This window comes from Hoplias malabaricus, chromosome 18, assembly GCF_029633855.1.
Source record: "Hoplias malabaricus isolate fHopMal1 chromosome 18, fHopMal1.hap1, whole genome shotgun sequence".
Lineage (NCBI taxonomy): Eukaryota > Metazoa > Chordata > Actinopteri > Characiformes > Erythrinidae > Hoplias > Hoplias malabaricus.
Genome location: NC_089817.1, coordinates 20,057,353 through 21,210,785, shown reverse-complemented (window position 1 = coordinate 21,210,785; position 1,153,433 = coordinate 20,057,353). Strand labels below are relative to the sequence as shown.

At 36.2% G+C, this 1,153,433-nt stretch overlaps 2 protein-coding genes and 1 pseudogene across 2 annotated transcripts; all 3 read right to left on the bottom strand.

Moving 5' to 3' along the window:
- Nucleotides 1-977,833: 977,833 nt before the first annotated feature.
- On the bottom strand, nt 977,834-982,234 carry LOC136675324 (28S ribosomal RNA; annotated as a pseudogene).
- Nucleotides 982,235-1,048,260: 66,026 nt separating this feature from the next.
- On the bottom strand, nt 1,048,261-1,049,247 carry LOC136675065 (olfactory receptor 1E5-like). Its single transcript, XM_066651466.1, has one exon. The coding sequence runs from the start codon at nt 1,049,245-1,049,247 to the stop codon at nt 1,048,261-1,048,263; it is 987 nt and encodes a 328-aa protein (XP_066507563.1).
- Nucleotides 1,049,248-1,096,354: 47,107 nt separating this feature from the next.
- Nucleotides 1,096,355-1,097,344, bottom strand: LOC136674919 (olfactory receptor 1E16-like). The gene has a single exon (XM_066651237.1). It carries the CDS (start codon nt 1,097,342-1,097,344, stop codon nt 1,096,355-1,096,357), a length of 990 nt encoding a protein of 329 aa, XP_066507334.1.
- Nucleotides 1,097,345-1,153,433: the final 56,089 nt, after the last annotated feature.

Sequence of the window (1,153,433 nt, the reverse complement as noted above, 5' to 3'; positions counted from 1 at the left end):
ACTCAAATAAAAATGATTGGCTTTCCAGTGTTTTTTCTTTATTTGTTTTTTTTATTTGTTTGTTTATTTTTTATTCATTTATTGTTTATTTCTTTATTGTTTTAAAGTTTTGCTCTCCTCTTGTGTTTTAATGACTGTAGCAACAATCTTCACAATCGGAGCCTTAAGCTAAAAAGCTTACAGCACCTAGTGTTCCCTGGCAGTCTCCATTCCAAGAACTAACTAAGCCCACAAGATCGGGATGTCTAAGAGTGCTATGGCCATAAGCAATGTCTGTTGGCTGTAGAAGACTATTTGTAATGACTGTTTTAAGAGTAACTCTTGTTACAGAGCTGCTTGTAAACTAAAAAGCCTCACAACTCAAATAAAAATGATTGGCTTTCCAGTGTTTTTTGTTTATTTGTTTTTTATTTGTTTGTTTATTTTTTATTCATTTATTGTTTATTTGTTCATTTTTTTTAAGTTTTGCTCTCCTCTTGTGTTTTAATGACTGTAGCAACAATCTTCACAATCGGAGCCTTAAGCTAAACAGCTTACAGCACCTAGTGTTCCCTGGCAGTCTCCATTCCAAGTACTAACTAAGCCCACAAGATCGGGATGTCTAAGAGTGCTATGGCCATAAGCAATGTCTGTTTGCTGTAGAAGACTATTTGTAATGACTGTTCTAAGAGTAACTCTTGTTACAGAGCTGCTTGTAAACTAAAAAGCCTCACAACTCAAATAAAAATGATTGGCTTTCCAGTGTTTTTTGTTTATTTGTTTTTTATTTGTTTGTTTATTTTTTATTCATTTATTGTTTATTTGTTTATTTTTTTTTAAATTTTTGCTCTCCTCTTGTGATTTAATGACTGTAGCAACAATCTTCACAATCGGAGCCTTAAGCTAAAAAGCTTACAGCACCTAGTGTTCCCTGGCAGTCTCCATTCCAAGTACTAACTAAGCCCACAAGATCGGGATGTCTAAGAGTGCTACGGCCATAAGCAATGTCTGTTGGCTGTAGAAGACTATTTGTAATGACTGTTCTAAGAGTAACTCTTGTTACAGAGCTGCTTGTAAACTAAAAAGCCTCACAACTCAAATTAAAATGATTGGCATTCCAGTGGTTTTTGTTTATTTGTTTTTTAATTTTTTTGTTTATTTTTTATTCATTTATTGTTTATTTGTTATTTTTTTGTAAGTTTTGCTCTCCTCTTGTCTCTAAATGACTGTAGCTACAATCTTCACAATCGGAGCCTTAAGCTAAAAAGCTTACAGCACCTAGTGTTTCCTGGCAGTCTCCATTCCAAGAACTAACTAAGCCCACAAGATCAGGATTTCTAAGAGTGCTATGGCCATAAGCAATGTCTGTTGGCTGTAGAAGACTATTTGTAATGACTGTTCTAAGAGTAACTCTTGTTACAGAGCTGCTTGTAAACTAAAAAGCCTCACAACTCAAATAAAAATGATTGGCTTTCCAGTGTTTTTTCTTTATTTGTTTTTTTATTTGTTTGTTTATTTTTTATTCATTTATTGTTTATTTCTTTATTTTTTTAAAGTTTTGCTCTCCTCTTGTGTTTTAATGACTGTAGCAACAATCTTCACAATCGGAGCCTTAAGCTAAAAAGCTTACAGCACCTAGTGTTCCCTGGCAGTCTCCATTCCAAGAACTAACTAAGCCCACAAGATCGGGATGTCTAAGAGTGCTATGGCCATAAGCAATGTCTGTTGGCTGTAGAAGACTATTTGTAATGACTGTTTTAAGAGTAACTCTTGTTACAGAGCTGCTTGTAAACTAAAAAGCCTCACAACTCAAATAAAAATGATTGGCTTTCCAGTGTTTTTTGTTTATTTGTTTTTTATTTGTTTGTTTATTTTTTATTCATTTATTGTTTATTTGTTCATTTTTTTTAAGTTTTGCTCTCCTCTTGTGTTTTAATGACTGTAGCAACAATCTTCACAATCGGAGCCTTAAGCTAAACAGCTTACAGCACCTAGTGTTCCCTGGCAGTCTCCATTCCAAGTACTAACTAAGCCCACAAGATCGGGATGTCTAAGAGTGCTATGGCCATAAGCAATGTCTGTTTGCTGTAGAAGACTATTTGTAATGACTGTTCTAAGAGTAACTCTTGTTACAGAGCTGCTTGTAAACTAAAAAGCCTCACAACTCAAATAAAAATTATTGGCTTTCCAGTGTTTTTTGTTTATTTGTTTTTTATTTGTTTGTTTATTTTTTATTCATTTATTGTTTATTTGTTTATTTTTTTTTAATTTTTGCTCTCCTCTTGTGATTTAATGACTGTAGCAACAATCTTCACAATCGGAGCCTTAAGCTAAAAAGCTTACAGCACCTAGTGTTCCCTGGCAGTCTCCATTCCAAGTACTAACTAAGCCCACAAGATCGGGATGTCTAAGAGTGCTACGGCCATAAGCAATGTCTGTTGGCTGTAGAAGACTATTTGTAATGACTGTTCTAAGAGTAACTCTTGTTACAGAGCTGCTTGTAAACTAAAAAGCCTCACAACTCAAATTAAAATGATTGGCATTCCAGTGGTTTTTGTTTATTTGTTTTTTAATTTTTTTCTTTATTTTTTATTCATTTATTGTTAATTTGTTACTTTTTTGTAAGTTTTGCTCTCCTCTTGTCTCTAAATGACTGTAGCTACAATCTTCACAATCGGAGCCTTAAGCTAAAAAGCTTACAGCACCTAGTGTTCCCTGGCAGTCTCCATTCCAAGAACTAACTAAGCCCACAAGATCGGGATGTCTAAGAGTGCTATGGCCATAAGCAATGTCTGTTGGCTGTAGAAGACTATTTGTAATGACTGTTTTAAGAATAACTCTTGTTACAGAGCTGCTTGTAAACTAAAAAGCCTCACAACTCAAATAAAAATGATTGGCTTTCCAGTGTTTTTTGTTTATTTGTTTTTTATTTGTTTGTTTATTTTTTATTCATTTATTGTTTATTTGTTCATTTTTTTTAAGTTTTGCTCTCCTCTTGTGTTTTAATGACTGTAGCAACAATCTTCACAATCGGAGCCTTAAGCTAAACAGCTTACAGCACCTAGTGTTCCCTGGCAGTCTCCATTCCAAGTACTAACTAAGCCCACAAGATCGGGATGTCTAAGAGTGCTATGGCCATAAGCAATGTCTGTTTGCTGTAGAAGACTATTTGTAATGACTGTTCTAAGAGTAACTCTTGTTACAGAGCTGCTTGTAAACTAAAAAGCCTCACAACTCAAATAAAAATGATTGGCTTTCCAGTGTTTTTTGTTTATTTGTTTTTTATTTGTTTGTTTATTTTTTATTCATTTATTGTTTATTTGTTTATTTTTTTTTAATTTTTGCTCTCCTCTTGTGATTTAATGACTGTAGCAACAATCTTCACAATCGGAGCCTTAAGCTAAAAAGCTTACAGCACCTAGTGTTCCCTGGCAGTCTCCATTCCAAGTACTAACTAAGCCCACAAGATCGGGATGTCTAAGAGTGCTACGGCCATAAGCAATGTCTGTTGGCTGTAGAAGACTATTTGTAATGACTGTTCTAAGAGTAACTCTTGTTACAGAGCTGCTTGTAAACTAAAAAGCCTCACAACTCAAATTAAAATGATTGGCATTCCAGTGGTTTTTGTTTATTTGTTTTTTAATTTTTTTCTTTATTTTTTATTCATTTATTGTTAATTTGTTACTTTTTTGTAAGTTTTGCTCTCCTCTTGTCTCTAAATGACTGTAGCTACAATCTTCACAATCGGAGCCTTAAGCTAAAAAGCTTACAGCACCTAGTGTTTCCTGGCAGTCTCCATTCCAAGAACTAACTAAGCCCACAAGATCAGGATTTCTAAGAGTGCTATGGCCATAAGCAATGTCTGTTGGCTGTAGAAGACTATTTGTAATGACTGTTCTAAGAGTAACTCTTGTTACAGAGCTGCTTGTAAACTAAAAAGCCTCACAACTCAAATAAAAATGATTGGCTTTCCAGTGTTTTTTCTTTATTTGTTTTTTTATTTGTTTGTTTATTTTTTATTCATTTATTGTTTATTTCTTTAATTTTTTAAAGTTTTGCTCTCCTCTTGTGTTTTAATGACTGTAGCAACAATCTTCACAATCGGAGCCTTAAGCTAAAAAGCTTACAGCACCTAGTGTTCCCTGGCAGTCTCCATTCCAAGAACTAACTAAGCCCACAAGATCGGGATGTCTAAGAGTGCTATGGCCATAAGCAATGTCTGTTGGCTGTAGAAGACTATTTGTAATGACTGTTTTAAGAATAACTCTTGTTACAGAGCTGCTTGTAAACTAAAAAGCCTCACAACTCAAATAAAAATGATTGGCTTTCCAGTGTTTTTTGTTTATTTGTTTTTTATTTGTTTGTTTATTTTTTATTCATTTATTGTTTATTTGTTCATTTTTTTTAAGTTTTGCTCTCCTCTTGTGTTTTAATGACTGTAGCAACAATCTTCACAATCGGAGCCTTAAGCTAAACAGCTTACAGCACCTAGTGTTCCCTGGCAGTCTCCATTCCAAGTACTAACTAAGCCCACAAGATCGGGATGTCTAAGAGTGCTATGGCCATAAGCAATGTCTGTTTGCTGTAGAAGACTATTTGTAATGACTGTTCTAAGAGTAACTCTTGTTACAGAGCTGCTTGTAAACTAAAAAGCCTCACAACTCAAATAAAAATGATTGGCTTTCCAGTGTTTTTTGTTTATTTGTTTTTTATTTGTTTGTTTATTTTTTATTCATTTATTGTTTATTTGTTTATTTTTTTTTAATTTTTGCTCTCCTCTTGTGATTTAATGACTGTAGCAACAATCTTCACAATCGGAGCCTTAAGCTAAAAAGCTTACAGCACCTAGTGTTCCCTGGCAGTCTCCATTCCAAGTACTAACTAAGCCCACAAGATCGGGATGTCTAAGAGTGCTACGGCCATAAGCAATGTCTGTTGGCTGTAGAAGACTATTTGTAATGACTGTTCTAAGAGTAACTCTTGTTACAGAGCTGCTTGTAAACTAAAAAGCCTCACAACTCAAATTAAAATGATTGGCATTCCAGTGGTTTTTGTTTATTTGTTTTTTAATTTTTTTGTTTATTTTTTATTCATTTATTGTTTATTTGTTACTTTTTTGTAAGTTTTGCTCTCCTCTTGTCTCTAAATGACTGTAGCTACAATCTTCACAATCGGAGCCTTAAGCTAAAAAGCTTACAGCACCTAGTGTTTCCTGGCAGTCTCCATTCCAAGAACTAACTAAGCCCACAAGATCAGGATTTCTAAGAGTGCTATGGCCATAAGCAATGTCTGTTGGCTGTAGAAGACTATTTGTAATGACTGTTCTAAGAGTAACTCTTGTTACAGAGCTGCTTGTAAACTAAAAAGCCTCACAACTCAAATAAAAATGATTGGCTTTCCAGTGTTTTTTCTTTATTTGTTTGTTTATTTTTTATTCATTTATTGTTTATTTCTTTATTTTTTTAAAGTTTTGCTCTCCTCTTGTGTTTCAATGACTGTAGCAACAATCTTCACAATCGGAGCCTTAAGCTAAAAAGCTTACAGCACCTAGTGTTCCCTGGCAGTCTCCATTCCAAGTACTAACTAAGCCCACAAGATCGGGATGTCTAAGAGTGCTACGGCCATAAGCAATGTCTGTTGGCTGTAGAAGACTATTTGTAATGACTGTTCTAAGAGTAACTCTTGTTACAGAGCTGCTTGTAAACTAAAAAGCCTCACAACTCAAATTAAAATGATTGGCATTCCAGTGGTTTTTGTTTATTTGTTTTTTAATGTTTTTGTTTATTTTTTATTCATTTATTGTTTATTTGTTATTTTTTTGTAAGTTTTGCTCTCCTCTTGTCTCTAAATGACTGTAGCTACAATCTTCACAATCGGAGCCTTAAGCTAAAAAGCTTACAGCACCTAGTGTTCCTTGGCAGTCTCCATTCCAAGTACTAACTAAGCCCACAAGATCGGGATGTCTAAGAGTGCTATGGCCATAAGCAATGTCTGTTTGCTGTAGAAGACTATTTGTAATGACTGTTCTAAGAGTAACTCTTGTTACAGAGCTGCTTGTAAACTAAAAAGCCTCACAACTCAAATAAAAATGATTGGCTTTCCAGTGTTTTTTGTTTATTTGTTTTTTATTTGTTTGTTTATTTTTTATTCATTTATTGTTTATTTGTTCATTTTTTTTAAGTTTTGCTCTCCTCTTGTGTTTTAATGACTGTAGCAACAATCTTCACAATCGGAGCCTTAAGCTAAACAGCTTACAGCACCTAGTGTTCCCTGGCAGTCTCCATTCCAAGTACTAACTAAGCCCACAAGATCGGGATGTCTAAGAGTGCTATGGCCATAAGCAATGTCTGTTTGCTGTAGAAGACTATTTGTAATGACTGTTCTAAGAGTAACTCTTGTTACAGAGCTGCTTGTAAACTAAAAAGCCTCACAACTCAAATAAAAATGATTGGCTTTCCAGTGTTTTTTGTTTATTTGTTTTTTATTTGTTTGTTTATTTTTTATTCATTTATTGTTTATTTGTTTATTTTTTTTTAATTTTTGCTCTCCTCTTGTGATTTAATGACTGTAGCAACAATCTTCACAATCGGAGCCTTAAGCTAAAAAGCTTACAGCACCTAGTGTTCCCTGGCAGTCTCCATTCCAAGTACTAACTAAGCCCACAAGATCGGGATGTCTAAGAGTGCTACGGCCATAAGCAATGTCTGTTGGCTGTAGAAGACTATTTGTAATGACTGTTCTAAGAGTAACTCTTGTTACAGAGCTGCTTGTAAACTAAAAAGCCTCACAACTCAAATTAAAATGATTGGCATTCCAGTGGTTTTTGTTTATTTGTTTTTTAATTTTTTTGTTTATTTTTTATTCATTTATTGTTTATTTGTTACTTTTTTGTAAGTTTTGCTCTCCTCTTGTCTCTAAATGACTGTAGCTACAATCTTCACAATCGGAGCCTTAAGCTAAAAAGCTTACAGCACCTAGTGTTTCCTGGCAGTCTCCATTCCAAGAACTAACTAAGCCCACAAGATCAGGATTTCTAAGAGTGCTATGGCCATAAGCAATGTCTGTTGGCTGTAGAAGACTATTTGTAATGACTGTTCTAAGAGTAACTCTTGTTACAGAGCTGCTTGTAAACTAAAAAGCCTCACAACTCAAATAAAAATGATTGGCTTTCCAGTGTTTTTTCTTTATTTGTTTGTTTATTTTTTATTCATTTATTGTTTATTTCTTTATTTTTTTAAAGTTTTGCTCTCCTCTTGTGTTTCAATGACTGTAGCAACAATCTTCACAATCGGAGCCTTAAGCTAAAAAGCTTACAGCACCTAGTGTTCCCTGGCAGTCTCCATTCCAAGTACTAACTAAGCCCACAAGATCGGGATGTCTAAGAGTGCTACGGCCATAAGCAATGTCTGTTGGCTGTAGAAGACTATTTGTAATGACTGTTCTAAGAGTAACTCTTGTTACAGAGCTGCTTGTAAACTAAAAAGCCTCACAACTCAAATTAAAATGATTGGCATTCCAGTGGTTTTTGTTTATTTGTTTTTTAATGTTTTTGTTTATTTTTTATTCATTTATTGTTTATTTGTTATTTTTTTGTAAGTTTTGCTCTCCTCTTGTCTCTAAATGACTGTAGCTACAATCTTCACAATCGGAGCCTTAAGCTAAAAAGCTTACAGCACCTAGTGTTCCTTGGCAGTCTCCATTCCAAGTACTAACTAAGCCCACAAGATCGGGATGTCTAAGAGTGCTATGGCCATAAGCAATGTCTGTTTGCTGTAGAAGACTATTTGTAATGACTGTTCTAAGAGTAACTCTTGTTACAGAGCTGCTTGTAAACTAAAAAGCCTCACAACTCAAATAAAAATGATTGGCTTTCCAGTGTTTTTTGTTCATTTGTTTTTTATTTGTTTGTTTATTTTTTATTCATTTATTGTTTATTTGTTTATTTCTTTTAAGTTTTGCTCTCCTCTTGTGTTTTAATGACTGTAGCAACAATCTTCACAATCGGAGCCTTAAGCTAAAAAGCTTACAGCACCTAGTGTTCCCTGGCAGTCTCCATTCCAAGAACTAACTAAGCCCACAAGATCGGGATGTCTAAGAGTGCTATGGCCATAAGCAATGTCTGTTTGCTGTAGAAGACTATTTGTAATGACTGTTCTAAGAGTATCTCTTGTTACAGAGCTGCTTGTAAACTAAAAAGCCTCACAACTCAAATAAAAATGATTGGCTTTCCAGTGTTTTTTGTTTATTTGTTTTTTATTTGTTTGTTTATTTTTTATTCATTTATTGTTTATTTGTTTATTTTTTTTAAGTTTTGCTCTCCTCTTGTGTTTTAATGACTGTAGCAACAATCTTCACAATCGGAGCCTTAAGCTAAAAAGCTTACAGCACCTAGTGTTCCCTGGCAGTCTCCATTCCAAGTACTAACTAAGCCCACAAGATCGGGATGTCTAAGAGTGCTACGGCCATAAGCAATGTCTGTTGGCTGTAGAAGACTATTTGTAATGACTGTTCTAAGAGTAACTCTTGTTACAGAGCTGCTTGTAAACTGAAAAGCCTCACAACTCAAATTAAAATGATTGGCATTCCAGTGGTTTTTGTATATTTGTTTTTTAATTTTTTTGTTTATTTTTTATTCATTTATTGTTTATTTGTTATTTTCTTGTAAGTTTTGCTCTCCTCTTGTCTCTAAATGACTGTAGCTACAATCTTCACAATCGGAGCCTTAAGCTAAAAAGCTTACAGCACCTAGTGTTCCCTGGCAGTCTCCATTCCAAGAACTAACTAAGCCCACAAGATCAGGATTTCTAAGAGTGCTATGGCCATAAGCAATGTCTGTTGGCTGTAGAAGACTATTTGTAATGACTGTTCTAAGAGTACCTCTTGTTACAGAGCTGCTTGTAAACTAAAAAGCCTCACAACTCAAATAAAAATGATTGGCTTTCCAGTGTTTTTTGTTTATTTGTTTTTTTTTATTTCTTTGTTTATTTTTTATTCATTTATTGTTTATTTGTTTATATTTTTTAAAGTTTTGCTCTCCTCTTGTGTTTTAATGACTGTAGCAACAATCTTCACAATCGGAGCCTTAAGCTAAAAAGCTTACAGCACCTAGTGTTCCCTGGCAGTCTCCATTCCAAGAACTAACTAAGCCCACAAGATCAGGATTTCTAAGAGTGCTATGGCCATAAGCCATGTCTGTTGGCTGTAGAAGACTATTTGTAATGACTGTTCTAAGAGTAAATCTTTTTACAGAGCTGCTTGTAAACTAAAAAGCCTCACAACTCAAATAAAAATGATTGGCTTTCCAGTGTTTTTTGTTTATTTGTTTTTTTTATTTCTTTGTTTATTTTTTATTCATTTATTGTTTATTTGTTTATTTTTTTAAAGTTTTGCTCTCCTCTTGTGTTTTAATGACTGTAGCAACAATCTTCACAATCGGAGCCTTAAGCTAAAAAGCTTACAGCACCTAGTGTTCCCTGGCAGTCTCCATTCCAAGTACTAACTAAGCCCACAAGATCGGGATGTCTTAGAGTGCTATGGCCATAAGCAATGACTGTTGGCTGTAGAAGACTATATGTAATGACTGTTCTAAGAGTAACTCTTGTTACAGAGCTGCTTGTAAATTAAAAAGCCTCACAACTCAAATAAAAATGATTGGCTTTCCAGTGTTTTTTGTTTATTTGTTTTTTTATTTGTTTGTTTATTTTTTATTCATTTATTGTTTATTTGTTTATTTTTTTAAAGTTTTGCTCTCCTCTTGTGTTTTAATGACTGTAGCAACAATCTTCACAATCGGAGCCTTAAGCTAAAAAGCTTACAGCACCTAGTGTTCCCTGGCAGTCTCCATTCCAAGTACTAACTAATCCCACAAGATCGGGATGTCTAAGAGTGCTACGGCCATAAGCAATGTCTGTTGGCTGTAGAAGACTATTTGTAATGACTGTTCTAAGAGTAACTCTTGTTACAGAGCTGCTTGTAAACTGAAAAGCCTCACAACTCAAATTAAAATGATTGGCATTCCAGTGGTTTTTGTTTATTTGTTTTTTAATTTTTTTGTTTATTTTTTATTCATTTATTGTTTATTTGTTATTTTTTTGTAAGTTTTGCTCTCCTCTTGTCTCTAAATGACTATAGCTACAATCTTCACAATCGGAGCCTTAAGCTAAAAAGCTTACAGCACCTAGTGTTCCCTGGCAGTCTCCATTCCAAGAACTAACTAAGCCCACAAGATCAGGATTTCTAAGAGTGCTATGGCCATAAGCAATGTCTGTTGGCTGTAGAAGACTATTTGTAATGACTGTTCTAAGAGTACCTCTTGTTACAGAGCTGCTTGTAAACTAAAAAGCCTCACAACTCAAATAAAAATGATTGGCTTTCCAGTGTTTTTTCTTTATTTGTTTTTTTTTATTTCTTTGTTTATTTTTTATTCATTTATTTTTTATTTGTTTATTTTTTTTAAAGTTTTGCTCTCCTCTTGTGTTTTAATGACTGTAGCAACAATCTTCACAATCGGAGCCTTAAGCTAAAAAGCTTACAGCACCTAGTGTTCCCTGGCAGTCTCCATTCCAAGTACTAACTAAGCCCACAAGATCGGGATGTCTAAGAGTGCTACGGCCATAAGCAATGTCTGTTGGCTGTAGAAGACTATTTGTAATGACTGTTCTAAGAGTAACTCTTGTTACAGAGCTGCTTGTAAACTGAAAAGCCTCACAACTCAAATTAAAATGATTGGCATTCCAGTGGTTTTTGTTTATTTGTTTTTTAATTTTTTTGTTTATTTTTTATTCATTTATTGTTTATTTGTTATTTTTTTGTAAGTTTTGCTCTCCTCTTGTCTCTAAATGACTATAGCTACAATCTTCACAATCGGAGCCTTAAGCTAAAAAGCTTACAGCACCTAGTGTTCCCTGGCAGTCTCCATTCCAAGAACTAACTAAGCCCACAAGATCAGGATTTCTAAGAGTGCTATGGCCATAAGCAATGTCTGTTGGCTGTAGAAGACTATTTGTAATGACTGTTCTAAGAGTACCTCTTGTTACAGAGCTGCTTGTAAACTAAAAAGCCTCACAACTCAAATAAAAATGATTGGCTTTCCAGTGTTTTTTGTTTATTTGTTTTTTTTTATTTCTTTGTTTATTTTTTATTCATTTATTTTTTATTTGTTTATTTTTTTTAAAGTTTTGCTCTCCTCTTGTGTTTTAATGACTGTAGCAACAATCTTCACAATCGGAGCCTTAAGCTAAAAAGCTTACAGCACCTAGTGTTCCCTGGCAGTCTCCATTCCAAGAACTAACTAAGCCCACAAAATCAGGATTTCTAAGAGTGCTATGGCCATAAGCCATGTCTGTTGGCTGTAGAAGACTATTTGTAATGACTGTTCTAAGAGTAACTCTTTTTACAGAGCTGCTTGTAAACTAAAAAGCCTCACAACTCAAATAAAAATGATTGGCTTTCCAGTATTCTTTGTTTATTTGTTTTTTTTATTTCTTTGTTTATTTTTTTATTCATTTATTGTTTATTTGTTTATTTTTTTAAAGTTTTGCTCTCCTCTTGTGTTTTAATGACTGTAGCAACAATCTTCACAATCGGAGCCTTAAGCTAAAAAGCTTACAGCACCTAGTGTTCCCTGGCAGTCTCCATTCCAAGTACTAACTAAGCCCACAAGATCGGGATGTCTTAGAGTGCTATGGCCATAAGCAATGACTGTTGGCTGTAGAAGACTATATGTAATGACTGTTCTAAGAGTAACTCTTGTTACAGAGCTGCTTGTAAATTAAAAAGCCTCACAACTCAAATAAACATGATTGGCTTTCCAGTGTTTTTTGTTTATTTGTTTTTTTATTTGTTTGTTTATTTTTTATTCATTTATTGTTTATTTGTTTATTTTTTTAAAGTTTTGCTCTCCTCTTGTGTTTTAATGACTGTAGCAACAATCTTCACAATCGGAGCCTTAAGCTAAAAAGCTTACAGCACCTAGTGTTCCCTGGCAGTCTCCATTCCAAGTACTAACTAAGCCCACAAGATCGGGATGTCTAAGAGTGCTACGGCCAAAAGCAATGTCTGTTGGCTGTAGAAGACTATTTGTAATGACTGTTCTAAGAGTAACTCTTGTTACAGAGCTGCTTGTAAACTAAAAAGCCTCACAACTCAAATTAAAATGATTGGCATTCCAGTGTTTTTTGTTTATTTGTTTTTTTATTTGTTTGTTTATTTTTTATTCATTTATTGTTTATTTGTTTATTTTTTTAAGTTTTGATCTCCTCTTGTGTTTAAATGACTATAGCTACAATCTTCACAATCGGAGCCTTAAGCTAAAAAGCTTACAGCGCTTAGTGTTCCCTGGCAGTCTCCATTCCAAGTACTAACTAAGCGCACAAGATCGGGATTCCTAAGAGTGCTATGGCCAAAAGCAATGGCTGTTGGCTGTAGAAGACTATTTGTAATGACTGTTCTAAGAGTAACTCTTGTTACAGAGCTGCTTGTAAACTAAAAAGCCTCACAACTCAAAATAAATGACTGGCTTACCAGTTTTCTTTGTTTGTTTGTTTTTTTATTTGTTTGTTTATTTTTTATTCATTTATTGTTTATTTGTTTATTTTTTTAAAGTTTTGCTCTCCTCTTGTGTTTTAATGACTGTAGCAACAATCTTCACAATCGGAGCCTTAAGCTAAAAAGCTTACAGCACCTAGTGTTCCCTGGCAGTCTCCATTCCAAGTACTAACTAAGCCCACAAGATCGGGATGTCTAAGAGTGCTACGGCCATAAGCAATGTCTGTTGGCTGTAGAAGACTATTTGTAATGACTGTTCTAAGAGTAACTCTTGTTACAGAGCTGCTTGTAAACTAAAAAGCCTCACAACTCAAATTAAAATGATTGGCATTCCAGTGGTTTTTGTTTATTTGTTTTTTAATTTTTTTGTTTATTTTTTATTCATTTATTGTTTATTTGTTATTTTTTTGTAAGTTTTGCTCTCCTCTTGTCTCTAAATGACTGTAGCTACAATCTTCACAATCGGAGCCTTAAGCTAAAAAGCTTACAGCACCTAGTGTTCCCTGGCAGTCTCCATTCCAAGAACTAACTAAGCCCACAAGATCGGGATGTCTAAGAGTGCTATGGCCATAAGCAATGTCTGTTTGCTGTAGAAGACTATTTGTAATGACTGTTCTAAGAGTATCTCTTGTTACAGAGCTGCTTGTAAACTAAAAAGCCTCACAACTCAAATAAAAATGATTGGCTTTCCAGTGTTTTTTGTTTATTTGTTTTTTATTTGTTTGTTTATTTTTTATTCATTTATTGTTTATTTGTTTATTTTTTTTAAGTTTTGCTCTCCTCTTGTGTTTTAATGACTGTAGCAACAATCTTCACAATCGGAGCCTTAAGCTAAAAAGCTTACAGCACCTAGTGTTCCCTGGCAGTCTCCATTCCAAGTACTAACTAAGCCCACAAGATCGGGATGTCTAAGAGTGCTACAGCCATAAGCAATGTCTGTTGGCTGTAGAAGACTATTTGTAATGACTGTTCTAAGAGTACCTCTTGTTACAGAGCTGCTTGTAAACTAAAAAGCCTCACAACTCAAATAAAAATGATTGGCTTTCCAGTGTTTTTTCTTTATTTGTTTTTTTTTATTTCTTTGTTTATTTTTTATTCATTTATTTTTTATTTGTTATTTTTTTGTAAGTTTTGCTCTCCTCTTGTCTCTAAATGACTGTAGCTACAATCTTCACAATCGGAGCCTTAAGCTAAAAAGCTTACAGCACCTAGTGTTCCCTGGCAGTCTCCATTCCAAGAACTAACTAAGCCCACAAGATCAGGATTTCTAAGAGTGCTATGGCCATAAGCAATGTCTGTTGGCTGTAGAAGACTATTTGTAATGACTGTTCTAAGAGTACCTCTTGTTACAGAGCTGCTTGTAAACTAAAAAGCCTCACAACTCAAATAAAAATGATTGGCTTTCCAGTGTTTTTTGTTTATTTGTTTTTTTTTATTTCTTTGTTTATTTTTTATTCATTTATTGTTTATTTGTTTATTTTTTTTAAAGTTTTGCTCTCCTCTTGTGTTTTAATGACTGTAGCAACAATCTTCACAATCGGAGCCTTAAGCTAAAAAGCTTACAGCACCTAGTGTTCCCTGGCAGTCTCCATTCCAAGTACTAACTAAGCCCACAAGATCGGGATGTCTAAGAGTGCTACGGCCATAAGCAATGTCTGTTGGCTGTAGAAGACTATTTGTAATGACTGTTCTAAGAGTAACTCTTGTTACAGAGCTGCTTGTAAACTGAAAAGCCTCACAACTCAAATTAAAATGATTGGCATTCCAGTGTTTTTTGTTTATTTGTTTTTTTATTTGTTTGTTTATTTTTTATTCATTTATTGTTTATTTGTTTATTTTTTTAAAGTTTTGCTCTCCTCTTGTGTTTTAATGACTGTAGCAACAATCTTCACAATCGGAGCCTTAAGCTAAAAAGCTTACAGCACCTAGTGTTCCCTGGCAGTCTCCATTCCAAGTACTAACTAAGCCCACAAGATCGGGATGTCTAAGAGTGCTATGGCCATAAGCAATGTCTGTTTGCTGTAGAAGACTATTTGTAATGACTGTTCTAAGAGTAACTCTTGTTACAGAGCTGCTTGTAAACTAAAAAGCCTCACAACTCAAATAAAAATGATTGGCTTTCCAGTGTTTTTTCTTTATTTGTTTTTTATTTGTTTGTTTATTTTTTATTCATTTATAGTTTATTTGTTTATTTTTTTTAAGTTTTGATCTCCTCTTGTGTTTTAATGACTGTAGCAACAATCTTCACAATCGGAGCCTTAAGCTAAAAAGCTTACAGCACCTAGTGTTCCCTGGCAGTCTCCATTCCAAGTACTAACTAAGCCCACAAGATCGGGATGTCTAAGAGTGCTACGGCCATAAGCAATGTCTGTTGGCTGTAGAAGACTATTTGTAATGACTGTTCTAAGAGTAACTCTTGTTACAGAGCTGCTTGTAAACTGAAAAGCCTCACAACTCAAATTAAAATGATTGGCATTCCAGTGTTTTTTGTTTGTTTATTTGTTTTTTAATTTTTTTGTTTATTTTTTATTCATTTATTGTTTATTTGTTATTTTTTTGTAAGTTTTGCTCTCCTCTTGTCTCTAAATGACTATAGCTACAATCTTCACAATCGGAGCCTTAAGCTAAAAAGCTTACAGCACCTAGTGTTCCCTGGCAGTCTCCATTCCAAGAACTAACTAAGCCCACAAGATCAGGATTTCTAAGAGTGCTATGGCCATAAGCAATGTCTGTTGGCTGTAGAAGACTATTTGTAATGACTGTTCTAAGAGTACCTCTTGTTACAGAGCTGCTTGTAAACTAAAAAGCCTCACAACTCAAATAAAAATGATTGGCTTTCCAGTGTTTTTTGTTTATTTGTTTTTTTTTTATTTCTTTGTTTATTTTTTATTCATTTATTTTTTATTTGTTTATTTTTTTTAAAGTTTTGCTCTCCTCTTGTGTTTTAATGACTGTAGCAACAATCTTCACAATCGGAGCCTTAAGCTAAAAAGCTTACAGCACCTAGTGTTCCCTGGCAGTCTCCATTCCAAGAACTAACTAAGCCCACAAAATCAGGATTTCTAAGAGTGCTATGGCCATAAGCCATGTCTGTTGGCTGTAGAAGACTATTTGTAATGACTGTTCTAAGAGTAACTCTTTTTACAGAGCTGCTTGTAAACTAAAAAGCCTCACAACTCAAATAAAAATGATTGGCTTTCCAGTGTTTTTTGTTTATTTGTTTTTTTTATTTCTTTGTTTATTTTTTTATTCATTTATTGTTTATTTGTTTATTTTTTTAAAGTTTTGCTCTCCTCTTGTGTTTTAATGACTGTAGCAACAATCTTCACAATCGGAGCCTTAAGCTAAAAAGCTTACAGCACCTAGTGTTCCCTGGCAGTCTCCATTCCAAGTAGTAACTAAGCCCACAAGATCGGGATGTCTTAGAGTGCTATGGCCATAAGCAATGACTGTTGGCTGTAGAAGACTATATGTAATGACTGTTCTAAGAGTAACTCTTGTTACAGAACAGCTTGTAAATTAAAAAGCCTCACAACTCAAATAAACATGATTGGCTTTCCAGTGTTTTTTGTTTATTTGTTTTTTTATTTGTTTGTTTATTTTTTATTCATTTATTGTTTATTTGTTTATTTTTTTAAGTTTTGCTCTCCTCTTGTGTTTTAATGACTGTAGCAACAATCTTCACAATCGGAGCCTTAAGCTAAAAAGCTTACAGCACCTAGTGTTCCCTGGCAGTCTCCATTCCAAGTACTAACTAAGCCCACAAGATCGGGATGTCTAAGAGTGCTACGGCCAAAAGCAATGTCTGTTGGCTGTAGAAGACTATTTGTAATGACTGTTCTAAGAGTAACTCTTGTTACAGAGCTGCTTGTAAACTAAAAAGCCTCACAACTCAAAATAAATGACTGGCTTTCCAGTGTTTTTTGTTTGTTTGTTTTTTTATTTGTTTGTTTATTTTTTATTCATTTATTGTTTATTTGTTTATTTTTTTAAGTTTTGATCTCCTCTTGTGTTTAAATGACTGTAGCTACAATCTTCACAATCGGAGCCTTAAGCTAAAAAGCTTACAGCGCTTAGTGTTCCCTGGCAGTCTCCATTCCAAGTACTAACTAAGCGCACAAGATCGGGATTCCTAAGAGTGCTATGGCCAAAAGCAATGGCTGTTGGCTGTAGAAGACTATTTGTAATGACTGTTCTAAGAGTAACTCTTGTTACAGAGCTGCTTGTAAACTAAAAAGCCTCACAACTCAAAATAAATGACTGGCTTTCCAGTTTTCTTTGTTTGTTTGTTTTTTTATTTGTTTGTTTATTTTTTATTCATTTATTGTTTATTTGTTTATTTTTTTAAAGTTTTGATCTCCTCTTGTGTTTAAATGACTGTAGCTACAATCTTCACAATCGGAGCCTTAAGCTAAAAAGCTTACAGCACCTAGTGTTCCCTGGCAGTCTCCATTCCAAGTACTAACTAAGCGCACAAGATCGGGATTCCTAAGAGTGCTATGGCCAAAAGCAATGGCTGTTGGCTGTAGAAGACTATTTGTAATGACTGTTCTAAGAGTAACTCTTGTTACAGAGCTGCTTGTAAACTAAAAAGCCTCACAACTCAAAATAAATGACTGGCTTTCCAGTGTTTTTTGTTTGTTTGTTTTTTTATTTGTTTGTTTATTTTTTATTCATTTATTGTTTATTTGTTGATTTTTTTAAGTTTTGATCTCCTCTTGTGTTTAAATGACTGTAGCTACAATCTTCACAATCGGAGCCTTAAGCTAAAAAGCTTACAGCGCTTAGTGTTCCCTGGCAGTCTCCATTCCAAGTACTAACTAAGCGCACAAGATCGGGATTCCTAAGAGTGCTATGGCCAAAAGCAATGGCTGTTGGCTGTAGAAGACTATTTGTAATGACTGTTCTAAGAGTAACTCTTGTTACAGAGCTGCTTGTAAACTAAAAAGCCTCACAACTCAAAATAAATGACTGGCTTTCCAGTTTTCTTTGTTTGTTTGTTTTTTTATTTGTTTGTTTATTTTTTATTCATTTATTGTTTATTTGTTTATTTTTTTAAAGTTTTGATCTCCTCTTGTGTTTAAATGACTGTAGCTACAATCTTCACAATCGGAGCCTTAAGCTAAAAAGCTTACAGCACCTAGTGTTCCCTGGCAGTCTCCATTCCAAGTACTAACTAAGCGCACAAGATCGGGATTCCTAAGAGTGCTATGGCCAAAAGCAATGGCTGTTGGCTGTAGAAGACTATTTGTAATGACTGTTCTAAGAGTAACTCTTGTTACAGAGCTGCTTGTAAACTAAAAAGCCTCACAACTCAAAATAAATGACTGGCTTTCCAGTGTTTTTTGTTTGTTTGTTTTTTTATTTGTTTGTTTATTTTTTATTCATTTATTGTTTATTTTTTTTTAAGTTTTGATCTCCTCTTGTGTTTAAATGACTGTAGCTACAATCTTCACAATCGGAGCCTTAAGCTAAAAAGCTTACAGCGCTTAGTGTTCCCTGGCAGTCTCCATTCCAAGTACTAACTAAGCGCACAAGATCGGGATTCCTAAGAGTGCTATGGCCAAAAGCAATGGCTGTTGGCTGTAGAAGACTATTTGTAATGACTGTTCTAAGAGTAACTCTTGTTACAGAGCTGCTTGTAAACTAAAAAGCCTCACAACTCAAAATAAATGACTGGCTTTCCAGTGTTTTTTGTTTGTTTGTTTTTTTATTTGTTTGTTTATTTTTTATTAATTTTTTTGTTTATTTGTTTATTTCTTTTAAGTTTTGATCTCCTATTGTGTTTAAATGACTGTAGCTACAATCTTCACAATCGGAGCCTTAACCTTAAAAGCTTACAGCGCCTAGTGTTCCCTGGCAGTCTCCATTCCAAGTACTAACTAAGCGCACAAGATCGGGATTCCTAAGAGTGCTATGGCCAAAAGCAATGGCTGTTGGCTGTAGAAGACTATTTGTAATGACTGTTCTAAGAGTAACTCTTGTTACAGAGCTGCTTGTAAACTAAAAAGCCTCACAACTCAAAATAAATGACTGGCTTTCCAGTGTTTTTTGTTTGTTTGTTTTTTTATTTGTTTGTTTATTTTTTATTCATTTATTGTTTATTTGTTTATTTTTTTAAAGTTTTGATCTCCTCTTGTGTTTAAATGACTGTAGCTACAATCTTCACAATCGGAGCCTTAAGCTAAAAAGCTTACAGCGCTTAGTGTTCCCTGGCAGTCTCCATTCCAAGTACTAACTAAGCGCACAAGATCGGGATTCCTAAGAGTGCTATGGCCAAAAGCAATGGCTGTTGGCTGTAGAAGACTATTTGTAATGACTGTTCTAAGAGTAACTCTTGTTACAGAGCTGCTTGTAAACTAAAAAGCCTCACAACTCAAAATAAATGACTGGCTTTCCAGTGTTTTTGTTTGTTTGTTTGTTTTTTTATTTGTTTGTTTATTTTTTATTAATTTATTGTTTATTTGTTTATTTCTTTTAAGTTTTGATCTCCTCTTGTGTTTAAATGACTGTAGCTACAATCTTCACAATCGGAGCCTTAAGCTAAAAAGCTTACAGCGCTTAGTGTTCCCTGGCAGTCTCCATTCCAAGTACTAACTAAGCGCACAAGATCGGGATTCCTAAGAGTGCTATGGCCAAAAGCAATGGCTGTTGGCTGTAGAAGACTATTTGTAATGACTGTTCTAAGAGTTTGCCCTGTGAAGGACTGGCGTCCCCTCCAGGGTGTATTCCCGCCTTGCGCCCAATGATTCCAGGTAGGCTCTGGACCCCCCGCGACCCTAAATTGGATAAGCGGTACAGATAATGGATGGATGGATGGTTGTTCTAAGAGTAACTCTTGTTACAGAGCTGCTTGTAAACTAAAAAGCCTCACAACTCAAAATAAATGACTGGCTTTCCAGTGTTTTTTGTTTGTTTGTTTTTTTATTTGTTTGTTTATTTTTTATTCATTTATTGTTTATTTGTTTATTTTTTTAAAGTTTTGATCTCCTCTTGTGTTTAAATGACTGTAGCTACAATCTTCACAATCGGAGCCTTAAGCTAAAAAGCTTACAGCGCTTAGTGTTCCCTGGCAGTCTCCATTCCAAGTACTAACTAAGCGCACAAGATCGGGATTCCTAAGAGTGCTATGGCCAAAAGCAATGGCTGTTGGCTGTAGAAGACTATTTGTAATGACTGTTCTAAGAGTAACTCTTGTTACAGAGCTGCTTGTAAACTAAAAAGCCTCACAACTCAAAATAAATGACTGGCTTTCCAGTGTTTTTTGTTTGTTTGTTTTTTTATTTGTTTGTTTATTTTTTATTAATTTATTGTTTATTTGTTTATTTCTTTTAAGTTTTGATCTCCTCTTGTGTTTAAATGACTGTAGCTACAATCTTCACAATCGGAGCCTTAAGCTAAAAAGCTTACAGCGCTTAGTGTTCCCTGGCAGTCTCCATTCCAAGTACTAACTAAGCGCACAAGATCGGGATTCCTAAGAGTGCTATGGCCAAAAGCAATGGCTGTTGGCTGTAGAAGACTATTTGTAATGACTGTTCTAAGAGTAACTCTTGTTACAGAGCTGCTTGTAAACTAAAAAGCCTCACAACTCAGAATAAATGACTGGCTTTCCAGTTTTCTTTGTTTGTTTGTTTTTTTATTTGTTTGTTTATTTTTTATTCATTTATTGTTTATTTGTTTATTTTTTTTAAAGTTTTGATCTCCTCTTGTGTTTAAATGACTGTAGCTACAATCTTCACAATCGGAGCCTTAAGCTTAAAAGCTTACAGCGCTTAGTGTTCCCTGGCAGTCTCCATTCCAAGTACTAACTAAGCGCACAAGATCGGGATTCCTAAGAGTGCTATGGCCAAAAGCAATGGCTGTTGGCTGTAGAAGACTATTTGTAATGACTGTTCTAAGAGTAACTCTTGTTACAGAGCTGCTTGTAAACTAAAAAGCCTCACAACTCAAAATAAATGACTGGCTTTCCAGTGTTTTCTGTTTGTTTGTTTTTTTATTTGTTTGTTTATTTTTTATTCATTTATTGTTTATTTGTTTATTTTTTTTTAAGTTTTGATCTCCTCTTGTGTTTAAATGACTGTAGCTACAATCTTCACAATCGGAGCCTTAAGCTAAAAAGCTTACAGCGCTTAGTGTTCCCTGGCAGTCTCCATTCCAAGTACTAACTAAGCGCACAAGATCGGGATTCCTAAGAGTGCTATGGCCAAAAGCAATGGCTGTTGGCTGTAGAAGACTATTTGTAATGACTGTTCTAAGAGTAACTCTTGTTACAGAGCTGCTTGTAAACTAAAAAGCCTCACAACTCAAAATAAATGACTGGCTTTCCAGTGTTTTTTGTTTGTTTGTTTGTTTATTTTTTATTAATTTTTTTGTTTATTTGTTTATTTCTTTTAAGTTTTGATCTCCTATTGTGTTTAAATGACTGTAGCTACAATCTTCACAATCGGAGCCTTAACCTTAAAAGCTTACAGCGCCTAGTGTTCCCTGGCAGTCTCCATTCCAAGTACTAACTAAGCGCACAAGATCGGGATTCCTAAGAGTGCTATGGCCAAAAGCAATGGCTGTTGGCTGTAGAAGACTATTTGTAATGACTGTTCTAAGAGTAACTCTTGTTACAGAGCTGCTTGTAAACTAAAAAGCCTCACAACTCAAAATAAATGACTGGCTTTCCAGTGTTTTTTGTTTGTTTGTTTTTTTATTTGTTTGTTTATTTTTTATTAATTTATTGTTTATTTGTTTATTTCTTTTAAGTTTTGATCTCCTCTTGTGTTTAAATGACTGTAGCTACAATCTTCACAATCGGAGCCTTAAGCTAAAAAGCTTACAGCGCTTAGTGTTCCCTGGCAGTCTCCATTCCAAGTACTAACTAAGCGCACAAGATCGGGATTCCTAAGAGTGCTATGGCCAAAAGCAATGGCTGTTGGCTGTAGAAGACTATTTGTAATGACTGTTCTAAGAGTAACTCTTGTTACAGAGCTGCTTGTAAACTAAAAAGCCTCACAACTCAAAATAAATGACTGGCTTTCCAGTTTTCTTTGTTTGTTTGTTTTTTTATTTGTTTGTTTATTTTTTATTCATTTATTGTTTATTTGTTTATTTTTTTAAAGTTTTGATCTCCTCTTGTGTTTAAATGACTGTAGCTACAATCTTCACAATCGGAGCCTTAAGCTAAAAAGCTTACAGCACCTAGTGTTCCCTGGCAGTCTCCATTCCAAGTACTAACTAAGCGCACAAGATCGGGATTCCTAAGAGTGCTATGGCCAAAAGCAATGGCTGTTGGCTGTAGAAGACTATTTGTAATGACTGTTCTAAGAGTAACTCTTGTTACAGAGCTGCTTGTAAACTAAAAAGCCTCACAACTCAAAATAAATGACTGGCTTTCCAGTGTTTTTTGTTTGTTTGTTTTTTTATTTGTTTGTTTATTTTTTATTCATTTATTGTTTATTTTTTTTTAAGTTTTGATCTCCTCTTGTGTTTAAATGACTGTAGCTACAATCTTCACAATCGGAGCCTTAAGCTAAAAAGCTTACAGCGCTTAGTGTTCCCTGGCAGTCTCCATTCCAAGTACTAACTAAGCGCACAAGATCGGGATTCCTAAGAGTGCTATGGCCAAAAGCAATGGCTGTTGGCTGTAGAAGACTATTTGTAATGACTGTTCTAAGAGTAACTCTTGTTACAGAGCTGCTTGTAAACTAAAAAGCCTCACAACTCAAAATAAATGACTGGCTTTCCAGTATTTTTTGTTTGTTTGTTTTTTTATTTGTTTGTTTATTTTTTATTAATTTTTTTGTTTATTTGTTTATTTCTTTTAAGTTTTGATCTCCTATTGTGTTTAAATGACTGTAGCTACAATCTTCACAATCGGAGCCTTAACCTTAAAAGCTTACAGCGCCTAGTGTTCCCTGGCAGTCTCCATTCCAAGTACTAACTAAGCGCACAAGATCGGGATTCCTAAGAGTGCTATGGCCAAAAGCAATGGCTGTTGGCTGTAGAAGACTATTTGTAATGACTGTTCTAAGAGTAACTCTTGTTACAGAGCTGCTTGTAAACTAAAAAGCCTCACAACTCAAAATAAATGACTGGCTTTCCAGTGTTTTTTGTTTGTTTGTTTTTTTATTTGTTTGTTTATTTTTTATTCATTTATTGTTTATTTGTTTATTTTTTTAAAGTTTTGATCTCCTCTTGTGTTTAAATGACTGTAGCTACAATCTTCACAATCGGAGCCTTAAGCTAAAAAGCTTACAGCGCTTAGTGTTCCCTGGCAGTCTCCATTCCAAGTACTAACTAAGCGCACAAGATCGGGATTCCTAAGAGTGCTATGGCCAAAAGCAATGGCTGTTGGCTGTAGAAGACTATTTGTAATGACTGTTCTAAGAGTAACTCTTGTTACAGAGCTGCTTGTAAACTAAAAAGCCTCACAACTCAAAATAAATGACTGGCTTTCCAGTGTTTTTTGTTTGTTTGTTTTTTTATTTGTTTGTTTATTTTTTATTAATTTATTGTTTATTTGTTTATTTCTTTTAAGTTTTGATCTCCTCTTGTGTTTAAATGACTGTAGCTACAATCTTCACAATCGGAGCCTTAAGCTAAAAAGCTTACAGCGCTTAGTGTTCCCTGGCAGTCTCCATTCCAAGTACTAACTAAGCGCACAAGATCGGGATTCCTAAGAGTGCTATGGCCAAAAGCAATGGCTGTTGGCTGTAGAAGACTATTTGTAATGACTGTTCTAAGAGTAACTCTTGTTACAGAGCTGCTTGTAAACTAAAAAGCCTCACAACTCAAAATAAATGACTGGCTTTCCAGTGTTTTTTGTTTGTTTGTTTTTTTATTTGTTTGTTTATTTTTTATTCATTTATTGTTTATTTGTTTATTTTTTTAAAGTTTTGATCTCCTCTTGTGTTTAAATGACTGTAGCTACAATCTTCACAATCGGAGCCTTAAGCTAAAAAGCTTACAGCGCTTAGTGTTCCCTGGCAGTCTCCATTCCAAGTACTAACTAAGCGCACAAGATCGGGATTCCTAAGAGTGCTATGGCCAAAAGCAATGGCTGTTGGCTGTAGAAGACTATTTGTAATGACTGTTCTAAGAGTAACTCTTGTTACAGAGCTGCTTGTAAACTAAAAAGCCTCACAACTCAAAATAAATGACTGGCTTTCCAGTGTTTTTTGTTTGTTTGTTTTTTTATTTGTTTGTTTATTTTTTATTCATTTATTGTTTATTTGTTTATTTTTTTAAAGTTTTGATCTCCTCTTGTGTTTAAATGACTGTAGCTACAATCTTCACAATCGGAGCCTTAAGCTAAAAAGCTTACAGCGCTTAGTGTTCCCTGGCAGTCTCCATTCCAAGTACTAACTAAGCGCACAAGATCGGGATTCCTAAGAGTGCTATGGCCAAAAGCAATGGCTGTTGGCTGTAGAAGACTATTTGTAATGACTGTTCTAAGAGTAACTCTTGTTACAGAGCTGCTTGTAAACTAAAAAGCCTCACAACTCAAAATAAATGACTGGCTTTCCAGTGTTTTTTGTTTGTTTGTTTTTTTATTTGTTTGTTTATTTTTTATTAATTTATTGTTTATTTGTTTATTTCTTTTAAGTTTTGATCTCCTCTTGTGTTTAAATGACTGTAGCTACAATCTTCACAATCGGAGCCTTAAGCTAAAAAGCTTACAGCGCTTAGTGTTCCCTGGCAGTCTCCATTCCAAGTACTAACTAAGCGCACAAGATCGGGATTCCTAAGAGTGCTATGGCCAAAAGCAATGGCTGTTGGCTGTAGAAGACTATTTGTAATGACTGTTCTAAGAGTAACTCTTGTTACAGAGCTGCTTGTAAACTAAAAAGCCTCACAACTCAGAATAAATGACTGGCTTTCCAGTTTTCTTTGTTTGTTTGTTTTTTTATTTGTTTGTTTATTTTTTATTCATTTATTGTTTATTTGTTTATTTTTTTTAAAGTTTTGATCTCCTCTTGTGTTTAAATGACTGTAGCTACAATCTTCACAATCGGAGCCTTAAGCTTAAAAGCTTACAGCGCTTAGTGTTCCCTGGCAGTCTCCATTCCAAGTACTAACTAAGCGCACAAGATCGGGATTCCTAAGAGTGCTATGGCCAAAAGCAATGGCTGTTGGCTGTAGAAGACTATTTGTAATGACTGTTCTAAGAGTAACTCTTGTTACAGAGCTGCTTGTAAACTAAAAAGCCTCACAACTCAAAATAAATGACTGGCTTTCCAGTGTTTTCTGTTTGTTTGTTTTTTTATTTGTTTGTTTATTTTTTATTCATTTATTGTTTATTTGTTTATTTTTTTTTAAGTTTTGATCTCCTCTTGTGTTTAAATGACTGTAGCTACAATCTTCACAATCGGAGCCTTAAGCTAAAAAGCTTACAGCGCTTAGTGTTCCCTGGCAGTCTCCATTCCAAGTACTAACTAAGCGCACAAGATCGGGATTCCTAAGAGTGCTATGGCCAAAAGCAATGGCTGTTGGCTGTAGAAGACTATTTGTAATGACTGTTCTAAGAGTAACTCTTGTTACAGAGCTGCTTGTAAACTAAAAAGCCTCACAACTCAAAATAAATGACTGGCTTTCCAGTGTTTTTTGTTTGTTTGTTTGTTTATTTTTTATTAATTTTTTTGTTTATTTGTTTATTTCTTTTAAGTTTTGATCTCCTATTGTGTTTAAATGACTGTAGCTACAATCTTCACAATCGGAGCCTTAACCTTAAAAGCTTACAGCGCCTAGTGTTCCCTGGCAGTCTCCATTCCAAGTACTAACTAAGCGCACAAGATCGGGATTCCTAAGAGTGCTATGGCCAAAAGCAATGGCTGTTGGCTGTAGAAGACTATTTGTAATGACTGTTCTAAGAGTAACTCTTGTTACAGAGCTGCTTGTAAACTAAAAAGCCTCACAACTCAAAATAAATGACTGGCTTTCCAGTGTTTTTTGTTTGTTTGTTTTTTTATTTGTTTGTTTATTTTTTATTAATTTATTGTTTATTTGTTTATTTCTTTTAAGTTTTGATCTCCTCTTGTGTTTAAATGACTGTAGCTACAATCTTCACAATCGGAGCCTTAAGCTAAAAAGCTTACAGCGCTTAGTGTTCCCTGGCAGTCTCCATTCCAAGTACTAACTAAGCGCACAAGATCGGGATTCCTAAGAGTGCTATGGCCAAAAGCAATGGCTGTTGGCTGTAGAAGACTATTTGTAATGACTGTTCTAAGAGTAACTCTTGTTACAGAGCTGCTTGTAAACTAAAAAGCCTCACAACTCAGAATAAATGACTGGCTTTCCACTTTTCTTTGTTTGTTTGTTTTTTTATTTGTTTGTTTATTTTTTATTCATTTATTGTTTATTTGTTTATTTTTTTAAAAGTTTTGATCTCCTCTTGTGTTTAAATGACTGTAGCTACAATCTTCACAATCGGAGCCTTAAGCTTAAAAGCTTACAGCGCTTAGTGTTCCCTGGCAGTCTCCATTCCAAGTACTAACTAAGCGCACAAGATCGGGATTCCTAAGAGTGCTATGGCCAAAAGCAATGGCTGTTGGCTGTAGAAGACTATTTGTAATGACTGTTCTAAGAGTAACTCTTGTTACAGAGCTGCTTGTAAACTAAAAAGCCTCACAACTCAAAATAAATGACTGGCTTTCCAGTGTTTTCTGTTTGTTTGTTTTTTTATTTGTTTGTTTATTTTTTATTCATTTATTGTTTATTTGTTTATTTTTTTTTTAATTTTTGATCTCCTCTTGTGTTTAAATGACTGTAGCTACAATCTTCACAATCGGAGCCTTAAGCTTAAAAGCTTACAGCGCTTAGTGTTCCCTGGCAGTCTCCATTCCAAGTACTAACTAAGCGCACAAGATCGGGATTCCTAAGAGTGCTATGGCCAAAAGCAATGGCTGTTGGCTGTAGAAGACTATTTGTAATGACTGTTCTAAGAGTAACTCTTGTTACAGAGCTGCTTGTAAACTAAAAAGCCTCACAACTCAAAATAAATGACTGGCTTTCCAGTGTTTTTTGTTTGTTTGTTTTTTTATTTGTTTGTTTATTTTTTATTCATTTATTGTTTATTTGTTTATTTCTTTTAAGTTTTGATCTCCTCTTGTGTTTAAATGACTGTAGCTACAATCTTCACAATCGGAGCCTTAAGCTTAAAGGCTTACAGCGCTTAGTGTTCCCTGGCAGTCTCCATTCCAAGTACTAACTAAGCGCACAAGATCGGGATTCCTAAGAGTGCTATGGCCAAAAGCAATGGCTGTTGGCTGTAGAAGACTATTTGTAATGACTGTTCTAAGAGTAACTCTTGTTACAGAGCTGCTTGTAAACTAAAAAGCCTCACAACTCAAAATAAATGACTGGCTTTCCAGTGTTTTCTGTTTGTTTGTTTTTTTATTTGTTTGTTTATTTTTTATTCATTTATTGTTTATTTGTTTATTTTTTCTTAATTTTTGATCTCCTCTTGTGTTTAAATGACTGTAGCTACAATCTTCACAATCGGAGCCTTAAGCTTAAAAGCTTACAGCGCTTAGTGTTCCCTGGCAGTCTCCATTCCAAGTACTAACTAAGCGCACAAGATCGGGATTCCTAAGAGTGCTATGGCCAAAAGCAATGGCTGTTGGCTGTAGAAGACTATTTGTAATGACTGTTCTAAGAGTAACTCTTGTTACAGAGCTGCTTGTAAACTAAAAAGCCTCACAACTCAAAATAAATGACTGGCTTTCCAGTGTTTTTTGTTTGTTTGTTTTTTTATTTGTTTGTTTATTTTTTATTCATTTATTGTTTATTTGTTTATTTCTTTTAAGTTTTGATCTCCTCTTGTGTTTAAATGACTGTAGCTACAATCTTCACAATCGGAGCCTTAAGCTTAAAGGCTTACAGCGCTTAGTGTTCCCTGGCAGTCTCCATTCCAAGTACTAACTAAGCGCACAAGATCGGGATTCCTAAGAGTGCTATGGCCAAAAGCAATGGCTGTTGGCTGTAGAAGACTATTTGTAATGACTGTTCTAAGAGTAACTCTTGTTACAGAGCTGCTTGTAAACTAAAAAGCCTCACAGCTCAAAATAAATGACTGGCTTTCCAGTGTTTTTGTTTGTTTGTTTTTTTATTTGTTTGTTTATTTTTTATTCATTTATTGTTTATTTGTTAATTTTTTAAAGTTTTGATCTCCTCTTGTGTATAAATGACTGTACCTACAATCTTCACAATCGGAGCCTTAAGCTAAAAAGCTTAGAGCGCTTAGTGTTCCCTGGCAGTCTCCATTCCAAGTACTAACTAAGCGCACAAGATCGGGATTCCTAAGAGTGCTATGGCCAAAAGCAATGGCTGTTGGCTGTAGAAGACTATTTGTAATGACTGTTCTAAGAGTAACTCTTGTTACAGAGCTGCTTGTAAACTAAAAAGCCTCACAACTCAAAATAAATGACTGGCTTTCCAGTGTTTTTTGTTTGTTTGTTTTTTTATTTGTTTGTTTATTTTTTATTCATTTATTGTTTATTTGTTGATTTTTTAAAGTTTTGATCTCCTCTTGTGTTTAAATGACTGTAGCTACAATCTTCACAATCGGAGCCTTAAGCTTAAAAGCTTACAGCGCCTAGTGTTCCCTGACAGTCTCCATTCCAAGTACTAACTAAGCGCACAAGATCGGGATTCCTAAGAGTGCTATGGCCAAAAGCAATGGCTGTTGGCTGTAGAAGACTATTTGTAATGACTGTTCTAAGAGTAACTCTTGTTACAGAGCTGCTTGTAAACTAAAAAGCCTCACAGCTCAAAATAAATGACTGGCTTTCCAGTGTTTTTGTTTGTTTGTTTTTTTATTTGTTTGTTTATTTTTTATTCATTTATTGTTTATTTGTTTATTTTTTAAAGTTTTGATCTCCTCTTGTGTATAAATGACTGTACCTACAATCTTCACAATCGGAGCCTTAAGCTAAAAAGCTTAGAGCGCTTAGTGTTCCCTGGCAGTCTCCATTCCAAGTACTAACTAAGCGCACAAGATCGGGATTCCTAAGAGTGCTATGGCCAAAAGCAATGGCTGTTGGCTGTAGAAGACTATTTGTAATGACTGTTCTAAGAGTAACTCTTGTTACAGAGCTGCTTGTAAACTAAAAAGCCTCACAACTCAAAATAAATGACTGGCTTTCCAGTGTTTTTTGTTTGTTTGTTTTTTTATTTGTTTGTTTATTTTTTATTCATTTATTGTTTATTTGTTGATTTTTTAAAGTTTTGATCTCCTCTTGTGTTTAAATGACTGATGCTACAATCTTCACAATTGGAGCCTTAAGCTAAAAAGCTTACAGCGCTTAGTGTTCCCTGGCAGTCTCCATTCCAAGTACTAACTAAGCGCACAAGATCGGGATTCCTAAGAGTGCTATGGCCAAAAGCAATGGCTGTTGGCTGTAGAAGACTATTTGTAATGACTGTTCTAAGAGTAACTCTTGTTACAGAGCTGCTTGTAAACTAAAAAGCCTCACAGCTCAAAATAAATGACTGGCTTTCCAGTGTTTTTGTTTGTTTGTTTTTTTATTTGTTTGTTTATTTTTTATTCATTTATTGTTTATTTGTTTATTTTTTAAAGTTTTGATCTCCTCTTGTGTATAAATGACTGTACCTACAATCTTCACAATCGGAGCCTTAAGCTAAAAAGCTTAGAGCGCTTAGTGTTCCCTGGCAGTCTCCATTCCAAGTACTAACTAAGCGCACAAGATCGGGATTCCTAAGAGTGCTATGGCCAAAAGCAATGGCTGTTGGCTGTAGAAGACTATTTGTAATGACTGTTCTAAGAGTAACTCTTGTTACAGAGCTGCTTGTAAACTAAAAAGCCTCACAACTCAAAATAAATGACTGGCTTTCCAGTGTTTTTTGTTTGTTTGTTTTTTTATTTGTTTGTTTATTTTTTATTCATTTATTGTTTATTTGTTTATTTTTTTAAAGTTTTGATCTCCTCTTGTGTTTAAATGACTGTAGCTACAATCTTCACAATCGGAGCCTTAAGCTTAAAAGCTTACAGCGCTTAGTGTTCCCTGGCAGTCTCCATTCCAAGTACTAACTAAGCGCACAAGATCGGGATTCCTAAGAGTGCTATGGCCAAAAGCAATGGCTGTTGGCTGTAGAAGTCTATTTGTAATGACTGTTCTAAGAGTAACTCTTGTTACAGAGCTGCTTGTAAACTAAAAAGCCTCACAACTCAAAATAAATGACTGGCTTTCCAGTGTTTTTTGTTTGTTTGTTTTTTTATTTGTTTGTTTATTTTTTATTCATTTATTGTTTATTTGTTTATTTCTTTTAAGTTTTGATCTCCTCTTGTGTTTAAATGACTGTAGCTACAATCTTCACAATCGGAGCCTTAAGCTTAAAGGCTTACAGCGCTTAGTGTTCCCTGGCAGTCTCCATTCCAAGTACTAACTAAGCGCACAAGATCGGGATTCCTAAGAGTGCTATGGCCAAAAGCAATGGCTGTTGGCTGTAGAAGACTATTTGTAATGACTGTTCTAAGAGTAACTCTTGTTACAGAGCTGCTTGTAAACTAAAAAGCCTCACAGCTCAAAATAAATGACTGGCTTTCCAGTGTTTTTGTTTGTTTGTTTTTTTATTTGTTTGTTTATTTTTTATTCATTTATTGTTTATTTGTTTATTTTTTAAAGTTTTGATCTCCTCTTGTGTATAAATGACTGTACCTACAATCTTCACAATCGGAGCCTTAAGCTAAAAAGCTTAGAGCGCTTAGTGTTCCCTGGCAGTCTCCATTCCAAGTACTAACTAAGCGCACAAGATCGGGATTCCTAAGAGTGCTATGGCCAAGAGCAATGGCTGTTGGCTGTTAGAAGGCTATTTGTAATGACTGTTCTAAGAGTAACTCTTGTTACAGAGCTGCTTGTAAACTAAAAAGCCTCACAACTCAAAATAAATGACTGGCTTTCCAATGTTTTTTGTTTGTTTGTTTTTTTATTTGTTTGTTTATTTTTTATTCATTTATTGTTTATTTGTTGATTTTTTAAAGTTTTGATCTCCTCTTGTGTTTAAATGACTGTAGCTACAATCTTCACAATCGGAGCTTTAAGTTTAAAAGCTTACAGCGCCTAGTGTTCCCTGGCAGTCTCCATTCCAAGTACTAACTAAGCGCACAAGATCGGGATTCCTAAGAGTGCTATGGCCAAAAGCAATGGCTGTTGGCTGTAGAAGACTATTTGTAATGACTGTTCTAAGAGTAACTCTTGTTACAGAGCTGCTTGTAAACTAAAAAGCCTCACAGCTCAAAATAAATGACTGGCTTTCCAGTGTTTTTGTTTGTTTGTTTTTTTATTTGTTTGTTTATTTTTTATTCATTTATTGTTTATTTGTTTATTTTTTAAAGTTTTGATCTCCTCTTGTGTATAAATGACTGTACCTACAATCTTCACAATCGGAGCCTTAAGCTAAAAAGCTTAGAGCGCTTAGTGTTCCCTGGCAGTCTCCATTCCAAGTACTAACTAAGCGCACAAGATCGGGATTCCTAAGAGTGCTATGGCCAAAAGCAATGGCTGTTGGCTGTAGAAGACTATTTGTAATGACTGTTCAAAGAGTAACTCTTGTTACAGAGCTGCTTGTAAACTAAAAAGCCTCACAGCTCAAAATAAATGACTGGCTTTCCAGTGTTTTTGTTTGTTTGTTTTTTTATTTGTTTGTTTATTTTTTATTCATTTATTGTTTATTTGTTAATTTTTTAAAGTTTTGATCTCCTCTTGTGTATAAATGACTGTACCTACAATCTTCACAATCGGAGCCTTAAGCTAAAAAGCTTAGAGCGCTTAGTGTTCCCTGGCAGTCTCCATTCCAAGTACTAACTAAGCGCACAAGATCGGGATTCCTAAGAGTGCTATGGCCAAAAGCAATGGCTGTTGGCTGTAGAAGACTATTTGTAATGACTGTTCTAAGAGTAACTCTTGTTACAGAGCTGCTTGTAAACTAAAAAGCCTCACAACTCAAAATAAATGACTGGCTTTCCAGTGTTTTTTGTTTGTTTGTTTTTTTATTTGTTTGTTTATTTTTTATTCATTTATTGTTTATTTGTTTATTTTTTTTAAGTTTTGATCTCCTCTTGTGTTTAAATGACTGTAGCTACAATCTTCACAATCGGAGCCTTAAGCTAAAAAGCTTACAGCGCTTAGTGTTCCCTGGCAGTCTCCATTCCAAGTACTAACTAAGCGCACAAGATCGGGATTCCTAAGAGTGCTATGGCCAAAAGCAATGGCTGTTGGCTGTAGAAGACTATTTGTAATGACTGTTCTAAGAGTAACTCTTGTTACAGAGCTGCTTGTAAACTAAAAAGCCTCACAACTCAAAATAAATGACTGGCTTTCCAGTGTTTTTTGTTTGTTTGTTTTTTTATTTGTTTGTTTATTTTTTATTCATTTATTGTTTATTTGTTTATTTCTTTTAAGTTTTGATCTCCTCTTGTGTTTAAATGACTGTAGCTACAATCTTCACAATCGGAGCCTTAAGCTAAAAAGCTTACAGCGCTTAGTGTTCCCTGGCAGTCTCCATTCCAAGTACTAACTAAGCGCACAAGATCGGGATTCCTAAGAGTGCTATGGCCAAAAGCAATGGCTGTTGGCTGTAGAAGACTATTTGTAATGACTGTTCTAAGAGTAACTCTTGTTACAGAGCTGCTTGTAAACTAAAAAGCCTCACAACTCAAAATAAATGACTGGCTTTCCAGTTTTCTTTGTTTGTTTGTTTTTTTATTTGTTTGTTTATTTTTTATTCATTTATTGTTTATTTGTTTATTTTTTTAAAGTTTTGATCTCCTCTTGTGTTTAAATGACTGTAGCTACAATCTTCACAATCGGAGCCTTAAGCTAAAAAGCTTACAGCACCTAGTGTTCCCTGGCAGTCTCCATTCCAAGTACTAACTAAGCGCACAAGATCGGGATTCCTAAGAGTGCTATGGCCAAAAGCAATGGCTGTTGGCTGTAGAAGACTATTTGTAATGACTGTTCTAAGAGTAACTCTTGTTACAGAGCTGCTTGTAAACTAAAAAGCCTCACAACTCAGAATAAATGACTGGCTTTCCAGTTTTCTTTGTTTGTTTGTTTTTTTATTTGTTTGTTTATTTTTTATTCATTTATTGTTTATTTGTTTATTTTTTAAAGTTTTGATCTCCTCTTGTGTATAAATGACTGTACCTACAATCTTCACAATCGGAGCCTTAAGCTAAAAAGCTTAGAGCGCTTAGTGTTCCCTGGCAGTCTCCATTCCAAGTACTAACTAAGCGCACAAGATCGGGATTCCTAAGAGTGCTATGGCCAAAAGCAATGGCTGTTGGCTGTAGAAGACTATTTGTAATGACTGTTCTAAGAGTAACTCTTGTTACAGAGCTGCTTGTAAACTAAAAAGCCTCACAGCTCAAAATAAATGACTGGCTTTCCAGTGTTTTTGTTTGTTTGTTTTTTTATTTGTTTGTTTATTTTTTATTCATTTATTGTTTATTTGTTAATTTTTTAAAGTTTTGATCTCCTCTTGTGTATAAATGACTGTACCTACAATCTTCACAATCGGAGCCTTAAGCTAAAAAGCTTAGAGCGCTTAGTGTTCCCTGGCAGTCTCCATTCCAAGTACTAACTAAGCGCACAAGATCGGGATTCCTAAGAGTGCTATGGCCAAAAGCAATGGCTGTTGGCTGTAGAAGACTATTTGTAATGACTGTTCTAAGAGTAACTCTTGTTACAGAGCTGCTTGTAAACTAAAAAGCCTCACAACTCAAAATAAATGACTGGCTTTCCAGTGTTTTTTGTTTGTTTGTTTTTTTATTTGTTTGTTTATTTTTTATTCATTTATTGTTTATTTGTTTATTTTTTTAAAGTTTTGATCTCCTCTTGTGTTTAAATGACTGTAGCTACAATCTTCACAATCGGAGCCTTAAGCTAAAAAGCTTACAGCGCTTAGTGTTCCCTGGCAGTCTCCATTCCAAGTACTAACTAAGCGCACAAGATCGGGATTCCTAAGAGTGCTATGGCCAAAAGCAATGGCTGTTGGCTGTAGAAGACTATTTGTAATGACTGTTCTAAGAGTAACTCTTGTTACAGAGCTGCTTGTAAACTAAAAAGCCTCACAACTCAAAATAAATGACTGGCTTTCCAGTGTTTTTTGTTTGTTTGTTTTTTTATTTGTTTGTTTATTTTTTATTCATTTATTGTTTATTTGTTTATTTCTTTTAAGTTTTGATCTCCTCTTGTGTTTAAATGACTGTAGCTACAATCTTCACAATCGGAGCCTTAAGCTAAAAAGCTTACAGCGCTTAGTGTTCCCTGGCAGTCTCCATTCCAAGTACTAACTAAGCGCACAAGATCGGGATTCCTAAGAGTGCTATGGCCAAAAGCAATGGCTGTTGGCTGTAGAAGACTATTTGTAATGACTGTTCTAAGAGTAACTCTTGTTACAGAGCTGCTTGTAAACTAAAAAGCCTCACAACTCAAAATAAATGACTGGCTTTCCAGTTTTCTTTGTTTGTTTGTTTTTTTATTTGTTTGTTTATTTTTTTATTCATTTATTGTTTATTTGTTTATTTTTTTAAAGTTTTGATCTCCTCTTGTGTTTAAATGACTGTAGCTACAATCTTCACAATCCGAGCCTTAAGCTAAAAAGCTTACAGCACCTAGTGTTCCCTGGCAGTCTCCATTCCAAGTACTAACTAAGCGCACAAGATCGGGATTCCTAAGAGTGCTATGGCCAAAAGCAATGGCTGTTGGCTGTAGAAGACTATTTGTAATGACTGTTCTAAGAGTAACTCTTGTTACAGAGCTGCTTGTAAACTAAAAAGCCTCACAACTCAGAATAAATGACTGGCTTTCCAGTGTTTTTGTTTGTTTGTTTTTTTATTTGTTTGTTTATTTTTTATTCATTTATTGTTTATTTGTTTATTTTTTAAAGTTTTGATCTCCTCTTGTGTATAAATGACTGTACCTACAATCTTCACAATCGGAGCCTTAAGCTAAAAAGCTTAGAGCGCTTAGTGTTCCCTGGCAGTCTCCATTCCAAGTACTAACTAAGCGCACAAGATCGGGATTCCTAAGAGTGCTATGGCCAAAAGCAATGGCTGTTGGCTGTAGAAGACTATTTGTAATGACTGTTCTAAGAGTAACTCTTGTTACAGAGCTGCTTGTAAACTAAAAAGCCTCACAACTCAAAATAAATGACTGGCTTTCCAGTGTTTTTTGTTTGTTTGTTTTTTTATTTGTTTGTTTATTTTTTATTCATTTATTGTTTATTTGTTTATTTCTTTTAAGTTTTGATCTCCTCTTGTGTTTAAATGACTGTAGCTACAATCTTCACAATCGGAGCCTTAAGCTAAAAAGCTTACAGCGCTTAGTGTTCCCTGGCAGTCTCCATTCCAAGTACTAACTAAGCGCACAAGATCGGGATTCCTAAGAGTGCTATGGCCAAAAGCAATGGCTGTTGGCTGTAGAAGACTATTTGTAATGACTGTTCTAAGAGTAACTCTTGTTACAGAGCTGCTTGTAAACTAAAAAGCCTCACAGCTCAAAATAAATGACTGGCTTTCCAGTGTTTTTGTTTGTTTGTTTTTTTATTTGTTTGTTTATTTTTTATTCATTTATTGTTTATTTGTTGATTTTTTAAAGTTTTGATCTCCTCTTGTGTTTAAATGACTGTAGCTACAATCTTCACAATCGGAGCTTTAAGTTTAAAAGCTTACAGCGCCTAGTGTTCCCTGGCAGTCTCCATTCCAAGTACTAACTAAGCGCACAAGATCGGGATTCCTAAGAGTGCTATGGCCAAAAGCAATGGCTGTTGGCTGTAGAAGACTATTTGTAATGACTGTTCTAAGAGTAACTCTTGTTACAGAGCTGCTTGTAAACTAAAAAGCCTCACAGCTCAAAATAAATGACTGGCTTTCCAGTGTTTTTGTTTGTTTGTTTTTTTATTTGTTTGTTTATTTTTTATTCATTTATTGTTTATTTGTTTATTTTTTAAAGTTTTGATCTCCTCTTGTGTATAAATGACTGTACCTACAATCTTCACAATCAGAGCCTTAAGCTAAAAAGCTTAGAGCGCTTAGTGTTCCCTGGCAGTCTCCATTCCAAGTACTAACTAAGCGCACAAGATCGGGATTCCTAAGAGTGCTATGGCCAAAAGCAATGGCTGTTGGCTGTAGAAGACTATTTGTAATGACTGTTCTAAGAGTAACTCTTGTTACAGAGCTGCTTGTAAACTAAAAAGCCTCACAGCTCAAAATAAATGACTGGCTTTCCAGTGTTTTTGTTTGTTTGTTTTTTTATTTGTTTGTTTATTTTTTATTCATTTATTGTTTATTTGTTAATTTTTTAAAGTTTTGATCTCCTCTTGTGTATAAATGACTGTACCTACAATCTTCACAATCGGAGCCTTAAGCTAAAAAGCTTAGAGCGCTTAGTGTTCCCTGGCAGTCTCCATTCCAAGTACTAACTAAGCGCACAAGATCGGGATTCCTAAGAGTGCTATGGCCAAAAGCAATGGCTGTTGGCTGTAGAAGACTATTTGTAATGACTGTTCTAAGAGTAACTCTTGTTACAGAGCTGCTTGTAAACTAAAAAGCCTCACAACTCAAAATAAATGACTGACTTTCCAGTGTTTTTTGTTTGTTTGTTTTTTTATTTGTTTGTTTATTTTTTATTCATTTATTGTTTATTTGTTTATTTTTTTAAAGTTTTGATCTCCTCTTGTGTTTAAATGACTGTAGCTACAATCTTCACAATCGGAGCCTTAAGCTAAAAAGCTTAGAGCGCTTAGTGTTCCCTGGCAGTCTCCATTCCAAGTACTAACTAAGCGCACAAGATCGGGATTCCTAAGAGTGCTATGGCCAAAAGCAATGGCTGTTGGCTGTAGAAGACTATTTGTAATGACTGTTCTAAGAGTAACTCTTGTTACAGAGCTGCTTGTAAACTAAAAAGCCTCACAACTCAAAATAAATGACTGGCTTTCCAGTGTTTTTTGTTTGTTTGTTTTTTTATTTGTTTGTTTATTTTTTATTCATTTATTGTTTATTTGTTTATTTCTTTTAAGTTTTGATCTCCTCTTGTGTTTAAATGACTGTAGCTACAATCTTCACAATCGGAGCCTTAAGCTAAAAAGCTTACAGCGCTTAGTGTTCCCTGGCAGTCTCCATTCCAAGTACTAACTAAGCGCACAAGATCGGGATTCCTAAGAGTGCTATGGCCAAAAGCAATGGCTGTTGGCTGTAGAAGACTATTTGTAATGACTGTTCTAAGAGTAACTCTTGTTACAGAGCTGCTTGTAAACTAAAAAGCCTCACAACTCAAAATAAATGACTGGCTTTCCAGTGTTTTTTGTTTGTTTGTTTTTTTATTTGTTTGTTTATTTTTTATTCATTTATTGTTTATTTGTTTATTTCTTTTAAGTTTTGATCTCCTCTTGTGTTTAAATGACTGTAGCTACAATCTTCACAATCGGAGCCTTAAGCTAAAAAGCTTACAGCGCTTAGTGTTCCCTGGCAGTCTCCATTCCAAGTACTAACTAAGCGCACAAGATCGGGATTCCTAAGAGTGCTATGGCCAAAAGCAATGGCTGTTGGCTGTAGAAGACTATTTGTAATGACTGTTCTAAGAGTAACTCTTGTTACAGAGCTGCTTGTAAACTAAAAAGCCTCACAGCTCAAAATAAATGACTGGCTTTCCAGTGTTTTTGTTTGTTTGTTTTTTTATTTGTTTGTTTATTTTTTATTCATTTATTGTTTATTTGTTGATTTTTTAAAGTTTTGATCTCCTCTTGTGTTTAAATGACTGTAGCTACAATCTTCACAATCGGAGCTTTAAGTTTAAAAGCTTACAGCGCCTAGTGTTCCCTGGCAGTCTCCATTCCAAGTACTAACTAAGTGCACAAGATCGGGATTCCTAAGAGTGCTATGGCCAAAAGCAATGGCTGTTGGCTGTAGAAGACTATTTGTAATGACTGTTCTAAGAGTAACTCTTGTTACAGAGCTGCTTGTAAACTAAAAAGCCTCACAGCTCAAAATAAATGACTGGCTTTCCAGTGTTTTTGTTTGTTTGTTTTTTTATTTGTTTGTTTATTTTTTATTCATTTATTGTTTATTTGTTAATTTTTTAAAGTTTTGATCTCCTCTTGTGTATAAATGACTGTACCTACAATCTTCACAATCGGAGCCTTAAGCTAAAAAGCTTAGAGCGCTTAGTGTTCCCTGGCAGTCTCCATTCCAAGTACTAACTAAGCGCACAAGATCGGGATTCCTAAGAGTGCTATGGCCAAAAGCAATGGCTGTTGGCTGTAGAAGACTATTTGTAATGACTGTTCTAAGAGTAACTCTTGTTACAGAGCTGCTTGTAAACTAAAAAGCCTCACAACTCAAAATAAATGACTGGCTTTCCAGTGTTTTTTGTTTGTTTGTTTTTTTATTTGTTTGTTTATTTTTTATTCATTTATTGTTTATTTGTTTATTTTTTTAAAGTTTTGATCTCCTCTTGTGTTTAAATGACTGTAGCTACAATCTTCACAATCGGAGCCTTAAGCTAAAAAGCTTACAGCGCTTAGTGTTCCCTGGCAGTCTCCATTCCAAGTACTAACTAAGCGCACAAGATCGGGATTCCTAAGAGTGCTATGGCCAAAAGCAATGGCTGTTGGCTGTAGAAGACTATTTGTAATGACTGTTCTAAGAGTAACTCTTGTTACAGAGCTGCTTGTAAACTAAAAAGCCTCACAACTCAAAATAAATGACTGGCTTTCCAGTGTTTTTTGTTTGTTTGTTTTTTTATTTGTTTGTTTATTTTTTATTCATTTATTGTTTATTTGTTTATTTCTTTTAAGTTTTGATCTCCTCTTGTGTTTAAATGACTGTAGCTACAATCTTCACAATCGGAGCCTTAAGCTAAAAAGCTTACAGCGCTTAGTGTTCCCTGGCAGTCTCCATTCCAAGTACTAACTAAGCGCACAAGATCGGGATTCCTAAGAGTGCTATGGCCAAAAGCAATGGCTGTTGGCTGTAGAAGACTATTTGTAATGACTGTTCTAAGAGTAACTCTTGTTACAGAGCTGCTTGTAAACTAAAAAGCCTCACAACTCAAAATAAATGACTGGCTTTCCAGTGTTTTTTGTTTGTTTGTTTTTTTATTTGTTTGTTTATTTTTTATTCATTTATTGTTTATTTGTTTATTTCTTTTAAGTTTTGATCTCCTCTTGTGTTTAAATGACTGTAGCTACAATCTTCACAATCGGAGCCTTAAGCTAAAAAGCTTACAGCGCTTAGTGTTCCCTGGCAGTCTCCATTCCAAGTACTAACTAAGCGCACAAGATCGGGATTCCTAAGAGTGCTATGGCCAAAAGCAATGGCTGTTGGCTGTAGAAGACTATTTGTAATGACTGTTCTAAGAGTAACTCTTGTTACAGAGCTGCTTGTAAACTAAAAAGCCTCACAGCTCAAAATAAATGACTGGCTTTCCAGTGTTTTTGTTTGTTTGTTTTTTTATTTGTTTGTTTATTTTTTATTCATTTATTGTTTATTTGTTGATTTTTTAAAGTTTTGATCTCCTCTTGTGTTTAAATGACTGTAGCTACAATCTTCACAATCGGAGCTTTAAGTTTAAAAGCTTACAGCGCCTAGTGTTCCCTGGCAGTCTCCATTCCAAGTACTAACTAAGTGCACAAGATCGGGATTCCTAAGAGTGCTATGGCCAAAAGCAATGGCTGTTGGCTGTAGAAGACTATTTGTAATGACTGTTCTAAGAGTAACTCTTGTTACAGAGCTGCTTGTAAACTAAAAAGCCTCACAGCTCAAAATAAATGACTGGCTTTCCAGTGTTTTTGTTTGTTTGTTTTTTTATTTGTTTGTTTATTTTTTATTCATTTATTGTTTATTTGTTTATTTTTTAAAGTTTTGATCTCCTCTTGTGTATAAATGACTGTACCTACAATCTTCACAATCGGAGCCTTAAGCTAAAAAGCTTAGAGCGCTTAGTGTTCCCTGGCAGTCTCCATTCCAAGTACTAACTAAGCGCACAAGATCGGGATTCCTAAGAGTGCTATGGCCAAAAGCAATGGCTGTTGGCTGTAGAAGACTATTTGTAATGACTGTTCTAAGAGTAACTCTTGTTACAGAGCTGCTTGTAAACTAAAAAGCCTCACAGCTCAAAATAAATGACTGGCTTTCCAGTGTTTTTGTTTGTTTGTTTTTTTATTTGTTTGTTTATTTTTTATTCATTTATTGTTTATTTGTTAATTTTTTAAAGTTTTGATCTCCTCTTGTGTATAAATGACTGTACCTACAATCTTCACAATCGGAGCCTTAAGCTAAAAAGCTTAGAGCGCTTAGTGTTCCCTGGCAGTCTCCATTCCAAGTACTAACTAAGCGCACAAGATCGGGATTCCTAAGAGTGCTATGGCCAAAAGCAATGGCTGTTGGCTGTAGAAGACTATTTGTAATGACTGTTCTAAGAGTAACTCTTGTTACAGAGCTGCTTGTAAACTAAAAAGCCTCACAACTCAAAATAAATGACTGGCTTTCCAGTGTTTTTTGTTTGTTTGTTTTTTTATTTGTTTGTTTATTTTTTATTCATTTATTGTTTATTTGTTTATTTCTTTTAAGTTTTGATCTCCTCTTGTGTTTAAATGACTGTAGCTACAATCTTCACAATCGGAGCCTTAAGCTAAAAAGCTTACAGCGCTTAGTGTTCCCTGGCAGTCTCCATTCCAAGTACTAACTAAGCGCACAAGATCGGGATTCCTAAGAGTGCTATGGCCAAAAGCAATGGCTGTTGGCTGTAGAAGACTATTTGTAATGACTGTTCTAAGAGTAACTCTTGTTACAGAGCTGCTTGTAAACTAAAAAGCCTCACAACTCAAAATAAATGACTGGCTTTCCAGTGTTTTTTGTTTGTTTGTTTTTTTATTTGTTTGTTTATTTTTTATTCATTTATTGTTTATTTGTTTATTTCTTTTAAGTTTTGATCTCCTCTTGTGTTTAAATGACTGTAGCTACAATCTTCACAATCGGAGCCTTAAGCTAAAAAGCTTACAGCGCTTAGTGTTCCCTGGCAGTCTCCATTCCAAGTACTAACTAAGCGCACAAGATCGGGATTCCTAAGAGTGCTATGGCCAAAAGCAATGGCTGTTGGCTGTAGAAGACTATTTGTAATGACTGTTCTAAGAGTAACTCTTGTTACAGAGCTGCTTGTAAACTAAAAAGCCTCACAGCTCAAAATAAATGACTGGCTTTCCAGTGTTTTTGTTTGTTTGTTTTTTTATTTGTTTGTTTATTTTTTATTCATTTATTGTTTATTTGTTGATTTTTTAAAGTTTTGATCTCCTCTTGTGTTTAAATGACTGTAGCTACAATCTTCACAATCGGAGCTTTAAGTTTAAAAGCTTACAGCGCCTAGTGTTCCCTGGCAGTCTCCATTCCAAGTACTAACTAAGTGCACAAGATCGGGATTCCTAAGAGTGCTATGGCCAAAAGCAATGGCTGTTGGCTGTAGAAGACTATTTGTAATGACTGTTCTAAGAGTAACTCTTGTTACAGAGCTGCTTGTAAACTAAAAAGCCTCACAGCTCAAAATAAATGACTGGCTTTCCAGTGTTTTTGTTTGTTTGTTTTTTTATTTGTTTGTTTATTTTTTATTCATTTATTGTTTATTTGTTTATTTTTTAAAGTTTTGATCTCCTCTTGTGTATAAATGACTGTACCTACAATCTTCACAATCGGAGCCTTAAGCTAAAAAGCTTAGAGCGCTTAGTGTTCCCTGGCAGTCTCCATTCCAAGTACTAACTAAGCGCACAAGATCGGGATTCCTAAGAGTGCTATGGCCAAAAGCAATGGCTGTTGGCTGTAGAAGACTATTTGTAATGACTGTTCTAAGAGTAACTCTTGTTACAGAGCTGCTTGTAAACTAAAAAGCCTCACAGCTCAAAATAAATGACTGGCTTTCCAGTGTTTTTGTTTGTTTGTTTTTTTATTTGTTTGTTTATTTTTTATTCATTTATTGTTTATTTGTTAATTTTTTAAAGTTTTGATCTCCTCTTGTGTATAAATGACTGTACCTACAATCTTCACAATCGGAGCCTTAAGCTAAAAAGCTTAGAGCGCTTAGTGTTCCCTGGCAGTCTCCATTCCAAGTACTAACTAAGCGCACAAGATCGGGATTCCTAAGAGTGCTATGGCCAAAAGCAATGGCTGTTGGCTGTAGAAGACTATTTGTAATGACTGTTCTAAGAGTAACTCTTGTTACAGAGCTGCTTGTAAACTAAAAAGCCTCACAACTCAAAATAAATGACTGGCTTTCCAGTGTTTTTTGTTTGTTTGTTTTTTTATTTGTTTCTTTATTTTTTATTCATTTATTGTTTATTTGTTTATTTTTTTAAAGTTTTGATCTCCTCTTGTGTTTAAATGACTGTAGCTACAATCTTCACAATCGGAGCCTTAAGCTAAAAAGCTTACAGCGCTTAGTGTTCCCTGGCAGTCTCCATTCCAAGTACTAACTAAGCGCACAAGATCGGGATTCCTAAGAGTGCTATGGCCAAAAGCAATGGCTGTTGGCTGTAGAAGACTATTTGTAATGACTGTTCTAAGAGTAACTCTTGTTACAGAGCTGCTTGTAAACTAAAAAGCCTCACAACTCAAAATAAATGACTGGCTTTCCAGTGTTTTTTGTTTGTTTGTTTTTTTATTTGTTTGTTTATTTTTTATTCATTTATTGTTTATTTGTTTATTTCTTTTAAGTTTTGATCTCCTCTTGTGTTTAAATGACTGTAGCTACAATCTTCACAATCGGAGCCTTAAGCTAAAAAGCTTACAGCGCTTAGTGTTCCCTGGCAGTCTCCATTCCAAGTACTAACTAAGCGCACAAGATCGGGATTCCTAAGAGTGCTATGGCCAAAAGCAATGGCTGTTGGCTGTAGAAGACTATTTGTAATGACTGTTCTAAGAGTAACTCTTGTTACAGAGCTGCTTGTAAACTAAAAAGCCTCACAACTCAAAATAAATGACTGGCTTTCCAGTTTTCTTTGTTTGTTTGTTTTTTTATTTGTTTGTTTATTTTTTATTCATTTATTGTTTATTTGTTTATTTTTTTAAAGTTTTGATCTCCTCTTGTGTTTAAATGACTGTAGCTACAATCTTCACAATCGGAGCCTTAAGCTAAAAAGCTTACAGCGCTTAGTGTTCCCTGGCAGTCTCCATTCCAAGTACTAACTAAGCGCACAAGATCGGGATTCCTAAGAGTGCTATGGCCAAAAGCAATGGCTGTTGGCTGTAGAAGACTATTTGTAATGACTGTTCTAAGAGTAACTCTTGTTACAGAGCTGCTTGTAAACTAAAAAGCCTCACAACTCAAAATAAATGACTGGCTTTCCAGTGTTTTTTGTTTGTTTGTTTTTTTATTTGTTTGTTTATTTTTTATTCATTTATTGTTTATTTGTTAATTTTTTAAAGTTTTGATCTCCTCTTGTGTATAAATGACTGTACCTACAATCTTCACAATCGGAGCCTTAAGCTAAAAAGCTTAGAGCGCTTAGTGTTCCCTGGCAGTCTCCATTCCAAGTACTAACTAAGCGCACAAGATCGGGATTCCTAAGAGTGCTATGGCCAAAAGCAATGGCTGTTGGCTGTAGAAGACTATTTGTAATGACTGTTCTAAGAGTAACTCTTGTTACAGAGCTGCTTGTAAACTAAAAAGCCTCAGAACTCAAAATAAATGACTGGCTTTCCAGTGTTTTTTGTTTGTTTGTTTTTTTATTTGTTTGTTTATTTTTTATTCATTTATTGTTTATTTGTTTATTTCTTTTAAGTTTTGATCTCCTCTTGTGTTTAAATGACTGTAGCTACAATCTTCACAATCGGAGCCTTAAGCTAAAAAGCTTACAGCGCTTAGTGTTCCCTGGCAGTCTCCATTCCAAGTACTAACTAAGCGCACAAGATCGGGATTCCTAAGAGTGCTATGGCCAAAAGCAATGGCTGTTGGCTGTAGAAGACTATTTGTAATGACTGTTCTAAGAGTAACTCTTGTTACAGAGCTGCTTGTAAACTAAAAAGCCTCACAACTCAAAATAAATGACTGGCTTTCCAGTGTTTTTTGTTTGTTTGTTTTTTTATTTGTTTGTTTATTTTTTATTCATTTATTGTTTATTTGTTTATTTCTTTTAAGTTTTGATCTCCTCTTGTGTTTAAATGACTGTAGCTACAATCTTCACAATCGGAGCCTTAAGCTAAAAAGCTTACAGCGCTTAGTGTTCCCTGGCAGTCTCCATTCCAAGTACTAACTAAGCGCACAAGATCGGGATTCCTAAGAGTGCTATGGCCAAAAGCAATGGCTGTTGGCTGTAGAAGACTATTTGTAATGACTGTTCTAAGAGTAACTCTTGTTACAGAGCTGCTTGTAAACTAAAAAGCCTCACAGCTCAAAATAAATGACTGGCTTTCCAGTGTTTTTGTTTGTTTGTTTTTTTATTTGTTTGTTTATTTTTTATTCATTTATTGTTTATTTGTTGATTTTTTAAAGTTTTGATCTCCTCTTGTGTTTAAATGACTGTAGCTACAATCTTCACAATCGGAGCTTTAAGTTTAAAAGCTTACAGCGCCTAGTGTTCCCTGGCAGTCTCCATTCCAAGTACTAACTAAGTGCACAAGATCGGGATTCCTAAGAGTGCTATGGCCAAAAGCAATGGCTGTTGGCTGTAGAAGACTATTTGTAATGACTGTTCTAAGAGTAACTCTTGTTACAGAGCTGCTTGTAAACTAAAAAGCCTCACAGCTCAAAATAAATGACTGGCTTTCCAGTGTTTTTGTTTGTTTGTTTTTTTATTTGTTTGTTTATTTTTTATTCATTTATTGTTTATTTGTTTATTTTTTAAAGTTTTGATCTCCTCTTGTGTATAAATGACTGTACCTACAATCTTCACAATCGGAGCCTTAAGCTAAAAAGCTTAGAGCGCTTAGTGTTCCCTGGCAGTCTCCATTCCAAGTACTAACTAAGCGCACAAGATCGGGATTCCTAAGAGTGCTATGGCCAAAAGCAATGGCTGTTGGCTGTAGAAGACTATTTGTAATGACTGTTCTAAGAGTAACTCTTGTTACAGAGCTGCTTGTAAACTAAAAAGCCTCACAGCTCAAAATAAATGACTGGCTTTCCAGTGTTTTTGTTTGTTTGTTTTTTTATTTGTTTGTTTATTTTTTATTCATTTATTGTTTATTTGTTAATTTTTTAAAGTTTTGATCTCCTCTTGTGTATAAATGACTGTACCTACAATCTTCACAATCGGAGCCTTAAGCTAAAAAGCTTAGAGCGCTTAGTGTTCCCTGGCAGTCTCCATTCCAAGTACTAACTAAGCGCACAAGATCGGGATTCCTAAGAGTGCTATGGCCAAAAGCAATGGCTGTTGGCTGTAGAAGACTATTTGTAATGACTGTTCTAAGAGTAACTCTTGTTACAGAGCTGCTTGTAAACTAAAAAGCCTCACAACTCAAAATAAATGACTGGCTTTCCAGTGTTTTTTGTTTGTTTGTTTTTTTATTTGTTTCTTTATTTTTTATTCATTTATTGTTTATTTGTTTATTTTTTTAAAGTTTTGATCTCCTCTTGTGTTTAAATGACTGTAGCTACAATCTTCACAATCGGAGCCTTAAGCTAAAAAGCTTACAGCGCTTAGTGTTCCCTGGCAGTCTCCATTCCAAGTACTAACTAAGCGCACAAGATCGGGATTCCTAAGAGTGCTATGGCCAAAAGCAATGGCTGTTGGCTGTAGAAGACTATTTGTAATGACTGTTCTAAGAGTAACTCTTGTTACAGAGCTGCTTGTAAACTAAAAAGCCTCACAACTCAAAATAAATGACTGGCTTTCCAGTGTTTTTTGTTTGTTTGTTTTTTTATTTGTTTGTTTATTTTTTATTCATTTATTGTTTATTTGTTTATTTCTTTTAAGTTTTGATCTCCTCTTGTGTTTAAATGACTGTAGCTACAATCTTCACAATCGGAGCCTTAAGCTAAAAAGCTTACAGCGCTTAGTGTTCCCTGGCAGTCTCCATTCCAAGTACTAACTAAGCGCACAAGATCGGGATTCCTAAGAGTGCTATGGCCAAAAGCAATGGCTGTTGGCTGTAGAAGACTATTTGTAATGACTGTTCTAAGAGTAACTCTTGTTACAGAGCTGCTTGTAAACTAAAAAGCCTCACAACTCAAAATAAATGACTGGCTTTCCAGTTTTCTTTGTTTGTTTGTTTTTTTATTTGTTTGTTTATTTTTTATTCATTTATTGTTTATTTGTTTATTTTTTTAAAGTTTTGATCTCCTCTTGTGTTTAAATGACTGTAGCTACAATCTTCACAATCGGAGCCTTAAGCTAAAAAGCTTACAGCGCTTAGTGTTCCCTGGCAGTCTCCATTCCAAGTACTAACTAAGCGCACAAGATCGGGATTCCTAAGAGTGCTATGGCCAAAAGCAATGGCTGTTGGCTGTAGAAGACTATTTGTAATGACTGTTCTAAGAGTAACTCTTGTTACAGAGCTGCTTGTAAACTAAAAAGCCTCACAACTCAAAATAAATGACTGGCTTTCCAGTGTTTTTTGTTTGTTTGTTTTTTTATTTGTTTGTTTATTTTTTATTCATTTATTGTTTATTTGTTTATTTTTTTAAAGTTTTGATCTCCTCTTGTGTTTAAATGACTGTAGCTACAATCTTCACAATCGGAGCCTTAAGCTAAAAAGCTTACAGCGCTTAGTGTTCCCTGGCAGTCTCCATTCCAAGTACTAACTAAGCGCACAAGATCGGGATTCCTAAGAGTGCTATGGCCAAAAGCAATGGCTGTTGGCTGTAGAAGACTATTTGTAATGACTGTTCTAAGAGTAACTCTTGTTACAGAGCTGCTTGTAAACTAAAAAGCCTCACAACTCAAAATAAATGACTGGCTTTCCAGTGTTTTTTGTTTGTTTGTTTTTTTATTTGTTTGTTTATTTTTTATTCATTTATTGTTTATTTTTTTTTAAGTTTTGATCTCCTCTTGTGTTTAAATGACTGTAGCTACAATCTTCACAATCGGAGCCTTAAGCTAAAAAGCTTACAGCGCTTAGTGTTCCCTGGCAGTCTCCATTCCAAGTACTAACTAAGCGCACAAGATCGGGATTCCTAAGAGTGCTATGGCCAAAAGCAATGGCTGTTGGCTGTAGAAGACTATTTGTAATGACTGTTCTAAGAGTAACTCTTGTTACAGAGCTGCTTGTAAACTAAAAAGCCTCACAACTCAAAATAAATGACTGGCTTTCCAGTGTTTTTTGTTTGTTTGTTTTTTTATTTGTTTGTTTATTTTTTATTCATTTATTGTTTATTTGTTTATTTCTTTTAAGTTTTGATCTCCTCTTGTGTTTAAATGACTGTAGCTACAATCTTCACAATCGGAGCCTTAAGCTAAAAAGCTTACAGCGCTTAGTGTTCCCTGGCAGTCTCCATTCCAAGTACTAACTAAGCGCACAAGATCGGGATTCCTAAGAGTGCTTTGGCCAAAAGCAATGGCTGTTGGCTGTAGAAGACTATTTGTAATGACTGTTCTAAGAGTAACTCTTGTTACAGAGCTGCTTGTAAACTAAAAAGCCTCACAACTCAGAATAAATGACTGGCTTTCCAGTTTTCTTTGTTTGTTTGTTTTTTTATTTGTTTGTTTATTTTTTATTCATTTATTGTTTATTTGTTTATTTCTTTTAAGTTTTGATCTCCTCTTGTGTTTAAATGACTGTAGCTACAATCTTCACAATCGGAGCCTTAAGCTAAAAAGCTTACAGCGCTTAGTGTTCCCTGGCAGTCTCCATTCCAAGTACTAACTAAGCGCACAAGATCGGGATTCCTAAGAGTGCTATGGCCAAAAGCAATGGCTGTTGGCTGTAGAAGACTATTTGTAATGACTGTTCTAAGAGTAACTCTTGTTACAGAGCTGCTTGTAAACTAAAAAGCCTCACAACTCAAAATAAATGACTGGCTTTCCAGTTTTCTTTGTTTGTTTGTTTTTTTATTTGTTTGTTTATTTTTTATTCATTTATTGTTTATTTGTTTATTTTTTTAAAGTTTTGATCTCCTCTTGTGTTTAAATGACTGTAGCTACAATCTTCACAATCGGAGCCTTAAGCTAAAAAGCTTACAGCGCTTAGTGTTCCCTGGCAGTCTCCATTCCAAGTACTAACTAAGCGCACAAGATCGGGATTCCTAAGAGTGCTATGGCCAAAAGCAATGGCTGTTGGCTGTAGAAGACTATTTGTAATGACTGTTCTAAGAGTAACTCTTGTTACAGAGCTGCTTGTAAACTAAAAAGCCTCACAACTCAAAATAAATGACTGGCTTTCCAGTGTTTTTTGTTTGTTTGTTTTTTTATTTGTTTGTTTATTTTTTATTCATTTATTGTTTATTTGTTTATTTTTTTAAAGTTTTGATCTCCTCTTGTGTTTAAATGACTGTAGCTACAATCTTCACAATCGGAGCCTTAAGCTAAAAAGCTTACAGCGCTTAGTGTTCCCTGGCAGTCTCCATTCCAAGTACTAACTAAGCGCACAAGATCGGGATTCCTAAGAGTGCTATGGCCAAAAGCAATGGCTGTTGGCTGTAGAAGACTATTTGTAATGACTGTTCTAAGAGTAACTCTTGTTACAGAGCTGCTTGTAAACTAAAAAGCCTCACAACTCAAAATAAATGACTGGCTTTCCAGTGTTTTTTGTTTGTTTGTTTTTTTATTTGTTTGTTTATTTTTTATTCATTTATTGTTTATTTTTTTTTAAGTTTTGATCTCCTCTTGTGTTTAAATGACTGTAGCTACAATCTTCACAATCGGAGCCTTAAGCTAAAAAGCTTACAGCGCTTAGTGTTCCCTGGCAGTCTCCATTCCAAGTACTAACTAAGCGCACAAGATCGGGATTCCTAAGAGTGCTATGGCCAAAAGCAATGGCTGTTGGCTGTAGAAGACTATTTGTAATGACTGTTCTAAGAGTAACTCTTGTTACAGAGCTGCTTGTAAACTAAAAAGCCTCACAACTCAAAATAAATGACTGGCTTTCCAGTGTTTTTTGTTTGTTTGTTTTTTTATTTGTTTGTTTATTTTTTATTCATTTATTGTTTATTTGTTTATTTCTTTTAAGTTTTGATCTCCTCTTGTGTTTAAATGACTGTAGCTACAATCTTCACAATCGGAGCCTTAAGCTAAAAAGCTTACAGCGCTTAGTGTTCCCTGGCAGTCTCCATTCCAAGTACTAACTAAGCGCACAAGATCGGGATTCCTAAGAGTGCTTTGGCCAAAAGCAATGGCTGTTGGCTGTAGAAGACTATTTGTAATGACTGTTCTAAGAGTAACTCTTGTTACAGAGCTGCTTGTAAACTAAAAAGCCTCACAACTCAGAATAAATGACTGGCTTTCCAGTTTTCTTTGTTTGTTTGTTTTTTTATTTGTTTGTTTATTTTTTATTCATTTATTGTTTATTTGTTTATTTTTTTTAAAGTTTTGATCTCCTCTTGTGTTTAAATGACTGTAGCTACAATCTTCACAATCGGAGCCTTAAGCTTAAAAGCTTACAGCGCTTAGTGTTCCCTGGCAGTCTCCATTCCAAGTACTAACTAAGCGCACAAGATCGGGATTCCTAAGAGTGCTATGGCCAAAAGCAATGGCTGTTGGCTGTAGAAGACTATTTGTAATGACTGTTCTAAGAGTAACTCTTGTTACAGAGCTGCTTGTAAACTAAAAAGCCTCACAACTCAAAATAAATGACTGGCTTTCCAGTGTTTTTTGTTTGTTTGTTTTTTTATTTGTTTGTTTATTTTTTATTCATTTATTGTTTATTTTTTTTTAAGTTTTGATCTCCTCTTGTGTTTAAATGACTGTAGCTACAATCTTCACAATCGGAGCCTTAAGCTAAAAAGCTTACAGCGCTTAGTGTTCCCTGGCAGTCTCCATTCCAAGTACTAACTAAGCGCACAAGATCGGGATTCCTAAGAGTGCTATGGCCAAAAGCAATGGCTGTTGGCTGTAGAAGACTATTTGTAATGACTGTTCTAAGAGTAACTCTTGTTACAGAGCTGCTTGTAAACTAAAAAGCCTCACAACTCAAAATAAATGACTGGCTTTCCAGTGTTTTTTGTTTGTTTGTTTTTTTATTTGTTTGTTTATTTTTTATTCATTTATTGTTTATTTGTTTATTTCTTTTAAGTTTTGATCTCCTCTTGTGTTTAAATGACTGTAGCTACAATCTTCACAATCGGAGCCTTAAGCTAAAAAGCTTACAGCGCTTAGTGTTCCCTGGCAGTCTCCATTCCAAGTACTAACTAAGCGCACAAGATCGGGATTCCTAAGAGTGCTTTGGCCAAAAGCAATGGCTGTTGGCTGTAGAAGACTATTTGTAATGACTGTTCTAAGAGTAACTCTTGTTACAGAGCTGCTTGTAAACTAAAAAGCCTCACAACTCAGAATAAATGACTGGCTTTCCAGTTTTCTTTGTTTGTTTGTTTTTTTATTTGTTTGTTTATTTTTTATTCATTTATTGTTTATTTGTTTATTTCTTTTAAGTTTTGATCTCCTCTTGTGTTTAAATGACTGTAGCTACAATCTTCACAATCGGAGCCTTAAGCTAAAAAGCTTACAGCGCTTAGTGTTCCCTGGCAGTCTCCATTCCAAGTACTAACTAAGCGCACAAGATCGGGATTCCTAAGAGTGCTATGGCCAAAAGCAATGGCTGTTGGCTGTAGAAGACTATTTGTAATGACTGTTCTAAGAGTAACTCTTGTTACAGAGCTGCTTGTAAACTAAAAAGCCTCACAACTCAAAATAAATGACTGGCTTTCCAGTTTTCTTTGTTTGTTTGTTTTTTTATTTGTTTGTTTATTTTTTATTCATTTATTGTTTATTTGTTTATTTTTTTAAAGTTTTGATCTCCTCTTGTGTTTAAATGACTGTAGCTACAATCTTCACAATCGGAGCCTTAAGCTAAAAAGCTTACAGCGCTTAGTGTTCCCTGGCAGTCTCCATTCCAAGTACTAACTAAGCGCACAAGATCGGGATTCCTAAGAGTGCTATGGCCAAAAGCAATGGCTGTTGGCTGTAGAAGACTATTTGTAATGACTGTTCTAAGAGTAACTCTTGTTACAGAGCTGCTTGTAAACTAAAAAGCCTCACAACTCAAAATAAATGACTGGCTTTCCAGTGTTTTTTGTTTGTTTGTTTTTTTATTTGTTTGTTTATTTTTTATTCATTTATTGTTTATTTGTTTATTTTTTTAAAGTTTTGATCTCCTCTTGTGTTTAAATGACTGTAGCTACAATCTTCACAATCGGAGCCTTAAGCTAAAAAGCTTACAGCGCTTAGTGTTCCCTGGCAGTCTCCATTCCAAGTACTAACTAAGCGCACAAGATCGGGATTCCTAAGAGTGCTATGGCCAAAAGCAATGGCTGTTGGCTGTAGAAGACTATTTGTAATGACTGTTCTAAGAGTAACTCTTGTTACAGAGCTGCTTGTAAACTAAAAAGCCTCACAACTCAAAATAAATGACTGGCTTTCCAGTGTTTTTTGTTTGTTTGTTTTTTTATTTGTTTGTTTATTTTTTATTCATTTATTGTTTATTTTTTTTTAAGTTTTGATCTCCTCTTGTGTTTAAATGACTGTAGCTACAATCTTCACAATCGGAGCCTTAAGCTAAAAAGCTTACAGCGCTTAGTGTTCCCTGGCAGTCTCCATTCCAAGTACTAACTAAGCGCACAAGATCGGGATTCCTAAGAGTGCTATGGCCAAAAGCAATGGCTGTTGGCTGTAGAAGACTATTTGTAATGACTGTTCTAAGAGTAACTCTTGTTACAGAGCTGCTTGTAAACTAAAAAGCCTCACAACTCAAAATAAATGACTGGCTTTCCAGTGTTTTTTGTTTGTTTGTTTTTTTATTTGTTTGTTTATTTTTTATTCATTTATTGTTTATTTGTTTATTTCTTTTAAGTTTTGATCTCCTCTTGTGTTTAAATGACTGTAGCTACAATCTTCACAATCGGAGCCTTAAGCTAAAAAGCTTACAGCGCTTAGTGTTCCCTGGCAGTCTCCATTCCAAGTACTAACTAAGCGCACAAGATCGGGATTCCTAAGAGTGCTTTGGCCAAAAGCAATGGCTGTTGGCTGTAGAAGACTATTTGTAATGACTGTTCTAAGAGTAACTCTTGTTACAGAGCTGCTTGTAAACTAAAAAGCCTCACAACTCAGAATAAATGACTGGCTTTCCAGTTTTCTTTGTTTGTTTGTTTTTTTATTTGTTTGTTTATTTTTTATTCATTTATTGTTTATTTGTTTATTTTTTTTAAAGTTTTGATCTCCTCTTGTGTTTAAATGACTGTAGCTACAATCTTCACAATCGGAGCCTTAAGCTTAAAAGCTTACAGCGCTTAGTGTTCCCTGGCAGTCTCCATTCCAAGTACTAACTAAGCGCACAAGATCGGGATTCCTAAGAGTGCTATGGCCAAAAGCAATGGCTGTTGGCTGTAGAAGACTATTTGTAATGACTGTTCTAAGAGTAACTCTTGTTACAGAGCTGCTTGTAAACTAAAAAGCCTCACAACTCAAAATAAATGACTGGCTTTCCAGTGTTTTCTGTTTGTTTGTTTTTTTATTTGTTTGTTTATTTTTTATTCATTTATTGTTTATTTGTTTATTTTTTTTAAATTTTTGATCTCCTCTTGTGTTTAAATGACTGTAGCTACAATCTTCACAATCGGAGCCTTAAGCTTAAAAGCTTACAGCGCTTAGTGTTCCCTGGCAGTCTCCATTCCAAGTACTAACTAAGCGCACAAGATCGGGATTCCTAAGAGTGCTATGGCCAAAAGCAATGGCTGTTGGCTGTAGAAGACTATTTGTAATGACTGTTCTAAGAGTAACTCTTGTTACAGAGCTGCTTGTAAACTAAAAAGCCTCACAGCTCAAAATAAATGACTGGCTTTCCAGTGTTTTTGTTTGTTTGTTTTTTTATTTGTTTGTTTATTTTTTATTCATTTATTGTTTATTTGTTTATTTTTTAAAGTTTTGATCTCCTCTTGTGTATAAATGACTATACCTACAATCTTCACAATCGGAGCCTTAAGCTAAAAAGCTTAGAGCGCTTAGTGTTCCCTGGCAGTCTCCATTCCAAGTACTAACTAAGCGCACAAGATCGGGATTCCTAAGAGTGCTATGGCCAAGAGCAATGGCTGTTGGCTGTTAGAAGACTATTTGTAATGACTGTTCTAAGAGTAACTCTTGTTACAGAGCTGCTTGTAAACTAAAAAGCCTCACAACTCAAAATAAATGACTGGCTTTCCAATGTTTTTTGTTTGTTTGTTTTTTTATTTGTTTGTTTATTTTTTATTCATTTATTGTTTATTTGTTGATTTTTTAAAGTTTTGATCTCCTCTTGTGTTTAAATGACTGTAGCTACAATCTTCACAATCGGAGCTTTAAGTTTAAAAGCTTACAGCGCCTAGTGTTCCCTGGCAGTCTCCATTCCAAGTACTAACTAAGCGCACAAGATCGGGATTCCTAAGAGTGCTATGGCCAAAAGCAATGGCTGTTGGCTGTAGAAGACTATTTGTAATGACTGTTCTAAGAGTAACTCTTGTTACAGAGCTGCTTGTAAACTAAAAAGCCTCACAGCTCAAAATAAATGACTGGCTTTCCAGTGTTTTTGTTTGTTTGTTTTTCTATTTGTTTGTTTATTTTTTATTCATTTATTGTTTATTTGTTTATTTTTTAAAGTTTTGATCTCCTCTTGTGTATAAATGACTGTACCTACAATCTTCACAATCGGAGCCTTAAGCTAAAAAGCTTAGAGCGCTTAGTGTTCCCTGGCAGTCTCCATTCCAAGTACTAACTAAGCGCACAAGATCGGGATTCCTAAGAGTGCTATGGCCAAAAGCAATGGCTGTTGGCTGTAGAAGACTATTTGTAATGACTGTTCTAAGAGTAACTCTTGTTACAGAGCTGCTTGTAAACTAAAAAGCCTCACAGCTCAAAATAAATGACTGGCTTTCCAGTGTTTTTGTTTGTTTGTTTTTTTATTTGTTTGTTTATTTTTTATTCATTTATTGTTTATTTGTTTATTTTTTAAAGTTTTGATCTCCTCTTGTGTATAAATGACTGTACCTACAATCTTCACAATCAGAGCCTTAAGCTAAAAAGCTTAGAGCGCTTAGTGTTCCCTGGCAGTCTCCATTCCAAGTACTAACTAAGCGCACAAGATCGGGATTCCTAAGAGTGCTATGGCCAAAAGCAATGGCTGTTGGCTGTAGAAGACTATTTGTAATGACTGTTCTAAGAGTAACTCTTGTTACAGAGCTGCTTGTAAACTAAAAAGCCTCACAACTCAAAATAAATGACTGGCTTTCCAGTGTTTTTTGTTTGTTTGTTTTTTTATTTGTTTGTTTATTTTTTATTCATTTATTGTTTATTTGTTGATTTTTTAAAGTTTTGATCTCCTCTTGTGTTTAAATGACTGTAGCTACAATCTTCACAATTGGAGCCTTAAGCTAAAAAGCTTACAGCGCTTAGTGTTCCCTGGCAGTCTCCATTCCAAGTACTAACTAAGCGCACAAGATCGGGATTCCTAAGAGTGCTATGGCCAAAAGCAATGGCTGTTGGCTGTAGAAGACTATTTGTAATGACTGTTCTAAGAGTAACTCTTGTTACAGAGCTGCTTGTAAACTAAAAAGCCTCACAGCTCAAAATAAATGACTGGCTTTCCAGTGTTTTTGTTTGTTTGTTTTTTTATTTGTTTGTTTATTTTTTATTCATTTATTGTCTATTTGTTTATTTTTTAAAGTTTTGATCTCCTCTTGTGTATAAATGACTGTACCTACAATCTTCACAATCGGAGCCTTAAGCTAAAAAGCTTAGAGCGCTTAGTGTTCCCTGGCAGTCTCCATTCCAAGTACTAACTAAGCGCACAAGATCGGGATTCCTAAGAGTGCTATGGCCAAAAGCAATGGCTGTTGGCTGTAGAAGACTATTTGTAATGACTGTTCTAAGAGTAACTCTTGTTACAGAGCTGCTTGTAAACTAAAAAGCCTCACAACTCAAAATAAATGACTGGCTTTCCAGTGTTTTTTGTTTGTTTGTTTTTTTATTTGTTTGTTTATTTTTTATTCATTTATTGTTTATTTGTTGATTTTTTAAAGTTTTGATCTCCTCTTGTGTTTAAATGACTGTAGCTACAATCTTCACAATCGGAGCCTTAAGCTTAAAAGCTTACAGCGCCTAGTGTTCCCTGACAGTCTCCATTCCAAGTACTAACTAAGCGCACAAGATCGGGAATCCTAAGAGTGCTATGGCCAAAAGCAATGGCTGTTGGCTGTAGAAGACTATTTGTAATGACTGTTCTAAGAGTAACTCTTGTTACAGAGCTGCTTGTAAACTAAAAAGCCTCACAGCTCAAAATAAATGACTGGCTTTCCAGTGTTTTTGTTTGTTTGTTTGTTTTTTGTTTGTTTGTTTTTTATTCATTTATTGTTTATTTGTTTATTTTTTAAAGTTTTGATCTCCTCTTGTGTATAAATGACTGTACCTACAATCTTCACAATCGGAGCCTTAAGCTAAAAAGCTTAGAGCGCTTAGTGTTCCCTGGCAGTCTCCATTCCAAGTACTAACTAAGCGCACAAGATCGGGATTCCTAAGAGTGCTATGGCCAAAAGCAATGGCTGTTGGCTGTAGAAGACTATTTGTAATGACTGTTCTAAGAGTAACTCTTGTTACAGAGCTGCTTGTAAACTAAAAAGCCTCACAACTCAAAATAAATGACTGGCTTTCCAGTGTTTTTTGTTTGTTTGTTTTTTTATTTGTTTGTTTATTTTTTATTCATTCATTGTTTATTTGTTGATTTTTTAAAGTTTTGATCTCCTCTTTTGTTTAAATGACTGTAGCTACAATCTTCACAATTGGAGCCTTAAGCTAAAAAGCTTACAGCGCTTAGTGTTCCCTGGCAGTCTCCATTCCAAGTACTAACTAAGCGCACAAGATCGGGATTCCTAAGAGTGCTATGGCCAAAAGCAATGGCTGTTGGCTGTAGAAGACTATTTGTAATGACTGTTCTAAGAGTAACTCTTGTTACAGAGCTGCTTGTAAACTAAAAAGCCTCACAGCTCAAAATAAATGACTGGCTTTCCAGTGTTTTTGTTTGTTTGTTTTTTTATTTGTTTGTTTATTTTTTATTCATTTATTGTTTATTTGTTGATTTTTTAAAGTTTTGATCTCCTCTTGTGTTTAAATGACTGTAGCTACAATCTTCACAATTGGAGCCTTAAGCTAAAAAGCTTACAGCGCTTAGTGTTCCCTGGCAGTCTCCATTCCAAGTACTAACTAAGCGCACAAGATCGGGATTCCTAAGAGTGCTATGGCCAAAAGCAATGGCTGTTGGCTGTAGAAGACTATTTGTAATGACTGTTCTAAGAGTAACTCTTGTTACAGAGCTGCTTGTAAACTAAAAAGCCTCACAGCTCAAAATAAATGACTGGCTTTCCAGTGTTTTTGTTTGTTTGTTTTTTTATTTGTTTGTTTATTTTTTATTCATTTATTGTTTATTTGTTTATTTTTTAAAGTTTTGATCTCCTCTTGTGTATAAATGACTGTACCTACAATCTTCACAATCGGAGCCTTAAGCTAAAAAGCTTAGAGCGCTTAGTGTTCCCTGGCAGTCTCCATTCCAAGTACTAACTAAGCGCACAAGATCGGGATTCCTAAGAGTGCTATGGCCAAAAGCAATGGCTGTTGGCTGTAGAAGACTATTTGTAATGACTGTTCTAAGAGTAACTCTTGTTACAGAGCTGCTTGTAAACTAAAAAGCCTCACAACTCAAAATAAATGACTGGCTTTCCAGTGTTTTTTGTTTGTTTGTTTTTTTATTTGTTTGTTTATTTTTTATTCATTTATTGTTTATTTGTTTATTTTTTAAAGTTTTGATCTCCTCTTGTGTATAAATGACTATACCTACAATCTTCACAATCGGAGCCTTAAGCTAAAAAGCTTACAGTGCTTAGTGATCCCTGGCAGTCTCCATTCCAAGTACTAACTAAGCGCACAAGATCGGGATTCCTAAGAGTGCTATGGCCAAGAGCAATGGCTGTTGGCTGTTAGAAGACTATTTGTAATGACTGTTCTAAGAGTAACTCTTGTTACAGAGCTGCTTGTAAACTAAAAAGCCTCACAACTCAAAATAAATGACTGGCTTTCCAATGTTTTTTGTTTGTTTGTTTTTTTATTTGTTTGTTTATTTTTTATTCATTTATTGTTTATTTGTTGATTTTTTAAAGTTTTGATCTCCTCTTGTGTTTAAATGACTGTAGCTACAATCTTCACAATCGGAGCTTTAAGTTTAAAAGCTTACAGCGCCTAGTGTTCCCTGGCAGTCTCCATTCCAAGTACTAACTAAGCGCACAAGATCGGGATTCCTAAGAGTGCTATGGCCAAAAGCAATGGCTGTTGGCTGTAGAAGACTATTTGTAATGACTGTTCTAAGAGTAACTCTTGTTACAGAGCTGCTTGTAAACTAAAAAGCCTCACAGCTCAAAATAAATGACTGGCTTTCCAGTGTTTTTGTTTGTTTGTTTTTCTATTTGTTTGTTTATTTTTTATTCATTTATTGTTTATTTGTTTATTTTTTAAAGTTTTGATCTCCTCTTGTGTATAAATGACTGTACCTACAATCTTCACAATCGGAGCCTTAAGCTAAAAAGCTTAGAGCGCTTAGTGTTCCCTGGCAGTCTCCATTCCAAGTACTAACTAAGCGCACAAGATCGGGATTCCTAAGAGTGCTATGGCCAAAAGCAATGGCTGTTGGCTGTAGAAGACTATTTGTAATGACTGTTCTAAGAGTAACTCTTGTTACAGAGCTGCTTGTAAACTAAAAAGCCTCACAGCTCAAAATAAATGACTGGCTTTCCAGTGTTTTTGTTTGTTTGTTTTTTTATTTGTTTGTTTATTTTTTATTCATTTATTGTTTATTTGTTTATTTTTTAAAGTTTTGATCTCCTCTTGTGTATAAATGACTGTACCTACAATCTTCACAATCAGAGCCTTAAGCTAAAAAGCTTAGAGCGCTTAGTGTTCCCTGGCAGTCTCCATTCCAAGTACTAACTAAGCGCACAAGATCGGGATTCCTAAGAGTGCTATGGCCAAAAGCAATGGCTGTTGGCTGTAGAAGACTATTTGTAATGACTGTTCTAAGAGTAACTCTTGTTACAGAGCTGCTTGTAAACTAAAAAGCCTCACAACTCAAAATAAATGACTGGCTTTCCAGTGTTTTTTGTTTGTTTGTTTTTTTATTTGTTTGTTTATTTTTTATTCATTTATTGTTTATTTGTTGATTTTTTAAAGTTTTGATCTCCTCTTGTGTTTAAATGACTGTAGCTACAATCTTCACAATTGGAGCCTTAAGCTAAAAAGCTTACAGCGCTTAGTGTTCCCTGGCAGTCTCCATTCCAAGTACTAACTAAGCGCACAAGATCGGGATTCCTAAGAGTGCTATGGCCAAAAGCAATGGCTGTTGGCTGTAGAAGACTATTTGTAATGACTGTTCTAAGAGTAACTCTTGTTACAGAGCTGCTTGTAAACTAAAAAGCCTCACAGCTCAAAATAAATGACTGGCTTTCCAGTGTTTTTGTTTGTTTGTTTTTTTATTTGTTTGTTTATTTTTTATTCATTTATTGTCTATTTGTTTATTTTTTAAAGTTTTGATCTCCTCTTGTGTATAAATGACTGTACCTACAATCTTCACAATCGGAGCCTTAAGCTAAAAAGCTTAGAGCGCTTAGTGTTCCCTGGCAGTCTCCATTCCAAGTACTAACTAAGCGCACAAGATCGGGATTCCTAAGAGTGCTATGGCCAAAAGCAATGGCTGTTGGCTGTAGAAGACTATTTGTAATGACTGTTCTAAGAGTAACTCTTGTTACAGAGCTGCTTGTAAACTAAAAAGCCTCACAGCTCAAAATAAATGACTGGCTTTCCAGTGTTTTTGTTTGTTTGTTTTTTTATTTGTTTGTTTATTTTTTATTCATTTATTGTTTATTTGTTGATTTTTTAAAGTTTTGATCTCCTCTTGTGTTTAAATGACTGTAGCTACAATCTTCACAATTGGAGCCTTAAGCTAAAAAGCTTACAGCGCTTAGTGTTCCCTGGCAGTCTCCATTCCAAGTACTAACTAAGCGCACAAGATCGGGATTCCTAAGAGTGCTATGGCCAAAAGCAATGGCTGTTGGCTGTAGAAGACTATTTGTAATGACTGTTCTAAGAGTAACTCTTGTTACAGAGCTGCTTGTAAACTAAAAAGCCTCACAGCTCAAAATAAATGACTGGCTTTCCAGTGTTTTTGTTTGTTTGTTTTTTTATTTGTTTGTTTATTTTTTATTCATTTATTGTTTATTTGTTTATTTTTTAAAGTTTTGATCTCCTCTTGTGTATAAATGACTGTACCTACAATCTTCACAATCGGAGCCTTAAGCTAAAAAGCTTAGAGCGCTTAGTGTTCCCTGGCAGTCTCCATTCCAAGTACTAACTAAGCGCACAAGATCGGGATTCCTAAGAGTGCTATGGCCAAAAGCAATGGCTGTTGGCTGTAGAAGACTATTTGTAATGACTGTTCTAAGAGTAACTCTTGTTACAGAGCTGCTTGTAAACTAAAAAGCCTCACAACTCAAAATAAATGACTGGCTTTCCAGTGTTTTTTGTTTGTTTGTTTTTTTATTTGTTTGTTTATTTTTTATTCATTTATTGTTTATTTGTTTATTTTTTAAAAGTTTTGATCTCCTCTTGTGTTTAAATGACTGTAGCTACAATCTTCACAATCGGAGCCTTAAGCTAAAAAGCTTAGAGCGCTTAGTGTTCCCTGGCAGTCTCCATTCCAAGTACTAACTAAGCGCACAAGATCGGGATTCCTAAGAGTGCTATGGCCAAAAGCAATGGCTGTTGGCTGTAGAAGACTATTTGTAATGACTGTTCTAAGAGTAACTCTTGTTACAGAGCTGCTTGTAAACTAAAAAGCCTCACAACTCAAAATAAATGACTGGCTTTCCAGTGTTTTTTGTTTGTTTGTTTTTTTATTTGTTTGTTTATTTTTTATTCATTTATTGTTTATTTGTTGATTTTTTAAAGTTTTGATCTCCTCTTGTGTTTAAATGACTGTAGCTACAATCTTCACAATTGGAGCCTTAAGCTAAAAAGCTTACAGCGCTTAGTGTTCCCTGGCAGTCTCCATTCCAAGTACTAACTAAGCGCACAAGATCGGGATTCCTAAGAGTGCTATGGCCAAAAGCAATGGCTGTTGGCTGTAGAAGACTATTTGTAATGACTGTTCTAAGAGTAACTCTTGTTACAGAGCTGCTTGTAAACTAAAAAGCCTCACAGCTCAAAATAAATGACTGGCTTTCCAGTGTTTTTGTTTGTTTGTTTTTTTATTTGTTTGTTTATTTTTTATTCATTTATTGTCTATTTGTTTATTTTTTAAAGTTTTGATCTCCTCTTGTGTATAAATGACTGTACCTACAATCTTCACAATCGGAGCCTTAAGCTAAAAAGCTTAGAGCGCTTAGTGTTCCCTGGCAGTCTCCATTCCAAGTACTAACTAAGCGCACAAGATCGGGATTCCTAAGAGTGCTATGGCCAAAAGCAATGGCTGTTGGCTGTAGAAGACTATTTGTAATGACTGTTCTAAGAGTAACTCTTGTTACAGAGCTGCTTGTAAACTAAAAAGCCTCACAGCTCAAAATAAATGACTGGCTTTCCAGTGTTTTTGTTTGTTTGTTTTTTTATTTGTTTGTTTATTTTTTATTCATTTATTGTTTATTTGTTGATTTTTTAAAGTTTTGATCTCCTCTTGTGTTTAAATGACTGTAGCTACAATCTTCACAATTGGAGCCTTAAGCTAAAAAGCTTACAGCGCTTAGTGTTCCCTGGCAGTCTCCATTCCAAGTACTAACTAAGCGCACAAGATCGGGATTCCTAAGAGTGCTATGGCCAAAAGCAATGGCTGTTGGCTGTAGAAGACTATTTGTAATGACTGTTCTAAGAGTAACTCTTGTTACAGAGCTGCTTGTAAACTAAAAAGCCTCACAGCTCAAAATAAATGACTGGCTTTCCAGTGTTTTTGTTTGTTTGTTTTTTTATTTGTTTGTTTATTTTTTATTCATTTATTGTTTATTTGTTTATTTTTTAAAGTTTTGATCTCCTCTTGTGTATAAATGACTGTACCTACAATCTTCACAATCGGAGCCTTAAGCTAAAAAGCTTAGAGCGCTTAGTGTTCCCTGGCAGTCTCCATTCCAAGTACTAACTAAGCGCACAAGATCGGGATTCCTAAGAGTGCTATGGCCAAAAGCAATGGCTGTTGGCTGTAGAAGACTATTTGTAATGACTGTTCTAAGAGTAACTCTTGTTACAGAGCTGCTTGTAAACTAAAAAGCCTCACAACTCAAAATAAATGACTGGCTTTCCAGTGTTTTTTGTTTGTTTGTTTTTTTATTTGTTTGTTTATTTTTTATTCATTTATTGTTTATTTGTTTATTTTTTAAAAGTTTTGATCTCCTCTTGTGTTTAAATGACTGTAGCTACAATCTTCACAATCGGAGCCTTAAGCTTAAAAGCTTACAGTGCTTAGTGATCCCTGGCAGTCTCCATTCCAAGTACTAACTAAGCGCACAAGATCGGGATTCCTAAGAGTGCTATGGCCAAAAGCAATGGCTGTTGGCTGTAGAAGTCTATTTGTAATGACTGTTCTAAGAGTAACTCTTGTTACAGAGCTGCTTGTAAACTAAAAAGCCTCACAACTCAAAATAAATGACTGGCTTTCCAGTGATTTTTGTTTGTTTGTTTTTTTATTTGTTTGTTTATTTTTTATTCATTTATTGTTTATTTGTTTATTTCTTTTAAGTTTTGATCTCCTCTTGTGTTTAAATGACTGTAGCTACAATCTTCACAATCGGAGCCTTAAGCTTAAAGGCTTACAGCGCTTAGTGTTCCCTGGCAGTCTCCATTCCAAGTACTAACTAAGCGCACAAGATCGGGATTCCTAAGAGTGCTATGGCCAAAAGCAATGGCTGTTGGCTGTAGAAGACTATTTGTAATGACTGTTCTAAGAGTAACTCTTGTTACAGAGCTGCTTGTAAACTAAAAAGCCTCACAGCTCAAAATAAATGACTGGCTTTCCAGTGTTTTTGTTTGTTTGTTTTTTTATTTGTTTGTTTATTTTTTATTCATTTATTGCTTATTTGTTTATTTTTTAAAGTTTTGATCTCCTCTTGTGTATAAATGACTGTACCTACAATCTTCACAATCGGAGCCTTAAGCTAAAAAGCTTAGAGCGCTTAGTGTTCCCTGGCAGTCTCCATTCCAAGTACTAACTAAGCGCACAAGATCGGGATTCCTAAGAGTGCTATGGCCAAAAGCAATGGCTGTTGGCTGTAGAAGACTATTTGTAATGACTGTTCTAAGAGTAACTCTTGTTACAGAGCTGCTTGTAAACTAAAAAGCCTCACAACTCAAAATAAATGACTGGCTTTCCAGTGTTTTTTGTTTGTTTGTTTTTTTATTTGTTTGTTTATTTTTTATTCATTTATTGTTTATTTGTTTATTTTTTAAAAGTTTTGATCTCCTCTTGTGTTTAAATGACTGTAGCTACAATCTTCACAATCGGAGCCTTAAGCTAAAAAGCTTAGAGCGCTTAGTGTTCCCTGGCAGTCTCCATTCCAAGTACTAACTAAGCGCACAAGATCGGGATTCCTAAGAGTGCTATGGCCAAAAGCAATGGCTGTTGGCTGTAGAAGACTATTTGTAATGACTGTTCTAAGAGTAACTCTTGTTACAGAGCTGCTTGTAAACTAAAAAGCCTCACAACTCAAAATAAATGACTGGCTTTCCAGTGTTTTTTGTTTGTTTGTTTTTTTATTTGTTTGTTTATTTTTTATTCATTTATTGTTTATTTGTTGATTTTTTAAAGTTTTGATCTCCTCTTGTGTTTAAATGACTGTAGCTACAATCTTCACAATTGGAGCCTTAAGCTAAAAAGCTTACAGCGCTTAGTGTTCCCTGGCAGTCTCCATTCCAAGTACTAACTAAGCGCACAAGATCGGGATTCCTAAGAGTGCTATGGCCAAAAGCAATGGCTGTTGGCTGTAGAAGACTATTTGTAATGACTGTTCTAAGAGTAACTCTTGTTACAGAGCTGCTTGTAAACTAAAAAGCCTCACAGCTCAAAATAAATGACTGGCTTTCCAGTGTTTTTGTTTGTTTGTTTTTTTATTTGTTTGTTTATTTTTTATTCATTTATTGTCTATTTGTTTATTTTTTAAAGTTTTGATCTCCTCTTGTGTATAAATGACTGTACCTACAATCTTCACAATCGGAGCCTTAAGCTAAAAAGCTTAGAGCGCTTAGTGTTCCCTGGCAGTCTCCATTCCAAGTACTAACTAAGCGCACAAGATCGGGATTCCTAAGAGTGCTATGGCCAAAAGCAATGGCTGTTGGCTGTAGAAGACTATTTGTAATGACTGTTCTAAGAGTAACTCTTGTTACAGAGCTGCTTGTAAACTAAAAAGCCTCACAGCTCAAAATAAATGACTGGCTTTCCAGTGTTTTTGTTTGTTTGTTTTTTTATTTGTTTGTTTATTTTTTATTCATTTATTGTTTATTTGTTGATTTTTTAAAGTTTTGATCTCCTCTTGTGTTTAAATGACTGTAGCTACAATCTTCACAATTGGAGCCTTAAGCTAAAAAGCTTACAGCGCTTAGTGTTCCCTGGCAGTCTCCATTCCAAGTACTAACTAAGCGCACAAGATCGGGATTCCTAAGAGTGCTATGGCCAAAAGCAATGGCTGTTGGCTGTAGAAGACTATTTGTAATGACTGTTCTAAGAGTAACTCTTGTTACAGAGCTGCTTGTAAACTAAAAAGCCTCACAGCTCAAAATAAATGACTGGCTTTCCAGTGTTTTTGTTTGTTTGTTTTTTTATTTGTTTGTTTATTTTTTATTCATTTATTGTTTATTTGTTTATTTTTTAAAGTTTTGATCTCCTCTTGTGTATAAATGACTGTACCTACAATCTTCACAATCGGAGCCTTAAGCTAAAAAGCTTAGAGCGCTTAGTGTTCCCTGGCAGTCTCCATTCCAAGTACTAACTAAGCGCACAAGATCGGGATTCCTAAGAGTGCTATGGCCAAAAGCAATGGCTGTTGGCTGTAGAAGACTATTTGTAATGACTGTTCTAAGAGTAACTCTTGTTACAGAGCTGCTTGTAAACTAAAAAGCCTCACAACTCAAAATAAATGACTGGCTTTCCAGTGTTTTTTGTTTGTTTGTTTTTTTATTTGTTTGTTTATTTTTTATTCATTTATTGTTTATTTGTTTATTTTTTAAAAGTTTTGATCTCCTCTTGTGTTTAAATGACTGTAGCTACAATCTTCACAATCGGAGCCTTAAGCTTAAAAGCTTACAGTGCTTAGTGATCCCTGGCAGTCTCCATTCCAAGTACTAACTAAGCGCACAAGATCGGGATTCCTAAGAGTGCTATGGCCAAAAGCAATGGCTGTTGGCTGTAGAAGTCTATTTGTAATGACTGTTCTAAGAGTAACTCTTGTTACAGAGCTGCTTGTAAACTAAAAAGCCTCACAACTCAAAATAAATGACTGGCTTTCCAGTGATTTTTGTTTGTTTGTTTTTTTATTTGTTTGTTTATTTTTTATTCATTTATTGTTTATTTGTTTATTTCTTTTAAGTTTTGATCTCCTCTTGTGTTTAAATGACTGTAGCTACAATCTTCACAATCGGAGCCTTAAGCTTAAAGGCTTACAGCGCTTAGTGTTCCCTGGCAGTCTCCATTCCAAGTACTAACTAAGCGCACAAGATCGGGATTCCTAAGAGTGCTATGGCCAAAAGCAATGGCTGTTGGCTGTAGAAGACTATTTGTAATGACTGTTCTAAGAGTAACTCTTGTTACAGAGCTGCTTGTAAACTAAAAAGCCTCACAGCTCAAAATAAATGACTGGCTTTCCAGTGTTTTTGTTTGTTTGTTTTTTTATTTGTTTGTTTATTTTTTATTCATTTATTGCTTATTTGTTTATTTTTTAAAGTTTTGATCTCCTCTTGTGTATAAATGACTGTACCTACAATCTTCACAATCGGAGCCTTAAGCTAAAAAGCTTAGAGCGCTTAGTGTTCCCTGGCAGTCTCCATTCCAAGTACTAACTAAGCGCACAAGATCGGGATTCCTAAGAGTGCTATGGCCAAGAGCAATGGCTGTTGGCTGTTAGAAGACTATTTGTAATGACTGTTCTAAGAGTAACTCTTGTTACAGAGCTGCTTGTAAACTAAAAAGCCTCACAACTCAAAATAAATGACTGGCTTTCCAGTGTTTTTTGTTTGTTTGTTTTTTTATTTGTTTGTTTATTTTTTATTCATTTATTGTTTATTTGTTGATTTTGTAAAGTTTTGATCTCCTCTTGTGTTTAAATGACTGTAGCTACAATCTTCACAATCGGAGCTTTAAGCTTAAAAGCTTACAGCGCCTAGTGTTCCCTGGCAGTCTCCATTCCAAGTACTAACTAAGCGCACAAGATCGGGATTCCTAAGAGTGCTATGGCCAAAAGCAATGGCTGTTGGCTGTAGAAGACTATTTGTAATGACTGTTCTAAGAGTAACTCTTGTTACAGAGCTGCTTGTAAACTAAAAAGCCTCACAGCTCAAAATAAATGACTGGCTTTCCAGTGTTTTTGTTTGTTTGTTTTTTTATTTGTTTGTTTATTTTTTATTCATTTATTGTTTATTTGTTTATTTTTTAAAGTTTTGATCTCCTCTTGTGTATAAATGACTGTACCTACAATCTTCACAATCGGAGCCTTAAGCTAAAAAGCTTAGAGCGCTTAGTGTTCCCTGGCAGTCTCCATTCCAAGTACTAACTAAGCGCACAAGATCGGGATTCCTAAGAGTGCTATGGCCAAAAGCAATGGCTGTTGGCTGTAGAAGACTATTTGTAATGACTGTTCGAAGAGTAACTCTTGTTACAGAGCTGCTTGTAAACTAAAAAGCCTCACAGCTCAAAATAAATGACTGGCTTTCCAGTGTTTTTGTTTGTTTGTTTTTTTATTTGTTTGTTTATTTTTTATTCATTTATTGTTTATTTGTTTATTTTTTAAAGTTTTGATCTCCTCTTGTGTATAAATGACTGTACCTACAATCTTCACAATCGGAGCCTTAAGCTAAAAAGCTTAGAGCGCTTAGTGTTCCCTGGCAGTCTCCATTCCAAGTACTAACTAAGCGCACAAGATCGGGATTCCTAAGAGTGCTATGGCCAAAAGCAATGGCTGTTGGCTGTAGAAGACTATTTGTAATGACTGTTCTAAGAGTAACTCTTGTTACAGAGCTGCTTGTAAACTAAAAAGCCTCACAACTCAAAATAAATGACTGGCTTTCCAGTGTTTTTTGTTTGTTTGTTTTTTTATTTGTTTGTTTATTTTTTATTCATTTATTGTTTATTTGTTGATTTTTTAAAGTTTTGATCTCCTCTTGTGTTTAAATGACTGTAGCTACAATCTTCACAATCGGAGCCTTAAGCTAAAAAGCTTACAGCGCTTAGTGTTCCCTGGCAGTCTCCATTCCAAGTACTAACTAAGCGCACAAGATCGGGATTCCTAAGAGTGCTATGGCCAAAAGCAATGGCTGTTGGCTGTAGAAGACTATTTGTAATGACTGTTCGAAGAGTAACTCTTGTTACAGAGCTGCTTGTAAACTAAAAAGCCTCACAACTCAAAATAAATGACTGGCTTTCCAGTGTTTTTTGTTTGTTTGTTTTTTTATTTGTTTGTTTATTTTTTATTCATTTATTGTTTATTTGTTGATTTTTTAAAGTTTTGATCTCCTCTTGTGTTTAAATGACTGTAGCTACAATCTTCACAATCGGAGCCTTAAGCTAAAAAGCTTACAGCGCTTAGTGTTCCCTGGCAGTCTCCATTCCAAGTACTAACTAAGCGCACAAGATCGGGATTCCTAAGAGTGCTATGGCCAAAAGCAATGGCTGTTGGCTGTAGAAGTCTATTTGTAATGACTGTTCTAAGAGTAACTCTTGTTACAGAGCTGCTTGTAAACTAAAAAGCCTCACAACTCAAAATAAATGACTGGCTTTCCAGTGTTTTTTGTTTGTTTGTTTTTTTATTTGTTTGTTTATTTTTTATTCATTTATTGTTTATTTGTTTATTTCTTTTAAGTTTTGATCTCCTCTTGTGTTTAAATGACTGTAGCTACAATCTTCACAATCGGAGCCTTAAGCTTAAAGGCTTACAGCGCTTAGTGTTCCCTGGCAGTCTCCATTCCAAGTACTAACTAAGCGCACAAGATCGGGATTCCTAAGAGTGCTATGGCCAAAAGCAATGGCTGTTGGCTGTAGAAGACTATTTGTAATGACTGTTCTAAGAGTAACTCTTGTTACAGAGCTGCTTGTAAACTAAAAAGCCTCACAGCTCAAAATAAATGACTGGCTTTCCAGTGTTTTTGTTTGTTTGTTTTTTTATTTGTTTGTTTATTTTTTATTCATTTATTGTTCATTTGTTTATTTTTTAAAGTTTTGATCTCCTCTTGTGTATAAATGACTGTACCTACAATCTTCACAATCGGAGCCTTAAGCTAAAAAGCTTAGAGCGCTTAGTGTTCCCTGGCAGTCTCCATTCCAAGTACTAACTAAGCGCACAAGATCGGGATTCCTAAGAGTGCTATGGCCAAGAGCAATGGCTGTTGGCTGTTAGAAGACTATTTGTAATGACTGTTCTAAGAGTAACTCTTGTTACAGAGCTGCTTGTAAACTAAAAAGCCTCACAACTCAAAATAAATGACTGGCTTTCCAGTGTTTTTTGTTTGTTTGTTTTTTTATTTGTTTGTTTATTTTTTATTCATTTATTGTTTATTTGTTGATTTTTTAAAGTTTTGATCTCCTCTTGTGTTTAAATGATTGTACCTACAATCTTCACAATCGGAGCCTTAAGCTAAAAAGCTTAGAGCGCTTAGTGTTCCCTGGCAGTCTCCATTCCAAGTACTAACTAAGCGCACAAGATCGGGATTCCTAAGAGTGCTATGGCCAAAAGCAATGGCTGTTGGCTGTAGAAGACTATTTGTAATGACTGTTCTAAGAGTAACTCTTGTTACAGAGCTGCTTGTAAACTAAAAAGCCTCACAGCTCAAAATAAATGACTGGCTTTCCAGTGTTTTTGTTTGTTTGTTTTTTTATTTGTTTGTTTATTTTTTATTCATTTATTGTTTATTTGTTTATTTTTTAAAGTTTTGATCTCCTCTTGTGTATAAATGACTGTACCTACAATCTTCACAATCGGAGCCTTAAGCTAAAAAGCTTAGAGCGCTTAGTGTTCCCTGGCAGTCTCCATTCCAAGTACTAACTAAGCGCACAAGATCGGGATTCCTAAGAGTGCTATGGCCAAAAGCAATGGCTGTTGGCTGTAGAAGACTATTTGTAATGACTGTTCTAAGAGTAACTCTTGTTACAGAGTTGCTTGTAAATTAAAAAGCCTCACAACTCAAAATAAATGACTGGCTTTCCAGTGTTTTTTGTTTGTTTGTTTTTTTATTTGTTTGTTTATTTTTTATTCATTTATTGTTTATTTGTTGATTTTTTAAAGTTTTGATCTCCTCTTGTGTTTAAATGACTGTAGCTACAATCTTCACAATCGGAGCCTTAAGCTAAAAAGCTTACAGCGCTTAGTGTTCCCTGGCAGTCTCCATTCCAAGTACTAACTAAGCGCACAAGATCGGGATTCCTAAGAGTGCTATGGCCAAAAGCAATGGCTGTTGGCTGTAGAAGACTATTTGTAATGACTGTTCTAAGAGTAACTCTTGTTACAGAGCTGCTTGTAAACTAAAAAGCCTCACAGCTCAAAATAAATGACTGGCTTTCCAGTGTTTTTGTTTGTTTGTTTTTTTATTTGTTTGTTTATTTTTTATTCATTTATTGTTTATTTGTTTATTTTTTAAAGTTTTGATCTCCTCTTGTGTTTAAATGACTGTACCTACAATCTTCACAATCGGAGCCTTAAGCTAAAAAGCTTAGAGCGCTTAGTGTTCCCTGGCAGTCTCCATTCCAAGTACTAACTAAGCGCACAAGATCGGGATTCCTAAGAGTGCTATGGCCAAAAGCAATGGCTGTTGGCTGTAGAAGACTATTTGTAATGACTGTTCTAAGAGTAACTCTTGTTACAGAGCTGCTTGTAAACTAAAAAGCCTCACAACTCTAAATAAATGACTGGCTTTCCAGTGTTTTTTGTTTGTTTGTTTTTTTATTTGTTTGTTTATTTTTTATTCATTTATTGTTTATTTGTTGATTTTTTAAAGTTTTGATCTCCTCTTGTGTTTAAATGACTGTAGCTACAATCTTCACAATCGGAGCCTTAAGCTAAAAAGCTTACAGCGCTTAGTGTTCCCTGGCAGTCTCCATTCCAAGTACTAACTAAGCGCACAAGATCGGGATTCCTAAGAGTGCTATGGCCAAAAGCAATGGCTGTTGGCTGTAGAAGACTATTTGTAATGACTGTTCTAAGAGTAACTCTTGTTACAGAGCTGCTTGTAAACTAAAAAGCCTCACAGCTCAAAATAAATGACTGGCTTTCCAGTGTTTTTGTTTGTTTGTTTTTTTATTTGTTTGTTTATTTTTTATTCATTTATTGTTTATTTGTTTATTTTTTAAAGTTTTGATCTCCTCTTGTGTTTAAATGACTGTACCTACAATCTTCACAATCGGAGCCTTAAGCTAAAAAGCTTAGAGCGCTTAGTGTTCCCTGGCAGTCTCCATTCCAAGTACTAACTAAGCGCACAAGATCGGGATTCCTAAGAGTGCTATGGCCAAAAGCAATGGCTGTTGGCTGTAGAAGACTATTTGTAATGACTGTTCTAAGAGTAACTCTTGTTACAGAGCTGCTTGTAAACTAAAAAGCCTCACAACTCAAAATAAATGACTGGCTTTCCAGTGTTTTTTGTTTGTTTGTTTTTTTATTTGTTTGTTTATTTTTTATTCATTTATTGTTTATTTGTTGATTTTTTTAAGTTTTGATCTCCTCTTGTGTTTAAATGACTGTAGCTACAATCTTCACAATCGGAGCCTTAAGCTAAAAAGCTTACAGCGCTTAGTGTTCCCTGGCAGTCTCCATTCCAAGTACTAACTAAGCGCACAAGATCGGGATTCCTAAGAGTGCTATGGCCAAAAGCAATGGCTGTTGGCTGTAGAAGACTATTTGTAATGACTGTTCTAAGAGTAACTCTTGTTACAGAGCTGCTTGTAAACTAAAAAGCCTCACAACTCAAAATAAATGACTGGCTTTCCAGTGTTTTTTGTTTGTTTGTTTTTTTATTTGTTTGTTTATTTTTATTCATTTATTGTTTATTTGTTGATTTTTTAAAGTTTTGATCTCCTCTTGTGTTTAAATGACTGTAGCTACAATCTTCACAATCGGAACCTTAAGCTTAAAAGCTTACAGCGCCTAGTGTTCCCTGGCAGTCTCCATTCCAAGTACTAACTAAGCGCACAAGATCGGGATTCCTAAGAGTGCTATGGCCAAAAGCAATGGCTGTTGGCTGTAGAAGACTATTTGTAATGACTGTTCTAAGAGTAACTCTTGTTACAGAGCTGCTTGAAAACTAAAAAGCCTCACAACTCAAAATAAATGACTGGCTTTCCAGTGTTTTTTGTTTGTTTGTTTTTTTATTTGTTTGTTTATTTTTTATTCATTTATTGTTTATTTGTTGATTTTTTTAAAGTTTTGATCTCCTCTTGTGTTTAAATGACTGTAGCTACAATCTTCACAATCGGAGCCTTAAGCTTAAAAGCTTACAGCGCCTAGTGTTCCCTGGCAGTCTCCATTCCAAGTACTAACTAAGCGCACAAGATCGGGATTCCTAAGAGTGCTATGGCCAAAAGCAATGGCTGTTGGCTGTAGAAGACTATTTGTAATGACTGTTCTAAGAGTAACTCTTGTTACAGAGCTGCTTGTAAACTAAAAAGCCTCACAACTCAAAATAAATGACTGGCTTTCCAGTGTTTTTTGTTTGTTTGTTTTTTTATTTGTTTGTTTATTTTTTATTCATTTATTGTTTATTTGTTTATTTCTTTTAAGTTTTGATCTCCTCTTGTGTTTAAATGACTGTAGCTACAATCTTCACAATCGGAGCCTTAAGCTAAAAAGCTTACAGCGCTTAGTGTTCCCTGGCAGTCTCCATTCCAAGTACTAACTAAGCGCACAAGATCGGGATTCCTAAGAGTGCTATGGCCAAAAGCAATGGCTGTTGGCTGTAGAAGACTATTTGTAATGACTGTTCTAAGAGTAACTCTTGTTACAGAGCTGCTTGTAAACTAAAAAGCCTCACAACTCAAAATAAATGACTGGCTTTCCAGTGTTTTTTGTTTGTTTGTTTTTTTTATTTGTTTGTTTATTTTTTATTCATTTATTGTTTATTTGTTTATTTCTTTTAAGTTTTGATCTCCTCTTGTGTTTAAATGACTGTAGCTACAATCTTCACAATCGGAGCCTTAAGCTAAAAAGCTTACAGCGCTTAGTGTTCCCTGGCAGTCTCCATTCCAAGTACTAACTAAGCGCACAAGATCGGGATTCCTAAGAGTGCTATGGCCAAAAGCAATGGCTGTTGGCTGTAGAAGACTATTTGTAATGACTGTTCTAAGAGTAACTCTTGTTACAGAGCTGCTTGTAAACTAAAAAGCCTCACAACTCAAAATAAATGACTGGCTTTCCAGTGTTTTTTGTTTGTTTGTTTTTTTATTTGTTTGTTTATTTTTTATTCATTTATTGTTTATTTGTTTATTTTTTTAAAGTTTTGATCTCCTCTTGTGTTTAAATGACTGTAGCTACAATCTTCACAATCGGAGCCTTAAGCTTAAAAGCTTACAGCGCTTAGTGTTCCCTGGCAGTCTCCATTCCAAGTACTAACTAAGCGCACAAGATCGGGATTCCTAAGAGTGCTATGGCCAAAAGCAATGGCTGTTGGCTGTAGAAGACTATTTGTAATGACTGTTCTAAGAGTAACTCTTGTTACAGAGCTGCTTGTAAACTAAAAAGCCTCACAACTCAAAATAAATGACTGGCTTTCCAGTGTTTTTTGTTTGTTTGTTTTTTTATTTGTTTGTTTATTTTTTATTCATTTATTGTTTATTTGTTTATTTTTTTAAAGTTTTGATCTCCTCTTGTGTTTAAATGACTGTAGCTACAATCTTCACAATCGGAGCCTTAAGCTTAAAAGCTTACAGCGCTTAGTGTTCCCTGGCAGTCTCCATTCCAAGTACTAACTAAGCGCACAAGATCGGGATTCCTAAGAGTGCTATGGCCAAAAGCAATGGCTGTTGGCTGTAGAAGACTATTTGTAATGACTGTTCTAAGAGTAACTCTTGTTACAGAGCTGCTTGTAAACTAAAAAGCCTCACAACTCAAAATAAATGACTGGCTTTCCAGTGTTTTCTGTTTGTTTGTTTTTTTATTTGTTTGTTTATTTTTTATTCATTTATTGTTTATTTGTTTATTTCTTTTAAGTTTTGATCTCCTCTTGTGTTTAAATGACTGTAGCTACAATCTTCACAATCGGAGCCTTAAGCTAAAAAGCTTACAGCGCTTAGTGTTCCCTGGCAGTCTCCATTCCAAGTACTAACTAAGCGCACAAGATCGGGATTCCTAAGAGTGCTATGGCCAAAAGCAATGGCTGTTGGCTGTAGAAGACTATTTGTAATGACTGTTCTAAGAGTAACTCTTGTTACAGAGCTGCTTGTAAACTAAAAAGCCTCACAACTCAAAATAAATGACTGGCTTTCCAGTGTTTTTTGTTTGTTTGTTTTTTTATTTGTTTGTTTATTTTTATTCATTTATTGTTTATTTGTTGATTTTTTAAAGTTTTGATCTCCTCTTGTGTTTAAATGACTGTAGCTACAATCTTCACAATCGGAACCTTAAGCTTAAAAGCTTACAGCGCCTAGTGTTCCCTGGCAGTCTCCATTCCAAGTACTAACTAAGCGCACAAGATCGGGATTCCTAAGAGTGCTATGGCCAAAAGCAATGGCTGTTGGCTGTAGAAGACTATTTGTAATGACTGTTCTAAGAGTAACTCTTGTTACAGAGCTGCTTGAAAACTAAAAAGCCTCACAACTCAAAATAAATGACTGGCTTTCCAGTGTTTTTTGTTTGTTTGTTTTTTTATTTGTTTGTTTATTTTTTATTCATTTATTGTTTATTTGTTGATTTTTTTAAAGTTTTGATCTCCTCTTGTGTTTAAATGACTGTAGCTACAATCTTCACAATCGGAGCCTTAAGCTTAAAAGCTTACAGCGCCTAGTGTTCCCTGGCAGTCTCCATTCCAAGTACTAACTAAGCGCACAAGATCGGGATTCCTAAGAGTGCTATGGCCAAAAGCAATGGCTGTTGGCTGTAGAAGACTATTTGTAATGACTGTTCTAAGAGTAACTCTTGTTACAGAGCTGCTTGTAAACTAAAAAGCCTCACAACTCAAAATAAATGACTGGCTTTCCAGTGTTTTTTGTTTGTTTGTTTTTTTATTTGTTTGTTTATTTTTTATTCATTTATTGTTTATTTGTTTATTTCTTTTAAGTTTTGATCTCCTCTTGTGTTTAAATGACTGTAGCTACAATCTTCACAATCGGAGCCTTAAGCTAAAAAGCTTACAGCGCTTAGTGTTCCCTGGCAGTCTCCATTCCAAGTACTAACTAAGCGCACAAGATCGGGATTCCTAAGAGTGCTATGGCCAAAAGCAATGGCTGTTGGCTGTAGAAGACTATTTGTAATGACTGTTCTAAGAGTAACTCTTGTTACAGAGCTGCTTGTAAACTAAAAAGCCTCACAACTCAAAATAAATGACTGGCTTTCCAGTGTTTTTTGTTTGTTTGTTTTTTTTATTTGTTTGTTTATTTTTTATTCATTTATTGTTTATTTGTTTATTTCTTTTAAGTTTTGATCTCCTCTTGTGTTTAAATGACTGTAGCTACAATCTTCACAATCGGAGCCTTAAGCTAAAAAGCTTACAGCGCTTAGTGTTCCCTGGCAGTCTCCATTCCAAGTACTAACTAAGCGCACAAGATCGGGATTCCTAAGAGTGCTATGGCCAAAAGCAATGGCTGTTGGCTGTAGAAGACTATTTGTAATGACTGTTCTAAGAGTAACTCTTGTTACAGAGCTGCTTGTAAACTAAAAAGCCTCACAACTCAAAATAAATGACTGGCTTTCCAGTGTTTTTTGTTTGTTTGTTTTTTTATTTGTTTGTTTATTTTTTATTCATTTATTGTTTATTTGTTTATTTTTTTAAAGTTTTGATCTCCTCTTGTGTTTAAATGACTGTAGCTACAATCTTCACAATCGGAGCCTTAAGCTTAAAAGCTTACAGCGCTTAGTGTTCCCTGGCAGTCTCCATTCCAAGTACTAACTAAGCGCACAAGATCGGGATTCCTAAGAGTGCTATGGCCAAAAGCAATGGCTGTTGGCTGTAGAAGACTATTTGTAATGACTGTTCTAAGAGTAACTCTTGTTACAGAGCTGCTTGTAAACTAAAAAGCCTCACAACTCAAAATAAATGACTGGCTTTCCAGTGTTTTTTGTTTGTTTGTTTTTTTATTTGTTTGTTTATTTTTTATTCATTTATTGTTTATTTGTTTATTTTTTTAAAGTTTTGATCTCCTCTTGTGTTTAAATGACTGTAGCTACAATCTTCACAATCGGAGCCTTAAGCTTAAAAGCTTACAGCGCTTAGTGTTCCCTGGCAGTCTCCATTCCAAGTACTAACTAAGCGCACAAGATCGGGATTCCTAAGAGTGCTATGGCCAAAAGCAATGGCTGTTGGCTGTAGAAGACTATTTGTAATGACTGTTCTAAGAGTAACTCTTGTTACAGAGCTGCTTGTAAACTAAAAAGCCTCACAACTCAAAATAAATGACTGGCTTTCCAGTGTTTTCTGTTTGTTTGTTTTTTTATTTGTTTGTTTATTTTTTATTCATTTATTGTTTATTTGTTTATTTCTTTTAAGTTTTGATCTCCTCTTGTGTTTAAATGACTGTAGCTACAATCTTCACAATCGGAGCCTTAAGCTAAAAAGCTTACAGCGCTTAGTGTTCCCTGGCAGTCTCCATTCCAAGTACTAACTAAGCGCACAAGATCGGGATTCCTAAGAGTGCTATGGCCAAAAGCAATGGCTGTTGGCTGTAGAAGACTATTTGTAATGACTGTTCTAAGAGTAACTCTTGTTACAGAGCTGCTTGTAAACTAAAAAGCCTCACAGCTCAAAATAAATGACTGGCTTTCCAGTGTTTTTGTTTGTTTGTTTTTTTTATTTGTTTGTTTATTTTTTATTCATTTATTGTTTATTTGTTTATTTTTTAAAGTTTTGATCTCCTCTTGTGTATAAATGACTGTACCTACAATCTTCACAATCGGAGCCTTAAGCTAAAAAGCTTAGAGCGCTTAGTGTTCCCTGGCAGTCTCCATTCCAAGTACTAACTAAGCGCACAAGATCGGGATTCCTAAGAGTGCTATGGCCAAAAGCAATGGCTGTTGGCTGTAGAAGACTATTTGTAATGACTGTTCTAAGAGTAACTCTTGTTACAGAGCTGCTTGTAAACTAAAAAGCCTCACAACTCAAAATAAATGACTGGCTTTCCAGTGTTTTTTGTTTGCTTGTTTTTTTATTTGTTTGTTTATTTTTTATTCATTTATTGTTTATTTGTTTATTTTTTTAAAGTTTTGATCTCCTCTTGTGTTTAAATGACTGTAGCTACAATCTTCACAATCGGAGCCTTAAGCTTATAAGCTTACAGCGCTTAGTGTTCCCTGGCAGTCTCCATTCCAAGTACTAACTAAGCGCACAAGATCGGGATTCCTAAGAGTGCTATGGCCAAAAGCAATGGCTGTTGGCTGTAGAAGACTATTTGTAATGACTGTTCTAAGAGTAACTCTTGTTACAGAGCTGCTTGTAAACTAAAAAGCCTCACAACTCAAAATAAATGACTGGCTTTCCAGTGTTTTTTGTTTGTTTGTTTTTTTATTTGTTTGTTTATTTTTTATTAATTTTTTTGTTTATTTGTTTATTTCTTTTAAGTTTTGATCTCCTCTTGTGTTTAAATGACTGTAGCTACAATCTTCACAATCGGAGCCTTAAGCTAAAAAGCTTACAGCGCCTAGTGTTCCCTGGCAGTCTCCATTCCAAGTACTAACTAAGCGCACAAGATCGGGATTCCTAAGAGTGCTATGGCCAAAAGCAATGGCTGTTGGCTGTAGAAGACTATTTGTAATGACTGTTCTAAGAGTAACTCTTGTTACAGAGCTGCTTGTAAACTAAAAAGCTTCACAACTCAAAATAAATGACTGGCTTTCCAGTGTTTTCTGTTTGTTTGTTTTTTTATTTGTTTGTTTATTTTTTATTCATTTATTGTTTATTTGTTTATTTATTTATTTTTTTTTTTTTGATCTCCTCTTGTGTTTAAATGACTGTAGCTACAATCTTGACAATCGGAGCCTTAAGCTTAAAAGCTTACAGCGCCTAGTGTTCCCTGGCAGTCTCCATTCCAAGTACTAACTAAGCGCACAAGATCGGGATTCCTAAGAGTGCTATGGCCAAAAGCAATGGCTGTTGGCTGTAGAAGACTATTTGTAATGACTGTTCTAAGAGTAACTCTTGTTACAGAGCTGCTTGTAAACTAAAAAGCCTCACAACTCAAAATAAATGACTGGCTTTCCAGTTTTTTCTGTTTGTTTGTTTTTTTATTTGTTTGTTTATTTTTTATTCATTTATTGTTTATTTGTTTATTTTTTTTAAATTTTTGATCTCCTCTTGTGTTTAAATGACTGTAGCTACAATCTTCACAATCGGAGCCTTAAGCTAAAAAGTTTACAGCGCTTAGTGTTCCCTGGCAGTCTCCATTCCAAGTACTAACTAAGCGCACAAGATCGGGATTCCTAAGAGTGCTATGGCCAAAAGCAATGGCTGTTGGCTGTAGAAGACTATTTGTAATGACTGTTCTAAGAGTAACTCTTGTTACAGAGCTGCTTGTAAACTAAAAAGCCTCACAACTCAAAATAAATGACTGGCTTTCCAGTGTTTTTTGTTTGTTTGTTTTTTTATTTGTTTGTTTATTTTTTATTCATTTATTGTTTATTTGTTTATTTTTTAAAGTTTTGATCTCCTCTTGTGTATAAATGACTGTACCTACAATCTTCACAATCGGAGCCTTAAGCTAAAAAGCTTAGAGCGCTTAGTGTTCCCTGGCAGTCTCCATTCCAAGTACTAACTAAGCGCACAAGATCGGGATTCCTAAGAGTGCTATGGCCAAAAGCAATGGCTGTTGGCTGTAGAAGACTATTTGTAATGACTGTTCTAAGAGTAACTCTTGTTACAGAGCTGCTTGTAAACTAAAAAGCCTCACAACTCAAAATAAATGACTGGCTTTCCAGTGTTTTTTGTTTGCTTGTTTTTTTATTTGTTTGTTTATTTTTTATTCATTTATTGTTTATTTGTTTATTTTTTTAAAGTTTTGATCTCCTCTTGTGTTTAAATGACTGTAGCTACAATCTTCACAATCGGAGCCTTAAGCTTATAAGCTTACAGCGCTTAGTGTTCCCTGGCAGTCTCCATTCCAAGTACTAACTAAGCGCACAAGATCGGGATTCCTAAGAGTGCTATGGCCAAAAGCAATGGCTGTTGGCTGTAGAAGACTATTTGTAATGACTGTTCTAAGAGTAACTCTTGTTACAGAGCTGCTTGTAAACTAAAAAGCCTCACAACTCAAAATAAATGACTGGCTTTCCAGTGTTTTTTGTTTGTTTGTTTTTTTATTTGTTTGTTTATTTTTTATTAATTTTTTTGTTTATTTGTTTATTTCTTTTAAGTTTTGATCTCCTCTTGTGTTTAAATGACTGTAGCTACAATCTTCACAATCGGAGCCTTAAGCTAAAAAGCTTACAGCGCCTAGTGTTCCCTGGCAGTCTCCATTCCAAGTACTAACTAAGCGCACAAGATCGGGATTCCTAAGAGTGCTATGGCCAAAAGCAATGGCTGTTGGCTGTAGAAGACTATTTGTAATGACTGTTCTAAGAGTAACTCTTGTTACAGAGCTGCTTGTAAACTAAAAAGCCTCACAACTCAAAATAAATGACTGGCTTTCCAGTGTTTTCTGTTTGTTTGTTTTTTTATTTGTTTGTTTATTTTTTATTCATTTATTGTTTATTTGTTTATTTATTTATTTATTTTTTTTGATCTCCTCTTGTGTTTAAATGACTGTAGCTACAATCTTGACAATCGGAGCCTTAAGCTTAAAAGCTTACAGCGCCTAGTGTTCCCTGGCAGTCTCCATTCCAAGTACTAACTAAGCGCACAAGATCGGGATTCCTAAGAGTGCTATGGCCAAAAGCAATGGCTGTTGGCTGTAGAAGACTATTTGTAATGACTGTTCTAAGAGTAACTCTTGTTACAGAGCTGCTTGTAAACTAAAAAGCCTCACAACTCAAAATAAATGACTGGCTTTCCAGTTTTTTCTGTTTGTTTGTTTTTTTATTTGTTTGTTTATTTTTTATTCATTTATTGTTTATTTGTTTATTTTTTTTTAATTTTTGATCTCCTCTTGTGTTTAAATGACTGTAGCTACAATCTTCACAATCGGAGCCTTAAGCTAAAAAGTTTACAGCGCTTAGTGTTCCCTGGCAGTCTCCATTCCAAGTACTAACTAAGCGCACAAGATCGGGATTCCTAAGAGTGCTATGGCCAAAAGCAATGGCTGTTGGCTGTAGAAGACTATTTGTAATGACTGTTCTAAGAGTAACTCTTGTTACAGAGCTGCTTGTAAACTAAAAAGCCTCACAACTCAAAATAAATGACTGGCTTTCCAGTGTTTTTTGTTTGTTTGTTTTTTTATTTGTTTGTTTATTTTTTATTCATTTATTGTTTATTTGTTTATTTTTTAAAGTTTTGATCTCCTCTTGTGTATAAATGACTGTACCTACAATCTTCACAATCGGAGCCTTAAGCTAAAAAGCTTAGAGCGCTTAGTGTTCCCTGGCAGTCTCCATTCCAAGTACTAACTAAGCGCACAAGATCGGGATTCCTAAGAGTGCTATGGCCAAAAGCAATGGCTGTTGGCTGTAGAAGACTATTTGTAATGACTGTTCTAAGAGTAACTCTTGTTACAGAGCTGCTTGTAAACTAAAAAGCCTCACAACTCAAAATAAATGACTGGCTTTCCAGTGTTTTTTGTTTGCTTGTTTTTTTATTTGTTTGTTTATTTTTTATTCATTTATTGTTTATTTGTTTATTTTTTTAAAGTTTTGATCTCCTCTTGTGTTTAAATGACTGTAGCTACAATCTTCACAATCGGAGCCTTAAGCTTATAAGCTTACAGCGCTTAGTGTTCCCTGGCAGTCTCCATTCCAAGTACTAACTAAGCGCACAAGATCGGGATTCCTAAGAGTGCTATGGCCAAAAGCAATGGCTGTTGGCTGTAGAAGACTATTTGTAATGACTGTTCTAAGAGTAACTCTTGTTACAGAGCTGCTTGTAAACTAAAAAGCCTCACAACTCAAAATAAATGACTGGCTTTCCAGTGTTTTTTGTTTGTTTGTTTTTTTATTTGTTTGTTTATTTTTTATTAATTTTTTTGTTTATTTGTTTATTTCTTTTAAGTTTTGATCTCCTCTTGTGTTTAAATGACTGTAGCTACAATCTTCACAATCGGAGCCTTAAGCTAAAAAGCTTACAGCGCCTAGTGTTCCCTGGCAGTCTCCATTCCAAGTACTAACTAAGCGCACAAGATCGGGATTCCTAAGAGTGCTATGGCCAAAAGCAATGGCTGTTGGCTGTAGAAGACTATTTGTAATGACTGTTCTAAGAGTAACTCTTGTTACAGAGCTGCTTGTAAACTAAAAAGCCTCACAACTCAAAATAAATGACTGGCTTTCCAGTGTTTTCTGTTTGTTTGTTTTTTTATTTGTTTGTTTATTTTTTATTCATTTATTGTTTATTTGTTTATTTATTTATTTATTTTTTTTGATCTCCTCTTGTGTTTAAATGACTGTAGCTACAATCTTGACAATCGGAGCCTTAAGCTTAAAAGCTTACAGCGCCTAGTGTTCCCTGGCAGTCTCCATTCCAAGTACTAACTAAGCGCACAAGATCGGGATTCCTAAGAGTGCTATGGCCAAAAGCAATGGCTGTTGGCTGTAGAAGACTATTTGTAATGACTGTTCTAAGAGTAACTCTTGTTACAGAGCTGCTTGTAAACTAAAAAGCCTCACAACTCAAAATAAATGACTGGCTTTCCAGTTTTTTCTGTTTGTTTGTTTTTTTATTTGTTTGTTTATTTTTTATTCATTTATTGTTTATTTGTTTATTTTTTTTTAATTTTTGATCTCCTCTTGTGTTTAAATGACTGTAGCTACAATCTTCACAATCGGAGCCTTAAGCTAAAAAGTTTACAGCGCTTAGTGTTCCCTGGCAGTCTCCATTCCAAGTACTAACTAAGCGCACAAGATCGGGATTCCTAAGAGTGCTATGGCCAAAAGCAATGGCTGTTGGCTGTAGAAGACTATTTGTAATGACTGTTCTAAGAGTAACTCTTGTTACAGAGCTGCTTGTAAACTAAAAAGCCTCACAACTCAAAATAAATGACTGGCTTTCCAGTGTTTTTTGTTTGTTTGTTTTTTTATTTGTTTGTTTATTTTTTATTCATTTATTGTTTATTTGTTGATTTTTTTAAGTTTTGATCTCCTCTTGTGTTTAAATGACTGTAGCTACAATCTTCACAATCGGAGCCTTAAGCTAAAAAGCTTACAGCGCTTAGTGTTCCCTGGCAGTCTCCATTCCAAGTACTAACTAAGCGCACAAGATCGGGATTCCTAAGAGTGCTATGGCCAAAAGCAATGGCTGTTGGCTGTAGAAGACTATTTGTAATGACTGTTCTAAGAGTAACTCTTGTTACAGAGCTGCTTGTAAACTAAAAAGCCTCACAACTCAAAATAAATGACTGGCTTTCCAGTGTTTTTTGTTTGTTTGTTTTTTTATTTGTTTGTTTATTTTTATTCATTTATTGTTTATTTGTTGATTTTTTAAAGTTTTGATCTCCTCTTGTGTTTAAATGACTGTAGCTACAATCTTCACAATCGGAACCTTAAGCTTAAAAGCTTACAGCGCCTAGTGTTCCCTGGCAGTCTCCATTCCAAGTACTAACTAAGCGCACAAGATCGGGATTCCTAAGAGTGCTATGGCCAAAAGCAATGGCTGTTGGCTGTAGAAGACTATTTGTAATGACTGTTCTAAGAGTAACTCTTGTTACAGAGCTGCTTGAAAACTAAAAAGCCTCACAACTCAAAATAAATGACTGGCTTTCCAGTGTTTTTTGTTTGTTTGTTTTTTTATTTGTTTGTTTATTTTTTATTCATTTATTGTTTATTTGTTGATTTTTTTAAAGTTTTGATCTCCTCTTGTGTTTAAATGACTGTAGCTACAATCTTCACAATCGGAGCCTTAAGCTTAAAAGCTTACAGCGCCTAGTGTTCCCTGGCAGTCTCCATTCCAAGTACTAACTAAGCGCACAAGATCGGGATTCCTAAGAGTGCTATGGCCAAAAGCAATGGCTGTTGGCTGTAGAAGACTATTTGTAATGACTGTTCTAAGAGTAACTCTTGTTACAGAGCTGCTTGTAAACTAAAAAGCCTCACAACTCAAAATAAATGACTGGCTTTCCAGTGTTTTTTGTTTGTTTGTTTTTTTATTTGTTTGTTTATTTTTTATTCATTTATTGTTTATTTGTTTATTTCTTTTAAGTTTTGATCTCCTCTTGTGTTTAAATGACTGTAGCTACAATCTTCACAATCGGAGCCTTAAGCTAAAAAGCTTACAGCGCTTAGTGTTCCCTGGCAGTCTCCATTCCAAGTACTAACTAAGCGCACAAGATCGGGATTCCTAAGAGTGCTATGGCCAAAAGCAATGGCTGTTGGCTGTAGAAGACTATTTGTAATGACTGTTCTAAGAGTAACTCTTGTTACAGAGCTGCTTGTAAACTAAAAAGCCTCACAACTCAAAATAAATGACTGGCTTTCCAGTGTTTTTTGTTTGTTTGTTTTTTTTATTTGTTTGTTTATTTTTTATTCATTTATTGTTTATTTGTTTATTTCTTTTAAGTTTTGATCTCCTCTTGTGTTTAAATGACTGTAGCTACAATCTTCACAATCGGAGCCTTAAGCTAAAAAGCTTACAGCGCTTAGTGTTCCCTGGCAGTCTCCATTCCAAGTACTAACTAAGCGCACAAGATCGGGATTCCTAAGAGTGCTATGGCCAAAAGCAATGGCTGTTGGCTGTAGAAGACTATTTGTAATGACTGTTCTAAGAGTAACTCTTGTTACAGAGCTGCTTGTAAACTAAAAAGCCTCACAACTCAAAATAAATGACTGGCTTTCCAGTGTTTTTTGTTTGTTTGTTTTTTTATTTGTTTGTTTATTTTTTATTCATTTATTGTTTATTTGTTTATTTTTTTAAAGTTTTGATCTCCTCTTGTGTTTAAATGACTGTAGCTACAATCTTCACAATCGGAGCCTTAAGCTTAAAAGCTTACAGCGCTTAGTGTTCCCTGGCAGTCTCCATTCCAAGTACTAACTAAGCGCACAAGATCGGGATTCCTAAGAGTGCTATGGCCAAAAGCAATGGCTGTTGGCTGTAGAAGACTATTTGTAATGACTGTTCTAAGAGTAACTCTTGTTACAGAGCTGCTTGTAAACTAAAAAGCCTCACAACTCAAAATAAATGACTGGCTTTCCAGTGTTTTTTGTTTGTTTGTTTTTTTATTTGTTTGTTTATTTTTTATTCATTTATTGTTTATTTGTTTATTTTTTTAAAGTTTTGATCTCCTCTTGTGTTTAAATGACTGTAGCTACAATCTTCACAATCGGAGCCTTAAGCTAAAAAGCTTACAGCGCTTAGTGTTCCCTGGCAGTCTCCATTCCAAGTACTAACTAAGCGCACAAGATCGGGATTCCTAAGAGTGCTATGGCCAAAAGCAATGGCTGTTGGCTGTAGAAGACTATTTGTAATGACTGTTCTAAGAGTAACTCTTGTTACAGAGCTGCTTGTAAACTAAAAAGCCTCACAGCTCAAAATAAATGACTGGCTTTCCAGTGTTTTTGTTTGTTTGTTTTTTTTATTTGTTTGTTTATTTTTTATTCATTTATTGTTTATTTGTTTATTTTTTAAAGTTTTGATCTCCTCTTGTGTATAAATGACTGTACCTACAATCTTCACAATCGGAGCCTTAAGCTAAAAAGCTTAGAGCGCTTAGTGTTCCCTGGCAGTCTCCATTCCAAGTACTAACTAAGCGCACAAGATCGGGATTCCTAAGAGTGCTATGGCCAAAAGCAATGGCTGTTGGCTGTAGAAGACTATTTGTAATGACTGTTCTAAGAGTAACTCTTGTTACAGAGCTGCTTGTAAACTAAAAAGCCTCACAACTCAAAATAAATGACTGGCTTTCCAGTGTTTTTTGTTTGCTTGTTTTTTTATTTGTTTGTTTATTTTTTATTCATTTATTGTTTATTTGTTTATTTTTTTAAAGTTTTGATCTCCTCTTGTGTTTAAATGACTGTAGCTACAATCTTCACAATCGGAGCCTTAAGCTTATAAGCTTACAGCGCTTAGTGTTCCCTGGCAGTCTCCATTCCAAGTACTAACTAAGCGCACAAGATCGGGATTCCTAAGAGTGCTATGGCCAAAAGCAATGGCTGTTGGCTGTAGAAGACTATTTGTAATGACTGTTCTAAGAGTAACTCTTGTTACAGAGCTGCTTGTAAACTAAAAAGCCTCACAACTCAAAATAAATGACTGGCTTTCCAGTGTTTTTTGTTTGTTTGTTTTTTTATTTGTTTGTTTATTTTTTATTAATTTTTTTGTTTATTTGTTTATTTCTTTTAAGTTTTGATCTCCTCTTGTGTTTAAATGACTGTAGCTACAATCTTCACAATCGGAGCCTTAAGCTAAAAAGCTTACAGCGCCTAGTGTTCCCTGGCAGTCTCCATTCCAAGTACTAACTAAGCGCACAAGATCGGGATTCCTAAGAGTGCTATGGCCAAAAGCAATGGCTGTTGGCTGTAGAAGACTATTTGTAATGACTGTTCTAAGAGTAACTCTTGTTACAGAGCTGCTTGTAAACTAAAAAGCTTCACAACTCAAAATAAATGACTGGCTTTCCAGTGTTTTCTGTTTGTTTGTTTTTTTATTTGTTTGTTTATTTTTTATTCATTTATTGTTTATTTGTTTATTTATTTATTTTTTTTTTTTGATCTCCTCTTGTGTTTAAATGACTGTAGCTACAATCTTGACAATCGGAGCCTTAAGCTTAAAAGCTTACAGCGCCTAGTGTTCCCTGGCAGTCTCCATTCCAAGTACTAACTAAGCGCACAAGATCGGGATTCCTAAGAGTGCTATGGCCAAAAGCAATGGCTGTTGGCTGTAGAAGACTATTTGTAATGACTGTTCTAAGAGTAACTCTTGTTACAGAGCTGCTTGTAAACTAAAAAGCCTCACAACTCAAAATAAATGACTGGCTTTCCAGTTTTTTCTGTTTGTTTGTTTTTTTATTTGTTTGTTTATTTTTTATTCATTTATTGTTTATTTGTTTATTTTTTTTAAATTTTTGATCTCCTCTTGTGTTTAAATGACTGTAGCTACAATCTTCACAATCGGAGCCTTAAGCTAAAAAGTTTACAGCGCTTAGTGTTCCCTGGCAGTCTCCATTCCAAGTACTAACTAAGCGCACAAGATCGGGATTCCTAAGAGTGCTATGGCCAAAAGCAATGGCTGTTGGCTGTAGAAGACTATTTGTAATGACTGTTCTAAGAGTAACTCTTGTTACAGAGCTGCTTGTAAACTAAAAAGCCTCACAACTCAAAATAAATGACTGGCTTTCCAGTGTTTTTTGTTTGTTTGTTTTTTTATTTGTTTGTTTATTTTTTATTCATTTATTGTTTATTTGTTTATTTTTTAAAGTTTTGATCTCCTCTTGTGTATAAATGACTGTACCTACAATCTTCACAATCGGAGCCTTAAGCTAAAAAGCTTAGAGCGCTTAGTGTTCCCTGGCAGTCTCCATTCCAAGTACTAACTAAGCGCACAAGATCGGGATTCCTAAGAGTGCTATGGCCAAAAGCAATGGCTGTTGGCTGTAGAAGACTATTTGTAATGACTGTTCTAAGAGTAACTCTTGTTACAGAGCTGCTTGTAAACTAAAAAGCCTCACAACTCAAAATAAATGACTGGCTTTCCAGTGTTTTTTGTTTGCTTGTTTTTTTATTTGTTTGTTTATTTTTTATTCATTTATTGTTTATTTGTTTATTTTTTTAAAGTTTTGATCTCCTCTTGTGTTTAAATGACTGTAGCTACAATCTTCACAATCGGAGCCTTAAGCTTATAAGCTTACAGCGCTTAGTGTTCCCTGGCAGTCTCCATTCCAAGTACTAACTAAGCGCACAAGATCGGGATTCCTAAGAGTGCTATGGCCAAAAGCAATGGCTGTTGGCTGTAGAAGACTATTTGTAATGACTGTTCTAAGAGTAACTCTTGTTACAGAGCTGCTTGTAAACTAAAAAGCCTCACAACTCAAAATAAATGACTGGCTTTCCAGTGTTTTTTGTTTGTTTGTTTTTTTATTTGTTTGTTTATTTTTTATTAATTTTTTTGTTTATTTGTTTATTTCTTTTAAGTTTTGATCTCCTCTTGTGTTTAAATGACTGTAGCTACAATCTTCACAATCGGAGCCTTAAGCTAAAAAGCTTACAGCGCCTAGTGTTCCCTGGCAGTCTCCATTCCAAGTACTAACTAAGCGCACAAGATCGGGATTCCTAAGAGTGCTATGGCCAAAAGCAATGGCTGTTGGCTGTAGAAGACTATTTGTAATGACTGTTCTAAGAGTAACTCTTGTTACAGAGCTGCTTGTAAACTAAAAAGCCTCACAACTCAAAATAAATGACTGGCTTTCCAGTGTTTTCTGTTTGTTTGTTTTTTTATTTGTTTGTTTATTTTTTATTCATTTATTGTTTATTTGTTTATTTATTTATTTATTTTTTTTGATCTCCTCTTGTGTTTAAATGACTGTAGCTACAATCTTGACAATCGGAGCCTTAAGCTTAAAAGCTTACAGCGCCTAGTGTTCCCTGGCAGTCTCCATTCCAAGTACTAACTAAGCGCACAAGATCGGGATTCCTAAGAGTGCTATGGCCAAAAGCAATGGCTGTTGGCTGTAGAAGACTATTTGTAATGACTGTTCTAAGAGTAACTCTTGTTACAGAGCTGCTTGTAAACTAAAAAGCCTCACAACTCAAAATAAATGACTGGCTTTCCAGTTTTTTCTGTTTGTTTGTTTTTTTATTTGTTTGTTTATTTTTTATTCATTTATTGTTTATTTGTTTATTTTTTTTAAATTTTTGATCTCCTCTTGTGTTTAAATGACTGTAGCTACAATCTTCACAATCGGAGCCTTAAGCTAAAAAGTTTACAGCGCTTAGTGTTCCCTGGCAGTCTCCATTCCAAGTACTAACTAAGCGCACAAGATCGGGATTCCTAAGAGTGCTATGGCCAAAAGCAATGGCTGTTGGCTGTAGAAGACTATTTGTAATGACTGTTCTAAGAGTAACTCTTGTTACAGAGCTGCTTGTAAACTAAAAAGCCTCACAACTCAAAATAAATGACTGGCTTTCCAGTGTTTTTTGTTTGTTTGTTTTTTTATTTGTTTGTTTATTTTTTATTCATTTATTGTTTATTTGTTGATTTTTTAAAGTTTTGATCTCCTCTTGTGTTTAAATGACTGTAGCTACAATCTTCACAATCGGAGCCTTAAGCTTAAAAGCTTACAGCGCCTAGTGTTCCCTGGCAGTCTCCATTCCAAGTACTAACTAAGCGCACAAGATCGGGATTCCTAAGAGTGCTATGGCCAAAAGCAATGGCTGTTGGCTGTAGAAGACTATTTGTAATGACTGTTCTAAGAGTAACTCTTGTTACAGAGCTGCTTGTAAACTAAAAAGCCTCACAACTCAAAATAAATGACTGGCTTTCCAGTGTTTTTTGTTGGTTTGTTTTTTTATTTGTTTGTTTATTTTTTATTCATTTATTGTTTATTTGTTTATTTCTTTTAAGTTTTGATCTCCTCTTGTGTTTAAATGACTGTAGCTACAATCTTCACAATCGGAGCCTTAAGCTAAAAAGCTTACAGCGCTTAGTGTTCCCTGGCAGTCTCCATTCCAAGTACTAACTAAGCGCACAAGATCGGGATTCCTAAGAGTGCTATGGCCAAAAGCAATGGCTGTTGGCTGTAGAAGACTATTTGTAATGACTGTTCTAAGAGTAACTCTTGTTACAGAGCTGCTTGTAAACTAAAAAGCCTCACAACTCAAAATAAATGACTGGCTTTCCAGTGTTTTTTGTTGGTTTGTTTTTTTATTTGTTTGTTTATTTTTTATTCATTTATTGTTTATTTGTTTATTTTTTTAAAGTTTTGATCTCCTCTTGTGTTTAAATGACTGTAGCTACAATCTTCACAATCGGAGCCTTAAGCTTAAAAGCTTACAGCGCTTAGTGTTCCCTGGCAGTCTCCATTCCAAGTACTAACTAAGCGCACAAGATCGGGATTCCTAAGAGTGCTATGGCCAAAAGCAATGGCTGTTGGCTGTAGAAGACTATTTGTAATGACTGTTCTAAGAGTAACTCTTGTTACAGAGCTGCTTGTAAACTAAAAAGCCTCACAACTCAAAATAAATGACTGGCTTTCCAGTGTTTTTTGTTTGTTTGTTTTTTTATTTGTTTGTTTATTTTTTATTCATTTATTGTTTATTTGTTTATTTTTTTTAAAGTTTTGATCTCCTCTTGTGTTTAAATGACTGTAGCTACAATCTTCACAATCGGAGCCTTAAGCTTAAAAGCTTACAGCGCTTAGTGTTCCCTGGCAGTCTCCATTCCAAGTACTAACTAAGCGCACAAGATCGGGATTCCTAAGAGTGCTATGGCCAAAAGCAATGGCTGTTGGCTGTAGAAGACTATTTGTAATGACTGTTCTAAGAGTAACTCTTGTTACAGAGCTGCTTGTAAACTAAAAAGCCTCACAACTCAAAATAAATGACTGGCTTTCCAGTGTTTTTTGTTTGTTTGTTTTTTTATTTGTTTGTTTATTTTTTATTCATTTATTGTTTATTTGTTGATTTTTTAAAGTTTTGATCTCCTCTTGTGTTTAAATGACTGTAGCTACAATCTTCACAATCGGAGCCTTAAGCTTAAAAGCTTACAGCGCCTAGTGTTCCCTGGCAGTCTCCATTCCAAGTACTAACTAAGCGCACAAGATCGGGATTCCTAAGAGTGCTATGGCCAAAAGCAATGGCTGTTGGCTGTAGAAGACTATTTGTAATGACTGTTCTAAGAGTAACTCTTGTTACAGAGCTGCTTGTAAACTAAAAAGCCTCACAACTCAAAATAAATGACTGGCTTTCCAGTGTTTTTTGTTTGTTTGTTTTTTTATTTGTTTGTTTATTTTTTATTCATTTATTGTTTATTTGTTTATTTCTTTTAAGTTTTGATCTCCTCTTGTGTTTAAATGACTGTAGCTACAATCTTCACAATCGGAGCCTTAAGCTAAAAAGCTTACAGCGCTTAGTGTTCCCTGGCAGTCTCCATTCCAAGTACTAACTAAGCGCACAAGATCGGGATTCCTAAGAGTGCTATGGCCAAAAGCAATGGCTGTTGGCTGTAGAAGACTATTTGTAATGACTGTTCTAAGAGTAACTCTTGTTACAGAGCTGCTTGTAAACTAAAAAGCCTCACAACTCAAAATAAATGACTGGCTTTCCAGTGTTTTTTGTTTGTTTGTTTTTTTATTTGTTTGTTTATTTTTTATTCATTTATTGTTTATTTGTTTATTTTTTTAAAGTTTTGATCTCCTCTTGTGTTTAAATGACTGTAGCTACAATCTTCACAATCGGAGCCTTAAGCTTAAAAGCCTACAGCGCTTAGTGTTCCCTGGCAGTCTCCATTCCAAGTACTAACTAAGCGCACAAGATCGGGATTCCTAAGAGTGCTATGGCCAAAAGCAATGGCTGTTGGCTGTAGAAGACTATTTGTAATGACTGTTCTAAGAGTAACTCTTGTTACAGAGCTGCTTGTAAACTAAAAAGCCTCACAACTCAAAATAAATGACTGGCTTTCCAGTGTTTTTTGTTTGTTTGTTTTTTTATTTGTTTGTTTATTTTTTATTCATTTATTGTTTATTTGTTTATTTCTTTTAAGTTTTGATCTCCTCTTGTGTTTAAATGACTGTAGCTACAATCTTCACAATCGGAGCCTTAAGCTAAAAAGCTTACAGCGCTTAGTGTTCCCTGGCAGTCTCCATTCCAAGTACTAACTAAGCGCACAAGATCGGGATTCCTAAGAGTGCTATGGCCAAAAGCAATGGCTGTTGGCTGTAGAAGACTATTTGTAATGACTGTTCTAAGAGTAACTCTTGTTACAGAGCTGCTTGTAAACTAAAAAGCCTCACAACTCAAAATAAATGACTGGCTTTCCAGTGTTTTTTGTTTGTTTGTTTTTTTATTTGTTTGTTTATTTTTTATTCATTTATTGTTTATTTGTTTATTTTTTTAAAGTTTTGATCTCCTCTTGTGTTTAAATGACTGTAGCTACAATCTTCACAATCGGAGCCTTAAGCTTAAAAGCCTACAGCGCCTAGTGTTCCCTGGCAGTCTCCATTCCAAGTACTAACTAAGCGCACAAGATCGGGATTCCTAAGAGTGCTATGGCCAAAAGCAATGGCTGTTGGCTGTAGAAGACTATTTGTAATGACTGTTCTAAGAGTAACTCTTGTTACAGAGCTGCTTGTAAACTAAAAAGCCTCACAACTCAAAATAAATGACTGGCTTTCCAGTGTTTTCTGTTTGTTTGTTTTTTTATTTGTTTGTTTATTTTTTATTCATTTATTGTTTATTTGTTTATTTTTTATTCATTTATTGTTTATTTGTTTATTTTTATTTTTTTATTTTTGATCTCCTCTTGTGTTTAAATGACTGTAGCTACAATCTTGACAATCGGAGCCTTAAGCTTAAAAGCTTACAGCGCCTAGTGTTCCCTGGCAGTCTCCATTCCAAGTACTAACTAAGCGCACAAGATCGGGATTCCTAAGAGTGCTATGGCCAAAAGCAATGGCTGTTGGCTGTAGAAGACTATTTGTAATGACTGTTCTAAGAGTAACTCTTGTTACAGAGCTGCTTGTAAACTAAAAAGCCTCACAACTCAAAATAAATGACTGGCTTTCCAGTGTTTTCTGTTTGTTTGTTTTTTTATTTGTTTGTTTATTTTTTATTCATTTATTGTTTATTTGTTTATTTTTTTTAAATTTTTGATCTCCTCTTGTGTTTAAATGACTGTAGCTACAATCTTCACAATCGGAGCCTTAAGCTTAAAAGCTTACAGCGCTTAGTGTTCCCTGGCAGTCTCCATTCCAAGTACTAACTAAGCGCACAAGATCGGGATTCCTAAGAGTGCTATGGCCAAAAGCAATGGCTGTTGGCTGTAGAAGACTATTTGTAATGACTGTTCTAAGAGTAACTCTTGTTACAGAGCTGCTTGTAAACTAAAAGGCCTCACAACTCAAAATAAATGACTGGCTTTCCAGTGTTTTTTGTTTGTTTGTTTTTTTATTTGTTTGTTTATTTTTTATTCATTTATTGTTTATTTGTTGATTTTTTAAAGTTTTGATCTCCTCTTGTGTTTAAATGACTGTAGCTACAATCTTCACAATCGGAGCCTTAAGCTTAAAAGCTTACAGCGCCTAGTGTTCCCTGGCAGTCTCCATTCCAAGTACTAACTAAGCGCACAAGATCGGGATTCCTAAGAGTGCTATGGCCAAAAGCAATGGCTGTTGGCTGTAGAAGACTATTTGTAATGACTGTTCTAAGAGTAACTCTTGTTACAGAGCTGCTTGTAAACTAAAAAGCCTCACAACTCAAAATAAATGACTGGCTTTCCAGTGTTTTTTGTTTGTTTGTTTTTTTATTTGTTTGTTTATTTTTTATTCATTTATTGTTTATTTGTTTATTTCTTTTAAGTTTTGATCTCCTCTTGTGTTTAAATGACTGTAGCTACAATCTTCACAATCGGAGCCTTAAGCTAAAAAGCTTACAGCGCTTAGTGTTCCCTGGCAGTCTCCATTCCAAGTACTAACTAAGCGCACAAGATCGGGATTCCTAAGAGTGCTATGGCCAAAAGCAATGGCTGTTGGCTGTAGAAGACTATTTGTAATGACTGTTCTAAGAGTAACTCTTGTTACAGAGCTGCTTGTAAACTAAAAAGCCTCACAACTCAAAATAAATGACTGGCTTTCCAGTGTTTTTTGTTTGTTTGTTTTTTTATTTGTTTGTTTATTTTTTATTCATTTATTGTTTATTTGTTTATTTTTTTAAAGTTTTGATCTCCTCTTGTGTTTAAATGACTGTAGCTACAATCTTCACAATCGGAGCCTTAAGCTTAAAAGCCTACAGCGCTTAGTGTTCCCTGGCAGTCTCCATTCCAAGTACTAACTAAGCGCACAAGATCGGGATTCCTAAGAGTGCTATGGCCAAAAGCAATGGCTGTTGGCTGTAGAAGACTATTTGTAATGACTGTTCTAAGAGTAACTCTTGTTACAGAGCTGCTTGTAAACTAAAAAGCCTCACAACTCAAAATAAATGACTGGCTTTCCAGTGTTTTTTGTTTGTTTGTTTTTTTATTTGTTTGTTTATTTTTTATTCATTTATTGTTTATTTGTTTATTTCTTTTAAGTTTTGATCTCCTCTTGTGTTTAAATGACTGTAGCTACAATCTTCACAATCGGAGCCTTAAGCTAAAAAGCTTACAGCGCTTAGTGTTCCCTGGCAGTCTCCATTCCAAGTACTAACTAAGCGCACAAGATCGGGATTCCTAAGAGTGCTATGGCCAAAAGCAATGGCTGTTGGCTGTAGAAGACTATTTGTAATGACTGTTCTAAGAGTAACTCTTGTTACAGAGCTGCTTGTAAACTAAAAAGCCTCACAACTCAAAATAAATGACTGGCTTTCCAGTGTTTTTTGTTTGTTTGTTTTTTTATTTGTTTGTTTATTTTTTATTCATTTATTGTTTATTTGTTTATTTTTTTAAAGTTTTGATCTCCTCTTGTGTTTAAATGACTGTAGCTACAATCTTCACAATCGGAGCCTTAAGCTTAAAAGCCTACAGCGCTTAGTGTTCCCTGGCAGTCTCCATTCCAAGTACTAACTAAGCGCACAAGATCGGGATTCCTAAGAGTGCTATGGCCAAAAGCAATGGCTGTTGGCTGTAGAAGACTATTTGTAATGACTGTTCTAAGAGTAACTCTTGTTACAGAGCTGCTTGTAAACTAAAAAGCCTCACAACTCAAAATAAATGACTGGCTTTCCAGTGTTTTTTGTTTGTTTGTTTTTTTATTTGTTTGTTTATTTTTTATTCATTTATTTTTTTTAAAGTTTTGATCTCCTCTTGTGTTTAAATGACTGTAGCTACAATCTTCACAATCGGAGCCTTAAGCTTAAAAGCTTACAGCGCTTAGAGTTCCCTGGCAGTCTCCATTCCAAGTACTAACTAAGCGCACAAGATCGGGATTCCTAAGAGTGCTATGGCCAAAAGCAATGGCTGTTGGCTGTAGAAGACTATTTGTAATGACTGTTCTAAGAGTAACTCTTGTTACAGAGCTGCTTGTAAACTAAAAAGCCTCACAACTCAAAATAAATGACTGGCTTTCCAGTGTTTTCTGTTTGTTTGTTTTTTTATTTGTTTGTTTATTTTTTATTCATTTATTGTTTATTTGTTTATTTATTTATTTTTTTTTTTGATCTCCTCTTGTGTTTAAATGACTGTAGCTACAATCTTGACAATCGGAGCCTTAAGCTTAAAAGCTTACAGCGCCTAGTGTTCCCTGGCAGTCTCCATTCCAAGTACTAACTAAGCGCACAAGATCGGGATTCCTAAGAGTGCTATGGCCAAAAGCAATGGCTGTTGGCTGTAGAAGACTATTTGTAATGACTGTTCTAAGAGTAACTCTTGTTACAGAGCTGCTTGTAAACTAAAAAGCCTCACAACTCAAAATAAATGACTGGCTTTCCAGTGTTTTCTGTTTGTTTGTTTTTTTATTTGTTTGTTTATTTTTTATTCATTTATTGTTTATTTGTTTATTTTTTTTAAATTTTTGATCTCCTCTTGTGTTTAAATGACTGTAGCTACAATCTTCACAATCGGAGCCTTAAGCTAAAAAGCTTACAGCGCTTAGTGTTCCCTGGCAGTCTCCATTCCAAGTACTAACTAAGCGCACAAGATCGGGATTCCTAAGAGTGCTATGGCCAAAAGCAATGGCTGTTGGCTGTAGAAGACTATTTGTAATGACTGTTCTAAGAGTAACTCTTGTTACAGAGCTGCTTGTAAACTAAAAAGCCTCACAACTCAAAATAAATGACTGGCTTTCCAGTGTTTTTTGTTTGTTTGTTTTTTTATTTGTTTGTTTATTTTTTATTCATTTATTGTTTATTTGTTGATTTTTTAAAGTTTTGATCTCCTCTTGTGTTTAAATGACTGTAGCTACAATCTTCACAATCGGAGCTTTAAGCTTAAAAGCTTACAGCGCCTAGTGTTCCCTGGCAGTCTCCATTCCAAGTACTAACTAAGCGCACAAGATCGGGATTCCTAAGAGTGCTATGGCCAAAAGCAATGGCTGTTGGCTGTAGAAGACTATTTGTAATGACTGTTCTAAGAGTAACTCTTGTTACAGAGCTGCTTGTAAACTAAAAAGCCTCACAACTCAAAATAAATGACTGGCTTTCCAGTGTTTTTTGTTTGTTTGTTTTTTATTTGTTTGTTTATTTTTTATTCACTTATTGTTTATTTGTTTATTTTTTTAAAGTTTTGATCTCCTCTTGTGTTTAAATGACTGTAGCTACAATCTTCACAATCGGAGCCTTAAGCTTAAAAGCTTACAGCGCTTAGTGTTCCCTGGCAGTCTCCATTCCAAGTACTAACTAAGCGCACAAGATCGGGATTCCTAAGAGTGCTATGGCCAAAAGCAATGGCTGTTGGCTGTAGAAGACTATTTGTAATGACTGTTCTAAGAGTAACTCTTGTTACAGAGCTGCTTGTAAACTAAAAAGCCTCACAACTCAAAATAAATGACTGGCTTTCCAGTGTTTTTTGTTTGTTTGTTTTTTTATTTGTTTGTTTATTTTTTATTCATTTATTGTTTATTTGTTTATTTTTTTAAAGCTTTGATCTCCTCTTGTGTTTAAATGACTGTAGCTACAATCTTCACAATCGGAGCCTTAAGCTTAAAAGCTTACAGCGCTTAGTGTTCCCTGGCAGTCTCCATTCCAAGTACTAACTAAGCGCACAAGATCGGGATTCCTAAGAGTGCTATGGCCAAAAGCAATGGCTGTTGGCTGTAGAAGACTATTTGTAATGACTGTTCTAAGAGTAACTCTTGTTACAGAGCTGCTTGTAAACTAAAAAGCCTCACAACTCAAAATAAATGACTGGCTTTCCAGTGTTTTTTGTTTGTTTGTTTTTTTATTTGTTTGTTTATTTTTTATTCATTTATTGTTTATTTGTTTATTTTTTTAAAGTTTTGATCTCCTCTTGTGTTTAAATGACTGTAGCTACAATCTTCACAATCGGAGCCTTAAGCTTAAAAGCTTACAGCGCTTAGTGTTCCCTGGCAGTCTCCATTCCAAGTACTAACTAAGCGCACAAGATCGGGATTCCTAAGAGTGCTATGGCCAAAAGCAATGGCTGTTGGCTGTAGAAGACTATTTGTAATGACTGTTCTAAGAGTAACTCTTGTTACAGAGCTGCTTGTAAACTAAAAAGCCTCACAACTCAAAATAAATGACTGGCTTTCCAGTGTTTTCTGTTTGTTTGTTTTTTTATTTGTTTGTTTATTTTTTATTCATTTATTGTTTATTTGTTTATTTATTTATTTTTTTTTGATCTCCTCTTGTGTTTAAATGACTGTAGCTACAATCTTGACAATCGGAGCCTTAAGCTTAAAAGCTTACAGCGCCTAGTGTTCCCTGGCAGTCTCCATTCCAAGTACTAACTAAGCGCACAAGATCGGGATTCCTAAGAGTGCTATGGCCAAAAGCAATGGCTGTTGGCTGTAGAAGACTATTTGTAATGACTGTTCTAAGAGTAACTCTTGTTACAGAGCTGCTTGTAAACTAAAAAGCCTCACAACTCAAAATAAATGACTGGCTTTCCAGTGTTTTTTGTTTGTTTGTTTTTTTATTTGTTTGTTTATTTTTTATTCATTTATTGTTTATTTGTTTATTTCTTTTAAGTTTTGATCTCCTCTTGTGTTTAAATGACTGTAGCTACAATCTTCACAATCGGAGCCTTAAGCTAAAAAGCTTACAGCGCTTAGTGTTCCCTGGCAGTCTCCATTCCAAGTACTAACTAAGCGCACAAGATCGGGATTCCTAAGAGTGCTATGGCCAAAAGCAATGGCTGTTGGCTGTAGAAGACTATTTGTAATGACTGTTCTAAGAGTAACTCTTGTTACAGAGCTGCTTGTAAACTAAAAAGCCTCACAACTCAAAATAAATGACTGGCTTTCCAGTGTTTTTTGTTTGTTTGTTTTTTTATTTGTTTGTTTATTTTTTATTCATTTATTGTTTATTTGTTTATTTTTTTAAAGTTTTGATCTCCTCTTGTGTTTAAATGACTGTAGCTACAATCTTCACAATCGGAGCCTTAAGCTTAAAAGCTTACAGCGCTTAGTGTTCCCTGGCAGTCTCCATTCCAAGTACTAACTAAGCGCACAAGATCGGGATTCCTAAGAGTGCTATGGCCAAAAGCAATGGCTGTTGGCTGTAGAAGACTATTTGTAATGACTGTTCTAAGAGTAACTCTTGTTACAGAGCTGCTTGTAAACTAAAAAGCCTCACAACTCAAAATAAATGACTGGCTTTCCAGTGTTTTTTGTTTGTTTGTTTTTTTATTTGTTTGTTTATTTTTTATTCATTTATTGTTTATTTGTTTATTTCTTTTAAGTTTTGATCTCCTCTTGTGTTTAAATGACTGTAGCTACAATCTTCACAATCGGAGCCTTAAGCTAAAAAGCTTACAGCGCTTAGTGTTCCCTGGCAGTCTCCATTCCAAGTACTAACTAAGCGCACAAGATCGGGATTCCTAAGAGTGCTATGGCCAAAAGCAATGGCTGTTGGCTGTAGAAGACTATTTGTAATGACTGTTCTAAGAGTAACTCTTGTTACAGAGCTGCTTGTAAACTAAAAAGCCTCACAACTCAAAATAAATGACTGGCTTTCCAGTGTTTTTTGTTGGTTTGTTTTTTTATTTGTTTGTTTATTTTTTATTCATTTATTGTTTATTTGTTTATTTTTTTAAAGTTTTGATCTCCTCTTGTGTTTAAATGACTGTAGCTACAATCTTCACAATCGGAGCCTTAAGCTTAAAAGCTTACAGCGCTTAGTGTTCCCTGGCAGTCTCCATTCCAAGTACTAACTAAGCGCACAAGATCGGGATTCCTAAGAGTGCTATGGCCAAAAGCAATGGCTGTTGGCTGTAGAAGACTATTTGTAATGACTGTTCTAAGAGTAACTCTTGTTACAGAGCTGCTTGTAAACTAAAAAGCCTCACAACTCAAAATAAATGACTGGCTTTCCAGTGTTTTTTTTTTTTTTTTTTTTATTTGTTTGTTTATTTTTTATTCATTTATTGTTTATTTGTTTATTTTTTTAAAGTTTTGATCTCCTCTTGTGTTTAAATGACTGTAGCTACAATCTTCACAATCGGAGCCTTAAGCTTAAAAGCTTACAGCGCTTAGTGTTCCCTGGCAGTCTCCATTCCAAGTACTAACTAAGCGCACAAGATCGGGATTCCTAAGAGTGCTATGGCCAAAAGCAATGGCTGTTGGCTGTAGAAGACTATTTGTAATGACTGTTCTAAGAGTAACTCTTGTTACAGAGCTGCTTGTAAACTAAAAAGCCTCACAACTCAAAATAAATGACTGGCTTTCCAGTGTTTTCTGTTTGTTTGTTTTTTTATTTGTTTGTTTATTTTTTATTCATTTATTGTTTATTTGTTTATTTATTTATTTATTTTTTGATCTCCTCTTGTGTTTAAATGACTGTAGCTACAATCTTCACAATCGGAGCCTTAAGCTAAAAAGCTTACAGCGCTTAGTGTTCCCTGGCAGTCTCCATTCCAAGTACTAACTAAGCGCACAAGATCGGGATTCCTAAGAGTGCTATGGCCAAAAGCAATGGCTGTTGGCTGTAGAAGACTATTTGTAATGACTGTTCTAAGAGTAACTCTTGTTACAGAGCTGCTTGTAAACTAAAAAGCCTCACAGCTCAAAATAAATGACTGGCTTTCCAGTGTTTTTGTTTGTTTGTTTTTTTATTTGTTTGTTTATTTTTTATTCATTTATTGTTTATTTGTTAATTTTTTAAAGTTTTGATCTCCTCTTGTGTATAAATGACTGTACCTACAATCTTCACAATCGGAGCCTTAAGCTAAAAAGCTTAGAGCGCTTAGTGTTCCCTGGCAGTCTCCATTCCAAGTACTAACTAAGCGCACAAGATCGGGATTCCTAAGAGTGCTATGGCCAAAAGCAATGGCTGTTGGCTGTAGAAGACTATTTGTAATGACTGTTCTAAGAGTAACTCTTGTTACAGAGCTGCTTGTAAACTAAAAAGCCTCACAACTCAAAATAAATGACTGGCTTTCCAGTGTTTTTTGTTTGTTTGTTTGTTTTATTTGTTTGTTTATTTTTTATTCATTTATTGTTTATTTGTTTATTTCTTTAAAGTTTTGATCTCCTCTTGTGTTTAAATGACTGTAGCTACAATCTTCACAATCGGAGCCTTAAGCTCAATGGCTTACAGCAACTAGTGTTCCCTGGCAGTCTCCATTCCAAGTATTAACTAAGCGCACAAGCTCGGGATTCCTAAGAGTGCTATGGCCAAAAGCAATGGCTGTTGGCTGTAGAAGACTATTTGTAATGACTGTTCTAAGAGTAACTCTTGTTACAGAGCTGCTTGTAAACTAAAAAGCCTCACAACTCAAAATAAATGACTGGCTTTCCAGTGTTTTTTGTTTGTTTGTTTTTTTATTTGTTTGTTTATTTTTTATTCATTTATTGTTTATTTGTTTATTTTTTTAAAGTTTTGATCTCCTCTTGTGTTTAAATGACTGCAGCTACAATCTTCACAATCGGAGCCTTAAGCTTAAAGGCTTACAGCGCTTAGTGTTCCCTGGCAGTCTCCATTCCAAGTACTAACTAAGCGCACAAGATCGGGATTCCTAAGAGTGCTATGGCCAAAAGCAATGGCTGTTGGCTGTAGAAGACTATTTGTAATGACTGTTCTAAGAGTAACTCTTGTTACAGAGCTGCTTGTAAACTAAAAAGCCTCACAGCTCAAAATAAATGACTGGCTTTCCAGTGTTTTTTGTTTGTTTGTTTTTTTATTTGTTTGTTTATTTTTTATTAATTTTTTTGTTTATTTGTTTATTTCTTTTAAGTTTTGATCTCTTATTGTGTTTAAATGACTGTAGCTACAATCTTCACAATCGGAGCCTTAAGCTAAAAAGCTTACAGCGCCTAGTGTTCCCTGGCAGTCTCCATTCCAAGTACTAACTAAGCGCACAAGATCGGGATTCCTAAGAGTGCTATGGCCAAAAGCAATGGCTGTTGGCTGTAGAAGACTATTTGTAATGACTGTTCTAAGAGTAACTCTTGTTACAGAGCTGCTTGTAAACTAAAAAGCCTCACAACTCAAAATAAATGACTGGCTTTCCAGTGTTTTTTGTTTGTTTGTTTTTTTATTTGTTTGTTTATTTTTTATTCATTTATTGTTTATTTGTTTATTTCTTTTAAGTTTTGATCTCCTCTTGTGTTTAAATGACTGTAGCTACAATCTTCACAATCGGAGCCTTAAGCTAAAAAGCTTACAGCGCTTAGTGTTCCCTGGCAGTCTCCATTCCAAGTACTAACTAAGCGCACAAGATCGGGATTCCTAAGAGTGCTATGGCCAAAAGCAATGGCTGTTGGCTGTAGAAGACTATTTGTAATGACTGTTCTAAGAGTAACTCTTGTTACAGAGCTGCTTGTAAACTAAAAAGCCTCACAACTCAAAATAAATGACTGGCTTTCCAGTGTTTTTTGTTTGTTTGTTTTTTTATTTGTTTGTTTATTTTTTATTCATTTATTGTTTATTTGTTTATTTTTTTAAAGTTTTGATCTCCTCTTGTGTTTAAATGACTGTAGCTACAATCTTCACAATCGGAGCCTTAAGCTTAAAAGCTTACAGCGCTTAGTGTTCCCTGGCAGTCTCCATTCCAAGTACTAACTAAGCGCACAAGATCGGGATTCCTAAGAGTGCTATGGCCAAAAGCAATGGCTGTTGGCTGTAGAAGACTATTTGTAATGACTGTTCTAAGAGTAACTCTTGTTACAGAGCTGCTTGTAAACTAAAAAGCCTCACAACTCAAAATAAATGACTGGCTTTCCAGTGTTTTTTGTTTGTTTGTTTTTTTATTTGTTTGTTTATTTTTTATTCATTTATTGTTTATTTGTTTATTTTTTTAAAGCTTTGATCTCCTCTTGTGTTTAAATGACTGTAGCTACAATCTTCACAATCGGAGCCTTAAGCTTAAAAGCTTACAGCGCTTAGTGTTCCCTGGCAGTCTCCATTCCAAGTACTAACTAAGCGCACAAGATCGGGATTCCTAAGAGTGCTATGGCCAAAAGCAATGGCTGTTGGCTGTAGAAGACTATTTGTAATGACTGTTCTAAGAGTAACTCTTGTTACAGAGCTGCTTGTAAACTAAAAAGCCTCACAACTCAAAATAAATGACTGGCTTTCCAGTGTTTTTTGTTTGTTTGTTTTTTTATTTGTTTGTTTATTTTTTATTCATTTATTGTTTATTTGTTTATTTTTTTTAAAGTTTTGATCTCCTCTTGTGTTTAAATGACTGTAGCTACAATCTTCACAATCGGAGCCTTAAGCTTAAAAGCTTACAGCGCTTAGTGTTCCCTGGCAGTCTCCATTCCAAGTACTAACTAAGCGCACAAGATCGGGATTCCTAAGAGTGCTATGGCCAAAAGCAATGGCTGTTGGCTGTAGAAGACTATTTGTAATGACTGTTCTAAGAGTAACTCTTGTTACAGAGCTGCTTGTAAACTAAAAAGCCTCACAACTCAAAATAAATGACTGGCTTTCCAGTGTTTTCTGTTTGTTTGTTTTTTTATTTGTTTGTTTATTTTTTATTCATTTATTGTTTATTTGTTTATTTATTTATTTTTTTTTGATCTCCTCTTGTGTTTAAATGACTGTAGCTACAATCTTGACAATCGGAGCCTTAAGCTTAAAAGCTTACAGCGCCTAGTGTTCCCTGGCAGTCTCCATTCCAAGTACTAACTAAGCGCACAAGATCGGGATTCCTAAGAGTGCTATGGCCAAAAGCAATGGCTGTTGGCTGTAGAAGACTATTTGTAATGACTGTTCTAAGAGTAACTCTTGTTACAGAGCTGCTTGTAAACTAAAAAGCCTCACAACTCAAAATAAATGACTGGCTTTCCAGTGTTTTTTGTTTGTTTGTTTTTTTATTTGTTTGTTTATTTTTTATTCATTTATTGTTTATTTGTTTATTTCTTTTAAGTTTTGATCTCCTCTTGTGTTTAAATGACTGTAGCTACAATCTTCACAATCGGAGCCTTAAGCTAAAAAGCTTACAGCGCTTAGTGTTCCCTGGCAGTCTCCATTCCAAGTACTAACTAAGCGCACAAGATCGGGATTCCTAAGAGTGCTATGGCCAAAAGCAATGGCTGTTGGCTGTAGAAGACTATTTGTAATGACTGTTCTAAGAGTAACTCTTGTTACAGAGCTGCTTGTAAACTAAAAAGCCTCACAACTCAAAATAAATGACTGGCTTTCCAGTGTTTTTTGTTTGTTTGTTTTTTTATTTGTTTGTTTATTTTTTATTCATTTATTGTTTATTTGTTTATTTTTTTAAAGTTTTGATCTCCTCTTGTGTTTAAATGACTGTAGCTACAATCTTCACAATCGGAGCCTTAAGCTTAAAAGCTTACAGCGCTTAGTGTTCCCTGGCAGTCTCCATTCCAAGTACTAACTAAGCGCACAAGATCGGGATTCCTAAGAGTGCTATGGCCAAAAGCAATGGCTGTTGGCTGTAGAAGACTATTTGTAATGACTGTTCTAAGAGTAACTCTTGTTACAGAGCTGCTTGTAAACTAAAAAGCCTCACAACTCAAAATAAATGACTGGCTTTCCAGTGTTTTTTGTTTGTTTGTTTTTTATTTGTTTGTTTATTTTTTATTCATTTATTGTTTATTTGTTTATTTTTTTAAAGCTTTGATCTCCTCTTGTGTTTAAATGACTGTAGCTACAATCTTCACAATCGGAGCCTTAAGCTTAAAAGCTTACAGCGCTTAGTGTTCCCTGGCAGTCTCCATTCCAAGTACTAACTAAGCGCACAAGATCGGGATTCCTAAGAGTGCTATGGCCAAAAGCAATGGCTGTTGGCTGTAGAAGACTATTTGTAATGACTGTTCTAAGAGTAACTCTTGTTACAGAGCTGCTTGTAAACTAAAAAGCCTCACAACTCAAAATAAATGACTGGCTTTCCAGTGTTTTTTGTTTGTTTGTTTTTTATTTGTTTGTTTATTTTTTATTCATTTATTGTTTATTTGTTTATTTTTTTAAAGTTTTGATCTCCTCTTGTGTTTAAATGACTGTAGCTACAATCTTCACAATCGGAGCCTTAAGCTTAAAAGCTTACAGCGCTTAGTGTTCCCTGGCAGTCTCCATTCCAAGTACTAACTAAGCGCACAAGATCGGGATTCCTAAGAGTGCTATGGCCAAAAGCAATGGCTGTTGGCTGTAGAAGACTATTTGTAATGACTGTTCTAAGAGTAACTCTTGTTACAGAGCTGCTTGTAAACTAAAAAGCCTCACAACTCAAAATAAATGACTGGCTTTCCAGTGTTTTTTTTTTTTTTTTTTTTTATTTGTTTGTTTATTTTTTATTCATTTATTGTTTATTTGTTTATTTTTTTAAAGTTTTGATCTCCTCTTGTGTTTAAATGACTGTAGCTACAATCTTCACAATCGGAGCCTTAAGCTTAAAAGCTTACAGCGCTTAGTGTTCCCTGGCAGTCTCCATTCCAAGTACTAACTAAGCGCACAAGATCGGGATTCCTAAGAGTGCTATGGCCAAAAGCAATGGCTGTTGGCTGTAGAAGACTATTTGTAATGACTGTTCTAAGAGTAACTCTTGTTACAGAGCTGCTTGTAAACTAAAAAGCCTCACAACTCAAAATAAATGACTGGCTTTCCAGTGTTTTCTGTTTGTTTGTTTTTTTATTTGTTTGTTTATTTTTTATTCATTTATTGTTTATTTGTTTATTTATTTATTTATTTTTTGATCTCCTCTTGTGTTTAAATGACTGTAGCTACAATCTTCACAATCGGAGCCTTAAGCTAAAAAGCTTACAGCGCTTAGTGTTCCCTGGCAGTCTCCATTCCAAGTACTAACTAAGCGCACAAGATCGGGATTCCTAAGAGTGCTATGGCCAAAAGCAATGGCTGTTGGCTGTAGAAGACTATTTGTAATGACTGTTCTAAGAGTAACTCTTGTTACAGAGCTGCTTGTAAACTAAAAAGCCTCACAGCTCAAAATAAATGACTGGCTTTCCAGTGTTTTTGTTTGTTTGTTTTTTTATTTGTTTGTTTATTTTTTATTCATTTATTGTTTATTTGTTAATTTTTTAAAGTTTTGATCTCCTCTTGTGTATAAATGACTGTACCTACAATCTTCACAATCGGAGCCTTAAGCTAAAAAGCTTAGAGCGCTTAGTGTTCCCTGGCAGTCTCCATTCCAAGTACTAACTAAGCGCACAAGATCGGGATTCCTAAGAGTGCTATGGCCAAAAGCAATGGCTGTTGGCTGTAGAAGACTATTTGTAATGACTGTTCTAAGAGTAACTCTTGTTACAGAGCTGCTTGTAAACTAAAAAGCCTCACAACTCAAAATAAATGACTGGCTTTCCAGTGTTTTTTGTTTGTTTGTTTGTTTTATTTGTTTGTTTATTTTTTATTCATTTATTGTTTATTTGTTTATTTCTTTAAAGTTTTGATCTCCTCTTGTGTTTAAATGACTGTAGCTACAATCTTCACAATCGGAGCCTTAAGCTCAATGGCTTACAGCAACTAGTGTTCCCTGGCAGTCTCCATTCCAAGTATTAACTAAGCGCACAAGCTCGGGATTCCTAAGAGTGCTATGGCCAAAAGCAATGGCTGTTGGCTGTAGAAGACTATTTGTAATGACTGTTCTAAGAGTAACTCTTGTTACAGAGCTGCTTGTAAACTAAAAAGCCTCACAACTCAAAATAAATGACTGGCTTTCCAGTGTTTTTTGTTTGTTTGTTTTTTTATTTGTTTGTTTATTTTTTATTCATTTATTGTTTATTTGTTTATTTTTTTAAAGTTTTGATCTCCTCTTGTGTTTAAATGACTGCAGCTACAATCTTCACAATCGGAGCCTTAAGCTTAAAGGCTTACAGCGCTTAGTGTTCCCTGGCAGTCTCCATTCCAAGTACTAACTAAGCGCACAAGATCGGGATTCCTAAGAGTGCTATGGCCAAAAGCAATGGCTGTTGGCTGTAGAAGACTATTTGTAATGACTGTTCTAAGAGTAACTCTTGTTACAGAGCTGCTTGTAAACTAAAAAGCCTCACAGCTCAAAATAAATGACTGGCTTTCCAGTGTTTTTTGTTTGTTTGTTTTTTTATTTGTTTGTTTATTTTTTATTAATTTTTTTGTTTATTTGTTTATTTCTTTTAAGTTTTGATCTCTTATTGTGTTTAAATGACTGTAGCTACAATCTTCACAATCGGAGCCTTAAGCTAAAAAGCTTACAGCGCCTAGTGTTCCCTGGCAGTCTCCATTCCAAGTACTAACTAAGCGCACAAGATCGGGATTCCTAAGAGTGCTATGGCCAAAAGCAATGGCTGTTGGCTGTAGAAGACTATTTGTAATGACTGTTCTAAGAGTAACTCTTGTTACAGAGCTGCTTGTAAACTAAAAAGCCTCACAACTCAAAATAAATGACTGGCTTTCCAGTGTTTTTTGTTTGTTTGTTTTTTTATTTGTTTGTTTATTTTTTATTCATTTATTGTTTATTTGTTTATTTCTTTTAAGTTTTGATCTCCTCTTGTGTTTAAATGACTGTAGCTACAATCTTCACAATCGGAGCCTTAAGCTAAAAAGCTTACAGCGCTTAGTGTTCCCTGGCAGTCTCCATTCCAAGTACTAACTAAGCGCACAAGATCGGGATTCCTAAGAGTGCTATGGCCAAAAGCAATGGCTGTTGGCTGTAGAAGACTATTTGTAATGACTGTTCTAAGAGTAACTCTTGTTACAGAGCTGCTTGTAAACTAAAAAGCCTCACAACTCAAAATAAATGACTGGCTTTCCAGTGTTTTTTGTTTGTTTGTTTTTTTATTTGTTTGTTTATTTTTTATTCATTTATTGTTTATTTGTTTATTTTTTTAAAGTTTTGATCTCCTCTTGTGTTTAAATGACTGTAGCTACAATCTTCACAATCGGAGCCTTAAGCTTAAAAGCTTACAGCGCTTAGTGTTCCCTGGCAGTCTCCATTCCAAGTACTAACTAAGCGCACAAGATCGGGATTCCTAAGAGTGCTATGGCCAAAAGCAATGGCTGTTGGCTGTAGAAGACTATTTGTAATGACTGTTCTAAGAGTAACTCTTGTTACAGAGCTGCTTGTAAACTAAAAAGCCTCACAACTCAAAATAAATGACTGGCTTTCCAGTGTTTTTTGTTTGTTTGTTTTTTTATTTGTTTGTTTATTTTTTATTCATTTATTGTTTATTTGTTTATTTTTTTAAAGCTTTGATCTCCTCTTGTGTTTAAATGACTGTAGCTACAATCTTCACAATCGGAGCCTTAAGCTTAAAAGCTTACAGCGCTTAGTGTTCCCTGGCAGTCTCCATTCCAAGTACTAACTAAGCGCACAAGATCGGGATTCCTAAGAGTGCTATGGCCAAAAGCAATGGCTGTTGGCTGTAGAAGACTATTTGTAATGACTGTTCTAAGAGTAACTCTTGTTACAGAGCTGCTTGTAAACTAAAAAGCCTCACAACTCAAAATAAATGACTGGCTTTCCAGTGTTTTTTGTTTGTTTGTTTTTTATTTGTTTGTTTATTTTTTATTCATTTATTGTTTATTTGTTTATTTTTTTAAAGTTTTGATCTCCTCTTGTGTTTAAATGACTGTAGCTACAATCTTCACAATCGGAGCCTTAAGCTTAAAAGCTTACAGCGCTTAGTGTTCCCTGGCAGTCTCCATTCCAAGTACTAACTAAGCGCACAAGATCGGGATTCCTAAGAGTGCTATGGCCAAAAGCAATGGCTGTTGGCTGTAGAAGACTATTTGTAATGACTGTTCTAAGAGTAACTCTTGTTACAGAGCTGCTTGTAAACTAAAAAGCCTCACAACTCAAAATAAATGACTGGCTTTCCAGTGTTTTTTTTTTTTTTTTTTTTTTTTGTTTGTTTATTTTTTATTTATTTATTGTTTATTTGTTTATTTTTTTAAAGTTTTGATCTCCTCTTGTGTTTAAATGACTGTAGCTACAATCTTCACAATCGGAGCCTTAAGCTTAAAAGCTTACAGCGCTTAGTGTTCCCTGGCAGTCTCCATTCCAAGTACTAACTAAGCGCACAAGATCGGGATTCCTAAGAGTGCTATGGCCAAAAGCAATGGCTGTTGGCTGTAGAAGACTATTTGTAATGACTGTTCTAAGAGTAACTCTTGTTACAGAGCTGCTTGTAAACTAAAAAGCCTCACAACTCAAAATAAATGACTGGCTTTCCAGTGTTTTCTGTTTGTTTGTTTTTTTATTTGTTTGTTTATTTTTTATTCATTTATTGTTTATTTGTTTATTTATTTATTTATTTTTTGATCTCCTCTTGTGTTTAAATGACTGTAGCTACAATCTTCACAATCGGAGCCTTAAGCTAAAAAGCTTACAGCGCTTAGTGTTCCCTGGCAGTCTCCATTCCAAGTACTAACTAAGCGCACAAGATCGGGATTCCTAAGAGTGCTATGGCCAAAAGCAATGGCTGTTGGCTGTAGAAGACTATTTGTAATGACTGTTCTAAGAGTAACTCTTGTTACAGAGCTGCTTGTAAACTAAAAAGCCTCACAGCTCAAAATAAATGACTGGCTTTCCAGTGTTTTTGTTTGTTTGTTTTTTTATTTGTTTGTTTATTTTTTATTCATTTATTGTTTATTTGTTAATTTTTTAAAGTTTTGATCTCCTCTTGTGTATAAATGACTGTACCTACAACCTTCACAATCGGAGCCTTAAGCTAAAAAGCTTAGAGCGCTTAGTGTTCCCTGGCAGTCTCCATTCCAAGTACTAACTAAGCGCACAAGATCGGGATTCCTAAGAGTGCTATGGCCAAAAGCAATGGCTGTTGGCTGTAGAAGACTATTTGTAATGACTGTTCTAAGAGTAACTCTTGTTACAGAGCTGCTTGTAAACTAAAAAGCCTCACAACTCAAAATAAATGACTGGCTTTCCAGTGTTTTTTGTTTGTTTGTTTGTTTTATTTGTTTGTTTATTTTTTATTCATTTATTGTTTATTTGTTTATTTCTTTAAAGTTTTGATCTCCTCTTGTGTTTAAATGACTGTAGCTACAATCTTCACAATCGGAGCCTTAAGCTCAATGGCTTACAGCAACTAGTGTTCCCTGGCAGTCTCCATTCCAAGTATTAACTAAGCGCACAAGCTCGGGATTCCTAAGAGTGCTATGGCCAAAAGCAATGGCTGTTGGCTGTAGAAGACTATTTGTAATGACTGTTCTAAGAGTAACTCTTGTTACAGAGCTGCTTGTAAACTAAAAAGCCTCACAACTCAAAATAAATGACTGGCTTTCCAGTGTTTTTTGTTTGTTTGTTTTTTATTTGTTTGTTTATTTTTTATTCATTTATTGTTTATTTGTTTATTTTTTTAAAGTTTTGATCTCCTCTTGTGTTTAAATGACTGTAGCTACAATCTTCACAATCGGAGCCTTAAGCTTAAAAGCTTACAGCGCTTAGTGTTCCCTGGCAGTCTCCATTCCAAGTACTAACTAAGCGCACAAGATCGGGATTCCTAAGAGTGCTATGGCCAAAAGCAATGGCTGTTGGCTGTAGAAGACTATTTGTAATGACTGTTCTAAGAGTAACTCTTGTTACAGAGCTGCTTGTAAACTAAAAAGCCTCACAACTCAAAATAAATGACTGGCTTTCCAGTGTTTTTTTTTTTTTTTTTTTTTTTTGTTTGTTTATTTTTTATTTATTTATTGTTTATTTGTTTATTTTTTTAAAGTTTTGATCTCCTCTTGTGTTTAAATGACTGTAGCTACAATCTTCACAATCGGAGCCTTAAGCTTAAAAGCTTACAGCGCTTAGTGTTCCCTGGCAGTCTCCATTCCAAGTACTAACTAAGCGCACAAGATCGGGATTCCTAAGAGTGCTATGGCCAAAAGCAATGGCTGTTGGCTGTAGAAGACTATTTGTAATGACTGTTCTAAGAGTAACTCTTGTTACAGAGCTGCTTGTAAACTAAAAAGCCTCACAACTCAAAATAAATGACTGGCTTTCCAGTGTTTTCTGTTTGTTTGTTTTTTTATTTGTTTGTTTATTTTTTATTCATTTATTGTTTATTTGTTTATTTATTTATTTATTTTTTGATCTCCTCTTGTGTTTAAATGACTGTAGCTACAATCTTCACAATCGGAGCCTTAAGCTAAAAAGCTTACAGCGCTTAGTGTTCCCTGGCAGTCTCCATTCCAAGTACTAACTAAGCGCACAAGATCGGGATTCCTAAGAGTGCTATGGCCAAAAGCAATGGCTGTTGGCTGTAGAAGACTATTTGTAATGACTGTTCTAAGAGTAACTCTTGTTACAGAGCTGCTTGTAAACTAAAAAGCCTCACAGCTCAAAATAAATGACTGGCTTTCCAGTGTTTTTGTTTGTTTGTTTTTTTATTTGTTTGTTTATTTTTTATTCATTTATTGTTTATTTGTTAATTTTTTAAAGTTTTGATCTCCTCTTGTGTATAAATGACTGTACCTACAACCTTCACAATCGGAGCCTTAAGCTAAAAAGCTTAGAGCGCTTAGTGTTCCCTGGCAGTCTCCATTCCAAGTACTAACTAAGCGCACAAGATCGGGATTCCTAAGAGTGCTATGGCCAAAAGCAATGGCTGTTGGCTGTAGAAGACTATTTGTAATGACTGTTCTAAGAGTAACTCTTGTTACAGAGCTGCTTGTAAACTAAAAAGCCTCACAACTCAAAATAAATGACTGGCTTTCCAGTGTTTTTTGTTTGTTTGTTTGTTTTATTTGTTTGTTTATTTTTTATTCATTTATTGTTTATTTGTTTATTTCTTTAAAGTTTTGATCTCCTCTTGTGTTTAAATGACTGTAGCTACAATCTTCACAATCGGAGCCTTAAGCTCAATGGCTTACAGCAACTAGTGTTCCCTGGCAGTCTCCATTCCAAGTATTAACTAAGCGCACAAGCTCGGGATTCCTAAGAGTGCTATGGCCAAAAGCAATGGCTGTTGGCTGTAGAAGACTATTTGTAATGACTGTTCTAAGAGTAACTCTTGTTACAGAGCTGCTTGTAAACTAAAAAGCCTCACAACTCAAAATAAATGACTGGCTTTCCAGTGTTTTTTGTTTGTTTGTTTTTTTATTTGTTTGTTTATTTTTTATTCATTTATTGTTTATTTGTTTATTTTTTTAAAGTTTTGATCTCCTCTTGTGTTTAAATGACTGCAGCTACAATCTTCACAATCGGAGCCTTAAGCTTAAAGGCTTACAGCGCTTAGTGTTCCCTGGCAGTCTCCATTCCAAGTACTAACTAAGCGCACAAGATCGGGATTCCTAAGAGTGCTATGGCCAAAAGCAATGGCTGTTGGCTGTAGAAGACTATTTGTAATGACTGTTCTAAGAGTAACTCTTGTTACAGAGCTGCTTGTAAACTAAAAAGCCTCACAGCTCAAAATAAATGACTGGCTTTCCAGTGTTTTTTGTTTGTTTGTTTTTTTATTTGTTTGTTTATTTTTTATTCATTTATTGTTTATTTGTTTATTTCTTTTAAGTTTTGATCTCTTATTGTGTTTAAATGACTGTAGCTACAATCTTCACAATCGGAGCCTTAAGCTAAAAAGCTTACAGCGCCTAGTGTTCCCTGGCAGTCTCCATTCCAAGTACTAACTAAGCGCACAAGATCGGGATTCCTAAGAGTGCTATGGCCAAAAGCAATGGCTGTTGGCTGTAGAAGACTATTTGTAATGACTGTTCTAAGAGTAACTCTTGTTACAGAGCTGCTTGTAAACTAAAAAGCCTCACAACTCAAAATAAATGACTGGCTTTCCAGTGTTTTTTGTTTGTTTGTTTTTTTATTTGTTTGTTTATTTTTTATTCATTTATTGTTTATTTGTTTATTTTTTTAAAGTTTTGATCTCCTCTTGTGTTTAAATGACTGTAGCTACAATCTTCACAATCGGAGCCTTAAGCTTAAAAGCTTACAGCGCTTAGTGTTCCCTGGCAGTCTCCATTCCAAGTACTAACTAAGCGCACAAGATCGGGATTCCTAAGAGTGCTATGGCCAAAAGCAATGGCTGTTGGCTGTAGAAGACTATTTGTAATGACTGTTCTAAGAGTAACTCTTGTTACAGAGCTGCTTGTAAACTAAAAAGCCTCACAACTCAAAATAAATGACTGGCTTTCCAGTGTTTTCTGTTTGTTTGTTTTTTTATTTGTTTGTTTATTTTTTATTCATTTATTGTTTATTTGTTTATTTTTTTAAAGCTTTGATCTCCTCTTGTGTTTAAATGACTGTAGCTACAATCTTCACAATCGGAGCCTTAAGCTTAAAAGCTTACAGCGCTTAGTGTTCCCTGGCAGTCTCCATTCCAAGTACTAACTAAGCGCACAAGATCGGGATTCCTAAGAGTGCTATGGCCAAAAGCAATGGCTGTTGGCTGTAGAAGACTATTTGTAATGACTGTTCTAAGAGTAACTCTTGTTACAGAGCTGCTTGTAAACTAAAAAGCCTCACAACTCAAAATAAATGACTGGCTTTCCAGTGTTTTTTGTTTGTTTGTTTTTTATTTGTTTGTTTATTTTTTATTCATTTATTGTTTATTTGTTTATTTCTTTAAAGTTTTGATCTCCTCTTGTGTTTAAATGACTGTAGCTACAATCTTCACAATCGGAGCCTTAAGCTTAAAAGCTTACAGCGCTTAGTGTTCCCTGGCAGTCTCCATTCCAAGTACTAACTAAGCGCACAAGATCGGGATTCCTAAGAGTGCTATGGCCAAAAGCAATGGCTGTTGGCTGTAGAAGACTATTTGTAATGACTGTTCTAAGAGTAACTCTTGTTACAGAGCTGCTTGTAAACTAAAAAGCCTCACAACTCAAAATAAATGACTGGCTTTCCAGTGTTTTCTGTTTGTTTGTTTTTTATTTGTTTGTTTATTTTTTATTCATTTATTGTTTATTTGTTTATTTATTTATTTATTTTTTGATCTCCTCTTGTGTTTAAATGACTGTAGCTACAATCTTCACAATCGGAGCCTTAAGCTTAAAAGCTTACAGCGCCTAGTGTTCCCTGGCAGTCTCCATTCCAAGTACTAACTAAGCGCACAAGATCGGGATTCCTAAGAGTGCTATGGCCAAAAGCAATGGCTGTTGGCTGTAGAAGACTATTTGTAATGACTGTTCTAAGAGTAACTCTTGTTACAGAGCTGCTTGTAAACTAAAAAGCCTCACAACTCAAAATAAATGACTGGCTTTCCAGTGTTTTTTGTTTGTTTGTTTGTTTTATTTGTTTGTTTATTTTTTATTCATTTATTGTTTATTTGTTTATTTCTTTAAAGTTTTGATCTCCTCTTGTGTTTAAATGACTGTAGCTACAATCTTCACAATCGGAGCCTTAAGCTCAATGGCTTACAGCAACTAGTGTTCCCTGGCAGTCTCCATTCCAAGTATTAACTAAGCGCACAAGCTCGGGATTCCTAAGAGTGCTATGGCCAAAAGCAATGGCTGTTGGCTGTAGAAGACTATTTGTAATGACTGTTCTAAGAGTAACTCTTGTTACAGAGCTGCTTGTAAACTAAAAAGCCTCACAGCTCAAAATAAATGACTGGCTTTCCAGTGTTTTTGTTTGTTTGTTTTTTTATTTGTTTGTTTATTTTTTATTCATTTATTGTTTATTTGTTAATTTTTTAAAGTTTTGATCTCCTCTTGTGTATAAATGACTGTACCTACAATCTTCACAATCGGAGCCTTAAGCTAAAAAGCTTAGAGCGCTTAGTGTTCCCTGGCAGTCTCCATTCCAAGTACTAACTAAGCGCACAAGATCGGGATTCCTAAGAGTGCTATGGCCAAAAGCAATGGCTGTTGGCTGTAGAAGACTATTTGTAATGACTGTTCTAAGAGTAACTCTTGTTACAGAGCTGCTTGTAAACTAAAAAGCCTCACAACTCAAAATAAATGACTGGCTTTCCAGTGTTTTTTGTTTGTTTGTTTGTTTTATTTGTTTGTTTATTTTTTATTCATTTATTGTTTATTTGTTTATTTCTTTAAAGTTTTGATCTCCTCTTGTGTTTAAATGACTGTAGCTACAATCTTCACAATCGGAGCCTTAAGCTCAATGGCTTACAGCAACTAGTGTTCCCTGGCAGTCTCCATTCCAAGTATTAACTAAGCGCACAAGCTCGGGATTCCTAAGAGTGCTATGGCCAAAAGCAATGGCTGTTGGCTGTAGAAGACTATTTGTAATGACTGTTCTAAGAGTAACTCTTGTTACAGAGCTGCTTGTAAACTAAAAAGCCTCACAACTCAAAATAAATGACTGGCTTTCCAGTGTTTTTTGTTTGTTTGTTTTTTTATTTGTTTGTTTATTTTTTATTCATTTATTGTTTATTTGTTTATTTTTTTAAAGTTTTGATCTCCTCTTGTGTTTAAATGACTGCAGCTACAATCTTCACAATCGGAGCCTTAAGCTTAAAGGCTTACAGCGCTTAGTGTTCCCTGGCAGTCTCCATTCCAAGTACTAACTAAGCGCACAAGATCGGGATTCCTAAGAGTGCTATGGCCAAAAGCAATGGCTGTTGGCTGTAGAAGACTATTTGTAATGACTGTTCTAAGAGTAACTCTTGTTACAGAGCTGCTTGTAAACTAAAAAGCCTCACAACTCAAAATAAATGACTGGCTTTCCAGTGTTTTTTATTTGTTTGTTTTTTTATTTGTTTGTTTATTTTTTATTCATTTATTGTTTATTTGTTTATTTTTTTAAAGTTTTGATCTCCTCTTGTGTTTAAATGACTGTAGCTACAATCTTCACAATCGGAGCCTTAAGCTTAAAAGCTTACAGCGCTTAGTGTTCCCTGGCAGTCTCCATTCCAAGTACTAACTAAGCGCACAAGATCGGGATTCCTAAGAGTGCTATGGCCAAAAGCAATGGCTGTTGGCTGTAGAAGACTATTTGTAATGACTGTTCTAAGAGTAACTCTTGTTACAGAGCTGCTTGTAAACTAAAAAGCCTCACAACTCAAAATAAATGACTGGCTTTCCAGTGTTTTCTGTTTGTTTGTTTTTTTATTTGTTTGTTTATTTTTTATTCATTTATTGTTTATTTGTTTATTTTTTTAAAGCTTTGATCTCCTCTTGTGTTTAAATGACTGTAGCTACAATCTTCACAATCGGAGCCTTAAGCTTAAAAGCTTACAGCGCTTAGTGTTCCCTGGCAGTCTCCATTCCAAGTACTAACTAAGCGCACAAGATCGGGATTCCTAAGAGTGCTATGGCCAAAAGCAATGGCTGTTGGCTGTAGAAGACTATTTGTAATGACTGTTCTAAGAGTAACTCTTGTTACAGAGCTGCTTGTAAACTAAAAAGCCTCACAACTCAAAATAAATGACTGGCTTTCCAGTGTTTTTTGTTTGTTTGTTTTTTATTTGTTTGTTTATTTTTTATTCATTTATTGTTTATTTGTTTATTTTTTTAAAGTTTTGATCTCCTCTTGTGTTTAAATGACTGTAGCTACAATCTTCACAATCGGAGCCTTAAGCTTAAAAGCTTACAGCGCTTAGTGTTCCCTGGCAGTCTCCATTCCAAGTACTAACTAAGCGCACAAGATCGGGATTCCTAAGAGTGCTATGGCCAAAAGCAATGGCTGTTGGCTGTAGAAGACTATTTGTAATGACTGTTCTAAGAGTAACTCTTGTTACAGAGCTGCTTGTAAACTAAAAAGCCTCACAACTCAAAATAAATGACTGGCTTTCCAGTGTTTTCTGTTTGTTTGTTTTTTATTTGTTTGTTTATTTTTTATTCATTTATTGTTTATTTGTTTATTTATTTATTTATTTTTTGATCTCCTCTTGTGTTTAAATGACTGTAGCTACAATCTTCACAATCGGAGCCTTAAGCTTAAAAGCTTACAGCGCCTAGTGTTCCCTGGCAGTCTCCATTCCAAGTACTAACTAAGCGCACAAGATCGGGATTCCTAAGAGTGCTATGGCCAAAAGCAATGGCTGTTGGCTGTAGAAGACTATTTGTAATGACTGTTCTAAGAGTAACTCTTGTTACAGAGCTGCTTGTAAACTAAAAAGCCTCACAACTCAAAATAAATGACTGGCTTTCCAGTGTTTTTTGTTTGTTTGTTTGTTTTATTTGTTTGTTTATTTTTTATTCATTTATTGTTTATTTGTTTATTTCTTTAAAGTTTTGATCTCCTCTTGTGTTTAAATGACTGTAGCTACAATCTTCACAATCGGAGCCTTAAGCTCAATGGCTTACAGCAACTAGTGTTCCCTGGCAGTCTCCATTCCAAGTATTAACTAAGCGCACAAGCTCGGGATTCCTAAGAGTGCTATGGCCAAAAGCAATGGCTGTTGGCTGTAGAAGACTATTTGTAATGACTGTTCTAAGAGTAACTCTTGTTACAGAGCTGCTTGTAAACTAAAAAGCCTCACAGCTCAAAATAAATGACTGGCTTTCCAGTGTTTTTTGTTTGTTTGTTTTTTTTATTTGTTTGTTTATTTTTTATTAATTTTTTTGTTTATTTGTTTATTTCTTTTAAGTTTTGATCTCTTATTGTGTTTAAATGACTGTAGCTACAATCTTCACAATCGGAGCCTTAAGCTAAAAAGCTTACAGCGCCTAGTGTTCCCTGGCAGTCTCCATTCCAAGTACTAACTAAGCGCACAAGATCGGGATTCCTAAGAGTGCTATGGCCAAAAGCAATGGCTGTTGGCTGTAGAAGACTATTTGTAATGACTGTTCTAAGAGTAACTCTTGTTACAGAGCTGCTTGTAAACTAAAAAGCCTCACAACTCAAAAAAAATGACTGGCTTTCCAGTGTTTTTTGTTTGTTTGTTTTTTTATTTGTTTGTTTATTTTTTATTCATTTATTGTTTATTTGTTTATTTTTTTAAAGTTTTGATCTCCTCTTGTGTTTAAATGACTGTAGCTACAATCTTCACAATCGGAGCCTTAAGCTTAAAAGCTTACAGCGCTTAGTGTTCCCTGGCAGTCTCCATTCCAAGTACTAACTAAGCGCACAAGATCGGGATTCCTAAGAGTGCTATGGCCAAAAGCAATGGCTGTTGGCTGTAGAAGACTATTTGTAATGACTGTTCTAAGAGTAACTCTTGTTACAGAGCTGCTTGTAAACTAAAAAGCCTCACAACTCAAAATAAATGACTGGCTTTCCAGTGTTTTCTGTTTGTTTGTTTTTTTATTTGTTTGTTTATTTTTTATTCATTTATTGTTTATTTGTTTATTTATTTATTTTTTTTTTGATCTCCTCTTGTGTTTAAATGACTGTAGCTACAATCTTCACAATCGGAGCCTTAAGCTTAAAAGCTTACAGCGCCTAGTGTTCCCTGGCAGTCTCCATTCCAAGTACTAACTAAGCGCACAAGATCGGGATTCCTAAGAGTGCTATGGCCAAAAGCAATGGCTGTTGGCTGTAGAAGACTATTTGTAATGACTGTTCTAAGAGTAACTCTTGTTACAGAGCTGCTTGTAAACTAAAAAGCCTCACAACTCAAAATAAATGACTGGCTTTCCAGTGTTTTCTGTTTGTTTGTTTGTTTTTTTATTTGTTTGTTTATTTTTTATTCATTTATTGTTTATTTGTTTATTTATTTATTTTTTTTTGATCTCCTCTTGTGTTTAAATGACTGTAGCTACAATCTTCACAATCGGAGCCTTAAGCTTAAAAGCTTACTGCGCCTAGTGTTCCCTGGCAGTCTCCATTCCAAGTACTAACTAAGCGCACAAGATCGGGATTCCTAAGAGTGCTATGGCCAAAAGCAATGGCTGTTGGCTGTAGAAGACTATTTGTAATGACTGTTCTAAGAGTAACTCTTGTTACAGAGCTGCTTGTAAACTAAAAAGCCTCACAACTCAAAATAAATGACTGGCTTTCCAGTGTTTTTTGTTTGTTTGTTTTTTTATTTGTTTGTTTATTTTTTATTCATTTATTGTTTATTTGTTTATTTCTTTTAAGTTTTGATCTCCTCTTGTGTTTAAATGACTGTAGCTACAATCTTCACAATCGGAGCCTTAAGCTAAAAAGCTTACAGCGCTTAGTGTTCCCTGGCAGTCTCCATTCCAAGTACTAACTAAGCGCACAAGATCGGGATTCCTAAGAGTGCTATGGCCAAAAGCAATGGCTGTTGGCTGTAGAAGACTATTTGTAATGACTGTTCTAAGAGTAACTCTTGTTACAGAGCTGCTTGTAAACTAAAAAGCCTCACAACTCAAAATAAATGACTGGCTTTCCAGTGTTTTCTGTTTGTTTGTTTTTTTATTTGTTTGTTTATTTTTTATTCATTTATTGTTTATTTGTTTATTTATTTATTTTTTTTTTGATCTCCTCTTGTGTTTAAATGACTGTAGCTACAATCTTCACAATCGGAGCCTTAAGCTTAAAAGCTTACAGCGCCTAGTGTTCCCTGGCAGTCTCCATTCCAAGTACTAACTAAGCGCACAAGATCGGGATTCCTAAGAGTGCTATGGCCAAAAGCAATGGCTGTTGGCTGTAGAAGACTATTTGTAATGACTGTTCTAAGAGTAACTCTTGTTACAGAGCTGCTTGTAAACTAAAAAGCCTCACAACTCAAAATAAATGACTGGCTTTCCAGTGTTTTCTGTTTGTTTGTTTGTTTTTTTATTTGTTTGTTTATTTTTTATTCATTTATTGTTTATTTGTTTATTTATTTTTTTTTTTTTGATCTCCTCTTGTGTTTAAATGACTGTAGCTACAATCTTCACAATCGGAGCCTTAAGCTTAAAAGCTTACTGCGCCTAGTGTTCCCTGGCAGTCTCCATTCCAAGTACTAACTAAGCGCACAAGATCGGGATTCCTAAGAGTGCTATGGCCAAAAGCAATGGCTGTTGGCTGTAGAAGACTATTTGTAATGACTGTTCTAAGAGTAACTCTTGTTACAGAGCTGCTTGTAAACTAAAAAGCCTCACAACTCAAAATAAATGACTGGCTTTCCAGTGTTTTTTGTTTGTTTGTTTTTTTATTTGTTTGTTTATTTTTTATTCATTTATTGTTTATTTGTTTATTTCTTTTAAGTTTTGATCTCCTCTTGTGTTTAAATGACTGTAGCTACAATCTTCACAATCGGAGCCTTAAGCTAAAAAGCTTACAGCGCTTAGTGTTCCCTGGCAGTCTCCATTCCAAGTACTAACTAAGCGCACAAGATCGGGATTCCTAAGAGTGCTATGGCCAAAAGCAATGGCTGTTGGCTGTAGAAGACTATTTGTAATGACTGTTCTAAGAGTAACTCTTGTTACAGAGCTGCTTGTAAACTAAAAAGCCTCACAACTCAAAATAAATGACTGGCTTTCCAGTGTTTTTTGTTTGTTTGTTTTTTTATTTGTTTGTTTATTTTTTATTCATTTATTGTTTATTTGTTTATTTCTTTTAAGTTTTGATCTCCTCTTGTGTTTAAATGACTGTAGCTACAATCTTCACAATCGGAGCCTTAAGCTAAAAAGCTTACAGGGCTTAGTGTTCCCTGGCAGTCTCCATTCCAAGTACTAACTAAGCGCACAAGATCGGGATTCCTAAGAGTGCTATGGCCAAAAGCAATGGCTGTTGGCTGTAGAAGACTATTTGTAATGACTGTTCTAAGAGTAACTCTTGTTACAGAGCTGCTTGTAAACTAAAAAGCCTCACAACTCAAAATAAATGACTGGCTTTCCAGTGTTTTTTGTTTGTTTGTTTTTTTATTTGTTTGTTTATTTTTTATTCATTTATTGTTTATTTGTTTATTTTTTTTTAAGTTTTGATCTCCTCTTGTGTTTAAATGACTGTAGCTACAATCTTCACAATCGGAGCCTTAAGCTTAAAAGCTTACAGCGCTTAGTGTTCCCTGGCAGTCTCCATTCCAAGTACTAACTAAGCGCACAAGATCGGGATTCCTAAGAGTGCTATGGCCAAAAGCAATGGCTGTTGGCTGTAGAAGACTATTTGTAATGACTGTTCTAAGAGTAACTCTTGTTACAGAGCTGCTTGTAAACTAAAAAGCCTCACAACTCAAAATAAATGACTGGCTTTCCAGTGTTTTTTGTTTGTTTGTTTTTTTATTTGTTTGTTTATTTTTTATTAATTCTTTTGTTTATTTGTTTATTTCTTTTAAGTTTTGATCTCCTATTGTGTTTAAATGACTGTAGCTACAATCTTCACAATCGGAGCCTTAAGCTAAAAAGCTTACAGCGCCTAGTGTTCCCTGGCAGTCTCCATTCCAAGTACTAACTAAGCGCACAAGATCGGGATTCCTAAGAGTGCTATGGCCAAAAGCAATGGCTGTTGGCTGTAGAAGACTATTTGTAATGACTGTTCTAAGAGTAACTCTTGTTACAGAGCTGCTTGTAAACTAAAAAGCCTCACAACTCAAAATAAATGACTGGCTTTCCAGTGTTTTTTGTTTGTTTGTTTTTTTATTTGTTTGTTTATTTTTTATTCATTTATTGTTTATTTGTTTATTTTTTTTAAGTTTTGATCTCCTCTTGTGTTTAAATGACTGTAGCTACAATCTTCACAATCGGAGCCTTAAGCTTAAAAGCTTACAGCGCTTAGTGTTCCCTGGCAGTCTCCATTCCAAGTACTAACTAAGCGCACAAGATCGGGATTCCTAAGAGTGCTATGGCCAAAAGCAATGGCTGTTGGCTGTAGAAGACTATTTGTAATGACTGTTCTAAGAGTAACTCTTGTTACAGAGCTGCTTGTAAACTAAAAAGCCTCACAACTCAAAATAAATGACTGGCTTTCCAGTGTTTTTTGTTTGTTTGTTTTTTTATTTGTTTGTTTATTTTTTATTAATTTTTTTGTTTATTTGTTTATTTCTTTTAAGTTTTGATCTCCTATTGTGTTTAAATGACTGTAGCTACAATCTTCACAATCGGAGCCTTAAGCTAAAAAGCTTACAGCGCCTAGTGTTCCCTGGCAGTCTCCATTCCAAGTACTAACTAAGCGCACAAGATCGGGATTCCTAAGAGTGCTATGGCCAAAAGCAATGGCTGTTGGCTGTAGAAGACTATTTGTAATGACTGTTCTAAGAGTAACTCTTGTTACAGAGCTGCTTGTAAACTAAAAAGCCTCACAACTCAAAATAAATGACTGGCTTTCCAGTGTTTTTTGTTTGTTTGTTTTTTTATTTGTTTGTTTATTTTTTATTCATTTATTGTTTATTTGTTTATTTCTTTTAAGTTTTGATCTCCTCTTGTGTTTAAATGACTGTAGCTACAATCTTCACAATCGGAGCCTTAAGCTAAAAAGCTTACAGCGCTTAGTGTTCCCTGGCAGTCTCCATTCCAAGTACTAACTAAGCGCACAAGATCGGGATTCCTAAGAGTGCTATGGCCACAAGCAATGGCTGTTGGCTGTAGAAGACTATTTGTAATGACTGTTCTAAGAGTAACTCTTGTTACAGAGCTGCTTGTAAACTAAAAAGCCTCACAACTCAGAATAAATGACTGGCTTTCCAGTTTTCTTTGTTTGTTTGTTTTTTTATTTGTTTGTTTATTTTTTATTCATTTATTGTTTATTTGTTTATTTTTTTTAAGTTTTGATCTCCTCTTGTGTTTAAATGACTGTAGCTACAATCTTCACAATCGGAGCCTTAAGCTAAAAAGTTTACAGCACCTAGTGTTCCCTGGCAGTCTCCATTCCAAGTACTAACTAAGCGCACAAGATCGGGATTCCTAAGAGTGCTATGGCCAAAAGCAATGGCTGTTGGCTGTAGAAGACTATTTGTAATGACTGTTCTAAGAGTAACTCTTGTTACAGAGCTGCTTGTAAACTAAAAAGCCTCACAACTCAAAATAAATGACTGGCTTTCCAGTGTTTTTTGTTTGTTTGTTTTTTTATTTGTTTGTTTATTTTTTATTCATTTTTTGTTTATTTGTTTATTTCTTTTAAGTTTTGATCTCCTCTTGTGTTTAAATGACTGTAGCTACAATCTTCACAATCGGAGCCTTAAGCTAAAAAGCTTACAGCGCCTAGTGTTCCCTGGCAGTCTCCATTCCAAGTACTAACTAAGCGCACAAGATCGGGATTCCTAAGAGTGCTATGGCCAAAAGCAATGGCTGTTGGCTGTAGAAGACTATTTGTAATGACTGTTCTAAGAGTAACTCTTGTTACAGAGCTGCTTGTAAACTAAAAAGCCTCACAACTCAAAATAAATGACTGGCTTTCCAGTGTTTTTTGTTTTTTTTTTTTTTTATTTGTTTGTTTATTTTTTATTCATTTATTGTTTTTTTGTTTATTTTTTTAAGTTTTGATCTCCACTTGTGTTTAAATGACTGTAGCTACAATCTTCACAATCGGAGTCTTAAGCTAAAAAGCTTACAGCGCTTAGTGTTCCCTGGCAGTCTCCATTCCAGGTACTAACTAAGCGCACAAGATCGGGATTCCTAAGAGTGCTATGGCCAAAAGCAATGGCTGTTGGCTGTAGAAGACTATTTGTAATGACTGTTCTAAGAGTAACTCTTGTTACAGAGCTGCTTGTAAACTAAAAAGCCTCACAACTCAAAATAAATGACTGGCTTTCCAGTGTTTTTTGTTTGTTTGTTTTTTTATTTGTTTGTTTATTTTTTATTAATTTTTTGTTTATTTGTTTATTTCTTTTAAGTTTTGATCTCCTCTTGTGTTTAAATGACTGTAGCTACAATCTTCACAATCGGAGCCTTATGCTTAAAGGCTTACAGCGCTTAGTGTTCCCTGGCAGTCTCCATTCCAAGTACTAACTAAGCGCACAAGATCGGGATTCCTAAGAGTGCTATGGCCAAAAGCAATGGCTGTTGGCTGTAGAAGACTATTTGTAATGACTGTTCTAAGAGTAACTCTTGTTACAGAGCTGCTTGTAAACTAAAAAGCCTCACAACTCAAAATAAATGACTGGCTTTCCAGTGTTTTTTGTTTGTTTGTTTTTTTATTTGTTTGTTTATTTTTTATTAATTTTTTTGTTTATTTGTTTATTTCTTTTAAGTTTTATCTCCTATTGTGTTTAAATGACTGTAGCTACAATCTTCACAATCGGAGCCTTACGCTAAAAAGCTTACAGCGCCTAGTGTTCCCTGGCAGTCTCCATTCCAAGTACTAACTAAGCGCACAAGATCGGGATTCCTAAGAGTGCTATGGCCAAAAGCAATGGCTGTTGGCTGTAGAAGACTATTTGTAATGACTGTTCTAAGAGTAACTCTTGTTACAGAGCTGCTTGTAAACTAAAAAGCCTCACAACTCAAAATAAATGACTGGCTTTCCAGTGTTTTCTGTTTGTTTGTTTTTTTATTTGTTTGTTTATTTTTTATTCATTTATTGTTTATTTGTTTATTTATTTATTTATTTTTTGATCTCCTCTTGTGTTTAAATGACTGTAGCTACAATCTTCACAATCGGAGCCTTAAGCTTAAAAGCTTACAGCGCCTAGTGTTCCCTGGCAGTCTCCATTCCAAGTACTAACTAAGCGCACAAGATCGGGATTCCTAAGAGTGCTATGGCCAAAAGCAATGGCTGTTGGCTGTAGAAGACTATTTCTAATGACTGTTCTAAGAGTAACTCTTGTTACAGAGCTGCTTGTAAACTAAAAAGCCTCACAACTCAAAATAAATGACTGGCTTTCCAGTGTTTTTTGTTTGTTTGTTTTTTTATTTGTTTGTTTATTTTTTATTAATTTTTTTGTTTATTTGTTTATTTATTTATTTATTTTTTTGATCTCCTCTTGTGTTTAAATGACTGTAGCTACAATCTTCACAATCGGAGCCTTAAGCTAAAAAGCTTACAGCGCCTAGTGTTCCCTGGCAGTCTCCATTCCAAGTACTAACTAAGCGCACAAGATCGGGATTCCTAAGAGTGCTATGGCCAAAAGCAATGGCTGTTGGCTGTAGAAGACTATTTGTAATGACTGTTCTAAGAGTAACTCTTGTTACAGAGCTGCTTGTAAACTAAAAAGCCTCACAACTCAAAATAAATGACTGGCTTTCCAGTGTTTTTTTTTTTTTTTTTTTTTTATTTGTTTGTTTATTTTTTATTCATTTATTGTTTTTTTGTTTATTTTTTTAAGTTTTGATCTCCACTTGTGTTTAAATGACTGTAGCTACAATCTTCACAATCGGAGCCTTAAGCTAAAAAGCTTACAGCGCTTAGTGTTCCCTGGCAGTCTCCATTCCAAGTACTAACTAAGCGCACAAGATCGGGATTCCTAAGAGTGCTATGGCCAAAAGCAATGGCTGTTGGCTGTAGAAGACTATTTGTAATGACTGTTCTAAGAGTAACTCTTGTTACAGAGCTGCTTGTAAACTAAAAAGCCTCACAACTCAAAATAAATGACTGGCTTTCCAGTGTTTTTTGTTTGTTTGTTTTTTTATTTGTTTGTTTATTTTTTATTAATTTTTTGTTTATCTGTTTATTTCTTTTAAGTTTTGATCTCCTCTTGTGTTTAAATGACTGTAGCTACAATCTTCACAATCGGAGCCTTATGCTTAAAGGCTTACAGCGCTTAGTGTTCCCTGGCAGTCTCCATTCCAAGTACTAACTAAGCGCACAAGATCGGGATTCCTAAGAGTGCTATGGCCAAAAGCAATGGCTGTTGGCTGTAGAAGACTATTTGTAATGACTGTTCTAAGAGTAACTCTTGTTACAGAGCTGCTTGTAAACTAAAAAGCCTCACAACTCAAAATAAATGACTGGCTTTCCAGTGTTTTTTGTTTGTTTGTTTTTTTATTTGTTTGTTTATTTTTTATTATTTTTTTTGTTTATTTGTTTATTTCTTTTAAGTTTTGATCTCCTATTGTGTTTAAATGACTGTAGCTACAATCTTCACAATCGGAGCCTTACGCTAAAAAGCTTACAGCGCCTAGTGTTCCCTGGCAGTCTCCATTCCAAGTACTAACTAAGCGCACAAGATCGGGATTCCTAAGAGTGCTATGGCCAAAAGCAATGGCTGTTGGCTGTAGAAGACTATTTGTAATGACTGTTCTAAGAGTAACTCTTGTTACAGAGCTGCTTGTAAACTAAAAAGCCTCACAACTCAAAATAAATGACTGGCTTTCCAGTGTTTTCTGTTTGTTTGTTTTTTTATTTGTTTGTTTATTTTTTATTCATTTATTGTTTATTTGTTTATTTATTTATTTATTTTTTGATCTCCTCTTGTGTTTAAATGACTGTAGCTACAATCTTCACAATCGGAGCCTTAAGCTTAAAAGCTTACAGCGCCTAGTGTTCCCTGGCAGTCTCCATTCCAAGTACTAACTAAGCGCACAAGATCGGGATTCCTAAGAGTGCTATGGCCAAAAGCAATGGCTGTTGGCTGTAGAAGACTATTTCTAATGACTGTTCTAAGAGTAACTCTTGTTACAGAGCTGCTTGTAAACTAAAAAGCCTCACAACTCAAAATAAATGACTGGCTTTCCAGTGTTTTTTGTTTGTTTGTTTTTTTATTTGTTTGTTTATTTTTTATTCATTTATTGTTTTTTTGTTTATTTTTTTAAGTTTTGATCTCCACTTGTGTTTAAATGACTGTAGCTACAATCTTCACAATCGGAGCCTTAAGCTAAAAAGCTTACAGCGCTTAGTGTTCCCTGGCAGTCTCCATTCCAAGTACTAACTAAGCGCACAAGATCGGGATTCCTAAGAGTGCTATGGCCAAAAGCAATGGCTGTTGGCTGTAGAAGACTATTTGTAATGACTGTTCTAAGAGTAACTCTTGTTACAGAGCTGCTTGTAAACTAAAAAGCCTCACAACTCAAAATAAATGACTGGCTTTCCAGTGTTTTTTGTTTGTTTGTTTTTTTATTTGTTTGTTTATTTTTTATTAATTTTTTGTTTATTTGTTTATTTCTTTTAAGTTTTGATCTCCTCTTGTGTTTAAATGACTGTAGCTACAATCTTCACAATCGGAGCCTTATGCTTAAAGGCTTACAGCGCTTAGTGTTCCCTGGCAGTCTCCATTCCAAGTACTAACTAAGCGCACAAGATCGGGATTCCTAAGAGTGCTATGGCCAAAAGCAATGGCTGTTGGCTGTAGAAGACTATATGTAATGACTGTTCTAAGAGTAACTCTTGTTACAGAGCTGCTTGTAAACTAAAAAGCCTCACAACTCAAAATAAATGACTGGCTTTCCAGTGTTTTTTGTTTGTTTGTTTTTTTATTTGTTTGTTTATTTTTTATTAATTTTTTTGTTTATTTGTTTATTTCTTTTAAGTTTTGATCTCCTATTGTGTTTAAATGACTGTAGCTACAATCTTCACAATCGGAGCCTTAAGCTCAATGGCTTACAGCAACTAGTGTTCCCTGGCAGTCTCCATTCCAAGTATTAACTAAGCGCACAAGCTCGGGATTCCTAAGAGTGCTATGGCCAAAAGCAATGGCTGTTGGCTGTAGAAGACTATTTGTAATGACTGTTCTAAGAGTAACTCTTGTTACAGAGCTGCTTGTAAACTAAAAAGCCTCACAGCTCAAAATAAATGACTGGCTTTCCAGTGTTTTTTGTTTGTTTGTTTTTTTATTTGTTTGTTTATTTTTTATTAATTTTTTTGTTTATTTGTTTATTTCTTTTAAGTTTTGATCTCTTATTGTGTTTAAATGACTGTAGCTACAATCTTCACAATCGGAGCCTTAAGCTAAAAAGCTTACAGCGCCTAGTGTTCCCTGGCAGTCTCCATTCCAAGTACTAACTAAGCGCACAAGATCGGGATTCCTAAGAGTGCTATGGCCAAAAGCAATGGCTGTTGGCTGTAGAAGACTATTTGTAATGACTGTTCTAAGAGTAACTCTTGTTACAGAGCTGCTTGTAAACTAAAAAGCCTCACAACTCAAAATAAATGACTGGCTTTCCAGTGTTTTTTGTTTGTTTGTTTTTTTATTTGTTTGTTTATTTTTTATTCATTTATTGTTTATTTGTTTATTTTTTTAAAGTTTTGATCTCCTCTTGTGTTTAAATGACTGTAGCTACAATCTTCACAATCGGAGCCTTAAGCTTAAAAGCTTACAGCGCTTAGTGTTCCCTGGCAGTCTCCATTCCAAGTACTAACTAAGCGCACAAGATCGGGATTCCTAAGAGTGCTATGGCCAAAAGCAATGGCTGTTGGCTGTAGAAGACTATTTGTAATGACTGTTCTAAGAGTAACTCTTGTTACAGAGCTGCTTGTAAACTAAAAAGCCTCACAACTCAAAATAAATGACTGGCTTTCCAGTGTTTTCTGTTTGTTTGTTTTTTTATTTGTTTGTTTATTTTTTATTCATTTATTGTTTATTTGTTTATTTATTTATTTTTTTTTTGATCTCCTCTTGTGTTTAAATGACTGTAGCTACAATCTTCACAATCGGAGCCTTAAGCTTAAAAGCTTACAGCGCCTAGTGTTCCCTGGCAGTCTCCATTCCAAGTACTAACTAAGCGCACAAGATCGGGATTCCTAAGAGTGCTATGGCCAAAAGCAATGGCTGTTGGCTGTAGAAGACTATTTGTAATGACTGTTCTAAGAGTAACTCTTGTTACAGAGCTGCTTGTAAACTAAAAAGCCTCACAACTCAAAATAAATGACTGGCTTTCCAGTGTTTTCTGTTTGTTTGTTTGTTTTTTTATTTGTTTGTTTATTTTTTATTCATTTATTGTTTATTTGTTTATTTATTTATTTTTTTTTGATCTCCTCTTGTGTTTAAATGACTGTAGCTACAATCTTCACAATCGGAGCCTTAAGCTTAAAAGCTTACTGCGCCTAGTGTTCCCTGGCAGTCTCCATTCCAAGTACTAACTAAGCGCACAAGATCGGGATTCCTAAGAGTGCTATGGCCAAAAGCAATGGCTGTTGGCTGTAGAAGACTATTTGTAATGACTGTTCTAAGAGTAACTCTTGTTACAGAGCTGCTTGTAAACTAAAAAGCCTCACAACTCAAAATAAATGACTGGCTTTCCAGTGTTTTTTGTTTGTTTGTTTTTTTATTTGTTTGTTTATTTTTTATTCATTTATTGTTTATTTGTTTATTTCTTTTAAGTTTTGATCTCCTCTTGTGTTTAAATGACTGTAGCTACAATCTTCACAATCGGAGCCTTAAGCTAAAAAGCTTACAGCGCTTAGTGTTCCCTGGCAGTCTCCATTCCAAGTACTAACTAAGCGCACAAGATCGGGATTCCTAAGAGTGCTATGGCCAAAAGCAATGGCTGTTGGCTGTAGAAGACTATTTGTAATGACTGTTCTAAGAGTAACTCTTGTTACAGAGCTGCTTGTAAACTAAAAAGCCTCACAACTCAAAATAAATGACTGGCTTTCCAGTGTTTTCTGTTTGTTTGTTTTTTTATTTGTTTGTTTATTTTTTATTCATTTATTGTTTATTTGTTTATTTATTTATTTTTTTTTTGATCTCCTCTTGTGTTTAAATGACTGTAGCTACAATCTTCACAATCGGAGCCTTAAGCTTAAAAGCTTACAGCGCCTAGTGTTCCCTGGCAGTCTCCATTCCAAGTACTAACTAAGCGCACAAGATCGGGATTCCTAAGAGTGCTATGGCCAAAAGCAATGGCTGTTGGCTGTAGAAGACTATTTGTAATGACTGTTCTAAGAGTAACTCTTGTTACAGAGCTGCTTGTAAACTAAAAAGCCTCACAACTCAAAATAAATGACTGGCTTTCCAGTGTTTTCTGTTTGTTTGTTTGTTTTTTTATTTGTTTGTTTATTTTTTATTCATTTATTGTTTATTTGTTTATTTATTTTTTTTTTTTTGATCTCTTGTGTTTAAATGACTGTAGCTACAATCTTCACAATCGGAGCCTTAAGCTTAAAAGCTTACTGCGCCTAGTGTTCCCTGGCAGTCTCCATTCCAAGTACTAACTAAGCGCACAAGATCGGGATTCCTAAGAGTGCTATGGCCAAAAGCAATGGCTGTTGGCTGTAGAAGACTATTTGTAATGACTGTTCTAAGAGTAACTCTTGTTACAGAGCTGCTTGTAAACTAAAAAGCCTCACAACTCAAAATAAATGACTGGCTTTCCAGTGTTTTTTGTTTGTTTGTTTTTTTATTTGTTTGTTTATTTTTTATTCATTTATTGTTTATTTGTTTATTTCTTTTAAGTTTTGATCTCCTCTTGTGTTTAAATGACTGTAGCTACAATCTTCACAATCGGAGCCTTAAGCTAAAAAGCTTACAGCGCTTAGTGTTCCCTGGCAGTCTCCATTCCAAGTACTAACTAAGCGCACAAGATCGGGATTCCTAAGAGTGCTATGGCCAAAAGCAATGGCTGTTGGCTGTAGAAGACTATTTGTAATGACTGTTCTAAGAGTAACTCTTGTTACAGAGCTGCTTGTAAACTAAAAAGCCTCACAACTCAAAATAAATGACTGGCTTTCCAGTGTTTTTTGTTTGTTTGTTTTTTTATTTGTTTGTTTATTTTTTATTCATTTATTGTTTATTTGTTTATTTCTTTTAAGTTTTGATCTCCTCTTGTGTTTAAATGACTGTAGCTACAATCTTCACAATCGGAGCCTTAAGCTAAAAAGCTTACAGGGCTTAGTGTTCCCTGGCAGTCTCCATTCCAAGTACTAACTAAGCGCACAAGATCGGGATTCCTAAGAGTGCTATGGCCAAAAGCAATGGCTGTTGGCTGTAGAAGACTATTTGTAATGACTGTTCTAAGAGTAACTCTTGTTACAGAGCTGCTTGTAAACTAAAAAGCCTCACAACTCAAAATAAATGACTGGCTTTCCAGTGTTTTTTGTTTGTTTGTTTTTTTATTTGTTTGTTTATTTTTTATTCATTTATTGTTTATTTGTTTATTTTTTTTTAAGTTTTGATCTCCTCTTGTGTTTAAATGACTGTAGCTACAATCTTCACAATCGGAGCCTTAAGCTTAAAAGCTTACAGCGCTTAGTGTTCCCTGGCAGTCTCCATTCCAAGTACTAACTAAGCGCACAAGATCGGGATTCCTAAGAGTGCTATGGCCAAAAGCAATGGCTGTTGGCTGTAGAAGACTATTTGTAATGACTGTTCTAAGAGTAACTCTTGTTACAGAGCTGCTTGTAAACTAAAAAGCCTCACAACTCAAAATAAATGACTGGCTTTCCAGTGTTTTTTGTTTGTTTGTTTTTTTATTTGTTTGTTTATTTTTTATTAATTCTTTTGTTTATTTGTTTATTTCTTTTAAGTTTTGATCTCCTATTGTGTTTAAATGACTGTAGCTACAATCTTCACAATCGGAGCCTTAAGCTAAAAAGCTTACAGCGCCTAGTGTTCCCTGGCAGTCTCCATTCCAAGTACTAACTAAGCGCACAAGATCGGGATTCCTAAGAGTGCTATGGCCAAAAGCAATGGCTGTTGGCTGTAGAAGACTATTTGTAATGACTGTTCTAAGAGTAACTCTTGTTACAGAGCTGCTTGTAAACTAAAAAGCCTCACAACTCAAAATAAATGACTGGCTTTCCAGTGTTTTTTGTTTGTTTGTTTTTTTATTTGTTTGTTTATTTTTTATTCATTTATTGTTTATTTGTTTATTTTTTTTAAGTTTTGATCTCCTCTTGTGTTTAAATGACTGTAGCTACAATCTTCACAATCGGAGCCTTAAGCTTAAAAGCTTACAGCGCTTAGTGTTCCCTGGCAGTCTCCATTCCAAGTACTAACTAAGCGCACAAGATCGGGATTCCTAAGAGTGCTATGGCCAAAAGCAATGGCTGTTGGCTGTAGAAGACTATTTGTAATGACTGTTCTAAGAGTAACTCTTGTTACAGAGCTGCTTGTAAACTAAAAAGCCTCACAACTCAAAATAAATGACTGGCTTTCCAGTGTTTTTTGTTTGTTTGTTTTTTTATTTGTTTGTTTATTTTTTATTAATTCTTTTGTTTATTTGTTTATTTCTTTTAAGTTTTGATCTCCTATTGTGTTTAAATGACTGTAGCTACAATCTTCACAATCGGAGCCTTAAGCTAAAAAGCTTACAGCGCCTAGTGTTCCCTGGCAGTCTCCATTCCAAGTACTAACTAAGCGCACAAGATCGGGATTCCTAAGAGTGCTATGGCCAAAAGCAATGGCTGTTGGCTGTAGAAGACTATTTGTAATGACTGTTCTAAGAGTAACTCTTGTTACAGAGCTGCTTGTAAACTAAAAAGCCTCACAACTCAAAATAAATGACTGGCTTTCCAGTGTTTTTTGTTTGTTTGTTTTTTTATTTGTTTGTTTATTTTTTATTCATTTATTGTTTATTTGTTTATTTTTTTTAAGTTTTGATCTCCTCTTGTGTTTAAATGACTGTAGCTACAATCTTCACAATCGGAGCCTTAAGCTTAAAAGCTTACAGCGCTTAGTGTTCCCTGGCAGTCTCCATTCCAAGTACTAACTAAGCGCACAAGATCGGGATTCCTAAGAGTGCTATGGCCAAAAGCAATGGCTGTTGGCTGTAGAAGACTATTTGTAATGACTGTTCTAAGAGTAACTCTTGTTACAGAGCTGCTTGTAAACTAAAAAGCCTCACAACTCAAAATAAATGACTGGCTTTCCAGTGTTTTTTGTTTGTTTGTTTTTTTATTTGTTTGTTTATTTTTTATTAATTTTTTTGTTTATTTGTTTATTTCTTTTAAGTTTTGATCTCCTATTGTGTTTAAATGACTGTAGCTACAATCTTCACAATCGGAGCCTTAAGCTAAAAAGCTTACAGCGCCTAGTGTTCCCTGGCAGTCTCCATTCCAAGTACTAACTAAGCGCACAAGATCGGGATTCCTAAGAGTGCTATGGCCAAAAGCAATGGCTGTTGGCTGTAGAAGACTATTTGTAATGACTGTTCTAAGAGTAACTCTTGTTACAGAGCTGCTTGTAAACTAAAAAGCCTCACAACTCAAAATAAATGACTGGCTTTCCAGTGTTTTTTGTTTGTTTGTTTTTTTATTTGTTTGTTTATTTTTTATTCATTTATTGTTTATTTGTTTATTTCTTTTAAGTTTTGATCTCCTCTTGTGTTTAAATGACTGTAGCTACAATCTTCACAATCGGAGCCTTAAGCTAAAAAGCTTACAGCGCTTAGTGTTCCCTGGCAGTCTCCATTCCAAGTACTAACTAAGCGCACAAGATCGGGATTCCTAAGAGTGCTATGGCCACAAGCAATGGCTGTTGGCTGTAGAAGACTATTTGTAATGACTGTTCTAAGAGTAACTCTTGTTACAGAGCTGCTTGTAAACTAAAAAGCCTCACAACTCAGAATAAATGACTGGCTTTCCAGTTTTCTTTGTTTGTTTGTTTTTTTATTTGTTTGTTTATTTTTTATTCATTTATTGTTTATTTGTTTATTTTTTTTAAGTTTTGATCTCCTCTTGTGTTTAAATGACTGTAGCTACAATCTTCACAATCGGAGCCTTAAGCTAAAAAGTTTACAGCACCTAGTGTTCCCTGGCAGTCTCCATTCCAAGTACTAACTAAGCGCACAAGATCGGGATTCCTAAGAGTGCTATGGCCAAAAGCAATGGCTGTTGGCTGTAGAAGACTATTTGTAATGACTGTTCTAAGAGTAACTCTTGTTACAGAGCTGCTTGTAAACTAAAAAGCCTCACAACTCAAAATAAATGACTGGCTTTCCAGTGTTTTTTGTTTGTTTGTTTTTTTATTTGTTTGTTTATTTTTTATTCATTTTTTGTTTATTTGTTTATTTCTTTTAAGTTTTGATCTCCTCTTGTGTTTAAATGACTGTAGCTACAATCTTCACAATCGGAGCCTTAAGCTAAAAAGCTTACAGCGCCTAGTGTTCCCTGGCAGTCTCCATTCCAAGTACTAACTAAGCGCACAAGATCGGGATTCCTAAGAGTGCTATGGCCAAAAGCAATGGCTGTTGGCTGTAGAAGACTATTTGTAATGACTGTTCTAAGAGTAACTCTTGTTACAGAGCTGCTTGTAAACTAAAAAGCCTCACAACTCAAAATAAATGACTGGCTTTCCAGTGTTTTTTGTTTTTTTTTTTTTTTATTTGTTTGTTTATTTTTTATTCATTTATTGTTTTTTTGTTTATTTTTTTAAGTTTTGATCTCCACTTGTGTTTAAATGACTGTAGCTACAATCTTCACAATCGGAGTCTTAAGCTAAAAAGCTTACAGCGCTTAGTGTTCCCTGGCAGTCTCCATTCCAGGTACTAACTAAGCGCACAAGATCGGGATTCCTAAGAGTGCTATGGCCAAAAGCAATGGCTGTTGGCTGTAGAAGACTATTTGTAATGACTGTTCTAAGAGTAACTCTTGTTACAGAGCTGCTTGTAAACTAAAAAGCCTCACAACTCAAAATAAATGACTGGCTTTCCAGTGTTTTTTGTTTGTTTGTTTTTTTATTTGTTTGTTTATTTTTTATTAATTTTTTGTTTATTTGTTTATTTCTTTTAAGTTTTGATCTCCTCTTGTGTTTAAATGACTGTAGCTACAATCTTCACAATCGGAGCCTTATGCTTAAAGGCTTACAGCGCTTAGTGTTCCCTGGCAGTCTCCATTCCAAGTACTAACTAAGCGCACAAGATCGGGATTCCTAAGAGTGCTATGGCCAAAAGCAATGGCTGTTGGCTGTAGAAGACTATTTGTAATGACTGTTCTAAGAGTAACTCTTGTTACAGAGCTGCTTGTAAACTAAAAAGCCTCACAACTCAAAATAAATGACTGGCTTTCCAGTGTTTTTTGTTTGTTTGTTTTTTTATTTGTTTGTTTATTTTTTATTAATTTTTTTGTTTATTTGTTTATTTCTTTTAAGTTTTATCTCCTATTGTGTTTAAATGACTGTAGCTACAATCTTCACAATCGGAGCCTTACGCTAAAAAGCTTACAGCGCCTAGTGTTCCCTGGCAGTCTCCATTCCAAGTACTAACTAAGCGCACAAGATCGGGATTCCTAAGAGTGCTATGGCCAAAAGCAATGGCTGTTGGCTGTAGAAGACTATTTGTAATGACTGTTCTAAGAGTAACTCTTGTTACAGAGCTGCTTGTAAACTAAAAAGCCTCACAACTCAAAATAAATGACTGGCTTTCCAGTGTTTTCTGTTTGTTTGTTTTTTTATTTGTTTGTTTATTTTTTATTCATTTATTGTTTATTTGTTTATTTATTTATTTATTTTTTGATCTCCTCTTGTGTTTAAATGACTGTAGCTACAATCTTCACAATCGGAGCCTTAAGCTTAAAAGCTTACAGCGCCTAGTGTTCCCTGGCAGTCTCCATTCCAAGTACTAACTAAGCGCACAAGATCGGGATTCCTAAGAGTGCTATGGCCAAAAGCAATGGCTGTTGGCTGTAGAAGACTATTTCTAATGACTGTTCTAAGAGTAACTCTTGTTACAGAGCTGCTTGTAAACTAAAAAGCCTCACAACTCAAAATAAATGACTGGCTTTCCAGTGTTTTTTGTTTGTTTGTTTTTTTATTTGTTTGTTTATTTTTTATTCATTTATTGTTTTTTTGTTTATTTTTTTAAGTTTTGATCTCCACTTGTGTTTAAATGACTGTAGCTACAATCTTCACAATCGGAGCCTTAAGCTAAAAAGCTTACAGCGCTTAGTGTTCCCTGGCAGTCTCCATTCCAAGTACTAACTAAGCGCACAAGATCGGGATTCCTAAGAGTGCTATGGCCAAAAGCAATGGCTGTTGGCTGTAGAAGACTATTTGTAATGACTGTTCTAAGAGTAACTCTTGTTACAGAGCTGCTTGTAAACTAAAAAGCCTCACAACTCAAAATAAATGACTGGCTTTCCAGTGTTTTTTGTTTGTTTGTTTTTTTATTTGTTTGTTTATTTTTTATTAATTTTTTGTTTATTTGTTTATTTCTTTTAAGTTTTGATCTCCTCTTGTGTTTAAATGACTGTAGCTACAATCTTCACAATCGGAGCCTTATGCTTAAAGGCTTACAGCGCTTAGTGTTCCCTGGCAGTCTCCATTCCAAGTACTAACTAAGCGCACAAGATCGGGATTCCTAAGAGTGCTATGGCCAAAAGCAATGGCTGTTGGCTGTAGAAGACTATTTGTAATGACTGTTCTAAGAGTAACTCTTGTTACAGAGCTGCTTGTAAACTAAAAAGCCTCACAACTCAAAATAAATGACTGGCTTTCCAGTGTTTTTTGTTTGTTTGTTTTTTTATTTGTTTGTTTATTTTTTATTAATTTTTTTGTTTATTTGTTTATTTCTTTTAAGTTTTGATCTCCTATTGTGTTTAAATGACTGTAGCTACAATCTTCACAATCGGAGCCTTAAGCTTAAAAGCTTACAGCGCTTAGTGTTCCCTGGCAGTCTCCATTCCAAGTACTAACTAAGCGCACAAGATCGGGATTCCTAAGAGTGCTATGGCCAAAAGCAATGGCTGTTGGCTGTAGAAGACTATTTGTAATGACTGTTCTAAGAGTAACTCTTGTTACAGAGCTGCTTGTAAACTAAAAAGCCTCACAACTCAAAATAAATGACTGGCTTTCCAGTGTTTTCTGTTTGTTTGTTTGTTTTTTTATTTGTTTGTTTATTTTTTATTCATTTATTGTTTATTTGTTTATTTATTTATTTATTTTTTTGATCTCCTCTTGTGTTTAAATGACTGTAGCTACAATCTTCACAATCGGAGCCTTAAGCTAAAAAGCTTACAGCGCCTAGTGTTCCCTGGCAGTCTCCATTCCAAGTACTAACTAAGCGCACAAGATCGGGATTCCTAAGAGTGCTATGGCCAAAAGCAATGGCTGTTGGCTGTAGAAGACTATTTGTAATGACTGTTCTAAGAGTAACTCTTGTTACAGAGCTGCTTGTAAACTAAAAAGCCTCACAACTCAAAATAAATGACTGGCTTTCCAGTGTTTTTTTTTTTTTTTTTTTTTTATTTGTTTGTTTATTTTTTATTCATTTATTGTTTTTTTGTTTATTTTTTTAAGTTTTGATCTCCACTTGTGTTTAAATGACTGTAGCTACAATCTTCACAATCGGAGCCTTAAGCTAAAAAGCTTACAGCGCTTAGTGTTCCCTGGCAGTCTCCATTCCAAGTACTAACTAAGCGCACAAGATCGGGATTCCTAAGAGTGCTATGGCCAAAAGCAATGGCTGTTGGCTGTAGAAGACTATTTGTAATGACTGTTCTAAGAGTAACTCTTGTTACAGAGCTGCTTGTAAACTAAAAAGCCTCACAACTCAAAATAAATGACTGGCTTTCCAGTGTTTTTTGTTTGTTTGTTTTTTTATTTGTTTGTTTATTTTTTATTAATTTTTTGTTTATCTGTTTATTTCTTTTAAGTTTTGATCTCCTCTTGTGTTTAAATGACTGTAGCTACAATCTTCACAATCGGAGCCTTATGCTTAAAGGCTTACAGCGCTTAGTGTTCCCTGGCAGTCTCCATTCCAAGTACTAACTAAGCGCACAAGATCGGGATTCCTAAGAGTGCTATGGCCAAAAGCAATGGCTGTTGGCTGTAGAAGACTATTTGTAATGACTGTTCTAAGAGTAACTCTTGTTACAGAGCTGCTTGTAAACTAAAAAGCCTCACAACTCAAAATAAATGACTGGCTTTCCAGTGTTTTTTGTTTGTTTGTTTTTTTATTTGTTTGTTTATTTTTTATTATTTTTTTTGTTTATTTGTTTATTTCTTTTAAGTTTTGATCTCCTATTGTGTTTAAATGACTGTAGCTACAATCTTCACAATCGGAGCCTTACGCTAAAAAGCTTACAGCGCCTAGTGTTCCCTGGCAGTCTCCATTCCAAGTACTAACTAAGCGCACAAGATCGGGATTCCTAAGAGTGCTATGGCCAAAAGCAATGGCTGTTGGCTGTAGAAGACTATTTGTAATGACTGTTCTAAGAGTAACTCTTGTTACAGAGCTGCTTGTAAACTAAAAAGCCTCACAACTCAAAATAAATGACTGGCTTTCCAGTGTTTTCTGTTTGTTTGTTTTTTTATTTGTTTGTTTATTTTTTATTCATTTATTGTTTATTTGTTTATTTATTTATTTATTTTTTGATCTCCTCTTGTGTTTAAATGACTGTAGCTACAATCTTCACAATCGGAGCCTTAAGCTTAAAAGCTTACAGCGCCTAGTGTTCCCTGGCAGTCTCCATTCCAAGTACTAACTAAGCGCACAAGATCGGGATTCCTAAGAGTGCTATGGCCAAAAGCAATGGCTGTTGGCTGTAGAAGACTATTTCTAATGACTGTTCTAAGAGTAACTCTTGTTACAGAGCTGCTTGTAAACTAAAAAGCCTCACAACTCAAAATAAATGACTGGCTTTCCAGTGTTTTTTGTTTGTTTGTTTTTTTATTTGTTTGTTTATTTTTTATTCATTTATTGTTTTTTTGTTTATTTTTTTAAGTTTTGATCTCCACTTGTGTTTAAATGACTGTAGCTACAATCTTCACAATCGGAGCCTTAAGCTAAAAAGCTTACAGCGCTTAGTGTTCCCTGGCAGTCTCCATTCCAAGTACTAACTAAGCGCACAAGATCGGGATTCCTAAGAGTGCTATGGCCAAAAGCAATGGCTGTTGGCTGTAGAAGACTATTTGTAATGACTGTTCTAAGAGTAACTCTTGTTACAGAGCTGCTTGTAAACTAAAAAGCCTCACAACTCAAAATAAATGACTGGCTTTCCAGTGTTTTTTGTTTGTTTGTTTTTTTATTTGTTTGTTTATTTTTTATTAATTTTTTGTTTATTTGTTTATTTCTTTTAAGTTTTGATCTCCTCTTGTGTTTAAATGACTGTAGCTACAATCTTCACAATCGGAGCCTTATGCTTAAAGGCTTACAGCGCTTAGTGTTCCCTGGCAGTCTCCATTCCAAGTACTAACTAAGCGCACAAGATCGGGATTCCTAAGAGTGCTATGGCCAAAAGCAATGGCTGTTGGCTGTAGAAGACTATTTGTAATGACTGTTCTAAGAGTAACTCTTGTTACAGAGCTGCTTGTAAACTAAAAAGCCTCACAACTCAAAATAAATGACTGGCTTTCCAGTGTTTTTTGTTTGTTTGTTTTTTTATTTGTTTGTTTATTTTTTATTAATTTTTTTGTTTATTTGTTTATTTCTTTTAAGTTTTGATCTCCTATTGTGTTTAAATGACTGTAGCTACAATCTTCACAATCGGAGCCTTACGCTAAAAAGCTTACAGCGCCTAGTGTTCCCTGGCAGTCTCCATTCCAAGTACTAACTAAGCGCACAAGATCGGGATTCCTAAGAGTGCTATGGCCAAAAGCAATGGCTGTTGGCTGTAGAAGACTATTTGTAATGACTGTTCTAAGAGTAACTCTTGTTACAGAGCTGCTTGTAAACTAAAAAGCCTCACAACTCAAAATAAATGACTGGCTTTCCAGTGTTTTCTGTTTGTTTGTTTTTTTATTTGTTTGTTTATTTTTTATTCATTTATTGTTTATTTGTTTATTTATTTATTTATTTTTTGATCTCCTCTTGTGTTTAAATGACTGTAGCTACAATCTTCACAATCGGAGCCTTAAGCTTAAAAGCTTACAGCGCCTAGTGTTCCCTGGCAGTCTCCATTCCAAGTACTAACTAAGCGCACAAGATCGGGATTCCTAAGAGTGCTATGGCCAAAAGCAATGGCTGTTGGCTGTAGAAGACTATTTCTAATGACTGTTCTAAGAGTAACTCTTGTTACAGAGCTGCTTGTAAACTAAAAAGCCTCACAACTCAAAATAAATGACTGGCTTTCCAGTGTTTTTTGTTTGTTTGTTTTTTTATTTGTTTGTTTATTTTTTATTCATTTATTGTTTATTTGTTTATTTTTTTAAAGTTTTGATCTCCTCTTGTGTTTAAATGACTGTAGCTACAATCTTCACAATCGGAGCCTTAAGCTTAAAAGCTTACAGCGCTTAGTGTTCCCTGGCAGTCTCCATTCCAAGTACTAACTAAGCGCACAAGATCGGGATTCCTAAGAGTGCTATGGCCAAAAGCAATGGCTGTTGGCTGTAGAAGACTATTTGTAATGACTGTTCTAAGAGTAACTCTTGTTACAGAGCTGCTTGTAAACTAAAAAGCCTCACAACTCAAAATAAATGACTGGCTTTCCAGTGTTTTCTGTTTGTTTGTTTGTTTTTTTATTTGTTTGTTTATTTTTTATTCATTTATTGTTTATTTGTTTATTTATTTATTTATTTTTTTGATCTCCTCTTGTGTTTAAATGACTGTAGCTACAATCTTCACAATCGGAGCCTTAAGCTAAAAAGCTTACAGCGCCTAGTGTTCCCTGGCAGTCTCCATTCCAAGTACTAACTAAGCGCACAAGATCGGGATTCCTAAGAGTGCTATGGCCAAAAGCAATGGCTGTTGGCTGTAGAAGACTATTTGTAATGACTGTTCTAAGAGTAACTCTTGTTACAGAGCTGCTTGTAAACTAAAAAGCCTCACAACTCAAAATAAATGACTGGCTTTCCAGTGTTTTTTGTTTGTTTTTTTTTTATTTGTTTGTTTATTTTTTATTCATTTATTGTTTTTTTGTTTATTTTTTTAAGTTTTGATCTCCACTTGTGTTTAAATGACTGTAGCTACAATCTTCACAATCGGAGCCTTAAGCTAAAAAGCTTACAGCGCTTAGTGTTCCCTGGCAGTCTCCATTCCAAGTACTAACTAAGCGCACAAGATCGGGATTCCTAAGAGTGCTATGGCCAAAAGCAATGGCTGTTGGCTGTAGAAGACTATTTGTAATGACTGTTCTAAGAGTAACTCTTGTTACAGAGCTGCTTGTAAACTAAAAAGCCTCACAACTCAAAATAAATGACTGGCTTTCCAGTGTTTTTTGTTTGTTTGTTTTTTTATTTGTTTGTTTATTTTTTATTAATTTTTTGTTTATTTGTTTATTTCTTTTAAGTTTTGATCTCCTCTTGTGTTTAAATGACTGTAGCTACAATCTTCACAATCGGAGCCTTATGCTTAAAGGCTTACAGCGCTTAGTGTTCCCTGGCAGTCTCCATTCCAAGTACTAACTAAGCGCACAAGATCGGGATTCCTAAGAGTGCTATGGCCAAAAGCAATGGCTGTTGGCTGTAGAAGACTATTTGTAATGACTGTTCTAAGAGTAACTCTTGTTACAGAGCTGCTTGTAAACTAAAAAGCCTCACAACTCAAAATAAATGACTGGCTTTCCAGTGTTTTTTGTTTGTTTGTTTTTTTATTTGTTTGTTTATTTTTTATTATTTTTTTTGTTTATTTGTTTATTTCTTTTAAGTTTTGATCTCCTATTGTGTTTAAATGACTGTAGCTACAATCTTCACAATCGGAGCCTTACGCTAAAAAGCTTACAGCGCCTAGTGTTCCCTGGCAGTCTCCATTCCAAGTACTAACTAAGCGCACAAGATCGGGATTCCTAAGAGTGCTATGGCCAAAAGCAATGGCTGTTGGCTGTAGAAGACTATTTGTAATGACTGTTCTAAGAGTAACTCTTGTTACAGAGCTGCTTGTAAACTAAAAAGCCTCACAACTCAAAATAAATGACTGGCTTTCCAGTGTTTTCTGTTTGTTTGTTTTTTTATTTGTTTGTTTATTTTTTATTCATTTATTGTTTTTTTGTTTATTTTTTTAAGTTTTGATCTCCACTTGTGTTTAAATGACTGTAGCTACAATCTTCACAATCGGAGCCTTAAGCTAAAAAGCTTACAGCGCTTAGTGTTCCCTGGCAGTCTCCATTCCAAGTACTAACTAAGCGCACAAGATCGGGATTCCTAAGAGTGCTATGGCCAAAAGCAATGGCTGTTGGCTGTAGAAGACTATTTGTAATGACTGTTCTAAGAGTAACTCTTGTTACAGAGCTGCTTGTAAACTAAAAAGCCTCACAACTCAAAATAAATGACTGGCTTTCCAGTGTTTTTTGTTTGTTTGTTTTTTTATTTGTTTGTTTATTTTTTATTAATTTTTTGTTTATTTGTTTATTTCTTTTAAGTTTTGATCTCCTCTTGTGTTTAAATGACTGTAGCTACAATCTTCACAATCGGAGCCTTACGCTAAAAAGCTTACAGCGCCTAGTGTTCCCTGGCAGTCTCCATTCCAAGTACTAACTAAGCGCACAAGATCGGGATTCCTAAGAGTGCTATGGCCAAAAGCAATGGCTGTTGGCTGTAGAAGACTATTTGTAATGACTGTTCTAAGAGTAACTCTTGTTACAGAGCTGCTTGTAAACTAAAAAGCCTCACAACTCAAAATAAATGACTGGCTTTCCAGTGTTTTCTGTTTGTTTGTTTTTTTATTTGTTTGTTTATTTTTTATTCATTTATTGTTTTTTTGTTTATTTTTTTAAGTTTTGATCTCCACTTGTGTTTAAATGACTGTAGCTACAATCTTCACAATCGGAGCCTTAAGCTAAAAAGCTTACAGCGCTTAGTGTTCCCTGGCAGTCTCCATTCCAAGTACTAACTAAGCGCACAAGATCGGGATTCCTAAGAGTGCTATGGCCAAAAGCAATGGCTGTTGGCTGTAGAAGACTATTTGTAATGACTGTTCTAAGAGTAACTCTTGTTACAGAGCTGCTTGTAAACTAAAAAGCCTCACAACTCAAAATAAATGACTGGCTTTCCAGTGTTTTTTGTTTGTTTGTTTTTTTATTTGTTTGTTTATTTTTTATTAATTTTTTGTTTATTTGTTTATTTCTTTTAAGTTTTGATCTCCTCTTGTGTTTAAATGACTGTAGCTACAATCTTCACAATCGGAGCCTTATGCTTAAAGGCTTACAGCGCTTAGTGTTCCCTGGCAGTCTCCATTCCAAGTACTAACTAAGCGCACAAGATCGGGATTCCTAAGAGTGCTATGGCCAAAAGCAATGGCTGTTGGCTGTAGAAGACTATTTGTAATGACTGTTCTAAGAGTAACTCTTGTTACAGAGCTGCTTGTAAACTAAAAAGCCTCACAACTCAAAATAAATGACTGGCTTTCCAGTGTTTTTTGTTTGTTTGTTTTTTTATTTGTTTGTTTATTTTTTATTAATTTTTTTGTTTATTTGTTTATTTCTTTTAAGTTTTGATCTCCTATTGTGTTTAAATGACTGTAGCTACAATCTTCACAATCGGAGCCTTACGCTAAAAAGCTTACAGCGCCTAGTGTTCCCTGGCAGTCTCCATTCCAAGTACTAACTAAGCGCACAAGATCGGGATTCCTAAGAGTGCTATGGCCAAAAGCAATGGCTGTTGGCTGTAGAAGACTATTTGTAATGACTGTTCTAAGAGTAACTCTTGTTACAGAGCTGCTTGTAAACTAAAAAGCCTCACAACTCAAAATAAATGACTGGCTTTCCAGTGTTTTCTGTTTGTTTGTTTTTTTATTTGTTTGTTTATTTTTTATTCATTTATTGTTTATTTGTTTATTTATTTATTTATTTTTTGATCTCCTCTTGTGTTTAAATGACTGTAGCTACAATCTTCACAATCGGAGCCTTAAGCTTAAAAGCTTACAGCGCCTAGTGTTCCCTGGCAGTCTCCATTCCAAGTACTAACTAAGCGCACAAGATCGGGATTCCTAAGAGTGCTATGGCCAAAAGCAATGGCTGTTGGCTGTAGAAGACTATTTGTAATGACTGTTCTAAGAGTAACTCTTGTTACAGAGCTGCTTGTAAACTAAAAAGCCTCACAACTCAAAATAAATGACTGGCTTTCCAGTGTTTTTTGTTTGTTTGTTTTTTTATTTGTTTGTTTATTTTTTATTCATTTATTGTTTATTTGTTTATTTTTTTAAAGTTTTGATCTCCTCTTGTGTTTAAATGACTGTAGCTACAATCTTCACAATCGGAGCCTTAAGCTTAAAAGCTTACAGCGCTTAGTGTTCCCTGGCAGTCTCCATTCCAAGTACTAACTAAGCGCACAAGATCGGGATTCCTAAGAGTGCTATGGCCAAAAGCAATGGCTGTTGGCTGTAGAAGACTATTTGTAATGACTGTTCTAAGAGTAACTCTTGTTACAGAGCTGCTTGTAAACTAAAAAGCCTCACAACTCAAAATAAATGACTGGCTTTTCAGTGTTTTCTGTTTGTTTGTTTGTTTTTTTATTTGTTTGTTTATTTTTTATTCATTTATTGTTTATTTGTTTATTTATTTATTTTTTTTTTTGATCTCCTCTTGTGTTTAAATGACTGTAGCTACAATCTTCACAATCGGAGCCTTAAGCTTAAAAGCTTACAGCGCCTAGTGTTCCCTGGCAGTCTCCATTCCAAGTACTAACTAAGCGCACAAGATCGGGATTCCTAAGAGTGCTATGGCCAAAAGCAATGGCTGTTGGCTGTAGAAGACTATTTGTAATGACTGTTCTAAGAGTAACTCTTGTTACAGAGCTGCTTGTAAACTAAAAAGCCTCACAACTCAAAATAAATGACTGGCTTTCCAGTGTTTTTTGTTTGTTTGTTTTTTTAATTGTTTGTTTATTTTTTATTCATTTATTGTTTATTTGTTTATTTCTTTTAAGTTTTGATCTCCTCTTGTGTTTAAATGACTGTAGCTACAATCTTCACAATCGGAGCCTTAAGCTAAAAAGCTTACAGCGCTTAGTGTTCCCTGGCAGTCTCCATTCCAAGTACTAACTAAGCGCACAAGATCGGGATTCCTAAGAGTGCTATGGCCAAAAGCAATGGCTGTTGGCTGTAGAAGACTATTTGTAATGACTGTTCTAAGAGTAACTCTTGTTACAGAGCTGCTTGTAAACTAAAAAGCCTCACAACTCAAAATAAATGACTGGCTTTCCAGTGTTTTTTGTTTGTTTGTTTTTTTATTTGTTTGTTTATTTTTTATTCATTTATTGTTTATTTGTTTATTTCTTTTAAGTTTTGATCTCCTCTTGTGTTTAAATGACTGTAGCTACAATCTTCACAATCGGAGCCTTAAGCTAAAAAGCTTACAGGGCTTAGTGTTCCCTGGCAGTCTCCATTCCAAGTACTAACTAAGCGCACAAGATCGGGATTCCTAAGAGTGCTATGGCCAAAAGCAATGGCTGTTGGCTGTAGAAGACTATTTGTAATGACTGTTCTAAGAGTAACTCTTGTTACAGAGCTGCTTGTAAACTAAAAAGCCTCACAACTCAAAATAAATGACTGGCTTTCCAGTGTTTTTTGTTTGTTTGTTTTTTTATTTGTTTGTTTATTTTTTATTCATTTATTGTTTATTTGTTTATTTTTTTTAAAGTTTTGATCTCCTCTTGTGTTTAAATGACTGTAGCTACAATCTTCACAATCGGAGCCTTAAGCTTAAAAGCTTACAGCGCTTAGTGTTCCCTGGCAGTCTCCATTCCAAGTACTAACTAAGCGCACAAGATCGGGATTCCTAAGAGTGCTATGGCCAAAAGCAATGGCTGTTGGCTGTAGAAGACTATTTGTAATGACTGTTCTAAGAGTAACTCTTGTTACAGAGCTGCTTGTAAACTAAAAAGCCTCACAACTCAAAATAAATGACTGGCTTTCCAGTGTTTTTTGTTTGTTTGTTTTTTTATTTGTTTGTTTATTTTTTATTAATTCTTTTGTTTATTTGTTTATTTCTTTTAAGTTTTGATCTCCTATTGTGTTTAAATGACTGTAGCTACAATCTTCACAATCGGAGCCTTAAGCTAAAAAGCTTACAGCGCCTAGTGTTCCCTGGCAGTCTCCATTCCAAGTACTAACTAAGCGCACAAGATCGGGATTCCTAAGAGTGCTATGGCCAAAAGCAATGGCTGTTGGCTGTAGAAGACTATTTGTAATGACTGTTCTAAGAGTAACTCTTGTTACAGAGCTGCTTGTAAACTAAAAAGCCTCACAACTCAAAATAAATGACTGGCTTTCCAGTGTTTTTTGTTTGTTTGTTTTTTTATTTGTTTGTTTATTTTTTATTCGTTTATTGTTTATTTGTTTATTTTTTTTAAGTTTTGATCTCCTCTTGTGTTTAAATGACTGTAGCTACAATCTTCACAATCGGAGCCTTAAGCTTAAAAGCTTACAGCGCTTAGTGTTCCCTGGCAGTCTCCATTCCAAGTACTAACTAAGCGCACAAGATCGGGATTCCTAAGAGTGCTATGGCCAAAAGCAATGGCTGTTGGCTGTAGAAGACTATTTGTAATGACTGTTCTAAGAGTAACTCTTGTTACAGAGCTGCTTGTAAACTAAAAAGCCTCACAACTCAAAATAAATGACTGGCTTTCCAGTGTTTTTTGTTTGTTTGTTTTCTTATTTGTTTGTTTATTTTTTATTAATTTTTTTGTTTATTTGTTTATTTCTTTTAAGTTTTGATCTCCTATTGTGTTTAAATGACTGTAGCTACAATCTTCACAATCGGAGCCTTAAGCTAAAAAGCTTACAGCGCCTAGTGTTCCCTGGCAGTCTCCATTCCAAGTACTAACTAAGCGCACAAGATCGGGATTCCTAAGAGTGCTATGGCCAAAAGCAATGGCTGTTGGCTGTAGAAGACTATTTGTAATGACTGTTCTAAGAGTAACTCTTGTTACAGAGCTGCTTGTAAACTAAAAAGCCTCACAACTCAAAATAAATGACTGGCTTTCCAGTGTTTTTGTTTGTTTGTTTTTTTATTTGTTTGTTTATTTTTTATTCATTTATTGTTTATTTGTTTATTTCTTTTAAGTTTTGATCTCCTCTTGTGTTTAAATGACTGTAGCTACAATCTTCACAATCGGAGCCTTAAGCTAAAAAGCTTACAGCGCTTAGTGTTCCCTGGCAGTCTCCATTCCAAGTACTAACTAAGCGCACAAGATCGGGATTCCTAAGAGTGCTATGGCCACAAGCAATGGCTGTTGGCTGTAGAAGACTATTTGTAATGACTGTTCTAAGAGTAACTCTTGTTACAGAGCTGCTTGTAAACTAAAAAGCCTCACAACTCAGAATAAATGACTGGCTTTCCAGTTTACTTTGTTTGTTTGTTTTTTTATTTGTTTGTTTATTTTTTATTCATTTATTGTTTATTTGTTTATTTTTTTTAAGTTTTGATCTCCTCTTGTGTTTAAATGACTGTAGCTACAATCTTCACAATCGGAGCCTTAAGCTAAAAAGTTTACAGCACCTAGTGTTCCCTGGCAGTCTCCATTCCAAGTACTAACTAAGCGCACAAGATCGGGATTCCTAAGAGTGCTATGGCCAAAAGCAATGGCTGTTGGCTGTAGAAGACTATTTGTAATGACTGTTCTAAGAGTAACTCTTGTTACAGAGCTGCTTGTAAACTAAAAAGCCTCACAACTCAAAATAAATGACTGGCTTTCCAGTGTTTTTTGTTTGTTTGTTTTTTTATTTGTTTGTTTATTTTTTATTCATTTTTTGTTTATTTGTTTATTTCTTTTAAGTTTTGATCTCCTCTTGTGTTTAAATGACTGTAGCTACAATCTTCACAATCGGAGCCTTAAGCTAAAAAGCTTACAGCGCCTAGTGTTCCCTGGCAGTCTCCATTCCAAGTACTAACTAAGCGCACAAGATCGGGATTCCTAAGAGTGCTATGGCCAAAAGCAATGGCTGTTGGCTGTAGAAGACTATTTGTAATGACTGTTCTAAGAGTAACTCTTGTTACAGAGCTGCTTGTAAACTAAAAAGCCTCACAACTCAAAATAAATGACTGGCTTTCCAGTGTTTTTTGTTTGTTTTTTTTTTATTTGTTTGTTTATTTTTTATTCATTTATTGTTTTTTTGTTTATTTTTTTAAGTTTTTATCTCCACTTGTGTTTAAATGACTGTAGCTACAATCTTCACAATCGGAGCCTTAAGCTAAAAAGCTTACAGCGCTTAGTGTTCCCTGGCAGTCTCCATTCCAAGTACTAACTAAGCGCACAAGATCGGGATTCCTAAGAGTGCTATGGCCAAAAGCAATGGCTGTTGGCTGTAGAAGACTATTTGTAATGACTGTTCTAAGAGTAACTCTTGTTACAGAGCTGCTTGTAAACTAAAAAGCCTCACAACTCAAAATAAATGACTGGCTTTCCAGTGTTTTTTGTTTGTTTGTTTTTTTATTTGTTTGTTTATTTTTTATTAATTTTTTGTTTATTTGTTTATTTCTTTTAAGTTTTGATCTCCTCTTGTGTTTAAATGACTGTAGCTACAATCTTCACAATCGGAGCCTTATGCTTAAAGGCTTACAGCGCTTAGTGTTCCCTGGCAGTCTCCATTCCAAGTACTAACTAAGCGCACAAGATCGGGATTCCTAAGAGTGCTATGGCCAAAAGCAATGGCTGTTGGCTGTAGAAGACTATTTGTAATGACTGTTCTAAGAGTAACTCTTGTTACAGAGCTGCTTGTAAACTAAAAAGCCTCACAACTCAAAATAAATGACTGGCTTTCCAGTGTTTTTTGTTTGTTTGTTTTTTTATTTGTTTGTTTATTTTTTATTAATTTTTTTGTTTATTTGTTTATTTCTTTTAAGTTTTGATCTCCTATTGTGTTTAAATGACTGTAGCTACAATCTTCACAATCGGAGCCTTACGCTAAAAAGCTTACAGCGCCTAGTGTTCCCTGGCAGTCTCCATTCCAAGTACTAACTAAGCGCACAAGATCGGGATTCCTAAGAGTGCTATGGCCAAAAGCAATGGCTGTTGGCTGTAGAAGACTATTTGTAATGACTGTTCTAAGAGTAACTCTTGTTACAGAGCTGCTTGTAAACTAAAAAGCCTCACAACTCAAAATAAATGACTGGCTTTCCAGTGTTTTTTGTTTGTTTGTTTTTTTATTTGTTTGTTTATTTTTTATTATTTTTTTGTTTATTTGTTTATTTCTTTTAAGTTTTGATCTCCTCTTGTGTTTAAATGACTGTAGCTACAATCTTCACAATCGGAGCCTTAAGCTAAAAAGCTTACAGCGCCTAGTGTTCCCTGGCAGTCTCCATTCCAAGTACTAACTAAGCGCACAAGATCGGGATTCCTAAGAGTGCTATGGCCAAAAGCAATGGCTGTTGGCTGTAGAAGACTATTTGTAATGACTGTTCTAAGAGTAACTCTTGTTACAGAGCTGCTTGTAAACTAAAAAGCCTCACAACTCAAAATAAATGACTGGCTTTCCAGTGTTTTTTGTTTGTTTGTTTTTTTATTTGTTTGTTTATTTTTTATTAATTTTTTTGTTTATTTGTTTATTTCTTTTAAGTTTTGATCTCCTATTGTGTTTAAATGACTGTAGCTACAATCTTCACAATCGGAGCCTTACGCTAAAAAGCTTACAACGCCTAGTGTTCCCTGGCAGTCTCCATTCCAAGTACTAACTAAGCGCACAAGATCGGGATTCCTAAGAGTGCTATGGCCAAAAGCAATGGCTGTTGGCTGTAGAAGACTATTTGTAATGACTGTTCTAAGAGTAACTCTTGTTACAGAGCTGCTTGTAAACTAAAAAGCCTCACAACTCAAAATAAATGACTGGCTTTCCAGTGTTTTTTGTTTGTTTGTTTTTTTATTTGTTTGTTTATTTTTTATTCATTTATTGTTTATTTGTTTATTTCTTTTAAGTTTTGATCTCCTCTTGTGTTTAAATGACTGTAGCTACAATCTTCACAATCGGAGCCTTAAGCTAAAAAGCTTACAGCGCCTAGTGTTCCCTGGCAGTCTCCATTCCAAGTACTAACTAAGCGCACAAGATCGGGATTCCTAAGAGTGCTATGGCCAAAAGCAATGGCTGCTGGCTGTAGAAGACTATTTGTAATGACTGTTCTAAGAGTAACTCTTGTTACAGAGCTGCTTGTAAACTAAAAAGCCTCACAACTCAAAATAAATGACTGGCTTTCCAGTGTTTTTTGTTTGTTTGTTTTTTTATTTGTTTGTTTATTTTTTATTCATTTATTGTTTATTTGTTTATTTTTTTAAGTTTTGATCTCCACTTGTGTTTAAATGACTGTAGCTACAATCTTCACAATCGGAGCCTTAAGCTAAAAAGCTTACAGCGCTTAGTGTTCCCTGGCAGTCTCCATTCCAAGTACTAACTAAGCGCACAAGATCGGGATTCCTAAGAGTGCTATGGCCAAAAGCAATGGCTGTTGGCTGTAGAAGACTATTTGTAATGACTGTTCTAAGAGTAACTCTTGTTACAGAGCTGCTTGTAAACTAAAAAGCCTCACAACTCAAAATAAATGACTGGCTTTCCAGTGTTTTTTGTTTGTTTGTTTTTTTATTTGTTTGTTTATTTTTTATTAATTTTTTGTTTATTTGTTTATTTCTTTTAAGTTTTGATCTCCTCTTGTGTTTAAATGACTGTAGCTACAATCTTCACAATCGGAGCCTTAAGCTTAAAGGCTTACAGCGCTTAGTGTTCCCTGGCAGTCTCCATTCCAAGTACTAACTAAGCGCACAAGATCGGGATTCCTAAGAGTGCTATGGCCAAAAGCAATGGCTGTTGGCTGTAGAAGACTATTTGTAATGACTGTTCTAAGAGTAACTCTTGTTACAGAGCTGCTTGTAAACTAAAAAGCCTCACAACTCAAAATAAATGACTGGCTTTCCAGTGTTTTTTGTTTGTTTGTTTTTTTATTTGTTTGTTTATTTTTTATTCATTTATTGTTTATTTGTTTATTTCTTTTAAGTTTTGATCTCCTCTTGTGTTTAAATGACTGTAGCTACAATCTTCACAATCGGAGCCTTAAGCTAAAAAGCTTACAGCGCTTAGTGTTCCCTGGCAGTCTCCATTCCAAGTACTAACTAAGCGCACAAGATCGGGATTCCTAAGAGTGCTATGGCCAAAAGCAATGGCTGTTGGCTGTAGAAGACTATTTGTAATGACTGTTCTAAGAGTAACTCTTGTTACAGAGCTGCTTGTAAACTAAAAAGCCTCACAACTCAAAATAAATGACTGGCTTTCCAGTGTTTTTTGTTTGTTTGTTTTTTTATTTGTTTGTTTATTTTTTATTCATTTATTGTTTATTTGTTTATTTCTTTTAAGTTTTGATCTCCTCTTGTGTTTAAATGACTGTAGCTACAATCTTCACAATCGGAGCCTTAAGCTAAAAAGCTTACAGCGCTTAGTGTTCCCTGGCAGTCTCCATTCCAAGTACTAACTAAGCGCACAAGATCGGGATTCCTAAGAGTGCTATGGCCAAAAGCAATGGCTGTTGGCTGTAGAAGACTATTTGTAATGACTGTTCTAAGAGTAACTCTTGTTACAGAGCTGCTTGTAAACTAAAAAGCCTCACAACTCAAAATAAATGACTGGCTTTCCAGTGTTTTTTGTTTGTTTGTTTTTTTATTTGTTTGTTTATTTTTTATTCATTTATTGTTTATTTGTTTATTTCTTTTAAGTTTTGATCTCCTCTTGTGTTTAAATGACTGTAGCTACAATCTTCACAATCGGAGCCTTAAGCTAAAAAGCTTACAGCGCTTAGTGTTCCCTGGCAGTCTCCATTCCAAGTACTAACTAAGCGCACAAGATCGGGATTCCTAAGAGTGCTATGGCCAAAAGCAATGGCTGTTGGCTGTAGAAGACTATTTGTAATGACTGTTCTAAGAGTAACTCTTGTTACAGAGCTGCTTGTAAACTAAAAAGCCTCACAACTCAAAATAAATGACTGGCTTTCCAGTGTTTTTTGTTTGTTTGTTTTTTTATTTGTTTGTTTATTTTTTATTCATTTATTGTTTATTTGTTTATTTTTTTAAAGTTTTGATCTCCTCTTGTGTTTAAATGACTGTAGCTACAATCTTCACAATCGGAGCCTTAAGCTAAAAAGCTTACAGCGCTTAGTGTTCCCTGGCAGTCTCCATTCCAAGTACTAACTAAGCGCACAAGATCGGGATTCCTAAGAGTGCTATGGCCAAAAGCAATGGCTGTTGGCTGTAGAAGACTATTTGTAATGACTGTTCTAAGAGTAACTCTTGTTACAGAGCTGCTTGTAAACTAAAAAGCCTCACAACTCAAAATAAATGACTGGCTTTCCAGTGTTTTTTGTTTGTTTGTTTTTTTATTTGTTTGTTTATTTTTTATTCATTTATTGTTTATTTGTTTATTTTTTAAAGTTTTGATCTCCTCTTGTGTATAAATGACTGTACCTACAATCTTCACAATCGGAGCCTTAAGCTAAAAAGCTTAGAGCGCTTAGTGTTCCCTGGCAGTCTCCATTCCAAGTACTAACTAAGCGCACAAGATCGGGATTCCTAAGAGTGCTATGGCCAAAAGCAATGGCTGTTGGCTGTAGAAGACTATTTGTAATGACTGTTCTAAGAGTAACTCTTGTTACAGAGCTGCTTGTAAACTAAAAAGCCTCACAACTCAAAATAAATGACTGGCTTTCCAGTGTTTTTTGTTTGTTTGTTTTTTTATTTGTTTGTTTATTTTTTATTAATTTTTTGTTTATTTGTTTATTTCTTTTAAGTTTTGATCTCCTCTTGTGTTTAAATGACTGTAGCTACAATCTTCACAATCGGAGCCTTATGCTTAAAGGCTTACAGCGCTTAGTGTTCCCTGGCAGTCTCCATTCCAAGTACTAACTAAGCGCACAAGATCGGGATTCCTAAGAGTGCTATGGCCAAAAGCAATGGCTGTTGGCTGTAGAAGACTATTTGTAATGACTGTTCTAAGAGTAACTCTTGTTACAGAGCTGCTTGTAAACTAAAAAGCCTCACAACTCAAAATAAATGACTGGCTTTCCAGTGTTTTTTGTTTGTTTGTTTTTTTATTTGTTTGTTTATTTTTTATTAATTTTTTGTTTATTTGTTTATTTCTTTTAAGTTTTGATCTCCTCTTGTGTTTAAATGACTGTAGCTACAATCTTCACAATCGGAGCCTTAAGCTTAAAGGCTTACAGCGCTTAGTGTTCCCTGGCAGTCTCCATTCCAAGTACTAACTAAGCGCACAAGATCGGGATTCCTAAGAGTGCTATGGCCAAAAGCAATGGCTGTTGGCTGTAGAAGACTATTTGTAATGACTGTTCTAAGAGTAACTCTTGTTACAGAGCTGCTTGTAAACTAAAAAGCCTCACAACTCAAAATAAATGACTGGCTTTCCAGTGTTTTTTGTTTGTTTGTTTTTTTATTTGTTTGTTTATTTTTTATTCATTTATTGTTTATTTGTTTATTTCTTTTAAGTTTTGATCTCCTCTTGTGTTTAAATGACTGTAGCTACAATCTTCACAATCGGAGCCTTAAGCTAAAAAGCTTACAGCGCTTAGTGTTCCCTGGCAGTCTCCATTCCAAGTACTAACTAAGCGCACAAGATCGGGATTCCTAAGAGTGCTATGGCCAAAAGCAATGGCTGTTGGCTGTAGAAGACTATTTGTAATGACTGTTCTAAGAGTAACTCTTGTTACAGAGCTGCTTGTAAACTAAAAAGCCTCACAACTCAAAATAAATGACTGGCTTTCCAGTGTTTTTTGTTTGTTTGTTTTTTTATTTGTTTGTTTATTTTTTATTCATTTATTGTTTATTTGTTTATTTCTTTTAAGTTTTGATCTCCTCTTGTGTTTAAATGACTGTAGCTACAATCTTCACAATCGGAGCCTTAAGCTAAAAAGCTTACAGCGCTTAGTGTTCCCTGGCAGTCTCCATTCCAAGTACTAACTAAGCGCACAAGATCGGGATTCCTAAGAGTGCTATGGCCAAAAGCAATGGCTGTTGGCTGTAGAAGACTATTTGTAATGACTGTTCTAAGAGTAACTCTTGTTACAGAGCTGCTTGTAAACTAAAAAGCCTCACAACTCAAAATAAATGACTGGCTTTCCAGTGTTTTTTGTTTGTTTGTTTTTTTATTTGTTTGTTTATTTTTTATTCATTTATTGTTTATTTGTTTATTTTTTTAAAGTTTTGATCTCCTCTTGTGTTTAAATGACTGTAGCTACAATCTTCACAATCGGAGCCTTAAGCTAAAAAGCTTACAGCGCTTAGTGTTCCCTGGCAGTCTCCATTCCAAGTACTAACTAAGCGCACAAGATCGGGATTCCTAAGAGTGCTATGGCCAAAAGCAATGGCTGTTGGCTGTAGAAGACTATTTGTAATGACTGTTCTAAGAGTAACTCTTGTTACAGAGCTGCTTGTAAACTAAAAAGCCTCACAACTCAAAATAAATGACTGGCTTTCCAGTGTTTTTTGTTTGTTTGTTTTTTTATTTGTTTGTTTATTTTTTATTCATTTATTGTTTATTTGTTTATTTTTTAAAGTTTTGATCTCCTCTTGTGTATAAATGACTGTACCTACAATCTTCACAATCGGAGCCTTAAGCTAAAAAGCTTAGAGCGCTTAGTGTTCCCTGGCAGTCTCCATTCCAAGTACTAACTAAGCGCACAAGATCGGGATTCCTAAGAGTGCTATGGCCAAAAGCAATGGCTGTTGGCTGTAGAAGACTATTTGTAATGACTGTTCTAAGAGTAACTCTTGTTACAGAGCTGCTTGTAAACTAAAAAGCCTCACAACTCAAAATAAATGACTGGCTTTCCAGTGTTTTTTGTTTGTTTGTTTTTTTATTTGTTTGTTTATTTTTTATTCATTTATTGTTTATTTGTTGATTTTTTAAAGTTTTGATCTCCTCTTGTGTTTAAATGACTGTAGCTACAATCTTCACAATCGGAGCCTTAAGCTAAAAAGCTTAGAGCGCTTAGTGTTCCCTGGCAGTCTCCATTCCAAGTACTAACTAAGCGCACAAGATCGGGATTCCTAAGAGTGCTATGGCCAAAAGCAATGGCTGTTGGCTGTAGAAGACTATTTGTAATGACTGTTCTAAGAGTAACTCTTGTTACAGAGCTGCTTGTAAACTAAAAAGCCTCACAACTCAAAATAAATGACTGGCTTTCCAGTGTTTTTTGTTTGTTTGTTTTTTTATTTGTTTGTTTATTTTTTATTCATTTATTGTTTATTTGTTGATTTTTTAAAGTTTTGATCTCCTCTTGTGTTTAAATGACTGTAGCTACAATCTTCACAATCGGAGCCTTAAGCTAAAAAGCTTACAGCGCTTAGTGTTCCCTGGCAGTCTCCATTCCAAGTACTAACTAAGCGCACAAGATCGGGATTCCTAAGAGTGCTATGGCCAAAAGCAATGGCTGTTGGCTGTAGAAGACTATTTGTAATGACTGTTCTAAGAGTAACTCTTGTTACAGAGCTGCTTGTAAACTAAAAAGCCTCACAACTCAAAATAAATGACTGGCTTTCCAGTGTTTTCTGTTTGTTTGTTTTTTTATTCGTTTGTTTATTTTTTATTCATTTATTGTTTATTTGTTTATTTTTTTTTAAATTTTTGATCTCCTCTTGTGTTTAAATGACTGTAGCTACAATCTTCACAATCGGAGCCTTAAGCTAAAAAGCTTACAGCGCTCAGTGTTCCCTGGCAGTCTCCATTCCAAGTACTAACTAAGCGCACAAGATCGGGATTCCTAAGAGTGCTATGGCCAAAAGCAATGGCTGTTGGCTGTAGAAGACTATTTGTAATGCCTGTTCTAAGAGTAACTCTTGTTACAGAGCTGCTTGTAAACTAAAAAGCCTCACAACTCAAAATAAATGACTGGCTTTCCAGTGTTTTTTTGTTTGTTTGTTTTTTTATTTGTTTGTTTATTTTTTATTCATTTATTGTTTATTTGTTTATTTATTTATTTTTTTTTTATCTCCTCTTGTGTTTAAATGACTGTAGCTACAATCTTCACAATCGGAGCCTTAAGCTTAAAAGCTTACAGCGCCTAGTGTTCCCTGGCAGTCTCCATTCCAAGTACTAACTAAGCGCACAAGATCGGGATTCCTAAGAGTGCTATGGCCAAAAGCAATGGCTGTTGGCTGTAGAAGACTATTTGTAATGACTATTCTAAGAGTAACTCTTGTTACAGAGCTGCTTGTAAACTAAAAAGCCTCACAACTCAAAATAAATGACTGGCTTTCCAGTGTTTTCTGTTTGTTTGTTTTTTTTATTTGTTTGTTTATTTTTTATTCATTTATTGTTTATTTGTTTATTTTTTTTAAATTTTTGATCTCCTCTTGTGTTTAAATGACTGTAGCTACAATCTTCACAATCGGAGCCTTAAGCTTAAAAGCTTACAGCGCCTAGTGTTCCCTGGCAGTCTCCATTCCAAGTACTAACTAAGCGCACAAGATCGGGATTCCTAAGAGTGCTATGGCCAAAAGCAATGGCTGTTGGCTGTAGAAGACTATTTGTAATGACTGTTCTAAGAGTAACTCTTGTTACAGAGCTGCTTGTAAACTAAAAAGCCTCACAACTCAAAATAAATGACTGGCTTTCCAGTGTTTTCTGTTTGTTTGTTTTTTTTATTTGTTTGTTTATTTTTTATTCATTTATTGATTATTTGTTTATTTTTTTTTAAATTTTTGATCTCCTCTTGTGTTTAAATGACTGTAGCTACAATCTTCACAATCGGAGCCTTAAGCTTAAAAGCTTACAGCGCTTAGTGTTCCCTGGCAGTCTCCATTCCAAGTACTAACTAAGCGCACAAGATCGGGATTCCTAAGAGTGCTATGGCCAAAAGCAATGGCTGTTGGCTGTAGAAGACTATTTGTAATGACTGTTCTAAGAGTAACTCTTGTTACAGAGCTGCTTGTAAACTAAAAAGCCTCACAACTCAAAATAAATGACTGGCTTTCCAGTGTTTTTTGTTTGTTTGTTTTTTTATTTGTTTGTTTATTTTTTATTCATTTATTGTTTATTTGTTTATTTTTTTAAAGTTTTGATCTCCTCTTGTGTTTAAATGACTGTAGCTACAATCTTCACAATCGGAGCCTTAAGCTAAAAAGCTTACAGCGCTTAGTGTTCCCTGGCAGTCTCCATTCCAAGTACTAACTAAGCGCACAAGATCGGGATTCCTAAGAGTGCTATGGCCAAAAGCAATGGCTGTTGGCTGTAGAAGACTATTTGTAATGACTGTTCTAAGAGTAACTCTTGTTACAGAGCTGCTTGTAAACTAAAAAGCCTCACAACTCAAAATAAATGACTGGCTTTCCAGTGTTTTTTGTTTGTTTATTTTTTTATTTGTTTGTTTATTTTTTATTCATTCATTGTTTATTTGTTTATTTCTTTTAAGTTTTGATCTCCTCTTGTGTTTAAATGACTGTAGCTACAATCTTCACAATCGGAGCCTTAAGCTAAAAAGCTTACAGCGCTTAGTGTTCCCTGGCAGTCTCCATTCCAAGTACTAACTAAGCGCACAAGATCGGGATTCCTAAGAGTGCTATGGCCAAAAGCAATGGCTGTTGGCTGTAGAAGACTATTTGTAATGACTGTTTTAAGAGTAACTCTTGTTACAGAGCTGCTTGTAAACTAAAAAGCCTCACAACTCAAAATAAATGACTGGCTTTCCAGTGTTTTTTGTTTGTTTGTTTTTTTATTTGTTTGTTTATTTTTTATTCATTTATTGTTTATTTGTTTATTTTTTAAAGTTTTGATCTCCTCTTGTGTATAAATGACTGTACCTACAATCTTCACAATCGGAGCCTTAAGCTAAAAAGCTTAGAGCGCCTAGTGTTCCCTGGCAGTCTCCATTCCAAGTACTAACTAAGCGCACAAGATCGGGATTCCTAAGAGTGCTATGGCCAAAAGCAATGGCTGTTGGCTGTAGAAGACTATTTGTAATGACTGTTCTAAGAGTAACTCTTGTTACAGAGCTGCTTGTAAACTAAAAAGCCTCACAGCTCAAAATAAATGACAGGCTTTCCAGTGTTTTTTGTTTGTTTGTTTTTTTATTTGTTTGTTTATTTTTTATTCATTTATTGTTTATTTGTTTATTTTTTTTTTAATTTTTGATCTCCTCTTGTGTTTAAATGACTGTAGCTACAATCTTCACAATCGGAGCCTTAAGCTAAAAAGCTTACAGCGCTTAGTGTTCCCTGGCAGTCTCCATTCCAAGTACTAACTAAGCGCACAAGATCGGGATTCCTAAGAGTGCTATGGCCAAAAGCAATGGCTGTTGGCTGTAGAAGACTATTTGTAATGACTGTTCTAAGAGTAACTCTTGTTACAGAGCTGCTTGTAAACTAAAAAGCCTCACAACTCAAAATAAATGACTGGCTTTCCAGTGTTTTCTGTTTGTTTGTTTTTTTATTCGTTTGTTTATTTTTTATTCATTTATTGTTTATTTGTTTATTTTTTTTTAAATTTTTGATCTCCTCTTGTGTTTAAATGACTGTAGCTACAATCTTCACAATCGGAGCCTTAAGCTAAAAAGCTTACAGCGCTTAGTGTTCCCTGGCAGTCTCCATTCCAAGTACTAACTAAGCGCACAAGATCGGGATTCCTAAGAGTGCTATGGCCAAAAGCAATGGCTGTTGGCTGTAGAAGACTATTTGTAATGCCTGTTCTAAGAGTAACTCTTGTTACAGAGCTGCTTGTAAACTAAAAAGCCTCACAACTCAAAATAAATGACTGGCTTTCCAGTGTTTTTTGTTTGTTTGTTTTTTTATTTGTTTGTTTATTTTTTATTCATTTATTGTTTATTTGTTTATTTTTTTTTTTTTTTTTGATCTCCTCTTGTGTTTAAATGACTGTAGCTACAATCTTCACAATCGGAGCCTTAAGCTTAAAAGCTTACAGCGCCTAGTGTTCCCTGGCAGTCTCCATTCCAAGTACTAACTAAGCGCACAAGATCGGGATTCCTAAGAGTGCTATGGCCAAAAGCAATGGCTGTTGGCTGTAGAAGACTATTTGTAATGACTATTCTAAGAGTAACTCTTGTTACAGAGCTGCTTGTAAACTAAAAAGCCTCACAACTCAAAATAAATGACTGGCTTTCCAGTGTTTTCTGTTTGTTTGTTTTTTTTATTTGTTTGTTTATTTTTTATTCATTTATTGTTTATTTGTTTATTTTTTTTAAATTTTTGATCTCCTCTTGTGTTTAAATGACTGTAGCTACAATCTTCACAATCGGAGCCTTAAGCTTAAAAGCTTACAGCGCCTAGTGTTCCCTGGCAGTCTCCATTCCAAGTACTAACTAAGCGCACAAGATCGGGATTCCTAAGAGTGCTATGGCCAAAAGCAATGGCTGTTGGCTGTAGAAGACTATTTGTAATGACTGTTCTAAGAGTAACTCTTGTTACAGAGCTGCTTGTAAACTAAAAAGCCTCACAACTCAAAATAAATGACTGGCTTTCCAGTGTTTTCTGTTTGTTTGTTTTTTTTATTTGTTTGTTTATTTTTTATTCATTTATTGATTATTTGTTTATTTTTTTTTAAATTTTTGATCTCCTCTTGTGTTTAAATGACTGTAGCTACAATCTTCACAATCGGAGCCTTAAGCTTAAAAGCTTACAGCGCTTAGTGTTCCCTGGCAGTCTCCATTCCAAGTACTAACTAAGCGCACAAGATCGGGATTCCTAAGAGTGCTATGGCCAAAAGCAATGGCTGTTGGCTGTAGAAGACTATTTGTAATGACTGTTCTAAGAGTAACTCTTGTTACAGAGCTGCTTGTAAACTAAAAAGCCTCACAACTCAAAATAAATGACTGGCTTTCCAGTGTTTTTTGTTTGTTTGTTTTTTTATTTGTTTGTTTATTTTTTATTCATTTATTGTTTATTTGTTTATTTTTTTAAAGTTTTGATCTCCTCTTGTGTTTAAATGACTGTAGCTACAATCTTCACAATCGGAGCCTTAAGCTAAAAAGCTTACAGCGCTTAGTGTTCCCTGGCAGTCTCCATTCCAAGTACTAACTAAGCGCACAAGATCGGGATTCCTAAGAGTGCTATGGCCAAAAGCAATGGCTGTTGGCTGTAGAAGACTATTTGTAATGACTGTTCTAAGAGTAACTCTTGTTACAGAGCTGCTTGTAAACTAAAAAGCCTCACAACTCAAAATAAATGACTGGCTTTCCAGTGTTTTTTGTTTGTTTATTTTTTTATTTGTTTGTTTATTTTTTATTCATTCATTGTTTATTTGTTTATTTCTTTTAAGTTTTGATCTCCTCTTGTGTTTAAATGACTGTAGCTACAATCTTCACAATCGGAGCCTTAAGCTAAAAAGCTTACAGCGCTTAGTGTTCCCTGGCAGTCTCCATTCCAAGTACTAACTAAGCGCACAAGATCGGGATTCCTAAGAGTGCTATGGCCAAAAGCAATGGCTGTTGGCTGTAGAAGACTATTTGTAATGACTGTTCTAAGAGTAACTCTTGTTACAGAGCTGCTTGTAAACTAAAAAGCCTCACAACTCAAAATAAATGACTGGCTTTCCAGTGTTTTTTGTTTGTTTGTTTTTTTATTTGTTTGTTTATTTTTTATTCATTTATTGTTTATTTGTTTATTTTTTAAAGTTTTGATCTCCTCTTGTGTATAAATGACTGTACCTACAATCTTCACAATCGGAGCCTTAAGCTAAAAAGCTTAGAGCGCCTAGTGTTCCCTGGCAGTCTCCATTCCAAGTACTAACTAAGCGCACAAGATCGGGATTCCTAAGAGTGCTATGGCCAAAAGCAATGGCTGTTGGCTGTAGAAGACTATTTGTAATGACTGTTCTAAGAGTAACTCTTGTTACAGAGCTGCTTGTAAACTAAAAAGCCTCACAGCTCAAAATAAATGACAGGCTTTCCAGTGTTTTTTGTTTGTTTGTTTTTTTATTTGTTTGTTTATTTTTTATTCATTTATTGTTTATTTGTTTATTTTTTTTTTAATTTTTGATCTCCTCTTGTGTTTAAATGACTGTAGCTACAATCTTCACAATCGGAGCCTTAAGCTTAAAAGCTTACAGCGCTTAGTGTTCCCTGGCAGTCTCCATTCCAAGTACTAACTAAGCGCACAAGATCGGGATTCCTAAGAGTGCTATGGCCAAAAGCAATGGCTGTTGGCTGTAGAAGACTATTTGTAATGACTGTTCTAAGAGTAACTCTTGTTACAGAGCTGCTTGTAAACTAAAAAGCCTCACAACTCAAAATAAATGACTGGCTTTCCAGTGTTTTTTGTTTGTTTGTTTTTTTATTTGTTTGTTTATTTTTATTCATTTATTGTTTATTTGTTTATTTTTTTAAAGTTTTGATCTCCTCTTGTGTTTAAATGACTGTAGCTACAATCTTCACAATCGGAGCCTTAAGCTAAAAAGCTTACAGCGCTTAGTGTTCCCTGGCAGTCTCCATTCCAAGTACTAACTAAGCGCACAAGATCGGGATTCCTAAGAGTGCTATGGCCAAAAGCAATGGCTGTTGGCTGTAGAAGACTATTTGTAATGACTGTTCTAAGAGTAACTCTTGTTACAGAGCTGCTTGTAAACTAAAAAGCCTCACAACTCAAAATAAATGACTGGCTTTCCAGTGTTTTTTGTTTGTTTATTTTTTTATTTGTTTGTTTATTTTTTATTCATTCATTGTTTATTTGTTTATTTCTTTTAAGTTTTGATCTCCTCTTGTGTTTAAATGACTGTAGCTACAATCTTCACAATCGGAGCCTTAAGCTAAAAAGCTTACAGCGCTTAGTGTTCCCTGGCAGTCTCCATTCCAAGTACTAACTAAGCGCACAAGATCGGGATTCCTAAGAGTGCTATGGCCAAAAGCAATGGCTGTTGGCTGTAGAAGACTATTTGTAATGACTGTTCTAAGAGTAACTCTTGTTACAGAGCTGCTTGTAAACTAAAAAGCCTCACAACTCAAAATAAATGACTGGCTTTCCAGTGTTTTTTGTTTGTTTGTTTTTTTATTTGTTTGTTTATTTTTTATTCATTTATTGTTTATTTGTTTATTTTTTAAAGTTTTGATCTCCTCTTGTGTATAAATGACTGTACCTACAATCTTCACAATCGGAGCCTTAAGCTAAAAAGCTTAGAGCGCTTAGTGTTCCCTGGCAGTCTCCATTCCAAGTACTAACTAAGCGCACAAGATCGGGATTCCTAAGAGTGCTATGGCCAAAAGCAATGGCTGTTGGCTGTAGAAGACTATTTGTAATGACTGTTCTAAGAGTAACTCTTGTTACAGAGCTGCTTGTAAACTAAAAAGCCTCACAGCTCAAAATAAATGACAGGCTTTCCAGTGTTTTTTGTTTGTTTGTTTTTTTATTTGTTTGTTTATTTTTTATTCATTTATTGTTTATTTGTTTATTTTTTAAAGTTTTGATCTCCTCTTGTGTATAAATGACTGTACCTACAATCTTCACAATCGGAGCCTTAAGCTAAAAAGCTTAGAGCGCTTAGTGTTCCCTGGCAGTCTCCATTCCAAGTACTAACTAAGCGCACAAGATCGGGATTCCTAAGAGTGCTATGGCCAAAAGCAATGGCTGTTGGCTGTAGAAGACTATTTGTAATGACTGTTCTAAGAGTAACTCTTGTTACAGAGCTGCTTGTAAACTAAAAAGCCTCACAACTCAAAATAAATGACTGGCTTTCCAGTGTTTTTTGTTTGTTTGTTTTTTTATTTGTTTGTTTATTTTTTATTCATTTATTGTTTATTTGTTGATTTTTTAAAGTTTTGATCTCCTCTTGTGTTTAAATGACTGTAGCTACAATCTTCACAATCGGAGCCTTAAGCTAAAAAGCTTACAGCGCTTAGTGTTCCCTGGCAGTCTCCATTCCAAGTACTAACTAAGCGCACAAGATCGGGATTCCTAAGAGTGCTATGGCCAAAAGCAATGGCTGTTGGCTGTAGAAGACTATTTGTAATGACTGTTCTAAGAGTAACTCTTGTTACAGAGCTGCTTGTAAACTAAAAAGCCTCACAACTCAAAATAAATGACTGGCTTTCCAGTGTTTTTTGTTTGTTTGTTTTTTTATTTGTTTGTTTATTTTTTATTCATTTATTGTTTATTTGTTGATTTTTTAAAGTTTTGATCTCCTCTTGTGTTTAAATGACTGTAGCTACAATCTTCACAATCGGAGCCTTAAGCTAAAAAGCTTACAGCGCTTAGTGTTCCCTGGCAGTCTCCATTCCAAGTACTAACTAAGCGCACAAGATCGGGATTCCTAAGAGTGCTATGGCCAAAAGCAATGGCTGTTGGCTGTAGAAAACTATTTGTAATGACTGTTCTAAGAGTAACTCTTGTTACAGAGCTGCTTGTAAACTAAAAAGCCTCACAACTCAAAATAAATGACTGGCTTTCCAGTGTTTTCTGTTTGTTTGTTTTTTTATTTGTTTGTTTATTTTTTATTCATTTATTGTTTATTTGTTTATTTTTTTTTAAATTTTTGATCTCCTCTTGTGTTTAAATGACTGTAGCTACAATCTTCACAATCGGAGCCTTAAGCTAAAAAGCTTACAGCGCCTAGTGTTCCCTGGCAGTCTCCATTCCAAGTACTAACTAAGCGCACAAGATCGGGATTCCTAAGAGTGCTATGGCCAAAAGCAATGGCTGTTGGCTGTAGAAGACTATTTGTAATGACTGTTCTAAGAGTAACTCTTGTTACAGAGCTGCTTGTAAACTAAAAAGCCTCACAACTCAAAATAAATGACTGGCTTTCCAGTGTTTTCTGTTTGTTTGTTTTTTTTATTTGTTTGTTTATTTTTTATTCATTTATTGATTATTTGTTTATTTTTTTTTTTATTTTTGATCTCCTCTTGTGTTTAAATGACTGTAGCTACAATCTTCACAATCGGAGCCTTAAGCTTAAAAGCTTACAGCGCTTAGTGTTCCCTGGCAGTCTCCATTCCAAGTACTAACTAAGCGCACAAGATCGGGATTCCTAAGAGTGCTATGGCCAAAAGCAATGGCTGTTGGCTGTAGAAGACTATTTGTAATGACTGTTCTAAGAGTAACTCTTGTTACAGAGCTGCTTGTAAACTAAAAAGCCTCACAACTCAAAATAAATGACTGGCTTTCCAGTGTTTTTTGTTTGTTTGTTTTTTTATTTGTTTGTTTATTTTTTATTCATTTATTGTTTATTTGTTTATTTTTTTAAAGTTTTGATCTCCTCTTGTGTTTAAATGACTGTAGCTACAATCTTCACAATCGGAGCCTTAAGCTAAAAAGCTTACAGCGCTTAGTGTTCCCTGGCAGTCTCCATTCCAAGTACTAACTAAGCGCACAAGATCGGGATTCCTAAGAGTGCTATGGCCAAAAGCAATGGCTGTTGGCTGTAGAAGACTATTTGTAATGACTGTTCTAAGAGTAACTCTTGTTACAGAGCTGCTTGTAAACTAAAAAGCCTCACAACTCAAAATAAATGACTGGCTTTCCAGTGTTTTTTGTTTGTTTGTTTTTTTATTTGTTTGTTTATTTTTTATTCATTTATTGTTTATTTGTTTATTTCTTTTAAGTTTTGATCTCCTCTTGTGTTTAAATGACTGTAGCTACAATCTTCACAATCGGAGCCTTAAGCTAAAAAGCTTACAGCGCTTAGTGTTCCCTGGCAGTCTCCATTCCAAGTACTAACTAAGCGCACAAGATCGGGATTCCTAAGAGTGCTATGGCCAAAAGCAATGGCTGTTGGCTGTAGAAGACTATTTGTAATGACTGTTCTAAGAGTAACTCTTGTTACAGAGCTGCTTGTAAACTAAAAAGCCTCACAACTCAAAATAAATGACTGGCTTTCCAGTGTTTTTTGTTTGTTTGTTTTTTTATTTGTTTGTTTATTTTTTATTCATTTATTGTTTATTTGTTTATTTTTTAAAGTTTTGATCTCCTCTTGTGTATAAATGACTGTACCTACAATCTTCACAATCGGAGCCTTAAGCTAAAAAGCTTAGAGCGCTTAGTGTTCCCTGGCAGTCTCCATTCCAAGTACTAACTAAGCGCACAAGATCGGGATTCCTAAGAGTGCTATGGCCAAAAGCAATGGCTGTTGGCTGTAGAAGACTATTTGTAATGACTGTTCTAAGAGTAACTCTTGTTACAGAGCTGCTTGTAAACTAAAAAGCCTCACAACTCAAAATAAATGACTGGCTTTCCAGTGTTCTTTGTTTGTTTGTTTTTTTATTTGTTTGTTTATTTTTTATTCATTTATTGTTTATTTGTTGATTTTTTAAAGTTTTGATCTCCTCTTGTGTTTAAATGACTGTAGCTACAATCTTCACAATCGGAGCCTTAAGCTAAAAAGCTTACAGCGCTTAGTGTTCCCTGGCAGTCTCCATTCCAAGTACTAACTAAGCGCACAAGATCGGGATTCCTAAGAGTGCTATGGCCAAAAGCAATGGCTGTTGGCTGTAGAAGACTATTTGTAATGACTGTTCTAAGAGTAACTCTTGTTACAGAGCTGCTTGTAAACTAAAAAGCCTCACAACTCAAAATAAATGACTGGCTTTCCAGTGTTTTTTGTTTGTTTGTTTTTTTATTTGTTTGTTTATTTTTTATTCATTTATTGTTTATTTGTTTATTTTTTAAAGTTTTGATCTCCTCTTGTGTTTAAATGACTGTAGCTACAATCTTCACAATCGGAGCCTTAAGCTTAAAAGCTTACAGCGCTTAGTGTTCCCTGGCAGTCTCCATTCCAAGTACTAACTAAGCGCACAAGATCGGGATTCCTAAGAGTGCTATGGCCAAAAGCAATGGCTGTTGGCTGTAGAAGACTATTTGTAATGACTGTTCTAAGAGTAACTCTTGTTACAGAGCTGCTTGTAAACTAAAAAGCCTCACAACTCAAAATAAATGACTGGCTTTCCAGTGTTTTTTGTTTGTTTGTTTTTTTATTTGTTTGTTTATTTTTTATTCATTTATTGTTTATTTGTTGATTTTTTAAAGTTTTGATCTCCTCTTGTGTTTAAATGACTGTAGCTACAATCTTCACAATCGGAGCCTTAAGCTAAAAAGCTTACAGCGCTTAGTGTTCCCTGGCAGTCTCCATTCCAAGTACTAACTAAGCGCACAAGATCGGGATTCCTAAGAGTGCTATGGCCAAAAGCAATGGCTGTTGGCTGTAGAAGACTATTTGTAATGACTGTTCTAAGAGTAACTCTTGTTACAGAGCTGCTTGTAAACTAAAAAGCCTCACAACTCAAAATAAATGACTGGCTTTCCAGTGTTTTTTTTTTTTTTTTTTTTTTATTTGTTTGTTTATTTTTTATTCATTTATTGTTTATTTGTTTATTTTTTTAAAGTTTTGATCTCCTCTTGTGTTTAAATGACTGTAGCTACAATCTTCACAATCGGAGCCTTAAGCTTAAAAGCTTACAGCGCTTAGTGTTCCCTGGCAGTCTCCATTCCAAGTACTAACTAAGCGCACAAGATCGGGATTCCTAAGAGTGCTATGGCAAAAAGCAATGGCTGTTGGCTGTAGAAGACTATTTGTAATGACTGTTCTAAGAGTAACTCTTGTTACAGAGCTGCTTGTAAACTAAAAAGCCTCACAACTCAAAATAAATGACTGGCTTTCCAGTGTTTTCTGTTTGTTTGTTTTTTTATTTGTTTGTTTATTTTTTATTCATTTATTGTTTATTTGTTTATTTATTTATTTTTTTTTTATCTCCTCTTGTGTTTAAATGACTGTAGCTACAATCTTCACAATCGGAGCCTTAAGCTAAAAAGCTTACAGCGCTTAGTGTTCCCTGGCAGTCTCCATTCCAAGTACTAACTAAGCGCACAAGATCGGGATTCCTAAGAGTGCTATGGCCAAAAGCAATGGCTGTTGGCTGTAGAAGACTATTTGTAATGACTATTCTAAGAGTAACTCTTGTTACAGAGCTGCTTGTAAACTAAAAAGCCTCACAACTCAAAATAAATGACTGGCTTTCCAGTGTTTTCTGTTTGTTTGTTTTTTTTATTTGTTTGTTTATTTTTTATTCATTTATTGTTTATTTGTTGATTTTTTAAAGTTTTGATCTCCTCTTGTGTTTAAATGACTGTAGCTACAATCTTCACAATCGGAGCCTTAAGCTAAAAAGCTTACAGCGCTTAGTGTTCCCTGGCAGTCTCCATTCCAAGTACTAACTAAGCGCACAAGATCGGGATTCCTAAGAGTGCTATGGCCAAAAGCAATGGCTGTTGGCTGTAGAAGACTATTTGTAATGACTGTTCTAAGAGTAACTCTTGTTACAGAGCTGCTTGTAAACTAAAAAGCCTCACAACTCAAAATAAATGACTGGCTTTCCAGTGTTTTTTTTTTTATTTTTTATTTTTATTTGTTTGTTTATTTTTTATTCATTTATTGTTTATTTGTTTATTTTTTTAAAGTTTTGATCTCCTCTTGTGTTTAAATGACTGTAGCTACAATCTTCACAATCGGAGCCTTAAGCTAAAAAGCTTACAGCGCTTAGTGTTCCCTGGCAGTCTCCATTCCAAGTACTAACTAAGCGCACAAGATCGGGATTCCTAAGAGTGCTATGGCCAAAAGCAATGGCTGTTGGCTGTAGAAGACTATTTGTAATGACTGTTCTAAGAGTAACTCTTGTTACAGAGCTGCTTGTAAACTAAAAAGCCTCACAACTCAAAATAAATGACTGGCTTTCCAGTGTTTTTTTTTTTTTTTTTTTTTTATTTGTTTGTTTATTTTTTATTCATTTATTGTTTATTTGTTTATTTTTTTAAAGTTTTGATCTCCTCTTGTGTTTAAATGACTGTAGCTACAATCTTCACAATCGGAGCCTTAAGCTTAAAAGCTTACAGCGCTTAGTGTTCCCTGGCAGTCTCCATTCCAAGTACTAACTAAGCGCACAAGATCGGGATTCCTAAGAGTGCTATGGCAAAAAGCAATGGCTGTTGGCTGTAGAAGACTATTTGTAATGACTGTTCTAAGAGTAACTCTTGTTACAGAGCTGCTTGTAAACTAAAAAGCCTCACAACTCAAAATAAATGACTGGCTTTCCAGTGTTTTCTGTTTGTTTGTTTTTTTATTTGTTTGTTTATTTTTTATTCATTTATTGTTTATTTGTTTATTTATTTTTTTTTTTTTATCTCCTCTTGTGTTTAAATGACTGTAGCTACAATCTTCACAATCGGAGCCTTAAGCTAAAAAGCTTACAGCGCTTAGTGTTCCCTGGCAGTCTCCATTCCAAGTACTAACTAAGCGCACAAGATCGGGATTCCTAAGAGTGCTATGGCCAAAAGCAATGGCTGTTGGCTGTAGAAGACTATTTGTAATGACTATTCTAAGAGTAACTCTTGTTACAGAGCTGCTTGTAAACTAAAAAGCCTCACAACTCAAAATAAATGACTGGCTTTCCAGTGTTTTCTGTTTGTTTGTTTTTTTTATTTGTTTGTTTATTTTTTATTCATTTATTGTTTATTTGTTGATTTTTTAAAGTTTTGATCTCCTCTTGTGTTTAAATGACTGTAGCTACAATCTTCACAATCGGAGCCTTAAGCTAAAAAGCTTACAGCGCTTAGTGTTCCCTGGCAGTCTCCATTCCAAGTACTAACTAAGCGCACAAGATCGGGATTCCTAAGAGTGCTATGGCCAAAAGCAATGGCTGTTGGCTGTAGAAGACTATTTGTAATGACTGTTCTAAGAGTAACTCTTGTTACAGAGCTGCTTGTAAACTAAAAAGCCTCACAACTCAAAATAAATGACTGGCTTTCCAGTGTTTTTTTTTTTATTTTTTATTTTTATTTGTTTGTTTATTTTTTATTCATTTATTGTTTATTTGTTTATTTTTTTAAAGTTTTGATCTCCTCTTGTGTTTAAATGACTGTAGCTACAATCTTCACAATCGGAGCCTTAAGCTTAAAAGCTTACAGCGCTTAGTGTTCCCTGGCAGTCTCCATTCCAAGTACTAACTAAGCGCACAAGATCGGGATTCCTAAGAGTGCTATGGCCAAAAGCAATGGCTGTTGGCTGTAGAAGACTATTTGTAATGACTGTTCTAAGAGTAACTCTTGTTACAGAGCTGCTTGTAAACTAAAAAGCCTCACAACTCAAAATAAATGACTGGCTTTCCAGTGTTTTTTGTTTGTTTGTTTTTTTATTTGTTTGTTTATTTTTTATTCATTTATTGTTTATTTGTTTATTTTTTTAAAGTTTTGATCTCCTCTTGTGTTTAAATGACTGTAGCTACAATCTTCACAATCGGAACCTTAAGCTTAAAAGCTTACAGCGCTTAGTGTTCCCTGGCAGTCTCCATTCCAAGTACTAACTAAGCGCACAAGATCGGGATTCCTAAGAGTGCTATGGCCAAAAGCAATGGCTGTTGGCTGTAGAAGACTATTTGTAATGACTGTTCTAAGAGTAACTCTTGTTACAGAGCTGCTTGTAAACTAAAAAGCCTCACAACTCAAAATAAATGACTGGCTTTCCAGTGTTTTTTGTTTGTTTGTTTTTTTATTTGTTTGTTTATTTTTTATTCATTTATTGTTTATTTGTTTATTTTTTAAAGTTTTGATCTCCTCTTGTGTTTAAATGACTGTAGCTACAATCTTCACAATCGGAGCCTTAAGCTAAAAAGCTTACAGCGCTTAGTGTTCCCTGGCAGTCTCCATTCCAAGTACTAACTAAGCGCACAAGATCGGGATTCCTAAGAGTGCTATGGCCAAAAGCAATGGCTGTTGGCTGTAGAAGACTATTTGTAATGACTGTTCTAAGAGTAACTCTTGTTACAGAGCTGCTTGTAAACTAAAAAGCCTCACAACTCAAAATAAATGACTGGCTTTCCAGTGTTTTTTGTTTGTTTGTTTTTTTATTTGTTTGTTTATTTTTTATTCATTTATTGTTTATTTGTTTATTTTTTTAAAGTTTTGATCTCCTCTTGTGTTTAAATGACTGTAGCTACAATCTTCACAATCGGAGCCTTAAGCTTAAAAGCTTACAGCGCTTAGTGTTCCCTGGCAGTCTCCATTCCAAGTACTAACTAAGCGCACAAGATCGGGATTCCTAAGAGTGCTATGGCCAAAAGCAATGGCTGTTGGCTGTAGAAGACTATTTGTAATGACTGTTCTAAGAGTAACTCTTGTTACAGAGCTGCTTGTAAACTAAAAAGCCTCACAACTCAAAATAAATGACTGGCTTTCCAGTGTTTTCTGTTTGTTTGTTTTTTTATTTGTTTGTTTATTTTTTATTCATTTATTGTTTATTTGTTTATTTATTTATTTATTTTTGATCTCCTCTTGTGTTTAAATGACTGTAGCTACAATCTTCACAATCGGAGCCTTAAGCTAAAAAGCTTACAGCGCTTAGTGTTCCCTGGCAGTCTCCATTCCAAGTACTAACTAAGCGCACAAGATCGGGATTCCTAAGAGTGCTATGGCCAAAAGCAATGGCTGTTGGCTGTAGAAGACTATTTGTAATGACTATTCTAAGAGTAACTTTTGTTACAGAGCTGCTTGTAAACTAAAAAGCCTCACAACTCAAAATAAATGACTGGCTTTCCAGTGTTTTCTGTTTGTTTTTTTTTTTTACTTGTTTGTTTATTTTTTATACATTTATTGTTTATTTGTTTATTTTTTTTAAATTTTTGATCTCCTCTTGTGTTTAAATGACTGTAGCTACAATCTTCACAATCGGAGCCTTAAGCTTAAAAGCTTACAGCGCCTAGTGTTCCCTGGCAGTCTCCATTCCAAGTACTAACTAAGCGCACAAGATCGGGATTCCTAAGAGTTCTATGGCCAAAAGCAATGGCAGTTGGCTGTAGAAGACTATTTGTAATGACTGTTCTAAGAGTAACTCTTGTTACAGAGCTGCTTGTAAACTAAAAAGCCTCACAACTCAAAATAAATGACTGGCTTTCCAGTGTTTTTTGTTTGTTTGTTTTTTTATTTGTTTGTTTATTTTTTATTCATTTATTGTTTATTTGTTTATTTTTTTAAAGTTTTGATCTCCTCTTGTGTTTAAATGACTGTAGCTACAATCTTCACAATTGGAGCCTTAAGCTAAAAAGCTTACAGCGCTTAGTGTTCCCTGGCAGTCTCCATTCCAAGTACTAACTAAGCGCACAAGATCGGGATTCCTAAGAGTGCTATGGCCAAAAGCAATGGCTGTTGGCTGTAGAAGACTATTTGTAATGACTGTTCTAAGAGTAACTCTTGTTACAGAGCTGCTTGTAAACTAAAAAGCCTCACAACTCAAAATAAATGACTGGCTTTCCAGTGTTTTTTGTTTGTTTGTTTTTTTATTTGTTTGTTTATTTTTTATTCATTTATTGTTTATTTGTTTATTTTTTTAAAGTTTTGATCTCCTCTTGTGTTTAAATGACTGTAGCTACAATCTTCACAATCGGAGCCTTAAGCTAAAAAGCTTACAGCGCTTAGTGTTCCCTGGCAGTCTCCATTCCAAGTACTAACTAAGCGCACAAGATCGGGATTCCTAAGAGTGCTATGGCCAAAAGCAATGGCTGTTGGCTGTAGAAGACTATTTGTAATGACTGTTCTAAGAGTAACTCTTGTTACAGAGCTGCTTGTAAACTAAAAAGCCTCACAACTCAAAATAAATGACTGGCTTTCCAGTGTTTTTTGTTTGTTTGTTTTTTTATTTGTTTGTTTATTTTTTATTCATTTATTGTTTATTTGTTTATTTCTTTTAAGTTTTGATCTCCTCTTGTGTTTAAATGACTGTAGCTACAATCTTCACAATCGGAGCCTTAAGCTAAAAAGCTTACAGCGCTTAGTGTTCCCTGGCAGTCTCCATTCCAAGTACTAACTAAGCGCACAAGATCGGGATTCCTAAGAGTGCTATGGCCAAAAGCAATGGCTGTTGGCTGTAGAAGACTATTTGTAATGACTGTTCTAAGAGTAACTCTTGTTACAGAGCTGCTTGTAAACTAAAAAGCCTCACAACTCAAAATAAATGACTGGCTTTCCAGTGTTTTTTGTTTGTTTGTTTTTTTATTTGTTTGTTTATTTTTTATTCATTTATTGTTTATTTGTTTATTTTTTTAAAGTTTTGATCTCCTCTTGTGTTTAAATTACTGTAGCTACAATCTTCACAATCGGAGCCTTAAGCTAAAAAGCTTACAGCGCTTAGTGTTCCCTGGCAGTCTCCATTCCAAGTACTAACTAAGCGCACAAGATCGGGATTCCTAAGAGTGCTATGGCCAAAAGCAATGGCTGTTGGCTGTAGAAGACTATTTGTAATGACTGTTCTAAGAGTAACTCTTGTTACAGAGCTGCTTGTAAACTAAAAAGCCTCACAACTCAAAATAAATGACTGGCTTTCCAGTGTTTTTTGTTTGTTTGTTTTTTTATTTGTTTGTTTATTTTTTATTCATTTATTGTTTATTTGTTTATTTCTTTTAAGTTTTGATCTTCTCTTGTGTTTAAATGACTGTAGCTACAATCTTCACAATCGGAGCCTTAAGCTAAAAAGCTTACAGCGCTTAGTGTTCCCTGGCAGTCTCCATTCCAAGTACTAACTAAGCGCACAAGATCGGGATTCCTAAGAGTGCTATGGCCAAAAGCAATGGCTGTTGGCTGTAGAAGACTATTTGTAATGACTGTTCTAAGAGTAACTCTTGTTACAGAGCTGCTTGTAAACTAAAAAGCCTCACAACTCAAAATAAATGACTGGCTTTCCAGTGTTTTTTGTTTGTTTGTTTTTTTATTTGTTTGTTTATTTTTTATTCATTTATTGTTTATTTGTTTATTTTTTAAAGTTTTGATCTCCTCTTGTGTATAAATGACTGTACCTACAATCTTCACAATCGGAGCCTTAAGCTAAAAAGCTTAGAGCGCTTAGTGTTCCCTGGCAGTCTCCATTCCAAGTACTAACTAAGCGCACAAGATCGGGATTCCTAAGAGTGCTATGGCCAAAAGCAATGGCTGTTGGCTGTAGAAGACTATTTGTAATGACTGTTCTAAGAGTAACTCTTGTTACAGAGCTGCTTGTAAACTAAAAAGCCTCACAGCTCAAAATAAATGACAGGCTTTCCAGTGTTTTTTGTTTGTTTGTTTTTTTATTTGTTTGTTTATTTTTTATTCATTTATTGTTTATTTGTTTATTTTTTAAAGTTTTGATCTCCTCTTGTGTATAAATGACTGTACCTACAATCTTCACAATCGGAGCCTTAAGCTAAAAAGCTTACAGCGCTTAGTGTTCCCTGGCAGTCTCCATTCCAAGTACTAACTAAGCGCACAAGATCGGGATTCCTAAGAGTGCTATGGCCAAAAGCAATGGCTGTTGGCTGTAGAAGACTATTTGTAATGACTGTTCTAAGAGTAACTCTTGTTACAGAGCTGCTTGTAAACTAAAAAGCCTCACAACTCAAAATAAATGACTGGCTTTCCAGTGTTTTTTGTTTGTTTGTTTTTTTATTTGTTTGTTTATTTTTTATTCATTTATTGTTTATTTGTTTATTTTTTAAAGTTTTGATCTCCTCTTGTGTATAAATGACTGTACCTACAATCTTCACAATCGGAGCCTTAAGCTAAAAAGCTTAGAGCGCTTAGTGTTCCCTGGCAGTCTCCATTCCAAGTACTAACTAAGCGCACAAGATCGGGATTCCTAAGAGTGCTATGGCCAAAAGCAATGGCTGTTGGCTGTAGAAGACTATTTGTAATGACTGTTCTAAGAGTAACTCTTGTTACAGAGCTGCTTGTAAACTAAAAAGCCTCACAACTCAAATTAAATGACTGGCTTTCCAGTGTTTTTTGTTTGTTTGTTTTTTTATTTGTTTGTTTATTTTTTATTCATTTATTGTTTATTTGTTTATTTCTTTTAAGTTTTGATCTCCTCTTGTGTTTAAATGACTGTAGCTACAATCTTCACAATCGGAGCCTTAAGCTAAAAAGCTTACAGCGCTTAGTGTTCCCTGGCAGTCTCCATTCCAAGTACTAACTAAGCGCACAAGATCGGGATTCCTAAGAGTGCTATGGCCAAAAGCAATGGCTGTTGGCTGTAGAAGACTATTTGTAATGACTGTTCTAAGAGTAACTCTTGTTACAGAGCTGCTTGTAAACTAAAAAGCCTCACAACTCAAAATAAATGACTGGCTTTCCAGTGTTTTTTGTTTGTTTGTTTTTTTATTTGTTTGTTTATTTTTTATTCATTTATTGTTTATTTGTTTATTTTTTAAAGTTTTGATCTCCTCTTGTGTATAAATGACTGTACCTACAATCTTCACAATCGGAGCCTTAAGCTAAAAAGCTTAGAGCGCTTAGTGTTCCCTGGCAGTCTCCATTCCAAGTACTAACTAAGCGCACAAGATCGGGATTCCTAAGAGTGCTATGGCCAAAAGCAATGGCTGTTGGCTGTAGAAGACTATTTGTAATGACTGTTCTAAGAGTAACTCTTGTTACAGAGCTGCTTGTAAACTAAAAAGCCTCACAGCTCAAAATAAATGACAGGCTATCCAGTGTTTTTTGTTTGTTTGTTTTTTTATTTGTTTGTTTATTTTTTATTCATTTATTGTTTATTTGTTTATTTTTTAAAGTTTTGATCTCCTCTTGTGTATAAATGACTGTACCTACAATCTTCACAATCGGAGCCTTAAGCTAAAAAGCTTACAGCGCTTAGTGTTCCCTGGCAGTCTCCATTCCAAGTACTAACTAAGCGCACAAGATCGGGATTCCTAAGAGTGCTATGGCCAAAAGCAATGGCTGTTGGCTGTAGAAGACTATTTGTAATGACTGTTCTAAGAGTAACTCTTGTTACAGAGCTGCTTGTAAACTAAAAAGCCTCACAACTCAAATTAAATGACTGGCTTTCCAGTGTTTTTTGTTTGTTTGTTTTTTTATTTGTTTGTTTATTTTTTATTCATTTATTGTTTATTTGTTTATTTCTTTTAAGTTTTGATCTCCTCTTGTGTTTAAATGACTGTAGCTACAATCTTCACAATCGGAGCCTTAAGCTAAAAAGCTTACAGCGCTTAGTGTTCCCTGGCAGTCTCCATTCCAAGTACTAACTAAGCGCAAAAGATCGGGATTCCTAAGAGTGCTATGGCCAAAAGCAATGGCTGTTGGCTGTAGAAGACTATTTGTAATGACTGTTCTAAGAGTAACTCTTGTTACAGAGCTGCTTGTAAACTAAAAAGCCTCACAACTCAAAATAAATGACTGGCTTTCCAGTGTTTTTTGTTTGTTTGTTTTTTTATTTGTTTGTTTATTTTTTATTCATTTATTGTTTATTTGTTTATTTTTTAAAGTTTTGATCTCCTCTTGTGTATAAATGACTGTACCTACAATCTTCACAATCGGAGCCTTAAGCTAAAAAGCTTAGAGCGCTTAGTGTTCCCTGGCAGTCTCCATTCCAAGTACTAACTAAGCGCACAAGATCGGGATTCCTAAGAGTGCTATGGCCAAAAGCAATGGCTGTTGGCTGTAGAAGACTATTTGTAATGACTGTTCTAAGAGTAACTCTTGTTACAGAGCTGCTTGTAAACTAAAAAGCCTCACAGCTCAAAATAAATGACAGGCTTTCCAGTGTTTTTTGTTTGTTTGTTTTTTTATTTGTTTGTTTATTTTTTATTCATTTATTGTTTATTTGTTTATTTTTTAAAGTTTTGATCTCCTCTTGTGTATAAATGACTGTACCTACAATCTTCACAATCGGAGCCTTAAGCTAAAAAGCTTAGAGCGCTTAGTGTTCCCTGGCAGTCTCCATTCCAAGTACTAACTAAGCGCACAAGATCGGGATTCCTAAGAGTGCTATGGCCAAAAGCAATGGCTGTTGGCTGTAGAAGACTATTTGTAATGACTGTTCTAAGAGTAACTCTTGTTACAGAGCTGCTTGTAAACTAAAAAGCCTCACAACTCAAAATAAATGACTGGCTTTCCAGTGTTTTTTGTTTGTTTGTTTTTTTATTTGTTTGTTTATTTTTTATTCATTTATTGTTTATTTGTTGATTTTTTAAAGTTTTGATCTCCTCTTGTGTTTAAATGACTGTAGCTACAATCTTCACAATCGGAGCCTTAAGCTAAAAAGCTTACAGCGCTTAGTGTTCCCTGGCAGTCTCCATTCCAAGTACTAACTAAGCGCACAAGATCGGGATTCCTAAGAGTGCTATGGCCAAAAGCAATGGCTGTTGGCTGTAGAAGACTATTTGTAATGCCTGTTCTAAGAGTAACTCTTGTTACAGAGCTGCTTGTAAACTAAAAAGCCTCACAACTCAAAATAAATGACTGGCTTTCCAGTGTTTTTTGTTTGTTTGTTTTTTTATTTGTTTGTTTATTTTTTATTCATTTATTGTTTATTTGTTTATTTTTTTTTAAGTTTTGATCTCCTCTTGTGTTTAAATGACTGTAGCTACAATCTTCACAATCGGAGCCTTAAGCTAAAAAGCTTACAGCGCTTAGTGTTCCCTGGCAGTCTCCATTCCAAGTACTAACTAAGCGCACAAGATCGGGATTCCTAAGAGTGCTATGGCCAAAAGCAATGGCTGTTGGCTGTAGAAGACTATTTGTAATGACTGTTCTAAGAGTAACTCTTGTTACAGAGCTGCTTGTAAACTAAAAAGCCTCACAACTCAAATTAAATGACTGGCTTTCCAGTGTTTTTTGTTTGTTTGTTTTTTTATTTGTTTGTTTATTTTTTATTCATTTATTGTTTATTTGTTTATTTCTTTTAAGTTTTGATCTCCTCTTGTGTTTAAATGACTGTAGCTACAATCTTCACAATCGGAGCCTTAAGCTAAAAAGCTTACAGCGCTTAGTGTTCCCTGGCAGTCTCCATTCCAAGTACTAACTAAGCGCACAAGATCGGGATTCCTAAGAGTGCTATGGCCAAAAGCAATGGCTGTTGGCTGTAGAAGACTATTTGTAATGACTGTTCTAAGAGTAACTCTTGTTACAGAGCTGCTTGTAAACTAAAAAGCCTCACAACTCAAAATAAATGACTGGCTTTCCAGTGTTTTTTGTTTGTTTGTTTTTTTATTTGTTTGTTTATTTTTTATTCATTTATTGTTTATTTGTTTATTTTTTAAAGTTTTGATCTCCTCTTGTGTATAAATGACTGTACCTACAATCTTCACAATCGGAGCCTTAAGCTAAAAAGCTTAGAGCGCTTAGTGTTCCCTGGCAGTCTCCATTCCAAGTACTAACTAAGCGCACAAGATCGGGATTCCTAAGAGTGCTATGGCCAAAAGCAATGGCTGTTGGCTGTAGAAGACTATTTGTAATGACTGTTCTAAGAGTAACTCTTGTTACAGAGCTGCTTGTAAACTAAAAAGCCTCACAGCTCAAAATAAATGACAGGCTATCCAGTGTTTTTTGTTTGTTTGTTTTTTTATTTGTTTGTTTATTTTTTATTCATTTATTGTTTATTTGTTTATTTTTTAAAGTTTTGATCTCCTCTTGTGTATAAATGACTGTACCTACAATCTTCACAATCGGAGCCTTAAGCTAAAAAGCTTAGAGCGCTTAGTGTTCCCTGGCAGTCTCCATTCCAAGTACTAACTAAGCGCACAAGATCGGGATTCCTAAGAGTGCTATGGCCAAAAGCAATGGCTGTTGGCTGTAGAAGACTATTTGTAATGACTGTTCTAAGAGTAACTCTTGTTACAGAGCTGCTTGTAAACTAAAAAGCCTCACAACTCAAATTAAATGACTGGCTTTCCAGTGTTTTTTGTTTGTTTGTTTTTTTATTTGTTTGTTTATTTTTTATTCATTTATTGTTTATTTGTTTATTTCTTTTAAGTTTTGATCTCCTCTTGTGTTTAAATGACTGTAGCTACAATCTTCACAATCGGAGCCTTAAGCTAAAAAGCTTACAGCGCTTAGTGTTCCCTGGCAGTCTCCATTCCAAGTACTAACTAAGCGCACAAGATCGGGATTCCTAAGAGTGCTATGGCCAAAAGCAATGGCTGTTGGCTGTAGAAGACTATTTGTAATGACTGTTCTAAGAGTAACTCTTGTTACAGAGCTGCTTGTAAACTAAAAAGCCTCACAACTCAAAATAAATGACTGGCTTTCCAGTGTTTTTTGTTTGTTTGTTTTTTTATTTGTTTGTTTATTTTTTATTCATTTATTGTTTATTTGTTTATTTTTTAAAGTTTTGATCTCCTCTTGTGTATAAATGACTGTACCTACAATCTTCACAATCGGAGCCTTAAGCTAAAAAGCTTAGAGCGCTTAGTGTTCCCTGGCAGTCTCCATTCCAAGTACTAACTAAGCGCACAAGATCGGGATTCCTAAGAGTGCTATGGCCAAAAGCAATGGCTGTTGGCTGTAGAAGACTATTTGTAATGACTGTTCTAAGAGTAACTCTTGTTACAGAGCTGCTTGTAAACTAAAAAGCCTCACAGCTCAAAATAAATGACAGGCTTTCCAGTGTTTTTTGTTTGTTTGTTTTTTTATTTGTTTGTTTATTTTTTATTCATTTATTGTTTATTTGTTTATTTTTTAAAGTTTTGATCTCCTCTTGTGTATAAATGACTGTACCTACAATCTTCACAATCGGAGCCTTAAGCTAAAAAGCTTAGAGCGCTTAGTGTTCCCTGGCAGTCTCCATTCCAAGTACTAACTAAGCGCACAAGATCGGGATTCCTAAGAGTGCTATGGCCAAAAGCAATGGCTGTTGGCTGTAGAAGACTATTTGTAATGACTGTTCTAAGAGTAACTCTTGTTACAGAGCTGCTTGTAAACTAAAAAGCCTCACAACTCAAATTAAATGACTGGCTTTCCAGTGTTTTTTGTTTGTTTGTTTTTTTATTTGTTTGTTTATTTTTTATTCATTTATTGTTTATTTGTTTATTTTTTTAAAGTTTTGATCTTCTCTTGTGTTTAAATGACTGTAGCTACAATCTTCACAATCGGAGCCTTAAGCTTAAAAGCTTACAGCGCTTAGTGTTCCCTGGCAGTCTCCATTCCAAGTACTAACTAAGCGCACAAGATCGGGATTCCTAAGAGTGCTATGGCCAAAAGCAATGGCTGTTGGCTGTAGAAGACTATTTGTAATGACTGTTCTAAGAGTAACTCTTGTTACAGAGCTGCTTGTAAACTAAAAAGCCTCACAACTCAAAATAAATGACTGGCTTTCCAGTGTTTTTTGTTTGTTTGTTTTTTTATTTGTTTGTTTATTTTTTATTCATTTATTGTTTATTTGTTTATTTTTTTAAAGTTTTGATCTCCTCTTGTGTTTAAATGACTGTAGCTACAATCTTCACAATCGGAGCCTTAAGCTTAAAAGCTTACAGCGCTTAGTGTTCCCTGGCAGTCTCCATTCCAAGTACTAACTAAGCGCACAAGATCGGGATTCCTAAGAGTGCTATGGCCAAAAGCAATGGCTGTTGGCTGTAGAAGACTATTTGTAATGACTGTTCTAAGAGTAACTCTTGTTACAGAGCTGCTTGTAAACTAAAAAGCCTCACAACTCAAAATAAATGACTGGCTTTCCAGTGTTTTTTGTTTGTTTGTTTTTTTATTTGTTTGTTTATTTTTTATTCATTTATTGTTTATTTGTTTATTTTTTAAAGTTTTGATCTCCTCTTGTGTTTAAAAGACTGTAGCTACAATCTTCACAATCGGAGCCTTAAGCTAAAAAGCTTACAGCGCTTAGTGTTCCCTGGCAGTCTCCATTCCAAGTACTAACTAAGCGCACAAGATCGGGATTCCTAAGAGTGCTATGGCCAAAAGCAATGGCTGTTGGCTGTAGAAGACTATTTGTAATGACTGTTCTAAGAGTAACTCTTGTTACAGAGCTGCTTGTAAACTAAAAAGCCTCACAACTCAAAATAAATGACTGGCTTTCCAGTGTTTTTTTTTTTTTATTTTTTTTATTTGTTTGTTTATTTTTTATTCATTTATTGTTTATTTGTTTATTTTTTTAAAGTTTTGATCTCCTCTTGTGTTTAAATGACTGTAGCTACAATCTTCACAATCGGAGCCTTAAGCTTAAAAGCTTACAGCGCTTAGTGTTCCCTGGCAGTCTCCATTCCAAGTACTAACTAAGCGCACAAGATCGGGATTCCTAAGAGTGCTATGGCCAAAAGCAATGGCTGTTGGCTGTAGAAGACTATTTGTAATGACTGTTCTAAGAGTAACTCTTGTTACAGAGCTGCTTGTAAACTAAAAAGCCTCACAACTCAAAATAAATGACTGGCTTTCCAGTGTTTTCTGTTTGTTTGTTTTTTTATTTGTTTGTTTATTTTTTATTCATTTATTGTTTATTTGTTTATTTTTTTAAAGTTTTGATCTCCTCTTGTGTTTAAATGACTGTAGCTACAATCTTCACAATCGGAGCCTTAAGCTTAAAAGCTTACAGCGCCTAGTGTTCCCTGGCAGTCTCCATTCCAAGTACTAACTAAGCGCACAAGATCGGGATTCCTAAGAGTGCTATGGCCAAAAGCAATGGCTGTTGGCTGTAGAAGACTATTTGTAATGACTGTTCTAAGAGTAACTCTTGTTACAGAGCTGCTTGTAAACTAAAAAGCCTCACAACTCAAAATACATGACTGGCTTTCCAGTGTTTTCTGTTTGTTTGTTTTTTTATTTGTTTGTTTATTTTTTATTCATTTATTGTTTATTTGTTTATTTTTTTAAAGTTTTGATCTCCTCTTGTGTTTAAATGACTGTAGCTACAATCTTCACAATCGGAGCCTTAAGCTTAAAAGCTTACAGCGCCTAGTGTTCCCTGGCAGTCTCCATTCCAAGTACTAACTAAGCGCACAAGATCGGGATTCCTAAGAGTGCTATGGCCAAAAGCAATGGCTGTTGGCTGTAGAAGACTATTTGTAATGACTGTTCTAAGAGTAACTCTTGTTATAGAGCTGCTTGTAAACTAAAAAGCCTCACAACTCAAAATAAATGACTGGCTTTCCAGTGTTTTTTGTTTGTTTGTTTTTTTATTTGTTTGTTTATTTTTTATTCATTCATTGTTTATTTGTTTATTTTTTTTAAGTTTTGATCTCCTCTTGTGTTTAAATGACTGTAGCTACAATCTTCACAATCGGAGCCTTAAGCTAAAAAGCTTACAGCGCTTAGTGTTCCCTGGCAGTCTCCATTCCAAGTACTAACTAAGCGCACAAGATCGGGATTCCTAAGAGTGCTATGGCCAAAAGCAATGGCTGTTGGCTGTAGAAGACTATTTGTAATGACTGTTCTAAGAGTAACTCTTGTTACAGAGCTGCTTGTAAACTAAAAAGCCTCACAACTCAAAATAAATGACTGGCTTTCCAGTGTTTTTTGTTTGTTTGTTTTTTTATTTGTTTGTTTATTTTTTATTCATTTATTGTTTATTTGTTTATTTTTTTAAAGTTTTGATCTCCTCTTGTGTTTAAATGACTGTAGCTACAATCTTCACAATCGGAGCTTTAAGCTTAAAAGCTTACAGCGCTTAGTGTTCCCTGGCAGTCTCCATTCCAAGTACTAACTAAGCGCACAAGATCGGGATTCCTAAGAGTGCTATGGCCAAAAGCAATGGCTGTTGGCTGTAGAAGACTATTTGTAATGACTGTTCTAAGAGTAACTCTTGTTACAGAGCTGCTTGTAAACTAAAAAGCCTCACAACTCAAAATAAATGACTGGCTTTCCAGTGTTTTCTGTTTGTTTGTTTTTTTATTTGTTTGTTTATTTTTTATTCATTCATTGTTTATTTGTTTATTTTTTTTAATTTTTGATCTCCTCTTGTGTTTAAATGACTGTAGCTACAATCTTCACAATCGGAGCCTTAAGCTTAAAAGCTTACAGCGCCTAGTGTTCCCTGGCATTCTCCATTCCAAGTACTAACTAAGCGCACAAGATCGGGATTCCTAAGAGTGCTATGGCCAAAAGCAATGGCTGTTGGCTGTAGAAGACTATTTGTAATGACTGTTCTAAGAGTAACTCTTGTTACAGAGCTGCTTGTAAACTAAAAAGCCTCACAACTCAAAATAAATGACTGGCTTTCCAGTGTTTTCTGTTTATTTGTTTTTTTATTTGTTTGTTTATTTTTTATTCATTTATTGTTTATTTGTTTATTTTTTTTAAATTTTTGATCTCCTCTTGTGTTTAAATGACTGTAGCTACAATCTTCACAATCGGAGCCTTAAGCTTAAAAGCTTACAGCGCCTAGTGTTCCCTGGCAGTCTCCATTCCAAGTACTAACTAAGCGCACAAGATCGGGATTCCTAAGAGTGCTATGGCCAAAAGCAATGGCTGTTGGCTGTAGAAGACTATTTGTAATGACTGTTCTAAGAGTAACTCTTGTTACAGAGCTGCTTGTAAACTAAAAAGCCTCACAACTCAAAATAAATGACTGGCTTTCCAGTATTTTTTGTTTGTTTGTTTTTTTATTTGTTTGTTTATTTTTTATTCATTTATTGTTTATTTGTTTATTTCTTTTAAGTTTTGATCTCCTCTTGTGTTTAAATGACTGTAGCTACAATCTTCACAATCGGAGCCTTAAGCTAAAAAGCTTACAGCACCTAGTGTTCCCTTGCAGTCTCCATTCCAAGTACTAACTAAGCGCACAAGATCGGGATTCCTAAGAGTGCTATGGCCAAAAGCAATGGCTGTTGGCTGTAGAAGACTATTTGTAATGACTGTTCTAAGAGTAACTCTTGTTACAGAGCTGCTTGTAAACTAAAAAGCCTCACAACTCAAAATAAATGACTGGCTTTCCAGTGTTTTCTGTTTGTTTGTTTTTTTATTTGTTTGTTTATTTTTTATTCATTTATTGTTTATTTGTTTATTTTTTTTAAATTTTTGATCTCCTCTTGTGTTTAAATGACTGTAGCTACAATCTTCACAATCAGAGCCTTAAGCTTAAAAGCTTACAGCGCCTAGTGTTCCCTGGCAGTCTCCATTCCAAGTACTAACTAAGCGCACAAGATCGGGATTCCTAAGAGTGCTATGGCCAAAAGCAATGGCTGTTGGCTGTAGAAGACTATTTGTAATGACTGTTCTAAGAGTAACTCTTGTTACAGAGCTGCTTGTAAACTAAAAAGCCTCACAACTCAAAATAAATGACTGGCTTTCCGGTGTTTTTTGTTTGTTTGTTTTTTTATTTGTTTGTTTATTTTTTATTCATTTATTGTTTATTTGTTTATTTTTTTTTAAGTTTTGATCTCCTCTTGTGTTTAAATGACTGTAGCTACAATGTTCACAATCGGAGCCTTAAGCTAAAAAGCTTACAGCGCTTAGTGTTCCCTGGCAGTCTCCATTCCAAGTACTAACTAAGCGCACAAGATCGGGATTCCTAAGAGTGCTATGGCCAAAAGCAATGGCTGTTGGCTGTAGAAGACTATTTGTAATGACTGTTCTAAGAGTAACTCTTGTTACAGAGCTGCTTGTAAACTAAAAAGCCTCACAACTCAAAATAAATGACTGGCTTTCCAGTATTTTTTGTTTGTTTGTTTTTTATTTGTTTGTTTATTTTTTATTCATTTATTGTTTATTTGTTTATTTCTTTTAAGTTTTGATCTCCTCTTGTGTTTAAATGACTGTAGCTACAATCTTCACAATCGGAGCCTTAATCTAAAAAGCTTACAACACCTAGTGTTCCCTTGCAGTCTCCATTCCAAGTACTAACTAAGCGCACAAGATCGGGATTCCTAAGAGTGCTATGGCCAAAAGCAATGGCTGTTGGCTGTAGAAGACTATTTGTAATGACTGTTCTAAGAGTAACTCTTGTTACAGAGCTGCTTGTAAACTAAAAAGCCTCACAACTCAAAATAAATGACTGGCTTTCCAGTGTTTTCTGTTTGTTTGTTTTTTTATTTGTTTGTTTATTTTTTATTCATTTATTGTTTATTTGTTTATTTTTTTAAATTTTTGATCTCCTCTTGTGTTTAAATGACTGTAGCTACAATCTTCACAATCGGAGCCTTAAGCTTAAAAGCTTACAGCGCCTAGTGTTCCCTGGCAGTCTCCATTCCAAGTACTAACTAAGCGCACAAGCTCGGGATTCCTAAGAGTGCTATGGCCAAAAGCAATGGCTGTTGGCTGTAGAAGACTATTTGTAATGACTGTTCTAAGAGTAACTCTTGTTACAGAGCTGCTTGTAAACTAAAAAGCCTCACAACTCAAAATAAATGACTGGCTTTCCAGTGTTTTTTGTTTGTTTGTTTTTTTATTTGTTTGTTTATTTTTTATTCATTTATTGTTTATTTGTTTATTTTTTTAAAGTTTTGATCTCCTCTTGTGTTTAAATGACTGTAGCTACAATCTTCACAATCGGAGCTTTAAGCTTAAAAGCTTACAGCGCTTAGTGTTCCCTGGCAGTCTCCATTCCAAGTACTAACTAAGCGCACAAGATCGGGATTCCTAAGAGTGCTATGGCCAAAAGCAATGGCTGTTGGCTGTAGAAGACTATTTGTAATGACTGTTCTAAGAGTAACTCTTGTTACAGAGCTGCTTGTAAACTAAAAAGCCTCACAACTCAAAATAAATGACTGGCTTTCCAGTGTTTTCTGTTTGTTTGTTTTTTTATTTGTTTGTTTATTTTTTATTCATTTATTGTTTATTTGTTTATTTTTTTTAATTTTTGATCTCCTCTTGTGTTTAAATGACTGTAGCTACAATCTTCACAATCGGAGCCTTAAGCTTAAAAGCTTACAGCGCCTAGTGTTCCCTGGCAGTCTCCATTCCAAGTACTAACTAAGCGCACAAGATCGGGATTCCTAAGAGTGCTATGGCCAAAAGCAATGGCTGTTGGCTGTAGAAGACTATTTGTAATGACTGTTCTAAGAGTAACTCTTGTTACAGAGCTGCTTGTAAACTAAAAAGCCTCACAACTCAAAATAAATGACTGGCTTTCCAGTGTTTTTTGTTTGTTTGTTTTTTTATTTGTTTGTTTATTTTTTATTCATTCATTGTTTATTTGTTTATTTTTTTTAAGTTTTGATCTCCTCTTGTGTTTAAATGACTGTAGCTACAATCTTCACAATCGGAGCCTTAAGCTAAAAAGCTTACAGCGCTTAGTGTTCCCTGGCAGTCTCCATTCCAAGTACTAACTAAGCGCACAAGATCGGGATTCCTAAGAGTGCTATGGCCAAAAGCAATGGCTGTTGGCTGTAGAAGACTATTTGTAATGACTGTTCTAAGAGTAACTCTTGTTACAGAGCTGCTTGTAAACTAAAAAGCCTCACAACTCAAAATAAATGACTGGCTTTCCAGTGTTTTTTGTTTGTTTGTTTTTTTATTTGTTTGTTTATTTTTTATTCATTTATTGTTTATTTGTTTATTTTTTTAAAGTTTTGATCTCCTCTTGTGTTTAAATGACTGTAGCTACAATCTTCACAATCGGAGCTTTAAGCTTAAAAGCTTACAGCGCTTAGTGTTCCCTGGCAGTCTCCATTCCAAGTACTAACTAAGCGCACAAGATCGGGATTCCTAAGAGTGCTATGGCCAAAAGCAATGGCTGTTGGCTGTAGAAGACTATTTGTAATGACTGTTCTAAGAGTAACTCTTGTTACAGAGCTGCTTGTAAACTAAAAAGCCTCACAACTCAAAATAAATGACTGGCTTTCCAGTATTTTTTGTTTGTTTGTTTTTTATTTGTTTGTTTATTTTTTATTCATTTATTGTTTATTTGTTTATTTCTTTTAAGTTTTGATCTCCTCTTGTGTTTAAATGACTGTAGCTACAATCTTCACAATCGGAGCCTTAATCTAAAAAGCTTACAACACCTAGTGTTCCCTTGCAGTCTCCATTCCAAGTACTAACTAAGCGCACAAGATCGGGATTCCTAAGAGTGCTATGGCCAAAAGCAATGGCTGTTGGCTGTAGAAGACTATTTGTAATGACTGTTCTAAGAGTAACTCTTGTTACAGAGCTGCTTGTAAACTAAAAAGCCTCACAACTCAAAATAAATGACTGGCTTTCCAGTGTTTTCTGTTTGTTTGTTTTTTTATTTGTTTGTTTATTTTTTATTCATTTATTGTTTATTTGTTTATTTTTTTAAATTTTTGATCTCCTCTTGTGTTTAAATGACTGTAGCTACAATCTTCACAATCGGAGCCTTAAGCTTAAAAGCTTACAGCGCCTAGTGTTCCCTGGCAGTCTCCATTCCAAGTACTAACTAAGCGCACAAGCTCGGGATTCCTAAGAGTGCTATGGCCAAAAGCAATGGCTGTTGGCTGTAGAAGACTATTTGTAATGACTGTTCTAAGAGTAACTCTTGTTACAGAGCTGCTTGTAAACTAAAAAGCCTCACAACTCAAAATAAATGACTGGCTTTCCAGTGTTTTTTGTTTGTTTGTTTTTTTATTTGTTTGTTTATTTTTTATTCATTTATTGTTTATTTGTTTATTTTTTTAAAGTTTTGATCTCCTCTTGTGTTTAAATGACTGTAGCTACAATCTTCACAATCGGAGCTTTAAGCTTAAAAGCTTACAGCGCTTAGTGTTCCCTGGCAGTCTCCATTCCAAGTACTAACTAAGCGCACAAGATCGGGATTCCTAAGAGTGCTATGGCCAAAAGCAATGGCTGTTGGCTGTAGAAGACTATTTGTAATGACTGTTCTAAGAGTAACTCTTGTTACAGAGCTGCTTGTAAACTAAAAAGCCTCACAACTCAAAATAAATGACTGGCTTTCCAGTGTTTTCTGTTTGTTTGTTTTTTTATTTGTTTGTTTATTTTTTATTCATTTATTGTTTATTTGTTTATTTTTTTTAATTTTTGATCTCCTCTTGTGTTTAAATGACTGTAGCTACAATCTTCACAATCGGAGCCTTAAGCTTAAAAGCTTACAGCGCCTAGTGTTCCCTGGCAGTCTCCATTCCAAGTACTAACTAAGCGCACAAGATCGGGATTCCTAAGAGTGCTATGGCCAAAAGCAATGGCTGTTGGCTGTAGAAGACTATTTGTAATGACTGTTCTAAGAGTAACTCTTGTTACAGAGCTGCTTGTAAACTAAAAAGCCTCACAACTCAAAATAAATGACTGGCTTTCCAGTGTTTTTTGTTTGTTTGTTTTTTTATTTGTTTGTTTATTTTTTATTCATTCATTGTTTATTTGTTTATTTTTTTTAAGTTTTGATCTCCTCTTGTGTTTAAATGACTGTAGCTACAATCTTCACAATCGGAGCCTTAAGCTAAAAAGCTTACAGCGCTTAGTGTTCCCTGGCAGTCTCCATTCCAAGTACTAACTAAGCGCACAAGATCGGGATTCCTAAGAGTGCTATGGCCAAAAGCAATGGCTGTTGGCTGTAGAAGACTATTTGTAATGACTGTTCTAAGAGTAACTCTTGTTACAGAGCTGCTTGTAAACTAAAAAGCCTCACAACTCAAAATAAATGACTGGCTTTCCAGTGTTTTTTGTTTGTTTGTTTTTTTATTTGTTTGTTTATTTTTTATTCATTTATTGTTTATTTGTTTATTTTTTTAAAGTTTTGATCTCCTCTTGTGTTTAAATGACTGTAGCTACAATCTTCACAATCGGAGCTTTAAGCTTAAAAGCTTACAGCGCTTAGTGTTCCCTGGCAGTCTCCATTCCAAGTACTAACTAAGCGCACAAGATCGGGATTCCTAAGAGTGCTATGGCCAAAAGCAATGGCTGTTGGCTGTAGAAGACTATTTGTAATGACTGTTCTAAGAGTAACTCTTGTTACAGAGCTGCTTGTAAACTAAAAAGCCTCACAACTCAAAATAAATGACTGGCTTTCCAGTGTTTTCTGTTTGTTTGTTTTTTTATTTGTTTGTTTATTTTTTATTCATTTATTGTTTATTTGTTTATTTTTTTTAATTTTTGATCTCCTCTTGTGTTTAAATGACTGTAGCTACAATCTTCACAATCGGAGCCTTAAGCTTAAAAGCTTACAGCGCCTAGTGTTCCCTGGCAGTCTCCATTCCAAGTACTAACTAAGCGCACAAGATCGGGATTCCTAAGAGTGCTATGGCCAAAAGCAATGGCTGTTGGCTGTAGAAGACTATTTGTAATGACTGTTCTAAGAGTAACTCTTGTTACAGAGCTGCTTGGAAACTAAAAAGCCTCACAACTCAAAATAAATGACTGGCTTTCCGGTGTTTTTTGTTTGTTTGTTTTTTTATTTGTTTGTTTATTTTTTATTCATTTATTGTTTATTTGTTTATTTTTTTTTAAGTTTTGATCTCCTCTTGTGTTTAAATGACTGTAGCTACAATGTTCACAATCGGAGCCTTAAGCTAAAAAGCTTACAGCGCTTAGTGTTCCCTGGCAGTCTCCATTCCAAGTACTAACTAAGCGCACAAGATCGGGATTCCTAAGAGTGCTATGGCCAAAAGCAATGGCTGTTGGCTGTAGAAGACTATTTGTAATGACTGTTCTAAGAGTAACTCTTGTTACAGAGCTGCTTGTAAACTAAAAAGCCTCACAACTCAAAATAAATGACTGGCTTTCCAGTATTTTTTGTTTGTTTGTTTTTTATTTGTTTGTTTATTTTTTATTCATTTATTGTTTATTTGTTTATTTCTTTTAAGTTTTGATCTCCTCTTGTGTTTAAATGACTGTAGCTACAATCTTCACAATCGGAGCCTTAAGCTAAAAAGCTTACAACACCTAGTGTTCCCTTGCAGTCTCCATTCCAAGTACTAACTAAGCGCACAAGCTCGGGATTCCTAAGAGTGCTATGGCCAAAAGCAATGGCTGTTGGCTGTAGAAGACTATTTGTAATGACTGTTCTAAGAGTAACTCTTGTTACAGAGCTGCTTGTAAACTAAAAAGCCTCACAACTCAAAATAAATGACTGGCTTTCCAGTGTTTTTTGTTTGTTTGTTTTTTTATTTGTTTGTTTATTTTTTATTCATTTATTGTTTATTTGTTTATTTTTTTAAAGTTTTGATCTCCTCTTGTGTTTAAATGACTGTAGCTACAATCTTCACAATCGGAGCTTTAAGCTTAAAAGCTTACAGCGCTTAGTGTTCCCTGGCAGTCTCCATTCCAAGTACTAACTAAGCGCACAAGATCGGGATTCCTAAGAGTGCTATGGCCAAAAGCAATGGCTGTTGGCTGTAGAAGACTATTTGTAATGACTGTTCTAAGAGTAACTCTTGTTACAGAGCTGCTTGTAAACTAAAAAGCCTCACAACTCAAAATAAATGACTGGCTTTCCAGTGTTTTCTGTTTGTTTGTTTTTTTATTTGTTTGTTTATTTTTTATTCATTTATTGTTTATTTGTTTATTTTTTTTAATTTTTGATCTCCTCTTGTGTTTAAATGACTGTAGCTACAATCTTCACAATCGGAGCCTTAAGCTTAAAAGCTTACAGCGCCTAGTGTTCCCTGGCAGTCTCCATTCCAAGTACTAACTAAGCGCACAAGATCGGGATTCCTAAGAGTGCTATGGCCAAAAGCAATGGCTGTTGGCTGTAGAAGACTATTTGTAATGACTGTTCTAAGAGTAACTCTTGTTACAGAGCTGCTTGTAAACTAAAAAGCCTCACAACTCAAAATAAATGACTGGCTTTCCGGTGTTTTTTGTTTGTTTGTTTTTTTATTTGTTTGTTTATTTTTTATTCATTTATTGTTTATTTGTTTATTTTTTTTAAAGTTTTGATCTCCTCTTGTGTTTAAATGACTGTAGCTACAATGTTCACAATCGGAGCCTTAAGCTAAAAAGCTTACAGCGCTTAGTGTTCCCTGGCAGTCTCCATTCCAAGTACTAACTAAGCGCACAAGATCGGGATTCCTAAGAGTGCTATGGCCAAAAGCAATGGCTGTTGGCTGTAGAAGACTATTTGTAATGACTGTTCTAAGAGTAACTCTTGTTACAGAGCTGCTTGTAAACTAAAAAGCCTCACAACTCAAAATAAATGACTGGCTTTCCAGTATTTTTTGTTTGTTTGTTTTTTATTTGTTTGTTTATTTTTTATTCATTTATTGTTTATTTGTTTATTTCTTTTAAGTTTTGATCTCCTCTTGTGTTTAAATGACTGTAGCTACAATCTTCACAATCGGAGCCTTAAGCTAAAAAGCTTACAACACCTAGTGTTCCCTTGCAGTCTCCATTCCAAGTACTAACTAAGCGCACAAGCTCGGGATTCCTAAGAGTGCTATGGCCAAAAGCAATGGCTGTTGGCTGTAGAAGACTATTTGTAATGACTGTTCTAAGAGTAACTCTTGTTACAGAGCTGCTTGTAAACTAAAAAGCCTCACAACTCAAAATAAATGACTGGCTTTCCAGTGTTTTTTGTTTGTTTGTTTTTTTATTTGTTTGTTTATTTTTTATTCATTTATTGTTTATTTGTTTATTTTTTTAAAGTTTTGATCTCCTCTTGTGTTTAAATGACTGTAGCTACAATCTTCACAATCGGAGCTTTAAGCTTAAAAGCTTACAGCGCTTAGTGTTCCCTGGCAGTCTCCATTCCAAGTACTAACTAAGCGCACAAGATCGGGATTCCTAAGAGTGCTATGGCCAAAAGCAATGGCTGTTGGCTGTAGAAGACTATTTGTAATGACTGTTCTAAGAGTAACTCTTGTTACAGAGCTGCTTGTAAACTAAAAAGCCTCACAACTCAAAATAAATGACTGGCTTTCCAGTGTTTTCTGTTTGTTTGTTTTTTTATTTGTTTGTTTATTTTTTATTCATTTATTGTTTATTTGTTTATTTTTTTTAATTTTTGATCTCCTCTTGTGTTTAAATGACTGTAGCTACAATCTTCACAATCGGAGCCTTAAGCTTAAAAGCTTACAGCGCCTAGTGTTCCCTGGCAGTCTCCATTCCAAGTACTAACTAAGCGCACAAGATCGGGATTCCTAAGAGTGCTATGGCCAAAAGCAATGGCTGTTGGCTGTAGAAGACTATTTGTAATGACTGTTCTAAGAGTAACTCTTGTTACAGAGCTGCTTGTAAACTAAAAAGCCTCACAACTCAAAATAAATGACTGGCTTTCCGGTGTTTTTTGTTTGTTTGTTTTTTTATTTGTTTGTTTATTTTTTATTCATTTATTGTTTATTTGTTTATTTTTTTTTAAGTTTTGATCTCCTCTTGTGTTTAAATGACTGTAGCTACAATGTTCACAATCGGAGCCTTAAGCTAAAAAGCTTACAGCGCTTAGTGTTCCCTGGCAGTCTCCATTCCAAGTACTAACTAAGCGCACAAGATCGGGATTCCTAAGAGTGCTATGGCCAAAAGCAATGGCTGTTGGCTGTAGAAGACTATTTGTAATGACTGTTCTAAGAGTAACTCTTGTTACAGAGCTGCTTGTAAACTAAAAAGCCTCACAACTCAAAATAAATGACTGGCTTTCCAGTATTTTTTGTTTGTTTGTTTTTTATTTGTTTGTTTATTTTTTATTCATTTATTGTTTATTTGTTTATTTCTTTTAAGTTTTGATCTCCTCTTGTGTTTAAATGACTGTAGCTACAATCTTCACAATCGGAGCCTTAAGCTAAAAAGCTTACAACACCTAGTGTTCCCTTGCAGTCTCCATTCCAAGTACTAACTAAGCGCACAAGATCGGGATTCCTAAGAGTGCTATGGCCAAAAGCAATGGCTGTTGGCTGTAGAAGACTATTTGTAATGACTGTTCTAAGAGTAACTCTTGTTACAGAGCTGCTTGTAAACTAAAAAGCCTCACAACTCAAAATAAATGACTGGCTTTCCAGTGTTTTCTGTTTGTTTGTTTTTTTATTTGTTTGTTTATTTTTTATTCATTTATTGTTTATTTGTTTATTTTTTTTAATTTTTGATCTCCTCTTGTGTTTAAATGACTGTAGCTACAATCTTCACAATCGGAGCCTTAAGCTTAAAAGCTTACAGCGCCTAGTGTTCCCTGGCAGTCTCCATTCCAAGTACTAACTAAGCGCACAAGCTCGGGATTCCTAAGAGTGCTATGGCCAAAAGCAATGGCTGTTGGCTGTAGAAGACTATTTGTAATGACTGTTCTAAGAGTAACTCTTGTTACAGAGCTGCTTGTAAACTAAAAAGCCTCACAACTCAAAATAAATGACTGGCTTTCCAGTGTTTTTTGTTTGTTTGTTTTTTTATTTGTTTGTTTATTTTTTATTCATTTATTGTTTATTTGTTTATTTTTTTAAAGTTTTGATCTCCTCTTGTGTTTAAATGACTGTAGCTACAATCTTCACAATCGGAGCTTTAAGCTTAAAAGCTTACAGCGCTTAGTGTTCCCTGGCAGTCTCCATTCCAAGTACTAACTAAGCGCACAAGATCGGGATTCCTAAGAGTGCTATGGCCAAAAGCAATGGCTGTTGGCTGTAGAAGACTATTTGTAATGACTGTTCTAAGAGTAACTCTTGTTACAGAGCTGCTTGTAAACTAAAAAGCCTCACAACTCAAAATAAATGACTGGCTTTCCAGTGTTTTCTGTTTGTTTGTTTTTTTATTTGTTTGTTTATTTTTTATTCATTTATTGTTTATTTGTTTATTTTTTTTAATTTTTGATCTCCTCTTGTGTTTAAATGACTGTAGCTACAATCTTCACAATCGGAGCCTTAAGCTTAAAAGCTTACAGCGCCTAGTGTTCCCTGGCAGTCTCCATTCCAAGTACTAACTAAGCGCACAAGATCGGGATTCCTAAGAGTGCTATGGCCAAAAGCAATGGCTGTTGGCTGTAGAAGACTATTTGTAATGACTGTTCTAAGAGTAACTCTTGTTACAGAGCTGCTTGTAAACTAAAAAGCCTCACAACTCAAAATAAATGACTGGCTTTCCAGTGTTTTCTGTTTGTTTGTTTTTTTATTTGTTTGTTTATTTTTTATTCATTTATTGTTTATTTGTTTATTTTTTTTAATTTTTGATCTCCTCTTGTGTTTAAATGACTGTAGCTACAATCTTCACAATCGGAGCCTTAAGCTTAAAAGCTTACAGCGCCTAGTGTTCCCTGGCAGTCTCCATTCCAAGTACTAACTAAGCGCACAAGCTCGGGATTCCTAAGAGTGCTATGGCCAAAAGCAATGGCTGTTGGCTGTAGAAGACTATTTGTAATGACTGTTCTAAGAGTAACTCTTGTTACAGAGCTGCTTGTAAACTAAAAAGCCTCACAACTCAAAATAAATGACTGGCTTTCCAGTGTTTTTTGTTTGTTTGTTTTTTTATTTGTTTGTTTATTTTTTATTCATTTATTGTTTATTTGTTTATTTTTTTAAAGTTTTGATCTCCTCTTGTGTTTAAATGACTGTAGCTACAATCTTCACAATCGGAGCTTTAAGCTTAAAAGCTTACAGCGCTTAGTGTTCCCTGGCAGTCTCCATTCCAAGTACTAACTAAGCGCACAAGATCGGGATTCCTAAGAGTGCTATGGCCAAAAGCAATGGCTGTTGGCTGTAGAAGACTATTTGTAATGACTGTTCTAAGAGTAACTCTTGTTACAGAGCTGCTTGTAAACTAAAAAGCCTCACAACTCAAAATAAATGACTGGCTTTCCAGTGTTTTCTGTTTGTTTGTTTTTTTATTTGTTTGTTTATTTTTTATTCATTTATTGTTTATTTGTTTATTTTTTTTAATTTTTGATCTCCTCTTGTGTTTAAATGACTGTAGCTACAATCTTCACAATCGGAGCCTTAAGCTTAAAAGCTTACAGCGCCTAGTGTTCCCTGGCAGTCTCCATTCCAAGTACTAACTAAGCGCACAAGATCGGGATTCCTAAGAGTGCTATGGCCAAAAGCAATGGCTGTTGGCTGTAGAAGACTATTTGTAATGACTGTTCTAAGAGTAACTCTTGTTACAGAGCTGCTTGTAAACTAAAAAGCCTCACAACTCAAAATAAATGACTGGCTTTCCAGTGTTTTTTGTTTGTTTGTTTTTTTATTTGTTTGTTTATTTTTTATTCATTCATTGTTTATTTGTTTATTTTTTTTAAGTTTTGATCTCCTCTTGTGTTTAAATGACTGTAGCTACAATCTTCACAATCGGAGCCTTAAGCTAAAAAGCTTACAGCGCTTAGTGTTCCCTGGCAGTCTCCATTCCAAGTACTAACTAAGCGCACAAGATCGGGATTCCTAAGAGTGCTATGGCCAAAAGCAATGGCTGTTGGCTGTAGAAGACTATTTGTAATGACTGTTCTAAGAGTAACTCTTGTTACAGAGCTGCTTGTAAACTAAAAAGCCTCACAACTCAAAATAAATGACTGGCTTTCCAGTGTTTTTTGTTTGTTTGTTTTTTTATTTGTTTGTTTATTTTTTATTCATTTATTGTTTATTTGTTTATTTTTTTAAAGTTTTGATCTCCTCTTGTGTTTAAATGACTGTAGCTACAATCTTCACAATCGGAGCTTTAAGCTTAAAAGCTTACAGCGCTTAGTGTTCCCTGGCAGTCTCCATTCCAAGTACTAACTAAGCGCACAAGATCGGGATTCCTAAGAGTGCTATGGCCAAAAGCAATGGCTGTTGGCTGTAGAAGACTATTTGTAATGACTGTTCTAAGAGTAACTCTTGTTACAGAGCTGCTTGTAAATTAAAAAGCCTCACAACTCAAAATAAATGACTGGCTTTCCAGTGTTTTCTGTTTGTTTGTTTTTTTATTTGTTTGTTTATTTTTTATTCATTCATTGTTTATTTGTTTATTTTTTTTAATTTTTGATCTCCTCTTGTGTTTAAATGACTGTAGCTACAATCTTCACAATCGGAGCCTTAAGCTTAAAAGCTTACAGCGCCTAGTGTTCCCTGGCAGTCTCCATTCCAAGTACTAACTAAGCGCACAAGATCGGGATTCCTAAGAGTGCTATGGCCAAAAGCAATGGCTGTTGGCTGTAGAAGACTATTTGTAATGACTGTTCTAAGAGTAACTCTTGTTACAGAGCTGCTTGTAAACTAAAAAGCCTCACAACTCAAAATAAATGACTGGCTTTCCAGTGTTTTTTGTTTGTTTGTTTTTTTATTTGTTTGTTTATTTTTTATTCATTTATTGTTTATTTGTTTATTTTTTTTTAAGTTTTGATCTCCTCTTGTGTTTAAATGACTGTAGCTACAATCTTCACAATCGGAGCCTTAAGCTAAAAAGCTTACAGCGCTTAGTGTTCCCTGGCAGTCTCCATTCCAAGTACTAACTAAGCGCACAAGATCGGGATTCCTAAGAGTGCTATGGCCAAAAGCAATGGCTGTTGGCTGTAGAAGACTATTTGTAATGACTGTTCTAAGAGTAACTCTTGTTACAGAGCTGCTTGTAAACTAAAAAGCCTCACAACTCAAAATAAATGACTGGCTTTCCAGTGTTTTTTGTTTGTTTGTTTTTTTATTTGTTTGTTTATTTTTTATTCATTTATTGTTTATTTGTTTATTTTTTTAAAGTTTTGATCTCCTCTTGTGTTTAAATGACTGTAGCTACAATCTTCACAATCGGAGCCTTAAGCTTAAAAGCTTACAGCGCTTAATGTTCCCTGGCAGTCTCCATTCCAAGTACTAACTAAGCGCACAAGATCGGGATTCCTAAGAGTGCTATGGCCAAAAGCAATGGCTGTTGGCTGTAGAAGACTATTTGTAATGACTGTTCTAAGAGTAACTCTTGTTACAGAGCTGCTTGTAAACTAAAAAGCCTCACAACTCAAAATAAATGACTGGCTTTCCAGTGTTTTCTGTTTATTTGTTTTTTTATTTGTTTGTTTATTTTTTATTCATTTATTGTTTATTTGTTTATTTTTTTTAAATTTTTGATCTCCTCTTGTGTTTAAATGACTGTAGCTACAATCTTCACAATCGGAGCCTTAAGCTTAAAAGCTTACAGCGCCTAGTGTTCCCTGGCAGTCTCCATTCCAAGTACTAACTAAGCGCACAAGATCGGGATTCCTAAGAGTGCTATGGCCAAAAGCAATGGCTGTTGGCTGTAGAAGACTATTTGTAATGACTGTTCTAAGAGTAACTCTTGTTACAGAGCTGCTTGTAAACTAAAAAGCCTCACAACTCAAAATAAATGACTGGCTTTCCAGTATTTTTTGTTTGTTTGTTTTTTTATTTGTTTGTTTATTTTTTATTCATTTATTTTTTATTTGTTTATTTCTTTTAAGTTTTGATCTCCTCTTGTGTTTAAATGACTGTAGCTACAATCTTCACAATCGGAGCCTTAAGCTAAAAAGCTTACAGCACCTAGTGTTCCCTTGCAGTCTCCATTCCAAGTACTAACTAAGCGCACAAGATCGGGATTCCTAAGAGTGCTATGGCCAAAAGCAATGGCTGTTGGCTGTAGAAGACTATTTGTAATGACTGTTCTAAGAGTAACTCTTGTTACAGAGCTGCTTGTAAACTAAAAAGCCTCACAACTCAAAATAAATGACTGGCTTTCCAGTGTTTTCTGTTTGTTTGTTTTTTTATTTGTTTGTTTATTTTTTATTCATTTATTGTTTATTTGTTTATTTTTTTTTAAATTTTTGATCTCCTCTTGTGTTTAAATGACTGTAGCTACAATCTTCACAATCAGAGCCTTAAGCTTAAAAGCTTACAGCGCCTAGTGTTCCCTGGCAGTCTCCATTCCAAGTACTAACTAAGCGCACAAGATCGGGATTCCTAAGAGTGCTATGGCCAAAAGCAATGGCTGTTGGCTGTAGAAGACTATTTGTAATGACTGTTCTAAGAGTAACTCTTGTTACAGAGCTGCTTGTAAACTAAAAAGCCTCACAACTCAAAATAAATGACTGGCTTTCCAGTGTTTTTTGTTTGTTTGTTTTTTTATTTGTTTGTTTATTTTTTATTCATTTATTGTTTATTTGTTTATTTTTTTTTAAGTTTTGATCTCCTCTTGTGTTTAAATGACTGTAGCTACAATGTTCACAATCGGAGCCTTAAGCTAAAAAGCTTACAGCGCTTAGTGTTCCCTGGCAGTCTCCATTCCAAGTACTAACTAAGCGCACAAGATCGGGATTCCTAAGAGTGCTATGGCCAAAAGCAATGGCTGTTGGCTGTAGAAGACTATTTGTAATGACTGTTCTAAGAGTAACTCTTGTTACAGAGCTGCTTGTAAACTAAAAAGCCTCACAACTCAAAATAAATGACTGGCTTTCCAGTATTTTTTGTTTGTTTGTTTTTTATTTGTTTGTTTATTTTTTATTTATTTATTGTTTATTTGTTTATTTCTTTTAAGTTTTGATCTCCTCTTGTGTTTAAATGACTGTAGCTACAATCTTCACAATCGGAGCCTTAAGCTAAAAAGCTTACAACACCTAGTGTTCCCTTGCAGTCTCCATTCCAAGTACTAACTAAGCGCACAAGATCGGGATTCCTAAGAGTGCTATGGCCAAAAGCAATGGCTGTTGGCTGTAGAAGACTATTTGTAATGACTGTTCTAAGAGTCACTCTTGTTACAGAGCTGCTTGTAAACTAAAAAGCCTCACAACTCAAAATAAATGACTGGCTTTCCAGTGTTTTCTGTTTGTTTGTTTTTTTATTTGTTTGTTTATTTTTTATTCATTTATTGTTTATTTGTTTATTTTTTTTAATTTTTGATCTCCTCTTGTGTTTAAATGACTGTAGCTACAATCTTCACAATCGGAGCCTTAAGCTTAAAAGCTTACAGCGCCTAGTGTTCCCTGGCAGTCTCCATTCCAAGTACTAACTAAGCGCACAAGATCGGGATTCCTAAGAGTGCTATGGCCAAAAGCAATGGCTGTTGGCTGTAGAAGACTATTTGTAATGACTGTTCTAAGAGTAACTCTTGTTACAGAGCTGCTTGTAAACTAAAAAGCCTCACAACTCAAAATAAATGACTGGCTTTCCAGTGTTTTCTGTTTGTTTGTTTTTTTATTTGTTTGTTTATTTTTTATTCATTCATTGTTTATTTGTTTATTTTTTTTTATTTTTGATCTCCTCTTGTGTTTAAATGACTGTAGCTACAATCTTCACAATCGGAGCCTTAAGCTTAAAAGCTTACAGCGCCTAGTGTTCCCTGGCAGTCTCCATTCCAAGTACTAACTAAGCGCACAAGATCGGGATTCCTAAGAGTGCTATGGCCAAAAGCAATGGCTGTTGGCTGTAGAAGACTATTTGTAATGACTGTTCTAAGAGTAACTCTTGTTACAGAGCTGCTTGTAAACTAAAAAGCCTCACAACTCAAAATAAATGACTGGCTTTCCAGTGTTTTTTGTTTGTTTGTTTTTTTATTTGTTTGTTTATTTTTTATTCATTTATTGTTTATTTGTTTATTTTTTTTTAAGTTTTGATCTCCTCTTGTGTTTAAATGACTGTAGCTACAATCTTCACAATCGGAGCCTTAAGCTAAAAAGCTTACAGCGCTTAGTGTTCCCTGGCAGTCTCCATTCCAAGTACTAACTAAGCGCACAAGATCGGGATTCCTAAGAGTGCTATGGCCAAAAGCAATGGCTGTTGGCTGTAGAAGACTATTTGTAATGACTGTTCTAAGAGTAACTCTTGTTACAGAGCTGCTTGTAAACTAAAAAGCCTCACAACTCAAAATAAATGACTGGCTTTCCAGTGTTTTCTGTTTGTTTGTTTTTTTATTTGTTTGTTTATTTTTTATTCATTTATTGTTTATTTGTTTATTTTTTTAAAGTTTTGATCTCCTCTTGTGTTTAAATGACTGTAGCTACAATCTTCACAATCGGAGCCTTAAGCTTAAAAGCTTACAGCGCTTAATGTTCCCTGGCAGTCTCCATTCCAAGTACTAACTAAGCGCACAAGATCGGGATTCCTAAGAGTGCTATGGCCAAAAGCAATGGCTGTTGGCTGTAGAAGACTATTTGTAATGACTGTTCTAAGAGTAACTCTTGTTACAGAGCTGCTTGTAAACTAAAAAGCCTCACAACTCAAAATAAATGACTGGCTTTCCAGTGTTTTCTGTTTATTTGTTTTTTTATTTGTTTGTTTATTTTTTATTCATTTATTGTTTATTTGTTTATTTTTTTTAAATTTTTGATCTCCTCTTGTGTTTAAATGACTGTAGCTACAATCTTCACAATCGGAGCCTTAAGCTTAAAAGCTTACAGCGCCTAGTGTTCCCTGGCAGTCTCCATTCCAAGTACTAACTAAGCGCACAAGATCGGGATTCCTAAGAGTGCTATGGCCAAAAGCAATGGCTGTTGGCTGTAGAAGACTATTTGTAATGACTGTTCTAAGAGTAACTCTTGTTACAGAGCTGCTTGTAAACTAAAAAGCCTCACAACTCAAAATAAATGACTGGCTTTCCAGTATTTTTTGTTTGTTTGTTTTTTTATTTGTTTGTTTATTTTTTATTCATTTATTGTTTATTTGTTTATTTCTTTTAAGTTTTGATCTCCTCTTGTGTTTAAATGACTGTAGCTACAATCTTCACAATCGGAGCCTTAAGCTAAAAAGCTTACAGCACCTAGTGTTCCCTTGCAGTCTCCATTCCAAGTACTAACTAAGCGCACAAGATCGGGATTCCTAAGAGTGCTATGGCCAAAAGCAATGGCTGTTGGCTGTAGAAGACTATTTGTAATGACTGTTCTAAGAGTAACTCTTGTTACAGAGCTGCTTGTAAACTAAAAAGCCTCACAACTCAAAATAAATGACTGGCTTTCCAGTGTTTTCTGTTTGTTTGTTTTTTTATTTGTTTGTTTATTTTTTATTCATTTATTGTTTATTTGTTTATTCCTAAGAGTGCTATGGCCAAAAGCAATGGCTGTTGGCTGTAGAAGACTATTTGTAATGACTGTTCTAAGAGTAACTCTTGTTACAGAGCTGCTTGTAAACTAAAAAGCCTCACAACTCAAAATAAATGACTGGCTTTCCAGTATTTTTTGTTTGTTTGTTTTTTTATTTGTTTGTTTATTTTTTATTCATTTATTGTTTATTTGTTTATTTCTTTTAAGTTTTGATCTCCTCTTGTGTTTAAATGACTGTAGCTACAATCTTCACAATCGGAGCCTTAAGCTAAAAAGCTTACAGCACCTAGTGTTCCCTTGCAGTCTCCATTCCAAGTACTAACTAAGCGCACAAGATCGGGATTCCTAAGAGTGCTATGGCCAAAAGCAATGGCTGTTGGCTGTAGAAGACTATTTGTAATGACTGTTCTAAGAGTAACTCTTGTTACAGAGCTGCTTGTAAACTAAAAAGCCTCACAACTCAAAATAAATGACTGGCTTTCCAGTGTTTTCTGTTTGTTTGTTTTTTTATTTGTTTGTTTATTTTTTATTCATTTATTGTTTATTTGTTTATTTTTTTTTAATTTTTGATCTCCTCTTGTGTTTAAAGGACTGTAGCTACAATCTTCACAATCAGAGCCTTAAGCTTAAAAGCTTACAGCGCCTAGTGTTCCCTGGCAGTCTCCATTCCAAGTACTAACTAAGCGCACAAGATCGGGATTCCTAAGAGTGCTATGGCCAAAAGCAATGGCTGTTGGCTGTAGAAGACTATTTGTAATGACTGTTCTAAGAGTAACTCTTGTTACAGAGCTGCTTGTAAACTAAAAAGCCTCACAACTCAAAATAAATGACTGGCTTTCCGGTGTTTTTTGTTTGTTTGTTTTTTTATTTGTTTGTTTATTTTTTATTCATTTATTGTTTATTTGTTTATTTTTTTTTAAGTTTTGATCTCCTCTTGTGTTTAAATGACTGTAGCTACAATGTTCACAATCGGAGCCTTAAGCTAAAAAGCTTACAGCGCTTAGTGTTCCCTGGCAGTCTCCATTCCAAGTACTAACTAAGCGCACAAGATCGGGATTCCTAAGAGTGCTATGGCCAAAAGCAATGGCTGTTGGCTGTAGAAGACTATTTGTAATGACTGTTCTAAGAGTAACTCTTGTTACAGAGCTGCTTGTAAACTAAAAAGCCTCACAACTCAAAATAAATGACTGGCTTTCCAGTATTTTTTGTTTGTTTGTTTTTTATTTGTTTGTTTATTTTTTATTCATTTATTGTTTATTTGTTTATTTCTTTTAAGTTTTGATCTCCTCTTGTGTTTAAATGACTGTAGCTACAATCTTCACAATCGGAGCCTTAAGCTAAAAAGCTTACAACACCTAGTGTTCCCTTGCAGTCTCCATTCCAAGTACTAACTAAGCGCACAAGATCGGGATTCCTAAGAGTGCTATGGCCAAAAGCAATGGCTGTTGGCTGTAGAAGACTATTTGTAATGACTGTTCTAAGAGTAACTCTTGTTACAGAGCTGCTTGTAAACTAAAAAGCCTCACAACTCAAAATAAATGACTGGCTTTCCAGTGTTTTCTGTTTGTTTGTTTTTTTATTTGTTTGTTTATTTTTTATTCATTTATTGTTTATTTGTTTATTTTTTTTTATTTTTGATCTCCTCTTGTGTTTAAATGACTGTAGCTACAATCTTCACAATCGGAGCCTTAAGCTAAAAAGCTTACAGCGCCTAGTGTTCCCTGGCAGTCTCCATTCCAAGTACTAACTAAGCGCACAAGCTCGGGATTCCTAAGAGTGCTATGGCCAAAAGCAATGGCTGTTGGCTGTAGAAGACTATTTGTAATGACTGTTCTAAGAGTAACTCTTGTTACAGAGCTGCTTGTAAACTAAAAAGCCTCACAACTCAAAATAAATGACTGGCTTTCCAGTGTTTTTTGTTTGTTTGTTTTTTTATTTGTTTGTTTATTTTTTATTCATTTATTGTTTATTTGTTTATTTTTTTAAAGTTTTGATCTCCTCTTGTGTTTAAATGACTGTAGCTACAATCTTCACAATCGGAGCTTTAAGCTTAAAAGCTTACAGCGCTTAGTGTTCCCTGGCAGTCTCCATTCCAAGTACTAACTAAGCGCACAAGATCGGGATTCCTAAGAGTGCTATGGCCAAAAGCAATGGCTGTTGGCTGTAGAAGACTATTTGTAATGACTGTTCTAAGAGTAACTCTTGTTACAGAGCTGCTTGTAAACTAAAAAGCCTCACAACTCAAAATAAATGACTGGCTTTCCAGTGTTTTCTGTTTGTTTGTTTTTTTATTTGTTTGTTTATTTTTTATTCATTTATTGTTTATTTGTTTATTTTTTTTAATTTTTGATCTCCTCTTGTGTTTAATTGACTGTAGCTACAATCTTCACAATCGGAGCCTTAAGCTTAAAAGCTTACAGCGCCTAGTGTTCCCTGGCAGTCTCCATTCCAAGTACTAACTAAGCGCACAAGATCGGGATTCCTAAGAGTGCTATGGCCAAAAGCAATGGCTGTTGGCTGTAGAAGACTATTTGTAATGACTGTTCTAAGAGTAACTCTTGTTACAGAGCTGCTTGTAAACTAAAAAGCCTCACAACTCAAAATAAATGACTGGCTTTCCAGTGTTTTTTGTTTGTTTGTTTTTTTATTTGTTTGTTTATTTTTTATTCATTTATTGTTTATTTGTTTATTTTTTTAAAGTTTTGATCTCCTCTTGTGTTTAAATGACTGTAGCTACAATCTTCACAATCGGAGCCTTAAGCTTAAAAGCTTACAGCGCTTAATGTTCCCTGGCAGTCTCCATTCCAAGTACTAACTAAGCGCACAAGATCGGGATTCCTAAGAGTGCTATGGCCAAAAGCAATGGCTGTTGGCTGTAGAAGACTATTTGTAATGACTGTTCTAAGAGTAACTCTTGTTACAGAGCTGCTTGTAAACTAAAAAGCCTCACAACTCAAAATAAATGACTGGCTTTCCAGTGTTTTCTGTTTATTTGTTTTTTTATTTGTTTGTTTATTTTTTATTCATTTATTGTTTATTTGTTTATTTTTTTTAAATTTTTGATCTCCTCTTGTGTTTAAATGACTGTAGCTACAATCTTCACAATCGGAGCCTTAAGCTTAAAAGCTTACAGCGCCTAGTGTTCCCTGGCAGTCTCCATTCCAAGTACTAACTAAGCGCACAAGATCGGGATTCCTAAGAGTGCTATGGCCAAAAGCAATGGCTGTTGGCTGTAGAAGACTATTTGTAATGACTGTTCTAAGAGTAACTCTTGTTACAGAGCTGCTTGTAAACTAAAAAGCCTCACAACTCAAAATAAATGACTGGCTTTCCAGTATTTTTTGTTTGTTTGTTTTTTTATTTGTTTGTTTATTTTTTATTCATTTATTGTTTATTTGTTTATTTCTTTTAAGTTTTGATCTCCTCTTGTGTTTAAATGACTGTAGCTACAATCTTCACAATCGGAGCCTTAAGCTAAAAAGCTTACAGCACCTAGTGTTCCCTTGCAGTCTCCATTCCAAGTACTAACTAAGCGCACAAGATCGGGATTCCTAAGAGTGCTATGGCCAAAAGCAATGGCTGTTGGCTGTAGAAGACTATTTGTAATGACTGTTCTAAGAGTAACTCTTGTTACAGAGCTGCTTGTAAACTAAAAAGCCTCACAACTCAAAATAAATGACTGGCTTTCCAGTGTTTTCTGTTTGTTTGTTTTTTTATTTGTTTGTTTATTTTTTATTCATTTATTGTTTATTTGTTTATTTTTTTTAAATTTTTGATCTCCTCTTGTGTTTAAATGACTGTAGCTACAATCTTCACAATCAGAGCCTTAAGCTTAAAAGCTTACAGCGCCTAGTGTTCCCTGGCAGTCTCCATTCCAAGTACTAACTAAGCGCACAAGATCGGGATTCCTAAGAGTGCTATGGCCAAAAGCAATGGCTGTTGGCTGTAGAAGACTATTTGTAATGACTGTTCTAAGAGTAACTCTTGTTACAGAGCTGCTTGTAAACTAAAAAGCCTCACAACTCAAAATAAATGACTGGCTTTCCGGTGTTTTTTGTTTGTTTGTTTTTTTATTTGTTTGTTTATTTTTTATTCATTTATTGTTTATTTGTTTATTTTTTTTTAAGTTTTGATCTCCTCTTGTGTTTAAATGACTGTAGCTACAATGTTCACAATCGGAGCCTTAAGCTAAAAAGCTTACAGCGCTTAGTGTTCCCTGGCAGTCTCCATTCCAAGTACTAACTAAGCGCACAAGATCGGGATTCCTAAGAGTGCTATGGCCAAAAGCAATGGCTGTTGGCTGTAGAAGACTATTTGTAATGACTGTTCTAAGAGTAACTCTTGTTACAGAGCTGCTTGTAAACTAAAAAGCCTCACAACTCAAAATAAATGACTGGCTTTCCAGTATTTTTTGTTTGTTTGTTTTTTATTTGTTTGTTTATTTTTTATTCATTTATTGTTTATTTGTTTATTTCTTTTAAGTTTTGATCTCCTCTTGTGTTTAAATGACTGTAGCTACAATCTTCACAATCGGAGCCTTAAGCTAAAAAGCTTACAACACCTAGTGTTCCCTTGCAGTCTCCATTCCAAGTACTAACTAAGCGCACAAGATCGGGATTCCTAAGAGTGCTATGGCCAAAAGCAATGGCTGTTGGCTGTAGAAGACTATTTGTAATGACTGTTCTAAGAGTAACTCTTGTTACAGAGCTGCTTGTAAACTAAAAAGCCTCACAACTCAAAATAAATGACTGGCTTTCCAGTGTTTTCTGTTTGTTTGTTTTTTTATTTGTTTGTTTATTTTTTATTCATTTATTGTTTATTTGTTTATTTTTTTTAATTTTTGATCTCCTCTTGTGTTTAAATGACTGTAGCTACAATCTTCACAATCGGAGCCTTAAGCTAAAAAGCTTACAGCGCCTAGTGTTCCCTGGCAGTCTCCATTCCAAGTACTAACTAAGCGCACAAGCTCGGGATTCCTAAGAGTGCTATGGCCAAAAGCAATGGCTGTTGGCTGTAGAAGACTATTTGTAATGACTGTTCTAAGAGTAACTCTTGTTACAGAGCTGCTTGTAAACTAAAAAGCCTCACAACTCAAAATAAATGACTGGCTTTCCAGTGTTTTTTGTTTGTTTGTTTTTTTATTTGTTTGTTTATTTTTTATTCATTTATTGTTTATTTGTTTATTTTTTTAAAGTTTTGATCTCCTCTTGTGTTTAAATGACTGTAGCTACAATCTTCACAATCGGAGCTTTAAGCTTAAAAGCTTACAGCGCTTAGTGTTCCCTGGCAGTCTCCATTCCAAGTACTAACTAAGCGCACAAGATCGGGATTCCTAAGAGTGCTATGGCCAAAAGCAATGGCTGTTGGCTGTAGAAGACTATTTGTAATGACTGTTCTAAGAGTAACTCTTGTTACAGAGCTGCTTGTAAACTAAAAAGCCTCACAACTCAAAATAAATGACTGGCTTTCCAGTGTTTTCTGTTTGTTTGTTTTTTTATTTGTTTGTTTATTTTTTATTCATTTATTGTTTATTTGTTTATTTTTTTTAATTTTTGATCTCCTCTTGTGTTTAATTGACTGTAGCTACAATCTTCACAATCGGAGCCTTAAGCTTAAAAGCTTACAGCGCCTAGTGTTCCCTGGCAGTCTCCATTCCAAGTACTAACTAAGCGCACAAGATCGGGATTCCTAAGAGTGCTATGGCCAAAAGCAATGGCTGTTGGCTGTAGAAGACTATTTGTAATGACTGTTCTAAGAGTAACTCTTGTTACAGAGCTGCTTGTAAACTAAAAAGCCTCACAACTCAAAATAAATGACTGGCTTTCCAGTGTTTTTTGTTTGTTTGTTTTTTTATTTGTTTGTTTATTTTTTATTCATTTATTGTTTATTTGTTTATTTTTTTAAAGTTTTGATCTCTTCTTGTGTTTAAATGACTGTAGCTACAATCTTCACAATCGGAGCCTTAAGCTTAAAAGCTTACAGCGCTTAGTGTTCCCTGGCAGTCTCCATTCCACGTACTAACTAAGCGCACAAGATCGGGATTCCTAAGAGTGCTATGGCCAAAAGCAATGGCTGTTGGCTGTAGAAGACTATTTGTAATGACTGTTCTAAGAGTAACTCTTGTTACAGAGCTGCTTGTAAACTAAAAAGCCTCACAACTCAAAATAAATGACTGGCTTTCCAGTGTTTTTTGTTTGTTTGTTTTTTTATTTGTTTGTTTATTTTTTATTCATTTATTGTTTATTTGTTTATTTTTTTAAAGTTTTGATCTCCTCTTGTGTTTAAATGACTGTAGCTACAATCTTCACAATCGGAGCCTTAAGCTTAAAAGCTTACAGCGCCTAGTGTTCCCTGGCAGTCTCCATTCCAAGTACTAACTAAGCGCACAAGATCGGGATTCCTAAGAGTGCTATGGCCAAAAGCAATGGCTGTTGGCTGTAGAAGACTATTTGTAATGACTGTTCTAAGAGTAACTCTTGTTACAGAGCTGCTTGTAAACTAAAAAGCCTCACAACTCAAAATAAATGACTGGCTTTCCAGTGTTTTTTGTTTGTTTGTTTTTTTATTTGTTTGTTTATTTTTTATTCATTTATTGTTTATTTGTTTATTTTTTTTAAGTTTTGATCTCCTCTTGTGTTTAAATGACTGTAGCTACAATCTTCACAATCGGAGCCTTAAGCTAAAAAGCTTACAGCGCTTAGTGTTCCCTGGCAGTCTCCATTCCAAGTACTAACTAAGCGCACAAGATCGGGATTCCTAAGAGTGCTATGGCCAAAAGCAATGGCTGTTGGCTGTAGAAGACTATTTGTAATGACTGTTCTAAGAGTAACTCTTGTTACAGAGCTGCTTGTAAACTAAAAAGCCTCACAACTCAAAATAAATGACTGGCTTTCCAGTGTTTTTTGTTTGTTTGTTTTTTTATTTGTTTGTTTATTTTTTATTCATTTATTGTTTATTTGTTTATTTTTTTAAAGTTTTGATCTCCTCTTGTGTTTAAATGACTGTAGCTACAATCTTCACAATCGGAGCCTTAAGCTTAAAAGCTTACAGCGCTTAATGTTCCCTGGCAGTCTCCATTCCAAGTACTAACTAAGCGCACAAGATCGGTATTCCTAAGAGTGCTATGGCCAAAAGCAATGGCTGTTGGCTGTAGAAGACTATTTGTAATGACTGTTCTAAGAGTAACTCTTGTTACAGAGCTGCTTGTAAACTAAAAAGCCTCACAACTCAAAATAAATGACTGGCTTTCCGGTGTTTTTTGTTTGTTTGTTTTTTTATTTGTTTGTTTATTTTTTATTCATTTATTGTTTATTTGTTTATTTTTTTTTAAGTTTTGATCTCCTCTTGTGTTTAAATGACTGTAGCTACAATGTTCACAATCGGAGCCTTAAGCTAAAAAGCTTATAGCGCTTAGTGTTCCCTGGCAGTCTCCATTCCAAGTACTAACTAAGCGCACAAGATCGGGATTCCTAAGAGTGCTATGGCCAAAAGCAATGGCTGTTGGCTGTAGAAGACTATTTGTAATGACTGTTCTAAGAGTAACTCTTGTTACAGAGCTGCTTGTAAACTAAAAAGCCTCACAACTCAAAATAAATGACTGGCTTTCCAGTATTTTTTGTTTGTTTGTTTTTTATTTGTTTGTTTATTTTTTATTCATTTATTGTTTATTTGTTTATTTCTTTTAAGTTTTGATCTCCTCTTGTGTTTAAATGACTGTAGCTACAATCTTCTCAATCGGAGCCTTAAGCTAAAAAGCTTACAACACCTAGTGTTCCCTTGCAGTCTCCATTCCAAGTACTAACTAAGCGCACAAGATCGGGATTCCTAAGAGTGCTATGGCCAAAAGCAATGGCTGTTGGCTGTAGAAGACTATTTGTAATGACTGTTCTAAGAGTAACTCTTGTTACAGAGCTGCTTGTAAACTAAAAAGCCTCACAACTCAAAATAAATGACTGGCTTTCCAGTGTTTTCTGTTTGTTTGTTTTTTTATTTGTTTGTTTATTTTTTATTCATTTATTGTTTATTTGTTTATTTTTTTTAATTTTTGATCTCCTCTTGTGTTTAAATGACTGTAGCTACAATCTTCACAATCGGAGCCTTAAGCTTAAAAGCTTACAGCGCCTAGTGTTCCCTGGCAGTCTCCATTCCAAGTACTAACTAAGCGCACAAGCTCGGGATTCCTAAGAGTGCTATGGCCAAAAGCAATGGCTGTTGGCTGTAGAAGACTATTTGTAATGACTGTTCTAAGAGTAACTCTTGTTACAGAGCTGCTTGTAAACTAAAAAGCCTCACAACTCAAAATAAATGACTGGCTTTCCAGTGTTTTTTGTTTGTTTGTTTTTTTATTTGTTTGTTTATTTTTTATTCATTTATTGTTTATTTGTTTATTTTTTTAAAGTTTTGATCTCCTCTTGTGTTTAAATGACTGTAGCTACAATCTTCACAATCGGAGCTTTAAGCTTAAAAGCTTACAGCGCTTAGTGTTCCCTGGCAGTCTCCATTCCAAGTACTAACTAAGCGCACAAGATCTGGATTCCTAAGAGTGCTATGGCCAAAAGCAATGGCTGTTGGCTGTAGAAGACTATTTGTAATGACTGTTCTAAGAGTAACTCTTGTTACAGAGCTGCTTGTAAACTAAAAAGCCTCACAACTCAAAATAAATGACTGGCTTTCCAGTGTTTTCTGTTTGTTTGTTTTTTTATTTGTTTGTTTATTTTTTATTCATTTATTGTTTATTTGTTTATTTTTTTTAATTTTTGATCTCCTCTTGTGTTTAATTGACTGTAGCTACAATCTTCACAATCGGAGCCTTAAGCTTAAAAGCTTACAGCGCCTAGTGTTCCCTGGCAGTCTCCATTCCAAGTACTAACTAAGCGCACAAGATCGGGATTCCTAAGAGTGCTATGGCCAAAAGCAATGGCTGTTGGCTGTAGAAGACTATTTGTAATGACTGTTCTAAGAGTAACTCTTGTTACAGAGCTGCTTGTAAACTAAAAAGCCTCACAACTCAAAATAAATGACTGGCTTTCCAGTGTTTTTTGTTTGTTTGTTTTTTTATTTGTTTGTTTATTTTTTATTCATTCATTGTTTATTTGTTTATTTTTTTAAAGTTTTGATCTCTTCTTGTGTTTAAATGACTGTAGCTACAATCTTCACAATCGGAGCCTTAAGCTTAAAAGCTTACAGCGCTTAGTGTTCCCTGGCAGTCTCCATTCCACGTACTAACTAAGCGCACAAGATCGGGATTCCTAAGAGTGCTATGGCCAAAAGCAATGGCTGTTGGCTGTAGAAGACTATTTGTAATGACTGTTCTAAGAGTAACTCTTGTTACAGAGCTGCTTGTAAACTAAAAAGCCTCACAACTCAAAATAAATGACTGGCTTTCCAGTGTTTTTTGTTTGTTTGTTTTTTTATTTGTTTGTTTATTTTTTATTCATTTATTGTTTATTTGTTTATTTTTTTAAAGTTTTGATCTCCTCTTGTGTTTAAATGACTGTAGCTACAATCTTCACAATCGGAGCCTTAAGCTTAAAAGCTTACAGCGCTTAATGTTCCCTGGCAGTCTCCATTCCAAGTACTAACTAAGCGCACAAGATCGGGATTCCTAAGAGTGCTATGGCCAAAAGCAATGGCTGTTGGCTGTAGAAGACTATTTGTAATGACTGTTCTAAGAGTAACTCTTGTTACAGAGCTGCTTGTAAACTAAAAAGCCTCACAACTCAAAATAAATGACTGGCTTTCCGGTGTTTTTTGTTTGTTTGTTTTTTTATTTGTTTGTTTATTTTTTATTCATTTATTGTTTATTTGTTTATTTTTTTTTAAGTTTTGATCTCCTCTTGTGTTTAAATGACTGTAGCTACAATGTTCACAATCGGAGCCTTAAGCTAAAAAGCTTACAGCGCTTAGTGTTCCCTGGCAGTCTCCATTCCAAGTACTAACTAAGCGCACAAGATCGGGATTCCTAAGAGTGCTATGGCCAAAAGCAATGGCTGTTGGCTGTAGAAGACTATTTGTAATGACTGTTCTAAGAGTAACTCTTGTTACAGAGCTGCTTGTAAACTAAAAAGCCTCACAACTCAAAATAAATGACTGGCTTTCCAGTATTTTTTGTTTGTTTGTTTTTTATTTGTTTGTTTATTTTTTATTCATTTATTGTTTATTTGTTTATTTCTTTTAAGTTTTGATCTCCTCTTGTGTTTAAATGACTGTAGCTACAATCTTCACAATCGGAGCCTTAAGCTAAAAAGCTTACAACACCTAGTGTTCCCTTGCAGTCTCCATTCCAAGTACTAACTAAGCGCACAAGATCGGGATTCCTAAGAGTGCTATGGCCAAAAGCAATGGCTGTTGGCTGTAGAAGACTATTTGTAATGACTGTTCTAAGAGTAACTCTTGTTACAGAGCTGCTTGTAAACTAAAAAGCCTCACAACTCAAAATAAATGACTGGCTTTCCAGTGTTTTCTGTTTGTTTGTTTTTTTATTTGTTTGTTTATTTTTTATTCATTTATTGTTTATTTGTTTATTTTTTTTAATTTTTGATCTCCTCTTGTGTTTAAATGACTGTAGCTACAATCTTCACAATCGGAGCCTTAAGCTTAAAAGCTTACAGCGCCTAGTGTTCCCTGGCAGTCTCCATTCCAAGTACTAACTAAGCGCACAAGATCGGGATTCCTAAGAGTGCTATGGCCAAAAGCAATGGCTGTTGGCTGTAGAAGACTATTTGTAATGACTGTTCTAAGAGTAACTCTTGTTACAGAGCTGCTTGTAAACTAAAAAGCCTCACAACTCAAAATAAATGACTGGCTTTCCAGTGTTTTCTGTTTGTTTGTTTTTTTATTTGTTTGTTTATTTTTTATTCATTTATTGTTTATTTGTTTATTTTTTTTTATTTTTGATCTCCTCTTGTGTTTAATTGACTGTAGCTACAATCGTCACAATCGGAGCCTTAAGCTTAAAAGCTTACAGCGCCTAGTGTTCCCTGGCAGTCTCCATTCCAAGTACTAACTAAGCGCACAAGATCGGGATTCCTAAGAGTGCTATGGCCAAAAGCAATGGCTGTTGGCTGTAGAAGACTATTTGTAATGACTGTTCTAAGAGTAACTCTTGTTACAGAGCTGCTTGTAAACTAAAAAGCCTCACAACTCAAAATAAATGACTGGCTTTCCAGTGTTTTTTGTTTGTTTGTTTTTTTATTTGTTTGTTTATTTTTTATTCATTTATTGTTTATTTGTTTATTTTTTTAAAGTTTTGATCTCTTCTTGTGTTTAAATGACTGTAGCTACAATCTTCACAATCGGAGCCTTAAGCTTAAAAGCTTACAGCGCTTAGTGTTCCCTGGCAGTCTCCATTCCACGTACTAACTAAGCGCACAAGATCGGGATTCCTAAGAGTGCTATGGCCAAAAGCAATGGCTGTTGGCTGTAGAAGACTATTTGTAATGACTGTTCTAAGAGTAACTCTTGTTACAGAGCTGCTTGTAAACTAAAAAGCCTCACAACTCAAAATAAATGACTGGCTTTCCAGTGTTTTTTGTTTGTTTGTTTTTTTATTTGTTTGTTTATTTTTTATTCATTTATTGTTTATTTGTTTATTTTTTTAAAGTTTTGATCTCCTCTTGTGTTTAAATGACTGTAGCTACAATCTTCACAATCGGAGCCTTAAGCTTAAAAGCTTACAGCGCCTAGTGTTCCCTGGCAGTCTCCATTCCAAGTACTAACTAAGCGCACAAGATCGGGATTCCTAAGAGTGCTATGGCCAAAAGCAATGGCTGTTGGCTGTAGAAGACTATTTGTAATGACTGTTCTAAGAGTAACTCTTGTTACAGAGCTGCTTGTAAACTAAAAAGCCTCACAACTCAAAATAAATGACTGGCTTTCCAGTGTTTTTTGTTTGTTTGTTTTTTTATTTGTTTGTTTATTTTTTATTCATTTATTGTTTATTTGTTTATTTTTTTTAAGTTTTGATCTCCTCTTGTGTTTAAATGACTGTAGCTACAATCTTCACAATCGGAGCCTTAAGCTAAAAAGCTTACAGCGCTTAGTGTTCCCTGGCAGTCTCCATTCCAAGTACTAACTAAGCGCACAAGATCGGGATTCCTAAGAGTGCTATGGCCAAAAGCAATGGCTGTTGGCTGTAGAAGACTATTTGTAATGACTGTTCTAAGAGTAACTCTTGTTACAGAGCTGCTTGTAAACTAAAAAGCCTCACAACTCAAAATAAATGACTGGCTTTCCAGTGTTTTTTGTTTGTTTGTTTTTTTATTTGTTTGTTTATTTTTTATTCATTTATTGTTTATTTGTTTATTTTTTTAAAGTTTTGATCTCCTCTTGTGTTTAAATGACTGTAGCTACAATCTTCACAATCGGAGCCTTAAGCTTAAAAGCTTACAGCGCTTAATGTTCCCTGGCAGTCTCCATTCCAAGTACTAACTAAGCGCACAAGATCGGGATTCCTAAGAGTGCTATGGCCAAAAGCAATGGCTGTTGGCTGTAGAAGACTATTTGTAATGACTGTTCTAAGAGTAACTCTTGTTACAGAGCTGCTTGTAAACTAAAAAGCCTCACAACTCAAAATAAATGACTGGCTTTCCAGTGTTTTCTGTTTGTTTGTTTTTTTATTTGTTTGTTTATTTTTTATTCATTTATTGTTTATTTGTTTATTTTTTTTAATTTTTGATCTCCTCTTGTGTTTAAATGACTGTAGCTACAATCTTCACAATCGGAGCCTTAAGCTTAAAAGCTTACAGCGCCTAGTGTTCCCTGGCAGTCTCCATTCCAAGTACTAACTAAGCGCACAAGCTCGGGATTCCTAAGAGTGCTATGGCCAAAAGCAATGGCTGTTGGCTGTAGAAGACTATTTGTAATGACTGTTCTAAGAGTAACTCTTGTTACAGAGCTGCTTGTAAACTAAAAAGCCTCACAACTCAAAATAAATGACTGGCTTTCCAGTGTTTTTTGTTTGTTTGTTTTTTTATTTGTTTGTTTATTTTTTATTCATTTATTGTTTATTTGTTTATTTTTTTAAAGTTTTGATCTCCTCTTGTGTTTAAATGACTGTAGCTACAATCTTCACAATCGGAGCTTTAAGCTTAAAAGCTTACAGCGCTTAGTGTTCCCTGGCAGTCTCCATTCCAAGTACTAACTAAGCGCACAAGATCGGGATTCCTAAGAGTGCTATGGCCAAAAGCAATGGCTGTTGGCTGTAGAAGACTATTTGTAATGACTGTTCTAAGAGTAACTCTTGTTACAGAGCTGCTTGTAAACTAAAAAGCCTCACAACTCAAAATAAATGACTGGCTTTCCAGTGTTTTCTGTTTGTTTGTTTTTTTATTTGTTTGTTTATTTTTTATTCATTTATTGTTTATTTGTTTATTTTTTTTTATTTTTGATCTCCTCTTGTGTTTAATTGACTGTAGCTACAATCGTCACAATCGGAGCCTTAAGCTTAAAAGCTTACAGCGCCTAGTGTTCCCTGGCAGTCTCCATTCCAAGTACTAACTAAGCGCACAAGATCGGGATTCCTAAGAGTGCTATGGCCAAAAGCAATGGCTGTTGGCTGTAGAAGACTATTTGTAATGACTGTTCTAAGAGTAACTCTTGTTACAGAGCTGCTTGTAAACTAAAAAGCCTCACAACTCAAAATAAATGACTGGCTTTCCAGTGTTTTTTGTTTGTTTGTTTTTTTATTTGTTTGTTTATTTTTTATTCATTTATTGTTTATTTGTTTATTTTTTTAAAGTTTTGATCTCTTCTTGTGTTTAAATGACTGTAGCTACAATCTTCACAATCGGAGCCTTAAGCTTAAAAGCTTACAGCGCTTAGTGTTCCCTGGCAGTCTCCATTCCACGTACTAACTAAGCGCACAAGATCGGGATTCCTAAGAGTGCTATGGCCAAAAGCAATGGCTGTTGGCTGTAGAAGACTATTTGTAATGACTGTTCTAAGAGTAACTCTTGTTACAGAGCTGCTTGTAAACTAAAAAGCCTCACAACTCAAAATAAATGACTGGCTTTCCAGTGTTTTTTGTTTGTTTGTTTTTTTATTTGTTTGTTTATTTTTTATTCATTTATTGTTTATTTGTTTATTTTTTTAAAGTTTTGATCTCCTCTTGTGTTTAAATGACTGTAGCTACAATCTTCACAATCGGAGCCTTAAGCTTAAAAGCTTACAGCGCCTAGTGTTCCCTGGCAGTCTCCATTCCAAGTACTAACTAAGCGCACAAGATCGGGATTCCTAAGAGTGCTATGGCCAAAAGCAATGGCTGTTGGCTGTAGAAGACTATTTGTAATGACTGTTCTAAGAGTAACTCTTGTTACAGAGCTGCTTGTAAACTAAAAAGCCTCACAACTCAAAATAAATGACTGGCTTTCCAGTGTTTTTTGTTTGTTTGTTTTTTTATTTGTTTGTTTATTTTTTATTCATTTATTGTTTATTTGTTTATTTTTTTTAAGTTTTGATCTCCTCTTGTGTTTAAATGACTGTAGCTACAATCTTCACAATCGGAGCCTTAAGCTAAAAAGCTTACAGCGCTTAGTGTTCCCTGGCAGTCTCCATTCCAAGTACTAACTAAGCGCACAAGATCGGGATTCCTAAGAGTGCTATGGCCAAAAGCAATGGCTGTTGGCTGTAGAAGACTATTTGTAATGACTGTTCTAAGAGTAACTCTTGTTACAGAGCTGCTTGTAAACTAAAAAGCCTCACAACTCAAAATAAATGACTGGCTTTCCAGTGTTTTTTGTTTGTTTGTTTTTTTATTTGTTTGTTTATTTTTTATTCATTTATTGTTTATTTGTTTATTTTTTTAAAGTTTTGATCTCCTCTTGTGTTTAAATGACTGTAGCTACAATCTTCACAATCGGAGCCTTAAGCTTAAAAGCTTACAGCGCTTAATGTTCCCTGGCAGTCTCCATTCCAAGTACTAACTAAGCGCACAAGATCGGGATTCCTAAGAGTGCTATGGCCAAAAGCAATGGCTGTTGGCTGTAGAAGACTATTTGTAATGACTGTTCTAAGAGTAACTCTTGTTACAGAGCTGCTTGTAAACTAAAAAGCCTCACAACTCAAAATAAATGACTGGCTTTCCAGTGTTTTCTGTTTATTTGTTTTTTTATTTGTTTGTTTATTTTTTATTCATTTATTGTTTATTTGTTTATTTTTTTTAAATTTTTGATCTCCTCTTGTGTTTAAATGACTGTAGCTACAATCTTCACAATCGGAGCCTTAAGCTTAAAAGCTTACAGCGCCTAGTGTTCCCTGGCAGTCTCCATTCCAAGTACTAACTAAGCGCACAAGATCGGGATTCCTAAGAGTGCTATGGCCAAAAGCAATGGCTGTTGGCTGTAGAAGACTATTTGTAATGACTGTTCTAAGAGTAACTCTTGTTACAGAGCTGCTTGTAAACTAAAAAGCCTCACAACTCAAAATAAATGACTGGCTTTCCAGTATTTTTTGTTTGTTTGTTTTTTTATTTGTTTGTTTATTTTTTATTCATTTATTGTTTATTTGTTTATTTCTTTTAAGTTTTGATCTCCTCTTGTGTTTAAATGACTGTAGCTACAATCTTCACAATCGGAGCCTTAAGCTAAAAAGCTTACAGCACCTAGTGTTCCCTTGCAGTCTCCATTCCAAGTACTAACTAAGCGCACAAGATCGGGATTCCTAAGAGTGCTATGGCCAAAAGCAATGGCTGTTGGCTGTAGAAGACTATTTGTAATGACTGTTCTAAGAGTAACTCTTGTTACAGAGCTGCTTGTAAACTAAAAAGCCTCACAACTCAAAATAAATGACTGGCTTTCCAGTATTTTTTGTTTGTTTGTTTTTTTATTTGTTTGTTTATTTTTTATTCATTTATTGTTTATTTGTTTATTTCTTTTAAGTTTTGATCTCCTCTTGTGTTTAAATGACTGTAGCTACAATCTTCACAATCGGAGCCTTAAGCTAAAAAGCTTACAACACCTAGTGTTCCCTTGCAGTCTCCATTCCAAGTACTAACTAAGCGCACAAGATCGGGATTCCTAAGAGTGCTATGGCCAAAAGCAATGGCTGTTGGCTGTAGAAGACTATTTGTAATGACTGTTCTAAGAGTAACTCTTGTTACAGAGCTGCTTGTAAACTAAAAAGCCTCACAACTCAAAATAAATGACTGGCTTTCCAGTATTTTTTGTTTGTTTGTTTTTTTATTTGTTTGTTTATTTTTTATTCATTTATTGTTTATTTGTTTATTTCTTTTAAGTTTTGATCTCCTCTTGTGTTTAAATGACTGTAGCTACAATCTTCACAATTGGAGCCTTAAGCTAAAAAGCTTACAGCACCTAGTGTTCCCTTGCAGTCTCCATTCCAAGTACTAACTAAGCGCACAAGATCGGGATTCCTAAGAGTGCTATGGCCAAAAGCAATGGCTGTTGGCTGTAGAAGACTATTTGTAATGACTGTTCTAAGAGTAACTCTTGTTACAGAGCTGCTTGTAAACTAAAAAGCCTCACAACTCAAAATAAATGACTGGCTTTCCAGTATTTTTTGTTTGTTTGTTTTTTTATTTGTTTGTTTATTTTTTATTCATTTATTGTTTATTTGTTTATTTCTTTTAAGTTTTGATCTCCTCTTGTGTTTAAATGACTGTAGCTACAATCTTCACAATCGGAGCCTTAAGCTAAAAAGCTTACAACACCTAGTGTTCCCTTGCAGTCTCCATTCCAAGTACTAACTAAGCGCACAAGATCGGGATTCCTAAGAGTGCTATGGCCAAAAGCAATGGCTGTTGGCTGTAGAAGACTATTTGTAATGACTGTTCTAAGAGTAACTCTTGTTACAGAGCTGCTTGTAAACTAAAAAGCCTCACAACTCAAAATAAATGACTGGCTTTCCAGTGTTTTCTGTTTGTTTGTTTTTTTATTTGTTTGTTTATTTTTTATTCATTTATTGTTTATTTGTTTATTTTTTTTAATTTTTGATCTCCTCTTGTGTTTAAATGACTGTAGCTACAATCTTCACAATCGGAGCCTTAAGCTTAAAAGCTTACAGCGCCTAGTGTTCCCTGGCAGTCTCCATTCCAAGTACTAACTAAGCGCACAAGATCGGGATTCCTAAGAGTGCTATGGCCAAAAGCAATGGCTGTTGGCTGTAGAAGACTATTTGTAATGACTGTTCTAAGAGTAACTCTTGTTACAGAGCTGCTTGTAAACTAAAAAGCCTCACAACTCAAAATAAATGACTGGCTTTCCAGTGTTTTTTGTTTGTTTGTTTTTTTATTTGTTTGTTTATTTTTTATTCATTTATTGTTTATTTGTTTATTTTTTTAAAGTTTTGATCTCCTCTTGTGTTTAAATGACTGTAGCTACAATGTTCACAATCGGAGCCTTAAGCTAAAAAGCTTACAGCGCTTAGTGTTCCCTGGCAGTCTCCATTCCAAGTACTAACTAAGCGCACAAGATCGGGATTCCTAAGAGTGCTATGGCCAAAAGCAATGGCTGTTGGCTGTAGAAGACTATTTGTAATGACTGTTCTAAGAGTAACTCTTGTTACAGAGCTGCTTGTAAACTAAAAAGCCTCACAACTCAAAATAAATGACTGGCTTTCCAGTATTTTTTGTTTGTTTGTTTTTTTATTTGTTTGTTTATTTTTTATTCATTTATTGTTTATTTGTTTATTTCTTTTAAGTTTTGATCTCCTCTTGTGTTTAAATGACTGTAGCTACAATCTTCACAATCGGAGCCTTAAGCTAAAAAGCTTACAGCACCTAGTGTTCCCTTGCAGTCTCCATTCCAAGTACTAACTAAGCGCACAAGATCGGGATTCCTAAGAGTGCTATGGCCAAAAGCAATGGCTGTTGGCTGTAGAAGACTATTTGTAATGACTGTTCTAAGAGTAACTCTTGTTACAGAGCTGCTTGTAAACTAAAAAGCCTCACAGCTCCAAATAAATGACTGGCTTTCCAGTGTTTTTTGTTTGTTTGCTTTTTTATTTGTTTGTTTATTTTTTATTCATTTATTGTTTATTTGTTTATTTCTTTTAAGTTTTGATCTCCTCTTGTGTTTAAATGACTGTAGCTACAATCTTCACAATCGGAGCCTTAAGCTAAAAAGCTTACAGCACCTAGTGTTCCCTTGCAGTCTCCATTCCAAGTACTAACTAAGCGCACAAGATCGGGATTCCTAAGAGTGCTATGGCCAAAAGCAATGGCTGTTGGCTGTAGAAGACTATTTGTAATGACTGTTCTAAGAGTAACTCTTGTTACAGAGCTGCTTGTAAACTAAAAAGCCTCACAACTCAAAATAAATGACTGGCTTTCCAGTATTTTTTGTTTGTTTGTTTTTTTATTTGTTTGTTTATTTTTTATTCATTTATTGTTTATTTGTTTATTTCTTTTAAGTTTTGATCTCCTCTTGTGTTTAAATGACTGTAGCTACAATCTTCACAATCGGAGCCTTAAGCTAAAAAGCTTACAACACCTAGTGTTCCCTTGCAGTCTCCATTCCAAGTACTAACTAAGCGCACAAGATCGGGATTCCTAAGAGTGCTATGGCCAAAAGCAATGGCTGTTGGCTGTAGAAGACTATTTGTAATGACTGTTCTAAGAGTAACTCTTGTTACAGAGCTGCTTGTAAACTAAAAAGCCTCACAACTCAAAATAAATGACTGGCTTTCCAGTGTTTTCTGTTTGTTTGTTTTTTTATTTGTTTGTTTATTTTTTATTCATTTATTGTTTATTTGTTTATTTTTTTTAATTTTTGATCTCCTCTTGTGTTTAAATGACTGTAGCTACAATCTTCACAATCGGAGCCTTAAGCTTAAAAGCTTACAGCGCCTAGTGTTCCCTGGCAGTCTCCATTCCAAGTACTAACTAAGCGCACAAGATCGGGATTCCTAAGAGTGCTATGGCCAAAAGCAATGGCTGTTGGCTGTAGAAGACTATTTGTAATGACTGTTCTAAGAGTAACTCTTGTTACAGAGCTGCTTGTAAACTAAAAAGCCTCACAACTCAAAATAAATGACTGGCTTTCCAGTGTTTTTTGTTTGTTTGTTTTTTTATTTGTTTGTTTATTTTTTATTCATTTATTGTTTATTTGTTTATTTTTTTAAAGTTTTGATCTCCTCTTGTGTTTAAATGACTGTAGCTACAATGTTCACAATCGGAGCCTTAAGCTAAAAAGCTTACAGCGCTTAGTGTTCCCTGGCAGTCTCCATTCCAAGTACTAACTAAGCGCACAAGATCGGGATTCCTAAGAGTGCTATGGCCAAAAGCAATGGCTGTTGGCTGTAGAAGACTATTTGTAATGACTGTTCTAAGAGTAACTCTTGTTACAGAGCTGCTTGTAAACTAAAAAGCCTCACAACTCAAAATAAATGACTGGCTTTCCAGTATTTTTTGTTTGTTTGTTTTTTTATTTGTTTGTTTATTTTTTATTCATTTATTGTTTATTTGTTTATTTCTTTTAAGTTTTGATCTCCTCTTGTGTTTAAATGACTGTAGCTACAATCTTCACAATCGGAGCCTTAAGCTAAAAAGCTTACAGCACCTAGTGTTCCCTTGCAGTCTACATTCCAAGTACTAACTAAGCGCACAAGATCGGGATTCCTAAGAGTGCTATGGCCAAAAGCAATGGCTGTTGGCTGTAGAAGACTATTTGTAATGACTGTTCTAAGAGTAACTCTTGTTACAGAGCTGCTTGTAAACTAAAAAGCCTCACAGCTCCAAATAAATGACTGGCTTTCCAGTGTTTTTTGTTTGTTTGCTTTTTTATTTGTTTGTTTATTTTTTATTCATTTATTGTTTATTTGTTTATTTTTTTTAAATTTTTGATCTCCTCTTGTGTTTAAATGACTGTAGCTACAATCTTCACAATCAGAGCCTTAAGCTTAAAAGCTTACAGCGCCTAGTGTTCCCTGGCAGTCTCCATTCCAAGTACTAACTAAGCGCACAAGATCGGGATTCCTAAGAGTGCTATGGCCAAAAGCAATGGCTGTTGGCTGTAGAAGACTATTTGTAATGACTGTTCTAAGAGTAACTCTTGTTACAGAGCTGCTTGTAAACTAAAAAGCCTCACAACTCAAAATAAATGACTGGCTTTCCGGTGTTTTTTGTTTGTTTGTTTTTTTATTTGTTTGTTTATTTTTTATTCATTTATTGTTTATTTGTTTATTTTTTTTAAAGTTTTGATCTCCTCTTGTGTTTAAATGACTGTAGCTACAATGTTCACAATCGGAGCCTTAAGCTAAAAAGCTTACAGCGCTTAGTGTTCCCTGGCAGTCTCCATTCCAAGTACTAACTAAGCGCACAAGATCGGGATTCCTAAGAGTGCTATGGCCAAAAGCAATGGCTGTTGGCTGTAGAAGACTATTTGTAATGACTGTTCTAAGAGTAACTCTTGTTACAGAGCTGCTTGTAAACTAAAAAGCCTCACAACTCAAAATAAATGACTGGCTTTCCAGTATTTTTTGTTTGTTTGTTTTTTTATTTGTTTGTTTATTTTTTATTCATTTATTGTTTATTTGTTTATTTCTTTTAAGTTTTGATCTCCTCTTGTGTTTAAATGACTGTAGCTACAATCTTCACAATCGGAGCCTTAAGCTAAAAAGCTTACAGCACCTAGTGTTCCCTTGCAGTCTCCATTCCAAGTACTAACTAAGCGCACAAGATCGGGATTCCTAAGAGTGCTATGGCCAAAAGCAATGGCTGTTGGCTGTAGAAGACTATTTGTAATGACTGTTCTAAGAGTAACTCTTGTTACAGAGCTGCTTGTAAACTAAAAAGCCTCACAGCTCCAAATAAATGACTGGCTTTCCAGTGTTTTTTGTTTGTTTGCTTTTTTATTTGTTTGTTTATTTTTTATTCATTTATTGTTTATTTGTTTATTTTTTTTAAATTTTTGATCTCCTCTTGTGTTTAAATGACTGTAGCTACAATCTTCACAATCAGAGCCTTAAGCTTAAAAGCTTACAGCGCCTAGTGTTCCCTGGCAGTCTCCATTCCAAGTACTAACTAAGCGCACAAGATCGGGATTCCTAAGAGTGCTATGGCCAAAAGCAATGGCTGTTGGCTGTAGAAGACTATTTGTAATGACTGTTCTAAGAGTAACTCTTGTTACAGAGCTGCTTGTAAACTAAAAAGCCTCACAACTCAAAATAAATGACTGGCTTTCCGGTGTTTTTTGTTTGTTTGTTTTTTTATTTGTTTGTTTATTTTTTATTCATTTATTGTTTATTTGTTTATTTTTTTTAAAGTTTTGATCTCCTCTTGTGTTTAAATGACTGTAGCTACAATGTTCACAATCGGAGCCTTAAGCTAAAAAGCTTACAGCGCTTAGTGTTCCCTGGCAGTCTCCATTCCAAGTACTAACTAAGCGCACAAGATCGGGATTCCTAAGAGTGCTATGGCCAAAAGCAATGGCTGTTGGCTGTAGAAGACTATTTGTAATGACTGTTCTAAGAGTAACTCTTGTTACAGAGCTGCTTGTAAACTAAAAAGCCTCGCAACTCAAAATAAATGACTGGCTTTCCAGTATTTTTTGTTTGTTTGTTTTTTATTTGTTTGTTTATTTTTTATTCATTTATTGTTTATTTGTTTATTTCTTTTAAGTTTTGATCTCCTCTTGTGTTTAAATGACTGTAGCTACAATCTTCACAATCGGAGCCTTAAGCTAAAAAGCTTACAACACCTAGTGTTCCCTTGCAGTCTCCATTCCAAGTACTAACTAAGCGCACAAGATCGGGATTCCTAAGAGTGCTATGGCCAAAAGCAATGGCTGTTGGCTGTAGAAGACTATTTGTAATGACTGTTCTAAGAGTAACTCTTGTTACAGAGCTGCTTGTAAACTAAAAAGCCTCACAACTCAAAATAAATGACTGGCTTTCCAGTGTTTTTTGTTTGTTTGTTTTTTTATTTGTTTGTTTATTTTTTATTCATTTATTGTTTATTTGTTGATTTTTTTTAATTTTTGATCTCCTCTTGTGTTTAAATGACTGTAGCTACAATCTTCACAATCGGAGCCTTAAGCTAAAAAGCTTACAGCGCTTAGTGTTCCCTGGCAGTCTCCATTCCAAGTACTAACTAAGCGCACAAGATCGGGATTCCTAAGAGTGCTATGGCCAAAAGCAATGGCTGTTGGCTGTAGAAGACTATTTGTAATGACTGTTCTAAGAGTAACTCTTGTTACAGAGCTGCTTGTAAACTAAAAAGCCTCACAACTCAAAATAAATGACTGGATTTCCAGTGTTTTCTGTTTGTTTGTTTTTTTATTTGTTTGTTTATTTTTTATTCATTTATTGTTTATTTGTTTATTTTTTTTTTTAATTTTTGATCTCCTCTTGTGTTTAAATGACTGTAGCTACAATCTTCACAATCGGAGCCTTAAGCTAAAAAGCTTACAGCGCCTAGTGTTCCCTGGCAGTCTCCATTCCAAGTACTAACTAAGCGCACAAGATCGGGATTCCTAAGAGTGCTATGGCCAAAAGCAATGGCTGTTGGCTGTAGAAGACTATTTGTAATGACTGTTCTAAGAGTAACTCTTGTTACAGAGCTGCTTGTAAACTAAAAAGCCTCACAACTCAAAATAAATGACTGGCTTTCCAGTGTTTTCTGTTTGTTTGTTTTTTTTATTTGTTTGTTTATTTTTTATTCATTTATTGATTATTTGTTTATTTTTTTTTTAATTTTTGATCTCCTCTTGTGTTTAAATGACTGTAGCTACAATCTTCACAATCGGAGCCTTAAGCTTAAAAGCTTACAGCGCTTAGTGTTCCCTGGCAGTCTCCATTCCAAGTACTAACTAAGCGCACAAGATCGGGATTCCTAAGAGTGCTATGGCCAAAAGCAATGGCTGTTGGCTGTAGAAGACTATTTGTAATGACTGTTCTAAGAGTAACTCTTGTTACAGAGCTGCTTGTAAACTAAAAAGCCTCACAACTCAAAATAAATGACTGGCTTTCCAGTGTTTTTTGTTTGTTTGTTTTTTTATTTGTTTGTTTATTTTTTATTCATTTATTGTTTATTTGTTTATTTTTTTAAAGTTTTGATCTCCTCTTGTGTTTAAATGACTGTAGCTACAATCTTCACAATCGGAGCCTTAAGCTAAAAAGCTTACAGCGCTTAGTGTTCCCTGGCAGTCTCCATTCCAAGTACTAACTAAGCGCACAAGATCGGGATTCCTAAGAGTGCTATGGCCAAAAGCAATGGCTGTTGGCTGTAGAAGACTATTTGTAATGACTGTTCTAAGAGTAACTCTTGTTACAGAGCTGCTTGTAAACTAAAAAGCCTCACAACTCAAAATAAATGACTGGCTTTCCAGTGTTTTTTGTTTGTTTGTTTTTTTATTTGTTTGTTTATTTTTTATTCATTTATTGTTTATTTGTTTATTTCTTTTAAGTTTTGATCTCCTCTTGTGTTTAAATGACTGTAGCTACAATCTTCACAATCGGAGCCTTAAGCTAAAAAGCTTACAGCGCTTAGTGTTCCCTGGCAGTCTCCATTCCAAGTACTAACTAAGCGCACAAGATCGGGATTCCTAAGAGTGCTATGGCCAAAAGCAATGGCTGTTGGCTGTAGAAGACTATTTGTAATGACTGTTCTAAGAGTAACTCTTGTTACAGAGCTGCTTGTAAACTAAAAAGCCTCACAACTCAAAATAAATGACTGGCTTTCCAGTGTTTTTTGTTTGTTTGTTTTTTTATTTGTTTGTTTATTTTTTATTCATTTATTGTTTATTTGTTTATTTTTTAAAGTTTTGATCTCCTCTTGTGTATAAATGACTGTACCTACAATCTTCACAATCGGAGCCTTAAGCTAAAAAGCTTAGAGCGCTTAGTGTTCCCTGGCAGTCTCCATTCCAAGTACTAACTAAGCGCACAAGATCGGGATTCCTAAGAGTGCTATGGCCAAAAGCAATGGCTGTTGGCTATAGAAGACTATTTGTAATGACTGTTCTAAGAGTAACTCTTGTTACAGAGCTGCTTGTAAACTAAAAAGCCTCACAACTCAAAATAAATGACTGGCTTTCCAGTGTTCTTTGTTTGTTTGTTTTTTTATTTGTTTGTTTATTTTTTATTCATTTATTGTTTATTTGTTGATTTTTTAAAGTTTTGATCTCCTCTTGTGTTTAAATGACTGTAGCTACAATCTTCACAATCGGAGCCTTAAGCTAAAAAGCTTACAGCGCTTAGTGTTCCCTGGCAGTCTCCATTCCAAGTACTAACTAAGCGCACAAGATCGGGATTCCTAAGAGTGCTATGGCCAAAAGCAATGGCTGTTGGCTGTAGAAGACTATTTGTAATGACTGTTCTAAGAGTAACTCTTGTTACAGAGCTGCTTGTAAACTAAAAAGCCTCACAACTCAAAATAAATGACTGGCTTTCCAGTGTTTTTTGTTTGTTTGTTTTTTTATTTGTTTGTTTATTTTTTATTCATTTATTGTTTATTTGTTTATTTTTTTAAAGTTTTGATCTCCTCTTGTGTTTAAATGACTGTAGCTACAATCTTCACAATCGGAGCCTTAAGCTTAAAAGCTTACAGCGCTTAGTGTTCCCTGGCAGTCTCCATTCCAAGTACTAACTAAGCGCACAAGATCGGGATTCCTAAGAGTGCTATGGCCAAAAGCAATGGCTGTTGGCTGTAGAAGACTATTTGTAATGACTGTTCTAAGAGTAACTCTTGTTACAGAGCTGCTTGTAAACTAAAAAGCCTCACAACTCAAAATAAATGACTGGCTTTCCAGTGTTTTTTGTTTGTTTGTTTTTTTATTTGTTTGTTTATTTTTTATTCATTTATTGTTTATTTGTTGATTTTTTAAAGTTTTGATCTCCTCTTGTGTTTAAATGACTGTAGCTACAATCTTCACAATCGGAGCCTTAAGCTAAAAAGCTTACAGCGCTTAGTGTTCCCTGGCAGTCTCCATTCCAAGTACTAACTAAGCGCACAAGATCGGGATTCCTAAGAGTGCTATGGCCAAAAGCAATGGCTGTTGGCTGTAGAAGACTATTTGTAATGACTGTTCTAAGAGTAACTCTTGTTACAGAGCTGCTTGTAAACTAAAAAGCCTCACAACTCAAAATAAATGACTGGCTTTCCAGTGTTTTTTTTTTTTTTTTTTTTTATTTGTTTGTTTATTTTTTATTCATTTATTGTTTATTTGTTTATTTTTTTAAAGTTTTGATCTCCTCTTGTGTTTAAATGACTGTAGCTACAATCTTCACAATCGGAGCCTTAAGCTTAAAAGCTTACAGCGCTTAGTGTTCCCTGGCAGTCTCCATTCCAAGTACTAACTAAGCGCACAAGATCGGGATTCCTAAGAGTGCTATGGCAAAAAGCAATGGCTGTTGGCTGTAGAAGACTATTTGTAATGACTGTTCTAAGAGTAACTCTTGTTACAGAGCTGCTTGTAAACTAAAAAGCCTCACAACTCAAAATAAATGACTGGCTTTCCAGTGTTTTCTGTTTGTTTGTTTTTTTATTTTTTTGTTTATTTTTTATTCATTTATTGTTTATTTGTTTATTTATTTATTTTTTTTTGATCTCCTCTTGTGTTTAAATGACTGTAGCTACAATCTTCACAATCGGAGCCTTAAGCTAAAAAGCTTACAGCGCTTAGTGTTCCCTGGCAGTCTCCATTCCAAGTACTAACTAAGCGCACAAGATCGGGATTCCTAAGAGTGCTATGGCCAAAAGCAATGGCTGTTGGCTGTAGAAGACTATTTGTAATGACTATTCTAAGAGTAACTCTTGTTACAGAGCTGCTTGTAAACTAAAAAGCCTCACAACTCAAAATAAATGACTGGCTTTCCAGTGTTTTCTGTTTGTTTGTTTTTTTTATTTGTTTGTTTATTTTTTATTCATTTATTGTTTATTTGTTGATTTTTTAAAGTTTTGATCTCCTCTTGTGTTTAAATGACTGTAGCTACAATCTTCACAATCGGAGCCTTAAGCTAAAAAGCTTACAGCGCTTAGTGTTCCCTGGCAGTCTCCATTCCAAGTACTAACTAAGCGCACAAGATCGGGATTCCTAAGAGTGCTATGGCCAAAAGCAATGGCTGTTGGCTGTAGAAGACTATTTGTAATGACTGTTCTAAGAGTAACTCTTGTTACAGAGCTGCTTGTAAACTAAAAAGCCTCACAACTCAAAATAAATGACTGGCTTTCCAGTGTTTTTTTTTTTATTTTTTATTTTTATTTGTTTGTTTATTTTTTATTCATTTATTGTTTATTTGTTTATTTTTTTAAAGTTTTGATCTCCTCTTGTGTTTAAATGACTGTAGCTACAATCTTCACAATCGGAGCCTTAAGCTTAAAAGCTTACAGCGCTTAGTGTTCCCTGGCAGTCTCCATTCCAAGTACTAACTAAGCGCACAAGATCGGGATTCCTAAGAGTGCTATGGCCAAAAGCAATGGCTGTTGGCTGTAGAAGACTATTTGTAATGACTGTTCTAAGAGTAACTCTTGTTACAGAGCTGCTTGTAAACTAAAAAGCCTCACAACTCAAAATAAATGACTGGCTTTCCAGTGTTTTTTGTTTGTTTGTTTTTTTATTTGTTTGTTTATTTTTTATTCATTTATTGTTTATTTGTTTATTTTTTTAAAGTTTTGATCTCCTCTTGTGTTTAAATGACTGTAGCTACAATCTTCACAATCGGAACCTTAAGCTTAAAAGCTTACAGCGCTTAGTGTTCCCTGGCAGTCTCCATTCCAAGTACTAACTAAGCGCACAAGATCGGGATTCCTAAGAGTGCTATGGCCAAAAGCAATGGCTGTTGGCTGTAGAAGACTATTTGTAATGACTGTTCTAAGAGTAACTCTTGTTACAGAGCTGCTTGTAAACTAAAAAGCCTCACAACTCAAAATAAATGACTGGCTTTCCAGTGTTTTTTGTTTGTTTGTTTTTTTATTTGTTTGTTTATTTTTTATTCATTTATTGTTTATTTGTTTATTTTTTAAAGTTTTGATCTCCTCTTGTGTTTAAATGACTGTAGCTACAATCTTCACAATCGGAGCCTTAAGCTAAAAAGCTTACAGCACCTAGTGTTCCCTTGCAGTCTCCATTCCAAGTACTAACTAAGCGCACAAGATCGGGATTCCTAAGAGTGCTATGGCCAAAAGCAATGGCTGTTGGCTGTAGAAGACTATTTGTAATGACTGTTCTAAGAGTAACTCTTGTTACAGAGCTGCTTGTAAACTAAAAAGCCTCACAGCTCCAAATAAATGACTGGCTTTCCAGTGTTTTTTGTTTGTTTGCTTTTTTATTTGTTTGTTTATTTTTTATTCATTTATTGTTTATTTGTTTATTTTTTTTAAATTTTTGATCTCCTCTTGTGTTTAAATGACTGTAGCTACAATCTTCACAATCAGAGCCTTAAGCTTAAAAGCTTACAGCGCCTAGTGTTCCCTGGCAGTCTCCATTCCAAGTACTAACTAAGCGCACAAGATCGGGATTCCTAAGAGTGCTATGGCCAAAAGCAATGGCTGTTGGCTGTAGAAGACTATTTGTAATGACTGTTCTAAGAGTAACTCTTGTTACAGAGCTGCTTGTAAACTAAAAAGCCTCACAACTCAAAATAAATGACTGGCTTTCCGGTGTTTTTTGTTTGTTTGTTTTTTTATTTGTTTGTTTATTTTTTATTCATTTATTGTTTATTTGTTTATTTTTTTTAAAGTTTTGATCTCCTCTTGTGTTTAAATGACTGTAGCTACAATGTTCACAATCGGAGCCTTAAGCTAAAAAGCTTACAGCGCTTAGTGTTCCCTGGCAGTCTCCATTCCAAGTACTAACTAAGCGCACAAGATCGGGATTCCTAAGAGTGCTATGGCCAAAAGCAATGGCTGTTGGCTGTAGAAGACTATTTGTAATGACTGTTCTAAGAGTAACTCTTGTTACAGAGCTGCTTGTAAACTAAAAAGCCTCGCAACTCAAAATAAATGACTGGCTTTCCAGTATTTTTTGTTTGTTTGTTTTTTATTTGTTTGTTTATTTTTTATTCATTTATTGTTTATTTGTTTATTTCTTTTAAGTTTTGATCTCCTCTTGTGTTTAAATGACTGTAGCTACAATCTTCACAATCGGAGCCTTAAGCTAAAAAGCTTACAACACCTAGTGTTCCCTTGCAGTCTCCATTCCAAGTACTAACTAAGCGCACAAGATCGGGATTCCTAAGAGTGCTATGGCCAAAAGCAATGGCTGTTGGCTGTAGAAGACTATTTGTAATGACTGTTCTAAGAGTAACTCTTGTTACAGAGCTGCTTGTAAACTAAAAAGCCTCACAACTCAAAATAAATGACTGGCTTTCCAGTGTTTTCTGTTTGTTTGTTTTTTTATTTGTTTGTTTATTTTTTATTCATTTATTGTTTATTTGTTTATTTTTTTTAATTTTTGATCTCCTCTTGTGTTTAAATGACTGTAGCTACAATCTTCACAATCGGAGCCTTAAGCTTAAAAGCTTACAGCGCCTAGTGTTCCCTGGCAGTCTCCATTCCAAGTACTAACTAAGCGCACAAGCTCGGGATTCCTAAGAGTGCTATGGCCAAAAGCAATGGCTGTTGGCTGTAGAAGACTATTTGTAATGACTGTTCTAAGAGTAACTCTTGTTACAGAGCTGCTTGTAAACTAAAAAGCCTCACAACTCAAAATAAATGACTGGCTTTCCAGTGTTTTTTGTTTGTTTGTTTTTTTATTTGTTTGTTTATTTTTTATTCATTTATTGTTTATTTGTTTATTTTTTTAAAGTTTTGATCTCCTCTTGTGTTTAAATGACTGTAGCTACAATCTTCACAATCAGAGCTTTAAGCTTAAAAGCTTACAGCGCTTAGTGTTCCCTGGCAGTCTCCATTCCAAGTACTAACTAAGCGCACAAGATCGGGATTCCTAAGAGTGCTATGGCCAAAAGCAATGGCTGTTGGCTGTAGAAGACTATTTGTAATGACTGTTCTAAGAGTAACTCTTGTTACAGAGCTGCTTGTAAACTAAAAAGCCTCACAACTCAAAATAAATGACTGGCTTTCCAGTGTTTTCTGTTTGTTTGTTTTTTTATTTGTTTGTTTATTTTTTATTCATTTATTGTTTATTTGTTTATTTTTTTTAATTTTTGATCTCCTCTTGTGTTTAAATGACTGTAGCTACAATCTTCACAATCGGAGCCTTAAGCTTAAAAGCTTACAGCGCCTAGTGTTCCCTGGCAGTCTCCATTCCAAGTACTAACTAAGCGCACAAGATCGGGATTCCTAAGAGTGCTATGGCCAAAAGCAATGGCTGTTGGCTGTAGAAGACTATTTGTAATGACTGTTCTAAGAGTAACTCTTGTTACAGAGCTGCTTGTAAACTAAAAAGCCTCACAACTCAAAATAAATGACTGGCTTTCCAGTGTTTTTTGTTTGTTTGTTTTTTTATTTGTTTGTTTATTTTTTATTCATTTATTGTTTATTTGTTGATTTTTTAAAGTTTTGATCTCCTCTTGTGTTTAAATGACTGTAGCTACAATCTTCACAATCGGAGCCTTAAGCTAAAAAGCTTACAGCGCTTAGTGTTCCCTGGCAGTCTCCATTCCAAGTACTAACTAAGCGCACAAGATCGGGATTCCTAAGAGTGCTATGGCCAAAAGCAATGGCTGTTGGCTGTAGAAGACTATTTGTAATGACTGTTCTAAGAGTAACTCTTGTTACAGAGCTGCTTGTAAACTAAAAAGCCTCACAACTCAAAATAAATGACTGGCTTTCCAGTGTTTTTTGTTTGTTTGTTTTTTTATTTGTTTGTTTATTTTTTATTCATTTATTGTTTATTTGTTGATTTTTTAAAGTTTTGATCTCCTCTTGTGTTTAAATGACTGTAGCTACAATCTTCACAATCGGAGCCTTAAGCTAAAAAGCTTACAGCGCTTAGTGTTCCCTGGCAGTCTCCATTCCAAGTACTAACTAAGCGCACAAGATCGGGATTCCTAAGAGTGCTATGGCCAAAAGCAATGGCTGTTGGCTGTAGAAGACTATTTGTAATGACTGTTCTAAGAGTAACTCTTGTTACAGAGCTGCTTGTAAACTAAAAAGCCTCACAACTCAAAATAAATGACTGGATTTCCAGTGTTTTCTGTTTGTTTGTTTTTTTATTTGTTTGTTTATTTTTTATTCATTTATTGTTTATTTGTTTATTTTTTTTTTAATTTTTGATCTCCTCTTGTGTTTAAATGACTGTAGCTACAATCTTCACAATCGGAGCCTTAAGCTAAAAAGCTTACAGCGCCTAGTGTTCCCTGGCAGTCTCCATTCCAAGTACTAACTAAGCGCACAAGATCGGGATTGCTAAGAGTGCTATGGCCAAAAGCAATGGCTGTTGGCTGTAGAAGACTATTTGTAATGACTGTTCTAAGAGTAACTCTTGTTACAGAGCTGCTTGTAAACTAAAAAGCCTCACAACTCAAAATAAATGACTGGCTTTCCAGTGTTTTCTGTTTGTTTGTTTTTTTTATTTGTTTGTTTATTTTTTATTCATTTATTGATTATTTGTTTATTTTTTTTTTAATTTTTGATCTCCTCTTGTGTTTAAATGACTGTAGCTACAATCTTCACAATCGGAGCCTTAAGCTTAAAAGCTTACAGCGCTTAGTGTTCCCTGGCAGTCTCCATTCCAAGTACTAACTAAGCGCACAAGATCGGGATTCCTAAGAGTGCTATGGCCAAAAGCAATGGCTGTTGGCTGTAGAAGACTATTTGTAATGACTGTTCTAAGAGTAACTCTTGTTACAGAGCTGCTTGTAAACTAAAAAGCCTCACAACTCAAAATAAATGACTGGCTTTCCAGTGTTTTTTGTTTGTTTGTTTTTTTATTTGTTTGTTTATTTTTTATTCATTTATTGTTTATTTGTTTATTTTTTTAAAGTTTTGATCTCCTCTTGTGTTTAAATGACTGTAGCTACAATCTTCACAATCGGAGCCTTAAGCTAAAAAGCTTACAGCGCTTAGTGTTCCCTGGCAGTCTCCATTCCAAGTACTAACTAAGCGCACAAGATCGGGATTCCTAAGAGTGCTATGGCCAAAAGCAATGGCTGTTGGCTGTAGAAGACTATTTGTAATGACTGTTCTAAGAGTAACTCTTGTTACAGAGCTGCTTGTAAACTAAAAAGCCTCACAACTCAAAATAAATGACTGGCTTTCCAGTGTTTTTTGTTTGTTTGTTTTTTTATTTGTTTGTTTATTTTTTATTCATTTATTGTTTATTTGTTTATTTCTTTTAAGTTTTGATCTCCTCTTGTGTTTAAATGACTGTAGCTACAATCTTCACAATCGGAGCCTTAAGCTAAAAAGCTTACAGCGCTTAGTGTTCCCTGGCAGTCTCCATTCCAAGTACTAACTAAGCGCACAAGATCGGGATTCCTAAGAGTGCTATGGCCAAAAGCAATGGCTGTTGGCTGTAGAAGACTATTTGTAATGACTGTTCTAAGAGTAACTCTTGTTACAGAGCTGCTTGTAAACTAAAAAGCCTCACAACTCAAAATAAATGACTGGCTTTCCAGTGTTTTTTGTTTGTTTGTTTTTTTATTTGTTTGTTTATTTTTTATTCATTTATTGTTTATTTGTTTATTTTTTAAAGTTTTGATCTCCTCTTGTGTATAAATGACTGTACCTACAATCTTCACAATCGGAGCCTTAAGCTAAAAAGCTTAGAGCGCTTAGTGTTCCCTGGCAGTCTCCATTCCAAGTACTAACTAAGCGCACAAGATCGGGATTCCTAAGAGTGCTATGGCCAAAAGCAATGGCTGTTGGCTGTAGAAGACTATTTGTAATGACTGTTCTAAGAGTAACTCTTGTTACAGAGCTGCTTGTAAACTAAAAAGCCTCACAACTCAAAATAAATGACTGGCTTTCCAGTGTTCTTTGTTTGTTTGTTTTTTTATTTGTTTGTTTATTTTTTATTCATTTATTGTTTATTTGTTGATTTTTTAAAGTTTTGATCTCCTCTTGTGTTTAAATGACTGTAGCTACAATCTTCACAATCGGAGCCTTAAGCTAAAAAGCTTACAGCGCTTAGTGTTCCCTGGCAGTCTCCATTCCAAGTACTAACTAAGCGCACAAGATCGGGATTCCTAAGAGTGCTATGGCCAAAAGCAATGGCTGTTGGCTGTAGAAGACTATTTGTAATGACTGTTCTAAGAGTAACTCTTGTTACAGAGCTGCTTGTAAACTAAAAAGCCTCACAACTCAAAATAAATGACTGGCTTTCCAGTGTTTTTTGTTTGTTTGTTTTTTTATTTGTTTGTTTATTTTTTATTCATTTATTGTTTATTTGTTTATTTTTTTAAAGTTTTGATCTCCTCTTGTGTTTAAATGACTGTAGCTACAATCTTCACAATCGGAGCCTTAAGCTTAAAAGCTTACAGCGCTTAGTGTTCCCTGGCAGTCTCCATTCCAAGTACTAACTAAGCGCACAAGATCGGGATTCCTAAGAGTGCTATGGCCAAAAGCAATGGCTGTTGGCTGTAGAAGACTATTTGTAATGACTGTTCTAAGAGTAACTCTTGTTACAGAGCTGCTTGTAAACTAAAAAGCCTCACAACTCAAAATAAATGACTGGCTTTCCAGTGTTTTTTGTTTGTTTGTTTTTTTATTTGTTTGTTTATTTTTTATTCATTTATTGTTTATTTGTTGATTTTTTAAAGTTTTGATCTCCTCTTGTGTTTAAATGACTGTAGCTACAATCTTCACAATCGGAGCCTTAAGCTAAAAAGCTTACAGCGCTTAGTGTTCCCTGGCAGTCTCCATTCCAAGTACTAACTAAGCGCACAAGATCGGGATTCCTAAGAGTGCTATGGCCAAAAGCAATGGCTGTTGGCTGTAGAAGACTATTTGTAATGACTGTTCTAAGAGTAACTCTTGTTACAGAGCTGCTTGTAAACTAAAAAGCCTCACAACTCAAAATAAATGACTGGCTTTCCAGTGTTTTTTTTTTTTTTTTTTTTTTATTTGTTTGTTTATTTTTTATTCATTTATTGTTTATTTGTTTATTTTTTTAAAGTTTTGATCTCCTCTTGTGTTTAAATGACTGTAGCTACAATCTTCACAATCGGAGCCTTAAGCTTAAAAGCTTACAGCGCTTAGTGTTCCCTGGCAGTCTCCATTCCAAGTACTAACTAAGCGCACAAGATCGGGATTCCTAAGAGTGCTATGGCAAAAAGCAATGGCTGTTGGCTGTAGAAGACTATTTGTAATGACTGTTCTAAGAGTAACTCTTGTTACAGAGCTGCTTGTAAACTAAAAAGCCTCACAACTCAAAATAAATGACTGGCTTTCCAGTGTTTTCTGTTTGTTTGTTTTTTTATTTGTTTGTTTATTTTTTATTCATTTATTGTTTATTTGTTTATTTATTTATTTTTTTTTGATCTCCTCTTGTGTTTAAATGACTGTAGCTACAATCTTCACAATCGGAGCCTTAAGCTAAAAAGCTTACAGCGCTTAGTGTTCCCTGGCAGTCTCCATTCCAAGTACTAACTAAGCGCACAAGATCGGGATTCCTAAGAGTGCTATGGCCAAAAGCAATGGCTGTTGGCTGTAGAAGACTATTTGTAATGACTATTCTAAGAGTAACTCTTGTTACAGAGCTGCTTGTAAACTAAAAAGCCTCACAACTCAAAATAAATGACTGGCTTTCCAGTGTTTTCTGTTTGTTTGTTTTTTTTATTTGTTTGTTTATTTTTTATTCATTTATTGTTTATTTGTTGATTTTTTAAAGTTTTGATCTCCTCTTGTGTTTAAATGACTGTAGCTACAATCTTCACAATCGGAGCCTTAAGCTAAAAAGCTTACAGCGCTTAGTGTTCCCTGGCAGTCTCCATTCCAAGTACTAACTAAGCGCACAAGATCGGGATTCCTAAGAGTGCTATGGCCAAAAGCAATGGCTGTTGGCTGTAGAAGACTATTTGTAATGACTGTTCTAAGAGTAACTCTTGTTACAGAGCTGCTTGTAAACTAAAAAGCCTCACAACTCAAAATAAATGACTGGCTTTCCAGTGTTTTTTTTTTTATTTTTTATTTTTATTTGTTTGTTTATTTTTTATTCATTTATTGTTTATTTGTTTATTTTTTTAAAGTTTTGATCTCCTCTTGTGTTTAAATGACTGTAGCTACAATCTTCACAATCGGAGCCTTAAGCTTAAAAGCTTACAGCGCTTAGTGTTCCCTGGCAGTCTCCATTCCAAGTACTAACTAAGCGCACAAGATCGGGATTCCTAAGAGTGCTATGGCCAAAAGCAATGGCTGTTGGCTGTAGAAGACTATTTGTAATGACTGTTCTAAGAGTAACTCTTGTTACAGAGCTGCTTGTAAACTAAAAAGCCTCACAACTCAAAATAAATGACTGGCTTTCCAGTGTTTTTTGTTTGTTTGTTTTTTTATTTGTTTGTTTATTTTTTATTCATTTATTGTTTATTTGTTTATTTTTTTAAAGTTTTGATCTCCTCTTGTGTTTAAATGACTGTAGCTACAATCTTCACAATCGGAACCTTAAGCTTAAAAGCTTACAGCGCTTAGTGTTCCCTGGCAGTCTCCATTCCAAGTACTAACTAAGCGCACAAGATCGGGATTCCTAAGAGTGCTATGGCCAAAAGCAATGGCTGTTGGCTGTAGAAGACTATTTGTAATGACTGTTCTAAGAGTAACTCTTGTTACAGAGCTGCTTGTAAACTAAAAAGCCTCACAACTCAAAATAAATGACTGGCTTTCCAGTGTTTTTTGTTTGTTTGTTTTTTTATTTGTTTGTTTATTTTTTATTCATTTATTGTTTATTTGTTTATTTTTTTAAAGTTTTGATCTCCTCTTGTGTTTAAATGACTGTAGCTACAATCTTCACAATCGGAACCTTAAGCTTAAAAGCTTACAGCGCTTAGTGTTCCCTGGCAGTCTCCATTCCAAGTACTAACTAAGCGCACAAGATCGGGATTCCTAAGAGTGCTATGGCCAAAAGCAATGGCTGTTGGCTGTAGAAGACTATTTGTAATGACTGTTCTAAGAGTAACTCTTGTTACAGAGCTGCTTGTAAACTAAAAAGCCTCACAACTCAAAATAAATGACTGGCTTTCCAGTGTTTTTTGTTTGTTTGTTTTTTTATTTGTTTGTTTATTTTTTATTCATTTATTGTTTATTTGTTTATTTTTTTAAAGTTTTGATCTCCTCTTGTGTTTAAATGACTGTAGCTACAATCTTCACAATTGGAGCCTTAAGCTAAAAAGCTTACAGCGCTTAGTGTTCCCTGGCAGTCTCCATTCCAAGTACTAACTAAGCGCACAAGATCGGGATTCCTAAGAGTGCTATGGCCAAAAGCAATGGCTGTTGGCTGTAGAAGACTATTTGTAATGACTGTTCTAAGAGTAACTCTTGTTACAGAGCTGCTTGTAAACTAAAAAGCCTCACAACTCAAAATAAATGACTGGCTTTCCAGTGTTTTTTGTTTGTTTGTTTTTTTATTTGTTTGTTTATTTTTTATTCATTTATTGTTTATTTGTTTATTTTTTTAAAGTTTTGATCTCCTCTTGTGTTTAAATGACTGTAGCTACAATCTTCACAATCGGAGCCTTAAGCTAAAAAGCTTACAGCGCTTAGTGTTCCCTGGCAGTCTCCATTCCAAGTACTAACTAAGCGCACAAGATCAGGATTCCTAAGAGTGCTATGGCCAAAAGCAATGGCTGTTGGCTGTAGAAGACTATTTGTAATGACTGTTCTAAGAGTAACTCTTGTTACAGAGCTGCTTGTAAACTAAAAAGCCTCACAACTCAAAATAAATGACTGGCTTTCCAGTGTTTTTTGTTTGTTTGTTTTTTTATTTGTTTGTTTATTTTTTATTCATTTATTGTTTATTTGTTTATTTCTTTTAAGTTTTGATCTCCTCTTGTGTTTAAATGACTGTAGCTACAATCTTCACAATCGGAGCCTTAAGCTAAAAAGCTTACAGCGCTTAGTGTTCCCTGGCAGTCTCCATTCCAAGTACTAACTAAGCGCAGAAGATCGGGATTCCTAAGAGTGCTATGGCCAAAAGCAATGGCTGTTGGCTGTAGAAGACTATTTGTAATGACTGTTCTAAGAGTAACTCTTGTTACAGAGCTGCTTGTAAACTAAAAAGCCTCACAACTCAAAATAAATGACTGGCTTTCCAGTGTTTTTTGTTTGTTTGTTTTTTTATTTGTTTGTTTATTTTTTATTCATTTATTGTTTATTTGTTTATTTTTTTAAAGTTTTGATCTCCTCTTGTGTTTAAATTACTGTAGCTACAATCTTCACAATCGGAGCCTTAAGCTAAAAAGCTTACAGCGCTTAGTGTTCCCTGGCAGTCTCCATTCCAAGTACTAACTAAGCGCACAAGATCGGGATTCCTAAGAGTGCTATGGCCAAAAGCAATGGCTGTTGGCTGTAGAAGACTATTTGTAATGACTGTTCTAAGAGTAACTCTTGTTACAGAGCTGCTTGTAAACTAAAAAGCCTCACAACTCAAAATAAATGACTGGCTTTCCAGTGTTTTTTGTTTGTTTGTTTTTTTATTTGTTTGTTTATTTTTTATTCATTTATTGTTTATTTGTTTATTTCTTTTAAGTTTTGATCTTCTCTTGTGTTTAAATGACTGTAGCTACAATCTTCACAATCGGAGCCTTAAGCTAAAAAGCTTACAGCGCTTAGTGTTCCCTGGCAGTCTCCATTCCAAGTACTAACTAAGCGCACAAGATCGGGATTCCTAAGAGTGCTATGGCCAAAAGCAATGGCTGTTGGCTGTAGAAGACTATTTGTAATGACTGTTCTAAGAGTAACTCTTGTTACAGAGCTGCTTGTAAACTAAAAAGCCTCACAACTCAAAATAAATGACTGGCTTTCCAGTGTTTTTTGTTTGTTTGTTTTTTATTTGTTTGTTTATTTTTTATTCATTTATTGTTTATTTGTTTATTTTTTAAAGTTTTGATCTCCTCTTGTGTATAAATGACTGTACCTACAATCTTCACAATCGGAGCCTTAAGCTAAAAAGCTTAGAGCGCTTAGTGTTCCCTGGCAGTCTCCATTCCAAGTACTAACTAAGCGCACAAGATCGGGATTCCTAAGAGTGCTATGGCCAAAAGCAATGGCTGTTGGCTGTAGAAGACTATTTGTAATGACTGTTCTAAGAGACACTCTTGTTACAGAGCTGCTTGTAAACTAAAAAGCCTCACAGCTCAAAATAAATGACAGGCTTTCCAGTGTTTTTTGTTTGTTTGTTTTTTTATTTGTTTGTTTATTTTTTATTCATTTATTGTTTATTTGTTTATTTTTTAAAGTTTTGATCTCCTCTTGTGTATAAATGACTGTACCTACAATCTTCACAATCGGAGCCTTAAGCTAAAAAGCTTACAGCGCTTAGTGTTCCCTGGCAGTCTCCATTCCAAGTACTAACTAAGCGCACAAGATCGGGATTCCTAAGAGTGCTATGGCCAAAAGCAATGGCTGTTGGCTGTAGAAGACTATTTGTAATGACTGTTCTAAGAGTAACTCTTGTTACAGAGCTGCTTGTAAACTAAAAAGCCTCACAGCTCAAAATAAATGACAGGCTTTCCAGTGTTTTTTGTTTGTTTGTTTTTTTATTTGTTTGTTTATTTTTTATTCATTTATTGTTTATTTGTTTATTTTTTAAAGTTTTGATCTCCTCTTGTGTATAAATGACTGTACCTACAATCTTCACAATCGGAGCCTTAAGCTAAAAAGCTTAGAGCGCTTAGTGTTCCCTGGCAGTCTCCATTCCAAGTACTAACTAAGCGCACAAGATCGGGATTCCTAAGAGTGCTATGGCCAAAAGCAATGGCTGTTGGCTGTAGAAGACTATTTGTAATGACTGTTCTAAGAGTAACTCTTGTTACAGAGCTGCTTGTAAACTAAAAAGCCTCACAACTCAAATTAAATGACTGGCTTTCCAGTGTTTTTTGTTTGTTTGTTTTTTTATTTGTTTGTTTATTTTTTATTCATTTATTGTTTATTTGTTTATTTCTTTTAAGTTTTGATCTCCTCTTGTGTTTAAATGACTGTAGCTACAATCTTCACAATCGGAGCCTTAAGCTAAAAAGCTTACAGCGCTTAGTGTTCCCTGGCAGTCTCCATTCCAAGTACTAACTAAGCGCACAAGATCGGGATTCCTAAGAGTGCTATGGCCAAAAGCAATGGCTGTTGGCTGTAGAAGACTATTTGTAATGACTGTTCTAAGAGTAACTCTTGTTACAGAGCTGCTTGTAAACTAAAAAGCCTCACAACTCAAAATAAATGACTGGCTTTCCAGTGTTTTTTGTTTGTTTGTTTTTTTATTTGTTTGTTTATTTTTATTCATTTATTGTTTATTTGTTTATTTTTTAAAGTTTTGATCTCCTCTTGTGTATAAATGACTGTACCTACAATCTTCACAATCGGAGCCTTAAGCTAAAAAGCTTAGAGCGCTTAGTGTTCCCTGGCAGTCTCCATTCCAAGTACTAACTAAGCGCACAAGATCGGGATTCCTAAGAGTGCTATGGCCAAAAGCAATGGCTGTTGGCTGTAGAAGACTATTTGTAATGACTGTTCTAAGAGTAACTCTTGTTACAGAGCTGCTTGTAAACTAAAAAGCCTCACAGCTCAAAATAAATGACAGGCTTTCCAGTGTTTTTTGTTTGTTTGTTTTTTTATTTGTTTGTTTATTTTTTATTCATTTATTGTTTATTTGTTTATTTTTTAAAGTTTTGATCTCCTCTTGTGTATAAATGACTGTACCTACAATCTTCACAATCGGAGCCTTAAGCTAAAAAGCTTAGAGCGCTTAGTGTTCCCTGGCAGTCTCCATTCCAAGTACTAACTAAGCGCACAAGATCGGGATTCCTAAGAGTGCTATGGCCAAAAGCAATGGCTGTTGGCTGTAGAAGACTATTTGTAATGACTGTTCTAAGAGTAACTCTTGTTACAGAGCTGCTTGTAAACTAAAAAGCCTCACAACTCAAAATAAATGACTGGCTTTCCAGTGTTTTTTGTTTGTTTGTTTTTTTATTTGTTTGTTTATTTTTTATTCATTTATTGTTTATTTGTTGATTTTTTAAAGTTTTGATCTCCTCTTGTGTTTAAATGACTGTAGCTACAATCTTCACAATCGGAGCCTTAAGCTAAAAAGCTTACAGCGCTTAGTGTTCCCTGGCAGTCTCCATTCCAAGTACTAACTAAGCGCACAAGATCGGGATTCCTAAGAGTGCTATGGCCAAAAGCAATGGCTGTTGGCTGTAGAAGACTATTTGTAATGCCTGTTCTAAGAGTAACTCTTGTTACAGAGCTGCTTGTAAACTAAAAAGCCTCACAACTCAAAATAAATGACTGGCTTTCCAGTGTTTTTTGTTTGTTTGTTTTTTTATTTGTTTGTTTATTTTTTATTCATTTATTGTTTATTTGTTTATTTTTTTTTAAGTTTTGATCTCCTCTTGTGTTTAAATGACTGTAGCTACAATCTTCACAATCGGAGCCTTAAGCTAAAAAGCTTACAGCGCTTAGTGTTCCCTGGCAGTCTCCATTCCAAGTACTAACTAAGCGCACAAGATCGGGATTCCTAAGAGTGCTATGGCCAAAAGCAATGGCTGTTGGCTGTAGAAGACTATTTGTAATGACTGTTCTAAGAGTAACTCTTGTTACAGAGCTGCTTGTAAACTAAAAAGCCTCACAACTCAAAATAAATGACTGGCTTTCCAGTGCTTTTTGTTTGTTTGTTTTTTTATTTGTTTGTTTATTTTTTATTCATTTATTGTTTATTTGTTTATTTTTTTTAATTTTTGATCTCCTCTTGTGTTTAAATGACTGTAGCTACAATCTTCACAATCGGAGCCTTAAGCTTAAAAGCTTACAGCGCCTAGTGTTCCCTGGCAGTCTCCATTCCAAGTACTAACTAAGCGCACAAGATCGGGATTCCTAAGAGTGCTATGGCCAAAAGCAATGGCTGTTGGCTGTAGAAGACTATTTGTAATGACTGTTCTAAGAGTAACTCTTGTTACAGAGCTGCTTGTAAACTAAAAAGCCTCACAACTCAAAATAAATGACTGGCTTTCCAGTGTTTTTTGTTTGTTTGTTTTTTTATTTGTTTGTTTATTTTTTATTCATTTATTGTTTATTTGTTTATTTCTTTTAAGTTTTGATCTCCTCTTGTGTTTAAATGACTGTAGCTACAATCTTCACAATCGGAGCCTTAAGCTAAAAAGCTTACAGCGCTTAGTGTTCCCTGGCAGTCTCCATTCCAAGTACTAACTAAGCGCACAAGATCGGGATTCCTAAGAGTGCTATGGCCAAAAGCAATGGCTGTTGGCTGTAGAAGACTATTTGTAATGACTGTTCTAAGAGTAACTCTTGTTACAGAGCTGCTTGTAAACTAAAAAGCCTCACAACTCAAAATAAATGACTGGCTTTCCAGTGTTTTTTGTTTGTTTGTTTTTTTATTTGTTTGTTTATTTTTTATTCATTTATTGTTTATTTGTTTATTTTTTAAAGTTTTGATCTCCTCTTGTGTATAAATGACTGTACCTACAATCTTCACAATCGGAGCCTTAAGCTAAAAAGCTTAGAGCGCTTAGTGTTCCCTGGCAGTCTCCATTCCAAGTACTAACTAAGCGCACAAGATCGGGATTCCTAAGAGTGCTATGGCCAAAAGCAATGGCTGTTGGCTGTAGAAGACTATTTGTAATGACTGTTCTAAGAGTAACTCTTGTTACAGAGCTGCTTGTAAACTAAAAAGCCTCACAGCTCAAAATAAATGACAGGCTTTCCAGTGTTTTTTGTTTGTTTGTTTTTTTATTTGTTTGTTTATTTTTTATTCATTTATTGTTTATTTGTTTATTTTTTAAAGTTTTGATCTCCTCTTGTGTATAAATGACTGTACCTACAATCTTCACAATCGGAGCCTTAAGCTAAAAAGCTTAGAGCGCTTAGTGTTCCCTGGCAGTCTCCATTCCAAGTACTAACTAAGCGCACAAGATCGGGATTCCTAAGAGTGCTATGGCCAAAAGCAATGGCTGTTGGCTGTAGAAGACTATTTGTAATGACTGTTCTAAGAGTAACTCTTGTTACAGAGCTGCTTGTAAACTAAAAAGCCTCACATTTCAAACTAAATGACAGGCTTTCCAGTGTTTTTTGTTTGTTTGTTTTTTTATTTGTTTGTTTATTTTTTATTCATTTATTGTTTATTTGTTTATTTTTTAAAGTTTTGATCTCCTCTTGTGTATAAATGACTGTACCTACAATCTTCACAATCGGAGCCTTAAGCTAAAAAGCTTAGAGCGCTTAGTGTTCCCTGGCAGTCTCCATTCCAAGTACTAACTAAGCGCACAAGATCGGGATTCCTAAGAGTGCTATGGCCAAAAGCAATGGCTGTTGGCTGTAGAAGACTATTTGTAATGACTGTTCTAAGAGTAACTCTTGTTACAGAGCTGCTTGTAAACTAAAAAGCCTCACAACTCAAATTAAATGACTGGCTTTCCAGTGTTTTTTGTTTGTTTGTTTTTTTATTTGTTTGTTTATTTTTTATTCATTTATTGTTTATTTGTTTATTTCTTTTAAGTTTTGATCTCCTCTTGTGTTTAAATGACTGTAGCTACAATCTTCACAATCGGAGCCTTAAGCTAAAAAGCTTACAGCGCTTAGTGTTCCCTGGCAGTCTCCATTCCAAGTACTAACTAAGCGCACAAGATCGGGATTCCTAAGAGTGCTATGGCCAAAAGCAATGGCTGTTGGCTGTAGAAGACTATTTGTAATGACTGTTCTAAGAGTAACTCTTGTTACAGAGCTGCTTGTAAACTAAAAAGCCTCACAACTCAAAATAAATGACTGGCTTTCCAGTGTTTTTTGTTTGTTTGTTTTTTTATTTGTTTGTTTATTTTTTATTCATTTATTGTTTATTTGTTTATTTTTTAAAGTTTTGATCTCCTCTTGTGTATAAATGACTGTACCTACAATCTTCACAATCGGAGCCTTAAGCTAAAAAGCTTAGAGCGCTTAGTGTTCCCTGGCAGTCTCCATTCCAAGTACTAACTAAGCGCACAAGATCGGGATTCCTAAGAGTGCTATGGCCAAAAGCAATGGCTGTTGGCTGTAGAAGACTATTTGTAATGACTGTTCTAAGAGTAACTCTTGTTACAGAGCTGCTTGTAAACTAAAAAGCCTCACAGCTCAAAATAAATGACAGGCTATCCAGTGTTTTTTGTTTGTTTGTTTTTTTATTTGTTTGTTTATTTTTTATTCATTTATTGTTTATTTGTTTATTTTTTAAAGTTTTGATCTCCTCTTGTGTATAAATGACTGTACCTACAATCTTCACAATCGGAGCCTTAAGCTAAAAAGCTTAGAGCGCTTAGTGTTCCCTGGCAGTCTCCATTCCAAGTACTAACTAAGCGCACAAGATCGGGATTCCTAAGAGTACTATGGCCAAAAGCAATGGCTGTTGGCTGTAGAAGACTATTTGTAATGACTGTTCTAAGAGTAACTCTTGTTACAGAGCTGCTTGTAAACTAAAAAGCCTCACAACTCAAATTAAATGACTGGCTTTCCAGTGTTTTTTGTTTGTTTGTTTTTTTATTTGTTTGTTTATTTTTTATTCATTTATTGTTTATTTGTTTATTTCTTTTAAGTTTTGATCTCCTCTTGTGTTTAAATGACTGTAGCTACAATCTTCACAATCGGAGCCTTAAGCTAAAAAGCTTACAGCGCTTAGTGTTCCCTGGCAGTCTCCATTCCAAGTACTAACTAAGCGCACAAGATCGGGATTCCTAAGAGTGCTATGGCCAAAAGCAATGGCTGTTGGCTGTAGAAGACTATTTGTAATGACTGTTCTAAGAGTAACTCTTGTTACAGAGCTGCTTGTAAACTAAAAAGCCTCACAACTCAAAATAAATGACTGGCTTTCCAGTGTTTTTTGTTTGTTTGTTTTTTTATTTGTTTGTTTATTTTTTATTCATTTATTGTTTATTTGTTTATTTTTTAAAGTTTTGATCTCCTCTTGTGTATAAATGACTGTACCTACAATCTTCACAATCGGAGCCTTAAGCTAAAAAGCTTAGAGCGCTTAGTGTTCCCTAGCAGTCTCCATTCCAAGTACTAACTAAGCGCACAAGATCGGGATTCCTAAGAGTGCTATGGCCAAAAGCAATGGCTGTTGGCTGTAGAAGACTATTTGTAATGACTGTTCTAAGAGTAACTCTTGTTACAGAGCTGCTTGTAAACTAAAAAGCCTCACAGCTCAAAATAAATGACAGGCTTTCCAGTGTTTTTTGTTTGTTTGTTTTTTTATTTGTTTGTTTATTTTTTATTCATTTATTGTTTATTTGTTTATTTTTTAAAGTTTTGATCTCCTCTTGTGTATAAATGACTGTACCTACAATCTTCACAATCGGAGCCTTAAGCTAAAAAGCTTAGAGCGCTTAGTGTTCCCTGGCAGTCTCCATTCCAAGTACTAACTAAGCGCACAAGATCGGGATTCCTAAGAGTGCTATGGCCAAAAGCAATGGCTGTTGGCTGTAGAAGACTATTTGTAATGACTGTTCTAAGAGTAACTCTTGTTACAGAGCTGCTTGTAAACTAAAAAGCCTCACAACTCAAATTAAATGACTGGCTTTCCAGTGTTTTTTGTTTGTTTGTTTTTTTATTTGTTTGTTTATTTTTTATTCATTTATTGTTTATTTGTTTATTTTTTTAAAGTTTTGATCTTCTCTTGTGTTTAAATGACTGTAGCTACAATCTTCACAATCGGAGCCTTAAGCTTAAAAGCTTACAGCGCTTAGTGTTCCCTGGCAGTCTCCATTCCAAGTACTAACTAAGCGCACAAGATCGGGATTCCTAAGAGTGCTATGGCCAAAAGCAATGGCTGTTGGCTGTAGAAGACTATTTGTAATGACTGTTCTAAGAGTAACTCTTGTTACAGAGCTGCTTGTAAACTAAAAAGCCTCACAACTCAAAATAAATGACTGGCTTTCCAGTGTTTTTTGTTTGTTTGTTTTTTTATTTGTTTGTTTATTTTTTATTCATTTATTGTTTATTTGTTTATTTTTTTAAAGTTTTGATCTCCTCTTGTGTTTAAATGACTGTAGCTACAATCTTCACAATCGGAGCCTTAAGCTTAAAAGCTTACAGCGCTTAGTGTTCCCTGGCAGTCTCCATTCCAAGTACTAACTAAGCGCACAAGATCGGGATTCCTAAGAGTGCTATGGCCAAAAGCAATGGCTGTTGGCTGTAGAAGACTATTTGTAATGACTGTTCTAAGAGTAACTCTTGTTACAGAGCTGCTTGTAAACTAAAAAGCCTCACAACTCAAAATAAATGACTGGCTTTCCAGTGTTTTTTGTTTGTTTGTTTTTTTATTTGTTTGTTTATTTTTTATTCATTTATTGTTTATTTGTTTATTTTTTAAAGTTTTGATCTCCTCTTGTGTTTAAAAGACTGTAGCTACAATCTTCACAATCGGAGCCTTAAGCTAAAAAGCTTACAGCGCTTAGTGTTCCCTGGCAGTCTCCATTCCAAGTACTAACTAAGCGCACAAGATCGGGATTCCTAAGAGTGCTATGGCCAAAAGCAATGGCTGTTGGCTGTAGAAGACTATTTGTAATGACTGTTCTAAGAGTAACTCTTGTTACAGAGCTGCTTGTAAACTAAAAAGCCTCACAACTCAAAATAAATGACTGGCTTTCCAGTGTTTTTTTTTTTTTATTTTTTTTATTTGTTTGTTTATTTTTTATTCATTTATTGTTTATTTGTTTATTTTTTTAAAGTTTTGATCTCCTCTTGTGTTTAAATGACTGTAGCTACAATCTTCACAATCGGAGCCTTAAGCTTAAAAGCTTACAGCGCTTAGTGTTCCCTGGCAGTCTCCATTCCAAGTACTAACTAAGCGCACAAGATCGGGATTCCTAAGAGTGCTATGGCCAAAAGCAATGGCTGTTGGCTGTAGAAGACTATTTGTAATGACTGTTCTAAGAGTAACTCTTGTTACAGAGCTGCTTGTAAACTAAAAAGCCTCACAACTCAAAATAAATGACTGGCTTTCCAGTGTTTTCTGTTTGTTTGTTTTTTTATTTGTTTGTTTATTTTTTATTCATTTATTGTTTATTTGTTTATTTTTTTAAAGTTTTGATCTCCTCTTGTGTTTAAATGACTGTAGCTACAATCTTCACAATCGGAGCCTTAAGCTTAAAAGCTTACAGCGCCTAGTGTTCCCTGGCAGTCTCCATTCCAAGTACTAACTAAGCGCACAAGATCGGGATTCCTAAGAGTGCTATGGCCAAAAGCAATGGCTGTTGGCTGTAGAAGACTATTTGTAATGACTGTTCTAAGAGTAACTCTTGTTACAGAGCTGCTTGTAAACTAAAAAGCCTCACAACTCAAAATACATGACTGGCTTTCCAGTGTTTTCTGTTTGTTTGTTTTTTTATTTGTTTGTTTATTTTTTATTCATTTATTGTTTATTTGTTTATTTTTTTAAAGTTTTGATCTCCTCTTGTGTTTAAATGACTGTAGCTACAATCTTCACAATCGGAGCCTTAAGCTTAAAAGCTTACAGCGCCTAGTGTTCCCTGGCAGTCTCCATTCCAAGTACTAACTAAGCGCACAAGATCGGGATTCCTAAGAGTGCTATGGCCAAAAGCAATGGCTGTTGGCTGTAGAAGACTATTTGTAATGACTGTTCTAAGAGTAACTCTTGTTATAGAGCTGCTTGTAAACTAAAAAGCCTCACAACTCAAAATAAATGACTGGCTTTCCAGTGTTTTTTGTTTGTTTGTTTTTTTATTTGTTTGTTTATTTTTTATTCATTCATTGTTTATTTGTTTATTTTTTTTAAGTTTTGATCTCCTCTTGTGTTTAAATGACTGTAGCTACAATCTTCACAATCGGAGCCTTAAGCTAAAAAGCTTACAGCGCTTAGTGTTCCCTGGCAGTCTCCATTCCAAGTACTAACTAAGCGCACAAGATCGGGATTCCTAAGAGTGCTATGGCCAAAAGCAATGGCTGTTGGCTGTAGAAGACTATTTGTAATGACTGTTCTAAGAGTAACTCTTGTTACAGAGCTGCTTGTAAACTAAAAAGCCTCACAACTCAAAATAAATGACTGGCTTTCCAGTGTTTTTTGTTTGTTTGTTTTTTTATTTGTTTGTTTATTTTTTATTCATTTATTGTTTATTTGTTTATTTTTTTAAAGTTTTGATCTCCTCTTGTGTTTAAATGACTGTAGCTACAATCTTCACAATCGGAGCTTTAAGCTTAAAAGCTTACAGCGCTTAGTGTTCCCTGGCAGTCTCCATTCCAAGTACTAACTAAGCGCACAAGATCGGGATTCCTAAGAGTGCTATGGCCAAAAGCAATGGCTGTTGGCTGTAGAAGACTATTTGTAATGACTGTTCTAAGAGTAACTCTTGTTACAGAGCTGCTTGTAAACTAAAAAGCCTCACAACTCAAAATAAATGACTGGCTTTCCAGTGTTTTTTGTTTGTTTGTTTTTTTATTTGTTTGTTTATTTTTTATTCATTTATTGTTTATTTGTTTATTTTTTAAAGTTTTGATCTCCTCTTGTGTATAAATGACTGTACCTACAATCTTCACAATCGGAGCCTTAAGCTAAAAAGCTTAGAGCGCTTAGTGTTCCCTGGCAGTCTCCATTCCAAGTACTAACTAAGCGCACAAGATCGGGATTCCTAAGAGTGCTATGGCCAAAAGCAATGGCTGTTGGCTGTAGAAGACTATTTGTAATGACTGTTCTAAGAGTAACTCTTGTTACAGAGCTGCTTGTAAACTAAAAAGCCTCACAGCTCAAAATAAATGACAGGCTTTCCAGTGTTTTTTGTTTGTTTGTTTTTTTATTTGTTTGTTTATTTTTTATTCATTTATTGTTTATTTGTTTATTTTTTAAAGTTTTGATCTCCTCTTGTGTATAAATGACTGTACCTACAATCTTCACAATCGGAGCCTTAAGCTAAAAAGCTTAGAGCGCTTAGTGTTCCCTGGCAGTCTCCATTCCAAGTACTAACTAAGCGCACAAGATCGGGATTCCTAAGAGTGCTATGGCCAAAAGCAATGGCTGTTGGCTGTAGAAGACTATTTGTAATGACTGTTCTAAGAGTAACTCTTGTTACAGAGCTGCTTGTAAACTAAAAAGCCTCACAACTCAAATTAAATGACTGGCTTTCCAGTGTTTTTTGTTTGTTTGTTTTTTTATTTGTTTGTTTATTTTTTATTCATTTATTGTTTATTTGTTTATTTTTTTAAAGTTTTGATCTTCTCTTGTGTTTAAATGACTGTAGCTACAATCTTCACAATCGGAGCCTTAAGCTTAAAAGCTTACAGCGCTTAGTGTTCCCTGGCAGTCTCCATTCCAAGTACTAACTAAGCGCACAAGATCGGGATTCCTAAGAGTGCTATGGCCAAAAGCAATGGCTGTTGGCTGTAGAAGACTATTTGTAATGACTGTTCTAAGAGTAACTCTTGTTACAGAGCTGCTTGTAAACTAAAAAGCCTCACAACTCAAAATAAATGACTGGCTTTCCAGTGTTTTTTGTTTGTTTGTTTTTTTATTTGTTTGTTTATTTTTTATTCATTTATTGTTTATTTGTTTATTTTTTTAAAGTTTTGATCTCCTCTTGTGTTTAAATGACTGTAGCTACAATCTTCACAATCGGAGCCTTAAGCTTAAAAGCTTACAGCGCTTAGTGTTCCCTGGCAGTCTCCATTCCAAGTACTAACTAAGCGCACAAGATCGGGATTCCTAAGAGTGCTATGGCCAAAAGCAATGGCTGTTGGCTGTAGAAGACTATTTGTAATGACTGTTCTAAGAGTAACTCTTGTTACAGAGCTGCTTGTAAACTAAAAAGCCTCACAACTCAAAATAAATGACTGGCTTTCCAGTGTTTTTTGTTTGTTTGTTTTTTTATTTGTTTGTTTATTTTTTATTCATTTATTGTTTATTTGTTTATTTTTTTAAAGTTTTGATCTCCTCTTGTGTTTAAAAGACTGTAGCTACAATCTTCACAATCGGAGCCTTAAGCTAAAAAGCTTACAGCGCTTAGTGTTCCCTGGCAGTCTCCATTCCAAGTACTAACTAAGCGCACAAGATCGGGATTCCTAAGAGTGCTATGGCCAAAAGCAATGGCTGTTGGCTGTAGAAGACTATTTGTAATGACTGTTCTAAGAGTAACTCTTGTTACAGAGCTGCTTGTAAACTAAAAAGCCTCACAACTCAAAATAAATGACTGGCTTTCCAGTGTTTTTTTTTTTTTATTTTTTTTATTTGTTTGTTTATTTTTTATTCATTTATTGTTTATTTGTTTATTTTTTTAAAGTTTTGATCTCCTCTTGTGTTTAAATGACTGTAGCTACAATCTTCACAATCGGAGCCTTAAGCTTAAAAGCTTACAGCGCTTAGTGTTCCCTGGCAGTCTCCATTCCAAGTACTAACTAAGCGCACAAGATCGGGATTCCTAAGAGTGCTATGGCCAAAAGCAATGGCTGTTGGCTGTAGAAGACTATTTGTAATGACTGTTCTAAGAGTAACTCTTGTTACAGAGCTGCTTGTAAACTAAAAAGCCTCACAACTCAAAATAAATGACTGGCTTTCCAGTGTTTTCTGTTTGTTTGTTTTTTTATTTGTTTGTTTATTTTTTATTCATTTATTGTTTATTTGTTTATTTTTTTAAAGTTTTGATCTCCTCTTGTGTTTAAATGACTGTAGCTACAATCTTCACAATCGGAGCCTTAAGCTTAAAAGCTTACAGCGCCTAGTGTTCCCTGGCAGTCTCCATTCCAAGTACTAACTAAGCGCACAAGATCGGGATTCCTAAGAGTGCTATGGCCAAAAGCAATGGCTGTTGGCTGTAGAAGACTATTTGTAATGACTGTTCTAAGAGTAACTCTTGTTACAGAGCTGCTTGTAAACTAAAAAGCCTCACAACTCAAAATACATGACTGGCTTTCCAGTGTTTTCTGTTTGTTTGTTTTTTTATTTGTTTGTTTATTTTTTATTCATTTATTGTTTATTTGTTTATTTTTTTAAAGTTTTGATCTCCTCTTGTGTTTAAATGACTGTAGCTACAATCTTCACAATCGGAGCCTTAAGCTTAAAAGCTTACAGCGCCTAGTGTTCCCTGGCAGTCTCCATTCCAAGTACTAACTAAGCGCACAAGATCGGGATTCCTAAGAGTGCTATGGCCAAAAGCAATGGCTGTTGGCTGTAGAAGACTATTTGTAATGACTGTTCTAAGAGTAACTCTTGTTATAGAGCTGCTTGTAAACTAAAAAGCCTCACAACTCAAAATAAATGACTGGCTTTCCAGTGTTTTTTGTTTGTTTGTTTTTTTATTTGTTTGTTTATTTTTTATTCATTCATTGTTTATTTGTTTATTTTTTTTAAGTTTTGATCTCCTCTTGTGTTTAAATGACTGTAGCTACAATCTTCACAATCGGAGCCTTAAGCTAAAAAGCTTACAGCGCTTAGTGTTCCCTGGCAGTCTCCATTCCAAGTACTAACTAAGCGCACAAGATCGGGATTCCTAAGAGTGCTATGGCCAAAAGCAATGGCTGTTGGCTGTAGAAGACTATTTGTAATGACTGTTCTAAGAGTAACTCTTGTTACAGAGCTGCTTGTAAACTAAAAAGCCTCACAACTCAAAATAAATGACTGGCTTTCCAGTGTTTTTTGTTTGTTTGTTTTTTTATTTGTTTGTTTATTTTTTATTCATTTATTGTTTATTTGTTTATTTTTTTAAAGTTTTGATCTCCTCTTGTGTTTAAATGACTGTAGCTACAATCTTCACAATCGGAGCTTTAAGCTTAAAAGCTTACAGCGCTTAGTGTTCCCTGGCAGTCTCCATTCCAAGTACTAACTAAGCGCACAAGATCGGGATTCCTAAGAGTGCTATGGCCAAAAGCAATGGCTGTTGGCTGTAGAAGACTATTTGTAATGACTGTTCTAAGAGTAACTCTTGTTACAGAGCTGCTTGTAAACTAAAAAGCCTCACAACTCAAAATAAATGACTGGCTTTCCAGTGTTTTCTGTTTGTTTGTTTTTTTATTTGTTTGTTTATTTTTTATTCATTCATTGTTTATTTGTTTATTTTTTTTAATTTTTGATCTCCTCTTGTGTTTAAATGACTGTAGCTACAATCTTCACAATCGGAGCCTTAAGCTTAAAAGCTTACAGCGCCTAGTGTTCCCTGGCATTCTCCATTCCAAGTACTAACTAAGCGCACAAGATCGGGATTCCTAAGAGTGCTATGGCCAAAAGCAATGGCTGTTGGCTGTAGAAGACTATTTGTAATGACTGTTCTAAGAGTAACTCTTGTTACAGAGCTGCTTGTAAATTAAAAAGCCTCACAACTCAAAATAAATGACTGGCTTTCCAGTGTTTTTTGTTTGTTTGTTTTTTTATTTGTTTGTTTATTTTTTATTCATTTATTGTTTATTTGTTTATTTTTTTTTAAGTTTTGATCTCCTCTTGTGTTTAAATGACTGTAGCTACAATCTTCACAATCGGAGCCTTAAGCTAAAAAGCTTACAGCGCTTAGTGTTCCCTGGCAGTCTCCATTCCAAGTACTAACTAAGCGCACAAGATCGGGATTCCTAAGAGTGCTATGGCCAAAAGCAATGGCTGTTGGCTGTAGAAGACTATTTGTAATGACTGTTCTAAGAGTAACTCTTGTTACAGAGCTGCTTGTAAACTAAAAAGCCTCACAACTCAAAATAAATGACTGGCTTTCCAGTGTTTTTTGTTTGTTTGTTTTTTTATTTGTTTGTTTATTTTTTATTCATTTATTGTTTATTTGTTTATTTTTTTAAAGTTTTGATCTCCTCTTGTGTTTAAATGACTGTAGCTACAATCTTCACAATCGGAGCCTTAAGCTTAAAAGCTTACAGCGCTTAATGTTCCCTGGCAGTCTCCATTCCAAGTACTAACTAAGCGCACAAGATCGGGATTCCTAAGAGTGCTATGGCCAAAAGCAATGGCTGTTGGCTGTAGAAGACTATTTGTAATGACTGTTCTAAGAGTAACTCTTGTTACAGAGCTGCTTGTAAACTAAAAAGCCTCACAACTCAAAATAAATGACTGGCTTTCCAGTGTTTTCTGTTTATTTGTTTTTTTATTTGTTTGTTTATTTTTTATTCATTTATTGTTTATTTGTTTATTTTTTTTAAATTTTTGATCTCCTCTTGTGTTTAAATGACTGTAGCTACAATCTTCACAATCGGAGCCTTAAGCTTAAAAGCTTACAGCGCCTAGTGTTCCCTGGCAGTCTCCATTCCAAGTACTAACTAAGCGCACAAGATCGGGATTCCTAAGAGTGCTATGGCCAAAAGCAATGGCTGTTGGCTGTAGAAGACTATTTGTAATGACTGTTCTAAGAGTAACTCTTGTTACAGAGCTGCTTGTAAACTAAAAAGCCTCACAACTCAAAATAAATGACTGGCTTTCCAGTATTTTTTGTTTGTTTGTTTTTTTATTTGTTTGTTTATTTTTTATTCATTTATTGTTTATTTGTTTATTTCTTTTAAGTTTTGATCTCCTCTTGTGTTTAAATGACTGTAGCTACAATCTTCACAATCGGAGCCTTAAGCTAAAAAGCTTACAGCACCTAGTGTTCCCTTGCAGTCTCCATTCCAAGTACTAACTAAGCGCACAAGATCGGGATTCCTAAGAGTGCTATGGCCAAAAGCAATGGCTGTTGGCTGTAGAAGACTATTTGTAATGACTGTTCTAAGAGTAACTCTTGTTACAGAGCTGCTTGTAAACTAAAAAGCCTCACAACTCAAAATAAATGACTGGCTTTCCAGTGTTTTCTGTTTGTTTGTTTTTTTATTTGTTTGTTTATTTTTTATTCATTTATTGTTTATTTGTTTATTTTTTTTAAATTTTTGATCTCCTCTTGTGTTTAAATGACTGTAGCTACAATCTTCACAATCAGAGCCTTAAGCTTAAAAGCTTACAGCGCCTAGTGTTCCCTGGCAGTCTCCATTCCAAGTACTAACTAAGCGCACAAGATCGGGATTCCTAAGAGTGCTATGGCCAAAAGCAATGGCTGTTGGCTGTAGAAGACTATTTGTAATGACTGTTCTAAGAGTAACTCTTGTTACAGAGCTGCTTGTAAACTAAAAAGCCTCACAACTCAAAATAAATGACTGGCTTTCCGGTGTTTTTTGTTTGTTTGTTTTTTTATTTGTTTGTTTATTTTTTATTCATTTATTGTTTATTTGTTTATTTTTTTTTAAGTTTTGATCTCCTCTTGTGTTTAAATGACTGTAGCTACAATGTTCACAATCGGAGCCTTAAGCTAAAAAGCTTACAGCGCTTAGTGTTCCCTGGCAGTCTCCATTCCAAGTACTAACTAAGCGCACAAGATCGGGATTCCTAAGAGTGCTATGGCCAAAAGCAATGGCTGTTGGCTGTAGAAGACTATTTGTAATGACTGTTCTAAGAGTAACTCTTGTTACAGAGCTGCTTGTAAACTAAAAAGCCTCACAACTCAAAATAAATGACTGGCTTTCCAGTATTTTTTGTTTGTTTGTTTTTTATTTGTTTGTTTATTTTTTATTCATTTATTGTTTATTTGTTTATTTCTTTTAAGTTTTGATCTCCTCTTGTGTTTAAATGACTGTAGCTACAATCTTCACAATCGGAGCCTTAATCTAAAAAGCTTACAACACCTAGTGTTCCCTTGCAGTCTCCATTCCAAGTACTAACTAAGCGCACAAGATCGGGATTCCTAAGAGTGCTATGGCCAAAAGCAATGGCTGTTGGCTGTAGAAGACTATTTGTAATGACTGTTCTAAGAGTAACTCTTGTTACAGAGCTGCTTGTAAACTAAAAAGCCTCACAACTCAAAATAAATGACTGGCTTTCCAGTGTTTTCTGTTTGTTTGTTTTTTTATTTGTTTGTTTATTTTTTATTCATTTATTGTTTATTTGTTTATTTTTTTAAATTTTTGATCTCCTCTTGTGTTTAAATGACTGTAGCTACAATCTTCACAATCGGAGCCTTAAGCTTAAAAGCTTACAGCGCCTAGTGTTCCCTGGCAGTCTCCATTCCAAGTACTAACTAAGCGCACAAGCTCGGGATTCCTAAGAGTGCTATGGCCAAAAGCAATGGCTGTTGGCTGTAGAAGACTATTTGTAATGACTGTTCTAAGAGTAACTCTTGTTACAGAGCTGCTTGTAAACTAAAAAGCCTCACAACTCAAAATAAATGACTGGCTTTCCAGTGTTTTTTGTTTGTTTGTTTTTTTATTTGTTTGTTTATTTTTTATTCATTTATTGTTTATTTGTTTATTTTTTTAAAGTTTTGATCTCCTCTTGTGTTTAAATGACTGTAGCTACAATCTTCACAATCGGAGCTTTAAGCTTAAAAGCTTACAGCGCTTAGTGTTCCCTGGCAGTCTCCATTCCAAGTACTAACTAAGCGCACAAGATCGGGATTCCTAAGAGTGCTATGGCCAAAAGCAATGGCTGTTGGCTGTAGAAGACTATTTGTAATGACTGTTCTAAGAGTAACTCTTGTTACAGAGCTGCTTGTAAACTAAAAAGCCTCACAACTCAAAATAAATGACTGGCTTTCCAGTGTTTTCTGTTTGTTTGTTTTTTTATTTGTTTGTTTATTTTTTATTCATTTATTGTTTATTTGTTTATTTTTTTTAATTTTTGATCTCCTCTTGTGTTTAAATGACTGTAGCTACAATCTTCACAATCGGAGCCTTAAGCTTAAAAGCTTACAGCGCCTAGTGTTCCCTGGCAGTCTCCATTCCAAGTACTAACTAAGCGCACAAGATCGGGATTCCTAAGAGTGCTATGGCCAAAAGCAATGGCTGTTGGCTGTAGAAGACTATTTGTAATGACTGTTCTAAGAGTAACTCTTGTTACAGAGCTGCTTGTAAACTAAAAAGCCTCACAACTCAAAATAAATGACTGGCTTTCCAGTGTTTTTTGTTTGTTTGTTTTTTTATTTGTTTGTTTATTTTTTATTCATTCATTGTTTATTTGTTTATTTTTTTTAAGTTTTGATCTCCTCTTGTGTTTAAATGACTGTAGCTACAATCTTCACAATCGGAGCCTTAAGCTAAAAAGCTTACAGCGCTTAGTGTTCCCTGGCAGTCTCCATTCCAAGTACTAACTAAGCGCACAAGATCGGGATTCCTAAGAGTGCTATGGCCAAAAGCAATGGCTGTTGGCTGTAGAAGACTATTTGTAATGACTGTTCTAAGAGTAACTCTTGTTACAGAGCTGCTTGTAAACTAAAAAGCCTCACAACTCAAAATAAATGACTGGCTTTCCAGTGTTTTTTGTTTGTTTGTTTTTTTATTTGTTTGTTTATTTTTTATTCATTTATTGTTTATTTGTTTATTTTTTTAAAGTTTTGATCTCCTCTTGTGTTTAAATGACTGTAGCTACAATCTTCACAATCGGAGCTTTAAGCTTAAAAGCTTACAGCGCTTAGTGTTCCCTGGCAGTCTCCATTCCAAGTACTAACTAAGCGCACAAGATCGGGATTCCTAAGAGTGCTATGGCCAAAAGCAATGGCTGTTGGCTGTAGAAGACTATTTGTAATGACTGTTCTAAGAGTAACTCTTGTTACAGAGCTGCTTGTAAACTAAAAAGCCTCACAACTCAAAATAAATGACTGGCTTTCCAGTATTTTTTGTTTGTTTGTTTTTTATTTGTTTGTTTATTTTTTATTCATTTATTGTTTATTTGTTTATTTCTTTTAAGTTTTGATCTCCTCTTGTGTTTAAATGACTGTAGCTACAATCTTCACAATCGGAGCCTTAATCTAAAAAGCTTACAACACCTAGTGTTCCCTTGCAGTCTCCATTCCAAGTACTAACTAAGCGCACAAGATCGGGATTCCTAAGAGTGCTATGGCCAAAAGCAATGGCTGTTGGCTGTAGAAGACTATTTGTAATGACTGTTCTAAGAGTAACTCTTGTTACAGAGCTGCTTGTAAACTAAAAAGCCTCACAACTCAAAATAAATGACTGGCTTTCCAGTGTTTTCTGTTTGTTTGTTTTTTTATTTGTTTGTTTATTTTTTATTCATTTATTGTTTATTTGTTTATTTTTTTAAATTTTTGATCTCCTCTTGTGTTTAAATGACTGTAGCTACAATCTTCACAATCGGAGCCTTAAGCTTAAAAGCTTACAGCGCCTAGTGTTCCCTGGCAGTCTCCATTCCAAGTACTAACTAAGCGCACAAGCTCGGGATTCCTAAGAGTGCTATGGCCAAAAGCAATGGCTGTTGGCTGTAGAAGACTATTTGTAATGACTGTTCTAAGAGTAACTCTTGTTACAGAGCTGCTTGTAAACTAAAAAGCCTCACAACTCAAAATAAATGACTGGCTTTCCAGTGTTTTTTGTTTGTTTGTTTTTTTATTTGTTTGTTTATTTTTTATTCATTTATTGTTTATTTGTTTATTTTTTTAAAGTTTTGATCTCCTCTTGTGTTTAAATGACTGTAGCTACAATCTTCACAATCGGAGCTTTAAGCTTAAAAGCTTACAGCGCTTAGTGTTCCCTGGCAGTCTCCATTCCAAGTACTAACTAAGCGCACAAGATCGGGATTCCTAAGAGTGCTATGGCCAAAAGCAATGGCTGTTGGCTGTAGAAGACTATTTGTAATGACTGTTCTAAGAGTAACTCTTGTTACAGAGCTGCTTGTAAACTAAAAAGCCTCACAACTCAAAATAAATGACTGGCTTTCCAGTGTTTTCTGTTTGTTTGTTTTTTTATTTGTTTGTTTATTTTTTATTCATTTATTGTTTATTTGTTTATTTTTTTTAATTTTTGATCTCCTCTTGTGTTTAAATGACTGTAGCTACAATCTTCACAATCGGAGCCTTAAGCTTAAAAGCTTACAGCGCCTAGTGTTCCCTGGCAGTCTCCATTCCAAGTACTAACTAAGCGCACAAGATCGGGATTCCTAAGAGTGCTATGGCCAAAAGCAATGGCTGTTGGCTGTAGAAGACTATTTGTAATGACTGTTCTAAGAGTAACTCTTGTTACAGAGCTGCTTGTAAACTAAAAAGCCTCACAACTCAAAATAAATGACTGGCTTTCCAGTGTTTTTTGTTTGTTTGTTTTTTTATTTGTTTGTTTATTTTTTATTCATTCATTGTTTATTTGTTTATTTTTTTTAAGTTTTGATCTCCTCTTGTGTTTAAATGACTGTAGCTACAATCTTCACAATCGGAGCCTTAAGCTAAAAAGCTTACAGCGCTTAGTGTTCCCTGGCAGTCTCCATTCCAAGTACTAACTAAGCGCACAAGATCGGGATTCCTAAGAGTGCTATGGCCAAAAGCAATGGCTGTTGGCTGTAGAAGACTATTTGTAATGACTGTTCTAAGAGTAACTCTTGTTACAGAGCTGCTTGTAAACTAAAAAGCCTCACAACTCAAAATAAATGACTGGCTTTCCAGTGTTTTTTGTTTGTTTGTTTTTTTATTTGTTTGTTTATTTTTTATTCATTTATTGTTTATTTGTTTATTTTTTTAAAGTTTTGATCTCCTCTTGTGTTTAAATGACTGTAGCTACAATCTTCACAATCGGAGCTTTAAGCTTAAAAGCTTACAGCGCTTAGTGTTCCCTGGCAGTCTCCATTCCAAGTACTAACTAAGCGCACAAGATCGGGATTCCTAAGAGTGCTATGGCCAAAAGCAATGGCTGTTGGCTGTAGAAGACTATTTGTAATGACTGTTCTAAGAGTAACTCTTGTTACAGAGCTGCTTGTAAACTAAAAAGCCTCACAACTCAAAATAAATGACTGGCTTTCCAGTGTTTTCTGTTTGTTTGTTTTTTTATTTGTTTGTTTATTTTTTATTCATTTATTGTTTATTTGTTTATTTTTTTTAATTTTTGATCTCCTCTTGTGTTTAAATGACTGTAGCTACAATCTTCACAATCGGAGCCTTAAGCTTAAAAGCTTACAGCGCCTAGTGTTCCCTGGCAGTCTCCATTCCAAGTACTAACTAAGCGCACAAGATCGGGATTCCTAAGAGTGCTATGGCCAAAAGCAATGGCTGTTGGCTGTAGAAGACTATTTGTAATGACTGTTCTAAGAGTAACTCTTGTTACAGAGCTGCTTGTAAACTAAAAAGCCTCACAACTCAAAATAAATGACTGGCTTTCCGGTGTTTTTTGTTTGTTTGTTTTTTTATTTGTTTGTTTATTTTTTATTCATTTATTGTTTATTTGTTTATTTTTTTTAAGTTTTGATCTCCTCTTGTGTTTAAATGACTGTAGCTACAATGTTCACAATCGGAGCCTTAAGCTAAAAAGCTTACAGCGCTTAGTGTTCCCTGGCAGTCTCCATTCCAAGTACTAACTAAGCGCACAAGATCGGGATTCCTAAGAGTGCTATGGCCAAAAGCAATGGCTGTTGGCTGTAGAAGACTATTTGTAATGACTGTTCTAAGAGTAACTCTTGTTACAGAGCTGCTTGTAAACTAAAAAGCCTCACAACTCAAAATAAATGACTGGCTTTCCAGTATTTTTTGTTTGTTTGTTTTTTATTTGTTTGTTTATTTTTTATTCATTTATTGTTTATTTGTTTATTTCTTTTAAGTTTTGATCTCCTCTTGTGTTTAAATGACTGTAGCTACAATCTTCACAATCGGAGCCTTAAGCTAAAAAGCTTACAACACCTAGTGTTCCCTTGCAGTCTCCATTCCAAGTACTAACTAAGCGCACAAGCTCGGGATTCCTAAGAGTGCTATGGCCAAAAGCAATGGCTGTTGGCTGTAGAAGACTATTTGTAATGACTGTTCTAAGAGTAACTCTTGTTACAGAGCTGCTTGTAAACTAAAAAGCCTCACAACTCAAAATAAATGACTGGCTTTCCAGTGTTTTTTGTTTGTTTGTTTTTTTATTTGTTTGTTTATTTTTTATTCATTTATTGTTTATTTGTTTATTTTTTTAAAGTTTTGATCTCCTCTTGTGTTTAAATGACTGTAGCTACAATCTTCACAATCGGAGCTTTAAGCTTAAAAGCTTACAGCGCTTAGTGTTCCCTGGCAGTCTCCATTCCAAGTACTAACTAAGCGCACAAGATCGGGATTCCTAAGAGTGCTATGGCCAAAAGCAATGGCTGTTGGCTGTAGAAGACTATTTGTAATGACTGTTCTAAGAGTAACTCTTGTTACAGAGCTGCTTGTAAACTAAAAAGCCTCACAACTCAAAATAAATGACTGGCTTTCCAGTGTTTTCTGTTTGTTTGTTTTTTTATTTGTTTGTTTATTTTTTATTCATTTATTGTTTATTTGTTTATTTTTTTTAATTTTTGATCTCCTCTTGTGTTTAAATGACTGTAGCTACAATCTTCACAATCGGAGCCTTAAGCTTAAAAGCTTACAGCGCCTAGTGTTCCCTGGCAGTCTCCATTCCAAGTACTAACTAAGCGCACAAGATCGGGATTCCTAAGAGTGCTATGGCCAAAAGCAATGGCTGTTGGCTGTAGAAGACTATTTGTAATGACTGTTCTAAGAGTAACTCTTGTTACAGAGCTGCTTGTAAACTAAAAAGCCTCACAACTCAAAATAAATGACTGGCTTTCCGGTGTTTTTTGTTTGTTTGTTTTTTTATTTGTTTGTTTATTTTTTATTCATTTATTGTTTATTTGTTTATTTTTTTTAAGTTTTGATCTCCTCTTGTGTTTAAATGACTGTAGCTACAATGTTCACAATCGGAGCCTTAAGCTAAAAAGCTTACAGCGCTTAGTGTTCCCTGGCAGTCTCCATTCCAAGTACTAACTAAGCGCACAAGATCGGGATTCCTAAGAGTGCTATGGCCAAAAGCAATGGCTGTTGGCTGTAGAAGACTATTTGTAATGACTGTTCTAAGAGTAACTCTTGTTACAGAGCTGCTTGTAAACTAAAAAGCCTCACAACTCAAAATAAATGACTGGCTTTCCAGTATTTTTTGTTTGTTTGTTTTTTATTTGTTTGTTTATTTTTTATTCATTTATTGTTTATTTGTTTATTTCTTTTAAGTTTTGATCTCCTCTTGTGTTTAAATGACTGTAGCTACAATCTTCACAATCGGAGCCTTAAGCTAAAAAGCTTACAACACCTAGTGTTCCCTTGCAGTCTCCATTCCAAGTACTAACTAAGCGCACAAGCTCGGGATTCCTAAGAGTGCTATGGCCAAAAGCAATGGCTGTTGGCTGTAGAAGACTATTTGTAATGACTGTTCTAAGAGTAACTCTTGTTACAGAGCTGCTTGTAAACTAAAAAGCCTCACAACTCAAAATAAATGACTGGCTTTCCAGTGTTTTTTGTTTGTTTGTTTTTTTATTTGTTTGTTTATTTTTTATTCATTTATTGTTTATTTGTTTATTTTTTTAAAGTTTTGATCTCCTCTTGTGTTTAAATGACTGTAGCTACAATCTTCACAATCGGAGCTTTAAGCTTAAAAGCTTACAGCGCTTAGTGTTCCCTGGCAGTCTCCATTCCAAGTACTAACTAAGCGCACAAGATCGGGATTCCTAAGAGTGCTATGGCCAAAAGCAATGGCTGTTGGCTGTAGAAGACTATTTGTAATGACTGTTCTAAGAGTAACTCTTGTTACAGAGCTGCTTGTAAACTAAAAAGCCTCACAACTCAAAATAAATGACTGGCTTTCCAGTGTTTTCTGTTTGTTTGTTTTTTTATTTGTTTGTTTATTTTTTATTCATTTATTGTTTATTTGTTTATTTTTTTTTAATTTTTGATCTCCTCTTGTGTTTAAATGACTGTAGCTACAATCTTCACAATCGGAGCCTTAAGCTTAAAAGCTTACAGCGCCTAGTGTTCCCTGGCAGTCTCCATTCCAAGTACTAACTAAGGAAACAAGATCGGGATTCCTAAGAGTGCTATGGCCAAAAGCAATGGCTGTTGGCTGTAGAAGACTATTTGTAATGACTGTTCTAAGAGTAACTCTTGTTACAGAGCTGCTTGTAAACTAAAAAGCCTCACAACTCAAAATAAATGACTGGCTTTCCGGTGTTTTTTGTTTGTTTGTTTTTTTATTTGTTTGTTTATTTTTTATTCATTTATTGTTTATTTGTTTATTTTTTTTTAAGTTTTGATCTCCTCTTGTGTTTAAATGACTGTAGCTACAATGTTCACAATCGGAGCCTTAAGCTAAAAAGCTTACAGCGCTTAGTGTTCCCTGGCAGTCTCCATTCCAAGTACTAACTAAGCGCACAAGATCGGGATTCCTAAGAGTGCTATGGCCAAAAGCAATGGCTGTTGGCTGTAGAAGACTATTTGTAATGACTGTTCTAAGAGTAACTCTTGTTACAGAGCTGCTTGTAAACTAAAAAGCCTCACAACTCAAAATAAATGACTGGCTTTCCAGTATTTTTTGTTTGTTTGTTTTTTATTTGTTTGTTTATTTTTTATTCATTTATTGTTTATTTGTTTATTTCTTTTAAGTTTTGATCTCCTCTTGTGTTTAAATGACTGTAGCTACAATCTTCACAATCGGAGCCTTAAGCTAAAAAGCTTACAACACCTAGTGTTCCCTTGCAGTCTCCATTCCAAGTACTAACTAAGCGCACAAGATCGGGATTCCTAAGAGTGCTATGGCCAAAAGCAATGGCTGTTGGCTGTAGAAGACTATTTGTAATGACTGTTCTAAGAGTAACTCTTGTTACAGAGCTGCTTGTAAACTAAAAAGCCTCACAACTCAAAATAAATGACTGGCTTTCCAGTGTTTTCTGTTTGTTTGTTTTTTTATTTGTTTGTTTATTTTTTATTCATTTATTGTTTATTTGTTTATTTTTTTTAATTTTTGATCTCCTCTTGTGTTTAAATGACTGTAGCTACAATCTTCACAATCGGAGCCTTAAGCTTAAAAGCTTACAGCGCCTAGTGTTCCCTGGCAGTCTCCATTCCAAGTACTAACTAAGCGCACAAGCTCGGGATTCCTAAGAGTGCTATGGCCAAAAGCAATGGCTGTTGGCTGTAGAAGACTATTTGTAATGACTGTTCTAAGAGTAACTCTTGTTACAGAGCTGCTTGTAAACTAAAAAGCCTCACAACTCAAAATAAATGACTGGCTTTCCAGTGTTTTTTGTTTGTTTGTTTTTTTATTTGTTTGTTTATTTTTTATTCATTTATTGTTTATTTGTTTATTTTTTTAAAGTTTTGATCTCCTCTTGTGTTTAAATGACTGTAGCTACAATCTTCACAATCGGAGCTTTAAGCTTAAAAGCTTACAGCGCTTAGTGTTCCCTGGCAGTCTCCATTCCAAGTACTAACTAAGCGCACAAGATCGGGATTCCTAAGAGTGCTATGGCCAAAAGCAATGGCTGTTGGCTGTAGAAGACTATTTGTAATGACTGTTCTAAGAGTAACTCTTGTTACAGAGCTGCTTGTAAACTAAAAAGCCTCACAACTCAAAATAAATGACTGGCTTTCCAGTGTTTTCTGTTTGTTTGTTTTTTTATTTGTTTGTTTATTTTTTATTCATTTATTGTTTATTTGTTTATTTTTTTTAATTTTTGATCTCCTCTTGTGTTTAAATGACTGTAGCTACAATCTTCACAATCGGAGCCTTAAGCTTAAAAGCTTACAGCGCCTAGTGTTCCCTGGCAGTCTCCATTCCAAGTACTAACTAAGCGCACAAGATCGGGATTCCTAAGAGTGCTATGGCCAAAAGCAATGGCTGTTGGCTGTAGAAGACTATTTGTAATGACTGTTCTAAGAGTAACTCTTGTTACAGAGCTGCTTGTAAACTAAAAAGCCTCACAACTCAAAATAAATGACTGGCTTTCCAGTGTTTTCTGTTTGTTTGTTTTTTTATTTGTTTGTTTATTTTTTATTCATTTATTGTTTATTTGTTTATTTTTTTTAATTTTTGATCTCCTCTTGTGTTTAAATGACTGTAGCTACAATCTTCACAATCGGAGCCTTAAGCTTAAAAGCTTACAGCGCCTAGTGTTCCCTGGCAGTCTCCATTCCAAGTACTAACTAAGCGCACAAGCTCGGGATTCCTAAGAGTGCTATGGCCAAAAGCAATGGCTGTTGGCTGTAGAAGACTATTTGTAATGACTGTTCTAAGAGTAACTCTTGTTACAGAGCTGCTTGTAAACTAAAAAGCCTCACAACTCAAAATAAATGACTGGCTTTCCAGTGTTTTTTGTTTGTTTGTTTTTTTATTTGTTTGTTTATTTTTTATTCATTTATTGTTTATTTGTTTATTTTTTTAAAGTTTTGATCTCCTCTTGTGTTTAAATGACTGTAGCTACAATCTTCACAATCGGAGCTTTAAGCTTAAAAGCTTACAGCGCTTAGTGTTCCCTGGCAGTCTCCATTCCAAGTACTAACTAAGCGCACAAGATCGGGATTCCTAAGAGTGCTATGGCCAAAAGCAATGGCTGTTGGCTGTAGAAGACTATTTGTAATGACTGTTCTAAGAGTAACTCTTGTTACAGAGCTGCTTGTAAACTAAAAAGCCTCACAACTCAAAATAAATGACTGGCTTTCCAGTGTTTTCTGTTTGTTTGTTTTTTTATTTGTTTGTTTATTTTTTATTCATTTATTGTTTATTTGTTTATTTTTTTTAATTTTTGATCTCCTCTTGTGTTTAAATGACTGTAGCTACAATCTTCACAATCGGAGCCTTAAGCTTAAAAGCTTACAGCGCCTAGTGTTCCCTGGCAGTCTCCATTCCAAGTACTAACTAAGCGCACAAGATCGGGATTCCTAAGAGTGCTATGGCCAAAAGCAATGGCTGTTGGCTGTAGAAGACTATTTGTAATGACTGTTCTAAGAGTAACTCTTGTTACAGAGCTGCTTGTAAACTAAAAAGCCTCACAACTCAAAATAAATGACTGGCTTTCCAGTGTTTTTTGTTTGTTTGTTTTTTTATTTGTTTGTTTATTTTTTATTCATTCATTGTTTATTTGTTTATTTTTTTTAAGTTTTGATCTCCTCTTGTGTTTAAATGACTGTAGCTACAATCTTCACAATCGGAGCCTTAAGCTAAAAAGCTTACAGCGCTTAGTGTTCCCTGGCAGTCTCCATTCCAAGTACTAACTAAGCGCACAAGATCGGGATTCCTAAGAGTGCTATGGCCAAAAGCAATGGCTGTTGGCTGTAGAAGACTATTTGTAATGACTGTTCTAAGAGTAACTCTTGTTACAGAGCTGCTTGTAAACTAAAAAGCCTCACAACTCAAAATAAATGACTGGCTTTCCAGTGTTTTTTGTTTGTTTGTTTTTTTATTTGTTTGTTTATTTTTTATTCATTTATTGTTTATTTGTTTATTTTTTTAAAGTTTTGATCTCCTCTTGTGTTTAAATGACTGTAGCTACAATCTTCACAATCGGAGCTTTAAGCTTAAAAGCTTACAGCGCTTAGTGTTCCCTGGCAGTCTCCATTCCAAGTACTAACTAAGCGCACAAGATCGGGATTCCTAAGAGTGCTATGGCCAAAAGCAATGGCTGTTGGCTGTAGAAGACTATTTGTAATGACTGTTCTAAGAGTAACTCTTGTTACAGAGCTGCTTGTAAATTAAAAAGCCTCACAACTCAAAATAAATGACTGGCTTTCCAGTGTTTTCTGTTTGTTTGTTTTTTTATTTGTTTGTTTATTTTTTATTCATTCATTGTTTATTTGTTTATTTTTTTTAATTTTTGATCTCCTCTTGTGTTTAAATGACTGTAGCTACAATCTTCACAATCGGAGCCTTAAGCTTAAAAGCTTACAGCGCCTAGTGTTCCCTGGCAGTCTCCATTCCAAGTACTAACTAAGCGCACAAGATCGGGATTCCTAAGAGTGCTATGGCCAAAAGCAATGGCTGTTGGCTGTAGAAGACTATTTGTAATGACTGTTCTAAGAGTAACTCTTGTTACAGAGCTGCTTGTAAACTAAAAAGCCTCACAACTCAAAATAAATGACTGGCTTTCCAGTGTTTTCTGTTTATTTGTTTTTTTATTTGTTTGTTTATTTTTTATTCATTTATTGTTTATTTGTTTATTTTTTTTAAATTTTTGATCTCCTCTTGTGTTTAAATGACTGTAGCTACAATCTTCACAATCGGAGCCTTAAGCTTAAAAGCTTACAGCGCCTAGTGTTCCCTGGCAGTCTCCATTCCAAGTACTAACTAAGCGCACAAGATCGGGATTCCTAAGAGTGCTATGGCCAAAAGCAATGGCTGTTGGCTGTAGAAGACTATTTGTAATGACTGTTCTAAGAGTAACTCTTGTTACAGAGCTGCTTGTAAACTAAAAAGCCTCACAACTCAAAATAAATGACTGGCTTTCCAGTATTTTTTGTTTGTTTGTTTTTTTATTTGTTTGTTTATTTTTTATTCATTTATTGTTTATTTGTTTATTTCTTTTAAGTTTTGATCTCCTCTTGTGTTTAAATGACTGTAGCTACAATCTTCACAATCGGAGCCTTAAGCTAAAAAGCTTACAGCACCTAGTGTTCCCTTGCAGTCTCCATTCCAAGTACTAACTAAGCGCACAAGATCGGGATTCCTAAGAGTGCTATGGCCAAAAGCAATGGCTGTTGGCTGTAGAAGACTATTTGTAATGACTGTTCTAAGAGTAACTCTTGTTACAGAGCTGCTTGTAAACTAAAAAGCCTCACAACTCAAAATAAATGACTGGCTTTCCAGTGTTTTCTGTTTGTTTGTTTTTTTATTTGTTTGTTTATTTTTTATTCATTTATTGTTTATTTGTTTATTTTTTTTTAATTTTTGATCTCCTCTTGTGTTTAAATGACTGTAGCTACAATCTTCACAATCAGAGCCTTAAGCTTAAAAGCTTACAGCGCCTAGTGTTCCCTGGCAGTCTCCATTCCAAGTACTAACTAAGCGCACAAGATCGGGATTCCTAAGAGTGCTATGGCCAAAAGCAATGGCTGTTGGCTGTAGAAGACTATTTGTAATGACTGTTCTAAGAGTAACTCTTGTTACAGAGCTGCTTGTAAACTAAAAAGCCTCACAACTCAAAATAAATGACTGGCTTTCCGGTGTTTTTTGTTTGTTTGTTTTTTTATTTGTTTGTTTATTTTTTATTCATTTATTGTTTATTTGTTTATTTTTTTTAAGTTTTGATCTCCTCTTGTGTTTAAATGACTGTAGCTACAATGTTCACAATCGGAGCCTTAAGCTAAAAAGCTTACAGCGCTTAGTGTTCCCTGGCAGTCTCCATTCCAAGTACTAACTAAGCGCACAAGATCGGGATTCCTAAGAGTGCTATGGCCAAAAGCAATGGCTGTTGGCTGTAGAAGACTATTTGTAATGACTGTTCTAAGAGTAACTCTTGTTACAGAGCTGCTTGTAAACTAAAAAGCCTCACAACTCAAAATAAATGACTGGCTTTCCAGTATTTTTTGTTTGTTTGTTTTTTATTTGTTTGTTTATTTTTTATTCATTTATTGTTTATTTGTTTATTTCTTTTAAGTTTTGATCTCCTCTTGTGTTTAAATGACTGTAGCTACAATCTTCACAATCGGAGCCTTAATCTAAAAAGCTTACAACACCTAGTGTTCCCTTGCAGTCTCCATTCCAAGTACTAACTAAGCGCACAAGATCGGGATTCCTAAGAGTGCTATGGCCAAAAGCAATGGCTGTTGGCTGTAGAAGACTATTTGTAATGACTGTTCTAAGAGTAACTCTTGTTACAGAGCTGCTTGTAAACTAAAAAGCCTCACAACTCAAAATAAATGACTGGCTTTCCAGTGTTTTCTGTTTGTTTGTTTTTTTATTTGTTTGTTTATTTTTTATTCATTTATTGTTTATTTGTTTATTTTTTTAAATTTTTGATCTCCTCTTGTGTTTAAATGACTGTAGCTACAATCTTCACAATCGGAGCCTTAAGCTTAAAAGCTTACAGCGCCTAGTGTTCCCTGGCAGTCTCCATTCCAAGTACTAACTAAGCGCACAAGCTCGGGATTCCTAAGAGTGCTATGGCCAAAAGCAATGGCTGTTGGCTGTAGAAGACTATTTGTAATGACTGTTCTAAGAGTAACTCTTGTTACAGAGCTGCTTGTAAACTAAAAAGCCTCACAACTCAAAATAAATGACTGGCTTTCCAGTGTTTTTTGTTTGTTTGTTTTTTTATTTGTTTGTTTATTTTTTATTCATTTATTGTTTATTTGTTTATTTTTTTAAAGTTTTGATCTCCTCTTGTGTTTAAATGACTGTAGCTACAATCTTCACAATCGGAGCTTTAAGCTTAAAAGCTTACAGCGCTTAGTGTTCCCTGGCAGTCTCCATTCCAAGTACTAACTAAGCGCACAAGATCGGGATTCCTAAGAGTGCTATGGCCAAAAGCAATGGCTGTTGGCTGTAGAAGACTATTTGTAATGACTGTTCTAAGAGTAACTCTTGTTACAGAGCTGCTTGTAAACTAAAAAGCCTCACAACTCAAAATAAATGACTGGCTTTCCAGTGTTTTCTGTTTGTTTGTTTTTTTATTTGTTTGTTTATTTTTTATTCATTTATTGTTTATTTGTTTATTTTTTTTAATTTTTGATCTCCTCTTGTGTTTAAATGACTGTAGCTACAATCTTCACAATCGGAGCCTTAAGCTTAAAAGCTTACAGCGCCTAGTGTTCCCTGGCAGTCTCCATTCCAAGTACTAACTAAGCGCACAAGATCGGGATTCCTAAGAGTGCTATGGCCAAAAGCAATGGCTGTTGGCTGTAGAAGACTATTTGTAATGACTGTTCTAAGAGTAACTCTTGTTACAGAGCTGCTTGTAAACTAAAAAGCCTCACAACTCAAAATAAATGACTGGCTTTCCAGTGTTTTTTGTTTGTTTGTTTTTTTATTTGTTTGTTTATTTTTTATTCATTCATTGTTTATTTGTTTATTTTTTTTAAGTTTTGATCTCCTCTTGTGTTTAAATGACTGTAGCTACAATCTTCACAATCGGAGCCTTAAGCTAAAAAGCTTACAGCGCTTAGTGTTCCCTGGCAGTCTCCATTCCAAGTACTAACTAAGCGCACAAGATCGGGATTCCTAAGAGTGCTATGGCCAAAAGCAATGGCTGTTGGCTGTAGAAGACTATTTGTAATGACTGTTCTAAGAGTAACTCTTGTTACAGAGCTGCTTGTAAACTAAAAAGCCTCACAACTCAAAATAAATGACTGGCTTTCCAGTGTTTTTTGTTTGTTTGTTTTTTTATTTGTTTGTTTATTTTTTATTCATTTATTGTTTATTTGTTTATTTTTTTAAAGTTTTGATCTCCTCTTGTGTTTAAATGACTGTAGCTACAATCTTCACAATCGGAGCTTTAAGCTTAAAAGCTTACAGCGCTTAGTGTTCCCTGGCAGTCTCCATTCCAAGTACTAACTAAGCGCACAAGATCGGGATTCCTAAGAGTGCTATGGCCAAAAGCAATGGCTGTTGGCTGTAGAAGACTATTTGTAATGACTGTTCTAAGAGTAACTCTTGTTACAGAGCTGCTTGTAAACTAAAAAGCCTCACAACTCAAAATAAATGACTGGCTTTCCAGTATTTTTTGTTTGTTTGTTTTTTATTTGTTTGTTTATTTTTTATTCATTTATTGTTTATTTGTTTATTTCTTTTAAGTTTTGATCTCCTCTTGTGTTTAAATGACTGTAGCTACAATCTTCACAATCGGAGCCTTAATCTAAAAAGCTTACAACACCTAGTGTTCCCTTGCAGTCTCCATTCCAAGTACTAACTAAGCGCACAAGATCGGGATTCCTAAGAGTGCTATGGCCAAAAGCAATGGCTGTTGGCTGTAGAAGACTATTTGTAATGACTGTTCTAAGAGTAACTCTTGTTACAGAGCTGCTTGTAAACTAAAAAGCCTCACAACTCAAAATAAATGACTGGCTTTCCAGTGTTTTCTGTTTGTTTGTTTTTTTATTTGTTTGTTTATTTTTTATTCATTTATTGTTTATTTGTTTATTTTTTTAAATTTTTGATCTCCTCTTGTGTTTAAATGACTGTAGCTACAATCTTCACAATCGGAGCCTTAAGCTTAAAAGCTTACAGCGCCTAGTGTTCCCTGGCAGTCTCCATTCCAAGTACTAACTAAGCGCACAAGCTCGGGATTCCTAAGAGTGCTATGGCCAAAAGCAATGGCTGTTGGCTGTAGAAGACTATTTGTAATGACTGTTCTAAGAGTAACTCTTGTTACAGAGCTGCTTGTAAACTAAAAAGCCTCACAACTCAAAATAAATGACTGGCTTTCCAGTGTTTTTTGTTTGTTTGTTTTTTTATTTGTTTGTTTATTTTTTATTCATTTATTGTTTATTTGTTTATTTTTTTAAAGTTTTGATCTCCTCTTGTGTTTAAATGACTGTAGCTACAATCTTCACAATCGGAGCTTTAAGCTTAAAAGCTTACAGCGCTTAGTGTTCCCTGGCAGTCTCCATTCCAAGTACTAACTAAGCGCACAAGATCGGGATTCCTAAGAGTGCTATGGCCAAAAGCAATGGCTGTTGGCTGTAGAAGACTATTTGTAATGACTGTTCTAAGAGTAACTCTTGTTACAGAGCTGCTTGTAAACTAAAAAGCCTCACAACTCAAAATAAATGACTGGCTTTCCAGTGTTTTCTGTTTGTTTGTTTTTTTATTTGTTTGTTTATTTTTTATTCATTTATTGTTTTTTTGTTTATTTTTTTTAATTTTTGATCTCCTCTTGTGTTTAAATGACTGTAGCTACAATCTTCACAATCGGAGCCTTAAGCTTAAAAGCTTACAGCGCCTAGTGTTCCCTGGCAGTCTCCATTCCAAGTACTAACTAAGCGCACAAGATCGGGATTCCTAAGAGTGCTATGGCCAAAAGCAATGGCTGTTGGCTGTAGAAGACTATTTGTAATGACTGTTCTAAGAGTAACTCTTGTTACAGAGCTGCTTGTAAACTAAAAAGCCTCACAACTCAAAATAAATGACTGGCTTTCCAGTGTTTTTTGTTTGTTTGTTTTTTTATTTGTTTGTTTATTTTTTATTCATTCATTGTTTATTTGTTTATTTTTTTTAAGTTTTGATCTCCTCTTGTGTTTAAATGACTGTAGCTACAATCTTCACAATCGGAGCCTTAAGCTAAAAAGCTTACAGCGCTTAGTGTTCCCTGGCAGTCTCCATTCCAAGTACTAACTAAGCGCACAAGATCGGGATTCCTAAGAGTGCTATGGCCAAAAGCAATGGCTGTTGGCTGTAGAAGACTATTTGTAATGACTGTTCTAAGAGTAACTCTTGTTACAGAGCTGCTTGTAAACTAAAAAGCCTCACAACTCAAAATAAATGACTGGCTTTCCAGTGTTTTTTGTTTGTTTGTTTTTTTATTTGTTTGTTTATTTTTTATTCATTTATTGTTTATTTGTTTATTTTTTTAAAGTTTTGATCTCCTCTTGTGTTTAAATGACTGTAGCTACAATCTTCACAATCGGAGCTTTAAGCTTAAAAGCTTACAGCGCTTAGTGTTCCCTGGCAGTCTCCATTCCAAGTACTAACTAAGCGCACAAGATCGGGATTCCTAAGAGTGCTATGGCCAAAAGCAATGGCTGTTGGCTGTAGAAGACTATTTGTAATGACTGTTCTAAGAGTAACTCTTGTTACAGAGCTGCTTGTAAACTAAAAAGCCTCACAACTCAAAATAAATGACTGGCTTTCCAGTGTTTTCTGTTTGTTTGTTTTTTTATTTGTTTGTTTATTTTTTATTCATTTATTGTTTATTTGTTTATTTTTTTTAATTTTTGATCTCCTCTTGTGTTTAAATGACTGTAGCTACAATCTTCACAATCGGAGCCTTAAGCTTAAAAGCTTACAGCGCCTAGTGTTCCCTGGCAGTCTCCATTCCAAGTACTAACTAAGCGCACAAGATCGGGATTCCTAAGAGTGCTATGGCCAAAAGCAATGGCTGTTGGCTGTAGAAGACTATTTGTAATGACTGTTCTAAGAGTAACTCTTGTTACAGAGCTGCTTGTAAACTAAAAAGCCTCACAACTCAAAATAAATGACTGGCTTTCCGGTGTTTTTTGTTTGTTTGTTTTTTTATTTGTTTGTTTATTTTTTATTCATTTATTGTTTATTTGTTTATTTTTTTTTAAGTTTTGATCTCCTCTTGTGTTTAAATGACTGTAGCTACAATGTTCACAATCGGAGCCTTAAGCTAAAAAGCTTACAGCGCTTAGTGTTCCCTGGCAGTCTCCATTCCAAGTACTAACTAAGCGCACAAGATCGGGATTCCTAAGAGTGCTATGGCCAAAAGCAATGGCTGTTGGCTGTAGAAGACTATTTGTAATGACTGTTCTAAGAGTAACTCTTGTTACAGAGCTGCTTGTAAACTAAAAAGCCTCACAACTCAAAATAAATGACTGGCTTTCCAGTATTTTTTGTTTGTTTGTTTTTTATTTGTTTGTTTATTTTTTATTCATTTATTGTTTATTTGTTTATTTCTTTTAAGTTTTGATCTCCTCTTGTGTTTAAATGACTGTAGCTACAATCTTCACAATCGGAGCCTTAAGCTAAAAAGCTTACAACACCTAGTGTTCCCTTGCAGTCTCCATTCCAAGTACTAACTAAGCGCACAAGCTCGGGATTCCTAAGAGTGCTATGGCCAAAAGCAATGGCTGTTGGCTGTAGAAGACTATTTGTAATGACTGTTCTAAGAGTAACTCTTGTTACAGAGCTGCTTGTAAACTAAAAAGCCTCACAACTCAAAATAAATGACTGGCTTTCCAGTGTTTTTTGTTTGTTTGTTTTTTTATTTGTTTGTTTATTTTTTATTCATTTATTGTTTATTTGTTTATTTTTTTAAAGTTTTGATCTCCTCTTGTGTTTAAATGACTGTAGCTACAATCTTCACAATCGGAGCTTTAAGCTTAAAAGCTTACAGCGCTTAGTGTTCCCTGGCAGTCTCCATTCCAAGTACTAACTAAGCGCACAAGATCGGGATTCCTAAGAGTGCTATGGCCAAAAGCAATGGCTGTTGGCTGTAGAAGACTATTTGTAATGACTGTTCTAAGAGTAACTCTTGTTACAGAGCTGCTTGTAAACTAAAAAGCCTCACAACTCAAAATAAATGACTGGCTTTCCAGTGTTTTCTGTTTGTTTGTTTTTTTATTTGTTTGTTTATTTTTTATTCATTTATTGTTTATTTGTTTATTTTTTTTAATTTTTGATCTCCTCTTGTGTTTAAATGACTGTAGCTACAATCTTCACAATCGGAGCCTTAAGCTTAAAAGCTTACAGCGCCTAGTGTTCCCTGGCAGTCTCCATTCCAAGTACTAACTAAGCGCACAAGATCGGGATTCCTAAGAGTGCTATGGCCAAAAGCAATGGCTGTTGGCTGTAGAAGACTATTTGTAATGACTGTTCTAAGAGTAACTCTTGTTACAGAGCTGCTTGTAAACTAAAAAGCCTCACAACTCAAAATAAATGACTGGCTTTCCGGTGTTTTTTGTTTGTTTGTTTTTTTATTTGTTTGTTTATTTTTTATTCATTTATTGTTTATTTGTTTATTTTTTTTAAGTTTTGATCTCCTCTTGTGTTTAAATGACTGTAGCTACAATGTTCACAATCGGAGCCTTAAGCTAAAAAGCTTACAGCGCTTAGTGTTCCCTGGCAGTCTCCATTCCAAGTACTAACTAAGCGCACAAGATCGGGATTCCTAAGAGTGCTATGGCCAAAAGCAATGGCTGTTGGCTGTAGAAGACTATTTGTAATGACTGTTCTAAGAGTAACTCTTGTTACAGAGCTGCTTGTAAACTAAAAAGCCTCACAACTCAAAATAAATGACTGGCTTTCCAGTATTTTTTGTTTGTTTGTTTTTTATTTGTTTGTTTATTTTTTATTCATTTATTGTTTATTTGTTTATTTCTTTTAAGTTTTGATCTCCTCTTGTGTTTAAATGACTGTAGCTACAATCTTCACAATCGGAGCCTTAAGCTAAAAAGCTTACAACACCTAGTGTTCCCTTGCAGTCTCCATTCCAAGTACTAACTAAGCGCACAAGCTCGGGATTCCTAAGAGTGCTATGGCCAAAAGCAATGGCTGTTGGCTGTAGAAGACTATTTGTAATGACTGTTCTAAGAGTAACTCTTGTTACAGAGCTGCTTGTAAACTAAAAAGCCTCACAACTCAAAATAAATGACTGGCTTTCCAGTGTTTTTTGTTTGTTTGTTTTTTTATTTGTTTGTTTATTTTTTATTCATTTATTGTTTATTTGTTTATTTTTTTAAAGTTTTGATCTCCTCTTGTGTTTAAATGACTGTAGCTACAATCTTCACAATCGGAGCTTTAAGCTTAAAAGCTTACAGCGCTTAGTGTTCCCTGGCAGTCTCCATTCCAAGTACTAACTAAGCGCACAAGATCGGGATTCCTAAGAGTGCTATGGCCAAAAGCAATGGCTGTTGGCTGTAGAAGACTATTTGTAATGACTGTTCTAAGAGTAACTCTTGTTACAGAGCTGCTTGTAAACTAAAAAGCCTCACAACTCAAAATAAATGACTGGCTTTCCAGTGTTTTCTGTTTGTTTGTTTTTTTATTTGTTTGTTTATTTTTTATTCATTTATTGTTTATTTGTTTATTTTTTTTTAATTTTTGATCTCCTCTTGTGTTTAAATGACTGTAGCTACAATCTTCACAATCGGAGCCTTAAGCTTAAAAGCTTACAGCGCCTAGTGTTCCCTGGCAGTCTCCATTCCAAGTACTAACTAAGGAAACAAGATCGGGATTCCTAAGAGTGCTATGGCCAAAAGCAATGGCTGTTGGCTGTAGAAGACTATTTGTAATGACTGTTCTAAGAGTAACTCTTGTTACAGAGCTGCTTGTAAACTAAAAAGCCTCACAACTCAAAATAAATGACTGGCTTTCCGGTGTTTTTTGTTTGTTTGTTTTTTTATTTGTTTGTTTATTTTTTATTCATTTATTGTTTATTTGTTTATTTTTTTTTTAAGTTTTGATCTCCTCTTGTGTTTAAATGACTGTAGCTACAATGTTCACAATCGGAGCCTTAAGCTAAAAAGCTTACAGCGCTTAGTGTTCCCTGGCAGTCTCCATTCCAAGTACTAACTAAGCGCACAAGATCGGGATTCCTAAGAGTGCTATGGCCAAAAGCAATGGCTGTTGGCTGTAGAAGACTATTTGTAATGACTGTTCTAAGAGTAACTCTTGTTACAGAGCTGCTTGTAAACTAAAAAGCCTCACAACTCAAAATAAATGACTGGCTTTCCAGTATTTTTTGTTTGTTTGTTTTTTATTTGTTTGTTTATTTTTTATTCATTTATTGTTTATTTGTTTATTTCTTTTAAGTTTTGATCTCCTCTTGTGTTTAAATGACTGTAGCTACAATCTTCACAATCGGAGCCTTAAGCTAAAAAGCTTACAACACCTAGTGTTCCCTTGCAGTCTCCATTCCAAGTACTAACTAAGCGCACAAGATCGGGATTCCTAAGAGTGCTATGGCCAAAAGCAATGGCTGTTGGCTGTAGAAGACTATTTGTAATGACTGTTCTAAGAGTAACTCTTGTTACAGAGCTGCTTGTAAACTAAAAAGCCTCACAACTCAAAATAAATGACTGGCTTTCCAGTGTTTTCTGTTTGTTTGTTTTTTTATTTGTTTGTTTATTTTTTATTCATTTATTGTTTATTTGTTTATTTTTTTTAATTTTTGATCTCCTCTTGTGTTTAAATGACTGTAGCTACAATCTTCACAATCGGAGCCTTAAGCTTAAAAGCTTACAGCGCCTAGTGTTCCCTGGCAGTCTCCATTCCAAGTACTAACTAAGCGCACAAGCTCGGGATTCCTAAGAGTGCTATGGCCAAAAGCAATGGCTGTTGGCTGTAGAAGACTATTTGTAATGACTGTTCTAAGAGTAACTCTTGTTACAGAGCTGCTTGTAAACTAAAAAGCCTCACAACTCAAAATAAATGACTGGCTTTCCAGTGTTTTTTGTTTGTTTGTTTTTTTATTTGTTTGTTTATTTTTTATTCATTTATTGTTTATTTGTTTATTTTTTTAAAGTTTTGATCTCCTCTTGTGTTTAAATGACTGTAGCTACAATCTTCACAATCGGAGCTTTAAGCTTAAAAGCTTACAGCGCTTAGTGTTCCCTGGCAGTCTCCATTCCAAGTACTAACTAAGCGCACAAGATCGGGATTCCTAAGAGTGCTATGGCCAAAAGCAATGGCTGTTGGCTGTAGAAGACTATTTGTAATGACTGTTCTAAGAGTAACTCTTGTTACAGAGCTGCTTGTAAACTAAAAAGCCTCACAACTCAAAATAAATGACTGGCTTTCCAGTGTTTTCTGTTTGTTTGTTTTTTTATTTGTTTGTTTATTTTTTATTCATTTATTGTTTATTTGTTTATTTTTTTTAATTTTTGATCTCCTCTTGTGTTTAAATGACTGTAGCTACAATCTTCACAATCGGAGCCTTAAGCTTAAAAGCTTACAGCGCCTAGTGTTCCCTGGCAGTCTCCATTCCAAGTACTAACTAAGCGCACAAGATCGGGATTCCTAAGAGTGCTATGGCCAAAAGCAATGGCTGTTGGCTGTAGAAGACTATTTGTAATGACTGTTCTAAGAGTAACTCTTGTTACAGAGCTGCTTGTAAACTAAAAAGCCTCACAACTCAAAATAAATGACTGGCTTTCCAGTGTTTTCTGTTTGTTTGTTTTTTTATTTGTTTGTTTATTTTTTATTCATTTATTGTTTATTTGTTTATTTTTTTTAATTTTTGATCTCCTCTTGTGTTTAAATGACTGTAGCTACAATCTTCACAATCGGAGCCTTAAGCTTAAAAGCTTACAGCGCCTAGTGTTCCCTGGCAGTCTCCATTCCAAGTACTAACTAAGCGCACAAGCTCGGGATTCCTAAGAGTGCTATGGCCAAAAGCAATGGCTGTTGGCTGTAGAAGACTATTTGTAATGACTGTTCTAAGAGTAACTCTTGTTACAGAGCTGCTTGTAAACTAAAAAGCCTCACAACTCAAAATAAATGACTGGCTTTCCAGTGTTTTTTGTTTGTTTGTTTTTTTATTTGTTTGTTTATTTTTTATTCATTTATTGTTTATTTGTTTATTTTTTTAAAGTTTTGATCTCCTCTTGTGTTTAAATGACTGTAGCTACAATCTTCACAATCGGAGCTTTAAGCTTAAAAGCTTACAGCGCTTAGTGTTCCCTGGCAGTCTCCATTCCAAGTACTAACTAAGCGCACAAGATCGGGATTCCTAAGAGTGCTATGGCCAAAAGCAATGGCTGTTGGCTGTAGAAGACTATTTGTAATGACTGTTCTAAGAGTAACTCTTGTTACAGAGCTGCTTGTAAACTAAAAAGCCTCACAACTCAAAATAAATGACTGGCTTTCCAGTGTTTTCTGTTTGTTTGTTTTTTTATTTGTTTGTTTATTTTTTATTCATTTATTGTTTATTTGTTTATTTTTTTTAATTTTTGATCTCCTCTTGTGTTTAAATGACTGTAGCTACAATCTTCACAATCGGAGCCTTAAGCTTAAAAGCTTACAGCGCCTAGTGTTCCCTGGCAGTCTCCATTCCAAGTACTAACTAAGCGCACAAGATCGGGATTCCTAAGAGTGCTATGGCCAAAAGCAATGGCTGTTGGCTGTAGAAGACTATTTGTAATGACTGTTCTAAGAGTAACTCTTGTTACAGAGCTGCTTGTAAACTAAAAAGCCTCACAACTCAAAATAAATGACTGGCTTTCCAGTGTTTTTTGTTTGTTTGTTTTTTTATTTGTTTGTTTATTTTTTATTCATTCATTGTTTATTTGTTTATTTTTTTTAAGTTTTGATCTCCTCTTGTGTTTAAATGACTGTAGCTACAATCTTCACAATCGGAGCCTTAAGCTAAAAAGCTTACAGCGCTTAGTGTTCCCTGGCAGTCTCCATTCCAAGTACTAACTAAGCGCACAAGATCGGGATTCCTAAGAGTGCTATGGCCAAAAGCAATGGCTGTTGGCTGTAGAAGACTATTTGTAATGACTGTTCTAAGAGTAACTCTTGTTACAGAGCTGCTTGTAAACTAAAAAGCCTCACAACTCAAAATAAATGACTGGCTTTCCAGTGTTTTTTGTTTGTTTGTTTTTTTATTTGTTTGTTTATTTTTTATTCATTTATTGTTTATTTGTTTATTTTTTTAAAGTTTTGATCTCCTCTTGTGTTTAAATGACTGTAGCTACAATCTTCACAATCGGAGCTTTAAGCTTAAAAGCTTACAGCGCTTAGTGTTCCCTGGCAGTCTCCATTCCAAGTACTAACTAAGCGCACAAGATCGGGATTCCTAAGAGTGCTATGGCCAAAAGCAATGGCTGTTGGCTGTAGAAGACTATTTGTAATGACTGTTCTAAGAGTAACTCTTGTTACAGAGCTGCTTGTAAATTAAAAAGCCTCACAACTCAAAATAAATGACTGGCTTTCCAGTGTTTTCTGTTTGTTTGTTTTTTTATTTGTTTGTTTATTTTTTATTCATTCATTGTTTATTTGTTTATTTTTTTTAATTTTTGATCTCCTCTTGTGTTTAAATGACTGTAGCTACAATCTTCACAATCGGAGCCTTAAGCTTAAAAGCTTACAGCGCCTAGTGTTCCCTGGCAGTCTCCATTCCAAGTACTAACTAAGCGCACAAGATCGGGATTCCTAAGAGTGCTATGGCCAAAAGCAATGGCTGTTGGCTGTAGAAGACTATTTGTAATGACTGTTCTAAGAGTAACTCTTGTTACAGAGCTGCTTGTAAACTAAAAAGCCTCACAACTCAAAATAAATGACTGGCTTTCCAGTGTTTTTTGTTTGTTTGTTTTTTTATTTGTTTGTTTATTTTTTATTCATTTATTGTTTATTTGTTTATTTTTTTTTAAGTTTTGATCTCCTCTTGTGTTTAAATGACTGTAGCTACAATCTTCACAATCGGAGCCTTAAGCTAAAAAGCTTACAGCGCTTAGTGTTCCCTGGCAGTCTCCATTCCAAGTACTAACTAAGCGCACAAGATCGGGATTCCTAAGAGTGCTATGGCCAAAAGCAATGGCTGTTGGCTGTAGAAGACTATTTGTAATGACTGTTCTAAGAGTAACTCTTGTTACAGAGCTGCTTGTAAACTAAAAAGCCTCACAACTCAAAATAAATGACTGGCTTTCCAGTGTTTTTTGTTTGTTTGTTTTTTTATTTGTTTGTTTATTTTTTATTCATTTATTGTTTATTTGTTTATTTTTTTAAAGTTTTGATCTCCTCTTGTGTTTAAATGACTGTAGCTACAATCTTCACAATCGGAGCCTTAAGCTTAAAAGCTTACAGCGCTTAATGTTCCCTGGCAGTCTCCATTCCAAGTACTAACTAAGCGCACAAGATCGGGATTCCTAAGAGTGCTATGGCCAAAAGCAATGGCTGTTGGCTGTAGAAGACTATTTGTAATGACTGTTCTAAGAGTAACTCTTGTTACAGAGCTGCTTGTAAACTAAAAAGCCTCACAACTCAAAATAAATGACTGGCTTTCCAGTGTTTTCTGTTTATTTGTTTTTTTATTTGTTTGTTTATTTTTTATTCATTTATTGTTTATTTGTTTATTTTTTTTAAATTTTTGATCTCCTCTTGTGTTTAAATGACTGTAGCTACAATCTTCACAATCGGAGCCTTAAGCTTAAAAGCTTACAGCGCCTAGTGTTCCCTGGCAGTCTCCATTCCAAGTACTAACTAAGCGCACAAGATCGGGATTCCTAAGAGTGCTATGGCCAAAAGCAATGGCTGTTGGCTGTAGAAGACTATTTGTAATGACTGTTCTAAGAGTAACTCTTGTTACAGAGCTGCTTGTAAACTAAAAAGCCTCACAACTCAAAATAAATGACTGGCTTTCCAGTATTTTTTGTTTGTTTGTTTTTTTATTTGTTTGTTTATTTTTTATTCATTTATTTTTTATTTGTTTATTTCTTTTAAGTTTTGATCTCCTCTTGTGTTTAAATGACTGTAGCTACAATCTTCACAATCGGAGCCTTAAGCTAAAAAGCTTACAGCACCTAGTGTTCCCTTGCAGTCTCCATTCCAAGTACTAACTAAGCGCACAAGATCGGGATTCCTAAGAGTGCTATGGCCAAAAGCAATGGCTGTTGGCTGTAGAAGACTATTTGTAATGACTGTTCTAAGAGTAACTCTTGTTACAGAGCTGCTTGTAAACTAAAAAGCCTCACAACTCAAAATAAATGACTGGCTTTCCAGTGTTTTCTGTTTGTTTGTTTTTTTATTTGTTTGTTTATTTTTTATTCATTTATTGTTTATTTGTTTATTTTTTTTTAAATTTTTGATCTCCTCTTGTGTTTAAATGACTGTAGCTACAATCTTCACAATCAGAGCCTTAAGCTTAAAAGCTTACAGCGCCTAGTGTTCCCTGGCAGTCTCCATTCCAAGTACTAACTAAGCGCACAAGATCGGGATTCCTAAGAGTGCTATGGCCAAAAGCAATGGCTGTTGGCTGTAGAAGACTATTTGTAATGACTGTTCTAAGAGTAACTCTTGTTACAGAGCTGCTTGTAAACTAAAAAGCCTCACAACTCAAAATAAATGACTGGCTTTCCAGTGTTTTTTGTTTGTTTGTTTTTTTATTTGTTTGTTTATTTTTTATTCATTTATTGTTTATTTGTTTATTTTTTTTTAAGTTTTGATCTCCTCTTGTGTTTAAATGACTGTAGCTACAATGTTCACAATCGGAGCCTTAAGCTAAAAAGCTTACAGCGCTTAGTGTTCCCTGGCAGTCTCCATTCCAAGTACTAACTAAGCGCACAAGATCGGGATTCCTAAGAGTGCTATGGCCAAAAGCAATGGCTGTTGGCTGTAGAAGACTATTTGTAATGACTGTTCTAAGAGTAACTCTTGTTACAGAGCTGCTTGTAAACTAAAAAGCCTCACAACTCAAAATAAATGACTGGCTTTCCAGTATTTTTTGTTTGTTTGTTTTTTATTTGTTTGTTTATTTTTATTCATTTATTGTTTATTTGTTTATTTCTTTTAAGTTTTGATCTCCTCTTGTGTTTAAATGACTGTAGCTACAATCTTCACAATCGGAGCCTTAAGCTAAAAAGCTTACAACACCTAGTGTTCCCTTGCAGTCTCCATTCCAAGTACTAACTAAGCGCACAAGATCGGGATTCCTAAGAGTGCTATGGCCAAAAGCAATGGCTGTTGGCTGTAGAAGACTATTTGTAATGACTGTTCTAAGAGTAACTCTTGTTACAGAGCTGCTTGTAAACTAAAAAGCCTCACAACTCAAAATAAATGACTGGCTTTCCAGTGTTTTCTGTTTGTTTGTTTTTTTATTTGTTTGTTTATTTTTTATTCATTTATTGTTTATTTGTTTATTTTTTTTAATTTTTGATCTCCTCTTGTGTTTAAATGACTGTAGCTACAATCTTCACAATCGGAGCCTTAAGCTTAAAAGCTTACAGCGCCTAGTGTTCCCTGGCAGTCTCCATTCCAAGTACTAACTAAGCGCACAAGATCGGGATTCCTAAGAGTGCTATGGCCAAAAGCAATGGCTGTTGGCTGTAGAAGACTATTTGTAATGACTGTTCTAAGAGTAACTCTTGTTACAGAGCTGCTTGTAAACTAAAAAGCCTCACAACTCAAAATAAATGACTGGCTTTCCAGTGTTTTTTGTTTGTTTGTTTTTTTATTTGTTTGTTTATTTTTTATTCATTTATTGTTTATTTGTTTATTTTTTTTTAAGTTTTGATCTCCTCTTGTGTTTAAATGACTGTAGCTACAATCTTCACAATCGGAGCCTTAAGCTAAAAAGCTTACAGCGCTTAGTGTTCCCTGGCAGTCTCCATTCCAAGTACTAACTAAGCGCACAAGATCGGGATTCCTAAGAGTGCTATGGCCAAAAGCAATGGCTGTTGGCTGTAGAAGACTATTTGTAATGACTGTTCTAAGAGTAACTCTTGTTACAGAGCTGCTTGTAAACTAAAAAGCCTCACAACTCAAAATAAATGACTGGCTTTCCAGTGTTTTTTGTTTGTTTGTTTTTTTATTTGTTTGTTTATTTTTTATTCATTTATTGTTTATTTGTTTATTTTTTTAAAGTTTTGATCTCCTCTTGTGTTTAAATGACTGTAGCTACAATCTTCACAATCGGAGCCTTAAGCTTAAAAGCTTACAGCGCTTAATGTTCCCTGGCAGTCTCCATTCCAAGTACTAACTAAGCGCACAAGATCGGGATTCCTAAGAGTGCTATGGCCAAAAGCAATGGCTGTTGGCTGTAGAAGACTATTTGTAATGACTGTTCTAAGAGTAACTCTTGTTACAGAGCTGCTTGTAAACTAAAAAGCCTCACAACTCAAAATAAATGACTGGCTTTCCAGTGTTTTCTGTTTATTTGTTTTTTTATTTGTTTGTTTATTTTTTATTCATTTATTGTTTATTTGTTTATTTTTTTTAAATTTTTGATCTCCTCTTGTGTTTAAATGACTGTAGCTACAATCTTCACAATCGGAGCCTTAAGCTTAAAAGCTTACAGCGCCTAGTGTTCCCTGGCAGTCTCCATTCCAAGTACTAACTAAGCGCACAAGATCGGGATTCCTAAGAGTGCTATGGCCAAAAGCAATGGCTGTTGGCTGTAGAAGACTATTTGTAATGACTGTTCTAAGAGTAACTCTTGTTACAGAGCTGCTTGTAAACTAAAAAGCCTCACAACTCAAAATAAATGACTGGCTTTCCAGTATTTTTTGTTTGTTTGTTTTTTTATTTGTTTGTTTATTTTTTATTCATTTATTTTTTATTTGTTTATTTCTTTTAAGTTTTGATCTCCTCTTGTGTTTAAATGACTGTAGCTACAATCTTCACAATCGGAGCCTTAAGCTAAAAAGCTTACAGCACCTAGTGTTCCCTTGCAGTCTCCATTCCAAGTACTAACTAAGCGCACAAGATCGGGATTCCTAAGAGTGCTATGGCCAAAAGCAATGGCTGTTGGCTGTAGAAGACTATTTGTAATGACTGTTCTAAGAGTAACTCTTGTTACAGAGCTGCTTGTAAACTAAAAAGCCTCACAACTCAAAATAAATGACTGGCTTTCCAGTGTTTTCTGTTTGTTTGTTTTTTTATTTGTTTGTTTATTTTTTATTCATTTATTGTTTATTTGTTTATTTTTTTTTAAATTTTTGATCTCCTCTTGTGTTTAAATGACTGTAGCTACAATCTTCACAATCAGAGCCTTAAGCTTAAAAGCTTACAGCGCCTAGTGTTCCCTGGCAGTCTCCATTCCAAGTACTAACTAAGCGCACAAGATCGGGATTCCTAAGAGTGCTATGGCCAAAAGCAATGGCTGTTGGCTGTAGAAGACTATTTGTAATGACTGTTCTAAGAGTAACTCTTGTTACAGAGCTGCTTGTAAACTAAAAAGCCTCACAACTCAAAATAAATGACTGGCTTTCCAGTGTTTTTTGTTTGTTTGTTTTTTTATTTGTTTGTTTATTTTTTATTCATTTATTGTTTATTTGTTTATTTTTTTTTAAGTTTTGATCTCCTCTTGTGTTTAAATGACTGTAGCTACAATGTTCACAATCGGAGCCTTAAGCTAAAAAGCTTACAGCGCTTAGTGTTCCCTGGCAGTCTCCATTCCAAGTACTAACTAAGCGCACAAGATCGGGATTCCTAAGAGTGCTATGGCCAAAAGCAATGGCTGTTGGCTGTAGAAGACTATTTGTAATGACTGTTCTAAGAGTAACTCTTGTTACAGAGCTGCTTGTAAACTAAAAAGCCTCACAACTCAAAATAAATGACTGGCTTTCCAGTATTTTTTGTTTGTTTGTTTTTTATTTGTTTGTTTATTTTTTATTCATTTATTGTTTATTTGTTTATTTCTTTTAAGTTTTGATCTCCTCTTGTGTTTAAATGACTGTAGCTACAATCTTCACAATCGGAGCCTTAAGCTAAAAAGCTTACAACACCTAGTGTTCCCTTGCAGTCTCCATTCCAAGTACTAACTAAGCGCACAAGATCGGGATTCCTAAGAGTGCTATGGCCAAAAGCAATGGCTGTTGGCTGTAGAAGACTATTTGTAATGACTGTTCTAAGAGTAACTCTTGTTACAGAGCTGCTTGTAAACTAAAAAGCCTCACAACTCAAAATAAATGACTGGCTTTCCAGTGTTTTCTGTTTGTTTGTTTTTTTATTTGTTTGTTTATTTTTTATTCATTTATTGTTTATTTGTTTATTTTTTTTAATTTTTGATCTCCTCTTGTGTTTAAATGACTGTAGCTACAATCTTCACAATCGGAGCCTTAAGCTTAAAAGCTTACAGCGCCTAGTGTTCCCTGGCAGTCTCCATTCCAAGTACTAACTAAGCGCACAAGCTCGGGATTCCTAAGAGTGCTATGGCCAAAAGCAATGGCTGTTGGCTGTAGAAGACTATTTGTAATGACTGTTCTAAGAGTAACTCTTGTTACAGAGCTGCTTGTAAACTAAAAAGCCTCACAACTCAAAATAAATGACTGGCTTTCCAGTGTTTTTTGTTTGTTTGTTTTTTTATTTGTTTGTTTATTTTTTATTCATTTATTGTTTATTTGTTTATTTTTTTAAAGTTTTGATCTCCTCTTGTGTTTAAATGACTGTAGCTACAATCTTCACAATCGGAGCTTTAAGCTTAAAAGCTTACAGCGCTTAGTGTTCCCTGGCAGTCTCCATTCCAAGTACTAACTAAGCGCACAAGATCGGGATTCCTAAGAGTGCTATGGCCAAAAGCAATGGCTGTTGGCTGTAGAAGACTATTTGTAATGACTGTTCTAAGAGTAACTCTTGTTACAGAGCTGCTTGTAAACTAAAAAGCCTCACAACTCAAAATAAATGACTGGCTTTCCAGTGTTTTCTGTTTGTTTGTTTTTTTATTTGTTTGTTTATTTTTTATTCATTTATTGTTTATTTGTTTATTTTTTTTAATTTTTGATCTCCTCTTGTGTTTAATTGACTGTAGCTACAATCTTCACAATCGGAGCCTTAAGCTTAAAAGCTTACAGCGCCTAGTGTTCCCTGGCAGTCTCCATTCCAAGTACTAACTAAGCGCACAAGATCGGGATTCCTAAGAGTGCTATGGCCAAAAGCAATGGCTGTTGGCTGTAGAAGACTATTTGTAATGACTGTTCTAAGAGTAACTCTTGTTACAGAGCTGCTTGTAAACTAAAAAGCCTCACAACTCAAAATAAATGACTGGCTTTCCAGTGTTTTTTGTTTGTTTGTTTTTTTATTTGTTTGTTTATTTTTTATTCATTTATTGTTTATTTGTTTATTTTTTTAAAGTTTTGATCTCCTCTTGTGTTTAAATGACTGTAGCTACAATCTTCACAATCGGAGCCTTAAGCTTAAAAGCTTACAGCGCTTAATGTTCCCTGGCAGTCTCCATTCCAAGTACTAACTAAGCGCACAAGATCGGGATTCCTAAGAGTGCTATGGCCAAAAGCAATGGCTGTTGGCTGTAGAAGACTATTTGTAATGACTGTTCTAAGAGTAACTCTTGTTACAGAGCTGCTTGTAAACTAAAAAGCCTCACAACTCAAAATAAATGACTGGCTTTCCAGTGTTTTCTGTTTATTTGTTTTTTTATTTGTTTGTTTATTTTTTATTCATTTATTGTTTATTTGTTTATTTTTTTTAAATTTTTGATCTCCTCTTGTGTTTAAATGACTGTAGCTACAATCTTCACAATCGGAGCCTTAAGCTTAAAAGCTTACAGCGCCTAGTGTTCCCTGGCAGTCTCCATTCCAAGTACTAACTAAGCGCACAAGATCGGGATTCCTAAGAGTGCTATGGCCAAAAGCAATGGCTGTTGGCTGTAGAAGACTATTTGTAATGACTGTTCTAAGAGTAACTCTTGTTACAGAGCTGCTTGTAAACTAAAAAGCCTCACAACTCAAAATAAATGACTGGCTTTCCAGTATTTTTTGTTTGTTTGTTTTTTTATTTGTTTGTTTATTTTTTATTCATTTATTGTTTATTTGTTTATTTCTTTTAAGTTTTGATCTCCTCTTGTGTTTAAATGACTGTAGCTACAATCTTCACAATCGGAGCCTTAAGCTAAAAAGCTTACAGCACCTAGTGTTCCCTTGCAGTCTCCATTCCAAGTACTAACTAAGCGCACAAGATCGGGATTCCTAAGAGTGCTATGGCCAAAAGCAATGGCTGTTGGCTGTAGAAGACTATTTGTAATGACTGTTCTAAGAGTAACTCTTGTTACAGAGCTGCTTGTAAACTAAAAAGCCTCACAACTCAAAATAAATGACTGGCTTTCCAGTGTTTTCTGTTTGTTTGTTTTTTTATTTGTTTGTTTATTTTTTATTCATTTATTGTTTATTTGTTTATTTTTTTTAAATTTTTGATCTCCTCTTGTGTTTAAATGACTGTAGCTACAATCTTCACAATCAGAGCCTTAAGCTTAAAAGCTTACAGCGCCTAGTGTTCCCTGGCAGTCTCCATTCCAAGTACTAACTAAGCGCACAAGATCGGGATTCCTAAGAGTGCTATGGCCAAAAGCAATGGCTGTTGGCTGTAGAAGACTATTTGTAATGACTGTTCTAAGAGTAACTCTTGTTACAGAGCTGCTTGTAAACTAAAAAGCCTCACAACTCAAAATAAATGACTGGCTTTCCGGTGTTTTTTGTTTGTTTGTTTTTTTATTTGTTTGTTTATTTTTTATTCATTTATTGTTTATTTGTTTATTTTTTTTAAGTTTTGATCTCCTCTTGTGTTTAAATGACTGTAGCTACAATGTTCACAATCGGAGCCTTAAGCTAAAAAGCTTACAGCGCTTAGTGTTCCCTGGCAGTCTCCATTCCAAGTACTAACTAAGCGCACAAGATCGGGATTCCTAAGAGTGCTATGGCCAAAAGCAATGGCTGTTGGCTGTAGAAGACTATTTGTAATGACTGTTCTAAGAGTAACTCTTGTTACAGAGCTGCTTGTAAACTAAAAAGCCTCACAACTCAAAATAAATGACTGGCTTTCCAGTATTTTTTGTTTGTTTGTTTTTTATTTGTTTGTTTATTTTTTATTCATTTATTGTTTATTTGTTTATTTCTTTTAAGTTTTGATCTCCTCTTGTGTTTAAATGACTGTAGCTACAATCTTCACAATCGGAGCCTTAAGCTAAAAAGCTTACAACACCTAGTGTTCCCTTGCAGTCTCCATTCCAAGTACTAACTAAGCGCACAAGATCGGGATTCCTAAGAGTGCTATGGCCAAAAGCAATGGCTGTTGGCTGTAGAAGACTATTTGTAATGACTGTTCTAAGAGTAACTCTTGTTACAGAGCTGCTTGTAAACTAAAAAGCCTCACAACTCAAAATAAATGACTGGCTTTCCAGTGTTTTCTGTTTGTTTGTTTTTTTATTTGTTTGTTTATTTTTTATTCATTTATTGTTTATTTGTTTATTTTTTTTAATTTTTGATCTCCTCTTGTGTTTAAATGACTGTAGCTACAATCTTCACAATCGGAGCCTTAAGCTAAAAAGCTTACAGCGCCTAGTGTTCCCTGGCAGTCTCCATTCCAAGTACTAACTAAGCGCACAAGCTCGGGATTCCTAAGAGTGCTATGGCCAAAAGCAATGGCTGTTGGCTGTAGAAGACTATTTGTAATGACTGTTCTAAGAGTAACTCTTGTTACAGAGCTGCTTGTAAACTAAAAAGCCTCACAACTCAAAATAAATGACTGGCTTTCCAGTGTTTTTTGTTTGTTTGTTTTTTTATTTGTTTGTTTATTTTTTATTCATTTATTGTTTATTTGTTTATTTTTTTAAAGTTTTGATCTCCTCTTGTGTTTAAATGACTGTAGCTACAATCTTCACAATCGGAGCTTTAAGCTTAAAAGCTTACAGCGCTTAGTGTTCCCTGGCAGTCTCCATTCCAAGTACTAACTAAGCGCACAAGATCGGGATTCCTAAGAGTGCTATGGCCAAAAGCAATGGCTGTTGGCTGTAGAAGACTATTTGTAATGACTGTTCTAAGAGTAACTCTTGTTACAGAGCTGCTTGTAAACTAAAAAGCCTCACAACTCAAAATAAATGACTGGCTTTCCAGTGTTTTCTGTTTGTTTGTTTTTTTATTTGTTTGTTTATTTTTTATTCATTTATTGTTTATTTGTTTATTTTTTTTAATTTTTGATCTCCTCTTGTGTTTAATTGACTGTAGCTACAATCTTCACAATCGGAGCCTTAAGCTTAAAAGCTTACAGCGCCTAGTGTTCCCTGGCAGTCTCCATTCCAAGTACTAACTAAGCGCACAAGATCGGGATTCCTAAGAGTGCTATGGCCAAAAGCAATGGCTGTTGGCTGTAGAAGACTATTTGTAATGACTGTTCTAAGAGTAACTCTTGTTACAGAGCTGCTTGTAAACTAAAAAGCCTCACAACTCAAAATAAATGACTGGCTTTCCAGTGTTTTTTGTTTGTTTGTTTTTTTATTTGTTTGTTTATTTTTTATTCATTTATTGTTTATTTGTTTATTTTTTTAAAGTTTTGATCTCTTCTTGTGTTTAAATGACTGTAGCTACAATCTTCACAATCGGAGCCTTAAGCTTAAAAGCTTACAGCGCTTAGTGTTCCCTGGCAGTCTCCATTCCACGTACTAACTAAGCGCACAAGATCGGGATTCCTAAGAGTGCTATGGCCAAAAGCAATGGCTGTTGGCTGTAGAAGACTATTTGTAATGACTGTTCTAAGAGTAACTCTTGTTACAGAGCTGCTTGTAAACTAAAAAGCCTCACAACTCAAAATAAATGACTGGCTTTCCAGTGTTTTTTGTTTGTTTGTTTTTTTATTTGTTTGTTTATTTTTTATTCATTTATTGTTTATTTGTTTATTTTTTTAAAGTTTTGATCTCCTCTTGTGTTTAAATGACTGTAGCTACAATCTTCACAATCGGAGCCTTAAGCTTAAAAGCTTACAGCGCCTAGTGTTCCCTGGCAGTCTCCATTCCAAGTACTAACTAAGCGCACAAGATCGGGATTCCTAAGAGTGCTATGGCCAAAAGCAATGGCTGTTGGCTGTAGAAGACTATTTGTAATGACTGTTCTAAGAGTAACTCTTGTTACAGAGCTGCTTGTAAACTAAAAAGCCTCACAACTCAAAATAAATGACTGGCTTTCCAGTGTTTTTTGTTTGTTTGTTTTTTTATTTGTTTGTTTATTTTTTATTCATTTATTGTTTATTTGTTTATTTTTTTTAAGTTTTGATCTCCTCTTGTGTTTAAATGACTGTAGCTACAATCTTCACAATCGGAGCCTTAAGCTAAAAAGCTTACAGCGCTTAGTGTTCCCTGGCAGTCTCCATTCCAAGTACTAACTAAGCGCACAAGATCGGGATTCCTAAGAGTGCTATGGCCAAAAGCAATGGCTGTTGGCTGTAGAAGACTATTTGTAATGACTGTTCTAAGAGTAACTCTTGTTACAGAGCTGCTTGTAAACTAAAAAGCCTCACAACTCAAAATAAATGACTGGCTTTCCAGTGTTTTTTGTTTGTTTGTTTTTTTATTTGTTTGTTTATTTTTTATTCATTTATTGTTTATTTGTTTATTTTTTTAAAGTTTTGATCTCCTCTTGTGTTTAAATGACTGTAGCTACAATCTTCACAATCGGAGCCTTAAGCTTAAAAGCTTACAGCGCTTAATGTTCCCTGGCAGTCTCCATTCCAAGTACTAACTAAGCGCACAAGATCGGGATTCCTAAGAGTGCTATGGCCAAAAGCAATGGCTGTTGGCTGTAGAAGACTATTTGTAATGACTGTTCTAAGAGTAACTCTTGTTACAGAGCTGCTTGTAAACTAAAAAGCCTCACAACTCAAAATAAATGACTGGCTTTCCGGTGTTTTTTGTTTGTTTGTTTTTTTATTTGTTTGTTTATTTTTTATTCATTTATTGTTTATTTGTTTATTTTTTTTTAAGTTTTGATCTCCTCTTGTGTTTAAATGACTGTAGCTACAATGTTCACAATCGGAGCCTTAAGCTAAAAAGCTTACAGCGCTTAGTGTTCCCTGGCAGTCTCCATTCCAAGTACTAACTAAGCGCACAAGATCGGGATTCCTAAGAGTGCTATGGCCAAAAGCAATGGCTGTTGGCTGTAGAAGACTATTTGTAATGACTGTTCTAAGAGTAACTCTTGTTACAGAGCTGCTTGTAAACTAAAAAGCCTCACAACTCAAAATAAATGACTGGCTTTCCAGTATTTTTTGTTTGTTTGTTTTTTATTTGTTTGTTTATTTTTTATTCATTTATTGTTTATTTGTTTATTTCTTTTAAGTTTTGATCTCCTCTTGTGTTTAAATGACTGTAGCTACAATCTTCACAATCGGAGCCTTAAGCTAAAAAGCTTACAACACCTAGTGTTCCCTTGCAGTCTCCATTCCAAGTACTAACTAAGCGCACAAGATCGGGATTCCTAAGAGTGCTATGGCCAAAAGCAATGGCTGTTGGCTGTAGAAGACTATTTGTAATGACTGTTCTAAGAGTAACTCTTGTTACAGAGCTGCTTGTAAACTAAAAAGCCTCACAACTCAAAATAAATGACTGGCTTTCCAGTGTTTTCTGTTTGTTTGTTTTTTTATTTGTTTGTTTATTTTTTATTCATTTATTGTTTATTTGTTTATTTTTTTTAATTTTTGATCTCCTCTTGTGTTTAAATGACTGTAGCTACAATCTTCACAATCGGAGCCTTAAGCTTAAAAGCTTACAGCGCCTAGTGTTCCCTGGCAGTCTCCATTCCAAGTACTAACTAAGCGCACAAGCTCGGGATTCCTAAGAGTGCTATGGCCAAAAGCAATGGCTGTTGGCTGTAGAAGACTATTTGTAATGACTGTTCTGAGAGTAACTCTTGTTACAGAGCTGCTTGTAAACTAAAAAGCCTCACAACTCAAAATAAATGACTGGCTTTCCAGTGTTTTTTGTTTGTTTGTTTTTTTATTTGTTTGTTTATTTTTTATTCATTTATTGTTTATTTGTTTATTTTTTTAAAGTTTTGATCTCCTCTTGTGTTTAAATGACTGTAGCTACAATCTTCACAATCGGAGCTTTAAGCTTAAAAGCTTACAGCGCTTAGTGTTCCCTGGCAGTCTCCATTCCAAGTACTAACTAAGCGCACAAGATCTGGATTCCTAAGAGTGCTATGGCCAAAAGCAATGGCTGTTGGCTGTAGAAGACTATTTGTAATGACTGTTCTAAGAGTAACTCTTGTTACAGAGCTGCTTGTAAACTAAAAAGCCTCACAACTCAAAATAAATGACTGGCTTTCCAGTGTTTTCTGTTTGTTTGTTTTTTTATTTGTTTGTTTATTTTTTATTCATTTATTGTTTATTTGTTTATTTTTTTTAATTTTTGATCTCCTCTTGTGTTTAATTGACTGTAGCTACAATCTTCACAATCGGAGCCTTAAGCTTAAAAGCTTACAGCGCCTAGTGTTCCCTGGCAGTCTCCATTCCAAGTACTAACTAAGCGCACAAGATCGGGATTCCTAAGAGTGCTATGGCCAAAAGCAATGGCTGTTGGCTGTAGAAGACTATTTGTAATGACTGTTCTAAGAGTAACTCTTGTTACAGAGCTGCTTGTAAACTAAAAAGCCTCACAACTCAAAATAAATGACTGGCTTTCCAGTGTTTTTTGTTTGTTTGTTTTTTTATTTGTTTGTTTATTTTTTATTCATTTATTGTTTATTTGTTTATTTTTTTTAAGTTTTGATCTCCTCTTGTGTTTAAATGACTGTAGCTACAATCTTCACAATCGGAGCCTTAAGCTAAAAAGCTTACAGCGCTTAGTGTTCCCTGGCAGTCTCCATTCCAAGTACTAACTAAGCGCACAAGATCGGGATTCCTAAGAGTGCTATGGCCAAAAGCAATGGCTGTTGGCTGTAGAAGACTATTTGTAATGACTGTTCTAAGAGTAACTCTTGTTACAGAGCTGCTTGTAAACTAAAAAGCCTCACAACTCAAAATAAATGACTGGCTTTCCAGTGTTTTTTGTTTGTTTGTTTTTTTATTTGTTTGTTTATTTTTTATTCATTTATTGTTTATTTGTTTATTTTTTTAAAGTTTTGATCTCCTCTTGTGTTTAAATGACTGTAGCTACAATCTTCACAATCGGAGCCTTAAGCTTAAAAGCTTACAGCGCTTAATGTTCCCTGGCAGTCTCCATTCCAAGTACTAACTAAGCGCACAAGATCGGGATTCCTAAGAGTGCTATGGCCAAAAGCAATGGCTGTTGGCTGTAGAAGACTATTTGTAATGACTGTTCTAAGAGTAACTCTTGTTACAGAGCTGCTTGTAAACTAAAAAGCCTCACAACTCAAAATAAATGACTGGCTTTCCGGTGTTTTTTGTTTGTTTGTTTTTTTATTTGTTTGTTTATTTTTTATTCATTTATTGTTTATTTGTTTATTTTTTTTTAAGTTTTGATCTCCTCTTGTGTTTAAATGACTGTAGCTACAATGTTCACAATCGGAGCCTTAAGCTAAAAAGCTTACAGCGCTTAGTGTTCCCTGGCAGTCTCCATTCCAAGTACTAACTAAGCGCACAAGATCGGGATTCCTAAGAGTGCTATGGCCAAAAGCAATGGCTGTTGGCTGTAGAAGACTATTTGTAATGACTGTTCTAAGAGTAACTCTTGTTACAGAGCTGCTTGTAAACTAAAAAGCCTCACAACTCAAAATAAATGACTGGCTTTCCAGTATTTTTTGTTTGTTTGTTTTTTATTTGTTTGTTTATTTTTTATTCATTTATTGTTTATTTGTTTATTTCTTTTAAGTTTTGATCTCCTCTTGTGTTTAAATGACTGTAGCTACAATCTTCACAATCGGAGCCTTAAGCTAAAAAGCTTACAACACCTAGTGTTCCCTTGCAGTCTCCATTCCAAGTACTAACTAAGCGCACAAGATCGGGATTCCTAAGAGTGCTATGGCCAAAAGCAATGGCTGTTGGCTGTAGAAGACTATTTGTAATGACTGTTCTAAGAGTAACTCTTGTTACAGAGCTGCTTGTAAACTAAAAAGCCTCACAACTCAAAATAAATGACTGGCTTTCCAGTGTTTTCTGTTTGTTTGTTTTTTTATTTGTTTGTTTATTTTTTATTCATTTATTGTTTATTTGTTTATTTTTTTTAATTTTTGATCTCCTCTTGTGTTTAAATGACTGTAGCTACAATCTTCACAATCGGAGCCTTAAGCTTAAAAGCTTACAGCGCCTAGTGTTCCCTGGCAGTCTCCATTCCAAGTACTAACTAAGCGCACAAGCTCGGGATTCCTAAGAGTGCTATGGCCAAAAGCAATGGCTGTTGGCTGTAGAAGACTATTTGTAATGACTGTTCTAAGAGTAACTCTTGTTACAGAGCTGCTTGTAAACTAAAAAGCCTCACAACTCAAAATAAATGACTGGCTTTCCAGTGTTTTTTGTTTGTTTGTTTTTTTATTTGTTTGTTTATTTTTTATTCATTTATTGTTTATTTGTTTATTTTTTTAAAGTTTTGATCTCCTCTTGTGTTTAAATGACTGTAGCTACAATCTTCACAATCGGAGCTTTAAGCTTAAAAGCTTACAGCGCTTAGTGTTCCCTGGCAGTCTCCATTCCAAGTACTAACTAAGCGCACAAGATCGGGATTCCTAAGAGTGCTATGGCCAAAAGCAATGGCTGTTGGCTGTAGAAGACTATTTGTAATGACTGTTCTAAGAGTAACTCTTGTTACAGAGCTGCTTGTAAACTAAAAAGCCTCACAACTCAAAATAAATGACTGGCTTTCCAGTGTTTTCTGTTTGTTTGTTTTTTTATTTGTTTGTTTATTTTTTATTCATTTATTGTTTATTTGTTTATTTTTTTTTATTTTTGATCTCCTCTTGTGTTTAATTGACTGTAGCTACAATCGTCACAATCGGAGCCTTAAGCTTAAAAGCTTACAGCGCCTAGTGTTCCCTGGCAGTCTCCATTCCAAGTACTAACTAAGCGCACAAGATCGGGATTCCTAAGAGTGCTATGGCCAAAAGCAATGGCTGTTGGCTGTAGAAGACTATTTGTAATGACTGTTCTAAGAGTAACTCTTGTTACAGAGCTGCTTGTAAACTAAAAAGCCTCACAACTCAAAATAAATGACTGGCTTTCCAGTGTTTTTTGTTTGTTTGTTTTTTTATTTGTTTGTTTATTTTTTATTCATTTATTGTTTATTTGTTTATTTTTTTAAAGTTTTGATCTCTTCTTGTGTTTAAATGACTGTAGCTACAATCTTCACAATCGGAGCCTTAAGCTTAAAAGCTTACAGCGCTTAGTGTTCCCTGGCAGTCTCCATTCCACGTACTAACTAAGCGCACAAGATCGGGATTCCTAAGAGTGCTATGGCCAAAAGCAATGGCTGTTGGCTGTAGAAGACTATTTGTAATGACTGTTCTAAGAGTAACTCTTGTTACAGAGCTGCTTGTAAACTAAAAAGCCTCACAACTCAAAATAAATGACTGGCTTTCCAGTGTTTTTTGTTTGTTTGTTTTTTTATTTGTTTGTTTATTTTTTATTCATTTATTGTTTATTTGTTTATTTTTTTAAAGTTTTGATCTCCTCTTGTGTTTAAATGACTGTAGCTACAATCTTCACAATCGGAGCCTTAAGCTTAAAAGCTTACAGCGCCTAGTGTTCCCTGGCAGTCTCCATTCCAAGTACTAACTAAGCGCACAAGATCGGGATTCCTAAGAGTGCTATGGCCAAAAGCAATGGCTGTTGGCTGTAGAAGACTATTTGTAATGACTGTTCTAAGAGTAACTCTTGTTACAGAGCTGCTTGTAAACTAAAAAGCCTCACAACTCAAAATAAATGACTGGCTTTCCAGTGTTTTTTGTTTGTTTGTTTTTTTATTTGTTTGTTTATTTTTTATTCATTTATTGTTTATTTGTTTATTTTTTTTAAGTTTTGATCTCCTCTTGTGTTTAAATGACTGTAGCTACAATCTTCACAATCGGAGCCTTAAGCTAAAAAGCTTACAGCGCTTAGTGTTCCCTGGCAGTCTCCATTCCAAGTACTAACTAAGCGCACAAGATCGGGATTCCTAAGAGTGCTATGGCCAAAAGCAATGGCTGTTGGCTGTAGAAGACTATTTGTAATGACTGTTCTAAGAGTAACTCTTGTTACAGAGCTGCTTGTAAACTAAAAAGCCTCACAACTCAAAATAAATGACTGGCTTTCCAGTGTTTTTTGTTTGTTTGTTTTTTTATTTGTTTGTTTATTTTTTATTCATTTATTGTTTATTTGTTTATTTTTTTAAAGTTTTGATCTCCTCTTGTGTTTAAATGACTGTAGCTACAATCTTCACAATCGGAGCCTTAAGCTTAAAAGCTTACAGCGCTTAATGTTCCCTGGCAGTCTCCATTCCAAGTACTAACTAAGCGCACAAGATCGGGATTCCTAAGAGTGCTATGGCCAAAAGCAATGGCTGTTGGCTGTAGAAGACTATTTGTAATGACTGTTCTAAGAGTAACTCTTGTTACAGAGCTGCTTGTAAACTAAAAAGCCTCACAACTCAAAATAAATGACTGGCTTTCCAGTGTTTTCTGTTTATTTGTTTTTTTATTTGTTTGTTTATTTTTTATTCATTTATTGTTTATTTGTTTATTTTTTTTAAATTTTTGATCTCCTCTTGTGTTTAAATGACTGTAGCTACAATCTTCACAATCGGAGCCTTAAGCTTAAAAGCTTACAGCGCCTAGTGTTCCCTGGCAGTCTCCATTCCAAGTACTAACTAAGCGCACAAGATCGGGATTCCTAAGAGTGCTATGGCCAAAAGCAATGGCTGTTGGCTGTAGAAGACTATTTGTAATGACTGTTCTAAGAGTAACTCTTGTTACAGAGCTGCTTGTAAACTAAAAAGCCTCACAACTCAAAATAAATGACTGGCTTTCCAGTATTTTTTGTTTGTTTGTTTTTTTATTTGTTTGTTTATTTTTTATTCATTTATTGTTTATTTGTTTATTTCTTTTAAGTTTTGATCTCCTCTTGTGTTTAAATGACTGTAGCTACAATCTTCACAATCGGAGCCTTAAGCTAAAAAGCTTACAGCACCTAGTGTTCCCTTGCAGTCTCCATTCCAAGTACTAACTAAGCGCACAAGATCGGGATTCCTAAGAGTGCTATGGCCAAAAGCAATGGCTGTTGGCTGTAGAAGACTATTTGTAATGACTGTTCTAAGAGTAACTCTTGTTACAGAGCTGCTTGTAAACTAAAAAGCCTCACAACTCAAAATAAATGACTGGCTTTCCAGTATTTTTTGTTTGTTTGTTTTTTTATTTGTTTGTTTATTTTTTATTCATTTATTGTTTATTTGTTTATTTCTTTTAAGTTTTGATCTCCTCTTGTGTTTAAATGACTGTAGCTACAATCTTCACAATCGGAGCCTTAAGCTAAAAAGCTTACAACACCTAGTGTTCCCTTGCAGTCTCCATTCCAAGTACTAACTAAGCGCACAAGATCGGGATTCCTAAGAGTGCTATGGCCAAAAGCAATGGCTGTTGGCTGTAGAAGACTATTTGTAATGACTGTTCTAAGAGTAACTCTTGTTACAGAGCTGCTTGTAAACTAAAAAGCCTCACAACTCAAAATAAATGACTGGCTTTCCAGTATTTTTTGTTTGTTTGTTTTTTTATTTGTTTGTTTATTTTTTATTCATTTATTGTTTATTTGTTTATTTCTTTTAAGTTTTGATCTCCTCTTGTGTTTAAATGACTGTAGCTACAATCTTCACAATCGGAGCCTTAAGCTAAAAAGCTTACAGCACCTAGTGTTCCCTTGCAGTCTCCATTCCAAGTACTAACTAAGCGCACAAGATCGGGATTCCTAAGAGTGCTATGGCCAAAAGCAATGGCTGTTGGCTGTAGAAGACTATTTGTAATGACTGTTCTAAGAGTAACTCTTGTTACAGAGCTGCTTGTAAACTAAAAAGCCTCACAACTCAAAATAAATGACTGGCTTTCCAGTATTTTTTGTTTGTTTGTTTTTTTATTTGTTTGTTTATTTTTTATTCATTTATTGTTTATTTGTTTATTTCTTTTAAGTTTTGATCTCCTCTTGTGTTTAAATGACTGTAGCTACAATCTTCACAATCGGAGCCTTAAGCTAAAAAGCTTACAACACCTAGTGTTCCCTTGCAGTCTCCATTCCAAGTACTAACTAAGCGCACAAGATCGGGATTCCTAAGAGTGCTATGGCCAAAAGCAATGGCTGTTGGCTGTAGAAGACTATTTGTAATGACTGTTCTAAGAGTAACTCTTGTTACAGAGCTGCTTGTAAACTAAAAAGCCTCACAACTCAAAATAAATGACTGGCTTTCCAGTGTTTTCTGTTTGTTTGTTTTTTTATTTGTTTGTTTATTTTTTATTCATTTATTGTTTATTTGTTTATTTTTTTTAATTTTTGATCTCCTCTTGTGTTTAAATGACTGTAGCTACAATCTTCACAATCGGAGCCTTAAGCTTAAAAGCTTACAGCGCCTAGTGTTCCCTGGCAGTCTCCATTCCAAGTACTAACTAAGCGCACAAGATCGGGATTCCTAAGAGTGCTATGGCCAAAAGCAATGGCTGTTGGCTGTAGAAGACTATTTGTAATGACTGTTCTAAGAGTAACTCTTGTTACAGAGCTGCTTGTAAACTAAAAAGCCTCACAACTCAAAATAAATGACTGGCTTTCCAGTGTTTTTTGTTTGTTTGTTTTTTTATTTGTTTGTTTATTTTTTATTCATTTATTGTTTATTTGTTTATTTTTTTAAAGTTTTGATCTCCTCTTGTGTTTAAATGACTGTAGCTACAATGTTCACAATCGGAGCCTTAAGCTAAAAAGCTTACAGCGCTTAGTGTTCCCTGGCAGTCTCCATTCCAAGTACTAACTAAGCGCACAAGATCGGGATTCCTAAGAGTGCTATGGCCAAAAGCAATGGCTGTTGGCTGTAGAAGACTATTTGTAATGACTGTTCTAAGAGTAACTCTTGTTACAGAGCTGCTTGTAAACTAAAAAGCCTCACAACTCAAAATAAATGACTGGCTTTCCAGTATTTTTTGTTTGTTTGTTTTTTTATTTGTTTGTTTATTTTTTATTCATTTATTGTTTATTTGTTTATTTCTTTTAAGTTTTGATCTCCTCTTGTGTTTAAATGACTGTAGCTACAATCTTCACAATCGGAGCCTTAAGCTAAAAAGCTTACAGCACCTAGTGTTCCCTTGCAGTCTCCATTCCAAGTACTAACTAAGCGCACAAGATCGGGATTCCTAAGAGTGCTATGGCCAAAAGCAATGGCTGTTGGCTGTAGAAGACTATTTGTAATGACTGTTCTAAGAGTAACTCTTGTTACAGAGCTGCTTGTAAACTAAAAAGCCTCACAGCTCCAAATAAATGACTGGCTTTCCAGTGTTTTTTGTTTGTTTGCTTTTTTATTTGTTTGTTTATTTTTTATTCATTTATTGTTTATTTGTTTATTTCTTTTAAGTTTTGATCTCCTCTTGTGTTTAAATGACTGTAGCTACAATCTTCACAATCGGAGCCTTAAGCTAAAAAGCTTACAGCACCTAGTGTTCCCTTGCAGTCTCCATTCCAAGTACTAACTAAGCGCACAAGATCGGGATTCCTAAGAGTGCTATGGCCAAAAGCAATGGCTGTTGGCTGTAGAAGACTATTTGTAATGACTGTTCTAAGAGTAACTCTTGTTACAGAGCTGCTTGTAAACTAAAAAGCCTCACAACTCAAAATAAATGACTGGCTTTCCAGTATTTTTTGTTTGTTTGTTTTTTTATTTGTTTGTTTATTTTTTATTCATTTATTGTTTATTTGTTTATTTCTTTTAAGTTTTGATCTCCTCTTGTGTTTAAATGACTGTAGCTACAATCTTCACAATCGGAGCCTTAAGCTAAAAAGCTTACAACACCTAGTGTTCCCTTGCAGTCTCCATTCCAAGTACTAACTAAGCGCACAAGATCGGGATTCCTAAGAGTGCTATGGCCAAAAGCAATGGCTGTTGGCTGTAGAAGACTATTTGTAATGACTGTTCTAAGAGTAACTCTTGTTACAGAGCTGCTTGTAAACTAAAAAGCCTCACAACTCAAAATAAATGACTGGCTTTCCAGTATTTTTTGTTTGTTTGTTTTTTTATTTGTTTGTTTATTTTTTATTCATTTATTGTTTATTTGTTTATTTCTTTTAAGTTTTGATCTCCTCTTGTGTTTAAATGACTGTAGCTACAATCTTCACAATCGGAGCCTTAAGCTAAAAAGCTTACAGCACCTAGTGTTCCCTTGCAGTCTCCATTCCAAGTACTAACTAAGCGCACAAGATCGGGATTCCTAAGAGTGCTATGGCCAAAAGCAATGGCTGTTGGCTGTAGAAGACTATTTGTAATGACTGTTCTAAGAGTAACTCTTGTTACAGAGCTGCTTGTAAACTAAAAAGCCTCACAGCTCCAAATAAATGACTGGCTTTCCAGTGTTTTTTGTTTGTTTGCTTTTTTATTTGTTTGTTTATTTTTTATTCATTTATTGTTTATTTGTTTATTTCTTTTAAGTTTTGATCTCCTCTTGTGTTTAAATGACTGTAGCTACAATCTTCACAATCGGAGCCTTAAGCTAAAAAGCTTACAGCACCTAGTGTTCCCTTGCAGTCTCCATTCCAAGTACTAACTAAGCGCACAAGATCGGGATTCCTAAGAGTGCTATGGCCAAAAGCAATGGCTGTTGGCTGTAGAAGACTATTTGTAATGACTGTTCTAAGAGTAACTCTTGTTACAGAGCTGCTTGTAAACTAAAAAGCCTCACAACTCAAAATAAATGACTGGCTTTCCAGTATTTTTTGTTTGTTTGTTTTTTTATTTGTTTGTTTATTTTTTATTCATTTATTGTTTATTTGTTTATTTCTTTTAAGTTTTGATCTCCTCTTGTGTTTAAATGACTGTAGCTACAATCTTCACAATCGGAGCCTTAAGCTAAAAAGCTTACAACACCTAGTGTTCCCTTGCAGTCTCCATTCCAAGTACTAACTAAGCGCACAAGATCGGGATTCCTAAGAGTGCTATGGCCAAAAGCAATGGCTGTTGGCTGTAGAAGACTATTTGTAATGACTGTTCTAAGAGTAACTCTTGTTACAGAGCTGCTTGTAAACTAAAAAGCCTCACAACTCAAAATAAATGACTGGCTTTCCAGTGTTTTTTGTTTGTTTGTTTTTTTATTTGTTTGTTTATTTTTTATTCATTTATTGTTTATTTGTTTATTTTTTTAAAGTTTTGATCTCCTCTTGTGTTTAAATGACTGTAGCTACAATGTTCACAATCGGAGCCTTAAGCTAAAAAGCTTACAGCGCTTAGTGTTCCCTGGCAGTCTCCATTCCAAGTACTAACTAAGCGCACAAGATCGGGATTCCTAAGAGTGCTATGGCCAAAAGCAATGGCTGTTGGCTGTAGAAGACTATTTGTAATGACTGTTCTAAGAGTAACTCTTGTTACAGAGCTGCTTGTAAACTAAAAAGCCTCACAACTCAAAATAAATGACTGGCTTTCCAGTATTTTTTGTTTGTTTGTTTTTTTATTTGTTTGTTTATTTTTTATTCATTTATTGTTTATTTGTTTATTTCTTTTAAGTTTTGATCTCCTCTTGTGTTTAAATGACTGTAGCTACAATCTTCACAATCGGAGCCTTAAGCTAAAAAGCTTACAGCACCTAGTGTTCCCTTGCAGTCTCCATTCCAAGTACTAACTAAGCGCACAAGATCGGGATTCCTAAGAGTGCTATGGCCAAAAGCAATGGCTGTTGGCTGTAGAAGACTATTTGTAATGACTGTTCTAAGAGTAACTCTTGTTACAGAGCTGCATGTAAACTAAAAAGCCTCACAGCTCCAAATAAATGACTGGCTTTCCAGTGTTTTTTGTTTGTTTGCTTTTTTATTTGTTTGTTTATTTTTTATTCATTTATTGTTTATTTGTTTATTTTTTTTAATTTTTGATCTCCTCTTGTGTTTAAATGACTGTAGCTACAATCTTCACAATCAGAGCCTTAAGCTTAAAAGCTTACAGCGCCTAGTGTTCCCTGGCAGTCTCCATTCCAAGTACTAACTAAGCGCACAAGATCGGGATTCCTAAGAGTGCTATGGCCAAAAGCAATGGCTGTTGGCTGTAGAAGACTATTTGTAATGACTGTTCTAAGAGTAACTCTTGTTACAGAGCTGCTTGTAAACTAAAAAGCCTCACAACTCAAAATAAATGACTGGCTTTCCGGTGTTTTTTGTTTGTTTGTTTTTTTATTTGTTTGTTTATTTTTTATTCATTTATTGTTTATTTGTTTATTTTTTTTTAAGTTTTGATCTCCTCTTGTGTTTAAATGACTGTAGCTACAATGTTCACAATCGGAGCCTTAAGCTAAAAAGCTTACAGCGCTTAGTGTTCCCTGGCAGTCTCCATTCCAAGTACTAACTAAGCGCACAAGATCGGGATTCCTAAGAGTGCTATGGCCAAAAGCAATGGCTGTTGGCTGTAGAAGACTATTTGTAATGACTGTTCTAAGAGTAACTCTTGTTACAGAGCTGCTTGTAAACTAAAAAGCCTCGCAACTCAAAATAAATGACTGGCTTTCCAGTATTTTTTGTTTGTTTGTTTTTTATTTGTTTGTTTATTTTTTATTCATTTATTGTTTATTTGTTTATTTCTTTTAAGTTTTGATCTCCTCTTGTGTTTAAATGACTGTAGCTACAATCTTCACAATCGGAGCCTTAAGCTAAAAAGCTTACAACACCTAGTGTTCCCTTGCAGTCTCCATTCCAAGTACTAACTAAGCGCACAAGATCGGGATTCCTAAGAGTGCTATGGCCAAAAGCAATGGCTGTTGGCTGTAGAAGACTATTTGTAATGACTGTTCTAAGAGTAACTCTTGTTACAGAGCTGCTTGTAAACTAAAAAGCCTCACAACTCAAAATAAATGACTGGCTTTCCAGTGTTTTCTGTTTGTTTGTTTTTTTATTTGTTTGTTTATTTTTTATTCATTTATTGTTTATTTGTTTATTTTTTTTAATTTTTGATCTCCTCTTGTGTTTAAATGACTGTAGCTACAATCTTCACAATCGGAGCCTTAAGCTTAAAAGCTTACAGCGCCTAGTGTTCCCTGGCAGTCTCCATTCCAAGTACTAACTAAGCGCACAAGCTCGGGATTCCTAAGAGTGCTATGGCCAAAAGCAATGGCTGTTGGCTGTAGAAGACTATTTGTAATGACTGTTCTAAGAGTAACTCTTGTTACAGAGCTGCTTGTAAACTAAAAAGCCTCACAACTCAAAATAAATGACTGGCTTTCCAGTGTTTTTTGTTTGTTTGTTTTTTTATTTGTTTGTTTATTTTTTATTCATTTATTGTTTATTTGTTTATTTTTTTAAAGTTTTGATCTCCTCTTGTGTTTAAATGACTGTAGCTACAATCTTCACAATCAGAGCTTTAAGCTTAAAAGCTTACAGCGCTTAGTGTTCCCTGGCAGTCTCCATTCCAAGTACTAACTAAGCGCACAAGATCGGGATTCCTAAGAGTGCTATGGCCAAAAGCAATGGCTGTTGGCTGTAGAAGACTATTTGTAATGACTGTTCTAAGAGTAACTCTTGTTACAGAGCTGCTTGTAAACTAAAAAGCCTCACAACTCAAAATAAATGACTGGCTTTCCAGTGTTTTCTGTTTGTTTGTTTTTTTATTTGTTTGTTTATTTTTTATTCATTTATTGTTTATTTGTTTATTTTTTTTAATTTTTGATCTCCTCTTGTGTTTAAATGACTGTAGCTACAATCTTCACAATCGGAGCCTTAAGCTTAAAAGCTTACAGCGCCTAGTGTTCCCTGGCAGTCTCCATTCCAAGTACTAACTAAGCGCACAAGATCGGGATTCCTAAGAGTGCTATGGCCAAAAGCAATGGCTGTTGGCTGTAGAAGACTATTTGTAATGACTGTTCTAAGAGTAACTCTTGTTACAGAGCTGCTTGTAAACTAAAAAGCCTCACAACTCAAAATAAATGACTGGCTTTCCAGTGTTTTTTGTTTGTTTGTTTTTTTATTTGTTTGTTTATTTTTTATTCATTTATTGTTTATTTGTTTATTTTTTTAAAGTTTTGATCTCCTCTTGTGTTTAAATGACTGTAGCTACAATCTTCACAATCGGAGCCTTAAGCTTAAAAGCTTACAGCGCTTAGTGTTCCCTGGCAGTCTCCATTCCACGTACTAACTAAGCGCACAAGATCGGGATTCCTAAGAGTGCTATGGCCAAAAGCAATGGCTGTTGGCTGTAGAAGACTATTTGTAATGACTGTTCTAAGAGTAACTCTTGTTACAGAGCTGCTTGTAAACTAAAAAGCCTCACAACTCCAAATAAATGACTGGCTTTCCAGTGTTTTTTGTTTGTTTGTTTTTTTATTTGTTTGTTTATTTTTTATTCATTTATTGTTTATTTGTTTATTTTTTTAAAGTTTTGATCTCCTCTTGTGTTTAAATGACTGTAGCTACAATCTTCACAATCGGAGCCTTAAGCTTAAAAGCTTACAGCGCCTAGTGTTCCCTGGCAGTCTCCATTCCAAGTACTAACTAAGCGCACAAGATCGGGATTCCTAAGAGTGCTATGGCCAAAAGCAATGGCTGTTGGCTGTAGAAGACTATTTGTAATGACTGTTCTAAGAGTAACTCTTGTTACAGAGCTGCTTGTAAACTAAAAAGCCTCACAACTCAAAATAAATGACTGGCTTTCCAGTGTTTTTTGTTTGTTTGTTTTTTTATTTGTTTGTTTATTTTTTATTCATTTATTGTTTATTTGTTTATTTTTTTTAAGTTTTGATCTCCTCTTGTGTTTAAATGACTGTAGCTACAATCTTCACAATCGGAGCCTTAAGCTAAAAAGCTTACAGCGCTTAGTGTTCCCTGGCAGTCTCCATTCCAAGTACTAACTAAGCGCACAAGATCGGGATTCCTAAGAGTGCTATGGCCAAAAGCAATGGCTGTTGGCTGTAGAAGACTATTTGTAATGACTGTTCTAAGAGTAACTCTTGTTACAGAGCTGCTTGTAAACTAAAAAGCCTCACAACTCAAAATAAATGACTGGCTTTCCAGTGTTTTTTGTTTGTTTGTTTTTTTATTTGTTTGTTTATTTTTTATTCATTTATTGTTTATTTGTTTATTTTTTTAAAGTTTTGATCTCCTCTTGTGTTTAAATGACTGTAGCTACAATCTTCACAATCGGAGCCTTAAGCTAAAAAGCTTACAGCACCTAGTGTTCCCTTGCAGTCTCCATTCCAAGTACTAACTAAGCGCACAAGATCGGGATTCCTAAGAGTGCTATGGCCAAAAGCAATGGCTGTTGGCTGTAGAAGACTATTTGTAATGACTGTTCTAAGAGTAACTCTTGTTACAGAGCTGCTTGTAAACTAAAAAGCCTCACAGCTCCAAATAAATGACTGGCTTTCCAGTGTTTTTTGTTTGTTTGCTTTTTTATTTGTTTGTTTATTTTTTATTCATTTATTGTTTATTTGTTTATTTCTTTTAAGTTTTGATCTCCTCTTGTGTTTAAATGACTGTAGCTACAATCTTCACAATCGGAGCCTTAAGCTAAAAAGCTTACAGCACCTAGTGTTCCCTTGCAGTCTCCATTCCAAGTACTAACTAAGCGCACAAGATCGGGATTCCTAAGAGTGCTATGGCCAAAAGCAATGGCTGTTGGCTGTAGAAGACTATTTGTAATGACTGTTCTAAGAGTAACTCTTGTTACAGAGCTGCTTGTAAACTAAAAAGCCTCACAACTCAAAATAAATGACTGGCTTTCCAGTATTTTTTGTTTGTTTGTTTTTTTATTTGTTTGTTTATTTTTTATTCATTTATTGTTTATTTGTTTATTTCTTTTAAGTTTTGATCTCCTCTTGTGTTTAAATGACTGTAGCTACAATCTTCACAATCGGAGCCTTAAGCTAAAAAGCTTACAACACCTAGTGTTCCCTTGCAGTCTCCATTCCAAGTACTAACTAAGCGCACAAGATCGGGATTCCTAAGAGTGCTATGGCCAAAAGCAATGGCTGTTGGCTGTAGAAGACTATTTGTAATGACTGTTCTAAGAGTAACTCTTGTTACAGAGCTGCTTGTAAACTAAAAAGCCTCACAACTCAAAATAAATGACTGGCTTTCCAGTGTTTTTTGTTTGTTTGTTTTTTTATTTGTTTGTTTATTTTTTATTCATTTATTGTTTATTTGTTTATTTTTTTAAAGTTTTGATCTCCTCTTGTGTTTAAATGACTGTAGCTACAATGTTCACAATCGGAGCCTTAAGCTAAAAAGCTTACAGCGCTTAGTGTTCCCTGGCAGTCTCCATTCCAAGTACTAACTAAGCGCACAAGATCGGGATTCCTAAGAGTGCTATGGCCAAAAGCAATGGCTGTTGGCTGTAGAAGACTATTTGTAATGACTGTTCTAAGAGTAACTCTTGTTACAGAGCTGCTTGTAAACTAAAAAGCCTCACAACTCAAAATAAATGACTGGCTTTCCAGTATTTTTTGTTTGTTTGTTTTTTTATTTGTTTGTTTATTTTTTATTCATTTATTGTTTATTTGTTTATTTCTTTTAAGTTTTGATCTCCTCTTGTGTTTAAATGACTGTAGCTACAATCTTCACAATCGGAGCCTTAAGCTAAAAAGCTTACAGCACCTAGTGTTCCCTTGCAGTCTCCATTCCAAGTACTAACTAAGCGCACAAGATCGGGATTCCTAAGAGTGCTATGGCCAAAAGCAATGGCTGTTGGCTGTAGAAGACTATTTGTAATGACTGTTCTAAGAGTAACTCTTGTTACAGAGCTGCATGTAAACTAAAAAGCCTCACAGCTCCAAATAAATGACTGGCTTTCCAGTGTTTTTTGTTTGTTTGCTTTTTTATTTGTTTGTTTATTTTTTATTCATTTATTGTTTATTTGTTTATTTTTTTTAATTTTTGATCTCCTCTTGTGTTTAAATGACTGTAGCTACAATCTTCACAATCAGAGCCTTAAGCTTAAAAGCTTACAGCGCCTAGTGTTCCCTGGCAGTCTCCATTCCAAGTACTAACTAAGCGCACAAGATCGGGATTCCTAAGAGTGCTATGGCCAAAAGCAATGGCTGTTGGCTGTAGAAGACTATTTGTAATGACTGTTCTAAGAGTAACTCTTGTTACAGAGCTGCTTGTAAACTAAAAAGCCTCACAACTCAAAATAAATGACTGGCTTTCCGGTGTTTTTTGTTTGTTTGTTTTTTTATTTGTTTGTTTATTTTTTATTCATTTATTGTTTATTTGTTTATTTTTTTTTAAGTTTTGATCTCCTCTTGTGTTTAAATGACTGTAGCTACAATGTTCACAATCGGAGCCTTAAGCTAAAAAGCTTACAGCGCTTAGTGTTCCCTGGCAGTCTCCATTCCAAGTACTAACTAAGCGCACAAGATCGGGATTCCTAAGAGTGCTATGGCCAAAAGCAATGGCTGTTGGCTGTAGAAGACTATTTGTAATGACTGTTCTAAGAGTAACTCTTGTTACAGAGCTGCTTGTAAACTAAAAAGCCTCGCAACTCAAAATAAATGACTGGCTTTCCAGTATTTTTTGTTTGTTTGTTTTTTATTTGTTTGTTTATTTTTTATTCATTTATTGTTTATTTGTTTATTTCTTTTAAGTTTTGATCTCCTCTTGTGTTTAAATGACTGTAGCTACAATCTTCACAATCGGAGCCTTAAGCTAAAAAGCTTACAACACCTAGTGTTCCCTTGCAGTCTCCATTCCAAGTACTAACTAAGCGCACAAGATCGGGATTCCTAAGAGTGCTATGGCCAAAAGCAATGGCTGTTGGCTGTAGAAGACTATTTGTAATGACTGTTCTAAGAGTAACTCTTGTTACAGAGCTGCTTGTAAACTAAAAAGCCTCACAACTCAAAATAAATGACTGGCTTTCCAGTGTTTTCTGTTTGTTTGTTTTTTTATTTGTTTGTTTATTTTTTATTCATTTATTGTTTATTTGTTTATTTTTTTTAATTTTTGATCTCCTCTTGTGTTTAAATGACTGTAGCTACAATCTTCACAATCGGAGCCTTAAGCTTAAAAGCTTACAGCGCCTAGTGTTCCCTGGCAGTCTCCATTCCAAGTACTAACTAAGCGCACAAGCTCGGGATTCCTAAGAGTGCTATGGCCAAAAGCAATGGCTGTTGGCTGTAGAAGACTATTTGTAATGACTGTTCTAAGAGTAACTCTTGTTACAGAGCTGCTTGTAAACTAAAAAGCCTCACAACTCAAAATAAATGACTGGCTTTCCAGTGTTTTTTGTTTGTTTGTTTTTTTATTTGTTTGTTTATTTTTTATTCATTTATTGTTTATTTGTTTATTTTTTTAAAGTTTTGATCTCCTCTTGTGTTTAAATGACTGTAGCTACAATCTTCACAATCAGAGCTTTAAGCTTAAAAGCTTACAGCGCTTAGTGTTCCCTGGCAGTCTCCATTCCAAGTACTAACTAAGCGCACAAGATCGGGATTCCTAAGAGTGCTATGGCCAAAAGCAATGGCTGTTGGCTGTAGAAGACTATTTGTAATGACTGTTCTAAGAGTAACTCTTGTTACAGAGCTGCTTGTAAACTAAAAAGCCTCACAACTCAAAATAAATGACTGGCTTTCCAGTGTTTTCTGTTTGTTTGTTTTTTTATTTGTTTGTTTATTTTTTATTCATTTATTGTTTATTTGTTTATTTTTTTTAATTTTTGATCTCCTCTTGTGTTTAAATGACTGTAGCTACAATCTTCACAATCGGAGCCTTAAGCTTAAAAGCTTACAGCGCCTAGTGTTCCCTGGCAGTCTCCATTCCAAGTACTAACTAAGCGCACAAGATCGGGATTCCTAAGAGTGCTATGGCCAAAAGCAATGGCTGTTGGCTGTAGAAGACTATTTGTAATGACTGTTCTAAGAGTAACTCTTGTTACAGAGCTGCTTGTAAACTAAAAAGCCTCACAACTCCAAATAAATGACTGGCTTTCCAGTGTTTTTTGTTTGTTTGTTTTTTTATTTGTTTGTTTATTTTTTATTCATTTATTGTTTATTTGTTTATTTTTTTAAAGTTTTGATCTCCTCTTGTGTTTAAATGACTGTAGCTACAATCTTCACAATCGGAGCCTTAAGCTTAAAAGCTTACAGCGCTTAGTGTTCCCTGGCAGTCTCCATTCCACGTACTAACTAAGCGCACAAGATCGGGATTCCTAAGAGTGCTATGGCCAAAAGCAATGGCTGTTGGCTGTAGAAGACTATTTGTAATGACTGTTCTAAGAGTAACTCTTGTTACAGAGCTGCTTGTAAACTAAAAAGCCTCACAACTCCAAATAAATGACTGGCTTTCCAGTGTTTTTTGTTTGTTTGTTTTTTTATTTGTTTGTTTATTTTTTATTCATTTATTGTTTATTTGTTTATTTTTTTTAAGTTTTGATCTCCTCTTGTGTTTAAATGACTGTAGCTACAATCTTCACAATCGGAGCCTTAAGCTAAAAAGCTTACAGCGCTTAGTGTTCCCTGGCAGTCTCCATTCCAAGTACTAACTAAGCGCACAAGATCGGGATTCCTAAGAGTGCTATGGCCAAAAGCAATGGCTGTTGGCTGTAGAAGACTATTTGTAATGACTGTTCTAAGAGTAACTCTTGTTACAGAGCTGCTTGTAAACTAAAAAGCCTCACAACTCAAAATAAATGACTGGCTTTCCAGTGTTTTTTGTTTGTTTGTTTTTTTATTTGTTTGTTTATTTTTTATTCATTTATTGTTTATTTGTTTATTTTTTTAAAGTTTTGATCTCCTCTTGTGTTTAAATGACTGTAGCTACAATCTTCACAATCGGAGCCTTAAGCTTAAAAGCTTACAGCGCTTAATGTTACCTGGCAGTCTCCATTCCAAGTACTAACTAAGCGCACAAGATCGGGATTCCTAAGAGTGCTATGGCCAAAAGCAATGGCTGTTGGCTGTAGAAGACTATTTGTAATGACTGTTCTAAGAGTAACTCTTGTTACAGAGCTGCTTGTAAACTAAAAAGCCTCACAACTCAAAATAAATGACTGGCTTTCCAGTGGTATCTGTTTATTTGTTTTTTTATTTGTTTGTTTATTTTTTATTCATTTATTGTTTATTTGTTTATTTTTTTTAAATTTTTGATCTCCTCTTGTGTTTAAATGACTGTAGCTACAATCTTCACAATCGGAGCCTTAAGCTTAAAAGCTTACAGCGCCTAGTGTTCCCTGGCAGTCTCCATTCCAAGTACTAACTAAGCGCACAAGATCGGGATTCCTAAGAGTGCTATGGCCAAAAGCAATGGCTGTTGGCTGTAGAAGACTATTTGTAATGACTGTTCTAAGAGTAACTCTTGTTACAGAGCTGCTTGTAAACTAAAAAGCCTCACAACTCAAAATAAATGACTGGCTTTCCAGTATTTTTTGTTTGTTTGTTTTTTTATTTGTTTGTTTATTTTTTATTCATTTATTGTTTATTTGTTTATTTCTTTTAAGTTTTGATCTCCTCTTGTGTTTAAATGACTGTAGCTACAATCTTCACAATCGGAGCCTTAAGCTAAAAAGCTTACAGCACCTAGTGTTCCCTTGCAGTCTCCATTCCAAGTACTAACTAAGCGCACAAGATCGGGATTCCTAAGAGTGCTATGGCCAAAAGCAATGGCTGTTGGCTGTAGAAGACTATTTGTAATGACTGTTCTAAGAGTAACTCTTGTTACAGAGCTGCTTGTAAACTAAAAAGCCTCACAACTCAAAATAAATGACTGGCTTTCCAGTATTTTTTGTTTGTTTGTTTTTTTATTTGTTTGTTTATTTTTTATTCATTTATTGTTTATTTGTTTATTTTTTTAAAGTTTTGATCTCCTCTTGTGTTTAAATGACTGTAGCTACAATCTTCACAATCGGAGCCTTAAGCTTAAAAGCTTACAGCGCTTAATGTTCCCTGGCAGTCTCCATTCCAAGTACTAACTAAGCGCACAAGATCGGGATTCCTAAGAGTGCTATGGCCAAAAGCAATGGCTGTTGGCTGTAGAAGACTATTTGTAATGACTGTTCTAAGAGTAACTCTTGTTACAGAGCTGCTTGTAAACTAAAAAGCCTCACAACTCAAAATAAATGACTGGCTTTCCAGTGTTTTCTGTTTATTTGTTTTTTTATTTGTTTGTTTATTTTTTATTCATTTATTGTTTATTTGTTTATTTTTTTTAAATTTTTGATCTCCTCTTGTGTTTAAATGACTGTAGCTACAATCTTCACAATCGGAGCCTTAAGCTTAAAAGCTTACAGCGCCTAGTGTTCCCTGGCAGTCTCCATTCCAAGTACTAACTAAGCGCACAAGATCGGGATTCCTAAGAGTGCTATGGCCAAAAGCAATGGCTGTTGGCTGTAGAAGACTATTTGTAATGACTGTTCTAAGAGTAACTCTTGTTACAGAGCTGCTTGTAAACTAAAAAGCCTCACAACTCAAAATAAATGACTGGCTTTCCAGTATTTTTTGTTTGTTTGTTTTTTTATTTGTTTGTTTATTTTTTATTCATTTATTGTTTATTTGTTTATTTCTTTTAAGTTTTGATCTCCTCTTGTGTTTAAATGACTGTAGCTACAATCTTCACAATCGGAGCCTTAAGCTAAAAAGCTTACAGCACCTAGTGTTCCCTTGCAGTCTCCATTCCAAGTACTAACTAAGCGCACAAGATCGGGATTCCTAAGAGTGCTATGGCCAAAAGCAATGGCTGTTGGCTGTAGAAGACTATTTGTAATGACTGTTCTAAGAGTAACTCTTGTTACAGAGCTGCTTGTAAACTAAAAAGCCTCACAACTCAAAATAAATGACTGGCTTTCCAGTATTTTTTGTTTGTTTGTTTTTTTATTTGTTTGTTTATTTTTTATTCATTTATTGTTTATTTGTTTATTTCTTTTAAGTTTTGATCTCCTCTTGTGTTTAAATGACTGTAGCTACAATCTTCACAATCGGAGCCTTAAGCTAAAAAGCTTACAACACCTAGTGTTCCCTTGCAGTCTCCATTCCAAGTACTAACTAAGCGCACAAGATCGGGATTCCTAAGAGTGCTATGGCCAAAAGCAATGGCTGTTGGCTGTAGAAGACTATTTGTAATGACTGTTCTAAGAGTAACTCTTGTTACAGAGCTGCTTGTAAACTAAAAAGCCTCACAACTCAAAATAAATGACTGGCTTTCCAGTGTTTTCTGTTTGTTTGTTTTTTTATTTGTTTGTTTATTTTTTATTCATTTATTGTTTATTTGTTTATTTTTTTTAAATTTTTGATCTCCTCTTGTGTTTAAATGACTGTAGCTACAATCTTCACAATCGGAGCCTTAAGCTTAAAAGCTTACAGCGCCTAGTGTTCCCTGGCAGTCTCCATTCCAAGTACTAACTAAGCGCACAAGATCGGGATTCCTAAGAGTGCTATGGCCAAAAGCAATGGCTGTTGGCTGTAGAAGACTATTTGTAATGACTGTTCTAAGAGTAACTCTTGTTACAGAGCTGCTTGTAAACTAAAAAGCCGCACAACTCAAAATAAATGACTGGCTTTCCAGTGTTTTCTGTTTGTTTGTTTTTTTTATTTGTTTGTTTATTTTTTATTCATTTATTGTTTATTTGTTGATTTTTTAAAGTTTTGATCTCCTCTTGTGTTTAAATGACTGTAGCTACAATCTTCACAATCGGAGCCTTAAGCTTAAAGGCTTACAGCGCTTAGTGTTCCCTGGCAGTCTCCATTCCAAGTACTAACTAAGCGCACAAGATCGGGATTCCTAAGAGTGCTATGGCCAAAAGCAATGGCTGTTGGCTCTAGAAGACTATTTGTAATGACTGTTCTAAGAGTAACTCTTGTTACAGAGCTGCTTGTAAACTAAAAAGCCTCACAGCTCAAAATAAATGACTGGCTTTCCAGTGTTTTTTGTTTGTTTGTTTTTTTATTTGTTTGTTTATTTTTTATTCATTTATTGTTTATTTGTTTATTTTTTAAAGTTTTGATCTCCTCTTGTGTATAAATGACTGTACCTACAATCTTCACAATCGGAGCCTTAAGCTAAAAAGCTTAGAGCGCTTAGTGTTCCCTGGCAGTCTCCATTCCAAGTACTAACTAAGCGCACAAGATCGGGATTCCTAAGAGTGCTATGGCCAAAAGCAATGGCTGTTGGCTGTAGAAGACTATTTGTAATGACTGTTCTAAGAGTAACTCTTGTTACAGAGCTGCTTGTAAACTAAAAAGCCTCACAACTCAAAATAAATGACTGGCTTTCCAGTGTTTTTTGTTTGTTTGTTTTTTTATTTGTTTGTTTATTTTTTATTCATTTATTGTTTATTTGTTTATTTTTTTAAAGTTTTGATCTCCTCTTGTGTTTAAATGACTGTAGCTACAATCTTCACAATCGGAGCCTTAAGCTTAAAAGCTTACAGCGCTTAGTGTTCCCTGGCAGTCTCCATTCCAAGTACTAACTAAGCGCACAAGATCGGGATTCCTAAGAGTGCTATGGCCAAAAGCAATGGCTGTTGGCTGTAGAAGACTATTTGTAATGACTGTTCTAAGAGTAACTCTTGTTACAGAGCTGCTTGTAAACTAAAAAGCCTCACAACTCAAAATAAATGACTGGCTTTCCAGTGTTTTTTGTTTGTTTGTTTTTTTATTTGTTTGTTTATTTTTTATTCATTTATTGTTTATTTGTTTATTTTTTTAAAGTTTTGATCTCCTCTTGTGTTTAAAAGACTGTAGCTACAATCTTCACAATCGGAGCCTTAAGCTAAAAAGCTTACAGCGCTTAGTGTTCCCTGGCAGTCTCCATTCCAAGTACTAACTAAGCGCACAAGATCGGGATTCCTAAGAGTGCTATGGCCAAAAGCAATGGCTGTTGGCTGTAGAAGACTATTTGTAATGACTGTTCTAAGAGTAACTCTTGTTACAGAGCTGCTTGTAAACTAAAAAGCCTCACAACTCAAAATAAATGACTGGCTTTCCAGTGTTTTCTGTTTATTTGTTTTTTTATTTGTTTGTTTATTTTTTATTCATTTATTGTTTATTTGTTTATTTTTTTTAAATTTTTGATCTCCTCTTGTGTTTAAATGACTGTAGCTACAATCTTCACAATCGGAGCCTTAAGCTTAAAAGCTTACAGCGCCTAGTGTTCCCTGGCAGTCTCCATTCCAAGTACTAACTAAGCGCACAAGATCGGGATTCCTAAGAGTGCTATGGCCAAAAGCAATGGCTGTTGGCTGTAGAAGACTATTTGTAATGACTGTTCTAAGAGTAACTCTTGTTACAGAGCTGCTTGTAAACTAAAAAGCCTCACAACTCAAAATAAATGACTGGCTTTCCAGTATTTTTTGTTTGTTTGTTTTTTTATTTGTTTGTTTATTTTTTATTCATTTATTGTTTATTTGTTTATTTCTTTTAAGTTTTGATCTCCTCTTGTGTTTAAATGACTGTAGCTACAATCTTCACAATCGGAGCCTTAAGCTAAAAAGCTTACAGCACCTAGTGTTCCCTTGCAGTCTCCATTCCAAGTACTAACTAAGCGCACAAGATCGGGATTCCTAAGAGTGCTATGGCCAAAAGCAATGGCTGTTGGCTGTAGAAGACTATTTGTAATGACTGTTCTAAGAGTAACTCTTGTTACAGAGCTGCTTGTAAACTAAAAAGCCTCACAACTCAAAATAAATGACTGGCTTTCCAGTATTTTTTGTTTGTTTGTTTTTTTATTTGTTTGTTTATTTTTTATTCATTTATTGTTTATTTGTTTATTTCTTTTAAGTTTTGATCTCCTCTTGTGTTTAAATGACTGTAGCTACAATCTTCACAATCGGAGCCTTAAGCTAAAAAGCTTACAACACCTAGTGTTCCCTTGCAGTCTCCATTCCAAGTACTAACTAAGCGCACAAGATCGGGATTCCTAAGAGTGCTATGGCCAAAAGCAATGGCTGTTGGCTGTAGAAGACTATTTGTAATGACTGTTCTAAGAGTAACTCTTGTTACAGAGCTGCTTGTAAACTAAAAAGCCTCACAACTCAAAATAAATGACTGGCTTTCCAGTGTTTTCTGTTTGTTTGTTTTTTTATTTGTTTGTTTATTTTTTATTCATTTATTGTTTATTTGTTTATTTTTTTTAAATTTTTGATCTCCTCTTGTGTTTAAATGACTGTAGCTACAATCTTCACAATCGGAGCCTTAAGCTTAAAAGCTTACAGCGCCTAGTGTTCCCTGGCAGTCTCCATTCCAAGTACTAACTAAGCGCACAAGATCGGGATTCCTAAGAGTGCTATGGCCAAAAGCAATGGCTGTTGGCTGTAGAAGACTATTTGTAATGACTGTTCTAAGAGTAACTCTTGTTACAGAGCTGCTTGTAAACTAAAAAGCCGCACAACTCAAAATAAATGACTGGCTTTCCAGTGTTTTCTGTTTGTTTGTTTTTTTTATTTGTTTGTTTATTTTTTATTCATTTATTGTTTATTTGTTGATTTTTTAAAGTTTTGATCTCCTCTTGTGTTTAAATGACTGTAGCTACAATCTTCACAATCGGAGCCTTAAGCTTAAAGGCTTACAGCGCTTAGTGTTCCCTGGCAGTCTCCATTCCAAGTACTAACTAAGCGCACAAGATCGGGATTCCTAAGAGTGCTATGGCCAAAAGCAATGGCTGTTGGCTCTAGAAGACTATTTGTAATGACTGTTCTAAGAGTAACTCTTGTTACAGAGCTGCTTGTAAACTAAAAAGCCTCACAGCTCAAAATAAATGACTGGCTTTCCAGTGTTTTTTGTTTGTTTGTTTTTTTATTTGTTTGTTTATTTTTTATTCATTTATTGTTTATTTGTTTATTTTTTAAAGTTTTGATCTCCTCTTGTGTATAAATGACTGTACCTACAATCTTCACAATCGGAGCCTTAAGCTAAAAAGCTTAGAGCGCTTAGTGTTCCCTGGCAGTCTCCATTCCAAGTACTAACTAAGCGCACAAGATCGGGATTCCTAAGAGTGCTATGGCCAAAAGCAATGGCTGTTGGCTGTAGAAGACTATTTGTAATGACTGTTCTAAGAGTAACTCTTGTTACAGAGCTGCTTGTAAACTAAAAAGCCTCACAACTCAAAATAAATGACTGGCTTTCCAGTGTTTTCTGTTTGTTTGTTTTTTTTATTTGTTTGTTTATTTTTTATTCATTTATTGTTTATTTGTTTATTTTTTACAGTTTTGATCTCCTCTTGTGTTTAAATGACTGTAGCTACAATCTTCACAATCGGAGCCTTAAGCTTAAAAGCTTACAGCGCCTAGTGTTCCCTGGCAGTCTCCATTCCAAGTACTAACTAAGCGCACAAGATCGGGATTCCTAAGAGTGCTATGGCCAAAAGCAATGGCTGTTGGCTGTAGAAGACTATTTGTAATGACTGTTCTAAGAGTAACTCTTGTTACAGAGCTGCTTGTAAACTAAAAAGCCTCACAACTCAAAATAAATGACTGGCTTTCCAGTATTTTTTGTTTGTTTGTTTTTTTATTTGTTTGTTTATTTTTTATTCATTTATTGTTTATTTGTTTATTTCTTTTAAGTTTTGATCTCCTCTTGTGTTTAAATGACTGTAGCTACAATCTTCACAATCGGAGCCTTAAGCTAAAAAGCTTACAGCACCTAGTGTTCCCTTGCAGTCTCCATTCCAAGTACTAACTAAGCGCACAAGATCGGGATTCCTAAGAGTGCTATGGCCAAAAGCAATGGCTGTTGGCTGTAGAAGACTATTTGTAATGACTGTTCTAAGAGTAACTCTTGTTACAGAGCTGCTTGTAAACTAAAAAGCCTCACAACTCAAAATAAATGACTGGCTTTCCAGTATTTTTTGTTTGTTTGTTTTTTTATTTGTTTGTTTATTTTTTATTCATTTATTGTTTATTTGTTTATTTCTTTTAAGTTTTGATCTCCTCTTGTGTTTAAATGACTGTAGCTACAATCTTCACAATCGGAGCCTTAAGCTAAAAAGCTTACAACACCTAGTGTTCCCTTGCAGTCTCCATTCCAAGTACTAACTAAGCGCACAAGATCGGGATTCCTAAGAGTGCTATGGCCAAAAGCAATGGCTGTTGGCTGTAGAAGACTATTTGTAATGACTGTTCTAAGAGTAACTCTTGTTACAGAGCTGCTTGTAAACTAAAAAGCCTCACAACTCAAAATAAATGACTGGCTTTCCAGTATTTTTTGTTTGTTTGTTTTTTTATTTGTTTGTTTATTTTTTATTCATTTATTGTTTATTTGTTTATTTCTTTTAAGTTTTGATCTCCTCTTGTGTTTAAATGACTGTAGCTACAATCTTCACAATCGGAGCCTTAAGCTAAAAAGCTTACAGCACCTAGTGTTCCCTTGCAGTCTCCATTCCAAGTACTAACTAAGCGCACAAGATCGGGATTCCTAAGAGTGCTATGGCCAAAAGCAATGGCTGTTGGCTGTAGAAGACTATTTGTAATGACTGTTCTAAGAGTAACTCTTGTTACAGAGCTGCTTGTAAACTAAAAAGCCTCACAACTCAAAATAAATGACTGGCTTTCCAGTATTTTTTGTTTGTTTGTTTTTTTATTTGTTTGTTTATTTTTTATTCATTTATTGTTTATTTGTTTATTTCTTTTAAGTTTTGATCTCCTCTTGTGTTTAAATGACTGTAGCTACAATCTTCACAATCGGAGCCTTAAGCTAAAAAGCTTACAACACCTAGTGTTCCCTTGCAGTCTCCATTCCAAGTACTAACTAAGCGCACAAGATCGGGATTCCTAAGAGTGCTATGGCCAAAAGCAATGGCTGTTGGCTGTAGAAGACTATTTGTAATGACTGTTCTAAGAGTAACTCTTGTTACAGAGCTGCTTGTAAACTAAAAAGCCTCACAACTCAAAATAAATGACTGGCTTTCCAGTGTTTTCTGTTTGTTTGTTTTTTTATTTGTTTGTTTATTTTTTATTCATTTATTGTTTATTTGTTTATTTTTTTTAAATTTTTGATCTCCTCTTGTGTTTAAATGACTGTAGCTACAATCTTCACAATCGGAGCCTTAAGCTTAAAAGCTTACAGCGCCTAGTGTTCCCTGGCAGTCTCCATTCCAAGTACTAACTAAGCGCACAAGATCGGGATTCCTAAGAGTGCTATGGCCAAAAGCAATGGCTGTTGGCTGTAGAAGACTATTTGTAATGACTGTTCTAAGAGTAACTCTTGTTACAGAGCTGCTTGTAAACTAAAAAGCCGCACAACTCAAAATAAATGACTGGCTTTCCAGTGTTTTCTGTTTGTTTGTTTTTTTTATTTGTTTGTTTATTTTTTATTCATTTATTGTTTATTTGTTGATTTTTTAAAGTTTTGATCTCCTCTTGTGTTTAAATGACTGTAGCTACAATCTTCACAATCGGAGCCTTAAGCTTAAAGGCTTACAGCGCTTAGTGTTCCCTGGCAGTCTCCATTCCAAGTACTAACTAAGCGCACAAGATCGGGATTCCTAAGAGTGCTATGGCCAAAAGCAATGGCTGTTGGCTCTAGAAGACTATTTGTAATGACTGTTCTAAGAGTAACTCTTGTTACAGAGCTGCTTGTAAACTAAAAAGCCTCACAGCTCAAAATAAATGACTGGCTTTCCAGTGTTTTTTGTTTGTTTGTTTTTTTATTTGTTTGTTTATTTTTTATTCATTTATTGTTTATTTGTTTATTTTTTAAAGTTTTGATCTCCTCTTGTGTATAAATGACTGTACCTACAATCTTCACAATCGGAGCCTTAAGCTAAAAAGCTTAGAGCGCTTAGTGTTCCCTGGCAGTCTCCATTCCAAGTACTAACTAAGCGCACAAGATCGGGATTCCTAAGAGTGCTATGGCCAAAAGCAATGGCTGTTGGCTGTAGAAGACTATTTGTAATGACTGTTCTAAGAGTAACTCTTGTTACAGAGCTGCTTGTAAACTAAAAAGCCTCACAACTCAAAATAAATGACTGGCTTTCCAGTGTTTTCTGTTTGTTTGTTTTTTTTATTTGTTTGTTTATTTTTTATTCATTTATTGTTTATTTGTTTATTTTTTACAGTTTTGATCTCCTCTTGTGTTTAAATGACTGTAGCTACAATCTTCACAATCGGAGCCTTAAGCTTAAAAGCTTACAGCGCCTAGTGTTCCCTGGCAGTCTCCATTCCAAGTACTAACTAAGCGCACAAGATCGGGATTCCTAAGAGTGCTATGGCCAAAAGCAATGGCTGTTGGCTGTAGAAGACTATTTGTAATGACTGTTCTAAGAGTAACTCTTGTTACAGAGCTGCTTGTAAACTAAAAAGCCTCACAACTCAAAATAAATGACTGGCTTTCCAGTATTTTTTGTTTGTTTGTTTTTTTATTTGTTTGTTTATTTTTTATTCATTTATTGTTTATTTGTTTATTTCTTTTAAGTTTTGATCTCCTCTTGTGTTTAAATGACTGTAGCTACAATCTTCACAATCGGAGCCTTAAGCTAAAAAGCTTACAGCACCTAGTGTTCCCTTGCAGTCTCCATTCCAAGTACTAACTAAGCGCACAAGATCGGGATTCCTAAGAGTGCTATGGCCAAAAGCAATGGCTGTTGGCTGTAGAAGACTATTTGTAATGACTGTTCTAAGAGTAACTCTTGTTACAGAGCTGCTTGTAAACTAAAAAGCCTCACAACTCAAAATAAATGACTGGCTTTCCAGTATTTTTTGTTTGTTTGTTTTTTTATTTGTTTGTTTATTTTTTATTCATTTATTGTTTATTTGTTTATTTCTTTTAAGTTTTGATCTCCTCTTGTGTTTAAATGACTGTAGCTACAATCTTCACAATCGGAGCCTTAAGCTAAAAAGCTTACAACACCTAGTGTTCCCTTGCAGTCTCCATTCCAAGTACTAACTAAGCGCACAAGATCGGGATTCCTAAGAGTGCTATGGCCAAAAGCAATGGCTGTTGGCTGTAGAAGACTATTTGTAATGACTGTTCTAAGAGTAACTCTTGTTACAGAGCTGCTTGTAAACTAAAAAGCCTCACAACTCAAAATAAATGACTGGCTTTCCAGTGTTTTCTGTTTGTTTGTTTTTTTATTTGTTTGTTTATTTTTTATTCATTTATTGTTTATTTGTTTATTTTTTTTTAATTTTTGATCTCCTCTTGTGTTTAAATGACTGTAGCTACAATCTTCACAATCGGAGCCTTAAGCTTAAAAGCTTACAGCGCCTAGTGTTCCCTGGCAGTCTCCATTCCAAGTACTAACTAAGCGCACAAGATCGGGATTCCTAAGAGTGCTATGGCCAAAAGCAATGGCTGTTGGCTGTAGAAGACTATTTGTAATGACTGTTCTAAGAGTAACTCTTGTTACAGAGCTGCTTGTAAACTAAAAAGCCGCACAACTCAAAATAAATGACTGGCTTTCCAGTGTTTTCTGTTTGTTTGTTTTTTTTATTTGTTTGTTTATTTTTTATTCATTTATTGTTTATTTGTTGATTTTTTAAAGTTTTGATCTCCTCTTGTGTTTAAATGACTGTAGCTACAATCTTCACAATCGGAGCCTTAAGCTTAAAGGCTTACAGCGCTTAGTGTTCCCTGGCAGTCTCCATTCCAAGTACTAACTAAACGCACAAGATCGGGATTCCTAAGAGTGCTATGGCCAAAAGCAATGGCTGTTGGCTCTAGAAGACTATTTGTAATGACTGTTCTAAGAGTAACTCTTGTTACAGAGCTGCTTGTAAACTAAAAAGCCTCACAGCTCAAAATAAATGACTGGCTTTCCAGTGTTTTTTGTTTGTTTGTTTTTTTATTTGTTTGTTTATTTTTTATTCATTTATTGTTTATTTGTTTATTTTTTAAAGTTTTGATCTCCTCTTGTGTATAAATGACTGTACCTACAATCTTCACAATCGGAGCCTTAAGCTAAAAAGCTTAGAGCGCTTAGTGTTCCCTGGCAGTCTCCATTCCAAGTACTAACTAAGCGCACAAGATCGGGATTCCTAAGAGTGCTATGGCCAAAAGCAATGGCTGTTGGCTGTAGAAGACTATTTGTAATGACTGTTCTAAGAGTAACTCTTGTTACAGAGCTGCTTGTAAACTAAAAAGCCTCACAACTCAAAATAAATGACTGGCTTTCCAGTGTTTTCTGTTTGTTTGTTTTTTTTATTTGTTTGTTTATTTTTTATTCATTTATTGTTTATTTGTTTATTTTTTACAGTTTTGATCTCCTCTTGTGTTTAAATGACTGTAGCTACAATCTTCACAATCGGAGCCTTAAGCTTAAAAGCTTACAGCGCTTAGTGTTCCCTGGCAGTCTCCATTCCAAGTACTAACTAAGCGCACAAGATCGGGATTCCTAAGAGTGCTATGGCCAAAAGCAATGGCTGTTGGCTGTAGAAGACTATTTGTAATGACTGTTCTAAGAGTAACTCTTGTTACAGAGCTGCTTGTAAACTAAAAAGCCTCACAACTCAAAATAAATGACTGGCTTTCCAGTGTTTTCTGTTTGTTTGTTTTTTTATTTGTTTGTTTATTTTTTATTCATTTATTGTTTATTTGTTTATTTTTTTTTTTTTTTTGATCTCCTCTTGTGTTTAAATGACTGTAGCTACAATCTTCACAATCGGAGCCTTAATCTAAAAAGCTTACAGCGCTTAGTGTTCCCTGGCAGTCTCCATTCCAAGTACTAACTAAGCGCACAAGATCGGGATTCCTAAGAGTGCTATGGCCAAAAGCAATGGCTGTTGGCTGTAGAAGACTATTTGTAATGACTGTTCTAAGAGTAACTCTTGTTACAGAGCTGCTTGTAAACTAAAAAGCCTCACAACTCAAAATAAATGACTGGCTTTCCAGTGTTTTCTGTTTGTTTGTTTTTTTATTTGTTTGTTTATTTTTTATTCATTTATTGTTTATTTGTTTATTTTTTTTAATTTTTGATCTCCTCTTGTGTTTAAATGACTGTAGCTACAATCTTCACAATCGGAGCCTTAAGCTTAAAAGCTTACAGCGCCTAGTGTTCCCTGGCAGTCTCCATTCCAAGTACTAACTAAGCGCACAAGCTCGGGATTCCTAAGAGTGCTATGGCCAAAAGCAATGGCTGTTGGCTGTAGAAGACTATTTGTAATGACTGTTCTAAGAGTAACTCTTGTTACAGAGCTGCTTGTAAACTAAAAAGCCTCACAACTCAAAATAAATGACTGGCTTTCCAGTGTTTTTTGTTTGTTTGTTTTTTTATTTGTTTGTTTATTTTTTATTCATTTATTGTTTATTTGTTTATTTTTTTAAAGTTTTGATCTCCTCTTGTGTTTAAATGACTGTAGCTACAATCTTCACAATCGGAGCTTTAAGCTTAAAAGCTTACAGCGCTTAGTGTTACCTGGCAGTCTCCATTCCAAGTACTAACTAAGCGCACAAGATCGGGATTCCTAAGAGTGCTATGGCCAAAAGCAATGGCTGTTGGCTGTAGAAGACTATTTGTAATGACTGTTCTAAGAGTAACTCTTGTTACAGAGCTGCTTGTAAACTAAAAAGCCTCACAACTCAAAATAAATGACTGGCTTTCCAGTGTTTTCTGTTTGTTTGTTTTTTTATTTGTTTGTTTATTTTTTATTCATTTATTGTTTATTTGTTTATTTTTTTTAATTTTTGATCTCCTCTTGTGTTTAAATGACTGTAGCTACAATCTTCACAATCGGAGCCTTAAGCTTAAAAGCTTACAGCGCCTAGTGTTCCCTGGCAGTCTCCATTCCAAGTACTAACTAAGCGCACAAGATCGGGATTCCTAAGAGTGCTATGGCCAAAAGCAATGGCTGTTGGCTGTAGAAGACTATTTGTAATGACTGTTCTAAGAGTAACTCTTGTTACAGAGCTGCTTGTAAACTAAAAAGCCTCACAACTCAAAATAAATGACTGGCTTTCCAGTGTTTTTTGTTTGTTTGTTTTTTTATTTGTTTGTTTATTTTTTATTCATTTATTGTTTATTTGTTTATTTTTTTAAAGTTTTGATCTCCTCTTGTGTTTAAATGACTGTAGCTACAATCTTCACAATCGGAGCCTTAAGCTTAAAAGCTTACAGCGCTTAGTATTCCCTGGCAGTCTCCATTCCACGTACTAACTAAGCGCACAAGATCGGGATTCCTAAGAGTGCTATGGCCAAAAGCAATGGCTGTTGGCTGTAGAAGACTATTTGTAATGACTGTTCTAAGAGTAACTCTTGTTACAGAGCTGCTTGTAAACTAAAAAGCCTCACAACTCAAAATAAATGACTGGCTTTCCAGTGTTTTTTGTTTGTTTGTTTTTTTATTTGTTTGTTTATTTTTTATTCATTTATTGTTTATTTGTTTATTTTTTTAAAGTTTTGATCTCCTCTTGTGTTTAAATGACTGTAGCTACAATCTTCACAATCGGAGCCTTAAGCTTAAAAGCTTACAGCGCCTAGTGTTCCCTGGCAGTCTCCATTCCAAGTACTAACTAAGCGCACAAGATCGGGATTCCTAAGAGTGCTATGGCCAAAAGCAATGGCTGTTGGCTGTAGAAGACTATTTGTAATGACTGTTCTAAGAGTAACTCTTGTTACAGAGCTGCTTGTAAACTAAAAAGCCTCACAACTCAAAATAAATGACTGGCTTTCCAGTGTTTTTTGTTTGTTTGTTTTTTTATTTGTTTGTTTATTTTTTATTCATTTATTGTTTATTTGTTTATTTTTTTTAAGTTTTGATCTCCTCTTGTGTTTAAATGACTGTAGCTACAATCTTCACAATCGGAGCCTTAAGCTAAAAAGCTTACAGCGCTTAGTGTTCCCTGGCAGTCTCCATTCCAAGTACTAACTAAGCGCACAAGATCGGGATTCCTAAGAGTGCTATGGCCAAAAGCAATGGCTGTTGGCTGTAGAAGACTATTTGTAATGACTGTTCTAAGAGTAACTCTTGTTACAGAGCTGCTTGTAAACTAAAAAGCCTCACAACTCAAAATAAATGACTGGCTTTCCAGTGTTTTTTGTTTGTTTGTTTTTTTATTTGTTTGTCTATTTTTTATTCATTTATTGTTTATTTGTTTATTTTTTTAAAGTTTTGATCTCCTCTTGTGTTTAAATGACTGTAGCTACAATCTTCACAATCGGAGCCTTAAGCTTAAAAGCTTACAGCGCTTAATGTTCCCTGGCAGTCTCCATTCCAAGTACTAACTAAGCGCACAAGATCGGGATTCCTAAGAGTGCTATGGCCAAAAGCAATGGCTGTTGGCTGTAGAAGACTATTTGTAATGACTGTTCTAAGAGTAACTCTTGTTACAGAGCTGCTTGTAAACTAAAAAGCCTCACAACTCAAAATAAATGACTGGCTTTCCAGTGTTTTCTGTTTATTTGTTTTTTTATTTGTTTGTTTATTTTTTATTCATTTATTGTTTATTTGTTTATTTTTTTTTAATTTTTGATCTCCTCTTGTGTTTAAATGACTGTAGCTACAATCTTCACAATCGGAGCCTTAAGCTTAAAAGCTTACAGCGCCTAGTGTTCCCTGGCAGTCTCCATTCCAAGTACTAACTAAGCGCACAAGATCGGGATTCCTAAGAGTGCTATGGCCAAAAGCAATGGCTGTTGGCTGTAGAAGACTATTTGTAATGACTGTTCTAAGAGTAACTCTTGTTACAGAGCTGCTTGTAAACTAAAAAGCCTCACAACTCAAAATAAATGACTGGCTTTCCAGTATTTTTTGTTTGTTTGTTTTTTTATTTGTTTGTTTATTTTTTATTCATTTATTGTTTATTTGTTTATTTCTTTTAAGTTTTGATCTCCTCTTGTGTTTAAATGACTGTAGCTACAATCTTCACAATCGGAGCCTTAAGCTAAAAAGCTTACAGCACCTAGTGTTCCCTTGCAGTCTCCATTCCAAGTACTAACTAAGCGCACAAGATCGGGATTCCTAAGAGTGCTATGGCCAAAAGCAATGGCTGTTGGCTGTAGAAGACTATTTGTAATGACTGTTCTAAGAGTAACTCTTGTTACAGAGCTGCTTGTAAACTAAAAAGCCTCACAACTCAAAATAAATGACTGGCTTTCCAGTATTTTTTGTTTGTTTGTTTTTTTATTTGTTTGTTTATTTTTTATTCATTTATTGTTTATTTGTTTATTTCTTTTAAGTTTTGATCTCCTCTTGTGTTTAAATGACTGTAGCTACAATCTTCACAATCGGAGCCTTAAGCTAAAAAGCTTACAACACCTAGTGTTCCCTTGCAGTCTCCATTCCAAGTACTAACTAAGCGCACAAGATCGGGATTCCTAAGAGTGCTATGGCCAAAAGCAATGGCTGTTGGCTGTAGAAGACTATTTGTAATGACTGTTCTAAGAGTAACTCTTGTTACAGAGCTGCTTGTAAACTAAAAAGCCTCACAACTCAAAATAAATGACTGGCTTTCCAGTGTTTTCTGTTTGTTTGTTTTTTTATTTGTTTGTTTATTTTTTATTCATTTATTGTTTATTTGTTTATTTTTTTTAATTTTTGATCTCCTCTTGTGTTTAAATGACTGTAGCTACAATCTTCACAATCGGAGCCTTAAGCTTAAAAGCTTACAGCGCCTAGTGTTCCCTGGCAGTCTCCATTCCAAGTACTAACTAAGCGCACAAGATCGGGATTCCTAAGAGTGCTATGGCCAAAAGCAATGGCTGTTGGCTGTAGAAGACTATTTGTAATGACTGTTCTAAGAGTAACTCTTGTTACAGAGCTGCTTGTAAACTAAAAAGCCTCACAACTCAAAATAAATGACTGGCTTTCCAGTGTTTTTTGTTTGTTTGTTTTTTTATTTGTTTGTTTATTTTTTATTCATTTATTGTTTATTTGTTTATTTTTTTAAAGTTTTGATCTCCTCTTGTGTTTAAATGACTGTAGCTACAATGTTCACAATCGGAGCCTTAAGCTAAAAAGCTTACCGCGCTTAGTGTTCCCTGGCAGTCTCCATTCCAAGTACTAACTAAGCGCACAAGATCGGGATTCCTAAGAGTGCTATGGCCAAAAGCAATGGCTGTTGGCTGTAGAAGACTATTTGTAATGACTGTTCTAAGAGTAACTCTTGTTACAGAGCTGCTTGTAAACTAAAAAGCCTCACAACTCAAAATAAATGACTGGCTTTCCAGTATTTTTTGTTTGTTTGTTTTTTTATTTGTTTGTTTATTTTTTATTCATTTATTGTTTATTTGTTTATTTCTTTTAAGTTTTGATCTCCTCTTGTGTTTAAATGACTGTAGCTACAATCTTCACAATCGGAGCCTTAAGCTAAAAAGCTTACAGCACCTAGTGTTCCCTTGCAGTCTCCATTCCAAGTACTAACTAAGCGCACAAGATCGGGATTCCTAAGAGTGCTATGGCCAAAAGCAATGGCTGTTGGCTGTAGAAGACTATTTGTAATGACTGTTCTAAGAGTAACTCTTGTTACAGAGCTGCTTGTAAACTAAAAAGCCTCACAACTCAAAATAAATGACTGGCTTTCCAGTATTTTTTGTTTGTTTGTTTTTTTATTTGTTTGTTTATTTTTTATTCATTTATTGTTTATTTGTTTATTTCTTTTAAGTTTTGATCTCCTCTTGTGTTTAAATGACTGTAGCTACAATCTTCACAATCGGAGCCTTAAGCTAAAAAGCTTACAACACCTAGTGTTCCCTTGCAGTCTCCATTCCAAGTACTAACTAAGCGCACAAGATCGGGATTCCTAAGAGTGCTATGGCCAAAAGCAATGGCTGTTGGCTGTAGAAGACTATTTGTAATGACTGTTCTAAGAGTAACTCTTGTTACAGAGCTGCTTGTAAACTAAAAAGCCTCACAACTCAAAATAAATGACTGGCTTTCCAGTGTTTTCTGTTTGTTTGTTTTTTTATTTGTTTGTTTATTTTTTATTCATTTATTGTTTATTTGTTTATTTTTTTTTAATTTTTGATCTCCTCTTGTGTTTAAATGACTGTAGCTACAATCTTCACAATCGGAGCCTTAAGCTTAAAAGCTTACAGCGCCTAGTGTTCCCTGGCAGTCTCCATTCCAAGTACTAACTAAGCGCACAAGATCGGGATTCCTAAGAGTGCTATGGCCAAAAGCAATGGCTGTTGGCTGTAGAAGACTATTTGTAATGACTGTTCTAAGAGTAACTCTTGTTACAGAGCTGCTTGTAAACTAAAAAGCCGCACAACTCAAAATAAATGACTGGCTTTCCAGTGTTTTCTGTTTGTTTGTTTTTTTTATTTGTTTGTTTATTTTTTATTCATTTATTGTTTATTTGTTGATTTTTTAAAGTTTTGATCTCCTCTTGTGTTTAAATGACTGTAGCTACAATCTTCACAATCGGAGCCTTAAGCTTAAAGGCTTACAGCGCTTAGTGTTCCCTGGCAGTCTCCATTCCAAGTACTAACTAAACGCACAAGATCGGGATTCCTAAGAGTGCTATGGCCAAAAGCAATGGCTGTTGGCTCTAGAAGACTATTTGTAATGACTGTTCTAAGAGTAACTCTTGTTACAGAGCTGCTTGTAAACTAAAAAGCCTCACAGCTCAAAATAAATGACTGGCTTTCCAGTGTTTTTTGTTTGTTTGTTTTTTTATTTGTTTGTTTATTTTTTATTCATTTATTGTTTATTTGTTTATTTTTTAAAGTTTTGATCTCCTCTTGTGTATAAATGACTGTACCTACAATCTTCACAATCGGAGCCTTAAGCTAAAAAGCTTAGAGCGCTTAGTGTTCCCTGGCAGTCTCCATTCCAAGTACTAACTAAGCGCACAAGATCGGGATTCCTAAGAGTGCTATGGCCAAAAGCAATGGCTGTTGGCTGTAGAAGACTATTTGTAATGACTGTTCTAAGAGTAACTCTTGTTACAGAGCTGCTTGTAAACTAAAAAGCCTCACAACTCAAAATAAATGACTGGCTTTCCAGTGTTTTCTGTTTGTTTGTTTTTTTTATTTGTTTGTTTATTTTTTATTCATTTATTGTTTATTTGTTTATTTTTTACAGTTTTGATCTCCTCTTGTGTTTAAATGACTGTAGCTACAATCTTCACAATCGGAGCCTTAAGCTTAAAAGCTTACAGCGCTTAGTGTTCCCTGGCAGTCTCCATTCCAAGTACTAACTAAGCGCACAAGATCGGGATTCCTAAGAGTGCTATGGCCAAAAGCAATGGCTGTTGGCTGTAGAAGACTATTTGTAATGACTGTTCTAAGAGTAACTCTTGTTACAGAGCTGCTTGTAAACTAAAAAGCCTCACAACTCAAAATAAATGACTGGCTTTCCAGTGTTTTCTGTTTGTTTGTTTTTTTATTTGTTTGTTTATTTTTTATTCATTTATTGTTTATTTGTTTATTTATTTATTTTTTTTGATCTCCTCTTGTGTTTAAATGACTGTAGCTACAATCTTCACAATCGGAGCCTTAATCTAAAAAGCTTACAGCGCTTAGTGTTCCCTGGCAGTCTCCATTCCAAGTACTAACTAAGCGCACAAGATCGGGATTCCTAAGAGTGCTATGGCCAAAAGCAATGGCTGTTGGCTGTAGAAGACTATTTGTAATGACTGTTCTAAGAGTAACTCTTGTTACAGAGCTGCTTGTAAACTAAAAAGCCTCACAACTCAAAATAAATGACTGGCTTTCCAGTGTTTTCTGTTTGTTTGTTTTTTTATTTGTTTGTTTATTTTTTATTCATTTATTGTTTATTTGTTTATTTTTTTTAATTTTTGATCTCCTCTTGTGTTTAAATGACTGTAGCTACAATCTTCACAATCGGAGCCTTAAGCTTAAAAGCTTACAGCGCCTAGTGTTCCCTGGCAGTCTCCATTCCAAGTACTAACTAAGCGCACAAGCTCGGGATTCCTAAGAGTGCTATGGCCAAAAGCAATGGCTGTTGGCTGTAGAAGACTATTTGTAATGACTGTTCTAAGAGTAACTCTTGTTACAGAGCTGCTTGTAAACTAAAAAGCCTCACAACTCAAAATAAATGACTGGCTTTCCAGTGTTTTTTGTTTGTTTGTTTTTTTATTTGTTTGTTTATTTTTTATTCATTTATTGTTTATTTGTTTATTTTTTTAAAGTTTTGATCTCCTCTTGTGTTTAAATGACTGTAGCTACAATCTTCACAATCGGAGCTTTAAGCTTAAAAGCTTACAGCGCTTAGTGTTCCCTGGCAGTCTCCATTCCAAGTACTAACTAAGCGCACAAGATCGGGATTCCTAAGAGTGCTATGGCCAAAAGCAATGGCTGTTGGCTGTAGAAGACTATTTGTAATGACTGTTCTAAGAGTAACTCTTGTTACAGAGCTGCTTGTAAACTAAAAAGCCTCACAACTCAAAATAAATGACTGGCTTTCCAGTGTTTTCTGTTTGTTTGTTTTTTTATTTGTTTGTTTATTTTTTATTCATTTATTGTTTATTTGTTTATTTTTTTTAATTTTTGATCTCCTCTTGTGTTTAAATGACTGTAGCTACAATCTTCACAATCGGAGCCTTAAGCTTAAAAGCTTACAGCGCCTAGTGTTCCCTGGCAGTCTCCATTCCAAGTACTAACTAAGCGCACAAGATCGGGATTCCTAAGAGTGCTATGGCCAAAAGCAATGGCTGTTGGCTGTAGAAGACTATTTGTAATGACTGTTCTAAGAGTAACTCTTGTTACAGAGCTGCTTGTAAACTAAAAAGCCTCACAACTCAAAATAAATGACTGGCTTTCCAGTGTTTTTTGTTTGTTTGTTTTTTTATTTGTTTGTTTATTTTTTATTCATTTATTGTTTATTTGTTTATTTTTTTAAAGTTTTGATCTCCTCTTGTGTTTAAATGACTGTAGCTACAATCTTCACAATCGGAGCCTTAAGCTTAAAAGCTTACAGCGCTTAGTGTTCCCTGGCAGTCTCCATTCCACGTACTAACTAAGCGCACAAGATCGGGATTCCTAAGAGTGCTATGGCCAAAAGCAATGGCTGTTGGCTGTAGAAGACTATTTGTAATGACTGTTCTAAGAGTAACTCTTGTTACAGAGCTGCTTGTAAACTAAAAAGCCTCACAACTCAAAATAAATGACTGGCTTTCCAGTGTTTTTTGTTTGTTTGTTTTTTTATTTGTTTGTTTATTTTTTATTCATTTATTGTTTATTTGTTTATTTTTTTAAAGTTTTGATCTCCTCTTGTGTTTAAATGACTGTAGCTACAATCTTCACAATCGGAGCCTTAAGCTTAAAAGCTTACAGCGCCTAGTGTTCCCTGGCAGTCTCCATTCCAAGTACTAACTAAGCGCACAAGATCGGGATTCCTAAGAGTGCTATGGCCAAAAGCAATGGCTGTTGGCTGTAGAAGACTATTTGTAATGACTGTTCTAAGAGTAACTCTTGTTACAGAGCTGCTTGTAAACTAAAAAGCCTCACAACTCAAAATAAATGACTGGCTTTCCAGTGTTTTTTGTTTGTTTGTTTTTTTATTTGTTTGTTTATTTTTTATTCATTTATTGTTTATTTGTTTATTTTTTTTAAGTTTTGATCTCCTCTTGTGTTTAAATGACTGTAGCTACAATCTTCACAATCGGAGCCTTAAGCTAAAAAGCTTACAGCGCTTAGTGTTCCCTGGCAGTCTCCATTCCAAGTACTAACTAAGCGCACAAGATCGGGATTCCTAAGAGTGCTATGGCCAAAAGCAATGGCTGTTGGCTGTAGAAGACTATTTGTAATGACTGTTCTAAGAGTAACTCTTGTTACAGAGCTGCTTGTAAACTAAAAAGCCTCACAACTCAAAATAAATGACTGGCTTTCCAGTGTTTTTTGTTTGTTTGTTTTTTTATTTGTTTGTCTATTTTTTATTCATTTATTGTTTATTTGTTTATTTTTTTAAAGTTTTGATCTCCTCTTGTGTTTAAATGACTGTAGCTACAATCTTCACAATCGGAGCCTTAAGCTTAAAAGCTTACAGCGCTTAATGTTCCCTGGCAGTCTCCATTCCAAGTACTAACTAAGCGCACAAGATCGGGATTCCTAAGAGTGCTATGGCCAAAAGCAATGGCTGTTGGCTGTAGAAGACTATTTGTAATGACTGTTCTAAGAGTAACTCTTGTTACAGAGCTGCTTGTAAACTAAAAAGCCTCACAACTCAAAATAAACGACTGGCTTTCCAGTGTTTTCTGTTTATTTGTTTTTTTATTTGTTTGTTTATTTTTTATTCATTTATTGTTTATTTGTTTATTTTTTTTTTAATTTTTGATCTCCTCTTGTGTTTAAATGACTGTAGCTACAATCTTCACAATCGGAGCCTTAAGCTTAAAAGCTTACAGCGCCTAGTGTTCCCTGGCAGTCTCCATTCCAAGTACTAACTAAGCGCACAAGATCGGGATTCCTAAGAGTGCTATGGCCAAAAGCAATGGCTGTTGGCTGTAGAAGACTATTTGTAATGACTGTTCTAAGAGTAACTCTTGTTACAGAGCTGCTTGTAAACTAAAAAGCCTCACAACTCAAAATAAATGACTGGCTTTCCAGTATTTTTTGTTTGTTTGTTTTTTTATTTGTTTGTTTATTTTTTATTCATTTATTGTTTATTTGTTTATTTCTTTTAAGTTTTGATCTCCTCTTGTGTTTAAATGACTGTAGCTACAATCTTCACAATCGGAGCCTTAAGCTAAAAAGCTTACAGCACCTAGTGTTCCCTTGCAGTCTCCATTCCAAGTACTAACTAAGCGCACAAGATCGGGATTCCTAAGAGTGCTATGGCCAAAAGCAATGGCTGTTGGCTGTAGAAGACTATTTGTAATGACTGTTCTAAGAGTAACTCTTGTTACAGAGCTGCTTGTAAACTAAAAAGCCTCACAACTCAAAATAAATGACTGGCTTTCCAGTATTTTTTGTTTGTTTGTTTTTTTATTTGTTTGTTTATTTTTTATTCATTTATTGTTTATTTGTTTATTTCTTTTAAGTTTTGATCTCCTCTTGTGTTTAAATGACTGTAGCTACAATCTTCACAATCGGAGCCTTAAGCTAAAAAGCTTACAACACCTAGTGTTCCCTTGCAGTCTCCATTCCAAGTACTAACTAAGCGCACAAGATCGGGATTCCTAAGAGTGCTATGGCCAAAAGCAATGGCTGTTGGCTGTAGAAGACTATTTGTAATGACTGTTCTAAGAGTAACTCTTGTTACAGAGCTGCTTGTAAACTAAAAAGCCTCACAACTCAAAATAAATGACTGGCTTTCCAGTGTTTTCTGTTTGTTTGTTTTTTTATTTGTTTGTTTATTTTTTATTCATTTATTGTTTATTTGTTTATTTTTTTTAATTTTTGATCTCCTCTTGTGTTTAAATGACTGTAGCTACAATCTTCACAATCGGAGCCTTAAGCTTAAAAGCTTACAGCGCCTAGTGTTCCCTGGCAGTCTCCATTCCAAGTACTAACTAAGCGCACAAGATCGGGATTCCTAAGAGTGCTATGGCCAAAAGCAATGGCTGTTGGCTGTAGAAGACTATTTGTAATGACTGTTCTAAGAGTAACTCTTGTTACAGAGCTGCTTGTAAACTAAAAAGCCTCACAACTCAAAATAAATGACTGGCTTTCCAGTGTTTTTTGTTTGTTTGTTTTTTTATTTGTTTGTTTATTTTTTATTCATTTATTGTTTATTTGTTTATTTTTTTAAAGTTTTGATCTCCTCTTGTGTTTAAATGACTGTAGCTACAATGTTCACAATCGGAGCCTTAAGCTAAAAAGCTTACAGCGCTTAGTGTTCCCTGGCAGTCTCCATTCCAAGTACTAACTAAGCGCACAAGATCGGGATTCCTAAGAGTGCTATGGCCAAAAGCAATGGCTGTTGGCTGTAGAAGACTATTTGTAATGACTGTTCTAAGAGTAACTCTTGTTACAGAGCTGCTTGTAAACTAAAAAGCCTCACAACTCAAAATAAATGACTGGCTTTCCAGTATTTTTTGTTTGTTTGTTTTTTTATTTGTTTGTTTATTTTTTATTCATTTATTGTTTATTTGTTTATTTCTTTTAAGTTTTGATCTCCTCTTGTGTTTAAATGACTGTAGCTACAATCTTCACAATCGGAGCCTTAAGCTAAAAAGCTTACAGCACCTAGTGTTCCCTTGCAGTCTCCATTCCAAGTACTAACTAAGCGCACAAGATCGGGATTCCTAAGAGTGCTATGGCCAAAAGCAATGGCTGTTGGCTGTAGAAGACTATTTGTAATGACTGTTCTAAGAGTAACTCTTGTTACAGAGCTGCTTGTAAACTAAAAAGCCTCACAACTCAAAATAAATGACTGGCTTTCCAGTATTTTTTGTTTGTTTGTTTTTTTATTTGTTTGTTTATTTTTTATTCATTTATTGTTTATTTGTTTATTTCTTTTAAGTTTTGATCTCCTCTTGTGTTTAAATGACTGTAGCTACAATCTTCACAATCGGAGCCTTAAGCTAAAAAGCTTACAACACCTAGTGTTCCCTTGCAGTCTCCATTCCAAGTACTAACTAAGCGCACAAGATCGGGATTCCTAAGAGTGCTATGGCCAAAAGCAATGGCTGTTGGCTGTAGAAGACTATTTGTAATGACTGTTCTAAGAGTAACTCTTGTTACAGAGCTGCTTGTAAACTAAAAAGCCTCACAACTCAAAATAAATGACTGGCTTTCCAGTGTTTTCTGTTTGTTTGTTTTTTTATTTGTTTGTTTATTTTTTATTCATTTATTGTTTATTTGTTTATTTTTTTTTAATTTTTGATCTCCTCTTGTGTTTAAATGACTGTAGCTACAATCTTCACAATCGGAGCCTTAAGCTTAAAAGCTTACAGCGCCTAGTGTTCCCTGGCAGTCTCCATTCCAAGTACTAACTAAGCGCACAAGATCGGGATTCCTAAGAGTGCTATGGCCAAAAGCAATGGCTGTTGGCTGTAGAAGACTATTTGTAATGACTGTTCTAAGAGTAACTCTTGTTACAGAGCTGCTTGTAAACTAAAAAGCCGCACAACTCAAAATAAATGACTGGCTTTCCAGTGTTTTCTGTTTGTTTGTTTTTTTTATTTGTTTGTTTATTTTTTATTCATTTATTGTTTATTTGTTGATTTTTTAAAGTTTTGATCTCCTCTTGTGTTTAAATGACTGTAGCTACAATCTTCACAATCGGAGCCTTAAGCTTAAAGGCTTACAGCGCTTAGTGTTCCCTGGCAGTCTCCATTCCAAGTACTAACTAAGCGCACAAGATCGGGATTCCTAAGAGTGCTATGGCCAAAAGCAATGGCTGTTGGCTCTAGAAGACTATTTGTAATGACTGTTCTAAGAGTAACTCTTGTTACAGAGCTGCTTGTAAACTAAAAAGCCTCACAGCTCCAAATAAATGACTGGCTTTCCAGTGTTTTTTGTTTGTTTGCTTTTTTATTTGTTTGTTTATTTTTTATTCATTTATTGTTTATTTGTTTATTTTTTTTTAATTTTTGATCTCCTCTTGTGTTTAAATGACTGTAGCTACAATCTTCACAATCAGAGCCTTAAGCTTAAAAGCTTACAGCGCCTAGTGTTCCCTGGCAGTCTCCATTCCAAGTACTAACTAAGCGCACAAGATCGGGATTCCTAAGAGTGCTATGGCCAAAAGCAATGGCTGTTGGCTGTAGAAGACTATTTGTAATGACTGTTCTAAGAGTAACTCTTGTTACAGAGCTGCTTGTAAACTAAAAAGCCTCACAACTCAAAATAAATGACTGGCTTTCCGGTGTTTTTTGTTTGTTTGTTTTTTTATTTGTTTGTTTATTTTTTATTCATTTATTGTTTATTTGTTTATTTTTTTTTAAGTTTTGATCTCCTCTTGTGTTTAAATGACTGTAGCTACAATGTTCACAATCGGAGCCTTAAGCTAAAAAGCTTACAGCGCTTAGTGTTCCCTGGCAGTCTCCATTCCAAGTACTAACTAAGCGCACAAGATCGGGATTCCTAAGAGTGCTATGGCCAAAAGCAATGGCTGTTGGCTGTAGAAGACTATTTGTAATGACTGTTCTAAGAGTAACTCTTGTTACAGAGCTGCTTGTAAACAAAAAAGCCTCACAACTCAAAATAAATGACTGGCTTTCCAGTATTTTTTGTTTGTTTGTTTTTTGTTTGTTTGTTTATTTTTTATTCATTTATTGTTTATTTGTTTATTTCTTTTAAGTTTTGATCTCCTCTTGTGTTTAAATGACTGTAGCTACAATCTTCACAGTCGGAGCCTTAAGCTAAAAAGCTTACAACACCTAGTGTTCCCTTGCAGTCTCCATTCCAAGTACTAACTAAGCGCACAAGATCGGGATTCCTAAGAGTGCTATGGCCAAAAGCAATGGCTGTTGGCTGTAGAAGACTATTTGTAATGACTGTTCTAAGAGTAACTCTTGTTACAGAGCTGCTTGTAAACTAAAAAGCCTCACAACTCAAAATAAATGACTGGCTTTCCAGTGTTTTCTGTTTGTTTGTTTTTTTATTTGTTTGTTTATTTTTATTCATTTATTGTTTATTTGTTTATTTTTTTTAATTTTTGATCTCCTCTTGTGTTTAAATGACTGTAGCTACAATCTTCACAATCGGAGCCTTAAGCTTAAAAGCTTACAGCGCCTAGTGTTCCCTGGCAGTCTCCATTCCAAGTACTAACTAAGCGCACAAGCTCGGGATTCCTAAGAGTGCTATGGCCAAAAGCAATGGCTGTTGGCTGTAGAAGACTATTTGTAATGACTGTTCTAAGAGTAACTCTTGTTACAGAGCTGCTTGTAAACTAAAAAGCCTCACAACTCAAAATAAATGACTGGCTTTCCAGTGTTTTTTGTTTGTTTGTTTTTTTATTTGTTTGTTTATTTTTTATTCATTTATTGTTTATTTGTTTATTTTTTTAAAGTTTTGATCTCCTCTTGTGTTTAAATGACTGTAGCTACAATCTTCACAATCAGAGCTTTAAGCTTAAAAGCTTACAGCGCTTAGTGTTCCCTGGCAGTCTCCATTCCAAGTACTAACTAAGCGCACAAGATCGGGATTCCTAAGAGTGCTATGGCCAAAAGCAATGGCTGTTGGCTGTAGAAGACTATTTGTAATGACTGTTCTAAGAGTAACTCTTGTTACAGAGCTGCTTGTAAACTAAAAAGCCTCACAACTCAAAATAAATGACTGGCTTTCCAGTGTTTTCTGTTTGTTTGTTTTTTTATTTGTTTGTTTATTTTTTATTCATTTATTGTTTATTTGTTTATTTTTTTAATTTTTGATCTCCTCTTGTGTTTAAATGACTGTAGCTACAATCTTCACAATCGGAGCCTTAAGCTTAAAAGCTTACAGCGCCTAGTGTTCCCTGGCAGTCTCCATTCCAAGTACTAACTAAGCGCACAAGATCGGGATTCCTAAGAGTGCTATGGCCAAAAGCAATGGCTGTTGGCTGTAGAAGACTATTTGTAATGACTGTTCTAAGAGTAACTCTTGTTACAGAGCTGCTTGTAAACTAAAAAGCCTCACAACTCAAAATAAATGACTGGCTTTCCAGTGTTTTTTGTTTGTTTGTTTTTTTATTTGTTTGTTTATTTTTTATTCATTTATTGTTTATTTGTTTATTTTTTTAAAGTTTTGATCTCCTCTTGTGTTTAAATGACTGTAGCTACAATCTTCACAATCGGAGCCTTAAGCTTAAAAGCTTACAGCGCTTAGTGTTCCCTGGCAGTCTCCATTCCACGTACTAACTAAGCGCACAAGATCGGGATTCCTAAGAGTGCTATGGCCAAAAGCAATGGCTGTTGGCTGTAGAAGACTATTTGTAATGACTGTTCTAAGAGTAACTCTTGTTACAGAGCTGCTTGTAAACTAAAAAGCCTCACAACTCAAAATAAATGACTGGCTTTCCAGTGTTTTTTGTTTGTTTGTTTTTTTATTTGTTTGTTTATTTTTTATTCATTTATTGTTTATTTGTTTATTTTTTTAAAGTTTTGATCTCCTCTTGTGTTTAAATGACTGTAGCTACAATCTTCACAATCGGAGCCTTAAGCTTAAAAGCTTACAGCGCCTAGTGTTCCCTGGCAGTCTCCATTCCAAGTACTAACTAAGCGCACAAGATCGGGATTCCTAAGAGTGCTATGGCCAAAAGCAATGGCTGTTGGCTGTAGAAGACTATTTGTAATGACTGTTCTAAGAGTAACTCTTGTTACAGAGCTGCTTGTAAACTAAAAAGCCTCACAACTCAAAATAAATGACTGGCTTTCCAGTGTTTTTTGTTTGTTTGTTTTTTTATTTGTTTGTTTATTTTTTATTCATTTATTGTTTATTTGTTTATTTTTTTTAAAGTTTTGATCTCCTCTTGTGTTTAAATGACTGTAGCTACAATGTTCACAATCGGAGCCTTAAGCTAAAAAGCTTACAGCGCCTAGTGTTCCCTGGCAGTCTCCATTCCAAGTACTAACTAAGCGCACAAGATCGGGATTCCTAAGAGTGCTATGGCCAAAAGCAATGGCTGTTGGCTGTAGAAGACTATTTGTAATGACTGTTCTAAGAGTAACTCTTGTTACAGAGCTGCTTGTAAACTAAAAAGCCTCACAACTCAAAATAAATGACTGGCTTTCCAGTGTTTTTTGTTTGTTTGTTTTTTTATTTGTTTGTTTATTTTTTATTCATTTATTGTTTATTTGTTTATTTTTTTTAAGTTTTGATCTCCTCTTGTGTTTAAATGACTGTAGCTACAATCTTCACAATCGGAGCCTTAAGCTAAAAAGCTTACAGCGCTTAGTGTTCCCTGGCAGTCTCCATTCCAAGTACTAACTAAGCGCACAAGATCGGGATTCCTAAGAGTGCTATGGCCAAAAGCAATGGCTGTTGGCTGTAGAAGACTATTTGTAATGACTGTTCTAAGAGTAACTCTTGTTACAGAGCTGCTTGTAAACTAAAAAGCCTCACAACTCAAAATAAATGACTGGCTTTCCAGTGTTTTTTGTTTGTTTGTTTTTTTATTTGTTTGTTTATTTTTTATTCATTTATTGTTTATTTGTTTATTTTTTTAAAGTTTTGATCTCCTCTTGTGTTTAAATGACTGTAGCTACAATCTTCACAATCGGAGCCTTAAGCTTAAAAGCTTACAGCGCTTAATGTTCCCTGGCAGTCTCCATTCCAAGTACTAACTAAGCGCACAAGATCGGGATTCCTAAGAGTGCTATGGCCAAAAGCAATGGCTGTTGGCTGTAGAAGACTATTTGTAATGACTGTTCTAAGAGTAACTCTTGTTACAGAGCTGCTTGTAAACTAAAAAGCCTCACAACTGAAAATAAATGACTGGCTTTCCAGTGTTTTCTGTTTATTTGATTTTTTATTTGTTTGTTTATTTTTTATTCATTTATTGTTTATTTGTTTATTTTTTTTAAATTTTTGATCTCCTCTTGTGTTTAAATGACTGTAGCTACAATCTTCACAATCGGAGCCTTAAGCTTAAAAGCTTACAGCGCCTAGTGTTCCCTGGCAGTCTCCATTCCAAGTACTAACTAAGCGCACAAGATCGGGATTCCTAAGAGTGCTATGGCCAAAAGCAATGGCTGTTGGCTGTAGAAGACTATTTGTAATGACTGTTCTAAGAGTAACTCTTGTTACAGAGCTGCTTGTAAACTAAAAAGCCTCACAACTCAAAATAAATGACTGGCTTTCCAGTATTTTTTGTTTGTTTGTTTTTTTATTTGTTTGTTTATTTTTTATTCATTTATTGTTTATTTGTTTATTTCTTTTAAGTTTTGATCTCCTCTTGTGTTTAAATGACTGTAGCTACAATCTTCACAATCGGAGCCTTAAGCTAAAAAGCTTACAGCACCTAGTGTTCCCTTGCAGTCTCCATTCCAAGTACTAACTAAGCGCACAAGATCGGGATTCCTAAGAGTGCTATGGCCAAAAGCAATGGCTGTTGGCTGTAGAAGACTATTTGTAATGACTGTTCTAAGAGTAACTCTTGTTACAGAGCTGCTTGTAAACTAAAAAGCCTCACAACTCAAAATAAATGACTGGCTTTCCAGTATTTTTTGTTTGTTTGTTTTTTTATTTGTTTGTTTATTTTTTATTCATTTATTGTTTATTTGTTTATTTCTTTTAAGTTTTGATCTCCTCTTGTGTTTAAATGACTGTAGCTACAATCTTCACAATCGGAGCCTTAAGCTAAAAAGCTTACAGCACCTAGTGTTCCCTTGCAGTCTCCATTCCAAGTACTAACTAAGCGCACAAGATCGGGATTCCTAAGAGTGCTATGGCCAAAAGCAATGGCTGTTGGCTGTAGAAGACTATTTGTAATGACTGTTCTAAGAGTAACTCTTGTTACAGAGCTGCTTGTAAACTAAAAAGCCTCACAACTCAAAATAAATGACTGGCTTTCCAGTGTTTTCTGTTTGTTTGTTTTTTTATTTGTTTGTTTATTTTTTATTCATTTATTGTTTATTTGTTTATTTTTTTTAATTTTTGATCTCCTCTTGTGTTTAAATGACTGTAGCTACAATCTTCACAATCGGAGCCTTAAGCTTAAAAGCTTACAGCGCCTAGTGTTCCCTGGCAGTCTCCATTCCAAGTACTAACTAAGCGCACAAGATCGGGATTCCTAAGAGTGCTATGGCCAAAAGCAATGGCTGTTGGCTGTAGAAGACTATTTGTAATGACTGTTCTAAGAGTAACTCTTGTTACAGAGCTGCTTGTAAACTAAAAAGCCTCACAACTCAAAATAAATGACTGGCTTTCCAGTGTTTTTTGTTTGTTTGTTTTTTTATTTGTTTGTTTATTTTTTATTCATTTATTGTTTATTTGTTTATTTTTTTAAAGTTTTGATCTCCTCTTGTGTTTAAATGACTGTAGCTACAATCTTCACAATCGGAGCCTTAAGCTTAAAAGCTTACAGCGCTTAGTGTTCCCTGGCAGTCTCCATTCCACGTACTAACTAAGCGCACAAGATCGGGATTCCTAAGAGTGCTATGGCCAAAAGCAATGGCTGTTGGCTGTAGAAGACTATTTGTAATGACTGTTCTAAGAGTAACTCTTGTTACAGAGCTGCTTGTAAACTAAAAATACTCACAACTCAAAATTAATGACTGGCTTTCCAGTGTTTTTTGTTTGTTTGTTTTTTTATTTGTTTGTTTATTTTTTATTCATTTATTGTTTATTTGTTTATTTTTTTAAAGTTTTGATCTCCTCTTGTGTTTAAATGACTGTAGCTACAATCTTCACAATCGGAGCCTTAAGCTTAAAAGCTTACAGCGCCTAGTGTTCCCTGGCAGTCTCCATTCCAAGTACTAACTAAGCGCACAAGATCGGGATTCCTAAGAGTGCTATGGCCAAAAGCAATGGCTGTTGGCTGTAGAAGACTATTTGTAATGACTGTTCTAAGAGTAACTCTTGTTACAGAGCTGCTTGTAAACTAAAAAGCCTCACAACTCAAAATAAATGACTGGCTTTCCAGTGTTTTTTGTTTGTTTGTTTTTTTATTTGTTTGTTTATTTTTTATTCATTTATTGTTTATTTGTTTATTTTTTTTAAGTTTTGATCTCCTCTTGTGTTTAAATGACTGTAGCTACAATCTTCACAATCGGAGCCTTAAGCTAAAAAGCTTACAGCGCTTAGTGTTCCCTGGCAGTCTCCATTCCAAGTACTAACTAAGCGCACAAGATCGGGATTCCTAAGAGTGCTATGGCCAAAAGCAATGGCTGTTGGCTGTAGAAGACTATTTGTAATGACTGTTCTAAGAGTAACTCTTGTTACAGAGCTGCTTGTAAACTAAAAAGCCTCACAACTCAAAATAAATGACTGGCTTTCCAGTGTTTTTTGTTTGTTTGTTTTTTTATTTGTTTGTTTATTTTTTATTCATTTATTGTTTATTTGTTTATTTTTTTAAAGTTTTGATCTCCTCTTGTGTTTAAATGACTGTAGCTACAATCTTCACAATCGGAGCCTTAAGCTTAAAAGCTTACAGCGCTTAATGTTCCCTGGCAGTCTCCATTCCAAGTACTAACTAAGCGCACAAGATCGGGATTCCTAAGAGTGCTATGGCCAAAAGCAATGGCTGTTGGCTGTAGAAGACTATTTGTAATGACTGTTCTAAGAGTAACTCTTGTTACAGAGCTGCTTGTAAACTAAAAAGCCTCACAACTCAAAATAAATGACTGGCTTTCCAGTGTTTTCTGTTTATTTGTTTTTTTATTTGTTTGTTTATTTTTTATTCATTTATTGTTTATTTGTTTATTTTTTTTAAATTTTTGATCTCCTCTTGTGTTTAAATGACTGTAGCTACAATCTTCACAATCGGAGCCTTAAGCTTAAAAGCTTACAGCGCCTAGTGTTCCCTGGCAGTCTCCATTCCAAGTACTAACTAAGCGCACAAGATCGGGATTCCTAAGAGTGCTATGGCCAAAAGCAATGGCTGTTGGCTGTAGAAGACTATTTGTAATGACTGTTCTAAGAGTAACTCTTGTTACAGAGCTGCTTGTAAACTAAAAAGCCTCACAACTCAAAATAAATGACTGGCTTTCCAGTATTTTTTGTTTGTTTGTTTTTTTATTTGTTTGTTTATTTTTTATTCATTTATTGTTTATTTGTTTATTTCTTTTAAGTTTTGATCTCCTCTTGTGTTTAAATGACTGTAGCTACAATCTTCACAATCGGAGCCTTAAGCTAAAAAGCTTACAGCACCTAGTGTTCCCTTGCAGTCTCCATTCCAAGTACTAACTAAGCGCACAAGATCGGGATTCCTAAGAGTGCTATGGCCAAAAGCAATGGCTGTTGGCTGTAGAAGACTATTTGTAATGACTGTTCTAAGAGTAACTCTTGTTACAGAGCTGCTTGTAAACTAAAAAGCCTCACAACTCAAAATAAATGACTGGCTTTCCAGTATTTTTTGTTTGTTTGTTTTTTTATTTGTTTGTTTATTTTTTATTCATTTATTGTTTATTTGTTTATTTCTTTTAAGTTTTGATCTCCTCTTGTGTTTAAATGACTGTAGCTACAATCTTCACAATCGGAGCCTTAAGCTAAAAAGCTTACAACACCTAGTGTTCCCTTGCAGTCTCCATTCCAAGTACTAACTAAGCGCACAAGATCGGGATTCCTAAGAGTGCTATGGCCAAAAGCAATGGCTGTTGGCTGTAGAAGACTATTTGTAATGACTGTTCTAAGAGTAACTCTTGTTACAGAGCTGCTTGTAAACTAAAAAGCCTCACAACTCAAAATAAATGACTGGCTTTCCAGTGTTTTCTGTTTGTTTGTTTTTTTATTTGTTTGTTTATTTTTTATTCATTTATTGTTTATTTGTTTATTTTTTTTTTATTTTTGATCTCCTCTTGTGTTTAAATGACTGTAGCTACAATCTTCACAATCGGAGCCTTAAGCTTAAAAGCTTACAGCGCCTAGTGTTCCCTGGCAGTCTCCATTCCAAGTACTAACTAAGCGCACAAGATCGGGATTCCTAAGAGTGCTATGGCCAAAAGCAATGGCTGTTGGCTGTAGAAGACTATTTGTAATGACTGTTCTAAGAGTAACTCTTGTTACAGAGCTGCTTGTAAACTAAAAAGCCGCACAACTCAAAATAAATGACTGGCTTTCCAGTGTTTTCTGTTTGTTTGTTTTTTTTATTTGTTTGTTTATTTTTTATTCATTTATTGTTTATTTGTTGATTTTTTAAAGTTTTGATCTCCTCTTGTGTTTAAATGACTGTAGCTACAATCTTCACAATCGGAGCCTTAAGCTTAAAGGCTTACAGCGCTTAGTGTTCCCTGGCAGTCTCCATTCCAAGTACTAACTAAGCGCACAAGATCGGGATTCCTAAGAGTGCTATGGCCAAAAGCAATGGCTGTTGGCTCTAGAAGACTATTTGTAATGACTGTTCTAAGAGTAACTCTTGTTACAGAGCTGCTTGTAAACTAAAAAGCCTCACAGCTCAAAATAAATGACTGGCTTTCCAGTGTTTTTTGTTTGTTTGTTTTTTTATTTGTTTGTTTATTTTTTATTCATTTATTGTTTATTTGTTTATTTTTTAAAGTATTGATCTCCTCTTGTGTATAAATGACTGTACCTACAATCTTCACAATCGGAGCCTTAAGCTAAAAAGCTTAGAGCGCTTAGTGTTCCCTGGCAGTCTCCATTCCAAGTACTAACTAAGCGCACAAGATCGGGATTCCTAAGAGTGCTATGGCCAAAAGCAATGGCTGTTGGCTGTAGAAGACTATTTGTAATGACTGTTCTAAGAGTAACTCTTGTTACAGAGCTGCTTGTAAACTAAAAAGCCTCACAACTCAAAATAAATGACTGGCTTTCCAGTGTTTTCTGTTTGTTTGTTTTTTTATTTGTTTGTTTATTTTTTATTCATTTATTGTTTATTTGTTTATTTTTATTTTTTTTTTGATCTCCTCTTGTGTTTAAATGACTGTAGCTACAATCTTCACAATCGGAGCCTTAATCTAAAAAGCTTACAGCGCTTAGTGTTCCCTGGCAGTCTCCATTCCAAGTACTAACTAAGCGAACAAGATCGGGATTCCTAAGAGTGCTATGGCCAAAAGCAATGGCTGTTGGCTGTAGAAGACTATTTGTAATGACTGTTCTAAGAGTAACTCTTGTTACAGAGCTGCTTGTAAACTAAAAAGCCTCACAACTCAAAATAAATGACTGGCTTTCCAGTGTTTTTTGTTTGTTTGTTTTTTTATTTGTTTGTTTATTTTTCATTCATTTATTGTTTATTTGTTTATTTCTTTTCAGTTTTGATCTCCTCTTGTGTTTAAATGACTGTAGCTACAATCTTCACAATCGGAGCCTTAAGCTTAAAGGCTTACAGCGCTTAATGTTCCCTGGCAGTCTCCATTCCAAGTACTAACTAAGCGCACAAGATCGGGATTCCTAAGAGTGCTATGGCCAAAAGCAATGGCTGTTGGCTGTAGAAGACTATTTGTAATGACTGTTCTAAGAGTAACTCTTGTTACAGAGCTGCTTGTAAACTAAAAAGCCTCACAACTCAAAATAAATGACTGGCTTTCCAGTGTTTTTTGTTTGTTTGTTTGTTTTATTTGTTTGTTTATTTTTTATTCATTTATTGTTTATTTGTTTATTTCTTTTAAGTTTTGATCTCCTCTTGTGTTTAAATGACTGTAGCTACAATCTTCACAATCGGAGCCTTAAGCTTAAAGGCTTACAGCGCTTAGTGTTCCCTGGCAGTCTCCATTCCAAGTACTAACTAAGCGCACAAGATCGGGATTCCTAAGAGTGCTATGGCCAAAAGCAATGGCTGTTGGCTGTAGAAGACTATTTGTAATGACTGTTCTAAGAGTAACTCTTGTTACAGAGCTGCTTGTAAACTAAAAAGCCTCACAACTCAAAATAAATGACTGGCTTTCCAGTGTTTTTTGTTTGTTTGTTTTTTTATTTGTTTGTTTATTTTTTATTCATTTATTGTTTATTTGTTTATTTCTTTTCAGTTTTGATCTCCTCTTGTGTTTAAATGACTGTAGCTACAATCTTCACAATCGGAGCCTTAAGCTTAAAGGCTTACAGCGCTTAGTGTTCCCTGGCAGTCTCCATTCCAAGTACTAACTAAGCGCACAAGATCGGGATTCCTAAGAGTGCTATGGCCAAAAGCAATGGCTGTTGGCTGTAGAAGACTATTTGTAATGACTGTTCTAAGAGTAACTCTTGTTACAGAGCTGCTTGTAAACTAAAAAGCCTCACAGCTCAAAATAAATGACTGGCTTTCCAGTGTTTTTTGTTTGTTTGTTTTTTTATTTGTTTGTTTATTTTTTATTCATTTATTGTTTATCTGTTTATTTTTTAAAGTTTTGATCTCCTCTTGTGTATAAATGACTGTACCTACAATCTTCACAATCGGAGCCTTAAGCTAAAAAGCTTAGAGCGCTTAGTGTTCCCTGGCAGTCTCCATTCCAAGTACTAACTAAGCGCACAAGATCGGGATTCCTAAGAGTGCTATGGCCAAAAGCAATGGCTGTTGGCTGTAGAAGACTATTTGTAATGACTGTTCTAAGAGTAACTCTTGTTACAGAGCTGCTTGTAAACTAAAAAGCCTCACAACTCAAAATAAATGACTGGCTTTCCAGTGTTTTTTGTTTGTTTGTTTTTTTATTTGTTTGTTTATTTTTTATTCATTTATTGTTTATTTGTTTATTTCTTTTCAGTTTTGATCTCCTCTTGTGTTTAAATGACTGTAGCTACAATCTTCACAATCGGAGCCTTAAGCTTAAAGGCTTACAGCGCTTAGTGTTCCCTGGCAGTCTCCATTCCAAGTACTAACTAAGCGCACAAGATCGGGATTCCTAAGAGTGCTATGGCCAAAAGCAATGGCTGTTGGCTGTAGAAGACTATTTGTAATGACTGTTCTAAGAGTAACTCTTGTTACAGAGCTGCTTGTAAACTAAAAAGCCTCACAGCTCAAAATAAATGACTGGCTTTCCAGTGTTTTTTGTTTGTTTGTTTTTTTATTTGTTTGTTTATTTTTTATTCATTTATTGTTTATTTGTTTATTTTTTAAAGTTTTGATCTCCTCTTGTGTATAAATGACTGTACCTACAATCTTCACAATCGGAGCCTTAAGCTAAAAAGCTTAGAGCGCTTAGTGTTCCCTGGCAGTCTCCATTCCAAGTACTAACTAAGCGCACAAGATCGGGATTCCTAAGAGTGCTATGGCCAAAAGCAATGGCTGTTGGCTGTAGAAGACTATTTGTAATGACTGTTCTAAGAGAAACTCTTGTTACAGAGCTGCTTGTAAACTAAAAAGCCTCACAGCTCAAAATAAATGACTGGCTTTCCAGTGTTTTTTGTTTGTTTGTTTTTTTATTTGTTTGTTTATTTTTTATTCATTTATTGTTTATTTGTTTATTTTTTAAAGTTTTGATCTCCTCTTGTGTATAAATGACTGTACCTACAATCTTCACAATCGGAGCCTTAAGCTAAAAAGCTTAGAGCGCTTAGTGTTCCCTGGCAGTCTCCATTCCAAGTACTAACTAAGCGCACAAGATCGGGATTCCTAAGAGTGCTATGGCCAAAAGCAATGGCTGTTGGCTGTAGAAGACTATTTGTAATGACTGTTCTAAGAGTAACTCTTGTTACAGAGCTGCTTGTAAACTAAAAAGCCTCACAGCTCAAAATAAATGACTGGCTTTCCAGTGTTTTTTGTTTGTTTGTTTTTTTATTTGTTTGTTTATTTTTTATTCATTTATTGTTTATTTGTTTATTTCTTTTAAGTTTTGATCTCCTCTTGTGTTTAAATGACTGTAGCTACAATCTTCACAATCGGAGCCTTAAGCTTAAAGGCTTACAGCGCTTAGTGTTCCCTGGCAGTCTCCATTCCAAGTACTAACTAAGCGCACAAGATCGGGATTCCTAAGAGTGCTATGGCCAAAAGCAATGGCTGTTGGCTGTAGAAGACTATTTGTAATGACTGTTCTAAGAGTAACTCTTGTTACAGAGCTGCTTGTAAACTAAAAAGCCTCACAACTCAAAATAAATGACTGGCTTTCCAGTGTTTTTTGTTTGTTTGTTTGTTTTATTTGTTTGTTTATTTTTTATTCATTTATTGTTTATTTGTTTATTTCTTTTAAGTTTTGATCTCCTCTTGTGTTTAAATGACTGTAGCTACAATCTTCACAATCGGAGCCTTAAGCTTAAAGGCTTACAGCGCTTAGTGTTCCCTGGCAGTCTCCATTCCAAGTACTAACTAAGCGCACAAGATCGGGATTCCTAAGAGTGCTATGGCCAAAAGCAATGGCTGTTGGCTGTAGAAGACTATTTGTAATGACTGTTCTAAGAGTAACTCTTGTTACAGAGCTGCTTGTAAACTAAAAAGCCTCACAACTCAAAATAAATGACTGGCTTTCCAGTGTTTTTTGTTTATTTGTTTTTTTATTTGTTTGTTTATTTTTTATTCATTTATTGTTTATTTGTTCATTTTTTTAAAGTTTTGATCTCCTCTTGTGTTTAAATGACTGTAGCTACAATCTTCACAATCGGAGCCTTAAGCTTAAAAGCTTACAGCGCTTAGTGTTCCCTGGCAGTCTCCATTCCAAGTACTAACTAAGCGCACAAGATCGGGATTCCTAAGAGTGCTATGGCCAAAAGCAATGGCTGTTGGCTGTAGAAGACTATTTGTAATGACTGTTCTAAGAGTAACTCTTGTTACAGAGCTGCTTGTAAACTAAAAAGCCTCACAACTCAAAATAAATGACTGGCTTTCCAGTGTTTTTTGTTTGTTTGTTTTTTTATTTGTTTGTTTATTTTTTATTCATTTATTGTTTATTTGTTTATTTCTTTTAAGTTTTGATCTCCTCTTGTGTTTAAATGACTGTAGCTACAATCTTCACAATCGGAGCCTTAAGCTTAAAGGCTTACAGCGCTTAGTGTTCCCTGGCAGTCTCCATTCCAAGTACTAACTAAGCGCACAAGATCGGGATTCCTAAGAGTGCTATGGCCAAAAGCAATGGCTGTTGGCTGTAGAAGACTATTTGTAATGACTGTTCTAAGAGTAACTCTTGTTACAGAGCTGCTTGTAAACTAAAAAGCCTCACAACTCAAAATAAATGACTTGCTTTCCAGTGTTTTTTGTTTGTTTGCTTTTTTATTTGTTTGTTTATTTTTTATTCATTTATTGTTTATTTGTTTATTTTTTTAAAGTTTTGATCTCCTCTTGTGTTTAAATGACTGCAGCTACAATCTTCACAATCGGAGCCTTAAGCTCAATGGCTTACAGCAACTAGTGTTCCCTGGCAGTCTCCATTCCAAGTATTAACTAAGCGCACAAGCTCGGGATTCCTAAGAGTGCTATGGCCATAAGCAATGACTGTTGGCTTTAGAAGACAATTTGTAATGACTGTTCTAAGAGCAACTCTTGCTGCTTGTGAACTAAAAAGCCTCACAACTCAAAATAAATGACTGGCTTTCCAGTGTTTTTTGTTTGTTTGTTTGTTTTATTTGTTTGTTTATTTTTTATTCATTTATTGTTTATTTGTTTATTTATTTTAAGTTTTGATCTCCTCTTGTGTTTAAATGACTGTAGCTACAATCTTCACAATCGGAGCCTTAAGCTTAAAGGCTTACAGCGCTTAGTGTTCCCTGGCAGTCTCCATTCCAAGTACTAACTAAGCGCACAAGATCGGGATTCCTAAGAGTGCTATGGCCAAAAGCAATGGCTGTTGGCTGTAGAAGACTATTTGTAATGACTGTTCTAAGAGTAACTCTTGTTACAGAGCTGCTTGTAAACTAAAAAGCCTCACAACTCAAAATAAATGACTGGCTTTCCAGTGTTTTTTGTTTGTTTGTTTTTTTATTTGTTTGTTTATTTTTTATTCATTTATTGTTTATTTGTTTATTTCTTTTAAGTTTTGATCTCCTCTTGTGTTTAAATGACTGTAGCTACAATCTTCACAATCGGAGCCTTAAGCTTAAAAGCTTACAGCGCTTAGTGTTCCCTGGCAGTCTCCATTCCACGTACTAACTAAGCGCACAAGATCGGGATTCCTAAGAGTGCTATGGCCAAAAGCAATGGCTGTTGGCTGTAGAAGACTATTTGTAATGACTGTTCTAAGAGTACCTCTTGTTACAGAGCTGCTTGTAAACTAAAAAGCCTCACAACTCAAAATAAATGACTGGCTTTCCAGTGTTTTCTGTTTATTTGTTTTTTTATTTGTTTGTTTATTTTTTATTCATTTATTGTTTATTTGTTTATTTTTTTAAAGTTTTGATCTCCTCTTGTGTTTAAATGACTGTAGCTACAATCTTCACAATCGGAGCCTTAAGCTTAAAAGCTTACAGCGCTTAGTGTTCCCTGGCAGTCTCCATTCCAAGTACTAACTAAGCGCACAAGATCGGGATTCCTAAGAGTGCTATGGCCAAAAGCAATGGCTGTTGGCTGTAGAAGACTATTTGTAATGACTGTTCTAAGAGTAACTCTTGTTACAGAGCTGCTTGTAAACTAAAAAGCCTCACAACTCAAAATAAATGACTGGTTTTCCAGTGTTTTCTGTTTATTTGTTTTTTTATTTGTTTGTTTATTTTTTATTCATTTATTGTTTATTTGTTTCTTTTTTTTAAATTTTTGATCTCCTCTTGTGTTTAAATGACTGTAGCTACAATCTTCACAATCGGAGCCTTAAGCTTAAAAGCTTACAGCGCCTAGTGTTCCCTGGCAGTCTCCATTCCAAGTACTAACTAAGCGCACAAGATCGGGATTCCTAAGAGTGCTATGGCCAAAAGCAATGGCTGTTGGCTGTAGAAGACTATTTGTAATGACTGTTCTAAGAGTAACTCTTGTTACAGAGCTGCTTGTAAACTAAAAAGCCTCACAACTCAAAATAAATGACTGGCTTTCCAGTGTTTTTTGTTTGTTTGTTTTTTTATTTGTTTGTTTATTTTTTATTCATTTATTGTTTATTTGTTTATTTTTTTTTAAGTTTTGATCTCCTCTTGTGTTTAAATGACTGTAGCTACAATGTTCACAATCGGAGCCTTAAGCTAAAAAGCTTACAGCGCCTAGTGTTCCCTGGCAGTCTCCTTTCCAAGTACTAACTAAGCGCACAAGATCGGGATTCCTAAGAGTGCTATGGCCAAAAGCAATGGCTGTTGGCTGTAGAAGACTATTTGTAATGACTGTTCTAAGAGTAACTCTTGTTACAGAGCTGCTTGTAAACTAAAAAGCCTCACAACTCAAAATAAATGACTGGCTTTCCAGTGTTTTTTGTTTGTTTGTTTTTTTATTTGTTTGTTTATTTTTTATTCATTTATTGTTTATTTGTTTATTTTTTTTTAAGTTTTGATCTCCTCTTGTGTTTAAATGACTGTAGCTACAATGTTCACAATCGGAGCCTTAAGCTAAAAAGCTTACAGCGCCTAGTGTTCCCTGGCAGTCTCCATTCCAAGTACTAACTAAGCGCACAAGATCGGGATTCCTAAGAGTGCTATGGCCAAAAGCAATGGCTGTTGGCTGTAGAAGACTATTTGTAATGACTGTTCTAAGAGTAACTCTTGTTACAGAGCTGCTTGTAAACTAAAAAGCCTCACAACTCAAAATAAATGACTGGCTTTCCAGTATTTTTTGTTTGTTTGTTTTTTTATTTGTTTGTTTATTTTTTATTCATTTATTGTTTATTTGTTTATTTCTTTTAAGTTTTGATCTCCTCTTGTGTTTAAATGACTGTAGCTACAATCTTCACAATCGGAGCCTTAATCTAAAAAGCTTACAGCGCTTAGTGTTCCCTGGCAGTCTCCATTCCAAGTACTAACTAAGCGAACAAGATCGGGATTCCTAAGAGTGCTATGGCCAAAAGCAATGGCTGTTGGCTGTAGAAGACTATTTGTAATGACTGTTCTAAGAGTAACTCTTGTTACAGAGCTGCTTGTAAACTAAAAAGCCTCACAACTCAAAATAAATGACTGGCTTTCCAGTGTTTTTTGTTTGTTTGTTTTTTTATTTGTTTGTTTATTTTTCATTCATTTATTGTTTATTTGTTTATTTCTTTTCAGTTTTGATCTCCTCTTGTGTTTAAATGACTGTAGCTACAATCTTCACAATCGGAGCCTTAAGCTTAAAGGCTTACAGCGCTTAATGTTCCCTGGCAGTCTCCATTCCAAGTACTAACTAAGCGCACAAGATCGGGATTCCTAAGAGTGCTATGGCCAAAAGCAATGGCTGTTGGCTGTAGAAGACTATTTGTAATGACTGTTCTAAGAGTAACTCTTGTTACAGAGCTGCTTGTAAACTAAAAAGCCTCACAACTCAAAATAAATGACTGGCTTTCCAGTGTTTTTTGTTTGTTTGTTTGTTTTATTTGTTTGTTTATTTTTTATTCATTTATTGTTTATTTGTTTATTTCTTTTAAGTTTTGATCTCCTCTTGTGTTTAAATGACTGTAGCTACAATCTTCACAATCGGAGCCTTAAGCTTAAAGGCTTACAGCGCTTAGTGTTCCCTGGCAGTCTCCATTCCAAGTACTAACTAAGCGCACAAGATCGGGATTCCTAAGAGTGCTATGGCCAAAAGCAATGGCTGTTGGCTGTAGAAGACTATTTGTAATGACTGTTCTAAGAGTAACTCTTGTTACAGAGCTGCTTGTAAACTAAAAAGCCTCACAACTCAAAATAAATGACTGGCTTTCCAGTGTTTTTTGTTTGTTTGTTTTTTTATTTGTTTGTTTATTTTTTATTCATTTATTGTTTATTTGTTTATTTCTTTTCAGTTTTGATCTCCTCTTGTGTTTAAATGACTGTAGCTACAATCTTCACAATCGGAGCCTTAAGCTTAAAGGCTTACAGCGCTTAGTGTTCCCTGGCAGTCTCCATTCCAAGTACTAACTAAGCGCACAAGATCGGGATTCCTAAGAGTGCTATGGCCAAAAGCAATGGCTGTTGGCTGTAGAAGACTATTTGTAATGACTGTTCTAAGAGTAACTCTTGTTACAGAGCTGCTTGTAAACTAAAAAGCCTCACAGCTCAAAATAAATGACTGGCTTTCCAGTGTTTTTTGTTTGTTTGTTTTTTTATTTGTTTGTTTATTTTTTATTCATTTATTGTTTATCTGTTTATTTTTTAAAGTTTTGATCTCCTCTTGTGTATAAATGACTGTACCTACAATCTTCACAATCGGAGCCTTAAGCTAAAAAGCTTAGAGCGCTTAGTGTTCCCTGGCAGTCTCCATTCCAAGTACTAACTAAGCGCACAAGATCGGGATTCCTAAGAGTGCTATGGCCAAAAGCAATGGCTGTTGGCTGTAGAAGACTATTTGTAATGACTGTTCTAAGAGTAACTCTTGTTACAGAGCTGCTTGTAAACTAAAAAGCCTCACAACTCAAAATAAATGACTGGCTTTCCAGTGTTTTTTGTTTGTTTGTTTTTTTATTTGTTTTTTTATTTTTTATTCATTTATTGTTTATTTGTTTATTTCTTTTCAGTTTTGATCTCCTCTTGTGTTTAAATGACTGTAGCTACAATCTTCACAATCGGAGCCTTAAGCTTAAAGGCTTACAGCGCTTAGTGTTCCCTGGCAGTCTCCATTCCAAGTACTAACTAAGCGCACAAGATCGGGATTCCTAAGAGTGCTATGGCCAAAAGCAATGGCTGTTGGCTGTAGAAGACTATTTGTAATGACTGTTCTAAGAGTAACTCTTGTTACAGAGCTGCTTGTAAACTAAAAAGCCTCACAGCTCAAAATAAATGACTGGCTTTCCAGTGTTTTTTGTTTGTTTGTTTTTTTATTTGTTTGTTTATTTTTTATTCATTTATTGTTTATTTGTTTATTTTTTAAAGTTTTGATCTCCTCTTGTGTATAAATGACTGTACCTACAATCTTCACAATCGGAGCCTTAAGCTAAAAAGCTTAGAGCGCTTAGTGTTCCCTGGCAGTCTCCATTCCAAGTACTAACTAAGCGCACAAGATCGGGATTCCTAAGAGTGCTATGGCCAAAAGCAATGGCTGTTGGCTGTAGAAGACTATTTGTAATGACTGTTCTAAGAGTAACTCTTGTTACAGAGCTGCTTGTAAACTAAAAAGCCTCACAGCTCAAAATAAATGACTGGCTTTCCAGTGTTTTTTGTTTGTTTGTTTTTTTATTTGTTTGTTTATTTTTTATTCATTTATTGTTTATTTGTTTATTTTTTAAAGTTTTGATCTCCTCTTGTGTATAAATGACTGTACCTACAATCTTCACAATCGGAGCCTTAAGCTAAAAAGCTTAGAGCGCTTAGTGTTCCCTGGCAGTCTCCATTCCAAGTACTAACTAAGCGCACAAGATCGGGATTCCTAAGAGTGCTATGGCCAAAAGCAATGGCTGTTGGCTGTAGAAGACTATTTGTAATGACTGTTCTAAGAGTAACTCTTGTTACAGAGCTGCTTGTAAACTAAAAAGCCTCACAGCTCAAAATAAATGACTGGCTTTCCAGTGTTTTTTGTTTGTTTGTTTTTTTATTTGTTTGTTTATTTTTTATTCATTTATTGTTTATTTGTTTATTTCTTTTAAGTTTTGATCTCCTCTTGTGTTTAAATGACTGTAGCTACAATCTTCACAATCGGAGCCTTAAGCTTAAAGGCTTACAGCGCTTAGTGTTCCCTGGCAGTCTCCATTCCAAGTACTAACTAAGCGCACAAGATCGGGATTCCTAAGAGTGCTATGGCCAAAAGCAATGGCTGTTGGCTGTAGAAGACTATTTGTAATGACTGTTCTAAGAGTAACTCTTGTTACAGAGCTGCTTGTAAACTAAAAAGCCTCACAACTCAAAATAAATGACTGGCTTTCCAGTGTTTTTTGTTTGTTTGTTTGTTTTATTTGTTTGTTTATTTTTTATTCATTTATTGTTTATTTGTTTATTTCTTTTAAGTTTTGATCTCCTCTTGTGTTTAAATGACTGTAGCTACAATCTTCACAATCGGAGCCTTAAGCTTAAAGGCTTACAGCGCTTAGTGTTCCCTGGCAGTCTCCATTCCAAGTACTAACTAAGCGCACAAGATCGGGATTCCTAAGAGTGCTATGGCCAAAAGCAATGGCTGTTGGCTGTAGAAGACTATTTGTAATGACTGTTCTAAGAGTAACTCTTGTTACAGAGCTGCTTGTAAACTAAAAAGCCTCACAACTCAAAATAAATGACTGGCTTTCCAGTGTTTTTTGTTTATTTGTTTTTTTATTTGTTTGTTTATTTTTTATTCATTTATTGTTTATTTGTTCATTTTTTTAAAGTTTTGATCTCCTCTTGTGTTTAAATGACTGTAGCTACAATCTTCACAATCGGAGCCTTAAGCTTAAAAGCTTACAGCGCTTAGTGTTCCCTGGCAGTCTCCATTCCAAGTACTAACTAAGCGCACAAGATCGGGATTCCTAAGAGTGCTATGGCCAAAAGCAATGGCTGTTGGCTGTAGAAGACTATTTGTAATGACTGTTCTAAGAGTAACTCTTGTTACAGAGCTGCTTGTAAACTAAAAAGCCTCACAACTCAAAATAAATGACTGGCTTTCCAGTGTTTTTTGTTTGTTTGTTTTTTTATTTGTTTGTTTATTTTTTATTCATTTATTGTTTATTTGTTTATTTCTTTTAAGTTTTGATCTCCTCTTGTGTTTAAATGACTGTAGCTACAATCTTCACAATCGGAGCCTTAAGCTTAAAGGCTTACAGCGCTTAGTGTTCCCTGGCAGTCTCCATTCCAAGTACTAACTAAGCGCACAAGATCGGGATTCCTAAGAGTGCTATGGCCAAAAGCAATGGCTGTTGGCTGTAGAAGACTATTTGTAATGACTGTTCTAAGAGTAACTCTTGTTACAGAGCTGCTTGTAAACTAAAAAGCCTCACAACTCAAAATAAATGACTTGCTTTCCAGTGTTTTTTGTTTGTTTGCTTTTTTATTTGTTTGTTTATTTTTTATTCATTTATTGTTTATTTGTTTATTTTTTTAAAGTTTTGATCTCCTCTTGTGTTTAAATGACTGCAGCTACAATCTTCACAATCGGAGCCTTAAGCTCAATGGCTTACAGCAACTAGTGTTCCCTGGCAGTCTCCATTCCAAGTATTAACTAAGCGCACAAGCTCGGGATTCCTAAGAGTGCTATGGCCATAAGCAATGACTGTTGGCTTTAGAAGACAATTTGTAATGACTGTTCTAAGAGCAACTCTTGCTGCTTGTGAACTAAAAAGCCTCACAACTCAAAATAAATGACTGGCTTTCCAGTGTTTTTTGTTTGTTTGTTTGTTTTATTTGTTTGTTTATTTTTTATTCATTTATTGTTTATTTGTTTATTTATTTTAAGTTTTGATCTCCTCTTGTGTTTAAATGACTGTAGCTACAATCTTCACAATCGGAGCCTTAAGCTTAAAGGCTTACAGCGCTTAGTGTTCCCTGGCAGTCTCCATTCCAAGTACTAACTAAGCGCACAAGATCGGGATTCCTAAGAGTGCTATGGCCAAAAGCAATGGCTGTTGGCTGTAGAAGACTATTTGTAATGACTGTTCTAAGAGTAACTCTTGTTACAGAGCTGCTTGTAAACTAAAAAGCCTCACAACTCAAAATAAATGACTGGCTTTCCAGTGTTTTTTGTTTGTTTGTTTTTTTATTTGTTTGTTTATTTTTTATTCATTTATTGTTTATTTGTTTATTTCTTTTAAGTTTTGATCTCCTCTTGTGTTTAAATGACTGTAGCTACAATCTTCACAATCGGAGCCTTAAGCTTAAAAGCTTACAGCGCTTAGTGTTCCCTGGCAGTCTCCATTCCACGTACTAACTAAGCGCACAAGATCGGGATTCCTAAGAGTGCTATGGCCAAAAGCAATGGCTGTTGGCTGTAGAAGACTATTTGTAATGACTGTTCTAAGAGTACCTCTTGTTACAGAGCTGCTTGTAAACTAAAAAGCCTCACAACTCAAAATAAATGACTGGCTTTCCAGTGTTTTCTGTTTATTTGTTTTTTTATTTGTTTGTTTATTTTTTATTCATTTATTGTTTATTTGTTTATTTTTTTAAAGTTTTGATCTCCTCTTGTGTTTAAATGACTGTAGCTACAATCTTCACAATCGGAGCCTTAAGCTTAAAAGCTTACAGCGCTTAGTGTTCCCTGGCAGTCTCCATTCCAAGTACTAACTAAGCGCACAAGATCGGGATTCCTAAGAGTGCTATGGCCAAAAGCAATGGCTGTTGGCTGTAGAAGACTATTTGTAATGACTGTTCTAAGAGTAACTCTTGTTACAGAGCTGCTTGTAAACTAAAAAGCCTCACAACTCAAAATAAATGACTGGTTTTCCAGTGTTTTCTGTTTATTTGTTTTTTTATTTGTTTGTTTATTTTTTATTCATTTATTGTTTATTTGTTTATTTTTTTTAAATTTTTGATCTCCTCTTGTGTTTAAATGACTGTAGCTACAATCTTCACAATCGGAGCCTTAAGCTTAAAAGCTTACAGCGCCTAGTGTTCCCTGGCAGTCTCCATTCCAAGTACTAACTAAGCGCACAAGATCGGGATTCCTAAGAGTGCTATGGCCAAAAGCAATGGCTGTTGGCTGTAGAAGACTATTTGTAATGACTGTTCTAAGAGTAACTCTTGTTACAGAGCTGCTTGTAAACTAAAAAGCCTCACAACTCAAAATAAATGACTGGCTTTCCAGTGTTTTTTGTTTGTTTGTTTTTTTATTTGTTTGTTTATTTTTTATTCATTTATTGTTTATTTGTTTATTTTTTTTAAGTTTTGATCTCCTCTTGTGTTTAAATGACTGTAGCTACAATGTTCACAATCGGAGCCTTAAGCTAAAAAGCTTACAGCGCCTAGTGTTCCCTGGCAGTCTCCTTTCCAAGTACTAACTAAGCGCACAAGATCGGGATTCCTAAGAGTGCTATGGCCAAAAGCAATGGCTGTTGGCTGTAGAAGACTATTTGTAATGACTGTTCTAAGAGTAACTCTTGTTACAGAGCTGCTTGTAAACTAAAAAGCCTCACAACTCAAAATAAATGACTGGCTTTCCAGTGTTTTTTGTTTGTTTGTTTTTTTATTTGTTTGTTTATTTTTTATTCATTTATTGTTTATTTGTTTATTTTTTTTTAAGTTTTGATCTCCTCTTGTGTTTAAATGACTGTAGCTACAATGTTCACAATCGGAGCCTTAAGCTAAAAAGCTTACAGCGCCTAGTGTTCCCTGGCAGTCTCCATTCCAAGTACTAACTAAGCGCACAAGATCGGGATTCCTAAGAGTGCTATGGCCAAAAGCAATGGCTGTTGGCTGTAGAAGACTATTTGTAATGACTGTTCTAAGAGTAACTCTTGTTACAGAGCTGCTTGTAAACTAAAAAGCCTCACAACTCAAAATAAATGACTTGCTTTCCAGTATTTTTTGTTTGTTTGTTTTTTTATTTGTTTGTTTATTTTTTATTCATTTATTGTTTATTTGTTTATTTCTTTTAAGTTTTGATCTCCTCTTGTGTTTAAATGACTGTAGCTACAATCTTCACAATCGGAGCCTTAAGCTAAAAAGCTTACAACACCTAGTGTTCCCTTGCAGTCTCCATTCCAAGTACTAACTAAGCGCACAAGATCGGGATTCCTAAGAGTGCTATGGCCAAAAGCAATGGCTGTTGGCTGTAGAAGACTATTTGTAATGACTGTTCTAAGAGTAACTCTTGTTACAGAGCTGCTTGTAAACTAAAAAGCCTCACAACTCAAAATAAATGACTGGCTTTCCAGTGTTTTTTGTTTGTTTGTTTTTTTATTTGTTTGTTTATTTTTTATTCATTTATTGTTTATTTGTTTATTTTTTTTTAAGTTTTGATCTCCTCTTGTGTTTAAATGACTGTAGCTACAATGTTCACAATCGGAGCCTTAAGCTAAAAAGCTTAGAGCGCTTAGTGTTCCCTGGCAGTCTCCATTCCAAGTACTAACTAAGCGCACAAGATCGGGATTCCTAAGAGTGCTATGGCCAAAAGCAATGGCTGTTGGCTGTAGAAGACTATTTGTAATGACTGTTCTAAGAGTAACTCTTGTTACAGAGCTGCTTGTAAACTAAAAAGCTCACAACTCAAAATAAATGACTGGCTTTCCAGTGTTTTCTGTTTGTTTGTTTTTTTATTTGTTTGTTTATTTTTTATTCATTTATTGTTTATTTGTTTATTTTTTTTTAATTTTTGATCTCCTCTTGTGTTTAAATGACTGTAGCTACAATCTTCACAATCGGAGCCTTAAGCTTAAAAGCTTACAGCGCCTAGTGTTCCCTGGCAGTCTCCATTCCAAGTACTAACTAAGCGCACAAGATCGGGATTCCTAAGAGTGCTATGGCCAAAAGCAATGGCTGTTGGCTGTAGAAGACTATTTGTAATGACTGTTCTAAGAGTAACTCTTGTTACAGAGCTGCTTGTAAACTAAAAAGCCTCACAACTCAAAATAAATGACTGGCTTTCCAGTGTTTTTTGTTTGTTTGTTTTTTTATTTGTTTGTTTATTTTTTATTCTTTTATTGTTTATTTGTTTATTTTTTTTAAGTTTTGATCTCCTCTTGTGTTTAAATGACTGTAGCTACAATGTTCACAATCGGAGCCTTAAGCTAAAAAGCTTACAGCGCTTAGTGTTCCCTGGCAGTCTCCATTCCAAGTACTAACTAATCGCACAAGATCGGGATTCCTAAGAGTGCTATGGCCAAAAGCAATGGCTGTTGGCTGTAGAAGACTATTTGTAATGACTGTTCTAAGAGTAACTCTTGTTACAGAGCTGCTTGTAAACTAAAAAGCCTCACAACTCAAAATAAATGACTGGCTTTCCAGTATTTTTTGTTTGTTTGTTTTTTTATTTGTTTGTTTATTTTTTATTCATTTATTGTTTATTTGTTGATTTTTTAAAGTTTTGATCTCCTCTTGTGTTTAAATGACTGTAGCTACAATCTTCACAATCGGAGCCTTAAGCTTAAAAGCTTACAGCGCTTAGTGTTCCCTGGCAGTCTCCATTCCAAGTACTAACTAAGCGCACAAGATCGGGATTCCTAAGAGTGCTATGGCCAAAAGCAATGGCTGTTGGCTGTAGAAGACTATTTGTAATGACTGTTCTAAGAGTAACTCTTGTTACAGAGCTGCTTGTAAACTAAAAAGCCTCACAACTCAAAATAAATGACTGGCTTTCCAGTATTTTTTGTTTGTTTGTTTTTTTATTTGTTTGTTTATTTTTTATTCATTTATTGTTTATTTGTTTATTTTTTTTTTTTTTTGATCTCCTCTTGTGTTTAAATGACTGTAGCTACAATCTTCACAATCGGAGCCTTAAGCTTAAAGGCTTACAGCGCTTAGTGTTCCCTGGCAGTCTCCATTCCAAGTACTAACTAAGCGCACAAGATCGGGATTCCTAAGAGTGCTATGGCCAAAAGCAATGGCTGTTGGCTGTAGAAGACTATTTGTAATGACTGTTCTAAGAGTAACTCTTGTTACAGAGCTGCTTGTAAACTAAAAAGCCTCACAACTCAAAATAAATGACTTGCTTTCCAGTGTTTTTTGTTTGTTTGCTTTTTTATTTGTTTGTTTATTTTTTATTCATTTATTGTTTATTTGTTTATTTTTTTAAAGTTTTGATCTCCTCTTGTGTTTAAATGACTGCAGCTACAATCTTCACAATCGGAGCCTTAAGCTCAATGGCTTACAGCAACTAGTGTTCCCTGGCAGTCTCCATTCCAAGTATTAACTAAGCGCACAAGCTCGGGATTCCTAAGAGTGCTATGGCCATAAGCAATGACTGTTGGCTGTAGAAGACAATTTGTAATGACTGTTCTAAGAGCAACTCTTGCTGCTTGTGAACTAAAAAGCCTCACAACTCAAAATAAATGACTGGCTTTCCAGTGTTTTTTGTTTGTTTGTTTTTTTATTTGTTTGTTTATTTTTTATTCATTTATTGTTTATTTGTTTATTTCTTTTAAGTTTTGATCTCCTCTTGTTTTTAAATGACTGTAGCTACAATCTTCACAATCGGAGCCTTAAGCTAAAAAGCTTACAGCGCCTAGTGTTCCCTGGCAGTCTCCATTCCAAGTATTAACTAAGCGCACAAGCTCGGGATTCCTAAGAGTGCTATGGCCATAAGCAATGACTGTTGGCTGTAGAAGACTATTTGTAATGCCTGTTCTAAGAGTAACTCTTGTTACAGAGCTGCTTGTAAACTAAAAAGCCTCACAACTCAAAATAAATGACTTGCTTTCCAGTGTTTTTTGTTTGTTTGGTTTTTATTTGTTTGTTTATTTTTTATTCATTTATTGTTTATTTGTTTATTTTTTTAAAGTTTTGATCTCCTCTTGTGTTTAAATGACTGCAGCTACAATCTTCACAATCGGAGCCTTAAGCTTAAAGGCTTACAGCGCTTAGTGTTCCCTGGCAGTCTCCATTCCAAGTACTAACTAAGCGCACAAGATCGGGATTCCTAAGAGTGCTATGGCCAAAAGCAATGGCTGTTGGCTGTAGAAGACTATTTGTAATGACTGTTCTAAGAGTAACTCTTGTTACAGAGCTGCTTGTAAACTAAAAAGCCTCACAACTCAAAATAAATGACTTGCTTTCCAGTGTTTTTTGTTTGTTTGCTTTTTTATTTGTTTGTTTATTTTTTATTCATTTATTGTTTATTTGTTTATTTTTTTAAAGTTTTGATCTCCTCTTGTGTTTAAATGACTGCAGCTACAATCTTCACAATCGGAGCCTTAAGCTCAATGGCTTACAGCAACTAGTGTTCCCTGGCAGTCTCCATTCCAAGTATTAACTAAGCGCACAAGCTCGGGATTCCTAAGAGTGCTATGGCCATAAGCAATGACTGTTGGCTGTAGAAGACAATTTGTAATGACTGTTCTAAGAGCAACTCTTGCTGCTTGTGAACTAAAAAGCCTCACAACTCAAAATAAATGACTGGCTTTCCAGTGTTTTTTGTTTGTTTGTTTTTTTATTTGTTTGTTTATTTTTTATTCATTTATTGTTTATTTGTTTATTTCTTTTAAGTTTTGATCTCCTCTTGTGTTTAAATGACTGTAGCTACAATCTTCACAATCGTAGCCTTAAGCTTAAAGGCTTACAGCGCTTAGTGTTCCCTGGCAGTCTCCATTCCAAGTACTAACTAAGCGCACAAGATCGGGATTCCTAAGAGTGCTATGGCCAAAAGCAATGGCTGTTGGCTGTAGAAGACTATTTGTAATGACTGTTCTAAGAGTAACTCTTGTTACAGAGCTGCTTGTAAACTAAAAAGCCTCACAACTCAAAATAAATGACTTGCTTTCCAGTGTTTTTTGTTTGTTTGCTTTTTTATTTGTTTGTTTATTTTTTATTCATTTATTGTTTATTTGTTTATTTTTTTAAAGTTTTGATCTCCTCTTGTGTTTAAATGACTGCAGCTACAATCTTCACAATCGGAGCCTTAAGCTCAATGGCTTACAGCAACTAGTGTTCCCTGGCAGTCTCCATTCCAAGTATTGACTAAGCGCACAAGCTCGGGATTCCTAAGAGTGCTATGGCCATAAGCAATGACTGTTGGCTGTAGAAGACAATTTGTAATGACTGTTCTAAGAGCAACTCTTGCTGCTTGTGAACTAAAAAGCCTCACAACTCAAAATAAATGACTGGCTTTCCAGTGTTTTTTGTTTGTTTGTTTTTTTATTTGTTTGTTTATTTTTTATTCATTTATTGTTTATTTGTTTATTTCTTTTAAGTTTTGATCCCCTCTTGTGTTTAAATGACTGTAGCTACAATCTTCACAATCGGAGCCTTAAGCTTAAAGGCTTACAGCGCTTAGTGTTCCCTGGCAGTCTCCATTCCAAGTACTAACTAAGCGCACAAGATCGGGATTCCTAAGAGTGCTATGGCCAAAAGCAATGGCTGTTGGCTGTAGAAGACTATTTGTAATGACTGTTCTAAGAGTAACTCTTGTTACAGAGCTGCTTGTAAACTAAAAAGCCTCACAACTCAAAATAAATGACTTGCTTTCCAGTGTTTTATGTTTGTTTGTTTTTTTATTTGTTTGTTTATTTTTTATTCATTTATTGTTTATTTGTTTATTTTTTTAAAGTTTTGATCTCCTCTTGTGTTTAAATGACTGCAGCTACAATCGTCACAATCGGAGCCTTAAGCTCAATGGCTTACAGCAACTAGTGTTCCCTGGCAGTCTCCATTCCAAGTACTAACTAAGCGCACAAGATCGGGATTCCTAAGAGTGCTATGGCCAAAAGCAATGGCTGTTGGCTGTAGAAGACTATTTGTAATGACTGTTCTAAGAGTAACTCTTGTTACAGAGCTGCTTGTAAACTAAAAAGCCTCACAACTCAAAATAAATGACTGGCTTTCCAGTGTTTTTTGTTTGTTTGTTTTTTATTTGTTTGTTTATTTTTTATTCATTTATTGTTTATTTGTTTATTTCTTTTAAGTTTTGATCTCCTCTTGTGTTTAAATGACTGTAGCTACAATCTTCACAATCGGAGCCTTAAGCTAAAAAGCTTACAGCGCCTAGTGTTCCCTGGCAGTCTCCATTCCAAGTATTAACTAAGCGCACAAGCTCGGGATTCCTAAGAGTGCTATGGCCATAAGCAATGACTGTTGGCTGTAGAAGACTATTTGTAATGCCTGTTCTAAGAGTAACTCTTGTTACAGAGCTGCTTGTAAACTAAAAAGCCTCACAACTCAAAATAAATGACTGGCTTTCCAGTGTTTTTTGTTTGTTTGTTTTTTATTTGTTTGTTTATTTTTTATTCATTTATTGTTTATTTGTTTATTTCTTTTAAGTTTTGATCTCCTCTTGTGTTTAAATGACTGTAGCTACAATCTTCACAATCGGAGCCTTAAGCTAAAAAGCTTACAGCGCCTAGTGTTCCCTGGCAGTCTCCATTCCAAGTATTAACTAAGCGCACAAGCTCGGGATTCCTAAGAGTGCTATGGCCATAAGCAATGACTGTTGGCTGTAGAAGACTATTTGTAATGCCTGTTCTAAGAGTAACTCTTGTTACAGAGCTGCTTGTAAACTAAAAAGCCTCACAACTCAAAATAAATGACTTGCTTTCCAGTGTTTTTTGTTTGTTTGTTTTTTTATTTGTTTGTTTATTTTTTATTCATTTATTGTTTATTTGTTTATTTCTTTTAAGTTTTGATCTCCTCTTGTGTTTAAATGACTGTAGCTACAATCTTCACAATCGGAGCCTTAAGCTAAAAAGCTTACAGCGCCTAGTGTTCCCTGGCAGTCTCCATTCCAAGTATTAACTAAGCGCACAAGCTCGGGATTCCTAAGAGTGCTATGGCCATAAGCAATGACTGTTGGCTGTAGAAGACTATTTGTAATGCCTGTTCTAAGAGTAACTCTTGTTACAGAACTGCTTGTAAACTAAAAAGCCTCACAACTCAAAATAAATGACTTGCTTTCCAGTGTTTTTTGTTTGTTTGTTTTTTTATTTGTTTGTTTATTTTTTATTCATTTATTGTTTATTTGTTTATTTTTTTAAAGTTTTGATCTCCTCTTGTGTTTAAATGACTGCAGCTACAATCTTCACAATCGGAGCCTTAAGCTTAAAGGCTTACAGCGCTTAGTGTTCCCTGGCAGTCTCCATTCCAATTACTAACTAAGCGCACAAGATCGGGATTCCTAAGAGTGCTATGGCCAAAAGCAATGGCTGTTGGCTGTAGAAGACTATTTGTAATGACTGTTCTAAGAGTAACTCTTGTTACAGAGCTGCTTGTAAACTAAAAAGCCTCACAACTCAAAATAAATGACTTGCTTTCCAGTGTTTTTTGTTTGTTTGCTTTTTTATTTGTTTGTTTATTTTTTATTCATTTATTGTTTATTTGTTTATTTTTTTAAAGTTTTGATCTCCTCTTGTGTTTAAATGACTGCAGCTACAATCTTCACAATCGGAGCCTTAAGCTCAATGGCTTACAGCAACTAGTGTTCCCTGGCAGTCTCCATTCCAAGTACTAACTAAGCGCACAAGCTCGGGATTCCTAAGAGTGCTATGGCCATAAGCAATGACTGTTGGCTGTAGAAGACAATTTGTAATGACTGTTCTAAGAGCAACTCTTGCTGCTTGTGAACTAAAAAGCCTCACAACTCAAAATAAATGACTGGCTTTCCAGTGTTTTTTGTTTGTTTGTTTTTTTATTTGTTTGTTTATTTTTTATTCATTTATTGTTTATTTGTTTATTTCTTTTAAGTTTTGATCTCCTCTTGTGTTTAAATGACTGTAGCTACAATCTTCACAATCGGAGCCTTAAGCTAAAAAGCTTACAGCGCCTAGTGTTCCCTGGCAGTCTCCATTCCAAGTATTAACTAAGCGCACAAGCTCGGGATTCCTAAGAGTGCTATGGCCAAAAGCAATGGCTGTTGGCTGTAGAAGACTATTTGTAATGACTGTTCTAAGAGTAACTCTTGTTACAGAGCTGCTTGTAAACTAAAAAGCCTCACAACTCAAAATAAATGACTGGCTTTCCAGTGTTTTTTGTTTGTTTGTTTTTTTATTTGTTTGTTTATTTTTTATTCATTTATTGTTTATTTGTTTATTTCTTTTAAGTTTTGATCTCCTCTTGTGTTTAAATGACTGTAGCTACAATCTTCACAATCGGAGCCTTAAGCTAAAAAGCTTACAGCGCCTAGTGTTCCCTGGCAGTCTCCATTCCAAGTATTAACTAAGCGCACAAGCTCGGGATTCCTAAGAGTGCTATGGCCAAAAGCAATGGCTGTTGGCTGTAGAAGACTATTTGTAATGACTGTTCTAAGAGTAACTCTTGTTACAGAGCTGCTTGTAAACTAAAAAGCCTCACAACTCAAAATAAATGACTGGCTTTCCAGTGTTTTTTGTTTGTTTGTTTTTTTATTTGTTTGTTTATTTTTTATTCATTTATTGTTTATTTGTTTATTTCTTTTAAGTTTTGATCTCCTCTTGTGTTTAAATGACTGTAGCTACAATCTTCACAATCGGAGCCTTAAGCTAAAAAGCTTACAGCGCCTAGTGTTCCCTGGCAGTCTCCATTCCAAGTATTAACTAAGCGCACAAGCTCGGGATTCCTAAGAGTGCTATGGCCATAAGCAATGACTGTTGGCTGTAGAAGACTATTTGTAATGCCTGTTCTAAGAGTAACTCTTGTTACAGAGCTGCTTGTAAACTAAAAAGCCTCACAACTCAAAATAAATGACTTGCTTTCCAGTGTTTTTTGTTTGTTTGTTTTTTTATTTGTTTGTTTATTTTTTATTCATTTATTGTTTATTTGTTTATTTTTTTAAAGTTTTGATCTCCTCTTGTGTTTAAATGACTGCAGCTACAATCTTCACAATCGGAGCCTTAAGCTTAAAGGCTTACAGCGCTTAGTGTTCCCTGGCAGTCTCCATTCCAATTACTAACTAAGCGCACAAGATCGGGATTCCTAAGAGTGCTATGGCCAAAAGCAATGGCTGTTGGCTGTAGAAGACAATTTGTAATGACTGTTCTAAGAGCAACTCTTGCTGCTTGTGAACTAAAAAGCCTCACAACTCAAAATAAATGACTGGCTTTCCAGTGTTTTTTGTTTGTTTGTTTTTTTATTTGTTTGTTTATTTTTTATTCATTTATTGTTTATTTGTTTATTTCTTTTAAGTTTTGATCTCCTCTTGTGTTTAAATGACTGTAGCTACAATCTTCACAATCGGAGCCTTAAGCTAAAAAGCTTACAGCGCCTAGTGTTCCCTGGCAGTCTCCATTCCAAGTATTAACTAAGCGCACAAGCTCGGGATTCCTAAGAGTGCTATGGCCAAAAGCAATGGCTGTTGGCTGTAGAAGACTATTTGTAATGACTGTTCTAAGAGTAACTCTTGTTACAGAGCTTCTTGTAAACTAAAAAGCCTCACAACTCAAAATAAATGACTGGCTTTCCAGTGTTTTTTGTTTTTTTGTTTTTTTATTTGTTTGTTTATTTTTTATTCATTTATTGTTTATTTGTTTATTTCTTTTAAGTTTTGATCTCCTCTTGTGTTTAAATGACTGTAGCTACAATCTTCACAATCGGAGCCTTAAGCTAAAAAGCTTACAGCGCCTAGTGTTCCCTGGCAGTCTCCATTCCAAGTATTAACTAAGCGCACAAGCTCGGGATTCCTAAGAGTGCTATGGCCATAAGCAATGACTGTTGGCTGTAGAAGACTATTTGTAATGCCTGTTCTAAGAGTAACTCTTGTTACAGAGCTGCTTGTAAACTAAAAAGCCTCACAACTCAAAATAAATGACTTGCTTTCCAGTGTTTTTTGTTTGTTTGTTTTTTCATTTGTTTGTTTATTTTTTATTCATTTATTGTTTATTTGTTGATTTTTTAAAGTTTTGATCTCCTCTTGTGTTTAAATGACTGTAGCTACAATCTTCACAATCGGAGCCTTAAGCTTAAAAGCTTACAGCGCTTAGTGTTCCCTGGCAGTCTCCATTCCAAGTACTAACTAAGCGCACAAGATCGGGATTCCTAAGAGTGCTATGGCCAAAAGCAATGGCTGTTGGCTGTAGAAGACTATTTGTAATGACTGTTCTAAGAGTAACTCTTGTTACAGAGCTGCTTGTAAACTAAAAAGCCTCACAACTCAAAATAAATGACTGGCTTTCCAGTATTTTTTGTTTGTTTGTTTTTTTATTTGTTTGTTTATTTTTTATTCATTTATTGTTTATTTGTTTATTTTTTTTTTTTTTGATCTCCTCTTGTGTTTAAATGACTGTAGCTACAATCTTCACAATCGGAGCCTTAAGCTTAAAGGCTTACAGCGCTTAGTGTTCCCTGGCAGTCTCCATTCCAAGTACTAACTAAGCGCACAAGCTCGGGATTCCTAAGAGTGCTATGGCCATAAGCAATGACTGTTGGCTGTAGAAGACAATTTGTAATGACTGTTCTAAGAGCAACTCTTGCTGCTTGTGAACTAAAAAGCCTCACAACTCAAAATAAATGACTGGCTTTCAAGTGTTTTTTGTTTGTTTGTTTTTTTATTTGTTTGTTTATTTTTTATTCATTTATTGTTTATTTGTTTATTTCTTTTAAGTTTTGATCTCCTCTTGTGTTTAAATGACTGTAGCTACAATCTTCACAATCGGAGCCTTAAGCTTAAAGGCTTACAGCGCTTAGTGTTCCCTGGCAGTCTCCATTCCAAGTACTAACTAAGCGCACAAGATCGGGATTCCTAAGAGTGCTATGGCCAAAAGCAATGGCTGTTGGCTGTAGAAGACTATTTGTAATGACTGTTCTAAGAGTAACTCTTGTTACAGAGCTGCTTGTAAACTAAAAAGCCTCACAACTCAAAATAAATGACTGGCTTTCCAGTGTTTTTTGTTTGTTTGTTTTTTTATTTGTTTGTTTATTTTTTATTCATTTATTGTTTATTTGTTTATTTCTTTTAAGTTTTGATCTCCTCTTGTGTTTAAATGACTGTAGCTACAATCTTCACAATCGGAGCCTTAAGCTTAAAGGCTTACAGCGCTTAGTGTTCCCTGGCAGTCTCCATTCCAAGTACTAACTAAGCGCACAAGATCGGGATTCCTAAGAGTGCTATGGCCAAAAGCAATGGCTGTTGGCTGTAGAAGACTATTTGTAATGACTGTTCTAAGAGTAACTCTTGTTACAGAGCTGCTTGTAAACTAAAAAGCCTCACAACTCAAAATAAATGACTGGCTTTCCAGTGTTTTTTGTTTGTTTGTTTTTTTATTTGTTTGTTTATTTTTTATTCATTTATTGTTTATTTGTTTATTTCTTTTAAGTTTTGATCTCCTCTTGTGTTTAAATGACTGTAGCTACAATCTTCACAATCGGAGCCTTAAGCTAAAAAGCTTACAGCGCCTAGTGTTCCCTGGCAGTCTCCATTCCAAGTATTAACTAAGCGCACAAGCTCGGGATTCCTAAGAGTGCTATGGCCATAAGCAATGACTGTTGGCTGTAGAAGACTATTTGTAATGCCTGTTCTAAGAGTAACTCTTGTTACAGAGCTGCTTGTAAACTAAAAAGCCTCACAACTCAAAATAAATGACTTGCTTTCCAGTGTTTTTTGTTTGTTTGTTTTTTTATTTGTTTGTTTATTTTTTATTCATTTATTGTTTATTTGTTTATTTTTTTAAAGTTTTGATCTCCTCTTGTGTTTAAATGACTGCAGCTACAATCGTCACAATCGGAGCCTTAAGCTCAATGGCTTACAGCAACTAGTGTTCCCTGGCAGTCTCCATTCCAAGTATTAACTAAGCGCACAAGCTCGGGATTCCTAAGAGTGCTATGGCCATAAGCAATGACTGTTGGCTGTAGAAGACAATTTGTAATGACTGTTCTAAGAGCAACTCTTGCTGCTTGTGAACTAAAAAGCCTCACAACTCAAAATAAATGACTGGCTTTCCAGTGTTTTTTGTTTGTTTGTTTTTTTATTTGTTTGTTTATTTTTTATTCATTTATTGTTTATTTGTTTATTTCTTTTAAGTTTTGATCTCCTCTTGTGTTTAAATGACTGTAGCTACAATCTTCACAATCGGAGCCTTAAGCTAAAAAGCTTACAGCGCCTAGTGTTCCCTGGCAGTCTCCATTCCAAGTATTAACTAAGCGCACAAGCTCGGGATTCCTAAGAGTGCTATGGCCATAAGCAATGACTGTTGGCTGTAGAAGACTATTTGTAATGCCTGTTCTAAGAGTAACTCTTGTTACAGAGCTGCTTGTAAACTAAAAAGCCTCACAACTCAAAATAAATGACTTGCTTTCCAGTGTTTTTTGTTTGTTTGTTTTTTTATTTGTTTGTTTATTTTTTATTCATTTATTGTTTATTTGTTTATTTTTTTAAAGTTTTGATCTCCTCTTGTGTTTAAATGACTGCAGCTACAATCGTCACAATCGGAGCCTTAAGCTCAATGGCTTACAGCAACAAGTGTTCCCTGGCAGTCTCCATTCCAAGTATTAACTAAGCGCACAAGCTCGGGATTCTTAAGAGTGCTATGGCCATAAGCAATGACTGTTGGCTGCAGAAGACAATTTGTAATGACTGTTCTAAGAGCAACTCTTGCTGCTTGTGAACTAAAAAGCCTCACAACTCAAAATAAATGACTGGCTTTCCAGTGTTTTTTGTTTGTTTGTTTTTTTATTTGTTTGTTTATTTTTTATTCATCTATTGTTTATTTGTTTATTTCTTTTAAGTTTTGATCTCCTCTTGTGTTTAAATGACTGTAGCTACAATCTTCACAATCGGAGCCTTAAGCTTAAAGGCTTACAGTGCTTAGTGTTCCCTGGCAGTCTCCATTCCAAGTACTAACTAAGCGCACAAGATCGGGATTCCTAAGAGTGCTATGGCCAAAAGCAATGGCTGTTGGCTGTAGAAGACTATTTGTAATGACTGTTCTAAGAGTAACTCTTGTTACAGAGCTGCTTGTAAACTAAAAAGCCTCACAACTCAAAATAAATGACTGGCTTTCCAGTGTTTTTTGTTTGTTTGTTTTTTTATTTGTTTGTTTATTTTTTATTCATTTATTGTTTATTTGTTTATTTCTTTTAAGTTTTGATCTCCTCTTGTGTTTAAATGACTGTAGCTACAATCTTCACAATCGGAGCCTTAAGCTTAAAGGCTTACAGCGCTTAGTGTTCCCTGGCAGTCTCCATTCCAAGTACTAACTAAGCGCACAAGATCGGGATTCCTAAGAGTGCTATGGCCAAAAGCAATGGCTGTTCGCTGTAGAAGACTATTTGTAATGACTGTTCTAAGAGTAACTCTTGTTACAGAGCTGCTTGTAAACTAAAAAGCCTCACAACTCAAAATAAATGACTGGCTTTCCAGTGTTTTTTGTTTGTTTGTTTTTTTATTTGTTTGTTTATTTTTTATTCATTTATTGTTTATTTGTTTATTTCTTTTAAGTTTTGATCTCCTCTTGTGTTTAAATGACTGTAGCTACAATCTTCACAATCGTAGCCTTAAGCTTAAAGGCTTACAGCGCTTAGTGTTCCCTGGCAGTCTCCATTCCAAGTACTAACTAAGCGCACAAGATCGGGATTCCTAAGAGTGCTATGGCCAAAAGCAATGGCTGTTGGCTGTAGAAGACTATTTGTAATGACTGTTCTAAGAGTAACTCTTGTTACAGAGCTGCTTGTAAACTAAAAAGCCTCACAACTCAAAATAAATGACTGGCTTTCCAGTGTTTTTTGTTTGTTTGTTTTTTTATTTGTTTGTTTATTTTTTATTCATTTATTGTTTATTTGTTTATTTCATTTAAGTTTTGATCTCCTCTTGTGTTTAAATGACTGTAGCTACAATCTTCACAATCGGAGCCTTAAGCTAAAAAGCTTACAGCGCCTAGTGTTCCCTGGCAGTCTCCATTCCAAGTATTAACTAAGCGCACAAGCTCGGGATTCCTAAGAGTGCTATGGCCATAAGCAATGACTGTTGGCTGTAGAAGACTATTTGTAATGCCTGTTCTAAGAGTAACTCTTGTTACAGAGCTGCTTGTAAACTAAAAAGCCTCACAACTCAAAATAAATGACTTGCTTTCCAGTGTTTTTTGTTTGTTTGTTTTTTTATTTGTTTGTTTATTTTTTATTCATTTATTGTTTATTTGTTTATTTTTTTAAAGTTTTGATCTCCTCTTGTGTTTAAATGACTGCAGCTACAATCGTCACAATCGGAGCCTTAAGCTCAATGGCTTACAGCAACTAGTGTTCCCTGGCAGTCTCCATTCCAAGTATTAACTAAGCGCACAAGCTCGGGATTCCTAAGAGTGCTATGGCCATAAGCAATGACTGTTGGCTGTAGAAGACAATTTGTAATGACTGTTCTAAGAGCAACTCTTGCTGCTTGTGAACTAAAAAGCCTCACAACTCAAAATAAATGACTGGCTTTCCAGTGTTTTCTGTTTGTTTGTTTTTTTATTTGTTTGTTTATTTTTTATTCATTTATTGTTTATTTGTTTATTTCTTTTAAGTTTTGATCTCCTCTTGTGTTTAAATGACTGTAGCTACAATCTTCACAATCGGAGCCTTAAGCTTAAAGGCTTACAGCGCTTAGTGTTCCCTGGCAGTCTCCATTCCAAGTACTAACTAAGCGCACAAGATCGGGATTCCTAAGAGTGCTATGGCCAAAAGCAATGGCTGTTGGCTGTAGAAGACTATTTGTAATGACTGTTCTAAGAGTAACTCTTGTTACAGAGCTGCTTGTAAACTAAAAAGCCTCACAACTCAAAATAAATGACTGGCTTTCCAGTGTTTTTTGTTTGTTTGTTTTTTTATTTGTTTGTTTATTTTTTATTCATTTATTGTTTATTTGTTTATTTCTTTTAAGTTTTGATCTCCTCTTGTGTTTAAATGACTGTAGCTACAATCTTCACAATCGTAGCCTTAAGCTTAAAGGCTTACAGCGCTTAGTGTTCCCTGGCAGTCTCCATTCCAAGTACTAACTAAGCGCACAAGATCGGGATTCCTAAGAGTGCTATGGCCAAAAGCAATGGCTGTTGGCTGTAGAAGACTATTTGTAATGACTGTTCTAAGAGTAACTCTTGTTACAGAGCTGCTTGTAAACTAAAAAGCCTCACAACTCAAAATAAATGACTGGCTTTCCAGTGTTTTTTGTTTGTTTGTTTTTTTATTTGTTTGTTTATTTTTTATTCATTTATTGTTTATTTGTTTATTTCTTTTAAGTTTTGATCTCCTCTTGTGTTTAAATGACTGTAGCTACAATCTTCACAATCGGAGCCTTAAGCTAAAAAGCTTACAGCGCCTAGTGTTCCCTGGCAGTCTCCATTCCAAGTATTAACTAAACGCACAAGCTCGGGATTCCTAAGAGTGCTATGGCCATAAGCAATGACTGTTGGCTGTAGAAGACTATTTGTAATGCCTGTTCTAAGAGTAACTCTTGTTACAGAGCTGCTTGTAAACTAAAAAGCCTCACAACTCAAAATAAATGACTTGCTTTCCAGTGTTTTTTGTTTGTTTGTTTTTTTATTTGTTTGTTTATTTTTTATTCATTTATTGTTTATTTGTTTATTTTTTTAAAGTTTTGATCTCCTCTTGTGTTTAAATGACTGCAGCTACAATCGTCACAATCGGAGCCTTAAGCTCAATGGCTTACAGCAACTAGTGTTCCCTGGCAGTCTCCATTCCAAGTATTAACTAAGCGCACAAGCTCGGGATTCCTAAGAGTGCTATGGCCATAAGCAATGACTGTTGGCTGTAGAAGACAATTTGTAATGACTGTTCTAAGAGCAACTCTTGCTGCTTGTGAACTAAAAAGCCTCACAACTCAAAATAAATGACTGGCTTTCCAGTGTTTTTTGTTTGTTTGTTTTTTTATTTGTTTGTTTATTTTTTATTCATTTATTGTTTATTTGTTTATTTCTTTTAAGTTTTGATCTCCTCTTGTGTTTAAATGACTGTAGCTACAATCTTCACAATCGGAGCCTTAAGCTAAAAAGCTTACAGCGCCTAGTGTTCCCTGGCAGTCTCCATTCCAAGTATTAACTAAGCGCACAAGCTCGGGATTCCTAAGAGTGCTATGGCCATAAGCAATGACTGTTGGCTGTAGAAGACTATTTGTAATGCCTGTTCTAAGAGTAACTCTTGTTACAGAGCTGCTTGTAAACTAAAAAGCCTCACAACTCAAAATAAATGACTTGCTTTCCAGTGTTTTTTGTTTGTTTGTTTTTTTATTTGTTTGTTTATTTTTTATTCATTTATTGTTTATTTGTTTATTTTTTTAAAGTTTTGATCTCCTCTTGTGTTTAAATGACTGCAGCTACAATCGTCACAATCGGAGCCTTAAGCTCAATGGCTTACAGCAACAAGTGTTCCCTGGCAGTCTCCATTCCAAGTATTAACTAAGCGCACAAGCTCGGGATTCCTAAGAGTGCTATGGCCATAAGCAATGACTGTTGGCTGCAGAAGACAATTTGTAATGACTGTTCTAAGAGCAACTCTTGCTGCTTGTGAACTAAAAAGCCTCACAACTCAAAATAAATGACTGGCTTTCCAGTGTTTTTTGTTTGTTTGTTTTTTTATTTGTTTGTTTATTTTTTATTCATTTATTGTTTATTTGTTTATTTCTTTTAAGTTTTGATCTCCTCTTGTGTTTAAATGACTGTAGCTACAATCTTCACAATCGGAGCCTTAAGCTTAAAGGCTTACAGCGCTTAGTGTTCCCTGGCAGTCTCCATTCCAAGTACTAACTAAGCGCACAAGATCGGGATTCCTAAGAGTGCTATGGCCAAAAGCAATGGCTGTTGGCTGTAGAAGACTATTTGTAATGACTGTTCTAAGAGTAACTCTTGTTACAGAGCTGCTTGTAAACTAAAAAGCCTCACAACTCAAAATAAATGACTGGCTTTCCAGTGTTTTTTGTTTGTTTGTTTTTTTATTTGTTTGTTTATTTTTTATTCATTTATTGTTTATTTGTTTATTTCTTTTAAGTTTTGATCTCCTCTTGTGTTTGAATGACTGTAGCTACAATCTTCACAATCGGAGCCTTAAGCTTAAAGGCTTACAGCGCTTAGTGTTCCCTGGCAGTCTCCATTCCAAGTACTAACTAAGCGCACAAGATCGGGATTCCTAAGAGTGCTATGGCCAAAAGCAATGGCTGTTCGCTGTAGAAGACTATTTGTAATGACTGTTCTAAGAGTAACTCTTGTTACAGAGCTGCTTGTAAACTAAAAAGCCTCACAACTCAAAATAAATGACTGGCTTTCCAGTGTTTTTTGTTTGTTTGTTTTTTTATTTGTTTGTTTATTTTTTATTCATTTATTGTTTATTTGTTTATTTCTTTTAAGTTTTGATCTCCTCTTGTGTTTAAATGACTGTAGCTACAATCTTCACAATCGTAGCATTAAGCTTAAAGGCTTACAGCGCTTAGTGTTCCCTGGCAGTCTCCATTCCAAGTACTAACTAAGCGCACAAGATCGGGATTCCTAAGAGTGCTATGGCCAAAAGCAATGGCTGTTGGCTGTAGAAGTCTATTTGTAATGACTGTTCTAAGAGTAACTCTTGTTACAGAGCTGCTTGTAAACTAAAAAGCCTCACAACTCAAAATAAATGACTGGCTTTCCAGTGTTTTTTGTTTGTTTGTTTTTTTATTTGTTTGTTTATTTTTTATTCATTTATTGTTTATTTGTTTATTTCATTTAAGTTTTGATCTCCTCTTGTGTTTAAATGACTGTAGCTACAATCTTCACAATCGGAGCCTTAAGCTAAAAAGCTTACAGCGCCTAGTGTTCCCTGGCAGTCTCCATTCCAAGTATTAACTAAGCGCACAAGCTCGGGATTCCTAAGAGTGCTATGGCCATAAGCAATGACTGTTGGCTGTAGAAGACTATTTGTAATGCCTGTTCTAAGAGTAACTCTTGTTACAGAGCTGCTTGTAAACTAAAAAGCCTCACAACTCAAAATAAATGACTTGCTTTCCAGTGTTTTTTGTTTGTTTGTTTTTTTATTTGTTTGTTTATTTTTTATTCATTTATTGTTTATTTGTTTATTTTTTTAAAGTTTTGATCTCCTCTTGTGTTTAAATGACTGCAGCTACAATCGTCACAATCGGAGCCTTAAGCTCAATGGCTTACAGCAACTAGTGTTCCCTGGCAGTCTCCATTCCAAGTATTAACTAAGCGCACAAGCTCGGGATTCCTAAGAGTGCTATGGCCATAAGCAATGACTGTTGGCTGTAGAAGACAATTTGTAATGACTGTTCTAAGAGCAACTCTTGCTGCTTGTGAACTAAAAAGCCTCACAACTCAAAATAAATGACTGGCTTTCCAGTGTTTTTTGTTTGTTTGTTTTTTTATTTGTTTGTTTATTTTTTATTCATTTATTGTTTATTTGTTTATTTCTTTTAAGTTTTGATCTCCTCTTGTGTTTAAATGACTGTAGCTACAATCTTCACAATCGGAGCCTTAAGCTTAAAGGCTTACAGCGCTTAGTGTTCCCTGGCAGTCTCCATTCCAAGTACTAACTAAGCGCACAAGATCGGGATTCCTAAGAGTGCTATGGCCAAAAGCAATGGCTGTTGGCTGTAGAAGACTATTTGTAATGACTGTTCTAAGAGTAACTCTTGTTACAGAGCTGCTTGTAAACTAAAAAGCCTCACAACTCAAAATAAATGACTGGCTTTCCAGTGTTTTTTGTTTGTTTGTTTTTTTATTTGTTTGTTTATTTTTTATTCATTTATTGTTTATTTGTTTATTTCTTTTAAGTTTTGATCTCCTCTTGTGTTTAAATGACTGTAGCTACAATCTTCACAATCGGAGCCTTAAGCTAAAAAGCTTACAGCGCCTAGTGTTCCCTGGCAGTCTCCATTCCAAGTATTAACTAAGCGCACAAGCTCGGGATTCCTAAGAGTGCTATGGCCATAAGCAATGACTGTTGGCTGTAGAAGACTATTTGTAATGCCTGTTCTAAGAGTAACTCTTGTTACAGAGCTGCTTGTAAACTAAAAAGCCTCACAACTCAAAATAAATGACTGGCTTTCCAGTGTTTTTTGTTTGTTTGTTTTTTTATTTGTTTGTTTATTTTTTATTCATTTATTGTTTATTTGTTTATTTTTTTAAAGTTTTGATCTCCTCTTGTGTTTAAATGACTGCAGCTACAATCGTCACAATCGGAGCCTTAAGCTCAATGGCTTACAGCAACAAGTGTTCCCTGGCAGTCTCCATTCCAAGTATTAACTAAGCGCACAAGCTCGGGATTCCTAAGAGTGCTATGGCCATAAGCAATGACTGTTGGCTGTAGAAGACTATTTGTAATGCCTGTTCTAAGAGTAACTCTTGTTACAGAGCTGCTTGTAAACTAAAAAGCCTCACAACTCAAAATAAATGACTTGCTTTCCAGTGTTTTTTGTTTGTTTGTTTTTTTATTTGTTTGTTTATTTTTTATTCATTTATTGTTTATTTGTTTATTTTTTTAAAGTTTTGATCTCCTCTTGTGTTTAAATGACTGCAGCTACAATCGTCACAATCGGAGCCTTAAGCTCAATGGCTTACAGCAACAAGTGTTCCCTGGCAGTCTCCATTCCAAGTATTAACTAAGCGCACAAGCTCGGGATTCCTAAGAGTGCTATGGCCATAAGCAATGACTGTTGGCTGTAGAAGACAATTTGTAATGACTGTTCTAAGAGCAACTCTTGCTGCTTGTGAACTAAAAAGCCTCACAACTCAAAATAAATGACTGGCTTTCCAGTGTTTTTTGTTTGTTTGTTTTTTTATTTGTTTGTTTATTTTTTATTCATTTATTGTTTATTTGTTTATTTCTTTTAAGTTTTGATCTCCTCTTGTGTTTAAATGACTGTAGCTACAATCTTCACAATCGGAGCCTTAAGCTAAAAAGCTTACAGCGCCTAGTGTTCCCTGGCAGTCTCCATTCCAAGTATTAACTAAGCGCACAAGCTCGGGATTCCTAAGAGTGCTATGGCCATAAGCAATGACTGTTGGCTGTAGAAGACTATTTGTAATGCCTGTTCTAAGAGTAACTCTTGTTACAGAGCTGCTTGTAAACTAAAAAGCCTCACAACTCAAAATAAATGACTTGCTTTCCAGTGTTTTTTGTTTGTTTGTTTTTTTATTTGTTTGTTTATTTTTTATTCATTTATTGTTTATTTGTTTATTTTTTTAAAGTTTTGATCTCCTCTTGTGTTTAAATGACTGCAGCTACAATCTTCACAATCGGAGCCTTAAGCTCAATGGCTTACAGCAACTAGTGTTCCCTGGCAGTCTCCATTCCAAGTATTAACTAAGCGCACAAGCTCGGGATTCCTAAGAGTGCTATGGCCATAAGCAATGACTGTTGGCTGTAGAAGACAATTTGTAATGACTGTTCTAAGAGCAACTCTTGCTGCTTGTGAACTAAAAAGCCTCACAACTCAAAATAAATGACTGGCTTTCCAGTGTTTTTTGTTTGTTTGTTTTTTTATTTGTTTGTTTATTTTTTATTCATTTATTGTTTATTTGTTTATTTCTTTTAAGTTTTGATCTCCTCTTGTGTTTAAATGACTGTAGCTACAATCTTCACAATCGGAGCCTTAAGCTTAAAGGCTTACAGCGCTTAGTGTTCCCTGGCAGTCTCCATTCCAAGTACTAACTAAGCGCACAAGATCGGGATTCCTAAGAGTGCTATGGCCAAAAGCAATGGCTGTTGGCTGTAGAAGACTATTTGTAATGACTGTTCTAAGAGTAACTCTTGTTACAGAGCTGCTTGTAAACTAAAAAGCCTCACAACTCAAAATAAATGACTGGCTTTCCAGTGTTTTTTGTTTGTTTGTTTTTTTATTTGTTTGTTTATTTTTTATTCATTTATTGTTTATTTGTTTATTTCTTTTAAGTTTTGATCTCCTCTTGTGTTTAAATGACTGTAGCTACAATCTTCACAATCGGAGCCTTAAGCTAAAAAGCTTACAGCGCCTAGTGTTCCCTGGCAGTCTCCATTACAAGTATTAACTAAGCGCACAAGCTCGGGATTCCTAAGAGTGCTATGGCCATAAGCAATGACTGTTGGCTGTAGAAGACTATTTGTAATGCCTGTTCTAAGAGTAACTCTTGTTACAGAGCTGCTTGTAAACTAAAAAGCCTCACAACTCAAAATAAATGACTTGCTTTCCAGTGTTTTTTGTTTGTTTGTTTTTTTATTTGTTTGTTTATTTTTTATTCATTTATTGTTTATTTGTTTATTTTTTTAAAGTTTTGATCTCCTCTTGTGTTTAAATGACTGCAGCTACAATCGTCACAATCGGAGCCTTAAGCTCAATGGCTTACAGCAACAAGTGTTCCCTGGCAGTCTCCATTCCAAGTATTAACTAAGCGCACAAGCTCGGGATTCCTAAGAGTGCTATGGCCATAAGCAATGACTGTTGGCTGTAGAAGACAATTAGTAATGACTGTTCTAAGAGCAACTCTTGCTGCTTGTGAACTAAAAAGCCTCACAACTCAAAATAAATGACTGGCTTTCCAGTGTTTTTTGTTTGTTTGTTTTTTTATTTGTTTGTTTATTTTTTATTCATTTATTGTTTATTTGTTTATTTCTTTTAAGTTTTGATCTCCTCTTGTGTTTAAATGACTGTAGCTACAATCTTCACAATCGGAGCCTTAAGCTTAAAGGCTTACAGCGCTTAGTGTTCCCTGGCAGTCTCCATTCCAAGTACTAACTAAGCGCACAAGATCGGGATTCCTAAGAGTGCTATGGCCAAAAGCAATGGCTGTTGGCTGTAGAAGACTATTTGTAATGACTGTTCTAAGAGTAACTCTTGTTACAGAGCTGCTTGTAAACTAAAAAGCCTCACAACTCAAAATAAATGACTGGCTTTCCAGTGTTTTTTGTTTGTTTGTTTTTTTATTTGTTTGTTTATTTTTTATTCATTTATTGTTTATTTGTTTATTTCTTTTAAGTTTTGATCTCCTCTTGTGTTTAAATGACTGTAGCTACAATCTTCACAATCGGAGCCTTAAGCTTAAAGGCTTACAGCGCTTAGTGTTCCCTGGCAGTCTCCATTCCAAGTACTAACTAAGCGCACAAGATCGGGATTCCTAAGAGTGCTATGGCCAAAAGCAACGGCTGTTGGCTGTAGAAGACTATTTGTAATGACTGTTCTAAGAGTAACTCTTGTTACAGAGCTGCTTGTAAACTAAAAAGCCTCACAACTTAAAATAAATGACTTGCTTTCCAGTGTTTTTTGTTTGTTTGCTTTTTTATTTGTTTGTTTATTTTTTATTCATTTATTGTTTATTTGTTTATTTTTTTAAAGTTTTGATCTCCTCTTGTGTTTAAATGACTGCAGCTACAATCTTCACAATCGGAGCCTTAAGCCCAATGGCTTACAGCAACTAGTGTTCCCTGGCAGTCTCCATTCCAAGTATTAACTAAGCGCACAAGCTCGGGATTCCTAAGAGTGCTATGGCCATAAGCAATGACTGTTGGCTGTAGAAGACAATTTGTAATGACTGTTCTAAGAGCAACTCTTGCTGCTTGTGAACTAAAAAGCCTCACAACTCAAAATAAATGACTGGCTTTCCAGTGTTTTTTGTTTGTTTGTTTTTTTATTTGTTTGTTTATTTTTTATTCATTTATTGTTTATTTGTTTATTTCTTTTAAGTTTTGATCTCCTCTTGTGTTTAAATGACTGTAGCTACAATCTTCACAATCGGAGCCTTAAGCTAAAAAGCTTACAGCGCCTAGTGTTCCCTGGCAGTCTCCATTCCAAGTATTAACTAAGCGCACAAGCTCGGGATTCCTAAGAGTGCTATGGCCATAAGCAATGACTGTTGGCTGTAGAAGACTATTTGTAATGCCTGTTCTAAGAGTAACTCTTGTTACAGAGCTGCTTGTAAACTAAAAAGCCTCACAGCTCAAAATAAATGACTTGCTTTCCAGTGTTTTTTGTTTGTTTGTTTTTTTATTTGTTTGTTTATTTTTTATTCATTTATTGTTTATTTGTTTATTTTTTTAAAGTTTTGATCTCCTCTTGTGTTTAAATGACTGCAGCTACAATCTTCACAATCGGAGCCTTAAGCTTAAAGGCTTACAGCGCTTAGTGTTCCCTGGCAGTCTCCATTCCAAGTACTAACTAAGCGCACAAGATCGGGATTCCTAAGAGTGCTATGGCCAAAAGCAATGGCTGTTGGCTGTAGAAGACTATTTGTAATGACTGTTCTAAGAGTAACTCTTGTTACAGAGCTGCTTGTAAACTAAAAAGCCTCACAACTTAAAATAAATGACTTGCTTTCCAGTGTTTTTTGTTTGTTTGTTTTTTTATTTGTTTGTTTATTTTTTATTCATTTATTGTTTATTTGTTTATTTTTTTAAAGTTTTGATCTCCTCTTGTGTTTAAATGACTGCAGCTACAATCTTCACAATCGGAGCCTTAAGCTCAATGGCTTACAGCAACTAGTGTTCCCTGGCAGTCTCCATTCCAAGTATTAACTAAGCGCACAAGCTCGGGATTCCTAAGAGTGCTATGGCCATAAGCAATGACTGTTGGCTGTAGAAGACAATTTGTAATGACTGTTCTAAGAGCAACTCTTGCTGCTTGTGAACTAAAAAGCCTCACAACTCAAAATAAATGACTGGCTTTCCAGTGTTTTTTGTTTGTTTGTTTTTTTATTTGTTTGTTTATTTTTTATTCATTTATTGTTTATTTGTTTATTTTTTTAAAGTTTTGATCTCCTCTTGTGTTTAAATGACTGCAGCTACAATCTTCACAATCGGAGCCTTAAGCTCAATGGCTTACAGCAACTAGTGTTCCCTGGCAGTCTCCATTCCAAGTACTAACTAAGCGCACAAGATCGGGATTCCTAAGAGTGCTATGGCCAAAAGCAATGGCTGTTGGCTGTAGAAGACTATTTGTAATGACTGTTCTAAGAGTAACTCTTGTTACAGAGCTGCTTGTAAACTAAAAAGCCTCACAACTCAAAATAAATGACTGGCTTTCCAGTGTTTTTTGTTTGTTTGTTTTTTTATTTGTTTGTTTATTTTTTATTCATTTATTGTTTATTTGTTTATTTCTTTTAAGTTTTGATCTCCTCTTGTGTTTAAATGACTGTAGCTACAATCTTCACAATCGGAGCCTTAAGCTTAAAGGCTTACAGCGCTTAGTGTTCCCTGGCAGTCTCCATTCCAAGTACTAACTAAGCGCACAAGATCGGGATTCCTAAGAGTGCTATGGCCAAAAGCAATGGCTGTTGGCTGTAGAAGACTATTTGTAATGACTGTTCTAAGAGTAACTCTTGTTACAGAGCTGCTTGTAAACTAAAAAGCCTCACAACTCAAAATAAATGACTGGCTTTCCAGTGTTTTTTGTTTGTTTGTTTTTTTATTTGTTTGTTTATTTTTTATTCATTTATTGTTTATTTGTTTATTTCTTTTAAGTTTTGATCTCCTCTTGTGTTTAAATGACTGTAGCTACAATCTTCACAATCGGAGCCTTAAGCTTAAAGGCTTACAGCGCTTAGTGTTCCCTGGCAGTCTCCATTCCAAGTACTAACTAAGCGCACAAGATCGGGATTCCTAAGAGTGCTATGGCCAAAAGCAATGGCTGTTGGCTGTAGAAGACTATTTGTAATGACTGTTCTAAGAGTAACTCTTGTTACAGAGCTGCTTGTAAACTAAAAAGCCTCACAACTCAAAATAAATGACTGGCTTTCCAGTGTTTTTTGTTTGTTTGCTTTTTTATTTGTTTGTTTATTTTTTATTCATTTATTGTTTATTTGTTTATTTTTTTAAAGTTTTGATCTCCTCTTGTGTTTAAATGACTGCAGCTACAATCTTCACAATCGGAGCCTTAAGCTCAATGGCTTACAGCAACTAGTGTTCCCTGGCAGTCTCCATTCCAAGTATTAACTAAGCGCACAAGCTCGGGATTCCTAAGAGTGCTATGGCCATAAGCAATGACTGTTGGCTGTAGAAGACAATTTGTAATGACTGTTCTAAGAGCAACTCTTGCTGCTTGTGAACTAAAAAGCCTCACAACTCAAAATAAATGACTGGCTTTCCAGTGTGTTTTGTTTGTTTGTTTTTTTATTTGTTTGTTTATTTTTTATTCATTTATTGTTTATTTGTTTATTTCTTTTAAGTTTTGATCTCCTCTTGTGTTTAAATGACTGTAGCTACAATCTTCACAATCGGAGCCTTAAGCTTAAAGGCTTACAGCGCTTAGTGTTCCCTGGCAGTCTCCATTCCAAGTACTAACTAAGCGCACAAGATCGGGATTCCTAAGAGTGCTATGGCCAAAAGCAATGGCTGTTGGCTGTAGAAGACTATTTGTAATGACTGTTCTAAGAGTAACTCTTGTTACAGAGCTGCTTGTAAACTAAAAAGCCTCACAACTTAAAATAAATGACTTGCTTTCCAGTGTTTTTTGTTTGTTTGCTTTTTTATTTGTTTGTTTATTTTTTATTCATTTATTGTTTATTTGTTTATTTTTTTAAAGTTTTGATCTCCTCTTGTGTTTAAATGACTGCAGCTACAATCTTCACAATCGGAGCCTTAAGCTAAAAAGCTTAGAGCGCTTAGTGTTCCCTGGCAGTCTCCATTCCAAGTACTAACTAAGCGCACAAGATCGGGATTCCTAAGAGTGCTATGGCCAAAAGCAATGGCTGTTGGCTGTAGAAGACTATTTGTAATGACTGTTCTAAGAGTAACTCTTGTTACAGAGCTGCTTGTGAACTAAAAAGCCTCACAACTCAAAATAAATGACTGGCTTTCCAGTGTTTTTTGTTTGTTTGTTTTTTTATTTGTTTGTTTATTTTTTATTCATTTATTGTTTATTTGTTTATTTTTTTAAAGTTTTGATCTCCTCTTGTGTTTAAATGACTGCAGCTACAATCTTCACAATCGGAGCCTTAAGCTTAAAGGCTTACAGCGCTTAGTGTTCCCTGGCAGTCTCCATTCCAAGTACTAACTAAGCGCACAAGATCGGGATTCCTAAGAGTGCTATGGCCAAAAGCAATGGCTGTTGGCTGTAGAAGACTATTTGTAATGACTGTTCTAAGAGTAACTCTTGTTACAGAGCTGCTTGTAAACTAAAAAGCCTCACAACTCAAAATAAATGACTGGCTTTCCAGTGTTTTTTGTTTGTTTGTTTTTTTATTTGTTTGTTTATTTTTTATTCATTTATTGTTTATTTGTTTATTTCTTTTAAGTTTTGATCTCCTCTTGTGTTTAAATGACTGTAGCTACAATCTTCACAATCGGAGCCTTAAGCTTAAAGGCTTACAGCGCTTAGTGTTCCCTGGCAGTCTCCATTCCAAGTACTAACTAAGCGCACAAGATCGGGATTCCTAAGAGTGCTATGGCCAAAAGCAATGGCTGTTGGCTGTAGAAGACTATTTGTAATGACTGTTCTAAGAGTAACTCTTGTTACAGAGCTGCTTGTAAACTAAAAAGCCTCACAACTTAAAATAAATGACTTGCTTTCCAGTGTTTTTTGTTTGTTTGCTTTTTTATTTGTTTGTTTATTTTTTATTCATTTATTGTTTATTTGTTTATTTTTTTAAAGTTTTGATCTCCTCTTGTGTTTAAATGACTGCAGCTACAATCTTCACAATCGGAGCCTTAAGCTCAATGGCTTACAGCAACTAGTGTTCCCTGGCAGTCTCCATTCCAAGTATTAACTAAGCGCACAAGCTCGGGATTCCTAAGAGTGCTATGGCCATAAGCAATGACTGTTGGCTGTAGAAGACTATTTGTAATGCCTGTTCTAAGAGTAACTCTTGTTACAGAGCTGCTTGTAAACTAAAAAGCCTCACAACTCAAAATAAATGACTTGCTTTCCAGTGTTTTTTGTTTGTTTGTTTTTTTATTTGTTTGTTTATTTTTTATTCATTTATTGTTTATTTGTTTATTTTTTTAAAGTTTTGATCTCCTCTTGTGTTTAAATGACTGCAGCTACAATCGTCACAATCGGAGCCTTAAGCTCAATGGCTTACAGCAACAAGTGTTCCCTGGCAGTCTCCATTCCAAGTATTAACTAAGCGCACAAGCTCGGGATTCCTAAGAGTGCTATGGCCATAAGCAATGACTGTTGGCTGTAGAAGACAATTAGTAATGACTGTTCTAAGAGCAACTCTTGCTGCTTGTGAACTAAAAAGCCTCACAACTCAAAATAAATGACTGGCTTTCCAGTGTTTTTTGTTTGTTTGTTTTTTTATTTGTTTGTTTATTTTTTATTCATTTATTGTTTATTTGTTTATTTCTTTTAAGTTTTGATCTCCTCTTGTGTTTAAATGACTGTAGCTACAATCTTCACAATCGGAGCCTTAAGCTTAAAGGCTTACAGCGCTTAGTGTTCCCTGGCAGTCTCCATTCCAAGTACTAACTAAGCGCACAAGATCGGGATTCCTAAGAGTGCTATGGCCAAAAGCAATGGCTGTTGGCTGTAGAAGACTATTTGTAATGACTGTTCTAAGAGTAACTCTTGTTACAGAGCTGCTTGTAAACTAAAAAGCCTCACAACTCAAAATAAATGACTGGCTTTCCAGTGTTTTTTGTTTGTTTGTTTTTTTATTTGTTTGTTTATGTTTTATTCATTTATTGTTTATTTGTTTATTTCTTTTAAGTTTTGATCTCCTCTTGTGTTTAAATGACTGTAGCTACAATCTTCACAATCGGAGCCTTAAGCTTAAAGGCTTACAGCGCTTAGTGTTCCCTGGCAGTCTCCATTCCAAGTACTAACTAAGCGCACAAGATCGGGATTCCTAAGAGTGCTATGGCCAAAAGCAACGGCTGTTGGCTGTAGAAGACTATTTGTAATGACTGTTCTAAGAGTAACTCTTGTTACAGAGCTGCTTGTAAACTAAAAAGCCTCACAACTTAAAATAAATGACTTGCTTTCCAGTGTTTTTTGTTTGTTTGCTTTTTTATTTGTTTGTTTATTTTTTATTCATTTATTGTTTATTTGTTTATTTTTTTAAAGTTTTGATCTCCTCTTGTGTTTAAATGACTGCAGCTACAATCTTCACAATCGGAGCCTTAAGCCCAATGGCTTACAGCAACTAGTGTTCCCTGGCAGTCTCCATTCCAAGTATTAACTAAGCGCACAAGCTCGGGATTCCTAAGAGTGCTATGGCCATAAGCAATGACTGTTGGCTGTAGAAGACAATTTGTAATGACTGTTCTAAGAGCAACTCTTGCTGCTTGTGAACTAAAAAGCCTCACAACTCAAAATAAATGACTGGCTTTCCAGTGTTTTTTGTTTGTTTGTTTTTTTATTTGTTTGTTTATTTTTTATTCATTTATTGTTTATTTGTTTATTTCTTTTAAGTTTTGATCTCCTCTTGTGTTTAAATGACTGTAGCTACAATCTTCACAATCGGAGCCTTAAGCTAAAAAGCTTACAGCGCCTAGTGTTCCCTGGCAGTCTCCATTCCAAGTATTAACTAAGCGCACAAGCTCGGGATTCCTAAGAGTGCTATGGCCATAAGCAATGACTGTTGGCTGTAGAAGACTATTTGTAATGCCTGTTCTAAGAGTAACTCTTGTTACAGAGCTGCTTGTAAACTAAAAAGCCTCACAGCTCAAAATAAATGACTTGCTTTCCAGTGTTTTTTGTTTGTTTGTTTTTTTATTTGTTTGTTTATTTTTTATTCATTTATTGTTTATTTGTTTATTTTTTTAAAGTTTTGATCTCCTCTTGTGTTTAAATGACTGCAGCTACAATCTTCACAATCGGAGCCTTAAGCTCAATGGCTTACAGCAACTAGTGTTCCCTGGCAGTCTCCATTCCAAGTATTAACTAAGCGCACAAGCTCGGGATTCCTAAGAGTGCTATGGCCATAAGCAATGACTGTTGGCTGTAGAAGACAATTTGTAATGACTGTTCTAAGAGCAACTCTTGCTGCTTGTGAACTAAAAAGCCTCACAACTCAAAATAAATGACTGGCTTTCCAGTGTTTTTTGTTTGTTTGTTTTTTTATTTGTTTGTTTATTTTTTATTCATTTATTGTTTATTTGTTTATTTTTTTAAAGTTTTGATCTCCTCTTGTGTTTAAATGACTGCAGCTACAATCTTCACAATCGGAGCCTTAAGCTCAATGGCTTACAGCAACTAGTGTTCCCTGGCAGTCTCCATTCCAAGTATTAACTAAGCGCACAAGCTCGGGATTCCTAAGAGTGCTATGGCCATAAGCAATGACTGTTGGCTGTAGAAGACAATTTGTAATGACTGTTCTAAGAGCAACTCTTGCTGCTTGTGAACTAAAAAGCCTCACAACTCAAAATAAATGACTGGCTTTCCAGTGTTTTTTGTTTGTTTGTTTTTTTATTTGTTTGTTTATTTTTTATTCATTTATTGTTTATTTGTTTATTTCTTTTAAGTTTTGATCTCCTCTTGTGTTTAAATGACTGTAGCTACAATCTTCACAATCGGAGCCTTAAGCTTAAAGGCTTACAGCGCTTAGTGTTCCCTGGCAGTCTCCATTCCAAGTACTAACTAAGCGCACAAGATCGGGATTCCTAAGAGTGCTATGGCCAAAAGCAATGGCTGTTGGCTGTAGAAGACTATTTGTAATGACTGTTCTAAGAGTAACTCTTGTTACAGAGCTGCTTGTAAACTAAAAAGCCTCACAACTCAAAATAAATGACTGGCTTTCCAGTGTTTTTTGTTTGTTTGTTTTTTTATTTGTTTGTTTATTTTTTATTCATTTATTGTTTATTTGTTTATTTCTTTTAAGTTTTGATCTCCTCTTGTGTTTAAATGACTGTAGCTACAATCTTCACAATCGGAGCCTTAAGCTTAAAGGCTTACAGCGCTTAGTGTTCCCTGGCAGTCTCCATTCCAAGTACTAACTAAGCGCACAAGATCGGGATTCCTAAGAGTGCTATGGCCAAAAGCAATGGCTGTTGGCTGTAGAAGACTATTTGTAATGACTGTTCTAAGAGTAACTCTTGTTACAGAGCTGCTTGTAAACTAAAAAGCCTCACAACTCAAAATAAATGACTGGCTTTCCAGTGTTTTTTGTTTGTTTGTTTTTTTATTTGTTTGTTTATTTTTTATTCATTTATTGTTTATTTGTTTATTTCTTTTAAGTTTTGATCTCCTCTTGTGTTTAAATGACTGTAGCTACAATCTTCACAATCGGAGCCTTAAGCTTAAAGGCTTACAGCGCTTAGTGTTCCCTGGCAGTCTCCATTCCAAGTACTAACTAAGCGCACAAGATCGGGATTCCTAAGAGTGCTATGGCCAAAAGCAATGGCTGTTGGCTGTAGAAGACTATTTGTAATGACTGTTCTAAGAGTAACTCTTGTTACAGAGCTGCTTGTAAACTAAAAAGCCTCACAACTCAAAATAAATGACTGGCTTTCCAGTGTTTTTTGTTTGTTTGCTTTTTTATTTGTTTGTTTATTTTTTATTCATTTATTGTTTATTTGTTTATTTTTTTAAAGTTTTGATCTCCTCTTGTGTTTAAATGACTGCAGCTACAATCTTCACAATCGGAGCCTTAAGCTCAATGGCTTACAGCAACTAGTGTTCCCTGGCAGTCTCCATTCCAAGTATTAACTAAGCGCACAAGCTCGGGATTCCTAAGAGTGCTATGGCCATAAGCAATGACTGTTGGCTGTAGAAGACAATTTGTAATGACTGTTCTAAGAGCAACTCTTGCTGCTTGTGAACTAAAAAGCCTCACAACTCAAAATAAATGACTGGCTTTCCAGTGTGTTTTGTTTGTTTGTTTTTTTATTTGTTTGTTTATTTTTTATTCATTTATTGTTTATTTGTTTATTTCTTTTAAGTTTTGATCTCCTCTTGTGTTTAAATGACTGTAGCTACAATCTTCACAATCGGAGCCTTAAGCTTAAAGGCTTACAGCGCTTAGTGTTCCCTGGCAGTCTCCATTCCAAGTACTAACTAAGCGCACAAGATCGGGATTCCTAAGAGTGCTATGGCCAAAAGCAATGGCTGTTGGCTGTAGAAGACTATTTGTAATGACTGTTCTAAGAGTAACTCTTGTTACAGAGCTGCTTGTAAACTAAAAAGCCTCACAACTTAAAATAAATGACTTGCTTTCCAGTGTTTTTTGTTTGTTTGCTTTTTTATTTGTTTGTTTATTTTTTATTCATTTATTGTTTATTTGTTTATTTTTTTAAAGTTTTGATCTCCTCTTGTGTTTAAATGACTGCAGCTACAATCTTCACAATCGGAGCCTTAAGCTAAAAAGCTTAGAGCGCTTAGTGTTCCCTGGCAGTCTCCATTCCAAGTACTAACTAAGCGCACAAGATCGGGATTCCTAAGAGTGCTATGGCCAAAAGCAATGGCTGTTGGCTGTAGAAGACTATTTGTAATGACTGTTCTAAGAGTAACTCTTGTTACAGAGCTGCTTGTAAACTAAAAAGCCTCACAACTCAAAATAAATGACTGGCTTTCCAGTGTTTTTTGTTTGTTTGTTTTTTTATTTGTTTGTTTATTTTTTATTCATTTATTGTTTATTTGTTTATTTCTTTTAAGTTTTGATCTCCTCTTGTGTTTAAATGACTGTAGCTACAATCTTCACAATCGGAGCCTTAAGCTAAAAAGCTTACAGCGCCTAGTGTTCCCTGGCAGTCTCCATTCCAAGTATTAACTAAGCGCACAAGCTCGGGATTCCTAAGAGTGCTATGGCCATAAGCAATGACTGTTGGCTGTAGAAGACTATTTGTAATGCCTGTTCTAAGAGTAACTCTTGTTACAGAGCTGCTTGTAAACTAAAAAGCCTCACAACTCAAAATAAATGACTTGCTTTCCAGTGTTTTTTGTTTGTTTGTTTTTTTATTTGTTTGTTTATTTTTTATTCATTTATTGTTTATTTGTTTATTTCTTTTAAGTTTTGATCTCCTCTTGTGTTTAAATGACTGCAGCTACAATCGTCACAATCGGAGCCTTAAGCTCAATGGCTTACAGCAACAAGTGTTCCCTGGCAGTCTCCATTCCAAGTATTAACTAAGCGCACAAGCTCGGGATTCCTAAGAGTGCTATGGCCATAAGCAATGACTGTTGGCTGCAGAAGACAATTTGTAATGACTGTTCTAAGAGCAACTCTTGCTGCTTGTGAACTAAAAAGCCTCACAACTCAAAATAAATGACTGGCTTTCCAGTGTTTTTTGTTTGTTTGTTTTTTTATTTGTTTGTTTATTTTTTATTCATTTATTGTTTATTTGTTTATTTCTTTTAAGTTTTGATCTCCTCTTGTGTTTAAATGACTGTAGCTACAATCTTCACAATCGGAGCCTTAAGCTAAAAAGCTTACAGCGCCTAGTGTTCCCTGGCAGTCTCCATTCCAAGTATTAACTAAGCGCACAAGCTCGGGATTCCTAAGAGTGCTATGGCCATAAGCAATGACTGTTGGCTGTAGAAGACTATTTGTAATGCCTGTTCTAAGAGTAACTCTTGTTACAGAGCTGCTTGTAAACTAAAAAGCCTCACAACTCAAAATAAATGACTTGCTTTCCAGTGTTTTTTGTTTGTTTGTTTTTTTATTTGTTTGTTTATTTTTTATTCATTTATTGTTTATTTGTTTATTTTTTTAAAGTTTTGATCTCCTCTTGTGTTTAAATGACTGCAGCTACAATCTTCACAAACGGAGCCTTAAGCTCAATGGCTTACAGCAACTAGTGTTCCCTGGCAGTCTCCATTCCAAGTATTAACTAAGCGCACAAGCTCGGGATTCCTAAGAGTGCTATGGCCATAAGCAATGACTGTTGGCTGTAGAAGACAATTTGTAATGACTGTTCTAAGAGCAACTCTTGCTGCTTGTGAACTAAAAAGCCTCACAACTCAAAATAAATGACTGGCTTTCCAGTGTTTTTGTTTGTTTGTTTTTTTATTTGTTTGTTTATTTTTTATTCATTTATTGTTTATTTGTTTATTTCTTTTAAGTTTTGATCTCCTCTTGTGTTTAAATGACTGTAGCTACAATCTTCACAATCGGAGCCTTAAGCTTAAAGGCTTACAGCGCTTAGTGTTCCCTGGCAGTCTCCATTCCAAGTACTAACTAAGCGCACAAGATCGGGATTCCTAAGAGTGCTATGGCCAAAAGCAATGGCTGTTGGCTGTAGAAGACTATTTGTAATGACTGTTCTAAGAGTAACTCTTGTTACAGAGCTGCTTGTAAACTAAAAAGCCTCACAACTTAAAATAAATGACTTGCTTTCCAGTGTTTTTTGTTTGTTTGCTTTTTTATTTGTTTGTTTATTTTTTATTCATTTATTGTTTATTTGTTTATTTTTTTAAAGTTTTGATCTCCTCTTGTGTTTAAATGACTGCAGCTACAATCTTCACAATCGGAGCCTTAAGCTAAAAAGCTTAGAGCGCTTAGTGTTCCCTGGCAGTCTCCATTCCAAGTACTAACTAAGCGCACAAGATCGGGATTCCTAAGAGTGCTATGGCCAAAAGCAATGGCTGTTGGCTGTAGAAGACTATTTGTAATGACTGTTCTAAGAGTAACTCTTGTTACAGAGCTGCTTGTAAACTAAAAAGCCTCACAACTCAAAATAAATGACTGGCTTTCCAGTGTTTTCTGTTTGTTTGTTTTTTTATTTGTTTGTTTATTTTTTATTCATTTATTGTTTATTTGTTTATTTCTTTTAAGTTTTGATCTCCTCTTGTGTTTAAATGACTGTAGCTACAATCTTCACAATCGGAGCCTTAAGCTAAAAAGCTTACAGCGCCTAGTGTTCCCTGGCAGTCTCCATTCCAAGTATTAACTAAGCGCACAAGCTCGGGATTCCTAAGAGTGCTATGGCCATAAGCAATGACTGTTGGCTGTAGAAGACTATTTGTAATGCCTGTTCTAAGAGTAACTCTTGTTACAGAGCTGCTTGTAAACTAAAAAGCCTCACAACTCAAAATAAATGACTTGCTTTCCAGTGTTTTTTGTTTGTTTGTTTTTTTATTTGTTTGTTTATTTTTTATTCATTTATTGTTTATTTGTTTATTTCTTTTAAGTTTTGATCTCCTCTTGTGTTTAAATGACTGCAGCTACAATCGTCACAATCGGAGCCTTAAGCTCAATGGCTTACAGCAACAAGTGTTCCCTGGCAGTCTCCATTCCAAGTATTAACTAAGCGCACAAGCTCGGGATTCCTAAGAGTGCTATGGCCATAAGCAATGACTGTTGGCTGCAGAAGACAATTTGTAATGACTGTTCTAAGAGCAACTCTTGCTGCTTGTGAACTAAAAAGCCTCACAACTCAAAATAAATGACTGGCTTTCCAGTGTTTTTTGTTTGTTTGTTTTTTTATTTGTTTGTTTATTTTTTATTCATTTATTGTTTATTTGTTTATTTCTTTTAAGTTTTGATCTCCTCTTGTGTTTAAATGACTGTAGCTACAATCTTCACAATCGGAGCCTTAAGCTAAAAAGCTTACAGCGCCTAGTGTTCCCTGGCAGTCTCCATTCCAAGTATTAACTAAGCGCACAAGCTCGGGATTCCTAAGAGTGCTATGGCCATAAGCAATGACTGTTGGCTGTAGAAGACTATTTGTAATGCCTGTTCTAAGAGTAACTCTTGTTACAGAGCTGCTTGTAAACTAAAAAGCCTCACAACTCAAAATAAATGACTTGCTTTCCAGTGTTTTTTGTTTGTTTGTTTTTTTATTTGTTTGTTTATTTTTTATTCATTTATTGTTTATTTGTTTATTTTTTTAAAGTTTTGATCTCCTCTTGTGTTTAAATGACTGCAGCTACAATCTTCACAAACGGAGCCTTAAGCTCAATGGCTTACAGCAACTAGTGTTCCCTGGCAGTCTCCATTCCAAGTATTAACTAAGCGCACAAGCTCGGGATTCCTAAGAGTGCTATGGCCATAAGCAATGACTGTTGGCTGTAGAAGACAATTTGTAATGACTGTTCTAAGAGCAACTCTTGCTGCTTGTGAACTAAAAAGCCTCACAACTCAAAATAAATGACTGGCTTTCCAGTGTTTTTGTTTGTTTGTTTTTTTATTTGTTTGTTTATTTTTTATTCATTTATTGTTTATTTGTTTATTTCTTTTAAGTTTTGATCTCCTCTTGTGTTTAAATGACTGTAGCTACAATCTTCACAATCGGAGCCTTAAGCTTAAAGGCTTACAGCGCTTAGTGTTCCCTGGCAGTCTCCATTCCAAGTACTAACTAAGCGCACAAGATCGGGATTCCTAAGAGTGCTATGGCCATAAGCAATGACTGTTGGCTGCAGAAGACAATTTGTAATGACTGTTCTAAGAGCAACTCTTGCTGCTTGTGAACTAAAAAGCCTCACAACTCAAAATAAATGACTGGCTTTCCAGTGTTTTTTGTTTGTTTGTTTTTTTATTTGTTTGTTTATTTTTTATTCATTTATTGTTTATTTGTTTATTTCTTTTAAGTTTTGATCTCCTCTTGTGTTTAAATGACTGTAGCTACAATCTTCACAATCGGAGCCTTAAGCTAAAAAGCTTACAGCGCCTAGTGTTCCCTGGCAGTCTCCATTCCAAGTATTAACTAAGCGCACAAGCTCGGGATTCCTAAGAGTGCTATGGCCATAAGCAATGACTGTTGGCTGTAGAAGACTATTTGTAATGCCTGTTCTAAGAGTAACTCTTGTTACAGAGCTGCTTGTAAACTAAAAAGCCTCACAACTCAAAATAAATGACTTGCTTTCCAGTGTTTTTTGTTTGTTTGTTTTTTTATTTGTTTGTTTATTTTTTATTCATTTATTGTTTATTTGTTTATTTTTTTAAAGTTTTGATCTCCTCTTGTGTTTAAATGACTGCAGCTACAATCTTCACAAACGGAGCCTTAAGCTCAATGGCTTACAGCAACTAGTGTTCCCTGGCAGTCTCCATTCCAAGTATTAACTAAGCGCACAAGCTCGGGATTCCTAAGAGTGCTATGGCCATAAGCAATGACTGTTGGCTGTAGAAGACAATTTGTAATGACTGTTCTAAGAGCAACTCTTGCTGCTTGTGAACTAAAAAGCCTCACAACTCAAAATAAATGACTGGCTTTCCAGTGTTTTTGTTTGTTTGTTTTTTTATTTGTTTGTTTATTTTTTATTCATTTATTGTTTATTTGTTTATTTCTTTTAAGTTTTGATCTCCTCTTGTGTTTAAATGACTGTAGCTACAATCTTCACAATCGGAGCCTTAAGCTTAAAGGCTTACAGCGCTTAGTGTTCCCTGGCAGTCTCCATTCCAAGTACTAACTAAGCGCACAAGATCGGGATTCCTAAGAGTGCTATGGCCAAAAGCAATGGCTGTTGGCTGTAGAAGACTATTTGTAATGACTGTTCTAAGAGTAACTCTTGTTACAGAGCTGCTTGTAAACTAAAAAGCCTCACAACTTAAAATAAATGACTTGCTTTCCAGTGTTTTTTGTTTGTTTGCTTTTTTATTTGTTTGTTTATTTTTTATTCATTTATTGTTTATTTGTTTATTTCTTTTAAGTTTTGATCTCCTCTTGTGTTTAAATGACTGCAGCTACAATCTTCACAATCGGAGCCTTAAGCTAAAAAGCTTAGAGCGCTTAGTGTTCCCTGGCAGTCTCCATTCCAAGTACTAACTAAGCGCACAAGATCGGGATTCCTAAGAGTGCTATGGCCAAAAGCAATGGCTGTTGGCTGTAGAAGACTATTTGTAATGACTGTTCTAAGAGTAACTCTTGTTACAGAGCTGCTTGTAAACTAAAAAGCCTCACAACTCAAAATAAATGACTGGCTTTCCAGTGTTTTCTGTTTGTTTGTTTTTTTATTTGTTTGTTTATTTTTTATTCATTTATTGTTTATTTGTTTATTTCTTTTAAGTTTTGATCTCCTCTTGTGTTTAAATGACTGTAGCTACAATCTTCACAATCGGAGCCTTAAGCTAAAAAGCTTACAGCGCCTAGTGTTCCCTGGCAGTCTCCATTCCAAGTATTAACTAAGCGCACAAGCTCGGGATTCCTAAGAGTGCTATGGCCATAAGCAATGACTGTTGGCTGTAGAAGACTATTTGTAATGCCTGTTCTAAGAGTAACTCTTGTTACAGAGCTGCTTGTAAACTAAAAAGCCTCACAACTCAAAATAAATGACTTGCTTTCCAGTGTTTTTTGTTTGTTTGTTTTTTTATTTGTTTGTTTATTTTTTATTCATTTATTGTTTATTTGTTTATTTCTTTTAAGTTTTGATCTCCTCTTGTGTTTAAATGACTGCAGCTACAATCGTCACAATCGGAGCCTTAAGCTCAATGGCTTACAGCAACAAGTGTTCCCTGGCAGTCTCCATTCCAAGTATTAACTAAGCGCACAAGCTCGGGATTCCTAAGAGTGCTATGGCCATAAGCAATGACTGTTGGCTGCAGAAGACAATTTGTAATGACTGTTCTAAGAGCAACTCTTGCTGCTTGTGAACTAAAAAGCCTCACAACTCAAAATAAATGACTGGCTTTCCAGTGTTTTTTGTTTGTTTGTTTTTTTATTTGTTTGTTTATTTTTTATTCATTTATTGTTTATTTGTTTATTTCTTTTAAGTTTTGATCTCCTCTTGTGTTTAAATGACTGTAGCTACAATCTTCACAATCGGAGCCTTAAGCTAAAAAGCTTACAGCGCCTAGTGTTCCCTGGCAGTCTCCATTCCAAGTATTAACTAAGCGCACAAGCTCGGGATTCCTAAGAGTGCTATGGCCATAAGCAATGACTGTTGGCTGTAGAAGACTATTTGTAATGCCTGTTCTAAGAGTAACTCTTGTTACAGAGCTGCTTGTAAACTAAAAAGCCTCACAACTCAAAATAAATGACTTGCTTTCCAGTGTTTTTTGTTTGTTTGTTTTTTTATTTGTTTGTTTATTTTTTATTCATTTATTGTTTATTTGTTTATTTTTTTAAAGTTTTGATCTCCTCTTGTGTTTAAATGACTGCAGCTACAATCTTCACAAACGGAGCCTTAAGCTCAATGGCTTACAGCAACTAGTGTTCCCTGGCAGTCTCCATTCCAAGTATTAACTAAGCGCACAAGCTCGGGATTCCTAAGAGTGCTATGGCCATAAGCAATGACTGTTGGCTGTAGAAGACAATTTGTAATGACTGTTCTAAGAGCAACTCTTGCTGCTTGTGAACTAAAAAGCCTCACAACTCAAAATAAATGACTGGCTTTCCAGTGTTTTTGTTTGTTTGTTTTTTTATTTGTTTGTTTATTTTTTATTCATTTATTGTTTATTTGTTTATTTCTTTTAAGTTTTGATCTCCTCTTGTGTTTAAATGACTGTAGCTACAATCTTCACAATCGGAGCCTTAAGCTTAAAGGCTTACAGCGCTTAGTGTTCCCTGGCAGTCTCCATTCCAAGTACTAACTAAGCGCACAAGATCGGGATTCCTAAGAGTGCTATGGCCAAAAGCAATGGCTGTTGGCTGTAGAAGACTATTTGTAATGACTGTTCTAAGAGTAACTCTTGTTACAGAGCTGCTTGTAAACTAAAAAGCCTCACAACTCAAAATAAATGACTGGCTTTCCAGTGTTTTTTGTTTGTTTGTTTTTTTATTTGTTTGTTTATTTTTTATTCATTTATTGTTTATTTGTTTATTTCTTTTAAGTTTTGATCTCCTCTTGTGTTTAAATGACTGTAGCTACAATCTTCACAATCGTAGCCTTAAGCTTAAAGGCTTACAGCGCTTAGTGTTCCCTGGCAGTCTCCATTCCAAGTACTAACTAAGCGCACAAGATCGGGATTCCTAAGAGTGCTATGGCCAAAAGCAATGGCTGTTGGCTGTAGAAGACTATTTGTAATGACTGTTCTAAGAGTAACTCTTGTTACAGAGCTGCTTGTAAACTAAAAAGCCTCACAACTCAAAATAAATGACTGGCTTTCCAGTGTTTTTTGTTTGTTTGTTTTTTTATTTGTTTGTTTATTTTTTATTCATTTATTGTTTATTTGTTTATTTCTTTTAAGTTTTGATCTCCTCTTGTGTTTAAATGACTGTAGCTACAATCTTCACAATCGGAGCCTTAAGCTAAAAAGCTTACAGCGCCTAGTGTTCCCTGGCAGTCTCCATTCCAAGTATTAACTAAGCGCACAAGCTCGGGATTCCTAAGAGTGCTATGGCCATAAGCAATGACTGTTGGCTGTAGAAGACTATTTGTAATGCCTGTTCTAAGAGTAACTCTTGTTACAGAGCTGCTTGTAAACTAAAAAGCCTCACAACTCAAAATAAATGACTTGCTTTCCAGTGTTTTTTGTTTGTTTGTTTTTTTATTTGTTTGTTTATTTTTTATTCATTTATTGTTTATTTGTTTATTTTTTTAAAGTTTTGATCTCCTCTTGTGTTTAAATGACTGCAGCTACAATCGTCACAATCGGAGCCTTAAGCTCAATGGCTTACAGCAACTAGTGTTCCCTGGCAGTCTCCATTCCAAGTATTAACTAAGCGCACAAGCTCGGGATTCCTAAGAGTGCTATGGCCATAAGCAATGACTGTTGGCTGTAGAAGACAATTTGTAATGACTGTTCTAAGAGCAACTCTTGCTGCTTGTGAACTAAAAAGCCTCACAACTCAAAATAAATGACTGGCTTTCCAGTGTTTTTTGTTTGTTTGTTTTTTTATTTGTTTGTTTATTTTTTATTCATTTATTGTTTATTTGTTTATTTCTTTTAAGTTTTGATCTCCTCTTGTGTTTAAATGACTGTAGCTACAATCTTCACAATCGGAGCCTTAAGCTAAAAAGCTTACAGCGCCTAGTGTTCCCTGGCAGTCTCCATTCCAAGTATTAACTAAGCGCACAAGCTCGGGATTCCTAAGAGTGCTATGGCCATAAGCAATGACTGTTGGCTGTAGAAGACTATTTGTAATGCCTGTTCTAAGAGTAACTCTTGTTACAGAGCTGCTTGTAAACTAAAAAGCCTCACAACTCAAAATAAATGACTTGCTTTCCAGTGTTTTTTGTTTGTTTGTTTTTTTATTTGTTTGTTTATTTTTTATTCATTTATTGTTTATTTGTTTATTTCTTTTAAGTTTTGATCTCCTCTTGTGTTTAAATGACTGTAGCTACAATCTTCACAATCGGAGCCTTAAGCTTAAAGGCTTACAGCGCTTAGTGTTCCCTGGCAGTCTCCATTCCAAGTACTAACTAAGCGCACAAGATCGGGATTCCTAAGAGTGCTATGGCCAAAAGCAATGGCTGTTGGCTGTAGAAGACTATTTGTAATGACTGTTCTAAGAGTAACTTTTGTTACAGAGCTGCTTGTAAACTAAAAAGCCTCACAACTCAAAATAAATGACTGGCTTTCCAGTGTTTTTTGTTTGTTTGTTTTTTTATTTGTTTGTTTATTTTTTATTCATTTATTGTTTATTTGTTTATTTCTTTTAAGTTTTGATCTCCTCTTGTGTTTAAATGACTGTAGCTACAATCTTCACAATCGTAGCCTTAAGCTTAAAGGCTTACAGCGCTTAGTGTTCCCTGGCAGTCTCCATTCCAAGTACTAACTAAGCGCACAAGATCGGGATTCCTAAGAGTGCTATGGCCAAAAGCAATGGCTGTTGGCTGTAGAAGACTATTTGTAATGACTGTTCTAAGAGTAACTCTTGTTACAGAGCTGCTTGTAAACTAAAAAGCCTCACAACTCAAAATAAATGACTGGCTTTCCAGTGTTTTTTGTTTGTTTGTTTTTTTATTTGTTTGTTTATTTTTTATTCATTTATTGTTTATTTGTTTATTTCTTTTAAGTTTTGATCTCCTCTTGTGTTTAAATGACTGTAGCTACAATCTTCACAATCGGAGCCTTAAGCTAAAAAGCTTACAGCGCCTAGTGTTCCCTGGCAGTCTCCATTCCAAGTATTAACTAAGCGCACAAGCTCGGGATTCCTAAGAGTGCTATGGCCATAAGCAATGACTGTTGGCTGTAGAAGACTATTTGTAATGCCTGTTCTAAGAGTAACTCTTGTTACAGAGCTGCTTGTAAACTAAAAAGCCTCACAACTCAAAATAAATGACTTGCTTTCCAGTGTTTTTTGTTTGTTTGTTTTTTTATTTGTTTGTTTATTTTTTATTCATTTATTGTTTATTTGTTTATTTTTTTAAAGTTTTGATCTCCTCTTGTGTTTAAATGACTGCAGCTACAATCGTCACAATCGGAGCCTTAAGCTCAATGGCTTACAGCAACTAGTGTTCCCTGGCAGTCTCCATTCCAAGTATTAACTAAGCGCACAAGCTCGGGATTCCTAAGAGTGCTATGGCCATAAGCAATGACTGTTGGCTGTAGAAGACAATTTGTAATGACTGTTCTAAGAGCAACTCTTGCTGCTTGTGAACTAAAAAGCCTCACAACTCAAAATAAATGACTGGCTTTCCAGTGTTTTTTGTTTGTTTGTTTTTTTATTTGTTTGTTTATTTTTTATTCATTTATTGTTTATTTGTTTATTTCTTTTAAGTTTTGATCTCCTCTTGTGTTTAAATGACTGTAGCTACAATCTTCACAATCGGAGCCTTAAGCTAAAAAGCTTACAGCGCCTAGTGTTCCCTGGCAGTCTCCATTCCAAGTATTAACTAAGCGCACAAGCTCGGGATTCCTAAGAGTGCTATGGCCATAAGCAATGACTGTTGGCTGTAGAAGACTATTTGTAATGCCTGTTCTAAGAGTAACTCTTGTTACAGAGCTGCTTGTAAACTAAAAAGCCTCACAACTCAAAATAAATGACTTGCTTTCCAGTGTTTTTTGTTTGTTTGTTTTTTTATTTGTTTGTTTATTTTTTATTCATTTATTGTTTATTTGTTTATTTCTTTTAAGTTTTGATCTCCTCTTGTGTTTAAATGACTGTAGCTACAATCTTCACAATCGGAGCCTTAAGCTTAAAGGCTTACAGCGCTTAGTGTTCCCTGGCAGTCTCCATTCCAAGTACTAACTAAGCGCACAAGATCGGGATTCCTAAGAGTGCTATGGCCAAAAGCAATGGCTGTTGGCTGTAGAAGACTATTTGTAATGCCTGTTCTAAGAGTAACTCTTGTTACAGAGCTGCTTGTAAACTAAAAAGCCTCACAACTCAAAATAAATGACTTGCTTTCCAGTGTTTTTTGTTTGTTTGTTTTTTTATTTGTTTGTTTATTTTTTATTCATTTATTGTTTATTTGTTTATTTTTTTAAAGTTTTGATCTCCTCTTGTGTTTAAATGACTGCAGCTACAATCGTCACAATCGGAGCCTTAAGCTCAATGGCTTACAGCAACTAGTGTTCCCTGGCAGTCTCCATTCCAAGTATTAACTAAGCGCACAAGCTCGGGATTCCTAAGAGTGCTATGGCCATAAGCAATGACTGTTGGCTGTAGAAGACAATTTGTAATGACTGTTCTAAGAGCAACTCTTGCTGCTTGTGAACTAAAAAGCCTCACAACTCAAAATAAATGACTGGCTTTCCAGTGTTTTTTGTTTGTTTGTTTTTTTATTTGTTTGTTTATTTTTTATTCATTTATTGTTTATTTGTTTATTTCTTTTAAGTTTTGATCTCCTCTTGTGTTTAAATGACTGTAGCTACAATCTTCACAATCGGAGCCTTAAGCTAAAAAGCTTACAGCGCTTAGTGTTCCCTGGCAGTCTCCATTCCAAGTACTAACTAAGCGCACAAGATCGGGATTCCTAAGAGTGCTATGGCCAAAAGCAATGGCTGTTGGCTGTAGAAGACTATTTGTAATGACTGTTCTAAGAGTAACTCTTGTTACAGAGCTGCTTGTAAACTAAAAAGCCTCACAACTCAAAATAAATGACTGGCTTTCCAGTGTTTTTTGTTTGTTTGTTTTTTTATTTGTTTGTTTATTTTTTATTCATTTATTGTTTATTTGTTTATTTCTTTTAAGTTTTGATCTCCTCTTGTGTTTAAATGACTGTAGCTACAATCTTCACAATCGGAGCCTTAAGCTAAAAAGCTTACAGCGCCTAGTGTTCCCTGGCAGTCTCCATTCCAAGTATTAACTAAGCGCACAAGCTCGGGATTCCTAAGAGTGCTATGGCCATAAGCAATGACTGTTGGCTGTAGAAGACTATTTGTAATGCCTGTTCTAAGAGTAACTCTTGTTACAGAGCTGCTTGTAAACTAAAAAGCCTCACAACTCAAAATAAATGACTTGCTTTCCAGTGTTTTTTGTTTGTTTGTTTTTTTATTTGTTTGTTTATTTTTTATTCATTTATTGTTTATTTGTTTATTTTTTTAAAGTTTTGATCTCCTCTTGTGTTTAAATGACTGCAGCTACAATCGTCACAATCGGAGCCTTAAGCTCAATGGCTTACAGCAACTAGTGTTCCCTGGCAGTCTCCATTCCAAGTATTAACTAAGCGCACAAGCTCGGGATTCCTAAGAGTGCTATGGCCATAAGCAATGACTGTTGGCTGTAGAAGACAATTTGTAATGACTGTTCTAAGAGCAACTCTTGCTGCTTGTGAACTAAAAAGCCTCACAACTCAAAATAAATGACTGGCTTTCCAGTGTTTTTTGTTTGTTTGTTTTTTTATTTGTTTGTTTATTTTTTATTCATTTATTGTTTATTTGTTTATTTCTTTTAAGTTTTGATCTCCTCTTGTGTTTAAATGACTGTAGCTACAATCTTCACAATCGGAGCCTTAAGCTAAAAAGCTTACAGCGCCTAGTGTTCCCTGGCAGTCTCCATTCCAAGTATTAACTAAGCGCACAAGCTCGGGATTCCTAAGAGTGCTATGGCCATAAGCAATGACTGTTGGCTGTAGAAGACTATTTGTAATGCCTGTTCTAAGAGTAACTCTTGTTACAGAGCTGCTTGTAAACTAAAAAGCCTCACAACTCAAAATAAATGACTTGCTTTCCAGTGTTTTTTGTTTGTTTGTTTTTTTATTTGTTTGTTTATTTTTTATTCATTTATTGTTTATTTGTTTATTTTTTTAAAGTTTTGATCTCCTCTTGTGTTTAAATGACTGCAGCTACAATCGTCACAATCGGAGCCTTAAGCTCAATGGCTTACAGCAACTAGTGTTCCCTGGCAGTCTCCATTCCAAGTATTAACTAAGCGCACAAGCTCGGGATTCCTAAGAGTGCTATGGCCATAAGCAATGACTGTTGGCTGTAGAAGACAATTTGTAATGACTGTTCTAAGAGCAACTCTTGCTGCTTGTGAACTAAAAAGCCTCACAACTCAAAATAAATGACTGGCTTTCCAGTGTTTTTTGTTTGTTTGTTTTTTTATTTGTTTGTTTATTTTTTATTCATTTATTGTTTATTTGTTTATTTCTTTTAAGTTTTGATCTCCTCTTGTGTTTAAATGACTGTAGCTACAATCTTCACAATCGGAGCCTTAAGCTAAAAAGCTTACAGCGCCTAGTGTTCCCTGGCAGTCTCCATTCCAAGTATTAACTAAGCGCACAAGCTCGGGATTCCTAAGAGTGCTATGGCCATAAGCAATGACTGTTGGCTGTAGAAGACTATTTGTAATGCCTGTTCTAAGAGTAACTCTTGTTACAGAGCTGCTTGTAAACTAAAAAGCCTCACAACTCAAAATAAATGACTTGCTTTCCAGTGTTTTTTGTTTGTTTGTTTTTTTATTTGTTTGTTTATTTTTTATTCATTTATTGTTTATTTGTTTATTTCTTTTAAGTTTTGATCTCCTCTTGTGTTTAAATGACTGTAGCTACAATCTTCACAATCGGAGCCTTAAGCTTAAAGGCTTACAGCGCTTAGTGTTCCCTGGCAGTCTCCATTCCAAGTACTAACTAAGCGCACAAGATCGGGATTCCTAAGAGTGCTATGGCCAAAAGCAATGGCTGTTGGCTGTAGAAGACTATTTGTAATGACTGTTCTAAGAGTAACTTTTGTTACAGAGCTGCTTGTAAACTAAAAAGCCTCACAACTCAAAATAAATGACTGGCTTTCCAGTGTTTTTTGTTTGTTTGTTTTTTTATTTGTTTGTTTATTTTTTATTCATTTATTGTTTATTTGTTTATTTCTTTTAAGTTTTGATCTCCTCTTGTGTTTAAATGACTGTAGCTACAATCTTCACAATCGTAGCCTTAAGCTTAAAGGCTTACAGCGCTTAGTGTTCCCTGGCAGTCTCCATTCCAAGTACTAACTAAGCGCACAAGATCGGGATTCCTAAGAGTGCTATGGCCAAAAGCAATGGCTGTTGGCTGTAGAAGACTATTTGTAATGACTGTTCTAAGAGTAACTCTTGTTACAGAGCTGCTTGTAAACTAAAAAGCCTCACAACTCAAAATAAATGACTGGCTTTCCAGTGTTTTTTGTTTGTTTGTTTTTTTATTTGTTTGTTTATTTTTTATTCATTTATTGTTTATTTGTTTATTTCTTTTAAGTTTTGATCTCCTCTTGTGTTTAAATGACTGTAGCTACAATCTTCACAATCGGAGCCTTAAGCTAAAAAGCTTACAGCGCCTAGTGTTCCCTGGCAGTCTCCATTCCAAGTATTAACTAAGCGCACAAGCTCGGGATTCCTAAGAGTGCTATGGCCATAAGCAATGACTGTTGGCTGTAGAAGACTATTTGTAATGCCTGTTCTAAGAGTAACTCTTGTTACAGAGCTGCTTGTAAACTAAAAAGCCTCACAACTCAAAATAAATGACTTGCTTTCCAGTGTTTTTTGTTTGTTTGTTTTTTTATTTGTTTGTTTATTTTTTATTCATTTATTGTTTATTTGTTTATTTTTTTAAAGTTTTGATCTCCTCTTGTGTTTAAATGACTGCAGCTACAATCGTCACAATCGGAGCCTTAAGCTCAATGGCTTACAGCAACTAGTGTTCCCTGGCAGTCTCCATTCCAAGTATTAACTAAGCGCACAAGCTCGGGATTCCTAAGAGTGCTATGGCCATAAGCAATGACTGTTGGCTGTAGAAGACAATTTGTAATGACTGTTCTAAGAGCAACTCTTGCTGCTTGTGAACTAAAAAGCCTCACAACTCAAAATAAATGACTGGCTTTCCAGTGTTTTTTGTTTGTTTGTTTTTTTATTTGTTTGTTTATTTTTTATTCATTTATTGTTTATTTGTTTATTTCTTTTAAGTTTTGATCTCCTCTTGTGTTTAAATGACTGTAGCTACAATCTTCACAATCGGAGCCTTAAGCTAAAAAGCTTACAGCGCCTAGTGTTCCCTGGCAGTCTCCATTCCAAGTATTAACTAAGCGCACAAGCTCGGGATTCCTAAGAGTGCTATGGCCATAAGCAATGACTGTTGGCTGTAGAAGACTATTTGTAATGCCTGTTCTAAGAGTAACTCTTGTTACAGAGCTGCTTGTAAACTAAAAAGCCTCACAACTCAAAATAAATGACTTGCTTTCCAGTGTTTTTTGTTTGTTTGTTTTTTTATTTGTTTGTTTATTTTTTATTCATTTATTGTTTATTTGTTTATTTCTTTTAAGTTTTGATCTCCTCTTGTGTTTAAATGACTGTAGCTACAATCTTCACAATCGGAGCCTTAAGCTTAAAGGCTTACAGCGCTTAGTGTTCCCTGGCAGTCTCCATTCCAAGTACTAACTAAGCGCACAAGATCGGGATTCCTAAGAGTGCTATGGCCAAAAGCAATGGCTGTTGGCTGTAGAAGACTATTTGTAATGACTGTTCTAAGAGTAACTTTTGTTACAGAGCTGCTTGTAAACTAAAAAGCCTCACAACTCAAAATAAATGACTGGCTTTCCAGTGTTTTTTGTTTGTTTGTTTTTTTATTTGTTTGTTTATTTTTTATTCATTTATTGTTTATTTGTTTATTTCTTTTAAGTTTTGATCTCCTCTTGTGTTTAAATGACTGTAGCTACAATCTTCACAATCGGAGCCTTAAGCTAAAAAGCTTACAGCGCCTAGTGTTCCCTGGCAGTCTCCATTCCAAGTATTAACTAAGCGCACAAGCTCGGGATTCCTAAGAGTGCTATGGCCATAAGCAATGACTGTTGGCTGTAGAAGACTATTTGTAATGCCTGTTCTAAGAGTAACTCTTGTTACAGAGCTGCTTGTAAACTAAAAAGCCTCACAACTCAAAATAAATGACTTGCTTTCCAGTGTTTTTTGTTTGTTTGTTTTTTTATTTGTTTGTTTATTTTTTATTCATTTATTGTTTATTTGTTTATTTTTTTAAAGTTTTGATCTCCTCTTGTGTTTAAATGACTGCAGCTACAATCGTCACAATCGGAGCCTTAAGCTCAATGGCTTACAGCAACTAGTGTTCCCTGGCAGTCTCCATTCCAAGTATTAACTAAGCGCACAAGCTCGGGATTCCTAAGAGTGCTATGGCCATAAGCAATGACTGTTGGCTGTAGAAGACAATTTGTAATGACTGTTCTAAGAGCAACTCTTGCTGCTTGTGAACTAAAAAGCCTCACAACTCAAAATAAATGACTGGCTTTCCAGTGTTTTTTGTTTGTTTGTTTTTTTATTTGTTTGTTTATTTTTTATTCATTTATTGTTTATTTGTTTATTTCTTTTAAGTTTTGATCTCCTCTTGTGTTTAAATGACTGTAGCTACAATCTTCACAATCGGAGCCTTAAGCTAAAAAGCTTACAGCGCCTAGTGTTCCCTGGCAGTCTCCATTCCAAGTATTAACTAAGCGCACAAGCTCGGGATTCCTAAGAGTGCTATGGCCATAAGCAATGACTGTTGGCTGTAGAAGACTATTTGTAATGCCTGTTCTAAGAGTAACTCTTGTTACAGAGCTGCTTGTAAACTAAAAAGCCTCACAACTCAAAATAAATGACTTGCTTTCCAGTGTTTTTTGTTTGTTTGTTTTTTTATTTGTTTGTTTATTTTTTATTCATTTATTGTTTATTTGTTTATTTCTTTTAAGTTTTGATCTCCTCTTGTGTTTAAATGACTGTAGCTACAATCTTCACAATCGGAGCCTTAAGCTTAAAGGCTTACAGCGCTTAGTGTTCCCTGGCAGTCTCCATTCCAAGTACTAACTAAGCGCACAAGATCGGGATTCCTAAGAGTGCTATGGCCAAAAGCAATGGCTGTTGGCTGTAGAAGACTATTTGTAATGACTGTTCTAAGAGTAACTTTTGTTACAGAGCTGCTTGTAAACTAAAAAGCCTCACAACTCAAAATAAATGACTGGCTTTCCAGTGTTTTTTGTTTGTTTGTTTTTTTATTTGTTTGTTTATTTTTTATTCATTTATTGTTTATTTGTTTATTTCTTTTAAGTTTTGATCTCCTCTTGTGTTTAAATGACTGTAGCTACAATCTTCACAATCGTAGCCTTAAGCTTAAAGGCTTACAGCGCTTAGTGTTCCCTGGCAGTCTCCATTCCAAGTACTAACTAAGCGCACAAGATCGGGATTCCTAAGAGTGCTATGGCCAAAAGCAATGGCTGTTGGCTGTAGAAGACTATTTGTAATGACTGTTCTAAGAGTAACTCTTGTTACAGAGCTGCTTGTAAACTAAAAAGCCTCACAACTCAAAATAAATGACTGGCTTTCCAGTGTTTTTTGTTTGTTTGTTTTTTTATTTGTTTATTTATTTTTTATTCATTTATTGTTTATTTGTTTATTTCTTTTAAGTTTTGATCTCCTCTTGTGTTTAAATGACTGTAGCTACAATCTTCACAATCGGAGCCTTAAGCTAAAAAGCTTACAGCGCCTAGTGTTCCCTGGCAGTCTCCATTCCAAGTATTAACTAAGCGCACAAGCTCGGGATTCCTAAGAGTGCTATGGCCATAAGCAATGACTGTTGGCTGTAGAAGACTATTTGTAATGCCTGTTCTAAGAGTAACTCTTGTTACAGAGCTGCTTGTAAACTAAAAAGCCTCACAACTCAAAATAAATGACTTGCTTTCCAGTGTTTTTTGTTTGTTTGTTTTTTTATTTGTTTGTTTATTTTTTATTCATTTATTGTTTATTTGTTTATTTTTTTAAAGTTTTGATCTCCTCTTGTGTTTAAATGACTGCAGCTACAATCGTCACAATCGGAGCCTTAAGCTCAATGGCTTACAGCAACTAGTGTTCCCTGGCAGTCTCCATTCCAAGTATTAACTAAGCGCACAAGCTCGGGATTCCTAAGAGTGCTATGGCCATAAGCAATGACTGTTGGCTGTAGAAGACAATTTGTAATGACTGTTCTAAGAGCAACTCTTGCTGCTTGTGAACTAAAAAGCCTCACAACTCAAAATAAATGACTGGCTTTCCAGTGTTTTTTGTTTGTTTGTTTTTTTATTTGTTTGTTTATTTTTTATTCATTTATTGTTTATTTGTTTATTTCTTTTAAGTTTTGATCTCCTCTTGTGTTTAAATGACTGTAGCTACAATCTTCACAATCGGAGCCTTAAGCTAAAAAGCTTACAGCGCCTAGTGTTCCCTGGCAGTCTCCATTCCAAGTATTAACTAAGCGCACAAGCTCGGGATTCCTAAGAGTGCTATGGCCATAAGCAATGACTGTTGGCTGTAGAAGACTATTTGTAATGCCTGTTCTAAGAGTAACTCTTGTTACAGAGCTGCTTGTAAACTAAAAAGCCTCACAACTCAAAATAAATGACTTGCTTTCCAGTGTTTTTTGTTTGTTTGTTTTTTTATTTGTTTGTTTATTTTTTATTCATTTATTGTTTATTTGTTTATTTTTTTAAAGTTTTGATCTCCTCTTGTGTTTAAATGACTGCAGCTACAATCGTCACAATCGGAGCCTTAAGCTCAATGGCTTACAGCAACTAGTGTTCCCTGGCAGTCTCCATTCCAAGTATTAACTAAGCGCACAAGCTCGGGATTCCTAAGAGTGCTATGGCCATAAGCAATGACTGTTGGCTGTAGAAGACAATTTGTAATGACTGTTCTAAGAGCAACTCTTGCTGCTTGTGAACTAAAAAGCCTCACAACTCAAAATAAATGACTGGCTTTCCAGTGTTTTTTGTTTGTTTGTTTTTTTATTTGTTTGTTTATTTTTTATTCATTTATTGTTTATTTGTTTATTTCTTTTAAGTTTTGATCTCCTCTTGTGTTTAAATGACTGTAGCTACAATCTTCACAATCGGAGCCTTAAGCTAAAAAGCTTACAGCGCCTAGTGTTCCCTGGCAGTCTCCATTCCAAGTATTAACTAAGCGCACAAGCTCGGGATTCCTAAGAGTGCTATGGCCATAAGCAATGACTGTTGGCTGTAGAAGACTATTTGTAATGCCTGTTCTAAGAGTAACTCTTGTTACAGAGCTGCTTGTAAACTAAAAAGCCTCACAACTCAAAATAAATGACTTGCTTTCCAGTGTTTTTTGTTTGTTTGTTTTTTTATTTGTTTGTTTATTTTTTATTCATTTATTGTTTATTTGTTTATTTCTTTTAAGTTTTGATCTCCTCTTGTGTTTAAATGACTGTAGCTACAATCTTCACAATCGGAGCCTTAAGCTTAAAGGCTTACAGCGCTTAGTGTTCCCTGGCAGTCTCCATTCCAAGTACTAACTAAGCGCACAAGATCGGGATTCCTAAGAGTGCTATGGCCAAAAGCAATGGCTGTTGGCTGTAGAAGACTATTTGTAATGACTGTTCTAAGAGTAACTTTTGTTACAGAGCTGCTTGTAAACTAAAAAGCCTCACAACTCAAAATAAATGACTGGCTTTCCAGTGTTTTTTGTTTGTTTGTTTTTTTATTTGTTTGTTTATTTTTTATTCATTTATTGTTTATTTGTTTATTTCTTTTAAGTTTTGATCTCCTCTTGTGTTTAAATGACTGTAGCTACAATCTTCACAATCGTAGCCTTAAGCTTAAAGGCTTACAGCGCTTAGTGTTCCCTGGCAGTCTCCATTCCAAGTACTAACTAAGCGCACAAGATCGGGATTCCTAAGAGTGCTATGGCCAAAAGCAATGGCTGTTGGCTGTAGAAGACTATTTGTAATGACTGTTCTAAGAGTAACTCTTGTTACAGAGCTGCTTGTAAACTAAAAAGCCTCACAACTCAAAATAAATGACTGGCTTTCCAGTGTTTTTTGTTTGTTTGTTTTTTTATTTGTTTATTTATTTTTTATTCATTTATTGTTTATTTGTTTATTTCTTTTAAGTTTTGATCTCCTCTTGTGTTTAAATGACTGTAGCTACAATCTTCACAATCGGAGCCTTAAGCTAAAAAGCTTACAGCGCCTAGTGTTCCCTGGCAGTCTCCATTCCAAGTATTAACTAAGCGCACAAGCTCGGGATTCCTAAGAGTGCTATGGCCATAAGCAATGACTGTTGGCTGTAGAAGACTATTTGTAATGCCTGTTCTAAGAGTAACTCTTGTTACAGAGCTGCTTGTAAACTAAAAAGCCTCACAACTCAAAATAAATGACTTGCTTTCCAGTGTTTTTTGTTTGTTTGTTTTTTTATTTGTTTGTTTATTTTTTATTCATTTATTGTTTATTTGTTTATTTTTTTAAAGTTTTGATCTCCTCTTGTGTTTAAATGACTGCAGCTACAATCGTCACAATCGGAGCCTTAAGCTCAATGGCTTACAGCAACTAGTGTTCCCTGGCAGTCTCCATTCCAAGTATTAACTAAGCGCACAAGCTCGGGATTCCTAAGAGTGCTATGGCCATAAGCAATGACTGTTGGCTGTAGAAGACAATTTGTAATGACTGTTCTAAGAGCAACTCTTGCTGCTTGTGAACTAAAAAGCCTCACAACTCAAAATAAATGACTGGCTTTCCAGTGTTTTTTGTTTGTTTGTTTTTTTATTTGTTTGTTTATTTTTTATTCATTTATTGTTTATTTGTTTATTTCTTTTAAGTTTTGATCTCCTCTTGTGTTTAAATGACTGTAGCTACAATCTTCACAATCGGAGCCTTAAGCTAAAAAGCTTACAGCGCCTAGTGTTCCCTGGCAGTCTCCATTCCAAGTATTAACTAAGCGCACAAGCTCGGGATTCCTAAGAGTGCTATGGCCATAAGCAATGACTGTTGGCTGTAGAAGACTATTTGTAATGCCTGTTCTAAGAGTAACTCTTGTTACAGAGCTGCTTGTAAACTAAAAAGCCTCACAACTCAAAATAAATGACTTGCTTTCCAGTGTTTTTTGTTTGTTTGTTTTTTTATTTGTTTGTTTATTTTTTATTCATTTATTGTTTATTTGTTTATTTTTTTAAAGTTTTGATCTCCTCTTGTGTTTAAATGACTGCAGCTACAATCGTCACAATCGGAGCCTTAAGCTCAATGGTTTACAGCAACTAGTGTTCCCTGGCAGTCTCCATTCCAAGTATTAACTAAGCGCACAAGCTCGGGATTCCTAAGAGTGCTATGGCCATAAGCAATGACTGTTGGCTGTAGAAGACTATTTGTAATGCCTGTTCTAAGAGTAACTCTTGTTACAGAGCTGCTTGTAAACTAAAAAGCCTCACAACTCAAAATAAATGACTTGCTTTCCAGTGTTTTTTGTTTGTTTGTTTTTTTATTTGTTTGTTTATTTTTTATTCATTTATTGTTTATTTGTTTATTTCTTTTAAGTTTTGATCTCCTCTTGTGTTTAAATGACTGTAGCTACAATCTTCACAATCGGAGCCTTAAGCTTAAAGGCTTACAGCGCTTAGTGTTCCCTGGCAGTCTCCATTCCAAGTACTAACTAAGCGCACAAGATCGGGATTCCTAAGAGTGCTATGGCCAAAAGCAATGGCTGTTGGCTGTAGAAGACTATTTGTAATGACTGTTCTAAGAGTAACTTTTGTTACAGAGCTGCTTGTAAACTAAAAAGCCTCACAACTCAAAATAAATGACTGGCTTTCCAGTGTTTTTTGTTTGTTTGTTTTTTTATTTGTTTGTTTATTTTTTATTCATTTATTGTTTATTTGTTTATTTCTTTTAAGTTTTGATCTCCTCTTGTGTTTAAATGACTGTAGCTACAATCTTCACAATCGTAGCCTTAAGCTTAAAGGCTTACAGCGCTTAGTGTTCCCTGGCAGTCTCCATTCCAAGTACTAACTAAGCGCACAAGATCGGGATTCCTAAGAGTGCTATGGCCAAAAGCAATGGCTGTTGGCTGTAGAAGACTATTTGTAATGACTGTTCTAAGAGTAACTCTTGTTACAGAGCTGCTTGTAAACTAAAAAGCCTCACAACTCAAAATAAATGACTGGCTTTCCAGTGTTTTTTGTTTGTTTGTTTTTTTATTTGTTTATTTATTTTTTATTCATTTATTGTTTATTTGTTTATTTCTTTTAAGTTTTGATCTCCTCTTGTGTTTAAATGACTGTAGCTACAATCTTCACAATCGGAGCCTTAAGCTAAAAAGCTTACAGCGCCTAGTGTTCCCTGGCAGTCTCCATTCCAAGTATTAACTAAGCGCACAAGCTCGGGATTCCTAAGAGTGCTATGGCCATAAGCAATGACTGTTGGCTGTAGAAGACTATTTGTAATGCCTGTTCTAAGAGTAACTCTTGTTACAGAGCTGCTTGTAAACTAAAAAGCCTCACAACTCAAAATAAATGACTTGCTTTCCAGTGTTTTTTGTTTGTTTGTTTTTTTATTTGTTTGTTTATTTTTTATTCATTTATTGTTTATTTGTTTATTTTTTTAAAGTTTTGATCTCCTCTTGTGTTTAAATGACTGCAGCTACAATCGTCACAATCGGAGCCTTAAGCTCAATGGCTTACAGCAACTAGTGTTCCCTGGCAGTCTCCATTCCAAGTATTAACTAAGCGCACAAGCTCGGGATTCCTAAGAGTGCTATGGCCATAAGCAATGACTGTTGGCTGTAGAAGACAATTTGTAATGACTGTTCTAAGAGCAACTCTTGCTGCTTGTGAACTAAAAAGCCTCACAACTCAAAATAAATGACTGGCTTTCCAGTGTTTTTTGTTTGTTTGTTTTTTTATTTGTTTGTTTATTTTTTATTCATTTATTGTTTATTTGTTTATTTCTTTTAAGTTTTGATCTCCTCTTGTGTTTAAATGACTGTAGCTACAATCTTCACAATCGGAGCCTTAAGCTAAAAAGCTTACAGCGCCTAGTGTTCCCTGGCAGTCTCCATTCCAAGTATTAACTAAGCGCACAAGCTCGGGATTCCTAAGAGTGCTATGGCCATAAGCAATGACTGTTGGCTGTAGAAGACTATTTGTAATGCCTGTTCTAAGAGTAACTCTTGTTACAGAGCTGCTTGTAAACTAAAAAGCCTCACAACTCAAAATAAATGACTTGCTTTCCAGTGTTTTTTGTTTGTTTGTTTTTTTATTTGTTTGTTTATTTTTTATTCATTTATTGTTTATTTGTTTATTTCTTTTAAGTTTTGATCTCCTCTTGTGTTTAAATGACTGTAGCTACAATCTTCACAATCGGAGCCTTAAGCTTAAAGGCTTACAGCGCTTAGTGTTCCCTGGCAGTCTCCATTCCAAGTACTAACTAAGCGCACAAGATCGGGATTCCTAAGAGTGCTATGGCCAAAAGCAATGGCTGTTGGCTGTAGAAGACTATTTGTAATGACTGTTCTAAGAGTAACTTTTGTTACAGAGCTGCTTGTAAACTAAAAAGCCTCACAACTCAAAATAAATGACTGGCTTTCCAGTGTTTTTTGTTTGTTTGTTTTTTTATTTGTTTGTTTATTTTTTATTCATTTATTGTTTATTTGTTTATTTCTTTTAAGTTTTGATCTCCTCTTGTGTTTAAATGACTGTAGCTACAATCTTCACAATCGTAGCCTTAAGCTTAAAGGCTTACAGCGCTTAGTGTTCCCTGGCAGTCTCCATTCCAAGTACTAACTAAGCGCACAAGATCGGGATTCCTAAGAGTGCTATGGCCAAAAGCAATGGCTGTTGGCTGTAGAAGACTATTTGTAATGACTGTTCTAAGAGTAACTCTTGTTACAGAGCTGCTTGTAAACTAAAAAGCCTCACAACTCAAAATAAATGACTGGCTTTCCAGTGTTTTTTGTTTGTTTGTTTTTTTATTTGTTTGTTTATTTTTTATTCATTTATTGTTTATTTGTTTATTTCTTTTAAGTTTTGATCTCCTCTTGTGTTTAAATGACTGTAGCTACAATCTTCACAATCGGAGCCTTAAGCTAAAAAGCTTACAGCGCCTAGTGTTCCCTGGCAGTCTCCATTCCAAGTATTAACTAAGCGCACAAGCTCGGGATTCCTAAGAGTGCTATGGCCATAAGCAATGACTGTTGGCTGTAGAAGACTATTTGTAATGCCTGTTCTAAGAGTAACTCTTGTTACAGAGCTGCTTGTAAACTAAAAAGCCTCACAACTCAAAATAAATGACTTGCTTTCCAGTGTTTTTTGTTTGTTTGTTTTTTTATTTGTTTGTTTATTTTTTATTCATTTATTGTTTATTTGTTTATTTTTTTAAAGTTTTGATCTCCTCTTGTGTTTAAATGACTGCAGCTACAATCGTCACAATCGGAGCCTTAAGCTCAATGGCTTACAGCAACTAGTGTTCCCTGGCAGTCTCCATTCCAAGTATTAACTAAGCGCACAAGCTCGGGATTCCTAAGAGTGCTATGGCCATAAGCAATGACTGTTGGCTGTAGAAGACAATTTGTAATGACTGTTCTAAGAGCAACTCTTGCTGCTTGTGAACTAAAAAGCCTCACAACTCAAAATAAATGACTGGCTTTCCAGTGTTTTTTGTTTGTTTGTTTTTTTATTTGTTTGTTTATTTTTTATTCATTTATTGTTTATTTGTTTATTTCTTTTAAGTTTTGATCTCCTCTTGTGTTTAAATGACTGTAGCTACAATCTTCACAATCGGAGCCTTAAGCTAAAAAGCTTACAGCGCCTAGTGTTCCCTGGCAGTCTCCATTCCAAGTATTAACTAAGCGCACAAGCTCGGGATTCCTAAGAGTGCTATGGCCATAAGCAATGACTGTTGGCTGTAGAAGACTATTTGTAATGCCTGTTCTAAGAGTAACTCTTGTTACAGAGCTGCTTGTAAACTAAAAAGCCTCACAACTCAAAATAAATGACTTGCTTTCCAGTGTTTTTTGTTTGTTTGTTTTTTTATTTGTTTGTTTATTTTTTATTCATTTATTGTTTATTTGTTTATTTTTTTAAAGTTTTGATCTCCTCTTGTGTTTAAATGACTGCAGCTACAATCGTCACAATCGGAGCCTTAAGCTCAATGGCTTACAGCAACTAGTGTTCCCTGGCAGTCTCCATTCCAAGTATTAACTAAGCGCACAAGCTCGGGATTCCTAAGAGTGCTATGGCCATAAGCAATGACTGTTGGCTGTAGAAGACAATTTGTAATGACTGTTCTAAGAGCAACTCTTGCTGCTTGTGAACTAAAAAGCCTCACAACTCAAAATAAATGACTGGCTTTCCAGTGTTTTTTGTTTGTTTGTTTTTTTATTTGTTTGTTTATTTTTTATTCATTTATTGTTTATTTGTTTATTTCTTTTAAGTTTTGATCTCCTCTTGTGTTTAAATGACTGTAGCTACAATCTTCACAATCGGAGCCTTAAGCTAAAAAGCTTACAGCGCCTAGTGTTCCCTGGCAGTCTCCATTCCAAGTATTAACTAAGCGCACAAGCTCGGGATTCCTAAGAGTGCTATGGCCATAAGCAATGACTGTTGGCTGTAGAAGACTATTTGTAATGCCTGTTCTAAGAGTAACTCTTGTTACAGAGCTGCTTGTAAACTAAAAAGCCTCACAACTCAAAATAAATGACTTGCTTTCCAGTGTTTTTTGTTTGTTTGTTTTTTTATTTGTTTGTTTATTTTTTATTCATTTATTGTTTATTTGTTTATTTCTTTTAAGTTTTGATCTCCTCTTGTGTTTAAATGACTGTAGCTACAATCTTCACAATCGGAGCCTTAAGCTTAAAGGCTTACAGCGCTTAGTGTTCCCTGGCAGTCTCCATTCCAAGTACTAACTAAGCGCACAAGATCGGGATTCCTAAGAGTGCTATGGCCAAAAGCAATGGCTGTTGGCTGTAGAAGACTATTTGTAATGACTGTTCTAAGAGTAACTTTTGTTACAGAGCTGCTTGTAAACTAAAAAGCCTCACAACTCAAAATAAATGACTGGCTTTCCAGTGTTTTTTGTTTGTTTGTTTTTTTATTTGTTTGTTTATTTTTTATTCATTTATTGTTTATTTGTTTATTTCTTTTAAGTTTTGATCTCCTCTTGTGTTTAAATGACTGTAGCTACAATCTTCACAATCGTAGCCTTAAGCTTAAAGGCTTACAGCGCTTAGTGTTCCCTGGCAGTCTCCATTCCAAGTACTAACTAAGCGCACAAGATCGGGATTCCTAAGAGTGCTATGGCCAAAAGCAATGGCTGTTGGCTGTAGAAGACTATTTGTAATGACTGTTCTAAGAGTAACTCTTGTTACAGAGCTGCTTGTAAACTAAAAAGCCTCACAACTCAAAATAAATGACTGGCTTTCCAGTGTTTTTTGTTTGTTTGTTTTTTTATTTGTTTATTTATTTTTTATTCATTTATTGTTTATTTGTTTATTTCTTTTAAGTTTTGATCTCCTCTTGTGTTTAAATGACTGTAGCTACAATCTTCACAATCGGAGCCTTAAGCTAAAAAGCTTACAGCGCCTAGTGTTCCCTGGCAGTCTCCATTCCAAGTATTAACTAAGCGCACAAGCTCGGGATTCCTAAGAGTGCTATGGCCATAAGCAATGACTGTTGGCTGTAGAAGACTATTTGTAATGCCTGTTCTAAGAGTAACTCTTGTTACAGAGCTGCTTGTAAACTAAAAAGCCTCACAACTCAAAATAAATGACTTGCTTTCCAGTGTTTTTTGTTTGTTTGTTTTTTTATTTGTTTGTTTATTTTTTATTCATTTATTGTTTATTTGTTTATTTTTTTAAAGTTTTGATCTCCTCTTGTGTTTAAATGACTGCAGCTACAATCGTCACAATCGGAGCCTTAAGCTCAATGGCTTACAGCAACTAGTGTTCCCTGGCAGTCTCCATTCCAAGTATTAACTAAGCGCACAAGCTCGGGATTCCTAAGAGTGCTATGGCCATAAGCAATGACTGTTGGCTGTAGAAGACAATTTGTAATGACTGTTCTAAGAGCAACTCTTGCTGCTTGTGAACTAAAAAGCCTCACAACTCAAAATAAATGACTGGCTTTCCAGTGTTTTTTGTTTGTTTGTTTTTTTATTTGTTTGTTTATTTTTTATTCATTTATTGTTTATTTGTTTATTTCTTTTAAGTTTTGATCTCCTCTTGTGTTTAAATGACTGTAGCTACAATCTTCACAATCGGAGCCTTAAGCTAAAAAGCTTACAGCGCCTAGTGTTCCCTGGCAGTCTCCATTCCAAGTATTAACTAAGCGCACAAGCTCGGGATTCCTAAGAGTGCTATGGCCATAAGCAATGACTGTTGGCTGTAGAAGACTATTTGTAATGCCTGTTCTAAGAGTAACTCTTGTTACAGAGCTGCTTGTAAACTAAAAAGCCTCACAACTCAAAATAAATGACTTGCTTTCCAGTGTTTTTTGTTTGTTTGTTTTTTTATTTGTTTGTTTATTTTTTATTCATTTATTGTTTATTTGTTTATTTCTTTTAAGTTTTGATCTCCTCTTGTGTTTAAATGACTGTAGCTACAATCTTCACAATCGGAGCCTTAAGCTTAAAGGCTTACAGCGCTTAGTGTTCCCTGGCAGTCTCCATTCCAAGTACTAACTAAGCGCACAAGATCGGGATTCCTAAGAGTGCTATGGCCAAAAGCAATGGCTGTTGGCTGTAGAAGACTATTTGTAATGACTGTTCTAAGAGTAACTTTTGTTACAGAGCTGCTTGTAAACTAAAAAGCCTCACAACTCAAAATAAATGACTGGCTTTCCAGTGTTTTTTGTTTGTTTGTTTTTTTATTTGTTTGTTTATTTTTTATTCATTTATTGTTTATTTGTTTATTTCTTTTAAGTTTTGATCTCCTCTTGTGTTTAAATGACTGTAGCTACAATCTTCACAATCGTAGCCTTAAGCTTAAAGGCTTACAGCGCTTAGTGTTCCCTGGCAGTCTCCATTCCAAGTACTAACTAAGCGCACAAGATCGGGATTCCTAAGAGTGCTATGGCCAAAAGCAATGGCTGTTGGCTGTAGAAGACTATTTGTAATGACTGTTCTAAGAGTAACTCTTGTTACAGAGCTGCTTGTAAACTAAAAAGCCTCACAACTCAAAATAAATGACTGGCTTTCCAGTGTTTTTTGTTTGTTTGTTTTTTTATTTGTTTGTTTATTTTTTATTCATTTATTGTTTATTTGTTTATTTCTTTTAAGTTTTGATCTCCTCTTGTGTTTAAATGACTGTAGCTACAATCTTCACAATCGGAGCCTTAAGCTAAAAAGCTTACAGCGCCTAGTGTTCCCTGGCAGTCTCCATTCCAAGTATTAACTAAGCGCACAAGCTCGGGATTCCTAAGAGTGCTATGGCCATAAGCAATGACTGTTGGCTGTAGAAGACTATTTGTAATGCCTGTTCTAAGAGTAACTCTTGTTACAGAGCTGCTTGTAAACTAAAAAGCCTCACAACTCAAAATAAATGACTTGCTTTCCAGTGTTTTTTGTTTGTTTGTTTTTTTATTTGTTTGTTTATTTTTTATTCATTTATTGTTTATTTGTTTATTTTTTTAAAGTTTTGATCTCCTCTTGTGTTTAAATGACTGCAGCTACAATCGTCACAATCGGAGCCTTAAGCTCAATGGCTTACAGCAACTAGTGTTCCCTGGCAGTCTCCATTCCAAGTATTAACTAAGCGCACAAGCTCGGGATTCCTAAGAGTGCTATGGCCATAAGCAATGACTGTTGGCTGTAGAAGACAATTTGTAATGACTGTTCTAAGAGCAACTCTTGCTGCTTGTGAACTAAAAAGCCTCACAACTCAAAATAAATGACTGGCTTTCCAGTGTTTTTTGTTTGTTTGTTTTTTTATTTGTTTGTTTATTTTTTATTCATTTATTGTTTATTTGTTTATTTCTTTTAAGTTTTGATCTCCTCTTGTGTTTAAATGACTGTAGCTACAATCTTCACAATCGGAGCCTTAAGCTAAAAAGCTTACAGCGCCTAGTGTTCCCTGGCAGTCTCCATTCCAAGTATTAACTAAGCGCACAAGCTCGGGATTCCTAAGAGTGCTATGGCCATAAGCAATGACTGTTGGCTGTAGAAGACTATTTGTAATGCCTGTTCTAAGAGTAACTCTTGTTACAGAGCTGCTTGTAAACTAAAAAGCCTCACAACTCAAAATAAATGACTTGCTTTCCAGTGTTTTTTGTTTGTTTGTTTTTTTATTTGTTTGTTTATTTTTTATTCATTTATTGTTTATTTGTTTATTTCTTTTAAGTTTTGATCTCCTCTTGTGTTTAAATGACTGTAGCTACAATCTTCACAATCGGAGCCTTAAGCTTAAAGGCTTACAGCGCTTAGTGTTCCCTGGCAGTCTCCATTCCAAGTACTAACTAAGCGCACAAGATCGGGATTCCTAAGAGTGCTATGGCCAAAAGCAATGGCTGTTGGCTGTAGAAGACTATTTGTAATGCCTGTTCTAAGAGTAACTCTTGTTACAGAGCTGCTTGTAAACTAAAAAGCCTCACAACTCAAAATAAATGACTTGCTTTCCAGTGTTTTTTGTTTGTTTGTTTTTTTATTTGTTTGTTTATTTTTTATTCATTTATTGTTTATTTGTTTATTTCTTTTAAGTTTTGATCTCCTCTTGTGTTTAAATGACTGTAGCTACAATCTTCACAATCGGAGCCTTAAGCTTAAAGGCTTACAGCGCTTAGTGTTCCCTGGCAGTCTCCATTCCAAGTACTAACTAAGCGCACAAGATCGGGATTCCTAAGAGTGCTATGGCCAAAAGCAATGGCTGTTGGCTGTAGAAGACTATTTGTAATGCCTGTTCTAAGAGTAACTCTTGTTACAGAGCTGCTTGTAAACTAAAAAGCCTCACAACTCAAAATAAATGACTTGCTTTCCAGTGTTTTTTGTTTGTTTGTTTTTTTATTTGTTTGTTTATTTTTTATTCATTTATTGTTTATTTGTTTATTTTTTTAAAGTTTTGATCTCCTCTTGTGTTTAAATGACTGCAGCTACAATCGTCACAATCGGAGCCTTAAGCTCAATGGCTTACAGCAACTAGTGTTCCCTGGCAGTCTCCATTCCAAGTATTAACTAAGCGCACAAGCTCGGGATTCCTAAGAGTGCTATGGCCATAAGCAATGACTGTTGGCTGTAGAAGACAATTTGTAATGACTGTTCTAAGAGCAACTCTTGCTGCTTGTGAACTAAAAAGCCTCACAACTCAAAATAAATGACTGGCTTTCCAGTGTTTTTTGTTTGTTTGTTTTTTTATTTGTTTGTTTATTTTTTATTCATTTATTGTTTATTTGTTTATTTCTTTTAAGTTTTGATCTCCTCTTGTGTTTAAATGACTGTAGCTACAATCTTCACAATCGGAGCCTTAAGCTAAAAAGCTTACAGCGCTTAGTGTTCCCTGGCAGTCTCCATTCCAAGTACTAACTAAGCGCACAAGATCGGGATTCCTAAGAGTGCTATGGCCAAAAGCAATGGCTGTTGGCTGTAGAAGACTATTTGTAATGACTGTTCTAAGAGTAACTCTTGTTACAGAGCTGCTTGTAAACTAAAAAGCCTCACAACTCAAAATAAATGACTGGCTTTCCAGTGTTTTTTGTTTGTTTGTTTTTTTATTTGTTTGTTTATTTTTTATTCATTTATTGTTTATTTGTTTATTTCTTTTAAGTTTTGATCTCCTCTTGTGTTTAAATGACTGTAGCTACAATCTTCACAATCGGAGCCTTAAGCTAAAAAGCTTACAGCGCCTAGTGTTCCCTGGCAGTCTCCATTCCAAGTATTAACTAAGCGCACAAGCTCGGGATTCCTAAGAGTGCTATGGCCATAAGCAATGACTGTTGGCTGTAGAAGACTATTTGTAATGCCTGTTCTAAGAGTAACTCTTGTTACAGAGCTGCTTGTAAACTAAAAAGCCTCACAACTCAAAATAAATGACTTGCTTTCCAGTGTTTTTTGTTTGTTTGTTTTTTTATTTGTTTGTTTATTTTTTATTCATTTATTGTTTATTTGTTTATTTTTTTAAAGTTTTGATCTCCTCTTGTGTTTAAATGACTGCAGCTACAATCGTCACAATCGGAGCCTTAAGCTCAATGGCTTACAGCAACTAGTGTTCCCTGGCAGTCTCCATTCCAAGTATTAACTAAGCGCACAAGCTCGGGATTCCTAAGAGTGCTATGGCCATAAGCAATGACTGTTGGCTGTAGAAGACAATTTGTAATGACTGTTCTAAGAGCAACTCTTGCTGCTTGTGAACTAAAAAGCCTCACAACTCAAAATAAATGACTGGCTTTCCAGTGTTTTTTGTTTGTTTGTTTTTTTATTTGTTTGTTTATTTTTTATTCATTTATTGTTTATTTGTTTATTTCTTTTAAGTTTTGATCTCCTCTTGTGTTTAAATGACTGTAGCTACAATCTTCACAATCGGAGCCTTAAGCTAAAAAGCTTACAGCGCCTAGTGTTCCCTGGCAGTCTCCATTCCAAGTATTAACTAAGCGCACAAGCTCGGGATTCCTAAGAGTGCTATGGCCATAAGCAATGACTGTTGGCTGTAGAAGACTATTTGTAATGCCTGTTCTAAGAGTAACTCTTGTTACAGAGCTGCTTGTAAACTAAAAAGCCTCACAACTCAAAATAAATGACTTGCTTTCCAGTGTTTTTTGTTTGTTTGTTTTTTTATTTGTTTGTTTATTTTTTATTCATTTATTGTTTATTTGTTTATTTCTTTTAAGTTTTGATCTCCTCTTGTGTTTAAATGACTGTAGCTACAATCTTCACAATCGGAGCCTTAAGCTTAAAGGCTTACAGCGCTTAGTGTTCCCTGGCAGTCTCCATTCCAAGTACTAACTAAGCGCACAAGATCGGGATTCCTAAGAGTGCTATGGCCAAAAGCAATGGCTGTTGGCTGTAGAAGACTATTTGTAATGACTGTTCTAAGAGTAACTTTTGTTACAGAGCTGCTTGTAAACTAAAAAGCCTCACAACTCAAAATAAATGACTGGCTTTCCAGTGTTTTTTGTTTGTTTGTTTTTTTATTTGTTTGTTTATTTTTTATTCATTTATTGTTTATTTGTTTATTTCTTTTAAGTTTTGATCTCCTCTTGTGTTTAAATGACTGTAGCTACAATCTTCACAATCGTAGCCTTAAGCTTAAAGGCTTACAGCGCTTAGTGTTCCCTGGCAGTCTCCATTCCAAGTACTAACTAAGCGCACAAGATCGGGATTCCTAAGAGTGCTATGGCCAAAAGCAATGACTGTTGGCTGTAGAAGACTATTTGTAATGACTGTTCTAAGAGTAACTCTTGTTACAGAGCTGCTTGTAAACTAAAAAGCCTCACAACTCAAAATAAATGACTGGCTTTCCAGTGTTTTTTGTTTGTTTGTTTTTTTATTTGTTTGTTTATTTTTTATTCATTTATTGTTTATTTGTTTATTTCTTTTAAGTTTTGATCTCCTCTTGTGTTTAAATGACTGTAGCTACAATCTTCACAATCGGAGCCTTAAGCTAAAAAGCTTACAGCGCCTAGTGTTCCCTGGCAGTCTCCATTCCAAGTATTAACTAAGCGCACAAGCTCGGGATTCCTAAGAGTGCTATGGCCATAAGCAATGACTGTTGGCTGTAGAAGACTATTTGTAATGCCTGTTCTAAGAGTAACACTTGTTACAGAGCTGCTTGTAAACTAAAAAGCCTCACAACTCAAAATAAATGACTTGCTTTCCAGTGTTTTTTGTTTGTTTGTTTTTTTATTTGTTTGTTTATTTTTTATTCATTTATTGTTTATTTGTTTATTTTTTTAAAGTTTTGATCTCCTCTTGTGTTTAAATGACTGCAGCTACAATCGTCACAATCGGAGCCTTAAGCTCAATGGCTTACAGCAACTAGTGTTCCCTGGCAGTCTCCATTCCAAGTATTAACTAAGCGCACAAGCTCGGGATTCCTAAGAGTGCTATGGCCATAAGCAATGACTGTTGGCTGTAGAAGACAATTTGTAATGACTGTTCTAAGAGCAACTCTTGCTGCTTGTGAACTAAAAAGCCTCACAACTCAAAATAAATGACTGGCTTTCCAGTGTTTTTTGTTTGTTTGTTTTTTTATTTGTTTGTTTATTTTTTATTCATTTATTGTTTATTTGTTTATTTCTTTTAAGTTTTGATCTCCTCTTGTGTTTAAATGACTGTAGCTACAATCTTCACAATCGGAGCCTTAAGCTAAAAAGCTTACAGCGCCTAGTGTTCCCTGGCAGTCTCCATTCCAAGTATTAACTAAGCGCACAAGCTCGGGATTCCTAAGAGTGCTATGGCCATAAGCAATGACTGTTGGCTGTAGAAGACTATTTGTAATGCCTGTTCTAAGAGTAACTCTTGTTACAGAGCTGCTTGTAAACTAAAAAGCCTCACAACTCAAAATAAATGACTTGCTTTCCAGTGTTTTTTGTTTGTTTGTTTTTTTATTTGTTTGTTTATTTTTTATTCATTTATTGTTTATTTGTTTATTTCTTTTAAGTTTTGATCTCCTCTTGTGTTTAAATGACTGTAGCTACAATCTTCACAATCGGAGCCTTAAGCTTAAAGGCTTACAGCGCTTAGTGTTCCCTGGCAGTCTCCATTCCAAGTACTAACTAAGCGCACAAGATCGGGATTCCTAAGAGTGCTATGGCCAAAAGCAATGGCTGTTGGCTGTAGAAGACTATTTGTAATGACTGTTCTAAGAGTAACTTTTGTTACAGAGCTGCTTGTAAACTAAAAAGCCTCACAACTCAAAATAAATGACTGGCTTTCCAGTGTTTTTTGTTTGTTTGTTTTTTTATTTGTTTGTTTATTTTTTATTCATTTATTGTTTATTTGTTTATTTCTTTTAAGTTTTGATCTCCTCTTGTGTTTAAATGACTGTAGCTACAATCTTCACAATCGTAGCCTTAAGCTTAAAGGCTTACAGCGCTTAGTGTTCCCTGGCAGTCTCCATTCCAAGTACTAACTAAGCGCACAAGATCGGGATTCCTAAGAGTGCTATGGCCAAAAGCAATGACTGTTGGCTGTAGAAGACTATTTGTAATGACTGTTCTAAGAGTAACTCTTGTTACAGAGCTGCTTGTAAACTAAAAAGCCTCACAACTCAAAATAAATGACTGGCTTTCCAGTGTTTTTTGTTTGTTTGTTTTTTTATTTGTTTGTTTATTTTTTATTCATTTATTGTTTATTTGTTTATTTCTTTTAAGTTTTGATCTCCTCTTGTGTTTAAATGACTGTAGCTACAATCTTCACAATCGGAGCCTTAAGCTAAAAAGCTTACAGCGCCTAGTGTTCCCTGGCAGTCTCCATTCCAAGTATTAACTAAGCGCACAAGCTCGGGATTCCTAAGAGTGCTATGGCCATAAGCAATGACTGTTGGCTGTAGAAGACTATTTGTAATGCCTGTTCTAAGAGTAACACTTGTTACAGAGCTGCTTGTAAACTAAAAAGCCTCACAACTCAAAATAAATGACTTGCTTTCCAGTGTTTTTTGTTTGTTTGTTTTTTTATTTGTTTGTTTATTTTTTATTCATTTATTGTTTATTTGTTTATTTTTTTAAAGTTTTGATCTCCTCTTGTGTTTAAATGACTGCAGCTACAATCGTCACAATCGGAGCCTTAAGCTCAATGGCTTACAGCAACTAGTGTTCCCTGGCAGTCTCCATTCCAAGTATTAACTAAGCGCACAAGCTCGGGATTCCTAAGAGTGCTATGGCCATAAGCAATGACTGTTGGCTGTAGAAGACAATTTGTAATGACTGTTCTAAGAGCAACTCTTGCTGCTTGTGAACTAAAAAGCCTCACAACTCAAAATAAATGACTGGCTTTCCAGTGTTTTTTGTTTGTTTGTTTTTTTATTTGTTTGTTTATTTTTTATTCATTTATTGTTTATTTGTTTATTTCTTTTAAGTTTTGATCTCCTCTTGTGTTTAAATGACTGTAGCTACAATCTTCACAATCGGAGCCTTAAGCTAAAAAGCTTACAGCGCCTAGTGTTCCCTGGCAGTCTCCATTCCAAGTATTAACTAAGCGCACAAGCTCGGGATTCCTAAGAGTGCTATGGCCATAAGCAATGACTGTTGGCTGTAGAAGACTATTTGTAATGCCTGTTCTAAGAGTAACTCTTGTTACAGAGCTGCTTGTAAACTAAAAAGCCTCACAACTCAAAATAAATGACTTGCTTTCCAGTGTTTTTTGTTTGTTTGTTTTTTTATTTGTTTGTTTATTTTTTATTCATTTATTGTTTATTTGTTTATTTCTTTTAAGTTTTGATCTCCTCTTGTGTTTAAATGACTGTAGCTACAATCTTCACAATCGGAGCCTTAAGCTTAAAGGCTTACAGCGCTTAGTGTTCCCTGGCAGTCTCCATTCCAAGTACTAACTAAGCGCACAAGATCGGGATTCCTAAGAGTGCTATGGCCAAAAGCAATGGCTGTTGGCTGTAGAAGACTATTTGTAATGACTGTTCTAAGAGTAACTTTTGTTACAGAGCTGCTTGTAAACTAAAAAGCCTCACAACTCAAAATAAATGACTGGCTTTCCAGTGTTTTTTGTTTGTTTGTTTTTTTATTTGTTTGTTTATTTTTTATTCATTTATTGTTTATTTGTTTATTTCTTTTAAGTTTTGATCTCCTCTTGTGTTTAAATGACTGTAGCTACAATCTTCACAATCGTAGCCTTAAGCTTAAAGGCTTACAGCGCTTAGTGTTCCCTGGCAGTCTCCATTCCAAGTACTAACTAAGCGCACAAGATCGGGATTCCTAAGAGTGCTATGGCCAAAAGCAATGACTGTTGGCTGTAGAAGACTATTTGTAATGACTGTTCTAAGAGTAACTCTTGTTACAGAGCTGCTTGTAAACTAAAAAGCCTCACAACTCAAAATAAATGACTGGCTTTCCAGTGTTTTTTGTTTGTTTGTTTTTTTATTTGTTTGTTTATTTTTTATTCATTTATTGTTTATTTGTTTATTTCTTTTAAGTTTTGATCTCCTCTTGTGTTTAAATGACTGTAGCTACAATCTTCACAATCGGAGCCTTAAGCTAAAAAGCTTACAGCGCCTAGTGTTCCCTGGCAGTCTCCATTCCAAGTATTAACTAAGCGCACAAGCTCGGGATTCCTAAGAGTGCTATGGCCATAAGCAATGACTGTTGGCTGTAGAAGACTATTTGTAATGCCTGTTCTAAGAGTAACACTTGTTACAGAGCTGCTTGTAAACTAAAAAGCCTCACAACTCAAAATAAATGACTTGCTTTCCAGTGTTTTTTGTTTGTTTGTTTTTTTATTTGTTTGTTTATTTTTTATTCATTTATTGTTTATTTGTTTATTTTTTTAAAGTTTTGATCTCCTCTTGTGTTTAAATGACTGCAGCTACAATCGTCACAATCGGAGCCTTAAGCTCAATGGCTTACAGCAACTAGTGTTCCCTGGCAGTCTCCATTCCAAGTATTAACTAAGCGCACAAGCTCGGGATTCCTAAGAGTGCTATGGCCATAAGCAATGACTGTTGGCTGTAGAAGACAATTTGTAATGACTGTTCTAAGAGCAACTCTTGCTGCTTGTGAACTAAAAAGCCTCACAACTCAAAATAAATGACTGGCTTTCCAGTGTTTTTTGTTTGTTTGTTTTTTTATTTGTTTGTTTATTTTTTATTCATTTATTGTTTATTTGTTTATTTCTTTTAAGTTTTGATCTCCTCTTGTGTTTAAATGACTGTAGCTACAATCTTCACAATCGGAGCCTTAAGCTAAAAAGCTTACAGCGCCTAGTGTTCCCTGGCAGTCTCCATTCCAAGTATTAACTAAGCGCACAAGCTCGGGATTCCTAAGAGTGCTATGGCCATAAGCAATGACTGTTGGCTGTAGAAGACTATTTGTAATGCCTGTTCTAAGAGTAACTCTTGTTACAGAGCTGCTTGTAAACTAAAAAGCCTCACAACTCAAAATAAATGACTTGCTTTCCAGTGTTTTTTTTTTTTAGTTTTTTTATTTGTTTGTTTATTTTTTATTCATTTATTGTTTATTTGTTTATTTCTTTTAAGTTTTGATCTCCTCTTGTGTTTAAATGACTGTAGCTACAATCTTCACAATCGGAGCCTTAAGCTTAAAGGCTTACAGCGCTTAGTGTTCCCTGGCAGTCTCCATTCCAAGTACTAACTAAGCGCACAAGATCGGGATTCCTAAGAGTGCTATGGCCAAAAGCAATGGCTGTTGGCTGTAGAAGACTATTTGTAATGACTGTTCTAAGAGTAACTTTTGTTACAGAGCTGCTTGTAAACTAAAAAGCCTCACAACTCAAAATAAATGACTGGCTTTCCAGTGTTTTTTGTTTGTTTGTTTTTTTATTTGTTTGTTTATTTTTTATTCATTTATTGTTTATTTGTTTATTTCTTTTAAGTTTTGATCTCCTCTTGTGTTTAAATGACTGTAGCTACAATCTTCACAATCGTAGCCTTAAGCTTAAAGGCTTACAGCGCTTAGTGTTCCCTGGCAGTCTCCATTCCAAGTACTAACTAAGCGCACAAGATCGGGATTCCTAAGAGTGCTATGGCCAAAAGCAATGGCTGTTGGCTGTAGAAGACTATTTGTAATGACTGTTCTAAGAGTAACTCTTGTTACAGAGCTGCTTGTAAACTAAAAAGCCTCACAACTCAAAATAAATGACTGGCTTTCCAGTGTTTTTTGTTTGTTTGTTTTTTTATTTGTTTGTTTATTTTTTATTCATTTATTGTTTATTTGTTTATTTCTTTTAAGTTTTGATCTCCTCTTGTGTTTAAATGACTGTAGCTACAATCTTCACAATCGGAGCCTTAAGCTAAAAAGCTTACAGCGACTAGTGTTCCCTGGCAGTCTCCATTCCAAGTATTAACTAAGCGCACAAGCTCGGGATTCCTAAGAGTGCTATGGCCATAAGCAATGACTGTTGGCTGTAGAAGACTATTTGTAATGCCTGTTCTAAGAGTAACTCTTGTTACAGAGCTGCTTGTAAACTAAAAAGCCTCACAACTCAAAATAAATGACTTGCTTTCCAGTGTTTTTTGTTTGTTTGTTTTTTTATTTGTTTGTTTATTTTTTATTCATTTATTGTTTATTTGTTTATTTTTTTAAAGTTTTGATCTCCTCTTGTGTTTAAATGACTGCAGCTACAATCGTCACAATCGGAGCCTTAAGCTCAATGGCTTACAGCAACTAGTGTTCCCTGGCAGTCTCCATTCCAAGTATTAACTAAGCGCACAAGCTCGGGATTCCTAAGAGTGCTATGGCCATAAGCAATGACTGTTGGCTGTAGAAGACAATTTGTAATGACTGTTCTAAGAGCAACTCTTGCTGCTTGTGAACTAAAAAGCCTCACAACTCAAAATAAATGACTGGCTTTCCAGTGTTTTTTGTTTGTTTGTTTTTTTATTTGTTTGTTTATTTTTTATTCATTTATTGTTTATTTGTTTATTTCTTTTAAGTTTTGATCTCCTCTTGTGTTTAAATGACTGTAGCTACAATCTTCACAATCGGAGCCTTAAGCTAAAAAGCTTACAGCGCCTAGTGTTCCCTGGCAGTCTCCATTCCAAGTATTAACTAAGCGCACAAGCTCGGGATTCCTAAGAGTGCTATGGCCATAAGCAATGACTGTTGGCTGTAGAAGACTATTTGTAATGCCTGTTCTAAGAGTAACTCTTGTTACAGAGCTGCTTGTAAACTAAAAAGCCTCACAACTCAAAATAAATGACTTGCTTTCCAGTGTTTTTTGTTTGTTTGTTTTTTTATTTGTTTGTTTATTTTTTATTCATTTATTGTTTATTTGTTTATTTCTTTTAAGTTTTGATCTCCTCTTGTGTTTAAATGACTGTAGCTACAATCTTCACAATCGGAGCCTTAAGCTTAAAGGCTTACAGCGCTTAGTGTTCCCTGGCAGTCTCCATTCCAAGTACTAACTAAGCGCACAAGATCGGGATTCCTAAGAGTGCTATGGCCAAAAGCAATGGCTGTTGGCTGTAGAAGACTATTTGTAATGCCTGTTCTAAGAGTAACTCTTGTTACAGAGCTGCTTGTAAACTAAAAAGCCTCACAACTCAAAATAAATGACTTGCTTTCCAGTGTTTTTTGTTTGTTTGTTTTTTTATTTGTTTGTTTATTTTTTATTCATTTATTGTTTATTTGTTTATTTCTTTTAAGTTTTGATCTCCTCTTGTGTTTAAATGACTGTAGCTACAATCTTCACAATCGGAGCCTTAAGCTTAAAGGCTTACAGCGCTTAGTGTTCCCTGGCAGTCTCCATTCCAAGTACTAACTAAGCGCACAAGATCGGGATTCCTAAGAGTGCTATGGCCAAAAGCAATGGCTGTTGGCTGTAGAAGACTATTTGTAATGACTGTTCTAAGAGTAACTCTTGTTACAGAGCTGCTTGTAAACTAAAAAGCCTCACAACTCAAAATAAATGACTGGCTTTCCAGTGTTTTTTGTTTGTTTGTTTTTTTATTTGTTTGTTTATTTTTTATTCATTTATTGTTTATTTGTTTATTTCTTTTAAGTTTTGATCTCCTCTTGTGTTTAAATGACTGTAGCTACAATCTTCACAATCGGAGCCTTAAGCTAAAAAGCTTACAGCGACTAGTGTTCCCTGGCAGTCTCCATTCCAAGTATTAACTAAGCGCACAAGCTCGGGATTCCTAAGAGTGCTATGGCCATAAGCAATGACTGTTGGCTGTAGAAGACTATTTGTAATGCCTGTTCTAAGAGTAACTCTTGTTACAGAGCTGCTTGTAAACTAAAAAGCCTCACAACTCAAAATAAATGACTTGCTTTCCAGTGTTTTTTGTTTGTTTGTTTTTTTATTTGTTTGTTTATTTTTTATTCATTTATTGTTTATTTGTTTATTTTTTTAAAGTTTTGATCTCCTCTTGTGTTTAAATGACTGCAGCTACAATCGTCACAATCGGAGCCTTAAGCTCAATGGCTTACAGCAACTAGTGTTCCCTGGCAGTCTCCATTCCAAGTATTAACTAAGCGCACAAGCTCGGGATTCCTAAGAGTGCTATGGCCATAAGCAATGACTGTTGGCTGTAGAAGACAATTTGTAATGACTGTTCTAAGAGCAACTCTTGCTGCTTGTGAACTAAAAAGCCTCACAACTCAAAATAAATGACTGGCTTTCCAGTGTTTTTTGTTTGTTTGTTTTTTTATTTGTTTGTTTATTTTTTATTCATTTATTGTTTATTTGTTTATTTCTTTTAAGTTTTGATCTCCTCTTGTGTTTAAATGACTGTAGCTACAATCTTCACAATCGGAGCCTTAAGCTAAAAAGCTTACAGCGCCTAGTGTTCCCTGGCAGTCTCCATTCCAAGTATTAACTAAGCGCACAAGCTCGGGATTCCTAAGAGTGCTATGGCCATAAGCAATGACTGTTGGCTGTAGAAGACTATTTGTAATGCCTGTTCTAAGAGTAACTCTTGTTACAGAGCTGCTTGTAAACTAAAAAGCCTCACAACTCAAAATAAATGACTGGCTTTCCAGTGTTTTTTGTTTGTTTGTTTTTTTATTTGTTTGTTTATTTTTTATTCATTTATTGTTTATTTGTTTATTTCTTTTAAGTTTTGATCTCCTCTTGTGTTTAAATGACTGTAGCTACAATCTTCACAATCGGAGCCTTAAGCTTAAAGGCTTACAGCGCTTAGTGTTCCCTGGCAGTCTCCATTCCAAGTACTAACTAAGCGCACAAGATCGGGATTCCTAAGAGTGCTATGGCCAAAAGCAATGGCTGTTGGCTGTAGAAGACTATTTGTAATGCCTGTTCTAAGAGTAACTCTTGTTACAGAGCTGCTTGTAAACTAAAAAGCCTCACAACTCAAAATAAATGACTTGCTTTCCAGTGTTTTTTGTTTGTTTGTTTTTTTATTTGTTTGTTTATTTTTTATTCATTTATTGTTTATTTGTTTATTTCTTTTAAGTTTTGATCTCCTCTTGTGTTTAAATGACTGTAGCTACAATCTTCACAATCGGAGCCTTAAGCTTAAAGGCTTACAGCGCTTAGTGTTCCCTGGCAGTCTCCATTCCAAGTACTAACTAAGCGCACAAGATCGGGATTCCTAAGAGTGCTATGGCCAAAAGCAATGGCTGTTGGCTGTAGAAGACTATTTGTAATGACTGTTCTAAGAGTAACTCTTGTTACAGAGCTGCTTGTAAACTAAAAAGCCTCACAACTCAAAATAAATGACTGGCTTTCCAGTGTTTTTTGTTTGTTTGTTTTTTTATTTGTTTGTTTATTTTTTATTCATTTATTGTTTATTTGTTTATTTCTTTTAAGTTTTGATCTCCTCTTGTGTTTAAATGACTGTAGCTACAATCTTCACAATCGGAGCCTTAAGCTTAAAGGCTTACAGCGCTTAGTGTTCCCTGGCAGTCTCCATTCCAAGTACTAACTAAGCGCACAAGCTCGGGATTCCTAAGAGTGCTATGGCCATAAGCAATGACTGTTGGCTGTAGAAGACAATTTGTAATGACTGTTCTAAGAGCAACTCTTGCTGCTTGTGAACTAAAAAGCCTCACAACTCAAAATAAATGACTGGCTTTCCAGTGTTTTTTGTTTGTTTGTTTTTTTATTTGTTTGTTTATTTTTTATTCATTTATTGTTTATTTGTTTATTTCTTTTAAGTTTTGATCTCCTCTTGTGTTTAAATGACTGTAGCTACAATCTTCACAATCGGAGCCTTAAGCTAAAAAGCTTACAGCGCCTAGTGTTCCCTGGCAGTCTCCATTCCAAGTATTAACTAAGCGCACAAGCTCGGGATTCCTAAGAGTGCTATGGCCATAAGCAATGACTGTTGGCTGTAGAAGACTATTTGTAATGCCTGTTCTAAGAGTAACTCTTGTTACAGAGCTGCTTGTAAACTAAAAAGCCTCACAACTCAAAATAAATGACTTGCTTTCCAGTGTTTTTTGTTTGTTTGTTTTTTTATTTGTTTGTTTATTTTTTATTCATTTATTGTTTATTTGTTTATTTCTTTTAAGTTTTGATCTCCTCTTGTGTTTAAATGACTGTAGCTACAATCTTCACAATCGGAGCCTTAAGCTTAAAGGCTTACAGCGCTTAGTGTTCCCTGGCAGTCTCCATTCCAAGTACTAACTAAGCGCACAAGATCGGGATTCCTAAGAGTGCTATGGCCAAAAGCAATGGCTGTTGGCTGTAGAAGACTATTTGTAATGACTGTTCTAAGAGTAACTTTTGTTACAGAGCTGCTTGTAAACTAAAAAGCCTCACAACTCAAAATAAATGACTGGCTTTCCAGTGTTTTTTGTTTGTTTGTTTTTTTATTTGTTTGTTTATTTTTTATTCATTTATTGTTTATTTGTTTATTTCTTTTAAGTTTTGATCTCCTCTTGTGTTTAAATGACTGTAGCTACAATCTTCACAATCGGAGCCTTAAGCTAAAAAGCTTACAGCGCCTAGTGTTCCCTGGCAGTCTCCATTCCAAGTATTAACTAAGCGCACAAGCTCGGGATTCCTAAGAGTGCTATGGCCATAAGCAATGACTGTTGGCTGTAGAAGACTATTTGTAATGCCTGTTCTAAGAGTAACTCTTGTTACAGAGCTGCTTGTAAACTAAAAAGCCTCACAACTCAAAATAAATGACTTGCTTTCCAGTGTTTTTTGTTTGTTTGTTTTTTTATTTGTTTGTTTATTTTTTATTCATTTATTGTTTATTTGTTTATTTCTTTTAAGTTTTGATCTCCTCTTGTGTTTAAATGACTGTAGCTACAATCTTCACAATCGGAGCCTTAAGCTTAAAGGCTTACAGCGCTTAGTGTTCCCTGGCAGTCTCCATTCCAAGTACTAACTAAGCGCACAAGATCGGGATTCCTAAGAGTGCTATGGCCAAAAGCAATGGCTGTTGGCTGTAGAAGACTATTTGTAATGACTGTTCTAAGAGTAACTTTTGTTACAGAGCTGCTTGTAAACTAAAAAGCCTCACAACTCAAAATAAATGACTGGCTTTCCAGTGTTTTTTGTTTGTTTGTTTTTTTATTTGTTTGTTTATTTTTTATTCATTTATTGTTTATTTGTTTATTTCTTTTAAGTTTTGATCTCCTCTTGTGTTTAAATGACTGTAGCTACAATCTTCACAATCGTAGCCTTAAGCTTAAAGGCTTACAGCGCTTAGTGTTCCCTGGCAGTCTCCATTCCAAGTACTAACTAAGCGCACAAGATCGGGATTCCTAAGAGTGCTATGGCCAAAAGCAATGGCTGTTGGCTGTAGAAGACTATTTGTAATGACTGTTCTAAGAGTAACTCTTGTTACAGAGCTGCTTGTAAACTAAAAAGCCTCACAACTCAAAATAAATGACTGGCTTTCCAGTGTTTTTTGTTTGTTTGTTTTTTTATTTGTTTGTTTATTTTTTATTCATTTATTGTTTATTTGTTTATTTCTTTTAAGTTTTGATCTCCTCTTGTGTTTAAATGACTGTAGCTACAATCTTCACAATCGGAGCCTTAAGCTAAAAAGCTTACAGCGCCTAGTGTTCCCTGGCAGTCTCCATTCCAAGTATTAACTAAGCGCACAAGCTCGGGATTCCTAAGAGTGCTATGGCCATAAGCAATGACTGTTGGCTGTAGAAGACTATTTGTAATGCCTGTTCTAAGAGTAACTCTTGTTACAGAGCTGCTTGTAAACTAAAAAGCCTCACAACTCAAAATAAATGACTTGCTTTCCAGTGTTTTTTGTTTGTTTGTTTTTTTATTTGTTTGTTTATTTTTTATTCATTTATTGTTTATTTGTTTATTTCTTTTAAGTTTTGATCTCCTCTTGTGTTTAAATGACTGTAGCTACAATCTTCACAATCGGAGCCTTAAGCTTAAAGGCTTACAGCGCTTAGTGTTCCCTGGCAGTCTCCATTCCAAGTACTAACTAAGCGCACAAGATCGGGATTCCTAAGAGTGCTATGGCCAAAAGCAATGGCTGTTGGCTGTAGAAGACTATTTGTAATGACTGTTCTAAGAGTAACTCTTGTTACAGAGCTGCTTGTAAACTAAAAAGCCTCACAACTCAAAATAAATGACTGGCTTTCCAGTGTTTTTTGTTTGTTTGTTTTTTTATTTGTTTGTTTATTTTTTATTCATTTATTGTTTATTTGTTTATTTCTTTTAAGTTTTGATCTCCTCTTGTGTTTAAATGACTGTAGCTACAATCTTCACAATCGGAGCCTTAAGCTTAAAGGCTTACAGCGCTTAGTGTTCCCTGGCAGTCTCCATTCCAAGTACTAACTAAGCGCACAAGCTCGGGATTCCTAAGAGTGCTATGGCCATAAGCAATGACTGTTGGCTGTAGAAGACAATTTGTAATGACTGTTCTAAGAGCAACTCTTGCTGCTTGTGAACTAAAAAGCCTCACAACTCAAAATAAATGACTGGCTTTCCAGTGTTTTTTGTTTGTTTGTTTTTTTATTTGTTTGTTTATTTTTTATTCATTTATTGTTTATTTGTTTATTTCTTTTAAGTTTTGATCTCCTCTTGTGTTTAAATGACTGTAGCTACAATCTTCACAATCGGAGCCTTAAGCTAAAAAGCTTACAGCGCCTAGTGTTCCCTGGCAGTCTCCATTCCAAGTATTAACTAAGCGCACAAGCTCGGGATTCCTAAGAGTGCTATGGCCATAAGCAATGACTGTTGGCTGTAGAAGACTATTTGTAATGCCTGTTCTAAGAGTAACTCTTGTTACAGAGCTGCTTGTAAACTAAAAAGCCTCACAACTCAAAATAAATGACTTGCTTTCCAGTGTTTTTTGTTTGTTTGTTTTTTTATTTGTTTGTTTATTTTTTATTCATTTATTGTTTATTTGTTTATTTCTTTTAAGTTTTGATCTCCTCTTGTGTTTAAATGACTGTAGCTACAATCTTCACAATCGGAGCCTTAAGCTTAAAGGCTTACAGCGCTTAGTGTTCCCTGGCAGTCTCCATTCCAAGTACTAACTAAGCGCACAAGATCGGGATTCCTAAGAGTGCTATGGCCAAAAGCAATGGCTGTTGGCTGTAGAAGACTATTTGTAATGACTGTTCTAAGAGTAACTTTTGTTACAGAGCTGCTTGTAAACTAAAAAGCCTCACAACTCAAAATAAATGACTGGCTTTCCAGTGTTTTTTGTTTGTTTGTTTTTTTATTTGTTTGTTTATTTTTTATTCATTTATTGTTTATTTGTTTATTTCTTTTAAGTTTTGATCTCCTCTTGTGTTTAAATGACTGTAGCTACAATCTTCACAATCGTAGCCTTAAGCTTAAAGGCTTACAGCGCTTAGTGTTCCCTGGCAGTCTCCATTCCAAGTACTAACTAAGCGCACAAGATCGGGATTCCTAAGAGTGCTATGGCCAAAAGCAATGGCTGTTGGCTGTAGAAGACTATTTGTAATGACTGTTCTAAGAGTAACTCTTGTTACAGAGCTGCTTGTAAACTAAAAAGCCTCACAACTCAAAATAAATGACTGGCTTTCCAGTGTTTTTTGTTTGTTTGTTTTTTTATTTGTTTGTTTATTTTTTATTCATTTATTGTTTATTTGTTTATTTCTTTTAAGTTTTGATCTCCTCTTGTGTTTAAATGACTGTAGCTACAATCTTCACAATCGGAGCCTTAAGCTAAAAAGCTTACAGCGCCTAGTGTTCCCTGGCAGTCTCCATTCCAAGTATTAATTAAGCGCACAAGCTCGGGATTCCTAAGAGTGCTATGGCCATAAGCAATGACTGTTGGCTGTAGAAGACTATTTGTAATGCCTGTTCTAAGAGTAACTCTTGTTACAGAGCTGCTTGTAAACTAAAAAGCCTCACAACTCAAAATAAATGACTTGCTTTCCAGTGTTTTTTGTTTGTTTGTTTTTTTATTTGTTTGTTTATTTTTTATTCATTTATTGTTTATTTGTTTATTTTTTTAAAGTTTTGATCTCCTCTTGTGTTTAAATGACTGCAGCTACAATCGTCACAATCGGAGCCTTAAGCTCAATGGCTTACAGCAACTAGTGTTCCCTGGCAGTCTCCATTCCAAGTATTAACTAAGCGCACAAGCTCGGGATTCCTAAGAGTGCTATGGCCATAAGCAATGACTGTTGGCTGTAGAAGACAATTTGTAATGACTGTTCTAAGAGCAACTCTTGCTGCTTGTGAACTAAAAAGCCTCACAACTCAAAATAAATGACTGGCTTTCCAGTGTTTTTTGTTTGTTTGTTTTTTTATTTGTTTGTTTATTTTTTATTCATTTATTGTTTATTTGTTTATTTCTTTTAAGTTTTGATCTCCTCTTGTGTTTAAATGACTGTAGCTACAATCTTCACAATCGGAGCCTTAAGCTAAAAAGCTTACAGCGCCTAGTGTTCCCTGGCAGTCTCCATTCCAAGTATTAACTAAGCGCACAAGCTCGGGATTCCTAAGAGTGCTATGGCCATAAGCAATGACTGTTGGCTGTAGAAGACTATTTGTAATGCCTGTTCTAAGAGTAACTCTTGTTACAGAGCTGCTTGTAAACTAAAAAGCCTCACAACTCAAAATAAATGACTTGCTTTCCAGTGTTTTTTGTTTGTTTGTTTTTTTATTTGTTTGTTTATTTTTTATTCATTTATTGTTTATTTGTTTATTTCTTTTAAGTTTTGATCTCCTCTTGTGTTTAAATGACTGTAGCTACAATCTTCACAATCGGAGCCTTAAGCTTAAAGGCTTACAGCGCTTAGTGTTCCCTGGCAGTCTCCATTCCAAGTACTAACTAAGCGCACAAGATCGGGATTCCTAAGAGTGCTATGGCCAAAAGCAATGGCTGTTGGCTGTAGAAGACTATTTGTAATGCCTGTTCTAAGAGTAACTCTTGTTACAGAGCTGCTTGTAAACTAAAAAGCCTCACAACTCAAAATAAATGACTTGCTTTCCAGTGTTTTTTGTTTGTTTGTTTTTTTATTTGTTTGTTTATTTTTTATTCATTTATTGTTTATTTGTTTATTTCTTTTAAGTTTTGATCTCCTCTTGTGTTTAAATGACTGTAGCTACAATCTTCACAATCGGAGCCTTAAGCTTAAAGGCTTACAGCGCTTAGTGTTCCCTGGCAGTCTCCATTCCAAGTACTAACTAAGCGCACAAGATCGGGATTCCTAAGAGTGCTATGGCCAAAAGCAATGGCTGTTGGCTGTAGAAGACTATTTGTAATGACTGTTCTAAGAGTAACTCTTGTTACAGAGCTGCTTGTAAACTAAAAAGCCTCACAACTCAAAATAAATGACTGGCTTTCCAGTGTTTTTTGTTTGTTTGTTTTTTTATTTGTTTGTTTATTTTTTATTCATTTATTGTTTATTTGTTTATTTCTTTTAAGTTTTGATCTCCTCTTGTGTTTAAATGACTGTAGCTACAATCTTCACAATCGGAGCCTTAAGCTTAAAGGCTTACAGCGCTTAGTGTTCCCTGGCAGTCTCCATTCCAAGTACTAACTAAGCGCACAAGATCGGGATTCCTAAGAGTGCTATGGCCAAAAGCAATGGCTGTTGGCTGTAGAAGACTATTTGTAATGACTGTTCTAAGAGTAACTCTTGTTACAGAGCTGCTTGTAAACTAAAAAGCCTCACAACTCAAAATAAATGACTGGCTTTCCAGTGTTTTTTGTTTGTTTGTTTTTTTATTTGTTTGTTTATTTTTTATTCATTTATTGTTTATTTGTTTATTTCTTTTAAGTTTTGATCTCCTCTTGTGTTTAAATGACTGTAGCTACAATCTTCACAATCGGAGCCTTAAGCTTAAAGGCTTACAGCGCTTAGTGTTCCCTGGCAGTCTCCATTCCAAGTACTAACTAAGCGCACAAGATCGGGATTCCTAAGAGTGCTATGGCCAAAAGCAATGGCTGTTGGCTGTAGAAGACTATTTGTAATGACTGTTCTAAGAGTAACTCTTGTTACAGAGCTGCTTGTAAACTAAAAAGCCTCACAACTCAAAATAAATGACTGGCTTTCCAGTGTTTTTTGTTTGTTTGTTTTTTTATTTGTTTGTTTATTTTTTATTCATTTATTGTTTATTTGTTTATTTCTTTTAAGTTTTGATCTCCTCTTGTGTTTAAATGACTGTAGCTACAATCTTCACAATCGGAGCCTTAAGCTAAAAAGCTTACAGCGCCTAGTGTTCCCTGGCAGTCTCCATTCCAAGTATTAACTAAGCGCACAAGCTCGGGATTCCTAAGAGTGCTATGGCCATAAGCAATGACTGTTGGCTGTAGAAGACTATTTGTAATGCCTGTTCTAAGAGTAACTCTTGTTACAGAGCTGCTTGTAAACTAAAAAGCCTCACAACTCAAAATAAATGACTTGCTTTCCAGTGTTTTTTGTTTGTTTGTTTTTTTATTTGTTTGTTTATTTTTTATTCATTTATTGTTTATTTGTTTATTTTTTTAAAGTTTTGATCTCCTCTTGTGTTTAAATGACTGCAGCTACAATCGTCACAATCGGAGCCTTAAGCTCAATGGCTTACAGCAACAAGTGTTCCCTGGCAGTCTCCATTCCAAGTATTAACTAAGCGCACAAGCTCGGGATTCCTAAGAGTGCTATGGCCATAAGCAATGACTGTTGGCTGTAGAAGACAATTTGTAATGACTGTTCTAAGAGCAACTCTTGCTGCTTGTGAACTAAAAAGCCTCACAACTCAAAATAAATGACTGGCTTTCCAGTGTTTTTTGTTTGTTTGTTTTTTTATTTGTTTGTTTATTTTTTATTCATTTATTGTTTATTTGTTTATTTCTTTTAAGTTTTGATCTCCTCTTGTGTTTAAATGACTGTAGCTACAATCTTCACAATCGGAGCCTTAAGCTTAAAGGCTTACAGCGCTTAGTGTTCCCTGGCAGTCTCCATTCCAAGTACTAACTAAGCGCACAAGATCGGGATTCCTAAGAGTGCTATGGCCAAAAGCAATGGCTGTTGGCTGTAGAAGACTATTTGTAATGACTGTTCTAAGAGTAACTCTTGTTACAGAGCTGCTTGTAAACTAAAAAGCCTCACAACTCAAAATAAATGACTGGCTTTCCAGTGTTTTTTGTTTGTTTGTTTTTTTATTTGTTTGTTTATTTTTTATTCATTTATTGTTTATTTGTTTATTTCTTTTAAGTTTTGATCTCCTCTTGTTTTTAAATGACTGTAGCTACAATCTTCACAATCGGAGCCTTAAGCTAAAAAGCTTACAGCGCCTAGTGTTCCCTGGCAGTCTCCATTCCAAGTATTAACTAAGCGCACAAGCTCGGGATTCCTAAGAGTGCTATGGCCATAAGCAATGACTGTTGGCTGTAGAAGACTATTTGTAATGCCTGTTCTAAGAGTAACTCTTGTTACAGAGCTGCTTGTAAACTAAAAAGCCTCACAACTCAAAATAAATGACTTGCTTTCCAGTGTTTTTTGTTTGTTTGTTTTTTTATTTGTTTGTTTATTTTTTATTCATTTATTGTTTATTTGTTTATTTTTTTAAAGTTTTGATCTCCTCTTGTGTTTAAATGACTGCAGCTACAATCTTCACAATCGGAGCCTTAAGCTTAAAGGCTTACAGCGCTTAGTGTTCCCTGGCAGTCTCCATTCCAAGTACTAACTAAGCGCACAAGATCGGGATTCCTAAGAGTGCTATGGCCAAAAGCAATGGCTGTTGGCTGTAGAAGACTATTTGTAATGACTGTTCTAAGAGTAACTCTTGTTACAGAGCTGCTTGTAAACTAAAAAGCCTCACAACTCAAAATAAATGACTTGCTTTCCAGTGTTTTTTGTTTGTTTGCTTTTTTATTTGTTTGTTTATTTTTTATTCATTTATTGTTTATTTGTTTATTTCTTTTAAGTTTTGATCTCCTCTTGTGTTTAAATGACTGTAGCTACAATCTTCACAATCGGAGCCTTAAGCTTAAAGGCTTACAGCGCTTAGTGTTCCCTGGCAGTCTCCATTCCAAGTACTAACTAAGCGCACAAGATCGGGATTCCTAAGAGTGCTATGGCCAAAAGCAATGGCTGTTGGCTGTAGAAGACTATTTGTAATGACTGTTCTAAGAGTAACTCTTGTTACAGAGCTGCTTGTAAACTAAAAAGCCTCACAACTCAAAATAAATGACTTGCTTTCCAGTGTTTTTTGTTTGTTTGCTTTTTTATTTGTTTGTTTATTTTTTATTCATTTATTGTTTATTTGTTTATTTTTTTAAAGTTTTGATCTCCTCTTGTGTTTAAATGACTGCAGCTACAATCTTCACAATCGGAGCCTTAAGCTTAAAGGCTTACAGCGCTTAGTGTTCCCTGGCAGTCTCCATTCCAAGTACTAACTAAGCGCACAAGATCGGGATTCCTAAGAGTGCTATGGCCAAAAGCAATGGCTGTTGGCTGTAGAAGACTATTTGTAATGACTGTTCTAAGAGTAACTCTTGTTACAGAGCTGCTTGTAAACTAAAAAGCCTCACAACTCAAAATAAATGACTTGCTTTCCAGTGTTTTTTGTTTGTTTGCTTTTTTATTTGTTTGTTTATTTTTTATTCATTTATTGTTTATTTGTTTATTTTTTTAAAGTTTTGATCTCCTCTTGTGTTTAAATGACTGCAGCTACAATCTTCACAATCGGAGCCTTAAGCTCAATGGCTTACAGCAACTAGTGTTCCCTGGCAGTCTCCATTCCAAGTATTAACTAAGCGCACAAGCTCGGGATTCCTAAGAGTGCTATGGCCATAAGCAATGACTGTTGGCTGTAGAAGACAATTTGTAATGACTGTTCTAAGAGCAACTCTTGCTGCTTGTGAACTAAAAAGCCTCACAACTCAAAATAAATGACTGGCTTTCCAGTGTTTTTTGTTTGTTTGTTTTTTTATTTGTTTGTTTATTTTTTATTCATGTATTGTTTATTTGTTTATTTCTTTTAAGTTTTGATCTCCTCTTGTGTTTAAATGACTGTAGCTACAATCTTCACAATCGGAGCCTTAAGCTTAAAGGCTTACAGCGCTTAGTGTTCCCTGGCAGTCTCCATTCCAAGTATTAACTAAGCGCACAAGCTCGGGATTCCTAAAAGTGCTATGGCCATAAGCAATGACTGTTGGCTGTAGAAGACTATTTGTAATGCCTGTTCTAAGAGTAACTCTTGTTACAGAGCTGCTTGTAAACTAAAAAGCCTCACAACTCAAAATAAATGACTTGCTTTCCAGTGTTTTTTGTTTGTTTGTTTTTTTATTTGTTTGTTTATTTTTTATTCATTTATTGTTTATTTGTTTATTTTTTTAAAGTTTTGATCTCCTCTTGTGTTTAAATGACTGCAGCTACAATCTTCACAATCGGAGCCTTAAGCTTAAAGGCTTACAGCGCTTAGTGTTCCCTGGCAGTCTCCATTCCAAGTACTAACTAAGCGCACAAGATCGGGATTCCTAAGAGTGCTATGGCCAAAAGCAATGGCTGTTGGCTGTAGAAGACTATTTGTAATGACTGTTCTAAGAGTAACTCTTGTTACAGAGCTGCTTGTAAACTAAAAAGCCTCACAACTCAAAATAAATGACTTGCTTTCCAGTGTTCTTTGTTTGTTTGCTTTTTTATTTGTTTGTTTATTTTTTATTCATTTATTGTTTATTTGTTTATTTTTTTAAAGTTTTGATCTCCTCTTGTGTTTAAATGACTGCAGCTACAATCTTCACAATCGGAGCCTTAAGCTCAATGGCTTACAGCAACTAGTGTTCCCTGGCAGTCTCCATTCCAAGTATTAACTAAGCGCACAAGCTCGGGATTCCTAAGAGTGCTATGGCCATAAGCAATGACTGTTGGCTGTAGAAGACAATTTGTAATGACTGTTCTAAGAGCAACTCTTGCTGCTTGTGAACTAAAAAGCCTCACAACTCAAAATAAATGACTGGCTTTCCAGTGTTTTTTGTTTGTTTGTTTTTTTATTTGTTTGTTTATTTTTTATTCATTTATTGTTTATTTGTTTATTTCTTTTAAGTTTTGATCTCCTCTTGTGTTTAAATGACTGTAGCTACAATCTTCACAATCGGAGCCTTAAGCTTAAAGGCTTACAGCGCTTAGTGTTCCCTGGCAGTCTCCATTCCAAGTACTAACTAAGCGCACAAGATCGGGATTCCTAAGAGTGCTATGGCCAAAAGCAATGGCTGTTGGCTGTAGAAGACTATTTGTAATGACTGTTCTAAGAGTAACTCTTGTTACAGAGCTGCTTGTAAACTAAAAAGCCTCACAACTCAAAATAAATGACTGGCTTTCCAGTGTTTTTTGTTTGTTTGTTTTTTTATTTGTTTGTTTATTTTTTATTCATTTATTGTTTATTTGTTTATTTTTTAAAGTTTTGATCTCCTCTTGTGTATAAATGACTGTACCTACAATCTTCACAATCGGAGCCTTAAGCTAAAAAGCTTAGAGCGCTTAGTGTTCCCTGGCAGTCTCCATTCCAAGTACTAACTAAGCGCACAAGATCGGGATTCCTAAGAGTGCTATGGCCAAAAGCAATGGCTGTTGGCTGTAGAAGACTATTTGTAATGACTGTTCTAAGAGTAACTCTTGTTACAGAGCTGCTTGTAAACTAAAAAGCCTCACAACTCAAAATAAATGACTGGCTTTCCAGTGTTTTTTGTTTGTTTGTTTTTTTATTTGTTTGTTTATTTTTTATTCATTTATTGTTTATTTGTTTATTTCTTTTAAGTTTTGATCTCCTCTTGTGTTTAAATGACTGTAGCTACAATCTTCACAATCGGAGCCTTAAGCTAAAAAGCTTACAGCGCCTAGTGTTCCCTGGCAGTCTCCATTCCAAGTATTAACTAAGCGCACAAGCTCGGGATTCCTAAGAGTGCTATGGCCATAAGCAATGACTGTTGGCTGTAGAAGACTATTTGTAATGCCTGTTCTAAGAGTAACTCTTGTTACAGAGCTGCTTGTAAACTAAAAAGCCTCACAACTCAAAATAAATGACTTGCTTTCCAGTGTTTTTTGTTTGTTTGTTTTTTTATTTGTTTGTTTATTTTTTATTCATTTATTGTTTATTTGTTTATTTCTTTTAAGTTTTGATCTCCTCTTGTGTTTAAATGACTGCAGCTACAATCGTCACAATCGGAGCCTTAAGCTCAATGGCTTACAGCAACAAGTGTTCCCTGGCAGTCTCCATTCCAAGTATTAACTAAGCGCACAAGCTCGGGATTCCTAAGAGTGCTATGGCCATAAGCAATGACTGTTGGCTGCAGAAGACAATTTGTAATGACTGTTCTAAGAGCAACTCTTGCTGCTTGTGAACTAAAAAGCCTCACAACTCAAAATAAATGACTGGCTTTCCAGTGTTTTTTGTTTGTTTGTTTTTTTATTTGTTTGTTTATTTTTTATTCATTTATTGTTTATTTGTTTATTTCTTTTAAGTTTTGATCTCCTCTTGTGTTTAAATGACTGTAGCTACAATCTTCACAATCGGAGCCTTAAGCTAAAAAGCTTACAGCGCCTAGTGTTCCCTGGCAGTCTCCATTCCAAGTATTAACTAAGCGCACAAGCTCGGGATTCCTAAGAGTGCTATGGCCATAAGCAATGACTGTTGGCTGTAGAAGACTATTTGTAATGCCTGTTCTAAGAGTAACTCTTGTTACAGAGCTGCTTGTAAACTAAAAAGCCTCACAACTCAAAATAAATGACTTGCTTTCCAGTGTTTTTTGTTTGTTTGTTTTTTTATTTGTTTGTTTATTTTTTATTCATTTATTGTTTATTTGTTTATTTTTTTAAAGTTTTGATCTCCTCTTGTGTTTAAATGACTGCAGCTACAATCTTCACAAACGGAGCCTTAAGCTCAATGGCTTACAGCAACTAGTGTTCCCTGGCAGTCTCCATTCCAAGTATTAACTAAGCGCACAAGCTCGGGATTCCTAAGAGTGCTATGGCCATAAGCAATGACTGTTGGCTGTAGAAGACAATTTGTAATGACTGTTCTAAGAGCAACTCTTGCTGCTTGTGAACTAAAAAGCCTCACAACTCAAAATAAATGACTGGCTTTCCAGTGTTTTTGTTTGTTTGTTTTTTTATTTGTTTGTTTATTTTTTATTCATTTATTGTTTATTTGTTTATTTCTTTTAAGTTTTGATCTCCTCTTGTGTTTAAATGACTGTAGCTACAATCTTCACAATCGGAGCCTTAAGCTTAAAGGCTTACAGCGCTTAGTGTTCCCTGGCAGTCTCCATTCCAAGTACTAACTAAGCGCACAAGATCGGGATTCCTAAGAGTGCTATGGCCAAAAGCAATGGCTGTTGGCTGTAGAAGACTATTTGTAATGACTGTTCTAAGAGTAACTCTTGTTACAGAGCTGCTTGTAAACTAAAAAGCCTCACAACTCAAAATAAATGACTGGCTTTCCAGTGTTTTTTGTTTGTTTGTTTTTTTATTTGTTTGTTTATTTTTTATTCATTTATTGTTTATTTGTTTATTTCTTTTAAGTTTTGATCTCCTCTTGTGTTTAAATGACTGTAGCTACAATCTTCACAATCGTAGCCTTAAGCTTAAAGGCTTACAGCGCTTAGTGTTCCCTGGCAGTCTCCATTCCAAGTACTAACTAAGCGCACAAGATCGGGATTCCTAAGAGTGCTATGGCCAAAAGCAATGGCTGTTGGCTGTAGAAGACTATTTGTAATGACTGTTCTAAGAGTAACTCTTGTTACAGAGCTGCTTGTAAACTAAAAAGCCTCACAACTCAAAATAAATGACTGGCTTTCCAGTGTTTTTTGTTTGTTTGTTTTTTTATTTGTTTGTTTATTTTTTATTCATTTATTGTTTATTTGTTTATTTCTTTTAAGTTTTGATCTCCTCTTGTGTTTAAATGACTGTAGCTACAATCTTCACAATCGGAGCCTTAAGCTTAAAGGCTTACAGCGCTTAGTGTTCCCTGGCAGTCTCCATTCCAAGTACTAACTAAGCGCACAAGATCGGGATTCCTAAGAGTGCTATGGCCAAAAGCAATGGCTGTTGGCTGTAGAAGACTATTTGTAATGACTGTTCTAAGAGTAACTCTTGTTACAGAGCTGCTTGTAAACTAAAAAGCCTCACAACTCAAAATAAATGACTGGCTTTCCAGTGTTTTTTGTTTGTTTGTTTTTTTATTTGTTTGTTTATTTTTTATTCATTTATTGTTTATTTGTTTATTTTTTAAAGTTTTGATCTCCTCTTGTGTATAAATGACTGTACCTACAATCTTCACAATCGGAGCCTTAAGCTAAAAAGCTTAGAGCGCTTAGTGTTCCCTGGCAGTCTCCATTCCAAGTACTAACTAAGCGCACAAGATCGGGATTCCTAAGAGTGCTATGGCCAAAAGCAATGGCTGTTGGCTGTAGAAGACTATTTGTAATGACTGTTCTAAGAGTAACTCTTGTTACAGAGCTGCTTGTAAACTAAAAAGCCTCACAACTCAAAATAAATGACTGGCTTTCCAGTGTTTTTTGTTTGTTTGTTTTTTTATTTGTTTGTTTATTTTTTATTCATTTATTGTTTATTTGTTTATTTCTTTTAAGTTTTGATCTCCTCTTGTGTTTAAATGACTGTAGCTACAATCTTCACAATCGGAGCCTTAAGCTAAAAAGCTTACAGCGCCTAGTGTTCCCTGGCAGTCTCCATTCCAAGTATTAACTAAGCGCACAAGCTCGGGATTCCTAAGAGTGCTATGGCCATAAGCAATGACTGTTGGCTGTAGAAGACTATTTGTAATGCCTGTTCTAAGAGTAACTCTTGTTACAGAGCTGCTTGTAAACTAAAAAGCCTCACAACTCAAAATAAATGACTTGCTTTCCAGTGTTTTTTGTTTGTTTGTTTTTTTATTTGTTTGTTTATTTTTTATTCATTTATTGTTTATTTGTTTATTTCTTTTAAGTTTTGATCTCCTCTTGTGTTTAAATGACTGCAGCTACAATCGTCACAATCGGAGCCTTAAGCTCAATGGCTTACAGCAACAAGTGTTCCCTGGCAGTCTCCATTCCAAGTATTAACTAAGCGCACAAGCTCGGGATTCCTAAGAGTGCTATGGCCATAAGCAATGACTGTTGGCTGCAGAAGACAATTTGTAATGACTGTTCTAAGAGCAACTCTTGCTGCTTGTGAACTAAAAAGCCTCACAACTCAAAATAAATGACTGGCTTTCCAGTGTTTTTTGTTTGTTTGTTTTTTTATTTGTTTGTTTATTTTTTATTCATTTATTGTTTATTTGTTTATTTCTTTTAAGTTTTGATCTCCTCTTGTGTTTAAATGACTGTAGCTACAATCTTCACAATCGGAGCCTTAAGCTAAAAAGCTTACAGCGCCTAGTGTTCCCTGGCAGTCTCCATTCCAAGTATTAACTAAGCGCACAAGCTCGGGATTCCTAAGAGTGCTATGGCCATAAGCAATGACTGTTGGCTGTAGAAGACTATTTGTAATGCCTGTTCTAAGAGTAACTCTTGTTACAGAGCTGCTTGTAAACTAAAAAGCCTCACAACTCAAAATAAATGACTTGCTTTCCAGTGTTTTTTGTTTGTTTGTTTTTTTATTTGTTTGTTTATTTTTTATTCATTTATTGTTTATTTGTTTATTTTTTTAAAGTTTTGATCTCCTCTTGTGTTTAAATGACTGCAGCTACAATCTTCACAAACGGAGCCTTAAGCTCAATGGCTTACAGCAACTAGTGTTCCCTGGCAGTCTCCATTCCAAGTATTAACTAAGCGCACAAGCTCGGGATTCCTAAGAGTGCTATGGCCATAAGCAATGACTGTTGGCTGTAGAAGACAATTTGTAATGACTGTTCTAAGAGCAACTCTTGCTGCTTGTGAACTAAAAAGCCTCACAACTCAAAATAAATGACTGGCTTTCCAGTGTTTTTGTTTGTTTGTTTTTTTATTTGTTTGTTTATTTTTTATTCATTTATTGTTTATTTGTTTATTTCTTTTAAGTTTTGATCTCCTCTTGTGTTTAAATGACTGTAGCTACAATCTTCACAATCGGAGCCTTAAGCTTAAAGGCTTACAGCGCTTAGTGTTCCCTGGCAGTCTCCATTCCAAGTACTAACTAAGCGCACAAGATCGGGATTCCTAAGAGTGCTATGGCCAAAAGCAATGGCTGTTGGCTGTAGAAGACTATTTGTAATGACTGTTCTAAGAGTAACTCTTGTTACAGAGCTGCTTGTAAACTAAAAAGCCTCACAACTCAAAATAAATGACTGGCTTTCCAGTGTTTTTTGTTTGTTTGTTTTTTTATTTGTTTGTTTATTTTTTATTCATTTATTGTTTATTTGTTTATTTCTTTTAAGTTTTGATCTCCTCTTGTGTTTAAATGACTGTAGCTACAATCTTCACAATCGTAGCCTTAAGCTTAAAGGCTTACAGCGCTTAGTGTTCCCTGGCAGTCTCCATTCCAAGTACTAACTAAGCGCACAAGATCGGGATTCCTAAGAGTGCTATGGCCAAAAGCAATGGCTGTTGGCTGTAGAAGACTATTTGTAATGACTGTTCTAAGAGTAACTCTTGTTACAGAGCTGCTTGTAAACTAAAAAGCCTCACAACTCAAAATAAATGACTGGCTTTCCAGTGTTTTTTGTTTGTTTGTTTTTTTATTTGTTTGTTTATTTTTTATTCATTTATTGTTTATTTGTTTATTTCTTTTAAGTTTTGATCTCCTCTTGTGTTTAAATGACTGTAGCTACAATCTTCACAATCGGAGCCTTAAGCTTAAAGGCTTACAGCGCTTAGTGTTCCCTGGCAGTCTCCATTCCAAGTACTAACTAAGCGCACAAGATCGGGATTCCTAAGAGTGCTATGGCCAAAAGCAATGGCTGTTGGCTGTAGAAGACTATTTGTAATGACTGTTCTAAGAGTAACTCTTGTTACAGAGCTGCTTGTAAACTAAAAAGCCTCACAACTCAAAATAAATGACTGGCTTTCCAGTGTTTTTTGTTTGTTTGTTTTTTTATTTGTTTGTTTATTTTTTATTCATTTATTGTTTATTTGTTTATTTTTTAAAGTTTTGATCTCCTCTTGTGTATAAATGACTGTACCTACAATCTTCACAATCGGAGCCTTAAGCTAAAAAGCTTAGAGCGCTTAGTGTTCCCTGGCAGTCTCCATTCCAAGTACTAACTAAGCGCACAAGATCGGGATTCCTAAGAGTGCTATGGCCAAAAGCAATGGCTGTTGGCTGTAGAAGACTATTTGTAATGACTGTTCTAAGAGTAACTCTTGTTACAGAGCTGCTTGTAAACTAAAAAGCCTCACAACTCAAAATAAATGACTGGCTTTCCAGTGTTTTTTGTTTGTTTGTTTTTTTATTTGTTTGTTTATTTTTTATTCATTTATTGTTTATTTGTTTATTTCTTTTAAGTTTTGATCTCCTCTTGTGTTTAAATGACTGTAGCTACAATCTTCACAATCGGAGCCTTAAGCTAAAAAGCTTACAGCGCCTAGTGTTCCCTGGCAGTCTCCATTCCAAGTATTAACTAAGCGCACAAGCTCGGGATTCCTAAGAGTGCTATGGCCATAAGCAATGACTGTTGGCTGTAGAAGACTATTTGTAATGCCTGTTCTAAGAGTAACTCTTGTTACAGAGCTGCTTGTAAACTAAAAAGCCTCACAACTCAAAATAAATGACTTGCTTTCCAGTGTTTTTTGTTTGTTTGTTTTTTTATTTGTTTGTTTATTTTTTATTCATTTATTGTTTATTTGTTTATTTCTTTTAAGTTTTGATCTCCTCTTGTGTTTAAATGACTGCAGCTACAATCGTCACAATCGGAGCCTTAAGCTCAATGGCTTACAGCAACAAGTGTTCCCTGGCAGTCTCCATTCCAAGTATTAACTAAGCGCACAAGCTCGGGATTCCTAAGAGTGCTATGGCCATAAGCAATGACTGTTGGCTGCAGAAGACAATTTGTAATGACTGTTCTAAGAGCAACTCTTGCTGCTTGTGAACTAAAAAGCCTCACAACTCAAAATAAATGACTGGCTTTCCAGTGTTTTTTGTTTGTTTGTTTTTTTATTTGTTTGTTTATTTTTTATTCATTTATTGTTTATTTGTTTATTTCTTTTAAGTTTTGATCTCCTCTTGTGTTTAAATGACTGTAGCTACAATCTTCACAATCGGAGCCTTAAGCTAAAAAGCTTACAGCGCCTAGTGTTCCCTGGCAGTCTCCATTCCAAGTATTAACTAAGCGCACAAGCTCGGGATTCCTAAGAGTGCTATGGCCATAAGCAATGACTGTTGGCTGTAGAAGACTATTTGTAATGCCTGTTCTAAGAGTAACTCTTGTTACAGAGCTGCTTGTAAACTAAAAAGCCTCACAACTCAAAATAAATGACTTGCTTTCCAGTGTTTTTTGTTTGTTTGTTTTTTTATTTGTTTGTTTATTTTTTATTCATTTATTGTTTATTTGTTTATTTTTTTAAAGTTTTGATCTCCTCTTGTGTTTAAATGACTGCAGCTACAATCTTCACAAACGGAGCCTTAAGCTCAATGGCTTACAGCAACTAGTGTTCCCTGGCAGTCTCCATTCCAAGTATTAACTAAGCGCACAAGCTCGGGATTCCTAAGAGTGCTATGGCCATAAGCAATGACTGTTGGCTGTAGAAGACAATTTGTAATGACTGTTCTAAGAGCAACTCTTGCTGCTTGTGAACTAAAAAGCCTCACAACTCAAAATAAATGACTGGCTTTCCAGTGTTTTTGTTTGTTTGTTTTTTTATTTGTTTGTTTATTTTTTATTCATTTATTGTTTATTTGTTTATTTCTTTTAAGTTTTGATCTCCTCTTGTGTTTAAATGACTGTAGCTACAATCTTCACAATCGGAGCCTTAAGCTTAAAGGCTTACAGCGCTTAGTGTTCCCTGGCAGTCTCCATTCCAAGTACTAACTAAGCGCACAAGATCGGGATTCCTAAGAGTGCTATGGCCAAAAGCAATGGCTGTTGGCTGTAGAAGACTATTTGTAATGACTGTTCTAAGAGTAACTCTTGTTACAGAGCTGCTTGTAAACTAAAAAGCCTCACAACTCAAAATAAATGACTGGCTTTCCAGTGTTTTTTGTTTGTTTGTTTTTTTATTTGTTTGTTTATTTTTTATTCATTTATTGTTTATTTGTTTATTTCTTTTAAGTTTTGATCTCCTCTTGTGTTTAAATGACTGTAGCTACAATCTTCACAATCGTAGCCTTAAGCTTAAAGGCTTACAGCGCTTAGTGTTCCCTGGCAGTCTCCATTCCAAGTACTAACTAAGCGCACAAGATCGGGATTCCTAAGAGTGCTATGGCCAAAAGCAATGGCTGTTGGCTGTAGAAGACTATTTGTAATGACTGTTCTAAGAGTAACTCTTGTTACAGAGCTGCTTGTAAACTAAAAAGCCTCACAACTCAAAATAAATGACTGGCTTTCCAGTGTTTTTTGTTTGTTTGTTTTTTTATTTGTTTGTTTATTTTTTATTCATTTATTGTTTATTTGTTTATTTCTTTTAAGTTTTGATCTCCTCTTGTGTTTAAATGACTGTAGCTACAATCTTCACAATCGGAGCCTTAAGCTAAAAAGCTTACAGCGCCTAGTGTTCCCTGGCAGTCTCCATTCCAAGTATTAACTAAGCGCACAAGCTCGGGATTCCTAAGAGTGCTATGGCCATAAGCAATGACTGTTGGCTGTAGAAGACTATTTGTAATGCCTGTTCTAAGAGTAACTCTTGTTACAGAGCTGCTTGTAAACTAAAAAGCCTCACAACTCAAAATAAATGACTTGCTTTCCAGTGTTTTTTGTTTGTTTGTTTTTTTATTTGTTTGTTTATTTTTTATTCATTTATTGTTTATTTGTTTATTTTTTTAAAGTTTTGATCTCCTCTTGTGTTTAAATGACTGCAGCTACAATCGTCACAATCGGAGCCTTAAGCTCAATGGCTTACAGCAACTAGTGTTCCCTGGCAGTCTCCATTCCAAGTATTAACTAAGCGCACAAGCTCGGGATTCCTAAGAGTGCTATGGCCATAAGCAATGACTGTTGGCTGTAGAAGACAATTTGTAATGACTGTTCTAAGAGCAACTCTTGCTGCTTGTGAACTAAAAAGCCTCACAACTCAAAATAAATGACTGGCTTTCCAGTGTTTTTTGTTTGTTTGTTTTTTTATTTGTTTGTTTATTTTTTATTCATTTATTGTTTATTTGTTTATTTCTTTTAAGTTTTGATCTCCTCTTGTGTTTAAATGACTGTAGCTACAATCTTCACAATCGGAGCCTTAAGCTAAAAAGCTTACAGCGCCTAGTGTTCCCTGGCAGTCTCCATTCCAAGTATTAACTAAGCGCACAAGCTCGGGATTCCTAAGAGTGCTATGGCCATAAGCAATGACTGTTGGCTGTAGAAGACTATTTGTAATGCCTGTTCTAAGAGTAACTCTTGTTACAGAGCTGCTTGTAAACTAAAAAGCCTCACAACTCAAAATAAATGACTTGCTTTCCAGTGTTTTTTGTTTGTTTGTTTTTTTATTTGTTTGTTTATTTTTTATTCATTTATTGTTTATTTGTTTATTTCTTTTAAGTTTTGATCTCCTCTTGTGTTTAAATGACTGTAGCTACAATCTTCACAATCGGAGCCTTAAGCTTAAAGGCTTACAGCGCTTAGTGTTCCCTGGCAGTCTCCATTCCAAGTACTAACTAAGCGCACAAGATCGGGATTCCTAAGAGTGCTATGGCCAAAAGCAATGGCTGTTGGCTGTAGAAGACTATTTGTAATGCCTGTTCTAAGAGTAACTCTTGTTACAGAGCTGCTTGTAAACTAAAAAGCCTCACAACTCAAAATAAATGACTTGCTTTCCAGTGTTTTTTGTTTGTTTGTTTTTTTATTTGTTTGTTTATTTTTTATTCATTTATTGTTTATTTGTTTATTTCTTTTAAGTTTTGATCTCCTCTTGTGTTTAAATGACTGTAGCTACAATCTTCACAATCGGAGCCTTAAGCTTAAAGGCTTACAGCGCTTAGTGTTCCCTGGCAGTCTCCATTCCAAGTACTAACTAAGCGCACAAGATCGGGATTCCTAAGAGTGCTATGGCCAAAAGCAATGGCTGTTGGCTGTAGAAGACTATTTGTAATGACTGTTCTAAGAGTAACTCTTGTTACAGAGCTGCTTGTAAACTAAAAAGCCTCACAACTCAAAATAAATGACTGGCTTTCCAGTGTTTTTTGTTTGTTTGTTTTTTTATTTGTTTGTTTATTTTTTATTCATTTATTGTTTATTTGTTTATTTCTTTTAAGTTTTGATCTCCTCTTGTGTTTAAATGACTGTAGCTACAATCTTCACAATCGGAGCCTTAAGCTTAAAGGCTTACAGCGCTTAGTGTTCCCTGGCAGTCTCCATTCCAAGTACTAACTAAGCGCACAAGATCGGGATTCCTAAGAGTGCTATGGCCAAAAGCAATGGCTGTTGGCTGTAGAAGACTATTTGTAATGACTGTTCTAAGAGTAACTCTTGTTACAGAGCTGCTTGTAAACTAAAAAGCCTCACAACTCAAAATAAATGACTGGCTTTCCAGTGTTTTTTGTTTGTTTGTTTTTTTATTTGTTTGTTTATTTTTTATTCATTTATTGTTTATTTGTTTATTTCTTTTAAGTTTTGATCTCCTCTTGTTTTTAAATGACTGTAGCTACAATCTTCACAATCGGAGCCTTAAGCTAAAAAGCTTACAGCGCCTAGTGTTCCCTGGCAGTCTCCATTCCAAGTATTAACTAAGCGCACAAGCTCGGGATTCCTAAGAGTGCTATGGCCATAAGCAATGACTGTTGGCTGTAGAAGACTATTTGTAATGCCTGTTCTAAGAGTAACTCTTGTTACAGAGCTGCTTGTAAACTAAAAAGCCTCACAACTCAAAATAAATGACTTGCTTTCCAGTGTTTTTTGTTTGTTTGTTTTTTTATTTGTTTGTTTATTTTTTATTCATTTATTGTTTATTTGTTTATTTTTTTAAAGTTTTGATCTCCTCTTGTGTTTAAATGACTGCAGCTACAATCTTCACAATCGGAGCCTTAAGCTTAAAGGCTTACAGCGCTTAGTGTTCCCTGGCAGTCTCCATTCCAAGTACTAACTAAGCGCACAAGATCGGGATTCCTAAGAGTGCTATGGCCAAAAGCAATGGCTGTTGGCTGTAGAAGACTATTTGTAATGACTGTTCTAAGAGTAACTCTTGTTACAGAGCTGCTTGTAAACTAAAAAGCCTCACAACTCAAAATAAATGACTTGCTTTCCAGTGTTTTTTGTTTGTTTGCTTTTTTATTTGTTTGTTTATTTTTTATTCATTTATTGTTTATTTGTTTATTTCTTTTAAGTTTTGATCTCCTCTTGTGTTTAAATGACTGTAGCTACAATCTTCACAATCGGAGCCTTAAGCTTAAAGGCTTACAGCGCTTAGTGTTCCCTGGCAGTCTCCATTCCAAGTACTAACTAAGCGCACAAGATCGGGATTCCTAAGAGTGCTATGGCCAAAAGCAATGGCTGTTGGCTGTAGAAGACTATTTGTAATGACTGTTCTAAGAGTAACTCTTGTTACAGAGCTGCTTGTAAACTAAAAAGCCTCACAACTCAAAATAAATGACTTGCTTTCCAGTGTTTTTTTTTTGTTTGCTTTTTTCTTTGTTTGTTTATTTTTTATTCATTTATTGTTTATTTGTTTATTTTTTTAAAGTTTTGATCTCCTCTTGTGTTTAAATGACTGCAGCTACAATCTTCACAATCGGAGCCTTAAGCTTAAAGGCTTACAGCGCTTAGTGTTCCCTGGCAGTCTCCATTCCAAGTACTAACTAAGCGCACAAGATCGGGATTCCTAAGAGTGCTATGGCCAAAAGCAATGGCTGTTGGCTGTAGAAGACTATTTGTAATGACTGTTCTAAGAGTAACTCTTGTTACAGAGCTGCTTGTAAACTAAAAAGCCTCACAACTCAAAATAAATGACTTGCTTTCCAGTGTTTTTTGTTTGTTTGCTTTTTTATTTGTTTGTTTATTTTTTATTCATTTATTGTTTATTTGTTTATTTTTTTAAAGTTTTGATCTCCTCTTGTGTTTAAATGACTGCAGCTACAATCTTCACAATCGGAGCCTTAAGCTCAATGGCTTACAGCAACTAGTGTTCCCTGGCAGTCTCCATTCCAAGTATTAACTAAGCGCACAAGCTCGGGATTCCTAAGAGTGCTATGGCCATAAGCAATGACTGTTGGCTGTAGAAGACAATTTGTAATGACTGTTCTAAGAGCAACTCTTGCTGCTTGTGAACTAAAAAGCCTCACAACTCAAAATAAATGACTGGCTTTCCAGTGTTTTTTGTTTGTTTGTTTTTTTATTTGTTTGTTTATTTTTTATTCATTTATTGTTTATTTGTTTATTTCTTTTAAGTTTTGATCTCCTCTTGTGTTTAAATGACTGTAGCTACAATCTTCACAATCGGAGCCTTAAGCTTAAAGGCTTACAGCGCTTAGTGTTCCCTGGCAGTCTCCATTCCAAGTATTAACTAAGCGCACAAGCTCGGGATTCCTAAAAGTGCTATGGCCATAAGCAATGACTGTTGGCTGTAGAAGACTATTTGTAATGCCTGTTCTAAGAGTAACTCTTGTTACAGAGCTGCTTGTAAACTAAAAAGCCTCACAACTCAAAATAAATGACTTGCTTTCCAGTGTTTTTTGTTTGTTTGTTTTTTTATTTGTTTGTTTATTTTTTATTCATTTATTGTTTATTTGTTTATTTTTTTAAAGTTTTGATCTCCTCTTGTGTTTAAATGACTGCAGCTACAATCTTCACAATCGGAGCCTTAAGCTTAAAGGCTTACAGCGCTTAGTGTTCCCTGGCAGTCTCCATTCCAAGTACTAACTAAGCGCACAAGATCGGGATTCCTAAGAGTGCTATGGCCAAAAGCAATGGCTGTTGGCTGTAGAAGACTATTTGTAATGACTGTTCTAAGAGTAACTCTTGTTACAGAGCTGCTTGTAAACTAAAAAGCCTCACAACTCAAAATAAATGACTTGCTTTCCAGTGTTTTTTGTTTGTTTGCTTTTTTATTTGTTTGTTTATTTTTTATTCATTTATTGTTTATTTGTTTATTTTTTTAAAGTTTTGATCTCCTCTTGTGTTTAAATGACTGCAGCTACAATCTTCACAATCGGAGCCTTAAGCTTAAAGGCTTACAGCGCTTAGTGTTCCCTGGCAGTCTCCATTCCAAGTACTAACTAAGCGCACAAGATCGGGATTCCTAAGAGTGCTATGGCCAAAAGCAATGGCTGTTGGCTGTAGAAGACTATTTGTAATGACTGTTCTAAGAGTAACTCTTGTTACAGAGCTGCTTGTAAACTAAAAAGCCTCACAACTCAAAATAAATGACTTGCTTTCCAGTGTTTTTTGTTTGTTTGCTTTTTTATTTGTTTGTTTATTTTTTATTCATTTATTGTTTATTTGTTTATTTTTTAAAAGTTTTGATCTCCTCTTGTGTTTAAATGACTGTAGCTACAATCTTCACAATCGGAGCCTTAAGCTCAATGGCTTACAGCAACTAGTGTTCCCTGGCAGTCTCCATTCCAAGTATTAACTAAGCGCACAAGCTCGGGATTCCTAAGAGTGCTATGGCCATAAGCAATGACTGTTGGCTGTAGAAGACAATTTGTAATGACTGTTCTAAGAGCAACTCTTGCTGCTTGTGAACTAAAAAGCCTCACAACTCAAAATAAATGACTGGCTTTCCAGTGTTATTTGTTTTTTTGTTTTTTTATTTGTTTGTTTATTTTTTATTCATTTATTGTTTATTTGTTTATTTCTTTTAAGTTTTGATCTCCTCTTGTGTTTAAATGACTGTAGCTACAATCTTCACAATCGGAGCCTTAAGCTCAATGGCTTACAGCAACTAGTGTTCCCTGGCAGTCTCCATTCCAAGTACTAACTAAGCGCACAAGATCGGGATTCCTAAGAGTGCTATGGCCAAAAGCAATGGCTGTTGGCTGTAGAAGACTATTTGTAATGACTGTTCTAAGAGTAACTCTTGTTACAGAGCTGCTTGTAAACTAAAAAGCCTCACAACTCAAAATAAATGACTGGCTTTCCAGTGTTTTTTGTTTGTTTGTTTTTTTATTTGTTTGTTTATTTTTTATTCATTTATTGTTTATTTGTTTATTTCTTTTAAGTTTTGATCTCCTCTTGTTTTTAAATGACTGTAGCTACAATCTTCACAATCGGAGCCTTAAGCTAAAAAGCTTACAGCGCCTAGTGTTCCCTGGCAGTCTCCATTCCAAGTATTAACTAAGCGCACAAGCTCGGGATTCCTAAGAGTGCTATGGCCATAAGCAATGACTGTTGGCTGTAGAAGACTATTTGTAATGCCTGTTCTAAGAGTAACTCTTGTTACAGAGCTGCTTGTAAACTAAAAAGCCTCACAACTCAAAATAAATGACTTGCTTTCCAGTGTTTTTTGTTTGTTTGTTTTTTTATTTGTTTGTTTATTTTTTATTCATTTATTGTTTATTTGTTTATTTTTTTAAAGTTTTGATCTCCTCTTGTGTTTAAATGACTGCAGCTACAATCTTCACAATCGGAGCCTTAAGCTTAAAGGCTTACAGCGCTTAGTGTTCCCTGGCAGTCTCCATTCCAAGTACTAACTAAGCGCACAAGATCGGGATTCCTAAGAGTGCTATGGCCAAAAGCAATGGCTGTTGGCTGTAGAAGACTATTTGTAATGACTGTTCTAAGAGTAACTCTTGTTACAGAGCTGCTTGTAAACTAAAAAGCCTCACAACTCAAAATAAATGACTTGCTTTCCAGTGTTTTTTGTTTGTTTGCTTTTTTATTTGTTTGTTTATTTTTTATTCATTTATTGTTTATTTGTTTATTTCTTTTAAGTTTTGATCTCCTCTTGTGTTTAAATGACTGTAGCTACAATCTTCACAATCGGAGCCTTAAGCTTAAAGGCTTACAGCGCTTAGTGTTCCCTGGCAGTCTCCATTCCAAGTACTAACTAAGCGCACAAGATCGGGATTCCTAAGAGTGCTATGGCCAAAAGCAATGGCTGTTGGCTGTAGAAGACTATTTGTAATGACTGTTCTAAGAGTAACTCTTGTTACAGAGCTGCTTGTAAACTAAAAAGCCTCACAACTCAAAATAAATGACTTGCTTTCCAGTGTTTTTTTTTTGTTTGCTTTTTTCTTTGTTTGTTTATTTTTTATTCATTTATTGTTTATTTGTTTATTTTTTTAAAGTTTTGATCTCCTCTTGTGTTTAAATGACTGCAGCTACAATCTTCACAATCGGAGCCTTAAGCTTAAAGGCTTACAGCGCTTAGTGTTCCCTGGCAGTCTCCATTCCAAGTACTAACTAAGCGCACAAGATCGGGATTCCTAAGAGTGCTATGGCCAAAAGCAATGGCTGTTGGCTGTAGAAGACTATTTGTAATGACTGTTCTAAGAGTAACTCTTGTTACAGAGCTGCTTGTAAACTAAAAAGCCTCACAACTCAAAATAAATGACTTGCTTTCCAGTGTTTTTTGTTTGTTTGCTTTTTTATTTGTTTGTTTATTTTTTATTCATTTATTGTTTATTTGTTTATTTTTTTAAAGTTTTGATCTCCTCTTGTGTTTAAATGACTGCAGCTACAATCTTCACAATCGGAGCCTTAAGCTCAATGGCTTACAGCAACTAGTGTTCCCTGGCAGTCTCCATTCCAAGTATTAACTAAGCGCACAAGCTCGGGATTCCTAAGAGTGCTATGGCCATAAGCAATGACTGTTGGCTGTAGAAGACAATTTGTAATGACTGTTCTAAGAGCAACTCTTGCTGCTTGTGAATTAAAAAGCCTCACAACTCAAAATAAATGACTGGCTTTCCAGTGTTTTTTGTTTGTTTGTTTTTTTATTTGTTTGTTTATTTTTTATTCATTTATTGTTTATTTGTTTATTTCTTTTAAGTTTTGATCTCCTCTTGTGTTTAAATGACTGTAGCTACAATCTTCACAATCGGAGCCTTAAGCTTAAAGGCTTACAGCGCTTAGTGTTCCCTGGCAGTCTCCATTCCAAGTATTAACTAAGCGCACAAGCTCGGGATTCCTAAAAGTGCTATGGCCATAAGCAATGACTGTTGGCTGTAGAAGACTATTTGTAATGCCTGTTCTAAGAGTAACTCTTGTTACAGAGCTGCTTGTAAACTAAAAAGCCTCACAACTCAAAATAAATGACTTGCTTTCCAGTGTTTTTTGTTTGTTTGTTTTTTTATTTGTTTGTTTATTTTTTATTCATTTATTGTTTATTTGTTTATTTTTTTAAAGTTTTGATCTCCTCTTGTGTTTAAATGACTGCAGCTACAATCTTCACAATCGGAGCCTTAAGCTTAAAGGCTTACAGCGCTTAGTGTTCCCTGGCAGTCTCCATTCCAAGTACTAACTAAGCGCACAAGATCGGGATTCCTAAGAGTGCTATGGCCAAAAGCAATGGCTGTTGGCTGTAGAAGACTATTTGTAATGACTGTTCTAAGAGTAACTCTTGTTACAGAGCTGCTTGTAAACTAAAAAGCCTCACAACTCAAAATAAATGACTTGCTTTCCAGTGTTTTTTGTTTGTTTGCTTTTTTATTTGTTTGTTTATTTTTTATTCATTTATTGTTTATTTGTTTATTTTTTTAAAGTTTTGATCTCCTCTTGTGTTTAAATGACTGCAGCTACAATCTTCACAATCGGAGCCTTAAGCTTAAAGGCTTACAGCGCTTAGTGTTCCCTGGCAGTCTCCATTCCAAGTACTAACTAAGCGCACAAGATCGGGATTCCTAAGAGTGCTATGGCCAAAAGCAATGGCTGTTGGCTGTAGAAGACTATTTGTAATGACTGTTCTAAGAGTAACTCTTGTTACAGAGCTGCTTGTAAACTAAAAAGCCTCACAACTCAAAATAAATGACTTGCTTTCCAGTGTTTTTTGTTTGTTTGCTTTTTTATTTGTTTGTTTATTTTTTATTCATTTATTGTTTATTTGTTTATTTTTTAAAAGTTTTGATCTCCTCTTGTGTTTAAATGACTGTAGCTACAATCTTCACAATCGGAGCCTTAAGCTCAATGGCTTACAGCAACTAGTGTTCCCTGGCAGTCTCCATTCCAAGTATTAACTAAGCGCACAAGCTCGGGATTCCTAAGAGTGCTATGGCCATAAGCAATGACTGTTGGCTGTAGAAGACAATTTGTAATGACTGTTCTAAGAGCAACTCTTGCTGCTTGTGAACTAAAAAGCCTCACAACTCAAAATAAATGACTGGCTTTCCAGTGTTATTTGTTTTTTTGTTTTTTTATTTGTTTGTTTATTTTTTATTCATTTATTGTTTATTTGTTTATTTCTTTTAAGTTTTGATCTCCTCTTGTGTTTAAATGACTGTAGCTACAATCTTCACAATCGGAGCCTTAAGCTTAAAGGCTTACAGCGCTTAGTGTTCCCTGGCAGTCTCCATTCCAAGTACTAACTAAGCGCACAAGATCGGGATTCCTAAGAGTGCTATGGCCAAAAGCAATGGCTGTTGGCTGTAGAAGACTATTTGTAATGACTGTTCTAAGAGTAACTCTTGTTACAGAGCTGCTTGTAAACTAAAAAGCCTCACAACTCAAAATAAATGACTTGCTTTCCAGTGTTTTTTGTTTGTTTGCTTTTTTATTTGTTTGTTTATTTTTTATTCATTTATTGTTTATTTGTTTATTTCTTTTAAGTTTTGATCTCCTCTTGTGTTTAAATGACTGTAGCTACAATCTTCACAATCGGAGCCTTAAGCTTAAAGGCTTACAGCGCTTAGTGTTCCCTGGCAGTCTCCATTCCAAGTATTAACTAAGCGCACAAGCTCGGGATTCCTAAAAGTGCTATGGCCATAAGCAATGACTGTTGGCTGTAGAAGACTATTTGTAATGCCTGTTCTAAGAGTAACTCTTGTTACAGAGCTGCTTGTAAACTAAAAAGCCTCACAACTCAAAATAAATGACTTGCTTTCCAGTGTTTTTTGTTTGTTTGTTTTTTTATTTGTTTGTTTATTTTTTATTCATTTATTGTTTATTTGTTTATTTTTTTAAAGTTTTGATCTCCTCTTGTGTTTAAATGACTGCAGCTACAATCTTCACAATCGGAGCCTTAAGCTTAAAGGCTTACAGCGCTTAGTGTTCCCTGGCAGTCTCCATTCCAAGTACTAACTAAGCGCACAAGATCGGGATTCCTAAGAGTGCTATGGCCAAAAGCAATGGCTGTTGGCTGTAGAAGACTATTTGTAATGACTGTTCTAAGAGTAACTCTTGTTACAGAGCTGCTTGTAAACTAAAAAGCCTCACAACTCAAAATAAATGACTTGCTTTCCAGTGTTTTTTGTTTGTTTGCTTTTTTATTTGTTTGTTTATTTTTTATTCATTTATTGTTTATTTGTTTATTTTTTTAAAGTTTTGATCTCCTCTTGTGTTTAAATGACTGCAGCTACAATCTTCACAATCGGAGCCTTAAGCTTAAAGGCTTACAGCGCTTAGTGTTCCCTGGCAGTCTCCATTCCAAGTACTAACTAAGCGCACAAGATCGGGATTCCTAAGAGTGCTATGGCCAAAAGCAATGGCTGTTGGCTGTAGAAGACTATTTGTAATGACTGTTCTAAGAGTAACTCTTGTTACAGAGCTGCTTGTAAACTAAAAAGCCTCACAACTCAAAATAAATGACTTGCTTTCCAGTGTTTTTTGTTTGTTTGCTTTTTTATTTGTTTGTTTATTTTTTATTCATTTATTGTTTATTTGTTTATTTTTTAAAAGTTTTGATCTCCTCTTGTGTTTAAATGACTGTAGCTACAATCTTCACAATCGGAGCCTTAAGCTCAATGGCTTACAGCAACTAGTGTTCCCTGGCAGTCTCCATTCCAAGTATTAACTAAGCGCACAAGCTCGGGATTCCTAAGAGTGCTATGGCCATAAGCAATGACTGTTGGCTGTAGAAGACAATTTGTAATGACTGTTCTAAGAGCAACTCTTGCTGCTTGTGAACTAAAAAGCCTCACAACTCAAAATAAATGACTGGCTTTCCAGTGTTATTTGTTTTTTTGTTTTTTTATTTGTTTGTTTATTTTTTATTCATTTATTGTTTATTTGTTTATTTCTTTTAAGTTTTGATCTCCTCTTGTGTTTAAATGACTGTAGCTACAATCTTCACAATCGGAGCCTTAAGCTTAAAGGCTTACAGCGCTTAGTGTTCCCTGGCAGTCTCCATTCCAAGTACTAACTAAGCGCACAAGATCGGGATTCCTAAGAGTGCTATGGCCAAAAGCAATGGCTGTTGGCTGTAGAAGACTATTTGTAATGACTGTTCTAAGAGTAACTCTTGTTACAGAGCTGCTTGTAAACTAAAAAGCCTCACAACTCAAAATAAATGACTTGCTTTCCAGTGTTTTTTGTTTGTTTGCTTTTTTATTTGTTTGTTTATTTTTTATTCATTTATTGTTTATTTGTTTATTTCTTTTAAGTTTTGATCTCCTCTTGTGTTTAAATGACTGTAGCTACAATCTTCACAATCGGAGCCTTAAGCTTAAAGGCTTACAGCGCTTAGTGTTCCCTGGCAGTCTCCATTCCAAGTACTAACTAAGCGCACAAGATCGGGATTCCTAAGAGTGCTATGGCCAAAAGCAATGGCTGTTGGCTGTAGAAGACTATTTGTAATGACTGTTCTAAGAGTAACTCTTGTTACAGAGCTGCTTGTAAACTAAAAAGCCTCACAACTCAAAATAAATGACTTGCTTTCCAGTGTTTTTTGTTTGTTTGCTTTTTTATTTGTTTGTTTATTTTTTATTCATTTATTGTTTATTTGTTTATTTTTTTAAAGTTTTGATCTCCTCTTGTGTTTAAATGACTGCAGCTACAATCTTCACAATCGGAGCCTTAAGCTTAAAGGCTTACAGCGCTTAGTGTTCCCTGGCAGTCTCCATTCCAAGTACTAACTAAGCGCACAAGATCGGGATTCCTAAGAGTGCTATGGCCAAAAGCAATGGCTGTTGGCTGTAGAAGACTATTTGTAATGACTGTTCTAAGAGTAACTCTTGTTACAGAGCTGCTTGTAAACTAAAAAGCCTCACAACTCAAAATAAATGACTTGCTTTCCAGTGTTTTTTGTTTGTTTGCTTTTTTATTTGTTTGTTTATTTTTTATTCATTTATTGTTTATTTGTTTATTTTTTTAAAGTTTTGATCTCCTCTTGTGTTTAAATGACTGCAGCTACAATCTTCACAATCGGAGCCTTAAGCTCAATGGCTTACAGCAACTAGTGTTCCCTGGCAGTCTCCATTCCAAGTATTAACTAAGCGCACAAGCTCGGGATTCCTAAGAGTGCTATGGCCATAAGCAATGACTGTTGGCTGTAGAAGACAATTTGTAATGACTGTTCTAAGAGCAACTCTTGCTGCTTGTGAACTAAAAAGCCTCACAACTCAAAATAAATGACTGGCTTTCCAGTGTTTTTTGTTTGTTTGTTTTTTTATTTGTTTGTTTATTTTTTATTCATTTATTGTTTATTTGTTTATTTCTTTTAAGTTTTGATCTCCTCTTGTGTTTAAATGACTGTAGCTACAATCTTCACAATCGGAGCCTTAAGCTTAAAGGCTTACAGCGCTTAGTGTTCCCTGGCAGTCTCCATTCCAAGTATTAACTAAGCGCACAAGCTCGGGATTCCTAAAAGTGCTATGGCCATAAGCAATGACTGTTGGCTGTAGAAGACTATTTGTAATGCCTGTTCTAAGAGTAACTCTTGTTACAGAGCTGCTTGTAAACTAAAAAGCCTCACAACTCAAAATAAATGACTTGCTTTCCAGTGTTTTTTGTTTGTTTGTTTTTTTATTTGTTTGTTTATTTTTTATTCATTTATTGTTTATTTGTTTATTTTTTTAAAGTTTTGATCTCCTCTTGTGTTTAAATGACTGCAGCTACAATCTTCACAATTGGAGCCTTAAGCTTAAAGGCTTACAGCGCTTAGTGTTCCCTGGCAGTCTCCATTCCAAGTACTAACTAAGCGCACAAGATCGGGATTCCTAAGAGTGCTATGGCCAAAAGCAATGGCTGTTGGCTGTAGAAGACTATTTGTAATGACTGTTCTAAGAGTAACTCTTGTTACAGAGCTGCTTGTAAACTAAAAAGCCTCACAACTCAAAATAAATGACTTGCTTTCCAGTGTTTTTTGTTTGTTTGCTTTTTTATTTGTTTGTTTATTTTTTATTCATTTATTGTTTATTTGTTTATTTTTTTTAAGTTTTGATCTCCTCTTGTGTTTAAATGACTGCAGCTACAATCTTCACAATCGGAGCCTTAAGCTTAAAGGCTTACAGCGCTTAGTGTTCCCTGGCAGTCTCCATTCCAAGTACTAACTAAGCGCACAAGATCGGGATTCCTAAGAGTGCTATGGCCAAAAGCAATGGCTGTTGGCTGTAGAAGACTATTTGTAATGACTGTTCTAAGAGTAACTCTTGTTACAGAGCTGCTTGTAAACTAAAAAGCCTCACAACTCAAAATAAATGACTTGCTTTCCAGTGTTCTTTGTTTGTTTGCTTTTTTATTTGTTTGTTTATTTTTTATTCATTTATTGTTTATTTGTTTATTTTTTTAAAGTTTTGATCTCCTCTTGTGTTTAAATGACTGCAGCTACAATCTTCACAATCGGAGCCTTAAGCTCAATGGCTTACAGCAACTAGTGTTCCCTGGCAGTCTCCATTCCAAGTATTAACTAAGCGCACAAGCTCGGGATTCCTAAGAGTGCTATGGCCATAAGCAATGACTGTTGGCTGTAGAAGACAATTTGTAATGACTGTTCTAAGAGCAACTCTTGCTGCTTGTGAACTAAAAAGCCTCACAACTCAAAATAAATGACTGGCTTTCCAGTGTTTTTTGTTTGTTTGTTTTTTTATTTGTTTGTTTATTTTTTATTCATTTATTGTTTATTTGTTTATTTCTTTTAAGTTTTGATCTCCTCTTGTGTTTAAATGACTGTAGCTACAATCTTCACAATCGGAGCCTTAAGCTTAAAGGCTTACAGCGCTTAGTGTTCCCTGGCAGTCTCCATTCCAAGTACTAACTAAGCGCACAAGATCGGGATTCCTAAGAGTGCTATGGCCAAAAGCAATGGCTGTTGGCTGTAGAAGACTATTTGTAATGACTGTTCTAAGAGTAACTCTTGTTACAGAGCTGCTTGTAAACTAAAAAGCCTCACAACTCAAAATAAATGACTTGCTTTCCAGTGTTTTTTGTTTGTTTGTTTTTTTATTTGTTTGTTTATTTTTTATTCATTTATTGTTTATTTGTTTATTTTTTTAAAGTTTTGATCTCCTCTTGTGTTTAAATGACTGCAGCTACAATCTTCACAATTGGAGCCTTAAGCTTAAAGGCTTACAGCGCTTAGTGTTCCCTGGCAGTCTCCATTCCAAGTACTAACTAAGCGCACAAGATCGGGATTCCTAAGAGTGCTATGGCCAAAAGCAATGGCTGTTGGCTGTAGAAGACTATTTGTAATGACTGTTCTAAGAGTAACTCTTGTTACAGAGCTGCTTGTAAACTAAAAAGCCTCACAACTCAAAATAAATGACTTGCTTTCCAGTGTTTTTTGTTTGTTTGCTTTTTTATTTGTTTGTTTATTTTTTATTCATTTATTGTTTATTTGTTTATTTTTTTTAAGTTTTGATCTCCTCTTGTGTTTAAATGACTGCAGCTACAATCTTCACAATCGGAGCCTTAAGCTTAAAGGCTTACAGCGCTTAGTGTTCCCTGGCAGTCTCCATTCCAAGTACTAACTAAGCGCACAAGATCGGGATTCCTAAGAGTGCTATGGCCAAAAGCAATGGCTGTTGGCTGTAGAAGACTATTTGTAATGACTGTTCTAAGAGTAACTCTTGTTACAGAGCTGCTTGTAAACTAAAAAGCCTCACAACTCAAAATAAATGACTTGCTTTCCAGTGTTCTTTGTTTGTTTGCTTTTTTATTTGTTTGTTTATTTTTTATTCATTTATTGTTTATTTGTTTATTTTTTTAAAGTTTTGATCTCCTCTTGTGTTTAAATGACTGCAGCTACAATCTTCACAATCGGAGCCTTAAGCTCAATGGCTTACAGCAACTAGTGTTCCCTGGCAGTCTCCATTCCAAGTATTAACTAAGCGCACAAGCTCGGGATTCCTAAGAGTGCTATGGCCATAAGCAATGACTGTTGGCTGTAGAAGACAATTTGTAATGACTGTTCTAAGAGCAACTCTTGCTGCTTGTGAACTAAAAAGCCTCACAACTCAAAATAAATGACTGGCTTTCCAGTGTTTTTTGTTTGTTTGTTTTTTTATTTGTTTGTTTATTTTTTATTCATTTATTGTTTATTTGTTTATTTCTTTTAAGTTTTGATCTCCTCTTGTGTTTAAATGACTGTAGCTACAATCTTCACAATCGGAGCCTTAAGCTTAAAGGCTTACAGCGCTTAGTGTTCCCTGGCAGTCTCCATTCCAAGTACTAACTAAGCGCACAAGATCGGGATTCCTAAGAGTGCTATGGCCAAAAGCAATGGCTGTTGGCTGTAGAAGACTATTTGTAATGACTGTTCTAAGAGTAACTCTTGTTACAGAGCTGCTTGTAAACTAAAAAGCCTCACAACTCAAAATAAATGACTTGCTTTCCAGTGTTTTTTGTTTGTTTGCTTTTTTATTTGTTTGTTTATTTTTTATTCATTTATTGTTTATTTGTTTATTTTTTTAAAGTTTTGATCTCCTCTTGTGTTTAAATGACTGCAGCTACAATCTTCACAATCGGAGCCTTAAGCTTAAAGGCTTACAGCGCTTAGTGTTCCCTGGCAGTCTCCATTCCAAGTACTAACTAAGCGCACAAGATCGGGATTCCTAAGAGTGCTATGGCCAAAAGCAATGGCTGTTGGCTGTCGAAGATTATTTGTAATGCCTGTTCTAAGAGTAACTCTTGTTACAGAGCTGCTTGTAAACTAAAAAGCCTCACAACTCAAAATAAATGACTTGCTTTCCAGTGTTTTTTGTTTGTTTGTTTTTTTATTTGTTTGTTTATTTTTTATTCATTTATTGTTTATTTGTTTATTTTTTTAAAGTTTTGATCTCCTCTTGTGTTTAAATGACTGCAGCTACAATCTTCACAATCGGAGCCTTAAGCTTAAAGGCTTACAGCGCTTAGTGTTCCCTGGCAGTCTCCATTCCAAGTACTAACTAAGCGCACAAGATCGGGATTCCTAAGAGTGCTATGGCCAAAAGCAATGGCTGTTGGCTGTAGAAGACTATTTGTAATGACTGTTCTAAGAGTAACTCTTGTTACAGAGCTGCTTGTAAACTAAAAAGCCTCACAACTCAAAATAAATGACTTGCTTTCCAGTGTTTTTTGTTTGTTTGCTTTTTTATTTGTTTGTTTATTTTTTATTCATTTATTGTTTATTTGTTTATTTTTTTTAAGTTTTGATCTCCTCTTGTGTTTAAATGACTGCAGCTACAATCTTCACAATCGGAGCCTTAAGCTTAAAGGCTTACAGCGCTTAGTGTTCCCTGGCAGTCTCCATTCCAAGTACTAACTAAGCGCACAAGATCGGGATTCCTAAGAGTGCTATGGCCAAAAGCAATGGCTGTTGGCTGTAGAAGACTATTTGTAATGACTGTTCTAAGAGTAACTCTTGTTACAGAGCTGCTTGTAAACTAAAAAGCCTCACAACTCAAAATAAATGACTTGCTTTCCAGTGTTCTTTGTTTGTTTGCTTTTTTATTTGTTTGTTTATTTTTTATTCATTTATTGTTTATTTGTTTATTTTTTTAAAGTTTTGATCTCCTCTTGTGTTTAAATGACTGCAGCTACAATCTTCACAATCGGAGCCTTAAGCTCAATGGCTTACAGCAACTAGTGTTCCCTGGCAGTCTCCATTCCAAGTATTAACTAAGCGCACAAGCTCGGGATTCCTAAGAGTGCTATGGCCATAAGCAATGACTGTTGGCTGTAGAAGACAATTTGTAATGACTGTTCTAAGAGCAACTCTTGCTGCTTGTGAACTAAAAAGCCTCACAACTCAAAATAAATGACTGGCTTTCCAGTGGTTTTGTTTGTTTGTTTTTTTATTTGTTTGTTTATTTTTTATTCATTTATTGTTTATTTGTTTATTTCTTTTAAGTTTTGATCTCCTCTTGTGTTTAAATGACTGTAGCTACAATCTTCACAATCGGAGCCTTAAGCTTAAAGGCTTACAGCGCTTAGTGTTCCCTGGCAGTCTCCATTCCAAGTACTAACTAAGCGCACAAGATCGGGATTCCTAAGAGTGCTATGGCCAAAAGCAATGGCTGTTGGCTGTAGAAGACTATTTGTAATGACTGTTCTAAGAGTAACTCTTGTTACAGAGCTGCTTGTAAACTAAAAAGCCTCACAACTCAAAATAAATGACTTGCTTTCCAGTGTTTTTTGTTTGTTTGCTTTTTTATTTGTTTGTTTATTTTTTATTCATTTATTGTTTATTTGTTTATTTTTTTAAAGTTTTGATCTCCTCTTGTGTTTAAATGACTGCAGCTACAATCTTCACAATCGGAGCCTTAAGCTTAAAGGCTTACAGCGCTTAGTGTTCCCTGGCAGTCTCCATTCCAAGTACTAACTAAGCGCACAAGATCGGGATTCCTAAGAGTGCTATGGCCAAAAGCAATGGCTGTTGGCTGTAGAAGACTATTTGTAATGACTGTTCTAAGAGTAACTCTTGTTACAGAGCTGCTTGTAAACTAAAAAGCCTCACAACTCAAAATAAATGACTTGCTTTCCAGTGTTTTTTGTTTGTTTGCTTTTTCATTTGTTTGTTTATTTTTTATTCATTTATTGTTTATTTGTTTATTTTTTAAAAGTTTTGATCTCCTCTTGTGTTTAAATGACTGTAGCTACAATCTTCACAATCGGAGCCTTAAGCTCAATGGCTTACAGCAACTAGTGTTCCCTGGCAGTCTCCATTCCAAGTATTAACTAAGCGCACAAGCTCGGGATTCCTAAGAGTGCTATGGCCATAAGCAATGACTGTTGGCTGTAGAAGACAATTTGTAATGACTGTTCTAAGAGCAACTCTTGCTGCTTGTGAACTAAAAAGCCTCACAACTCAAAATAAATGACTGGCTTTCCAGTGTTATTTGTTTTTTTGTTTTTTTATTTGTTTGTTTATTTTTTATTCATTTATTGTTTATTTGTTTATTTCTTTTAAGTTTTGATCTCCTCTTGTGTTTAAATGACTGTAGCTACAATCTTCACAATCGGAGCCTTAAGCTTAAAGGCTTACAGCGCTTAGTGTTCCCTGGCAGTCTCCATTCCAAGTGCTAACTAAGCGCACAAGATCGGGATTCCTAAGAGTGCTATGGCCAAAAGCAATGGCTGTTGGCTGTAGAAGACTATTTGTAATGACTGTTCTAAGAGTAACTCTTGTTACAGAGCTGCTTGTAAACTAAAAAGCCTCACAACTCAAAATAAATGACTTGCTTTCCAGTGTTTTTTGTTTGTTTGCTTTTTTATTTGTTTGTTTATTTTTTATTCATTTATTGTTTATTTGTTTATTTCTTTTAAGTTTTGATCTCCTCTTGTGTTTAAATGACTGTAGCTACAATCTTCACAATCGGAGCCTTAAGCTTAAAGGCTTACAGCGCTTAGTGTTCCCTGGCAGTCTCCATTCCAAGTACTAACTAAGCGCACAAGATCGGGATTCCTAAGAGTGCTATGGCCAAAAGCAATGGCTGTTGGCTGTAGAAGACTATTTGTAATGACTGTTCTAAGAGTAACTCTTGTTACAGAGCTGCTTGTAAACTAAAAAGCCTCACAACTCAAAATAAATGACTTGCTTTCCAGTGTTTTTTGTTTGTTTGCTTTTTTATTTGTTTGTTTATTTTTTATTCATTTATTGTTTATTTGTTTATTTTTTTAAAGTTTTGATCTCCTCTTGTGTTTAAATGACTGCAGCTACAATCTTCACAATCGGAGCCTTAAGCTTAAAGGCTTACAGCGCTTAGTGTTCCCTGGCAGTCTCCATTCCAAGTACTAACTAAGCGCACAAGATCGGGATTCCTAAGAGTGCTATGGCCAAAAGCAATGGCTGTTGGCTGTAGAAGACTATTTGTAATGACTGTTCTAAGAGTAACTCTTGTTACAGAGCTGCTTGTAAACTAAAAAGCCTCACAACTCAAAATAAATGACTTGCTTTCCAGTGTTTTTTGTTTGTTTGCTTTTTTATTTGTTTGTTTATTTTTTATTCATTTATTGTTTATTTGTTTATTTCTTTTAAGTTTTGATCTCCTCTTGTGTTTAAATGACTGTAGCTACAATCTTCACAATCGGAGCCTTAAGCTTAAAGGCTTACAGCGCTTAGTGTTCCCTGGCAGTCTCCATTCCAAGTACTAACTAAGCGCACAAGATCGGGATTCCTAAGAGTGCTATGGCCAAAAGCAATGGCTGTTGGCTGTAGAAGACTATTTGTAATGACTGTTCTAAGAGTAACTCTTGTTACAGAGCTGCTTGTAAACTAAAAAGCCTCACAACTCAAAATAAATGACTTGCTTTCCAGTGTTTTTTGTTTGTTTGCTTTTTTATTTGTTTGTTTATTTTTTATTCATTTATTGTTTATTTGTTTATTTTTTTAAAGTTTTGATCTCCTCTTGTGTTTAAATGACTGCAGCTACAATCTTCACAATCGGAGCCTTAAGCTTAAAGGCTTACAGCGCTTAGTGTTCCCTGGCAGTCTCCATTCCAAGTACTAACTAAGCGCACAAGATCGGGATTCCTAAGAGTGCTATGGCCAAAAGCAATGGCTGTTGGCTGTCGAAGATTATTTGTAATGCCTGTTCTAAGAGTAACTCTTGTTACAGAGCTGCTTGTAAACTAAAAAGCCTCACAACTCAAAATAAATGACTTGCTTTCCAGTGTTTTTTGTTTGTTTGTTTTTTTATTTGTTTGTTTATTTTTTATTCATTTATTGTTTATTTGTTTATTTTTTTAAAGTTTTGATCTCCTCTTGTGTTTAAATGACTGCAGCTACAATCTTCACAATCGGAGCCTTAAGCTTAAAGGCTTACAGCGCTTAGTGTTCCCTGGCAGTCTCCATTCCAAGTACTAACTAAGCGCACAAGATCGGGATTCCTAAGAGTGCTATGGCCAAAAGCAATGGCTGTTGGCTGTAGAAGACTATTTGTAATGACTGTTCTAAGAGTAACTCTTGTTACAGAGCTGCTTGTAAACTAAAAAGCCTCACAACTCAAAATAAATGACTTGCTTTCCAGTGTTTTTTGTTTGTTTGCTTTTTTATTTGTTTGTTTATTTTTTATTCATTTATTGTTTATTTGTTTATTTTTTTTAAGTTTTGATCTCCTCTTGTGTTTAAATGACTGCAGCTACAATCTTCACAATCGGAGCCTTAAGCTTAAAGGCTTACAGCGCTTAGTGTTCCCTGGCAGTCTCCATTCCAAGTACTAACTAAGCGCACAAGATCGGGATTCCTAAGAGTGCTATGGCCAAAAGCAATGGCTGTTGGCTGTAGAAGACTATTTGTAATGACTGTTCTAAGAGTAACTCTTGTTACAGAGCTGCTTGTAAACTAAAAAGCCTCACAACTCAAAATAAATGACTTGCTTTCCAGTGTTCTTTGTTTGTTTGCTTTTTTATTTGTTTGTTTATTTTTTATTCATTTATTGTTTATTTGTTTATTTTTTTAAAGTTTTGATCTCCTCTTGTGTTTAAATGACTGCAGCTACAATCTTCACAATCGGAGCCTTAAGCTCAATGGCTTACAGCAACTAGTGTTCCCTGGCAGTCTCCATTCCAAGTATTAACTAAGCGCACAAGCTCGGGATTCCTAAGAGTGCTATGGCCATAAGCAATGACTGTTGGCTGTAGAAGACAATTTGTAATGACTGTTCTAAGAGCAACTCTTGCTGCTTGTGAACTAAAAAGCCTCACAACTCAAAATAAATGACTGGCTTTCCAGTGGTTTTGTTTGTTTGTTTTTTTATTTGTTTGTTTATTTTTTATTCATTTATTGTTTATTTGTTTATTTCTTTTAAGTTTTGATCTCCTCTTGTGTTTAAATGACTGTAGCTACAATCTTCACAATCGGAGCCTTAAGCTTAAAGGCTTACAGCGCTTAGTGTTCCCTGGCAGTCTCCATTCCAAGTACTAACTAAGCGCACAAGATCGGGATTCCTAAGAGTGCTATGGCCAAAAGCAATGGCTGTTGGCTGTAGAAGACTATTTGTAATGACTGTTCTAAGAGTAACTCTTGTTACAGAGCTGCTTGTAAACTAAAAAGCCTCACAACTCAAAATAAATGACTTGCTTTCCAGTGTTTTTTGTTTGTTTGCTTTTTTATTTGTTTGTTTATTTTTTATTCATTTATTGTTTATTTGTTTATTTTTTTAAAGTTTTGATCTCCTCTTGTGTTTAAATGACTGCAGCTACAATCTTCACAATCGGAGCCTTAAGCTTAAAGGCTTACAGCGCTTAGTGTTCCCTGGCAGTCTCCATTCCAAGTACTAACTAAGCGCACAAGATCGGGATTCCTAAGAGTGCTATGGCCAAAAGCAATGGCTGTTGGCTGTAGAAGACTATTTGTAATGACTGTTCTAAGAGTAACTCTTGTTACAGAGCTGCTTGTAAACTAAAAAGCCTCACAACTCAAAATAAATGACTTGCTTTCCAGTGTTTTTTGTTTGTTTGCTTTTTCATTTGTTTGTTTATTTTTTATTCATTTATTGTTTATTTGTTTATTTTTTAAAAGTTTTGATCTCCTCTTGTGTTTAAATGACTGTAGCTACAATCTTCACAATCGGAGCCTTAAGCTCAATGGCTTACAGCAACTAGTGTTCCCTGGCAGTCTCCATTCCAAGTATTAACTAAGCGCACAAGCTCGGGATTCCTAAGAGTGCTATGGCCATAAGCAATGACTGTTGGCTGTAGAAGACAATTTGTAATGACTGTTCTAAGAGCAACTCTTGCTGCTTGTGAACTAAAAAGCCTCACAACTCAAAATAAATGACTGGCTTTCCAGTGTTATTTGTTTTTTTGTTTTTTTATTTGTTTGTTTATTTTTTATTCATTTATTGTTTATTTGTTTATTTCTTTTAAGTTTTGATCTCCTCTTGTGTTTAAATGACTGTAGCTACAATCTTCACAATCGGAGCCTTAAGCTTAAAGGCTTACAGCGCTTAGTGTTCCCTGGCAGTCTCCATTCCAAGTGCTAACTAAGCGCACAAGATCGGGATTCCTAAGAGTGCTATGGCCAAAAGCAATGGCTGTTGGCTGTAGAAGACTATTTGTAATGACTGTTCTAAGAGTAACTCTTGTTACAGAGCTGCTTGTAAACTAAAAAGCCTCACAACTCAAAATAAATGACTTGCTTTCCAGTGTTTTTTGTTTGTTTGCTTTTTTATTTGTTTGTTTATTTTTTATTCATTTATTGTTTATTTGTTTATTTCTTTTAAGTTTTGATCTCCTCTTGTGTTTAAATGACTGTAGCTACAATCTTCACAATCGGAGCCTTAAGCTTAAAGGCTTACAGCGCTTAGTGTTCCCTGGCAGTCTCCATTCCAAGTACTAACTAAGCGCACAAGATCGGGATTCCTAAGAGTGCTATGGCCAAAAGCAATGGCTGTTGGCTGTAGAAGACTATTTGTAATGACTGTTCTAAGAGTAACTCTTGTTACAGAGCTGCTTGTAAACTAAAAAGCCTCACAACTCAAAATAAATGACTTGCTTTCCAGTGTTTTTTGTTTGTTTGCTTTTTTATTTGTTTGTTTATTTTTTATTCATTTATTGTTTATTTGTTTATTTTTTTAAAGTTTTGATCTCCTCTTGTGTTTAAATGACTGCAGCTACAATCTTCACAATCGGAGCCTTAAGCTTAAAGGCTTACAGCGCTTAGTGTTCCCTGGCAGTCTCCATTCCAAGTACTAACTAAGCGCACAAGATCGGGATTCCTAAGAGTGCTATGGCCAAAAGCAATGGCTGTTGGCTGTAGAAGACTATTTGTAATGACTGTTCTAAGAGTAACTCTTGTTACAGAGCTGCTTGTAAACTAAAAAGCCTCACAACTCAAAATAAATGACTTGCTTTCCAGTGTTTTTTGTTTGTTTGCTTTTTTATTTGTTTGTTTATTTTTTATTCATTTATTGTTTATTTGTTTATTTCTTTTAAGTTTTGATCTCCTCTTGTGTTTAAATGACTGTAGCTACAATCTTCACAATCGGAGCCTTAAGCTTAAAGGCTTACAGCGCTTAGTGTTCCCTGGCAGTCTCCATTCCAAGTACTAACTAAGCGCACAAGATCGGGATTCCTAAGAGTGCTATGGCCAAAAGCAATGGCTGTTGGCTGTAGAAGACTATTTGTAATGACTGTTCTAAGAGTAACTCTTGTTACAGAGCTGCTTGTAAACTAAAAAGCCTCACAACTCAAAATAAATGACTTGCTTTCCAGTGTTTTTTGTTTGTTTGCTTTTTTATTTGTTTGTTTATTTTTTATTCATTTATTGTTTATTTGTTTATTTTTTTAAAGTTTTGATCTCCTCTTGTGTTTAAATGACTGCAGCTACAATCTTCACAATCGGAGCCTTAAGCTTAAAGGCTTACAGCGCTTAGTGTTCCCTGGCAGTCTCCATTCCAAGTACTAACTAAGCGCACAAGATCGGGATTCCTAAGAGTGCTATGGCCAAAAGCAATGGCTGTTGGCTGTAGAAGACTATTTGTAATGACTGTTCTAAGAGTAACTCTTGTTACAGAGCTGCTTGTAAACTAAAAAGCCTCACAACTCAAAATAAATGACTTGCTTTCCAGTGTTCTTTGTTTGTTTGCTTTTTTATTTGTTTGTTTATTTTTTATTCATTTATTGTTTATTTGTTTATTTTTTTAAAGTTTTGATCTCCTCTTGTGTTTAAATGACTGCAGCTACAATCTTCACAATCGGAGCCTTAAGCTCAATGGCTTACAGCAACTAGTGTTCCCTGGCAGTCTCCATTCCAAGTATTAACTAAGCGCACAAGCTCGGGATTCCTAAGAGTGCTATGGCCATAAGCAATGACTGTTGGCTGTAGAAGACAATTTGTAATGACTGTTCTAAGAGCAACTCTTGCTGCTTGTGAACTAAAAAGCCTCACAACTCAAAATAAATGACTGGCTTTCCAGTGGTTTTGTTTGTTTGTTTTTTTATTTGTTTGTTTATTTTTTATTCATTTATTGTTTATTTGTTTATTTCTTTTAAGTTTTGATCTCCTCTTGTGTTTAAATGACTGTAGCTACAATCTTCACAATCGGAGCCTTAAGCTTAAAGGCTTACAGCGCTTAGTGTTCCCTGGCAGTCTCCATTCCAAGTACTAACTAAGCGCACAAGATCGGGATTCCTAAGAGTGCTATGGCCAAAAGCAATGGCTGTTGGCTGTAGAAGACTATTTGTAATGACTGTTCTAAGAGTAACTCTTGTTACAGAGCTGCTTGTAAACTAAAAAGCCTCACAACTCAAAATAAATGACTTGCTTTCCAGTGTTTTTTGTTTGTTTGCTTTTTTATTTGTTTGTTTATTTTTTATTCATTTATTGTTTATTTGTTTATTTTTTTAAAGTTTTGATCTCCTCTTGTGTTTAAATGACTGCAGCTACAATCTTCACAATCGGAGCCTTAAGCTTAAAGGCTTACAGCGCTTAGTGTTCCCTGGCAGTCTCCATTCCAAGTACTAACTAAGCGCACAAGATCGGGATTCCTAAGAGTGCTATGGCCAAAAGCAATGGCTGTTGGCTGTAGAAGACTATTTGTAATGACTGTTCTAAGAGTAACTCTTGTTACAGAGCTGCTTGTAAACTAAAAAGCCTCACAACTCAAAATAAATGACTTGCTTTCCAGTGTTTTTTGTTTGTTTGCTTTTTCATTTGTTTGTTTATTTTTTATTCATTTATTGTTTATTTGTTTATTTTTTAAAAGTTTTGATCTCCTCTTGTGTTTAAATGACTGTAGCTACAATCTTCACAATCGGAGCCTTAAGCTCAATGGCTTACAGCAACTAGTGTTCCCTGGCAGTCTCCATTCCAAGTATTAACTAAGCGCACAAGCTCGGGATTCCTAAGAGTGCTATGGCCATAAGCAATGACTGTTGGCTGTAGAAGACAATTTGTAATGACTGTTCTAAGAGCAACTCTTGCTGCTTGTGAACTAAAAAGCCTCACAACTCAAAATAAATGACTGGCTTTCCAGTGTTATTTGTTTTTTTGTTTTTTTATTTGTTTGTTTATTTTTTATTCATTTATTGTTTATTTGTTTATTTCTTTTAAGTTTTGATCTCCTCTTGTGTTTAAATGACTGTAGCTACAATCTTCACAATCGGAGCCTTAAGCTTAAAGGCTTACAGCGCTTAGTGTTCCCTGGCAGTCTCCATTCCAAGTGCTAACTAAGCGCACAAGATCGGGATTCCTAAGAGTGCTATGGCCAAAAGCAATGGCTGTTGGCTGTAGAAGACTATTTGTAATGACTGTTCTAAGAGTAACTCTTGTTACAGAGCTGCTTGTAAACTAAAAAGCCTCACAACTCAAAATAAATGACTTGCTTTCCAGTGTTTTTTGTTTGTTTGCTTTTTTATTTGTTTGTTTATTTTTTATTCATTTATTGTTTATTTGTTTATTTCTTTTAAGTTTTGATCTCCTCTTGTGTTTAAATGACTGTAGCTACAATCTTCACAATCGGAGCCTTAAGCTTAAAGGCTTACAGCGCTTAGTGTTCCCTGGCAGTCTCCATTCCAAGTACTAACTAAGCGCACAAGATCGGGATTCCTAAGAGTGCTATGGCCAAAAGCAATGGCTGTTGGCTGTAGAAGACTATTTGTAATGACTGTTCTAAGAGTAACTCTTGTTACAGAGCTGCTTGTAAACTAAAAAGCCTCACAACTCAAAATAAATGACTTGCTTTCCAGTGTTTTTTGTTTGTTTGCTTTTTTATTTGTTTGTTTATTTTTTATTCATTTATTGTTTATTTGTTTATTTCTTTTAAGTTTTGATCTCCTCTTGTGTTTAAATGACTGTAGCTACAATCTTCACAATCGGAGCCTTAAGCTTAAAGGCTTACAGCGCTTAGTGTTCCCTGGCAGTCTCCATTCCAAGTACTAACTAAGCGCACAAGATCGGGATTCCTAAGAGTGCTATGGCCAAAAGCAATGGCTGTTGGCTGTAGAAGACTATTTGTAATGACTGTTCTAAGAGTAACTCTTGTTACAGAGCTGCTTGTAAACTAAAAAGCCTCACAACTCAAAATAAATGACTTGCTTTCCAGTGTTTTTTGTTTGTTTGCTTTTTTATTTGTTTGTTTATTTTTTATTCATTTATTGTTTATTTGTTTATTTTTTTAAAGTTTTGATCTCCTCTTGTGTTTAAATGACTGCAGCTACAATCTTCACAATCGGAGCCTTAAGCTTAAAGGCTTACAGCGCTTAGTGTTCCCTGGCAGTCTCCATTCCAAGTACTAACTAAGCGCACAAGATCGGGATTCCTAAGAGTGCTATGGCCAAAAGCAATGGCTGTTGGCTGTAGAAGACTATTTGTAATGACTGTTCTAAGAGTAACTCTTGTTACAGAGCTGCTTGTAAACTAAAAAGCCTCACAACTCAAAATAAATGACTTGCTTTCCAGTGTTCTTTGTTTGTTTGCTTTTTTATTTGTTTGTTTATTTTTTATTCATTTATTGTTTATTTGTTTATTTTTTTAAAGTTTTGATCTCCTCTTGTGTTTAAATGACTGCAGCTACAATCTTCACAATCGGAGCCTTAAGCTCAATGGCTTACAGCAACTAGTGTTCCCTGGCAGTCTCCATTCCAAGTATTAACTAAGCGCACAAGCTCGGGATTCCTAAGAGTGCTATGGCCATAAGCAATGACTGTTGGCTGTAGAAGACAATTTGTAATGACTGTTCTAAGAGCAACTCTTGCTGCTTGTGAACTAAAAAGCCTCACAACTCAAAATAAATGACTGGCTTTCCAGTGGTTTTGTTTGTTTGTTTTTTTATTTGTTTGTTTATTTTTTATTCATTTATTGTTTATTTGTTTATTTCTTTTAAGTTTTGATCTCCTCTTGTGTTTAAATGACTGTAGCTACAATCTTCACAATCGGAGCCTTAAGCTTAAAGGCTTACAGCGCTTAGTGTTCCCTGGCAGTCTCCATTCCAAGTACTAACTAAGCGCACAAGATCGGGATTCCTAAGAGTGCTATGGCCAAAAGCAATGGCTGTTGGCTGTAGAAGACTATTTGTAATGACTGTTCTAAGAGTAACTCTTGTTACAGAGCTGCTTGTAAACTAAAAAGCCTCACAACTCAAAATAAATGACTTGCTTTCCAGTGTTTTTTGTTTGTTTGCTTTTTTATTTGTTTGTTTATTTTTTATTCATTTATTGTTTATTTGTTTATTTTTTTAAAGTTTTGATCTCCTCTTGTGTTTAAATGACTGCAGCTACAATCTTCACAATCGGAGCCTTAAGCTTAAAGGCTTACAGCGCTTAGTGTTCCCTGGCAGTCTCCATTCCAAGTACTAACTAAGCGCACAAGATCGGGATTCCTAAGAGTGCTATGGCCAAAAGCAATGGCTGTTGGCTGTAGAAGACTATTTGTAATGACTGTTCTAAGAGTAACTCTTGTTACAGAGCTGCTTGTAAACTAAAAAGCCTCACAACTCAAAATAAATGACTTGCTTTCCAGTGTTTTTTGTTTGTTTGCTTTTTCATTTGTTTGTTTATTTTTTATTCATTTATTGTTTATTTGTTTATTTTTTAAAAGTTTTGATCTCCTCTTGTGTTTAAATGACTGTAGCTACAATCTTCACAATCGGAGCCTTAAGCTCAATGGCTTACAGCAACTAGTGTTCCCTGGCAGTCTCCATTCCAAGTATTAACTAAGCGCACAAGCTCGGGATTCCTAAGAGTGCTATGGCCATAAGCAATGACTGTTGGCTGTAGAAGACAATTTGTAATGACTGTTCTAAGAGCAACTCTTGCTGCTTGTGAACTAAAAAGCCTCACAACTCAAAATAAATGACTGGCTTTCCAGTGTTATTTGTTTTTTTGTTTTTTTATTTGTTTGTTTATTTTTTATTCATTTATTGTTTATTTGTTTATTTCTTTTAAGTTTTGATCTCCTCTTGTGTTTAAATGACTGTAGCTACAATCTTCACAATCGGAGCCTTAAGCTTAAAGGCTTACAGCGCTTAGTGTTCCCTGGCAGTCTCCATTCCAAGTGCTAACTAAGCGCACAAGATCGGGATTCCTAAGAGTGCTATGGCCAAAAGCAATGGCTGTTGGCTGTAGAAGACTATTTGTAATGACTGTTCTAAGAGTAACTCTTGTTACAGAGCTGCTTGTAAACTAAAAAGCCTCACAACTCAAAATAAATGACTTGCTTTCCAGTGTTTTTTGTTTGTTTGCTTTTTTATTTGTTTGTTTATTTTTTATTCATTTATTGTTTATTTGTTTATTTCTTTTAAGTTTTGATCTCCTCTTGTGTTTAAATGACTGTAGCTACAATCTTCACAATCGGAGCCTTAAGCTTAAAGGCTTACAGCGCTTAGTGTTCCCTGGCAGTCTCCATTCCAAGTACTAACTAAGCGCACAAGATCGGGATTCCTAAGAGTGCTATGGCCAAAAGCAATGGCTGTTGGCTGTAGAAGACTATTTGTAATGACTGTTCTAAGAGTAACTCTTGTTACAGAGCTGCTTGTAAACTAAAAAGCCTCACAACTCAAAATAAATGACTTGCTTTCCAGTGTTTTTTGTTTGTTTGCTTTTTTATTTGTTTGTTTATTTTTTATTCATTTATTGTTTATTTGTTTATTTTTTTAAAGTTTTGATCTCCTCTTGTGTTTAAATGACTGCAGCTACAATCTTCACAATCGGAGCCTTAAGCTTAAAGGCTTACAGCGCTTAGTGTTCCCTGGCAGTCTCCATTCCAAGTACTAACTAAGCGCACAAGATCGGGATTCCTAAGAGTGCTATGGCCAAAAGCAATGGCTGTTGGCTGTAGAAGACTATTTGTAATGACTGTTCTAAGAGTAACTCTTGTTACAGAGCTGCTTGTAAACTAAAAAGCCTCACAACTCAAAATAAATGACTTGCTTTCCAGTGTTTTTTGTTTGTTTGCTTTTTTATTTGTTTGTTTATTTTTTATTCATTTATTGTTTATTTGTTTATTTCTTTTAAGTTTTGATCTCCTCTTGTGTTTAAATGACTGTAGCTACAATCTTCACAATCGGAGCCTTAAGCTTAAAGGCTTACAGCGCTTAGTGTTCCCTGGCAGTCTCCATTCCAAGTACTAACTAAGCGCACAAGATCGGGATTCCTAAGAGTGCTATGGCCAAAAGCAATGGCTGTTGGCTGTAGAAGACTATTTGTAATGACTGTTCTAAGAGTAACTCTTGTTACAGAGCTGCTTGTAAACTAAAAAGCCTCACAACTCAAAATAAATGACTTGCTTTCCAGTGTTTTTTGTTTGTTTGCTTTTTTATTTGTTTGTTTATTTTTTATTCATTTATTGTTTATTTGTTTATTTTTTTAAAGTTTTGATCTCCTCTTGTGTTTAAATGACTGCAGCTACAATCTTCACAATCGGAGCCTTAAGCTTAAAGGCTTACAGCGCTTAGTGTTCCCTGGCAGTCTCCATTCCAAGTACTAACTAAGCGCACAAGATCGGGATTCCTAAGAGTGCTATGGCCAAAAGCAATGGCTGTTGGCTGTAGAAGACTATTTGTAATGACTGTTCTAAGAGTAACTCTTGTTACAGAGCTGCTTGTAAACTAAAAAGCCTCACAACTCAAAATAAATGACTTGCTTTCCAGTGTTCTTTGTTTGTTTGCTTTTTTATTTGTTTGTTTATTTTTTATTCATTTATTGTTTATTTGTTTATTTTTTTAAAGTTTTGATCTCCTCTTGTGTTTAAATGACTGCAGCTACAATCTTCACAATCGGAGCCTTAAGCTCAATGGCTTACAGCAACTAGTGTTCCCTGGCAGTCTCCATTCCAAGTATTAACTAAGCGCACAAGCTCGGGATTCCTAAGAGTGCTATGGCCATAAGCAATGACTGTTGGCTGTAGAAGACAATTTGTAATGACTGTTCTAAGAGCAACTCTTGCTGCTTGTGAACTAAAAAGCCTCACAACTCAAAATAAATGACTGGCTTTCCAGTGTTTTTTGTTTGTTTGTTTTTTTATTTGTTTGTTTATTTTTTATTCATTTATTGTTTATTTGTTTATTTCTTTTAAGTTTTGATCTCCTCTTGTGTTTAAATGACTGTAGCTACAATCTTCACAATCGGAGCCTTAAGCTTAAAGGCTTACAGCGCTTAGTGTTCCCTGGCAGTCTCCATTCCAAGTACTAACTAAGCGCACAAGATCGGGATTCCTAAGAGTGCTATGGCCAAAAGCAATGGCTGTTGGCTGTAGAAGACTATTTGTAATGACTGTTCTAAGAGTAACTCTTGTTACAGAGCTGCTTGTAAACTAAAAAGCCTCACAACTCAAAATAAATGACTTGCTTTCCAGTGTTTTTTGTTTGTTTGCTTTTTTATTTGTTTGTTTATTTTTTATTCATTTATTGTTTATTTGTTTATTTCTTTTAAGTTTTGATCTCCTCTTGTGTTTAAATGACTGTAGCTACAATCTTCACAATCGGAGCCTTAAGCTTAAAGGCTTACAGCGCTTAGTGTTCCCTGGCAGTCTCCATTCCAAGTACTAACTAAGCGCACAAGATCGGGATTCCTAAGAGTGCTATGGCCAAAAGCAATGGCTGTTGGCTGTAGAAGACTATTTGTAATGACTGTTCTAAGAGTAACTCTTGTTACAGAGCTGCTTGTAAACTAAAAAGCCTCACAACTCAAAATAAATGACTTGCTTTCCAGTGTTTTTTGTTTGTTTGCTTTTTTATTTGTTTGTTTATTTTTTATTCATTTATTGTTTATTTGTTTATTTTTTTAAAGTTTTGATCTCCTCTTGTGTTTAAATGACTGCAGCTACAATCTTCACAATCGGAGCCTTAAGCTTAAAGGCTTACAGCGCTTAGTGTTCCCTGGCAGTCTCCATTCCAAGTACTAACTAAGCGCACAAGATCGGGATTCCTAAGAGTGCTATGGCCAAAAGCAATGGCTGTTGGCTGTAGAAGACTATTTGTAATGACTGTTCTAAGAGTAACTCTTGTTACAGAGCTGCTTGTAAACTAAAAAGCCTCACAACTCAAAATAAATGACTTGCTTTCCAGTGTTCTTTGTTTGCTTGCTTTTTTATTTGTTTGTTTATTTTTTATTCATTTATTGTTTATTTGTTTATTTTTTTAAAGTTTTGATCTCCTCTTGTGTTTAAATGACTGCAGCTACAATCTTCACAATCGGAGCCTTAAGCTCAATGGCTTACAGCAACTAGTGTTCCCTGGCAGTCTCCATTCCAAGTATTAACTAAGCGCACAAGCTCGGGATTCCTAAGAGTGCTATGGCCATAAGCAATGACTGTTGGCTGTAGAAGACAATTTGTAATGACTGTTCTAAGAGCAACTCTTGCTGCTTGTGAACTAAAAAGCCTCACAACTCAAAATAAATGACTGGCTTTCCAGTGTTTTTTGTTTGTTTGTTTTTTTATTTGTTTGTTTATTTTTTATTCATTTATTGTTTATTTGTTTATTTCTTTTAAGTTTTGATCTCCTCTTGTGTTTAAATGACTGTAGCTACAATCTTCACAATCGGAGCCTTAAGCTTAAAGGCTTACAGCGCTTAGTGTTCCCTGGCAGTCTCCATTCCAAGTACTAACTAAGCGCACAAGATCGGGATTCCTAAGAGTGCTATGGCCAAAAGCAATGGCTGTTGGCTGTAGAAGACTATTTGTAATGACTGTTCTAAGAGTAACTCTTGTTACAGAGCTGCTTGTAAACTAAAAAGCCTCACAACTCAAAATAAATGACTTGCTTTCCAGTGTTTTTTGTTTGTTTGCTTTTTTATTTGTTTGTTTATTTTTTATTCATTTATTGTTTATTTGTTTATTTCTTTTAAGTTTTGATCTCCTCTTGTGTTTAAATGACTGTAGCTACAATCTTCACAATCGGAGCCTTAAGCTTAAAGGCTTACAGCGCTTAGTGTTCCCTGGCAGTCTCCATTCCAAGTACTAACTAAGCGCACAAGATCGGGATTCCTAAGAGTGCTATGGCCAAAAGCAATGGCTGTTGGCTGTAGAAGACTATTTGTAATGACTGTTCTAAGAGTAACTCTTGTTACAGAGCTGCTTGTAAACTAAAAAGCCTCACAACTCAAAATAAATGACTTGCTTTCCAGTGTTTTTTTTTTTTTGCTTTTTTATTTGTTTGTTTATTTTTTATTCATTTATTGTTTATTTGTTTATTTTTTTAAAGTTTTGATCTCCTCTTGTGTTTAAATGACTGCAGCTACAATCTTCACAATCGGAGCCTTAAGCTTAAAGGCTTACAGCGCTTAGTGTTCCCTGGCAGTCTCCATTCCAAGTACTAACTAAGCGCACAAGATCGGGATTCCTAAGAGTGCTATGGCCAAAAGCAATGGCTGTTGGCTGTAGAAGACTATTTGTAATGACTGTTCTAAGAGTAACTCTTGTTACAGAGCTGCTTGTAAACTAAAAAGCCTCACAACTCAAAATAAATGACTGGCTTTCCAGTGTTTTTTGTTTGTTTGTTTTTTTATTTGTTTGTTTATTTTTTATTCATTTATTGTTTATTTGTTTATTTCTTTTAAGTTTTGATCTCCTCTTGTGTTTAAATGACTGTAGCTACAATCTTCACAATCGGAGCCTTAAGCTAAAAAGCTTACAGCGCCTAGTGTTCCCTGGCAGTCTCCATTCCAAGTATTAACTAAGCGCACAAGCTCGGGATTCCTAAGAGTGCTATGGCCATAAGCAATGACTGTTGGCTGTAGAAGACTATTTGTAATGCCTGTTCTAAGAGTAACTCTTGTTACAGAGCTGCTTGTAAACTAAAAAGCCTCACAACTCAAAATAAATGACTTGCTTTCCAGTGTTTTTTGTTTGTTTGTTTTTTTATTTGTTTGTTTATTTTTTATTCATTTATTGTTTATTTGTTTATTTTTTTAAAGTTTTGATCTCCTCTTGTGTTTAAATGACTGCAGCTACAATCGTCACAATCGGAGCCTTAAGCTCAATGGCTTACAGCAACTAGTGTTCCCTGGCAGTCTCCATTCCAAGTATTAACTAAGCGCACAAGCTCGGGATTCCTAAGAGTGCTATGGCCATAAGCAATGACTGTTGGCTGTAGAAGACAATTTGTAATGACTGTTCTAAGAGCAACTCTTGCTGCTTGTGAACTAAAAAGCCTCACAACTCAAAATAAATGACTGGCTTTCCAGTGTTTTTTGTTTGTTTGTTTTTTTATTTGTTTGTTTATTTTTTATTCATTTATTGTTTATTTGTTTATTTCTTTTAAGTTTTGATCTCCTCTTGTGTTTAAATGACTGTAGCTACAATCTTCACAATCGGAGCCTTAAGCTAAAAAGCTTACAGCGCCTAGTGTTCCCTGGCAGTCTCCATTCCAAGTATTAACTAAGCGCACAAGCTCGGGATTCCTAAGAGTGCTATGGCCATAAGCAATGACTGTTGGCTGTAGAAGACTATTTGTAATGCCTGTTCTAAGAGTAACTCTTGTTACAGAGCTGCTTGTAAACTAAAAAGCCTCACAACTCAAAATAAATGACTTGCTTTCCAGTGTTTTTTGTTTGTTTGTTTTTTTATTTGTTTGTTTATTTTTTATTCATTTATTGTTTATTTGTTTATTTCTTTTAAGTTTTGATCTCCTCTTGTGTTTAAATGACTGTAGCTACAATCTTCACAATCGGAGCCTTAAGCTTAAAGGCTTACAGCGCTTAGTGTTCCCTGGCAGTCTCCATTCCAAGTACTAACTAAGCGCACAAGATCGGGATTCCTAAGAGTGCTATGGCCAAAAGCAATGGCTGTTGGCTGTAGAAGACTATTTGTAATGACTGTTCTAAGAGTAACTCTTGTTACAGAGCTGCTTGTAAACTAAAAAGCCTCACAACTCAAAATAAATGACTTGCTTTCCAGTGTTCTTTGTTTGCTTGCTTTTTTATTTGTTTGTTTATTTTTTATTCATTTATTGTTTATTTGTTTATTTTTTTAAAGTTTTGATCTCCTCTTGTGTTTAAATGACTGCAGCTACAATCTTCACAATCGGAGCCTTAAGCTCAATGGCTTACAGCAACTAGTGTTCCCTGGCAGTCTCCATTCCAAGTATTAACTAAGCGCACAAGCTCGGGATTCCTAAGAGTGCTATGGCCATAAGCAATGACTGTTGGCTGTAGAAGACAATTTGTAATGACTGTTCTAAGAGCAACTCTTGCTGCTTGTGAACTAAAAAGCCTCACAACTCAAAATAAATGACTGGCTTTCCAGTGTTTTTTGTTTGTTTGTTTTTTTATTTGTTTGTTTATTTTTTATTCATTTATTGTTTATTTGTTTATTTCTTTTAAGTTTTGATCTCCTCTTGTGTTTAAATGACTGTAGCTACAATCTTCACAATCGGAGCCTTAAGCTTAAAGGCTTACAGCGCTTAGTGTTCCCTGGCAGTCTCCATTCCAAGTACTAACTAAGCGCACAAGATCGGGATTCCTAAGAGTGCTATGGCCAAAAGCAATGGCTGTTGGCTGTAGAAGACTATTTGTAATGACTGTTCTAAGAGTAACTCTTGTTACAGAGCTGCTTGTAAACTAAAAAGCCTCACAACTCAAAATAAATGACTTGCTTTCCAGTGTTTTTTGTTTGTTTGCTTTTTTATTTGTTTGTTTATTTTTTATTCATTTATTGTTTATTTGTTTATTTCTTTTAAGTTTTGATCTCCTCTTGTGTTTAAATGACTGTAGCTACAATCTTCACAATCGGAGCCTTAAGCTTAAAGGCTTACAGCGCTTAGTGTTCCCTGGCAGTCTCCATTCCAAGTACTAACTAAGCGCACAAGATCGGGATTCCTAAGAGTGCTATGGCCAAAAGCAATGGCTGTTGGCTGTAGAAGACTATTTGTAATGACTGTTCTAAGAGTAACTCTTGTTACAGAGCTGCTTGTAAACTAAAAAGCCTCACAACTCAAAATAAATGACTTGCTTTCCAGTGTTTTTTTTTTTTTGCTTTTTTATTTGTTTGTTTATTTTTTATTCATTTATTGTTTATTTGTTTATTTTTTTAAAGTTTTGATCTCCTCTTGTGTTTAAATGACTGCAGCTACAATCTTCACAATCGGAGCCTTAAGCTTAAAGGCTTACAGCGCTTAGTGTTCCCTGGCAGTCTCCATTCCAAGTACTAACTAAGCGCACAAGATCGGGATTCCTAAGAGTGCTATGGCCAAAAGCAATGGCTGTTGGCTGTAGAAGACTATTTGTAATGACTGTTCTAAGAGTAACTCTTGTTACAGAGCTGCTTGTAAACTAAAAAGCCTCACAACTCAAAATAAATGACTGGCTTTCCAGTGTTTTTTGTTTGTTTGTTTTTTTATTTGTTTGTTTATTTTTTATTCATTTATTGTTTATTTGTTTATTTCTTTTAAGTTTTGATCTCCTCTTGTGTTTAAATGACTGTAGCTACAATCTTCACAATCGGAGCCTTAAGCTAAAAAGCTTACAGCGCCTAGTGTTCCCTGGCAGTCTCCATTCCAAGTATTAACTAAGCGCACAAGCTCGGGATTCCTAAGAGTGCTATGGCCATAAGCAATGACTGTTGGCTGTAGAAGACTATTTGTAATGCCTGTTCTAAGAGTAACTCTTGTTACAGAGCTGCTTGTAAACTAAAAAGCCTCACAACTCAAAATAAATGACTTGCTTTCCAGTGTTTTTTGTTTGTTTGTTTTTTTATTTGTTTGTTTATTTTTTATTCATTTATTGTTTATTTGTTTATTTTTTTAAAGTTTTGATCTCCTCTTGTGTTTAAATGACTGCAGCTACAATCGTCACAATCGGAGCCTTAAGCTCAATGGCTTACAGCAACTAGTGTTCCCTGGCAGTCTCCATTCCAAGTATTAACTAAGCGCACAAGCTCGGGATTCCTAAGAGTGCTATGGCCATAAGCAATGACTGTTGGCTGTAGAAGACAATTTGTAATGACTGTTCTAAGAGCAACTCTTGCTGCTTGTGAACTAAAAAGCCTCACAACTCAAAATAAATGACTGGCTTTCCAGTGTTTTTTGTTTGTTTGTTTTTTTATTTGTTTGTTTATTTTTTATTCATTTATTGTTTATTTGTTTATTTCTTTTAAGTTTTGATCTCCTCTTGTGTTTAAATGACTGTAGCTACAATCTTCACAATCGGAGCCTTAAGCTAAAAAGCTTACAGCGCCTAGTGTTCCCTGGCAGTCTCCATTCCAAGTATTAACTAAGCGCACAAGCTCGGGATTCCTAAGAGTGCTATGGCCATAAGCAATGACTGTTGGCTGTAGAAGACTATTTGTAATGCCTGTTCTAAGAGTAACTCTTGTTACAGAGCTGCTTGTAAACTAAAAAGCCTCACAACTCAAAATAAATGACTTGCTTTCCAGTGTTTTTTGTTTGTTTGTTTTTTTATTTGTTTGTTTATTTTTTATTCATTTATTGTTTATTTGTTTATTTCTTTTAAGTTTTGATCTCCTCTTGTGTTTAAATGACTGTAGCTACAATCTTCACAATCGGAGCCTTAAGCTTAAAGGCTTACAGCGCTTAGTGTTCCCTGGCAGTCTCCATTCCAAGTACTAACTAAGCGCACAAGATCGGGATTCCTAAGAGTGCTATGGCCAAAAGCAATGGCTGTTGGCTGTAGAAGACTATTTGTAATGCCTGTTCTAAGAGTAACTCTTGTTACAGAGCTGCTTGTAAACTAAAAAGCCTCACAACTCAAAATAAATGACTTGCTTTCCAGTGTTTTTTGTTTGTTTGTTTTTTTATTTGTTTGTTTATTTTTTATTCATTTATTGTTTATTTGTTTATTTCTTTTAAGTTTTGATCTCCTCTTGTGTTTAAATGACTGTAGCTACAATCTTCACAATCGGAGCCTTAAGCTTAAAGGCTTACAGCGCTTAGTGTTCCCTGGCAGTCTCCATTCCAAGTACTAACTAAGCGCACAAGATCGGGATTCCTAAGAGTGCTATGGCCAAAAGCAATGGCTGTTGGCTGTAGAAGACTATTTGTAATGACTGTTCTAAGAGTAACTCTTGTTACAGAGCTGCTTGTAAACTAAAAAGCCTCACAACTCAAAATAAATGACTGGCTTTCCAGTGTTTTTTGTTTGTTTGTTTTTTTATTTGCTTGTTTATTTTTTATTCATTTATTGTTTATTTGTTTATTTCTTTTAAGTTTTGATCTCCTCTTGTGTTTAAATGACTGTAGCTACAATCTTCACAATCGGAGCCTTAAGCTTAAAGGCTTACAGCGCTTAGTGTTCCCTGGCAGTCTCCATTCCAAGTACTAACTAAGCGCACAAGATCGGGATTCCTAAGAGTGCTATGGCCAAAAGCAATGGCTGTTGGCTGTAGAAGACTATTTGTAATGACTGTTCTAAGAGTAACTCTTGTTACAGAGCTGCTTGTAAACTAAAAAGCCTCACAACTCAAAATAAATGACTGGCTTTCCAGTGTTTTTTGTTTGTTTGTTTTTTTATTTGTTTGTTTATTTTTTATTCATTTATTGTTTATTTGTTTATTTCTTTTAAGTTTTGATCTCCTCTTGTGTTTAAATGACTGTAGCTACAATCTTCACAATCGGAGCCTTAAGCTTAAAGGCTTACAGCGCTTAGTGTTCCCTGGCAGTCTCCATTCCAAGTACTAACTAAGCGCACAAGATCGGGATTCCTAAGAGTGCTATGGCCAAAAGCAATGGCTGTTGGCTGTAGAAGACTATTTGTAATGACTGTTCTAAGAGTAACTCTTGTTACAGAGCTGCTTGTAAACTAAAAAGCCTCACAACTCAAAATAAATGACTGGCTTTCCAGTGTTTTTTGTTTGTTTGTTTTTTTATTTGTTTGTTTATTTTTTATTCATTTATTGTTTATTTGTTTATTTCTTTTAAGTTTTGATCTCCTCTTGTGTTTAAATGACTGTAGCTACAATCTTCACAATCGGAGCCTTAAGCTAAAAAGCTTACAGCGCCTAGTGTTCCCTGGCAGTCTCCATTCCAAGTATTAACTAAGCGCACAAGCTCGGGATTCCTAAGAGTGCTATGGCCATAAGCAATGACTGTTGGCTGTAGAAGACTATTTGTAATGCCTGTTCTAAGAGTAACTCTTGTTACAGAGCTGCTTGTAAACTAAAAAGCCTCACAACTCAAAATAAATGACTTGCTTTCCAGTGTTTTTTGTTTGTTTGTTTTTTTATTTGTTTGTTTATTTTTTATTCATTTATTGTTTATTTGTTTATTTTTTTAAAGTTTTGATCTCCTCTTGTGTTTAAATGACTGCAGCTACAATCGTCACAATCGGAGCCTTAAGCTCAATGGCTTACAGCAACAAGTGTTCCCTGGCAGTCTCCATTCCAAGTATTAACTAAGCGCACAAGCTCGGGATTCCTAAGAGTGCTATGGCCATAAGCAATGACTGTTGGCTGTAGAAGACAATTTGTAATGACTGTTCTAAGAGCAACTCTTGCTGCTTGTGAACTAAAAAGCCTCACAACTCAAAATAAATGACTGGCTTTCCAGTGTTTTTTGTTTGTTTGTTTTTTTATTTGTTTGTTTATTTTTTATTCATTTATTGTTTATTTGTTTATTTCTTTTAAGTTTTGATCTCCTCTTGTGTTTAAATGACTGTAGCTACAATCTTCACAATCGGAGCCTTAAGCTTAAAGGCTTACAGCGCTTAGTGTTCCCTGGCAGTCTCCATTCCAAGTACTAACTAAGCGCACAAGATCGGGATTCCTAAGAGTGCTATGGCCAAAAGCAATGGCTGTTGGCTGTAGAAGACTATTTGTAATGACTGTTCTAAGAGTAACTCTTGTTACAGAGCTGCTTGTAAACTAAAAAGCCTCACAACTCAAAATAAATGACTGGCTTTCCAGTGTTTTTTGTTTGTTTGTTTTTTTATTTGTTTGTTTATTTTTTATTCATTTATTGTTTATTTGTTTATTTCTTTTAAGTTTTGATCTCCTCTTGTTTTTAAATGACTGTAGCTACAATCTTCACAATCGGAGCCTTAAGCTAAAAAGCTTACAGCGCCTAGTGTTCCCTGGCAGTCTCCATTCCAAGTATTAACTAAGCGCACAAGCTCGGGATTCCTAAGAGTGCTATGGCCATAAGCAATGACTGTTGGCTGTAGAAGACTATTTGTAATGCCTGTTCTAAGAGTAACTCTTGTTACAGAGCTGCTTGTAAACTAAAAAGCCTCACAACTCAAAATAAATGACTTGCTTTCCAGTGTTTTTTGTTTGTTTGTTTTTTTATTTGTTTGTTTATTTTTTATTCATTTATTGTTTATTTGTTTATTTTTTTAAAGTTTTGATCTCCTCTTGTGTTTAAATGACTGCAGCTACAATCTTCACAATCGGAGCCTTAAGCTTAAAGGCTTACAGCGCTTAGTGTTCCCTGGCAGTCTCCATTCCAAGTACTAACTAAGCGCACAAGATCGGGATTCCTAAGAGTGCTATGGCCAAAAGCAATGGCTGTTGGCTGTAGAAGACTATTTGTAATGACTGTTCTAAGAGTAACTCTTGTTACAGAGCTGCTTGTAAACTAAAAAGCCTCACAACTCAAAATAAATGACTTGCTTTCCAGTGTTTTTTGTTTGTTTGTTTTTTTATTTGTTTGTTTATTTTTTATTCATTTATTGTTTATTTGTTTATTTTTTTAAAGTTTTGATCTCCTCTTGTGTTTAAATGACTGCAGCTACAATCGTCACAATCGGAGCCTTAAGCTCAATGGCTTACAGCAACTAGTGTTCCCTGGCAGTCTCCATTCCAAGTATTAACTAAGCGCACAAGCTCGGGATTCCTAAGAGTGCTATGGCCATAAGCAATGACTGTTGGCTGTAGAAGACAATTTGTAATGACTGTTCTAAGAGCAACTCTTGCTGCTTGTGAACTAAAAAGCCTCACAACTCAAAATAAATGACTGGCTTTCCAGTGTTTTTTGTTTGTTTGTTTTTTTATTTGTTTGTTTATTTTTTATTCATTTATTGTTTATTTGTTTATTTCTTTTAAGTTTTGATCTCCTCTTGTGTTTAAATGACTGTAGCTACAATCTTCACAATCGGAGCCTTAAGCTAAAAAGCTTACAGCGCCTAGTGTTCCCTGGCAGTCTCCATTCCAAGTATTAACTAAGCGCACAAGCTCGGGATTCCTAAGAGTGCTATGGCCATAAGCAATGACTGTTGGCTGTAGAAGACTATTTGTAATGCCTGTTCTAAGAGTAACTCTTGTTACAGAGCTGCTTGTAAACTAAAAAGCCTCACAACTCAAAATAAATGACTTGCTTTCCAGTGTTTTTTGTTTGTTTGTTTTTTTATTTGTTTGTTTATTTTTTATTCATTTATTGTTTATTTGTTTATTTCTTTTAAGTTTTGATCTCCTCTTGTGTTTAAATGACTGTAGCTACAATCTTCACAATCGGAGCCTTAAGCTTAAAGGCTTACAGCGCTTAGTGTTCCCTGGCAGTCTCCATTCCAAGTACTAACTAAGCGCACAAGATCGGGATTCCTAAGAGTGCTATGGCCAAAAGCAATGGCTGTTGGCTGTAGAAGACTATTTGTAATGCCTGTTCTAAGAGTAACTCTTGTTACAGAGCTGCTTGTAAACTAAAAAGCCTCACAACTCAAAATAAATGACTTGCTTTCCAGTGTTTTTTGTTTGTTTGTTTTTTTATTTGTTTGTTTATTTTTTATTCATTTATTGTTTATTTGTTTATTTCTTTTAAGTTTTGATCTCCTCTTGTGTTTAAATGACTGTAGCTACAATCTTCACAATCGGAGCCTTAAGCTTAAAGGCTTACAGCGCTTAGTGTTCCCTGGCAGTCTCCATTCCAAGTACTAACTAAGCGCACAAGATCGGGATTCCTAAGAGTGCTATGGCCAAAAGCAATGGCTGTTGGCTGTAGAAGACTATTTGTAATGACTGTTCTAAGAGTAACTCTTGTTACAGAGCTGCTTGTAAACTAAAAAGCCTCACAACTCAAAATAAATGACTGGCTTTCCAGTGTTTTTTGTTTGTTTGTTTTTTTATTTGCTTGTTTATTTTTTATTCATTTATTGTTTATTTGTTTATTTCTTTTAAGTTTTGATCTCCTCTTGTGTTTAAATGACTGTAGCTACAATCTTCACAATCGGAGCCTTAAGCTTAAAGGCTTACAGCGCTTAGTGTTCCCTGGCAGTCTCCATTCCAAGTACTAACTAAGCGCACAAGATCGGGATTCCTAAGAGTGCTATGGCCAAAAGCAATGGCTGTTGGCTGTAGAAGACTATTTGTAATGACTGTTCTAAGAGTAACTCTTGTTACAGAGCTGCTTGTAAACTAAAAAGCCTCACAACTCAAAATAAATGACTGGCTTTCCAGTGTTTTTTGTTTGTTTGTTTTTTTATTTGTTTGTTTATTTTTTATTCATTTATTGTTTATTTGTTTATTTCTTTTAAGTTTTGATCTCCTCTTGTGTTTAAATGACTGTAGCTACAATCTTCACAATCGGAGCCTTAAGCTTAAAGGCTTACAGCGCTTAGTGTTCCCTGGCAGTCTCCATTCCAAGTACTAACTAAGCGCACAAGATCGGGATTCCTAAGAGTGCTATGGCCAAAAGCAATGGCTGTTGGCTGTAGAAGACTATTTGTAATGACTGTTCTAAGAGTAACTCTTGTTACAGAGCTGCTTGTAAACTAAAAAGCCTCACAACTCAAAATAAATGACTGGCTTTCCAGTGTTTTTTGTTTGTTTGTTTTTTTATTTGTTTGTTTATTTTTTATTCATTTATTGTTTATTTGTTTATTTCTTTTAAGTTTTGATCTCCTCTTGTGTTTAAATGACTGTAGCTACAATCTTCACAATCGGAGCCTTAAGCTAAAAAGCTTACAGCGCCTAGTGTTCCCTGGCAGTCTCCATTCCAAGTATTAACTAAGCGCACAAGCTCGGGATTCCTAAGAGTGCTATGGCCATAAGCAATGACTGTTGGCTGTAGAAGACTATTTGTAATGCCTGTTCTAAGAGTAACTCTTGTTACAGAGCTGCTTGTAAACTAAAAAGCCTCACAACTCAAAATAAATGACTTGCTTTCCAGTGTTTTTTGTTTGTTTGTTTTTTTATTTGTTTGTTTATTTTTTATTCATTTATTGTTTATTTGTTTATTTTTTTAAAGTTTTGATCTCCTCTTGTGTTTAAATGACTGCAGCTACAATCGTCACAATCGGAGCCTTAAGCTCAATGGCTTACAGCAACAAGTGTTCCCTGGCAGTCTCCATTCCAAGTATTAACTAAGCGCACAAGCTCGGGATTCCTAAGAGTGCTATGGCCATAAGCAATGACTGTTGGCTGTAGAAGACAATTTGTAATGACTGTTCTAAGAGCAACTCTTGCTGCTTGTGAACTAAAAAGCCTCACAACTCAAAATAAATGACTGGCTTTCCAGTGTTTTTTGTTTGTTTGTTTTTTTATTTGTTTGTTTATTTTTTATTCATTTATTGTTTATTTGTTTATTTCTTTTAAGTTTTGATCTCCTCTTGTGTTTAAATGACTGTAGCTACAATCTTCACAATCGGAGCCTTAAGCTTAAAGGCTTACAGCGCTTAGTGTTCCCTGGCAGTCTCCATTCCAAGTACTAACTAAGCGCACAAGATCGGGATTCCTAAGAGTGCTATGGCCAAAAGCAATGGCTGTTGGCTGTAGAAGACTATTTGTAATGACTGTTCTAAGAGTAACTCTTGTTACAGAGCTGCTTGTAAACTAAAAAGCCTCACAACTCAAAATAAATGACTGGCTTTCCAGTGTTTTTTGTTTGTTTGTTTTTTTATTTGTTTGTTTATTTTTTATTCATTTATTGTTTATTTGTTTATTTCTTTTAAGTTTTGATCTCCTCTTGTTTTTAAATGACTGTAGCTACAATCTTCACAATCGGAGCCTTAAGCTAAAAAGCTTACAGCGCCTAGTGTTCCCTGGCAGTCTCCATTCCAAGTATTAACTAAGCGCACAAGCTCGGGATTCCTAAGAGTGCTATGGCCATAAGCAATGACTGTTGGCTGTAGAAGACTATTTGTAATGCCTGTTCTAAGAGTAACTCTTGTTACAGAGCTGCTTGTAAACTAAAAAGCCTCACAACTCAAAATAAATGACTTGCTTTCCAGTGTTTTTTGTTTGTTTGTTTTTTTATTTGTTTGTTTATTTTTTATTCATTTATTGTTTATTTGTTTATTTTTTTAAAGTTTTGATCTCCTCTTGTGTTTAAATGACTGCAGCTACAATCTTCACAATCGGAGCCTTAAGCTTAAAGGCTTACAGCGCTTAGTGTTCCCTGGCAGTCTCCATTCCAAGTACTAACTAAGCGCACAAGATCGGGATTCCTAAGAGTGCTATGGCCAAAAGCAATGGCTGTTGGCTGTAGAAGACTATTTGTAATGACTGTTCTAAGAGTAACTCTTGTTACAGAGCTGCTTGTAAACTAAAAAGCCTCACAACTCAAAATAAATGACTTGCTTTCCAGTGTTTTTTGTTTGTTTGCTTTTTTATTTGTTTGTTTATTTTTTATTCATTTATTGTTTATTTGTTTATTTCTTTTAAGTTTTGATCTCCTCTTGTGTTTAAATGACTGTAGCTACAATCTTCACAATCGGAGCCTTAAGCTTAAAGGCTTACAGCGCTTAGTGTTCCCTGGCAGTCTCCATTCCAAGTACTAACTAAGCGCACAAGATCGGGATTCCTAAGAGTGCTATGGCCAAAAGCAATGGCTGTTGGCTGTAGAAGACTATTTGTAATGACTGTTCTAAGAGTAACTCTTGTTACAGAGCTGCTTGTAAACTAAAAAGCCTCACAACTCAAAATAAATGACTTGCTTTCCAGTGTTTTTTTTTTGTTTGCTTTTTTATTTGTTTGTTTATTTTTTATTCATTTATTGTTTATTTGTTTATTTTTTTAAAGTTTTGATCTCCTCTTGTGTTTAAATGACTGCAGCTACAATCTTCACAATCGGAGCCTTAAGCTTAAAGGCTTACAGCGCTTAGTGTTCCCTGGCAGTCTCCATTCCAAGTACTAACTAAGCGCACAAGATCGGGATTCCTAAGAGTGCTATGGCCAAAAGCAATGGCTGTTGGCTGTAGAAGACTATTTGTAATGACTGTTCTAAGAGTAACTCTTGTTACAGAGCTGCTTGTAAACTAAAAAGCCTCACAACTCAAAATAAATGACTTGCTTTCCAGTGTTTTTTGTTTGTTTGCTTTTTTATTTGTTTGTTTATTTTTTATTCATTTATTGTTTATTTGTTTATTTTTTTAAAGTTTTGATCTCCTCTTGTGTTTAAATGACTGCAGCTACAATCTTCACAATCGGAGCCTTAAGCTCAATGGCTTACAGCAACTAGTGTTCCCTGGCAGTCTCCATTCCAAGTATTAACTAAGCGCACAAGCTCGGGATTCCTAAGAGTGCTATGGCCATAAGCAATGACTGTTGGCTGTAGAAGACAATTTGTAATGACTGTTCTAAGAGCAACTCTTGCTGCTTGTGAACTAAAAAGCCTCACAACTCAAAATAAATGACTGGCTTTCCAGTGTTTTTTGTTTGTTTGTTTTTTTATTTGTTTGTTTATTTTTTATTCATTTATTGTTTATTTGTTTATTTCTTTTAAGTTTTGATCTCCTCTTGTGTTTAAATGACTGTAGCTACAATCTTCACAATCGGAGCCTTAAGCTTAAAGGCTTACAGCGCTTAGTGTTCCCTGGCAGTCTCCATTCCAAGTATTAACTAAGCGCACAAGCTCGGGATTCCTAAAAGTGCTATGGCCATAAGCAATGACTGTTGGCTGTAGAAGACTATTTGTAATGCCTGTTCTAAGAGTAACTCTTGTTACAGAGCTGCTTGTAAACTAAAAAGCCTCACAACTCAAAATAAATGACTTGCTTTCCAGTGTTTTTTGTTTGTTTGTTTTTTTATTTGTTTGTTTATTTTTTATTCATTTATTGTTTATTTGTTTATTTTTTTAAAGTTTTGATCTCCTCTTGTGTTTAAATGACTGCAGCTACAATCTTCACAATCGGAGCCTTAAGCTTAAAGGCTTACAGCGCTTAGTGTTCCCTGGCAGTCTCCATTCCAAGTACTAACTAAGCGCACAAGATCGGGATTCCTAAGAGTGCTATGGCCAAAAGCAATGGCTGTTGGCTGTAGAAGACTATTTGTAATGACTGTTCTAAGAGTAACTCTTGTTACAGAGCTGCTTGTAAACTAAAAAGCCTCACAACTCAAAATAAATGACTTGCTTTCCAGTGTTTTTTGTTTGTTTGTTTTTTTATTTGTTTGTTTATTTTTTATTCATTTATTGTTTATTTGTTTATTTTTTTTAAGTTTTGATCTCCTCTTGTGTTTAAATGACTGCAGCTACAATCTTCACAATCGGAGCCTTAAGCTTAAAGGCTTACAGCGCTTAGTGTTCCCTGGCAGTCTCCATTCCAAGTACTAACTAAGCGCACAAGATCGGGATTCCTAAGAGTGCTATGGCCAAAAGCAATGGCTGTTGGCTGTAGAAGACTATTTGTAATGACTGTTCTAAGAGTAACTCTTGTTACAGAGCTGCTTGTAAACTAAAAAGCCTCACAACTCAAAATAAATGACTTGCTTTCCAGTGTTCTTTGTTTGTTTGCTTTTTTATTTGTTTGTTTATTTTTTATTCATTTATTGTTTATTTGTTTATTTTTTTAAAGTTTTGATCTCCTCTTGTGTTTAAATGACTGCAGCTACAATCTTCACAATCGGAGCCTTAAGCTCAATGGCTTACAGCAACTAGTGTTCCCTGGCAGTCTCCATTCCAAGTATTAACTAAGCGCACAAGCTCGGGATTCCTAAGAGTGCTATGGCCATAAGCAATGACTGTTGGCTGTAGAAGACAATTTGTAATGACTGTTCTAAGAGCAACTCTTGCTGCTTGTGAACTAAAAAGCCTCACAACTCAAAATAAATGACTGGCTTTCCAGTGTTTTTTGTTTGTTTGTTTTTTTATTTGTTTGTTTATTTTTTATTCATTTATTGTTTATTTGTTTATTTCTTTTAAGTTTTGATCTCCTCTTGTGTTTAAATGACTGTAGCTACAATCTTCACAATCGGAGCCTTAAGCTTAAAGGCTTACAGCGCTTAGTGTTCCCTGGCAGTCTCCATTCCAAGTACTAACTAAGCGCACAAGATCGGGATTCCTAAGAGTGCTATGGCCAAAAGCAATGGCTGTTGGCTGTAGAAGACTATTTGTAATGACTGTTCTAAGAGTAACTCTTGTTACAGAGCTGCTTGTAAACTAAAAAGCCTCACAACTCAAAATAAATGACTGGCTTTCCAGTGTTTTTTGTTTGTTTGTTTTTTTATTTGTTTGTTTATTTTTTATTCATTTATTGTTTATTTGTTTATTTCTTTTAAGTTTTGATCTCCTCTTGTTTTTAAATGACTGTAGCTACAATCTTCACAATCGGAGCCTTAAGGTAAAAAGCTTACAGCGCCTAGTGTTCCCTGGCAGTCTCCATTCCAAGTATTAACTAAGCGCACAAGCTCGGGATTCCTAAGAGTGCTATGGCCATAAGCAATGACTGTTGGCTGTAGAAGACTATTTGTAATGCCTGTTCTAAGAGTAACTCTTGTTACAGAGCTGCTTGTAAACTAAAAAGCCTCACAACTCAAAATAAATGACTTGCTTTCCAGTGTTTTTTGTTTGTTTGTTTTTTTATTTGTTTGTTTATTTTTTATTCATTTATTGTTTATTTGTTTATTTTTTTAAAGTTTTGATCTCCTCTTGTGTTTAAATGACTGCAGCTACAATCTTCACAATCGGAGCCTTAAGCTTAAAGGCTTACAGCGCTTAGTGTTCCCTGGCAGTCTCCATTCCAAGTACTAACTAAGCGCACAAGATCGGGATTCCTAAGAGTGCTATGGCCAAAAGCAATGGCTGTTGGCTGTAGAAGACTATTTGTAATGACTGTTCTAAGAGTAACTCTTGTTACAGAGCTGCTTGTAAACTAAAAAGCCTCACAACTCAAAATAAATGACTTGCTTTCCAGTGTTTTTTTTTTGTTTGCTTTTTTATTTGTTTGTTTATTTTTTATTCATTTATTGTTTATTTGTTTATTTTTTTAAAGTTTTGATCTCCTCTTGTGTTTAAATGACTGCAGCTACAATCTTCACAATCGGAGCCTTAAGCTTAAAGGCTTACAGCGCTTAGTGTTCCCTGGCAGTCTCCATTCCAAGTACTAACTAAGCGCACAAGATCGGGATTCCTAAGAGTGCTATGGCCAAAAGCAATGGCTGTTGGCTGTAGAAGACTATTTGTAATGACTGTTCTAAGAGTAACTCTTGTTACAGAGCTGCTTGTAAACTAAAAAGCCTCACAACTCAAAATAAATGACTTGCTTTCCAGTGTTTTTTGTTTGTTTGCTTTTTTATTTGTTTGTTTATTTTTTATTCATTTATTGTTTATTTGTTTATTTTTTTAAAGTTTTGATCTCCTCTTGTGTTTAAATGACTGCAGCTACAATCTTCACAATCGGAGCCTTAAGCTCAATGGCTTACAGCAACTAGTGTTCCCTGGCAGTCTCCATTCCAAGTATTAACTAAGCGCACAAGCTCGGGATTCCTAAGAGTGCTATGGCCATAAGCAATGACTGTTGGCTGTAGAAGACAATTTGTAATGACTGTTCTAAGAGCAACTCTTGCTGCTTGTGAACTAAAAAGCCTCACAACTCAAAATAAATGACTGGCTTTCCAGTGTTTTTTGTTTGTTTGTTTTTTTATTTGTTTGTTTATTTTTTATTCATTTATTGTTTATTTGTTTATTTCTTTTAAGTTTTGATCTCCTCTTGTGTTTAAATGACTGTAGCTACAATCTTCACAATCGGAGCCTTAAGCTTAAAGGCTTACAGCGCTTAGTGTTCCCTGGCAGTCTCCATTCCAAGTATTAACTAAGCGCACAAGCTCGGGATTCCTAAAAGTGCTATGGCCATAAGCAATGACTGTTGGCTGTAGAAGACTATTTGTAATGCCTGTTCTAAGAGTAACTCTTGTTACAGAGCTGCTTGTAAACTAAAAAGCCTCACAACTCAAAATAAATGACTTGCTTTCCAGTGTTTTTTGTTTGTTTGTTTTTTTATTTGTTTGTTTATTTTTTATTCATTTATTGTTTATTTGTTTATTTTTTTAAAGTTTTGATCTCCTCTTGTGTTTAAATGACTGCAGCTACAATCTTCACAATCGGAGCCTTAAGCTTAAAGGCTTACAGCGCTTAGTGTTCCCTGGCAGTCTCCATTCCAAGTACTAACTAAGCGCACAAGATCGGGATTCCTAAGAGTGCTATGGCCAAAAGCAATGGCTGTTGGCTGTAGAAGACTATTTGTAATGACTGTTCTAAGAGTAACTCTTGTTACAGAGCTGCTTGTAAACTAAAAAGCCTCACAACTCAAAATAAATGACTTGCTTTCCAGTGTTTTTTGTTTGTTTGTTTTTTTATTTGTTTGTTTATTTTTTATTCATTTATTGTTTATTTGTTTATTTTTTTTAAGTTTTGATCTCCTCTTGTGTTTAAATGACTGCAGCTACAATCTTCACAATCGGAGCCTTAAGCTTAAAGGCTTACAGCGCTTAGTGTTCCCTGGCAGTCTCCATTCCAAGTACTAACTAAGCGCACAAGATCGGGATTCCTAAGAGTGCTATGGCCAAAAGCAATGGCTGTTGGCTGTAGAAGACTATTTGTAATGACTGTTCTAAGAGTAACTCTTGTTACAGAGCTGCTTGTAAACTAAAAAGCCTCACAACTCAAAATAAATGACTTGCTTTCCAGTGTTTTTTGTTTGTTTGCTTTTTTATTTGTTTGTTTATTTTTTATTCATTTATTGTTTATTTGTTTATTTTTTTAAAGTTTTGATCTCCTCTTGTGTTTAAATGACTGCAGCTACAATCTTCACAATCGGAGCCTTAAGCTCAATGGCTTACAGCAACTAGTGTTCCCTGGCAGTCTCCATTCCAAGTATTAACTAAGCGCACAAGCTCGGGATTCCTAAGAGTGCTATGGCCATAAGCAATGACTGTTGGCTGTAGAAGACAATTTGTAATGACTGTTCTAAGAGCAACTCTTGCTGCTTGTGAACTAAAAAGCCTCACAACTCAAAATAAATGACTGGCTTTCCAGTGTTTTTTGTTTGTTTGTTTTTTTATTTGTTTGTTTATTTTTTATTCATTTATTGTTTATTTGTTTATTTCTTTTAAGTTTTGATCTCCTCTTGTGTTTAAATGACTGTAGCTACAATCTTCACAATCGGAGCCTTAAGCTTAAAGGCTTACAGCGCTTAGTGTTCCCTGGCAGTCTCCATTCCAAGTATTAACTAAGCGCACAAGCTCGGGATTCCTAAAAGTGCTATGGCCATAAGCAATGACTGTTGGCTGTAGAAGACTATTTGTAATGCCTGTTCTAAGAGTAACTCTTGTTACAGAGCTGCTTGTAAACTAAAAAGCCTCACAACTCAAAATAAATGACTTGCTTTCCAGTGTTTTTTGTTTGTTTGTTTTTTTATTTGTTTGTTTATTTTTTATTCATTTATTGTTTATTTGTTTATTTTTTTAAAGTTTTGATCTCCTCTTGTGTTTAAATGACTGCAGCTACAATCTTCACAATCGGAGCCTTAAGCTTAAAGGCTTACAGCGCTTAGTGTTCCCTGGCAGTCTCCATTCCAAGTACTAACTAAGCGCACAAGATCGGGATTCCTAAGAGTGCTATGGCCAAAAGCAATGGCTGTTGGCTGTAGAAGACTATTTGTAATGACTGTTCTAAGAGTAACTCTTGTTACAGAGCTGCTTGTAAACTAAAAAGCCTCACAACTCAAAATAAATGACTTGCTTTCCAGTGTTTTTTGTTTGTTTGTTTTTTTATTTGTTTGTTTATTTTTTATTCATTTATTGTTTATTTGTTTATTTTTTTTAAGTTTTGATCTCCTCTTGTGTTTAAATGACTGCAGCTACAATCTTCACAATCGGAGCCTTAAGCTTAAAGGCTTACAGCGCTTAGTGTTCCCTGGCAGTCTCCATTCCAAGTACTAACTAAGCGCACAAGATCGGGATTCCTAAGAGTGCTATGGCCAAAAGCAATGGCTGTTGGCTGTAGAAGACTATTTGTAATGACTGTTCTAAGAGTAACTCTTGTTACAGAGCTGCTTGTAAACTAAAAAGCCTCACAACTCAAAATAAATGACTTGCTTTCCAGTGTTCTTTGTTTGTTTGCTTTTTTATTTGTTTGTTTATTTTTTATTCATTTATTGTTTATTTGTTTATTTTTTTAAAGTTTTGATCTCCTCTTGTGTTTAAATGACTGCAGCTACAATCTTCACAATCGGAGCCTTAAGCTCAATGGCTTACAGCAACTAGTGTTCCCTGGCAGTCTCCATTCCAAGTATTAACTAAGCGCACAAGCTCGGGATTCCTAAGAGTGCTATGGCCATAAGCAATGACTGTTGGCTGTAGAAGACAATTTGTAATGACTGTTCTAAGAGCAACTCTTGCTGCTTGTGAACTAAAAAGCCTCACAACTCAAAATAAATGACTGGCTTTCCAGTGTTTTTTGTTTGTTTGTTTTTTTATTTGTTTGTTTATTTTTTATTCATTTATTGTTTATTTGTTTATTTCTTTTAAGTTTTGATCTCCTCTTGTGTTTAAATGACTGTAGCTACAATCTTCACAATCGGAGCCTTAAGCTTAAAGGCTTACAGCGCTTAGTGTTCCCTGGCAGTCTCCATTCCAAGTACTAACTAAGCGCACAAGATCGGGATTCCTAAGAGTGCTATGGCCAAAAGCAATGGCTGTTGGCTGTAGAAGACTATTTGTAATGACTGTTCTAAGAGTAACTCTTGTTACAGAGCTGCTTGTAAACTAAAAAGCCTCACAACTCAAAATAAATGACTGGCTTTCCAGTGTTTTTTGTTTGTTTGTTTTTTTATTTGTTTGTTTATTTTTTATTCATTTATTGTTTATTTGTTTATTTCTTTTAAGTTTTGATCTCCTCTTGTTTTTAAATGACTGTAGCTACAATCTTCACAATCGGAGCCTTAAGGTAAAAAGCTTACAGCGCCTAGTGTTCCCTGGCAGTCTCCATTCCAAGTATTAACTAAGCGCACAAGCTCGGGATTCCTAAGAGTGCTATGGCCATAAGCAATGACTGTTGGCTGTAGAAGACTATTTGTAATGCCTGTTCTAAGAGTAACTCTTGTTACAGAGCTGCTTGTAAACTAAAAAGCCTCACAACTCAAAATAAATGACTTGCTTTCCAGTGTTTTTTGTTTGTTTGTTTTTTTATTTGTTTGTTTATTTTTTATTCATTTATTGTTTATTTGTTTATTTTTTTAAAGTTTTGATCTCCTCTTGTGTTTAAATGACTGCAGCTACAATCTTCACAATCGGAGCCTTAAGCTTAAAGGCTTACAGCGCTTAGTGTTCCCTGGCAGTCTCCATTCCAAGTACTAACTAAGCGCACAAGATCGGGATTCCTAAGAGTGCTATGGCCAAAAGCAATGGCTGTTGGCTGTAGAAGACTATTTGTAATGACTGTTCTAAGAGTAACTCTTGTTACAGAGCTGCTTGTAAACTAAAAAGCCTCACAACTCAAAATAAATGACTTGCTTTCCAGTGTTTTTTGTTTGTTTGCTTTTTTATTTGTTTGTTTATTTTTTATTCATTTATTGTTTATTTGTTTATTTCTTTTAAGTTTTGATCTCCTCTTGTGTTTAAATGACTGTAGCTACAATCTTCACAATCGGAGCCTTAAGCTTAAAGGCTTACAGCGCTTAGTGTTCCCTGGCAGTCTCCATTCCAAGTACTAACTAAGCGCACAAGATCGGGATTCCTAAGAGTGCTATGGCCAAAAGCAATGGCTGTTGGCTGTAGAAGACTATTTGTAATGACTGTTCTAAGAGTAACTCTTGTTACAGAGCTGCTTGTAAACTAAAAAGCCTCACAACTCAAAATAAATGACTTGCTTTCCAGTGTTTTTTTTTTGTTTGCTTTTTTATTTGTTTGTTTATTTTTTATTCATTTATTGTTTATTTGTTTATTTTTTTAAAGTTTTGATCTCCTCTTGTGTTTAAATGACTGCAGCTACAATCTTCACAATCGGAGCCTTAAGCTTAAAGGCTTACAGCGCTTAGTGTTCCCTGGCAGTCTCCATTCCAAGTACTAACTAAGCGCACAAGATCGGGATTCCTAAGAGTGCTATGGCCAAAAGCAATGGCTGTTGGCTGTAGAAGACTATTTGTAATGACTGTTCTAAGAGTAACTCTTGTTACAGAGCTGCTTGTAAACTAAAAAGCCTCACAACTCAAAATAAATGACTTGCTTTCCAGTGTTTTTTGTTTGTTTGCTTTTTTATTTGTTTGTTTATTTTTTATTCATTTATTGTTTATTTGTTTATTTTTTTAAAGTTTTGATCTCCTCTTGTGTTTAAATGACTGCAGCTACAATCTTCACAATCGGAGCCTTAAGCTCAATGGCTTACAGCAACTAGTGTTCCCTGGCAGTCTCCATTCCAAGTATTAACTAAGCGCACAAGCTCGGGATTCCTAATAGTGCTATGGCCATAAGCAATGACTGTTGGCTGTAGAAGACAATTTGTAATGACTGTTCTAAGAGCAACTCTTGCTGCTTGTGAACTAAAAAGCCTCACAACTCAAAATAAATGACTGGCTTTCCAGTGTTTTTTGTTTGTTTGTTTTTTTATTTGTTTGTTTATTTTTTATTCATTTATTGTTTATTTGTTTATTTCTTTTAAGTTTTGATCTCCTCTTGTGTTTAAATGACTGTAGCTACAATCTTCACAATCGGAGCCTTAAGCTTAAAGGCTTACAGCGCTTAGTGTTCCCTGGCAGTCTCCATTCCAAGTATTAACTAAGCGCACAAGCTCGGGATTCCTAAAAGTGCTATGGCCATAAGCAATGACTGTTGGCTGTAGAAGACTATTTGTAATGCCTGTTCTAAGAGTAACTCTTGTTACAGAGCTGCTTGTAAACTAAAAAGCCTCACAACTCAAAATAAATGACTTGCTTTCCAGTGTTTTTTGTTTGTTTGTTTTTTTATTTGTTTGTTTATTTTTTATTCATTTATTGTTTATTTGTTTATTTTTTTAAAGTTTTGATCTCCTCTTGTGTTTAAATGACTGCAGCTACAATCTTCACAATCGGAGCCTTAAGCTTAAAGGCTTACAGCGCTTAGTGTTCCCTGGCAGTCTCCATTCCAAGTACTAACTAAGCGCACAAGATCGGGATTCCTAAGAGTGCTATGGCCAAAAGCAATGGCTGTTGGCTGTAGAAGACTATTTGTAATGACTGTTCTAAGAGTAACTCTTGTTACAGAGCTGCTTGTAAACTAAAAAGCCTCACAACTCAAAATAAATGACTTGCTTTCCAGTGTATTTTGTTTGTTTGTTTTTTTATTTGTTTGTTTATTTTTTATTCATTTATTGTTTATTTGTTTATTTTTTTAAAGTTTTGATCTCCTCTTGTGTTTAAATGACTGCAGCTACAATCTTCACAATCGGAGCCTTAAGCTTAAAGGCTTACAGCGCTTAGTGTTCCCTGGCAGTCTCCATTCCAAGTACTAACTAAGCGCACAAGATCGGGATTCCTAAGAGTGCTATGGCCAAAAGCAATGGCTGTTGGCTGTAGAAGACTATTTGTAATGACTGTTCTAAGAGTAACTCTTGTTACAGAGCTGCTTGTAAACTAAAAAGCCTCACAACTCAAAATAAATGACTTGCTTTCCAGTGTTCTTTGTTTGTTTGCTTTTTTATTTGTTTGTTTATTTTTTATTCATTTATTGTTTATTTGTTTATTTTTTTAAAGTTTTGATCTCCTCTTGTGTTTAAATGACTGCAGCTACAATCTTCACAATCGGAGCCTTAAGCTCAATGGCTTACAGCAACTAGTGTTCCCTGGCAGTCTCCATTCCAAGTATTAACTAAGCGCACAAGCTCGGGATTCCTAAGAGTGCTATGGCCATAAGCAATGACTGTTGGCTGTAGAAGACAATTTGTAATGACTGTTCTAAGAGCAACTCTTGCTGCTTGTGAACTAAAAAGCCTCACAACTCAAAATAAATGACTGGCTTTCCAGTGTTTTTTGTTTGTTTGTTTTTTTATTTGTTTGTTTATTTTTTATTCATTTATTGTTTATTTGTTTATTTCTTTTAAGTTTTGATCTCCTCTTGTGTTTAAATGACTGTAGCTACAATCTTCACAATCGGAGCCTTAAGCTTAAAGGCTTACAGCGCTTAGTGTTCCCTGGCAGTCTCCATTCCAAGTACTAACTAAGCGCACAAGATCGGGATTCCTAAGAGTGCTATGGCCAAAAGCAATGGCTGTTGGCTGTAGAAGACTATTTGTAATGACTGTTCTAAGAGTAACTCTTGTTACAGAGCTGCTTGTAAACTAAAAAGCCTCACAACTCAAAATAAATGACTTGCTTTCCAGTGTTTTTTGTTTGTTTGTTTTTTTATTTGTTTGTTTATTTTTTATTCATTTATTGTTTATTTGTTTATTTTTTTTAAGTTTTGATCTCCTCTTGTGTTTAAATGACTGCAGCTACAATCTTCACAATCGGAGCCTTAAGCTTAAAGGCTTACAGCGCTTAGTGTTCCCTGGCAGTCTCCATTCCAAGTACTAACTAAGCGCACAAGATCGGGATTCCTAAGAGTGCTATGGCCAAAAGCAATGGCTGTTGGCTGTAGAAGACTATTTGTAATGACTGTTCTAAGAGTAACTCTTGTTACAGAGCTGCTTGTAAACTAAAAAGCCTCACAACTCAAAATAAATGACTTGCTTTCCAGTGTTCTTTGTTTGTTTGCTTTTTTATTTGTTTGTTTATTTTTTATTCATTTATTGTTTATTTGTTTATTTTTTTAAAGTTTTGATCTCCTCTTGTGTTTAAATGACTGCAGCTACAATCTTCACAATCGGAGCCTTAAGCTCAATGGCTTACAGCAACTAGTGTTCCCTGGCAGTCTCCATTCCAAGTATTAACTAAGCGCACAAGCTCGGGATTCCTAAGAGTGCTATGGCCATAAGCAATGACTGTTGGCTGTAGAAGACAATTTGTAATGACTGTTCTAAGAGCAACTCTTGCTGCTTGTGAACTAAAAAGCCTCACAACTCAAAATAAATGACTGGCTTTCCAGTGTTTTTTGTTTGTTTGTTTTTTTATTTGTTTGTTTATTTTTTATTCATTTATTGTTTATTTGTTTATTTCTTTTAAGTTTTGATCTCCTCTTGTGTTTAAATGACTGTAGCTACAATCTTCACAATCGGAGCCTTAAGCTTAAAGGCTTACAGCGCTTAGTGTTCCCTGGCAGTCTCCATTCCAAGTACTAACTAAGCGCACAAGATCGGGATTCCTAAGAGTGCTATGGCCAAAAGCAATGGCTGTTGGCTGTAGAAGACTATTTGTAATGACTGTTCTAAGAGTAACTCTTGTTACAGAGCTGCTTGTAAACTAAAAAGCCTCACAACTCAAAATAAATGACTGGCTTTCCAGTGTTTTTTGTTTGTTTGTTTTTTTATTTGTTTGTTTATTTTTTATTCATTTATTGTTTATTTGTTTATTTTTTTAAAGTTTTGATCTCCTCTTGTGTTTAAATGACTGCAGCTACAATCTTCACAATCGGAGCCTTAAGCTCAATGGCTTACAGCAACTAGTGTTCCCTGGCAGTCTCCATTCCAAGTATTAACTAAGCGCACAAGCTCGGGATTCCTAAGAGTGCTATGGCCATAAGCAATGACTGTTGGCTGTAGAAGACAATTTGTAATGACTGTTCTAAGAGCAACTCTTGCTGCTTGTGAACTAAAAAGCCTCACAACTCAAAATAAATGACTGGCTTTCCAGTGTTTTTTGTTTGTTTGTTTTTTTATTTGTTTGTTTATTTTTTATTCATTTATTGTTTATTTGTTTATTTCTTTTAAGTTTTGATCTCCTCTTGTGTTTAAATGACTGTAGCTACAATCTTCACAATCGGAGCCTTAAGCTTAAAGGCTTACAGCGCTTAGTGTTCCCTGGCAGTCTCCATTCCAAGTACTAACTAAGCGCACAAGATCGGGATTCCTAAGAGTGCTATGGCCAAAAGCAATGGCTGTTGGCTGTAGAAGACTATTTGTAATGACTGTTCTAAGAGTAACTCTTGTTACAGAGCTGCTTGTAAACTAAAAAGCCTCACAACTCAAAATAAATGACTGGCTTTCCAGTGTTTTTTGTTTGTTTGTTTTTTTATTTGTTTGTTTATTTTTTATTCATTTATTGTTTATTTGTTTATTTCTTTTAAGTTTTGATCTCCTCTTGTTTTTAAATGACTGTAGCTACAATCTTCACAATCGGAGCCTTAAGGTAAAAAGCTTACAGCGCCTAGTGTTCCCTGGCAGTCTCCATTCCAAGTATTAACTAAGCGCACAAGCTCGGGATTCCTAAGAGTGCTATGGCCATAAGCAATGACTGTTGGCTGTAGAAGACTATTTGTAATGCCTGTTCTAAGAGTAACTCTTGTTACAGAGCTGCTTGTAAACTAAAAAGCCTCACAACTCAAAATAAATGACTTGCTTTCCAGTGTTTTTTGTTTGTTTGTTTTTTTATTTGTTTGTTTATTTTTTATTCATTTATTGTTTATTTGTTTATTTTTTTAAAGTTTTGATCTCCTCTTGTGTTTAAATGACTGCAGCTACAATCTTCACAATCGGAGCCTTAAGCTTAAAGGCTTACAGCGCTTAGTGTTCCCTGGCAGTCTCCATTCCAAGTACTAACTAAGCGCACAAGATCGGGATTCCTAAGAGTGCTATGGCCAAAAGCAATGGCTGTTGGCTGTAGAAGACTATTTGTAATGACTGTTCTAAGAGTAACTCTTGTTACAGAGCTGCTTGTAAACTAAAAAGCCTCACAACTCAAAATAAATGACTTGCTTTCCAGTGTTTTTTGTTTGTTTGCTTTTTTATTTGTTTGTTTATTTTTTATTCATTTATTGTTTATTTGTTTATTTCTTTTAAGTTTTGATCTCCTCTTGTGTTTAAATGACTGTAGCTACAATCTTCACAATCGGAGCCTTAAGCTTAAAGGCTTACAGCGCTTAGTGTTCCCTGGCAGTCTCCATTCCAAGTACTAACTAAGCGCACAAGATCGGGATTCCTAAGAGTGCTATGGCCAAAAGCAATGGCTGTTGGCTGTAGAAGACTATTTGTAATGACTGTTCTAAGAGTAACTCTTGTTACAGAGCTGCTTGTAAACTAAAAAGCCTCACAACTCAAAATAAATGACTTGCTTTCCAGTGTTTTTTTTTTGTTTGCTTTTTTATTTGTTTGTTTATTTTTTATTCATTTATTGTTTATTTGTTTATTTTTTTAAAGTTTTGATCTCCTCTTGTGTTTAAATGACTGCAGCTACAATCTTCACAATCGGAGCCTTAAGCTTAAAGGCTTACAGCGCTTAGTGTTCCCTGGCAGTCTCCATTCCAAGTACTAACTAAGCGCACAAGATCGGGATTCCTAAGAGTGCTATGGCCAAAAGCAATGGCTGTTGGCTGTAGAAGACTATTTGTAATGACTGTTCTAAGAGTAACTCTTGTTACAGAGCTGCTTGTAAACTAAAAAGCCTCACAACTCAAAATAAATGACTTGCTTTCCAGTGTTTTTTGTTTGTTTGCTTTTTTATTTGTTTGTTTATTTTTTATTCATTTATTGTTTATTTGTTTATTTTTTTAAAGTTTTGATCTCCTCTTGTGTTTAAATGACTGCAGCTACAATCTTCACAATCGGAGCCTTAAGCTCAATGGCTTACAGCAACTAGTGTTCCCTGGCAGTCTCCATTCCAAGTATTAACTAAGCGCACAAGCTCGGGATTCCTAATAGTGCTATGGCCATAAGCAATGACTGTTGGCTGTAGAAGACAATTTGTAATGACTGTTCTAAGAGCAACTCTTGCTGCTTGTGAACTAAAAAGCCTCACAACTCAAAATAAATGACTGGCTTTCCAGTGTTTTTTGTTTGTTTGTTTTTTTATTTGTTTGTTTATTTTTTATTCATTTATTGTTTATTTGTTTATTTCTTTTAAGTTTTGATCTCCTCTTGTGTTTAAATGACTGTAGCTACAATCTTCACAATCGGAGCCTTAAGCTTAAAGGCTTACAGCGCTTAGTGTTCCCTGGCAGTCTCCATTCCAAGTATTAACTAAGCGCACAAGCTCGGGATTCCTAAAAGTGCTATGGCCATAAGCAATGACTGTTGGCTGTAGAAGACTATTTGTAATGCCTGTTCTAAGAGTAACTCTTGTTACAGAGCTGCTTGTAAACTAAAAAGCCTCACAACTCAAAATAAATGACTTGCTTTCCAGTGTTTTTTGTTTGTTTGTTTTTTTATTTGTTTGTTTATTTTTTATTCATTTATTGTTTATTTGTTTATTTTTTTAAAGTTTTGATCTCCTCTTGTGTTTAAATGACTGCAGCTACAATCTTCACAATCGGAGCCTTAAGCTTAAAGGCTTACAGCGCTTAGTGTTCCCTGGCAGTCTCCATTCCAAGTACTAACTAAGCGCACAAGATCGGGATTCCTAAGAGTGCTATGGCCAAAAGCAATGGCTGTTGGCTGTAGAAGACTATTTGTAATGACTGTTCTAAGAGTAACTCTTGTTACAGAGCTGCTTGTAAACTAAAAAGCCTCACAACTCAAAATAAATGACTTGCTTTCCAGTGTATTTTGTTTGTTTGTTTTTTTATTTGTTTGTTTATTTTTTATTCATTTATTGTTTATTTGTTTATTTTTTTAAAGTTTTGATCTCCTCTTGTGTTTAAATGACTGCAGCTACAATCTTCACAATCGGAGCCTTAAGCTTAAAGGCTTACAGCGCTTAGTGTTCCCTGGCAGTCTCCATTCCAAGTACTAACTAAGCGCACAAGATCGGGATTCCTAAGAGTGCTATGGCCAAAAGCAATGGCTGTTGGCTGTAGAAGACTATTTGTAATGACTGTTCTAAGAGTAACTCTTGTTACAGAGCTGCTTGTAAACTAAAAAGCCTCACAACTCAAAATAAATGACTTGCTTTCCAGTGTTTTTTGTTTGTTTGCTTTTTTATTTGTTTGTTTATTTTTTATTCATTTATTGTTTATTTGTTTATTTTTTTAAAGTTTTGATCTCCTCTTGTGTTTAAATGACTGCAGCTACAATCTTCACAATCGGAGCCTTAAGCTTAAAGGCTTACAGCGCTTAGTGTTCCCTGGCAGTCTCCATTCCAAGTACTAACTAAGCGCACAAGATCGGGATTCCTAAGAGTGCTATGGCCAAAAGCAATGGCTGTTGGCTGTAGAAGACTATTTGTAATGACTGTTCTAAGAGTAACTCTTGTTACAGAGCTGCTTGTAAACTAAAAAGCCTCACAACTCAAAATAAATGACTTGCTTTCCAGTGTTTTTTGTTTGTTTGCTTTTTTATTTGTTTGTTTATTTTTTATTCATTTATTGTTTATTTGTTTATTTTTTAAAAGTTTTGATCTCCTCTTGTGTTTAAATGACTGTAGCTACAATCTTCACAATCGGAGCCTTAAGCTCAATGGCTTACAGCAACTAGTGTTCCCTGGCAGTCTCCATTCCAAGTATTAACTAAGCGCACAAGCTCGGGATTCCTAAGAGTGCTATGGCCATAAGCAATGACTGTTGGCTGTAGAAGACAATTTGTAATGACTGTTCTAAGAGCAACTCTTGCTGCTTGTGAACTAAAAAGCCTCACAACTCAAAATAAATGACTGGCTTTCCAGTGTTATTTGTTTTTTTGTTTTTTTATTTGTTTGTTTATTTTTTATTCATTTATTGTTTATTTGTTTATTTCTTTTAAGTTTTGATCTCCTCTTGTGTTTAAATGACTGTAGCTACAATCTTCACAATCGGAGCCTTAAGCTTAAAGGCTTACAGCGCTTAGTGTTCCCTGGCAGTCTCCATTCCAAGTACTAACTAAGCGCACAAGATCGGGATTCCTAAGAGTGCTATGGCCAAAAGCAATGGCTGTTGGCTGTAGAAGACTATTTGTAATGACTGTTCTAAGAGTAACTCTTGTTACAGAGCTGCTTGTAAACTAAAAAGCCTCACAACTCAAAATAAATGACTTGCTTTCCAGTGTTTTTTTTTTGTTTGCTTTTTTATTTGTTTGTTTATTTTTTATTCATTTATTGTTTATTTGTTTATTTTTTTAAAGTTTTGATCTCCTCTTGTGTTTAAATGACTGCAGCTACAATCTTCACAATCGGAGCCTTAAGCTTAAAGGCTTACAGCGCTTAGTGTTCCCTGGCAGTCTCCATTCCAAGTACTAACTAAGCGCACAAGATCGGGATTCCTAAGAGTGCTATGGCCAAAAGCAATGGCTGTTGGCTGTAGAAGACTATTTGTAATGACTGTTCTAAGAGTAACTCTTGTTACAGAGCTGCTTGTAAACTAAAAAGCCTCACAACTCAAAATAAATGACTTGCTTTCCAGTGTTTTTTGTTTGTTTGTTTTTTTATTTGTTTGTTTATTTTTTATTCATTTATTGTTTATTTGTTTATTTTTTTAAAGTTTTGATCTCCTCTTGTGTTTAAATGACTGCAGCTACAATCTTCACAATCGGAGCCTTAAGCTTAAAGGCTTACAGCGCTTAGTGTTCCCTGGCAGTCTCCATTCCAAGTACTAACTAAGCGCACAAGATCGGGATTCCTAAGAGTGCTATGGCCAAAAGCAATGGCTGTTGGCTGTAGAAGACTATTTGTAATGACTGTTCTAAGAGTAACTCTTGTTACAGAGCTGCTTGTAAACTAAAAAGCCTCACAACTCAAAATAAATGACTTGCTTTCCAGTGTTTTTTGTTTGTTTGCTTTTTTATTTGTTTGTTTATTTTTTATTCATTTATTGTTTATTTGTTTATTTTTTAAAAGTTTTGATCTCCTCTTGTGTTTAAATGACTGTAGCTACAATCTTCACAATCGGAGCCTTAAGCTCAATGGCTTACAGCAACTAGTGTTCCCTGGCAGTCTCCATTCCAAGTATTAACTAAGCGCACAAGCTCGGGATTCCTAAGAGTGCTATGGCCATAAGCAATGACTGTTGGCTGTAGAAGACAATTTGTAATGACTGTTCTAAGAGCAACTCTTGCTGCTTGTGAACTAAAAAGCCTCACAACTCAAAATAAATGACTGGCTTTCCAGTGTTATTTGTTTTTTTGTTTTTTTATTTGTTTGTTTATTTTTTATTCATTTATTGTTTATTTGTTTATTTCTTTTAAGTTTTGATCTCCTCTTGTGTTTAAATGACTGTAGCTACAATCTTCACAATCGGAGCCTTAAGCTTAAAGGCTTACAGCGCTTAGTGTTCCCTGGCAGTCTCCATTCCAAGTACTAACTAAGCGCACAAGATCGGGATTCCTAAGAGTGCTATGGCCAAAAGCAATGGCTGTTGGCTGTAGAAGACTATTTGTAATGACTGTTCTAAGAGTAACTCTTGTTACAGAGCTGCTTGTAAACTAAAAAGCCTCACAACTCAAAATAAATGACTTGCTTTCCAGTGTTTTTTTTTTGTTTGCTTTTTTATTTGTTTGTTTATTTTTTATTCATTTATTGTTTATTTGTTTATTTTTTTAAAGTTTTGATCTCCTCTTGTGTTTAAATGACTGCAGCTACAATCTTCACAATCGGAGCCTTAAGCTTAAAGGCTTACAGCGCTTAGTGTTCCCTGGCAGTCTCCATTCCAAGTACTAACTAAGCGCACAAGATCGGGATTCCTAAGAGTGCTATGGCCAAAAGCAATGGCTGTTGGCTGTAGAAGACTATTTGTAATGACTGTTCTAAGAGTAACTCTTGTTACAGAGCTGCTTGTAAACTAAAAAGCCTCACAACTCAAAATAAATGACTTGCTTTCCAGTGTTTTTTGTTTGTTTGTTTTTTTATTTGTTTGTTTATTTTTTATTCATTTATTGTTTATTTGTTTATTTTTTTAAAGTTTTGATCTCCTCTTGTGTTTAAATGACTGCAGCTACAATCTTCACAATCGGAGCCTTAAGCTTAAAGGCTTACAGCGCTTAGTGTTCCCTGGCAGTCTCCATTCCAAGTACTAACTAAGCGCACAAGATCGGGATTCCTAAGAGTGCTATGGCCAAAAGCAATGGCTGTTGGCTGTAGAAGACTATTTGTAATGACTGTTCTAAGAGTAACTCTTGTTACAGAGCTGCTTGTAAACTAAAAAGCCTCACAACTCAAAATAAATGACTTGCTTTCCAGTGTTCTTTGTTTGTTTGCTTTTTTATTTGTTTGTTTATTTTTTATTCATTTATTGTTTATTTGTTTATTTTTTTAAAGTTTTGATCTCCTCTTGTGTTTAAATGACTGCAGCTACAATCTTCACAATCGGAGCCTTAAGCTCAATGGCTTACAGCAACTAGTGTTCCCTGGCAGTCTCCATTCCAAGTATTAACTAAGCGCACAAGCTCGGGATTCCTAAGAGTGCTATGGCCATAAGCAATGACTGTTGGCTGTAGAAGACAATTTGTAATGACTGTTCTAAGAGCAACTCTTGCTGCTTGTGAACTAAAAAGCCTCACAACTCAAAATAAATGACTGGCTTTCCAGTGTTTTTTGTTTGTTTGTTTTTTTATTTGTTTGTTTATTTTTTATTCATTTATTGTTTATTTGTTTATTTCTTTTAAGTTTTGATCTCCTCTTGTGTTTAAATGACTGTAGCTACAATCTTCACAATCGGAGCCTTAAGCTTAAAGGCTTACAGCGCTTAGTGTTCCCTGGCAGTCTCCATTCCAAGTACTAACTAAGCGCACAAGATCGGGATTCCTAAGAGTGCTATGGCCAAAAGCAATGGCTGTTGGCTGTAGAAGACTATTTGTAATGACTGTTCTAAGAGTAACTCTTGTTACAGAGCTGCTTGTAAACTAAAAAGCCTCACAACTCAAAATAAATGACTGGCTTTCCAGTGTTTTTTGTTTGTTTGTTTTTTTATTTGTTTGTTTATTTTTTATTCATTTATTGTTTATTTGTTTATTTCTTTTAAGTTTTGATCTCCTCTTGTTTTTAAATGACTGTAGCTACAATCTTCACAATCGGAGCCTTAAGGTAAAAAGCTTACAGCGCCTAGTGTTCCCTGGCAGTCTCCATTCCAAGTATTAACTAAGCGCACAAGCTCGGGATTCCTAAGAGTGCTATGGCCATAAGCAATGACTGTTGGCTGTAGAAGACTATTTGTAATGCCTGTTCTAAGAGTAACTCTTGTTACAGAGCTGCTTGTAAACTAAAAAGCCTCACAACTCAAAATAAATGACTTGCTTTCCAGTGTTTTTTGTTTGTTTGTTTTTTTATTTGTTTGTTTATTTTTTATTCATTTATTGTTTATTTGTTTATTTTTTTAAAGTTTTGATCTCCTCTTGTGTTTAAATGACTGCAGCTACAATCTTCACAATCGGAGCCTTAAGCTTAAAGGCTTACAGCGCTTAGTGTTCCCTGGCAGTCTCCATTCCAAGTACTAACTAAGCGCACAAGATCGGGATTCCTAAGAGTGCTATGGCCAAAAGCAATGGCTGTTGGCTGTAGAAGACTATTTGTAATGACTGTTCTAAGAGTAACTCTTGTTACAGAGCTGCTTGTAAACTAAAAAGCCTCACAACTCAAAATAAATGACTTGCTTTCCAGTGTTTTTTGTTTGTTTGCTTTTTTATTTGTTTGTTTATTTTTTATTCATTTATTGTTTATTTGTTTATTTCTTTTAAGTTTTGATCTCCTCTTGTGTTTAAATGACTGTAGCTACAATCTTCACAATCGGAGCCTTAAGCTTAAAGGCTTACAGCGCTTAGTGTTCCCTGGCAGTCTCCATTCCAAGTACTAACTAAGCGCACAAGATCGGGATTCCTAAGAGTGCTATGGCCAAAAGCAATGGCTGTTGGCTGTAGAAGACTATTTGTAATGACTGTTCTAAGAGTAACTCTTGTTACAGAGCTGCTTGTAAACTAAAAAGCCTCACAACTCAAAATAAATGACTTGCTTTCCAGTGTTTTTTTTTTGTTTGCTTTTTTATTTGTTTGTTTATTTTTTATTCATTTATTGTTTATTTGTTTATTTTTTTAAAGTTTTGATCTCCTCTTGTGTTTAAATGACTGCAGCTACAATCTTCACAATCGGAGCCTTAAGCTTAAAGGCTTACAGCGCTTAGTGTTCCCTGGCAGTCTCCATTCCAAGTACTAACTAAGCGCACAAGATCGGGATTCCTAAGAGTGCTATGGCCAAAAGCAATGGCTGTTGGCTGTAGAAGACTATTTGTAATGACTGTTCTAAGAGTAACTCTTGTTACAGAGCTGCTTGTAAACTAAAAAGCCTCACAACTCAAAATAAATGACTTGCTTTCCAGTGTTTTTTGTTTGTTTGCTTTTTTATTTGTTTGTTTATTTTTTATTCATTTATTGTTTATTTGTTTATTTTTTTAAAGTTTTGATCTCCTCTTGTGTTTAAATGACTGCAGCTACAATCTTCACAATCGGAGCCTTAAGCTCAATGGCTTACAGCAACTAGTGTTCCCTGGCAGTCTCCATTCCAAGTATTAACTAAGCGCACAAGCTCGGGATTCCTAATAGTGCTATGGCCATAAGCAATGACTGTTGGCTGTAGAAGACAATTTGTAATGACTGTTCTAAGAGCAACTCTTGCTGCTTGTGAACTAAAAAGCCTCACAACTCAAAATAAATGACTGGCTTTCCAGTGTTTTTTGTTTGTTTGTTTTTTTATTTGTTTGTTTATTTTTTATTCATTTATTGTTTATTTGTTTATTTCTTTTAAGTTTTGATCTCCTCTTGTGTTTAAATGACTGTAGCTACAATCTTCACAATCGGAGCCTTAAGCTTAAAGGCTTACAGCGCTTAGTGTTCCCTGGCAGTCTCCATTCCAAGTATTAACTAAGCGCACAAGCTCGGGATTCCTAAAAGTGCTATGGCCATAAGCAATGACTGTTGGCTGTAGAAGACTATTTGTAATGCCTGTTCTAAGAGTAACTCTTGTTACAGAGCTGCTTGTAAACTAAAAAGCCTCACAACTCAAAATAAATGACTTGCTTTCCAGTGTTTTTTGTTTGTTTGTTTTTTTATTTGTTTGTTTATTTTTTATTCATTTATTGTTTATTTGTTTATTTTTTTAAAGTTTTGATCTCCTCTTGTGTTTAAATGACTGCAGCTACAATCTTCACAATCGGAGCCTTAAGCTTAAAGGCTTACAGCGCTTAGTGTTCCCTGGCAGTCTCCATTCCAAGTACTAACTAAGCGCACAAGATCGGGATTCCTAAGAGTGCTATGGCCAAAAGCAATGGCTGTTGGCTGTAGAAGACTATTTGTAATGACTGTTCTAAGAGTAACTCTTGTTACAGAGCTGCTTGTAAACTAAAAAGCCTCACAACTCAAAATAAATGACTTGCTTTCCAGTGTTTTTTGTTTGTTTGCTTTTTTATTTGTTTGTTTATTTTTTATTCATTTATTGTTTATTTGTTTATTTCTTTTAAGTTTTGATCTCCTCTTGTGTTTAAATGACTGTAGCTACAATCTTCACAATCGGAGCCTTAAGCTTAAAGGCTTACAGCGCTTAGTGTTCCCTGGCAGTCTCCATTCCAAGTACTAACTAAGCGCACAAGATCGGGATTCCTAAGAGTGCTATGGCCAAAAGCAATGGCTGTTGGCTGTAGAAGACTATTTGTAATGCCTGTTCTAAGAGTAACTCTTGTTACAGAGCTGCTTGTAAACTAAAAAGCCTCACAACTCAAAATAAATGACTTGCTTACCAGTGTTTTTTGTTTGTTTGTTTATTTTTTATTCATTTATTGTTTATTTGTTTATTTTTTTAAAGTTTTGATCTCCTCTTGTGTTTAAATGACTGCAGCTACAATCGTCACAATCGGAGCCTTAAGCTCAATGGCTTACAGCAACTAGTGTTCCCTGGCAGTCTCCATTCCAAGTATTAACTAAGCGCACAAGCTCGGGATTCCTAAGAGTGCTATGGCCATAAGCAATGACTGTTGGCTGTAGAAGACTATTTGTAATGCCTGTTCTAAGAGTAACTCTTGTTACAGAGCTGCTTGTAAACTAAAAAGCCTCACAACTCAAAATAAATGACTTGCTTTCCAGTGTTTTTTGTTTGTTTGTTTTTGTATTTGTTTGTTTATTTTTTATTCATTTATTGTCTATTTGTTTATTTTTTTAAAGTTTTGATCTCCTCTTGTGTTTAAATGACTGCAGCTACAATCTTCACAATCGGAGCCTTAAGCTTAAAGGCTTACAGCGCTTAGTGTTCCCTGGCAGTCTCCATTCCAAGTACTAACTAAGCGCACAAGATCGGGATTCCTAAGAGTGCTATGGCCAAAAGCAATGGCTGTTGGCTGTAGAAGACTATTTGTAATGACTGTTCTAAGAGTAACTCTTGTTACAGAGCTGCTTGTAAACTAAAAAGCCTCACAACTCAAAATAAATGACTTACTTTCCAGTGTTTTTTGTTTGTTTGCTTTTTTATTTGTTTGTTTATTTTTTATTCATTTATTGTTTATTTGTTTATTTTTTTAAAGTTTTGATCTCCTCTTGTGTTTAAATGACTGCAGCTACAATCTTCACAATCGGAGCCTTAAGCTCAATGGCTTACAGCAACTAGTGTTCCCTGGCAGTCTCCATTCCAAGTATTAACTAAGCGCACAAGCTCGGGATTCCTAAGAGTGCTATGGCCATAAGCAATGACTGTTGGCTGTAGAAGACAATTTGTAATGACTGTTCTAAGAGCAACTCTTGCTGCTTGTGAACTAAAAAGCCTCACAACTCAAAATAAATGACTGGCTTTCAAGTGTTTTTTGTTTGTTTGTTTTTTTATTTGTTTGTTTATTTTTTATTCATTTATTGTTTATTTGTTTATTTCTTTTAAGTTTTGATCTCCTCTTGTGTTTAAATGACTGTAGCTACAATCTTCACAATCGGAGCCTTAAGCTTAAAGGCTTACAGCGCTTAGTGTTCCCTGGCAGTCTCCATTCCAAGTACTAACTAAGCGCACAAGATCGGGATTCCTAAGAGTGCTATGGCCAAAAGCAATGGCTGTTGGCTGTAGAAGACTATTTGTAATGACTGTTCTAAGAGTAACTCTTGTTACAGAGCTGCTTGTAAACTAAAAAGCCTCACAACTCAAAATAAATGACTGGCTTTCCAGTGTTTTTTGTTTGTTTGTTTTTTTATTTGTTTGTTTATTTTTTATTCATTTATTGTTTATTTGTTTATTTCTTTTAAGTTTTGATCTCCTCTTGTGTTTAAATGACTGTAGCTACAATCTTCACAATCGGAGCCTTAAGCTAAAAAGCTTACAGCGCCTAGTGTTCCCTGGCAGTCTCCATTCCAAGTATTAACTAAGCGCACAAGATCGGGATTCCTAAGAGTGCTATGGCCATAAGCAATGACTGTTGGCTGTAGAAGACTATTTGTAATGCCTGTTCTAAGAGTAACTCTTGTTACAGAGCTGCTTGTAAACTAAAAAGCCTCACAACTCAAAATAAATGACTTGCTTTCCAGTGTTTTTTGTTTGTTTGTTTATTTTTTATTCATTTATTGTTTATTTGTTTATTTTTTTAAAGTTTTGATCTCCTCTTGTGTTTAAATGACTGCAGCTACAATCGTCACAATCGGAGCCTTAAGCTCAATGGCTTACAGCAACTAGTGTTCCCTGGCAGTCTCCATTCCAAGTATTAACTAAGCGCACAAGCTCGGGATTCCTAAGAGTGCTATGGCCATAAGCAATGACTGTTGGCTGTAGAAGACAATTTGTAATGACTGTTCTAAGAGCAACTCTTGCTGCTTGTGAACTAAAAAGCCTCACAACTCAAAATAAATGACTGGCTTTCCAGTGTTTTTTGTTTGTTTGTTTTTTTATTTGTTTGTTTATTTTTTATTCATTTATTGTTTATTTGTTTATTTCTTTTAAGTTTTGATCTCCTCTTGTGTTTAAATGACTGTAGCTACAATCTTCACAATCGGAGCCTTAAGCTAAAAAGCTTACAGCGCCTAGTGTTCCCTGGCAGTCTCCGTTCCAAGTATTAACTAAGCGCACAAGCTCGGGATTCCTAAGAGTGCATTGGCCATAAGCAATGACTGTTGGCTGTAGAAGACTATTTGTAATGACTGTTCTAAGAGTAACTCTTGTTACAGAGCTGCTTGTAAACTAAAAAGCCTCACAACTCAAAATAAATGACTTACTTTCCAGTGTTTTTTGTTTGTTTGCTTTTTTATTTGTTTGTTTATTTTTTATTCATTTATTGTTTATTTGTTTATTTTTTTAAAGTTTTGATCTCCTCTTATGTTTAAATGACTGCAGCTACAATCTTCACAATCGGAGCCTTAAGCTCAATGGCTTACAGCAACTAGTGTTCCCTGGCAGTCTCCATTCCAAGTATTAACTAAGCGCACAAGCTCGGGATTCCTAAGAGTGCTATGGCCATAAACAATGACTGTTGGCTGTAGAAGACAATTTGTAATGACTGTTCTAAGAGCAACTCTTGCTGCTTGTGAACTAAAAAGCCTCACAACTCAAAATAAATGACTGGCTTTCAAGTGTTTTTTGTTTGTTTGTTTTTTTATTTGTTTGTTTATTTTTTATTCATTTATTGTTTATTTGTTTATTTCTTTTAAGTTTTGATCTCCTCTTGTGTTTAAATGACTGTAGCTACAATCTTCACAATCGGAGCCTTAAGCTTAAAGGCTTACAGCGCTTAGTGTTCCCTGGCAGTCTCCATTCCAAGTACTAACTAAGCGCACAAGATCGGGATTCCTAAGAGTGCTATGGCCAAAAGCAATGGCTGTTGGCTGTAGAAGACTATTTGTAATGACTGTTCTAAGAGTAACTCTTGTTACAGAGCTGCTTGTAAACTAAAAAGCCTCACAACTCAAAATAAATGACTGGCTTTCCAGTGTTTTTTGTTTGTTTGTTTTTTTATTTGTTTGTTTATTTTTTATTCATTTATTGTTTATTTGTTTATTTCTTTCAAGTTTTGATCTCCTCTTATGTTTAAATGACTGCAGCTACAATCTTCACAATCGGAGCCTTAAGCTCAATGGCTTACAGCAACTAGTGTTCCCTGGCAGTCTCCATTCCAAGTATTAACTAAGCGCACAAGCTCGGGATTCCTAAGAGTGCTATGGCCATAAGCAATGACTGTTGGCTGTAGAAGACAATTTGTAATGACTGTTCTAAGAGCAACTCTTGCTGCTTGTGAACTAAAAAGCCTCACAACTCAAAATAAATGACTGGCTTTCAAGTGTTTTTTGTTTGTTTGTTTTTTTATTTGTTTGTTTATTTTTTATTCATTTATTGTTTATTTGTTTATTTCTTTTAAGTTTTGATCTCCTCTTGTGTTTAAATGACTGTAGCTACAATCTTCACAATCGGAGCCTTAAGCTTAAAGGCTTACAGCGCTTAGTGTTCCCTGGCAGTCTCCATTCCAAGTACTAACTAAGCGCACAAGATCGGGATTCCTAAGAGTGCTATGGCCAAAAGCAATGGCTGTTGGCTGTAGAAGACTATTTGTAATGACTGTTCTAAGAGTAACTCTTGTTACAGAGCTGCTTGTAAACTAAAAAGCCTCACAACTCAAAATAAATGACTGGCTTTCCAGTGTTTTTTGTTTGTTTGTTTTTTTATTTGTTTGTTTATTTTTTATTCATTTATTGTTTATTTGTTTATTTCTTTCAAGTTTTGATCTCCTCTTGTGTTTAAATGACTGTAGCTACAATCTTCACAATCGGAGCCTTAAGCTAAAAAGCTTACAGCGCCTAGTGTTCCCTGGCAGTCTCCATTCCAAGTATTAACTAAGCGCACAAGATCGGGATTCCTAAGAGTGCTATGGCCATAAGCAATGACTGTTGGCTGTAGAAGACTATTTGTAATGCCTGTTCTAAGAGTAACTCTTGTTACAGAGCTGCTTGTAAACTAAAAAGCCTCACAACTCAAAATAAATGACTTGCTTTCCAGTGTTTTTTGTTTGTTTGTTTTTTTATTTGTTTGATTATTTTTTATTCATTTATTGTTTATTTGTTTATTTTTTTAAAGTTTTGATCTCCTCTTGTGTTTAAATGACTGCAGCTACAATCGTCACAATCGGAGCCTTAAGCTCAATGGCTTACAGCAACTAGTGTTCCCTGGCAGTCTCCATTCCAAGTATTAACTAAGCGCACAAGCTCGGGATTCCTAAGAGTGCTATGGCCATAAGCAATGACTGTTGGCTGTAGAAGACAATTTGTAATGACTGTTCTAAGAGCAACTCTTGCTGCTTGTGAACTAAAAAGCCTCACAACTCAAAATAAATGACTGGCTTTCAAGTGTTTTTTGTTTGTTTGTTTTTTTATTTGTTTGTTTATTTTTTATTCATTTATTGTTTATTTGTTTATTTCTTTTAAGTTTTGATCTCCTCTTGTGTTTAAATGACTGTAGCTACAATCTTCACAATCGGAGCCTTAAGCTTAAAGGCTTACAGCGCTTAGTGTTCCCTGGCAGTCTCCATTCCAAGTACTAACTAAGCGCACAAGATCGGGATTCCTAAGAGTGCTATGGCCAAAAGCAATGGCTGTTGGCTGTAGAAGACTATTTGTAATGACTGTTCTAAGAGTAACTCTTGTTACAGAGCTGCTTGTAAACTAAAAAGCCTCACAACTCAAAATAAATGACTGGCTTTCCAGTGTTTTTTGTTTGTTTGTTTTTTTATTTGTTTGTTTATTTTTTATTCATTTATTGTTTATTTGTTTATTTCTTTTAAGTTTTGATCTCCTCTTCTGTTTAAATGACTGTAGCTACAATCTTCACAATCGGAGCCTTAAGCTAAAAAGCTTACAGCGCCTAGTGTTCCCTGGCAGTCTCCATTCCAAGTATTAACTAAGCGCACAAGCTCGGGATTCCTAAGAGTGCTATGGCCATAAGCAATGACTGTTGGCTGTAGAAGACTATTTGTAATGCCTGTTCTAAGAGTAACTCTTGTTACAGAGCTGCTTGTAAACTAAAAAGCCTCACAACTCAAAATAAATGACTTGCTTTCCAGTGTTTTTTGTTTGTTTGTTTTTTTATTTGTTTGTTTATTTTTTATTCATTTATTGTTTATTTGTTTATTTTTTTAAAGTTTTGATCTCCTCTTGTGTTTAAATGACTGCAGCTACAATCTTCACAATCGGAGCCTTAAGCTTAAAGGCTTACAGCGCTTAGTGTTCCCTGGCAGTCTCCATTCCAAGTACTAACTAAGCGCACAAGATCGGGATTCCTAAGAGTGCTATGGCCAAAAGCAATGGCTGTTGGCTGTAGAAGACTATTTGTAATGACTGTTCTAAGAGTAACTCTTGTTACAGAGCTGCTTGTAAACTAAAAAGCCTCACAACTCAAAATAAATGACTTACTTTCCAGTGTTTTTTGTTTGTTTGCTTTTTTATTTGTTTGTTTATTTTTTATTCATTTATTGTTTATTTGTTTATTTTTTTAAAGTTTTGATCTCCTCTTGTGTTTAAATGACTGCAGCTACAATCTTCACAATCGGAGCCTTAAGCTCAATGGCTTACAGCAACTAGTGTTCCCTGGCAGTCTCCATTCCAAGTATTAACTAAGCGCACAAGCTCGGGATTCCTAAGAGTGCTATGGCCATAAGCAATGACTGTTGGCTGTAGAAGACAATTTGTAATGACTGTTCTAAGAGCAACTCTTGCTGCTTGTGAACTAAAAAGCCTCACAACTCAAAATAAATGACTGGCTTTCCAGTGTTTTTTGTTTGTTTGTTTTTTTATTTGTTTGTTTATTTTTTATTCATTTACTGTTTATTTGTTTATTTCTTTTAAGTTTTGATCTCCTCTTGTGTTTAAATGACTGTAGCTACAATCTTCACAATCGGAGCCTTAAGCTTAAAGGCTTACAGCGCTTAGTGTTCCCTGGCAGTCTCCATTCCAAGTACTAACTAAGCGCACAAGATCGGGATTCCTAAGAGTGCTATGGCCAAAAGCAATGGCTGTTGGCTGTAGAAGACTATTTGTAATGACTGTTCTAAGAGTAACTCTTGTTACAGAGCTGCTTGTAAACTAAAAAGCCTCACAACTCAAAATAAATGACTGGCTTTCCAGTGTTTTTTGTTTGTTTGTTTTTTTATTTGTTTGTTTATTTTTTATTCATTTATTGTTTATTTGTTTATTTCTTTTAAGTTTTGATCTCCTCTTGTGTTTAAATGACTGTAGCTACAATCTTCACAATCGGAGCCTTAAGCTAAAAAGCTTACAGCGCCTAGTGTTCCCTGGCAGTCTCCATTCCAAGTATTAACTAAGCGCACAAGATCGGGATTCCTAAGAGTGCTATGGCCATAAGCAATGACTGTTGGCTGTAGAAGACTATTTGTAATGCCTGTTCTAAGAGTAACTCTTGTTACAGAGCTGCTTGTAAACTAAAAAGCCTCACAACTCAAAATAAATGACTTGCTTTCCAGTGTTTTTTGTTTGTTTGTTTTTTTATTTGTTTGTTTATTTTTTATTCATTTATTGTTTATTTGTTTATTTTTTTAAAGTTTTGATCTCCTCTTGTGTTTAAATGACTGCAGCTACAATCGTCACAATCGGAGCCTTAAGCTCAATGGCTTACAGCAACTAGTGTTCCCTGGCAGTCTCCATTCCAAGTATTAACTAAGCGCACAAGCTCGGGATTCCTAAGAGTGCTATGGCCATAAGCAATGACTGTTGGCTGTAGAAGACAATTTGTAATGACTGTTCTAAGAGCAACTCTTGCTGCTTGTGAACTAAAAAGCCTCACAACTCAAAATAAATGACTGGCTTTCCAGTGTTTTTTGTTTGTTTGTTTTTTTATTTGTTTGTTTATTTTTTATTCATTTATTGTTTATTTGTTTATTTCTTTTAAGTTTTGATCTCCTCTTGTGTTTAAATGACTGTAGCTACAATCTTCACAATCGGAGCCTTAAGCTTAAAGGCTTACAGCGCTTAGTGTTCCCTGGCAGTCTCCATTCCAAGTACTAACTAAGCGCACAAGATCGGGATTCCTAAGAGTGCTATGGCCAAAAGCAATGGCTGTTGGCTGTAGAAGACTATTTGTAATGACTGTTCTAAGAGTAACTCTTGTTACAGAGCTGCTTGTAAACTAAAAAGCCTCACAACTCAAAATAAATGACTGGCTTTCCAGTGTTTTTTGTTTGTTTGTTTTTTTATTTGTTTGTTTATTTTTTATTCATTTATTGTTTATTTGTTTATTTCTTTTAAGTTTTGATCTCCTCTTGTGTTTAAATGACTGTAGCTACAATCTTCACAATCGGAGCCTTAAGCTAAAAAGCTTACAGCGCCTAGTGTTCCCTGGCAGTCTCCATTCCAAGTATTAACTAAGCGCACAAGCTCGGGATTCCTAAGAGTGCTATGGCCATAAGCAATGACTGTTGGCTGTAGAAGACTATTTGTAATGCCTGTTCTAAGAGTAACTCTTGTTACAGAGCTGCTTGTAAACTAAAAAGCCTCACAACTCAAAATAAATGACTTGCTTTCCAGTGTTTTTTGTTTGTTTGTTTTTTTATTTGTTTGTTTATTTTTTATTCATTTATTGTTTATTTGTTTATTTTTTTAAAGTTTTGATCTCCTCTTGTGTTTAAATGACTGCAGCTACAATCTTCACAATCGGAGCCTTAAGCTTAAAGGCTTACAGCGCTTAGTGTTCCCTGGCAGTCTCCATTCCAAGTACTAACTAAGCGCACAAGATCGGGATTCCTAAGAGTGCTATGGCCAAAAGCAATGGCTGTTGGCTGTAGAAGACTATTTGTAATGACTGTTCTAAGAGTAACTCTTGTTACAGAGCTGCTTGTAAACTAAAAAGCCTCACAACTCAAAATAAATGACTTACTTTCCAGTGTTTTTTGTTTGTTTGCTTTTTTATTTGTTTGTTTATTTTTTATTCATTTATTGTTTATTTGTTTATTTTTTTAAAGTTTTGATCTCCTCTTGTGTTTAAATGACTGCAGCTACAATCTTCACAATCGGAGCCTTAAGCTCAATGGCTTACAGCAACTAGTGTTCCCTGGCAGTCTCCATTCCAAGTATTAACTAAGCGCACAAGCTCGGGATTCCTAAGAGTGCTATGGCCATAAGCAATGACTGTTGGCTGTAGAAGACAATTTGTAATGACTGTTCTAAGAGCAACTCTTGCTGCTTGTGAACTAAAAAGCCTCACAACTCAAAATAAATGACTGGCTTTCCAGTGTTTTTTGTTTGTTTGTTTTTTTATTTGTTTGTTTATTTTTTATTCATTTACTGTTTATTTGTTTATTTCTTTTAAGTTTTGATCTCCTCTTGTGTTTAAATGACTGTAGCTACAATCTTCACAATCGGAGCCTTAAGCTTAAAGGCTTACAGCGCTTAGTGTTCCCTGGCAGTCTCCATTCCAAGTACTAACTAAGCGCACAAGATCGGGATTCCTAAGAGTGCTATGGCCAAAAGCAATGGCTGTTGGCTGTAGAAGACTATTTGTAATGACTGTTCTAAGAGTAACTCTTGTTACAGAGCTGCTTGTAAACTAAAAAGCCTCACAACTCAAAATAAATGACTGGCTTTCCAGTGTTTTTTGTTTGTTTGTTTTTTTATTTGTTTGTTTATTTTTTATTCATTTATTGTTTATTTGTTTATTTCTTTTAAGTTTTGATCTCCTCTTGTGTTTAAATGACTGTAGCTACAATCTTCACAATCGGAGCCTTAAGCTAAAAAGCTTACAGCGCCTAGTGTTCCCTGGCAGTCTCCATTCCAAGTATTAACTAAGCGCACAAGATCGGGATTCCTAAGAGTGCTATGGCCATAAGCAATGACTGTTGGCTGTAGAAGACTATTTGTAATGCCTGTTCTAAGAGTAACTCTTGTTACAGAGCTGCTTGTAAACTAAAAAGCCTCACAACTCAAAATAAATGACTTGCTTTCCAGTGTTTTTTGTTTGTTTGTTTTTTTATTTGTTTGTTTATTTTTTATTCATTTATTGTTTATTTGTTTATTTTTTTAAAGTTTTGATCTCCTCTTGTGTTTAAATGACTGCAGCTACAATCGTCACAATCGGAGCCTTAAGCTCAATGGCTTACAGCAACTAGTGTTCCCTGGCAGTCTCCATTCCAAGTATTAACTAAGCGCACAAGCTCGGGATTCCTAAGAGTGCTATGGCCATAAGCAATGACTGTTGGCTGTAGAAGACAATTTGTAATGACTGTTCTAAGAGCAACTCTTGTTGCTTGTGAACTAAAAAGCCTCACAACTCAAAATAAATGACTGGCTTTCCAGTGTTTTTTGTTTGTTTGTTTTTTTATTTGTTTGTTTATTTTTTATTCATTTATTGTTTATTTGTTTATTTCTTTTAAGTTTTGATCTCCTCTTGTGTTTAAATGACTGTAGCTACAATCTTCACAATCGGAGCCTTAAGCTTAAAGGCTTACAGCGCTTAGTGTTCCCTGGCAGTCTCCATTCCAAGTACTAACTAAGCGCACAAGATCGGGATTCCTAAGAGTGCTATGGCCAAAAGCAATGGCTGTTGGCTGTAGAAGACTATTTGTAATGACTGTTCTAAGAGTAACTCTTGTTACAGAGCTGCTTGTAAACTAAAAAGCCTCACAACTCAAAATAAATGACTGGCTTTCCAGTGTTTTTTGTTTGTTTGTTTTTTTATTTGTTTGTTTATTTTTTATTCATTTATTGTTTATTTGTTTATTTCTTTTAAGTTTTGATCTCCTCTTCTGTTTAAATGACTGTAGCTACAATCTTCACAATCGGAGCCTTAAGCTAAAAAGCTTACAGCGCCTAGTGTTCCCTGGCAGTCTCCATTCCAAGTATTAACTAAGCGCACAAGCTCGGGATTCCTAAGAGTGCTATGGCCATAAGCAATGACTGTTGGCTGTAGAAGACTATTTGTAATGCCTGTTCTAAGAGTAACTCTTGTTACAGAGCTGCTTGTAAACTAAAAAGCCTCACAACTCAAAATAAATGACTTGCTTTCCAGTGTTTTTTGTTTGTTTGTTTATTTTTTATTCATTTATTGTTTATTTGTTTATTTTTTTAAAGTTTTGATCTCCTCTTGTGTTTAAATGACTGCAGCTACAATCTTCACAATCGGAGCCTTAAGCTTAAAGGCTTACAGCGCTTAGTGTTCCCTGGCAGTCTCCATTCCAAGTACTAACTAAGCGCACAAGATCGGGATTCCTAAGAGTGCTATGGCCAAAAGCAATGGCTGTTGGCTGTAGAAGACTATTTGTAATGACTGTTCTAAGAGTAACTCTTGTTACAGAGCTGCTTGTAAACTAAAAAGCCTCACAACTCAAAATAAATGACTTACTTTCCAGTGTTTTTTGTTTGTTTGCTTTTTTATTTGTTTGTTTATTTTTTATTCATTTATTGTTTATTTGTTTATTTTTTTAAAGTTTTGATCTCCTCTTGTGTTTAAATGACTGCAGCTACAATCTTCACAATCGGAGCCTTAAGCTCAATGGCTTACAGCAACTAGTGTTCCCTGGCAGTCTCCATTCCAAGTATTAACTAAGCGCACAAGCTCGGGATTCCTAAGAGTGCTATGGCCATAAGCAATGACTGTTGGCTGTAGAAGACAATTTGTAATGACTGTTCTAAGAGCAACTCTTGCTGCTTGTGAACTAAAAAGCCTCACAACTCAAAATAAATGACTGGCTTTCAAGTGTTTTTTGTTTGTTTGTTTTTTTATTTGTTTGTTTATTTTTTATTCATTTATTGTTTATTTGTTTATTTCTTTTAAGTTTTGATCTCCTCTTGTGTTTAAATGACTGTAGCTACAATCTTCACAATCGGAGCCTTAAGCTTAAAGGCTTACAGCGCTTAGTGTTCCCTGGCAGTCTCCATTCCAAGTATTAACTAAGCGCACAAGCTCGGGATTCCTAAGAGTGCTATGGCCATAAGCAATGACTGTTGGCTGTAGAAGACTATTTGTAATGCCTGTTCTGAGAGTAACTCTTGTTACAGAGCTGCTTGTAAACTAAAAAGCCTCACAACTCAAAATAAATGACTTGCTTTCCAGTGTTTTTTGTTTGTTTGTTTTTTTATTTGTTTGTTTATTTTTTATTCATTTATTGTTTATTTGTTTATTTTTTTAAAGTTTTGATCTCCTCTTGTGTTTAAATGACTGCAGCTACAATCTTCACAATCGGAGCCTTAAGCTCAATGGCTTACAGCAACTAGTGTTCCCTGGCAGTCTCCATTCCAAGTATTAACTAAGCGCACAAGCTCGGGATTCCTAAGAGTGCTATGGCCATAAGCAATGACTGTTGGCTGTAGAAGACAATTTGTAATGACTGTTCTAAGAGCAACTCTTGCTGCTTGTGAACTAAAAAGCCTCACAACTCAAAATAAATGACTGGCTTTCAAGTGTTTTTTGTTTGTTTGTTTTTTTATTTGTTTGTTTATTTTTTATTCATTTATTGTTTATTTGTTTATTTCTTTTAAGTTTTGATCTCCTCTTGTGTTTAAATGACTGTAGCTACAATCTTCACAATCGGAGCCTTAAGCTTAAAGGCTTACAGCGCTTAGTGTTCCCTGGCAGTCTCCATTCCAAGTATTAACTAAGCGCACAAGATCGGGATTCCTAAGAGTGCTATGGCCAAAAGCAATGGCTGTTGGCTGTAGAAGACTATTTGTAATGCCTGTTCTAAGAGTAACTCTTGTTACAGAGCTGCTTGTAAACTAAAAAGCCTCACAACTCAAAATAAATGACTTGCTTTCCAGTGTTTTTTGTTTGTTTGTTTTTTTATTTGTTTGTTTATTTTTTATTCATTTATTGTTTATTTGTTTATTTTTTTAAAGTTTTGATCTCCTCTTGTGTTTAAATGACTGCAGCTACAATCGTCACAATCGGAGCCTTAAGCTCAATGGCTTACAGCAACTAGTGTTCCCTGGCAGTCTCCATTCCAAGTATTAACTAAGCGCACAAGCTCGGGATTCCTAAGAGTGCTATGGCCATAAGCAATGACTGTTGGCTGTAGAAGACAATTTGTAATGACTGTTCTAAGAGCAACTCTTGCTGCTTGTGAACTAAAAAGCCTCACAACTCAAAATAAATGACTGGCTTTCCAGTGTTTTTTGTTTGTTTGTTTTTTTATTTGTTTGTTTATTTTTTATTCATTTATTGTTTATTTGTTTATTTCTTTTAAGTTTTGATCTCCTCTTGTGTTTAAATGACTGTAGCTACAATCTTCACAATCGGAGCCTTAAGCTTAAAGGCTTACAGCGCTTAGTGTTCCCTGGCAGTCTCCATTCCAAGTACTAACTAAGCGCACAAGATCGGGATTCCTAAGAGTGCTATGGCCAAAAGCAATGGCTGTTGGCTGTAGAAGACTATTTGTAATGACTGTTCTAAGAGTAACTCTTGTTACAGAGCTGCTTGTAAACTAAAAAGCCTCACAACTCAAAATAAATGACTTACTTTCCAGTGTTTTTTGTTTGTTTGCTTTTTTATCTGTTTGTTTATTTTTTATTCATTTATTGTTTATTTGTTTATTTTTTTAAAGTTTTGATCTCCTCTTGTGTTTAAATGACTGTAGCTACAATCTTCACAATCGGAGCCTTAAGCTAAAAAGCTTACAGCGCCTAGTGTTCCCTGGCAGTCTCCATTCCAAGTATTAACTAAGCGCACAAGCTCGGGATTCCTAAGAGTGCTATGGCCATAAGCAATGACTGTTGGCTGTAGAAGACTATTTGTAATGCCTGTTCTAAGAGTAACTCTTGTTACAGAGCTGCTTGTAAACTAAAAAGCCTCACAACTCAAAATAAATGACTTGCTTTCCAGTGTTTTTTGTTTGTTTGTTTTTTTATTTGTTTGTTTATTTTTTATTCATTTATTGTTTATTTGTTTATTTTTTTAAAGTTTTGATCTCCTCTTGTGTTCAAATGACTGCAGCTACAATCTTCACAATCGGAGCCTTAAGCTTAAAGGCTTACAGCGCTTAGTGTTCCCTGGCAGTCTCCATTCCAAGTACTAACTAAGCGCACAAGATCGGGATTCCTAAGAGTGCTATGGCCAAAAGCAATGGCTGTTGGCTGTAGAAGACTATTTGTAATGACTGTTCTAAGAGTAACTCTTGTTACAGAGCTGCTTGTAAACTAAAAAGCCTCACAACTCAAAATAAATGACTTACTTTCCAGTGTTTTTTGTTTGTTTGCTTTTTTATTTGTTTGTTTATTTTTTATTCATTTATTGTTTATTTGTTTATTTTTTTAAAGTTTTGATCTCCTCTTGTGTTTAAATGACTGCAGCTACAATCTTCACAATCGGAGCCTTAAGCTCAATGGCTTACAGCAACTAGTGTTCCCTGGCAGTCTCCATTCCAAGTATTAACTAAGCGCACAAGCTCGGGATTCCTAAGAGTGCTATGGCCATAAGCAATGACTGTTGGCTGTAGAAGACAATTTGTAATGACTGTTCTAAGAGCAACTCTTGCTGCTTGTGAACTAAAAAGCCTCACAACTCAAAATAAATGACTGGCTTTCAAGTGTTTTTTGTTTGTTTGTTTTTTTATTTGTTTGTTTATTTTTTATTCATTTATTGTTTATTTGTTTATTTCTTTTAAGTTTTGATCTCCTCTTGTGTTTAAATGACTGTAGCTACAATCTTCACAATCGGAGCCTTAAGCTTAAAGGCTTACAGCGCTTAGTGTTCCCTGGCAGTCTCCATTCCAAGTATTAACTAAGCGCACAAGCTCGGGATTCCTAAGAGTGCTATGGCCATAAGCAATGACTGTTGGCTGTAGAAGACTATTTGTAATGCCTGTTCTAAGAGTAACTCTTGTTACAGAGCTGCTTGTAAACTAAAAAGCCTCACAACTCAAAATAAATGACTGGCTTTCCAGTGTTTTTTGTTTGTTTGTTTTTTTATTTGTTTGTTTATTTTTTATTCATTTATTGTTTATTTGTTTATTTCTTTTATGTTTTGATCTCCTCTTGTGTTTAAATGACTGTAGCTACAATCTTCACAATCGGAGCCTTAAGCTAAAAAGCTTACAGCGCCTAGTGTTCCCTGGCAGTCTCCATTCCAAGTATTAACTAAGCGCACAAGATCGGGATTCCTAAGAGTGCTATGGCCATAAGCAATGACTGTTGGCTGTAGAAGACTATTTGTAATGCCTGTTCTAAGAGTAACTCTTGTTACAGAGCTGCTTGTAAACTAAAAAGCCTCACAACTCAAAATAAATGACTTGCTTTCCAGTGTTTTTTGTTTGTTTGTTTTTTTATTTGTTTGTTTATTTTTTATTCATTTATTGTTTATTTGTTTATTTTTTTAAAGTTTTGATCTCCTCTTGTGTTTAAATGACTGCAGCTACAATCGTCACAATCGGAGCCTTAAGCTCAATGGCTTACAGCAACTAGTGTTCCCTGGCAGTCTCCATTCCAAGTATTAACTAAGCGCACAAGATCGGGATTCCTAAGAGTGCTATGGCCATAAGCAATGACTGTTGGCTGTAGAAGACAATTTGTAATGACTGTTCTAAGAGCAACTCTTGCTGCTTGTGAACTAAAAAGCCTCACAACTCAAAATAAATGACTGGCTTTCCAGTGTTTTTTGTTTGTTTGTTTTTTTATTTGTTTGTTTATTTTTTATTCATTTATTGTTTATTTGTTTATTTCTTTTAAGTTTTGATCTCCTCTTGTGTTTAAATGACTGTAGCTACAATCTTCACAATCGGAGCCTTAAGCTTAAAGGCTTACAGCGCTTAGTGTTCCCTGGCAGTCTCCATTCCAAGTATTAACTAAGCGCACAAGATCGGGATTCCTAAGAGTGCTATGGCCAAAAGCAATGGCTGTTGGCTGTAGAAGACTATTTGTAATGACTGTTCTAAGAGTAACTCTTGTTACAGAGCTGCTTGTAAACTAAAAAGCCTCACAACTCAAAATAAATGACTTACTTTCCAGTGTTTTTTGTTTGTTTGCTTTTTTATTTGTTTGTTTATTTTTTATTCATTTATTGTTTATTTGTTTATTTTTTTAAAGTTTTGATCTCCTCTTGTGTTTAAATGACTGCAGCTACAATCTTCACAATCGGAGCCTTAAGCTCAATGGCTTACAGCAACTAGTGTTCCCTGGCAGTCTCCATTCCAAGTATTAACTAAGCGCACAAGCTCGGGATTCCTAAGAGTGCTATGGCCATAAGCAATGACTGTTGGCTGTAGAAGACAATTTGTAATGACTGTTCTAAGAGCAACTCTTGCTGCTTGTGAACTAAAAAGCCTCACAACTCAAAATAAATGACTGGCTTTCAAGTGTTTTTTGTTTGTTTGTTTTTTTATTTGTTTGTTTATTTTTTATTCATTTATTGTTTATTTGTTTATTTCTTTTAAGTTTTGATCTCCTCTTGTGTTTAAATGACTGTAGCTACAATCTTCACAATCGGAGCCTTAAGCTTAAAGGCTTACAGCGCTTAGTGTTCCCTGGCAGTCTCCATTCCAAGTATTAACTAAGCGCACAAGCTCGGGATTCCTAAGAGTGCTATGGCCATAAGCAATGACTGTTGGCTGTAGAAGACTATTTGTAATGCCTGTTCTAAGAGTAACTCTTGTTACAGAGCTGCTTGTAAACTAAAAAGCCTCACAACTCAAAATAAATGACTGGCTTTCCAGTGTTTTTTGTTTGTTTGTTTTTTTATTTGTTTGTTTATTTTTTATTCATTTATTGTTTATTTGTTTATTTCTTTTAAGTTTTGATCTCCTCTTGTGTTTAAATGACTGTAGCTACAATCTTCACAATCGGAGCCTTAAGCTAAAAAGCTTACAGCGCCTAGAGTTCCCTGGCAGTCTCCATTCCAAGTATTAACTAAGCGCACAAGATCGGGATTCCTAAGAGTGCTATGGCCATAAGCAATGACTGTTGGCTGTAGAAGACTATTTGTAATGCCTGTTCTAAGAGTAACTCTTGTTACAGAGCTGCTTGTAAACTAAAAAGCCTCACAACTCAAAATAAATGACTTGCTTTCCAGTGTTTTTTGTTTGTTTGTTTTTTTATTTGTTTGTTTATTTTTTATTCATTTATTGTTTATTTGTTTATTTCTTTAAAGTTTTGATCTCCTCTTGTGTTTAAATGACTGCAGCTACAATCGTCACAATCGGAGCCTTAAGCTCAATGGCTTACAGCAACTAGTGTTCCCTGGCAGTCTCCATTCCAAGTATTAACTAAGCGCACAAGCTCGGGATTCCTAAGAGTGCTATGGCCATAAGCAATGACTGTTGGCTGTAGAAGACAATTTGTAATGACTGTTCTAAGAGCAACTCTTGCTGCTTGTGAACTAAAAAGCCTCACAACTCAAAATAAATGACTGGCTTTCCAGTGTTTTTTGTTTGTTTGTTTTTTTATTTGTTTGTTTATTTTTTATTCATTTATTGTTTATTTGTTTATTTCTTTTAAGTTTTGATCTCCTCTTGTGTTTAAATGACTGTAGCTACAATCTTCACAATCGGAGCCTTAAGCTAAAAAGCTTACAGCGCCTAGAGTTCCCTGGCAGTCTCCATTCCAAGTATTAACTAAGCGCACAAGATCGGGATTCCTAAGAGTGCTATGGCCATAAGCAATGACTGTTGGCTGTAGAAGACTATTTGTAATGCCTGTTCTAAGAGTAACTCTTGTTACAGAGCTGCTTGTAAACTAAAAAGCCTCACAACTCAAAATAAATGACTTGCTTTCCAGTGTTTTTTGTTTGTTTGTTTTTTTATTTGTTTGTTTATTTTTTATTCATTTATTGTTTATTTGTTTATTTCTTTTAAGTTTTGATCTCCTCTTGTGTTTAAATGACTGTAGCTACAATCTTCACAATCGGAGCCTTAAGCTTAAAGGCTTACAGCGCTTAGTGTTCCCTGGCAGTCTCCATTCCAAGTATTAACTAAGCGCACAAGCTCGGGATTCCTAAGAGTGCTATGGCCATAAGCAATGACTGTTGGCTGTAGAAGACTATTTGTAATGCCTGTTCTAAGAGTAACTCTTGTTACAGAGCTGCTTGTAAACTAAAAAGCCTCACAACTCAAAATAAATGACTGGCTTTCCAGTGTTTTTTGTTTGTTTGTTTTTTTATTTGTTTGTTTATTTTTTATTCATTTATTGTTTATTTGTTTATTTCTTTTAAGTTTTGATCTCCTCTTGTGTTTAAATGACTGTAGCTACAATCTTCACAATCGGAGCCTTAAGCTAAAAAGCTTACAGCGCCTAGAGTTCCCTGGCAGTCTCCATTCCAAGTATTAACTAAGCGCACAAGATCGGGATTCCTAAGAGTGCTATGGCCATAAGCAATGACTGTTGGCTGTAGAAGACTATTTGTAATGCCTGTTCTAAGAGTAACTCTTGTTACAGAGCTGCTTGTAAACTAAAAAGCCTCACAACTCAAAATAAATGACTTGCTTTCCAGTGTTTTTTGTTTGTTTGTTTTTTTATTTGTTTGTTTATTTTTTATTCATTTATTGTTTATTTGTTTATTTCTTTAAAGTTTTGATCTCCTCTTGTGTTTAAATGACTGCAGCTACAATCGTCACAATCGGAGCCTTAAGCTCAATGGCTTACAGCAACTAGTGTTCCCTGGCAGTCTCCATTCCAAGTATTAACTAAGCGCACAAGCTCGGGATTCCTAAGAGTGCTATGGCCATAAGCAATGACTGTTGGCTGTAGAAGACAATTTGTAATGACTGTTCTAAGAGCAACTCTTGCTGCTTGTGAACTAAAAAGCCTCACAACTCAAAATAAATGACTGGCTTTCCAGTGTTTTTTGTTTGTTTGTTTTTTTATTTGTTTGTTTATTTTTTATTCATTTATTGTTTATTTGTTTATTTCTTTTAAGTTTTGATCTCCTCTTGTGTTTAAATGACTGTAGCTACAATCTTCACAATCGGAGCCTTAAGCTAAAAAGCTTACAGCGCCTAGAGTTCCCTGGCAGTCTCCATTCCAAGTATTAACTAAGCGCACAAGATCGGGATTCCTAAGAGTGCTATGGCCATAAGCAATGACTGTTGGCTGTAGAAGACTATTTGTAATGCCTGTTCTAAGAGTAACTCTTGTTACAGAGCTGCTTGTAAACTAAAAAGCCTCACAACTCAAAATAAATGACTTGCTTTCCAGTGTTTTTTGTTTGTTTGTTTTTTTATTTGTTTGTTTATTTTTTATTCATTTATTGTTTATTTGTTTATTTTTTTAAAGTTTTGATCTCCTCTTGTGTTTAAATGACTGCAGCTACAATCGTCACAATCGGAGCCTTAAGCTCAATGGCTTACAGCAACTAGTGTTCCCTGGCAGTCTCCATTCCAAGTATTAACTAAGCGCACAAGCTCGGGATTCCTAAGAGTGCTATGGCCATAAGCAATGACTGTTGGCTGTAGAAGACAATTTGTAATGACTGTTCTAAGAGCAACTCTTGCTGCTTGTGAACTAAAAAGCCTCACAACTCAAAATAAATGACTGGCTTTCCAGTGTTTTTTGTTTGTTTGTTTTTTTATTTGTTTGTTTATTTTTTATTCATTTATTGTTTATTTGTTTATTTCTTTTAAGTTTTGATCTCCTCTTGTGTTTAAATGACTGTAGCTACAATCTTCACAATCGGAGCCTTAAGCTAAAAAGCTTACAGCGCCTAGTGTTCCCTGGCAGTCTCCGTTCCAAGTATTAACTAAGCGCACAAGCTCGGGATTCCTAAGAGTGCTATGGCCATAAGCAATGACTGTTGGCTGTAGAAGACTATTTGTAATGACTGTTCTAAGAGTAACTCTTGTTACAGAGCTGCTTGTAAACTAAAAAGCCTCACAACTCAAAATAAATGACTTGCTTTCCAGTGTTTTTTGTTTGTTTGCTTTTTTATTTGTTTGTTTATTTTTTATTCATTTATTGTTTATTTGTTTATTTCTTTTAAGTTTTGATCTCCTCTTGTGTTTAAATGACTGTAGCTACAATCTTCACAATCGGAGCCTTAAGCTTAAAGGCTTACAGCGCTTAGTGTTCCCTGGCAGTCTCCATTCCAAGTATTAACTAAGCGCACAAGCTCGGGATTCCTAAGAGTGCTATGGCCATAAGCAATGACTGTTGGCTGTAGAAGACTATTTGTAATGCCTGTTCTAAGAGTAACTCTTGTTACAGAGCTGCTTGTAAACTAAAAAGCCTCACAACTCAAAATAAATGACTGGCTTTCCAGTGTTTTTTGTTTGTTTGTTTTTTTATTTGTTTGTTTATTTTTTATTCATTTATTGTTTATTTGTTTATTTCTTTTAAGTTTTGATCTCCTCTTGTGTTTAAATGACTGTAGCTACAATCTTCACAATCGGAGCCTTAAGCTAAAAAGCTTACAGCGCCTAGTGTTCCCTGGCAGTCTCCGTTCCAAGTATTAACTAAGCGCACAAGCTCGGGATTCCTAAGAGTGCTATGGCCATAAGCAATGACTGTTGGCTGTAGAAGACTATTTGTAATGACTGTTCTAAGAGTAACTCTTGTTACAGAGCTGCTTGTAAACTAAAAAGCCTCACAACTCAAAATAAATGACTTGCTTTCCAGTGTTTTTTGTTTGTTTGCTTTTTTATTTGTTTGTTTATTTTTTATTCATTTATTGTTTATTTGTTTATTTCTTTTAAGTTTTGATCTCCTCTTGTGTTTAAATGACTGTAGCTACAATCTTCACAATCGGAGCCTTAAGCTTAAAGGCTTACAGCGCTTAGTGTTCCCTGGCAGTCTCCATTCCAAGTATTAACTAAGCGCACAAGCTCGGGATTCCTAAGAGTGCTATGGCCATAAGCAATGACTGTTGGCTGTAGAAGACTATTTGTAATGCCTGTTCTAAGAGTAACTCTTGTTACAGAGCTGCTTGTAAACTAAAAAGCCTCACAACTCAAAATAAATGACTGGCTTTCCAGTGTTTTTTGTTTGTTTGTTTTTTTATTTGTTTGTTTATTTTTTATTCATTTATTGTTTATTTGTTTATTTCTTTTAAGTTTTGATCTCCTCTTGTGTTTAAATGACTGTAGCTACAATCTTCACAATCGGAGCCTTAAGCTAAAAAGCTTACAGCGCCTAGAGTTCCCTGGCAGTCTCCATTCCAAGTATTAACTAAGCGCACAAGATCGGGATTCCTAAGAGTGCTATGGCCATAAGCAATGACTGTTGGCTGTAGAAGACTATTTGTAATGCCTGTTCTAAGAGTAACTCTTGTTACAGAGCTGCTTGTAAACTAAAAAGCCTCACAACTCAAAATAAATGACTTGCTTTCCAGTGTTTTTTGTTTGTTTGTTTTTTTATTTGTTTGTTTATTTTTTATTCATTTATTGTTTATTTGTTTATTTTTTTAAAGTTTTGATCTCCTCTTGTGTTTAAATGACTGCAGCTACAATCGTCACAATCGGAGCCTTAAGCTCAATGGCTTACAGCAACTAGTGTTCCCTGGCAGTCTCCATTCCAAGTATTAACTAAACGCACAAGCTCGGGATTCCTAAGAGTGCTATGGCCATAAGCAATGACTGTTGGCTGTAGAAGACAATTTGTAATGACTGTTCTAAGAGCAACTCTTGCTGCTTGTGAACTAAAAAGCCTCACAACTCAAAATAAATGACTGGCTTTCCAGTGTTTTTTGTTTGTTTGTTTTTTTATTTGTTTGTTTATTTTTTATTCATTTATTGTTTATTTGTTTATTTCTTTTAAGTTTTGATCTCCTCTTGTGTTTAAATGACTGTAGCTACAATCTTCACAATCGGAGCCTTAAGCTAAAAAGCTTACAGCGCCTAGAGTTCCCTGGCAGTCTCCATTCCAAGTATTAACTAAGCGCACAAGATCGGGATTCCTAAGAGTGCTATGGCCATAAGCAATGACTGTTGGCTGTAGAAGACTATTTGTAATGCCTGTTCTAAGAGTAACTCTTGTTACAGAGCTGCTTGTAAACTAAAAAGCCTCACAACTCAAAATAAATGACTTGCTTTCCAGTGTTTTTTGTTTGTTTGTTTTTTTATTTGTTTGTTTATTTTTTATTCATTTATTGTTTATTTGTTTATTTTTTTAAAGTTTTGATCTCCTCTTGTGTTTAAATGACTGCAGCTACAATCGTCACAATCGGAGCCTTAAGCTCAATGGCTTACAGCAACTAGTGTTCCCTGGCAGTCTCCATTCCAAGTATTAACTAAGCGCACAAGCTCGGGATTCCTAAGAGTGCTATGGCCATAAGCAATGACTGTTGGCTGTAGAAGACAATTTGTAATGACTGTTCTAAGAGCAACTCTTGCTGCTTGTGAACTAAAAAGCCTCACAACTCAAAATAAATGACTGGCTTTCCAGTGTTTTTTGTTTGTTTGTTTTTTTATTTGTTTGTTTATTTTTTATTCATTTATTGTTTATTTGTTTATTTCTTTTAAGTTTTGATCTCCTCTTGTGTTTAAATGACTGTAGCTACAATCTTCACAATCGGAGCCTTAAGCTAAAAAGCTTACAGCGCCTAGTGTTCCCTGGCAGTCTCCGTTCCAAGTATTAACTAAGCGCACAAGCTCGGGATTCCTAAGAGTGCTATGGCCATAAGCAATGACTGTTGGCTGTAGAAGACTATTTGTAATGACTGTTCTAAGAGTAACTCTTGTTACAGAGCTGCTTGTAAACTAAAAAGCCTCACAACTCAAAATAAATGACTTGCTTTCCAGTGTTTTTTGTTTGTTTGCTTTTTTATTTGTTTGTTTATTTTTTATTCATTTATTGTTTATTTGTTTATTTTTTTAAAGTTTTGATCTCCTCTTGTGTTTAAATGACTGCAGCTACAATCTTCACAATCGGAGCCTTAAGCTCAATGGCTTACAGCAACTAGTGTTCCCTGGCAGTCTCCATTCCAAGTATTAACTAAGCGCACAAGCTCGGGATTCCTAAGAGTGCTATGGCCATAAGCAATGACTGTTGGCTGTAGAAGACAATTTGTAATGACTGTTCTAAGAGCAACTCTTGCTGCTTGTGAACTAAAAAGCCTCACAACTCAAAATAAATGACTGGCTTTCAAGTGTTTTTTGTTTGTTTGTTTTTTTATTTGTTTGTTTATTTTTTATTCATTTATTGTTTATTTGTTTATTTTTTTAAAGTTTTGATCTCCTCTTGTGTTTAAATGACTGCAGCTACAATCTTCACAATCGGAGCCTTAAGCTTAAAGGCTTACAGCGCTTAGTGTTCCCTGGCAGTCTCCATTCCAAGTACTAACTAAGCGCACAAGATCGGGATTCCTAAGAGTGCTATGGCCAAAAGCAATGGCTGTTGGCTGTAGAAGACTATTTGTAATGACTGTTCTAAGAGTAACTCTTGTTACAGAGCTGCTTGTAAACTAAAAAGCCTCACAACTCAAAATAAATGACTTACTTTCCAGTGTTTTTTGTTTGTTTGCTTTTTTATTTGTTTGTTTATTTTTTATTCATTTATTGTTTATTTGTTTATTTTTTTAAAGTTTTGATCTCCTCTTGTGTTTAAATGACTGCAGCTACAATCTTCACAATCGGAGCCTTAAGCTCAATGGCTTACAGCAACTAGTGTTCCCTGGCAGTCTCCATTCCAAGTATTAACTAAGCGCACAAGCTCGGGATTCCTAAGAGTGCTATGGCCATAAGCAATGACTGTTGGCTGTAGAAGACAATTTGTAATGACTGTTCTAAGAGCAACTCTTGCTGCTTGTGAACTAAAAAGCCTCACAACTCAAAATAAATGACTGGCTTTCAAGTGTTTTTTGTTTGTTTGTTTTTTTATTTGTTTGTTTATTTTTTATTCATTTATTGTTTATTTGTTTATTTCTTTTAAGTTTTGATCTCCTCTTGTGTTTAAATGACTGTAGCTACAATCTTCACAATCGGAGCCTTAAGCTAAAAAGCTTACAGCGCCTAGAGTTCCCTGGCAGTCTCCGTTCCAAGTATTAACTAAGCGCACAAGCTCGGGATTCCTAAGAGTGCTATGGCCATAAGCAATGACTGTTGGCTGTAGAAGACTATTTGTAATGACTGTTCTAAGAGTAACTCTTGTTACAGAGCTGCTTGTAAACTAAAAAGCCTCACAACTCAAAATAAATGACTTGCTTTCCAGTGTTTTTTGTTTGTTTGCTTTTTTATTTGTTTGTTTATTTTTTATTCATTTATTGTTTATTTGTTTATTTTTTTAAAGTTTTGATCTCCTCTTGTGTTTAAATGACTGCAGCTACAATCTTCACAATCGGAGCCTTAAGCTCAATGGCTTACAGCAACTAGTGTTCCCTGGCAGTCTCCATTCCAAGTATTAACTAAGCGCACAAGCTCGGGATTCCTAAGAGTGCTATGGCCATAAGCAATGACTGTTGGCTGTAGAAGACAATTTGTAATGACTGTTCTAAGAGCAACTCTTGCTGCTTGTGAACTAAAAAGCCTCACAACTCAAAATAAATGACTGGCTTTCAAGTGTTTTTTGTTTGTTTGTTTTTTTATTTGTTTGTTTATTTTTTATTCATTTATTGTTTATTTGTTTATTTTTTTAAAGTTTTGATCTCCTCTTGTGTTTAAATGACTGCAGCTACAATCTTCACAATCGGAGCCTTAAGCTTAAAGGCTTACAGCGCTTAGTGTTCCCTGGCAGTCTCCATTCCAAGTACTAACTAAGCGCACAAGATCGGGATTCCTAAGAGTGCTATGGCCAAAAGCAATGGCTGTTGGCTGTAGAAGACTATTTGTAATGACTGTTCTAAGAGTAACTCTTGTTACAGAGCTGCTTGTAAACTAAAAAGCCTCACAACTCAAAATAAATGACTTACTTTCCAGTGTTTTTTGTTTGTTTGCTTTTTTATTTGTTTGTTTATTTTTTATTCATTTATTGTTTATTTGTTTATTTTTTTAAAGTTTTGATCTCCTCTTGTGTTTAAATGACTGCAGCTACAATCTTCACAATCGGAGCCTTAAGCTCAATGGCTTACAGCAACTAGTGTTCCCTGGCAGTCTCCATTCCAAGTATTAACTAAGCGCACAAGCTCGGGATTCCTAAGAGTGCTATGGCCATAAGCAATGACTGTTGGCTGTAGAAGACAATTTGTAATGACTGTTCTAAGAGCAACTCTTGCTGCTTGTGAACTAAAAAGCCTCACAACTCAAAATAAATGACTGGCTTTCAAGTGTTTTTTGTTTGTTTGTTTTTTTATTTGTTTGTTTATTTTTTATTCATTTATTGTTTATTTGTTTATTTCTTTTAAGTTTTGATCTCCTCTTGTGTTTAAATGACTGTAGCTACAATCTTCACAATCGGAGCCTTAAGCTAAAAAGCTTACAGCGCCTAGAGTTCCCTGGCAGTCTCCATTCCAAGTATTAACTAAGCGCACAAGATCGGGATTCCTAAGAGTGCTATGGCCATAAGCAATGACTGTTGGCTGTAGAAGACTATTTGTAATGCCTGTTCTAAGAGTAACTCTTGTTACAGAGCTGCTTGTAAACTAAAAAGCCTCACAACTCAAAATAAATGACTTGCTTTCCAGTGTTTTTTGTTTGTTTGTTTTTTTATTTGTTTGTTTATTTTTTATTCATTTATTGTTTATTTGTTTATTTTTTTAAAGTTTTGATCTCCTCTTGTGTTTAAATGACTGCAGCTACAATCGTCACAATCGGAGCCTTAAGCTCAATGGCTTACAGCAACTAGTGTTCCCTGGCAGTCTCCATTCCAAGTATTAACTAAGCGCACAAGCTCGGGATTCCTAAGAGTGCTATGGCCATAAGCAATGACTGTTGGCTGTAGAAGACAATTTGTAATGACTGTTCTAAGAGCAACTCTTGCTGCTTGTGAACTAAAAAGCCTCACAACTCAAAATAAATGACTGGCTTTCCAGTGTTTTTTGTTTGTTTGTTTTTTTATTTGTTTGTTTATTTTTTATTCATTTATTGTTTATTTGTTTATTTCTTTTAAGTTTTGATCTCCTCTTGTGTTTAAATGACTGTAGCTACAATCTTCACAATCGGAGCCTTAAGCTAAAAAGCTTACAGCGCCTAGTGTTCCCTGGCAGTCTCCGTTCCAAGTATTAACTAAGCGCACAAGCTCGGGATTCCTAAGAGTGCTATGGCCATAAGCAATGACTGTTGGCTGTAGAAGACTATTTGTAATGACTGTTCTAAGAGTAACTCTTGTTACAGAGCTGCTTGTAAACTAAAAAGCCTCACAACTCAAAATAAATGACTTGCTTTCCAGTGTTTTTTGTTTGTTTGCTTTTTTATTTGTTTGTTTATTTTTTATTCATTTATTGTTTATTTGTTTATTTTTTTAAAGTTTTGATCTCCTCTTGTGTTTAAATGACTGCAGCTACAATCTTCACAATCGGAGCCTTAAGCTCAATGGCTTACAGCAACTAGTGTTCCCTGGCAGTCTCCATTCCAAGTATTAACTAAGCGCACAAGCTCGGGATTCCTAAGAGTGCTATGGCCATAAGCAATGACTGTTGGCTGTAGAAGACAATTTGTAATGACTGTTCTAAGAGCAACTCTTGCTGCTTGTGAACTAAAAAGCCTCACAACTCAAAATAAATGACTGGCTTTCAAGTGTTTTTTGTTTGTTTGTTTTTTTATTTGTTTGTTTATTTTTTATTCATTTATTGTTTATTTGTTTATTTTTTTAAAGTTTTGATCTCCTCTTGTGTTTAAATGACTGCAGCTACAATCTTCACAATCGGAGCCTTAAGCTTAAAGGCTTACAGCGCTTAGTGTTCCCTGGCAGTCTCCATTCCAAGTACTAACTAAGCGCACAAGATCGGGATTCCTAAGAGTGCTATGGCCAAAAGCAATGGCTGTTGGCTGTAGAAGACTATTTGTAATGACTGTTCTAAGAGTAACTCTTGTTACAGAGCTGCTTGTAAACTAAAAAGCCTCACAACTCAAAATAAATGACTTACTTTCCAGTGTTTTTTGTTTGTTTGCTTTTTTATTTGTTTGTTTATTTTTTATTCATTTATTGTTTATTTGTTTATTTTTTTAAAGTTTTGATCTCCTCTTGTGTTTAAATGACTGCAGCTACAATCTTCACAATCGGAGCCTTAAGCTCAATGGCTTACAGCAACTAGTGTTCCCTGGCAGTCTCCATTCCAAGTATTAACTAAGCGCACAAGCTCGGGATTCCTAAGAGTGCTATGGCCATAAGCAATGACTGTTGGCTGTAGAAGACAATTTGTAATGACTGTTCTAAGAGCAACTCTTGCTGCTTGTGAACTAAAAAGCCTCACAACTCAAAATAAATGACTGGCTTTCAAGTGTTTTTTGTTTGTTTGTTTTTTTATTTGTTTGTTTATTTTTTATTCATTTATTGTTTATTTGTTTATTTCTTTTAAGTTTTGATCTCCTCTTGTGTTTAAATGACTGTAGCTACAATCTTCACAATCGGAGCCTTAAGCTTAAAGGCTTACAGCGCTTAGTGTTCCCTGGCAGTCTCCATTCCAAGTATTAACTAAGCGCACAAGCTCGGGATTCCTAAGAGTGCTATGGCCATAAGCAATGACTGTTGGCTGTAGAAGACTATTTGTAATGCCTGTTCTAAGAGTAACTCTTGTTACAGAGCTGCTTGTAAACTAAAAAGCCTCACAACTCAAAATAAATGACTGGCTTTCCAGTGTTTTTTGTTTGTTTGTTTTTTTATTTGTTTGTTTATTTTTTATTCATTTATTGTTTATTTGTTTATTTCTTTTAAGTTTTGATCTCCTCTTGTGTTTAAATGACTGTAGCTACAATCTTCACAATCGGAGCCTTAAGCTAAAAAGCTTACAGCGCCTAGTGTTCCCTGGCAGTCTCCGTTCCAAGTATTAACTAAGCGCACAAGCTCGGGATTCCTAAGAGTGCTATGGCCATAAGCAATGACTGTTGGCTGTAGAAGACTATTTGTAATGACTGTTCTAAGAGTAACTCTTGTTACAGAGCTGCTTGTAAACTAAAAAGCCTCACAACTCAAAATAAATGACTTGCTTTCCAGTGTTTTTTGTTTGTTTGCTTTTTTATTTGTTTGTTTATTTTTTATTCATTTATTGTTTATTTGTTTATTTTTTTAAAGTTTTGATCTCCTCTTGTGTTTAAATGACTGCAGCTACAATCTTCACAATCGGAGCCTTAAGCTCAATGGCTTACAGCAACTAGTGTTCCCTGGCAGTCTCCATTCCAAGTATTAACTAAGCGCACAAGCTCGGGATTCCTAAGAGTGCTATGGCCATAAGCAATGACTGTTGGCTGTAGAAGACAATTTGTAATGACTGTTCTAAGAGCAACTCTTGCTGCTTGTGAACTAAAAAGCCTCACAACTCAAAATAAATGACTGGCTTTCAAGTGTTTTTGTTTGTTTGTTTTTTTATTTGTTTGTTTATTTTTTATTCATTTATTGTTTATTTGTTTATTTCTTTTAAGTTTTGATCTCCTCTTGTGTTTAAATGACTGTAGCTACAATCTTCACAATCGGAGCCTTAAGCTTAAAGGCTTACAGCGCTTAGTGTTCCCTGGCAGTCTCCATTCCAAGTACTAACTAAGCGCACAAGATCGGGATTCCTAAGAGTGCTATGGCCAAAAGCAATGGCTGTTGGCTGTAGAAGACTATTTGTAATGACTGTTCTAAGAGTAACTCTTGTTACAGAGCTGCTTGTAAACTAAAAAGCCTCACAACTCAAAATAAATGACTTACTTTCCAGTGTTTTTTGTTTGTTTGCTTTTTTATTTGTTTGTTTATTTTTTATTCATTTATTGTTTATTTGTTTATTTTTTTAAAGTTTTGATCTCCTCTTGTGTTTAAATGACTGCAGCTACAATCTTCACAATCGGAGCCTTAAGCTCAATGGCTTACAGCAACTAGTGTTCCCTGGCAGTCTCCATTCCAAGTATTAACTAAGCGCACAAGCTCGGGATTCCTAAGAGTGCTATGGCCATAAGCAATGACTGTTGGCTGTAGAAGACAATTTGTAATGACTGTTCTAAGAGCAACTCTTGCTGCTTGTGAACTAAAAAGCCTCACAACTCAAAATAAATGACTGGCTTTCAAGTGTTTTTTGTTTGTTTGTTTTTTTATTTGTTTGTTTATTTTTTATTCATTTATTGTTTATTTGTTTATTTCTTTTAAGTTTTGATCTCCTCTTGTGTTTAAATGACTGTAGCTACAATCTTCACAATCGGAGCCTTAAGCTTAAAGGCTTACAGCGCTTAGTGTTCCCTGGCAGTCTCCATTCCAAGTATTAACTAAGCGCACAAGCTCGGGATTCCTAAGAGTGCTATGGCCATAAGCAATGACTGTTGGCTGTAGAAGACTATTTGTAATGCCTGTTCTAAGAGTAACTCTTGTTACAGAGCTGCTTGTAAACTAAAAAGCCTCACAACTCAAAATAAATGACTGGCTTTCCAGTGTTTTTTGTTTGTTTGTTTTTTTATTTGTTTGTTTATTTTTTATTCATTTATTGTTTATTTGTTTATTTCTTTTAAGTTTTGATCTCCTCTTGTGTTTAAATGACTGTAGCTACAATCTTCACAATCGGAGCCTTAAGCTAAAAAGCTTACAGCGCCTAGAGTTCCCTGGCAGTCTCCATTCCAAGTATTAACTAAGCGCACAAGATCGGGATTCCTAAGAGTGCTATGGCCATAAGCAATGACTGTTGGCTGTAGAAGACTATTTGTAATGCCTGTTCTAAGAGTAACTCTTGTTACAGAGCTGCTTGTAAACTAAAAAGCCTCACAACTCAAAATAAATGACTTGCTTTCCAGTGTTTTTTGTTTGTTTGTTTTTTTATTTGTTTGTTTATTTTTTATTCATTTATTGTTTATTTGTTTATTTTTTTAAAGTTTTGATCTCCTCTTGTGTTTAAATGACTGCAGCTACAATCGTCACAATCGGAGCCTTAAGCTCAATGGCTTACAGCAACTAGTGTTCCCTGGCAGTCTCCATTCCAAGTATTAACTAAGCGCACAAGCTCGGGATTCCTAAGAGTGCTATGGCCATAAGCAATGACTGTTGGCTGTAGAAGACAATTTGTAATGACTGTTCTAAGAGCAACTCTTGCTGCTTGTGAACTAAAAAGCCTCACAACTCAAAATAAATGACTGGCTTTCCAGTGTTTTTTGTTTGTTTGTTTTTTTATTTGTTTGTTTATTTTTTATTCATTTATTGTTTATTTGTTTATTTCTTTTAAGTTTTGATCTCCTCTTGTGTTTAAATGACTGTAGCTACAATCTTCACAATCGGAGCCTTAAGCTAAAAAGCTTACAGCGCCTAGTGTTCCCTGGCAGTCTCCGTTCCAAGTATTAACTAAGCGCACAAGCTCGGGATTCCTAAGAGTGCTATGGCCATAAGCAATGACTGTTGGCTGTAGAAGACTATTTGTAATGACTGTTCTAAGAGTAACTCTTGTTACAGAGCTGCTTGTAAACTAAAAAGCCTCACAACTCAAAATAAATGACTTGCTTTCCAGTGTTTTTTGTTTGTTTGCTTTTTTATTTGTTTGTTTATTTTTTATTCATTTATTGTTTATTTGTTTATTTTTTTAAAGTTTTGATCTCCTCTTGTGTTTAAATGACTGCAGCTACAATCTTCACAATCGGAGCCTTAAGCTCAATGGCTTACAGCAACTAGTGTTCCCTGGCAGTCTCCATTCCAAGTATTAACTAAGCGCACAAGCTCGGGATTCCTAAGAGTGCTATGGCCATAAGCAATGACTGTTGGCTGTAGAAGACAATTTGTAATGACTGTTCTAAGAGCAACTCTTGCTGCTTGTGAACTAAAAAGCCTCACAACTCAAAATAAATGACTGGCTTTCAAGTGTTTTTTGTTTGTTTGTTTTTTTATTTGTTTGTTTATTTTTTATTCATTTATTGTTTATTTGTTTATTTTTTTAAAGTTTTGATCTCCTCTTGTGTTTAAATGACTGCAGCTACAATCTTCACAATCGGAGCCTTAAGCTTAAAGGCTTACAGCGCTTAGTGTTCCCTGGCAGTCTCCATTCCAAGTACTAACTAAGCGCACAAGATCGGGATTCCTAAGAGTGCTATGGCCAAAAGCAATGGCTGTTGGCTGTAGAAGACTATTTGTAATGACTGTTCTAAGAGTAACTCTTGTTACAGAGCTGCTTGTAAACTAAAAAGCCTCACAACTCAAAATAAATGACTTACTTTCCAGTGTTTTTTGTTTGTTTGCTTTTTTATTTGTTTGTTTATTTTTTATTCATTTATTGTTTATTTGTTTATTTTTTTAAAGTTTTGATCTCCTCTTGTGTTTAAATGACTGCAGCTACAATCTTCACAATCGGAGCCTTAAGCTCAATGGCTTACAGCAACTAGTGTTCCCTGGCAGTCTCCATTCCAAGTATTAACTAAGCGCACAAGCTCGGGATTCCTAAGAGTGCTATGGCCATAAGCAATGACTGTTGGCTGTAGAAGACAATTTGTAATGACTGTTCTAAGAGCAACTCTTGCTGCTTGTGAACTAAAAAGCCTCACAACTCAAAATAAATGACTGGCTTTCAAGTGTTTTTTGTTTGTTTGTTTTTTTATTTGTTTGTTTATTTTTTATTCATTTATTGTTTATTTGTTTATTTCTTTTAAGTTTTGATCTCCTCTTGTGTTTAAATGACTGTAGCTACAATCTTCACAATCGGAGCCTTAAGCTTAAAGGCTTACAGCGCTTAGTGTTCCCTGGCAGTCTCCATTCCAAGTATTAACTAAGCGCACAAGCTCGGGATTCCTAAGAGTGCTATGGCCATAAGCAATGACTGTTGGCTGTAGAAGACTATTTGTAATGCCTGTTCTAAGAGTAACTCTTGTTACAGAGCTGCTTGTAAACTAAAAAGCCTCACAACTCAAAATAAATGACTGGCTTTCCAGTGTTTTTTGTTTGTTTGTTTTTTTATTTGTTTGTTTATTTTTTATTCATTTATTGTTTATTTGTTTATTTCTTTTAAGTTTTGATCTCCTCTTGTGTTTAAATGACTGTAGCTACAATCTTCACAATCGGAGCCTTAAGCTAAAAAGCTTACAGCGCCTAGTGTTCCCTGGCAGTCTCCGTTCCAAGTATTAACTAAGCGCACAAGCTCGGGATTCCTAAGAGTGCTATGGCCATAAGCAATGACTGTTGGCTGTAGAAGACTATTTGTAATGACTGTTCTAAGAGTAACTCTTGTTACAGAGCTGCTTGTAAACTAAAAAGCCTCACAACTCAAAATAAATGACTTGCTTTCCAGTGTTTTTTGTTTGTTTGCTTTTTTATTTGTTTGTTTATTTTTTATTCATTTATTGTTTATTTGTTTATTTTTTTAAAGTTTTGATCTCCTCTTGTGTTTAAATGACTGCAGCTACAATCTTCACAATCGGAGCCTTAAGCTCAATGGCTTACAGCAACTAGTGTTCCCTGGCAGTCTCCATTCCAAGTATTAACTAAGCGCACAAGCTCGGGATTCCTAAGAGTGCTATGGCCATAAGCAATGACTGTTGGCTGTAGAAGACAATTTGTAATGACTGTTCTAAGAGCAACTCTTGCTGCTTGTGAACTAAAAAGCCTCACAACTCAAAATAAATGACTGGCTTTCAAGTGTTTTTTGTTTGTTTGTTTTTTTATTTGTTTGTTTATTTTTTATTCATTTATTGTTTATTTGTTTATTTTTTTAAAGTTTTGATCTCCTCTTGTGTTTAAATGACTGCAGCTACAATCTTCACAATCGGAGCCTTAAGCTTAAAGGCTTACAGCGCTTAGTGTTCCCTGGCAGTCTCCATTCCAAGTACTAACTAAGCGCACAAGATCGGGATTCCTAAGAGTGCTATGGCCAAAAGCAATGGCTGTTGGCTGTAGAAGACTATTTGTAATGACTGTTCTAAGAGTAACTCTTGTTACAGAGCTGCTTGTAAACTAAAAAGCCTCACAACTCAAAATAAATGACTTACTTTCCAGTGTTTTTTGTTTGTTTGCTTTTTTATTTGTTTGTTTATTTTTTATTCATTTATTGTTTATTTGTTTATTTTTTTAAAGTTTTGATCTCCTCTTGTGTTTAAATGACTGCAGCTACAATCTTCACAATCGGAGCCTTAAGCTCAATGGCTTACAGCAACTAGTGTTCCCTGGCAGTCTCCATTCCAAGTATTAACTAAGCGCACAAGCTCGGGATTCCTAAGAGTGCTATGGCCATAAGCAATGACTGTTGGCTGTAGAAGACAATTTGTAATGACTGTTCTAAGAGCAACTCTTGCTGCTTGTGAACTAAAAAGCCTCACAACTCAAAATAAATGACTGGCTTTCAAGTGTTTTTTGTTTGTTTGTTTTTTTATTTGTTTGTTTATTTTTTATTCATTTATTGTTTATTTGTTTATTTCTTTTAAGTTTTGATCTCCTCTTGTGTTTAAATGACTGTAGCTACAATCTTCACAATCGGAGCCTTAAGCTTAAAGGCTTACAGCGCTTAGTGTTCCCTGGCAGTCTCCATTCCAAGTATTAACTAAGCGCACAAGCTCGGGATTCCTAAGAGTGCTATGGCCATAAGCAATGACTGTTGGCTGTAGAAGACTATTTGTAATGCCTGTTCTAAGAGTAACTCTTGTTACAGAGCTGCTTGTAAACTAAAAAGCCTCACAACTCAAAATAAATGACTGGCTTTCCAGTGTTTTTTGTTTGTTTGTTTTTTTATTTGTTTGTTTATTTTTTATTCATTTATTGTTTATTTGTTTATTTCTTTTAAGTTTTGATCTCCTCTTGTGTTTAAATGACTGTAGCTACAATCTTCACAATCGGAGCCTTAAGCTAAAAAGCTTACAGCGCCTAGTGTTCCCTGGCAGTCTCCGTTCCAAGTATTAACTAAGCGCACAAGCTCGGGATTCCTAAGAGTGCTATGGCCATAAGCAATGACTGTTGGCTGTAGAAGACTATTTGTAATGACTGTTCTAAGAGTAACTCTTGTTACAGAGCTGCTTGTAAACTAAAAAGCCTCACAACTCAAAATAAATGACTTGCTTTCCAGTGTTTTTTGTTTGTTTGCTTTTTTATTTGTTTGTTTATTTTTTATTCATTTATTGTTTATTTGTTTATTTTTTTAAAGTTTTGATCTCCTCTTGTGTTTAAATGACTGCAGCTACAATCTTCACAATCGGAGCCTTAAGCTCAATGGCTTACAGCAACTAGTGTTCCCTGGCAGTCTCCATTCCAAGTATTAACTAAGCGCACAAGCTCGGGATTCCTAAGAGTGCTATGGCCATAAGCAATGACTGTTGGCTGTAGAAGACAATTTGTAATGACTGTTCTAAGAGCAACTCTTGCTGCTTGTGAACTAAAAAGCCTCACAACTCAAAATAAATGACTGGCTTTCAAGTGTTTTTTGTTTGTTTGTTTTTTTATTTGTTTGTTTATTTTTTATTCATTTATTGTTTATTTGTTTATTTCTTTTAAGTTTTGATCTCCTCTTGTGTTTAAATGACTGTAGCTACAATCTTCACAATCGGAGCCTTAAGCTTAAAGGCTTACAGCGCTTAGTGTTCCCTGGCAGTCTCCATTCCAAGTATTAACTAAGCGCACAAGCTCGGGATTCCTAAGAGTGCTATGGCCATAAGCAATGACTGTTGGCTGTAGAAGACTATTTGTAATGCCTGTTCTAAGAGTAACTCTTGTTACAGAGCTGCTTGTAAACTAAAAAGCCTCACAACTCAAAATAAATGACTGGCTTTCCAGTGTTTTTTGTTTGTTTGTTTTTTTATTTGTTTGTTTATTTTTTATTCATTTATTGTTTATTTGTTTATTTCTTTTAAGTTTTGATCTCCTCTTGTGTTTAAATGACTGTAGCTACAATCTTCACAATCGGAGCCTTAAGCTAAAAAGCTTACAGCGCCTAGTGTTCCCTGGCAGTCTCCGTTCCAAGTATTAACTAAGCGCACAAGCTCGGGATTCCTAAGAGTGCTATGGCCATAAGCAATGACTGTTGGCTGTAGAAGACTATTTGTAATGACTGTTCTAAGAGTAACTCTTGTTACAGAGCTGCTTGTAAACTAAAAAGCCTCACAACTCAAAATAAATGACTTGCTTTCCAGTGTTTTTTGTTTGTTTGCTTTTTTATTTGTTTGTTTATTTTTTATTCATTTATTGTTTATTTGTTTATTTTTTTAAAGTTTTGATCTCCTCTTGTGTTTAAATGACTGCAGCTACAATCTTCACAATCGGAGCCTTAAGCTCAATGGCTTACAGCAACTAGTGTTCCCTGGCAGTCTCCATTCCAAGTATTAACTAAGCGCACAAGCTCGGGATTCCTAAGAGTGCTATGGCCATAAGCAATGACTGTTGGCTGTAGAAGACAATTTGTAATGACTGTTCTAAGAGCAACTCTTGCTGCTTGTGAACTAAAAAGCCTCACAACTCAAAATAAATGACTGGCTTTCAAGTGTTTTTTGTTTGTTTGTTTTTTTATTTGTTTGTTTATTTTTTATTCATTTATTGTTTATTTGTTTATTTCTTTTAAGTTTTGATCTCCTCTTGTGTTTAAATGACTGTAGCTACAATCTTCACAATCGGAGCCTTAAGCTTAAAGGCTTACAGCGCTTAGTGTTCCCTGGCAGTCTCCATTCCAAGTACTAACTAAGCGCACAAGATCGGGATTCCTAAGAGTGCTATGGCCAAAAGCAATGGCTGTTGGCTGTAGAAGACTATTTGTAATGACTGTTCTAAGAGTAACTCTTGTTACAGAGCTGCTTGTAAACTAAAAAGCCTCACAACTCAAAATAAATGACTGGCTTTCCAGTGTTTTTTGTTTGTTTGTTTTTTTATTTGTTTGTTTATTTTTTATTCATTTATTGTTTATTTGTTTATTTCTTTTAAGTTTTGATCTCCTCTTCTGTTTAAATGACTGCAGCTACAATCTTCACAATCGGAGCCTTAAGCTTAAAGGCTTACAGCGCTTAGTGTTCCCTGGCAGTCTCCATTCCAAGTACTAACTAAGCGCACAAGATCGGGATTCCTAAGAGTGCTATGGCCAAAAGCAATGGCTGTTGGCTGTAGAAGACTATTTGTAATGACTGTTCTAAGAGTAACTCTTGTTACAGAGCTGCTTGTAAACTAAAAAGCCTCACAACTCAAAATAAATGACTTACTTTCCAGTGTTTTTTGTTTGTTTGCTTTTTTATTTGTTTGTTTATTTTTTATTCATTTATTGTTTATTTGTTTATTTTTTTAAAGTTTTGATCTCCTCTTGTGTTTAAATGACTGCAGCTACAATCTTCACAATCGGAGCCTTAAGCTCAATGGCTTACAGCAACTAGTGTTCCCTGGCAGTCTCCATTCCAAGTATTAACTAAGCGCACAAGCTCGGGATTCCTAAGAGTGCTATGGCCATAAGCAATGACTGTTGGCTGTAGAAGACAATTTGTAATGACTGTTCTAAGAGCAACTCTTGCTGCTTGTGAACTAAAAAGCCTCACAACTCAAAATAAATGACTGGCTTTCAAGTGTTTTTTGTTTGTTTGTTTTTTTATTTGTTTGTTTATTTTTTATTCATTTATTGTTTATTTGTTTATTTCTTTTAAGTTTTGATCTCCTCTTGTGTTTAAATGACTGTAGCTACAATCTTCACAATCGGAGCCTTAAGCTTAAAGGCTTACAGCGCTTAGTGTTCCCTGGCAGTCTCCATTCCAAGTACTAACTAAGCGCACAAGATCGGGATTCCTAAGAGTGCTATGGCCAAAAGCAATGGCTGTTGGCTGTAGAAGACTATTTGTAATGACTGTTCTAAGAGTAACTCTTGTTACAGAGCTGCTTGTAAACTAAAGAGCCTCACAACTCAAAATAAATGACTGGCTTTCCAGTGTTTTTTGTTTGTTTGTTTTTTTATTTGTTTGTTTATTTTTTATTCATTTATTGTTTATTTGTTTATTTCTTTTAAGTTTTGATCTCCTCTTGTGTTTAAATGACTGTAGCTACAATCTTCACAATCGGAGCCTTAAGCTAAAAAGCTTACAGCGCCTAGTGTTCCCTGGCAGTCTCCATTCCAAGTACTAGCTAAGCGCACAAGATCGGGATTCCTAAGAGTGCTATGGCCAAAAGCAATGGCTGTTGGCTGTAGAAGACTATTTGTAATGACTGTTCTAAGAGTAACTCTTGTTACAGAGCTGCTTGTAAACTAAAAAGCCTCACAACTCAAAATAAATGACTGGCTTTCCAGTGTTTTTTGTTTGTTTGTTTTTTTATTTGTTTGTTTATTTTTTATTCATTTATTGTTTATTTGTTTATTTCTTTTAAGTTTTGATCTCCTCTTCTGTTTAAATGACTGCAGCTACAATCTTCACAATCGGAGCCTTAAGCTTAAAGGCTTACAGCGCTTAGTGTTCCCTGGCAGTCTCCATTCCAAGTACTAACTAAGCGCACAAGATCGGGATTCCTAAGAGTGCTATGGCCAAAAGCAATGGCTGTTGGCTGTAGAAGACTATTTGTAATGACTGTTCTAAGAGTAACTCTTGTTACAGAGCTGCTTGTAAACTAAAAAGCCTCACAACTCAAAATAAATGACTTACTTTCCAGTGTTTTTTGTTTGTTTGCTTTTTTATTTGTTTGTTTATTTTTTATTCATTTATTGTTTATTTGTTTATTTTTTTAAAGTTTTGATCTCCTCTTGTGTTTAAATGACTGCAGCTACAATCTTCACAATCGGAGCCTTAAGCTCAATGGCTTACAGCAACTAGTGTTCCCTGGCAGTCTCCATTCCAAGTATTAACTAAGCGCACAAGCTCGGGATTCCTAAGAGTGCTATGGCCATAAGCAATGACTGTTGGCTGTAGAAGACAATTTGTAATGACTGTTCTAAGAGCAACTCTTGCTGCTTGTGAACTAAAAAGCCTCACAACTCAAAATAAATGACTGGCTTTCAAGTGTTTTTTGTTTGTTTGTTTTTTTATTTGTTTGTTTATTTTTTATTCATTTATTGTTTATTTGTTTATTTCTTTTAAGTTTTGATCTCCTCTTGTGTTTAAATGACTGTAGCTACAATCTTCACAATCGGAGCCTTAAGCTTAAAGGCTTACAGCGCTTAGTGTTCCCTGGCAGTCTCCATTCCAAGTACTAACTAAGCGCACAAGATCGGGATTCCTAAGAGTGCTATGGCCAAAAGCAATGGCTGTTGGCTGTAGAAGACTATTTGTAATGACTGTTCTAAGAGTAACTCTTGTTACAGAGCTGCTTGTAAACTAAAGAGCCTCACAACTCAAAATAAATGACTGGCTTTCCAGTGTTTTTTGTTTGTTTGTTTTTTTATTTGTTTGTTTATTTTTTATTCATTTATTGTTTATTTGTTTATTTCTTTTAAGTTTTGATCTCCTCTTGTGTTTAAATGACTGTAGCTACAATCTTCACAATCGGAGCCTTAAGCTAAAAAGCTTACAGCGCCTAGTGTTCCCTGGCAGTCTCCATTCCAAGTATTAACTAAGCGCACAAGATCGGGATTCCTAAGAGTGCTATGGCCATAAGCAATGACTGTTGGCTGTAGAAGACTATTTGTAATGCCTGTTCTAAGAGTAACTCTTGTTACAGAGCTGCTTGTAAACTAAAAAGCCTCACAACTCAAAATAAATGACTTGCTTTCCAGTGTTTTTTGTTTGTTTGTTTTTTTATTTGTTTGTTTATTTTTTATTCATTTATTGTTTATTTGTTTATTTTTTTAAAGTTTTGATCTCCTCTTGTGTTTAAATGACTGCAGCTACAATCGTCACAATCGGAGCCTTAAGCTCAATGGCTTACAGCAACTAGTGTTCCCTGGCAGTCTCCATTCCAAGTATTAACTAAGCGCACAAGCTCGGGATTCCTAAGAGTGCTATGGCCATAAGCAATGACTGTTGGCTGTAGAAGACAATTTGTAATGACTGTTCTAAGAGCAACTCTTGCTGCTTGTGAACTAAAAAGCCTCACAACTCAAAATAAATGACTGGCTTTCCAGTGTTTTTTGTTTGTTTGTTTTTTTATTTGTTTGTTTATTTTTTATTCATTTATTGTTTATTTGTTTATTTCTTTTAAGTTTTGATCTCCTCTTGTGTTTAAATGACTGTAGCTACAATCTTCACAATCGGAGCCTTAAGCTTAAAGGCTTACAGCGCTTAGTGTTCCCTGGCAGTCTCCATTCCAAGTACTAACTAAGCGCACAAGATCGGGATTCCTAAGAGTGCTATGGCCAAAAGCAATGGCTGTTGGCTGTAGAAGACTATTTGTAATGACTGTTCTAAGAGTAACTCTTGTTACAGAGCTGCTTGTAAACTAAAAAGCCTCACAACTCAAAATAAATGACTGGCTTTCCAGTGTTTTTTGTTTGTTTGTTTTTTTATTTGTTTGTTTATTTTTTATTCATTTATTGTTTATTTGTTTATTTCTTTTAAGTTTTGATCTCCTCTTCTGTTTAAATGACTGCAGCTACAATCTTCACAATCGGAGCCTTAAGCTTAAAGGCTTACAGCGCTTAGTGTTCCCTGGCAGTCTCCATTCCAAGTACTAACTAAGCGCACAAGATCGGGATTCCTAAGAGTGCTATGGCCAAAAGCAATGGCTGTTGGCTGTAGAAGACTATTTGTAATGACTGTTCTAAGAGTAACTCTTGTTACAGAGCTGCTTGTAAACTAAAAAGCCTCACAACTCAAAATAAATGACTTACTTTCCAGTGTTTTTTGTTTGTTTGCTTTTTTATTTGTTTGTTTATTTTTTATTCATTTATTGTTTATTTGTTTATTTTTTTAAAGTTTTGATCTCCTCTTGTGTTTAAATGACTGCAGCTACAATCTTCACAATCGGAGCCTTAAGCTCAATGGCTTACAGCAACTAGTGTTCCCTGGCAGTCTCCATTCCAAGTATTAACTAAGCGCACAAGCTCGGGATTCCTAAGAGTGCTATGGCCATAAGCAATGACTGTTGGCTGTAGAAGACAATTTGTAATGACTGTTCTAAGAGCAACTCTTGCTGCTTGTGAACTAAAAAGCCTCACAACTCAAAATAAATGACTGGCTTTCAAGTGTTTTTTGTTTGTTTGTTTTTTTATTTGTTTGTTTATTTTTTATTCATTTATTGTTTATTTGTTTATTTCTTTTAAGTTTTGATCTCCTCTTGTGTTTAAATGACTGTAGCTACAATCTTCACAATCGGAGCCTTAAGCTTAAAGGCTTACAGCGCTTAGTGTTCCCTGGCAGTCTCCATTCCAAGTACTAACTAAGCGCACAAGATCGGGATTCCTAAGAGTGCTATGGCCAAAAGCAATGGCTGTTGGCTGTAGAAGACTATTTGTAATGACTGTTCTAAGAGTAAGTCTTGTTACAGAGCTGCTTGTAAACTAAAAAGCCTCACAACTCAAAATAAATGACTGGCTTTCCAGTGTTTTTTGTTTGTTTGTTTTTTTATTTGTTTGTTTATTTTTTATTCATTTATTGTTTATTTGTTTATTTCTTTTAAGTTTTGATCTCCTCTTGTGTTTAAATGACTGTAGCTACAATCTTCACAATCGGAGCCTTAAGCTAAAAAGCTTACAGCGCCTAGTGTTCCCTGGCAGTCTCCATTCCAAGTATTAACTAAGCGCACAAGATCGGGATTCCTAAGAGTGCTATGGCCATAAGCAATGACTGTTGGCTGTAGAAGACTGTTTGTAATGCCTGTTCTAAGAGTAACTCTTGTTACAGAGCTGCTTGTAAACTAAAAAGCCTCACAACTCAAAATAAATGACATGCTTTCCAGTGTTTTTTGTTTGTTTGTTTTTTTATTTGTTTGTTTATTTTTTATTCATTTATTGTTTATTTGTTTATTTTTTTAAAGTTTTGATCTCCTCTTGTGTTTAAATGACTGCAGCTACAATCTTCACAATCGGAGCCTTAAGCTCAATGGCTTACAGCAACTAGTGTTCCCTGGCAGTCTCCATTCCAAGTATTAACTAAGCGCACAAGCTCGGGATTCCTAAGAGTGCTATGGCCATAAGCAATGACTGTTGGCTGTAGAAGACAATTTGTAATGACTGTTCTAAGAGCAACTCTTGCTGCTTGTGAACTAAAAAGCCTCACAACTCAAAATAAATGACTGGCTTTCAAGTGTTTTTTGTTTGTTTGTTTTTTTATTTGTTTGTTTATTTTTTATTCATTTATTGTTTATTTGTTTATTTCTTTTAAGTTTTGATCTCCTCTTGTGTTTAAATGACTGTAGCTACAATCTTCACAATCGGAGCCTTAAGCTTAAAGGCTTACAGCGCTTAGTGTTCCCTGGCAGTCTCCATTCCAAGTACTAACTAAGCGCACAAGATCGGGATTCCTAAGAGTGCTATGGCCAAAAGCAATGGCTGTTGGCTGTAGAAGACTATTTGTAATGACTGTTCTAAGAGTAACTCTTGTTACAGAGCTGCTTGTAAACTAAAAAGCCTCACAACTCAAAATAAATGACTGGCTTTCCAGTGTTTTTTGTTTGTTTGTTTTTTTATTTGTTTGTTTATTTTTTATTCATTTATTGTTTATTTGTTTATTTCTTTTAAGTTTTGATCTCCTCTTCTGTTTAAATGACTGTAGCTACAATCTTCACAATCGGAGCCTTAAGCTAAAAAGCTTACAGCGCCTAGTGTTCCCTGGCAGTCTCCATTCCAAGTATTAACTAAGCGCACAAGCTCGGGATTCCTAAGAGTGCTATGGCCATAAGCAATGACTGTTGGCTGTAGAAGACTATTTGTAATGCCTGTTCTAAGAGTAACTCTTGTTACAGAGCTGCTTGTAAACTAAAAAGCCTCACAACTCAAAATAAATGACTTGCTTTCCAGTGTTTTTTGTTTGTTTGCTTTTTTATTTGTTTGTTTATTTTTTATTCATTTATTGTTTATTTGTTTATTTTTTTAAAGTTTTGATCTCCTCTTGTGTTTAAATGACTGCAGCTACAATCTTCACAATCGGAGCCTTAAGCTTAAAGGCTTACAGCGCTTAGTGTTCCCTGGCAGTCTCCATTCCAAGTACTAACTAAGCGCACAAGATCGGGATTCCTAAGAGTGCTATGGCCAAAAGCAATGGCTGTTGGCTGTAGAAGACTATTTGTAATGACTGTTCTAAGAGTAACTCTTGTTACAGAGCTGCTTGTAAACTAAAAAGCCTCACAACTCAAAATAAATGACTGGCTTTCCAGTGTTTTTTGTTTGTTTGTTTTTTTATTTGTTTGTTTATTTTTTATTCATTTATTGTTTATTTGTTTATTTCTTTTAAGTTTTGATCTCCTCTTCTGTTTAAATGACTGTAGCTACAATCTTCACAATCGGAGCCTTAAGCTAAAAAGCTTACAGCGCCTAGTGTTCCCTGGCAGTCTCCATTCCAAGTATTAACTAAGCGCACAAGCTCGGGATTCCTAAGAGTGCTATGGCCATAAGCAATGACTGTTGGCTGTAGAAGACTATTTGTAATGCCTGTTCTAAGAGTAACTCTTGTTACAGAGCTGCTTGTAAACTAAAAAGCCTCACAACTCAAAATAAATGACTTGCTTTCCAGTGTTTTTTGTTTGTTTGCTTTTTTATTTGTTTGTTTATTTTTTATTCATTTATTGTTTATTTGTTTATTTTTTTAAAGTTTTGATCTCCTCTTGTGCTTAAATGACTGCAGCTACAATCTTCACAATCGGAGCCTTAAGCTCAATGGCTTACAGCAACTAGTGTTCCCTGGCAGTCTCCATTCCAAGTATTAACTAAGCGCACAAGCTCGGGATTCCTAAGAGTGCTATGGCCATAAGCAATGACTGTTGGCTGTAGAAGACAATTTGTAATGACTGTTCTAAGAGCAAGTCTTGCTGCTTGTGAACTAAAAAGCCTCACAACTCAAAATAAATGACTGGCTTTCAAGTGTTTTTTGTTTGTTTGTTTTTTTATTTGTTTGTTTATTTTTTATTCATTTATTGTTTATTTGTTTATTTCTTTTAAGTTTTGATCTCCTCTTGTGTTTAAATGACTGTAGCTACAATCTTCACAATCGGAGCCTTAAGCTTAAAGGCTTACAGCGCTTAGTGTTCCCTGGCAGTCTCCATTCCAAGTACTAACTAAGCGCACAAGATCGGGATTCCTAAGAGTGCTATGGCCAAAAGCAATGGCTGTTGGCTGTAGAAGACTATTTGTAATGACTGTTCTAAGAGTAACTCTTGTTACAGAGCTGCTTGTAAACTAAAAAGCCTCACAACTCAAAATAAATGACTGGCTTTCCAGTGTTTTTTGTTTGTTTGTTTTTTTATTTGTTTGTTTATTTTTTATTCATTTATTGTTTATTTGTTTATTTCTTTTAAGTTTTGATCTCCTCTTGTGTTTAAATGACTGTAGCTACAATCTTCACAATCGGAGCCTTAAGCTTAAAGGCTTACAGCGCTTAGTGTTCCCTGGCAGTCTCCATTCCAAGTACTAACTAAGCGCACAAGATCGGGATTCCTAAGAGTGCTATGGCCAAAAGCAATGGCTGTTGGCTGTAGAAGACTATTTGTAATGACTGTTCTAAGAGTAACTCTTGTTACAGAGCTGCTTGTAAACTAAAAAGCCTCACAACTCAAAATAAATGACTGGCTTTCCAGTGCTTTTTGTTTGTTTGTTTTTTTATTTGTTTGTTTATTTTTTATTCATTTATTGTTTATTTGTTTATTTCTTTTAAGTTTTGATCTCCTCTTGTGTTTAAATGACTGTAGCTACAATCTTCACAATCGGAGCCTTAAGCTAAAAAGTTTACAGCGCCTAGTGTTCCCTGGCAGTCTCCATTCCAAGTATTAACTAAGCGCACAAGCTCGGGATTCCTAAGAGTGCTATGGCCATAAGCAATGACTGTTGGCTGTAGAAGACTATTTGTAATGCCTGTTCTAAGAGTAACTCTTGTTACAGAGCTGCTTGTAAACTAAAAAGCCTCACAACTCAAAATAAATGACTTGCTTTCCAGTGTTTTTTGTTTGTTTGTTTTTTTATTTGTTTGTTTATTTTTTATTCATTTATTGTTTATTTGTTTATTTTTTTAAAGTTTTGATCTCCTCTTGTGTTTAAATGACTGCAGCTACAATCTTCACAATCGGAGCCTTAAGCTTAAAGGCTTACAGCGCTTAGTGTTCCCTGGCAGTCTCCATTCCAAGTACTAACTAAGCGCACAAGATCGGGATTCCTAAGAGTGCTATGGCCAAAAGCAATGGCTGTTGGCTGTAGAAGACTATTTGTAATGACTGTTCTAAGAGTAACTCTTGTTACAGAGCTGCTTGTAAACTAAAAAGCCTCACAACTCAAAATAAATGACTTACTTTCCAGTGTTTTTTGTTTGTTTGCTTTTTTATTTGTTTGTTTATTTTTTATTCATTTATTGTTTATTTGTTTATTTTTTTAAAGTTTTGATCTCCTCTTGTGTTTAAATGACTGCAGCTACAATCGTCACAATCGGAGCCTTAAGCTCAATGGCTTACAGCAACTAGTGTTCCCTGGCAGTCTCCATTCCAAGTATTAACTAAGCGCACAAGCTCGGGATTCCTAAGAGTGCTATGGCCATAAGCAATGACTGTTGGCTGTAGAAGACAATTTGTAATGACTGTTCTAAGAGCAACTCTTGCTGCTTGTGAACTAAAAAGCCTCACAACTCAAAATAAATGACTGGCTTTCAAGTGTTTTTTGTTTGTTTGTTTTTTTATTTGTTTGTTTATTTTTTATTCATTTATTGTTTATTTGTTTATTTCTTTTAAGTTTTGATCTCCTCTTGTGTTTAAATGACTGTAGCTACAATCTTCACAATCGGAGCCTTAAGCTTAAAGGCTTACAGCGCTTAGTGTTCCCTGGCAGTCTCCATTCCAAGTACTAACTAAGCGCACAAGATCGGGATTCCTAAGAGTGCTATGGCCAAAAGCAATGGCTGTTGGCTGTAGAAGACTATTTGTAATGACTGTTCTAAGAGTAACTCTTGTTACAGAGCTGCTTGTAAACTAAAAAGCCTCACAACTCAAAATAAATGACTGGCTTTCCAGTGTTTTTTGTTTGTTTGTTTTTTTATTTGTTTGTTTATTTTTTATTCATTTATGGTTTATTTGTTTATTTTTTTAAAGTTTTGATCTCCTCTTGTGTTTAAATGACTGCAGCTACAATCGTCACAATCGGAGCCTTAAGCTCAATGGCTTACAGCAACTAGTGTTCCCTGGCAGTCTCCATTCCAAGTATTAACTAAGCGCACAAGCTCGGGATTCCTAAGAGTGCTATGGCCATAAGCAATGACTGTTGGCTGTAGAAGACAATTTGTAATGACTGTTCTAAGAGCAACTCTTGCTGCTTGTGAACTAAAAAGCCTCACAACTCAAAATAAATGACTGGCTTTCCAGTGTTTTTTGTTTGTTTGTTTTTTTACTTGTTTGTTTATTTTTTATTCATTTATTGTTTATTTGTTTATTTCTTTTAAGTTTTGATCTCCTCTTGTGTTTAAATGACTGTAGCTACAATCTTCACAATCGGAGCCTTAAGCTAAAAAGCTTACAGCGCCTAGTGTTCCCTGGCAGTCTCCGTTCCAAGTATTAACTAAGCGCACAAGCTCGGGATTCTTAAGAGTGCTATGGCCATAAGCAATGACTGTTGGCTGTAGAAGACTATTTGTAATGACTGTTCTAAGAGTAACTCTTGTTACAGAGCTGCTTGTAAACTAAAAAGCCTCACAACTCAAAATAAATGACTTGCTTTCCAGTGTTTTTTGTTTGTTTGCTTTTTTATTTGTTTGTTTATTTTTTATTCATTTATTGTTTATTTGTTTATTTTTTTAAAGTTTTGATCTCCTCTTGTGTTTAAATGACTGCAGCTACAATCTTCACAATCGGAGCCTTAAGCTCAATGGCTTACAGCAACTAGTGTTCCCTGGCAGTCTCCATTCCAAGTATTAACTAAGCGCACAAGCTCGGGATTCCTAAGAGTGCTATGGCCATAAGCAATGACTGTTGGCTGTAGAAGACTATTTGTAATGCCTGTTCTAAGAGTAACTCTTGTTACAGAGCTGCTTGTAAACTAAAAAGCCTCACAACTCAAAATAAAATACTTGCTTTCCAGTGTTTTTTGTTTGTTTGTTTTTTTATTTGTTTGTTTATTTTTTATTCATTTATTGTTTATTTGTTTATTTTTTTAAAGTTTTGATCTCCTCTTGTGTTTAAATGACTGCAGCTACAATCTTCACAATCGGAGCCTTAAGCTTAAAGGCTTACAGCGCTTAGTGTTCCCTGGCAGTCTCCATTCCAAGTACTAACTAAGCGCACAAGATCGGGATTCCTAAGAGTGCTATGGCCAAAAGCAATGGCTGTTGGCTGTAGAAGACTATTTGTAATGACTGTTCTAAGAGTAACTCTTGTTACAGAGCTGCTTGTAAACTAAAAAGCCTCACAACTCAAAATAAATGACTTACTTTCCAGTGTTTTTTGTTTGTTTGCTTTTTTATTTGTTTGTTTATTTTTTATTCATTTATTGTTTATTTGTTTATTTTTTTAAAGTTTTGATCTCCTCTTGTGTTTAAATGACTGCAGCTACAATCTTCACAATCGGAGCCTTAAGCTCAATGGCTTACAGCAACTAGTGTTCCCTGGCAGTCTCCATTCCAAGTATTAACTAAGCGCACAAGCTCGGGATTCCTAAGAGTGCTATGGCCATAAGCAATGACTGTTGGCTGTAGAAGACAATTTGTAATGACTGTTCTAAGAGCAACTCTTGCTGCTTGTGAACTAAAAAGCCTCACAACTCAAAATAAATGACTGGCTTTCAAGTGTTTTTTGTTTGTTTGTTTTTTTATTTGTTTGTTTATTTTTTATTCATTTATTGTTTATTTGTTTATTTCTTTTAAGTTTTGATCTCCTCTTGTGTTTAAATGACTGTAGCTACAATCTTCACAATCGGAGCCTTAAGCTTAAAGGCTTACAGCGCTTAGTGTTCCCTGGCAGTCTCCATTCCAAGTACTAACTAAGCGCACAAGATCGGGATTCCTAAGAGTGCTATGGCCAAAAGCAATGGCTGTTGGCTGTAGAAGACTATTTGTAATGACTGTTCTAAGAGTAACTCTTGTTACAGAGCTGCTTGTAAACTAAAAAGCCTCACAACTCAAAATAAATGACTGGCTTTCCAGTGTTTTTTGTTTGTTTGTTTTTTTATTTGTTTGTTTATTTTTTATTCATTTATTGTTTATTTGTTTATTTCTTTTAAGTTTTGATCTCCTCTTCTGTTTAAATGACTGTAGCTACAATCTTCACAATCGGAGCCTTAAGCTAAAAAGCTTACAGCGCCTAGTGTTCCCTGGCAGTCTCCATTCCAAGTATTAACTAAGCGCACAAGCTCGGGATTCCTAAGAGTGCTATGGCCATAAGCAATGACTGTTGGCTGTAGAAGACTATTTGTAATGCCTGTTCTAAGAGTAACTCTTGTTACAGAGCTGCTTGTAAACTAAAAAGCCTCACAACTCAAAATAAATGACTTGCTTTCCAGTGTTTTTTGTTTGTTTGCTTTTTTATTTGTTTGTTTATTTTTTATTCATTTATTGTTTATTTGTTTATTTTTTTAAAGTTTTGATCTCCTCTTGTGCTTAAATGACTGCAGCTACAATCTTCACAATCGGAGCCTTAAGCTCAATGGCTTACAGCAACTAGTGTTCCCTGGCAGTCTCCATTCCAAGTATTAACTAAGCGCACAAGCTCGGGATTCCTAAGAGTGCTATGGCCATAAGCAATGACTGTTGGCTGTAGAAGACAATTTGTAATGACTGTTCTAAGAGCAACTCTTGCTGCTTGTGAACTAAAAAGCCTCACAACTCAAAATAAATGACTGGCTTTCAAGTGTTTTTTGTTTGTTTGTTTTTTTATTTGTTTGTTTATTTTTTATTCATTTATTGTTTATTTGTTTATTTCTTTTAAGTTTTGATCTCCTCTTGTGTTTAAATGACTGTAGCTACAATCTTCACAATCGGAGCCTTAAGCTTAAAGGCTTACAGCGCTTAGTGTTCCCTGGCAGTCTCCATTCCAAGTACTAACTAAGCGCACAAGATCGGGATTCCTAAGAGTGCTATGGCCAAAAGCAATGGCTGTTGGCTGTAGAAGACTATTTGTAATGACTGTTCTAAGAGTAACTCTTGTTACAGAGCTGCTTGTAAACTAAAAAGCCTCACAACTCAAAATAAATGACTGGCTTTCCAGTGTTTTTTGTTTGTTTGCTTTTTTATTTGTTTGTTTATTTTTTATTCATTTATTGTTTATTTGTTTATTTCTTTTAAGTTTTGATCTCCTCTTGTGTTTAAATGACTGTAGCTACAATCTTCACAATCGGAGCCTTAAGCTTAAAGGCTTACAGCGCTTAGTGTTCCCTGGCAGTCTCCATTCCAAGTACTAACTAAGCGCACAAGATCGGGATTCCTAAGAGTGCTATGGCCAAAAGCAATGGCTGTTGGCTGTAGAAGACTATTTGTAATGACTGTTCTAAGAGTAACTCTTGTTACAGAGCTGCTTGTAAACTAAAAAGCCTCACAACTCAAAATAAATGACTGGCTTTCCAGTGTTTTTTGTTTGTTTGTTTTTTTATTTGTTTGTTTATTTTTTATTCATTTATTGTTTATTTGTTTATTTCTTTTAAGTTTTGATCTCCTCTTGTGTTTAAATGACTGTAGCTACAATCTTCACAATCGGAGCCTTAAGCTAAAAAGTTTACAGCGCCTAGTGTTCCCTGGCAGTCTCCATTCCAAGTATTAACTAAGCGCACAAGCTCGGGATTCCTAAGAGTGCTATGGCCATAAGCAATGACTGTTGGCTGTAGAAGACTATTTGTAATGCCTGTTCTAAGAGTAACTCTTGTTACAGAGCTGCTTGTAAACTAAAAAGCCTCACAACTCAAAATAAATGACTTGCTTTCCAGTGTTTTTTGTTTGTTTGTTTTTTTATTTGTTTGTTTATTTTTTATTCATTTATTGTTTATTTGTTTATTTTTTTAAAGTTTTGATCTCCTCTTGTGTTTAAATGACTGCAGCTACAATCTTCACAATCGGAGCCTTAAGCTTAAAGGCTTACAGCGCTTAGTGTTCCCTGGCAGTCTCCATTCCAAGTACTAACTAAGCGCACAAGATCGGGATTCCTAAGAGTGCTATGGCCAAAAGCAATGGCTGTTGGCTGTAGAAGACTATTTGTAATGACTGTTCTAAGAGTAACTCTTGTTACAGAGCTGCTTGTAAACTAAAAAGCCTCACAACTCAAAATAAATGACTTACTTTCCAGTGTTTTTTGTTTGTTTGCTTTTTTATTTGTTTGTTTATTTTTTATTCATTTATTGTTTATTTGTTTATTTTTTTAAAGTTTTGATCTCCTCTTGTGTTTAAATGACTGCAGCTACAATCGTCACAATCGGAGCCTTAAGCTCAATGGCTTACAGCAACTAGTGTTCCCTGGCAGTCTCCATTCCAAGTATTAACTAAGCGCACAAGCTCGGGATTCCTAAGAGTGCTATGGCCATAAGCAATGACTGTTGGCTGTAGAAGACAATTTGTAATGACTGTTCTAAGAGCAACTCTTGCTGCTTGTGAACTAAAAAGCCTCACAACTCAAAATAAATGACTGGCTTTCAAGTGTTTTTTGTTTGTTTGTTTTTTTATTTGTTTGTTTATTTTTTATTCATTTATTGTTTATTTGTTTATTTCTTTTAAGTTTTGATCTCCTCTTGTGTTTAAATGACTGTAGCTACAATCTTCACAATCGGAGCCTTAAGCTTAAAGGCTTACAGCGCTTAGTGTTCCCTGGCAGTCTCCATTCCAAGTACTAACTAAGCGCACAAGATCGGGATTCCTAAGAGTGCTATGGCCAAAAGCAATGGCTGTTGGCTGTAGAAGACTATTTGTAATGACTGTTCTAAGAGTAACTCTTGTTACAGAGCTGCTTGTAAACTAAAAAGCCTCACAACTCAAAATAAATGACTGGCTTTCCAGTGTTTTTTGTTTGTTTGTTTTTTTATTTGTTTGTTTATTTTTTATTCATTTATTGTTTATTTGTTTATTTTTTTAAAGTTTTGATCTCCTCTTGTGTTTAAATGACTGCAGCTACAATCGTCACAATCGGAGCCTTAAGCTCAATGGCTTACAGCAACTAGTGTTCCCTGGCAGTCTCCATTCCAAGTATTAACTAAGCGCACAAGCTCGGGATTCCTAAGAGTGCTATGGCCATAAGCAATGACTGTTGACTGTAGAAGACAATTTGTAATGACTGTTCTAAGAGCAACTCTTGCTGCTTGTGAACTAAAAAGCCTCACAACTCAAAATAAATGACTGGCTTTCCAGTGTTTTTTGTTTGTTTGTTTTTTTACTTGTTTGTTTATTTTTTATTCATTTATTGTTTATTTGTTTATTTCTTTTAAGTTTTGATCTCCTCTTGTGTTTAAATGACTGTAGCTACAATCTTCACAATCGGAGCCTTAAGCTAAAAAGCTTACAGCGCCTAGTGTTCCCTGGCAGTCTCCGTTCCAAGTATTAACTAAGCGCACAAGCTCGGGATTCTTAAGAGTGCTATGGCCATAAGCAATGACTGTTGGCTGTAGAAGACTATTTGTAATGACTGTTCTAAGAGTAACTCTTGTTACAGAGCTGCTTGTAAACTAAAAAGCCTCACAACTCAAAATAAATGACTTGCTTTCCAGTGTTTTTTGTTTGTTTGCTTTTTTATTTGTTTGTTTATTTTTTATTCATTTATTGTTTATTTGTTTATTTTTTTAAAGTTTTGATCTCCTCTTGTGTTTAAATGACTGCAGCTACAATCTTCACAATCGGAGCCTTAAGCTCAATGGCTTACAGCAACTAGTGTTCCCTGGCAGTCTCCATTCCAAGTATTAACTAAGCGCACAAGCTCGGGATTCCTAAGAGTGCTATGGCCATAAGCAATGACTGTTGGCTGTAGAAGACTATTTGTAATGCCTGTTCTAAGAGTAACTCTTGTTACAGAGCTGCTTGTAAACTAAAAAGCCTCACAACTCAAAATAAATGACTTGCTTTCCAGTGTTTTTTGTTTGTTTGTTTTTTTATTTGTTTGTTTATTTTTTATTCATTTATTGTTTATTTGTTTATTTTTTTAAAGTTTTGATCTCCTCTTGTGTTTAAATGACTGCAGCTACAATCTTCACAATCGGAGCCTTAAGCTTAAAGGCTTACAGCGCTTAGTGTTCCCTGGCAGTCTCCATTCCAAGTACTAACTAAGCGCACAAGATCGGGATTCCTAAGAGTGCTATGGCCAAAAGCAATGGCTGTTGGCTGTAGAAGACTATTTGTAATGACTGTTCTAAGAGTAACTCTTGTTACAGAGCTGCTTGTAAACTAAAAAGCCTCACAACTCAAAATAAATGACTTACTTTCCAGTGTTTTTTGTTTGTTTGCTTTTTTATTTGTTTGTTTATTTTTTATTCATTTATTGTTTATTTGTTTATTTTTTTAAAGTTTTGATCTCCTCTTGTGTTTAAATGACTGCAGCTACAATCTTCACAATCGGAGCCTTAAGCTCAATGGCTTACAGCAACTAGTGTTCCCTGGCAGTCTCCATTCCAAGTATTAACTAAGCGCACAAGCTCGGGATTCCTAAGAGTGCTATGGCCATAAGCAATGACTGTTGGCTGTAGAAGACAATTTGTAATGACTGTTCTAAGAGCAACTCTTGCTGCTTGTGAACTAAAAAGCCTCACAACTCAAAATAAATGACTGGCTTTCAAGTGTTTTTTGTTTGTTTGTTTTTTTATTTGTTTGTTTATTTTTTATTCATTTATTGTTTATTTGTTTATTTCTTTTAAGTTTTGATCTCCTCTTGTGTTTAAATGACTGTAGCTACAATCTTCACAATCGGAGCCTTAAGCTTAAAGGCTTACAGCGCTTAGTGTTCCCTGGCAGTCTCCATTCCAAGTACTAACTAAGCGCACAAGATCGGGATTCCTAAGAGTGCTATGGCCAAAAGCAATGGCTGTTGGCTGTAGAAGACTATTTGTAATGACTGTTCTAAGAGTAACTCTTGTTACAGAGCTGCTTGTAAACTAAAAAGCCTCACAACTCAAAATAAATGACTTGCTTTCCAGTGTTTTTTGTTTGTTTGTTTTTTTATTTGTTTGTTTATTTTTTATTCATTTATTGTTTATTTGTTTATTTTTTTAAAGTTTTGATCTCCTCTTGTGTTTAAATGACTGCAGCTACAATCGTCACAATCGGAGCCTTAAGCTCAATGGCTTACAGCAACTAGTGTTCCCTGGCAGTCTCCATTCCAAGTATTAACTAAGCGCACAAGCTCGGGATTCCTAAGAGTGCTATGGCCATAAGCAATGACTGTTGGCTGTAGAAGACAATTTGTAATGACTGTTCTAAGAGCAACTCTTGCTGCTTGTGAACTAAAAAGCCTCACAACTCAAAATAAATGACTGGCTTTCCAGTGTTTTTTGTTTGTTTGTTTTTTTATTTGTTTGTTTATTTTTTATTCATTTATTGTTTATTTGTTTATTTTTTTAAAGTTTTGATCTCCTCTTGTGTTTAAATGACTGCAGCTACAATCTTCACAATCGGAGCCTTAAGCTTAAAGGCTTACAGCGCTTAGTGTTCCCTGGCAGTCTCCATTCCAAGTACTAACTAAGCGCACAAGATCGGGATTCCTAAGAGTGCTATGGCCAAAAGCAATGGCTGTTGGCTGTAGAAGACTATTTGTAATGACTGTTCTAAGAGTAACTCTTGTTACAGAGCTGCTTGTAAACTAAAAAGCCTCACAACTCAAAATAAATGACTTACTTTCCAGTGTTTTTTGTTTGTTTGCTTTTTTATTTGTTTGTTTATTTTTTATTCATTTATTGTTTATTTGTTTATTTTTTTAAAGTTTTGATCTCCTCTTGTGTTTAAATGACTGCAGCTACAATCTTCACAATCGGAGCCTTAAGCTCAATGGCTTACAGCAACTAGTGTTCCCTGGCAGTCTCCATTCCAAGTATTAACTAAGCGCACAAGCTCGGGATTCCTAAGAGTGCTATGGCCATAAGCAATGACTGTTGGCTGTAGAAGACAATTTGTAATGACTGTTCTAAGAGCAACTCTTGCTGCTTGTGAACTAAAAAGCCTCACAACTCAAAATAAATGACTGGCTTTCAAGTGTTTTTTGTTTGTTTGTTTTTTTATTTGTTTGTTTATTTTTTATTCATTTATTGTTTATTTGTTTATTTCTTTTAAGTTTTGATCTCCTCTTGTGTTTAAATGACTGTAGCTACAATCTTCACAATCGGAGCCTTAAGCTTAAAGGCTTACAGCGCTTAGTGTTCCCTGGCAGTCTCCATTCCAAGTACTAACTAAGCGCACAAGATCGGGATTCCTAAGAGTGCTATGGCCAAAAGCAATGGCTGTTGGCTGTAGAAGACTATTTGTAATGACTGTTCTAAGAGTAACTCTTGTTACAGAGCTGCTTGTAAACTAAAAAGCCTCACAACTCAAAATAAATGACTGGCTTTCCAGTGTTTTTTGTTTGTTTGTTTTTTTATTTGTTTGTTTATTTTTTATTCATTTATTGTTTATTTGTTTATTTTTTTAAAGTTTTGATCTCCTCTTGTGTTTAAATGACTGCAGCTACAATCGTCACAATCGGAGCCTTAAGCTCAATGGCTTACAGCAACTAGTGTTCCCTGGCAGTCTCCATTCCAAGTATTAACTAAGCGCACAAGCTCGGGATTCCTAAGAGTGCTATGGCCATAAGCAATGACTGTTGGCTGTAGAAGACAATTTGTAATGACTGTTCTAAGAGCAACTCTTGCTGCTTGTGAACTAAAAAGCCTCACAACTCAAAATAAATGACTGGCTTTCCAGTGTTTTTTGTTTGTTTGTTTTTTTATTTGTTTGTTTATTTTTTATTCATTTATTGTTTATTTGTTTATTTTTTTAAAGTTTTGATCTCCTCTTGTGTTTAAATGACTGCAGCTACAATCTTCACAATCGGAGCCTTAAGCTTAAAGGCTTACAGCGCTTAGTGTTCCCTGGCAGTCTCCATTCCAAGTACTAACTAAGCGCACAAGATCGGGATTCCTAAGAGTGCTATGGCCAAAAGCAATGGCTGTTGGCTGTAGAAGACTATTTGTAATGACTGTTCTAAGAGTAACTCTTGTTACAGAGCTGCTTGTAAACTAAAAAGCCTCACAACTCAAAATAAATGACTTACTTTCCAGTGTTTTTTGTTTGTTTGCTTTTTTATTTGTTTGTTTATTTTTTATTCATTTATTGTTTATTTGTTTATTTTTTTAAAGTTTTGATCTCCTCTTGTGTTTAAATGACTGCAGCTACAATCTTCACAATCGGAGCCTTAAGCTCAATGGCTTACAGCAACTAGTGTTCCCTGGCAGTCTCCATTCCAAGTATTAACTAAGCGCACAAGCTCGGGATTCCTAAGAGTGCTATGGCCATAAGCAATGACTGTTGGCTGTAGAAGACAATTTGTAATGACTGTTCTAAGAGCAACTCTTGCTGCTTGTGAACTAAAAAGCCTCACAACTCAAAATAAATGACTGGCTTTCAAGTGTTTTTTGTTTGTTTGTTTTTTTATTTGTTTGTTTATTTTTTATTCATTTATTGTTTATTTGTTTATTTCTTTTAAGTTTTGATCTCCTCTTGTGTTTAAATGACTGTAGCTACAATCTTCACAATCGGAGCCTTAAGCTTAAAGGCTTACAGCGCTTAGTGTTCCCTGGCAGTCTCCATTCCAAGTACTAACTAAGCGCACAAGATCGGGATTCCTAAGAGTGCTATGGCCAAAAGCAATGGCTGTTGGCTGTAGAAGACTATTTGTAATGACTGTTCTAAGAGTAACTCTTGTTACAGAGCTGCTTGTAAACTAAAAAGCCTCACAACTCAAAATAAATGACTGGCTTTCCAGTGTTTTTTGTTTGTTTGTTTTTTTATTTGTTTGTTTATTTTTTATTCATTTATTGTTTATTTGTTTATTTTTTTAAAGTTTTGATCTCCTCTTGTGTTTAAATGACTGCAGCTACAATCGTCACAATCGGAGCCTTAAGCTCAATGGCTTACAGCAACTAGTGTTCCCTGGCAGTCTCCATTCCAAGTATTAACTAAGCGCACAAGCTCGGGATTCCTAAGAGTGCTATGGCCATAAGCAATGACTGTTGGCTGTAGAAGACAATTTGTAATGACTGTTCTAAGAGCAACTCTTGCTGCTTGTGAACTAAAAAGCCTCACAACTCAAAATAAATGACTGGCTTTCCAGTGTTTTTTGTTTGTTTGTTTTTTTATTTGTTTGTTTATTTTTTATTCATTTATTGTTTATTTGTTTATTTCTTTTAAGTTTTGATCTCCTCTTGTGTTTAAATGACTGTAGCTACAATCTTCACAATCGGAGCCTTAAGCTAAAAAGCTTACAGCGCCTAGTGTTCCCTGGCAGTCTCCGTTCCAAGTATTAACTAAGCGCACAAGCTCGGGATTCCTAAGAGTGCTATGGCCATAAGCAATGACTGTTGGCTGTAGAAGACTATTTGTAATGACTGTTCTAAGAGTAACTCTTGTTACAGAGCTGCTTGTAAACTAAAAAGCCTCACAACTCAAAATAAATGACTTGCTTTCCAGTGTTTTTTGTTTGTTTGCTTTTTTATTTGTTTGTTTATTTTTTATTCATTTATTGTTTATTTGTTTATTTTTTTAAAGTTTTGATCTCCTCTTGTGTTTAAATGACTGCAGCTACAATCTTCACAATCGGAGCCTTAAGCTCAATGGCTTACAGCAACTAGTGTTCCCTGGCAGTCTCCATTCCAAGTATTAACTAAGCGCACAAGCTCGGGATTCCTAAGAGTGCTATGGCCATAAGCAATGACTGTTGGCTGTAGAAGACTATTTGTAATGCCTGTTCTAAGAGTAACTCTTGTTACAGAGCTGCTTGTAAATTAAAAAGCCTCACAACTCAAAATAAATGACTTGCTTTCCAGTGTTTTTTGTTTGTTTGTTTTTTTATTTGTTTGTTTATTTTTTATTCATTTATTGTTTATTTGTTTATTTTTTTAAAGTTTTGATCTCCTCTTGTGTTTAAATGACTGCAGCTACAATCTTCACAATCGGAGCCTTAAGCTTAAAGGCTTACAGCGCTTAGTGTTCCCTGGCAGTCTCCATTCCAAGTACTAACTAAGCGCACAAGATCGGGATTCCTAAGAGTGCTATGGCCAAAAGCAATGGCTGTTGGCTGTAGAAGACTATTTGTAATGACTGTTCTAAGAGTAACTCTTGTTACAGAGCTGCTTGTAAACTAAAAAGCCTCACAACTCAAAATAAATGACTTACTTTCCAGTGTTTTTTGTTTGTTTGCTTTTTTATTTGTTTGTTTATTTTTTATTCATTTATTGTTTATTTGTTTATTTTTTTAAAGTTTTGATCTCCTCTTGTGTTTAAATGACTGCAGCTACAATCTTCACAATTGGAGCCTTAAGCTCAATGGCTTACAGCAACTAGTGTTCCCTGGCAGTCTCCATTCCAAGTATTAACTAAGCGCACAAGCTCGGGATTCCTAAGAGTGCTATGGCCATAAGCAATGACTGTTGGCTGTAGAAGACAATTTGTAATGACTGTTCTAAGAGCAACTCTTGCTGCTTGTGAACTAAAAAGCCTCACAACTCAAAATAAATGACTGGCTTTCAAGTGTTTTTTGTTTGTTTGTTTTTTTATTTGTTTGTTTATTTTTTATTCATTTATTGTTTATTTGTTTATTTCTTTTAAGTTTTGATCTCCTCTTGTGTTTAAATGACTGTAGCTACAATCTTCACAATCGGAGCCTTAAGCTTAAAGGCTTACAGCGCTTAGTGTTCCCTGGCAGTCTCCATTCCAAGTACTAACTAAGCGCACAAGATCGGGATTCCTAAGAGTGCTATGGCCAAAAGCAATGGCTGTTGGCTGTAGAAGACTATTTGTAATGACTGTTCTAAGAGTAACTCTTGTTACAGAGCTGCTTGTAAACTAAAAAGCCTCACAACTCAAAATAAATGACTGGCTTTCCAGTGTTTTTTGTTTGTTTGTTTTTTTATTTGTTTGTTTATTTTTTATTCATTTATTGTTTATTTGTTTATTTCTTTTAAGTTTTGATCTCCTCTTCTGTTTAAATGACTGTAGCTACAATCTTCACAATCGGAGCCTTAAGCTAAAAAGCTTACAGCGCCTAGTGTTCCCTGGCAGTCTCCATTCCAAGTATTAACTAAGCGCACAAGATCGGGATTCCTAAGAGTGCTATGGCCATAAGCAATGACTGTTGGCTGTAGAAGACTATTTGTAATGCCTGTTCTAAGAGTAACTCTTGTTACAGAGCTGCTTGTAAACTAAAAAGCCTCACAACTCAAAATAAATGACTTGCTTTCCAGTGTTTTTTGTTTGTTTGTTTTTTTATTTGTTTGTTTATTTTTTATTCATTTATTGTTTATTTGTTTATTTTTTTAAAGTTTTGATCTCCTCTTGTGTTTAAATGACTGCAGCTACAATCGTCACAATCGGAGCCTTAAGCTCAATGGCTTACAGCAACTAGTGTTCCCTGGCAGTCTCCATTCCAAGTATTAACTAAGCGCACAAGCTCGGGATTCCTAAGAGTGCTATGGCCATAAGCAATGACTGTTGGCTGTAGAAGACAATTTGTAATGACTGTTCTAAGAGCAACTCTTGCTGCTTGTGAACTAAAAAGCCTCACAACTCAAAATAAATGACTGGCTTTCCAGTGTTTTTTGTTTGTTTGTTTTTTTATTTGTTTGTTTATTTTTTATTCATTTATTGTTTATTTGTTTATTTCTTTTAAGTTTTGATCTCCTCTTGTGTTTAAATGACTGTAGCTACAATCTTCACAATCGGAGCCTTAAGCTAAAAAGCTTACAGCGCCTAGTGTTCCCTGGCAGTCTCCGTTCCAAGTATTAACTAAGCGCACAAGCTCGGGATTCCTAAGAGTGCTATGGCCATAAGCAATGACTGTTGGCTGTAGAAGACTATTTGTAATGACTGTTCTAAGAGTAACTCTTGTTACAGAGCTGCTTGTAAACTAAAAAGCCTCACAACTCAAAATAAATGACTTGCTTTCCAGTGTTTTTTGTTTGTTTGCTTTTTTATTTGTTTGTTTATTTTTTATTCATTTATTGTTTATTTGTTTATTTTTTTAAAGTTTTGATCTCCTCTTGTGTTTAAATGACTGCAGCTACAATCTTCACAATCGGAGCCTTAAGCTCAATGGCTTACAGCAACTAGTGTTCCCTGGCAGTCTCCATTCCAAGTATTAACTAAGCGCACAAGCTCGGGATTCCTAAGAGTGCTATGGCCATAAGCAATGACTGTTGGCTGTAGAAGACAATTTGTAATGACTGATCTAAGAGCAACTCTTGCTGCTTGTGAACTAAAAAGCCTCACAACTCAAAATAAATGACTGGCTTTCCAGTGTTTTTTGTTTGTTTGTTTTTTTATTTGTTTGTTTATTTTTTATTCATTTATTGTTTATTTGTTTATTTCTTTTAAGTTTTGATCTCCTCTTGTGTTTAAATGACTGTAGCTACAATCTTCACAATCGGAGCCTTAAGCTAAAAAGCTTACAGCGCCTAGTGTTCCCTGGCAGTCTCCGTTCCAAGTATTAACTAAGCGCACAAGCTCGGGATTCCTAAGAGTGCTATGGCCATAAGCAATGACTGTTGGCTGTAGAAGACTATTTGTAATGACCGTTCTAAGAGTAACTCTTGTTACAGAGCTGCTTGTAAACTAAAAAGCCTCACAACTCAAAATAAATGACTTACTTTCCAGTGTTTTTTGTTTGTTTGCTTTTTTATTTGTTTGTTTATTTTTTATTCATTTATTGTTTATTTGTTTATTTTTTTAAAGTTTTGATCTCCTCTTGTGTTTAAATGACTGCAGCTACAATCTTCACAATCGGAGCCTTAAGCTCAATGGCTTACAGCAACTAGTGTTCCCTGGCAGTCTCCATTCCAAGTATTAACTAAGCGCACAAGCTCGGGATTCCTAAGAGTGCTATGGCCATAAGCAATGACTGTTGGCTGTAGAAGACTATTTGTAATGCCTGTTCTAAGAGTAACTCTTGTTACAGAGCTGCTTGTAAACTAAAAAGCCTCACAACTCAAAATAAATGACTTGCTTTCCAGTGTTTTTTGTTTGTTTGTTTTTTTATTTGTTTGTTTATTTTTTATTCATTTATTGTTTATTTGTTTATTTTTTTAAAGTTTTGATCTCCTCTTGTGTTTAAATGACTGCAGCTACAATCTTCACAATCGGAGCCTTAAGCTTAAAGGCTTACAGCGCTTAGTGTTCCCTGGCAGTCTCCATTCCAAGTACTAACGAAGCGCACAAGATCGGGATTCCTAAGAGTGCTATGGCCAAAAGCAATGGCTGTTGGCTGTAGAAGACTATTTGTAATGACCGTTCTAAGAGTAACTCTTGTTACAGAGCTGCTTGTAAACTAAAAAGCCTCACAACTCAAAATAAATGACTTACTTTCCAGTGTTTTTTGTTTGTTTGCTTTTTTATTTGTTTGTTTATTTTTTATTCATTTATTGTTTATTTGTTTATTTTTTTAAAGTTTTGATCTCCTCTTGTGTTTAAATGACTGCAGCTACAATCTTCACAATCGGAGCCTTAAGCTCAATGGCTTACAGCAACTAGTGTTCCCTGGCAGTCTCCATTCCAAGTATTAACTAAGCGCACAAGCTCGGGATTCCTAAGAGTGCTATGGCCATAAGCAATGACTGTTGGCTGTAGAAGACAATTTGTAATGACTGTTCTAAGAGCAACTCTTGCTGCTTGTGAACTAAAAAGCCTCACAACTCAAAATAAATGACTGGCTTTCAAGTGTTTTTTGTTTGTTTGTTTTTTTATTTGTTTGTTTATTTTTTATTCATTTATTGTTTATTTGTTTATTTCTTTTAAGTTTTGATCTCCTCTTGTGTTTAAATGACTGTAGCTACAATCTTCACAATCGGAGCCTTAAGCTTAAAGGCTTACAGCGCTTAGTGTTCCCTGGCAGTCTCCATTCCAAGTACTAACTAAGCGCACAAGATCGGGATTCCTAAGAGTGCTATGGCCAAAAGCAATGGCTGTTGGCTGTAGAAGACTATTTGTAATGACTGTTCTAAGAGTAACTCTTGTTACAGAGCTGCTTGTAAACTAAAAAGCCTCACAACTCAAAATAAATGACTGGCTTTCCAGTGTTTTTTGTTTGTTTGTTTTTTTATTTGTTTGTTTATTTTTTATTCATTTATTGTTTATTTGTTTATTTCTTTTAAGTTTTGATCTCCTCTTGTGTTTAAATGACTGTAGCTACAATCTTCACAATCGGAGCCTTAAGCTTAAAAGCTTACAGCGCCTAGTGTTCCCTGGCAGTCTCCATTCCAAGTATTAACTAAGCGCACAAGATCGGGATTCCTAAGAGTGCTATGGCCAAAAGCAATGGCTGTTGGCTGTAGAAGACTATTTGTAATGACTGTTCTAAGAGTAACTCTTGTTACAGAGCTGCTTGTAAACTAAAAAGCCTCACAACTCAAAATAAATGACTGGCTGTACAGTGTTTTTTGTTTGTTTGTTTTTTTATTTGTTTGTTTATTTTTTATTCATTTATTGTTTATTTGTTTACTTATTAAAAAGTTTTGATCTCCTCTTGTGTTTAAATGACTGTAGCTACAATCTTCACAATCGGAGCCTTAAGCTTAAAAGCTTACAGCGCCTAGTGTTCCCTGGCAGTCTCCATTCCAAGTATTAACTAAGCGCACAAGATCGGGATTCCTAAGAGTGCTATGGCCAAAAGCAATGGCTGTTGGCTGTAGAAGACTATTTGTAATGACTGTTCTAAGAGTAACTCTTGTTACAGAGCTGCTTGTAAAATAAAAAGCCTCACAACTCAAAATAAATGACTGGCTGTACAGTGTTTTTTGTTTGTTTGTTTTTTTATTTGTTTGTTTATTTTTTATTCATTTATTGTTTATTTGTTTATTTTTTTAAAGTTTTGATCTCCTCTTGTGTTTAAATGACTGTAGCCACAATCTTCACAATCGGAGCCTTAAGCTTAAAAGCTTACAGCGCCTAGTGTTCCCTGGCAGTCTCCATTCCAAGTACTAACTAAGCGCACACGATCGGGATTCCTAAGAGTGCTATGGCCAAAAGCAATGGCTGTTGGCTGTAGAAGACTATTTGTAATGACTGTTCTAAGAGTAACTCTTGTTACAGAGCTGCTTGTAAAATAAAAAGCCTCACAACTCAAAATAAATGACTGGCTGTACAGTGTTTTTTGTTTGTTTGTTTTTTTATTTGTTTGTTTATTTTTTATTCATTTATTGTTTATTTGTTTATTTTTAAAAAAGTTTTGATCTCCTCTTGTGTTTAAATGACTGTAGCCACAATCTTCACAATCGGAGCCTTAAGCTTAAAAGCTTACAGCGCCTAGTGTTCCCTGGCAGTCTCCAATCCAAGTACTAACTAAGCGCACACGATCGGGATTCCTAAGAGTGCTATGGCCAAAAGCAATGGCTGTTGGCTGTAGAAGACTATTTGTAATGACTGTTCTAAGAGTAACTCTTGTTACAGAGCTGCTTGTAAACTAAAAAGCCTCACAACTCAAAATAAATGACTGGCTGTACAGTGTTTTTTGTTTGTTTGTTTTTTTATTTGTTTGTTTATTTTTTATTCATTTATTGTTTATTTGTTTATTTTTTAAAAAGTTTTGATCTCCTCTTGTGTTTAAATGACTGTAGCCACAATCTTCACAATCGGAGCCTTAAGCTTAAAAGCTTACAGCGCCTAGTGTTCCCTGGCAGTCTCCATTCCAAGTACTAACTAAGCGCACACGATCGGGATTCCTAAGAGTGCTATGGCCAAAAGCAATGGCTGTTGGCTGTAGAAGACTATTTGTAATGACTGTTCTAAGAGTAACTCTTGTTACAGAGCTGCTTGTAAAATAAAAAGCCTCACAACTCAAAATAAATGACTGGCTGTACAATGTTTTTTGTTTGTTTGTTTTTTATTTGTTTGTTTATTTTTTATTCATTTATTGTTTATTTGTTTATTTTTTTTAAAGTTTTGATCTCCTCTTGTGTTTAAATGACTGTAGCCACAATCTTCACAATCGGAGCCTTAAGCTTAAAAGCTTACAGCGCCTAGTGTTCCCTGGCAGTCTCCATTCCAAGTATTAACTAAGCGCACACGATCGGGATTCCTAAGAGTGCTATGTCCAAAAGCAATGGCTGTTGGCTGTAGAAGACTATTTGTAATGACTGTTCTAAGAGTAACTCTTGTTACAGAGCTGCTTGTAAACTAAAAAGCCTCACAACTCAAAATAAATGACTGGCTGTACAATGTTTTTTGTTTGTTTGTTTTTTTATTTGTTTGTTTATTTTTTATTCATTTATTGTTTATTTGTTTATTTTTTAAAAAGTTTTGATCTCCTCTTGTGCTTAAATAACTGTAGCTACAGTCTTCACAATCGGAGCCTTAAGCTTAAAAGCTTACAGCGCCTAGCGTTCCCTGGCAGTCTCCATTCCAAGTACTAACTAAGCGCACACGATCGGGATTCCTAAGAGTGCTATGGCCAAAAGCAATGGCTGTTGGCTGTAGAAGACTATTTGTAATGACTGTTCTAAGAGTAACTCTTGTTACAGAGCTGCTTGTAAACTAAAAAGCCTCACAACTCAAAATAAATGACTGGCTGTACAGTGTTTTTTGTTTGTTTGTTTTTTTATTTGTTTGTTTATTTTTTATTCATTTATTGTTTATTTGTTTACTTTTTAAAAAGTTTTGATCTCCTCTTGTGTTTAAATGACTGTAGCTACAATCTTCACAATCGGAGCCTTAAGCTTAAAAGCTTACAGCGCCTAGTGTTCCCTGGCAGTCTCCATTCCAAGTATTAACTAAGCGCACAAGATCGGGATTCCTAAGAGTGCTATGGCCAAAAGCAATGGCTGTTGGCTGTAGAAGACTATTTGTAATGACTGTTCTAAGAGTAACTCTTGTTACAGAGCTGCTTGTAAACTAAAAAGCCTCACAACTCAAAATAAATGACTGGCTGTACAGTGTTTTTTGTTTGTTTGTTTTTTTATTTGTTTGTTTATTTTTTATTCATTTATTGTTTATTTGTTTACTTTTTAAAAAGTTTTGATCTCCTCTTGTGTTTAAATGACTGTAGCTACAATCTTCACAATCGGAGCCTTAAGCTTAAAGGCTTACAGCGCTTAGTGTTCCCTGGCAGTCTCCATTCCAAGTACTAACTAAGCGCACAAGATCGGGATTCCTAAGAGTGCTATGGCCAAAAGCAATGGCTGTTGGCTGTAGAAGACTATTTGTAATGCCTGTTCTAAGAGTAACTCTTGTTACAGAGCTGCTTGTAAACTAAAAAGCCTCACAACTCAAAATAAATGACTTGCTTTCCAGTGTTTTTTGTTTGTTTGTTTTTTTATTTGTTTGTTTATTTTTTATTCATTTATTGTTTATTTGTTTATTTTTTTAAAGTTTTGATCTCCTCTTGTGTTTAAATGACTGCAGCTACAATCTTCACAATCGGAGCCTTAAGCTTAAAGGCTTACAGCGCTTAGTGTTCCCTGGCAGTCTCCATTCCAAGTACTAACTAAGCGCACAAGATCGGGATTCCTAAGAGTGCTATGGCCAAAAGCAATGGCTGTTGGCTGTAGAAGACTATTTGTAATGACCGTTCTAAGAGTAACTCTTGTTACAGAGCTGCTTGTAAACTAAAAAGCCTCACAACTCAAAATAAATGACTTACTTTCCAGTGTTTTTTGTTTGTTTGCTTTTTTATTTGTTTGTTTATTTTTTATTCATTTATTGTTTATTTGTTTATTTTTTTAAAGTTTTGATCTCCTCTTGTGTTTAAATGACTGCAGCTACAATCTTCACAATCGGAGCCTTAAGCTCAATGGCTTACAGCAACTAGTGTTCCCTGGCAGTCTCCATTCCAAGTATTAACTAAGCGCACAAGCTCGGGATTCCTAAGAGTGCTATGGCCATAAGCAATGACTGTTGGCTGTAGAAGACAATTTGTAATGACTGTTCTAAGAGCAACTCTTGCTGCTTGTGAACTAAAAAGCCTCACAACTCAAAATAAATGACTGGCTTTCAAGTGTTTTTTGTTTGTTTGTTTTTTTATTTGTTTGTTTATTTTTTATTCATTTATTGTTTATTTGTTTATTTCTTTTAAGTTTTGATCTCCTCTTGTGTTTAAATGACTGTAGCTACAATCTTCACAATCGGAGCCTTAAGCTTAAAGGCTTACAGCGCTTAGTGTTCCCTGGCAGTCTCCATTCCAAGTACTAACTAAGCGCACAAGATCGGGATTCCTAAGAGTGCTATGGCCATAAGCAATGACTGTTGGCTGTAGAAGACAATTTGTAATGACTGTTCTAAGAGCAACTCTTGCTGCTTGTGAACTAAAAAGCCTCACAACTCAAAATAAATGACTGGCTTTCCAGTGTTTTTTGTTTGTTTGTTTTTTTATTTGTTTGTTTATTTTTATTCATTTATTGTTTATTTGTTTATTTCTTTTAAGTTTTGATCTCCTCTTGTGTTTAAATGACTGTAGCTACAATCTTCACAATCGGAGCCTTAAGCTTAAAGGCTTACAGCGCTTACTGTTCCCTGGCAGTCTCCATTCCAAGTACTAACTAAGCGCACAAGATCGGGATTCCTAAGAGTGCTATGGCCAAAAGCAATGGCTGTTGGCTGTAGAAGACTATTTGTAATGACCGTTCTAAGAGTAACTCTTGTTACAGAGCTGCTTGTAAACTAAAAAGCCTCACAACTCAAAATAAATGACTTACTTTCCAGTGTTTTTTGTTTGTTTGCTTTTTTATTTGTTTGTTTATTTTTTATTCATTTATTGTTTATTTGTTTATTTTTTTAAAGTTTTGATCTCCTCTTGTGTTTAAATGACTGCAGCTACAATCTTCACAATCGGAGCCTTAAGCTCAATGGCTTACAGCAACTAGTGTTCCCTGGCAGTCTCCATTCCAAGTATTAACTAAGCGCACAAGCTCGGGATTCCTAAGAGTGCTATGGCCATAAGCAATGACTGTTGGCTGTAGAAGACAATTTGTAATGACTGTTCTAAGAGCAACTCTTGCTGCTTGTGAACTAAAAAGCCTCACAACTCAAAATAAATGACTGGCTTTCAAGTGTTTTTTGTTTGTTTGTTTTTTTATTTGTTTGTTTATTTTTTATTCATTTATTGTTTATTTGTTTATTTCTTTTAAGTTTTGATCTCCTCTTGTGTTTAAATGACTGTAGCTACAATCTTCACAATCGGAGCCTTAAGCTTAAAGGCTTACAGCGCTTAGTGTTCCCTGGCAGTCTCCATTCCAAGTACTAACTAAGCGCACAAGATCGGGATTCCTAAGAGTGCTATGGCCAAAAGCAATGGCTGTTGGCTGTAGAAGACTATTTGTAATGACTGTTCTAAGAGTAACTCTTGTTACAGAGCTGCTTGTAAACTAAAAAGCCTCACAACTCAAAATAAATGACTGGCTTTCCAGTGTTTTTTGTTTGTTTGTTTTTTTATTTGTTTGTTTATTTTTTATTCATTTATTGTTTATTTGTTTATTTCTTTTAAGTTTTGATCTCCTCTTGTGTTTAAATGACTGTAGCTACAATCTTCACAATCGGAGCCTAAAGCTTAAAAGCTTACAGCGCCTAGTGTTCCCTGGCAGTCTCCATTCCAAGTATTAACTAAGCGCACAAGATCGGGATTCCTAAGAGTGCTATGGCCAAAAGCAATGGCTGTTGGCTGTAGAAGACTATTTGTAATGACTGTTCTAAGAGTAACTCTTGTTACAGAGCTGCTTGTAAACTAAAAAGCCTCACAACTCAAAATAAATGACTGGCTGTACAGTGTTTTTTGTTTGTTTGTTTTTTTATTTGTTTGTTTATTTTTTATTCATTTATTGTTTATTTGTTTACTTATTAAAAAGTTTTGATCTCCTCTTGTGTTTAAATGACTGTAGCTACAATCTTCACAATCGGAGCCTTAAGCTTAAAAGCTTACAGCGCCTAGTGTTCCCTGGCAGTCTCCATTCCAAGTATTAACTAAGCGCACAAGATCGGGATTCCTAAGAGTGCTATGGCCAAAAGCAATGGCTGTTGGCTGTAGAAGACTATTTGTAATGACTGTTCTAAGAGTAACTCTTGTTACAGAGCTGCTTGTAAACTAAAAAGCCTCACAACTCAAAATAAATGACTGGCTGTACAGTGTTTTTTGTTTGTTTGTTTTTTTATTTGTTTGTTTATTTTTTATTCATTTATTGTTTATTTGTTTACTTTTTAAAAAGTTTTGATCTCCTCTTGTGTTTAAATGACTGTAGCTACAATCTTCACAATCGGAGCCTTAAGCTTAAAAGCTTACAGCGCCTAGTGTTCCCTGGCAGTCTCCATTCCAAGTATTAACTAAGCGCACAAGATCGGGATTCCTAAGAGTGCTATGGCCAAAAGCAATGGCTGTTGGCTGTAGAAGACTATTTGTAATGACTGTTCTAAGAGTAACTCTTGTTACAGAGCTGCTTGTAAAATAAAAAGCCTCACAACTCAAAATAAATGACTGGCTGTACAGTGTTTTTTGTTTGTTTGTTTTTTTATTTGTTTGTTTATTTTTTATTCATTTATTGTTTATTTGTTTATTTTTTTAAAGTTTTGATCTCCTCTTGTGTTTAAATGACTGCAGCTACAATCGTCACAATCGGAGCCTTAAGCTCAATGGCTTACAGCAACTAGTGTTCCCTGGCAGTCTCCATTCCAAGTATTAACTAAGCGCACAAGCTCGGGATTCCTAAGAGTGCTATGGCCATAAGCAATGACTGTTGGCTGTAGAAGACAATTTGTAATGACTGTTCTAAGAGCAACTCTTGCTGCTTGTGAACTAAAAAGCCTCACAACTCAAAATAAATGACTGGCTTTCCAGTGTTTTTTGTTTGTTTGTTTTTTTATTTGTTTGTTTATTTTTTATTCATTTATTGTTTATTTGTTTATTTCTTTTAAGTTTTGATCTCCTCTTGTGTTTAAATGACTGTAGCTACAATCTTCACAATCGGAGCCTTAAGCTAAAAAGCTTACAGCGCCTAGTGTTCCCTGGCAGTCTCCGTTCCAAGTATTAACTAAGCGCACAAGCTCGGGATTCCTAAGAGTGCTATGGCCATAAGCAATGACTGTTGGCTGTAGAAGACAATTTGTAATGACCTGTTCTAAGAGTAATTCTTGTTACAGAGCTGCTTGTAAACTAAAAAGCCTCACAACTCAAAATAAATGACTTGCTTTCCAGTGTTTTTTGTTTGTTTGCTTTTTTATTTGTTTGTTTATTTTTTATTCATTTATTGTTTATTTGTTTATTTTTTTAAAGTTTTGATCTCCTCTTGTGTTTAAATGACTGCAGCTACAATCTTCACAATCGGAGCCTTAAGCTCAATGGCTTACAGCAACTAGTGTTCCCTGGCAGTCTCCATTCCAAGTATTAACTAAGCGCACAAGCTCGGGATTCCTAAGAGTGCTATGGCCATAAGCAATGACTGTTGGCTGTAGAAGACAATTTGTAATGACTGTTCTAAGAGCAACTCTTGCTGCTTGTGAACTAAAAAGCCTCACAACTCAAAATAAATGACTGGCTTTCAAGTGTTTTTTGTTTGTTTGTTTTTTTATTTGTTTGTTTATTTTTTATTCATTTATTGTTTATTTGTTTATTTCTTTTAAGTTTTGATCTCCTCTTGTGTTTAAATGACTGTAGCTACAATCTTCACAATCGGAGCCTTAAGCTTAAAGGCTTACAGCGCTTAGTGTTCCCTGGCAGTCTCCATTCCAAGTACTAACTAAGCGCACAAGATCGGGATTCCTAAGAGTGCTATGGCCAAAAGCAATGGCTGTTGGCTGTAGAAGACTATTTGTAATGACTGTTCTAAGAGTAACTCTTGTTACAGAGCTGCTTGTAAACTAAAAAGCCTCACAACTCAAAATAAATGACTGGCTTTCCAGTGTTTTTTGTTTGTTTGTTTTTTTATTTGTTTGTTTATTTTTTATTCATTTATTGTTTATTTGTTTATTTCTTTTAAGTTTTGATCTCCTCTTGTGTTTAAATGACTGTAGCTACAATCTTCACAATCGGAGCCTAAAGCTTAAAAGCTTACAGCGCCTAGTGTTCCCTGGCAGTCTCCATTCCAAGTATTAACTAAGCGCACAAGATCGGGATTCCTAAGAGTGCTATGGCCAAAAGCAATGGCTGTTGGCTGTAGAAGACTATTTGTAATGACTGTTCTAAGAGTAACTCTTGTTACAGAGCTGCTTGTAAACTAAAAAGCCTCACAACTCAAAATAAATGACTGGCTGTACAGTGTTTTTTGTTTGTTTGTTTTTTTATTTGTTTGTTTATTTTTTATTCATTTATTGTTTATTTGTTTACTTATTAAAAAGTTTTGATCTCCTCTTGTGTTTAAATGACTGTAGCTACAATCTTCACAATCGGAGCCTTAAGCTTAAAAGCTTACAGCGCCTAGTGTTCCCTGGCAGTCTCCATTCCAAGTATTAACTAAGCGCACAAGATCGGGATTCCTAAGAGTGCTATGGCCAAAAGCAATGGCTGTTGGCTGTAGAAGACTATTTGTAATGACTGTTCTAAGAGTAACTCTTGTTACAGAGCTGCTTGTAAACTAAAAAGCCTCACAACTCAAAATAAATGACTGGCTGTACAGTGTTTTTTGTTTGTTTGTTTTTTTATTTGTTTGTTTATTTTTTATTCATTTATTGTTTATTTGTTTACTTTTTAAAAAGTTTTGATCTCCTCTTGTGTTTAAATGACTGTAGCTACAATCTTCACAATCGGAGCCTTAAGCTTAAAAGCTTACAGCGCCTAGTGTTCCCTGGCAGTCTCCATTCCAAGTATTAACTAAGCGCACAAGATCGGGATTCCTAAGAGTGCTATGGCCAAAAGCAATGGCTGTTGGCTGTAGAAGACTATTTGTAATGACTGTTCTAAGAGTAACTCTTGTTACAGAGCTGCTTGTAAAATAAAAAGCCTCACAACTCAAAATAAATGACTGGCTGTACAGTGTTTTTTGTTTGTTTGTTTTTTTATTTGTTTGTTTATTTTTTATTCATTTATTGTTTATTTGTTTATTTTTTTAAAGTTTTGATCTCCTCTTGTGTTTAAATGACTGCAGCTACAATCGTCACAATCGGAGCCTTAAGCTCAATGGCTTACAGCAACTAGTGTTCCCTGGCAGTCTCCATTCCAAGTATTAACTAAGCGCACAAGCTCGGGATTCCTAAGAGTGCTATGGCCATAAGCAATGACTGTTGGCTGTAGAAGACAATTTGTAATGACTGTTCTAAGAGCAACTCTTGCTGCTTGTGAACTAAAAAGCCTCACAACTCAAAATAAATGACTGGCTTTCCAGTGTTTTTTGTTTGTTTGTTTTTTTATTTGTTTGTTTATTTTTTATTCATTTATTGTTTATTTGTTTATTTCTTTTAAGTTTTGATCTCCTCTTGTGTTTAAATGACTGTAGCTACAATCTTCACAATCGGAGCCTTAAGCTAAAAAGCTTACAGCGCCTAGTGTTCCCTGGCAGTCTCCGTTCCAAGTATTAACTAAGCGCACAAGCTCGGGATTCCTAAGAGTGCTATGGCCATAAGCAATGACTGTTGGCTGTAGAAGACAATTTGTAATGACCTGTTCTAAGAGTAATTCTTGTTACAGAGCTGCTTGTAAACTAAAAAGCCTCACAACTCAAAATAAATGACTTGCTTTCCAGTGTTTTTTGTTTGTTTGCTTTTTTATTTGTTTGTTTATTTTTTATTCATTTATTGTTTATTTGTTTATTTTTTTAAAGTTTTGATCTCCTCTTGTGTTTAAATGACTGCAGCTACAATCTTCACAATCGGAGCCTTAAGCTCAATGGCTTACAGCAACTAGTGTTCCCTGGCAGTCTCCATTCCAAGTATTAACTAAGCGCACAAGCTCGGGATTCCTAAGAGTGCTATGGCCATAAGCAATGACTGTTGGCTGTAGAAGACAATTTGTAATGACTGTTCTAAGAGCAACTCTTGCTGCTTGTGAACTAAAAAGCCTCACAACTCAAAATAAATGACTGGCTTTCAAGTGTTTTTTGTTTGTTTGTTTTTTTATTTGTTTGTTTATTTTTTATTCATTTATTGTTTATTTGTTTATTTCTTTTAAGTTTTGATCTCCTCTTGTGTTTAAATGACTGTAGCTACAATCTTCACAATCGGAGCCTTAAGCTTAAAGGCTTACAGCGCTTAGTGTTCCCTGGCAGTCTCCATTCCAAGTACTAACTAAGCGCACAAGATCGGGATTCCTAAGAGTGCTATGGCCAAAAGCAATGGCTGTTGGCTGTAGAAGACTATTTGTAATGACTGTTCTAAGAGTAACTCTTGTTACAGAGCTGCTTGTAAACTAAAAAGCCTCACAACTCAAAATAAATGACTGGCTTTCCAGTGTTTTTTGTTTGTTTGTTTTTTTATTTGTTTGTTTATTTTTTATTCATTTATTGTTTATTTGTTTATTTCTTTTAAGTTTTGATCTCCTCTTGTGTTTATATGACTGTAGCTACAATCTTCACAATCGGAGCCTTAAGCTAAAAAGCTTACAGCGCCTAGTGTTCCCTGGCAGTCTCCGTTCCAAGTATTAACTAAGCGCACAAGCTCGGGATTCCTAAGAGTGCTATGGCCATAAGCAATGACTGTTGGCTGTAGAAGACTATTTGTAATGACTGTTCTAAGAGTAACTCTTGTTACAGAGCTGCTTGTAAACTAAAAAGCCTCACAACTCAAAATAAATGACTTGCTTTCCAGTGTTTTTTGTTTGTTTGCTTTTTTATTTGTTTGTTTATTTTTTATTCATTTATTGTTTATTTGTTTATTTTTTTTAAAGTTTTGATCTCCTCTTGTGTTTAAATGACTGCAGCTACAATCTTCACAATCGGAGCCTTAAGCTCAATGGCTTACAGCAACTAGTGTTCCCTGGCAGTCTCCATTCCAAGTATTAACTAAGCGCACAAGCTCGGGATTCCTAAGAGTGCTATGGCCATAAGCAATGACTGTTGGCTGTAGAAGACAATTTGTAATGACTGTTCTAAGAGCAACTCTTGCTGCTTGTGAACTAAAAAGCCTCACAACTCAAAATAAATGACTGGCTTTCAAGTGTTTTTTGTTTGTTTGTTTTTTTATTTGTTTGTTTATTTTTTATTCATTTATTGTTTATTTGTTTATTTCTTTTAAGTTTTGATCTCCTCTTGTGTTTAAATGACTGTAGCTACAATCTTCACAATCGGAGCCTTAAGCTTAAAGGCTTACAGCGCTTAGTGTTCCCTGGCAGTCTCCATTCCAAGTACTAACTAAGCGCACAAGATCGGGATTCCTAAGAGTGCTATGGCCAAAAGCAATGGCTGTTGGCTGTAGAAGACAATTTGTAATGACTGTTCTAAGAGTAATTCTTGTTACAGAGCTGCTTGTAAACTAAAAAGCCTCACAACTCAAAATAAATGACTTGCTTTCCAGTGTTTTTTGTTTGTTTGCTTTTTTATTTGTTTGTTTATTTTGTATTCATTTATTGTTTATTTGTTTATTTTTTTAAAGTTTTGATCTCCTCTTGTGTTTAAATGACTGCAGCTACAATCTTCACAATCGGAGCCTTAAGCTCAATGGCTTACAGCAACTAGTGTTCCCTGGCAGTCTCCATTCCAAGTATTAACTAAGCGCACAAGCTCGGGATTCCTAAGAGTGCTATGGCCATAAGCAATGACTGTTGGCTGTAGAAGACTATTTGTAATGCCTGTTCTAAGAGTAACTCTTGTTACAGAGCTGCTTGTAAACTAAAAAGCCTCACAACTCAAAATAAATGACTTGCTTTCCAGTGTTTTTTGTTTGTTTGTTTTTTTATTTGTTTGTTTATTTTTTATTCATTTATTGTTTATTTGTTTATTTTTTTTAAGTTTTGATCTCCTCTTGTGTTTAAATGACTGCAGCTACAATCTTCACAATCGGAGCCTTAAGCTTAAAGGCTTACAGCGCTTAGTGTTCCCTTGCAGTCTCCATTCCAAGTACTAACTAAGCGCACAAGATCGGGATTCCTAAGAGTGCTATGGCCAAAAGCAATGGCTGTTGGCTGTAGAAGACTATTTGTAATGACTGTTCTAAGAGTAACTCTTGTTACAGAGCTGCTTGTAAACTAAAAAGCCTCACAACTCAAAATAAATGACTTACTTTCCAGTGTTTTTTGTTTGTTTGCTTTTTTATTTGTTTGTTTATTTTTTATTCATTTATTGTTTATTTGTTTATTTTTTTAAAGTTTTGATCTCCTCTTGTGTTTAAATGACTGCAGCTACAATCTTCACAATCGGAGCCTTAAGCTCAATGGCTTACAGCAACTAGTGTTCCCTGGCAGTCTCCATTCCAAGTATTAACTAAGCGCACAAGCTCGGGATTCCTAAGAGTGCTATGGCCATAAGCAATGACTGTTGGCTGTAGAAGACAATTTGTAATGACTGTTCTAAGAGCAACTCTTGCTGCTTGTGAACTAAAAAGCCTCACAACTCAAAATAAATGACTGGCTTTCAAGTGTTTTTTGTTTGTTTGTTTTTTTATTTGTTTGTTTATTTTTTATTCATTTATTGTTTATTTGTTTATTTCTTTTAAGTTTTGATCTCCTCTTGTGTTTAAATGACTGTGGCTACAATCTTCACAATCGGAGCCTTAAGCTTAAAGGCTTAAAGCGCTTAGTGTTCCCTGGCAGTCTCCATTCCAAGTACTAACTAAGCGCACAAGATCGGGATTCCTAAGAGTGCTATGGCCAAAAGCAATGGCTGTTGGCTGTAGAAGACTATTTGTAATGACTGTTCTAAGAGTAACTCTTGTTACAGAGCTGCTTGTAAACTAAAAAGCCTCACAACTCAAAATAAATGACTGGCTTTCCAGTGTTTTTTGTTTGTTTGTTTTTTTATTTGTTTGTTTATTTTTTATTCATTTATTGTTTATTTGTTTATTTCTTTTAAGTTTTGATCTCCTCTTGTGTTTATATGACTGTAGCTACAATCTTCACAATCGGAGCCTTAAGCTAAAAAGCTTACAGCGCCTAGTGTTCCCTGGCAGTCTCCGTTCCAAGTACTAACTAAGCGCACAAGATCGGGATTCCTAAGAGTGCTATGGCCAAAAGCAATGGCTATTGGCTGTAGAAGACTATTTGTAATGCCTGTTCTAAGAGTAACTCTTGTTACAGAGCTGCTTGTAAACTAAAAAGCCTCACAACTCAAAATAAATGACTGGCTTTCCAGTGTTTTTTGTTTGTTTGTTTTTTTATTTGTTTGTTTATTTTTTATTCATTTATTGTTTATTTGTTTATTTCTTTTAAGTTTTGATCTCCTCTTGTGTTTAAATGACTGTAGCTACAATCTTCACAATCGGAGCCTTAAGCTAAAAAGCTTACAGCGCCTAGTGTTCCCTGGCAGTCTCCGTTCCAAGTATTAACTAAGCGCACAAGCTCGGGATTCCTAAGAGTGCTATGGCCATAAGCAATGACTGTTGGCTGTAGAAGACAATTTGTAATGACTGTTCTAAGAGTAATTCTTGTTACAGAGCTGCTTGTAAACTAAAAAGCCTCACAACTCAAAATAAATGACTTGCTTTCCAGTGTTTTTTGTTTGTTTGCTTTTTTATTTGTTTGTTTATTTTTTATTCATTTATTGTTTATTTGTTTATTTTTTTAAAGTTTTGATCTCCTCTTGTGTTTAAATGACTGCAGCTACAATCTTCACAATCGGAGCCTTAAGCTCAATGGCTTACAGCAACTAGTGTTCCCTGGCAGTCTCCATTCCAAGTATTAACTAAGCGCACAAGCTCGGGATTCCTAAGAGTGCTATGGCCATAAGCAATGACTGTTGGCTGTAGAAGACTATTTGTAATGCCTGTTCTAAGAGTAACTCTTGTTACAGAGCTGCTTGTAAACTAAAAAGCCTCACAACTCAAAATAAATGACTTGCTTTCCAGTGTTTTTTGTTTGTTTGTTTTTTTATTTGTTTGTTTATTTTTTATTCATTTATTGTTTATTTGTTTATTTTTTTTAAGTTTTGATCTCCTCTTGTGTTTAAATGACTGCAGCTACAATCTTCACAATCGGAGCCTTAAGCTTAAAGGCTTACAGCGCTTAGTGTTCCCTTGCAGTCTCCATTCCAAGTACTAACTAAGCGCACAAGATCGGGATTCCTAAGAGTGCTATGGCCAAAAGCAATGGCTGTTGGCTGTAGAAGACTATTTGTAATGACTGTTCTAAGAGTAACTCTTGTTACAGAGCTGCTTGTAAACTAAAAAGCCTCACAACTCAAAATAAATGACTTACTTTCCAGTGTTTTTTGTTTGTTTGCTTTTTTATTTGTTTGTTTATTTTTTATTCATTTATTGTTTATTTGTTTATTTTTTTAAAGTTTTGATCTCCTCTTGTGTTTAAATGACTGCAGCTACAATCTTCACAATCGGAGCCTTAAGCTCAATGGCTTACAGCAACTAGTGTTCCCTGGCAGTCTCCATTCCAAGTATTAACTAAGCGCACAAGCTCGGGATTCCTAAGAGTGCTATGGCCATAAGCAATGACTGTTGGCTGTAGAAGACAATTTGTAATGACTGTTCTAAGAGCAACTCTTGCTGCTTGTGAACTAAAAAGCCTCACAACTCAAAATAAATGACTGGCTTTCAAGTGTTTTTTGTTTGTTTGTTTTTTTATTTGTTTGTTTATTTTTTATTCATTTATTGTTTATTTGTTTATTTCTTTTAAGTTTTGATCTCCTCTTGTGTTTAAATGACTGTAGCTACAATCTTCACAATCGGAGCCTTAAGCTTAAAGGCTTACAGCGCTTAGTGTTCCCTGGCAGTCTCCATTCCAAGTACTAACTAAGCGCACAAGATCGGGATTCCTAAGAGTGCTATGGCCAAAAGCAATGGCTGTTGGCTGTAGAAGACTATTTGTAATGACTGTTCTAAGAGTAACTCTTGTTACAGAGCTGCTTGTAAACTAAAAAGCCTCACAACTCAAAATAAATGACTGGCTTTCCAGTGTTTTTTGTTTGTTTGTTTTTTTATTTGTTTGTTTATTTTTTATTCATTTATTGTTTATTTGTTTATTTCTTTTAAGTTTTGATCTCCTCTTGTGTTTATATGACTGTAGCTACAATCTTCACAATCGGAGCCTTAAGCTAAAAAGCTTACAGCGCCTAGTGTTCCCTGGCAGTCTCCGTTCCAAGTATTAACTAAGCGCACAAGCTCGGGATTCCTAAGAGTGCTATGGCCATAAGCAATGACTGTTGGCTGTAGAAGACTATTTGTAATGACTGTTCTAAGAGTAACTCTTGTTACAGAGCTGCTTGTAAACTAAAAAGCCTCACAACTCAAAATAAATGACTTGCTTTCCAGTGTTTTTTGTTTGTTTGCTTTTTTATTTGTTTGTTTATTTTTTATTCATTTATTGTTTATTTGTTTATTTTTTTTAAAGTTTTGATCTCCTCTTGTGTTTAAATGACTGCAGCTACAATCTTCACAATCGGAGCCTTAAGCTCAATGGCTTACAGCAACTAGTGTTCCCTGGCAGTCTCCATTCCAAGTATTAACTAAGCGCACAAGCTCGGGATTCCTAAGAGTGCTATGGCCATAAGCAATGACTGTTGGCTGTAGAAGACAATTTGTAATGACTGTTCTAAGAGCAACTCTTGCTGCTTGTGAACTAAAAAGCCTCACAACTCAAAATAAATGACTGGCTTTCAAGTGTTTTTTGTTTGTTTGTTTTTTTATTTGTTTGTTTATTTTTTATTCATTTATTGTTTATTTGTTTATTTCTTTTAAGTTTTGATCTCCTCTTGTGTTTAAATGACTGTAGCTACAATCTTCACAATCGGAGCCTTAAGCTTAAAGGCTTACAGCGCTTAGTGTTCCCTGGCAGTCTCCATTCCAAGTACTAACTAAGCGCACAAGATCGGGATTCCTAAGAGTGCTATGGCCAAAAGCAATGGCTGTTGGCTGTAGAAGACTATTTGTAATGACTGTTCTAAGAGTAACTCTTGTTACAGAGCTGCTTGTAAACTAAAAAGCCTCACAACTCAAAATAAATGACTGGCTTTCCAGTGTTTTTTGTTTGTTTGTTTTTTTATTTGTTTGTTTATTTTTTATTCATTTATTGTTTATTTGTTTATTTCTTTTAAGTTTTGATCTCCTCTTGTGTTTAAATGACTGTAGCTACAATCTTCACAATCGGAGCCTAAAGCTTAAAAGCTTACAGCGCCTAGTGTTCCCTGGCAGTCTCCATTCCAAGTATTAACTAAGCGCACAAGATCGGGATTCCTAAGAGTGCTATGGCCAAAAGCAATGGCTGTTGGCTGTAGAAGACTATTTGTAATGACTGTTCTAAGAGTAACTCTTGTTACAGAGCTGCTTGTAAACTAAAAAGCCTCACAACTCAAAATAAATGACTGGCTGTACAGTGTTTTTTGTTTGTTTGTTTTTTTATTTGTTTGTTTATTTTTTATTCATTTATTGTTTATTTGTTTACTTATTAAAAAGTTTTGATCTCCTCTTGTGTTTAAATGACTGTAGCTACAATCTTCACAATCGGAGCCTTAAGCTTAAAAGCTTACAGCGCCTAGTGTTCCCTGGCAGTCTCCATTCCAAGTATTAACTAAGCGCACAAGATCGGGATTCCTAAGAGTGCTATGGCCAAAAGCAATGGCTGTTGGCTGTAGAAGACTATTTGTAATGACTGTTCTAAGAGTAACTCTTGTTACAGAGCTGCTTGTAAAATAAAAAGCCTCACAACTCAAAATAAATGACTGGCTGTACAGTGTTTTTTGTTTGTTTGTTTTTTTATTTGTTTGTTTATTTTTTATTCATTTATTGTTTATTTGTTTATTTTTTTAAAGTTTTGATCTCCTCTTGTGTTTAAATGACTGTAGCCACAATCTTCACAATCGGAGCCTTAAGCTTAAAAGCTTACAGCGCCTAGTGTTCCCTGGCAGTCTCCATTCCAAGTACTAACTAAGCGCACACGATCGGGATTCCTAAGAGTGCTATGGCCAAAAGCAATGGCTGTTGGCTGTAGAAGACTATTTGTAATGACTGTTCTAAGAGTAACTCTTGTTACAGAGCTGCTTGTAAAATAAAAAGCCTCACAACTCAAAATAAATGACTGGCTGTACAGTGTTTTTTGTTTGTTTGTTTTTTTATTTGTTTGTTTATTTTTTATTCATTTATTGTTTATTTGTTAATTTTTAAAAAAGTTTTGATCTCCTCTTGTGTTTAAATGACTGTAGCCACAATCTTCACAATCGGAGCCTTAAGCTTAAAAGCTTACAGCGCCTAGTGTTCCCTGGCAGTCTCCATTCCAAGTACTAACTAAGCGCACACGATCGGGATTCCTAAGAGTGCTATGGCCAAAAGCAATGGCTGTTGGCTGTAGAAGACTATTTGTAATGACTGTTCTAAGAGTAACTCTTGTTACAGAGCTGCTTGTAAAATAAAAAGCCTCACAACTCAAAATAAATGACTGGCTGTACAATGTTTTTTGTTTGTTTGTTTTTTATTTGTTTGTTTATTTTTTATTCATTTATTGTTTATTTGTTTATTTTTTTTAAAGTTTTGATCTCCTCTTGTGTTTAAATGACTGTAGCCACAATCTTCACAATCGGAGCCTTAAGCTTAAAAGCTTACAGCGCCTAGTGTTCCCTGGCAGTCTCCATTCCAAGTATTAACTAAGCGCACACGATCGGGATTCCTAAGAGTGCTATGTCCAAAAGCAATGGCTGTTGGCTGTAGAAGACTATTTGTAATGACTGTTCTAAGAGTAACTCTTGTTACAGAGCTGCTTGTAAACTAAAAAGCCTCACAACTCAAAATAAATGACTGGCTGTACAATGTTTTTTGTTTGTTTGTTTTTTTATTTGTTTGTTTATTTTTTATTCATTTATTGTTTATTTGTTTATTTTTTAAAAAGTTTTGATCTCCTCTTGTGCTTAAATAACTGTAGCTACAGTCTTCACAATCGGAGCCTTAAGCTTAAAAGCTTACAGCGCCTAGCGTTCCCTGGCAGTCTCCATTCCAAGTACTAACTAAGCGCACACGATCGGGATTCCTAAGAGTGCTATGGCCAAAAGCAATGGCTGTTGGCTGTAGAAGACTATTTGTAATGACTGTTCTAAGAGTAACTCTTGTTACAGAGCTGCTTGTAAACTAAAAAGCCTCACAACTCAAAATAAATGACTGGCTGTACAGTGTTTTTTGTTTGTTTGTTTTTTTATTTGTTTGTTTATTTTTTATTCATTTATTGTTTATTTGTTTACTTTTTAAAAAGTTTTGATCTCCTCTTGTGTTTAAATGACTGTAGCTACAATCTTCACAATCGGAGCCTTAAGCTTAAAAGCTTACAGCGCCTAGTGTTCCCTGGCAGTCTCCATTCCAAGTATTAACTAAGCGCACAAGATCGGGATTCCTAAGAGTGCTATGGCCAAAAGCAATGGCTGTTGGCTGTAGAAGACTATTTGTAATGACTGTTCTAAGAGTAACTCTTGTTACAGAGCTGCTTGTAAACTAAAAAGCCTCACAACTCAAAATAAATGACTGGCTGTACAGTGTTTTTTGTTTGTTTGTTTTTTTATTTGTTTGTTTATTTTTTATTCATTTATTGTTTATTTGTTTACTTTTTAAAAAGTTTTGATCTCCTCTTGTGTTTAAATGACTGTAGCTACAATCTTCACAATCGGAGCCTTAAGCTTAAAAGCTTACAGCGCCTAGTGTTCCCTGGCAGTCTCCATTCCAAGTATTAACTAAGCGCACAAGATCGGGATTCCTAAGAGTGCTATGGCCAAAAGCAATGGCTGTTGGCTGTAGAAGACTATTTGTAATGACTGTTCTAAGAGTAACTCTTGTTACAGAGCTGCTTGTAAAATAAAAAGCCTCACAACTCAAAATAAATGACTGGCTGTACAGTGTTTTTTGTTTGTTTGTTTTTTTATTTGTTTGTTTATTTTTTATTCATTTATTGTTTATTTGTTTATTTTTTTAAAGTTTTGATCTCCTCTTGTGTTTAAATGACTGCAGCTACAATCGTCACAATCGGAGCCTTAAGCTCAATGGCTTACAGCAACTAGTGTTCCCTGGCAGTCTCCATTCCAAGTATTAACTAAGCGCACAAGCTCGGGATTCCTAAGAGTGCTATGGCCATAAGCAATGACTGTTGGCTGTAGAAGACAATTTGTAATGACTGTTCTAAGAGCAACTCTTGCTGCTTGTGAACTAAAAAGCCTCACAACTCAAAATAAATGACTGGCTTTCCAGTGTTTTTTGTTTGTTTGTTTTTTTATTTGTTTGTTTATTTTTTATTCATTTATTGTTTATTTGTTTATTTCTTTTAAGTTTTGATCTCCTCTTGTGTTTAAATGACTGTAGCTACAATCTTCACAATCGGAGCCTTAAGCTAAAAAGCTTACAGCGCCTAGTGTTCCCTGGCAGTCTCCGTTCCAAGTATTAACTAAGCGCACAAGCTCGGGATTCCTAAGAGTGCTATGGCCATAAGCAATGACTGTTGGCTGTAGAAGACAATTTGTAATGACCTGTTCTAAGAGTAATTCTTGTTACAGAGCTGCTTGTAAACTAAAAAGCCTCACAACTCAAAATAAATGACTTGCTTTCCAGTGTTTTTTGTTTGTTTGCTTTTTTATTTGTTTGTTTATTTTTTATTCATTTATTGTTTATTTGTTTATTTTTTTAAAGTTTTGATCTCCTCTTGTGTTTAAATGACTGCAGCTACAATCTTCACAATCGGAGCCTTAAGCTCAATGGCTTACAGCAACTAGTGTTCCCTGGCAGTCTCCATTCCAAGTATTAACTAAGCGCACAAGCTCGGGATTCCTAAGAGTGCTATGGCCATAAGCAATGACTGTTGGCTGTAGAAGACAATTTGTAATGACTGTTCTAAGAGCAACTCTTGCTGCTTGTGAACTAAAAAGCCTCACAACTCAAAATAAATGACTGGCTTTCAAGTGTTTTTTGTTTGTTTGTTTTTTTATTTGTTTGTTTATTTTTTATTCATTTATTGTTTATTTGTTTATTTCTTTTAAGTTTTGATCTCCTCTTGTGTTTAAATGACTGTAGCTACAATCTTCACAATCGGAGCCTTAAGCTTAAAGGCTTACAGCGCTTAGTGTTCCCTGGCAGTCTCCATTCCAAGTACTAACTAAGCGCACAAGATCGGGATTCCTAAGAGTGCTATGGCCAAAAGCAATGGCTGTTGGCTGTAGAAGACTATTTGTAATGACTGTTCTAAGAGTAACTCTTGTTACAGAGCTGCTTGTAAACTAAAAAGCCTCACAACTCAAAATAAATGACTGGCTTTCCAGTGTTTTTTGTTTGTTTGTTTTTTTATTTGTTTGTTTATTTTTTATTCATTTATTGTTTATTTGTTTATTTCTTTTAAGTTTTGATCTCCTCTTGTGTTTATATGACTGTAGCTACAATCTTCACAATCGGAGCCTTAAGCTAAAAAGCTTACAGCGCCTAGTGTTCCCTGGCAGTCTCCGTTCCAAGTATTAACTAAGCGCACAAGCTCGGGATTCCTAAGAGTGCTATGGCCATAAGCAATGACTGTTGGCTGTAGAAGACTATTTGTAATGACTGTTCTAAGAGTAACTCTTGTTACAGAGCTGCTTGTAAACTAAAAAGCCTCACAACTCAAAATAAATGACTTGCTTTCCAGTGTTTTTTGTTTGTTTGCTTTTTTATTTGTTTGTTTATTTTTTATTCATTTATTGTTTATTTGTTTATTTTTTTTAAAGTTTTGATCTCCTCTTGTGTTTAAATGACTGCAGCTACAATCTTCACAATCGGAGCCTTAAGCTCAATGGCTTACAGCAACTAGTGTTCCCTGGCAGTCTCCATTCCAAGTATTAACTAAGCGCACAAGCTCGGGATTCCTAAGAGTGCTATGGCCATAAGCAATGACTGTTGGCTGTAGAAGACAATTTGTAATGACTGTTCTAAGAGCAACTCTTGCTGCTTGTGAACTAAAAAGCCTCACAACTCAAAATAAATGACTGGCTTTCAAGTGTTTTTTGTTTGTTTGTTTTTTTATTTGTTTGTTTATTTTTTATTCATTTATTGTTTATTTGTTTATTTCTTTTAAGTTTTGATCTCCTCTTGTGTTTAAATGACTGTAGCTACAATCTTCACAATCGGAGCCTTAAGCTTAAAGGCTTACAGCGCTTAGTGTTCCCTGGCAGTCTCCATTCCAAGTACTAACTAAGCGCACAAGATCGGGATTCCTAAGAGTGCTATGGCCAAAAGCAATGGCTGTTGGCTGTAGAAGACAATTTGTAATGACTGTTCTAAGAGTAATTCTTGTTACAGAGCTGCTTGTAAACTAAAAAGCCTCACAACTCAAAATAAATGACTTGCTTTCCAGTGTTTTTTGTTTGTTTGCTTTTTTATTTGTTTGTTTATTTTTTATTCATTTATTGTTTATTTGTTTATTTTTTTAAAGTTTTGATCTCCTCTTGTGTTTAAATGACTGCAGCTACAATCTTCACAATCGGAGCCTTAAGCTCAATGGCTTACAGCAACTAGTGTTCCCTGGCAGTCTCCATTCCAAGTATTAACTAAGCGCACAAGCTCGGGATTCCTAAGAGTGCTATGGCCATAAGCAATGACTGTTGGCTGTAGAAGACTATTTGTAATGCCTGTTCTAAGAGTAACTCTTGTTACAGAGCTGCTTGTAAACTAAAAAGCCTCACAACTCAAAATAAATGACTTGCTTTCCAGTGTTTTTTGTTTGTTTGTTTTTTTATTTGTTTGTTTATTTTTTATTCATTTATTGTTTATTTGTTTATTTTTTTTAAGTTTTGATCTCCTCTTGTGTTTAAATGACTGCAGCTACAATCTTCACAATCGGAGCCTTAAGCTTAAAGGCTTACAGCGCTTAGTGTTCCCTTGCAGTCTCCATTCCAAGTACTAACTAAGCGCACAAGATCGGGATTCCTAAGAGTGCTATGGCCAAAAGCAATGGCTGTTGGCTGTAGAAGACTATTTGTAATGACTGTTCTAAGAGTAACTCTTGTTACAGAGCTGCTTGTAAACTAAAAAGCCTCACAACTCAAAATAAATGACTTACTTTCCAGTGTTTTTTGTTTGTTTGCTTTTTTATTTGTTTGTTTATTTTTTATTCATTTATTGTTTATTTGTTTATTTTTTTAAAGTTTTGATCTCCTCTTGTGTTTAAATGACTGCAGCTACAATCTTCACAATCGGAGCCTTAAGCTCAATGGCTTACAGCAACTAGTGTTCCCTGGCAGTCTCCATTCCAAGTATTAACTAAGCGCACAAGCTCGGGATTCCTAAGAGTGCTATGGCCATAAGCAATGACTGTTGGCTGTAGAAGACAATTTGTAATGACTGTTCTAAGAGCAACTCTTGCTGCTTGTGAACTAAAAAGCCTCACAACTCAAAATAAATGACTGGCTTTCAAGTGTTTTTTGTTTGTTTGTTTTTTTATTTGTTTGTTTATTTTTTATTCATTTATTGTTTATTTGTTTATTTCTTTTAAGTTTTGATCTCCTCTTGTGTTTAAATGACTGTGGCTACAATCTTCACAATCGGAGCCTTAAGCTTAAAGGCTTAAAGCGCTTAGTGTTCCCTGGCAGTCTCCATTCCAAGTACTAACTAAGCGCACAAGATCGGGATTCCTAAGAGTGCTATGGCCAAAAGCAATGGCTGTTGGCTGTAGAAGACTATTTGTAATGACTGTTCTAAGAGTAACTCTTGTTACAGAGCTGCTTGTAAACTAAAAAGCCTCACAACTCAAAATAAATGACTGGCTTTCCAGTGTTTTTTGTTTGTTTGTTTTTTTATTTGTTTGTTTATTTTTTATTCATTTATTGTTTATTTGTTTATTTCTTTTAAGTTTTGATCTCCTCTTGTGTTTAAATGACTGTAGCTACAATCTTCACAATCGGAGCCTTAAGCTAAAAAGCTTACAGCGCCTAGTGTTCCCTGGCAGTCTCCGTTCCAAGTATTAACTAAGCGCACAAGCTCGGGATTCCTAAGAGTGCTATGGCCATAAGCAATGACTGTTGGCTGTAGAAGACAATTTGTAATGACTGTTCTAAGAGTAATTCTTGTTACAGAGCTGCTTGTAAACTAAAAAGCCTCACAACTCAAAATAAATGACTTGCTTTCCAGTGTTTTTTGTTTGTTTGCTTTTTTATTTGTTTGTTTATTTTTTATTCATTTATTGTTTATTTGTTTATTTTTTTAAAGTTTTGATCTCCTCTTGTGTTTAAATGACTGCAGCTACAATCTTCACAATCGGAGCCTTAAGCTCAATGGCTTACAGCAACTAGTGTTCCCTGGCAGTCTCCATTCCAAGTATTAACTAAGCGCACAAGCTCGGGATTCCTAAGAGTGCTATGGCCATAAGCAATGACTGTTGGCTGTAGAAGACTATTTGTAATGCCTGTTCTAAGAGTAACTCTTGTTACAGAGCTGCTTGTAAACTAAAAAGCCTCACAACTCAAAATAAATGACTTGCTTTCCAGTGTTTTTTGTTTGTTTGTTTTTTTATTTGTTTGTTTATTTTTTATTCATTTATTGTTTATTTGTTTATTTTTTTTAAGTTTTGATCTCCTCTTGTGTTTAAATGACTGCAGCTACAATCTTCACAATCGGAGCCTTAAGCTTAAAGGCTTACAGCGCTTAGTGTTCCCTTGCAGTCTCCATTCCAAGTACTAACTAAGCGCACAAGATCGGGATTCCTAAGAGTGCTATGGCCAAAAGCAATGGCTGTTGGCTGTAGAAGACTATTTGTAATGACTGTTCTAAGAGTAACTCTTGTTACAGAGCTGCTTGTAAACTAAAAAGCCTCACAACTCAAAATAAATGACTTACTTTCCAGTGTTTTTTGTTTGTTTGCTTTTTTATTTGTTTGTTTATTTTTTATTCATTTATTGTTTATTTGTTTATTTTTTTAAAGTTTTGATCTCCTCTTGTGTTTAAATGACTGCAGCTACAATCTTCACAATCGGAGCCTTAAGCTCAATGGCTTACAGCAACTAGTGTTCCCTGGCAGTCTCCATTCCAAGTATTAACTAAGCGCACAAGCTCGGGATTCCTAAGAGTGCTATGGCCATAAGCAATGACTGTTGGCTGTAGAAGACAATTTGTAATGACTGTTCTAAGAGCAACTCTTGCTGCTTGTGAACTAAAAAGCCTCACAACTCAAAATAAATGACTGGCTTTCAAGTGTTTTTTGTTTGTTTGTTTTTTTATTTGTTTGTTTATTTTTTATTCATTTATTGTTTATTTGTTTATTTCTTTTAAGTTTTGATCTCCTCTTGTGTTTAAATGACTGTAGCTACAATCTTCACAATCGGAGCCTTAAGCTTAAAGGCTTACAGCGCTTAGTGTTCCCTGGCAGTCTCCATTCCAAGTACTAACTAAGCGCACAAGATCGGGATTCCTAAGAGTGCTATGGCCAAAAGCAATGGCTGTTGGCTGTAGAAGACTATTTGTAATGACTGTTCTAAGAGTAACTCTTGTTACAGAGCTGCTTGTAAACTAAAAAGCCTCACAACTCAAAATAAATGACTGGCTTTCCAGTGTTTTTTGTTTGTTTGTTTTTTTATTTGTTTGTTTATTTTTTATTCATTTATTGTTTATTTGTTTATTTCTTTTAAGTTTTGATCTCCTCTTGTGTTTATATGACTGTAGCTACAATCTTCACAATCGGAGCCTTAAGCTAAAAAGCTTACAGCGCCTAGTGTTCCCTGGCAGTCTCCGTTCCAAGTATTAACTAAGCGCACAAGCTCGGGATTCCTAAGAGTGCTATGGCCATAAGCAATGACTGTTGGCTGTAGAAGACTATTTGTAATGACTGTTCTAAGAGTAACTCTTGTTACAGAGCTGCTTGTAAACTAAAAAGCCTCACAACTCAAAATAAATGACTTGCTTTCCAGTGTTTTTTGTTTGTTTGCTTTTTTATTTGTTTGTTTATTTTTTATTCATTTATTGTTTATTTGTTTATTTTTTTTAAAGTTTTGATCTCCTCTTGTGTTTAAATGACTGCAGCTACAATCTTCACAATCGGAGCCTTAAGCTCAATGGCTTACAGCAACTAGTGTTCCCTGGCAGTCTCCATTCCAAGTATTAACTAAGCGCACAAGCTCGGGATTCCTAAGAGTGCTATGGCCATAAGCAATGACTGTTGGCTGTAGAAGACAATTTGTAATGACTGTTCTAAGAGCAACTCTTGCTGCTTGTGAACTAAAAAGCCTCACAACTCAAAATAAATGACTGGCTTTCAAGTGTTTTTTGTTTGTTTGTTTTTTTATTTGTTTGTTTATTTTTTATTCATTTATTGTTTATTTGTTTATTTCTTTTAAGTTTTGATCTCCTCTTGTGTTTAAATGACTGTAGCTACAATCTTCACAATCGGAGCCTTAAGCTTAAAGGCTTACAGCGCTTAGTGTTCCCTGGCAGTCTCCATTCCAAGTACTAACTAAGCGCACAAGATCGGGATTCCTAAGAGTGCTATGGCCAAAAGCAATGGCTGTTGGCTGTAGAAGACAATTTGTAATGACTGTTCTAAGAGTAATTCTTGTTACAGAGCTGCTTGTAAACTAAAAAGCCTCACAACTCAAAATAAATGACTTGCTTTCCAGTGTTTTTTGTTTGTTTGCTTTTTTATTTGTTTGTTTATTTTTTATTCATTTATTGTTTATTTGTTTATTTTTTTAAAGTTTTGATCTCCTCTTGTGTTTAAATGACTGCAGCTACAATCTTCACAATCGGAGCCTTAAGCTCAATGGCTTACAGCAACTAGTGTTCCCTGGCAGTCTCCATTCCAAGTATTAACTAAGCGCACAAGCTCGGGATTCCTAAGAGTGCTATGGCCATAAGCAATGACTGTTGGCTGTAGAAGACAATTTGTAATGACTGTTCTAAGAGCAACTCTTGCTGCTTGTGAACTAAAAAGCCTCACAACTCAAAATAAATGACTGGCTTTCAAGTGTTTTTTGTTTGTTTGTTTTTTTATTTGTTTGTTTATTTTTTATTCATTTATTGTTTATTTGTTTATTTCTTTTAAGTTTTGATCTCCTCTTGTGTTTAAATGACTGTAGCTACAATCTTCACAATCGGAGCCTTAAGCTTAAAGGCTTACAGCGCTTAGTGTTCCCTGGCAGTCTCCATTCCAAGTACTAACTAAGCGCACAAGATCGGGATTCCTAAGAGTGCTATGGCCAAAAGCAATGGCTGTTGGCTGTAGAAGACTATTTGTAATGACTGTTCTAAGAGTAACTCTTGTTACAGAGCTGCTTGTAAACTAAAAAGCCTCACAACTCAAAATAAATGACTGGCTTTCCAGTGTTTTTTGTTTGTTTGTTTTTTTATTTGTTTGTTTATTTTTTATTCATTTATTGTTTATTTGTTTATTTCTTTTAAGTTTTGATCTCCTCTTGTGTTTATATGACTGTAGCTACAATCTTCACAATCGGAGCCTTAAGCTAAAAAGCTTACAGCGCCTAGTGTTCCCTGGCAGTCTCCGTTCCAAGTATTAACTAAGCGCACAAGCTCGGGATTCCTAAGAGTGCTATGGCCATAAGCAATGACTGTTGGCTGTAGAAGACTATTTGTAATGACTGTTCTAAGAGTAACTCTTGTTACAGAGCTGCTTGTAAACTAAAAAGCCTCACAACTCAAAATAAATGACTTGCTTTCCAGTGTTTTTTGTTTGTTTGCTTTTTTATTTGTTTGTTTATTTTTTATTCATTTATTGTTTATTTGTTTATTTTTTTTAAAGTTTTGATCTCCTCTTGTGTTTAAATGACTGCAGCTACAATCTTCACAATCGGAGCCTTAAGCTCAATGGCTTACAGCAACTAGTGTTCCCTGGCAGTCTCCATTCCAAGTATTAACTAAGCGCACAAGCTCGGGATTCCTAAGAGTGCTATGGCCATAAGCAATGACTGTTGGCTGTAGAAGACAATTTGTAATGACTGTTCTAAGAGCAACTCTTGCTGCTTGTGAACTAAAAAGCCTCACAACTCAAAATAAATGACTGGCTTTCAAGTGTTTTTTGTTTGTTTGTTTTTTTATTTGTTTGTTTATTTTTTATTCATTTATTGTTTATTTGTTTATTTCTTTTAAGTTTTGATCTCCTCTTGTGTTTAAATGACTGTAGCTACAATCTTCACAATCGGAGCCTTAAGCTTAAAGGCTTACAGCGCTTAGTGTTCCCTGGCAGTCTCCATTCCAAGTACTAACTAAGCGCACAAGATCGGGATTCCTAAGAGTGCTATGGCCAAAAGCAATGGCTGTTGGCTGTAGAAGACAATTTGTAATGACTGTTCTAAGAGTAATTCTTGTTACAGAGCTGCTTGTAAACTAAAAAGCCTCACAACTCAAAATAAATGACTTGCTTTCCAGTGTTTTTTGTTTGTTTGCTTTTTTATTTGTTTGTTTATTTTTTATTCATTTATTGTTTATTTGTTTATTTTTTTAAAGTTTTGATCTCCTCTTGTGTTTAAATGACTGCAGCTACAATCTTCACAATCGGAGCCTTAAGCTCAATGGCTTACAGCAACTAGTGTTCCCTGGCAGTCTCCATTCCAAGTATTAACTAAGCGCACAAGCTCGGGATTCCTAAGAGTGCTATGGCCATAAGCAATGACTGTTGGCTGTAGAAGACTATTTGTAATGCCTGTTCTAAGAGTAACTCTTGTTACAGAGCTGCTTGTAAACTAAAAAGCCTCACAACTCAAAATAAATGACTTGCTTTCCAGTGTTTTTTGTTTGTTTGTTTTTTTATTTGTTTGTTTATTTTTTATTCATTTATTGTTTATTTGTTTATTTTTTTTAAGTTTTGATCTCCTCTTGTGTTTAAATGACTGCAGCTACAATCTTCACAATCGGAGCCTTAAGCTTAAAGGCTTACAGCGCTTAGTGTTCCCTTGCAGTCTCCATTCCAAGTACTAACTAAGCGCACAAGATCGGGATTCCTAAGAGTGCTATGGCCAAAAGCAATGGCTGTTGGCTGTAGAAGACTATTTGTAATGACTGTTCTAAGAGTAACTCTTGTTACAGAGCTGCTTGTAAACTAAAAAGCCTCACAACTCAAAATAAATGACTTACTTTCCAGTGTTTTTTGTTTGTTTGCTTTTTTATTTGTTTGTTTATTTTTTATTCATTTATTGTTTATTTGTTTATTTTTTTAAAGTTTTGATCTCCTCTTGTGTTTAAATGACTGCAGCTACAATCTTCACAATCGGAGCCTTAAGCTCAATGGCTTACAGCAACTAGTGTTCCCTGGCAGTCTCCATTCCAAGTATTAACTAAGCGCACAAGCTCGGGATTCCTAAGAGTGCTATGGCCATAAGCAATGACTGTTGGCTGTAGAAGACAATTTGTAATGACTGTTCTAAGAGCAACTCTTGCTGCTTGTGAACTAAAAAGCCTCACAACTCAAAATAAATGACTGGCTTTCAAGTGTTTTTTGTTTGTTTGTTTTTTTATTTGTTTGTTTATTTTTTATTCATTTATTGTTTATTTGTTTATTTCTTTTAAGTTTTGATCTCCTCTTGTGTTTAAATGACTGTGGCTACAATCTTCACAATCGGAGCCTTAAGCTTAAAGGCTTACAGCGCTTAGTGTTCCCTGGCAGTCTCCATTCCAAGTACTAACTAAGCGCACAAGATCGGGATTCCTAAGAGTGCTATGGCCAAAAGCAATGGCTGTTGGCTGTAGAAGACTATTTGTAATGACTGTTCTAAGAGTAACTCTTGTTACAGAGCTGCTTGTAAACTAAAAAGCCTCACAACTCAAAATAAATGACTGGCTTTCCAGTGTTTTTTGTTTGTTTGTTTTTTTATTTGTTTGTTTATTTTTTATTCATTTATTGTTTATTTGTTTATTTCTTTTAAGTTTTGATCTCCTCTTGTGTTTATATGACTGTAGCTACAATCTTCACAATCGGAGCCTTAAGCTAAAAAGCTTACAGCGCCTAGTGTTCCCTGGCAGTCTCCGTTCCAAGTACTAACTAAGCGCACAAGATCGGGATTCCTAAGAGTGCTATGGCCAAAAGCAATGGCTATTGGCTGTAGAAGACTATTTGTAATGCCTGTTCTAAGAGTAACTCTTGTTACAGAGCTGCTTGTAAACTAAAAAGCCTCACAACTCAAAATAAATGACTGGCTTTCCAGTGTTTTTTGTTTGTTTGTTTTTTTATTTGTTTGTTTATTTTTTATTCATTTATTGTTTATTTGTTTATTTCTTTTAAGTTTTGATCTCCTCTTGTGTTTAAATGACTGTAGCTACAATCTTCACAATCGGAGCCTTAAGCTAAAAAGCTTACAGCGCCTAGTGTTCCCTGGCAGTCTCCGTTCCAAGTATTAACTAAGCGCACAAGCTCGGGATTCCTAAGAGTGCTATGGCCATAAGCAATGACTGTTGGCTGTAGAAGACAATTTGTAATGACTGTTCTAAGAGTAATTCTTGTTACAGAGCTGCTTGTAAACTAAAAAGCCTCACAACTCAAAATAAATGACTTGCTTTCCAGTGTTTTTTGTTTGTTTGCTTTTTTATTTGTTTGTTTATTTTTTATTCATTTATTGTTTATTTGTTTATTTTTTTAAAGTTTTGATCTCCTCTTGTGTTTAAATGACTGCAGCTACAATCTTCACAATCGGAGCCTTAAGCTCAATGGCTTACAGCAACTAGTGTTCCCTGGCAGTCTCCATTCCAAGTATTAACTAAGCGCACAAGCTCGGGATTCCTAAGAGTGCTATGGCCATAAGCAATGACTGTTGGCTGTAGAAGACTATTTGTAATGCCTGTTCTAAGAGTAACTCTTGTTACAGAGCTGCTTGTAAACTAAAAAGCCTCACAACTCAAAATAAATGACTTGCTTTCCAGTGTTTTTTGTTTGTTTGTTTTTTTATTTGTTTGTTTATTTTTTATTCATTTATTGTTTATTTGTTTATTTTTTTTAAGTTTTGATCTCCTCTTGTGTTTAAATGACTGCAGCTACAATCTTCACAATCGGAGCCTTAAGCTTAAAGGCTTACAGCGCTTAGTGTTCCCTTGCAGTCTCCATTCCAAGTACTAACTAAGCGCACAAGATCGGGATTCCTAAGAGTGCTATGGCCAAAAGCAATGGCTGTTGGCTGTAGAAGACTATTTGTAATGACTGTTCTAAGAGTAACTCTTGTTACAGAGCTGCTTGTAAACTAAAAAGCCTCACAACTCAAAATAAATGACTTACTTTCCAGTGTTTTTTGTTTGTTTGCTTTTTTATTTGTTTGTTTATTTTTTATTCATTTATTGTTTATTTGTTTATTTTTTTAAAGTTTTGATCTCCTCTTGTGTTTAAATGACTGCAGCTACAATCTTCACAATCGGAGCCTTAAGCTCAATGGCTTACAGCAACTAGTGTTCCCTGGCAGTCTCCATTCCAAGTATTAACTAAGCGCACAAGCTCGGGATTCCTAAGAGTGCTATGGCCATAAGCAATGACTGTTGGCTGTAGAAGACAATTTGTAATGACTGTTCTAAGAGCAACTCTTGCTGCTTGTGAACTAAAAAGCCTCACAACTCAAAATAAATGACTGGCTTTCAAGTGTTTTTTGTTTGTTTGTTTTTTTATTTGTTTGTTTATTTTTTATTCATTTATTGTTTATTTGTTTATTTCTTTTAAGTTTTGATCTCCTCTTGTGTTTAAATGACTGTAGCTACAATCTTCACAATCGGAGCCTTAAGCTTAAAGGCTTACAGCGCTTAGTGTTCCCTGGCAGTCTCCATTCCAAGTACTAACTAAGCGCACAAGATCGGGATTCCTAAGAGTGCTATGGCCAAAAGCAATGGCTGTTGGCTGTAGAAGACTATTTGTAATGACTGTTCTAAGAGTAACTCTTGTTACAGAGCTGCTTGTAAACTAAAAAGCCTCACAACTCAAAATAAATGACTGGCTTTCCAGTGTTTTTTGTTTGTTTGTTTTTTTATTTGTTTGTTTATTTTTTATTCATTTATTGTTTATTTGTTTATTTCTTTTAAGTTTTGATCTCCTCTTGTGTTTATATGACTGTAGCTACAATCTTCACAATCGGAGCCTTAAGCTAAAAAGCTTACAGCGCCTAGTGTTCCCTGGCAGTCTCCGTTCCAAGTATTAACTAAGCGCACAAGCTCGGGATTCCTAAGAGTGCTATGGCCATAAGCAATGACTGTTGGCTGTAGAAGACTATTTGTAATGACTGTTCTAAGAGTAACTCTTGTTACAGAGCTGCTTGTAAACTAAAAAGCCTCACAACTCAAAATAAATGACTTGCTTTCCAGTGTTTTTTGTTTGTTTGCTTTTTTATTTGTTTGTTTATTTTTTATTCATTTATTGTTTATTTGTTTATTTTTTTTAAAGTTTTGATCTCCTCTTGTGTTTAAATGACTGCAGCTACAATCTTCACAATCGGAGCCTTAAGCTCAATGGCTTACAGCAACTAGTGTTCCCTGGCAGTCTCCATTCCAAGTATTAACTAAGCGCACAAGCTCGGGATTCCTAAGAGTGCTATGGCCATAAGCAATGACTGTTGGCTGTAGAAGACAATTTGTAATGACTGTTCTAAGAGCAACTCTTGCTGCTTGTGAACTAAAAAGCCTCACAACTCAAAATAAATGACTGGCTTTCAAGTGTTTTTTGTTTGTTTGTTTTTTTATTTGTTTGTTTATTTTTTATTCATTTATTGTTTATTTGTTTATTTCTTTTAAGTTTTGATCTCCTCTTGTGTTTAAATGACTGTAGCTACAATCTTCACAATCGGAGCCTTAAGCTTAAAGGCTTACAGCGCTTAGTGTTCCCTGGCAGTCTCCATTCCAAGTACTAACTAAGCGCACAAGATCGGGATTCCTAAGAGTGCTATGGCCAAAAGCAATGGCTGTTGGCTGTAGAAGACAATTTGTAATGACTGTTCTAAGAGTAATTCTTGTTACAGAGCTGCTTGTAAACTAAAAAGCCTCACAACTCAAAATAAATGACTTGCTTTCCAGTGTTTTTTGTTTGTTTGCTTTTTTATTTGTTTGTTTATTTTTTATTCATTTATTGTTTATTTGTTTATTTTTTTAAAGTTTTGATCTCCTCTTGTGTTTAAATGACTGCAGCTACAATCTTCACAATCGGAGCCTTAAGCTCAATGGCTTACAGCAACTAGTGTTCCCTGGCAGTCTCCATTCCAAGTATTAACTAAGCGCACAAGCTCGGGATTCCTAAGAGTGCTATGGCCATAAGCAATGACTGTTGGCTGTAGAAGACTATTTGTAATGCCTGTTCTAAGAGTAACTCTTGTTACAGAGCTGCTTGTAAACTAAAAAGCCTCACAACTCAAAATAAATGACTTGCTTTCCAGTGTTTTTTGTTTGTTTGTTTTTTTATTTGTTTGTTTATTTTTTATTCATTTATTGTTTATTTGTTTATTTTTTTTAAGTTTTGATCTCCTCTTGTGTTTAAATGACTGCAGCTACAATCTTCACAATCGGAGCCTTAAGCTTAAAGGCTTACAGCGCTTAGTGTTCCCTTGCAGTCTCCATTCCAAGTACTAACTAAGCGCACAAGATCGGGATTCCTAAGAGTGCTATGGCCAAAAGCAATGGCTGTTGGCTGTAGAAGACTATTTGTAATGACTGTTCTAAGAGTAACTCTTGTTACAGAGCTGCTTGTAAACTAAAAAGCCTCACAACTCAAAATAAATGACTTACTTTCCAGTGTTTTTTGTTTGTTTGCTTTTTTATTTGTTTGTTTATTTTTTATTCATTTATTGTTTATTTGTTTATTTTTTTAAAGTTTTGATCTCCTCTTGTGTTTAAATGACTGCAGCTACAATCTTCACAATCGGAGCCTTAAGCTCAATGGCTTACAGCAACTAGTGTTCCCTGGCAGTCTCCATTCCAAGTATTAACTAAGCGCACAAGCTCGGGATTCCTAAGAGTGCTATGGCCATAAGCAATGACTGTTGGCTGTAGAAGACAATTTGTAATGACTGTTCTAAGAGCAACTCTTGCTGCTTGTGAACTAAAAAGCCTCACAACTCAAAATAAATGACTGGCTTTCAAGTGTTTTTTGTTTGTTTGTTTTTTTATTTGTTTGTTTATTTTTTATTCATTTATTGTTTATTTGTTTATTTCTTTTAAGTTTTGATCTCCTCTTGTGTTTAAATGACTGTAGCTACAATCTTCACAATCGGAGCCTTAAGCTTAAAGGCTTACAGCGCTTAGTGTTCCCTGGCAGTCTCCATTCCAAGTACTAACTAAGCGCACAAGATCGGGATTCCTAAGAGTGCTATGGCCAAAAGCAATGGCTGTTGGCTGTAGAAGACTATTTGTAATGACTGTTCTAAGAGTAACTCTTGTTACAGAGCTGCTTGTAAACTAAAAAGCCTCACAACTCAAAATAAATGACTGGCTTTCCAGTGTTTTTTGTTTGTTTGTTTTTTTATTTGTTTGTTTATTTTTTATTCATTTATTGTTTATTTGTTTATTTCTTTTAAGTTTTGATCTCCTCTTGTGTTTATATGACTGTAGCTACAATCTTCACAATCGGAGCCTTAAGCTAAAAAGCTTACAGCGCCTAGTGTTCCCTGGCAGTCTCCGTTCCAAGTATTAACTAAGCGCACAAGCTCGGGATTCCTAAGAGTGCTATGGCCATAAGCAATGACTGTTGGCTGTAGAAGACTATTTGTAATGACTGTTCTAAGAGTAACTCTTGTTACAGAGCTGCTTGTAAACTAAAAAGCCTCACAACTCAAAATAAATGACTTGCTTTCCAGTGTTTTTTGTTTGTTTGCTTTTTTATTTGTTTGTTTATTTTTTATTCATTTATTGTTTATTTGTTTATTTTTTTTAAAGTTTTGATCTCCTCTTGTGTTTAAATGACTGCAGCTACAATCTTCACAATCGGAGCCTTAAGCTCAATGGCTTACAGCAACTAGTGTTCCCTGGCAGTCTCCATTCCAAGTATTAACTAAGCGCACAAGCTCGGGATTCCTAAGAGTGCTATGGCCATAAGCAATGACTGTTGGCTGTAGAAGACAATTTGTAATGACTGTTCTAAGAGCAACTCTTGCTGCTTGTGAACTAAAAAGCCTCACAACTCAAAATAAATGACTGGCTTTCAAGTGTTTTTTGTTTGTTTGTTTTTTTATTTGTTTGTTTATTTTTTATTCATTTATTGTTTATTTGTTTATTTCTTTTAAGTTTTGATCTCCTCTTGTGTTTAAATGACTGTAGCTACAATCTTCACAATCGGAGCCTTAAGCTTAAAGGCTTACAGCGCTTAGTGTTCCCTGGCAGTCTCCATTCCAAGTACTAACTAAGCGCACAAGATCGGGATTCCTAAGAGTGCTATGGCCAAAAGCAATGGCTGTTGGCTGTAGAAGACAATTTGTAATGACTGTTCTAAGAGTAATTCTTGTTACAGAGCTGCTTGTAAACTAAAAAGCCTCACAACTCAAAATAAATGACTTGCTTTCCAGTGTTTTTTGTTTGTTTGCTTTTTTATTTGTTTGTTTATTTTTTATTCATTTATTGTTTATTTGTTTATTTTTTTAAAGTTTTGATCTCCTCTTGTGTTTAAATGACTGCAGCTACAATCTTCACAATCGGAGCCTTAAGCTCAATGGCTTACAGCAACTAGTGTTCCCTGGCAGTCTCCATTCCAAGTATTAACTAAGCGCACAAGCTCGGGATTCCTAAGAGTGCTATGGCCATAAGCAATGACTGTTGGCTGTAGAAGACTATTTGTAATGCCTGTTCTAAGAGTAACTCTTGTTACAGAGCTGCTTGTAAACTAAAAAGCCTCACAACTCAAAATAAATGACTTGCTTTCCAGTGTTTTTTGTTTGTTTGTTTTTTTATTTGTTTGTTTATTTTTTATTCATTTATTGTTTATTTGTTTATTTTTTTTAAGTTTTGATCTCCTCTTGTGTTTAAATGACTGCAGCTACAATCTTCACAATCGGAGCCTTAAGCTTAAAGGCTTACAGCGCTTAGTGTTCCCTTGCAGTCTCCATTCCAAGTACTAACTAAGCGCACAAGATCGGGATTCCTAAGAGTGCTATGGCCAAAAGCAATGGCTGTTGGCTGTAGAAGACTATTTGTAATGACTGTTCTAAGAGTAACTCTTGTTACAGAGCTGCTTGTAAACTAAAAAGCCTCACAACTCAAAATAAATGACTTACTTTCCAGTGTTTTTTGTTTGTTTGCTTTTTTATTTGTTTGTTTATTTTTTATTCATTTATTGTTTATTTGTTTATTTTTTTAAAGTTTTGATCTCCTCTTGTGTTTAAATGACTGCAGCTACAATCTTCACAATCGGAGCCTTAAGCTCAATGGCTTACAGCAACTAGTGTTCCCTGGCAGTCTCCATTCCAAGTATTAACTAAGCGCACAAGCTGGGGATTCCTAAGAGTGCTATGGCCATAAGCAATGACTGTTGGCTGTAGAAGACAATTTGTAATGACTGTTCTAAGAGCAACTCTTGCTGCTTGTGAACTAAAAAGCCTCACAACTCAAAATAAATGACTGGCTTTCAAGTGTTTTTTGTTTGTTTGTTTTTTTATTTGTTTGTTTATTTTTTATTCATTTATTGTTTATTTGTTTATTTCTTTTAAGTTTTGATCTCCTCTTGTGTTTAAATGACTGTAGCTACAATCTTCACAATCGGAGCCTTAAGCTTAAAGGCTTACAGCGCTTAGTGTTCCCTGGCAGTCTCCATTCCAAGTACTAACTAAGCGCACAAGATCGGGATTCCTAAGAGTGCTATGGCCAAAAGCAATGGCTGTTGGCTGTAGAAGACAATTTGTAATGACTGTTCTAAGAGTAATTCTTGTTACAGAGCTGCTTGTAAACTAAAAAGCCTCACAACTCAAAATAAATGACTTGCTTTCCAGTGTTTTTTGTTTGTTTGCTTTTTTATTTGTTTGTTTATTTTTTATTCATTTATTGTTTATTTGTTTATTTTTTTAAAGTTTTGATCTCCTCTTGTGTTTAAATGACTGCAGCTACAATCTTCACAATCGGAGCCTTAAGCTCAATGGCTTACAGCAACTAGTGTTCCCTGGCAGTCTCCATTCCAAGTATTAACTAAGCGCACAAGCTCGGGATTCCTAAGAGTGCTATGGCCATAAGCAATGACTGTTGGCTGTAGAAGACTATTTGTAATGCCTGTTCTAAGAGTAACTCTTGTTACAGAGCTGCTTGTAAACTAAAAAGCCTCACAACTCAAAATAAATGACTTGCTTTCCAGTGTTTTTTGTTTGTTTGTTTTTTTATTTGTTTGTTTATTTTTTATTCATTTATTGTTTATTTGTTTATTTTTTTTAAGTTTTGATCTCCTCTTGTGTTTAAATGACTGCAGCTACAATCTTCACAATCGGAGCCTTAAGCTTAAAGGCTTACAGCGCTTAGTGTTCCCTTGCAGTCTCCATTCCAAGTACTAACTAAGCGCACAAGATCGGGATTCCTAAGAGTGCTATGGCCAAAAGCAATGGCTGTTGGCTGTAGAAGACTATTTGTAATGACTGTTCTAAGAGTAACTCTTGTTACAGAGCTGCTTGTAAACTAAAAAGCCTCACAACTCAAAATAAATGACTTACTTTCCAGTGTTTTTTGTTTGTTTGCTTTTTTATTTGTTTGTTTATTTTTTATTCATTTATTGTTTATTTGTTTATTTTTTTAAAGTTTTGATCTCCTCTTGTGTTTAAATGACTGCAGCTACAATCTTCACAATCGGAGCCTTAAGCTCAATGGCTTACAGCAACTAGTGTTCCCTGGCAGTCTCCATTCCAAGTATTAACTAAGCGCACAAGCTCGGGATTCCTAAGAGTGCTATGGCCATAAGCAATGACTGTTGGCTGTAGAAGACAATTTGTAATGACTGTTCTAAGAGCAACTCTTGCTGCTTGTGAACTAAAAAGCCTCACAACTCAAAATAAATGACTGGCTTTCAAGTGTTTTTTGTTTGTTTGTTTTTTTATTTGTTTGTTTATTTTTTATTCATTTATTGTTTATTTGTTTATTTCTTTTAAGTTTTGATCTCCTCTTGTGTTTAAATGACTGTAGCTACAATCTTCACAATCGGAGCCTTAAGCTTAAAGGCTTACAGCGCTTAGTGTTCCCTGGCAGTCTCCATTCCAAGTACTAACTAAGCGCACAAGATCGGGATTCCTAAGAGTGCTATGGCCAAAAGCAATGGCTGTTGGCTGTAGAAGACTATTTGTAATGACTGTTCTAAGAGTAACTCTTGTTACAGAGCTGCTTGTAAACTAAAAAGCCTCACAACTCAAAATAAATGACTGGCTTTCCAGTGTTTTTTGTTTGTTTGTTTTTTTATTTGTTTGTTTATTTTTTATTCATTTATTGTTTATTTGTTTATTTCTTTTAAGTTTTGATCTCCTCTTGTGTTTATATGACTGTAGCTACAATCTTCACAATCGGAGCCTTAAGCTAAAAAGCTTACAGCGCCTAGTGTTCCCTGGCAGTCTCCGTTCCAAGTATTAACTAAGCGCACAAGCTCGGGATTCCTAAGAGTGCTATGGCCATAAGCAATGACTGTTGGCTGTAGAAGACTATTTGTAATGACTGTTCTAAGAGTAACTCTTGTTACAGAGCTGCTTGTAAACTAAAAAGCCTCACAACTCAAAATAAATGACTTGCTTTCCAGTGTTTTTTGTTTGTTTGCTTTTTTATTTGTTTGTTTATTTTTTATTCATTTATTGTTTATTTGTTTATTTTTTTTAAAGTTTTGATCTCCTCTTGTGTTTAAATGACTGCAGCTACAATCTTCACAATCGGAGCCTTAAGCTCAATGGCTTACAGCAACTAGTGTTCCCTGGCAGTCTCCATTCCAAGTATTAACTAAGCGCACAAGCTCGGGATTCCTAAGAGTGCTATGGCCATAAGCAATGACTGTTGGCTGTAGAAGACAATTTGTAATGACTGTTCTAAGAGCAACTCTTGCTGCTTGTGAACTAAAAAGCCTCACAACTCAAAATAAATGACTGGCTTTCAAGTGTTTTTTGTTTGTTTGTTTTTTTATTTGTTTGTTTATTTTTTATTCATTTATTGTTTATTTGTTTATTTCTTTTAAGTTTTGATCTCCTCTTGTGTTTAAATGACTGTAGCTACAATCTTCACAATCGGAGCCTTAAGCTTAAAGGCTTACAGCGCTTAGTGTTCCCTGGCAGTCTCCATTCCAAGTACTAACTAAGCGCACAAGATCGGGATTCCTAAGAGTGCTATGGCCAAAAGCAATGGCTGTTGGCTGTAGAAGACAATTTGTAATGACTGTTCTAAGAGTAATTCTTGTTACAGAGCTGCTTGTAAACTAAAAAGCCTCACAACTCAAAATAAATGACTTGCTTTCCAGTGTTTTTTGTTTGTTTGCTTTTTTATTTGTTTGTTTATTTTTTATTCATTTATTGTTTATTTGTTTATTTTTTTAAAGTTTTGATCTCCTCTTGTGTTTAAATGACTGCAGCTACAATCTTCACAATCGGAGCCTTAAGCTCAATGGCTTACAGCAACTAGTGTTCCCTGGCAGTCTCCATTCCAAGTATTAACTAAGCGCACAAGCTCGGGATTCCTAAGAGTGCTATGGCCATAAGCAATGACTGTTGGCTGTAGAAGACTATTTGTAATGCCTGTTCTAAGAGTAACTCTTGTTACAGAGCTGCTTGTAAACTAAAAAGCCTCACAACTCAAAATAAATGACTTGCTTTCCAGTGTTTTTTGTTTGTTTGTTTTTTTATTTGTTTGTTTATTTTTTATTCATTTATTGTTTATTTGTTTATTTTTTTTAAGTTTTGATCTCCTCTTGTGTTTAAATGACTGCAGCTACAATCTTCACAATCGGAGCCTTAAGCTTAAAGGCTTACAGCGCTTAGTGTTCCCTTGCAGTCTCCATTCCAAGTACTAACTAAGCGCACAAGATCGGGATTCCTAAGAGTGCTATGGCCAAAAGCAATGGCTGTTGGCTGTAGAAGACTATTTGTAATGACTGTTCTAAGAGTAACTCTTGTTACAGAGCTGCTTGTAAACTAAAAAGCCTCACAACTCAAAATAAATGACTTACTTTCCAGTGTTTTTTGTTTGTTTGCTTTTTTATTTGTTTGTTTATTTTTTATTCATTTATTGTTTATTTGTTTATTTTTTTAAAGTTTTGATCTCCTCTTGTGTTTAAATGACTGCAGCTACAATCTTCACAATCGGAGCCTTAAGCTCAATGGCTTACAGCAACTAGTGTTCCCTGGCAGTCTCCATTCCAAGTATTAACTAAGCGCACAAGCTGGGGATTCCTAAGAGTGCTATGGCCATAAGCAATGACTGTTGGCTGTAGAAGACAATTTGTAATGACTGTTCTAAGAGCAACTCTTGCTGCTTGTGAACTAAAAAGCCTCACAACTCAAAATAAATGACTGGCTTTCAAGTGTTTTTTGTTTGTTTGTTTTTTTATTTGTTTGTTTATTTTTTATTCATTTATTGTTTATTTGTTTATTTCTTTTAAGTTTTGATCTCCTCTTGTGTTTAAATGACTGTAGCTACAATCTTCACAATCGGAGCCTTAAGCTTAAAGGCTTACAGCGCTTAGTGTTCCCTGGCAGTCTCCATTCCAAGTACTAACTAAGCGCACAAGATCGGGATTCCTAAGAGTGCTATGGCCAAAAGCAATGGCTGTTGGCTGTAGAAGACAATTTGTAATGACTGTTCTAAGAGTAATTCTTGTTACAGAGCTGCTTGTAAACTAAAAAGCCTCACAACTCAAAATAAATGACTTGCTTTCCAGTGTTTTTTGTTTGTTTGCTTTTTTATTTGTTTGTTTATTTTTTATTCATTTATTGTTTATTTGTTTATTTTTTTAAAGTTTTGATCTCCTCTTGTGTTTAAATGACTGCAGCTACAATCTTCACAATCGGAGCCTTAAGCTCAATGGCTTACAGCAACTAGTGTTCCCTGGCAGTCTCCATTCCAAGTATTAACTAAGCGCACAAGCTCGGGATTCCTAAGAGTGCTATGGCCATAAGCAATGACTGTTGGCTGTAGAAGACTATTTGTAATGCCTGTTCTAAGAGTAACTCTTGTTACAGAGCTGCTTGTAAACTAAAAAGCCTCACAACTCAAAATAAATGACTTGCTTTCCAGTGTTTTTTGTTTGTTTGTTTTTTTATTTGTTTGTTTATTTTTTATTCATTTATTGTTTATTTGTTTATTTTTTTTAAGTTTTGATCTCCTCTTGTGTTTAAATGACTGCAGCTACAATCTTCACAATCGGAGCCTTAAGCTTAAAGGCTTACAGCGCTTAGTGTTCCCTTGCAGTCTCCATTCCAAGTACTAACTAAGCGCACAAGATCGGGATTCCTAAGAGTGCTATGGCCAAAAGCAATGGCTGTTGGCTGTAGAAGACTATTTGTAATGACTGTTCTAAGAGTAACTCTTGTTACAGAGCTGCTTGTAAACTAAAAAGCCTCACAACTCAAAATAAATGACTTACTTTCCAGTGTTTTTTGTTTGTTTGCTTTTTTATTTGTTTGTTTATTTTTTATTCATTTATTGTTTATTTGTTTATTTTTTTAAAGTTTTGATCTCCTCTTGTGTTTAAATGACTGCAGCTACAATCTTCACAATCGGAGCCTTAAGCTCAATGGCTTACAGCAACTAGTGTTCCCTGGCAGTCTCCATTCCAAGTATTAACTAAGCGCACAAGCTCGGGATTCCTAAGAGTGCTATGGCCATAAGCAATGACTGTTGGCTGTAGAAGACAATTTGTAATGACTGTTCTAAGAGCAACTCTTGCTGCTTGTGAACTAAAAAGCCTCACAACTCAAAATAAATGACTGGCTTTCAAGTGTTTTTTGTTTGTTTGTTTTTTTATTTGTTTGTTTATTTTTTATTCATTTATTGTTTATTTGTTTATTTCTTTTAAGTTTTGATCTCCTCTTGTGTTTAAATGACTGTAGCTACAATCTTCACAATCGGAGCCTTAAGCTTAAAGGCTTACAGCGCTTAGTGTTCCCTGGCAGTCTCCATTCCAAGTACTAACTAAGCGCACAAGATCGGGATTCCTAAGAGTGCTATGGCCAAAAGCAATGGCTGTTGGCTGTAGAAGACTATTTGTAATGACTGTTCTAAGAGTAACTCTTGTTACAGAGCTGCTTGTAAACTAAAAAGCCTCACAACTCAAAATAAATGACTGGCTTTCCAGTGTTTTTTGTTTGTTTGTTTTTTTATTTGTTTGTTTATTTTTTATTCATTTATTGTTTATTTGTTTATTTCTTTTAAGTTTTGATCTCCTCTTGTGTTTATATGACTGTAGCTACAATCTTCACAATCGGAGCCTTAAGCTAAAAAGCTTACAGCGCCTAGTGTTCCCTGGCAGTCTCCGTTCCAAGTATTAACTAAGCGCACAAGCTCGGGATTCCTAAGAGTGCTATGGCCATAAGCAATGACTGTTGGCTGTAGAAGACTATTTGTAATGACTGTTCTAAGAGTAACTCTTGTTACAGAGCTGCTTGTAAACTAAAAAGCCTCACAACTCAAAATAAATGACTTGCTATCCAGTGTTTTTTGTTTGTTTGCTTTTTTATTTGTTTGTTTATTTTTTATTCATTTATTGTTTATTTGTTTATTTTTTTTAAAGTTTTGATCTCCTCTTGTGTTTAAATGACTGCAGCTACAATCTTCACAATCGGAGCCTTAAGCTCAATGGCTTACAGCAACTAGTGTTCCCTGGCAGTCTCCATTCCAAGTATTAACTAAGCGCACAAGCTCGGGATTCCTAAGAGTGCTATGGCCATAAGCAATGACTGTTGGCTGTAGAAGACAATTTGTAATGACTGTTCTAAGAGCAACTCTTGCTGCTTGTGAACTAAAAAGCCTCACAACTCAAAATAAATGACTGGCTTTCAAGTGTTTTTTGTTTGTTTGTTTTTTTATTTGTTTGTTTATTTTTTATTCATTTATTGTTTATTTGTTTATTTCTTTTAAGTTTTGATCTCCTCTTGTGTTTAAATGACTGTAGCTACAATCTTCACAATCGGAGCCTTAAGCTTAAAGGCTTACAGCGCTTAGTGTTCCCTGGCAGTCTCCATTCCAAGTACTAACTAAGCGCACAAGATCGGGATTCCTAAGAGTGCTATGGCCAAAAGCAATGGCTGTTGGCTGTAGAAGACAATTTGTAATGACTGTTCTAAGAGTAATTCTTGTTACAGAGCTGCTTGTAAACTAAAAAGCCTCACAACTCAAAATAAATGACTTGCTTTCCAGTGTTTTTTGTTTGTTTGCTTTTTTATTTGTTTGTTTATTTTTTATTCATTTATTGTTTATTTGTTTATTTTTTTAAAGTTTTGATCTCCTCTTGTGTTTAAATGACTGCAGCTACAATCTTCACAATCGGAGCCTTAAGCTCAATGGCTTACAGCAACTAGTGTTCCCTGGCAGTCTCCATTCCAAGTATTAACTAAGCGCACAAGCTCGGGATTCCTAAGAGTGCTATGGCCATAAGCAATGACTGTTGGCTGTAGAAGACTATTTGTAATGCCTGTTCTAAGAGTAACTCTTGTTACAGAGCTGCTTGTAAACTAAAAAGCCTCACAACTCAAAATAAATGACTGGCTTTCAAGTGTTTTTTGTTTGTTTGTTTTTTTATTTGTTTGTTTATTTTTTATTCATTTATTGTTTATTTGTTTATTTTTTTTAAGTTTTGATCTCCTCTTGTGTTTAAATGACTGCAGCTACAATCTTCACAATCGGAGCCTTAAGCTTAAAGGCTTACAGCGCTTAGTGTTCCCTTGCAGTCTCCATTCCAAGTACTAACTAAGCGCACAAGATCGGGATTCCTAAGAGTGCTATGGCCAAAAGCAATGGCTGTTGGCTGTAGAAGACTATTTGTAATGACTGTTCTAAGAGGAACTCTTGTTACAGAGCTGCTTGTAAACTAAAAAGCCTCACAACTCAAAATAAATGACTGGCTTTCCAGTGTTTTTTGTTTGTTTGTTTTTTTATTTGTTTGTTTATTTTTTATTCATTTATTGTTTATTTGTTTATTTCTTTTAAGTTTTGATCTCCTCTTGTGTTTATATGACTGTAGCTACAATCTTCACAATCGGAGCCTTAAGCTAAAAAGCTTACAGCGCCTAGTGTTCCCTGGCAGTCTCCGTTCCAAGTACTAACTAAGCGCACAAGATCGGGATTCCTAAGAGTGCTATGGCCAAAAGCAATGGCTATTGGCTGTAGAAGACTATTTGTAATGCCTGTTCTAAGAGTAACTCTTGTTACAGAGCTGCTTGTAAACTAAAAAGCCTCACAACTCAAAATAAATGACTGGCTTTCCAGTGTTTTTTGTTTGTTTGTTTTTTTATTTGTTTGTTTATTTTTTATTCATTTATTGTTTATTTGTTTATTTCTTTTAAGTTTTGATCTCCTCTTGTGTTTAAATGACTGTAGCTACAATCTTCACAATCGGAGCCTTAAGCTAAAAAGCTTACAGCGCCTAGTGTTCCCTGGCAGTCTCCGTTCCAAGTATTAACTAAGCGCACAAGCTCGGGATTCCTAAGAGTGCTATGGCCATAAGCAATGACTGTTGGCTGTAGAAGACAATTTGTAATGACTGTTCTAAGAGTAATTCTTGTTACAGAGCTGCTTGTAAACTAAAAAGCCTCACAACTCAAAATAAATGACTTGCTTTCCAGTGTTTTTTGTTTGTTTGCTTTTTTATTTGTTTGTTTATTTTTTATTCATTTATTGTTTATTTGTTTATTTTTTGAAAGTTTTGATCTCCTCTTGTGTTTAAATGACTGCAGCTACAATCTTCACAATCGGAGCCTTAAGCTCAATGGCTTACAGCAACTAGTGTTCCCTGGCAGTCTCCATTCCAAGTATTAACTAAGCGCACAAGCTCGGGATTCCTAAGAGTGCTATGGCCATAAGCAATGACTGTTGGCTGTAGAAGACTATTTGTAATGCCTGTTCTAAGAGTAACTCTTGTTACAGAGCTGCTTGTAAACTAAAAAGCCTCACAACTCAAAATAAATGACTTGCTTTCCAGTGTTTTTTGTTTGTTTGTTTTTTTATTTGTTTGTTTATTTTTTATTCATTTATTGTTTATTTGTTTATTTTTTTTAAGTTTTGATCTCCTCTTGTGTTTAAATGACTGCAGCTACAATCTTCACAATCGGAGCCTTAAGCTTAAAGGCTTACAGCGCTTAGTGTTCCCTTGCAGTCTCCATTCCAAGTACTAACTAAGCGCACAAGATCGGGATTCCTAAGAGTGCTATGGCCAAAAGCAATGGCTGTTGGCTGTAGAAGACTATTTGTAATGACTGTTCTAAGAGTAACTCTTGTTACAGAGCTGCTTGTAAACTAAAAAGCCTCACAACTCAAAATAAATGACTTACTTTCCAGTGTTTTTTGTTTGTTTGCTTTTTTATTTGTTTGTTTATTTTTTATTCATTTATTGTTTATTTGTTTATTTTTTTAAAGTTTTGATCTCCTCTTGTGTTTAAATGACTGCAGCTACAATCTTCACAATCGGAGCCTTAAGCTCAATGGCTTACAGCAACTAGTGTTCCCTGGCAGTCTCCATTCCAAGTATTAACTAAGCGCACAAGCTCGGGATTCCTAAGAGTGCTATGGCCATAAGCAATGACTGTTGGCTGTAGAAGACAATTTGTAATGACTGTTCTAAGAGCAACTCTTGCTGCTTGTGAACTAAAAAGCCTCACAACTCAAAATAAATGACTGGCTTTCAAGTGTTTTTTGTTTGTTTGTTTTTTTATTTGTTTGTTTATTTTTTATTCATTTATTGTTTATTTGTTTATTTCTTTTAAGTTTTGATCTCCTCTTGTGTTTAAATGACTGTAGCTACAATCTTCACAATCGGAGCCTTAAGCTTAAAGGCTTACAGCGCTTAGTGTTCCCTGGCAGTCTCCATTCCAAGTACTAACTAAGCGCACAAGATCGGGATTCCTAAGAGTGCTATGGCCAAAAGCAATGGCTGTTGGCTGTAGAAGACTATTTGTAATGACTGTTCTAAGAGTAACTCTTGTTACAGAGCTGCTTGTAAACTAAAAAGCCTCACAACTCAAAATAAATGACTGGCTTTCCAGTGTTTTTTGTTTGTTTGTTTTTTTATTTGTTTGTTTATTTTTTATTCATTTATTGTTTATTTGTTTATTTCTTTTAAGTTTTGATCTCCTCTTGTGTTTATATGACTGTAGCTACAATCTTCACAATCGGAGCCTTAAGCTAAAAAGCTTACAGCGCCTAGTGTTCCCTGGCAGTCTCCGTTCCAAGTATTAACTAAGCGCACAAGCTCGGGATTCCTAAGAGTGCTATGGCCATAAGCAATGACTGTTGGCTGTAGAAGACTATTTGTAATGACTGTTCTAAGAGTAACTCTTGTTACAGAGCTGCTTGTAAACTAAAAAGCCTCACAACTCAAAATAAATGACTTGCTTTCCAGTGTTTTTTGTTTGTTTGCTTTTTTATTTGTTTGTTTATTTTTTATTCATTTATTGTTTATTTGTTTATTTTTTTTAAAGTTTTGATCTCCTCTTGTGTTTAAATGACTGCAGCTACAATCTTCACAATCGGAGCCTTAAGCTCAATGGCTTACAGCAACTAGTGTTCCCTGGCAGTCTCCATTCCAAGTATTAACTAAGCGCACAAGCTCGGGATTCCTAAGAGTGCTATGGCCATAAGCAATGACTGTTGGCTGTAGAAGACAATTTGTAATGACTGTTCTAAGAGCAACTCTTGCTGCTTGTGAACTAAAAAGCCTCACAACTCAAAATAAATGACTGGCTTTCAAGTGTTTTTTGTTTGTTTGTTTTTTTATTTGTTTGTTTATTTTTTATTCATTTATTGTTTATTTGTTTATTTCTTTTAAGTTTTGATCTCCTCTTGTGTTTAAATGACTGTAGCTACAATCTTCACAATCGGAGCCTTAAGCTTAAAGGCTTACAGCGCTTAGTGTTCCCTGGCAGTCTCCATTCCAAGTACTAACTAAGCGCACAAGATCGGGATTCCTAAGAGTGCTATGGCCAAAAGCAATGGCTGTTGGCTGTAGAAGACAATTTGTAATGACTGTTCTAAGAGTAATTCTTGTTACAGAGCTGCTTGTAAACTAAAAAGCCTCACAACTCAAAATAAATGACTTGCTTTCCAGTGTTTTTTGTTTGTTTGCTTTTTTATTTGTTTGTTTATTTTTTATTCATTTATTGTTTATTTGTTTATTTTTTTAAAGTTTTGATCTCCTCTTGTGTTTAAATGACTGCAGCTACAATCTTCACAATCGGAGCCTTAAGCTCAATGGCTTACAGCAACTAGTGTTCCCTGGCAGTCTCCATTCCAAGTATTAACTAAGCGCACAAGCTCGGGATTCCTAAGAGTGCTATGGCCATAAGCAATGACTGTTGGCTGTAGAAGACTATTTGTAATGCCTGTTCTAAGAGTAACTCTTGTTACAGAGCTGCTTGTAAACTAAAAAGCCTCACAACTCAAAATAAATGACTTGCTTTCCAGTGTTTTTTGTTTGTTTGTTTTTTTATTTGTTTGTTTATTTTTTATTCATTTATTGTTTATTTGTTTATTTTTTTTAAGTTTTGATCTCCTCTTGTGTTTAAATGACTGCAGCTACAATCTTCACAATCGGAGCCTTAAGCTTAAAGGCTTACAGCGCTTAGTGTTCCCTTGCAGTCTCCATTCCAAGTACTAACTAAGCGCACAAGATCGGGATTCCTAAGAGTGCTATGGCCAAAAGCAATGGCTGTTGGCTGTAGAAGACTATTTGTAATGACTGTTCTAAGAGTAACTCTTGTTACAGAGCTGCTTGTAAACTAAAAAGCCTCACAACTCAAAATAAATGACTTACTTTCCAGTGTTTTTTGTTTGTTTGCTTTTTTATTTGTTTGTTTATTTTTTATTCATTTATTGTTTATTTGTTTATTTTTTTAAAGTTTTGATCTCCTCTTGTGTTTAAATGACTGCAGCTACAATCTTCACAATCGGAGCCTTAAGCTCAATGGCTTACAGCAACTAGTGTTCCCTGGCAGTCTCCATTCCAAGTATTAACTAAGCGCACAAGCTGGGGATTCCTAAGAGTGCTATGGCCATAAGCAATGACTGTTGGCTGTAGAAGACAATTTGTAATGACTGTTCTAAGAGCAACTCTTGCTGCTTGTGAACTAAAAAGCCTCACAACTCAAAATAAATGACTGGCTTTCAAGTGTTTTTTGTTTGTTTGTTTTTTTATTTGTTTGTTTATTTTTTATTCATTTATTGTTTATTTGTTTATTTCTTTTAAGTTTTGATCTCCTCTTGTGTTTAAATGACTGTAGCTACAATCTTCACAATCGGAGCCTTAAGCTTAAAGGCTTACAGCGCTTAGTGTTCCCTGGCAGTCTCCATTCCAAGTACTAACTAAGCGCACAAGATCGGGATTCCTAAGAGTGCTATGGCCAAAAGCAATGGCTGTTGGCTGTAGAAGACAATTTGTAATGACTGTTCTAAGAGTAATTCTTGTTACAGAGCTGCTTGTAAACTAAAAAGCCTCACAACTCAAAATAAATGACTTGCTTTCCAGTGTTTTTTGTTTGTTTGCTTTTTTATTTGTTTGTTTATTTTTTATTCATTTATTGTTTATTTGTTTATTTTTTTAAAGTTTTGATCTCCTCTTGTGTTTAAATGACTGCAGCTACAATCTTCACAATCGGAGCCTTAAGCTCAATGGCTTACAGCAACTAGTGTTCCCTGGCAGTCTCCATTCCAAGTATTAACTAAGCGCACAAGCTCGGGATTCCTAAGAGTGCTATGGCCATAAGCAATGACTGTTGGCTGTAGAAGACTATTTGTAATGCCTGTTCTAAGAGTAACTCTTGTTACAGAGCTGCTTGTAAACTAAAAAGCCTCACAACTCAAAATAAATGACTTGCTTTCCAGTGTTTTTTGTTTGTTTGTTTTTTTATTTGTTTGTTTATTTTTTATTCATTTATTGTTTATTTGTTTATTTTTTTTAAGTTTTGATCTCCTCTTGTGTTTAAATGACTGCAGCTACAATCTTCACAATCGGAGCCTTAAGCTTAAAGGCTTACAGCGCTTAGTGTTCCCTTGCAGTCTCCATTCCAAGTACTAACTAAGCGCACAAGATCGGGATTCCTAAGAGTGCTATGGCCAAAAGCAATGGCTGTTGGCTGTAGAAGACTATTTGTAATGACTGTTCTAAGAGTAACTCTTGTTACAGAGCTGCTTGTAAACTAAAAAGCCTCACAACTCAAAATAAATGACTTACTTTCCAGTGTTTTTTGTTTGTTTGCTTTTTTATTTGTTTGTTTATTTTTTATTCATTTATTGTTTATTTGTTTATTTTTTTAAAGTTTTGATCTCCTCTTGTGTTTAAATGACTGCAGCTACAATCTTCACAATCGGAGCCTTAAGCTCAATGGCTTACAGCAACTAGTGTTCCCTGGCAGTCTCCATTCCAAGTATTAACTAAGCGCACAAGCTCGGGATTCCTAAGAGTGCTATGGCCATAAGCAATGACTGTTGGCTGTAGAAGACAATTTGTAATGACTGTTCTAAGAGCAACTCTTGCTGCTTGTGAACTAAAAAGCCTCACAACTCAAAATAAATGACTGGCTTTCAAGTGTTTTTTGTTTGTTTGTTTTTTTATTTGTTTGTTTATTTTTTATTCATTTATTGTTTATTTGTTTATTTCTTTTAAGTTTTGATCTCCTCTTGTGTTTAAATGACTGTAGCTACAATCTTCACAATCGGAGCCTTAAGCTTAAAGGCTTACAGCGCTTAGTGTTCCCTGGCAGTCTCCATTCCAAGTACTAACTAAGCGCACAAGATCGGGATTCCTAAGAGTGCTATGGCCAAAAGCAATGGCTGTTGGCTGTAGAAGACTATTTGTAATGACTGTTCTAAGAGTAACTCTTGTTACAGAGCTGCTTGTAAACTAAAAAGCCTCACAACTCAAAATAAATGACTGGCTTTCCAGTGTTTTTTGTTTGTTTGTTTTTTTATTTGTTTGTTTATTTTTTATTCATTTATTGTTTATTTGTTTATTTCTTTTAAGTTTTGATCTCCTCTTGTGTTTATATGACTGTAGCTACAATCTTCACAATCGGAGCCTTAAGCTAAAAAGCTTACAGCGCCTAGTGTTCCCTGGCAGTCTCCGTTCCAAGTATTAACTAAGCGCACAAGCTCGGGATTCCTAAGAGTGCTATGGCCATAAGCAATGACTGTTGGCTGTAGAAGACTATTTGTAATGACTGTTCTAAGAGTAACTCTTGTTACAGAGCTGCTTGTAAACTAAAAAGCCTCACAACTCAAAATAAATGACTTGCTATCCAGTGTTTTTTGTTTGTTTGCTTTTTTATTTGTTTGTTTATTTTTTATTCATTTATTGTTTATTTGTTTATTTTTTTTAAAGTTTTGATCTCCTCTTGTGTTTAAATGACTGCAGCTACAATCTTCACAATCGGAGCCTTAAGCTCAATGGCTTACAGCAACTAGTGTTCCCTGGCAGTCTCCATTCCAAGTATTAACTAAGCGCACAAGCTGGGGATTCCTAAGAGTGCTATGGCCATAAGCAATGACTGTTGGCTGTAGAAGACAATTTGTAATGACTGTTCTAAGAGCAACTCTTGCTGCTTGTGAACTAAAAAGCCTCACAACTCAAAATAAATGACTGGCTTTCAAGTGTTTTTTGTTTGTTTGTTTTTTTATTTGTTTGTTTATTTTTTATTCATTTATTGTTTATTTGTTTATTTCTTTTAAGTTTTGATCTCCTCTTGTGTTTAAATGACTGTAGCTACAATCTTCACAATCGGAGCCTTAAGCTTAAAGGCTTACAGCGCTTAGTGTTCCCTGGCAGTCTCCATTCCAAGTACTAACTAAGCGCACAAGATCGGGATTCCTAAGAGTGCTATGGCCAAAAGCAATGGCTGTTGGCTGTAGAAGACAATTTGTAATGACTGTTCTAAGAGTAATTCTTGTTACAGAGCTGCTTGTAAACTAAAAAGCCTCACAACTCAAAATAAATGACTTGCTTTCCAGTGTTTTTTGTTTGTTTGCTTTTTTATTTGTTTGTTTATTTTTTATTCATTTATTGTTTATTTGTTTATTTTTTTAAAGTTTTGATCTCCTCTTGTGTTTAAATGACTGCAGCTACAATCTTCACAATCGGAGCCTTAAGCTCAATGGCTTACAGCAACTAGTGTTCCCTGGCAGTCTCCATTCCAAGTATTAACTAAGCGCACAAGCTCGGGATTCCTAAGAGTGCTATGGCCATAAGCAATGACTGTTGGCTGTAGAAGACTATTTGTAATGCCTGTTCTAAGAGTAACTCTTGTTACAGAGCTGCTTGTAAACTAAAAAGCCTCACAACTCAAAATAAATGACTTGCTTTCCAGTGTTTTTTGTTTGTTTGTTTTTTTATTTGTTTGTTTATTTTTTATTCATTTATTGTTTATTTGTTTATTTTTTTTAAGTTTTGATCTCCTCTTGTGTTTAAATGACTGCAGCTACAATCTTCACAATCGGAGCCTTAAGCTTAAAGGCTTACAGCGCTTAGTGTTCCCTTGCAGTCTCCATTCCAAGTACTAACTAAGCGCACAAGATCGGGATTCCTAAGAGTGCTATGGCCAAAAGCAATGGCTGTTGGCTGTAGAAGACTATTTGTAATGACTGTTCTAAGAGTAACTCTTGTTACAGAGCTGCTTGTAAACTAAAAAGCCTCACAACTCAAAATAAATGACTTACTTTCCAGTGTTTTTTGTTTGTTTGCTTTTTTATTTGTTTGTTTATTTTTTATTCATTTATTGTTTATTTGTTTATTTTTTTAAAGTTTTGATCTCCTCTTGTGTTTAAATGACTGCAGCTACAATCTTCACAATCGGAGCCTTAAGCTCAATGGCTTACAGCAACTAGTGTTCCCTGGCAGTCTCCATTCCAAGTATTAACTAAGCGCACAAGCTCGGGATTCCTAAGAGTGCTATGGCCATAAGCAATGACTGTTGGCTGTAGAAGACAATTTGTAATGACTGTTCTAAGAGCAACTCTTGCTGCTTGTGAACTAAAAAGCCTCACAACTCAAAATAAATGACTGGCTTTCAAGTGTTTTTTGTTTGTTTGTTTTTTTATTTGTTTGTTTATTTTTTATTCATTTATTGTTTATTTGTTTATTTCTTTTAAGTTTTGATCTCCTCTTGTGTTTAAATGACTGTAGCTACAATCTTCACAATCGGAGCCTTAAGCTTAAAGGCTTACAGCGCTTAGTGTTCCCTGGCAGTCTCCATTCCAAGTACTAACTAAGCGCACAAGATCGGGATTCCTAAGAGTGCTATGGCCAAAAGCAATGGCTGTTGGCTGTAGAAGACTATTTGTAATGACTGTTCTAAGAGTAACTCTTGTTACAGAGCTGCTTGTAAACTAAAAAGCCTCACAACTCAAAATAAATGACTGGCTTTCCAGTGTTTTTTGTTTGTTTGTTTTTTTATTTGTTTGTTTATTTTTTATTCATTTATTGTTTATTTGTTTATTTCTTTTAAGTTTTGATCTCCTCTTGTGTTTATATGACTGTAGCTACAATCTTCACAATCGGAGCCTTAAGCTAAAAAGCTTACAGCGCCTAGTGTTCCCTGGCAGTCTCCGTTCCAAGTATTAACTAAGCGCACAAGCTCGGGATTCCTAAGAGTGCTATGGCCATAAGCAATGACTGTTGGCTGTAGAAGACTATTTGTAATGACTGTTCTAAGAGTAACTCTTGTTACAGAGCTGCTTGTAAACTAAAAAGCCTCACAACTCAAAATAAATGACTTGCTATCCAGTGTTTTTTGTTTGTTTGCTTTTTTATTTGTTTGTTTATTTTTTATTCATTTATTGTTTATTTGTTTATTTTTTTTAAAGTTTTGATCTCCTCTTGTGTTTAAATGACTGCAGCTACAATCTTCACAATCGGAGCCTTAAGCTCAATGGCTTACAGCAACTAGTGTTCCCTGGCAGTCTCCATTCCAAGTATTAACTAAGCGCACAAGCTCGGGATTCCTAAGAGTGCTATGGCCATAAGCAATGACTGTTGGCTGTAGAAGACAATTTGTAATGACTGTTCTAAGAGCAACTCTTGCTGCTTGTGAACTAAAAAGCCTCACAACTCAAAATAAATGACTGGCTTTCAAGTGTTTTTTGTTTGTTTGTTTTTTTATTTGTTTGTTTATTTTTTATTCATTTATTGTTTATTTGTTTATTTCTTTTAAGTTTTGATCTCCTCTTGTGTTTAAATGACTGTAGCTACAATCTTCACAATCGGAGCCTTAAGCTTAAAGGCTTACAGCGCTTAGTGTTCCCTGGCTGTCTCCATTCCAAGTACTAACTAAGCGCACAAGATCGGGATTCCTAAGAGTGCTATGGCCAAAAGCAATGGCTGTTGGCTGTAGAAGACAATTTGTAATGACTGTTCTAAGAGTAATTCTTGTTACAGAGCTGCTTGTAAACTAAAAAGCCTCACAACTCAAAATAAATGACTTGCTTTCCAGTGTTTTTTGTTTGTTTGCTTTTTTATTTGTTTGTTTATTTTTTATTCATTTATTGTTTATTTGTTTATTTTTTTAAAGTTTTGATCTCCTCTTGTGTTTAAATGACTGCAGCTACAATCTTCACAATCGGAGCCTTAAGCTCAATGGCTTACAGCAACTAGTGTTCCCTGGCAGTCTCCATTCCAAGTATTAACTAAGCGCACAAGCTCGGGATTCCTAAGAGTGCTATGGCCATAAGCAATGACTGTTGGCTGTAGAAGACTATTTGTAATGCCTGTTCTAAGAGTAACTCTTGTTACAGAGCTGCTTGTAAACTAAAAAGCCTCACAACTCAAAATAAATGACTTGCTTTCCAGTGTTTTTTGTTTGTTTGTTTTTTTATTTGTTTGTTTATTTTTTATTCATTTATTGTTTATTTGTTTATTTTTTTTAAGTTTTGATCTCCTCTTGTGTTTAAATGACTGCAGCTACAATCTTCACAATCGGAGCCTTAAGCTTAAAGGCTTACAGCGCTTAGTGTTCCCTTGCAGTCTCCATTCCAAGTACTAACTAAGCGCACAAGATCGGGATTCCTAAGAGTGCTATGGCCAAAAGCAATGGCTGTTGGCTGTAGAAGACTATTTGTAATGACTGTTCTAAGAGTAACTCTTGTTACAGAGCTGCTTGTAAACTAAAAAGCCTCACAACTCAAAATAAATGACTTACTTTCCAGTGTTTTTTGTTTGTTTGCTTTTTTATTTGTTTGTTTATTTTTTATTCATTTATTGTTTATTTGTTTATTTTTTTAAAGTTTTGATCTCCTCTTGTGTTTAAATGACTGCAGCTACAATCTTCACAATCGGAGCCTTAAGCTCAATGGCTTACAGCAACTAGTGTTCCCTGGCAGTCTCCATTCCAAGTATTAACTAAGCGCACAAGCTCGGGATTCCTAAGAGTGCTATGGCCATAAGCAATGACTGTTGGCTGTAGAAGACTATTTGTAATGCCTGTTCTAAGAGTAACTCTTGTTACAGAGCTGCTTGTAAACTAAAAAGCCTCACAACTCAAAATAAATGACTGGCTTTCAAGTGTTTTTTGTTTGTTTGTTTTTTTATTTGTTTGTTTATTTTTTATTCATTTATTGTTTATTTGTTTATTTTTTTAAAGTTTTGATCTCCTCTTGTGTTTAAATGACTGCAGCTACAATCTTCACAATCGGAGCCTTAAGCTTAAAGGCTTACAGCGCTTAGTGTTCCCTTGCAGTCTCCATTCCAAGTACTAACTAAGCGCACAAGATCGGGATTCCTAAGAGTGCTATGGCCAAAAGCAATGGCTGTTGGCTGTAGAAGACTATTTGTAATGACTGTTCTAAGAGTAACTCTTGTTACAGAGCTGCTTGTAAACTAAAAAGCCTCACAACTCAAAATAAATGACTTACTTTCCAGTGTTTTTTGTTTGTTTGCTTTTTTATTTGTTTGTTTATTTTTTATTCATTTATTGTTTATTTGTTTATTTTTTTAAAGTTTTGATCTCCTCTTGTGTTTAAATGACTGCAGCTACAATCTTCACAATCGGAGCCTTAAGCTCAATGGCTTACAGCAACTAGTGTTCCCTGGCAGTCTCCATTCCAAGTATTAACTAAGCGCACAAGCTCGGGATTCCTAAGAGTGCTATGGCCATAAGCAATGACTGTTGGCTGTAGAAGACAATTTGTAATGACTGTTCTAAGAGCAACTCTTGCTGCTTGTGAACTAAAAAGCCTCACAACTCAAAATAAATGACTGGCTTTCAAGTGTTTTTTGTTTGTTTGTTTTTTTATTTGTTTGTTTATTTTTTATTCATTTATTGTTTATTTGTTTATTTCTTTTAAGTTTTGATCTCCTCTTGTGTTTAAATGACTGTAGCTACAATCTTCACAATCGGAGCCTTAAGCTTAAAGGCTTACAGCGCTTAGTGTTCCCTGGCAGTCTCCATTCCAAGTACTAACTAAGCGCACAAGATCGGGATTCCTAAGAGTGCTATGGCCAAAAGCAATGGCTGTTGGCTGTAGAAGACTATTTGTAATGACTGTTCTAAGAGTAACTCTTGTTACAGAGCTGCTTGTAAACTAAAAAGCCTCACAACTCAAAATAAATGACTGGCTTTCCAGTGTTTTTTGTTTGTTTGTTTTTTTATTTGTTTGTTTATTTTTTATTCATTTATTGTTTATTTGTTTATTTCTTTTAAGTTTTGATCTCCTCTTGTGTTTATATGACTGTAGCTACAATCTTCACAATCGGAGCCTTAAGCTAAAAAGCTTACAGCGCCTAGTGTTCCCTGGCAGTCTCCGTTCCAAGTATTAACTAAGCGCACAAGCTCGGGATTCCTAAGAGTGCTATGGCCATAAGCAATGACTGTTGGCTGTAGAAGACTATTTGTAATGACTGTTCTAAGAGTAACTCTTGTTACAGAGCTGCTTGTAAACTAAAAAGCCTCACAACTCAAAATAAATGACTTGCTATCCAGTGTTTTTTGTTTGTTTGCTTTTTTATTTGTTTGTTTATTTTTTATTCATTTATTGTTTATTTGTTTATTTTTTTTAAAGTTTTGATCTCCTCTTGTGTTTAAATGACTGCAGCTACAATCTTCACAATCGGAGCCTTAAGCTCAATGGCTTACAGCAACTAGTGTTCCCTGGCAGTCTCCATTCCAAGTATTAACTAAGCGCACAAGCTCGGGATTCCTAAGAGTGCTATGGCCATAAGCAATGACTGTTGGCTGTAGAAGACAATTTGTAATGACTGTTCTAAGAGCAACTCTTGCTGCTTGTGAACTAAAAAGCCTCACAACTCAAAATAAATGACTTGCTATCCAGTGTTTTTTGTTTGTTTGCTTTTTTATTTGTTTGTTTATTTTTTATTCATTTATTGTTTATTTGTTTATTTTTTTTAAAGTTTTGATCTCCTCTTGTGTTTAAATGACTGCAGCTACAATCTTCACAATCGGAGCCTTAAGCTCAATGGCTTACAGCAACTAGTGTTCCCTGGCAGTCTCCATTCCAAGTATTAACTAAGCGCACAAGCTCGGGATTCCTAAGAGTGCTATGGCCATAAGCAATGACTGTTGGCTGTAGAAGACAATTTGTAATGACTGTTCTAAGAGCAACTCTTGCTGCTTGTGAACTAAAAAGCCTCACAACTCAAAATAAATGACTGGCTTTCAAGTGTTTTTTGTTTGTTTGTTTTTTTATTTGTTTGTTTATTTTTTATTCATTTATTGTTTATTTGTTTATTTCTTTTAAGTTTTGATCTCCTCTTGTGTTTAAATGACTGTAGCTACAATCTTCACAATCGGAGCCTTAAGCTTAAAGGCTTACAGCGCTTAGTGTTCCCTGGCAGTCTCCATTCCAAGTACTAACTAAGCGCACAAGATCGGGATTCCTAAGAGTGCTATGGCCAAAAGCAATGGCTGTTGGCTGTAGAAGACAATTTGTAATGACTGTTCTAAGAGTAATTCTTGTTACAGAGCTGCTTGTAAACTAAAAAGCCTCACAACTCAAAATAAATGACTTGCTTTCCAGTGTTTTTTGTTTGTTTGCTTTTTTATTTGTTTGTTTATTTTTTATTCATTTATTGTTTATTTGTTTATTTTTTTAAAGTTTTGATCTCCTCTTGTGTTTAAATGACTGCAGCTACAATCTTCACAATCGGAGCCTTAAGCTCAATGGCTTACAGCAACTAGTGTTCCCTGGCAGTCTCCATTCCAAGTATTAACTAAGCGCACAAGCTCGGGATTCCTAAGAGTGCTATGGCCATAAGCAATGACTGTTGGCTGTAGAAGACTATTTGTAATGCCTGTTCTAAGAGTAACTCTTGTTACAGAGCTGCTTGTAAACTAAAAAGCCTCACAACTCAAAATAAATGACTTGCTTTCCAGTGTTTTTTGTTTGTTTGTTTTTTTATTTGTTTGTTTATTTTTTATTCATTTATTGTTTATTTGTTTATTTTTTTTAAGTTTTGATCTCCTCTTGTGTTTAAATGACTGCAGCTACAATCTTCACAATCGGAGCCTTAAGCTTAAAGGCTTACAGCGCTTAGTGTTCCCTTGCAGTCTCCATTCCAAGTACTAACTAAGCGCACAAGATCGGGATTCCTAAGAGTGCTATGGCCAAAAGCAATGGCTGTTGGCTGTAGAAGACTATTTGTAATGACTGTTCTAAGAGTAACTCTTGTTACAGAGCTGCTTGTAAACTAAAAAGCCTCACAACTCAAAATAAATGACTTACTTTCCAGTGTTTTTTGTTTGTTTGCTTTTTTATTTGTTTGTTTATTTTTTATTCATTTATTGTTTATTTGTTTATTTTTTTAAAGTTTTGATCTCCTCTTGTGTTTAAATGACTGCAGCTACAATCTTCACAATCGGAGCCTTAAGCTCAATGGCTTACAGCAACTAGTGTTCCCTGGCAGTCTCCATTCCAAGTATTAACTAAGCGCACAAGCTCGGGATTCCTAAGAGTGCTATGGCCATAAGCAATGACTGTTGGCTGTAGAAGACAATTTGTAATGACTGTTCTAAGAGCAACTCTTGCTGCTTGTGAACTAAAAAGCCTCACAACTCAAAATAAATGACTGGCTTTCAAGTGTTTTTTGTTTGTTTGTTTTTTTATTTGTTTGTTTATTTTTTATTCATTTATTGTTTATTTGTTTATTTCTTTTAAGTTTTGATCTCCTCTTGTGTTTAAATGACTGTAGCTACAATCTTCACAATCGGAGCCTTAAGCTTAAAGGCTTACAGCGCTTAGTGTTCCCTGGCAGTCTCCATTCCAAGTACTAACTAAGCGCACAAGATCGGGATTCCTAAGAGTGCTATGGCCAAAAGCAATGGCTGTTGGCTGTAGAAGACAATTTGTAATGACTGTTCTAAGAGTAATTCTTGTTACAGAGCTGCTTGTAAACTAAAAAGCCTCACAACTCAAAATAAATGACTTGCTTTCCAGTGTTTTTTGTTTGTTTGCTTTTTTATTTGTTTGTTTATTTTTTATTCATTTATTGTTTATTTGTTTATTTTTTTAAAGTTTTGATCTCCTCTTGTGTTTAAATGACTGCAGCTACAATCTTCACAATCGGAGCCTTAAGCTCAATGGCTTACAGCAACTAGTGTTCCCTGGCAGTCTCCATTCCAAGTATTAACTAAGCGCACAAGCTCGGGATTCCTAAGAGTGCTATGGCCATAAGCAATGACTGTTGGCTGTAGAAGACTATTTGTAATGCCTGTTCTAAGAGTAACTCTTGTTACAGAGCTGCTTGTAAACTAAAAAGCCTCACAACTCAAAATAAATGACTTGCTTTCCAGTGTTTTTTGTTTGTTTGTTTTTTTATTTGTTTGTTTATTTTTTATTCATTTATTGTTTATTTGTTTATTTTTTTTAAGTTTTGATCTCCTCTTGTGTTTAAATGACTGCAGCTACAATCTTCACAATCGGAGCCTTAAGCTTAAAGGCTTACAGCGCTTAGTGTTCCCTTGCAGTCTCCATTCCAAGTACTAACTAAGCGCACAAGATCGGGATTCCTAAGAGTGCTATGGCCAAAAGCAATGGCTGTTGGCTGTAGAAGACTATTTGTAATGACTGTTCTAAGAGTAACTCTTGTTACAGAGCTGCTTGTAAACTAAAAAGCCTCACAACTCAAAATAAATGACTTACTTTCCAGTGTTTTTTGTTTGTTTGCTTTTTTATTTGTTTGTTTATTTTTTATTCATTTATTGTTTATTTGTTTATTTTTTTAAAGTTTTGATCTCCTCTTGTGTTTAAATGACTGCAGCTACAATCTTCACAATCGGAGCCTTAAGCTCAATGGCTTACAGCAACTAGTGTTCCCTGGCAGTCTCCATTCCAAGTATTAACTAAGCGCACAAGCTCGGGATTCCTAAGAGTGCTATGGCCATAAGCAATGACTGTTGGCTGTAGAAGACAATTTGTAATGACTGTTCTAAGAGCAACTCTTGCTGCTTGTGAACTAAAAAGCCTCACAACTCAAAATAAATGACTGGCTTTCAAGTGTTTTTTGTTTGTTTGTTTTTTTATTTGTTTGTTTATTTTTTATTCATTTATTGTTTATTTGTTTATTTCTTTTAAGTTTTGATCTCCTCTTGTGTTTAAATGACTGTAGCTACAATCTTCACAATCGGAGCCTTAAGCTTAAAGGCTTACAGCGCTTAGTGTTCCCTGGCAGTCTCCATTCCAAGTACTAACTAAGCGCACAAGATCGGGATTCCTAAGAGTGCTATGGCCAAAAGCAATGGCTGTTGGCTGTAGAAGACTATTTGTAATGCCTGTTCTAAGAGTAACTCTTGTTACAGAGCTGCTTGTAAACTAAAAAGCCTCACAACTCAAAATAAATGACTGGCTTTCCAGTGTTTTTTGTTTGTTTGTTTTTTTATTTGTTTGTTTATTTTTTATTCATTTATTGTTTATTTGTTTATTTCTTTTAAGTTTTGATCTCCTCTTGTGTTTAAATGACTGTAGCTACAATCTTCACAATCGGAGCCTTAAGCTAAAAAGCTTACAGCGCCTAGTGTTCCCTGGCAGTCTCCATTCCAAGTATTAACTAAGCGCACAAGCTCGGGATTCCTAAGAGTGCTATGGCCATAAGCAATGACTGTTGGCTGTAGAAGACTATTTGTAATGCCTGTTCTAAGAGTAACTCTTGTTACAGAGCTGCTTGTAAACTAAAAAGCCTCACAACTCAAAATAAATGACTTGCTTTCCAGTGTTTTTTGTTTGCTTGTTTTTTTATTTGTTTGTTTATTTTTTATTCATTTATTGTTTATTTGTTTATTTTTTTAAAGTTTTGATCTCCTCTTGTGTTTAAATGACTGCAGCTACAATCGTCACAATCGGAGCCTTAAGCTCAATGGCTTACAGCAACTAGTGTTCCCTGGCAGTCTCCATTCCAAGTATTAACTAAGCGCACAAGCTCGGGATTCCTAAGAGTGCTATGGCCATAAGCAATGACTGTTGGCTGTAGAAGACAATTTGTAATGACTGTTCTAAGAGCAACTCTTGCTGCTTGTGAACTAAAAAGCCTCACAACTCAAAATAAATGACTGGCTTTCCAGTGTTTTTTGTTTGTTTGTTTTTTTATTTGTTTGTTTATTTTTTATTCATTTATTGTTTATTTGTTTATTTCTTTTAAGTTTTGATCTCCTCTTGTGTTTAAATGACTGTAGCTACAATCTTCACAATCGAAGCCTTAAGCTAAAAAGCTTACAGCGCCTAGTGTTCCCTGGCAGTCTCCGTTCCACGTATTAACTAAGCGCACAAGCTCGGGATTCCTAAGAGTGCTATGGCCATAAGCAATGACTGTTGGCTGTAGAAGACTATTTGTAATGACTGTTCTAAGAGTAACTCTTGTTACAGAGCTGCTTGTAAACTAAAAAGCCTCACAACTCAAAATAAATGACTTGCTTTCCAGTGTTTTTTGTTTGTTTGCTTTTTTATTTGTTTGTTTATTTTTTATTCATTTATTGTTTATTTGTTTATTTTTTTTAAAGTTTTGATCTCCTCTTGTGTTTAAATGACTGCAGCTACAATCTTCACAATCGGAGCCTTAAGCTCAATGGCTTACAGCAACTAGTGTTCCCTGGCAGTCTCCATTCCAAGTATTAACTAAGCGCACAAGCTCGGGATTCCTAAGAGTGCTATGGCCATAAGCAATGACTGTTGGCTGTAGAAGACAATTTGTAATGACTGTTCTAAGAGCAACTCTTGCTGCTTGTGAACTAAAAAGCCTCACAACTCAAAATAAATGACTTGCTTTCCAGTGTTTTTTGTTTGTTTGTTTTTTTATTTGTTTGTTTATTTTTTATTCATTTATTGTTTATTTGTTTATTTTTTTAAAGTTTTGATCTCCTCTTGTGTTTAAATGACTGCAGCTACAATCGTCACAATCGGAGCCTTAAGCTCAATGGCTTACAGCAACTAGTGTTCCCTGGCAGTCTCCATTCCAAGTATTAACTAAGCGCACAAGCTCGGGATTCCTAAGAGTGCTATGGCCATAAGCAATGACTGTTGGCTGTAGAAGACAATTTGTAATGACTGTTCTAAGAGCAACTCTTGCTGCTTGTGAACTAAAAAGCCTCACAACTCAAAATAAATGACTGGCTTTCCAGTGTTTTTTGTTTGTTTGTTTTTTTATTTGTTTGTTTATTTTTTATTCATTTATTGTTTATTTGTTTATTTCTTTTAAGTTTTGATCTCCTCTTGTGTTTAAATGACTGTAGCTACAATCTTCACAATCGGAGCCTTAAGCTAAAAAGCTTACAGCGCCTAGTGTTCCCTGGCAGTCTCCATTCCAAGTATTAACTAAGCGCACAAGCTCGGGATTCCTAAGAGTGCTATGGCCATAAGCAATGACTGTTGGCTGTAGAAGACTATTTGTAATGCCTGTTCTAAGAGTAACTCTTGTTACAGAGCTGCTTGTAAACTAAAAAGCCTCACAACTCAAAATAAATGACTTGCTTTCCAGTGTTTTTTGTTTGTTTGTTTTTTTATTTGTTTGTTTATTTTTTATTCATTTATTGTTTATTTGTTTATTTTTTTAAAGTTTTGATCTCCTCTTGTGTTTAAATGACTGCAGCTACAATCGTCACAATCGGAGCCTTAAGCTCAATGGCTTACAGCAACTAGTGTTCCCTGGCAGTCTCCATTCCAAGTATTAACTAAGCGCACAAGCTCGGGATTCCTAAGAGTGCTATGGCCATAAGCAATGACTGTTGGCTGTAGAAGACAATTTGTAATGACTGTTCTAAGAGCACTCTTGCTGCTTGTGAACTAAAAAGCCTCACAACTCAAAATAAATGACTGGCTTTCCAGTGTTTTTTGTTTGTTTGTTTTTTTATTTGTTTGTTTATTTTTTATTCATTTATTGTTTATTTGTTTATTTCTTTTAAGTTTTGATCTCCTCTTGTGTTTAAATGACTGTAGCTACAATCTTCACAATCGGAGCCTTAAGCTTTAAGGCTTACAGCGCTTAGTGTTCCCTGGCAGTCTCCATTCCAAGTACTAACTAAGCGCACAAGATCGGGATTCCTAAGAGTGCTATGGCCAAAAGCAATGGCTGTTGGCTGTAGAAGACTATTTGTAATGACTGTTCTAAGAGTAACTCTTGTTACAGAGCTGCTTGTAAACTAAAAAGCCTCACAACTCAAAATAAATGACTTGCTTTCCAGTGCTTTTTGTTTGTTTGTTTTTTTATTTGTTTGTTTATTTTTTATTCATTTATTGTTTATTTGTTTATTTTTTTAAAGTTTTGATCTCCTCTTGTGTTTAAATGACTGCAGCTACAATCTTCACAATCGGAGCCTTAAGCTCAATGGCTTACAGCAACTAGTGTTCCCTGGCAGTCTCCATTCCAAGTATTAACTAAGCGCACAAGCTCGGGATTCCTAAGAGTGCTATGGCCAAAAGCAATGGCTGTTGGCTGTAGAAGACTATTTGTAATGACTGTTCTAAGAGTAACTCTTGTTACAGAGCTGCTTGTAAACTAAAAAGCCTCACAACTCAAAATAAATGACTGGCTTTCCAGTGTTTTTTGTTTGTTTGTTTTTTTATTTGTTTGTTTATTTTTTATTCATTTATTGTTTATTTGTTTATTTCTTTTAAGTTTTGATCTCCTCTTGTGTTTAAATGACTGTAGCTACAATCTTCACAATCGGAGCCTTAAGCTTTAAGGCTTACAGCGCTTAGTGTTCCCTGGCAGTCTCCATTCCAAGTACTAACTAAGCGCACAAGATCGGGATTCCTAAGAGTGCTATGGCCAAAAGCAATGGCTGTTGGCTGTAGAAGACTATTTGTAATGACTGTTCTAAGAGTAACTCTTGTTACAGAGCTGCTTGTAAACTAAAAAGCCTCACAACTCAAAATAAATGACTTGCTTTCCAGTGCTTTTTGTTTGTTTGTTTTTTTATTTGTTTGTTTATTTTTTATTCATTTATTGTTTATTTGTTTATTTTTTTAAAGTTTTGATCTCCTCTTGTGTTTAAATGACTGCAGCTACAATCTTCACAATCGGAGCCTTAAGCTCAATGGCTTACAGCAACTAGTGTTCCCTGGCAGTCTCCATTCCAAGTATTAACTAAGCGCACAAGCTCGGGATTCCTAAGAGTGCTATGGCCATAAGCAATGACTGTTGGCTGTAGAAGACAATTTGTAATGACTGTTCTAAGAGCAACTCTTGCTGCTTGTGAACTAAAAAGCCTCACAACTCAAAATAAATGACTGGCTTTCCAGTGTTTTTTGTTTGTTTGTTTTTTTATTTGTTTGTTTATTTTTTATTCATTTATTGTTTATTTGTTTATTTCTTTTAAGTTTTGATCTCCTCTTGTGTTTAAATGACTCTAGCTACAATCTTCACAATCGGAGCCTTAAGCTAAAAAGCTTACAGCGCCTAGTGTTCCCTGGCAGTCTCCATTCCAAGTATTAACTAAGCGCACAAGCTCGGGATTCCTAAGAGTGCTATGGCCAAAAGCAATGGCTGTTGGCTGTAGAAGACTATTTGTAATGACTGTTCTAAGAGTAACTCTTGTTACAGAGCTGCTTGTAAACTAAAAAGCCTCACAACTCAAAATAAATGACTGGCTTTCCAGTGTTTTTTGTTTGTTTGTTTTTTTATTTGTTTGTTTATTTTTTATTCATTTATTGTTTATTTGTTTATTTCTTTTAAGTTTTGATCTCCTCTTCTGTTTAAATGACTGTAGCTACAATCTTCACAATCGGAGCCTTAAGCTAAAAAGCTTACAGCGCCTAGTGTTCCCTGGCAGTCTCCATTCCAAGTATTAACTAAGCGCACAAGCTCGGGATTCCTAAGAGTGCTATGGCCATAAGCAATGACTGTTGGCTGTAGAAGACTATTTGTAATGCCTGTTCTAAGAGTAACTCTTGTTACAGAGCTGCTTGTAAACTAAAAAGCCTCACAACTCAAAATAAATGACTTGCTTTCCAGTGTTTTTTGTTTGTTTGTTTTTTTATTTGTTTGTTTATTTTTTATTCATTTATTGTTTATTTGTTTATTTTTTTAAAGTTTTGATCTCCTCTTGTGTTTAAATGACTGCAGCTACAATCGTCACAATCGGAGCCTTAAGCTCAATGGCTTACAGCAACTAGTGTTCCCTGGCAGTCTCCATTCCAAGTATTAACTAAGCGCACAAGCTCGGGATTCCTAAGAGTGCTATGGCCATAAGCAATGACTGTTGGCTGTAGAAGACAATTTGTAATGACTGTTCTAAGAGCACTCTTGCTGCTTGTGAACTAAAAAGCCTCACAACTCAAAATAAATGACTGGCTTTCCAGTGTTTTTTGTTTGTTTGTTTTTTTATTTGTTTGTTTATTTTTTATTCATTTATTGTTTATTTGTTTATTTCTTTTAAGTTTTGATCTCCTCTTGTGTTTAAATGACTGTAGCTACAATCTTCACAATCGGAGCCTTAAGCTTTAAGGCTTACAGCGCTTAGTGTTCCCTGGCAGTCTCCATTCCAAGTACTAACTAAGCGCACAAGATCGGGATTCCTAAGAGTGCTATGGCCAAAAGCAATGGCTGTTGGCTGTAGAAGACTATTTGTAATGACTGTTCTAAGAGTAACTCTTGTTACAGAGCTGCTTGTAAACTAAAAAGCCTCACAACTCAAAATAAATGACTTGCTTTCCAGTGCTTTTTGTTTGTTTGTTTTTTTATTTGTTTGTTTATTTTTTATTCATTTATTGTTTATTTGTTTATTTTTTTAAAGTTTTGATCTCCTCTTGTGTTTAAATGACTGCAGCTACAATCTTCACAATCGGAGCCTTAAGCTCAATGGCTTACAGCAACTAGTGTTCCCTGGCAGTCTCCATTCCAAGTATTAACTAAGCGCACAAGCTCGGGATTCCTAAGAGTGCTATGGCCATAAGCAATGACTGTTGGCTGTAGAAGACAATTTGTAATGACTGTTCTAAGAGCAACTCTTGCTGCTTGTGAACTAAAAAGCCTCACAACTCAAAATAAATGACTGGCTTTCCAGTGTTTTTTGTTTGTTTGTTCTTTTATTTGTTTGTTTATTTTTTATTCATTTATTGTTTATTTGTTTATTTCTTTTAAGTTTTGATCTCCTCTTGTGTTTAAATGACTCTAGCTACAATCTTCACAATCGGAGCCTTAAGCTAAAAAGCTTACAGCGCCTAGTGTTCCCTGGCAGTCTCCATTCCAAGTATTAACTAAGCGCACAAGCTCGGGATTCCTAAGAGTGCTATGGCCAAAAGCAATGGCTGTTGGCTGTAGAAGACTATTTGTAATGACTGTTCTAAGAGTAACTCTTGTTACAGAGCTGCTTGTAAACTAAAAAGCCTCACAACTCAAAATAAATGACTGGCTTTCCAGTGTTTTTTGTTTGTTTGTTTTTTTATTTGTTTGTTTATTTTTTATTCATTTATTGTTTATTTGTTTATTTCTTTTAAGTTTTGATCTCCTCTTGTGTTTAAATGACTGTAGCTACAATCTTCACAATCGGAGCCTTAAGCTTTAAGGCTTACAGCGCTTAGTGTTCCCTGGCAGTCTCCATTCCAAGTACTAACTAAGCGCACAAGATCGGGATTCCTAAGAGTGCTATGGCCAAAAGCAATGGCTGTTGGCTGTAGAAGACTATTTGTAATGACTGTTCTAAGAGTAACTCTTGTTACAGAGCTGCTTGTAAACTAAAAAGCCTCACAACTCAAAATAAATGACTTGCTTTCCAGTGCTTTTTGTTTGTTTGTTTTTTTATTTGTTTGTTTATTTTTTATTCATTTATTGTTTATTTGTTTATTTTTTTAAAGTTTTGATCTCCTCTTGTGTTTAAATGACTGCAGCTACAATCTTCACAATCGGAGCCTTAAGCTCAATGGCTTACAGCAACTAGTGTTCCCTGGCAGTCTCCATTCCAAGTATTAACTAAGCGCACAAGCTCGGGATTCCTAAGAGTGCTATGGCCATAAGCAATGACTGTTGGCTGTAGAAGACAATTTGTAATGACTGTTCTAAGAGCAACTCTTGCTGCTTGTGAACTAAAAAGCCTCACAACTCAAAATAAATGACTGGCTTTCCAGTGTTTTTTGTTTGTTTGTTTTTTTATTTGTTTGTTTATTTTTTATTCATTTATTGTTTATTTGTTTATTTCTTTTAAGTTTTGATCTCCTCTTGTGTTTAAATGACTCTAGCTACAATCTTCACAATCGGAGCCTTAAGCTAAAAAGCTTACAGCGCCTAGTGTTCCCTGGCAGTCTCCATTCCAAGTATTAACTAAGCGCACAAGCTCGGGATTCCTAAGAGTGCTATGGCCAAAAGCAATGGCTGTTGGCTGTAGAAGACTATTTGTAATGACTGTTCTAAGAGTAACTCTTGTTACAGAGCTGCTTGTAAACTAAAAAGCCTCACAACTCAAAATAAATGACTGGCTTTCCAGTGTTTTTTGTTTGTTTGTTTTTTTATTTGTTTGTTTATTTTTTATTCATTTATTGTTTATTTGTTTATTTCTTTTAAGTTTTGATCTCCTCTTCTGTTTAAATGACTGTAGCTACAATCTTCACAATCGGAGCCTTAAGCTAAAAAGCTTACAGCGCCTAGTGTTCCCTGGCAGTCTCCATTCCAAGTATTAACTAAGCGCACAAGCTCGGGATTCCTAAGAGTGCTATGGCCATAAGCAATGACTGTTGGCTGTAGAAGACTATTTGTAATGCCTGTTCTAAGAGTAACTCTTGTTACAGAGCTGCTTGTAAACTAAAAAGCCTCACAACTCAAAATAAATGACTTGCTTTCCAGTGTTTTTTGTTTGTTTGTTTTTTTATTTGTTTGTTTATTTTTTATTCATTTATTGTTTATTTGTTTATTTTTTTAAAGTTTTGATCTCCTCTTGTGTTTAAATGACTGCAGCTACAATCTTCACAATCGGAGCCTTAAGCTCAATGGCTTACAGCAACTAGTGTTCCCTGGCAGTCTCCATTCCAAGTATTAACTAAGCGCACAAGCTCGGGATTCCTAAGAGTGCTATGGCCATAAGCAATGACTGTTGGCTGTAGAAGACAATTTGTAATGACTGTTCTAAGAGCAACTCTTGCTGCTTGTGAACTAAAAAGCCTCACAACTCAAAATAAATGACTGGCTTTCAAGTGTTTTTTGTTTGTTTGTTTTTTTATTTGTTTGTTTATTTTTTATTCATTTATTGTTTATTTGTTTATTTCTTTTAAGTTTTGATCTCCTCTTGTGTTTAAATGACTGTAGCTACAATCTTCACAATCGGAGCCTTAAGCTTAAAGGCTTACAGCGCTTAGTGTTCCCTGGCAGTCTCCATTCCAAGTACTAACTAAGCGCACAAGATCGGGATTCCTAAGAGTGCTATGGCCAAAAGCAATGGCTGTTGGCTGTAGAAGACTATTTGTAATGACTGTTCTAAGAGTAACTCTTGTTACAGAGCTGCTTGTAAACTAAAAAGCCTCACAACTCAAAATAAATGACTGGCTTTCCAGTGTTTTTTGTTTGTTTGTTTTTTTATTTGTTTGTTTATTTTTTATTCATTTATTGTTTATTTGTTTATTTTTTTAAAGTTTTGATCTCCTCTTGTGTTTAAATGACTGCAGCTACAATCGTCACAATCGGAGCCTTAAGCTCAATGGCTTACAGCAACTAGTGTTCCCTGGCAGTCTCCATTCCAAGTATTAACTAAGCGCACAAGCTCGGGATTCCTAAGAGTGCTATGGCCATAAGCAATGACTGTTGGCTGTAGAAGACAATTTGTAATGACTGTTCTAAGAGCAACTCTTGCTGCTTGTGAACTAAAAAGCCTCACAACTCAAAATAAATGACTGGCTTTCCAGTGTTTTTTGTTTGTTTGTTTTTTTATTTGTTTGTTTATTTTTTATTCATTTATTGTTTATTTGTTTATTTCTTTTAAGTTTTGATCTCCTCTTGTGTTTAAATGACTGTAGCTACAATCTTCACAATCGGAGCCTTAAGCTAAAAAGCTTACAGCGCCTAGTGTTCCCTGGCAGTCTCCATTCCAAGTATTAACTAAGCGCACAAGCTCGGGATTCCTAAGAGTGCTATGGCCATAAGCAATGACTGTTGGCTGTAGAAGACTATTTGTAATGCCTGTTCTAAGAGTAACTCTTGTTACAGAGCTGCTTGTAAACTAAAAAGCCTCACAACTCAAAATAAATGACTTGCTTTCCAGTGTTTTTTGTTTGTTTGTTTTTTTATTTGTTTGTTTATTTTTTATTCATTTATTGTTTATTTGTTTATTTTTTTAAAGTTTTGATCTCCTCTTGTGTTTAAATGACTGCAGCTACAATCTTCACAATCGGAGCCTTAAGCTTAAAGGCTTACAGCGCTTAGTGTTCCCTGGCAGTCTCCATTCCAAGTACTAACTAAGCGCACAAGCTCGGGATTCCTAAGAGTGCTATGGCCATAAGCAATGACTGTTGGCTGTAGAAGACAATTTGTAATGACTGTTCTAAGAGCAACTCTTGCTGCTTGTGAACTAAAAAGCCTCACAACTCAAAATAAATGACTGGCTTTCCAGTGTTTTTTGTTTGTTTGTTTTTTTATTTGTTTGTTTATTTTTTATTCATTTATTGTTTATTTGTTTATTTCTTTTAAGTTTTGATCTCCTCTTGTGTTTAAATGACTGTAGCTACAATCTTCACAATCGGAGCCTTAAGCTTAAAGGCTTACAGCGCTTAGTGTTCCCTGGCAGTCTCCATTCCAAGTACTAACTATGCGCACAAGATCGGGATTCCTAAGAGTGCTATGGCCAAAAGCAATGGCTGTTGGCTGTAGAAGACTATTTGTAATGACTGTTCTAAGAGTAACTCTTGTTACAGAGCTGCTTGTAAACTAAAAAGCCTCACAACTCAAAATAAATGACTGGCTTTCCAGTGTTTTTTGTTTGTTTGTTTTTTTATTTGTTTGTTTATTTTTTATTCATTTATTGTTTATTTGTTTATTTCTTTTAAGTTTTGATCTCCTCTTGTGTTTAAATGACTGTAGCTACAATCTTCACAATCGGAGCCTTAAGCTAAAAAGCTTACAGCGCCTAGTGTTCCCTGGCAGTCTCCATTCCAAGTATTAACTAAGCGCACAAGCTCGGGATTCCTAAGAGTGCTATGGCCATAAGCAATGACTGTTGGCTGTAGAAGACTATTTGTAATGCCTGTTCTAAGAGTAACTCTTGTTACAGAGCTGCTTGTAAACTAAAAAGCCTCACAACTCAAAATAAATGACTTGCTTTCCAGTGTTTTTTGTTTGTTTGTTTTTTTATTTGTTTGTTTATTTTTTATTCATTTATTGTTTATTTGTTTATTTTTTTAAAGTTTTGATCTCCTCTTGTGTTTAAATGACTGCAGCTACAATCTTCACAATCGGAGCCTTAAGCTTAAAGGCTTACAGCGCTTAGTGTTCCCTGGCAGTCTCCATTCCAAGTACTAACTAAGCGCACAAGATCGGGATTCCTAAGAGTGCTATGGCCAAAAGCAATGGCTGTTGGCTGTAGAAGACTATTTGTAATGACTGTTCTAAGAGTAACTCTTGTTACAGAGCTGCTAGTAAACTAAAAAGCCTCACAACTCAAAATAAATGACTTGCTTTCCAGTGTTTTTTGTTTGTTTGCTTTTTTATTTGTTTGTTTATTTTTTATTCATTTATTGTTTATTTGTTTATTTTTTTAAAGTTTTGATCTCCTCTTGCGTTTAAATGACTGCAGCTACAATCTTCACAATCGGAGCCTTAAGCTCAATGGCTTACAGCAACTAGTGTTCCCTGGCAGTCTCCATTCCAAGTATTAACTAAGCGCACAAGCTCGGGATTCCTAAGAGTGCTATGGCCATAAGCAATGACTGTTGGCTGTAGAAGACAATTTGTAATGACTGTTCTAAGAGCAACTCTTGCTGCTTGTGAACTAAAAAGCCTCACAACTCAAAATAAATGACTGGCTTTCAAGTGTTTTTTGTTTGTTTGTTTTTTTATTTGTTTGTTTATTTTTTATTCATTTATTGTTTATTTGTTTATTTCTTTTAAGTTTTGATCTCCTCTTGTGTTTAAATGACTGTAGCTACAATCTTCACAATCGGAGCCTTAAGCTTAAAGGCTTACAGCGCTTAGTGCTCCCTGGCAGTCTCCATTCCAAGTACTAACTAAGCGCACAAGATCGGGATTCCTAAGAGTGCTATGGCCAAAAGCAATGGCTGTTGGCTGTAGAAGACTATTTGTAATGACTGTTCTAAGAGTAACTCTTGTTACAGAGCTGCTTGTAAACTAAAAAGCCTCACAACTCAAAATAAATGACTTGCTTTCCAGTGTTTTTTGTTTGTTTGTTTTTTTATTTGTTTGTTTATTTTTTATTCATTTATTGTTTATTTGTTTATTTTTTTAAAGTTTTGATCTCCTCTTGTGTTTAAATGACTGCAGCTACAATCTTCACAATCGGAGCCTTAAGCTTAAAGGCTTACAGCGCTTAGTGTTCCCTGGCAGTCTCCATTCCAAGTACTAACTAAGCGCACAAGCTCGGGATTCCTAAGAGTGCTATGGCCATAAGCAATGACTGTTGGCTGTAGAAGACAATTTGTAATGACTGTTCTAAGAGCAACTCTTGCTGCTTGTGAACTAAAAAGCCTCACAACTCAAAATAAATGACTGGCTTTCCAGTGTTTTTTGTTTGTTTGTTTTTTTATTTGTTTGTTTATTTTTTATTCATTTATTGTTTATTTGTCTATTTCTTTTAAGTTTTGATCTCCTCTTGTGTTTAAATGACTGTAGCTACAATCTTCACAATCGGAGCCTTAAGCTTAAAGGCTTACAGCGCTTAGTGTTCCCTGGCAGTCTCCATTCCAAGTACTAACTATGCGCACAAGATCGGGATTCCTAAGAGTGCTATGGCCAAAAGCAATGGCTGTTGGCTGTAGAAGACTATTTGTAATGACTGTTCTAAGAGTAACTCTTGTTACAGAGCTGCTTGTAAACTAAAAAGCCTCACAACTCAAAATAAATGACTGGCTTTCCAGTGTTTTTTGTTTGTTTGTTTTTTTATTTGTTTGTTTATTTTTTATTCATTTATTGTTTATTTGTTTATTTCTTTTAAGTTTTGATCTCCTCTTGTGTTTAAATGACTGTAGCTACAATCTTCACAATCGGAGCCTTAAGCTAAAAAGCTTACAGCGCCTAGTGTTCCCTGGCAGTCTCCATTCCAAGTATTAACTAAGCGCACAAGCTCGGGATTCCTAAGAGTGCTATGGCCATAAGCAATGACTGTTGGCTGTAGAAGACTATTTGTAATGCCTGTTCTAAGAGTAACTCTTGTTACAGAGCTGCTTGTAAACTAAAAAGCCTCACAACTCAAAATAAATGACTTGCTTTCCAGTGTTTTTTGTTTGTTTGTTTTTTTATTTGTTTGTTTATTTTTTATTCATTTATTGTTTATTTGTTTATTTTTTTAAAGTTTTGATCTCCTCTTGTGTTTAAATGACTGCAGCTACAATCTTCACAATCGGAGCCTTAAGCTTAAAGGCTTACAGCGCTTAGTGTTCCCTGGCAGTCTCCATTCCAAGTACTAACTAAGCGCACAAGATCGGGATTCCTAAGAGTGCTATGGCCAAAAGCAATGGCTGTTGGCTGTAGAAGACTATTTGTAATGACTGTTCTAAGAGTAACTCTTGTTACAGAGCTGCTAGTAAACTAAAAAGCCTCACAACTCAAAATAAATGACTTGCTTTCCAGTGTTTTTTGTTTGTTTGCTTTTTTATTTGTTTGTTTATTTTTTATTCATTTATTGTTTATTTGTTTATTTTTTTAAAGTTTTGATCTCCTCTTGCGTTTAAATGACTGCAGCTACAATCTTCACAATCGGAGCCTTAAGCTCAATGGCTTACAGCAACTAGTGTTCCCTGGCAGTCTCCATTCCAAGTATTAACTAAGCGCACAAGCTCGGGATTCCTAAGAGTGCTATGGCCATAAGCAATGACTGTTGGCTGTAGAAGACAATTTGTAATGACTGTTCTAAGAGCAACTCTTGCTGCTTGTGAACTAAAAAGCCTCACAACTCAAAATAAATGACTGGCTTTCAAGTGTTTTTTGTTTGTTTGTTTTTTTATTTGTTTGTTTATTTTTTATTCATTTATTGTTTATTTGTTTATTTCTTTTAAGTTTTGATCTCCTCTTGTGTTTAAATGACTGTAGCTACAATCTTCACAATCGGAGCCTTAAGCTTAAAGGCTTACAGCGCTTAGTGCTCCCTGGCAGTCTCCATTCCAAGTACTAACTAAGCGCACAAGATCGGGATTCCTAAGAGTGCTATGGCCAAAAGCAATGGCTGTTGGCTGTAGAAGACTATTTGTAATGACTGTTCTAAGAGTAACTCTTGTTACAGAGCTGCTTGTAAACTAAAAAGCCTCACAACTCAAAATAAATGACTGGCTTTCCAGTGTTTTTTGTTTGTTTGTTTTTTTATTTGTTTGTTTATTTTTTATTCATTTATTGTTTATTTGTTTATTTTTTTAAAGTTTTGATCTCCTCTTGTGTTTAAATGACTGCAGCTACAATCGTCACAATCGGAGCCTTAAGCTCAATGGCTTACAGCAACTAGTGTTCCCTGGCAGTCTCCATTCCAAGTATTAACTAAGCGCACAAGCTCGGGATTCCTAAGAGTGCTATGGCCATAAGCAATGACTGTTGGCTGTAGAAGACAATTTGTAATGACTGTTCTAAGAGCAACTCTTGCTGCTTGTGAACTAAAAAGCCTCACAACTCAAAATAAATGACTGGCTTTCCAGTGTTTTTTGTTTGTTTGTTTTTTTATTTGTTTGTTTATTTTTTATTCATTTATTGTTTATTTGTTTATTTCTTTTAAGTTTTGATCTCCTCTTGTGTTTAAATGACTGTAGCTACAATCTTCACAATCGGAGCCTTAAGCTAAAAAGCTTACAGCGCCTAGTGTTCCCTGGCAGTCTCCATTCCAAGTATTAACTAAGCGCACAAGCTCGGGATTCCTAAGAGTGCTATGGCCATAAGCAATGACTGTTGGCTGTAGAAGACTATTTGTAATGCCTGTTCTAAGAGTAACTCTTGTTACAGAGCTGCTTGTAAACTAAAAAGCCTCACAACTCAAAATAAATGACTTGCTTTCCAGTGTTTTTTGTTTGTTTGTTTTTTTATTTGTTTGTTTATTTTTTATTCATTTATTGTTTATTTGTTTATTTTATTAAAGTTTTGATCTCCTCTTGTGTTTAAATGACTGCAGCTACAATCTTCACAATCGGAGCCTTAAGCTTAAAGGCTTACAGCGCTTAGTGTTCCCTGGCAGTCTCCATTCCAAGTACTAACTAAGCGCACAAGATCGGGATTCCTAAGAGTGCTATGGCCAAAAGCAATGGCTGTTGGCTGTAGAAGACTATTCGTAATGACTGTTCTAAGAGTAACTCTTGTTACAGAGCTGCTTGTAAACTAAAAAGCCTCACAACTCAAAATAAATGACTTGCTTTCCAGTGTTTTTTGTTTGTTTGCTTTTTTATTTGTTTGTTTATTTTTTATTCATTTATTGTTTATTTGTTTATTTTTTTAAAGTTTTGATCTCCTCTTGTGTTTAAATGACTGCAGCTACAATCTTCACAATCGGAGCCTTGAGCTCAATGGCTTACAGCAACTAGTGTTCCCTGGCAGTCTCCATTCCAAGTATTAACTAAGCGCACAAGCTCGGGATTCCTAAGAGTGCTATGGCCATAAGCAATGACTGTTGGCTGTAGAAGACAATTTGTAATGACTGTTCTAAGAGCAACTCTTGCTGCTTGTGAACTAAAAAGCCTCACAACTCAAAATAAATGACTGGCTTTCCAGTGTTTTTTGTTTGTTTGTTTTTTTATTTGTTTGTTTATTTTTTATTCATTTATTGTTTATTTGTTTATTTTTTTAAAGTTTTGATCTCCTCTTGTGTTTAAATGACTGCAGCTACAATCGTCACAATCGGAGCCTTAAGCTCAATGGCTTACAGCAACTAGTGTTCCCTGGCAGTCTCCATTCCAAGTATTAACTAAGCGCACAAGCTCGGGATTCCTAAGAGTGCTATGGCCATAAGCAATGACTGTTGGCTGTAGAAGACAATTTGTAATGACTGTTCTAAGAGCAACTCTTGCTGCTTGTGAACTAAAAAGCCTCACAACTCAAAATAAATGACTGGCTTTCCAGTGTTTTTTGTTTGTTTGTTTTTTTATTTGTTTGTTTATTTTTTATTCATTTATTGTTTATTTGTTTATTTCTTTTAAGTTTTGATCTCCTCTTGTGTTTAAATGACTGTAGCTACAATCTTCACAATCGGAGCCTTAAGCTAAAAAGCTTACAGCGCCTAGTGTTCCCTGGCAGTCTCCATTCCAAGTATTAACTAAGCGCACAAGCTCGGGATTCCTAAGAGTGCTATGGCCATAAGCAATGACTGTTGGCTGTAGAAGACTATTTGTAATGCCTGTTCTAAGAGTAACTCTTGTTACAGAGCTGCTTGTAAACTAAAAAGCCTCACAACTCAAAATAAATGACTGGCTTTCTAGTGTTTTTTGTTTGTTTGTTTTTTTATTTGTTTGTTTATTTTTTATTCATTTATTGTTTATTTGTTTATTTCTTTTAAGTTTTGATCTCCTCTTGTGTTTAAATGACTGTAGCTACAATCTTCACAATCGGAGCCTTAAGCTTAAAGGCTTACAGCGCTTAGTGTTCCCTGGCAGTCTCCATTCCAAGTACTAACTAAGCGCACAAGATCGGGATTCCTAAGAGTGCTATGGCCAAAAGCAATGGCTGTTGGCTGTAGAAGACTATTTGTAATGACTGTTCTAAGAGTAACTCTTGTTACAGAGCTGCTTGTAAACTAAAAAGCCTCACAACTCAAAATAAATGACTGGCTTTCCAGTGTTTTTTGTTTGTTTGTTTTTTTATTTGTTTGTTTATTTTTTATTCATTTATTGTTTATTTGTTTATTTTTTTAAAGTTTTGATCTCCTCTTGTGTTTAAATGACTGCAGCTACAATCTTCACAATCGGAGCCTTAAGCTTAAAGGCTTACAGCGCTTAGTGTTCCCTGGCAGTCTCCATTCCAAGTACTAACTAAGCGCACAAGATCGGGATTCCTAAGAGTGCTATGGCCAAAAGCAATGGCTGTTGGCTGTAGAAGACTATTTGTAATGACTGTTCTAAGAGTAACTCTTGTTACAGAGCTGCTAGTAAACTAAAAAGCCTCACAACTCAAAATAAATGACTTGCTTTCCAGTGTTTTTTGTTTGTTTGCTTTTTTATTTGTTTGTTTATTTTTTATTCATTTATTGTTTATTTGTTTATTTTTTTAAAGTTTTGATCTCCTCTTGCGTTTAAATGACTGCAGCTACAATCTTCACAATCGGAGCCTTAAGCTCAATGGCTTACAGCAACTAGTGTTCCCTGGCAGTCTCCATTCCAAGTATTAACTAAGCGCACAAGCTCGGGATTCCTAAGAGTGCTATGGCCATAAGCAATGACTGTTGGCTGTAGAAGACAATTTGTAATGACTGTTCTAAGAGCAACTCTTGCTGCTTGTGAACTAAAAAGCCTCACAACTCAAAATAAATGACTGGCTTTCAAGTGTTTTTTGTTTGTTTGTTTTTTTATTTGTTTGTTTATTTTTTATTCATTTATTGTTTATTTGTTTATTTCTTTTAAGTTTTGATCTCCTCTTGTGTTTAAATGACTGTAGCTACAATCTTCACAATCGGAGCCTTAAGCTTAAAGGCTTACAGCGCTTAGTGTTCCCTGGCAGTCTCCATTCCAAGTACTAACTAAGCGCACAAGATCGGGATTCCTAAGAGTGCTATGGCCAAAAGCAATGGCTGTTGGCTGTAGAAGACTATTTGTAATGACTGTTCTAAGAGTAACTCTTGTTACAGAGCTGCTTGTAAACTAAAAAGCCTCACAACTCAAAATAAATGACTTGCTTTCCAGTGTTTTTTGTTTGTTTGTTTTTTTATTTGTTTGTTTATTTTTTATTCATTTATTGTTTATTTGTTTATTTTTTTAAAGTTTTGATCTCCTCTTGTGTTTAAATGACTGCAGCTACAATCTTCACAATCGGAGCCTTAAGCTTAAAGGCTTACAGCGCTTAGTGTTCCCTGGCAGTCTCCATTCCAAGTACTAACTAAGCGCACAAGCTCGGGATTCCTAAGAGTGCTATGGCCATAAGCAATGACTGTTGGCTGTAGAAGACAATTTGTAATGACTGTTCTAAGAGCAACTCTTGCTGCTTGTGAACTAAAAAGCCTCACAACTCAAAATAAATGACTGGCTTTCCAGTGTTTTTTGTTTGTTTGTTTTTTTATTTGTTTGTTTATTTTTTATTCATTTATTGTTTATTTGTCTATTTCTTTTAAGTTTTGATCTCCTCTTGTGTTTAAATGACTGTAGCTACAATCTTCACAATCGGAGCCTTAAGCTTAAAGGCTTACAGCGCTTAGTGTTCCCTGGCAGTCTCCATTCCAAGTACTAACTATGCGCACAAGATCGGGATTCCTAAGAGTGCTATGGCCAAAAGCAATGGCTGTTGGCTGTAGAAGACTATTTGTAATGACTGTTCTAAGAGTAACTCTTGTTACAGAGCTGCTTGTAAACTAAAAAGCCTCACAACTCAAAATAAATGACTGGCTTTCCAGTGTTTTTTGTTTGTTTGTTTTTTTATTTGTTTGTTTATTTTTTATTCATTTATTGTTTATTTGTTTATTTCTTTTAAGTTTTGATCTCCTCTTGTGTTTAAATGACTGTAGCTACAATCTTCACAATCGGAGCCTTAAGCTAAAAAGCTTACAGCGCCTAGTGTTCCCTGGCAGTCTCCATTCCAAGTATTAACTAAGCGCACAAGCTCGGGATTCCTAAGAGTGCTATGGCCATAAGCAATGACTGTTGGCTGTAGAAGACTATTTGTAATGCCTGTTCTAAGAGTAACTCTTGTTACAGAGCTGCTTGTAAACTAAAAAGCCTCACAACTCAAAATAAATGACTTGCTTTCCAGTGTTTTTTGTTTGTTTGTTTTTTTATTTGTTTGTTTATTTTTTATTCATTTATTGTTTATTTGTTTATTTTTTTAAAGTTTTGATCTCCTCTTGTGTTTAAATGACTGCAGCTACAATCTTCACAATCGGAGCCTTAAGCTTAAAGGCTTACAGCGCTTAGTGTTCCCTGGCAGTCTCCATTCCAAGTACTAACTAAGCGCACAAGATCGGGATTCCTAAGAGTGCTATGGCCAAAAGCAATGGCTGTTGGCTGTAGAAGACTATTTGTAATGACTGTTCTAAGAGTAACTCTTGTTACAGAGCTGCTAGTAAACTAAAAAGCCTCACAACTCAAAATAAATGACTTGCTTTCCAGTGTTTTTTGTTTGTTTGCTTTTTTATTTGTTTGTTTATTTTTTATTCATTTATTGTTTATTTGTTTATTTTTTTAAAGTTTTGATCTCCTCTTGCGTTTAAATGACTGCAGCTACAATCTTCACAATCGGAGCCTTAAGCTCAATGGCTTACAGCAACTAGTGTTCCCTGGCAGTCTCCATTCCAAGTATTAACTAAGCGCACAAGCTCGGGATTCCTAAGAGTGCTATGGCCATAAGCAATGACTGTTGGCTGTAGAAGACAATTTGTAATGACTGTTCTAAGAGCAACTCTTGCTGCTTGTGAACTAAAAAGCCTCACAACTCAAAATAAATGACTGGCTTTCAAGTGTTTTTTGTTTGTTTGTTTTTTTATTTGTTTGTTTATTTTTTATTCATTTATTGTTTATTTGTTTATTTCTTTTAAGTTTTGATCTCCTCTTGTGTTTAAATGACTGTAGCTACAATCTTCACAATCGGAGCCTTAAGCTTAAAGGCTTACAGCGCTTAGTGCTCCCTGGCAGTCTCCATTCCAAGTACTAACTAAGCGCACAAGATCGGGATTCCTAAGAGTGCTATGGCCAAAAGCAATGGCTGTTGGCTGTAGAAGACTATTTGTAATGACTGTTCTAAGAGTAACTCTTGTTACAGAGCTGCTTGTAAACTAAAAAGCCTCACAACTCAAAATAAATGACTGGCTTTCCAGTGTTTTTTGTTTGTTTGTTTTTTTATTTGTTTGTTTATTTTTTATTCATTTATTGTTTATTTGTTTATTTTTTTAAAGTTTTGATCTCCTCTTGTGTTTAAATGACTGCAGCTACAATCGTCACAATCGGAGCCTTAAGCTCAATGGCTTACAGCAACTAGTGTTCCCTGGCAGTCTCCATTCCAAGTATTAACTAAGCGCACAAGCTCGGGATTCCTAAGAGTGCTATGGCCATAAGCAATGACTGTTGGCTGTAGAAGACAATTTGTAATGACTGTTCTAAGAGCAACTCTTGCTGCTTGTGAACTAAAAAGCCTCACAACTCAAAATAAATGACTGGCTTTCCAGTGTTTTTTGTTTGTTTGTTTTTTTATTTGTTTGTTTATTTTTTATTCATTTATTGTTTATTTGTTTATTTCTTTTAAGTTTTGATCTCCTCTTGTGTTTAAATGACTGTAGCTACAATCTTCACAATCGGAGCCTTAAGCTAAAAAGCTTACAGCGCCTAGTGTTCCCTGGCAGTCTCCATTCCAAGTATTAACTAAGCGCACAAGCTCGGGATTCCTAAGAGTGCTATGGCCATAAGCAATGACTGTTGGCTGTAGAAGACTATTTGTAATGCCTGTTCTAAGAGTAACTCTTGTTACAGAGCTGCTTGTAAACTAAAAAGCCTCACAACTCAAAATAAATGACTTGCTTTCCAGTGTTTTTTGTTTGTTTGTTTTTTTATTTGTTTGTTTATTTTTTATTCATTTATTGTTTATTTGTTTATTTTATTAAAGTTTTGATCTCCTCTTGTGTTTAAATGACTGCAGCTACAATCTTCACAATCGGAGCCTTAAGCTTAAAGGCTTACAGCGCTTAGTGTTCCCTGGCAGTCTCCATTCCAAGTACTAACTAAGCGCACAAGATCGGGATTCCTAAGAGTGCTATGGCCAAAAGCAATGGCTGTTGGCTGTAGAAGACTATTCGTAATGACTGTTCTAAGAGTAACTCTTGTTACAGAGCTGCTTGTAAACTAAAAAGCCTCACAACTCAAAATAAATGACTTGCTTTCCAGTGTTTTTTGTTTGTTTGCTTTTTTATTTGTTTGTTTATTTTTTATTCATTTATTGTTTATTTGTTTATTTTTTTAAAGTTTTGATCTCCTCTTGTGTTTAAATGACTGCAGCTACAATCTTCACAATCGGAGCCTTGAGCTCAATGGCTTACAGCAACTAGTGTTCCCTGGCAGTCTCCATTCCAAGTATTAACTAAGCGCACAAGCTCGGGATTCCTAAGAGTGCTATGGCCATAAGCAATGACTGTTGGCTGTAGAAGACAATTTGTAATGACTGTTCTAAGAGCAACTCTTGCTGCTTGTGAACTAAAAAGCCTCACAACTCAAAATAAATGACTGGCTTTCCAGTGTTTTTTGTTTGTTTGTTTTTTTATTTGTTTGTTTATTTTTTATTCATTTATTGTTTATTTGTTTATTTTTTTAAAGTTTTGATCTCCTCTTGTGTTTAAATGACTGCAGCTACAATCGTCACAATCGGAGCCTTAAGCTCAATGGCTTACAGCAACTAGTGTTCCCTGGCAGTCTCCATTCCAAGTATTAACTAAGCGCACAAGCTCGGGATTCCTAAGAGTGCTATGGCCATAAGCAATGACTGTTGGCTGTAGAAGACAATTTGTAATGACTGTTCTAAGAGCAACTCTTGCTGCTTGTGAACTAAAAAGCCTCACAACTCAAAATAAATGACTGGCTTTCCAGTGTTTTTTGTTTGTTTGTTTTTTTATTTGTTTGTTTATTTTTTATTCATTTATTGTTTATTTGTTTATTTCTTTTAAGTTTTGATCTCCTCTTGTGTTTAAATGACTGTAGCTACAATCTTCACAATCGGAGCCTTAAGCTAAAAAGCTTACAGCGCCTAGTGTTCCCTGGCAGTCTCCATTCCAAGTATTAACTAAGCGCACAAGCTCGGGATTCCTAAGAGTGCTATGGCCATAAGCAATGACTGTTGGCTGTAGAAGACTATTTGTAATGCCTGTTCTAAGAGTAACTCTTGTTACAGAGCTGCTTGTAAACTAAAAAGCCTCACAACTCAAAATAAATGACTGGCTTTCTAGTGTTTTTTGTTTGTTTGTTTTTTTATTTGTTTGTTTATTTTTTATTCATTTATTGTTTATTTGTTTATTTCTTTTAAGTTTTGATCTCCTCTTGTGTTTAAATGACTGTAGCTACAATCTTCACAATCGGAGCCTTAAGCTTAAAGGCTTACAGCGCTTAGTGTTCCCTGGCAGTCTCCATTCCAAGTACTAACTAAGCGCACAAGATCGGGATTCCTAAGAGTGCTATGGCCAAAAGCAATGGCTGTTGGCTGTAGAAGACTATTTGTAATGACTGTTCTAAGAGTAACTCTTGTTACAGAGCTGCTTGTAAACTAAAAAGCCTCACAACTCAAAATAAATGACTGGCTTTCCAGTGTTTTTTGTTTGTTTGTTTTTTTATTTGTTTGTTTATTTTTTATTCATTTATTGTTTATTTGTTTATTTTTTTAAAGTTTTGATCTCCTCTTGTGTTTAAATGACTGCAGCTACAATCGTCACAATCGGAGCCTTAAGCTCAATGGCTTACAGCAACTAGTGTTCCCTGGCAGTCTCCATTCCAAGTATTAACTAAGCGCACAAGCTCGGGATTCCTAAGAGTGCTATGGCCATAAGCAATGACTGTTGGCTGTAGAAGACAATTTGTAATGACTGTTCTAAGAGCAACTCTTGCTGCTTGTGAACTAAAAAGCCTCACAACTCAAAATAAATGACTGGCTTTCCAGTGTTTTTTGTTTGTTTGTTTTTTTATTTGTTTGTTTATTTTTTATTCATTTATTGTTTATTTGTTTATTTCTTTTAAGTTTTGATCTCCTCTTGTGTTTAAATGACTGTAGCTACAATCTTCACAATCGGAGCCTTAAGCTAAAAAGCTTACAGCGCCTAGTGTTCCCTGGCAGTCTCCATTCCAAGTATTAACTAAGCGCACAAGCTCGGGATTCCTAAGAGTGCTATGGCCATAAGCAATGACTGTTGGCTGTAGAAGACTATTTGTAATGCCTGTTCTAAGAGTAACTCTTGTTACAGAGCTGCTTGTAAACTAAAAAGCCTCACAACTCAAAATAAATGACTGGCTTTCTAGTGTTTTTTGTTTGTTTGTTTTTTTATTTGTTTGTTTATTTTTTATTCATTTATTGTTTATTTGTTTATTTCTTTTAAGTTTTGATCTCCTCTTGTGTTTAAATGACTGTAGCTACAATCTTCACAATCGGAGCCTTAAGCTTAAAGGCTTACAGCGCTTAGTGTTCCCTGGCAGTCTCCATTCCAAGTACTAACTAAGCGCACAAGATCGGGATTCCTAAGAGTGCTATGGCCAAAAGCAATGGCTGTTGGCTGTAGAAGACTATTTGTAATGACTGTTCTAAGAGTAACTCTTGTTACAGAGCTGCTTGTAAACTAAAAAGCCTCACAACTCAAAATAAATGACTGGCTTTCCAGTGTTTTTTGTTTGTTTGTTTTTTTATTTGTTTGTTTATTTTTTATTCATTTATTGTTTATTTGTTTATTTTTTTAAAGTTTTGATCTCCTCTTGTGTTTAAATGACTGCAGCTACAATCTTCACAATCGGAGCCTTAAGCTTAAAGGCTTACAGCGCTTAGTGTTCCCTGGCAGTCTCCATTCCAAGTACTAACTAAGCGCACAAGATCGGGATTCCTAAGAGTGCTATGGCCAAAAGCAATGGCTGTTGGCTGTAGAAGACTATTTGTAATGACTGTTCTAAGAGTAACTCTTGTTACAGAGCTGCTAGTAAACTAAAAAGCCTCACAACTCAAAATAAATGACTTGCTTTCCAGTGTTTTTTGTTTGTTTGCTTTTTTATTTGTTTGTTTATTTTTTATTCATTTATTGTTTATTTGTTTATTTTTTTAAAGTTTTGATCTCCTCTTGCGTTTAAATGACTGCAGCTACAATCTTCACAATCGGAGCCTTAAGCTCAATGGCTTACAGCAACTAGTGTTCCCTGGCAGTCTCCATTCCAAGTATTAACTAAGCGCACAAGCTCGGGATTCCTAAGAGTGCTATGGCCATAAGCAATGACTGTTGGCTGTAGAAGACAATTTGTAATGACTGTTCTAAGAGCAACTCTTGCTGCTTGTGAACTAAAAAGCCTCACAACTCAAAATAAATGACTGGCTTTCAAGTGTTTTTTGTTTGTTTGTTTTTTTATTTGTTTGTTTATTTTTTATTCATTTATTGTTTATTTGTTTATTTCTTTTAAGTTTTGATCTCCTCTTGTGTTTAAATGACTGTAGCTACAATCTTCACAATCGGAGCCTTAAGCTTAAAGGCTTACAGCGCTTAGTGCTCCCTGGCAGTCTCCATTCCAAGTACTAACTAAGCGCACAAGATCGGGATTCCTAAGAGTGCTATGGCCAAAAGCAATGGCTGTTGGCTGTAGAAGACTATTTGTAATGACTGTTCTAAGAGTAACTCTTGTTACAGAGCTGCTTGTAAACTAAAAAGCCTCACAACTCAAAATAAATGACTGGCTTTCCAGTGTTTTTTGTTTGTTTGTTTTTTTATTTGTTTGTTTATTTTTTATTCATTTATTGTTTATTTGTTTATTTTTTTAAAGTTTTGATCTCCTCTTGTGTTTAAATGACTGCAGCTACAATCGTCACAATCGGAGCCTTAAGCTCAATGGCTTACAGCAACTAGTGTTCCCTGGCAGTCTCCATTCCAAGTATTAACTAAGCGCACAAGCTCGGGATTCCTAAGAGTGCTATGGCCATAAGCAATGACTGTTGGCTGTAGAAGACAATTTGTAATGACTGTTCTAAGAGCAACTCTTGCTGCTTGTGAACTAAAAAGCCTCACAACTCAAAATAAATGACTGGCTTTCCAGTGTTTTTTGTTTGTTTGTTTTTTTATTTGTTTGTTTATTTTTTATTCATTTATTGTTTATTTGTTTATTTCTTTTAAGTTTTGATCTCCTCTTGTGTTTAAATGACTGTAGCTACAATCTTCACAATCGGAGCCTTAAGCTAAAAAGCTTACAGCGCCTAGTGTTCCCTGGCAGTCTCCATTCCAAGTATTAACTAAGCGCACAAGCTCGGGATTCCTAAGAGTGCTATGGCCATAAGCAATGACTGTTGGCTGTAGAAGACAATTTGTAATGACTGTTCTAAGAGCAACTCTTGCTGCTTGTGAACTAAAAAGCCTCACAACTCAAAATAAATGACTGGCTTTCAAGTGTTTTTTGTTTGTTTGTTTTTTTATTTGTTTGTTTATTTTTTATTCATTTATTGTTTATTTGTTTATTTCTTTTAAGTTTTGATCTCCTCTTGTGTTTAAATGACTGTAGCTACAATCTTCACAATCGGAGCCTTAAGCTTAAAGGCTTACAGCGCTTAGTGCTCCCTGGCAGTCTCCATTCCAAGTACTAACTAAGCGCACAAGATCGGGATTCCTAAGAGTGCTATGGCCAAAAGCAATGGCTGTTGGCTGTAGAAGACTATTTGTAATGACTGTTCTAAGAGTAACTCTTGTTACAGAGCTGCTTGTAAACTAAAAAGCCTCACAACTCAAAATAAATGACTGGCTTTCCAGTGTTTTTTGTTTGTTTGTTTTTTTATTTGTTTGTTTATTTTTTATTCATTTATTGTTTATTTGTTTATTTTTTTAAAGTTTTGATCTCCTCTTGTGTTTAAATGACTGCAGCTACAATCGTCACAATCGGAGCCTTAAGCTCAATGGCTTACAGCAACTAGTGTTCCCTGGCAGTCTCCATTCCAAGTATTAACTAAGCGCACAAGCTCGGGATTCCTAAGAGTGCTATGGCCATAAGCAATGACTGTTGGCTGTAGAAGACAATTTGTAATGACTGTTCTAAGAGCAACTCTTGCTGCTTGTGAACTAAAAAGCCTCACAACTCAAAATAAATGACTGGCTTTCCAGTGTTTTTTGTTTGTTTGTTTTTTTATTTGTTTGTTTATTTTTTATTCATTTATTGTTTATTTGTTTATTTCTTTTAAGTTTTGATCTCCTCTTGTGTTTAAATGACTGTAGCTACAATCTTCACAATCGGAGCCTTAAGCTAAAAAGCTTACAGCGCCTAGTGTTCCCTGGCAGTCTCCATTCCAAGTATTAACTAAGCGCACAAGCTCGGGATTCCTAAGAGTGCTATGGCCATAAGCAATGACTGTTGGCTGTAGAAGACTATTTGTAATGCCTGTTCTAAGAGTAACTCTTGTTACAGAGCTGCTTGTAAACTAAAAAGCCTCACAACTCAAAATAAATGACTTGCTTTCCAGTGTTTTTTGTTTGTTTGTTTTTTTATTTGTTTGTTTATTTTTTATTCATTTATTGTTTATTTGTTTATTTTATTAAAGTTTTGATCTCCTCTTGTGTTTAAATGACTGCAGCTACAATCTTCACAATCGGAGCCTTAAGCTTAAAGGCTTACAGCGCTTAGTGTTCCCTGGCAGTCTCCATTCCAAGTACTAACTAAGCGCACAAGATCGGGATTCCTAAGAGTGCTATGGCCAAAAGCAATGGCTGTTGGCTGTAGAAGACTATTTGTAATGACTGTTCTAAGAGTAACTCTTGTTACAGAGCTGCTTGTAAACTAAAAAGCCTCACAACTCAAAATAAATGACTTGCTTTCCAGTGTTTTTTGTTTGTTTGCTTTTTTATTTGTTTGTTTATTTTTTATTCATTTATTGTTTATTTGTTTATTTTTTTAAAGTTTTGATCTCCTCTTGTGTTTAAATGACTGCAGCTACAATCTTCACAATCGGAGCCTTAAGCTCAATGGCTTACAGCAACTAGTGTTCCCTGGCAGTCTCCATTCCAAGTATTAACTAAGCGCACAAGCTCGGGATTCCTAAGAGTGCTATGGCCATAAGCAATGACTGTTGGCTGTAGAAGACAATTTGTAATGACTGTTCTAAGAGCAACTCTTGCTGCTTGTGAACTAAAAAGCCTCACAACTCAAAATAAATGACTGGCTTTCCAGTGTTTTTTGTTTGTTTGTTTTTTTATTTGTTTGTTTATTTTTTATTCATTTATTGTTTATTTGTTTATTTTTTTAAAGTTTTGATCTCCTCTTGTGTTTAAATGACTGCAGCTACAATCGTCACAATCGGAGCCTTAAGCTCAATGGCTTACAGCAACTAGTGTTCCCTGGCAGTCTCCATTCCAAGTATTAACTAAGCGCACAAGCTCGGGATTCCTAAGAGTGCTATGGCCATAAGCAATGACTGTTGGCTGTAGAAGACAATTTGTAATGACTGTTCTAAGAGCAACTCTTGCTGCTTGTGAACTAAAAAGCCTCACAACTCAAAATAAATGACTGGCTTTCCAGTGTTTTTTGTTTGTTTGTTTTTTTATTTGTTTGTTTATTTTTTATTCATTTATTGTTTATTTGTTTATTTCTTTTAAGTTTTGATCTCCTCTTGTGTTTAAATGACTGTAGCTACAATCTTCACAATCGGAGCCTTAAGCTAAAAAGCTTACAGCGCCTAGTGTTCCCTGGCAGTCTCCATTCCAAGTATTAACTAAGCGCACAAGCTCGGGATTCCTAAGAGTGCTATGGCCATAAGCAATGACTGTTGGCTGTAGAAGACTATTTGTAATGCCTGTTCTAAGAGTAACTCTTGTTACAGAGCTGCTTGTAAACTAAAAAGCCTCACAACTCAAAATAAATGACTGGCTTTCTAGTGTTTTTTGTTTGTTTGTTTTTTTATTTGTTTGTTTATTTTTTATTCATTTATTGTTTATTTGTTTATTTCTTTTAAGTTTTGATCTCCTCTTGTGTTTAAATGACTGTAGCTACAATCTTCACAATCGGAGCCTTAAGCTTAAAGGCTTACAGCGCTTAGTGTTCCCTGGCAGTCTCCATTCCAAGTACTAACTAAGCGCACAAGATCGGGATTCCTAAGAGTGCTATGGCCAAAAGCAATGGCTGTTGGCTGTAGAAGACTATTTGTAATGACTGTTCTAAGAGTAACTCTTGTTACAGAGCTGCTTGTAAACTAAAAAGCCTCACAACTCAAAATAAATGACTGGCTTTCCAGTGTTTTTTGTTTGTTTGTTTTTTTATTTGTTTGTTTATTTTTTATTCATTTATTGTTTATTTGTTTATTTTTTTAAAGTTTTGATCTCCTCTTGTGTTTAAATGACTGCAGCTACAATCTTCACAATCGGAGCCTTAAGCTTAAAGGCTTACAGCGCTTAGTGTTCCCTGGCAGTCTCCATTCCAAGTACTAACTAAGCGCACAAGATCGGGATTCCTAAGAGTGCTATGGCCAAAAGCAATGGCTGTTGGCTGTAGAAGACTATTTGTAATGACTGTTCTAAGAGTAACTCTTGTTACAGAGCTGCTAGTAAACTAAAAAGCCTCACAACTCAAAATAAATGACTTGCTTTCCAGTGTTTTTTGTTTGTTTGCTTTTTTATTTGTTTGTTTATTTTTTATTCATTTATTGTTTATTTGTTTATTTTTTTAAAGTTTTGATCTCCTCTTGCGTTTAAATGACTGCAGCTACAATCTTCACAATCGGAGCCTTAAGCTCAATGGCTTACAGCAACTAGTGTTCCCTGGCAGTCTCCATTCCAAGTATTAACTAAGCGCACAAGCTCGGGATTCCTAAGAGTGCTATGGCCATAAGCAATGACTGTTGGCTGTAGAAGACAATTTGTAATGACTGTTCTAAGAGCAACTCTTGCTGCTTGTGAACTAAAAAGCCTCACAACTCAAAATAAATGACTGGCTTTCAAGTGTTTTTTGTTTGTTTGTTTTTTTATTTGTTTGTTTATTTTTTATTCATTTATTGTTTATTTGTTTATTTCTTTTAAGTTTTGATCTCCTCTTGTGTTTAAATGACTGTAGCTACAATCTTCACAATCGGAGCCTTAAGCTTAAAGGCTTACAGCGCTTAGTGCTCCCTGGCAGTCTCCATTCCAAGTACTAACTAAGCGCACAAGATCGGGATTCCTAAGAGTGCTATGGCCAAAAGCAATGGCTGTTGGCTGTAGAAGACTATTTGTAATGACTGTTCTAAGAGTAACTCTTGTTACAGAGCTGCTTGTAAACTAAAAAGCCTCACAACTCAAAATAAATGACTGGCTTTCCAGTGTTTTTTGTTTGTTTGTTTTTTTATTTGTTTGTTTATTTTTTATTCATTTATTGTTTATTTGTTTATTTTTTTAAAGTTTTGATCTCCTCTTGTGTTTAAATGACTGCAGCTACAATCGTCACAATCGGAGCCTTAAGCTCAATGGCTTACAGCAACTAGTGTTCCCTGGCAGTCTCCATTCCAAGTATTAACTAAGCGCACAAGCTCGGGATTCCTAAGAGTGCTATGGCCATAAGCAATGACTGTTGGCTGTAGAAGACAATTTGTAATGACTGTTCTAAGAGCAACTCTTGCTGCTTGTGAACTAAAAAGCCTCACAACTCAAAATAAATGACTGGCTTTCCAGTGTTTTTTGTTTGTTTGTTTTTTTATTTGTTTGTTTATTTTTTATTCATTTATTGTTTATTTGTTTATTTCTTTTAAGTTTTGATCTCCTCTTGTGTTTAAATGACTGTAGCTACAATCTTCACAATCGGAGCCTTAAGCTAAAAAGCTTACAGCGCCTAGTGTTCCCTGGCAGTCTCCATTCCAAGTATTAACTAAGCGCACAAGCTCGGGATTCCTAAGAGTGCTATGGCCATAAGCAATGACTGTTGGCTGTAGAAGACTATTTGTAATGCCTGTTCTAAGAGTAACTCTTGTTACAGAGCTGCTTGTAAACTAAAAAGCCTCACAACTCAAAATAAATGACTTGCTTTCCAGTGTTTTTTGTTTGTTTGTTTTTTTATTTGTTTGTTTATTTTTTATTCATTTATTGTTTATTTGTTTATTTTTTTAAAGTTTTGATCTCCTCTTGTGTTTAAATGACTGCAGCTACAATCTTCACAATCGGAGCCTTAAGCTTAAAGGCTTACAGCGCTTAGTGTTCCCTGGCAGTCTCCATTCCAAGTACTAACTAAGCGCACAAGATCGGGATTCCTAAGAGTGCTATGGCCAAAAGCAATGGCTGTTGGCTGTAGAAGACTATTTGTAATGACTGTTCTAAGAGTAACTCTTGTTACAGAGCTGCTTGTAAACTAAAAAGCCTCACAACTCAAAATAAATGACTTGCTTTCCAGTGTTTTTTGTTTGTTTGCTTTTTTATTTGTTTGTTTATTTTTTATTCATTTATTGTTTATTTGTTTATTTTTTTAAAGTTTTGATCTCCTCTTGTGTTTAAATGACTGCAGCTACAATCTTCACAATCGGAGCCTTAAGCTCAATGGCTTACAGCAACTAGTGTTCCCTGGCAGTCTCCATTCCAAGTATTAACTAAGCGCACAAGCTCGGGATTCCTAAGAGTGCTATGGCCATAAGCAATGACTGTTGGCTGTAGAAGACAATTTGTAATGACTGTTCTAAGAGCAACTCTTGCTGCTTGTGAACTAAAAAGCCTCACAACTCAAAATAAATGACTGGCTTTCCAGTGTTTTTTGTTTGTTTGTTTTTTTATTTGTTTGTTTATTTTTTATTCATTTATTGTTTATTTGTTTATTTTTTTAAAGTTTTGATCTCCTCTTGTGTTTAAATGACTGCAGCTACAATCGTCACAATCGGAGCCTTAAGCTCAATGGCTTACAGCAACTAGTGTTCCCTGGCAGTCTCCATTCCAAGTATTAACTAAGCGCACAAGCTCGGGATTCCTAAGAGTGCTATGGCCATAAGCAATGACTGTTGGCTGTAGAAGACAATTTGTAATGACTGTTCTAAGAGCAACTCTTGCTGCTTGTGAACTAAAAAGCCTCACAACTCAAAATAAATGACTGGCTTTCCAGTGTTTTTTGTTTGTTTGTTTTTTTATTTGTTTGTTTATTTTTTATTCATTTATTGTTTATTTGTTTATTTTTTTAAAGTTTTGATCTCCTCTTGTGTTTAAATGACTGCAGCTACAATCGTCACAATCGGAGCCTTAAGCTCAATGGCTTACAGCAACTAGTGTTCCCTGGCAGTCTCCATTCCAAGTATTAACTAAGCGCACAAGCTCGGGATTCCTAAGAGTGCTATGGCCATAAGCAATGACTGTTGGCTGTAGAAGACAATTTGTAATGACTGTTCTAAGAGCAACTCTTGCTGCTTGTGAACTAAAAAGCCTCACAACTCAAAATAAATGACTGGCTTTCCAGTGTTTTTTGTTTGTTTGTTTTTTTATTTGTTTGTTTATTTTTTATTCATTTATTGTTTATTTGTTTATTTCTTTTAAGTTTTGATCTCCTCTTGTGTTTAAATGACTGTAGCTACAATCTTCACAATCGGAGCCTTAAGCTAAAAAGCTTACAGCGCCTAGTGTTCCCTGGCAGTCTCCATTCCAAGTATTAACTAAGCGCACAAGCTCGGGATTCCTAAGAGTGCTATGGCCATAAGCAATGACTGTTGGCTGTAGAAGACTATTTGTAATGCCTGTTCTAAGAGTAACTCTTGTTACAGAGCTGCTTGTAAACTAAAAAGCCTCACAACTCAAAATAAATGACTTGCTTTCCAGTGTTTTTTGTTTGTTTGTTTTTTTATTTGTTTGTTTATTTTTTATTCATTTATTGTTTATTTGTTTATTTTTTTAAAGTTTTGATCTCCTCTTGTGTTTAAATGACTGCAGCTACAATCTTCACAATCGGAGCCTTAAGCTTAAAGGCTTACAGCGCTTAGTGTTCCCTGGCAGTCTCCATTCCAAGTACTAACTAAGCGCACAAGATCGGGATTCCTAAGAGTGCTATGGCCAAAAGCAATGGCTGTTGGCTGTAGACGACTATTTGTAATGACTGTTCTAAGAGTAACTCTTGTTACAGAGCTGCTTGTAAACTAAAAAGCCTCACAACTCAAAATAAATGACTTGCTTTCCAGTGTTTTTTGTTTGTTTGCTTTTTTATTTGTTTGTTTATTTTTTATTCATTTATTGTTTATTTGTTTATTTTTTTAAAGTTTTGATCTCCTCTTGTGTTTAAATGACTGCAGCTACAATCTTCACAATCGGAGCCTTAAGCTCAATGGCTTACAGCAACTAGTGTTCCCTGGCAGTCTCCATTCCAAGTATTAACTAAGCGCACAAGCTCGGGATTCCTAAGAGTGCTATGGCCATAAGCAATGACTGTTGGCTGTAGAAGACAATTTGTAATGACTGTTCTAAGAGCAACTCTTGCTGCTTGTGAACTAAAAAGCCTCACAACTCAAAATAAATGACTGGCTTTCAAGTGTTTTTTGTTTGTTTGTTTTTTTATTTGTTTGTTTATTTTTTATTCATTTATTGTTTATTTGTTTATTTCTTTTAAGTTTTGATCTCCTCTTGTGTTTAAATGACTGTAGCTACAATCTTCACAATCGGAGCCTTAAGCTTAAAGGCTTACAGCGCTTAGTGCTCCCTGGCAGTCTCCATTCCAAGTACTAACTAAGCGCACAAGATCGGGATTCCTAAGAGTGCTATGGCCAAAAGCAATGGCTGTTGGCTGTAGAAGACTATTTGTAATGACTGTTCTAAGAGTAACTCTTGTTACAGAGCTGCTTGTAAACTAAAAAGCCTCACAACTCAAAATAAATGACTGGCTTTCCAGTGTTTTTTGTTTGTTTGTTTTTTTATTTGTTTGTTTATTTTTTATTCATTTATTGTTTATTTGTTTATTTTTTTAAAGTTTTGATCTCCTCTTGTGTTTAAATGACTGCAGCTACAATCGTCACAATCGGAGCCTTAAGCTCAATGGCTTACAGCAACTAGTGTTCCCTGGCAGTCTCCATTCCAAGTATTAACTAAGCGCACAAGCTCGGGATTCCTAAGAGTGCTATGGCCATAAGCAATGACTGTTGGCTGTAGAAGACAATTTGTAATGACTGTTCTAAGAGCAACTCTTGCTGCTTGTGAACTAAAAAGCCTCACAACTCAAAATAAATGACTGGCTTTCCAGTGTTTTTTGTTTGTTTGTTTTTTTATTTGTTTGTTTATTTTTTATTCATTTATTGTTTATTTGTTTATTTCTTTTAAGTTTTGATCTCCTCTTGTGTTTAAATGACTGTAGCTACAATCTTCACAATCGGAGCCTTAAGCTAAAAAGCTTACAGCGCCTAGTGTTCCCTGGCAGTCTCCATTCCAAGTATTAACTAAGCGCACAAGCTCGGGATTCCTAAGAGTGCTATGGCCATAAGCAATGACTGTTGGCTGTAGAAGACTATTTGTAATGCCTGTTCTAAGAGTAACTCTTGTTACAGAGCTGCTTGTAAACTAAAAAGCCTCACAACTCAAAATAAATGACTTGCTTTCCAGTGTTTTTTGTTTGTTTGTTTTTTTATTTGTTTGTTTATTTTTTATTCATTTATTGTTTATTTGTTTATTTTTTTAAAGTTTTGATCTCCTCTTGTGTTTAAATGACTGCAGCTACAATCTTCACAATCGGAGCCTTAAGCTTAAAGGCTTACAGCGCTTAGTGTTCCCTGGCAGTCTCCATTCCAAGTACTAACTAAGCGCACAAGATCGGGATTCCTAAGAGTGCTATGGCCAAAAGCAATGGCTGTTGGCTGTAGAAGACTATTTGTAATGACTGTTCTAAGAGTAACTCTTGTTACAGAGCTGCTTGTAAACTAAAAAGCCTCACAACTCAAAATAAATGACTTGCTTTCCAGTGTTTTTTGTTTGTTTGCTTTTTTATTTGTTTGTTTATTTTTTATTCATTTATTGTTTATTTGTTTATTTTTTTAAAGTTTTGATCTCCTCTTGTGTTTAAATGACTGCAGCTACAATCTTCACAATCGGAGCCTTAAGCTCAATGGCTTACAGCAACTAGTGTTCCCTGGCAGTCTCCATTCCAAGTATTAACTAAGCGCACAAGCTCGGGATTCCTAAGAGTGCTATGGCCATAAGCAATGACTGTTGGCTGTAGAAGACAATTTGTAATGACTGTTCTAAGAGCAACTCTTGCTGCTTGTGAACTAAAAAGCCTCACAACTCAAAATAAATGACTGGCTTTCCAGTGTTTTTTGTTTGTTTGTTTTTTTATTTGTTTGTTTATTTTTTATTCATTTATTGTTTATTTGTTTATTTTTTTAAAGTTTTGATCTCCTCTTGTGTTTAAATGACTGCAGCTACAATCGTCACAATCGGAGCCTTAAGCTCAATGGCTTACAGCAACTAGTGTTCCCTGGCAGTCTCCATTCCAAGTATTAACTAAGCGCACAAGCTCGGGATTCCTAAGAGTGCTATGGCCATAAGCAATGACTGTTGGCTGTAGAAGACAATTTGTAATGACTGTTCTAAGAGCAACTCTTGCTGCTTGTGAACTAAAAAGCCTCACAACTCAAAATAAATGACTGGCTTTCCAGTGTTTTTTGTTTGTTTGTTTTTTTATTTGTTTGTTTATTTTTTATTCATTTATTGTTTATTTGTTTATTTCTTTTAAGTTTTGATCTCCTCTTGTGTTTAAATGACTGTAGCTACAATCTTCACAATCGGAGCCTTAAGCTAAAAAGCTTACAGCGCCTAGTGTTCCCTGGCAGTCTCCATTCCAAGTATTAACTAAGCGCACAAGCTCGGGATTCCTAAGAGTGCTATGGCCATAAGCAATGACTGTTGGCTGTAGAAGACTATTTGTAATGCCTGTTCTAAGAGTAACTCTTGTTACAGAGCTGCTTGTAAACTAAAAAGCCTCACAACTCAAAATAAATGACTGGCTTTCTAGTGTTTTTTGTTTGTTTGTTTTTTTATTTGTTTGTTTATTTTTTATTCATTTATTGTTTATTTGTTTATTTCTTTTAAGTTTTGATCTCCTCTTGTGTTTAAATGACTGTAGCTACAATCTTCACAATCGGAGCCTTAAGCTTAAAGGCTTACAGCGCTTAGTGTTCCCTGGCAGTCTCCATTCCAAGTACTAACTAAGCGCACAAGATCGGGATTCCTAAGAGTGCTATGGCCAAAAGCAATGGCTGTTGGCTGTAGAAGACTATTTGTAATGACTGTTCTAAGAGTAACTCTTGTTACAGAGCTGCTTGTAAACTAAAAAGCCTCACAACTCAAAATAAATGACTTGCTTTCCAGTGTTTTTTGTTTGTTTGTTTTTTTATTTGTTTGTTTATTTTTTATTCATTTATTGTTTATTTGTTTATTTTTTTAAAGTTTTGATCTCCTCTTGTGTTTAAATGACTGCAGCTACAATCGTCACAATCGGAGCCTTAAGCTCAATGGCTTACAGCAACTAGTGTTCCCTGGCAGTCTCCATTCCAAGTATTAACTAAGCGCACAAGCTCGGGATTCCTAAGAGTGCTATGGCCATAAGCAATGACTGTTGGCTGTAGAAGACAATTTGTAATGACTGTTCTAAGAGCAACTCTTGCTGCTTGTGAACTAAAAAGCCTCACAACTCAAAATAAATGACTGGCTTTCCAGTGTTTTTTGTTTGTTTGTTTTTTTATTTGTTTGTTTATTTTTTATTCATTTATTGTTTATTTGTTTATTTCTTTTAAGTTTTGATCTCCTCTTGTGTTTAAATGACTGTAGCTACAATCTTCACAATCGGAGCCTTAAGCTTAAAGGCTTACAGCGCTTAGTGTTCCCTGGCAGTCTCCATTCCAAGTACTAACTAAGCGCACAAGATCGGGATTCCTAAGAGTGCTATGGCCAAAAGCAATGGCTGTTGGCTGTAGAAGACTATTTGTAATGACTGTTCTAAGAGTAACTCTTGTTACAGAGCTGCTTGTAAACTAAAAAGCCTCACAACTCAAAATAAATGACTGGCTTTCCAGTGTTTTTTGTTTGTTTGTTTTTTTATTTGTTTGTTTATTTTTTATTCATTTATTGTTTATTTGTTTATTTTTTTTAAAGTTTTGATCTCCTCTTGTGTTTAAATGACTGCAGCTACAATCGTCACAATCGGAGCCTTAAGCTCAATGGCTTACAGCAACTAGTGTTCCCTGGCAGTCTCCATTCCAAGTATTAACTAAGCGCACAAGCTCGGGATTCCTAAGAGTGCTATGGCCATAAGCAATGACTGTTGGCTGTAGAAGACAATTTGTAATGACTGTTCTAAGAGCAACTCTTGCTGCTTGTGAACTAAAAAGCCTCACAACTCAAAATAAATGACTGGCTTTCCAGTGTTTTTTGTTTGTTTGTTTTTTTATTTGTTTGTTTATTTTTTATTCATTTATTGTTTATTTGTTTATTTCTTTTAAGTTTTGATCTCCTCTTGTGTTTAAATGACTGTAGCTACAATCTTCACAATCGGAGCCTTAAGCTAAAAAGCTTACAGCGCCTAGTGTTCCCTGGCAGTCTCCATTCCAAGTATTAACTAAGCGCACAAGCTCGGGATTCCTAAGTGTGCTATGGCCAAAAGCAATGGCTGTTGGCTGTAGAAGACTATTTGTAATGCCTGTTCTAAGAGTAACTCTTGTTACAGAGCTGCTTGTAAACTAAAAAGCCTCACAACTCAAAATAAATGACTTGCTTTCCAGTGTTTTTTGTTTGTTTGCTTTTTTATTTGTTTGTTTATTTTTTATTCATTTATTGTTTATTTGTTTATTTTTTTAAAGTTTTGATCTCCTCTTGTGTTTAAATGACTGCAGCTACAATCTTCACAATCGGAGCCTTAAGCTCAATGGCTTACAGCAACTAGTGTTCCCTGGCAGTCTCCATTCCAAGTATTAACTAAGCGCACAAGCTCGGGATTCCTAAGAGTGCTATGGCCATAAGCAATGACTGTTGGCTGTAGAAGACAATTTGTAATGACTGTTCTAAGAGCAACTCTTGCTGCTTGTGAACTAAAAAGCCTCACAACTCAAAATAAATGACTGGCTTTCCAGTGTTTTTTGTTTGTTTGTTTTTTTATTTGTTTGTTTATTTTTTATTCATTTATTGTTTATTTGTTTATTTCTTTTAAGTTTTGATCTCCTCTTGTGTTTAAATGACTGTAGCTACAATCTTCACAATCGGAGCCTTAAGCTTAAAGGCTTACAGCGCTTAGTGTTCCCTGGCAGTCTCCATTCCAAGTACTAACTAAGCGCACAAGATCGGGATTCCTAAGAGTGCTATGGCCAAAAGCAATGGCTGTTGGCTGTAGAAGACTATTTGTAATGACTGTTCTAAGAGTAACTCTTGTTACAGAGCTGCTTGTAAACTAAAAAGCCTCACAACTCAAAATAAATGACTGGCTTTCCAGTGTTTTTTGTTTGTTTGTTTTTTTATTTGTTTGTTTATTTTTTATTCATTTATTGTTTATTTGTGTATTTATTTTAAGTTTTGATCTCCTCTTCTGTTTAAATGACTGTAGCTACAATCTTCACAATCGGAGCCTTAAGCTAAAAAGCTTACAGCGCCTAGTGTTCCCTGGCAGTCTCCATTCCAAGTATTAACTAAGCGCACAAGCTCGGGATTCCTAAGAGTGCTATGGCCATAAGCAATGACTGTTGGCTGTAGAAGACTATTTGTAATGCCTGTTCTAAGAGTAACTCTTGTTACAGAGCTGCTTGTAAACTAAAAAGCCTCACAACTCAAAATAAATGACTTGCTTTCCAGTGTTTTTTGTTTGTTTGTTTTTTTATTTGTTTGTTTATTTTTTATTCATTTATTGTTTATTTGTTTATTTTTTTAAAGTTTTGATCTCCTCTTGTGTTTAAATGACTGCAGCTACAATCTTCACAATCGGAGCCTTAAGCTCAATGGCTTTAAGCAACTAGTGTTCCCTGGCAGTCTCCATTCCAAGTATTAACTAAGCGCACAAGCTCGGGATTCCTAAGAGTGCTATGGCCATAAGCAATGACTGTTGGCTGTAGAAGACAATTTGTAATGACTGTTCTAAGAGCAACTCTTGCTGCTTGTGAACTAAAAAGCCTCACAACTCAAAATAAATGACTGGCTTTCAAGTGTTTTTTGTTTGTTTGTTTTTTTATTTGTTTGTTTATTTTTTATTCATTTATTGTTTATTTGTTTATTTCTTTTAAGTTTTGATCTCCTCTTGTGTTTAAATGACTGTAGCTACAATCTTCACAATCGGAGCCTTAAGCTTAAAGGCTTACAGCGCTTAGTGTTCCCTGGCAGTCTCCATTCCAAGTACTAACTAAGCGCACAAGATCGGGATTCCTAAGAGTGCTATGGCCAAAAGCAATGGCTGTTGGCTGTAGAAGACTATTTGTAATGCCTGTTCTAAGAGTAACTCTTGTTACAGAGCTGCTTGTAAACTAAAAAGCCTCACAACTCAAAATAAATGACTGGCTTTCCAGTGTTTTTTGTTTGTTTGTTTTTTTATTTGTTTGTTTATTTTTTATTCATTTATTGTTTATTTTTTTATTTTTTTAAAGTTTTGATCTCCTCTTGTGTTTAAATGACTGCAGCTACAATCGTCACAATCGGAGCCTTAAGCTCAATGGCTTACAGCAACTAGTGTTCCCTGGCAGTCTCCATTCCAAGTATTAACTAAGCGCACAAGCTCGGGATTCCTAAGAGTGCTATGGCCATAAGCAATGACTGTTGGCTGTAGAAGACAATTTGTAATGACTGTTCTAAGAGCAACTCTTGCTGCTTGTGAACTAAAAAGCCTCACAACTCAAAATAAATGACTGGCTTTCCAGTGTTTTTTGTTTGTTTGTTTTTTTATTTGTTTGTTTATTTTTTATTCATTTATTGTTTATTTGTTTATTTCTTTTAAGTTTTGATCTCCTCTTGTGTTTAAATGACTGTAGCTACAATCTTCACAATCGGAGCCTTAAGCTAAAAAGCTTACAGCGCCTAGTGTTCCCTGGCAGTCTCCATTCCAAGTATTAACTAAGCGCACAAGCTCGGGATTCCTAAGAGTGCTATGGCCATAAGCAATGACTGTTGGCTGTAGAAGACTATTTGTAATGCCTGTTCTAAGAGTAACTCTTGTTACAGAGCTGCTTGTAAACTAAAAAGCCTCACAACTCAAAATAAATGACTTGCTTTCCAGTGTTTTTTGTTTGTTTGTTTTTTTATTTGTTTGTTTATTTTTTATTCATTTATTGTTTATTTGTTTATTTTTTTAAAGTTTTGATCTCCTCTTGTGTTTAAATGACTGCAGCTACAATCTTCACAATCGGAGCCTTAAGCTTAAAGGCTTACAGCGCTTAGTGTTCCCTGGCAGTCTCCATTCCAAGTACTAACTAAGCGCACAAGCTCGGGATTCCTAAGAGTGCTATGGCCATAAGCAATGACTGTTGGCTGTAGAAGACAATTTGTAATGACTGTTCTAAGAGCAACTCTTGCTGCTTGTGAACTAAAAAGCCTCACAACTCAAAATAAATGACTGGCTTTCCAGTGTTTTTTGTTTGTTTGTTTTTTTATTTGTTTGTTTATTTTTTATTCATTTATTGTTTATTTGTTTATTTCTTTTAAGTTTTGATCTCCTCTTGTGTTTAAATGACTGTAGCTACAATCTTCACAATCGGAGCCTTAAGCTTAAAGGCTTACAGCGCTTAGTGTTCCCTGGCAGTCTCCATTCCAAGTACTAACTAAGCGCACAAGATCGGGATTCCTAAGAGTGCTATGGCCAAAAGCAATGGCTGTTGGCTGTAGAAGACTATTTGTAATGACTGTTCTAAGAGTAACTCTTGTTACAGAGCTGCTTGTAAACTAAAAAGCCTCACAACTCAAAATAAATGACTGGCTTTCCAGTGTTTTTTGTTTGTTTGTTTTTTTATTTGTTTGTTTATTTTTTATTCATTTATTGTTTATTTGTTTATTTCTTTTAAGTTTTGATCTCCTCTTGTGTTTAAATGACTGTAGCTACAATCTTCACAATCGGAGCCTTAAGCTAAAAAGCTTACAGCGCCTAGTGTTCCCTGGCAGTCTCCATTCCAAGTATTAACTAAGCGCACAAGCTCGGGATTCCTAAGAGTGCTATGGCCATAAGCAATGACTGTTGGCTGTAGAAGACTATTTGTAATGCCTGTTCTAAGAGTAACTCTTGTTACAGAGCTGCTTGTAAACTAAAAAGCCTCACAACTCAAAATAAATGACTTGCTTTCCAGTGTTTTTTGTTTGTTTGTTTTTTTATTTGTTTGTTTATTTTTTATTCATTTATTGTTTATTTGTTTATTTTTTTAAAGTTTTGATCTCCTCTTGTGTTTAAATGACTGCAGCTACAATCTTCACAATCGGAGCCTTAAGCTTAAAGGCTTACAGCGCTTAGTGTTCCCTGGCAGTCTCCATTCCAAGTACTAACTAAGCGCACAAGCTCGGGATTCCTAAGAGTGCTATGGCCATAAGCAATGACTGTTGGCTGTAGAAGACAATTTGTAATGACTGTTCTAAGAGCAACTCTTGCTGCTTGTGAACTAAAAAGCCTCACAACTCAAAATAAATGACTGGCTTTCCAGTGTTTTTTGTTTGTTTGTTTTTTTATTTGTTTGTTTATTTTTTATTCATTTATTGTTTATTTGTTTATTTCTTTTAAGTTTTGATCTCCTCTTGTGTTTAAATGACTGTAGCTACAATCTTCACAATCGGAGCCTTAAGCTTAAAGGCTTACAGCGCTTAGTGTTCCCTGGCAGTCTCCATTCCAAGTACTAACTAAGCGCACAAGATCGGGATTCCTAAGAGTGCTATGGCCAAAAGCAATGGCTGTTGGCTGTAGAAGACTATTTGTAATGACTGTTCTAAGAGTAACTCTTGTTACAGAGCTGCTTGTAAACTAAAAAGCCTCACAACTCAAAATAAATGACTGGCTTTCCAGTGTTTTTTGTTTGTTTGTTTTTTTATTTGTTTGTTTATTTTTTATTCATTTATTGTTTATTTGTTTATTTCTTTTAAGTTTTGATCTCCTCTTGTGTTTAAATGACTGTAGCTACAATCTTCACAATCGGAGCCTTAAGCTAAAAAGCTTACAGCGCCTAGTGTTCCCTGGCAGTCTCCATTCCAAGTATTAACTAAGCGCACAAGCTCGGGATTCCTAAGAGTGCTATGGCCATAAGCAATGACTGTTGGCTGTAGAAGACTATTTGTAATGCCTGTTCTAAGAGTAACTCTTGTTACAGAGCTGCTTGTAAACTAAAAAGCCTCACAACTCAAAATAAATGACTTGCTTTCCAGTGTTTTTTGTTTGTTTGTTTTTTTATTTGTTTGTTTATTTTTTATTCATTTATTGTTTATTTGTTTATTTTTTTAAAGTTTTGATCTCCTCTTGTGTTTAAATGACTGCAGCTACAATCTTCACAATCGGAGCCTTAAGCTTAAAGGCTTACAGCGCTTAGTGTTCCCTGGCAGTCTCCATTCCAAGTACTAACTAAGCGCACAAGATCGGGATTCCTAAGAGTGCTATGGCCAAAAGCAATGGCTGTTGGCTGTAGAAGACTATTTGTAATGACTGTTCTAAGAGTAACTCTTGTTACAGAGCTGCTAGTAAACTAAAAAGCCTCACAACTCAAAATAAATGACTTGCTTTCCAGTGTTTTTTGTTTGTTTGCTTTTTTATTTGTTTGTTTATTTTTTATTCATTTATTGTTTATTTGTTTATTTTTTTAAAGTTTTGATCTCCTCTTGCGTTTAAATGACTGCAGCTACAATCTTCACAATCGGAGCCTTAAGCTCAATGGCTTACAGCAACTAGTGTTCCCTGGCAGTCTCCATTCCAAGTATTAACTAAGCGCACAAGCTCGGGATTCCTAAGAGTGCTATGGCCATAAGCAATGACTGTTGGCTGTAGAAGACAATTTGTAATGACTGTTCTAAGAGCAACTCTTGCTGCTTGTGAACTAAAAAGCCTCACAACTCAAAATAAATGACTGGCTTTCAAGTGTTTTTTGTTTGTTTGTTTTTTTATTTGTTTGTTTATTTTTTATTCATTTATTGTTTATTTGTTTATTTCTTTTAAGTTTTGATCTCCTCTTGTGTTTAAATGACTGTAGCTACAATCTTCACAATCGGAGCCTTAAGCTTAAAGGCTTACAGCGCTTAGTGCTCCCTGGCAGTCTCCATTCCAAGTACTAACTAAGCGCACAAGATCGGGATTCCTAAGAGTGCTATGGCCAAAAGCAATGGCTGTTGGCTGTAGAAGACTATTTGTAATGACTGTTCTAAGAGTAACTCTTGTTACAGAGCTGCTTGTAAACTAAAAAGCCTCACAACTCAAAATAAATGACTGGCTTTCCAGTGTTTTTTGTTTGTTTGTTTTTTTATTTGTTTGTTTATTTTTTATTCATTTATTGTTTATTTGTTTATTTTTTTAAAGTTTTGATCTCCTCTTGTGTTTAAATGACTGCAGCTACAATCGTCACAATCGGAGCCTTAAGCTCAATGGCTTACAGCAACTAGTGTTCCCTGGCAGTCTCCATTCCAAGTATTAACTAAGCGCACAAGCTCGGGATTCCTAAGAGTGCTATGGCCATAAGCAATGACTGTTGGCTGTAGAAGACAATTTGTAATGACTGTTCCAAGAGCAACTCTTGCTGCTTGTGAACTAAAAAGCCTCACAACTCAAAATAAATGACTGGCTTTCCAGTGTTTTTTGTTTGTTTGTTTTTTTATTTGTTTGTTTATTTTTTATTCATTTATTGTTTATTTGTTTATTTCTTTTAAGTTTTGATCTCCTCTTGTGTTTAAATGACTGTAGCTACAATCTTCACAATCGGAGCCTTAAGCTAAAAAGCTTACAGCGCCTAGTGTTCCCTGGCAGTCTCCATTCCAAGTATTAACTAAGCGCACAAGCTCGGGATTCCTAAGAGTGCTATGGCCAAAAGCAATGGCTGTTGGCTGTAGAAGACTATTTGTAATGCCTGTTCTAAGAGTAACTCTTGTTACAGAGCTGCTTGTAAACTAAAAAGCCTCACAACTCAAAATAAATGACTTGCTTTCCAGTGTTTTTTGTTTGTTTGCTTTTTTATTTGTTTGTTTATTTTTTATTCATTTATTGTTTATTTGTGTATTTATTTTAAGTTTTGATCTCCTCTTCTGTTTAAATGACTGTAGCTACAATCTTCACAATCGGAGCCTTAAGCTAAAAAGCTTACAGCGCCTAGTGTTCCCTGGCAGTCTCCATTCCAAGTATTAACTAAGCGCACAAGCTCGGGATTCCTAAGAGTGCTATGGCCATAAGCAATGACTGTTGGCTGTAGAAGACTATTTGTAATGCCTGTTCTAAGAGTAACTCTTGTTACAGAGCTGCTTGTAAACTAAAAAGCCTCACAACTCAAAATAAATGACTGGCTTTCCAGTGTTTTTTGTTTGTTTGTTTTTTTATTTGTTTGTTTATTTTTTATTCATTTATTGTTTATTTGTTTATTTTTTTAAAGTTTTGATCTCCTCTTGTGTTTAAATGACTGCAGCTACAATCTTCACAATCGGAGCCTTAAGCTTAAAGGCTTACAGCGCTTAGTGTTCCCTGGCAGTCTCCATTCCAAGTACTAACTAAGCGCACAAGATCGGGATTCCTAAGAGTGCTATGGCCAAAAGCAATGGCTGTTGGCTGTAGAAGACTATTTGTAATGACTGTTCTAAGAGTAACTCTTGTTACAGAGCTGCTAGTAAACTAAAAAGCCTCACAACTCAAAATAAATGACTTGCTTTCCAGTGTTTTTTGTTTGTTTGCTTTTTTATTTGTTTGTTTATTTTTTATTCATTTATTGTTTATTTGTTTATTTTTTTAAAGTTTTGATCTCCTCTTGCGTTTAAATGACTGCAGCTACAATCTTCACAATCGGAGCCTTAAGCTCAATGGCTTACAGCAACTAGTGTTCCCTGGCAGTCTCCATTCCAAGTATTAACTAAGCGCACAAGCTCGGGATTCCTAAGAGTGCTATGGCCATAAGCAATGACTGTTGGCTGTAGAAGACAATTTGTAATGACTGTTCTAAGAGCAACTCTTGCTGCTTGTGAACTAAAAAGCCTCACAACTCAAAATAAATGACTGGCTTTCAAGTGTTTTTTGTTTGTTTGTTTTTTTATTTGTTTGTTTATTTTTTATTCATTTATTGTTTATTTGTTTATTTCTTTTAAGTTTTGATCTCCTCTTGTGTTTAAATGACTGTAGCTACAATCTTCACAATCGGAGCCTTAAGCTTAAAGGCTTACAGCGCTTAGTGTTCCCTGGCAGTCTCCATTCCAAGTACTAACTAAGCGCACAAGATCGGGATTCCTAAGAGTGCTATGGCCAAAAGCAATGGCTGTTGGCTGTAGAAGACTATTTGTAATGACTGTTCTAAGAGTAACTCTTGTTACAGAGCTGCTTGTAAACTAAAAAGCCTCACAACTCAAAATAAATGACTTGCTTTCCAGTGTTTTTTGTTTGTTTGTTTTTTTATTTGTTTGTTTATTTTTTATTCATTTATTGTTTATTTGTTTATTTTTTTAAAGTTTTGATCTCCTCTTGTGTTTAAATGACTGCAGCTACAATCTTCACAATCGGAGCCTTAAGCTTAAAGGCTTACAGCGCTTAGTGTTCCCTGGCAGTCTCCATTCCAAGTACTAACTAAGCGCACAAGCTCGGGATTCCTAAGAGTGCTATGGCCATAAGCAATGACTGTTGGCTGTAGAAGACAATTTGTAATGACTGTTCTAAGAGCAACTCTTGCTGCTTGTGAACTAAAAAGCCTCACAACTCAAAATAAATGACTGGCTTTCCAGTGTTTTTTGTTTGTTTGTTTTTTTATTTGTTTGTTTATTTTTTATTCATTTATTGTTTATTTGTCTATTTCTTTTAAGTTTTGATCTCCTCTTGTGTTTAAATGACTGTAGCTACAATCTTCACAATCGGAGCCTTAAGCTTAAAGGCTTACAGCGCTTAGTGTTCCCTGGCAGTCTCCATTCCAAGTACTAACTATGCGCACAAGATCGGGATTCCTAAGAGTGCTATGGCCAAAAGCAATGGCTGTTGGCTGTAGAAGACTATTTGTAATGACTGTTCTAAGAGTAACTCTTGTTACAGAGCTGCTTGTAAACTAAAAAGCCTCACAACTCAAAATAAATGACTGGCTTTCCAGTGTTTTTTGTTTGTTTGTTTTTTTATTTGTTTGTTTATTTTTTATTCATTTATTGTTTATTTGTTTATTTCTTTTAAGTTTTGATCTCCTCTTGTGTTTAAATGACTGTAGCTACAATCTTCACAATCGGAGCCTTAAGCTAAAAAGCTTACAGCGCCTAGTGTTCCCTGGCAGTCTCCATTCCAAGTATTAACTAAGCGCACAAGCTCGGGATTCCTAAGAGTGCTATGGCCATAAGCAATGACTGTTGGCTGTAGAAGACTATTTGTAATGCCTGTTCTAAGAGTAACTCTTGTTACAGAGCTGCTTGTAAACTAAAAAGCCTCACAACTCAAAATAAATGACTTGCTTTCCAGTGTTTTTTGTTTGTTTGTTTTTTTATTTGTTTGTTTATTTTTTATTCATTTATTGTTTATTTGTTTATTTTTTTAAAGTTTTGATCTCCTCTTGTGTTTAAATGACTGCAGCTACAATCTTCACAATCGGAGCCTTAAGCTTAAAGGCTTACAGCGCTTAGTGTTCCCTGGCAGTCTCCATTCCAAGTACTAACTAAGCGCACAAGATCGGGATTCCTAAGAGTGCTATGGCCAAAAGCAATGGCTGTTGGCTGTAGAAGACTATTTGTAATGACTGTTCTAAGAGTAACTCTTGTTACAGAGCTGCTAGTAAACTAAAAAGCCTCACAACTCAAAATAAATGACTTGCTTTCCAGTGTTTTTTGTTTGTTTGCTTTTTTATTTGTTTGTTTATTTTTTATTCATTTATTGTTTATTTGTTTATTTTTTTAAAGTTTTGATCTCCTCTTGCGTTTAAATGACTGCAGCTACAATCTTCACAATCGGAGCCTTAAGCTCAATGGCTTACAGCAACTAGTGTTCCCTGGCAGTCTCCATTCCAAGTATTAACTAAGCGCACAAGCTCGGGATTCCTAAGAGTGCTATGGCCATAAGCAATGACTGTTGGCTGTAGAAGACAATTTGTAATGACTGTTCTAAGAGCAACTCTTGCTGCTTGTGAACTAAAAAGCCTCACAACTCAAAATAAATGACTGGCTTTCAAGTGTTTTTTGTTTGTTTGTTTTTTTATTTGTTTGTTTATTTTTTATTCATTTATTGTTTATTTGTTTATTTCTTTTAAGTTTTGATCTCCTCTTGTGTTTAAATGACTGTAGCTACAATCTTCACAATCGGAGCCTTAAGCTTAAAGGCTTACAGCGCTTAGTGCTCCCTGGCAGTCTCCATTCCAAGTACTAACTAAGCGCACAAGATCGGGATTCCTAAGAGTGCTATGGCCAAAAGCAATGGCTGTTGGCTGTAGAAGACTATTTGTAATGACTGTTCTAAGAGTAACTCTTGTTACAGAGCTGCTTGTAAACTAAAAAGCCTCACAACTCAAAATAAATGACTGGCTTTCCAGTGTTTTTTGTTTGTTTGTTTTTTTATTTGTTTGTTTATTTTTTATTCATTTATTGTTTATTTGTTTATTTTTTTAAAGTTTTGATCTCCTCTTGTGTTTAAATGACTGCAGCTACAATCGTCACAATCGGAGCCTTAAGCTCAATGGCTTACAGCAACTAGTGTTCCCTGGCAGTCTCCATTCCAAGTATTAACTAAGCGCACAAGCTCGGGATTCCTAAGAGTGCTATGGCCATAAGCAATGACTGTTGGCTGTAGAAGACAATTTGTAATGACTGTTCTAAGAGCAACTCTTGCTGCTTGTGAACTAAAAAGCCTCACAACTCAAAATAAATGACTGGCTTTCCAGTGTTTTTTGTTTGTTTGTTTTTTTATTTGTTTGTTTATTTTTTATTCATTTATTGTTTATTTGTTTATTTCTTTTAAGTTTTGATCTCCTCTTGTGTTTAAATGACTGTAGCTACAATCTTCACAATCGGAGCCTTAAGCTAAAAAGCTTACAGCGCCTAGTGTTCCCTGGCAGTCTCCATTCCAAGTATTAACTAAGCGCACAAGCTCGGGATTCCTAAGAGTGCTATGGCCATAAGCAATGACTGTTGGCTGTAGAAGACTATTTGTAATGCCTGTTCTAAGAGTAACTCTTGTTACAGAGCTGCTTGTAAACTAAAAAGCCTCACAACTCAAAATAAATGACTTGCTTTCCAGTGTTTTTTGTTTGTTTGTTTTTTTATTTGTTTGTTTATTTTTTATTCATTTATTGTTTATTTGTTTATTTTATTAAAGTTTTGATCTCCTCTTGTGTTTAAATGACTGCAGCTACAATCTTCACAATCGGAGCCTTAAGCTTAAAGGCTTACAGCGCTTAGTGTTCCCTGGCAGTCTCCATTCCAAGTACTAACTAAGCGCACAAGATCGGGATTCCTAAGAGTGCTATGGCCAAAAGCAATGGCTGTTGGCTGTAGAAGACTATTCGTAATGACTGTTCTAAGAGTAACTCTTGTTACAGAGCTGCTTGTAAACTAAAAAGCCTCACAACTCAAAATAAATGACTTGCTTTCCAGTGTTTTTTGTTTGTTTGCTTTTTTATTTGTTTGTTTATTTTTTATTCATTTATTGTTTATTTGTTTATTTTTTTAAAGTTTTGATCTCCTCTTGTGTTTAAATGACTGCAGCTACAATCTTCACAATCGGAGCCTTGAGCTCAATGGCTTACAGCAACTAGTGTTCCCTGGCAGTCTCCATTCCAAGTATTAACTAAGCGCACAAGCTCGGGATTCCTAAGAGTGCTATGGCCATAAGCAATGACTGTTGGCTGTAGAAGACAATTTGTAATGACTGTTCTAAGAGCAACTCTTGCTGCTTGTGAACTAAAAAGCCTCACAACTCAAAATAAATGACTGGCTTTCCAGTGTTTTTTGTTTGTTTGTTTTTTTATTTGTTTGTTTATTTTTTATTCATTTATTGTTTATTTGTTTATTTTTTTAAAGTTTTGATCTCCTCTTGTGTTTAAATGACTGCAGCTACAATCGTCACAATCGGAGCCTTAAGCTCAATGGCTTACAGCAACTAGTGTTCCCTGGCAGTCTCCATTCCAAGTATTAACTAAGCGCACAAGCTCGGGATTCCTAAGAGTGCTATGGCCATAAGCAATGACTGTTGGCTGTAGAAGACAATTTGTAATGACTGTTCTAAGAGCAACTCTTGCTGCTTGTGAACTAAAAAGCCTCACAACTCAAAATAAATGACTGGCTTTCCAGTGTTTTTTGTTTGTTTGTTTTTTTATTTGTTTGTTTATTTTTTATTCATTTATTGTTTATTTGTTTATTTCTTTTAAGTTTTGATCTCCTCTTGTGTTTAAATGACTGTAGCTACAATCTTCACAATCGGAGCCTTAAGCTAAAAAGCTTACAGCGCCTAGTGTTCCCTGGCAGTCTCCATTCCAAGTATTAACTAAGCGCACAAGCTCGGGATTCCTAAGAGTGCTATGGCCATAAGCAATGACTGTTGGCTGTAGAAGACTATTTGTAATGCCTGTTCTAAGAGTAACTCTTGTTACAGAGCTGCTTGTAAACTAAAAAGCCTCACAACTCAAAATAAATGACTGGCTTTCTAGTGTTTTTTGTTTGTTTGTTTTTTTATTTGTTTGTTTATTTTTTATTCATTTATTGTTTATTTGTTTATTTCTTTTAAGTTTTGATCTCCTCTTGTGTTTAAATGACTGTAGCTACAATCTTCACAATCGGAGCCTTAAGCTTAAAGGCTTACAGCGCTTAGTGTTCCCTGGCAGTCTCCATTCCAAGTACTAACTAAGCGCACAAGATCGGGATTCCTAAGAGTGCTATGGCCAAAAGCAATGGCTGTTGGCTGTAGAAGACTATTTGTAATGACTGTTCTAAGAGTAACTCTTGTTACAGAGCTGCTTGTAAACTAAAAAGCCTCACAACTCAAAATAAATGACTGGCTTTCCAGTGTTTTTTGTTTGTTTGTTTTTTTATTTGTTTGTTTATTTTTTATTCATTTATTGTTTATTTGTTTATTTTTTTAAAGTTTTGATCTCCTCTTGTGTTTAAATGACTGCAGCTACAATCTTCACAATCGGAGCCTTAAGCTTAAAGGCTTACAGCGCTTAGTGTTCCCTGGCAGTCTCCATTCCAAGTACTAACTAAGCGCACAAGATCGGGATTCCTAAGAGTGCTATGGCCAAAAGCAATGGCTGTTGGCTGTAGAAGACTATTTGTAATGACTGTTCTAAGAGTAACTCTTGTTACAGAGCTGCTAGTAAACTAAAAAGCCTCACAACTCAAAATAAATGACTTGCTTTCCAGTGTTTTTTGTTTGTTTGCTTTTTTATTTGTTTGTTTATTTTTTATTCATTTATTGTTTATTTGTTTATTTTTTTAAAGTTTTGATCTCCTCTTGCGTTTAAATGACTGCAGCTACAATCTTCACAATCGGAGCCTTAAGCTCAATGGCTTACAGCAACTAGTGTTCCCTGGCAGTCTCCATTCCAAGTATTAACTAAGCGCACAAGCTCGGGATTCCTAAGAGTGCTATGGCCATAAGCAATGACTGTTGGCTGTAGAAGACAATTTGTAATGACTGTTCTAAGAGCAACTCTTGCTGCTTGTGAACTAAAAAGCCTCACAACTCAAAATAAATGACTGGCTTTCAAGTGTTTTTTGTTTGTTTGTTTTTTTATTTGTTTGTTTATTTTTTATTCATTTATTGTTTATTTGTTTATTTCTTTTAAGTTTTGATCTCCTCTTGTGTTTAAATGACTGTAGCTACAATCTTCACAATCGGAGCCTTAAGCTTAAAGGCTTACAGCGCTTAGTGCTCCCTGGCAGTCTCCATTCCAAGTACTAACTAAGCGCACAAGATCGGGATTCCTAAGAGTGCTATGGCCAAAAGCAATGGCTGTTGGCTGTAGAAGACTATTTGTAATGACTGTTCTAAGAGTAACTCTTGTTACAGAGCTGCTTGTAAACTAAAAAGCCTCACAACTCAAAATAAATGACTGGCTTTCCAGTGTTTTTTGTTTGTTTGTTTTTTTATTTGTTTGTTTATTTTTTATTCATTTATTGTTTATTTGTTTATTTTTTTAAAGTTTTGATCTCCTCTTGTGTTTAAATGACTGCAGCTACAATCGTCACAATCGGAGCCTTAAGCTCAATGGCTTACAGCAACTAGTGTTCCCTGGCAGTCTCCATTCCAAGTATTAACTAAGCGCACAAGCTCGGGATTCCTAAGAGTGCTATGGCCATAAGCAATGACTGTTGGCTGTAGAAGACAATTTGTAATGACTGTTCTAAGAGCAACTCTTGCTGCTTGTGAACTAAAAAGCCTCACAACTCAAAATAAATGACTGGCTTTCCAGTGTTTTTTGTTTGTTTGTTTTTTTATTTGTTTGTTTATTTTTTATTCATTTATTGTTTATTTGTTTATTTCTTTTAAGTTTTGATCTCCTCTTGTGTTTAAATGACTGTAGCTACAATCTTCACAATCGGAGCCTTAAGCTAAAAAGCTTACAGCGCCTAGTGTTCCCTGGCAGTCTCCATTCCAAGTATTAACTAAGCGCACAAGCTCGGGATTCCTAAGAGTGCTATGGCCATAAGCAATGACTGTTGGCTGTAGAAGACAATTTGTAATGACTGTTCTAAGAGCAACTCTTGCTGCTTGTGAACTAAAAAGCCTCACAACTCAAAATAAATGACTGGCTTTCAAGTGTTTTTTGTTTGTTTGTTTTTTTATTTGTTTGTTTATTTTTTATTCATTTATTGTTTATTTGTTTATTTCTTTTAAGTTTTGATCTCCTCTTGTGTTTAAATGACTGTAGCTACAATCTTCACAATCGGAGCCTTAAGCTTAAAGGCTTACAGCGCTTAGTGCTCCCTGGCAGTCTCCATTCCAAGTACTAACTAAGCGCACAAGATCGGGATTCCTAAGAGTGCTATGGCCAAAAGCAATGGCTGTTGGCTGTAGAAGACTATTTGTAATGACTGTTCTAAGAGTAACTCTTGTTACAGAGCTGCTTGTAAACTAAAAAGCCTCACAACTCAAAATAAATGACTGGCTTTCCAGTGTTTTTTGTTTGTTTGTTTTTTTATTTGTTTGTTTATTTTTTATTCATTTATTGTTTATTTGTTTATTTTTTTAAAGTTTTGATCTCCTCTTGTGTTTAAATGACTGCAGCTACAATCGTCACAATCGGAGCCTTAAGCTCAATGGCTTACAGCAACTAGTGTTCCCTGGCAGTCTCCATTCCAAGTATTAACTAAGCGCACAAGCTCGGGATTCCTAAGAGTGCTATGGCCATAAGCAATGACTGTTGGCTGTAGAAGACAATTTGTAATGACTGTTCTAAGAGCAACTCTTGCTGCTTGTGAACTAAAAAGCCTCACAACTCAAAATAAATGACTGGCTTTCCAGTGTTTTTTGTTTGTTTGTTTTTTTATTTGTTTGTTTATTTTTTATTCATTTATTGTTTATTTGTTTATTTCTTTTAAGTTTTGATCTCCTCTTGTGTTTAAATGACTGTAGCTACAATCTTCACAATCGGAGCCTTAAGCTAAAAAGCTTACAGCGCCTAGTGTTCCCTGGCAGTCTCCATTCCAAGTATTAACTAAGCGCACAAGCTCGGGATTCCTAAGAGTGCTATGGCCATAAGCAATGACTGTTGGCTGTAGAAGACTATTTGTAATGCCTGTTCTAAGAGTAACTCTTGTTACAGAGCTGCTTGTAAACTAAAAAGCCTCACAACTCAAAATAAATGACTTGCTTTCCAGTGTTTTTTGTTTGTTTGTTTTTTTATTTGTTTGTTTATTTTTTATTCATTTATTGTTTATTTGTTTATTTTATTAAAGTTTTGATCTCCTCTTGTGTTTAAATGACTGCAGCTACAATCTTCACAATCGGAGCCTTAAGCTTAAAGGCTTACAGCGCTTAGTGTTCCCTGGCAGTCTCCATTCCAAGTACTAACTAAGCGCACAAGATCGGGATTCCTAAGAGTGCTATGGCCAAAAGCAATGGCTGTTGGCTGTAGAAGACTATTTGTAATGACTGTTCTAAGAGTAACTCTTGTTACAGAGCTGCTTGTAAACTAAAAAGCCTCACAACTCAAAATAAATGACTTGCTTTCCAGTGTTTTTTGTTTGTTTGCTTTTTTATTTGTTTGTTTATTTTTTATTCATTTATTGTTTATTTGTTTATTTTTTTAAAGTTTTGATCTCCTCTTGTGTTTAAATGACTGCAGCTACAATCTTCACAATCGGAGCCTTAAGCTCAATGGCTTACAGCAACTAGTGTTCCCTGGCAGTCTCCATTCCAAGTATTAACTAAGCGCACAAGCTCGGGATTCCTAAGAGTGCTATGGCCATAAGCAATGACTGTTGGCTGTAGAAGACAATTTGTAATGACTGTTCTAAGAGCAACTCTTGCTGCTTGTGAACTAAAAAGCCTCACAACTCAAAATAAATGACTGGCTTTCCAGTGTTTTTTGTTTGTTTGTTTTTTTATTTGTTTGTTTATTTTTTATTCATTTATTGTTTATTTGTTTATTTTTTTAAAGTTTTGATCTCCTCTTGTGTTTAAATGACTGCAGCTACAATCGTCACAATCGGAGCCTTAAGCTCAATGGCTTACAGCAACTAGTGTTCCCTGGCAGTCTCCATTCCAAGTATTAACTAAGCGCACAAGCTCGGGATTCCTAAGAGTGCTATGGCCATAAGCAATGACTGTTGGCTGTAGAAGACAATTTGTAATGACTGTTCTAAGAGCAACTCTTGCTGCTTGTGAACTAAAAAGCCTCACAACTCAAAATAAATGACTGGCTTTCCAGTGTTTTTTGTTTGTTTGTTTTTTTATTTGTTTGTTTATTTTTTATTCATTTATTGTTTATTTGTTTATTTCTTTTAAGTTTTGATCTCCTCTTGTGTTTAAATGACTGTAGCTACAATCTTCACAATCGGAGCCTTAAGCTAAAAAGCTTACAGCGCCTAGTGTTCCCTGGCAGTCTCCATTCCAAGTATTAACTAAGCGCACAAGCTCGGGATTCCTAAGAGTGCTATGGCCATAAGCAATGACTGTTGGCTGTAGAAGACTATTTGTAATGCCTGTTCTAAGAGTAACTCTTGTTACAGAGCTGCTTGTAAACTAAAAAGCCTCACAACTCAAAATAAATGACTGGCTTTCTAGTGTTTTTTGTTTGTTTGTTTTTTTATTTGTTTGTTTATTTTTTATTCATTTATTGTTTATTTGTTTATTTCTTTTAAGTTTTGATCTCCTCTTGTGTTTAAATGACTGCAGCTACAATCTTCACAATCGGAGCCTTAAGCTTAAAGGCTTACAGCGCTTAGTGTTCCCTGGCAGTCTCCATTCCAAGTACTAACTAAGCGCACAAGATCGGGATTCCTAAGAGTGCTATGGCCAAAAGCAATGGCTGTTGGCTGTAGAAGACTATTTGTAATGACTGTTCTAAGAGTAACTCTTGTTACAGAGCTGCTAGTAAACTAAAAAGCCTCACAACTCAAAATAAATGACTTGCTTTCCAGTGTTTTTTGTTTGTTTGCTTTTTTATTTGTTTGTTTATTTTTTATTCATTTATTGTTTATTTGTTTATTTTTTTAAAGTTTTGATCTCCTCTTGCGTTTAAATGACTGCAGCTACAATCTTCACAATCGGAGCCTTAAGCTCAATGGCTTACAGCAACTAGTGTTCCCTGGCAGTCTCCATTCCAAGTATTAACTAAGCGCACAAGCTCGGGATTCCTAAGAGTGCTATGGCCATAAGCAATGACTGTTGGCTGTAGAAGACAATTTGTAATGACTGTTCTAAGAGCAACTCTTGCTGCTTGTGAACTAAAAAGCCTCACAACTCAAAATAAATGACTGGCTTTCAAGTGTTTTTTGTTTGTTTGTTTTTTTATTTGTTTGTTTATTTTTTATTCATTTATTGTTTATTTGTTTATTTCTTTTAAGTTTTGATCTCCTCTTGTGTTTAAATGACTGTAGCTACAATCTTCACAATCGGAGCCTTAAGCTTAAAGGCTTACAGCGCTTAGTGCTCCCTGGCAGTCTCCATTCCAAGTACTAACTAAGCGCACAAGATCGGGATTCCTAAGAGTGCTATGGCCAAAAGCAATGGCTGTTGGCTGTAGAAGACTATTTGTAATGACTGTTCTAAGAGTAACTCTTGTTACAGAGCTGCTTGTAAACTAAAAAGCCTCACAACTCAAAATAAATGACTGGCTTTCCAGTGTTTTTTGTTTGTTTGTTTTTTTATTTGTTTGTTTATTTTTTATTCATTTATTGTTTATTTGTTTATTTTTTTAAAGTTTTGATCTCCTCTTGTGTTTAAATGACTGCAGCTACAATCGTCACAATCGGAGCCTTAAGCTCAATGGCTTACAGCAACTAGTGTTCCCTGGCAGTCTCCATTCCAAGTATTAACTAAGCGCACAAGCTCGGGATTCCTAAGAGTGCTATGGCCATAAGCAATGACTGTTGGCTGTAGAAGACAATTTGTAATGACTGTTCTAAGAGCAACTCTTGCTGCTTGTGAACTAAAAAGCCTCACAACTCAAAATAAATGACTGGCTTTCCAGTGTTTTTTGTTTGTTTGTTTTTTTATTTGTTTGTTTATTTTTTATTCATTTATTGTTTATTTGTTTATTTCTTTTAAGTTTTGATCTCCTCTTGTGTTTAAATGACTGTAGCTACAATCTTCACAATCGGAGCCTTAAGCTAAAAAGCTTACAGCGCCTAGTGTTCCCTGGCAGTCTCCATTCCAAGTATTAACTAAGCGCACAAGCTCGGGATTCCTAAGAGTGCTATGGCCATAAGCAATGACTGTTGGCTGTAGAAGACTATTTGTAATGCCTGTTCTAAGAGTAACTCTTGTTACAGAGCTGCTTGTAAACTAAAAAGCCTCACAACTCAAAATAAATGACTTGCTTTCCAGTGTTTTTTGTTTGTTTGTTTTTTTATTTGTTTGTTTATTTTTTATTCATTTATTGTTTATTTGTTTATTTTTTTAAAGTTTTGATCTCCTCTTGTGTTTAAATGACTGCAGCTACAATCTTCACAATCGGAGCCTTAAGCTTAAAGGCTTACAGCGCTTAGTGTTCCCTGGCAGTCTCCATTCCAAGTACTAACTAAGCGCACAAGATCGGGATTCCTAAGAGTGCTATGGCCAAAAGCAATGGCTGTTGGCTGTAGAAGACTATTTGTAATGACTGTTCTAAGAGTAACTCTTGTTACAGAGCTGCTTGTAAACTAAAAAGCCTCACAACTCAAAATAAATGACTTGCTTTCCAGTGTTTTTTGTTTGTTTGCTTTTTTATTTGTTTGTTTATTTTTTATTCATTTATTGTTTATTTGTTTATTTTTTTAAAGTTTTGATCTCCTCTTGTGTTTAAATGACTGCAGCTACAATCTTCACAATCGGAGCCTTAAGCTCAATGGCTTACAGCAACTAGTGTTCCCTGGCAGTCTCCATTCCAAGTATTAACTAAGCGCACAAGCTCGGGATTCCTAAGAGTGCTATGGCCATAAGCAATGACTGTTGGCTGTAGAAGACAATTTGTAATGACTGTTCTAAGAGCAACTCTTGCTGCTTGTGAACTAAAAAGCCTCACAACTCAAAATAAATGACTGGCTTTCCAGTGTTTTTTGTTTGTTTGTTTTTTTATTTGTTTGTTTATTTTTTATTCATTTATTGTTTATTTGTTTATTTTTTTAAAGTTTTGATCTCCTCTTGTGTTTAAATGACTGCAGCTACAATCGTCACAATCGGAGCCTTAAGCTCAATGGCTTACAGCAACTAGTGTTCCCTGGCAGTCTCCATTCCAAGTATTAACTAAGCGCACAAGCTCGGGATTCCTAAGAGTGCTATGGCCATAAGCAATGACTGTTGGCTGTAGAAGACAATTTGTAATGACTGTTCTAAGAGCAACTCTTGCTGCTTGTGAACTAAAAAGCCTCACAACTCAAAATAAATGACTGGCTTTCCAGTGTTTTTTGTTTGTTTGTTTTTTTATTTGTTTGTTTATTTTTTATTCATTTATTGTTTATTTGTTTATTTTTTTAAAGTTTTGATCTCCTCTTGTGTTTAAATGACTGCAGCTACAATCGTCACAATCGGAGCCTTAAGCTCAATGGCTTACAGCAACTAGTGTTCCCTGGCAGTCTCCATTCCAAGTATTAACTAAGCGCACAAGCTCGGGATTCCTAAGAGTGCTATGGCCATAAGCAATGACTGTTGGCTGTAGAAGACAATTTGTAATGACTGTTCTAAGAGCAACTCTTGCTGCTTGTGAACTAAAAAGCCTCACAACTCAAAATAAATGACTGGCTTTCCAGTGTTTTTTGTTTGTTTGTTTTTTTATTTGTTTGTTTATTTTTTATTCATTTATTGTTTATTTGTTTATTTCTTTTAAGTTTTGATCTCCTCTTGTGTTTAAATGACTGTAGCTACAATCTTCACAATCGGAGCCTTAAGCTAAAAAGCTTACAGCGCCTAGTGTTCCCTGGCAGTCTCCATTCCAAGTATTAACTAAGCGCACAAGCTCGGGATTCCTAAGAGTGCTATGGCCATAAGCAATGACTGTTGGCTGTAGAAGACTATTTGTAATGCCTGTTCTAAGAGTAACTCTTGTTACAGAGCTGCTTGTAAACTAAAAAGCCTCACAACTCAAAATAAATGACTTGCTTTCCAGTGTTTTTTGTTTGTTTGTTTTTTTATTTGTTTGTTTATTTTTTATTCATTTATTGTTTATTTGTTTATTTTTTTAAAGTTTTGATCTCCTCTTGTGTTTAAATGACTGCAGCTACAATCTTCACAATCGGAGCCTTAAGCTTAAAGGCTTACAGCGCTTAGTGTTCCCTGGCAGTCTCCATTCCAAGTACTAACTAAGCGCACAAGATCGGGATTCCTAAGAGTGCTATGGCCAAAAGCAATGGCTGTTGGCTGTAGACGACTATTTGTAATGACTGTTCTAAGAGTAACTCTTGTTACAGAGCTGCTTGTAAACTAAAAAGCCTCACAACTCAAAATAAATGACTTGCTTTCCAGTGTTTTTTGTTTGTTTGCTTTTTTATTTGTTTGTTTATTTTTTATTCATTTATTGTTTATTTGTTTATTTTTTTAAAGTTTTGATCTCCTCTTGTGTTTAAATGACTGCAGCTACAATCTTCACAATCGGAGCCTTAAGCTCAATGGCTTACAGCAACTAGTGTTCCCTGGCAGTCTCCATTCCAAGTATTAACTAAGCGCACAAGCTCGGGATTCCTAAGAGTGCTATGGCCATAAGCAATGACTGTTGGCTGTAGAAGACAATTTGTAATGACTGTTCTAAGAGCAACTCTTGCTGCTTGTGAACTAAAAAGCCTCACAACTCAAAATAAATGACTGGCTTTCAAGTGTTTTTTGTTTGTTTGTTTTTTTATTTGTTTGTTTATTTTTTATTCATTTATTGTTTATTTGTTTATTTCTTTTAAGTTTTGATCTCCTCTTGTGTTTAAATGACTGTAGCTACAATCTTCACAATCGGAGCCTTAAGCTTAAAGGCTTACAGCGCTTAGTGCTCCCTGGCAGTCTCCATTCCAAGTACTAACTAAGCGCACAAGATCGGGATTCCTAAGAGTGCTATGGCCAAAAGCAATGGCTGTTGGCTGTAGAAGACTATTTGTAATGACTGTTCTAAGAGTAACTCTTGTTACAGAGCTGCTTGTAAACTAAAAAGCCTCACAACTCAAAATAAATGACTGGCTTTCCAGTGTTTTTTGTTTGTTTGTTTTTTTATTTGTTTGTTTATTTTTTATTCATTTATTGTTTATTTGTTTATTTTTTTAAAGTTTTGATCTCCTCTTGTGTTTAAATGACTGCAGCTACAATCGTCACAATCGGAGCCTTAAGCTCAATGGCTTACAGCAACTAGTGTTCCCTGGCAGTCTCCATTCCAAGTATTAACTAAGCGCACAAGCTCGGGATTCCTAAGAGTGCTATGGCCATAAGCAATGACTGTTGGCTGTAGAAGACAATTTGTAATGACTGTTCTAAGAGCAACTCTTGCTGCTTGTGAACTAAAAAGCCTCACAACTCAAAATAAATGACTGGCTTTCCAGTGTTTTTTGTTTGTTTGTTTTTTTATTTGTTTGTTTATTTTTTATTCATTTATTGTTTATTTGTTTATTTCTTTTAAGTTTTGATCTCCTCTTGTGTTTAAATGACTGTAGCTACAATCTTCACAATCGGAGCCTTAAGCTAAAAAGCTTACAGCGCCTAGTGTTCCCTGGCAGTCTCCATTCCAAGTATTAACTAAGCGCACAAGCTCGGGATTCCTAAGAGTGCTATGGCCATAAGCAATGACTGTTGGCTGTAGAAGACTATTTGTAATGCCTGTTCTAAGAGTAACTCTTGTTACAGAGCTGCTTGTAAACTAAAAAGCCTCACAACTCAAAATAAATGACTTGCTTTCCAGTGTTTTTTGTTTGTTTGTTTTTTTATTTGTTTGTTTATTTTTTATTCATTTATTGTTTATTTGTTTATTTTTTTAAAGTTTTGATCTCCTCTTGTGTTTAAATGACTGCAGCTACAATCTTCACAATCGGAGCCTTAAGCTTAAAGGCTTACAGCGCTTAGTGTTCCCTGGCAGTCTCCATTCCAAGTACTAACTAAGCGCACAAGATCGGGATTCCTAAGAGTGCTATGGCCAAAAGCAATGGCTGTTGGCTGTAGAAGACTATTTGTAATGACTGTTCTAAGAGTAACTCTTGTTACAGAGCTGCTTGTAAACTAAAAAGCCTCACAACTCAAAATAAATGACTTGCTTTCCAGTGTTTTTTGTTTGTTTGCTTTTTTATTTGTTTGTTTATTTTTTATTCATTTATTGTTTATTTGTTTATTTTTTTAAAGTTTTGATCTCCTCTTGTGTTTAAATGACTGCAGCTACAATCTTCACAATCGGAGCCTTAAGCTCAATGGCTTACAGCAACTAGTGTTCCCTGGCAGTCTCCATTCCAAGTATTAACTAAGCGCACAAGCTCGGGATTCCTAAGAGTGCTATGGCCATAAGCAATGACTGTTGGCTGTAGAAGACAATTTGTAATGACTGTTCTAAGAGCAACTCTTGCTGCTTGTGAACTAAAAAGCCTCACAACTCAAAATAAATGACTGGCTTTCCAGTGTTTTTTGTTTGTTTGTTTTTTTATTTGTTTGTTTATTTTTTATTCATTTATTGTTTATTTGTTTATTTTTTTAAAGTTTTGATCTCCTCTTGTGTTTAAATGACTGCAGCTACAATCGTCACAATCGGAGCCTTAAGCTCAATGGCTTACAGCAACTAGTGTTCCCTGGCAGTCTCCATTCCAAGTATTAACTAAGCGCACAAGCTCGGGATTCCTAAGAGTGCTATGGCCATAAGCAATGACTGTTGGCTGTAGAAGACAATTTGTAATGACTGTTCTAAGAGCAACTCTTGCTGCTTGTGAACTAAAAAGCCTCACAACTCAAAATAAATGACTGGCTTTCCAGTGTTTTTTGTTTGTTTGTTTTTTTATTTGTTTGTTTATTTTTTATTCATTTATTGTTTATTTGTTTATTTCTTTTAAGTTTTGATCTCCTCTTGTGTTTAAATGACTGTAGCTACAATCTTCACAATCGGAGCCTTAAGCTAAAAAGCTTACAGCGCCTAGTGTTCCCTGGCAGTCTCCATTCCAAGTATTAACTAAGCGCACAAGCTCGGGATTCCTAAGAGTGCTATGGCCATAAGCAATGACTGTTGGCTGTAGAAGACTATTTGTAATGCCTGTTCTAAGAGTAACTCTTGTTACAGAGCTGCTTGTAAACTAAAAAGCCTCACAACTCAAAATAAATGACTGGCTTTCTAGTGTTTTTTGTTTGTTTGTTTTTTTATTTGTTTGTTTATTTTTTATTCATTTATTGTTTATTTGTTTATTTCTTTTAAGTTTTGATCTCCTCTTGTGTTTAAATGACTGTAGCTACAATCTTCACAATCGGAGCCTTAAGCTTAAAGGCTTACAGCGCTTAGTGTTCCCTGGCAGTCTCCATTCCAAGTACTAACTAAGCGCACAAGATCGGGATTCCTAAGAGTGCTATGGCCAAAAGCAATGGCTGTTGGCTGTAGAAGACTATTTGTAATGACTGTTCTAAGAGTAACTCTTGTTACAGAGCTGCTTGTAAACTAAAAAGCCTCACAACTCAAAATAAATGACTTGCTTTCCAGTGTTTTTTGTTTGTTTGTTTTTTTATTTGTTTGTTTATTTTTTATTCATTTATTGTTTATTTGTTTATTTTTTTAAAGTTTTGATCTCCTCTTGTGTTTAAATGACTGCAGCTACAATCGTCACAATCGGAGCCTTAAGCTCAATGGCTTACAGCAACTAGTGTTCCCTGGCAGTCTCCATTCCAAGTATTAACTAAGCGCACAAGCTCGGGATTCCTAAGAGTGCTATGGCCATAAGCAATGACTGTTGGCTGTAGAAGACAATTTGTAATGACTGTTCTAAGAGCAACTCTTGCTGCTTGTGAACTAAAAAGCCTCACAACTCAAAATAAATGACTGGCTTTCCAGTGTTTTTTGTTTGTTTGTTTTTTTATTTGTTTGTTTATTTTTTATTCATTTATTGTTTATTTGTTTATTTCTTTTAAGTTTTGATCTCCTCTTGTGTTTAAATGACTGTAGCTACAATCTTCACAATCGGAGCCTTAAGCTTAAAGGCTTACAGCGCTTAGTGTTCCCTGGCAGTCTCCATTCCAAGTACTAACTAAGCGCACAAGATCGGGATTCCTAAGAGTGCTATGGCCAAAAGCAATGGCTGTTGGCTGTAGAAGACTATTTGTAATGACTGTTCTAAGAGTAACTCTTGTTACAGAGCTGCTTGTAAACTAAAAAGCCTCACAACTCAAAATAAATGACTGGCTTTCCAGTGTTTTTTGTTTGTTTGTTTTTTTATTTGTTTGTTTATTTTTTATTCATTTATTGTTTATTTGTTTATTTTTTTTAAAGTTTTGATCTCCTCTTGTGTTTAAATGACTGCAGCTACAATCGTCACAATCGGAGCCTTAAGCTCAATGGCTTACAGCAACTAGTGTTCCCTGGCAGTCTCCATTCCAAGTATTAACTAAGCGCACAAGCTCGGGATTCCTAAGAGTGCTATGGCCATAAGCAATGACTGTTGGCTGTAGAAGACAATTTGTAATGACTGTTCTAAGAGCAACTCTTGCTGCTTGTGAACTAAAAAGCCTCACAACTCAAAATAAATGACTGGCTTTCCAGTGTTTTTTGTTTGTTTGTTTTTTTATTTGTTTGTTTATTTTTTATTCATTTATTGTTTATTTGTTTATTTCTTTTAAGTTTTGATCTCCTCTTGTGTTTAAATGACTGTAGCTACAATCTTCACAATCGGAGCCTTAAGCTAAAAAGCTTACAGCGCCTAGTGTTCCCTGGCAGTCTCCATTCCAAGTATTAACTAAGCGCACAAGCTCGGGATTCCTAAGTGTGCTATGGCCAAAAGCAATGGCTGTTGGCTGTAGAAGACTATTTGTAATGCCTGTTCTAAGAGTAACTCTTGTTACAGAGCTGCTTGTAAACTAAAAAGCCTCACAACTCAAAATAAATGACTTGCTTTCCAGTGTTTTTTGTTTGTTTGCTTTTTTATTTGTTTGTTTATTTTTTATTCATTTATTGTTTATTTGTTTATTTTTTTAAAGTTTTGATCTCCTCTTGTGTTTAAATGACTGCAGCTACAATCTTCACAATCGGAGCCTTAAGCTCAATGGCTTACAGCAACTAGTGTTCCCTGGCAGTCTCCATTCCAAGTATTAACTAAGCGCACAAGCTCGGGATTCCTAAGAGTGCTATGGCCATAAGCAATGACTGTTGGCTGTAGAAGACAATTTGTAATGACTGTTCTAAGAGCAACTCTTGCTGCTTGTGAACTAAAAAGCCTCACAACTCAAAATAAATGACTGGCTTTCCAGTGTTTTTTGTTTGTTTGTTTTTTTATTTGTTTGTTTATTTTTTATTCATTTATTGTTTATTTGTTTATTTCTTTTAAGTTTTGATCTCCTCTTGTGTTTAAATGACTGTAGCTACAATCTTCACAATCGGAGCCTTAAGCTTAAAGGCTTACAGCGCTTAGTGTTCCCTGGCAGTCTCCATTCCAAGTACTAACTAAGCGCACAAGATCGGGATTCCTAAGAGTGCTATGGCCAAAAGCAATGGCTGTTGGCTGTAGAAGACTATTTGTAATGACTGTTCTAAGAGTAACTCTTGTTACAGAGCTGCTTGTAAACTAAAAAGCCTCACAACTCAAAATAAATGACTGGCTTTCCAGTGTTTTTTGTTTGTTTGTTTTTTTATTTGTTTGTTTATTTTTTATTCATTTATTGTTTATTTGTGTATTTATTTTAAGTTTTGATCTCCTCTTCTGTTTAAATGACTGTAGCTACAATCTTCACAATCGGAGCCTTAAGCTAAAAAGCTTACAGCGCCTAGTGTTCCCTGGCAGTCTCCATTCCAAGTATTAACTAAGCGCACAAGCTCGGGATTCCTAAGAGTGCTATGGCCATAAGCAATGACTGTTGGCTGTAGAAGACTATTTGTAATGCCTGTTCTAAGAGTAACTCTTGTTACAGAGCTGCTTGTAAACTAAAAAGCCTCACAACTCAAAATAAATGACTTGCTTTCCAGTGTTTTTTGTTTGTTTGTTTTTTTATTTGTTTGTTTATTTTTTATTCATTTATTGTTTATTTGTTTATTTTTTTAAAGTTTTGATCTCCTCTTGTGTTTAAATGACTGCAGCTACAATCTTCACAATCGGAGCCTTAAGCTCAATGGCTTTAAGCAACTAGTGTTCCCTGGCAGTCTCCATTCCAAGTATTAACTAAGCGCACAAGCTCGGGATTCCTAAGAGTGCTATGGCCATAAGCAATGACTGTTGGCTGTAGAAGACAATTTGTAATGACTGTTCTAAGAGCAACTCTTGCTGCTTGTGAACTAAAAAGCCTCACAACTCAAAATAAATGACTGGCTTTCAAGTGTTTTTTGTTTGTTTGTTTTTTTATTTGTTTGTTTATTTTTTATTCATTTATTGTTTATTTGTTTATTTCTTTTAAGTTTTGATCTCCTCTTGTGTTTAAATGACTGTAGCTACAATCTTCACAATCGGAGCCTTAAGCTTAAAGGCTTACAGCGCTTAGTGTTCCCTGGCAGTCTCCATTCCAAGTACTAACTAAGCGCACAAGATCGGGATTCCTAAGAGTGCTATGGCCAAAAGCAATGGCTGTTGGCTGTAGAAGACTATTTGTAATGCCTGTTCTAAGAGTAACTCTTGTTACAGAGCTGCTTGTAAACTAAAAAGCCTCACAACTCAAAATAAATGACTGGCTTTCCAGTGTTTTTTGTTTGTTTGTTTTTTTATTTGTTTGTTTATTTTTTATTCATTTATTGTTTATTTTTTTATTTTTTTAAAGTTTTGATCTCCTCTTGTGTTTAAATGACTGCAGCTACAATCGTCACAATCGGAGCCTTAAGCTCAATGGCTTACAGCAACTAGTGTTCCCTGGCAGTCTCCATTCCAAGTATTAACTAAGCGCACAAGCTCGGGATTCCTAAGAGTGCTATGGCCATAAGCAATGACTGTTGGCTGTAGAAGACAATTTGTAATGACTGTTCTAAGAGCAACTCTTGCTGCTTGTGAACTAAAAAGCCTCACAACTCAAAATAAATGACTGGCTTTCCAGTGTTTTTTGTTTGTTTGTTTTTTTATTTGTTTGTTTATTTTTTATTCATTTATTGTTTATTTGTTTATTTCTTTTAAGTTTTGATCTCCTCTTGTGTTTAAATGACTGTAGCTACAATCTTCACAATCGGAGCCTTAAGCTAAAAAGCTTACAGCGCCTAGTGTTCCCTGGCAGTCTCCATTCCAAGTATTAACTAAGCGCACAAGCTCGGGATTCCTAAGAGTGCTATGGCCATAAGCAATGACTGTTGGCTGTAGAAGACTATTTGTAATGCCTGTTCTAAGAGTAACTCTTGTTACAGAGCTGCTTGTAAACTAAAAAGCCTCACAACTCAAAATAAATGACTTGCTTTCCAGTGTTTTTTGTTTGTTTGTTTTTTTATTTGTTTGTTTATTTTTTATTCATTTATTGTTTATTTGTTTATTTTTTTAAAGTTTTGATCTCCTCTTGTGTTTAAATGACTGCAGCTACAATCTTCACAATCGGAGCCTTAAGCTTAAAGGCTTACAGCGCTTAGTGTTCCCTGGCAGTCTCCATTCCAAGTACTAACTAAGCGCACAAGCTCGGGATTCCTAAGAGTGCTATGGCCATAAGCAATGACTGTTGGCTGTAGAAGACAATTTGTAATGACTGTTCTAAGAGCAACTCTTGCTGCTTGTGAACTAAAAAGCCTCACAACTCAAAATAAATGACTGGCTTTCCAGTGTTTTTTGTTTGTTTGTTTTTTTATTTGTTTGTTTATTTTTTATTCATTTATTGTTTATTTGTTTATTTCTTTTAAGTTTTGATCTCCTCTTGTGTTTAAATGACTGTAGCTACAATCTTCACAATCGGAGCCTTAAGCTTAAAGGCTTACAGCGCTTAGTGTTCCCTGGCAGTCTCCATTCCAAGTACTAACTAAGCGCACAAGATCGGGATTCCTAAGAGTGCTATGGCCAAAAGCAATGGCTGTTGGCTGTAGAAGACTATTTGTAATGACTGTTCTAAGAGTAACTCTTGTTACAGAGCTGCTTGTAAACTAAAAAGCCTCACAACTCAAAATAAATGACTGGCTTTCCAGTGTTTTTTGTTTGTTTGTTTTTTTATTTGTTTGTTTATTTTTTATTCATTTATTGTTTATTTGTTTATTTCTTTTAAGTTTTGATCTCCTCTTGTGTTTAAATGACTGTAGCTACAATCTTCACAATCGGAGCCTTAAGCTAAAAAGCTTACAGCGCCTAGTGTTCCCTGGCAGTCTCCATTCCAAGTATTAACTAAGCGCACAAGCTCGGGATTCCTAAGAGTGCTATGGCCATAAGCAATGACTGTTGGCTGTAGAAGACTATTTGTAATGCCTGTTCTAAGAGTAACTCTTGTTACAGAGCTGCTTGTAAACTAAAAAGCCTCACAACTCAAAATAAATGACTTGCTTTCCAGTGTTTTTTGTTTGTTTGTTTTTTTATTTGTTTGTTTATTTTTTATTCATTTATTGTTTATTTGTTTATTTTTTTAAAGTTTTGATCTCCTCTTGTGTTTAAATGACTGCAGCTACAATCTTCACAATCGGAGCCTTAAGCTTAAAGGCTTACAGCGCTTAGTGTTCCCTGGCAGTCTCCATTCCAAGTACTAACTAAGCGCACAAGCTCGGGATTCCTAAGAGTGCTATGGCCATAAGCAATGACTGTTGGCTGTAGAAGACAATTTGTAATGACTGTTCTAAGAGCAACTCTTGCTGCTTGTGAACTAAAAAGCCTCACAACTCAAAATAAATGACTGGCTTTCCAGTGTTTTTTGTTTGTTTGTTTTTTTATTTGTTTGTTTATTTTTTATTCATTTATTGTTTATTTGTTTATTTCTTTTAAGTTTTGATCTCCTCTTGTGTTTAAATGACTGTAGCTACAATCTTCACAATCGGAGCCTTAAGCTTAAAGGCTTACAGCGCTTAGTGTTCCCTGGCAGTCTCCATTCCAAGTACTAACTAAGCGCACAAGATCGGGATTCCTAAGAGTGCTATGGCCAAAAGCAATGGCTGTTGGCTGTAGAAGACTATTTGTAATGACTGTTCTAAGAGTAACTCTTGTTACAGAGCTGCTTGTAAACTAAAAAGCCTCACAACTCAAAATAAATGACTGGCTTTCCAGTGTTTTTTGTTTGTTTGTTTTTTTATTTGTTTGTTTATTTTTTATTCATTTATTGTTTATTTGTTTATTTCTTTTAAGTTTTGATCTCCTCTTGTGTTTAAATGACTGTAGCTACAATCTTCACAATCGGAGCCTTAAGCTAAAAAGCTTACAGCGCCTAGTGTTCCCTGGCAGTCTCCATTCCAAGTATTAACTAAGCGCACAAGCTCGGGATTCCTAAGAGTGCTATGGCCATAAGCAATGACTGTTGGCTGTAGAAGACTATTTGTAATGCCTGTTCTAAGAGTAACTCTTGTTACAGAGCTGCTTGTAAACTAAAAAGCCTCACAACTCAAAATAAATGACTTGCTTTCCAGTGTTTTTTGTTTGTTTGTTTTTTTATTTGTTTGTTTATTTTTTATTCATTTATTGTTTATTTGTTTATTTTTTTAAAGTTTTGATCTCCTCTTGTGTTTAAATGACTGCAGCTACAATCTTCACAATCGGAGCCTTAAGCTTAAAGGCTTACAGCGCTTAGTGTTCCCTGGCAGTCTCCATTCCAAGTACTAACTAAGCGCACAAGATCGGGATTCCTAAGAGTGCTATGGCCAAAAGCAATGGCTGTTGGCTGTAGAAGACTATTTGTAATGACTGTTCTAAGAGTAACTCTTGTTACAGAGCTGCTAGTAAACTAAAAAGCCTCACAACTCAAAATAAATGACTTGCTTTCCAGTGTTTTTTGTTTGTTTGCTTTTTTATTTGTTTGTTTATTTTTTATTCATTTATTGTTTATTTGTTTATTTTTTTAAAGTTTTGATCTCCTCTTGCGTTTAAATGACTGCAGCTACAATCTTCACAATCGGAGCCTTAAGCTCAATGGCTTACAGCAACTAGTGTTCCCTGGCAGTCTCCATTCCAAGTATTAACTAAGCGCACAAGCTCGGGATTCCTAAGAGTGCTATGGCCATAAGCAATGACTGTTGGCTGTAGAAGACAATTTGTAATGACTGTTCTAAGAGCAACTCTTGCTGCTTGTGAACTAAAAAGCCTCACAACTCAAAATAAATGACTGGCTTTCAAGTGTTTTTTGTTTGTTTGTTTTTTTATTTGTTTGTTTATTTTTTATTCATTTATTGTTTATTTGTTTATTTCTTTTAAGTTTTGATCTCCTCTTGTGTTTAAATGACTGTAGCTACAATCTTCACAATCGGAGCCTTAAGCTTAAAGGCTTACAGCGCTTAGTGCTCCCTGGCAGTCTCCATTCCAAGTACTAACTAAGCGCACAAGATCGGGATTCCTAAGAGTGCTATGGCCAAAAGCAATGGCTGTTGGCTGTAGAAGACTATTTGTAATGACTGTTCTAAGAGTAACTCTTGTTACAGAGCTGCTTGTAAACTAAAAAGCCTCACAACTCAAAATAAATGACTGGCTTTCCAGTGTTTTTTGTTTGTTTGTTTTTTTATTTGTTTGTTTATTTTTTATTCATTTATTGTTTATTTGTTTATTTTTTTAAAGTTTTGATCTCCTCTTGTGTTTAAATGACTGCAGCTACAATCGTCACAATCGGAGCCTTAAGCTCAATGGCTTACAGCAACTAGTGTTCCCTGGCAGTCTCCATTCCAAGTATTAACTAAGCGCACAAGCTCGGGATTCCTAAGAGTGCTATGGCCATAAGCAATGACTGTTGGCTGTAGAAGACAATTTGTAATGACTGTTCTAAGAGCAACTCTTGCTGCTTGTGAACTAAAAAGCCTCACAACTCAAAATAAATGACTGGCTTTCCAGTGTTTTTTGTTTGTTTGTTTTTTTATTTGTTTGTTTATTTTTTATTCATTTATTGTTTATTTGTTTATTTCTTTTAAGTTTTGATCTCCTCTTGTGTTTAAATGACTGTAGCTACAATCTTCACAATCGGAGCCTTAAGCTAAAAAGCTTACAGCGCCTAGTGTTCCCTGGCAGTCTCCATTCCAAGTATTAACTAAGCGCACAAGCTCGGGATTCCTAAGAGTGCTATGGCCAAAAGCAATGGCTGTTGGCTGTAGAAGACTATTTGTAATGCCTGTTCTAAGAGTAACTCTTGTTACAGAGCTGCTTGTAAACTAAAAAGCCTCACAACTCAAAATAAATGACTTGCTTTCCAGTGTTTTTTGTTTGTTTGCTTTTTTATTTGTTTGTTTATTTTTTATTCATTTATTGTTTATTTGTGTATTTATTTTAAGTTTTGATCTCCTCTTCTGTTTAAATGACTGTAGCTACAATCTTCACAATCGGAGCCTTAAGCTAAAAAGCTTACAGCGCCTAGTGTTCCCTGGCAGTCTCCATTCCAAGTATTAACTAAGCGCACAAGCTCGGGATTCCTAAGAGTGCTATGGCCATAAGCAATGACTGTTGGCTGTAGAAGACTATTTGTAATGCCTGTTCTAAGAGTAACTCTTGTTACAGAGCTGCTTGTAAACTAAAAAGCCTCACAACTCAAAATAAATGACTTGCTTTCCAGTGTTTTTTGTTTGTTTGTTTTTTTATTTGTTTGTTTATTTTTTATTCATTTATTGTTTATTTGTTTATTTTTTTAAAGTTTTGATCTCCTCTTGTGTTTAAATGACTGCAGCTACAATCTTCACAATCGGAGCCTTAAGCTTAAAGGCTTACAGCGCTTAGTGTTCCCTGGCAGTCTCCATTCCAAGTACTAACTAAGCGCACAAGATCGGGATTCCTAAGAGTGCTATGGCCAAAAGCAATGGCTGTTGGCTGTAGAAGACTATTTGTAATGACTGTTCTAAGAGTAACTCTTGTTACAGAGCTGCTTGTAAACTAAAAAGCCTCACAACTCAAAATAAATGACTTGCTTTCCAGTGTTTTTTGTTTGTTTGCTTTTTTATTTGTTTGTTTATTTTTTATTCATTTATTGTTTATTTGTTTATTTTTTTAAAGTTTTGATCTCCTCTTGTGTTTAAATGACTGCAGCTACAATCTTCACAATCGGAGCCTTAAGCTCAATGGCTTACAGCAACTAGTGTTCCCTGGCAGTCTCCATTCCAAGTATTAACTAAGCGCACAAGCTCGGGATTCCTAAGAGTGCTATGGCCATAAGCAATGACTGTTGGCTGTAGAAGACAATTTGTAATGACTGTTCTAAGAGCAACTCTTGCTGCTTGTGAACTAAAAAGCCTCACAACTCAAAATAAATGACTGGCTTTCCAGTGTTTTTTGTTTGTTTGTTTTTTTATTTGTTTGTTTATTTTTTATTCATTTATTGTTTATTTGTTTATTTTTTTAAAGTTTTGATCTCCTCTTGTGTTTAAATGACTGCAGCTACAATCGTCACAATCGGAGCCTTAAGCTCAATGGCTTACAGCAACTAGTGTTCCCTGGCAGTCTCCATTCCAAGTATTAACTAAGCGCACAAGCTCGGGATTCCTAAGAGTGCTATGGCCATAAGCAATGACTGTTGGCTGTAGAAGACAATTTGTAATGACTGTTCTAAGAGCAACTCTTGCTGCTTGTGAACTAAAAAGCCTCACAACTCAAAATAAATGACTGGCTTTCCAGTGTTTTTTGTTTGTTTGTTTTTTTATTTGTTTGTTTATTTTTTATTCATTTATTGTTTATTTGTTTATTTCTTTTAAGTTTTGATCTCCTCTTGTGTTTAAATGACTGTAGCTACAATCTTCACAATCGGAGCCTTAAGCTTAAAGGCTTACAGCGCTTAGTGTTCCCTGGCAGTCTCCATTCCAAGTACTAACTAAGCGCACAAGATCGGGATTCCTAAGAGTGCTATGGCCAAAAGCAATGGCTGTTGGCTGTAGAAGACTATTTGTAATGACTGTTCTAAGAGTAACTCTTGTTACAGAGCTGCTTGTAAACTAAAAAGCCTCACAACTCAAAATAAATGACTGGCTTTCCAGTGTTTTTTGTTTGTTTGTTTTTTTATTTGTTTGTTTATTTTTTATTCATTTATTGTTTATTTGTTTATTTTTTTTTAAGTTTTGATCTCCTCTTGTGTTTAAATGACTGCAGCTACAATCGTCACAATCGGAGCCTTAAGCTCAATGGCTTACAGCAACTAGTGTTCCCTGGCAGTCTCCATTCCAAGTATTAACTAAGCGCACAAGCTCGGGATTCCTAAGAGTGCTATGGCCATAAGCAATGACTGTTGGCTGTAGAAGACAATTTGTAATGACTGTTCTAAGAGCAACTCTTGCTGCTTGTGAACTAAAAAGCCTCACAACTCAAAATAAATGACTGGCTTTCCAGTGTTTTTTGTTTGTTTGTTTTTTTATTTGTTTGTTTATTTTTTATTCATTTATTGTTTATTTGTTTATTTCTTTTAAGTTTTGATCTCCTCTTGTGTTTAAATGACTGTAGCTACAATCTTCACAATCGGAGCCTTAAGCTAAAAAGCTTACAGCGCCTAGTGTTCCCTGGCAGTCTCCATTCCAAGTATTAACTAAGCGCACAAGCTCGGGATTCCTAAGTGTGCTATGGCCAAAAGCAATGGCTGTTGGCTGTAGAAGACTATTTGTAATGCCTGTTCTAAGAGTAACTCTTGTTACAGAGCTGCTTGTAAACTAAAAAGCCTCACAACTCAAAATAAATGACTTGCTTTCCAGTGTTTTTTGTTTGTTTGCTTTTTTATTTGTTTGTTTATTTTTTATTCATTTATTGTTTATTTGTTTATTTTTTTAAAGTTTTGATCTCCTCTTGTGTTTAAATGACTGCAGCTACAATCTTCACAATCGGAGCCTTAAGCTCAATGGCTTACAGCAACTAGTGTTCCCTGGCAGTCTCCATTCCAAGTATTAACTAAGCGCACAAGCTCGGGATTCCTAAGAGTGCTATGGCCATAAGCAATGACTGTTGGCTGTAGAAGACAATTTGTAATGACTGTTCTAAGAGCAACTCTTGCTGCTTGTGAACTAAAAAGCCTCACAACTCAAAATAAATGACTGGCTTTCCAGTGTTTTTTGTTTGTTTGTTTTTTTATTTGTTTGTTTATTTTTTATTCATTTATTGTTTATTTGTTTATTTCTTTTAAGTTTTGATCTCCTCTTGTGTTTAAATGACTGTAGCTACAATCTTCACAATCGGAGCCTTAAGCTTAAAGGCTTACAGCGCTTAGTGTTCCCTGGCAGTCTCCATTCCAAGTACTAACTAAGCGCACAAGATCGGGATTCCTAAGAGTGCTATGGCCAAAAGCAATGGCTGTTGGCTGTAGAAGACTATTTGTAATGACTGTTCTAAGAGTAACTCTTGTTACAGAGCTGCTTGTAAACTAAAAAGCCTCACAACTCAAAATAAATGACTGGCTTTCCAGTGTTTTTTGTTTGTTTGTTTTTTTATTTGTTTGTTTATTTTTTATTCATTTATTGTTTATTTGTGTATTTATTTTAAGTTTTGATCTCCTCTTCTGTTTAAATGACTGTAGCTACAATCTTCACAATCGGAGCCTTAAGCTAAAAAGCTTACAGCGCCTAGTGTTCCCTGGCAGTCTCCATTCCAAGTATTAACTAAGCGCACAAGCTCGGGATTCCTAAGAGTGCTATGGCCATAAGCAATGACTGTTGGCTGTAGAAGACTATTTGTAATGCCTGTTCTAAGAGTAACTCTTGTTACAGAGCTGCTTGTAAACTAAAAAGCCTCACAACTCAAAATAAATGACTTGCTTTCCAGTGTTTTTTGTTTGTTTGTTTTTTTATTTGTTTGTTTATTTTTTATTCATTTATTGTTTATTTGTTTATTTTTTTAAAGTTTTGATCTCCTCTTGTGTTTAAATGACTGCAGCTACAATCTTCACAATCGGAGCCTTAAGCTTAAAGGCTTACAGCGCTTAGTGTTCCCTGGCAGTCTCCATTCCAAGTACTAACTAAGCGCACAAGATCGGGATTCCTAAGAGTGCTATGGCCAAAAGCAATGGCTGTTGGCTGTAGAAGACTATTTGTAATGACTGTTCTAAGAGTAACTCTTGTTACAGAGCTGCTTGTGAACTAAAAAGCCTCACAACTCAAAATAAATGACTTGCTTTCCAGTGTTTTTTGTTTGTTTGCTTTTTTATTTGTTTGTTTATTTTTTATTCATTTATTGTTTATTTGTTTATTTTTTTAAAGTTTTGATCTCCTCTTGTGTTTAAATGACTGCAGCTACAATCTTCACAATCGGAGCCTTAAGCTCAATGGCTTTAAGCAACTAGTGTTCCCTGGCAGTCTCCATTCCAAGTATTAACTAAGCGCACAAGCTCGGGATTCCTAAGAGTGCTATGGCCATAAGCAATGACTGTTGGCTGTAGAAGACAATTTGTAATGACTGTTCTAAGAGCAACTCTTGCTGCTTGTGAACTAAAAAGCCTCACAACTCAAAATAAATGACTGGCTTTCAAGTGTTTTTTGTTTGTTTGTTTTTTTATTTGTTTGTTTATTTTTTATTCATTTATTGTTTATTTGTTTATTTCTTTTAAGTTTTGATCTCCTCTTGTGTTTAAATGACTGTAGCTACAATCTTCACAATCGGAGCCTTAAGCTTAAAGGCTTACAGCGCTTAGTGTTCCCTGGCAGTCTCCATTCCAAGTACTAACTAAGCGCACAAGATCGGGATTCCTAAGAGTGCTATGGCCAAAAGCAATGGCTGTTGGCTGTAGAAGACTATTTGTAATGCCTGTTCTAAGAGTAACTCTTGTTACAGAGCTGCTTGTAAACTAAAAAGCCTCACAACTCAAAATAAATGACTGGCTTTCCAGTGTTTTTTGTTTGTTTGTTTTTTTATTTGTTTGTTTATTTTTTATTCATTTATTGTTTATTTTTTTATTTTTTTAAAGTTTTGATCTCCTCTTGTGTTTAAATGACTGCAGCTACAATCGTCACAATCGGAGCCTTAAGCTCAATGGCTTACAGCAACTAGTGTTCCCTGGCAGTCTCCATTCCAAGTATTAACTAAGCGCACAAGCTCGGGATTCCTAAGAGTGCTATGGCCATAAGCAATGACTGTTGGCTGTAGAAGACAATTTGTAATGACTGTTCTAAGAGCAACTCTTGCTGCTTGTGAACTAAAAAGCCTCACAACTCAAAATAAATGACTGGCTTTCCAGTGTTTTTTGTTTGTTTGTTTTTTTATTTGTTTGTTTATTTTTTATTCATTTATTGTTTATTTGTTTATTTCTTTTAAGTTTTGATCTCCTCTTGTGTTTAAATGACTGTAGCTACAATCTTCACAATCGGAGCCTTAAGCTAAAAAGCTTACAGCGCCTAGTGTTCCCTGGCAGTCTCCATTCCAAGTATTAACTAAGCGCACAAGCTCGGGATTCCTAAGAGTGCTATGGCCATAAGCAATGACTGTTGGCTGTAGAAGACTATTTGTAATGCCTGTTCTAAGAGTAACTCTTGTTACAGAGCTGCTTGTAAACTAAAAAGCCTCACAACTCAAAATAAATGACTTGCTTTCCAGTGTTTTTTGTTTGTTTGTTTTTTTATTTGTTTGTTTATTTTTTATTCATTTATTGTTTATTTGTTTATTTTTTTAAAGTTTTGATCTCCTCTTGTGTTTAAATGACTGCAGCTACAATCTTCACAATCGGAGCCTTAAGCTTAAAGGCTTACAGCGCTTAGTGTTCCCTGGCAGTCTCCATTCCAAGTACTAACTAAGCGCACAAGCTCGGGATTCCTAAGAGTGCTATGGCCATAAGCAATGACTGTTGGCTGTAGAAGACAATTTGTAATGACTGTTCTAAGAGCAACTCTTGCTGCTTGTGAACTAAAAAGCCTCACAACTCAAAATAAATGACTGGCTTTCCAGTGTTTTTTGTTTGTTTGTTTTTTTATTTGTTTGTTTATTTTTTATTCATTTATTGTTTATTTGTTTATTTCTTTTAAGTTTTGATCTCCTCTTGTGTTTAAATGACTGTAGCTACAATCTTCACAATCGGAGCCTTAAGCTTAAAGGCTTACAGCGCTTAGTGTTCCCTGGCAGTCTCCATTCCAAGTACTAACTAAGCGCACAAGATCGGGATTCCTAAGAGTGCTATGGCCAAAAGCAATGGCTGTTGGCTGTAGAAGACTATTTGTAATGACTGTTCTAAGAGTAACTCTTGTTACAGAGCTGCTTGTAAACTAAAAAGCCTCACAACTCAAAATAAATGACTGGCTTTCCAGTGTTTTTTGTTTGTTTGTTTTTTTATTTGTTTGTTTATTTTTTATTCATTTATTGTTTATTTGTTTATTTCTTTTAAGTTTTGATCTCCTCTTGTGTTTAAATGACTGTAGCTACAATCTTCACAATCGGAGCCTTAAGCTAAAAAGCTTACAGCGCCTAGTGTTCCCTGGCAGTCTCCATTCCAAGTATTAACTAAGCGCACAAGCTCGGGATTCCTAAGAGTGCTATGGCCATAAGCAATGACTGTTGGCTGTAGAAGACTATTTGTAATGCCTGTTCTAAGAGTAACTCTTGTTACAGAGCTGCTTGTAAACTAAAAAGCCTCACAACTCAAAATAAATGACTTGCTTTCCAGTGTTTTTTGTTTGTTTGTTTTTTTATTTGTTTGTTTATTTTTTATTCATTTATTGTTTATTTGTTTATTTTTTTAAAGTTTTGATCTCCTCTTGTGTTTAAATGACTGCAGCTACAATCTTCACAATCGGAGCCTTAAGCTTAAAGGCTTACAGCGCTTAGTGTTCCCTGGCAGTCTCCATTCCAAGTACTAACTAAGCGCACAAGATCGGGATTCCTAAGAGTGCTATGGCCAAAAGCAATGGCTGTTGGCTGTAGAAGACTATTTGTAATGACTGTTCTAAGAGTAACTCTTGTTACAGAGCTGCTAGTAAACTAAAAAGCCTCACAACTCAAAATAAATGACTTGCTTTCCAGTGTTTTTTGTTTGTTTGCTTTTTTATTTGTTTGTTTATTTTTTATTCATTTATTGTTTATTTGTTTATTTTTTTAAAGTTTTGATCTCCTCTTGCGTTTAAATGACTGCAGCTACAATCTTCACAATCGGAGCCTTAAGCTCAATGGCTTACAGCAACTAGTGTTCCCTGGCAGTCTCCATTCCAAGTATTAACTAAGCGCACAAGCTCGGGATTCCTAAGAGTGCTATGGCCATAAGCAATGACTGTTGGCTGTAGAAGACAATTTGTAATGACTGTTCTAAGAGCAACTCTTGCTGCTTGTGAACTAAAAAGCCTCACAACTCAAAATAAATGACTGGCTTTCAAGTGTTTTTTGTTTGTTTGTTTTTTTATTTGTTTGTTTATTTTTTATTCATTTATTGTTTATTTGTTTATTTCTTTTAAGTTTTGATCTCCTCTTGTGTTTAAATGACTGTAGCTACAATCTTCACAATCGGAGCCTTAAGCTTAAAGGCTTACAGCGCTTAGTGCTCCCTGGCAGTCTCCATTCCAAGTACTAACTAAGCGCACAAGATCGGGATTCCTAAGAGTGCTATGGCCAAAAGCAATGGCTGTTGGCTGTAGAAGACTATTTGTAATGACTGTTCTAAGAGTAACTCTTGTTACAGAGCTGCTTGTAAACTAAAAAGCCTCACAACTCAAAATAAATGACTGGCTTTCCAGTGTTTTTTGTTTGTTTGTTTTTTTATTTGTTTGTTTATTTTTTATTCATTTATTGTTTATTTGTTTATTTTTTTAAAGTTTTGATCTCCTCTTGTGTTTAAATGACTGCAGCTACAATCGTCACAATCGGAGCCTTAAGCTCAATGGCTTACAGCAACTAGTGTTCCCTGGCAGTCTCCATTCCAAGTATTAACTAAGCGCACAAGCTCGGGATTCCTAAGAGTGCTATGGCCATAAGCAATGACTGTTGGCTGTAGAAGACAATTTGTAATGACTGTTCTAAGAGCAACTCTTGCTGCTTGTGAACTAAAAAGCCTCACAACTCAAAATAAATGACTGGCTTTCCAGTGTTTTTTGTTTGTTTGTTTTTTTATTTGTTTGTTTATTTTTTATTCATTTATTGTTTATTTGTTTATTTCTTTTAAGTTTTGATCTCCTCTTGTGTTTAAATGACTGTAGCTACAATCTTCACAATCGGAGCCTTAAGCTAAAAAGCTTACAGCGCCTAGTGTTCCCTGGCAGTCTCCATTCCAAGTATTAACTAAGCGCACAAGCTCGGGATTCCTAAGAGTGCTATGGCCATAAGCAATGACTGTTGGCTGTAGAAGACTATTTGTAATGCCTGTTCTAAGAGTAACTCTTGTTACAGAGCTGCTTGTAAACTAAAAAGCCTCACAACTCAAAATAAATGACTTGCTTTCCAGTGTTTTTTGTTTGTTTGTTTTTTTATTTGTTTGTTTATTTTTTATTCATTTATTGTTTATTTGTTTATTTTTTTAAAGTTTTGATCTCCTCTTGTGTTTAAATGACTGCAGCTACAATCTTCACAATCGGAGCCTTAAGCTTAAAGGCTTACAGCGCTTAGTGTTCCCTGGCAGTCTCCATTCCAAGTACTAACTAAGCGCACAAGATCGGGATTCCTAAGAGTGCTATGGCCAAAAGCAATGGCTGTTGGCTGTAGAAGACTATTTGTAATGACTGTTCTAAGAGTAACTCTTGTTACAGAGCTGCTTGTAAACTAAAAAGCCTCACAACTCAAAATAAATGACTTGCTTTCCAGTGTTTTTTGTTTGTTTGCTTTTTTATTTGTTTGTTTATTTTTTATTCATTTATTGTTTATTTGTTTATTTTTTTAAAGTTTTGATCTCCTCTTGTGTTTAAATGACTGCAGCTACAATCTTCACAATCGGAGCCTTAAGCTCAATGGCTTACAGCAACTAGTGTTCCCTGGCAGTCTCCATTCCAAGTATTAACTAAGCGCACAAGCTCGGGATTCCTAAGAGTGCTATGGCCATAAGCAATGACTGTTGGCTGTAGAAGACAATTTGTAATGACTGTTCTAAGAGCAACTCTTGCTGCTTGTGAACTAAAAAGCCTCACAACTCAAAATAAATGACTGGCTTTCCAGTGTTTTTTGTTTGTTTGTTTTTTTATTTGTTTGTTTATTTTTTATTCATTTATTGTTTATTTGTTTATTTTTTTAAAGTTTTGATCTCCTCTTGTGTTTAAATGACTGCAGCTACAATCGTCACAATCGGAGCCTTAAGCTCAATGGCTTACAGCAACTAGTGTTCCCTGGCAGTCTCCATTCCAAGTATTAACTAAGCGCACAAGCTCGGGATTCCTAAGAGTGCTATGGCCATAAGCAATGACTGTTGGCTGTAGAAGACAATTTGTAATGACTGTTCTAAGAGCAACTCTTGCTGCTTGTGAACTAAAAAGCCTCACAACTCAAAATAAATGACTGGCTTTCCAGTGTTTTTTGTTTGTTTGTTTTTTTATTTGTTTGTTTATTTTTTATTCATTTATTGTTTATTTGTTTATTTCTTTTAAGTTTTGATCTCCTCTTGTGTTTAAATGACTGTAGCTACAATCTTCACAATCGGAGCCTTAAGCTAAAAAGCTTACAGCGCCTAGTGTTCCCTGGCAGTCTCCATTCCAAGTATTAACTAAGCGCACAAGCTCGGGATTCCTAAGAGTGCTATGGCCATAAGCAATGACTGTTGGCTGTAGAAGACTATTTGTAATGCCTGTTCTAAGAGTAACTCTTGTTACAGAGCTGCTTGTAAACTAAAAAGCCTCACAACTCAAAATAAATGACTGGCTTTCTAGAGTTTTTTGTTTGTTTGTTTTTTTATTTGTTTGTTTATTTTTTATTCATTTATTGTTTATTTGTTTATTTCTTTTAAGTTTTGATCTCCTCTTGTGTTTAAATGACTGTAGCTACAATCTTCACAATCGGAGCCTTAAGCTTAAAGGCTTACAGCGCTTAGTGTTCCCTGGCAGTCTCCATTCCAAGTACTAACTAAGCGCACAAGATCGGGATTCCTAAGAGTGCTATGGCCAAAAGCAATGGCTGTTGGCTGTAGAAGACTATTTGTAATGACTGTTCTAAGAGTAACTCTTGTTACAGAGCTGCTTGTAAACTAAAAAGCCTCACAACTCAAAATAAATGACTTGCTTTCCAGTGTTTTTTGTTTGTTTGTTTTTTTATTTGTTTGTTTATTTTTTATTCATTTATTGTTTATTTGTTTATTTTTTTAAAGTTTTGATCTCCTCTTGTGTTTAAATGACTGCAGCTACAATCGTCACAATCGGAGCCTTAAGCTCAATGGCTTACAGCAACTAGTGTTCCCTGGCAGTCTCCATTCCAAGTATTAACTAAGCGCACAAGCTCGGGATTCCTAAGAGTGCTATGGCCATAAGCAATGACTGTTGGCTGTAGAAGACAATTTGTAATGACTGTTCTAAGAGCAACTCTTGCTGCTTGTGAACTAAAAAGCCTCACAACTCAAAATAAATGACTGGCTTTCCAGTGTTTTTTGTTTGTTTGTTTTTTTATTTGTTTGTTTATTTTTTATTCATTTATTGTTTATTTGTTTATTTCTTTTAAGTTTTGATCTCCTCTTGTGTTTAAATGACTGTAGCTACAATCTTCACAATCGGAGCCTTAAGCTTAAAGGCTTACAGCGCTTAGTGTTCCCTGGCAGTCTCCATTCCAAGTACTAACTAAGCGCACAAGATCGGGATTCCTAAGAGTGCTATGGCCAAAAGCAATGGCTGTTGGCTGTAGAAGACTATTTGTAATGACTGTTCTAAGAGTAACTCTTGTTACAGAGCTGCTTGTAAACTAAAAAGCCTCACAACTCAAAATAAATGACTGGCTTTCCAGTGTTTTTTGTTTGTTTGTTTTTTTATTTGTTTGTTTATTTTTTATTCATTTATTGTTTATTTGTTTATTTTTTTAAAGTTTTGATCTCCTCTTGTGTTTAAATGACTGCAGCTACAATCGTCACAATCGGAGCCTTAAGCTCAATGGCTTACAGCAACTAGTGTTCCCTGGCAGTCTCCATTCCAAGTATTAACTAAGCGCACAAGCTCGGGATTCCTAAGAGTGCTATGGCCATAAGCAATGACTGTTGGCTGTAGAAGACAATTTGTAATGACTGTTCTAAGAGCAACTCTTGCTGCTTGTGAACTAAAAAGCCTCACAACTCAAAATAAATGACTGGCTTTCCAGTGTTTTTTGTTTGTTTGTTTTTTTATTTGTTTGTTTATTTTTTATTCATTTATTGTTTATTTGTTTATTTCTTTTAAGTTTTGATCTCCTCTTGTGTTTAAATGACTGTAGCTACAATCTTCACAATCGGAGCCTTAAGCTAAAAAGCTTACAGCGCCTAGTGTTCCCTGGCAGTCTCCATTCCAAGTATTAACTAAGCGCACAAGCTCGGGATTCCTAAGAGTGCTATGGCCAAAAGCAATGGCTGTTGGCTGTAGAAGACTATTTGTAATGCCTGTTCTAAGAGTAACTCTTGTTACAGAGCTGCTTGTAAACTAAAAAGCCTCACAATTCAAAATAAATGACTTGCTTTCCAGTGTTTTTTGTTTGTTTGCTTTTTTATTTGTTTGTTTATTTTTTATTCATTTATTGTTTATTTGTTTATTTTTTTAAAGTTTTGATCTCCTCTTGTGTTTAAATGACTGCAGCTACAATCTTCACAATCGGAGCCTTAAGCTTAAAGGCTTACAGCGCTTAGTGTTCCCTGGCAGTCTCCATTCCAAGTACTAACTAAGCGCACAAGATCGGGATTCCTAAGAGTGCTATGGCCATAAGCAATGACTGTTGGCTGTAGAAGACAATTTGTAATGACTGTTCTAAGAGCAACTCTTGCTGCTTGTGAACTAAAAAGCCTCACAACTCAAAATAAATGACTGGCTTTCCAGTGTTTTTTGTTTGTTTGTTTTTTTATTTGTTTGTTTATTTTTTATTCATTTATTGTTTATTTGTTTATTTCTTTTAAGTTTTGATCTCCTCTTGTGTTTAAATGACTGTAGCTACAATCTTCACAATCGGAGCCTTAAGCTAAAAAGCTTACAGCGCCTAGTGTTCCCTGGCAGTCTCCATTCCAAGTATTAACTAAGCGCACAAGCTCGGGATTCCTAAGAGTGCTATGGCCAAAAGCAATGGCTGTTGGCTGTAGAAGACTATTTGTAATGCCTGTTCTAAGAGTAACTCTTGTTACAGAGCTGCTTGTAAACTAAAAAGCCTCACAACTCAAAATAAATGACTTGCTTTCCAGTGTTTTTTGTTTGTTTGCTTTTTTATTTGTTTGTTTATTTTTTATTCATTTATTGTTTATTTGTTTATTTTTTTAAAGTTTTGATCTCCTCTTGTGTTTAAATGACTGCAGCTACAATCTTCACAATCGGAGCCTTAAGCTCAATGGCTTACAGCAACTAGTGTTCCCTGGCAGTCTCCATTCCAAGTATTAACTAAGCGCACAAGCTCGGGATTCCTAAGAGTGCTATGGCCATAAGCAATGACTGTTGGCTGTAGAAGACAATTTGTAATGACTGTTCTAAGAGCAACTCTTGCTGCTTGTGAACTAAAAAGCCTCACAACTCAAAATAAATGACTGGCTTTCCAGTGTTTTTTGTTTGTTTGTTTTTTTATTTGTTTGTTTATTTTTTATTCATTTATTGTTTATTTGTTTATTTCTTTTAAGTTTTGATCTCCTCTTGTGTTTAAATGACTGTAGCTACAATCTTCACAATCGGAGCCTTAAGCTTAAAGGCTTACAGCGCTTAGTGTTCCCTGGCAGTCTCCATTCCAAGTACTAACTAAGCGCACAAGATCGGGATTCCTAAGAGTGCTATGGCCAAAAGCAATGGCTGTTGGCTGTAGAAGACTATTTGTAATGCCTGTTCTAAGAGTAACTCTTGTTACAGAGCTGCTTGTAAACTAAAAAGCCTCACAACTCAAAATAAATGACTTGCTTTCCAGTGTTTTTTGTTTGTTTGTTTTTTTATTTGTTTGTTTATTTTTTATTCATTTATTGTTTATTTGTTTATTTTTTTTAAGTTTTGATCTCCTCTTGTGTTTAAATGACTGCAGCTACAATCTTCACAATCGGAGCCTTAAGCTTAAAGGCTTACAGCGCTTAGTGTTCCCTGGCAGTCTCCATTCCAAGTACTAACTAAGCGCACAAGATCGGGATTCCTAAGAGTGCTATGGCCAAAAGCAATGGCTGTTGGCTGTAGAAGACTATTTGTAATGACTGTTCTAAGAGTAACTCTTGTTACAGAGCTGCTTGTGAACTAAAAAGCCTCACAACTCAAAATAAATGACTTGCTTTCCAGTGTTTTTTGTTTGTTTGCTTTTTTATTTGTTTGTTTATTTTTTATTCATTTATTGTTTATTTGTTTATTTTTTTAAAGTTTTGATCTCCTCTTGTGTTTAAATGACTGCAGCTACAATCTTCACAATCGGAGCCTTAAGCTCAATGGCTTACAGCAACTAGTGTTCCCTGGCAGTCTCCATTCCAAGTATTAACTAAGCGCACAAGCTCGGGATTCCTAAGAGTGCTATGGCCATAAGCAATGACTGTTGGCTGTAGAAGACAATTTGTAATGACTGTTCTAAGAGCAACTCTTGCTGCTTGTGAACTAAAAAGCCTCACAACTCAAAATAAATGACTGGCTTTCCAGTGTTTTTTGTTTGTTTGTTTTTTTATTTGTTTGTTTATTTTTTATTCATTTATTGTTTATTTGTTTATTTCTTTTAAGTTTTGATCTCCTCTTGTGTTTAAATGACTGTAGCTACAATCTTCACAATCGGAGCCTTAAGCTAAAAAGCTTACAGCGCCTAGTGTTCCCTGGCAGTCTCCATTCCAAGTATTAACTAAGCGCACAAGCTCGGGATTCCTAAGAGTGCTATGGCCAAAAGCAATGGCTGTTGGCTGTAGAAGACTATTTGTAATGCCTGTTCTAAGAGTAACTCTTGTTACAGAGCTGCTTGTAAACTAAAAAGCCTCACAATTCAAAATAAATGACTTGCTTTCCAGTGTTTTTTGTTTGTTTGCTTTTTTATTTGTTTGTTTATTTTTTATTCATTTATTGTTTATTTGTTTATTTTTTTAAAGTTTTGATCTCCTCTTGTGTTTAAATGACTGCAGCTACAATCTTCACAATCGGAGCCTTAAGCTTAAAGGCTTACAGCGCTTAGTGTTCCCTGGCAGTCTCCATTCCAAGTACTAACTAAGCGCACAAGATCGGGATTCCTAAGAGTGCTATGGCCATAAGCAATGACTGTTGGCTGTAGAAGACAATTTGTAATGACTGTTCTAAGAGCAACTCTTGCTGCTTGTGAACTAAAAAGCCTCACAACTCAAAATAAATGACTGGCTTTCCAGTGTTTTTTGTTTGTTTGTTTTTTTATTTGTTTGTTTATTTTTTATTCATTTATTGTTTATTTGTTTATTTCTTTTAAGTTTTGATCTCCTCTTGTGTTTAAATGACTGTAGCTACAATCTTCACAATCGGAGCCTTAAGCTAAAAAGCTTACAGCGCCTAGTGTTCCCTGGCAGTCTCCATTCCAAGTATTAACTAAGCGCACAAGCTCGGGATTCCTAAGAGTGCTATGGCCAAAAGCAATGGCTGTTGGCTGTAGAAGACTATTTGTAATGCCTGTTCTAAGAGTAACTCTTGTTACAGAGCTGCTTGTAAACTAAAAAGCCTCACAACTCAAAATAAATGACTTGCTTTCCAGTGTTTTTTGTTTGTTTGCTTTTTTATTTGTTTGTTTATTTTTTATTCATTTATTGTTTATTTGTTTATTTTTTTAAAGTTTTGATCTCCTCTTGTGTTTAAATGACTGCAGCTACAATCTTCACAATCGGAGCCTTAAGCTCAATGGCTTACAGCAACTAGTGTTCCCTGGCAGTCTCCATTCCAAGTATTAACTAAGCGCACAAGCTCGGGATTCCTAAGAGTGCTATGGCCATAAGCAATGACTGTTGGCTGTAGAAGACAATTTGTAATGACTGTTCTAAGAGCAACTCTTGCTGCTTGTGAACTAAAAAGCCTCACAACTCAAAATAAATGACTGGCTTTCCAGTGTTTTTTGTTTGTTTGTTTTTTTATTTGTTTGTTTATTTTTTATTCATTTATTGTTTATTTGTTTATTTCTTTTAAGTTTTGATCTCCTCTTGTGTTTAAATGACTGTAGCTACAATCTTCACAATCGGAGCCTTAAGCTTAAAGGCTTACAGCGCTTAGTGTTCCCTGGCAGTCTCCATTCCAAGTACTAACTAAGCGCACAAGATCGGGATTCCTAAGAGTGCTATGGCCAAAAGCAATGGCTGTTGGCTGTAGAAGACTATTTGTAATGCCTGTTCTAAGAGTAACTCTTGTTACAGAGCTGCTTGTAAACTAAAAAGCCTCACAACTCAAAATAAATGACTTGCTTTCCAGTGTTTTTTGTTTGTTTGTTTTTTTATTTGTTTGTTTATTTTTTATTCATTTATTGTTTATTTGTTTATTTTTTTTAAGTTTTGATCTCCTCTTGTGTTTAAATGACTGCAGCTACAATCTTCACAATCGGAGCCTTAAGCTTAAAGGCTTACAGCGCTTAGTGTTCCCTGGCAGTCTCCATTCCAAGTACTAACTAAGCGCACAAGATCGGGATTCCTAAGAGTGCTATGGCCAAAAGCAATGGCTGTTGGCTGTAGAAGACTATTTGTAATGACTGTTCTAAGAGTAACTCTTGTTACAGAGCTGCTTGTGAACTAAAAAGCCTCACAACTCAAAATAAATGACTTGCTTTCCAGTGTTTTTTGTTTGTTTGCTTTTTTATTTGTTTGTTTATTTTTTATTCATTTATTGTTTATTTGTTTATTTTTTTAAAGTTTTGATCTCCTCTTGTGTTTAAATGACTGCAGCTACAATCTTCACAATCGGAGCCTTAAGCTCAATGGCTTACAGCAACTAGTGTTCCCTGGCAGTCTCCATTCCAAGTATTAACTAAGCGCACAAGCTCGGGATTCCTAAGAGTGCTATGGCCATAAGCAATGACTGTTGGCTGTAGAAGACAATTTGTAATGACTGTTCTAAGAGCAACTCTTGCTGCTTGTGAACTAAAAAGCCTCACAACTCAAAATAAATGACTGGCTTTCAAGTGTTTTTTGTTTGTTTGTTTTTTTATTTGTTTGTTTATTTTTTATTCATTTATTGTTTATTTGTTTATTTCTTTTAAGTTTTGATCTCCTCTTGTGTTTAAATGACTGTAGCTACAATCTTCACAATCGGAGCCTTAAGCTTAAAGGCTTACAGCGCTTAGTGTTCCCTGGCAGTCTCCATTCCAAGTACTAACTAAGCGCACAAGATCGGGATTCCTAAGAGTGCTATGGCCAAAAGCAATGGCTGTTGGCTGTAGAAGACTATTTGTAATGACTGTTCTAAGAGTAACTCTTGTTACAGAGCTGCTTGTAAACTAAAAAGCCTCACAACTCAAAATAAATGACTGGCTTTCCAGTGTTTTTTGTTTGTTTGTTTTTTTATTTGTTTGTTTATTTTTTATTCATTTATTGTTTATTTGTTTATTTTTTTAAAGTTTTGATCTCCTCTTGTGTTTAAATGACTGCAGCTACAATCGTCACAATCGGAGCCTTAAGCTCAATGGCTTACAGCAACTAGTGTTCCCTGGCAGTCTCCATTCCAAGTATTAACTAAGCGCACAAGCTCGGGATTCCTAAGAGTGCTATGGCCATAAGCAATGACTGTTGGCTGTAGAAGACAATTTGTAATGACTGTTCTAAGAGCAACTCTTGCTGCTTGTGAACTAAAAAGCCTCACAACTCAAAATAAATGACTGGCTTTCCAGTGTTTTTTTTTTTTTTTTTTTTTTATTTGTTTGTTTATTTTTTATTCATTTATTGTTTATTTGTTTATTTCTTTTAAGTTTTGATCTCCTCTTGTGTTTAAATGACTGTAGCTTACAGCAACTAGTGTTCCCTGGCAGTCTCCATTCCAAGTATTAACTAAGCGCACAAGCTCGGGATTCCTAAGAGTGCTATGGCCATAAGCAATGACTGTTGGCTGTAGAAGACAATTTGTAATGACTGTTCTAAGAGCAACTCTTGCTGCTTGTGAACTAAAAAGCCTCACAACTCAAAATAAATGACTGGCTTTCAAGTGTTTTTTGTTTGTTTGTTTTTTTATTTGTTTGTTTATTTTTTATTCATTTATTGTTTATTTGTTTATTTCTTTTAAGTTTTGATCTCCTCTTGTGTTTAAATGACTGTAGCTACAATCTTCACAATCGGAGCCTTAAGCTTAAAGGCTTACAGCGCTTAGTGTTCCCTGGCAGTCTCCATTCCAAGTACTAACTAAGCGCACAAGATCGGGATTCCTAAGAGTGCTATGGCCAAAAGCAATGGCTGTTGGCTGTAGAAGACTATTTGTAATGACTGTTCTAAGAGTAACTCTTGTTACAGAGCTGCTTGTGAACTAAAAAGCCTCACAACTCAAAATAAATGACTGGCTTTCCAGTGTTTTTTGTTTGTTTGTTTTTTTATTTGTTTGTTTATTTTTTATTCATTTATTGTTTATTTGTGTATTTATTTTAAGTTTTGATCTCCTCTTCTGTTTAAATGACTGTAGCTACAATCTTCACAATCGGAGCCTTAAGCTAAAAAGCTTACAGCGCCTAGTGTTCCCTGGCAGTCTCCATTCCAAGTATTAACTAAGCGCACAAGCTCGGGATTCCTAAGAGTGCTATGGCCATAAGCAATGACTGTTGGCTGTAGAAGACTATTTGTAATGCCTGTTCTAAGAGTAACTCTTGTTACAGAGCTGCTTGTAAACTAAAAAGCCTCACAACTCAAAATAAATGACTTGCTTTCCAGTGTTTTTTGTTTGTTTGTTTTTTTATTTGTTTGTTTATTTTTTATTCATTTATTGTTTATTTGTTTATTTTTTTAAAGTTTTGATCTCCTCTTGTGTTTAAATGACTGCAGCTACAATCTTCACAATCGGAGCCTTAAGCTTAAAGGCTTACAGCGCTTAGTGTTCCCTGGCAGTCTCCATTCCAAGTACTAACTAAGCGCACAAGATCGGGATTCCTAAGAGTGCTATGGCCAAAAGCAATGGCTGTTGGCTGTAGAAGACTATTTGTAATGACTGTTCTAAGAGTAACTCTTGTTACAGAGCTGCTTGTGAACTAAAAAGCCTCACAACTCAAAATAAATGACTTGCTTTCCAGTGTTTTTTGTTTGTTTGCTTTTTTATTTGTTTGTTTATTTTTTATTCATTTATTGTTTATTTGTTTATTTTTTTAAAGTTTTGATCTCCTCTTGTGTTTAAATGACTGCAGCTACAATCTTCACAATCGGAGCCTTAAGCTCAATGGCTTACAGCAACTAGTGTTCCCTGGCAGTCTCCATTCCAAGTATTAACTAAGCGCACAAGCTCGGGATTCCTAAGAGTGCTATGGCCATAAGCAATGACTGTTGGCTGTAGAAGACAATTTGTAATGACTGTTCTAAGAGCAACTCTTGCTGCTTGTGAACTAAAAAGCCTCACAACTCAAAATAAATGACTGGCTTTCAAGTGTTTTTTGTTTGTTTGTTTTTTTATTTGTTTGTTTATTTTTTATTCATTTATTGTTTATTTGTTTATTTCTTTTAAGTTTTGATCTCCTCTTGTGTTTAAATGACTGTAGCTACAATCTTCACAATCGGAGCCTTAAGCTTAAAGGCTTACAGCGCTTAGTGTTCCCTGGCAGTCTCCATTCCAAGTACTAACTAAGCGCACAAGATCGGGATTCCTAAGAGTGCTATGGCCAAAAGCAATGGCTGTTGGCTGTAGAAGACTATTTGTAATGACTGTTCTAAGAGTAACTCTTGTTACAGAGCTGCTTGTAAACTAAAAAGCCTCACAACTCAAAATAAATGACTGGCTTTCCAGTGTTTTTTGTTTGTTTGTTTTTTTATTTGTTTGTTTATTTTTTATTCATTTATTGTTTATTTGTTTATTTTTTTAAAGTTTTGATCTCCTCTTGTGTTTAAATGACTGCAGCTACAATCGTCACAATCGGAGCCTTAAGCTCAATGGCTTACAGCAACTAGTGTTCCCTGGCAGTCTCCATTCCAAGTATTAACTAAGCGCACAAGCTCGGGATTCCTAAGAGTGCTATGGCCATAAGCAATGACTGTTGGCTGTAGAAGACAATTTGTAATGACTGTTCTAAGAGCAACTCTTGCTGCTTGTGAACTAAAAAGCCTCACAACTCAAAATAAATGACTGGCTTTCCAGTGTTTTTTTTTTTTTTATTTTTTTATTTGTTTGTTTATTTTTTATTCATTTATTGTTTATTTGTTTATTTCTTTTAAGTTTTGATCTCCTCTTGTGTTTAAATGACTGTAGCTTACAGCAACTAGTGTTCCCTGGCAGTCTCCATTCCAAGTATTAACTAAGCGCACAAGCTCGGGATTCCTAAGAGTGCTATGGCCATAAGCAATGACTGTTGGCTGTAGAAGACAATTTGTAATGACTGTTCTAAGAGCAACTCTTGCTGCTTGTGAACTAAAAAGCCTCACAACTCAAAATAAATGACTGGCTTTCAAGTGTTTTTTGTTTGTTTGTTTTTTTTATTTGTTTGTTTATTTTTTATTCATTTATTGTTTATTTGTTTATTTCTTTTAAGTTTTGATCTCCTCTTGTGTTTAAATGACTGTAGCTACAATCTTCACAATCGGAGCCTTAAGCTTAAAGGCTTACAGCGCTTAGTGTTCCCTGGCAGTCTCCATTCCAAGTACTAACTAAGCGCACAAGATCGGGATTCCTAAGAGTGCTATGGCCAAAAGCAATGGCTGTTGGCTGTAGAAGACTATTTGTAATGACTGTTCTAAGAGTAACTCTTGTTACAGAGCTGCTTGTAAACTAAAAAGCCTCACAACTCAAAATAAATGACTGGCTTTCCAGTGTTTTTTGTTTGTTTGTTTTTTTATTTGTTTGTTTATTTTTTATTCATTTATTGTTTATTTGTTTATTTCTTTTAAGTTTTGATCTCCTCTTGTGTTTAAATGACTGTAGCTACAATCTTCACAATCGGAGCCTTAAGCTAAAAAGCTTACAGCGCCTAGTGTTCCCTGGCAGTCTCCATTCCAAGTATTAACTAAGCGCACAAGATCGGGATTCCTAAGAGTGCTATGGCCATAAGCAATGACTGTTGGCTGTAGAAGACTATTTGTAATGCCTGTTCTAAGAGTAACTCTTGTTACAGAGCTGCTTGTAAACTAAAAAGCCTCACAACTCAAAATAAATGACTTGCTTTCCAGTGTTTTTTGTTTGTTTGTTTATTTTTTATTCATTTATTGTTTATTTGTTTATTTTTTTAAAGTTTTGATCTCCTCTTGTGTTTAAATGACTGCAGCTACAATCGTCACAATCGGAGCCTTAAGCTCAATGGCTTACAGCAACTAGTGTTCCCTGGCAGTCTCCATTCCAAGTATTAACTAAGCGCACAAGCTCGGGATTCCTAAGAGTGCTATGGCCATAAGCAATGACTGTTGGCTGTAGAAGACAATTTGTAATGACTGTTCTAAGAGCAACTCTTGCTGCTTGTGAACTAAAAAGCCTCACAACTCAAAATAAATGACTGGCTTTCCAGTGTTTTTTTGTTTGTTTGTTTTTTTATTTGTTTGTTTATTTTTTATTCATTTATTGTTTATTTGTTTATTTCTTTTAAGTTTTGATCTCCTCTTGTGTTTAAATGACTGTAGCTACAATCTTCACAATCGGAGCCTTAAGCTTAAAGGCTTACAGCGCTTAGTGTTCCCTGGCAGTCTCCATTCCAAGTACTAACTAAGCGCACAAGATCGGGATTCCTAAGAGTGCTATGGCCAAAAGCAATGGCTGTTGGCTGTAGAAGACTATTTGTAATGACTGTTCTAAGAGTAACTCTTGTTACAGAGCTGCTTGTAAACTAAAAAGCCTCACAACTCAAAATAAATGACTTGCTTTCCAGTGTTTTTTGTTTGTTTGTTTTTTTATTTGTTTGTTTATTTTTTATTCATTTATTGTTTATTTGTTTATTTTTTTAAAGTTTTGATCTCCTCTTGTGTTTAAATGACTGCAGCTACAATCGTCACAATCGGAGCCTTAAGCTCAATGGCTTACAGCAACTAGTGTTCCCTGGCAGTCTCCATTCCAAGTATTAACTAAGCGCACAAGCTCGGGATTCCTAAGAGTGCTATGGCCATAAGCAATGACTGTTGGCTGTAGAAGACAATTTGTAATGACTGTTCTAAGAGCAACTCTTGCTGCTTGTGAACTAAAAAGCCTCACAACTCAAAATAAATGACTGGCTTTCCAGTGTTTTTTGTTTGTTTGTTTTTTTATTTGTTTGTTTATTTTTTATTCATTTATTGTTTATTTGTTTATTTCTTTTAAGTTTTGATCTCCTCTTGTGTTTAAATGACTGTAGCTACAATCTTCACAATCGGAGCCTTAAGCTTAAAGGCTTACAGCGCTTAGTGTTCCCTGGCAGTCTCCATTCCAAGTACTAACTAAGCGCACAAGATCGGGATTCCTAAGAGTGCTATGGCCAAAAGCAATGGCTGTTGGCTGTAGAAGACTATTTGTAATGACTGTTCTAAGAGTAACTCTTGTTACAGAGCTGCTTGTAAACTAAAAAGCCTCACAACTCAAAATAAATGACTGGCTTTCCAGTGTTTTTTGTTTGTTTGTTTTTTTATTTGTTTGTTTATTTTTTATTCATTTATTGTTTATTTGTTTATTTTTTTAAAGTTTTGATCTCCTCTTGTGTTTAAATGACTGCAGCTACAATCGTCACAATCGGAGCCTTAAGCTCAATGGCTTACAGCAACTAGTGTTCCCTGGCAGTCTCCATTCCAAGTATTAACTAAGCGCACAAGCTCGGGATTCCTAAGAGTGCTATGGCCATAAGCAATGACTGTTGGCTGTAGAAGACAATTTGTAATGACTGTTCTAAGAGCAACTCTTGCTGCTTGTGAACTAAAAAGCCTCACAACTCAAAATAAATGACTGGCTTTCCAGTGTTTTTTGTTTGTTTGTTTTTTTATTTGTTTGTTTATTTTTTATTCATTTATTGTTTATTTGTTTATTTCTTTTAAGTTTTGATCTCCTCTTGTGTTTAAATGACTGTAGCTACAATCTTCACAATCGGAGCCTTAAGCTAAAAAGCTTACAGCGCCTAGTGTTCCCTGGCAGTCTCCATTCCAAGTATTAACTAAGCGCACAAGCTCGGGATTCCTAAGAGTGCTATGGCCATAAGCAATGACTGTTGGCTGTAGAAGACTATTTGTAATGCCTGTTCTAAGAGTAACTCTTGTTACAGAGCTGCTTGTAAACTAAAAAGCCTCACAACTCAAAATAAATGACTTGCTTTCCAGTGTTTTTTGTTTGTTTGTTTTTTTTATTTGTTTGTTTATTTTTTATTCATTTATTGTTTATTTGTTTATTTTTTTTTAAGTTTTGATCTCCTCTTGTGTTTAAATGACTGCAGCTACAATCTTCACAATCGGAGCCTTAAGCTTAAAGGCTTACAGCGCTTAGTGTTCCCTGGCAGTCTCCATTCCAAGTACTAACTAAGCGCACAAGATCGGGATTCCTAAGAGTGCTATGGCCAAAAGCAATGGCTGTTGGCTGTAGAAGACTATTTGTAATGACTGTTCTAAGAGTAACTCTTGTTACAGAGCTGCTTGTATACTAAAAAGCCTCACAACTCAAAATAAATGACTTGCTTTCCAGTGTTTTTTGTTTGTTTGCTTTTTTATTTGTTTGTTTATTTTTTATTCATTTATTGTTTATTTGTTTATTTTTTTAAAGTTTTGATCTCCTCTTGTGTTTAAATGACTGCAGCTACAATCTTCACAATCGGAGCCTTAAGCTCAATGGCTTACAGCAACTAGTGTTCCCTGGCAGTCTCCATTCCAAGTATTAACTAAGCGCACAAGCTCGGGATTCCTAAGAGTGCTATGGCCATAAGCAATGACTGTTGGCTGTAGAAGACAATTTGTAATGACTGTTCTAAGAGCAACTCTTGCTGCTTGTGAACTAAAAAGCCTCACAACTCAAAATAAATGACTGGCTTTCCAGTGTTTTTTGTTTGTTTGTTTTTTTATTTGTTTGTTTATTTTTTATTCATCTATTGTTTATTTGTTTATTTCTTTTAAGTTTTGATCTCCTCTTGTGTTTAAATGACTGTAGCTACAATCTTCACAATCGGAGCCTTAAGCTTAAAGGCTTACAGCGCTTAGTGTTCCCTGGCAGTCTCCATTCCAAGTACTAACTAAGCGCACAAGATCGGGATTCCTAAGAGTGCTATGGCCAAAAGCAATGGCTGTTGGCTGTAGAAGACTATTTGTAATGACTGTTCTAAGAGTAACTCTTGTTACAGAGCTGCTTGTAAACTAAAAAGCCTCACAACTCAAAATAAATGACTGGCTTTCCAGTGTTTTTTGTTTGTTTGTTTTTTTATTTGTTTGTTTATTTTTTATTCATTTATTGTTTATTTGTTTATTTCTTTTAAGTTTTGATCTCCTCTTGTGTTTAAATGACTGTAGCTACAATCTTCACAATCGGAGCCTTAAGCTAAAAAGCTTACAGCGCCTAGTGTTCCCTGGCAGTCTCCATTCCAAGTATTAACTAAGCGCACAAGCTCGGGATTCCTAAGAGTGCTATGGCCATAAGCAATGACTGTTGGCTGTAGAAGACTATTTGTAATGCCTGTTCTAAGAGTAACTCTTGTTACAGAGCTGCTTGTAAACTAAAAAGCCTCACAACTCAAAATAAATGACTTGCTTTCCAGTGTTTTTTGTTTGTTTGTTTTTTTATTTGTTTGTTTATTTTTTATTCATTTATTGTTTATTTGTTTATTTTTTTAAAGTTTTGATCTCCTCTTGTGTTTAAATGACTGCAGCTACAATCTTCACAATCGGAGCCTTAAGCTTAAAGGCTTACAGCGCTTAGTGTTCCCTGGCAGTCTCCATTCCAAGTACTAACTAAGCGCACAAGATCGGGATTCCTAAGAGTGCTATGGCCAAAAGCAATGGCTGTTGGCTGTAGAAGACTATTTGTAATGACTGTTCTAAGAGTAACTCTTGTTACAGAGCTGCTTGTAAACTAAAAAGCCTCACAACTCAAAATAAATGACTTGCTTTCCAGTGTTTTTTGTTTGTTTGCTTTTTTATTTGTTTGTTTATTTTTTATTCATTTATTGTTTATTTGTTTATTTTTTTTAAAGTTTTGATCTCCTCTTGTGTTTAAATGACTGCAGCTACAATCTTCACAATCGGAGCCTTAAGCTCAATGGCTTACAGCAACTAGTGTTCCCTGGCAGTCTCCATTCCAAGTATTAACTAAGCGCACAAGCTCGGGATTCCTAAGAGTGCTATGGCCATAAGCAATGACTGTTGGCTGTAGAAGACAATTTGTAATGACTGTTCTAAGAGCAACTCTTGCTGCTTGTGAACTAAAAAGCCTCACAACTCAAAATAAATGACTGGCTTTCAAGTGTTTTTTGTTTGTTTGTTTTTTTATTTGTTTGTTTATTTTTTATTCATTTATTGTTTATTTGTTTATTTCTTTTAAGTTTTGATCTCCTCTTGTGTTTAAATGACTGTAGCTACAATCTTCACAATCGGAGCCTTAAGCTTAAAGGCTTACAGCGCTTAGTGTTCCCTGGCAGTCTCCATTCCAAGTACTAACTAAGCGCACAAGATCGGGATTCCTAAGAGTGCTATGGCCAAAAGCAATGGCTGTTGGCTGTAGAAGACTATTTGTAATGACTGTTCTAAGAGTAACTCTTGTTACAGAGCTGCTTGTAAACTAAAAAGCCTCACAACTCAAAATAAATGACTGGCTTTCCAGTGTTTTTTGTTTGTTTGTTTTTTTATTTGTTTGTTTATTTTTTATTCATTTATTGTTTATTTGTTTATTTTTTTAAAGTTTTGATCTCCTCTTGTGTTTAAATGACTGCAGCTACAATCGTCACAATCGGAGCCTTAAGCTCAATGGCTTACAGCAACTAGTGTTCCCTGGCAGTCTCCATTCCAAGTATTAACTAAGCGCACAAGCTCGGGATTCCTAAGAGTGCTATGGCCATAAGCAATGACTGTTGGCTGTAGAAGACAATTTGTAATGACTGTTCTAAGAGCAACTCTTGCTGCTTGTGAACTAAAAAGCCTCACAACTCAAAATAAATGACTGGCTTTCCAGTGTTTTTTGTTTGTTTGTTTTTTTATTTGTTTGTTTATTTTTTATTCATTTATTGTTTATTTGTTTATTTCTTTTAAGTTTTGATCTCCTCTTGTGTTTAAATGACTGTAGCTACAATCTTCACAATCGGAGCCTTAAGCTAAAAAGCTTACAGCGCCTAGTGTTCCCTGGCAGTCTCCATTCCAAGTATTAACTAAGCGCACAAGCTCGGGATTCCTAAGAGTGCTATGGCCATAAGCAATGACTGTTGGCTGTAGAAGACTATTTGTAATGCCTGTTCTAAGAGTAACTCTTGTTACAGAGCTGCTTGTAAACTAAAAAGCCTCACAACTCAAAATAAATGACTGGCTTTCCAGTGTTTTTTGTTTGTTTGTTTTTTTATTTGTTTGTTTATTTTTTATTCATTTATTGTTTATTTGTTTATTTCTTTTAAGTTTTGATCTCCTCTTGTGTTTAAATGACTGTAGCTACAATCTTCACAATCGGAGACTTAAGCTAAAAAGCTTACAGCGCCTAGTGTTCCCTGGCAGTCTCCATTCCAAGTATTAACTAAGCGCACAAGATCGGGATTCCTAAAAGTGCTATGGCCATAAGCAATGACTGTTGGCTGTAGAAGACTATTTGTAATGCCTGTTCTAAGAGTAACTCTTGTTACAGAGCTGCTTGTAAACTAAAAAGCCTCACAACTCAAAATAAATGACTTGCTTTCCAGTGTTTTTTGTTTGTTTGCTTTTTTATTTGTTTGTTTATTTTTTATTCATTTATTGTTTATTTGTTTATTTTTTTAAAGTTTTGATCTCCTCTTGTGTTTAAATGACTGCAGCTACAATCTTCACAATCGGAGCCTTAAGCTCAATGGCTTACAGCAACTAGTGTTCCCTGGCAGTCTCCATTCCAAGTATTAACTAAGCGCACAAGCTCGGGATTCCTAAGAGTGCTATGGCCATAAGCAATGACTGTTGGCTGTAGAAGACAATTTGTAATGACTGTTCTAAGAGCAACTCTTGCTGCTTGTGAACTAAAAAGCCTCACAACTCAAAATAAATGACTGGCTTTCAAGTGTTTTTTGTTTGTTTGTTTTTTTATTTGTTTGTTTATTTTTTATTCATTTATTGTTTATTTGTTTATTTCTTTTAAGTTTTGATCTCCTCTTGTGTTTAAATGACTGTAGCTACAATCTTCACAATCGGAGCCTTAAGCTTAAAGGCTTACAGCGCTTAGTGTTCCCTGGCAGTCTCCATTCCAAGTACTAACTAAGCGCACAAGATCGGGATTCCTAAGAGTGCTATGGCCAAAAGCAATGGCTGTTGGCTGTAGAAGACTATTTGTAATGACTGTTCTAAGAGTAACTCTTGTTACAGAGCTGCTTGTAAACTAAAAAGCCTCACAACTCAAAATAAATGACTGGCTTTCCAGTGTTTTTTGTTTGTTTGTTTTTTTATTTGTTTGTTTATTTTTTATTCATTTATTGTTTATTTGTTTATTTTTTTAAAGTTTTGATCTCCTCTTGTGTTTAAATGACTGCAGCTACAATCGTCACAATCGGAGCCTTAAGCTCAATGGCTTACAGCAACTAGTGTTCCCTGGCAGTCTCCATTCCAAGTATTAACTAAGCGCACAAGCTCGGGATTCCTAAGAGTGCTATGGCCATAAGCAATGACTGTTGGCTGTAGAAGACAATTTGTAATGACTGTTCTAAGAGCAACTCTTGCTGCTTGTGAACTAAAAAGCCTCACAACTCAAAATAAATGACTGGCTTTCCAGTGTTTTTTGTTTGTTTGTTTTTTTATTTGTTTGTTTATTTTTTATTCATTTATTGTTTATTTGTTTATTTCTTTTAAGTTTTGATCTCCTCTTGTGTTTAAATGACTGTAGCTACAATCTTCACAATCGGAGCCTTAAGCTAAAAAGCTTACAGCGCCTAGTGTTCCCTGGCAGTCTCCATTCCAAGTATTAACTAAGCGCACAAGCTCGGGATTCCTAAGAGTGCTATGGCCATAAGCAATGACTGTTGGCTGTAGAAGACTATTTGTAATGCCTGTTCTAAGAGTAACTCTTGTTACAGAGCTGCTTGTAAACTAAAAAGCCTCACAACTCAAAATAAATGACTGGCTTTCCAGTGTTTTTTGTTTGTTTGTTTTTTTATTTGTTTGTTTATTTTTTATTCATTTATTGTTTATTTGTTTATTTCTTTTAAGTTTTGATCTCCTCTTGTGTTTAAATGACTGTAGCTACAATCTTCACAATCGGAGACTTAAGCTAAAAAGCTTACAGCGCCTAGTGTTCCCTGGCAGTCTCCATTCCAAGTATTAACTAAGCGCACAAGATCGGGATTCCTAAAAGTGCTATGGCCATAAGCAATGACTGTTGGCTGTAGAAGACTATTTGTAATGCCTGTTCTAAGAGTAACTCTTGTTACAGAGCTGCTTGTAAACTAAAAAGCCTCACAACTCAAAATAAATGACTTGCTTTCCAGTGTTTTTTGTTTGTTTGCTTTTTTATTTGTTTGTTTATTTTTTATTCATTTATTGTTTATTTGTTTATTTTTTTAAAGTTTTGATCTCCTCTTGTGTTTAAATGACTGCAGCTACAATCTTCACAATCGGAGCCTTAAGCTCAATGGCTTACAGCAACTAGTGTTCCCTGGCAGTCTCCATTCCAAGTATTAACTAAGCGCACAAGCTCGGGATTCCTAAGAGTGCTATGGCCATAAGCAATGACTGTTGGCTGTAGAAGACAATTTGTAATGACTGTTCTAAGAGCAACTCTTGCTGCTTGTGAACTAAAAAGCCTCACAACTCAAAATAAATGACTGGCTTTCCAGTGTTTTTTGTTTGTTTGTTTTTTTATTTGTTTGTTTATTTTTTATTCATTTATTGTTTATTTGTTTATTTCTTTTAAGTTTTGATCTCCTCTTGTGTTTAAATGACTGTAGCTACAATCTTCACAATCGGAGCCTTAAGCTTAAAGGCTTACAGCGCTTAGTGTTCCCTGGCAGTCTCCATTCCAAGTACTAACTAAGCGCACAAGATCGGGATTCCTAAGAGTGCTATGGCCAAAAGCAATGGCTGTTGGCTGTAGAAGACTATTTGTAATGACTGTTCTAAGAGTAACTCTTGTTACAGAGCTGCTTGTAAACTAAAAAGCCTCACAACTCAAAATAAATGACTGGCTTTCCAGTGTTTTTTGTTTGTTTGTTTTTTTATTTGTTTGTTTATTTTTTATTCATTTATTGTTTATTTGTTTATTTCTTTTAAGTTTTGATCTCCTCTTGTGTTTAAATGACTGTAGCTACAATCTTCACAATCGGAGCCTTAAGCTAAAAAGCTTACAGCGCCTAGTGTTCCCTGGCAGTCTCGATTCCAAGTATTAACTAAGCGCACAAGATCGGGATTCCTAAAAGTGCTATGGCCATAAGCAATGACTGTTGGCTGTAGAAGACTATTTGTAATGCCTGTTCTAAGAGTAACTCTTGTTACAGAGCTGCTTGTAAACTAAAAAGCCTCACAACTAAAAAATAAATGACTTGCTTTCCAGTGTTTTTTGTTTGTTTGTTTTTTTATTTGTTTGTTTATTTTTTATTCATTTATTGTTTATTTGTTTATTTTTTTAAAGTTTTGATCTCCTCTTGTGTTTAAATGACTGCAGCTACAATCGTCACAATCGGAGCCTTAAGCTCAATGGCTTACAGCAACTAGTGTTCCCTGGCAGTCTCCATTCCAAGTATTAACTAAGCGCACAAGCTCGGGATTCCTAAGAGTGCTATGGCCATAAGCAATGACTGTTGGCTGTAGAAGACAATTTGTAATGACTGTTCTAAGAGCAACTCTTGCTGCTTGTGAACTAAAAAGCCTCACAACTCAAAATAAATGACTGGCTTTCCAGTGTTTTTTGTTTGTTTGTTTTTTTATTTGTTTGTTTATTTTTTATTCATTTATTGTTTATTTGTTTATTTCTTTTAAGTTTTGATCTCCTCTTGTGTTTAAATGACTGTAGCTACAATCTTCACAATCGGAGCCTTAAGCTAAAAAGCTTACAGCGCCTAGTGTTCCCTGGCAGTCTCCATTCCAAGTATTAACTAAGCGCACAAGCTCGGGATTCCTAAGAGTGCTATGGCCATAAGCAATGACTGTTGGCTGTAGAAGACTATTTGTAATGCCTGTTCTAAGAGTAACTCTTGTTACAGAGCTGCTTGTAAACTAAAAAGCCTCACAACTCAAAATAAATGACTGGCTTTCCAGTGTTTTTTGTTTGTTTGTTTTTTTATTTGTTTGTTTATTTTTTATTCATTTATTGTTTATTTGTTTATTTCTTTTAAGTTTTGATCTCCTCTTGTGTTTAAATGACTGTAGCTACAATCTTCACAATCGGAGACTTAAGTTAAAAAGCTTACAGCGCCTAGTGTTCCCTGGCAGTCTCCATTCCAAGTATTAACTAAGCGCACAAGCTCGGGATTCCTAAGAGTGCTATGGCCATAAGCAATGACTGTTGGCTGTAGAAGACAATTTGTAATGACTGTTCTAAGAGTAACTCTTGTTACAGAGCTGCTTGTAAACTAAAAAGCCTCACAACTCAAAATAAATGACTGGCTTTCCAGTGTTTTTTGTTTGTTTGTTTTTTTATTTGTTTGTTTATTTTTTATTCATCTATTGTTTATTTGTTTATTTCTTTTAAGTTTTGATCTCCTCTTGTGTTTAAATGACTGTAGCTACAATCTTCACAATCGGAGCCTTAAGCTTAAAGGCTTACAGCGCTTAGTGTTCCCTGGCAGTCTCCATTCCAAGTACTAACTAAGCGCACAAGATCGGGATTCCTAAGAGTGCTATGGCCAAAAGCAATGGCTGTTGGCTGTAGAAGACTATTTGTAATGACTGTTCTAAGAGTAACTCTTGTTACAGAGCTGCTTGTAAACTAAAAAGCCTCACAACTCAAAATAAATGACTGGCTTTCCAGTGTTTTTTGTTTGTTTGTTTTTTTATTTGTTTGTTTATTTTTTATTCATTTATTGTTTATTTGTTTATTTCTTTTAAGTTTTGATCTCCTCTTGTGTTTAAATGACTGTAGCTACAATCTTCACAATCGGAGCCTTAAGCTAAAAAGCTTACAGCGCCTAGTGTTCCCTGGCAGTCTCCATTCCAAGTATTAACTAAGCGCACAAGCTCGGGATTCCTAAGAGTGCTATGGCCATAAGCAATGACTGTTGGCTGTAGAAGACTATTTGTAATGCCTGTTCTAAGAGTAACTCTTGTTACAGAGCTGCTTGTAAACTAAAAAGCCTCACAACTCAAAATAAATGACTTGCTTTCCAGTGTTTTTTGTTTGTTTGTTTTTTTATTTGTTTGTTTATTTTTTATTCATTTATTGTTTATTTGTTTATTTTTTTAAAGTTTTGATCTCCTCTTGTGTTTAAATGACTGCAGCTACAATCTTCACAATCGGAGCCTTAAGCTTAAAGGCTTACAGCGCTTAGTGTTCCCTGGCAGTCTCCATTCCAAGTACTAACTAAGCGCACAAGATCGGGATTCCTAAGAGTGCTATGGCCAAAAGCAATGGCTGTTGGCTGTAGAAGACTATTTGTAATGACTGTTCTAAGAGTAACTCTTGTTACAGAGCTGCTTGTAAACTAAGAAGCCTCACAACTCAAAATAAATGACTTGCTTTCCAGTGTTTTTTGTTTGTTTGCTTTTTTATTTGTTTGTTTATTTTTTATTCATTTATTGTTTATTTGTTTATTTCTTTTAAGTTTTGATCTCCTCTTGTGTTTAAATGACTGTAGCTACAATCTTCACAATCGGAGCCTTAAGCTAAAAAGCTTACAGCGCCTAGTGTTCCCTGGCAGTCTCCATTCCAAGTATTAACTAAGCGCACAAGATCGGGATTCCTAAGAGTGCTATGGCCATAAGCAATGACTGTTGGCTGTAGAAGACTATTTGTAATGCCTGTTCTAAGAGTAACTCTTGTTACAGAGCTGCTTGTAAACTAAAAAGCCTCACAACTCAAAATAAATGACTTGCTTTCCAGTGTTTTTTGTTTGTTTGTTTTTTTATTTGTTTGTTTATTTTTTATTCATTTATTGTTTATTTGTTTATTTTTTTAAAGTTTTGATCTCCTCTTGTGTTTAAATGACTGCAGCTACAATCGTCACAATCGGAGCCTTAAGCTCAATGGCTTACAGCAACTAGTGTTCCCTGGCAGTCTCCATTCCAAGTATTAACTAAGCGCACAAGCTCGGGATTCCTAAGAGTGCTATGGCCATAAGCAATGACTGTTGGCTGTAGAAGACAATTTGTAATGACTGTTCTAAGAGCAACTCTTGCTGCTTGTGAACTAAAAAGCCTCACAACTCAAAATAAATGACTGGCTTTCCAGTGTTTTTTGTTTGTTTGTTTTTTTATTTGTTTGTTTATTTTTTATTCATTTATTGTTTATTTGTTTATTTCTTTTAAGTTTTGATCTCCTCTTGTGTTTAAATGACTGTAGCTACAATCTTCACAATCGGAGCCTTAAGCTAAAAAGCTTACAGCGCCTAGTGTTCCCTGGCAGTCTCCATTCCAAGTATTAACTAAGCGCACAAGCTCGGGATTCCTAAGAGTGCTATGGCCATAAGCAATGACTGTTGGCTGTAGAAGACTATTTGTAATGCCTGTTCTAAGAGTAACTCTTGTTACAGAGCTGCTTGTAAACTAAAAAGCCTCACAACTCAAAATAAATGACTGGCTTTCCAGTGTTTTTTGTTTGTTTGTTTTTTTATTTGTTTGTTTATTTTTTATTCATTTATTGTTTATTTGTTTATTTCTTTTAAGTTTTGATCTCCTCTTGTGTTTAAATGACTGTAGCTACAATCTTCACAATCGGAGACTTAAGCTAAAAAGCTTACAGCGCCTAGTGTTCCCTGGCAGTCTCCATTCCAAGTATTAACTAAGCGCACAAGATCGGGATTCCTAAAAGTGCTATGGCCATAAGCAATGACTGTTGGCTGTAGAAGACTATTTGTAATGCCTGTTCTAAGAGTAACTCTTGTTACAGAGCTGCTTGTAAACTAAAAAGCCTCACAACTCAAAATAAATGACTTGCTTTCCAGTGTTTTTTGTTTGTTTGCTTTTTTATTTGTTTGTTTATTTTTTATTCATTTATTGTTTATTTGTTTATTTTTTTAAAGTTTTGATCTCCTCTTGTGTTTAAATGACTGCAGCTACAATCTTCACAATCGGAGCCTTAAGCTCAATGGCTTACAGCAACTAGTGTTCCCTGGCAGTCTCCATTCCAAGTATTAACTAAGCGCACAAGCTCGGGATTCCTAAGAGTGCTATGGCCATAAGCAATGACTGTTGGCTGTAGAAGACAATTTGTAATGACTGTTCTAAGAGCAACTCTTGCTGCTTGTGAACTAAAAAGCCTCACAACTCAAAATAAATGACTGGCTTTCAAGTGTTTTTTGTTTGTTTGTTTTTTTATTTGTTTGTTTATTTTTTATTCATTTATTGTTTATTTGTTTATTTCTTTTAAGTTTTGATCTCCTCTTGTGTTTAAATGACTGTAGCTACAATCTTCACAATCGGAGCCTTAAGCTTAAAGGCTTACAGCGCTTAGTGTTCCCTGGCAGTCTCCATTCCAAGTACTAACTAAGCGCACAAGATCGGGATTCCTAAGAGTGCTATGGCCAAAAGCAATGGCTGTTGGCTGTAGAAGACTATTTGTAATGACTGTTCTAAGAGTAACTCTTGTTACAGAGCTGCTTGTAAACTAAAAAGCCTCACAACTCAAAATAAATGACTGGCTTTCCAGTGTTTTTTGTTTGTTTGTTTTTTTATTTGTTTGTTTATTTTTTATTCATTTATTGTTTATTTGTTTATTTTTTTAAAGTTTTGATCTCCTCTTGTGTTTAAATGACTGCAGCTACAATCGTCACAATCGGAGCCTTAAGCTCAATGGCTTACAGCAACTAGTGTTCCCTGGCAGTCTCCATTCCAAGTATTAACTAAGCGCACAAGCTCGGGATTCCTAAGAGTGCTATGGCCATAAGCAATGACTGTTGGCTGTAGAAGACAATTTGTAATGACTGTTCTAAGAGCAACTCTTGCTGCTTGTGAACTAAAAAGCCTCACAACTCAAAATAAATGACTGGCTTTCCAGTGTTTTTTGTTTGTTTGTTTTTTTATTTGTTTGTTTATTTTTTATTCATTTATTGTTTATTTGTTTATTTCTTTTAAGTTTTGATCTCCTCTTGTGTTTAAATGACTGTAGCTACAATCTTCACAATCGGAGCCTTAAGCTTAAAGGCTTACAGCGCTTAGTGTTCCCTGGCAGTCTCCATTCCAAGTACTAACTAAGCGCACAAGATCGGGATTCCTAAGAGTGCTATGGCCAAAAGCAATGGCTGTTGGCTGTAGAAGACTATTTGTAATGACTGTTCTAAGAGTAACTCTTGTTACAGAGCTGCTTGTAAACTAAAAAGCCTCACAACTCAAAATAAATGACTGGCTTTCCAGTGTTTTTTGTTTGTTTGTTTTTTTATTTGTTTGTTTATTTTTTATTCATTTATTGTTTATTTGTTTATTTCTTTTAAGTTTTGATCTCCTCTTGTGTTTAAATGACTGTAGCTACAATCTTCACAATCGGAGCCTTAAGCTAAAAAGCTTACAGCGCCTAGTGTTCCCTGGCAGTCTCGATTCCAAGTATTAACTAAGCGCACAAGATCGGGATTCCTAAAAGTGCTATGGCCATAAGCAATGACTGTTGGCTGTAGAAGACTATTTGTAATGCCTGTTCTAAGAGTAACTCTTGTTACAGAGCTGCTTGTAAACTAAAAAGCCTCACAACTAAAAAATAAATGACTTGCTTTCCAGTGTTTTTTGTTTGTTTGTTTTTTTATTTGTTTGTTTATTTTTTATTCATTTATTGTTTATTTGTTTATTTTTTTAAAGTTTTGATCTCCTCTTGTGTTTAAATGACTGCAGCTACAATCGTCACAATCGGAGCCTTAAGCTCAATGGCTTACAGCAACTAGTGTTCCCTGGCAGTCTCCATTCCAAGTATTAACTAAGCGCACAAGCTCGGGATTCCTAAGAGTGCTATGGCCATAAGCAATGACTGTTGGCTGTAGAAGACAATTTGTAATGACTGTTCTAAGAGCAACTCTTGCTGCTTGTGAACTAAAAAGCCTCACAACTCAAAATAAATGACTGGCTTTCCAGTGTTTTTTGTTTGTTTGTTTTTTTATTTGTTTGTTTATTTTTTATTCATTTATTGTTTATTTGTTTATTTCTTTTAAGTTTTGATCTCCTCTTGTGTTTAAATGACTGTAGCTACAATCTTCACAATCGGAGCCTTAAGCTAAAAAGCTTACAGCGCCTAGTGTTCCCTGGCAGTCTCCATTCCAAGTATTAACTAAGCGCACAAGCTCGGGATTCCTAAGAGTGCTATGGCCATAAGCAATGACTGTTGGCTGTAGAAGACTATTTGTAATGCCTGTTCTAAGAGTAACTCTTGTTACAGAGCTGCTTGTAAACTAAAAAGCCTCACAACTCAAAATAAATGACTGGCTTTCCAGTGTTTTTTGTTTGTTTGTTTTTTTATTTGTTTGTTTATTTTTTATTCATTTATTGTTTATTTGTTTATTTCTTTTAAGTTTTGATCTCCTCTTGTGTTTAAATGACTGTAGCTACAATCTTCACAATCGGAGACTTAAGCTAAAAAGCTTACAGCGCCTAGTGTTCCCTGGCAGTCTCCATTCCAAGTATTAACTAAGCGCACAAGATCGGGATTCCTAAAAGTGCTATGGCCATAAGCAATGACTGTTGGCTGTAGAAGACTATTTGTAATGCCTGTTCTAAGAGTAACTCTTGTTACAGAGCTGCTTGTAAACTAAAAAGCCTCACAACTCAAAATAAATGACTTGCTTTCCAGTGTTTTTTGTTTGTTTGCTTTTTTATTTGTTTGTTTATTTTTTATTCATTTATTGTTTATTTGTTTATTTTTTTAAAGTTTTGATCTCCTCTTGTGTTTAAATGACTGCAGCTACAATCTTCACAATCGGAGCCTTAAGCTCAATGGCTTACAGCAACTAGTGTTCCCTGGCAGTCTCCATTCCAAGTATTAACTAAGCGCACAAGCTCGGGATTCCTAAGAGTGCTATGGCCATAAGCAATGACTGTTGGCTGTAGAAGACAATTTGTAATGACTGTTCTAAGAGCAACTCTTGCTGCTTGTGAACTAAAAAGCCTCACAACTCAAAATAAATGACTGGCTTTCCAGTGTTTTTTGTTTGTTTGTTTTTTTATTTGTTTGTTTATTTTTTATTCATTTATTGTTTATTTGTTTATTTCTTTTAAGTTTTGATCTCCTCTTGTGTTTAAATGACTGTAGCTACAATCTTCACAATCGGAGCCTTAAGCTAAAAAGCTTACAGCGCCTAGTGTTCCCTGGCAGTCTCCATTCCAAGTATTAACTAAGCGCACAAGCTCGGGATTCCTAAGAGTGCTATGGCCATAAGCAATGACTGTTGGCTGTAGAAGACTATTTGTAATGCCTGTTCTAAGAGTAACTCTTGTTACAGAGCTGCTTGTAAACTAAAAAGCCTCACAACTCAAAATAAATGACTGGCTTTCCAGTGTTTTTTGTTTGTTTGTTTTTTTATTTGTTTGTTTATTTTTTATTCATTTATTGTTTATTTGTTTATTTCTTTTAAGTTTTGATCTCCTCTTGTGTTTAAATGACTGTAGCTACAATCTTCACAATCGGAGACTTAAGCTAAAAAGCTTACAGCGCCTAGTGTTCCCTGGCAGTCTCCATTCCAAGTATTAACTAAGCGCACAAGATCGGGATTCCTAAAAGTGCTATGGCCATAAGCAATGACTGTTGGCTGTAGAAGACTATTTGTAATGCCTGTTCTAAGAGTAACTCTTGTTACAGAGCTGCTTGTAAACTAAAAAGCCTCACAACTCAAAATAAATGACTTGCTTTCCAGTGTTTTTTGTTTGTTTGCTTTTTTATTTGTTTGTTTATTTTTTATTCATTTATTGTTTATTTGTTTATTTTTTTAAAGTTTTGATCTCCTCTTGTGTTTAAATGACTGCAGCTACAATCTTCACAATCGGAGCCTTAAGCTCAATGGCTTACAGCAACTAGTGTTCCCTGGCAGTCTCCATTCCAAGTATTAACTAAGCGCACAAGCTCGGGATTCCTAAGAGTGCTATGGCCATAAGCAATGACTGTTGGCTGTAGAAGACAATTTGTAATGACTGTTCTAAGAGCAACTCTTGCTGCTTGTGAACTAAAAAGCCTCACAACTCAAAATAAATGACTGGCTTTCAAGTGTTTTTTGTTTGTTTGTTTTTTTATTTGTTTGTTTATTTTTTATTCATTTATTGTTTATTTGTTTATTTCTTTTAAGTTTTGATCTCCTCTTGTGTTTAAATGACTGTAGCTACAATCTTCACAATCGGAGCCTTAAGCTTAAAGGCTTACAGCGCTTAGTGTTCCCTGGCAGTCTCCATTCCAAGTACTAACTAAGCGCACAAGATCGGGATTCCTAAGAGTGCTATGGCCAAAAGCAATGGCTGTTGGCTGTAGAAGACTATTTGTAATGACTGTTCTAAGAGTAACTCTTGTTACAGAGCTGCTTGTAAACTAAAAAGCCTCACAACTCAAAATAAATGACTGGCTTTCCAGTGTTTTTTGTTTGTTTGTTTTTTTATTTGTTTGTTTATTTTTTATTCATTTATTGTTTATTTGTTTATTTTTTTAAAGTTTTGATCTCCTCTTGTGTTTAAATGACTGCAGCTACAATCGTCACAATCGGAGCCTTAAGCTCAATGGCTTACAGCAACTAGTGTTCCCTGGCAGTCTCCATTCCAAGTATTAACTAAGCGCACAAGCTCGGGATTCCTAAGAGTGCTATGGCCATAAGCAATGACTGTTGGCTGTAGAAGACAATTTGTAATGACTGTTCTAAGAGCAACTCTTGCTGCTTGTGAACTAAAAAGCCTCACAACTCAAAATAAATGACTGGCTTTCCAGTGTTTTTTGTTTGTTTGTTTTTTTATTTGTTTGTTTATTTTTTATTCATTTATTGTTTATTTGTTTATTTCTTTTAAGTTTTGATCTCCTCTTGTGTTTAAATGACTGTAGCTACAATCTTCACAATCGGAGCCTTAAGCTTAAAGGCTTACAGCGCTTAGTGTTCCCTGGCAGTCTCCATTCCAAGTACTAACTAAGCGCACAAGATCGGGATTCCTAAGAGTGCTATGGCCAAAAGCAATGGCTGTTGGCTGTAGAAGACTATTTGTAATGACTGTTCTAAGAGTAACTCTTGTTACAGAGCTGCTTGTAAACTAAAAAGCCTCACAACTCAAAATAAATGACTGGCTTTCCAGTGTTTTTTGTTTGTTTGTTTTTTTATTTGTTTGTTTATTTTTTATTCATTTATTGTTTATTTGTTTATTTCTTTTAAGTTTTGATCTCCTCTTGTGTTTAAATGACTGTAGCTACAATCTTCACAATCGGAGCCTTAAGCTAAAAAGCTTACAGCGCCTAGTGTTCCCTGGCAGTCTCGATTCCAAGTATTAACTAAGCGCACAAGATCGGGATTCCTAAAAGTGCTATGGCCATAAGCAATGACTGTTGGCTGTAGAAGACTATTTGTAATGCCTGTTCTAAGAGTAACTCTTGTTACAGAGCTGCTTGTAAACTAAAAAGCCTCACAACTAAAAAATAAATGACTTGCTTTCCAGTGTTTTTTGTTTGTTTGTTTTTTTATTTGTTTGTTTATTTTTTATTCATTTATTGTTTATTTGTTTATTTTTTTAAAGTTTTGATCTCCTCTTGTGTTTAAATGACTGCAGCTACAATCGTCACAATCGGAGCCTTAAGCTCAATGGCTTACAGCAACTAGTGTTCCCTGGCAGTCTCCATTCCAAGTATTAACTAAGCGCACAAGCTCGGGATTCCTAAGAGTGCTATGGCCATAAGCAATGACTGTTGGCTGTAGAAGACAATTTGTAATGACTGTTCTAAGAGCAACTCTTGCTGCTTGTGAACTAAAAAGCCTCACAACTCAAAAGAAATGACTGGCTTTCCAGTGTTTTTTGTTTGTTTGTTTTTTTATTTGTTTGTTTATTTTTTATTCATTTATTGTTTATTTGTTTATTTCTTTTAAGTTTTGATCTCCTCTTGTGTTTAAATGACTGTAGCTACAATCTTCACAATCGGAGCCTTAAGCTAAAAAGCTTACAGCGCCTAGTGTTCCCTGGCAGTCTCCATTCCAAGTACTAACTAAGCGCACAAGATCGGGATTCCTAAGAGTGCTATGGCCATAAGCAATGACTGTTGGCTGTAGAAGACTATTTGTAATGCCTGTTCTAAGAGTAACTCTTGTTACAGAGCTGCTTGTAAACTAAAAAGCCTCACAACTCAAAATAAATGACTTGCTTTCCAGTGTTTTTTGTTTGTTTGTTTTTTTATTTGTTTGTTTATTTTTTATTCATTTATTGTTTATTTGTTTATTTTTTTAAAGTTTTGATCTCCTCTTGTGTTTAAATGACTGCAGCTACAATCTTCACAATCGGAGCCTTAAGCTTAAAGGCTTACAGCGCTTAGTGTTCCCTGGCAGTCTCCATTCCAAGTACTAACTAAGCGCACAAGATCGGGATTCCTAAGAGTGCTATGGCCAAAAGCAATGGCTGTTGGCTGTAGAAGACTATTTGTAATGACTGTTCTAAGAGTAACTCTTGTTACAGAGCTGCTTGTAAACTAAAAAGCCTCACAACTCAAAATAAATGACTTGCTTTCCAGTGTTTTTTGTTTGTTTGCTTTTTTATTTGTTTGTTTATTTTTTATTCATTTATTGTTTATTTGTTTATTTCTTTTAAGTTTTGATCTCCTCTTGTGTTTAAATGACTGTAGCTACAATCTTCACAATCGGAGCCTTAAGCTAAAAAGCTTACAGCGCCTAGTGTTCCCTGGCAGTCTCCATTCCAAGTATTAACTAAGCGCACAAGATCGGGATTCCTAAGAGTGCTATGGCCATAAGCAATGACTGTTGGCTGTAGAAGACTATTTGTAATGCCTGTTCTAAGAGTAACTCTTGTTACAGAGCTGCTTGTAAACTAAAAAGCCTCACAACTCAAAATAAATGACTGGCTTTCCAGTGTTTTTTGTTTGTTTGTTTTTTTATTTGTTTGTTTATTTTTTATTCATTTATTGTTTATTTGTTTATTTCTTTTAAGTTTTGATCTCCTCTTGTGTTTAAATGACTGTAGCTACAATCTTCACAATCGGAGCCTTAAGCTAAAAAGCTTACAGCGCCTAGTGTTCCCTGGCAGTCTCGATTCCAAGTATTAACTAAGCGCACAAGATCGGGATTCCTAAAAGTGCTATGGCCATAAGCAATGACTGTTGGCTGTAGAAGACTATTTGTAATGCCTGTTCTAAGAGTAACTCTTGTTACAGAGCTGCTTGTAAACTAAAAAGCCTCACAACTAAAAAATAAATGACTTGCTTTCCAGTGTTTTTTGTTTGTTTGTTTTTTTATTTGTTTGTTTATTTTTTATTCATTTATTGTTTATTTGTTTATTTTTTTAAAGTTTTGATCTCCTCTTGTGTTTAAATGACTGCAGCTACAATCGTCACAATCGGAGCCTTAAGCTCAATGGCTTACAGCAACTAGTGTTCCCTGGCAGTCTCCATTCCAAGTATTAACTAAGCGCACAAGCTCGGGATTCCTAAGAGTGCTATGGCCATAAGCAATGACTGTTGGCTGTAGAAGACAATTTGTAATGACTGTTCTAAGAGCAACTCTTGCTGCTTGTGAACTAAAAAGCCTCACAACTCAAAATAAATGACTGGCTTTCCAGTGTTTTTTGTTTGTTTGTTTTTTTATTTGTTTGTTTATTTTTTATTCATTTATTGTTTATTTGTTTATTTCTTTTAAGTTTTGATCTCCTCTTGTGTTTAAATGACTGTAGCTACAATCTTCACAATCGGAGCCTTAAGCTAAAAAGCTTACAGCGCCTAGTGTTCCCTGGCAGTCTCCATTCCAAGTATTAACTAAGCGCACAAGCTCGGGATTCCTAAGAGTGCTATGGCCATAAGCAATGACTGTTGGCTGTAGAAGACTATTTGTAATGCCTGTTCTAAGAGTAACTCTTGTTACAGAGCTGCTTGTAAACTAAAAAGCCTCACAACTCAAAATAAATGACTTGCTTTCCAGTGTTTTTTGTTTGTTTGTTTTTTTATTTGTTTGTTTATTTTTTATTCATTTATTGTTTATTTGTTTATTTTTTTAAAGTTTTGATCTCCTCTTGTGTTTAAATGACTGCAGCTACAATCTTCACAATCGGAGCCTTAAGCTTAAAGGCTTACAGCGCTTAGTGTTCCCTGGCAGTCTCCATTCCAAGTACTAACTAAGCGCACAAGATCGGGATTCCTAAGAGTGCTATGGCCAAAAGCAATGGCTGTTGGCTGTAGAAGACTATTTGTAATGACTGTTCTAAGAGTAACTCTTGTTACAGAGCTGCTTGTAAACTAAAAAGCCTCACAACTCAAAATAAATGACTTGCTTTCCAGTGTTTTTTGTTTGTTTGCTTTTTTATTTGTTTGTTTATTTTTTATTCATTTATTGTTTATTTGTTTATTTCTTTTAAGTTTTGATCTCCTCTTGTGTTTAAATGACTGTAGCTACAATCTTCACAATCGGAGCCTTAAGCTAAAAAGCTTACAGCGCCTAGTGTTCCCTGGCAGTCTCCATTCCAAGTATTAACTAAGCGCACAAGATCGGGATTCCTAAGAGTGCTATGGCCATAAGCAATGACTGTTGGCTGTAGAAGACTATTTGTAATGCCTGTTCTAAGAGTAACTCTTGTTACAGAGCTGCTTGTAAACTAAAAAGCCTCACAACTCAAAATAAATGACTTGCTTTCCAGTGTTTTTTGTTTGTTTGTTTTTTTATTTGTTTGTTTATTTTTTATTCATTTATTGTTTATTTGTTTATTTTTTTAAAGTTTTGATCTCCTCTTGTGTTTAAATGACTGCAGCTACAATCGTCACAATCGGAGCCTTAAGCTCAATGGCTTACAGCAACTAGTGTTCCCTGGCAGTCTCCATTCCAAGTATTAACTAAGCGCACAAGCTCGGGATTCCTAAGAGTGCTATGGCCATAAGCAATGACTGTTGGCTGTAGAAGACAATTTGTAATGACTGTTCTAAGAGCAACTCTTGCTGCTTGTGAACTAAAAAGCCTCACAACTCAAAATAAATGACTGGCTTTCCAGTTTTTTTTGTTTGTTTGTTTTTTTATTTGTTTGTTTATTTTTTATTCATTTATTGTTTATTTGTTTATTTCTTTTAAGTTTTGATCTCCTCTTGTGTTTAAATGACTGTAGCTACAATCTTCACAATCGGAGCCTTAAGCTTAAAGGCTTACAGCGCTTAGTGTTCCCTGGCAGTCTCCATTCCAAGTACTAACTAAGCGCACAAGATCGGGATTCCTAAGAGTGCTATGGCCAAAAGCAATGGCTGTTGGCTGTAGAAGACTATTTGTAATGACTGTTCTAAGAGTAACTCTTGTTACAGAGCTGCTTGTAAACTAAAAAGCCTCACAACTCAAAATAAATGACTGGCTTTCCAGTGTTTTTTGTTTGTTTGTTTTTTTATTTGTTTGTTTATTTTTTATTCATTTATTGTTTATTTGTTTATTTTTTTAAAGTTTTGATCTCCTCTTGTGTTTAAATGACTGCAGCTACAATCGTCACAATCGGAGCCTTAAGCTCAATGGCTTACAGCAACTAGTGTTCCCTGGCAGTCTCCATTCCAAGTATTAACTAAGCGCACAAGCTCGGGATTCCTAAGAGTGCTATGGCCATAAGCAATGACTGTTGGCTGTAGAAGACTATTTGTAATGCCTGTTCTAAGAGTAACTCTTGTTACAGAGCTGCTTGTAAACTAAAAAGCCTCACAACTCAAAATAAATGACTGGCTTTCCAGTGTTTTTTGTTTATTTGTTTTTTTATTTGTTTGTTTATTTTTTATTCATTTATTGTTTATTTGTTGATTTTTTAAAGTTTTGATCTCCTCTTGTGTTTAAATGACTGTAGCTACAATCTTCACAATCGGAGCCTTACGCTCAATGGCTTACAGCGCCTAGTGTTCCCTGGCAGTCTCCATTCCAAGTATTAACTAAGCGCACAAGCTCGGGATTCCTAAGAGTGCTATGGCCATAAGCAATGACTGTTGGCTGTAGAAGACAATTTGTAATGACTGTTCTAAGAGCAACTCTTGCTGCTTGTGAACTAAAAAGCCTCACAACTCAAAATAAATGACTGGCTTTCCAGTGTTTTTTGTTTGTTTGTTTTTTTATTTGTTTGTTTATTTTTTATTCATTTATTGTTTATTTTTTTAAAGTTTTGATCTCCTCTTGTGTTTAAATGACTGTAGCTACAATCTTCACAATCGGAGCCTTACGCTCAATGGCTTACAGCGCCTAGTGTTCCCTGGCAGTCTCCATTCCAAGTATTAACTAAGCGCACAAGCTCGGGATTCCTAAGAGTGCTATGGCCATAAGCAATGACTGTTGGCTGTAGAAGACTATTTGTAATGCCTGTTCTAAGAGTAACTCTTGTTACAGAGCTGCTTGTAAACTAAAAAGCCTCACAACTCAAAATAAATGACTGGCTTTCCAGTGTTTTTTGTTTGTTTGTTTTTTTATTTGTTTGTTTATTTTTTATTCATTTATTGTTTATTTGTTTATTTCTTTTAAGTTTTGATCTCCTCTTGTGTTTAAATGACTGTAGCTACAATCTTCACAATCGGAGACTTAAGTTAAAAAGCTTACAGCGCCTAGTGTTCCCTGGCAGTCTCCATTCCAAGTATTAACTAAGCGCACAAGCTCGGGATTCCTAAGAGTGCTATGGCCATAAGCAATGACTGTTGGCTGTAGAAGACAATTTGTAATGACTGTTCTAAGAGTAACTCTTGTTACAGAGCTGCTTGTAAACTAAAAAGCCTCACAACTCAAAATAAATGACTGGCTTTCCAGTGTTTTTTGTTTGTTTGTTTTTTTATTTGTTTGTTTATTTTTTATTCATCTATTGTTTATTTGTTTATTTCTTTTAAGTTTTGATCTCCTCTTGTGTTTAAATGACTGTAGCTACAATCTTCACAATCGGAGCCTTAAGCTTAAAGGCTTACAGCGCTTAGTGTTCCCTGGCAGTCTCCATTCCAAGTACTAACTAAGCGCACAAGATCGGGATTCCTAAGAGTGCTATGGCCAAAAGCAATGGCTGTTGGCTGTAGAAGACTATTTGTAATGACTGTTCTAAGAGTAACTCTTGTTACAGAGCTGCTTGTAAACTAAAAAGCCTCACAACTCAAAATAAATGACTGGCTTTCCAGTGTTTTTTGTTTGTTTGTTTTTTTATTTGTTTGTTTATTTTTTATTCATTTATTGTTTATTTGTTTATTTCTTTTAAGTTTTGATCTCCTCTTGTGTTTAAATGACTGTAGCTACAATCTTCACAATCGGAGCCTTAAGCTAAAAAGCTTACAGCGCCTAGTGTTCCCTGGCAGTCTCCATTCCAAGTATTAACTAAGCGCACAAGCTCGGGATTCCTAAGAGTGCTATGGCCATAAGCAATGACTGTTGGCTGTAGAAGACTATTTGTAATGCCTGTTCTAAGAGTAACTCTTGTTACAGAGCTGCTTGTAAACTAAAAAGCCTCACAACTCAAAATAAATGACTTGCTTTCCAGTGTTTTTTGTTTGTTTGTTTTTTTATTTGTTTGTTTATTTTTTATTCATTTATTGTTTATTTGTTTATTTTTTTAAAGTTTTGATCTCCTCTTGTGTTTAAATGACTGCAGCTACAATCTTCACAATCGGAGCCTTAAGCTTAAAGGCTTACAGCGCTTAGTGTTCCCTGGCAGTCTCCATTCCAAGTACTAACTAAGCGCACAAGATCGGGATTCCTAAGAGTGCTATGGCCAAAAGCAATGGCTGTTGGCTGTAGAAGACTATTTGTAATGACTGTTCTAAGAGTAACTCTTGTTACAGAGCTGCTTGTAAACTAAGAAGCCTCACAACTCAAAATAAATGACTTGCTTTCCAGTGTTTTTTGTTTGTTTGCTTTTTTATTTGTTTGTTTATTTTTTATTCATTTATTGTTTATTTGTTTATTTCTTTTAAGTTTTGATCTCCTCTTGTGTTTAAATGACTGTAGCTACAATCTTCACAATCGGAGCCTTAAGCTAAAAAGCTTACAGCGCCTAGTGTTCCCTGGCAGTCTCCATTCCAAGTATTAACTAAGCGCACAAGATCGGGATTCCTAAGAGTGCTATGGCCATAAGCAATGACTGTTGGCTGTAGAAGACTATTTGTAATGCCTGTTCTAAGAGTAACTCTTGTTACAGAGCTGCTTGTAAACTAAAAAGCCTCACAACTCAAAATAAATGACTTGCTTTCCAGTGTTTTTTGTTTGTTTGTTTTTTTATTTGTTTGTTTATTTTTTATTCATTTATTGTTTATTTGTTTATTTTTTTAAAGTTTTGATCTCCTCTTGTGTTTAAATGACTGCAGCTACAATCGTCACAATCGGAGCCTTAAGCTCAATGGCTTACAGCAACTAGTGTTCCCTGGCAGTCTCCATTCCAAGTATTAACTAAGCGCACAAGCTCGGGATTCCTAAGAGTGCTATGGCCATAAGCAATGACTGTTGGCTGTAGAAGACAATTTGTAATGACTGTTCTAAGAGCAACTCTTGCTGCTTGTGAACTAAAAAGCCTCACAACTCAAAATAAATGACTGGCTTTCCAGTGTTTTTTGTTTGTTTGTTTTTTTATTTGTTTGTTTATTTTTTATTCATTTATTGTTTATTTGTTTATTTCTTTTAAGTTTTGATCTCCTCTTGTGTTTAAATGACTGTAGCTACAATCTTCACAATCGGAGCCTTAAGCTAAAAAGCTTACAGCGCCTAGTGTTCCCTGGCAGTCTCCATTCCAAGTATTAACTAAGCGCACAAGCTCGGGATTCCTAAGAGTGCTATGGCCATAAGCAATGACTGTTGGCTGTAGAAGACTATTTGTAATGCCTGTTCTAAGAGTAACTCTTGTTACAGAGCTGCTTGTAAACTAAAAAGCCTCACAACTCAAAATAAATGACTGGCTTTCCAGTGTTTTTTGTTTGTTTGTTTTTTTATTTGTTTGTTTATTTTTTATTCATTTATTGTTTATTTGTTTATTTCTTTTAAGTTTTGATCTCCTCTTGTGTTTAAATGACTGTAGCTACAATCTTCACAATCGGAGACTTAAGCTAAAAAGCTTACAGCGCCTAGTGTTCCCTGGCAGTCTCCATTCCAAGTATTAACTAAGCGCACAAGATCGGGATTCCTAAAAGTGCTATGGCCATAAGCAATGACTGTTGGCTGTAGAAGACTATTTGTAATGCCTGTTCTAAGAGTAACTCTTGTTACAGAGCTGCTTGTAAACTAAAAAGCCTCACAACTCAAAATAAATGACTTGCTTTCCAGTGTTTTTTGTTTGTTTGCTTTTTTATTTGTTTGTTTATTTTTTATTCATTTATTGTTTATTTGTTTATTTTTTTAAAGTTTTGATCTCCTCTTGTGTTTAAATGACTGCAGCTACAATCTTCACAATCGGAGCCTTAAGCTCAATGGCTTACAGCAACTAGTGTTCCCTGGCAGTCTCCATTCCAAGTATTAACTAAGCGCACAAGCTCGGGATTCCTAAGAGTGCTATGGCCATAAGCAATGACTGTTGGCTGTAGAAGACAATTTGTAATGACTGTTCTAAGAGCAACTCTTGCTGCTTGTGAACTAAAAAGCCTCACAACTCAAAATAAATGACTGGCTTTCAAGTGTTTTTTGTTTGTTTGTTTTTTTATTTGTTTGTTTATTTTTTATTCATTTATTGTTTATTTGTTTATTTCTTTTAAGTTTTGATCTCCTCTTGTGTTTAAATGACTGTAGCTACAATCTTCACAATCGGAGCCTTAAGCTTAAAGGCTTACAGCGCTTAGTGTTCCCTGGCAGTCTCCATTCCAAGTACTAACTAAGCGCACAAGATCGGGATTCCTAAGAGTGCTATGGCCAAAAGCAATGGCTGTTGGCTGTAGAAGACTATTTGTAATGACTGTTCTAAGAGTAACTCTTGTTACAGAGCTGCTTGTAAACTAAAAAGCCTCACAACTCAAAATAAATGACTGGCTTTCCAGTGTTTTTTGTTTGTTTGTTTTTTTATTTGTTTGTTTATTTTTTATTCATTTATTGTTTATTTGTTTATTTTTTTAAAGTTTTGATCTCCTCTTGTGTTTAAATGACTGCAGCTACAATCGTCACAATCGGAGCCTTAAGCTCAATGGCTTACAGCAACTAGTGTTCCCTGGCAGTCTCCATTCCAAGTATTAACTAAGCGCACAAGCTCGGGATTCCTAAGAGTGCTATGGCCATAAGCAATGACTGTTGGCTGTAGAAGACAATTTGTAATGACTGTTCTAAGAGCAACTCTTGCTGCTTGTGAACTAAAAAGCCTCACAACTCAAAATAAATGACTGGCTTTCCAGTGTTTTTTGTTTGTTTGTTTTTTTATTTGTTTGTTTATTTTTTATTCATTTATTGTTTATTTGTTTATTTCTTTTAAGTTTTGATCTCCTCTTGTGTTTAAATGACTGTAGCTACAATCTTCACAATCGGAGCCTTAAGCTTAAAGGCTTACAGCGCTTAGTGTTCCCTGGCAGTCTCCATTCCAAGTACTAACTAAGCGCACAAGATCGGGATTCCTAAGAGTGCTATGGCCAAAAGCAATGGCTGTTGGCTGTAGAAGACTATTTGTAATGACTGTTCTAAGAGTAACTCTTGTTACAGAGCTGCTTGTAAACTAAAAAGCCTCACAACTCAAAATAAATGACTGGCTTTCCAGTGTTTTTTGTTTGTTTGTTTTTTTATTTGTTTGTTTATTTTTTATTCATTTATTGTTTATTTGTTTATTTCTTTTAAGTTTTGATCTCCTCTTGTGTTTAAATGACTGTAGCTACAATCTTCACAATCGGAGCCTTAAGCTAAAAAGCTTACAGCGCCTAGTGTTCCCTGGCAGTCTCGATTCCAAGTATTAACTAAGCGCACAAGATCGGGATTCCTAAAAGTGCTATGGCCATAAGCAATGACTGTTGGCTGTAGAAGACTATTTGTAATGCCTGTTCTAAGAGTAACTCTTGTTACAGAGCTGCTTGTAAACTAAAAAGCCTCACAACTAAAAAATAAATGACTTGCTTTCCAGTGTTTTTTGTTTGTTTGTTTTTTTATTTGTTTGTTTATTTTTTATTCATTTATTGTTTATTTGTTTATTTTTTTAAAGTTTTGATCTCCTCTTGTGTTTAAATGACTGCAGCTACAATCGTCACAATCGGAGCCTTAAGCTCAATGGCTTACAGCAACTAGTGTTCCCTGGCAGTCTCCATTCCAAGTATTAACTAAGCGCACAAGCTCGGGATTCCTAAGAGTGCTATGGCCATAAGCAATGACTGTTGGCTGTAGAAGACAATTTGTAATGACTGTTCTAAGAGCAACTCTTGCTGCTTGTGAACTAAAAAGCCTCACAACTCAAAATAAATGACTGGCTTTCCAGTGTTTTTTGTTTGTTTGTTTTTTTATTTGTTTGTTTATTTTTTATTCATTTATTGTTTATTTGTTTATTTCTTTTAAGTTTTGATCTCCTCTTGTGTTTAAATGACTGTAGCTACAATCTTCACAATCGGAGCCTTAAGCTAAAAAGCTTACAGCGCCTAGTGTTCCCTGGCAGTCTCCATTCCAAGTATTAACTAAGCGCACAAGCTCGGGATTCCTAAGAGTGCTATGGCCATAAGCAATGACTGTTGGCTGTAGAAGACTATTTGTAATGCCTGTTCTAAGAGTAACTCTTGTTACAGAGCTGCTTGTAAACTAAAAAGCCTCACAACTCAAAATAAATGACTGGCTTTCCAGTGTTTTTTGTTTGTTTGTTTTTTTATTTGTTTGTTTATTTTTTATTCATTTATTGTTTATTTGTTTATTTCTTTTAAGTTTTGATCTCCTCTTGTGTTTAAATGACTGTAGCTACAATCTTCACAATCGGAGACTTAAGCTAAAAAGCTTACAGCGCCTAGTGTTCCCTGGCAGTCTCCATTCCAAGTATTAACTAAGCGCACAAGATCGGGATTCCTAAAAGTGCTATGGCCATAAGCAATGACTGTTGGCTGTAGAAGACTATTTGTAATGCCTGTTCTAAGAGTAACTCTTGTTACAGAGCTGCTTGTAAACTAAAAAGCCTCACAACTCAAAATAAATGACTTGCTTTCCAGTGTTTTTTGTTTGTTTGCTTTTTTATTTGTTTGTTTATTTTTTATTCATTTATTGTTTATTTGTTTATTTTTTTAAAGTTTTGATCTCCTCTTGTGTTTAAATGACTGCAGCTACAATCTTCACAATCGGAGCCTTAAGCTCAATGGCTTACAGCAACTAGTGTTCCCTGGCAGTCTCCATTCCAAGTATTAACTAAGCGCACAAGCTCGGGATTCCTAAGAGTGCTATGGCCATAAGCAATGACTGTTGGCTGTAGAAGACAATTTGTAATGACTGTTCTAAGAGCAACTCTTGCTGCTTGTGAACTAAAAAGCCTCACAACTCAAAATAAATGACTGGCTTTCCAGTGTTTTTTGTTTGTTTGTTTTTTTATTTGTTTGTTTATTTTTTATTCATTTATTGTTTATTTGTTTATTTCTTTTAAGTTTTGATCTCCTCTTGTGTTTAAATGACTGTAGCTACAATCTTCACAATCGGAGCCTTAAGCTAAAAAGCTTACAGCGCCTAGTGTTCCCTGGCAGTCTCCATTCCAAGTATTAACTAAGCGCACAAGCTCGGGATTCCTAAGAGTGCTATGGCCATAAGCAATGACTGTTGGCTGTAGAAGACTATTTGTAATGCCTGTTCTAAGAGTAACTCTTGTTACAGAGCTGCTTGTAAACTAAAAAGCCTCACAACTCAAAATAAATGACTGGCTTTCCAGTGTTTTTTGTTTGTTTGTTTTTTTATTTGTTTGTTTATTTTTTATTCATTTATTGTTTATTTGTTTATTTCTTTTAAGTTTTGATCTCCTCTTGTGTTTAAATGACTGTAGCTACAATCTTCACAATCGGAGACTTAAGCTAAAAAGCTTACAGCGCCTAGTGTTCCCTGGCAGTCTCCATTCCAAGTATTAACTAAGCGCACAAGATCGGGATTCCTAAAAGTGCTATGGCCATAAGCAATGACTGTTGGCTGTAGAAGACTATTTGTAATGCCTGTTCTAAGAGTAACTCTTGTTACAGAGCTGCTTGTAAACTAAAAAGCCTCACAACTCAAAATAAATGACTTGCTTTCCAGTGTTTTTTGTTTGTTTGCTTTTTTATTTGTTTGTTTATTTTTTATTCATTTATTGTTTATTTGTTTATTTTTTTAAAGTTTTGATCTCCTCTTGTGTTTAAATGACTGCAGCTACAATCTTCACAATCGGAGCCTTAAGCTCAATGGCTTACAGCAACTAGTGTTCCCTGGCAGTCTCCATTCCAAGTATTAACTAAGCGCACAAGCTCGGGATTCCTAAGAGTGCTATGGCCATAAGCAATGACTGTTGGCTGTAGAAGACAATTTGTAATGACTGTTCTAAGAGCAACTCTTGCTGCTTGTGAACTAAAAAGCCTCACAACTCAAAATAAATGACTGGCTTTCAAGTGTTTTTTGTTTGTTTGTTTTTTTATTTGTTTGTTTATTTTTTATTCATTTATTGTTTATTTGTTTATTTCTTTTAAGTTTTGATCTCCTCTTGTGTTTAAATGACTGTAGCTACAATCTTCACAATCGGAGCCTTAAGCTTAAAGGCTTACAGCGCTTAGTGTTCCCTGGCAGTCTCCATTCCAAGTACTAACTAAGCGCACAAGATCGGGATTCCTAAGAGTGCTATGGCCAAAAGCAATGGCTGTTGGCTGTAGAAGACTATTTGTAATGACTGTTCTAAGAGTAACTCTTGTTACAGAGCTGCTTGTAAACTAAAAAGCCTCACAACTCAAAATAAATGACTGGCTTTCCAGTGTTTTTTGTTTGTTTGTTTTTTTATTTGTTTGTTTATTTTTTATTCATTTATTGTTTATTTGTTTATTTTTTTAAAGTTTTGATCTCCTCTTGTGTTTAAATGACTGCAGCTACAATCGTCACAATCGGAGCCTTAAGCTCAATGGCTTACAGCAACTAGTGTTCCCTGGCAGTCTCCATTCCAAGTATTAACTAAGCGCACAAGCTCGGGATTCCTAAGAGTGCTATGGCCATAAGCAATGACTGTTGGCTGTAGAAGACAATTTGTAATGACTGTTCTAAGAGCAACTCTTGCTGCTTGTGAACTAAAAAGCCTCACAACTCAAAATAAATGACTGGCTTTCCAGTGTTTTTTGTTTGTTTGTTTTTTTATTTGTTTGTTTATTTTTTATTCATTTATTGTTTATTTGTTTATTTCTTTTAAGTTTTGATCTCCTCTTGTGTTTAAATGACTGTAGCTACAATCTTCACAATCGGAGCCTTAAGCTTAAAGGCTTACAGCGCTTAGTGTTCCCTGGCAGTCTCCATTCCAAGTACTAACTAAGCGCACAAGATCGGGATTCCTAAGAGTGCTATGGCCAAAAGCAATGGCTGTTGGCTGTAGAAGACTATTTGTAATGACTGTTCTAAGAGTAACTCTTGTTACAGAGCTGCTTGTAAACTAAAAAGCCTCACAACTCAAAATAAATGACTGGCTTTCCAGTGTTTTTTGTTTGTTTGTTTTTTTATTTGTTTGTTTATTTTTTATTCATTTATTGTTTATTTGTTTATTTCTTTTAAGTTTTGATCTCCTCTTGTGTTTAAATGACTGTAGCTACAATCTTCACAATCGGAGCCTTAAGCTAAAAAGCTTACAGCGCCTAGTGTTCCCTGGCAGTCTCGATTCCAAGTATTAACTAAGCGCACAAGATCGGGATTCCTAAAAGTGCTATGGCCATAAGCAATGACTGTTGGCTGTAGAAGACTATTTGTAATGCCTGTTCTAAGAGTAACTCTTGTTACAGAGCTGCTTGTAAACTAAAAAGCCTCACAACTAAAAAATAAATGACTTGCTTTCCAGTGTTTTTTGTTTGTTTGTTTTTTTATTTGTTTGTTTATTTTTTATTCATTTATTGTTTATTTGTTTATTTTTTTAAAGTTTTGATCTCCTCTTGTGTTTAAATGACTGCAGCTACAATCGTCACAATCGGAGCCTTAAGCTCAATGGCTTACAGCAACTAGTGTTCCCTGGCAGTCTCCATTCCAAGTATTAACTAAGCGCACAAGCTCGGGATTCCTAAGAGTGCTATGGCCATAAGCAATGACTGTTGGCTGTAGAAGACAATTTGTAATGACTGTTCTAAGAGCAACTCTTGCTGCTTGTGAACTAAAAAGCCTCACAACTCAAAAGAAATGACTGGCTTTCCAGTGTTTTTTGTTTGTTTGTTTTTTTATTTGTTTGTTTATTTTTTATTCATTTATTGTTTATTTGTTTATTTCTTTTAAGTTTTGATCTCCTCTTGTGTTTAAATGACTGTAGCTACAATCTTCACAATCGGAGCCTTAAGCTAAAAAGCTTACAGCGCCTAGTGTTCCCTGGCAGTCTCCATTCCAAGTACTAACTAAGCGCACAAGATCGGGATTCCTAAGAGTGCTATGGCCATAAGCAATGACTGTTGGCTGTAGAAGACTATTTGTAATGCCTGTTCTAAGAGTAACTCTTGTTACAGAGCTGCTTGTAAACTAAAAAGCCTCACAACTCAAAATAAATGACTTGCTTTCCAGTGTTTTTTGTTTGTTTGTTTTTTTATTTGTTTGTTTATTTTTTATTCATTTATTGTTTATTTGTTTATTTTTTTAAAGTTTTGATCTCCTCTTGTGTTTAAATGACTGCAGCTACAATCTTCACAATCGGAGCCTTAAGCTTAAAGGCTTACAGCGCTTAGTGTTCCCTGGCAGTCTCCATTCCAAGTACTAACTAAGCGCACAAGATCGGGATTCCTAAGAGTGCTATGGCCAAAAGCAATGGCTGTTGGCTGTAGAAGACTATTTGTAATGACTGTTCTAAGAGTAACTCTTGTTACAGAGCTGCTTGTAAACTAAAAAGCCTCACAACTCAAAATAAATGACTTGCTTTCCAGTGTTTTTTGTTTGTTTGCTTTTTTATTTGTTTGTTTATTTTTTATTCATTTATTGTTTATTTGTTTATTTCTTTTAAGTTTTGATCTCCTCTTGTGTTTAAATGACTGTAGCTACAATCTTCACAATCGGAGCCTTAAGCTAAAAAGCTTACAGCGCCTAGTGTTCCCTGGCAGTCTCCATTCCAAGTATTAACTAAGCGCACAAGATCGGGATTCCTAAGAGTGCTATGGCCATAAGCAATGACTGTTGGCTGTAGAAGACTATTTGTAATGCCTGTTCTAAGAGTAACTCTTGTTACAGAGCTGCTTGTAAACTAAAAAGCCTCACAACTCAAAATAAATGACTGGCTTTCCAGTGTTTTTTGTTTGTTTGTTTTTTTATTTGTTTGTTTATTTTTTATTCATTTATTGTTTATTTGTTTATTTCTTTTAAGTTTTGATCTCCTCTTGTGTTTAAATGACTGTAGCTACAATCTTCACAATCGGAGCCTTAAGCTAAAAAGCTTACAGCGCCTAGTGTTCCCTGGCAGTCTCGATTCCAAGTATTAACTAAGCGCACAAGATCGGGATTCCTAAAAGTGCTATGGCCATAAGCAATGACTGTTGGCTGTAGAAGACTATTTGTAATGCCTGTTCTAAGAGTAACTCTTGTTACAGAGCTGCTTGTAAACTAAAAAGCCTCACAACTAAAAAATAAATGACTTGCTTTCCAGTGTTTTTTGTTTGTTTGTTTTTTTATTTGTTTGTTTATTTTTTATTCATTTATTGTTTATTTGTTTATTTTTTTAAAGTTTTGATCTCCTCTTGTGTTTAAATGACTGCAGCTACAATCGTCACAATCGGAGCCTTAAGCTCAATGGCTTACAGCAACTAGTGTTCCCTGGCAGTCTCCATTCCAAGTATTAACTAAGCGCACAAGCTCGGGATTCCTAAGAGTGCTATGGCCATAAGCAATGACTGTTGGCTGTAGAAGACAATTTGTAATGACTGTTCTAAGAGCAACTCTTGCTGCTTGTGAACTAAAAAGCCTCACAACTCAAAATAAATGACTGGCTTTCCAGTGTTTTTTGTTTGTTTGTTTTTTTATTTGTTTGTTTATTTTTTATTCATTTATTGTTTATTTGTTTATTTCTTTTAAGTTTTGATCTCCTCTTGTGTTTAAATGACTGTAGCTACAATCTTCACAATCGGAGCCTTAAGCTAAAAAGCTTACAGCGCCTAGTGTTCCCTGGCAGTCTCCATTCCAAGTATTAACTAAGCGCACAAGCTCGGGATTCCTAAGAGTGCTATGGCCATAAGCAATGACTGTTGGCTGTAGAAGACTATTTGTAATGCCTGTTCTAAGAGTAACTCTTGTTACAGAGCTGCTTGTAAACTAAAAAGCCTCACAACTCAAAATAAATGACTTGCTTTCCAGTGTTTTTTGTTTGTTTGTTTTTTTATTTGTTTGTTTATTTTTTATTCATTTATTGTTTATTTGTTTATTTTTTTAAAGTTTTGATCTCCTCTTGTGTTTAAATGACTGCAGCTACAATCTTCACAATCGGAGCCTTAAGCTTAAAGGCTTACAGCGCTTAGTGTTCCCTGGCAGTCTCCATTCCAAGTACTAACTAAGCGCACAAGATCGGGATTCCTAAGAGTGCTATGGCCAAAAGCAATGGCTGTTGGCTGTAGAAGACTATTTGTAATGACTGTTCTAAGAGTAACTCTTGTTACAGAGCTGCTTGTAAACTAAAAAGCCTCACAACTCAAAATAAATGACTTGCTTTCCAGTGTTTTTTGTTTGTTTGCTTTTTTATTTGTTTGTTTATTTTTTATTCATTTATTGTTTATTTGTTTATTTCTTTTAAGTTTTGATCTCCTCTTGTGTTTAAATGACTGTAGCTACAATCTTCACAATCGGAGCCTTAAGCTAAAAAGCTTACAGCGCCTAGTGTTCCCTGGCAGTCTCCATTCCAAGTATTAACTAAGCGCACAAGATCGGGATTCCTAAGAGTGCTATGGCCATAAGCAATGACTGTTGGCTGTAGAAGACTATTTGTAATGCCTGTTCTAAGAGTAACTCTTGTTACAGAGCTGCTTGTAAACTAAAAAGCCTCACAACTCAAAATAAATGACTTGCTTTCCAGTGTTTTTTGTTTGTTTGTTTTTTTATTTGTTTGTTTATTTTTTATTCATTTATTGTTTATTTGTTTATTTTTTTAAAGTTTTGATCTCCTCTTGTGTTTAAATGACTGCAGCTACAATCGTCACAATCGGAGCCTTAAGCTCAATGGCTTACAGCAACTAGTGTTCCCTGGCAGTCTCCATTCCAAGTATTAACTAAGCGCACAAGCTCGGGATTCCTAAGAGTGCTATGGCCATAAGCAATGACTGTTGGCTGTAGAAGACAATTTGTAATGACTGTTCTAAGAGCAACTCTTGCTGCTTGTGAACTAAAAAGCCTCACAACTCAAAATAAATGACTGGCTTTCCAGTTTTTTTTGTTTGTTTGTTTTTTTATTTGTTTGTTTATTTTTTATTCATTTATTGTTTATTTGTTTATTTCTTTTAAGTTTTGATCTCCTCTTGTGTTTAAATGACTGTAGCTACAATCTTCACAATCGGAGCCTTAAGCTTAAAGGCTTACAGCGCTTAGTGTTCCCTGGCAGTCTCCATTCCAAGTACTAACTAAGCGCACAAGATCGGGATTCCTAAGAGTGCTATGGCCAAAAGCAATGGCTGTTGGCTGTAGAAGACTATTTGTAATGACTGTTCTAAGAGTAACTCTTGTTACAGAGCTGCTTGTAAACTAAAAAGCCTCACAACTCAAAATAAATGACTGGCTTTCCAGTGTTTTTTGTTTGTTTGTTTTTTTATTTGTTTGTTTATTTTTTATTCATTTATTGTTTATTTGTTTATTTTTTTAAAGTTTTGATCTCCTCTTGTGTTTAAATGACTGCAGCTACAATCGTCACAATCGGAGCCTTAAGCTCAATGGCTTACAGCAACTAGTGTTCCCTGGCAGTCTCCATTCCAAGTATTAACTAAGCGCACAAGCTCGGGATTCCTAAGAGTGCTATGGCCATAAGCAATGACTGTTGGCTGTAGAAGACTATTTGTAATGCCTGTTCTAAGAGTAACTCTTGTTACAGAGCTGCTTGTAAACTAAAAAGCCTCACAACTCAAAATAAATGACTGGCTTTCCAGTGTTTTTTGTTTATTTGTTTTTTTATTTGTTTGTTTATTTTTTATTCATTTATTGTTTATTTGTTGATTTTTTAAAGTTTTGATCTCCTCTTGTGTTTAAATGACTGTAGCTACAATCTTCACAATCGGAGCCTTACGCTCAATGGCTTACAGCGCCTAGTGTTCCCTGGCAGTCTCCATTCCAAGTATTAACTAAGCGCACAAGCTCGGGATTCCTAAGAGTGCTATGGCCATAAGCAATGACTGTTGGCTGTAGAAGACAATTTGTAATGACTGTTCTAAGAGCAACTCTTGCTGCTTGTGAACTAAAAAGCCTCACAACTCAAAATAAATGACTGGCTTTCCAGTGTTTTTTGTTTGTTTGTTTTTTTATTTGTTTGTTTATTTTTTATTCATTTATTGTTTATTTTTTTAAAGTTTTGATCTCCTCTTGTGTTTAAATGACTGTAGCTACAATCTTCACAATCGGAGCCTTACGCTCAATGGCTTACAGCGCCTAGTGTTCCCTGGCAGTCTCCATTCCAAGTATTAACTAAGCGCACAAGCTCGGGATTCCTAAGAGTGCTATGGCCATAAGCAATGACTGTTGGCTGTAGAAGACAATTTGTAATGACTGTTCTAAGAGCAACTCTTGCTGCTTGTGAACTAAAAAGCCTCACAACTCAAAATAAATGACTGGCTTTCCAGTGTTTTTTGTTTGTTTGTTTTTTTATTTGTTTGTTTATTTTTTATTCATTTATTGTTTATTTTTTTAAAGTTTTGATCTCCTCTTGTGTTTAAATGACTGTAGCTACAATCTTCACAATCGGAGCCTTACGCTCAATGGCTTACAGCGCCTAGTGTTCCCTGGCAGTCTCCATTCCAAGTATTAACTAAGCGCACAAGCTCGGGATTCCTAAGAGTGCTATGGCCATAAGCAATGACTGTTGGCTGTAGAAGACAATTTGTAATGACTGTTCTAAGAGCAACTCTTGCTGCTTGTGAACTAAAAAGCCTCACAACTCAAAATAAATGACTGGCTTTCCAGTGTTTTTTGTTTGTTTGTTTTTTTATTTGTTTGTTTATTTTTTATTCATTTATTGTTTATTTTTTTAAAGTTTTGATCTCCTCTTGTGTTTAAATGACTGTAGCTACAATCTTCACAATCGGAGCCTTAAGCTCAATGGCTTACAGCGCCTAGTGTTCCCTGGCAGTCTCCATTCCAAGTATTAACTAAGCGCACAAGCTCGGGATTCCTAAGAGTGCTATGGCCATAAGCAATGACTGTTGGCTGTAGAAGACAATTTGTAATGACTGTTCTAAGAGCAACTCTTGCTGCTTGTGAACTAAAAAGCCTCACAACTCAAAATAAATGACTGGCTTTCCAGTGTTTTTTGTTTGTTTGTTTTTTTATTTGTTTGTTTATTTTTTATTCATTTATTGTTTATTTGTTTATTTCTTTTAAGTTTTGATCTCCTCTTGTGTTTAAATGACTGTAGCTACAATCTTCACAATCGGAGCCTTAAGCTTAAAGGCTTACAGCGCTTAGTGTTCCCTGGCAGTCTCCATTCCAAGTACTAACTAAGCGCACAAGATCGGGATTCCTAAGAGTGCTATGGCCAAAAGCAATGGCTGTTGGCTGTAGAAGACTATTTGTAATGACTGTTCTAAGAGTAACTCTTGTTACAGAGCTGCTTGTGAACTAAAAAGCCTCACAACTCAAAATAAATGACTGGCTTTCCAGTGTTTTTTGTTTGTTTGTTTTTTTATTTGTTTGTTTATTTTTTATTCATCTATTGTTTATTTGTTTTTTTCTTTTAAGTTTTGATCTCCTCTTGTGTTTAAATGACTGTAGCTACAATCTTCACAATCGGAGCCTTAAGCTTAAAGGCTTACAGCGCTTAGTGTTCCCTGGCAGTCTCCATTCCAAGTACTAACTAAGCGCACAAGATCGGGATTCCTAAGAGTGCTATGGCCAAAAGCAACGGCTGTTGGCTGTAGAAGACTATTTGTAATGACTGTTCTAAGAGTAACTCTTGTTACAGAGCTGCTTGTAAACTAAAAAGCCTCACAGCTCAAAATAAATGACTGGCTTTCCAGTGTTTTTTGTTTGTTTGTTTTTTTATTTGTTTGTTTATTTTTTATTCATTTATTGTTTATTTGTTTATTTCTTTTAAAGTTTTGATCTCCTCTTGTGTTTAAATGACTGTAGCTACAATCTTCACAATCGGAGCCTTAAGCTCAATGGCTTACAGCGCCTAGTGTTCCCTGGCAGTCTCCATTCCAAGTATTAACTAAGCGCACAAGCTCGGGATTCCTAAGAGTGCTATGGCCATAAGCAATGACTGTTGGCTGTAGAAGACTATTTGTAATGCCTGTTCTAAGAGTAACTCTTGTTACAGAGCTGCTTGTAAACTAAAAAGCCTCACAACTCAAAATAAATGACTGGCTTTCCAGTGTTTTTTGTTTATTTGTTTTTTTATTTGTTTGTTTATTTTTTATTCATTTATTGTTTATTTGTTGATTTTTTAAAGTTTTGATCTCCTCTTGTGTTTAAATGACTGTAGCTACAATCTTCACAATCGGAGCCTTAAGCTCAATGGCTTACAGCGCCTAGTGTTCCCTGGCAGTCTCCATTCCAAGTATTAACTAGGCGCACAAGCTCGGGATTCCTAAGAGTGCTATGGCCATAAGCAATGACTGTTGGCTGTAGAAGACAATTTGTAATGACTGTTCTAAGAGCAACTCTTGCTGCTTGTGAACTAAAAAGCCTCACAACTCAAAATAAATGACTGGCTTTCCAGTGTTTTTTGTTTGTTTGTTTTTTTATTTGTTTGTTTATTTTTTATTCATTTATTGTTTATTTTTTTAAAGTTTTGATCTCCTCTTGTGTTTAAATGACTGTAGCTACAATCTTCACAATCGGAGCCTTAAGCTCAATGGCTTACAGCGCCTAGTGTTCCCTGGCAGTCTCCATTCCAAGTATTAACTAAGCGCACAAGCTCGGGATTCCTAAGAGTGCTATGGCCATAAGCAATGACTGTTGGCTGTAGAAGACAATTTGTAATGACTGTTCTAAGAGCAACTCTTGCTGCTTGTGAACTAAAAAGCCTCACAACTCAAAATAAATGACTGGCTTTCCAGTGTTTTTTGTTTGTTTGTTTTTTTATTTGTTTGTTTATTTTTTATTCATTTATTGTTTATTTGTTTATTTCTTTTAAGTTTTGATCTCCTCTTGTGTTTAAATGACTGTAGCTACAATCTTCACAATCGGAGCCTTAAGCTTAAAGGCTTACAGCGCTTAGTGTTCCCTGGCAGTCTCCATTCCAAGTACTAACTAAGCGCACAAGATCGGGATTCCTAAGAGTGCTATGGCCAAAAGCAATGGCTGTTGGCTGTAGAAGACTATTTGTAATGACTGTTCTAAGAGTAACTCTTGTTACAGAGCTGCTTGTGAACTAAAAAGCCTCACAACTCAAAATAAATGACTGGCTTTCCAGTGTTTTTTGTTTGTTTGTTTTTTTATTTGTTTGTTTATTTTTTATTCATTTATTGTTTATTTGTTTTTTTCTTTTAAGTTTTGATCTCCTCTTGTGTTTAAATGACTGTAGCTACAATCTTCACAATCGGAGCCTTAAGCTTAAAGGCTTACAGCGCTTAGTGTTCCCTGGCAGTCTCCATTCCAAGTACTAACTAAGCGCACAAGATCGGGATTCCTAAGAGTGCTATGGCCAAAAGCAACGGCTGTTGGCTGTAGAAGACTATTTGTAATGACTGTTCTAAGAGTAACTCTTGTTACAGAGCTGCTTGTAAACTAAAAAGCCTCACAGCTCAAAATAAATGACTGGCTTTCCAGTGTTTTTTGTTTGTTTGTTTTTTTATTTGTTTGTTTATTTTTTATTCATTTATTGTTTATTTGTTTATTTCTTTTAAAGTTTTGATCTCCTCTTGTGTTTAAATGACTGTAGCTACAATCTTCACAATCGGAGCCTTAAGCTCAATGGCTTACAGCGCCTAGTGTTCCCTGGCAGTCTCCATTCCAAGTATTAACTAAGCGCACAAGCTCGGGATTCCTAAGAGTGCTATGGCCATAAGCAATGACTGTTGGCTGTAGAAGACTATTTGTAATGCCTGTTCTAAGAGTAACTCTTGTTACAGAGCTGCTTGTAAACTAAAAAGCCTCACAACTCAAAATAAATGACTGGCTTTCCAGTGTTTTTTGTTTATTTGTTCTTTTATTTGTTTGTTTATTTTTTATTCATTTATTGTTTATTTGTTGATTTTTTAAAGTTTTGATCTCCTCTTGTGTTTAAATGACTGTAGCTACAATCTTCACAATCGGAGCCTTAAGCTCAATGGCTTACAGCGCCTAGTGTTCCCTGGCAGTCTCCATTCCAAGTATTAACTAAGCGCACAAGCTCGGGATTCCTAAGAGTGCTATGGCCATAAGCAATGACTGTTGGCTGTAGAAGACAATTTGTAATGACTGTTCTAAGAGCAACTCTTGCTGCTTGTGAACTAAAAAGCCTCACAACTCAAAATAAATGACTGGCTTTCCAGTGTTTTTTGTTTGTTTGTTTTTTTATTTGTTTGTTTATTTTTTATTCATTTATTGTTTATTTTTTTAAAGTTTTGATCTCCTCTTGTGTTTAAATGACTGTAGCTACAATCTTCACAATCGGAGCCTTAAGCTCAATGGCTTACAGCGCCTAGTGTTCCCTGGCAGTCTCCATTCCAAGTATTAACTAAGCGCACAAGCTCGGGATTCCTAAGAGTGCTATGGCCATAAGCAATGACTGTTGGCTGTAGAAGACAATTTGTAATGACTGTTCTAAGAGCAACTCTTGCTGCTTGTGAACTAAAAAGCCTCACAACTCAAAATAAATGACTGGCTTTCCAGTGTTTTTTGTTTGTTTGTTTTTTTATTTGTTTGTTTATTTTTTATTCATTTATTGTTTATTTGTTTATTTCTTTTAAGTTTTGATCTCCTCTTGTGTTTAAATGACTGTAGCTACAATCTTCACAATCGGAGCCTTAAGCTTAAAGGCTTACAGCGCTTAGTGTTCCCTGGCAGTCTCCATTCCAAGTACTAACTAAGCGCACAAGATCGGGATTCCTAAGAGTGCTATGGCCAAAAGCAATGGCTGTTGGCTGTAGAAGACTATTTGTAATGACTGTTCTAAGAGTAACTCTTGTTACAGAGCTGCTTGTGAACTAAAAAGCCTCACAACTCAAAATAAATGACTGGCTTTCCAGTGTTTTTTGTTTGTTTGTTTTTTTATTTGTTTGTTTATTTTTTATTCATTTATTGTTTATTTGTTTTTTTCTTTTAAGTTTTGATCTCCTCTTGTGTTTAAATGACTGTAGCTACAATCTTCACAATCGGAGCCTTAAGCTTAAAGGCTTACAGCGCTTAGTGTTCCCTGGCAGTCTCCATTCCAAGTACTAACTAAGCGCACAAGATCGGGATTCCTAAGAGTGCTATGGCCAAAAGCAACGGCTGTTGGCTGTAGAAGACTATTTGTAATGACTGTTCTAAGAGTAACTCTTGTTACAGAGCTGCTTGTAAACTAAAAAGCCTCACAGCTCAAAATAAATGACTGGCTTTCCAGTGTTTTTTGTTTGTTTGTTTTTTTATTTGTTTGTTTATTTTTTATTCATTTATTGTTTATTTGTTTATTTCTTTTAAAGTTTTGATCTCCTCTTGTGTTTAAATGACTGTAGCTACAATCTTCACAATCGGAGCCTTAAGCTCAATGGCTTACAGCGCCTAGTGTTCCCTGGCAGTCTCCATTCCAAGTATTAACTAAGCGCACAAGCTCGGGATTCCTAAGAGTGCTATGGCCATAAGCAATGACTGTTGGCTGTAGAAGACTATTTGTAATGCCTGTTCTAAGAGTAACTCTTGTTACAGAGCTGCTTGTAAACTAAAAAGCCTCACAACTCAAAATAAATGACTGGCTTTCCAGTGTTTTTTGTTTATTTGTTTTTTTATTTGTTTGTTTATTTTTTATTCATTTATTGTTTATTTGTTTATTTCTTTTAAAGTTTTGATCTCCTCTTGTGTTTAAATGACTGTAGCTACAATCTTCACAATCGGAGCCTTAAGCTCAATGGCTTACAGCGCCTAGTGTTCCCTGGCAGTCTCCATTCCAAGTATTAACTAAGCGCACAAGCTCGGGATTCCTAAGAGTGCTATGGCCATAAGCAATGACTGTTGGCTGTAGAAGACAATTTGTAATGACTGTTCTAAGTGCAACTCTTGCTGCTTGTGAACTAAAAAGCCTCACAACTCAAAATAAATGACTGGCTTTCCAGTGTTTTTTGTTTGTTTGTTTTTTTATTTGTTTGTTTATTTTTTATTCATTTATTGTTTATTTTTTTAAAGTTTTGATCTCCTCTTGTGTTTAAATGACTGTAGCTACAATCTTCACAATCGGAGCCTTAAGCTCAATGGCTTACAGCGCCTAGTGTTCCCTGGCAGTCTCCATTCCAAGTATTAACTAAGCGCACAAGCTCGGGATTCCTAAGAGTGCTATGGCCATAAGCAATGACTGTTGGCTGTAGAAGACAATTTGTAATGACTGTTCTAAGAGCAACTCTTGCTGCTTGTGAACTAAAAAGCCTCACAACTCAAAATAAATGACTGGCTTTCCAGTGTTTTTTGTTTGTTTGTTTTTTTATTTGTTTGCTTATTTTTTATTCATTTATTGTTTATTTGTTTATTTCTTTTAAGTTTTGATCTCCTCTTGTGTTTAAATGACTGTAGCTACAATCTTCACAATCGGAGCCTTAAGCTTAAAGGCTTACAGCGCTTAGTGTTCCCTGGCAGTCTCCATTCCAAGTACTAACTAAGCGCACAAGATCGGGATTCCTAAGAGTGCTATGGCCAAAAGCAACGGCTGTTGGCTGTAGAAGACTATTTGTAATGACTGTTCTAAGAGTAACTCTTGTTACAGAGCTGCTTGTAAACTAAAAAGCCTCACAGCTCAAAATAAATGACTGGCTTTCCAGTGTTTTTTGTTTGTTTGTTTTTTTATTTGTTTGTTTATTTTTTATTCATTTATTGTTTATTTGTTTATTTCTTTTAAAGTTTTGATCTCCTCTTGTGTTTAAATGACTGTAGCTACAATCTTCACAATCGGAGCCTTAAGCTCAATGGCTTACAGCGCCTAGTGTTCCCTGGCAGTCTCCATTCCAAGTATTAACTAAGCGCACAAGCTCGGGATTCCTAAGAGTGCTATGGCCATAAGCAATGACTGTTGGCTGTAGAAGACAATTTGTAATGACTGTTCTAAGAGCAACTCTTGCTGCTTGTGAACTAAAAAGCCTCACAACTCAAAATAAATGACTGGCTTTCCAGTGTTTTTTGTTTGTTTGTTTTTTTATTTGTTTGTTTATTTTTTATTCATTTATTGTTTATTTGTTTATTTCTTTTAAGTTTTGATCTCCTCTTGTGTTTAAATGACTGTAGCTACAATCTTCACAATCGGAGCCTTAAGCTTAAAGGCTTACAGCGCTTAGTGTTCCCTGGCAGTCTCCATTCCAAGTACTAACTAAGCGCACAAGATCGGGATTCCTAAGAGTGCTATGGCCATAAGCAATGACTGTTGGCTGTAGAAGACAATTTGTAATGACTGTTCTAAGAGCAACTCTTGCTGCTTGTGAACTAAAAAGCCTCACAACTCAAAATAAATGACTGGCTTTCCAGTGTTTTTTGTTTGTTTGTTTTTTTATTTGTTTGTTTATTTTTTATTCATTTATTGTTTATTTGTTTATTTCTTTTAAGTTTTGATCTCCTCTTGTGTTTAAATGACTGTAGCTACAATCTTCACAATCGGAGCCTTAAGCTTAAAGGCTTACAGCGCTTAGTGTTCCCTGGCAGTCTCCATTCCAAGTACTAACTAAGCGCACAAGATCGGGATTCCTAAGAGTGCTATGGCCAAAAGCAACGGCTGTTGGCTGTAGAAGACTATTTGTAATGACTGTTCTAAGAGTAACTCTTGTTACAGAGCTGCTTGTAAACTAAAAAGCCTCACAGCTCAAAATAAATGACTGGCTTTCCAGTGTTTTTTGTTTGTTTGTTTTTTTATTTGTTTGTTTATTTTTTATTCATTTATTGTTTATTTGTTTATTTCTTTTAAAGTTTTGATCTCCTCTTGTGTTTAAATGACTGTAGCTACAATCTTCACAATCGGAGCCTTAAGCTCAATGGCTTACAGCGCCTAGTGTTCCCTGGCAGTCTCCATTCCAAGTATTAACTAAGCGCACAAGCTCGGGATTCCTAAGAGTGCTATGGCCATAAGCAATGACTGTTGGCTGTAGAAGACTATTTGTAATGCCTGTTCTAAGAGTAACTCTTGTTACAGAGCTGCTTGTAAACTAAAAAGCCTCACAACTCAAAATAAATGACTGGCTTTCCAGTGTTTTTTGTTTATTTGTTTTTTTATTTGTTTGTTTATTTTTTATTCATTTATTGTTTATTTGTTGATTTTTTAAAGTTTTGATCTCCTCTTGTGTTTAAATGACTGTAGCTACAATCTTCACAATCGGAGCCTTAAGCTCAATGGCTTACAGCGCCTAGTGTTCCCTGGCAGTCTCCATTCCAAGTATTAACTAAGCGCACAAGCTCGGGATTCCTAAGAGTGCTATGGCCATAAGCAATGACTGTTGGCTGTAGAAGACAATTTGTAATGACTGTTCTAAGTGCAACTCTTGCTGCTTGTGAACTAAAAAGCCTCACAACTCAAAATAAATGACTGGCTTTCCAGTGTTTTTTGTTTGTTTGTTTTTTTATTTGTTTGTTTATTTTTTATTCATTTATTGTTTATTTTTTTAAAGTTTTGATCTCCTCTTGTGTTTAAATGACTGTAGCTACAATCTTCACAATCGGAGCCTTAAGCTCAATGGCTTACAGCGCCTAGTGTTCCCTGGCAGTCTCCATTCCAAGTATTAACTAAGCGCACAAGCTCGGGATTCCTAAGAGTGCTATGGCCATAAGCAATGACTGTTGGCTGTAGAAGACAATTTGTAATGACTGTTCTAAGAGCAACTCTTGCTGCTTGTGAACTAAAAAGCCTCACAACTCAAAATAAATGACTGGCTTTCCAGTGTTTTTTGTTTGTTTGTTTTTTTATTTGTTTGCTTATTTTTTATTCATTTATTGTTTATTTGTTTATTTCTTTTAAGTTTTGATCTCCTCTTGTGTTTAAATGACTGTAGCTACAATCTTCACAATCGGAGCCTTAAGCTTAAAGGCTTACAGCGCTTAGTGTTCCCTGGCAGTCTCCATTCCAAGTACTAACTAAGCGCACAAGATCGGGATTCCTAAGAGTGCTATGGCCAAAAGCAACGGCTGTTGGCTGTAGAAGACTATTTGTAATGACTGTTCTAAGAGTAACTCTTGTTACAGAGCTGCTTGTAAACTAAAAAGCCTCACAGCTCAAAATAAATGACTGGCTTTCCAGTGTTTTTTGTTTGTTTGTTTTTTTATTTGTTTGTTTATTTTTTATTCATTTATTGTTTATTTGTTTATTTCTTTTAAAGTTTTGATCTCCTCTTGTGTTTAAATGACTGTAGCTACAATCTTCACAATCGGAGCCTTAAGCTCAATGGCTTACAGCGCCTAGTGTTCCCTGGCAGTCTCCATTCCAAGTATTAACTAAGCGCACAAGCTCGGGATTCCTAAGAGTGCTATGGCCATAAGCAATGACTGTTGGCTGTAGAAGACAATTTGTAATGACTGTTCTAAGAGCAACTCTTGCTGCTTGTGAACTAAAAAGCCTCACAACTCAAAATAAATGACTGGCTTTCCAGTGTTTTTTGTTTGTTTGTTTTTTATTTGTTTGTTTATTTTTTATTCATTTATTGTTTATTTGTTTATTTCTTTTAAGTTTTGATCTCCTCTTGTGTTTAAATGACTGTAGCTACAATCTTCACAATCGGAGCCTTAAGCTTAAAGGCTTACAGCGCTTAGTGTTCCCTGGCAGTCTCCATTCCAAGTACTAACTAAGCGCACAAGATCGGGATTCCTAAGAGTGCTATGGCCATAAGCAATGACTGTTGGCTGTAGAAGACAATTTGTAATGACTGTTCTAAGAGCAACTCTTGCTGCTTGTGAACTAAAAAGCCTCACAACTCAAAATAAATGACTGGCTTTCCAGTGTTTTTTGTTTGTTTGTTTTTTTATTTGTTTGTTTATTTTTTATTCATTTATTGTTTATTTGTTTATTTCTTTTAAGTTTTGATCTCCTCTTGTGTTTAAATGACTGTAGCTACAATCTTCACAATCGGAGCCTTAAGCTTAAAGGCTTACAGCGCTTAGTGTTCCCTGGCAGTCTCCATTCCAAGTACTAACTAAGCGCACAAGATCGGGATTCCTAAGAGTGCTATGGCCAAAAGCAACGGCTGTTGGCTGTAGAAGACTATTTGTAATGACTGTTCTAAGAGTAACTCTTGTTACAGAGCTGCTTGTAAACTAAAAAGCCTCACAGCTCAAAATAAATGACTGGCTTTCCAGTGTTTTTTGTTTGTTTGTTTTTTTATTTGTTTGTTTATTTTTTATTCATTTATTGTTTATTTGTTTATTTCTTTTAAAGTTTTGATCTCCTCTTGTGTTTAAATGACTGTAGCTACAATCTTCACAATCGGAGCCTTAAGCTCAATGGCTTACAGCGCCTAGTGTTCCCTGGCAGTCTCCATTCCAAGTATTAACTAAGCGCACAAGCTCGGGATTCCTAAGAGTGCTATGGCCATAAGCAATGACTGTTGGCTGTAGAAGACTATTTGTAATGCCTGTTCTAAGAGTAACTCTTGTTACAGAGCTGCTTGTAAACTAAAAAGCCTCACAACTCAAAATAAATGACTGGCTTTCCAGTGTTTTTTGTTTATTTGTTTTTTTATTTGTTTGTTTATTTTTTATTCATTTATTGTTTATTTGTTGATTTTTTAAAGTTTTGATCTCCTCTTGTGTTTAAATGACTGTAGCTACAATCTTCACAATCGGAGCCTTAAGCTCAATGGCTTACAGCGCCTAGTGTTCCCTGGCAGTCTCCATTCCAAGTATTAACTAAGCGCACAAGCTCGGGATTCCTAAGAGTGCTATGGCCATAAGCAATGACTGTTGGCTGTAGAAGACAATTTGTAATGACTGTTCTAAGTGCAACTCTTGCTGCTTGTGAACTAAAAAGCCTCACAACTCAAAATAAATGACTGGCTTTCCAGTGTTTTTTGTTTGTTTGTTTTTTTATTTGTTTGTTTATTTTTTATTCATTTATTGTTTATTTTTTTAAAGTTTTGATCTCCTCTTGTGTTTAAATGACTGTAGCTACAATCTTCACAATCGGAGCCTTAAGCTCAATGGCTTACAGCGCCTAGTGTTCCCTGGCAGTCTCCATTCCAAGTATTAACTAAGCGCACAAGCTCGGGATTCCTAAGAGTGCTATGGCCATAAGCAATGACTGTTGGCTGTAGAAGACAATTTGTAATGACTGTTCTAAGAGCAACTCTTGCTGCTTGTGAACTAAAAAGCCTCACAACTCAAAATAAATGACTGGCTTTCCAGTGTTTTTTGTTTGTTTGTTTTTTTATTTGTTTGCTTATTTTTTATTCATTTATTGTTTATTTGTTTATTTCTTTTAAGTTTTGATCTCCTCTTGTGTTTAAATGACTGTAGCTACAATCTTCACAATCGGAGCCTTAAGCTTAAAGGCTTACAGCGCTTAGTGTTCCCTGGCAGTCTCCATTCCAAGTACTAACTAAGCGCACAAGATCGGGATTCCTAAGAGTGCTATGGCCAAAAGCAACGGCTGTTGGCTGTAGAAGACTATTTGTAATGACTGTTCTAAGAGTAACTCTTGTTACAGAGCTGCTTGTAAACTAAAAAGCCTCACAGCTCAAAATAAATGACTGGCTTTCCAGTGTTTTTTGTTTGTTTGTTTTTTTATTTGTTTGTTTATTTTTTATTCATTTATTGTTTATTTGTTTATTTCTTTTAAAGTTTTGATCTCCTCTTGTGTTTAAATGACTGTAGCTACAATCTTCACAATCGGAGCCTTAAGCTCAATGGCTTACAGCGCCTAGTGTTCCCTGGCAGTCTCCATTCCAAGTATTAACTAAGCGCACAAGCTCGGGATTCCTAAGAGTGCTATGGCCATAAGCAATGACTGTTGGCTGTAGAAGACAATTTGTAATGACTGTTCTAAGAGCAACTCTTGCTGCTTGTGAACTAAAAAGCCTCACAACTCAAAATAAATGACTGGCTTTCCAGTGTTTTTTGTTTGTTTGTTTTTTATTTGTTTGTTTATTTTTTATTCATTTATTGTTTATTTGTTTATTTCTTTTAAGTTTTGATCTCCTCTTGTGTTTAAATGACTGTAGCTACAATCTTCACAATCGGAGCCTTAAGCTTAAAGGCTTACAGCGCTTAGTGTTCCCTGGCAGTCTCCATTCCAAGTACTAACTAAGCGCACAAGATCGGGATTCCTAAGAGTGCTATGGCCATAAGCAATGACTGTTGGCTGTAGAAGACAATTTGTAATGACTGTTCTAAGAGCAACTCTTGCTGCTTGTGAACTAAAAAGCCTCACAACTCAAAATAAATGACTGGCTTTCCAGTGTTTTTTGTTTGTTTGTTTTTTTATTTGTTTGTTTATTTTTTATTCATTTATTGTTTATTTGTTTATTTCTTTTAAGTTTTGATCTCCTCTTGTGTTTAAATGACTGTAGCTACAATCTTCACAATCGGAGCCTTAAGCTTAAAGGCTTACAGCGCTTAGTGTTCCCTGGCAGTCTCCATTCCAAGTACTAACTAAGCGCACAAGATCGGGATTCCTAAGAGTGCTATGGCCAAAAGCAACGGCTGTTGGCTGTAGAAGACTATTTGTAATGACTGTTCTAAGAGTAACTCTTGTTACAGAGCTGCTTGTAAACTAAAAAGCCTCACAGCTCAAAATAAATGACTGGCTTTCCAGTGTTTTTTGTTTGTTTGTTTTTTTATTTGTTTGTTTATTTTTTATTCATTTATTGTTTATTTGTTTATTTCTTTTAAAGTTTTGATCTCCTCTTGTGTTTAAATGACTGTAGCTACAATCTTCACAATCGGAGCCTTAAGCTCAATGGCTTACAGCGCCTAGTGTTCCCTGGCAGTCTCCATTCCAAGTATTAACTAAGCGCACAAGCTCGGGATTCCTAAGAGTGCTATGGCCATAAGCAATGACTGTTGGCTGTAGAAGACTATTTGTAATGCCTGTTCTAAGAGTAACTCTTGTTACAGAGCTGCTTGTAAACTAAAAAGCCTCACAACTCAAAATAAATGACTGGCTTTCCAGTGTTTTTTGTTTATTTGTTTTTTTATTTGTTTGTTTATTTTTTATTCATTTATTGTTTATTTGTTTATTTCTTTTAAAGTTTTGATCTCCTCTTGTGTTTAAATGACTGTAGCTACAATCTTCACAATCGGAGCCTTAAGCTCAATGGCTTACAGCGCCTAGTGTTCCCTGGCAGTCTCCATTCCAAGTATTAACTAAGCGCACAAGCTCGGGATTCCTAAGAGTGCTATGGCCATAAGCAATGACTGTTGGCTGTAGAAGACAATTTGTAATGACTGTTCTAAGTGCAACTCTTGCTGCTTGTGAACTAAAAAGCCTCACAACTCAAAATAAATGACTGGCTTTCCAGTGTTTTTTGTTTGTTTGTTTTTTTATTTGTTTGTTTATTTTTTATTCATTTATTGTTTATTTTTTTAAAGTTTTGATCTCCTCTTGTGTTTAAATGACTGTAGCTACAATCTTCACAATCGGAGCCTTAAGCTCAATGGCTTACAGCGCCTAGTGTTCCCTGGCAGTCTCCATTCCAAGTATTAACTAAGCGCACAAGCTCGGGATTCCTAAGAGTGCTATGGCCATAAGCAATGACTGTTGGCTGTAGAAGACAATTTGTAATGACTGTTCTAAGAGCAACTCTTGCTGCTTGTGAACTAAAAAGCCTCACAACTCAAAATAAATGACTGGCTTTCCAGTGTTTTTTGTTTGTTTGTTTTTTTATTTGTTTGCTTATTTTTTATTCATTTATTGTTTATTTGTTTATTTCTTTTAAGTTTTGATCTCCTCTTGTGTTTAAATGACTGTAGCTACAATCTTCACAATCGGAGCCTTAAGCTTAAAGGCTTACAGCGCTTAGTGTTCCCTGGCAGTCTCCATTCCAAGTACTAACTAAGCGCACAAGATCGGGATTCCTAAGAGTGCTATGGCCAAAAGCAACGACTGTTGGCTGTAGAAGACTATTTGTAATGACTGTTCTAAGAGTAACTCTTGTTACAGAGCTGCTTGTAAACTAAAAAGCCTCACAGCTCAAAATAAATGACTGGCTTTCCAGTGTTTTTTGTTTGTTTGTTTTTTTATTTGTTTGTTTATTTTTTATTCATTTATTGTTTATTTGTTTATTTCTTTTAAAGTTTTGATCTCCTCTTGTGTTTAAATGACTGTAGCTACAATCTTCACAATCGGAGCCTTAAGCTCAATGGCTTACAGCGCCTAGTGTTCCCTGGCAGTCTCCATTCCAAGTATTAACTAAGCGCACAAGCTCGGGATTCCTAAGAGTGCTATGGCCATAAGCAATGACTGTTGGCTGTAGAAGACAATTTGTAATGACTGTTCTAAGAGCAACTCTTGCTGCTTGTGAACTAAAAAGCCTCACAACTCAAAATAAATGACTGGCTTTCCAGTGTTTTTTGTTTGTTTGTTTTTTTATTTGTTTGTTTATTTTTTATTCATTTATTGTTTATTTGTTTATTTCTTTTAAGTTTTGATCTCCTCTTGTGTTTAAATGACTGTAGCTACAATCTTCACAATCGGAGCCTTAAGCTTAAAGGCTTACAGCGCTTAGTGTTCCCTGGCAGTCTCCATTCCAAGTACTAACTAAGCGCACAAGATCGGGAATCCTAAGAGTGCTATGGCCATAAGCAATGACTGTTGGCTGTAGAAGACAATTTGTAATGACTGTTCTAAGAGCAACTCTTGCTGCTTGTGAACTAAAAAGCCTCACAACTCAAAATAAATGACTGGCTTTCCAGTGTTTTTTGTTTGTTTGTTTTTTTATTTGTTTGTTTATTTTTTATTCATTTATTGTTTATTTGTTTATTTCTTTTAAGTTTTGATCTCCTCTTGTGTTTAAATGACTGTAGCTACAATCTTCACAATCGGAGCCTTAAGCTTAAAGGCTTACAGCGCTTAGTGTTCCCTGGCAGTCTCCATTCCAAGTACTAACTAAGCGCACAAGATCGGGATTCCTAAGAGTGCTATGGCCAAAAGCAACGGCTGTTGGCTGTAGAAGACTATTTGTAATGACTGTTCTAAGAGTAACTCTTGTTACAGAGCTGCTTGTAAACTAAAAAGCCTCACAGCTCAAAATAAATGACTGGCTTTCCAGTGTTTTTTGTTTGTTTGTTTTTTTATTTGTTTGTTTATTTTTTATTCATTTATTGTTTATTTGTTTATTTCTTTTAAAGTTTTGATCTCCTCTTGTGTTTAAATGACTGTAGCTACAATCTTCACAATCGGAGCCTTAAGCTCAATGGCTTACAGCGCCTAGTGTTCCCTGGCAGTCTCCATTCCAAGTATTAACTAAGCGCACAAGCTCGGGATTCCTAAGAGTGCTATGGCCATAAGCAATGACTGTTGGCTGTAGAAGACTATTTGTAATGCCTGTTCTAAGAGTAACTCTTGTTACAGAGCTGCTTGTAAACTAAAAAGCCTCACAACTCAAAATAAATGACTGGCTTTCCAGTGTTTTTTGTTTATTTGTTTTTTTATTTGTTTGTTTATTTTTTATTCATTTATTGTTTATTTGTTGATTTTTTAAAGTTTTGATCTCCTCTTGTGTTTAAATGACTGTAGCTACAATCTTCACAATCGGAGCCTTAAGCTCAATGGCTTACAGCGCCTAGTGTTCCCTGGCAGTCTCCATTCCAAGTATTAACTAAGCGCACAAGCTCGGGATTCCTAAGAGTGCTATGGCCATAAGCAATGACTGTTGGCTGTAGAAGACTATTTGTAATGCCTGTTCTAAGAGTAACTCTTGTTACAGAGCTGCTTGTAAACTAAAAAGCCTCACAACTCAAAATAAATGACTGGCTTTCCAGTGTTTTTTGTTTATTTGTTTTTTTATTTGTTTGTTTATTTTTTATTCATTTATTGTTTATTTGTTGATTTTTTAAAGTTTTGATCTCCTCTTGTGTTTAAATGACTGTAGCTACAATCTTCACAATCGGAGCCTTAAGCTCAATGGCTTACAGCGCCTAGTGTTCCCTGGCAGTCTCCATTCCAAGTATTAACTAAGCGCACAAGCTCGGGATTCCTAAGAGTGCTATGGCCATAAGCAATGACTGTTGGCTGTAGAAGACAATTTGTAATGACTGTTCTAAGAGCAACTCTTGCTGCTTGTGAACTAAAAAGCCTCACAACTCAAAATAAATGACTGGCTTTCCAGTGTTTTTTGTTTGTTTGTTTTTTTATTTGTTTGTTTATTTTTTATTCATTTATTGTTTATTTTTTTAAAGTTTTGATCTCCTCTTGTGTTTAAATGACTGTAGCTACAATCTTCACAATCGGAGCCTTAAGCTCAATGGCTTACAGCGCCTAGTGTTCCCTGGCAGTCTCCATTCCAAGTATTAACTAAGCGCACAAGCTCGGGATTCCTAAGAGTGCTATGGCCATAAGCAATGACTGTTGGCTGTAGAAGACAATTTGTAATGACTGTTCTAAGAGCAACTCTTGCTGCTTGTGAACTAAAAAGCCTCACAACTCAAAATAAATGACTGGCTTTCCAGTGTTTTTTGTTTGTTTGTTTTTTTATTTGTTTGTTTATTTTTTATTCATTTATTGTTTATTTGTTTATTTCTTTTAAGTTTTGATCTCCTCTTGTGTTTAAATGACTGTAGCTACAATCTTCACAATCGGAGCCTTAAGCTTAAAGGCTTACAGCGCTTAGTGTTCCCTGGCAGTCTCCATTCCAAGTACTAACTAAGCGCACAAGATCGGGATTCCTAAGAGTGCTATGGCCAAAAGCAATGGCTGTTGGCTGTAGAAGACTATTTGTAATGACTGTTCTAAGAGTAACTCTTGTTACAGAGCTGCTTGTGAACTAAAAAGCCTCACAACTCAAAATAAATGACTGGCTTTCCAGTGTTTTTTGTTTGTTTGTTTTTTTATTTGTTTGTTTATTTTTTATTCATTTATTGTTTATTTGTTTTTTTCTTTTAAGTTTTGATCTCCTCTTGTGTTTAAATGACTGTAGCTACAATCTTCACAATCGGAGCCTTAAGCTTAAAGGCTTACAGCGCTTAGTGTTCCCTGGCAGTCTCCATTCCAAGTACTAACTAAGCGCACAAGATCGGGATTCCTAAGAGTGCTATGGCCAAAAGCAACGGCTGTTGGCTGTAGAAGACTATTTGTAATGACTGTTCTAAGAGTAACTCTTGTTACAGAGCTGCTTGTAAACTAAAAAGCCTCACAGCTCAAAATAAATGACTGGCTTTCCAGTGTTTTTTGTTTGTTTGTTTTTTTATTTGTTTGTTTATTTTTTATTCATTTATTGTTTATTTGTTTATTTCTTTTAAAGTTTTGATCTCCTCTTGTGTTTAAATGACTGTAGCTACAATCTTCACAATCGGAGCCTTAAGCTCAATGGCTTACAGCGCCTAGTGTTCCCTGGCAGTCTCCATTCCAAGTATTAACTAAGCGCACAAGCTCGGGATTCCTAAGAGTGCTATGGCCATAAGCAATGACTGTTGGCTGTAGAAGACAATTTGTAATGACTGTTCTAAGAGCAACTCTTGCTGCTTGTGAACTAAAAAGCCTCACAACTCAAAAGAAATGACTGGCTTTCCAGTGTTTTTTGTTTGTTTGTTTTTTTATTTGTTTGTTTATTTTTTATTCATTTATTGTTTATTTGTTTATTTCTTTTAAGTTTTGATCTCCTCTTGTGTTTAAATGACTGTAGCTACAATCTTCACAATCGGAGCCTTAAGCTTAAAGGCTTACAGCGCTTAGTGTTCCCTGGCAGTCTCCATTCCAAGTACTAACTAAGCGCACAAGATCGGGATTCCTAAGAGTGCTATGGCCAAAAGCAACGGCTGTTGGCTGTAGAAGACTATTTGTAATGACTGTTCTAAGAGTAACTCTTGTTACAGAGCTGCTTGTAAACTAAAAAGCCTCACAGCTCAAAATAAATGACTGGCTTTCCAGTGTTTTTTGTTTGTTTGTTTTTTTATTTGTTTGTTTATTTTTTATTCATTTATTGTTTATTTGTTTATTTCTTTTAAAGTTTTGATCTCCTCTTGTGTTTAAATGACTGTAGCTACAATCTTCACAATCGGAGCCTTAAGCTCAATGGCTTACAGCGCCTAGTGTTCCCTGGCAGTCTCCATTCCAAGTATTAACTAAGCGCACAAGCTCGGGATTCCTAAGAGTGCTATGGCCATAAGCAATGACTGTTGGCTGTAGAAGACAATTTGTAATGACTGTTCTAAGAGCAACTCTTGCTGCTTGTGAACTAAAAAGCCTCACAACTCAAAATAAATGACTGGCTTTCCAGTGTTTTTTGTTTGTTTGTTTTTTTATTTGTTTGTTTATTTTTTATTCATTTATTGTTTATTTGTTTATTTCTTTTAAGTTTTGATCTCCTCTTGTGTTTAAATGACTGTAGCTACAATCTTCACAATCGGAGCCTTAAGCTTAAAGGCTTACAGCGCTTAGTGTTCCCTGGCAGTCTCCATTCCAAGTACTAACTAAGCGCACAAGATCGGGATTCCTAAGAGTGCTATGGCCATAAGCAATGACTGTTGGCTGTAGAAGACAATTTGTAATGACTGTTCTAAGAGCAACTCTTGCTGCTTGTGAACTAAAAAGCCTCACAACTCAAAATAAATGACTGGCTTTCCAGTGTTTTTTGTTTGTTTGTTTTTTTATTTGTTTGTTTATTTTTTATTCATTTATTGTTTATTTGTTTATTTCTTTTAAGTTTTGATCTCCTCTTGTGTTTAAATGACTGTAGCTACAATCTTCACAATCGGAGCCTTAAGCTTAAAGGCTTACAGCGCTTAGTGTTCCCTGGCAGTCTCCATTCCAAGTACTAACTAAGCGCACAAGATCGGGATTCCTAAGAGTGCTATGGCCAAAAGCAACGGCTGTTGGCTGTAGAAGACTATTTGTAATGACTGTTCTAAGAGTAACTCTTGTTACAGAGCTGCTTGTAAACTAAAAAGCCTCACAGCTCAAAATAAATGACTGGCTTTCCAGTGTTTTTTGTTTGTTTGTTTTTTTATTTGTTTGTTTATTTTTTATTCATTTATTGTTTATTTGTTTATTTCTTTTAAAGTTTTGATCTCCTCTTGTGTTTAAATGACTGTAGCTACAATCTTCACAATCGGAGCCTTAAGCTCAATGGCTTACAGCGCCTAGTGTTCCCTGGCAGTCTCCATTCCAAGTATTAACTAAGCGCACAAGCTCGGGATTCCTAAGAGTGCTATGGCCATAAGCAATGACTGTTGGCTGTAGAAGACTATTTGTAATGCCTGTTCTAAGAGTAACTCTTGTTACAGAGCTGCTTGTAAACTAAAAAGCCTCACAACTCAAAATAAATGACTGGCTTTCCAGTGTTTTTTGTTTATTTGTTTTTTTATTTGTTTGTTTATTTTTTATTCATTTATTGTTTATTTGTTGATTTTTTAAAGTTTTGATCTCCTCTTGTGTTTAAATGACTGTAGCTACAATCTTCACAATCGGAGCCTTAAGCTCAATGGCTTACAGCGCCTAGTGTTCCCTGGCAGTCTCCATTCCAAGTATTAACTAAGCGCACAAGCTCGGGATTCCTAAGAGTGCTATGGCCATAAGCAATGACTGTTGGCTGTAGAAGACAATTTGTAATGACTGTTCTAAGTGCAACTCTTGCTGCTTGTGAACTAAAAAGCCTCACAACTCAAAATAAATGACTGGCTTTCCAGTGTTTTTTGTTTGTTTGTTTTTTTATTTGTTTGTTTATTTTTTATTCATTTATTGTTTATTTTTTTAAAGTTTTGATCTCCTCTTGTGTTTAAATGACTGTAGCTACAATCTTCACAATCGGAGCCTTAAGCTCAATGGCTTACAGCGCCTAGTGTTCCCTGGCAGTCTCCATTCCAAGTATTAACTAAGCGCACAAGCTCGGGATTCCTAAGAGTGCTATGGCCATAAGCAATGACTGTTGGCTGTAGAAGACAATTTGTAATGACTGTTCTAAGAGCAACTCTTGCTGCTTGTGAACTAAAAAGCCTCACAACTCAAAATAAATGACTGGCTTTCCAGTGTTTTTTGTTTGTTTGTTTTTTTATTTGTTTGCTTATTTTTTATTCATTTATTGTTTATTTGTTTATTTCTTTTAAGTTTTGATCTCCTCTTGTGTTTAAATGACTGTAGCTACAATCTTCACAATCGGAGCCTTAAGCTTAAAGGCTTACAGCGCTTAGTGTTCCCTGGCAGTCTCCATTCCAAGTACTAACTAAGCGCACAAGATCGGGATTCCTAAGAGTGCTATGGCCAAAAGCAACGGCTGTTGGCTGTAGAAGACTATTTGTAATGACTGTTCTAAGAGTAACTCTTGTTACAGAGCTGCTTGTAAACTAAAAAGCCTCACAGCTCAAAATAAATGACTGGCTTTCCAGTGTTTTTTGTTTGTTTGTTTTTTTATTTGTTTGTTTATTTTTTATTCATTTATTGTTTATTTGTTTATTTCTTTTAAAGTTTTGATCTCCTCTTGTGTTTAAATGACTGTAGCTACAATCTTCACAATCGGAGCCTTAAGCTCAATGGCTTACAGCGCCTAGTGTTCCCTGGCAGTCTCCATTCCAAGTATTAACTAAGCGCACAAGCTCGGGATTCCTAAGAGTGCTATGGCCATAAGCAATGACTGTTGGCTGTAGAAGACAATTTGTAATGACTGTTCTAAGAGCAACTCTTGCTGCTTGTGAACTAAAAAGCCTCACAACTCAAAATAAATGACTGGCTTTCCAGTGTTTTTTGTTTGTTTGTTTTTTATTTGTTTGTTTATTTTTTATTCATTTATTGTTTATTTGTTTATTTCTTTTAAGTTTTGATCTCCTCTTGTGTTTAAATGACTGTAGCTACAATCTTCACAATCGGAGCCTTAAGCTTAAAGGCTTACAGCGCTTAGTGTTCCCTGGCAGTCTCCATTCCAAGTACTAACTAAGCGCACAAGATCGGGATTCCTAAGAGTGCTATGGCCATAAGCAATGACTGTTGGCTGTAGAAGACAATTTGTAATGACTGTTCTAAGAGCAACTCTTGCTGCTTGTGAACTAAAAAGCCTCACAACTCAAAATAAATGACTGGCTTTCCAGTGTTTTTTGTTTGTTTGTTTTTTTATTTGTTTGTTTATTTTTTATTCATTTATTGTTTATTTGTTTATTTCTTTTAAGTTTTGATCTCCTCTTGTGTTTAAATGACTGTAGCTACAATCTTCACAATCGGAGCCTTAAGCTTAAAGGCTTACAGCGCTTAGTGTTCCCTGGCAGTCTCCATTCCAAGTACTAACTAAGCGCACAAGATCGGGATTCCTAAGAGTGCTATGGCCAAAAGCAACGGCTGTTGGCTGTAGAAGACTATTTGTAATGACTGTTCTAAGAGTAACTCTTGTTACAGAGCTGCTTGTAAACTAAAAAGCCTCACAGCTCAAAATAAATGACTGGCTTTCCAGTGTTTTTTGTTTGTTTGTTTTTTTATTTGTTTGTTTATTTTTTATTCATTTATTGTTTATTTGTTTATTTCTTTTAAAGTTTTGATCTCCTCTTGTGTTTAAATGACTGTAGCTACAATCTTCACAATCGGAGCCTTAAGCTCAATGGCTTACAGCGCCTAGTGTTCCCTGGCAGTCTCCATTCCAAGTATTAACTAAGCGCACAAGCTCGGGATTCCTAAGAGTGCTATGGCCATAAGCAATGACTGTTGGCTGTAGAAGACAATTTGTAATGACTGTTCTAAGAGCAACTCTTGCTGCTTGTGAACTAAAAAGCCTCACAACTCAAAATAAATGACTGGCTTTCCAGTGTTTTTTGTTTGTTTGTTTTTTATTTGTTTGTTTATTTTTTATTCATTTATTGTTTATTTGTTTATTTCTTTTAAGTTTTGATCTCCTCTTGTGTTTAAATGACTGTAGCTACAATCTTCACAATCGGAGCCTTAAGCTCAATGGCTTACAGCGCCTAGTGTTCCCTGGCAGTCTCCATTCCAAGTATTAACTAAGCGCACAAGCTCGGGATTCCTAAGAGTGCTATGGCCATAAGCAATGACTGTTGGCTGTAGAAGACTATTTGTAATGCCTGTTCTAAGAGTAACTCTTGTTACAGAGCTGCTTGTAAACTAAAAAGCCTCACAACTCAAAATAAATGACTGGCTTTCCAGTGTTTTTTGTTTATTTGTTTTTTTATTTGTTTGTTTATTTTTTATTCATTTATTGTTTATTTGTTGATTTTTTAAAGTTTTGATCTCCTCTTGTGTTTAAATGACTGTAGCTACAATCTTCACAATCGGAGCCTTAAGCTCAATGGCTTACAGCGCCTAGTGTTCCCTGGCAGTCTCCATTCCAAGTATTAACTAAGCGCACAAGCTCGGGATTCCTAAGAGTGCTATGGCCATAAGCAATGACTGTTGGCTGTAGAAGACAATTTGTAATGACTGTTCTAAGAGCAACTCTTGCTGCTTGTGAACTAAAAAGCCTCACAACTCAAAATAAATGACTGGCTTTCCAGTGTTTTTTGTTTGTTTGTTTTTTTATTTGTTTGTTTATTTTTTATTCATTTATTGTTTATTTTTTTAAAGTTTTGATCTCCTCTTGTGTTTAAATGACTGTAGCTACAATCTTCACAATCGGAGCCTTAAGCTCAATGGCTTACAGCGCCTAGTGTTCCTTGGCAGTCTCCATTCCAAGTATTAACTAAGCGCACAAGCTCGGGATTCCTAAGAGTGCTATGGCCATAAGCAATGACTGTTGGCTGTAGAAGACAATTTGTAATGACTGTTCTAAGAGCAACTCTTGCTGCTTGTGAACTAAAAAGCCTCACAACTCAAAATAAATGACTGGCTTTCCAGTGTTTTTTGTTTGTTTGTTTTTTTATTTGTTTGCTTATTTTTTATTCATTTATTGTTTATTTGTTTATTTCTTTTAAGTTTTGATCTCCTCTTGTGTTTAAATGACTGTAGCTACAATCTTCACAATCGGAGCCTTAAGCTTAAAGGCTTACAGCGCTTAGTGTTCCCTGGCAGTCTCCATTCCAAGTACTAACTAAGCGCACAAGATCGGGATTCCTAAGAGTGCTATGGCCAAAAGCAACGGCTGTTGGCTGTAGAAGACTATTTGTAATGACTGTTCTAAGAGTAACTCTTGTTACAGAGCTGCTTGTAAACTAAAAAGCCTCACAGCTCAAAATAAATGACTGGCTTTCCAGTGTTTTTTGTTTGTTTGTTTTTTTATTTGTTTGTTTATTTTTTATTCATTTATTGTTTATTTGTTTATTTCTTTTAAAGTTTTGATCTCCTCTTGTGTTTAAATGACTGTAGCTACAATCTTCACAATCGGAGCCTTAAGCTCAATGGCTTACAGCGCCTAGTGTTCCCTGGCAGTCTCCATTCCAAGTATTAACTAAGCGCACAAGCTCGGGATTCCTAAGAGTGCTATGGCCATAAGCAATGACTGTTGGCTGTAGAAGACAATTTGTAATGACTGTTCTAAGAGCAACTCTTGCTGCTTGTGAACTAAAAAGCCTCACAACTCAAAATAAATGACTGGCTTTCCAGTGTTTTTTGTTTGTTTGTTTTTTTATTTGTTTGTTTATTTTTTATTCATTTATTGTTTATTTGCTTATTTCTTTTAAGTTTTGATCTCCTCTTGTGTTTAAATGACTGTAGCTACAATCTTCACAATCGGAGCCTTAAGCTTAAAGGCTTACAGCGCTTAGTGTTCCCTGGCAGTCTCCATTCCAAGTACTAACTAAGCGCACAAGATCGGGATTCCTAAGAGTGCTATGGCCATAAGCAATGACTGTTGGCTGTAGAAGACAATTTGTAATGACTGTTCTAAGAGCAACTCTTGCTGCTTGTGAACTAAAAAGCCTCACAACTCAAAATAAATGACTGGCTTTCCAGTGTTTTTTGTTTGTTTGTTTTTTTATTTGTTTGTTTATTTTTTATTCATTTATTGTTTATTTGTTTATTTCTTTTAAGTTTTGATCTCCTCTTGTGTTTAAATGACTGTAGCTACAATCTTCACAATCGGAGCCTTAAGCTTAAAGGCTTACAGCGCTTAGTGTTCCCTGGCAGTCTCCATTCCAAGTACTAACTAAGCGCACAAGATCGGGATTCCTAAGAGTGCTATGGCCAAAAGCAACGGCTGTTGGCTGTAGAAGACTATTTGTAATGACTGTTCTAAGAGTAACTCTTGTTACAGAGCTGCTTGTAAACTAAAAAGCCTCACAGCTCAAAATAAATGACTGGCTTTCCAGTGTTTTTTGTTTGTTTGTTTTTTTATTTGTTTGTTTATTTTTTATTCATTTATTGTTTATTTGTTTATTTCTTTTAAAGTTTTGATCTCCTCTTGTGTTTAAATGACTGTAGCTACAATCTTCACAATCGGAGCCTTAAGCTCAATGGCTTACAGCGCCTAGTGTTCCCTGGCAGTCTCCATTCCAAGTATTAACTAAGCGCACAAGCTCGGGATTCCTAAGAGTGCTATGGCCATAAGCAATGACTGTTGGCTGTAGAAGACTATTTGTAATGCCTGTTCTAAGAGTAACTCTTGTTACAGAGCTGCTTGTAAACTAAAAAGCCTCACAACTCAAAATAAATGACTGGCTTTCCAGTGTTTTTTGTTTATTTGTTTTTTTATTTGTTTGTTTATTTTTTATTCATTTATTGTTTATTTGTTGATTTTTTAAAGTTTTGATCTCCTCTTGTGTTTAAATGACTGTAGCTACAATCTTCACAATCGGAGCCTTACGCTCAATGGCTTACAGCGCCTAGTGTTCCCTGGCAGTCTCCATTCCAAGTATTAACTAAGCGCACAAGCTCGGGATTCCTAAGAGTGCTATGGCCATAAGCAATGACTGTTGGCTGTAGAAGACAATTTGTAATGACTGTTCTAAGAGCAACTCTTGCTGCTTGTGAACTAAAAAGCCTCACAACTCAAAATAAATGACTGGCTTTCCAGTGTTTTTTGTTTGTTTGTTTTTTTATTTGTTTGTTTATTTTTTATTCATTTATTGTTTATTTTTTTAAAGTTTTGATCTCCTCTTGTGTTTAAATGACTGTAGCTACAATCTTCACAATCGGAGCCTTAAGCTCAATGGCTTACAGCGCCTAGTGTTCCCTGGCAGTCTCCATTCCAAGTATTAACTAAGCGCACAAGCTCGGGATTCCTAAGAGTGCTATGGCCATAAGCAATGACTGTTGGCTGTAGAAGACAATTTGTAATGACTGTTCTAAGAGCAACTCTTGCTGCTTGTGAACTAAAAAGCCTCACAACTCAAAATAAATGACTGGCTTTCCAGTGTTTTTTGTTTGTTTGTTTTTTTATTTGTTTGTTTATTTTTTATTCATTTATTGTTTATTTGTTTATTTCTTTTAAGTTTTGATCTCCTCTTGTGTTTAAATGACTGTAGCTACAATCTTCACAATCGGAGCCTTAAGCTTAAAGGCTTACAGCGCTTAGTGTTCCCTGGCAGTCTCCATTCCAAGTACTAACTAAGCGCACAAGATCGGGATTCCTAAGAGTGCTATGGCCAAAAGCAATGGCTGTTGGCTGTAGAAGACTATTTGTAATGACTGTTCTAAGAGTAACTCTTGTTACAGAGCTGCTTGTGAACTAAAAAGCCTCACAACTCAAAATAAATGACTGGCTTTCCAGTGTTTTTTGTTTGTTTGTTTTTTTATTTGTTTGTTTATTTTTTATTCATTTATTGTTTATTTGTTTTTTTCTTTCAAGTTTTGATCTCCTCTTGTGTTTAAATGACTGTAGCTACAATCTTCACAATCGGAGCCTTAAGCTTAAAGGCTTACAGCGCTTAGTGTTCCCTGGCAGTCTCCATTCCAAGTACTAACTAAGCGCACAAGATCGGGATTCCTAAGAGTGCTATGGCCAAAAGAAATGGCTGTTGGCTGTAGAAGACTATTTGTAATGACTGTTCTAAGAGTAACTCTTGTTACAGAGCTTCTTGTAAACTAAAAAGCCTCACAGCTCAAAATAAATGACTGGCTTTCCAGTGTTTTTTGTTTGTTTGTTTTTTTATTTGTTTGTTTATTTTTTATTCATTTATTGTTTATTTGTTTATTTCTTTTAAGTTTTGATCTCCTCTTGTGTTTAAATGACTGTAGCTACAATCTTCACAATCGGAGCCTTAAGCTAAAAAGCTTACAGCGCCTAGTGTTCCCTGGCAGTCTCCATTCCAAGTATTAACTAAGCGCACAAGCTCGGGATTCCTAAGAGTGCTATGGCCAAAAGCAATGGCTGTTGGCTGTAGAAGACTATTTGTAATGACTGTTCTAAGAGTAACTCTTGTTACAGAGCTGCTTGTAAACTAAAAAGCCTCACAACTCAAAATAAATGACTGGCTTTCCAGTGTTTTTTGTTTGTTTGTTTTTTTATTTGTTTGTTTATTTTTTATTCATTTATTGTTTATTTGTTTATTTCTTTTAAGTTTTGATCTCCTCTTGTGTTTAAATGACTGTAGCTACAATCTTCACAATCGGAGCCTTAAGCTTAAAGGCTTACAGCGCTTAGTGTTCCCTGGCAGTCTCCATTCCAAGTACTAACTAAGCGCACAAGATCGGGATTCCTAAGAGTGCTATGGCCAAAAGCAATGGCTGTTGGCTGTAGAAGACTATTTGTAATGACTGTTCTAAGAGTAACTCTTGTTACAGAGCTGCTTGTAAACTAAAAAGCCTCACAGCTCAAAATAAATGACTGGCTTTCCAGTGTTTTTTGTTTGTTTGTTTTTTTATTTGTTTGTTTATTTTTATTCATTTATTGTTTATTTGTTTATTTCTTTTAAAGTTTTGATCTCCTCTTGTGTTTAAATGACTGTAGCTACAATCTTCACAATCGGAGCCTTAAGCTCAATGGCTTACAGCGCCTAGTGTTCCCTGGCAGTCTCCATTCCAAGTATTAACTAAGCGCACAAGCTCGGGATTCCTAAGAGTGCTATGGCCAAAAGCAATGACTGTTGGCTGTAGAAGACTATTTGTAATGACTGTTCTAAGAGTAACTCTTGTTACAGAGCTGCTTGTAAACTAAAAAGCCTCACAACTCAAAATAAATGACTGGCTTTCCAGTGTTTTTTGTTTGTTTGTTTTTTTATTTGTTTGTTTATTTTTTATTCATTTATTGTTTATTTGTTTATTTCTTTTAAGTTTTGATCTCCTCTTGTGTTTAAATGACTGTAGCTACAATCTTCACAATCGGAGCCTTAAGCTTAAAGGCTTACAGCGCTTAGTGTTCCCTGGCAGTCTCCATTCCAAGTACTAACTAAGCGCACAAGATCGGGATTCCTAAGAGTGCTATGGCCAAAAGCAATGGCTGTTGGCTGTAGAAGACTATTTGTAATGACTGTTCTAAGAGTAACTCTTGTTACAGAGCTGCTTGTAAACTAAAAAGCCTCACAGCTCAAAATAAATGACTGGCTTTCCAGTGTTTTTTGTTTGTTTGTTTTTTTTTTGTTTGTTTATTTTTTATTCATTTATTGTTTATTTGTTTATTTCTTTTAAGTTTTGATCTCCTCTTGTGTTTAAATGACTGTAGCTACAATCTTCACAATCGGAGCCTTAAGCTAAAAAGCTTACAGCGCCTAGTGTTCCCTGGCAGTCTCCATTCCAAGTATTAACTAAGCGCACAAGCTCGGGATTCCTAAGAGTGCTATGGCCAAAAGCAATGGCTGTTGGCTGTAGAAGACTATTTGTAATGACTGTTCTAAGAGTAACTCTTGGTACAGAGCTGCTTGTAAACTAAAAAGCCTCACAACTCAAAATAAATGACTGGCTTTCCAGTGTTTTTTGTTTGTTTGTTTTTTTATTTGTTTGTTTATTTTTTATTCATTTATTGTTTATTTGTTTATTTCTTTTAAGTTTTGATCTCCTCTTGTGTTTAAATGACTGTAGCTACAATCTTCACAATCGGAGCCTTAAGCTTAAAGGCTTACAGCGCTTAGTGTTCCCTGGCAGTCTCCATTCCAAGTACTAACTAAGCGCACAAGATCGGGATTCCTAAGAGTGCTATGGCCAAAAGCAACGGCTGTTGGCTGTAGAAGACTATTTGTAATGACTGTTCTAAGAGTAACTCTTGTTACAGAGCTGCTTGTAAACTAAAAAGCCTCACAGCTCAAAATAAATGACTGGCTTTCCAGTGTTTTTTGTTTGTTTGTTTTTTTATTTGTTTGTTTATTTTTTATTCATTTATTGTTTATTTGTTTATTTCTTTTAAAGTTTTGATCTCCTCTTGTGTTTAAATGACTGTAGCTACAATCTTCACAATCGGAGCCTTAAGCTCAATGGCTTACAGGCGCCTAGTGTTCCCTGGCAGTCTCCATTCCAAGTATTAACTAAGCGCACAAGCTCGGGATTCCTAAGAGTGCTATGGCCATAAGCAATGACTGTTGGCTGTAGAAGACTATTTGTAATGACTGTTCTAAGAGCAACTCTTGCTGCTTGTGAACTAAAAAGCCTCACAACTCAAAATAAATGACTGGCTTTCCAGTGTTTTTTGTTTGTTTGTTTTTTTATTTGTTTGTTTATTTTTTTATTCATTTATTGTTTATTTTTTTAAAGTTTTGATCTCCTCTTGTGTTTAAATGACTGTAGCTACAATCTTCACAATCGGAGCCTTAAGCTCAATGGCTTACAGCGCCTAGTGTTCCCTGGCAGTCTCCATTCCAAGTATTAACTAAGCGCACAAGCTCGGGATTCCTAAGAGTGCTATGGCCATAAGCAATGACTGTTGGCTGTAGAAGACAATTTGTAATGACTGTTCTAAGAGCAACTCTTGCTGCTTGTGAACTAAAAAGCCTCACAACTCAAAATAAATGACTGGCTTTCCAGTGTTTTTTGTTTGTTTGTTTTTTTATTTGTTTGTTTATTTTTTATTCATTTATTGTTTATTTGTTTATTTCTTTTAAGTTTTGATCTCCTCTTGTGTTTAAATGACTGTAGCTACAATCTTCACAATCGGAGCCTTAAGCTTAAAGGCTTACAGCGCTTAGTGTTCCCTGGCAGTCTCCATTCCAAGTACTAACTAAGCGCACAAGATCGGGATTCCTAAGAGTGCTATGGCCAAAAGCAATGGCTGTTGGCTGTAGAAGACTATTTGTAATGACTGTTCTAAGAGTAACTCTTGTTACAGAGCTGCTTGTAAACTAAAAAGCCTCACAGCTCAAAATAAATGACTGGCTTTCCAGTGTTTTTTGTTTGTTTGTTTTTTTTTTGTTTGTTTATTTTTTATTCATTTATTGTTTATTTGTTTATTTCTTTTAAGTTTTGATCTCCTCTTGTGTTTAAATGACTGTAGCTACAATCTTCACAATCGGAGCCTTAAGCTAAAAAGCTTACAGCGCCTAGTGTTCCCTGGCAGTCTCCATTCCAAGTATTAACTAAGCGCACAAGCTCGGGATTCCTAAGAGTGCTATGGCCATAAGCAATGACTGTTGGCTGTAGAAGACTATTTGTAATGACTGTTCTAAGAGCAACTCTTGCTGCTTGTGAACTAAAAAGCCTCACAACTCAAAATAAATGACTGGCTTTCCAGTGTTTTTTGTTTGTTTGTTTTTTTATTTGTTTGTTTATTTTTTTATTCATTTATTGTTTATTTTTTTAAAGTTTTGATCTCCTCTTGTGTTTAAATGACTGTAGCTACAATCTTCACAATCGGAGCCTTAAGCTCAATGGCTTACAGCGCCTAGTGTTCCCTGGCAGTCTCCATTCCAAGTATTAACTAAGCGCACAAGCTCGGGATTCCTAAGAGTGCTATGGCCATAAGCAATGACTGTTGGCTGTAGAAGACAATTTGTAATGACTGTTCTAAGAGCAACTCTTGCTGCTTGTGAACTAAAAAGCCTCACAACTCAAAATAAATGACTGGCTTTCCAGGGTTTTTTTGTTTGATTGTTTTTTTTTTGTTTGTTTATTTTTTATTCATTTATTGTTTATTTGTTTATTTCTTTTAAGTTTTGATCTCCTCTTGTGTTTAAATGACTGTAGCTACAATCTTCACAATCGGAGCCTTAAGCTTAAAGGCTTACAGCGCTTAGTGTTCCCTGGCAGTCTCCATTCCAAGTACTAACTAAGCGCACAAGATCGGGATTCCTAAGAGTGCTATGGCCAAAAGCAATGGCTGTTGGCTGTAGAAGACTATTTGTAATGACTGTTCTAAGAGTAACTCTTGTTACAGAGCTGCTTGTAAACTAAAAAGCCTCACAACTCAAAATAAATGACTGGCTTTCCAGTGTTTTTTGTTTGTTTGTTTTTTTATTTGTTTGTTTATTTTTTATTCATTTATTGTTTATTTGTTTATTTCTTTTAAGTTTTGATCTCCTCTTGTGTTTAAATGACTGTAGCTACAATCTTCACAATCGGAGCCTTAAGCTAAAAAGCTGACAGCGCCTAGTGTTCCCTGGCAGTCTCCATTCCAAGTATTAACTAAGCGCACAAGCTCGGGATTCCTAAGAGTGCTATGGCCAAAAGCAATGGCTGTTGGCTGTAGAAGACTATTTGTAATGACTGTTCTAAGAGTAACTCTTGTTACAGAGCTGCTTGTAAACTAAAAAGCCTCACAACTCAAAATAAATGACTGGCTTTCCAGTGTTTTTTGTTTGTTTGTTTTTTTATTTGTTTGTTTATTTTTTATTCATTTATTGTTTATTTGTTTATTTCTTTTAAGTTTTGATCTCCTCTTGTGTTTAAATGACTGTAGCTACAATCTTCACAATCGGAGCCTTAAGCTAAAAAGCTTACAGCGCCTAGTGTTCCCTGGCAGTCTCCATTCCAAGTATTAACTAAGCGCACAAGCTCGGGATTCCTAAGAGTGCTATGGCCAAAAGCAATGGCTGTTGGCTGTAGAAGACTATTTGTAATGACTGTTCTAAGAGTAACTCTTGGTACAGAGCTGCTTGTAAACTAAAAAGCCTCACAACTCAAAATAAATGACTGGCTTTCCAGTGTTTTTTGTTTGTTTGTTTTTTTATTTGTTTGTTTATTTTTTATTCATTTATTGTTTATTTGTTTATTTCTTTTAAGTTTTGATCTCCTCTTGTGTTTAAATGACTGTAGCTACAATCTTCACAATCGGAGCCTTAAGCTTAAAGGCTTACAGCGCTTAGTGTTCCCTGGCAGTCTCCATTCCAAGTACTAACTAAGCGCACAAGATCGGGATTCCTAAGAGTGCTATGGCCAAAAGCAACGGCTGTTGGCTGTAGAAGACTATTTGTAATGACTGTTCTAAGAGTAACTCTTGTTACAGAGCTGCTTGTAAACTAAAAAGCCTCACAGCTCAAAATAAATGACTGGCTTTCCAGTGTTTTTTGTTTGTTTGTTTTTTTATTTGTTTGTTTATTTTTTATTCATTTATTGTTTATTTGTTTATTTCTTTTAAAGTTTTGATCTCCTCTTGTGTTTAAATGACTGTAGCTACAATCTTCACAATCGGAGCCTTAAGCTCAATGGCTTACAGGCGCCTAGTGTTCCCTGGCAGTCTCCATTCCAAGTATTAACTAAGCGCACAAGCTCGGGATTCCTAAGAGTGCTATGGCCATAAGCAATGACTGTTGGCTGTAGAAGACTATTTGTAATGCCTGTTCTAAGAGTAACTCTTGTTACAGAGCTGCTTGTAAACTAAAAAGCCTCACAAGTCAAAATAAATGACTGTCTTTCCAGTGTTTTTGGTTTATTTGTTTTTTTATTTGTTTGTTTATTTTTTATTCATTTATTGTTTATTTGTTTATTTTTTTAAAGTTTTGATCTCCTCTTGTGTTTAAATGACTGTAGCTACAATCTTCACAATCGGAGCCTTAAGCTCAATGGCTTACAGCGCCTAGTGTTCCCTGGCAGTCTCCATTCCAAGTATTAACTAAGCGCACAAGCTCGGGATTCCTAAGAGTGCTATGGCCATAAGCAATGACTGTTGGCTGTAGAAGACAATTTGTAATGACTGTTCTAAGAGCAACTCTTGCTGCTTGTGAACTAAAAAGCCTCACAACTCAAAATAAATGACTGGCTTTCCAGTGTTTTTTGTTTGTTTGTTTTTTTATTTGTTTGTTTATTTTTTATTCATTTATTGTTTATTTGTTTATTTCTTTTAAGTTTTGATCTCCTCTTGTGTTTAAATGACTGTAGCTACAATCTTCACAATCGGAGCCTTAAGCTTAAAGGCTTACAGCGCTTAGTGTTCCCTGGCAGTCTCCATTCCAAGTACTAACTAAGCGCACAAGATCGGGATTCCTAAGAGTGCTATGGCCAAAAGCAATGGCTGTTGGCTGTAGAAGACTATTTGTAATGACTGTTCTAAGAGTAACTCTTGTTACAGAGCTGCTTGTGAACTAAAAAGCCTCACAACTCAAAATAAATGACTGGCTTTCCAGTGTTTTTTGTTTGTTTGTTTTATTATTTGTTTGTTTATTTTTTATTCATTTATTGTTTATTTGTTTATTTCTTTTAAGTTTTGATCTCCTCTTGTGTTTAAATGACTGTAGCTACAATCTTCACAATCGGAGCCTTAAGCTTAAAGGCTTACAGCGCTTAGTGTTCCCTGGCAGTCTCCATTCCAAGTACTAACTAAGCGCACAAGATCGGGATTCCTAAGAGTGCTATGGCCATAAGCAATGACTGTTGGCTGTAGAAGACTATTTGTAATGCCTGTTCTAAGAGTAACTCTTGTTACAGAGCTGCTTGTAAACTAAAAAGCCTCACAACTCAAAATAAATGACTGGCTTTCCAGTGTTTTTTGTTTATTTGTTTTTTTATTTGTTTGTTTATTTTTTATTCATTTATTGTTTATTTGTTGATTTTTTAAAGTTTTGATCTCCTCTTGTGTTTAAATGACTGTAGCTACAATCTTCACAATCGGAGCCTTACGCTCAATGGCTTACAGCGCCTAGTGTTCCCTGGCAGTCTCCATTCCAAGTATTAACTAAGCGCACAAGCTCGGGATTCCTAAGAGTGCTATGGCCATAAGCAATGACTGTTGGCTGTAGAAGACAATTTGTAATGACTGTTCTAAGAGCAACTCTTGCTGCTTGTGAACTAAAAAGCCTCACAACTCAAAATAAATGACTGGCTTTCCAGTGTTTTTGTTTGTTTGTTTTTTTATTTGTTTGTTTATTTTTTATTCATTTATTGTTTATTTTTTTAAAGTTTTGATCTCCTCTTGTGTTTAAATGACTGTAGCTACAATCTTCACAATCGGAGCCTTAAGCTCAATGGCTTACAGCGCCTAGTGTTCCCTGGCAGTCTCCATTCCAAGTATTAACTAAGCGCACAAGCTCGGGATTCCTAAGAGTGCTATGGCCATAAGCAATGACTGTTGGCTGTAGAAGACAATTTGTAATGACTGTTCTAAGAGCAACTCTTGCTGCTTGTGAACTAAAAAGCCTCACAACTCAAAATAAATGACTGGCTTTCCAGTGTTTTTTGTTTGTTTGTTTTTTTATTTGTTTGTTTATTTTTTATTCATTTATTGTTTATTTGTTTATTTCTTTTAAGTTTTGATCTCCTCTTGTGTTTAAATGACTGTAGCTACAATCTTCACAATCGGAGCCTTAAGCTTAAAGGCTTACAGCGCTTAGTGTTCCCTGGCAGTCTCCATTCCAAGTACTAACTAAGCGCACAAGATCGGGATTCCTAAGAGTGCTATGGCCAAAAGCAATGGCTGTTGGCTGTAGAAGACTATTTGTAATGACTGTTCTAAGAGTAACTCTTGTTACAGAGCTGCTTGTAAACTAAAAAGCCTCACAACTCAAAATAAATGACTGGCTTTCCAGTGTTTTTTGTTTGTTTGTTTTTTTATTTGTTTGTTTATTTTTTATTCATTTATTGTTTATTTGTTTATTTCTTTTAAGTTTTGATCTCCTCTTGTGTTTAAATGACTGTAGCTACAATCTTCACAATCGGAGCCTTAAGCTAAAAAGCTGACAGCGCCTAGTGTTCCCTGGCAGTCTCCATTCCAAGTATTAACTAAGCGCACAAGCTCGGGATTCCTAAGAGTGCTATGGCCAAAAGCAATGGCTGTTGGCTGTAGAAGACTATTTGTAATGACTGTTCTAAGAGTAACTCTTGTTACAGAGCTGCTTGTAAACTAAAAAGCCTCACAACTCAAAATAAATGACTGGCTTTCCAGTGTTTTTTGTTTGTTTGTTTTTTTATTTGTTTGTTTATTTTTTATTCATTTATTGTTTATTTGTTTATTTCTTTTAAGTTTTGATCTCCTCTTGTGTTTAAATGACTGTAGCTACAATCTTCACAATCGGAGCCTTAAGCTAAAAAGCTTACAGCGCCTAGTGTTCCCTGGCAGTCTCCATTCCAAGTATTAACTAAGCGCACAAGCTCGGGATTCCTAAGAGTGCTATGGCCAAAAGCAATGGCTGTTGGCTGTAGAAGACTATTTGTAATGACTGTTCTAAGAGTAACTCTTGGTACAGAGCTGCTTGTAAACTAAAAAGCCTCACAACTCAAAATAAATGACTGGCTTTCCAGTGTTTTTTGTTTGTTTGTTTTTTTATTTGTTTGTTTATTTTTTATTCATTTATTGTTTATTTGTTTATTTCTTTTAAGTTTTGATCTCCTCTTGTGTTTAAATGACTGTAGCTACAATCTTCACAATCGGAGCCTTAAGCTTAAAGGCTTACAGCGCTTAGTGTTCCCTGGCAGTCTCCATTCCAAGTACTAACTAAGCGCACAAGATCGGGATTCCTAAGAGTGCTATGGCCAAAAGCAACGGCTGTTGGCTGTAGAAGACTATTTGTAATGACTGTTCTAAGAGTAACTCTTGTTACAGAGCTGCTTGTAAACTAAAAAGCCTCACAGCTCAAAATAAATGACTGGCTTTCCAGTGTTTTTTGTTTGTTTGTTTTTTTATTTGTTTGTTTATTTTTTATTCATTTATTGTTTATTTGTTTATTTCTTTTAAAGTTTTGATCTCCTCTTGTGTTTAAATGACTGTAGCTACAATCTTCACAATCGGAGCCTTAAGCTCAATGGCTTACAGGCGCCTAGTGTTCCCTGGCAGTCTCCATTCCAAGTATTAACTAAGCGCACAAGCTCGGGATTCCTAAGAGTGCTATGGCCATAAGCAATGACTGTTGGCTGTAGAAGACTATTTGTAATGCCTGTTCTAAGAGTAACTCTTGTTACAGAGCTGCTTGTAAACTAAAAAGCCTCACAAGTCAAAATAAATGACTGTCTTTCCAGTGTTTTTGGTTTATTTGTTTTTTTATTTGTTTGTTTATTTTTTATTCATTTATTGTTTATTTGTTTATTTTTTTAAAGTTTTGATCTCCTCTTGTGTTTAAATGACTGTAGCTACAATCTTCACAATCGGAGCCTTAAGCTCAATGGCTTACAGCGCCTAGTGTTCCCTGGCAGTCTCCATTCCAAGTATTAACTAAGCGCACAAGCTCGGGATTCCTAAGAGTGCTATGGCCATAAGCAATGACTGTTGGCTGTAGAAGACAATTTGTAATGACTGTTCTAAGAGCAACTCTTGCTGCTTGTGAACTAAAAAGCCTCACAACTCAAAATAAATGACTGGCTTTCCAGTGTTTTTTGTTTGTTTGTTTTTTTATTTGTTTGTTTATTTTTTATTCATTTATTGTTTATTTGTTTATTTCTTTTAAGTTTTGATCTCCTCTTGTGTTTAAATGACTGTAGCTACAATCTTCACAATCGGAGCCTTAAGCTTAAAGGCTTACAGCGCTTAGTGTTCCCTGGCAGTCTCCATTCCAAGTACTAACTAAGCGCACAAGATCGGGATTCCTAAGAGTGCTATGGCCAAAAGCAATGGCTGTTGGCTGTAGAAGACTATTTGTAATGACTGTTCTAAGAGTAACTCTTGTTACAGAGCTGCTTGTGAACTAAAAAGCCTCACAACTCAAAATAAATGACTGGCTTTCCAGTGTTTTTTGTTTGTTTGTTTTATTATTTGTTTGTTTATTTTTTATTCATTTATTGTTTATTTGTTTATTTCTTTTAAGTTTTGATCTCCTCTTGTGTTTAAATGACTGTAGCTACAATCTTCACAATCGGAGCCTTAAGCTTAAAGGCTTACAGCGCTTAGTGTTCCCTGGCAGTCTCCATTCCAAGTACTAACTAAGCGCACAAGATCGGGATTCCTAAGAGTGCTATGGCCATAAGCAATGACTGTTGGCTGTAGAAGACTATTTGTAATGCCTGTTCTAAGAGTAACTCTTGTTACAGAGCTGCTTGTAAACTAAAAAGCCTCACAACTCAAAATAAATGACTGGCTTTCCAGTGTTTTTTGTTTATTTGTTTTTTTATTTGTTTGTTTATTTTTTATTCATTTATTGTTTATTTGTTGATTTTTTAAAGTTTTGATCTCCTCTTGTGTTTAAATGACTGTAGCTACAATCTTCACAATCGGAGCCTTACGCTCAATGGCTTACAGCGCCTAGTGTTCCCTGGCAGTCTCCATTCCAAGTATTAACTAAGCGCACAAGCTCGGGATTCCTAAGAGTGCTATGGCCATAAGCAATGACTGTTGGCTGTAGAAGACAATTTGTAATGACTGTTCTAAGAGCAACTCTTGCTGCTTGTGAACTAAAAAGCCTCACAACTCAAAATAAATGACTGGCTTTCCAGTGTTTTTGTTTGTTTGTTTTTTTATTTGTTTGTTTATTTTTTATTCATTTATTGTTTATTTTTTTAAAGTTTTGATCTCCTCTTGTGTTTAAATGACTGTAGCTACAATCTTCACAATCGGAGCCTTAAGCTCAATGGCTTACAGCGCCTAGTGTTCCCTGGCAGTCTCCATTCCAAGTATTAACTAAGCGCACAAGCTCGGGATTCCTAAGAGTGCTATGGCCATAAGCAATGACTGTTGGCTGTAGAAGACAATTTGTAATGACTGTTCTAAGAGCAACTCTTGCTGCTTGTGAACTAAAAAGCCTCACAACTCAAAATAAATGACTGGCTTTCCAGTGTTTTTTGTTTGTTTGTTTTTTTATTTGTTTGTTTATTTTTTATTCATTTATTGTTTATTTGTTTATTTCTTTTAAGTTTTGATCTCCTCTTGTGTTTAAATGACTGTAGCTACAATCTTCACAATCGGAGCCTTAAGCTTAAAGGCTTACAGCGCTTAGTGTTCCCTGGCAGTCTCCATTCCAAGTACTAACTAAGCGCACAAGATCGGGATTCCTAAGAGTGCTATGGCCAAAAGCAATGGCTGTTGGCTGTAGAAGACTATTTGTAATGACTGTTCTAAGAGTAACTCTTGTTACAGAGCTGCTTGTGAACTAAAAAGCCTCACAACTCAAAATAAATGACTGGCTTTCCAGTGTTTTTTGTTTGTTTGTTTTTTTATTTGTTTGTTTATTTTTTATTCATTTATTGTTTATTTGTTTTTTTCTTTTAAGTTTTGATCTCCTCTTGTGTTTAAATGACTGTAGCTACAATCTTCACAATCGGAGCCTTAAGCTTAAAGGCTTACAGCGCTTAGTGTTCCCTGGCAGTCTCCATTCCAAGTACTAACTAAGCGCACAAGATCGGGATTCCTAAGAGTGCTATGGCCAAAAGCAATGGCTGTTGGCTGTAGAAGACTATTTGTAATGACTGTTCTAAGAGTAACTCTTGTTACAGAGCTGCTTGTGAACTAAAAAGCCTCACAACTCAAAATAAATGACTGGCTTTCCAGTGTTTTTTGTTTGTTTGTTTTATTATTTGTTTGTTTATTTTTTATTCATTTATTGTTTATTTGTTTATTTCTTTTAAGTTTTGATCTCCTCTTGTGTTTAAATGACTGTAGCTACAATCTTCACAATCGGAGCCTTAAGCTTAAAGGCTTACAGCGCTTAGTGTTCCCTGGCAGTCTCCATTCCAAGTACTAACTAAGCGCACAAGATCGGGATTCCTAAGAGTGCTATGGCCATAAGCAATGACTGTTGGCTGTAGAAGACTATTTGTAATGCCTGTTCTAAGAGTAACTCTTGTTACAGAGCTGCTTGTAAACTAAAAAGCCTCACAACTCAAAATAAATGACTGGCTTTCCAGTGTTTTTTGTTTATTTGTTTTTTTATTTGTTTGTTTATTTTTTATTCATTTATTGTTTATTTGTTGATTTTTTAAAGTTTTGATCTCCTCTTGTGTTTAAATGACTGTAGCTACAATCTTCACAATCGGAGCCTTACGCTCAATGGCTTACAGCGCCTAGTGTTCCCTGGCAGTCTCCATTCCAAGTATTAACTAAGCGCACAAGCTCGGGATTCCTAAGAGTGCTATGGCCATAAGCAATGACTGTTGGCTGTAGAAGACAATTTGTAATGACTGTTCTAAGAGCAACTCTTGCTGCTTGTGAACTAAAAAGCCTCACAACTCAAAATAAATGACTGGCTTTCCAGTGTTTTTGTTTGTTTGTTTTTTTATTTGTTTGTTTATTTTTTATTCATTTATTGTTTATTTTTTTAAAGTTTTGATCTCCTCTTGTGTTTAAATGACTGTAGCTACAATCTTCACAATCGGAGCCTTAAGCTCAATGGCTTACAGCGCCTAGTGTTCCCTGGCAGTCTCCATTCCAAGTATTAACTAAGCGCACAAGCTCGGGATTCCTAAGAGTGCTATGGCCATAAGCAATGACTGTTGGCTGTAGAAGACAATTTGTAATGACTGTTCTAAGAGCAACTCTTGCTGCTTGTGAACTAAAAAGCCTCACAACTCAAAATAAATGACTGGCTTTCCAGTGTTTTTTGTTTGTTTTTTTTTTTATTTGTTTGTTTATTTTTTATTCATTTATTGTTTATTTGTTTATTTCTTTTAAGTTTTGATCTCCTCTTGTGTTTAAATGACTGTAGCTACAATCTTCACAATCGGAGCCTTAAGCTTAAAGGCTTACAGCGCTTAGTGTTCCCTGGCAGTCTCCATTCCAAGTACTAACTAAGCGCACAAGATCGGGATTCCTAAGAGTGCTATGGCCAAAAGCAATGGCTGTTGGCTGTAGAAGACTATTTGTAATGACTGTTCTAAGAGTAACTCTTGTTACAGAGCTGCTTGTGAACTAAAAAGCCTCACAACTCAAAATAAATGACTGGCTTTCCAGTGTTTTTTGTTTGTTTGTTTTTTTATTTGTTTGTTTATTTTTTATTCATTTATTGTTTATTTGTTTTTTTCTTTTAAGTTTTGATCTCCTCTTGTGTTTAAATGACTGTAGCTACAATCTTCACAATCGGAGCCTTAAGCTTAAAGGCTTACAGCGCTTAGTGTTCCCTGGCAGTCTCCATTCCAAGTACTAACTAAGCGCACAAGATCGGGATTCCTAAGAGTGCTATGGCCATAAGCAATGACTGTTGGCTGTAGAAGACTATTTGTAATGCCTGTTCTAAGAGTAACTCTTGTTACAGAGCTGCTTGTAAACTAAAAAGCCTCACAACTCAAAATAAATGACTGGCTTTCCAGTGTTTTTTGTTTATTTGTTTTTTTATTTGTTTGTTTATTTTTTATTCATTTATTGTTTATTTGTTGATTTTTTAAAGTTTTGATCTCCTCTTGTGTTTAAATGACTGTAGCTACAATCTTCACAATCGGAGCCTTACGCTCAATGGCTTACAGCGCCTAGTGTTCCCTGGCAGTCTCCATTCCAAGTATTAACTAAGCGCACAAGCTCGGGATTCCTAAGAGTGCTATGGCCATAAGCAATGACTGTTGGCTGTAGAAGACAATTTGTAATGACTGTTCTAAGAGCAACTCTTGCTGCTTGTGAACTAAAAAGCCTCACAACTCAAAATAAATGACTGGCTTTCCAGTGTTTTTGTTTGTTTGTTTTTTTATTTGTTTGTTTATTTTTTATTCATTTATTGTTTATTTTTTTAAAGTTTTGATCTCCTCTTGTGTTTAAATGACTGTAGCTACAATCTTCACAATCGGAGCCTTAAGCTCAATGGCTTACAGCGCCTAGTGTTCCCTGGCAGTCTCCATTCCAAGTATTAACTAAGCGCACAAGCTCGGGATTCCTAAGAGTGCTATGGCCATAAGCAATGACTGTTGGCTGTAGAAGACAATTTGTAATGACTGTTCTAAGAGCAACTCTTGCTGCTTGTGAACTAAAAAGCCTCACAACTCAAAATAAATGACTGGCTTTCCAGTGTTTTTTGTTTGTTTGTTTTTTTATTTGTTTGTTTATTTTTTATTCATTTATTGTTTATTTGTTTATTTCTTTTAAGTTTTGATCTCCTCTTGTGTTTAAATGACTGTAGCTACAATCTTCACAATCGGAGCCTTAAGCTTAAAGGCTTACAGCGCTTAGTGTTCCCTGGCAGTCTCCATTCCAAGTACTAACTAAGCGCACAAGATCGGGATTCCTAAGAGTGCTATGGCCAAAAGCAATGGCTGTTGGCTGTAGAAGACTATTTGTAATGACTGTTCTAAGAGTAACTCTTGTTACAGAGCTGCTTGTGAACTAAAAAGCCTCACAACTCAAAATAAATGACTGGCTTTCCAGTGTTTTTTGTTTGTTTGTTTTTTTATTTGTTTGTTTATTTTTTATTCATTTATTGTTTATTTGTTTTTTTCTTTTAAGTTTTGATCTCCTCTTGTGTTTAAATGACTGTAGCTACAATCTTCACAATCGGAGCCTTAAGCTTAAAGGCTTACAGCGCTTAGTGTTCCCTGGCAGTCTCCATTCCAAGTACTAACTAAGCGCACAAGATCGGGATTCCTAAGAGTGCTATGGCCAAAAGCAATGGCTGTTGGCTGTAGAAGACTATTTGTAATGACTGTTCTAAGAGTAACTCTTGTTACAGAGCTGCTTGTGAACTAAAAAGCCTCACAACTCAAAATAAATGACTGGCTTTCCAGTGTTTTTTGTTTGTTTGTTTTATTATTTGTTTGTTTATTTTTTATTCATTTATTGTTTATTTGTTTATTTCTTTTAAGTTTTGATCTCCTCTTGTGTTTAAATGACTGTAGCTACAATCTTCACAATCGGAGCCTTAAGCTTAAAGGCTTACAGCGCTTAGTGTTCCCTGGCAGTCTCCATTCCAAGTACTAACTAAGCGCACAAGATCGGGATTCCTAAGAGTGCTATGGCCATAAGCAATGACTGTTGGCTGTAGAAGACTATTTGTAATGCCTGTTCTAAGAGTAACTCTTGTTACAGAGCTGCTTGTAAACTAAAAAGCCTCACAACTCAAAATAAATGACTGGCTTTCCAGTGTTTTTTGTTTATTTGTTTTTTTATTTGTTTGTTTATTTTTTATTCATTTATTGTTTATTTGTTGATTTTTTAAAGTTTTGATCTCCTCTTGTGTTTAAATGACTGTAGCTACAATCTTCACAATCGGAGCCTTACGCTCAATGGCTTACAGCGCCTAGTGTTCCCTGGCAGTCTCCATTCCAAGTATTAACTAAGCGCACAAGCTCGGGATTCCTAAGAGTGCTATGGCCATAAGCAATGACTGTTGGCTGTAGAAGACAATTTGTAATGACTGTTCTAAGAGCAACTCTTGCTGCTTGTGAACTAAAAAGCCTCACAACTCAAAATAAATGACTGGCTTTCCAGTGTTTTTGTTTGTTTGTTTTTTTATTTGTTTGTTTATTTTTTATTCATTTATTGTTTATTTTTTTAAAGTTTTGATCTCCTCTTGTGTTTAAATGACTGTAGCTACAATCTTCACAATCGGAGCCTTAAGCTCAATGGCTTACAGCGCCTAGTGTTCCCTGGCAGTCTCCATTCCAAGTATTAACTAAGCGCACAAGCTCGGGATTCCTAAGAGTGCTATGGCCATAAGCAATGACTGTTGGCTGTAGAAGACAATTTGTAATGACTGTTCTAAGAGCAACTCTTGCTGCTTGTGAACTAAAAAGCCTCACAACTCAAAATAAATGACTGGCTTTCCAGTGTTTTTTGTTTGTTTTTTTTTTTATTTGTTTGTTTATTTTTTATTCATTTATTGTTTATTTGTTTATTTCTTTTAAGTTTTGATCTCCTCTTGTGTTTAAATGACTGTAGCTACAATCTTCACAATCGGAGCCTTAAGCTTAAAGGCTTACAGCGCTTAGTGTTCCCTGGCAGTCTCCATTCCAAGTACTAACTAAGCGCACAAGATCGGGATTCCTAAGAGTGCTATGGCCAAAAGCAATGGCTGTTGGCTGTAGAAGACTATTTGTAATGACTGTTCTAAGAGTAACTCTTGTTACAGAGCTGCTTGTGAACTAAAAAGCCTCACAACTCAAAATAAATGACTGGCTTTCCAGTGTTTTTTGTTTGTTTGTTTTTTTATTTGTTTGTTTATTTTTTATTCATTTATTGTTTATTTGTTTTTTTCTTTTAAGTTTTGATCTCCTCTTGTGTTTAAATGACTGTAGCTACAATCTTCACAATCGGAGCCTTAAGCTTAAAGGCTTACAGCGCTTAGTGTTCCCTGGCAGTCTCCATTCCAAGTACTAACTAAGCGCACAAGATCGGGATTCCTAAGAGTGCTATGGCCAAAAGCAATGGCTGTTGGCTGTAGAAGACTATTTGTAATGACTGTTCTAAGAGTAACTCTTGTTACAGAGCTTCTTGTAAACTAAAAAGCCTCACAGCTCAAAATAAATGACTGGCTTTCCAGTGTTTTTTGTTTGTTTGTTTTTTTATTTGTTTGTTTATTTTTTATTCATTTATTGTTTATTTGTTTATTTCTTTTAAGTTTTGATCTCCTCTTGTGTTTAAATGACTGTAGCTACAATCTTCACAATCGGAGCCTTAAGCTAAAAAGCTTACAGCGCCTAGTGTTCCCTGGCAGTCTCCATTCCAAGTATTAACTAAGCGCACAAGCTCGGGATTCCTAAGAGTGCTATGGCCAAAAGCAATGGCTGTTGGCTGTAGAAGACTATTTGTAATGACTGTTCTAAGAGTAACTCTTGTTACAGAGCTGCTTGTAAACTAAAAAGCCTCACAACTCAAAATAAATGACTGGCTTTCCAGTGTTTTTTGTTTGTTTGTTTTTTTATTTGTTTGTTTATTTTTTATTCATTTATTGTTTATTTGTTTATTTCTTTTAAGTTTTGATCTCCTCTTGTGTTTAAATGACTGTAGCTACAATCTTCACAATCGGAGCCTTAAGCTTAAAGGCTTACAGCGCTTAGTGTTCCCTGGCAGTCTCCATTCCAAGTACTAACTAAGCGCACAAGATCGGGATTCCTAAGAGTGCTATGGCCAAAAGCAATGGCTGTTGGCTGTAGAAGACTATTTGTAATGACTGTTCTAAGAGTAACTCTTGTTACAGAGCTGCTTGTAAACTAAAAAGCCTCACAGCTCAAAATAAATGACTGGCTTTCCAGTGTTTTTTGTTTGTTTGTTTTTTTATTTGTTTGTTTATTTTTTATTCATTTATTGTTTATTTGTTTATTTCTTTTAAAGTTTTGATCTCCTCTTGTGTTTAAATGACTGTAGCTACAATCTTCACAATCGGAGCCTTAAGCTCAATGGCTTACAGCGCCTAGTGTTCCCTGGCAGTCTCCATTCCAAGTATTAACTAAGCGCACAAGCTCGGGATTCCTAAGAGTGCTATGGCCATAAGCAACGGCTGTTGGCTGTAGAAGACTATTTGTAATGACTGTTCTAAGAGTAACTCTTGTTACAGAGCTGCTTGTAAACTAAAAAGCCTCACAACTCAAAATAAATGACTGGCTTTCCAGTGTTTTTTGTTTGTTTGTTTTTTTATTTGTTTGTTTATTTTTTATTCATTTATTGTTTATTTGTTTATTTCTTTTAAGTTTTGATCTCCTCTTGTGTTTAAATGACTGTAGCTACAATCTTCACAATCGGAGCCTTAAGCTTAAAGGCTTACAGCGCTTAGTGTTCCCTGGCAGTCTCCATTCCAAGTACTAACTAAGCGCACAAGATCGGGATTCCTAAGAGTGCTATGGCCAAAAGCAATGGCTGTTGGCTGTAGAAGACTATTTGTAATGACTGTTCTAAGAGTAACTCTTGTTACAGAGCTGCTTGTAAACTAAAAAGCCTCACAGCTCAAAATAAATGACTGGCTTTCCAGTGTTTTTTGTTTGTTTGTTTTTTTATTTGTTTGTTTATTTTTTATTCATTTATTGTTTATTTGTTTATTTCTTTTAAAGTTTTGATCTCCTCTTGTGTTTAAATGACTGTAGCTACAATCTTCACAATCGGAGCCTTAAGCTCAATGGCTTACAGCGCCTAGTGTTCCCTGGCAGTCTCCATTCCAAGTATTAACTAAGCGCACAAGCTCGGGATTCCTAAGAGTGCTATGGCCATAAGCAATGACTGTTGGCTGTAGAAGACTATTTGTAATGCCTGTTCTAAGAGTAACTCTTGTTACAGAGCTGCTTGTAAACTAAAAAGCCTCACAACTCAAAATAAATGACTGGCTTTCCAGTGTTTTTTGTTTATTTGTTTTTTTATTTGTTTGTTTATTTTTTATTCATTTATTGTTTATTTGTTGATTTTTTAAAGTTTTGATCTCCTCTTGTGTTTAAATGACTGTAGCTACAATCTTCACAATCGGAGCCTTAAGCTCAATGGCTTACAGCAACTAGTGTTCCCTGGCAGTCTCCATTCCAAGTATTAACTAAGCGCACAAGCTCGGGATTCCTAAGAGTGCTATGGCCATAAGCAATGACTGTTGGCTGTAGAAGACAATTTGTAATGACTGTTCTAAGAGCAACTCTTGCTGCTTGTGAACTAAAAAGCCTCACAACTCAAAATAAATGACTGGCTTTCCAGTGTTTTTTGTTTGTTTGTTTTTTTATTTGTTTGTTTATTTTTTATTAATTTATTGTTTATTTGTTTATTTCTTTTAAGTTTTGATCTCCTCTTGTGTTTAAATGACTGTAGCTACAATCTTCACAATCGGAGCCTTAAGCTTAAAGGCTTACAGCGCTTAGTGTTCCCTGGCAGTCTCCATTCCAAGTACTAACTAAGCGCACAAGATCGGGATTCCTAAGAGTGCTATGGCCAAAAGCAATGGCTGTTGGCTGTAGAAGACTATTTGTAATGACTGTTCTAAGAGTAACTCTTGTTACAGAGCTGCTTGTAAACTAAAAAGCCTCACAACTCAAAATAAATGACTGACTTTCCAGTGTTTTTTGTTTGTTTGTTTTTTTATTTGTTTGTTTATTTTTTATTCATTTATTGTTTATTTGTTTATTTCTTTTAAGTTTTGATCTCCTCTTGTGTTTAAATGACTGTAGCTACAATCTTCACAATCGGAGCCTTAAGCTAAAAAGCTTACAGCGCCTAGTGTTCCCTGGCAGTCTCCATTCCAAGTATTAACTAAGCGCACAAGCTCGGGATTCCTAAGAGTGCTATGGCCAAAAGCAATGGCTGTTGGCTGTAGAAGACTATTTGTAATGACTGTTCTAAGAGTAACTCTTGTTACAGAGCTGCTTGTAAACTAAAAAGCCTCACAACTCAAAATAAATGACTGGCTTTCCAGTGTTTTTTGTTTGTTTGTTTTTTTATTTGTTTGTTTATTTTTTATTCATTTATTGTTTATTTGTTTATTTCTTTTAAGTTTTGATCTCCTCTTGTGTTTAAATGACTGTAGCTACAATCTTCACAATCGGAGCCTTAAGCTTAAAGGCTTACAGCGCTTAGTGTTCCCTGGCAGTCTCCATTCCAAGTACTAACTAAGCGCACAAGATCGGGATTCCTAAGAGTGCTATGGCCAAAAGCAATGGCTGTTGGCTGTAGAAGACTATTTGTAATGACTGTTCTAAGAGTAACTCTTGTTACAGAGCTGCTTGTAAACTAAAAAGCCTCACAGCTCAAAATAAATGACTGGCTTTCCAGTGTTTTTTGTTTGTTTGTTTTTTTATTTGTTTGTTTATTTTTTATTCATTTATTGTTTATTTGTTTATTTCTTTTAAGTTTTGATCTCTTCTTGTGTTTAAATGACTGTAGCTACAATCTTCACAATCGGAGACTTAAGCTAAAAAGCTTACAGCGCCTAGTGTTCCCTGGCAGTCTCCATTCCAAGTATTAACTAAGCGCACAAGCTCGGGATTCCTAAGAGTGCTATGGCCAAAAGCAATGGCTGTTGGCTGTAGAAGACTATTTGTAATGACTGTTCTAAGAGTAACTCTTGGTACAGAGCTGCTTGTAAACTAAAAAGCCTCACAACTCAAAATAAATGACTGGCTTTCCAGTGTTTTTTGTTTGTTTGTTTTTTTATTTGTTTGTTTATTTTTTATTCATTTATTGTTTATTTGTTTATTTCTTTTAAGTTTTGATCTCCTCTTGTGTTTAAATGACTGTAGCTACAATCTTCACAATCGGAGCCTTAAGCTTAAAGGCTTACAGCGCTTAGTGTTCCCTGGCAGTCTCCATTCCAAGTACTAACTAAGCGCACAAGATCGGGATTCCTAAGAGTGCTATGGCCAAAAGCAACGGCTGTTGGCTGTAGAAGACTATTTGTAATGACTGTTCTAAGAGTAACTCTTGTTACAGAGCTGCTTGTAAACTAAAAAGCCTCACAGCTCAAAATAAATGACTGGCTTTCCAGTGTTTTTTGTTTGTTTGTTTTTTTATTTGTTTGTTTATTTTTTATTCATTTATTGTTTATTTGTTTATTTCTTTTAAAGTTTTGATCTCCTCTTGTGTTTAAATGACTGTAGCTACAATCTTCACAATCGGAGCCTTAAGCTTAAAGGCTTACAGCGCTTAGTGTTCCCTGGCAGTCTCCATTCCAAGTACTAACTAAGCGCACAAGATCGGGATTCCTAAGAGTGCTATGGCCAAAAGCAATGGCTGTTGGCTGTAGAAGACTATTTGTAATGACTGTTCTAAGAGTAACTCTTGTTACAGAGCTGCTTGTGAACTAAAAAGCCTCACAACTCAAAATAAATGACTGGCTTTCCAGTGTTTTTTGTTTGTTTGTTTTTTTATTTGTTTGTTTATTTTTTATTCATTTATTGTTTATTTGTTTTTTTCTTTTAAGTTTTGATCTCCTCTTGTGTTTAAATGACTGTAGCTACAATCTTCACAATCGGAGCCTTAAGCTTAAAGGCTTACAGCGCTTAGTGTTCCCTGGCAGTCTCCATTCCAAGTACTAACTAAGCGCACAAGATCGGGATTCCTAAGAGTGCTATGGCCAAAAGCAATGGCTGTTGGCTGTAGAAGACTATTTGTAATGACTGTTCTAAGAGTAACTCTTGTTACAGAGCTTCTTGTAAACTAAAAAGCCTCACAGCTCAAAATAAATGACTGGCTTTCCAGTGTTTTTTGTTTGTTTGTTTTTTTATTTGTTTGTTTATTTTTTATTCATTTATTGTTTATTTGTTTATTTCTTTTAAGTTTTGATCTCCTCTTGTGTTTAAATGACTGTAGCTACAATCTTCACAATCGGAGCCTTAAGCTAAAAAGCTTACAGCGCCTAGTGTTCCCTGGCAGTCTCCATTCCAAGTATTAACTAAGCGCACAAGCTCGGGATTCCTAAGAGTGCTATGGCCAAAAGCAATGGCTGTTGGCTGTAGAAGACTATTTGTAATGACTGTTCTAAGAGTAACTCTTGTTACAGAGCTGCTTGTAAACTAAAAAGCCTCACAACTCAAAATAAATGACTGGCTTTCCAGTGTTTTTTGTTTGTTTGTTTTTTTATTTGTTTGTTTATTTTTTATTCATTTATTGTTTATTTGTTTATTTCTTTTAAGTTTTGATCTCCTCTTGTGTTTAAATGACTGTAGCTACAATCTTCACAATCGGAGCCTTAAGCTTAAAGGCTTACAGCGCTTAGTGTTCCCTGGCAGTCTCCATTCCAAGTACTAACTAAGCGCACAAGATCGGGATTCCTAAGAGTGCTATGGCCAAAAGCAATGGCTGTTGGCTGTAGAAGACTATTTGTAATGACTGTTCTAAGAGTAACTCTTGTTACAGAGCTGCTTGTAAACTAAAAAGCCTCACAGCTCAAAATAAATGACTGGCTTTCCAGTGTTTTTTGTTTGTTTGTTTTTTTATTTGTTTGTTTATTTTTTATTCATTTATTGTTTATTTGTTTATTTCTTTTAAAGTTTTGATCTCCTCTTGTGTTTAAATGACTGTAGCTACAATCTTCACAATCGGAGCCTTAAGCTCAATGGCTTACAGCGCCTAGTGTTCCCTGGCAGTCTCCATTCCAAGTATTAACTAAGCGCACAAGCTCGGGATTCCTAAGAGTGCTATGGCCATAAGCAATGACTGTTGGCTGTAGAAGACTATTTGTAATGCCTGTTCTAAGAGTAACTCTTGTTACAGAGCTGCTTGTAAACTAAAAAGCCTCACAACTCAAAATAAATGACTGGCTTTCCAGTGTTTTTTGTTTATTTGTTTTTTTATTTGTTTGTTTATTTTTTATTCATTTATTGTTTATTTGTTGATTTTTTAAAGTTTTGATCTCCTCTTGTGTTTAAATGACTGTAGCTACAATCTTCACAATCGGAGCCTTAAGCTCAATGGCTTACAGCAACTAGTGTTCCCTGGCAGTCTCCATTCCAAGTATTAACTAAGCGCACAAGCTCGGGATTCCTAAGAGTGCTATGGCCATAAGCAATGACTGTTGGCTGTAGAAGACAATTTGTAATGACTGTTCTAAGAGCAACTCTTGCTGCTTGTGAACTAAAAAGCCTCACAACTCAAAATAAATGACTGGCTTTCCAGTGTTTTTTGTTTGTTTGTTTTTTTATTTGTTTGTTTATTTTTTATTAATTTATTGTTTATTTGTTTATTTCTTTTAAGTTTTGATCTCCTCTTGTGTTTAAATGACTGTAGCTACAATCTTCACAATCGGAGCCTTAAGCTTAAAGGCTTACAGCGCTTAGTGTTCCCTGGCAGTCTCCATTCCAAGTACTAACTAAGCGCACAAGATCGGGATTCCTAAGAGTGCTATGGCCAAAAGCAATGGCTGTTGGCTGTAGAAGACTATTTGTAATGACTGTTCTAAGAGTAACTCTTGTTACAGAGCTGCTTGTAAACTAAAAAGCCTCACAACTCAAAATAAATGACTGACTTTCCAGTGTTTTTTGTTTGTTTGTTTTTTTATTTGTTTGTTTATTTTTTATTCATTTATTGTTTATTTGTTTATTTCTTTTAAGTTTTGATCTCCTCTTGTGTTTAAATGACTGTAGCTACAATCTTCACAATCGGAGCCTTAAGCTAAAAAGCTTACAGCGCCTAGTGTTCCCTGGCAGTCTCCATTCCAAGTATTAACTAAGCGCACAAGCTCGGGATTCCTAAGAGTGCTATGGCCAAAAGCAATGGCTGTTGGCTGTAGAAGACTATTTGTAATGACTGTTCTAAGAGTAACTCTTGTTACAGAGCTGCTTGTAAACTAAAAAGCCTCACAACTCAAAATAAATGACTGGCTTTCCAGTGTTTTTTGTTTGTTTGTTTTTTTATTTGTTTGTTTATTTTTTATTCATTTATTGTTTATTTGTTTATTTCTTTTAAGTTTTGATCTCCTCTTGTGTTTAAATGACTGTAGCTACAATCTTCACAATCGGAGCCTTAAGCTTAAAGGCTTACAGCGCTTAGTGTTCCCTGGCAGTCTCCATTCCAAGTACTAACTAAGCGCACAAGATCGGGATTCCTAAGAGTGCTATGGCCAAAAGCAATGGCTGTTGGCTGTAGAAGACTATTTGTAATGACTGTTCTAAGAGTAACTCTTGTTACAGAGCTGCTTGTAAACTAAAAAGCCTCACAGCTCAAAATAAATGACTGGCTTTCCAGTGTTTTTTGTTTGTTTGTTTTTTTATTTGTTTGTTTATTTTTTATTCATTTATTGTTTATTTGTTTATTTCTTTTAAGTTTTGATCTCTTCTTGTGTTTAAATGACTGTAGCTACAATCTTCACAATCGGAGCCTTAAGCTAAAAAGCTTACAGCGCCTAGTGTTCCCTGGCAGTCTCCATTCCAAGTATTAACTAAGCGCACAAGCTCGGGATTCCTAAGAGTGCTATGGCCAAAAGCAATGGCTGTTGGCTGTAGAAGACTATTTGTAATGACTGTTCTAAGAGTAACTCTTGGTACAGAGCTGCTTGTAAACTAAAAAGCCTCACAACTCAAAATAAATGACTGGCTTTCCAGTGTTTTTTGTTTGTTTGTTTTTTTATTTGTTTGTTTATTTTTTATTCATTTATTGTTTATTTGTTTATTTCTTTTAAGTTTTGATCTCCTCTTGTGTTTAAATGACTGTAGCTACAATCTTCACAATCGGAGCCTTAAGCTTAAAGGCTTACAGCGCTTAGTGTTCCCTGGCAGTCTCCATTCCAAGTACTAACTAAGCGCACAAGATCGGGATTCCTAAGAGTGCTATGGCCAAAAGCAACGGCTGTTGGCTGTAGAAGACTATTTGTAATGACTGTTCTAAGAGTAACTCTTGTTACAGAGCTGCTTGTAAACTAAAAAGCCTCACAGCTCAAAATAAATGACTGGCTTTCCAGTGTTTTTTGTTTGTTTGTTTTTTTATTTGTTTGTTTATTTTTTATTCATTTATTGTTTATTTGTTTATTTCTTTTAAAGTTTTGATCTCCTCTTGTGTTTAAATGACTGTAGCTACAATCTTCACAATCGGAGCCTTAAGCTCAATGGCTTACAGGCGCCTAGTGTTCCCTGGCAGTCTCCATTCCAAGTATTAACTAAGCGCACAAGCTCGGGATTCCTAAGAGTGCTATGGCCATAAGCAATGACTGTTGGCTGTAGAAGACTATTTGTAATGCCTGTTCTAAGAGTAACTCTTGTTACAGAGCTGCTTGTAAACTAAAAAGCCTCACAAGTCAAAATAAATGACTGTCTTTCCAGTGTTTTTGGTTTATTTGTTTTTTTATTTGTTTGTTTATTTTTTATTCATTTATTGTTTATTTGTTTATTTTTTTAAAGTTTTGATCTCCTCTTGTGTTTAAATGACTGTAGCTACAATCTTCACAATCGGAGCCTTAAGCTCAATGGCTTACAGCGCCTAGTGTTCCCTGGCAGTCTCCATTCCAAGTATTAACTAAGCGCACAAGCTCGGGATTCCTAAGAGTGCTATGGCCATAAGCAATGACTGTTGGCTGTAGAAGACAATTTGTAATGACTGTTCTAAGAGCAACTCTTGCTGCTTGTGAACTAAAAAGCCTCACAACTCAAAATAAATGACTGGCTTTCCAGTGTTTTTTGTTTGTTTGTTTTTTTATTTGTTTGTTTATTTTTTATTCATTTATTGTTTATTTGTTTATTTTTTTAAGTTTTGATCTCCTCTTGTGTTTAAATGACTGTAGCTACAATCTTCACAATCGGAGCCTTAAGCTTAAAGGCTTACAGCGCTTAGTGTTCCCTGGCAGTCTCCATTCCAAGTACTAACTAAGCGCACAAGATCGGGATTCCTAAGAGTGCTATGGCCAAAAGCAATGGCTGTTGGCTGTAGAAGACTATTTGTAATGACTGTTCTAAGAGTAACTCTTGTTACAGAGCTGCTTGTGAACTAAAAAGCCTCACAACTCAAAATAAATGACTGGCTTTCCAGTGTTTTTTGTTTGTTTGTTTTATTATTTGTTTGTTTATTTTTTATTCATTTATTGTTTATTTGTTTATTTCTTTTAAGTTTTGATCTCCTCTTGTGTTTAAATGACTGTAGCTACAATCTTCACAATCGGAGCCTTAAGCTTAAAGGCTTACAGCGCTTAGTGTTCCCTGGCAGTCTCCATTCCAAGTACTAACTAAGCGCACAAGATCGGGATTCCTAAGAGTGCTATGGCCAAAAGCAATGGCTGTTGGCTGTAGAAGACTATTTGTAATGACTGTTCTAAGAGTAACTCTTGTTACAGAGCTGCTTGTGAACTAAAAAGCCTCACAACTCAAAATAAATGACTGGCTTTCCAGTGTTTTTTGTTTGTTTGTTTTTTTATTTGTTTGTTTATTTTTTATTCATTTATTGTTTATTTGTTTATTTCTTTTAAGTTTTGATCTCCTCTTGTGTTTAAATGACTGTAGCTACAATCTTCACAATCGGAGCCTTAAGCTTAAAGGCTTACAGCGCTTAGTGTTCCCTGGCAGTCTCCATTCCAAGTACTAACTAAGCGCACAAGATCGGGATTCCTAAGAGTGCTATGGCCAAAAGCAATGGCTGTTGGCTGTAGAAGACTATTTGTAATGACTGTTCTAAGAGTAACTCTTGTTACAGAGCTGCTTGTAAACTAAAAAGCCTCACAGCTCAAAATAAATGACTGGCTTTCCAGTGTTTTTTGTTTGTTTGTTTTTTTATTTGTTTGTTTATTTTTTATTCATTTATTGTTTATTTGTTTATTTCTTTTAAGTTTTGATCTCCTCTTGTGTTTAAATGACTGTAGCTACAATCTTCACAATCGGAGCCTTAAGCTAAAAAGCTTACAGCGCCTAGTGTTCCCTGGCAGTCTCCATTCCAAGTATTAACTAAGCGCACAAGCTCGGGATTCCTAAGAGTGCTATGGCCAAAAGCAATGGCTGTTGGCTGTAGAAGACTATTTGTAATGACTGTTCTAAGAGTAACTCTTGTTACAGAGCTAGTTGTAAACTAAAAAGCCTCACAACTCAAAATAAATGACTGGCTTTCCAGTGTTTTTTGTTTGTTTGTTTTTTTATTTGTTTGTTTATTTTTTATTCATTTATTGTTTATTTGTTTATTTCTTTTAAGTTTTGATCTCCTCTTGTGTTTAAATGACTGTAGCTACAATCTTCACAATCGGAGCCTTAAGCTTAAAGGCTAACAGCGCTTAGTGTTCCCTGGCAGTCTCCATTCCAAGTACTAACTAAGCGCACAAGATCGGGATTCCTAAGAGTGCTATGGCCAAAAGCAATGGCTGTTGGCTGTAGAAGACTATTTGTAATGACTGTTCTAAGAGTAACTCTTGTTACAGAGCTGCTTGTAAACTAAAAAGCCTCACAGCTCAAAATAAATGACTGGCTTTCCAGTGTTTTTTGTTTGTTTGTTTTTTTATTTGTTTGTTTATTTTTTATTCATTTATTGTTTATTTGTTTATTTCTTTTAAGTTTTGATCTCCTCTTGTGTTTAAATGACTGTAGCTACAATCTTCACAATCGGAGCCTTAAGCTTAAAGGCTTACAGCGCTTAGTGTTCCCTGGCAGTCTCCATTCCAAGTACTAACTAAGCGCACAAGATCGGGATTCCTAAGAGTGCTATGGCCAAAAGCAATGGCTGTTGGCTGTAGAAGACTATTTGTAATGACTGTTCTAAGAGTAACTCTTGTTACAGAGCTGCTTGTGAACTAAAAAGCCTCACAACTCAAAATAAATGACTGGCTTTCCAGTGTTTTTTTTTTTTTTTTTTTTTATTTGTTTGTTTATTTTTTATTCATTTATTGTTTATTTGTTTATTTCTTTTAAGTTTTGATCTCCTCTTGTGTTTAAATGACTGTAGCTACAATCTTCACAATCGGAGCCTTAAGCTAAAAAGCTTACAGCGCCTAGTGTTCCCTGGCAGTCTCCATTCCAAGTATTAACTAAGCGAACAACCTCGGGATTCCTAAGAGTGCTATGGCCAAAAGCAATGGCTGTTGGCTGTAGAAGACTATTTGTAATGACTGTTCTAAGAGTAACTCTTGTTACAGAGCTGCTTGTAAACTAAAAAGCCTCACAACTCAAAATAAATGACTGGCTTTCCAGTGTTTTTTGTTTATTTGTTTTTTTATTTGTTTGTTTATTTTTTATTCATTTATTGTTTATTTTTTTAAAGTTTTGATCTCCTCTTGTGTTTAAATGACTGTAGCTACAATCTTCACAATCGGAGCCTTAAGCTTAAAGGCTTACAGCGCTTAGTGTTCCCTGGCAGTCTCCATTCCAAGTACTAACTAAGCGCACAAGATCGGGATTCCTAAGAGTGCTATGGCCAAAAGCAACGGCTGTTGGCTGTAGAAGACTATTTGTAATGACTGTTCTAAGAGTAACTCTTGTTACAGAGCTGCTTGTAAACTAAAAAGCCTCACAGCTCAAAATAAATGACTGGCTTTCCAGTGTTTTTTGTTTGTTTGTTTTTTTATTTGTTTGTTTATTTTTTATTCATTTATTGTTTATTTGTTTATTTCTTTTAAAGTTTTGATCTCCTCTTGTGTTTAAATGACTGTAGCTACAATCTTCACAATCGGAGCCTTAAGCTCAATGGCTTACAGCGCCTAGTGTTCCCGGGCAGTCTCCATTCCAAGTATTAACTAAGCGCACAAGCTCGGGATTCCTAAGAGTGCTATGGCCATAAGCAATGACTGTTGGCTGTAGAAGACTATTTGTAATGCCTGTTCTAAGAGTAACTCTTGTTACAGAGCTGCTTGTAAACTAAAAAGCCTCACAACTCAAAATAAATGACTGGCTTTCCAGTGTTTTTTGTTTATTTGTTTTTTTATTTGTTTGTTTATTTTTTATTCATTTATTGTTTATTTGTTGATTTTTTAAAGTTTTGATCTCCTCTTGTGTTTAAATGACTGTAGCTACAATCTTCACAATCGGAGCCTTAAGCTCAATGGCTTACAGCGCCTAGTGTTCCCTGGCAGTCTCCATTCCAAGTATTAACTAAGCGCACAAGCTCGGGATTCCTAAGAGTGCTATGGCCAAAAGCAACGGCTGTTGGCTGTAGAAGACTATTTGTAATGACTGTTCTAAGAGTAACTCTTGTTACAGAGCTGCTTGTAAACTAAAAAGCCTCACAGCTCAAAATAAATGACTGGCTTTCCAGTGTTTTTTGTTTGTTTGTTTTTTTATTTGTTTGTTTATTTTTTATTCATTTATTGTTTATTTGTTTATTTCTTTTAAAGTTTTGATCTCCTCTTGTGTTTAAATGACTGTAGCTACAATCTTCACAATCGGAGCCTTAAGCTCAATGGCTTACAGCGCCTAGTGTTCCCTGGCAGTCTCCATTCCAAGTATTAACTAAGCGCACAAGCTCGGGATTCCTAAGAGTGCTATGGCCATAAGCAATGACTGTTGGCTGTAGAAGACTATTTGTAATGCCTGTTCTAAGAGTAACTCTTGTTACAGAGCTGCTTGTAAACTAAAAAGCCTCACAACTCAAAATAAATGACTGGCTTTCCAGTGTTTTTTGTTTATTTGTTTTTTTATTTGTTTGTTTATTTTTTATTCATTTATTGTTTATTTGTTGATTTTTTAAAGTTTTGATCTCCTCTTGTGTTTAAATGACTGTAGCTACAATCTTCACAATCGGAGCCTTAAGCTCAATGGCTTACAGCGCCTAGTGTTCCCTGGCAGTCTCCATTCCAAGTATTAACTAAGCGCACAAGCTCGGGATTCCTAAGAGTGCTATGGCCATAAGCAATGACTGTTGGCTGTAGAAGACAATTTGTAATGACTGTTCTAAGAGCAACTCTTGCTGCTTGTGAACTAAAAAGCCTCACAACTCAAAATAAATGACTGGCTTTCCAGTGTTTTTTGTTTGTTTGTTTTTTTATTTGTTTGTTTATTTTTTATTCATTTATTGTTTATTTTTTTAAAGTTTTGATCTCCTCTTGTGTTTAAATGACTGTAGCTACAATCTTCACAATCGGAGCCTTAAGCTCAATGGCTTACAGCGCCTAGTGTTCCCTGGCAGTCTCCATTCCAAGTATTAACTAAGCGCACAAGCTCGGGATTCCTAAGAGTGCTATGGCCATAAGCAATGACTGTTGGCTGTAGAAGACAATTTGTAATGACTGTTCTAAGAGCAACTCTTGCTGCTTGTGAACTAAAAAGCCTCACAACTCAAAATAAATGACTGGCTTTCCAGTGTTTTCTGTTTGTTTGTTTTTTTATTTGTTTGTTTATTTTTTATTCATTTATTGTTTATTTGTTTATTTCTTTTAAGTTTTGATCTCCTCTTGTGTTTAAATGACTGTAGCTACAATCTTCACAATCGGAGCCTTAAGCTTAAAGGCTTACAGCGCTTAGTGTTCCCTGGCAGTCTCCATTCCAAGTACTAACTAAGCGCACAAGATCGGGATTCCTAAGAGTGCTATGGCCAAAAGCAACGGCTGTTGGCTGTAGAAGACTATTTGTAATGACTGTTCTAAGAGTAACTCTTGTTACAGAGCTGCTTGTAAACTAAAAAGCCTCACAGCTCAAAATAAATGACTGGCTTTCCAGTGTCTTTTGTTTGTTTGTTTTTTTATTTGTTTGTTTATTTTTTATTCATTTATTGTTTATTTGTTTATTTCTTTTAAAGTTTTGATCTCCTCTTGTGTTTAAATGACTGTAGCTACAATCTTCACAATCGGAGCCTTAAGCTCAATGGCTTACAGCGCCTAGTGTTCCCTGGCAGTCTCCATTCCAAGTATTAACTAAGCGCACAAGCTCGGGATTCCTAAGAGTGCTATGGCCATAAGCAATGACTGTTGGCTGTAGAAGACTATTTGTAATGCCTGTTCTAAGAGTAACTCTTGTTACAGAGCTGCTTGTAAACTAAAAAGCCTCACAACTCAAAATAAATGACTGGCTTTCCAGTGTTTTTTGTTTATTTGTTTTTTTATTTGTTTGTTTATTTTTTATTCATTTATTGTTTATTTGTTGATTTTTTAAAGTTTTGATCTCCTCTTGTGTTTAAATGACTGTAGCTACAATCTTCACAATCGGAGCCTTAAGCTCAATGGCTTACAGCGCCTAGTGTTCCCTGGCAGTCTCCATTCCAAGTATTAACTAAGCGCACAAGCTCGGGATTCCTAAGAGTGCTATGACCATAAGCAATGACTGTTGGCTGTAGAAGACAATTTGTAATGACTGTTCTAAGAGCAACTCTTGCTGCTTGTGAACTAAAAAGCCTCACAACTCAAAATAAATGACTGGCTTTCCAGTGTTTTTTGTTTGTTTGTTTTTTTATTTGTTTGTTTATTTTTTATTCATTTATTGTTTATTTTTTTAAAGTTTTGATCTCCTCTTGTGTTTAAATGACTGTAGCTACAATCTTCACAATCGGAGCCTTAAGCTCAATGGCTTACAGCGCCTAGTGTTCCCTGGCAGTCTCCATTCCAAGTATTAACTAAGCGCACAAGCTCGGGATTCCTAAGAGTGCTATGGCCATAAGCAATGACTGTTGGCTGTAGAAGACAATTTGTAATGACTGTTCTAAGAGCAACTCTTGCTGCTTGTGAACTAAAAAGCCTCACAACTCAAAATAAATGACTGGCTTTCCAGTGTTTTTTGTTTGTTTGTTTTTTTATTTGTTTGTTTATTTTTTATTCATTTATTGTTTATTTGTTTATTTCTTTTAAGTTTTGATCTCCTCTTGTGTTTAAATGACTGTAGCTACAATCTTCACAATCGGAGCCTTAAGCTTAAAGGCTTACAGCGCTTAGTGTTCCCTGGCAGTCTCCATTCCAAGTACTAACTAAGCGCACAAGATCGGGATTCCTAAGAGTGCTATGGCCAAAAGCAACGGCTGTTGGCTGTAGAAGACTATTTGTAATGACTGTTCTAAGAGTAACTCTTGTTACAGAGCTGCTTGTAAACTAAAAAGCCTCACAGCTCAAAATAAATGACTGGCCTTCCAGTGTTTTTTGTTTGTTTGTTTTTTTATTTGTTTGTTTATTTTTTATTCATTTATTGTTTATTTGTTTATTTCTTTTAAAGTTTTGATCTCCTTTTGTGTTTAAATGACTGTAGCTACAATCTTCACAATCGGAGCCTTAAGCTCAATGGCTTACAGCGCCTAGTGTTCCCTGGCAGTCTCCATTCCAAGTATTAACTAAGCGCACAAGCTCGGGATTCCTAAGAGTGCTATGGCCATAAGCAATGACTGTTGGCTGTAGAAGACTATTTGTAATGCCTGTTCTAAGAGTAACTCTTGTTACAGAGCTGCTTGTAAACTAAAAAGCCTCACAACTCAAAATAAATGACTGGCTTTCCAGTGTTTTTTGTTTATTTGTTTTTTTTATTTGTTTGTTTATTTTTTATTCATTTATTGTTTATTTGTTGATTTTTTAAAGTTTTGATCTCCTCTTGTGTTTAAATGACTGTAGCTACAATCTTCACAATCGGAGCCTTAAGCTCAATGGCTTACAGCGCCTAGTGTTCCCTGGCAGTCTCCATTCCAAGTATTAACTAAGCGCACAAGCTCGGGATTCCTAAGAGTGCTATGGCCATAAGCAATGACTGTTGGCTGTAGAAGACAATTTGTAATGACTGTTCTAAGAGTAACTCTTGCTGCTTGTGAACTAAAAAGCCTCACAACTCAAAATAAATGACTGGCTTTCCAGTGTTTTTTGTTTGTTTGTTTTTTTATTTGTTTGTTTATTTTTTATTCATTTATTGTTTATTTTTTTAAAGTTTTGATCTCCTCTTGTGTTTAAATGACTGTAGCTACAATCTTCACAATCGGAGCCTTAAGCTCAATGGCTTACAGCGCCTAGTGTTCCCTGGCAGTCTCCATTCCAAGTATTAACTAAGCGCACAAGCTCGGGATTCCTAAGAGTGCTATGGCCATAAGCAATGACTGTTGGCTGTAGAAGACAATTTGTAATGACTGTTCTAAGAGCAACTCTTGCTGCTTGTAAACTAAAAAGCCTCACAACTCAAAATAAATGACTGGCTTTCCAGTGTTTTTTGTTTGTTTGTTTTTTTATTTGTTTGTTTATTTTTTATTCATTTATTGATTATTTGTTTATTTCTTTTAAAGTTTTGATCTCCTCTTGTGTTTAAATGACTGTAGCTACAATCTTCACAATCGGAGCCTTAAGCTCAATGGCTTACAGCGCCTAGTGTTCCCTGGCAGTCTCCATTCCAAGTATTAACTAAGCGCACAAGCTCGGGATTCCTAAGAGTGCTATGGCCATAAGCAATGACTGTTGGCTGTAGAAGACTATTTGTAATGCCTGTTCTAAGAGTAACTCTTGTTACAGAGCTGCTTGTAAACTAAAAAGCCTCACAACTCAAAATAAATGACTGGCTTTCCAGTGTTTTTTGTTTATTTGTTTTTTTATTTGTTTGTTTATTTTTTATTCATTTATTGTTTATTTGTTGATTTTTTAAAGTTTTGATCTCCTCTTGTGTTTAAATGACTGTAGCTACAATCTTCACAATCGGAGCCTTAAGCTCAATGGCTTACAGCGCCTAGTGTTCCCTGGCAGTCTCCATTCCAAGTATTAACTAAGCGCACAAGCTCGGGATTCCTAAGAGTGCTATGGCCATAAGCAATGACTGTTGGCTGTAGAAGACAATTTGTAATGACTGTTCTAAGAGCAACTCTTGCTGCTTGTGAACTAAAAAGCCTCACAGCTCAAAATAAATGACTGGCTTTCCAGTGTTTTTTGTTTGTTTGTTTTTTTATTTGTTTGTTTATTTTTTATTCATTTATTGTTTATTTTTTTAAAGTTTTGATCTCCTCTTGTGTTTAAATGACTGTAGCTACAATCTTCACAATCGGAGCCTTAAGCTCAATGGCTTACAGCGCCTAGTGTTCCCTGGCAGTCTCCATTCCAAGTATTAACTAAGCGCACAAGCTCGGGATTCCTAAGAGTGCTATGGCCATAAGCAATGACTGTTGGCTGTAGAAGACAATTTGTAATGACTGTTCTAAGAGCAACTCTTGCTGCTTGTGAACTAAAAAGCCTCACAACTCAAAATAAATGACTGGCTTTCCAGTGTTTTTTGTTTGTTTGTTTTTTTATTTGTTTGTTTATTTTTTATTCATTTATTGTTTATTAGTTTATTTCTCTTAAGTTTTGATCTCCTCTTGTGTTTAAATGACTGTAGCTACAATCTTCACAATCGGAGCCTTAAGCTTAAAGGCTTACAGCGCTTAGTGTTCCCTGGCAGTCTCCATTCCAAGTACTAACTAAGCGCACAAGCTCGGGATTCCTAAGAGTGCTATGGCCAAAAGCAATGGCTGTTGGCTGTAGAAGACTATTTGTAATGACTGTTCTAAGAGTAACTCTTGTTACAGAGCTGCTTGTAAACTAAAAAGCCTCACAACTCAAAATAAATGACTGGCTTTCCAGTGTTTTTTGTTTGTTTGTTTTTTTATTTGTTTGTTTATTTTTTATTCATTTATTGTTTATTTGTTTATTTCTTTTAAGTTTTGATCTCCTCTTGTGTTTAAATGACTGTAGCTACAATCTTCACAATCGGAGCCTTAAGCTTAAAGGCTTACAGCGCTTAGTGTTCCCTGGCAGTCTCCATTCCAAGTACTAACTAAGCGCACAAGATCGGGATTCCTAAGAGTGCTATGGCCAAAAGCAACGGCTGTTGGCTGTAGAAGACTATTTGTAATGACTGTTCTAAGAGTAACTCTTGTTACAGAGCTGCTTGTAAACTAAAAAGCCTCACAGCTCAAAATAAATGACTGGCTTTCCAGTGTTTTTTGTTTGTTTGTTTTTTTAATTGTTTGTTTATTTTTTATTCATTTATTGTTTATTTGTTTATTTCTTTTAAAGTTTTGATCTCCTCTTGTGTTTAAATGACTGTAGCTACAATCTTCACAATCGGAGCCTTAAGCTCAATGGCTTACAGCGCCTAGTGTTCCCTGGCAGTCTCCATTCCAAGTATTAACTAAGCGCACAAGCTCGGGATTCCTAAGAGTGCTATGGCCATAAGCAATGACTGTTGGCTGTAGAAGACTATTTGTAATGCCTGTTCTAAGAGTAACTCTTGTTACAGAGCTGCTTGTAAACTAAAAAGCCTCACAACTCAAAATAAATGACTGGCTTTCCAGTGTTTTTTGTTTATTTGTTTTTTTATTTGTTTGTTTATTTTTTATTCATTTATTGTTTATTTGTTGATTTTTTAAAGTTTTGATCTCCTCTTGTGTTTAAATGACTGTAGCTACAATCTTCACAATCGGAGCCTTAAGCTCAATGGCTTACAGCGCCTAGTGTTCCCTGGCAGTCTCCATTCCAAGTATTAACTAAGCGCACAAGCTCGGGATTCCTAAGAGTGCTATGGCCATAAGCAATGACTGTTGGCTGTAGAAGACTATTTGTAATGCCTGTTCTAAGAGTAACTCTTGTTACAGAGCTGCTTGTAAACTAAAAAGCCTCACAACTCAAAATAAATGACTGGCTTTCCAGTGTTTTTTGTTTATTTGTTTTTTTATTTGTTTGTTTATTTTTTATTCATTTATTGTTTATTTGTTGATTTTTTAAAGTTTTGATCTCCTCTTGTGTTTAAATGACTGTAGCTACAATCTTCACAATCGGAGCCTTAAGCTCAATGGCTTACAGCGCCTAGTGTTCCCTGGCAGTCTCCATTCCAAGTATTAACTAAGCGCACAAGCTCGGGATTCCTAAGAGTGCTATGGCCATAAGCAATGACTGTTGGCTGTAGAAGACAATTTGTAATGACTGTTCTAAGAGCAACTCTTGCTGCTTGTGAACTAAAAAGCCTCACAACTCAAAATAAATGACTGGCTTTCCAGTGTTTTTTGTTTGTTTGTTTTTTTATTTGTTTGTTTATTTTTTATTCATTTATTGTTTATTTTTTTAAAGTTTTGATCTCCTCTTGTGTTTAAATGACTGTAGCTACAATCTTCACAATCGGAGCCTTAAGCTCAATGGCTTACAGCGCCTAGTGTTCCCTGGCAGTCTCCATTCCAAGTATTAACTAAGCGCACAAGCTCGGGATTCCTAAGAGTGCTATGGCCATAAGCAATGACTGTTGGCTGTAGAAGACAATTTGTAATGACTGTTCTAAGAGCAACTCTTGCTGCTTGTGAACTAAAAAGCCTCACAACTCAAAATAAATGACTGGCTTTCCAGTGTTTTTTGTTTGTTTGTTTTTTTATTTGTTTGTTTATTTTTTATTCATTTATTGTTTATTTGTTTATTTCTTTTAAGTTTTGATCTCCTCTTGTGTTTAAATGACTGTAGCTACAATCTTCACAATCGGAGCCTTAAGCTTAAAGGCTTACAGCGCTTAGTGTTCCCTGGCAGTCTCCATTCCAAGTACTAACTAAGCGCACAAGCTCGGGATTCCTAAGAGTGCTATGGCCAAAAGCAATGGCTGTTGGCTGTAGAAGACTATTTGTAATGACTGTTCTAAGAGTAACTCTTGTTACAGAGCTGCTTGTAAACTAAAAAGCCTCACAACTCAAAATAAATGACTGGCTTTCCAGTGTTTTTTGTTTGTTTGTTTTTTTATTTGTTTGTTTATTTTTTATTCATTTATTGTTTATTTGTTTATTTCTTTTAAGTTTTGATCTCCTCTTGTGTTTAAATGACTGTAGCTACAATCTTCACAATCGGAGCCTTAAGCTTAAAGGCTTACAGCGCTTAGTGTTCCCTGGCAGTCTCCATTCCAAGTACTAACTAAGCGCACAAGATCGGGATTCCTAAGAGTGCTATGGCCAAAAGCAACGGCTGTTGGCTGTAGAAGACTATTTGTAATGACTGTTCTAAGAGTAACTCTTGTTACAGAGCTGCTTGTAAACTAAAAAGCCTCACAGCTCAAAATAAATGACTGGCTTTCCAGTGTTTTTTGTTTGTTTGTTTTTTTAATTGTTTGTTTATTTTTTATTCATTTATTGTTTATTTGTTTATTTCTTTTAAAGTTTTGATCTCCTCTTGTGTTTAAATGACTGTAGCTACAATCTTCACAATCGGAGCCTTAAGCTCAATGGCTTACAGCGCCTAGTGTTCCCTGGCAGTCTCCATTCCAAGTATTAACTAAGCGCACAAGCTCGGGATTCCTAAGAGTGCTATGGCCATAAGCAATGACTGTTGGCTGTAGAAGACTATTTGTAATGCCTGTTCTAAGAGTAACTCTTGTTACAGAGCTGCTTGTAAACTAAAAAGCCTCACAACTCAAAATAAATGACTGGCTTTCCAGTGTTTTTTGTTTATTTGTTTTTTTATTTGTTTGTTTATTTTTTATTCATTTATTGTTTATTTGTTGATTTTTTAAAGTTTTGATCTCCTCTTGTGTTTAAATGACTGTAGCTACAATCTTCACAATCGGAGCCTTAAGCTCAATGGCTTACAGCGCCTAGTGTTCCCTGGCAGTCTCCATTCCAAGTATTAACTAAGCGCACAAGCTCGGGATTCCTAAGAGTGCTATGGCCATAAGCAATGACTGTTGGCTGTAGAAGACAATTTGTAATGACTGTTCTAAGAGCAACTCTTGCTGCTTGTGAACTAAAAAGCCTCACAACTCAAAATAAATGACTGGCTTTCCAGTGTTTTTTGTTTGTTTGTTTTTTTATTTGTTTGTTTATTTTTTATTCATTTATTGTTTATTTTTTTAAAGTTTTGATCTCCTCTTGTGTTTAAATGACTGTAGCTACAATCTTCACAATCGGAGCCTTAAGCTCAATGGCTTACAGCGCCTAGTGTTCCCTGGCAGTCTCCATTCCAAGTATTAACTAAGCGCACAAGCTCGGGATTCCTAAGAGTGCTATGGCCATAAGCAATGACTGTTGGCTGTAGAAGACAATTTGTAATGACTGTTCTAAGAGCAACTCTTGCTGCTTGTGAACTAAAAAGCCTCACAACTCAAAATAAATGACTGGCTTTCCAGTGTTTTTTGTTTGTTTGTTTTTTTATTTGTTTGTTTATTTTTTATTCATTTATTGATTATTTGTTTATTTCTTTTAAAGTTTTGATCTCCTCTTGTGTTTAAATGACTGTAGCTACAATCTTCACAATCGGAGCCTTAAGCTCAATGGCTTACAGCGCCTAGTGTTCCCTGGCAGTCTCCATTCCAAGTATTAACTAAGCGCACAAGCTCGGGATTCCTAAGAGTGCTATGGCCATAAGCAATGACTGTTGGCTGTAGAAGACTATTTGTAATGCCTGTTCTAAGAGTAACTCTTGTTACAGAGCTGCTTGTAAACTAAAAAGCCTCACAACTCAAAATAAATGACTGGCTTTCCAGTGTTTTTTGTTTATTTGTTTTTTTATTTGTTTGTTTATTTTTTATTCATTTATTGTTTATTTGTTGATTTTTTAAAGTTTTGATCTCCTCTTGTGTTTAAATGACTGTAGCTACAATCTTCACAATCGGAGCCTTAAGCTCAATGGCTTACAGCGCCTAGTGTTCCCTGGCAGTCTCCATTCCAAGTATTAACTAAGCGCACAAGCTCGGGATTCCTAAGAGTGCTATGGCCATAAGCAATGACTGTTGGCTGTAGAAGACAATTTGTAATGACTGTTCTAAGAGCAACTCTTGCTGCTTGTGAACTAAAAAGCCTCACAACTCAAAATAAATGACTGGCTTTCCAGTGTTTTTTGTTTGTTTGCTTTTTTATTTGTTTGTTTATTTTTTATTCATTTATTGTTTATTTTTTTAAAGTTTTGATCTCCTCTTGTGTTTAAATGACTGTAGCTACAATCTTCACAATCGGAGCCTTAAGCTCAATGGCTTACAGCGCCTAGTGTTCCCTGGCAGTCTCCATTCCAAGTATTAACTAAGCGCACAAGCTCGGGATTCCTAAGAGTGCTATGGCCATAAGCAATGACTGTTGGCTGTAGAAGACAATTTGTAATGACTGTTCTAAGAGCAACTCTTGCTGCTTGTGAACTAAAAAGACTCACAACTCAAAATAAATGACTGGCTTTCCAGTGTTTTTTGTTTGTTTGTTTTTTTATTTGTTTGTTTATTTTTTATTCATTTATTGTTTATTTGTTTATTTCTTTTAAGTTTTGATCTCCTCTTGTGTTTAAATGACTGTAGCTACAATCTTCACAATCGGAGCCTTAAGCTTAAAGGCTTACAGCGCTTAGTGTTCCCTGGCAGTCTCCATTCCAAGTACTAACTAAGCGCACAAGATCGGGATTCCTAAGAGTGCTATGGCCAAAAGCAACGGCTGTTGGCTGTAGAAGACTATTTGTAATGCCTGTTCTAAGAGTAACTCTTGTTACAGAGCTGCTTGTAAACTAAAAAGCCTCACAACTCAAAATAAATGACTGGCTTTCCAGTGTTTTTTGTTTATTTGTTTTTTTATTTGTTTGTTTATTTTTTATTCATTTATTGTTTATTTGTTGATTTTTTAAAGTTTTGATCTCCTCTTGTGTTTAAATGACTGTAGCTACAATCTTCACAATCGGAGCCTTAAGCTCAATGGCTTACAGCGCCTAGTGTTCCCTGGCAGTCTCCATTCCAAGTATTAACTAAGCGCACAAGCTCGGGATTCCTAAGAGTGCTATGGCCATAAGCAATGACTGTTGGCTGTAGAAGACAATTTGTAATGACTGTTCTAAGAGCAACTCTTGCTGCTTGTGAACTAAAAAGCCTCACAACTCAAAATAAATGACTGGCTTTCCAGTGTTTTTTGTTTGTTTGCTTTTTTATTTGTTTGTTTATTTTTTATTCATTTATTGTTTATTTTTTTAAAGTTTTGATCTCCTCTTGTGTTTAAATGACTGTAGCTACAATCTTCACAATCGGAGCCTTAAGCTCAATGGCTTACAGCGCCTAGTGTTCCCTGGCAGTCTCCATTCCAAGTATTAACTAAGCGCACAAGCTCGGGATTCCTAAGAGTGCTATGGCCATAAGCAATGACTGTTGGCTGTAGAAGACAATTTGTAATGACTGTTCTAAGAGCAACTCTTGCTGCTTGTGAACTAAAAAGACTCACAACTCAAAATAAATGACTGGCTTTCCAGTGTTTTTTGTTTGTTTGTTTTTTTATTTGTTTGTTTATTTTTTATTCATTTATTGTTTATTTGTTTATTTCTTTTAAGTTTTGATCTCCTCTTGTGTTTAAATGACTGTAGCTACAATCTTCACAATCGGAGCCTTAAGCTTAAAGGCTTACAGCGCTTAGTGTTCCCTGGCAGTCTCCATTCCAAGTACTAACTAAGCGCACAAGATCGGGATTCCTAAGAGTGCTATGGCCAAAAGCAACGGCTGTTGGCTGTAGAAGACTATTTGTAATGACTGTTCTAAGAGTAACTCTTGTTACAGAGCTGCTTGTAAACTAAAAAGCCTCACAGCTCAAAATAAATGACTGGCTTTCCAGTGTTTTTTGTTTGTTTGTTTTTTTAATTGTTTGTTTATTTTTTATTCATTTATTGTTTATTTGTTTATTTCTTTTAAAGTTTTGATCTCCTCTTGTGTTTAAATGACTGTAGCTACAATCTTCACAATCGGAGCCTTAAGCTCAATGGCTTACAGCGCCTAGTGTTCCCTGGCAGTCTCCATTCCAAGTATTAACTAAGCGCACAAGCTCGGGATTCCTAAGAGTGCTATGGCCATAAGCAATGACTGTTGGCTGTAGAAGACTATTTGTAATGCCTGTTCTAAGAGCAACTCTTGCTGCTTGTGAACTAAAAAGCCTCACAACTCAAAATAAATGACTGGCTTTCCAGTGTTTTTTGTTTGTTTGTTTTTTTATTTGTTTGTTTATTTTTTATTCATTTATTGTTTATTTTTTTAAAGTTTTGATCTCCTCTTGTGTTTAAATGACTGTAGCTACAATCTTCACAATCGGAGCCTTAAGCTCAATGGCTTACAGCGCCTAGTGTTCCCTGGCAGTCTCCATTCCAAGTATTAACTAAGCGCACAAGCTCGGGATTCCTAAGAGTGCTATGGCCATAAGCAATGACTGTTGGCTGTAGAAGACTATTTGTAATGCCTGTTCTAAGAGTAACTCTTGTTACAGAGCTGCTTGTAAACTAAAAAGCCTCACAACTCAAAATAAATGACTGGCTTTCCAGTGTTTTTTGTTTATTTGTTTTTTTATTTGTTTGTTTATTTTTTATTCATTTATTGTTTATTTGTTGATTTTTTAAAGTTTTGATCTCCTCTTGTGTTTAAATGACTGTAGCTACAATCTTCACAATCGGAGCCTTAAGCTCAATGGCTTACAGCGCCTAGTGTTCCCTGGCAGTCTCCATTCCAAGTATTAACTAAGCGCACAAGCTCGGGATTCCTAAGAGTGCTATGGCCATAAGCAATGACTGTTGGCTGTAGAAGACAATTTGTAATGACTGTTCTAAGAGCAACTCTTGCTGCTTGTGAACTAAAAAGCCTCACAACTCAAAATAAATGACTGGCTTTCCAGTGTTTTTTGTTTGTTTGTTTTTTTATTTGTTTGTTTATTTTTTATTCATTTATTGTTTATTTTTTTAAAGTTTTGATCTCCTCTTGTGTTTAAATGACTGTAGCTACAATCTTCACAATCGGAGCCTTAAGCTCAATGGCTTACAGCGCCTAGTGTTCCCTGGCAGTCTCCATTCCAAGTATTAACTAAGCGCACAAGCTCGGGATTCCTAAGAGTGCTATGGCCATAAGCAATGACTGTTGGCTGTAGAAGACAATTTGTAATGACTGTTCTAAGAGCAACTCTTGCTGCTTGTGAACTAAAAAGCCTCACAACTCAAAATAAATGACTGGCTTTCCAGTGTTTTTTGTTTGTTTGTTTTTTTATTTGTTTGTTTATTTTTTATTCATTTATTGTTTATTTTTTTAAAGTTTTGATCTCCTCTTGTGTTTAAATGACTGTAGCTACAATCTTCACAATCGGAGCCTTAAGCTCAATGGCTTACAGCGCCTAGTGTTCCCTGGCAGTCTCCATTCCAAGTATTAACTAAGCGCACAAGCTCGGGATTCCTAAGAGTGCTATGGCCATAAGCAATGACTGTTGGCTGTAGAAGACAATTTGTAATGACTGTTCTAAGAGCAACTCTTGCTGCTTGTGAACTAAAAAGCCTCACAACTCAAAATAAATGACTGGCTTTCCAGTGTTTTTTGTTTGTTTGTTTTTTTATTTGTTTGTTTATTTTTTATTCATTTATTGTTTATTAGTTTATTTCTTTTAAGTTTTGATCTCCTCTTGTGTTTAAATGACTGTAGCTACAATCTTCACAATCGGAGCCTTAAGCTTAAAGGCTTACAGCGCTTAGTGTTCCCTGGCAGTCTCCATTCCAAGTACTAACTAAGCGCACAAGCTCGGGATTCCTAAGAGTGCTATGGCCAAAAGCAATGGCTGTTGGCTGTAGAAGACTATTTGTAATGACTGTTCTAAGAGTAACTCTTGTTACAGAGCTGCTTGTAAACTAAAAAGCCTCACAACTCAAAATAAATGACTGGCTTTCCAGTGTTTTTTGTTTATTTGTTTTTTTATTTGTTTGTTTATTTTTTATTCATTTATTGTTTATTTGTTTATTTCTTTTAAGTTTTGATCTCCTCTTGTGTTTAAATGACTGTAGCTACAATCTTCACAATCGGAGCCTTAAGCTTAAAGGCTTACAGCGCTTAGTGTTCCCTGGCAGTCTCCATTCCAAGTACTAACTAAGCGCACAAGATCGGGATTCCTAAGAGTGCTATGGCCAAAAGCAACGGCTGTTGGCTGTAGAAGACTATTTGTAATGACTGTTCTAAGAGTAACTCTTGTTACAGAGCTGCTTGTAAACTAAAAAGCCTCACAGCTCAAAATAAATGACTGGCTTTCCAGTGTTTTTTGTTTGTTTGTTTTTTTAATTGTTTGTTTATTTTTTATTCATTTATTGTTTATTTGTTTATTTCTTTTAAAGTTTTGATCTCCTCTTGTGTTTAAATGACTGTAGCTACAATCTTCACAATCGGAGCCTTAAGCTCAATGGCTTACAGCGCCTAGTGTTCCCTGGCAGTCTCCATTCCAAGTATTAACTAAGCGCACAAGCTCGGGATTCCTAAGAGTGCTATGGCCATAAGCAATGACTGTTGGCTGTAGAAGACTATTTGTAATGCCTGTTCTAAGAGCAACTCTTGCTGCTTGTGAACTAAAAAGCCTCACAACTCAAAATAAATGACTGGCTTTCCAGTGTTTTTTGTTTGTTTGTTTTTTTATTTGTTTGTTTATTTTCTATTCATTTATTGTTTATTTTTTTAAAGTTTTGATCTCCTCTTGTGTTTAAATGACTGTAGCTACAATCTTCACAATCGGAGCCTTAAGCTCAATGGCTTACAGCGCCTAGTGTTCCCTGGCAGTCTCCATTCCAAGTATTAACTAAGCGCACAAGCTCGGGATTCCTAAGAGTGCTATGGCCATAAGCAATGACTGTTGGCTGTAGAAGACTATTTGTAATGCCTGTTCTAAGAGTAACTCTTGTTACAGAGCTGCTTGTAAACTAAAAAGCCTCACAACTCAAAATAAATGACTGGCTTTCCAGTGTTTTTTGTTTATTTGTTTTTTTATTTGTTTGTTTATTTTTTATTCATTTATTGTTTATTTGTTGATTTTTTAAAGTTTTGATCTCCTCTTGTGTTTAAATGACTGTAGCTACAATCTTCACAATCGGAGCCTTAAGCTCAATGGCTTACAGCGCCTAGTGTTCCCTGGCAGTCTCCATTCCAAGTATTAACTAAGCGCACAAGCTCGGGATTCCTAAGAGTGCTATGGCCATAAGCAATGACTGTTGGCTGTAGAAGACAATTTGTAATGACTGTTCTAAGAGCAACTCTTGCTGCTTGTGAACTAAAAAGCCTCACAACTCAAAATAAATGACTGGCTTTCCAGTGTTTTTTGTTTGTTTGTTTTTTTATTTGTTTGTTTATTTTTTATTCATTTATTGTTTATTTTTTTAAAGTTTTGATCTCCTCTTGTGTTTAAATGACTGTAGCTACAATCTTCACAATCGGAGCCTTAAGCTCAATGGCTTACAGCGCCTAGTGTTCCCTGGCAGTCTCCATTCCAAGTATTAACTAAGCGCACAAGCTCGGGATTCCTAAGAGTGCTATGGCCATAAGCAATGACTGTTGGCTGTAGAAGACAATTTGTAATGACTGTTCTAAGAGCAACTCTTGCTGCTTGTGAACTAAAAAGCCTCACAACTCAAAATAAATGACTGGCTTTCCAGTGTTTTTTGTTTGTTTGTTTTTTTATTTGTTTGTTTATTTTTTATTCATTTATTGATTATTTGTTTATTTCTTTTAAAGTTTTGATCTCCTCTTGTGTTTAAATGACTGTAGCTACAATCTTCACAATCGGAGCCTTAAGCTCAATGGCTTACAGCGCCTAGTGTTCCCTGGCAGTCTCCATTCCAAGTATTAACTAAGCGCACAAGCTCGGGATTCCTAAGAGTGCTATGGCCATAAGCAATGACTGTTGGCTGTAGAAGACTATTTGTAATGCCTGTTCTAAGAGTAACTCTTGTTACAGAGCTGCTTGTAAACTAAAAAGCCTCACAACTCAAAATAAATGACTGGCTTTCCAGTGTTTTTTGTTTATTTGTTTTTTTATTTGTTTGTTTATTTTTTATTCATTTATTGTTTATTTGTTGATTTTTTAAAGTTTTGATCTCCTCTTGTGTTTAAATGACTGTAGCTACAATCTTCACAATCGGAGCCTTAAGCTCAATGGCTTACAGCGCCTAGTGTTCCCTGGCAGTCTCCATTCCAAGTATTAACTAAGCGCACAAGCTCGGGATTCCTAAGAGTGCTATGGCCATAAGCAATGACTGTTGGCTGTAGAAGACAATTTGTAATGACTGTTCTAAGAGCAACTCTTGCTGCTTGTGAACTAAAAAGCCTCACAACTCAAAATAAATGACTGGCTTTCCAGTGTTTTTTGTTTGTTTGTTTTTTTATTTGTTTGTTTATTTTTTATTCATTTATTGTTTATTTTTTTAAAGTTTTGATCTCCTCTTGTGTTTAAATGACTGTAGCTACAATCTTCACAATCGGAGCCTTAAGCTCAATGGCTTACAGCGCCTAGTGTTCCCTGGCAGTCTCCATTCCAAGTATTAACTAAGCGCACAAGCTCGGGATTCCTAAGAGTGCTATGGCCATAAGCAATGACTGTTGGCTGTAGAAGACAATTTGTAATGACTGTTCTAAGAGCAACTCTTGCTGCTTGTGAACTAAAAAGCCTCACAACTCAAAATAAATGACTGGCTTTCCAGTGTTTTTTGTTTGTTTGTTTTTTTATTTGTTTGTTTATTTTTTATTCATTTATTGTTTATTTGTTTATTTCTTTTAAGTTTTGATCTCCTCTTGTGTTTAAATGACTGTAGCTACAATCTTCACAATCGGAGCCTTAAGCTTAAAGGCTTACAGCGCTTAGTGTTCCCTGGCAGTCTCCATTCCAAGTACTAACTAAGCGCACAAGATCGGGATTCCTAAGAGTGCTATGGCCAAAAGCAACGGCTGTTGGCTGTAGAAGACTATTTGTAATGACTGTTCTAAGAGTAACTCTTGTTACAGAGCTGCTTGTAAACTAAAAAGCCTCACAGCTCAAAATAAATGACTGGCTTTCCAGTGTTTTTTGTTTGTTTGTTTTTTTAATTGTTTGTTTATTTTTTATTCATTTATTGTTTATTTGTTTATTTCTTTTAAAGTTTTGATCTCCTCTTGTGTTTAAATGACTGTAGCTACAATCTTCACAATCGGAGCCTTAAGCTCAATGGTTTACAGCGCCTAGTGTTCCCTGGCAGTCTCCATTCCAAGTATTAACTAAGCGCACAAGCTCGGGATTCCTAAGAGTGCTATGGCCATAAGCAATGACTGTTGGCTGTAGAAGACTATTTGTAATGCCTGTTCTAAGAGTAACTCTTGTTACAGAGCTGCTTGTAAACTAAAAAGCCTCACAACTCAAAATAAATGACTGGCTTTCCAGTGTTTTTTGTTTATTTGTTTTTTTATTTGTTTGTTTATTTTTTATTCATTTATTGTTTATTTGTTGATTTTTTAAAGTTTTGATCTCCTCTTGTGTTTAAATGACTGTAGCTACAATCTTCACAATCGGAGCCTTAAGCTCAATGGCTTACAGCGCCTAGTGTTCCCTGGCAGTCTCCATTCCAAGTATTAACTAAGCGCACAAGCTCGGGATTCCTAAGAGTGCTATGGCCATAAGCAATGACTGTTGGCTGTAGAAGACTATTTGTAATGCCTGTTCTAAGAGTAACTCTTGTTACAGAGCTGCTTGTAAACTAAAAAGCCTCACAACTCAAAATAAATGACTGGCTTTCCAGTGTTTTTCGTTTATTTGTTTTTTTATTTGTTTGTTTATTTTTTATTCATTTATTGTTTATTTGTTGATTTTTTAAAGTTTTGATCTCCTCTTGTGTTTAAATGACTGTAGCTACAATCTTCACAATCGGAGCCTTAAGCTCAATGGCTTACAGCGCCTAGTGTTCCCTGGCAGTCTCCATTCCAAGTATTAACTAAGCGCACAAGCTCGGGATTCCTAAGAGTGCTATGGCCATAAGCAATGACTGTTGGCTGTAGAAGACAATTTGTAATGACTGTTCTAAGAGCAACTCTTGCTGCTTGTGAACTAAAAAGCCTCACAACTCAAAATAAATGACTGGCTTTCCAGTGATTTTTGTTTGTTTGTTTTTTTATTTGTTTGTTTATTTTTTATTCATTTATTGTTTATTTTTTTAAAGTTTTGATCTCCTCTTGTGTTTAAATGACTGTAGCTACAATCTTCACAATCGGAGCCTTAAGCTCAATGGCTTACAGCGCCTAGTGTTCCCTGGCAGTCTCCATTCCAAGTATTAACTAAGCGCACAAGCTCGGGATTCCTAAGAGTGCTATGGCCATAAGCAATGACTGTTGGCTGTAGAAGACAATTTGTAATGACTGTTCTAAGAGCAACTCTTGCTGCTTGTGAACTAAAAAGCCTCACAACTCAAAATAAATGACTGGCTTTCCAGTGTTTTTTGTTTGTTTGTTTTTTTATTTGTTTGTTTATTTCTTATTCATTTATTGTTTATTTGTTTATTTCTTTTAAGTTTTGATCTCCTCTTGTGTTTAAATGACTGTAGCTACAATCTTCACAATCGGAGCCTTAAGCTTAAAGGCTTACAGCGCTTAGTGTTCCCTGGCAGTCTCCATTCCAAGTACTAACTAAGCGCACAAGCTCGGGATTCCTAAGAGTGCTATGGCCAAAAGCAATGGCTGTTGGCTGTAGAAGACTATTTGTAATGACTGTTCTAAGAGTAACTCTTGTTACAGAGCTGCTTGTAAACTAAAAAGCCTCACAACTCAAAATAAATGACTGGCTTTCCAGTGTTTTTTGTTTGTTTGTTTTTTTATTTGTTTGTTTATTTTTTATTCATTTATTGTTTATTTGTTTATTTCTTTTAAGTTTTGATCTCCTCTTGTGTTTAAATGACTGTAGCTACAATCTTCACAATCGGAGCCTTAAGCTTAAAGGCTTACAGCGCTTAGTGTTCCCTGGCAGTCTCCATTCCAAGTACTAACTAAGCGCACAAGATCGGGATTCCTAAGAGTGCTATGGCCAAAAGCAACGGCTGTTGGCTGTAGAAGACTATTTGTAATGACTGTTCTAAGAGTAACTCTTGTTACAGAGCTGCTTGTAAACTAAAAAGCCTCACAGCTCAAAATAAATGACTGGCTTTCCAGTGTTTTTTGTTTGTTTGTTTTTTTAATTGTTTGTTTATTTTTTATTCATTTATTGTTTATTTGTTTATTTCTTTTAAAGTTTTGATCTCCTCTTGTGTTTAAATGACTGTAGCTACAATCTTCACAATCGGAGCCTTAAGCTCAATGGCTTACAGCGCCTAGTGTTCCCTGGCAGTCTCCATTCCAAGTATTAACTAAGCGCACAAGCTCGGGATTCCTAAGAGTGCTATGGCCATAAGCAATGACTGTTGGCTGTAGAAGACTATTTGTAATGCCTGTTCTAAGAGTAACTCTTGTTACAGAGCTGCTTGTAAACTAAAAAGCCTCACAACTCAAAATAAATGACTGGCTTTCCAGTGTTTTTTGTTTATTTGTTTTTTTATTTGTTTGTTTATTTTTTATTCATTTATTGTTTATTTGTTGATTTTTTAAAGTTTTGATCTCCTCTTGTGTTTAAATGACTGTAGCTACAATCTTCACAATCGGAGCCTTAAGCTCAATGGCTTACAGCGCCTAGTGTTCCCTGGCAGTCTCCATTCCAAGTATTAACTAAGCGCACAAGCTCGGGATTCCTAAGAGTGCTATGGCCATAAGCAATGACTGTTGGCTGTAGAAGACAATTTGTAATGACTGTTCTAAGAGCAACTCTTGCTGCTTGTGAACTAAAAAGCCTCACAACTCAAAATAAATGACTGGCTTTCCAGTGTTTTTTGTTTGTTTGTTTTTTTATTTGTTTGTTTATTTTTTATTCATTTATTGTTTATTTTTTTAAAGTTTTGATCTCCTCTTGTGTTTAAATGACTGTAGCTACAATCTTCACAATCGGAGCCTTAAGCTCAATGGCTTACAGCGCCTAGTGTTCCCTGGCAGTCTCCATTCCAAGTATTAACTAAGCGCACAAGCTCGGGATTCCTAAGAGTGCTATGGCCATAAGCAATGACTGTTGGCTGTAGAAGACAATTTGTAATGACTGTTCTAAGAGCAACTCTTGCTGCTTGTGAACTAAAAAGCCTCACAACTCAAAATAAATGACTGGCTTTCCAGTGTTTTTTGTTTGTTTGTTTTTTTATTTGTTTGTTTATTTTTTATTCATTTATTGTTTATTTTTTTAAAGTTTTGATCTCCTCTTGTGTTTAAATGACTGTAGCTACAATCTTCACAATCGGAGCCTTAAGCTCAATGGCTTACAGCGCCTAGTGTTCCCTGGCAGTCTCCATTCCAAGTATTAACTAAGCGCACAAGCTCGGGATTCCTAAGAGTGCTATGGCCATAAGCAATGACTGTTGGCTGTAGAAGACAATTTGTAATGACTGTTCTAAGAGCAACTCTTGCTGCTTGTGAACTAAAAAGCCTCACAACTCAAAATAAATGACTGGCTTTCCAGTGTTTTTTGTTTGTTTGTTTTTTTATTTGTTTGTTTATTTTTTATTCATTTATTGTTTATTTGTTTATTTCTTTTAAGTTTTGATCTCCTCTTGTGTTTAAATGACTGTAGCTACAATCTTCACAATCGGAGCCTTAAGCTTAAAGGCTTACAGCGCTTAGTGTTCCCTGGCAGTCTCCATTCCAAGTACTAACTAAGCGCACAAGCTCGGGATTCCTAAGAGTGCTATGGCCAAAAGCAATGGCTGTTGGCTGTAGAAGACTATTTGTAATGACTGTTCTAAGAGTAACTCTTGTTACAGAGCTGCTTGTAAACTAAAAAGCCTCACAACTCAAAATAAATGACTGGCTTTCCAGTGTTTTTTGTTTGTTTGTTTTTTTATTTGTTTGTTTATTTTTATTCATTTATTGTTTATTTGTTTATTTCTTTTAAGTTTTGATCTCCTCTTGTGTTTAAATGACTGTAGCTACAATCTTCACAATCGGAGCCTTAAGCTTAAAGGCTTACAGCGCTTAGTGTTCCCTGGCAGTCTCCATTCCAAGTACTAACTAAGCGCACAAGATCGGGATTCCTAAGAGTGCTATGGCCAAAAGCAACGGCTGTTGGCTGTAGAAGACTATTTGTAATGACTGTTCTAAGAGTAACTCTTGTTACAGAGCTGCTTGTAAACTAAAAAGCCTCACAGCTCAAAATAAATGACTGGCTTTCCAGTGTTTTTTGTTTGTTTGTTTTTTTAATTGTTTGTTTATTTTTTATTCATTTATTGTTTATTTGTTTATTTCTTTTAAAGTTTTGATCTCCTCTTGTGTTTAAATGACTGTAGCTACAATCTTCACAATCGGAGCCTTAAGCTCAATGGCTTACAGCGCCTAGTGTTCCCTGGCAGTCTCCATTCCAAGTATTAACTAAGCGCACAAGCTCGGGATTCCTAAGAGTGCTATGGCCATAAGCAATGACTGTTGGCTGTAGAAGACTATTTGTAATGCCTGTTCTAAGAGTAACTCTTGTTACAGAGCTGCTTGTAAACTAAAAAGCCTCACAACTCAAAATAAATGACTGGCTTTCCAGTGTTTTTTGTTTATTTGTTTTTTTATTTGTTTGTTTATTTTTTATTCATTTATTGTTTATTTGTTGATTTTTTAAAGTTTTGATCTCCTCTTGTGTTTAAATGACTGTAGCTACAATCTTCACAATCGGAGCCTTAAGCTCAATGGCTTACAGCGCCTAGTGTTCCCTGGCAGTCTCCATTCCAAGTATTAACTAAGCGCACAAGCTCGGGATTCCTAAGAGTGCTATGGCCATAAGCAATGACTGTTGGCTGTAGAAGACAATTTGTAATGACTGTTCTAAGAGCAACTCTTGCTGCTTGTGAACTAAAAAGCCTCACAACTCAAAATAAATGACTGGCTTTCCAGTGTTTTTTGTTTGTTTGTTTTTTTATTTGTTTGTTTATTTTTTATTCATTTATTGTTTATTTTTTTAAAGTTTTGATCTCCTCTTGTGTTTAAATGACTGTAGCTACAATCTTCACAATCGGAGCCTTAAGCTCAATGGCTTACAGCGCCTAGTGTTCCCTGGCAGTCTCCATTCCAAGTATTAACTAAGCGCACAAGCTCGGGATTCCTAAGAGTGCTATGGCCATAAGCAATGACTGTTGGCTGTAGAAGACAATTTGTAATGACTGTTCTAAGAGCAACTCTTGCTGCTTGTGAACTAAAAAGCCTCACAACTCAAAATAAATGACTGGCTTTCCAGTGTTTTTTGTTTGTTTGTTTTTTTATTTGTTTGTTTATTTTTTATTCATTTATTGTTTATTTGTTTATTTCTTTTAAGTTTTGATCTCCTCTTGTGTTTAAATGACTGTAGCTACAATCTTCACAATCGGAGCCTTAAGCTTAAAGGCTTACAGCGCTTAGTGTTCCCTGGCAGTCTCCATTCCAAGTACTAACTAAGCGCACAAGATCGGGATTCCTAAGAGTGCTATGGCCAAAAGCAATGGCTGTTGGCTGTAGAAGACTATTTGTAATGACTGTTCTAAGAGTAACTCTTGTTACAGAGCTGCTTGTAAACTAAAAAGCCTCACAGCTCAAAATAAATGACTGGCTTTCCAGTGTTTTTTGTTTGTTTGTTTTTTTATTTGTTTGTTTATTTTTTATTCATTTATTGTTTATTTGTTTATTTCTTTTAAAGTTTTGATCTCCTCTTGTGTTTAAATGACTGTAGCTACAATCTTCACAATCGGAGCCTTAAGCTCAATGGCTTACAGCGCCTAGTGTTCCCTGGCAGTCTCCATTCCAAGTATTAACTAAGCGCACAAGCTCGGGATTCCTAAGAGTGCTATGGCCATAAGCAATGACTGTTGGCTGTAGAAGACTATTTGTAATGCCTGTTCTAAGAGTAACTCTTGTTACAGAGCTGCTTGTAAACTAAAAAGCCTCACAACTCAAAATAAATGACTGGCTTTCCAGTGTTTTTTGTTTATTTGTTTTTTTATTTGTTTGTTTATTTTTTATTCATTTATTGTTTATTTGTTGATTTTTTAAAGTTTTGATCTCCTCTTGTGTTTAAATGACTGTAGCTACAATCTTCACAATCGGAGCCTTAAGCTCAATGGCTTACAGCGCCTAGTGTTCCCTGGCAGTCTCCATTCCAAGTATTAACTAAGCGCACAAGCTCGGGATTCCTAAGAGTGCTATGGCCATAAGCAATGACTGTTGGCTGTAGAAGACAATTTGTAATGACTGTTCTAAGAGCAACTCTTGCTGCTTGTGAACTAAAAAGCTTCACAACTCAAAATAAATGACTGGCTTTCCAGTGTTTTTTGTTTGTTTGTTTTTTTATTTGTTTGTTTATTTTTTATTCATTTATTGTTTATTTTTTTAAAGTTTTGATCTCCTCTTGTGTTTAAATGACTGTAGCTACAATCTTCACAATCGGAGCCTTAAGCTCAATGGCTTACAGCGCCTAGTGTTCCCTGGCAGTCTCCATTCCAAGTATTAACTAAGCGCACAAGCTCGGGATTCCTAAGAGTGCTATGGCCATAAGCAATGACTATTGGCTGTAGAAGACAATTTGTAATGACTGTTCTAAGAGCAACTCTTGCTGCTTGTGAACTAAAAAGCCTCACAACTCAAAATAAATGACTGGCTTTCCAGTGTTTTTTGTTTGTTTGTTTTTTTATTTGTTTGTTTATTTTTTATTCATTTATTGTTTATTTGTTTATTTCTTTTAAGTTTTGATCTCCTCTTGTGTTTAAATGACTGTAGCTACAATCTTCACAATCGGAGCCTTAAGCTTAAAGGCTTACAGCGCTTAGTGTTCCCTGGCAGTCTCCATTCCAAGTACTAACTAAGCGCACAAGATCGGGATTCCTAAGAGTGCTATGGCCAAAAGCAACGGCTGTTGGCTGTAGAAGACTATTTGTAATGACTGTTCTAAGAGTAACTCTTGTTACAGAGCTGCTTGTAAACTAAAAAGCCTCACAGCTCAAAATAAATGACTGGCTTTCCAGTGTTTTTTGTTTGTTTGTTTTTTTAATTGTTTGTTTATTTTTTATTCATTTATTGTTTATTTGTTTATTTCTTTTAAAGTTTTGATCTCCTCTTGTGTTTAAATGACTGTAGCTACAATCTTCACAATCGGAGCCTTAAGCTCAATGGCTTACAGCGCCTAGTGTTCCCTGGCAGTCTCCATTCCAAGTATTAACTAAGCGCAGAAGCTCGGGATTCCTAAGAGTGCTATGGCCATAAGCAATGACTGTTGGCTGTAGAAGACTATTTGTAATGCCTGTTCTAAGAGTAACTCTTGTTACAGAGCTGCTTGTAAACTAAAAAAAGCCTCACAACTCAAAATAAATGACTGGCTTTCCAGTGTTTTTTGTTTATTTGTTTTTTTATTTGTTTGTTTATTTTTTATTCATTTATTGTTTATTTGTTGATTTTTTAAAGTTTTGATCTCCTCTTGTGTTTAAATGACTGTAGCTACAATCTTCACAATCGGAGCCTTAAGCTCAATGGCTTACAGCGCCTAGTGTTCCCTGGCAGTCTCCATTCCAAGTATTAACTAAGCGCACAAGCTCGGGATTCCTAAGAGTGCTATGGCCATAAGCAATGACTGTTGGCTGTAGAAGACAATTTGTAATGACTGTTCTAAGAGCAACTCTTGCTGCTTGTGAACTAAAAAGCCTCACAACTCAAAATAAATGACTGGCTTTCCAGTGTTTTTTGTTTGTTTGTTTTTTTATTTGTTTGTTTATTTTTTATTCATTTATTGTTTATTTTTTTAAAGTTTTGATCTCCTCTTGTGTTTAAATGACTGTAGCTACAATCTTCACAATCGGAGCCTTAAGCTCAATGGCTTACAGCGCCTAGTGTTCCCTGGCAGTCTCCATTCCAAGTATTAACTAAGCGCACAAGCTCGGGATTCCTAAGAGTGCTATGGCCATAAGCAATGACTGTTGGCTGTAGAAGACAATTTGTAATGACTGTTCTAAGAGCAACTCTTGCTGCTTGTGAACTAAAAAGCCTCACAACTCAAAATAAATGACTGGCTTTCCAGTGTTTTTTGTTTGTTTGTTTTTTTATTTGTTTGTTTATTTTTTATTCATTTATTGTTTATTTTTTTAAAGTTTTGATCTCCTCTTGTGTTTAAATGACTGTAGCTACAATCTTCACAATCGGAGCCTTAAGCTCAATGGCTTACAGCGCCTAGTGTTCCCTGGCAGTCTCCATTCCAAGTATTAACTAAGCGCACAAGCTCGGGATTCCTAAGAGTGCTATGGCCATAAGCAATGACTGTTGGCTGTAGAAGACAATTTGTAATGACTGTTCTAAGAGCAACTCTTGCTGCTTGTGAACTAAAAAGCCTCACAACTCAAAATAAATGACTGGCTTTCCAGTGTTTTTTGTTTGTTTGTTTTTTTATTTGTTTGTTTATTTTTTATTCATTTATTGTTTATTTGTTTATTTCTTTTAAGTTTTGATCTCCTCTTGTGTTTAAATGACTGTAGCTACAATCTTCACAATCGGAGCCTTAAGCTTAAAGGCTTACAGCGCTTAGTGTTCCCTGGCAGTCTCCATTCCAAGTACTAACTAAGCGCACAAGCTCGGGATTCCTAAGAGTGCTATGGCCAAAAGCAATGGCTGTTGGCTGTAGAAGACTATTTGTAATGACTGTTCTAAGAGTAACTCTTGTTACAGAGCTGCTTGTAAACTAAAAAGCCTCACAACTCAAAATAAATGACTGGCTTTCCAGTGTTTTTTGTTTGTTTGTTTTTTTATTTGTTTGTTTATTTTTTATTCATTTATTGTTTATTTGTTTATTTCTTTTAAGTTTTGATCTCCTCTTGTGTTTAAATGACTGTAGCTACAATCTTCACAATCGGAGCCTTAAGCTTAAAGGCTTACAGCGCTTAGTGTTCCCTGGCAGTCTCCATTCCAAGTACTAACTAAGCGCACAAGCTCGGGATTCCTAAGAGTGCTATGGCCAAAAGCAATGGCTGTTGGCTGTAGAAGACTATTTGTAATGACTGTTCTAAGAGTAACTCTTGTTACAGAGCTGCTTGTAAACTAAAAAGCCTCACAACTCAAAATAAATGACTGGCTTTCCAGTGTTTTTTGTTTGTTTGTTTTTTTATTTGTTTGTTTATTTTTTATTCATTTATTGTTTATTTGTTTATTTCTTTTAAGTTTTGATCTCCTCTTGTGTTTAAATGACTGTAGCTACAATCTTCACAATCGGAGCCTTAAGCTTAAAGGCTTACAGCGCTTAGTGTTCCCTGGCAGTCTCCATTCCAAGTACTAACTAAGCGCACAAGATCGGGATTCCTAAGAGTGCTATGGCCAAAAGCAACGGCTGTTGGCTGTAGAAGACTATTTGTAATGACTGTTCTAAGAGTAACTCTTGTTACAGAGCTGCTTGTAAACTAAAAAGCCTCACAGCTCAAAATAAATGACTGGCTTTCCAGTGTTTTTTGTTTGTTTGTTTTTTTAATTGTTTGTTTATTTTTTTTTTCATTTATTGTTTATTTGTTTATTTCTTTTAAAGTTTTGATCTCCTCTTGTGTTTAAATGACTGTAGCTACAATCTTCACAATCGGAGCCTTAAGCTCAATGGCTTACAGCGCCTAGTGTTCCCTGGCAGTCTCCATTCCAAGTATTAACTAAGCGCACAAGCTCGGGATTCCTAAGAGTGCTATGGCCATAAGCAATGACTGTTGGCTGTAGAAGACTATTTGTAATGCCTGTTCTAAGAGTAACTCTTGTTACAGAGCTGCTTGTAAACTAAAAAGCCTCACAACTCAAAATAAATGACTGGCTTTCCAGTGTTTTTTGTTTATTTGTTTTTTTATTTGTTTGTTTATTTTTTATTCATTTATTGTTTATTTGTTGATTTTTTAAAGTTTTGATCTCCTCTTGTGTTTAAATGACTGTAGCTACAATCTTCACAATCGGAGCCTTAAGCTCAATGGCTTACAGCGCCTAGTGTTCCCTGGCAGTCTCCATTCCAAGTATTAACTAAGCGCACAAGCTCGGGATTCCTAAGAGTGCTATGGCCATAAGCAATGACTGTTGGCTGTAGAAGACAATTTGTAATGACTGTTCTAAGAGCAACTCTTGCTGCTTGTGAACTAAAAAGCCTCACAACTCAAAATAAATGGCTGGCTTTCCAGTGTTTTTTGTTTGTTTGTTTTTTTATTTGTTTGTTTATTTTTTATTCATTTATTGTTTATTTTTTTAAAGTTTTGATCTCCTCTTGTGTTTAAATGACTGTAGCTACAATCTTCACAATCGGAGCCTTAAGCTCAATGGCTTACAGCGCCTAGTGTTCCCTGGCAGTCTCCATTCCAAGCATTAACTAAGCGCACAAGCTCGGGATTCCTAAGAGTGCTATGGCCATAAGCAATGACTGTTGGCTGTAGAAGACAATTTGTAATGACTGTTCTAAGAGCAACTCTTGCTGCTTGTGAACTAAAAAGCCTCACAACTCAAAATAAATGACTGGCTTTCCAGTGTTTTTTGTTTGTTTGTTTTTTTATTTGTTTGTTTATTTTTTATTCATTTATTGTTTATTAGTTTATTTCTTTTAAGTGTTGATCTCCTCTTGTGTTTAAATGACTGTAGCTACAATCTTCACAATCGGAGCCTTAAGCTTAAAGGCTTACAGCGCTTAGTGTTCCCTGGCAGTCTCCATTCCAAGTACTAACTAAGCGCACAAGCTCGGGATTCCTAAGAGTGCTATGGCCAAAAGCAATGGCTGTTGGCTGTAGAAGACTATTTGTAATGACTGTTCTAAGAGTAACTCTTGTTACAGAGCTGCTTGTAAACTAAAAAGCCTCACAACTCAAAATAAATGACTGGCTTTCCAGTGTTTTTTGTTTGTTTGTTTTTTTATTTGTTTGTTTATTTTTTATTCATTTATTGTTTATTTGTTTATTTCTTTTAAGTTTTGATCTCCTCTTGTGTTTAAATGACTGTAGCTACAATCTTCACAATCGGAGCCTTAAGCTTAAAGGCTTACAGCGCTTAGTGTTCCCTGGCAGTCTCCATTCCAAGTACTAACTAAGCGCACAAGATCGGGATTCCTAAGAGTGCTATGGCCAAAAGCAACGGCTGTTGGCTGTAGAAGACTATTTGTAATGACTGTTCTAAGAGTAACTCTTGTTACAGAGCTGCTTGTAAACTAAAAAGCCTCACAGCTCAAAATAAATGACTGGCTTTCCAGTGTTTTTTGTTTGTTTGTTTTTTTAATTGTTTGTTTATTTTTTATTCATTTATTGTTTATTTGTTTATTTCTTTTAAAGTTTTGATCTCCTCTTGTGTTTAAATGACTGTAGCTACAATCTTCACAATCGGAGCCTTAAGCTCAATGGCTTACAGCGCCTAGTGTTCCCTGGCAGTCTCCATTCCAAGTATTAACTAAGCGCACAAGCTCGGGATTCCTAAGAGTGCTATGGCCATAAGCAATGACTGTTGGCTGTAGAAGACTATTTGTAATGCCTGTTCTAAGAGTAACTCTTGTTACAGAGCTGCTTGTAAACTAAAAAGCCTCACAACTCAAAATAAATGACTGGCTTTCCAGTGTTTTTTGTTTATTTGTTTTTTTATTTGTTTGTTTATTTTTTATTCATTTATTGTTTATTTGTTGATTTTTTAAAGTTTTGATCTCCTCTTGTGTTTAAATGACTGTAGCGACAATCTTCACAATCGGAGCCTTAAGCTCAATGGCTTACAGCGCCTAGTGTTCCCTGGCAGTCTCCATTCCAAGTATTAACTAAGCGCACAAGCTCGGGATTCCTAAGAGTGCTATGGCCATAAGCAATGACTGTTGGCTGTAGAAGACAATTTGTAATGACTGTTCTAAGAGCAACTCTTGCTGCTTGTGAACTAAAAAGCCTCACAACTCAAAATAAATGACTGGCTTTCCAGTGTTTTTTGTTTGTTTGTTTTTTTATTTGTTTGTTTATTTTTTATTCATTTATTGTTTATTTGTTTATTTCTTTTAAGTTTTGATCTCCTCTTGTGTTTAAATGACTGTAGCTACAATCTTCACAATCGGAGCCTTAAGCTTAAAGGCTTACAGCGCTTAGTGTTCCCTGGCAGTCTCCATTCCAAGTACTAACTAAGCGCACAAGCTCGGGATTCCTAAGAGTGCTATGGCCAAAAGCAATGGCTGTTGGCTGTAGAAGACTATTTGTAATGACTGTTCTAAGAGTAACTCTTGTTACAGAGCTGCTTGTAAACTAAAAAGCCTCACAACTCAAAATAAATGACTGGCTTTCCAGTGTTTTTTGTTTGTTTGTTTTTTTATTTGTTTGTTTATTTTTTATTCATTTATTGTTTATTTGTTTATTTCTTTTAAGTTTTGATCTCCTCTTGTGTTTAAATGACTGTAGCTACAATCTTCACAATCGGAGCCTTAAGCTTAAAGGCTTACAGCGCTTAGTGTTCCCTGGCAGTCTCCATTCCAAGTACTAACTAAGCGCACAAGCTCGGGATTCCTAAGAGTGCTATGGCCAAAAGCAATGGCTGTTGGCTGTAGAAGACTATTTGTAATGACTGTTCTAAGAGTAACTCTTGTTACAGAGCTGCTTGTAAACTAAAAAGCCTCACAACTCAAAATAAATGACTGGCTTTCCAGTGTTTTTTGTTTGTTTGTTTTTTTATTTGTTTGTTTATTTTTTATTCATTTATTGTTTATTTGTTTATTTCTTTTAAGTTTTGATCTCCTCTTGTGTTTAAATGACTGTAGCTACAATCTTCACAATCGGAGCCTTAAGCTTAAAGGCTTACAGCGCTTAGTGTTCCCTGGCAGTCTCCATTCCAAGTACTAACTAAGCGCACAAGATCGGGATTCCTAAGAGTGCTATGGCCAAAAGCAACGGCTGTTGGCTGTAGAAGACTATTTGTAATGACTGTTCTAAGAGTAACTCTTGTTACAGAGCTGCTTGTAAACTAAAAAGCCTCACAGCTCAAAATAAATGACTGGCTTTCCAGTGTTTTTTGTTTGTTTGTTTTTTTAATTGTTTGTTTATTTTTTTTTCATTTATTGTTTATTTGTTTATTTCTTTTAAAGTTTTGATCTCCTCTTGTGTTTAAATGACTGTAGCTACAATCTTCACAATCGGAGCCTTAAGCTCAATGGCTTACAGCGCCTAGTGTTCCCTGGCAGTCTCCATTCCAAGTATTAACTAAGCGCACAAGCTCGGGATTCCTAAGAGTGCTATGGCCATAAGCAATGACTGTTGGCTGTAGAAGACTATTTGTAATGCCTGTTCTAAGAGTAACTCTTGTTACAGAGCTGCTTGTAAACTAAAAAGCCTCACAACTCAAAATAAATGACTGGCTTTCCAGTGTTTTTTGTTTATTTGTTTTTTTATTTGTTTGTTTATTTTTTATTCATTTATTGTTTATTTGTTGATTTTTTAAAGTTTTGATCTCCTCTTGTGTTTAAATGACTGTAGCTACAATCTTCACAATCGGAGCCTTAAGCTCAATGGCTTACAGCGCCTAGTGTTCCCTGGCAGTCTCCATTCCAAGTATTAACTAAGCGCACAAGCTCGGGATTCCTAAGAGTGCTATGGCCATAAGCAATGACTGTTGGCTGTAGAAGACAATTTGTAATGACTGTTCTAAGAGCAACTCTTGCTGCTTGTGAACTAAAAAGCCTCACAACTCAAAATAAATGACTGGCTTTCCAGTGTTTTTTGTTTGTTTGTTTTTTTATTTGTTTGTTTATTTTTTATTCATTTATTGTTTATTTTTTTAAAGTTTTGATCTCCTCTTGTGTTTAAATGACTGTAGCTACAATCTTCACAATCGGAGCCTTAAGCTCAATGGCTTACAGCGCCTAGTGTTCCCTGGCAGTCTCCATTCCAAGCATTAACTAAGCGCACAAGCTCGGGATTCCTAAGAGTGCTATGGCCATAAGCAATGACTGTTGGCTGTAGAAGACAATTTGTAATGACTGTTCTAAGAGCAACTCTTGCTGCTTGTGAACTAAAAAGCCTCACAACTCAAAATAAATGACTGGCTTTCCAGTGTTTTTTGTTTGTTTGTTTTTTTATTTGTTTGTTTATTTTTTATTCATTTATTGTTTATTAGTTTATTTCTTTTAAGTTTTGATCTCCTCTTGTGTTTAAATGACTGTAGCTACAATCTTCACAATCGGAGCCTTAAGCTTAAAGGCTTACAGCGCTTAGTGTTCCCTGGCAGTCTCCATTCCAAGTACTAACTAAGCGCACAAGCTCGGGATTCCTAAGAGTGCTATGGCCAAAAGCAATGGCTGTTGGCTGTAGAAGACTATTTGTAATGACTGTTCTAAGAGTAACTCTTGTTACAGAGCTGCTTGTAAACTAAAAAGCCTCACAACTCAAAATAAATGACTGGCTTTCCAGTGTTTTTTGTTTGTTTGTTTTTTTATTTGTTTGTTTATTTTTTATTCATTTATTGTTTATTTGTTTATTTCTTTTAAGTTTTGATCTCCTCTTGTGTTTAAATGACTGTAGCTACAATCTTCACAATCGGAGCCTTAAGCTTAAAGGCTTACAGCGCTTAGTGTTCCCTGGCAGTCTCCATTCCAAGTACTAACTAAGCGCACAAGATCGGGATTCCTAAGAGTGCTATGGCCAAAAGCAACGGCTGTTGGCTGTAGAAGACTATTTGTAATGACTGTTCTAAGAGTAACTCTTGTTACAGAGCTGCTTGTAAACTAAAAAGCCTCACAGCTCAAAATAAATGACTGGCTTTCCAGTGTTTTTTGTTTGTTTGTTTTTTTAATTGTTTGTTTATTTTTTATTCATTTATTGTTTATTTGTTTATTTCTTTTAAAGTTTTGATCTCCTCTTGTGTTTAAATGACTGTAGCTACAATCTTCACAATCGGAGCCTTAAGCTCAATGGCTTACAGCGCCTAGTGTTCCCTGGCAGTCTCCATTCCAAGTATTAACTAAGCGCACAAGCTCGGGATTCCTAAGAGTGCTATGGCCATAAGCAATGACTGTTGGCTGTAGAAGACTATTTGTAATGCCTGTTCTAAGAGTAACTCTTGTTACAGAGCTGCTTGTAAACTAAAAAGCCTCACAACTCAAAATAAATGACTGGCTTTCCAGTGTTTTTTGTTTATTTGTTTTTTTATTTGTTTGTTTATTTTTTATTCATTTATTGTTTATTTGTTGATTTTTTAAAGTTTTGATCTCCTCTTGTGTTTAAATGACTGTAGCTACAATCTTCACAATCGGAGCCTTAAGCTCAATGGCTTACAGCGCCTAGTGTTCCCTGGCAGTCTCCATTCCAAGTATTAACTAAGCGCACAAGCTCGGGATTCCTAAGAGTGCTATGGCCATAAGCAATGACTGTTGGCTGTAGAAGACTATTTGTAATGCCTGTTCTAAGAGTAACTCTTGTTACAGAGCTGCTTGTAAACTAAAAAGCCTCACAACTCAAAATAAATGACTGGCTTTCCAGTGTTTTTTGTTTATTTGTTTTTTTATTTGTTTGTTTATTTTTTATTCATTTATTGTTTATTTGTTGATTTTTTAAAGTTTTGATCTCCTCTTGTGTTTAAATGACTGTAGCTACAATCTTCACAATCGGAGCCTTAAGCTCAATGGCTTACAGCGCCTAGTGTTCCCTGGCAGTCTCCATTCCAAGTATTAACTAAGCGCACAAGCTCGGGATTCCTAAGAGTGCTATGGCCATAAGCAATGACTGTTGGCTGTAGAAGACTATTTGTAATGCCTGTTCTAAGAGTAACTCTTGTTACAGAGCTGCTTGTAAACTAAAAAGCCTCACAACTCAAAATAAATGACTGGCTTTCCAGTGTTTTTTGTTTATTTGTTTTTTTATTTGTTTGTTTATTTTTTATTCATTTATTGTTTATTTGTTGATTTTTTAAAGTTTTGATCTCCTCTTGTGTTTAAATGACTGTAGCTACAATCTTCACAATCGGAGCCTTAAGCTCAATGGCTTACAGCGCCTAGTGTTCCCTGGCAGTCTCCATTCCAAGTATTAACTAAGCGCACAAGCTCGGGATTCCTAAGAGTGCTATGGCCATAAGCAATGACTGTTGGCTGTAGAAGACAATTTGTAATGACTGTTCTAAGAGCAACTCTTGCTGCTTGTGAACTAAAAAGCCTCACAACTCAAAATAAATGACTGGCTTTCCAGTGTTTTTTGTTTGTTTGTTTTTTTATTTGTTTGTTTATTTTTTATTCATTTATTGTTTATTTTTTTAAAGTTTTGATCTCCTCTTGTGTTTAAATGACTGTAGCTACAATCTTCACAATCGGAGCCTTAAGCTCAATGGCTTACAGCGCCTAGTGTTCCCTGGCAGTCTCCATTCCAAGTATTAACTAAGCGCACAAGCTCGGGATTCCTAAGAGTGCTATGGCCATAAGCAATGACTGTTGGCTGTAGAAGACAATTTGTAATGACTGTTCTAAGAGCAACTCTTGCTGCTTGTGAACTAAAAAGCCTCACAACTCAAAATAAATGACTGGCTTTCCAGTGTTTTTTGTTTGTTTGTTTTTTTATTTGTTTGTTTATTTTTTATTCATTTATTGTTTATTTGTTTATTTCTTTTAAGTTTTGATCTCCTCTTGTGTTTAAATGACTGTAGCTACAATCTTCACAATCGGAGCCTTAAGCTTAAAGGCTTACAGCGCTTAGTGTTCCCTGGCAGTCTCCATTCCAAGTACTAACTAAGCGCACAAGATCGGGATTCCTAAGAGTGCTATGGCCAAAAGCAACGGCTGTTGGCTGTAGAAGACTATTTGTAATGACTGTTCTAAGAGTAACTCTTGTTACAGAGCTGCTTGTAAACTAAAAAGCCTCACAGCTCAAAATAAATGACTGGCTTTCCAGTGTTTTTTGTTTGTTTGTTTTTTTAATTGTTTGTTTATTTTTTATTCATTTATTGTTTATTTGTTTATTTCTTTTAAAGTTTTGATCTCCTCTTGTGTTTAAATGACTGTAGCTACAATCTTCACAATCGGAGCCTTAAGCTCAATGGCTTACAGCGCCTAGTGTTCCCTGGCAGTCTCCATTCCAAGTATTAACTAAGCGCACAAGCTCGGGATTCCTAAGAGTGCTATGGCCATAAGCAATGACTGTTGGCTGTAGAAGACTATTTGTAATGCCTGTTCTAAGAGTAACTCTTGTTACAGAGCTGCTTGTAAACTAAAAAGCCTCACAACTCAAAATAAATGACTGGCTTTCCAGTGTTTTTTGTTTATTTGTTTTTTTATTTGTTTGTTTATTTTTTATTCATTTATTGTTTATTTGTTGATTTTTTAAAGTTTTGATCTCCTCTTGTGTTTAAATGACTGTAGCTACAATCTTCACCATCGGAGCCTTAAGCTCAATGGCTTACAGCGCCTAGTGTTCCCTGGCAGTCTCCATTCCAAGTATTAACTAAGCGCACAAGCTCGGGATTCCTAAGAGTGCTATGGCCATAAGCAATGACTGTTGGCTGTAGAAGACTATTTGTAATGCCTGTTCTAAGAGTAACTCTTGTTACAGAGCTGCTTGTAAACTAAAAAGCCTCACAACTCAAAATAAATGACTGGCTTTCCAGTGTTTTTTGTTTATTTGTTTTTTTATTTGTTTGTTTATTTTTTATTCATTTATTGTTTATTTGTTGATTTTTTAAAGTTTTGATCTCCTCTTGTGTTTAAATGACTGTAGCTACAATCTTCACAATCGGAGCCTTAAGCTCAATGGCTTACAGCGCCTAGTGTTCCCTGGCAGTCTCCATTCCAAGTATTAACTAAGCGCACAAGCTCGGGATTCCTAAGAGTGCTATGGCCATAAGCAATGACTGTTGGCTGTAGAAGACTATTTGTAATGACTGTTCTAAGAGCAACTCTTGCTGCTTGTGAACTAAAAAGCCTCACAACTCAAAATAAATGACTGGCTTTCCAGTGTTTTTTGTTTGTTTGTTTTTTTATTTGTTTGTTTATTTTTTATTCATTTATTGTTTATTTTTTTAAAGTTTTGATCTCCTCTTGTGTTTAAATGACTGTAGCTACAATCTTCACAATCGGAGCCTTAAGCTCAATGGCTTACAGCGCCTAGTGTTCCCTGGCAGTCTCCATTCCAAGTATTAACTAAGCGCACAAGCTCGGGATTCCTAAGAGTGCTATGGCCATAAGCAATGACTGTTGGCTGTAGAAGACAATTTGTAATGACTGTTCTAAGAGCAACTCTTGCTGCTTGTGAACTAAAAAGCCTCACAACTCAAAATAAATGACTGGCTTTCCAGTGTTTTTTGTTTGTTTGTTTTTTTATTTGTTTGTTTATTTTTTATTCATTTATTGTTTATTAGTTTATTTCTTTTAAGTTTTGATCTCCTCTTGTGTTTAAATGACTGTAGCTACAATCTTCACAATCGGAGCCTTAAGCTTAAAGGCTTACAGCGCTTAGTGTTCCCTGGCAGTCTCCATTCCAAGTACTAACTAAGCGCACAAGCTCGGGATTCCTAAGAGTGCTATGGCCAAAAGCAATGGCTGTTGGCTGTAGAAGACTATTTGTAATGACTGTTCTAAGAGTAACTCTTGTTACAGAGCTGCTTGTAAACTAAAAAGCCTCACAACTCAAAATAAATGACTGGCTTTCCAGTGTTTTTTGTTTATTTGTTTTTTTATTTGTTTGTTTATTTTTTATTCATTTATTGTTTATTTGTTTATTTCTTTTAAGTTTTGATCTCCTCTTGTGTTTAAATGACTGTAGCTACAATCTTCACAATCGGAGCCTTAAGCTTAAAGGCTTACAGCGCTTAGTGTTCCCTGGCAGTCTCCATTCCAAGTACTAACTAAGCGCACAAGATCGGGATTCCTAAGAGTGCTATGGCCAAAAGCAACGGCTGTTGGCTGTAGAAGACTATTTGTAATGACTGTTCTAAGAGTAACTCTTGTTACAGAGCTGCTTGTAAACTAAAAAGCCTCACAGCTCAAAATAAATGACTGGCTTTCCAGTGTTTTTTGTTTGTTTGTTTTTTTAATTGTTTGTTTATTTTTTATTCATTTATTGTTTATTTGTTTATTTCTTTTAAAGTTTTGATCTCCTCTTGTGTTTAAATGACTGTAGCTACAATCTTCACAATCGGAGCCTTAAGCTTAAAGGCTTACAGCGCTTAGTGTTCCCTGGCAGTCTCCATTCCAAGTACTAACTAAGCGCACAAGATCGGGATTCCTAAGAGTGCTATGGCCAAAAGCAACGGCTGTTGGCTGTAGAAGACTATTTGTAATGACTGTTCTAAGAGTAACTCTTGTTACAGAGCTGCTTGTAAACTAAAAAGCCTCACAGCTCAAAATAAATGACTGGCTTTCCAGTGTTTTTTGTTTGTTTGTTTTTTTAATTGTTTGTTTATTTTTTATTCATTTATTGTTTATTTGTTTATTTCTTTTAAAGTTTTGATCTCCTCTTGTGTTTAAATGACTGTAGCTACAATCTTCACAATCGGAGCCTTAAGCTCAATGGCTTACAGCGCCTAGTGTTCCCTGGCAGTCTCCATTCCAAGTATTAACTAAGCGCACAAGCTCGGGATTCCTAAGAGTGCTATGGCCATAAGCAATGACTGTTGGCTGTAGAAGACTATTTGTAATGCCTGTTCTAAGAGTAACTCTTGTTACAGAGCTGCTTGTAAACTAAAAAGCCTCACAACTCAAAATAAATGACTGGCTTTCCAGTGTTTTTTGTTTATTTGTTTTTTTATTTGTTTGTTTATTTTTTATTCATTTATTGTTTATTTGTTGATTTTTTAAAGTTTTGATCTCCTCTTGTGTTTAAATGACTGTAGCTACAATCTTCACCATCGGAGCCTTAAGCTCAATGGCTTACAGCGCCTAGTGTTCCCTGGCAGTCTCCATTCCAAGTATTAACTAAGCGCACAAGCTCGGGATTCCTAAGAGTGCTATGGCCATAAGCAATGACTGTTGGCTGTAGAAGACTATTTGTAATGCCTGTTCTAAGAGTAACTCTTGTTACAGAGCTGCTTGTAAACTAAAAAGCCTCACAACTCAAAATAAATGACTGGCTTTCCAGTGTTTTTTGTTTATTTGTTTTTTTATTTGTTTGTTTATTTTTTATTCATTTATTGTTTATTTGTTGATTTTTTAAAGTTTTGATCTCCTCTTGTGTTTAAATGACTGTAGCTACAATCTTCACAATCGGAGCCTTAAGCTCAATGGCTTACAGCGCCTAGTGTTCCCTGGCAGTCTCCATTCCAAGTATTAACTAAGCGCACAAGCTCGGGATTCCTAAGAGTGCTATGGCCATAAGCAATGACTGTTGGCTGTAGAAGACTATTTGTAATGACTGTTCTAAGAGCAACTCTTGCTGCTTGTGAACTAAAAAGCCTCACAACTCAAAATAAATGACTGGCTTTCCAGTGTTTTTTGTTTGTTTGTTTTTTTATTTGTTTGTTTATTTTTTATTCATTTATTGTTTATTTTTTTAAAGTTTTGATCTCCTCTTGTGTTTAAATGACTGTAGCTACAATCTTCACAATCGGAGCCTTAAGCTCAATGGCTTACAGCGCCTAGTGTTCCCTGGCAGTCTCCATTCCAAGTATTAACTAAGCGCACAAGCTCGGGATTCCTAAGAGTGCTATGGCCATAAGCAATGACTGTTGGCTGTAGAAGACAATTTGTAATGACTGTTCTAAGAGCAACTCTTGCTGCTTGTGAACTAAAAAGCCTCACAACTCAAAATAAATGACTGGCTTTCCAGTGTTTTTTGTTTGTTTGTTTTTTTATTTGTTTGTTTATTTTTTATTCATTTATTGTTTATTAGTTTATTTCTTTTAAGTTTTGATCTCCTCTTGTGTTTAAATGACTGTAGCTACAATCTTCACAATCGGAGCCTTAAGCTTAAAGGCTTACAGCGCTTAGTGTTCCCTGGCAGTCTCCATTCCAAGTACTAACTAAGCGCACAAGCTCGGGATTCCTAAGAGTGCTATGGCCAAAAGCAATGGCTGTTGGCTGTAGAAGACTATTTGTAATGACTGTTCTAAGAGTAACTCTTGTTACAGAGCTGCTTGTAAACTAAAAAGCCTCACAACTCAAAATAAATGACTGGCTTTCCAGTGTTTTTTGTTTATTTGTTTTTTTATTTGTTTGTTTATTTTTTATTCATTTATTGTTTATTTGTTTATTTCTTTTAAGTTTTGATCTCCTCTTGTGTTTAAATGACTGTAGCTACAATCTTCACAATCGGAGCCTTAAGCTTAAAGGCTTACAGCGCTTAGTGTTCCCTGGCAGTCTCCATTCCAAGTACTAACTAAGCGCACAAGATCGGGATTCCTAAGAGTGCTATGGCCAAAAGCAACGGCTGTTGGCTGTAGAAGACTATTTGTAATGACTGTTCTAAGAGTAACTCTTGTTACAGAGCTGCTTGTAAACTAAAAAGCCTCACAGCTCAAAATAAATGACTGGCTTTCCAGTGTTTTTTGTTTGTTTGTTTTTTTAATTGTTTGTTTATTTTTTATTCATTTATTGTTTATTTGTTTATTTCTTTTAAAGTTTTGATCTCCTCTTGTGTTTAAATGACTGTAGCTACAATCTTCACAATCGGAGCCTTAAGCTCAATGGCTTACAGCGCCTAGTGTTCCCTGGCAGTCTCCATTCCAAGTATTAACTAAGCGCACAAGCTCGGGATTCCTAAGAGTGCTATGGCCATAAGCAATGACTGTTGGCTGTAGAAGACTATTTGTAATGCCTGTTCTAAGAGTAACTCTTGTTACAGAGCTGCTTGTAAACTAAAAAGCCTCACAACTCAAAATAAATGACTGGCTTTCCAGTGTTTTTTGTTTATTTGTTTTTTTATTTGTTTGTTTATTTTTTATTCATTTATTGTTTATTTGTTGATTTTTTAAAGTTTTGATCTCCTCTTGTGTTTAAATGACTGTAGCTACAATCTTCACAATCGGAGCCTTAAGCTCAATGGCTTACAGCGCCTAGTGTTCCCTGGCAGTCTCCATTCCAAGTATTAACTAAGCGCACAAGCTCGGGATTCCTAAGAGTGCTATGGCCATAAGCAATGACTGTTGGCTGTAGAAGACTATTTGTAATGCCTGTTCTAAGAGTAACTCTTGTTACAGAGCTGCTTGTAAACTAAAAAGCCTCACAACTCAAAATAAATGACTGGCTTTCCAGTGTTTTTTGTTTATTTGTTTTTTTATTTGTTTGTTTATTTTTTATTCATTTATTGTTTATTTGTTGATTTTTTAAAGTTTTGATCTCCTCTTGTGTTTAAATGACTGTAGCTACAATCTTCACAATCGGAGCCTTAAGCTCAATGGCTTACAGCGCCTAGTGTTCCCTGGCAGTCTCCATTCCAAGTATTAACTAAGCGCACAAGCTCGGGATTCCTAAGAGTGCTATGGCCATAAGCAATGACTGTTGGCTGTAGAAGACTATTTGTAATGCCTGTTCTAAGAGTAACTCTTGTTACAGAGCTGCTTGTAAACTAAAAAGCCTCACAACTCAAAATAAATGACTGGCTTTCCAGTGTTTTTTGTTTATTTGTTTTTTTATTTGTTTGTTTATTTTTTATTCATTTATTGTTTATTTGTTGATTTTTTAAAGTTTTGATCTCCTCTTGTGTTTAAATGACTGTAGCTACAATCTTCACAATCGGAGCCTTAAGCTCAATGGCTTACAGCGCCTAGTGTTCCCTGGCAGTCTCCATTCCAAGTATTAACTAAGCGCACAAGCTCGGGATTCCTAAGAGTGCTATGGCCATAAGCAATGACTGTTGGCTGTAGAAGACAATTTGTAATGACTGTTCTAAGAGCAACTCTTGCTGCTTGTGAACTAAAAAGCCTCACAACTCAAAATAAATGACTGGCTTTCCAGTGTTTTTTGTTTGTTTGTTTTTTTATTTGTTTGTTTATTTTTTATTCATTTATTGTTTATTTTTTTAAAGTTTTGATCTCCTCTTGTGTTTAAATGACTGTAGCTACAATCTTCACAATCGGAGCCTTAAGCTCAATGGCTTACAGCGCCTAGTGTTCCCTGGCAGTCTCCATTCCAAGTATTAACTAAGCGCACAAGCTCGGGATTCCTAAGAGTGCTATGGCCATAAGCAATGACTGTTGGCTGTAGAAGACAATTTGTAATGACTGTTCTAAGAGCAACTCTTGCTGCTTGTGAACTAAAAAGCCTCACAACTCAAAATAAATGACTGGCTTTCCAGTGTTTTTTGTTTGTTTGTTTTTTTATTTGTTTGTTTATTTTTTATTCATTTATTGTTTATTAGTTTATTTCTTTTAAGTTTTGATCTCCTCTTGTGTTTAAATGACTGTAGCTACAATCTTCACAATCGGAGCCTTAAGCTTAAAGGCTTACAGCGCTTAGTGTTCCCTGGCAGTCTCCATTCCAAGTACTAACTAAGCGCACAAGCTCGGGATTCCTAAGAGTGCTATGGCCAAAAGCAATGGCTGTTGGCTGTAGAAGACTATTTGTAATGACTGTTCTAAGAGTAACTCTTGTTACAGAGCTGCTTGTAAACTAAAAAGCCTCACAACTCAAAATAAATGACTGGCTTTCCAGTGTTTTTTGTTTGTTTGTTTTTTTATTTGTTTGTTTATTTTTTATTCATTTATTGTTTATTTGTTTATTTCTTTTAAGTTTTGATCTCCTCTTGTGTTTAAATGACTGTAGCTACAATCTTCACAATCGGAGCCTTAAGCTTAAAGGCTTACAGCGCTTAGTGTTCCCTGGCAGTCTCCATTCCAAGTACTAACTAAGCGCACAAGATCGGGATTCCTAAGAGTGCTATGGCCAAAAGCAACGGCTGTTGGCTGTAGAAGACTATTTGTAATGACTGTTCTAAGAGTAACTCTTGTTACAGAGCTGCTTGTAAACTAAAAAGCCTCACAGCTCAAAATAAATGACTGGCTTTCCAGTGTTTTTTGTTTGTTTGTTTTTTTAATTGTTTGTTTATTTTTTATTCATTTATTGTTTATTTGTTTATTTCTTTTAAAGTTTTGATCTCCTCTTGTGTTTAAATGACTGTAGCTACAATCTTCACAATCGGAGCCTTAAGCTCAATGGCTTACAGCGCCTAGTGTTCCCTGGCAGTCTCCATTCCAAGTATTAACTAAGCGCACAAGCTCGGGATTCCTAAGAGTGCTATGGCCATAAGCAATGACTGTTGGCTGTAGAAGACTATTTGTAATGCCTGTTCTAAGAGTAACTCTTGTTACAGAGCTGCTTGTAAACTAAAAAGCCTCACAACTCAAAATAAATGACTGGCTTTCCAGTGTTTTTTGTTTATTTGTTTTTTTATTTGTTTGTTTATTTTTTATTCATTTATTGTTTATTTGTTGATTTTTTAAAGTTTTGATCTCCTCTTGTGTTTAAATGACTGTAGCTACAATCTTCACAATCGGAGCCTTAAGCTCAATGGCTTACAGCGCCTAGTGTTCCCTGGCAGTCTCCATTCCAAGTATTAACTAAGCGCACAAGCTCGGGATTCCTAAGAGTGCTATGGCCATAAGCAATGACTGTTGGCTGTAGAAGACTATTTGTAATGCCTGTTCTAAGAGTAACTCTTGTTACAGAGCTGCTTGTAAACTAAAAAGCCTCACAACTCAAAATAAATGACTGGCTTTCCAGTGTTTTTTGTTTGTTTGTTTTTTTATTTGTTTGTTTATTTTTTATTCATTTATTGTTTATTTTTTTAAAGTTTTGATCTCCTCTTGTGTTTAAATGACTGTAGCTACAATCTTCACAATCGGAGCCTTAAGCTCAATGGCTTACAGCGCCTAGTGTTCCCTGGCAGTCTCCATTCCAAGTATTAACTAAGCGCACAAGCTCGGGATTCCTAAGAGTGCTATGGCCATAAGCAATGACTGTTGGCTGTAGAAGACAATTTGTAATGACTGTTCTAAGAGCAACTCTTGCTGCTTGTGAACTAAAAAGCCTCACAACTCAAAATAAATGACTGGCTTTCCAGTGTTTTTTGTTTGTTTGTTTTTTTATTTGTTTGTTTATTTTTTATTCATTTATTGTTTATTAGTTTATTTCTTTTAAGTTTTGATCTCCTCTTGTGTTTAAATGACTGTAGCTACAATCTTCACAATCGGAGCCTTAAGCTTAAAGGCTTACAGCGCTTAGTGTTCCCTGGCAGTCTCCATTCCAAGTACTAACTAAGCGCACAAGCTCGGGATTCCTAAGAGTGCTATGGCCAAAAGCAATGGCTGTTGGCTGTAGAAGACTATTTGTAATGACTGTTCTAAGAGTAACTCTTGTTACAGAGCTGCTTGTAAACTAAAAAGCCTCACAACTCAAAATAAATGACTGGCTTTCCAGTGTTTTTTGTTTGTTTGTTTTTTTATTTGTTTGTTTATTTTTTATTCATTTATTGTTTATTTGTTTATTTCTTTTAAGTTTTGATCTCCTCTTGTGTTTAAATGACTGTAGCTACAATCTTCACAATCGGAGCCTTAAGCTTAAAGGCTTACAGCGCTTAGTGTTCCCTGGCAGTCTCCATTCCAAGTACTAACTAAGCGCACAAGATCGGGATTCCTAAGAGTGCTATGGCCAAAAGCAACGGCTGTTGGCTGTAGAAGACTATTTGTAATGACTGTTCTAAGAGTAACTCTTGTTACAGAGCTGCTTGTAAACTAAAAAGCCTCACAGCTCAAAATAAATGACTGGCTTTCCAGTGTTTTTTGTTTGTTTGTTTTTTTAATTGTTTGTTTATTTTTTATTCATTTATTGTTTATTTGTTTATTTCTTTTAAAGTTTTGATCTCCTCTTGTGTTTAAATGACTGTAGCTACAATCTTCACAATCGGAGCCTTAAGCTCAATGGCTTACAGCGCCTAGTGTTCCCTGGCAGTCTCCATTCCAAGTATTAACTAAGCGCACAAGCTCGGGATTCCTAAGAGTGCTATGGCCATAAGCAATGACTGTTGGCTGTAGAAGACTATTTGTAATGCCTGTTCTAAGAGTAACTCTTGTTACAGAGCTGCTTGTAAACTAAAAAGCCTCACAACTCAAAATAAATGACTGGCTTTCCAGTGTTTTTTGTTTATTTGTTTTTTTATTTGTTTGTTTATTTTTTATTCATTTATTGGTTATTTGTTGATTTTTTAAAGTTTTGATCTCCTCTTGTGTTTAAATGACTGTAGCTACAATCTTCACAATCGGAGCCTTAAGCTCAATGGCTTACAGCGCCTAGTGTTCCCTGGCAGTCTCCATTCCAAGTATTAACTAAGCGCACAAGCTCGGGATTCCTAAGAGTGCTATGGCCATAAGCAATGACTGTTGGCTGTAGAAGACAATTTGTAATGACTGTTCTAAGAGCAACTCTTGCTGCTTGTGAACTAAAAAGCCTCACAACTCAAAATAAATGACTGGCTTTCCAGTGTTTTTTGTTTGTTTGTTTTTTTATTTGTTTGTTTATTTTTTATTCATTTATTGTTTATTTTTTTAAAGTTTTGATCTCCTCTTGTGTTTAAATGACTGTAGCTACAATCTTCACAATCGGAGCCTTAAGCTCAATGGCTTACAGCGCCTAGTGTTCCCTGGCAGTCTCCATTCCAAGTATTAACTAAGCGCACAAGCTCGGGATTCCTAAGAGTGCTATGGCCATAAGCAATGACTGTTGGCTGTAGAAGACTATTTGTAATGCCTGTTCTAAGAGTAACTCTTGTTACAGAGCTGCTTGTAAACTAAAAAGCCTCACAACTCAAAATAAATGACTGGCTTTCCAGTGTTTTTTGTTTATTTGTTTTTTTATTTGTTTGTTTATTTTTTATTCATTTATTGTTTATTTGTTGATTTTTTAAAGTTTTGATCTCCTCTTGTGTTTAAATGACTGTAGCTACAATCTTCACAATCGGAGCCTTAAGCTCAATGGCTTACAGCGCCTAGTGTTCCCTGGCAGTCTCCATTCCAAGTATTAACTAAGCGCACAAGCTCGGGATTCCTAAGAGTGCTATGGCCATAAGCAATGACTGTTGGCTGTAGAAGACAATTTGTAATGACTGTTCTAAGAGCAACTCTTGCTGCTTGTGAACTAAAAAGCCTCACAACTCAAAATAAATGACTGGCTTTCCAGTGTTTTTTGTTTGTTTGTTTTTTTATTTGTTTGTTTATTTTTTATTCATTTATTGTTTATTTTTTTAAAGTTTTGATCTCCTCTTGTGTTTAAATGACTGTAGCTACAATCTTCACAATCGGAGCCTTAAGCTCAATGGCTTACAGCGCCTAGTGTTCCCTGGCAGTCTCCATTCCAAGTATTAACTAAGCGCACAAGCTCGGGATTCCTAAGAGTGCTATGGCCATAAGCAATGACTGTTGGCTGTAGAAGACTATTTGTAATGCCTGTTCTAAGAGTAACTCTTGTTACAGAGCTGCTTGTAAACTAAAAAGCCTCACAACTCAAAATAAATGACTGGCTTTCCAGTGTTTTTTGTTTATTTGTTTTTTTATTTGTTTGTTTATTTTTTATTCATTTATTGTTTATTTGTTGATTTTTTAAAGTTTTGATCTCCTCTTGTGTTTAAATGACTGTAGCTACAATCTTCACAATCGGAGCCTTAAGCTCAATGGCTTACAGCGCCTAGTGTTCCCTGGCAGTCTCCATTCCAAGTATTAACTAAGCGCACAAGCTCGGGATTCCTAAGAGTGCTATGGCCATAAGCAATGACTGTTGGCTGTAGAAGACAATTTGTAATGACTGTTCTAAGAGCAACTCTTGCTGCTTGTGAACTAAAAAGCCTCACAACTCAAAATAAATGACTGGCTTTCCAGTGTTTTTTGTTTGTTTGTTTTTTTATTTGTTTGTTTATTTTTTATTCATTTATTGTTTATTTGTTTATTTCTTTTAAGTTTTGATCTCCTCTTGTGTTTAAATGACTGTAGCTACAATCTTCACAATCGGAGCCTTAAGCTTAAAGGCTTACAGCGCTTAGTGTTCCCTGGCAGTCTCCATTCCAAGTACTAACTAAGCGCACAAGCTCGGGATTCCTAAGAGTGCTATGGCCAAAAGCAATGGCTGTTGGCTGTAGAAGACTATTTGTAATGACTGTTCTAAGAGTAACTCTTGTTACAGAGCTGCTTGTAAACTAAAAAGCCTCACAACTCAAAATAAATGACTGGCTTTCCAGTGTTTTTTGTTTGTTTGTTTTTTTATTTGTTTGTTTATTTTTTATTCATTTATTGTTTATTTGTTTATTTCTTTTAAGTTTTGATCTCCTCTTGTGTTTAAATGACTGTAGCTACAATCTTCACAATCGGAGCCTTAAGCTTAAAGGCTTACAGCGCTTAGTGTTCCCTGGCAGTCTCCATTCCAAGTACTAACTAAGCGCACAAGATCGGGATTCCTAAGAGTGCTATGGCCAAAAGCAACGGCTGTTGGCTGTAGAAGACTATTTGTAATGACTGTTCTAAGAGTAACTCTTGTTACAGAGCTGCTTGTAAACTAAAAAGCCTCACAGCTCAAAATAAATGACTGGCTTTCCAGTGTTTTTTGTTTGTTTGTTTTTTTAATTGTTTGTTTATTTTTTATTCATTTATTGTTTATTTGTTTATTTCTTTTAAAGTTTTGATCTCCTCTTGTGTTTAAATGACTGTAGCTACAATCTTCACAATCGGAGCCTTAAGCTCAATGGCTTACAGCGCCTAGTGTTCCCTGGCAGTCTCCATTCCAAGTATTAACTAAGCGCACAAGCTCGGGATTCCTAAGAGTGCTATGGCCATAAGCAATGACTGTTGGCTGTAGAAGACTATTTGTAATGCCTGTTCTAAGAGTAACTCTTGTTACAGAGCTGCTTGTAAACTAAAAAGCCTCACAACTCAAAATAAATGACTGGCTTTCCAGTGTTTTTTGTTTATTTGTTTTTTTATTTGTTTGTTTATTTTTTATTCATTTTTTGTTTATTTGTTGATTTTTTAAAGTTTTGATCTCCTCTTGTGTTTAAATGACTGTAGCTACAATCTTCACAATCGGAGCCTTAAGCTCAATGGCTTACAGCGCCTAGTGTTCCCTGGCAGTCTCCATTCCAAGTATTAACTAAGCGCACAAGCTCGGGATTCCTAAGAGTGCTATGGCCATAAGCAATGACTGTTGGCTGTAGAAGACAATTTGTAATGACTGTTCTAAGAGCAACTCTTGCTGCTTGTGAACTAAAAAGCCTCACAACTCAAAATAAATGACTGGCTTTCCAGTGTTTTTTGTTTGTTTGTTTTTTTATTTGTTTGTTTATTTTTTATTCATTTATTGTTTATTTTTTTAAAGTTTTGATCTCCTCTTGTGTTTAAATGACTGTAGCTACAATCTTCACAATCGGAGCCTTAAGCTCAATGGCTTACAGCGCCTAGTGTTCCCTGGCAGTCTCCATTCCAAGTATTAACTAAGCGCACAAGCTCGGGATTCCTAAGAGTGCTATGGCCATAAGCAATGACTGTTGGCTGTAGAAGACAATTTGTAATGACTGTTCTAAGAGCAACTCTTGCTGCTTGTGAACTAAAAAGCCTCACAACTCAAAATAAATGACTGGCTTTCCAGTGTTTTTTGTTTGTTTGTTTTTTTATTTGTTTGTTTATTTTTTATTCATTTATTGTTTATTAGTTTATTTCTTTTAAGTTTTGATCTCCTCTTGTGTTTAAATGACTGTAGCTACAATCTTCACAATCGGAGCCTTAAGCTTAAAGGCTTACAGCGCTTAGTGTTCCCTGGCAGTCTCCATTCCAAGTACTAACTAAGCGCACAAGATCGGGATTCCTAAGAGTGCTATGGCCAAAAGCAACGGCTGTTGGCTGTAGAAGACTATTTGTAATGACTGTTCTAAGAGTAACTCTTGTTACAGAGCTGCTTGTAAACTAAAAAGCCTCACAGCTCAAAATAAATGACTGGCTTTCCAGTGTTTTTTGTTTGTTTGTTTTTTTATTTGTTTGTTTATTTTTTATTCATTTATTGTTTATTTGTTTATTTCTTTTAAAGTTTTGATCTCCTCTTGTGTTTAAATGACTGTAGCTACAATCTTCACAATCGGAGCCTTAAGCTCAATGGCTTACAGCGCCTAGTGTTCCCTGGCAGTCTCCATTCCAAGTATTAACTAAGCGCACAAGCTCGGGATTCCTAAGAGTGCTATGGCCATAAGCAATGACTGTTGGCTGTAGAAGACTATTTGTAATGCCTGTTCTAAGAGTAACTCTTGTTACAGAGCTGCTTGTAAACTAAAAAGCCTCACAACTCAAAATAAATGACTGGCTTTCCAGTGTTTTTTGTTTATTTGTTTTTTTATTTGTTTGTTTATTTTTTATTCAGTTATTGTTTATTTGTTGATTTTTTAAAGTTTTGATCTCCTCTTGTGTTTAAATGACTGTAGCTACAATCTTCACAATCGGAGCCTTAAGCTCAATGGCTTACAGCGCCTAGTGTTCCCTGGCAGTCTCCATTCCAAGTATTAACTAAGCGCACAAGCTCGGGATTCCTAAGAGTGCTATGGCCATAAGCAATGACTGTTGGCTGTAGAAGACAATTTGTAATGACTGTTCTAAGAGCAACTCTTGCTGCTTGTGAACTAAAAAGCCTCACAACTCAAAATAAATGACTGGCTTTCCAGTGTTTTTTGTTTGTTTGTTTTTTTATTTGTTTGTTTATTTTTTATTCATTTATTGTTTATTTGTTTATTTCTTTTAAGTTTTGATCTCCTCTTGTGTTTAAATGACTGTAGCTACAATCTTCACAATCGGAGCCTTAAGCTTAAAGGCTTACAGCGCTTAGTGTTCCCTGGCAGTCTCCATTCCAAGTACTAACTAAGCGCACAAGCTCGGGATTCCTAAGAGTGCTATGGCCAAAAGCAATGGCTGTTGGCTGTAGAAGACTATTTGTAATGACTGTTCTAAGAGTAACTCTTGTTACAGAGCTGCTTGTAAACTAAAAAGCCTCACAACTCAAAATAAATGACTGGCTTTCCAGTGTTTTTTGTTTGTTTGTTTTTTTATTTGTTTGTTTATTTTTTATTCATTTATTGTTTATTTGTTTATTTCTTTTAAGTTTTGATCTCCTCTTGTGTTTAAATGACTGTAGCTACAATCTTCACAATCGGAGCCTTAAGCTTAAAGGCTTACAGCGCTTAGTGTTCCCTGGCAGTCTCCATTCCAAGTACTAACTAAGCGCACAAGATCAGGATTCCTAAGAGTGCTATGGCCAAAAGCAACGGCTGTTGGCTGTAGAAGACTATTTGTAATGACTGTTCTAAGAGTAACTCTTGTTACAGAGCTGCTTGTAAACTAAAAAGCCTCACAGCTCAAAATAAATGACTGGCTTTCCAGTGTTTTTTGTTTGTTTGTTTTTTTATTTGTTTGTTTATTTTTTATTCATTTATTGTTTATTTGTTTATTTCTTTTAAAGTTTTGATCTCCTCTTGTGTTTAAATGACTGTAGCTACAATCTTCACAATCGGAGCCTTAAGCTCAATGGCTTACAGCGTCTAGTGTTCCCTGGCAGTCTCCATTCCAAGTATTAACTAAGCGCACAAGCTCGGGATTCCTAAGAGTGCTATGGCCATAAGCAATGACTGTTGGCTGTAGAAGACTATTTGTAATGCCTGTTCTAAGAGTAACTCTTGTTACAGAGCTGCTTGTAAACTAAAAAGCCTCACAACTCAAAATAAATGACTGGCTTTCCAGTGTTTTTTGTTTATTTGTTTTTTTATTTGTTTGTTTATTTTTTATTCAGTTATTGTTTATTTGTTGATTTTTTAAAGTTTTGATCTCCTCTTGTGTTTAAATGACTGTAGCTACAATCTTCACAATCGGAGCCTTAAGCTCAATGGCTTACAGCGCCAAGTGTTCCCTGGCAGTCTCCATTCCAAGTATTAACTAAGCGCACAAGCTCGGGATTCCTAAGAGTGCTATGGCCATAAGCAATGACTGTTGGCTGTAGAAGACAATTTGTAATGACTGTTCTAAGAGCAACTCTTGCTGCTTGTGAACTAAAAAGCCTCACAACTCAAAATAAATGACTGGCTTTCCAGTGTTTTTTGTTTGTTTGTTTTTTTATTTGTTTGTTTATTTTTTATTCATTTATTGTTTATTTGTTTATTTCTTTTAAGTTTTGATCTCCTCTTGTGTTTAAATGACTGTAGCTACAATCTTCACAATCGGAGCCTTAAGCTTAAAGGCTTACAGCGCTTAGTGTTCCCTGGCAGTCTCCATTCCAAGTACTAACTAAGCGCACAAGCTCGGGATTCCTAAGAGTGCTATGGCCAAAAGCAATGGCTGTTGGCTGTAGAAGACTATTTGTAATGACTGTTCTAAGAGTAACTCTTGTTACAGAGCTGCTTGTAAACTAAAAAGCCTCACAACTCAAAATAAATGACTGGCTTTCCAGTGTTTTTTGTTTGTTTGTTTTTTTATTTGTTTGTTTATTTTTTATTCATTTATTGTTTATTTGTTTATTTCTTTTAAGTTTTGATCTCCTCTTGTGTTTAAATGACTGTAGCTACAATCTTCACAATCGGAGCCTTAAGCTTAAAGGCTTACAGCGCTTAGTGTTCCCTGGCAGTCTCCATTCCAAGTACTAACTAAGCGCACAAGATCGGGATTCCTAAGAGTGCTATGGCCAAAAGCAACGGCTGTTGGCTGTAGAAGACTATTTGTAATGACTGTTCTAAGAGTAACTCTTGTTACAGAGCTGCTTGTAAACTAAAAAGCCTCACAGCTCAAAATAAATGACTGGCTTTCCAGTGTTTTTTGTTTGTTTGTTTTTTTAATTGTTTGTTTATTTTTTATTCATTTATTGTTTATTTGTTTATTTCTTTTAAAGTTTTGATCTCCTCTTGTGTTTAAATGACTGTAGCTACAATCTTCACAATCGGAGCCTTAAGCTCAATGGCTTACAGCGCCTAGTGTTCCCTGGCAGTCTCCATTCCAAGTATAAACTAAGCGCACAAGCTCGGGATTCCTAAGAGTGCTATGGCCATAAGCAATGACTGTTGGCTGTAGAAGACTATTTGTAATGCCTGTTCTAAGAGTAACTCTTGTTACAGAGCTGCTTATAAACTAAAAAGCCTCACAACTCAAAATAAATGACTGGCTTTCCAGTGTTTTTTGTTTATTTGTTTTTTTATTTGTTTGTTTATTTTTTATTCATTTATTGTTTATTTGTTGATTTTTTAAAGTTTTGATCTCCTCTTGTGTTTAAATGACTGTAGCTACAATCTTCACAATCGGAGCCTTAAGCTCAATGGCTTACAGCGCCTAGTGTTCCCTGGCAGTCTCCATTCCAAGTATTAACTAAGCGCACAAGCTCGGGATTCCTAAGAGTGCTATGGCCATAAGCAATGACTGTTGGCTGTAGAAGACAATTTGTAATGACTGTTCTAAGAGCAACTCTTGCTGCTTGTGAACTAAAAAGCCTCACAACTCAAAATAAATGACTGGCTTTCCAGTGTTTTTTGTTTGTTTGTTTTTTTATTTGTTTGTTTATTTTTTATTCATTTATTGTTTATTTTTTTAAAGTTTTGATCTCCTCTTGTGTTTAAATGACTGTAGCTACAATCTTCACAATCGGAGCCTTAAGCTCAATGGCTTACAGCGCCTAGTGTTCCCTGGCAGTCTCCATTCCAAGTATTAACTAAGCGCACAAGCTCGGGATTCCTAAGAGTGCTATGGCCATAAGCAATGACTGTTGGCTGTAGAAGACAATTTGTAATGACTGTTCTAAGAGCAACTCTTGCTGCTTGTGAACTAAAAAGCCTCACAACTCAAAATAAATGACTGGCTTTCCAGTGTTTTTTGTTTGTTTGTTTTTTTATTTGTTTGTTTATTTTTTATTCATTTATTGTTTATTTTTTTAAAGTTTTGATCTCCTCTTGTGTTTAAATGACTGTAGCTACAATCTTCACAATCGGAGCCTTAAGCTCAATGGCTTACAGCGCCTAGTGTTCCCTGGCAGTCTCCATTCCAAGTATTAACTAAGCGCACAAGCTCGGGATTCCTAAGAGTGCTATGGCCATAAGCAATGGCTGTTGGCTGTAGAAGACAATTTGTAATGACTGTTCTAAGAGCAACTCTTGCTGCTTGTGAACTAAAAAGCCTCACAACTCAAAATAAATGACTGTCTTTCCAGTGTTTTTTGTTTGTTTGTTTTTTTATTTGTTTGTTTATTTTTTATTCATTTATTGTTTATTTGTTTATTTCTTTTAAGTTTTGATCTCCTCTTGTGTTTAAATGACTGTAGCTACAATCTTCACAATCGGAGCCTTAAGCTTAAAGGCTTACAGCGCTTAGTGTTCCCTGGCAGTCTCCATTCCAAGTACTAACTAAGCGCACAAGCTCGGGATTCCTAAGAGTGCTATGGCCAAAAGCAACGGCTGTTGGCTGTAGAAGACTATTTGTAATGACTGTTCTAAGAGTAACTCTTGTTACAGAGCTGCTTGTAAACTAAAAAGCCTCACAGCTCAAAATAAATGACTGGCTTTCCAGTGTTTTTTGTTTGTTTGTTTTTTTATTTGTTTGTTTATTTTTTATTCATTTATTGTTTATTTGTTTATTTCTTTTAAAGTTTTGATCTCCTCTTGTGTTTAAATGACTGTAGCTACAATCTTCACAATCGGAGCCTTAAGCTCAATGGCTTACAGCGCCTAGTGTTCCCTGGCAGTCTCCATTCCAAGTATTAACTAAGCGCACAAGCTCGGGATTCCTAAGAGTGCTATGGCCATAAGCAATGACTGTTGGCTGTAGAAGACTATTTGTAATGCCTGTTCTAAGAGTAACTCTTGTTACAGAGCTGCTTGTAAACTAAAAAGCCTCACAACTCAAAATAAATGACTGGCTTTCCAGTGTTTTTTGTTTATTTGTTTTTTTATTTGTTTGTTTATTTTTTATTCATTTATTGTTTATTTGTTGATTTTTTAAAGTTTTGATCTCCTCTTGTGTTTAAATGACTGTAGCTACAATCTTCACAATCGGAGCCTTAAGCTCAATGGCTTACAGCGCCTAGTGTTCCCTGGCAGTCTCCATTCCAAGTATTAACTAAGCGCACAAGCTCGGGATTCCTAAGAGTGCTATGGCCATAAGCAATGACTGTTGGCTGTAGAAGACAATTTGTAATGACTGTTCTAAGAGTAACTCTTGTTACAGAGCTGCTTGTAAACTAAAAAGCCTCACAACTCAAAATAAATGACTGGCTTTCCAGTGTTTTTTGTTTGTTTGTTTTTTTATTTCTTTGTTTATTTTTTATTCATTAATTGTTTATTTGTTTATTTTTTTAAAGTTTTGATCTCCTCTTGTGTTTAAATGACTGCAGCTACAATCTTCACAATCGGAGCCTTAAGCTCAATGGCTTACAGCAACTAGTGTTCCCTGGCAGTCTCCATTCCAAGTATTAACTAAGCGCACAAGCTCGGGATTCCTAAGAGTGCTATGGCCATAAGCAATGACTGTTGGCTGTAGAAGACAATTTGTAATGACTGTTCTAAGAGCAACTCTTGCTGCTTGTGAACTAAAAAGCCTCACAACTCAAAATAAATGATTGGCTTTCCAGTGTTTTTTGTTTGTTTGTTTTTTTATTTGTTTGTTTATTTTTTATTCATTTATTGTTTATTTGTTTATTTCTTTTAAGTTTTGATCTCCTCTTGTGTTTAAATGACTGTAGCTACAATCTTCACAATCGGAGCCTTAAGCTTAAAGGCTTACAGCGCTTAGTGTTCCCTGGCAGTCTCCATTCCAAGTACTAACTAAGCGCACAAGATCGGGATTCCTAAGAGTGCTATGGCCAAAAGCAATGGCTGTTGGCTGTAGAAGACTATTTGTAATGACTGTCCTAAGAGTAACTCTTGTTACAGAGCTGCTTGTAAACTAAAAAGCCTCACAACTCAAAATAAATGACTGGCTTTCCAGTGTTTTTTGTTTGTTTGTTTTTTTATTTGTTTGTTTATTTTTTATTCATTTATTGTTTATTTGTTTATTTCTTTTAAGTTTTGATCTCCTCTTGTGTTTAAATGACTGTAGCTACAATCTTCACAATCGGAGCCTTAAGCTTAAAGGCTTACAGCGCTTAGTGTTCCCTGGCAGTCTCCATTCCAAGTACTAACTAAGCGCACAAGATCGGGATTCCTAAGAGTGCTATGGCCAAAAGCAATGGCTGTTGGCTGTAGAAGACTATTTGTAATGACTGTTCTAAGAGTAACTCTTGTTACAGAGCTGCTTGTAAACTAAAAAGCCTCACAGCTCAAAATAAATGACTGGCTTTCCAGTGTTTTTTGTTTGTTTGTTTTTTTATTTGTTTGTTTATTTTTTATTCATTTATTGTTTATTTGTTTATTTCTTTTAAGTTTTGATCTCCTCTTGTGTTTAAATGACTGTAGCTACAATCTTCACAATCGGAGCCTTAAGCTTAAAGGCTTACAGCGCTTAGTGTTCCCTGGCAGTCTCCATTCCAAGTACTAACTAAGCGCACAAGATCGGGATTCCTAAGAGTGCTATGGCCAAAAGCAATGGCTGTTGGCTGTAGAAGACTATTTGTAATGACTGTTCTAAGAGTAACTCTTGTTACAGAGCTGCTTGTAAACTAAAAAGCCTCACAGCTCAAAATAAATGACTGGCTTTCCAGTGTTTTTGTTTGTTTGTTTTTTTATTTGTTTGTTTATTTTTTATTCATTTATTGTTTATTTGTTTATTTCTTTTAAGTTTTGATCTCCTCTTGTGTTTAAATGACTGTAGCTACAATCTTCACAATCGGAGCCTTAAGCTAAAAAGCTTACAGCGCCTAGTGTTCCCTGGCAGTCTCCATTCCAAGTATTAACTAAGCGCACAAGCTCGGGATTCCTAAGAGTGCTATGGCCATAAGCAATGACTGTTGGCTGTAGAAGACAATTTGTAATGACTGTTCTAAGAGTAACTCTTGTTACAGAGCTGCTTGTAAACTAAAAAGCCTCACAACTCAAAATAAATGACTGGCTTTCCAGTGTTTTTTGTTTGTTTGTTTTTTTATTTCTTTGTTTATTTTTTATTCATTAATTGTTTATTTGTTTATTTTTTTAAAGTTTTGATCTCCTCTTGTGTTTAAATGACTGCAGCTACAATCTTCACAATCGGAGCCTTAAGCTCAATGGCTTACAGCAACTAGTGTTCCCTGGCAGTCTCCATTCCAAGTATTAACTAAGCGCACAAGCTCGGGATTCCTAAGAGTGCTATGGCCATAAGCAATGACTGTTGGCTGTAGAAGACAATTTGTAATGACTGTTCTAAGAGCAACTCTTGCTGCTTGTGAACTAAAAAGCCTCACAACTCAAAATAAATGATTGGCTTTCCAGTGTTTTTTGTTTGTTTGTTTTTTTATTTGTTTGTTTATTTTTTATTCATTTATTGTTTATTTGTTTATTTCTTTTAAGTTTTGATCTCCTCTTGTGTTTAAATGACTGTAGCTACAATCTTCACAATCGGAGCCTTAAGCTTAAAGGCTTACAGCGCTTAGTGTTCCCTGGCAGTCTCCATTCCAAGTACTAACTAAGCGCACAAGATCGGGATTCCTAAGAGTGCTATGGCCAAAAGCAATGGCTGTTGGCTGTAGAAGACTATTTGTAATGACTGTCCTAAGAGTAACTCTTGTTACAGAGCTGCTTGTAAACTAAAAAGCCTCACAACTCAAAATAAATGACTGGCTTTCCAGTGTTTTTTGTTTGTTTGTTTTTTTATTTGTTTGTTTATTTTTTATTCATTTATTGTTTATTTGTTTATTTCTTTTAAGTTTTGATCTCCTCTTGTGTTTAAATGACTGTAGCTACAATCTTCACAATCGGAGCCTTAAGCTTAAAGGCTTACAGCGCTTAGTGTTCCCTGGCAGTCTCCATTCCAAGTACTAACTAAGCGCACAAGATCGGGATTCCTAAGAGTGCTATGGCCAAAAGCAATGGCTGTTGGCTGTAGAAGACTATTTGTAATGACTGTTCTAAGAGTAACTCTTGTTACAGAGCTGCTTGTAAACTAAAAAGCCTCACAGCTCAAAATAAATGACTGGCTTTCCAGTGTTTTTTGTTTGTTTGTTTTTTTATTTGTTTGTTTATTTTTTATTCATTTATTGTTTATTTGTTTATTTCTTTTAAGTTTTGATCTCCTCTTGTGTTTAAATGACTGTAGCTACAATCTTCACAATCGGAGCCTTAAGCTTAAAGGCTTACAGCGCTTAGTGTTCCCTGGCAGTCTCCATTCCAAGTACTAACTAAGCGCACAAGATCGGGATTCCTAAGAGTGCTATGGCCAAAAGCAATGGCTGTTGGCTGTAGAAGACTATTTGTAATGACTGTTCTAAGAGTAACTCTTGTTACAGAGCTGCTTGTAAACTAAAAAGCCTCACAGCTCAAAATAAATGACTGGCTTTCCAGTGTTTTTGTTTGTTTGTTTTTTTATTTGTTTGTTTATTTTTTATTCATTTATTGTTTATTTGTTTATTTCTTTTAAGTTTTGATCTCCTCTTGTGTTTAAATGACTGTAGCTACAATCTTCACAATCGGAGCCTTAAGCTAAAAAGCTTACAGCGCCTAGTGTTCCCTGGCAGTCTCCATTCCAAGTATTAACTAAGCGCACAAGCTCGGGATTCCTAAGAGTGCTATGGCCAAAAGCAATGGCTGTTGGCTGTAGAAGACTATTTGTAATGACTGTTCTAAGAGTAACTCTTGTTACAGAGCTGCTTGTAAACTAAAAAGCCTCACAACTCAAAATAAATGACTGGCTTTCCAGTGTTTTTTGTTTGTTTGTTTTTTTATTTGTTTGTTTATTTTTTATTCATTTATTGTTTATTTGTTTATTTCTTTTAAGTTTTGATCTCCTCTTGTGTTTAAATGACTGTAGCTACAATCTTCACAATCGGAGCCTTAAGCTTAAAGGCTTACAGCGCTTAGTGTTCCCTGGCAGTCTCCATTCCAAGTACTAACTAAGCGCACAAGATCGGGATTCCTAAGAGTGCTATGGCCAAAAGCAATGGCTGTTGGCTGTAGAAGACTATTTGTAATGACTGTCCTAAGAGTAACTCTTGTTACAGAGCTGCTTGTAAACTAAAAAGCCTCACAACTCAAAATAAATGACTGGCTTTCCAGTGTTTTTTGTTTGTTTGTTTTTTTATTTGTTTGTTTATTTTTTATTCATTTATTGTTTATTTGTTTATTTCTTTTAAGTTTTGATCTCCTCTTGTGTTTAAATGACTGTAGCTACAATCTTCACAATCGGAGCCTTAAGCTTAAAGGCTTACAGCGCTTAGTGTTCCCTGGCAGTCTCCATTCCAAGTACTAACTAAGCGCACAAGATCGGGATTCCTAAGAGTGCTATGGCCAAAAGCAATGGCTGTTGGCTGTAGAAGACTATTTGTAATGACTGTTCTAAGAGTAACTCTTGTTACAGAGCTGCTTGTAAACTAAAAAGCCTCACAGCTCAAAATAAATGACTGGCTTTCCAGTGTTTTTTGTTTGTTTGTTTTTTTATTTGTTTGTTTATTTTTTATTCATTTATTGTTTATTTGTTTATTTCTTTTAAGTTTTGATCTCCTCTTGTGTTTAAATGACTGTAGCTACAATCTTCACAATCGGAGCCTTAAGCTTAAAGGCTTACAGCGCTTAGTGTTCCCTGGCAGTCTCCATTCCAAGTACTAACTAAGCGCACAAGATCGGGATTCCTAAGAGTGCTATGGCCAAAAGCAATGGCTGTTGGCTGTAGAAGACTATTTGTAATGACTGTTCTAAGAGTAACTCTTGTTACAGAGCTGCTTGTAAACTAAAAAGCCTCACAGCTCAAAATAAATGACTGGCTTTCCAGTGTTTTTGTTTGTTTGTTTTTTTATTTGTTTGTTTATTTTTTATTCATTTATTGTTTATTTGTTTATTTCTTTTAAGTTTTGATCTCCTCTTGTGTTTAAATGACTGTAGCTACAATCTTCACAATCGGAGCCTTAAGCTAAAAAGCTTACAGCGCCTAGTGTTCCCTGGCAGTCTCCATTCCAAGTATTAACTAAGCGCACAAGCTCGGGATTCCTAAGAGTGCTATGGCCAAAAGCAATGGCTGTTGGCTGTAGAAGACTATTTGTAATGACTGTTCTAAGAGTAACTCTTGTTACAGAGCTGCTTGTAAACTAAAAAGCCTCACAACTCAAAATAAATGACTGGCTTTCCAGTGTTTTTTGTTTGTTTGTTTTTTTATTTGTTTGTTTATTTTTTATTCATTTATTGTTTATTTGTTTATTTCTTTTAAGTTTTGATCTCCTCTTGTGTTTAAATGACTGTAGCTACAATCTTCACAATCGGAGCCTTAAGCTTAAAGGCTTACAGCGCTTAGTGTTCCCTGGCAGTCTCCATTCCAAGTACTAACTAAGCGCACAAGATCGGGATTCCTAAGAGTGCTATGGCCAAAAGCAATGGCTGTTGGCTGTAGAAGACTATTTGTAATGACTGTTCTAAGAGTAACTCTTGTTACAGAGCTGCTTGTGAACTAAAAAGCCTCACAACTCAAAATAAATGACTGGCTTTCCAGTGTTTTTTGTTTGTTTGTTTTTTATTTGTTTGTTTATTTTTTATTCATTTATTGTTTATTTGTTTATTTCTTTTAAGTTTTGATCTCCTCTTGTGTTTAAATGACTGTAGCTACAATCTTCACAATCGGAGCCTTAAGCTAAAAAGCTTACAGCGCCTAGTGTTCCCTGGCAGTCTCCAGTCCAAGTATTAACTAAGCGCACAAGCTCGGGATTCCTAAGAGTGCTATGGCCAAAAGCAATGGCTGTTGGCTGTAGAAGACTATTTGTAATGACTGTTCTAAGAGTAACTCTTGTTACAGAGCTAGTTGTAAACTAAAAAGCCTCACAACTCAAAATAAATGACTGGCTTTCCAGTGTTTTTTGTTTGTTTGTTTTTTTATTTGTTTGTTTATTTTTTATTCATTTATTGTTTATTTGTTTATTTCTTTTAAGTTTTGATCTCCTCTTGTGTTTAAATGACTGTAGCTACAATCTTCACAATCGGAGCCTTAAGCTTAAAGGCTTACAGCGCTTAGTGTTCCCTGGCAGTCTCCATTCCAAGTACTAACTAAGCGCACAAGATCGGGATTCCTAAGAGTGCTATGGCCAAAAGCAATGGCTGTTGGCTGTAGAAGACTATTTGTAATGACTGTTCTAAGAGTAACTCTTGTTACAGAGCTGCTTGTAAACTAAAAAGCCTCACAGCTCAAAATAAATGACTGGCTTTCCAGTGTTTTTGTTTGTTTGTTTTTTTATTTGTTTGTTTATTTTTTATTCATTTATTGTTTATTTGTTTATTTCTTTTAAGTTTTGATCTCCTCTTGTGTTTAAATGACTGTAGCTACAATCTTCACAATCGGAGCCTTAAGCTAAAAAGCTTACAGCGCCTAGTGTTCCCTGGCAGTCTCCATTCCAAGTATTAACTAAGCGCACAAGCTCGGGATTCCTAAGAGTGCTATGGCCAAAAGCAATGGCTGTTGGCTGTAGAAGACTATTTGTAATGACTGTTCTAAGAGTAACTCTTGTTACAGAGCTGCTTGTAAACTAAAAAGCCTCACAACTCAAAATAAATGACTGGCTTTCCAGTGTTTTTTGTTTGTTTGTTTTTTTATTTGTTTGTTTATTTTTTATTCATTTATTGTTTATTTGTTTATTTCTTTTAAGTTTTGATCTCCTCTTGTGTTTAAATGACTGTAGCTACAATCTTCACAATCGGAGCCTTAAGCTTAAAGGCTTACAGCGCTTAGTGTTCCCTGGCAGTCTCCATTCCAAGTACTAACTAAGCGCACAAGATCGGGATTCCTAAGAGTGCTATGGCCAAAAGCAATGGCTGTTGGCTGTAGAAGACTATTTGTAATGACTGTTCTAAGAGTAACTCTTGTTACAGAGCTGCTTGTGAACTAAAAAGCCTCACAACTCAAAATAAATGACTGGCTTTCCAGTGTTTTTTGTTTGTTTGTTTTTTTATTTGTTTGTTTATTTTTTATTCATTTATTGTTTATTTGTTTATTTCTTTTAAGTTTTGATCTCCTCTTGTGTTTAAATGACTGTAGCTACAATCTTCACAATCGGAGCCTTAAGCTAAAAAGCTTACAGCGCCTAGTGTTCCCTGGCAGTCTCCATTCCAAGTATTAACTAAGCGCACAAGCTCGGGATTCCTAAGAGTGCTATGGCCAAAAGCAATGGCTGTTGGCTGTAGAAGACTATTTGTAATGACTGTTCTAAGAGTAACTCTTGTTACAGAGCTGCTTGTAAACTAAAAAGCCTCACAACTCAAAATAAATGACTGGCTTTCCAGTGTTTTTTGTTTGTTTGTTTTTTTATTTGTTTGTTTATTTTTTATTCATTTATTGTTTATTTGTTTATTTCTTTTAAGTTTTGATCTCCTCTTGTGTTTAAATGACTGTAGCTACAATCTTCACAATCGGAGCCTTAAGCTTAAAGGCTTACAGCGCTTAGTGTTCCCTGGCAGTCTCCATTCCAAGTACTAACTAAGCGCACAAGATCGGGATTCCTAAGAGTGCTATGGCCAAAAGCAATGGCTGTTGGCTGTAGAAGACTATTTGTAATGACTGTTCTAAGAGTAACTCTTGTTACAGAGCTGCTTGTGAACTAAAAAGCCTCACAACTCAAAATAAATGACTGGCTTTCCAGTGTTTTTTGTTTGTTTGTTTTTTATTTGTTTGTTTATTTTTTATTCATTTATTGTTTATTTGTTTATTTCTTTTAAGTTTTGATCTCCTCTTGTGTTTAAATGACTGTAGCTACAATCTTCACAATCGGAGCCTTAAGCTAAAAAGCTTACAGCGCCTAGTGTTCCCTGGCAGTCTCCAGTCCAAGTATTAACTAAGCGCACAAGCTCGGGATTCCTAAGAGTGCTATGGCCAAAAGCAATGGCTGTTGGCTGTAGAAGACTATTTGTAATGACTGTTCTAAGAGTAACTCTTGTTACAGAGCTAGTTGTAAACTAAAAAGCCTCACAACTCAAAATAAATGACTGGCTTTCCAGTGTTTTTTGTTTGTTTGTTTTTTTATTTGTTTGTTTATTTTTTATTCATTTATTGTTTATTTGTTTATTTCTTTTAAGTTTTGATCTCCTCTTGTGTTTAAATGACTGTAGCTACAATCTTCACAATCGGAGCCTTAAGCTTAAAGGCTTACAGCGCTTAGTGTTCCCTGGCAGTCTCCATTCCAAGTACTAACTAAGCGCACAAGATCGGGATTCCTAAGAGTGCTATGGCCAAAAGCAATGGCTGTTGGCTGTAGAAGACTATTTGTAATGACTGTTCTAAGAGTAACTCTTGTTACAGAGCTGCTTGTAAACTAAAAAGCCTCACAGCTCAAAATAAATGACTGGCTTTCCAGTGTTTTTGTTTGTTTGTTTTTTTATTTGTTTGTTTATTTTTTATTCATTTATTGTTTATTTGTTTATTTCTTTTAAGTTTTGATCTCCTCTTGTGTTTAAATGACTGTAGCTACAATCTTCACAATCGGAGCCTTAAGCTAAAAAGCTTACAGCGCCTAGTGTTCCCTGGCAGTCTCCATTCCAAGTATTAACTAAGCGCACAAGCTCGGGATTCCTAAGAGTGCTATGGCCAAAAGCAATGGCTGTTGGCTGTAGAAGACTATTTGTAATGACTGTTCTAAGAGTAACTCTTGTTACAGAGCTGCTTGTAAACTAAAAAGCCTCACAACTCAAAATAAATGACTGGCTTTCCAGTGTTTTTTGTTTGTTTGTTTTTTTATTTCTTTGTTTATTTTTTATTCATTTATTGTTTATTTGTTTATTTTTTTAAAGTTTTGATCTCCTCTTGTGTTTAAATGACTGCAGCTACAATCTTCACAATCGGAGCCTTAAGCTCAATGGCTTACAGCAACTAGTGTTCCCTGGCAGTCTCCATTCCAAGTATTAACTAAGCGCATAAGCTCGGGATTCCTAAGAGTGCTATGGCCATAAGCAATGACTGTTGGCTGTAGAAGACAATTTGTAATGACTGTTCTAAGAGCAACTCTTGCTGCTTGTGAACTAAAAAGCCTCACAACTCAAAATAAATGACTGGCTTTCCAGTGTTTTTTGTTTGTTTGTTTTTTTATTTGTTTGTTTATTTTTTATTCATTTATTGTTTATTTGTTTATTTCTTTTAAGTTTTGATCTCCTCTTGTGTTTAAATGACTGTAGCTACAATCTTCACAATCGGAGCCTTAAGCTAAAAAGCTTACAGCGCCTAGTGTTCCCTGGCAGTCTCCATTCCAAGTATTAACTAAGCGCACAAGCTCGGGATTCCTAAGAGTGCTATGGCCAAAAGCAATGGCTGTTGGCTGTAGAAGACTATTTGTAATGACTGTTCTAAGAGTAACTCTTGTTACAGAGCTGCTTGTAAACTAAAAAGCCTCACAACTCAAAATAAATGACTGGCTTTCCAGTGTTTTTTGTTTGTTTGTTTTTTTATTTGTTTGTTTATTTTTTATTCATTTATTGTTTATTTGTTTATTTCTTTTAAGTTTTGATCTCCTCTTGTGTTTAAATGACTGTAGCTACAATCTTCACAATCGGAGCCTTAAGCTTAAAGGCTTACAGCGCTTAGTGTTCCCTGGCAGTCTCCATTCCAAGTACTAACTAAGCGCACAAGATCGGGATTCCTAAGAGTGCTATGGCCAAAAGCAACGGCTGTTGGCTGTAGAAGACTATTTGTAATGACTGTTCTAAGAGTAACTCTTGTTACAGAGCTGCTTGTAAACTAAAAAGCCTCACAGCTCAAAATAAATGACTGGCTTTCCAGTGTTTTTTGTTTGTTTGTTTTTTTATTTGTTTGTTTATTTTTTATTCATTTATTGTTTATTTGTTTATTTCTTTTAAAGTTTTGATCTCCTCTTGTGTTTAAATGACTGTAGCTACAATCTTCACAATCGGAGCCTTAAGCTCAATGGCTTACAGCGCCTAGTGTTCCCTGGCAGTCTCCATTCCAAGTATTAACTAAGCGCACAAGCTCGGGATTCCTAAGAGTGCTATGGCCATAAGCAATGACTGTTGGCTGTAGAAGACAATTTGTAATGACTGTTCTAAGAGCAACTCTTGCTGCTTGTGAACTAAAAAGCCTCACAACTCAAAATAAATGACTGGCTTTCCAGTGTTTTTTGTTTGTTTGTTTTTTTATTTGTTTGTTTATTTTTTATTCATTTATTGTTTATTTTTTTAAAGTTTTGATCTCCTCTTGTGTTTAAATGACTGTAGCTACAATCTTCACAATCGGAGCCTTAAGCTCAATGGCTTACAGCGCCTAGTGTTCCCTGGCAGTCTCCATTCCAAGTATTAACTAAGCGCACAAGCTCGGGATTCCTAAGAGTGCTATGGCCATAAGCAATGACTGTTGGCTGTAGAAGACAATTTGTAATGACTGTTCTAAGAGCAACTCTTGCTGCTTGTGAACTAAAAAGCCTCACAACTCAAAATAAATGACTGGCTTTCCAGTGTTTTTTGTTTGTTTGTTTTTTTATTTGTTTGTTTATTTTTTATTCATTTATTGTTTATTTGTTTATTTCTTTTAAGTTTTGATCTCCTCTTGTGTTTAAATGACTGTAGCTACAATCTTCACAATCGGAGCCTTAAGCTTAAAGGCTTACAGCGCTTAGTGTTCCCTGGCAGTCTCCATTCCAAGTACTAACTAAGCGCACAAGATCGGGATTCCTAAGAGTGCTATGGCCAAAAGCAATGGCTGTTGGCTGTAGAAGACTATTTGTAATGACTGTTCTAAGAGTAACTCTTGTTACAGAGCTGCTTGTAAACTAAAAAGCCTCACAACTCAAAATAAATGACTGGCTTTCCAGTGTTTTTTGTTTGTTTGTTTTTTTATTTGTTTGTTTATTTTTTATTCATTTATTGTTTATTTGTTTTTTTCTTTTAAGTTTTGATCTCCTCTTGTGTTTAAATGACTGTAGCTACAATCTTCACAATCGGAGCCTTAAGCTAAAAAGCTTACAGCGCCTAGTGTTCCCTGGCAGTCTCCATTCCAAGTATTAACTAAGCGCACAAGCTCGGGATTCCTAAGAGTGCTATGGCCAAAAGCAATGGCTGTTGGCTGTAGAAGACTATTTGTAATGACTGTTCTAAGAGTAACTCTTGTTACAGAGCTGCTTGTAAACTAAAAAGCCTCACAACTCAAAATAAATGACTGGCTTTCCAGTGTTTTTTGTTTGTTTGTTTTTTTATTTGTTTGTTTATTTTTTATTCATTTATTGTTTATTTGTTTATTTCTTTTAGGTTTTGATCTCCTCTTGTGTTTAAATGACTGTAGCTACAATCTTCACAATCGGAGCCTTAAGCTCAATGGCTTACAGCGCCTAGTGTTCCCTGGCAGTCTCCATTCCAAGTATTAACTAAGCGCACAAGCTCGGGATTCCTAAGAGTGCTATGGCCATAAGCAATGACTGTTGGCTGTAGAAGACTATTTGTAATGCCTGTTCTAAGAGTAACTCTTGTTACAGAGCTGCTTGTAAACTAAAAAGCCTCACAACTCAAAATAAATGACTGGCTTTCCAGTGTTTTTTGTTTATTTGTTTTTTTATTTGTTTGTTTATTTTTTATTCATTTATTGTTTATTTGTTGATTTTTTAAAGTTTTGATCTCCTCTTGTGTTTAAATGACTGCAGCTACAATCTTCACAATCGGAGCCTTAAGCTCAATGGCTTACAGCGCCTAGTGTTCCCTGGCAGTCTCCATTCCAAGTATTAACTAAGCGCACAAGCTCGGGATTCCTAAGAGTGCTATGGCCATAAGCAATGACTGTTGGCTGTAGAAGACAATTTGTAATGACTGTTCTAAGAGTAACTCTTGTTACAGAGCTGCTTGTAAACTAAAAAGCCTCACAACTCAAAATAAATGACTGGCTTTCCAGTGTTTTTTGTTTGTTTGTTTTTTTATTTCTTTGTTTATTTTTTATTCATTTATTGTTTATTTGTTTATTTTTTTAAAGTTTTGATCTCCTCTTGTGTTTAAACGACTGCAGCTACAATCTTCACAATCGGAGCCTTAAGCTCAATGGCTTACAGCAACTAGTGTTCCCTGGCAGTCTCCATTCCAAGTATTAACTAAGCGCACAAGCTCGGGATTCCTAAGAGTGCTATGGCCATAAGCAATGACTGTTGGCTGTAGAAGACAATTTGTAATGACTGTTCTAAGAGCAACTCTTGCTGCTTGTGAACTAAAAAGCCTCACAACTCAAAATAAATGACTGGCTTTCCAGTGTTTTTTGTTTGTTTGTTTTTTTATTTGTTTGTTTATTTTTTATTCATTTATTGTTTATTTGTTTATTTCTTTTAAGTTTTGATCTCCTCTTGTGTTTAAATGACTGTAGCTACAATCTTCACAATCGGAGCCTTAAGCTTAAAGGCTTACAGCGCTTAGTGTTCCCTGGCAGTCTCCATTCCAAGTATTAACTAAGCGCACAAGATCGGGATTCCTAAGAGTGCTATGGCCAAAAGCAATGGCTGTTGGCTGTAGAAGACTATTTGTAATGACTGTTCTAAGAGTAACTCTTGTTACAGAGCTGCTTGTAAACTAAAAAGCCTCACAACTCAAAATAAATGACTGGCTTTCCAGTGTTTTTTGTTTGTTTGTTTTTTTATTTGTTTGTTTATTTTTTATTCATTTATTGTTTATTTGTTTATTTCTTTTAAGTTTTGATCTCCTCTTGTGTTTAAATGACTGTAGCTACAATCTTCACAATCGGAGCCTTAAGCTAAAAAGCTTACAGCGCCTAGTGTTCCCTGGCAGTCTCCATTCCAAGTATTAACTAAGCGCACAAGCTCGGGATTCCTAAGAGTGCTATGGCCAAAAGCAATGGCTGTTGGCTGTAGAAGACTATTTGTAATGACTGTTCTAAGAGTAACTCTTGTTACAGAGCTGCTTGTAAACTAAAAAGCCTCACAACTCAAAATAAATGACTGGCTTTCCAGTGTTTTTTGTTTGTTTGTTTTTTTATTTGTTTGTTTATTTTTTATTCATTTATTGTTTATTTGTTTATTTCTTTTAAGTTTTGATCTCCTCTTGTGTTTAAATGACTGTAGCTACAATCTTCACAATCGGAGCCTTAAGCTTAAAGGCTTACAGCGCTTAGTGTTCCCTGGCAGTCTCCATTCCAAGTACTAACTAAGCGCACAAGATCGGGATTCCTAAGAGTGCTATGGCCAAAAGCAATGGCTGTTGGCTGTAGAAGACTATTTGTAATGACTGTTCTAAGAGTAACTCTTGTTACAGAGCTGCTTGTAAACTAAAAAGCCTCACAGCTCAAAATAAATGACTGGCTTTCCAGTGTTTTTTGTTTGTTTGTTTTTTTATTTGTTTGTTTATTTTTTATTCATTTATTGTTTATTTGTTTATTTCTTTTAAGTTTTGATCTCCTCTTGTGTTTAAATGACTGTAGCTACAATCTTCACAATCGGAGCCTTAAGCTAAAAAGCTTACAGCGCCTAGTGTTCCCTGGCAGTCTCCATTCCAAGTATTAACTAAGCGCACAAGCTCGGGATTCCTAAGAGTGCTATGGCCAAGAGCAATGGCTGTTGGCTGTAGAAGACTATTTGTAATGACTGTTCTAAGAGTAACTCTTGTTACAGAGCTGCTTGTAAACTAAAAAGCCTCACAACTCAAAATAAATGACTGGCTTTCCAGTGTTTTTTGTTTGTTTGTTTTTTTATTTGTTTGTTTATTTTTTATTCATTTATTGTTTATTTGTTTATTTCTTTTAAGTTTTGATCTCCTCTTGTGTTTAAATGACTGTAGCTACAATCTTCACAATCGGAGCCTTAAGCTTAAAGGCTTACAGCGCTTAGTGTTCCCTGGCAGTCTCCATTCCAAGTACTAACTAAGCGCACAAGATCGGGATTCCTAAGAGTGCTATGGCCAAAAGCAACGGCTGTTGGCTGTAGAAGACTATTTGTAATGACTGTTCTAAGAGTAACTCTTGTTACAGAGCTGCTTGTAAACTAAAAAGCCTCACAGCTCAAAATAAATGACTGGCTTTCCAGTGTTTTTTGTTTGTTTGTTTTTTTATTCGTTTGTTTATTTTTTATTCATTTATTGTTTATTTGTTTATTTCTTTTAAAGTTTTGATCTCCTCTTGTGTTTAAATGACTGTAGCTACAATCTTCATAATCGGAGCCTTAAGCTCAATGGCTTACAGCGCCTAGTGTTCCCTGGCAGTCTCCATTCCAAGTATTAACTAAGCGCACAAGCTCGGGATTCCTAAGAGTGCTATGGCCATAAGCAATGACTGTTGGCTGTAGAAGACTATTTGTAATGCCTGTTCTAAGAGTAACTCTTGTTACAGAGCTGCTTGTAAACTAAAAAGCCTCACAACTCAAAATAAATGACTGGCTTTCCAGTGTTTTTTGTTTATTTGTTTTTTTATTTGTTTGTTTATTTTTTATTCATTTATTGTTTATTTGTTGATTTTTTAAAGTTTTGATCTCCTCTTGTGTTTAAATGACTGTAGCTACAATCTTCACAATCGGAGCCTTAAGCTCAATGGCTTACAGCAACTAGTGTTCCCTGGCAGTCTCCATTCCAAGTATTAACTAAGCGCACAAGCTCGGGATTCCTAAGAGTGCTATGGCCATAAGCAATGACTGTTGGCTGTAGAAGACAATTTGTAATGACTGTTCTAAGAGCAACTCTTGCTGCTTGTGAACTAAAAAGCCTCACAACTCAAAATAAATGACTGGCTTTCCAGTGTTTTTTGTTTGTTTGTTTTTTTATTTGTTTGTTTATTTTTTATTCATTTATTGTTTATTTGTTTATTTCTTTTAAGTTTTGATCTCCTCTTGTGTTTAAATGACTGTAGCTACAATCTTCACAATCGGAGCCTTAAGCTTAAAGGCTTACAGCGCTTAGTGTTCCCTGGCAGTCTCCATTCCAAGTACTAACTAAGCGCACAAGATCGGGATTCCTAAGAGTGCTATGGCCAAAAGCAATGGCTGTTGGCTGTAGAAGACTATTTGTAATGACTGTTCTAAGAGTAACTCTTGTTACAGAGCTGCTTGTAAACTAAAAAGCCTCACAGCTCAAAATAAATGACTGGCTTTCCAGTGTTTTTTGTTTGTTTGTTTTTTTATTTGTTTGTTTATTTTTTATTCATTTATTGTTTATTTGTTTATTTCTTTTAAGTTTTGATCTCCTCTTGTGTTTAAATGACTGTAGCTACAATCTTCACAATCGGAGCCTTAAGCTAAAAAGCTTACAGCGCCTAGTGTTCCCTGGCAGTCTCCATTCCAAGTATTAACTAAGCGCACAAGCTCGGGATTCCTAAGAGTGCTATGGCCAAAAGCAATGGCTGTTGGCTGTAGAAGACTATTTGTAATGACTGTTCTAAGAGTAACTCTTGTTACAGAGCTGCTTGTAAACTAAAAAGCCTCACAACTCAAAATAAATGACTGGCTTTCCAGTGTTTTTTGTTTGTTTGTTTTTTTATTTGTTTGTTTATTTTTTATTCATTTATTGTTTATGTGTTTATTTCTTTTAAGTTTTGATCTCCTCTTGTGTTTAAATGACTGTAGCTACAATCTTCACAATCGGAGCCTTAAGCTTAAAGGCTTACAGCGCTTAGTGTTCCCTGGCAGTCTCCATTCCAAGTACTAACTAAGCGCACAAGATCGGGATTCCTAAGAGTGCTATGGCCAAAAGCAATGGCTGTTGGCTGTAGAAGACTATTTGTAATGACTGTTCTAAGAGTAACTCTTGTTACAGAGCTGCTTGTAAACTAAAAAGCCTCACAACTCAAAATAAATGACTGGCTTTCCAGTGTTTTTTGTTTATTTGTTTTTTTATTTGTTTGTTTATTTTTTATTCATTTATTGTTTATTTTTTAAAAGTTTTGATCTCCTCTTGTGTTTAAATGACTGTAGCTACAATCTTCACAATCGGAGCCTTAAGCTAAAAAGCTTACAGCGCCTAGTGTTCCCTGGCAGTCTCAAATCCAAGTATTAACTAAGCGCACAAGCTCGGGATTCCTAAGAGTGCTATGGCCATAAGCAATGACTGTTGGCTGTAGAAGACTATTTGTAATGCCTGTTCTAAGAGTAACTCTTGTTACAGAGCTGCTTGTAAACTAAAAAGCCTCACAGCTCAAAATAAATGACTGGCTTTCCAGTGTTTTTGTTTGTTTGTTTTTTTATTTGTTTGTTTATTTTTTATTCATTTATTGTTTATTTGTTTATTTTTTAAAAGTTTTGATCTCCTCTTGTGCTTAAATGACTGTAGCTACAATCTTCACAATCGGAGCCTTAAGCTAAAAAGCTTACAGCGCCTAGTGTTCCCTGGCAGACTCAATTCCAATTATTAACTAAGAGCACAAGCTCGGGATTCCTAAGAGTGCTATGGCCATAAGCAATGACTGTTGGCTGTAGAAGACTATTTGTAATGCCTGTTCTAAGAGTAACTCTTGTTACAGAGCTGCTTGTAAACTAAAAAGCCTCACAACTCAAAATAAATGACTGGCTTTCCAGTGTTTTTTGTTTGTTTGTTTTTTTATTTGTTTGTTTATTTTTTATTCATTTATTGTTTATTTGTTTATTTTTTAAAAGTTTTGATCTCCTCTTGTGTTTAAATGACTGTAGCTACAATCTTCACAATCGGAGCCTTAAGCTAAAAAGCTTACAGCGCCTAGTGTTCCTTGGCAGTCTCCATTCCAAGTACTAACTAAGCGCACAAGATCGGGATTCCTAAGAGTGCTATGGCCAAAAGCAATGGCTGTTGGCTGTAGAAGACTATTTGTAATGACTGTTCTAAGAGTAACTCTTGTTACAGAGCTGCTTGTAAACTAAAAAGCCTCACAGCTCAAAATAAATGACTGGCTTTCCAGTGTTTTTTGTTTGTTTGTTTTTTTATTTGTTTGTTTATTTTTTATTCATTTATTGTTTATTTGTTTATTTCTTTTAAGTTTTGATCTCCTCTTGTGTTTAAATGACTGTAGCTACAATCTTCACAATCGGAGCCTTAAGCTTAAAGGCTTACAGCGCTTAGTGTTCCCTGGCAGTCTCCATTCCAAGTACTAACTAAGCGCACAAGATCGGGATTCCTAAGAGTGCTATGGCCAAAAGCAATGGCTGTTGGCTGTAGAAGACTATTTGTAATGACTGTTCTAAGAGTAACTCTTGTTACAGAGCTGCTTGTAAACTAAAAAGCCTCACAGCTCAAAATAAATGACTGGCTTTCCAGTGTTTTTTGTTTGTTTGTTTTTTTATTTGTTTGTTTATTTTTTATTCATTTATTGTTTATTTGTTTATTTCTTTTAAGTTTTGATCTCCTCTTGTGTTTAAATGACTGTAGCTACAATCTTCACAATCGGAGCCTTAAGCTAAAAAGCTTACAGCGCCTAGTGTTCCCTGGCAGTCTCCATTCCAAGTATTAACTAAGCGCACAAGCTCGGGATTCCTAAGAGTGCTATGGCCAAAAGCAATGGCTGTTGGCTGTAGAAGACTATTTGTAATGACTGTTCTAAGAGTAACTCTTGTTACAGAGCTGCTTGTAAACTAAAAAGCCTCACAACTCAAAATAAATGACTGGCTTTCCAGTGTTTTTTGTTTGTTTGTTTTTTTATTTGTTTGTTTATTTTTTATTCATTTATTGTTTATTTGTTTATTTCTTTTAAGTTTTGATCTCCTCTTGTGTTTAAATGACTGTAGCTACAATCTTCACAATCGGAGCCTTAAGCTTAAAGGCTTACAGCGCTTAGTGTTCCCTGGCAGTCTCCATTCCAAGTACTAACTAAGCGCACAAGATCGGGATTCCTAAGAGTGCTATGGCCAAAAGCAATGGCTGTTGGCTGTAGAAGACTATTTGTAATGACTGTTCTAAGAGTAACTCTTGTTACAGAGCTGCTTGTAAACTAAAAAGCCTCACAACTCAAAATAAATGACTGGCTTTCCAGTGTTTTTTGTTTATTTGTTTTTTTATTTGTTTGTTTATTTTTTATTCATTTATTGTTTATTTTTTAAAAGTTTTGATCTCCTCTTGTGTTTAAATGACTGTAGCTACAATCTTCACAATCGGAGCCTTAAGCTAAAAAGCTTACAGCGCCTAGTGTTCCCTGGCAGTCTCAAATCCAAGTATTAACTAAGCGCACAAGCTCGGGATTCCTAAGAGTGCTATGGCCATAAGCAATGACTGTTGGCTGTAGAAGACTATTTGTAATGCCTGTTCTAAGAGTAACTCTTGTTACAGAGCTGCTTGTAAACTAAAAAGCCTCACAACTCAAAATAAATGACTGGCTTTCCAGTGTTTTTTGTTTGTTTGTTTTTTTATTTGTTTGTTTATTTTTTATTCATTTATTGTTTATTTGTTTATTTTTTAAAAGTTTTGATCTCCTCTTGTGTTTAAATGACTGTAGCTACAATCTTCACAATCGGAGCCTTAAGCTAAAAAGCTTACAGCGCCTAGTGTTCCTTGGCAGTCTCCATTCCAAGTACTAACTAAGCGCACAAGATCGGGATTCCTAAGAGTGCTATGGCCAAAAGCAATGGCTGTTGGCTGTAGAAGACTATTTGTAATGACTGTTCTAAGAGTAACTCTTGTTACAGAGCTGCTTGTAAACTAAAAAGCCTCACAGCTCAAAATAAATGACTGGCTTTCCAGTGTTTTTTGTTTGTTTGTTTTTTTATTTGTTTGTTTATTTTTTATTCATTTATTGTTTATTTGTTTATTTCTTTTAAGTTTTGATCTCCTCTTGTGTTTAAATGACTGTAGCTACAATCTTCACAATCGGAGCCTTAAGCTAAAAGGCTTACAGCGCTTAGTGTTCCCTGGGAGTCTCCATTCCAAGTACTAACTAAGCGCACAAGATCGGGATTCCTAAGAGTGCTATGGCCAAAAGCAATGGCTGTTGGCTGTAGAAGACTATTTGTAATGACTGTTCTAAGAGCAACTCTTGTGCTTGTGAACTAAAAAGCCTCACAACTCAAAATAAATGACTGGCTTTCCAGTGTTTTTTGTTTGTTTGTTTTTTTATTTGTTTGTTTATTTTTTATTCATTTATTGTTTATTTGTTTATTTCTTTTAAGTTTTGATCTCCTCTTGTGTTTAAATGACTGTAGCTACAATCTTCACAATCGGAGCCTTAAGCTTAAAAGCTTACAGCGCTTAGTGTTCCCTGGCAGTCTCCATTCCAAGTACTAACTAAGCGCACAAGATCGGGATTCCTAAGAGTGCTATGGCCAAAAGCAATGGCTGTTGGCTGTAGAAGACTATTTGTAATGACTGTTCTAAGAGTAACTCTTGTTACAGAACTGCTTGTAAACTAAAAAGCCTCACAACTCAAAATAAATGACTGGCTTTCCAGTGTTTTTTGTTTGTTTGTTTTTTTATTTGTTTGTTTATTTTTTATTCATTTATTGTTTATTTGTTTATTTCTTTTAAGTTTTGATCTCCTCTTGTGTTTAAATGACTGTAGCTACAATCTTCACAATCGGAGCCTTAAGCTTAAAGGCTTACAGCGCTTAGTGTTCCCTGGCAGTCTCCATTCCAAGTACTAACTAAGCGCACAAGATCGGGATTCCTAAGAGTGCTATGGCCAAAAGCAACGGCTGTTGGCTGTAGAAGACTATTTGTAATGACTGTTCTAAGAGTAACTCTTGTTACAGAGCTGCTTGTAAACTAAAAAGCCTCACAGCTCAAAATAAATGACTGGCTTTCCAGTGTTTTTTGTTTGTTTGTTTTTTTATTTGTTTGTTTATTTTTTATTCATTTATTGTTTATTTGTTTATTTCTTTTAAGTTTTGATCTCCTCTTGTGTTTAAATGACTGTAGCTACAATCTTCACAATCGGAGCCTTAAGCTTAAAGGCTTACAGCGCTTAGTGTTCCCTGGCAGTCTCCATTCCAAGTACTAACTAAGCGCACAAGATCGGGATTCCTAAGAGTGCTATGGCCAAAAGCAATGGCTGTTGGCTGTAGAAGACTATTTGTAATGACTGTTCTAAGAGTAACTCTTGTTACAGAGCTGCTTGTAAACTAAAAAGCCTCACAACTCAAAATAAATGACTGGCTTTCCAGTGTTTTTTGTTTATTTGTTTTTTTATTTGTTTGTTTATTTTTTATTCATTTATTGTTTATTTGTTGATTTTTTAAAAGTTTTGATCTCCTCTTGTGTTTAAATGACTGTAGCTACAATCTTCACAATCGGAGCCTTAAGCTCAATGGCTTACAGCAACTAGTGTTCCCTGGCAGTCTCCATTCCAAGTATTAACTAAGCGCACAAGCTCGGGATTCCTAAGAGTGCTATGGCCATAAGCAATGACTGTTGGCTGTAGAAGACAATTTGTAATGACTGTTCTAAGAGCAACTCTTGCTGCTTGTGAACTAAAAAGCCTCACAACTCAAAATAAATGACTGGCTTTCCAGTGTTTTTTGTTTGTTTGTTTTTTTATTTGTTTGTTTATTTTTTATTCATTTATTGTTTATTTGTTTATTTCTTTTAAGTTTTGATCTCCTCTTGTGTTTAAATGACTGTAGCTACAATCTTCACAATCGGAGCCTTAAGCTTAAAGGCTTACAGCGCTTAGTGTTCCCTGGCAGTCTCCATTCCAAGTACTAACTAAGCGCACAAGATCGGGATTCCTAAGAGTGCTATGGCCAAAAGCAATGGCTGTTGGCTGTAGAAGACTATTTGTAATGACTGTTCTAAGAGTAACTCTTGTTACAGAGCTGCTTGTAAACTAAAAAGCCTCACAACTCAAAATAAATGACTGGCTTTCCAGTGTTTTTTGTTTGTTTGTTTTTTTATTTGTTTGTTTATTTTTTATTCATTTATTGTTTATTTGTTTATTTCTTTTAAGTTTTGATCTCCTCTTGTGTTTAAATGACTGTAGCTACAATCTTCACAATCGGAGCCTTAAGCTTAAAGGCTTACAGCGCTTAGTGTTCCCTGGCAGTCTCCATTCCAAGTACTAACTAAGCGCACAAGATCGGGATTCCTAAGAGTGCTATGGCCAAAAGCAATGGCTGTTGGCTGTAGAAGACTATTTGTAATGACTGTTCTAAGAGTAACTCTTGTTACAGAGCTGCTTGTAAACTAAAAAGCCTCACAGCTCAAAATAAATGACTGGCTTTCCAGTGTTTTTTGTTTGTTTGTTTTTTTATTTGTTTGTTTATTTTTTATTCATTTATTGTTTATTTGTTTATTTCTTTTAAGTTTTGATCTCCTCTTGTGTTTAAATGACTGTAGCTACAATCTTCACAATCGGAGCCTTAAGCTTAAAGGCTTACAGCGCTTAGTGTTCCCTGGCAGTCTCCATTCCAAGTACTAACTAAGCGCACAAGATCGGGATTCCTAAGAGTGCTATGGCCAAAAGCAATGGCTGTTGGCTGTAGAAGACTATTTGTAATGACTGTTCTAAGAGTAACTCTTGTTACAGAGCTGCTTGTAAACTAAAAAGCCTCACAACTCAAAATAAATGACTGGCTTTCCAGTGTTTTTTGTTTGTTTGTTTTTTTATTTGTTTGTTTATTTTTTATTCATTTATTGTTTATTTGTTTATTTCTTTTAAGTTGTGATCTCCTCTTGTGTTTAAATGACTGTAGCTACAATCTTCACAATCGGAGCCTTAAGCTTAAAGGCTTACAGCGCTTAGTGTTCCCTGGCAGTCTCCATTCCAAGTACTAACTAAGCGCACAAGATCGGGATTCCTAAGAGTGCTATGGCCAAAAGCAATGGCTGTTGGCTGTAGAAGACTATTTGTAATGACTGTTCTAAGAGTAACTCTTGTTACAGAGCTGCTTGTGAACTAAAAAGCCTCACAACTCAAAATAAATGACTGGCTTTCCAGTGTTTTTTGTTTGTTTGTTTTTTTATTTGTTTGTTTATTTTTTATTCATTAATTGTTTATTTGTTTATTTCTTTTAAGTTTTGATCTCCTCTTGTGTTTAAATGACTGTAGCTACAATCTTCACAATCGGAGCCTTAAGCTTAAAGGCTTACAGCGCCTAGTGTTCCCTGGCAGTCTCCATTCCAAGTATTAACTAAGCGCACAAGCTCGGGATTCCTAAGAGTGCTATGGCCAAGAGCAATGGCTGTTGGCTGTAGAAGACTATTTGTAATGACTGTTCTAAGAGTAACTCTTGTTACAGAGCTGCTTGTAAACTAAAAAGCCTCACAACTCAAAATAAATGACTGGCTTTCCAGTGTTTTTTGTTTGTTTGTTTTTTTATTTGTTTGTTTATTTTTTATTCATTTATTGTTTATTTGTTTATTTCTTTTAAGTTTTGATCTCCTCTTGTGTTTAAATGACTGTAGCTACAATCTTCACAATCGGAGCCTTAAGCTTAAAGGCTTACAGCGCTTAGTGTTCCCTGGCAGTCTCCATTCCAAGTACTAACTAAGCGCACAAGATCGGGATTCCTAAGAGTGCTATGGCCAAAAGCAATGGCTGTTGGCTGTAGAAGACTATTTGTAATGACTGTTCTAAGAGTAACTCTTGTTACAGAGCTGCTTGTAAACTAAAAAGCCTCACAACTCAAAATAAATGACTGGCTTTCCAGTGTTTTTTGTTTGTTTGTTTTTTTATTTGTTTGTTTATTTTTTATTCATTTATTGTTTATTTGTTTATTTCTTTTAAGTTTTGATCTCCTCTTGTGTTTAAATGACTGTAGCTACAATCTTCACAATCGGAGCCTTAAGCTTAAAGGCTTACAGCGCTTAGTGTTCCCTGGCAGTCTCCATTCCAAGTACTAACTAAGCGCACAAGATCGGGATTCCTAAGAGTGCTATGGCCAAAAGCAATGGCTGTTGGCTGTAGAAGACTATTTGTAATGACTGTTCTAAGAGTAACTCTTGTTACAGAGCTGCTTGTAAACTAAAAAGCCTCACAGCTCAAAATAAATGACTGGCTTTCCAGTGTTTTTTGTTTGTTTGTTTTTTTATTTGTTTGTTTATTTTTTATTCATTTATTGTTTATTTGTTTATTTCTTTTAAGTTTTGATCTCCTCTTGTGTTTAAATGACTGTAGCTACAATCTTCACAATCGGAGCCTTAAGCTTAAAGGCTTACAGCGCTTAGTGTTCCCTGGCAGTCTCCATTCCAAGTACTAACTAAGCGCACAAGATCGGGATTCCTAAGAGTGCTATGGCCAAAAGCAATGGCTGTTGGCTGTAGAAGACTATTTGTAATGACTGTTCTAAGAGTAACTCTTGTTACAGAGCTGCTTGTGAACTAAAAAGCCTCACAACTCAAAATAAATGACTGGCTTTCCAGTGTTTTTTGTTTGTTTGTTTTTTTATTTGTTTGTTTATTTTTTATTCATTTATTGTTTATTTGTTTATTTCTTTTAAGTTTTGATCTCCTCTTGTGTTTAAATGACTGTAGCTACAATCTTCACAATCGGAGCCTTAAGCTTAAAGGCTTACAGCGCTTAGTGTTCCCTGGCAGTCTCCATTCCAAGTACTAACTAAGCGCACAAGATCGGGATTCCTAAGAGTGCTATGGCCAAAAGCAATGGCTGTTGGCTGTAGAAGACTATTTGTAATGACTGTTCTAAGAGTAACTCTTGTTACAGAGCTGCTTGTGAACTAAAAAGCCTCACAACTCAAAATAAATGACTGGCTTTCCAGTGTTTTTTGTTTGTTTGTTTTTTTATTTGTTTGTTTATTTTTTATTCATTTATTGTTTATTTGTTTATTTCTTTTAAGTTTTGATCTCCTCTTGTGTTTAAATGACTGTAGCTACAATCTTCACAATCGGAGCCTTAAGCTTAAAGGCTTACAGCGCCTAGTGTTCCCTGGCAGTCTCCATTCCAAGTATTAACTAAGCGAACAAGCTCGGGATTCCTAAGAGTGCTATGGCCAAGAGCAATGGCTGTTGGCTGTAGAAGACTATTTGTAATGACTGTTCTAAGAGTAACTCTTGTTACAGAGCTGCTTGTAAACTAAAAAGCCTCACAACTCAAAATAAATGACTGGCTTTCCAGTGTTTTTTGTTTGTTTGTTTTTTTTATTTGTTTGTTTATTTTTTATTCATTTATTGTTTATTTGTTTATTTCTTTTAAGTTTTGATCTCCTCTTGTGTTTAAATGACTGTAGCTACAATCTTCACAATCGGAGCCTTAAGCTTAAAGGCTTACAGCGCTTAGTGTTCCCTGGCAGTCTCCATTCCAAGTACTAACTAAGCGCACAAGATCGGGATTCCTAAGAGTGCTATGGCCAAAAGCAACGGCTGTTGGCTGTAGAAGACTATTTGTAATGACTGTTCTAAGAGTAACTCTTGTTACAGAGCTGCTTGTAAACTAAAAAGCCTCACAGCTCAAAATAAATGACTGGCTTTCCAGTGTTTTTTGTTTGTTTGTTTTTTTATTTGTTTGTTTATTTTTTATTCATTTATTGTTTATTTGTTTATTTCTTTTAAAGTTTTGATCTCCTCTTGTGTTTAAATGACTGTAGCTACAATCTTCACAATCGGAGCCTTAAGCTCAATGGCTTACAGCGCCTAGTGTTCCCTGGCAGTCTCCATTCCAAGTATTAACTAAGCGCACAAGCTCGGGATTCCTAAGAGTGCTATGGCCATAAGCAATGACTGTTGGCTGTAGAAGACTATTTGTAATGCCTGTTCTAAGAGTAACTCTTGTTACAGAGCTGCTTGTAAACTAAAAAGCCTCACAACTCAAAATAAATGACTGGCTTTCCAGTGTTTTTTGTTTATTTGTTTTTTTATTTGTTTGTTTATTTTTTATTCATTTATTGTTTATTTGTTGATTTTTTAAAAGTTTTGATCTCCTCTTGTGTTTAAATGACTGTAGCTACAATCTTCACAATCGGAGCCTTAAGCTCAATGGCTTACAGCAACTAGTGTTCCCTGGCAGTCTCCATTCCAAGTATTAACTAAGCGCACAAGCTCGGGATTCCTAAGAGTGCTATGGCCATAAGCAATGACTGTTGGCTGTAGAAGACAATTTGTAATGACTGTTCTAAGAGCAACTCTTGCTGCTTGTGAACTAAAAAGCCTCACAACTCAAAATAAATGACTGGCTTTCCAGTGTTTTTTGTTTGTTTGTTTTTTTATTTGTTTGTTTATTTTTTATTCATTTATTGTTTATTTGTTTATTTCTTTTAAGTTTTGATCTCCTCTTGTGTTTAAATGACTGTAGCTACAATCTTCACAATCGGAGCCTTAAGCTTAAAGGCTTACAGCGCTTAGTGTTCCCTGGCAGTCTCCATTCCAAGTACTAACTAAGCGCACAAGATCGGGATTCCTAAGAGTGCTATGGCCAAAAGCAATGGCTGTTGGCTGTAGAAGACTATTTGTAATGACTGTTCTAAGAGTAACTCTTGTTACAGAGCTGCTTGTAAACTAAAAAGCCTCACAACTCAAAATAAATGACTGGCTTTCCAGTGTTTTTTGTTTATTTGTTTTTTTATTTGTTTGTTTATTTTTTATTCATTTATTGTTTATTTTTTAAAAGTTTTGATCTCCTCTTGTGTTTAAATGACTGTAGCTACAATCTTCACAATCGGAGCCTTAAGCTAAAAAGCTTACAGCGCCTAGTGTTCCCTGGCAGTCTCAAATCCAAGTATTAACTAAGCGCACAAGCTCGGGATTCCTAAGAGTGCTATGGCCATAAGCAATGACTGTTGGCTGTAGAAGACTATTTGTAATGCCTGTTCTAAGAGTAACTCTTGTTACAGAGCTGCTTGTAAACTAAAAAGCCTCACAGCTCAAAATAAATGACTGGCTTTCCAGTGTTTTTGTTTGTTTGTTTTTTTATTTGTTTGTTTATTTTTTATTCATTTATTGTTTATTTGTTTATTTTTTAAAAGTTTTGATCTCCTCTTGTGCTTAAATGACTGTAGCTACAATCTTCACAATCGGAGCCTTAAGCTAAAAAGCTTACAGCGCCTAGTGTTCCCTGGCAGTCTCCATTCCAAGTATTAACTAAGCGCACAAGCTCGGGATTCCTAAGAGTGCTATGGCCATAAGCAATGACTGTTGGCTGTAGAAGACAATTTGTAATGACTGTTCTAAGAGCAACTCTTGTGCTTGTGAACTAAAAAGCCTCACAACTCAAAATAAATGACTGGCTTTCCAGTGTTTTTTGTTTGTTTGTTTTTTTATTTGTTTGTTTATTTTTTATTCATTTATTGTTTATTTGTTTATTTCTTTTAAGTTTTGATCTCCTCTTGTGTTTAAATGACTGTAGCTACAATCTTCACAATCGGAGCCTTAAGCTTAAAGGCTTACAGCGCTTAGTGTTCCCTGGCAGTCTCCATTCCAAGTACTAACTAAGCGCACAAGATCGGGATTCCTAAGAGTGCTATGGCCAAAAGCAATGGCTGTTGGCTGTAGAAGACTATTTGTAATGACTGTTCTAAGAGTAACTCTTGTTACAGAGCTGCTTGTAAACTAAAAAGCCTCACAACTCAAAATAAATGACTGGCTTTCCAGTGTTTTTTGTTTGTTTGTTTTTTTATTTGTTTGTTTATTTTTTATTCATTTATTGTTTATTTGTTCATTTTTTTAAAGTTTTGATCTCCTCTTGTGTTTAAATGACTGTAGCTACAATCTTCACAATCGGAGCCTTAAGCTTAAAGGCTTACAGCGCTTAGTGTTCCCTGGCAGTCTCCATTCCAAGTACTAACTAAGCGCACAAGATCGGGATTCCTAAGAGTGCTATGGCCAAAAGCAATGGCTGTTGGCTGTAGAAGACTATTTGTAATGACTGTTCTAAGAGTAACTCTTGTTACAGAGCTGCTTGTAAACTAAAAAGCCTCACAACTCAAAATAAATGACTGGCTTTCCAGTGTTTTTTGTTTGTTTGTTTTTTTATTTGTTTGTTTATTTTTTATTCATTTATTGTTTATTTGTTTATTTCTTTTAAGTTTTGATCTCCTCTTGTGTTTAAATGACTGTAGCTACAATCTTCACAATCGGAGCCTTAAGCTTAAAGGCTTACAGCGCTTAGTGTTCCCTGGCAGTCTCCATTCCAAGTACTAACTAAGCGCACAAGATCGGGATTCCTAAGAGTGCTATGGCCAAAAGCAATGGCTGTTGGCTGTAGAAGACTATTTGTAATGACTGTTCTAAGAGTAACTCTTGTTACAGAGCTGCTTGTAAACTAAAAAGCCTCACAACTCAAAATAAATGACTGGCTTTCCAGTGTTTTTTGTTTGTTTGTTTTTTTATTTGTTTGTTTTTTTTTTATTCATTTATTGTTTATTTGTTTATTTCTTTTAAGTTTTGATCTCCTCTTGTGTTTAAATGACTGTAGCTACAATCTTCACAATCGGAGCCTTAAGCTTAAAGGCTTACAGCGCTTAGTGTTCCCTGGCAGTCTCCATTCCAAGTACTAACTAAGCGCACAAGATCGGGATTCCTAAGAGTGCTATGGCCAAAAGCAATGGCTGTTGGCTGTAGAAGACTATTTGTAATGACTGTTCTAAGAGTAACTCTTGTTACAGAGCTGCTTGTGAACTAAAAAGCCTCACAACTCAAAATAAATGACTGGCTTTCCAGTGTTTTTTGTTTGTTTGTTTTTTTATTTGTTTGTTTATTTTTTATTCATTTATTGTTTATTTGTTTATTTCTTTTAAGTTTTGATCTCCTCTTGTGTTTAAATGACTGTAGCTACAATCTTCACAATCGGAGCCTTAAGCTTAAAGGCTTACAGCGCTTAGTGTTCCCTGGCAGTCTCCATTCCAAGTACTAACTAAGCGCACAAGATCGGGATTCCTAATTAGTGCTATGGCCAAAAGCAATGGCTGTTGGCTGTAGAAGACTATTTGTAATGACTGTTCTAAGAGTAACTCTTGTTACAGAGCTGCTTGTAAACTAAAAAGCCTCACAACTCAAAATAAATGACTGGCTTTCCAGTGTTTTTTGTTTGTTTGTTTTTTTATTTGTTTGTTTTTTTTTTATTCATTTATTGTTTATTTGTTTATTTCTTTTAAGTTTTGATCTCCTCTTGTGTTTAAATGACTGTAGCTACAATCTTCACAATCGGAGCCTTAAGCTTAAAGGCTTACAGCGCTTAGTGTTCCCTGGCAGTCTCCATTCCAAGTACTAACTAAGCGCACAAGATCGGGATTCCTAAGAGTGCTATGGCCAAAAGCAATGGCTGTTGGCTGTAGAAGACTATTTGTAATGACTGTTCTAAGAGTAACTCTTGTTACAGAGCTGCTTGTGAACTAAAAAGCCTCACAACTCAAAATAAATGACTGGCTTTCCAGTGTTTTTTGTTTGTTTGTTTTTTTATTTGTTTGTTTATTTTTTATTCATTTATTGTTTATTTGTTTATTTCTTTTAAGTTTTGATCTCCTCTTGTGTTTAAATGACTGTAGCTACAATCTTCACAATCGGAGCCTTAAGCTTAAAGGCTTACAGCGCTTAGTGTTCCCTGGCAGTCTCCATTCCAAGTACTAACTAAGCGCACAAGATCGGGATTCCTAAGAGTGCTATGGCCAAAAGCAATGGCTGTTGGCTGTAGAAGACTATTTGTAATGACTGTTCTAAGAGTAACTCTTGTTACAGAGCTGCTTGTAAACTAAAAAGCCTCACAGCTCAAAATAAATGACTGGCTTTCCAGTGTTTTTTGTTTGTTTGTTTTTTTATTTCTTTGTTTATTTTTTATTCATTTATTGTTTATTTGTTTATTTCTTTTAAGTTTTGATCTCCTCTTGTGTTTAAATGACTGTAGCTACAATCTTCACAATCGGAGCCTTAAGCTTAAAGGCTTACAGCGCTTAGTGTTCCCTGGCAGTCTCCATTCCAAGTACTAACTAAGCGCACAAGATCGGGATTCCTAAGAGTGCTATGGCCAAAAGCAATGGCTGTTGGCTGTAGAAGACTATTTGTAATGACTGTTCTAAGAGTAACTCTTGTTACAGAGCTGCTTGTAAACTAAAAAGCCTCACAACTCAAAATAAATGACTGGCTTTCCAGTGTTTTTTGTTTGTTTGTTTTTTTATTTGTTTGTTTATTTTTTATTCATTTATTGTTTATTTGTTTATATCTTTTAAGTTTTGATCTCCTCTTGTGTTTAAATGACTGTAGCTACAATCTTCACAATCGGAGCCTTAAGCTTAAAGGCTTACAGCGCTTAGTGTTCCCTGGCAGTCTCCATTCCAAGTACTAACTAAGCGCACAAGATCGGGATTCCTAAGAGTGCTATGGCCAAAAGCAATGGCTGTTGGCTGTAGAAGACTATTTGTAATGACTGTTCTAAGAGTAACTCTTGTTACAGAGCTGCTTGTGAACTAAAAAGCCTCACAACTCAAAATAAATGACTGGCTTTCCAGTGTTTTTTGTTTGTTTGTTTTTTTATTTGTTTGTTTATTTTTTATTCATTTATTGTTTATTTGTTTATTTCTTTTAAGTTTTGATCTCCTCTTGTGTTTAAATGACTGTAGCTACAATCTTCACAATCGGAGCCTTAAGCTTAAAGGCTTACAGCGCTTAGTGTTCCCTGGCAGTCTCCATTCCAAGTACTAACTAAGCGCACAAGATCGGGATTCCTAAGAGTGCTATGGCCAAAAGCAATGGCTGTTGGCTGTAGAAGACTATTTGTAATGACTGTTCTAAGAGTAACTCTTGTTACAGAGCTGCTTGTAAACTAAAAAGCCTCACAGCTCAAAATAAATGACTGGCTTTCCAGTGTTTTTTGTTTGTTTGTTTTTTTATTTATTTGTTTATTTTTTATTCATTTATTGTTTATTTGTTTATTTCTTTTAAGTTTTGATCTCCTCTTGTGTTTAAATGACTGTAGCTACAATCTTCACAATCGGAGCCTTAAGCTTAAAGGCTTACAGCGCTTAGTGTTCCCTGGCAGTCTCCATTCCAAGTACTAACTAAGCGCACAAGATCGGGATTCCTAAGAGTGCTATGGCCAAAAGCAATGGCTGTTGGCTGTAGAAGACTATTTGTAATGACTGTTCTAAGAGTAACTCTTGTTACAGAGCTGCTTGTAAACTAAAAAGCCTCACAACTCAAAATAAATGACTGGCTTTCCAGTGTTTTTTGTTTGTTTGTTTTTTTATTTGTTTGTTTATTTTTTATTCATTTATTGTTTATTTGTTTATTTCTTTTAAGTTTTGATCTCCTCTTGTGTTTAAATGACTGTAGCTACAATCTTCACAATCGGAGCCTTAAGCTTAAAGGCTTACAGCGCTTAGTGTTCCCTGGCAGTCTCCATTCCAAGTACTAACTAAGCGCACAAGATCGGGATTCCTAAGAGTGCTATGGCCAAAAGCAATGGCTGTTGGCTGTAGAAGACTATTTGTAATGACTGTTCTAAGAGTAACTCTTGTTACAGAGCTGCTTGTAAACTAAAAAGCCTCACAGCTCAAAATAAATGACTGGCTTTCCAGTGTTTTTTGTTTGTTTGCTTTTTTATTTGTTTGTTTATTTTTTATTCATTTATTGTTTATTTGTTTATTTCTTTTAAGTTTTGATCTCCTCTTGTGTTTAAATGACTGTAGCTACAATCTTCACAATCGGAGCCTTAAGCTAAAAAGCTTACAGCGCCTAGTGTTCCCTGGCAGTCTCCATTCCAAGTATTAACTAAGCGCACAAGCTCGGGATTCCTAAGAGTGCTATGGCCAAAAGCAATGGCTGTTGGCTGTAGAAGACTATTTGTAATGACTGTTCTAAGAGTAACTCTTGTTACAGAGCTGCTTGTAAACTAAAAAGCCTCACAACTCAAAATAAATGACTGGCTTTCCAGTGTTTTTTGTTTGTTTGTTTTTTTATTTGTTTGTTTATTTTTTATTCATTTATTGTTTATTTGTTTATTTCTTTTAAGTTTTGATCTCCTCTTGTGTTTAAATGACTGTAGCTACAATCTTCACAATCGGAGCCTTAAGCTTAAAGGCTTACAGCGCTTAGTGTTCCCTGGCAGTCTCCATTCCAAGTACTAACTAAGCGCACAAGATCGGGATTCCTAAGAGTGCTATGGCCAAAAGCAATGGCTGTTGGCTGTAGAAGACTATTTGTAATGACTGTTCTAAGAGTAACTCTTGTTACAGAGCTGCTTGTAAACTAAAAAGCCTCACAACTCAAAATAAATGACTGGCTTTCCAGTGTTTTTTGTTTATTTGTTTTTTTATTTGTTTGTTTATTTTTTATTCATTTATTGTTTATTTTTTAAAAGTTTTGATCTCTTCTTGTGTTTAAATGACTGTAGCTACAATCTTCACAATCGGAGCCTTAAACTCAATGGCTTACAGCGCCTAGTGTTCCCTGGCAGTCTCCATTCCAAGTATTAACTAAGCGCACAAGCTCGGGATTCCTAAGAGTGCTATGGCCATAAGCAATGACTGTTGGCTGTAGAAGACTATTTGTAATGCCTGTTCTAAGAGTAACTCCTGTTACAGAGCTGCTTGTAAACTAAAAAGCCTCACAACTCAAAATAAATGACTGGCTTTCCAGTGTTTTTTGTTTGTTTGTTTTTTATATGTTTGTTTATTTTTTATTCATTTATTGTTTATTTGTTTATTTTTTTAAAGTTTTGATCTCCTCTTGTGTTTAAATGACTGCAGCTACAATCTTCACAATCGGAGCCTTAAGCTCAATGGCTTACAGCAACTAGTGTTCCCTGGCAGTCTCCATTCCAAGTATTAACTAAGCGCACAAGCTCGGGATTCCTAAGAGTGCTATGGCCATAAGCAATGACTGTTGGCTGTAGAAGACAATTTGTAATGACTGTTCTAAGAGCAACTCTTGCTGCTTGTGAACTAAAAAGCCTCACAACTCAAAATAAATGACTGGCTTTCCAGTGTTTTTTGTTTGTTTGTTTTTTTATTTGTTTGTTTATTTTTTATTCATTTATTGTTTATTTGTTTATTTCTTTTAAGTTTTGATCTCCTCTTGTGTTTAAATGACTGTAGCTACAATCTTCACAATCGGAGCCTTAAGCTTAAAGGCTTACAGCGCTTAGTGTTCCCTGGCAGTCTCCATTCCAAGTACTAACTAAGCGCACAAGATCGGGATTCCTAAGAGTGCTATGGCCAAAAGCAATGGCTGTTGGCTGTAGAAGACTATTTGTAATGACTGTTCTAAGAGTAACTCTTGTTACAGAGCTGCTTGTAAACTAAAAAGCCTCACAGCTCAAAATAAATGACTGGCTTTCCAGTGTTTTTTGTTTGTTTGCTTTTTTATTTGTTTGTTTATTTTTTATTCATTTATTGTTTATTTGTTTATTTTTTTAAAGTTTTGATCTCCTCTTGTGTTTAAATGACTGCAGCTACAATCTTCACAATCGGAGCCTTAAGCTCAATGGCTTACAGCAACTAGTGTTCCCTGGCAGTCTCCATTCCAAGTATTAACTAAGCGCACAAGCTCGGGATTCCTAAGAGTGCTATGGCCATAAGCAATGACTGTTGGCTGTAGAAGACAATTTGTAATGACTGTTCTAAGAGCAACTCTTGCTGCTTGTGAACTAAAAAGCCTCACAACTCAAAATAAATGACTGGCTTTCCAGTGTTTTTTGTTTGTTTGTTTTTTTATTTGTTTGTTTATTTTTTATTCATTTATTGTTTATTTGTTTATTTCTTTTAAGTTTTGATCTCCTCTTGTGTTTAAATGACTGTAGCTACAATCTTCACAATCGGAGCCTTAAGCTTAAAGGCTTACAGCGCTTAGTGTTCCCTGGCAGTCTCCATTCCAAGTACTAACTAAGCGCACAAGATCGGGATTCCTAAGAGTGCTATGGCCAAAAGCAATGGCTGTTGGCTGTAGAAGACTATTTGTAATGACTGTTCTAAGAGTAACTCTTGTTACAGAGCTGCTTGTAAACTAAAAAGCCTCACAACTCAAAATAAATGACTGGCTTTCCAGTGTTTTTTGTTTGTTTGTTTTTTTTATTTGTTTGTTTATTTTTTATTCATTTATTGTTTATTTGTTCATTTTTTTAAAGTTTTGATCTCCTCTTGTGTTTAAATGACTGTAGCTACAATCTTCACAATCGGAGCCTTAAGCTTAAAAGCTTACAGCGCTTAGTGTTCCCTGGCAGTCTCCATTCCAAGTACTAACTAAGCGCACAAGATCGGGATTCCTAAGAGTGCTATGGCCAAAAGCAATGGCTGTTGGCTGTAGAAGACTATTTGTAATGACTGTTCTAAGAGTAACTCTTGTTACAGAGCTGCTTGTAAACTAAAAAGCCTCACAACTCAAAATAAATGACTGGCTTTCCAGTGTTTTTTGTTTGTTTGTTTTTTTATTTGTTTGTTTATTTTTTATTCATTTATTGTTTATTTGTTTATTTCTTTTAAGTTTTGATCTCCTCTTGTGTTTAAATGACTGTAGCTACAATCTTCACAATCGGAGCCTTAAGCTTAAAGGCTTACAGCGCTTAGTGTTCCCTGGCAGTCTCCATTCCAAGTACTAACTAAGCGCACAAGATCGGGATTCCTAAGAGTGCTATGGCCAAAAGCAATGGCTGTTGGCTGTAGAAGACTATTTGTAATGACTGTTCTAAGAGTAACTCTTGTTACAGAGCTGCTTGTGAACTAAAAAGCCTCACAACTCAAAATAAATGACTGGCTTTCCAGTGTTTTTTGTTTGTTTGTTTTTTTATTTGTTTGTTTATTTTTTATTCATTTATTGTTTATTTGTTTATTTCTTTTAAGTTTTGATCTCCTCTTGTGTTTAAATGACTGTAGCTACAATCTTCACAATCGGAGCCTTAAGCTTAAAGGCTTACAGCGCTTAGTGTTCCCTGGCAGTCTCCATTCCAAGTACTAACTAAGCGCACAAGATCGGGATTCCTAAGAGTGCTATGGCCAAAAGCAATGGCTGTTGGCTGTAGAAGACTATTTGTAATGACTGTTCTAAGAGTAACTCTTGTTACAGAGCTGCTTGTAAACTAAAAAGCCTCACAACTCAAAATAAATGACTGGCTTTCCAGTGTTTTTTGTTTGTTTGTTTTTTTATTTGTTTGTTTATTTTTTATTCATTTATTGTTTATTTGTTCATTTTTTTAAAGTTTTGATCTCCTCTTGTGTTTAAATGACTGTAGCTACAATCTTCACAATCGGAGCCTTAAGCTTAAAGGCTTACAGCGCTTAGTGTTCCCTGGCAGTCTCCATTCCAAGTACTAACTAAGCGCACAAGATCGGGATTCCTAAGAGTGCTATGGCCAAAAGCAATGGCTGTTGGCTGTAGAAGACTATTTGTAATGACTGTTCTAAGAGTAACTCTTGTTACAGAGCTGCTTGTAAACTAAAAAGCCTCACAACTCAAAATAAATGACTGGCTTTCCAGTGTTTTTTGTTTGTTTGTTTTTTTATTTGTTTGTTTATTTTTTATTCATTTATTGTTTATTTGTTTATTTCTTTTAAGTTTTGATCTCCTCTTGTGTTTAAATGACTGTAGCTACAATCTTCACAATCGGAGCCTTAAGCTTAAAGGCTTACAGCGCTTAGTGTTCCCTGGCAGTCTCCATTCCAAGTACTAACTAAGCGCACAAGATCGGGATTCCTAAGAGTGCTATGGCCAAAAGCAATGGCTGTTGGCTGTAGAAGACTATTTGTAATGACTGTTCTAAGAGTAACTCTTGTTACAGAGCTGCTTGTAAACTAAAAAGCCTCACAACTCAAAATAAATGACTGGCTTTCCAGTGTTTTTTGTTTGTTTGTTTTTTTATTTGTTTGTTTTTTTTTTATTCATTTATTGTTTATTTGTTTATTTCTTTTAAGTTTTGATCTCCTCTTGTGTTTAAATGACTGTAGCTACAATCTTCACAATCGGAGCCTTAAGCTTAAAGGCTTACAGCGCTTAGTGTTCCCTGGCAGTCTCCATTCCAAGTACTAACTAAGCGCACAAGATCGGGATTCCTAAGAGTGCTATGGCCAAAAGCAATGGCTGTTGGCTGTAGAAGACTATTTGTAATGACTGTTCTAAGAGTAACTCTTGTTACAGAGCTGCTTGTGAACTAAAAAGCCTCACAACTCAAAATAAATGACTGGCTTTCCAGTGTTTTTTGTTTGTTTGTTTTTTTATTTGTTTGTTTATTTTTTATTCATTTATTGTTTATTTGTTTATTTCTTTTAAGTTTTGATCTCCTCTTGTGTTTAAATGACTGTAGCTACAATCTTCACAATCGGAGCCTTAAGCTTAAAGGCTTACAGCGCTTAGTGTTCCCTGGCAGTCTCCATTCCAAGTACTAACTAAGCGCACAAGATCGGGATTCCTAATTAGTGCTATGGCCAAAAGCAATGGCTGTTGGCTGTAGAAGACTATTTGTAATGACTGTTCTAAGAGTAACTCTTGTTACAGAGCTGCTTGTAAACTAAAAAGCCTCACAACTCAAAATAAATGACTGGCTTTCCAGTGTTTTTTGTTTGTTTGTTTTTTTATTTGTTTGTTTTTTTTTTATTCATTTATTGTTTATTTGTTTATTTCTTTTAAGTTTTGATCTCCTCTTGTGTTTAAATGACTGTAGCTACAATCTTCACAATCGGAGCCTTAAGCTTAAAGGCTTACAGCGCTTAGTGTTCCCTGGCAGTCTCCATTCCAAGTACTAACTAAGCGCACAAGATCGGGATTCCTAAGAGTGCTATGGCCAAAAGCAATGGCTGTTGGCTGTAGAAGACTATTTGTAATGACTGTTCTAAGAGTAACTCTTGTTACAGAGCTGCTTGTGAACTAAAAAGCCTCACAACTCAAAATAAATGACTGGCTTTCCAGTGTTTTTTGTTTGTTTGTTTTTTTATTTGTTTGTTTATTTTTTATTCATTTATTGTTTATTTGTTTATTTCTTTTAAGTTTTGATCTCCTCTTGTGTTTAAATGACTGTAGCTACAATCTTCACAATCGGAGCCTTAAGCTTAAAGGCTTACAGCGCTTAGTGTTCCCTGGCAGTCTCCATTCCAAGTACTAACTAAGCGCACAAGATCGGGATTCCTAAGAGTGCTATGGCCAAAAGCAATGGCTGTTGGCTGTAGAAGACTATTTGTAATGACTGTTCTAAGAGTAACTCTTGTTACAGAGCTGCTTGTAAACTAAAAAGCCTCACAACTCAAAATAAATGACTGGCTTTCCAGTGTTTTTTGTTTGTTTGTTTTTTTATTTGTTTGTTTATTTTTTATTCATTTATTGTTTATTTGTTTATATCTTTTAAGTTTTGATCTCCTCTTGTGTTTAAATGACTGTAGCTACAATCTTCACAATCGGAGCCTTAAGCTTAAAGGCTTACAGCGCTTAGTGTTCCCTGGCAGTCTCCATTCCAAGTACTAACTAAGCGCACAAGATCGGGATTCCTAAGAGTGCTATGGCCAAAAGCAATGGCTGTTGGCTGTAGAAGACTATTTGTAATGACTGTTCTAAGAGTAACTCTTGTTACAGAGCTGCTTGTGAACTAAAAAGCCTCACAACTCAAAATAAATGACTGGCTTTCCAGTGTTTTTTGTTTGTTTGTTTTTTTATTTGTTTGTTTATTTTTTATTCATTTATTGTTTATTTGTTTATTTCTTTTAAGTTTTGATCTCCTCTTGTGTTTAAATGACTGTAGCTACAATCTTCACAATCGGAGCCTTAAGCTTAAAGGCTTACAGCGCTTAGTGTTCCCTGGCAGTCTCCATTCCAAGTACTAACTAAGCGCACAAGATCGGGATTCCTAAGAGTGCTATGGCCAAAAGCAATGGCTGTTGGCTGTAGAAGACTATTTGTAATGACTGTTCTAAGAGTAACTCTTGTTACAGAGCTGCTTGTAAACTAAAAAGCCTCACAGCTCAAAATAAATGACTGGCTTTCCAGTGTTTTTTGTTTGTTTGTTTTTTTATTTATTTGTTTATTTTTTATTCATTTATTGTTTATTTGTTTATTTCTTTTAAGTTTTGATCTCCTCTTGTGTTTAAATGACTGTAGCTACAATCTTCACAATCGGAGCCTTAAGCTTAAAGGCTTACAGCGCTTAGTGTTCCCTGGCAGTCTCCATTCCAAGTACTAACTAAGCGCACAAGATCGGGATTCCTAAGAGTGCTATGGCCAAAAGCAATGGCTGTTGGCTGTAGAAGACTATTTGTAATGACTGTTCTAAGAGTAACTCTTGTTACAGAGCTGCTTGTAAACTAAAAAGCCTCACAACTCAAAATAAATGACTGGCTTTCCAGTGTTTTTTGTTTGTTTGTTTTTTTATTTGTTTGTTTATTTTTTATTCATTTATTGTTTATTTGTTTATTTCTTTTAAGTTTTGATCTCCTCTTGTGTTTAAATGACTGTAGCTACAATCTTCACAATCGGAGCCTTAAGCTTAAAGGCTTACAGCGCTTAGTGTTCCCTGGCAGTCTCCATTCCAAGTACTAACTAAGCGCACAAGATCGGGATTCCTAAGAGTGCTATGGCCAAAAGCAATGGCTGTTGGCTGTAGAAGACTATTTGTAATGACTGTTCTAAGAGTAACTCTTGTTACAGAGCTGCTTGTAAACTAAAAAGCCTCACAGCTCAAAATAAATGACTGGCTTTCCAGTGTTTTTTGTTTGTTTGCTTTTTTATTTGTTTGTTTATTTTTTATTCATTTATTGTTTATTTGTTTATTTCTTTTAAGTTTTGATCTCCTCTTGTGTTTAAATGACTGTAGCTACAATCTTCACAATCGGAGCCTTAAGCTAAAAAGCTTACAGCGCCTAGTGTTCCCTGGCAGTCTCCATTCCAAGTATTAACTAAGCGCACAAGCTCGGGATTCCTAAGAGTGCTATGGCCAAAAGCAATGGCTGTTGGCTGTAGAAGACTATTTGTAATGACTGTTCTAAGAGTAACTCTTGTTACAGAGCTGCTTGTAAACTAAAAAGCCTCACAACTCAAAATAAATGACTGGCTTTCCAGTGTTTTTTGTTTGTTTGTTTTTTTATTTGTTTGTTTATTTTTTATTCATTTATTGTTTATTTGTTTATTTCTTTTAAGTTTTGATCTCCTCTTGTGTTTAAATGACTGTAGCTACAATCTTCACAATCGGAGCCTTAAGCTTAAAGGCTTACAGCGCTTAGTGTTCCCTGGCAGTCTCCATTCCAAGTACTAACTAAGCGCACAAGATCGGGATTCCTAAGAGTGCTATGGCCAAAAGCAATGGCTGTTGGCTGTAGAAGACTATTTGTAATGACTGTTCTAAGAGTAACTCTTGTTACAGAGCTGCTTGTAAACTAAAAAGCCTCACAACTCAAAATAAATGACTGGCTTTCCAGTGTTTTTTGTTTGTTTGTTTTTTTATTTGTTTGTTTATTTTTTATTCATTTATTGTTTATTTGTTTATTTCTTTTAAATTTTGATCTCCTCTTGTGTTTAAATGACTGTAGCTACAATCTTCACAATCGGAGCCTTAAGCTTAAAGGCTTACAGCGCTTAGTGTTCCCTGGCAGTCTCCATTCCAAGTACTAACTAAGCGCACGAGATCGGGATTCCTAAGAGTGCTATGGCCAAAAGCAATGGCTGTTGGCTGTAGAAGACTATTTGTAATGACTGTTCTAAGAGTAACTCTTGTTACAGAGCTGCTTGTAAACTAAAAAGCCTCACAACTCAAAATAAATGACTGGCTTTCCAGTGTTTTTTGTTTATTTGTTTTTTTATTTGTTTGTTTATTTTTTATTCATTTATTGTTTATTTTTTAAAAGTTTTGATCTCTTCTTGTGTTTAAATGACTGTAGCTACAATCTTCACAATCGGAGCCTTAAACTCAATGGCTTACAGCGCCTAGTGTTCCCTGGCAGTCTCCATTCCAAGTATTAACTAAGCGCACAAGCTCGGGATTCCTAAGAGTGCTATGGCCATAAGCAATGACTGTTGGCTGTAGAAGACTATTTGTAATGCCTGTTCTAAGAGTAACTCCTGTTACAGAGCTGCTTGTAAACTAAAAAGCCTCACAACTCAAAATAAATGACTGGCTTTCCAGTGTTTTTTGTTTGTTTGTTTTTTATATGTTTGTTTATTTTTTATTCATTTATTGTTTATTTGTTTATTTTTTTAAAGTTTTGATCTCCTCTTGTGTTTAAATGACTGCAGCTACAATCTTCACAATCGGAGCCTTAAGCTCAATGGCTTACAGCAACTAGTGTTCCCTGGCAGTCTCCATTCCAAGTATTAACTAAGCGCACAAGCTCGGGATTCCTAAGAGTGCTATGGCCATAAGCAATGACTGTTGGCTGTAGAAGACAATTTGTAATGACTGTTCTAAGAGCAACTCTTGCTGCTTGTGAACTAAAAAGCCTCACAACTCAAAATAAATGACTGGCTTTCCAGTGTTTTTTGTTTGTTTGTTTTTTTATTTGTTTGTTTATTTTTTATTCATTTATTGTTTATTTGTTTATTTCTTTTAAGTTTTGATCTCCTCTTGTGTTTAAATGACTGTAGCTACAATCTTCACAATCGGAGCCTTAAGCTTAAAGGCTTACAGCGCTTAGTGTTCCCTGGCAGTCTCCATTCCAAGTACTAACTAAGCGCACAAGATCGGGATTCCTAAGAGTGCTATGGCCAAAAGCAATGGCTGTTGGCTGTAGAAGACTATTTGTAATGACTGTTCTAAGAGTAACTCTTGTTACAGAGCTGCTTGTAAACTAAAAAGCCTCACAACTCAAAATAAATGACTGGCTTTCCAGTGTTTTTTGTTTGTTTGTTTTTTTTATTTGTTTGTTTATTTTTTATTCATTTATTGTTTATTTGTTCATTTTTTTAAAGTTTTGATCTCCTCTTGTGTTTAAATGACTGTAGCTACAATCTTCACAATCGGAGCCTTAAGCTTAAAAGCTTACAGCGCTTAGTGTTCCCTGGCAGTCTCCATTCCAAGTACTAACTAAGCGCACAAGATCGGGATTCCTAAGAGTGCTATGGCCAAAAGCAATGGCTGTTGGCTGTAGAAGACTATTTGTAATGACTGTTCTAAGAGTAACTCTTGTTACAGAGCTGCTTGTAAACTAAAAAGCCTCACAACTCAAAATAAATGACTGGCTTTCCAGTGTTTTTTGTTTGTTTGTTTTTTTATTTGTTTGTTTATTTTTTATTCATTTATTGTTTATTTGTTTATTTCTTTTAAGTTTTGATCTCCTCTTGTGTTTAAATGACTGTAGCTACAATCTTCACAATCGGAGCCTTAAGCTTAAAGGCTTACAGCGCTTAGTGTTCCCTGGCAGTCTCCATTCCAAGTACTAACTAAGCGCACAAGATCGGGATTCCTAAGAGTGCTATGGCCAAAAGCAATGGCTGTTGGCTGTAGAAGACTATTTGTAATGACTGTTCTAAGAGTAACTCTTGTTACAGAGCTGCTTGTGAACTAAAAAGCCTCACAACTCAAAATAAATGACTGGCTTTCCAGTGTTTTTTGTTTGTTTGTTTTTTTATTTGTTTGTTTATTTTTTATTCATTTATTGTTTATTTGTTTATTTCTTTTAAGTTTTGATCTCCTCTTGTGTTTAAATGACTGTAGCTACAATCTTCACAATCGGAGCCTTAAGCTTAAAGGCTTACAGCGCTTAGTGTTCCCTGGCAGTCTCCATTCCAAGTACTAACTAAGCGCACAAGATCGGGATTCCTAAGAGTGCTATGGCCAAAAGCAATGGCTGTTGGCTGTAGAAGACTATTTGTAATGACTGTTCTAAGAGTAACTCTTGTTACAGAGCTGCTTGTAAACTAAAAAGCCTCACAGCTCAAAATAAATGACTGGCTTTCCAGTGTTTTTTGTTTGTTTGTTTTTTTATTTGTTTGTTTATTTTTTATTCATTTATTGTTTATTTGTTTATTTCTTTTAAGTTTTGATCTCCTCTTGTGTTTAAATGACTGTAGCTACAATCTTCACAATCGGAGCCTTAAGCTTAAAGGCTTACAGCGCTTAGTGTTCCCTGGCAGTCTCCATTCCAAGTACTAACTAAGCGCACAAGATCGGGATTCCTAAGAGTGCTATGGCCAAAAGCAATGGCTGTTGGCTGTAGAAGACTATTTGTAATGACTGTTCTAAGAGTAACTCTTGTTACAGAGCTGCTTGTAAACTAAAAAGCCTCACAACTCAAAATAAATGACTGGCTTTCCAGTGTTTTTTGTTTGTTTGTTTTTTTATTTGTTTGTTTATTTTTTATTCATTTATTGTTTATTTGTTTATTTCTTTTAAGTTTTGATCTCCTCTTGTGTTTAAATGACTGTAGCTACAATCTTCACAATCGGAGCCTTAAGCTTAAAGGCTTACAGCGCTTAGTGTTCCCTGGCAGTCTCCATTCCAAGTACTAACTAAGCGCACAAGATCGGGATTCCTAAGAGTGCTATGGCCAAAAGCAATGGCTGTTGGCTGTAGAAGACTATTTGTAATGACTGTTCTAAGAGTAACTCTTGTTACAGAGCTGCTTGTAAACTAAAAAGCCTCACAGCTCAAAATAAATGACTGGCTTTCCAGTGTTTTTTGTTTGTTTGCTTTTTTATTTGTTTGTTTATTTTTTATTCATTTATTGTTTATTTGTTTATTTCTTTTAAATTTTGATCTCCTCTTGTGTTTAAATGACTGTAGCTACAATCTTCACAATCGGAGCCTTAAGCTTAAAGGCTTACAGCGCTTAGTGTTCCCTGGCAGTCTCCATTCCAAGTACTAACTAAGCGCACGAGATCGGGATTCCTAAGAGTGCTATGGCCAAAAGCAATGGCTGTTGGCTGTAGAAGACTATTTGTAATGACTGTTCTAAGAGTAACTCTTGTTACAGAGCTGCTTGTAAACTAAAAAGCCTCGCAACTCAAAATAAATGACTGGCTTTCCAGTGTTTTTTGTTTATTTGTTTTTTTATTTGTTTGTTTATTTTTTATTCATTTATTGTTTATTTTTTAAAAGTTTTGATCTCTTCTTGTGTTTAAATGACTGTAGCTACAATCTTCACAATCGGAGCCTTAAACTCAATGGCTTACAGCGCCTAGTGTTCCCTGGCAGTCTCCATTCCAAGTATTAACTAACACACTCTATCAGATTTTCCTAAGAGTGCTATGGCCATAAGCAATGACTGTTGGCTGTAGAAGACTATTTGTAATGCCTGTTCTAAGAGTAACTCCTGTTACAGAGCTGCTTGTAAACTAAAAAGCCTCACAACTCAAAATAAATGACTGGCTTTCCAGTGTTTTTTGTTTGTTTGTTTTTTATATGTTTGTTTATTTTTTATTCATTTATTGTTTATTTGTTTATTTTTTTTAAGTTTTGATCTCCTCTTGTGTTTAAATGACTGCAGCTACAATCTTCACAATCGGAGCCTTAAGCTCAATGGCTTACAGCAACTAGTGTTCCCTGGCAGTCTCCATTCCAAGTATTAACTAAGCGCACAAGCTCGGGATTCCTAAGAGTGCTATGGCCATAAGCAATGACTGTTGGCTGTAGAAGACAATTTGTAATGACTGTTCTAAGAGCAACTCTTGCTGCTTGTAAACTAAAAAGCCTCGCAACTCAAAATAAATGACTGGCTTTCCAGTGTTTTTTGTTTATTTGTTTTTTTATTTGTTTGTTTATTTTTTATTCATTTATTGTTTATTTTTTAAAAGTTTTGATCTCTTCTTGTGTTTAAATGACTGTAGCTACAATCTTCACAATCGGAGCCTTAAACTCAATGGCTTACAGCGCCTAGTGTTCCCTGGCAGTCTCCATTCCAAGTATTAACTAAGCGCACAAGCTCGGGATTCCTAAGAGTGCTATGGCCATAAGCAATGACTGTTGGCTGTAGAAGACTATTTGTAATGCCTGTTCTAAGAGTAACTCCTGTTACAGAGCTGCTTGTAAACTAAAAAGCCTCACAACTCAAAATAAATGACTGGCTTTCCAGTGTTTTTTGTTTGTTTGTTTTTTATATGTTTGTTTATTTTTTATTCATTTATTGTTTATTTGTTTATTTTTTTAAAGTTTTGATCTCCTCTTGTGTTTAAATGACTGCAGCTACAATCTTCACAATCGGAGCCTTAAGCTCAATGGCTTACAGCAACTAGTGTTCCCTGGCAGTCTCCATTCCAAGTATTAACTAAGCGCACAAGCTCGGGATTCCTAAGAGTGCTATGGCCATAAGCAATGACTGTTGGCTGTAGAAGACAATTTGTAATGACTGTTCTAAGAGCAACTCTTGCTGCTTGTGAACTAAAAAGCCTCACAACTCAAAATAAATGACTGGCTTTCCAGTGTTTTTTGTTTGTTTGTTTTTTTATTTGTTTGTTTATTTTTTATTCATTTATTGTTTATTTGTTTATTTCTTTTAAGTTTTGATCTCCTCTTGTGTTTAAATGACTGTAGCTACAATCTTCACAATCGGAGCCTTAAGCTTAAAGGCTTACAGCGCTTAGTGTTCCCTGGCAGTCTCCATTCCAAGTACTAACTAAGCGCACAAGATCGGGATTCCTAAGAGTGCTATGGCCAAAAGCAATGGCTGTTGGCTGTAGAAGACTATTTGTAATGACTGTTCTAAGAGTAACTCTTGTTACAGAGCTGCTTGTAAACTAAAAAGCCTCACAGCTCAAAATAAATGACTGGCTTTCCAGTGTTTTTTGTTTGTTTGCTTTTTTATTTGTTTGTTTATTTTTTATTCATTTATTGTTTATTTGTTTATTTTTTTAAAGTTTTGATCTCCTCTTGTGTTTAAATGACTGCAGCTACAATCTTCACAATCGGAGCCTTAAGCTCAATGGCTTACAGCAACTAGTGTTCCCTGGCAGTCTCCATTCCAAGTATTAACTAAGCGCACAAGCTCGGGATTCCTAAGAGTGCTATGGCCAAAAGCAATGGCTGTTGGCTGTAGAAGACTATTTGTAATGACTGTTCTAAGAGTAACTCTTGTTACAGAGCTGCTTGTAAACTAAAAAGCCTCACAACTCAAAATAAATGACTGGCTTTCCAGTGTTTTTTGTTTGTTTGTTTTTTTATTTGTTTGTTTATTTTTTATTCATTTATTGTTTATTTGTTTATTTCTTTTAAGTTTTGATCTCCTCTTGTGTTTAAATGACTGTAGCTACAATCTTCACAATCGGAGCCTTAAGCTTAAAGGCTTACAGCGCTTAGTGTTCCCTGGCAGTCTCCATTCCAAGTACTAACTAAGCGCACAAGATCGGGATTCCTAAGAGTGCTATGGCCAAAAGCAATGGCTGTTGGCTGTAGAAGACTATTTGTAATGACTGTTCTAAGAGTAACTCTTGTTACAGAGCTGCTTGTGAACTAAAAAGCCTCACAACTCAAAATAAATGACTGGCTTTCCAGTGTTTTTTGTTTGTTTGTTTTTTTATTTGTTTGTTTATTTTTTATTCATTTATTGTTTATTTGTTTATTTCTTTTAAGTTTTGATCTCCTCTTGTGTTTAAATGACTGTAGCTACAATCTTCACAATCGGAGCCTTAAGCTTAAAGGCTTACAGCGCTTAGTGTTCCCTGGCAGTCTCCATTCCAAGTACTAACTAAGCGCACAAGATCGGGATTCCTAAGAGTGCTATGGCCAAAAGCAATGGCTGTTGGCTGTAGAAGACTATTTGTAATGACTGTTCTAAGAGTAACTCTTGTTACAGAGCTGCTTGTGAACTAAAAAGCCTCACAGCTCAAAATAAATGACTGGCTTTCCAGTGTTTTTTGTTTGTTTGTTTTTTTATTTGTTTGTTTATTTTTTATTCATTTATTGTTTATTTGTTTATTTCTTTTAAGTTTTGATCTCCTCTTGTGTTTAAATGACTGTAGCTACAATCTTCACAATCGGAGCCTTAAGCTTAAAGGCTTACAGCGCTTAGTGTTCCCTGGCAGTCTCCATTCCAAGTACTAACTAAGCGCACAAGATCGGGATTCCTAAGAGTGCTATGGCCAAAAGCAATGGCTGTTGGCTGTAGAAGACTATTTGTAATGACTGTTCTAAGAGTAACTCTTGTTACAGAGCTGCTTGTAAACTAAAAAGCCTCACAACTCAAAATAAATGACTGGCTTTCCAGTGTTTTTTGTTTGTTTGTTTTTTTATTTGTTTGTTTATTTTTTATTCATTTATTGTTTATTTGTTTATTTCTTTTAAGTTTTGATCTCCTCTTGTGTTTAAATGACTGTAGCTACAATCTTCACAATCGGAGCCTTAAGCTTAAAGGCTTACAGCGCTTAGTGTTCCCTGGCAGTCTCCATTCCAAGTACTAACTAAGCGCACAAGATCGGGATTCCTAAGAGTGCTATGGCCAAAAGCAATGGCTGTTGGCTGTAGAAGACTATTTGTAATGACTGTTCTAAGAGTAACTCTTGTTACAGAGCTGCTTGTAAACTAAAAAGCCTCACAGCTCAAAATAAATGACTGGCTTTCCAGTGTTTTTTGTTTATTTGTTTTTTTATTTGTTTGTTTATTTTTTATTCATTTATTGTTTATTTTTTTAAAGTTTTGATCTCCTCTTGTGTTTAAATGACTGTAGCTACAATCTTCACAATCGGAGCCTTAAGCTCAATGGCTTACAGCGCCTAGTGTTCCCTGGCAGTCTCCATTCCAAGTATTAACTAAGCGCACAAGCTCGGGATTCCTAAGAGTGCTATGGCCATAAGCAATGACTGTTGGCTGTAGAAGACTATTTGTAATGCCTGTTCTAAGAGTAACTCTTGTTACAGAGCTGCTTGTAAACTAAAAAGCCTCACAGCTCAAAATAAATGACTGGCTTTCCAGTGTTTTTGTTTGTTTGTTTTTTTATTTGTTTGTTTATTTTTTATTCATTTATTGTTTATTTGTTTATTTTTTAAAAGTTTTGATCTCCTCTTGTGCTTAAATGACTGTAGCTACAATCTTCACAATCGGAGCCTTAAGCTAAAAAGCTTACAGCGCCTAGTGTTCCCTGGCAGACTCAATTCCAATTATTAACTAAGAGCACAAGCTCGGGATTCCTAAGAGTGCTATGGCCATAAGCAATGACTGTTGGCTGTAGAAGACTATTTGTAATGCCTGTTCTAAGAGTAACTCTTGTTACAGAGCTGCTTGTAAACTAAAAAGCCTCACAACTCAAAATAAATGACTGGCTTTACAGTGTTTTTTGTTTGATTGTTTTTTTATTTCTTTGTTTATTTTTTATTCATTTATTGTTTATTTGTTTATTTCTTTTAAGTTTTGATCTCCTCTTGTGTTTAAATGACTGTAGCTACAATCTTCACAATCGGAGCCTTAAGCTTAAAGGCTTACAGCGCTTAGTGTTCCCTGGCAGTCTCCATTCCAAGTACTAACTAAGCGCACAAGATCGGGATTCCTAAGAGTGCTATGGCCAAAAGCAATGGCTGTTGGCTGTAGAAGACTATTTGTAATGACTGTTCTAAGAGTAACTCTTGTTACAGAGCTGCTTGTAAACTAAAAAGCCTCACAGCTCAAAATAAATGACTGGCTTTCCAGTGTTTTTTGTTTATTTGTTTTTTTATTTGTTTGTTTATTTTTTATTCATTTATTGTTTATTTTTTTAAAGTTTTGATCTCCTCTTGTGTTTAAATGACTGTAGCTACAATCTTCACAATCGGAGCCTTAAGCTCAATGGCTTACAGCGCCTAGTGTTCCCTGGCAGTCTCCATTCCAAGTATTAACTAAGCGCACAAGCTCGGGATTCCTAAGAGTGCTATGGCCATAAGCAATGACTGTTGGCTGTAGAAGACTATTTGTAATGCCTGTTCTAAGAGTAACTCTTGTTACAGAGCTGCTTGTAAACTAAAAAGCCTCACAGCTCAAAATAAATGACTGGCTTTCCAGTGTTTTTGTTTGTTTGTTTTTTTATTTGTTTGTTTATTTTTTATTCATTTATTGTTTATTTGTTTATTTTTTAAAAGTTTTGATCTCCTCTTGTGCTTAAATGACTGTAGCTACAATCTTCACAATCGGAGCCTTAAGCTAAAAAGCTTACAGCGCCTAGTGTTCCCTGGCAGACTCAATTCCAATTATTAACTAAGAGCACAAGCTCGGGATTCCTAAGAGTGCTATGGCCATAAGCAATGACTGTTGGCTGTAGAAGACTATTTGTAATGCCTGTTCTAAGAGTAACTCTTGTTACAGAGCTGCTTGTAAACTAAAAAGCCTCACAACTCAAAATAAATGACTGGCTTTACAGTGTTTTTTGTTTGATTGTTTTTTTATTTCTTTGTTTATTTTTTATTCATTTATTGTTTATTTGTTTATTTTTTAAAAGTTTTGATCTCCTCTTGTGTTTAAATGACTGTAGCTACAATCTTCACAATCGGAGCCTTAAGCTAAAAAGCTTACAGCGCCTAGTGTTCCTTGGCAGTCTCAAATCCAAGTATTAACTAAGCGCACAAGCTCGGGATTCCTAAGAGTGCTATGGCCATAAGCAATGACTGTTGGCTGTAGAAGACTATTTGTAATGCCTGTTCTAAGAGTAACTCTTGTTACAGAGCTGCTTGTAAACTAAAAAGCCTCACAACTCAAAATAAATGACTGGCTTTCCAGTGTTTTTTGTTTGTTTGTTTTTTTATTTCTTTGTTTATTTTTTATTCATTTATTGTTTATTTGTTTATTTTTTTTAAGTTTTGATCTCCTCTTGTGTTTAAATGACTGCAGCTACAATCTTCACAATCGGAGCCTTAAGCTCAATGGCTTACAGCAACTAGTGTTCCCTGGCAGTCTCCATTCCAAGTATTAACTAAGCGCACAAGCTCGGGATTCCTAAGAGTGCTATGGCCATAAGCAATGACTGTTGGCTGTAGAAGACAATTTGTAATGACTGTTCTAAGAGCAACTCTTGCTGCTTGTGAACTAAAAATCCTCACAACTCAAAATAAATGACTGGCTTTCCAGTGTTTTTGTTTGTTTGTTTTTTTATTTGTTTGTTTATTTTTTATTCATTTATTGTTTATTTGTTTATTTCTTTTAAGTTTTGATCTCCTCTTGTGTTTAAATGACTGTAGCTACAATCTTCACAATCGGAGCCTTAAGCTTAAAGGCTTACAGCGCTTAGTGTTCCCTGGCAGTCTCCATTCCAAGTACTAACTAAGCGCACAAGATCGGGATTCCTAAGAGTGCTATGGCCAAAAGCAATGGCTGTTGGCTGTAGAAGACTATTTGTAATGACTGTTCTAAGAGTAACTCTTGTTACAGAGCTGCTTGTAAACTAAAAAGCCTCACAACTCAAAATAAATGACTGGCTTTCCAGTGTTTTTTGTTTGTTTGTTTTTTTATTTGTTTGTTTATTTTTTATTCATTTATTGTTTATTTGTTCATTTTTTTAAAGTTTTGATCTCCTCTTGTGTTTAAATGACTGTAGCTACAATCTTCACAATCGGAGCCTTAAGCTTAAAAGCTTACAGCGCTTAGTGTTCCCTGGCAGTCTCCATTCCAAGTACTAACTAAGCGCACAAGATCGGGATTCCTAAGAGTGCTATGGCCAAAAGCAATGGCTGTTGGCTGTAGAAGACTATTTGTAATGACTGTTCTAAGAGTAACTCTTGTTACAGAGCTGCTTGTGAACTAAAAAGCCTCACAACTCAAAATAAATGACTGGCTTTCCAGTGTTTTTTGTTTGTTTGTTTTTTTATTTGTTTGTTTATTTTTTATTCATTTATTGTTTATTTGTTTATTTCTTTTAAGTTTTGATCTCCTCTTGTGTTTAAATGACTGTAGCTACAATCTTCACAATCGGAGCCTTAAGCTTAAAGGCTTACAGCGCTTAGTGTTCCCTGGCAGTCTCCATTCCAAGTACTAACTAAGCGCACAAGATCGGGATTCCTAAGAGTGCTATGGCCAAAAGCAATGGCTGTTGGCTGTAGAAGACTATTTGTAATGACTGTTCTAAGAGTAACTCTTGTTACAGAGCTGCTTGTAAACTAAAAAGCCTCACAGCTCAAAATAAATGACTGGCTTTCCAGTGTTTTTTGTTTGTTTGTTTTTTTATTTGTTTGTTTATTTTTTATTCATTTATTGTTTATTTGTTTATTTCTTTTAAGTTTTGATCTCCTCTTGTGTTTAAATGACTGTAGCTACAATCTTCACAATCGGAGCCTTAAGCTTAAAGGCTTACAGCGCTTAGTGTTCCCTGGCAGTCTCCATTCCAAGTACTAACTAAGCGCACAAGATCGGGATTCCTAAGAGTGCTATGGCCAAAAGCAATGGCTGTTGGCTGTAGAAGACTATTTGTAATGACTGTTCTAAGAGTAACTCTTGTTACAGAGCTGCTTGTAAACTAAAAAGCCTCACAACTCAAAATAAATGACTGGCTTTCCAGTGTTTTTTGTTTGTTTGTTTTTTTATTTGTTTGTTTTTTTTTTATTCATTTATTGTTTATTTGTTTATTTCTTTTAAGTTTTGATCTCCTCTTGTGTTTAAATGACTGTAGCTACAATCTTCACAATCGGAGCCTTAAGCTTAAAGGCTTACAGCGCTTAGTGTTCCCTGGCAGTCTCCATTCCAAGTACTAACTAAGCGCACAAGATCGGGATTCCTAAGAGTGCTATGGCCAAAAGCAATGGCTGTTGGCTTTAGAAGACTATTTGTAATGACTGTTCTAAGAGCAACTCTTGTTACAGAGCTGCTTGTAAACTAAAAAGCCTCACAACTCAAAATAAATGACTGGCTTTCCAGTGTTTTTTGTTTGTTTGTTTTTTATTTGTTTGTTTATTTTTTATTCATTTATTGTTTATTTGTTTATTTTTTTAAAGTTTTGATCTCCTCTTGTGTTTAAATGACTGCAGCTACAATCTTCACAATCGGAGCCTTAAGCTCAATGGCTTACAGCAACTAGTGTTCCCTGGCAGTCTCCATTCCAAGTATTAACTAAGCGCACAAGCTCGGGATTCCTAAGAGTGCTATGGCCATAAGCAATGACTGTTGGCTGTAGAAGACAATTTGTAATGACTGTTCTAAGAGCAACTCTTGCTGCTTGTGAACTAAAAAGCCTCACAACTCAAAATAAATGACTGGCTTTCCAGTGTTTTTTGTTTGATTGTTTTTTTATTTGTTTGTTTATTTTTTATTCATTTATTGTTTATTTGTTTATTTTTTAAAAGTTTTGATCTCCTCTTGTGTTTAAATGACTGTAGCTACAATCTTCACAATCGGAGCCTTAAGCTAAAAAGCTTACAGCGCCTAGTGTTCCCTGGCAGTCTCAAATCCAAGTATTAACTAAGCGCACAAGCTCGGGATTCCTAAGAGTGCTATGGCCATAAGCAATGACTGTTGGCTGTAGAAGACTATTTGTAATGCCTGTTCTAAGAGTAACTCTTGTTACAGAGCTGCTTGTAAACTAAAAAGCCTCACAACTCAAAATAAATGACTGGCTTTACAGTGTTTTTTGTTTGATTGTTTTTTTATTTCTTTGTTTATTTTTTATTCATTTATTGTTTATTTGTTTATTTTTTAAAACTTTTGATCTCCTCTTGTGTTTAAATGACTGTAGCTACAATCTTCACAATCGGAGCCTTAAGCTAAAAAGCTTACAGCGCCTAGTGTTCCCTGGCAGTCTCAAATCCAAGTATTAACTAAGCGCACAAGCTCGGGATTCCTAAGAGTGCTATGGCCATAAGCAATGACTGTTGGCTGTAGAAGACTATTTGTAATGCCTGTTCTAAGAGTAACTCTTGTTACAGAGCTGCTTGTAAACTAAAAAGCCTCACAACTCAAAATAAATGACTGGCTTTCCAGTGTTTTTTGTTTGTTTGTTTTTTTATTTCTTTGTTTATTTTTTATTCATTTATTGTTTATTTGTTTATTTTTTTAAAGTTTTGATCTCCTCTTGTGTTTAAATGACTGCAGCTACAATCTTCACAATCGGAGCCTTAAGCTCAATGGCTTACAGCAACTAGTGTTCCCTGGCAGTCTCCATTCCAAGTATTAACTAAGCGCACAAGCTCGGGATTCCTAAGAGTGCTATGGCCATAAGCAATGACTGTTGGCTGTAGAAGACAATTTGTAATGACTGTTCTAAGAGCAACTCTTGCTGCTTGTGAACTAAAAAGCCTCACAACTCAAAATAAATGACTGGCTTTCCAGTGTTTTTTGTTTGTTTGTTTTTTTATTTGTTTGTTTATTTTTTATTCATTTATTGTTTATTTGTTTATTTCTTTTAAGTTTTGATCTCCTCTTGTGTTTAAATGACTGTAGCTACAATTTTCACAATCGGAGCCTTAAGCTTAAAGGCTTACAGCGCTTAGTGTTCCCTGGCAGTCTCCATTCCAAGTACTAACTAAGCGCACAAGATCGGGATTCCTAAGAGTGCTATGGCCAAAAGCAATGGCTGTTGGCTGTAGAAGACTATTTGTAATGACTGTTCTAAGAGTAACTCTTGTTACAGAGCTGCTTGTAAACTAAAAAGCCTCACAACTCAAAATAAATGACTGGCTTTCCAGTGTTTTTTGTTTGTTTGTTTTTTTATTTGTTTGTTTATTTTTTATTCATTTATTGTTTATTTGTTCATTTTTTTAAAGTTTTGATCTCCTCTTGTGTTTAAATGACTGTAGCTACAATCTTCACAATCGGAGCCTTAAGCTTAAAAGCTTACAGCGCTTAGTGTTCCCTGGCAGTCTCCATTCCAAGTACTAGCTAAGCGCACAAGATCGGGATTCCTAAGAGTGCTATGGCCAAAAGCAATGGCTGTTGGCTGTAGAAGACTATTTGTAATGACTGTTCTAAGAGTAACTCTTGTTACAGAGCTGCTTGTAAACTAAAAAGCCTCACAACTCAAAATAAATGACTGGCTTTCCAGTGTTTTTTGTTTGTTTGTTTTTTTATTTGTTTGTTTATTTTTTATTCATTTATTGTTTATTTGTTTATTTCTTTTAAGTTTTGATCTCCTCTTGTGTTTAAATGACTGTAGCTACAATCTTCACAATCGGAGCCTTAAGCTTAAAGGCTTACAGCGCTTAGTGTTCCCTGGCAGTCTCCATTCCAAGTACTAACTAAGCGCACAAGATCGGGATTCCTAAGAGTGCTATGGCCAAAAGCAATGGCTGTTGGCTGTAGAAGACTATTTGTAATGACTGTTCTAAGAGTAACTCTTGTTACAGAGCTGCTTGTGAACTAAAAAGCCTCACAACTCAAAATAAATGACTGGCTTTCCAGTGTTTTTTGTTTGTTTGTTTTTTTATTTGTTTGTTTATTTTTTATTCATTTATTGTTTATTTGTTTATTTCTTTTAAGTTTTGATCTCCTCTTGTGTTTAAATGACTGTAGCTACAATCTTCACAATCGGAGCCTTAAGCTTAAAGGCTTACAGCGCTTAGTGTTCCCTGGCAGTCTCCATTCCAAGTACTAACTAAGCGCACAAGATCGGGATTCCTAAGAGTGCTATGGCCAAAAGCAATGGCTGTTGGCTGTAGAAGACTATTTGTAATGACTGTTCTAAGAGTAACTCTTGTTACAGAGCTGCTTGTAAACTAAAAAGCCTCACAGCTCAAAATAAATGACTGGCTTTCCAGTGTTTTTTGTTTGTTTGCTTTTTTATTTGTTTGTTTATTTTTTATTCATTTATTGTTTATTTGTTTATTTCTTTTAAGTTTTGATCTCCTCTTGTGTTTAAATGACTGTAGCTACAATCTTCACAATCGGAGCCTTAAGCTAAAAAGCTTACAGCGCCTAGTGTTCCCTGGCAGTCTCCATTCCAAGTATTAACTAAGCGCACAAGCTCGGGATTCCTAAGAGTGCTATGGCCAAAAGCAATGGCTGTTGGCTGTAGAAGACTATTTGTAATGACTGTTCTAAGAGTAACTCTTGTTACAGAGCTGCTTGTAAACTAAAAAGCCTCACAACTCAAAATAAATGACTGGCTTTCCAGTGTTTTTTGTTTGTTTGTTTTTTTTATTTGTTTGTTTATTTTTTATTCATTTATTGTTTATTTGTTTATTTTTTAAAAGTTTTGATCTCCTCTTGTGCTTAAATGACTGTAGCTACAATCTTCACAATCGGAGCCTTAAGCTAAAAAGCTTACAGCGCCTAGTGTTCCCTGGCAGACTCAATTCCAATTATTAACTAAGAGCACAAGCTCGGGATTCCTAAGAGTGCTATGGCCATAAGCAATGACTGTTGGCTGTAGAAGACTATTTGTAATGCCTGTTCTAAGAGTAACTCTTGTTACAGAGCTGCTTGTAAACTAAAAAGCCTCACAACTCAAAATAAATGACTGGCTTTACAGTGTTTTTTGTTTGATTGTTTTTTTATTTCTTTGTTTATTTTTTATTCATTTATTGTTTATTTGTTTATTTTTTAAAAGTTTTGATCTCCTCTTGTGTTTAAATGACTGTAGCTACAATCTTCACAATCGGAACCTTAAGCTAAAAAGCTTACAGCGCCTAGTGTTCCCTGGCAGTCTCAAATCCAAGTATTAACTAAGCGCACAAGCTCGGGATTCCTAAGAGTGCTATGGCCATAAGCAATGACTGTTGGCTGTAGAAGACTATTTGTAATGCCTGTTCTAAGAGTAACTCTTGTTACAGAGCTGCTTGTAAACTAAAAAGCCTCACAACTCAAAATAAATGACTGGCTTTCCAGTGTTTTTTGTTTGTTTGTTTTTTTATTTCTTTGTTTATTTTTTATTCATTTATTGTTTATTTGTTTATTTTTTTAAAGTTTTGATCTCCTCTTGTGTTTAAATGACTGCAGCTACAATCTTCACAATCGGATCCTTAAGCTCAATGGCTTACAGCAACTAGTGTTCCCTGGCAGTCTCCATTCCAAGTATTAACTAAGCGCACAAGCTCGGGATTCCTAAGAGTGCTATGGCCATAAGCAATGACTGTTGGCTGTAGAAGACAATTTGTAATGACTGTTCTAAGAGCAACTCTTGCTGCTTGTGAACTAAAAAGCCTCACAACTCAAAATAAATGACTGGCTTTCCAGTGTTTTTTGTTTGTTTGTTTTTTTATTTGTTTGTTTATTTTTTATTCATTTATTGTTTATTTGTTTATTTCTTTTAAGTTTTGATCTCCTCTTGTGTTTAAATGACTGTAGCTACAATCTTCACAATCGGAGCCTTAAGCTTAAAGGCTTACAGCGCTTAGTGTTCCCTGGCAGTCTCCATTCCAAGTACTAACTAAGCGCACAAGATCGGGATTCCTAAGAGTGCTATGGCCAAAAGCAATGGCTGTTGGCTGTAGAAGACTATTTGTAATGACTGTTCTAAGAGTAACTCTTGTTACAGAGCTGCTTGTAAACTAAAAAGCCTCACAACTCAAAATAAATGACTGGCTTTCCAGTGTTTTTTGTTTGTTTGTTTTTTTATTTGTTTGTTTATTTTTTAATCATTTATTGTTTATTTGTTCATTTTTTTAAAGTTTTGATCTCCTCTTGTGTTTAAATGACTGTAGCTACAATCTTCACAATCGGAGCCTTAAGCTTAAAAGCTTACAGCGCTTAGTGTTCCCTGGCAGTCTCCATTCCAAGTACTAACTAAGCGCACAAGATCGGGATTCCTAAGAGTGCTATGGCCAAAAGCAATGGCTGTTGGCTGTAGAAGACTATTTGTAATGACTGTTCTAAGAGTAACTCTTGTTACAGAGCTGCTTGTAAACTAAAAAGCCTCACAACTCAAAATAAATGACTGGCTTTCCAGTGTTTTTTGTTTGTTTGTTTTTTTATTTGTTTGTTTATTTTTTATTCATTTATTGTTTATTTGTTTATTTCTTTTAAGTTTTGATCTCCTCTTGTGTTTAAATGACTGTAGCTACAATCTTCACAATCGGAGCCTTAAGCTTAAAGGCTTACAGCGCTTAGTGTTCCCTGGCAGTCTCCATTCCAAGTACTAACTAAGCGCACAAGATCGGGATTCCTAAGAGTGCTATGGCCAAAAGCAATGGCTGTTGGCTGTAGAAGACTATTTGTAATGACTGTTCTAAGAGTAACTCTTGTTACAGAGCTGCTTGTAAACTAAAAAGCCTCACAACTCAAAATAAATGACTGGCTTTCCAGTGTTTTTTGTTTGTTTGTTTTTTTATTTGTTTGTTTATTTTTTATTCATTTATTGTTTATTTGTTTATTTCTTTTAAGTTTTGATCTCCTCTTGTGTTTAAATGACTGTAGCTACAATCTTCACAATCGGAGCCTTAAGCTTAAAGGCTTACAGCGCTTAGTGTTCCCTGGCAGTCTCCATTCCAAGTACTAACTAAGCGCACAAGATCGGGATTCCTAAGAGTGCTATGGCCAAAAGCAATGGCTGTTGGCTGTAGAAGACTATTTGTAATGACTGTTCTAAGAGTAACTCTTGTTACAGAGCTGCTTGTAAACTAAAAAGCCTCACAACTCAAAATAAATGACTGGCTTTCCAGTGTTTTTTGTTTGTTTGTTTTTTTATTTGTTTGTTTATTTTTTATTCATTTATTGTTTATTTGTTTATTTCTTTTAAGTTTTGATCTCCTCTTGTGTTTAAATGACTGTAGCTACAATCTTCACAATCGGAGCCTTAAGCTTAAAAGCTTACAGCGCTTAGTGTTCCCTGGCAGTCTCCATTCCAAGTACTAACTAAGCGCACAAGATCGGGATTCCTAAGAGTGCTATGGCCAAAAGCAATGGCTGTTGGCTGTAGAAGACTATTTGTAATGACTGTTCTAAGAGTAACTCTTGTTACAGAGCTGCTTGTAAACTAAAAAGCCTCACAACTCAAAATAAATGACTGGCTTTCCAGTGTTTTTTGTTTGTTTGTTTTTTTATTTGTTTGTTTATTTTTTATTCATTTATTGTTTATTTGTTTATTTCTTTTAAGTTTTGATCTCCTCTTGTGTTTAAATGACTGTAGCTACAATCTTCACAATCGGAGCCTTAAGCTTAAAGGCTTACAGCGCTTAGTGTTCCCTGGCAGTCTCCATTCCAAGTACTAACTAAGCGCACAAGATCGGGATTCCTAAGAGTGCTATGGCCAAAAGCAATGGCTGTTGGCTGTAGAAGACTATTTGTAATGACTGTTCTAAGAGTAACTCTTGTTACAGAGCTGCTTGTAAACTAAAAAGCCTCACAACTCAAAATAAATGACTGGCTTTCCAGTGTTTTTTGTTTGTTTGTTTTTTTATTTGTTTGTTTATTTTTTATTCATTTATTGTTTATTTGTTTATTTCTTTTAAGTTTTGATCTCCTCTTGTGTTTAAATGACTGTAGCTACAATCTTCACAATCGGAGCCTTAAGCTTAAAGGCTTACAGCGCTTAGTGTTCCCTGGCAGTCTCCATTCCAAGTACTAACTAAGCGCACAAGATCGGGATTCCTAAGAGTGCTATGGCCAAAAGCAATGGCTGTTGGCTGTAGAAGACTATTTGTAATGACTGTTCTAAGAGTAACTCTTGTTACAGAGCTGCTTGTAAACTAAAAAGCCTCACAACTCAAAATAAATGACTGGCTTTCCAGTGTTTTTTGTTTGTTTGTTTTTTTATTTGTTTGTTTATTTTTTATTCATTTATTGTTTATTTGTTTATTTTTTTAAAAGTTTTGATCTCCTCTTGTGTTTAAATGACTGTAGCTACAATCTTCACAATCGGAGCCTTAAGCTCAATGGCTTACAGCGCCTAGTGTTCCCTGGCAGTCTCCATTCCAAGTATTAACTAAGCGCACAAGCTCGGGATTCCTAAGAGTGCTATGGCCATAAGCAATGACTGTTGGCTGTAGAAGACTATTTGTAATGCCTGTTCTAAGAGTAACTCTTGTTACAGAGCTGCTTGTAAACTAAAAAGCCTCACAGCTCAAAATAAATGACTGGCTTTCCAGTGTTTTTTGTTTGTTTGTTTTTTTATTTGTTTGTTTATTTTTTATTCATTTATTGTTTATTTGTTTATTTCTTTTAAGTTTTGATCTCCTCTTGTGTTTAAATGACTGTAGCTACAATCTTCACAATCGGAGCCTTAAGCTTAAAGGCTTACAGCGCTTAGTGTTCCCTGGCAGTCTCCATTCCAAGTACTAACTAAGCGCACAAGATCGGGATTCCTAAGAGTGCTATGGCCAAAAGCAATGGCTGTTGGCTGTAGAAGACTATTTGTAATGACTGTTCTAAGAGTAACTCTTGTTACAGAGCTGCTTGTAAACTAAAAAGCCTCACAACTCAAAATAAATGACTGGCTTTCCAGTGTTTTTTGTTTGTTTGTTTTTTTATTTGTTTGTTTATTTTTTATTCATTTATTGTTTATTTGTTTATTTCTTTTAAGTTTTGATCTCCTCTTGTGTTTAAATGACTGTAGCTACAATCTTCACAATCGGAGCCTTAAGCTTAAAGGCTTACAGCGCTTAGTGTTCCCTGGCAGTCTCCATTCCAAGTACTAACTAAGCGCACAAGATCGGGATTCCTAAGAGTGCTATGGCCAAAAGCAATGGCTGTTGGCTGTAGAAGACTATTTGTAATGACTGTTCTAAGAGTAACTCTTGTTACAGAGCTGCTTGTAAACTAAAAAGCCTCACAACTCAAAATAAATGACTGGCTTTCCAGTGTTTTTTGTTTGTTTGTTTTTTTATTTGTTTGTTTATTTTTTATTCATTTATTGTTTATTTGTTTATTTCTTTTAAGTTTTGATCTCCTCTTGTGTTTAAATTACTGTAGCTACAATCTTCACAATCGGAGCCTTAAGCTTAAAGGCTTACAGCGCTTAGTGTTCCCTGGCAGTCTCCATTCCAAGTACTAACTAAGCGCACAAGATCGGGATTCCTAAGAGTGCTATGGCCAAAAGCAATGGCTGTTGGCTGTAGAAGACTATTTGTAATGACTGTTCTAAGAGTAACTCTTGTTACAGAGCTGCTTGTAAACTAAAAAGCCTCACAACTCAAAATAAATGACTGGCTTTCCAGTGTTTTTTGTTTGTTTGTTTTTTTATTTGTTTGTTTATTTTTTATTCATTTATTGTTTATTTGTTTATTTCTTTTAAGTTTTGATCTCCTCTTGTGTTTAAATGACTGTAGCTACAATCTTCACAATCGGAGCCTTAAGCTTAAAGGCTTACAGCGCTTAGTGTTCCCTGGCAGTCTCCATTCCAAGTACTAACTAAGCGCACAAGATCGGGATTCCTAAGAGTGCTATGGCCAAAAGCAATGGCTGTTGGCTGTAGAAGACTATTTGTAATGACTGTTCTAAGAGTAACTCTTGTTACAGAGCTGCTTGTAAACTAAAAAGCCTCACAACTCAAAATAAATGACTGGCTTTCCAGTGTTTTTTGTTTGTTTGTTTTTTTATTTGTTTGTTTATTTTTTATTCATTTATTGTTTATTTGTTTATTTCTTTTAAGTTTTGATCTCCTCTTGTGTTTAAATGACTGTAGCTACAATCTTCACAATCGGAGCCTTAAGCTAAAAAGCTTACAGCGCCTAGTGTTCCCTGGCAGTCTCCATTCCAAGTATTAACTAAGCGCACAAGCTCGGGATTCCTAAGAGTGCTATGGCCATAAGCAATGACTGTTGGCTGTAGAAGACTATTTGTAATGCCTGTTCTAAGAGTAACTCTTGTTACAGAGCTGCTTGTAAACTAAAAAGCCTCACAACTCAAAATAAATGACTGGCTTTCCAGTGTTTTTTGTTTATTTGTTTTTTTATTTGTTTGTTTATTTTTTATTCATTTATTGTTTATTTGTTGATTTTTTAAAGTTTTGATCTCCTCTTGTGTTTAAATGACTGTAGCTACAATCTTCACAATCGGAGCCTTAAGCTCAATGGCTTACAGCGCCTAGTGTTCCCTGGCAGTCTCCATTCCAAGTATTAACTAAGCGCACAAGCTCGGGATTCCTAAGAGTGCTATGGCCATAAGCAATGACTGTTGGCTGTAGAAGACAATTTGTAATGACTGTTCTAAGAGTAACTCTTGTTACAGAGCTGCTTGTAAACTAAAAAGCCTCACAACTCAAAATAAATGACTGGCTTTCCAGTGTTTTTTGTTTGTTTGTTTTTTTATTTGTTTGTTTATTTTTTATTCATTTATTGTTTATTTGTTTATTTTTTTAAAGTTTTGATCTCCTCTTGTGTTTAAATGACTGCAGCTACAATCTTCACAATCGGAGCCTTAAGCTCAATGGCTTACAGCAACTAGTGTTCCCTGGCAGTCTCCATTCCAAGTATTAACTAAGCGCACAAGCTCGGGATTCCTAAGAGTGCTATGGCCATAAGCAATGACTGTTGGCTGTAGAAGACAATTTGTAATGACTGTTCTAAGAGCAACTCTTGCTGCTTGTGAACTAAAAAGCCTCACAACTCAAAATAAATGACTGGCTTTCCAGTGTTTTTTGTTTGTTTGTTTTTTTATTTGTTTGTTTATTTTTTATTCATTTATTGTTTATTTGTTCATTTTTTTTAAAGTTTTGATCTCCTCTTGTGTTTAAATGACTGTAGCTACAATCTTCACAATCGGAGCATTAAGCTTAAAAGCTTACAGCGCTTAGTGTTCCCTGGCAGTCTCCATTCCAAGTACTAACTAAGCGCACAAGATCGGGATTCCTAAGAGTGCTATGGCCAAAAGCAATGGCTGTTGGCTGTAGAAGACTATTTGTAATGACTGTTCTAAGAGTAACTCTTGTTACAGAGCTGCTTGTAAACTAAAAAGCCTCACAACTCAAAATAAATGACTGGCTTTCCAGTGTTTTTTGTTTGTTTGTTTTTTTATTTGTTTGTTTATTTTTTATTCATTTATTGTTTATTTGTTCATTTTTTTTAAAGTTTTGATCTCCTCTTGTGTTTAAATGACTGTAGCTACAGTCTTCACAATCGGAGCCTTAAGCTTAAAAGCTTACAGCGCTTAGTGTTCCCTGGCAGTCTCCATTCCAAGTACTAACTAAGCGCACAAGATCGGGATTCCTAAGAGTGCTATGGCCAAAAGCAATGGCTGTTGGCTGTAGAAGACTATTTGTAATGACTGTTCTAAGAGTAAGTCTTGTTACAGAGCTGCTTGTGAACTAAAAAGCCTCACAACTCAAAATAAATGACTGGCTTTCTAGTGTTTTTTGTTTGTTTGTTTTTTTATTTGTTTGTTTATTTTTATTCATTTATTGTTTATTTGTTTATTTCTTTTAAAGTTTTGATCTCCTCTTGTGTTTAAATGACTGTAGCTACAATCTTCACAATCGGAGCCTTAAGCTAAAAAGCTTACAGCGCCTAGTGTTCCCTGGCAGTCTCCATTCCAAGTATTAACTAAGCGCACAAGCTCGGGATTCCTAAGAGTGCTATGGCCAAAAGCAATGGCTGTTGGCTGTAGAAGACTATTTGTAATGACTGTTCTAAGAGTAACTCTTGTTACAGAGCTGCTTGTAAACTAAAAAGCCTCACAACTCAAAATAAATGACTGGCTTTCCAGTGTTTTTTGTTTGTTTGTTTTTTTATTTGTTTGTTTATTTTTTATTCATTTATTGTTTATTTGTTTATTTTTTTAAAAGTTTTGATCTCCTCTTGTGTTTAAATGACTGTAGCTACAATCTTCACAATCGGAGCCTTAAGCTCAATGGCTTACAGCGCCTAGTGTTCCCTGGCAGTCTCCATTCCAAGTATTAACTAAGCGCACAAGCTCGGGATTCCTAAGAGTGCTATGGCCATAAGCAATGACTGTTGGCTGTAGAAGACTATTTGTAATGCCTGTTCTAAGAGTAACTCTTGTTACAGAGCTGCTTGTAAACTAAAAAGCCTCACAGCTCAAAATAAATGACTGGCTTTCCAGTGTTTTTTGTTTGTTTGTTTTTTTATTTGTTTGTTTATTTTTTATTCATTTATTGTTTATTTGTTTATTTTTTTAAAGTTTTGATCTCCTCTTGTGTTTAAATGACTGCAGCTACAATCTTCACAATCGGAGCCTTAAGCTTAAAGGCTTACAGCGCTTAGTGTTCCCTGGCAGTCTCCATTCCAAGTACTAACTAAGCGCACAAGATCGGGATTCCTAAGAGTGCTATGGCCAAAAGCAATGGCTGTTGGCAGTCGAAGACTATTTGTAATGACTGTTCTAAGAGTAACTCTTGTTACAGAGCTGCTTGTAAACTAAAAAGCCTCACAACTCAAAATAAATGACTGGCTTTCCAGTGTTTTTTGTTTGTTTGTTTTTTTATTTGTTTGTTTATTTTTTATTCATTTATTGTTTATTTGTTTATTTCTTTTAAGTTTTGATCTCCTCTTGTGTTTAAATGACTGTAGCTACAATCTTCACAATCGGAGCCTTAAGCTTAAAGGCTTACAGCGCTTAGTGTTCCCTGGCAGTCTCCATTCCAAGTACTAACTAAGCGCACAAGATCGGGATTCCTAAGAGTGCTATGGCCAAAAGCAATGGCTGTTGGCTGTAGAAGACTATTTGTAATGACTGTTCTAAGAGTAACTCTTGTTACAGAGCTGCTTGTAAACTAAAAAGCCTCACAACTCAAAATAAATGACTGGCTTTCCAGTGTTTTTTGTTTGTTTGTTTTTTTATTTGTTTGTTTATTTTTTATTCATTTATTGTTTATTTGTTTATTTCTTTTAAGTTTTGATCTCCTCTTGTGTTTAAATGACTGTAGCTACAATCTTCACAATCGGAGCCTTAAGCTTAAAGGCTTACAGCGCTTAGTGTTCCCTGGCAGTCTCCATTCCAAGTACTAACTAAGCGCACAAGATCGGGATTCCTAATTAGTGCTATGGCCAAAAGCAATGGCTGTTGGCTGTAGAAGACTATTTGTAATGACTGTTCTAAGAGTAACTCTTGTTACAGAGCTGCTTGTGAACTAAAAAGCCTCACAACTCAAAATAAATGACTGGCTTTCTAGTGTTTTTTGTTTGTTTGTTTTTTTATTTGTTTGTTTATTTTTATTCATTTATTGTTTATTTGTTTATTTCTTTTAAAGTTTTGATCTCCTCTTGTGTTTAAATGACTGTAGCTACAATCTTCACAATCGGAGCCTTAAGCTAAAAAGCTTACAGCGCCTAGTGTTCCCTGGCAGTCTCCATTCCAAGTATTAACTAAGCGCACAAGCTCGGGATTCCTAAGAGTGCTATGGCCAAAAGCAATGGCTGTTGGCTGTAGAAGACTATTTGTAATGACTGTTCTAAGAGTAACTCTTGTTACAGAGCTGCTTGTAAACTAAAAAGCCTCACAACTCAAAATAAATGACTGGCTTTCCAGTGTTTTTTGTTTGTTTGTTTTTTTATTTGTTTGTTTATTTTTTATTCATTTATTGTTTATTTGTTTATTTTTTTAAAAGTTTTGATCTCCTCTTGTGTTTAAATGACTGTAGCTACAATCTTCACAATCGGAGCCTTAAGCTCAATGGCTTACAGCGCCTAGTGTTCCCTGGCAGTCTCCATTCCAAGTATTAACTAAGCGCACAAGCTCGGGATTCCTAAGAGTGCTATGGCCATAAGCAATGACTGTTGGCTGTAGAAGACTATTTGTAATGCCTGTTCTAAGAGTAACTCTTGTTACAGAGCTGCTTGTAAACTAAAAAGCCTCACAGCTCAAAATAAATGACTGGCTTTCCAGTGTTTTTTGTTTGTTTGTTTTTTTATTTGTTTGTTTATTTTTTATTCATTTATTGTTTATTTGTTTATTTTTTTAAAGTTTTGATCTCCTCTTGTGTTTAAATGACTGCAGCTACAATCTTCACAATCGGAGCCTTAAGCTTAAAGGCTTACAGCGCTTAGTGTTCCCTGGCAGTCTCCATTCCAAGTACTAACTAAGCGCACAAGATCGGGATTCCTAAGAGTGCTATGGCCAAAAGCAATGGCTGTTGGCAGTAGAAGACTATTTGTAATGACTGTTCTAAGAGTAACTCTTGTTACAGAGCTGCTTGTAAACTAAAAAGCCTCACAACTCAAAATAAATGACTGGCTTTCCAGTGTTTTTTGTTTGTTTGTTTTTTTATTTGTTTGTTTATTTTTTATTCATTTATTGTTTATTTGTTTATTTCTTTTAAGTTTTGATCTCCTCTTGTGTTTAAATGACTGTAGCTACAATCTTCACAATCGGAGCCTTAAGCTTAAAGGCTTACAGCGCTTAGTGTTCCCTGGCAGTCTCCATTCCAAGTACTAACTAAGCGCACAAGATCGGGATTCCTAAGAGTGCTATGGCCAAAAGCAATGGCTGTTGGCTGTAGAAGATTATTTGTAATGACTGTTCTAAGAGTAACTCTTGTTACAGAGCTGCTTGTAAACTAAAAAGCCTCACAACTCAAAATAAATGACTGGCTTTCCAGTGTTTTTTGTTTGTTTGTTTTTTTATTTGTTTGTTTATTTTTTATTCATTTATTGTTTATTTGTTTATTTCTTTTAAGTTTTGATCTCCTCTTGTGTTTAAATGACTGTAGCTACAATCTTCACAATCGGAGCCTTAAGCTTAAAGGCTTACAGCGCTTAGTGTTCCCTGGCAGTCTCCATTCCAAGTACTAACTAAGCGCACAAGATCGGGATTCCTAATTAGTGCTATGGCCAAAAGCAATGGCTGTTGGCTGTAGAAGACTATTTGTAATGACTGTTCTAAGAGTAACTCTTGTTACAGAGCTGCTTGTAAACTAAAAAGCCTCAAACTCAAAATAAATGACTGGCTTTCCAGTGTTTTTTGTTTGTTTGTTTTTTTATTTGTTTGTTTATTTTTTATTCATTTATTGTTTATTTGTTTATTTCTTTTAAGTTTTGATCTCCTCTTGTGTTTAAATGACTGTAGCTACAATCTTCACAATCGGAGCCTTAAGCTAAAAAGCTTACAGCGCCTAGTGTTCCCTGGCAGTCTCCATTCCAAGTATTAACTAAGCGCACAAGCTCGGGATTCCTAAGAGTGCTATGGCCATAAGCAATGACTGTTGGCTGTAGAAGACTATTTGTAATGCCTGTTCTAAGAGTAACTCTTGTTACAGAGCTGCTTGTAAACTAAAAAGCCTCACAACTCAAAATAAATGACTGGCTTTCCAGTGTTTTTTGTTTATTTGTTTTTTTATTTGTTTGTTTATTTTTTATTCATTTATTGTTTATTTGTTGATTTTTTAAAGTTTTGATCTCCTCTTGTGTTTAAATGACTGTAGCTACAATCTTCACAATCGGAGCCTTAAGCTCAATGGCTTACAGCGCCTAGTGTTCCCTGGCAGTCTCCATTCCAAGTATTAACTAAGCGCACAAGCTCGGGATTCCTAAGAGTGCTATGGCCATAAGCAATGACTGTTGGCTGTAGAAGACAATTTGTAATGACTGTTCTAAGAGTAACTCTTGTTACAGAGCTGCTTGTAAACTAAAAAGCCTCACAACTCAAAATAAATGACTGGCTTTCCAGTGTTTTTTGTTTGTTTGTTTTTTTATTTGTTTGTTTATTTTTTATTCATTTATTGTTTATTTGTTCATTTTTTTTAAAGTTTTGATCTCCTCTTGTGTTTAAATGACTGTAGCTACAGTCTTCACAATCGGAGCCTTAAGCTTAAAAGCTTACAGCGCTTAGTGTTCCCTGGCAGTCTCCATTCCAAGTACTAACTAAGCGCACAAGATCGGGATTCCTAAGAGTGCTATGGCCAAAAGCAATGGCTGTTGGCTGTAGAAGACTATTTGTAATGACTGTTCTAAGAGTAACTCTTGTTACAGAGCTGCTTGTAAACTAAAAAGCCTCACAACTCAAAATAAATGACTGGCTTTCCAGTGTTTTTTGTTTGTTTGTTTTTTTATTTGTTTGTTTATTTTTTATTCATTTATTGTTTATTTGTTTATTTCTTTTAAGTTTTGATCTCCTCTTGTGTTTAAATGACTGTAGCTACAATCTTCACAATCGGAGCCTTAAGCTTAAAGGCTTACAGCGCTTAGTGTTCCCTGGCAGTCTCCATTCCAAGTACTAACTAAGCGCACAAGATCGGGATTCCTAAGAGTGCTATGGCCAAAAGCAATGGCTGTTGGCTGTAGAAGACTATTTGTAATGACTGTTCTAAGAGTAACTCTTGTTACAGAGCTGCTTGTGAACTAAAAAGCCTCACAACTCAAAATAAATGACTGGCTTTCCAGTGTTTTTTGTTTGTTTGTTTTTTTATTTGTTTGTTTATTTTTATTCATTTATTGTTTATTTGTTTATTTCTTTTAAAGTTTTGATCTCCTCTTGTGTTTAAATGACTGTAGCTACAATCTTCACAATCGGAGCCTTAAGCTAAAAAGCTTACAGCGCCTAGTGTTCCCTGGCAGTCTCCATTCCAAGTATTAACTAAGCGCACAAGCTCGGGATTCCTAAGAGTGCTATGGCCAAAAGCAATGGCTGTTGGCTGTAGAAGACTATTTGTAATGACTGTTCTAAGAGTAACTCTTGTTACAGAGCTGCTTGTAAACTAAAAAGCCTCACAACTCAAAATAAATGACTGGCTTTCCAGTGTTTTTTGTTTGTTTGTTTTTTTATTTGTTTGTTTATTTTTTATTCATTTATTGTTTATTTGTTTATTTTTTTTTAAAGTTTTGATCTCCTCTTGTGTTTAAATGACTGTAGCTACAATCTTCACAATCGGAGCCTTAAGCTCAATGGCTTACAGCGCCTAGTGTTCCCTGGCAGTCTCCATTCCAAGTATTAACTAAGCGCACAAGCTCGGGATTCCTAAGAGTGCTATGGCCATAAGCAATGACTGTTGGCTGTAGAAGACTATTTGTAATGCCTGTTCTAAGAGTAACTCTTGTTACAGAGCTGCTTGTAAACTAAAAAGCCTCACAACTCAAAATAAATGACTGGCTTTCCAGTGTTTTTTGTTTATTTGTTTGTTTATTTTTTATTCATTTATTGTTTATTTGTTGATTTTTTAAAGTTTTGATCTCCTCTTGTGTTTAAATGACTGTAGCTACAATCTTCACAATCGGAGCCTTAAGCTCAATGGCTTACAGCGCCTAGTGTTCCCTGGCAGTCTCCATTCCAAGTATTAACTAAGCGCACAAGCTCGGGATTCCTAAGAGTGCTATGGCCATAAGCAATGACTGTTGGCTGTAGAAGACAATTTGTAATGACTGTTCTAAGAGTAACTCTTGTTACAGAGCTGCTTGTAAACTAAAAAGCCTCACAACTCAAAATAAATGACTGGCTTTCCAGTGTTTTTTGTTTGTTTGTTTTTTTATTTCTTTGTTTATTTTTTATTCATTTATTGTTTATTTGTTTATTTTTTTAAAGTTTTGATCTCCTCTTGTGTTTAAATGACTGCAGCTACAATCTTCACAATCGGAGCCTTAAGCTCAATGGCTTACAGCAACTAGTGTTCCCTGGCAGTCTCCATTCCAAGTATTAACTAAGCGCACAAGCTCGGGATTCCTAAGAGTGCTATGGCCATAAGCAATGACTGTTGGCTGTAGAAGACAATTTGTAATGACTGTTCTAAGAGCAACTCTTGCTGCTTGTGAACTAAAAAGCCTCACAACTCAAAATAAATGACTGGCTTTCCAGTGTTTTTTGTTTGTTTGTTTTTTTATTTGTTTGTTTATTTTTATTCATTTATTGTTTATTTGTTTATTTCTTTTAAAGTTTTGATCTCCTCTTGTGTTTAAATGACTGTAGCTACAATCTTCACAATCGGAGCCTTAAGCTAAAAAGCTTACAGCGCCTAGTGTTCCCTGGCAGTCTCCATTCCAAGTATTAACTAAGCGCACAAGCTCGGGATTCCTAAGAGTGCTATGGCCAAAAGCAATGGCTGTTGGCTGTAGAAGACTATTTGTAATGACTGTTCTAAGAGTAACTCTTGTTACAGAGCTGCTTGTAAACTAAAAAGCCTCACAGCTCAAAATAAATGACTGGCTTTCCAGTGTTTTTTGTTTGTTTGTTTTTTTATTTGTTTGTTTATTTTTTATTCATTTATTGTTTATTTGTTTATTTTTTTAAAGTTTTGATCTCCTCTTGTGTTTAAATGACTGCAGCTACAATCTTCACAATCGGAGCCTTAAGCTTAAAGGCTTACAGCGCTTAGTGTTCCCTGGCAGTCTCCATTCCAAGTACTAACTAAGCGCACAAGATCGGGATTCCTAAGAGTGCTATGGCCAAAAGCAATGGCTGTTGGCTGTAGAAGACTATTTGTAATGACTGTTCTAAGAGTAACTCTTGTTACAGAGCTGCTTGTAAACTAAAAAGCCTCACAACTCAAAATAAATGACTGGCTTTCCAGTGTTTTTTGTTTGTTTGTTTTTTTATTTGTTTGTTTATTTTTTATTCATTTATTGTTTATTTGTTTATTTCTTTTAAGTTTTGATCTCCTCTTGTGTTTAAATGACTGTAGCTACAATCTTCACAATCGGAGCCTTAAGCTTAAAGGCTTACAGCGCTTAGTGTTCCCTGGCAGTCTCCATTCCAAGTACTAACTAAGCGCACAAGATCGGGATTCCTAAGAGTGCTATGGCCAAAAGCAATGGCTGTTGGCTGTAGAAGACTATTTGTAATGACTGTTCTAAGAGTAACTCTTGTTACAGAGCTGCTTGTAAACTAAAAAGCCTCACAACTCAAAATAAATGACTGGCTTTCCAGTGTTTTTTGTTTGTTTGTTTTTTTATTTGTTTGTTTATTTTTTATTCATTTATTGTTTATTTGTTTATTTTTTTTTAAAGTTTTGATCTCCTCTTGTGTTTAAATGACTGTAGCTACAATCTTCACAATCGGAGCCTTAAGCTCAATGGCTTACAGCGCCTAGTGTTCCCTGGCAGTCTCCATTCCAAGTATTAACTAAGCGCACAAGCTCGGGATTCCTAAGAGTGCTATGGCCATAAGCAATGACTGTTGGCTGTAGAAGACTATTTGTAATGCCTGTTCTAAGAGTAACTCTTGTTACAGAGCTGCTTGTAAACTAAAAAGCCTCACAACTCAAAATAAATGACTGGCTTTCCAGTGTTTTTTGTTTATTTGTTTGTTTATTTTTTATTCATTTATTGTTTATTTGTTGATTTTTTAAAGTTTTGATCTCCTCTTGTGTTTAAATGACTGTAGCTACAATCTTCACAATCGGAGCCTTAAGCTCAATGGCTTACAGCGCCTAGTGTTCCCTGGCAGTCTCCATTCCAAGTATTAACTAAGCGCACAAGCTCGGGATTCCTAAGAGTGCTATGGCCATAAGCAATGACTGTTGGCTGTAGAAGACAATTTGTAATGACTGTTCTAAGAGTAACTCTTGTTACAGAGCTGCTTGTAAACTAAAAAGCCTCACAACTCAAAATAAATGACTGGCTTTCCAGTGTTTTTTGTTTGTTTGTTTTTTTATTTCTTTGTTTATTTTTTATTCATTTATTGTTTATTTGTTTATTTTTTTAAAGTTTTGATCTCCTCTTGTGTTTAAATGACTGCAGCTACAATCTTCACAATCGGAGCCTTAAGCTCAATGGCTTACAGCAACTAGTGTTCCCTGGCAGTCTCCATTCCAAGTATTAACTAAGCGCACAAGCTCGGGATTCCTAAGAGTGCTATGGCCATAAGCAATGACTGTTGGCTGTAGAAGACAATTTGTAATGACTGTTCTAAGAGCAACTCTTGCTGCTTGTGAACTAAAAAGCCTCACAACTCAAAATAAATGACTGGCTTTCCAGTGTTTTTTGTTTGTTTGTTTTTTTATTTGTTTGTTTATTTTTATTCATTTATTGTTTATTTGTTTATTTCTTTTAAAGTTTTGATCTCCTCTTGTGTTTAAATGACTGTAGCTACAATCTTCACAATCGGAGCCTTAAGCTAAAAAGCTTACAGCGCCTAGTGTTCCCTGGCAGTCTCCATTCCAAGTATTAACTAAGCGCACAAGCTCGGGATTCCTAAGAGTGCTATGGCCAAAAGCAATGGCTGTTGGCTGTAGAAGACTATTTGTAATGACTGTTCTAAGAGTAACTCTTGTTACAGAGCTGCTTGTAAACTAAAAAGCCTCACAGCTCAAAATAAATGACTGGCTTTCCAGTGTTTTTTGTTTGTTTGTTTTTTTATTTGTTTGTTTATTTTTTATTCATTTATTGTTTATTTGTTTATTTTTTTAAAGTTTTGATCTCCTCTTGTGTTTAAATGACTGCAGCTACAATCTTCACAATCGGAGCCTTAAGCTTAAAGGCTTACAGCGCTTAGTGTTCCCTGGCAGTCTCCATTCCAAGTACTAACTAAGCGCACAAGATCGGGATTCCTAAGAGTGCTATGGCCAAAAGCAATGGCTGTTGGCAGTAGAAGACTATTTGTAATGACTGTTCTAAGAGTAACTCTTGTTACAGAGCTGCTTGTAAACTAAAAAGCCTCACAACTCAAAATAAATGACTGGCTTTCCAGTGTTTTTTGTTTGTTTGTTTTTTTATTTGTTTGTTTATTTTTTATTCATTTATTGTTTATTTGTTTATTTCTTTTAAGTTTTGATCTCCTCTTGTGTTTAAATGACTGTAGCTACAATCTTCACAATCGGAGCCTTAAGCTTAAAGGCTTACAGCGCTTAGTGTTCCCTGGCAGTCTCCATTCCAAGTACTAACTAAGCGCACAAGATCGGGATTCCTAAGAGTGCTATGGCCAAAAGCAATGGCTGTTGGCTGTAGAAGACTATTTGTAATGACTGTTCTAAGAGTAACTCTTGTTACAGAGCTGCTTGTAAACTAAAAAGCCTCACAACTCAAAATAAATGACTGGCTTTCCAGTGTTTTTTGTTTGTTTGTTTTTTTATTTGTTTGTTTATTTTTTATTCATTTATTGTTTATTTGTTTATTTCTTTTAAGTTTTGATCTCCTCTTGTGTTTAAATGACTGTAGCTACAATCTTCACAATCGGAGCCTTAAGCTTAAAGGCTTACAGCGCTTAGTGTTCCCTGGCAGTCTCCATTCCAAGTACTAACTAAGCGCACAAGATCGGGATTCCTAATTAGTGCTATGGCCAAAAGCAATGGCTGTTGGCTGTAGAAGACTATTTGTAATGACTGTTCTAAGAGTAACTCTTGTTACAGAGCTGCTTGTAAACTAAAAAGCCTCACAACTCAAAATAAATGACTGGCTTTCCAGTGTTTTTTGTTTGTTTGTTTTTTTATTTGTTTGTTTATTTTTTATTCATTTATTGTTTATTTGTTTATTTCTTTTAAGTTTTGATCTCCTCTTGTGTTTAAATGACTGTAGCTACAATCTTCACAATCGGAGCCTTAAGCTAAAAAGCTTACAGCGCCTAGTGTTCCCTGGCAGTCTCCATTCCAAGTATTAACTAAGCGCACAAGCTCGGGATTCCTAAGAGTGCTATGGCCATAAGCAATGACTGTTGGCTGTAGAAGACTATTTGTAATGCCTGTTCTAAGAGTAACTCTTGTTACAGAGCTGCTTGTAAACTAAAAAGCCTCACAACTCAAAATAAATGACTGGCTTTCCAGTGTTTTTTGTTTATTTGTTTTTTTATTTGTTTGTTTATTTTTTATTCATTTATTGTTTATTTGTTGATTTTTTAAAGTTTTGATCTCCTCTTGTGTTTAAATGACTGTAGCTACAATCTTCACAATCGGAGCCTTAAGCTCAATGGCTTACAGCGCCTAGTGTTCCCTGGCAGTCTCCATTCCAAGTATTAACTAAGCGCACAAGCTCGGGATTCCTAAGAGTGCTATGGCCATAAGCAATGACTGTTGGCTGTAGAAGACAATTTGTAATGACTGTTCTAAGAGTAACTCTTGTTACAGAGCTGCTTGTAAACTAAAAAGCCTCACAACTCAAAATAAATGACTGGCTTTCCAGTGTTTTTTGTTTGTTTGTTTTTTTATTTCTTTGTTTATTTTTTTTTCATTTATTGTTTATTTGTTTATTTTTTTAAAGTTTTGATCTCCTCTTGTGTTTAAATGACTGTAGCTACAATCTTCACAATCGGAGCCTTAAGCTTAAAGGCTTACAGCGCTTAGTGTTCCCTGGCAGTCTCCATTCCAAGTACTAACTAAGCGCACAAGATCGGGATTCCTAAGAGTGCTATGGCCAAAAGCAATGGCTGTTGGCTGTAGAAGACTATTTGTAATGACTGTTCTAAGAGTAACTCTTGTTACAGAGCTGCTTGTAAACTAAAAAGCCTCACAACTCAAAATAAATGACTGGCTTTCCAGTGTTTTTTGTTTGTTTGTTTTTTTATTTGTTTGTTTATTTTTTATTCATTTATTGTTTATTTGTTCATTTTTTTTAAAGTTTTGATCTCCTCTTGTGTTTAAATGACTGTAGCTACAGTCTTCACAATCGGAGCCTTAAGCTTAAAAGCTTACAGCGCTTAGTGTTCCCTGGCAGTCTCCATTCCAAGTACTAACTAAGCGCACAAGATCGGGATTCCTAAGAGTGCTATGGCCAAAAGCAATGGCTGTTGGCTGTAGAAGACTATTTGTAATGACTGTTCTAAGAGTAACTCTTGTTACAGAGCTGCTTGTAAACTAAAAAGCCTCACAACTCAAAATAAATGACTGGCTTTCCAGTGTTTTTTGTTTGTTTGTTTTTTTATTTGTTTGTTTATTTTTTATTCATTTATTGTTTATTTGTTTATTTCTTTTAAGTTTTGATCTCCTCTTGTGTTTAAATGACTGTAGCTACAATCTTCACAATCGGAGCCTTAAGCTTAAAGGCTTACAGCGCTTAGTGTTCCCTGGCAGTCTCCATTCCAAGTACTAACTAAGCGCACAAGATCGGGATTCCTAAGAGTGCTATGGCCAAAAGCAATGGCTGTTGGCTGTAGAAGACTATTTGTAATGACTGTTCTAAGAGTAACTCTTGTTACAGAGCTGCTTGTGAACTAAAAAGCCTCACAACTCAAAATAAATGACTGGCTTTCCAGTGTTTTTTGTTTGTTTGTTTTTTTATTTGTTTGTTTATTTTTATTCATTTATTGTTTATTTGTTTATTTCTTTTAAAGTTTTGATCTCCTCTTGTGTTTAAATGACTGTAGCTACAATCTTCACAATCGGAGCCTTAAGCTAAAAAGCTTACAGCGCCTAGTGTTCCCTGGCAGTCTCCATTCCAAGTATTAACTAAGCGCACAAGCTCGGGATTCCTAAGAGTGCTATGGCCAAAAGCAATGGCTGTTGGCTGTAGAAGACTATTTGTAATGACTGTTCTAAGAGTAACTCTTGTTACAGAGCTGCTTGTAAACTAAAAAGCCTCACAACTCAAAATAAATGACTGGCTTTCCAGTGTTTTTTGTTTGTTTGTTTTTTTATTTCTTTGTTTATTTTTTATTCATTTATTGTTTATTTGTTTATTTTTTTAAAGTTTTGATCTCCTCTTGTGTTTAAATGACTGCAGCTACAATCTTCACAATCGGAGCCTTAAGCTCAATGGCTTACAGCAACTAGTGTTCCCTGGCAGTCTCCATTCCAAGTATTAACTAAGCGCACAAGCTCGGGATTCCTAAGAGTGCTATGGCCATAAGCAATGACTGTTGGCTGTAGAAGACAATTTGTAATGACTGTTCTAAGAGCAACTCTTGCTGCTTGTGAACTAAAAAGCCTCACAACTCAAAATAAATGACTGGCTTTCCAGTGTTTTTTGTTTGTTTGTTTTTTTATTTGTTTGTTTATTTTTATTCATTTATTGTTTATTTGTTTATTTCTTTTAAAGTTTTGATCTCCTCTTGTGTTTAAATGACTGTAGCTACAATCTTCACAATCGGAGCCTTAAGCTAAAAAGCTTACAGCGCCTAGTGTTCCCTGGCAGTCTCCATTCCAAGTATTAACTAAGCGCACAAGCTCGGGATTCCTAAGAGTGCTATGGCCAAAAGCAATGGCTGTTGGCTGTAGAAGACTATTTGTAATGACTGTTCTAAGAGTAACTCTTGTTACAGAGCTGCTTGTAAACTAAAAAGCCTCACAACTCAAAATAAATGACTGGCTTTCCAGTGTTTTTTGTTTGTTTGTTTTTTTATTTGTTTGTTTATTTTTTATTCATTTATTGTTTATTTGTTTATTTTTTTTAAAGTTTTGATCTCCTCTTGTGTTTAAATGACTGTAGCTACAATCTTCACAATCGGAGCCTTAAGCTCAATGGCTTACAGCGCCTAGTGTTCCCTGGCAGTCTCCATTCCAAGTATTAACTAAGCGCACAAGCTCGGGATTCCTAAGAGTGCTATGGCCATAAGCAATGACTGTTGGCTGTAGAAGACTATTTGTAATGCCTGTTCTAAGAGTAACTCTTGTTACAGAGCTGCTTGTAAACTAAAAAGCCTCACAACTCAAAATAAATGACTGGCTTTCCAGTGTTTTTTGTTTATTTGTTTTTTTATTTGTTTGTTTATTTTTTATTCATTTATTGTTTATTTGTTGATTTTTTAAAGTTTTGATCTCCTCTTGTGTTTAAATGACTGTAGCTACAATCTTCACAATCGGAGCCTTAAGCTCAATGGCTTACAGCGCCTAGTGTTCCCTGGCAGTCTCCATTCCAAGTATTAACTAAGCGCACAAGCTCGGGATTCCTAAGAGTGCTATGGCCATAAGCAATGACTGTTGGCTGTAGAAGACAATTTGTAATGACTGTTCTAAGAGTAACTCTTGTTACAGAGCTGCTTGTAAACTAAAAAGCCTCACAACTCAAAATAAATGACTGGCTTTCCAGTGTTTTTTGTTTGTTTGTTTTTTTATTTCTTTGTTTATTTTTTATTCATTTATTGTTTATTTGTTTATTTTTTTAAAGTTTTGATCTCCTCTTGTGTTTAAATGACTGCAGCTACAATCTTCACAATCGGAGCCTTAAGCTCAATGGCTTACAGCAACTAGTGTTCCCTGGCAGTCTCCATTCCAAGTATTAACTAAGCGCACAAGCTCGGGATTCCTAAGAGTGCTATGGCCATAAGCAATGACTGTTGGCTGTAGAAGACAATTTGTAATGACTGTTCTAAGAGCAACTCTTGCTGCTTGTGAACTAAAAAGCCTCACAACTCAAAATAAATGACTGGCTTTCCAGTGTTTTTTGTTTGTTTGTTTTTTCATTTGTTTGTTTATTTTTTATTCATTTATTGTTTATTTGTTTATTTCTTTTAAGTTTTGATCTCCTCTTGTGTTTAAATGACTGTAGCTACAATCTTCACAATCGGAGCCTTAAGCTTAAAGGCTTACAGCGCTTAGTGTTCCCTGGCAGTCTCCATTCCAAGTACTAACTAAGCGCACAAGATCGGGATTCCTAAGAGTGCTATGGCCAAAAGCAATGGCTGTTGGCTGTAGAAGACTATTTGTAATGACTGTTCTAAGAGTAACTCTTGTTACAGAGCTGCTTGTAAACTAAAAAGCCTCACAACTCAAAATAAATGACTGGCTTTCCAGTGTTTTTTGTTTGTTTGTTTTTTTATTTGTTTGTTTATTTTTTATTCATTTATTGTTTATTTGTTCATTTTTTTAAAGTTTTGATCTCCTCTTGTGTTTAAATGACTGTAGCTACAATCTTCACAATCGGAGCCTTAAGCTTAAAAGCTTACAGCGCTTAGTGTTCCCTGGCAGTCTCCATTCCAAGTACTAACTAAGCGCACAAGATCGGGATTCCTAAGAGTGCTATGGCCAAAAGCAATGGCTGTTGGCTGTAGAAGACTATTTGTAATGACTGTTCTAAGAGTAACTCTTGTTACAGAGCTGCTTGTAAACTAAAAAGCCTCACAACTCAAAATAAATGACTGGCTTTCCAGTGTTTTTTGTTTGTTTGTTTTTTTATTTGTTTGTTTATTTTTTATTCATTTATTGTTTATTTGTTTATTTCTTTTAAGTTTTGATCTCCTCTTGTGTTTAAATGACTGTAGCTACAATCTTCACAATCGGAGCCTTAAGCTTAAAGGCTTACAGCGCTTAGTGTTCCCTGGCAGTCTCCATTCCAAGTACTAACTAAGCGCACAAGATCGGGATTCCTAAGAGTGCTATGGCCAAAAGCAATGGCTGTTGGCTGTAGAAGACTATTTGTAATGACTGTTCTAAGAGTAACTCTTGTTACAGAGCTGCTTGTAAACTAAAAAGCCTCACAACTCAAAATAAATGACTGGCTTTCCAGTGTTTTTTGTTTGTTTGTTTTTTTATTTGTTTGTTTATTTTTTATTCATTTATTGTTTATTTGTTTATTTTTTTTAAAGTTTTGATCTCCTCTTGTGTTTAAATGACTGTAGCTACAATCTTCACAATCGGAGCCTTAAGCTCAATGGCTTACAGCGCCTAGTGTTCCCTGGCAGTCTCCATTCCAAGTATTAACTAAGCGCACAAGCTCGGGATTCCTAAGAGTGCTATGGCCATAAGCAATGACTGTTGGCTGTAGAAGACTATTTGTAATGCCTGTTCTAAGAGTAACTCTTGTTACAGAGCTGCTTGTAAACTAAAAAGCCTCACAACTCAAAATAAATGACTGGCTTTCCAGTGTTTTTTGTTTATTTATTTTTTTATTTGTTTGTTTATTTTTTATTCATTTATTGTTTATTTGTTTATTTTTTTAAAGTTTTGATCTCCTCTTGTGTTTAAATGACTGCAGCTACAATCTTCACAATCGGAGCCTTAAGCTCAATGGCTTACAGCAACTAGTGTTCCCTGGCAGTCTCCATTCCAAGTATTAACTAAGCGCACAAGCTCGGGATTCCTAAGAGTGCTATGGCCATAAGCAATGACTGTTGGCTGTAGAAGACAATTTGTAATGACTGTTCTAAGAGCAACTCTTGCTGCTTGTGAACTAAAAAGCCTCACAACTCAAAATAAATGACTGGCTTTCCAGTGTTTTTTGTTTGTTTGTTTTTTTATTTGTTTGTTTATTTTTTATTCATTTATTGTTTATTTGTTTATTTCTTTTAAGTTTTGATCTCCTCTTGTGTTTAAATGACTGTAGCTACAATCTTCACAATCGGAGCCTTAAGCTTAAAGGCTTACAGCGCTTAGTGTTCTCTGGCAGTCTCCATTCCAAGTACTAACTAAGCGCACAAGATCGGGATTCCTAAGAGTGCTATGGCCAAAAGCAATGGCTGTTGGCTGTAGAAGACTATTTGTAATGACTGTTCTAAGAGTAACTCTTGTTACAGAGCTGCTTGTAAACTAAAAAGCCTCACAACTCAAAATAAATGACTGGCTTTCCAGTGTTTTTTGTTTGTTTGTTTTTTTATTTGTTTGTTTATTTTTTATTCATTTATTGTTTATTTGTTCATTTTTTTAAAGTTTTGATCTCCTCTTGTGTTTAAATGACTGTAGCTACAATCTTCACAATCGGAGCCTTAAGCTTAAAAGCTTACAGCGCTTAGTGTTCCCTGGCAGTCTCCATTCCAAGTACTAACTAAGCGCACAAGATCGGGATTCCTAAGAGTGCTATGGCCAAAAGCAATGGCTGTTCGCTGTAGAAGACTATTTGTAATGACTGTTCTAAGAGTAACTCTTGTTACAGAGCTGCTTGTAAACTAAAAAGCCTCACAACTCAAAATAAATGACTGGCTTTCCAGTGTTTTTTGTTTGCTTGTTTTTTTATTTGTTTGTTTATTTTTTATTCATTTATTGTTTATTTGTTTATTTCTTTTAAGTTTTGATCTCCTCTTGTGTTTAAATGACTGTAGCTACAATCTTCACAATCGGAGCCTTAAGCTTAAAGGCTTACAGCGCTTAGTGTTCCCTGGCAGTCTCCATTCCAAGTACTAACTAAGCGCACAAGATCGGGATTCCTAAGAGTGCTATGGCCAAAAGCAATGGCTGTTGGCTGTAGAAGACTATTTGTAATGACTGTTCTAAGAGTAACTCTTGTTACAGAGCTGCTTGTAAACTAAAAAGCCTCACAACTCAAAATAAATGACTGGCTTTCGAGTGTTTTTTGTTTGTTTGTTTTTTTATTTGTTTGTTTATTTTTTATTCATTTATTGTTTATTTGTTTATTTTTTTTAAAGTTTTGATCTCCTCTTGTGTTTAAATGACTGTAGCTACAATCTTCACAATCGGAGCCTTAAGCTCAATGGCTTACAGCGCCTAGTGTTCCCTGGCAGTCTCCATTCCAAGTATTAACTAAGCGCACAAGCTCGGGATTCCTAAGAGTGCTATGGCCATAAGCAATGACTGTTGGCTGTAGAAGACTATTTGTAATGCCTGTTCTAAGAGTAACTCTTGTTACAGAGCTGCTTGTAAACTAAAAAGCCTCACAACTCAAAATAAATGACTGGCTTTCCAGTGTTTTTTGTTTATTTGTTTTTTTATTTGTTTGTTTATTTTTTATTCATTTATTGTTTAATTGTTGATTTTTTAAAGTTTTGATCTCCTCTTGTGTTTAAATGACTGTAGCTACAATCTTCACAATCGGAGCCTTAAGCTAAAAAGCTTACAGCGCCTAGTGTTCCCTGGCAGTCTCCATTCCAAGTATTAACTAAGCGCACAAGCTCGGGATTCCTAAGAGTGCTATGGCCATAAGCAATGACTGTTGGCTGTAGAAGACTATTTGTAATGCCTGTTCTAAGAGTAACTCTTGTTACAGAGCTGCTTGTGAACTAAAAAGCCTCACAACTCAAAATAAATGACTGGCTTTCCAGTGTTTTTTGTTTGTTTGTTTTTTTATTTGTTTGTTTATTTTTTATTCATTTATTGTTTATTTGTTTATTTCTTTTAAGTTTTGATCTCCTCTTGTGTTTAAATGACTGTAGCTACAATCTTCACAATCGGAGCCTTAAGCTTAAAGGCTTACAGCGCTTAGTGTTCTCTGGCAGTCTCCATTCCAAGTACTAACTAAGCGCACAAGATCGGGATTCCTAAGAGTGCTATGGCCAAAAGCAATGGCTGTTGGCTGTAGAAGACTATTTGTAATGACTGTTCTAAGAGTAACTCTTGTTACAGAGCTGCTTGTAAACTAAAAAGCCTCACAACTCAAAATAAATGACTGGCTTTCCAGTGTTTTTTGTTTGTTTGTTTTTTTATTTGTTTGTTTATTTTTTATTCATTTATTGTTTATTTGTTCATTTTTTTAAAGTTTTGATCTCCTCTTGTGTTTAAATGACTGTAGCTACAATCTTCACAATCGGAGCCTTAAGCTTAAAAGCTTACAGCGCTTAGTGTTCCCTGGCAGTCTCCATTCCAAGTACTAACTAAGCGCACAAGATCGGGATTCCTAAGAGTGCTATGGCCAAAAGCAATGGCTGTTCGCTGTAGAAGACTATTTGTAATGACTGTTCTAAGAGTAACTCTTGTTACAGAGCTGCTTGTAAACTAAAAAGCCTCACAACTCAAAATAAATGACTGGCTTTCCAGTGTTTTTTGTTTGCTTGTTTTTTTATTTGTTTGTTTATTTTTTATTCATTTATTGTTTATTTGTTTATTTCTTTTAAGTTTTGATCTCCTCTTGTGTTTAAATGACTGTAGCTACAATCTTCACAATCGGAGCCTTAAGCTTAAAGGCTTACAGCGCTTAGTGTTCCCTGGCAGTCTCCATTCCAAGTACTAACTAAGCGCACAAGATCGGGATTCCTAAGAGTGCTATGGCCAAAAGCAATGGCTGTTGGCTGTAGAAGACTATTTGTAATGACTGTTCTAAGAGTAACTCTTGTTACAGAGCTGCTTGTAAACTAAAAAGCCTCACAACTCAAAATAAATGACTGGCTTTCCAGTGTTTTTTGTTTGTTTGTTTTTTTATTTGTTTGTTTATTTTTTATTCATTTATTGTTTATTTGTTTATTTTTTTTAAAGTTTTGATCTCCTCTTGTGTTTAAATGACTGTAGCTACAATCTTCACAATCGGAGCCTTAAGCTCAATGGCTTACAGCGCCTAGTGTTCCCTGGCAGTCTCCATTCCAAGTATTAACTAAGCGCACAAGCTCGGGATTCCTAAGAGTGCTATGGCCATAAGCAATGACTGTTGGCTGTAGAAGACTATTTGTAATGCCTGTTCTAAGAGTAACTCTTGTTACAGAGCTGCTTGTAAACTAAAAAGCCTCACAACTCAAAATAAATGACTGGCTTTCCAGTGTTTTTTGTTTATTTGTTTTTTTATTTGTTTGTTTATTTTTTATTCATTTATTGTTTAATTGTTGATTTTTTAAAGTTTTGATCTCCTCTTGTGTTTAAATGACTGTAGCTACAATCTTCACAATCGGAGCCTTAAGCTAAAAAGCTTACAGCGCCTAGTGTTCCCTGGCAGTCTCCATTCCAAGTATTAACTAAGCGCACAAGCTCGGGATTCCTAAGAGTGCTATGGCCATAAGCAATGACTGTTGGCTGTAGAAGACTATTTGTAATGCCTGTTCTAAGAGTAACTCTTGTTACAGAGCTGCTTGTGAACTAAAAAGCCTCACAACTCAAAATAAATGACTGGCTTTCCAGTGTTTTTTGTTTGTTTGTTTTTTTATTTGTTTGTTTATTTTTATTCATTTATTGTTTATTTGTTTATTTCTTTTAAAGTTTTGATCTCCTCTTGTGTTTAAATGACTGTAGCTACAATCTTCACAATCGGAGCCTTAAGCTCAATGGCTTACAGCGCCTAGTGTTCCCTGGCAGTCTCCATTCCAAGTATTAACTAAGCGCACAAGCTCGGGATTCCTAAGAGTGCTATGGCCATAAGCAATGACTGTTGGCTGTAGAAGACAATTTGTAATGACTGTTCTAAGAGTAACTCTTGTTACAGAGCTGCTTGTAAACTAAAAAGCCTCACAACTCAAAATAAATGACTGGCTTTCCAGTGTTTTTTGTTTGTTTGTTTTTTTATTTCTTTGTTTATTTTTTATTCATTTATTGTTTATTTGTTTATTTTTTTTAAAGTTTTGATCTCCTCTTGTGTTTAAATGACTGCAGCTACAATCTTCACAATCGGAGCCTTAAGCTCAATGGCTTACAGCAACTAGTGTTCCCTGGCAGTCTCCATTCCAAGTATTAACTAAGCGCACAAGCTCGGGATTCCTAAGAGTGCTATGGCCATAAGCAATGACTGTTGGCTGTAGAAGACAATTTGTAATGACTGTTCTAAGAGCAACTCTTGCTGCTTGTGAACTAAAAAGCCTCACAACTCAAAATAAATGACTGGCTTTCCAGTGTTTTTTGTTTGTTTGTTTTTTTATTTGTTTGTTTATTTTTTATTCATTTATTGTTTATTTGTTTATTTCTTTTAAGTTTTGATCTCCTCTTGTGTTTAAATGACTGTAGCTACAATCTTCACAATCGGAGCCTTAAGCTTAAAGGCTTACAGCGCTTAGTGTTCCCTGGCAGTCTCCATTCCAAGTACTAACTAAGCGCACAAGATCGGGATTCCTAAGAGTGCTATGGCCAAAAGCAATGGCTGTTGGCTGTAGAAGACTATTTGTAATGACTGTTCTAAGAGTAACTCTTGTTACAGAGCTGCTTGTAAACTAAAAAGCCTCACAACTCAAAATAAATGACTGGCTTTCCAGTGTTTTTTGTTTGTTTGTTTTTTTATTTGTTTGTTTATTTTTTATTCATTTATTGTTTATTTGTTTATTTCTTTTAAGTTTTGATCTCCTCTTGTGTTTAAATGACTGTAGCTACAATCTTCACAATCGGAGCCTTAAGCTTAAAGGCTTACAGCGCTTAGTGTTCCCTGGCAGTCTCCATTCCAAGTACTAACTAAGCGCACAAGATCGGGATTCCTAAGAGTGCTATGGCCAAAAGCAATGGCTGTTGGCTGTAGAAGACTATTTGTAATGACTGTTCTAAGAGTAACTCTTGTTACAGAGCTGCTTTTAAACTAAAAAGCCTCACAACTCAAAATAAATGACTGGCTTTCCAGTGTTTTTTGTTTGTTTGTTTTTTTATTTGTTTGTTTATTTTTTATTCATTTATTGTTTATTTGTTTATTTTTTTTAAAGTTTTGATCTCCTCTTGTGTTTAAATGACTGTAGCTACAATCTTCACAATCGGAGCCTTAAGCTCAATGGCTTACAGCGCCTAGTGTTCCCTGGCAGTCTCCATTCCAAGTATTAACTAAGCGCACAAGCTCGGGATTCCTAAGAGTGCTATGGCCATAAGCAATGACTGTTGGCTGTAGAAGACTATTTGTAATGCCTGTTCTAAGAGTAACTCTTGTTACAGAGCTGCTTGTAAACTAAAAAGCCTCACAACTCAAAATAAATGACTGGCTTTCCAGTGTTTTTTGTTTATTTGTTTTTTTATTTGTTTGTTTATTTTTTATTCATTTATTGTTTATTTGTTTATTTTTTTAAAGTTTTGATCTCCTCTTGTGTTTAAATGACTGCAGCTACAATCTTCACAATCGGAGCCTTAAGCTCAATGGCTTACAGCAACTAGTGTTCCCTGGCAGTCTCCATTCCAAGTATTAACTAAGCGCACAAGCGCGGGATTCCTAAGAGTGCTATGGCCATAAGCAATGACTGTTGGCTGTAGAAGACAATTTGTAATGACTGTTCTAAGAGCAACTCTTGCTGCTTGTGAACTAAAAAGCCTCACAACTCAAAATAAATGACTGGCTTTCCAGTGTTTTTTGTTTGTTTGTTTTTTTATTTGTTTGTTTATTTTTTATTCATTTATTGTTTATTTGTTTATTTCTTTTAAGTTTTGATCTCCTCTTGTGTTTAAATGACTGTAGCTACAATCTTCACAATCGGAGCCTTAAGCTTAAAGGCTTACAGCGCTTAGTGTTCTCTGGCAGTCTCCATTCCAAGTACTAACTAAGCGCACAAGATCGGGATTCCTAAGAGTGCTATGGCCAAAAGCAATGGCTGTTGGCTGTAGAAGACTATTTGTAATGACTGTTCTAAGAGTAACTCTTGTTACAGAGCTGCTTGTAAACTAAAAAGCCTCACAACTCAAAATAAATGACTGGCTTTCCAGTGTTTTTTGTTTGTTTGTTTTTTTATTTGTTTGTTTATTTTTTATTCATTTATTGTTTATTTGTTTATTTTTTTTAAAGTTTTGATCTCCTCTTGTGTTTAAATGACTGTAGCTACAATCTTCACAATCGGAGCCTTAAGCTCAATGGCTTACAGCGCCTAGTGTTCCCTGGCAGTCTCCATTCCAAGTATTAACTAAGCGCACAAGCTCGGGATTCCTAAGAGTGCTATGGCCATAAGCAATGACTGTTGGCTGTAGAAGACTATTTGTAATGCCTGTTCTAAGAGTAACTCTTGTTACAGAGCTGCTTGTAAACTAAAAAGCCTCACAACTCAAAATAAATGACTGGCTTTCCAGTGTTTTTTGTTTATTTGTTTTTTTATTTGTTTGTTTATTTTTTATTCATTTATTGTTTAATTGTTGATTTTTTAAAGTTTTGATCTCCTCTTGTGTTTAAATGACTGTAGCTACAATCTTCACAATCGGAGCCTTAAGCTAAAAAGCTTACAGCGCCTAGTGTTCCCTGGCAGTCTCCATTCCAAGTATTAACTAAGCGCACAAGCTCGGGATTCCTAAGAGTGCTATGGCCATAAGCAATGACTGTTGGCTGTAGAAGACTATTTGTAATGCCTGTTCTAAGAGTAACTCTTGTTACAGAGCTGCTTGTGAACTAAAAAGCCTCACAACTCAAAATAAATGACTGGCTTTCCAGTGTTTTTTGTTTGTTTGTTTTTTTATTTGTTTGTTTATTTTTATTCATTTATTGTTTATTTGTTTATTTCTTTTAAAGTTTTGATCTCCTCTTGTGTTTAAATGACTGTAGCTACAATCTTCACAATCGGAGCCTTAAGCTCAATGGCTTACAGCGCCTAGTGTTCCCTGGCAGTCTCCATTCCAAGTATTAACTAAGCGCACAAGCTCGGGATTCCTAAGAGTGCTATGGCCATAAGCAATGACTGTTGGCTGTAGAAGACAATTTGTAATGACTGTTCTAAGAGTAACTCTTGTTACAGAGCTGCTTGTAAACTAAAAAGCCTCACAACTCAAAATAAATGACTGGCTTTCCAGTGTTTTTTGTTTGTTTGTTTTTTTATTTCTTTGTTTATTTTTTATTCATTTATTGTTTATTTGTTTATTTTTTTTAAAGTTTTGATCTCCTCTTGTGTTTAAATGACTGCAGCTACAATCTTCACAATCGGAGCCTTAAGCTCAATGGCTTACAGCAACTAGTGTTCCCTGGCAGTCTCCATTCCAAGTATTAACTAAGCGCACAAGCTCGGGATTCCTAAGAGTGCTATGGCCATAAGCAATGACTGTTGGCTGTAGAAGACAATTTGTAATGACTGTTCTAAGAGCAACTCTTGCTGCTTGTGAACTAAAAAGCCTCACAACTCAAAATAAATGACTGGCTTTCCAGTGTTTTTTGTTTGTTTGTTTTTTTATTTGTTTGTTTATTTTTTATTCATTTATTGTTTATTTGTTTATTTCTTTTAAGTTTTGATCTCCTCTTGTGTTTAAATGACTGTAGCTACAATCTTCACAATCGGAGCCTTAAGCTTAAAGGCTTACAGCGCTTAGTGTTCCCTGGCAGTCTCCATTCCAAGTACTAACTAAGCGCACAAGATCGGGATTCCTAAGAGTGCTATGGCCAAAAGCAATGGCTGTTGGCTGTAGAAGACTATTTGTAATGACTGTTCTAAGAGTAACTCTTGTTACAGAGCTGCTTGTAAACTAAAAAGCCTCACAACTCAAAATAAATGACTGGCTTTCCAGTGTTTTTTGTTTGTTTGTTTTTTTATTTGTTTGTTTATTTTTTATTCATTTATTGTTTATTTGTTTATTTCTTTTAAGTTTTGATCTCCTCTTGTGTTTAAATGACTGTAGCTACAATCTTCACAATCGGAGCCTTAAGCTTAAAGGCTTACAGCGCTTAGTGTTCCCTGGCAGTCTCCATTCCAAGTACTAACTAAGCGCACAAGATCGGGATTCCTAAGAGTGCTATGGCCAAAAGCAATGGCTGTTGGCTGTAGAAGACTATTTGTAATGACTGTTCTAAGAGTAACTCTTGTTACAGAGCTGCTTTTAAACTAAAAAGCCTCACAACTCAAAATAAATGACTGGCTTTCCAGTGTTTTTTGTTTGTTTGTTTTTTTATTTGTTTGTTTATTTTTTATTCATTTATTGTTTATTTGTTTATTTTTTTTAAAGTTTTGATCTCCTCTTGTGTTTAAATGACTGTAGCTACAATCTTCACAATCGGAGCCTTAAGCTCAATGGCTTACAGCGCCTAGTGTTCCCTGGCAGTCTCCATTCCAAGTATTAACTAAGCGCACAAGCTCGGGATTCCTAAGAGTGCTATGGCCATAAGCAATGACTGTTGGCTGTAGAAGACTATTTGTAATGCCTGTTCTAAGAGTAACTCTTGTTACAGAGCTGCTTGTAAACTAAAAAGCCTCACAACTCAAAATAAATGACTGGCTTTCCAGTGTTTTTTGTTTATTTGTTTTTTTATTTGTTTGTTTATTTTTTATTCATTTATTGTTTATTTGTTTATTTTTTTAAAGTTTTGATCTCCTCTTGTGTTTAAATGACTGCAGCTACAATCTTCACAATCGGAGCCTTAAGCTCAATGGCTTACAGCAACTAGTGTTCCCTGGCAGTCTCCATTCCAAGTATTAACTAAGCGCACAAGCGCGGGATTCCTAAGAGTGCTATGGCCATAAGCAATGACTGTTGGCTGTAGAAGACAATTTGTAATGACTGTTCTAAGAGCAACTCTTGCTGCTTGTGAACTAAAAAGCCTCACAACTCAAAATAAATGACTGGCTTTCCAGTGTTTTTTGTTTGTTTGTTTTTTTATTTGTTTGTTTATTTTTTATTCATTTATTGTTTATTTGTTTATTTCTTTTAAGTTTTGATCTCCTCTTGTGTTTAAATGACTGTAGCTACAATCTTCACAATCGGAGCCTTAAGCTTAAAGGCTTACAGCGCTTAGTGTTCTCTGGCAGTCTCCATTCCAAGTACTAACTAAGCGCACAAGATCGGGATTCCTAAGAGTGCTATGGCCAAAAGCAATGGCTGTTGGCTGTAGAAGACTATTTGTAATGACTGTTCTAAGAGTAACTCTTGTTACAGAGCTGCTTGTAAACTAAAAAGCCTCACAACTCAAAATAAATGACTGGCTTTCCAGTGTTTTTTGTTTGTTTGTTTTTTTATTTGTTTGTTTATTTTTTATTCATTTATTGTTTATTTGTTCATTTTTTTAAAGTTTTGATCTCCTCTTGTGTTTAAATGACTGTAGCTACAATCTTCACAATCGGAGCCTTAAGCTTAAAAGCTTACAGCGCTTAGTGTTCCCTGGCAGTCTCCATTCCAAGTACTAACTAAGCGCACAAGATCGGGATTTCTAAGAGTGCTATGGCCAAAAGCAATGGCTGTTCGCTGTAGAAGACTATTTGTAATGACTGTTCTAAGAGTAACTCTTGTTACAGAGCTGCTTGTAAACTAAAAAGCCTCACAACTCAAAATAAATGACTGGCTTTCCAGTGTTTTTTGTTTGTTTGTTTTTTATTTGTTTGTTTATTTTTTATTCATTTATTGTTTATTTGTTTATTTTTTTAAAAGTTTTGATCTCCTCTTGTGTTTAAATGACTGTAGCTACAATCTTCACAATCGGAGCCTTAAGCTCAATGGCTTACAGCGCCTAGTGTTCCCTGGCAGTCTCCATTCCAAGTATTAACTAAGCGCACAAGCTCGGGATTCCTAAGAGTGCTATGGCCATAAGCAATGACTGTTGGCTGTAGAAGACTATTTGTAATGCCTGTTCTAAGAGTAACTCTTGTTACAGAGCTGCTTGTAAACTAAAAAGCCTCACAACTCAAAATAAATGACTGGCTTTCCAGTGTTTTTTGTTTATTTGTTTTTTTATTTGTTTGTTTATTTTTTATTCATTTATTGTTTATTTGTTGATTTTTTAAAGTTTTGATCTCCTCTTGTGTTTAAATGACTGTAGCTACAATCTTCACAATCGGAGCCTTAAGCTCAATGGCTTACAGCGCCTAGTGTTCCCTGGCAGTCTCCATTCCAAGTACTAACTAAGCGCACAAGATCGGGATTCCTAAGAGTGCTATGGCCAAAAGCAATGGCTGTTGGCTGTAGAAGACTATTTGTAATGACTGTTCTAAGAGTAACTCTTGTTACAGAGCTGCTTGTAAACTAAAAAGCCTCACAACTCAAAATAAATGACTGGCTTTCCAGTGTTTTTTGTTTGTTTGTTTTTTTATTTGTTTGTTTATTTTTTATTCATTTATTGTTTATTTGTTCATTTTTTTAAAGTTTTGATCTCCTCTTGTGTTTAAATGACTGTAGCTACAATCTTCACAATCGGAGCCTTAAGCTTAAAAGCTTACAGCGCTTAGTGTTCCCTGGCAGTCTCCATTCCAAGTACTAACTAAGCGCACAAGATCGGGATTCCTAAGAGTGCTATGGCCAAAAGCAATGGCTGTTCGCTGTAGAAGACTATTTGTAATGACTGTTCTAAGAGTAACTCTTGTTACAGAGCTGCTTGTAAACTAAAAAGCCTCACAACTCAAAATAAATGACTGGCTTTCCAGTGTTTTTTGTTTGTTTGTTTTTTTATTTGTTTGTTTATTTTTTATTCATTTATTGTTTATTTGTTTATTTCTTTTAAGTTTTGATCTCCTCTTGTGTTTAAATGACTGTAGCTACAATCTTCACAATCGGAGCCTTAAGCTTAAAGGCTTACAGCGCTTAGTGTTCCCTGGCAGTCTCCATTCCAAGTACTAACTAAGCGCACAAGATCGGGATTCCTAAGAGTGCTATGGCCAAAAGCAATGGCTGTTGGCTGTAGAAGACTATTTGTAATGACTGTTCTAAGAGTAACTCTTGTTACAGAGCTGCTTGTAAACTAAAAAGCCTCACAACTCAAAATAAATGACTGGCTTTCCAGTGTTTTTTGTTTGTTTGTTTTTTATTTGTTTGTTTATTTTTTATTCATTTATTGTTTATTTGTTTATTTTTTTTAAAGTTTTGATCTCCTCTTGTGTTTAAATGACTGTAGCTACAATCTTCACAATCGGAGCCTTAAGCTCAATGGCTTACAGCGCCTAGTGTTCCCTGGCAGTCTCCATTCCAAGTATTAACTAAGCGCACAAGCTCGGGATTCCTAAGAGTGCTATGGCCATAAGCAATGACTGTTGGCTGTAGAAGACTATTTGTAATGCCTGTTCTAAGAGTAACTCTTGTTACAGAGCTGCTTGTAAACTAAAAAGCCTCACAACTCAAAATAAATGACTGGCTTTCCAGTGTTTTTTGTTTATTTGTTTTTTTATTTGTTTGTTTATTTTTTATTCATTTATTGTTTATTTGTTGATTTTTTAAAGTTTTGATCTCCTCTTGTGTTTAAATGACTGTAGCTACAATCTTCACAATCGGAGCCTTAAGCTCAATGGCTTACAGCGCCTAGTGTTCCCTGGCAGTCTCCATTCCAAGTATTAACTAAGCGCACAAGCTCGGGATTCCTAAGAGTGCTATGGCCATAAGCAATGACTGTTGGCTGTAGAAGACAATTTGTAATGACTGTTCTAAGAGTAACTCTTGTTACAGAGCTGCTTGTAAACTAAAAAGCCTCACAACTCAAAATAAATGACTGGCTTTCCAGTGTTTTTTGTTTGTTTGTTTTTTTATTTCTTTGTTTATTTTTTATTCATTTATTGTTTATTTGTTTATTTTTTTAAAGTTTTGATCTCCTCTTGTGTTTAAATGACTGCAGCTACAATCTTCACAATCGGAGCCTTAAGCTCAATGGCTTACAGCAACTAGTGTTCCCTGGCAGTCTCCATTCCAAGTATTAACTAAGCGCACAAGCTCGGGATTCCTAAGAGTGCTATGGCCATAAGCAATGACTGTTGGCTGTAGAAGACAATTTGTAATGACTGTTCTAAAAGCAACTCTTGCTGCTTGTGAACTAAAAAGCCTCACAACTCAAAATAAATGACTGGCTTTCCAGTGTTTTTTGTTTGTTTGTTTTTTTATTTGTTTGTTTATTTTTTATTCATTTATTGTTTATTTGTTTATTTCTTTTAAGTTTTGATCTCCTCTTGTGTTTAAATGACTGTAGCTACAATCTTCACAATCGGAGCCTTAAGCTTAAAGGCTTACAGCGCTTAGTGTTCCCTGGCAGTCTCCATTCCAAGTACTAACTAAGCGCACAAGATCGGGATTCCTAAGAGTGCTATGGCCAAAAGCAATGGCTGTTGGCTGTAGAAGACTATTTGTAATGACTGTTCTAAGAGTAACTCTTGTTACAGAGCTGCTTGTAAACTAAAAAGCCTCACAACTCAAAATAAATGACTGGCTTTCCAGTGTTTTTTGTTTGTTTGTTTTTTTATTTGTTTGTTTATTTTTTATTCATTTATTGTTTATTTGTTTATTTTTTTTAAAGTTTTGATCTCCTCTTGTGTTTAAATGACTGTAGCTACAATCTTCACAATCGGAGCCTTAAGCTCAATGGCTTACAGCGCCTAGTGTTCCCTGGCAGTCTCCATTCCAAGTATTAACTAAGCGCACAAGCTCGGGATTCCTAAGAGTGCTATGGCCATAAGCAATGACTGTTGGCTGTAGAAGACTATTTGTAATGCCTGTTCTAAGAGTAACTCTTGTTACAGAGCTGCTTGTAAACTAAAAAGCCTCACAACTCAAAATAAATGACTGGCTTTCCAGTGTTTTTTGTTTATTTGTTTTTTTATTTGTTTGTTTATTTTTTATTCATTTATTGTTTATTTGTTGATTTTTTAAAGTTTTGATCTCCTCTTGTGTTTAAATGACTGTAGCTACAATCTTCACAATCGGAGCCTTAAGCTCAATGGCTTACAGCGCCTAGTGTTCCCTGGCAGTCTCCATTCCAAGTATTAACTAAGCGCACAAGCTCGGGATTCCTAAGAGTGCTATGGCCATAAGCAATGACTGTTGGCTGTAGAAGACAATTTGTAATGACTGTTCTAAGAGTAACTCTTGTTACAGAGCTGCTTGTAAACTAAAAAGCCTCACAACTCAAAATAAATGACTGGCTTTCCAGTGTTTTTTGTTTGTTTGTTTTTTAATTTCTTTGTTTATTTTTTATTCATTTATTGTTTATTTGTTTATTTTTTTAAAGTTTTGATCTCCTCTTGTGTTTAAATGACTGCAGCTACAATCTTCACAATCGGAGCCTTAAGCTCAATGGCTTACAGCAACTAGTGTTCCCTGGCAGTCTCCATTCCAAGTATTAACTAAGCGCACAAGCTCGGGATTCCTAAGAGTGCTATGGCCATAAGCAATGACTGTTGGCTGTAGAAGACAATTTGTAATGACTGTTCTAAGAGTAACTCTTGTTACAGAGCTGCTTGTAAACTAAAAAGCCTCACAACTCAAAATAAATGACTGGCTTTCCAGTGTTTTTTGTTTGTTTGTTTTTTTATTTCTTTGTTTATTTTTTATTCATTTATTGTTTATTTGTTTATTTTTTTAAAGTTTTGATCTCCTCTTGTGTTTAAATGACTGCAGCTACAATCTTCACAATCGGAGCCTTAAGCTCAATGGCTTACAGCAACTAGTGTTCCCTGGCAGTCTCCATTCCAAGTATTAACTAAGCGCACAAGCTCGGGATTCCTAAGAGTGCTATGGCCATAAGCAATGACTGTTGGCTGTAGAAGACAATTTGTAATGACTGTTCTAAGAGCAACTCTTGCTGCTTGTGAACTAAAAAGCCTCACAACTCAAAATAAATGACTGGCTTTCCAGTGTTTTTTGTTTGTTTGTTTTTTTATTTGTTTGTTTATTTTTTATTCATTTATTGTTTATTTGTTCATTTTTTTAAAGTTTTGATCTCCTCTTGTGTTTAAATGACTGTAGCTACAATCTTCACAATCGGAGCCTTAAGCTTAAAAGCTTACAGCGCTTAGTGTTCCCTGGCAGTCTCCATTCCAAGTACTAACTAAGCGCACAAGATCGGGATTCCTAAGAGTGCTATGGCCAAAAGCAATGGCTGTTGGCTGTAGAAGACTATTTGTAATGACTGTTCTAAGAGTAACTCTTGTTACAGAGCTGCTTGTAAACTAAAAAGCCTCACAACTCAAAATAAATGACTGGCTTTCCAGTGTTTTTTGTTTGTTTGTTTTTTTATTTGTTTGTTTATTTTTAATTCATTTATTGTTTATTTGTTTATTTTTTTTAAAGTTTTGATCTCCTCTTGTGTTTAAATAACTGTAGCTACAATCTTCACAATCGGAGCCTTAAGCTCAATGGCTTACAGCGCCTAGTGTTCCCTGGCAGTCTCCATTCCAAGTATTAACTAAGCGCACAAGCTCGGGATTCCTAAGAGTGCTATGGCCATAAGCAATGACTGTTGGCTGTAGAAGACTATTTGTAATGCCTGTTCTAAGAGTAACTCTTGTTACAGAGCTGCTTGTAAACTAAAAAGCCTCACAACTCAAAATAAATGACTGGCTTTCCAGTGTTTTTTGTTTATTTGTTTTTTTATTTGTTTGTTTATTTTTTATTCATTTATTGTTTATTTGTTGATTTTTTAAAGTTTTGATCTCCTCTTGTGTTTAAATGACTGTAGCTACAATCTTCACAATCGGAGCCTTAAGCTCAATGGCTTACAGCGCCTAGTGTTCCCTGGCAGTCTCCATTCCAAGTATTAACTAAGCGCACAAGCTCGGGATTCCTAAGAGTGCTATGGCCATAAGCAATGACTGTTGGCTGTAGAAGACAATTTGTAATGACTGTTCTAAGAGTAACTCTTGTTACAGAGCTGCTTGTAAACTAAAAAGCCTCACAACTCAAAATAAATGACTGGCTTTCCAGTGTTTTTTGTTTGTTTGTTTTTTTATTTCTTTGTTTATTTTTTATTCATTTATTGTTTATTTGTTTATTTTTTTAAAGTTTTGATCTCCTCTTGTGTTTAAATGACTGCAGCTACAATCTTCACAATCGGAGCCTTAAGCTCAATGGCTTACAGCAACTAGTGTTCCCTGGCAGTCTCCATTCCAAGTATTAACTAAGCGCACAAGCTCGGGATTCCTAAGAGTGCTATGGCCATAAGCAATGACTGTTGGCTGTAGAAGACAATTTGTAATGACTGTTCTAAGAGCAACTCTTGCTGCTTGTGAACTAAAAAGCCTCACAACTCAAAATAAATGACTGGCTTTCCAGTGTTTTTTGTTTGTTTGTTTTTTTATTTGTTTGTTTATTTTTTATTCATTTATTGTTTATTTGTTTATTTCTTTTAAGTTTTGATCTCCTCTTGTGTTTAAATGACTGTAGCTACAATCTTCACAATCGGAGCCTTAAGCTTAAAGGCTTACAGCGCTTAGTGTTCCCTGGCAGTCTCCATTCCAAGTACTAACTAAGCGCACAAGATCGGGATTCCTAAGAGTGCTATGGCCAAAAGCAATGGCTGTTGGCTGTAGAAGACTATTTGTAATGACTGTTCTAAGAGTAACTCTTGTTACAGAGCTGCTTGTAAACTAAAAAGCCTCACAACTCAAAATAAATGACTGGCTTTCCAGTGTTTTTTGTTTGTTTGTTTTTTTATTTGTTTGTTTATTTTTTATTCATTTATTGTTTATTTGTTTATTTCTTTTAAGTTTTGATCTCCTCTTGTGTTTAAATGACTGTAGCTACAATCTTCACAATCGGAGCCTTAAGCTTAAAGGCTTACAGCGCTTAGTGTTCCCTGGCAGTCTCCATTCCAAGTACTAACTAAGCGCACAAGATCGGGATTCCTAAGAGTGCTATGGCCAAAAGCAATGGCTGTTGGCTGTAGAAGACTATTTGTAATGACTGTTCTAAGAGTAACTCTTGTTACAGAGCTGCTTGTAAACTAAAAAGCCTCACAACTCAAAATAAATGACTGGCTTTCCAGTGTTTTTTGTTTGTTTGTTTTTTTATTTGTTTGTTTATTTTTTATTCATTTATTGTTTATTTGTTTATTTTTTTTAAAGTTTTGATCTCCTCTTGTGTTTAAATGACTGTAGCTACAATCTTCACAATCGGAGCCTTAAGCTCAATGGCTTACAGCGCCTAGTGTTCCCTGGCAGTCTCCATTCCAAGTATTAACTAAGCGCACAAGCTCGGGATTCCTAAGAGTGCTATGGCCAAAAGCAATGGCTGTTGGCTGTAGAAGACTATTTGTAATGACTGTTCTAAGAGTAACTCTTGTTACAGAGCTGCTTGTAAACTAAAAAGCCTCACAACTCAAAATAAATGACTGGCTTTCCAGTGTTTTTTGTTTGTTTGTTTTTTTATTTGTTTGTTTATTTTTAATTCATTTATTGTTTATTTGTTTATTTTTTTTAAAGTTTTGATCTCCTCTTGTGTTTAAATAACTGTAGCTACAATCTTCACAATCGGAGCCTTAAGCTCAATGGCTTACAGCGCCTAGTGTTCCCTGGCAGTCTCCATTCCAAGTATTAACTAAGCGCACAAGCTCGGGATTCCTAAGAGTGCTATGGCCATAAGCAATGACTGTTGGCTGTAGAAGACTATTTGTAATGCCTGTTCTAAGAGTAACTCTTGTTACAGAGCTGCTTGTAAACTAAAAAGCCTCACAACTCAAAATAAATGACTGGCTTTCCAGTGTTTTTTGTTTATTTGTTTTTTTATTTGTTTGTTTATTTTTTATTCATTTATTGTTTATTTGTTGATTTTTTAAAGTTTTGATCTCCTCTTGTGTTTAAATGACTGTAGCTACAATCTTCACAATCGGAGCCTTAAGCTCAATGGCTTACAGCGCCTAGTGTTCCCTGGCAGTCTCCATTCCAAGTATTAACTAAGCGCACAAGCTCGGGATTCCTAAGAGTGCTATGGCCAAAAGCAATGGCTGTTGGCTGTAGAAGACTATTTGTAATGACTGTTCTAAGAGTAACTCTTGTTACAGAGCTGCTTGTAAACTAAAAAGCCTCACAACTCAAAATAAATGACTGGCTTTCCAGTGTTTTTTGTTTGTTTGTTTTTTTATTTGTTTGTTTATTTTTAATTCATTTATTGTTTATTTGTTTATTTTTTTTAAAGTTTTGATCTCCTCTTGTGTTTAAATAACTGTAGCTACAATCTTCACAATCGGAGCCTTAAGCTCAATGGCTTACAGCGCCTAGTGTTCCCTGGCAGTCTCCATTCCAAGTATTAACTAAGCGCACAAGCTCGGGATTCCTAAGAGTGCTATGGCCATAAGCAATGACTGTTGGCTGTAGAAGACTATTTGTAATGCCTGTTCTAAGAGTAACTCTTGTTACAGAGCTGCTTGTAAACTAAAAAGCCTCACAACTCAAAATAAATGACTGGCTTTCCAGTGTTTTTTGTTTATTTGTTTTTTTATTTGTTTGTTTATTTTTTATTCATTTATTGTTTATTTGTTGATTTTTTAAAGTTTTGATCTCCTCTTGTGTTTAAATGACTGTAGCTACAATCTTCACAATCGGAGCCTTAAGCTCAATGGCTTACAGCGCCTAGTGTTCCCTGGCAGTCTCCATTCCAAGTATTAACTAAGCGCACAAGCTCGGGATTCCTAAGAGTGCTATGGCCATAAGCAATGACTGTTGGCTGTAGAAGACAATTTGTAATGACTGTTCTAAGAGTAACTCTTGTTACAGAGCTGCTTGTAAACTAAAAAGCCTCACAACTCAAAATAAATGACTGGCTTTCCAGTGTTTTTTGTTTGTTTGTTTTTTTATTTCTTTGTTTATTTTTTATTCATTTATTGTTTATTTGTTTATTTTTTTAAAGTTTTGATCTCCTCTTGTGTTTAAATGACTGCAGCTACAATCTTCACAATCGGAGCCTTAAGCTCAATGGCTTACAGCAACTAGTGTTCCCTGGCAGTCTCCATTCCAAGTATTAACTAAGCGCACAAGCTCGGGATTCCTAAGAGTGCTATGGCCATAAGCAATGACTGTTGGCTGTAGAAGACAATTTGTAATGACTGTTCTAAGAGCAACTCTTGCTGCTTGTGAACTAAAAAGCCTCACAACTCAAAATAAATGACTGGCTTTCCAGTGTTTTTTGTTTGTTTGTTTTTTTATTTGTTTGTTTATTTTTTATTCATTTATTGTTTATTTGTTTATTTCTTTTAAGTTTTGATCTCCTCTTGTGTTTAAATGACTGTAGCTACAATCTTCACAATCGGAGCCTTAAGCTTAAAGGCTTACAGCGCTTAGTGTTCCCTGGCAGTCTCCATTCCAAGTACTAACTAAGCGCACAAGATCGGGATTCCTAAGAGTGCTATGGCCAAAAGCAATGGCTGTTGGCTGTAGAAGACTATTTGTAATGACTGTTCTAAGAGTAACTCTTGTTACAGAGCTGCTTGTAAACTAAAAAGCCTCACAACTCAAAATAAATGACTGGCTTTCCAGTGTTTTTTGTTTGTTTGTTTTTTTATTTGTTTGTTTATTTTTTATTCATTTATTGTTTATTTGTTTATTTCTTTTAAGTTTTGATCTCCTCTTGTGTTTAAATGACTGTAGCTACAATCTTCACAATCGGAGCCTTAAGCTTAAAGGCTTACAGCGCTTAGTGTTCCCTGGCAGTCTCCATTCCAAGTACTAACTAAGCGCACAAGATCGGGATTCCTAAGAGTGCTATGGCCAAAAGCAATGGCTGTTGGCTGTAGAAGACTATTTGTAATGACTGTTCTAAGAGTAACTCTTGTTACAGAGCTGCTTGTAAACTAAAAAGCCTCACAACTCAAAATAAATGACTGGCTTTCCAGTGTTTTTTGTTTGTTTGTTTTTTTATTTGTTTGTTTATTTTTTATTCATTTATTGTTTATTTGTTTATTTTTTTTAAAGTTTTGATCTCCTCTTGTGTTTAAATGACTGTAGCTACAATCTTCACAATCGGAGCCTTAAGCTCAATGGCTTACAGCGCCTAGTGTTCCCTGGCAGTCTCCATTCCAAGTATTAACTAAGCGCACAAGCTCGGGATTCCTAAGAGTGCTATGGCCATAAGCAATGACTGTTGGCTGTAGAAGACTATTTGTAATGCCTGTTCTAAGAGTAACTCTTGTTACAGAGCTGCTTGTAAACTAAAAAGCCTCACAACTCAAAATAAATGACTGGCTTTCCAGTGTTTTTTGTTTATTTGTTTTTTTATTTGTTTGTTTATTTTTTATTCATTTATTGTTTATTTGTTGATTTTTTAAAGTTTTGATCTCCTCTTGTGTTTAAATGACTGTAGCTACAATCTTCACAATCGGAGCCTTAAGCTCAATGGCTTACAGCGCCTAGTGTTCCCTGGCAGTCTCCATTCCAAGTATTAACTAAGCGCACAAGCTCGGGATTCCTAAGAGTGCTATGGCCATAAGCAATGACTGTTGGCTGTAGAAGACAATTTGTAATGACTGTTCTAAGAGTAACTCTTGTTACAGAGCTGCTTGTAAACTAAAAAGCCTCACAACTCAAAATAAATGACTGGCTTTCCAGTGTTTTTTGTTTGTTTGTTTTTTTATTTCTTTGTTTATTTTTTATTCATTTATTGTTTATTTGTTTATTTTTTTAAAGTTTTGATCTCCTCTTGTGTTTAAATGACTGCAGCTACAATCTTCACAATCGGAGCCTTAAGCTCAATGGCTTACAGCAACTAGTGTTCCCTGGCAGTCTCCATTCCAAGTATTAACTAAGCGCACAAGCTCGGGATTCCTAAGAGTGCTATGGCCATAAGCAATGACTGTTGGCTGTAGAAGACAATTTGTAATGACTGTTCTAAGAGCAACTCTTGCTGCTTGTGAACTAAAAAGCCTCACAACTCAAAATAAATGACTGGCTTTCCAGTGTTTTTTGTTTGTTTGTTTTTTTATTTGTTTGTTTATTTTTTATTCATTTATTGTTTATTTGTTTATTTCTTTTAAGTTTTGATCTCCTCTTGTGTTTAAATGACTGTAGCTACAATCTTCACAATCGGAGCCTTAAGCTCAATGGCTTACAGCGCCTAGTGTTCCCTGGCAGTCTCCATTCCAAGTATTAACTAAGCGCACAAGCTCGGGATTCCTAAGAGTGCTATGGCCATAAGCAATGACTGTTGGCTGTAGAAGACAATTTGTAATGACTGTTCTAAGAGTAACTCTTGTTACAGAGCTGCTTGTAAACTAAAAAACCTCACAACTCAAAATAAATGACTGGCTTTCCAGTGTTTTTTGTTTGTTTGTTTTTTTATTTCTTTGTTTATTTTTTATTCATTTATTGTTTATTTGTTTATTTTTTTAAAGTTTTGATCTCCTCTTGTGTTTAAATGACTGCAGCTACAATCTTCACAATCGGAGCCTTAAGCTCAATGGCTTACAGCAACTAGTGTTCCCTGGCAGTCTCCATTCCAAGTATTAACTAAGCGCACAAGCTCGGGATTCCTAAGAGTGCTATGGCCATAAGCAATGACTGTTGGCTGTAGAAGACAATTTGTAATGACTGTTCTAAGAGCAACTCTTGCTGCTTGTGAACTAAAAAGCCTCACAACTCAAAATAAATGACTGGCTTTCCAGTGTTTTTTGTTTGTTTGTTTTTTTATTTGTTTGTTTATTTTTTATTCATTTATTGTTTATTTGTTTACTTCTTTTAAGTTTTGATCTCCTCTTGTGTTTAAATGACTGTAGCTACAATCTTCACAATCGGAGCCTTAAGCTTAAAGGCTTACAGCGCTTAGTGTTCCCTGGCAGTCTCCATTCCAAGTACTAACTAAGCGCACAAGATCGGGATTCCTAAGAGTGCTATGGCCAAAAGCAATGGCTGTTGGCTGTAGAAGACTATTTGTAATGACTGTTCTAAGAGTAACTCTTGTTACAGAGCTGCTTGTAAACTAAAAAGCCTCACAACTCAAAATAAATGACTGGCTTTCCAGTGTTTTTTGTTTGTTTGTTTTTTTATTTGTTTGTTTATTTTTTATTCATTTATTGTTTATTTGTTTATTTTTTTTAAAGTTTTGATCTCCTCTTGTGTTTAAATGACTGTAGCTACAATCTTCACAATCGGAGCCTTAAGCTCAATGGCTTACAGCGCCTAGTGTTCCCTGGCAGTCTCCATTCCAAGTATTAACTAAGCGCACAAGCTCGGGATTCCTAAGAGTGCTATGGCCATAAGCAATGACTGTTGGCTGTAGAAGACTATTTGTAATGCCTGTTCTAAGAGTAACTCTTGTTACAGAGCTGCTTGTAAACTAAAAAGCCTCACAACTCAAAATAAATGACTGGCTTTCCAGTGTTTTTTGTTTATTTGTTTTTTTATTTGTTTGTTTATTTTTTATTCATTTATTGTTTATTTGTTGATTTTTTAAAGTTTTGATCTCCTCTTGTGTTTAAATGACTGTAGCTACAATCTTCACAATCGGAGCCTTAAGCTCAATGGCTTACAGCGCCTAGTGTTCCCTGGCAGTCTCCATTCCAAGTATTAACTAAGCGCACAAGCTCGGGATTCCTAAGAGTGCTATGGCCATAAGCAATGACTGTTGGCTGTAGAAGACAATTTGTAATGACTGTTCTAAGAGTAACTCTTGTTACAGAGCTGCTTGTAAACTAAAAAACCTCACAACTCAAAATAAATGACTGGCTTTCCAGTGTTTTTTGTTTGTTTGTTTTTTTATTTCTTTGTTTATTTTTTATTCATTTATTGTTTATTTGTTTATTTTTTTAAAGTTTTGATCTCCTCTTGTGTTTAAATGACTGCAGCTACAATCTTCACAATCGGAGCCTTAAGCTCAATGGCTTACAGCAACTAGTGTTCCCTGGCAGTCTCCATTCCAAGTATTAACTAAGCGCACAAGCTCGGGATTCCTAAGAGTGCTATGGCCATAAGCAATGACGGTTGGCTGTAGAAGACAATTTGTAATGACTGTTCTAAGAGCAACTCTTGCTGCTTGTGAACTAAAAAGCCTCACAACTCAAAATAAATGACTGGCTTTCCAGTGTTTTTTGTTTGTTTGTTTTTTTATTTGTTTGTTTATTTTTTATTCATTTATTGTTTATTTGTTTATTTCTTTTAAGTTTTGATCTCCTCTTGTGTTTAAATGACTGTAGCTACAATCTTCACAATCGGAGCCTTAAGCTTAAAGGCTTACAGCGCTTAGTGTTCCCTGGCAGTCTCCATTCCAAGTACTAACTAAGCGCACAAGATCGGGATTCCTAAGAGTGCTATGGCCAAAAGCAATGGCTGTTGGCTGTAGAAGACTATTTGTAATGACTGTTCTAAGAGTAACTCTTGTTACAGAGCTGCTTGTAAACTAAAAAGCCTCACAGCTCAAAATAAATGACTGGCTTTCCAGTGTTTTTTGTTTGTTTGCTTTTTTATTTGTTTGTTTATTTTTTATTCATTTATTGTTTATTTGTTTATTTCTTTTAAATTTTGATCTCCTCTTGTGTTTAAATGACTGTAGCTACAATCTTCACAATCGGAGCCTTAAGCTTAAAAGCTTACAGCGCTTAGTGTTCCCTGGCAGTCTCCATTCCAAGTACTAACTAAGCGCACAAGATCGGGATTCCTAAGAGTGCTATGGCCAAAAGCAATGGCTGTTGGCTGTAGAAGACTATTTGTAATGACTGTTCTAAGAGTAACTCTTGTTACAGAGCTGCTTGTAAACTAAAAAGCCTCACAACTCAAAATAAATGACTGGCTTTCCAGTGTTTTTTGTTTGTTTGTTTTTTTATTTGTTTGTTTATTTTTTATTCATTTATTGTTTATTTGTTTATTTCTTTTAAGTTTTGATCTCCTCTTGTGTTTAAATGACTGTAGCTACAATCTTCACAATCGGAGCCTTAAGCTTAAAGGCTTACAGCGCTTAGTGTTCCCTGGCAGTCTCCATTCCAAGTACTAACTAAGCGCACAAGATCGGGATTCCTAAGAGTGCTATGGCCAAAAGCAATGGCTGTTGGCTGTAGAAGACTATTTGTAATGACTGTTCTAAGAGTAACTCTTGTTACAGAGCTGCTTGTAAACTAAAAAGCCTCACAGCTCAAAATAAATGACTGGCTTTCCAGTGTTTTTTGTTTGTTTGTTTTTTTATTTGTTTGTTTATTTTTTATTCATTTATTGTTTATTTGTTTATTTCTTTTAAGTTTTGATCTCCTCTTGTGTTTAAATGACTGTAGCTACAATCTTCACAATCGGAGCCTTAAGCTAAAAAGCTTACAGCGCCTAGTGTTCCCTGGCAGTCTCCATTCCAAGTACTAACTAAGCGCACAAGCTCGGGATTCCTAAGAGTGCTATGGCCAAAAGCAATGGCTGTTGGCTGTAGAAGACTATTTGTAATGACTGTTCTAAGAGTAACTCTTGTTACAGAGCTGCTTGTAAACTAAAAAGCCTCACAACTCAAAATAAATGACTGGCTTTCCAGTGTTTTTTGTTTGTTTGTTTTTTTATTTGTTTGTTTATTTTTTATTTATTTATTGTTTATTTGTTTATTTCTTTTAAGTTTTGATCTCCTCTTGTGTTTAAATGACTGTAGCTACAATCTTCACAATCGGAGCCTTAAGCTTAAAGGCTTACAGCGCTTAGTGTTCCCTGGCAGTCTCCATTCCAAGTACTAACTAAGCGCACAAGATCGGGATTCCTAAGAGTGCTATGGCCAAAAGCAATGGCTGTTGGCTGTAGAAGACTATTTGTAATGACTGTTCTAAGAGTAACTCTTGTTACAGAGCTGCTTGTAAACTAAAAAGCCTCACAGCTCAAAATAAATGACTGGCTTTCCAGTGTTTTTTGTTTGTTTGTTTATTTATTTGTTTGTTTATTTTTTATTCATTTATTGTTTATTTGTTTATTTCTTTTAAGTTTTGATCTCCTCTTGTGTTTAAATGACTGTAGCTACAATCTTCACAATCGGAGCCTTAAGCTAAAAAGCTTACAGCGCCTAGTGTTCCCTGGCAGTCTCCATTCCAAGTATTAACTAAGCGCACAAGCTCGGGATTCCTAAGAGTGCTATGGCCAAAAGCAATGGCTGTTGGCTGTAGAAGACTATTTGTAATGACTGTTCTAAGAGTAACTCTTGTTACAGAGCTGCTTGTGAACTAAAAAGCCTCACAACTCAAAATAAATGACTGGCTTTCCAGTGTTTTTTGTTTGTTTGTTTTTTTATTTGTTTGTTTATTTTTTATTCATTTATTGTTTATTTGTTTATTTCTTTTAAGTTTTGATCTCCTCTTGTGTTTAAATGACTGTAGCTACAATCTTCACAATCGGAGCCTTAAGCTAAAAAGCTTACAGCGCCTAGTGTTCCCTGGCAGTCTCCATTCCAAGTACTAACTAAGCGCACAAGATCGGGATTCCTAAGAGTGCTATGGCCAAAAGCAATGGCTGTTGGCTGTAGAAGACTATTTGTAATGACTGTTCTAAGAGTAACTCTTGTTACAGAGCTGCTTGTAAACTAAAAAGCCTCACAACTCAAAATAAATGACTGGCTTTCCAGTGTTTTTTGTTTGTTTGTTTTTTTATTTGTTTGTTTATTTTTTATTCATTTATTGTTTATTTGTTTATTTTTTTTAAAGTTTTGATCTCCTCTTGTGTTTTAATGACTGTAGCTACAATCTTCACAATCGGAGCCTTAAGCTCAATGGCTTACAGCGCCTAGTGTTCCCTGGCAGTCTCCATTCCAAGTATTAACTAAGCGCACAAGCTCGGGATTCCTAAGAGTGCTATGGCCATAAGCAATGACTGTTGGCTGTAGAAGACTATTTGTAATGCCTGTTCTAAGAGTAACTCTTGTTACAGAGCTGCTTGTAAACTAAAAAGCCTCACAACTCAAAATAAATGACTGGCTTTCCAGTGTTTTTTGTTTATTTGTTTTTTTATTTGTTTGTTTATTTTTATTCATTTATTGTTTATTTGTTGATTTTTTAAAGTTTTGATCTCCTCTTGTGTTTAAATGACTGTAGCTACAATCTTCACAATCGGAGCCTTAAGCTCAATGGCTTACAGCGCCTAGTGTTCCCTGGCAGTCTCCATTCCAAGTATTAACTAAGCGCACAAGCTCGGGATTCCTAAGAGTGCTATGGCCATAAGCAATGACTGTTGGCTGTAGAAGACAATTTGTAATGACTGTTCTAAGAGTAACTCTTGTTACAGAGCTGCTTGTAAACTAAAAAGCCTCACAACTCAAAATAAATGACTGGCTTTCCAGTGTTTTTTGTTTGTTTGTTTTTTTATTTCTTTGTTTATTTTTTATTCATTTATTGTTTATTTGTTTATTTTTTTAAAGTTTTGATCTCCTCTTGTGTTTAAATGACTGCAGCTACAATCTTCACAATCGGAGCCTTAAGCTCAATGGCTTACAGCAACTAGTGTTCCCTGGCAGTCTCCATTCCAAGTATTAACTAAGCGCATAAGCTCGGGATTCCTAAGAGTGCTATGGCCATAAGCAATGACTGTTGGCTGTAGAAGACAATTTGTAATGACTGTTCTAAGAGCAACTCTTGCTGCTTGTGAACTAAAAAGCCTCACAACTCAAAATAAATGACTGGCTTTCCAGTGTTTTTTGTTTGTTTGTTTTTTTATTTGTTTGTTTATTTTTTATTCATTTATTGTTTAATTGTTTATTTCTTTTAAGTTTTGATCTCCTCTTGTGTTTAAATGACTGTAGCTACAATCTTCACAATCGGAGCCTTAAGCTTAAAGGCTTACAGCGCTTAGTGTTCCCTGGCAGTCTCCATTCCAAGTACTAACTAAGCGCACAAGATCGGGATTCCTAAGAGTGCTATGGCCAAAAGCAATGGCTGTTGGCTGTAGAAGACTATTTGTAATGACTGTTCTAAGAGTAACTCTTGTTACAGAGCTGCTTGTAAACTAAAAAGCCTCACAACTCAAAATAAATGACTGGCTTTCCAGTGTTTTTTGTTTGTTTGTTTTTTTATTTGTTTGTTTATTTTTTATTCATTTATTGTTTATTTGTTCATTTTTTTAAAGTTTTGATCTCCTCTTGTGTTTAAATGACTGTAGCTACAATCTTCACAATCGGAGCCTTAAGCTTAAAAGCTTACAGCGCTTAGTGTTCCCTGGCAGTCTCCATTCCAAGTACTAACTAAGCGCACAAGATCGGGATTCCTAAGAGTGCTATGGCCAAAAGCAATGGCTGTTGGCTGTAGAAGACTATTTGTAATGACTGTTCTAAGAGTAACTCTTGTTACAGAGCTGCTTGTAAACTAAAAAGCCTCACAACTCAAAATAAATGACTGGCTTTCCAGTGTTTTTTGTTTGTTTGTTTTTTTATTTGTTTGTTTATTTTTTATTCATTTATTGTTTATTTGTTTATTTCTTTTAAGTTTTGATCTCCTCTTGTGTTTAAATGACTGTAGCTACAATCTTCACAATCGGAGCCTTAAGCTTAAAGGCTTACAGCGCTTAGTGTTCCCTGGCAGTCTCCATTCCAAGTATTAACTAAGCGCACAAGATCGGGATTCCTAAGAGTGCTATGGCCAAAAGCAATGGCTGTTGGCTGTAGAAGACTATTTGTAATGACTGTTCTAAGAGTAACTCTTGTTACAGAGCTGCTTGTAAACTAAAAAGCCTCACAACTCAAAATAAATGACTGGCTTTCCAGTGTTTTTTGTTTGTTTGTTTTTTTATTTGTTTGTTTATTTTTTATTCATTTATTGTTTATTTGTTTATTTCTTTTAAGTTTTGATCTCCTCTTGTGTTTAAATGACTGTAGCTACAATCTTCACAATCGGAGCCTTAAGCTTAAAGGCTTACAGCGCTTAGTGTTCCCTGGCACTCTCCATTCCAAGTACTAACTAAGCGCACAAGATCGGGATTCCTAAGAGTGCTATGGCCAAAAGCAATGGCTGTTGGCTGTAGAAGACTATTTGTAATGACTGTTCTAAGAGTAACTCTTGTTACAGAGCTGCTTGTAAACTAAAAAGCCTCACAACTCAAAATAAATGACTGGCTTTCCAGTGTTTTTTGTTTGTTTGTTTTTTTATTTGTTTGTTTATTTTTTATTCATTTATTGTTTATTTGTTTATTTCTTTTAAGTTTTGATCTCCTCTTGTGTTTAAATGACTGTAGCTACAATCTTCACAATCGGAGCCTTAAGCTTAAAGGCTTACAGCGCTTAGTGTTCCCTGGCAGTCTCCATTCCAAGTACTAACTAAGCGCACAAGATCGGGATTCCTAAGAGTGCTATGGCCAAAAGCAATGGCTGTTGGCTGTAGAAGACTATTTGTAATGACTGTTCTAAGAGTAACTCTTGTTACAGAGCTGCTTGTAAACTAAAAAGCCTCACAGCTCAAAATAAATGACTGGCTTTCCAGTGTTTTTTGTTTGTTTGTTTTTTTATTTGTTTGTTTATTTTTTATTCATTTATTGTTTATTTGTTTATTTCTTTTAAGTTTTGATCTCCTCTTGTGTTTAAATGACTGTAGCTACAATCTTCACAATCGGAGCCTTAAGCTAAAAAGCTTACAGCGCCTAGTGTTCCCTGGCAGTCTCCATTCCAAGTATTAACTAAGCGCACAAGCTCGGGATTCCTAAGAGTGCTATGGCCATAAGCAATGACTGTTGGCTGTAGAAGACTATTTGTAATGCCTGTTCTAAGAGTAACTCTTGTTACAGAGCTGCTTGTAAACTAAAAAGCCTCACAACTCAAAATAAATGACTGGCTTTCCAGTGTTTTTTGTTTATTTGTTTTTTTATTTGTTTGTTTATTTTTTATTCATTTATTGTTTATTTGTTGATTTTTTAAAGTTTTGATCTCCTCTTGTGTTTAAATGACTGTAGCTACAATCTTCACAATCGGAGCCTTAAGCTCAATGGCTTACAGCGCCTAGTGTTCCCTGGCAGTCTCCATTCCAAGTATTAACTAAGCGCACAAGCTCGGGATTCCTAAGAGTGCTATGGCCATAAGCAATGACTGTTGGCTGTAGAAGACAATTTGTAATGACTGTTCTAAGAGTAACTCTTGTTACAGAGCTGCTTGTAAACTAAAAAACCTCACAACTCAAAATAAATGACTGGCTTTCCAGTGTTTTTTGTTTGTTTGTTTTTTTATTTCTTTGTTTATTTTTTATTCATTTATTGTTTATTTGTTTATTTTTTTAAAGTTTTGATCTCCTCTTGTGTTTAAATGACTGCAGCTACAATCTTCACAATCGGAGCCTTAAGCTCAATGGCTTACAGCAACTAGTGTTCCCTGGCAGTCTCCATTCCAAGTATTAACTAAGCGCACAAGCTCGGGATTCCTAAGAGTGCTATGGCCATAAGCAATGACGGTTGGCTGTAGAAGACAATTTGTAATGACTGTTCTAAGAGCAACTCTTGCTGCTTGTGAACTAAAAAGCCTCACAACTCAAAATAAATGACTGGCTTTCCAGTGTTTTTTGTTTGTTTGTTTTTTTATTTGTTTGTTTATTTTTTATTCATTTATTGTTTATTTGTTTATTTCTTTTAAGTTTTGATCTCCTCTTGTGTTTAAATGACTGTAGCTACAATCTTCACAATCGGAGCCTTAAGCTTAAAGGCTTACAGCGCTTAGTGTTCCCTGGCAGTCTCCATTCCAAGTACTAACTAAGCGCACAAGATCGGGATTCCTAAGAGTGCTATGGCCAAAAGCAATGGCTGTTGGCTGTAGAAGACTATTTGTAATGACTGTTCTAAGAGTAACTCTTGTTACAGAGCTGCTTGTAAACTAAAAAGCCTCACAACTCAAAATAAATGACTGGCTTTCCAGTGTTTTTTGTTTGTTTGTTTTTTTATTTGTTTGTTTATTTTTTATTCATTTATTGTTTATTTGTTCATTTTTTTAAAGTTTTGATCTCCTCTTGTGTTTAAATGACTGTAGCTACAATCTTCACAATCGGAGCCTTAAGCTTAAAGGCTTACAGCGCTTAGTGTTCCCTGGCAGTCTCCATTCCAAGTACTAACTAAGCGCACAAGATCGGGATTCCTAAGAGTGCTATGGCCAAAAGCAATGGCTGTTGGCTGTAGAAGACAATTTGTAATGACTGTTCTAAGAGCAACTCTTGCTGCTTGTGAACTAAAAAGCCTCACAACTCAAAATAAATGACTGGCTTTCCAGTGTTTTTTGTTTGTTTGTTTTTTTATTTGTTTGTTTATTTTTTATTCATTTATTGTTTATTTGTTTATTTCTTTTAAGTTTTGATCTCCTCTTGTGTTTAAATGACTGTAGCTACAATCTTCACAATCGGAGCCTTAAGCTTAAAGGCTTACAGCGCTTAGTGTTCCCTGGCAGTCTCCATTCCAAGTACTAACTAAGCGCACAAGATCGGGATTCCTAAGAGTGCTATGGCCAAAAGCAATGGCTGTTGGCTGTAGAAGACTATTTGTAATGACTGTTCTAAGAGTAACTCTTGTTACAGAGCTGCTTGTAAACTAAAAAGCCTCACAACTCAAAATAAATGACTGGCTTTCCAGTGTTTTTTGTTTGTTTGTTTTTTTATTTGTTTGTTTATTTTTTATTCATTTATTGTTTATTTGTTCATTTTTTTAAAGTTTTGATCTCCTCTTGTGTTTAAATGACTGTAGCTACAATCTTCACAATCGGAGCCTTAAGCTTAAAAGCTTACAGCGCTTAGTGTTCCCTGGCAGTCTCCATTCCAAGTACTAACTAAGCGCACAAGATCGGGATTCCTAAGAGTGCTATGGCCAAAAGCAATGGCTGTTGGCTGTAGAAGACTATTTGTAATGACTGTTCTAAGAGTAACTCTTGTTACAGAGCTGCTTGTAAACTAAAAAGCCTCACAACTCAAAATAAATGACTGGCTTTCCAGTGTTTTTTGTTTGTTTGTTTTTTTATTTGTTTGTTTATTTTTTATTCATTTATTGTTTATTTGTTTATTTCTTTTAAGTTTTGATCTCCTCTTGTGTTTAAATGACTGTAGCTACAATCTTCACAATCGGAGCCTTAAGCTTAAAGGCTTACAGCGCTTAGTGTTCCCTGGCAGTCTCCATTCCAAGTACTAACTAAGCGCACAAGATCGGGATTCCTAAGAGTGCTATGGCCAAAAGCAATGGCTGTTGGCTGTAGAAGACTATTTGTAATGACTGTTCTAAGAGTAACTCTTGTTACAGAGCTGCTTGTAAACTAAAAAGCCTCACAGCTCAAAATAAATGACTGGCTTTCCAGTGTTTTTTGTTTGTTTGTTTTTTTATTTGTTTGTTTATTTTTTATTCATTTATTGTTTATTTGTTTATTTCTTTTAAGTTTTGATCTCCTCTTGTGTTTAAATGACTGTAGCTACAATCTTCACAATCGGAGCCTTAAGCTAAAAAGCTTACAGCGCCTAGTGTTCCCTGGCAGTCTCCATTCCAAGTACTAACTAAGCGCACAAGCTCGGGATTCCTAAGAGTGCTATGGCCAAAAGCAATGGCTGTTGGCTGTAGAAGACTATTTGTAATGACTGTTCTAAGAGTAACTCTTGTTACAGAGCTGCTTGTAAACTAAAAAGCCTCACAACTCAAAATAAATGACTGGCTTTCCAGTGTTTTTTGTTTGTTTGTTTTTTTATTTGTTTGTTTATTTTTTATTCATTTATTGTTTATTTGTTTATTTCTTTTAAGTTTTGATCTCCTCTTGTGTTTAAATGACTGTAGCTACAATCTTCACAATCGGAGCCTTAAGCTTAAAGGCTTACAGCGCTTAGTGTTCCCTGGCAGTCTCCATTCCAAGTACTAACTAAGCGCACAAGATCGGGATTCCTAAGAGTGCTATGGCCAAAAGCAATGGCTGTTGGCTGTAGAAGACTATTTGTAATGACTGTTCTAAGAGTAACTCTTGTTACAGAGCTGCTTGTAAACTAAAAAGCCTCACAGCTCAAAATAAATGACTGGCTTTCCAGTGTTTTTTGTTTGTTTGTTTATTTATTTGTTTGTTTATTTTTTATTCATTTATTGTTTATTTGTTTATTTCTTTTAAGTTTTGATCTCCTCTTGTGTTTAAATGACTGTAGCTACAATCTTCACAATCGGAGCCTTAAGCTAAAAAGCTTACAGCGCCTAGTGTTCCCTGGCAGTCTCCATTCCAAGTATTAACTAAGCGCACAAGCTCGGGATTCCTAAGAGTGCTATGGCCAAAAGCAATGGCTGTTGGCTGTAGAAGACTATTTGTAATGACTGTTCTAAGAGTAACTCTTGTTACAGAGCTGCTTGTGAACTAAAAAGCCTCACAACTCAAAATAAATGACTGGCTTTCCAGTGTTTTTTGTTTGTTTGTTTTTTTATTTGTTTGTTTATTTTTTATTCATTTATTGTTTATTTGTTTATTTCTTTTAAGTTTTGATCTCCTCTTGTGTTTAAATGACTGTAGCTACAATCTTCACAATCGGAGCCTTAAGCTAAAAAGCTTACAGCGCCTAGTGTTCCCTGGCAGTCTCCATTCCAAGTACTAACTAAGCGCACAAGATCGGGATTCCTAAGAGTGCTATGGCCAAAAGCAATGGCTGTTGGCTGTAGAAGACTATTTGTAATGACTGTTCTAAGAGTAACTCTTGTTACAGAGCTGCTTGTAAACTAAAAAGCCTCACAACTCAAAATAAATGACTGGCTTTCCAGTGTTTTTTGTTTGTTTGTTTTTTTATTTGTTTGTTTATTTTTTATTCATTTATTGTTTATTTGTTTATTTTTTTTAAAGTTTTGATCTCCTCTTGTGTTTTAATGACTGTAGCTACAATCTTCACAATCGGAGCCTTAAGCTCAATGGCTTACAGCGCCTAGTGTTCCCTGGCAGTCTCCATTCCAAGTATTAACTAAGCGCACAAGCTCGGGATTCCTAAGAGTGCTATGGCCATAAGCAATGACTGTTGGCTGTAGAAGACTATTTGTAATGCCTGTTCTAAGAGTAACTCTTGTTACAGAGCTGCTTGTAAACTAAAAAGCCTCACAACTCAAAATAAATGACTGGCTTTCCAGTGTTTTTTGTTTATTTGTTTTTTTATTTGTTTGTTTATTTTTATTCATTTATTGTTTATTTGTTGATTTTTTAAAGTTTTGATCTCCTCTTGTGTTTAAATGACTGTAGCTACAATCTTCACAATCGGAGCCTTAAGCTCAATGGCTTACAGCGCCTAGTGTTCCCTGGCAGTCTCCATTCCAAGTATTAACTAAGCGCACAAGCTCGGGATTCCTAAGAGTGCTATGGCCATAAGCAATGACTGTTGGCTGTAGAAGACAATTTGTAATGACTGTTCTAAGAGTAACTCTTGTTACAGAGCTGCTTGTAAACTAAAAAGCCTCACAACTCAAAATAAATGACTGGCTTTCCAGTGTTTTTTGTTTGTTTGTTTTTTTATTTCTTTGTTTATTTTTTATTCATTTATTGTTTATTTGTTTATTTTTTTAAAGTTTTGATCTCCTCTTGTGTTTAAATGACTGCAGCTACAATCTTCACAATCGGAGCCTTAAGCTCAATGGCTTACAGCAACTAGTGTTCCCTGGCAGTCTCCATTCCAAGTATTAACTAAGCGCATAAGCTCGGGATTCCTAAGAGTGCTATGGCCATAAGCAATGACTGTTGGCTGTAGAAGACAATTTGTAATGACTGTTCTAAGAGCAACTCTTGCTGCTTGTGAACTAAAAAGCCTCACAACTCAAAATAAATGACTGGCTTTCCAGTGTTTTTTGTTTGTTTGTTTTTTTATTTGTTTGTTTATTTTTTATTCATTTATTGTTTAATTGTTTATTTCTTTTAAGTTTTGATCTCCTCTTGTGTTTAAATGACTGTAGCTACAATCTTCACAATCGGAGCCTTAAGCTTAAAGGCTTACAGCGCTTAGTGTTCCCTGGCAGTCTCCATTCCAAGTACTAACTAAGCGCACAAGATCGGGATTCCTAAGAGTGCTATGGCCAAAAGCAATGGCTGTTGGCTGTAGAAGACTATTTGTAATGACTGTTCTAAGAGTAACTCTTGTTACAGAGCTGCTTGTAAACTAAAAAGCCTCACAACTCAAAATAAATGACTGGCTTTCCAGTGTTTTTTGTTTGTTTGTTTTTTTATTTGTTTGTTTATTTTTTATTCATTTATTGTTTATTTGTTTATTTCTTTTAAGTTTTGATCTCCTCTTGTGTTTAAATGACTGTAGCTACAATCTTCACAATCGGAGCCTTAAGCTTAAAGGCTTACAGCGCTTAGTGTTCCCTGGCAGTCTCCATTCCAAGTACTAACTAAGCGCACAAGATCGGGATTCCTAAGAGTGCTATGGCCAAAAGCAATGGCTGTTGGCTGTAGAAGACTATTTGTAATGACTGTTCTAAGAGTAACTCTTGTTACAGAGCTGCTTGTAAACTAAAAAGCCTCACAACTCAAAATAAATGACTGGCTTTCCAGTGTTTTTTGTTTGTTTGTTTTTTTATTTGTTTGTTTATTTTTTATTCATTTATTGTTTATTTGTTTATTTCTTTTAAGTTTTGATCTCCTCTTGTGTTTAAATGACTGTAGCTACAATCTTCACAATCGGACCCTTAAGCTTAAAGGCTTACAGCGCCTAGTGTTCCCTGGCAGTCTCCATTCCAAGTATTAACTAAGCGCACAAGCTCGGGATTCCTAAGAGTGCTATGGCCATAAGCAATGACTGTTGGCTGTAGAAGACAATTTGTAATGACTGTTCTAAGAGTAACTCTTGTTACAGAGCTGCTTGTAAACTAAAAAGCCTCACAACTCAAAATAAATGACTGGCTTTCCAGTGTTTTTTGTTTGTTTGTTTTTTTATTTCTTTGTTTATTTTTTATTCATTTATTGTTTATTTGTTTATTTCTTTTAAGTTTTGATCTCCTCTTGTGTTTAAATGACTGTAGCTACAATCTTCACAATCGGAGCCTTAAGCTTAAAGGCTTACAGCGCTTAGTGTTCCCTGGCAGTCTCCATTCCAAGTACTAACTAAGCGCACAAGATCGGGATTCCTAAGAGTGCTATGGCCAAAAGCAATGGCTGTTGGCTGTAGAAGACTATTTGTAATGACTGTTCTAAGAGTAACTCTTGTTACAGAGCTGCTTGTAAACTAAAAAGCCTCACAGCTCAAAATAAATGACTGGCTTTCCAGTGTTTTTTGTTTGTTTGTTTTTTTATTTGTTTGTTTATTTTTTATTCATTTATTGTTTATTTGTTTATTTCTTTTAAGTTTTGATCTCCTCTTGTGTTTAAATGACTGTAGCTACAATCTTCACAATCGGAGCCTTAAGCTAAAAAGCTTACAGCGCCTAGTGTTCCCTGGCAGTCTCCATTCCAAGTATTAACTAAGCGCACAAGCTCGGGATTCCTAAGAGTGCTATGGCCATAAGCAATGACTGTTGGCTGTAGAAGACTATTTGTAATGCCTGTTCTAAGAGTAACTCTTGTTACAGAGCTGCTTGTAAACTAAAAAGCCTCACAACTCAAAATAAATGACTGGCTTTCCAGTGTTTTTTGTTTATTTGTTTTTTTATTTGTTTGTTTATTTTTTATTCATTTATTGTTTATTTGTTGATTTTTTAAAGTTTTGATCTCCTCTTGTGTTTAAATGACTGTAGCTACAATCTTCACAATCGGAGCCTTAAGCTCAATGGCTTACAGCGCGTAGTGTTCCCTGGCAGTCTCCATTCCAAGTATTAACTAAGCGCACAAGCTCGGGATTCCTAAGAGTGCTATGGCCATAAGCAATGACTGTTGGCTGTAGAAGACAATTTGTAATGACTGTTCTAAGAGTAACTCTTGTTACAGAGCTGCTTGTAAACTAAAAAGCCTCACAACTCAAAATAAATGACTGGCCTTCCAGTGTTTTTTGTTTGTTTGTTTTTTTATTTCTTTGTTTATTTTTTATTCATTTATTGTTTATTTGTTTATTTCTTTTAAGTTTTGATCTCCTCTTGTGTTTAAATGACTGTAGCTACAATCTTCACAATCGGAGCCTTAAGCTTAAAGGCTTACAGCGCTTAGTGTTCCCTGGCAGTCTCCATTCCAAGTACTAACTAAGCGCACAAGATCGGGATTCCTAAGAGTGCTATGGCCAAAAGCAATGGCTGTTGGCTGTAGAGGACTATTTGTAATGACTGTTCTAAGAGTAACTCTTGTTACAGAGCTGCTTGTAAACTAAAAAGCCTCACAGCTCAAAATAAATGACTGGCTTTCCAGTGTTTTTTGTTTGTTTGTTTATTTATTTGTTTGTTTATTTTTTATTCATTTATTGTTTATTTGTTTATTTCTTTTAAGTTTTGATCTCCTCTTGTGTTTAAATGACTGTAGCTACAATCTTCACAATCGGAGCCTTAAGCTAAAAAGCTTACAGCGCCTAGTGTTCCCTGGCAGTCTCCATTCCAAGTATTAACTAAGCGCACAAGCTCGGGATTCCTAAGAGTGCTATGGCCAAAAGCAATGGCTGTTGGCTGTAGAAGACTATTTGTAATGACTGTTCTAAGAGTAACTCTTGTTACAGAGCTGCTTGTGAACTAAAAAGCCTCACAACTCAAAATAAATGACTGGCTTTCCAGTGTTTTTTGTTTGTTTGTTTTTTTATTTGTTTGTTTATTTTTTATTCATTTATTGTTTATTTGTTTATTTCTTTTAAGTTTTGATCTCCTCTTGTGTTTAAATGACTGTAGCTACAATCTTCACAATCGGAGCCTTAAGCTAAAAAGCTTACAGCGCCTAGTGTTCCCTGGCAGTCTCCATTCCAAGTACTAACTAAGCGCACAAGATCGGGATTCCTAAGAGTGCTATGGCCAAAAGCAATGGCTGTTGGCTGTAGAAGACTATTTGTAATGACTGTTCTAAGAGTAACTCTTGTTACAGAGCTGCTTGTAAACTAAAAAGCCTCACAGCTCAAAATAAATGACTGGCTTTCCAGTGTTTTTTGTTTGTTTGTTTTTTTATTTGTTTGTTTATTTTTTATTCATTTATTGTTTATTTGTTTATTTCTTTTAAGTTTTGATCTCCTCTTGTGTTTAAATGACTGTAGCTACAATCTTCACAATCGGAGCCTTAAGCTAAAAAGCTTACAGCGCCTAGTGTTCCCTGGCAGTCTCCATTCCAAGTATTAACTAAGCGCACAAGCTCGGGATTCCTAAGAGTGCTATGGCCATAAGCAATGACTGTTGGCTGTAGAAGACTATTTGTAATGCCTGTTCTAAGAGTAACTCTTGTTACAGAGCTGCTTGTAAACTAAAAAGCCTCACAACTCAAAATAAATGACTGGCTTTCCAGTGTTTTTTGTTTATTTGTTTTTTTATTTGTTTGTTTATTTTTTATTCATTTATTGTTTATTTGTTGATTTTTTAAAGTTTTGATCTCCTCTTGTGTTTAAATGACTGTAGCTACAATCTTCACAATCGGAGCCTTAAGCTCAATGGCTTACAGCGCCTAGTGTTCCCTGGCAGTCTCCATTCCAAGTATTAACTAAGCGCACAAGCTCGGGATTCCTAAGAGTGCTATGGCCATAAGCAATGACTGTTGGCTGTAGAAGACAATTTGTAATGACTGTTCTAAGAGTAACTCTTGTTACAGAGCTGCTTGTAAACTAAAAAGCCTCACAACTCAAAATAAATGACTGGCTTTCCAGTGTTTTTTGTTTGTTTGTTTTTTTATTTGTTTGTTTATTTTTTATTCATTTATTGTTTATTTGTTTATTTCTTTTAAGTTTTGATCTCCTCTTGTGTTTAAATGACTGTAGCTACAATCTTCACAATCGGAGCCTTAAGCTTAAAGGCTTACAGCGCTTAGTGTTCCCTGGCAGTCTCCATTCCAAGTACTAACTAAGCGCACAAGATCGGGATTCCTAAGAGTGCTATGGCCAAAAGCAATGGCTGTTGGCTGTAGAAGACTATTTGTAATGACTGTTCTAAGAGTAACTCTTGTTACAGAGCTGCTTGTAAACTAAAAAGCCTCACAACTCAAAATAAATGACTGGCTTTCCAGTGTTTTTTGTTTGTTTGTTTTTTTATTTGTTTGTTTATTTTTTATTCATTTATTGTTTATTTGTTCATTTTTTTAAAGTTTTGATCTCCTCTTGTGTTTAAATGACTGTAGCTACAATCTTCACAATCGGAGCCTTAAGCTTAAAAGCTTACAGCGCTTAGTGTTCCCTGGCAGTCTCCATTCCAAGTACTAACTAAGCGCACAAGATCGGGATTCCTAAGAGTGCTATGGCCAAAAGCAATGGCTGTTGGCTGTAGAAGACTATTTGTAATGACTGTTCTAAGAGTAACTCTTGTTACAGAGCTGCTTGTAAACTAAAAAGCCTCACAACTCAAAATAAATGACTGGCTTTCCAGTGTTTTTTGTTTGTTTGTTTTTTTATTTGTTTGTTTATTTTTTATTCATTTATTGTTTATTTGTTTATTTCTTTTAAGTTTTGATCTCCTCTTGTGTTTAAATGACTGTAGCTACAATCTTCACAATCGGAGCCTTAAGCTTAAAGGCTTACAGCGCTTAGTGTTCCCTGGCAGTCTCCATTCCAAGTACTAACTAAGCGCACAAGATCGGGATTCCTAAGAGTGCTATGGCCAAAAGCAATGGCTGTTGGCTGTAGAAGACTATTTGTAATGACTGTTCTAAGAGTAACTCTTGTTACAGAGCTGCTTGTAAACTAAAAAGCCTCACAGCTCAAAATAAATGACTGGCTTTCCAGTGTTTTTTGTTTGTTTGTTTTTTTATTTGTTTGTTTATTTTTTATTCATTTATTGTTTATTTGTTTATTTCTTTTAAGTTTTGATCTCCTCTTGTGTTTAAATGACTGTAGCTACAATCTTCACAATCGGAGCCTTAAGCTTAAAGGCTTACAGCGCTTAGTGTTCCCTGGCAGTCTCCATTCCAAGTACTAACTAAGCGCACAAGATCGGGATTCCTAAGAGTGCTATGGCCAAAAGCAATGGCTGTTGGCTGTAGAAGACTATTTGTAATGACTGTTCTAAGAGTAACTCTTGTTACAGAGCTGCTTGTAAACTAAAAAGCCTCACAACTCAAAATAAATGACTGGCTTTCCAGTGTTTTTTGTTTGTTTGTTTTTTTATTTGTTTGTTTATTTTTTATTCATTTATTGTTTATTTGTTTATTTCTTTTAAGTTTTGATCTCCTCTTGTGTTTAAATGACTGTAGCTACAATCTTCACAATCGGAGCCTTAAGCTAAAAAGCTTACAGCACCTAGTGTTCCCTGGCAGTCTCCATTCCAAGTACTAACTAAGCGCACAAGATCGGGATTCCTAAGAGTGCTATGGCCAAAAGCAATGGCTGTTGGCTGTAGAAGACTATTTGTAATGACTGTTCTAAGAGTAACTCTTGTTACAGAGCTGCTTGTAAACTAAAAAGCCTCACAGCTCAAAATAAATGACTGGCTTTCCAGTGTTTTTTGTTTGTTTGTTTTTTTATTTGTTTGTTTATTTTTTATTCATTTATTGTTTATTTGTTTATTTCTTTTAAGTTTTGATCTCCTCTTGTGTTTAAATGACTGTAGCTACAATCTTCACAATCGGAGCCTTAAGCTTAAAGGCTTACAGCGCTTAGTGTTCCCTGGCAGTCTCCATTCCAAGTACTAACTAAGCGCACAAGATCGGGATTCCTAAGAGTGCTATGGCCAAAAGCAATGGCTGTTGGCTGTAGAAGACTATTTGTAATGACTGTTCTAAGAGTAACTCTTGTTACAGAGCTGCTTGTAAACTAAAAAGCCTCACAACTCAAAATAAATGACTGGCTTTCCAGTGTTTTTTGTTTGTTTGTTTTTTTATTTGTTTGTTTATTTTTTATTCATTTATTGTTTATTTGTTTATTTCTTTTAAGTTTTGATCTCCTCTTGTGTTTAAATGACTGTAGCTACAATCTTCACAATCGGAGCCTTAAGCTAAAAAGCTTACAGCACCTAGTGTTCCCTGGCAGTCTCCATTCCAAGTACTAACTAAGCCCACAAGATCGGGATGTCTTAGAGTGCTATGGCCATAAGCAATGACTGTTGGCTGTAGAAGACTATTTGTAATGACTGTTCTAAGAGTAACACTTGTTACAGAGCTGCTTGTAAACTAAAAAGCCTCACAACTGAAATAAAAATGATTGGCTTTCCAGTGTTTTTTCTTTATTTGTTTTTTTATTTGTTTGTTTATTTTTTATTAATTTATTGTTTATTTCTTTATTTTTTTTAAGTTTTGCTCTCCTCTTGTGTTTAAATGACTGTAGCAACAATCTTCACAATCGGAGCCTTAAGCTAAAAAGCTTACAGCACCTAGTGTTCCCTGGCAGTCTCCATTCCAAGTACTAACTAAGCCCACAAGATCGGGATGTCTTAGAGTGCTATGGCCATAAGCAATATCTGTTGGCTGTAGAAGACTATTTGTAATGACTGTTCTAACAGTAACTCTTGTTACAGAGCTGCTTGTAAACTAAAAAGCCTCACAACTGAAATAAAAATGATTGGCTTTCCAGTGTTTTTTCTTTATTTGTTTTTTTATTTGTTTGTTTATTTTTTATTCATTTATTGTTTATTTCTTTATTTTTTTTAAGTTTTGCTCTCCTCTTGTGTTTAAATGACTGTAGCAACAATCTTCACAATCGGAGCCTTAAGCTAAAAAGCTTACAGCACCTAGTGTTCCCTGGCAGTCTCCATTCCAAGTACTAACTAAGCCCACAAGATCGGGATGTCTTAGAGTGCTATGGCCATAAGCAATATCTGTTGGCTGTAGAAGACTATTTGTAATGACTGTTCTAACAGTAACTCTTGTTACAGAGCTGCTTGTAAACTAAAAAGCCTCACAACTCAAAAAAAATGATTGGCTTTCCAGTGTTTTTTGTTTATTTGTTTTTATATTTGTTTGTTTATTTTTTATTCATTTATTGTTTATTTTTTTTAAGTTTTGCTCTCCTCTTGTGTTTAAATGACCGTAACAACAATCTTCACAATCGGAGCCTTAAGCTAAAAAGCTTACAGCACCTAGTGTTCCCTGGCAGTCTCCATTCCAAGTACTAACTAAGCCCACAAGATCGGGATGTCTTAGAGTGCTATGGCCATAAGCAATATCTGTTGGCTGTAGAAGACTATTTGTAATGACTGTTCTAACAGTAACTCTTGTTTACAGAGCTGCTTGTAAACTAAAAAGCCTCACAACTCAAATAAAAATGATTGGCTTTCCAGTGTTTTTTGTTTATTTGTTTTCATATTTGTTTGTTTATTTTTTATTCATTTATTGTTTATTTTTTTAAAGTTTTGCTCTCCTCTTGTGTTTAAATGACCGGAACAACAATCTTCACAATCGGAGCCTTAAGCTAAAAAGCTTACAGCACCTAGTGTTCCCTGGCAGTCTCCATTCCAAGTACTAACTAAGCCCACAAGATCGGGATGTCTTAGAGTGCTATGGCCATAAGCAATATCTGTTGGCTGTAGAAGACTATTTGTAATGACTGTTCTAACAGTAACTCTTGTTACAGAGCTGCTTGTAAACTAAAAAGCCTCACAACTCAAATAAAAATGATTGGCTTTCCAGTGTTTTTTGTTTATTTGTTTTTATATTTGTTTGTTTATTTTTTATTCATTTATTGTTTATTTTTTTAAAGTTTTGCTCTCCTCTTGTGTTTAAATGACCGTAACAACAATCTTCACAATCGGAGCCTTAAGCTAAAAAGCTTACAGCACCTAGTGTTCCCTGGCAGTCTCCATTCCAAGTACTAACTAAGCCCACAAGATCGGGATGTCTTAGAGTGCTATGGCCATAAGCAATATCTGTTGGCTGCAGAAGACTATTTGTAATGACTGTTCTAACAGTAACTCTTGTTTACAGAGCTGCTTGTAAACTAAAAAGCCTCACAACTCAAATAAAAATGATTGGCTTTCCAGTGTTTTTTGTTTATTTGTTTTTTTATTTGTTTGTTTATTTTTTATTCATTTATTGTTTATTTCTTTATTTTTTTTAAGTTTTGCTCTCCTCTTGTATTTAAATGACTGTAGCAACAATCTTCACAATCGGAGCCTTAAGCTAAAAAGCTTACAGCACCTAGTGTTCCCTGGCAGTCTCCATTCCAAGTACTAACTAAGCCCACAAGATCGGGATGTCTTAGAGTGCTATGGCCATAAGCAATGTCTGTTGGCTGTAGAAGACTATTTGTAATGACTGTTCTAAGAGTAACTCTTGTTACAGAGCTGCTTGTAAACTAAAAAGCCTCACAACTCAAATAAAAATGATTGGCTTTCCAGTGTTTTTTGTTTATTTGTTTTTTTATTTGTTTGTTTATTTTTATTCATTTATTGTTTATTTCTTTATTTTTTTTTAAGTTTTGCTCTCCTCTTGTGTTTAAATGACCGTAACGACAATCTTCACAATCGGAGCCTTAAGCTAAAAAGCTTACAGCACCTAATGTTCCCTGGCAGTCTCCATTCCAAGTACTAACTAAGCCCACAAGATCGGGATGTCTTAGAGTGCTATGGCCATAAGCAATATCTGTTGGCTGTAGAAGACTATTTGTAATGACTGTTCTAACAGTAACTCTTGTTTACAGAGCTGCTTGTAAACTAAAAAGCCTCACAACTCAAATAAAAATGATTGGCTTTCCAGTGTTTTTTGTTTATTTGTTTTTTTTTATTTGTTTGTTTATTTTTTATTCATTTATTGTTTATTTCTTTATTTTTTTTAAGTTTTGCTCTCCTCTTGTGTTTAAATGACCGTAACAACAATCTTCAAAATCGGAGCCTTAAGCTAAAAAGCTTACAGCACCTAGTGTTCCCTGGCAGTCTCCATTCCAAGTACTAACTAAGCCCACAAGATCGGGATGTCTTAGAGTGCTATGGCCATAAGCAATGACTGTTGGCTGTAGAAGACTATTTGTAATGACTGTTCTAAGAGTAACACTTGTTACAGAGCTGCTTGTAAACTAAAAAGCCTCACAACTCAAATAAAAATGATTGGCTTTCCAGTGTTTTTTGTTTTTTTGTTTTTTTATTTGTTTGTTTATTTTTTATTCATTTATTGTTTATTTCATTATTTTTTTTAAGTTTTGCTCTCCTCTTGTGTTTAAATGACTGTAGCTACAATCTTCACAATCGGAGCCTTAAGCTAAAAAGCTTACAGCACCTAGTGTTCCCTGGCAGTCTCCATTCCAAGTACTAACTAAGCCCACAAGATCGGGATGTCTTAGAGTGCTATGGCCATAAGCAATGTCTGTTGGCTGTAGAAGACTATTTGTAATGACTGTTCTAACAGTAACTCTTGTTACAGAGCTGCTTGTAAACTAAAAAGCCTCACAACTCAAATAAAAATGATTGGCTTTCCAGTGTTTTTTGTTTATTTGTTTTTATATTTGTTTGTTTATTTTTTATTCATTTATTGTTTATTTTTTTAAAGTTTTGCTCTCCTCTTGTGTTTAAATGACCGGAACAACAATCTTCACAATCGGAGCCTTAAGCTAAGAAGCTTACAGCACCTAGTGTTCCCTGGCAGTCTCCATTCCAAGTACTAACTAAGCCCACAAGATCGGGATGTCTTAGAGTGCTATGGCCATAAGCAATATCTGTTGGCTGTAGAAGACTATTTGTAATGACTGTTCTAACAGTAACTCTTGTTTACAGAGCTGCTTGTAAACTAAAAAGCCTCACAACTCAAATAAAAATGATTGGCTTTCCAGTGTTTTTTGTTTATTTGTTTTTTTATTTGTTTGTTTATTTTTTATTCATTTATTGTTTATTTCTTTATTTTTTTTAAGTTTTGCTCTCCTCTTGTGTTTAAATGACTGTAGCAACAATCTTCACAATCGGAGCCTTAAGCTAAAAAGCTTACAGCACCTAGTGTTCCCTGGCAGTCTCCATTCCAAGTACTAACTAAGCCCACAAGATCGGGATGTCTTAGAGTGCTATGGCCATAAGCAATGTCTGTTGGCTGTAGAAGACTATTTGTAATGACTGTTCTAAGAGTAACTCTTGTTACAGAGCTGCTTGTAAACTAAAAAGCCTCACAACTCAAATAAAAATGATTGGCTTTCCAGTGTTTTTTGTTTATTTGTTTTTTTATTTGTTTGTTTATTTTTATTCATTTATTGTTTATTTCTTTATTTTTTTTTTAAGTTTTGCTCTCCTCTTGTGTTTAAATGACCGTAACGACAATCTTCACAATCGAAGCCTTAAGCTAAAAAGCTTACAGCACCTAATGTTCCCTGGCAGTCTCCATTCCAAGTACTAACTAAGCCCACAAGATCGGGATGTCTTAGAGTGCTATGGCCATAAGCAATATCTGTTGGCTGTAGAAGACTATTTGTAATGACTGTTCTAACAGTAACTCTTGTTTACAGAGCTGCTTGTAAACTAAAAAGCCTCACAACTCAAATAAAAATGATTGGCTTTCCAGTGTTTTTTGTTTATTTGTTTTTTTTATTTGTTTGTTTATTTTTTATTCATTTATTGTTTATTTCTTTATTTTTTTTAAGTTTTGCTCTCCTCTTGTGTTTAAATGACCGTAACAACAATCTTCAAAATCGGAGCCTTAAGCTAAAAAGCTTACAGCACCTAGTGTTCCCTGGCAGTCTCCATTCCAAGTACTAACTAAGCCCACAAGATCGGGATGTCTTAGAGTGCTATGGCCATAAGCAATGACTGTTGGCTGTAGAAGACTATTTGTAATGACTGTTCTAAGAGTAACACTTGTTACAGAGCTGCTTGTAAACTAAAAAGCCTCACAACTCAAATAAAAATGATTGGCTTTCCAGTGTTTTTTGTTTATTTGTTTTTATATTTGTTTGTTTATTTTTTATTCATTTATTGTTTATTTTTTTAAAGTTTTGCTCTCCTCTTGTGTTTAAATGACCGGAACAACAATCTTCACAATCGGAGCCTTAAGCTAAAAAGCTTACAGCACCTAGTGTTCCCTGGCAGTCTCCATTCCAAGTACTAACTAAGCCCACAAGATCGGGATGTCTTAGAGTGCTATGGCCATAAGCAATATCTGTTGGCTGTAGAAGACTATTTGTAATGACTGTTCTAACAGTAACTCTTGTTTACAGAGCTGCTTGTAAACTAAAAAGCCTCACAACTCAAATAAAAATGATTGGCTTTCCAGTGTTTTTTGTTTATTTGTTTTTTTATTTGTTTGTTTATTTTTTATTCATTTATTGTTTATTTCTTTATTTTTTTTTAAGTTTTGCTCTCCTCTTGTGTTTAAATGACCGTAACAACAATCTTCACAATCGGAGCCTTAAGCTAAAAAGCTTACAGCACCTAGTGTTCCCTGGCAGTCTCCATTCCAAGTACTAACTAAGCCCACAAGATCGGGATGTCTTAGAGTGCTATGGCCATAAGCAATATCTGTTGGCTGTAGAAGACTATTTGTAATGACTGTTCTAACAGTAACTCTTGTTTACAGAGCTGCTTGTAAACTAAAAAGCCTCACAACTCAAATAAAAATGATTGGCTTTCCAGTGTTTTTTGTTTATTTGTTTTTTTATTTGTTTGTTTATTTTTTATTCATTTATTGTTTATTTCTTTATTTTTTTTTAAGTTTTGCTCTCCTCTTGTGTTTAAATGACCGTAACAACAATCTTCACAATCGGAGCCTTAAGCTAAAAAGCTTACAGCACCTAGTGTTCCCTGGCAGTCTCCATTCCAAGTACTAACTAAGCCCACAAGATCGGGATGTCTTAGAGTGCTATGGCCATAAGCAATGACTGTTGGCTGTAGAAGACTATTTGTAATGACTGTTCTAAGAGTAACACTTGTTACAGAGCTGCTTGTAAACTAAAAAGCCTCACAACTGAAATAAAAATGATTGGCTTTCCAGTGTTTTTTGTTTATTTGTTTTTTTATCTGTTTGTTTATTTTTTATTCATTTATTGTTTATTTCTTTATTTTTTTTAAGTTTTGCTCTCCTCTTGTGTTTAAATGACTGTAGCAACAATCTTCACAATCGGAGCCTTAAGCTAAAAAGCTTACAGCACCTAGTGTTCCCTGGCAGTCTCCATTCCAAGTACTAACTAAGCCCACAAGATCGGGATGTCTTAGAGTGCTATGGCCATAAGCAATATCTGTTGGCTGTAGAAGACTATTTGTAATGACTGTTCTAACAGTAACTCTTGTTACAGAGCTGCTTGTAACCTAAAAAGCCTCACAACTCAAATAAAAATGATTGGCTTTCCAGTGTTTTTTGTTTATTTGTTTTTATATTTGTTTGTTTATTTTTTATTCATTTATTGTTTATTTTTTTTAAGTTTTGCTCTCCTCTTGTGTTTAAATGACCGTAACAACAATCTTCACAATCGGAGCCTTAAGCTAAAAAGCTTACAGCACCTAGTGCTCCCTGGCAGTCTCCATTCCAAGTACTAACTAAGCCCACAAGATCGGGATGTCTTAGAGTGCTATGGCCATAAGCAATATCTGTTGGCTGTAGAAGACTATTTGTAATGACTGTTCTAACAGTAACTCTTGTTACAGAGCTGCTTGTAAACTAAAAAGCCTCACAACTCAAATAAAAATGATTGGCTTTCCAGTGTTTTTTGTTTATTTGTTTTTATATTTGTTTGTTTATTTTTTATTCATTTATTGTTTATTTTTTTAAAGTTTTGCTCTCCTCTTGTGTTTAAATGACTGTAGCAACAATCTTCACAATCGGAGCCTTAAGCTAAAAAGCTTACAGCACCTAGTGTTCCCTGGCAGTCTCCATTCCAAGTACTAACTAAGCCCACAAGATCGGGATGTCTTAGAGTGCTATGGCCATAAGCAATATCTGTTGGCTGTAGAAGACTATTTGTAATGACTGTTCTAACAGTAACTCTTGTTACAGAGCTGCTTGTAACCTAAAAAGCCTCACAACTCAAATAAAAATGATTGGCTTTCCAGTGTTTTTTGTTTATTTGTTTTTATATTTGTTTGTTTATTTTTTATTCATTTATTGTTTATTTTTTTTAAGTTTTGCTCTCCTCTTGTGTTTAAATGACCGTAACAACAATCTTCACAATCGGAGCCTTAAGCTAAAAAGCTTACAGCACCTAGTGTTCCCTGGCAGTCTCCATTCCAAGTACTAACTAAGCCCACAAGATCGGGATGTCTTAGAGTGCTATGGCCATAAGCAATATCTGTTGGCTGTAGAAGACTATTTGTAATGACTGTTCTAACAGTAACTCTTGTTTACAGAGCTGCTTGTAAACTAAAAAGCCTCACAACTCAAATAAAAATGATTGGCTTTCCAGTGTTTTTTGTTTATTTGTTTTTTTATTTGTTTGTTTATTTTTTATTCATTTATTGTTTATTTCTTTATTTTTTTTAAGTTTTGCTCTCCTCTTGTGTTTAAATGACCGTAACAACAATCTTCACAATCGGAGCCTTAAGCTAAAAAGCTTACAGCACCTAGTGTTCCCTGGCAGTCTCCATTCCAAGTACTAACTAAGCCCACAAGATCGGGATGTCTTAGAGTGCTATGGCCATAAGCAATGACTGTTGGCTGTAGAAGACTATTTGTAATGACTGTTCTAAGAGTAACACTTGTTACAGAGCTGCTTGTAAACTAAAAAGCCTCACAACTCAAATAAAAATGATTGGCTTTCCAGTGTTTTTTGTTTATTTGTTTTTTTTATTTGTTTGTTTATTTTCTATTCATTTATTGTTTATTTATTTATGGATGAACCGGGGTATATAAGGGGGTCGGCTTCTCCCAAGAGCCGTCATTCTGTCACGATGGATAGCTGCCCGGTTTGCGAACAAGCCATTGCCACGGATCTGACTTTTCACCTTGCCGTCTTCCATCAACTCGGACCGGATGACGTAGCCTTCCTCTGAGAACTGGACCGAAGCGGGGAGAATTCGTCACAGCTCGACTGCCCTCTCTGCGGCTTGCCGTCTCTCTCTTCGCCGGCTGATCACCTGGGCTCGGTGCATTCCCTCAATGGCCTTGCCCTTCGGATCTCACTTTCTGCCGTTCGACGCCTTCGCACCATCCACCTTCTGCGTCGCCATCAAGAGGCTAAGCCGTTGAACTCTCCACCGCCCTCGGGATTCTGTTCCCCGGACCCTGCCTCACCGGAACATACATCGCCGGACCCTGCCTCGCCGGGCCCAGCCACAACGGGCCAAGCCACGCCGGAGCCGGTCGACAGCGACTACCAACTGAGCGAGCCTTCCCCTGCCGAATCCACCTCGGACACAGATTCGGAGACCGAGCTTGCACGGCGAACCTCCCGGGGGAAGCAGCTCGTGGTCCCGCATTGGTTTCGGGACACCTACGCCAGCCATTTGGTAGATGAGTTCCAGGACTTCAACCTCAGGGCCGATGCATCCCAGATAGACGTCGAAAACTCTTGCCAGCGACGGGGCCACATTATCCGATTCCTGCTTCACTGCGCCCCGGCCGGCTGCGAATTCACAGACCTGTCATTCGTTCATCACTCCAGCGTTTTGACTTGTGTCCAGAGCCTGCAGAAGCTGGGATACACATCGACCACCGTCAAGTGCTATCTCCACAACGCCAAGGCATTCATCTCGCATGTGGGCGCCTTCAGCGCGGACACCTCTGGGCTCAGCCCCGAAGAGCTCCAGAGGATTCGTTTGACCTTCGCCAAGGCGAACAGGGACCTTGCTCGCACGATTCTGGGCCATCGTCAACGCGTGAAGCGGGCCAAGTTAAGTCGCTTGCCACCTCCGTCGGATTTCAGGGTCTTTCTAAACCACGCTAAGACCCGAATCCCTCAGCTGATCGAAGAGGCCCGGACGGGGGACACCGCCCGCCGGTCGCCACTACGGATGCTCCAGGGCTACCTCCTCGGCCTGTTATCCGTGCTAACAGGACATCGGTCGGTGGTATTTCGCAACATGACCGTGCAGGAGCTGAGGCAAGCCAGCACCACGGATGATGCTTTGTGATCTACGTCCGCAACCATAAGACCAGTGCCTCGTTCGGTGATGCTCCGATCGGATTGTCCGCCACCGAGCTCGCTTGGTTGACCGCTCTCACCGACTTACACGGGACCCAGGACGGGTTCGTGTTCTTGGACCGGGGGGGGGGGACCAGCTGCATAATGCAAACAACCTTCTTCGGATCGCGTGGCAAGATGCAGGCCTTGGAGGCGCGGTGGCCTTCAACCTCATCCGCACGGCTGTTTCGAATCAGGTGAGTGTCGCACTTATATGGCTCTTGACCCGGCCGGCCTTCCTACTTTTCTGACACCTCGTCTCTGTTCCAGATTTCGAACCTGCCGGTCGACGATCGAGATCGAGTGACTACCAGCATGTGTCATTCCAACATCACTGCCTGGGCCTTCTACCGTGCCGGCCTCTCTGCGGCCGATGTAATGCGGGCTCGTGAGAACCGTCTTTCCGCCCTCGAAGCGCCCTGAACCGGACCTCTTCAAAGCGCAACCCAGCCGGGATTCACTCCGTGTTTCTGCGCCCCCATTGGGCTTATGTTTTGTGTGAAATAAATAAAATTTATTTCTTAATCTACAACCAAAGTGTTCCCGTGTGGTACTTGCTTCGATTGCGGACAGAGGGGGGGTGGAGATTGGGTGATCCTCCCAGAGGGAGACTTTACGAGGTCCGACCGACCTTGTACGAATTAAGGCTGTAACGATCAGTGGTTAAAGGTTAACTTTGCTGGCGGGCGGCCCGTTCCACCGCCCCGCAAATGGGCAGTGTTCGGAGGCCTATCGACCTTAGGCAGTCCCCGGGGGTGGGTAAACTACCTTTAGGCACCCGTCGAATTGAAGTAGGAGACCGTTTGGCTTTTTTGGCCCCGGAAACCAGCCACTTCTCCGGGCATATATAGAACCAATCCCCCTGGGAGGGGTTGGAGCTAAGGTCATTGAAATTAAATGGGTTTAACAGTTAACTTTGCCGGCGGGCGGCCCGTTCCACCGCCCCGCAAGTTGGCAGTGGTCGGAGGCCTATCAACCTTAGGCAGTCCCCGGGGTGGGTAAACTACCTATAGGCACCCGTCGGATGGATGTAGGAGACCATTCGGCTTTTTTGGCCCCAGAGAACAGCCACCTCTCCAGGCATATATCGAACGAACCATCAGGGACTAAGGGCAGATAGTCAAGTCAGTTCTACCAGTGTTAAAGCTTTGCCATTTGCCGTTGGGACTTAGAGGTTTTTTTTTTTAATAAAGAGGGGAGGCCGGTGTGCCACTCCTCGGGCTTTAAATTCGCAACACCGGGGTCTACAGAAGTCATTTTAGACCTCCAGAGGGGAGGCAACCCAAACCATCCCCTTAGACCAGAGGTGTGCCACTCCTCGGGCTTTAAATTCGCATCACCGGGGTTCATGGAAGTCATTTTAGACCTCCAGAGGGGAGGCAACCCAAACCATCCCCTTAGACCAGAGGTGTGCCACTCCTCGGGCTTTAAATTCGCATCACCGGGGTCCATGGAAGTCATTTTAGACCTCCAGAGGGGAGGCAACCCAAACCATCCCCTTAGCCCAGAGGTGTGCCACTCCTCGGGCTTGTGTATTCGCATCACCGGGGTCTACGGAAGGCCGGACTTAGTTTTTGGGTACTTCCAGGAAAGTTGAGCGGACATTCCCATTTTTTCAAGCCCATCGGGGCACCACTCCCTTGGGCATAGCATTTTGCATCGTTGTTACCCAAACTTGTGTCCGATTTTATGTTTCCCTAATATCCCGCCCGGACCAGGCTGGAAAACCATATGCCCACAGAATTCAAGGCATCAGAACCTCGTTCGTATGGCCGACAACAGTGCACCTCCCTCGGACTCACTACAAGGCTTGAGGGGGTCATGAATTTGCTTAAAATATTAGTTGCACGACTTAGAAATTTTTCACTTAAAAATCATAGACCTCCAGAGGAGAGGCCGGGCTTATCGCCACTTTAGCCCAGAGGTCATTACTCCTCAGGCTTGAAATTCGCATCACCGGGGTCTTTGGATGTGTGGACTTAGTTTTTTTAAACATCCACAGTGAAGGCCGGGCTTGCCTCCACATAAGCCCAGAGGTTATCACTCCTCGGGCTTGAAATTCGCATCACCGGGGGTCTTTGGATGTGTGGACTTAGTTTTTTTAAACATCCACAGTGAAGGCCGGGCTTACCTCCACATAAGCCCAGAGGTCATCACTCCTTGGGCTTGAAATTCGCATCACCGGGGTCTTTGGATGTGTGGACTTAGTTTTTTTAAACATCCACAGTGAAGGCCGGGCATACCTCCACATAAGCCCAGAGATCATCACTCCTCGGGCTTGAAATTCGCATTACCGGGGTCTAATGGAAGTCTGGACTTAGTTTTTGGTGACTTCCAGGGAGATTAGGCGTAAAACTCCCAATATTCAAGCCCAGAATCGAACCACAGCCTCATGCATGTCATAGTTACAAAGGGTGTACCCAAACTTTCATCGTTTGTAAAGTAACCCTAATGTCCTGACGGCACCACTCTGGAAACACCCGCGCCCTTTGAATTTGGGCTCTCGAAGGTGCTCCTTTTCGGGCTTGCTCCCTACCTCCTGGGGCTTATTCACCCCAACGCTCTGGTCCCCTGCGTCGGCCTGCATTTCACATAATTCCCCCTGCCTCGGGAGGCTTCCCCCAGCCTCTACCTCCGGGGATAACACCCCCACCTCAACACATACCCTCGCCCAAGCCCTGGTCCCCTAAATCGGCCTCATTCAAACCATCGCCCCAGTCCTACCCTCCGGGGATAAGACCCCCATCTCCGCCCACACCCATGCCCGACCCCTGGTCCCCCAACTCGGCCTCACTCACGCCATCGCCCTGCTCCTAACCTCCGGGGCTCAACCTCCAGGAACCTAGCGCACCACTCGAACCTATCCGGCCCACACTTAAGCCCCCCTCCTCGGACTTAACCAATCAGCCCGCCCCGGTTCTCTATTGCCCCAGGCTCGGAGCACATTTTTCGGCCATGGGACCTCCAAGGGAGGCCCTTCTTGGCTCCGTCAACATTCCTTTAAGTCTCATTCCGCCCACTGGGATACCTGCTGATTTAACACCGCAGCTTTCACGGTTCTCTATTGCCCCGGGCTCGGAGCACTTTTTTCGGCCATGGGACCTCCGAGGGAGGGGGGGCCGGGCATACCACCACCCTTAGCCCAGAGGTCATCACTCCTCGGGCTTGAAATTCACATCACCGGGGTCAACGGTTCTCTCAACTTAGGTTTTGAACACGGGGGCTGGGCATACCACCACCCTTAGCCCAGAGGTCATCACTCCTCGGGCTTGAAATTAACATCACCGGGGTCTACGGATGTCTCGACTTAGGTTTTGAACACTTCCAGAGGGGGGGCCGCGCTTACCACCACCCTAGCCCAGAGGTGAGTCACTCCTCGGGCTTTAAACTCGCATCACCGGGGTCTACGGATGTCTCGACTTAGGTTTTGAACCCTTCCAGAGGGGGGGGGTCGGGCTTACCACCACCCTAGACCAGAGGTGAGTCACTCCTCGGGCTTTAAATTCGCATCACCGGGGTCTACGGATGTCTCGACTTAGGTTTTGAACACTTCCAGAGGGGGGGGGGGTCGGTCTTACCACCACCCTAGCCCAGAGGTGAGTCACTCCTCGGGCTTTAAATTCGCATCACCGGGGTCCTACGGATGTCTCGACTTCTGGGTCACTTCCAGTGAGTTTAGGCGTAAAACTCACAAAATTCATGCCCAGAGACGAACCAGAGCTTTGAGCTTGTCATAGTTACATTTCTACACACTTACACACTTTCATCGTTTTAAAAGTAACCCTAATGTCCTGACGGCGCCACACTGGAAACGCCCGTTCCCTTCGAATTTGGGCTTCTCGAAGGTGCTACTTTTCGGTCTTGAAACTAGGACGGAGAGGGTCAAAATTTTTTATGAGTCCTAAACAACAACCTAGGGTTAACCACTGGAAGACCTGCCTTATTTGACTTCACCGTTAACTTAGTCTCATTCCGCCCACTGCTAGACCTGAATCTTTAAACCGCGTGAATTACGGTTCTCTTTCGCTCTGGGCTCGGAGCACCTTTTTCGACAATGGGACCTCCAAGGGAGGCCCTTCTTGGCTCCGTCAACATTCCTTTAAGAAATCGCCTCCCACCGCGGCTATCCAAGACCAAGCTCACCGATGCTGGGCGCGGATGTATCGCTCCTTCTAGGCGGGATTCCGACTTAGAGGCGTTCAGTCGTAAGCCCTCGGATGATAGCCTTGCACCAGTGGCTGCACAGCCAAGCGCGAGTACCATGTATCCGAACCTGCGGTTCCTCTCGTACTGGGCTGGATTACTATCGGAGCAACGGTCAACATCAGTAGGGTAAAACTAACCTGTCTCACGATGGTCTAAACCCAGCTCACGTTCCCTGTTAGTGGGTGAACAATCCAACGCTTTGCGAATTCTGCTTCGCAATGATAGGAAGAGCCAACATCGAAGGATCAAACGGCGACATCGCTATGAACGCTTGGCCGCCACAAGCCAGTTATCCCTGTGGTAACTTTTCTGACACCTCCCGCTTAAAACCCAAAAAGCAGACGGAAGGATCGTTAGGCCCCGCTTTCACGGTCCGTATTCATACTGAAAATCAGGATCAAGCCGGCTTTTGCCCTTATGCTCTACGGGAGGTTTCTGTCCTTCCCTGAGCCCGCCTTAGGACACCTGCATTACGCTTTGACAGGTGTACCGCCCCAGTCAAACTCCCCACCTGTCACTGTCCCCGGAGGGACTCGCCTCGGGCAGGGAAGCCCGCAACATGAGTGTACCTGAACTCACTGCCAAGCGACCCACCCAGGGCTTAGCACCTTGGAACAAGGAACCCCCAGCAAGGAAAGGGTTCCCACCGACACCTTCACCGGGTTAGAGAGGTAACGGTAAGAGTAGTGGTATTTCACGGACAGCCCGCACCGGTGCTGGCCTTCGGCGGGCCTCCCACTTATTCTACACCCCCTATGTAGCCTCTCAGTGACAGACTAGAGTCAAGCTCAACAGGGTCTTCTTTCCCCGCTGATTCTGCCAAGCCCATTCCCTTGGCTGTGGTTTCGCTAGATAGTAGGTAGGGACAGTGGGAATCTCGTTAATCCATTCATGCAGGTCACTAATTAGATGACGAGGCATTTCATTACCTTAAGAGGGTCATAGTTACCCCCGCCGTTTACCCGTGCTTGGGTGAATTTCTTCACTTTGACATTCAGAGCACTGGGCAGGAATCACATTGTGTCAAAACTGTCCAAGAGCCTTCACAATGCTATGTTTTTATTAAACAGTCGGATTCCCCTGGTCCGCAGCAGTTCTAATTCGGCTGTTGGGTACCGGTCGAGAGAACCGCCTCGGAGCTGCCGCCCCCCCCCGAGGCGAGACTCACACCCGATAGATCCACGAGGCCTCGGCTCGTCACACCCGGCTCCAGTCACACCGCTCCGGTCCGGTCCTCCCAAGCCCCTACGGCCGGCGACGCATCCGCACACAACTCCCGAGCCTTACCCCCCACGTCCGAATGGGAGAACGGAAGGCCGCGCTCGCGAGTGTGGCCGGGACCCGGCGATGGGCCTCGGAGCCCGGCCGACATCGGGAAGGAAGGGCAGAAGATGAAACGATCCACGACCGCCTCCCACCATCACCGACCGAGTCCCCTAAGCACCGCCGGGAGGGAACCCCGACTTCTTCGCGCGGCTGCGACCCACGCACTTTAACCGACAGACGCAGGAGTCAACCCGGGCGCCGTGCGCTTTTGCCCGCATGACCCTCAGGGCAAGGGCGAACCAGAACAGTTCCCCGGAGCCAGGCCGCTCCAGGCCCTCGGCCTACGCTTCAGCTAAAGGGCCCGACCGAGCCCAGCCATTAGAGCCAATCCTTATCCCGAAGTTACGGATCTGTTTTGCCGACTTCCCTTACCTACATTGTTCCAACACGCCAGAGGCTGTTCACCTTGGAGACCTGATGCAGATATTGGTACGGCCTGGGGGGAAATTCACTATACCTCCCCTTTTTAAGGGCCGATGGGGAACGTCCCGGCTGCCTCACAGATGCATGCGGCGCCTTTCAGAGCGTTGAGCCCCTTTCTCGGGACAATCCCATTCCAGGGCGCTCCAGCTCTTTAGCAAGGAGAGAGAATCCTCCCCGGGGTTCCCACCGACGTCTCCGGGTTCGTTTGCGTTACCGCCATGAGAGCGCCTCTCGGCACTCAATCTCGGGATATTGGCCCGATTCCCTTTCGGTCAGCGAGAGGCAGACGAGACCATCGCCCCAGCATTTCCGAACGGCGTTCGCCTATCCCTTAGGACCGACTAACCCACGGCCAAGCGTTGTCGGCGTGGAACCCTTCTCCACTTCGGCCTTCAAAGATCCCATCTGAATATTTGCTACTACCACCAAGATCTGCACCCGCGGCGGCTCGACCCAGGCTCACGCTAGAGGCTTCAGCGCCACCGCGGCGGCCCTCCTACTCGTCGCGGCGTACGGTCCGTGTTTCAAATTGGGGATTGTGACACCTGCGACGGCCGGGTATGGGCCCGACGCTCCAGCGCCATCCATTTTCAGGGCCAGTTGATTCGGCAGGTGAGTTGTTACACACTCCTTAGCGGATTCCGACTTCCATGGCCACCGCCCCGCTGTCTATATCAACCGACACCTTTCCTGGGGTCTGATGAGCGTCGCGTCGGGCGCCTTAACCCGCGCGTTCGGTTCATCCCGCAGCACCAGTTCTGCTTACCAAAAGTGGCCCACTTGGCACCATCATTCGATGCCCGGCTCCGAGCCTGCGAGCCGGGCCTCTTACCCATTTAAAGTTTGAGAGTAGGACGAGGCCGTTTCGGCCCCGCAGCCTATGATTATTGCTTTACCGGATAAAACTGAGTTTGGTGCCAGCTATCCTGAGGGAAACTTCGGAGGGAACCAGCTACTAGATGGTTCGTTAAGTCTTTCGCCCCTATACCCAGGTCGGACGACCGAATTGAATGTCAGGACCGCTACGGGCAGGGTTTCCCCTGGCTTCGCCCTGCCCAGGCATAGATCACCATCTTTCGGGTACCACCGCGTATGCTCTTGCTCCACTCTCCACTCTCCACTCGGTGGAGAGCAGGCCGGTGGTGCGCTGTCAACCCACCATGGACGGGGTGTCTTAGATCCCACCTCAGCCGACGCGCGCCGGCCTTCACCTTCGTTGCGCCTCCGGGGTTCAAGCCCTTTGACTCGCATACGCGTTAGACTCCTTGGTCCGTGTTTCAAGACGGGTCGGTCGGGTTCCGAACTTAGCCGCTGACCTTAGGCTTTTGGGTGCTGTGGGCCTGGATCACCCCCCGTATCGCCGTAGCGGGCCTAGCCCGGGGCTGAGGACAGCCCAACCGGCCCGCTTCGACCGAACGATCGGGGGGGGGCCCCATCGTTCGGTCGAGGCCATCGCCCCAGCATTTCCGAACGGCGTTCGCCTATCCCTTAGGACCGACTAACCGCAGCACCAGTTCTCTCCCATCCCGAAGGAGGGGAGAACGTGGAAAGGACATTGCTCCGCGGCCCCGGCGTTATCGGCGAAGTCGGAGCGAGGGGCTGTTGCGGAACGCCCGTGTCCGGGGCCGTGTGGGCCCCATCTCCGGACGCACCTACCTTCACCCTCGGGCCCTTCCAAGCCTAACCGGAGCCGGTCGCGACTCACCACCACGCGGGGAAAATACACCTGACGGGTCGAGCCTTCATACGCCCGAGAGGCCCGAAGTCGGGAGGCGAAGCTCAGGGCCAAGCAGGGAGTGGGGTCGCCCCCTCTCTCGCCCGGATGAACTCGCCTCTGAGTCACGGAACCACACGAGCGCGGGCCGTCCGCCCGGCTGAATCCCCCGGGGCGGTCTTCTCGGTCCCCTGACCGTTTACCTCTCAACAGTTTCAGCTCTCTTGAACTTTCTCTTCAAAGTACTGTTTTCAACTTTCCCTCACGGTACTTTGTTCGCTATCGGTCTCGTGCCAGTATTTATCCTTAGATGAAGTTTACCACCCACTTTGAGCTGCATTCACAAGCAACCCGACTCCGGGAAGCCCGATCTACCCGGCGGGATGCGGGACGATACCGGGCCTTCACCATCTATGGAAGACACTTCCTTGCAAAACTTGGTCCCACGTCCGCACCGAGACTGCCACCGAGAGGCCAAGACACCCGGGGGTGTAGATGGCTAGCGTGCGCTCTTAACCTCGCTGTTTCCAGCGAGGCCTGGTGGTTCGCTTCCAAGTCCCCAGCAAGGGGGAAATCTGAAAGATTCCACTAAGACCGGCGTTGCGCCGGTCCACGCCTCGGGGGGTTTCTCTGGGCCCCGTCAACTCGTGCACGGCCATCGGGGTAAGTTTGCCTTAGCTTGCGTACGGGTCTTGGTCTAAAGTTTGTACCCGGTGTGCGCTCCAGCCACGCTCTCCCCCCGGAGGGGATGAGCGGGCCCAGTGGTGCGCTCCCAAGTCCCCACGGAGGGTGAGGCTGGGTGGAGATCCCACCTGTGTTCCGCATCCGGGGCCCATCAGGCCCCTTCAACTCGCGCACGGGTCTCAGACTATTTATACGGTCCATCTTTCGCGAAGCCCAGGGAGGTGCCGATATACACCTCCCGATCCCTGCATGCGCTCTTAAGCTCCGCTCTAACCCGAGAGGGAAAGAGTTTCGCCCGTGGTGCGCTCCCGTCCCCTGGGGGTTACGGAAGATCTCAACAAGGCCGGCGAACACTGGCCAATGCCCTGGGGGTTGCATTAGCCCCTTTGACTCGCGCATGCAGAATTAAAGCCTTCAACGGTCAATGGTTTGGTTTAACAACCGGCGGGCGGCTCCGTTACCACTCGAGACCCCCGCGAGCGGTGGTGGCCGGCAACCTATGCACCCAAAGGCGGTCCTCCCATAACCCCGAGTTCCGAGGTCGGCCCGCTCCGTCCCCCCCGGAGGGAGACTCATGTTAGCCTACGACGAAAGGTACGAGGTGTCTGGGGTCCATACCTTTAAGGTACCCACCGGGGGATTTGGCCTTGCTTAAAGACCGAGTGGCTACTGGCATGGAGGGCGGGCACCCACCATGGACAGGTCACCGTTAATGATCCTTTCGCAGGTTCCCCTATGAAAACCTTGTTACGACTTTTACTCCCTCTAGATGCCCAGGTTCGATCAACTTCCCACCTCAACGAGGCAACCCCCCGGTAAAGGGGCACCTCGGAGACGGTCCGAGGACCTCACCAGGCCATCCAATCGGTAGTAGCGACGGGCGGTGTGTACAAAGAGCAGGGACTTAATCAACGCGGGCTGGTGACCCGCGACTACTTGGAATTCCTCATTCAAGGGGAAAAGTTGCAATCCCCTATCCCCAGCGGGGAAGGCGTTCATAGGATTGCCCAGGCCTTTCGGCATAGGATGGATGCACACGCTGAACCAGCCAGTGTAACTCACGTGCGGCCCCGGGCGTCTAAGGGCATCACAGACCTGTTATGGCCCCGAATCTCATACGGCTTTGCCTTGCCTCGGATCGCTCTAAGAAGTTCGGCCACCGACCGCTGAACCCTCGGGCCGCCTGCCCCCACAGGGACCCAAGTGAGGGCCGTGTAACTTTTTAAGGCACAGGGTCTTGTCCGTTATCGGAGTTAACCAGACGAATCGCTCCACGAACTACCAACGGCCATGCACCACCACCCACAGAATCAAGAAAGAGCCATCAATCTGTCAATCCTTACCGTGTCCGGGCCGGGTGAGTTTCCCCGTGTTGAGTCAAATTAAGCCGCAAGTTCCACTCCTTGTGGTTCCCTTCCGTCAATTCCTTTAAGTTTCAGCTTTGCAACCATACTCCCCCCAGAGCCCAAAGACTCGTGGTTTCCCTCACGCTGCCCGGCGGGTCGTGGTCGCTAGCCTCACGCCGCCGGATCGCGGGTCGGCATAGTTTACGGTCGGAACTACGACGGTACCTGATCGTCTTCGCTCCCCCGACTTTCGTTCTTGATTAATGAAAACATTCTTGGCAAATGCCTTCGCTTTCGTCCGTCCCACACCGGTCAACGAATTTCACCTCTGTCGGTGTGGTACGAATGCCCCCGGCCGTCCCTCTTAATCATTGCCCTCGGTCCGTAAAACCCACGAAATAGGACCGTGGAAGCCCCGGAGCCCCACTCCGGAATGACCAGCCATACCGAAAGAGAGACCCCGACGCCCCGCGGAGGGCCCTATTCCATTATTCCTAGCTCAGTCAGACATGGCACGTGTCGGCCTGCTTTGAGCACTCTGCTTTATTCAAAGTAAACGCTCCGGACCCTCCAACCCACCGTGCACCGCAGTGAAGTACCCAGCTAAGGGCTTCTCTGCGGCCGGCGAGCAGAGGACACCGGTGGGTAGGGACCGGGTCTCAACATCCGCCCAGAGACAGGGGGTCACCCCCGAAGGAGCTTCCCACCCATCCGGACTGTACAGGGGATCCGAGACCCGTCCCCATATTCAACTACGAGCTTTTTAACTGCAGCAATTTTAGCATACGCTATTGGAGCTGGAATTACCGCGGCTGCTGGCACCAGACTTGCCCTCCAATGGGTTCTCACTCACGGATGTAGATTGAGTTCATTTCGGTTACGCTCCACAGGATCATAGGACCCACATTGATATTTTTCGTCACTACCTCCCCGTGTCGGGAATGGGTAATTTGCGCGCCTGCTGCCTTCCTTGGATGTGGTAGCTGTTTCTCAGGCTCCCTCTCCGGAATCGAACCCAGATTCCCCATTACCCGTGGTCACCAAAGTAGGCACGTAGCCTACCGTCGAAAATTGATAGGGCAGACACTCGAATGATACGTCGCCGCCCCGGAGGGCTTAACGATCGGCCAAAGGTTATCTAGAGTCACCAAAGCGACCCGACCGGAGCCGGGAGGGTTTTTTGGTTTTGATAAATGCACGTATCCGGGGGACAGGGGCCGGGAGAATATTTCACGCCGACCCCCAGAACCCTTCCAACGCTTCGTTTGCATGTATTAGCTCTGGAATTACCACAGTTATACCAAGTAACGTGTGGAGCGATCAAAGGAACCATAACTGATTTAATGAGCCATTCGCAGTTTCACTGTACCAACCCCCGTGTGTACTTAGACTTGCATGGCTTAATCTTTGAGACAAGCATATGATACTGGCAGGATCAACCAGACCGATCCCCCTGGATCTCAAACCCTGGCTGGGGAAAGAGAGCGGGCGCATGGCGCCAGTGAGAGTGATCTCAGGGGACACCAGCGAAGAGGATCGAATGCGACCCCGCTGTGGGGGTCTGCAATCGGCTCGGCAACTTGGAAAACGTATGATTCTCGCCCGGACGGTGCAGGCTAGGGGATGGGTCCTTCCCTCAAACGGATCCCGACTCTAAGGCACCACCGACGCGGACGTTGAACGGACCTACTGTTGGATCGACCTACCGACTAAGTCCCCCTCGGAACAATTCTGGACAAGCGGACGCCTCTTACGGGCATCCACGAGCCATGGAGGCTGGGAGCACAAGGCGGGGAGGATCGTTCTAAGCACGGTATTTCGGCTTAGAAGCCTGCCCCTGGTGCTCCGCGTATACCGAGCTCAAACGGTCGTAAAGGACGGCCGTTAAGGGAAGAGAATGGAAGAGAATCCTGGCCCCCTCAAAGCGCGAGGAGGTCGGCATAGGTTTACGGTTCGCCCCCGGAGCCTACGGAAGTCTGCGTTTGAGAAGACGAAGGGTCGATCCGTAGGCCGACCCTGCGAACTTCGTGTCACCTCTAATGCGCTCTTTGCCTCCGGCCGTTTCCAGCCGGGGGCCCGGTGGTGCGCTCCCACGTCCCGCTCAAAGGAGGGGAAAGGTCGGGAGGTCCCACGGACCTTCGGATAACCGCCGGCCAACGCCTTGGGGGTTACGCGGCCCCGTCGACTCGCGCACGGGCAAATTTATGGGTTTAAAAAGGCACGGGCAAATTTATGGGTTTAAAAAGGGGGAAAATCCTCATACGTTCGACCCCACGGTGCCCAGGGAAGTTGACCCTCCCCGGGCAGGCATATCGAACGAATCATAGGTTGGAAAACGACTCTTTCGGGACGGGGGAAACCCCTCATACGCTCGACCCCCCATGCCCAGGAATGTTTTAACTTCCCAGGCATACATCGAACGAATCATCGGGGTGGAAACGGGCTTAACCGGGTTTATACAATCGACGGGGCGGCCCGTTCCACCCACCCCACAAGTGGGCAGATGGTCAGTGGCCTATAGACCCACAGGCCATCCCAATACCACCGTGATACGAGATCCGTGGTTGGGACTCGACCTTAAAGGTACCCGGTCGAGGCGGACCGAGTGGAAACCATTCGGATTTATGACAGTGACCCCACTGACAGGCCCCACGGACCTTGGGGACCACTCCGCATCGCTCTGCCCGGCACCTGGGTTGGAAACCGGGACTAATTTCGTCAGTAATACGCTATTCGTCTCAATGATCTTACTGGTCCATACGCCCGGACGGGTGACATCGAACGCGACCGAGAAAGAGAAACGCCCCATAAATTAATAAAAAAATAAATAAATAAATAAACAAAAAACACTGGAATGCCAATCATTTTAATTTGAGTTGTGAGGCTTTTTAGTTTACAAGCAGCTCTGTGACAAGAGTTACTCTTAGAACAGTCATTACAAATAGTCTTCTACAGCCAACAGTCATTGCTTATGGCCATAGCACTCTTAGAAATCCTGATCTTGTGGGCTTAGTTAGTTCTTGGAATGGAGACTGCCAGGGAACACTAGGTGCTGTAAGCTTTTTAGTTTAAGGCTCCGATTGTGAAGATTGTAGCCACAGTCATTTAAGCACAAGAGAAGAACAAAACTAAAAAAAAACAAAAACAAATAAACAATAAATAAAAAATAAACAAACAAATAAAAAAACAAAAAGAAAAACACTGGAAAGCCAATCATTTTAATTTGAGTTGTGAGGCTTTTTTAGTTTACAAGCAGCTCTGAAACAATAGTTACTCTTAGAACAGTCATTACAAATAGTCTTCTACAGCCAACAGTCATTGCTTATGGCCATACTACTCTTAGAAATCCTGATCTTGTGTGCTTAGTTAGTATTTGGAATGGAGACTGCCAGGGAATACTAGGTGCTGTAAGCTTTTTAGCTTAAGGCTCCTATTGTGAAGATTGTAGCCACAGTCATTTAAGCACAAGAGAAGAACAAAAAATAAATAAATAAATACATAAATAAACAAATAAACAATAAATATACAAATAAACAAACAAATAAAAAAACAAAAAGAAAAAACACTGGAAAGCCAATCATTTTAAATTGAGTTGTGAGGCTTTTTAGTTTACAAGCAGCTCTGAAACAAGAGTTACTCTTAGAACAGTCATTACAAATAGTCTTCTACAGCCAACAGTCATTGCTTATGGCCATACCACTCTTAGAAATCCCGATCTTGTGTGCTTAGTTAGTATTTGGAATGGAGACTGCCAGGGAATACTAGGTGCTGTAAGCTTTTTAGCTTAAGGCTCCTATTGTGAAGATTGTAGCCACAGTCATTTAAGCACAAGAGAAGAACAAAACCAAAAAAAAATAAACAAATAAACAATAAATAAAAATAAACAAACAAACAAAAAAAAACACTGGAAAGCCAATCATTTTAATTTGAGTTGTGAGGCTTTTTAGTTTACAAGCAGCTCTGAAACAAGAGTTACTCTTAGAACAGTCATTACAAATAGTCTTCTACTGCCAACAGTCATTGCTTATGGCCATACCACTCTTAGAAATCCCGATCTTGTGTGCTTAGTTAGTATTTGGAATGGAGACTGCCAGGGAATACTAGGTGCTGTAAGCTTTTTAGCTTAAGGCTCCTATTGTGGAGATTGTACCCACAGTCATTTAAGCACAAGAGAAGAACAAAACTAAAAAAATAAACAAATAAATAAAAAATAAACAAACAAATAATAATAATTAAAAAAAACAAATAAAAAAACACTGGAAAGCCAATCATTTTAATTTGAGTTGTGAGGCTTTTTAGTTTACAAGCAGCTCTGAAACAAGAGTTACTCTTAGAACAGTCATTACAAATAGTCTTCTACAGCCAACAGTCATTGCTTATGGCCATACTACTCTTAGAAATCCTGATCTTGTGTGCTTAGTTAGTATTTGGAATGGAGACTGCCAGGGAATACTAGGTGCTGTAAGCTTTTTAGCTTAAGGCTCCTATTGTGAAGATTGTAGCCACAGTCATTTAAGCACAAGAGAAGAACAAAAAATAAATAAATAAATACATAAATAAACAAATAAACAATAAATATACAAATAAACAAACAAATAAAAAAACAAAAAGAAAAAACACTGGAAAGCCAATCATTTTAAATTGAGTTGTGAGGCTTTTTAGTTTACAAGCAGCTCTGAAACAAGAGTTACTCTTAGAACAGTCATTACAAATAGTCTTCTACAGCCAACAGTCATTGCTTATGGCCATACCACTCTTAGAAATCCCGATCTTGTGTGCTTAGTTAGTATTTGGAATGGAGACTGCCAGGGAATACTAGGTGCTGTAAGCTTTTTAGCTTAAGGCTCCTATTGTGAAGATTGTAGCCACAGTCATTTAAGCACAAGAGAAGAACAAAACCAAAAAAAAATAAACAAATAAACAATAAATAAAAATAAACAAACAAACAAAAAAAAACACTGGAAAGCCAATCATTTTAATTTGAGTTGTGAGGCTTTTTAGTTTACAAGCAGCTCTGAAACAAGAGTTACTCTTAGAACAGTCATTACAAATAGTCTTCTACTGCCAACAGTCATTGCTTATGGCCATACCACTCTTAGAAATCCCGATCTTGTGTGCTTAGTTAGTATTTGGAATGGAGACTGCCAGGGAATACTAGGTGCTGTAAGCTTTTTAGCTTAAGGCTCCTATTGTGGAGATTGTACCCACAGTCATTTAAGCACAAGAGAAGAACAAAACTAAAAAAATAAACAAATAAATAAAAAATAAACAAACAAATAATAATAATTAAAAAAAACAAATAAAAAAACACTGGAAAGCCAATCATTTTAATTTGAGTTGTGAGGCTTTTTAGTTTACAAGCAGCTCTGAAACAAGAGTTACTCTTAGAACAGTCATTACAAATAGTCTTCTACAGCCAACAGTCATTGCTTATGGCCATAGCACTCTTAGAAATCCCGATCTTGTGTGCTTAGTTAGTACTTGGAATGGAGACTGCCAGGGAATACTACGTGCTGTAAGCTTTTTAGCTTAAGGCTCCTAATGTGAAGATTGTAGCCACAGTCATTTAAGCACAAGAGGAGAACAAACTAAAAAACAAACAAACAAATAAACAAATATAGCCGCAAGTGGCAATTAACGGGGTTCTCATTTAACAGGCCTGTTTGGAAGCAATAGGCCTACATCGCTGACATGCTACCTTTAAAAACATTTCTATAAGTAGAATCTGAAATTTGAACCCATTTGAGCAAAGTATGAAGGAGTTAGAGATGTTCTAGTAAAACCTGTGATAAGCTGAAGAGGTTCATTTGCATATGGCGGCCATCATGATCCAAAATGTCAATTCATTCTATAAATACCTAGGGTCAGACTCATGTGAACGTTTTGGCACCAAGCTCAAGGGAGTTGGTCAAAAATTCACAGACTTATTGACAAAAGTATGTTTTGCAAATTATGCAAATTAGCTCGAAATCTGAGTGCGCTTTATGATCCAACAGCAATATAGTTTGTCTTAAGCCAAGGAATAAGGGACAAAAAGATTTCATCTCTAGGCCTTACGCTGTAGGAGATATAGACCTCAATGCTTTTCCCTTTGCTATAGCGCCACCATCTGGCCAAAGAATGTCATTTTCTTTGGCTGAGTCATTTTACACCTGCTGGACCTTGCTGCCAAGGGAGGTGTTTCTGGGCCTTATGGTCTTTGCTCCACATTGCATTTTGCGTAATGTCTCAGAGCCACTTTAGTTCAACAGCACAATGTATAGTCTTAGACTGCCATCTGCTGGTGAGAAATGACTACTTTCCCATATTTTTAGATCAGCCATGAAAGCACATACAGAAAGATTTAAGCATGTACTCCTATGTGGATATTTACCTAACATGGACATGTATGGTATCAGCTGAATCCTAAGGGTCTGAACTTTAATACTTATCAAAAAAGTGTTGCACTTTTATTACTATATAGCTTACAGGCCACTCCCAATAACAGAGATCTAGCATATATTCCTCAAGTCAAATATAAGCTATATATTTGTACACTAATATACACCTATAACTCAAAAATGCTTTCCCCAAAAATTTTAAAACGTCACATACTTGATCAGACTGAAGAGCAGATGTCATAATTAAAATGGTGTGCCACTGCAATCCTAGATGGCGCTATAACATAAAAAAGCCAAACTAATCAGTTTTTGTCCAATTGTAGCGCCCCCTTTTGGTAAATTTTGATTATGTTGTACATACATCTTCAGGACAAGACCATACATACGTCTGTCACGTTTGGTCTTGATTGGACTTAATTTGTTTGAGTTATAGCTAAAAGAATATTTAAAGCTCCACACAATTCAATTAATTGTTTTATTACAACAAAAGTTTGTCCAAATGTTGAACTTTTTTTGATAATTATTTACCTTCAGACTCTGCAGATTCCAACAAGGTCAACTGTTTGGGAATATCGCAAAATTCCACGGACTAGTTCGAAAAGGTTCAATTTTGAACATTTGGAAACTGAGAAAAAGCAAAGCATTTTTTGACAACACTTGCAATTACAAAGTTGTTAGGCCCTCTGCAGAGTATAAAATGAAGCAAACTGCGTGTCAATATGCTTAATTTTCACAGAGATATATAATATTTTCTTGATATAGCGTCCCCTAGTGGCTATCGTTATGACAATTTTTCTGCTCTTAGGGAGGCCTACCAGGGACATGCCAGTCAAATCCCATGATGATTGGACCTTGTTAAAGTTGTCAAACAGCTGATGACATCTGATTGGTCGATGACAATCACAATTTTGCTCGAATCGAGTTGTCCTTAATTTTCCCTCTACAGCCTTGCCCATAGAAGCAGCATGCCAAGCGGCGGTCCGATCCACCTTACGGATGCTGAGATATAAACTTGAAGCATTTACAGCGCCCCCTATATGAATATTGGCTTCTCCTTTGACAAGCTACCTCAGAATTCATTTCTGGAAGTTGAATATGAAATGTAAACACATTTGAGTAAAGCATGAATTTGTTATAGATTTTTAAGTAAAACATAAAATAAGCCGAAAAGGTTCATTTGCATATGGCGGCCATCTTGAATCGAAATTTCAAAGTTTTTTTCCACGGAAAGTTTTTTTCAAAGTTTTAAATCCACGGAGGAGTACACAAAAGTAGGCAAATTATGCAAAATAGCAAAATATCTAAGTAGGCGAAGCTTAGTGGTTGTATGTACCTTTTTGATTCGGCAGGACCCAAGGAATCAAGGAAAAAAAAGATTTCGTCTCTACGCCACACGGGGTGGAAAATCTTTTAATGAAAGCGTTTTCCTTTGCTGTAGTGCCCCCTTGAGGCCAATTGGGCTGATATTTTGCGTCTGAGTAGCGAGACCGACTACTACCGATTGACCAAGTCTCAAGTCTCTAGGCCTTACAGTTTGGGCTGTGCGATTCGTTTTATGGCAGAAAAAGAAAAAGAAATATAGCCGCAAGCGACAATTCCCGGGGTCCAAGCTGTATTCGCTGGTAGATGAACAATGTGCTAGCATATGAGCTGTCCTGAGATAGTAGGGGCTTTTGGGGCAGTGTGTGTAGTGTTTGTAAGGTGTTCCATGCTGTACTGGCATCTCTTTGGAGGTGTAGCATGAGATTGAGGAGTAGCGGATGACAGAGACAGCATAGAGCACAGAAGTCACTCTTGAGTTGCACCCTGGTTTCTCACCCTAATGTTCAGGACCCAAAAACAGCAGATATGATGTGGAGTTGCTTGTACTGAAGTCAGCCATCAGTGGACAGAACACACTGTCTGCTGCATGTGTCTGGTTGTGGACTATTCTCTGTCCAGCACTGATGCTGAGGGATTTACAACTCCAACACCTGAGTCATACCTGCAGTATGGGTGTCCAGACCACTGAAGACCAGGGTGAAAGCAAGTAAACTTTGCAGAGCAAAAGCATAGCATATAGCATTTCCTGATACAGGAGCCACACTTTAAGATAGATATTCAGGACCTCCACAAAGCATATATAATTTGGGTAGTGGATAATTCGCAGCACTGCAGTGACACTGACATTGTGGTGATATGGCAGCAGGTGTAGCGCTCTTATGAGTGGATAAGACACAGTAGTGCTGCTAGAGATTTTAACACCTGTGTCAACTCACTGTCCACACTGAGATACATATATTTAATTGATCAAACTTATAGACATAAATTCAGAGACAGTTGCTCATGCATTCTCAGTACTGTAGTGATATTGACATTGTGGTGCTATGTCAGTGTGTATTGTGCTCTTATGAGCAGATCAGACAGAACAGTGCTGCTGGATAATTTTAAAGCCTGTGTCCACTCACTGTCCACACGTTTACACACACATTCTCTGTTAGTCCACATTGTAGATAAAAAAGGCAGAGACAGTAGGTCATACATTTTCTGCATATCTGCTCTGTATGTGTCCTGACCATTGAAGAACATGTGAAAATGAGCAATGAAAGTATGCAGAGCAAGACGTGCACCCCTCTCTGTAATGTTAGATCTACAGAGTGCTCCTTTGGTCAGTGGAGCTGAAAAATATAGATAGTTAGATATGCTTTCAATTGTCTGTGTCCTCTGGCCCTCTCTGACTGGCAGGGGGGAGGGGAGGGGGAGAGGTGACAGTCTGTGTGTGAGAAGGAGAGGGAGGGGCTGAGGGGGGATTCAGCAAAAAATAGAAGACTCCAGGCAGATGAGTGGGAGGAGACATATATTTGATCAAGAACTAGTCCTTGGATCAAAACCCAATATAGACATATGTGGTATCATGAGAATCATAAGAACCTGAACTTTAGTAATTATCAAAAAAATGTGGAACTTTCATTACTGTGTGATTGCAGCTTCTGCTTAAATAGAGATGTGCAGCTTGCCGTTGAAACATCACATAAAAAACAGCTGTAACTCAAAAATGCTTTAGGCATATGTTATGAAAATGCACAAGGTCCTTTCCCATGATGTTCAGAATATATCTATCTCATCTTGCTGGTACTGCATCTCTAGGTGGCGGTGTAATCAATTAATAACCTGTGCAACCAGTTGCTGTCTAATTGTAGCGCCCCCTTTCTGTGCAATGTGGTCACATTTGGCACACTACTTCAGAGTAATGATGTACATATGTGTACCAAGTTGTGTTTGATTTGGGTGAAGTTTATTGTAGTTATAGCTCAAAGAGTGCATCGAGCCCCACCCATGCATATTTGTTAAATAACTGCCACAACAGCGTGTCAAAAGTTCTAGATTTTTTTGATAATTATTTACCTACAGTCTATACAGACTTCAAAAATACCAGTTGTTTATTGATAAGACAAATTTCCAGGGAGGAGTGCGAAAAGCTCCATTTTCACATACCTGACTATTGTGGATAAAGTATGCATTTTTTGACAATAGTTGTAATAGCAAAGTTGTAAGGCAATTTGCAGAGTATGAAATAAAGCAAACTGCTTGTCAATATGTTTATATTTAGTTAAGATATTCCATATTTGCATGTTGAAAAATTGAATTGCGCCCCCTAGTGGCTATCGTTATGAAACTTGAATTAATGTGAATTAATGACTCCAAAGTGTCCCTAGGTGTGAGTGAATGTGTGTGTGTCTGTGTTGCCCTGTGAAGGACTGGCGCCCCCTCCAGGGTGTATTCCCCGCCTTGCGCCCAATAATTCCAGGTAGGCTCTGGACCCACCGTGACCCTGAATTGAAAGTTTCCTTCAGTTTTAACTTTCATTTTACTATATTGGTTGTATGCTTGATATATGCCTACTTTCTACACACATTTCAAGGAGAGTTTGTCCTTGAATTTTTGTGAAATGCAGTAAAAACAATGGTCTATTATTTGTTCATTCTCTTTAAAATTCATTGGACTGACATAAGTACAAAGAAAAACTTACAAAGTCTTAATGATTCAACTTTGTAATGATTAATGATTAATGATTGAACCTTGTAAAGGTCATGAAACAGCTGCTGAAATTTGATTGGCCGATGGCGGACATGTTTTTTCGAATATGGCATCATCATCATATAATCGGAGTCAGCTCATCACACACTACATGCATACCAAGCGGCATATCAATGGGACAATCCTGTGAAGTGTAACAAATTTTTTGTTTTTATAGCGCCCCCTAAGCTTACAGTTGCACAACCAAGTACTCATGTCTTCCGGCCCTTATAGGGATCAAGCATGTGAAGAATTTCAACATTTGGAGAAAGCGTTTGCGAGTTATAGCTGTATTTGTCTGATTTTTGGAACGCGAGCTCTACCCCTGTATTTGGGCGGAGTCTGTAAGCCAAGCAGTGATGAAATTCCAACTTTTTTTGAATAATTATTAAAGTTCAGGTTCTTAGGATTCTGCTGATACCACATATGTCCATATTGGGTACATTTCCAGAGACTAGTTCGCACTCAAAAATGTGTGCGATTTTGCATATTATGCAAATTAGCTAAAAATCTAAGTAGGTGGAGCTTATGGGTTCTTGAGGCTTTTTTGTAGGGTCTGACCTGAGGAATCTGGGAAAAAAAGAATTTCGTCTCTACGCCACACGGGGTAGGAGATATAGGGTCTGTAGGACCTACGGTTTGGGCTGCCCATCGCGTTTCATCGGAGAAAAAGAAGAAGAAAAAAAAAAAAAAAAAAACTTGCAGTGCTTGGACCCCTAAATAAGTTTAAATTGAAATACTAACGGGATGAAGCTGCTCCTTGAGGCCTGTGAGAGCTGCTTGCGCGAATCTTCATCGTCGTCCTCTGTGTTTTTACAGCGGTTCGCTTCTGCCACCTTCCGTTTTCTCATTCAGAGTTCATTCATTTTAAAGCTGTCGTTCCAGTCCAGTCGTCTTCAAAAGCTTAAATAACAGTTTCTTCCCTTTGCCCCTCCAAACCAACAAAGGTCGCTGTCTTCTGAGTATTAAGTCAAATTTATGCTATAATGCTGAACCTATGCCATAGTGTGGCTGAACGATTAATCGTTTTTAAATTTAAATGTTTCCTATTATTCAGCCACAGTTAATGCTGAAGAACCTTCTGTTCTTTGGTTCCAGCTGGGAAAGAATTTATCTGGTTCATGAATCAGTTTCAGTGTTAACGTTCCGAACAGGTCAAAATTTTTTTCAAAAATTGCAATGTGAAACATGGCTGAACTAACTGACAATGTAGTAGCGCCACCTAAAGTTGTCTCTGTGAAATATGGCTGAACTCGCAAAAAAATTAGCAAAAATGCCTCTTATAGGCCGGCCAGGTAGGCAGCCTGGCAAAAATCTATGTTTTAATTTTAATTAATACATAAGTTATTTTAATTTTTTAAGTTTCCTTCAGGGGCGGCACGATGGCGCAGTCACACAGCTCCAGGGACCTGGAGGTTGTGGGTTCGATTCCCACTCCGGGTGACTGTCTGTCTGTGAGGAGTTGGTGTGTACTCCCTGTGTCCACGTGGGTTTCCTCCGGGTGCTCCGGTTTCCTCCTACGGTCCAAAAACACACGTTGGTAAGTGAATTAATGACTCCAAAGTGTCCCTAGGTGTGAGTGAATGTGTGTGTGTCTGTGTTGCCCTGTGAAGGACTGGCGCCCCCTCCAGGGTGTATTCCCCGCCTTGCGCCCAATAATTCCAGGTAGGCTCTGGACCCACCGTGACCCTGAATTGAAAGTTTCCTTCAGTTTTAACTTTCATTTTACTATATTGGTTGTATGCTTGATATATGCCTACTTTCTACACACATTTCAAGGAGAGTTTGTCCTTGAATTTTTGTGAAATGCAGTAAAAACAATGGTCTATTATTTGTTCATTCTCTTTAAAATTCATTGGACTGACATAAGTACAAAGAAAAACTTACAAAGTCTTAATGATTCAACTTTATTGTATTTTGTATTTAGAAATAAATTCTAAAGTTCATGCAACACTCAAAATATTTATTACAGAGGTGTGTCTGTTATGTTACAATGTCCTTTAACACATTTTTTATATATTAGATATATTAGGTTACTAAGGGTGGGCGCATTTTTCCTTGATACAAGACTTGATGCTCAACAGAAGTTGTATGATATTATGTCCCATTATAAACCTCCACATAAGTGGTATACAAATGTAAGTCAGGCATTCCATGGGCACAGATGTACCCCTTCAGTTTTGACACTTGTCGTTACATTTTCTGAGTTAATCCCAACCTGACATGGCTACACGATCATTTCCCTTACAATGTTTTTGGAGAGCTCCAAAGTCATACACAACAATACGCAACACAACAATGGTTTCCAGACTTAACAAGACAGAACAAACAAATAAAACTCATCATCATTTTGACACATATATCACTATAATATGAACATTGAATAAACATGACACTTTTCTGACTCTATTCATTCATTTATTGTTCAGCCGCTGGTGCTGAATTCAGCCACAGCAAAGCTGGAATCAAGCAAACCTACAATGTTTTCTGTTATTGACTTATCCTTGGTTGCCATCAATACGGGTGAAAACGCAGGCCAGTTTGCTTTATTAAACATTTCTACATATATATTCAGTCAAAAATACACAGTGTCAGACTGACTGGCAGGAGTTATTGGGCAAACAATAATCATTGTTTTATCATTAAACATTAATGCACAAAGTATATTTCCTGTAGGTTTTACTCTCATGTAAGTTTCAGCAGTTACAGTCAACATTTGCAGTACATTCTCTACAGTCAAACCAAATAGATGTAGTGCACATGACTGTGTATAAAGTAATGTGAACCGTTAACATGAACATCATGGACATGACAAAATATTTAAACAAGAGTGAAAAAGAAGTCACCAAGATCAGCTGGAGAACAAGCGCTGTTTCAGGTATGTGCATTTTTAACACTAGCAGTATTTATAGTAATAGATCTATAGCTAGACACTTTAATATTCTGTTTATTTTAATGTCAGACAGATATCAGTATGCTAGCCAGCTAGCAAATTAATATTACTGGCAAAAATCATGTTCCAGACTAATGTTTTATAAATTTTAGATACTGTGGAAGAATTATACAGTATAATATATGCACACTACATTCTTATTGTATTACTGTTACTCTATATTTATTTCACCAATTCACAAAAATAACTGTACTAATACCATACAAAATGCAAGATCTTTGTATTGCTATGTTGTATAATTATTTTGCAAAAATCTATATTTTCAACATTTAGCATTCTTATAGTTCTGTCCCAAATTCAATTAATTATACGTGTATAAACTATATGCTAACATTCTCATATCAGTGAAATCAGAAGGATAAAAAGGAGAGGGGAAAATAAATAAAATCAGAAGGATAAAGAAAAGGAATTAAATCTAAATAATATAGCAAAGGTATCTAGAGGAGGAAAAAAATAATGAAAATTAAAAAAAAGTAGAAATGGGGAATAGGAGTTGAAAGAAGCAAGTTACATTAATGTAGGAATAAAGGAGAAAATGAAGAAATGGAGACAGATACAGGGAACAGGAGACAGAAGAAAATAAATAATTTCAAAGTCAAAGTCTCTTTATTTGTCTCCAAAGGGAGAATTTGTTTTCTTGGAGAGAGGGCATGTTGCACTAAACAGACCATGACCACAACATGTAACCAGGACCATATCACTACTGTACATTTAAAATTTATAGTGCATTACCTTTTTGTACATGTACACATATACATCTTAACTGACAGTGGTATAAGAGTGGTTGTGCCTATTGTGCCTACACAAAGGAACCCTGCATCTCCTGCCCGAATTCATGAGCTGATACTCAGGATACAGCCCATGTGTAGTGTCTGATGCAATGTTCATAGCCTGCCTGCATGTAGCCTGCTCCAACAGTTCCTGTGGGCTTAAGAGTGTGGTAGTGCCCGTAATTTTTCCTGCTGTCTTCAACAGGCTGATTATTTGAGTCTTAGATTTAACTATTCGATTGCCAAACCAAAAAGTAGTGGTGTATCTGAATTGATTCAATGGCCGCTCTGTAAAAAAATCAACATATTTGCAGACACCAAATAATCTGAGTCTGTGTAAAGAAATGAAGGTGCTAATGAATTCTAGAGAACTAGTCTAATTTGAGGTGCATTAATAGAAAGAGGTCACAGGAGAGAATAATGGAAGCCCCATGTGGACGAAAAGGACACAAACAGAAACACAGAATGGATATTGAATAGAACCCTTACAAAAAATTACTGCAGGTTTCTGTGAAAATACTGCGTAATTCATCAAGGAAAAACACAAAAACTTTAAATTGCAGTAAAATGCAGTTTTTTGGACACAAAAAAACTGCAGGTTTATATAATACTACGATTGTTGCAGGCTTTATGCAGTTCAAATACAATAATGCAGTACAACTGCAATACAAATAAAGTTAATTTTTATTTGATTATTTGCAGTAATGTAAATGAGATACAATAACTGCAGTATTCACAAAAAACTGACACTATATTTATGAGCTGCATGAAAATATTTAATACATGGTAAAGACAATTAAACACACAAAAGACAATGTTACAACCAATGAAATTTATTGTCACAGTTCGTTTACAAGTTATGTGATATTTTGTATATCACATTTTATATATAAGATAATGTTAAATTATGTGATCATGAATTGAAAAAAATAAGTCCATCTAAGAGGATGGAATTTGTACAACGCACTGTCTTTTTTTCCAAAGTTTGTCTTCATTGTTCAGCTTTGTACGGATGACTGCCTTGATCTGGGATGCTGAAACATTAAACTTCTGCTGGATGTGGTCTGCATCAAACAAAAAAGTCATCTTACATTTTACTTTGAATTATAAACTCAAACTTATTTTGAATTATTAATTATGTCCAGTTCCATTGATTATTCCTCTCCACTCCTCCACCCCAGCCTGACTCCCATGCTACCAAATGCTTCCACCAATATATGCGGAGTTGCCAAACTCCTGTTCACGAAATAGCAGTGGTAAACTGTAAACCATGTGAAAGCCATTCTTTAAATGTACTGCACATTAGTTAAGAGGTTACATTAAAAATGACAATAAATGCACTTCTTAAACTAACTTGCTCAACATAATTAAACAGGGATTATAAAATATCACATGAATTTCAAATGCATTTTGTTTATCCCTCTGATAGAAAGAATACTAAGCAAAAAAAGGCATTATTTTGACCTTTTTGATTATTATTATTGGCAATATTTTTACCTAATGAGTCAGTTTGTAACAGGAGGATAAAAATCCACCCCCCCCCCCAAACTACCCAACAGAAAGACTTTCATGCAAAAGGCACATAAACAAACAGATGGTTATATACATATTACTTATTATATACATATTAGCTATGAAATTGCTATGTTAATTTGCATGAATTAGAAGTTACCTATTAGAATTGACAATTTGTTGGCTGGCAGGGCCTCCTTGGTGGTCTCACTCATAGAATTGGTTGCCTTACGGCCATTTAGAGAATGTGTGGCCAGGATTTCTCTACCAAAGGTCACAAGAAGCAGCTCACTTGTAAATTTCTTGTAGTCTCCACAGTTGATCCGGCTATAGAGGGTTTTTGTGATGTTTACATCTTGCCCCAAGCAGATATAATCCATTTCCTGATGGTAAATAAAACATATATTAAAATTAAACAAATCAAAATGAGGGGAAAACACCTTATATGCTGTAAATGAACCATTAATGGCCATCCCCAAAAAAACCACACACAAACACACACACAGCCATTGTAGTGTGTGATGTACTTGGTTACAACAATATGGAGTGCTCAATAAGTCAAAAGTTCTAAAAATTACGATTATGCCTTACCGGTCCACATCCTTCAGTTGTGCTGTCTTTACATTTTTGGCCAGCAGAAGTATCGTGGACTGAAGAATTGCAGGGTCTGGAATTATTTAATTGCTTGTCAGACATCTGTTGTCCATCACTTAGCAAAGACTTTATGTCCCCCACTGCACCTTTGAGCTCCTGTATAACACTGTGAATTTCTAACAGAAAGCAGAATGATATACAAGTTAGTTATGTCAATAGGTCCAACAAAGTGCTCTGCTGTTGGGTTCATCACAACCATATTACAACCGTGTTTCCAAAAATGCTGGGACACTGTGCAAAATGTAAATGAAACCAGAATGTAAAGTTGTTCAAATTCTGTTGAAACTGAAGTTCTATTGGTCTTGGAAGAGTTAATATACATTTATGAATCGGATGCCAGCATCACTTTTAAAATGATGGGATAGGAGAAACAAAAAAATAGTAACGTTTTTTAAATTGTTTAATACTTAGAAAACACCTGGTGGAACATCTCACAACTAATAATGTTAAATGGCAACAGGTCAGTAAAATGACTAGGTATAAAATGATTAAAAAAAGGACCATCCTAGAAAGGCCCAATTCACTATATAGTGAACTATGTGCACTTAAACAATTCCCCACTACTGCTGCAGAGTGTAATCCATTTTTACAGCTCTGTCCTGAAATCAAGAGGGGATGCTGATTTCTTACCCTTAAATAGTGCAGTTTCTGCATTGCTGAGACAGGAGTAGCAATGACATCAAATCAAATCAAATCAAATTTATTTATATAGCGCTTTTCACAACTGATGTTGTCACAAAGCAGCTTCACAGAATTCCAGTAAGACAAAGATTTGACATGAAATGTAAAAACAAATGTAAACCCTCAAGTGAGCAAGCCAGGGGCGACAGTGGCAAGGAAAAACTCCCCCAGCTGAGGAAGAAACCTTGGGAGGAACCAAGGCTCACAAGGGGTGACCCATCCTCCTCTGGTCAATCTACTGGTGATGATAGTTAGTAGTCCATGAGAACTTCAGTGTAGGGACAGCTTCAAGGCACTTGGTGGTTGCTGGAGCGTGGGCAGCTGGTCTGAAGCGTGGAGGAGGGTCTCGACAGTCATCCATCAGTGTCCAGACAGACAGGTGGGCAGTCGTTTACTCGGAAAGATGTAAAGGGATGAAATTAGTTTTGAACTGTTTTGTGTTTGTAAAGTAGAAAATATGAAAATTTCCAGAGTGTGGCTAATGACTCCGGCAGATCTGACTATGACAGCTTTAACTAAAAGGAGAGAACCAGGAGGACACACAGACACGGGAGCATCCTGAAACACTGGCATCCCTCCGCTCCACCGTCAACAAACCTGAGTGATTGCGAGAAGCGGCGGGACGACAGCACCAGCGTCTCAGTTTACTATAATTCCCTGTGTCCATGGACCCCCCAGATCTGCCGCCTTTATCTATGGGGGAGCATTAGCTACCAAAAGATAAACTAAACAAATGTGTTTTTAGCCTAGATTTGAAGATTGCGACTGTGTCTGAGTCCCGAACATTTTCTGGAAGATCATTCCAGAGTCTGGGGGCTTTATAAGAAAAGGCTCTTCCCCCAGCTGAGGCCTTCTGAATTCTGGGAACAATTAAAAATCCAGTATTCTGTGATCTGAGTGAACGTGGAGGCTCATAATAGGAAATTGTATCTTGAAGATATTCAGGAGCAAGCCCATGTAGAGCTTTATATGTTAATAACAAAATTTTGTAGTCAATGCGGAATTTAACAGGCAGCCAATGAAGTGATGATAAAACTGGGCTGATAGGTTCAAATTTTCTAGTTTTAGTGAGGACCCTAGCTGCAGCATTTTGAACTAGTTGAAGTTTTCTTAAATTGCTGCTGGTGCATCCTGACAGTAGTGTGTTACAGTAGTCAAGCCTTGAAGTAATAAAGGCATGTACTAATGTTTCTGCGTCCTGGAGGGATAAGGCATTTCTAATCTTAGCAATATTGCGAAGATGTAAAAAAGCTGTCCTAGTGATACTACCTATGTGTTGATCAAATGATAAATCCGGGTCAATTATGACACCAAGATTTTTTGCTGCTGAACCAGGTTTAACTGGAAAGTTAGCTAGATTTAAAATTAAGTCTGATAATTTATTTCTTGTCACTTTTGGACCCAAAAGCAGGACCTCTGTTTTGTTGCTGTTTAGAAGGAGGAAGTTACGCAACATCCAGCCTTTCACGTCTTTTACACAGTCCTCTATTTTCTTTAATCTGTGTTTGTCATCGGGCTTGGCTGAAATATACAATTGTGTGTCGTCTGCGTAACAGTGAAAGTTAATGTCATGGTTTCTTATAACTGTGCCTAGCGGTAACATGTATAATGTAAATAATAATGGTCCTAAAATAGAGCCTTGTGGAATTCCAAATCTTACTTTAGAATAATTTGAATTTAGATTGTTTACTTTTACGAATTGATAACGTTCCGTTAAGTAAGATTTGAACCATAATAGGGCTGTCCCTGTGATTCCAACCATGTTTTCTAACCTTTCTATGAGAATATTGTGGTCTATTGTATCGAAGGCTGCGCTTAGGTCAAGAAGCACCAACAGGGATACGTGGCCTTGATCAGAGGCAAGAAGAAGATCATTTGTTATCTTGACTAGAGCTGTCTCTGTACTATGATGTTGCCTGAATCCAGATTGGAATTTTTCATATATATGATTCTTATGTAGATATGAACTAAGTTGTTGGGCCACAGCTCTTTCTAAGATCTTGACCAGAAATGGCAAATTAGAAATAGGCCTGTAATTAGACAGTGTACTACCATCAAGATTTGGTTTCTTGATCATAGGTTTAATAACTGCTAGTTTAAAAGCTTTGGGTACATGGCCCAGACTAAGCGATGAGTTTACTATAGTTAAAAGAGGATCAATAATAGCTGGTAGTACTTCTTTGAGCAATTTTGTGGGAACTGCATCAAGTGTGCAAGTTGTACAGTTTGCGGAGGTGATAATCTTCTCTAGTTCTAATTGTGGGAGTGGGTAAAAGGTTTCAAGTCTTTCTTTTACAGTTATATTATGTTTTATATCATTCACATCGGGTGGCAGCCAGGATGGACTTGATCCTGTGGCTTGAGTTTGTTGTCTAATATTCTCAATTTTATTATTAAAAAAGTCCATAAAATCTTTACTGGTGAGAGTTGCTGGAATTAGTTGTTCAGAACCTGCTTGATGTTTTGTAATTCTAGAAAACACACTAAACAGTGCTCTCGGATTATTTTTATTATGGGAGATCAGCGAGGCCAGATATGCTGAGCGAGCTTTAGTGAGGGCATTTCTATACTCTATAAGGCTGTCCTTCCAGGCAGAATAGAACACTTCAAGCTTGGTTGATCGCCATTTCCGCTCTAGTTTTCGTAATGTTTGTTTTAAAGTACGGGTCTTATCATTATACCATGGTGCGAGCTTTTTCTGTCTTATACTTTTATGTTTAAGTGGTGCTACCTTTTCTAAAGTAGATCGACAGGTATTTTCTAGGTAATCAGTTAGTACATCTAGGTCCATTGGGTCTGATGGAGTTGGAACTGGGGTCGATAGTTCTGGTAGGTTTTCTATAAATTGTAGGGCGGTAGATGGTTTTATTATACGCCTTGTAGAATAGCGAGGGTTCTTACATATATTATGGCTAAAACGTAGCTCATATGAAATTAAGTAATAATCGGAGATTGCTGAGGATTGCGGTAAGATATTAATTTTGTCAATGTTAAGACCTAGTGTCAGAACTAAGTCTAAAGTGTGGCTGCAATAGTGTGTAGGCCCTGTTACATTTTGAGTAATACCAATAGAGTCTAAGATTGAGGTAAATGCCTTTTTTGTGGGTCACTTTCCTTCTCAAAATGGATATTGAAATCTCCTACAATTATAACTTTATGATTGCACACCGCTAGGTTTGTAGCAAAATCGCTGAATTCTTTCAGAAATTCTAAGTAAGGCCCTGGTGGTCTGTAAATGTTGCATAATAAAAATGCATCCTTTTTTGTGACCGGATTTGTAATAATAGTGGAGAGAACCTCAAAAGAAGAGAAGGTGTCACATTGTTTAAGACTAATTTCTAGGGTATTTTGGTAAATTACACATACTCCACCTCCTTTGCCTGATATTCTTGGGCTATGTGCATAATTATAGCCTAGGGAGGTGGCTTCATTTAGTGCTAAATATTCATTTGGTCTAACCCACGTTTCCGTGAGACAAAAAACATTGAATTTATGATCACTTATAATATAATTTACGATGAGTGCTTTTGAGTTTAGTGATCTTATGTTGAGTAACCCAAATTTTAGTTCTGAGGTGATGCTGCTAGGTGTTGTGTATGATTTAATATTGATTAGGTTGCTGAAACAGGCTGATTTTGTTTTTCTACTTTTACATTTAGTTCAGGGGAAAGACACAGTCTCAATACAGTTGAACCTGGGTGACGCCTCAAGACAGTTCGCAGACGGTCGGTTTAGCCTGTCTGTCTGCGGCCTGGTCCCGGCTCTGGATTGTCAGCAGCTATCTACACTACTCTGCTGACTAACTAAGAGACTATGTGCTATGCTGCAAGAAAGTAAGGCAGCACCCTCCCGCATGGGGTGGATACCATCCCTACCTATAAGACCAGGCTTGCCCTCAAAACGTAACCAATTGTCTATAAAGCCCACTTGATTTTCGGAACACCACTTGGACATCCAGCAGTTTAACGCCCAAAGTCTGCTGTAAGCTTCGTCGCCACGCCGCATTATGACATATGGTCTATTCTCCCTATTACAGGTCAAAGAAGAATTACAATGCTTTTGAAGGTGAAATTTTAATGTAAAAATAGTATGTAGTGTTACTATACGACTATTTTGTGTTGTATAGAAAGTAAATTAAATCCATTTGAGTATGGTTTATCCATTAAACAAATAACACCATCGTATGTTAAAATAGTATGAGATACTTCTAAGCAGCCTGAAAATAAAACAGGCCTTCTCAACTAAATTACCTTTCCACTCTCTCAGTTCCTTCTCTGCTTTGATTCTAAACCTCCTCTCATATTTGAAGTCTTCTTTTAGATCTTGAATCTCAGTTTTACATTTCTCTATCTCCTTCATTAAGTTGTCATCTGCTGATCTCAGTGCCTGGTGTATATTAACACATGGGAATATGAGCTGGATGGCCTTAATCAACTATAATAAAAGAACAGGGGGTAAAAACATCTGACCATTACTACTCACCGTATTTTCAGAGCAGCTTTTTTTTTTACAGCAGCCATTATGTTTTCATGAATGGGATTTTTGTTTTGCTTTTTCTTCTTTGCGCTAACTGGAATGTCTTCCTGTATAAAAGAATTAAGAAGAAAATACCAACAATCCAATAACAAAATATCAAGATTTAATTGCAGCTACAACACTGTCTGTTGTTGATTCACATCATGTCAGAACCATTACCATATATTTTTGAGTGCTATATTCATGAAGCTCTGTATGACAGAATATGTATGAAACAACAGAATAATGTTGTTAGCATCTTATTTTATTTCTCATTAAAGCAATATTACATTATATTGCAATATTATATATTTAAATTATGAATGAGTATGGTAAATAAATAAATTATAGCAGCTAGATATCCCAGAAAACACATAAAACCGCAGAGGAAATGCTATCATAGTGTTATTCTGTGTGAATATATTTAATGTATGCATTATGCGCAGTCCTGTCATTCTTTCTACTATTTAACTACGTTGAATTACATACGTTGTCATGTATCAGATATCACGATATGTGTCACTAAACATACTTACCATCAGTGAAGTCACCCCAAGCTCCATCGCTGGCCGTTTAGATTTTTCCCTCTTTCCCTTGCCCAAATCCTCCTTTGGAGCAAATAGGGGTATGTGTGTAATATCACTATTCCCCTTCTCAACTTTCCTTCGTGTCTCAATGATGGATTGGCGAGTCGCTGTAGAAAAACAAATGTCACAGTAAAAGGGTAAGCTAGCAATAACACTAGTTATTATATGGTCGTCGCAGCTAGGCTAATAACAACAACGCCAGCTTTCAAAATTTACGATTAGCTAGTGCTAGTGTTAGCGTTGACTGTAGTGCGGTCACCGCACAGATGTAAATAATAATTACAATAAAAAAGTGGTAAGTAAAAAAATAAACAGATTAAATTTACCGCTAAACTGAATAACTCGACACGGCCAGCGTTCACTTTCAGCTGAGGGAGACTTTTTCCACAAGACGTACACTTCTTCTCGTTTGTCCCATAGATGAAGTGCCTCCTGCTTGAGTTTGGACATGTCCGGATGATTCAGTTCTGATATTTCACAGATATGAACTGTGTTGTCTGTGAAAAAGTCCACTAAAGCGTACTTGACTTCCATGTTGAACGATCCGTCGTCCTCTTCGTTCAGTAGATAGCTAACGTACTTTATCAGAATGTCCGTTACAGTACTGGGTCACGCGGCTTCATTTAAATGTTTTGCGGGCTTCCTTTAATTTAAATTTGCGTCACTACTTCTCTTATTAGTTACCGCTACTCTGTGGCAGACATGATCCCTCGACCGCGAAAGAAATATAAATTATTTCTGGAGGATAACGACACTCCGGAAAGAAAAAATCCCCCCAAAAGAAGAAAACAGTACAAAGTATATCTTGAAGATGACTCAGAAGACACTCCTAGAAACACCATCATTAGAAGGACTAGCAACGTAAGCATAACCTTTTAATGGAAACCCAGGCCCGGCAATAGGCATATTTAGCCAATGTTTGTGATAAAATGAATAGTACCTAGAATTCTTGTCATTTTCTACCATTTCATTATTAATGAATTACTGCTTGGTCACATACATTTCATATAAGATATACTGAGAACAGAAACATTATTCTTCATTTCTAAAGTTTGAAGAAGGTCTACAAATGAGGTATATTTTCAATAGCGGTTTTTAGTATACCTATACTCAGAGCTGTTTGCTAGCACATCTGTTTCTCTCAGTGCAGCTTAGAAATCAGGAGCTTGTAGTTCATACAAGATGCCAGTTATAGAAACGCTGTATGTATGCAATTTCTTTTGACATCACCATAATTTAATACTTAAAAGAGGGAAATATTTAATCTTTTGTGTAAAGGCAGGCCATGTGCTAGTTTACTGAAGTGTTAGCAGTTACTTCTCTAATTTAATAAGTGGCAATAAGCAAATGATACAGAAATAAAATTACATTTAAAATTAAAATAAAATGTGAATTCATATCACAGTTTACGCTTCCAGAATACAAGTTTTTCAATACTTCACATCCATTGTATGTTTCAAAACAAAAATAACCTGTTTGTTATAACACTCTTTTCAACATATTTCCCAAAGGCACAGATAGAAGACAGGGGAGGATCTTACTTTGAAGATGAAAGCCCACAATGTTCAAGTGTCGAAGAGGTAAATATCAGTTTAACAGGCAGAACTGTGCAAGAACAAGGGATGCTCACAGTTGTTACATGAAAAGATAGATTAATGTCCATGTGGTAATTCATTCATTATCTGTAAGCACTTATCCAGTTTAGGGTCACAGTGGGTCCAGAGCTTACCTGGAATCATTGAGCACAAGGCTGGAATACACCCTGGAGGGGGCGCCAGTCCTTCACAGGGCAACACAGACACGGACACTTTTGAGTCACCAATCCACCAATCCACCTACCAACGTGTGTTTTTGGACTGTGGGAGGAAACCGTAGCACCCAGAGGAAACCCACACGGGCACGGGGAGAACACACCACACTCCTCACAGACAGTCACCCGGAGCGGGAATCGAACCCACAACTTCCAGGTCCCTGGAGCTGAGTGACACTACCTGCTGCACCACTGTGCCGCCCCCATGTGTTAATGAGAGGACAAAAAAGTACTATAGACACCAATTCATGAAAATAGATTTGCCACACCTACAAGAAAGCATGGTGCAGTCATCCTAAAATGTGCTCATGTAGTAAATTCAGAAAAAGAAGAATTGAAGATTGTGATTGTTATTTTTTTCTCATTACAGTTCAAACATTACTGAAGATGGAATGATCATGACTACATCTTTTATCCCTGATGGTGACAAGCCTCTGTATCCTGGAGCAAAGCTCACAAAAGGAGAAAGTCTGACTGTACTGCTGGGCTATATGTTGCGACACCATGTGACTAAAGCAGGGTGTCAGGATTTACTGACTTTGCTTAAGATGCTTCTCCCTGACAGCAGTTTACCATACACTAGTTACCTGTTTAATCGTGCCTTTGACATAACTAGCTGGCAAATGCATCATTACTGTCTAAATCCTGTCTGTGGTGCATACATTGGTGTACTACATGTTGACAGTGTACTTTGTTCAGTGTGTAATAGTGAATGTAAAGTCTCAGAGCACATAAACAAGGGTTGGTATATCATGTACACTTCTCTGAGTGATGAGATCAAGAATCTGTTTGAGAATCACAACCTCAAAGACAGCTTAACACAGAGAACTACTTCAGACTGTATCAAAAACATCAGTGATGGAACACTATATAGGAAAATATCCATGCTTAAAGATGAGAGTAATATATCTTTAACATGGAACACAGATGGTGTTCCAGTGTTTAATTCATCAAATTATTCTATGTGGCCCATTCAGTGTACCATAAATGAAGTAGACATTCATGACAGGAAAAACTTTGTGCTGGTGCCAGCACTTTGGTTTGGACAAAGCAAGCCAAAAATGGAAACCTTTCTGAAGCCATTTATTGAGGAGTGCAGGGTTTTAGAAACTGAAGGTCTGCTGTGGTACAACATGACAACAAAGAGACAAGAACATTCTAAAGTTGCTACACTCCTATGTACAGTCAACTCAGTTGCAAGGGCTCCTGTGCAAAATCTGAACCAATTCAATGGTGATCATGGCTGTAATTTCTGCACCCATTGTGGAGAGAGGGTGGAAAAAGGCGACGGGTACGCTAGGGTCTATCCACTCTCTTCACCTATTCCTAATTTAAGAACACATGATGGCATGGTCCAAGATGCTGAACTAGCCACTATAAATAACCCAGTCAATGGAGTTAAAGGTCCAAGTCTTTTGACAACTTTACTGAGTTTTGACATGGCTGAAAGTTTTGTCCCAGACTACTTACATTGTGTTCTTCTTGGTGTAGTTCGTCAAATAACTGGCCTGTGGTTTGATAACAAAGTGGCAGCAATAAATGTCAAAATCCCAAGTGTAAGCAAAGAAATAGATAGTTGCTTAAAATCAGTACGTCCTCCTTGTGAAATAACCAGACTGCCTCGATCTGTCAGGGAACGACGAACATGGAAAGGGAGTGAGTGGAGAACTTTTCTTTTAATTTCTCCATTTATTCTTGCTGGAATGATTCCAAATGTGTATTTCAAACACTGGATGCTACTTGTCTATGCTATTTTCTTGTTAACTAGCTCAAACATTCCACATGTGCATATTGACAAGGCTCATATGGCTCTTTGTGAGTTTGTACTTCTTGCAGAAAGTTTGTATGGTAGAGAAGAAGTCTCTTATAACATTCATCTTCTCACCCACCTTGCTGAGAGTGTTAGGAGGCAAGGCCCTTTGTCTTTGACATCAACATTTGTATTTGAAGGACACAATGGTAGATTGCTGAAACTTTTCAATGGCACACAGCATGTGCCCTTGCAGATAACTCAAGCTCTGACAAAACTGAAAGTGCTCAAAACATTATCAAAAGTTTACACTCCAGAATGTTCAATAGCAAATGAATTTGTTAATACAGTACTCCGTGGCTACTCATTGCGTAAAAAGATAGAACAAGTCAATGAGTACAAATATTTTGGTCCAGGTCAGATGAAAGATCTGCCATTGTCTCTAGAAATCACACTGGGATTTCTATTGTGCGAAAACAAGCAAAATGCTTCCAGAGATGCATTTTTGATGGGACTTTGTACTCCACTTCCCAGTATGATTCAAAATACTCAAGATGTAATTCACTGGTGACAGTTAAAAGACAGACAGAGTATGTGTGCATGGATTCACATTTGCTTCAAGTAAAATTTTCCTCATGTTATGCAGCAATGCTTCCATCTGAAATAACAAATAAGTGCATAGAAGTTGGAAAAACAAAGGATGGACTGGTTATTTTACCTTTACCAAACACTCATGAACGTGATTAATGACAGAGCAAGATGATATTCTGTGGCATTTGTATGTTGTTCAACAAGTGTACATTTAACATTGCTTGAACTTTTCAAATATTTTACCCTGTATTTATAAATGGTTTTATCAATAGTGTAATACAATAACTTTGTAGTAAGTAAATACTTTGTAGTGATCAAATAATCAAAAAAAAAAATAAAAAATTCATTGGATAGTTACCACTGTGTTATTTTTTTTTTTTAAATGCAATGTACAGAAAGCCGTTACAACACAACCATGAAGTATCTGTGGCATTATAGACATGGACCTTTTTAATAGCTTACATAACCTATCATGTAATTTCATGGACAAGTTTTGCATTTCGCTAAACACAAACTATTCAAACAGTTAAAACTAATCTTCTTAGTTGAAAATGAACTAAGAAAATAATTTTGTAGGGGCTTAAGTAAACATACACCTCATACTGTTAAGTTAATCAATATAAATAGAATATATCAACTGCACAAAATACAGTGATAGGAGTTAACACTAAAGTGCAGTTTTACTGTAGTTAAAAAATTATGCAGTTCTGCTCACACATGCAGTTCCTTGGAAACCTAATATTGCAGTATTTTCAGTAGTGCAGTATACAAACTGCATGATAACTATGTTTTGCCCATGAGGTACTTCACTGAAACTGCTTTATACTGCAAAATATTGCAGTATAATTGTAGTTAATTGCAAAGTAACTGTAGTTCTTTTTTGTAAGGGAATATATATTGTAGATGTGATATTTACAAAGACACAAACACCAGTGAAATTCAGGATGGCCTTATGCCAACAAAAATAACAAACAAACACCCTCCTAACTGACCCACAAACAGCTCTAACTTTCCTAAGTGAAACAAAAAGGAAACAAAAGACAAATGTCTTTCCTCACTCCCTAGGTATATACAAAAACACACATAAAACCCACTCCCAAAACAAATGGCAGCCAACCCTACGGAAATGCAATAGTGAAATATATGTTCACAGTGTTTACAATATTTTGCGAATATAAAACTAGCGTCAGTAACCAAAAAGAGGTAAAACAAACTCGTAGTCGAAGTAGTAGAATCACAAAGTCAATACTTAGAAACACAGAATTAAATACACACAACAAAGTCACAAAAGCACAGAGCACAAACACGGCTGACTAGCAGCGTACACAGACGTATTTATGATTCCCGCCGAGGTGACATACAGGAAACTGACTGAATTTGGAACGGACTTAGAACGCTGAACAAATACATGGACTGGAATTTGGAACGAACTCTAGACGGATGAACAAACACATGGTCAAGAACAGACTGCAGAACATAGAATTTTACAGAGAGAGAGAGAGAGAGAGAGAGAAAACGCACATACACAGCGGAGCGTAACATAGTAGTGTATTTCTAAGCTATATGTTATATAGCTTAGATAATATATATAATTTATTTTGTCTGTCAATAGGAAGGCTAATAAGTGTTTCAGGGATGTAGTTAAGAAAAAGTATGTCTCTCTCAAATATTACTTCATTAATTATTGAGTGTTTCTGTTTAGTGTGCCTAAATGTTTTACAACATTAATTTGAGCAAGCATTTAAAACCCACAAAGTGTGAGCAGTGAGATATGAGACAGATGAAAATGTATACAAGGAGGAAATAAAAAAGGGAAAAGAGAAGAATGATGAATGATGTGACAAAGAGACAGAAACATAAGCCAAGAACCAACCTTTATTTCCAGGTGAGCAATTGACATTTGATTTTAACTCTGTTTATTTTAATAATATATGGTTTGCTTATGGGATTTAAGCCCAGAATTAACTTCAGTAGCCAATGACTGTCTAGATCCCGCCACCCAGTCAAAGTCAAAACGAGAAACGTCTGGAGGCGACAGTGAGACTGAGAGAAGCTCAATATTTCACTTCATAATGATAGTACAACACCTGATTATGTCACTTTTTCAAGGCTAAAGAAGAGAAATGACTCTGGGTTTGAAATAACTCTGCAGGCTCCTCTGCAGGCGTCGGACTCCCATGGCTTTCTTAAATAGTCTTGGGCTTCTCAAGCAGGATCCAGACAGAAGTTTTATTTGACCGTTAATAGAGAACTATAGTACACAGGGCTATTGTTATTCCAGCAAGGATTCAACGCCACACCCAGAGCATGAAGGAGACCTCTGACAAAGCTTCTGGACCAGCAACGACGAATACGTCCACACGCACCCTCAGAATGACCTTCTGAGATGAGGAGAGATCTGCCCAGGAGAGGTGTCGCCGTGTCTGAAAAGGAATGCCGGCGTCTGCAATTCTCTAGGAAGTCGTGCCGGAAAGCACCGCACATCAGCAACATACTCCCAGCTATCTCCAGTCCATCTCCATGGATACGTATGGTCACATGGTCTCATTTTTTTCATTGCTCAGAGTTGGTACTGAATGCACAACAATAGCCTTTCTCGAATTTAGGGTAATTATCATAGAGAAATTCCTTCATATATTAATTTCCCTGTTCCCTCATGTATCTCTGTAATCCATTTCATTGTATGAATGTATAATCAACATTCATTATTTGATTGTGCGATAAAACCAATTCTTGGTTATTTGTTTGTGTGTGCACCTTTCTTGTATAGAATTATTACTTCTAGGTCAGATTCAATTTCAGAGTCAAGAACCTATGGCGGGTCAATGAGCATAATTCATTAATAAGAATTAATTCTAGCTAATTCTGCTGTATAATATGTTAAGTCATCTAACATGATGACCTACTTGTCCAAGCTAAAATTGGACCTGTAAAGACACTACATATTATTTAATGGCTCCCAAACATGGAGCTTAGCAAAAATGAATTAAATAATTATTAATCAAATAATAATTAATTATCATTGACTCCGCTATGTAGTGCTTATGCCACCACAAAGTGTGCATAACTATTTCCACTACACCCTGCTTGAGGCACCCAAGACTGTTTAAGAGATAGCCATAAGACAGTCTGATGCCTGCAGAGACCTGGAGAGTCATTTCAAAACCCAAGTAATTTCTCTGTTTAGCCTTGAAAAAGGCTTAAAAAGAGAAAAAGTGTGAAGTGAAGCGAAGGTGTGTGAAAAGAACGACAGAAGAGAGCATAATTTTGTGCCACTGGGTTTTTTAACCAGAGTTTAGAAAACCCGCCTTGAATACCTGATTGGTCCTCACAGATTGACGATTGGAGCCTCTCTTGCTCCTGATTCCTGTACCTTGGTAGTGACATCACATAAAATTTATGACACTTGACAAGACAAAGACGATTCCTGTTGAATGACCATCCCAAGATATAGAATCATACTTTTGCAATCAGTCTTTCAAAATGTGTGAGATGACAATTTTAATCAAGGTTGTGTCTGTGTCTCTTTGCATTCTGAAATATTCTTTTCTTGACCCTGTGTCGTAAACTGTCCTGAAAAGGTCCTGTAGTGTCAGTTTTATGACTCTCTCTGGGTAATCTCACATTTCATCTTGCTTTGTGTGGCTTGGAGATGTCTCTGAAAACCAGCCAAAGTCTGGGTATTAAAATAAACAGACCCAGTAAACTTATAAAATTAACATTACCAAACGCATTTATGGTCAGTGTAGTGGCCCTTAAAACATTTTCAACACACAGAACTTAAAAATAATGTCCATATTCTAATTTTATGACCAGCACCTGTAATATACAAGTTTATAGTACATAATGTATATAGTAATATACGATATTACTATTGTGTCTGTCCGATTTTAAAAGCACTGCTCACAAATTACATACATCACACAAAGGCCCTCTGACATCACACATATCACACAGAAACAAACACACCTCAGAGACTGTAGAACGCATGTCACAAACACAAGCACCTATTACAAATAATCTGACACTGCACATACCTACTTGGCTCAATGTCTAACAATTTTGCCATAGCCACAAATGTCAATACATCCTCCCCCGATCAATTCATAGTACAGGAGTTGTCAGATTTAACTGCCATATTAAGCCAGTTAGTGCTTGAACCCGCAGATAGCCGCTAGCGGTTCTAGTTATAATTGTAATTCTAAAATTAAGATAAATTGAGATATCAGAACATAAATCATGTTTGTACGGTACATCTGACAATTTATGAAGCCCAGAGAAGTCGGCAGCGTTTCTGGACTTTGATTTTTGATTTCCACTGTGCATAGTAAGTTTTAAATGTATTTTGAATAAGCAAAAAGTGTTGTTATTCATCACTGTAGCATGTCAAACACATTTCAACACATTTTATTTGACATTCCATATACATATATAAACATAAATATAGCAAAGATTTGTTTTAAAAAAAAGTTATGGATTACCATGATATGGATAACCAAACAAAATTTAGGTTCCTTATATTTATTGCTAATCATTCATTGCACACCTGCATACCTTGTTGAATTCAACACTTTTGCCCATTTAATATGTAATTCTCAGCTGTGTATGCAAGCTTAATTGTCTTTACTGCAAAATGCTCCTATATAATATAACAATGTATTATGTCACTGCTTTAAATGTTCATCTATTTGCTTCTAGGTAGACAGTAGTGTTGAGGCCGTCAGAACATAAGAAAACAGCAGAGGAAGGGTGGCAAGCTGGAAGCTAACTTCATTGGACCTTTTTTGATCACAGACATACAGGGCAAAAGTGCAGACCTGTTGGGTGAAAATGGTGCTGTTTTCCTGAAGGTAAAGGTGGATCACTTACAGCTTGCCAAAGACCAGCTGATGCGTATTCCACACAAGCTTGCAGCACCAGCCATGTCAGCCCTTCAGTGTCAGCAGTACCACCAGCAGCACGGTCTTCTCCAGCACCACCAGAAGCAGTGTCCTCTTCAGCACCTCCACCAGCAGTGTCCTCTCCAGCAACTCCACCAGCAGCAGTGTTCTTTCCAGCACCACCAGCAGCAGTGTTCTCTCCAGCACCACCAGCATCAGTGTCCTTTCCAGCACATCCACCAGCAGTGTCCTCTCCAGGACCTCCACCAGTAGCAGTGTCCTCACCAGCACCACCAGCAACAGTGTACTTTCCAGCACCTCCACCAGCACCAACACTAGCCATGTCCTCTCCAGCACCTGCACCAGCAGCTGTGTCCTCTCCCGCTGCAAAACTAGCATGCTTCACCAAATCAGTCTGTGGTACAGATCAGGTATTATGAGAGCCCAGGTTGCTCTGATAGTAGCCTTCAGCTCTTCTGCATTGTTGGGTCTGGTGTATTGCATCTTCCTCTTCACATTACCCCATAGATTTTCTATAGGGTTAAGGTCAGGCATGTTAAGAATAGGGATACCATGGTTCTTAAACCAGGTACTGGTAGTTTTGGCACAGTGTGCAGGTGCCAAGTCCTGTTGGAAAATGAAATCTGCATCTCCATAAAGTCGGTCAGCAGCAGGAAGCATGAAGTGCTCTAAAACCTCCTGGTAGACAGCTACATTGACCTTGGACCTCAGAAAACACAGTGGACCAACACCAGCAGATGACATGTCACCCCAAACCATCAGTGACTGTGGAAACTTTACACTGGACCTCAAGCAATGTGGATTATGTGCCTTTCCTGTCTTCCTCCAGACTATGGGACCTTGATTTTCAAAGGAAATGCAAAATTTACTTTGATCAGAGTACATAACTTTGGACCACTCAGCAGCAGTCCAGTTCTTTTTGGAAGCAAGCCGGTTCTGATGCCGTCTCTTGTTCAAGAGTGGCTTCACAGAAGGAATGCGACAGCTGGAACACATGTCTTACACACTTCTGTGTGGTGGTGGTTGTTGAAGCACTGACTCCAGCTGCAGTCCAGTCTTTGTGAATCTCCCCCACATTTTTTAATGGGTTTGGTTTCACAATCCTCTCCAGGGTGCGGTTATCCCTAGTGCTTGTACACTTTTTTCTACCACATCTTTTTATTCCCTCCATCTCTCTATTAATGAGCTTGGACACAGAGCTCTGTGAACAGCCACCCTCTTTAGCAATGACCTTTTGTGTCTTGCTCTGCTTGTGTAAGGTGTCAGTGGTTGGACAACTATCTAGTCAGCAGTCTTCTCCATGATTGTGTAGTCTACATAACTAGACTGAGAGACCATTTAAAGGCAGGTTTTTAATTTGCAGGTGTTTTGAGTTAATTAGTTGATTAGATTGTGGCACTAGGTGTCTTCAATATTGAATCTTTTCACAATATTCTAATTTTCTGAGATACTGAATTTGGGGTTTTCATTAGTTGTCAGTTATAATCATCAAATTAAAAGAACTAAACACTTGGAATATGTCAGTCTGTGTATAATGAATAAGTATAATATAAAAGTTCACTTTTTTTTTTGGAATTACTGAAATAAATCAACTTTTTCATGATATTCTAATTTTATGACCAGCACCTGTAAATGTCAACATATATGCATATATGTTATATGCACATATATAACTGTTCTCTCTGGAAACTGGAATGTATGTCCTTTAAGGTAAACTGAAGTAAATTGATGGCACAGTGAATACAGTTGTGGGTACAACACCCAGGTTTGCTGAGCTGCCCATTGTTGTGCCCTAGAGAAAGCCTTGGTCAAATTCCATCTGTGCAAGCACAATTTATGTTGGTTTCTTAGTTTGCCTAAAGGTAGATTCAATTACTTCTGATGTTGTACTTAATATATTTGCAGCTGAGTTTCTGTTTTAATACACTGTCTATGGATGTTTTGGTTATACTGGATGTCATTGTCATTTGTAACTGCACTAAAATATTACATGTGTGTAATGTTCAACTGTCAATTTTTACAGATCTGCATGATGCCTGGAAAGGGAAAAATGCCCACGTAATTCTTTCACTGATGGGGGCATACAAGTTATTTTATTTGGACATTGCGCCAAACCAGGAACTTGAGAGTGAGTTTTTTTTTTATATATACATCTTAGGAAACAATACATGAATATATTTCCTATGCTATCAATCCTGAACTGATATTTTAAATACAAAATATGTAAGTCATCAATAGAGACAGCTGGATTTTCATCGAACTTGCATTTGTACATTCATAAGATGACTCAAATTATTTTTGCTAGTTTGATTAGTACATCCCCTCCCTGCATAACCACCTTAACGTGGTGGAGGGGTTTGTGTGCCTGCATGAGCCTAGGAGCTATGTTGTCGGGGCAGTAGCCCCTGGTAGGGTCTCCCAAGGCAAATTGCTCCTAGGTGATGGGCCAGACAAAAAGTGATCCATAAAGACCCAGATGAAGAGAGCAAGAACAGAGACACAGCTTCCCTTGCCCGGAGTAGGGTTACTGGGGCCTCACCCTGGAGCCAGGCCTGGGGGAGGGGCTCCTTGGCGAGCGCCAGGTGGCCGGGCTTTCACTCATGGGGTCCGGCCGGGCTCAGCCCGAAGTAGTAACGGGTCCACTCTCCCATTGGCCCACTAAATGTGGGGGAGGTAGTAATCTGGGTCTGGTGCATTGTGGATCGGGTGGCAGCCGGGGTTGGGGGTACTGGCATTCTGATCCTCAATTACTGAAACTGGCTTTTGGAACATAGAACGTAACCTCTCTGGTGGGAAAATAGCCTGAGCAGGTGTGTGAGGTTGAGAGGTACCGGCTAGATATAGTTGGGCTCACCTCAACACACAGTATGGGCTCTGGAACCTCCTTGACAGGGGCTGGATGCTCTTTCACTCTGGAGTTGCCCAGGATGAGAGGCGTAAGGCAGGAGTGGGCTTACTCATAGCCCCCCGGCTTAGCGCCTGTACATTGGGGTTTACCCCAGTGGACGAGAAGGTAATTTCCCTGCGCCTTCGGGTTGGGGAAAGAGCTCTGACTGTTGTTTGTGCTTATGCACCGAACAGCAGTTCTCAGAGTACCATGCCTTCTTGGGGACCCTAGAGGGGGTGTTGGAGAACACTCATTCTAGGGACTCCATTGTTCTGCTGGGGGACTTCAACGCTCAAGTGGGTAATGACAGTGAGACCTGTAAGGGCATGATTGGGCGGAACGGCCCTGCTGATCTGAACCCAAGTGGTGTTTCATTTATTGGATTTCTGTGCCTGTCACAGTTTGTCCATTACAAACAACATGTTCAAGCATAAGGATGTCCACAAGTACACCTGGCATCAGGATACCCTATGCAGCATTTTGATGATCAACTTCATAGTCGTATCATCTGACCTGCGGCCATATGTTCTGGACACTTGGGTGAAGAGAGGTGCTGAGCTGTCAACTGATCACCACCAGGTGGTGAGTTGGATCAGATGGTGGGGGAGGATGTTGGACAGACCTGGCAGGCCTAAACGTGTGCTGAGGGTTTGCTGGGAACATTTGGCAGAGGAACCTGTCAGAAAGATCTTAAACTCCCACATCCGGCAGAGCTTCGACTGCCTCCCAGGGGAGGACAGTGACATTGAGTCTGAATGGGCCGTGTTCCGGATCTCCATTGTTGAGGTGGCTGAACGGAGCTGTGGCTGCAATGTTGTCGGTGCCTGTCGGGGTGGCAATCCCCGCACTCGCTGGTGGACACCCCAGGTGAGGGAGGCTATCAAGCTGAAGAAAGAGTCCTATCGAGCTGGTGATAGATACTGAGGAGCCAAGCAGCTCCTGGCTTCTGCTGTCGCTGAGGCAAAAAATCAGGTGTGGGAGGACAGGTTCGATGAGAACATGGAAAACGACTTTCGGTTGTCTCCGAGAAGTTTCTTGCAAACCATCAGGCGACTCCCTCAGGCCTCAGTGACCACTCCCTCAGGCCTTTTGTTCTCTACCAAAATGTCAGTGGGCAGTCTCAGCTGAGACAATCAATCACCAACACAAGACAGCTGTGTGAGATCTCCATTACAAAAAAGAATGATCCCTCTGAAGCGTCAGCCTTCGTGTTCAGCCTTTCTGGTGTGAAGACATTCTGGGGTAAAGACATAACGTGTCCCCCAAGCGAGGCCACCAAACAAACAAACTAAGTCTAATTTTCGTCTTTCCACAATGTGTCCCTACCCCATCTCTCCTCTCTCTGGAACTCGCAGGCGCTTCTACTTCCACAGACGGAAATGAAACCTTGATAACCTTCGCTCTCTATATCACACATCCACACCCATAACCAATTCCTTCTCAATAGGTCTATGGAACTGTCAGTCTGCAGTAAACAAAGCAGACTTCCTCTCCGCCTATGCAAACCATCTTTCACTAGACATCCTAGCCCTCACTGAGACTTGGATCAAACCGGAAAACAGCGCTACCCCCACTGCTCTCTCCATCAACTACCGATTCTCCCATACCCCATGGCGTGGTAAACAAGGTGGTGGTACGGGGCTGTTGATTTCCAACACATGGAAATATACCCAGTTCGAATCATCAGTCTCGTACAGCTCCTTCGAATTCCATGCCATCCTGATGACACCAGTAAAAATGTATGTGGTCGTTGTATACCGTCCCCCAGGGCAACTGGGTGATTTCTTAGAAGAACTAGACACCCTGCTTTCATCCATCCCTGAACATGGCTGTCCCATGCTCATTCTCTGTGACATGAACATCCACCTTGACACTCCGGCTGCTGCCAACTTCTTCTCTCTGACCCACTCCTTTGAGCTACAGCAGGTATGCACCCCCTCAACTCACAAAGCAGGTAATGCACTTGATCTCATTCTCACCAAACACTGCCTAATTAATTCTGTAAATGTTACTCCTCTACATCTCTCTGACCATTACTTTATTCAGCTCAATGCTTGTCTCCCTCAGCAACCCACTGTGTCCGTTCCCTCTGTCCCCTTCCGGCGCAATCTCCGCAACCTATCTCCCACCCACTTCTCTGCCCTTGTGACTTCTGCTCTCCCACCCCCCAGCACCTTCTCATCTCTTACGGTCAATGACGCCACAGAGTCACTCTGCACAACACTGAGCTCCTGCTTAGATCGCCTGTGCCCTCTGACTACCAGACCCGCAAGACCCATGCAGCCCCACCCGTGGCTTACTGACTCCCTTCGATCAATGCGCACTAACCTCAGAGCTGCTGAGAGGAGATGGCGAAAAACAAAAGACCCATCACACCTGACACAACTACAATCCCTGCTCTCAGCCTTCTCAACAAATGTCACCATTGCAAAAAAGAAATTCTACCAAGACAAAATCAACAACGCTACTGACACCTTTTTCAACCTTCAATTCTCTGCTGAACCCTCCACCACCACCCCCTGCATCCAACCTCACCGCTGACGCATTTGCTGACTTCTTCACCAGCAAAGTTGCTGCAATCAGCAGCCGGTTTTCGGACCCTTCTACACAGCCTCCGGCTCCCCCTTCGAATCCTCCTAAACCTACTGCTTCCTTCCCTTCTTTCACTCCTCTCACAGAATACGAGGTATCAAATCTTCTTAGAGATGGCCGTCCTACATCCTGTCCACTGGATTCCATTCCTACCACCCTACTGCAAACCATAGCCCCGTCCATTGTGTCCGCAGCCACTCATGTAATCAATTCTTCACTAACCTCTGGAACATTTCCAAACACCTTCAAGAAAGCTCAAGTAAGACCTCTACTCAAAAAACCCTTGGACAAACATCAGCTCGACACCACCTCACCACAGGTGTGCCCCAAGGCTCAGTGCTGGGACCCCTCCTCTTTGCCTTGTACACCACCCCTCTAGGCCCAATCATACATTCGCACAGCTTCTCCTATCACTGCTAGGCAAATGACACACAGCTCTATTTATCCTTTCCTCCAGGAGACACTTCAGTGGCAACTCGAATCTCTGACTGTCTCTCTGACATATCTACATGGATGAAGGAACATCACCTCCAATTGAATTTATCCAAAACTGAACTACTGGTCCTCCCAGCCAAGCAAGCTATTCTCCACAACATCAGCATCAAGCTAGAGTCCCTATCGGTGGCTCCCACCAAGGTTGTAAGAAACCTAGGTGTCATGGTTGATGACCAGCAGACCTTCGCAGATCACGTTACCGCTGTAGCTCGATCGTGCCGCTTCTCCCTATTCAACATAAGGAAGATTAGGCCATATCTAACTCAACATACAACACAGCTCCTTGTCCAGACGTTAGTAATCTCCCGTCTAGACTATTGCAACGCCCTCCTGACAGGTCTTCCGGCCTGTGCTGTGAGACCGCTACAGATGATCCAGAATGCTGCAGCATGCCTGGTCTTCAACCAACCAAAAAGAGCACATGTCACACCCCTATTAGTTGAGCTGCATTGGCTACCCTTAGCTGCTCGCATCAAATTTAAATCACTAATGATGGCCTTCAGAATATTCACTGGTTCTGCTCCCATATACCTCAATAGACTCTTAAAACCATACGTTAGCGCCCGCCCTCTCCGTTCCTCAAAGGAGCACCAACTAACACGACCAACCCCCTGTACAGGTCAGCTGAGGCTATTCTCATCTCTGGTACCACGCTGGTGGAACGAGCTTCCAAGCACTATCAGAGCAACAGAAACCCTCTCTGCATTCAAGAAATCATTGAAAACCCAGCTCTTCCGAGAGTATCTTTTGCACTGAATGTCTTTCTTTAATGTACTTATTACTTCCTGGCATATTGCACTTAATGTAAGGTATTTTGTATAATTTGTGCTGTAGTTCGAATTCCGCCCCGGTCATGAAACACAGGACCAGCTCTTTACCCTCGCTAGGATCCTGGAGGGTGCATGGGAGTTTGCTCAACCAGTCTACATGTGTTTTGTGGATCTGGAGAAGGCATACGACCATGTCCCTCGGGGTATTCTGTGGGGGGTGCTCAGGGAGTATGGGGTACTGGGCTCTTTGCTATGAGCCATCCAGTCCCTGTATAAACAGAACAGGAGTCTGGTTCGTATGGCTGGCAGTAAGTCCAGCTGGTTTCCAGTTGGAGTTGGACTCCATCAGGGCTGCCCATTGTCACTGATTCAGGTCATAAATTTTATGGACAGAATTTCTCGGCGTAGCCAAGTGGAGGAAGGTGTCCGGTTTGGTGGTCTTAGGATTCCATGACTGCTTTTTGCGGATGATGTGGTCTTCTTGGCTTCATCGAGCCGGGACCTCCAGCTCTTGCTGGACCAGTTTGCAGCCGAGTGTGAAGCGGTGGGGATGAGGATCAGCACCTCCAAGTCCGAGTCCATGGTACTCAGTCGGAAAAGGGTGGAGTGCTCTCTCCAGGTTGGAAGTGAGATCCTGCCTCAAGTGGAGGAGTTTAAATACCTTGGGGTCTTGTTCACGAGTGAGGGAAAGATGGAGTGGGAGTGACAGGCGGATCAGTGCAGCATCAGCAGTGATGCGGGCGCTGTACCGGTCCGTTGTGGTGAAGAGAGAAAAGCAAAACTCTCGATTTACCATTCAATCTATGTACCAACCCTCACCTATGGTCACGAGCTTTGTGTAGTGACCCAAAGAATGAGATCAAGGGTACAAGCAGCTGAAATTAGTTTTCTCCGCAGGGTGTCTGGACTCTCCCTTAGAGACAGGGTGAGGAGCTTGGACATCCGGAAGAGACTTAGAATTGAGCCGCTGCACGTTGAGAGGAGCCAGTTGAGGTGGTTCGGGTATCTGGTTCGGATGCCTTCTGGACGCCTTCCTGTTGAGGTTTTCCGGGCATGTCCAACGGGTAGGAGGCCCCGGGGCAGACCAAGAACACGCTGGAGAGACTACATGTCTCTACTGGCCTGGGAACGCCTCGGTATACCTCCGGAGGAGCTGGAGGTGGTGGCTGGGGAGATGGAGGTCTGGGTTTCTTTGCTCCGACTGCTTTCCCTGCGTCCCGGACCCGGATAAGCAGTGGATAATGGATGGATGGATAGATGGATTAGTACATTTACTTCATATCTACAGTAGCAAGAAAAGTATGTGAATCTTTTGGAATGTAATGGTTTTCTGCATATATTTGTTATAAAATGTGATATGATCTTCATCTGTGTCAAGGGTATTCATTTTCATCTATGTCATGTACAAATATACTGTGTCTAAAATCTAAAATAATAACCCTGTAGTGGAGTATGGATCGAATAAAGAAATGAAAAGTTCTGAATGAAAGACTCTCCACTCTGATAAGGATTTTTTTAAACAGAATCCCACATTCCACAGAATGCATGTGTGCTGAGAGACTCTGCACCCCCCCCCCCCCCCCCCCCACACACACACACACTCACACACACACATATGTCTACACCAAAGACTGAGTAAAACACTTTCCAATGATCCCCCGCCTCTGGTCCATGAATGAAAGATAACAAGCCAGTTTATGATGCTCTTAGGCAAAAAGAAGATCAAACAAAGTGGTGAAGACCAGAATTAATTAACCTAGTTTATGGCTCTCGGCTCAAGGTGGGAAACCTTATCGTATGCAAGATCACACAGATGGCTAACAGGACTGACCTCGCCCTGAACTCCTGGAAACCCATCCGCACAGCACGAACAGCATGGACCAACATCGACCCCAAGTGGACAGTTGCGAAATCATGTTTCGCCCTGCGGCCGTCTAAATACATAAAGGACTTAATCGAATTTTAATAAATATGTTTATGCAATATGTATGAATGTCACTCTCTGTTGTCTTCAGGTGAATGTCTACCAACTAATGAAGTGATGTGTATTACTGTTTCAATCATGAAGGAAAGTTTCTGTCTCTGATTATGAAAACGAATTAGTATCTGACTTCTAGCATAATAGTGTAGTGGGATGTAATCGTAAAATACCCAAGATATATATATATATATATATATATATATATATATATACGTAGATGTTTGATATTAATAATCCAGGACACTCATTGTGCTATACCACAAGTATGTATAAGTAATTTTTGTGTATATGTGAATCTTTTCTCTCTCTCTCTGAAACGTGAAACAAGTCACGTGAGCCTCAGACCCAGGATCCAATCAAAGGAAGGATACCTCCCAAATGGGTGTGACCGCTCCACATCTGAAAAGAGAGTGCCCGACTCACGTCGCTCTTCTAGCTTCCGCTCTTCCCAGAGCTCTTCTTCCGCTCTTCCCAGAGCTCTTCTTCCGCTCTCCAGCAACATTCTCACGTTGCGCTCACTCTTCAAGTGTGACGCTCTTCATTCTACCTTATGCCGACGAAACAACTCAAAGACTCTAAGAAGGACCGCACTCAGCTCAAAGGGACGCCTTGTGCCAGTTAGCAGTGTGATACAGAAACTACAACGTAACGTCGAGTAACTCTAAGTAATCTTTGTTTAATCGTGTTTATGTTTTATCGCCCAGTCTAAGTTTAATCTCACGACTGATCAAAGCAGCTGAAACTTTTGGCCAGAATAAGATATCACCCCTGAGATTAGTTGATTAGACTTATACCCTGACTTCTGAGGGCATCGCTTCTGGAGACTCGAGTAACGAGCAAACGACTCTGAGACCCCCCCCCCCCTCACTCAGGGGACAATCCAGCCAGGCCAGCAGTTCTCCGTGAAGGGAATCCCCCGACTGACGTCACACCATTTACGACCAAGAGTTTCTGACTCAACCTGGAAGGAATCCCCTTTCCAGCGAGCCTACCTTCAAAGACACGGGGAGGAAAAGAAGCAAAAACCCAGAGAACGGAGATTGAAACTGTGGGACCCGACGGCTCGGTGAAAAAGGCAAAAAGAGTAAGCAAGCAAACTTTACTCACTTTTCAGAAGCTGATGCCTAATTAAGTTTTAACATGATAAATTTATACATTAATTAAATCTCATTTAGCAACACATTAGTCAAGTTATATCGCCTAGCCTATCTTTAAATTCGAACCAGTTTGACCTGCGTTGATCTAGTGAGAATTCCTAAGGTCATGCTATGTCCAGTAAATAGTCTCTTTCCTTTTAATAAAATATTTCCATTATTTGAAATAACAGTGTGTGGAGTCTGTTCATTAAAAGTCTGAAAATCCTGAAGAACTCACGTAGCGATGACAGTATTCACTCTCTAACTACTTGTTAATGTTTTTGTCATTTAAGTCAATCATAACAATAACAATTATTATCATTAGTCAAAACGTCAGTAATCAGAAGATTTTGAATAAGTTCAAACGCTACAAACACAATATATAAAAATATATATTATATATATGTGATATTATATATATTTATATATTATATATATTTATATATATTATAGTGTATACACAACATACACTACAACCCAAAGAAAAATATGATATTTCAGGTCTTTATTAAACACACTCATTCAACATTCAAAGTGGTAGTGGAAAAAGTAAGTGAACATTTGGAATTAATTTTTGGTTGACCCCCACTTCCCTTGCGACCACTCCCACCAGGCTTCTGTGACAGCCTTGCCACAGCCTCTTGCACAGCCTCCTCTGCCCTCCACTTCCTGCTCACTCTCATTTGGATTCCAGCTTTGGCCACCTTTGGATCAGTTGAGTCCCTGTACTGCACCACTTCTCTAGCTCTTGTAACCTTGAATTCTTCTTCCAATTATTTACAGGGCAGCTGAAATTTGTTGTTGCTACCATAGAGTGTGATGCTGCTTAGGCTCTTTGGTAACCCAAGCCATCTCCAGAGGTGGTTGCTGACTTTCATTTCTGGAATCTCAACTGTGGAGATTGGGACGGCATAGACGAGGAGAGGAGACAGGATCCTGGGAATTATTTGGAATTCCAGGTAGAGTGGACTTGTCCACCGATTTCAACCATCCATCCAACTATGCACATGTTGTCTGGATTGATGTTGTGACTCTCAGAGAGATGTCAAAATCCTTGCCCAAACTCTTGACTGGCTTCTCTGTAATTGTTGGAATGGAAATGCCTGCAATGTTAAACCAGAAATTGTCCTCCACTTTAATTTTCCTCAGCACCATGGATCTTGATTTCATGGGTCAAAAGCATATCCGTGCCCACTCCATAAGCTTACTGAGTCCCCTCAGAATCCACCGGGAGCCTGGGACTGATTCTGACATAATTTTAAGGTTATCCATGCATGCCCTGATGGATAGCTGCCGTTGTTCCAAATACTCAGAGGACGTAATGAGCATATTTATGGCCAGGGAGAACAGAGTCACAGAGATAGTATACCATGTGATGATACCTGTTTTCGCCTTAAGACAACTAGATATAGTTGCCAGTATGGGTGTGGAGTGTCTATGTACTCTTTCACAAACTTCAGGCATGTAGCAATGTTATTTTAGAAAGCAGCGGACTACATCAAATCAAATCAAATCAAATCAAATTTATTTATATAGCGCTTTTCACAACTGATGTTGTCACAAAGCAGCTTCACGGAATTCCAGTAAGACAAAGATTTGACATGAATTGTAAAAACAAATGTAAAACCCTCAAGTGAGCAAGCCAGGGGCGACAGTGGCAAGGAAAAACTCCCCCAGCTGAGGAAGAAACCTTGGGAGGAACCAAGGCTCACAAGGGGTGACCCATCCTCCTCTGGTCAATCTACTGGTGATGATAGTTAGTAGTCCATGAGAACTTCAGTGTAGGGACAGCTTCAAGGCACTTGGTGGTTGCTGGAGCGTGGGCAGCTGGTCTGAAGCGTGGAGGAGGATCTCGACAGTCATCCATCAGTGTCCAGACAGACAGGTGGGCAGTCGTTTACTCGGAAAGATGTAAAGGGATGGAATTAGTTTTGAACTGTTTTGTGTTTGTAAAGTAGAAAATATGAAAATTTCCAGAGTGTGGCTAATGACTCCGGCAGATCTGACTATGACAGCATTAACTAAAAGGAGAGAACCAGGAGGACACACAGACACGGGAGCATCCTGAAACACTGGCATCCCTCCGCTCCACCGTCAACAAACCTGAGTGATCGCGAGAAGCGGCGGGACGACAGCACCAGCGTCTCAGTTTACTATAATTCCCTGTGTCCATGGACCCCCCGGATCTGCCGCCTTTATCTATGGGGGAGCATTAGCTACCAAATGATAAACTAAACAAATGAGTTTTTAGCCTACATTTGAAGATTGTGACTGTGTCTGAGTCCCGAACATTTTCTGGAAGATCATTCCAGAGTTGGGGGGCTTTATAAGAAAAGGCTCTTCCCCCAGCTGAGGCCTTCTGAATTCTGGGAACATTTAAAAATCCAGTATTCTGTGATCTGAGTAAACGTGGAGGCTCATAATAGGAAATTGTATCTTGAAGATATTCAGGAGCAAGCCCATGTAGAGCTTTATATGTTAATAACAAAATTTTGTAGTCAATGCGGAATTTAACAGGCAGCCAATGAAGTGATGATAAAACTAGGCTGATATGTTCAAATTTTCTAGTTTTAGTGAGGACCCTAGCTGCAGCATTTTGAACTAGTTGAAGTTTTCTTAAATTGCTGCTGGTGCATCCTGACAGTAGTGCGTTACAGTAGTCAAGCCTTGAAGTAATAAAGGCATGTACTAATGTTTCTGCGTCCTGGAGGGATAAGGCATTTCTAATCTTAGCAATATTGCGAAGATGTAAAAAAGCTGTCCTAGTGATACTACCTATGTGTTGATCAAATGATAAATCCGGGTCAATTATGACACCAAGATTTTTTGCTGCTGAACCAGGTTTAACTGGAAAGTTAGCTAGATTTAAAATTAAGTCTGATAATTTATTTCTTGTCACTTTTGGACCCAAAAGCAGGACCTCTGTTTTGTTGCTGTTTAGAAGGAGGAAGTTACGCAACATCCAGCCTTTCACGTCTTTTACACAGTCCTCTATTTTCTTTAATCTGTGTTTGTCATCGGGCTTGGCTGAAATATACAATTGTGTGTCGTCTGCGTAACAGTGAAAGTTAATGTCATGGTTTCTTATAACTGTGCCTAGCGGTAACATGTATAATGTAAATAATAATGGTCCTAAAATAGAGCCTTGTGGAATTCCAAATCTTACTTTAGAATAATTTGAATTTAGATTGTTTACTTTTACGAATTGATAACGTTCCGTTAAGTAAGATTTGAACCATAATAGGGCTGTCCCTGTGATTCCAACCATGTTTTCTAACCTTTCTATGAGAATATTGTGGTCTATTGTATCGAAGGCTGCGCTTAGGTCAAGAAGCACCAACAGGGATACGTGGCCTTGATCAGAGGCAAGAAGAAGATCATTTGTTATCTTGACTAGAGCTGTCTCTGTACTATGATGTTGCCTGAATCCAGATTGGAATTTTTCATATATATGATTCTTATGTAGATATGAACTAAGTTGTTGGGCCACAGCTTTTTCTAAGATCTTAGACAGAAATGGCAAATTAGAAATAGGCCTGTAATTAGACAGTGTACTAGCATCAAGATTTGGTTTCTTGATCATAGGTTTAATAACTGCTAGTTTAAAAGCTTTGGGTACATGGCCCAGACTAAGCGATGAGTTTACTATAGTTAAAAGAGGATCAATAATAGCTGGTAGTACTTCTTTGAGCAACTTTGTGGGAATTGCATCAAGTGTGCAAGTTGTACAGTTTGCGGAGGTGATAATCTTCTCTAGTTCTAATTGTGGGAGTGGGTAAAAGGTTTCAAGTCTTTCTTTTACAGTTATATTATGTTTTATTTCATTCACATCAGGTGGCAGCCAGGATGGATTTGATCCTGTGGCTAGAGTTTGTTGTCTAATATTCTCAATTTTATTATTAAAAAAGTCCATAAAATCTTTACTGGTGAGAGTTGCTGGAATTAGTTGTTCAGAACCTGCTTGATTTTTTGTAATTCTAGAAAACACACTAAACAGTGCTCTCGGATTATTTTTATTATGGGAGATCAGCGAGGCCAGATATGCTGAGCGAGCTTTAGTGAGGGCATTTCTATACTCTATAAGGCTGTCCTTCCAGGCAGAATGGAACACTTCAAGCTTGGTTGATCGCCATTTCCGCTCTAGTTTTCGTAATGTTTGTTTTAAAGTACGGGTCTTATCATTATACCATGGTGCGAGCTTTTTCTGTCTTATACTTTTATGTTTAAGTGGTGCTACCTTTTCTAAAGTAGATCGACAGGTATTTTCTAGGTAATCAGTTAGTACATCTAGGTCTATTGGGTCTGATGGAGTTGGAACTGGGGTCGATAGTTCTGGTAGGTTTTCTATAAATTGTAGGGCGGTAGATGGTTTTATTATACGCCTTGTAGAATAGCGAGGGTTCTTACATATATTATGGATAAAACGTAGCTCATATGAAATTAAGTAATGATCGGAGATTGCTGAGGATTGCGGTAAGATATTAATTTTGTCAATGTTAAGACCTAGTGTCAGAACTAAGTCTAAAGTGTGGCTGCAGTAGTGTGTAGGCCCTGTTACATTTTGAGTAATACCAATAGAGTCTAAGATTGAGGTAAATGCCTTTTTTAGTGGGTCACTTTCCTTCTCAAAATGGATATTGAAATCTCCTACAATTATAACTTTATGATTGCACACCGCTAGGTTTGTAGCAAAATCGCTGAATTCTTTCAGAAATTCTAAGTAAGGCCCTGGTGGTCTGTAAATGGTGCATAATAAAAATGCGTCCTTTTTTGTGACCGGATTTGTAATAATAGTGGAGAGAACCTCAAAAGAAGAGAAGGTGTCACATTGTTTAAGACAAATTTCTAGGGTATTTTGGTAAATTACACATACTCCACCTCCTTTGCCTGATATTCTTGGGCTATGTGCATAATTATAGCCTAGGGGGGTGGCTTCATTTAGTGCTAAATATTCATTTGGTTTAACCCACGTTTCCGTGAGACAGAAAACATTGAATTTATGATCACTTATAATATCATTTACGATGAGTGCTTTTGAGTTTAGTGATCTTATGTTGAGTAACCCAAATTTTAGTTCTGAGGTGTTGCTGCTAGGTGTTGTGTATGATTTAATATTGATTAGGTTGCTGAAACAGGCTGATTTTGTTTTTCTACTTTTACATTTAGTTCGGGGGAAAGACACAGTCTCAATACAGTTGAACCTGGGTGACGTCTCAAGACAGTTCGCAGACGGTCGGTTTAGCCTGTCTGTCTGCGGCCTGGTCCCGGCTCTGGATTGTCAGCAGCTATCTACACTACTCTGCTGACTAACTAAAAGACTATGTGCTATACTGCAAGAAAGTAAGGCAGCACCCTCCCGCGTGGGGTGGATACCATCCCTACCTATAAGACCAGGCTTGCCCTCAAAACATAGCCAATTGTCTATAAAGCCCACTTGATTTTCGGAACACCACTTGGACATCCAGCAGTTTAACGCCCAAAGTCTGCTGTAAGCTTCGTCGCCACGCCGCATTGGTATGGGGCCAGAGCAGATTACGTCATCGGACATCGTCTGGGCCAGTTTAATCACCTCTCTAATATTACCCTTAGTTACCTCAGACTGCCGCAGACGAATATCATTGGCCCCTACATGAATGACTACCCTCGAATATCTCCTATTAGCTAACAGTCTAAGGTTGCCACTAATATCCGGCGCTCTGGCTCCCGATAAACAGCTAACTGTTACTGCCGGCGCCCCTAAAGGAGTAGCTAATTTCACGTGCCGAACAATAGAGTCTCCTATAACCAGAGCACTCTTAACAGGCTCCTCAGCGGGTGCTTCGCTGAGCGGGGCAAACCTGTTTGACACGCGAATCGGAGGAGCGTGGTGTCCCGGTGGGCTAGCTTTGGCCTCAGCGTTAGCATCAGCCTTAGCTTTCCGGCTATGACGCCGAGACGTCACCCATTCACCCCGCTGTGAGGGCTCTAACACCGGAGTCGTGGGGGTGCTAACTCTCCCTAAGGCATGTGTTCAGCATGCAAATAGGAGTGCTCCGCTTTCTAACATCTTAAGGTTTTATGGTAAACATACCTGAATCTTTTAAATTTAGTTTATTTGCAAACGTAAAGTATGTATATATGTATATAATATTGTGTTCATTTTCAGATAAAATTACTTTAAGATAACTCAAAAATTGTTTACCTGTTGATTGTTATAACAGTTTTTAATTGTTTTAATATTATTTTTTTATTTATTAACATGCTTTTGTATATATTGTCATTAAAATGATTGCTATAATAATAATAAATAATAATATATTATTATGCTACAAGTTTGCTTGAACTTGTTTGTAGATTCTAATATTTATTTGTAGGTATAGTTTAAAATATTTTCTTTCGTAATATATTGTTTTCATATTATACAGTATATGCGTGGTTATATTTAAAAAAAAAAAAACTTATTTGAATCAAACATTTACAACCAATGACAAATAAAGGCAAAGTGTCTGCATTTCCTTAATGCAACATGAAGTGCTTATTTCTTTCTACTTTACAACACACAGCATTTTATAGTTTTTATAAAATATTTTATTTCTTCTTATTAATATTTGTTTGTTTCAGATTCGAGCTGATGAATATAAAAAACAAGAAGTATAAACTTTTTGCAGAAATTAAAATAATTATTTCAGTAAATGTATTAAAACATTTGCTTCATAATATAAATATATAAATACAAAATATAAACTGTTTAAAGATGTCTGGGCAATGTCATTCTTTTACTGACTTGAAGCCACTAACAGCAAACCTGTAAAACAATGCCCCAGCCAGAATCTTTACTTTCATTTATGGAGTGTTGTTATTCAGTGTTATGTAAAATCGCTTAATGCAACAGTGGTGATGCACTAGCATAGGCATTCTGTGACTTTGTTCTAGTTCTAAAAACAATATTTAATTTGGCTTAAACAACATATTTACATATTACACATAGAAATGGACTATATTAACCCTTACAAGTTTTGTCAGTAAGGGTTGTGAATTGAGTGTGAAAAAAATACCTTTGAATGAATTCAAGTGTACATGCGGCTTCTTCTTGATATTGAAGATTGAAGATGTACGTAGAATGTGGAAAACACAGCAGCAAGGCCGGTCAAGAGAGTTGGCTGTATGCCCTCACAGATGATGTGTCCTTCAAGACTGACCATCCAGCGTTCAATATGACTGTTTTTTTCTCACCTGAAACAAAATTAACCACTGTTTTCCATTCTTATCCAGAATTAACCACTGACAGCAAAGATATTTTGACCATTTTGACAAAATATTGTCTTTGTTAGGTAATATAAAGTCTTTATAAACATACCAAGCAGCAGCAAACGAAGAGTTGTTTGTAGGGTGAGCATGCTCTCCAAGTCAGATTCAGTGGTGAATGACTACAACACAGATGAATGTTTCATCTAATTGTTTAGGCAGGACAACAACAGTATGCATGTGCATCAGGGGCATACAAACACATTCATATATACATGCATATGTTTATATAAAAACTTCCATTTTCAAATAGAACTAGTCCCTCGATGCTTTCTGCAAAGTGAGCCATCAGAAGAGGGACAATTCAACATCATCTTCAGTGAAAACTGCTTAAACTTTGTCATTTGTGGGTTTGCTCTTAAAGAATTCCACAATGGTTTTTCCACACTCCTTCATACCAAGATCTAGTGTACATAACACGATATCAGTCAGAAGCTCAAAATGAGCATAGAGGCCTTTTTGGGTGAAAAGGTATGGCAACTTGTCCCTTATATCTGCGATAGCTGGTGCTGGCAGTGCATTTATATGGCGACGCTGGAAGCAGAACGTTGTTTCCATAAGCTGCTTTACTTCTTTTCCCTCAACACCTTTTACATTTTTCTGACAATAAATGTCCTCCAACTGTTTTCTTGGCTACTGGACTCTGTTGAACTACACATCCTTATATTGGGTAGAGTGGAGCATGGCAGTGAAGACAAAGAACTGCTTCCTGGGGAGGTGGCTGTAGGCTCAATCTGGAGATTTAAAGTGATAATTTCTGTTTCTGAAAGTCATACAAGAGTCAAGAGGTTTTTAATTGTCATTTCAACCACATACAGAGAACACAGTGAAGAGACGTATCTCCAGGACCATGGTACAACACAAAACCTATGTAATAACCCAGAAGTTTGTAGCTGGCTTATCAACTTCTGAACAGTGTTTTCATCAATAGTTGGCGGAGCCCTCAGGATAATCCCCTTCAACCCTTCAAAGGTGGTCATATTTCCTGTGGTGAGAGGAAGGAATGATGAAGCACTACAGTTTTCATGCCATGCATTGTATATTCAGGTAAAGTGTAATAATCAAGTAGACTGTCCAATTTAACACAAGAATAACATCTCTGAATAGGTGTTAAACAGTAAATACCCATGTTATTGATATACAATGCCTTATAATTTTCAATGATGATATATACTGTACTGTAGAATTATTGTGGACTACTATCTTTACAATCTTTTCCATCCCAAGACCTTCAGTGCCCTCACTAATAACAACAAGCAAGTTCTTTCTGTATTTTGTGCCTTTCACACTTGCTTCATGAGCAATCAAACTATTTGCAGGCTGAAAATCATAACTTGACACAGATTCTCTGATAACATCATTGTAGTCATCTCGAAAAAACTTGACAAGTGACCTTGTCAACTGCAACAGTAGGGGAGAAAAGAGTTCCAGCATGAAGAAATGCCTATAAAATTTGATGTCACTCTGCAAGACTGGAGCACAAGTTTTTATAATTATGCAGTTTCCTTGCACATTGTTTGAAATACATGTGCTTGCTCTCAAACCTGAGAGTCCACAAACGAATAAGTTGTCCGAAGTGGATAATGAGCTCTGGATGATGGCTCAGATAGTGGTGCTTGGATTTCAGTTGATGATCAGGAAAATTTTTCTGGAAATACAAATATTCATCAATAAAAACTCACAAATACCCTATTTGGCCTGTGGAAATGGCCGGTGTACAAACTGTTACGGAAATTTTTAATTAATCTATGTGAAACCAGGAAGGAAAATCGAAAGGTCTATTCTCAAAGAATTCTTTGGGGAGACCAGAGGAATAAGACACACAGTCAAAGATTCTCTCTAATCTCATGAGTTTATTGAACAAATCAAGTCATACATATAGAGCCCCAGTCACGTACACCAGCAACGTTTTAACCCAAACATTCCCTTATTGGTGGAAAAATGGTGAGAATGTCCTTCAGACATTTAGACAACACATAACAGCTCAGACCTGTAATTTTCCACAGGTCACCGTAACCACAACTTCAAGCACTAAGGCCTACTACATGACTAAGAATTAACTAAGATTAATAAAACCCCCATATCATTAGTTATTATAAAACATTACTAATTAGTGTTAATCTGCATTTTTCCCTTCTCTTAGAGGTAAAACTAGTTGCCACATTTGATTCTCATCAGGTGATTCAATTTTATCACCAATTAGTACTGGTAACAATCTCAGAAAACACCAGTTTTGTACAAAATGTCCACCAAGTTTATTACTCCCTTGATTCACCTCACAAGGTATATCACTTGCATCATTACCTAGATATTTAAACTGGGTAATCCTTCTGTTCAACTCAAGGAAAGTAAATTGTTTGTCAACAATGACAAGATGCTGTATAATGCAAGGTCAGTGGAAACAACACCTTCAAACAAATCATGTCCCAGACATGGAGGCAACCCTAGCTGACATACATGAAAGACTGACAGCTCATTGATCAGAGAAACATATTTGATGCCTCCACTATGGACTGAACCACCTCCAAGGTTCTCAACATGCTCTTTGTATGACTGTGGTGTGCGAGATGTAGCTCTGATGAGGGGATCGGTATGAAATGTAACCTTGTCAATTTCACTGTATCTGCAGAAGTATGTGCTTCCAGTGAAATTTTCAAGAAAACCTCCAGTATTGTGTGACCCCAGGTTGTCACCAGCAATGCCATGCAATATTCCTTTGCAAAATTGTCCATCTGGCAGATCTATGCCATTGTTCTCAAGGTCTTTAAGGTCATTCACCAAACACCTCAAGGCCAGTTCTTGACCAAAAAACTTGAAATCTTGCTCTCGACAGAGAAGTACAAGTTGCATCTGATCAGTGCTTGACCTGTTGTGTGGCAATAGATCTGCAAGTGTCAAATATATGGCAAGAATTTTATGCTTTTTCCTTCCAGACCCCAGAGGGTTTACAACTTCGAAAGCATCCTGGTAAAGGATTAAGCCTAATGATGACTTACCTACTTCAGTGAATTTCTCAGTTCTCAGTGTTTTCGCTATCCCACACATCTTTCATAAACTCCTTTAACTGGCTATGTCCATGTACTTTATGATACTGTTCCCTTAGAGATGTGCACTGAAAAAGAGCCTCAATTGTTTGTTTACTGGGACATACTGAGAAAAACACTCTGTTCCTGCATCATTCCTTCCTAGACACTCTCGTGGGAGGCGGTCGCATTTTATCCCTCTCCGCTCCTTATCTTTTCTGCTTGGCTTCTCTGGTCTTGTCTTGTCTACGCTCAGAGACTCTCTTAGCACCGCTCTTCGTTTTAAAATTAGAAATGGAATTGATCAACTGGTCTATAGACGCTATTGACACCATCTTCTCAAGGAGAAGCTTGGGCTCGGGGGAGCCCGCCTGCCCTGATGGAACAACGCCGGCTGGATATGCCATGGATGGATGGTAGAGGTGACGCATGGTGTGTCTGGAGCCTCTTTGCATCGAGGACATTGAAGATGTATACCTATTTGGACTTACGATCGTGGGCTTTCTGCTGATTGGATTAGGCAGTGCCCTGGTTTATCGGGAAATTAAAAGAGCTGAGTCAGTTGTAAACAGTCCAAGAAACCTGACCAACATGATTGATGGGATGGGCAGAGCCGTTGGCGCACAGACTGGGACTGTGAGTAGAAGCTTGGATTCCATCATGGAGCAACTAACGGCTTTGAACTCCAACTTTGAACGTTTGGAAGACCAGAGCGAAAATGGAACTTTGAATCAGAGGGGCAATTAGCTCAAATTAGCTTCAGGTCTCTGATCTCAACAAACTGAATTTATCTGTTTTGGCTGCCCCAGCTATCAGCGGCCTTGAACTGCTGAGAGTCAAACTCCCCCAGAGGAAAGGTTGCTATGGAGATCTGCTGCACCCTCCTGTCTTGAACTGCTGGGCTCAAGGACAAGTGATCGGTTCTCCATTCTGCGGACTGAACCTCCTACTGCTTTTGTCTATGTCACTGAAACGGTGTGTATTGCTTGTGTGCTATAGGTGTTGTTGTTTTCAAGATCACACACTGTGCTTCCTTAAGGCACAGTCTGTGACCTTTTTTTTTATCACCACTTCCCTGTTGTAATCCAGCTGTTTCTTTTAACTGTAAGATGGCGCAGGCACCTGCTGCCGTCGTGTCTGTTGCGCACACCTAACCCCTGACAGACGGAAAGTAATTTTGTTGCAATGTTGTACTTGTATAACTTTGTATGTGACAAATAAATTGAATCTGATCTGATCAAAATGGTGCCCTCCATGGCGAACGTGTTTGCTCGCTCTGCTCTTGAATGCCGGTTTTTTCTTCTTTTTTTGGGCCTTTTACGCTCTCTCTAAAGTGCACAAAGGTAGATATGGCATCTCATAATCTTTTTTGTTTTACCGGTTTTATTCCACCGGAGCTACAACACATTGTTCGCTCCCACAGCCGCCGCCACCACCACTACTAATGCCAGGAAAGCCTCGAGACACCGACCTCGAATGAGCATGCAGACACCAGGAGAGCGCTTCGAAGAAGGCGACGTAAGCGAGGCAAAAGGGGAGGGCTACATTCGAGGCTAAAAGCTCACACCAGCTGACCACCAGTGCCCAGCCTCCTGCTAGCTAACGTGCGTTCTTTGGACAACAAGCTGGACGAGTTGAGAGCAAGGATTACAACACAGCGGGAAATGACAGAGTGCTGCGCTCTAATTTTCACCAAGACCTGGCTCACAGACAAAGTGCCGAACAGGGCCATTCAGCTTGAGACTCACTCCGGAGAGATCGGATGGCAGCCTCCGGTAAGGCTAAAGGGGGAGGTGTGTGTGTTTGTGAACAATACATGGTGTGGAGACATACAGACTGTTTATAGGCACTGTTCTCCAGACGTGGAATTCCTAGTTTTAAAATGCCGTCCCTACTATCTACCACGGGAATTCAATGCTGTGTTTCTAGCCGCTGTTTACATCCCCCCGCGGGCTAACTCTATGGCAGCACTCGGCAAACTCCACGACGTCATCAGCAGGTTAGAGATTCCAGAATCAGGTCATCCTGATTCCGTCTTTATCACAGCTGTTGACTTCAACCAGTGCAGCTTACTTTCCCCAAATATTGGCAACATGTGGACATTCCCACCTGTGACAAGAACACCCTGGATCATGTATACAGCAACTTGTGCGGTGCATACAGGGCTGCACCCCGCCCCCACTTTGGACACTCAGACCACATCTCCTTATTCCTGTACCTGGCTTACAGACAATGAATTAAACAAACAAAACCTGTAACCAAAGCAGTTAAACTATGGATGCCGGAGATTGAGAACATCCTGCAGAACTGTTTTGCTACAATAGATTGGGATATGTTTAAAGCTGCAGCCACTATGGAGGACTATACTGTCTATATACAGGACTATGCCGAGCACGTGTCTGGTTACATCAGCACTTGTGTGGACAACATCGTGCCCACCATACAGGTGAAGTGGTTCCCCAACCAGAAGCCAGATCAACACTCAGGTATGACACAAGCTGCAGACATTTAAATCAGGCAATGAGACTGAGTACAAAGCTGCGAAGTACAGACTGAGGAAAGCCATCACAGCAGCCAAGAGGCAGTACAGGGAGAAACTAGACAGCTTCTACTCCACTGCTGACTCCAGGCATATATGGCAAGGCTTGCAGCATATCACAGACTACAGGACTACCACCCACACCATCAGCTCCACAGACAGCCTACCAGATAATCTCAACATCTTCTACACTCGCTTCAAGACCTCCAGCAGCAGCACAGAGAGGCATACACACACCCAGTCCTTACACGCCCTCTCCTCCCCACCTTCAGTATCATCAGGCCAGGTATGCAGAGCTCTGAGAAGGATTAACATTCGCAAAGTGGCAAGACCAGACAACATTCCGGGGCGGGCCCTCAGAGCATGTGCCAACAAGTTAGCTGATGTTCTCACCACCATTTTCAACCTCTCCCTTAGCCAGAGCATGGTTCCAACCTGCTACAAAACCACAACAATCATCCCCCTCCCCAAGTGAGGATTTAACATGGAAATTGAACACCAGGCAGCTGGTCAAAAAGGCTCAGCAGCGGTTGTATTTCCTGAGGAGGCTGAGAAAAATTGGCATGTCATTGAGAGCCTCCTGACCAGCTGTATCACAGTGTGGTATGGCAGCATGACTGTGATGGACCGAAAATGCTTGCAGAGAGTGGTGAAGACTGCTGAGAAGATCACCTGGACTCCACTATTCTCTCTGCAAAGCATCTACCACAAGAGAGTCCGCAGGAGAGCTGCCTCCATCCTTAAAGACCCAATCCACTCCCAGCATAGACTGTTCACACTTCTGCCCTCAGGCCGGAGGTACAGAAGTGTCAAATGCAAGACCACAAGGTTAAAGAACTCTTTGTTCCCCACTGCCATCTGATTCCTGAACCTACCTCAGAAATAACCCTGCACTTTACTGTTTACATGCCTCTGTCATTTACTGTCACACAAATGATTGTTTCTACGTATTGCTGTTTGTGATTGCAGCACTCGTTTACTTTACCATTCACTTATGTATATATCTAGAGTGAATTTTGCATTTTATGATTTATCTAGTTATTTTTGTATTTTCTCTTCCATTTGGCATTCTTGGTGAGGAGCAAAGACAGAATTTCATTGTACACAAAACCTGTTCCTTACTGTGCAAATGACAATAAACTCTCTTTGAACTTTGATCTGATCTGAGGAAATGGCTCCACATAATTAAAGCTATTCTGCTAATCTGTTTTCAGTGTCTGACTATTGCATGCTTCAAAGAGATCTGCTGCTTTCAGATAATTAATCACAGTGTTTATGGAAGCCTCTGGAACCCCAAGTGTAACTAACTTTTCATTCAGCTTAAAAAGTAGATGTGACTGACTGACATTGTGTATTGACTGGATATCTTCAATTATTGTCTGTATAAACAGAAGATGGAAGCGATAATTTTGCCTTTAATTTAAGATAAAACAGAGTCAAATTCTTCAAAAACATGTCCTCTTCAATATTTTCTGGACAGCTGTCCATTTCCTCACTGTCAAAATCATCAGTCTGCATATTAATCTGCAAAGCACTGTCACAATTCGGTAATAATGGAATCAATTAAACCTGTTTCTGCACTTTATGTCACTTAGACATGTGAGAGGTAAATGATGATAATACAGTAAATGTTTTATCACAATGATTAAAAGGACATGCAACAGTTCATCCCTCTTTGATATGCATTTTAAGATGAGAATAAAACTGTGTCAAAGAATCACATGTGGTGTAAAAAAGTCAACAGGGCAAGTTAGGTTTGCATCAGTGCTCAATCTAGGCTCCATCACTCGTTCTTTATGGTGTCTGTAAATATGTGATTTCAAAGTTGCAACTTTTGTGAAAGTTCTACTGCAGTCTGCCCTGTACCACTGAAATACTACATTTGGTACACTGCTGTGCAGTCTCATATGTTTTATATAAGCCACTATGGTGTTAGATTGATGGCCACAGAACTGACAAGGTGACATATTGGCAACCAAGTAAACTAAATAATCTTTTAAAATAATTTCCCCCAAAATTGCAGAATGAAGTTTCAAATTTTGTAAATGCTTAAAAAAAACACCTGAATGGAAAGTGCTCTCTCGAGGTTGGAAGTGAGATCCTGCCTCAAGTGGAGGAGTGTAAATACCTCGGGGTCTTGTTCACGAGTGAGGGAAAGATGGAGCATGAGATTGCGGGCAGTAATGCGGGCTCTGTACCGGTCCGTTGTGGTGAAGAGAGAGCTGAGCAGAAAAGCAAAGCTCACGATTTGCCGTTCAATCTACGTCCCAACCCTCACCTATGGTCACGAGCTTTGGGTAGTGACCGAAAGAACGAGATCGCAGGTACAAGCGGCTGAAATGAGTTTTCTCCGCAGGGTGTCTGAACTCTCCCTTAGAGACAGGGTTAGGAGCTCGGACATCCAGGAGAGACTCGGAGTGGAGCCACTGCTCCTTCACATCGAGAGGAGCCAGTTGAGGTGGTTCGGGCATCTGGTTCGGATGCCTCCTGGACGCCTTCCTGGTGAGGTGTTCCGGTCATGTCCAAAGGGGAGGAGGCCCCAGGGCAGACCAAGAACACGCTGGAGAGACTACATGTCTCGACTGGCCTGGGAACGCCTTGGTATACCCCCAGAGGAGCTGGCGGCGGTGGCTGGGGAGAGGGAGGTCTGGGTTTCTTGGCTCCGACTGCTTCCCCCGCGACCCGGATCCGGATAAGCGGTGGATAATGGATGGATGGACGGATGGAAAAGCATAAAAAAATCAAATGTCCATATATCACAAAAATATCTGAAATGGCTTAAGAGTTCTCTCCTCATGGCATCTGAAATGTTTAGACAGCGAAGAGACATCCAAACATTAAAATACTGAATCAAGATGAGGATATTGCTCTATCCCTACTCCGGTGGGCAATATTCACTTATTTTTGCTTTTTCAGATTACTTAAGGTGGAACTTATTACATAAGATGAAAATTACGGATAACACTATCTGAAAGAAAGTAAATGGAGTGCGAAAGCACTTAAAACTAAATAGCTCAAGTTACAATCTGTGAATCTGTGAGGTAATTAAAACATTAAAAAAAAAAAAAAAAACGTCAGCCATGAAACTAGTTTTTCCCCTCAAACATACTGCTCCACCTTAAAAGACACGGAGATCAAAAACATGAGTCTGCCTGGGATGCCAATGTGTTTGTGAGCGAGAGACAGAGATTATGATCAAAGGTGTGAAAAGTATTCACATTCATTACTCAGGTAGAAGTGTAGATACTAGGGTTTAAAAAGACTTCTATAGAAGTTGAAGTATTAACTTAAGCTTTTTACACAAGTGTAAAAGTACTGATTTCAAAACTACTTAAAGTATAAAAGTAATGTAAGGAAAACAAATGCCCAAAGCTTAGGCCGTGCCACAGGGGCCTAAAGTGCATTATCTCACCTCCCCAAAAAATTATTTTTCTAAAGCCATAATGACTATAAATGTTATATTAAAATGTTAATGTTGAAAAATTTTGGGATGCACTAGGCTACCTGTTTCAGCTGCATATATGCCCAATGGAAAATGAATGCATTTTAGTAATATCAAATCTATTAAAGGACCATAAATGCGTACTACTGAGCATTAACATGCATTTCATGGAGCGGAAAATATGATGAGTAGTTGCCTATAAGGATTGTAATGGTGCAAAAAGTCAAACTTCAGAGGCATGTCATCAATAACCTTTATTGGAATGTAAATGTACATCCAAGCTTAGCTGCAGGTATCTGTGAGGGCAACGGATGTAAGATAACAAAACTGGACACAAAATTTGGTGTACCCAGGGCAGGCTTAGTAAAAATTATCCTTGTATGGTTGTCTACATACAGCAGACATTCGTGTCTAAATGAATGATTAATCCAAGTGATTAATCAAAAAAATTTTACCTCAAACCTTCCTGATTGATACTGTCCTGGTATGTACTATGCTCAATTCTATAGCTAATGGCAACAATGTAAAATTTAAGTAGATGTAACGAACACTTTCTACATCAGTCATGCCCAGAACATGCAACAAAGAGTTACCAATAGGCTTTGTTCAGCCGCAAAAGCAGCTGGTTCTCAAAGTTCTTTGAGCCAGTGCATGCTCTTCTTGGACTGAAGATCAGCCCTGCAACACTAAACAGTCTTTCACAGGCTGCTGAGGCAGGGAGTGCTGTATTAAGCTTAAGTGATAACTGGCACACAGCTGGGAAGGACTTCAGTACCTCTACTGTGTCTCCTGGGCACCCCAGGTACGCATCCAACTGCTGGTTCGTTTCTAGAAGGCCAGTCTTCTTCAAGGAGGAAAAGAAGTCCTCTTCCTCAGATGAGTGGGAGCCCTCACTGATGTGATTCTCTGCCTGACTGTCCAAGTGGTTCCTGATATAGTCAAGGCCTGTGGAAAAAAAAAAATCAAAATAATTTAGATTATATTACAGTATTATAATTGTGTGTGTGTGTCATTAAATGTCATTTCAAACTCATTTCATTTCCATAGAAATTACACGTATTAAGGGTAAGTTGAGAAGTGAGAACTTTGAGAACTTACCAAGTTTGAGGATATTTTCGTTACTTGTCCAGCAGGTCTTAAATTTGGGAACTAGAATGGCTGCGGCTTTCAGCTCTGGATCTGCAAGCATCTCTCCGAAGCGTTTTTCAAGGCCTGAAAGATGGGCAGCAATCAAAGGCTCACAGAACTTGTAGGTGACGTGAAGTTGCTGGAGCTTAGTCCTTAGTAGAATTACGGTGGGGACCAACCATCCCATCTGCTCACTGGTTTCTCCCTGAAGAACATTAAGTGCCTTTGCAACTCGGCTCATTATCTTTACATATTGAATGTAATGATGTTAAATGCAATTTCCACTGGAGTAAGCCTGCACCACGAAGAAAAGAAAAACACAACATGGAACATTTAGCCTACTTGATGTAGCACCTTCAACTGGAGGAACAGATAATTAAAAAGGAAAAATATTGTCATCTGAGACTTTCAGAAATGTTGTTGTGTTGCTACAAATCACATCCATAGTAAATGGACTAAGTAAAGGACTGCATATTGGCATAGTGTAAACGTGTGCTACAGCATTCAAAGTATAAAACTGACTTAATCTATTGTTAAACACTTCATTAACTGAAAGGCAGAAAAACAAACACTTACTTAGGTGTATCTAGTTCACTGCAGACAGCTGCAAGGGCTCCTTCTCCTTGTTCTCTCGTTATTCTCACTATTCTTTCTACAGCTAAGAAGAGTGAATTCCACCTTGTAGCTACAGGCCTTACAAGTTGGAGTTTACAGTGGTCTTCGATAACTTCAGATGCGGTGGTTGATCTTGAACTTTTGAACTAGAGCATTTGGCCAATGTGGACCTTGACACGCGCTTGTACAATGGGTTGACCTCTGCTCTTGAAGCATCAGCTGTAGACACTAAATTGAGGAGGTCATCTTCATCCAACAGGGCTCCGGCATCAACAAATTCAACACCCTCAACGCTTTCCTCTTGTTCATCATAATCATCATTTTGGACACCATCATCCTCTTCTCCATAACCCTCTCCTACAGGTTCAGGATTGTTGTTCTCATCAGTCTGCCCATAAACTCTTAAGGCTTTTAAGAAGTTTGATCCATTGTCAGTTGTAGGGCGAACAATTTTCTCTCTGATATTGAATTCTGTTTGAATATCATTTAGGGCACCAGCCAGGGCAGAAAAGGTATGTGACCCTTTAAGTTGCTTGCATGCCAGTGCAGCACAGGATCTCTGCATAGTCTGGGGGTTAAACCAGTGTGCAGTGACACCAATAAAACTGCGACGGTGTGCCGTCCAGCAGTCTGTTGTTGTTGCTAGGAACTGAATTTCACTAACTTTCAGTTTTCATTTCAACAGAGGCCTTTGTGATTTTGTTTACAACATTGCGTGTCATGACATTTGTATTTAGCTGAAGATGTTGCATAAGATCGATGAAGCCCTGTTGCTGAACAATGTGTGGTGGGTGCAAACCTTGGATGGAATTTGAGGATGACTTTATCTACACTTGCCTGGGACACTCTTCGAGTCTCCCACAGCTTGGTTTGTTTGGAGGGTGGGGCCAAAGAACTTTCAGTGGATGACTTCTTTTTAAGGGCTGCTGAAGTAAGTTGCGTGTACCTCTCTAGAAAAGTGGGGTGTTTCTTCTGTGGAGAAAAATAATGCACAGGCACAGATTGAGATTCATATTTTTCTCAAACCACAAGCTCAGACTATCTAAGATTTCTGCTGTAGTAAATGTCATGCTCATGAATGAAGGTGAGACTACAAGTTAGGGAGCAGTTTCACTTGTCTATGCAATTATGTTGAGCAGACCACTTTGCCACTTAAAGCTGTTTTAGGACAACAACTATAGAAGCAAATCTGTCTCATCAGATTTTGAAATATTACCACCTTTGAATTTGTAGCACTGAATTTTGTTGCACTGAAATTATGCATCTGAATTTTGTTGCTTTTGAATTTAAGTCTTCAGATTTCCAGCTCTGAATATTTTGCTTCACAATTATGCATCTTACATGGTTGGATGTTGGTTCGATTGGAGACAGAATCGATGGCTTATCCTTTGTACCCCGGATGTGTACTCTGAATTTTTTAACTCGTATTTTGGCATCTGAATTTAGTCTATAGAATTTGAGCAACTTCAAAATATATTGTTTGAATTTTTTTATCTGAATTTATTAACCTTGAATAATAACAGTGAAAACGTGTTCTTGAAAATTCACGAGTTCAATTCAAGAGCAATTATAATCAGATGCATAATTGCGAAGCAAAATATTCAGAGGTGGATATCTGAAGACATAAATTCAAAAGCAACATAATTCAGTGCAACAAATTCAAAGGTGGTAATATTTCAAAATCTGATGAGACAGATTGGCTTCCATACACAAGCAGCTGCTGGCATGGCTGAAAAGTTGCATTATTGATGAGATAGTCCGACTTGAATTCATTTTAAATTGAATTGGGTGATAGTTGGTAGTTGGGCAGGATCACGCTTATCCTTAGTACATGCTTTATCAAAGTACGAACACTTTCCAACCATGAGCCAGGGATGAATGGGGCAGTTATCAGTCTGCTGAGGACCCATGATGCTGCTTTCCGCTCAGGTGATGGTGAGGACTACAGAACAGCTAGGTGTAAACTCAGGAAAGGCAACAAGAAAGTGAAGCACTCCTATAAGAAGCGCATCGAGAAGCACTTTAACAGTGCAGACTCCTGACGCGTGTGGCAGGACATCAAAAACAGCATGGGCTACAAAAGCACCCACACCAGTTACACTCACTCCATTCTTCCAGACAACCTGAACCGCTTCTTTGCCAGGTTTGACTGTGCTGACAACCCACAAAACATGTGGGCACAACAGGAACCCTCATCACCGGTGACCCCATGAGTTGAGACGAACCCTGCAACATATCAACCCCAAAAAAGCTACAGGATCTGACGGAGTACCAGGACGGGATCTGAAGCACTGTGCAGGAGAGCTGACAGCAGTATTTACATACCTTTTTAACATCTCCTTGGAGCAGAATCCTTCCCCATTCTTGCTTGATGTACAACTTCAGTTGCTCAAAAGTCCGGGGTCTCCGTTGTCGTATTTTGCGCCACACATTTTCAATGGGAGACAGGTCTGGACTGCAGGCAGCCCAGTCTAGTACCTGCATTCTTTTACTACAAAGCCACGCTGTTGTAAAACGTGCAGAATGTGGCTTGGCATTGTCTTGCTCAAATAAGCAGGAATGTCCCTGAAAAAGATGTTGCTTGGATGGCAGCATATGTTGCTCCAAAACCTGTATGTACCTTTCAGCATTAATGGTCCCTTCAAAGACGTTCAAGTTACCCATGCGATGAGCACTAACAAACCCCCATAGCATCAGAGATGCTGGCTTTTGAAATCGCTTTTGCGCTTATAATAATCCAGACAGTCCTTTTCCTCTTTGGCCCGGAGGGCACAACGTCCATGTTTTCCAAAAACAATTTCAAATGTGGACTCGTCAGACCACAGGACACTTTCCACTTTGTGTCAGTTCATCTCAGATGAGCTCGGGGCCAGAGAAGCCAGCGGTTGTTTCGGTTGCCAGAGCAGCCACCTGTTTCCAATTAACCTGTTCACCTATGGAATATTCCAAACAGTGTTTTTTGAGCATTCCTCAACATTCCCAGTCTTTTGTTGCCGCTGCCCCAACACTTATGGAACATGTTGCAGGCCTCAAATTCAAAATGAGTGAATATTTGCAAAAATAAAAATAAAGTTTATCCGTTTAAACATAAAATATGTTGTTTTATAGTGTAATCAATTGAATATACAGGTTGAAAAAGGATTTGCAAATTATTGTATTGTTTTTATTTGTTTTACACAATGTCCCAACTTCATTGGAATTGGGGTTGTACAACCATCAACCACAAAATCCTCATGAGCTCAGGTGCACACTTGTACACTCAATATGGCACAACATTAGGACCTGGAGCAGAACCTGCCTTTACATAATGCACCGTATCTTGAACCTCACTCCATGTTGGTGGGCTAACCTTCATTTGCTGCTCTATTTCACCTAGTGAAATCTTCATCTTGTGGCAACTCTAGCGCCATTGATTTATCCTTATCAGCATATACACAGTTGAAATACTCGTCTAATTCCCTCTTTCGAACTTTTAAACTCAGAGATTTCTCCTTACCAATTAAGGTCTTCAGAAAATTAAAAGGATTCCTAAAGAACACTGCCCTAGCATGTTCTTGCATTTTCCTCAAACTCTCTGCCAACTCTTAAGCTCTTTCTGTAGTACCTTAATACCCCCTCTTTTCTCTTCGCCTACACACCTCCACCGCTTTTCAAGAGCACTTAAGTTCTGAATATTTCTACTTGCCATCTTGATTTCGCTATGTCTTGTCCCTTTTACTTTTTCTGCAACCTACCAAACCTCGCCGTTCCATATTCAAAAATAACTTTAACTAAACTATTCAATTTCTTCTCAGCTGATCTCTTCAAACCAGTCAATATACCTTTCATCTTTTATACACTTCCACTTTTATCTACTGTAGCTGGCCATTTTATTTTTATTCTCTGTCCAATTCTTTTCTCTATTGCTCCTTGTTTCACCCTCACCTGTATACTTGTGCTGGTATTCTCCTCAGTAGTAACAGAAGTTTTGATATCCTGTGAAATGTGGTGAGTAACTTATCGCTGGATTTCAGCTGACTAATTTGAACAACCCAGTATCAAACATTGTTCAATGTGGGGCCCTGTACTCCATCATCCAAGCACCTTTTTTCCTTGATGAATCCTCAGTCCTCTTGCTGACGTGGGAAAACATCCACACACACAAACCTGTAACTGTTTCCTATTAGAATCTGCTGAAAAAGTTTTCATCAATAGATTTAGTTTTTGTTTAGTTCTGTTCCCTGTATATAGTTTGACTATATATAAAAATTTAATAAGCTCTGATGTCTTAATTTTACAATTAAAATATATTTTGTGGCTCCAGACAAACTGTCTCTCTGATATGCTCTTTTTACAGCCCAGTCATGTCACCGACCTACAGAAAATATATTACAAAATTTAAATTCCACATTATTTCAGTTTTTTCTCCCCATGTTCTCCCCATGTCCGCGTGGGTTTCCTCCGGGTGCCCCTTTTTCCTCCCACAGTCCAAAAACACACGATGCAGGTAGATTGGCGACTCAAAAGTGTCCGTAGGTGTGAGTGAATGTGTGTGTGTGTGTGTGTGTGTTGCCCTGTGAAGGACTGGCACCCCTTCCAGGGTGTATTCCCGCCTTGCGCCCAATGATTCCAGGTAGGCTCTGGACCCACCGCGACCCTGAATTGGATAAGCGGTTACAGATGAATGAATGAATGTTTGCATCAAGTTCAAATTGAGCAGATGTTTTCAAAAACAATAAAATGTCCCAGTTTCAGCATTTAAAACATTGTCTTGGTTCTCTGTTCAGTGCAATATATGTTATAAATGATTTGCACATCATTGCATTCTGATTTTAATTACATTACTTAACTTTGAATGAAAGTCAATGTAAAAACATTCTATTGCATGTTGGAGCAGTTCTATTGACCTATTCGTCTTTAAACTTCCACAAAACATGAAAGGCAACTGCTGTGTTCAAATTATATAGCAACATAAAAATTCACAAAAATGGAAATGCATGTTTTAATTGGACTGCGACCCTGAACTGGATAAGCGGTTACAGATAATGAATTAATGTTTTATTTGGACAGTGACAATATACAAATTAAAGCTTATGTAGTATTCTGTGTACATCATTTATAAATAAAAGTATTTTATTTCATTGTTTCAGAACATTTGTGGAATTTATCTGTGTTATAACGCACAGACCCAGTGAGACAGTGTGCCATTTTAACCACAAGATGGAGACAAAAATTTATATCTAAACGTCTAATGGAGCAATTAACTTTGAAAATAATAGAGGAAGAAACAAAGATAATTTTAGTGTCAAAATATTAGTCCTTGATTAGTCCTTTTTTTGTTTTACTGACTTACTTTGAGGAGTATAGGATTTGTATATTTAATTGTTATTTAACATAAACATAAAATAAACATATTCCCTGTACACAAAAAGTATATATATATATATATATATATATATATATATATATATATATATATATATATATATATATATATATATATATTTATAGTATATATAACCTGTCATTTTACAGAGCAAATAGAGTAATTTGATGGATCATTTAGGGAAAGGCAAAACATTGACTTTCTGACTTATTTTGTTTCCTGAGCACCATTTCACAAATAGTTGTTGGATCACTTTGGTTCTGTAGCAGTATATGAAAGGGTTCACTAGTGGTGGCATTAGCAAGTAGAACATAGAGAAGGCCAGTCTCTGGTCCACAGTCATTTTTAAATTAGGTATGTAAGGAGTTGCATATACAAAGAAGCGTGGTGCATAATAGAGACTAATGATGCACAGCTGTGTGGCACAGGTGGAAAAGGCCTTCAGTCTGCCGTCAGTATCTACTATCCGGATAACAGTCGCAACAATGCTGGAATAGGAAAAAATTATAAAAGAGAATGGCACAAACAGGACCATCATGGCTAAAGAGAACTGCACTTGATACTCAGCTCTTGTGTCAGTGCAGGCAAGGTTGTTCATAGACAGGGTGTCACAAAAACAATTAAGAATTAAATTGGGACCACAGAAGTGCATCTTGGCAGTCAGAGATGAGGAAATACCAGGGGCAATCATGGCTGATGTCCAGGAAAACCCTGACAAGAGACACATTGTTCGTTTGATCATCAGAACAGGATATCTGAATGGAAAGCATATAGCTAGATAACGATCTAAAGCCATGATCATCAAAATTAGAGAGTTCAACGTGCCAAAATAGTGGATGAACTGCCTCTGCATCAGACAGAGCTGGAAGGAGATAAAACCATCATTGAACCAGTAGCGAGAAATCAGTTTAGGGAGGGCTACTGTACAGAATCCAACATCAGACAGAGCTAGATTCAACATGATGATGTACATGGGCTTATGGAGGCTAGTTTCAAGTGTAAAAAGCATTATAAAAATGGAATTACCCACAATTACAGTTAAATAGATTGTGAAGAAAATGGCAGCAACAAGGTTGTAATATTCAGGTTGAAGTCCTGGAAATCCCACAATGAAAAATTCGGTTACGATAATAGCAGTCGTCTGGTTTTTCTGAGACATACTGGAAACACAAAGAGATGGGAGAAATGTTTTGCAAAAATTTTTTTTAATTTTAAGGTCATCATCTTAAGATATTCATGCACTATAAATTGACTAACTTAGACAATGCAATTGTTACACACAATAATTTATAAATATAAACATCATATTTTCATGATAAGTTTTTCAGTGCAATACAGAGTGGACAATATGCCTCTCCAGCACAGCTAGAAATCAAAGAGCACTTTTTAAAGTAGTAAAGGCATAGAAAATCCACTGAAGTATTTAAGATCAAGCACACATTGGGTTTAAAACTCAGCTATGCCTACTAAATATATTGAGAGGAAGTTAAAATCCTTACTTACATCTCTTTCTGAGTTGCAGATGATTCTCTTGCTCTGAGCTGCACTCCTATCATTTATAGACAGTTCTTGCATGCAAAATGCCTACGGAGAGTCCAGCAAACCACTGGACAGGAAATGTAAAAAAAAAATAAAATAAAATTCTTGAGTGCTATATGTTGTGTTGTACTGGGTTAAAAAATGGAGCTGACTCAGTTTAAACTTTTAACAGAGTACTTCTTTGAATCCAAACATTAGAGGTTTTTTTTTGTTTGTTTGTCTGTTTGTTTTTCAGTGACATTTGATCTTCTAATGAAGCCTAAGGCCTAAACATTATGAGTTTGCCTAGTTTTTGTACTAAAAAGTTCTTTTTTTCTTGATTATAACAATATTGTGCCATATGACTCATGTATCCATGACAACTATTACTAACCTGTGAGCAGTTCCCAAACTATAAATCCCCTGAATTCCAGGGCTGGGTACAGAATTTGTTTACATTGCATTTGCAATGAAAACTGCACGACACTGGCTCTTTGAGCCAAGTTTCAGTGAGCCATAGAACATACATTTTCTAATCACTTATGTAATAAAGCTAAAAAAAAAACCAGCCATGTGAGGCAAGGGAATTCAGAAAACACAAGAATGGAGCAGGAAGTGTGACAGAAGACCCCTCCTAAATGCGCAACTCCTGGAGCATGTAGACCTAGCTTGGAAACCAAGACAAAACAAGACAGGACAGAAGCTCCGAAAGGGGACTGGAAAGGTGACTAGAGAGCAAACAAGACTCGAGACATAACACTTGACTGGAACAGTGGAAAAAATACTGGACTGGAATGGAGACAAGACAGACGACTGACAGAATGGACTAACAGGAGAAGGAACATGGGACCAGATAGGGGACTGAAACAGAGACTGGAATGAAGGCTGAACAGAAATAGGCAGGGGAACAGGGGCCAGGACATTAACAGGGACAGACACAAACAGGGACAGAGACCAAGGCAGAAACAGGCACAGGGACACAAACAGAAACAAGGACCAAAACAGGAACAGAGAGAGGAAAAAAATACAAACATAGGTGAGTGCCCAGGATTGGTATAGTGGCATAGTCTGTGGCATAGTCTGAGAGACCAGCCTGGGTACAGTTCAGGGAGTCAGCCTTGAAGACATTGCAGAAGCTGCAGGAGCCACAGTCAATGGAACAGAAGTGGCGGGGGTCACCACTGGCACAGGAACAGAAGCGGCAGGGGTTTCCACTGGCACGAGAACAGAAATGGCAGGGGTTGGCGTCATCAGTGGGCAGGAGCAGCAGGCAGTGTCATCATTGGAGCAGGAGCGGCAGGCGGCATCATCATTGGAGCAGAAGCAGAGGACACCACATTCACAGGAGCAGTGGGCTATGTTCACTGGAGCAGGAGCAAAAAGCACTCCAGCATTGAGGTCCATGGAGGCAGGAGGCATAGCATTGACATCCACAGAGGCAGGGGCTTGGGCTGCTCAAAAGACACATGCCGGGGCTGCTTGAGGAGCACGTGCTAGTGCTTTTGTTGGTTCAGGAGGTGCAATGGATGCATTCATAAGGAAGTCTTTGAAGTTCCTTGACCAATGTTCCTCATGATATGTGCCCGTTAGCCTCACCTCGTCTACCCTGAGGCTTGAGGCTAACAGTCACAATCCTCTGAATGAGTCCTGTCCAACAGCCAATGAGAACAGAGCACAGAAAGTAAATAAGCACATAGAGTGGAGCTCTACAGTGAGGACGGTTTAAACAGTAAAACTATGAAAAGCTACAGTACATTACATAGAGCTGGATGCATGTGCCCAAATAATGAATATTACCTGTAAGAGAACATAGTGAGCCACAAAACACGCTGTTAAAGCTTTTATTCCAAATGTATACTAATTTTCAATTCCACCTTAAATGACACAGCACTTTGGAGCGTGCTACAGCTACAACTAATATTTCTGAACAATTTAATGTGGATCTATATCCTATTCGACCACGCTGACTATGTATTCCTACCCATGACTCAAAGACATTTTTATATATTTTTCTTTGTGGATCTACACAAATAGCAGCACAATCAATAACTGTAGCGAGTTGTACAATTACAAATCTGTACAATTTTATATAAATAAAGAATAACATTACAAGATTAAGGGCGGCACGGTGGCGCAGCAGGTAGTGTCGCAGTCACACAGCTGGTTCGATTCCAGCTCCGGGTGACTGTCTGTGAGGAGTTGGTGTGTTCTCCCCGTGTCCGCGTGGGTTTCCTCTGGGTGCTCCGGTTTCCTCCCACAGTCCAAAAACACACGTTGCAGGTGGATTGGTGACTCCAAAGTGTCTGTAGGTGTGAATGTGTGTGTGTCTGTGTTGCCCTGTGAAGGACTGGCGTCCCCTCCAGGGTGTATTCCCGCCTTGCGCCCGATGATTCCAGGTAGGCTCTGGACCCCCCGCGACCCTAAATTGGATAAGCGGTTACAGATAATGGATGGATTACAAGATTAATTATTACAATGCATCATCATTTATGAATTAATACATTTCTAAATTAAAAATGCTACCAGTTTGAAGGGGTAAAGTCAGGAGATTTAAAGACAGCTTCAAGGGTATCAAGCAGATTCAGTATTTTTGGGAAGGAAGCGGGAGGAGAAAAAAGTTTTTTCCCCTATGTTATAAATGGTTGAAAAGGGAATGTAAGTTAGCTACGGTTTGCAACATTTCAGACCATCCTAGTGGTCTCCGTTCATCAGATACTTTTTGAGGCACTGTGAGGCGCTGTGAGATTTGCCCTTGGAAAATAAATACTCCTTTATTATTCAATAAAGCTACATCAATAGAGTTTGATGTTTTCTCCATGATGTAAGAAGCTTTTTTTCTAGTTCTAACTGGAATAGATGTTTCCTCTTCTCCATGTTTGATTATTTTTAAAAATCTTTGCAAGGCTGATGCATAAAGTTTAGCCTTTTCATATAGACCTGTTCAATATATGATGCATTACATCATCTAAATCATTTTCCGCTGTCTTATTAACAATTTCTTTACCACTCGTCATGGTTTTAAGTTTGTGTGATGGTGATGAGGTACCAAATATATCTTCTCAGCTGTTTCAATGCTATCTCTGATGCAATGCTATCGACCTGCTGATGAATGGAACTGCAACACTTAGTAAAGGCAGACAAAATCCTTTGGATTGATTAATATTTTTTTTCTTTTAGCTCCCACAGACGTTCTTTTAGCAAAATGTTAAATCAAATTTTCTCTCTTTTCAACTGATGATATTGTTGAGCCATTAAAGGAATGTTTAAGGAATGTTTCAACACCTGAAAATTTCTTTAGACGAGACATTGTTTCATTACTTTGCAACCTTTTTCTTTGGTACATAGGTTTCTCTCACAAATAAAAACCTGACCTGACCTGAAATTATTTTGGCATTAATGCTTTCAAGTGTAATTGTAAAAAGTACTTCTTGTTACCCCAATACATTTGACATGCCAGTATGCTGATCTGTAAATTCCTAGGATTTTTAAAAAAGCACCATATAGTTGGTGTTTAAATTGATGGTTCTGCTATTTCTCTCTTGAAAAAAAAACTGATTTTGAACCAAATCGATGATGCTCAGGTTTCTAAAGTTTACATTTTGTAAACGTTTTTTCTACTTCCTTATTCTTGCTAGCTTTTTCCATCAAATCATCAATCACCAAAAAGTTTGTTTTGTGGGGTGGAAGTAGTTCATCATCACACAAAGTGTTGGGTATACCTTGAACAAAACGGATATTTATTTTGTTCAACAGTTCATAATAGAGAGGCTGCCAGCATGTGTAACACCATACAATTTGATCCGGGATTTTTGACATGGACCCTGCGAAGGACTGGCACATTCTCCAGGGGGTGCTCCCACCTTGTGTTTAGTGATTCCGGGTAGGCTTCGGACTCACCACAACCCTGAACTGGATAAGCGGTTTCAGACAATAAATAAATGAATTAATGAATTTTTGACATGGAATCCACACAATTTCCCAGTAGCATTTTGATAAAAAAAATATTTTCCACTATTGCTGGGTCCACACACAATACAAGAAAAAGGTAGTTGAAATCTAGAATCAAAACCCTTAGGTATAATAATTTTTTTATTGGATTAAGTTAGTTAATACCCATAAGGTAATGTTGTAAAATCAGGTTATAGAACATGTTTATCTTACACAACTCTGAATCTTTTCAACTGTGCTTGGTTTTTCAAATTAAAGCCTATTATCTCTCACAATTTGATTGTGGGTGGTCATTATTTCTCTGGCATGATTAGGGTTTTTCACACATTCATCAACCAGTTCTGTCACGGATTTCAAGTTCACAATTTCACCGTTGGTGTAGTTTAAAGTAATACCCATAACTTTTATCGTAGTTTTAAATATGAGAGTGCGATAACCATAGGTTTCTTGACCCCCGCACAAATTCTACTGTTTGATCACCTGTGTCCAGACCTCCTAAGTAATCGCCTAGAGAGTCTAGCATAGGCTGAAGTGAATATACTTATAAAAACATTAGCATTATTCAGCTTGAGACATCTAATCTAATTTTTAAAAACCCCCACCTCAATTTACTATAATTCCCTGTGTCAATGGACCCCCCAGATCGGCCACCTTTATCTATGGGGGAGCATTAACTACCAAAAGATAAACTAAACAAATGAGTTTTTAGCCTAGATTTGAAGATGCGACTGTGTCTGAGTCCCGAACATTTTCTGGAAGAGCATTCCAGAGTTAGGGGGCTTTATAAGAAAAGGCTCTTCCCCCAGCTGAGGCCTTCTGAATTCTGGGAACAATTAAAAACACAGTATTCTGTGATCTGAGTAAACGTGGAGGCTCATAATAGGACATAGTATCTTTCCTATAGCGAGCCCATGTAGAGCTTTATATGTTAGTAACATAATTTTGTAGTCAATGCTGAATTTTACAGGCAGCCAATGAAGTGATGATAGAACTGTGCTAATCTGTTCAAATTTTCTAGTTTTAGTGAGGACCCTGGCTGCAGCATATTAAACTAGTTGAAGTTTTCTTAAATTGCTGCTGGTGCATCCTGACAGTAGTGCGTTACAGTAGTCAAGCCTTGAAGTAATAATGGCATGTACTAATGTTTCTGCGTCCTGCAGGGATAAGGCATTTCTAATCTTAGCAATATTGCGAAGATGTAAAAAAGCTGTCCTAGTAATACTGCCTATGTGTTGATCAAATGATAAATCCGGGTCAATTATGACACCAAGATTTTTTGCTGCTGAACCAGGTTTAACTGGAAAGTTAGCAAGATTTAAAATTAAATCTGATAGTTTATTTCTTGCCACCTTTGGACCCAAAAGCAGGACCTCTGTTTTGTTGCTGTTTAGAAGGAGGAAGTTACATCCAGCCTTTCATGTCTTTTACACAGTCCTCTATTTTCTTTAATCTGTGTTTGTCATCGGGCTTGGCTGAAATATACAATTGAGTGTCGTCTGCGTAACAGTGAAAGTTTATCTCATGGTTTCTTATAACTCTGCCTAGCGGTAACATGTATAATGTAAATAATAATGGTCCTAAAATAGAGTCTTGCGGAATTCCAAATCTTACTTTAGATTGTTTACTTTTACGAATTGATAATGTTCCGTTAAGTAAGATTTGAACCATAATAGGGCTGTTCTTGTAATTCCAACCATGTTTTCTAACCCTTCTAAGAGAATATTGTGGTCTATTGTGTCGAAGGCTGCGCTGAGGTCAAGAAGCACCAAGGCCAGTACCAGGGATACGTGGCCTTGATCAGAGGCTAGAAGATCATTTTTAATCTTGACTAGAGCTGTCTCTGTACTATGATGTGGCCTGTAGTGATGGAAATTTCGGCTCTTTTTGGGGAGCCGGCTCTTTTGGCTCGGCTCTTCATAAAGAGCCGGCTCTTTCGGCTCCTAAATGGCTCTTTGTTTTACCATTTATTTCCACTGTTACAGAACAATATTACCTACGTTTTACATGACTATATGGACAAAATATTATTGTTCAATATTAAAAATAATAAATAGTGTTGCAATGGCCAATTGTTTTTTTGGCTGTCTTGTAATAACTCACTGATTGCACTCACATATTCAATTGTATAAATAACTGGATTTTTATTTAAGCACCTTAATAAAAAATCACTTGTAAACTCTGAAATATAGCCAATGGAACCCAAAATGTATTTATTACAAAATAGCTTAATAAATTAAATAATCATCCATTTCTGGGTAATAAAATAAACAAATACTCTGCAAAGTGCAAAACAGCAGCATTCAACGGTAGTGATTAAAACAACCACAACTGTCAACAAACATTTAACTGATTTAACATTTTCTTCAACTATTTTTTGGAAGGCAGATTGGCATTCAGGAAAACCAAGTGTCTCAGCTTAGAGGGTTGGAGGTTTGGAGCTCCTGGAGCTATGACAAGCCTTAGAAAAAAAAAGGCTCGGTTTAGACGGGAACCAGCTCTCATCGTTCACTTACAAGAGCCGGCTCTTTGAACCGGTTCGTTCGCGACCGACACATCACTAGTGGCCTAAATCCAGAATGGAATTTTTCATATATATATGATTCTTATGTAGATATGAGTTGTTGGGCCATGGCTTTCTCTAAGATCTTGGATAGAAATGGCAGATTAGAAATAGGCCTGTGATTAGACAGTGTACTAGCATCTTGATTTGGTTTCTTGATCATAGGTTTAATAATTGCTAGTTTAAAAGCTTTGGGTACATGGCCCAGGCTAAGGGATGAGTTTTCTATAGTTAAAAGAGGATTGATAATAGCTGGTAGTACTTCTTTGAGTAATTTTGTGGGAATTGCATCAAGTGTGCAAGTTGTACAGTTTGCGGAGGTGATAATCTTCTGTAGTTCTAACTGTGGGAGTGGGTAAAAGGTTTCAAGTCTTTCTTTTACAATTACGTTATGTTTTATATCAGTCACATCGGGTGGCAGGCAGATTGGATTTAATCCTGTGGCTTGAGTTTGTTGTCTAATATTCTCAACTTTATTATTAAAAACGTCCATAAAATCTTTACTGGTCAGAGTTGCTGGAATTAGTTGTTCAGAACCTGCTTGATTTTTTGTAGTTCTGGAAAACACACTAAACAGTACTCTCTGATTATTTTTATTATTGGAGATCAGCGAGGCCAGATATGCTGAGTGAGCTTTAGTGAGGGCATTTCTATACTCTATAAGGCTGTCCTTTCAGGCAGAATGGAACACTTTCAGCTAGGTTGATCGCCATTTCCGCTCTAGTTTCCGTGATGTTTGTTTTAAAGTACGGGTTTTATCATTATACCATGGTGCAGGCTTTTTCTGTCTTATACTTTTACTTTTAAGTGGTGCTACCTTTTCTAAAGTAGATCGACATGTATTTTCTAAATAGTCAGTTAGTATATCTAGCTCCATTGGGTCTGATGGAGTGAGAATTGGTTTTGATATTTCTGGGAGGTTTTCTATAAATTGTAGGGCGGTAGATGGTTTTATTATACGCTAAGTAGAATAGCAAGGGGACTTACATACATTATGGCTAAGACGTAGCTCATATGAAATTAGGTAATGGTCAGAGATTGCTGAGGATCGCGGTAAGATATTAATTTTGTCAATGTTAAGACCTAGTGTCAGAACTAAGTCTAAAGTGTGACTGCAGTAGTGTGTAGGTCCTGTTACATTTTGAGTAATACCAATAGAGTCTAAGATTGAGGTAAATGCCTTTTTAGTGGGTCACTTTCCTTCTCAAAATGGATATTGAAATCTCCTACAATTATAACTTTATGATTGCAAACCGCCAGGTTTGCAGCAAAATCGTTGAATTCTTTCCGAAACTCTAAGTAAGGCCCTGGTGGTCTGTAAATGTTGCATAATAAAAATGCGTCCTTTTTTGTGACCGGATTTGTAATAATGGTGGAGAGAACCTCAAAAGAAGTGAAGGTGTCACATTGTTTAAGACTAATTTCTAGGGTATTTTGGTAAGTTACACATACTCCACCTCCTTTGCCTGATAATCTTGGGCTATGTACATAATTATAGCCTAGGGGGGTGGCTTCATTTAGTGCTGAATATTCATTTGGTCTAACCCACGTTTCCGTGAGACAGAAAACGTTGAATTTTATGATCACTTATGATATCATTTACGATGACTGCTTTTGAGTTTAGTGATCTTATGTTGAGTAACCCAAATTTTAGTTCTGAGGTGTTGCTGCTATCATATGTGTATGATTTAATATTGATTAAGTTGCCGGTACCCATCCGCAGAATCGGAAGTTCCCCGAGCTAGCCAATCTTGAAAAGCCTCCTTCTTCCACTTGACAGCTTCCCTCACCCCCGGTGTCCACTAACGGGTTCTTCGGTTGCCGCCATAACAGGCACCGACAAGCTTTTGTCCATAGCTACCTGCAGCCGCTTCCACGATGGAGGTCCGGGAACAGTGTCCATTCAGACTCCATTCCCCCTACCTCCTCCGGAACATGTGAGAAATTCTCTCGGAGGTGAGAGTTGAAATCCATCCAGACAGAGTCATCTGCCAGCTTTTCCCAGCACACCCTCGCTATACGTTTGGGTTTACCAGATCTGTCCGGCAGCTTTCCCCGCCATTGGATCCAACTCACCACCAGATGGTGATCGGTTGACAGCTCAGCCCCTCTCTTTACCCGAGTGTCCAAAACATACGGCCTCAGGTCAGAAGACACAACCACAAATTCGATCATTGACCTTTGGCCCAGAGTGCTCTGGTACCAAGTACACTTATGAGCAATCTTATGTTCGAACATGGTGTTCGTTATGGACCAAACATGGCTAGCACAGAAGTCCAACAACATCACACCACTCGGGTTTAGATCAGGCAGTCCGTTCCTCCCAATCACTCCTCTCCAGGTTTCCCAGTCATTGCCAACGTGAGCATTGAAGTCACCCAGTAAAACAATAGAGTCAGTGCATGGAATCCCCTCTAGAACTCCCCTCACTGCCTCCAAGAAGTGTATACACACACACAACAGTCAAAGTTTTCCTCTCTGCAAGCCGGAGCCACATTGAGGCGACCCTCTCGTTTACTGGGCTAAACTTCAGCTGTACAGGTGCCAGCCGGGGACTTTAGATTAGATTAGATTAGATTCAATTTATTGTCACATACAAAGTTATACAAGTACAACATTGCAGCGAAAAGATTTTTTCGTCTGTCCACTCGCCCAACAGGGGTTAGGTCTGCGCAACAGACGTGACGGCAGCAGATGCACCGCGCCATCTTACAGTTAGAAAAACGGCAGGATTACAAGAGGGAAATGGTGTTAAAAAAAAAGAAGGTCCCAGACTGTGCCTTGAGAAGCACAGTGTGTGATCTTGAAAAAAAAAACAACACCTTTAGCACACAAAGCAGTACACACAGATAGTTTCAGTGACGTATACATAAGCAGTAGGAGGCGTGTTCAAGGGGGGAAAGGGGGGGGCAGGTTCAGTTTGTGAAAATGTCCAGATGTAGTAGCAGTCACGTGTCCTTGAGCCCACAGCTCAGACAGGGGAGGTGCAGCAGATCTCCATGACAACCGTTCTTTCTGGAGGAGTTGAAATTATCAGCAGCCAAGGCCACTGATAGCAAGGGCAGCCAAAACAGATAAATTTCAGCTTGTTAGAATCAGAGATGTGAGCTGAATTTTTAGCTATAGTCCCTCTGATTCAAAGTTCCAATTTTGCACTGGTCTTCCAGACGTTCAATCATGGCGTTCAAAGCCGTTAGTTGTTCCTTGATGGAATCAAAGCTTCTACTCACAGTCCCAGTCTGTGAGCCAACGGTTCTGCCCATCCTATCAATCATGTTGGTCAGTTTCTTTGGGCTGTTTACAACTGACTCAACTTTTCTAATTTTCCGATAGACCAGGGCACCACCTAATCCAATCAGCAGAAATCCCACGATCATAAATCCAAATAGGAATACATCTTCAATGTCCTCGATGGAGAGAGGCGCCAGACATACCACGCGCCACTTCTCCCATCCATCCATGGCATATCCAGCCAGTGTCGTTCCATCAGGACAGGAGGGCTGCCCGTGCCCAAACTTCTCCTTGAGAAGATGGTGTCAATTGCGTTGAGAGACCAGCTGATCAATTCCATTTCTGATTTGTAATTCGAAGAGTGGCGTTAGAGAGACCCTGGGTAGACAAGACAAGACCAGAGAAGCGAGCAGGAGAGATAAGGAGCGGAGAGGGAGAAAATGCGACCGCCTCCCACGAGAGCAAGAGAGAAGAGGTGTGAGTATCTTGTGAGTATCCCCACACCCACCCGGCGCCTCTCACCCTGTGCAACTCCTGAGTAGGAGAGAGACCAACCCCTATCAAGGAGTTTGGTTCCAGAGCCTACACTGTATGTAGAGGTGAGCCAAACTATATCTAGCTGGTATCCCTCAACCTCACACACCAGCTCTGGCTCTTTCCCCCCAGTGAGGTTATGTTCCACGTACCAAGAACCAGTTTCCGCTGGCAAGTTCCACGATGCCAGGGGCCCCTTCACCCCCGCTCTGTGCCCGATTGGCATTGCACCGCACCCCTACTCTGGATCTTGCGGGTGGTGAGCCCACATGATCCTCCCACATTGCCATTTCGGGCTGAGCCTGGCCGGTGTTACGTGGGCTGCCCGGCCACCGGGCGCTCGCCGTCGGACACTACCCCCAGGCCTGGCTCCAGGGGTAGGTCCCGGTAACCCTTTCCCGGGCAGGTTACACTGAATTTTAATGGGTGTACTCATAGGAATGCTTTTGGATCATGTTTGTCTGGATCTTCACTCCAGACCTGTTCGCCATGGGAGACCCTACTGGGAGCTAACAGCTCCCGACGACATAGCCCTGGAGGTCATGAGACCACACAAGCCCTTCCACCACGACAAGGCCCTGATCCAGGAAGGGTGTTCACATAATGTGTTCATTTAAAGTAGTTGTCATGGCACATATACTGTATACCATTTGTCTACTAATGCCACCTTGTGGTGGTTTGTTGAAAAATAATTTAACTTCAACTATTTTCTTATTGGTTAATTCAGACCATGTGACTCTAAGGTTAATAGCTAACCAGGAAAAGTCTGCAGTAGTCAGAAGTCTCTCCATGCGGTTAGACAGAGTGCTTCTTCTCCATTTCCTTTTGTTGTGCACTGGAATGCCTATGTTTGTAAGTTAATTATTTGATAGTTTCTGTTAAATGAAGCTAAATGTAGTTCATTAAACTAAATGCAAGCCATCTGTAATCAGCTGAAATCCTTATGTACTTTATGTTGAGAGTAGTCTGTAATCAAAGCAATGTATATTTGTTCTCCTTTCAGTTTACACAAATGAACAAATAAATGAATCATAAAAGAAGAGAAGAAGAGAAAAGGACTCAGCAAAGCACTTTAATAACATCCCTGTGTTCAACTTTCTCTGGATTCTGCGTGTTAGCTATCTGTCATAGATGTGTAGAGGGAACTCACATTAGGGACAGAATAGTAGTTTGTAATCTTTGAGCGAGTTCACAGATTAACTTATTCTGAATGCTAATTATATAATTTGAAAAAGGACTGATGTTAGACTTCATGTTGTGTGGCTGTCCTGGCTGACATGTCTTTGCAACATCGCATGGACTTCAGGGGCAGTGCCTCTGCACTGGCAGACTGGGGTGGTGGTTCCCCTTTTTAAGATGGGGGATCAAAGGGTGTATTCCAACTATAGGGGCATCACACTCCTCAGCCTCCCCGGTAAGGTCTATGCAGGGGGGACTGAAGAAGAGAGTCTGACTGATAGTTGAACCTCGGATCCAGGAGAAACGATGCGGATTTCGCCCCAGTCATGGAACACAGGACCAGCTCTTTACACTCGCTAGGATCCTGGAGGGTGTGTGGGAGTTTGTTCAACCAGTCTACATGTGTTTGGTGGATCTGGAGAAGGCATTCGACCTTGTCCCTCAAGATATTCTGTGGGGGGTTCTCTGGGAGTATGGGTTACAGGGCTCTTTGCTACAAGCCATCCAGTCCCTGTATAAACAGAGTAGGAGCCTGGTTGGTATGGCTGGCAGTAAGTCTGACTGGTTTTCAGTTGGAGTTGGACTCCATCAGGGCTGCCCGTTGTCACCGGTTCTGTTCATAATTTTTGAAAATATTTGGAAAAAAGTGGCAGAAGGTGTCAGGTTTGGTGGTCTCAGGATTCCATGTCTGATTTTTGCGGATATTGTGGTCTTGTTGGCTTCATTGAGCTGGGACCTCCAGCTCTTGCTGGACCAGTTTGCACTCCTCAAGTGGAGGAGTTTAAATACCTCAGTGTCTTGTTCACAAGTGAGTGAAAAATGGAGCAGGAGATTGACAGGCGGATTGGTGCTGCATCAGCAGTAATGCGGGCTCTGTACTGGTCTGTTGTGGTGAAGAGAGAGCTGAGCAGAAACGCGAAGCCCTCAACTTACTGTTCAATCTATGTCCCAACCCTCATCTATGGTCACGAGCTTTGGGTAGTGACCGAAAGAACGAAATCGTGGGTACAAGCGGTTGAAATTAGTTTTCTCCACAGGGTGTCTGGACTCTCCCTTAGAGACAGGGTTAGGAGCTCGGACATCCGGGAGAGACTCGGAGTGGAGCCGCTGGTTGAGGTGGTTCGGGCATCTGGTACAGATGCCTCCTGGACACCTTCTTGGTGAGGTGTTCCGGGCATGTCCAACGGGGAGGAGGCCCTGGGGCAGACCGAGAACACGCTGGAGAGACTACATGTCTCGACTGGCCTGGGAACACCTCGGTATACCCCCGGAGGATCTGGAAGCAGTGGCTGGGGAGAGGGAAGTCTGGGTTTCTTTACTCTGACTGCTTCCCCCGCAACCCGGATCCAGATAAACGATGGAAAATGGATGGATGGATGGAAATTGGAAAACATCAGAAATGCTCGCAAAAAGCCTGATCAGTTAATGGCACTGGAACAACCAGGTATCATGTCAGAAACGTAAACAGTCTACTAAAAGACCATACCTACTATAACGTATTCATTTGTACGTAGTTGTTGCCGTGCGCCCTCGGGATATATTGACAAAATGCGGTATTACAAGCAGAACAACAGGTGGTCTCGATGGACATGGTGCCGGTGTTGCCATGGTGCTAATTATTTGTTGGTGAAGGTTCAAAGGTAAAAGGCTGATTTTGTGACGCTTACTTGTGGGTTTCTAAATTCATTGGTAAAACAAGTAATAGCTTTGCACCTTATGCAAGCTAATGGTTTCATCCTTGAGTTCATTCGACATCTAGCTTTAGCTTTAGCTCAACTAATACCTCGAAGCTGTAAATCATGTGTTTTTAGACGTGCTTGTATGTTTTGTCGTAGCATATGGTGAGTAGCCAAGTAGTTGTCTGACCCTTAATGAAATGCCTAGTGATGCAAATTGACTGATTTGTCGCTGGCCTAACATGTATTATGCTCCCGTGTCTGTGTGTCCTCCTGGTTCTCTCCTTTTAGTTAAAGCTGTCATAGTCAGATCTGCCGGAGTCATTAGCCACACTCTGGAAATTTTCATATTTTCTACTTTACAAACACAAAACAGTTCAAAACTAATTCCATCCCTTTACATCTTTCCGAGTAAACGACTGCCCACCTGTCTGTCTGGACACTGATGGATGACTGTCGAGATCCTCCTCCACGCTTCAGACCAGCTGCCCATGCTCCAGCAACCACCAAGTGCCTTGAAGCTGTCCCTACACTGAAGTTCTCACGGACTACTAACTATTATCACCAGTAGATTGACCAGAGGAGGATGGGTCACCCCTTGTGAGCCTTGGTTCCTCCCAAGGTTTCTTCCTCAGCTGGGGGAGTTTTTCCTTGCCACTGTCGCCCCTGGCTTGCTCACTTGAGGGTTTTACATTTGTCTTTACATTTCATGTCAAATCTTGTCTTACTGGAATTCTGTGAAGCTGCTTTGTGACAACATCAGTTGTGAAAAGCGCTATATAAATAAATTTGATTTGATTTGATTTGATATTAGTATTAATAAACTATAAAACATCCAGCTACGTCCAAATCTCTAGCATTTATAATGAAATCTCTTTATGAGTTCATAGGCAAGTAAACGTTCCCAGTTATCATATGTTAGCCAGCTAGCTAGCTACCATTCTGAACACCGTAGTGCTGGTCACAAGCATAAACGATAGCTATATGTGGTGTTTTTGATGCTGTTTTACTGGACAGAATGATCATGTTGCGTGATTTAGCAAACCAGCACCAACATAAACCAGTGTAGATCATGGAATTCATTATGCCCTAAACAGTTATTTCTAATTATTATTATTACTTATCTTTATATATAAATTACATATCACAGGTTTATTTTAAATCTGTAATAAAAAACCTTTTTGGCTATGGGCTATGTAAGGTATGTTAACTCAAAGTTAAGATTTAAAGTACCCCTTACTGTGCGTCTTTTTAGATCTTGTGAAATTAAGATGAAATGCAGTCTTTCATACCTAAGTATTTTTCAAAAAATGTATTTAATTAAGTTATTTAGAGAGGATGGCACGAAAACAAGACTCCAAAGCAAAATTAAATGAACTTCTGGAACGAGGAAAGAGAATGGCTGGCATGCTTCATGTACAATCAGTGAGTTGCAAACTCTGATTATGGCATATATACACCTATACTCTGGCTGTATTTTAATATTAACATTGAAGCAAATATTTTCCCATCAGAAAAAAAAGAAGAAAACTGCAAAAGATGTCCAGTGGCAAAGAAGGGACAGCAGTGACTGAATAGTGCCCCAGCGTATGAGGTTTTCTCATTCCAGTGGAAAATGCCAGTTTTGCTGTATAAATAACTATCTGTTTTATTTAAATATACTTATGTTTTTAATGTACAATTTCTATGTATAGTCATACAGCTGAATTTTGGAGGGCTAGTCTTAAAAATTTTGTAGCTCCACTTACCCAGAAGGAGTAAAGCAGTACCACCTCACTAACTAATCTGTATAAAGCTTGCTGGAGGTTTTGCACATATTTCATGCAAGACACACTGGTTCCAATAATGAACCAAATGTGTTGTAAACAATTTAGTTTAGAAAAAGAACAGATTTATGTATTAACTTATTTATTTAGATTTTTAAAAAAGTAATCTTGGCTTTTCAATTGACCAATGGCGGATGCCCTGCCTGCAGAGATTATGCTAGAAGACCTGTCGAGTCATGGCAGGTAGATAACGTGTATATATATATATATATATATATATATATATATGTGTGTGTGTGTGTATATTCAGCATGTATGTTATATATGTCAGCATTTATATATAAAGATGTCCACCTCCAACAGCTGCAGACAGTCTTGGAAACAATGAATCCAGAGGTAGAAGAGAGCATGAAGGCACCTTCAACTTCTTCTGACTGGAGTTTAAGACATTCTGTTTCTAGGGAAAGATGGAATGCTTCTAGGTCCATACTTCTGGATGGCATGCTTGTGGCTGAAAACACATCACTGCAGAAGTGCTGTCACTGTGGTGAGCAGGAGTCTGTCGTTCGATGTCCTGACTGTTTACCAAATTATTACTTGTGTCCTGACTGTGACTTAGCAGTCCACAAGACGTATGTTATGCACAGTCGAGAAGTTAAGATCAGAGGCTTTTACCAGGCCATTCCTCCCACATCATATGCTGTGAAGCTTCACAATGACTGTGTTATTCTGCATGAACAAGGTAAGAACAAATTTATTTTTCATATTTGTTGTTCTCTTCATATATTGCTTATAGCTTAGATATTGGTCTGGTACTGGAAAGTGGGCTAACAAACACAAATGTGACAAGTTCTGATGCCAGAAACATAAACAGTCTACTAAAATACCATATGTATTACAATGTATCCATTTGTACATGGTTGTTGCTGTGTGCCCCTGGACAACATGTGGTATTTTATCCATAACTCCAGATGGTTGAGACGGGCATTTTTTGATTTAATTTACTTTATTTAATGTTTAATAGGAAAAATTTATTAAGTTATAATTCTCTTCTGCAGCACGTCTCTTGCCTATACCTGTGCCACGCCGTATTTGTACATGTGAAGATTCACATATCACTGTCAGTGCAGGACGATCAATCATCTTGATCACCATCAATGGTATCAGAATATTTTATACACACATTCGTCAAGTTCCATGTACAACATTATTTTACAGAATCACAATTGTGATTTCTCCTTGTTTGCAGGGAGGTATGATTTTTCACTTCCTTGTATGAGTTGCAGCTTTTGCAAAAGCTGCTGGGTACCGGAGGTGAAGGACCTTCTCCTAGCCAGATACTGGCCAGCTACTGTCAATTTCCAAACAGTATATGCCATAGATGTATTTTCATCTTATGAGGAAATGAAGACGTCAGCTCCAGCATTGTCTATGCTGGCCTTTGTGAGAATGTTGGAACAAAGGTCCTTGTACTATGGGAGGGTAAATCCATTTTTGTAATACTATCTACATATACTAATGATTTTTTTATATAGCTATTCAAGAAGTTGTTATTCTGTGCAAGTTAATGTGCCTCATGTTTTTTTCAGGTTGGAAAGATTTGCCCTGATACTTTTCAAAGAAGTTTCTTAGAATATTCATACAGTTCGTTTGAAAAAGAGAAAATGTGTGCAAAAGAACATTTTGTTTGTCCTGCTTGCACTCCGGATATGCTGGCTGTCTGTGTTGATGGCAATCGGAAACATTATCGTTTTCGTAAATCTAAAGGGTTTGTGTGGGTTTATTTATTTATTTTTTTACAGATTTTGTTTTATAGGTTTTGTTGTATGAATAATTAGTCTTACTTACGCTTTTTCTCTTAGTATTGATGAACTGGCACATTATGCAGGAGTCTTCCTAGCAAAAGATGAGGATGTGTCAGTTTTTGTGGACTACATAAGAGCCCAAATAACACATGTAATTATAAGCAAAGTGTACTTTTGGTTTTCATTTTGGCTTCTTTTCCTTTGAATAATCAGTGCAGTTTCTGGCTAACCTTCATTTTTATTGGTTTTAGACACAAGGTAGTGCCACTTGTGTCATATTAAATAAATTTCTTCACATTTACACAGTTTCTGTTTACTGTTCATATCAACCTAATAAAAGCTATACAGCATGATCATGTACTGTATGTATATATATATATATATATATATATATATATATATATATATATATATATATATAATCTAATTGTTATTAGTCATTGCTCCATGGTTTAGATAGATTATTTGGGGTGGAAGAAATCAAGAAGGGTCCGGAACCACCATTGGAGGTTGAACAAGTCAACAGTTTCTTGTCTCGTGTGGCTCTCACTACCAAATATATGACAAAAGCAGGTATTCATGTATATACTATAATTATACTATTTGTAAAATGTTTAGTTTGATAGTTTGCAGTCTTTTATGGTGGACCTCAACTGTAGTGTGGAACTACGGGATCAGTGGGTTGCAGATGTCAAACAGTGGGTCCTAACCGGTGAGGATCTCAAACTGGATTCCTGACCGTCTAAAATATAGAGGTTTTACTAAAGTTACTTTCGAAATTCTGAATGTTTTAACAGTAACAGATGCAACTCCTGGCAGTCCACAGGAGTTGTAGAAGATCATTGAGGGGTTGTTTGGAAGTCTTCGTGAAAAGAAACACAACCTCTACAGACAAAATGTTAAGCGACCCCTTTGTCATATACACATAACATATTGCTGTCTTACCTCTGGTAATGTGGTAATCAATCAGTAAGTTAATATTGTTCTTGTAAAGGATACATTGTAAGAAATGTTGACCTTTTCACCCCATGTCCTATTAATTTCACTTTGCTAAGTTCCAGATTGTCAAAATATATATTTGAATGGCATAGATTGCCAAATATTTTTGCAAGGTAGTTCCTGTCGATACATCCATGCACACCCACATGCAGACATAATACAATGTGGGAATTTAAGGGTAAAATCAAACAAGTGAATCTGTTAAGTGTTTCAAACAACACAGGCCAGATAGGCCAGAGTTTACTAGCTGTGAGGCAATGGTTTTGTTGTCCTTCAGCTTTTAGGAAATTTTGTAATGGAAGTAAATTTATAAAATATGACCTTGTAGTTAAACTAAGTGCCTGGGATGAGTAACAGCTAATCTGACATTAATTCATAATTGTAGAATTGTTTCTATTGCTCATGACTTTGTATCTATTCATTAGACAGCAACAAACAAAGACAAAAAAAGAGAAGGCATCTTTCCAAAGTGAAGGCAAAACTATTGGAGGCTATACACCAATACAACTCTGCAGTCCCTAATGCTGAAAAGATTGATGTCCTTGCAGCAAGTGATCCAGATGAAAATGTGGTCTGGCCTTGGGAATGTTACCCAATTGTATGTATGAACTACAGAGGGCTCCTATGTAGTAAATTGGACCTGATGAACATTTGATATTTATGGATACATCTTAAGTTACATGCTTTTAAAATACTGTAGACACATGTTTGAATAGCAATCCAACAGTAATACTGACAGTATCACTGACACTGGTGAGTTGTGAGCTATCAGTTGTCCTTTTGTTAGTGTTCACTGCAGAAAGGGTAGCATAGGAATATAGGATAGCTAAACTGCACAGATGTTTAAATTATACACCAACTGTTATGTTTTGCTTTTTTTTTTTTTACAAAGTTTAAAAAATAGTCTACAGGAATTTTAAACATGGAATTTTCACATTTACATAATTTCCATTTCTTGTTTAGCATATAGGGGAAAACTAAACTATAAAATGTGCCATAGGCCAAATGTGCAAAGGCCACATTTTACAATTTGCATTCACTAAATAATAAATAATTGTTGTTAGTATGTAGACATGTGCTTTCTGTTAAGAGTGCATTTCTTACATTTAAAAAAATATATATTTGTCTAAGGGTGCCCATATTTTGGTATACTACTGTATATAATATACCTACAGGGCACATGTTTTCATTAAAGTGACCTGTGTGTGTGTGCGTGTGTGTGTGTGTGTGTGTGTGTGTGTGTGTTTGCATGTGTGCTGTGTTACAGACACTGTTGGATTGAGCAGTAAAAGAAAGATTTTTGACAAAGTCATGCTTATCAGTCGGCTTCAGGAAGAAGAGAGCATTCTGATAAAAGAAATCACTCAACACTGTCTCTACCTTCAAGGAATTTCACAGAGTTTGAAACTCCTAATTCAACAAACAAACGAAGACCTCAAGAAAGACAGTAAGACTGTTAAATACACATTGTTATTAATTACTGTATTTACAACTGTGGTTCATTGTACTGTTATGTCTAAGAATTGCTCTTTCCAAATAACCAAAAATGGTAAATTTTTTATATGTATATATGCAATTTCGATTCATGTGCTATCATTGCTATTAATCTTTTAGTGTTATTATTTTTCAGTACATTTGATTGTAAAGCTGTCTCTTGTACATGTATACCATTAATCTGCACTTCTAACTCTATAAGTCCATAATGGTAAATTCAGCATTTCATGTAGCCTACTCACTATTGGTGCTGGATTAATTTGATCAGATGAGGTTGTGTAATTTGTACAGGATTGGTACAGGATAATGTCTTTTGTGCATTTCTCCAAAATTCTTCAAATTTAATAACAATAGCTGTCTCTTTTAGCGTGTTTTGCTATTATTTTAGCATAAAGTTCAGTGGAAATGGACTGCTGCTACAGTGGGTGCTTTATATTCAGTCAGTTACAGAATACCATTCATTCCACATTTATTACTGTCAGACTCTAAACACTAAGGAAACATTAAATGGAGCATACACCAAAAATGTTTTGTTTACACAACATGAATAACAGTCAATGACTGAGACACTTGTTTTTGTTGTTGTCATCATTTTCCAGTAGTGATTGTATTGAAAGTGAGTATCAGCATGTATAAACATTTTTGATAAATTAGGTTTAAATTATGAAGGCTTTCATTCTCTAAGATGAAGTCAAGAGGGATAAATCACAGATGATGAAAAAGATAGATTGATACATGATAGGACTGTTTCTTGTGTCTCGTAGGCTTTCCAGATGGGCTGTCTAAGGAAGGATGTCAAGGACTACTTGCTTCTCTTTTATGCAAACTGGAAAAGGTAGAGTCATTGCAAGCGGAAGTCAAACAAACATACAACCAGATAGTTGCAGGAGACTCAACTATTTTTGCTGAAGGTGGTGCTGGAGGATGAAGATGGAAGTGTAGAGTCAGACGACAGTGAGGAAGATGTGTAGAAGCAGAAGGGACACCATAACTCTGCCTTTGTTTATTTTTTAATACACTTAAGAACAATACATTGGCCCAATGCTGACGTAGTTATTACTTTTCTAACTGTTGTGCTTTGAAGAGCTCTTTTTTAATTCCTTTCCTTATGTATCAGTAGGTTTATGTAAATTAGGAAGTAGATGTTCTAAATAATAGTCCTAATACAGGTATTAGTACACATTTTCCTTGCTTTGTCGTGTAATCCATTGTTACTTGGGTAACCATTTCTGATCCTGGAAATCTATCATTGTAGGAAAAAATGGGACGTCTCTCAAAAATTGATGAAAAATGGAAAACCTTTATTACAGCAAGCAGTTGCAAGATACAAAGATGTACCATGGATTCAGCGGAGCTAGACTTAACATTGAGTAATAGAAAAACACAGCTTATATAGTTTGACAATACCGCCTTCCATCTCAGCTCCTCCTAAGGAACACAATACACATGGAACCCTGTCATCTGTGAGGAACTTAATGTGTATTGAGTTCTATCACCTTCATGTCTAGACTAGTTCACTTTCTGTGGTGGTTGTTGATTACACATAATCAACACATAAAATACGCATAGAGCAATATTGTTTCCTTCAGATTTAATATTTTGGTGTAGACAGTAGATTTGCTAACAAATGTCTGATTAGAAGTACTAGCACCTGCTTTACATTTGAGAAGTTGATTTTTTGTTCTGTGCTGTTTTGACTACTCCTTGCCTAATATTAATAAAAGAATGATAAGTTACTGGGCTGGATCAGGTAATGTTGCAGCAGGGAATGTAATACTTGTAATCACTAAGTAGCTGTTTGTATGTCCTTATTTTAAAGTGAAATAAAATGTGCTATTTTTGTACATGTGGAATTTGCAGTGGCAATCTATTGTCTTACATGTAGAGTCCTTTAGTACAGGTATAGTATGAATACTTGAGCATATACTTAATTGGCCTTAGGTAGAATGTACAGCAGTGTTCATCACTGTGGTCTAAAATATTTTTATTAGAATTTTAAAAGCCACTGTATGCAATAAATATGAAATGGCCAAGTGTAAATTTTTTTAAGTAAATGGGAATTACGTCCATGATTATTTTGGTTCCTTGCTGATCAATGTAGTTTATGTGCTTAGTAAATCGACCAATCAACCCCTTTATGACCTGGATTTTATGTATTGGGGACACGAAGTAGTAAAATCTACAGAGCAGTATATGCTATATATTGCATGGATAACATTACTCAAAAACGGGAAATGTAATTTTTTAAATTTATTTTTTGTTAGGTTTTGTTATACTGATAATAGTCTCAGCTACAGACGCTCCGCACACATCTCGTACTTCAGTGCGTTAATCTAACTTCACTGTCAGGATTCTGTCAGCTGCATTCTGACTGGATCTGATTGGCTCTCTTCCGTGTATTGTCTTGTCCTGGTTCTTGTACTGGTCGGGCGTGAATCAAATACTCCTCCTACATGTCATGCCAACATAGCGACTTGTAATTGGTCCTTTTGGGTGTAAGTCGAAAGATACCAGACTCTCCCAACAGTGTCTGGCAAATCTATTTTGACATTAATATGTTAGTTTAACGCCAGCTTGTGCATAACTAAAATATAGAGAGGTAATTAAAAAAACATTCATGGTAGACACTACTTTTAACAAATAAATTACTTTCTGAGTTATTTTGTTTTATGATGTGATCAGTTATATTAATTAGGGTGGCCAGACTTCTTTTACCCGGACATGTCCTCTTTTTTAGACTTAAAAAAATGTCCGGGCGGAATTTCACAAACGTCTGGGATTTTGTTTTTCTAGAGCTTACATAGAACTTAGAGAAGCGTTTCATTCACAAACTAGTCCCGCCCTCCCCTACTCCGATTGGTTCGCTTGAGTGAGAAGGGGGCGTGGTTAAGTAGCCTAAAATCTTCTGATTGGACGTCTGACTGTAGAGCTACCGTTATTGGTGGATAACCTACTCTGTAAACATTTAATTGGTCAGTCTGCACATCAGTAGTCCTTGTTTATGTCAGGCAAAGCTCATGTACCTACCCTCATCTCGAGCAGCTATGCCAAAAAGTAAATGTAAGTTCTTGGATGAATTAAAAGAAATTCCCATGTTTTTCCATGTGTAGCAAAGAAAGGTGTAAAGGACCTAAAAGCACACAAGTTCAGCTAAACATACAACGGAAGTGAGGGGCGAGAGCTCATCACTATCCCCCCTCCCTCTCGACACGTGTCCTCTTTTTCACCATCTCAGATCTGGTCACCCTATATTAACACATAAATTAATACAGTGGACATTAATCTTTATCTCAAAATGCTTGTATGAAGATATAATTATCTCTTTCATGTTTACCTACCACAAGAGGAACCTTCTAGGACTTATGTACAGAAACAATTTTGAAATAAATACAGAATAAATTTGAAACGTGTGTTGATTTGGTCTCAGAGGTGGTGTCTCTCTAACCAGATGCTGTATGAAAAAAATCATATTTTGATAGTATGAATTACCTTCCAATAGAAATACTGAGCTCTGTAGAAACATACAAGGGTGTATAATACCTGCTTTTGTAAAGCTACAATACCTGATAGAAAACATAAGTGGAACTGTGACAGAATTACACCTTTATGAAAATGTACATGAAATTTCATTTTTTACATTTCCCTCCACATTCACGGGCTGAAAAGTTTGCATAGTTAAAGGATAAGCAGTTTCATGGGCAGGTGTGTCCAATTCCCTATTGAATGACTAATTAAGGAGACAAAGGGTCTATGGTTGATGTAAAGAGACAAGTATGGAGAAGGAAAGTAAGGGTTCTTGATCCAAATTATACCACATATGTGAAGCATAGTGAAGTATTATGGCATGGGTATCTATAACTGCCAATAGAACTTGTTCTCTGTCGTTTATTGAAGTGACTGACAGAGGTAGTGCAATGAATTCTGAAGTGTATATATTTTGCTCAGATTCAGTTAAATGCTCCAAGACTGATAGGACAGTGCTTCTTAGTACAGGTGTATAATGACCCAAAACATGATGCAAAACTGACCCAAGCCCTTCATTAGGTAATGGCATGTTCTTTGAGGGCCGAGTCAGTCATCTGACCTAAAGCATGCTTTTCAGTTACAGAAGACATAACAGAAAGCAGACTCAAACAATGAAGAAAGAAATGATGGCAACTGCAATAAAGGCCTGACAAATCATCTTAAGGGAGTAAACTCAACATTTAGTTGTCTATGGGTTCCAGACTTCAGGCACTCACTACAAAGGATTTGCATTTAAATATAATAAGTAGAATAAAATCCCAAATAAGCCTTGTACAATGAAATATATTTGTGGATATAGTTATGGATTTCATAACAGAAAAATCATAGTAATCTGATCTACATTAATATACCCCCTGCAGTCACTGTACATAAATCATGAATTCTTGATAAGAAGTGTGGCCTGTCCTCAACCTAATTGTTTCTTGCTGTAAAATGTGATAAAATTACATATGGGTGATGGCTAAGCATGGGATGTTCTATAACCAAGTATTTACAAACACTTGTTCTGCATGATTGTCTTTGGTTTCCTACCCTTTTCATAAACTTACCAACATTTCATTGGGGGGAAAAAAAGAATTGTACCACAGTACATAGTGGACCACTGCTGCTGTGTATGTTGTTCATAATGTAGTCCTTCTTCTTCATAGGACACTGGTGGCTGCATATTGCTGGTTCTGTGTTTGAGAATGAACCCCCACCCAAATTATACCTGCTCTTTGGGGGTCCTGAATGTTGAAGAGCAGGGTAACAATATGCAGAGAAATATATGGACTACAAAAAACTTCATTATACATATTTATCATGTAAATCAATTAGATCCTCAATCAGCAGTAATTTTATTTAAGCATGTATAGAAAGGGCATTTTATTTAAAAATAAATAAATAAATAAAAAAAGAGGTTGGCTGTATTGCTGAATCCATCTTACCCAGGACAGAAACACCTTCTAAATGATGTTCACACAGAGAATTGTTTCTCTTACATACAGTTTACATTACATTTGCTGAGTATCAGTTAATCTATTTATATAACTCAGATTTCTTCACCAACTGGATTGTTTTCAGTAAGACTACACAAGATTTAGCTATAAAACCCAGTCTATATATTTACCCTAAACTTCACATTGTAACCTACTTGATCCGCATTACTTTAATTCATCATACTGATTCATAGAAACCCTTGTGCTGAACGTCTGTGACAGCAAACATGAATTGTTACGTGTCCCCTGATATTTACATTAGGAAATATTATTATACTTGTATTTTCAAAAATACTTAACTGTTCTTATATTTATGGTGCAAATGGCAAATATATTGTTCTGTAATTTAAAATGAAGCAGTGAAAATGTTGCTGTCACTAAGAACAAACACATTTTTTCCCCATAAATTTAAAAAAGATTTATTTCTGTCAGTTCAGAACATGTGATTATTGGGTATTCCACTCTGAAAAACAGTTTATGTGTTCAGCCATCAAAGTTTTTTGTTGCTTATAATATCATAAGTAAAACAAAATGTAAAATAAAGTAAAACACATCCACTACAGGGCAAAAAGTTTAAAATAGCTTTCTGCAATACTGGAAATAAACACATTGAAAAATAATACATTAAAACAAGATTTTTGTTAATATGTTTTGCATAGCCCAATTTCCACTGTTTTTCAGCAAATAAATAATGTATGTTATTTTTGCAGAAGTATGTTCTCTTTAGAGGATGTGCTGAATTACCAACTACCAACACACAAGGACAAGGTTTTCAATGTCCTAACTGGCTTCAGGTGTGTTGTGAGTAAATGAGGAATTGGTTGAGAACCACTGAACTAAAAAATAATTATCCTCTTTAGATTCCCTATGAATATGAACACAAAAACACAGAACAGACAAAAACTGAAAACCTTTTGAACAGTAACAAAATAAGACATGTTATGTTTTAGCTGCTGTACGCATAGCAGGGATGAATCTGCAGGTGTTAAAAGTTCTCTGACGGCTCCCAGGTGTCCTTCCATTTTACTCCACTAAATGAAACAACACACACAAAAGCAGAATATACATGAGTATACTGTATTGTAAAAGTCTAAATTTATATTAGTCTAGGCTGTACAAACTAATTTTACCATATTTATTCATTTTCCTAAAACTGACTGGCTGATTCCTCTCACTTTGTAATTACGTAGATGGTTAATCTAATGCATTGGGACGTCAATTCACAAATATTTTTATTTCGTAGTGTTCTGTTAATGGAAAGCAGACAAATAATATCAATCATCAATAGTCAGCATCAACTTAAAAGTAATGTACTGTCACATTTCAACAACATCTGCTTGTTCTGTTCCTGTGGTGGTCACTTTCCATATATTTACATGGTAGACGGAAAGATTGTGGAGCAAGAGATTGTGCAGCAACAATCTTATTAAGTGCCTATATGGTTAAAGTTCCTTACATGTACTAAAGTGCTGCAAAGTTATGAATTAATCTAGTCTTTTTGATTTTTGATTCGGAAATCCAAAAATGTACTTACCAAGCATTGCAGGGCAACCACCTTACCAACACTTCTTTTTGGCCCTAAAATATAATAAATAAAGAGGCATAATATAAACTTTACATTTGAAATAATCATTTCAAAAGGAAGCACAGGTCTGACATAAACTGTGGTCCTGGAGATCTAAATTTCTGTGAAGTGTAATACCTATCAGAATCTGCCACATATGTTCCAATTAATTAACTTCTAGAGAGAGAAATCCTTGATTGGTTGGATAATATGCATTAGGCAGCACACACCTAAGCTGGAATTTACTTCTGCAGGTCTACAGATTTTAAGGGGGAGGGTGAGTGAACACTGATTCACACGGATTTATTGTTATTGTGATACATTACACAAATCAACCATAACATTATGACCACTTCCTTATGTCTGCACTCACTGTTTATTCTCTCAGCTCCACTGACCACACAGGAGCACTTTGTAGTTCTACAATTAGACACTGTTGTCCATTTGTTGCTCTGCATAGTTTTTGCACCCTTTCACCCTGTTCTTCAGCGCTCAAGACCCCCACAGAGCAGGTGTGATCATTCTCAGTGCTGCAGTGACACTGACGTGAGGACTAGAGGACGACCCACACACACTGTGCAGCCTCAGATGAGCTACTGTCTCTGACTCTTTACATCTACAAGATGGATCAACGAGGGAGGAGTGTCTCACAGAGTGGACACAAGGTTTAAAAACTCCAGCAGCACTGCTGTGTCTGATCCAGCACAACACACACTAACACACCACCACCACGTCAGTGTCACTGCAGCACTGAGAATGATCCACCACCACATCACACCTGCTCTGTGGAGGGTAAAAGGGGACAACATATGCAGAGCAACAAATGGACTGCAGTCTGTATTTGTAGAAGTACAAAGTGCTCATGTGTGGACAGTGGAGCTGAGAGAATGGACAGCAAGTGTAGAAGCAAGGAGGTGGTCATAATATTAGGGTAGATTGGTGTATGTCACAATATGTTACACTAAGCTTTTCTAAGCATATAAAGAGTAGACAAAAATACTGATAGATAGATAGATAGATAGATAGATAGATAGATAGAGAATTGTCAAATATATTAAAGTACCACGATTAAATTTTGTCTATTTTTGCCCAGCTGTCACGGTTCACGGGATGGACTGACAGAGGCGGACGCATTTGCTAAAACACGGTGAGATTTAATTTAACAAACGATATACCAAAACCAAGACAGACAACAGAGGAAACAACAATACTGGAAATTTAAACTAAACGACAGGACTTGGACTGGAGAGAAACAACAGGACATGAACAGGAACAAACAAAGGTGAAACAATACGACAGGGAAATTAAACAAAACGACATGACTTGACTAGACTTTAACTTGGACAGAGGAAAACAACTAGACTCGGTACATAGCAAAAGACACGACATGACTAGGGAACCAACAGTACAATACGAAGTGAAATGAACGACAAACAGGACGTGAGATAAGAGGGCTTAAATACAAGACATAAATGAGACACACCTGGACAGATAACGAGGAGGACGGGTTAACAGATGACACAGACGAGGAGGCGGAACAAAGGCAGGACAAGGGCGGAGACAAGAACATAAACAAAACATAGCCATGTGCTAGAAAGAGCACATGACCGGGGAAAACAGACACGATGAGACGAGGGTGTGACAGATGCCCCCCCATTAACGCGCAACTCCCGGGGCGCGTACACCTAAACCCCCCAGGAGTTGGCACAGGAGAGGGCAATGAAAACAAGACAGATTAAGACAAGACAAGGAACCATGGGAGACAGGACTCAGGACAGGACGGGAACAGACACAGGAGCTGGGGACACGACAGGACCGAATATCTGAGACGGGACATGGGACATGAGAGGTGACTGACAAAGGGGGGCAACAAGAGACTGGAACGGACTGGACAGGACAGGAGTGGACACATGAGACTTGACAAGAAACTGGGGTTGCACATTAGACAGGAACTGTGACAAGACAGGGGACTGAACAGGTTTGGGGACAGAAGACTGGACATGGACAGGTGACAGGACATGGGACTGGAGTGGGGACAAGACATGTGACTGAACACAGGATGGGGATCGAGACTGGACAGACATAGAAAATGGAGACAAGACTGGTGACTGAACATTAGACGGATACGGGGACTGGACATGAGACGGGACTTGAGACAAGACAGAGGGTGGAAATGGGGACTGGACAGGACTAACAGGGGACTGGACATGAGACGGGACTTGAGACAAGACAGAGGGTGGAAATGGGGACTGGACAGGACTAACAGGGGACTGGACATGAGACAGGACAGATGACAGGACTGGGTGCTGGGAATGGACGGGACCAGAGACTGGTGACGAGACGGGACAAGACACTGGACAGGATAGGAACAAAAACATTAGACTGGACAGGGGTATGTGACTGGACAGAGGCTGGATACTGGGACTGGACAGAAGACAGGACAGGTGACATGACACTAGATTGCAACGGGGACTGGACTTGAGACTGGACAGAGGGTTGAAACAGGGACTTGACCGGAGACGGGACTTGAGACTGGACAGGGGGTTGAAACAGAGACTGGACAGGGCTGACAGGGGACTGGACAGGACTCACAGGAGACTGGACTGGACGTGGCAGGGGAACAGGGACCAAGACATTCAAGGGGACAGACACGAATACAGTGACAGGGACTGGGGCAGAGACAAAGGCAGACACAGGCACAGGAACAAGGACAGAGACAAGAACCCGAACAGGGACAGACAGGGGAACCAATATAACAGGGGGGTGCCCAGGACTGGCAAATGTCTGTGGGGCAGTCTGAGGAACCAGCCTGGGCACAGTTCTGGGGATCAGCCCCGTAGTCCTAGGGACCGTCCCTCGGACACGACCAGGAGTGGCCGTAGCCACAGTCACGGAGACAGGAGCGGCCGTAGCCACAGTCACGGGGACGGGGCGGCCGAGGGAGCCGTGCTCATGGGGACAGGAGGGGCCGAGGGAGCCGCGCTCACGGGGACAGGAGCGGCCGAGGGAGCCGCGCTCACGGGGACAGGAGGCCCTGCAGTGACGTCCACGGAGACAGGGAGCCCTGCGATGACATCCACGGAGACAGGGAGCCCTGCGATGACGTCCACGGAGACAGGGAGCCCTGCGACGACATCCACGGAGGCAGGGGAACCTGCGACGACATCCACGGAGGCAGGGGAACCTGCGACAACATCCACGGAGGCAGGGGAACCTGCGACGACATCCACGGAGGCAGGGGAACCTGCGACGACGTCCACGGAGGCAGAGGAATCTGCGACGTCGTCCACGGAGACAGGAGAAACTGCAACGACGTCCACGGAGGCAGAGGAATCTGCGACGTCGTCCACGGAGACAGGAGAAACTGCGACGACGTCCACGGAGACAGGAGAAACTGCGATGTCGTCCACGGAGACAGGAGAAACTGCGACGACGTCCATGGAGACAGGAGAAACTGCGACGTCGTCCACAGAGACAGGAGAAACTGTGACGACGTCCACGGAGGCAGAGGAATCTGCGACGTCGTCCACGGAGACATGAGAGGCGGGCGTCGCGCTCACAAAGACAGGAGAGGCACGCGCCGCGCTCACGAAGACAGGCGCGGCAGGAGGCGCCGCGTTCACAAGGACAGGAGCGGCCGTTGGCGCCGCGTTCATGAAGATAGGCGCGGCTGGAGGCGCCGCTTTTACGAGGACAGGAGCTTGTGCTGCTCGCCGGGCTCGTGCTGGAGCTGTAGAGGGTTTAGGGGGTTTCACAGGCGCACCCATTAGATCCCTCAGAGGTGCGCCCCTGTTAGCCCCACCTCCGTCGTCCTGAGGTTGGAGGCTAACAGCCCCTACCCTTAACCCTACCCTTAATCAACAACAAGTGGGACACAATCGTGAAGTGGAATGAAATTTATTGGATGTGTCAAAATTTTTTAACAAATAAAAAACTGAAATGTGGGGCGTGCAATATTATTCAGCCCCTTTACTTTCAGTGCAGCTAACTCACTCCAGAAGTTCATTGAGGATCCCTAAATGATCCAGTGTTGTCCCAAATGACTGATGATGATAAATAGAATCCACCTGTGTGTCAAGTCTCTGTATAAATGTACCTGCTCTTTGTTTGACACCTGAAATGTGGCAAGAGGTTGAAAAGTTCAAGGGGGCTGAATACTTTTGCAAGGCACTGTATCTACAGCACACTTGTGTAAAAATGTTTTAATTGTGCAAAGGTTCTTTGTGTGCTCATGGCTCGATGTATACATCTTTTTAAGAGTATAGAGGAGAGAAAAGTGGATATTATTGCAAAAACAAATAGGGAGCTTACTAACCCTCCCAGTCAAAACATTCTTTGACTTGTCACACTTAAATGCAGAAGATGTACCTAAAATAACTACTTAAATAAGACATTAAAACATGTATGATGTACTTACATATGGCCTGTGTGTTTGTGAGAGCTTTAGACAATAGGTTCTTCTGGTCCTGAAATACCCACTACCCTGCTCCTAAAACTACCTATTCACATCATAAAGGGTTTGTTTATGACCTAATTTATTGGATCAGATGTTGAGAACATGGAAAATACTAACATATCTAGGATATAGGGTATTCCTCAGCCGCTTCTGTTCCCGTGATGGCAGCAAACGGCGCTGCTCCTGCCCCTGTGAAGGCAGCCAAACAGGCCGCTCCTGTCCCTGAGAAGGCGGTATCCTCCGCTGCTTCTGTTCCCGTGATGGCGGCGACCTCCACTGCTTCTGTTCCCGTGATGGCGGCAACCTCCACCACTCCTGTCTCTGAGAAGGCAGCTCCCACAGCCACTCCTATCACTGAGAAGGCGGCGTCCTCCGTCGCTTCTGTTCCCGTAATGGCGGCAACCTCCACCGCTCCTGTCCCTGAGAAGGTGGCTTCCACTGGCGCTCCTGTTCCTGTGAAGTCGACCCAGGCCACTCCTATCCCTGAGAAGGCGGCTTCCATAGCTGCTCTTGTCCCTGAGAAGGCGGCAACCACCGCTCCTGTTCCCGTGAGGGCGGGGCTTCCTCAGCCGCTTCTGTTCCTGCGAGGGCGGCTTCTTCGGCCAGTCCTGTTTGTGCGAGCCGCTCCTGTTTCTGCACCCATGACTGTGGCCCCGGCCGCTTCTGTACCTGCACTTGTGACTGTGGCCCCAGCCGCTTCTGTACCTGTGTACCTAAGTTCGTGTCCGTAGGTCGGCCCAAAGGACTTCGGGGCCGATCCCTAGAGCTGTGCCCAGGCTGGCTTCTCAGACAGCCCCACAGACTTTTGCCAGTCCTGGGCACCCTCCAGTTGTTTTGGTTCCCTTGTCTGTCCCTGTCCTGGTTCCTGTTTCGCTCCATGTCCCAGTACCTGTGTCTGCCTCTGTCTCTGTCCCTGTCCCTGTCACAGTGTTCATGTCTGTCCCCGTAAATGTCCTGGTCCCAGTTCCCTTGACAAGTCCTGTCCAGTCCCCATTTCTGTCCAGTGTTTCTTCTCCTGTCCAGTCCCAGTACCCAGCCTCAGTCCCGTCACCTGTCTTGTCTCCCTTCCGGTCCAATGTCCAGCACCCTATCTTGTCCTCCGTCCAGTCACGTGTGCCTGCTCCTGCCCTGTGTCCAATTCTGTCCTCTGTCTTGTCACGAGTCCCGTCTCCTCTTTCTAGTCCTGTCCAGTGTCCTTTTCAGTCTAGTCTCTTGTCCCCAGCTCCATTACCTGTTTTGTCCTGAGTCTTGTGGGTTCATTCTATTTTGTTTTCCTGGCCCCTCCTGTGCCAGCTCCTGGGGGATCTAGCTTTAAGAGTTGCGCGTCTTGGAGGGGGCATCTGTCACATCCTGGCCCAGTCCTGTCTGTTTTCCCCACCATGTGCTCATGTAGTACATGGCCCTGTTTGTTGTTGTTCCTGTCTCCGCCCTTGTTCTATCCTAGCCCCACCTTAGTCCTGCATCTGTCTCATTATTGTCTCCAGGTGTTCCTCGTTGGCTTGTCCTGATATACCCCTATAATTTGAGTGATCCTTTGTCTGGTGTTGTGTGTGTAGATATATGTTTCTCAGTCCTTCTGTGTACATGTGTCTACCCCAGTTCATGGCTGTCTCCTGTCTGTCTTTGGTTAAGTTCATAGTTTAGTCTTGTCTAGTTCCATGTATTTACCCGTGTTTATTTTGATTCTGTCCATGTGTAAATAAAATTATTTGCGTTTACCTCTATCTCCTCATCCTCCCTGCACAGCTGTGACAATAATTCTGTACAAGAAAGGTGCACACACAAACAAATATCCAAGAATTGCTTTTATCACACAACTAGTTTATTAACTAGTTTATTAATTGTAATATCAACTAACGAATATTGTTTATATATTCATATAATGAAATGGATTGCAGCGATACATGAGGGAACAGGGAGATTAATATATGGGGGAATTTCTCTATGATAATTACCCTAAATTATAAAAAGGCTTTAGTTTATCCCATTCAGCACCACTCCTGTGCTATGAAAGAAATGAAACCATGTGACCTTACATATCCCTGGAGATGGACTGGAGATAGCTGGGAGCATGTCGCTGACGTGTGGTGCTTTCCGGAGCGGAGCTGGTCCGAAAGTTTTTGTCACCACTTTGAATATCAGAGGTCTGAGGTCTCCTTCATGCTCTGGCTGTGGCGTTGAATTTTTGCTGGAATAACTAAAGTCCTTTTTACTATAGTTTTCTACTAGAGATAAAATTAAAATAGAACGTCTGTTCTATCTTGACCACGCTTGAGGGGCCCAAGACTGTTTAAGAAACCATAAGACAGTCTGGCACCCGCAGAGGGCTGGAGAGTCATTTTAGCCTTGCAAAAGGTTTAAAAAGAGAAAAAGTGTGAAGTGAAGTGAAGGGGTGTGAAAAAAGAGCGTCATTTGGCGCCACTGGGTTTTTAAGCAGAGTTTAGAAAACCCACCTTGAATACCTGATTGGTCCTCACAGATTGAGGATTGGAGCTTCTCTTGCTCCTGATTGGCTGTTTGCTGCACCTTGGTAGTGACATCACATAAAATTTATGACATTTGACAAGACAAAGATGATTCCTGTTGAATGACCATCCCAAGATTTTGAATCATACTTTTGCAATATAAAAATTATATATTAACACAAAGCAATATCATTAAGACAAACCATGTTTTACATAATTCTTAACCAATCACACACAGAGTATGTGGCTACCTTGGTTCTACATAACTTCATATAAAAAGTGACTTTAAACACATGTAAATTAATTCCACACATATGTAACTGTTTTAAACCAATGGGAATTAAGGTTTAATTCTATAGTTTGAAAAGTTCTTAATTTAGCAGTTTTACACAGAGCCTAAACTGATCCTCGGGAGTGTCACCCCCAAAGATTCCTCTCTTGACCCTGTGTGGCCTTTGGTCATAAACCTTCCTGGAGTGAGGTTTTACGACTCTGCTCTGGGTAATCTTCACATTCCATATGGCTTGTGCAAGGAGGGGATGTCTCTGAAACCAGCTAAAATCTGGGTATTAAAATCAAATCTCAGAAAGTCTAATTTCATATTAGAAATTAATACACATTCATCATTTCACACTACATATCCCACCTTTCAGACCACGCTTTCGTTCTAGAAGCAGTGGGCTGATAATGCAGAGATGAATGTGAACAGCAAGGTCATTGAATGGAATCATTCATTCATACACTCAGGGTTGATACCTTTCTGGCATCATTTAATATGGGAATAATCCTTTATTGGACTTGATCCAATAGGCTGGTATGAGTGTTCACATTACTATAAAAGTGTCTGTTAATAAGGATAAAATTGTTTCAAAATTGTTGTAAAATTTTCAGGGGTAGTTACCCATGTAAATACTTTAAAAAAACATATTTGCCTTAGTGATAATTACTGGATAAGCAGAGTGTTTCTCTTTAGTTGAGCTAACTACGAATAACACTGATTTAACATAAATAGTGGGCATAAGCCTGTTCGGCATTGAATGTGTGCGTTGTCACCTTAGGTTACTGAAGAAAGAAAGTAAAATTAATTTTCCAGAAAAAAACAAAAAAAATTAAAAGCAGTACTGTGTGTGCTGACTGCATCACCCCCCTTTTGAATAGTTTGTCGTGGCTTAATGAATTAGCTGTGCATAGCGATGGACAGTGATGCACAAGTTAGATTGGAATATAATGCTTAAAGTAGAAATTTTAATTTTACTTCTAGATTGAGATACCACACATTATCAGGCAGACGCAATGTGAGTACACATTGTACTTTGTATTTTTGTTTATATATATATATATATATATATATATATATATATATATATATATATATATACATATATATATACTCGGTTATGGAAGCTGACGATTAATACCATTAAAGGTATTTTGGGTGTCTGCTGCTCTTTATTACTTAACAAGGGTGTTATTGTTCCCTACAAGTCCCATGGGGATTTGGTGAGGTTCCATCTGGTTGTGAGAAACCCATTTGAAGTGAGCGTTTTGCTGATCTTTATTGACATTCCTGGATAGAGGATGAATGGTGGGGGGAAGATTTAGGACCCTGTTTGGGTCTGACCCATGTGGCAGGAGCTTATTTCTCACTTTTAATGGCCTTTTGGACCAGTTTAACCGGGTTGTACTTTTGCAACTTGTCCCTCCTTTTAAGCCTATCATGGAACACGTTTTGGTCATAACCATTTTCGCATCTCCTTTTTGCTCTTTTCTAGCCTCTGCTGGTTGACTTCAAATGCGGCTCTGAGGAGTTTTGCAAACTGTCCCTATCCTGTTGTATGTTGTATGTATTTTGCTGGACTATGTGATGCTTTGCTTTAGTCTTATTTTGTCCTGCACTTGGGAATTGAATGCGATCAAAATCACATTGGATGTTTTTGTGGTTACCCTGGTTTGTCAGGTTTTTTTAATTGAACTCTTTCCAGAGGACAGTCATTTGTTCATCATGAGCTGAGATTCTCTGGCTCATGACATTCTTTGTCACTGTTGGAGTGTGAAAGGTGTTGATAGTCTCTGTGGAACTGGCGTTTAGATGACAGGACTGAACTTCAAGGTTATGTGAGTGTGAGATGGGCAGGGGTTTGTGAACCTGGGCCCAGATCTTCAAACACTCAGTTGAGCAATCAGTTGCTCAAGCCTGTTGAGCAGGTCCTTGCCAATAAGGAAAGGAATGTTTTAATTAGGAGAAACATATACAGGGTGAACCAGACTTATGGGTCCTATCATTATGAGCACTCTTGCCACAGACTTTATTTTGATACTAGTGTATGAATAAGGCACAATTTGGAGGGAACAGTTTTGTAACTGCAATCTCTGTGGGGCGTGTTCTGCTGCAGCCCACACTTCATCAAAGAGTGTGGATGACATCAGAGTGATGTCTGATGCAGTGTCTAAGAGAGCTTCTTGTATAAGCTTCTTTTCCAGGACTGTGGTCAGGTGTAATCTACGAGCAACCACCTTTTCTTTTAAGTGGCTCAGGAACTGTGGTGCAGGTGGATCACCTTGAACAACCCTGACATTAAGAGGAGTCTGATTTTCACCCCCCTGATTAAATTGGTCAGACATGCAAGTCTGAATTGCAGTGGTCCTTGGGACATGCTCAGTTTCACCTGAGGTCAGCTGTCTGACTCTCCTCTTTACACAGGTGCGAAAACACCTGTTTATCGGTTACTGGAATTTTTATGCTAATTCCAGATACTTCAGACTTATTTGCATCATCTGAGCTTTCACACTGGTGCCAGTTCTCATCACTGTTCTCGTTAGTCGAGTTTTGTCTAGGGTCACGTGTGTGAGTTTTGGGGACATCCGTGGTCCACCATATTTTCTTTGGGTACTGGATTCTCATGCCTACTGGCTGGGAATTTATTCTGAGGGTGTCCTGACATTAACTGATAAACATAGGGGTTTGAGTGCTGTGGGGTTTTACCTGACCATTGAGGACTGAAGTGAGGAGTACTCCTATTGGATTGCAAAGGCTTATTATTCTCCTGATTTTCTTTAAGCCAGTGTGGTGGGTTTTGGATATCATAATTCAGCCCTAGTGGCTTTTTCTAGCTCCATGGGGGAAGGCTGAGTATCAAGGCTAAAATTTTGTGGTATTTCTGGCTGTTAGTTTAAAGTTTGCTGGTCTTTTAAAAAGCCTCTGAATGCTAAGTTACGCAGCTGTTTGCTAGACAAGGTGCATGGACATGCTGCAAACCCTAGATAATAACTAGTGTTTGGATGGAGATTTAGGACAAACAGTGTTTTGAAATTCACATCATCCATTCAATCATCCATTCCTGGTTCCAGCTGATTGGAGAACTCCTTCTCCAAAATGTCACAGAGCACATCATATTGTTTCCTGACATAGTTAGGTTGTCGTTCAATGAAACTGCTGACTTCCCTGCTGGATGTCATTCTGATCAGGTAGATTCTGTCATCTACTGTGGCTCTGGGGAATCTTTGCAAAAAGAAATCTATATCTTTTAGATACGAGTAGATTTCATTTGAGCCATCTGGCTTTGGCTCGAAGTGCGTTATGTCCCTGTAGGAGGGAGTCTGGTACTGTGCTGAGGGCACATAGCTAAACTGAGAGAACCTATATTCAGCTGTGTTTGGGAGGACTCTGTTAGCCTCCAGTAGTGGAGCTGGTGTAGGGGCTGTTGGTGCTGGGAAAGGTGACTCAGGGATACCTTTGGGCTTAGGATACTACAGCTCCCTATGAATGTGAGTAGTTCACTATTGGTTGCTAAATATCTGTGAGCGTACCTCCTCTAGCTCTGCTTTAGCAATGTTTAGCTTGCTTTCTGTCTCTGACTGCAGGTGATGAGACAATTTGAGTTCATCTTTGACTGCAGCCAGTTCTGCTGTTGCTTTTGCTTCCAGTGCAACCTGATATCATGGCTGAATCGTGCCTATGCTACTAAAAGACCACACCAGCTAAAACGTACATTTAACTACGTTTAACTTGATATGCGCCCCCTAGCTTCTAAGGCTGCTTGGAAAACGGCATGCTGAACAAAAGCATTGAAGTAGAAGATTATTTTACATTTTTTCAGTGGAAAAAATGTATTTAGAAAACCAAAGCATTCAAGTAGAAGATTATTTAACTTTTTTAGTGGAAAAATGTGCTTCGAAAATTTGCAATCAACTGATATGCCACGTGTATATAAACACAAATAAATGCAGTATACAAAAGCACACACACACACACACACACATATATATATATATATATATATATATTCACTCGGCAGGTTGCAGCTGCTCTTACTCGCGCGGGAAAATAAACTACATTTTCCACAATGCCGGATTGTAGTTTAGTTTCGCACGCGAGTAAGAGCAGCTGCAACCTGCAGAGTGAATTTTCCAGGTAGCGCTAATTAACAGTTAATGATGCCGGGCTCCACGTTAAAAAAGTGCATCGCTTGCGAAACAACGATAAAAGTGGCAACCAAAACGTGCAAGTTTTGTGGAGCCAAGCAGCCACACAAAAGAAAACTGGAATGAGCAAAAAACAAATATGACGATAAATGGGCCGAGAAGATGGTTAAGAGCAACAACGCATCAAAACTACGCAATGCGTCGACCCTGCTGGTAAGTTTGCATAGTCCTTTAGTTTTATTTTTAAAAGTTTTTGGTGAAGTGTAGACATAGGATTAGTTGTGACACTGTTTATCGATATTTTCGGGTTTGTGCCTCTGAATTAACTTTTTAGACATTTTCAGACACCAAATGTTTAGCTAAATGCAGCTAGCTATCACTACGTAACAGTAAAGTCAAACCCAGGCCTTTAAAGCATACGTTGGCCTAACCATTTTCAGACCGCTCAGTGCCTTTCATATATCCCAGTTATACAACCCTAGATTTAAGACCCACGTAAGTTTTTATAAATAAGATTGTAGTCGTACTAGTGGGTTAACCGCAGAAAAAAATCAGACAAATCTGAGTTCATAATGCCGATGCTAGACTTCTTACTGGCACTAAGAAACGTCTCCAATCTTGGCTTCGCTATACCTGGCCAGGAGGACAGGAATTTAAAATCTTACTGTTTTCTTTAAAGGCTCTTCATAGTTTGGCTCATAGATAAGTCCTTAGAATGAGCACAGCTCTCTTAATAAAATGCTTTTTAATGTTAAAAATCCCTTATTCTCGTTTAAACACAAGGGTGACCGTGCTTTTTTCTGCTGAGTTCCACAGAATCGGAGCAGCTTTACCATATGGTATCAGATCCATGCCCTCTATTGAACCTTAAGATCTATCTCTTCTCACTTGCTTATGACTGTGATTAAATATCAATCACTCTCATTAGCCTCAGTTTCATTTCAACTTACATTTTCAAGTTCTTATTTGTAATTTATTCATTCATTCATTATCTGGTAACTGCTTATCCAGTTCAGGGTCGCGTTGCCTACCTGGAATTATTGGGCGCAAGGCAGGAATACACCCTGGAGGGGGCGCCAGTCCTTCACAGGGCAACACCGACACACACACATTCACACCTACGGACACTTTTGAGTCACCAATCCACCTACCAACGTGTGTTTTTGGACTGTGGGAGGAAACCGGAGCACCTGGAGGAAACCCATGCGGACACGGGGAGAACACACCAACTCCTCACAGACAGTCACCCGAAGCGGGAATCGAACCCACAACCTCCAGGTCCCTGGAGCTGTGTGACTGCAACACTACCTGATGTACCACCGTGCTGCCTAGTTTTGTAATTTATTTTTTTCATTTTCAATTTCTACTTTGTTGTACAGCACTTATGGTCAGCTCCAGCTATTTTAAATGTGCTTATAAATTAATATAATTGAATATGCCTTTTTAAACAGATTTCACGTTTTATCAGCTAAATATAGGGATTATTATGTTATAGAGTATCTAAGAATTTGGACAGTCTACGTGTCAGAAGTGTACACATTGTGACGTAAAATGCTCTAGACAGCTCAAAGGTTTTGGGACAGACCAATGGTGTCAGCATGTGGATTAAGAGAAAATACAAAGACTATTAATACCTAACTTCTCTTGGGTTCCAGAGCTGTGTTGGGTTGTGAAAAACTACTGTGAACATCACCACAAACACCACCTTCAACATGACCATGAAAACCATTCTGAACACTACTATGACAAACCTTCTTGAACAACACCGTCAACACCATCTTCAACATTGTGTTGTAAGAGTTACTGCTGTGCTGAGAATGGAAATCCCATGGTGGTTTCTTTCCACTGTTGGCTACAGTGAGTAACAGCAACTCTACAAAATAGCCACAAAGTAGCTACAAAGTAGTGATGTGTCGGTCGCGAACGAACCGGTTCAAAGAGCCGGCTCTTGTAAGTGAACGATGAGAGCCGGTTCCCATCTAAGACCGAACCATTTTTTTCTAAGGCTTGTCATTCAACCAATTAGAGAACAACAAGCAAGCTCCAACCCTCCAAACCTCCAAGCTGAAACACTTGGTTTTCCTGAATGCCAATCTGCCTTCCAAAAAATAGTTGAAGAAAATGTTAAATCAGTTAAATGTTTGTTGACAGTTGTGGTTATTTTAATCACTACCATTGAATGCTGCTGTTTTGCACTTTGCAGATTATTTGTTTATTTTATTACCCAGAAATGGATGATTATTTAATTTAATAAACTATTTTGTAATACCTACCTTTTAGGTTCCATTGGCTATATTTCAGAGTTTACAAGTGATTTTTTATTAAGGTGCTTAAATAAAAATCCAGTTATTTATACAATTGAATGTGTGAGTCCAAAAGAGCCGGCTCCCCAAAAAGAGCCGAAATTCCCATCACTACTACAAAGCTACATACACCTACTGTAATGACAACAACACCGGTATTGCATAGAGGTTAAGGGACGTCTTACAGTAGCTCTCAGCGTTACAGTTATCAAGATTTTTAATGACAACTAATCTATTTAATTCACTTTAAATGATCAATTCTTTAGTAAACCTTAGCTGAATAAATCTAGACTTTTTTTATCTATGTGAGATTATCTCAGTGATACACATTATTACTTCAAGCTGAACTCATGCAGCTATTTGTTGAACCATGTGTTTATTTCGTTACTTAATTCATAAAAATGTTTATACATTTTAACAGCTCTAACAACAACAGTGCTTAACAGTGCTTAAAGCGCCACATTTTCCCCCTCTGTACCTGGAAAGTGCCTGCCTGCAGCACCGAAGGATGCTGAAATAGCTCCACATATGACTCAGTTTATGCTCTGACATTGTGTCTGTCTTCAGACTGAATGACTGAGCAGGGTGCCACTGTGCTTACGCGCACTTACCCAGGCGGAAAAAAAAGTAGTTCCCACCAACTGCGTACCATTTAGACAAGATCTCAATAGTTTAGTTACTTTCCACTGTGTTCCTGTTAACAATACACATTACCTAAAATGACTGAAGTACACAGCAAATTCACCAATGTTAAATAAACAATATTCATGTTAAATTAACTGTTAGTGTAATAATTTGACACTCTCAGTGTTAGGTTAACACTAACAGTGTTGATTTAACACTGGAGAATTTGCTGTGCATCAAAGTATCAATATTTTGATTTGAGAATCAATTTTAGAGCATAAAGATATGGTATCGGAGGTATTGATATTTCAGTATCTATCCACACATCACTATCTGCACTGTCCGTCAGGGACAGAAGAATTTGCGTCAAGAAAAGGATTATAAAGGACTGCAGAGCTACACTTTTCGTGAGTAAAATGTGCACTACACCATGTGAACGATCCAACTCTGTTGATGATCTGCTGAATAGTTTTATTTTAAAAAATTGTCAGTGTTATGGATGAGATTGTGCCAGTTAAATTGAAGGCTATGTCTTGCAAATAGAAAGCACCATGGAGAATTGCTTCTGTTGTTCAAATCCAAAAGAGTGACTGTCGCAAGGCATAATGCAGATGGCGTAAAACAAGTTTTCATATTCATAAAGAAATCTACAAAGATAGGCTACGTAAATACAACAGGATAATATGCAAAACATGACAAAACTATTTCTCTAGCATCATCAACAATAAAATTAGTACTATATCTATATCCAACAATGAGTCTGTATACTCTCCATCACCTCATAAAGACTCTTTAGTTTAAAATGTCAGAGTTCAGTACTGTTGATAATAAAATTTTAATTGACACAGTTAATCATCTCAAACCATCCACTTGCAGTCTTGACACACTACCAACAAATTTTTTTAAAGAGTGTGTTTCACACTATAGCACCAGACATACACCACATTGTAAACACCTCACTCATGTCGGGGTCTTTCCGAGCTCACTAAAAACTGCAGCTGTAAAGCCTCTTCTAAAAAAGAAAAATAGAAAAATTAGAATCATCTCTGATAAGTAACTACAGACCAATTTCTAATTTACCGTTCATTGGCAAAATCATTGAGAAAATAGTTTTCAGGCAAATCACTGGTTTCTTGTCCATAAACAGTAGCCTAGACAAATTCCAGTCCGGGTTCCGGTCTAATCACAGCACTGAGACTGCTCTAATCAAGGTAATTAATAACATTTGCTTAAATATGGAGGCAGGAAAGGTATCTCTTCTATTACTTCTTCACCTTAGTGCTGCCTTTGATACCATTGACCATAGGATTCTTATAGATAGACTCACAAACTGGGTTGGACTCTCAGGAACAGTCCTGAAATGGTTTGTTTCTTACCTGGAAGGCAGGAACTACTTTGTAGAAATAGAAAATAATATTTTAGAGAACATGCCAGTGACCTGTGGTGTCCCCATGGCTCTATTCTTGGTCCCCTTTTATTTTATATATGCTTCCTCTTGGCCAGATTCTACAAGACTATGGGCTGTCCTATCACAGCTATGCAGATGATACTCAGATTTACATGGCCCTGTCCCCAAACGACTCTGGTCCAGTTGACTTATTAAGCAAGTGCCTTGAACACATCACAAACTGGATGGGACACAATTTTCTGTAGCTGAATAAAGATAAAACTGAGATTGTACTAATTAGGAACAGCACTGAGAGATAAAGACTGGCTACGTATCTGGAACTCGAGGGACCTCAAATCTAAAGAACTGGCTTGCAACCTTGGTGTATTAATGGACTCAGAACTCAGTTTTAGTAGTAATATTAAAGCGGTTACTAGATCAGCATTTTACCATCTTAAGAACATCAGTAAAATTAGAGATTTTCTGACTAAACCAGACCTGGAGAAACTTATCCATGCCTTTATTTCTAGCAGGATTGATTACTGTAATGGTCTCTTAACTGGACTTCCAAAAAAGACCATTAAACAGCTTCAGCTGATTCAAAATGCAGCTGCTAGAGTTCTCTAGGAGCAAAAGAAGAGATCACATCACCCCCATCCTCAAATCCTTACACTGGGTACCAGTCTGCTACAGAATAGACTTTAAGGTGTTATTACTGGTCTATAAATGTCTAAATGGGGTAGGACCAGCGTATTTATCAGATCTGCTACAGAGATATGAGCCGGCATGGAGAGTCAGCATTTAGCTACTATGCCGCTCATAAATGGAACCAGCTGACCGAGAATATTAGAAGAGCTCCGACTTTAGACACTTTTACAACATTCCTGTTTGAGCAGGTTTACAGCTCAGTTTAAATATTTAGCAAAATATTCTGCACTTTTCTGTAACAGCATTTTATTTCTTTTCTTTTATTGTATCATTTTAAATTGTTTTAATCATTTTTAATCATTTAATCATTTTACTCTTTTAATGTAATTGTTTTATTGGACATTTATGATTTTATCCTGGCTTTTAATTTAACTGTTTCTTTTTTCTGTACAGCACTTTGAATTGCTTCTGTATGAAAAGTGCTCTATAAATAAACTTGCCTTGCCTTGCCTAATGTAAGGCATTTTGTATGTTTAAATTTTTTAGTTTCAACAAAACTTTTTAACAGGCTATAAAGCAAAATATTTATAAATGACAATATAATATGTATATACTGCTCAAAAAAATAAAGGGAACATTTAAAAATACAATGTAACTCCAAGTCACACGTCTGTGAAATCAACCTATCCAGTTAGGAAGCAACACTGATTAGTTGTGCAAATGGAACAGACAACAGGTAGAAATGAGAGGCAATTAGCAAGACAACCCCTATAAAGAAGTGGTTCTGCAGGTGGTGACAACAGACCATTTCTCTGTTCTCATACTTTCTGATGTTTTGATCACTTTTGCATTTTGTCAGTGTTCTCACCCCTAGAGGTAGCATGGGGTGGTGTCTACAATCCACAGATGTTCCTCAGGTAGTGCAGCTCATCCAGGATGGCACATCAATGTGAGCTGTGGCCAGTACACCAGGAGACGTAGAGAAGGCCGTAGGAGGACAACATCCCGGGATCCCTCAGGAGAACATCCGCTGCCTCATCAAGAGCATGCCCAGGCATTTTAGGGAGGTCATACAGGCACGTTCCACTTTTATTTTGAGTATGGTTCCAAATCCAGAGCTCCATGGAATAATAATTTTGATTAACTTTGATCATATTAATGTTATGTTGTTCTCAATGCATTCCACTATGTAATGAATAAAGATTTTCAACTGAAATATTTCATTCATTGAGATCTAGGATGTATTATTTTAGTGTTCCCTTTATTTTTTTGAGCAGTGTATTTTGGCTGCCACTTTTAAAATGATTCCTCCTTTTAAAAATTAGTAATTTAAATCAGACTTCCACATTAAATAAATGACCACTTCAAATAACCCTTAAAACTTTAAAAATACCACAAATACAAATCAAATGTTTGATTGTCACCTTTAATAAAACTTCTACCTTAAGAAACCCACAACTTTATTAAGACGTCCACCTTAAAAACGTAATTTGGATTTCCACCTTAAAAATGACCTTTAAGACCTGAGAGACTCACACCCTCCTCCCTCACTCACTTCTCGTGGCCGTACTTTCAAAACTGGCCGAGTTAGAGCAGTTTGAAATTTTGGCCAATGTATTCCTATGGGAAAATTTCCCATATTTGGAGGCTCGTATTCCAAAATCTGTAAGACATGTTGCTCCAAAAAATCATAAGCAACCCGAGTTGGCATAAGTCCTACAATCTTGTGAAGGCACATGGTTCTAGCTTGAAAGCTGTAGGACCAATAGCATTTTAAGGTTTGGGCTTAGAATAATAATAAAGAACTAGAGGGTGAAAGTTCATAAACATTCGTGAATTTGGCTTGTATTGTATTACTAGCATTGATGCAACATTAGCTTATATGCTGCTGAATAGCTATGACGATAAATTTATAGAACAATCTTTCCAATATCCACCTTAAAAATCCAAGTAAGTGACCTCTTCATTGAAATGGTCACATTAAAAAGAAATACCACTTTAAAAAGCCTGCCATTATATTTTGCAGGCCACCTAAAAAAAATCAACCATTTTTTAGGCTTCCACCTAAAGTAAATGACTATGCCATATGAACACACTTTAAAAGGCTCTACGACCTTAAAAAGGAGGTCAAATTTTTGACGTGAAGTGTCCTGGTGTGCCCGGGTCTGACCGTGTGAAATCTTGTGGCTGTAGCTTCAAAATTGACTGAGTTAGAGCAGGTTGAGTTTTTGCCCAATGCATTCATATGGGAAAAATTCTCACTTTGGAAGTTCGTATTCCAAAATCTGTAAGTCGGATCACTCAGACTTTGATCCTTTGAAGTTTTGTGGCTGTAGGATGAAAATCCTAGGAGGAGTATCGCTGACAAAATTGCGAAGAAAATAATAATAATATTACAAAAAACAGTAATTTGGCTTTGACAAGCCAAAGTAATAAGAACTAGAGGGTGAAAGTTCATAAACTTTCATGAATTTGGCTTGTCACATATTGCTAGCATTATTACAACATTAGCTTATATGCTGCTTATTAGCCATGATGTTAATTTTATAGGTCTATCCAATACTACCTTTAAAATACCACCAGTTTAAAAAGACTACCAATATATTTTGACTGACACATTAATAAAAATTTCACATTAAAAATATGGCCATTTTATTTAGACTTCCACCTCAAATAAATAACCACTTCAAATAAACCTTAAAACCATAAAAAAGACTGCCAATATAGTTTAAACATCACATTAAATTAAATTCCACTTTAAAAAAATGACTATTTTATTTAGACTTCCACGTAAAATAAATGAACACTTCAAATTACGCTTAAAACCTTAAAAAATGGCCAATATATTTTCGCTGCCACAAAAAATTCCACCTAAAAAAATCTACCTTAAGTGAAATGAAATGGTCATTGAAATGGTCACATTAGAAAGAAATACCACCTTAAAATGTCTGCCATTATATATTTCCGGCCGCCAAAAAAAAAATCCTCCTTAAAAAGATAAGCCATATTACTTAGGCTTCCATCTTATGTCATCATAGAAATGGTCTTATAAAAAATAATACCATCTCAAAAAGCCTGATATTATATTTTGCAGGCTGCATTAAGAAATTCCACATTTAAAAAATCAGCCATTTTATTTAGGTTTCCACTTTAAGTAAGTTACCACTTCATAGAAATGGTCACATTATAAATAATAATTACCACCTTTAAAAGACTTATATTTTGCAGGCCATCTTATAAAAATCAGTCATTTTATTTAGGCTTCCGTCTGAAGTAAGTGATCACTTCATAGAAACTGTCACATTAAAATAAATACCACATAAAGAAACTTATATTTTGCAGGCCACCCTAAAATACTCCACATTAAAAAAATCTGCCATTTTATTTAGGCTTCTACCTTAAGTAAGTGACCACTTCATAGAAACTGTCACATTTATTTAGACTACTTCGTTCAATATACTACTGGATTTCCTCGTTCCACATCCAAAATCCATCCACATTTATCCTTAAGTCTGTGCCTTATTCTATTATTCCTATGCATTAGGTTCTATGTGTATGAGTCTGTATATATTGTCTATGAACTGTCTGTGTGAGTGTGGCAGTTAAATGTCAGTGTGCATTATTCTGTGTGTATTGTCTATGAGTGTCTGTATGAGAATGGAAGTTAAATGTCAGTGTCCCGGAAAATTCTGCCATTCATTTCCTATGAGAGGACCATGTCCTGTTTGAATGAGCGCTGTACAAAAACCGTACCCCACATCGCAAAAACGTATCACATTTATAAGAAAGGACTCTTTGGTAATTGATTTGGTGCAAGAACTGTACAGATTGAGCAAGAATTATTTGTGTTATGAGAGTGTAAAAACTCACAAAAATTTTAAAAGTGTGCTCACCCGGTCAAAAAATACTTTGAAGTCTATGGGGCCTGGGACCCTCCCTAGTGCCGAACAACTCAAACTCAAAAATACCTTGGAGTGATTTCAGATTTAAATATTTTAGAAAGGGGAAATTTTCCTACAATTTAAAGTTTAAATTAATTTTCTAGTTGAAAGTATATTTTAGAAGGCTTTTAGAAGAAAACATTTAGGTGAAAAAGGCACTTTTAAAACCCATTAACTCCACTCCTTATCTTTAATGTTTACTTTATATTCATGACTTTCACCCCAGAATGTTGCTGTCAAATAATAAATAAATAAATGAAATTATATATTATAATTATACAATTATATATATGCACTTAAAGTGCCATACAATTCCTTATAAACGAAGTTGTTCGCTTAGAAAATTAACATTTGGCTAGATTATAATAAGATTATAATAATTTTATTCATGAGTTTTAAAGAAACATGTATTCTAATTGGTTCTTATTCTAAATTTTCAAATGACTTAGCATGGTGTTTGTGCTTTCATATTCCTAGGATTATATTCAGTGTAATAGTACATCGTCTAGATCATTTTCAGTAATTATTTAAAACTTGCACCATATGAAATGAAGTTAAAACTTGTAGATTAATTGAATATTTGTTGCAAATTTAAGCAAATCCAAACATTGCATTTCTGTTTTTCAATAAATGCTAATTTCAATAAATGCTAATTACAAAGGCAATGACAAATTAAAAAAGTTGAACTCAAATAACTTTTAAAAAATCATTGACAGCAGTAAAAACTAAATATAAGTATCATTTTAATTCTTCATAATGCCCTTCACAGACTCGTCCATAGAGCTTAGTTTCATTTGTTTGTAGAGTGCTTTAATAGACATTAATACTTCCTCTGTCTTCATAGTATAGACAATGGGGTTTAACATAGAAGGAATTGTTTGTGTTAGGACAGAGTTGATTATTCTTGTATTTGGATTTATGTTTGTTGCAATAGTAGATGCATAAGTGCTAAATATTGGTAGATAAAACATAGCCACTAATACAATGTGAGAAGTGCAAGTTTTCAGAGCTTTGATTCGCTCAATACCATGTGAGATCTTGAGCACCGCAAGCCCAATACAAACATATGAGAAAGCTATAAGTATTAGTGGAATGCCAAGCACAACACCACTATAAACAAAAGACATTTTGTAATTAGGAGATTTATCATTGCAGGCAAGACTGATAATGGGCCCATGATCACAGAAATAACTGTCAACTATTGTTGTTCTACAGAACGATAGTCTGGTAATCAGAGCTACCATAAGCCCAACAAGAGAGACAGAAAAAAACCACATACCACCAATGATAAGAACCATTGTGGTTTTGGTGACAATATCATGATATCTCAGAGGAAAACATATAGCAATTACTCTGTCATATGCCAAAGCAAGCAGTGTCAGGGATTGCATGGTCATGAAAAGAAAAACAAAAAACATGTTTGCCAAACAGTCTTCAAAAGAAATGTATTGGTTGTTAAACAGAAACATATCTGCATACTTCGGAATAACAGCAGAGCTCCCACACACATCACACAAGGCCAAATTGAAGACAGCTATATACTTTGCTGTGTGTAGTGTATGTGCCAGATATATAGTGCCCATTATAGCAGAATTTCCTAATACAGTCATAACATACACAAAACACAAAAATATATAGTAATATTTTGCATGTGGTATGTTGTATAATCCATTGATGAAAAATGAGGAAGGCCGAATAAATGTCGCATTGTCAAGGGACAACACAGAAGTCATGTCAAGGGAAGGTCCTGCAGAAAAAGAAAGAAATAACAATTTTACTATTTTCAAACTATTTTTCACCACAACACAAATCATCAAAAGGCAGAAGACAGGATTTATATAATACACCGTACATTAAATGTAAATTATAATGTCATAGCATATGACACAAGAGTACAAAAACTGATCCATAATGGTTTAGAATATACCTTTTGCATCTGTAACAGAATTGCAGGAGAGAAGTACAATTATAACTGACCTATTTTTACGTCACCCTCAAAAACACACCTCCGAAGTCTCTCTAGACATAAGGTTGTAAGATAAACTGCAATATTTTATAAACAGTATTTTAACAGCAATACCCATACAAAGAATATCAAACTTGCCATTAGAATTTGCTGTCATACAGATATCCATTATGAACGGAGAATGCAAGAAATCCGTATTATTGTAATTGAAATGTAAGAAGTCCTGGCTACTTCAGAACTGAAAGATTATTTTAAAATGTATTCTTATTCTTAATCCCAAATTAGATTAATACATACAATTACAAATTTCAACCTGATTTAATGTGTAATTTTAGAATGTAACCCTCAGGAGGCATTTTTATTTTTTTTTCTTTGTTTGGAGTGTATTAGTGAATTTTAACCCATTGTGTTTTGTGCAGCTGTACATCATCTAAATGCTAACCAATATGATGCTAGCAAACAGCCTATTTCACATATGCATTAAATGCAGTGTTGTGCTCAATAGGCTTCGGTATTAAATCAGTGTAGACATTTGCTTTTGCATGAAGATACGTTTCAAAAACCATACATAATTCAGTACTCTTGCTGCATGTGTCTGGTTTTAATTGGTTTACTGAAGGACAAAAAGTTTGTGAGCACAGTTTCAGTGACAGACTTTATCAAACAAAGAAACCAGTATAAATGAACAACAGGATAGAAGCAGTGGTTGTTCAAACAGTAATTGTTAAATAAACTGTCTAGTTCCAATGAGTGTCGTATTTTAAATTATCCTGGAGTGTTCAATATAAATTTCTTTATTTATCCTTGCACTTATATAGTGCCTTTCTAGAACCCCAAGGATGCTTTAGAATCAACACTGCACAGAATGACATTTCATTCAGCACACACACACACACACACACACACAGTGGTGAGAAGTGGCAGCCAAACATGCACAGCGTACTTTCAACTAGGAACAACCGCCCACCCGGAAGACTGCATTGGGAACTAGGGTTTCACCCACAGTCACAACTTTGTAGAGGGTTGACTGATAAAGATGGTCATTCAGTTAACACTGAAATGAAAAGAAACAAAGAGAAGAAATCAGAAGAAGAGAAATGCATATGAAAAACAGGGAGAGGGAATGGTAAACATTGAAGTAAAACTGACATTAAGGGAAGAAATAGAGTTTTGATTTTGTGTATGCTTTGGCTTCTTTTAGTAATTTTTATTCAGAAAGCTATGTTTATACATGACAAGAGCGGTGTTTCCTTTGTTTTTGTTGCTGCCATTTTTTTACACCTCTTTTGATGCAACTTTCCAATATACATTCCCACTCTCTCTGTGGAGCAGTGGTAAAACATTGACTTGTTGAGTAAAGGGTTAGGAGTTCAATTCCCATACAGCACATGCTTCACCACAGTTGCTTAAGCACAACCTAAGTATCTAAATGCTGGTCCTATTATACGGACTATTATAAATGTGGGAATTTAGCTAACGATGAAAAGATAAGCATGAGAAAAAGGAGAGGGAAAGTAAAAAGTTTAGATTTTGAGAATGGGTTCTTTTAGTCATTTTTATTCAGAAACCTTTTGTTTTTTACATTACATGTTCTTTTTTTTGCTATTTTTCTAGTTTGCTAGTTTTAAGGCAACTTTCCCAACCACATTCACACACTCTCTGTGGAGCAGTGTTAGATCATTGGGCTTTTGAGTTCATGGTTGGGAGTTGTATTATAAACTACTAATTAGAACAAGAAACTATTATAAAATATATTAAAACCTGTTAGAAATTCAGCATTGAAGAGTTAGCAGACTGGAGTTTGGCGTTGATACTAACACAGGTACACAGGATCATGTATGAGTACAACTGGGTGATCGCATTCTATACCAGGATGATCTGAAGTTTGGAAACTGGAGGTTCAGAGGTTTCCTCACATGTATGCAGAAAAGCACAGGCACAGCTTGGTTATCAGTTTGTCACCAGTTCATTCTATAGCCAGTTCATTCTGTTCCCAATCCAGTCTGTTCTCAGTCCAGTCTGTGACTCTTGCCAGTCCAGTCTGTTCCCAATCCAGTCTAACACCAACTCTTTTAGGAGGGCCTTATATACATTGGAGTAGTGGGGGAAGGGAATTGGAGGAAGAAGAGGAGTTTAAGGAGGGGTAAAGGGATGATGAAGATGATCAAGATGATGAAGAAAGAAAGATAAGATAGAGGAAGGAAGGGTAAGAAGAGGGGATATGATGTAAGTGGGAGAATTATTGTTGGGAATGGGGAATGGGACTATGAGGGGGATAACAAAAGGTCACATAAAGAGGCAAAAAGACCATATAGTTTCTCTCAAACCTCATATTCTGCCCAGTGCTTGTTTTCACCACCCTCCCCACCTGTAATAGTGGAGATCATACTGCAACTAGACTCCTCTCGCAGATACTGCATTTGACTGTCTTCGTGCCTGCTTCACCTGCCACTCTGGCTACTTCAAGCTCTTTAGCTCATTCTAGATATCCCTGCACCACTTGCACTCCTCCTCCCTTCTGGCAGCCCCTTTGCTATAACCAGTGTTCTGGCCAATCCACTGACACTGGTGTGTGACCTTAGGTATCTCCTACTCCCTCCATCACAGACTGGAGAGTTGCAGGCCCCCAGAAAGTACTCAGGAATGCTGCCATCCCCTCTGCTTGTAACACCGAAGAGAAAAACCTTTTATCTATGTTTTAGCCTCAACCTTGGACGAACGAGATTTCCCTGCTCAACTCGCACCATGACAGGATGATATCACAACCCGGTGCCACAAACCACCCTCCCCAGCCAGAGTCGTGGATTCAGATCCTGTCTGCTCTGCTAGCTAGCTCTCCAGTCTGTGTGCTGAAAATCATTCTAATTTGTTCATGGAGCCACAATGTCGTTCTTACCTCCCCATCATCTTCATAGTGTCTCAAAATATTTACACGGTATACAGTATTACCATGGGGGAAGCGGGTGAAATGTTGGGCTACATGAATTTCATATCTGTGAGTGTGAGTTGAATTAAGGTTTTTTGACACTGAGCAGTTCACACAGACACACATGTTGACATTAAAATACCCGTTTCCAAGTAAAGAAACCCAGACCTCCCACTCCCCAGCCACTGCTTCCAGATCCTCCCATGGGCCCACCAACTGTGGAAGAGGTAGTAATCCGGGTCTGGTGCATTGTGGATCGGGTGGCAGCCGAGGTCGGGGGCCCTGGCGTTCTGATCCTCGGTTACTGAAACTGGCTTTGGAATATGGAACGTAAATTCTCTGGTGGGAAAAGAGCCTGAGCTGGTGCGCGAGGTTGAGATATAGCTAGATATAGTTGGGCTCACCTCGACACACGGTATAGGCTCTGGAACCAATCTCCTTGAGAGGGGCTGGATGCTCTTTCACTCTGGAGTTGCCCAGGGAGATAGAACTGATAGAACTCAGAACTCTCCTAAAAGGACATTCGTCATCCATAATCATATCGTAAAATAGCCATATGGCCCTGAGAGAATGCAGCTAATATTGTTCTTAAAACACCATAGTCAATCCAGCCGGAACAGCATGGACCAACAGTGCCTCCAAGTAGACATTTGGGAAATCATATGTCACCGAGAGCACCCCGTTGCCTGTCTCTCTCTCTCTCTCTCTCGTTTTATCGCTGTCCCAAAAATGAGTTATCTTGCACATGTATGCTTTTCTGAATCTAGTTATGCATTATGTAATGTTTTATTATTGTCTATCATATGTTATTCTCAGGTGAATGTATACTAACATGAATTGATTTGATGAATTGATGTAAATTTCGAGTCATGAAGACGACCAATTCTTTTCTCAAGTTAAAAAATGTTGATTAATTTTTAATAACTATAATAGTTGGTGTAACTACATCAGTATCCTCGATGTATTAACGCTCAAATATATATGATGTATTAGCTCAAGGATGTTTTATCCAGAACAGAGTTAAAGACTTGGTCTCTGGGGAACTTGAGAAGGTCACGTGTACTTCCCAAACCCAGTAGCCAATCAGAGAATGGCTACCTCCCAAGTGGGCATAACAGGGCCACGTAGAAAACAGTAAGACAGCCGAAAGGGCTTGAGTCAAAAAAGGTGCTTTGGAAAAGAGTTGTCAGAGAGTTGATCTGCTGAACGGAGTCGACTTTAGCAGAGAGTCGCTGAAAATATTCGCTGTCTTAATTTAGGGACTGAGTCAGCTAGTTAAACCTGTAGAAATAACTCCGTCAGCTTGCCGCAATTTACTTGGTTGTCAAAAGCCTTGTTTTTACGGCTAATCAAAGCAAGTGAAACTTATTTTTGGCCAGAATAAGATACCACTTCTGAGACTGGTGAATTTTTAGTGTATGAACTTTATACACGGACTTCAAGACATCACCTCTGAAATTTAGAGACAAGAGAGCCTCTTTCGATGCCCCCTTTCAGGGACCCCCAACAAGGACATTGAGCCGAGAGAAAAAAAATTCCAACTTGTTGAACTCCACAATGAGATCTGGCAACCCGTTTGGCTGTTCCTGTACCCCTTTAGCTGTTTTGATCTCTCTGGTTTTCCTGTTACTTGTTTCTACTGTTATTTCTGTACTTATTTCTGTTTTTACAACTTACTAACCATCCATAGATCGATCTTATAGATTGTCTCCGCAGGAATATTTATTACAGAGGCACTAAAACTGCCTCCGGACCCTGGAGTAAGGTTTCTGGTGTAAGTTACTAAAATCAACCAAAAGCAGTAAAAACCTGCAATTCCATGGATACTGCTGGCTGTTTTGCCTTCTCAGAGTGTGGCATGTTTAGTTTAACCCCCTTTTCCACCTCTAGCGATAATGACATGGTCATTATCATGACAATGGTCAGTGAAGCACCCTCTGAAGAGCCTGTTAAGGAGGAGCCTGTGCTCTGGTTATAGGAGACTCTATTGTTCGACACGTGAAATTAGCTACTCCTTTAGGGGCGCCGGTAGTAACAGTTAGCTGTTTATCGGTAGCCAGAGCGCCAGATATTAGTGGCAACCTTAGACTGTTAGCTAATAGGAGATATTCGAGGATAGTCATTCATGTAGGGGCCAATGATATTCATCTGCGGCAGTCTGAGGTAACTAAGGGTAATATTAGAGAGGTGATTAAACTGGCCCAGACGATGTCCGATGCCGTAAACTGCTCTGTTCCCATCCCAATGCGGCGCGGCACTGAAGCCTACAGCAGACTTTCAGCGTTAAACTGCTGGATGTCCAAGTGGTGTTCCGAAAATCAAGTGGGCTTTATAGACAATTGATTATGTTTCGAGGGCAAGCCTGGTCTTTCAACGTTTTCTGTCTCACGGAAACGTGGGTTAGACCAAATGAATGTTCAGCACTAAATGAAGCCATCCCCCTAGGCTATAATTATGTACATAGCCCAAGATTATCAGGCAAAGGAGGTGGAGTATGTGTAATTTACCAAAATACCCTAGAAATTAGTCTTAAACAATGTGACACCTTCACTTCTTTTGAGGTTCTTTTGAGATTTCAATATCCATTTTGAGAACTAAAGTGACCCACTAAAAAGGCATTTACCTCAATCTTAGACTCTATTGGTATTACTCAAAATGTAACAGGGCCTACACACTACTGCAGTCACATATTATTACTGATAACACTTTAGACTTAGTTCTGACACTAGGTCTTAACATTGACAAAATTAATATCTTACCGCAATCCTCAGCAATCTCTGACCATTACCTAATTTCATATGAGCTACGTCTTAGCCATAATATATGTAAGTCCCCTTGCTATTCTACAAAGCGTATAATAAAACCATCTACCGCCCTTCAATTTATAGAAAACCTCCCAGAAATATCAACACCAGTTCCCACTCCATCAGACCCAATGGAGCTAGATGTACTAACTGACTATTTAGAAAATACCTGTTGATCTACTTTAGAAAAGGTAGTACCACTTAAACATAAAAGTATAAGGCAGAAAAAGCTCGCACCATGGTATAATGATAAAACCCGTACTTTAAAACAAACATCACGGAAACTAGAGCGGAAATGGCGATCAACCAAGTTGGAAGTGTTCCATTCTGCCTGGAAGGACAGCCTTATAGAGTATAGAAATGCCCTCACTAAAGCTCACTCAGCATATCTGGCCTCACTGATCTCCAATAATAAAAATAATCAGAGAGTACTGTTTAGTGTGTTTTCCAGAACTACAAAAAATCATGCAGGTTCTGAACAACTAATTCCAGCAACTCTGACATGTAAAGATTTTATGGACGTTTTTAATAATACAGTTGAGAATATTAGACAACAAACTCAAGCCATAGGATTAAATCCGACCTGGCTGCCACCCGATGTGACTGATATAAAACAATGTAATTGTAAAAGAAAGAACTAGAGAAGATTATCACCTCCGCAAACTGTACAACTTGCACACTTGATGCAATTCCCACAAAATTACTCAAAGAAGTACCACCAGCTATTATCAATCCTCTTTTAACTATAGCAAACTCATCCCTTAGCCTGGGCCATATATACAAAGCTTTAAAACTAGCAGTTATTAAAGCTATGATCAAGAAACTAAATCTTGATGCTAGTACACTGTCTAATTACAGGCCTATTTCTAATCTGCCATTTCTATCCAAGATCTTAGAAAAAGCCATGGCCCAACAACTTACGTTCATATCTACATAAGAATCATATATATGAAAAATTCCAATCTGGATTCAGGCCACCTCATAGTACAGAGACAGCTCTAGTCAAGATAAAAAATGATCTTCTTCTTGCCTCTGATCAAGGCCACGTATCCATGTTGGTGCTTCTTGACCTCAGCACAGCCTTTGATACAATAGACCACAATATTCTCCTAGAAAGGTTAGAAAACATGGTTGGAATTACAGGGACAGCCCTATTATGGTTAAAATCTTACCTAACGGAACGTTATCAATTTGTAAAAGTAAACAATCTAAATTCAAATTATTCTAAAGTAAGATTTGGAATTCCGCAAGGCTCTATATTAGGACCATTATTATTTACATTATACATGTTACCGCTAGGCACAATTATAAGAAACCATCACATTAACTTTCACTGTTACGCAAGACGACACGCAATTGTCTATTTCAGCCAAGCCTGATGACAAACACAGATTAAAGAAAATAGAGGACTGTGTAAAAGACGTGGAAGGCTGGATGTTGCGTAACTTCCTCCTTCTAAACAGCAACAAAACAGAGGTCCTGCTTTTGGGTCCAAAGGTGGCAATTAATAAATAAATTAATTCATTCATTCATTATCTGTAACCGCTTATCCAGTTCAGGGTCGCGGTGGGTCAGAGCCTACCTGGAATCATCGGGTGCAAGGCGGGAATACATCCTGGAGTCCTTCACAGGGCAACACAGACACACACACAATCACTCACACACTCAAACCTACGGACACTTTTGAGTTGAGAATCCACCTACCAACGTGTGTAAATATCAAGCCCCAAAATGCAGTCATCCCGAATATCAGCCAGCCAAAACTCATGCGTGAATGAACCCTGCCCAAAGCTAAAAGTTGTAGACACATGTCCTAGAATTTTTACTTTTTCATCAGACACCGTAGCTACATAAGCATCTTCGGATTGGTCGCCTGCTCGATTTGAAATTGTTTGCTGTTTGTCGCTGTTTATTTAGTCCTTTAAACGTTTATTTACAATCTCTATTACATATATTTTTGGCATTACTTATCTTACTGTACTGTCTTCATCGTTTCTAATCCACTTTGTTTTGTAACTTCATTCCATCCATCTTATTACTCATTGTTTACTTTTTCTCTTCATGTTGCCTGCCGAGGAGCGAGCCTTCTGAGCTCAGCACGGAGCTCGAGCAGTAGGTCGCCGAATTCAGCGTTTCCTGGAGAAGCAGACGGAGCTCCAGCGGGAGAAGACGAGACTCGAGGCAGCCCGCGACGCCTCCTACGTGGCCATTGCAAATCCGGCTCCTTTGCCGCAGCGATTTTGTGGGGGTAACTATCTACACGCCTGCACTGGGATGAGAGTGCCAGCGTGGGAGTGGGAAGCCGAGGCCGCCTCCACCGCAGCCAGTCTTCACTTCTGCCAACCAGTTTGAGGTGCTCAGTTATTGGCCTTCACCTGCACCTGCTCCTGGACTGAAGACTAAACAGTTCTTATTATCTGAGATTCAATAATTAGACATTTAAAAGTGCCAGGCACAAAGACTGTGTCTTGTCTCCCAGGCGTATGTGTCCTGGATGCTGCCAGGCGGCTTCCCTCAGCACTTCAGCAGCATGACGACTTCGGCACTGTCTTTCTCCACATGGGAATAAACAACATCTCTGCCCGCCGCAGTGAGGTCCTGAAGGAGCACTACTGTTTGCTTCTGGATACCGTGCAGAAGAAGACGGATGCTGTGATCATCATCTCTGGCCCCCTGTCTACCCACTATCGAGGATGTGAGGTGTTTAGCAGGCTCTTCAGGCTGTACTCCCCTGGATTGGTGCAGCACTGTCGGCGTGGACTATGTCAACACCTGAGAGTGCTTTCATGAGCGTCTGGCCCTGTATCGTTGGGATGGGCTTCATCCGAGCCTCCTAGGATCCATTGTTCTTTCTGAGAACATTGAGGTGGTTCTGCACCAGGACTGACTGTTCCTTGCCAGTCACATCAGTCAGGTAGGTGGACCGGATAGCGAGCAGGTAAGTAATTTTAAAGTTCCTAATGTTCCACCTGACCATCTCTGCTGTTAGTATGATGAGTAGCATGTCCATATCACCCACTCTGATTAAGACTAATAAATTCTTCAGCATTGAGACTGTGTCTGTTCCCCGCAGAGCTTTGTTATCACAGGCACCAAAAATCAGTTTTAACAGTCTAATTAGAATTAACACCAAGGCACTGCAGCGAACACAAGATTTCAGTATTTCCAGCATTAAATTAGGGCTTTTGAATATACAATCTAAAGCACTCATTGTCAGTGATATTATTACTGATAACAAACTTTATGCATTATGTCTCTGCAAAACATGGGCTAAACCCAATGAATACATTGCCCTGATGAGTCCACTCCCTCTGGCTTCAGCTATTACAGTTGCCCACGACACAACTAAAAATTCTGGTTATGACGCTAAATCGTTTGAAGGGCTTACTTTTGTAGCGTATGTTAGTCATACACCGTGATACCTCTGTGAATATATATTTAATATATATATATATTTATATTTGTTTTTATAGCGTTGACCTCATTCAAACTCCTATAATCTCTGATATTTGACTTAATGATATTAATTAAAGTTTATAATTGGCTTAAGCAATTAAAACGTTAATAATTAATTTGAGAATGAATACTAATCAAGCTAAGTAAGTTCTTCAGGATTTTCAGAAATTCTAATGAACAAACAGCGTACACTGTGATATCAAATAATGAGTTTTATTAACAAAGAGAAGGATATTTACTTAACATAGTGTGATCTTGAAATCTCACGGCATCAAAGCAGGGGAAGCCGATTCGACTGTAGCGATACGCTAGGCACTTCTGGCTTGTAACTAAAGTGTTGCTAACTGAGGTTTAATTAATACAAAATTTATCAAGAAACTTGATTCAATTTTCAGCTCTGGATATGCGTAAGTTTAGCTTACTTTTTGTCGATTATCTCCACTCATTGAGTACAAAGGCTCTCTGAGGTCCTGGGAGTGATGGCGTCTTGTTTGGTTTCACTCCCGCGGAAGTTTCCAGGCTGAGTCAGCGTGGGGGTCTTTCTTCGTCGGTTGAGTCACCTCGGCGTACTCGGAGCGTGATGACGCCGGCGGCAGGATCCTCTGGCTCAGTGTCTTGAGTAGGAGGGTCCAACCATATGGACGTTTGGACGAAAGTTTCGCTGGTTACTGCAGATCCAGAACTGAAAATCGATTCAATAAACTTACTTATTCTACGACTTTCTTATATCTCGGCGGTGTTTTCTTATTCTGGCCACGAATAAGTTCACCTGCTTTGATCAGTCGTGAGATTAAACTTAAATTGGGCGATAAAACATAAACACGATTAAAAGAAGAGAAGATATTCAAATCACTCGACGCATTATTAAGGCTTTATACTCTTAGCTAATTCAAGACGTCTCTTGTGAGCTTTTTGATAAAGTCTTTAAGTTTCTTCTTTGTTCGTTTGTCGGCGTGGAGAAGAAAGCGTCTCGCTTTGGAGAGGTTTTGGACTTGAATCGAGGTTCTCTGCTGATCTCTTTGTTGTTTCGGAGTTCCTCGGATTTCCTTGGACTGTTGTTGTTCTCTCTTCTCCGTTTTCTGTTGAACTGATTTGAACCGAACTGAACTGAACTGTGTGCCGAGCTGAACTGTTTTTCAAAGCCAGCGCGGTCACGCCCTCATGGGAGGCGTCCTTTTCCGATTGGAAGCGAGCTCGGGCTCACGTGACTCTCGCGAGAGAGAGAGATAGAGGAGGGGTAGTTTGAATCAGCGGTTCACTGAAACGGAATATGAATTTCGCGTATTGAAATTCCTTATAAATTTTAGTAACATATAACAATGAGTATACTTGATTATTAATATCAAACATTTACATAAGATTTCATCTTGGGTACGTTGTGTTTAGGTCCCATTTACAATAATACGTTAGAAGTATTATTAGAAGTATTATTCTGGTGTTTAATTCACTTTTCTAATCAGAAACAGAACTTCTTTTCATGGTTGACAACAGCAATATACATCATTTCATTAGAAGGTGGGCATTCATCTGAGGACATAGAAGGTGACATTGATACATTTGTTTATACACATTTAATCAGAATTTGTCATGACATGTGTCACTTGAAAGTGTCCTTGATGTTAGTTTAGGTGTGTGCGTGTGTGTGGGGGCTGCAGGGTCTTTGCACCCTGCGGTTTGTGCCTTGGTCGCAGATGAAAGGTCTTCTTCAGAATGCAAAGTTTTAATTCAAAACTTTTCATTTCTTCATTTCTTCATTTTGATTTTTTTTTATCCTTTATCTATATTCGGTCCATACTCCACTACACTTTTAAAGTTACTGCATCAAAAAGGCAGCACTCTTTTATGCTCATTACAATCTATCATTCTCCTTATAAAGAATTTCTTTTTGAATTTGCTGATTTTCTCTCAAGTGTAGTTATTGTTTCACAAAAGACCTTACTTGGTGGTGATTTCAATATTCACTTTGAGAAGGATCATGATCCACTTAAAATTGCATTTGAATCCATTTTTAATGTGCTAGGGTTCACTCAGAATGTTACTGGGCCCACTCATCAATGCAAACACACATTGGACCTAGTGTTAACACGGGGAATTGAGATAATGAATCTATTCAATCCCTCACTACATGAGATCACCATCTAATCATATATGAAATTGCTTTAAACTTTGATATCTGTCCACATTCATTCATTCATTATCTGTATTCTTATGCAGTTCAGGGTCACGGTGTGTCCAGAGCCTACCTGGAGTCATTGGGCGCAAGGTGGGAATACACCCTGCAGGGGGCGCCAGTCTCTCACAGGTCATATCTGTCCACAGCCACTCTATATTAGAAAGTGCACTATAACATCCTCAGCAGTTAGTGATTTTATCAATAACCTTCCAGACCTTACCACCACTTCTTTTCCAACTCACCCTAATGACCTCGAGCTCATTACAAACAACCTACAAACGTTACTGTATACAAACCTAGATAGTGTTGCCAAACAATTTAGAGAGAAAAGGCTTGCTCCATGGTACAGTGACAGCACGCATGCCTTAAAACTGGCTGCTCATAACCATGAACGAAAATGGAGACACACAAATCTAGAATGTTTCTGAATTGCATGGCAACACAGCCTCACTGACTACAAAAATGCCTTATCTAATACCAAATCACAGTACATCTCTTCTCTTATAGAAAACAACAAAGACAACCCTAGACTCCTTTTTAGCACTGTATCTAACTGGCAACAAAAAGGAAATCAACACCATTGTCCCCTCTGATTTCTGTAGTAATGACTTTATGAGGTTTTTTAATGATAAAATTGATTGCATTCGACTCAAAATCCAAAATCAGTCCAAAGTCGCATTGCTCTTGTAGGTGAACGACCGCCAGCTCTGAGGTGCACTTAGACTACTTCAATTCTGTCAATGAAAATGACTTGCTTAATTTAATTAGCTCATCTAAATCATCTTCATGCTTACTGGATCCTATACCAACACAATTATTTAAACAAATCTTACCTAAAGTCATTAAACCAATGCAGACAAGGATAAACTCATCCCTCAACATTGGCTATGTACCTAAATCTCCTGTATGTACCTGTATCTCTATGTGGTGCTGCTTGATCTTAGTGCAGCGTTTGATACCATAGATCATGTGATGCTTCTTGATAGGCTGGAAAATCTAGTAGGAATAAAAGGATATATCCTCTTTTGGTTCAGAAACTATTTATCTGACCATTATCAATTTGTTTATCTGAATAATAAATCCTCTAATCATACTTTAGTTAAATATGGTGTTCCACAAGGGTCAGTGCTTGGCCCTGTATTATTCACACTCTACATGCTGCCACTGGGTAGACTAATCCGTAAGTATGGTATTCATTTCCACTGTTACGCTGATGACACACAACTGTATATATCAGCCAAGCCTAATGATATTGCTTGTCTATGTAAAATAACAGAATGTCTAACTGAAATTAAAGACTGGATGATGCAAATTTTCTCATGTTAAATTCTGATAAAACTGAGGTCTTGTTACGATATACAGATACTCAGAAACATTCACTCAAAAATGCTGCTATTAATCTTGATAATTCAACAGTAAAACACAGTACAATCATTAAAAACTTAGGGGTAGTCTTTGATTCGACTCTCATATTTGATACCCACATATCCAATACAGTCAAAACTGCCTTCTTCGACCTATGCAATATTGCCAAAATTCAACATATTTTATCCTTAAAAGATGCAGAGAAACTGGTGCATGCTTTTATAACTTCACGTCTAGACTACTGCAATGCGCTCCTGGCAGGAAGCTCATGCAAAGCATTATACAAGCTTCAGTCAGTTCAATATGCAACAGCCAGTGTGCTCACTAGGGCTAGAAAATTCGACCATATAACCCCAGTTCTCTCGTCCCTACACTGGCTACCCATAAAATTTCGCATTGAATATAAAATACTCCTCTTAGCTTATAAATCTCTAAATGATTTAGGCCCCAGTATATTACTGAATTCCTCATACCTTATCACCTGTCACATACACTTTGTTCACAGGATGCCCGTCTACTCTTAGTTCCTCGCATTAAGAAAAACAATGCAGGAGGAAGAGTCTTTTCTCACAAAGCTCCTTGACTCTGGAAGAGCCTTCCGGTTACTGTTTGGGGCTCAGATACACTCTCAGTCTTTAAATCTACATTAAAAACCTACCTTTTCAAACAAGCTTTTTGTTAATCACTCACTTTCAGGTTACTCCTTCTCTATTGGTGCTAGAGCTGGTTTTCATATTATCACTACTTTGTATTAACTCTGTCATACTACCATAGCTACAGCTTTTTTAGTTAGTTTTCTTGTAACTACCAACACACTGTCTGTTGCTGGGTTCTCTTGCCTGACCCGTGGAAGCTTTTTCTCAGGACAATTTTGCCTATTCTTTACCATGAACCTACTAACCTCTTTATTTTTATTTTTTCCCTTCATCTGGCTTTCTTTCTCTGTCTCTCTCATGCTTTGAGATGCCCTGCTGCTCTCCAGGTGTTGCCCTGATCCAGTCCCTGTGTATCTTGTACAAGATCCTGGCATTGTCTCATCTACAATATCATGCTTGGCCATGCTATTTTATCTCAAATCAACCCTGCACCTACTTTTAACTCACACAGAATCACTGATCACCTCCTCCTTCCTCAGACTCATAAATCAATAATATTCTACATTCACATTACTGTAACCCATTCATCTGTCATCAGTTCACTTTTACTTCTGTTCTGTTCTCTGTTGTGTCTCTGGTGTCGACCTGAGGAGGATGGATTTCCCATATGAGTCTTGGTTCTTTCCAAGGTTTCTTCCTCATGTGCTGAGGGAGTTTTTCCTTGCCACGGTTGCCCCTGGCTTGCTCATAGGAGGCTTGGACCCGGATCTCTTTAAAGCTGCTTTGTGAAGACTTTTTGTTGTGAAAAGTGCTATATAAATACAATTTTTGATTGATTGATCGTACATTGCATTGCGACTCACAATCTCTGCACTGGGAAGTACATTGGGTCCAAGCAACGACACAGATGACCCAGTATCAATCAAAGCACTTACCACAATCTCGCTGAATGTGCAGTCCGCAAAATGTCCAGGGTGTTTATTGAAATGGGATAACGGGACAGAATAACGGGAGGATGGCACTATTGGGGCCGGGGTCAGACCCCCGATTCGTTTCCCGGAAGCTGGCAACGAGCAGCTCTGTGCCCATGTAAGCCAGAATGCCAGCAGACCGTGGCACTATCAGAAGAGATCAGGGCTTTCATCGCTCCGCCCCCAACCCGGTTCAGCGTCATCCATGATTCACCTTGTCCAGACAAGGTCAGCTCGACTCTTTTCGCTTCATACACGGCTGCCTCCAGTGACGTAGCGCCAGCCAAATGCACTTGCATGCAGAGATCACTTGGTTCTAGCGAGTTCAGAAACCGTTCCAGTGCCAGCTGACTGGATAGGCTTGTTGTACCAGCCGTACTATTTCCAAGGCCAAAACTAATAATCACTCGTGGGCTGGTCTTCCCGAGGGACCACCTGAACAACATGGCTTGACGCAGGCTCTTCGCATGATGTCCGTAGCGTGCACGCGTCGTCCCTCTACTTACAGCACACCATTTTCTCAACTGGTCTGCTCACTTTCTCTGCCGGTAGCTCATCCAGGGCCGAGTAGTTTCACCCCTCCACGAACGCACAGCTTTTCCTCCGAATGCCCAGCTCCTGCTCCAGCCATCTAACTTCATCCTCAAGATGTTTGTAACAACTGGGCAGAAGAAGGAGGCTGGAGAAAGCTCTGCATTTTCTATGAAAGTTTTTTTTATTTCCACAAGCTCAGCACTTCGAGCACAGTGAGAAACACTCACACACGGCCGTCACCCAAAAAAAACTATCTCCCCTCAAACCCGGTTACTCCCTTAAGTAACCTGTTGGGCACCTCCCCCATTCCCCGTTGGCCTCTCACCATTGGCCCCAGTTTCCCACCCAAAAGCCCCCCGCACTGTGGCAATGCCAAAGTAACAAAATAAAAAATTTAACTAAATTGAAATATTAAGGGCCTGTTCAAATATATTTTTATGCAGGAGATCAAGGCAACTTAAGAATGTGTGTCAAGCCAAACCCCAAAGGGTTGGAGGGGGAACGAATTTGTCTGACATCGAAATGACTTAAGATATTTTGCTTCTGGGATCTCTTTGCTTCTACTTAATTTTTTTCCCTTCTGACTTTTGGAAAACTTTTCACAGTTGGGAGGGTCTTAGACCCAGCTAGCAAAATTGTATCGGCCCACACTCGGACCAAATCATGCACGCCAGAACAAAAACACTCGGCCGGATGTTGTGGCTGAGGCATGGCCCAAATGACTCGGCCCTAGTACGGCAAACCATAACTAAATCGCGATAACCGGACCATGGCCAAGTTTGAGCCAGAAGCACGCCATTAGTGCCAGACTCTGTCCAGATCTGGCTCATTATCAGTTGTAATAGTTTATTTCTATACACCGCCCCCCCGCAACCCACAACAATTGATTTTTATTAAAAATCAATAAATAGGAAATACATTTGTAACTGGCATTGAAATTTGAAATGGGCAGTGTCATGATGATCCAATTCACATTCAAATACTGTTTTTCAAAGAAACAATTGGTTTTACACCCTAAGAACTGCCATTTACATTCAGACTTTTCTTTAAAAATATTTAATTTATGTACTATGCTAAGGCCATATAACAAAATGCTTAAAATACAAAAATATTTCACCAGTAGGTTTGGAAAAGTAAAAAATAAAAAGAAATGGCAAAAGGGTACTTTAAAACAGTTTGAGTATCCCCAAATGTGTGGAAGTACACATATGACACTTATTCATGGCATACATCAGTTCCATCAACAGTTTGCAAGCCTCTGCTGTGTTGTCACACTTTGTCAATACCTCACTGCCCTCAACAATGATGGAAATATCAGCTGTATCCTCATCTCTGGCAGCCTGGACAACAAAGATCTTCAGGATGTGCAGTGTAGTGAAAGAACGCTCAAGTGTAGTCACCTCAGTTGTACTCCTTGTTGAATTCCAGCTCTATAATTAAACATAGAGAGATTATGTACATGTTCTGTTCTCTCCAATATATTTTCTTTAAAAATATTTAACGAAAAACTGTAAACTGCTTATGCAAGCTAATTCATTAACTACAGAACATCAAATGTAAAAGATTATCAGGTTATAGTACAAACGGTTATACAAATGATTATGCTACAACTGAGGCTAAAGATATCATCTAAATAACTTAAATTAACCTCCTATCTGCTTTTCTTCTTGCCCACCTGCATTTTTCACTGCCCCACTAGTTTTCTTACTGCAGTCCATCTTTACATAATTACATAAAGAAAATGAATTAGTTCATGTTCATAGTTCATAGTTAATTTTTCTCTCAGTAATTAGACTTCTACCGTTTCCAATATAACCTCCTTCAACCCATTAAAGCTGTTGTTCCAGTCCAGTCGTCTTCAAAAACCTTAAATAACAATTTCCTCCCTTCAGCACGGCACTGTCTCCTTATTAACCCTACTTATCATAATAATTTGTCATTTGTGTCCCAGTCATTACATCAATATTCTAAAATATTAAAATATTATCAAAGCTTACCTATAACTGTATGGCATTTAACAAGTTAAAATAATGATTCTATTTATTTAACATTTTGTACATCGTTTTCCAGACAGTTACCAGTATTGTCTTTTATTAACTGCAATGGCAATCGCCGACAGTGCCAATGTACAGCCGGAATAGGGCCAGATGCAGGGTGTTGCATTCACACCGAGACGGCAGCTAGCCGACAGTGCCAACGTGCAGCCAGATCTAGGCCACATGCAGGGTGCTGCATTCACGCCGAGATGGCAGCCAGCCAACAGTGCCGAGCCTGAGCCAGAATCGGCCCAGATCTACCTTGCTAGCTGGGGAAAAAGGTGTTTTGGCCGGCCGCATTATAGTTGTAACATTTTTAACTTTACAGTTGTAATCATTAGCAGAGATTGGTTAATTTTATGCAGTGGATTTAGTATAATTGCAACTGTTGAGTTTAAGTGTTGTTGTTCTGTTTTTCTCTTCATTTGAAGATGCAGTGGAAGTGTGCATTGTGAATTTATATGTGAGAAAAGGGGTTACCTTTTAAAGCATTATAGATTAAAACATGGTGCCTACAGTAGAACTGTGCCTTTTTCTTGCTTACACCAAGAATGTTCGTGTAGATTTTATTCCATCAATGCACTTGTCTAAAATTCACCAGGAAGGACTGGATGCACAACTGTGTGCAACAGCCCAAGTAGCTCACTCTCAGTTATGTGATTTTTCTTGACCCTGCAAAGAAGCAGTTTTTTTCAGTCATTTGCGCAGTACACATTTAAAAGTTAATCACAAATCCCATGTCCATATAAAGGATGTAACTTTAATACTACTGTGTACGCCACATTTAATGCACATATAAGTAAAAAGCACAGAACAGACAACTGAAGGATGTTAAAACCAGAAATAGTCATTGCTAATGTAACTAAGGAAACAGCCCAAGATGAACATATGCTTTCAAATGACACCTCAGATTTAGTGCACAGTGAGGATTCTAGCAGTTTAGCACTGTTGGCGAGCCTCATGATCTAAAGAAACATCTAGCTGAGTCAAAGCCCAGATGCAAACAATCCTTCATATTCCAGAAAGGTCTGTACATGAAATCATACTTTTACATCATCATATCATACATGCTTTTACAGTTATGTGAACTCTCCCAGCCACTGCTGCATAATTCAGTCAAGATATTCTGAAACATCACACACATGTAGATGAGATGATTCAACTCTAAGACAGTTAGTTCGAGTTGTCTCAGAGAACAATATCATAACAAGATTTTGTGGCAAGAATGGCTCTTTATCAACTATTAATAGGAGAGCAGAATATGTGAGCAAAAAAATCCACAGCTGTATACGTTCCTCTAAATGCAGTGCTACAGAGCATGTTAAACAGGGCAGATAATTAAGACAAAGCTCTTCCAGTAAAAAAAACATGTGCCACATGATTACAATACATATAGAGATGGTTCAGACTGTAAAGAAAATTCCTTCCTTAAAGGAGAGGAGTTCAAAATCTCTGTTGGACTTTACACAGATGACTTTGAAGTGTCCAACCCTTTAGGAACATCAAAAAAGAAACACAAAATGAGTGCACTCTATTGGGTGGTAGCAAATGTGCCATCATAATATAGGTCCACACTCCACTCCAAAGAGCATGGCTATGCTAAACTTGTTTATCCTCTCATTCAAGATCTAGTTTATTTGGAGCAACATAATATATATGTTGAGAAGTTAGGAGCATCTATCAAACGCACAGTGTTATATGTGGCTGCTCATTCACTTGCAGGATTTTTCGGGAGCTTTGCAGTGGACAGATTCTGCAGGTTCTTTGAACCCCGAATTAAAGACACCCACAGCCAGCATGGGGCGGCACGGTGGCGCAGCAGGTAGTGTCGCAGTCACACAGCTCCAGGGGCCTGGAGGTTGTGGGTTTGATTCCCACTCCGGGTGACTGTCTGTGAGGAGTTGGTGTGTTCTCCCCGTGTCTGCGTGGATTTCCTCCGGGTGCTCCGGTTTCCTCCCACAGTCCAAAAACACACGTTGGTAGGTGGATTGGCGACTCAAAAGTGTCCGTAGGTGTGAGTGAATGTGTGTGTGTGTCTGTGTTGCCCTGTGAAGGACTGGCGCCCCCTCCAGGGTGTATTCCTGCCTTGCGACCTCTGATTCCAGGTAGGCTCTGGACCCACCGCGACCCTGAACTGGATAAGCGGTTACAGATAATGAATGAATGAATAATTCTGCTATATTATATATAAAGTCATACAACACGAAGACCTACTTGTCCAAGCTAAAATTGGGCAGGTAAACGCACTACATATTAATGTCTCCCAATCATGGAGCTTAACAAAAACTTGACCTAACTGTCTGCAAATATTATGCTGAATATATGTATAACAGTTTGGGGTTGTCTGGGGTTTTATGACATGAGACATAATGTAATAAAAACCAAAAAGATACACATGACACTTGGTGTACATGACATCCTATATATGCTGCATCAAATTTTTGAATAAATCAGAGATTGAAGAGAATCTTTTGTTCTTTGTCTTTATTCCTCTGATTTCTCCTTGGGCCTAAGGATCATTTTGAGCATCAAAATTACACCAAAGTGGGGTTTCTTGGGTGGATGCACTACCTGCTGTATTATGTAGTATCAGAGCCTCACCTACACGCAAAATTAGTTTGAGTCCTGAGGTATATTTAATCATAAGGCAGTATAAAGGAATGTTCACTGTGTTTTTATGTTCAGCCATATGCTCGGTGTCTGTGTTCCACAGAGAGAAATGTTTAGGATAAGCTGTCAGTGAGGGTAGGAAACTATAAATTTTACTCCTCCCTTAGTCCCTTAGAACATGCAAATGTTAACATATCCTCTAGATTACCATATTTGGAAAGGTGGGAGAAGCATATAGAGCACGGTCCGAGCCAGGAGGAGAGAGATTTTTAGACATGGGAGAGAATCTGAGCTCTGAATTGAACACTCCTCTCACGGGATCCTTAAGAACCCATAAGACACTGTTTTGGTAAATAAAGATGTATTTACACTTTTAACCGTGTCTGCGGAGATTCTTTTCCATCACCTGTCTTCACAACACAGCAAAATTAACAACAAAGATGGCGACGAGGATGGTATTCGAGCTGTGACCTGCCTGCTTCGGACGGCCCCTGCATTCGAACTCCCGCTTAAAAGCCGGCAAATAGAAGGTGAGATTTTCACAAATTTGAGCGCTGGTTGGGTGTTTGGGCTGTCTGATGCAGAAAGAGTTGCACCGAGATAGACTCATTAGTGTATGCAGTGTTGTGTTGATGATGGTGTTGGATAAAGTTTCTCAGTTCTAAATTTTAACTATAGTAATAGTAATAGAGAAATGAAGGAAATAAAAGGGAATAATGAAGAAACAGTAAAAAGGAATAGAAGAAAAAGGTTAAAAAGAAAAGGAAAGGAAAGGTTGAAGTATAAGTGTAGAATAGCTTAATTAGTAACAATAAGGTGAGCTGATGATGACATGCACGTTTGGGTAAACAGGGCCCTATTTTTGCTTAAAACTGTAAGACATGAATCACAGTCATTGCGTGAAAGTAAGCTTTAAGTTATTGTGGAATTGGATGATATTTAAATAGTGAGAAGCCCTGGGCCCAGTGGCATTTGGTTAAAATTTATTTAAGGTTAAAAGGATAAGGAAAAGGAATATAAGAGGAATATATGAAAAAAAAAGAGGAAAATAGACAATAATAGAGTTAAATAAAGAGAGGATGCCGCTGATTCGGAAAAAGCCCTCGTGGAGGCAGGTTAGCCCGGCCGTAAATCCTGAAAAATTCACTAGGTGATTTTTTGGGTCAGTTTGATGAGAAACTGGAGGTGTGATGCAGAGATTTAATTAGGGGTGCCCACTCGAAACACTGTTGACGAACACTGTATTGATTCTGCCTCTTTTTGAATTATTACACCTCATAAGGTAGCATAAATTGAAAATAAAGGAATAAGGAAATAAGGAAATAAGGAAAGGGCGGCAATAAAAAAGCATGCTGTTAATGTGTGAATGCGTCGACTATGAGAATTGTGATGAAATAGGTGTGTGTAAGCGCTGTTTGGGGGATGTTGGATGCTGTGTATGAAAAAAGGAGTGAAAAAAGAAAAAAGGAGTGTCTTGCTGTGTATGTGTTTGTGTCAGTGTGTGCCTCACCCCCTCCCTTTTTCCCATCTTATAACTTTGTCCCTTAGTCTGTAACTATGTGTGTGTGTCAGCTGAAAGAATTTCTTTTGGGAAAAATTATGAGCTTCGTTCAAGGACAGACAGTTATTTAAAGAATATGAACCTCAATAAAATGAGGGGTTTGTATATTTATGACAATGAGCCTGAACGGAAGACGTTTTTAAATTAAAAATATATAAAGTATAAATAAATGAGCTTTCTGGGAGACAGTAAATTAAAGAAAACAGTAGAAAATGAGCTCCAGAGAGATGATTTTATGAGCTTTCTTGGAGACTATACATTAAGAAAATATAGACAATGAGCTCCAGAAAGACATTTTTAGATGCTGAGAATAGGAGAAAGGAGAGCAAGGTGTAAAGCTGAGTAATTAATAGGGTACATTGGGGAAACTGTAAGGTTTAATCATGGGAACTAAAGGGAAAATTGTAATTGGAGAAAAAGGAGAAAATTTGAAATCTCCATATGATGGCTTTTATTGGAAAAAGAGGGGTCTAAGTGACAAGTGTGTAAGGCCTAAAATTCACTCTTGAAAAAGAGAGAAATGGCAGGACTTTGATTTGTGACGTACTGATAAAAGCCACGTTGATTTGAAAATATGGATGTATAGTGCTGTGCGGGGGTTTGGAGCTCCTGAGAATGGGTGCATTGGGTGAGTTTTTCTATGGGTGTGGTGCTTGTGTTGTGCTTATGATCTAAAATAAAAGGGAATAGAGGATTAATTTAACATAGTGGGTGACAGTGAATTGGTGGAGCAGTAATTTGTTTGTGTTCTCTTTGAATGCAATAGTTTGATGACATTGAGATACATTGAATGGGGTAATTGTTTTAGGCCAGTGGAACTGAGGAATGGCCTTATATGTTTGGTTGGAATGTTGAGCTTTAATGTTGCTCATTTTGGTTTAAGGAATTAACAATTGTTGCTCAGAAAAAGGGGTTGAATCTTATAGTCACTGGTGTTTAGATCTCTGTGAAGTACTGTTACTTTATATGAGAAGAGAAAAAAAAATTTAGCTGCCAACTGATAAGTGAAAGTACTGCAAATGTGTGAATCTTGGAAAACTCTGAGTGTTTCACATTGGTGCTTTCTGGGGTTTAAACATACCACTGCGATGTTTATATGTGAAGATTACAAAATAGTACATTAATCTTATCTTAGTATATACATCTTAAGAACCAAGATGCAGGGTTGGAAATTTACTATCATGTGGTCATAAAATAGTATGTGACATGTTTATGTTAAACTGGTTAAGCCGGACCAGATGTTAAAGGAAGTTATATTGAGGATCGACTTAGTTTTGCCATCAATCACTTTAGACCCTTTCTAGGGGGATTGAGAAAAAGGGGGGTTGAGAAAAAGTGGTTGTGGCTTCATTTAGGCTTCAAGCCAATGAAGAGATTTGTTGGAGGTGTTTACAATATTGAATGAAGGGTAAAAATGTTATGAATGAACTAAATGTTGGTAAATGAAACACAAATAAGCATATTGAATGTTTAATTACTAAGAAGTAAGTTGAATGTATTAAATTTCTAGTTGTCTGTTTCTTTTATCCTGTGGGGTGTGTGTGTGTGTGTGTGTGTGTGTGTGAGTTCTCTCATCTGTAAGGGTGAGGAGACGGTGAGACGAGGAACAGGAGGAAAAAAGGGGGTTCGAAATTACCCAGAGCAGAGCAGACTGCACAAAGGCCAGTCATTTTATCCACAAACTTCTTTTACAAACACCTGCATTGATACATTTAGATTAAATCATTAATAGGTCTTATTACTAAAGAGTAATAATTGGAAATTCATTGATTTGTTTATCTATTTGCATTTAGTCCATTATTGGTGCTATAGTACATGACATAGACTTCTTCAAAGAAAGCTTGGCAACAGGTTGTTCATTTTTAAGATAATAATTTGATTATAAAGAATTAACAACGAGGTTTATAAAGAAAAATTATTATTTGAAAAGGGTTTCTGATTTAAGCTTTGCTATAAGTGTATGGGGTTGCAAAAATTTAGTGGTAATCATATTTAGAAGTGCTTGTTGAGCCTTATATAAATTTGTATATTCTTCAATTACAAGATAGTTATTGAATGTTTAATAAATCTAGGTTTATGGTGCACTTAGTAGTTATATCACTTAGTAAAGGGGATTTAGTGGTGTGAATTGTATTGCATATTAAGGTTTGATTTCTCTGAAGTTGGAAAATTCAATTGGGGAAATATAGTGGCATATAAACAGAGAAAAGAGGGAGAGAAATAATTAACAAGTGTAAGTTGAGAACATATTTAGTTATTATTATGTTATTATTATTATATGTTATTTATTATTATTCTCCAGTTATTTGAACAAGAGAGTCAGAAACTGATCAAGGCAGCTAAGGAAAAGAGGGAGAAGGTGGTAGAAGCAATTAATCAACTTACGAAGAAAACTGAAAACAGATGGCCGAGGTTAATGTGTCTTTTTCACATGTGGACTCAGTTACGACACCACCACCTTATGAGAAGGAAGTGAGAACTGAAAAAGCCTATCCTCAGCTTCCAGTGATTAGTCAAGGAGGAAATTATTACATTGAAGACTAAGATGAATGCATCATTGAAACAGGACAACGATAAAACTGTATCTGAGCTGAGTGACCAGGAGGAGGCCATGGGTGGATATGACCCAGCCATCAGACGAATGCTAGCTAAAGTAGAAAAAAGAGGAGATGTGAGTAGAAGGAAAGAGGACTCAAGAGATGGAAGTACTGATGAAACAGAGAATGAAGAAAGTGATGATGGATGGAAGAGTAAGGGATCTTTCTCTGAAAGAGGATTCTTTCCTGCAACATCCAGCACAAAAGGAGAAGACAGACGGAGAGCTTTGAGAGAAGTAGAAAAAAGTATAGGCCAATGTTTATTGAACTTAGATAATGCTTCTAGCTCACTGGAGACACAACTGAAAGAGTTGCAGACATATGAGGAGGATCTGAATAATGAAGACACTAAAAAATCCGAAAGACAATACACATTGTGTCCAAAAAAAGGGAAAACACTTGAAAAGATGTGTCCAGTGATAGTCTGTGTACGGAATTTGGAATACAAGCCTTGGCAAAATACAGATATGTCAGATATCATGGAAAAGTTGCCTACTTTGCAAGAGGGAGCACATCCTTGGATTTCAAAATTGGAAGAGCTTCTGGTGGAAATGCAGCCTGCAATAGGTGACATAAAGAGACTTTTAGCAAATCTCCTGGGAGTTCCAGCCATGGAAGAAATTCTACAGAAAGCGGGCCTAGAACGATATGTAAGAACTGCTGTTAATGATCCAGAGCTGTTTGCTGCAATCAGAGGTCGAATGTGGAGAGCATTGAAAGATTCATTTCCAACCAATGTGCATCCTGACAATATCCTGATTGAGCCCTTGGGAGAAGAAGAGAACCCAAGAGCCTATGTGTCAAGAGTCCATCAGGTATGGAGAAATGTCACAGGAAATGATCCAGATTTAAATCAGATGGAGCAGTCAATTTTGCGAGCCAAATTACAGAAGGGACTACCCTTACCAGTGAGAAGTAAACTGGCAGAAGTAGTGGGTCTCGGAAGCATGGCAAAGAGTGTCTATACAGATCATATAGCCCATCAAGTGGAGCTATATAGAAAGAAGGAACATGATCAGAAAATACAGGATGAAGAGACCCTCAGAAAGCTGAACCAAATACAACTGGTGGACAACAAGAAAAAAGAAAAGAAACAAGCTGTAGTCATACAAAGTCAGCCTCCTAATCAGCCAGGAGGCTGGTTAGGAGGCAGGAGCCAAATTTATATTATATTACATATAATATAAATTTATTATATGTGTCCACTTCTACTGGAGGAAAATATGCATGTGCAGTTCTTTGTCAGCCAACAGGTACGGGAACCAATCCCCAACCAATTGTTTAGTATTCAACTGCTTTTTCGGAAGTGGAATTGGGGTTACCAAGTTGCTACAGAGCAATGGTGGGAGTGTACTTAATGTATGAGAAAGCATCATCTGTCACGATGGGTTATCCAGTGACAATTCTTACCCAGCATAGTCTTAGAAATCTCCTAAATTTTGGTAAATATACTCTAACTATGCCTAGAATTAGAGATTATCATAGGCTCTTAGAACAAGAAGATGTCACCCTAGCGAGGTGTGTCACAGTAAATCCAGCTGAGAACTTGCCAACTCCAGAGGATGGTGAACCACATGACTTTGTACGAGACGTAGAGAGGTATTCGAGACTTAGATCTGATTTGCAAGCTATTCCGTTACGTAAGGCTGAAGTGGAGTATTGGACTGATGGGTCCTGTTATCGTGTAGGAGATAAATTGAGGGCTGGCTATGCAATAGTAATTTGTTGTTGAAAAGGCTGAAGTAATTCCACAGCCTGCATCTGCACAACTTGCTGAACTTGTGGGGTTAACAGAAGCATGTTTGTTGGCTGAAGGTAAGCGAGTGAACATATACATAGATTCGGCGTATGCCCATAATGTGTGTCATTTGTATGGATCAGTGTGGAAAAACAGGGGGTTTAAGAAAACTGATGGGTCACCAATACAGCATCATGCTCAAATAATGAAACTGTTGCATGCTATGATGAAACCTAAAGAAATAGCAATAGCTAAATGTGCAGCTCATAAAATGGATGCATCAAGGGTCTCACAAGGGAATAGAGCAGCTGATGGAGCTGCCAAAGCCATTACAGGAGCTGACAAACTCGGAGAAGTGTTTCTGGTAACTCATGAAGTGGACTTCGAAGAGAAGGTGACACTTAATGATGTACTTTTAATGCAGGAAGCTGTTCCTGAAATAGATAAACAATTGTGGTTAGATCGAGGTGCCATCAGGGATTCTACTGGTCTCTGGAGAAACCATGAGGGTCTGATAGTAGCACCCCCGGACTTGTTAAGTCTGATGATTCAAGAGGCACATGGGTTGGCTCATGTGGCTAGGGGAGAAGACAGGAGGAAAATTACAAAGGAGTATGGTTTTTGGGCACCATATTTGCTTGAACAGATTGATTAGGTAATTGGCAGATGTACAATTTGTTTGAAAATTAATGTTCGCAGGGGGTTGATGGTTCCGCCTGGTTACATTCCAACACCAAGGGGTCCTATGCGTGAGTTAGTTGTGGACTTTGTTGACATGATAAAACCAGTTGAAGGTAAAATGTATATGCTGGTTGTTGTGGACAGGTTTTCATGATGGCCGGAGGCATGTCCAACTAAGCGTAAGGATGCTCAATCGGTTGCCAAGTTTTTGTGTAGAGAAGTCATAAGCAGGTGGGGACTTCCAGATCGAATATCCTCAGATAATGGGAAAGAGTTTGTGGATAAAACGGTGAAATTAATTTTGCAAAAATTGGGAATTAAACAGCGTCTGGGAGCTGTGTACCATCCGCAAAGTCAAGGGATTTGTGAAAAAATGAATGGTGTCTTGAAAAATCGGATTGTTAAAATCTGTCAGCACACGGGGTTAAATTGGATAGCAGCACTTCCATTAGCATTAATGGTGTGTCGCTCAAGTGAGCTGCGTGATTTACACATGACTCCTCATGAGTTGTTGACAGGCAGACGAATGCCAACAAGTGGGACAAGTTTGCGGACAAGTGGGAAAGGTCCAAGTTTAGCCCTTTTAGAAGATGACATGAGAGCATATGTTTCATACTTAGCTAATTTACATAAAAGAATATCCACATACGTTTCAGAAAAGCAAAGAAAAGAGGAGGAGCAGGAGAGGCTGGATGAGCAAAGGAAGAATACAGTGCAGCCTGAAGACAAGGTGTTTGTAAAGGTATTTAGAAGAAAATGGTATAACGAATGCAGAGAAGGACCTTTTGAAGTTGTTCACAGTACTGGAACGGCAGTTCAAGTTAAGGGGTCTCCAACATGGTATCATTTATCTCACTGTGTTAAAGCACCAAGTGAAGAGAAGCCTTTCTCAAAGGGAGGAGAGGTTGCAGGTTCAGGAGAACCAAAAGAACATGGGGGAGAACAGGTTGAAAATAACATGCAAGAAACAAACCAGAGTAGATCTCCTGAAGAGGAGATTGTCCCTGGTTTGGATGATGCTGATAACTCTGTGTATATTTCTGACGATGCCAGACATGACACAGCAGATTGTAAACGAGACAAAAAGTTTGGAGAAATTGAAATTCAATATGTCCCAGAAACAGCAGGTCCCATTCCAGAAAGCAGTAATTCAATTTCAAAACAGTTCAGAGACTTGGATCAAGAGAAGAGTCCAAGACCAGTTCAGAAAAAGGTTAGACCTAAACAGTATGAGAACTAAAGAGAATGAAACTTTAGAGAATTTTACTTTTCCAGTGTCAAAAGTTACTGAGGGGGTAAATGGATCACATCTAACTACACTAGTGCCTTTGATAATTTCAACAACGTCATCACCTTTCAAGACAGTGGTTAAAGCTAAATTAGGTAAAGCAGTTCATCTTCCCTGTAAATGTGGAAGATTTAATACAGGGAGTAATAGTCCTCTTGAGTGGAAAAATAGTCGTGGTGAAAAAGTGGTGTTAACAGGACCTGAAGTTGATCATTTGCCTCTTGACCAGAGAAAGTATCTTTTGTTTAATGCCTTTAGGTGGATCAGAGTTAGAGATGATTGTTCAATTCTTTTACGTAATGTTACATGGGAAGATCAAGGGGAATACACTTGTACTTATTTGGAGCCAGAGCTTAAATTTGTGCCATTTCAAAATGTGTGGAGAGAAGGGTACATAACTCGTACAGTGATAGTGATGATAAAGGACCAGAGTCCTACTGAAGTTTTTACATCTACTAAAAGAATTCAGGACCAAACCACTATGGCAATGACTCTAAAGGTTACTAAAGAACAAATTAAGCCAATTACTTTAGCTTCAGAAATAACTAAAATAAATAATGTAACTAATCGAATTACTACTTTAGATATGCCATTAAAGGAGATGAATAGCACTACATTGCCAATGATAACTTCTGCTTCGGGTATATCTGAATCTATCACAACTGTTGAAAATGGAAAAATAACAAGATCACATAATGTTGTAAAAGTAACCCAGACTTCAGAAGTAATGTCCTTTCCATTGCAGAAGGAAATAAACATAACACGGACCAGAGTTAAATATGGAGCATGAAGTGAATATCAGTCAAGTGACTTTTGAAGCTAGAAACCCAATGGAAGACATGGATTCAAATGGTTTAGTAACCACTAAGGGGCAGAGAGAGTTTTTTGATTTTGACTGGACCTCTGAAGAAATGATTGACCATTACCATGCATTACAGAAAAGAGAAGCAAAATGGAAAGCATATGGATTTGATTCTTCAGTGTTACAAATCACAGACCCATGGGCAGCTAGAAATGTATGGTTTCAGCAAATAACCCATTCTGTAAGAATGAGTAAGATGTTGACTGGTCCATGTGTGGTGAAAGTTCCATCACCAAGCACATGGCCATCAATTTTAGAGACAGTACCAGAACCACTGCATGCTATGTGTCAATCTTATGCTTTATCATGGTTATTATATCAGCAAAACTCTGAAATAGATAAAATAATGGCTATGTCAGTGCATTTGTTTAGACCTAGATTAAATTGTACTTGGTTGGTGAAGTTGCCATATGTGAATTTCCTTGATCAGCATGAAAATCTACTGACAGCACGGCCTGATGCAATGGAAGTAAAAAAGTATTGTTCACACTCTACATGCTGCCACTGGGTAGACTAATCCGTAAGCATGGGATTCAATTCCACTGTTATGCTGATGACACACAACTGTATATATCAGCCAAACCCAATGATGTTGCTTGTCTACGTAAAATAACAGAATGTCTAACTGAAATTAAAGACTGGATGATGCAAAACTTTCTCATGTTAAATTCTGATAAAACTGAGGTCTTGTTACTAGGTACAGATACTCAGATACATTCACTCAGAAATGCTGCTATTAATCTTGATATTTCAACAGTAAAACACAATGCCATCATTAAAAACTTAGGTGTAGCCTTTGATTCGACTCTCACATTTGATACCCACATATCCAATACAGTCAAAACCGCCTTCTTCCACCTACGCAATATTGCCAAAATTCGGCATATTTTATCATTAAAAGATGCAGAGAAACTAGTGCATGCTTTTATAACATCACGTCTAGACTACTGCAATGCGCTCCTGGCAGGGAGCTCGTGCAAAGCGTTACACAAGCTTCAGTTAGTTCAAAATGCAGCAGCCAGGGTGCTCACTAGAGCTAGAAAATTTGAACATATCACCCCAGTTCTCTCGTCCCTACACTGGCTACCTGTAAAATTTCGCATTGACTATAAAATACTCCTCTTAGCTTATAAATCTCTAAACAGTTTAGGCCCGCAGTATCTTACTGAACTTCTCATACCTTATCGCCCGTCACGTACACTTCGTTCACAGGATGCCCATCTACTCTTTGTTCCTCACATTAAGAAAAACACAGCAGGAGGAAGAGCCTTTTCTCACAAAGCTCCTCAACTCTGGAATAGCCTTCCGGTTACTGTTCGGGGCTCAGACACACTCTCAATCTTTAAATCTAGATTAAAAACCTACCTTTTCAAACAAGCTTTTGGTTAATCACTCACCTTCAGGTTACTCCTTCTATATTGGTGTTCGGGCTGGTTTTCATATTATCACTGTTCTGTATTAATCCTGTCATATCACCATAGCTACAGCATTCTTAGTTAGCTTTGTAGTAACTGCCAACAACGCTGTCTGTCGCTGGGTTCTCTTGCCTGACCAGTAGAAGCTTTTTTCGCAGGACAAATTTCCCCGTTCTTTACCATGACCCTACTAACCTCTGTATTTTTATTTGTTCCCTTTGTCTGGCTTTCTTTCTCCTGTCTCTCTCTCATGCTTTGAGATGTCCTGCTGCTCTCCAGGTTTTGCCCTGATCCAGCCCGTGTCCTGTACAAGATCCTGGCCTTGCTAAGACTCATACATCACTAATATCATCATCCTCACCATTTTCATTTCTACTTCTCCATCATCACTAATATACTACATTTATATTACTATAACCCCTTCACTTTTACTTCTGTTCTCTATTGTGTCTCCGGTGTCGACCCGAGGAGGATGGGTTCCCCGTATGAGTCTTGGTTCCTTCCAAGGTTTCTTCCTCGTGTGCTGAGGGAGTTTTTCCTTGCCACTGTTGCCCCTGGCTTGCTCATAGGAGGCTTGGACCCGGATCTCTGTAAAGCTGCTTTGTGACGACTTTTTGTTGTGAAAAGCGCTATATAAATAAAATTTGATTTGATTTGATTTGAAGTAAAATCTGTGGAGACTAAAGACTGTTTTTGTTCCAATGATACTCACAATGGACAGGGGATGTTTATGGGAATATCTGATTGTGCTTGTTATAAGATGAATTTTAAAGAGCTTAAACCTAAGGATGTTTTGTTTAAGGTGAATTTTCATACACCAGATGGGAAACTGAGTAGAACATTAATAGTGCAGTATCACATTTTGCCTGTAAATGTGACTATAGGAAATTTTAAGAATATTTGGTGGGTTTGTGGAGATAAAGCATACATATTTCTACCATATGGGTGGACAGGCTGTTGTTATATGGCAACATTAAAGCTTCCTTATGAGGTTTATACTCTCCAAAAAGTTGAAGCAACTGATGAAGGGAATTCTGAAGGTAATTCTGTGAGATAAACTAATAACTTGGAAGCCTACAATTGGAGAATCAGTATAGCAGAAAAATGGGGTGTAGGATTATTCCCATGGTATAGTGTGACTTTTTTAGCAGATCATATAGATAATATTACGTACACTTTATAAGGGTTTGCTAATGAAACAATAAGAGGGTTTCAGTATTTGTCAAATACTCAAAAAAGTCACAGATTAACATTGTTGAAACATGACATGGCTCTGGATTACATTTTAGCTAAGCAAGGGGGTTTATGTGTGGCTTTGAATGTAACAGGGGATGCCTGTTATACTTTGATTCCGGATAATTTGGATAATATGACTAGTGTTATAGAAGCATTGAAGCATATAAGGGAGGCGTTTGGTCCATCAAAAGGAGCTGGATGGTCTGTGAATGCTTGGTTATTGGAAAAATTAGGACCACTAGGAGCAATGTTGGCTCAAATTTTTGGAGCAGCTCCTTTAGCAGTGTGTATAATGTTTTGTTTTTGTACACTGTTGTTAACTTGTGCGAAAGCTATGATTTTGAAATGGGTTGGAGTTGTAATGCCTGGAGATCAAGTACAGATGCCATTATTAAGTAAAACCGACTCAGACAAACATGAGGAGGAAATTTTGGAAAACAACCTGGTGGAAAGATATCCATTTTGAATGTCCACTATTATATATATTTTTCTATTCAATTATGTCATTATTCTTTTATTTTGTTAGGTTTCCTATTTAGTAATCAATTATAAAGATTGTAGGATGAAGTATACACTGTAGCTTATAAAACGTATTAATCCATTAGTATTACTATTATTAAAGTTTTATTTGATGTTTATTTGCATCTGTCATTTTTGCAAAAGATACTGGCTGTTGTTTCTTTCTTCCAGAAAGAAAAAGCGGGGAAGATCACTGTAAGGGAGGATGGTTGTTCGAGATTCCTGAAATGCTACAGGGATCCAAAAACTCAAAAGAGGACAATAAAACAGAAGGACTTTGATACAAGAATGGTGAAGACTTGCTGAAGCTCAATATGTCATCAACATCACATGAGAAGACAAAATTGCTGAAAAGACAATATTATGTTATATGTTTCTATTGAATTGTTTATTATTAGTAATCTTTGATATTGATAAACCATTATATGAGTGATATTAAAAATTGTAACAACTGTTTATTATGAAGATTTATAGACTGATGAAATGTAATCTGTGTAAGTGTATTGAAATCTCAGAGTTTTTTTGTTTTTATCGATGTTAGGGCCAAGGGGTGTGTCAGGTAGGGACAGGTCCATTGGAAGGTCCGATGGGTCGAACAGCCTGAATTTCGGACATTGGTTTGATTTTATTTTCTGAGAATTTCATATACATTTTCTTAAGTCAACTCCCTACACATATAGAGTAAATTTAATTGGACTGGAGTACAATTTTGGGATCGCCTGGGCAGAAGGGATCGTAAGGGAATTATTCCTGTCTAAAATGTTTGAAGGATTTTCAAGAAAGATGGCTGCCGGGCAGGTTTTTTCACCCTCACACTCCATGAAATTTTGTTACATCATAATGCAAGTGATGTTAAAATTGTGTGTAGGAAGGTATCACTTATTTGTTATGACATTAACATGTATGGGCTGCTTAAGATTTTACGAGACTTTAACAGTCTCGAAGGGAGGAAATTATGAAGTATATTTAAGGCAGTATTAAGAAATGTTCGCTGTGTTTTTATGTTCAGCCATATGCTCAGTGTCTGTGCTCCACAGAGAGAAATGTTTAGGATAAGCTGTCAGTGAGGGTAGGAAACTATAAATTTTACTCCTCCCTTAGTCCCTTAGAACATGCAAATGTAAACATATCCTCTAGATCAGTGTTTTTCAAACTTTTTTTCTGGTGACCCACATTTTGTCCATGATGTTTTCACGTGACCCAGGCAACATATATATATATATATATATATATATATATATATATATATATATATATATATATATATATATAATTTCTATAAATGTTTACTAAAACACAAAACAAAATTAACTTTCTTAATGAGAAGGATGGGCCTGTTTGCTATGTATGATCTGGTCCCATTGTGGTTGACAAGAAGAAAGGGCAACACGCATATCAGCACTAGCTTTCAGTCGGTTTCTCAGCTTTGTCTTCATCTGAGTTAGAACGGAGAATCCCACTTCGCACAAATATGTTGTTGTGAAAGGCAGTAGTAATAAAACACTTGTTCTGCTGAGCAGTGGGTAGTCACCTGAGAGGCTAATCCAGAATTTTGATAATTTCTCATTTTTGTAGAATGTTTTCAGGGTGCTGTCACATGTCAATTGAAGCATTTCTGACTCCTCCAGGGGGGTTAGATTTAATGATGCTATTGATTCTGGGGATTCAAATTCAAAAGGATTTTTCACCCACCGCTTGTTATAAAGATCATCAAACTTCCCAGGTGGAAAGTAGTGCATGAAATTTTGTGTCAGTCCTTCCAGATGTGCTTTAATAAGGTGTGTCATGTCAGCAACCACTTTCTTTGAAACACACATTTCCTCTATGTGCTTGTTCATTTTGGGAAACATGTAGAAAGACTGGGATTTGATTCAAAGTTGCCACAACTTTACTGACTTCTGAAAACCTTGAATTTGTTCACAGTGTCTGAAAAGACAGTCATGTCCTTGAAGTTTTAGGTTCAGTTCATTTAGGATGGAAAAAATGTCAGCAATGTATGACACAGTTAGCAGCCATTTCTCTTCAGAAAAGAAATCCGCAAGTTGTGACTGCTTTTCCAAGAGAAAAGTGTGTACTTCTTCTCTCAGCTCGTAAATTCTGCTGACCACTCTACCCTTCGACAGCCATCTGACATCCGTGTGAAAAAGAAGATGCGTGTACTGCGCTCCCATTTCAGAACACAAGCTCTCAAACAGATGGCTGTTGAGAGCACTGCCTTTGATGAAGTTGACAATTTTTACAATGTCCTTCATGACTAATTCCACCTCTGGTGGCATTCCTTTAGCTGCGAGTGCTTCACGGTGAATAAAGCAGTGATTCCAAGTAATATTCTGGGCTGCCGCGTCCTTAATCTTTTTAATGACGCCACTGTTTTTCCCTGTCATGCAGGCTGCCCCATCGCTGGTCACACCTTTGCAGTTACTCCAGTCCAGCCCATGAGTTGTTATATATGAGTTTAATTGTTCAAAAATCTGTTCACCTGTGGTTTTTGAGGGCAGTGTCAAACAGCAAAGCAGATCCTCAACAAATTCGCTTTCCCAAACGTATCTCACATACACCAACACCGTCGCGCATGCAGAAATATCAGTGCTTTCATCCAGCTGAATAGCAAAATCTTTGGCTGTTTGTAATCTGGATATTAGCTGATTTTCCAAATTCTCTGCAATATCCTCAATTCGCCGTGACACAGTATTATCACTGACAGGAATCGCTTTAATTTTTTCAGCAGCCTTCTCATCCAGGACTGTGCTCACAATGTCAAGTGCAGCAGGTAGTATTAATTTTTCTGCCGCTGAATGGGGCACTTTTTCTTTTGCAACACGATATGCAACTTTATATGATGCTAAGAGCAATTTGTCATTGTGTGACAGCACCCTACTTAGCACCTGTGCTGACATTTGCCTTTCTTGAGCCTTCCTTTGGAAGAACGACAGGGGTTTATCCGCCAAATCACCACGACGGGTGGTTAATGACGTTGTAACTTTCCCGGCTTCAAACTTTCGTTTGCCAACTTTTCACCACAAATAAGGCACATTGGCTTATCATCTTTACTTGCACTGGGACAGTTTACAAATCCAAACTTCAAAAATTCATCTTTATAGACCCTAGCACTCGTTTTTTGTTTTTTCTTTACTGGCTCAACAGCAACGCGATTAGCTTGTAGGTCACTGCCGTCTCCTCTAGAACATTCTCCCGTTTGCTCTTCAAGATTGCAATCCTTTTCAGTTGTTTCTGGAGCCACTGTCTCAGTCTGTCGTTTTTTGGAGAAGAACCTTTCAATGCTACTGGTAGTTGGCCTATTCATTTTTCAATACCGATATTATTCTGAATAAAACTTTTAAACAGCAGCAACTAGGCTCAACATATCTGAGCTGCAGCACTGTTATAAAGCCCGCACTAGGGGGCGTTCGTGATGTGGCTGTTAAAACAACACTGTTTTTGTGAGCCTGTGAAAAATATATTTATTTTAATAATTTATTAATTTACTTTTGAGCGACCCATTTTTTTTGGCTCACGACCCATCCAGGGGTCGCGACCCAGAGTTTGAAAAACACTGCTCTAGATTACCATATTTGGAAAGGTGGGAGAAGCATATAGAGCAAGGTCCGAGCCAGGAGGAGAGAGATTTTTAGACATGGGAGAGAATCTGAGCTCTGAATTGAACACTCCTCTCACGGGATCCTTAAGAACCCGTAAGACACTGTTTTGGTAAATAAAGATGTATTTACACTTTTAACCGTGTCTGCGGAGATTCTTTTCCATCACCTGTCTTCACAACACAGCAAAATTAACAACAGTCCATATGAAATCATGACAGGACCTGCTATGTCTCTACCAGGAAGCATTGATCTTAGACAGGCAGATGTGCATCTTATGTCAGATGCCTTATTAATATACTGTAAGCAGCTCATCAATTCTGTACATTCTGCTCAACAATGTGTTAAAGATGCTTGGACTGAGCCTTCTAGAGGGGGGACATCCCATTGTTCCAGGACAGATTGTGATGATTAAAAATCACACAGCTGGTCCACTTGAGGCAAAATGGAAAGGCCCATTCCAAGTGCTTTTAGTGACAGATACAGTAGTATTGTGTCAAGGGAAGAAAGTTTGGACACACGTGTCACATTGCAAAGTAATATTACCACCTAACTAGCGACAGACGGGTGAACTGGCTGGGAGAGCTTTGGGAAAAACTGTATGCATGTAAGCTACAGGGGCCACACCCAAAGTGAAGACACCCTCGTTTCACCCTACGATTAGTGTTCCATAATTCCTGCCAGTATCTTAGGAGCCCAGTGTTAGGTAGGGTAAGACATGGTAATTGGTAAAAAATGGTATTTTTTTTGTTTTTACATGATACTGCCAAGTCTTTTTGTTTTTTGTTTTTGTACCTTCTAGGTAAAGTCAAGAACAACAGTGGATGAAATGAAAATCCCTTGGAGATTTCTGCATGGATGTGTTCATCTTACCATTCCTGATAATCCAACATAGTTCATCAAGGAAGATGAAAGGAATGAAAATGGAATTTTTGTTTCTTCTACTGACTATATGGACTACATGTGCTGCTGTTCATATCTCAGATGTGAGCAGTGAAAATGTCTTTCAACTACACTACACTACGCTACACTAACAATTATATCTAATGTAAGATACATTAGGAAAGAAATAAGGCCTATTCTACTTAGGAATGATTTTGTCTGAGATTCAGCCTGTGACCAGATCAGTCTTAGATCAGTCTGAGGTTCAACCAGAGCACTCAATAAACAGCATTATATCCAGACTGGTCTCCTGTCTCCTCCTTGGATCACCACCTTAACGTGGTGGAGGGGTTTGCGTGCCTGCGTGAGCCTAGGAGCTATGTTGTCGGGGGCAATAGCCCCTGGTAGGGTCTCCCAAGGCAAATTGGTCCTAGGTGATGGGCCAGACAAAGAGTGATCCATAAAGACACAGATGAAAAAGACAACGAGGACACAGCCTCCCTTGCCCGGAGCAGGGTTACCGGGGCCTCACCCTGGAGCCAGGCCTGGGGGAGGGGCTCCTTGGCGAGCGCCTGGTGGCCGGACTTTCACCTATGGAGTCCGGCCGGGCTTAGCCCGAAGGGGATACATGGGTCCACTCTCCCATGGGCCCACCACCTGTGGGAGAGGTAGTAATCCGGGTCTGGTGCATTGTGGATCGGGTGGTGGTCGGGGTCGGGGGCCCTGGCGTTCCGATCCTCGGTTACTGAAACTGGCTTTTGGAACATGGAACGTAACCTCTCTGGTGGGAAAAGAGCCTGAGCTGGTGCGCGAGGTTGAGAGGTACCGACTAGATATAGTTGGGCTCACCTCGACACACAGTATGGGCTCTGGAACCAATCTCCTCGAGAGGGGCTGGATGCTCTTTCACTCTGGAGTTGCCCAGGGTGAGAGGCGTAAGGCAGGTGTGGGCTTACTCATAGCCCCCCGGCTTAGCGCCTGTACGTTGGGGTTTACCCCAGTGGACGAGAGGGTAATTTCCCTGCGCCTTCGGGTTGGGGAAAGGGCTCTGACTGTTGTTTGTGCTTATGCACCGAACAGCAGTTCAGAGTACCATGCCTTCTTGGGGACCCTAGAGGGAGTGCTGGAGAACACTCATTCTGGGGACTCCATTGTTCTGCTGGGGGACTTCAATGCTCACGTAGGTAATGACAGTGAGACCTGGAGGGGCGTGATTGGGAGGAACGGCCCCGCTGATCTGAACCCGAGTGGTGTTCAGTTATTGGATTTCTGTGCTCGTCACAGTTTGTCCATTACGAACACCATGTTCGAACATAAGGGTGTCCACAAGTACACCTGGCATCAGGACACCCTAGGCCGCATTTCGATGATCGATTTTATAGTCGTATCATCTGACCTGCGGCCATATGTTCTGGACACTCGGGTGAAGAGAGGCGCTGAGCTGTCAACTGATCACTACCTTGTGGTGTGTTGGATCAGATGGCGGGGGAGGATGCCGGACAGACCTGGCAGGCCCAAACGTGTGTTGAGGGTTTGCTGGGAACGTTTGGCAGAGGAACCTGTCAGAAAGATCTTCAACTCCCACATCCGGCAGAGCTTCGACTGCATCCCGGGGGAGGCTGGTAACATTGAGTCCGAGTGGGCCATGTTCCGGACCTCCATTGTTGAGGCGGCTGAACGGAGCTGTGGCTGCAAGGTTGTCGGTGCCTGTCGGGGTGGCAATCCCCGCACTCGGTGGTGGACACCCCGGGTGAGGGGGGCTGTCAAGCTGAAGAAAGAGTCCTATCGAGCCTGGTTGGCTCAGGGGACTCCGGAGGCAGCCGACAGATACCGAGGAGCCAAGCGGCTCGCAGCCTCGGCAGTCGCTGAGGCAAAAACTCGGGTGTGGGAGGAGTTCGGTGAGAACATGGAAAACGACTTTCGGTCGGCTCCGAGAAGTTTCTGGCAAACCGTCAGGCGACTCAGGAGGGGAAAGCAGTTTTCCACCAACACTGTATATGGTGGGGGTGGGGAACTGTTGACCTCGACTGGGGACGTCACCAGACGGTGGAAGGAATACTTCGAGGATCTTCTCAATCCCACCGGCACGTCTTCCGCAGAGGAAGCAGAGCTTGGGGACCCCGGGGGGGGCTCGTCTATCACTGGGGCTGAAGTGGCCAAGGTGGTAGGGAAACTCCTTGGTGGTAGGGCCCCGGGGGTGGATGAGGTTCACCCCGGGTTCCTCAAGGCTCTGGATGTTGTGGGGCTGTCCTGGTTGACACGTCTTTGCAACATCGCGTGGACATCGGGGGCAGTGCCTCTGGACTGGCAGACTGGGGTGGTGGTTCCCCTTTTTAAAAAGGGGGATCGGAGGGTGTGTTCCAACTATAGGGGATCACACTCCTCAGCCTCCCCGGTAAGGTCTATGCGGGGGTACTGGAGAAGAGAGTCCGACCGATAGTTGAACCTCGGATCCAGGAGGAACAATGCGGATTCCGCCCCGGTCGTGGAACACAGGACCAGCTCTTTACCCTCGCTAGGATCCTGGAGGGTGCATGGGAGTTTGCTCAACCAGTCTACATGTGTTTTGTGGATCTGGAGAAGGCATTCGACCGTGTCCCTCGGGGTATTCTGTGGGGGGTGCTCAGGGAGTATGGGGTACTGGGCTCTTTGTTACGAGCTATCCAGTCCCTGTACAAACAGAGCAGGAGTCTGGTTCGTATGGCTGGCAGTAAGTCCGACTGGTTTCCAGTCGGAGTTGGACTCCGTCAGGGCTGCCCGTTGTCACCGGTTCTGTTCACAATTTTTATGGACAGAATTTCTCGGCGTAGCCAAGTGGCGGAGGGTGTCCGGTTTGGTGGTCTCAGGATCCCATGTCTGCTTTTTGCAGATGATGTGGTCTTGTTGGCTTCATCGAGCCGGGACCTCCAGCTCTTGCTGGACCAGTTTGCAGCCGAGTGTGAAGCGGTAGGGATGAGGATCAGTACCTCCAAGTCCGAGTCCATGGTACTCAGTCGGAAAAGGGTGGAGTGCTCTCTCCAGGTTGGAAGTGAGATCCTGCCTCAAGTGGAGGAGTTTAAATACCTCGGGGTCTTGTTCACGAGTGAGGGAAAGATGGAGCGTGAGATTGATAGGCGGATCGGTGCAGCGTCAGCAGTAATGCGGGCTCTGTACCGGTCCGTTGTGGTGAAGAAAGAGCTGAGCAGAAAAGCAAAGCTCTCGATTTACCGGTCAATCTACGTCCCAACCCTCACCTATGGTCACGAGCTTTAGGTAGTGACCGAAAGAACGAGATCGCGGGTACAAGCGGCTGAAATGAGTTTTCTCCGCAGGATGTCTGGACTCTCCCTTAGAGACAGGGTTAGGAGCTCGGACATCCGGGAGAGACTCGGAGTGGAGCCGCTGCTCCTCCACGTCGAGAGGAGCCAGTTGAGATGGTTCGGGCATCTGGTTCGGATGCCTCCTGGACGCCTTCCTGGAGAGGTGTTCCGGGCATGTCCAACGGGGAGGAGGCCCCGGGGCAGACCAAGAACACGCTGGAGAGACTATATGTCTCGACTGGCCTGGGAACGCCTCGGTATACCCCCGGAGGAGCTGGCGTCGGTGGCTGGGGAGAGGGAGGTCTGGGTTTCTTTGCTCCGACTGCTTCCCCCGCGACCCGGATCCGGATAAGCGGTGGATAATGGATGGATGGATGGATGGTCTCCTGTCTTGAATTTGAAACCACCAGAAGACAAGTTTACAACAATAGTAAAAGAGTGTGGGTACTAGACTGGCCTGGGTGCAGCCCAGACCTGTCTCCCATTGAAAATGTGTGGTATATTATGAAGCGCAAAATATGACAACAGAGACCCAGGGCTGTTGAGCAATTAAGTTGTACATTAAGCAAGATTGGGAAGGAATTCCACCAACAAAGCTTCAACAATTAGTGTCCTCAGTTCCCAAATGCTTATTGAGTGTTATTAAAAGAAAAGGTGATGTAGTGGTAAACATGCCCCTGTCCCTACTTTATTTCTTCCTCTCTTGCTCTCCTGGGAGGCGGTCGCATTTTCTCCCTCTCCACTCCTTATCTCTCCTGCTCGCTTCTCTGGTCTTGTCTTGTCTACCCCGGGTCTCTCTAACGCCACTCTTCGAATTACAAATCAGAAATGGAATTGATCAGCTGGTCTCTCAACGCTATTGACACCATCTTCTCAAGGAGAAGTTTGGGCACGGGAGAGCCCTCCTGTCCTGATGGAACGACGCTGGCTGGATATGCCATGGATGGATGGGAGAGGTGGTGCGTGGTATGTCTGGCGCCTCTTTCCATTGAGGACATCAAAGATGTATACCTATTTGGATTTATGATCGTGGGCTTTCTGCTGATTGGATTAGGTGGTGCCCTGGTTTATCGGAAAATTAGAAAAGTTGAGTCAGTTGTAAACAGCCCAAAGAAACTGACCAACAAGATTGATGGGATGGGCAGAGCTGTTGGCGCACAGACTGGGACTGTGAGTAGAAGCTTCGATTCCATCAAGGAGCAACTAACGGCTTTGAACGCCAAGATTGAACATTTGGAAGACCAGAGCAAAATTGGAACTTTGAATCAGAGGGACTAGCTCAAAATTCAGCTCACATCTCTGATTCTAACAAGCTGAAATTTATCTGTTTTGGCTGCCGTGCTATCAGTGGCCTTGGCTGCTGATAATTTCAACTCCTCCAGAAGGAACGGTCGTCATGGAGATCTGCTGCACCTCCCCTGTCTGAGCATGGGATCAAGGACACGTGACCGTTACTACATCTGGACATTTTCACGAACTGAACCTGCCCCCCCCTTTCCCCCTTGAACACGCCTCCTACTGCTTTTTGTCTACTTCACTGAAACTATTTGTGTGTATTGCTTTGTGTGCTAAAGGTGTTATTTTTTTCAAGATCACACACTGTGCTTTTTAGGCACAGTCTGGGACCTTCATTTTTTTACCACCACTTCCCCGATGTTAATCTAACTGTTTCTTCTAACTGTACGATGGCGCGGGTAACCTGCTGTGGTCACATCTGTTGCACACACCTAACTCCTGTTTATGTGAGTGTACAGACGGAAGCTAATTTCACTGCAATGTTGTACTTGTATAACTTTGTATGTGACAATAAAGATCTATCTATCTATCTATCTATCTATTTGAAATGTATTGCAGGCCTCAAGTTCAAATTGAATGAATATTTGCAAATCAACAATACATTTTACCCGTTTGAACATTAAATAGTTTGTCTTTGTAGTGTATTAAATTGAATATAGGTTGAAAAGGATTTGCAAATCATCGTATTCTGTTTTAATTATGTTTTACACAATGTCCGAACTTCATTGGAATTGGGGTTGTATGAAATGGGTTGTCTTCGCAATTATCATCACAACACCGAAATAAGTAAATTGATGAATTCATGTTGAGCTTGGGACCTGAATTACACGATTGTTACATGTAATATTAAAAGTCCCTTAGATGGCAAAAACAAAAAGAAACAACAACAACAGAGTTGATTCTCTGATCAACCCAGACACTCGTAACACTGAGCTCAAAATACAGGTGCTGGTCATAAAATTAGAATATCATGAAAAAGTTGATTTATTTCAGTAATTACATTCAAAAAGTGAAGCTTATATATTATACTCATTCATTACACACAGACTGATATATTTCAAGTGTTTATTTCTTTTAATTTGATGATTATATCTGTCAACTAAAGAAAACCCCAAATTCAGTATCTCAGAAAATTAGAATATTACTTAAGACCAATACAAATAAAGGATTTTTAGAAAATAATGACCAATATGGCCAAATAATGGCCAACTGAAAATAATGAACATGAAAAGTATGAGCATGTACAGCACTCAATACTTAGTTGGGATTCCTTTTGCCTGAATTACCGCAATGCAGCGTGGCATGGAGTCGATCAGTCTGTGGCACTGCTCAGGTGTTATGAGAGCCCAGGTTTTTCTGATAGTGGCTTTCAGCTCTTCTGCATTGTTGGGTCTGTCGTATTGCATCTTCCTCTTCACAATACCCCATAGATTTTGGAATTATAATACCCCATATAAATGGAATTACTGAAATAAATGTAATTTAATGACCAGCACCTGTATATAAAGCTGAAACCTTTTATGTAAAGTATTGTCATAGAAGTTAGTTGCAACTTATTGCCTGTTTGTTTCTTTATTGCCCAGTGAAGCATTCATGTTAAGGCTATTTAATCATTAATTCATTTTCTGTAATCACTTATCCAATTCAGGGCTGTCATGGGTCCGGAGCCTACCCGGAATCACTGGATGCAAGGTTGGAACCCACCCTGGGGGGGGCAACAGTCCTTCACAGGGCACCACTTACTCACACATTCACTCACATTCATGGACAGTTTCGAGTAGCCAATCCACCTACCAAGGTGTCTTTTTTTGGACTATGGGAGGAAACTAGAGCACCCAGACAAAACCTATGCGGACACGGGGAGAACACACCAAACTCTTCACAAACCTTCAATTCTGAAATTAGCCAACAAGGTACCTATCAGTCACATGCTGGCTCCGGTCTATCCTCCAAACCAGAACCACAATGTCATCTGCTCATCTGGGTGAGAAAATCCTGACCCTTTCACTACTGCTTGGAGAACACTGCAACGGACTTGACTGCCAGTACAGAGTGGCAAGGCCTGGCTTGGACACCCTTTTTCAACCAACACAGACAAACGGGATTCTTTGGAGCAACCACCAAGAGGACAAATGCAGTAAGACCTCAAAACCTCTTTCACTACATGCCTATTTGTTTGATAAAATATACATGTAGTTATTGGTTAACCTACCTTAGAGTAAGATCATATTTATTATTATTAAAATTCATAAGCAGAGTTTCATGTGTGTCAACCAATTTAATGCAATTTAATAATTGCATTATGGTGATGAATAATTATTGTTTATCCAAATAAATCAGGTTTTATGATTTTAATTAGTTTTCTGTGTGGAATTTATTCATAAATGATCTGAAAATCCTGAGAAGATTCCAAATTCCATAGGGAAATATAATCAGGTCTCACAAATGAGAATTATTATCATTATCCATTAGCGAGTTAATAATAATAACAATAATAGTTAATCAATAATCATAATTAATTATACATAATTCAAATAAGGTTACCACGCTACACTCACCCTTAGCTTGGAGTGATTAATGGCATCTACAGATCCATAAACCATGTAATATAAATGAATAGTAGTCACTGCTGGCTCTCTAACTAACCGGTTCAAATAATACATTTTTTTGTTAATTTTTTTAATTACAGTCTCAGATATGCACAACAGTTAAAATAAAAAGTCTGACTTTCTTATTACTTGGTTTTAGGTGGAGAAACTTGAACTTGACTTGTTTTAGTGCTCTGACTGCATCCGTCTGTCTCCTAGCAACAGTGCAGGGGAGAGCTGTGTGGAGACAGGAGATTTGTTCAGACATGTTATGATTTTACCCACACATTAACCAAAAGGCAGATTTTTAAAAGTGAAAGGTATGATATACGACTTTGAAATGTAGTGGAGATAAAGTAAAAAGTCACCAAAAACAGAAATACTTCAGTAAACTATAGATACACACACAAAAAAAAAATACAGTAATTAATTACTTTTACTTTGTTACTGTTACATTTACTTTTACTTAGATACTTTTACACTTGTCTCTGTTATATGTACAAATCATTTAGCAGTTAAATATGTTTGTATTGACTTTTTAATGCTAAAATACAGTTTACCTGCATGAAAAAGCTAATTTAATAATCTAGTGAGGCACTATTTCATCTGTTTAGTACTGCTAAGGAGCAAAGAAACTCTGTTTGTTTGAATATATATATATTGTTTGATGTTGTAGTGGCTTCAGAATCATGTTCAAATTACACTTTACAGTTCAGACACTCAGAAACAAAATGATTGTCACACCCTTGCCCTGTCTTGTGCTTTCCTGTTCTGTTTTTGATTTCCTTTGTCTATCATGTGCTCTGTCAGCACATGACTCTCTGTTTGTTTTGGTCCTTGTCTCTGCCTTAGCTCTATCCTAATTTGTTCAGTTTATTTTAGTCTGTGTTTCCGCTGCCCTTCACATGTTTGCTTTCACTATTTGTTTTGTTTTTGTTTTGGAATAAAGATATTGCGTGCATGTCCGCCTCCCTCATCTTTCTTACAACCGTGACACTGATATAAAAGATGACATACTGACATACAGTTGTGCCCTAAAATTCAAATAGGGAGTCATTTGGTCATAGCCATTTCAATCAGAGATAAATATACAGCTCTACACATGAAATCCAGCAGGTGGATAAGCAAGCTTCATTGGTATATGACAGCAGAAACTAAAAATGTATTGTTGTGCTGAATTAAATTCCTGTACTATTGACTTGTCTTTTATATAGTTCATGGGTTTTCAACCCGTGTGTTGGTTACTGCCTTTGTTCGGTAGAACTGTTAAGATAAGTAACTGCAGCCGAAAATTATTAATAAACCCTGTTGTCAGTTGTAGTAGAATGAAACTGACAATGAAAAATGAGGGAGAGGGAGAAATGAGGGAATGGGAGTAAATTAAACACTTAACCATTTTATTCAGTGATTAAGAGGTGTGTCCAAATATTTTATGTATCAAAATAGGTTATTACTAAGGAAAGTCATATAAACTAGAATTCTATATAAACATAAAACTACAGAATAAGTGTGTATAATACCTTTTGAAGATGCATCATCTAATATTTTTGAGGACTGGATTACATCAACCACACTTCTCAACCCTCAAATCACAATCAAAACATGTCCAGCTCACTTTTTTTATTCAATTAATTAATTCTGCCAGTGTGTGTGTGTATGTGTGAGTGTGTGTGTGTGCGTGTGTGTTAGTTACAGCTCCACAGGGAGAAAGAACCTGAGAGAATCATGGAACCTGTCTCTCAGCTCATTAATCTTGCGGAGAGGGTACACTGTAATAAGCTACTGTACACAATTCTACTTGTCTGTTATACTGATACTCTTAATATGGTGACATGGAAGTGTAAATGCAGGAATCAATGCAATTTTTTAACTGGGGTCCACGTGAAAAAAATAAATCTGAATACTAGATAAGTATATGCAAATGTAAAAGACATAACTTAAACATGATATGCTTTATAGTACCCAACTACTACTTAACCACAAAAGGCACAAATAATGCAATTACACTACTACACTCCTCAATACTAGGGGGTTTAAACATTTAACATGGAGATTAATTTATGCGTGGTATTAAATGGTTGTCCATCTCTTCAAATAAAACAGTGCAGCATTACTAAACAGCTCAGTGTTGAGGGCCTTTATAACCCTCTAACCAACACACAGAATTTAACATGGTGATTTTAAGGTTATGTGCAGCTTCAATAGTGAGTCCTATTTCATGTTTTCTATTTAAAGATTATACAATTTGTGTCTAATGCTATTTGTTTAGTAAGTGGCCTTGGAAATCCAATTTGCGGTTCCTCCTATCTAATGGCTTAGAAATGTATTTGCTCAAAATATGCAGTTTCTTGACAAATGTAGAACTAATAGAGTAGCATATGCTTTATGCTGATCTGACTTCCAAAAATGTTCAAAAATTATTGTAATATTTTTTTCCATAGAAAGAATAAAAATGAATAAAAAAAGAATAAAAATGCTCTGCAAACTTGGCATAGTGTCACGCTCTTGTCCTGTCCTGTCTGCTTTCCCTGCCATGGCTCTGTTTGTTTTTTCATGTCTCAGCCCTAGTTCCGCCTTTGTTCCTCCTCCTCGTCAGTGTCTCATTTGTAATCCTGCCCTCTCGTTATCTTTTCTAGGTGTCCTTTGTCTGTGAGATGTATTTAAGTTCCCATGTGTCACTTCCTGTTTGTCTGTCGTTTCCTAAGTTATGTTGCTACCAAGTCTGTCTGTCTCCAGCGTTTCCTTTGTCATCATTTTGTTTTCCATGTCGTGATGCCTGGTCTAGTCTGTCTGTCTGTGCTGTTACTCATTTTCCATCATTCGTTTACTCTGTCGTCGTTTCTCAGTCTAGTCTGTCTATCTCTGCTGTTCTTCATTTAGTCCACCTTTGTTTTGTAGTCCTAGTCTGTTTTGGTTTTGTTATCCTTTTTTGTAAATAAAGTTCACTGTGTTTTTAGTGAGTGCGTCCGCCTCTGTCAGTCCGCCTACAAATTATGTTTGGAGTGATGCCATAGATGAACCACATTCGTGTGTGAAGAAACTTTTAAATGTTTATATAAACATCACTCTGTCTTAATTTAAACATATTAGCAAAAGTGGTTCTTTTAGTGCTTTTCCACCAACGTGGAACTTGCTCCGTTCCAGTTTGCAAACCTAATTTTGAAACGTTCAGTGCATTTCCACCAACAAAAAAAAGGTTCGAGAACCCGAAAAGTTTGTTTGCAATGGGAACCAAAGAATAGGTTTCAGCACGTGACAACCATGACGGCATCTGTGGGTATGTCTAGTTAGGAGCAATGGCAACACCCATGAAGAGCGTACAGTGGTCTGCTGAGGGAACTCTGCAATTATTATCTGTTTGTTGTTCTCCAGAGTTTCACGAGAAACTTGAAGAAAAACCACAAATGTCTATAACAACAGCACAAATGCTCACAGGTAGTCTATATCCACCGCCATCTTCTCCCTTCTGTTGACTGCTGTTGTGCTATGCCCTCTGTTGATGATATATTCTGTGAAGTATCCTCAGTTCCATTAAAACTGTTGTAAACACAAGCTAGTTTGCTGAAAAGCATCAAGCCCAAATGGAACCAGTTCAAGAGCCAGAGTTCTTCTGGTCTAAAATTTCTATTTATGGAACCAAAAGTGGTTTTTCTATGGCATCCCTCAAGGAAACTTTGTACCACCCTTTTTTTTAGTGGAGTGTACTAGCTATCTGATTGTGACATTTGTATGGTCAGATGGTGTATGATAAGATATGCATGTTTTGCAGGTTATGTCATATTTGAGTATATTAAAGTTGTAATTAGAGGGGATCCATCCAGGACCTATAGAGAATTTAATGGGTGATGTCATGATCTTTGCCATTTTCCTGTGACATTAAAAATTAAGCAGAGAGATGGAGAGAGAGGCTACAGATAATTCATGCTGGATTCACCCAGCATCTACACTCAGAGGAGTCAGCATCCCACCAGAGAAGAAATATTTCTGGTGGTGGACACAACTACATTAAAAAACAGGGAGATTTTTTTGCGGGGCAGGGTTGGGTTGGGTACTGGGGTTAGTAGACTCCACAGTGCCATAAACTGCAGCGGTTTTCCCTGTACAGAAAGAGTCTATTCCGGAGGAGGAAAAGGAAATTCCAAAAGGTGTTGGCTCTGTGTTCTGCCTCCAGCCCTGATCTGTGTCCTGTCTTCAGTCTGAGCCCTGAGTGCACTGTATCACAAAGTGTCACAGATACCGGTTTGACTGAGCATCTCTGCCCTGAGTACTGCAGCAAGCTGTGTTTAGTATCTTATGCAAGCTGCACCCTTGCACGTCTTGTGTCTGTGCCCTGAGTACATGTTTTTGTGCTGTCTACATATACATTTTAAGCTTCAGCTTCATCTGTGCCAGTGCCTGATTTTCAGGATGTGGCAGAAGTCTCTTTTGTTCCAAAAGTCAACTTTTGTTCCATGGGCTTATAGCTATGTGTTTTTTTTTTTGTGTGTGTGTGTTGTTGTACCTGGGTTTTTGTCTTTTGTGCATTTCATGAGTTCTTTTTTATTGTCTCGCTGTAGTTCCTTTTTATACTAGTGTATTTTTCTTAGTTTCTTAAGCTGGGTTTCTAGAAAGTTGCTAAAGTGTATTGATAAATAAATCAAAAATAAAAAGTTCTGGTCTGTTTTGGAGTCCCTCATGTTTTGTTCATTGTTTTTTTTTTCGTCTGGTTTGGGCCAACAAACCATGAATTCAAGATGCTCCAGCTAAATTGTATTTATGAAAGTTTTTGTAGTGTTTGGGTGCTATTGTATTACAAGCGATTGTATTTTAGTCGCCATGCAAGTTTATGTAAAAAAACAAACAAATAAAAAAACCTACTGTAATTGAAGTTATGTAATAACATAATTTTGGGGGTAGGAACATGCCCAAACTCCTCCTCTCAGCCCTATATATACCCCGTAAATTCATGTCATTTCCGCGTCAGACAAACTCGCTTCATTTAGTTCAGGACACGGATCTCGATTCGACTGCTTCCCTATGTCAGCTCGCTCCTCCGCGCTGGGTCATTCCTGCTGATCCCCATATACTGAGCCATGTTCGGCCATTATCAAACCCACTGAGCCTCCTATTTTAAAACTTCCTCCGACCTCGTCTCCACCCTGTCTCCATCCTTTTCTCATATTGATTTATCCAAGGGGGGGATGGGGGTTTGGCTTCATGCGTATTCATAAGCCACTCTTTACTCCTCCCCAAAGACTTCTGAGTTCACCTTGTCAGGATAACGCGAAGGGCGACTGATGGAGGCGGACGCACACGCTTAACACAGACATTTATTTAAACCAAAATAACAAAACAAACAAACAGACTTGAGGGTAAACACGGCGACTGATGAATGAAAGGACTAGAAATAACAACATGAAACGGGGAAACAAAACAAGGAACAAACTGACTAGGACCTGGGAACACGACTAGGAAATGGAACAACACGACTTGTAATAGGAACAACACAAAACAAATGACCGATGAAAGGAAGTGACACAAGGGAACTTGAATACATGAACAGACGAGACACACCTGAAACAGATAATGAGGGTTAAGGACAAGGAGGTGGAACAAAGGTGAGACATGGGCGGAGACAAGGAAAATAACAGACAGAGCCATGTGCAGAGCGAGCACATGGCTGGGAAAACAGGCATGACAGGACGAGGGAGTGACACACGTCCCCGTTTCAGCCTCTACGGGCGTGGTCCATACTAGCAAAATAGGATAAAAACAATAAGGAATTTTAGCTTCTGAAGAGTCCTGAAAACGTAGTATTTAGCGTATTTAGCTTTGGAGAAAAATGTCTCAGCCATAATGTTATTATTTAAAGTTACAATATTGTTCACTATAGGTACAACAGTGTTTAAAGTCCAGTTTTGTTCCTTAAAGATACGTTTGTAATCTTTCATTAAAGAAATAACCAAAAAATAAAAGTTCCGGAGATCACAATTACCAATTTTGATATTAAAATTATGTTCCCTAATTAAATGTACAAATATGTGCCCTTTAGGGTACCAGTGACAACATTTCTGACAGTTTACATACATTCAATGTAATGAGATCAGTAACTGTGCTTTTTATACAACCTTGAAACAATGTAAACATACAGTAATTGCAATGTATTCAAACAGTACATCAAATCAATAAATAGAAAATATATTTGTAACTGGCACTGTCAAAAGGCCATCAGACCAAACACTTGTAATGATCTAGTCTCTAAAACTTTATATATATATATATATATAAGGAAGCTCAGCTTCCCCTAAAATGTCAAAAAATAAGTGATCAGATATATACTGTTGTGTGTACATGTCATTGAATAAATATGCACTACAACGCGATTAACTTTTGTTCAGAATCAGCTTCTTATCACTGGTAAAGACTCGGCTTTCTTCTCAATCATTCGCGCAGATTCACAGTGATTTAAACAGTGCGGACGCTGAGCGTCCACAGAGTTCAATGGAGAAACAGCGAAGTGCAGGGAAACGAGACGAGTGATTGGATAAAAGCTGGGCTTTTTCCCGCCCATCGGACGCTCAGCGTCTCTGGGGGTCTATGGGGCAGTGGGTTGGCCTCGGCTGGCCCGGACGCTCAGCTTCTGCATGATGATTGGATGATCTGTCTGAGGCTGAATCCCTTTTTGATTGACAGCGAAATGAGCGAATCAGCGATCCTTTGGTGTTAATATCCGAGGGAGCATTACATTTTCATTCTGTTCTGCGTTGAACCAGACTTTCTTAATCCTCTTAGCGGCATTTACTTTGTTAAAAACGACTAGCGACAAATCGAGCTTCTATTTCTGGTGGGTTTTTTGTAGCTGCTTGTGTTTGGAGACTGACTTCTATCACTCTTTCTGACTTCTATCGCAGTTTCTAGCGGGTGCTGCTGAGCCCCTCCACCGTCACAAAGCACTCACAGGCGGACACACTTCAAATGGGCCAAGGCCGTTTAAGCTGCCTAGCTCCACTGGCCATTGAGAGGACACTAGTCGAGTCCCTGGAAAAGACGCCTTGTTGGTACGACAGGGTCACAGATCATTTTGTTGACAAGGAACGTAGGGTATAATTTACGTATAAATAAACCGACACATTTTATGATGTAGGCCGAAATTGAGCTTCCCCTCCTTGAAAGATTATATATATATATATATATATATATATATATATATATATATATATAGAGAGAGAGAGAGAGAGAGAGAGAGAGAGAGAGTGAGAGTCACGGCTCCACACTATGTGTGTTCTTTGTACAGATATAAACACTCTCTGACATAGACAGCATACGCAAAGTGTGGATTATACAGTGTGTGTCACAAACAGATACCACATCAAAACACTCCCACAATCTATTTCAGTATACAAGTAAATGCTGCTCCTAAAGAGTACATAAAGAGTCATATTAAAAGTTATTAAAAGTTAAAGTTATTTTATTTTTATTATTGTAGCAACCGAGGTAGACCAGACCATAAGTTGAAAAGTTAAGTGGATGTAAGTAATCCGTATTGTCGGATGGAGATTGTGTTGTGATGTCTGTTGCTCCTGTGATTATTGAGAGTTCAGATAAACAGTGCAAATTCAGAGTGTCCAAGAAAGTAGACCAGTCCTTGGGATGATGTAAGGTGATAATAAAGAGAGAATAATAATAAAAGAATCCTTCTAGATAAGAAGAGCAAAAAGACAACTTAGTTTACATCCATACACTGAATACAAAACCAAGACATCAATTCACCCACAATCATAACACTTGTACAAACCCATTTCACCATACAGTATTGTACAGCACACCAGTTTCTTTACTCACACTGAGCTTTAAACAGGGTTTTCTCAATACAGTACTTGGCAAACCAGGAACCAAACAGGATTGTTTGCTGCCCACACAGAAAATTCTTCCTCTTTTGTTGCCCCACTCAAATCTAAGTAGCTTACTACTGCGCCTATTGGCTAGAGCTGGCATTACAACTAAAAAGCATGTATCCAAGGGTTGGTTACAATCATTTCCATCAACAGTTTGCAAGCCTCTGTATGTTGTCACATTTTGTCAATACCTCACTGCCCTACTCTCTTCAGGATGTGCAGTGTAGTGAAAGAACGCTCAAGTGTCATCTCAATTGTACTTCAGTTGTACTGTTGAATTCCAGCTCTATAGTTAAACAGATAGAGATTATGTACATGTTTTGTTCACTTCAATATATTTTCTTTAAAAATCTTTATTGAAAAGCTGTAAACTGCTTATGCGTGCAAATTCATTAATGACAGAACTTCAAATGTGGCAAGATTATCAGGTTACAATACAAATGGTTATACAAAGGATTATGCTATGACTAATTCTAAAGATCTCATCTAAATAACATAAATTAACCTCCTATCTGCTTTTCTCCCTGCCCACCTGCATTTCTCACTGCCACACTAGTTTTTTTTTTTTGCTGCAGTCCATCTTTACATAATTACATAAAGAAAATTAATTAGTTCATGTGCAGTTAATTTTGAAAGCTTTTTGAGTTGCCAGTCCACCTACCAACATGTGATTTTGGGTTTGGACCCACACAGACACGGGGAGAACGCACCAAACTCCTTACAGACAGTCACCTGGAGCGAGACTTGAATCCACAACCTCCATGTCTGGAGCTGTGTGGCTGCGACAATACCTGCTGCACCCCCGTGCCATCCCCTCAAAGGATCCATCTTGCAGTTAAAAATGTTGCAGCGCTGACAACCTTAACCCCTCCCCCCCTCCTTTCATAAAAATGCTGTAATTAAAAAATAACTGATTACAAGGGTGTATGTCAAGGGCCCAAAAAGTAACTTTTCAGCCTTTAAGTGGTTTGCAGGAGAAGGTATAATTAAAGTGGAGAATTAAATCAAGGTGTAGAAAGCTCATGAAACTGGTGATATGCAAGGAAGTTTTATCTAGTAACATTTCTAAATTGATATGTTCAAAATTTTTTAATTGTGTTTATTTTCAGGCTGCCTGGACATTTAAGCTTCTATAAGGTATCTAAAGTATAAGTGTTGTAGTTTCTGTTAACATTATTAGGCATTTAGTAAAGTCACAATCTTATGCAGTTATTGCATTGAAAATCAGGAGAAAAAATAACCTAAAGGGTGAATAAAATAATAAATATATATTAATACTGCAAAAAATACAGCTATTTAACTTGGAAGTAGTATTCATTGCATTAGAATAGTGTTAAAATATAATTTTTTAAGCCCAGCACTTTCTGGCAAACCTTTTCAATATTTCATTTCAGAAGACTAATTAAAATAAAAAATAAAATGTAAAGTTTTCCGACTACTTGAGCAACCACACTAAGCAAAATATATGTCAAATTAATTAAGCCTCAAATAAGTAATAATTAAGACTCATTTTGATTTTATGAGCTAGATCCTTAACATGTTGCATGATTAATGTTTTACAATAAATATCTAACCAGCAAACTTTTTTAGGACCTGAAATATAATTGTTTTGTTTTTTGTCTAAAAATATTGCTGCATTAGTCATTTCATTAAGTGTTCAAGAAAATAATTGTTTTTTGTTGTCAAAATTTAGCAGGTATACTTAGCAGATTTTAGTGAACTGACAATAAAAAAACAATTATTTTCAACAGTCTCTAAACATCAGTTGAGACTACACTGAAAGTCAACTGCATATCTGTAAATCTAAAATGTTTATTCATTTGTCTGTAGAACCCTAAGGATGGCACAAATGTTGTATAAAATATACTTAGACAGTGATTCACTTTATTTGGACGGTCCAAATTCACGTGTACAGATGCTTACTTGAGAGACCCAGTGTACCTCTAGTGACTTTCCATTCGTAAGCATCATTATTACAACATTAAGTCTACTGAATGTATATGTGCATTATACTGAAGAATTGAAGAATTACACTGAAACAAATAAACAACAGAAGCAGTCTTTGACTTGGTATATGTAAAGGTAAGTAAAGGTCTGCATAATCAGTCCCATCAAATATACAGAATATATGTGACAGGTTGCACAGATGTGGAGTTAAGGTATGGAGTGGAGCAAATGCTGTGAATGAAGGGCAGATAACTGGTCTCAAGGTGGGTGAGCAAGAGCCTGTGACAGCCAGTCCACCAGCATCCTGCCAGCCAGGATAAAGTGATTTATATGATCACTTATACAAACCGGATTCCAAAAAAGTTGGGACACTAAACAAATTGTGAATAAAAACTGAATGCAATGATGTGGAGGTGCCAACATATAATATTTTATTCAGAATAGAACACAAATCACAGATCAAAAGTTTAAACTGAGAGAATGTATCATTTTATGGGAAAAAATATGTTGTTATAAAACAATATGGTATCAACAAATCCCAAAAAAGTTGGGACAAGGCCATTTTTTACCACTGTGTGGCATCCCCCCTTCTTCTTACAACACTCAGACGTCTGGGGACAGATGGGACCAGTTTCTCAAGTTTAGAAATAGGAATGCTCTCCCATTCATGTCTAATACAGGCCTATAACTGTTCAATCATCTTGGGCCTTCTTTGTCACACCTTCCTCTTTATCTGGACTGCAGGCCGGCCATTTCAGTACCCGGATCCTTCTCCTACGTAGCCATGATGTTGTGATTGCTGCAGAATGTGGTCTGGCATTATCTTGTTGAAAAATGCAGGGTCTTCCCTGAAAGATATGAGATCTAGATGGGGGCATATGTTGTTCTAGAACCTGAACATAGTTCTCTGCATTAATGGTGCCTTTCCAGACATGCAAGCTGCCCATGCTACCCCATACTATCAGTAATGCAGGCTTCTGAACGACGCACTGATAACAACTTGGGTTATCCTTGTCCTCTCTGGTCTGGATGACATGGCGTCCCAGTGTTCCATAAAGAACTTCAAATCGTGACTCATCTGACCACAGAACAGTCTTCCATTTTGCCACACTCTTTTTAAAAGACCCCTGGCCCAGTGCAAACGTCTGATCTTGTGGAGCTTGCTTAGAAATGGCTTCCTCTTTGCACTGTAGAGTTTTAGCTGGCAACGGCGGATGGCACAGTGAATTGTGTTCACTGACAATGCTTTCTGGAAGTATTCCTGAGCCCATTCTGTTATTTCCTTGACAGTGGCATTCCTGTTTGACGTGCAGCGACGTTTAAGGGCCAGGAGATCACGAGCATCCAGTAGAGTTTTACGGCCTTGACCCTTATGCACAGCAATGGTTCCAGATTCTCTGAATCTTTTGATGATGTTATGCATGGTTGATGATGATCACGTAAAAGTCTTTGCTATTTTACGCTGGATAACACCATTCTGGTATTGCTGCACTATCTTTCTGCGCAAAAGTGGTGGAATTGATGATCCTCTTACCATCTTGGTTTCAGAGAGACACTGACACTCTGAGAAGCTCTTTTTATACCCAATCATGTTGTCAATTGACCTAATTAGTGTTAATTGGTCTTCCAGCTGTTCGTTATATGCTCAATTTCCTTTTTCCAGCCACTTATTGCTACTTGTCCCAACTTTTTTGAGATTTGTTGACACTGTGAAATTTTGAATCAACATATTTTTCCTTTAAAATGTTACATGTACCCAGATGAAACTTTTGATCTGTCATCTATGTTCTATTACGAATAAAATATTGACATTTGCCATCTCCACATCATTGCATTCAGTTTTTATTCACAATTTGTTTAGTGTCCCAACTTTTTTGCAATCCGGTTTGTACAATTTTAGGCATCAAAATCATCAAGATTTTTTTCATCAAGATGTGAACCAGTACACATATATTACATATACACACACACACACACATATATTAGTTAACACATATACTATACCAGTATGTGTGAATGCAAACACCTGTGACATTTGTTCCAGAATTTAATGTGATTTTCATCCCACTAGCTACATAGTACAAACTATGAGGAAATTCTCAGTGAGGGCATGTATGAATAGAGCTGTGAATGTTCCAGAATATTTCCTGCACTCACTTCACTTTTGGTGCCCCATGCCTAAAGAACATTTGCCTAAATCATTTCCAGCTGCGAGAATACACCTGAAACCTGCAATGAAAATCTCCCTCTTTGTGCTAAATGTGTGAAAGGACCACTCTGCAATATCTCTAGACCTGATTCACCAGAGATTCTCTGGAGTTCCTGTGAAAAATGGCTTCTGTCAGTCCTCAAACAACCCTGCATGCAAGGATTTGCTACTTTTAAATCAGTTCCTGAAGCAGTCACACATTTTTTTTTTTTTTTTCATTAATCTGGTTAAGTTGTTTAATAGGACTTAACACTCCTGATTCAGTAGAATTTGTATTTCTTTGAGTATAATGAATTAAACATAAGTCCTATCTATTTGAGGTAAAATAAAGAAAGGGAAGGTATTGTTGCCTGCTGCAATGTATTAAACACTAACAAATTTGCAGATATAACAATGACATAGTACTGTTATTTTTGAACAGGCATAAAAGCTGTAAAACATATTCTAAACTTTTCAACTATTGGTTTTAATTATCTTGAAAAACACTTGTTAAATAATAGATAGAATTCCCCTATGCCTTTCCCAATAATAATGACAGAAACACATGGCACAGATAAAACATATGACGTATTAGAGTGCTAATAAATTGGTGTGATTAATCTCAGCTGGGAAGGACTGGAAGGAATTCAGCTGAGGTTACTACTAATTAAGCACTTGGATCCTGCTGACAAATGATGCTTTGGCCTACAGGTTTTCGAAGTTCAAGCATTAGTCAGCTTCATTTCTTAACTCTGTTATTTTGTACTGTTATATATTTAACTGAGTTACTAAGCTTTATCTATATTAAAATATGAAAA

Excerpts from the sequence above, each read along its gene's own strand:
- LOC136675065 (XM_066651466.1), bottom strand. The coding sequence starts at position 1,049,247 with ATGTCTCAGAAAAACCAGACGACTGCTATTATCGTAACCGAATTTTTC.
- LOC136674919 (XM_066651237.1), bottom strand. The coding sequence starts at position 1,097,344 with ATGACTTCTGTGTTGTCCCTTGACAATGCGACATTTATTCGGCCTTCC.